This window comes from Penicillium nucicola (assembly GCF_028828085.1).
Source record: "Penicillium nucicola strain IBT 29836 chromosome Unknown utg000005l, whole genome shotgun sequence".
NCBI lineage: Eukaryota > Fungi > Ascomycota > Eurotiomycetes > Eurotiales > Aspergillaceae > Penicillium > Penicillium nucicola.
This window is the reverse complement of record NW_026643129.1, coordinates 135,252-1,205,686: the sequence shown is the minus strand read 5'-3', so window position 1 is coordinate 1,205,686 and position 1,070,435 is coordinate 135,252. Positions and strand designations below refer to the sequence as shown.

Genomic DNA, 1,070,435 nt, shown 5'->3' with positions numbered 1-1,070,435 from the left:
TGGAGCTCGTGGTGGCTCAAAAGAAGCTGAGACCGAGTTATTCGTAAGGTGAGCACGCTGGTTCAAGGAAGTAGCTTTCTTTGGATTCGAATCTTTTCTCTCGAGTTTGGTTGTGGATAAAGCTTCAGGGTCTGATATCGAAGTGTCAATTGGTCAAGTCTAGACGATTGGGCAGGACTAGATCTTACATCTGAATGCGATGTCGGTAGAGTCAAGCATCATGCGGGCAAAAGAACCCAGGCTGTTGCGACCAGAAGGCGTTCCATCTGAGGCATTTGGTCGTAGTTGTCGACTGCGGGCCGGGGCACGGGGAAGCTTGAACTTGCTTGAGGATGGTGAGTGAGATGTGATGTTTATGACATGAATGGGTTCTCACAATTCTGTTAATTCATGCCCATCAAGCAACTGTTGTAGGTATTCCCGGGAAGTCTCTAAGTGACTGGATTCATCCTGGCCGGATTGGATTTCCGCGTCCAATCCACCCAGCGTCTTGCGGCCTTCTTGTAGCACATGGTTGATCGAAGTGGTGTTCGAGGGTCGCCCAACGTCTGGTCGAATGATACAGTCTGTGCGAAAAGTCCATCAGTAAGTAGGCGGGCATTGAGGCGTAGGGTTCGGATAGACAAACCTAGGCCAAAGACAGGCGCGCTGGACATAGAAGAGTATTGCAGTGCCTCATCCACAGACAGTGGCCGTGGCTGATTCTGGCGCTGCATGTTAGACATGTAGGCCTGCGTCTGGTCATAGTTGTTGATAACCACCTGAACGACTGGGCGTCCATTCTGGTCCATGGTTGCGGTTAAATCAAAGATAGTAGGCGCTGATCATAAGAAGGTTGACATGCTCCTGAGAGAGACATGGCAGGGTGTGTTATACTCCTTATGACATCCCTGGGTCTTTCAAACATAAAACAACAAAAATTCGGAGATAGCTGTTCAAGCTACAGTCACGTAAGTTCATCAATTCCATATGGGTGACGGCACACCTATTGCCGCGCGTGACCGCCTGGCGGAGGCTCGTGCACCAAAAAAAAGTTGCAGCTTCATGTCGGTGCAGTTCAATGCCTGTTTAGTTCGTCACTTTGCTCTTTCTCTGGACTCATACATATTTTGGACTACTATTTGAATTGCTTCTTTTTGATTCAATCAAAATGTCTGTCATTGGTTCCTTGATTTTCTGCACAGATTGCGGTAATCTCCTACGAGAGTCTACCGGCAATGCGGATGCGATCCTTCACTGTGATGTCTGCGGCACTCGGAACAAAGGTGAACAGATTATAATTCTAATTTTGGTCTTCTCTTCTAACCTGAATTCACAGACACTGTTCCCCAAACTACTGTTTCCGAGTCCAAGGCTTCTGCATTCCCTTCGGCACTGAGAGCCAAACGATCGGCAGTCCAGACCCTGTCAGCGGCGGATCGCATGACCGAGGCTATCATTGAACGTGATTGTCCAGATTGTGGACGGAAAGAGATGTTCTGGACTACAGTGCAGCTGCGTAGTGCCGATGAAGGAAGTACTGTGTTCTACAGATGTGTTTGCGGTTTCAAGTATGCCAGCCCACTTCAAGTCCTAATTTTGTCGCTGATATTGACTACTTTAACAGGGAAACTTCGAATAACTAGTTTGGACATTTGAGTTGTACAAAAGATGTGGAAATTGGTCTATTTTTGAAGAAAAGCTGTATAACTAGCGGGGCAAGAGTATCAAAATCACGACGTCACGAATCAATTTTTGGATATATCCATCATGCAGCCGAAACGGGCTCGGCATTTCCTGGCAACAGCGCATATTCGATCTCACCATTCTTCTCAAACTCTGCCATATCAAGGGCCACAATGACACTATCTCTGACAACCTGGTCGGGGTCATTCAAGAACTTCTTCAATGTCTCCTCTACACCCTCTTCCTCACCTAGGCTGCCCAGAGCCTCCGCTGCTTCGTGTCGCACCATACCAGCCTCTGACAAGTCACTCAGCGATGCTGTGAGACTGGGAATGGAGGCGGGGTGGCAGAGTTGTCCGAAGACAAAAGCAACTTCGTGACGGAAGAGGGCAGAGGGGTCCTTGAGGCCCTTGGCGAGCGCATTGACTGCGTCAACTGCGGTGGGGAGGTCTGGGGGCGAGGCGAGATCACGCAGACCGAACATCGCACGGTATCTTTGGAACAGAGGAAGCTTGGTGTCAAGCAGTGTCTTTTCCAGCTCGGGAATGTTGGGTTCGCTGGCCTCCAGGGGCATGGGGGGAGCAGGGTCAATGGATGTGAAATCACTGTAGATCCAAGATAAAAATGTCAATAATCTCTTCACAGTATGTGGTATGCAGTATGACGCGCAAAACGTACCTAGGCTTCAACTTTTCGGCCTTGCGCTCCTCCGAGTTCTCCCACATAATGCGGTCGACAGCAATATCGCAAGTCTCACGGATGATGTCCAATTCTGTCTCGTCATCTCTAAGCTTCTTGAGAATGTCCAAGCTGTCCTCGTAGCCGAGAGCGCCCAGCGCCTCTGCGGCCTCGTGGCGGCACATCGCATCCTCCTCGGTATCCTTCACCACATGCTGCAGGTAGGTGACAGAGCCAGTGTTCTTGGTCTGACCCAGGCAATAAGCAAGCTCATGCTTGAGCAAAGCGGAGGGTGAGGAGAAGCCAGCGGCAATTGCTTCGATGGCGGGGAGGGTCTGCTCGGTGGGAGGCTGCAGGCACGCTAGGTGCTTGAGGGAGAAAAGGGCACGGAATCGGCGCGCAAGTGGCTCAGATTCCGCGACAAGAACCTTGCGGAGGGTAGAGACGGTGGTATCTGTTTCGGCCATTTTGGAGGTGTGGTAAACGAGGAGGGTCCGAAGTGGGAATGAAAAAGTTGTTAATCTTTTTGATCTTATCAATTTTTAGAGTGGGGGGTGGCGGGGCCGATTTGGCCTTTAGCTGCGCATACTTTTTTGCTCGTACGTTGGTATTTTCCGTGCTTCCGGTGAGACTGCTTTATGCCAATTGCTATTTTAATCCGATTGTTTGCTGCTGGCGTTGAGGTATTCTAGATTCGTACTCTGAAACACTGCTCCTTGCCGATATATATTTTGGTCCTGGTTCCGCATATCCACTGTAGACCCAATTTGTACATTCCTGGTGCATTAAATATAAGTTAAAAGCTAAGGAGAGCATGTTTAACTCAAAGTAAGCATCTGTATCATCAGTAAACTCCTATCAGATGTTATGTTTGACCAGAGTTATTAGCCCAAAGCGAGAAAGGGCACAACTTGAAAAATTTATAGATCGAATTTGCCCTAAGTAAATCAATCACCATTGCTATATCAAAGCCACCAGAACATTGTATTAAGTTGCTCCCGAATCGAAATGACTAAAGCACTGCTGTGTCAATACTAACATCATTTCAATCATTCGAACCTTGTTTAGTTCCACTGGCCCGGCGGCATGTTCAACAAAATAACGAGCGCATGGAATACATAGAAACCAACTTGCCCTCAACAGTAGCAATTGAGGATTAAGAGCTCTTGGTAGGCCATTTATAACAAGTCACAGACTTGATCAATTTGATTATGTTTGGAATGGGCAGGAAATGTCATACTATAGCGGACAAGCATACCGGCAAATGGTTACCAGCAACACATTGAGAGTGATCCAGCCCTAGTCAACATGGTATAATTGATTTCGCCATAGCAACGAGTCTACATATAGAAAGGACTCAAATGTTGGCTTCGAAGTCGTATTAAAACAGAATTGCTCACCTCTAATTCTCTACCCGAAACATCGTATGAAAAATTTATGGTCTTTGCTTTGAAATCGAGAAGCTTGGGATGAATTCAAGGGAAAAAACTGGCAAATATGTACATTATAGGGCACGAAGGTCAAATAACTTATTTGGTCTTGATGTGCTTGATCTTCTTGGGTTCGTGAAGGAAGTTGTTGGCGTAGGCCTTGGGCACGAAGCGACGCTCATTTGGTTCCTGGACAAAGTATTCATAGCCCTGCTTCTGAGCAAAGGCAATGGCATCTTCCTTGGAATTGAACTTCATGTTAGTGCCCTGCATGCAGTCGGCGGACGATTGCCAGCCCATAAGAGGGTTCTCCCAGCGGTGACCGCGCTGCAGGATATCCCAGTCCATGCGCCAGTGGTGCTGGTGCCAGGTGCCAGATTGTGTTGCGGGCTTAGTGGGGCGGTAGATGCTGTTGTCACAGTTAGTATTTCAAAGCTAGGCGATGTATCGACACTTATAGCACATACCGCACAGTGCGGGCCTGGAGATCGGTGGGGGCTCCAGAGAGGACAGCACCGGGGAGAGAATCACCAGGTTCACTGCCATCCATGACGCGCTTGGGCACTGGGGAGAATTGCCTAGATTTGACGCCAAAAGGTTAGTGGAAGGATCTGCGATGGAGCCAGAAGGGGAGGTCGTACGAGGTGCCATGGTCGATGGTGGCCTCATAGTCGGGCTGGTGACGGGCCATAGACTCGGAAGGGCTCTCCTTATTGATCAAGGAGCTGCTCGAGTGAGTCGTGGTGGGAGCCTCCGACGGGGTGGTCTTCACGGAGGGAACGCCCTTGGCGCCATTGGAGACGAAACGCGCATTGACGGGCGCAGCAATTCTGCTAGCGCGAAGGGCGGCGGAACCCCCAATTCTGAAAAGCGACATTACGGTGTTTTGGATGTGGCTAATGATCGTTGCCAAAGAGAAGGTACTGAAGGTGTGGTTTGGCTGCAATTCGCAAGTCACGACACCACCGAATACGGTTTAGCGGGGCTTGGCTTTCCGACCACCCGCAGGGCTCGGTTTGTTCCTCCTTCCTCCTCCATCAGCTTTCTTTGGTTCACTTGCGCTGCAATCAACGTAAGTACACGACTCTTCGGTCTTTCGATTACTCATTGAGAGCTCCTCTATTCTGTGCGACCAATTTCTGACACTCCCCAGCCCAGACAAGATGAGCTACATCGCCCGCCGAGGTCTCTCGACCTTGATTCCCCCCAAGGTAAAGACACCCTCAGTGATGACTACTTGGGTCATACACCCTTGCAAATGATGCTAATTCTTTCCCTAGGTTGCCTCCCCCAACGTGAGTTACCCATTCGCTGTCATCGTTGACTTTGCGCACCCCGTCTACACCCGTCCCGCCCCGATGTCGTTTTCGTGCGAGCCATCGACATCGTTCAATTCCAAATCTTTCTCGACTTGATCACTGACGTTTTTTAAGGCTATCGGTGCCGCCCAGGATGCCGCCCGCATGGAGCGCGTTGTGAACTTCTACGCCGGTCTTCCCCGTGGTCCTGCCCCTACCGTCAAGCCCACCGGTATCATCGGCCGCTACCAGGCCCGCTACTTTAGCGGCAAGAACGCCTCCGGTGTCCGTACGTATACCCCAACCGTTGATTTATACTCGCACGAATACTGATTGACGCAGCTCTTATCCACGCCATTGGTGGTATCCTGATCTTGGGTTACAGCATGGAGTACTACTTCCACCTGCGTAAGATCTCCCAGTCAACTATTTTGCTCTCAATACATGAGTCTCTAATGATAACTGACTCTTTTCGCAACAGGCCACCACAAGAACCACCCTCACTAAGCTTTTCCCTTTGATCCAAAGCATGGAGGACTGATGTACATACTTTGATCCTCAGTTTCAGTGCAAGGGAATGTCTTGGTTTTAGCGAGAATCTTAGAATCTCACTGTGTTTCAATATTTGATTTATTCCGATCTGTTCAGTTGTAGACTTTAAACGTAGAGTATGGAATCCGGTGAAACCTAGCTGGCAGGCACTTTCCTCACTTTTCCATGAGAATATGGTCTAACCTCACGCTCGAAAAGGGTTTGCCCCAGTCAACCATCTGCAGACAACCATACCCAAAGACTTAAACCTCCGATCAGTCGCAAACAGGGCGAGATCAAGCAAGGTGTGTGGGCAGATACACCTCACAACTTTCGGGCCACGCTAACCGAAAACAGCGACCCTCAGCTTCAACCCGAGTTGACACTTGAATCTTGTACCATCCTCCCTATTCTTGTACCATCAACCCTCCTCACTCAGAAAGTCGCCCTCTTCGACCTCCTCCCGTCTCTGGGATTTCTTGCGCTGCGGACTCTCCTAACGCACGCGCCCTCCGATTTCGCTGGACTCTCCACCGACTTGACACACCCCATCAGCTTTCGAAGACTGTTGGCCGACCCATATCTGGTGATAGTATCCCATTTCTTCAGGTTGAAACCAGTCGAGCTAGCAGTGCAACCGTGGCGATCCTTGATATCTGACGATAGGTATGTCTTGGGCAACCCGCATGGCCGATCCGCAGCTGCCCTTCGGGCCCCCTCCCCAGAAAACATGCTGTCATCGCACAGGGCGTTTTGCTAATTTCTTCGCAATTGCTACTTGAAACAGATTCGAGTATTGTTATGGCAGAGCAGAGCAGCCGCGATGTGGTAGATCAGACCCTGTCGGGCGGCGAGCCCTCGCCCTCCGACGTTCCTGCGAGCACCAACGACAATAGATCTGCTGGAGGGGACGCAGGGAAGACCGAACATATCGCAATGAACAACGTTACTTCAAACAATTCACGCTTGGACCAGGCAAACCACGAGACGAATGACATGCTTGATTCACGAGGGGAACGGACTGGAAACGACAAAGATCTTGGGGGCTCTGCGACGGTGAGCTATGCTTATGGAAACACCGCGAAGCGCTCACTGACTTGGGCGCAGGACAATAACAAACAGGGCGCCGGACTTGTCGCGACAAGGGTTCTTGAACTAAACGGAATTGCATCGGCATCAGATGGCGGAGATGACACAGCGTCACAAGGTGGTTCGGAATCCGATGCAAGTCGAACGGATAGCAGACACCATGCACGAAGTGGCTCTGTCAAAAAGCCAGGTTTATTTAAGCCCGTTTCCTTCGCGAAGTTCTCAGTACCCAAGGTTGCGGGAGCTTCAACACCTCCTAAGGCACCTGAGAAGGGTATGTTATTTGTCAAAGATCTTTCGATGATAATCGCTGATCTATTTAGTGCCTTCAACTTCAACTACACCACTCGGTACCCCGCAGCTAAACTCTCGACCACGACTTGTCGCAAAGACCACTGCGGGGATGCGTGATTCATTTTCAAAGACTGGGCCAGGCGGAACCAATACTGGTGGATCAGGACCTGATCCAAGCCAGGTTTGGAACAAGAACCGGCGTATGTATTTGCTTGACCGAGCGGGAGAAACCTGAACTAACTTTGATATCTGCATAGCTGTTCAGCCTCCTCCACCGAAGCATTTGACCGACGAAGAGTTGAAACAGCAATACGGCATTCATATGACTTCGCGGATTCAAGAAGATGGCGCTGTAAGCTCTGAAGCGAAATGGGCGGACATTGATGATGATGAAGATGATTGGGCCCCCGAGACAATCGAGTGGACGGATGGAACGAAGGTTACTCTTACTCACACTGACCCTCCACCAGCTCCTAATGCTCCCAATACTCCCAATACTCTCAATACTCTCAATACTCCCAATGCACCGAATGCACCGAATGCCCCCAGTGCCCCCAATGCTCCCAATGCTCCCAATCAACCAGAGCTCAAGGAAGCGCCACCTGCGGAACAACCACCTGCTATGAAAGAGCCTCTCAAGTTTGCACCGAAGCCAATGACCTCCATGGGCCCAAATCCTACCATTCTCAAACTCGGAGCAAACGCTGAACGTCAAGCAAGAACCGCAAGTGCTTCGTCCAAGGGGACAAATGACAAAGCCCCATCTAGCTCCACAAGCCCAGCACCACCCTCCAAGTCTCCATGGGCCACCCTACCACCGGTTGAAAGAGTTTCTCCAGTCAGTGCGCCGATGCAGCCTCCTCCTCACCAGCCGCGCATGCCTATGATCCATTCTCAGGGTCCGAGAGACGAGAGCTACCATGGTCAATTACCGCCAAAGGAGATTGCAGCAGACGACTTCAACCGCACGTGGAAAGATACCCAGTCAGGGGCTCCTCGAGAACTCTACAACTCTCGATCCGGCCGGTATGAGCCAGTTGCAGAGACTCGGAGACCATCTTGGCGCCCTGACCAGCATGCCCGAACCCCTGCTGTGTTGCAGAGAGCGAATGAGCACTCAGGTGGCCCAGCCGAACCATCTGCTGCATTCCAAACGCACAGATCGAGTCACCAGGATGGACCAGGCTGGGGTCGTCGTCGAACATCCTCAAATGCGAGCGGTGGAAGTGGAGGGTATGGTCGTAGGATGTCTTTTGGTCGACCCGAAGCACCCCCCAGATTCAACGATGTTCGAAGAGGCTCGCAGGTGAATGGAATGGATGATCCGGCCTTGATTGACCGAGAGCAGCCCCACGGGAAAGATGAGATACTTCCATCCGGTCCCAACGGGACAGCTCGTTCGGTTGTTGATGTAGGTGATTCCCCCGTGGAGGCGCCAGTACAAGTTCCTCAAGTACCTCAGGAGGATCCTGTTGCTATGCAAGAGCGTATCATGAAAGAGAAGCGTCTAGAGGCACGGCAACGAAGAATCGAGCAAGAGGAGAAGGAGGATGCGGCCAAGAAGGAGAGGATAAGACAGCGACTCGAAGCAATGGGCCCTGCACCCGAGAAAAAGGCTCCAGAAAGTCGCACTTCTTACCCTCACTCTCACCAACAACCTCATTCTCTTCAACATCCTCCCCCGTCATCTCCCTCCCAACTTCATCACCACCCTGCCTCCACTATCTCTTCACCTCCCAAACCCCCAGTCCCTGAGCCATCCGGCGAGCCAAAGCAGTATGGTATGATGAAAGTACATCATCCTGATTCGGTCAAGAAACTCGTCGCTTCTCACGATCGTGATCGCAATTTGGAGAAGCATCATCCTCGACGCATCCCGTCACCTAACCAACAGAAGCGTGAACCCCCTTCTGCACCTGGTGACCAAGAAAAAACCGAGCCTCAGTCACCAGTTCAAAGCAAAGCTGATGCGAAACCTGAAGAGCAGCACGGTCCCCAGTGGCGTGCTAATCTGAACGTTTCTCACTCGCCTTGGTCCACAAACTCTAACATCGGGGTGAATCCTCCCTCTGTCAACAACCCTTGGAAGCCTCTGGGAAGTGACCGCACTCTAACACTCGGAAACGGTATTTTCGATCAACCCTTGGGCTTCGCATCACGCGAAGTTCCTCTGCGCAGTCAACTCGGGTTAGACCAAGCAACGATGCCTGCCCCCAACTTCCCTGGCCCCCAAGAGCCAAACGCTCCTACTCTCCCATCGCCTGAGACTAAACATCCTTCTCTTGACAAGATGACTCCTATCGGCCGCCCTCGTCCTATTGGACCCCCGAGCTCACAGCAGAACCACGCAGCGACTTTGAAGGCCTGGAACACTTTCCATGAGGTTGCGAATAAACAAGAAGCCGAGACAGCCCGCAACTTTATGGCTCAATTCAAGGAAAAACGTGAGAAGGGGATCACGAGGCCCATCATTCTCAACGAGACTTGGAATCAGGTTCGAGTCAACGAGGACGGCTCGCGCAAGGTCATCAAGACCACCGAGAGAACCCATACTAATGTTAAGGATTCTGTTACCCCCTCAAACCCTCTGACTGAGCTTGATACTCCCGCGGATAGCCTTGTCACTGCTGAGTCCAATGCACGTGCCGCACCCGCTCGTAGCTCGCGCTTTTTCCCTCAGAGCACCGAACAGCAGAGGCGCCAGGTTACCGAGAAAGAACGCAGCCCTTCTCCTCCTCCCCCGGAGGAAGTGTCCAGCCACCACCCAGTTTACTTTGGAGACTCGGATCGTCCCCTTGTTCATCTGCCCACCCCGAAGCCTCCCAAGCCTGTTGTGAAGCTGCCCCCTAAGACACTTGCTGCCGCTGCCGCCACTGCCACTGCCACTATCGCCGCTGCCACTCCCGCTCCCGCTCCCGCTGCTGCAGCCCCGGCTCCTTCCTTCGCGTCCATGGCGGCAGCTCCGCCACGAAAAGCTGCACCCTCTGCACCCCCTGCCCCATCCGCTTTGAATACTGTCTCGTGGCAAGCCAGATTCGATGACCTCTTTGGAAAGTCCACGCCACCCGACAAGAAGAGTGTCTTGGCTGTAACATCCGCCTCCAAGGAGCCCCTCCCTGTCCACGTTTCCGGAGCCGCTGTCTCTTTGCCAAGAGTCGTCGTCGACTCGCAGCCTGGAGATGGTGATCTCGCTGTCCGCCAGGTTGAAGAGCAGGATGAAATGTTTGAAGATCGCGAGCCAGGCTCTCTGCCTGCTGTACGTGTGCCTCCTATGGCACCTCCTATGGCATGGGCCCCAGTCAAGTCCCGTTTCAAGAATAACAAGCCAATAAACGCCCAAACCATGTGGGGCTTCCTTGTTGGAGCCAGTGACATTGACCGTCATGGCAATACTCACATTACCATATGTGTCCCCGGTGGCACTCCTACTCATGTTTTGCTTCCTAGGAAGGCTGGAACCCCTGCTCCCCGTCCTCGCAACCCCGTCAACCACAACAAAACTCGCAAGACAAATATAAAGTCTCGCGATGCTGTTGGCGGGGGTGTCAAGAAGTCCGCCCCCCCTCAAGGTTCTTCTCAAGGCCCCTCTGGAACACGATACCGAGGCTGGAGCCCTGAAACCAAATAAGGAAACTCAGCATTGCAATGGCATGCTTGACCCATGGGATACTCGGTGCCTCTTTTCACCTCTGAGAGCTGTGTCATGTTTCAACAGCAAGATCTGATCAGTCCTGCCCAGTTTCATGTTTTAAATCAGCAATAGCCTCGAGTGATCATCGCCCACTTTGCTTCTTGCTCAGAGTCGGCTTCTCCTTTCATACCCTCACGTTTCTTTCGTGTTATGTACTTTCCCAATTCTCTTTGCCCACCTCCCTCCTAATCAGGGCTCCAGCCTTCAGAATCTCCGCACCTCTCTATGATGTGTGGATATCTGTGCTGCTTCTTCCGGATGCCCTGTTTATGTTACCCTCAATCGCCGCGAAGGCGTCTGCTTTATAACAAGCAGTCTTCCAGGTTCCGATTTCTGTTTCGAGCTAGTCGGTCGCAGCTAGTCTTGACGTGATTTCAGCACTGCCAATTCATCATTAAGCAATTTTCATCTCTTGTACAAACTTGTAGGATTTCAATAACTTAGATTTCATGTTTATAGATAATGTCTATTTCCAAATAGCGACCTTTGTTGATTCTCCCCTCAACATCTTCGCCATCCACTCATACTAAGCCACTCCTCGAACTGCCCGGAAGGTCAGACGACATCAAGGTTGCGCCCCTCAATTTCACATCATGATACAAGCTGCGACTAAGACCCTGCAAGGTCGATCGAGATCAAAACCCCAAACAACCTCAACAAGAAGGAAGACGTGAAGGGGAATCCAGCACCGAACGCGAGTCAGCACAGAGACAAAGCCAGTTTCAAGTCATTGATCATTCTCAAATCTATGATAATATTTCAAGTATGAGTAGAAAAAGAAAATAAGTAGAATGAATAATTGTACAAGATAAGAGAGAAAAATAGGTATCAACCGAAGAAACACGAGCCCCATAAACACCATTTGCTCAAAATACGCCCAACCAACCATAACCAGTCCAACCCCCCAGCACCCATTAGATACCCAGTAAAGAAAAAGAAAAACACCCAAGAGATCAAAAGGACGGCAAACAGGAGACAAGAAGCACAAGCTCGCCTTACCAGTTCCAGGTCCGGCTGGAAGCAGTGAAGACCGGTGGCTTCCACTGGAGACGGGTAGGGTCGACCTTGCGCGCACCCTTGACCTCTTCTTTCTTGAGACGCTTCTCGTGTTCTTCGACGACATGGTCTGTTAGGACAATGACCCAGTTACCCTTCTGCAGATCTAGTTAGCAATTTCATCCATGCATACTGCCTAGTATAGTGAAGATCAAAACTTACGTGGTACCGGAGCATGTTGAACACAACCAAAGTCTCGTGAACATCCTTTTCAGTCATGGATGTAAGAACGGCGAGCTCATTCTCGCTCATTGCTTCCCGGTTTGGCTCGATGAGTAATTCCACTAGTGTCTCGCGCCAGTACTGACGATAGCCAAGCAGACCCAGATCACTGAGTGGTTTCTCGGGGGAACCAAGTTTGCCTTCGCGCTTGCTGAGCTCGTAGCTGAAGGAGATGAGCAGACGACCGAAGCCGCGGCGTTGATATTGGGGCAGTGTCATGATACATGCCAGGTTGTATCCCTCCGCGGAGTCCTTTTCTTTGGAGAAGTAACCGACAAGGTGGCAGCCTGTCTCGTCGCGCGTGCACATGCAGTAGAAGAGGAATGGGTCGACGTCGTAGTAGAGTGTCTTGTGGTCGAGGAAGAGTTTACTTAGGAGACACAGGTTGCGGCACCAGGTCCGCTGGCGGCGGCCGTCGACTTCGAAGAAGGAGATGTAGTCGTCGCGATAGATCTCGTTGCCGGGTGGATGGACTAGGGTGCACTTGGCGCGATGTCGTTCGAAGGCACGTTTATTGTCAAAGTAGCTGAGGCAGAACTCGTCGATGTAGACTAGATCCACGTCTGAGAAGGAATCCGGGTATGGCGAGAAATACCACGGTTCGACATCATACTTGCCCATTTGGAGCCGAGTCAAGTTTCGGACACGATGGATTTCTGTTGGGTTCTGTGTCATACTACCACTTGTGCGCAGTCGCTCGATCTCTTCGCCACGAGTGATGACCTCGCCCGTCGCCGTTTTGACTTCGTCTTCTTTGGGTGATCCAGTTTCTGCAGAGGCATCTGGCATCTCCGAGTCCTCTGGATCTGTGGTCTTTGGTGTGCCGACTGTCGACACAGCCTCTGAGGGGAACAGCGAAGTATCACCCGGTGTCTCAACACCGAAATTCTCTTTCCCTCCAGCTTTGGAGGGCCGCGAAGCCTTGCCGACGTTTACATTTTTGCCACCCAATGCGTCGGGTGTCTGTGAAACATCACGACTGTCGGCCCGAGCACGTTTGTTCGTGTTCTTGCTGGGAGCCTTATTGGCAGCAGCAGTCTTTTTCTTGTCAGCCTTTTCAGGCTGCGGCCATTCAACCTCATGAGAGAGATCGATACGCGAAGACACAACCCATTCTAGACGTATGTTAGACCAAAGCAGACACATTGAGGGGAATGTCGTTGCACGACTCACCATCAAGACGCTTGTTGAAATCGACATAGTGGACGCTGGAATCGATATTAGCACTGACTCGAAGTACAAAAGGTAGAACAAGTTCAAACATACTAGAAAGAAGGGCCATCTTTTCGCTGCCTGATGGACAAAATTTCAGCTTTGCGCAGCTCGCCATCCTACGAAAGACAGTCAGTATTAGGGCTAGACAATTCACGTAGCCCAAAGACGCCAGCCGGCACGTGATGTGACCACCAGAATTTGCGGACAAAGGGTCAAAACCAACCTTCTGTACCATGGCCTTCACACCGATTCTATGGGAGAAATTAGCATTTGCGACCGAGAAAAGTGCCCTTGGAAACCCCAAGGGCAATTATTTCGTAAATAAAAAGCGACATACCGGATGGTATTAAGGGTAGCCATGCCCTTCTCAACAGGGTCGGGCGTCCCCGTCGCCTCCCCATGGGAATCTCGGACGCCCATTTTGCTAGAATGGCAGTAGGACCGAACGAAGCAATATCCGAAATGAAAATTGATGAACTTGCGTTGTTAATCGATCACTTGAGTGATGCGTTCATGGGTTGAGATGAGAAAGGGAGGAATCCGGGAGTTTGAGTTTCGCCGTTCCGCTTTTGGGAACAATGCATCATCTATACAACTATGTCAGTGTCTGAGGTAGGGTGTTTTATTTTGTTTATGGTCTATAGCATGGAAATGGCCTTGGAAATAATATAGCACCGTCTCTTGTTTTTGTATCTGCTTTTCTTTTCCGATTCCCTGGTGCCATGCGTGACATGGTCTTTTTATGTAAAGTGATGAAGAACAATCCAACCCAACGCCAAGCGCCTTGCAGATAATTAAGAGGTATGCTGAGAGTCACGAGATAGATGTGAAAGATACGTGTCAAAGCAGGACGGCAATTTTAATTCTTGTCACTCTTCGAACTTGCGCTTGACACCATTTGGATTCGGTGCCTGAGCTCTCCGTTGCCTGTCTGCATCTCCGGCAGCCATGTTGGTCGCGCGCTTTTTCCAGGCAGTCTTGATGACTGGTGCAAGGCGGATGAGATCATCTTCGGTGACGCGGTCTTCAATACTTTCGAGAACTTTTTCAACAGTGGAAATGTGGTTGGCGTCGTTCTTGTCGTCACGGAGACGATGGAAACGCCATCGCCCTTCGGAATCCTTCGCACACTCGACAATAGTGTTGTCTAGTGGGACGTTCATAGCCTTGAGATCCTCCCATTCCTTTGCGTCAACGAACATTTCCCCCCAATGACGGTACTCGCCGGCATTGAGCATGACAAACAGATGAAAGATCGGAATAGCGTCATAGTCCACATAGGGTTGAGTGATACCCTCAGACTCGTCCTCGGTATCAGGCTCAAGCATGGGGAACTCAAGACGCATACGGAAATCAATGGTATTCTCAGCTGGCGGCTTCCACTTCAGAATATGCTCGTCCGTACCAATGCGGTACGGAGTACTGCGGCAAGTGAAAATGAGACCGTCGTTGCCGTGGATTTTCTTAACCTTGGGAATAATCTCGCGGAACATCATCTCAATGCCATAACTAAACTGTGTAGACTTGTCCTCGACAGCAAAGACGCGGTGTTTCTTCTCTTCTGGGAACTTGCGGTACATGGCATTGTACGGCCGGAGGACCTTCTCCTTGAAGTATGCCAGTCGCTTATCCAAAGTCCGGTGCATGAGACTCTGTCCGTCCAGCACAAGACAATCGAAGACGAGGTATTTTAGCTGTCGGGATCCATCTTCGTATGTGTCATTGACGAGCTCGCCGTCGACTAGGGTGTCCACGTGGTATGACTGGAAGGTATCGTCGTTCGGCAAGGGGAAATGAAGACCAGGTACGAAGCGGTAGTCGTTCTTGCGATCAATCAAGTAGTGAATCTCCGGCGCGTCAGACTCTGGGTCTCCGCGCGCAAAGTACATCAAGCAGCGAATGCCGTCCGTCTTTTCGCACACGAAGTAGTCTTCACGCTGCAATTCCTCCAAGTGTTTCGATGAGAAGCTGACTGGCTGTGCGCCGGGGAAGTTGAGGTTGTTGCGCCCGAGGAGCGTCGCGACTTCGCGGCGGAATTGGTCGGCCAAGTCGTGCTCTGCTTTGATTCCTATGGAATCTAGATCGGGGACCGCGTGACTCATGCTGAAATTTTGAGGGGGTATGGAGGACCGTAAATTTTGAACGATAGCTAGGCCAAGATGCCTAGTAGGCGTATAATTCCCTCGAACGGTGAAGAGGGGGGACCGTGTTGCGATCAATAAGTCTCGGAGAGCTAGGTGAAATGATAGCTCAGAGGGCGCTCGCCCGCAATGGCAACTAATTGAAGTGGGCGCTTAAGAGCTGGAAGCTGTGAGATGATGGAGTGCAAAAGAATATCAGAGTATCAAGACCTTGCTTGCGACTGTCATGACGACTCCGGGTTTCAAAGACAATGACTGATCGGCGAACCGAATAGTTAACGTGGTCGGCAAGCGAGTGGGCCATGTAAGCGAGTGGGCCACCCAACCACTTTTTCTACACTTTTATCGATATATCTCAACCATAACGCTATTATATTGATTAATCTCTTCTTAGACAGGCATTCTTCTTGTGCCCTATCTCGCTACATTTACCACATTTAGGTGGGCGCCGCATAACCGGTGCTTGCGTAGCCTGCGCCAGCGCTACCCTCGGTCCTGTTCTTGGCTGAAAGAACTGATTGTGAGCTTCCTCTAGCTCTAATGCTTCTTGTACTGATAAACCGTCATCGTGGGCTATCCATCTATTCACACGAGCGCGCTTTTGCCTTTGTGTAGCGTTGGCGGCACGTAGTTGCTTGTTTTCTTCCTCGAGAAGTATACCGTTCTGCATTGCGACTTGGCAGCCTTTAATAAGCTGGTTTAGCGCTGCCTGTGAAGGCGAGGGTGGGCTATTTGAGCGTTGCTTAAGGAACTCTTTGATCGAGGATGCTTGCTTTAGAAGCTCGTTAACGTTCGCGGGTGTATGTGGGTAAAATGCGCTTGTGTCACTGCCACGGCTGGAAGGTGGCGTCGGCGTCCGAAGTTGAATATTGAGCTTTGATAGCACTTCTTGAGGATCGAATGGTACTAATCCTGCTGCTTGAAAGCTATTCTTGATTGTGTCTGTTTTAAATGCGTTGACACGAGCTTGTGGATATGCTAGGAGGAAGTTAAGCTTGTCGATATGGTTGATCCCGAGCCGTATTTTGTTGCCGACTAAGGTACCGTACGATTGCTTTAAAACCGCGAAACATCCGATATCAAGAGGCTGTAAAAGATGCGATGAATGCGCTGGCATATAGATTGGTATAATATCGTGATCCGCGCAAAGTTGATCGAATTCTGGCGTAAGATGGCTTCCGTGTCCGTCGAGGACTAAGAGTCGATATTTTCCATGCGTACGACTATTTGTCGACGGAATAAATTGCTTTTGAAGCCAGCGAAGGCCGATCTTATCGGACGTCCACCCGTTCGCACTAACTTCGATACGCCAGTCGCGTGGAAGGTCTTTAAACCACGCTTGATTGTATTGCTTACCCTTAAAAATAAGGGTCGGTGGAAGCGCCCACCCCGAAGCGTTAACTGACTCGATTGCAGTTACCCACTCACGGTTTCCTGGCTGTAAAACTGATCTCCGACCGTAGTATTCTGATCGGGTAATCACTTTTTGATTCGCACAAAGGCCCATTGCGAAGCCAGTCTCGTCAAAGTTATAGATATCGTCCGAAAGGATACCGTATTGCTGAATCGTGGCTTGCACAGTGTTGAACCACTCTTGAATAATCTTTGGATCCTCTTGCTGTGCCCGCTGGTAGTCGTATCGTCGTGAAAGGCGAGAACAAAGCTCTGGATGGCGTTGGGTGAAGTTATATACCCATTTTTCGCCGACGGTTTGGATGGGGGTAGAACCACGCTTCGCGAGTAGGATATTCGCCATTTCTCGTACGTGAGCTTGTGTAGGGGCTGCTCCACGTAGATCTAGCGATAGTATCCGCTGCTGAAGTAGTTCCTCTTCAATTTGTGTCATTTTATGACAATTTGGGCGAGATTCAGCGCGGTTTGTAGTTCCGCGTAGTCGACGCGTGAGCGTAGTGCGGGGGACCTGAAATTGGTCTGCGGCCTGCCTAATAGTGCTAATCTCTTTACTCTTGATAGCCTGTATAGCAAGTAGGATACGGCCTTCTTGCTGAACGGAATTTTGGCTCGATCTGACGCGAATTGGAGGCATGGTGGTTGATAGAAAACAGATAGATAGACCGGGATGCGAAAAAGTGGTTGGGTGGCCCACTCGCTTACATGGCCCACTCGCTTGCCGACCACGTTAACTAGTTGTGGCCTGATGACTCAGGCCACAAATAACGTAATCCGAATAGCTTCAACTGCATACTAGTCTCGCAGCAAGAAAAAGCTTACTTGTCATTATATCGTCAAATACTACTAGTGTCACAGCAAGAACAAAGACCATTATGGAAAGGATTAAATTGCAATCTACTTTCCAAGCTTCAAATATATCGCGCCAACCGGGGTATCATGTCGTCACCTTTCAAACCAAACAGAACCAACCTGGGCCCACGGACTGTCCAGGGAAATCGCAGAAGAAGAAGACAAGAAATGAATGAAGAGGATGCGCTAGTAAGTAGTCCCTGCGCTGATGAACGCCAGCATCCAATATTTAAAACACCAAGGGAACTCAAATCCAAGCGTAAACACAAGAAAGAGTTGTCGTAAGTCATCAAACAATGCGCCGGATAGATTATGTAGCGGTCACCGAGGTCTTGAGTGCACCAGAGACATCAGCCTCTGCATTGGGGACCACGGGCGAGGAGTCCATATCACCGGTGACGGACTGGAAAAGAAGGCCACCAAATAGAGGCTGGCTGTCGTCTGCGGAGAAAAGACCACCGCCACCGCGAACTCCCATTGCATGCGACATCTGCTCTTTGATGCGGACGTAGCGGTACTTGGATTTGGTAGTGATGAGGGGATGTTGAACCAAAGGCTGGGGGTTAGAACGAGTGATAGCCGCCATGACAGAGTCTCTTTCTTCGTCCGAGTCAATGGGGCCATTGGTTTCGATATCTTCTTGTAGAGGGGCATTGGCATCGATTGCGGCCTCTGGATTGAAAGGTTAGTCAACTCCTGGGGAACAACAAAACAAAACAAAACAAAACAAAACAGCACGTACTCTGCTGGCGGGCCTGGTTCTTCTTCTGATACTGCTGAAGCAGCATATCATATGGCAGGGTACGGCCAGGAACGGACCGCTTAGCACCCATGGAATGACTCTTGCAGGTCAAAGAGCGAGCGCACTGCGCGCCGTTGGGTAGAGTAACACCACATTGTTTCTCGACATCCACAGGACCCTTGGGCTTAGCAGCTTTCGGCTTAGGCTCGTCCTTCTTCTTCTTTTTCTTGGGCTCGCCTTTGTCGTCGTCGTCGGCCTTGCGCTTCTTGCCCTTTCTGTCATCGGTACTCTTGACAGCACTCTTCTTGGAGCTCTTCTGGCCCATCATAGCATTGCCCTCATTCTCTTTGTCGAGAGGGTCGTCATCTTTGTCATCGCCAGCTTTTGCACGATTTGCCGCGTCGCGAGCCTCCTTCTTCTTGCGCGCCTTTTCTTGCTTCGCTTTCAGGCAACCACGAACATGCTCGGCTGCTGTCTGCTTAAGTGTGGGACGCTTGCAGTGTTTGCAAATGACCGTTTCAATCAGGTCTTCCTCGCGTGGTTTCCCAGTTGGAAACACGGAGACGATCTTGCTGTCGAGGGTAGGGAGGGGGGATGATGTTGGAGAAGGGTCGACAGGGCCATCTTTGGGTTCTAATAGGGTTTCTAAGTCAGTTTTGTCTGAGATGCTGGGTCTGGAGAGCTGTACCATCTGCCTTTTTCTTCGTCGACGCCTTTGATGTCTTCTTCACCTTGATCTTGCCGGGTTTGGTGTCCTTGTCCGTGAAGGAGTAACCGGACGCATCAACCAAACTTCCTGATCCTACAGGGCAGCATATCGTTAGTTCAGGATCTTTGTAGATTCTAGTCGCATTGATTTGCGATCAAAAGCGGCTCCAGTTCGATGCGCCTTCTTCAGATTCGGCACAACTTACCTCGACCAGGGTCACCATTGGTCGCCATGGTGAGCGCAAAATAAGAATAACTTGAAACACAAAACGCTCTCTGGTTCACACAACGAGCGTTCTGTACAAAACGTGGGGGTGGCTATCTAGGATCAGGTCCAGCATCCGGAGTCAAGGTCGGGCTGGGGCTCCGCATTAGGATGGGTCACGTGCTATGTATATTGTATTGTTCCTGTTCTCAAGTAATAATAGCCCTTTATTGATTCAACTTCTATTATCGACAAAAAACATGGCATGAAAGAACTAGATCTCTATTTAAAGGGGTCTTTCAATAGTGCGTCAGTGATAAATGAGGTCTAGGGACCATTGTAGCATCAAGCTGTTTAACAAGGAACAAAACAACGCCGGGAGAATCAAAGATTGTTATACAGGGCAGGAAAGAGCTGCTAAGAGTACTTGGCAAAACAAAGACTGCTGTTTGTTCCACCGAATCCAAAGCTATTGGTCAAAGCCACATCGATCTGTCGAGACTGAGGGTCCTTTGGCGCGTAGTTGCAATCAAACCCATCAGCCAGGCGTTCCAGATTGATAGTAGGCGGCATAGTGTTCTATATCTTGTCAGTGCAATCTGGAACGAGTAAACCGGGATATAACAGCACCACTGACCTCATGGATAGCAAGAACACTGATCAAAGCCTCGATAGCACCAGCACCACCGAGGAGATGACCAAGTGCACCCTTCGTGCTACTGACATTCACATCAGCAGCCCTCTCCTTACCCCCTTCACCAAGAAAAAGTGACTTGATAGCAACATTTTCAGCAGCATCCCCAACAATAGTCGAAGTAGCATGCGCATTAACATAATCAACCGTAGAAGGACGCAACTGCGCTTGTTTGAGTGCCTTCTTCATAGCCATGAATGCGCCCTCTCCGTTTTCCTTGGGCGAAGTCATATGATGCGCATCGCTAGAGCAGCCGTATCCTTTGAGTTCGGCATATATCTGTGCTCCTCTTGCAAGCGCGTGTTCTAGATCCTGTACCAAGCATTAGTATAGAACTAGGTATAACAATCGCTGTTCGCATCACACATACTTCGAGGATCATCACTGCTGCACCTTCACCTACTACAAAGCCTCCCCGGTCAGCATCGAATGGCCGTGAGGCCTTCTCTGGTGTGTCATTGAACGCTGTTGCTAGACTTCTGGCTCGGGCAAAGCCGCCTATGGCTAGCGGATGGATACAGGACTCGGCTCCGCCGGCGACCATGACATCGGCATCACCGCAGGCAATAAACCGGGCTGCGTCTCCGATGGAGTGTGCCCCCGTTGTGCACGCTGTTGTCGCGGCATGATTCGGGCCCATGAACCCGTATTTCATGGAGATGTGTCCGGCTCCGAGGTTGATGAGGAGCTTCGGTACAAATAGCGGATTGACCTTTTTGTAGCCCTATACAACGAGTTAGGTATATGATCTCCCCCGAAGCATGAACAACTGACGCCTTTTTCATAAGCTACAACTGTGTTGTACATCTCGTCAAAGTTTCCAATGCCTGACCCCAGACAGACTCCCTATAATGATCGATCAGTATTAATCCAAGAGCTCCTCCATGTTCAAGCCACACCAACCGTAGTCTCTCTCTGCTCAAAAGACTCGGGCTTCCAGCCAGAATCTTGTAGTGCCTCCTCTGCGGCAGCCATAGCATATTGCGCGAACTGCGCCATCTTCCGCTCCTCCTATAAAAAAAAGCCATCAGCATCGTAAATAGAAAACATTCCCACCGCGAAACCACATACTCCCCTACCCAACCACTCCGAAGCCATCCACCCACCATCCTCCCGACTCCCCTTGGGCACAACAGCAGCAATCTGACAAGGCTGCTCGGCAAAACGCTCATCACGCTCTTTCACGTTGACGATGCCACAATGACCATCCAGTAAACGCTTCCAGGAGCGCCGAATACCTACACGGTGTCACGTCACCCAAATTAGCAAATCCATTCCAATCCGGAATTAGGCCTCAGAGCTCCAAGTCCATGTCAACTCGAAGTCACATCCTAGCACTACCAATGCGCACCCATGCGGTCGTATGTACAAGCGGACAATACTCCGCTGCGCTGCCATTGGCAAGACTTTCCCTTTCCGGAGTGGAGTGGGGACCCAAAGATATGAGTCCGGGGGACGCCATGCAACTCCGAGTGGCCAAAGCAAGTGCAATCAGAGCAATTGAGGCGCATGGGCACCGGATCATTTGGAGACTTGGAGAGCAGATTGCTAGATTTGTTGACTCGGAGCTAAGCCGGCATGCGCGCGAGTTTGAGCTCCAAAGCTTCGGCTATTCGCCAAAAAAAAAAGAGAAAGATCTCAACTCACCTACACCGAGCGGAGTGACCGCTCCAAGACCCGTTACGACGACACGCCGCATAGCATTGCAGATATAGCTATGTAGAATAGCCAAGTGGAATCGTGTTGTATACAATGCAGTTGAAGTGAAGGGAGAGGAAAAAGCGGGCCACAGCCAAGAAAGGAAAGTCTGCACGACCGGGTGGCGCTATCTTGCTATAGGAAGTTCGGAGAGATATAGATACTGCTTGAATAGTGCTTCCGCTTCTTCCTTTTGTCAACCCTTCAACTACACAATGGCCTGGAAGACTTTGCTCACGTTGGCTCTAGCCAGCTCTGCAGCCGCCTGCTCGCACCACAATGACGGCGAGGTTGTGCCCGAGCACGAACGGGCCGAACTGCTGAAGAAGTGGGATCAAGAATGGTCGTTCTCTGGAATTGCCAGTTTCGCTCATCTGAAGCCCGTCAAGTGTCTCATTGAGCCGAACGAACACTACGATGTTGCTATTATCGGCGCGCCGTTCGATACCGCTGTTAGCTACCGCCCTGGTATGACCTCTCCATATCCATCCCAACCTCTACTACTACACCACAAACCCCCTTTCCCACAAGAAATAGCGCAAACAAAACAATCCAACTCCACAATGAAACCAAAGCCCTAACAAAACACAGGCGCCCGCTTCGGACCCCGCGCCATTCGCGCCGCCAGCGCCCGCCAAATGGCAGCAACAAGCTATAACACGCGAGCCGGCATAAACCCATACCAATCATGGGCCAAGATCACCGACTGCGGTGACATCCCAATCACGCCGTTCGACAACGGGCTCGCCGAGCGCCAAATGTACGAAGCCTTCCTCGAACTCGGGTCGCGCAAGATCGTCAACAAAGCGCCGAAAGCCAACGCCGGCATCGGCGCCACGCACCCCAAGCTCGTCACGCTCGGCGGCGACCACAGCGTCGCCCTGCCCGCCCTGCGAGCCCTCTACCAGATCTACCAGAAGCCCATCACCGTGCTGCACTTCGACGCCCACCTGGATACCTGGAACCCGGTCCGCTACAGCGCCTACTGGCAGAGCGAGCAGACGCAGTTCAATCACGGCTCGTTCTTCCACAAGGCCAGCCGCGAGGGACTGATTTGCAATGCGACGAGCGCGCATGCTGGTCTGCGCACGCGGCTGACTGGTGTGGATGCGGGCGATTATACGAACCCCGGGCCTGAGCAGGGCTTTATTCGCATCCATGCGGATGATATTGATGAGCTTGGCCCTATGGGTGTTGTGGAGACGATTCTTGCGCGCACGGGTCTGGATCCCGAGCAGCCGGTGTATCTGTCAGTTGATATTGATGTTCTGGATCCTTCGACTGCGCCTGGAACGGGTACTCCGGAGCCTGGTGGTTGGACTACTCGGGAGTTTATTCGGATTCTGCGGGGTCTGGAGAAGTTGAATATTGTTGGAGCCGATATTGTCGAGGTTTCGCCTGCTTATGATAATAAGGGTGAGACCACTGCTCTTGCGGCGGCGCAGGTTGCTTTTGAGATTATTACTTCGATTGTCAAGGCTGGTGTTGATGAGGAGCTTGGCGGTTGGTATGGGTGGATGGAGCAGCTTGAGGCTGAAAAGGCTGCCGAGGAAGTTACCAAGGATGAGCTTTAGTTGGGTTGTTCTTCTGGTGTATATAGATGATTTGATGCTGAATGAAGTGAAGATTGACGACTACTATGTATTGGTGTCCTTGGTGTGAGGGTCTGAAGTATGAAGTAGCTGGCCCATGCTTTGATCTGCATATGACAGAGAAACCTACAATCAACTACATCGATCCAAGAGATAGATCTACTATGCTTCTAGCTGTTTTAGTCCATCTACCGTCTACAACGAGTCATTTCAAAGAACCAGTCTGATTGGGTCCACGACCTCCGACTTTCTAAATCCACAATGTCGCAAGAAATCCAGCGCACAAGAGAAAAAGCAGATGCGTATATCAAAGCGCAAGAGTCATGTCAACAGACAGGAAGCAGAAAACATAGACAGAGATAGCCAAATCTGCGAGGCAAGGCAAGGCACATCAATATCAAAATCAGAATCCAGGTGCAGGTAAATGGACGGAAATATCTCAGCGGCAAAGGCAAAACTGGGGAGATATGGGGATTGGGGAAAGACGAAAACGGTCAACCAGAAACACGACGCCCTGGCGTCCAACGCCGGAGAGACGATGAGAGGTTTGAAAGCATGTGAAAGCATGAAGTGGGTAATAAGGGGTTGGTTGGAGCGACACGACAAAGAAGGGAGGAAAGGGTCGAGATTGCTGTCGCTGAAGTCGTGAAGGAGAGAGGAGCTAAGTGACGTCAAATGAAGGATGAGGAGCACACGCAAGGCACCTCAATATCGGAATTTCAACAGCAGACGCAGCCAGGCGAAGCAAATCGCAGAAAAGAAACAAGCAAAGAGAAAGGAGACAAAAAGAGGGAGATACGGCGAATTAGAGAGGCTAGAGCTGGGAGTCTCGGGAATGCCCAACACAAGAGGGAAATAGGGGATCAAAAGAACAAGCCACTTTCAAGTGGAAACATGGATATGAAAACCGCTTTAGAAAGCATCGCTAGAACAAAAGATCCCTTCCCCCTTTTTTTTGGTGGTGTTGCATATTCATATCCCAAAGAACCCAGTCCAGCCAGAAATATTTGCCTCCCAATAAGTGAAAAGGAGCAAGAAAGAAGAAGAAAAAAGCGATAAACAAGGTTCATTTCATCGTAGCTGCTTCGAGGCGCACGTCAACCAGGCAACCCGACGCGCGACAGTTCATCCGCGCAATCGGATCTGACCTGATCCGAAACAAGAAAAAAAATTCAACCGTGAAGTGATTCACAGCAAACGGCAGCCCCTTGACTTCTTCTTTGGCGCGGGCTCAAGCGCCGCAACGATAGCCTAGAGAAAGTGGAGGTCAGTAACGGCGGTGTAGAGGGGGGACAACATCGAGCAGCAAAAAGTGGAGGAGATGGATACCTCATCAAAGACATCCTTAAGCTTGTACTGCGTCAGAGCGGAACACTCGACGTATTTCACCGCACCAAGCTCCTTGGCCATACGATCACCATCTTCCTTGCGGATGGGCTGCATCTTCTGGCGGGACAGCTTCTCCCGCACACCGGCGTCTTCGCGCAAATCAGTCTGGGTGCCGACGATGAGGCAGGGGACACCGGGGCAATGGTGGTGGACTTCAGGGAACCACTTTTCGCGAACGTTCTCGAAGGAGGCGGGAGAGGTGACGGAGAAGCAGACGAGGAACACATCGGTCTGTGGGTAGGAGAGGGGTCGCAGACGGTCGTAATCCTCTTGTCCAGCGGTATCGAACAGTCCCAGGGTGTAAGGCTCGTCGCCGATCCTGGTTTCAAGGCAACACGGTCAGATTTGTGACGTAGGGGAGTTTGTGAGCAGAACGAGATTCCAGCACTTACATGACGGTCACAGCGTAGTTGTCAAAGACGGTGGGCACATATTCCGAGGGGAACTTGTTCGTTGTGTATGAGATGAGCAGACAGGTCTTGCCTACAGCACCGTCCCCCACCACGACACACCTTGAGAGAGGGGGTCAGTTAGCAGAGGGACACCGTCAAGGAGAGCGAAGGAGACCTACTTGATGGTAGCGACGACCATTTTGAAACTGTAACTGGTGAAAGGAAGATATTGGGGATGGGGGAGGGGGAAGAAGAAAAATGGGAGACAAAAAGGGAGGAAGAAGCTGTGGTCTGGATTGAATGGGGCAACCCGCAGAGTATGGAGTCTAGACACCGGCACGGCTTGTAATGCAAGCGAGATCTCTTTCACTTGTCTAAGCTACGGTTGGCGCTATTTGGGGTTCCAACTCGACTACTTTGAAATACGGACTGAATTTAGGGGGGATTGAATTCCATTGCCCCCTTAAAATGGGCAATTTCCAAGGCGTTTCACGGGGGGAGGAGGGGGCTCTCTCCTTTCAAGCCGTTTTTAGGTCGGTTCTGGACCCCCGATGAATTGGTTTCAACCTCGATTCCTCTCAACCCGAAGTAAATGCACGACGATGTCGACTTTGAACATGTTCAGCTTCCCTTTCCCTCCCCCTAATCACCATGATTTTCCCACTGAAACGGCCCGATCCAGCTCCAACCGTTCAAAAACTCCACCCAATGCCTCATTCCGAACAACTAACACATACCGTGTAATTCCGTATATATATCCAGACATATCCCCGATCCATAACCCAAAGACCAAGACTGGAGCCAACTCAACTTACAGTGCTGACACATGTAGGTACCAACCTAACGTTAGCGCCAACAGATTGCATTTGCATTCCCGCGCTCCGGTTTCCGGTCTCTGGCGTGGGCGTGGACATGGACTGGGGGGCTTGGGATCATGCCTAATAGATTAAAGCCCAAAGTATACGGTACAATAGGACTCGGGAAACGGTGGTGCCTGGTATGCGTGCATGCATACATATGCAGGTACATGCACGGGCTATCTACATACGTGGTTGAATACGGGATAGTGGGTGGATAGGGGAGGCGTTGATGATAGGGGCTAGGAGGTCGGATATGAGTTGGACATGTTTGCTCGGTGCGTGGCTCTGTTGGCGGGAGAATGATGGACAGCACTGTCGTACTGTCCAGCATTGTAGAGTCAGGAAGGGGCGGTATGCATGTTGATTGTAGAGCTGCACCGGACTGGGCTGGGCTGGACTAGATGTGATATCGGATTGGGCAGGGAATGGGCTGTCTGCTAGCTGTGGGTTTTGGTGATAGACAGCTACAGTCTTCAGCGAGGTCTACTGTACAGGACGTTTTCCTTCGGTTGGTCAAGTAGATCGGCTTGGAGGCTACAGATATCTACAGTACGGTACAGTACTAGGAGGTGGTGGTTACTGTGCCAACACGCGAGATGAACGCTCCCTGACAGAAAACGGCTGTTACAGGGAGATGAACTGGGCCCACATACCATCATGGTGATGACTACAGGGCTGAAGGGCGCGTGCTTGTTACAAGTACAGTGTTAGCATAGAAAGAAACCCAGAGCGGCAAGCCGGCCGTATCGGAATGCGATTTTAGTCCCGGTCGGAAGTTTGCTACTTTGACACGTCGATTTGGAGAGTTGCAGGGTGGCATAGGGTCTAGACTGGGCTGGGGACTCGATGAAGAGATGAGTCTATTGTACCTTGGTCATGGTCCATAGTCTAGGGCTGGCGGGAGATGGGACATAGGGTATAAGCGACGAGTGATGCGTTGTCGATGGTCTTACAAGTTGAGCAGTACAAGGTTCGAGTCAAGATTGCCGGGTAAGAATGCAGGGTCAATTCTCCAAAGCTTCATATTGAAATCCACTGTGCAGATCTATGGAACTGGTACATTATCTGAAACGTCTAGAAACCCACAGACCACGAAGGAGTCCTGCCAAATGCAAATGAGGACCCGGGTCTTTGTCCAGTACTGTATAGACAAGCTTGTAAACAGAAATCAAAATGCATCGAGAATGTCTTGAACATGGTGAAGTAATCCATAACGCCGCTTGCTGGGTTGTATCAAAATGCAATTGCGATATAAGCCACAAAGAATAAAAAGAACATAACACACGAAAGAAGAATACTCGGTCGTCAGATCATAAGGTCATGTGATATGGATGATGCACACGGAAGAAAGGATTACCCGTCGGCATTAGGTTTGTTTGGAGTGTTCGTCCTCGGTGTCAGGTTCTGCCTCAACTGGTTGGGGGGTTTCCTGGGGTGGGGAGTTGCCGTAGCCCATCTATATCCAGGTTAGAAGAAATCAAATCGAGGTCGACCGGGGTTGGACTCACTTTGTCAAGTTTATAGTTCACCATCATCAGACTAAGTGGAATAAGGGGGAGGGTAGCAAGGATAGCCAAACACAAGAGTCGGTTCATAGTCTCTTGATAGGCGCGATTGATGGCAATACGAGTTGGAGATCCCATCGGGTATGACAGGGCTTCAGTCAACTTGCCAAAGATTTCTCCAGCCTGGCCTTTGGTTTCTTCAGGGAGGTATTGAAGAAGCTTATGTGGGATGGCAGAGGACCAGACGGCTCCTGAGATAGCGGCGCCAACAGCACCGCCCATCTCCATGGAGGTCAAGAACATGGCTGTGGCTGCAGCGACTTCTTGGTGGCTGGCGGAGGCCTGGACACCTAGTTGGACAGGCACATTGACCAGACCACCGCCGATGCCGACGATGATTTGGGTCCCCAAGACCTGGAGGTGGGAGGCTCCTTCGCCTCGACATAAAAGCATGAGGGCCAGGCCGGTCATGTAGACAACGCATCCGATAGTCACGTAGATGCGGTAGCGGCGAGTATACTTAATAAGAAGGGACACGCTGAAGGCGGCAATAGTTGAAGTGAAGGCAAAGGTCTGGGTGACGCGCCCTGCTGTGGCAACGTCGTACCCTTGTACAACTTGCAGGTAGGAGTACAAATAGGGCTGAACGGAGAAGTAGAAGGCCACTGGCGAAAGTTAGTAACAATGTTCGAGGGTGGTGACAGCACAATACTAACTGAAATACCAAAACGCCAATGCACAGCCTGCAAGAGCAGTCTTTTGCTTGAGAAGGTGCAGAGAGAGCAAAGGCTTGGGAGCCAATTTATGGGAAGACTCCCAAAACGGTAGCACGATGAAGCAAAGGACACCGAAAATCATCATTACCAAGATACTAGGGTTCATCCATCCACCCTTGGCATTGGCTGCGAGAGTCAAAGGCACCAAAAGCAATGTCACAGCGGCAGACAAAAGAGTCAAGCCGCCGACATCCAGATCATACCAGGTCCGACGCACAATGCTGAGAAGGTCCTTGTGTCGCCTGGACCGTGTCTTGATCAGATTCAGTCTTCGAGCCTTACGCTGGTTGAACAGTAGTGACAGGGCCAGCGGCAGGAAGGATGCAGGCAATATGATGGCCCACATGCCATAGCCCCACCGCCATGAGCTGCTGCGTAGTACCGCGCCCGCGATAGTTGGTCCAAGCCATACAGTAACCAAGAATGGGAATTCGGGAAGAAGTGCGAGGAAGGCACGGTTCAGCAAATCGCTACTGTCGGCAATGAACACTTGCTGGAGGATCTGCAGGCCTGTTGAGCCGGCAGAGTAAAATATTTGAGCCGATGCGTAGGTTTGGACATTCGTAGAGGCAGCCATTTGAATATATCCCAGCATGTATATAAGGATGCTAACGCAGAATGCCTCGAAGCGACCAAATACATCAGCAATCTTTGCCATCGGTGGTTTGATAACAGCTATTGCAAGTTAGTAACGTTTGTTCATCGTCAAAGCTGAAGGCGGGGAAGTAAAATCCTACCATTGACCACATTCTGAATGACAAGGACAGTCGAAATCAACGAGTGCTTACTGAAAGCACTCGTCGCATACGCCGACAGCGACATCACAGTCTGGCCTTCTAGCGACGTGCAAAATGCCATGAGGAATATACTTTGCGCCAAGTCAGCAGGGGTTAACAAAGGCACGGGACTGCAAGCCACACGCACCTGACGTAGGCAATCATCAAAGACCGAGTTGTCCAGGTCAAGTTTATGGCTTCGATTTTTGCGACTCCCTCCTGCATTTCATCCGGCGTGGAGATTCCACTGGGCTGAGCCTCCACCTCAAAGTCATCTTGTAACAGCTGTTCCCGCTCGTTGTCCATTTGATCATCTTCGGGTGCCATGGTGCCGTAGGACGGTCCTGAGCGCGGATCGAGAAGGGGCATGTCGGTGATGCGCACCGAGATATCTCAACGGAGAAGTGGTTGCTGGCCCAAATAGCAAGAGATCGGTCTTAGATTGGATAGAAGCATATACAAAGGACGATCTTAACAGTGTTGATTAAGCAACAGAACGGACCATCAAAAAGAGTTCATGCAACATCAGGCGTCGGGGGCGTATCACATAAAAGGGATGAAATCCTGCTCTACTAAGCAAGTACTGGGCTGTTTAGCCTGAGCCAGCCAGGTCCACTTGAAAAAGCAACGACGAGCGAATCGGAGAGCGAGTCAGGAGCAGAAAAGCGAAAGAGACGAGAAATATGGGGCGCAAATAAGGAAGAAAAAGATGAAGCGCGCTTGCCTGGTCGATAACTCATGGAGGGCTATGTACGTAGCAGAATTCGGCAGGCAGCTATGGGGCGGATGGGTAGATCCGCCTTTGGAGGGGGCGCCCAGGCTGTAAGGGGAAAGCAGGCCTTGAATAGGTTGGAGTGCAGTAAATGACACCGAGCCCGATCGTCGGTCGCACTTATGCACGTCGATGGGGTCAGTGGCAGCAGAGCGTGAGTTGAGAGGCTGAGGTCCGATCTCAGACATTCCAAGTCAGGCGAGTCGGAGTCATGCTTTCTTGTCAGTCTTGTCAGTCTTTGTCAGCCGGTCATTTCCGTTCGTCATCCCGTCATATAGTCATTCTCGTAAAGATCGGAAACATGACTGGGTAGTGAAGAGAAAGAGAAGAGTCAGATTGGGGAGTGGAGTGGCGGTGTCAGGCACCGGAGGGGGTTACGTTCGGAGTGGTACCCGAACGGTACCCGGACGGTACCTCAGTTCACATGGTGGCATGGGCTGATTGATTGGTACTGCCAAGTCACTTTGTGGTTCAGACCATCAGATATGATTTGATCGATAAGATGAAAACTTGATTCTCGGTTCGGCGGTTTTTACCGCCCTTTGATTTGATTTCCAGCCTGAGGATTTTTATGGAATATTGTATGTGTGTGTGTGAAGTGGGGTGTATTCTATGATTTCATCCTTTTACTAGTATATCATAAGAACAAAAAAGCAAAAAAAGCAAAAAAAGCAAAAAAAAGCAAGACAATATCTATCATATAACTTCTCACATCCACTATCTGGCATTAACCTGCATTGCTACCCTGTTGCCGATCTTTTGTCCGGAGTATACGAGAATCTAGCACGGAATATGTCCGTCCATGGATGCCATGCAGTTCCGATGAGGCCGGACCGGAAATGACTTTTCCCTTTAATTTACATTTGACGATGAGAGTCAATCTCCACATGTGCACTGGAAGCCGCTTAGGTTATAGAGTGGTGTGACCTCGGCAGCTTTACGCCGGGGTTCAAGCCGTGACACGGTCGAGAGGGAAATCTGATAAACTTTAATCGGGGCACTACTGTATGCCCAGTGAACAAATGAACAAAAGACCAGGAGACAAAGAGGAAATTACTCCCTTGTCTAGTCAATTTCGTTCATTTGGTGGAGGTCCGAGAGAGAATGTCTCCACTTGGCAGACTACTGTACAGTGTAATATAGTATGACAATTCTATACGTTTCAGGTTCAAATTAAAGCCCGTTGATCTTTTCACTAATGCACTTGACAGCGTCGGATCACGCGACGTGATCAAGTTACCCGTGGACCTACCAATCAATTGTAATGGGATTGAAGTCTATCTGTTTGTCACTGATCGACGGTATATCGTTTGTGGCATATGCGGGTGGAGCTGGGCTCATGTCAAACTGCCAGCCGATCTCTTTATCAGATCAATTAGCTCCGGTTCGATCTCATCTGCTGTCATAGACCTGTAGTCCCGGGCCATCTCGACTCGATGTGGCAAGATGACATGCAGACAACAAAATACACGGACTGTCTACTATCTGTCAGATTCATGGACTTGTCTATACATTGATCATACAATGTATAGACCGGCTACATCCATTCAATTCCAATGCAGCATGAACAAATCTTGATCTCATTGACTCTTTCGCAAAGCCTCCACCTATCACGCAAAATATCCAATCATCGATATCCCACAAAATCATGCTTGATCTATAATCAAATGTCCAAAGTTGACAGGAAGCAGTCCACCCTCGCTAGAAGGCCGAGCGGCATACACACCAACCCAGAGGTCCTGGACACCTTTTTCCTCAAAGACCCAAGTGACTTCCCGAAGCGGTGACTTCTGCAGACCCTCCACCAAATAGATCCACAGACTGTTGTCCTGTTCTCTCACCATCTCAAGGGTCGCTGCGCCACCCCCAGAAGGCACAGCCTGCAAGCTCCAGTCCGCCCAGTTGTCTTTAGCGACGGTGCTCAGGTGAGGTCTGCCATGGGTGAGCTCAATGCCACTCTTCACCCACTTCTTGCCACCATTGACAGTGTTGAGGACAAGGATCAGACCAGCCTGATCATATTGTTTCTCCCAAAGAGCGTTGAATGCCACACGAGCTCGTTTGAACGATTTCAGCGGGATGGATTGGTACAGGACCGGGGCTGAGAAGCGGCTCGTGGAAGGGGGCTTGTCCCAGATGTCTGTTGAGGCTGGGGCATTAATGATGAATTGGGCAGGAGGGGTGCCGTCGCCTGGCACTGGATCATTCGAGTTGACGAATTTGAATTGCGACATGGTGAGAATATATGCAGCTGCGGGGAAGCTGGGGGATACTTGGGAGGTAATGTATGTTCAGTTGCCACACCACAAACCAGTGTGTCCGAGGAAAGATGTGAGAATCAAGTCCAGAGAGAGCAGGGTAAGTAGGAAGCTAAAAATGAGGAGAAGAAGTACCCGGGGACACACGGCTACGTCACTACATAAGAGTGTAATCCGAAGCTCACACATTGGGAGTGTTACACGCTTTACCCTGCTGGGAGAGGCGCTGGATACCCGGAAGAAACGGAAATCCCAACAGATATGACACCATCGACTACCTATTCTAGCTATACATGCAGTTTCATGTCCAACGGCTATCTGGATCCAAGTGGTCCAAAGCCGTTGAGCATCATATCATCATATACTTTGAACGGCGCACCTCGAGGCACGTGATGCGATGACGTAACAAGCCAAACATCTCGATCTGGAGATGACAGCGAGGCCCCCTTTTCAGAGAAGCAGCGACGCACTTCAATCGTTCATTTCTTTTGCATCTAACCTCTTTGTTGGGATGGGGACCCCCAACTGGTGATCAGCCATGACTACCCGCCTGCTACATCCTGATGAATGGGAGCTCAATTCGAGGTCCTCGGTCGACTCACAAGGAACCTTCAACCTCGACGAGGCGGATTTTGAGTCCCAAGTTCCTTCTTCATCCCCATTCAAGAGACATCGACTGCCCTTTTTATCCCGGCTCTTTTCAACGACGTCAGCGGGTTATCGCCGCCTGAAGTCCAATTCCAGACCGGCTTTCGCGGGCTCGGCACGGCCGAACTGCTCCCGTCGCTTCTTGCTCCGCCGCTTTTGCTATATTCATGTTGTCTTCGGTATCGTTTTCGTGCTCGGACTCTTCACGTCTATACTATTCCCCTCCTACACACACCCGCCGGCGCACTACGCAACTCTTCGCAAGTCAGTACTGGAGAAATCATACTCTGGGAGAGGAAACCTACGGAATGAGAAGGTCTTCATCGCAGCGAGTCTTTATGACAACGGTGGAGAATTAGCAAATGGACAATGGGGAGAACAACTGCTCGAGTTGATACATCTGCTCGGAAATGAAAATGTATTCCTCAGCATCTATGAGAATGATAGTGGCGAAGATGGAGAACGTGCGCTACACGAGTTGGAACAAAAAGTGCAATGCCAAAAAGCAATTGTGTCCGAGAAACATCTAGATCCGAAGACTCTTCCGACAGTGACTATACCCGGCGGATCAAACCGAGTCAAGCGCATCGAATACCTCGCCCAAGTTCGCAACAAGGCCTTACAGCCACTGACCGAAAACCCGGATGTGAAGTACGACAAGCTTCTCTATCTCAATGACATACTCTTCGATCCCATCGATACGCTCCAACTTCTATTCTCAACCAACGCCAACGAGGACGGCGTATCGCAATACCGCGCAGCCTGCGCCGTGGACTTCGACAACCCGTTCAAGTTCTACGACACGTACGCAACGCGCGATTTGGAGGGCTACGGCATGGGCCTTCCCTTCTACCCGTGGTTTACATCATCCGGCAAAGGCGAAAGCCGACGAGATGTATTAGCCGGAAAAGATGCCGTACGAGTACGCAGCTGCTGGGGCGGAATGGTAGCCTTTGACGCCAAATATTTCCAGTCCGGCTCCCCACCTTCAACTCCAAACCCAGCGCGCTTCCGTTCTGGAAAGGATCTGTTTTGGGAGGCGTCTGAATGCTGTCTCATCCACGCCGATATTCAAGACACGCAGACCAATGTTGATGAAATTACCGACACAGGCATTTACATGAACCCTTTCGTGCGAGTCGCCTATGACCACCGCACTCTTTCATGGCTAGGAGTAACTCGTCGTTGGGAAAGGCTCTACGCGTTCCTTCATAATCTCATCAACCATATCGTCGGCCTTCCTTGGCACAATCCACGCCGAGCTGAAGTCCCTGGTCAGAGTGTGCAGGAGACTGTTTGGATTCCTGATGCTGCTCAGGATGGCGGTGGCGCTTTCCAGACTGTCGATCGCATCGCTGGCAATGATGGTTATTGTGGTCGTCGTGGTTTACAGGTCATTGTTGAAGACCGCAAGCCTGGACAGAAGGGGTTTGAAAATATCCCCGTTCCTTCATGAGTGACATAATTTTTGAGAATTTGATACCCATTTCTTCACTTGGATGACGACGTCTATCTCCGTTGTATACCCTCAACCAGCGTAGAATATTCCTTAGTCCCTGGGATATTGTTCAATTCTTTCAAGTTCAATAATTAACCGCGGGCTTTTCTACGACACCTCCTCGGTCTGGCCCATCTAGTCATTGCTCAAGAGACGATTCCTCAAAGATGTCAGAAACAATCTATCTAGCCCTTGAGTGCCATTCAAAGAGCCAACAAACACCAAAATCCCCCTTCAGCTAAAGCAATCATTCCGGTGATGGCTAGATTGTCTTACTCTATATCCCCAATCCATACCTTCCCCATACCACTATCGACGCCACACCCACAAGCGAAACTCCCGCAAAACTAGACGATAGGGGGCTTTTTGGCTCTTCGCAAGGATCCTAAAGATGAGACACGGGACACTCTTATTGAAATGGCTTCATCTGGAGGCACGCTAGTCCACTTATACCGTAGTGATACTGACACGTCTTAAGAGGACAGGGGATTCAACCCTCTCCGAGAAAGCAAACACAACCTCGGAGAGACAAGCACTGGTATTGTTGTTTTCCCAATTCCTTTCCCCACGCCGTTTCACCTTGAAAATATCCACTGCACTCCGTAACCTTAGTCCCCACTGACAGAAATTTGGGGGAGACGAGGAGCCTCCTGTCCGAAACAACGACTCCCTCAGAAGAACGGTTTGAATCTGTCGGTGCGGAGCTTTGAAGTAAGTTTTGTTCATCGTCGCGCCATGGGCAGCATCTCGTTTCAAATGGGCATGAGTATCTATTAGGGATGGTGGGTGCGTGGGTACGTGTATATATATAGATGCTATCTCCACTGTCGTCTTTGCAGAGTAGCCGACCCGAGTGTGCAGTATTGACTATGCCAGCTACTGTATTGAAGACCACGATTGATTGAGTGATGGTCACAATATGAATACAACCGCAGAGCTGTCGAGCGTATATGAGAGCTAGATCTACAGAAGAAGGTTGAATGAGACTTGTTCACTTGGTTTCTGATCGCTCATTGAACGGCCGTGTGATCCGACGGACGAGTGGAGGGGTGAAAGGATGGATTAGAAGAAGATCACTGCAGTAGCTGGAAGAAACTGGAGAATGAGGAGTTTCACGTCGATGAAGAAGTCACATTCGATCTACATTGAATAGTGCCTTTCGACCGAGTGAGTTCACCGAACGTTCATTTAGCCAGAGGGCTATCGTCCCCTTGATGGAGGTACTGCCTGATCTCTTGAATCTCCTGTGATCATCCCAGCTCAAGGTTTCGGGTCATACTGTACACTTGCCCGGAGAAGCACTCCGGCGAATACCTTGAGAGAACCGCAGTCGGAGTAAAGGTGGGGGACGTATGGACGATCTACGGCCGAGTACACAGTGCTGCACTTGAGATTCCGTCAAAGGGGCTTAGCGCCGGTGAAGGGAAATCATTAGTTGGTCTCCTATACATCCCCGGTATACAGTATACCCAAGCGTGACGTGTCAGGATGCCTTACGCTCTCGATTGGCGCGCCCCTTGACCTCAGATTGTGGTCCAGACCGAGTAGCTAGATTGCATCTTTCAATCTGGAGGTTTCTTCGATTCAGCCCCAGCCCCAGGCCCCAAGTGGAAGATACAAAAGGGGCTCGGTCTTAGGAGTTTGACCGAGCATAAGCTTGTGGCGTCCTGTAGACAGCGGATGGCTTGCATGCAAGTGCAAGCAGCTCGCGGCTATATTGTTAATGTTTGGTACGAGGTCATCGATAGTGCGCATTGGCTAGTGCTCGGCGGTATAACACCCACAGGTAAGCAGGCGATCCTTTACCCAAGGACCAATAGGGCTGGGATAGGTGACCGGGAAAGCCACGGAAAATATTGTTCGTCCAATCGGGCTCTGACTCGGTGACAGGGATAGAGGAATAGATCAGTTATTGTACACGAGGATCTCAAGATATCAAATACTTTCAATGGAATGCTTTGTATTCGGTGCTTGATCCGATAGAGTGTTGCTTATTGAAATACTGTAGCACATCTATCACATTCACGCGTTTCCTCGTGCCGGTTCCACATCCACATGTTGACCACTTATTGAGGACCGCTTATTGAGAAATCGTGAGATCTCCAATACCGAGGATCAATAATGCCCCCTCTGCTAGCAAGTATTAAGCCAAAGGTCTCACAAAGGGGCAGATTGACTCTGATATTTTACACTATCCCGCGAATGACTTACCTATCTCGATCTGACTTCAACTTACTCCAAAAATGATATCACAGGCGATCGACACGTGAATGTCCCAGAACCGGGTGTGCGGATAGACGCATTGGTCTCTGGGAAGCCAATGCGCTGCAGAGAATTCAGGAACAGGAAGGCGACCTTGGAAAGAAGATTCAATAGCTACCTGTGAGATGGAGATCCTCGATGCGTTGCCCCTGAGCCTAAAAGATATCAGATCCCGATGCACTGCATCAGCCCGTGGCTTCGAGGCCTAATTTAATCAACCCTGCAGGTACAGTACTGTACTGTAGCGTCATCCCAGCTAATTGGCTCTGGGGCGTAGAAGCGGGAAAGAAAAATCGAGATATGGGCCGCAGTGGAACACGCCAAAGACGTGACGAATTGATCGGACCACTTATAGTGGAGTGGAGCCCGAGAAACCGTCACCGAGGTCCACTGTGTCAGCTCGTGGGCGTTAGATGGGGTGTAGCATATGAAGAAGGTGGTGTGAGATGGTTACCCAGGGAAGGGTAAGTCTCTAGATGTGATATCCTGTAAATATTGACCGCAGTTGTATACTATCCAGACTATTGTTTTGGAACCAAAGAAAGAACAAAGAAAGTAGATTGCCTTGTTTTTAGGCTACTTTACTTTACTTGTAAATCTATCGTATTGTCTCCTGAACCCTTTGGCACACGAGAAACAGCAGGGATTCAATTGAAGTCATACTTTAGCCATACATGCACTAGAAAAAGCATAGTTACACAGCCTCCATATTCATAGACAACATGCTCGTATTCTCATGCTTTATACTGCCAACCTTCCTCTTGAGGTTGGGATCATCTACAGATGAAGTGAAATTGTGAAAGTTTCACAAAATCACTAGTTTAGCCGATCTCTACGTTTGTGGCTCAGGCAGTTTTGTCTGCCAAGAGATCTTAATCTTACGGACGTCCCTATTAGCCAATGACAGTCTACGGACCTTGACAAATACTTATGGTGACCAAACGATGGGGCCAATGTGAAGCCCCGATCGGGCGGTCACGGGTCCACAATTAACCCTAACTTAGAAACTATCAGTTCCAAGTCATTTCGAAGGGTGATCTACAGAGGGCTAAAACTTGAACTCGGGTCAGGGATCCACTTCCCTCGTGCTGGTGCCTGAGTCGGATCGTGACTGCAGTTCAATTTACTTAAAAGAAGGACTGACCCAAGCAACGGATATAGTAAGCGCTATCCAACTTCACTCACTTTCCTTAAGCACTCCAAGCCACTATGGGGTCCGAACTGGGGGTCACTGCTGACTCCAAGGCTGAGATCGATCTCAGCCCTGTCACCATCTGGTGGGCTGTCTGGGCATGCGTCTGGACCATCGCCGTTGTGTGCGGCATGGCCTATCTCATCGTCCATCGCAACATGCCTACCCTCCGAATTCGAGGCCTCGGTCTATCATTATCTGCAATCGTTCTTCTCCATCTATACTGGGCCCCGGTCCAGTTTGCCACCATGGTCGGCCCTCTGCTGCCAGGAGACTGCCAGTACTGGATGATGGGCACCTTGCTGCCCTGTGGTATCGCCTTGTTCCACGCTTCCAACGCTCGCTTCCTCCACGTCGCCAAGCTCCAACGGAAATACGCTCAATACGGCGAGCGCCTTTTCATGTCCCCCACCCCCGAAGAGAAGCCCAAGGGCCTGATCGCCCGCTTCCACCGTCTCAGCTACTCTACTAAGATGCTTACCATCGTTGGCATCGGAATGTTCCTTCAGATCTTCCTCACTATCCTTATGTGGCTTATTTCCCGCAAGTGGCATAGCTCCTGGGGTATTCCCGGCACCGAAGTCCACGGAACTATCATGGAGCAGAAGACGGCACAGGGCGCAGGATGGGAGTGGTGGCCTGGTGTAGCCTGGCAACTGGCTTGGTCCTGGATTGTCGCCCCTATTGTTCTTTGGAAATCTCGCAACATCCACGACACCCACGGCTGGCGACTCCAGACTATCGGCTGCGCCATCGCCAATCTCCATGCCACCCCAATGTGGCTTATCGGTCTCTACGTGCCTGGTATGGCTCCGGTCAACGCCGTCTTCGTCCCACCTCAGTGGATCTGTCTGTCTATCATTTTTATGGAAATCTTCACCGTCTTCCTCCCCTGCTGGGAGGTGATGCGTCACCAGTCCCTCCAACAAGAAACTCTCGACTCGATTGCGCGCTGGGAGTCAAAGGTCAAGTCTGCCGGCTCCGAGGCCAAGTCTCTCCACTCTGAGAGCACCATGGTTGGCTCCAGGATCTCCGGCTGGAAATCCACCAACGAGTCAGTCAAGACCGAGAACAGCTATCGCGACAGCATCTTGACCATGAGTGCACTCGAGCACGTCCTGGAGCGCAACCCTGCCCCCCTACAGGAATTCTCTGCCCTTCGCGAATTCTCCGGTGAAAACATTGTCTTCCTCACCAGCCTGGCCGAGTGGAAGAAGTCGCTGCCCGCAACCCTGCGTGACCGCAACCTTCCCCGTGACGGCAACAGCAAAGACGTAATCCGCGACCACTTCAACCGTGCCCTGCACATCTACGCCGAGTTCATCAGTGTCCGCCACGCCGAGTTCCCCGTGAACATCTCGTCCCAAGATCTGCGTCATCTCGAAAACATCTTCGAGCACCCGACCCGTCTGATCTACGGCGAGGAGCGCGAATGTGTCGATCCCACTAGCCCCTTCGACAAGTTCACTTTCGATCTTCCATCGCCTACTCTATCGTGTAGTTCCGATAAACAGAGTACATCGTCAACCAAGTCCTTGACCGATGCTATCAAGAATCGCGTGCAGTACTGGGGTGACATCCCAGCAGACTTCGATGCTTCAATCTTCGATGCTGCTGAGTCGTCTATCAAATACCTTGTGCTCACCAACACTTGGCCCAAGTTCATCAAGGACCGCAGAAATTCCATCGGGTCTTTTGATACTTTGAGCGCTGGTGGAGAGGCTTAACTTTCTCCCTGGCATGAGCATGCGAAATGAATATGGCTCGTTGGACGGTTCGAGCTAGGTCTTGTGTATAACATACTTGGCTCTTGACTTCAATGGAGAATTTCCAACTACGGATTACTGAGAGACTGTACATATATACCTTTGGTCGTCGGATGGATGTAATGGATTAACTTAATTACGCTGGATACCCACACAATCTATTTTCTTATTCCTTATTGTCATTATCCTCCAAGCTGGATATTGTAGACGCGAGATCTAGATATAGTTGCGGGTGTTAGTTCTATGATCTATCCGATGCCTGATGTCCGTCATACAATGACTTCCGCTTTTTCTTTCATGTGTTGTACCCAGCCATCGAAGAGAAACATTCTTTGTTGTGCGTGATTGCGCAGGAACATTGATATGGTTTGTCTAGGCGCAGAAATGACAAGCTATACACCATTGCGAAGTCCGTTTCAATAGCAAGCACCTAGCCATACACAAAGAAATCAGCTGGGCTAAGTCAATTTATATCCCGCTCAAGACAAAAGAAAGCTACATGGCGCACACGCATATGTAATGTCACTTGTTCATATTAAATTGCTAGTATATTTGATGTCCCATTATCTGTCCGTCATCCGTCATTAGCCCATACTTGTGAATCGAGGCTCGTTATAGAGAAAGAAAAAGAAAAACGAGTTATATAAGTCGAATTAAACTCGAATTAAAGTCAGAGGTACAATAGCAGGCAGTGCACATAATCATAGCGTCACTTATGTCTCATTGCCTCTTCACTTCCCAAATAGGCAGGCACTGTGTTCCTTCCCCATCCCAACTGTTTTGCTTTTCCACTTCTGCTCTTCTCTTGTTTCCTTCTTCACTATCAAAACATCCGTCTCATTCTGCCACCATGCCTACCATCATCGGTAATTCTGCTCCCTGGAAGCAGGTGAGTGAGGATCGCACCAGCGAGCTTCACGACGGGCAGCAGACCTGCTATCAAACTGCTGCGATCTGGGCTCGGGTAACCGGTGAGAAGACCTTGGATGACAGCATTCATGCTTCCGTGCCCACCTGGAAAGGCGAGTCGAACTGGCAAATCGCTTATGGGTCCTATGTCTCCCCTCTAGCTTCGTTTTCCACTGAGGTGATTCACCACTCGGTTGTTTCCCAGAACTTGGTACGTTGCCATAATATCTACTCACATGCTTACTTTGCTTTTTCTCGCCTCTCCTTCTTTCTTTTTACCTGTGTTCATAAGCACATGTCTCATGTTGATAATTTACAGACTGAGCCTCACCCTGCTATTGAAAATGCCTCTGCCAACTACAGAAAAGTAGCTGCAGCTACCGAAGCCGATCTCGTTGACAGCTCTGGAGGTGATGATGCGATTGGCAAAAGTGACAAACTCAATACCCGTGGCAACACCAATGATGATGGCTTCCGTCCTGTTGCTTCTGCTAAGGACTTTATGAGTTCTTTCCGGGCTTTGCGACTCGCCAATGCCACCGCCGCCGCTGCCGCTGCCGCTGCCGAGCCTGGCCCTCCCCGTCGCCTACTGTTCAAAAACCTACCCGAGTGGGCGACCATCTCCCACGTTCTGCACCTCGTCTGGGGTGGTGCTATCGAGCGTGCCTGGACTGAGATCTCTGGCGAGGTCAATGTTCAGTTCACCGATGCCGACAACTGCAACAGATATCTTGAACTGTATCCCGAGGGCATACTCATCAAGGACGGTGATGATGTGATCCAGATCTCTATTGAGCTTATGGAAAATGACAACGAGCACCGTGAGCTTGCAAGCCGCGTCAGTACTGATGCCTCGCGTCTCGTGTACCTTTCTGGCCTGCCAACTGCCCTGATGGGACACAATGCTGAATCTATTCTCGGCATTGTCTCTCAGCCCAAGTGGAAGAACAAGGAGCTTGAGCAAATCCTGATCGAGTATGGCGCAGATGTAGGTCTTCCCCCCAAACTTAACTCCGTCGATATTGAGTGACTCACTGGCTTAATGAAGGGCAATCTTGATGTCCATGTCTTGTTCTTCAACCTCCACGATGCTTGGGAATTCTATCACAACATCAAGGACGGCACGTACGAGTGCACTCCGAAGTTTGAGGCTGACCCGTGAGTTGCTTGATTTATGCGCTTGTATCTCTTCAGAGGTCCATTTTCTCACCATATGCACGAGTAGATGTGCCCTGGCGAATGAATTTCATTTCTTTGACGTGCGCAACGAGATGTTCAGAGCCATTGTCGCTGCGAATGCAGAGTAGGTGACGCATAGCCATGTACCATCGCCTCAGTAGCTACTGCTGCCGCTATCTCATTCATGTGCTTCAGAGATGAGGGATATCCGTTTTCTAATGTTGCAGGGTTGAATATCTTCTGTTTTCTGTTTTTCTTTCTTTCCTTTACAGGAATCCCATGTGGCTGTCTCTGGCCAACACCCAGATATTTAGCTTGGGTATTTTTCAATGAAACATCACTTCCAACATTGACTCAATCTGATACTACTTACGCCGAGGGCTCAATCCTCCGTAGACCCTCCCCTCTTCTCCCCCCAGGTTTCCATCTGCTCACCTGAGTTGAAACCCTCTCTGCTCAAATTACTGCCGATCTTAATACGGCACCTCTCCCTGTGGAACTCACATACGTATTCATGAACCGCAGCAGCCAGTCAAAGAAAAGACCGCAACCAACAGCGCCAATTCATGGCAATAACCATGTCACCCGTCTCAGCACTCCAAGCCTACGCCTAGGAGACCAAATTCAGAGATGGCAGTAATGTCCGGGACTTATCCCTTCAAGGAAGGTGGACAAGGATAAAGGCCATACCCGGCGACCAAGAGTCCTTGGTAAGGTTTAGATGACGCCCCCCAATTTTTCCGATCATCCCCTCAGACCAGCTGCAGAGCGCTCAACGCCTTGTATCTGGGGGGCTTTGAATAACATCGAAACAGGAAAACGAACAGATACCCCCGCCACGTGGTAATTTGTCTCTGTGCATTGAACGCGAGATGGAGGGGGTTATGCGGGGTAAATGATGCAAATGAAGTCATGCTGAATCGTTTTCGGAGATGTGCAGGGGTCGGCTAGTTGCGGTTGGCTTCATCGGATTGGAGAACTCGAAAACCAGACTATGCCTAACACGGTAACTGAGATGTTGACAGTGACGAAGTGTTGGATGGTACGGGGCACATTGGTCATGTGTGTGTGTATGTGATGATGGATAGTTTGTGATATACAAGATGTCGGTGAGTGCCGATCTGATAGCAAGACTCAATGAAAATGAAGCACTGGCATGAATGCTGCAATAACACAGATACGGGCATCCAAGGGCATCCAAGTGCATCCAAGGGCCTCCAAGGACAAAGGCACTTTTGGCAGCGTGGTGCTAATTTGGGTAACTGCCTCGTACAGCCTAGCACCATGTAGACTGTATGTATACTGCATGTAACGACTCCCACCATTGTTCGTTACTTGATAACGAATCGGTCTAGCTGCATACCCTGAAACAGGTTGCTCTGCAGGTATGCTGCAAGCTCAGGAGATCGATCCTATAGTGGTGGCTAGCTTGGCGCTAGACTGCTGCTACTGCACTGCGGTAAATTCGGCGATCTGGCGGTAGCCAATCTGGCAGCCTGGTTCGCATCCGAGTCATTCGAGGCGTGGGCTGTTGGTTCCAATGCTGTCGGGATACATTATTCAGCAGGACTGTCACCTTCAGTGGATATCCAATACCGTACATTATGATGGTGGGGGGAGGTGGGGGTTACAGCGATGAATATCTAGCGTGAGGCTATAATATACTATACCACTACAGTACCTACAGTACAGTAGCAATGGATGCTACAGTACAGGACCGACAGTGCGCAGCAAGGCGTCCACGACAAAAGGCTACCCACAGCATATCTGCACAAAGGACCGACGTTCCCCACTTGGCATAGTTTTGACTTGTACAAAGCAAGGCAATAGAACGTGGAATGCACCGTTGACAGCCCCGCGTCGTTTCTCAACGTGCGATAGATTCGATGGCCTGCTTCTGCTGTAGAATCAGTCAATACAGCACATACTTCGTACAGCAAATCATGTTTCCGTGAAGAAAATCATTCCGTCATCCTCCCGTGTCCGTGTTCTCCGTTCCCCCGTTCTTCATTCTCCAATCTCCGTGGCTCTATTGCTCTATTGCTCCACTTGTTCGGCTACCCCGAAGTGGATTGGATCCATGGTTAATCCCTTTATTTGAAATCAAATGACTCCATGCTGGTTGGACCTTGCAAGCGAGGAGATTCCGAGCTCTATAGGTGAGGCTCTGCAAGACGCACTTGTATTTTTGGGAACCGTGTTATTACATACAGGTATTGAAATATGGTAATTTGAACTTTTTTTTTTCGTTACCAATCGAGTGCTCTGACTCGGATCCTTCAGCCACTTTCACACTCGGACATGCCTTGATTCCGCGGAGTACAGTAGACGTAGAGCTTTGATATTTGATATATATTGGACTCCTGGATGCCAACAACGGGATTGGACTGTGACTGGGGACCTAAAAAAGTCAACGTCGCATGCCGAGCCAGTCTGTTCATCAAAGCTCATCACATCGCTCATAGAAGCCCGGCTTGCCCAATGAGTCGCCACACTGAGTTAAGATGTGCAAGCTGTCGTCAGAGGTGGCCGGGCTCGAAGTCCGAACTAGGAGCGGTCACGGATGTCGACCAAAAGGTAAATGCGCGGTTTTCTAGCCTATGGATTCGAATAAAAGCTAGGATAGGGCGGATCCAGAGAATCAAGAGTCGATAGTCGGATTTTCGTATACTCCACAACACCACACTGAAGAATGCCAAGTCTGCTATACGATAGTGCCGGGTTTATACTTTCTGACAGGCAAAGTAAAATGAGAAAAAGGCAAAGACCTGCCGAAGTAGGCGAAATGCGGATCAGATTGTCATTCGATCAGGTCTTTTTCCATGTAGAGTTTCAGGGCTGAGACTCCGTTTCTGGTTGAAGGCCAAACCTCGGAGATATTCTCTCCCGTGAAGAAAAGAACATACGAATCACTTACTGCTCTGGGTATAGTCTTGAGTGCCCGTCAGTGTCAGATCCGTCAAAGGTCAGACCCATCAAGCCACGGGTAAATACTGGAGGGTGAATACGACCTCTTCCGAATCCCACACACCATGTTGCTCCAGACTGGCCACTCACACGTCCGAGATTGAGGATGAGTTTAGACATCCAAGACAGGACTCCAGTCATCGGCCGAAGTGAAACACCCTAACAAAGAGATAGTCCACGTTACAAGGCCCGATCCCGGAGCTAAGGACCCAAGGCTCTGGCTTCGGTGTGATGACGGAGCATTAGTCCTTGCCTCTGTCGTCAATGCCTGGGGTTTGATTGGAGCGGCATGGAGGGAGGAAGGAAGGTGCACGTGTGGGCATTGACCTGATCGCTCTCTCACCGATAGTTATAAAATATCCCAGTGGAGGATACCACGGATACACACCAGTATACAGTACTCAGCGATCCAGGCGTGCCATGCACCTCATGGCCATAGTCATGATCATCACCACTTCAGCCCGGTCGCTAATGATCACCGACATATGTCGTCCTCGTCTGCCGTCCACGAGTATGCAAGTTACAGTAGCAATCCAGGGATGATGGCTGTTCCGACTCTTCGCTCGCCCCTTCCCACTACATCAACGAATCAAAACTCCCTTTGCTGCGCATTTACTGTTGGTTCTTGGCCCTTTCACTTCGAAGGATTCTTCATGTCACATCCCACTACTCATACATAGCCGTACATGGACACACAGGTCAATCCTGCACCCGTTCAACGCCTCCAATCTCCAACGTCCAGCCCCAACCCACATTCCCATCCCCAACCCCCAACTCCCAACCTTGCAGTGCCAATCCTTCAAGTTGCGTAAATACCGTTGCAGCTCTTTCTCTTCATGTCCGTACTTTGTCGGTATGGCGACATCCATACCAAACACCGTAGGCCCACTATCCTGCTCGCACTTTACCCCGTATCTCGCGTACGGATCACCTGCCCTGTAAGTTGACAGTAACGTGATCCCTCCATAGGGTTGAGTAACACCGTATGCGCATGTACAGTTAGTATGTAGTACTATTGTCGTCGTACAGTTCCACTTTGGGTCTTCACCTCTAGTATCCATATCTCTCCAAGTTATAAAAAAAAAAAAAAAAAAAAAAAAAAAGGGTACAGAGGACTAAACATGAATAATTTCAGATGTAGCGAATTACGTTGTCCCGCATAGAGCCCCCACTATATCTGTTCTGGGATATGATTGGCGGCATTTATACGCGCTGGCCTATCACGGCACGCGGTATGGACGGGGCAGTTAGTGGGTCTCTGCTTTTCCATTAAATTAAGGTCTGTACGGAGTTCCGGTATGTCGGTATGCTGGTAATGGGTAATGGGGTTGAGACCCGGGGGGCTATTTGCTGCACAGACCTAGTAAGCCAGGCAGATCAGGTTCAAGGAACTGAAGAGGGTTCGAGTATCTGCAGGCTATGCAATCTGGTAAATGATTATGGTCGTGGAAAATGAACATATTGATGACCAACAACAATCTACCCAGGCATGCATATAGTTCACATATTTCTACTGTATCTTGAAGAGAGACAAAGCAAGTAACTACAGTACAGACGCACTAGCCGTCGAAGCACACAGTCTGCACACTCAGTATCGTTACTTTTATTTATTGCTAAGCGTGAGGTAATCAACGCAAGCCCGCGATCGTCCAAGTGCGAAAATAAGCAAGCGTCGGCAGTCAGAAAGTAATCGTCACGCAAAACCACGTGTCCCTAGTGCGGAAGAGGCCCCTGCTAGAACGGTGCGCTTGCGTAGCTAAGGGATCCAGTGGCTCTGATGAGCCGGCGTAGCGTCAGCCACCCCTTCAAGACTAACCCGTCTGGAAGGTATTCCGCGAGAGCAGGATGAGACATCACTCCTCCAAAGTAGACCATGGCTCCGCCGATCACAAGCCGCGTCGTGAAGATGATCCGCGCAGGTAGAGATAGGCGTGACTGTAATCCACCAGGTGGAGATGGGAGAGCGTGAGACTCGGAGTGATTCCATTCTCGATGCCCAAATCCAGGTACGGAGTGCGGAGTTTGTAGGGCGATATTCCTAACGGAGTACTCCGTTCATACTTCATGGCCTGATTCGTATTGTAATTACCGAAGGGGTCGTATTTGAAATCCAGCCCTGTCAGTCAATAGGCGTGTACGGTGGTGAAGGTGTAACACTGTATCGGGATGACAATACCAATATGAATGGCTCGTTTTCATTCGCTGTTTCGCTTATCATTTCTTTGTTCTGTAAGAATTCCAGAACTACGCCAGAAGACGGAGACTTTTTTTTTTCCTTTCTCCCGAGATGTTATCCTCAAGGTCGCATCTGGAATGTCACAGCCCTAGGCTGAATCCAGGAAAAGCTGGGAGCGCGCTAGTAGATACTGTATATTGGGCACCTCCTTGGCAGAGGCATCTCTGTTCTCTTCCCAGCCGATGTGAGGTCACGGACATCATGATCATGGGTGTCTCGGGTTCGGCTATATACAGGGACTAGTATACAGTATGGATAGCATAGCTAGGCGAACGGAGTGAAACAAAGTACATGTTTTCTCTGCCGCCGTTGGGGCTACTTCATTTCCCCTTCCTGGCGATTGCAGCGCTGCAGCGCTGCAGCGCGGAAAACCCCCATGTCAAGTACGTCGAGCTAGCAAGAAAGAGGATTAGGTCGTCTATGCGCATGCGCAATGCGCATGTTGCTCCGTAGGGTGAACCGTACGGCCATTCACGAGCTGGGGGGTTACCCCGAGACTCGTTTAGGGCATCGATGGCGTGGGGTCCAAGAAGCGGAGTTGGGCTACGTGTGTCTTGTATATCATCGCGCTAGTTACAACGTATGCGCAGCAGAGTGCTTTTCTATACTAATGTAAGTGTCGTATCTACATTAGTGCGGATAATTTCTGCATGATTATCACCATGCGGCTGAAACATACATCTTGAGGCGGGAGGGGTGTTTGATTTGTGTCTTAGGGTATGTGTATAGATGGGAGTCGGATCCGACGATCGGAGATTGATTCGGTTGAAGACGAAGGGGGGAAGAGGGGGGCGCAAGTCTTTCTTTGTTTGACGTTCGCTTCATTCTCCCGAGAAAGGAATGGCTTGAAGGATTACTCTGAAAAGCGAAAATTCGAGTTCTTTTTTAATTTCTGGAACTTATGATGTGTTGTAAACGTGTTTTGGCGCCGGGCTTTGCGCCTCCCAACACTGAGTCAATGTTGCATCTTGCATGCAGATGTATACTGTCAGGTGCTCAATACAGGGATACCCGGATTCCAAATCAGTGTATTTACATCATGCCACGATCTGACAGTTCGGCGCAGTTCGGGGGATCGTCTCCGATCCAAGAGTTTGATTCATCCCGAGCCTCAATTGGAGACCCATGGTTCAATTGATGCATTTGGCCCCAACTCGGGCTTTGGCGCGTCTATGCGTATACCGGAATAGTCAAATCCTGGGCGGAAGATTCCCGTTTCCAATGCGGGTACCAATGGGTAGATGAAGTCTAGATTGTTCAGATGCCACCTTCCGACACTCCGAGATTAATAATTATCACCATCCTCATATTACGTGCTCGGTTGGCGGCTATCGCTAATGATTAGCACCAGGACATAGCGTCCGTGGCGGGCTCCATGCTCGAAATTGGATTTCTAACCCTAAACAGCTAAAAACTGGAGTTTCGACACATCCAAACATCCAATCTGCGAACAAAGAACGAAAGAAAGAACGAGATAAAGACACAAAGAAAAAGAATATGAAATCATCAGCGACATGATTGGTTCGGACAGCCTCATTCCTTCATTAATTGGAATTTCTTTTGGGCGAGACTAAGTATGCACAGCATGACTCGTAAAAAGGCCAAGGGTTTGAATACATAACCCTGCACCATGGAAATCCCAACGGGCTATCTTTCTAGGAAGGAGTCGCAATTTGGTTCGAGCGGGTCAGGAACGTTTGATTGGATTATATTAACCACATACTAGAGAATGAGAGAGAGGGAGAGAGAGAGGCAACTAGCCGAACTTGAACTTGAACTTGAACTTGAACTTGAACTTGAACTTCCAAACTCCCTTGAACCTCAAATTATCCGAGTTAGGCCCTCACGTGATTGACCTCGCCTGCGGCTACGCGACTGACGAACGCCAACGCTTTCCATGATTGGATCTAGTGGAGCGGAAACAAAGAGAGAAGCGGGGGGAGGAGCTGGCTTAGCCCCGTGTTGATCTGATCTGCACGGAATCGGGGCCTTCAGGGACTTGTACGACCAGTTCAGCGCCTGAGTGAGAGGCTTGCCAGGGGTCTCGGAAGCAGCAGACCATACAGCGTCGACAGATGACGTCCCCCCCTCCCTGTTGGGCCAGAGAGACGGCGCTTGCGCAAGTTGACTGCGCCGCGCAGATAACATGCTGTTTTTTTTCCCCTTCTGTTACATTGATTGTTTCGGGTTTCGGGTTTTTACCAGTGACCATTTCACACTTGGGGACTGTCCATTCCGCGTTTAAGGACCAATATAGACGGATAGACCGACAGGCAGAACGTGGGCGCTTAGTTGCGCCCATATGAAATCTCCTCTTTTGGGCTTCGGCTCCTGACGAAAATCCCAAAAACCGTTGGCGGCAAATGCAGATGACCGACGATCTTGGTCAAGGCGCAGATCTAGGGAGAAAATGGCGCAAAAGGACCAAAATTACCATACGAGAGAGTGGAGGCCGATCATGCAGCTCGGCTGGACCGTCAGCATGGGCGGTCTCTTGACGGGAAATCCGTTTCAGTGATGTAGGTAATATAGTATGGAGAAGGTGTGTATCCTATAGATGCCGATCTTGCTAAGACTGAAGAGGATAGAGAAGAGCTTGTGCCACATCCTCTCGGACATCTAACCTTGGAAAATGCGTTGGCAGTTCGCCGAATTGAGCCCGCATTAGCTCGACACGTTCATTCGTTCGTGGTGTCCCAAGGCCATGGCGTACGTCGCAACAGATGACTCTTGCGTCTACCAATAGACGCCGCGCGTTTGTGTTGGTTTTTAATTTCACGGTCATGTATCTGTATAGGAAATCCAGCTGTACCGAAACAGAAACAATGAAATGGGGGGAGGTGAAAGAGCCAGACAGAGCATACGTCCATACTCCGTACTATTTTAGCGGCTATAGAATTTGTCATTCTCGCGCTAATAGTGTAAAAGGTAAAAGGGTAAAGGTGTCAATCTCCTCCCATTGCCGCGAAAAGGGAGAACTTTGATCGCCACCTTTCTTCAAAGATATCAATTTAAATAGTGGCAAAAAGATTAATAAAAGAGAATAAAAGAAATGTCTCTCTCCACCGGACACGGAGCACCCTGTCCGGTTCACCGATTAATTATTTTTTATTCTCTGGGGGTGGAACCAAACCACCCCTGTAGCCTTGTGTATCCGCGGTACACAGCTATACACAGCTATACACAGCTATACAGAGCTATACAGGGGGCCAAAGGAGCAGACAGTTAGCTTCTTCTCTGTTTCTCATTTAAGGCTCTGATCTGCTTTTTTTTTCCCTTAAATCTTTTTGTGTTTTCGATCTATAAACCTTGGCTTGGTACCCCAGCTATACTTCATCCCACCTCCCTTACTTCTACCCATGTTCATTCCAAATATCTCCCAATGATTTGGATCTGATATACGGAGTTTCTCCTACTTCCTCCCCACTATAATTACTTTGGTCTGTGCAACCACCTGGAGATCCAAAAAAAACCAAAACAACGAAAGCAACGTGAAGCTCGGCACTTCATATCCTCCCCTGCCAGATTTAGATCGATTTCGATCTATGAAATCATAAACCGACTCGCTGGACTCTCTCCACAAGACACATTCACAATGGAAACACGCACAGAATACGCACAACTGCCCTCAACACGGCAAAGTCGCATGAAAATCGATGCCCTCTTAAACCCAGGTGAAGGAGACAGCTACACAGACTCACCTCGCTCGCAACACACCTCAATCCCATCTATCCACAGCTATCAACACTCGCCAAGTTTCCCCCCAAGTCCAAACTACTGGTATGGAGGATACCACGACACCAGTCCGGGGGCACACTCCAGCGCAACCCACAGCAGCAGCCATAGCCATAGCCAAGCAGGACCGGGACCAGGACCAGGACCAGTGCTAGCCCACCCCCAACCCCAAAGCCAAGCCCAAAACCAACACATGTTTCTCACCTACCGCCCCTCCAACCAAATGAGCGCAACCCCCAGCGCAAGACACAACAGCGCCAGCAACCAAGGCTCGATTTCCGGCTCGGGCCCAGGTTCCCGCTCCACCAACTCCTCCCCAGACCCCTACCACCCCCAAAGCCGCGAACGCTACGACAGCGTGTCCAGCAGCTCCAGCGCAAACGCGGACCGGCGCCGGCCTCCGCGGCCCAAGTACGAGGAGGAGGAGATGTACTTCATCTGGTACCATCGCGTTGATCTGTGTCAGGAGTGGAAGGAGGTGCGCGAGGCGTTTAATCGGCAGTTCCCTGATCGCCAACGACGCGGCTTTCAGGGCATCCAGTGCAAGTTCTATCGCTTCATTAAGGAGAAGAAATGTCCTACGTTACGGGAGCAGCGTCGCATGCGCGATGGCGAGTTCCTTCGCGAGGGCACGAGTGTTCAGGGTGGGACTGATTCTGGGGCACCGCGGTTTGGGGTTATTGAGTGGGGGAAGGTTTGGTATCCTTGGATGAGAGAGAGTCGGGAAGAGATTTTGAGGTTGTGATTCTTGGGAGGGTTTCTATTGGGGGTTTTTTTTCTCTCTTTACTGTTGCCTAGTTATCTAGACTTTTGGGTTGGGTTCTTTGTTTGCGCTCGTTCACTTGTTGGGTTGGGAGGTACTCTCATTTTTTGGTCCTTGTCTTTGTACTTTGGGTGGCTTTGTCTCTTTTTTTTTTTTTTTTTCTTCTTGCTCTGTTTTGTTCTCTCTCAAGATACCTCACTGGAGTTTCGTTTTTCAGCGTGGGAGGTCTATTGTTGTGACCCCTGTCAGTTGACAGGGTGTTTTGTTTTGCAGCAGGATGCTCACTCCCTGACTTGTTTTTGATGTCTACTACACTATATTATATGATCGTGACCCGGAGCAATCCTGTCAGAAATAGCTATCAACAGCTTGAACGAACCTCAAGCTCAAATTTCGATTCACATTCAAATTCAATCTTCTGCGGGACATGACTCGTAAGCATTTGGAATACCAAGTTTCCATATGCTATAGTCCGCCCAGCCCGTAATCTGAATTCCGCTGGAGACTAGCGAGTAGCCACAGCCTGATTGATTTGTTCTATCAAGAGCGTAAAAGATCAACGAATGAAATGAGTCCCCAGGCTTCGTCGATCGTGGGGTCCAATCCTTCGTTCCGAGACCCAGCAGCCCAGCAGAGCCAGGACCCTAGACAAGGCTCAAACTCTGCGTCATACTATAAACTTGGTTCAATTATCGAAAATATCGCCTCATGTCTACCAAATGCATGCAGCCCCCAATGTCAATCGTTGCGAAGGATCAATCCTGAAAGGACACACACTTTGGCCACCCGTGGCTGCCAACCCAACCAACACACAATCAAAAAATAAAGAAGCCCTCCCCTCCCCAGACGGCCCCCAAATCAATCTCAGACGATCGAGGATCGACAACAGTGATCAGTGACCAAGGACCAGTAATCACATACAGTACCACAGCCGCGGACATGCAATACCCGCCAAACCAGGCAAGCCATCACAATAGCAATTGTAAAGTCGGTCAAAGCACCCACAAACCCCAGTCAAGACCAACACATACACACACAAAAGAAAAGAAAAAAAATAATAATATAAATACCAAAAAAGAAGAAAATGCGCTTGAGTTTCGCAGTGCAGCAAACTAGCTGCATGGGCACCGTCGATCGGCGGTAGAATAGACGCGTTGGATATGAGATATGAGATGAGACACATATAACGTACATCCCCTCCTGGACATATGCGTAGGCGATCTGCAGAACGCCTCGGAGATCCTGGTCAAACGCAGAGGAACCGGGAGCCGGAGAAAGGAGGTCTGGCAGAAGTGAGGAGTCAAGCGCAGCTCTGACGAGGGCGTGCCAGTCACAGTGGTTGACTCTGTCCTGTACATGATATGTATAGCGGTAATGGACTGTACTGTATAGGGGGTGGGGGGTGGATTGGATGTGTCGCGCGCAAGCGCTCACCGTTAGGATGTCATTTTGTTGCGTTTAACGTTTATCTGGGATGGGGATGCTTTGGTCTTTTTTTTATTCCTATTTAATTTTGATTTTGGAACTCGCTCTCGCTCTTGATTATATGTATGCTGGTGGGATGTCTTGGGATTCGAAGTGGGTGACGGATCGGTCTGGCACTGGAACAAGGGAGAAGAGGATAATGATCTTCAATGGGTGTAATTCACTGAACTGACACGGTCTACCGTATAGTATGAACGAACAAGTACCGGAGAAACAGTACAGTAGACAGCAGAAGCGGCCAGACTGCAATGGCATTGGATCGCATCAAGATCCTCTTCTGACAATGGAGACTAGCGTCGGGATCGGGGAACCGTCCCGCGGACGCCTTTAATTTTTCTCTTTGCCGATCTCTTCGCGTGAAGCCCAATGTCTTAGCTTCAACCTCGACCAATTTGGGGATTGGAGAAGTACTTTTGGGGAAGGAAATCGGAGGTGGACCAAACCGAGATCCATACCGTAGTCTGTACCGGGCTCAGAGGGCCAACATAGGCTGGAACAGAACGACTGTGAATGTTGATCTGCACTGGTCATGTAAGTCTAGACCGATGACATGGGGAAATGGTGAAAAAAAAGGTGAAATGGTTGAGAGCAAAGATACGATATTCGTTCCGTGGGGAAGTGTTCAACCGATTTCCAAGCAGATAAGTGACTATATTTTCACCACAGTCTAGAATAGGCATATCGTGGGAGAACGGTATAGAGGACTGTACACAGTCAGACTAGAAATTCAACTTTTCTTCAAAGGCTGACGCTCGTGCAGAAAGGATTCGGGAATTGACACTGCATGACACATGCCACAGATGCCCCCCAGGTGTATTCCGCATACACCGAACACACGAACACGAAAATAACGGGAAATTTTACCAGAAATTAACAGCCGCTATACAGTGTAGAGAAGGACAAGCACCGGTATACTAGTAAACAAAGCCAAGCACCTCCCTCCCCCCCCACTCGGCACGAACTTCCCCGGCGCCATAGTTCGCCCTAACAAGGCCACAGTCCACCCGATCCCCCCTGTCGCTGTCGAATCTCATCAGCACTAAATGAGATAGGCAAGAGGGGCGCCCTGAAGCACACTCTGATTGGAGCCTGCTTAATCTATTTCCACCAATCCCGGCCTGCAGATTCCGTGTAAGCGAAGTAAGCGATCCGAATGTGGATTGTGGGTTTTGCTGTCTTGATTGTAATGGCGGTATTGTGGTATGAGTGTGTACGGTATTGTATGGGAGTATTACCATATACCATATCAGGGTGCAGTATGGTCGATGCGCGGAATGCTCATCGTGTTGACATTCATCTCGTATGGGGAAAACCAGGACGAAGGTGAGAGGCTGTGTCAGGTTGGGCGGGTAGGGATTGTGGTGGTACGGACACAGTAGGTAATGGGTCGGGGGTCGTATTATCGACGTGCATATGTGAGTGAATGGAGATGGCGAGGGTGGAATTCGGTGCACATAGGTCAATCCTTCCTGGTTGATGGAGGTGGGCGTGTTACGGGTGTTTCTGCTGTGGGTATGTTCTTGCCTATGGCCGTTGCCAGGTTACATGCGTTTTGCAGGAGGCGTTTCGGGGTATGATTAGATATCTACTAACCTAGGTAGGGAAATGTACAGGGCTGCGATATGTAGGTCTAGTGTGGGATGGGTTGGATGGAGCCATTGCTCAGTGGGTACTAGTAACGGTCGAATACGTGAATTCGTGTGCTTCTGTAGGGCCGTGATATGGAAAGAGGGCCCAGAAGCAGAGAGATCAACAGAAGAATGCATCAGCGGGATGTTTTTCGGTGTATACTAATGAAACGGATATTGAGCACCCGCTAACCCAGATAAGAGCAAGGAAAAGAGAGCACAGTTATGACTTTTCAATGGCAATAGAGCAGGCTACCCATCAATACAAGTAGAAAATCAGTAATCATCAGAGTCCGAACCCTGGCCACCATAGCGTGAGTTATATCCGTAACCAGAGTTAAAACCGTCCTCACTGGCAGAGTCGTCAAAATCAAAGCCATCATCGTCAGAGGATATCTCCTCGTCGGGGTAGTCATTAGCAGGATTGTTCTCGGCTGGATTGGGAAGTCTATTAGCACGAGTCCAAACATCGCAATTCAAGGACCAAGGGAACCTTACCATTCGAATCCGCATCCTCACTATCCCACTCCTCTTCATCATCCTCGACGAAATGCTCCCAGTACTGCTCATCCTCTTCGGTGATAACAATAACACCAACACCAGGTTGAGCCTTGGGAGCATTCTTCTGTTGCTGCTCGGATTCATACTCAGAAAGAGGATTCCGGAGCATCTCGCTCTCCGATAGCGGGCGCCGAATGTAAACATCGTAGACATAGTCGCCATCATCATCTTCCGGCTCAGGCGCATCATCCACAGCCTCCTCATTCTTCAGTGGAGACTCTGCCTGAGACTGAGGCTGAACAGGAGCGATCCTAGGTTCCTTTGGCAGCCTCGGCTGATATTTCAATGGCGACTTAGGCGCAGAGCTCACAGGCCGAACAATCGAAGGAGCCGACACATTCACATTTGCATTTTCAGCAAGTCGCGCATCAAGATTCATATCATGCTCTTGCTCATCGTCATCACCTTGAAGCTCGAGAGCAACCTGCTCAAAGTCCCTAGCAAGCCGCTCAGACTCCTCCTCCCAGTTACTCTGGGGTGTCATCTGCGCAGATTTCTCAACAGTCTCACTCAGGCGATCCTTTGCCGCAGAAATCGACCCCTTCCGCTGCTCTCTCCACCGCCGCTCAGCCTGATTAACAACAGGTCGCTTCCGCGGCTTGACAGGCGACGCCGGAGCCGAACCCTCCACGATCTCCTTCGGCGGAAGCGAGATCCCGCGATCCCCAAGCTGCGCCTGCGCAACCATATCAGAGACCATGGAGGTCTTGCGTGAATGCGTGCGCCGATGCAACTGCTCGACTAGCACAGCAACTCCTGGCGCGGGTCCATCAATACGGCGTTTCTGGACTCCGCCAGGGCTGCGCAAAGAACCAAGATTTGATCGCGAAATCTGGAAGCGGCGGAGGGACTGGGTGCGGCTAGGTGATGCGTTTCGGGATGCTTGTTTGGATTCACCTTTTGCCGATGCCGATGCCGATGCCGAGTCCGAGGTACTGGGTCTGGATCGAGACCCGGATCCAGATCTAGCGGTTACTGCATCTGCAGCTGCAGGGCTGGGCTGTCCTGGCGAAGGCGGAGCTTGGCCCGAGTAAATGAGGTGGCGGCGTTTTTCCTCAAGCTCTTTGCGCGCAGCTGCGAGGCGCTGCGCCTCGCGGATTTCGGCGCCTGGTGAGGTTGCTCGGACTGTGGGCACGCCATTGCCAATGCCGATTCCGTTTGACGATGCCGGTGGGCGGCGGTTTACATGTAGACTGCTTACTGAGCGCGGGCTGCGTAGGAGACGGTGCGCTGCTGGGTGCGCTGTTGATGGCGGACTTGAAGATGCATCTGAGCTTTCGCTGGCTTTCAGTGTTACTCTGTGGAAGACAAAGTCTGTGAATCGTCTTTTGGTTTGGTGGAGTGCCGATTGGATATCTGGTAATCTGATAAGCGGGTGGTTTCCAATTGTTTTAATTGGAATTTCAGGGCCAGGGTACGAGATAGGCTCTTATGCATGTTTTTGGAGGGGTTTACATCGCGGGGAAAAAAACAAGGGGAGCATTTTCTTACAGAGGGTTTCCACGGGCTCTTCCTCGCGTCTGCGCTTGATATTGATCTGCTCTGGTGGAAGCGCCATACTGTGATGCCTTCCGTTGATCCGGCGATGAGAAAATTGATGTTGAAATGGAGGGATAGGAGAGCGAGTTGGTGATCTGAAGCCTCCATTTTGATGCATCTGATCCGTTCCTAGTTGGGTCTAGCGTGGCACGTGATATGTATATCGTGAAAGGCGAACGACTACACTTGGCTCGCTGTGTTGAAGTCTACAAGAGAACTAAAATGCTCGATCAAGATATCACTGGCTTGGGTATCGCAATGGGTATTTTCATCGATTCATTTCTATGCTTTCCCGGGAGATTCCCACTAGTTACACATCTGCAGCCCTACTTGCATCCTCTTTGCAACCAAAATATTCAAGGCAGGCGAGCTCAGAGGGCTGATAATTCCACCGAATCAGACCACCGATATACATCCCGCCCAAAAAGATGATAATGTGAAGGCACTAACCAAAAGACCGTGAGAAAGAGCACCCAGGGTCCGAGTGGGGTGCACTCTCCCTTGTGGTAGATCATCCAGTGAAACATGCGGTGTGCTCAGTCTCTAGACCAAAATAAAATGAATAAAAAGATGAAATGGAAGATGAAAAGAAGGAAAGGCCTCAGAGCCAGCTAGCAATACATGGTGATGAAGAAGGGAAAGATGGCATGAAAAGAAATTAAAAGGGGAATAGAAATCATTGGCGGCGAACTGAGTATGTTCGGTCAAAATGGGGAACAAAATCCAAAAAGCCAAAAGAAGCCAAAGTAGAGAAGAAAGAAAAAGGGGGTGGAAGTGAATGGCAAAGAGCCAGCAAGGTAAATAAAAGGAGATTATGACCAATACAAGAAACGAATCAGAAGGGGGAAGTAAAAGGACATGACAATCAAGAAGGGACTATATGTATGAAAAATGAGAAGAAATGGCATTAGATTCACCGAGGGCAATGAGTCAAATATGCATCAACCGGGTATGCATGCTTTGATGCAAATGATTATTTGGCTCCAATCTCCTCTTCCGCCCAGCCGGGCAGGGAGTTTTCGTTCTGAATGGCCAATCCATATCCGGGGTGGTTGAGGCCGCCGAGCGCCGAACCATAGCTAGAGAAGCTGCTCTGGGGCTGGTGGGCAGCCCCTGTGCGGTGGCTCTGCTGGCCGGAGATAGGACCAAAGGGCTCTTGGGAGAAGGAAGGCAAACTGACGGCTCGGGAGTGTGAGGCACGGGGCACGCTCAGGCTGCTGGTGCTAGCGTGGTGACCATGACCGGACCCATTACCCACGCTCAGGTAGCTGTTGTTGGAGGACTTGTGTGGGTGCATTGGTGGGTCCATGCTGCCGTTGGAGAGGTCGCCGTTGGAGGCTCCGTTATACATGGACTGCTGAGGCTGGATCTGGGACTGTGCCTGTAGGCCAGCCAGGGCCATTGGGTCTCTGAGACCGTTCTCTTGATCCTGCGTCTGGTGGGCAGACATCTGGTTCAGGTACATGGTCAGAGGGTTGTTAGATCCGACGTTAAGGACGCCAGAGGGGGAGGAGACAGTCTGCAGGGGGTGACGCTGATGTCCATTCTGAGAGCCCGTAGAGCCGGGTGCTGGGGAGAGAGCGGGACGAGTCGGGCTAGACTGAGAGCCGGACTGGCTGAGGTTCTGCTGAAATCCGTTGAGAGCGGGGGTAGGCGACTGAGGACCTTCCAAGCCGGATCCATTGCGGCCCTGGCCATTTTGGTTGTTGCCAGCCTGGCGGGGAGGGTTTCCACAACGGTCCTTACCAAAGTTGATCTTGAAGCGGCGGTAATCCTCACGGTTGCGCATACCCTCAATGGCCTTGATAGCATTGGCGATGTTGGTGAAATTGACAAAGGCACAGCTCTTCTCGCGCAGAGTGTTGACCAGCTCAATCTCACCGTACTCCGAGAAGTCCTGACGGAGGCGTTCCTCCGTCCAGGCCTCGTCCAAGTTGCCGATATATACGTTACGCGATGCGCCTCCGCTAACTGCCAACGCAATGGCGGGTGGAAGAGGACCAGAGTGCTTGCCCCAGCCGATCTTGAGTCGGCGGTTGTGGATCATCAGACCCTGAAGATTGCTCAGGGCATAGAACGAGGCAGCCGAGGTAGGATCGATGAACGTGACGAAGCAAATGTGTTTGTCAGGAATATACCTGACGTGATGCAACAGGCCTCCACGAACAACGTTACAGATCTCTTCAATGGTGGTCTCAGGGTGAATGTTACCAAGGTAGATGGTTCGGTTACCCAGGTTGTTGACACCGCCCGCTGTCGTGGCCACGGCAGCCGCAGCCACGGACTGTTGCGCAAGCGCATTGGAAATCAAGTCCCGATCCGCAGTGTTGAGGACATGTGCGTATCCAGGCGCGATTCCCAAGAACTGAGCAGCGTTTTGCTGCTGAGTCTTGGATACATACGCGCAACGGTCCTTACCGTAGAACACTCGCTTTGGCGCCTGCCATTGCTGCTCCTGAGGGAGCTGGGTCACGGCCTTCATCGCATTACTGATGGAGAGGAAGTGCACAAAGCCAATGGCTTTCTCCTTGACAATCTTCACGGTGTCAATGGGTCCAAACTTGCCCAATTCCTCCCGGAGGTCATCCTCGGCTGTCTCCTCGGGAAGATTTCCAAGGTAAACATTACGCGACGCGCCCGACTGTTGAACAGCCAGGGCTACAGAGGTTGGAACCTGAGACGGCTTGCCCCAGCCAACCTTGATATCATTTCCCTTGATAGCCAGCTTCTTCAAGATGGCATCAGAGTGGAAATGAGTAGCAGAGCTGCTGTCCAAGAAGGAGATGAACGCGCAGTTCTTATCAGGGAGCAGACGGACGGACTCAATCTGGCCGCTACGCACATGATTCAGAATCTCCTCGGCAGATGTTTCAGCTGGGATGTTTCCTAGGTAAACAGTGCGGCTGGTCCCTGACAGCATGCCCGGGGCCACTGAAGCCTGGGGGCTCCCCAGAGCCGCATGACCCATACCTCCAAGACCGTTGATGGGTGACTGAGGGCCCATCATCTGAGATGCACCCATGCTGTCTGGCGACATCATTCCATATAGACCATGGTTCTGCATTCCTTGAGTTGGGCTGTGCATGTGGTTCTGGTTGTTCTGAACGTGTCCATTGCCATTGACCTGGGGAAAGCCACCGAAGTTGGCGAACTGAGGCGACTGGAAGGCCGAGGGAGTTCCCGGTTGAAAGGGGCTGCCCACCAGCAGTTGGGAGGGTAAAAGGGGGGTGAAGTTCATATCGAACCCGGAAGCCATATCGGATTGGTGGCCAGGGTTTGTGTTTATAGCGGGAATATTGGCGCGACGGGCGTTTCGATCCGAGAATCCTTGCACTGAGTGAGGGTGATTATTGTTGTATGCTCCGTGGGAAAATCCAGTGTCGCCGTTCAGCGCGTATTTGGACCCGGGAGGGATTAGACGCGAGTTGTTCGAGATGCTTGATACATCCGAGGTTTGCATGGCGAGGTCGAGTCCTAAGGAAGTCGAGACGACTACCAGATTGAGGAGGCTCTGAGAAGGAAAAAGAAAGGAATTATCAGATCACCATTCAAGATCTCAGGAGGTCATTCTCCACACTGAGGGGGGGGGGGGGGTTGTGTTCAGAAAAGGGGAGAATGTAAAGATAGGCAAAGAAAGAGTACAAGGAGGAAACCGAAAGACAATAGAGGTGTGGCTAAATGAAAGGAATGTCAAAAGGGAATGAAGACCAACCGTTTCTCCGAGAATGCGTTATGTTCAGTTGGCCATGCGATTAGACGAAAAGGAGAAGAGAAGCTACAAACAGTTAGCCGGAAAGAGATAAGTGGGAACAGAAGTGGGAAAACACGAGAGAAAAAAAAGGGGGGGGCCTATGGACTTAGACTTACCTGGACTAAAAATTAAGAAATTGGACAGGCAAAAGGAAAAAAGAAAAGAAAAGAAGGGCAGGGTTTAAAGGAATGAAAGGTAAGGAAGTGAATCCAGGTAAGGTATGAGAGAGTAAAAAAAAAACACCACATAAAAGGGGCAAATCGTCAGAGTGGATTAAGGGGTCGAACTACAATTCGTGTTGGAGACTGTGTATTTCCCCAGTTCTGCAGACCCAGCCACACAATTTACCCCTGGAGTTATATGGCAAAGCAACCTTGGAACCTGCAAAGGCACAATTTAGCCTCCTGTTGACTCCCTGCATGCCAAGAGCGGAGTCCCGTGACCTGGAGCATATCAGTCTACGGTTAGCTACTAAGTGACTTGTTACTTACTATGGACTGTCTGCTATCTACTATCTGCTGTCTGCTGACCGGGACCTTGGACTTGGGCATGTCTGCAAAACGTGGGTGTATGATGCCATGTCTCGGGATACGAGAAAGCCTATATAACCAACGCCCATTGATGTCTTTAATACAATAGACCAATTATTAGCCTAGAAAAAAAATATCACTAAAAGAAAGAAAAACAAGGAAATAAATAAAAAGATTCAAGTCCTCTTGAATGATTTCAACACAACCAATATGAAACTACATACGACAGTTCGATCCAACCTCCATTGGCGTTGACTCATATATCGTTGTCGCCTCAGGCATCCGTGGGGAATCCCGCAGATCGGAAATTTACCCCTCCACAATGTGTGTGCTTCTCCTTGCGTTGAACACTTTGCAATTGGGAGATAAGAGGTCTCTTTGTGGTGTCTTATCAGGTGAGAATTGTGATCTATCCTGGCCCTGGCATCTATGACTCACCTTTCGGGCCCTACTAATAAGTAAAACAGAACGAACCGAAATCGTTCCCAACTTAGGATTGGAAAGACCGCAATGTCGACCAACATCTATATCGACGAGGACGTCGGCAGAGACGAATCTCCTGCCAACGGTACCGAGACCACTCCCTACAAGACCCTCGTACACGCCTTCTTGGAGCACCCGCCCACCACCGCCGGCATCCAGTACCTCACCCGCAAGTCGCAGACCGATGCCGCCGGCGAGGATGTCGACCCCGCTGCCAAGCTGGAGTGGAAGCCCGCGACCAAGTCCGCCATGAAGAAGGCCACTAACTTGTGGGAGCAGCGCAAGAAGAAGGCCGCCAAGGAGCACGAATTGGCTATCCGCGAGAAGGCCGAGGCCGACAAGCGCCAGAAGGTCCTTGAGGACGCCAAGAAGGTTGTCATCAAGGAAGACACCTCTCTCGCGAAGCCTGTCCGCATTCGCCTGGATGTCACCGACCCTGCGATCGTCAAGCTGCGCTCGCCCGAGTCCGAGGAGCCTGGCACCCGTGTCCGCGTCCTGGGTCGTGTTCACCGCATGCGCGCTCAGAAGGACTACGTATTCCTCACTTTGACCGACGGATATGGATACCTCCAGTGTATCCTGACCGGCGACATGGTCAAGACCTTTGATATCATGACCCTCACTCTCGAAACTTCCATGGCCATCCACGGTGAGATGCGCGCCGTGCCCGCCAAGCAGCACGCTCCCAACGACCGTGAGCTGCACGCCGACTTCTTCACCATCATCGGCCGCGCCGCTGGTGACAAGGAAGCAATCACCACTCGCGTGGCGCCGGACGCCGACCCGCAGACTCTGTATGACAACCGCCACCTTGTCCTGCGCGGTGAGACCTCGTCTTCCGTCATGAAGGTGCGCGCCGCCACTCTGCGCGCTTTCCGCAAGGCCTTCGAGGGCCACCGCATGCTGGAGGTGTCCCCTCCCGCCATGGTGCAGACCCAGGTCGAAGGTGGTAGCACTCTCTTCGGCTTCGACTACTACGGCGAGAACGCCTACTTAACACAGTCCTCCCAGCTGTACCTGGAGACTTGTCTTCCATCCCTGGGTGATGTCTTCTGTGTGTGCCCATCGTTCCGTGCCGAGAAGTCCCTGACTCGCCGTCACTTGTCAGAGTACACTCACATTGAAGCCGAGCTGGACTTCATCACCTTCACCGATCTGCTGGACCACCTCGAGGAGATGATCTGCACTGTCATTGATCACGTTCTCGCCGAGCCTGAGATCGCCGGCTACATCAAGCAGCTCAACCCCGACTTCAAGCCCCCATCCCGCCCCTTCCGTCGCATGAAGTACGACGATGCTATCGCCTGGTTGATCGAGCACGAAATCCCCAACGAGGAGGGTCAGCCCCACCAGTTCGGTGATGATATTGCCGAGGCTGCTGAGCGCCGCATGACCGACATCATTAACCAGCCCATCTTCCTGACTCACTTCCCTGCCGAGATCAAGGCCTTTTACATGAAGAAGGACCCCGAGGACCGCCGTGTCACCGAGAGTGTCGACGTGCTCATGCCCGGTGTTGGTGAGATTGTCGGTGGAAGTATGCGTATGGACGACTGGAATGAGTTGATGAACGCCTACAAGCACGAGGGCATGGACCCCAAGCCCTACTACTGGTACACAGACCAGCGCAAGTACGGCACCTCCCCTCACGGTGGATACGGACTCGGTCTGGAGCGTTTCCTCGCCTGGTTGTGCGCTCGCTACACCGTCCGCGATTGCTCCTTGTACCCCCGTTACACTGGCCGTTGCACTCCTTAAATTTAGCACAAAAATAAGCATCATGATAGGGTTAGGCATTGGTAGAACGAAAACTGGTTGCTGATGTATGAGAATGAAATCTTTCTGAACTTTTATATACTGTTATTCGTTTCTTGTCTTGAAGAATATAGACTGGTATTTCACTCCTTGCTACTGTCAAGTATGTACCGTAACATGACTATTGTTACTTCCAATCCTTTGATAATATCCTACATATTCATGGATTAGCATGGCACTTGCAAACGCATAAATATGCTCTTCGGCTCTACATAACAGCACCAATATCAATGCTCATCTCAACATCGACGCTCAATGTTTTCTCTCTCTAAACCCCCTGTCCCATATAAGTAGCCTCAAGAGAACAATCCCCTCTCCCCCTTCTCTCAAATCCATCACATTCCTCAACCGCCATCTCCTATCTTCTCCGTCCAATCCAATCCAATCTTGATACTACTGCAGACATAGTCCCGTGCCAAGCCAGCCCGAACCCCCAACACCAGGATCCCGGAATTGAAGAATCATCTACGGGATCATGCATATCATGTGCACCTGTCGTGCATGGCAGACCGAGACCGAATCCATTCTCCCTCCTGCTGGGTGTGTATCTGTACTGGTTTGCAATGGGACTGCTCTGGTTAGGTAGGGGTTATGTGTGTTGGAGAGTGGATCGGATGAGCGTTGTTGGATGTAAAATGTGCGGATTGCGGCTTGGGGGAAATTCTGGGAGTTTGCCTGTTTGCCTGTTGCTTTTCAGGGAGGTGGTGATGTGGTCTGTACGAGGATGGCGGTGGGATGAAACAGGGAGAAGAGAATATGAGATATAAGCGAGAGTACTGTAAAGGAGGCGATGGTTTCGACTGTTGTGGTTCTATTTGTTTTCTTTTCCTCCTTTCTCGCCAGGTCTGGTTCGGTCCGGTGGTGTGATATGGTGTCCGGGTTCACGCTGGATCTGGTGGTCAATATGTGAATGCTGTTGAGAGGGTTGAGGTGGTGTTTTTTCGGCCAGTCTCATTTTGATTGATCAGTTTGTTGGTCTGTTCGTCTGTGTTGGTGCTGGTCAGTCAGACTCCAGCCCCGACGCTCAACTGTTATGCGTCAATCCAGTATAGGACTGCTTGGGGGGGGGGGGGGGGGGGGGGTAAGCAGAAGATGGCATCGAATCGGAAAGAAAAGAATGGGGATCAAAGGTAGAGCCTGCCAGGAGTGCGCGTGTAGACAGCCTTGGAGTCATGGTCCAGGTCACGGGGGAGAACTCTGTGGCCCTAGTCAGGTCAGGATTCAAGTCAGGATTCAACCCCTGCTCCACAACTCCATCACACATCAGGAACACCGTCTGTCAGTGATGAATCTTCCTTCAAAGGTGATGGTCAGACTCGGCGTCTCACAGGAAAAGGCTTCCCGGTCCACATCAAGGGCTGGCTTGCCATTGCACGAACCGACACGGAGATAGAATCCGTGAGTCCCACTGTCATTCATTCCACCTAACCCCTTTGGATATCAGCAGGGTTCATCTTTATGGGAATGAACAGAGTTGTTTCATGCTGAATATAGAAACAGAACCTGACCCAGTGACAGTATTAACCTTGATGTTCGTGATGGTGATATTGCGGTGCTATGTTCTCTCTCCACAAGATGGTGAGGGCAACTAACGTTAACTCCCTCGCAACACAGGGCGTTTACAGTATCCATTCTCCATTCACGAGAACCGAAGTAAAGTCCCGGTCTCTTTTCTATTCTTGCTTGATTGGCACTGTGTCGACATGACGTCCCTTGCCCCTCTGGCCGAATTTCAGTTTGATCCGCACTAGATAGTGGCGAAGATATGAAAGGTGCGTGTGCATTTCGGTTAGTTTGGTCCGGTCCCTGGTCCATGCAGGATTTTTGGTCTTTGGTCTTTGGTCTTTTGTCTCTTACCTATCTGGGGTATCAAGCCCCATCGATGGCGATACTGAACGTGTTAGTTTCCCATGTCCCTGGTCATCGCCACCACACACACTTTTTTTAACGGTGTTGTTTCCCTGCTCTGTTATGATTGATGCATCCTGGCACAAGCCAAGGTCGGGGTATTCTTCCACTGGACACTCATATATGGATCCCCAATATCGACGCAGCCAACCCCCATGGCCGGATATGCATATCCGACGCAGTGGATAACTATCCCCGCAGAAGTATTGTGATCAAATACGTATGCCGGGGTGTATCGATCTACCCCATGACAGAAGTCAGTTCTGATGTTGGCCTTTTTTTTTTTTTCTCATATTTGCTCCCAAAGAATTTTTTTTTTTTGGTTTTTTTTTTCTGCACTAGTCTGGGGACTAACACAAGCAACGCAAATCAAGAGGAAACAAAAAGAAACTCGCTCATGGTCGTTGGACATCATGATGGATCAACAAGTGCCCCAACTTCTCAATTCAATCCCGCTTTCTCGGGAGTCAACCCAGAAACCCAAGTCCCTAGCAAATGTGACACTGATCACGACACGGCATTCAGCTGTACCACTAGCAGGGCAAGCATGGAAATTGAATTTCGATCAGGGCGACTCCTCTAGGCGTGGGGATCCTCGTTCTTGAGCTTCTGGACCGCTTGGTGGATCTGGAGCTTGGACACACCCGAGCGGATAAGAGTCACCAGGGATTGGACCGAGTCTGCGTTGCCATCACGCATGACGGCAACCATGTCGTCCAGAAATTCGCGGTGGTAGTCCAACTCGTCTATGAGGGTGGCCATGGTTGATGTATGGGTGCGGTTGTTGCTAGAGCTGCTAGGGTTAGCTCTGTGGTCACTCTCGGGAAGGGGTAAGGCAGACGCAGGCGCAGACGAAGATGCAGACGCAGATGCAGATGCAGATTCAAATGGAAGATAAATGGAATCGGATGGGTGATGGATAACAAGTGAAAGGGCAAACCAGTGCTTGGCATGGACGGAAGCAAGCTGCTCACCTCGAGGATTTCTTCATCTGGGGCTGGTTGTGAGTTCCGGCAGACCCTTGACCGTGGGCTTTCTGAGTGTTGGTGATGCCGTCTGCCATGTTTGCTGGAGTCGTGAGAACGATGGGCGTCGTCTATAAGGGTCGTTCGAGTTCGAGAGTGGCTTTCGAGATACCTGAAGCTGTCAGATCAGAGCCCGGTGCTGATACCGGGACTGGTGCTATGTCCTAGGACTGGGTCAGTAACCCAGCAGGGAAGAACCAAGATGGGGTGGGTGGGATCTAAGGTGATTGGGAGGGGTCAAGAGAGCCCCTCCATATGCTTGACAGATGTTGAGCATGAGGGAAGGGTGTTGAGGCTGGAGAGTGTGCGAAACGGTCGGCCATACCAGGAGTGTACTAGCTAGAATGTCCAGATAGGGGAAATAGCAACTCAGTAGAGAGATATTAATTCGACGCGGAGAGAAGAAAGAAGGGAGAATCCGATCGAACCGACTAATTATTGTTTTGCCGCCAGTCTAAGTAGTTTTGCAAAGAAATAGGGAAATCTCAAGGGTGCAACCTTTTCGAGGCCTGTGATCTGGCTCGGGAAAGGCGCAACAGTTGCCATAACTCAAATAACCCAAAATCTGGTATGATAATTGGAATGGAAGGAGAGGAATCGAGAAGGCGAATCTATGTCAAGTTGGTCGCTATTCACAAATCGCAAGGCTTGAATCCGCTTCGGAGAAAAGTACCAGCCAATCGTGGTAACCTTTGCTTCTCCACGGAGATATCTTTCCAACTTCATCTCATCTTTGTTCCTGGCCGTGACATGATTCCTGGGAATCGACTGCCGAAAAACCTTACTATTGTGTCCTCTAATCCGAAATCTCAGGAGGATCCAGTTGAAAGATGCGATGTTGAGGGTTGAAGAACGAGTCGACTGGGGCGTCACCTGGGGGAGGCATTGAAGCCCGAATGTTGGACCATGGATTTCTTCTTGTGTCTTTGGTTCGGAGTGTCTTGCATCTCTGCGGTGGACAACACACGATGGAGTTGGTATGGGGCAAATGGGTCATCCCTCGCTTGTTGGTCACTTCTGCAACGCATCAGGAGAGTCAGGTGGCACAGCTCAACAGCCTCCAGTTGCGGGTTTCATGAACTTCTCACAGAGTACTCGAGATCAATCTGCAGAGACTGAGCAAGATGCTGGTTAGGTATTGTATCGATTTGTGGTGAATGTGTGAGCCTTCTCTCTCTCTCTTTCTCTCTGAGCTTGAACCAACCCGGTTCTTTCCCCGAAAAGACGCGACCTTCACGACGATGACCTATCGTTAGACTCAACTTACCGGTCCTTTTAGTGTTATTCGTCAGAGCGAGATCCAAGAATCCAGCCAATTCCGCCTAAAGAATCGAGAAAACGGTGGACGTACACGGGATGCATGGCCTTGTTGTCCCAACTGTGTCCCCACGGGACAGAGTGGACAGGCACTACGTCGCAACTTCCTGAAACTTTTGATAAATCTGCTGACAGCTTCTTTTCTTCTTTGACAGGGCCAAAATATCTGACGGATGTTCACTCGATCCCTCCTCTCCTTTCCCGACCCGTTTAGGCATGGCCTCTAGTTCAACAGTGCGACGCTCCAAGCATGCGGCTCAATTTGCGACCTTCGAAGCGGGAAAAATGAGAAAACAACGTTCATGTTGGAGAACTGCTGGTCATTTTCATGCACATCGAAGTTGGCCTCGGCGACATGCTTGTACGTGTTTGTGGGCTCTGAACTGGTGATGTGGACGCACCCTAGCAACAGAATCGATCTTGCTTCATGGCAACTTTGCCACAAATAGCAAGTATTCGCTGTTTTGGGTGTGATGCTATGCTTTGGACAACATCACTTCTGGTCATAACCGTTTTGTTCTCAAGAGACAACGTGCCCAGAGCCTTTGGGGGTCAACCACCATGACTGAATGGCAACCCAAGAGATACCTGGCTGTTCAAGAGTTCAAATGCAGTCATATTGCAATTGGAATATTTGAGGTCAACCGGTTTCACAGACATGAGGCAAAATTGCCCATCAACGACTTGGTCGGTTGTGTTCGACATAGCGGTGTCCGGGACTCGTATCAAATGCGATGCGGGTTTGAACGCAGTTTTCCGGGTACAGGATCACATAAAATATGGACTTCTTCGTTGCTCTGAGTCGGCTTAGGGCTCTGGGTCATCGGGTCACCCAGCCCTGTCGTGAACAACCCCAGCGCGCTTTATGATGTTTTTAGGGGTACTCGTTCGGTATCTGGTATTGGCAAGCTCTATATTGAGATATTTGAGCCCCCGATTCGCCCGGTGGTGTGAGGTAATTCCCCCGTGTACTTGTTCGATTGATCCGCGTGATTGTTGCGATATTGATGGCTGTACGTCGATCTGCGGCCTTGTGTTGCTGTATTCCAAGGATTACGTTGGTTTCTCGTCCCTATTACTGACTCGAGATATTCAACCATGCTTGATGAGCTGAACGTCGTCGTCGCGTGATCAGTCCATCGTCACACAGCAATGGTGGCTCGAACCGGACATGTTGAACCAGGTCTTGGTGAGTTTTCCCACGGTGAGCAACCTGAAATTCGGATATACAATCGTTTGGATTCGGATTCATGTTCGTGAGGACGAGCGATCTAGCGCCTGCAACCCGCGGTGGCAACGGTTCGGGTCGGTGATTGGTATCTGCCTCCAGGGTCATTGAGCCCCGGTTTTATGATTGTCGCTTGCTACAGCTCGAAGACTCCAATCGATCTGTGACAAGTCAGTCACCTAGGGGGCACAGCATGTCAGCAACTTGATCCGTTTGTGTTTGATCACCCTGAGTGTGGCCCTGGAACCCTTTTGTCCCTTGGGTATCACTTGAACTCCTCCCTTCAACGGTGATGTCTACGTATCACCATTTAAACAACAGACTCAGGCAGGGCCGGTGTCTACTGCGTGACCTGAACCCGACCCTGAGTCCGAGTGACCCATCGGTGTGCCGGGTATGAACCGGGTCTGGCATCTGGTCATTTCGAGGATTCGATGACAGTAGACTCTTCACAGGCTCCTCGACTATTGACTGTTCAAGCTCATACAGTTGGGGGTGTCTGTCTGAAGTCTGAGGGAAGACGGTTCGAAGGGAGAGAGCCCTACGACTCACCCCGTGTTGCCAGTTGGATCCACCCGCCACAGGAAAAGTGTTCCTTGCGAAATTATTGGAGCTCCACCAGACCGACAGCGTCAGTTTTCACCCAAAGTCCCGGACCAGGTCTTTTGGATTTCTTTTCAGATGGATAACCTCAGATGTCATTACATCTTATTTCGAAATTGTTCTCGAGTGAAATAGAAGAAGCCGAGAAGAAGAGCTCGGTATAATTTGTGATCGGTCCAAGGGGCATGACACTGGTCCACTTGTGAACACCGATATTCTCAAGTTGATCCAACATTTTAATACTCAAAGACTAACAAGTGTACCGTGGTGGAACTACTGACAGGGACCAACTCTGTTGTCTGCGAAAGAAGAAGCAGATAGGGAACCATTGCGATGGGACGTGGATTCTGCACTGTACACACCATGCAGAAACGTTACCAGAACTTCCAGTCTTGGAATCCCTGGTGCCAATCCACGCGTCAGTGGCTTCAGGCTGAGGTATCGCCATGGTGGCAAACAAACATTCCATAGGATATGAAAATGTTGAGGTAACAGGCTTGGATTTGGCCTCAAATTTGATCCTTTTTGATTCTTACAGACCACCACGACTGGGTGAAAAGTCTATACATCGTGGACCGTGCTCATTCGTGACTTGGAGGCGGAAATAGATTCCCCGACTGATAAATCCTTGCAGCCAGACTTGCAGTTTGGTCGGTCTTTCTGCATGTTCAATGCATTATTCACGGTCTGATACTGATTGTGGCAGCGGCTTGCCCTTGTATAGCGGAGCGAACCAGTGGCTGACTTTAACCACACATGAGCTTTATTAGGAAATTGCCATCAACGCTCGTGTTCTGGACTGGACAGAATGCGCAACAAACCTGCCACTAACTTCAGATTTCCAAGTTTCTTGTCTATCTCTTCTATCATTTTATTCAATTTTCTTGGTGTACTTGACTATCCTGTCATTCCTAGTTTGATGCAAGATTGACGTGAAACTGACGCATGAATTCGCAGAACGACATTGACTCTAGGTTTGTTGTACCATGGCTACTCAAAACATGAAAGCCTAAGCGAGAGCGATGTATGGTACTAACAGGTTTTTTTCTGATCGTTCTAGATGTCTTCATCTTCAAGCCATAAGTTACTTAGGTTAACTTGTAGTATGTCGGCTCTGGGGTTGACCCTTTAACTTACTAATCAACAATTTCCCCGTCCACGGGTGGACCCTGTGGACTACCCAGTTTGGCACTTGAGAACCTGCCACACCTTCCCATCTCTTCGCTAAGAGCAATCAGGAATAAGAAATCCTTCGATCCAAGTGTTGTTCCTCTCTTCGAATAAAGATCGAGCATATCAAATCCATGTATGACCAATATAGTTACGCTCACTATCCTCTGGGCAACATCGACGACACATGGTGACCACGAATCATTATCTACCATTAATTTCACGTGTGCACCAGCCTAGACACAAGTTGCTGAATATGCCTCAGTGTTGTCTGTTTGTAAACTAACAACTCCCTAAAGGCTGGTATGCAGATCTTCAGCAACGATCTTGCCCCTAACCACACGAATCGACGCCAAATGCAAAGCGCCCGCTGACTGCCAACCAAGCACACATATGTAGCAAAATCGGTCACCATCCGGTTTTATACAGCCCATCAAGAACAATATTTGTCTCTGCATAGAGAGTTCTGTCTTTTCCATTACGTCAGCTCAATATCAAAACTTCACATTCCACACGCGCACGAGAATGCTGCAAACCCCAAACATAGCCCACCTCGCGCGAGGCAACTAATGAAATGCCGAGAATTCCAATCAAACGCGTAGCATACTAATACCCAGGTTGACGCCACATCCGTCCATCGAGCGGCCTTCAACAGTTCGACAACTCGACAACTGCGACTGTTGAGCATCACGACACCCACGCCCAATCACCAATCGCCCATCTAGTATACATCGCCAACAACGCAAAAAAGACTCAGGACAAGTGTCAAAGGGCATCAGTAATCAAAATGCACCTCCCAACCCTCCTCCTGCTAGGTAGCACTCTCGCCTCGGCCCGCCAGCAGTTCGGACCTGGCCCTGAGCAAATGGGCTACCTGACGCATATCGGACAGGGTATCAACCAAAACCAAGGCCAAAATGAGGGTCAGAACCAAGGCCAGAACTCCAACCAAAACGCCCATCAGAACTATGGTAACTACGACGGCAACTACAACGACAACTACCATGAGAACTATAGTGACAACTATAGCGACAACTACCACGACGACCACAACGATGAATACAACAACCCTGGCTCAAACGGCTACGGCAACAGCCCCGGCTCAAGCAACCACTACAACCAGCCTGACGCCCAGCCTCAAGCCCAAGCTCCGGCTCCAGCTCAGAATGTCCCAAGTGCCGCACCAGCACCCATGATCCACAGCGCAGCGGCACCCGCGCCCTCGCACCCGCATGTTCCAGCAGCCCCAGTATACGAGCCAATGACCTCAACATATGCCCCTGTTGCACCTGCTCCCAAGCCACAGGTTCACTCAAGCGTTCATGCACCCGTCCCTGCACACCCTCAGGCTCACTCCCCGGCTCCCGGTTATGCTTACCCGTACCCTAGTCCGAGTGTTTCTAAGGTTCCTGTTGCTTTTGGTACTCCCAGGCCTACTTATACGCCTGTTGCTCAGTATCAGGCTCCCCAGTATCAGCCTGAGCCTCAACCTCAACCTCAGGCACCTGTTCAGCAAGCTCCTGCTCCTGCTCCTGAGCCTCCTGTTCAACAGACTCAACCTCAATCTCATCCTCAATCTCAGGCACCTGTTCAGCAAGCTCCTGCCCCAGCTCCCCCAGCTGCTGTTGCGCAAACTCCTCCTGCTCCCCATCCTAAGCCCGAGCCTGCCCCGGCTGCTGTCCCAGCTGCCGCCCCAGCTCCACCCGTGGAAGAGTCAAGTGGATGGGAGTCTGCTCCTGCTCCTCATCCCGCTTCTCAGGGCCAGCAGCAGCAAGCTCCGGCTCCATCCCCTAAGCCCCCTGTTCAGCAGGCTCCTGCCCCAGCTCCTGCTCCGGTTCAATCTCCAGTTCAATCTCCTGCCCCAGTGCAAGCTCCTACTCAGAACTCTCCTCCTGCTCAAGCTCCTGCTCAAGCTCCTGCTTCAGCACCCCCATCAAACAACCAACCCCAACCCCAACCCGAAACTCCTGAGACTCCCACCCCCAACGATGGTTATGATCAAACCCCAGAGCAGAACCCAGCCCCAGCAGGCCCCGACACAAACCCACCAGCAAATGACGTCCCAGCCAGCGACGTAGCCCCCGTGGACGCAATGCAGCCAGGCTCGAATATTGCCCCTGTTACCTTGGACGACGGCCCGAAACACGGCAAGGATATCGGTAATGCTTTCTGCTCGGGAATTTGTTATCCAAATGAAGCCGATGCGAACTGTCCGCCACCTTTCGTGAGTACTCCCTCTTCCTTATTTCCTTAAAGGGATTTGATTCCTACATATCTTGGATCTGACTCACTAACCTTCTTCTTCTCATTCCAGTCGTCGCCTATTCTCCAAAAGTCCAAGGGCTGTTACATGTGTTGCTTTACTGCTGGGGAGTTTTAGATTATCCTCTAGCTGTGGTTGATGAGGTATTCCTTTCTTTTGAGAGCTTCCTGTTTGAAATTATTTCATGTTGCTCATAATCTTCTTTTTTTCCCTTTTTCTTCTGCTGATAGTGCGGCATGTGCACTATTTATATGTACGTGTGTTGTAGTGGTGAAACCTCTGCTAGATGATAACTAGCTGCCTCAGGTGGTGATAGTTCTTACCGAGCGAACTCATTAGCAGTTGCTAGATGGAATCATCAACTTCACGACACTTCCTATTGTATCTAAGCATCCCCGGAAAAGCCTATTTCAAAAGGTGTCTAACCATACAGAGTAGATGGCTAAAAAGTGGCGATCGCGATTAACCCTAAGAACCTACAAGACACCAAAGATAAAGAGTCCGAGATCTACAATAACCAAATACAACGACGACGGTAAATCACCAGTAAACATAGTCAAGAAGCTCATTTATAAATCACTATTTATTTTCTCTCGCAAACTTCCAACAATCCATTCCTAGGCCCTCCCCCTCCCCTGCCCTAATTATATGAAATGCGAAACAGCTCTGCCCTTTGAAATTTCCACCCATTCATAGCATAAAATAAAGGTTCTATTTAATCAGACTATGCCGCCAATACCAGGATCTAAACTGGACATCTCACAAGTTGCCATTGTATTGGCTTGCAAGGTATACCTTTAAGGAAGCCCTAAGTCATACAGGAAGTCGCTGACCTTGGAAGAAATCACATTGATCATGAATCATGACACCTGGAGCAGATAGTTCATTATATAACAATAGAGTGAACAACGATGCTGCGATATATAAAGCAAGTGGTAACTTGTAACTATGTGATTTGAATAGGGACCCGTGAAAGTGGAGTGGGAAAGAACATTTGGTATGCTTATAGACGATTTTCAAATCCATTCTTTACTCCATTTATCTTGGCTAGGGATATCTCCTTGATAAAGATGCATTTTCACTCTGCTGGTAGGTAAACATGTTTCAACGACGATAACTCGCAATCATTATGAAAATAGTGCGACCTCCATGTGCCCTGCCTCTATGCAGCTGTAATCTTTATTTCATGCATGGAATCTCGTAGTTATTGACTGGATTGACTGTCAAATAAGAGAAGTAAAGTAACGTAATATAATGATGATCTTTCGATATCACATACCAGACACAAGATCGACATCTCCTGGCGAGCGACTATCAATCGAACTAAATACACGGACAAGTTTGCGTCTTATTTGATTGAGTTAATTGAAACTGAAATAGTTGCATGTATTACTGTACATGTGAGCATATCACTTCCTGGCAATTTCTAGCAAAGCAAAGATTCTATATCTGAAACAATTGAAGTATGGGGTACGACGGGAGATATATATCACCCCCACACGTCACATACGGCACTAAGTCGAATAAAGCTCATGCTATATTTAAGCTTGATTTAGAGTCAATCTAGTAGATTAGTTCCTGGACTATAACTTCTTTAGTAAAGAGCCCGTAGGTAGTGGACCAACTCCACCATGCAGAGTGCCTGGATCTACTAAGTTGACAGTTGTATCCTCCAGCTTCGAACTTACAAATCAAAACAAGTCATGGAGAAAAGTCAGAGAAAATTCGTGGAGAAATAATTCCAGTTCATTAATTTAACTTAATACCAGGATAAAAGGTATTAGAAAAGTCTAAATTTGCTTCCAGGCAAACCAAATCAATCATTCAATCAATCACGCGAGAGAGAGAGAGAAAAAAAAAAGTCCAAAATCCAGCGCATCACATCATATATATTTTCCGCTAGAGTCCGATCGCTCGACTCGACTCAAAAATAAAAAGAATCAAAAACAAAAGCAAGCACAACACAGACAAGACAGAACCAAACCCGAAACCGCAACGTCAAGCTCAAGCCGAAGCTCAAGCCAGCTCACACCAGCCTCTCAGACAACACCCCTCTTCATAGAGATAGGCGCAGACCGCTGTCCCTCGCCCCAGACAGCAGAACTAGCCGGAAAGATGGACCCCGAATCCGCATGGACGGCATCAGCATCGACATCGGCATCGAAATCCGACGCGATACGCGGCACGACCAGCTCGACGCCCTTGGCCACGCTCGTACCCGCGAAATACGGGTTATGGCGCGGTGGCAGGGGGCGCGACTCGTACAGGTGCATGTACATGCTGCCGAGGGAGTCGGAGGCGGCGCTGCTGTAGGAGGAGGAGACGGTGGAGGGGGTGTTTGTCAAGGAGGGGACATGGCTGCCGTCGACACCAGTGCCGATGGCGGGGGGCACGCCGCCGACCAGGGCGGGGAGGCTTGCCGCGCTGCGGTTGTTGACTGGGCGGGTTGGAGTAGAAGTGCCAGTAGCTCTAGGACCAGACTCGCCGTGGAATTGGGAGAGGTACGACCAGGCTTCGGAGGAAGCGAGGGCTGAGCTGGAGCGGTGTAATAGGGGCTTCCACTCGGTTGGGTCGAGATCTGATTTGGCGGTGTGGGATGTGCTTGGTATCCTGATGGAGGGGATGCGGGTGGGTGTCATTGGGGCCACGATGGTGCGTGGGGAGAGAGGCGGGGAGGTGGGTGGTGTGGTGGTCATTTTTGAGGAGTGTGGCATTGAGGGGAGGGATGCTGAGAGTGGTTTGCAGGAGTCTTTGCGGCGGCAGCTGGGAGATGGGTTAGTATATGTATATATAGAAAGAGAGGTAGATAGATAGATAGGTGTCTCTGTATGACTTGAGGTGCGGTGTAGGTTTTGTTTTCACATGCAGGTCCCAAAATAGGGTGTGCTTGATAAGGATGGAGTTGGGAATTGAGGCGCTGGCCTACATACCTTTCGCTGCAATATAATAGGGTGTTGTTTGGTACGGTAATTTGTCTTTCGCACATGGCGCTGGAGGGTGTTAGTCTTTATACTTCAACGGTCGGTGTGTATGTGTTTGGTGTACACAATACACTCGCATGTGAGACTCCTTGGAAAATGATCCTTGGATCATCCTTGATAATCCTTGATAGTCCTTGGGGAGATAAGAGAAATCGATCTTGCTCGACATACCAGAAGTTCAAGAAGCTGGCCATGTCTTCGTCGTCGGCAGGCTTAGTTCCCCTTCCGGCGCCCAATTTGGCAATGGAGACGGTGGCACCTGATGTTCCCCGTCGATGTAAGACTGGACGTCTGGGTTTTGAGGCATGAGGAGAAGAAGGAGAACGGCGGTGGACAGGAGTTTGAGTCATAGCGGTGAGACTTTTCTTTCAAATGCCTCACTATCTTATCATGTGGATCACAATCTTGAAACCCCTTTGGGGGAGCACAGACTGAGGGATTTGTGACAGCCTGAGAAAGTGTTGAATTTGACTGGAATGGGGGGGGAATACAAGGGAGTTCCGCTTGTTTTTGAAGGGATGGACAAGAATGACTAGACGATGATAAGGTCAGACATTAACTTAATATTTTCCTTGAATTTCAAGTTGTGACATAGAAACAAGAGAACCCCCGGAGGGTTATCTTGCGGGTGTGAGTGGGGGGAGATAAGCCACATTGGGAATCTGCACACTTGACATACCTGCGATGTATGGTGATAATGGTATAATGTTAGGGTTAGGGTTAGGGTAGTGGTGTAGAAGGATATCGTGTCTGAATTAGGGTCGTTCCAAAGGGGAATGAGAAGACTTTATATAGAGCAAAACAGAAAGAAAAGTGAAAAAGTGGAAGAACGTGCTGTTGCGGTAGGATGAGACGATCAGATCTAGAACTTGCCTCTCCAACCCGGGTACCCTGGAAGTCACTCGCTGTCCAATCCACCACCCAAAGAGTACCTCGTGGGTACCCGGGTCCCCCCCCCCCCCGGTCCCCTCCCCGTCCAATTGTTTCCCATTTCTATTCTTACATTCCGTTTTGGATCGATTCCTCGCAACGAAAATCGACTCTAGATTTGTCCGCTTTGAGAATAATAATGCCAATATTACGAAAATCCCGGACCTACTCTCTGACCACCTGAAACGCACAGATTCTGCAACGTGCCCTCGCTGCCAGGTTTACCTGCAGATGAGCTGCAGTAGCGCAGGGAGCATATCTCCGGAGGGGCTCGGATCTGGCCACAGGAGTTCCTCATCGTCGATGGTTGTCTTGCCTCAATCAAGGTTATTGTGCTTGACCATGGTTACGGTGTTCGTTCACCCTAGTGACGCCATTAATGCCGCGAGAGTACCCAGAGGGCACAAACTGGTGGGTAAACATACATCATCCGAGATGTTCTAGTTGAAACATACCCCACCTCCAGAGGCAAGAGGAAGATCGGAAGGGAGCGAAAAAGAAAAACAAATCAAAAGAGGAGGAAGATCGAATGAGAATCCGCAACGAGGGCAACAAATCAATAACGTGCCGGCTAAGGCGACAATCACGAAAATAGATCGGCTGTGGATAAGATATTAACTGCCACACTCGACACTGACACGTTGCTCTGTTCTGGCCAGATACTAATTGTCGATCTTCCGTGTTTTTTTGTTTCGGATCTATGGGGGGAAGCTGGGGACTTGGAGAATCGTGGCCCAAGTTAAGTACGTAGTACTGTATACGTAAATACGTGGACACGCTTGCTCCAGTCTTGGCTCCAGTCTCCTGTCGGTAGGCTGTAGGGTGGGTAAGTCTAGGGCTACGGGTTTACTTCATTGGGTGTTACATAAATGGATCTAGTAAGTGGCAGAATCTTCAAGGTCCCGGTAGGTAGACTGCATGGTGGCATGGTTGCACTGTTTAGACGTCAGACGAGGACTTTCCCTTTCCCTTCGAACCTAATCACAAATGCCGAACAAGGAGGAGCCCTATTCCAATGTGTCTTGTTCTCTGGCTCACCGAGTGGGTCGGGTCGATGACATCTGTCAACACATCATACACTGAAAACCTCGGCGAAATAAAGTCTATGATCACAAAGTGGAGCAAGAATGATGTTGACGACGTGAATGTCTTTGTCTGTCTGAATGGGATTCTGGTCTCGATCCTGAGTGGGTATCTAGTAAATCATACAATAAGGGACCTATTTATCCACGTCCATTGGCTCCGTTGTTGGAGCCTGGGCTGTGGGGAGATCGCCATTGGCGGCAACGGCCTTGTTTGGAATCGACGCGGCCTGGCCTTGGGCCTGGTCGTCTCCCTGGGCGCTTCCTTCTAGGGCTGGGGGTTGGACGGTGCCTGGGCCTGGACCGGAAACCGGGAGTGGTTCTGGAACGGGATTGGAAACTGGAACTGCGACGGAGGCCGGCCCTGATTTGCCTGAAAATCGCTCGGGCACGCCTCGCGCGGCACCATCGGCTGGGCCTACAAAACAACCTAGCATGGAGCTCCAGATGCACCCTTCGGAGAGGAGACGGCGGATTTGACCATAGGCGTAGGAATTGGCGTATGGCAGGCCGGTGTCTGAGTCGCGGTATCGTGATGGCATGGAAGTGATGACGCAGAGGGATGACGAGATTTCTGGAGAGGTTAGCCTTATGGTTCCATGTATTATGTGATGTGTAGGATGTGGTGCAACATACTTGTCAGACGCGGTGGCTTTTTGGCGTTAAAGTACATGCTGTATTTGCGACTGTGGGCGGTCGCATGGTCGAAGTTCTCGAGGACGGTCAATGTGCGCCCGGTCTGTTCGATTATTGGAGGAGGTGGTGGGATCGCTGGCGGTAATGGCGGTAATGGCTGTACTGGCTGTACTTGTCCTGACTGAATGGGCCCCATCACATTTGAAGGTTGCGATCCGGGCTGCCATGTTTGTTGGCTTTGGCTTTGGAGGTGGGCGTTCTCGGGCACCGTGGCTGAACTCACTGCAGCAGTCGCCGGTATATGAGGGGCCAGTGCAGCTCCAGTGCCGACGGAAGTGGCACATTCCAAAGGCTGTGATGCGCCCCCCGCCGACGGTTGTTCACGAGGAGTCGCTCCGGCTGGATCTGCTTTGGGTTCCTGTGCCGAAATTGGTTGGGCACTTGCATTATCGGAGGGGATTAAGTTTGCTTTGACCGCTTCTTGCGCTTGAAGGTCTTTGGGGACATCAGCAGGCGCTGAAGGTTGGTCAATATCCATAGCACCGTCATTCTTGGCAAAGGTTGGGTTCAGCACTGTTTGAGCAGAGCCATTGTTTGAAGATCCCGATAAACGGCGAACTGGGATTTCCACGGCAAAGTTTCTCTGTCCAGACTGAGTTGGCTGTTCCGTCGAGTCTGGCGCTTGTTCCTTTTTCTCCAAAGTCGGTGCCGTTAAGTTTGTCTCTTGATCTGGGGTTTGCTTTTCTGCTGCATTGCCCTTGTCGTTCTCGGATGGAATGACTACACTTGCCGGTGTTTCTGCTAGCGTGTCAACATTGTCAGTTGTCCCAGTAGACACAGCAGGTGTTTGTTCGGGTTCAGGAGTCGGGGTTGGGACGACTCCTGGTGGCTTGTCCCCGGGCGGCGTTGGAATCGCAGGAGTGGAAAGGAGAGAAGTCGAAACTTGCTGCGCTGGTACTCCCGGTGTGACAGGCGCAGCAGTACCCGCGGCAGGAATATTCGAGTTATGTAAAGGTGGTGTTGGACCCGGATAAGGCACAGGCCCGAAGACAGGAATAGACTGCAGGGCCAATTGATCCGCTGCCGCCTTTTCTTTGTCCTCCTTCTCCTTCTTTTTCTTCTTGGCCTCTTCTTTGTCCGGCTTTGGTTTGACATCCATCTTGCCGACCCGAGTAAGACGTCCATTGGTCCATGTAGCCACACCACTCCAGTAGGATATAACCGGACCATCCAGACGGCGGTTTTGAAGAGCCTCGATTCTCGCTCGTCGTTCATCCGCCTTTCTTCGTTCGGTCTGCTCCCAGCGGTTCAAGCTCTTGCTGTTGAGCCGCTCCACCCTGGCAGCCTCCGCCAGGTGATCCTCCTGTGTCATCTTCTTCGGCTTCAGATGGGCCTTGCGCTTCTCGGCCTCCTTCATAGTAGCGATAATGCGCACCCGCTTCTCCTGGCTATCCTTGAGACGTGCGTGCGTCATTTCCTTGTTCACCATCGTCTGACGACGCGAAGACTGCCGGGTGGGCCCATCCTCTACTGTGGGAATCCATGAGATACGCTCCGACTTTTTCTTCGGACGAGGAGGGGCGGCCGGTACGGCGTTGATGGCGGTCGGATCAATCTTGACTCGTTTGCGTAGGGTCTGGAACCGAAGGTCATTCTGCTGTTTTCGCTTCTTGCGCTCGTCTTTTTGTAGTTGCTCTTCGCCCTCGTAGTCATTCGTCGCGCTAGGTCCCTGATCGTCGTCATCGTCGTCAGACGATTCCAATCCTTCATCTTCCTCAACTTCCGGGTCTATTTCGTCGGCGAATTCGTTGTCGTCCTCGACCTCCTCAAACAATAGTGCTAAGTCGTCGTCTGCGGCCGCTTCAAGGAGAGCGGACATGTGTAGTCCTGCCGTGCTTCGTTTCGCGCGCCCTCTGACCAGGGACTCCACGGGTACCTCCTCCTCAGAGGACTGCATCCCAGAGGATGGGTCCTCTTCCATTATGTCGGTCATTTTGCTGATGCCGGTAGCGCACAGTTTAGGATGGTCGTTTCAACATCGGATAGAGGAAACACGATAGAGTGCACCTTGGAAATATCAAGGAGATTATAGGGAATTAACGTGGCAAGCTACACCCAAGTAAGAGATGAAAAGTGATGCGCCAAGTCAAGGAGCTTGAACGCGAAAGTGAAATTGGGGCCTCAGGCACGACATTCCTAGCCAATGACCAAACTTAACGTGTCTCTCTACTCTCTCGCATTACCCTCGACCTCAACTACACTTCATCTCCCTGGGCTGTTATAGCATTCATTGAATCTTGTTTCATGCTCACAGCTCTCCATTCCCATCATCCCCACCACTGACGACTCATATGTTCTATTAGGTTCCACAGCTCTGACCGCGCGAACCTCCCGGTTCATCCGCTTGTGCCGATTCCCAGAAACCTGACAGGGCTGATGACCGGTGCAATTCTCAACATTGGCCATGATATCAACAACCCTCGTCCCGGTATAGTTTGGCAGTGAGGAACAGGCTAGAACTGAGACCGGGAGGACACGTACCTGGCCCATCCCTTGCGCGTACCAACCAACTTCATCAACTGTACCAACTCTCATATCAAACACCTTCTCCTTGCGTGGATTGCATCATATCGTATACCCCGGGGGTTGACATCTCCTTCAAGTTGTGTGTAGAGACAAGACATGACGCATCGGAATGCGGGGCTTCGTGTTTCTCTCGCTTCCACACTTCGGAACAAAGGCTTGGATTGAGTCTGCTCGGGCGGGGTTATAGATTCTTTGGACTCTTGGGATTGACTCTCTATCCTCCCAGATGGGGTGTTTCAGAGACGGTTGCCTGGTTCCGTCTCGGAAGTTGTATGGGGCTGTGTCAATTGCCTCTGTTTCTGCCGAACCCCGATATACTGTAACTTATAGCATGGACTATAGAGGTCAATGGTCTACGAGTAGAGAGAAAGTGATCTACCATAGAGCAGACCGTAGAGCACCCTATAGAGCAAAGTCATACGATACCTCTTCAAGTGCCTGTAGATCCCACCGCCCAAACAATCCCACATCCAAATCAACAACTGGATTGTGGGTGAAGCTGAAGAGGGCCAACTCCACCAACCACATCTTCCTCGGGCATCCGGCCTCCTCTCTTCTCTTCTCCTTCTCTCCTTCATCCTCCCTTGACTTTTCTCACGTCTCTTTCTTTTTGTTTTGCATTCTGACGAATTCAACTTTTTCTCTGTTGGTGGACCTTTTTCCCTCCTCCGCCTCAACTAATTCCATCCAGCCATCCCTTGCGGATCATCCTCCATCTTTCTTTTGGCTTTGTGCCTGCATTTTCGTTTTTGAGCCTTTGAACACTTGCGCCATAGAAGAAGCTCGTTTCTTGGCTTAACTCGATCGCTTCGGGACACCTGCAGATTGTCATACACGCACAGTCAAACGGTGAGATTATCATCCAGGGCCCTGGAAGCTGCAGTTTTTGTCAAGCACTCAACATCGGTACGAGATTCCCCCACATTCCTTCATCGTTCGCCGTGTCTCTGGCGTGGTGGATGTGCTTCGTCAACCCCTCCCATCCGCTCCCCAAACATCGCAAAACACCGTTTTTGGGAACGTCAACTAACCCCAATTTTCCATCCTCAGACTCTCCTCGATCCTTCAACGCGACATTTCTCCCAGAATCATCCGATCCCTCGAGTCTTGTGACCCTTTCTATGCTCGTGCTGGACTCTGGAACGGGAAATTTTACCACGTAACCTGCTGGTCCAACTTGACACAACCGTCTTAGATTCGGAAAGAATTGGGCACTGCCCAACCGAAGCCAGAAGGATAATTCATAATGTTACCGGTGTCGCGATCTGAACAAATGAGTTTCAACTACATCCCAACTACCCAGCCTATGTCGGGTACCTCGACGGGGCGCAGCTCCCCGAGTGATCTGTCTGGCTCTGGATCTGGGGGCGGAAGAACACCATTCGGAACTGCTCCGGGATCGATTGGTAGTTCGAGGCCGGGGGCTGGATCCCCTTCACACGATTTGGGGGCGCGTTTGTATTCAAAGCGGTAGGTTGGCTTCAGTGGAAACGAACGGGACTTGACTGACTTCCCGGCAGGGCTCGCGAAATTCAAGCACAAGAGGGTGTTTCTCCCAGCATCTGGGGTCCTCCTACCAGCGGCCATTCAACCCCACTTCGAGAAAACATTCCCGAATCACCCAGCCAGGATAGCTTCCCGGACCTGATGCCTACTACCAGTAGCTCAATGAACAGCCCCGGACGCCGCGCTCGTGCTGGAACCGTGCCTTCTCGCTTCCCCCCAATGGGCACACTCAACGAATTGGATGTCCAGCAGCCTTTGCTCTCGCAGACTTCACGACCAACACCTTCGACTAGTCCTTTTAGACCGCCTGTCTCTGGAATGGATACGGGTCATAAGGTTGCGAGCACCGCAGCTGGCCGTGATCCGGCCATGTTATCACGCCTTCGAGCTGGCTCGATGCCGCAGAGAAGCAATTTCTTGGGAGGGGCCGGTCCTTTCGGCCCATCCCTATTTTCAACCACCTGGTCGACGGGTCGTGAGCGAGCTACCACTTTGACTAGTATTCGATCTTCGGAAGGACCGACTTCGCCCAGTCATTCTTCATTCTCCAGGGACGGACTTGCAGATACCGATGTTAAGACGCTGGATTACCTTGGACTTGCTGAGACCCCTCAACAGGCGAGAGCTTCTCTTGCGCGCCCCTCAATGGAATCTCTGATGCAGCAACAGCAACAGCAGGCCTCTGCGCTCCCGCCACTCCTGGCTGAGTTGGCAATGATGAAGAACAACAATCGCTTCCGCTCTTACTCTGTCAACGCCAAGGAGAAATACGCCGACGATGAGGATCTCGAATATGAAAGCCGTTACTCTCAACTTCCCTCTGGTACTCTGACTCCGTCTGCTGCTGCAACTGCCGCTCAACTTGCTGCCACCCAGGCCCAAATTCATCAGCACAACCTTGCCGTCCAGGCATTTGCCAATCACGCATCTGTGAGCAGACCTCGTGCTCGGACTGCCGGTATCTTGGAGGCTCCTTCCCAGCGAAACAACATCCGCAATTATCTCGCAACTCCCTCTCGCCTCGACAACAGCTTCAGTGCTGCTGATCTAGGAATCCCGGAGAATGGTGAGTACGATGACCTCTCCGAGGCTGTTCAATTGATGGGACTCGGTGGTCCAGCCCACGCCATGGGAGTACGACAAGGTGAGGTTCTGGACGAGAACAACCAGGACGGTCCTACTCGGGCTCTGTGGATTGGCAGCATCCCCGTTTCTACAACTGTAACATCTCTTGAAGCAATCTTTGGACTTTACGGCAAGATCGAATCTACCCGTGTCCTCACGCACAAGAATTGTGGTTTCGTCAACTTTGACCGTCTGGACAGTGCGGTTCAGGCTAAGTCGTTGCTGAACGGCAAGGAGATCTTCCCAGGCGCTGGACCCGTCCGAATTGGTTATGCCAAGGTTCCTGGTGCTTCGGCCACAGGGACCCCTGGTGCGAATGGCATTCAGTCTTCCCCTACCCCTGACCCCCACTTCCGCTCAAACCTCGCATCTGCAGATGGAACGGATCGGGTGGATAACGTCAGCAGCGTTCCCCAGATTGCCGCTTTGGCTGATCTCCTTCCCGAGATGGTGCAAATCGTGCAAGAATTTGGTGCCGGTGAAGAGGATTCCGCAAATATCACTGCCAGCATTCAGACTTCTATCGCCTTCCAAGACTTTGAAGATGAGATCCCCTCGATCCCAGAGCCTAGTCAGTCCCGGATGTTTGATGCACCTCGTCTTCGTGACATTCGGAAGCGAATTGATAATGGTGCTTGCTCCATCCAAGAGATCGAAGAGACTGCCGAGGCCATGCTTCCTGAAATTGCCGAACTTGCGTCTGATTACCTGGGCAACACTGTTGTCCAGAAGTTGTTCGAATTTTGTTCCGAGATCACCAAGGAACAGATGTTGGCTCACATTTCTCCCCATCTTGCTGAGATTGGTGTCCACAAGAATGGTACCTGGGCTGCACAGAAGATTATTGATGTTGCAAAGACTCCTGCGCAGATGCAATTGATCATTGATGCCCTCCGTCCCTACACTGTTCCACTCTTCCTGGACCAATACGGAAACTACGTTTTACAATGCTGCCTCCGATTTGGCAGCCCCTTCAACAGCTTCATCTTTGAATCTATGCTGAGCCGCATGTGGGAAGTTGCTCAAGGTCGATTTGGTGCCCGTGCTATGCGGGCTTGTCTGGAAAGCCACCACGCCACCAAGGATCAGCAGCGCATGCTTGCCGCTGCTATTGCTCTTCACAGCGTACAGCTGGCGACCAATGCCAACGGAGCTCTTCTTCTCACATGGTTCCTCGATACATGTACATTCCCCCGACGCCGAACTGTCTTGGCCCCGAGACTTGTCCCCCACCTTGTCCACCTCTGTACCCATAAGGTTGCCTACTTGACCGTTCTCAAGGTGATCAACCAGCGCAATGAGCCAGAGGCCCGCGACATTGTTCTCAAAGCCCTTTTCTTCAGCCCTGGTGACGAAGTTTTGGAGAAGATCTTGAGCGACCAGACCTCTGGTGCAACCCTGATATTCAAGGTCCTGACTACTCCCTTCTTTGATGAGTCGATGCGATCCGAAGTTGTCAAGAACGTCTCCAAGGTTCTCACAAAGCTCAAGGCTTCCCCGAGCCAGGGCTACAAGCGTCTTATGGACGAGGTGGGTCTCTCTTCTCGTGGCAGCGGCCGTGAGCACCACCATGGAAGAGAGCACGGAGCCGGCCACGCCACTCCCGAGAAGTCGCAACGTCAATCCTCCCGGCAAGGAAGCACAGCTGGTTACCCAGCCCAACCTTCCATGGACCGCCAGTACAACGGACAGTTTGCTGCGAATATCGATTCCCGTCCCATGACCGCCGACCAGGCCAACCCTCCCATGGACCCCTACGCAAGCAACGGACTGAGCAACCACCTGAGCGGTTTCCCGCACCCCAACCAGGACCCCGTGAACCACCAGTACCAGCAGTTGCAATACCAGGCCTTCATCAACGCCCAGGCCCAAGCCCGTGGCCTTGCTCCCACCTACCCTAGTGCTCCAGGTGGCGCCTACGGATACCCCGGGTCACCAGCGATGGACAACCTGCGCTCCTTGCCCCAGCAGCCCGTTCAACTGTCCGCCTCCGGCCAGATGCTCAACCAGCCGAACTACCAGCAGTTCAGCCCCGGTCCCAACCCTCCCCAAATGTATGCGCAGTTCCCCCCGCAATACTACAACCAGGCCCAGGCCCAACCCGTGCAGGGCCAGCCGGGAGGAGGCAGACGTGGACGGGTGAGTTCTTTCTCGGATCGTCCGTGATCTGGTCGCCTGTAAAGGGGAATATATCAAACTAACATCCATCTGCCTGCCGCTAGCGCTAGCGTTGATCTTGATCTTTGATTTATTATTCGGTTCCGGTACGCTGTTTAATCAGATCTTCCATCTACATGTACAAACGTTCTTGATCATTTCTTCTCTTTTTTACTTTTATCTCTTTACTTTTTTCTTTTTATCATCTTTCTCATTTACTCTACCGTCCTTGTTTGTCTGTGTCTATCTAGCTATCTCGTTGTTGGTGTATCCGCATCTCGCCTCTTGCCCTTTTCTCTATTTTCCCCCATTGGACGCTGGTTCGCCGCTTGGGATCATGAGATCCGGTGCATAGGTCTGTTGAGGATATACATTAGGAGAGGCTGGATCCTTGGGGGTCTTGGGCATTCACGGGGATGATCTTTTTTCTTTGGTGGTAAAAAAAGTCTTTATTGATTGGGAGACTCCCTGTTCTTGTGTGTGAGTGTGTGTTTGTGTTTGTGTTTGTTTCTGGTTTTGTATCTTTCAGCGATTCTTTTTTTCTTAACTTTTCAATGACCATGTATCTTTGTGATCTTACGATGGGGTCTTCTTTTCTTGAGATCTGGTGGTTCAAGATCTGGTGTTGACTGAAGATTAGCAATCCATTTCATGAATTGTTTTGTTTATTTATAGATACAGGATTGAGCAATGTGTAGATGTTTATTTTTTGCTCCTGGGTTTGGATGTCAGATTAACTGAATATCCATGGATTGTTGATATCCATTTACTCTTCATCAAACACTTCAATTACATCGTTTCTCATCAAAGCCCTATAAACCAAGGCCTCGAAAATGAAAACAAGAACCAACCTCTAATTCCCCCGCCAGATCATGATCCCATAGGGATCCCGATCAGCAACACTAACAAGAACCTCCGCCTTCCCCTGGGCAGTATACAACTCCTTGACAACATCCGAAACCAGCCCCTTCTCAGCCCCAGAAGCCTCCTCGAAGCAAGCATCCCAGCCCTGATCCAGATCCTTCAGCAACTTTGGCTGCATAACAGAACGCAGATAGCCCCGCTCGGAGTTCGTATGCGAAAGCGAGATAACGACTGATCCACGCTCCGTAGCCGCCAACGCTTCATGGTGGCTCATCTCGCCCGTCAAAAGAAGGTCAGGGATCGGCCCGGAGCCCTTGAGGAGAACGCCCGATCCAGAGCCGGGGCACATGCCAACAGTCCGGATCTGCATCTCGTCTACTGACCGGCCCTGCGGCACGGCAATGGGGATCCCACCCGGCAGACCGATGCCACGGGCAACATTGTCGATCAGGGTGGTTAGGGGCTGGGCGTCGGTGAAGGTGACCAGACGGCCGGCACCGGCTGATTCGAAGCCCTCTGGGATGGAAGCGGGTGGGGATGGGTGGATTGTGCTGCGGGTGTGTTGGGGTGCTTGGGGGGAAGAAGCGTGGACGGCTGGGATGGGGGCTTCTGGGAATGAGGGTGCGGTGTACATGCTTGATGTGCAGTTGGCGATGGTGGCGTTTGTTGTGGAACTGGGCTTGAAGCTGCCTGTCACGACGTCGCAGAGCCAGTCTGCCATTCCGCCGGGGACGGTGTCGACTGCTGTGTGCGGGGAGTAGACGCTGATCCCATGCTGGGCTAGACGGAGCAGGGATCTTTGTTGGGTGTCGGCGGATGTGAGGGACTTGAGGCCGCGGAAAATAATTGGGTCTGTTGGGCTGGGTTAGTCGATCGTGGCTGATATTCTTCAATGGGGGATATGTGGGGGTATGTACGGTATGCCACGACGACTGAGCATTGCTTTCCAATGGCCTCGTCGGCAACAGCTGTTGTGAGGTCAATTGCGAGGAGGACGGAGTTCTTCTGTTTGCGGGACGAGTCGAAGGGAGCTTCGAGTAGCACTGCGATAGAGCAAGAGTTAGCAAACCGAAAGACCAGGGCTCGAATAGAACAAGCTCACATCCGGTGTTATCAAAGCTCTTGTCAGCCAATGCTTCAGGGTACCTGCATAAAAAGTCAACCAAGCTCATTACAATGCGGGGAGCTCTCAAACGAAGCGGGGGAGAACAAACAGCTTCCTCATCGAGGCCACCACAGCCTGGGTGAAATAAGAGGTGTGACTAGACATCGAAAGGATAGACATGGTAGAAGCTCGCCTCACAGCAGTGCCAAAGAGAGTCATCAAGGGTGAATCAGATTCCAACGTACGGAGTACGTCCACCATCAAGAAAAGAGCCCCGATAAAAGATAAACGCCACACACGTGCCACACCAGCCACAGCCAGCGCGAGCCTCTGAATTTGTAATAAACGCCAAACTCATACATCAAGTGTGAACCTCGGGAACAGCCTTTCAATTACCCCCTTCTCACCAACCTTGATGTTCTCCCGCGCCTCTTCCTTAACCGCACTGAGCAGAAGCTGTCGCTATCTTCTCCGCTCTCCCTACACTTTCAGCCCCAGCCGGGCAACCTCGCTTTCGCTTCCTTACACAACCACTCAACGGGCCTCGTTCTCCCTAACCGCGCGCTCGCACGCCGCTTTCGACGCCATGGCCGATACTTCTGGAATCACAGCCGACTCGCTGAAGATCAAGCTCATTGAAACGCTGCAGGCGCTGCACGTCGAGGTTGAGGATCTGTCTGGTATGGCGTCATAATCTGGAGAGACTGTTTCCGTTCGGCTACAGTATCCATTGGGATCGGTTCTGGGCTAATCTCTACGTGCTTTTTTCGTTATATAGGTGGCTGTGGACAGGCTTTCCAGGCCGTCATCGTCTCCCCCCAGTTCGAGAGCAAGACTATGCTTGCGCGACACCGTCTTGTTAACGCTGCGCTTAAGGATGAGATTGCTGCTATCCATGCTTGGACTCCCAAGTGCTATACCCCTGAGCAGTGGCAGGCCCTTGCGCAGTAGATCTGAACTTGCATGGAGTACATATACTGCTGGAGATGCAATTTGACGAACCATGAACACTTTTTTTTTCTTTCCTTCTCCCAGGGTCCCCGCTCGGAGGATTGCTCGGAAGGAATTAAAGTTATTGAAGTGGACGGACAGTGAGGAGCAACCGTCTTAATTGTCCATTCCGTTTATCCAGCGTCGTCCTTGGTTCGTGGTTACTGGCATCGGGTTATCGGGCGTTGGCCGGGTTGGAAGGGAATGGAAGTCAACTTTTGTACATTAATCGTTCTTGTACTACGAGTATAGTAGATGGAACCAATTTTAGGCCGTGGGCAATCATGTGTCAACTTTTCTTATTTTCTTACATAGCTTACTTGTATTTTGCCAGCGTTGTACAGGGATATATCTATGTTAGACTGGTCTATTTAACCGAGAACCTTCTCGGCGGTGGAAACTTAAGGGTGTTAGTGATACTCTGTCTCGATATAGTTTTTGATCTCGTAACATGGACATACCGTTCACACCAGTGTTGTCAGGCTCGACAAAGGCCTCCTTGACCTTGCCGTTCTCAACAAGAAGAGCGTAGCGCTTGCTGCGGTCGTTACCGAAGATAGCAGCGCTGTCGAAGCTCAGGTCCAGAGCCTCGGTGAACTTGCCGGAGGGGTCACCCAGGAAGCGAACCTGTTCAAACCATGTCAGTCACATCCCTACCACCTCATTGAAGCCAATTGATGGAGAACACATACACCGCTCTTGCCTTGGGGGTCGAGGGAATCAGCCCAAGCCTTGGTCCTATATGATAGATCACCGTCAACAAATGTCCGAACCACCAGTGCCACTCGATAGGTTCCGCTTACACAAAGGGGTCGTTGACGGAGATGACAAAAGCCTGACCGGCCTCCTTGAGCTTGGGGTGGTTCATGAAACCAGGAACGTGGGTGCTCGAGCAAGCAGGGCCTGGAAAATGTCAGTTTTGGACGTCTTTGGCGGGGGTGTTTTGGATTCCGAGCATGGCGTACTAAAGGCAGCGGGGGTTCCGATAATGACACCCTTGTTCTTGATCTCCTTGGCCAGGTTGATCTTGTTTCCGGGGGAGTTCTCGACGAGACAGTCGAGGTCGGGGATGGCGTCGCCTTTTTGCACGAACGCGGGCGCGGTGCTGTGGAAGAGAGAGGCTTGCGCGCGAACGCGGGGCACGTTGGTTGCGAGACGACGAGCGAACATGATGGATATCTGGTGTGAGAGAGGTTCTGGAGGGGAGAAAAGAAGCAAAGGGAGCTTGGACGGGGTTTCGTCATTTGGATCGACATGGACTTGCCTTATTCAGCATAGTCCGTCTCAGGCATTTCTCGAGGGTTCGAAGCACTGGGATTCCCTTGACTGGGCTGCTTTGCTTGTCAGTTGTCAGTACCAATGCTAGTGCCAGTGCCAATGCCAGTGCCAGTGCCAGTGCCAATGAAATGCCACCGGGAATGGAATGTGTCTCGACCATCACATAGTGAAGGAACTCCGCATAGCATAATCCTTTATTTGCATTGCTCCCGTCAAGGTCTCAGCCTTGTTTTTGCTTTTTTTCTCTCTTGTTTTTGCTTTTCTGCTCTATTGACGGATACGTTGATGGACGATTCGAACTCGTCCATAATACCACCCGATTTGGTCTCTACAGTGCGACCTACGGAGGCTATACCGCAGGTACCGCGAGTATATCAGAACCGCTACTAAGAACAGGGAGGACAAGGCCTCTTCGAATCGGATGATACCAAGTCATCTCCTATTCCTCCATGACGCAGTGGATCCGTGGCCTGTTGCACAGTCGATGTCCGTTCTCTAATGAGGATGCAGTCATCTTGAGCTTGAAGTGGAGATAGGAGGTGAGCGAGAGATGTGTTGTCCATTGTCTATGGGATATGAGGATCCGAGGGCTCTGAAACCGAACCTGAAAAGTGGGTAAGGAGTTCCTCAGAGATTAAAAACTGCCAGAGATTCAACCTAAGAACCAAAGTCCAAGACAAAGCAAACCAGTTCTTTCTTAATAATCGTTCTTGGCACCCATTTGGTCTCATTCGGAGGGCATGGTCCTCTGCGAAAAACTAAACCCAAATCCATCGCCTGTAGCCGTGTAGAATAAAAAGGGAAAAGGGTGAACATGCCAGATATTTGCCCCTCGTTGGTCCCTGAATAGAAAAACCCGACTCCTTGCATGTCAAATACTAAGAGAAATCTCCAAGATTCAAAAAAAAAGTCCATCGCAAGTCCCCCCCCCCCCCCCCCAAAAAGGACCTCCACAGTAACTTTGGTACTTGGCTCTACCGCCAAACTCCCCCATCTCAATTTTTCTCTTCTTCCACACTCTCACCCATCTTCACTTTTTTATATTTACTTCTTCGAGGGGACCAGACCTGTCTGTCCGGTCGCGACCCGTCTAGCCATGGAGGGCCAGACCTCTTCCAATCCCGCCCCCGCTGGGAACTCTAGCGACTTTGTACGTGAATCCCCCCCCCCCCTCTGAGGTAAGTTATCGGCTAACATGACCAGGTACGCAAATTATACAAGTGAGTCGCTTGGATGGCTGGGGGTCTCCAGTTATACTAATGATGAGTCTAGAATGCTGGAGGACCCGACCTACGCGTCGATTGTACGCTGGGGCGACGAAGGAGATAGCTTCGTGGTCTTGGAGGTAATGCGCCCGTGGCATGTGATGAAAAGCGAGGTCGAGGCTAACGCAACGTCGAATAGTGCGAGAAATTCACCAAGACCATCCTACCGAAACACTTCAAGCACAGTAACTTTGCCAGTTTTGTACGCCAACTGAACAAGTACGATTTCCACAAGGTTCGCCAAAACAACGAGGAAAATGGCCAGTCGCCATACGGGCAGAATGTAGGCTCCCCTATGCCACGATGGACGCAACTCCCCCCGCTCACACAGAATAGGCGTGGGAATTCAAGCACCCTGAATTCCGGGCGAACAGCAAAGAGTCTCTCGATAACATTCGCCGAAAAGCACCGGCGCCGCGGAAACAGACCCAGACTAACGATGACTCCGTGCCTACCCAACAAATCGACCTGCTCAACCAGCAGATCGTCGCCCAACAACAGCAGATCCAGCACCTCTCCGACCGCTATGCCCAACTCACAGTCGATCATCAGCTGATGCTACAGGAGGTGATGCGGGTACAGAAAACAGTTCTGAATCACGAAAATGTCATCCACCAGGTGATGGCGCACCTGCTCACGGTGGATCGCCAGCGTCGGGGGGACAACAAGGCCGCCGCGTTCCAAGCCGGCACAAACATGAGCCCATCCCAAGTGGGAGCCGTGGATGACGATCCGTCTTCCCCACTGCAGAATGCGTCGAAGCTGTTGAGCGACATGAATGCCGAAATGCAATTCAACATGAGTGGCGTCGACTCGATGAATGAACCCCCCAAAGCCGGAGTCGTTTCAACACCTACAATGGACCCAAATTCCCGAAATGGATCCATTCGCACATCGACAACTGCGCCCGCTAACCAAGCACTCGTTTACCCGAAGATGGCTGGCGACCTAGAGCAAGTGGTCTACCCGGTCGGCGCCACCAACGGCATCGATCCCATGTACAGCGAGCACATCAATAATGTTCCCTACCCCATGCCGGCTAAGCAGGATATCGATACTTCAGATGCTCGTCGGCAGTTTGCTGATAACCGCAAGAAGAGCACGAATGTGGACCCTGGCTGGGTGCGCAGCCCGCAGATCCTCCTGGTTGAGGACGACTCGACTTGCCGGCAGATTGGTGGCAAATTCCTCTACTCTTTCAATTGCGTGATTGACAGCGCGGTAGGTGTTCTTTTTCGGAGAGGCAAGAAAGCGAGTTTGGCTAATCAGTTGGCAGTTTGATGGTCTGGAAGCTGTGAATAAAATCCAAGGCGGCTCCAAATACGACCTTATTTTGATGGATATTATCATGCCCAACCTGGATGGTGTCTCCGCATGCCATTTGATCCGCCAATTCGACCGCACTCCTATCATTGCCATGACCTCCAACATTCGAAGTGACGACATCCAGCTCTACTTCCAACATGGCATGGACGACGTTCTGCCGAAACCATTCACTCGCAAGAGTCTCCTTGAAATGTTGGAACGACACCTGGACCATCTCAAGACCTCACCACGCGGTCCCATGGACCAGGTACCACCATCAGCCGCCGCAGTCACCATGGCTGCCGCCCAAAACTCGGCCACTCAGTCAATCAAGGAAGATAGTTCCCCAGGCCAATCGCCTGCAGGCTCCATGAGCAACTGGCAATCCCCCGGCCAATTTCAAAACATGCAAGCCGTTCCACAAAATATGCCTGCAGTGCAGGGCGCATACGTCACAGCACCTCAAGCGGCATACACCGTCGACCAAAACGGCATCCAATACCCAGCAGCGCCAGTCGCCGTGCCCACAGCCGGCCCCCCTCTCTCGGCCCCCTCATCGCCGCCAAATCTCAGACATGTCCAGCGCAACAGAAAACCCCAACATGCCCAAACGCCAACGGATGTACCCACAGCCTCAACCCATGCTTGCTGTGCAAGCAGGCCGTCCAGGCTGATCTGATCTAATCCACGACCAATTGATTTATCCACCTCATTTTTTCTTTCCCTTGCTCCTTTCCTTCTCTCTCTCGCTCCATCTCTCTCTCTATCTCTCTCTCTCCTTCCCGCCTGTCTATCTCTCACGATTCCCACTTGTTTATAACGAGGCTTCCAAGTCGTACATTGGCCGCTTTTAGCGGATCTTGTCATTGTCTCTCCACCCCATTTTACAGGTTACGGCGTTGGTGGCTTTGCTTTACTGGTTCTGGGGTGGCGTTCGAATTGCGAACAGCCCGCTGCGGACTTTGGAGTCCTGCGTCTGCTATATCCACCGTGGGGGGTTCTATACATCCACCTCCTACGAGATTGTTTTCGCCCGGTACATATATTTACGAACATATTTTTGTCACTTGATTGTGTCCAGATGATGCGTACAGTACGTAAAGACCGCGTCGGCGTAGGGGGGTCGGGGGTCGGGTTTCGGACCTTGGAGATCCCTGGATAGCATGAGACATGACACGCCATACAGTACCTTGCAAATCACCACACTAGTACGGAGTACTGTACAATCGGGGTCACCTGGATCCGATAAGGGGTTTCGTCTGCATATGCATCCTCGACCCAATAATTCAGTGCCAATAATTGACAATTCCAATTCATCTTTCGGCGTTGCCGCGTGTACGGAGTCCACGTCGGCGGGTTCGCAATTTTCACACCCGAGATCCCGAGTACCAAACACCGCAGCATTTAAGCATCGGATCTCTAATTCTCCAGAATGGATCGGCGTAAACAATCAGAGTCTAGGCCCGTCGAGATTCCGACTATTTTCGGAGGGCCTGGACCACGCGGGGAGTTCTGGACCGCGACTGGATCTGTGGCTGGTGGAAGGGTGTGGCGTATTAGGGTTTGGGCGGTTTATAAATTAGGGTTGATGAGGTTATTTGTATAGAAGAGTGGTGAGTGGTGAACACTGCCTCACCTCTGAACTATGAAGTTGGCATTTAACTTGACTTTAACAGTTCTTTCAAGTCTGCGTATCAAATCCAATATGCACCGTACTCCTTTCCACGCCCTCATATCATACCATAAACTCCCCTTTGCATGTTTTCTTTTCTCGTCCCTCCAACTGACCCCTGAGTAAGTGAAGACCCTATTCTTAGATCCACCACTCACCCCTAGCATCCCTACCCTAAGCTTCCCCTCTCCTCCACCTCCTCACCCAGCGACTCTCCATAATCCGCACCCCCTTAGCCCCCCCCGTCATCCCCTGAACATCCCCCAACAAATCATCAACAAAAGTAAAAAGAAAGTAACCCCATTGTATCAGAGCAACCTAGTAATCATCCCCTAACACCCCCATCCCAACCCCGAACCAAAGACCCCTGTATCCCCAGAATCAGCGACTACAGAGCCTAGATGGGCGTTGGAATTGAACTTGGCGATTTCGTCGTTGAGTGCGGTTAGCGAGGCTGTTTCCGAGGTCCATTTCTTATATTGCTGATTTTTTTCGGGGCTGGTTTGGGAATTCTTGGTTTCTGGGGTTTGTTTCGTATATCTGGGATTTGGGGTGCTTTGGGATGGGGTTGATAACTTTATATCGTGGAGGGGTGGTTGTTGGATTTAGAGGTTGCAAGTTAGTTCTCTGGTACGTTTGAGAAGAGGTTTAGGCCTTTTTGGGTTTTTTGTTTGAATGGTTTTAGATAGGAGTGAGTTGATTTTGAGATATGATTTTGAGATATGATTTTGAGATATGATTTTAAGATATGAATGGAGACTAAGTGATGTTGGCATGATTGGATGAGATGGACTTAATAGAGGTAGTAGCTCCCTCGTCATCGTGAATAGAGTGGAAATAAGTCAGACTGAGAATCATCGGTTCTGAGTCTGCGTCGTCGAATTCAAGCTCGATGAAGCCTCCCAGCTTGTCGTGTTTCAAGCTGGACTTTCTTGATTGAAAGGTTTGCACTGACTCGGACTTTTCTATCTAGCAATTTGCGATCAACGTCTAGATGATCTGGTTTAGACTTTGTCACGAGATCGTCTCTCAAAATCATAACGGCTACTGTGGACGGTTTGTAATGAATCGGGACATTGACACCAATGTCGCGCATCTCTCGGAATTCTCGCTCGCTTTCCATAACCACTGGGACGAGGATAGCTGGATCAGGCTTGTCTGCCGTTGGAGGCTGTACGCTCATACATCCTTTTGTGAGAACATCGGTGAAATCAATAAATTTTGTGATTTCTGTCAGGACATTTTCCCAACGCCAGACGGAGGGAATATCAGTGTGAGTGGTTTGGGTCCGGGATTGACTAGTAGAGTAGCTCAAAGGAATGTAGCATAGGGCCGTTTATCCAGTCACTTGTCATAATACTAGAGACCACTTTAGAAACTGGTTCTTTTTCTCTCCGAATAGACAGCTTGGATCTTTTCGTGAGCTTCTCGATAATAATAAATGGAGAGCACATGCATGGGCCGTCCACTCTGTAATCTTCGGCGATGAAGCCATCGTTAATTCAATCAATTAGAACATCGGCAGTACTTCCTCTGTAGCTTCAAAGGGGGCCAGTCTTGGATTGAAGTGGAAGAGGTGAAGTTGAGTGCTTGATCACCAGCTCACGGGCTGAACAAGATACTGGGACCACAGCAGTGGAGCTTCAAAGACGTGACACAATGGATGAAAGAAAGCACTAGAAAGACAGGAAGAAGAGAAAGAAGAAGAGAAGGAAGAAAAGAAATGCAATATTATTAGGCCTGTTCTTGGGGTCATTGTATCAACATAATCCAAGTGAGCCTTATTCGTGTGCTCGCGTCAACAGGTCACAGATCTACAGATGAATATGGGATAGAGATACTTTCATGATCTGAAAAGGCTAAATTATACCCGGGAGATGTGATAAATTATCGATTGTTCAAAACATCACGGCAGGTCGGATTATATTGATGCCTGATATTTATGCCCGACAGCAATGTCTGCCTGAGGCATGATTTGCTATAGTTGACAAAAGTGCAAACAAAGCAAACAGGTGGGCAGGATGACTCCGATGCTTTTTTGTGCCCTCCCTTTGATAGATCGGTGCTTCTTTTTGTCTATTATTATTCTTGGTTCGCAAAGCACGCCTTTTGTCTCCGGTGATAGCGCGCAGCTTTTTATTTTGCTCCATCTTGGTTCCTAAGCGTTGATTCTGCGAGGTACGTTAGCCCTGTTCGTTTCCATTCTTGAATTTGTCGAAGGGACCAGCGATTGAGATAGCGATTGCATGTGATTGCCTGGCTGACAGACTGCTCGTTTTATAGCCATGGCTCCCAACAAGAAAGGCGCACAAAAGCCTAAGGCGAATGCGGCGGAGGAAGTGGAAGAGACCTTCCAGGCCGTGGTATGTCAAGCAAATCGACGCGGTGTTTGCGCTGAACCCGCTGTACCGGTATCGCGACAGGAATACTCATTTTTGACGCTATTAGGTCCTTGCCGATACCTTCGAGACGAGATTCGAGCCCTTCACCCGCGAAAAGCCTAGGGTATGAACCCTTAACCTACCCATGAACGCAAGACCTGAGGAATAACGAAACAAATTGCTAGTGTCTTCTGCCGCTCGCCAACACACCCCTCATCGAGTATACTCTTGAGTTTTTGGCCAATGCAGGCGTAGAGGAGGTCTTCCTCTACGGCGGAGCGCATTCGGACCAGCTAGAGAAATACATCAAGTACGGCGAGCCTTGCACACTGCATCTGGTACACACAGCTGACCCATATGACTAGTGCCTCCAAATGGAGAGCCCTCTCTTCCCCCTTCAAGCACCTGAGCTTCCTCAAATCCACATCCACCTCCGTTGGCGACGTGATGCGTGATTTGGACGGCAAGCACCTCATCACCGGAGACTTCATCGTGGTAAGCGGCGATGTGATCAGCAACCTGCCTATTGAAGGCGCTCTCGCTGCACACAGGGCCCGTCGGGAAACGGACAAGAACGCAATCATGACCATGGTTCTAAGAGAAGCCGGCCGCAACCACCGAACGAAGTCCACCTCCACTTCGCCCGTGTTTGTCATCGACCCTACCAAGAACCGATGCGTTCACTACGAGGAGATTAACCGCAGTCCCGACTGCACCGAGCAAGCCCGGATCACCATCGAAGCCGAGACCATTCTAGAATTCCCCGAGCTAGACATCCGTCAGGATCTGATCGATTGCAGCATCGATATCTGCACCCCCGACGTGCTCAGCTTGTGGTCCGATAGTTTCGATTACCAGACTCCTCGGAAACAGTTCTTGTACGGTGTTCTGAAGGATTACGAGCTGAACGGCAAGACTCTTCACACTTACATTATCAATGACAACTATGCTGCGCGTGTGCGCAACCTCAAGGCCTACGACGCTATCAGCAAGGATGTCATTTCCCGCTGGGCTTACCCCCTCTGTCCTGACACGAACTTACTTCCCGGTCACAGCTACAACCTCCGCAAGGGCAGCTTGTACCAAGAACAGGGCGTGACACTTGCGCGCTCTTGTCTCATTGGCCGTCGCACGGTCATCGGCCAGGGAACCAGCATCGGAGACCGGACTACCGTTTACAACACGACTCTCGGCCGCAATTGCAAGATTGGCCGCAACGTCAAGCTGGACGGTGCGTACATCTGGGACAACGTCGTCATCGGCGACAATACCGACGTGCGCGGAGCCATCATCGCCGACGGCGTTGTCATTGGCAAGAACTGCAACATCGCAACGGGCGCGCTGATCTCCTTCGGCGTGAAGATCGCAGACGGCATCTCCGTGGAGAGCGGCAAGCGCATCACGAAAACCAAAATGGACGGCAGCAGAGCCGAGACCGACCCCGCCGTCGTTGGCGAAGGAGGTGAAGGCTATGAATTCGTCCACGGCGAAGAGGACGACAGCGACGACGATGACGAAGACAACGAGAGCATCGCCTCGTCAGGACTCATCTACCGCATGCCTGCCCTCTCCCTCTCATCCGCCTCCATCTCAACTCTATCTTCAGAAATATCACAGGGATCCTGGCCACACTCGGGCCGTAGCAGTTTCTCCACAGACCATGAAGAGCAAGATAACTTCCACCACGACGCCTCGGCAAGTGTATTCGACAGTCTGCGCGAAGGCGTCTCCGCCGACGTCGTCCAGCTCGAGCTTGTCAGTCTGCGCATGACAGCCAACGCATCGGACAATCAGGTCCGCCGCGCTATTGTCTCTTCGTTCATGAAGCATATCCAGCAGGTGATGGAAGCGGGCAAGGGCGCTGGTCAGGCTGTGAGTGAGGTGTTTACGAAGTACAAGGAGGTTGTGGAGCGGACGCTGTTCGATCGCCAGAAGGAGCAGAAGAAGGATCAGGTTGATTTGTTGCTTTTGCTTCAGCAGGATCTTGTCCATCGCTCCAAGGGCGATACTGTCTTGCTGTTTACTGCCAAGAGTCTTTATGAGCTTGAGCTTGTTGACGAGGAGGCTTATGACCAGTGGTGGAATGATGAGCGGTCCAGTGCTACTGAGGAGATGCGGACTGTGCGTGGCCAGGCTCAGCAGTTTGTCGAGTGGTTGGCTGAGGCCGAGGAGGAGAGCAGTGAGGAAGAGGAGAGTGAAGAGGAGGAAAGTGATGATGAGTAGATACCATGTTATGTGCAACCAAAATTATGATTCTTTCTTCAATGTTTACTCATCGGATTTCAGCTGTTGGGGGCATAGTAAAGAGTGACTTGGATATTATCAGCAAGTCAAAGGTAATTTGCCGATGAACTAAAGATTTCTGACACTGCCACTTCGCACCATGCCTTTGCGTGCAGCCTCCAGCGTCTATGCTTATTTATGATGAATATTAGAAGATATGCTGGTTCGAGTACGATAGATTACAGTTCGACAAGACCAACAACTATGTAGCAAGAGTAAATGAGAACAAGAGATCTCAAAAGACTGATTTGAAATGAGAAGGATATCCTAATGGCAAAGGTAACAAACAACAAAAGAAAAAGTCTCGAAGAGGCACAAGACAATGAAGTGATAAAATGTCCCAAGTAGAACATCAGAGGGAGAGCGAGGAAAGCCTTGAATGTCTGAGAAGCCTTCACTTTACAACGCAGCTCGAACAGGTTCGTAGATGTAGGAAGATTGTGGTGAGTATCATTTTGGAGACGATAGGGAGAGAAACGAAGAAGGACAATAATGAGACCGGGGTAACGCAACCAGAAACCAAGCCCCCGAATGATAGAACGAGAAAACAGAAAGAAAGAAAAAACAAAGAGATTGGTGGTATCCGCATGTGAGGCCTTCGCGAAGTCAAGGATGAGTAGAGATAGTCCCAGGTGGCTTGATTACAGGTCAATCAAGCTACCTCCACGCTGTTGCTGCTGCTGACCGCCCCAGGGGTTGTTGGTAGGCTGCTGCTGCTGGGCAAAGCCGGTCTGCTGGGGCATGCCTGTGAATTGCTGACCAAAGAATGGGTTGTTTCCGGTAGGCGTTGCGTGTAGTCGGTCCAGACCCTGACCGGCAGAGTTGACAAATGTGCCAGGAGCCGTGTGCTGGGCGGGAATCCGAAGATCTCCCACGTTTCCAAAGGTGTCCTGGCCTTCGCCTGATCCGAGAAGTGCGTTCAGACGTGCATGGTGAGGATCCTGCGACATGGGGGGAGTGCTCTTGGGTGGCTGTGGGGCTTGGAAGCTGGCAATTGGGTTGTGTTGGGAGGGTTGGTTGAACGGCTTGTTCATACCGTACTGGTTCGAGTTTGCTTGGTTGAACTGGTTGGTTGCGTGGTCCTCTGCCAAGGAGTTGAGAGTTGGAGGTCCAGTCTGCGCAGGGTTATTGAACTGGGTCTGAGTACGCTGGGCAAAGGGGTTGTTTGATCCGGTTTGCATGGGCTTCAAGGCATCCGCTTGCTGTTGCTGTTGGTTGCCAGCCCATGGGTTGTTGCTTCCGGCCGACGGGTAGTTCTCCTGGGGCTGCTGTTGTTGCGATTGCTGCGCGAAAACATCACCACCGCCGTAAGGGTTGTTGGGGTTGAATGCGGTTTGCTGAGGCTGAATAGTGGCCTGCGGTTGCAAAAAGTTGTTCTGAGCTTGGCCGTACGGGTTCTGGTCAAAGCCCGAGGGCTGCTGCTGCTGGTAGCCATTGGCGTACGGGTTGTTCATGCCGGTAGGTTGGTTTTGGAATCCTGTTGGCTGGGCATACTGATTGTTCAAGAAGCCGGTCGTCATCGGCTGCTGCACATTGATGGGGTTGCCGAACCAATCCACAGCACCCTGTTGTTGGTAGCCCTGGTTATAACCGGTTGGCTGGACTTGGGCTGGAGTGTCGTCGAACAGAGAATGCGCGTTGCTCTCCTCCAATTCACGCTTGCGGAGGTCTTCTTCTTCCCTGCTGAGCTTGATAGCCTTGGCCAGATCCTCGTCATTCTCGACTCCCGAAGTTTCCTTGGCCCGTCGCCTGCGCTCTTCCTCGGCTTCGTTCTTGCTGGCTTCAATGGCCAAACGGTACTCGGTATCGTCCTCATCTTCTGGGTTGCGTCGGCGTCGCTCCCGGCGTGGGGGTTCGCCCCCGGAATTTCCATAGCCTTCGTCGAGCCCACTAACACGAGTCTTCCAGAGCTTTCGGTCGGATCTTTCGCTGCGCAGTCGGTCTTCGTCCAATACCAAGGCGGTCAATTCTTTTGCGGCCACTCGAACTATGATCCACACGTCAGTAATGCGACTTCTCCGGGCGCAAAGACAACTTACCATTCTGGCCAACATCCCTTCCTTCCTCATCGACGTATTGGAACTCACGCAGAGTCTTGATAATATAGACGTTTTTCCGTGCCCATGTCACCACCAACTCTGAGCCTTCGTGAAGACAATAGTCCAGGACCTTGAGTGACTTCAGCACGTGTCGCCAATTCTTGCCCTTGTCGTTCAGTCGCTTGTCGAGCATGTCCATGATTTCGTAGAACTCGTTCGGGCTATTATACAAATGACGTTAGTGGTACCCACACAATTGGGCGCAGATCGGTCTTACCTCCCGAAAGTCATGGCAGCAATCTCGGACATGTCGGTTCCCGTAGGACCCCAGGGGTCATTGCTTGTGGCTGTAAGATATGAAAATCAGCGTCCTTGGTCTATTGCATGCGGGGTGGATAGAGGGGCGCATTGCAGCAACCCCGGGCAAACAGGGGGACAGGCCACGAATACAGCCATTCTGCAGATGCGCCCAGACTTTTCTGTTCATCCAGCCACTCGAGAGGAATAAGAGAGCTCGTACCATTTCGGACCTTGACTTGCACCGAGGAATACCCCTTTGTGACGTTCTTCACACTGCGCACGACTTTGGACATGGTGTCGGTTGTACAGTTGCAGGAAATGGGGGATAGACGTAATGGATCGTAGTCGCAGCGTAGAAGTATTCGACGCGAAGGATTGTCGCCGGAGAGTTCAACTGCCAAGCACACGGACTCTCTTTCTCCGAATCGCGGCCCAAGATGGTGGTCAAGCGCGTTCTCTCAACTCCCGTTTCGTCAGGGGAGGCAAAGTGACTCTTCTAGGGTAAGCCGACTCTGAGTCGTGTTCTGAACAGCGAGGGTAATGGAGATGGAAGATGGAAGAGTGAGAAGGAGAGGGGAGTGTGGCTGCAACGGGGGGAAGAGGCTTGGCAGTGACGAAGCCAGATGTACCGGCTACCGTTCCAACTCTACGGAGCGACGATCTACACGCGCTCTCGTTTAGCTTTGAAAGGCAAAGATGAATAAGGATGGAGTGGGAATTTTGGAGTCATATTTCTCACGGAAATTAAGCCCCAAATCAGCGTACCAAGGCTATTTGCCTGGAGCCATCAGAGACCGTCCTAAGTAGCCTATACTTCCACCAGATAATGTCCATACGCGATTACCTCGTGGCCGGAGATCCGGTCTTGTCCCTTGCCTCAATTGTGAGGGCTCCAGATTCTAGAGCTGCTCTCTCCAAACTGGACCACAGAACCCCAAACTCCCGATCTGCAGGGTTCATCGAAGACCCGAGCAGTTCCAGACCCTGAAACCTGTTGATGCGCTGAGCACCGCCACTTGTGGCAATGGAGTCGGGCCGCGTAAGAGCCTTGGTCATGGACTGTCAGGCAACAGGCAATTGGGTTCTAAAGAGGCTAAGCTGCGGAACACGGATTCTAGAGCCAATAGCCAATTGAGAATCGCGAGAGGAAAGAGGAAAAAGTACGAAAGACAAAGAACATACATAGTACGGGGAGGCACGTGGCACTTTGGCTACGTCACTGTAGACCACCTTAAATACGAGCACTGGCAGTCTCCAAGTTCTACACTGACGATATTTTCACTGGAATGACACCGGGTGTTATAAAACTTGATAATTTGTTAGGAAAATAAGAGCAATATGATTATCAAACCTGGTATTGAAGGTGGTGTTCTAGCTGCCTCAAGGTGTACCACTCGTTTACGTGATCCGTTAATGAGAAGGTTGTTTGACCCATTAAAGATATTCTAGCGACATGTGAAATGCAATTGAATACGTGGATATCCATAAAGGGAGCGCCTTGCTATGAATAATGGTCAATGAGATAGTTAATGGGCTACCAATGATCAACGATCAAATATTGACAAGCATTGCCTGATATACCGTTATGTTAGACATTGACGGCCTCCTGTATCCACATCCCTATACTAAAACATTGATTTAGTTGCAAATATAGCATTTAGCATGTCTAGCAGAGCGATAAGGGCGATCGTATGCATAGCAAATACTTCATCCGTGTAGCTCTTCTTTGTGTCAAAACTAGATATATATCCCACAGAACAATCGTTTCCATTGCTGTACACACCTCAAACTTAGAATTTATCAGCTCATGTTGCCATTCTCTTCGTACTTCTGTTTGACTCGAGCCAGTTCATACCGAAAGGCTTTTATTTTTATCCTCCCAGTCTAAGCTCCGAGTTTCTAACCATGCAGTCTAGCCAGGTACGATGCCATGATGGGCGTGGTGAAGATAGCGAATCAGCTGCTGAGCTTCGGGGGGCAAACTATTCAAAGCCGGTCATTATAGGTCTATATGGTCTTCCGGGGTCTGGAAAATCATTTCTATTAGCTCAGTTGGGGCGAAACCTCAATGACAACTTTACATGTCATGATGGCAGCCAGGTCATTGCAGCTGTGACTCCAGGAGGCCTCGAAACATTCAAAAGCTTGAATGAAGATCAGCAGATCGAGTATCGCGAGCGTGCCATGGCCAAGGTGAAACAGGAATGTTGTGAGACTGGGAAATGTGCCATAGTCGCCGGGCATTCGATGTTCTGGGCCGAGGAAGAGCAAGATGGTCAAATGGTTTGCACGCCAGCTGATCTCAGGACGTATACTCACATCCTGTATCTGGATATCCCGCCTGAGGTTATCGCGGAATATCGGATGAATGATGTGAGACGGAACCGTCCAGATGCCTCAATCGCTCATTTGGCTAGATGGCAGAAAGCCGAGAAAGAGAACTTATTCTGCCTTTGCAGATCGAACGAGATCCTTTTCATGACCTTGTCCCAATACCAGACATCTTTGCACAGCCTTATCCCTCTCCTTCAAGACTTACACAAGCATACAGAAGACTTCAACACCGCGCTCGCCGAGCAGCAGATAGACCAGTTCATTACCACTAGCTCCAATCCACCAGAGACAGTGCTAGTATTCGATGCCGATAAGACACTGGCTCCACAAGACAGCGGCATCGTATTTTGGGAGCGGGACCCTAAATCTCCTACCATGGAAGCCGGCAGCTCCCCGTTGAAGGAGATCTTCAGCAGCCCTCTGCAGTATTCGTACACTGCATTCCGTCAAGCGACACTACTGTACGAGGCAGCGATGAGCAACACCGTCTTCGAAACTCGCTGTGGGGAAGTGGCAGCCAAAATCAAAATGTACGCAGAGTTCGTGGACCTGTTGCAGCTAGTAAAGGGCCAGACCCATGTTGGTGCACTTGTGGTTACCTGTGGACTCCGTCGAGTTTGGGAGAAAGTCCTCGAGGCAGAGGGAATATCGCAGACGGTAAAAGTCATTGGCGGAGGACGCATATCGGATGGAATTGTTATGACACCAGCATTGAAAAAGGCACTGGTGGAACGCTTGCGGAACCATGGTAAAATGTATATCTGGGCATTCGGAGATAGTCCACTAGATCTAGGAATGCTAATGGCGGCACACCAAGCTGTCGTCGTGACGGGTCAAGAAAACACGAGAAGCCGCAGTATGGACGAAGCTTTAGCGGCGTGCATCAGAAAGAACGGGTTTCGACCGCGACAGGTTCTTCTGCCCCCCTATACAGCGCTTCGTCTCGATGCATCTCGGTTGCCTGTGGTATACTTGACAGAGCAGTTCTTCATGGCTTCGCTGTTCTTTCGCCGCCAACCCCTTCATGTTCTTCATGCTACAGAGTCCTCTGCGGCCAAATTGCTCATGACTCCAATGCGCAATGCAATGCTATCGGGTCCAGTGCTACGGGAATTTCATCGCCGAGTCGGATGGTACCTTGCTATAGAATATTGCACGCAGATTCTTGGCATCGAAAACTACCCAATCGATCATGTTCAGGGCCACCAGACCAGTGGCTATCAAGTTATGCACGAGAAAGAGACCTTGATTGTGCCCCTGATGCGTGGTGGCGAGCCAATGGCCTTTGGAGTAAATGATGCCTTTCCCCTTGCCATGTTCCTACATGCGAAGGTGACGAGTGATATCAGAACCGATCATCTACGGAATTGCGCCACTGTCATACTTGTTGACTCAGTGATCAACACTGGCGAATCAATCTTGGAGTTTATACAGCATATCCGGAGCCTAGATTCCGCTATTCGCATTGTGGTGGTTGCTGGTGTAGTCCAGGCGCAAAGTGTATCTTCGAGCGAGATTGCGTATGAACTTAGTCGATTTCGACGGCTGTCTTTCGTTGCACTTCGGCTTTCGCAGAACAAGTTTACCGGAAAGGGAACCACCGATACCGGGAATAGATTGTTTTCAACCATCCATTTAGCTTGAGATTAGGGTTAATGGTTAGTTGGAGGGATAAAGAAGTTCGATTTTCTTCACTAATTACCCCCTTTGGCCTGTCCGTCAACGAGATTCCTCAATTTTCAGTTTAAATGCCTATCAATAAAGAATTACTAAATTTATTGATGTTTATATTAACATATCAGTAACTTACTCTGGAGTTATCTTATTGAATTTTGGTAGGAGCAACTAGCAAGGTTTATTTGCTGTTACGTCACAAGTCCGCGACACCCAGATTGTTCAACTATAATAGGACGTCTCTTCTAATTGAGACAATGAATCATATAGTAGATCTGATGAACAATCTGGTTATCTGCGGCCAATCGTGAGGATTTAATTTTCTGAACATCGGACACCAATTCTGTCTGCACTGCACTCCGACACAGGCAGTCACATGTATACTTCAAATTCCAATCTCTAGTTTCAATGCGATCGGTCAATTATATAGCTAGATCAGTAAATATAGGTCCGACAAGATGCACAGTTGCAGATCTGGGGCCCGAGCCGAGTGTAGCTTGAAAATGTGAGTTAGGCATAGATGAGTAACTCAAATGGTAGGCATCAGTTGGTGCAAGTGCCAACCTGAAGTCTGAGTATGCCTAAACTTTATTGAAGCAAAATCGAAACTGTTTTGACATTGTACTAGAGCTTGATATCCCTCGTTCTGGTTCCTGGGTACACCTTGACGGACATGGATTTTGTTTTGTGGATCTAGAATAACAACATCTCGATCGATTGGAATTCCAATTGATCATGGGATATGAGCACAGATATTTGGGATTAAAAATTTATCAAAGCTGAGGCCGATTTGAAACTGAGGCTGACAGTATGTTCGGAAGAAAAGTGGTGGCGTTTTTAGTCCAGTGGTTTTCAACATCATACTCTAAACATCCTTTTGTACGAAGTAGAATTAGAAGATGTTCTCGCGTTAATCAACACAACAAGGTTGCTTGGAAGAGTTTAGATTTCTTTTCTGAATATGTGCTCGAGATTTATGCAGCCAAGCCATACACAGTTGTATGAAGAACGATGCATCGTGACTATTGTGTAGATCTGCAGAGGCGCCATATTGTATAGTGCTGATGTGGTAGCCCAATACCCCACCTGCCGTGTACCATACAGGGTTTAACGCCATTTTGCTTTTGCTTCAGCGTAGCGATCCGTATAGCCCAGGTGCCGACCGCGACTTTCCCTCAAACCCGTCCAATCTAGGCGACACTGACAATGAATAGGAGATGCAAAGCTGGATTATTATATGCATTATCCCGAAAAGTACAGAAACCCAAGCGACCAAGGCTCACAAAAGCCATCATGCTAGAACAAAATAGAGGAAAAAGGAAAGAAAAAAAAAAGAAAACAAGCTTCAAGTCCCGCTGCCATCACTGAATATCACTGTGCCCGCCAACCACCCTCCCCAGAGAAATACCCATAATCACCAGAATGCGGCACATTGGCTGTGATTCGGACCCCATTTGACCAGGTAATCTCCATAGTAGACCCGCTGATAGTCGCGGTAAAAGGCTCTCGCGTCCGGAGGGAATGTCGGATGCTTTCGACCTCCTTCCAGGGGATATTCACAACCGCCGGAGCATGTTGAAAGGGGGCGGCAGTTTTTGAACGAGGGTTCTCAAAGACCCATTTCTCGCCTTCGATCTTGAATACGCCAGCCAGGGACTGATCGTCCTGGTAGGTCATGGACCCGAGCCATTGAGGCATGACTAGCTAGCTGGTTAGAAGGGAAAATATGGTTCTATCAGGGTGAAGGGAGTCAAGTGCGTACTGTGCTGTGAATATGAAGTTGTGGAGAGAGAGATATTAGATGTGGAGAAGATTGATTCCCCCTGAGAAGGTTATATGTGTTCTACGGAGCGTAGAAGGATAGTATGGAAAGGTGAAATGGGCCGAGCGACCGTGCCAACAATGCATGGTTTTTGTAATCTGTGCCGCTGAGGCACCCAGTGAAAAAGCAACAGACAGTTCTGATCTTCCAATAGTTTCACACCGCTCCTTTTCGGAGTGGCGTCTCCTGGGCACCTGGAGGCCCACGGGCTGCATCTTTACAGGAGAGATGGAAGCGCTAACAGTGGCTCTAACACCGCAAGCATACAATAACCACATCGGCAACTCATACGAACCCGAGTCGGCGAACAGAAAGGAGACTTAATGGATCGGAAATCGTAGGGATCGTCACATATTCTCCCGATCAAGTGGAGGACAGTGGGTAAACTACGGAGACTGCATGTATGTTCCGCTATTCCAGCCAATGAGTTGGGGCAGCTGCTTTTTTACTTTGTCCACAAAACACCGATTAACTTGCAGCAAAATTTCTAAATTGCCGTCTGTATGCGATTTGGACTAAGACATCGGCGTAAGTTTTCAAAGACAAAGGCTATGGATCCTAATATCGCATGGGTTCTCCTTTCAATTCACGTGCTGTGAGCTTAACCGCACGGGATGACGATTGTGGCTTCTCATTGCACCCACCAACAGCTTGGCCCCTTCTACTGGTAACTCCAAAACAACAAGAGAAACAAAACCGGCGATCTGCCCTCGGACCGCTCATGCCAGATCTAGACTGTCGCTCAAAAGAGTTTGTAGATCTTCCGCTCCTGAGACGATATCGCCTCGAAAGACATGATACTGTTTGGGGTTAGTGCTAGCTGGAGATGGAACCCACTACGAGGAACCACAGGAACCACTGCGAAGAGTGGACGAACCGGCTGAATGTTAGTACCGCCTAGCGCAAAATTGACACGAATTCGCTGGGCGTATCGTCAAATTCCTCTAGCAAAACCGATAAATTGCTGGCCATGAGCCCGGCTTTGTCAAGATCATCGCGCGACGACGCGTCTTCTAGCTGACCTGGTTGAATGTGCTGGGATTGGTGTAAATGCAAATATATTGACCCAGTTTAACGGCCCTTGTTTTCCAGCTGGAGAGCAGAGACCCACTCGTCGGTGGGATCGAGGAGTCGGTCTAGTGAAACAGACAAGCTTTTCGCAACTTGGAAACGACGGACGTGCGGAATTTTGGCCGATCTGTCGCGGATATATTTAAAGTGTTTAAGAGTGCAGCACGCATCTGTCACAGCCAAGGATCATCATATCGCTCAGGGTTGGAGTGTTCTGCACATATTCGAACGGAGAACGAGAAGTGCTATTTCTTAATTGAGTCGGGGTCTTTGCTAACGGAGTCGGAATGCGAAAATAAGCGATAATGTACAGGACCGGTGGATGCGGTTCAAGTCACACGATTTGAAACAGATTTGAAGGGTTCATCTGTCGAGTTGGTGAGTAAGTTGAAGACCCGCGCAACAATGGTCATTTACCATGGAAAATACAGCAATGACTTGTCCGTTCAAAGCGCTAAATACTAAAAATTGAAACATGATACAGCGATCTATCATTAAAAAGTCTATCTCTATGTTATCCATGCCCTATTAACTCATTCATACAGACAACCTCAACCCAAAGGAGGAGTAAGCAACCCACTCCCAGGCAAACCAAGCCCAACCCCCTGTCCCTTCAAATCTTCTCCAGCAAAGAACAAAAGCACAGCCTCCGCAGCAGCCTTAGAATCATCATTATCATCCATTTCAGGAACAAAAGACCGATTGATCAACTGCAAGAACCCAGCGACAACCTCCACAGGCCAATTAGCCCTCCTTCCAAATTCGCGAGAAAGCTCCGCATTTACAAAAGTATCAAACTCAAAGTGACCCTGATACGACAAAACCCGACCAGGATTATAAAGCCCCTGGATAGCACACTGGGCACTACTCCCGATATTAGACCAAGGAGCCGGCAAAGAAACATCAGTATTCCCAGCAGCCATGGCAGCGGCAATTGCCTCAGGCGTAGGAACAACCCTATCACCATGAACAAGCTGAATGCGGAACGGATTCAGCCGAGACGCACGCTCCAGAGGCGGGAAGCGCGCCGTGAATTCTGGGTCGAGGATGATGGGCTGGATGCCCATTTCAAAGCCGGCCTGGTCGTTCGCGACATGGAATGACGATTGCAGCGAGGTCTGCTCTTTGCAGAGGAGCGCCTGGGCTATGATCTGGTGGCCGAAGCACGAGCCGAAGATCTTGACGTGCGGGTAGTCGGCGTGCACTGTTTGAATGAAAGCTTGCAGCTCGTGGATCCAGGGTAGGTCCTCGTAGGCTGAAGATGCCGAGCCTGTGATTAGGATTGCATCGATGAGGGTGAGGGGACTGCCGGATTGAGGCTCTGCTGTTGTCTTTGGGCTGTTTCGGAGAGTTGAGAGTGGCGGCAATGTTCTGCCTACGGCGTCGAAGGCCGTGACGTGCACGGCTAGGGGTCCATACTGGAGGCTTGTGTCTGCGCTTTTGTTGAGGCGTGTTGCTGCTGCTTGGAGCAGGGTGCGAAATTGGGAACTGTATAGACCTCGCTCTTGGTATACTGATAGGCAGGGGATGTCTGCATCTAGCACGGCGACGTGGATGTTGTGCGCCATAAGTAATGTATCTAGATGAGGGTATTCAGATGTCTCGAATCAAGACATCAAGAAAATGAAATGCTGAGAAAGCACTCGCGTCGCATCTGCATACCGCATGGGGACGTCTCCAAGTCTGGTGGGTCTTTCCTAATCGGGAGAACGAATCCTTGTCGGAAAATCCTCTGATTGGTCACTTCTTCTCTTTGTCACAGGATTCAACCTGGGAAGGTGGTGTCGACCACTAGACTATGTGGCGGTTTCTATTGCACTGATCATAGCGAATAGTTATTGAAAATAAAATGTATGACAATTTAGACTGGAGTGTTGGGGCTGGATGGTAGGAACAGAGGGATAAACTCATCACCCGGTATCAACCACCTCGAGTGGTAGAGACAGTTTTCCGTGCGGCACGGCCCGAAGAGTCTCTTAGATCCTAGGGGCTTTCAGTCTTGGTCGTCCATGATCCTAAGGCCGCTACAGACAGCTGTGGGAGATAGGTGCTTCAAATAGGCTTGGAGCATACCGGGGGCGTTGCCTCACTAGGTCTGCAAGAACCACTGCCGTCCCTATCATTGGCATCTCTGAACTTTAAAGGTAGCGAACGGTCTTGCCGAGAGGTTAAGTGACTGTAGCCTCTGGGGTGCGCGGCTTCGTGGTATGGCTACTTCGGTAGGTGCTAGGATCTGTAGGTTTTTACAACCACCACTTCGGGCTGCTTCAGAGTAGCAGTCACTAAGGGGTGCTAGTATATATATTAGGCCGTGGACCTCAAACTTTTCAAACAAGACCCGTTCGTTCATGTAGCAGCCCTGTTGCTTCAACTGGATGAAGCGACTGCATAGCCATTACGATACTAGTTAGGCCGCAACAGGTTACTTGTACTTTGATTGATTGATTAATTGATGGGTTGATAATGTTGAAGATACAAGTGAGAACGTCGATCATCCATCCCATTACTGAGTCAACCTTCTTAGCAGTTGCGCGCAGTCCACATGGATACCGAAGAATGCATGTTTGACAAGATAGGAATGCCGCACACTCCACACACCAACGAATCCATGATAGGGAAGATAAAACATGTGCAGGAAGCCCTGAACCACCCCGCTGGCCTCTCGTATCACTCTGAACGCTTTGTTGAGGCGGCATAACGTATCACAGCTCGTGTTGCTTTGAAGTGAGCCAGCATGTCGCTCATGCGTCGGGAATTACCTGTTTCTGGCGAAAGGGGGATCTCATTCGTCTCAGATAGCAGTGAAAACACTGTCTAGTGTTCACAATGCCTCAAATGGCGTCCGGGGGGTGGAATTCACGTCTAGCGCCTATTGCTAACGCTCATGCTGGGAAAAAGGCCCAGCGTTAGTTCAACAGCAGGCTCATCTAACATGATCGGAGATAAGCGATTCTCTGGTGGAGCGTAGGGTATCACACTTACTCCTGAGCGGGTGCACCATGACGCGCTACCAGTCTGTAGCAGCACAGGGGCTGAAGGGTGATAGGAACCCGACTTCATTGGAAGGGAAAGGGCTAGTCACGGTTCATGACCAATAAATATATGCAAACACATGAAATGAAAGACCAGTTACTTTAATATTCAATAAATTAACCCAATTTTAAACAAAGTAGTAGACAAAGTAGCACAAAGAACTCGATAAAGAGTTCGAAACAGAGCTCGAGAAAGAGCTCGAAAAAGCGATCGAAACAGAACTCGACAAAGAGATCGAAACGGAACTCGAAAAAGAGCTCGACGTAGAGCTCTAAAAGCTACGGTAGTTCCTGGACATTAGCTTAAAAGGCCCGTGCCCTTATTTCTGCCATCAATTGCTTCTTAATGCTTCATTTCTAAACACTTGTTCTGGTATGGGTCGTTCCTGCTTCTGGTCCAAGAATTCCAACGGAAAGACCCTGCACATGTGCCCTGTTGTGATGACTGCACTGATCGCAATCGCAATTGCGTTCCATGCCCCTTAGCTGTCATGTCCTCCCTATATACCCGTGGACTTTGAAGATCTTGCTGATAGTTCTCCTGCAAATAACTCTGCCTCCACATCTGGTGATGAGTTTCTGCGCACCGTCAAGGACAATTCTCGTGCTGAAAACCACAAGGAGAAGAAGGATAAGAAATAGGAGGAGCTGGGTCAATTGCTCTTCTCTTCATGTTTCCTGATAGTCATGTTGCTCTCTTTTCTCTTTTCATGTTGCTACCGATTTGCTTGTCCTCTTGCTCTCTGTGAACTCTGGACTAGGTTTACTAGTTCTTTCTAGGAATCTCACTTCTTTTACTTCTTATTTATTTTCTTTGTAGATTTTGTAGCAAGGAGATCTTCGTAGTGATCGAGAGCCTCGGTATCTGCAACAGTGACTGGGTCTTCCCAGGTAGCTTTAGGATTAGGATGTCTGTCTCACTTGACGAGATACTGTTTTGGGGGGGTTCCACGATGACTGAGGATAAATCAGATCTTATATTCTAGTTCTTCATCCACAAGAACTGTATCTAAAGTGTACTGGCTCTGTAACTTAATGATTCTATTTACATATACTGTACGAATTGCTTGGTTTTCAATACGATCATTGCTTAGAAGGTAGAGTATAATTATATATAACCACTCATAGTCACCTTGAAACAAGCCAATATAAGTTAATATTAGATCAATATACCTAGGTATAGTATGTTAGGACTCTCTCTAACTAGTGGTGTCGGGGTGCTACGACTCAGTGGGAGAGCTTAGCGAGTGACACACCGAACTAAAAGGTTACTACCTAGGTATGACTGCCGTCAGGCAGTCAGATCTCCCACCATATCAAGTAACGCACTCTGTCAGGCTACACGTGACGTCGGCCACCGTGTACCATTCAGCACAGTTTCCATGTCAAACCATCTGGGCTCCTAGCGGCCATTCGTACGAATTGGTAATATAAAAACCTTGGAAGGTGGTATATGAGGCGGTCAACAAGGCGATATAGGGCTATACACTACCGCAAAAAGCGCTCGAAACACAGCTCGAAAAAGAGCTCGAATAAGAGCATGGTCATAATTCAAAAAACCACAATTCAAATGTTCAATATAAAGTATCTTCTTCTTCAGGACCACCTTTATCCCCCGTCATAAAGAGCATTTCTTTTACGCATCGTCAGAAGAAAAAAAAGGCCTTTGGCAAAACTCGAGGCTGAGCCGGAGGAAGCTGTCAACAACCGTGGGAAGCATGACAAGCAAAGGTCATACATCATCAAAATGTAGAAGATAATGATGAAACTGGATCATTCAAGGATGCCAAGTTATTGAGAGGCGGGTTCACAGACTGCTTCGACATCGTTTCATTCAATCTTTATAGTCAAATGAAAGAACTTACGATATACTTTTGAAAACCTCTGTGCCTACTACTGCAGTCTGTTGTCGCTATCAACTCGAAATTCTCGAACGATGCGAGCAGAAAATGCGCGATTCAGTACTGGACAAAGTGGAACCTCTGACAAAATTTTTCTCATTGCCCTATCTTCGTACCAACAAGGGATAATGACTTTGACTAGTATAGACTAGACATTAACTTTGCTCTATTCCCGACCACTAGCAGACTGGGACTAGCAGACTGGGACATCCCGTCAGCGTGTATATCAGACCAAGACCCAGACTTCATCGTCAGCGTCGGAAAATTGATTCGCTCTGCTGCCAAGGTCGGGAATTCATGGAATGGAGACATGAAGTTATCGGCCGAGAATTGCGCGCGAAAGGATAAACGCGTACCGAGTATATATGTTTGTTGTGTAGGGTATTTTGAGGTGGGTGTTGTCAGTCTTCATGACGGCTCACGATATAAGTTACTATCGTATAGTGTTAGATCTAACGTCTACTTATCACATTTAACCCCTTGAACAATATCCTCAGCTTTACCTTGTCAAGTCAGCGTTCACTTGAACAGTAGTTCCCAGGTACTGTCAGACTCAGTATTTGCAAAGTTCGTCATCCGCTCTGGTCATCACAACATCAACCCCCGCAAATTGCGCCATCTCCGCCCAAACCGGCCAATCACAACTCACAGCGGATAACGTTACTGTCTTTCGTGCATCACCAAACATTCACTTTCCTCACTGCAGCAATTGAAGATGATCGGTGGATCTCGCACGCCATACAATCCACTTCATTCCTCACGATTTTGTGTAGTTTTGCAAATGTATAAATAATCACCACCCCTCGTACACTGATCTGCTCATCCTCCTTTCTCTGTTCAAATCCTCAAAATGGCACCGGCACTTACAGACGCCCTCCCAACAGCCCCGCATAAGCTCGGCCCTATTTCCAAGGACATCTTCCCAGATGGCTTGAAAACAACCGGCCAACACCCTCCTCTCTATAACGAAATCGTCTCCTTTGATCAGTTCCCGAAGCAGATTACAGGTCCGACGGTCTGGAAGCCTGAGGATTATCGCGAGAGTCCAGAGAAGTGGACGCATACATTCGATGAGGAACAAGTCGCCGAGCTGAGTGCTGCGGCGGATGCGTTCCTTGCGTCCAAGACCCCGTTGACTGGTATCTCGAAGGTGAGATTCACAATCCGGAAAGACTAGGCGCAAGATATGACAAGACTAACATGGTTCGATTCATTGTATAGAGCAATTTCCAACTCCCCAATCTAGCAGGCTACCTCCACAAGCTGCGCGCCGACCTGATCGACGGCAAGGGATTTATTCTCTTCAAGGGCTTCCCTGTGCAGAAATGGGGTAACCACAAGTCCGCCGTGGCATACATGGGTCTGGGAACCTACCTCGGCTACTTCGTCAGCCAAAACAGTCGCGGTCATGTCCTCGGCCACGTCAAGGACCTCGGCGAGGATTCAACCCAGATCGACAAGGTCCGAATCTACCGCACCAATGCTCGGTATGTGACCAGTCCCCATCCACTGAAACCACCCAAGAAAGACCATGCACTAACCACATCCCCCCACAGGCAATACTTCCACGCCGACGACTCAGACATAGTCGGCCTCCTCTGCATCGCCAAAGCCCTCGAAGGCGGCGAAAGCGACCTAGTCTCCTCGCACAACGTCTACAACACGCTCGCCACCGAGCGACCAGACGTGCTCAAAACCCTCACCTCCCCAATCTGGTACTTCGACCGCAAAGGCGAAACCTCCACCGGCCAAGAAGAATTCATCCGCACAAGCGTCATCTACCTGGAACGCAGCGAAGCCGAAACAGGCGTCCAGCCGCGCGTCTACACAAAATGGGATCCGTACTATGTGCGCTCGCTTGGTCGTTTCAGTGATGCGGGCATCATCCCCCCGCTGAGCGCTGAACAACTCGAGGCATTGAAGGTTCTGGAGGAAACGTGTGTCAGGTTGAGCTTGCATATGGTGTTGGATATTGGTGATATTCAGTTCCTTTCTAATGCGCATATTCTCCATGCGCGCACTGCTTATACCGACCACGCGCCGCCTAGGCCTCGTCGGCATTTGATGCGGCTTTGGTTGGCGACGCCTGAGGAGGAGGGCGGCTGGAGGTTGCCTTTTTGGGATAGTAATGAGAAGAAGAGGGGTGGTATTCAGGTTGATGACCAGGCGCCTGTGGCGCCTTTGGATGCTGAGTAGGTTTGGATGACTCCATGTTGTTGACGTTTGTATGTTTGTGTTATGAGAATGATACCTTTTTCTTACTGTATTGGTTTGGCTTTTGCCTTTGGGTCACGGAATAAAACTGTGCACCCTTCTCTATCTTAAGCAGTAAAGTCGCTCTCGAAGGCTCTTCAAATCACTTAGCATACATTGTATAAAAATAATCACTAACATAGCAATCTACTCTGGCTAACTAGGCGCGACCTACTCATTATGTGCTTGAAATTCCCGATACTCAAGTCTCATAAGTGAAATTCACGCTCATTCTGCCATGGATAATTTCAATCCGTTTGCAGCTTTTGACGGTCTAGACAAGCCAATATCACTGGTTGACCCCTAACCCGATCAAGCTTGTGAGTGGTCGGGTAAAATGAACGAAGCTTGGCATGAACATCAACCAGCCATTCTACAACGGACCATGTTTGCTTCATAGCAACAAGAGCGGAGGGAACCTCAATATGAAACCGAACAGTTGTTTGCACATTTAATGCTTGAGTGGAAATGGGATAATGGTATCCCGCTAACTTGGCAGAGATGTACAAGTTGGCACTTTAAGATAGAGCTAACTTATAACTTACCAGCTAGGCCGGAAAAGGGCAGTTTTTTCTTTTTCAAATTCCTCGTATTCTTCAGTCGAAAGGCGAATTTTGCATCATTCAATTATATTGAAGCCTGTAAAATCAGTATAATCTGCACGTGCTCCAACGTAGATCATACCTCGCATAATTTGTCTAACTAGGTGTGGCTTGGTGGCTTTGATTTAAGCTTCACGAACTGACGTCGGCAATCACTATTAGCCTTTTTTAGCCAGTTCCGGCTCAAACAGCTCTTAACGACCGCGAACCGCGGACCTTGATTCTACGCGATCTCTGGTAAGCGGGGGAATTTAGGTTTACCAGTAGCCGTACGCGGAGCAAGTTGCAATGTTCACTTTACAGTGTATGTTGTATATTTACCAGCCCAATGCTGGCCAGCCAACCTCGTCTTGGCCACGGTCTTGGGAACGAGTCTTGACGTCAAGCTGGATTGTCACACGGTTTATAGGCATAATATAAAGAGACGTATCGAGACAATTGATTCCTTATTTCAGATGCGGTACATCTGTTAGTAGTAAGTTTCTGTCTACGATGTTTGGCCAAAGCAAATCACGTATTGTTTGTGGGCTGAATGCCCTTGGGATGATACTCGGTTATGTGAATCTTGGAATCGCGCAATCTGCAGACTGGAAGTCCTTCCAATCCGTCAGTATTCGTTCATTTAACAGCCCATGAGTTGAAATAACGAGTGTGTGGATCGCAGAGGCCCGATATCCGCGCTCCTTCAATCAACGTGAGCATCAATGACGCTGGCCTGGTCACACCAGGCTATATTTTTATCGCTCCCTATCTGAACGAAAGACCAGGACCTTATATTTATACTAGCGATGGGGTGTGTATTCAATCTGTCCACGTTGAGCTCATCTGACGATCATTAGGACCTCGTTTGGAGTGGATCAGATGGCTCAACCACCGAGCTTTTCCATGATGTCCATGTGTGCGATTTCCAAGGAACCGACCATCTGTGCTACTTCAAAGGGAAACAAATCGAGGGCTATGCAAGAGGCATAAATCTGATCCTCAACAATGACTATCAACTCGCTGCAACTGTACAAAGCGGCCATGGGCTAGAGCCAAGTGACTTGCATGAGCTAGAAGTCCTCGATGGGGAACGCATGCTATTCACGATCTACCAGCCAAAGCCATACGATCTCTCAGCATACGGAATCCAGCCCCCAAACGGGTGGGTCATGGATGGTATGTTTCAGGAGGTTGATATCAAGAGCGGAGATGTGCTATTCGAATGGGGGTCCCTTGACCACATTCCTCTCTCAGAGAGCTACGTTCCCCTAGGAATCAATCCAGTCGTGGGAAATGGATTGAGCAACCTCACCGCCTGGGACTATTTCCACATCAACTCAGTTGACAAATTCCCCAACGGCGACTACATTGTTTCCGCCCGACACACTAGCGGCATCTACCGAATTTCAGGTGAAAACGGCGCGGTGATATGGCAACTAGGCGGAACCAACTCGACCATCCAAACGACCGACTACAACTTTTCTTCGCAGCATGATGCGCGCGTCCACGAAGAAAACAGCACCCATACTGTGCTGTCGCTATTCGATAACGGAAGTAACGGATACAGAAACACCTCGCTTACATCGTCTGGTATGATCGTCGCGATCGATCGCCAAACCAATACCTCGAACCTTCTCACAAGATTCCAAGCCCCAGCACCAGGCCTCCGCTCCACCAGCCAAGGAAACACCCAACTACTGTCAAATGGACATGCATTCATCGGATGGGGAAGCAACCCGTCTTTTTCAGAGCACACCCCAGACGGAACACCAATCTACTTTGCGACCTTGACGGACCCTGATTCGATGAATTACCGCGCTTTCAAGTACAATTGGACCGCGACACCATCTGATGCCCCAGCTCTGGCTGCGCAGGCTCCTGCGAATGGCGCGACTACGTTCTGGGCTAGTTGGAATGGAGCAACGGACTATACTAGTTGGAGATTCTTTGGAGCCAAATCTGGTTCTGATCAGTTTGCGCTGCTGGTCACGGTTGGCAAGCAGGGTTTCCAGACTACGTACACAAGTCCTCAGTTTTACTCGCGCGCATATGCGGAAGCTATCGGTTCTGATGGCTCGAGTCTGAGAAAATCACCGGTGGTGAATGTTGCAGTTCCTTCTTGAGATACTCAAAGTGGGAACCTTGTATAACGCGTCTTGAGACCGGGATCGGATCTTGATCGATTGGCTTTTTGACTTTGTTTGTTAATGCCCGTTTAACCATCTTCATTTTGCAAGATACTCAAGTGGAATCTCTATTATGCAATTCCTGAAGTACCATCAACTTTATTCGGTGCGAATGAAGTAATTCATCTGCTTCACAGCAGACACAACATTACCACCCTGATACGAAATATTTCCTCGAAATTAAAAATGAAACTATTACAAGCACAATTCTTAATTTCACTTTCTAAAACCATCCATTGATCGTTCTAGCCCATGATCTGGCGTTGCTGAACTCCTGTCACAATGGTTGATTCCAATTTTAGGCACTGTAGGCCCATCAGTCTGCGCCAATGATGGTGAAAACTTCAACTACAGTCCTGTGCGGGTGACAGATATCCGCAACCACGGTTGGTGAATATAGGGATGAACTAAGGGTAGGGTTACAGACTAGGTCAATCGACATACGTCATGTGGCGTACCTGTCCACAGTTAGCGTTGATCACAAGTTTGAATGCTATTTTAAACAAAGCTTAGGATAACTATCCTTTTACATCAGAGGGTTTGTATTGAGCCCCAATTAAATTTGACTTGTCCAAGGAAATAATAGAATTGCTGTCGCAGGCTCAATTGGACTAACTAGTGATATCGAATTTCACATCAGGTGTCTTTATAGTGTTCCTATCTACTAGAGGCAATATGTGAAGCTCAAATAGGATCATAATAATTTACCATTACGGGGCTTTCATTCGCGTGGTCATTTTAGACTTCAGGCCGGGCTAGACCGCACACAAGTAATACAGTCAAATGCCGAAAAGACGTAGCCAATCAAGGAACGTATTTTGACAGAGAGGGACTTCGTATTATGCACCCATAAAATTTGAACCAAAGTTCCATGCCCAGTCCCTCTTTTCCGCGGAGGACTTGGCACTGAGAACTTGGCGTAACTTCAGGAAGACAGCCTGTGAGTCCCGTATGAGATCATCAGCAACTCGTGTTATTAAGTTTCTAGTGTCCTAACGCGTACTACAGGCTCGGAGGAGGTTCGTATTCTCTAAATATCCGGGATAATGACTGCCAATCAATATCTTGAATTGTTCAGTAATTGATCGAGAAACAATATTGATATCTTACTATTCATACTGCAGTCGTGAAAATTGAAGCTATTTCGGAACTGGATTTCATAGTTCATTTCACTGAAATAGTGTATAGTCACCGAAGGAGCAGGGTAGGCATGTGTTAAAACAAATAAAATAAAAAGGATTACATAAAGCCAACCATCCTGTCCTGAAGAAAGGGTCAAATATACGAGACTATTGAATATTGTCACTCTGATTCGACCGCTTCCTAGCCTACCAGTCAGCGCATTCAATATTTAAGTAAAGTTTCGGATCAGCTGAAACCTAAAATTCCCCACACATGACCGTTTACCACATCCGTCGAGCTATGCAATTAAGATCCTATGGCCTTGCAGTTATTTTTAAGGAAGCAGAGCGGCCATGATGGGATTTTTACTTATCCATGGATCACTCAATCCTGCAATGGAGCCGAGTCCGGAAACAACACAGTGCCCATAAAATATGACCACACACCCTCTCTCCTCAAGACTGCGTATCCTATTATACTAGAGTCTAGTATATCTGACTTCAACGAAAGACTGTTTCATAACAATCACCAAATCCATTTTCCTGAATTGTACTTCTTAACCACTGCACACTTAGATCAAAGTCGGTGGGAATTAGCACTCACATCAATTGGCAGCTACCATGCCAAGCTTTCAGACAAGAATAGACCCCGTGTATCTCCATTCCATGGCATGCAGATACGACATCCAAAAGATGATGTACGCCTAGAGCTTCATGGACGCGATGGAAAGCAGCGCCAAGACAGTGCCAAGACAGCTTGACAACTCCACGCAGGCAAGAAACACAATTGATAGTGGAAAGTCATGAACCTCACTCTCAATCTAGAATCATTTAGCCAAGTTCAGCCCGTGGCGCAGTTCATTCTTGTCTCTCGCGCTTTTGCCACGATAGTCTATTTAAACCATGAGCTATCCTCTACTCTTCCTCCCAGATCTAAGAACAAGTCAAGCGACTAGCCATCAAACACTGCTCAAGATAAAAAAGCTCTACTTTGACCTACAAGATGAAGAACCCTCTTTACATCCTTACCATTCTCCTTCCTCTGGCCACTGAGCTGGCGACAGCTTCTCCAGTTGCAGAGCCTGATTTTGGTTCTCTTGAAGAAAGGGCTGGAGGTCAAGGAGGTGGAGGCGGCGGGGGCCAAGGAGGAGGCGGCGGAGGAGGCGGAGGAGGAGGCGGAGGAGGACAATGTCGTATCAATCACAGGTACTGGTACTGGAAGTACCCGTGTGACTCGAGCGATAGAACGACCCAGCAATTCCCAGGTGACCAGTTTAACGCAATCTGCAGATATAGGTGAGTGAATCAGTCTCAAGCTGACTTATAGCATACAAGAAAGACGATGCTGACATTTTTCGAAGGAATTGGTACAAGACCAGCAAGGGTTGGGTTCATGACTTCGACAAGCCTCGCAACTGCCGTATGTTTCTGTTACCTCCCTTATGAAAGCTTTTGCTAACTTATGCCAAAGGTGGTAATTGGGAATCTCGCTGCCCTTAGGCGGCTCTGGATAAATACATGGATTTTTTAATACCAGATCTCCCGACACCATAGCGGCGAAGGATTGGTATGATCTGTGTACAATCTCGTCATTCTCGTCCCAACACACCCTCCTTTGGTAGATTCTTTTGCTTCCTCTTATTATTTTATGTGTATTAATTTTTCTGGGGGAGCGAAAAGTTAGGTGAAAATCAATGGCGAACATTCTGTTCACGGCGTTTGAGATCCGTGCTATGATTACTGCTTAATTTCACAATTCCATCGTAAGCGTAGCGAGGCCTCGGACGGTAGCCTCTCAAGTTTTGACAAACAAGTCAGATAGTGTAGTAAAGAGCTTTGGTTGAGTGAAAGTATCACCTTGTTCCATAACGGCAGGTAGCATACTATTACAAGCCATACATCAAGAAAAGCCAATCGAGAAATCCATAAAACCAATCTGAAAGGTTAAATGTCAATGAATAATGCTTGGGTATTCTAAATATCGTGCGAGTTCCTGGAAGTCTTCATCAAGAGAGTCAGATTCTCAGTCTAGAGGGCTCCAGACGACGACCACATTATCTGTTTTCTATTGGCATCATTTCAATATTGAAGAAAACATACTCCCAAAAATCGTCGGACTACGGGAAAGAAATAAAATGTTCGTGAAGTTCGGTCGATCGTGATCGTCCGAAACTTTCACCCCGGATCCGAACTTCGAACCGCTGGTAAGAAAACTCAGGTGCTGTCGGTTAAAGGTTCCACCCTATCTGAGAACACCTTAGCTTGGCAATGAATTCCAAAAGGTTGAATTGTTAGTACCCCAGTCTAGCCTGGCATCTCGTAATCATTTAACCAGTTGGACACCTCCAAAGCCGCAAAAGGATTCAATTACCATCATTGGCATAACCATCTAGTGAAATGGGAATAGCGCGATGGCATTCTGGCCAAGCAGACAAATTGACGCTAGCAGAGTAACCTAAAAAGAGGCCGGGTAGGACTATACAGTAGAAAAGGAGAGCATATAGGGGTGGTCTGCAGAGAAGATTGTGTTTGTCTTGCTCACTATGCGAAGAGAGGTCTTAGATACATCACAAACGCCTAAGTCATCCGTAGACCGCTACTTCATGCAGTAGGTAATTCCCCGTGACACTAGATGTACAGTATTTCGGCCATGGCTCCATCAAATATGACCGCATAAGAAAATGGGACAAAAACGAATGAGGATGATAATTCAGCTGAGAGTAGTCTGCTAGATCTCAACAGAAAACCTTATACGTTGTTAAACATTGTGATTTTCTAAATCAGTTTTACTCTTGTCTTCGACTCTTTCTCCGAGGAGGCAACTGTAAGAAAGTACGAAATTGAGTTTTTTTTTGAATCGAATGAAAGAAACTGAGTTTACCAGCTGAAAGAACCCGCGGCATGCAAGTCTTGAAGTAGCCTAGACTTATGATCCGCAGATAAGGATTTCTTACCGCAGAACTCTTATTGGGTTCCTTCGGGGTTCAAATGATGTTAGCAGACTCTGGTCTACTGTGACATCATGTGGAGTGAAATCCAATTCGCTTTTACGGCCATTGATAATATTAACCTATCCTGCGCCACCATACTTTTAACCCATTGGCATGATCAATTTCTGGATCAAATTAATTATAAGACAACGCAGCTCCTTGGTTCAATCTGACATTGCCACTTAATCTTCCAGTGTCTATACTACTTGATCCCGTTTATTCTTATCAGATCGTCGACAGACTTTGGAAATGGTTAGGCTAGACCCTAGTGAAGCAATGGAGGAGCAGCGCAGGAGAATATTGTTAATCACCTATCCTCGCACTGCGTCAAATCTTTTGGTCAAGATGCTTTCCTTGAACTCTCAAACAGCCGTGGTCTCGAACGAAAGAGGGGGTTATTTTTTCTGGGACGCTTTCATGACCGGGAGAGCCACTGGGTTAACATACAAACCAGTTGAGCAATGGAATGCGGAAGAGACTGATCGGATTCGGCGAGAATTTCAGAAAGGCGTGAATGCGCTAGAGAAGAAACATGAATTGGCTAAATCCGAGGGAAAGCTTATCTTTGCGAAGGAACATATTCAATGGTTTCTCAACCCTGCCTCAATTACCCAATATCTCTCTGGGCATGATGGTCCAGCAAAACTGCCGTTCGAAATCGAAGCTCCACACATTTCTAGTTCTGAAGGAATATTCTCCTCGAACAATTTGAATGTTCTACCCGATGAGTATTTGCAAACATGGACTCCGACATTTCTTATACGACATCCCGCGCTAGCCTTTCCTTCGATGTATCGATCCACGCTTGACCTGGAAAAGGAAGGTTTTGCAGATCCTCGCGAGCTTCAGCCAATGCTGAAATTGCATGCAACTTTGAAATGGACTCGATTGATATATGACTGGTATGACCAGCGTGGGTCAAATTTATCTTCTGCAAACAATGACAGCAGACAATCTCCCATTCTCCTAGATGCACAAGATGTCATCAATACACCAGAGGTGGTGGCAAAGTATTGCGAGCTGATAGGGATGGACCCAACGAAGTTGAAGTTTGAATGGAATCGGGAAGTTCCAGAAGATGGGTCCTCACTTTCAGATGAGACTGCTCAGAAAACTCCAGAGGGGGTAATGATGGCAACATTGGACAATTTATCAACTTTGTTGAAGGAAAAGACTCCGACCGTGGTTGATATTGCTTCAGAAGCACAGAAATGGAGAAAGAAGTTTGGTGAGGATATTGGGAGGCAGATGGAAGATTGGGTGCACAGTGCAATGCCAGATTACGACTATTTGAGTGCCAGGAGACTGCATTTGTGAGAAGAAAGTATTGTCATTTTCATCGTCTGTTTTAAATATCAATTGGTAATTTAGTCAAACACGATAGAATAGTATCTAAGCTTTGATTGGATCTCTCGAGGTTAATTTGATACGAATAGGCCGTCTTTGATAGAAAACCCATGGAATTCGAATTGATTTCGTTTAGCTGCCTTGGCACATGTCCTTCGATCGTATAGCTAGGGGAGCCGAGACATATCTTGTTGCCGGATCAGAATGTCGGCCATGTGAAAGAAGCTATTAGTGAGTTGCCTGGGCTCTGGAAGACTATGCTCGCGAACAATGCTGTTTTAGAACCTCCATCATCTTTTCAATAGTCAATGATATAACTTGATGCTGCAAAAGCCATATTGTTATTAGTTTTTAAGATATTAGATACGAACAATTTCAAGCCCCGATTTGAAACATAGTCATCAATTTGGATCGGAGAGTGCAGAACATCAGTGAACATAAGAGGAAAAGAAACCACGAGGATTACGTTCAACCCGTCAGAGCCACTGCTATAGGCGGTGCTCGTTCGTTCGTTCAAGTTCAAGAATATATGAACTTACCGATGGCATCGGTTATGTGGGACAGCTATAAATTCCGTTATTTAATCTGTATAATCACGTTGTCAATAGTGCATGGAAGGAGAGAGGCTCACGGCAGTTTCGAGGCTTATCTTCTGCCCTAACCCATCCTCGTGGTGTGTTGTACCAGTTGCTGCAGAGGTGAGTGTGTTTGTTCCTTGTAAAAGAGTTATGTGAACTGAGAACTTACCGATACTTGCAGAATGGTCTGAATCTAGTGCCCCTCTCGGCTCTACCAATATGATCACTGTTGCCACAAGGATACTCGTAGTACCAGTATGGCCTTCTCACTCGACAATCACCACCACCACCACCGCCTCCTCCTCCTCCTCCTCCTCCACCGCCACCGCCACTACCACCGCCGCCAGAGCCGGAGCCACCTCCTCCACCTGCAGCCGCAGCCGCTGCAGCAGCTGCAGCAGCATCGCCACCACCTGCAGCAGCTGCAGCCGCAGCAGCCGCAGCCGCAGTGCCCGGAGTGCCAGGAACGCCTGGAATGCCAGGAGTGCCAGGGGCACCTGGACCGTTAGGTTTATTGGTCGGTTCTTCATTGGACTTGGTTGCGCTACCCGTCTCGGAAGTCTTCCCACCATCCTTAGTTTGGGAAGGGGGATCATTCGTCTCTTGTGTTGGCTTCGGATCCTTTCCTGTTACAGCAGGCTTGGGGCCACCGGGAGGATTGGCAACAGGCGGGTTTCCTGGAGGTTTGCCAGGCTGGGGGTTTTGCCTTTTTTCAATGGAAGTTCCTTCATCATCCACAGTCGGCGCCGATAGGGCCAGCTGGGCAGAGAAGGGAAGCAGAACAGTCAAAATGTAGAGTGGGGACTTCATATTGAAATGAGTTGAGTGAATATCGTGTTGTTTTGAGTGAGTCTCTCGCAGTTTACAACTTGACTTTACTAGGCTAAAGGTAGCTTTCTTTTATATTGCCAATCCTGTGGCAACACAGCTTTGCTCCAAACTTGTGATACCTGGTCTCATCGTCTTCATGAATTAATTCTAGGCTCTACATGACGCACTTCACAGACACCCCATGACTCCCAAAAGCGATCACTGTGATATTTTCGTCCTAGTTTCAGCCTATAATCAAAGAATATTTGTCTCAGTTCAAACAAAACCAATTGAATGTTTTGCATAGTTCGTATTAAACCCAGTTTAGATATTTGGGACACGAACTAGGGCAAGTCCCAAGGTGTCAAACTTCTTGGGTTAACCGAAGCCAAGTCTTTCGTCAGTATCTTGGCACGGAAATACTTCCTTGACCATTGGATGGGAAATACAGGAGCCACTAACTACTGGAGGAGTTGCAAAGCTCTCTGGATGCCAAGATTCCCCGTGTTGAGGCGAATCTCAGGCCGTACGGGGTCTTGGCACAATATGGAGTATAAAGCGTACTATTGTTACTTGCGGCGCGCCTAGAACCTGCTTCCCAGGGTTGACATCCTTATTGGTATTAACCAAGGTCCAAATTGACTCAGGATCTGATTTATTGAGAGATCTTTATTAATAGTCATTCTCGAATACGATCGCATGACCCAATGAGCGGAAAGCTGAAGACCATCTTCTTTCCCTTTCTAAGATTAGTTTAATGGCTTTGATGGATGGTGAAATGAGACAATTTTCTGAATTTACCTAAGCTGAAACTATTGGAAGTAAATTTCCATGATGACCACTTCTTATCCAGCAAAGAAATGTTAGTTTGTCTTATCGACTCAGCAATGAACCAGAGAGACAGAGATTAAAGCCTACAAGCTAACGGAATGCTTCAATCAATCAATCGATTCAAGTTCAATTAGCTTATTGCAGCCTAACTAGTATCGTAATAACTATAGAGGCGCTTCACCTAGTTGAAGCAAGAACTTATCCGTGCGCCTAATAATGCCAATACAGAAAATGAGCTTGTTCTAAAAAGGAGAGAAAATATCAAGGAAAGCTACAGTCAACTGTAGATATAAGATGTAGCACAATCGAGATGAGAAATTCGTATAAACATGGTTATTTTGATCGATGTATATACTGTTAAAGGCGTCCACTTCCTTGAGATAGTTCCGTCATCTGCGGCAGTAGTATTTCCGTCGGAAGCGAACTCTGTGACAATATATCTACCTTTGTCACTATATTGTGATATGGAGGCATGAATACTCAATACCATCCTCAGTATGATGAAACCAAATCCAGGTACATTATCTCAGCCGGCTAGATGTATCCTGCACAACTATACCAAGACCCCCATTCTTTTAGGTTGATGCTAGGTTGGGATCAGGTAGTTTCTGCCCCCCAGGAACCAGACGTTGGAAGATATGAGTCGGTTCGTAGATTGCTTGGACCGCGTGGAGTTTAGCCAAGTTTTTCTCTCCATGGCTTGCTAAGACCGGCTGGTTCCAGCCAGAGTAATTCAGCATACTAGACCAGAGTCGCACGTTAGCAATTATTGAGATAACAACAGGAAGGGTTAAATGGGCACGGAAAGGCAGGCGTGATGAACAGGTAGGGATGGAGAAGACCACGACTGTCAGCCAATTTCTTCTCCTGAAAAAAGACGTCGTGATCTGGCAATACTCGATCGGCATCTGCTTTGTCGTCGAAGGTGACTCCAAAGTAGAGGACTGAATTATAATAAATGTTAGCTGATATTCATTTGGGGATCATCATCTGAACATTGTCCCACTACTTACTTCCCAGCATTTGGTTTCCAGCGTTTTCCAACCCTAGCGCATTGGTCCCTTTGAGTATTCCTTGAGTGATTTGTCTGGGGGTAATCGGCATGTTACAATGTAAGCCGTAAAAGCCCTCGACATCCTAATAATTCTTCATCCATGTGCGGAACTTCCACCAAATATCCTTGTACAATTGGGCATCTGCATAGACAGTCATAATCCGCTGGGCTTCCCATAATGCGACTACCTGATCAGTGGCAATAGATGGAAATCCTTCCGGTCTCCACAGAACGCCAACCAAATCACCGTTTGACCCTGCGTATCTTGGGAGGCGAGGTGATTCACTGTGCATAAGCCACCGGGAGATGGGGCGCCCATAGGCCCGCGCTATCTGGCTAGTTCCGACAGCCTCCCGAAATGTTTGCTAATATAAGGAGTAGTCACATCACTTTAATATATGGGAGGTCGACCCACAGGTGGAGGGGATAGGCAGCGTTCCTCGTTGGAACTTTCAGCCCTATTATATAACTCCGTCTGAATCCACACTATTTTCCCCCTCGGCTGTGATGTTGAGATGTTCTCAAATGATGATTTCAATCGTGTTACGATTAAACTAAACTATTTAGATCTAGGAAGCGCGGAAACTGAATCCAGTGTTCGTGGTGATTTGCCACTATTCCAGGTCAATAATAATAGATGCTGTGGAGGTTGCAGTCATCATTAGAGGTTATTATTTAGTGTTTGCAAGTAGAACCCTGGGTCTGTACTATATATTTCTCAGAATGGGGAGAAGGAAGCAGAGATTGGCAGAATACGAGGTACTTTGGTACGAACTAAGTTATGTACCCATAATCATTTTCAGAGACTACTGTATGTATGACGGCTACTGTGGTGCTTTTCACAATTTCCGCCCCCTAGGTCCGACCAGAGTGAAGTGCCCAGAGGGTTCAATCCACCGAAAAGCCTGCAAATATTCGATATTAATCCAGAGGGCTTAACTGGGATGGATCACTACATCACATACTGTACGATATGTACAGACGATGGTCTACGAGGGCCTTGTTTGATTGGGTTTCAACATACCTATCCCTGCCAAACAGCTGTTCTCTCAAGATCCCCGAATGAAGGGTATAAGGCGTTCCCCCCTCTCCCGACAAGAAATTCCATAACTGTGCGGGATGATCCGTTTTATCATTCATCCACGTTTCTATACATACATCAACAATGCCGCAACCACCAAACAGGTGGAACTCTGCCGAAAATAATCTACTTCGAAGAGAAGTGCTTACCCAATATATGTCTAAAAACATTTGACGGCAAAAATGCAGTCTAGTTGACAGAGAGCACGACTTGCTGATCATGGGTGATTCATTGCCCCCTAGTGGCGGAGGGAGCGGTGAAAGACTGGCAGTGCATTGCGGCCAAGCTTCCAGGCCGTACTAACAAAGATTGTAGAAGGCGATGGCCAAATGGAGTGAATAAAGGCCACTGGACGCAGGATGAGGACAAACCACTGACGGACTACTGACGGAAGCGCTCAAAACATGTGGTAAATGGTGAGCAGCTTATCAAGCGTCGACGAATTATGTTTAAGAATATCTCCAAGCTGACTTTTCAATGTTATCTAATTCAGCTGGACGGTCGTTGCAACAGCGATTAAGCCTCGAAACGCGGACCGTGTGTTGCCATTCTAGTTAAAAATATGTGTATGGAATTCAGTTCTATGGCTGACCGCTGGATGGGCCAGAATGCGCCAAGCGGTGGAAGCAATTTCTCGATCCTGAGTTGAACCGCAATCCCCCTAGGGGTGTGAGGGCGCTTATTAATGGATGTATTGGTATTAGTCTCGGGCGACTTTCCTCTTATTCTTACATCTCCTAATGAACTGTTACTGAGCCCACTTCTTTTCATTGTATTACCTGCTGGGTGACGTTATCTCGTCTAGGATTGAACATTTTCTTTGTTTCGTAGTTAGCGGAGTTTAGGACTCGCACTGTTAGCTGACAACCCCTCATTTACGCAGGTCCGGCCAAGCACTGAATGACATCAGAGTATACCTCTAACTGAGGGCTTATATAGATGTCCTCCTCGCCTCCAACCAGCAGCACACACTGGCACACACTAGCACACATCCCTCCTGATCTCAACACCATCTTCTGAGAACAATCCATCCATCCAATTCATCCATTCAGTATGGCTACTACCTCCCGGATCTGGCTTATCACTGGCACCTCGTCCGGATTTGGCCTAGAGTTGGCTAAACTGGCCGCGAAGCGCGGGGATCGCGTGTTAGCCGCCACAAGGAGTCCGCATAAATTAGCCGAGCTCGAGTCAACCAGCCCTCAGATCAAGGCTGTCTATCTAGACCACAACGAGCCCCCAGCCCAGATCCAGGCAGCGGTCAAGGCTATTCTTGCTGTCTATGGCACAGTCGACATTGTTGTCAACAATGCCGCCTACGTGCAGACAGGCATACTTGAAGAGGCCACCCCAGAAGAGACTCAGCGCCAGTTCCAGGCTAATACCTTTGGCCCTCTGAACCTTTACCGCGCCCTACTGCCACACCTACGTGCTAAGGGGTCGGGCACTTTGGTTACTATCGGCTCTATGGCCGCCTGGTACCCCATGGCTGGCTGCAATCTCTACAACGCCTCCAAGGCCGCTCTGCGCTGGCTTGGGCTTGGGCTTGCGGGTGAAGTCTCCCAGTTCGGTATCCGCCATTGTTTAGTCGAACCGGGCTTCTTTCGCACCGAGTTACTGAATCCGTCAGCCAATCTTACGCTGACTGAGAAGTCCTCGCGTCTATCAGCCTACCAGGAGGTAAACGACGCCACGGACTCCAACTTCGCCGCCTTTAACGGCGCCCAGCTGGGTAACCCTGTGAAGGGCGCGGAAGTTATCTACGACGTCACCACCTCCACGGGAGTCGCCGAGGGGAAACCCCTGCCTGCTTTCTTGCCCTTGGGGAGTGATGCCAGCGAGGAGATTGGCAAGGCCGCATCTGAGACTTTGGCGGCGATTGAGGAATGGCGGGCGATAAGTTCCTTGACGGACTATCCCAAAGGTTCGTAATTATGTACCTAGTGTCACAGGTCTCTCAGGGAAAGATGCTTCATGATATTCGTGACTACAAGATGGTATAAAGCAATATTCATGCCAAAATTAGTATCTCACACGCAATGAAAGCAAAAATAGCCTTTGAGTCAATGACCAAATCGCATACGAAAGGCAATCAAAAGTAGAATTTGAAAACAAATCTTCTCGTATAAGATCCAAAAGATATGAGACTACCAGGGCTGCGCTAGTTCACTGCATAGACCGGTTTTCAAACTTCCCGCTCGGTCCCTTATGTAGTCCGCGGAGTTACTTCCAAACGTCAGTTCGCAATAAGGCTTGTCAGAGTCCCCTGTCAGTTATACTGGAAGGGGTGTTCGGAAGAAGTGTCATCCTACTTGAGTTTTTGATTTCCCTCACATGCGAAATATCAAGAGGCCATTGGCATGGATTGAAAGCGGCATCGGATTACTTCGGCTGATATCATCTCGCAAACGTGAACCCGAGTAGACTGAGTGCCACTCGTATTATCTGCCAAGACTTCCGCAACTGGCTGGCAGAGAGGAAGAAAAATTACGAGGGACTGCCAAGATCTGCGAACCGACCGAGATCTATGGATTGAGTGATCCGTCCCATCTGCCAAGAGAATTAATCACTACACATAAAGTTATACGATTAGATACCTTCTGCCAGCATGCAACACAGTGGTTTGACCAACACCGATTTGGGTAGTTCCATGGCTCTGTAGCTGTGGCAATCCGTTCGGTGGGGACTCCAGACCAACTAGCACGAAGCTACAATACGATCAACTGGCCCCTCTGGCATATCCGGGGTATAGTTGTGAAAGCTTTGAGCTGTTTCCGGCAGTAATAGCGAGAGCCAGATTGGAATCACCTTACCTGTCCCATGATTCTCATATGAGCCAAGGTAATTCTGGCTCATGCAGAAGCCAGTTTTTTGCGAACTATCGTCGGATTCTCAAAATATCATTGATAGACCACAACTAGTGGCGCAGCATCATTTCTTTTGAAGCGAAATAGCGAACAAGTGTTGTAGATTGAGTTGAGATCCTATCTCACGGACCTTCCCACTTCATGCGACACCACACAGCAGGTCTTCGTATCAGTAGAACGAAGATTACTCCTCACGCTAAGCCTCCTAACAGTGAATCGAGATGCAATCATGGTAATTAAATTGGCTGAAAATAAGGGTTTCACTGTAAATAGTTTGATCAATATCAATCTTTCAGCCGTCTGATGAACAGTCCTACTTCCAGCTCCAAATATTCATACCAATTTTTGTTCCAGACGTAACAGGCATACCAGCATGCCACGTCTCCTCAAATCCAGACCCATTATTGCGCATATTAATCCAAAAAACTGCACTACCCGCGATAGGCTTGAAAATAACACCATCCTCGGATGACTCACAATCAATGTACTTACACCACATTGGATCAGTAGGCCGAGGAATACGTGGAAAATGGGTTCCTCCACCAGTGCAGTTGCCATGTAAGAACACATTGAAAGTTGAATACCGGTTCAGTCGTTTCGGCGGTGAACTGAAATAGTCGTGGTGATAAGTGAAGAAACCGCCTTCGAAGTATCGCTGCAGCGAAAGCTGTTCCAGTTTCAAATTGGACTGCCAGGTCTGGAATCGTAGAGCCCTTTGCTCAACACATTTTATGGTATTATCACGAAGTGGCCATGCATTTTCTGACTTTCGGAAATCGTTGTCGGGCTCACTAACACCCTCCCGGTAGACGACTGAGGGGTAGAAACTGTCTTTTCTGTATGAACACATTAATAAATGTTAATACCAGTATAAGTGAAATCATACGTTACGTCAATAAGGTGCGCTGTCTCGTCTGGTGAAACGAAATTCGGGATATAAATGATGTGAGGGCTTTTATGCAGCGTATAGGATTGCATGCCAGAGACGTCTGGACAAAGCAGAGTCTCGTTTGAAGTTAGGAGATCCAAGCCTTCCAATCCGTCAGGCCATACTTGAGTGTCGGTTTTCAGGGGAATTTGAGCTACTGGGGTCTCTTTGTCATGGTCATGAAGTGCAATAGTACCGTTCGTCAGACAGACGTAAAGATCCTGGGCCCCAGCAGCACTGAGTCCCAAGTTTAGGGAGGGGAAATCAGTTGCAATAGAGCTGTCAATTGGATGAAAAGCCATCATGCTGGAATATGACAGGAAAATGTGATTATCATCTTTGTATTGGGGATCAGTCCGGCTTTAAACCTCTGCACATGGTGCTACTACCTTTCTTGACGTAATGAATAGCTTGTGCACTCATGAGATGATACGCGTGCCCCAAATAGTCCCAGTGTCAATGCCAACGGCAGCTTTCCATGGTGAGACTTTTCAGTGAAATCAAACCACCAGATTCCCGTGGTAGACCACTTTCAGTTCCTCGTATCCTGCCTCGTATATGGGAGAAAGGCTCACATGGAACTGGCGAGACCAAATGTTGCCACGAGAAGCAGAATGAAGAGATTCGAACTATTTCCGGTCATCTGTGGAAGTAACGACTAAATTTAGTTAGAGCATAAAATCATCGATCAGCCTAAGAAATTAAGATTACCTACTTCACGATCCCGCGGATATCATTAGAGTTTGTGCCGCACCGAGAAAGGAATGGTATGAAGTGCGGGTCGGCATTAGGAGCCCCACACGTGAAGCTAAGGTCAGGTGATACATCTGTTGCCGGACTGAAATCTATAACATAGTCACGATTATAAACTGACCGCCTTTTATACCGCCTAATACATCAAACTCCGTCATAACAACGCGCCAGGATCTATACTATATTTTCAACGTGTCTCTCTCTCTCTCTATCGTGCTACAACCATGCCTCCTGTCCGTGGAAAAAGAGGCCCAGAGCTTGACTGCATTACTCGGGCAAGGATCTGCGAATTACATACTACAAATGGCTGGGGTGCTACAATTATCAAGAAAAAGCGCTTTCCCGATATTCCACGCTCAACCATTCAATATACGCTTACCCAAGAAGCAAAACGTCAAAATCAAGAAAGTCTCCCACGACCAGGCGGCCCTAGGAAGCTATCAGAAACGGAACGGGATCAAATCTATGACACTTTACAACAAAATCCGTCAAGTTTAATTAAGGATATCCTCGAAGATGTTGACTTTAAGGTCCACCGTTCGTCAATTTGGCGTCTCACTCATGAAATGGGCCTTAGAAAGATGAAGAAATCAAAGCGTGCTTCTGTAACGCCTGCACACGCTGAGAACCGACAAAGTCGCCAAAGTGATGCCAATTGGGAAGCTCTGGGTGCTGCTCAAAGCCAAAATCCTGAAGCGGTATCCAAAGATGTTACGCCTTCCAGACAATGAATCTATGTACGCTTAATGCATTATTGATACAGCTCAGGATGCATGGGAAGGTCTAGATATCGGAATATTGAAACATACATCAGAAAAGAACGTCTCACAAGGTAGCAGATGTGATTAAGACGGAAGGCATACTAGCTATCAAATTGAATGTATTCTGAAGGTTTCTAGCTGGTAGTGATTAGATACCCTGGGCCGAAGGACTCGAGGCCAAATACTCTTGTAACGCCACTGTACTCAGCCCCATAAAACGACCACAGCCTCAAAATCTACACATCAAAGGCTCACGGCAAACATTATCCAGTCTCAGTATACAAGGGTATCAAGCAGTACTGCGATGAAGCTGTATTCAAAGAAACCTTTACAGAATACTTGAAAAAAATAAAATCATCAATCATTGATCTGGGTATCCATGCACCATGCACCATCCCAAACGCCAAAACATACAGTATCAGTAACAGTCCCCGTAACCTAAAGCACAATCTTGTAGCTGCCACCACTAACCACCTCCAACTTGCCTTTCGAAACCATGCCGCCGAGGAACTCTCTTAGCTCCTCATTACTAAATGGAAATCCGCCGGGGACGACAATCTTCAACATCATAACAATATTTTGCAGAGGCATAGCACCCTGGTTCGTAAGCATACCGACAATGAACTGCCAATGCAAATTCATCTTCTCCATAGCAGCTGCTTCGGCTGATTCTTTCGCTGCTGCGGCTGCTGCTGCTTCTGCTGCTACGGCTGCATTGGCACCATCGGCGTCTTCATCCGCTGTGCCTTCGGCACCGCTAGTGGCGGAGGCTAAGACTTCGTCTTCGCTGGGAAGAATTTCCAAGACACGGAAGGTGTCGCGGTGCGGTTCCGTTAGAATGCGTTTGCTTACCCAGAATAAGCAAGCGCTGCGGACTAGGGCTGGAGTCATGGAGAGCGTGTCGGATAATTCGGTGATTGTTCTTGTGGCTGGTTCGTTGGAACCGGTGTCGGTGTCAGAGTTGAAGGCGTATATTACCGTTGCTTGCCACGTTGTGACTTCACCGGCAAAACTGTGATTTTCTAGTTCCAATTCGACTCTGACTTGGCCTAAACCGTTGCGCCACTTCAATTTGCGTGAAGCTTTCAGGGTTTCAAAGCCTGTGGCGTAGCTCTCTTGTAGCTTGACGATTTCTTCGGGGACCTTGAATTCTTGTTCTTGCATTTCCGGCCAGAAGAAGCGAGATAAGATCTTAGCGTGGAGTTCTGTGTCATCTGGCTGCACGACTCTGTTTGCCATGGCCGCTGAGCGAGGCTTTGTGTGGCTTTGCTTCTGTACGGAGATGTTGAGACGTCGCGAGTCCGATATATCTCGGAGCATGACCTCGCATGCTTGTAGGGCCGAGTCGCCGAATCGGACCTTGAGAAGTTCCAGAACTGTAATTTCCTGGTCATAGTTTTTGCGGTTCTGAATCAAGCGGTCTGCGAGTAGAGTCTGCATTTCCTTGACGAAGGTCTCCTTCGACTCAAACAGACTGACCAGACTGTCAATGACATCGGCACTCTTTGATTTTCGGTAGTCAGGAGCGGCGTCGACTGGATCAGGTACCCAGTTCAAGTCGTCAAAGTCAAGTTCGCCTTTGTTGCTCCGCATAGCGTGCTGGTGGACTTTGGTCAACTCTGTTGATAGCTCTGCCAGAGTATCGTCTGGATTATGCGCTGATGGATCTGCCAAAAGACCACCAACAATGGCCTTAACAGTATCCTCGCGGTCTCTCAAATAACGTCGGATAGGTCGAGCGATACGGTCAAGCAGGACGCCTTTAGGGTCCAGTAGATGGAAGGCTCGAATGATGGAGATGTAAACCTGCAAGATCTCGACAGTCGAAGCTCCAGGGTGCAGTAAGCGCTGTTGGAGCATGTTGATAAATGACTGAGTAACATGGGTTCTCGATGTAGTATGCGTAGTAAAATGTCGCAGATCTTCCACCGCTCCACTGCTGGCAGGCCACTCAACCACGACGTCAAAAAGCTCACTCACTCGGAGCGCACCCAAGCGAGCTATGCCCATTTCCTGCCATTTCTCCACATCACCAAAGCTCACATCCAAGGCCCTAGAGTGGGATCCTGATTGTTCGGAATGAATGATAGCCAGGACCTGTACTGCGAGACGGGCAAAGACATTCTCTATCCATTGTCGCAGGTGCTGCGGCGCCGATGTTGGCGTGTCCCACTGTCCGGTGTACGCAGCTGAAACGAAATCCGACATCATCACATTCATCACCCTCGCAAATACCTTCTGGGCTTTCTCGGCACCAAGTCCAACGAGCTGGAGACCATTGAGGAAAGCGAGAAGTCTGTCGCGGGCAACTGTCACTCGATGGTCCTCACCCTCGACCATCATGTGTGCTCGCGCCTCGGTCGTTTCTTGTCTCCAGTCGCTGTACGAGACGGAATATGTCCGGTCCACCTCCATCTCATCAACACTGATTTTTTCCATATCGAAGTCATCATCCAGGGTGTCGATCCCCAAAATAGTGACAGCATCTCGCGTCATTTCGCTTGCAAGAAGCGGTGATATCTGCGGCCATGGCAGCGAGTATGAAACTACTGTATGAAAGGCTCGGTGCAATTGAGCCAGGAAACCAGCTTGATGGGGTGAGGGGATCAATGGAAGCAGGTAGTGCACGACAGGCGCCAAGTAAATTCGACGTGCAAGCTGTAAACAATCGACTATTGTCCGGAGAAGGCCTTCCTTCTCCGAGCTTCGAAGAAGCTATAAGACGGTTAGCATATATAGCAAGAACGGCATATTCAGCAAGCGACCTACCTGGGAGAGTCCATCACGCAAATTGACCAAGAAATGCTTCCGAATATCACACCCATACCAATCAAACAGCGTCCACGGACAGTTCCGCACTAGACACTCCAGGGCCTCTGCTGTCTCCTTTGACGGTGGACTAAGCCGATTCCATTGTTTGAGCACTTCACTCCCATCCGTATTCCGGTAGTCATACAGCAGTTGGAAGCCGAGGTTGGGAACAGACAAGAAGTCGCTCGCCGCAAGCCGCGCCTGTTCCAATGTTTCTTCGTCCAGTGAATCTGTCGGACCTGCAACAGTGGCGAATGAATCTGCCTTGAATGTCGAAGTTGAGCCTGTCGAGCTATGGAAGGAGCTGGTGGGTGTCCGTTCGGTTTCGTGTTTCGGGGTTGATTTCGACTTCGTTGGGGCTTCTAGGGACGCGGGGGAAAAGACGGAGCCAAACACGCGTTTGCGCCCCACGTTGAGCGGAACGGTTGAAAGCATTGTCACCATTAAACATTAGACATGGCGAGATATGACTTTGGTCGTGTGATGCGCCGTTGGGGTGGTCTGCGGACTGGAGTTGAGGAATGTTTAGATGTTATCGCGCGGTCACGTGATGTTGGTATAGCTTCAGGTGCCACTTTAGATGATATTCAAATATTCTCCATGAATCTATTTGTGTATTGCTTAACAAAATGACAGTGTAGGTTGTACCATCTACACAGTATGGGGTATCGAGACAAAATAGAGCAGAGTGTTGCGCGAGTATAAAAGTCGCGTAACAGCCCAACCCCGGCCTTGTGTGACCAACCCACTACTGGTCAAAAGGCCAGGAACTGGACATTATTCCATGAGTGGTAGAAGCTTCAAACACTCCAACGCCACTATTACTCAGGAGCGGGAGTCATCAACCTTCTCCCACTCGCTGTCGGTGCTTCCGTACCCGGAGCCATCGCCGCCAGTGCTGGGTCTCTTCCTAGAATCCAGCTCGGCAGTTTGCAACTTGGCAGCGCTTCCAGTTGTGACAGCCTCACGCTTGTTATCCTTCTTGGAAGCTAGGACTTCGGTCTCAGTATCGCTTCCAACACTGACTCCCCGCACGCGGGGGTCGTCCTCTTGTTCCTTTTCCTTCTTCTGTTCAGCCTCCTGAGCGAGTTGGGCAAGTCGCACCTCGGCGGCGAACCAGTTGATGGACCACCATAATCCTGCGCTGATGATGGACAGTGCGACAAAGTGTAGGCTGTATGTGGCTAAGAGGAGGGCGAAGAAGACGAGTTGGAGGGCGGCGAAGGTTACGTTGGTTGCGATAAGCAGGGTTGGGGTGGGGCCCGGGGTGAAGATGCTGGACCACAGGTCCTCCATGAAGGAAACCATATTGAATGTGAGATTGTCTGGGGGAACAGTGTTGAAGGTGACGTCGAGTCGGGAACTGGAATCCGTGAGATTGTGGCTTTGGCAGACGCCGACCGCTTTTCAGGCTCCACTCGGTAGGTGAATTCCGTATGGATCTTGATGGAGAGTCTTGTTTTATAGGATTATTTGATTTTCCCGTGAGATAATAGGAGACATATCAGGTGAAGTCCATTCTCGTCACAGGACGATAGAGTTCCAAGTGACCTGGCTACCACCGGGCCGAGCTGTACATCTCACCTGAAACTGGTTGCCAAACTTGTGCCCTTGGCATATATCCATGCTAAGCAGGCTTGGAATTCTCTGTGAACAATGTCCAGAGCCGAAATCAATCAACCGGGCCTATTGTTGTAGCATTAATGAATATATAAGCACCTCCTGCAGTGACCAGATAGAACAACTACAGATGACCAACTATACGGACCACGTGATGATCCGGATATCTACAACTCCCCAGACTTCCTGACTTCCTATGGCTGCACATATCAAGTGGAGACCCAAGAGCCCAGTCAGAAACGGAGCCAGCCCAAATCTGAGGGGTTTCTGGGCGATCAAAGTCTGGAGCAAGCGGGTCTCATTGATCAGCCTGTCCGAGATCGCGTATTACAAGGGCATTCCGAGCGACGTAGAAACCTCTATCTCAACCCAAACTCTCAATTTGGCCCTCAAAGGCCGAGTGCCTAGATGGTAAAACGGTCAAACTTACGAGAATAGCCGTCCCCAGATCACCAATTGAAGCCCTGTCCCCCGCAAGCATAGCGCCGATCTCACCCCCATGTTTCCCCTCCGCATCCCCACGGGTCCAACCGTAGACTCTAATGAATGCGTACAGGATTCCATCATTCAATCCCGACTTGGCTCCCGGGATGCTACTGATTGGTTGATTGTCTACTACGGAGGCTGCCCGAAGTCCCAAGTTGCCCCGGGTCATATCTAAACCTAGTATGCCTGTAGTGGACACGCGAGTATAAATACCATGGAGACTTTCCGTGATAATCCGTGCTCAGTTCTGTCTCCCAGTCCAAAATAATCATCTCTTTTATACCTCGGCTTCGGTCTTCCAGTCAAGCATGGCCGATGAAATCCAAGTGACGAAGGAAATATCTCACGATCCCGTGGTCGATGGCTTCTCACACCATGCCGAGAACATTGGTCATGACCGCGAGCCCTATGGGCCTCCTGGTATACGCGGACTAGTGGCGAATCCGTTTGTGTTGTTGTGTGCAGCTTGCTCAACACTCGGAGGATTGCTATTTGGTTATGACCAGGGTGTTGTGTCAGTGATTCTCGTCATGGACCGTTTCCTGACTGAATTCCCCCGAGTCTCGGATACTGCATCAGGGTCAGGCTTTTGGAAAGGACTTTTGACTGCCATGATCGAATTGGGTGCACTGATAGGTGCATTGAATCAAGGTTGGATTGCGGATAAGATTTCGCGTCGCTACTCGATTTTGGTTGCTGTTGCTATCTTTACCCTTGGCTCTGTGTTACAAACTGCTGCATTTGGATATCCCATGTTAACTGTTGCTCGGTTTATTGGTGGTCTTGGGATCGGTATGTTGTCGATGGTCGCCCCGTTATATATTTCCGAAATCAGTAAGTCTTCCTGTCTTAGTGGGTTTGATATACAGGAATACGTTGCTGATTATCTTGGCTTTTCCCTAGGCCCCCCTGAATGCCGTGGTACTCTACTTGTCCTCGAGGAATGGTGTATCGTCCTCGGTATCGTGATTGCCTTCTGGATTACCTATGGAACGCGTTACATGCCTAGCGAATGGGCGTGGCGTCTCCCGTTCCTTTTGCAAATGATCCCAGGCTTCATCCTCGCCGCCGGTGTCTACATGCTACCGTTTTCTCCCCGTTGGTTGGCTTCAAAGGGTCGCAACGAAGAAGCACTCATGAGTCTCAGCAAACTTCGCTCTCTACCACCAACAGATAGACGTGTTCGTCAGGAAATGTTGGACATTCAAGCTGAAGTGCGTTTCCACCAGGAAACAAACAAGGAAAAGCACCCAGATCTGCAAGAAAAGGGCGCCAAGAACTCATTTTTGCTGGAAATGGCTTCTTGGGCTGATTGCTTCAAGAAGGGATGTTGGCGTCGGACTCATATCGGTGTTGGACTAGGTTTCTTCCAACAGGTTCGTCCCTTCATGAACTCATTTGGTTAATTCGACTAATAGCGATATAGTTCGTTGGCATCAACGCTCTCATTTATTACTCTCCAACTCTCTTCAAGACTATGGGTCTCGACTCAAGCATGCAGCTCATCATGTCTGGAGTGCTCAACGTGTTGCAGCTGGTGGGTGTCACCACTAGCATTTGGACCATGGACTCAGTTGGTCGTCGCAAGCTGCTCCTCGTTGGCGCGGCCCTCATGGCTATCTCGCACATTATCATAGCAATTTTGGTTGGCAAGTTCTCGAACAACTGGCCAGCTCATCGCGCTCAAGGATGGGCTAGTGTGGCTATGCTGCTGTTCTACATGGTTGCTTTTGGAGCTTCTTGGGGTCCTATTCCATGGGCTCTGCCATCTGGTATGTCAATGCCTATACTACTTCGAAAGAACATGCCACTAATGAAATCCTCAGAGATCTTCCCCTCTTCTCTCCGTGCCAAAGGTGTCGCTCTATCAACCTGTTCCAATTGGCTGAACAATTTTATCATCGTGGGTCTATTCCGTCAGTCCGCTCTCCCCACAAGACAGAAAGCTAATCCTTCCACTCTAGGGCCTGATCACACCCCCTCTCGTTCAGAATACTGGCTATGGAGCGTACGTCTTCTTCGCCGTATTCTGTGTCCTGGCCGGAGTCTGGACCTTCTTCTTCGTACCCGAAACCAAGGGCCGCACGCTAGAGCAAATGGACCATGTCTTCAAGGACAACTCCAGTGTGGCAGACCAGGCGAAGAGACATGCAATTGAGGTCGAGCTGATTCGCGCTCAGCAGGAGGTTGCCCACCGCGAAATTGCGTGAGCAACTTTCCGCTCTGTAAAAGAGCTTCGTAGCGAAGGCTCTCAGATACCCATTTTGTAACTTAGTATGATTCTTATAAATATCAAATGACGATTTCATGAACTATCAGTCCCCTCAGTGTAGTATACTCTAATCGTTGTTCGGTTGAAGTATGGATTCCTATTATAGGAAGGGCTCAAGCCCAAAGCTGCTTGGCCGAGATCCGTACCGAGACCCGCCAGCGCCAGGCGAGAACCGAAACTATGATGCGATGGGGTTGTATTATGGGGAATTGCGGGTTAGATTTCTGGGGAAAGTTGTATAAATAAGGATATATAAAAAGGGTATGTCAACCTGAAATGAAGTTGAGCTTTACATTAAACTCAAGTGCATGCAGCTGAGTTACCAAAGCTATACAACAAGCGAGATGCATTATCTTTCCATCAAAAAATGGCTGGCCTTAGCTTCCTTATGTTCATTGAGTGTAGCAAGGCATACAGTCGAGCTCAAAGCCCCTTTGAAATTACCTGATGGTGCTTCTAAGCCCGTTGATCATGCCTTTGCTTCCTTTTCATGGCCTGTTCATTTCTTCGCAGACTACGCTGGTGAGGAACATTCATCCCATTATCGATATATGTTGACGAACATGAGATAATCCAGGAAACAAAAGCCACCCAAACCACTTTTCGCAAGATATAGTCAATCTTTTATACAGAAAAACGGGAGCACATCCGCATATCCGAGTAGGAGGAACATCAGCGTGAGTCCACTCAACAAAAGACATGATCAGATCAGCATTCACTATATGCATAGGTCCATCTATACTAATGTCACTCTAGAGACCGCGCAATCTATAATACAACCCAAGAGAAGTCCATAATCCTCTCCGAAGAATCTGATAATGGAATTCCAAACAAAGTATCTCTTGGTCCTGTCTTCTTCGAAGGGTTCGAGAATTTCCCCCATACTCCCTGGACGTTCCAGGTGAATCTGGCAAACAACAAAAGTAACCGGATTGAACATGCGATTGCCGAGGCACGTGTGGCTTTGAGTCATATCCGGGGAAATCTTTTTGCGTTCGAGATTGGTAATGAGCCTGATTTATATCCTGGAGATGTGAGGCCTCTGGACTATACTGTTGCGGATTATGTGCGTGAGTGGAGAGAATATGCAGATGCAATTTCAACACATGTTCTCGAGGGGAATGACTATGGGCTGGAAGAGTGGAGGATGTTCCAGGCTTTGACTTTTGTTTTTGTTATGAATGGGTTTACGACGTAGGTTCTTTTTCACCCTCCGTTTTCCTTTTTCGTTATTGTGTTTTTCTGCTAATGATAAATAGCGCAAAAGCGTTTGAAGAGGGCATTGACGCAGATGGACATGTTAAATCAGTTTCATGGCACCAGTTCGCATCACCCATCCCTATTCTTCTCACTACAGTGTCTAATCAAGGTATAGATACGCTGTTGGCAATCAAGCGTGGGTTAGACTTCAAGGTAAGAACGGGCAATGACCCCTGCCTTTCTATCTATCAAGATGGGGTATATTTCTCACCTCTTTATCTAGACTCGTTCATGACCCACACTGCAATCGCCTCAAATCTAACCCAATATACCGACGACATAAGCCTCATCCATGCGCACGATCCAAACATCACATTCCTCTTGGGTGAAACAAACAGTGACTATGTCAATCTCAATATGAGTCAGATAGAGGGTGTCTTCGGAAGTTCACTCTGGCTTGTTGATTATTTGCTCTTCGGACTCAGTATTGTACGCATGAAACGCACCAAAAACACCCCTATCTGGTATACCACCAATACTAATCCATTTTCAGAACATCACCCGATTCAACTTAATTCAAGGAACAACGTTCGGCTACGCAGCCTGGGCACCAGTTGAAAACAACAACCAAGCCCCTCATGTTCGCCCGCCACTCTACGGCCAGATCGTTGCAGCAGATGCAATTGGAGACCATCCCATTGTCCAAGTGAAATCTCTTGATCTGGGCAGAGAGGATTTATCCGCTTATGCGATCTATGAGTCTGAGATACTGGCTCGGTATGTGGTGATCAATCTTGATGAGTGGAATGCTACGACCTCTTATCCTAGACCTCATCTGCGGGTCCAGCTAAATTTGCCTAAGCACGTGGGAAGTGCTGAGGCCAGACGACTTACTGGTCCGGGGGCTAGTGCTGATCAAGGCATCTCTTGGGGTGGCATTAGTTGGAATTATACAGATGGAAGGCTTGCAGAGTCCGGAAATCGGGAGGTTGAAACTTTGAAGGTGAAGAATGGGCTTGTTGGGCTTGAAGTTGGATCTAGCGAGGCCGTTGTTGTTGAGCTGAGTCGTTGATTGGTTGGGATATGTTGGAGCAGAATGGATATAGTTCTATAGTTGCATATTGAACATACTATACCGGTTTTCAATATATCCCCATTCTTTTGAACCAACGGGGATATTATATACACTGATGGGTCCGGTTACGGGTCACATGCTATGATGCTATCTAACCTAATCTAATCCTCTGTATCACCTGATACAGGCCATGCATGAACAGACCTCGGCAAGATAGCTAGGCTCAGCTAGGCGTAGGCTGTCACCTGAATTAAGCCTAGCGGGAATCCCTGGGCTTAGTGCGATCTCGGCAACTTGATTTATGACTGTTCTGGCAGTGAAGCAGGGGGCGCAGTTCTGGAAGTAGCACTTGGGTAGCGCGCTGGCATGTAGACACGCCACATTTGGGTGTTGCTGCGGTCGAGGTACTTGAGGTGTAACCTGGAATTACCCGGGCAAGCATCCAACCTCCAGCACACCAATCAAGACGGGCCATGGACTGCCGCGGATTCTTAATAAGCAGTTGACTGCCAAAACAAAAGGGAGCTTGAGCTTTGCTGATTGAGTAAAAAGGCCGGTGCAGGATCCACCCCACGGACTGCCGGCGTATCCGAAAGCTGGCTTTTGTCGCATGTCCAATCTGGAAACGGAGAACTCAAGATGGGGCTGTGGCGCCTATCATTCGGCGTCACCAAAGACCAAGATCGTTATTGATTTGTTGTGGATTCTCCACCTTTCCGGGGTAGAGGGTCTCTAAGTTCTTTGATTGGCGTTTTTTTCCTTTTTGGGCGTCGAGTGTGTTGTTCTGTTTGAACACCGGTCTGCTCTTCTGCAGTACATTTAAAGGCAGCCTTGGGATCCACAAAATCCCCTCCCCTGTGATCATACTTTCCTGTAACCTCTCCGGTACTTCTTCCAAATCAAATCATATCTCCATGGCCGCGTCACACAATAGATCTCTGGGGAAGAAGCGGATGTTTCGTGAATTTAGTCAGGACCTTGCGTATCCGGGGTATGATGGGGACGTCGGCCCCGTTGGATATCCTCCATCAATCCATGTTTCCGAGCTACCCACGCTCTATACGGAGAACCATTTGTATGACCCACCTATCCAACACCCTCAGTCTGGTGGATATGCTCATACGGGTCCAGTGGGGATTGAGTCCTATCAACCCAATTATTGCCCCCCAAATTATCCCTCATTAAGCCCCTGCCGATCGATGGAATTTGACGCAACAAATTCCTCGACCTCCGGGGGCATTTCGTCCCACTTCTTGCCATACATGGCCTCAGCGGATTTCATGGGGCAAGTGAGCAACGACACCCAAGTACTCCAGCGCCAGGCTTCCACCAGATCTTTGAGCACAATAGGCAGCTCTGAGTAGGTCTCAATGGTCAAGCATTCAACCCGCAAGCTTTTCATTGCTAACGAGGTCTTGTTTCATCTAGTGTCCGCGCCGCCTTTATCCCGTGCCAATGGGGAAATTGCCACCAAGTATTTTCCTCGAAAGGGTCTGTGATGCGACACCTCTCTACAATGCATGTCGATCCGAAGTCTTTCAAATGCCCCCATAGAGACTGCAACAGGGCATTCAACCGGAAGGACAACAGAGATGATCACTCGCGACGTGCTCATCGGGTCGTCGGGAAAGATCCTTTTTTGATTGTATGAATGGGAACGGTAACTTGAGCTTTTGGATGGAGCTCAAGCGGAGTTGGAGTTGGAGTTGATATGTACAAGGCTGATGTTGCATTTCATAGTCTGTCTTTTCTGGGGATTTCTTCAAGTGGAAGTAATGGATGAGATTCGAATTAATGGGTGACATAGAAGGGCGATGTGTTTGATAGCACCTTTAGCCAGCGAAGTTTGTCTAATCGATGTTTTTATTCTCATAATTATTGTTACTCGTATAACCACTTTATCCAGTACCCTCCAAGCATACCTTCCAATCCTATCCCGAATCAGTGATCTACGTATAACTGCAGCTATCAACCAGAGTCTCCTGTTTGTGTCCCCTGACGTTCGCCACAATGAATTTTCACATTTCATACAGATAGTACGCGTGAGATACAGCTTGTTCTGGTTCTGTAGATAGATGGCTCAGTGTGGATACCTGCCGTCCAACTTTTATGCGGGCGGGACCCTCATCTGAGTCGAGCTGAGTAGTTCGGTTTGCGGGAATTAGCCCTAGGGCCGACTGTAAATCGGCTACTTCGAGTCACAAGCAGGTGCACACCTGAATCTATAAAGGGACTTTGACGTCCCTTTGAAGCAGTTGATCAAAAAGACCACATGCGATGTGATTTACTTCAACCATTGTCAACGTGAGTGAAGCTCATCGGTCTTCACGTGCTTGGCATTTTTTGCAGATTCAATTCTTGGCTGTCGGTGCATGCAAAAGGATATTTGATTCACTGGAGAGAGCTGGTTAATTTTCCATCTTTACATTTTTACCACCTGTTGATGGACATACCCAATAGACCATATTGCATCAAGTCAAAGCCAGGCTTTGCTTTGTTATACCCAGCCCGAGTACCAAAGCGAGGTGCGTCGGGTCATTTGCAATGCTTGCAATCCTTGTAGGCTCTGATATTTGAACGCCCCAAAAGAGCATCTTAGTTCGAATAAGTGTAGCACAAAGTACCGCCCTGGGTATTAAGCAAATTTCCAACCGCAGTATGTGGTGCAAGTCTGCCAATATTGACCTCGAATTCCAGAGTAATATTCTTTCCACCATAATCAAACGGCATAATAGGACCACCAACCTGGTGCAAGCGAGCAGGGAGGTCCTTATTTTGCCATTCCCAAAAGACACGATCAAGATTACCATGATGAAGAAAGAAGAGAGGATCTGAAGGGTCAGCAAAAAGGACGATGAAATATAAGCACACTGAATGTGGAGAACTCACCTCCAGGGCTCAAAGCCGAATTACCTAAAGTCCCAAGAGCACCCCCAACCCCAAAATGGCCACTGCCATGAATATTGGGCTCAGAAAAACTAGGAATATTCTCGAGCACCCGGGCAAAAGAAGTATAATGTGGCTGCGCAAGGACGTGGTCTACAAGACTCTGCTGTGCAAAGTAGTTCATGATCCAGGGGATCCAGTCTCTCCGCAGACAATCTGGTTGGCCCTTTGGATGTCCGACAGCGAGCAGGAAGTGTGGCGGTGTGAAAGGGCCATCTTCGACGCATCCGCCGCCTGTTCGGCCAGTTAGATTGAATGGGTTCTGGGTGGCATTTACGTGGAGGTATTTTCCATTTCCGCCGAATCCGCGGTCTGCGGAAAAGACATCTGATTCAAAGATTGTCATTGAAAGGTTGTTCGTTGAGGAGGCGTCCAGGGACCAGTTCCAATATCTGAAAGGGTAATTAAATCGACAACTTCCATTGACATTTCTTTATGAAATAACTTATTTGGGGTCGAACTTACGGTTGTGCGCCTTTATACCCGCACTGTTCTCGCAGGGCCTTTTCGTAAGTCGCGACAAAGTATCGATGCCAGAGCGCGAAATGACCCTGATTTAAAAGGGTCAGAACGATTGATAATTATAAATCAATAGCAATTTGCGATACTTGCCACCCAGTGTATGCTCGGAGTCTGATCACTATGAGTAGCCTGGAAATCATCAAAATGCGTGACAGCATTCTCAAGACCACTTATCGCCGGGCGAGACGCCAGACAATGGACTGCGCCAATATAGTCACGACGCTCATCTAGATCTAGTTGTCTCCTGGGAAATGTGGCCACAATGTCAATCATGCGCAAAGACGGGAAAGCATAACGTTGTGGCTTACCATTCTTTGCGTATCGGGGGATTCTTGCAAATGCCCGCGATGCAGTCCGAGACCAAAAGGAGAACTCCAAGTGAAAGCTTGGAGAAGCGCATGATTTAATGTACAAAGCTTGAGTTTAATAGTTCTTTCGGGATAGGAAAAGGTGGCCCCGACTACTCTATGTCTCTGGGTCAGGATAAAGTTCGGCTTTTTCATCTGCTGTTCTGTTCGTATTATAAACCATCCCTGTCGGCCCTATCGGTCATGTCGGGCCTGACGGGCCTGTCGGTCGCCGGGGATAAATTTGCCCCACCAATTGTAATAGGAGAATTCGAGTACAATATGAGGGCCAAAGAATGCCGAACCATGGCGCTGTTGTCTCTTTCTTTGTGAGCGATAAGCATGCCAATGGTTCAAAGACAAGGAACCCGAGATTTGTAAGTCATGATCCCCATCGAACCCCAGATCTCAATCAAAATGGCGGACAGTCCGAGCTCTGGGGCTCTGGGGGTCCCCCGAGCTCGGCGGAACCTCATTGCCAAGACCGCGGAGCAAGGGGCCAAGCCGACCAATGAACAGCCCGTGATCGTCATCTAATAGCTGCTTTACATAGCACCCGCGTCAACCCATGGTTGCCCTCAGGACTAGATTCCAACTGCCGGGGAGACCGGACACCGCAACTTCGAGTTCACGGCCAGATACATATGATATCATGAATCTGGTGGAAGGTACTGATGGAGTTGCTTTATAACAACCAAACTCAACCAGGTTACAAAGAAGCACATGAATTCAACGGTCCGGGGAGCTTCGGCGGGGCCTTGCTTCCTTTCGCAAATATGTGGATCGCACAGTGTGCCTCTCCCTGTGTTATAAAGAATTCACAGACCCCTGCTCGCTCAAGTTAAGGAAATAGCATACACTGCAATTATCAATTATCGATAGCCAGGTCCGATGATTATCCTTGGCCTGTCATGGCCTATATTACGGCAGATAATGATTCTCTCCAGCCTGCCTTCCTTGCTGTCATGATTGGCTTGTTATTATTATCAAGTTTCAGTGTCGGCCTGAGACTTTACTGTCGAATAGCACTGGTTCACAAGGTTGGACCAGATGACTATTTCATAGTAGCTGGATTGTTGGTGACAATGGTTATGGGTGTGATGAATGCATTTCTCATTAGCTTCGGCACCGGGTTAGTTCTTTCTTTGTTTTTTTTTTTATTTTGTTTTTTTCCCAAAGCGCACTTTAATCGCTTTCAGAGCTCTCTTGCAGATCACTAACGAACCCCATCTAGTCGTCACTTGGCTGACCTCGACCTCGAAACCATCGTCATCCCAACCCTCAAGCACTGGTATGCCTACCAGCTAGTCTACCCACTGGCAATCGGCCTTGTCAAATTCAGCATCCTGGCCCAATACTACCGCATCTTCCCCGTACGAGGATTCCGAATCGCAACAGCCGCAGTCGCAGGATTCGTCTTCCTCTACACAGTCATTGTGATATTCGTCAACGTGAGTCCAGTCTATCTGCAGCAATTCCCCTTCTCTTCGCCCGCACTCGGCTCTAACACCTACAATCCAGGCCTTCGAATGTCACACCAAACCCTGGCGCGCATGGGACCCAGCCACATACCCACGCGGCTGCAATAGCATCTCCGCGACGTACTTCTCAATGGCGGGAATCAATATCCTAACCGATTTAAGCATTCTCATTATGCCTCTTCCACTACTAACCAAACTCAATCTCCATCGGCGGAAGAAGTGTCAGTTCTTTCCCTGTTCCCGAGCCCAAGAACCCACCCGAACTAACGCATTCAACAGACGCCCTGGTAGCGATTTTCCTAACAGGAACTTTTGCCTCGGCAGCTTCAATCGTGCGCCTCAGTGCACTGTACAAATACATGATAACGAAAGACGTCTCATACGACGCGATCCAGATTCTGCTCTGGACACAGATTGAAGTCAACATTGCCATTATATCTGCGTCTGCGCCGTCGCTTCGGCCACTCTTTAATTCGGTCTTTCGAGGCTCTTCTTATGATCGGTCTGGGAAGCTCCGCGATGGGGAGGGTGAGGGGGAGGGTGTGGTCACTGGGACTGTTGGGTCCAGTCGACGGAGGACGTTGCCACCGCATGATTATCCGTATCCGGGTGTTGAGTTTGTCATGAGAGATTTGGAGGACGGTGATTGTGTTGAGGGTGGGACATTGGAAGGGGATATGGCTGGCAATGTGCTAAAGATCTCGGGTGAGGTTTCGAGTGTGGTGGCTGTTCCTGATTGTGTGCATGCCAGAGGAAATAATTCCGACTGCATGCCTGAGGTGACGCGGCTTGGGGATATAACCAAGACTGTTGTTATTGAGATGAAGAGTGAAGAGAGATGATTTGCTGTACATTATTATGATTGAAATAATGCTTTCTGTACATAATATAATTTACGAGAGAAGGTCATTTTGAATGATAATGAAAGCTTTGCACCCGTCTTGAAAATGGATGGATTTGACAGACTGTGTTGTGGAAAGCTTTGCAAGACAGGAGTAGGTAGGATGCATGTTGTCGACTGTCTGCTTGGCATGAAGCACTCACTAAGGAGCTACCCAAGAACCGATGTCTTTTGAAAGACATGGAGGACTAAGTACAAAACAGGAGAAAGAACAAGGGCAAAAGAAGGCAGGGGGAGAGGCTGTCAGGGTGTCTGTGGGCCCAGTCCTAAGACCAATCCCACAGTCGCGAATATGCATTAGTGGCACAGGAATATAACAAATCTTGTTGACCGACTAAGCGGGGCTTCGCGTCATCATTCAGTACCGGAAGGGGCGTGGATGGCAAAGGAAACGAAGGATTTGGGGAGAGCAGCAAATGAACAGTCGTATGGCGTTGCGTGCGAGGTCGAATGGCGAACATCCAGGTCTGGAGTGCATGCAATCAGGAGTTGTAGAGCCTGTAAGACACAGTAAGCATCAGCTTGGTACACAAGGCTGGTGATTCCATCTTCAGTGAGACAGGAGACATACTCACCATATCGTCTTTGAGAAAATCACGTCAAGCTTTGGAGTGGACGTGGATCATGAATGCAGCAGACGTGGATACAGTGGACGTGGATACAGTGAACGTGGATGCGGTGGAGGCGGTAAGGACGAGACGAGGTAAGGAACAGGCATGCGGGCATCGTGAAGCCTGGATAAAGAATCTCCTTCTCAGCTGATTCCCAGAGCCAGTGAGTCAAGCCTTGGTGAGACATAAAGACGGGACTATGGTCAACTCAAGCATAAGTAATACTTACCTTGACCCCGAAACTCAAGTAGAGTCAGAGAATCAGATGCACACGTCAATGCAGCAGACGCAGTGCAGACTCTGGAACATGGGAGACAAAACATCTCCCGTCAGCTTGATGCCCAAAAGCTGGTGAGGCTAACCTCAAATGCAACAGGGGGGAGGGAGGAGGGGGGAGACAAAAGTGGGCATCTTGATCACATAAGAAGAACTCACCATGTAGAAGTGGAACACATAACCATCAAGGTATGTTGTCATGTGGGATGACCCATGATGGATCGTGGATCGTGGATCATGGACCGTGGATGGTGGATGGACCTGGAACCTGGAGAGACAAAACACATTCCCCCCGTCGGCTTGATGCCCAAAAGCTGGTGAGGCTAACTTCCAGTGCGGCAGCCTACGGTGGGGGGACTACGATATGGGCATCCCACATCGCAATGAAGAACTCACCATGTAGAAGTGGAACACATAACCATCAAGGTATGTTGTCATGTGGGATGACCCATGATGGATGATGGATCATGGATCATGGACAGTGGATGGTGGACGGTGGACACACCAGAACAGAAGAGGAGAGATGAAGGAAGAAGAAAGAGAAGAGGTGGAAGAGGATGAGATGGGGGGTATTTATAGGCAGACCTGAGAAGGAGCGACGCTTAAGATCAGCAACCTGCCGTGATTCGATTGGTTGATCCTGGGACACCCGCGCACGTCAGAATCAGACAAGCTTTTTGATCCTGGCGTTCTATTGGTCAATTTGGGGCAAGAAGCAAACAACAATCAGGCAACGCAGCAGGACAATGAAAGTCACCGGCCAATGAGATAACAGGATCAACGGCCTCTTCAGGTTAGACCCAGTCAAACGGACTTACAGGAACTCTATTGATCCTATTGTTCCTATTGTTCTTGCTCCTATTGTTCTCGATCCCATTGTTCTGGTTGTTCTCTGTTATTAAGCATTGTTGCCTGTTGTTCACCATTGTTGGTTGTTCGGCACGTGCGGCTCAGTGCTCGGGTGATCTGCCGGGTACTCCCGTCCCACATAGAATGCTGGGGTCCAGAGCACGGACTTCAAATTACTGTACAGCCTGCATGAGAACTCACACCACAGTTTACTGTACACATAATGTATTTGATGATAAAATTTCAATTCAAGCAAGTACTCAGCGAAGCAGTAATGGTATCTTATAGACATAGTAAAAACCCCGGTGTGTTTGTCTCCCAATGCAGCCAATGACCCCATTGGCTCATGCGCAAGTAAAATGCAAACAATTATAAAACACCATGTCGCGCCTTGAAAATGGATACTTTCTCGTCATAAAACAAAATCTCTTGGAGTCTGTAGTGGATGCGTGAAGTATTCTGATCCTCATCTGGGTCAGTATCGTAGTCGTCGGGGTTGCTCGAAAGAACATCTCCGTTAAACGACTCGTCATCGTCCTCGTCGTCATCGTTGTGGTGTTCTGTGACGTTGGTGCCGACGGTCGAGGGATTTTGATCTTCCTCGTCCTCGGTATTCGGTGGGGAGAAGTCCACGGTGGGGTTGTCGTCGAAATCGGCGGGGTTGTCATCGTGTCTGGCCTCGAGGATTTGGAAGCACTTAATGTGGAGACCGAGGTAGGCAATTTTGAGGTCGGGGCGGATGCTGACAATGTCCAAGACTTGAAGAGCCAACTCTTTCAGATCACGATGGACAGTGTTGAAGATGTTCGGTAGGTACAGAGCTCGAAGCTGAGGCATGTTTGGCAATCTCTGGAGGAAGAAATGCTGGATTTACGTTAGCCAAAGTCCTGACTAGCATCATTGAAGTAATCACTTACCCAATCTGCATAATTCATCGCCATTCCCAACTCCTTTAGCTGCGGCATTTTTCCACTCGTGACAAACGAGATCATGTCATTAGTGAGCATCCACTTATACCATCGCGTACTGGAATACCCGCTGCCAATCTGGCGATCAGTGCCATCGATAAGAACCCTTCGCAGACTCTTGCGATGCTTTCGCAGGATGTGTCTGTAGATGGCGTCGATTTGCACAGAGGATTCGTGTGCCGGCGCTTCATGCAAAAAGACACTCTCCAAGGTATTCGGTGCTAATGCATCTTTGATGAAGAGAATCAGATAAGGCGAAACATTGTCTGTGCGGATGTGTTTTAGATTCAGCGGGAAGTCAGGCTGGCTTTCAGGGAACCGGGTGTCTGAGTTAGAAGGACGCTTAGCTGGTGCTGCGGGAGGTGCGTATTTTCTGCGAAGAGCTCGCCACAGCTTCTCATGGTCAACACATTGCATTATAGTCAACGTGTTGAGTTTTGTCCAATCAACAGCTGGCAAAAGAGTGGGCACATGTAATGGAACCCGTTCTAACTCCAGAAGGTTCAGGCTCAGCATGTCAGAATCAGCTTGAAAGGAGTTTGCAGGCGAATGAGACGTCCGACTGGGCAAATTTAGATCATGTGGCTGCTTTTTTTCCTTGTTAATGCTGGTTACTGGGTGCCCTATTGGAGAAGCGAGTTCCTCAATTTCAGCAGCGGTCGACCTTTTAGGGGTAACATCGGTTGAAACTTCTGGTGGCATCGAAGCCATGATAGGAGAGGCTGAAATGTCTTCGTCATTATGACCAAGCGAACTGCGCCGTTTTAATATTCCCAAGATACCATCTGCACGAGGCCAACTTGATGGATAATCCGAGTTCGTTCCACAGAGTAGCCATGTGCTCATGTGGGCTTTTCCGGCAATGCCAATGCGGAGCTCAGTCAGGCGTTGACGCGATTTCTCAATGAGAAGTGCAAGCTCTTCCACATACGCCGGTTCATCTATGTCGAGAACAGCCACACTCTTGAGCGGAGGCAATACGGACAATGAAGGGTGTTCGACGTGTTTGTATTTCTGGAAAGTCCTCGTTGTCGGTGCAGATAGAATGCGTAGAGCATTCTCTGAATTATCGTGCCAGCGCACCCAGATACGCTCTAAGCGACATTCGTGGCCAGGCTGATCTGCCAAAGATGCAAGTGCCAGCCAGATTTCACGAACAACTCCAGTTGGCATGTCCCAGACGAAGGCCTCCAGGTTGACCATCCGCGTAACAGCCAGTGCAACAAGCGTTCCTAGCATCTTGCCAACTTCTTTGGTTACTGAGTATTCTTGGACCCAGCTTAACGGACCATTTCCAATGGAAAAGGTGCGAGTGTATTGCGCATAATGATTGCCTCTTCGCGATCGTCCGCCGACTTGGTTGTCCGAATGTAGAGAACTCCGTCGACACTGGAAATCACAACCACAATGTTTACAGCTACCGGATGTTCCATTTGGCAACGTTGGTAGCCGGCTAAACACATCTTCGCCCATCACCAATGTCGAAAGACCATAAGACAGCGCATCCACCCCCGAGTAGTCTGTCGTTGTGGAATTCAGTGACTCCGGCCAGACGATGTCAAACCGTGAATACATATGCGGAATCGCCAATCCATGAAGAGCGGAGCATGTCAGGGCAAGCGATGTCAAATCATTTGTATGCGTGACCTAACAGTATGGAAGTGTAAGCTCTCGCGCAGTGACTACGAGAAAGACATGTAATACCTCTTTTATAATCTCTTTCAACACATCCAGAGGTAAATCCAGAAGTAATCGAGGTTTTTTCGGCATCTTGAGATCGGAGTGTGTTTGACTTCGGCCTTCCGGGCGGGAGGTCGATGGGGTAGCGCCCTGGCAGGATGATCGATTCACGTCCTCTTGTTCCAGGCGTAGCTTGCCCAGGGCGAGGGTAAGGTTTCTCTTGGTATCAGATTCGAACTCCATTGAGGCGGTGCTTTCGCTAGAGACGAACCCCTCCTCGTCTGACGACATCATGTCGGGCTTATCGGCATCCATGTTGGCCATCAGATGGCGGATGCCTAGCGCGAAATCGCAATTATTGTGGAGCGCGGCTGAGAACGAAGACCATCCCTGAACAAAATACCAAACAAGCTTCTTAGTTCCGGGTAACTGATCACTTTGGCTATGTTGGCAAACAAAGGGAAGCTATTCTGGGGTATTGAGCTCGGATCATCTACATTACGTAAGGGTGTTGTCGTCACCTGCCATGGGTGCCTGGATGGCAAGGCGTCCAGTATAGAGTCAACTCGGACCTCGTATTTCTCTCATTTCTCTCAGTCGGGACTTTCTCATGATGAGATAATCACTGGATTTCTTCTTAGTGTGTTGGAATTGTGGTTTGGGGGACATCTGCACTTGAACATCACAGGAAACCGGAAACGCAACATTTATATATCTCCACATGTTTGTTGAGATTTATGGTGGCCGGCCATGGTTTATGCCATGAATAAGCCATGACGGCAACCGTAGTGATTCATCACCTGGGAAACCTAATTAGAACTAGCTAAAGGCAGAGTTTTCTGGTATATAAGGATATTCTCACACAAATGAGAATCTCCAGACTTAAACACCTCGGTAATCTATTGTTAAATTATCTATATTGTACGGTCGTACCGGTCATCATTCCTACTTGCATCGTAACCTTTTCAACAATGTTGGGGCACAATATTAAGAGTATCTTATCAAGAACAAGGACTAATTTCATTATTTTTCATCAAAACAAACAGCACAACAAAAACAAACAGTATCTCAAATCAATCTATAGCACTGCCTAAGGTTTCTGTCTTTCTTTCCCATTGGGGATTTCACTACGAGGTAAGAGCTCTACTCTCATCCTCTCCGTCCGAGTCGTTCCAAATTAATCGCCGCACTAATGCAGGCCAAGTGACTGAACGCCTGTGGGGTATTGCCCATCTGCTCACCGGAGATGGCCACTTCTTCTGAGAACATGCCCAGGTGATTCGAGTAGGAGAGGATGTTGTCAAAGTGCGAAAGTGCGAGCTTCCAAATGTTGGGAATGGGCACATCGTAGCTAGAAGCCTAAGAGTCGGGGAAAAACAAAGGGTCAGGTTCCCAGTTCAAAGAGATGGAATTGGAACTTACGCGAGCCATGGCTTCAACAAGCCAGAATGTCACCATGATGAAGGCGCCTTCACCACCTCCCACACCTGTGCAATATGAATATCAGTTACTAAACTCCAATGGCAAGGTTTCAAGGACGCAACAGCAACTTACCATCATTCGCCCTCAGGTGGTCGTACCGGAACACCATTTTCGCGCTAGACAGTCCCTCCTTTTCGGGACTTTCCAGAATTCTTTTGAGGGTGCTGATAAACCGGGGGTCATTGGGCGCCACGAAGAAGACCAAGGGTGCAATCAAAATGGATGCATCCAACACATCCGGGCTCTCATAACTCTGGCAGAAATGACCACGCTCGGTATTGTATCCCTTCGTCATGATCTCGTCGTACATCTCATCACGAACCTTGATCCACTCAAAGCGATCCGGGCAGGGCAAACTGGCACGCTTCTCTGCAAGACGAATACCACGATCCAAAGCCACCCACATCATGATCTTCGAGTAGATGAAATTCTGGATCTGTCCACGAGACTCCCAAATAGACATATCCTTTTGGTTCCGAACGGTAACAACATAGTTGACCATGCGTCGGATAGAGTTCCATTGGTCATAGGTGATGGGGTTGCCGTGCTTGTTGTACAGATAAATACTGTCCAACAGTTCGCCGTAGATGTCCAACTGCGTGTGGAAGACAGCTGCGTTGCCGATACGAACAGGCTTGCTACCTTTGTACCCGTCAAGGTGATCAAGTTCCACCTCGGGAATATCGTACTCGCCCCGGATGGTGAACATAAGTGGCAAGAATGGTCTCTTGCTATCCTTGTCCATGTCCTTGGCAGCATGAGGGAAGATTCGATCGAAGATGAAGTTGACATATGCTTCCGCTTCTTGACTGTAACCCATCTTCAGGAAGACGTATAGCGTGAAAGCTGTGTCACGCACCCAAGAATACCGATAATCCCAGTTTCGCGAACCTCCCACGTTTTCGGGGAGCGAGAAGGTTGGCGCCGCGACAATTGCACCGGTGGGTTTGTATGTCAACAGCTTGAGGATCAGAAGACTGCGCTCCACTGTCTCCCGGTAATGACCGCGGAAGGCACACTTGCGAGTCCAGTTAGTCCAGTAGTCAGATGTTTCCTCTTCCATCTTCAACAGGTAGGCGGCCATGGTGGCCGAGCTAGGGACAGCCTTTTCCGGACTGTGCAAGACCAGATGAACTGTCTGCCCCTCTGATAACTTAATCCAGGCCACCAATCCACGGCCTTTCATTCCTGGGCGATCTTCCAGCTTCAGGTTCGCCGATGGGAACCCAAGCTTGTCCGGCTCCCGCGAATCGCTGAAGATCTCGAACTGCAGCCTTTCCGTTTCGCTTTCGAAATGGATGGTCTGGAGCCGGTGTTTCGTCATGTCATTCTCCAGCTTTGCACGAGCGTTGTGTGAGTCTTGTGCGTAGTTGAAGGCCGGGAAAAGTTCCACCTGCAACTCCATCGACCCACGGCTGCATTCCAGCTTTCGGATCAGACCTGAGTGCTGCAGTCCTGACTTGAACCGATTGGTGCCGGGTTCATTACATGGGCAGTATCCGGACAACAACCTAGCAGACTGGACGACCTTCTTGGGAGTGACCGGGAAATAGTCCAGCATTGTCACAACACCATCCTCGTTGGTCCACCTGGTCTCAAGCAGGTTCGAGTAAGGTAGATACCGCTGTTTGCTATGGGCATCGACCACAGTCTTGTAGGGGGTCACCGAGAAGAATCCACCCTTCTTATCGTCCAGCAGGCGGCAGAAGACACTAGGCGAGTCAAAGACTGGCCAGCACATGTAATCCAAACTACCAGCCTTGCTAATCAGGGCACAGGTATGCATGTCTCCGATCAGGCCGTAGTCCTCAATGGCATTGTACGAAGTCTCAGTCATGATGGCAATGGAGATGAGTGATCACAGGTAGTCCGATACAAGTTCCAGACACGATTACTTTAGATACAGATCGAATGCTTTCTGGCAGCATCAACCCGAGAAGATTGATGAGAAACAGAGTCAAAAGCATAAGAAAACGCAATAATCCCCGTCGACATCCATTATCCGCATGGCCCGACGACTATGGAAAAAACACGACATGATGATGATAATGTATCAGGGGTCTGAGGTCATAGCTATGCCGGTAGATGGGGACTTCTCTCCAAGAATGACGCTAGAATCCAGAGCTTCATCAGCGACGAGCTTCGCAATGGGTGTATTTCTTAGACATTCTCAGCATCGACCGATACGCGTTTTCTAATAGCCGAGATTAGCTGGAGAGTTTTCAAGTCCCCTAAGATACCCACGCCTTGTATAGCTTCACAACACATGACTACCAAGGCCGGAGATTTCAATCCGCCAATAACAAAAAAGACCACCCCAACGATAAACAAAACAACTGCATTCTTCAAAAGGGCAGTGTTGACCCCGGATCGACCGGACAGTGGAGCGGAAAAAGATCGGTGGAACCAGTCAGAGCTGAAGTTGAAGCGACTAGTGAAGCGACCGCCCTGAAAGACCCTCGATCTGCCACTCGATCCCTCAGGATTCATTTTCCCTGCTTCAGCTGCTTCTCGTGTTCGTTCCTTTTTTTCCCTTTTCCCTTTTTCCTGTTTCCCGAACATTCACTCCCTTGGACCCAAGTTCCACCTTCAGTTCCACCCATTCCACACTCGGTTCTCCCCTCCCTGTCTTTGTCAGCATCGCCTCCCTACCTCAACTGCCCTCGTGCACTGTCGTGTGACGCCCTTTTTCCACAAGTCCATGGGAAGTCGGCTCTCATCTACATTCCTCTCCTTCTCAACTAGCTGTCCCAGTCTTCACAATGGGGCTCACCGCCGGTAGCCACCACCGTCGGCGAAGCTCCATGCTCGCCGGGACAGGGCGAGTCTCACAGCCAGTGTCCACGGAGCGCAGAGATGACAGCCTCTGGTCACATGCCGATGGAGGAAATCACAAGCGCGAAGAGCAAGAGCCATTGACAGCGGAAGAGGATACTGATGCGTCCGATATGTCGTCCGCTGCAGAGAGCTTGGAGCTAGACTTGATGAGTTCCGATGACGACCAATATGACGAGGAAACGGGACTCACATCGAGCCAAAAACGCCAGCGACGCCGACGGAGAAACCAACGACGAAAGCTCGATGCCCGAATCGCAGATACTAAATCCCGAGGCGACATTGATATGGACCGCAGCATTGTTAGGAGATTGGGCGTTAATGCTGCATTGATCTTGATGTGGTACTTCTTCTCGCTGTCCATCTCAATAGTGAGTGGTGTTGTCCAGTATTTCCTTGGAATTTTGAGCTGACTCTTCTCGTGCTTAGTATAACAAATGGATGTTCTCCGAGAGCGATGTTGTCTTCCCCTTCCCTCTTTTCACCACGAGCTTACACATGCTTGTTCAATTCACGCTTTCCGTTATAATTTTATGGATCTTCCCGTCGCTCCGACCGCAACATCCTCCGGTGTCTGCAGCATCATCCCCGGTGGATGGCCCTGAAGAAAAGCCGCCGATACTGACCAAATTTTTCTATTTTACTCGCCTTGTGCCATGTGGTACAGCAACCTCGCTAGACATTGGCCTCGGAAACATGTCCTTGAAGTTCATATCCCTCACTTTCCTTACAATGTGCAAGTCTTCTGCACTTGCTTTCGTTCTCCTATTCGCAATCCTCTTCCGCCTCGAATCGCCTTCCGTCAAGTTGATCTTGATTATTGTTACAATGACAATCGGTGTGGTGATGATGGTCGCAGGAGAGACCGCTTTCAATGCACTTGGCTTCGCGCTTGTCATTGCGTCCGCATTCTTCTCAGGCTTCCGATGGGCCTTGACCCAAATTCTTCTGCTCCGCCATCCGGCCACCTCAAATCCATTTGCGACACTCTTCCTTCTCACACCCGTCATGTTCGTCACTCTTATCGTCATCGCGCTATCCGTGGAAGGGCCTGTCGAGATATATCAAGGTTATCTTGTGCTTGCTGAGAAGCGTGGGAACCTGCTAGGCGCTTTCCTTCTCATTTTCCCTGGCGTGCTTGCCTTCTGCATGATTTCATCAGAATTCGCGCTCCTTAAGCGCTCATCGGTTGTCACATTGAGTATCTGTGGTATCTTCAAGGAGGTCGTGACAATTAGCGCAGCGGGTGTTATCTTCCACGATAAGCTCACTGCGGTCAATTTGACTGGCTTGTTCGTAACAATCAGCAGTATTGGGGCATACAACTATATGAAGATTTCAAAGATGCGCAAGGATGCGCAAGAAGAAGCCTGGAGTCGCGAGTCGAGTCCACTCTCAGACACCGAGGATGGCGACCAGAGCAGTGGCGGTGAGCAGCAACGGCAAGGAGACTACCGTCGTGTTGCGATCCAGGATGCTAGCATTATTAGCCCTGCGCCAGGTAGTCAGTTGAATGACGATCAAAATGCATCTCCTGCTGGTGATCAGCGGCGCTCATTCCGTGTGCGAGCCAGCGGCTCCAGACACAAAAGAGGCGCTCTCTCTATTTCCACATCTACAATCCCCGAAGACGACGGTCCACCATCTCCTCTACGATCCGCCCCTCCCACTATAACCACAATGGCCCAAGCGGGATTCCCTCATCTGCAGCCCTCTAACGGCGAGGGATCACCAGATGCTCTGTCAACTTCGTCTCTTTCGCCTGTGCGGCATTAAATCCTCGCTCATCACTAGCTTGCCACCTTCATTTCCTTCTGCTCCCTTCTTATCTTGATCTACCCTATATTCCCCTTCATGTGACGGTTGTATGCCACCCGTATCTCTTCTGTTGGCTGGTCTAAATTCTGAAGCGTGCTTTTGGATTGCATATCCCTTTTAAATATGCCTTGGTCTAGATCTGGATTGTTCCGGATATGAATTTCTTTTTTTTTTGCATGAGGCGGTTATTGGCTTTTTGCCTTGGACTTCACTGATACCATCAATCAAATTTCCTTTACTTATACACCGTTTTCAAAGTCTATTGTTGCTGCTGGAGCTCCTCTTTAGTCTGATGACACTATTGTAAGCGTAGGACAAAACATGAAATTTACGTAAACTGGTGTTTCCGAATGTACAAAGCGCCAACGAGACACACGTGTAGCAGAGGAGTATGCATTCGTACGCACTACCTATAATCACTATCAATACATCTACTCCTTTTTCGCACCCTCCTTCATCATATCCATAAGGTTTTTCTGCCCCTTCGGCTTAGGAGGTCCCTTGGCCTTTTTCTTCTCATCCGCCTCAAGCTTTCGCTCGTACTGATCCTGATGCTTAGCGCGTTCCGCACGACCCTCCTCTTCGAGCTTAGCCTCAAGAGCCTTGAACTCTTCACTTTCAGGATCCATCCCGATAAGAGACTCGAGCAGCTTGATCTCGCGTGCCCAGACACCTGGATCCTGAACAGTAGCTGCGCCAGCCGCCGCAGGCCGCTTTGGTCCTTTCTTTGCACCCTTTTTCGGCTTCTCATCTTCTCCTTCAGTGCCCTCAACGGCGTCTTCATCGGCTGTAGCCTTCCCTGGGACACGATCGATAGGTGTTTCGAGAACCATGGGTAGACCCTCGAACCGGGGCTCGTTCATCACATTGTGGAATGCGCGCAGGCCGAGGAAGCCGGTGCCGATATTGGCGTGTAGGTCTCGTTTGCTGCCGCGTGGAGCTTTGGAGTCGTTTAGGTGCAGGGCTTTGAGGAACTGGATGCCGATTAACTCGTCGAACTCTGCGAGGAAAGCTTTGAAGCCTTCTGGAGAGGTGAGGTCGTAGCCGGCTGCGAAGCTGTGGCAGGTATCAACGCAGATACCAATACGGGAATGATGTTCTTTCGGGATGAGAGCGAGGAGATCTCGGAATTCCGAGAGGGCTCCGCCGATGGTGTTGCCGTGGCCGCACATTGTTTCCAGAACTGGGATCACTGTTGATGTTTCCTGGATGGCTTGAGTGAGGGTGCTTGCTAGGCGGGCGAGTGCCTCTGGGAGAGGGGTTTGGTTGGTGCTTCCCGGGCTTGGAGGCGTCAGTAAGAATGTGATAGTAGGAATGGTTGACTTACTGGAAGTTGTAGAGTGTAATTCCAAGGGCTTCGCAGCGGCGGAGATCATCTAGGAATGAAGTATATGCTTGTTTGGATTTGGCACTGTCGCTTTGGGCTAGGTTCACGAGATAGGAACCATGGGGGAGAACGTGTCTGGATTGAGAATGAGTGGTCTGTTTTAATGATTGGAAGTCGTTGTGATAACGTACTTGGATGCATCGTAACCCTTTTCTGCGCATAGCTGACGGAACTGATCACGGTGGTCATCTTGTAGCGCTGGATTGTCCCATTTTCTTTGCGACTTTAAGAACAAGGCAAAAGCGTTACCGCTAATTCAACACTTAGTTGGGATTGGCCGAAGGAATAGATGAAAGAAGAAACTTACCCAATGTTGTGGCTGTTATGAATGGAATTGAAGACGCCTGCTCAATATTCTCTGAATCAAAATCAAGCTGCAATTCTACCGATTCGAGCACTGACCTTTCGCAGCACTGACGTGTGCTCCAACGAACATACGCAGACCTTGAGTCCGAGCTGCCAGCGGCATAGCTTCGGTTTCTTGATCTTTTTTGGACTTCCTCGCCTTCTTGACAGGCTTGACACTATCGGTGCCCTCGCTGGCTTCTTTCTTCACCGGGGCCTTCTTTGGTTTTCCCTTGGGAACAGCAGCTGGGGCACTTTCACCCACAGCCTCTTCTTTCACCGCAGGAGCAGTGTCCTTGGTTTCTGTATCTGATGGCTCTGGGGAAGACAGTTCCTTGAGGTTGATGTTTGATTTCTGTCGTTTGGATCTTCTCATAGGCGAGGCATCAGACGTGCCACCACTCAGATTTCTTTTGTGATTGGCCTTGGACTCCGACTGGTAGCGCTGCGGCGATTCAGGAGATTTGCAGCACATAGTATTCAAGTTGTTCTTCACAGTGTTGCAGGTTTCCGGAGTGGATACTCGATCGAAGACCCGAAGAGGTTGACTGATATTGCCAAGCCTTGTGTAGATCAGACTTGGCCCTACGGTATCAACTTCGAGGAAAAAAGATATGCTGTAGCAGAGGATGCGGTGCTGATAGACTCAGATCCTGTCCGATATATCATTTCTCGCGTATCTGTCCAATGCTGTAAATGTGATCCAGCAAGGACAGAGAACTGACGTATCGCCGGGGCAACGGTCATGTGATGTTTATCGATAAACTTCCCCTCCACACAAAGTTGTCACTTCGTCTCGGCAATTTTTGAGCTTTCTCAGATCTCTTGTTTGTCGTCATGGCGGCTTTCGACGACCCGGTCGACTTCGACATTATCGAGAACCAGAAGGAGAACATTCAAACACTTCCAGGTGGCCGATCGGCAAGAGAGCTTGCCCGCATCTTTTCAGCGGGCAGCAACAGTGACTCGATTCCAGCACCGTCTCCGAACGCGACCAGGACCCTTAACGATGCCGTGCGTGAAGAATTTGAAGGCGAACTGCACTCAATTGGAGAATCAGATGACCCGCTGGATGTTTACGACCGTTACGTTAAATGGACCCTGAACGCCTACCCATCCGCACAAGCGACTCCAGAGTCCGGTCTCCTTCCCTTGTTGGAGCGGGCCACCAAATCTTTCCTCTCATCATCACACTACAGAAACGACCCTCGGTATTTGCGGTTATGGCTCCATTATATTCGACTTTTCTCGGACGCACCGCGCGAAACATTTGCATTCCTCGCCCGTCACCGCATTGGTGAAAGCCTAGCTCTCTTTTACGAGGACTTTGCCGGCTGGCTGGAGGGTGCAGGACGGTGGGCACAAGCGGACGAGGTCTATAGGCTTGGTATGGACCGTGAAGCGCGACCTGTCGAGAGACTGGCGCGGAAGTACAGCGAGTTCCAAGATCGATATGAACAGCGACCACAAGACGCAGGTCCATCCTCGCCCGCGTTACCGGCAGTCCGTCCAGCCCTAGCTGCGAAAACAAACCCCTTCGCCTCATCAGAAAGCCCTGCTGACCCACAGGCTGCACGACCATCGCCTGCAGCTGCCCCCAAGACGAAATCCGGGAAAACGAAGATGGCCATCTTCTCAGATACTGATTCTGCTGCACCAGGCCCAGCGACTGGTGGAGCGACAAAGGGATGGGACAGCATTGGATCGATTCGAGATCGCAAGAAGGAGAACGAAGTGGAGGCTAAGCCATGGGCTGGTGAAACCTTGAAGGCTGGCAAGAAGGCTGCGCCATCACAGAAGATGGCGATTTTCAGGGACGAGGTAAGTGTTCACTACGGGCTGATTTTTCCCCTTATGAACCTCCACATATTTACGATCACAGGACTAATTGCTGGCATAACCTATGGTTTTTTATTATGTATCCAGTCCAAACCAGATTTACCTACCAAAGAACCAAATCCTCCCAAGCAATTGCCGGAACATCATGTAAGGGAAGCGGTAAACCCTCGCACCGGGCGTCGAGAGCGCGTATTTGTCGACTTGGAATCAGTATACCCAGATCGCAAAAATCCAGCACATGAAATGAGTTTCGAAGAGCTCCGATCCATTAGTCGTGGGTGGATGGACAAGAACTGGAAGAAACAGAAAGAGCCCTTGCAACAAATTTCAGGGAATGCCAATGCAACGGAGGATCTACCGGAGCACCTGGCTGAGAACCTAACAATCTCTGGAAATTCGCAATCTTACGATCGGGATGAGGGCAAATCAAGCAAACCTAGACGCACGGAGGCTAAAGGGGAAACGACGCAGACCCAGACAGGTAAGGTGATTGTCCATATGGTTTTACCGACTCGGTTAATCTGATAGTCTATAAAGTCAAGATGAATTTCGACTCACCGTCCAAGTCAAAATCGAAATCCCGGCGGAAGAGCACCAGGGAGCCGACAATGACTATGCACACGCGGGCAGCGACTGATGAGATCTATAGCATCTTTAACCAGCCATTGAAGGCGGAAACCGAGGCAGATGCGGACAGCTTCTGCGGCAGTGATTACGAGGACGAGGATTGCGATAGCACCGGCACAGGTCATATTTCAGCGGCATCGAGCGACTTTGGCGACGATGAAACTCAGACAACATTCCACAAATCCTACGATGATACCGAATACGCCGATACCACCAGGGCTGATAGTGTTGATGGGGGTGAATGGACAGAATTCGACCCCGGCCGCGACATTCCTAGTATCGACAATGCCGAGCTGACGTCTCAGTCTGTCGCAGGCGAGGAAGCAACTCTTTCTTCGCAAGGGACACCAGAGCGGAAGGGCTTCATCCCAGAGATGCCCGAGGATTATGCTCCACCATGGGGAACCTACCGTGACCCTGCTGTCATGGCCCAGAATCGACTTCCCTTTATGACACCGATTGTGGAACGAACAGAAAGTTCCATACTTTCTCTGACAGCCGCTCGCAATAACATGTACAATGCGAAAACACCTTCTAAGCCTCGATCACCCGCTGCCGATCTTCTTCTTGATAGTCCGTTAGAAGAGGATCATACTTTCGCCTCTACGGCGGATGTTCCGTTCAGCCCAACGGCTTTCAAGGCGCTTGCACCTAAGCTTCGAAGACGGGAAGTTGTCATCAGAGACTCGCAGTGTAATCCGACTGACAAAGGGATACGCAATACGATTCTTAACTCGTTGGAACCGCCGCTTGACACATACACTGGGTATCATGGTCACGTCAAAGACAGCAACTATGCCTCGATTATCCAGAAGTTTGTGAAGAGCAATACCAGAAGATCTAAGAGTGGCGATGAAGCGTTTGATACACCAATTCTCGAATTCCCAGGGGCCGAACGAAGCTACATTGTCCGACGGGAACTTGGAGCCGGCGCATATGCTCCAGTGTATCTTGCAGAGAGCGTGGACAGTCTTGAATCCTACGACTCTGATTCAGACAACGGTGCCAGTTCGAATGGCAGAGGCTCTCGCCCCAAAGTGAACGCCTATGACACACCCCGTTACCCCTTCGAGGCAGTCAAGGTGGAGAACGGACCATCCAGTGCCTGGGAATTCTACATGATCCGCGCCGCTTATGAACGTCTCCGACAATCTGTAGATCATACACGTGCTACAGACAGCATTGTCCGTGCCCACGAGTTGCATGTGCATAAGCGTGAGAGCTTCTTGATTGAAGACTATCGTGGACAAGGAACCTTGCTCGATTTGGTCAACATCGTTCGCAACGAGTCCATTGCCTCCAATAATCATGCCGAGGGTGGTCTTGAAGAAGCAATGGCAATGTTTTTCTCCGTTGAGTTACTCCGAACCGTCGAAGCACTCCACGCCACCGGAGTACTTCACGGCGATATCAAAGCTGACAATTGCCTTGTCCGTCTCGACGACTCCAACCACAACGAACCACCTACAAAGGGTCTTTCCCTCCTCGATCTCGGCGCAGGTGATACTCCGACTGACCCCCGCGAAGGCCCCCACTATTCCCCGAGTGGCTCTCACGGCTGGACACAAAAGGGTCTCACCTTGATTGACTTTGGTCGCGGTATCGACATGCAAGCATTCTCCCCAAATGTCCAATTTATCGCGGACTGGGAAACCGGTACACACGAATGCAATGAGATTCGGGAGGCCAGACCCTGGACCCATCAAATCGACCTATACGGCATTGCCGGTGTCATCCACGTTCTCCTCTTCGGTAAATACGTCGAGTCCACCCCAGTGGACAGCCACGACGAGAACTCGCCCCCGGGATCCTCTCGCACATACCGTATCCGCGAATCGCTCAAGCGCTACTGGGACCGTGACTTGTGGACCAGCGTCTTTGACCTCCTGTTGAATCCGGGTGCGGAGCGCTGGCAGCGCATCGAGCGCGACAACGGTCCACCAGAAGCGGCTTTGTCTACAGCACCTATTCTTCCCGTGTTACACTCCATGCGCCATGTCCGCCGTGGCATGGAAGAGTGGCTTCTTGCTCATGCGGAAAAGAAGGGTCTTGCACTTCAGCTTCGCAAGGTTGAGCACCTTCTCGCGGAACGAAAGAAGAAGCTGGAGAAGTGATTGTGGTTGCTGTGCTTGTCCTTTTGCTGGAATGCGTGTATTGTGACTTCTTCCTCCGTATGATACCTGATACCCCTATCTCTTTTACTCATGTTACTCAGTACTTTTGCTCAGGTCCCATGGCCTTTGTTTAATATCTTTTGTGAATATTCATGTTCGGTGTAGATGATATGTTCTATTAATCCAGTCCATTGATGTGGGAAAGATTCTCGCTAAGACGAGGCCGTACAAAATCCGAAAAGATCCGCCCTTCCCTTTCGATTCCAAATTAGGGCAAACTATGAATAGATAGAGTTAGACTGGTCCGCACGTGCAAATGACGATGTAATTAGATTGAGTCTCCATACTGGGTCTCCACTCAATTAAGCATATCCTCGGGTGGATCTTGAGAGAGCACTAACTGCTTAGGACTACGACGTGGAAAATACAATTAAGCGAGCATATGCAGAATGATAAGATGTCAACTTCACCCAGGTAGAGAGATTTAAGCCATACAGTTAAGGTAGATGGAGAATAAGAATAATTGATTTCCTTGATGGGTTCGCGCTCATAGCAAACACGAAGGCAAAGAATAAAAACAAGGCATACTATGCACAAACAGAATCCAAACAAGATCCGGTAAGAATAATAAGCTCGCAAAGAAAAGATAGGCATCCGTACGTCATGAGAAACGCAGAAGAGATCAGAAAAATAAGAAGATAAGATATCAGATGTAAAAAGCGGCGCAGCAAAAAAGCAACGCAGCAAATGAACTGAAAGTGGGAAGAAAAAATGACATGCGACTGTTCGGAATGCAAGGCCAATAAAGATCGCCACAAACTTGAGGGGAATCATGTGAAGCACAAGCAGAATCAGCAGAATCAGAGCGGGAGAATCGAAGGCATGAAGAAATCGGGGGATCCAGAGATCAGTAGATCGAGAATCGAAAAGATCGAGTTGTGGATTGCTCGATGATTGAAGTCGAAAATGATCCATGTAGATCCGGCAAATGCAAATGAATTATGAGAGAAAAATGAAGTTTCGCTGGCAAAAGATAACCAAACCAAACACCTCGCTTGCGTATCAGGGATGTCGTTGGTCAACTGCAGTATCATGCGCGTTCGTTTCGTTTCGGTTCGTCTATGGTATTTGCATATGTATCGTTGCACATTCGCTTTTTTGGGGGAGGTAAGTGTGTGTAAATGCTGTCCATGTTGGTTTGACGAGGGTCAACATGGACGCAGGTCGTTTCCATGTGTGATGGGTAATTCGATAGGCAGAAAATTATCCAAGTCGCGTGGCTTTCCATCATGCTGGAGCGTGGAAATATGCAAGGCGTTATGTAAAGATAAAGCCGACGACTGGACAAAGCCCGAGAAAGAAAAGTAAAGGAAATGTGTAGAGAACGTGGGTCGCAAAGTTGGCGAGTGATTGTAGAAAAGAAGCTTTCGGGTTTTCGGGTCGATGTTTGAAGTGTTTTTTTTGCTTTTCTTGTTTTTCGAAGAGAGAAGAAGGAAAAAATAGAGACAGTTGTCAATGAGTGTAGTGAATGGTGGAGGTGTGTCAAGTCGAGACAGGTACCACCAAGTAAGGAAAGTAAGTGCCAATAGAATTGGATGGTTCGAAGAAAGTCACACACAGCATTTGCTCTTGTGAATGCAGACGAGCAAAAAGCTCGCTACCAGGTAACCAGAAGCTAGATTTCCATGTGCTATGCGTGGTTTCGATGAACAAATGGAAAGTGAAAACCCTATCACATTGTTTGTGGGTGTTGAGTATGGGGAAGGTGATCGAGCGTGAGGAAAAACAGGACACAAGTCACAAACGTATCATTACAGTCGTTGAGAATGCCGTTGCTGTCATAAAAAAGGCTGGTAAAAGGGGCGGTAGCTAGGCCCCATCTGTATCTCGTTCAGGTCGTTATGCAAAGGGATAAAAACTCGCGGAATCAACACCGGAACAGAACGGATACTCGAAAGGTCGACAGCAGAAAAGCGCAATCTAATTGCGCGTGAAAGGCATGTTCAAGATTTGCCGGCGGATTCGCTCGGCATCAGAGAGCCCCTCTTCAAATGCATTGTAAGGTAGAGGGGCCGACGATTTCTCAGGTTGGTGTGTAGGGGAGATTTGCATCGGCGACGTATCGTCCGTGGGTCTCACATAGGATGGGCCACCACTCGAGAAAGGATCAGACAGCGAGGGTGCGTGTCTTATGAACCGGTTCGGAGCCTCACGACGCTTGTATGCACCTTCAATCTTGAAGGGTGAGCCAAGGCGTTTGATATTTTCACCAAGGTCTAAGAAGGCGTTGACAGGTGGCTTCGCCACAGGAGGGGTCTCTTCTGGCTCAATTGGCCCTGAGTTGAGAGACGAGGGCGGGGAGAAAAGCTGATCGACAACATCTCGAGGGTTAACTCCGCCAGTCGTAGCGCCCCGGTTGCGGAGACGAACTCGGCCATGACCCATGTCCTGAAGCTTGTTGTTATGAAGGTAGTCTTGGAGGCGACGGTCGACATCATCGGTGTTCTTGCTGTCACTCGTAGCACTCGTGAATACGTCATCGGCGTTGCGAATAGACTGCTCCAGATAAGTGTTGCGGCGAGTACGACGTCCCGGGGCGTGGATTGTCTCACGGCGGGGCGTACTGTTAGCTGAGATTTGGCGGTTGGATCCGCCCGGGCCCCAGGTGCTGTACACAAAGGGTGATCCCAGACGAGGGATACTGTGAGCGGATTGTACACGGAGATGCTGGCTGGGGGTTGGAACAATTTCGGGTTCGACAGTTGCTGGAACAGGATCATTGAAAGAGTACGTGTTCCATGGCTGCAACGGTGGTAGATCTTGTGTAACAAGGGCGATGGGATTTGGCTCATTCGGGGTAACAAGAGAAACACCGAGATCACGAGTAGTGTAGGCAGAACTATCTGCGAACGCTTGAGGGCGGGTACCTGCAGGCGCGGACACTTCCGTGGGTTCTGGGGTACGCGACTGCATGATGCGCTGGTAATGAGGAGAGATGGAGAACTTGCGACGGCAAAGTGCCTTGAGACGACGTCGAGTCTTGGCGTCTGTCTTGGGCCAGTTTGGCTGCGATGCTGATGCTTCACCTGTGGCCTTGGGAGTTCCAGGCTCAGCAGACTTCATCGATACAAATTGACCCAGGCGGCTGCGTTTGTTTTCCCATGTCCTCTTCGCACGGCGCGAAACACGCGAAGTGACACCCAGTGGAGGAATGCTGCCCGGGGTCATCTTGAATGGAGTCATAGTGGGGTCCTGAAGATAAATTTGATAAGTGTTCCACAAATGATTATCCATCTCGCGAGTCCAGCCCTTATCGGAAGCGGACTTGACAACGCTAGATGATTTGCGTCGCGAGGGCGACTCGACTTCATTTTCTTTCGAGAACTCCAGTGGGAAGTATGGATCAAATAGGTCACTTTCCACACTAGTGCAGCTTCCAACAGAAGGTCGCGAGGCAAAGGTCTCGATGGACTCCACAGAAGAGTCGGAGAGGTTTGAGCAGACGGACTCTGGACGCTTGATGGGCCCAGGAGTCTGATCCCATGCGGGCCAAGGGCTTCCAGTCTCGCGAGCTTCGAAAGGCGTACCGCGGATTTGCGCAGGGGGTGTCTTGAAATTCATGCGCGTGCGAGGTGGCGCAAGCAGTCCCTCATCTTGAGGAGATTGGCCGAGGAAAGGCGCTTCGAGCGCGCTGTTAGAGTGCGGGAACTCAATCGAGGGAAGCGGGACATCTGAGCCTCGGAATTGGAAGAGGTCGAGATCCATGCGAGCGCAAACATCGGTGCCGGAGCGAGGGCGAACTCGCGGTAAGCGGCAACTTGAGATAGAGTGACGAGGTGGAGGCGGGACTTGAATTTTGGTCCTGGGGCGCTCCGGGGTCTTGGGCACGTCGTCATCTAGGAAGGGAAACGTGAAGTTCTTCGGCAGAGTGCGCGAAAGCTGGCGTTGAGCCATGCTGGCGATCCGGCGGTATTGCGAACCGCAGAATGTGGAGTCAATGCGATCTGAGGAGGGTAGAAGTCGTGTCGGAGGGTGAGTGGATCGGTGAATATGCGGATGCGAGAAACGCGCAAAAGTCGCGTCAAGAGTCGTAATATCGTGAGAGGATGAGAAATGAAATAGGAACGAGGGCAAAGGAGTTAAGGCAACGAAATAAAAACCGAGGTTTCGGTGTGATCAAAGGCTCAGGAATGCGCGAAATCGGTATCACCAGATCACATCTGCGGCTCCATCCCGTCTAGTAGGAGGGAGATTTCGTCATTACCGCCAGAACAGCACAAAAGAAAATAAGGTCTCCGAAATGGAGACAGCGAGAAAGGATCTCGCGAAAGTGGTTAAAAGGGTGGTAGAGAGAGAGAGAGAGAGAAGGTGAGAAGAGCCGGAGAGAAGAGGAAGAGGAGATGGGGGAGGTTGGGCGTAGGGTGAGGCGTCGAGGGGGTACCTGGTACCTGTGGTTCCGGCGGCCAACTCTCACTGAACAGCGTACTCGGTACTTGTGGTTCAACGGCCCACTGAGAAAATCTTGGACTTACGATTCGCGAAAAACTGTGCGAAACAATCGGGTTCTTTATTTTAATTCGATACTACTGGACTTATTTTCCACTTTCATAGGGTGTTTGTTTAGATTTTCTCGAGTCTTTCCTAGGTGGTTTGCTGCATGGGACCTTACTTGACGCACACCAGAATCCGGACTTGAGGAGGTAAGGATGGGTCCCCGGTACTGAGTAGGAAGAGGCAGACAAGAGGAAGAAGTAAAAATAGGTGTACAAATAGGCAAGGATAAACAGAGCCCGTGGACCTGTTCCTGAAAGACGGGAGGCTGGACAGTATAGGTCTATAAGGTGTTTCGGTTAGGTGAAGCAGACCCAGACACAAATACAGAGTGTCTCCAGCCGTTCCTTGGCTGCAAGGGCCTCGAGGTTGCTTATACTGTAGAACGGTCATGCATCAGATGGTGCCCTGCACAGATTTTCGTCTTTACTTGGTTACTTCTCCCTCCAATTATACATTGTGGTCGTGGCTCGGGCCGTGTCCAGGGTATTTCTTATTCTTTCAGAGAGAATTGGTTTGTGTAAAAAGCGTAAAAAAAAAAAAAGCCTTGGAGGATTAGCGGGACAGATTTCATTGTGCGGTCTGGGGCCCGAAGAGCCAACGGGACCCCAAGGCCCAAGGGCCAATATAACCCCATTCGCGCATCGAGAGGAGGTGAGGTTCTCCACTGACGCGCGACGCGTGAGGCGCGTGCTGTATCTTACGGTCACATGTGTATTATGTATTACCCGTCACGTGTATGCTTCGACTTCAACTTCAACTTCATTTTCATCGTCGCTCTAAATATTTCATCTTGGTTGGATTGAGAATAATTACTCTCATCTTACAGTGGGTAGCCACAGTCGGGATGGCCGATACAAACCCACTTTCGAGGAGCCGAGTCTCACCGCTGATCTATAATGACTCAGTATTGGGCAGAGGGTGTCAGTTCAAGTCAACCAAGTCAAATTATTGTCAATCAGTTTCAGACGAGCTCGTAATGTCTGAATGTGCATGTCACCCCAAGTACCAGCTTGTTCCACAATCAATAAATCCGACTCTCATCAAGGATCACACAGAGTAAGTCTGGTCCTCCAACAACAACCCAATACCGAGTCCGTATGCGAACCCCACACTACTCGCCCAAGAAACACAGGTCGATCTCTGGTTCGCGCGAGCGGAACAGCATCTCCACTGTCGGATCGGTGATCAACTCAAACCCGTTTTCATAGTTCTTAGGTCGACCCTCCGACTGCAGCTTCCAATCATACTTCATGATTAAATGCAACAGCAGAATTTTCGATTCGTTCGCAGCAAAGAATCGACCAGGGCAGGCGTGCTTGCCAAGACCAAAGGCAAAGTGCTCAGGTGTTGTCGTAACAAGCTGGTGCCGGTGTTCACTGCCTGGTTCCTGGCGCATATTATAAAAGCGCAATCCATCGTAAGTGCTGGCATTTTCATAGATAATGCCATTCTCCATCATGGTATGAGCCGACACGGCGATCGTGGCGCCTTTGGGGATTGTAGTACCATCGGAGAGGGTAATTTGCCGGGTCGCGTAGCGGTTCAAGCCAGCTGTGTCCAGTGTAATTAGCATATCGCTCTCTTAATTCATGCCGCAGGAACCGGCACATATGACTTACTCAGACTTAATGGGTGCATCCGCTGTGACTCCTTCATCACACTATCCATCTTTTTCAACTTGAGCAAGCTCGTCTTCTTCAAAACTCCATCCTCGGCCGCAACAGCACAGATCTCATCGCGCAACGGCTGAATGTACTCCGGGTACGCTGCGAGATCGTACATAATATTGGTAAGCAAGTTCGACGTGGTATGGATAGCCGCCAGCGACAATCCGACTTGAGCCCGGGAAATGTCAAAATTGGTAAAGTTGCTCGCTTCGGCCGTCTCCTTGAACCAGTCCAAGGCATCGCGGAGGCGAGGCGGGTCATCTTCAGGAAGCTTGCCGGCGCAAATTAAATCCCGTCGTTCGAGTTCATGAGCGATAATTAATCGAGCGCTTTCCATGTGCTTCCGCAGCTTTTGTGCTGTGGGCATAAACCAGTGGACAACTGGGCGGAGGACTGAGGGCCAATCACGCAGCTCGCGCATAGCCTCAAAGGCATCAATCACATAGTTGACTGATACATCCACCCATTCGTTGTTGTGGCTGATTTCTTCGCCTAGAAAAATCAAAGATGAGATTCGGGCTACCATGTATGGAGTCTTGTGGAAAAAGTTATATGGCTTCCACTCTGTGCAGCAAAACGAGTATTAGCAGGTGCCCTTGCAGTAATGTGAGGGATAATAGCATACCATTTGATGGAGGGAATGCCTCTTTCACTGTAGCGCCTGTCTCCTTTGACAATGGGATTGAAAGAGATCCTAGTCAAGTTTCTATTAGCCTTCAGGTTCTTCTGGCAATTATCAGCATTCTGTACCGAGTGCTTGTGTCAACTGAGTGCGCGCGACACCGGCAGTGATGTTAAAGGATCCTGGATTGTGAAATGGCTCAAAGCCAGCGATACGGTTACTAAAAAATGTCTGCTGGCGTCAGTGAAAAGCACTAGGTAAAGTCATTCCAAGCGTGACACCCTACTTTCTTCACTGCTTTTTCGAAGCTCAAGTCTGGGTGACTCTTGATCTCATCCATATACTTCGGATGCACAAGAATGATGGGTTGGGTGTCTCCTATGATTTGAAATATATTGGAACCCTATTTCTGTGAGCCTGTTGAGCTATAAATATCATAGGCTGGTATGTTCGCTTCTCACCTTCGCGAAGCCCTCGGTGATTAAAGCACGCGCGGACTGAGTGAAGCGCGACCTGGCTTTCTTATTTGTTAATTCCCACCAGCTTTTCCCAACCAGTGGTACCCGACGAAAGGGGATCTCGTCTGCTAGATCACCCCATATGCTAGTGATGAACACCACCAGAAGGGCGACACAGACGCCCTGTACCACATAGGGGCTTTGGAGAATTTCGTTGAGAACGCCCATGATCAGGCCAAGTTGTATCAGTAATGTTAGAGTTGTGGACTCTTTGAACGCCACTTATCCGGAGCGTCGACCTATTTATAATAATCTTAGGTTTTGGACCAGTCACAGGTACTGTATTTCATGCTTTTCTTGGTAGGCGAGGAATCCCCACACAAGACTGATGCACGCCATGTTGCGGATTATCGGATACTAAAACAGCCGAATCAAAGCGATCCACCTGCAAAATGAGCTCACCAATTTGTTCAGACGGGATGTCAAAGTTCCGGTTAATTGTGTGCATTGACAATGCGAGAATGCGAGAACGAAAGATTGTCGCAATTGTTTCCTAAATGGGCAATTCGAGAACAATCAGCTTTTCCCTGGGGATCCACTTGCAGCTTGCAGATGCTGTCAAAGCTGTTAGTATGCTAATGACTGGCGAACAGCCCTGGACAGTGCGTGCCCCAGTCGGATAGGCCAGATCCGACATATAATCGTTGATACGAATTTGTCGTACAACAGTCTTGGCGCTACAACGGGGGACAAACCATGATTGTTGAAGAAAATGAAGTCTACAGAAGGATATAATTTATGCTTAGAACGCAAATGCTTAGAATGCAAATGCTCGATTTGCCACTTGGATATAGAGACATGATTAGGGCAAGGATCCATGGGCGGCATGCGCCAAGACCCCGCATTCAGCATGTCTCCTCACCTCCCCCGCGACACTTCATCTTCTCTTCATTTCGACTTCGTCTTCACGATGGGTGACTACGGAACTGCTGTTCCACCTTTGCGCTCCACTCGAGCCGGGAATCCACCGCAGCCCTCGGCTTCTCCTAACGAGATATCCGTCCTGATAACGGGGTTTGGGGTATGATCGGCGCCTCGAATGGTGCTCGTGTCTTCCGAACACTGAAACTAACGTGTAACAGCCATTCAAGACAAACCTTGTTAACGCCTCATACCTGATCGCCTCCTCCCTTCCATCGTCGTTCATCTTCCCGTCCAAAGACCAGGACGCGGACCCGCGTCGAGTCTCTCTCCATGTCCACCCCACACCTATCTCAGTGGCTTACGCCACGGTCCGGGAGACTCTCCCGTTGATTCTCGAGGAGTTTGCCGCTTCCCATGATGGCCGCCGACCCGATCTTATCATTCATATTGGCATAGCATCTCCACGGCCATACTATTCCATTGAAACCTTGGCCCACCGCGATGACTACAACATCACCGATGTTGAGGGCCGCTCTGGGTATCTTGATGGCGAGAAACGATGGAGAGAGCTAGATCTACCAGCCATTTTGACACCTGGTCGTGTGACTGATGATCCATCCTCTGCCTCGCCCTACCAACCCGACGAGCAGTTCTTGGATACCTGGAAGTCCTTTGCCCCGGAGTCAGATCTTCGTCTGTCGAAAGATGCTGGTCATTATCTGTGTGACTTCATTTTCTATACCAGCATGTCTTTAGCTCTTCGTGAGGGCCATGACCGAAACGTCCTCTTCCTTCATGTCCCTGGCGCATCCGAAGATGCCAATATTGAACAAGGGCGCGTGGTCACTCTGGCTCTCATTAAGACTATGGTCTCTTGCTGGCTGGACAAGAAGCATCATGCATAAATGGACTGCTAGCTCCAACTCTGCCTCCTTCTGGGTAGGTATTATTGAGAAGTATGTCTCATCCCTCTTACAATCACTACTTGACTTCACCATCTATTCTTGGATTTTTGTTATCTTTCGCTCTCATGTTATTTCCATTCTTTCGCATTTTCACGCGCGCATGGTGTTTGTGAAGCATTTACCAAATTTATGAACATAACGGATACTCAACATCAATCGATTAGTTTTAGTAATGCCTTTTCCCCTACGGACAGACTACACATATTTATATTCAGTCTGTCTGGTTGCACTTAACGGCCTAGCTGGCCCTGTAAGTCCTTGGGGTTCTTCCCCAAGAATCAAAGCCTCGGTATAAGATTGTTCTGTTGGTCTCAAATTAATCACTTGTATCTTTCACAGCGTCATGAATGTCGTGCTTGAATGAAGAAAAAAGTAATCACTCTGCATCTTCCAAGGTTACTTCTTTTCTTCGGTCTTTTCTTTGGTATTTTCTTGTTGATTTGTGGGAAGGAACTCGTGCTTGGATACTAAGGTGTAATATACAAGTTAATATTCATAAAGTCAACATTGTAGCGGCAAACCATCTAGCGCTGCTGACGAGTACGTCTGATGGGAACATATTGCCCTTAGAACCGAGATAGGAAGAAAAGCCCGTGTCAAGGCTGAGAGGGAGCGGGAAAGATTTACTTGCATTGCCGCGGATTATTAGAAGACCAAAGATCGTCTCATCTCTCACAATAAGGCGCCGAGGAAGACATAATGATGATTGAGGAATGGCGGAAGAAAGAAAAAAGATGACATGAAATAAATAAATAAGATCTTCTATAAATAGGTCTTCAGTCCCATATTGCTGCCCCAGTGAGTTCTAGATACTGTATTAACAAACTTTGTCTATCAGCTTGCAGATGTAAGTTTTGTCAATCTGCGAAGTGTAATCAGGATCTTGATAAAGCAATATCCCTGTGTGCACTTACCCTAGGACTGATTATTGCTGGTGACATCGTTGATGCCACAAATAATATATTGCAACCTAGCCATGTTTGTGGTCGATATCCTATCGAACGCCATAAAATATCAGAGATCTCAAGTCTGTTAACCTCATTTGTGGCCATATATGATGGAACTAGCGCCCATCATGATTCAAAGATGGCTGTAGTGTTGCAAATTCAGAATCGTATCCAAGATATCATATTTACGGGCTACCTAATGATGATTGGGAAATCCATGCTAGTTGTCTATATCGATATTAGAACTTGTCCAGCAATTCAGATCTATCTCTATAAAAGCCACTATACACGAGATAAACTGCCGAAATTGAATTTGTATCATCACTTTATTGTCTATGGTAGCTAGAAAATGCATAGTCCATATTTCATATGAGTGAAAGAAAACTTCTATTGTATCTAACCTACTATCTGAAGCGAACCAGAAGAAAAAAAAAATCAATACTGTCGAAAGTCAAACCGAAACAAATCGAATCATTAGGAAACAGCGAATCTAGTAAATCAAGTTAGCCAAACTAATAGAGCGCCTTCTCCAGGTAACTCTTCAGATGCTTCGAGACACGACGCGCACCACGGGACTTATCCTCTCTGAGAATCGCACCAAGCTCCTGTAAAATCTCCACGAGCGACCTAGTCTGCGTAGGCACCAGGTGACTGTAGTGGTAAATGAGTTTGCCCTGGATAACCGAGTGCCCCGAAAAGGCATCTGCGATTTGCAAAGAAAGCCCGCTGACAAGGCGGGCCTGCTCGGCAAGCTGAATGAGATGATCGCCGGTGGCGGCTTCAATCCCTTCAAAACAATCCAGCCGAGCAATCTGGATCCGCAGACCCATTTTGAACCGGAAGCATTCCTCGTTGAACTTTCCAAGCAACTCTGCTCGAGAACTCATCTGCGTGGCCATTGGGGCCGGTGGCGCTTCCTGCTTACGTCCGGTCATGTTGTCGGTTGATACAGTTGTTTGGCTGAGTCGGTGGATCTAATGAGTGAACGGTGTGCAATGGGTGTGCGAAGAATTCTATGGTCTGGTATATCGAGGTTGGTTTTATAGGGTTGCTAGATTGGAGTTCATTAGTAGGTCGTGATGCAGTGGAACGATAGAAACAATCAAAGATACAAAGCTCATTGTGTTCCGTCTTGGACAAGGTTGGGGGTCGATGTCCTTTCAGGTTTGACAAAGAGCATTGTTAGGGTTTCAGCGGGGATTTGAGCCATAAACTGGCGATGCTGGCAGAAGATATTGACCCTGTTATGGACCATCACCTGCTGCAACTATGGTAGTCGCTTGCAACATTGCTTGATCAGTCAGCTTGCATTTCTCTGCAGAAGGTGCCGCTCAGTAAAGACTTGACACCAAAATGGATCCTTTAGCTTTGACCTACTCCTGGTCTTCAATGCTTGCCCTGGGTTCAAACTTGGTGTGTGCATGATCTATCAGAATGAGATGGCAAGTAGCGTCGTTTTGAACATGTTATAGGAGGTAAAGCAGACTTGAGAAGCATCCTGCAATTAATGTGAGCCACCAACGAGAGAAAATACTTTTTTATAAATTCTCTCCAATTGCAAGCGATTTCGGTTCTCCGAGTCGTCTGATCTATTAACAAATCGAGGTGTTGGGTAATAGCATCCATCTACCTACTTATCTTACGAATGAAATCCAATGAAATAGATAGACAATATCACCAGTGTAGAGTTGTTGAATATAGAAATAGAATCTTCAACCTTTGCCTTTCTGAGCAACATTAGTGTCTTGCCTCGTCACTTGTTAAACCGAGATCCACGTATAGATACAGCTTCCTATATAAGCGTAGTGTCTGCGAGGTGGGGCTTTCTACCAATGCTGCTACGGCTTCATTGCTTAACCGGCAGCCCACTCCGACTGAAATAACGTAATGTGATACATGCCCGTCAGTTTTCGACGCAGGTTACACCTTACCACCCAGGCCAAGGAGATTATAGAGACCATCAGAAACCCCCGATGTCCATGGCAGCCACATACATGCTGACTCGGCTCTCGAACCCCTCCAGGGCTTAAGGATCACACGATGGACCTGTCAACCTCACGTGAGCTAGATCTCAGCTTTCAGGAGGTGTCAGCGTGGGTGTAATACATATACTCCCCGTGGAGCCGGTTTTATCATGCTATGAGCCCTTGCCGGATCCTTCCCAGAACCTCAGACTAGTTCAGTACCAGAGACCTGGTGACATATTCACTTAGCAGAATTCTTAATCCAAGCCATTAAAAAATCCCTCGAATCTAGTTCTTATACAGAAGCAAGTGCCCCGCTCCAGGTAACTCGATCCGAGGAAACCGGGGGATTAGTCTTTTTCCGGGGCTCAGATGCAGGAAACGAGACTGCGGAGGTGCGTGGGCTGACGCGGACTTTGACCGAAATTGGCAGGGGATGTCCATGGGCGTCATGTATGTCTCTTCGCGTGGGGGTCACTCGGAATTTCATCGGCGAAACCATAGCTCGTGGCGTTGGCCATGATGCCGTGACACTCTGCTTTGTGGTCCATTACTAACGTTTAACTTAATTTTGTTTTAATTGGGAGGATCCATGGTCAAGCAGGGTAATATGGTTAACGGAAAGTGAGTTGCGAGGAGGCGTAGAGTATAAGTTACTGACCCAAGCATCAACATCTAAGTTTCCGGAGGCAAAATCCCGTCCAGGGCTTGGGTATTGTGATCTACCTCGTAGTTCTGGTCCCGTCCTGAACGTGTACTGCAAGACCGACGCGCAGTCAACCGGAATCCTTGGCGGGATATTTGTGGAAAATGAGCCGACTCGAATCGGTCCAGAGTGTGTTTCGGTATGCCTCAGCCGTTGCCGGCATCGATTTCCCCAGGGTTTTGCGTTCCGACCGGGAAGTCTTCGGAGAAAACAGTCGGGGTAAAACAGGTCGGGGCCCCAGTTCCACCCCGGTCGACCCCGGCCTGGCTGATCCGACCCGGCAATTGGCTGGAATCTCATTTACTTCATCCCGTGCCGGTTCCGCCCGATTTGGAGGGGGCGACAAAGGTTTCTTGGTCAGAGGCGTTGTACATCCTTTACTGGATTGAGCTAGACAGACGGGGCGCTGGGGGTGTCGGCCATACCAATGACATGCGCAGCACAGGGGTATGCATTTAGCCTTTCATGTCTGTATTTTGTATTTTTTTGGTGACTGACGCTACTTGGGACTTCTATGGGCTTTGTAGGCAGTTCTCACACTGGGACTTCACCTCTGGCTGTGAGAGAACCCTACTCGATGCTCCGGGTTAGGGCTGAGACACGTTGGGCGCATTCCTATCATGTGCGAAGCCAGGGTAACTACTGCAGGCTGGGCAATGCAGCAGCATTCCCTGTATTTATACACAAACAACCCCACAGTAATACAGGGGTGATACACATGCAACAGACTTTTTCCAGAAACAAATCGTCCCATTCATTGGCGCGTCCTCATGGGGTCCTGTGGAGTCTGGGGCATGGAGGTCGGGGAATTGGGAAGAGGTACAATATCCCGCAGAACTAACTTTTGGGGGGGAAATCGCCCTTATATAGAGGGGGCATCGGGGCCGTCTCGTCTGCGTCTTTCTTTCTTCTCCTCCGAATCCCTCCCTTCCCTCCCCAACCCTTCTTATATGGTTGATTGAATTCAACCGACACACCATGAGCGAAAAGTACGAAGAAAAGCCTGACGCCATGGGCAAGGAGTTCATCAGCGATGAACTCACGCCCGAGGAGCGTGAGCACGAGATCGAGGCCCGCGATGAACAGAGCCGCCAGTATCTCGACAACGAATCCATGTATGACCGCATGGCGTTCGCGCAGATCCCAATCCACATGAGGAGCCCTCGCATGCTGGTCATCACGCTGGGTGTCTTCGCGGCGTTCAGCGGTATGCTGAGTGGATTGGATCAGTCCGTTATCTCGGGCGCGCTGCCGGGTATCCGCAAGCATTTCATCGCTTCAGGCGAGTGGGCCAGCATGGACGACCCGAAACTAGCAACCGACATCTCGCTGATCTCGTCGCTCATGCCGCTGGGCGCCATGGCCGGCGCACTTATCATGACCCCGCTGAACTTCTACTTCGGACGTCGCAACTCCATCATCATTTCCTGTCTATGGTACACCCTCGGAGGTGGCCTCTGTGCCGGCTCCCGTAGTGTGAGCATGCTCTTTGCCGGCCGGTTCATTCTCGGTATCGGTATCGGAATCGAAGGCGGCTGTGTCGGTATCTACATCTCCGAGTGTGTGCCGCCAGAGGTCCGTGGTAACCTGGTGTCCGTGTACCAGCTGATGATTGCATTCGGTGAGATCATCGGATATGCGGCCGGCGGCGTATTCTTCGAAGTCAAATCGGGCAGCTGGCGCTGGATGCTGGGCTCGTCTCTTCTGTTTTCGACCATTCTCTTGACGGGAATGTGCTTCCTGCCGGAGTCCCCGCGTTGGTTGGTGTCCAAGGGCAAGTACGGGCGCGCGTGGCAGGTGTGGAAGTCGCTGCGCGACATGTCGGTGCCGAAAAGCTTGGACGAGTATATCATGATGGAAGTTACCGTCAAACATGATGTCGAACGGTCCGCGGACGAGAAATGGTACCAGCGGTACATGGAAGTGTGCAGACAGCCGCGCAACCGACGTGCGCTTGTCTATGCCACAGCTATGATCTTCTTCGGACAGATGACCGGTATCAATGCGGTCATGTACAACATGTCCAACTTGATGGCCAAGATGAACTTCAATGACCGCGAGTCGGTGTTGATGTCGATGGTGGGCGGCGGCGCGCTGTTCTTGGGAACGATTCCTGCCGTGTTCACGATGGACCGCTTCGGACGTCGCGTCTGGGCTCAAAATATCCTGATGTTCATCGTGGGTCTGGCGCTGGTCGGCGTCGGATATCTCTACACCAACCACGGTACGGACTATTTCAATGAGCACAAGTCAATTGCCTTGGGGCTGTTTTTCTCCGGTCTGATTCTGTACATGGCGTTCTTCGGAGCGTATTCATGTCTGACCTGGGTTGTCCCCGCGGAGAGCTTTGACTTCAACACTCGCAGTCAGGGAATGGCGATCTGCTCTGCCTTCCTGTATCTGTGGTCGTTCATTGTGACCTACAACTTTGAGGGCATGCAGAAAGCCATGACCTACACTGGCCTGACGATCGGTTTCTTCGGCGGGTTGGCCGCGTTAGGCTTCTTTTACCAGCTGTTCTTCATGCCTGAGACCAAAGACAAGACTCTTGAGGAGATTGATGAGCTGTTCTTGATGCCTACCAGCAAGCTGGTTGCGCTGAACACGAGCAATCTGGTCAAGCGCTTCCGAGGGGGCGCAAGCCGCAGCAGGTCGACACCCAGCTGGCCTAAGTGTTGTTCACTTCACGGAAATTTATGGTACCAACAAAGGACCATCAAGCGACGCAAATTGAATGTAATGAAAGTATATGGAGCTATTCACCATCTGCTTGGGAATCTTGTTGATGATATAACGTCTTTTAAATTTAGCTTGTATCATGACCTATGAGAAATATACATATTTTCTTCCACACATATATATTCTAACCTTAGATGTCCTGAAAGTAATTGAATGCATGGGAGACTAATAATCGGACCTTTCCCCGCATCTCCCCACTAAAGAAAGAGAGAAAAGGTTTGCTCCTAGTGTGACAGAATATGGAAGTCATCAATTTTAGAACTGATGTGCTTTCAACGATAGCAGAATTCCAGCGATTCAAATTGGCACCCGCGATGGTAACACACAAATGTATTCACTTGGGTCTCTACAGTAGAACAGACTATTGGAAATACTACACTCACTTTTAATAAAACATTGGAATAGACAATACGAACTTCCTGAAGGCTTGCACTGGGTCGTCGAATCAAAATTGCAAAAGTTAGGATTCCTCAGCCTCAGAATCTAAAGCTTTCTTCCGGTCAGCCTCTCTCCTCCAACCACAAGCGAACTTCCATTGCACCAAAGGACCGACCAGCGCGACAGCCTGTACAGCGACACACACAGTGAAAGTGAGACCAGCCCCGATGCCATCAATCATCGGCATCACAAAGCTTGTGCCGCCAGCAGCAAACAAACATCTTGCAAGGTTGAGACTTGCGCTAGCCGCAGCACTTCGATCAGGAAAGATGTCCACGAGGTAGGTCATGATGACCGATTGCATCGAGACAGCAGCCCAGCCAGTAATGAAAGTGGAAACTATCGGGACGGCGATGTGAACGTGCTGAGGGTACTGAATGGTCCAGCCAAAGAGTATAATCGAGAGGCATTGAAGCAAGGATAACACAGGAACGAGTCGAAGTCGAGCTTTCTCGATAGGGAAGCTTTGTTCTTGGTCAACTGTAATATCGGACAGCCTGTTTCTGACTTCAACACCCGCATCGAATGACCGAGACTCAAAATTAGCTTTGAATCGGTGGTAGTCCAGATCGAGGATTTTGCCGGTGATCAAAGTTCCGATTATTGAGCCCACGCCATTAGCAATGAATGTGAGACCAATCTGGATTTCACTGAGGCCATATCGACTTTGGAATAGTGAAGACATGGCCGTGATACTCATCTGCCAGACAGCATAGTATATGGCGAGGAAGATAATGATAGGGAAGGCGAACTTGCTGGTAAGGATGCGCAATGGGCCCAAGATATCGATCTTCTTTCTCACGCCAATCTCCGGCGGTGGTGTTTCAGTATTCCACTCGACTTTGGTGGTTCTCTGATAAGTACCAAGAGGAAATTTGGTCAAGCAATTAGATGGCTTCAAGCTCCCGTTAGCCACGATCGACCGGAGAGTCTCCGGTAGCAAGAAAAGTAACAAAACAAGAAAGATGCTGCTGTAGATAGTCAAGAACCAGAAGATGGCCCTCCATCCTAGAGTGCCGGCAATCCCACCTCCAATAACCGGTCCCACAGCAACAGGCACCAGAAGACCCGCCTGAAAGACACCCATGAAGCCTCCTCGGTCCGCGCGAGTGGTAATGTCGCCAATGACGCCGGACCCAATAGCAATCGTGCTAGCACTACCAGTGCTCTGAAGACATCGCAGCACAATGAGCGTCGCATAGTTCTTGGTTTCCGCGAGTCCAATACACGCGCCGAGAAACACGAGGAAAGTGCATGTGTATGCGACTCGACGTCCTCGAACGTCGGAAACCGGGCCCCAAAAGCTTGGTGCTATTCCTTGGAAAATCAGATAGGATGTGATTGTCAAATTGACGAGCTCCACGGAGACATTCAAGTCTTTTGCAATGGTTGATAATGCTGGGAAGTAGATATTCGATGCAAAGCCAGAAACTGAGATTATTGTCAATCCTGCGATAACGTTGGATGCTATCGGAACGTGCCCTGTGGTGTGACTTACAAGTAGCAGCAAATGAGACAAGGCAAACGATTACCCATTTCTGTCTGTTGTCAAATATTGTGTAAGGTGGCTCCGGAGTAATAGATGTTTGTGGTGCTGCATCATGGCTCTGTGGCTGCTTTTTTGAGTCCGAGGCGGACATGATGATAGACTTTCGTTAATGAATAGATGTGATCAATAAAAGTTTTATCTAGGGATAATACAGGGAACAGGTATTGCTCTTATAACATTTGAAAATCCAGGCGTGTCGCTTGATGAATTCCGCTGTTCGAGGTGAATTACAATGGCGGAGTTGAGCGAGGCTGCCCGGAGCTGACATCGAGATTGGATTGGATCAAGGGAAGTTAGCAGCGGATTTAGGAGACTTCATTGGAGAAACTGAGTAACGAGAGGGGCGCTTCTCTACCGTCATTAGGCAGTCTCAAGTCCGGCGCTACGCGGAGAGGCTCAACTCCGGCTCAACTCCGAAGTAGAAAAAAGAAAGGTGGCAAGTGTCAGAGTTGAGATTTCCCCGTCAAACCCCGAACTTCAAACAGATGAAAGACTGAGCCTTCAGCTTGGTCCATAAACCCCGAACCAAAGGGTTACTATGACTGCCGTCAGGCAGTCCGCTCTCCCACCACATTAAGTAGCGCACTCCGTCAGGTAACATCCACGTACCGTTCGGTGCAGTCTCCCTGTCAAACCAGGCATATCTATTTGAACTCCAATCGAAAAACTATGCTGATTTTGACAAAGGATATATCTTAGGCTAATATACTAATAAGAAGCTAGACCTTAAAGCTACTACTATCGAACTACTAAAAAATAGGGACCCATAGTAAGAACAGCCGTAACGGCACTAGAGGCTACTCCGATCGGGCTAGCGAATAATAGGGCTATTCCTATTAGGATCCTCGTAGATAGCGGAGTAGAAGCTAGTATACTTATTTCCTTGTTTTTACTTCCCGGTTTGACTTTTCTGTTGAATTGGAAATGAACTCTCAGGCTATTTCTCTACATCAAGCAATTCAGGCGCCGGGTCACAAATAGATTTGCTCATGTATAACGGCTCCAAGAATATCGAGAGTGAGTTCATACTTGACTTTCGTCACATTATTATTTAGGTTATTCAATACACTCGATCAGCCACCATGCGTACAACTCGTTACTGCAAAGGTCATAGTCCCAAATTCATCGAGATTCTCCAACCATTGATCCACCCTGCTTCGCCTTCGGACAATGTCTGCATCGCCCAACTCGGTGGGAATAGGCCAAAGCTCATCGATAGTGAGATATTTCCCTGTCCACTCAACCAGAAAAATGTTATATTGCTTCTCCCAATCGCTCCGGCTGCACGCTTGCCATAATGACTTATTTGATGGTGCGGGCAGGCCACGTAGTTCATTGCCGAGAAAAGTAGGGAGGCTTTCTTGAGCTGAGAGTACACTGTCGAAAAGGTACATCACGTACAGCGTGCGTCTCTTCGCCTCGGCCACAATCCATTCTTCCCACCTTGGACGTGTATGGGTCGCATCGGCCGTGCAGACTAACCCTCCGCGGGATGAGGAGCAAGCAAGTTCCTGGAGAGTCATCATGGCACTGCGAAAGAATGGTCTCGGTCCCTGCCTGAGCCGAAAGAATAGAACCATGGTGTATATTAGGTAGGCCTGGAATCTAGCGAGTAGGGACATGTCATTATGATTGTCATGCTCTTGCGCTATAGTTTCCATTTCGCGTTGGAGAGCTGTGGCGGCAGCATCTTCACTTCCGGGTAAAGGGGTTTCGCTTATTCGAACCAGGCTTAGGCATGTGGCAAGATGGGAGCTCGATGCCGTCAATTGTGAAGGGTGGATGAAAGGGAGTGTAGCATGGCTACGGGCAGCCACGGCTGCGTAAGATTTCAAAATTCGGAATATAAAGCCACTGACGCTTTTTGGATACTCTTTGACTGCCTGATCGGAATCAGGGATAAAAGGGTTCAGCCAGCGGTTTCTGATATCTTCCACGTTGATGGGACAGATCAAATCCAGATGAGAGAATTCAAAAGCGCCTAGTTTCTCTGGAACTCCGCCAGTGACGATTGGATTTGAATATGTTGAAAAAAGAGATTCAGGTGCGATAGTAGATGGAATAGAAGGTATGTTTGAGCCAACATCATTGACTACAGTCTGTGTGTCCATTGTGTGATCTGGTAGAGGCGAGATTCTATTCTCGCCGTTGATTGAAAGGTCGGAATTAGGGTTAGGAACTTCTGGGCTGGGCCCCGAAGCCGACACACGCGAGCAGCTTTCACCCCAAGATTTCTCGTGTCGTATCCTCTCCGGCGAAGGATATACGCATGAGAGTTCACGTTGGGTGCATCTGGTGCATCGCCCCTGTTTGCGATCACACCTTGCTTTGGCATTTGAACAATGCTGGCAAGATTTCTGCCTTGAGCTGATATAACGTGAAGTTTTCATTTTAGAAGAGGCTTCAATTGGATTTTGTTACCCTCAGGGTAAAAAGTCGACGCGATGACTGGAACAAAGCCATGACGGCGACTGTCGGTTTGCGCAGATGTTGTTGGACATGCGACACGTGACCCGAAACACAGTAGAATGTATGTCCTACAATAGAATCCCTAGTGCTCATGATTTTTTCATTTCGAGTATGAAGATTCCTAGCTAGAGATAAGTATAGAACATTCGTATACTCACGTGCATGGAAAGCCTTCAGATCTTTCCGAGCATTCCGACGCTCTGTCTAATCGGGACCATAAAAGCTGCTCTTCGAAGAAATATTAGAGAAGGCAGATACGACCAAGTCCAGCAAGCTCTGAATTGTCTTCTTGATCGCTTAAGCCCTGCTTGGTCTCATTTTTCTGTTTATTTTCTCCTTGAATTTTCACCTTACGAGGGGCCGTCTAGTTACAAAACTGAGTCGTGATGCACAGCTCTCTTACTCAGGCTATTACAAGGGAGATGTATCAGGAAATATTAGTCGCAGGTGTTTTTAATAATAAATAAAGAAGAAAATATTGACTAGGACAATGAATTATGATGTAAAGGAGCCTAGAACAAAATGTGGCCATTTCCACAAGGGTATTCAGAAAAAGCAGATTCAATGGATGACACAGATGACAAGAAAGACAATGGTAAGGCCGACATGCTTCAATTATGCGTAAGAAATTATGTAAAAGGATCGTTCATATACGACATTAATCGCAAAGTACAAAGTCGAGAGTCTATGATAAGGAGGGATGGGAATAAGGGAAAAGCCCCAGTAGCAGTGGTAACGGGGATGAGAAAACCACCTAAGGCTTAGCAAGTTGTTCCTTGCGGAAGAAGAGGAGGAAGCCAGCACAGATCAGCAACTGACAGAACAGGGAAACCCAAAACCAAGCATTAGCAATGGCATGGACACCCTGCGTGACATCTGGCGAGATAGGGCCCGGTCCGGTATTATTGGGACCGAAGGCTCTGGCGCAGATAGTCGCGATGGAACCGAGCACCTGCGAGGCGATGAGCGCGAAACACATGTGCACACGCGTCAGAGTCTGCAGCATGATGATACCGAAGCCTAGACCTTGGATGGAATCTAGGACTCCGAGCCAGAGCCACACACTGCGTGACACCAGGGCACCGGATGTGAGACCACCTGCCCAGGGGAGATAGTAGCCAATGCCGGAGATACCCCACCAGATTTGGATGAATCTTGGGGCGCCAAGACCGCAGGCGAAGACGGGAAGGAACCAACTGTGTTGCTTGGAGAACTTGCTGACGATGAAGAGGAAAATGCACCAGACGACGCCAAAGAACAGAATGCAGAGGAGAACGATTTGCCAGGGGTGGGTGTGATTTGAGTTCCAGAGGAAGCTCCAGTTGCGACCGTAAGGTGCGCTGAGGAAGAAGTTTTGCAGGATGACGGCGATGAAGTTCCAGATGACGATCTTGCGGCGGAACAGGGATTTGTAGAAGGAGGGGACCTTGCCGGGCTTTTGGCGGTAGTAGTTAGGGAGACCGAAAGCGAGGAGCAGACCGACAATGCAGAGGAAAGCGGCAATTGGATAACAAATCGCAGTCATCTTCCAGCTGTTGGCGATGGTGTTGTCGGACAGGATACCTTCTTGGGAGGCCTTGGTAAGTGTAGAACCCCAGTACCAGAGACCAATCACATAGACTTGCTGAAGACCCTGGATAACACAAGCTCGGAAGATCCAGGTTTCAACAGGCGCACCACCTTCGTCACCGAAGTTGGAGGCGAAGAAGATGGATCCACTGGACGAGGCAGCGGCGTAGAAACCACTGCCGACATTCTGAACCCAACCACGGCTGAACTCATCGGAAACCCAGTGAGCAGAGCCAATGAACAGGAAAGCAATGGCGTAGAGGAACCAAGGACTCGAAAGACAGACAACAGACTTGAAGTAGCGGTAGACGAGCCACCAGCAGATAGACGTGATGGCATAGGTGGTAGCAATGCCGTACAGTTTCTCTGCGGTTTCACCGACTTCGCCAGTGAGCAAGTTGATCTGGTAAGAGTTGGCAGCGATGATTTGACCAAGAGCAAGTAAAATGGAGTAGACAGGCCAGTCACCCAGCTTAATTTGCATCCACTTCTTCAGACCAGTAGGAGGAACGTAGTCCTTTCCAAGAAGGAACTCGTCATCGGTGATGTTCTCCTCACTACCGTGACTACCGTGGTGGTGCGAGGCAATGTCATTATCGTAGAATGAAACAGGCGAGGCATTGCGGGATTGCATAATCGAGGGTGTGGGAGACTTGGTGTGGCGACCAAGTTTGGCATTGCGGAATCTGTCGAACCACTGTTGCTCACTCTTAATCAAGAACTCTTCAATACAAAGCTGGGACTCGGAGTTGGACCCATTGAGGTTGTCCAATCTCTTATCGAAGGTCTTGTAGTACTCGCCGGTGCTGTCAGTAAAGAAGGGATCCACCTTTTGCAGCTTGAAGTCCTTTTTCTGTCCGACAACGGAGTCAAGCGAGAGAACGGAGGCGTTACTGTAACGGTTGGAGTCACCGAAAGGAGTAGGAGGCAAAAGAAGGTTTTCAGCACTGGGCGGTGTTCCAGGGCTGGTAGGAGGTAGGGCGAATCGGGGGTGCATGGATTCCTGACTGAGACGTCTGGCAGGTGTACCGAAACCGGGGGAGGCGAGGCCGGGAGAAGCAAGACCAGGAGAGGCGAGACCACGCTCCCTCTGGGAGGCTTGGGCACGGCGCTCGGCTTCAACCTGGGCCGGGGTAAGAGTGTACTCCTCATCATCGCCATAGACAACGTGAGAAATGTCCTCATCGCTGCTGTCTTCAGCATCGGCATCGCTTTCTGGAATGCCCTCTGCGGCGGCAGCCCTACGGCGAGCAGCGTGACCAGGACCCGAGCGAACACCAAGAGAAAGAGACCTGCTCAATCCAGACTTGGGCTTCTCAGTGTCGTTGACATCAGGCTCAGCACTGTAAATGTGCTTGTTCTGAGAGCCAAGATCGTTCATTTGGTTGAATGAATAGCTGCTATCACGAGAATGGGCGAAACCGGGAGGAAGGCCAGGCGAAGGCAGACCGTTCATAGGGTTGCTGATTGCGTGAGGGGGTGTCATTGTACCAGCGTAAGTGCTTCCAGATGAAGTACCAGGACGACCGTGGCCCTTGGCAGCTTCCTTGTTGTGAACCTGAATAGCAGTAGACTGGAGAATTTCAAGATCCTCAACCCACTGAGCAACAGGGAAACGCTGCTTGGCAGATCGAGCACGCATCATCGCACGGGTGGCAGTCTTCGAAGTCAACGCTGCCTCAATAGCCAGCTTGAATTGAACGAGCAGATGGGATGTGGAGATAGACTCGACATTGTACCACCAACCAGGCATTTGACCAAGACCACCGACACGAGCACCGATACCCAGAGCACCCTTACGACCGAACTCGACGGCAACCAGACCGAAGGGCTCATCACGGGAAGGGATCAGGGCGAATTCAGCACCGGAGAAGATGAATGGCGGGAGAGCAGTAAACTCAGGCTTCGAGAACACACGACCAGGGTAAACCTTCATCATGTGGTCCAGCTTGAGGGCGGCGAACTTTCCGTAAAGATCAATAACGGGACCAATACAGATTAACTGTACATTAGGACGCTGTTCAAGAACAGAAGGCAGCGCATCGGCAATAAGATCAACACCCTTTTGCATAGACCAGCGGCCAACAAAGACAAGCAAATCGGCATCAGGGTTAAGGTCAAGACCGGCCCATTCCTGGGCTTGACGCTTGAGATCACCACGGCTAGCCTCATAGGTAGGGTCCACAGTGATATCCTCGTCCTTGGTAGGCTCCTTAGTCCACTCGCCGACATCAGAGGGATCGGGGTTAGGCAGATTGCCGACCTTGCGCAGACCCCAGAAGATAGGGTAACGGGCGTAAGAACGCTTTCCGTACTTCTTGGACACACCGACAGCACCGAAACCCTGTTGGTGAACACGGAGGTAGCTGGCTCCGGCGTGGAGCAAGTTGAAAACCTCACCGAATTGGACATAACGACGAGCGACCTCTTCATCGAGGTTGAAGACGGAGCAGACCTCTTGCTTTTCCTTGAGGGTTCGCATAGGCCATAGGCCTTGGAACTCGGCATTGTGCAGAGAGAGACAGGCGGGAATAGTGTTTGGCAGGAGGTAGAGAGGGGCCAGGGATCCGTGGTAATCGTTGATGTGGTAGGCGTCAATAGGGAAACGCTTGATAGCCTCCGCAATACACTGGTTCCAAGCTGAGTAGTAAACGGCACTGTCCAAGTCATCCATACGAGCAGGGTAAGGCTCGGTTTTTGACTGCTGACGGAACACAGGAGCATCAAGCAGGACGTAGGTGATGTTGTTCAAGACGTGGTACTGGACCTGGACCTGGTATGCGCTGCCGAGGATAGTGACTTCCATGGGCTCTGCAATTTGGTCCACGGGATAATCGATACCGCCAACGCAGGGAACAACCCAAATCAAGTCCTGGTGACCGAGCGTTTTACCCATAAGTTGAGCCATGACACCGAGACCACCGATCTTAATCTTGATGGCCCAGTCCTCAATATCATACTCCATAGTCGCGATCAAGACCATACGGCGCTTTCCAGCAGCGCCAAGTGTGCCAAGAGCTGTGGTACTCTGCATGAATCCAGACTTGTTCGCCAAGCGCATGAGAGGGTTCAGGGACGAATCTCCGTTGCGAGAAGGCTTCAGCTTCTTCCAGAAAGCCAGAGGAACCAAGCTGTGCTTCTCGCTGACACCGACCTGGTTGAACTTGACCTTGTAGAATGACTTCATAAAGATGTAGACGCATGCGCAACCGGTGAGAAGAGGGATAATCCAGAAAAGGACGAACATGGCAATCTGAACCCTCTGGTCACCAACTGGGATCAGGGTGTACTTGAGAGTAGCATCATTGATGTAGAATTTCCATGCCAGGTGACCATCAATAGGCGCCTTGGTGATGTTGATCAGAGTAGCAGAAAGGGATGATGGCGGCATGCGGTCCAGAATACTGTCACCATCGGCGTCACCAAGCACCATACTTTGGTCAGGCTTTCCGTCAGGGTTGATACCCCAGACATTAAGCTGTCCAACTGCGGGCCATTCCGAAGTGAAATGGTAGTTCCAGTATCCGGTATCATCGTTGAGATCGACTTGATTCCTCAAACCAGCATCGTATCCATACTGGTTATAAGGACCATTGAAGAAGAGATGAGGGAAACGACGAGGGGTTTGTTTTTGGTCGACATCGCCTTGCTGCACGTAATCACTGCTGCCGGTCCAACGGCTCCAGTACTCGACACGGACGTGATCACCGTCCCATCTTTGCTTCTTGGTTCCCGACCAAGGCAGCTCTGTGACGGTGTCATTGCCACCGGTGTACTTTTTCCAGTCGGAGAAAGACGTCCCCCAGTTAGTGGAGTAGCGCCACTTGTCAGCACCTGCGGCGTGGTGCTGAACAAAGAAAGTACCATTATCATCCTTGTGGAACAAACTGCTAGAATAATTGGCAGTGCCGAAAACCATCGGGTTATCTAACTGACCAATACGGAGAAGGAAATGGTCAACCGAGTTTGTTGAGGCAGTCCCGGCTTTGTTCGTCGCGTTTTTCACGCTCAGGCGGTGGACACCGTTGTATACTCCATCAAGATTGGCAGACCACATCCAAACACTGGGGATTTGACCAACATATGATACGTCAGTAGCGGGGATGACAGAGCAGTTGACACTCTTGGTGTTGATTGTGGGGATGTTGAGGGACTCGGTAGACGAGTTGAAACTGAGATTTTCGGTGATATAGTCACAGTCCATCTCCTCCGAGTAGTAGAATGCGACTTTGACACTCTCATCCGCACTGGGTTTCACCGTGGAGTGAATCGGGGTATCGTGACCGGGGTAGAATTCAGTGACCATGGGCCGAGGCATGATATGCTTATCGACCGGAACATAGGCACGGAATTCATACCTATCGAGCGACAGTTTGGAAAGACAACCGTTGTACTCGGTAGATCCATTAAGACCGAGCTTGGTTGCACCCTTTTCCAAAGTCAGCGTATCGTAAGGATAAAACAGATTCCTGACTTTGGTGTCGGCTGCGAAAGGTGCGATCAATGTCTTTGACGTGTTGGTGCTGCTGCAGTCAAAGGTCCAGTGCTTTGTGGCATTATTGTTCTGGTAGACGAACCACACTGATTGAGTATCGGTAAGATTCTGCACCAGAGTGTTGGCATCGCGAAGAGTCGACCACATGCCAGTCTCGGTGACTGTGGTGTTAGAACCCGGGTAGAGAACATCTTCCGTCTGCTTCGACAAGGATTGAATTGTATAGCCGTCATTCAACACCTCGTAGTTCTCACGCAGCTGGTACATGTGCTTGAAGATATTGTACAAGGGATGAGAAGGGTCGCGGTGGTCGTAGGCGACACCATCGTCCTCGCAGCCAAGTTTGGCCTTCTCGATAGGCCACTGGTAGTACTGCGACGAATCCAGGTGGAAACAACCGTGGGTCTTCCAGGCTGTCGCTGCTGACATAGATTGACGTCCGTAGATATAGTTGGACGCGGTCGCATCAAGGACGTAGAAGGCCTGCTCCTCACCCCAGAGGAGAAGTGGGATTCCGGGGAGAAGCAACGTGGTGATGAAGGAACCCAGAAGCTGTCTCTCGACACCAAATTGGATTGCAGGCCAGCGGAAAACATCCTGATTGGTAGCACCAAACATGTGTCGGGGGTCAAATTTACCGGTGTTCGCGTTGACCAGGTCGTTCGTAACCAACATGGTGTTCCATCCAGAAACCCAGTCCTCAGGCACATCGTAGCCAGCTGATAGCTGTCCATCCATACCAAGGAAGCGAGTCAGCGCACGATATGTCGAGTAGTGGAAAGCGGCACCGTCAATTGCTTCTTTGCCGACTTCACGTAAGAACCACTGGGGATCAGACTCGTTTGTCAACTTCATAGTTTCCAATGCAGCGTCGTCTCCGCTCTTCTTCTGGTTAGGCTGTCTACCACGGCCAAGGTAAATTGAACCAAAGGTATCTCCACCAGTAATTTCACCGGCAATAAAGAAGTTTTCTTTGCCGACGTCGCGGGCACACTGTCGATAAGCCTCAGACATATCGCCAAGTGCATCCACGGTGGACTGGGTAGCCTTATCGTAACGGAAACCATCGATGTCGAGAGTCTTGATGATCATGCAAGAGTGTTGAATGAGACGCTGGCGAACAGTTGGATGCCATTCACGAAGACGATCCTGGACGGAGGCGAACTTGGCCAGCTGACGCTTCCAATCGGGCCACACACCGAAGGCTTCAATGTCACCGTACTGATCGAAGTCACTGTCGTAGCATCCAACCAATTCGGCTGTCATAGATGCATTGACTGGCTTTCCATCCTCGTACCAGAACCGGGGGTAGTCACAAGAGGCGTTGTAGTCATTCCCGATTTCAAAGTCCACATAACGACGAGCTGACTTCCACTGAACTTGGTATTCCTTTTCAGAGAATGGAGTCGTGCTGTTGAGATGGCCGTCGAATCCGAGCAAGTCACCCATTCTGTAGAGACATTGTCAGTTTTCTCCTTGTGGATGAGCATGAGAATAACTTACGTAGCGATGGTGTTGTCAAACAACACGTACATGCCGCGATCGTGAATTTCCTTGATGGCCGCCTGCCACTGCTTGATTGTAGCGTAGTGTTGATCCAAGAGTGTCGTATCCATGGCAGAATAACCGTCAAATCCCCACGGCTGGTTCATAAGAGAAGTACCCGCGATGTAAATACCCTAAAATGGGTCAGTGATTGTTCTCTGGGTCGTCAAACGAGAGAAATGTACCTTAATTCCCAGTCCCTGGAGATAATCCAAAGTATCGACCAAGCCCGCCACATCACCACCATGGCGCATTTGGTTCGAATTCAGATCATGCTCAAACAGAGTACCGTTGATGTTATCGTTTTCAGGATCACCGTTGACGAATCGGTCCAAGAACAGAGTGTAGAACGGGAAACGCCAGTTGGTAGGAGAAGGGTGATATGTAGAAGGGTATGTTCCAGAGTATTCTGCTGGATTCGTTGCTTCCTTGTTTGTGTTCAGGTTGTAGTCAAGAAAGGTCTCGTCGTAAGGCCAGCTCGTCACCGTCGTCGCAAAGAGCGAGATCAGCGCGGTGGAGCACAACCACTTCATGGTTGCGCGGGGGAATCAATGTGCGCCTCTGACAGTCGTGATTCGACCTGAGCGAGGAAGCGAGTGTAAATCACCCTAGATGAGAGTCGTGGTTACGCTACTCTCACTGGCCATGAGCGAAGTTGCGCGGATCGAATTGGTGGAAGTCGAGAGGCGTGTGCAGACCGGGCATCAAAGAAGAGCGGGGAGATGCCAACGCAAGAACGAGAGACAAAAGGTGAGACGAGAGTAAACGAGAGAAAGATGAAAACGAGAGAAAGATGAAGGAGAAAGCAATAAGCCGAGAAGAAAAAGAGACCAAGTCACATCAACCGAAGCTAAGAGGCTGGTTACAATTAGTGGCTTTGGGGTAATGAAGCTCTTCGATAAAAATAAACCAGGAATTAGCTTGGGAGTAATTGAGACAGGCTGAGGCTCGTGCTGATCAGACCTCTTTTTTCTACTCTCAGCCTTCTACTCCAGACACGGGCTTCTCCGTATTTTTGCCTTTTTCTTTGGTATGTTTTTTCTTTTTTGGATTATTCATTTTTTGCCTTCGTTTAATGTCCCATGCTCATTCGTCACATCTGCAGAGATTCGACCTGTTTGCCAGGTATGGGAATACGAGAAAAGAAAATTACCGAGGCAGCCTTGCTCGATCGAGTAAGAAAGCCTTCGGCCAGTGATCTGGAAAGATAAATATGGGGCCCTCAATAACGGGGCTCGGTTCTTTGAACAGACCCATAGAGTTGAGTTTGGACCCTGAATGTCTTTGGAGATCATTTTCTGCATGCTTATCCAGTTCCTGTCACATCCATGAGACTCGGTGCCTTTGGATCTGGAAAAAGATGATTTTCATGATATTGAAGTAAGACGAAGCCGATAAGTCCGGCCCGAGTCACAGTTGAGACAACCTGTAACTCATGTTTTACGCGAATTACTAGCGCCCCGATAAGCGGATCACAACCCTCCTTGCGACGATACCGACTCCGCCGATTGGTCAGTGAGTGAGACCCCCCACCTTTCCATCTGGCTTAGCGCGGCGGAGCTTGGTATTTTTAAGTCTTGGCAGGGTTTCGGGCATCCCACAGCCTGATTAGACGGCTATCTCGGGAGATCCACATTTTCCGATAAATCCAATGCCAAGACGCCCGATGCCTTCAAGTTTTCAGTCGCTTGAGGTCCGATGCAATTGCCTAACCTGCATTGGTGGCATGGACCCGAGGAAAGAGATTTCACCGACCACTTCAGTAATCTCTATTATTTGCACCTATGCATGCATTCATGTGCAGTATACAGTAGGCATGTCTAAAGTCTACTAGTCAATGTGTTGATGTGAATGTCCCTATACAAGCAAGGTAAGTGGCTCGATAAGACAGATCAGTATCAGCCACAGTACCATGTTACCACAATACCACAATACCACAATACCGTGTCAGATTCTCTGGTCATTTTGCAAACCTCAATACCAAAACCACGAGATAGAAGGATAAGTGAATAAGATCATAAAAATCTCTGCTCCAGTCTCCACTCCCAGGAACAAACTCACAATGCCAGGTACGCCCCAGTGTCTCGCTTTAATATATCCAACCGTTGCAAACACGCATGAACTGCTCCTATTTCAACCTTGACCCTACCTGTCAAAATCCCCAAAGGCAGCCACTGGTACAGCCACCCGGACTTAGTGCCTCCCAGTTATCTATCTGCGGTCCAACGACATGACTTATCTCTCGAGATTGCATTTTCCTTTTTCGTGTTTGCCTTGTTTTCTTGGATTGGTCACTCGTACCTGGCTACTGCAGTATCGCTGAAGCTAAAATCTTTAAGACCGGGCCGGACTCAGCGCCCCATAATACGATTAAAATTGCACTGCGCAAAGGCCTTCTCGAGTATTCCTAGTCGGTCTCGCTCTCTGACTTTTCCGAATTTGCCTATTTTCATTGACTGCCCATCAAATCTGCCAAGTCCCGAACTACTACTCCGTACTCCGTACCGTCTTCCCAGTCGTTCCCTTATCCCGCTTATTCCCGGTTTTCTGTGTGGGGGAGGATTAATCCGCTAGTGCCAAAAGTAGTGGACGTTGTCTCGGATCATTGGCCCATCCGAAGTTGGCCACTCTTTGTGATGGAGATGTGACCACTGCTACTTCTGAAATTAGGGCCCAAGGATGTCTCAGCCACCGAACATGGAATTTTCCGCACCAACAAATCAACTATTCCGAGTGCTTGGGCATTCAGGGGTAGTCACTCGGTCTCAATGTAACTGTAGAACTTTGGTCAATTGAATATTCAAAGGTTATTGGTGTAGGCAGGGCCAACGGTAGCATGTCCGTTCAATATATCACTATCAGCCCTGGCCCTTGCCCTGTGCGCGGCACACTCTATTATAATCCCCACCTATGGCCGAGGTAATTTGGGTCTCTTCCTTCCACCCTTGCCTAGTGTGTGTCTAGTGTGGAAAGCCGGCTCAACTATGCCTTGGGAGAGCAATATTAGGCTACATGTCTGGATAGTCTGGGGGGCCGTCTGGTGGGCATGGGGAATTTCTTCAGCATGTACGCCACTCTATTCTAGGTAGCGGGGGATCAAAGGATGAAGCCAATAAACAGAGTTGAAATGGGGAGCAGGATAACCGGCGTGAATAGCCTAGTGCTAGCTCAAAAGGGATTTCTATGGATCGACGTACTTGCACAGGACTTTTAGGGCCGCTCCCCCATTTTTGCCCGTAGAACTTGCTCCTTCTCCTCTTTCCAGCTTCATCCGTCCACATGTCACTCGTTCGTTTTCCGTGACCTTGAAGATAAGGTCGTCCCTTCTTTCTCTCTCTCGCTCTTTCATTTCACCCTCACATGATGTCATTTGTATTGGCCCTGCTGGGCCTGGTCTCGTTGACCTCCGCCGCGTCAACGGCCGACTGGAAGCCAAGAGCCGTGTACCAGACCATGACAGATCGTTTTGCCCGCACTGATAATTCGACAACTTCTCCCTGCAGTACCGAGGATGGCCTCTATTGTGGAGGTACCTGGAGGGGAACAATTAATCAGCTCGACTACATTGAAGGCATGGGCTTCGATGCCGTCATGATTTCACCTATCATCGACAACATCAAAGGTCGCGTGTCATACGGTGAAGCCTACCATGGATACTGGCCAGTCAACTTCAACGCCCTCAACGCACGTTTCGGTACGCACCAGGATCTGCTCGATCTCAGTGATGCCGTCCACGCCCGTGGTATGTATCTGATGATGGATACGGTGATCAACAACATGGCCCAAATCATTCCCAACGGCACCGACCCACGAAAGGAACTTGACTACTCAGTCTTCGACCCTTTCAACAACAAGGACTACTTTCACCCTTACTGCAAAATTACGGACTGGAACAATTTCACCGACGCCCAACTCTGTCAGACTGGTGATCTCAACGTCCCACTTCCAGATCTCTATACCGAACATGAAGATGTTCAAACCCTTCTCATCAACTGGGCCAAGAATGCTATCAAGACATATTCCATTGACGGCCTTCGTATCGATGCTGCAAAGCACGTCAGTGCCCCGTTCCTGAAGGCATTTACCGACGCTATCGGTGTATTCAGTACTGGAGAGGTTCTTGAAGGTGCTACAAGCATCATCTCGAATTACCAGAAGAACTACATCGGTAGTATGCCAAATTACCCAATCTACTTCCAAATGTTGCAGGCCTTTACGATGGGAAACACTAGTGTATTAGCCCTCGAGGTGGAGGCCATGAAACAGGCTTGTCCAGATGTCAACGCTCTGGTTTCTTTCTCCGAGAATCACGATAAGCCTCGTATTGGCAGCATGTCTAATGATACGGCGGTATGTACTTCCACCTTGCATATGCAAGTCATTCTTACTGACCAGCCAACTACCAGACCGCCAAAAACGTCCTGGTCTTCACACTCCTCTTCGACGGGATTCCCATGATTTACCAAGGTCAAGAACAACACCTCAAAGGAGCCGATCCACCATACGACCGAGAAGCCATCTGGCTCACAAAATACAACACCGACTCGGAGCTCTACCAACTAATCGCCAAACTCAACAAACTCCGCAAACATGTCAACGCGCTTGGCAGTGACTACTTTGATCAACCCACACATACTGTCTATCAAGGCGCTAGTGAACTCGCCTTCTCGAAAGGTGTCGAAGGTCGACAAGTCATCATGATGCTCTCAACGCAAGGTTCGGAAAGTGGCGCCTACAACGTGGCTCTAAGCAACAGTTACAACGCCGGTACCGAAGTCATGGAAATTCTCAATTGCAAAACCTACACACCGGATGACTATGGCTCCATTACTGTGAATATGGACAAGGGCGAGCCTCGAGTGTTCTGGCCTACGAAATTCATGGATGGCAGTGGTCTTTGTGGTTACGAGAACAAGAATGTTACCTTGGCCCAGTTGAAGAATGGCGTGGCCTCTTCTGCTTCCTCGTTTATCGCATCCACATCACTCACTACGGCGTGGGCCTCTCTGTGTCTGGCATTGACGAGTATTGTGATGATCATTTGAGCATGTTCGAAAAACGGAATCATAAGGTGTTTATTTTGCGTCGGTTTCTTTTAACGACCGCTGTTTGGGCTTGCGACGATATCCCTTCTTGTAGCATATTTTTTTTACACGCTGTACATCTTTCTTTTTTGGTCACATAGCAAAGCCTGTCACCTTTTTTTCACACTGTCCTTTCTGTCATTGTTATTTCTTAAGTGTCTATCGATCGCAGTGCTGTGGTCTTGTTGTTGCTATCTCTTACGAAAAACGAAGCATCTTATTATCAAAATATATTCTGCCAACAAGTAGAAAAGTGGCTTGCACAGCAGGGAGACATATAATCATGGCCTGAGACCACGCCCGATACAACAGTAGACTGTACATAGGGTTCATAATAAGCTTGAACCCAAAATCCAACCGCACAGTATAAAGTTACATCTCAGTCAAGTGATGTACCTTAAACATGCATAACACTCAACTGCGATGCCAAGCATTAAATCACGGGAGGCTTGTATAGTCACAAGCCGGACTGATCGAGTACCGATCAACACCTCCATACCCAAACCAGGAATCGGTAGCCTCCTAGGCTTCAATGATCAACGTTACCGTTTTTAATTGTTGTGAGACCGAGTGGACCTTCTGGAATCCCCACCGAAGGATTATATGTACGAAAGTCTCGGATGCCTTTCGGAGCAAGGGACAAAGATCCACCGATACGGTAAGCAAATTACCACTAGGTACGGTATCTATCGCCGGCCAAAAATAGCCGGGCCCACTTCTTTCTCGCATCCGACGCTTACGCCCAAATGGGAAATGGCTCCCCATTCCTTACGGAGACACATCCTCAACGCGACAACTGACACCATCCAATCCGTCATGGCCTCTTTTCTGGCATGGTGTACTGGCGCCCACCGGCGCGCGCAGAAAGCGCACTGGAGACAGATAGAAGGTTAGAATAGCGGTCCATCCATCAAGGCAGAAAAACAGCTCCAAAAAAGGAGCAAGCTAACCATCCGCACAGAATCAGCCTCTAATCTGGAATCGCTGCCGTCATGGAATGCCCCAGATAACAAACTCATCATGCAGACGTTTGAATGGCATGTCCCGGCAGACCGCCAGCACTGGCGCCGTCTGGCAAACGCCTTACCTGGTTATCAGGCCATCGGCATTGACCAATTGTGGATTCCGCCTGGCTGTAAGGGTATGGATGTTAATGGCAATGGATATGACATCTATGATCTTTATGACCTCGGAGAGTTTGATCAGAAGGGTGCTGTCCCTACGAAATGGGGGTCTAGGGGTGATCTTGAGTCGTTCTTAGAGCAGGCGCGTGGGCTTGGCATGGGTGTTATTTGGGATGCTGTTCTCAATCATAAGGCTGGTGCTGATTTTCCTGAGGCATTCCCTGCTGTTAAGGTTGATCCCAAGCGTGAGCATAGCTAAGTTTCTTTTGTTTTCTGACGAGGATTACTAATTTCATCATAGGGAGAGATCTGGATTTATCCAAGCCCATTGAAGTCAATGGCTGGACAGGGTTTGATTTTCAAGGCCGCGGCGAGAAGTACAGCAGTATGAAATACCGCTGGGAACACTTCAGCGGTGTCGACTGGGATGACAAGAGCAAGGAAAACGCCATCTTCAAGATTACCGGCCCTGGCAAGGATTGGGCGCAGGATGTCTCCACTGAGAACGGGAACTACGATTATCTCATGTTCGCCGATCTGGACCTGGCGCACCCCGCGGTTCGTGATGATCTCTTACAGTGGGGAACTTGGATCACCAACGCATTGAGTCTGAGTGGCATGAGGCTGGATGCAGCCAAGCATTTTTCTGTTGGCTTTCAGCGTGCGTTCGTGGAGCATGTGCGGAAAACGGCCAATCCGGATTTCTTTGTGATTGGTGAGTATTGGACTGGAAACGTCAAGGCTCTTTTGCAGTACCTCAAGGATACGGAGTATAGCCTTGCGGCATATGATGTCCCTCTTGTTGAGAAGTTTTGCAAGTTGTCCCATCAAGAGTCTCCAGATCTTCGTGGCATTTTTAAGGATACTTTGGTACAGTGTCGGCCGGACCATGCTGTGGTAAGTTGAATTCCAATTCATGCATGTTCAATTTCAAGGGTCAATGCTAACTTTTTTTTAAGACCATCGTTTCAAATCACGATACGGTAAGTACTCGACGATTCGACTAATTCATTGTGGCTTTCATATTCATCTAACTCCCCGAAAGCAACCAGGACAAATGCTCGAGGTGAGTCAACTAGGCCCCCCGGAAAGCCAGCCAATCTAACAAAGCCACCTCAGACCCCCGTAGCCCCATCTTTCAAGGTTCTAGCGTACGCCTTGATCCTTCTCCGCAAAGAAGGCCACCCCTGCGTCTTCTACGGGGATATCTACGGAATTCGCGCCAATGTCCAAGACCTCATGACACCAGCCTGCAATGGCAATGTACCACTACTAACCCAAGCCCGCAAATTGTACGCCTACGGCGAACAACAGGACTACTTCGACCAACCAAACTGCATAGGTTCGTCTCACCCATCCACTTCATCTCATTTACACAATTCGGGAACACGAGGAGGGTCCCATCCCTTAGCCTTGGCAGAGCTGACCGCAATACAGGATTCGTTCGCTACGGTAACGCCCGTCATACATCTGGTCTTGCCTGCGTTCTCAGCAATGCTGGCTCTGCAGTACAGCGCATGTATGTTGGAAGGGAACGTGCGTACGAGGAATGGGTTGACATTTTACGGCCGGATGTGAAGCCCGTCGTTATTAACAAGAAGGGGTATGGGTACTTCACCGTTGCGGCAATGAGCGCTAGCATCTGGGTTGAGGCGGTGGCTTTGAGCAGGGATGGTTTGAGGCGCGATTTGTAAGTTCCCCTTTTCTTTTACTTTCCTTCCTGTTTTCCTTCTCCCTGGTTTTTCTGGATTCGGCAATGCATTTAAGTTTTCTTTTGGTGGTGGCTGACTCTGACTCTGATGTGGCAGTGATGTGAACATCTACAACTAATTCTGTTTCCATAATACCCAATGCTCGACTGGAATACTGTAACGCTATGAAAATCAAATCTCACTGTACAATAACCGCATTACACGCTCCGTACATATTATATCGTGCGGCAGGACCCGGTCTCGTATTTCCTCAAAATAGAAAAAAGAAAATATCAATTCCTAATCCCAAAAGAGGAATACCGGTATATGGCACGCCAAGGCCACCCAACAACCATAGTACAGCACAGCATAAGCAGATGTGGCGCCTTAGAGAGGCAATCCGCATCATCAAATTACTAATGATGGCCCACGGTACCAGCGCGGATTCATCCGGCACATCCTCGGTGAGCGTGAGACATCTGCTGCCTAATTCTTACCATGTTACATGTGTATAAGACTTACATGTAAGATGTGGGTTTTTTTGATGGGTGGGATGAGAGCGGGTCTGAAAATTCTCCCTTACCTTCCGGCACAGTTCTTCCGTACCCAAGTTGGACAGTGGGTTGACATGTCAAGCGAGAATTGAATGTCTCATGAACCCTGAGAAAACCGACAATGGATCTGTGGGGTCTTATTCAATGAGACACCGAACTCGAAATCGATTTCACCGTACCGGTAAGTTAAATCAATAATCGATTATCAATAACTGGCTCTGAGACATTCCTCAAAAACGTGTCTTGGCCATGTGCTGACTTTTTTTTCTTCTCGCTTCTATCTTTCCATGCTATCGTTATCTGCAATGCAGTACACGTGGGAATGCTTTTTTACCCCTTACTGGGATTATGTTGCATGGGCCTTATCTTTCGGAATTTAGCCTTGATTGCTTGTTCCTATGGCGTAATACGGGGGCTGTGTTCTGCAAATACGCAGTACCAGGGTCCATGGGTAAACGGCTTTGTGTATTTGCACTGTACGAACTAAAACGGTAAAAAATAAATAGAATTCCATGCCAAGAGTAACTAGTGGCTTGTCTTAGCTTGTGCTTTATCGGGCCAATACTATTGTTGGTGCAAGTGTATGCTCTGTACGGAGTCTGCTCGGTATGCTTTGTGTTCTGTATATTCTGTATGTTCTGTATGCTTTGTTCTCTGTATGAGCGCAACTCCGGTGCCCTGAGACTAGCTTGCAGTAAGACCCTGTTTTGCGACTCCAGGGCTCAGTTGCATCCCACTTTCTCAAGTAATTGATTTAGATATTATTAGATACTGGGGACGGCGATTTCCTTGGTTCTATTTTCGTGTATTTTTGTGCCGTTTTGTGGGAGGTATACGGACCATCAGAGTCTTAGATATAGAAAAGATTTATAGGTGCTTTCCTATTTAAGATCAGGGTCCTCGTCGATCAGCTCTGCCCAATATAAACATCCTCTCGCATCCTCATCTTCTTTCTTCTTTCTTCATCCTCATCATCTTTTGATTCCCAAGTCTCTCGCTTTCACATTCACTCGTTAACAATCAGCCATCATGCGTCTGTCACTCGCTCTGTCTGTTCTGCCTATGGCACTCTCCGTCTCTGGTAAGCTTCTTTCCGTATATTATCCGAGATCGCATGATCTGACTAACACCACGTTCAGCTCTCAAGGTCACTGAGCCTGAGCAGGGTGCCATGGTTGACACCTCCGACTCTCTGACTGTCAAGTGGACTTCCGTCAAGTATGTTTTCTACTTCCCATTAGCATTGATCCGGCATATAGCTTCGGAATGCGCCCAATTTAAAAACCCCGATTTCTAACCCGAACTAGCACCGACGCCTCCAGCGTCAACATCTACATCTCCAACAACGCCGTCTACCCTCCCGTCCACAAGAAGGTTGCCTCCGACGTCCAGACCTCCGAGGGCTCCTACACCATCAAGAGCCTCTCCGACGTCACCAACGGCAAGGGCTACCAGGTTAACCTGGAGTCGACCTCCGAGGAAAACACCGGCATCCTCGCCCAATCCAACCAGTTCAACGTGACTGAGTCTGCCTCAAGCTCTTCCTCTTCTACTGGTGCATCCTCCTCCACCTCCAGTGCTGCCACCTCTGGAACTTCTTCCAGCGCAAGCAGCACTGACTCTTCCTCTGCTGTGTCCACAACTCACACTTCCGCTACAGGAACCTCCACCTCCACCTCTACCAAGTCCGGCTCCACCACCACCGCCACCGACGCTTCCACCACTGCCTCCGGCACCTCCACCGCCTCTGGCATGACCACCGCTGCGTCAGGCACTGCTAGCGGCACTGCTGCCGCCTCTGCTACCCCCTCCACCGGTGCTGGTGTCGCTCTCGGCGCTGCCCCCGTTGCTGCCGGTATCTTGGCTGGTGTGCTTGCTCTCGGTCTGTAAATTGATTGAGAGTTAGGCGAAGGGTTGACCTGGAACGTTGGTGTGAGGTTTGCTGAGGATTGGGTTTCATGATTTGTTAATGGCATGAGTTCAATGGTGGAATGGTGATGAATAAACTCCGGGGGATTGATAATTTGCTTGCTTTTTCCCGTCTTCTATCCTTGTATTCTTGGCTAGATACGTAATACCATATGTCGAGACTATCTTAATACCTTTCATACTGTTTTGTACTTGACTTTCCTGGTTTCTTTGTATGAATGACTTGTATTGAACTTTTCACTGTCTTGTACACAACGAATAGCTAGGATCCTCAGTAATCTTAACCTAGTAAAGGTTGCTAATAGAGTGCTAGGCTCTGCCAAACTTAGTGGACAGCACATCAGGGATAGAAGAAGAAGATTGTTTCGAAGGATTTCGGTAAGAATCATGCCAGGTAGCACTCAATAGCTTGTACCCAATAGGGCTCGGAATAGTCAATTGGTTCTATATAGAGTCATTTACTTTCAAGAATGCGACCATGGTAAGAATCACAAACAAAGAGTCATTTGGCGTGATTCAAGAGAATATATATTTCCACCAAGATGGATCTGAAGCCCTCAGGTGAAAGTCTTATGTAAATGTCACATACCCTGTGAGTTGTCGACGAAGGACAAACAATCTAAATGATTGTATATTTAATGCATCATTCATAACGGACTACTTGAGTCAATTACCAAAGAAGACACTTCAAGGTTAGTTCGGTGCATGGTTTCTGCACCAGGTCCTTGACCACAAACGTATTTCTACAATAGCCCCAAACAAGAAAAGAAAAGCCAATACAATTGGTAGATATATGTGTATGGGCTCAAAGAGTATCTACGAAGATTGCAGCATTGGGAAGACAAACAGGATGCCAAAGAAAAACCATCCAAATCCAACCCCTAAGCACCATATTCGGGCTCATATCTGCCCGTATCAATATTCGCCTCAATAGGTTTCACAAACTTTGTCCGGAAGGCAATCTTATGGCCGAAATATAGAACAGCGAACAGAATCAGACTCAAATAGTTGATAAAAAAGTCCGTCACACTGAACGACGGTAAGAAAGCCGTAAAGCCCTGAGTGAGGATAATCAGGACATTGAAGAACAGACCGTACCATGACAGGTACGGCTGCCACGTCGCTTTGTAGGGAAGAGTATCGCGCGAGATACCACGGGCCTTTAGCGCTCTCATGAATGCCAGATGGCAGATGTTCAGTGAAGACCAAGTAATAAAGCCTGCCAGGCCCGCAATCTGCACCAGCCAGTTGAAGACGGTGCTTCCCGAATTGCTCAAGTTCAGAAATCCCAGTAGACCAAAGACTGCTGTAAAAAGGACACTTCCGTATGGGACGCCGTGCTTGGTTGTTTTGAGGAAGAAGCGTGGTGCGAAACCTTCGTTTGCTAGGCCGACTAGGATGCGGCTTCCGCTGTAAACGTTTGAATTGGCTGCTGAGAGGACCACTGTCAGTAAGACCGCGTTGATGATGCTCGGTAGGGCATTGACGCCGGCGCGATTTGCGGCGATGACGAAAGGCGACGAGTTTGCGTCGGCGCTGTTGCCGTCGCTGGATGTAAGGTGTTTATCTGTGGCTGGAACGACGATACCGGCGAAGAAAATGGTGAAAATGAAGAAGAATACGATTCGGAAGAATGTTTTGCGAATTGCCGATGGAACGTTTTTGCTTGGGTTCTCTGTTTCTCCTGCGGCGATGCCAACAAGCTCTGTTCCTTGATATGAGAACCCTGCTTTGATGAGAATAGCCCAGAAGCCGACGAACTTTGCCAGAGCATCTTGCTCTGGGTTTGTGATCAGGTAAGGCTGGAAGGGTCCTGGGTGTACCCAGTACCTAAAGCCGATGTATCCCTCTTTGCCGACGCCAGCGTTCATGCAAATAGCAAAGATCATGAACCCGACGACAGTGATGATCTTAATGCTTGACAGCCAGAATTCGACTTCACCGTAACAGCTCACTGGGAACATATTCAAGATAATAATAACGACCCAGAAGATAGCAATGAAGATTGCCATTGGTATCGTCTCGTCCCAGTATTGAATAATCAGACCGGTCGCGGTCAGCTCAAGAGCGAATGTCGAAGCCCAGGAAAACCAGTAGATCCAACCCATGGCAAATCCTAGACTAGGATCAACCAGTCGTGTTGCATAAGCAGCGAATGCTCCCGGGATGGGTAGATATGTGGCTACTTCGCCCAGGGCTGTCATAACGGAATAAACAATGGACCCGACGAAGCTAAAGGCAATCAAGGCTCCCACGGGCCCAGCTGTTGCAATTGCAGTACCACTGCCGATGAAGAGACCAGTTCCAATTGCACCACCTGCCTGAGAGTCAGAAGATTACCCAATGTTGGCGTGTTGAAATTCATACCCATCGCAATCATCTGCAAATGCCGGCTTTTCAACCTGCGTTGCAGCTCGGGCAATTCGTGTGTCTCCCCATTGCTATGTTTCTCCTCAGAATCGATATCCTGGTCACCAGTTGGAGCTATTAGATCTGGCTCCTTGACATCCTTCTTGTTCGTTCTCGACTCATTTTGTATGCTGGTGACCTCGTCCGAGGTCATTTCCGAGTATCTGGGGGAGGTGGTGCGGTTCAATTGAGGAAGAGTCACTGAAATCTGGGGTTGTAAGACAAGAATGGGGCTATTTGGCCCATTTGACGAGATGTTGCATCGCGTTGGACTTCCCCATATGGTTGGCCCCATTCCCCAGGAGGATGATCGGCCTGGGGACCCCGCGTTGCCGGGCCGGGGCTCTCTCGGGATCCATCACGATGTCCCAAGAAGCAAATGAGAGTCACTCAATTTGCGGGTCTCTTCGAGCAATTGCTCAAGTTTCCAAGTCTCATTACGTCAATTCGTTAATTGAAGAGCTCTTCCGCGCATCGGAACGCCCCGAAGCCTCGAGATCAGCCAATTGCGTGGCTTCTCACGTAACTTGCCGATATAGAGCGACTTCACCCGGCCCGGGATGTTATGGAACTCATCCATCGTCCTGATGCGGGGTTAAACGATGAACATGCTCCTTCAATTGACTTTGATCATGGGGTAGTTGCTTGTCGTGCAGAGGGCGCATCTAATGTGGTGGCTCTCGATCGGTCTCTAGATACCCATGTAGTGTTGTTTCCATTCGGACTCGAATATAGCATGTGCTAATCAGATGAGTTTTGACAATGTGAACTATATCCGCCGAGGGTGTATGGGTAGTCATAATCACAGAGGGGAATGACCCGCGAACTTGTGCCCCGATATTCGGCTGCGAGTGGATACGATCGTCTGCCACGGTGTGAACTGAGCAACCGAGTGCTCTTTGACTCGTTCAACATCTGCAAAATGAAGATTCTCCTTGACTGATGAGATTAAGATTGAGAAATTGAGAGCATCACCATGGGCATGGTGTCTGGCCACGTATCATATTGTGCACAATCTTGGGCAAATGTCGGGCCTGTCGGCGTATCAGCCCCATGGACGACCATTCTGGCCCTGCGACCTGCGACGATGAAGTGATATTTTACGTGAAGTACTTGTCCATCAGGAAAGGGAAATCAGGACAAGGAAGAATTCCACTGAACGTCACTTGGCGATCTGGAGGCCTGAAGTTTCAGGCCAGAGATCTTCCTCCGCAGAACATTAGTTAGCAGAACGAGGAATCGGAACTACCAAATTAAAAGGACGCTGCTGAAAAATCCTATTCAAGCCAATACTAGGATATCATTTGAATCTATTAGCAGATCATCTTCCAATTTGGACGCTCAGCTGCTGGGTCAAAGGCTACCCACCACCTACAGGCACTGACCAACAGGCCCTTTGTAACTATGCCAGACGTGCGTGGCTTGCACATAACGTTATGCGAAGCATGTATATCACTCGCGGAATGGGCTCTCTGGCTGTACAATGCAAGGCTGTGCAATGTATCACAATAAAAGAAGGAAACATGTCCCCCCATTTTGTTTACTGCTGTTTATTTGATAGCCGACCGATGACCACTTTTGGCCTAGTACGCGATGATTATGGAATTTCTGAGTTTGGAAGACCAGGATGAGAGTGAGGCTTCACCGAAGTTTCAGCTGAACTTGGTACCTACTGTATGGCTCACCAACACCCCTGGAAGCGCTAAAATGAGGGAGTTCTTTGTTCGAACCTGATCAGTACATTGCTCCTCCGCTATAAACTTTTGACAAATACTGCCTCGGGCACTTGGCTGTTTCAGAGCTCAAAGGCAAAGCCAGGGCACACCGCAACAAAGCTCGAATTATAGGAAGGCTGATCGAAGCCAGATCGAAGCCAGGTGGGGCAACTCATATTCATACTTTGAAAGGAAGGCCTCGAAAATCTGGTAAAGACACCCGTAGAAATGAAATGCTCCATCAGAGGACCATTGGTCAGGAAACTGATCAGTTCATGTAGTGCTATGTCTACCTCAACCCCAAGCACGATGTCAAGCGGCGCAACCGCACGACGCAAGCCAACGTCGACAACATCGAAACTTCGAGATAGCTGTCAAGCATGTGCTTTGTCGAAAGTAAAATGTCCCAAAGAGAAGCCATCTTGCTCACGGTGTGCAAAGAGAGGCATTGCATGTGAATACTTCATGCCCAAACGACCTGGACGAAAGCGAGAGAGTAGCTGCAATCAAAGTGACATTGGAATTCGACATCCACGAACTCCGACTATCCAAAGTGGGCTTGCTACGGCCTGGTACTCACCAGATATATCGGCTACACTACCGGATCTGAACGCGTCGTTGATAGCTTCCACCAGACTATCTAGCGTGACTCAGGCATCCTCTTGTCCAGGGATGATTCCGGACATTATAACTTCTCCGGAAGTTGGAGTTTCTCTAGAGGGCTCTGAAGTAAGCCAAAATCCCAGCGGTCTTTTAACATCTCCAGTCGAGTTTTCGGAATCTGGGTCGTTTGATTGTAGCTTTTCCAGCTGTAATCAAGCCGTTGACAATGTTGCTGAGCTGTATATCTCAAATGAAGGTGGCCCGGAGACATCCACTAGACCTATCTCTCAAGCTCAAAATATCACCCTGGACTTGTCATCCTTTGCAACAGAACGACAAGACCCACCAGCCTATTTGAACCAAGCCTCAAGTGGCATCCCAGCATTAGAGCCGAGATGTCATTGCATGGGAGATGTTCTCTGCCTCCTGAGCAAACTTCTTCCACCTCTCATATCAAGATCTGGATCTTTGTCAACTGGATCAAATCTCATCATCACGCGTGATGACACTACAGATACGGAGGAAATGTTGCCTCTTCAGCGCACTCAAATAGCCATCATGGAGAACAAGCAGTTCATCGAGGCTGTGAGCAATATCCTCCAATGTTCATGCGCGGAAAGGGGCTACCTGCTGGCGATGCTGTGCACGGTCATTTTGAAGATTTTGGAGCGATACCGTGCAGCAGCGCAAATGAACACTGTGACGGGGCAATCTATACCGTACAGGATCGCAGCAAGCCACAGAAGCAGGCAGCCAAGCAGCCCTGCCAGTTCAAGAGATACCAGTCGCACCCAACAGATAGCATCCCAACTAGTTCTTGGTGAACTGCATCGATTGCAGGTCTTATTAGCCAGGCTTTCGTTGCGAATCGACTGGGATGAACGTGAGCCTGGAATGGGAACAGGATCTGAATATTGCTCTGAGCCTGCAAATGATTGGCAGGGAAGAACGAATCATGAAGACTTCTCCGCTGCTGCCTTGAGACAGATGCAGACAGACCTACAGAATTGCCTGTCACGTTTGTCGTCGGATCTCATCGGTATTCTGAGGCACGCATAGAAATCTTGGATTTGCTTCGGCAAAATGTAATAGATGAGTCAATTCATGATAAGAATGCGCACAGGGCCCTAATTTCTACAAAACTTCGGCCAGAATGTATAGTAATCTCGCTGCTGAATGGCCATGTTGCATCGACAGATGAGCAAGCCACAAACCAAAAGAGGAAACCGAAAGTAGAATCTAGTTTTGCTTTTTCTCTATTTGCTTTTGATAACTTTCTTTATTAGGAAAGACCCATGAGTCGATATGTAGGCACTCGCATTAGCGCTCATCAATTCAAGCTCGGGCCCTTTGCCGATCCAATATCAAACGGGTAGATCCGGTGGTACCAGATCTCGTGTGACCAGGCCCTGAGAGCTTCATAAACAATAACCTAAGGTCTAACTTAATACTTGTTCATGAAATTGAGTTCCATTGTACGCCCAAGGGAAAGCTCGTTATGAATCAGTCCCAAGGGTCAGTGCTACTGTACGGTTTACTGGAGTGTGGGCATAATGCAAAAGCGACGCCGACAAGGAACTAACCACCCCCTTACTGACGCAGGACTATACGAATCCGGAAGGCTACATTTACTATTTCGAAGCCCCCATTTCAGATTTTGTTGGGAAATTGAGGTCTAACCGCACTGCCTTGTGGTGGAATATTGGTCTTCTTTAGGTGATGCAAATACGCAAGCTCAAGCTCGTTTTGCTTTGTGCACGTTTCCAACGCTGTCGTCAATTGATTATTGAAACTTCCCCTTTCACCACGTCCTTTTTTTTTTTTTTTTTTTTTTTTTCTTGCAAGGGGAAAATCGCACATGGTAGTGCGTGAAGTAGCTAGAGTTTACTTTTCGCCTAGTAGTCAAAAGGTTATTATGGAGGATTAGGACATACCCGGAGTTTTCACGTTTTTCATTTATGAAGACTTGGTGGTCGCGGAAGAGAACCATGTCCTAAAGCTCGACATCAACTTCCATGCCAAGCCTCGACCCATGTCGTGCTAGAATATCTATACACAGAAGCCGAGCTCGCATGGCAGAAGAATCGTTAATAGCCATTGTGCTCAGCCACAAAAGGACCTTTCTGATCATAGCATCAATATTGGCACTTTCAGCTGTGCCTTCCTCTGGCCGGACCACCAGGTTCATCATTAGCACTGTAGCTGATTGCATGATATAATGAAGCATACACCACCACGGAGAGCTTTCATGAAGCCAGGTGGTATCCGGGTCACTTGGTAGAAGATCGAGCATTTGGCATGCTGCCTGAACACAAGTGGTGGCCATTGTACTGCAGAGATTGCTTGGCGGCCCATCATCTGGCATTGCGTACATCACACGATGCAGACATGGTTGAGTGATCATGAGCTTGGTGGAATAGAACTGGAAGGCTAGACTTGTGTGCTGCAAGACATCGTGTCTATATATTTCAGCGCCTGTGAAGTGATACGACACGGGAAGCCGAGAGAGCCAGCGTTCCGTCAACTCATATAGCGCAGAGGTCGCGAGTTCGATTTGAAGCCACGACCTCGGACCGGCTATTGGGGAATACAGCGTACTGATTGCTTCCTCCATGATTGACGCCAAGTCAATGGCGTATGTGAAGTATAGGGACGCCTTCATCGACAGGCACTGTGCCGCAGCAGCCCGAACCTGTTCATTGCGTATCTCCTCTCTAGATGCGAAATGGATGGGGCTTGCCTTCATGGGACTGTCCAGTCTGTCACTCTTGGGCAGTTGAAATTGTAAAGACGACATCAGAATGCGCCGAGCTTCACTGCTTGTGAGGAGTTGAATGACATGCTCCGCTCCAAATTCTTCCTCTCTGTATGGAACTGGAAGGGGCGTCGCACAGTATGTCCTATACACACCAGGTGGACGACCAATAATCCCAGAAACTAGGTGATTCATTAAGAAAAGACTCCACCATAGTCGATAACGAGCTTCCTTTGACAGATCCGAGGTATTGGAACTTCCATCACGGAGATGAATCCCCATGGCCTGCGCCGAGCGTACCGCGATACCACTCATTCTCCATGCCCTGAAGAAATACAAGATATCAGTATTTGCTGGAGTGAATGAATTGTCCTAATATAAGCAAGGAGATAGATCCACCTGTTGACTTGTCCAAGCGAAAGAAGGTAAAACGAAGCCAGAGCCTCCACCTGTACTTGTTGAAGATTGGGATGGCTGAATGATGCTACATCATGTGTGTTAAGCTGCCAAGCTCGTGAGAAGTATACTGCATGTTCGTCAAGGCCATCATGCTCATGCTGAGCATGGCATGACACAAGGCAATGGTGCATTGCACCAATAGCGAACACCATATTCAACACAGCCATCCACCTTCTTCCTGGTTGTAGATTCGGATTTGAATAGAAAGCTCGACACTGCCTTATGAAAAGGGCTTTCCCCAGAAAGGGAAAAGACTCGTGTGTGACACTGAAGTAGGTTTTGACAAGTTGATCCGCGATCGCTTGCGAAGGTCGTTCCATCATGGCCACATTTTCCGAGATCAAAGACCCTGAATGTTCAGAAACGTAGTTTGCAAATGAAAGTGATTCGATGCCCGCATCCTTCGAGGGACTGCCCGGTTCAGAGTTTCTTTGCTCTAAGAAACGTTTGAGCTGGTGCAGCCATTTGATGGCTGAGTTCCCACCGATAAAACCAGTAGCTTGCGCTTCTGAATCACGGTTGAAGTCTTCATCGACGAAGTCCACGTGTCCTATGGCAGAAGACGTTAGGTTGTTATTGTCCGATCCTCGCAGCGGAAGTGTCAACTCCAAAGAAGCAGTTGAAATCTAAATACCGTCAGTCAACTAGTGTCATTCAAAGGAATAATGTATTGACTTGGCTGGGTGGTTGAGGATTTCCTTCTGCTGCGCCGGATTGATTGACAAACGTGTCGGGGTGATGATCGGGATACTGATAAATGTTTCGAAGGAGGGTTTCGTACGTCTCGACCTGAGCTGTCAAATCATCAAGTTGCCTAAACATCCCCTGTCAGATGTGTGTTTATCTCCATCTTATTTGAACCACGCACTTGACCATTTTCTCCCGCTTTCGGTCACCATAGATGCATGTCACATCAGTCGTTTGGCATCGCTGGCATGTAGGACGGTGGCCACTGCATTTCACCTTCTGCTCTCGGCAGGTCACGCATGCTCGGGAAACTCTGCCTGGATTGGATGATTGTTTCGTGTTTGCGACCCGAGGAATGGCAATCTTCGGATTGGGTGCTTGCCACGCAGTACCGGTGGATGACTCGTGGAGGAGATTTGAGCTTTCGGAGGCAGGATTAGAAGATGGTTCGGATGAACTTTCCCTCAAGATGCCCGCGGTCAAGATGCCCGCGGAATTCCCGTCGTAGTTGAAAAATGCCCCGTCGTCTACAAGATCAGACGTCGGTTGTGGAGACAATAGGGGAGGGTTGCGTGGATTTCCACTCATGGTCACTATCAGTTTGGCAACCAGCCAGACTGCAGTGCCACGGAAGAGCGCAAAACAAGAAGTAGAAAAAAAACACGACTCTAGCGGTGGGAAGCCTCAAGTCAAGTAGAATCGCTCTGGGTTCATATCAAAACGACGCTTGTACATGTGCAGTTAGTCTTTTGGGAATATGTAGGGTTGGACCTCCAAACAAACGTTCTGGTTGGCTGGCAGTCACATCCGTGCCCCCTTCGGGCCGTCAAGGACTTCCATGGATCGTCCGCGCTGGTTTAATCTTGAATTTGGATAGATTTGATAAATCTTGGGTTTGGAGAGATTCGTCATAACAGACCTTAAGACGAGGGTTCATATGATGTGCTATTTTTGTTGTGTGGCCGCAAGAAACTACGACCAATATTCTTTGAAATACACTAACTTGTAGACGAACAGCAAGGTCAAATACAGTACGAGTGCCATGCCCCGTTTAAAGCAACGCGACCAAAACGCCGGAAACGACCAAGTCAACCGGCAAAAAGAAAAAATAAAACTCTTCATATCATTCAGCCGGTAGCCTCGGAAGAACATTGCTACATCATCGGCCTACCTATGCCTGAGGCATAAGGTGTTCGTTGTTTGCTTCCAGGCAACCAGTGATGCCTCGGCAGAAAATCAAATAAAACCCATTGAATAGTGCCCGTTTATTGAGCTGATGAATTGACAAGAATGCCTTGTTTGGTCTCTGGAAGTACTTCCTCCTACAAGTTTTTCCTGTTCCTCGGATCTAAATGACATTACTACAGTGCTCGTATGAAGGCAGAAGTATTGATGAAAGTGGTATCGAGGAGCTACTCATCGATCGGGCTTATTGGAAACTCCAGCGGTATTAGAATAAACTTATTAGATGAGCAACAGGACATACCAAGTTTGAAGAAAAGGCAGAATGAAAGAGCTGTAGGGCAAGGAACTGTCACAGTGCGGCGACATATTTGACCTATCAACACTTCAATCAGTAATATTATGTAAAAAAGTTAATCTTGCGACATTCGACGCTGTTCAAATCTATTCTCAGTCTAGGATCCCCCTAAGCCAGCGAAACGTCATAACCAAAAAAGCAAATTCGCGTTTCGGCGTTATTGCATACATCTATATACTGTAGACATCATATAGTCTGCAGGTGCAGCTTTTCCTCATTTGAATGTCGCCTCGTTGATGAGCTCACCCAGGATCACCGAGTGGACGTTAACCTGGGCTTAGACTCAGTGATCATGCCAAAACGGCGACTTCTGTCAGACTTGCTCGGCTATAAGACGCGGTTTAAAATGAATCTAACAAAAAGGGTCATAGAAAACAAATGTCTAAATGAGACAGCACCAATATATACGCCAAGCCCTAGATTTCATTAGCCATGACAACCACTTGGGCATGCTCAATGTCGTCACATAGTTGATGACTAATGATGATTGTCTCCAGAGGCTCTGGGGCTCCCAGAGGCTGCCCAGGTACCCAGGTGCTAAGTGAGTGCCTAGGCATGCTACTTATTGCACACTAGATAATTCCTTCTGAGCATCAAGTGAGCACCGTCTGATTTGGCCAGCGCAAAGATAGACCATAATGAAAATTGACGGACGCTATAGCCTGTTTGTTCCGTGATAGCTACTCTGTCGATCATGTCTAGATAACCCTACTTTCTGACTATCCTACCCCATTAGTAATATGAGTAATACCTATTATGCATGGAACAACATTGAAATAGTCAGGCATTATGGGGCGATAACATCAAAGTCTTCGGTTTCGTAAGAGGGCTCGAGCTTAAAAGATTTGTGATAGAAGAGGATCATGTCCCTAGCTAGATATCTCTATTTCCTTTAATTTGAATCAACTTCCTTAAGTAGCCTGTAAAACCAAGTTATTATACGGGTTGAGATGGGCCGGGGAGGTAGTAACCTCTCGTGTTCTTTCTGCGCTATAAAGCAAAATAAAGCTAAAAGTGACACGGGATATGTAATAAGCATTGGTAGTAACCCACGTCCTTCCTTATTCATCATGAGTAATAGTTATTTATTGACCCAGGCTTTTTATATAAGACCGACGACGCACTAGAGCGCGAGTTGCTCAAGCCGCCATGAATTTGACCGACTCCCGCGGTCAGTGGTGATGCAATGGCGGCTTTGACTCTTATAGCTTTTGTGGCTTGACTCTCGCTACATCAACGACCGTAGTTTGGGTACAGCAGTTAGGCTACAAAGGAGCCCTTGTCCGCTTTTCCCTATCCCGATGCGATGACAATGCTGCATGTCGCTGGGAGCGGGGTCTTGAGCACGATAGCGCGTCAACCATTTCACGCCTAAGCTAAATGCTTGTACCTAAGATAACTTGCTATTATGTCATTTCTCCTAATTGAAACACCGAACGAATGATAGATGGGCATGGTGTCGATCCTTCCGAAACGGGGCATATCGTACATCAGACAGAAACAAAATCAATATCTAGCAAGGGCAAGCATGGGATTACTTCACAATTCTAAAGGCAGTCCCAGCCCATCAAGTTCGTGGATTGTAGCCGTGATTGACTGAAAATTTGGACAATAACACGTACTTGCACTTATGATCGAATTCTGTGTATTGTAGGATTGCTCCCAAAATCGACATCCAGCAATTTAGTGAGCATTGCACGCTGCTCTTTACTTGTGAGGAGAAAAAGCGACAAGAGGTGAATACTAGAACAAAAGTGGAAAGCCAAAATTTGCCAGGTATTTTTCTGCTTATAGGTTCGAACAAGAGCATTAACAGTCAAAAGCAATATAAAGAAAACAAAATCGCTGAAAAAAATGCATCGGGGGAGTAACATTCCCTCTGATTTGACGCCTGAATTCCCACAGAACCTTCTTTCGATATCGTATTAGTCTATTAACTTATAGTATGGATGCCTTTGGTCATAAAGGCCATTGTGGGCCCATATTCAGGGGTAGATAAGAATGCAAAAAAGGAAAATAATGCCTCAAAAGTCCAACAGCCAGACACATAGGAGTACCGACTGGGAACTTTGCTTTCCCATTGGTGTTGACGACGCTGACATTTTTCATATCATAACGCCCTTGGTCTTCGTCAGCCGCCTCGATCATGGCGGCAGCCAAGTCCAGATAAGACACAGGACTTTCCTCATCAACGAGACTAAGAGCATGACCACGCTGCACGTCAATAGACAAAGCTCCAGGTTTGATGAAGACAGAAGTCAGCCAGTCTTTCTGAGCACGAAGCAGCCTTTCAGCTTCTATCAAATCCTCATAGACATGAGAGGCCGAGCGCAGTAGCAGATACTGTAACACGCTATTCAAGTTCCGAGAAAGATTCTCGTCAATCGTGGCCGACGACAGAAGAATGATCTTGGGCATGCTCTTGGTGCTGGCACCACCACGACTGGCGGAGTCCCGTATATCCGACAGGACCTGGATCACAGCGTCGGCAGTATCGCGGGCAAGACGGCAATTTGGAATGTTATCATTAGTCGAGATGACTAGAAAGATAGCTCGGACATCGCGGATGCATGTTGTTAAAAGCTTGTGGTCCTGGATGCTGCCTTCGAAAATCTCGATCTGCCCGTTCCCCTTTGTTTCGGGCAAAAGACGGAGGAGCTTATTGCGGTTCCGACAGAATGCATGAATTCGCGATTTCGGTCTGTTTAAAAGATTTCTGATGAGGGCTGTCCCGCAATTTCCTGTCGCGCCCAGGATTGCGTAGGTATCGTTCGCCGACATACTTGAACACCCCTTGCGTGAGAGGGTCTTTTCTTTTTTCTTCGACAAGTGGGGCAAATCAGGAAGAATTTGCAAATAGGAAGAGGCCTGTAGTGTTCAGAAGGCTATTTGGACAATGCATATATCGATTGAAGTGCTGAAACAGTCAAAGCGCTCCAAGCCCAGTCCTGATTTTGAATGTTATCGGCAGCTTTGGAGGTGTGTGTAATGTCGCGAGGGCTCACGCAGAGCAGAAGAGGTTGTGGGATATGTACTGTAAGAGGTTTTTTTGTCTTCATTTGGCATTCGGGCTTGAAGAATCCCTTTTGTTCATATTGCATCCAGTACAGTAGTTCATGGAGCAGATCAATGGCAACAGGCGACCCGAGCGCAAAAAAAAGGGGCCGAAAGCCTGAAACTCAAGGTGTCGAACTCCACTTAAATTAGTTTCCTCTTTCGGACGTTCACATAACGTTAACTTTTGCTTTCAACAAACGAAAACTCTGAATTTCGCCTAAAAATAGGACAAAGTTCACCTCCTCTTTCTTTGTTTACAAGCATGAAGATATGAATGATCAAGATTCGGTGCAACCTTTGTGCTGGAAGTTGTTTTTGGCCGGAGGGATGCAGATTGTAAAATGCCGCAGACACAACCCATATTTCACGTTGTAGACTGTAGCCCATAATATATTAAGTACCTCGATCAATATATGCTTGCTTAACATATCAACAATACAACATTCATACACATCCTACAAGAAAAGGCTCGCAATTCATTATAAAAGGCAGGCCCGATTATAAATGTATGCTGTCACTCATGTTATATTCTGCCTGTAGACGTTCAGGTTGAGAAATGTTCAAGATATGACGATTGAATATAGAGAAACAGATCCTCTATCATGCAGAACAATGAAAAATATGATGACGTCATGGGTCCTGTGTATATATCACGTGCTATTGATAACCCGATGATCGGCTTCAGCCCGACCCCGCGCTCTTCTTGTCGATTTCCATATGCTCACTATTGAACATTTATCCCTCCCGAGGCTTTGATTACATCTTCTAAAATGGGTATCTTCGGCCATCACAATCTCGACCCTGTCGCTGAGCCTATCGCGATATTCGATCAGTTTGTCGCGAAGGAGCCGCAGACAATAGTTCTAAAAGAAAAGGTGCTCTCCGTCTCTGGGGATAGCTTCGAAATCAAATTGGCCAGTGGCCAGCCACTCTTGAAAGTGCACGGAGCTTGGATTTCCATTTCCGGTCGCAAGAAGGTCGAAGACGCGCTTGGAAAGCATCTATTTGATATTGTTAAGGAGCTTCTACATATTCATACGACGTACGCGATCGAAGACACACATGGCAAGAAGGCCTGCGAGGTGAAGAGCAATCTCACATGTAAGCACCGTTTCTTGTGATTCAAGACCATCCAGCGAAGCGGATTTCTTATTTTTTGCTTTACAATTTACTGACTACAGTAGTGATGGGCTCGAAAGCCACCGCCAGTTTCACAGATAGCAATGGCAAGGCTAGAGTTCTCAAAATGAAAGGTGGCTGGTTTGATCATACTGCCGATATTGTCGACGATAAAAGCGGGCAAACAGTAGCTCGCATTGACCGGAAACTGCTTAGCGGTCGCGACCTTGTGTTTGGCCAGCAGACCTATGCCGTTGTCGTGGCACCTGGTGTGGATGCAGCACTGATTGCCGCGTTATGTATTTGCTTTGACGAGAAGAACAATGACGAACGTGGGGAATAGTGACCGTGGATTCTCTTCCAACAGAGGTTGTCCACCGAGGTCATTATCCTGATAAATTCGGCTGTTTTTGAAAAGTCTTCTTGGGTTGTATATTCCGGAAACAATGGCACAAATTGATCCACACTTTTGATATCAATACGCTTCCTCCAGAGGAGTTGATCAATTATCTTCCATAGCAGCTCACAAAAAGAGACAGAGCATCTCTGTCTATTCGATGTTCAGCGCCACAAGGGCTCAACAAGCCAACTCAAATTGAAATCCTTGTCCGTTTCATGGCCTGCGCGGAGAAGAACGACTAGGTGGCCCTTCCGTGTCTGGCGTAAATACACTAAGGCCTACGCAATTTCAGTAGCTGAAAGCAATACAACTGAATTCGGTATAGCTTGTCATCCAGATGACACATGTACATTCGTATATGTATTAGCCATCAGTGTATTTAACCACTATAGATTATCACAACGAGTCAGAGATGCCAAATATGATATAAGTAGCTCTTTATTTCCTGTACCACATCCGAGTTATCTTAGTCCTTCTCATCTTCTTCTGCAATTGAAAGATGCCAAAAAGCAGGGCCTCAGAACTTGGCGGACACCCCGGAACGTAGATATCGACAGGTACAATCCTATCAACACCTCTCACAACACTATAGCTGTAATGATAATAACCTCCCCCATTTGCACAACTACCCATACTAATAACCCAACGTGGTTCAGGCATCTGGTCATAGACCTGACGTAGTGCCGGTCCCATCTTATTTGTGACCGTGCCTGCCACGATCATGACATCCGATTGCCTGGGCGAAGCACGGAAGATAATACCCAGACGATCTTGATCGTAGCGCGGCATAGAGGTATGCATCATCTCAAGGGCGCAGCAGGCAAGGCCGAAGCTCATTGGCCAGAGGGATCCTTGTCTAGCCCAGTTCGCAACGCTATCCACTGTAGTTCTGGACAAAGAGAGATGTGTAAGAAATGAAGTCTCGATGGATAGTGTCCCCTTCACTCACAAAGCATATTCAACTGCAGTACTGCTCTTCTCTTGATTGAGAATTGAAACCTCGGTGCGTGGCCGACCGGTTCGAGGAGATAGTGTACCTGAAACAGGCTTTATGTTTTGAGATATGTTCCGCGAGAGGATTTGTGTCAAGAGGTTTGAACTCAGAGATATTCTCTTTTGCACAAGTAGCATATTTGATGGTCTGAGACGATTAGTCGAGAAGCCGGCTTAAAGACAAGACGAAAGGTCAGCAGGTACTACTGTCTTGTTTGAAAGATCGACGTACATGGTCTGGGTTTGGAAACAGAATGGATATGTTTCTGGGAGAGTTAGAAAGACATGAGGAATCATGTAGAGTCTACGAAGTAGCAAAACCTAGGGATTAGATTCATTTTGCCAGTAAAAAGGATGTGGGAAATATGCGGTATACAATGTGAGAAACTTCCGATGTGAGAAACCCCCGATGTGAACAACCTCCGATGTGGGGCCGTACCTAGGGGCCGAGACTTACACTCGCCACCACTCACCTGCTAATGCTATGCGTGTTACCCAAAGCATCAAGGGGCCTTTGAATTTCACTGTCTCAATATTCAGACAGGATCAATTATTAACATCCTGCAACCCGATGGAGAACAATCATACCTCGCTCCGCTGCGCGGCTTGCGAGAAAGACTTTTCCTCTCAGGGTCATTTACGCCGTCATGAACGGCTTCTGCGTAAGGATTCTGACCAAGGCACTGTTAAATAAGCCTCAAATTAACCGGGCCCCCCAAATAGATCACAACTATGACGGTGCCTCAATTACCTGTCCATTCTGTGACAGCCTCTTTGCAAGAATGTAAAGATATTCGACCATATCCAAATGATAGACGCTAATACCCTTTATAAAGAGATGCAATGCGCCGCCATACACACCGATGTCCTAACAGAGCACAGAGGGAAACCCCAAAGGTTTCGCGAAGAGGCCCTAAGAAAGGGTGTTGTGTGCGATGCTCTCGAATGAAAGTGGCCTGTGATAAGGCAAATCCATGTTCCAGATGCGAATATTCCCACTCTCCGTGCCGGTATACAAGTCCAGCAAACACAATAATTGCTGAAAATACCTCTCTACCAAGTCTTGGCTTAAAGTCTAGCCATAAGAATCATGCAGATGCATCTTATGGAAAATATGCAAAGACCAGTATACCATTCCTGCTATCTTACGTCAACCCAGAAGCATCCTTTGAAGACCTGATGATCGCCACAAATGCCCGTTCTGTCGAATGCTCCCAAGAAAAGAATCTTACGTCTGCTGTCACAGAAAACCAGCCAACTCTGGACTTGGGCATCGATCTGTCTACATGGAGCTTTTTGCAAGGACTTTGCGGGTTGTTCGATTTTCCAGATAATCCCGACTCATCGTTTAAATCTGAGCCACTGTGGAACAGTCAAGACCAGCAACAATTAGATGCTGTACAAGTTCGGATTGATGAAGTTCTACGGGAACTTGAGCTCTACATTTCTCGCACAAAGCCACAGGCCCTCAACCAATCCTGTCCAATCACTCCCGAGATGCGCAAAAGTCTCACGGTTTCTACCCTTGATTCTCTAATCCGAGCTTACTTTGACTATGCTACACTTCACACCCCGATCATAGGCCGCTCATGTTTCAACATTCACACCACCTCTAGCCATCTACTTCTCGCCATCATAGCGACCGGTGGTCAGCTCCTACCGTCAGTGGATAGTACATTCTCGTCCTCGGAATTTTTCGAGCTGGTTCAAGATTTCATCTTTGATCAAGCCCCTCTACGGAACCCCCATTCTTGTGGCTTGAGCAAATCCCCTCTCAGCCATGAAACGTTAGAAATTCTGCAAGCTGCCCTTATCATGCTTTGTACTGAAGTTGCTACGAGAAGTAATCCCATTTCTCATAGTACTTGCATATCGAGGTTTTTGAAACTTGTTTCTGCTATAAGAGGCTTTTCGTTGACGAAAGTACGGAGATATGACTCCTTTACTGGCGATGAGTATGATTTTGATTCGAGCATCAACATTTCATCCACCTGGAAACGATTTCTTAAAGACGAAGCAATGATCAGGTAAGATTTCTAGTCAGCACTTACAAGGAGTATCTACTTGGATGCAATCATTTACCTACTCGATCACTAACTCTAAATATGCCTGGTTTTTCAGAGTTGCTTGGATGGCGTTCCTCCTAGACATCCAATTCGTCCTCTTCTTCCGCACACCACCAAGATTCACGATCACCGAAATGACCGGTGATTTACCATGTCCCGATGAACTTTTCACCAATACACCCGATCGATCACAGATGGAAATTCCATCTCGCTCTACGCATGAATGCCCCGCGTTATCTCTATCCTCATTAATCAATTTGCTCATGCAGCCCTCTTCGTCAGATAGCAGCCATTTCTCTAGTTTAAACGCACGAGGCCTTTTCGGCGGTATCTGTGGTACGTCAATGGCTCATCATTATTAAACCACTCCATGATCCTGCAGGATTGAAAATTTGGTTTTACGTCCAAGTCCACAATCGAGGCCCGACTAACGCACTCCAAAACAGGGCTTCATTCGATTATCTTTTCGGCGCAGACAACACATTCTATCCCGTATATGCGTCAGGTACTTGAAAGGGCACTGGATCGATGGCGAATATTATGGGATGAACTACAGAGCAGATCTGATGAGGCGCAGCTCGAGATGCTGGGATTCATGAAACATGCGCTGGAGTTCTGGGTTCTTGCGAAAACACTCCTACGCGCGGATCCGTCTGTGCTTAAAATTGAGAATGTCGATATGCCCTCCAAGGGTCATTTGTATAATATTTATAAGGAGATTGGGAATATTCCGCTGGCATAGAATGAATTGTTTCAAGCCATATCATGTCTGATAATTGAATGCCAGAATAATACTATAAACTATCAAATTATGAATGAGTTATTTCATCTAGTGGCCGCTCACCGATCAAGGGCACTTATGATGTGGTGGGACGAAGTGCTCAGCACAAAGATGCTTCAAACAAATTATGCAGCTGCTAGAAGCGGATCGACTATTTTCCTATGGACCTGAATGAAGAATGTTGTGTTCCCGAGAGAGGATGATGTGGTTCTGTGAAACCAGACAGTTTTTCTGATTCTCACCGCAACTTTCATACAGCAACCGTGCAGGAGCCTGCATACCAATCTAAGCTACCCCACTTCATCACTTTCTTACGTGTATTCTTGCGCTTAGCCTGAATAGCTTGATGTATGCACTTTTTCTGACCATGCCATTAACTCGATCTACGAGCGATGAGAACCTTCGGGTTGCCTACGAGGATCTACTCGTAACCGATGATCATAGGGAAACTAGATTGATCATAACGCTCTGGTGGTTCGTAATATCTAAGAATCGTCAAGTCCATCAACAATCTCTCCATCTCTGATATACTCCTCGACCCAGCCTATGGTGATCCTGGTATAAGTTAGTTAGGACTATTGAATATAATATTATACAAACCTACATGCTTCTCTTAGTATCGGCAAAATTCTCGTGATCATAAGCTAGGTGCTCCTTATACCAAGGATCCTGCTTCATATTCTTGTAATCTTCAATTCTCCGAAAGACGACCTGGCTGAAACAATCAAAGTCTGCAATGTTCGCCATCTGAGGGTCCAAGATCTGGCTCATCAAGGCACGGGTTGATTTTTGATTATGGATCTAGAGCGAGATTGTTCAAGTCTTAAAGTCTGAGGACAGCAAAATGTAAAGACAAAACTGCTCACCTGGGTCCACCTCTTGATACCGTACTTGACCATCAGTCCCTTTGTCATAGGTGCAGAGACATTGACCATGTGGTGGCGATAGTCTTCTTCGCTCATTCCGGGTTTGCGGTAACCACATATCGTTAGACAGAGGAACTTAGTAGCAGTTGGGCCTGAGATCTCCGGGATTTCTGAATCTTGCACTATCGTCATTTTCACGATCGAGGGGTTGGAAGAAAAAAGAGAGAAACGAGAGTTGCGTCAAGACGTCTGCGCAAAAGCGTGGAGTTTGCTTAACAGGTCATATGAACGGACTTTTGTAGCTGCACTTCTTTCCTGCGAGGTGATGTCGAAGGGGGTATCCACCCTCCCTAGCGTGGTATCGGGCTATAGTTCTGCATCGCTGTATCTCGGCATTTTAATCGCGGTAGATAACGGCCTAGTCTACTGAGCCGCTAAATTGTTCAGATATAACTCATGTTTAAACACCTACGAGATGATTCAAGTCAGGACATGCGCTTACTCAGTGTTGGGAGCTGGGTGCAGTTCCGTACCGACCACCGGCACTACTGGTATTTCTGCATATGTGGTTTGCTTACCGTGCATTTCACCCCGTAGACCAGCCATGTAGAGTGATTTAAGGCGCTTAGCTTGGATATACATGCGAGTACCAAGTCTATTGTCGGGGTAAATAATGCAGGTTACAAATCCTTGGCGACCCGATTTTGCCCCGTGTTATAGACTTCTCGGATATATTCCGATAGAGTCTTGTAGATGTTTGTGGTAAACTTACCATGGATGATAATTTACACCCAGTTTAAAATGCTAGGGCTCATAGAGAGTGTGCTATACTCTTTGCTACATGACAATTAAGATACATCAATATGAGAGCCAAATAAAACAGATGTATTATCTCGGTAGGAGAGCTCAGAGTTTTAAGGGTTCAAGTGACGGCAAACCATCTTTTCGCACCTTCTCTCAATTCATATCCAACCATGCCGTCTTCAGCGAGCTTTCTGAGGATTTCATCCACGAAAGGCTCCAACGCCTTGTCCATAAGATGATCACTGATTTCCCCATGAACTGCTATAATCACTTCTTTGGTTGATAACCGTCTACCTCGAGAACCAGTTTGAATATTATTCAAAGCTCGTAGCACCTGGCGCTCACGTCTCAACTTTCCTCCTAACTCTGCTGCAATTTTAGAATCGAGGTTGACTATCACACTGCCATGGGCCGGGTAGCCCTTCATGCATCTATAGGACTGCATGGTCCGTAATGTCTCCATCCAGGTACCGAGGTGCTCAACCGCCGTGGTGCCCTGGCCAAGCACATTGTCCCCAGTAAACATAGCATTATCCTCTTCCAGAATGAAACACATGTGGTCGTCAGAGTGTCCTGGTGTGTGGATGGCTCGCAATGTGGCGCCTTCAACAGTAAATATCTGGTTGTTCATAATACGTTGCTGGGACTTGCTCGGCGTGTGTTTGAAAATAAACCCAGCGAGATGCGGGTAGATTTGAATAAGATCAGGAATACCGCCAGTATGATCTCCATGCCAATGCGTTAAAAGGACTTTTGATAGTGAGAAGTTTTGAATGACTGATGCTTCTGCGATCAATTCTGCCCAGGCTGGGATTCCCTGTCCTGTGTCGATGATAAGACGCTTTGCTCCAGTGCCGACGATATACGTGTTCGTTCCTTGAAGAGTGAACTAGATGCAGTGTTGTATGTTTAGCGTCTTGAAAGTTGTGAAAAAGCATGGTGAAGCTGACGACAAGTTAGGCTCACCTTTCCGGGATTCTTCCCCAGAATACGGATTACTCGTGGACTGATTTGCTCCACATCTAACAACTTTGGCATTCTCTTTTGTTGGACTTCAAGATAATCGGCAAAGATGCAGATATCCAAAGTTTTGTTAATTTGGCGATAGCCTCCCTTGTCTGACACCATATTGAACGAGTATTGAGCGAGTGTTGAATGCCCCATCTTGATGCAAGAAGATGGCATTTTATTTCAAATCGACTCACAGTGCTTGGTACAACTGAAGCTGAGCATCACAGCATGTGCAAGGGGCAATTAAGCGTGGCCTGTAAGGGGGTGGCAAGGCGAACACGCCGTTTACTAGTATATCCCGAAAGGCATTCAGACTCGAGAACTGATATGTTTTCCCAATGCAATCCCCCGAAGTCGGGATAATTAATACAAATTCCAAATCATCTACCAGGTTAGCCGTTGAAAAAGCCTCAATAGGGATTCAAGTATCTATGTTTCTGTCCACACTTGGCTATATCCGACTGTGATTAGGCGCAGATTGATCACTGATCACACGCGTTCATGACCCCTTGCTTGATACAGTCCACGGGTAGAGCCCGTTATCTTTCCATTTCTGGAAACCTGCATCCATGTGTGTTGGGATATTTTACTTGAGAAATACCATGCAACCTGAATGTGCTGATTGATGTCCATAGATGTCTTCTACCGCGACATAGCGTCGTATAATGGGGTGTATAGGAACCAACCCTATGGATTATCTTTCAACCATGACCCCATCTTCCATCGCCGAGACCTCAGACAGCCTTCTCAGTATGAAGATCTCCTATTTTGGTAATGAGTTTCCCCCGGTGACATCAATGACATCTTTCGTCGGCTTCACGTCCACAGCAAACACAAAAAATGTATGTTTCTGGCCAACTTTATCGAAACCGCAACATTGGCCATTCGAGAGGAGGTTCAATCATTGCCGGCCAAGTTGAGAATCTTATTCCCCCCATTCGAGACGGTATTTTGCCTTGCGGAAAATGCCGACCTACGCAGTGGTCCTCTTGGCGACTGTGTGAATGGAATGCTCATTTGTGTTGTTCAACTTGCAACCTTTATCGGGTATGATAAAACCCACTAGAATATTGGGGCAAGACTCCTACTGACCACATGCATTTATAGATACTACGAATGCAGTAGTGAGAGCTTCTTCTGGTCTCAGGATGCAAACATATGTACAGCTGGTCTGGGGACAGGTCTTTTGTCCGCTGCCGCCGTCTCGATCTCCCACACACTGGCAGACTTGCCACTTGCTGGATCCGAGGCTGTACGTCTAGCATTGAGACTTGGCGTATTTGTCCACCAGATATCTCAGTGCCTACATTCGTGCACCGGCGCTCATGCTAGTGACAGTTGGGCGTACTTTATTCCTGGAGTTTCCCACGAAGAAGTGCAGAACGAGCTTGATTCGATACAAGCAGTGGAGGTTCGTTGCAAAATACTGCTCTATGGATAATGATCGATTTACTGACTTTTCATATGAGATAAAGGCCTTTCCAATCTGGAACAAGGTATTTATCAGTGGCTGGGGTCGAGAATCAGTGACTGTCAGTGGACCACCCGCACGACTGAAGCACATTTTCCTGAGATCCGACTTCCTACGCGACCGCAGGTTCATTACTCTCCCAGTCTATGGAGGCCTATGCCACGCAATTCATATTTACAGGAAGGAACATGTGGATCAGATTCTTCAATCCAAGACAATCAAACGACTGGATTCGAGGCTCATGTTGCGTGCTTGCTTGTATTCACCCAGCACTGGAAACCCATTTCCAGCGACAAGTCCTAGTGAGATTTTTCACAACGCGGTCGAGGAATTGTTGACCCAGCCCATCCAATGGGACGAAGCTATTCAGAAAATTACAGAACGAGCAAAAGATTCCAGAGTGCCTGAGTGTGAGGTGCTGATCGCGGGTCTATCTTTACCAGCTCGTGACCTGGTGGAAGTGCTGAACCTGGAGTCAAATAGACTCCGGACTAGCACAAAAGACTTCCTGAAATGGGTTTACAAGATAGAAAACTCATCAGAGCGCCCAAGAGGTGCTCAACAAGCAAAGCTCGCCATCGTGGGCATGTCCTGTCGTATGCCCGGAGGTGGGAGTTCCACCGACAAGTTCTGGGATATTCTAAATGAGGGGCTTGATGTACATGAAAAGATACCCGCTGATCGGTTTGATGTTGAAACACATTGCGATCCCTCTGGGAAGCGTGCAAATTCCAGCCATACACCGTACGGCTGCTTTGTCCATGAACCCGGCCAATTTGATGCTCATTTTTTCAACATGTCGCCTCGCGAGGCTGTACAAACAGACCCGATGCAAAGATTGGCACTTGTTACAGCCTATGAAGCTTTGGAGAGAGCGGGATATGTTGCAAACCGCACGGCATCAACAGACCTACATCGCATTGGTACCTTCTACGGTCAGGCTAGTGACGATTACCGTGAAGTCAATACAAGTCAGGAAATAGACACCTATTTCATTACTGGGGGCTGCCGCGCCTTCGGTCCAGGTCGTATCAACTACTTTTTCAAATTCTCGGGGCCCAGCTACAGCGTCGATACAGCATGCTCGTCGGGACTGGCTGCAATAAATGTTAGTGGCACAATTCTGGTGCGAAAAAGTGGAACTTGCAAAATGGCTTACAAACGTGTTAATTTAGGTTGCTTGTAATTCCCTTTGGAACCGAGACACGGATATGGCAGTGGCAGGGGGGATGAATGTGTTAACAAACCCCGACGCGTTCGCTGGATTGAGCAGCGGTCACTTCCTGTCGAAGACACCAAATGCATGTAAAACATGGGACTGTGAAGCAGACGGCTACTGTCGAGCTGATGGCGTTGCGTCACTTGTCATAAAACGCCTGGAAGATGCCCAAGCCGACAACGATAACATTCTAGGGGTAATTCTGGCGGCTGGAACAAATCACTCGGCGGAGGCAATCTCCATCACGCATCCTCACTCAGGTCATCAATCTTACCTCACGCGGCAGATTTTCTCCCAAGCTGGGGTTGATCCCTTGGATGTCAGCTATGTGGAAATGCACGGAACTGGGACTCAAGCTGGTGATGCTCAAGAAATCAAGTCTGTCACCGATGTCTTTGCTCCGCTAACAAATACAAAACGCCGCAGCTCTAAAAATCCACTATATATAGGTGCAGTCAAAGCAAATGTTGGTCACGGTGAAGCCGTTGCTGGTACGACAGCGCTGCTTAAGGTGTTGCTCATGTTTGACAAAGAGATTATTCCACCACATGTTGGCATCAAGACTGCTATCAATCCAGCCTTTCCGAAAGACATGAATGAGAGGAATATATACATACCGTATCGGAGGATCCCTTGGGCGAGGAGCTCGAATAGGAAGCGTGTCGCTGTGGTGAACAACTTCAGTGCTGCGGGAGGAAACACGAGCATTGTCATTGAAGAGCCACCAGTGCCGAACACACCTTGCAATGCAGATCCTCGTTCCAGCCATGTCATTACTGTATCTGCTAAGAGCAAGTCTTCATTGAAGAACAATATTCAGCGCCTCATTGCCTATATGGAAACAAACCCGGACATTTCGCTATCACGCTTGGCTTATACAACCACCGCTCGACGCCACCATCACAATCACCGTATAGCTGTGCCAACATCAGATACAAGAGATCTGATAAGGCAGTTGAAGAATTGTCTCCAGTCAGCGGGATCTCATCAAGCAATCTCCTCATCTGGACCGACGTCAGTGATCTTTGCCTTCACAGGGCAAGGAGCATCGCACCTATCTAGCAATCTCGAACTTTTCCGAGACTCTCCTTATTTTCAATTCCAGATCTTGGTTTTGGATGAAGTATGCCAGGCTCAAGGATTTCCATCCATTGTTTCTGTCATTGATGGGAGTTGCTCTGAGAGCCACTCGCACTCGCCTACAGCCACACAACTTGCACTCGTTTGTGTTGAAATTGCCTTGATCAAATATTGGGAGTCACTAGGTATTAAACCAAATGTTGTCGTTGGTCACAGCCTGGGAGAGTATGCGGCTTTGCATGCAGCTGGTGTGCTTTCTGTCAATGACGCTATCTTCCTTGTGGGCCAGCGTGCTAGGCTTCTTGAAAAGACATGTCAATCTGGAAGTCACAAAATGTTAGCAGTCAGAGCATCACTCGAGGAAGTCATTTTCAGAGCAAATGGAATACCATTCGAGATAGCCTGCCTCAATGGACCAAAAGACACAGTTCTGAGTGGGACAGTTGGCGAAATTGAGGCTCTGGTGACAGAGCTCGAGAGTTCTGGAGTCAAGTGTTTCCGACTGGGTGTGGAATTTTCCTTCCACTCAAAACAAATGGATCCTGTTCTTGATGAACTAGAAGCCATCGCTAGGGCAGGCGTCATCTTTCATCCCCCAAATCTACCTATCATCTCTCCTCTGCTCGGAAAAGTCATATTTGACGAAAGAACAATCAATGCCAACTATATCCGCCGATCGACGAGAGAGACAGTTAACTTCATGGGCGCCGTAGAGACGGCAATCCGCATCTCAACAGTGGATGAAACAATGGCATGGATTGAACTAGGCCCACACCCTGTCTGTATTCGATTTGCACAATCAATCATGTCCCCGATGGGTGTTGCAGCGTCATCGTTCCATCGAGATGAGAATAACTGGCACACCCTGTCGCGGAGCTTGGCCCTTCTTCACTGCGTTGGTGTCGAAGTTAATTGGAACGAGTTCCACCGGCCCTTCGAAAAGGACTTGCGGCTGTTGGACCTGCCGACTTATGCTTGGAATGAGAAGAACCATTGGATACAATACACTGGCAACTGGGGTCTCACTAAAGGCAACATTCCATGCGACTTCAAAAAGATGACATTGTCAAGGACGAGTTCTGAAACTCCTGCACGTCTTGCGCCTATCTCTAGGCTGCGAACATCTTTGGTTCATAAAGTCGTTGAAGAGAAATTTTCAGGGTCCGCTGGCCGAGTCGTTGTCCAGTCTGATCTGATGGAACAAGAATTCCAAGCTGCAGCATGGGGACACAAGATGAATGGAGTCGGTGTGGTGACATCGGTAAGTCAAAATGTGTTCTCCAATTTCGCAAAATACCTGCTAACAACTCTACGAACATCTAGTCCATACATGCGGATATTGCATGGACTCTTGGGAAGCATCTGCTAGAGAAACTTGGTCAAAAGACTGACAAGAGTGTCTCCGACATAGAGATATCTGATCTCGTCGTACACAAAGGCTTAGTGGCACAAACAGAAACCGACACCTCGCAACTGATTCAGATCTCTATCAGTACATCTGACATTCACTCTGAACCAGCATTCCTTGAGATACACAATGTGGTTGATAACGGGGATTCTCTGGCAAGCGGAGATCCGATCATGACAGCCCAGATTGTCTATGGAAACGCAAAGACCTGGCTCACCAATTGGGTTCCATTTTTCCATTTTGTTCACAATCGGATTGAGACGTTATCACAAATGGCAGATGAAGGTCTCGCAAACAGACTTTCGCATAACATGGTATACACGCTTTTCGCCGATAAACTGGTGGATTATGCAGAAAAGTATCGCGGCATGCGCTCGGTCGTGCTCCACGAATTGGAGGCTTTCGCCGATGTTACTATCAAGTCAACTGATATGAGTGGCACATGGACTGTTCCTCCTTCTTTCATTGATAGCGTGTGTCATCTTGCTGGCTTCGTGATGAATGTTTCAGATGTCATGGACACGAAGAACAACTTCTGTGTCACTCCCGGCTGGAGATCCCTTCGCATGGCCCGTCGCCTGGTTGCCGGAACCAATTATCGATCCTATGTGAAGATGATTCCTACTGCAGAGGACCCATCAATATATCTAGGTGATGTCTATGTGTTGCAAGGTGACGAGATTGCGGGTGTTATGCAAGGCATGAAGTTCCGTCGGTACCCTCGCATACTACTCAATCGCTTCTTTTCCTCTTCCGATATAGAATCTTACTCTTCGGATAACTCAAATGCTAAAAACACCAACAATCCTGCTCACCCAGGGCTTGAGCCTTCCCCTGAGTCTTGCGCAGAAATACCAAGACCAACCCGCTTGCAATCAGCCGCAGAATACCATGTGAAAAGCGGCTCAATGGCTGATTCGGCGATTTCATGGTCTTCTGAGCCCGAGTCTGGTTTCTCAGTGGCTAAATCTTCTTCAAGTTCTGTTGTCAGCAAGACCATGGCGCTCATTGCTCATGAAGCCGCCATGGAGCTGTCTGACTTGACAGATGATTCCACTTTTGCTAGTCTCGGTGTCGATAGCTTGATGAGCTTGGTTATTGCGGAAAGACTTCAAGAGGAACTGGGAATCTCTGTAAGAAGCAGTTTGTTTTTAGAATATCCAACTGTTGGGGATTTACGAACTTGGTTGGTCGATTATTATGGTTGACTTAACAGGATATGACATCCTAAAGATATCATTTTATGAAGCGTGTCATCTCAAACAGAATTCTTCTTTTCCAGAGCCCGCACAAATGTTTTGGGGCCTTGGAAGCCATCAGATGGACTGACTACTACTTCTCTGCCGAATCTTAGAATCTCGCTTGCTGCTCATTCTCGTAGCTGCCAGTCAATAGAATTTGCATTATGCTTACCATTTACGAGCTAAATAACTTCAAAAGTTCTTGCCGCAGTTGGCCCTTTCGTCCAAATGGGATACTTCCGTAAAAAGGGACCAACGTCTCCAATTTGTGGCCCACGCAGAAACATGTCTTTTCTTATCAGTTCGGCTATTATAAACGGTCATTCAACTAGAAAATGGGAATATCACAGCCTCGCTGTTGCAAGTGCAGTAATTCTCGGAGCCCTCACACTGGCCGAACTGGACTTTTTGCTATAGGAATCTGCTGAAATGATGCCTTTTTCTCCCAAATATGTGAACTTTGAGCCTTGCGCAGAATTATTGCTACAGCTTCCTTTTATATCTTCGTTGTGGGTACAGGTCTAACCCTAATGCAAGAGTAGTGCTATCAGGGTGACAGGAGGATCAATACCATTAAGTGATAACAAACTGCCTGCAACATTTTCATTGACTCTGCCCGTAGATTTGATCTTTCGTCTAACCCTTTCTTTCCACATCGCTCACCAAGCAAAAACTCCAGGACTTATGTGTTTCCGAGCGCTTGTCTCCCAGTGTTATGCACCCCTCGTGATCTACTTTTATCCCTCCAAGATGCCGGTGACTGGATTTGACCCTCAGCCATCAGCCCAGCTTCACATGAAAAGAATTGCTTAATATTCATATACTTCTCCAAAAAAGGTCTCGCAAAATGATTCAATTTAAGGCAAAAGATTGATCCTTTTCAATGCATATATCAATGCATACAGATAAAATAGTACAAGTAAAAGAAGCTGATCATCTTTGCTAGATGCCAAAATTAGGTTTTCATGTCCTACTTGACAGGATTCTTTGTAGATCGCGCTCATTTTATACAATGGACTCTCAATTAATCAAGTCTATAAGGACATTCGACAGTGTCATCAAGTGTAACGTATTCTGTAAACAAAGTCTCAATGCGTCACCGTTTCAGTCCTACGCTCGGTTTTCATCCCTCGCCCCATATTCTGAGTGCCTTGCAATGGACATTTCATAACCATCGTTGCATTTTGAATGCTGCTACTTCGATAATATGATCTATCGAATTTAGCTCTTCCAGACAGCTTATTGAGCAATTTTATCGATAAGTTTCTTGTCAAAGAGTCCTTGAAAGAAATAAACGCCATCAACCACCTTCAATAAAATCATTGTTTCCATACACAGCCCGGCTTTCATCTATCTACTCTATTTTTCCTCAACGCGACACTATCTTTGTCTTTGTTCTTCATCGTATATAAGCCAGTTCCTCGCTCGAAAATGATTACCTTCATAACTCAAACACCATTTCCTATCCTACCTGATCCCCATTACAAGGTTCATAGTATCAGCCCCTTCTTGAACTCGAACTTAACTCAGATACAGTCAATATGGAGCCTAGAAACTATCGAGGTATGTTCACAGAGAATGGTAAGCCCCTCGGAGAAGACGAGGACCTCGGAGAGCAAGGCACTCCTGTCTGCTGGATTACTGTTCAGTTCACTGACCTCGAAGCTGGATTTGATGATTCGGACTTGATTTTTCTTCTGGCTGAAAAGATCGCTAGGCGAAAGGTGTTGATTTCCGACACAAACCAATATTACCGAGCTCGACTTTGCATTTCATTGCCAATTGTTGGATATCATCCTGATGAGAGGTCAATGTTGTTTTCGGCTCTCAGGCAGGCACATTTCATTTTACAAGGTGTCTCTGACGGCCTCGTCGTTATGAATCGGTATTATTTTAACGGTGGACAATAGATTTCTTCGGCAAGGACAGATTGTCAGGAAGCTACATCCTACAAAGTCGAAGGTATGAGATCGATGTGATCTAGGCGAATGGACTACAGGCAGACAAATAGATTAAGAATTGACCGGATGAATTACCAGAGTTCGTCTCGAACGTACACCCGCAGTTGAGTAAATCAACATAAAAAAGAAGACACACACCGCATGATAGAATCCCAAATAGAAAGCCGGATGGTGTATAGACCTCAGGACAAGAGATGCCCCCAGCTTGTCAATCAGGTCATTTACACGACACACCGCAGAGCACAAGCCTTTTTTGCGGGATATGTATACCATCTCATCAGGACTCGTTAAATTATTAGCCAAATAAAAAAAATCAAAGATCTGAAATGAGAATTGTCTTAGATTGAGTAGCTTCTTAGCTATGCTCAGAACGAAATGATACATTGGGACATCGCCACGCGCCACGCGCCACGCTATTCCAGTATCCAGAGACTTCAGACAAAGGACCGACAAAAAAAGAGAGAGAGCAAGGGAAAAGCAGATATTCAAACAAATGCTCGCCATGAGATGTACATATCAAAAGGAAAGCTAGCAAGAAATGAGGGAAATCCCTTCATTGAGATCTATGATATATCAATCATGCTCAAGGGTTCATCTCACGCACACTGCGTAGGCAGCGTTCGAGTCTTTTTCCGCGCTCTTTTTCACGAACAAGAGTATCCTTGACAAAAGCGCGAATGGCGTCACGACCGACCTTTTCACGCCATGAGGTCCATCCAGCTAGCTCGCTGACTACTACATCTTTGTTCCATGAAACCTCTTTGGCAAGGCGAGTGGCTTCAGATTCAGCGTCCTGGATCTTCTTTTCCAAATCGCGGACGGATTTTTGACGGGACTCTTCAAAGCCAGGTAGGTTGAGATTGAATTTTCGGGGAAGAGATGAGGAGAGGAGGGAGGAGCGGGAGCGGGAGATGTTGCGGGTTGTTGAGGAGAGTGAGGACATGAGAGATAGAGGGCGGGACAGGGATTCAAGGATTGCGGCAGTTGTATTGTCGACTGAGGAAAGAGCGGCAATATACTGCAGCAGAGGGGACGAGTCCGACCTTGAGGTCGATAGGTATGTGGCATAGCGGGCAAAGGCCTCTATGTGTGATACGGGAAGCGCGTTAGTGGGCTCTCGGAGAGTCGCGAGGACAGATGAGCATAGCATCACGGCATCAGCAAGATCTGATGCTCCATTGTGCAGCGCATGTCCACGACGGATCAGGCTACGCGTATTGACGTGTACTCCGCGCACCATCTCCTGGGCGTGGTTAATAAACTGCTCGGTATCACGCATTCCATCCAGTGAAACAGGCGGGTACTCATCGGCAATTGTTTCTGTGAGAACTGCGGCCTTGCGGCGGGAACGATCGGCCATCATTTCCGGTTGAAGCTCTGGAACGAGGAAGAACTCCCATAGCATTTCATGGGTCGAAAAGGTTGGATGAGTCAAGAGTGTCTTGAGGAAGCGGTCGAGTTTTTCCTGGAGATCATGGAGCACAGACCGCGAGGGCTTTGAGTGGATTTGGAATGGATTCCGGAAGTCCGAAAGAGATGGCATATAAGATGCCGGGTGTTCCACTGCAAGCCACTTCGCCAGGTTCTCAAAGTCCGAAAAGTTGCGGCGACATGTTGTCACCGTGTATGTGGTTGATCCAGGTCGTGAAGATGCCATTGATTCTGGGGGATATGGAGCCCCAGATTTGAGGATAAAGCGAACTGTTGCGTCTTCTACGAAGAATGATCGCACGACGGTTGTAACACGGCCTGAGGGGTCTCCACCGCCAGATGGAGGGTTGGACAACAAAATCAAATCGTCGATGCGATTTCGTACCTCGTCATCCTTGGCTAGTTCAACGGCCGTCAAACCACGTGCCTCTTTGATATGAACATCGACCCTTGGGTCTAAGAATAGAATGCGGACTTGATCGACTCGCCCGTATTTGCTAGCCATCATCAGCGGTGTGAACCTCTTGTCGTTTGTCGCATTAGGGTCGCAATCGCTATCTTGTAGAATTCTTCTCGTGATTTCCGGATCGCCAACAATATGTAGCAAGGTATTCCCCTTGGCGTCGACATGGTCATCCAATTGCAGTGGTTTGTTGTCGCCTTGTGACTGTTGCGCCGCACTCAAAGCAGTTTGGATCATGGATTTATACTCAGGATGATCATAGGATCGACAAAGTGCGAAGAGCGGAGTTTGTCCGTGCTTGTCTCGCAGGCGCCATGGAACAATGCTACCCAGTCGATCCAGCAAAGAAGGCGTGCTGAACAGATAATGTGCGACGGTTCGACCATGAATGTCGGATTTGGTTAAATAGAACGCAACGACATTTGCATCTGTCTTTGAGAACAAAAAGTCCAGAAGAATCTCAACAATCTCGTTGTGGGCTAGCTGCACCGCAGCATTCAGGAGTGTCGTTCCATTGGCGTTAGTATCTTGGAGAATTTCTTCCAATGGGAAGTATTCCTCCAAAGTCAACAGGTACCTCAAAGCTTCGGGCTGCCGACCCTCTACTGCCATCATTGGTATGGAATCACCGGCAGGGTCTTGAGTTTTGGTCAAAAGTCTCGATGGAGCTATCACCCTCAATTCCACTCGCCATAGAGCCAAGAGTATTGGTTCTGGAGATGAATGAGATGGCTGATGATTCTGACATGCTGCGAACGTCCATGGACACTTTCTTGACTGGTCGATGGGGTTCTTGTAGGATTGAGGGATCATCCCATGTTTGGAATGGGAATACATGAGACAATGGCGGTGCGTCAACGATGGCTTCCTCTTGTTGTGGTCCACTATTGATGTGGTTGGTGAAAGAGTTTTCAAGTGGCAGTTCGTCCGCCTCCTCAATGTCATCTGTCTGGAAGAACACAGACTTCCGCTCTGGCTCTGGGGGAGTGATATCATCTTCTGATTCGGGGTCTTCGTTTGGTTCCAGAATGGCTTTCATATCAGATAATCTGCCTGATTTGGTGGCTTGCCATAGACGTCGGTTTCGAGCACTGGCGCGACGGAGCCCGGCGGAATCGGTCACAAGATACATCAAAACAGCCTCGAAGGTGCTCAGAGCATATCCCATCTCACCACTATCGACATCATCGATATAGATGAAGTGCTGCATGTACAGCAACCTAGCCTGGAGATGTCTAGTCTGGGATCGAATCACAACAACTAGCAACAGCGAGACTAGAACATCGGCATTGATCGTAACAGAGGATGTTCCCTTCTCGGACGCTGGGCCATCCAGCTGATCATAGCTTCCTGGATAGGAGATAACTTTGACAGTCCCAAGAAGAGTACTCAGCATGTCGTGAGGACATCGGGCCTCGTTGATCTTGCGAAACTCATCCACACCTCGCCCCAATCGCCGAATCAATTCTCGCTTCCCTGCACGTCCACCTTCCACTGAGATTCCAACCTGGGATACGTCAATGCTCTCCATTTGTCGTATTCGAGAATCCAACTCTGTGTCTTCTGGTTGGCGAAATGAACAAAGGCGGGGGAAAAGCAAAGGTTCGTGAACCTGCTCGGCGACATAGCGTTCTATGAGACGTTCGACTAAAGGGCCAGTGAGTTCGGTGGTCGCGCCGAGGAGTGACAGTTGCTGCTTGTCAACGAGACGGAATAGATCTATGGCCGCAGTGACGGCAGTCTCTAAGCTTCGACGCATAAGGTCTTCGTCGTCTTCGAAGTATTCTTCCGAATTGAAAGGTAGTCGCCCTCTGCTTCGTGACGACCAACTACGGATAGAAGAGCTTTCATCCGTTAATGACTCGGTGCGTGTGAGCTTGTGCATACGCTCACTGCCAGAGGCAGATGGCGACCTTGAAGGTGGAGGCGGTAGTGGCTTTCCAAGTTCCTTTCCAAATTCGCGGAATAATCGTTCGAGGCCAGGCTGCATCTGCCGGGCGATCATCGGAAAGTTCGCAAGCAGTTCACCAAACGTTCTGATCTCTTGTTTCTGTGGGGTACCCATTGAATCGCCATTTCCATACTTTTTGTCTGCCGTGCTAGGTACAATGACCCTGCTTGCGGTTCCGGGTACTGCGGCAGATATGATCCGTGCTGGATCGTAAGTTCCGATCAGCGGTCGAGAGATGTAATAAATGAGCCATGGGCGCGAATCGTTGGACGGGGTGTAATACAGCGCATCAGATAGAAGTTGAGCTTGTGTGAGGGACTTGAATCCTAGTGCCGTATCATTGTCAGCACAAAATCATCGCGTTCGCCGATAAGGAATTGCTACCTTTGTTGCTGTATACCGAGTTATCTTTGATGATCACCGTCCTGCCATTAAAAGTCGTAACCTGTCTCGCCTTTCCTCGACTATCTCGCACATTGTTTTCTTCTTTCGAATTGGTAGAGCCGTTATGGATGGGTATGCGTAACACATGGCTCCCTAGAAATTCCTCCGACGCGACTAAATCAGAATACAGCAGATTTGATTCCCGGTCGCGTGAGCCGATGAGACAATCCGTCGTAGGTACGAGCAAGACCTAATGAATTCACATCATACCAATTAGCCACTCCGGACGATCCGCTGACTGAATGAGAGTCTCCACCTACATGGTTCCCAACCGGTATACACTGGCCCGGAACAGTGCTTCGAAAGAAGGCACGGAGAAAAGGGTTTAGAGGGTGCATCCAAACGGTTTTGGACGGCCCAGTCGAGATTCTCCTGCAATCATCAAGCCGTCCGCCTCAGCTTGCCGAATATGTGCGCGGTGTAATTTCGCGGGGAAGAGCTTCGGCGCATGCAACTGCAGGCAGCAATTTGGGTATGAGGTCAGAGCGCGTCGACAGAACTTTTGTAACAACTTCAGCAAAAACGGCAATGGCGAATCTCAAAAATCAAGACAATCAAAGCGCCGAGACAAACAGAAAAGAGTGATGAAGCGACAGCGCGAGGGTGATTCGAGAACGTGATCGACGAGCTGATAGGCGCTATACCATATTAGGTAAGTGTCCCTCCTGCAACCTCAGGCACCGAAATATCTTCGGGCCCACATTCTTGTTCAGCTTCCCATAAGTGAACGTTAACTAGCATGTGTGGTTGTAGAGATTAATGTAGCTTAGTACAAGGATCTGGCTTGTATGAACAACAGGATCTAGGATTGGGCTAGAGCTGGTGAAAAGGGTTCAAAAATATGACCACGATGGCCTCTATATTGTTGGAACGATAGTGTTAGAATAGAATGGCAAGTATATATTTGCGTCCCTGTCTCTGAACGTCATTTGCTTTGCATATGTCTATAATTTGTTCTGTCGAGCTTTGTACAGCTGTCCAAGGAAAGTGTCATTTGAGTACAACTTCCGAAACTCCAGATGGCCAAGGAGCCTGTAGAGAGTCCCTGTCATATACAGCTTGCAGATGAATGGCGTTCATTCCTAAGGTGGAATATCTAATATACAGAGCAGGTGCCGACAAACACCATTTGAAAACAAAATAAAGTAAAGAGCCAAGAATAGGCTCCATCGCCCACACCATGCGATCCAGTACAGTTGGGCTGTATACAAAAGCCAAATGAAACCAACAATAACATCTTCATCAGCCAATGATAACAAGTACGCTTTGGGGCCGATCAACCCAGTCTACGCTCGTGTCGACTGCGAGTACCACCGAACTTGAGCCGAGTAGAATCGGTCACTCCCACGACAAGTCCTTTGATGAATCGTCCCTCGTTGCCCAGAAGCACCTTTGTGAATGCCTCCCGGCCCTTTCCAAATCCACGGAATACAACTTCTAACCGCTTGATCTCCAACAGGAGGCCCTTCTCCTTGATTTGAGCAAGCACATGAGCGGAAAGTTGGTATGCTGCGTCAAACCCAGAGCGACCAGCTTTGCGGAAGCCAATCTGACCACAGCCAAGTGACATGATAGGGTCGCCGTTTGGCCGTGTCAAGGTGAGAATTGTGTTATGCTTGTGGCAGTAGACGTGCAGGTGGTGAGCCGGGGCTTGGTTGGCATAAGGGTTCTTGATCATATCGGCCTCGAAGCTTTCGGCCATTCGGAAGTTGTTACGGCGCGCGGGGGCTCTCTCGCCATTCATCATTTGCGTGATTGCGGACAATGGCGATGAGGGCGATGAGGGCGATGAAGTGTCAGAGGGCGATGAGGTGTCGGAGGGTGCCTGCGAGTCGCGACCCAGAATCTGTCTTTGCATTTCGTCCCGATCGACTCGTGCAGCTTGTTGAGAGCTAGTAATCGAAAAGGGACGTGTGACACGCAAAGACTGAATTCGAGGCTGAGATTGGCGACATACCGACGGCAATGCCTTGGTCAACGCGTTCATTGAAAAGGAGCTCATGGCGACGGTGTACAGTGGCCAGAATTCTTGAAAGGCGAAGAATAGTAAAAAGAACAAGTGAGTAGAAGTCGAGCAATGCCGGAGTGCCTAACCGTGAAGCCCCGGGTGTTGTCGCAGGTCCCGTTGTCGGACCGAACAGAGGAGATGCTGGAAGTTTTTCGAAGTCTTGGCATCTCGACTTTTTCCCTTCCCCGATCTCTTCGCCTCTTTCACCACTCAACATATCGCGTCCAGGCTGGGCTGGAATCCCCGTCTTTTATATTAGCTTCTACCTTCATCTTTCATCTCCGCTATCATTTACTACCTCATACTTCTTGATCATCACAGATGATTCCAACCAAGATGTCTGCCGCCACGCGTGCCGCTACCCTGCGGTCTCAGGCACCGATTCTCCGGTCCTCTCAGCGCTTCTCGACTCGCGCCGGGTCATATTCGGCGGTCTCAGCTCAAACCTCAGTATTGTCTCCTAGGTCATCCCGAGCCATTGTTCAACCCGCCCCTCGCACTGTCACCCAAATTGCCTCTCCGTTCGCCGCCCTCCCGTTGACACGTTCATTCCACGTCGCAACCTCCCTCTGGCAACAACAGCAATCCCAAAAGCAAGGCGAGGAGAAGCAGAGTGAGGATTCTAAGTCTGAATCACAGGGCGAGGGATTTAAAGAGGAAGGAAAGGAGGAGGAGAAGAAGAAGAAGAAGGAAGACGCACCTCCACCGCCACCTCACGGAGACAAATCCCCATGGCAGGTATTCCGTGAGACTTTGCAGACTGAGTTCAAAGCCTCCAAGGAATGGGAAGAGTCTACCAAGGCGCTGGCATCCTCAGCCCACCAATTTACCGAGAACGAGAACGTCAGACGTGCGCGTGCTGCTTACGAGTCGGCCTCAGGAGCTGCTACAACCAAGACTGGCGCGGCATTCAAGACCACCGGTCAGGCTCTTGGAAAGGGAGCTGCTTGGACCTGGAACACTTCCGTCGTGAAGGGTGTCCGCAAGGGTGTCAATGCTACCGGAGAGGGACTCGAGAAGGCCACACGACCCGTTCGTGAGACCGAGGCATACAAGAGTGTCAAGGATGCGATTGATGATGGTAGCAGTTCCCGCTACGGCGGTTGGGTTGAAAAGGAGGAGCGCCGCAAGGAGCGACAGCGTCGCGAGGCGCTGGACCTCAAGTCTGGCAAGATTCGCCACGTTGACCAGATGGTTGAGAACCCTGAGTAAGTTTTGATATTTGATATTCGCTCTTCATTGCATGTTTGTCTGACTGATTTACCTATAGCGCCGGTACCCACGTCACCATTCACAAGGACGCCGCCTGGAAGGACTCGTGGCGTGAATTCAAAGACTCCAACCCCATGATGCAAAAGCTGTTCACCATGAAGGAAAACTATAATGAGTCCGAGAATCCTCTTATCAGCACAGCTCGCAGTATTTCAGACAAGATTGGAGGCTTTTTCGCCGAGAACGAGACCGCCCAGGTCATCAAGAAGTTCCGCGAGATTGATCCCAACTTCCAGATGGAGCCTTTCCTGCGGGAGATGCGCGATTACATGCTCCCTGAAGTGCTCGATGCTTACGTCAAGGGAGACGTTGAGACTTTGAAGCTTTGGCTCTCCGATGCTCAGTATAGCGTTTACGCTGCTCTTGCCCAGCAATACACCACCGCCGGCCTCAAGTCCGATGGTCGTATTCTCGACATCCGTGGCGTTGACATTTCAAGCGCCCGTATCCTCGACCCCGGTGACATTCCCGTGTTCGTTGTCACTTGCCGGACCCAGGAGATCCACGTTTACCGCAAGGCTAAGACTGGCGAGCTTGCCGCCGGTATGGAGGACAAGGTTCAGTTGGTTACTTACGCCATTGGCTTGACCCGTATTCCCGATGAGGTCAACAACCCCGAAACTCGCGGTTGGAGATTGATCGAGCTCCAGAAGGCCGCGCGCGACTACATCTAATCGTGCAATGGACTCTGTTCGATATTCTTCGCCTTCTTTCCCCCCCCCCCCCCCCCTTTTCCACCGACATATTCTTTTGTGGATTTTATCTCCTCTCGCATCTTGAACCCACACCTTCCAATTGTACAATATGACTGTTCGATATCAAGCCAGGTAGACCTGGCACTTGTTTACGGTTATGCCTATTCCAGGGGCTACGTTTTTTTTATGGCCTTCGCTGGTTAATCGGATTTTTCTTCATTCCTTCATGTATTAATGCTTCATTCAGCTTGTTGTTCACTCGCCCCGGTTGAGTTTGGGCTTGTTCGCCTAGGGTCTTGAGCTCAAGACACCTGCACCAGCCTTGCTTGGGAGTGAATGTTCCATCCTTTCTATAGACTAGGACGCGTGTTGGCTCTTATCTGATGGCATTTCTCTGGGCTTTGAGGTGTTCTGCTGGCGTCTTTTTGCATTTTGTTTCCACTCTCCCCTCGCCTCCCAGTATGACTGCATTGGGCTATTGGTTTTGGTTTCTGTTGTCAGGTTTCCGCCATGTGTCACCACAAGCCATGCGCCGGCTGCAACGTTATGAAGCATCTCGAAATCGTGTAAATATACAAAAAGAGATTTTTGATTTAAAATTTTTGGCTCGTGTCTTTCTATATGCCGTAGAAGGAGTGATGGTTCCTGAATATATATACATTTGGCCACCAAGAAATACAAAGCCATATGGTTGTCTGTGTCAGACTTGTGACTAGAAATTTGGCTGACCACACTTGTACGCTGTCTGAGAGAAATATACCAGGATATATGTATTTCCGAAAAGAACGCTTGAAATTTGACTTTGCTACATGGTATATCAGATTTGGTCTTTCAATTTCATGCCATCAATCATTCAGTGTGCCAGTAGCTTAGTTCTGGTCACCACGTCCGGCGCCGCCAGCACCGCCAGCACCGCCACCCATCATGTTCCGGGCCCTGTGAATAATCTGTCAGTATGCTGGCACTTGGGGTTTGATATTAGGCTGACTTACATATCGGCAAGGTTGGGGTCGCTCATCAGGCTAGACATGTCAGGCATGCCACCACCCTGGCCAAAGTTTTCGGCCATTTGACGGAGACGGGGGTTGCTCATCAAGTTGCCGAGCATATCGGGGTTGCTCATCAGGTTCTGTGCCATGCTAGCGAACATGGGGTTGTTCATCATGGAACCCAAGTCAGGCATACCACCGCCACCACCGGCACCGCCGCCACCAAGCATACTAGCCAGGGAAGACAAATCAGGCATGCCACCGCCACCTCCACGGGAGGCACCAGGGGCAGTGTCAAGGTCCTCGGAAGGAGGCTCGGTGGTGCGACTGGCCTCCTCAAGTTTCCGAGTCGATGTCTCCAGACCACGCTTCATGGCTTCACTGCCACCATTGCCCTCGGCCTCAATGCCCTTCTCATAAGCCTCCTTGGCGGCGTGGTAGTCTCCCAGGTCGAAGCGCGCGAGACCAAGTCGGCTCCATGCCTTCGAGTACTTGGGATCGGAAGCTGCGGCAAGTTCCGCATCAGCTGCAGCCTTCTCGTGCTGAATAGAGGCCGAAAAGGCGGCAGCACGGTTGGAGAGGTAGATGGGGTTGGTGGGGGCAATCTCGAGAGCCTGGGTGTATTTCTCAATGGCACTGGTGTAATCCTTCTTCGCCATGAGAGCGTTTCCCTCGGACTTCAGCTTATCGGAATCAGGCGTGGGGACACCGCCTGTGGCCTTCTTTTGGGATTCTTGAGCTCCGGTTTCGGTCGATTGCGGGGTTGACTTGTTGCGCAGCTTCTCGTAGACACTGTAGATCCCAACCAGAGACTGACCACCCAGGGCATCCTTCACGGCGGCCTCATCGGTGGGATCGACCTTGAAGGTGTCGGCGATACAGGATTGGGCGATTTCGATCGACTCAGCATCGTCGGCTGTAAGGGTTCCATCCTTTAGGCTGGAGCCCAGGAAATCAATAACGGCCAAAGCCAAGCGCTTCTTGCTCTCTGTTGGGGCCTAGATGTTCTTGTCAGCTCAATTTCATATCCAATACCGGGAGATTCTGACCATGATAGCAATTTATCCAAAGATATTTTGAATGGGGGATAATTCAATCAGGAGAAGATGAGGGAAAAAAACAGGTGAGGCAATGCGGGGGACAAGCTCCAGCACGTGATCGCAGCTTATCGGCCGCGGTCTGTTTTCCCCAGCTGTCTAGACTTCCTTGATTCTTTCAATTTGATGTTTAGCTTGGGGGTGGCTGTCTGTAATTCTGACGATTGTTATATGGCTGGATATGACTCCATGTGAGCTTCATTGTCAGTCTTAACCCCTGATCTCGAACCGAGCCATGTACTGGCCTCATGGAGTTCCCCGGGTCTATGCGGTCAATGGACCCGACATACCCTACGTTTTCTCAGACGAAAATCGCGAACTCGATACGTCCTCTACACCCGATAGTACAAGCTCATTAAACGACACCGAGAAGGATGAGGCTCAGCAAGGGATACCGGACACACAGCGCAATGAGCCAAACATTGAACCATCCCCGGACGCGGGCACATCTAAGTGGGAAGATGAGACCATTAAGGGTGTTTGCGTTTCCAGGGCTGGCCAAATATTTGCGACCATGACAGAGTCATCCGTTGCTCTTTGGCAGACTCGAGTATGTTCACAATCATGGTGGTCATGGTATGAGGGTTGAGCCTTTATGTTGACCGTCGTTATAGCCTACAGCAGTTGTCGCAGCAGTCACTAGGTCCAAATTCTCTTTATCTACATACGGTCCGAACGTCGAAATTCTCATGCACCCAGACTCGTCAATTCTCGTTGTACAAACTCTTAATGGATACCTCCTGACATACTCGGTCGCGTTAGACACCATGAATCAAGTCTACCAGCAGCGATTCGATCAATCTACGCACCATCGCCGCCAGCAGCTTGCTCGCTTCTCAGCAGTGGAGGAGGCTAATGTGGTTAGGAATCTCAGTATCCGGTTCCGAATGGCTATTAAGATCGAGTCAGGGATCGTCAAGGCGCTGGCGCTGGACCAAGAACTCGTTGTAGCTACCGTGAAACCTGCAGCCATACAGTGTATTCGATGGACTCCAAACACAGGCGGAACGCAGACTACGTCGGAGCTTTTGAGCCGCATATTGGGGATATCAAAGAAGATTTCCATTGTTGACATGGTATATGACCGTGCAATGAACCTTTTAATATGGATTACGAGCAGTGGCCAGGCATTCGCTGTGCAACGAGAATTCGGGGCACAGGAGGATTCTGAGCCAGCCAAGAAGCTTTTCAATGGCCATTGTTTCCACAATCCGAAGCATGACGGCGAAAAGGCAGTGAAGGTGGCAGTCAATGCTCGCTTTTCATTGCTAACCCTGAGTTGCATCAATGGTGATGTCTTGGTTTATACAGCGAAAGATTATATGGGTAACATTCCCTTCTCCCAGAAGCTCCAGCTGCCAGTGTCGCCAACAACGACTGGTTCTTTGACCTTCATGAGCTATTCACCGGATGGATATTGTCTGTTTGCAGGCTATGAACATGGCTGGACAACATGGAGTGTCTTTGGGAAGCCTGGAGGGAATAGCTTTTCGGCAGATCCTGCGCTGGCAAAAGCAAACACGGAAGATTGGCTGACTGGTGTTTCTAATGGTTGTTGGATCGGTGGAGGCTCAGACATAATTCTCTCTGGGCAGAATGATCGCCGCTTGTGGATTTTAGAGACAGCTCGCAGTGCTTTAACTGGTTGCTTTTCTTCTGCAAACTTGGCCCGAGGTCTACTGCAGACCGGAACCGAATTCATCCTCTATCGTGGTCATGACATGCCAGATCTTATGACAATTTCTGGGAAGGATTCACTGTGGCACCATGCCCAGTATCCTCCGGCATATCTTCATTCACAATGGCCAATCAAATCCTGCGTCGTATCCCAAGATGGACGATATGTTGCAATCGCAGGTCGGCGCGGCCTCGCACATTACAGCGTGAACAGTGGTAGATGGAAGGTCTTTGAAGACTCCAATGCCGAGAACTCATTTGCCGTCCGAGGAGGGATGTGCTGGTATGGCCACATACTGATTGCAGCGGTTGAGAGCGACGGCTCATATGAGGTATGCCAACCCCGTTAATCGACGCTTGTTTCTCTCAAGATTGACATCGACTTGTAGGTGCGCCTTTATTCGCGAGAAGCTTCTCTCGGCAACGGCAGCAACTCTATAATGTTCACTGAATACCTCCCCTCGCCAGTGGTGTTCATTGGCCCATCGGGAGAAGACTCCCTTTTGGTCTACACATTCGACAACATTCTTTATCACTATGTCATCAATACAACACAATCTCAGATCACTCTTGTTCCCGTTGGACAAATCGCCTTCAACGGGATTGTTCGAGCGCCATCCCGTGTTCGAGCGATTAGCTGGGTTTTGCCCGAAGAACAAATGCGTGAGTCACTGTTTCAATAAAGTATATCGATCAAAAGACTGAATGAACTACAGGAAACGGCGATCCTTCTCAAGATGTGAAAGTTGCATCGGTGCTTCTCCTTGTGGATGGCAATTTGGTTCTGCTGCAGCCTGTGGTGTCTGAGACGGGTGGATTGAAATATGACATGCGTGTAGTCTCTCATGATGTGGAATATTATATTCTGATGCGCGACCAGCTTTCATTCAACTTTGCTCCACAGGTCGACGAGTCTTTGCCCCCCAGTCCTTCGGTGGGAATGACGCTTGAGCCCTCTTTCGACAGTCTGTCTCTAAGGGACTCCCTTTGGATGTTCCGAGGCAAGGACCTGCTAGCTTGGAATGATGTACAGGATGTTTTACAGCAAGAAACGGTACCGGATCCACTTCACATTCCCTTGGATTTCTATCCGCTCTCTGTGTTGTTAAACAAAGGTATTGTACTCGGAGTTGAGTCCGAGATGATGCAACGACGTGATGTGACATTCACTGTTTTGAAGTTCGCTATACGAGTAAGTTATACCCGCTGCAAAATTTATATACTCCTTCTCACGAACGTGTGCCTTAGACCCACCTTTTCCTGCCGTACTTTTTACAGTATGGTCTTACAACTTTTGGAGCACCGGCTGCTTTGTCGCTATGCCGCCACTTCTCTCATCTGTCGTACTTCGCTCATGGACTGGAAATTCTGCTTCATCACGTCCTGGATGACGAAGTAGACAATGAGAGCAAGGCCAGCAAATCCGAGAACCCAGCCGAACGCGACGAGCCACTGCTCCCAACGGTTATTTCTTTCCTCCAAGCATCCCTCCCCATCAGGGAATATTTGGATATTGTCGTGCAATGCACACGCAAAACAGAACTGCGATCATGGCGTACACTGTTCGCCTATCTACCTCCACCAAAAGATCTCTTCGAACAAGCCTTGAGACTTGACTCGCTCAAAACCGCAGTTGGATATCTTCTTGTATTACAAGCCTTTGAAGATGAAGAGCAAGGTCATGATGGCCGTATCGAAGAATATGTCGTTCGTTTGATCGGCTTGGCTTCGCAAAAAGGGGACTGGGAGTTATGTGCTGAGCTGGCCCGCTTCCTCATAGCTCTAGATTCCTCGGGTGAGATGCTTCGACGCGCAATCACCCGAGTTGGCCTCCGTCCGATCTCCACGTCCCCTGTAAATGGTCAGCGTCCTGGACCGGCCCCACGATCTGGATCTGCAGGAGTGAAAGGGCTGGGCTTGAACCTCCCGATTCGATCTCCATCGTGGTCCTCTCTATCTCCCACGTCGCCGATCTCACCCCTTCAAACTGGGCGGGATGGCGAGGTGTCCGATGAGAACCCCTATTCAGCGGATGATAGGGATAATTGATAGGGCTTTCCTGCGGTGATATTGATATTTGAAACTTCGCTACGCGTGTACATAATTGTCATTGGCAAATGAATGTTAGAAGAACAATCTCGTGCCTCGGTTCACTTGCTTAATCTATTTTGCCTCTTTCCGTATATATCTCTGCAACAGACCTTGCATGTAATGAAACTCAAATGCTGTTGGGTTCAGGGTCCGCGGCTCCCGGGCGGGAGGCACAAACAAAACAAATATGATGGATCCTTTATAAGGGTGAGCCAATCAAAATTCAGATATAAAGACAACCCATGGATCCATCCCTGACGCCACAACCTTTATTTTGTTCCCGCATCTACAGTAACTTACGCCAGGATGTTTCTAGATAGGGATATTTATAAATTGATACATTGGTGGGGGACAGAATTCATATCAGTATGTGTAGCTCGTAGCTGACCATGATCGAGCCCAGAGCTTTGTGAAATGTTCAGGGGTTCTGCGTTTATAAGGTGGAATATTGATTCAGTGAACTATCTTGCGTGCTTAATAGGGTACGTCAGCCAAATCCCGAGATGCGTTCCAATCTTAAAGATCACATTCAGGGACCCGTGAGAGCTCGACTCAAGGCCCCTTGTGCCCTCCCCGCTGCAGGTGTCTCGCATTAGAGAGAGGCTTGTGATGTAGATCATTGATCACCACCCGCAGTGGGCGGACCGTTGGCTCCGGGTAAGTGGTAGATCATGCAATAGTTCGTGCCGGTAGAAAATGCCAAGCCAAGTGCCAAGGGGCTCGTTCATCATCGCGGTACGTGACGGCTGTGGCGTTTGATGATCAGGGTCTCTTAGGGCTGCGATCTGCCCTCATTGACGCGATCGTGTGGATTAGCTCACAATTATTGTCCATATCATGTGGAGAATATCAATCGTCGAGGAAGATCAAGATATCTGTCGAGTAGCCATACACAAATAGCATCCCACAGTTCGAGACCTGGTGCATACGAATTTCAACCCACCTTCACGAAACATGAGAGTGTCCCGTCCAATTGATTATTAAAAAGGGTGAATCGTTAGTTTGATCGACACCGTAGGGCCCATTCTGTGCCAAGGCGACAAATGTAGTTACGTGCGGACTTGACGTACTCTTTAGCAAGGGATTGGGCATTGGAATGCCTTGCGATGTCATCGATATCGGATGTATGTCTGAAGTTAGCATCCATATATAGGCTTCTTTTCCTGTCTGGCTATGATTTTAACTTCACCCAGGTCCTTCTTTACATTCTCCCTCACTCGTTCTGTACGCTACACTCTTTACAGTATTTTCTACCTCTCCAAACCAAGACTGCCCTGCAGGACCCATTTGTCACATCCACCATGGCTGAAGAGAAACAGTCGCCACAGCAGGCGACAATTCACGAGTTGCCACCTAATTCTGCTTGTCCTTCTGAGTGTGCATCCTCAAATACCAGTTTAGTAAAGGTAGTGGACTGGAACGGCCCAGATGATCCAGAGAAGCCAATAAACTGGTCACGATCCAAAAAGAATCAGATCCTCGGTGCAGTTTGTTTAATGCGCTTCACAACGTACGCTGGGTTCCTGCATAACAATCTCCCATCTTCCGAAAGCTAAGAGATAATCACAGCCCGCTTGCCTCGTCGATGATGGCCCCAGCTCTGTTACAAATTGAAAATGAATTCAACTCTTCTTCAATGATGATGAACTTTGCGGTCTCTATCTATGTAAGTTTCTTTTTTGAAATATTCAAGCTTCTGCTCAGGCAAGTTATGAATACTAACGTCAATGGTTCTTAGATTATCGGATTTGGACTCGGGCCCTTGGTGCTTGCACCAATCTCTGAAATCTATGGGCGAAACAAAATTTACCACGGAGGCAATATCATGTTCACTATTTGCACTGCATGCTGTGGTCTCTCACCAAATACCACATCTCTTCTCATTTTCCGACTGCTTGCCGGTGTCATGGGCGGTGCCCCATTGACAAATGGTGGAGGAACCATCGCAGATCTGATCCCTTCACATGAGCGAGGATTGTAAGTTGATGAGCTGCTCTAGACTAATTTTTGGTCAAGTATACTAATTGAGCATTTAGTATAATGAGTGTTTTCAGTCTAGCCATGCTCCTCGCACCCGTTCTAGGGCCAGTAGCCGGTGGTTTCTTATCACAGGCCGCGAACTGGCGATGGATCTTCTGGCTTTTGACCATTATGGTATGTCAAGCTATACCTTGGACATTGACAATCGCTAATCACGAATTGAACCTTGCAGAGTGCGATCACAACAATTGTAGGATTAATTTTCCTGCGCGAAACCTATGCCCCAACACTCCTCGAACAAAAAGCTGCCCGACTGCGCAAAGAGACAGGAGACCCCGATATTCAAGCTGCGACCAAGTCACCCCTTCCTCTTCAACGACTCATTATTCTGGCATTCATGCGCCCCATGAGACTGCTCTTCGCCAGCCCCGTCAGTATTGTGATGGCCTTGTATATGGGACTCGTCTATGGCATTCTCTACCTTCTTTTCACATCATACACCGTGGTATTCCAAGAAAAATATGGCTTCAGTCAGGGTCTAGCAGGTCTTTCGTATCTGGGCATGGGATTGGGTTGTACAACGCAACTATTCCTTGGCTACTACAGTGACCGACTTCACATGAAGCTCACAAAACGCAACGGCGTAGAGAGGGCAGAGTGAGTTCTTCTCTTGAATTATGTTATCCTATGAGCCCATGCTAATGTCTTATTTGCAGGTACCATCTCTTGATGTTGATTCCTGCCGCTATCTCGCTTCCCATTGGATTGATAATCTATGGTTGGACAGCGCAATATCACGTTCACTGGTTTGTTCCAATCTTCGGAACCTTCTTTATTGGTGTTGGTTTCTCAAGCTCACTGGTAAGTTTTCTGCTTTGGTCTACTATATGGTGCTAGCATTTTCTAACAAATTTTCTCTATTCAGACCAGCGTTCAAACTTATCTGATCGGAGCGTTCACTGCATACTCTGCTAGTGCACTAGCTGCGAACAACCTTGTACGCAGTATCATTGGTGGTGTAGTACCACTTTCTGGGCCTGAAATGTACGCCAAACTCGGAGTTGGCTGGGGCAACACACTGCTAGCCGTCCTAGCTATGGTGTTTGGACTTGCTCCTCTATGGTTCTACCGAAACAAGGAGCCCCAGAACCAGACTAAGCGGAGCCCGGTTTAATTTTTAGAGGCCGGCTTTTCGAACTTTCTTTTTTTCTTGTTTATTGTCAGTACTTCTTGTCTATTTTCACATGTTTCCTCGTTCATTCCACCGAGTGGTTGTTCTCCTGGACTGTTCGGTTTTATATAGATTAGCATCTGCTGTTGGCCACTTCACAACTTAGATAAAATTACATAGTCTTCACTTCATTCGTGACTAGCAAACAAGAGCAAGCAAACTTGCACATCTTTGTTTCATATTTTAGCCAAATCTTCCGAAAAGACGATGTCATGGTAGCTCGATGAATTGGAGAAAAGCAATCCAAATTTCCCAACAAATTTGTATTCCACTAAAAGTCCTGCGGCTTTTGTATTCTCGCTAACTCGGGATGGAGAACAAAAATTGGATCAAGTTCTTCAACCCATCCACAGGCAGGATCACTCATACTGTAGCCGATGAGCTTCTGGACTTCAACACCGTACTGCTCGACCACATTTCTTGGAACGGCTAGATATTGGTTCTCCTCCTGTCTCAGATAGCCTCTTACCATAAAGCAAGAAAGTGTAAGACGGTGCCCATTCGTGATATTAGTTCCTCCTCCATGATAAAGGGATGCAAATAATATCAAAGCATCGCCCTTGTCGAGGGTCGGTACAATACAGTCTTCCGGTCGTGGGGGTGTCTTTCGATGTGTGCTCCTTGAAATTCAGTTAGCTCATATTTCAGCCTCCACGTTAAGCGCAATGTTCAGTGCCCTTACCAAAGGTGACTGCCTGGAATCAACTGTGTTCCTCCATTTTCTGGTGTGATCCGAGTTCCTGCAACTAACATGCCCATGGCAGATTCGCGTGTTCGGTCTCTTTCATCATCCCATTCATCGATTTCATCCAGAACATTACGGTTGATGTAAGAGTCGCGATGAAGTGGCTGTGCCGTACCTCCAGGGCCGATCTCGATCGCAACACACGAATGAACGTATGGGAGAGAAACGGACTCTTTTTGCTTGTCTCCCCACCAGAATGTATTCTTAGTTGTGAGAAAATGCGTACATAGAGCCTGGAATATTGGATTCATGAGGTTGGTTTTGGTGTAAGTCGGGCTTCTAGCAATCAAACCGGGTGCTCTTCTCGTCTCCTCTATCATGAACTTTGAGTCAATCATATGTTCTGTGAAAAATGTCATCGAGAATAAGACTAGCAGGCAAGTCACATACTGGGGAAGAAGTCCCCCTCCCATTCGAGGTCTTCGTCCAGTCTGAGTCGGATTTCCTTGGTTGCCTGGTCGATATCTTTCTCCGAAACTAGGCCTTTGACAACTATTGCACCATCGCGTTTCATGAGATAAATCATGTCTTCAAGAGGGGTGTCCGTTGACAAATATTGGACTCCATCCTCATATTCTCGCGATACACGCATGATTGATTTTCTGCTTTGAACCCGAAGGATATTTGAATGTAACGGACTTTTTCACGTTAGTTTACTGTTCTGAATGTACTGATATACTAATCATATATAATCAAGGGTACTAGAAAGTGTTTTATTTCTGCGTAGCCTCATTAAAAACATGTTGTGCTTTTCATGTTGCACAATATGGTCTTCGCTACAAGCAACATCCCAATAGCAAGGCTAGAATTCCACCATGACGAGAAAGCTCCCCCTAGTTATTTGCCCGCCATGACCGTAAAATCAAAAGATCTAACGTTATCAGATTCATATTTCCAGGGACACGGCTGGTAATTATCTCCCATGACAAACCTGGACTTTCTAAATGAGGGTCATATCCAAATCTCGAGGAGAGCCATATGTATGGTCAGTGTTGTACCAAGCGTAGTCAGGGCTCAAATAAATGCAACTTTTATGTAAAACTTGAAAAGCTAGTTGTGACCAAATACCCTTGTACACTGTAGACCAGGTGTTATTGAGTAGTGATCTCCATAAATCTGCCTCAAACACATCCTTTCACCTTATCATAGTCGTTGTTTCTCTATTACCATCTTTTCGCTGTTGTTTCCTTTTTCAGAATTTCTGCGGAAATCGATTTTAATCCAACAAATATGATCGAATACGCAATCTCACCAGGCTGCCTCATCTTGGTTTCGGGTGCCAACGGTTATATCGGATCGCATATCGTCGACATCTTGTTATCGAAAGGATTCCGGGTTCGCGGAACAACAAGGACGAAAAAAGAAGGGCTAGAACGATATTTCGAGAACAAGTACGGGAAAGGCGTCTTTGAAACAATTATTTTCGCGACTTTAGATGACCTAGATGCTTGTACCCAAGCAGTGAACGGCGTCTCGGGTGTTGTACACCTCGTATGTTATGTGAAGAATGATAATTTCACCGAAATATCTAACAATTAATTTTCATGAAACTAGGTAGCGGACATTACGTTTAGATCGGACCCTAACGAAGTAATCCCCTGGGTAAAGCGTGCAACTCTGAATCTTCTTGACGCTGCGAGCCATGAGCCATCAGTGAAGCGATTTGTCTTGACGTCCTCATCCAGCGCTGCATTGATACCTACTCCCAACATCCCAGAAACGGTCACTGAAGGTAATGTGATTGTCATCAGGGTTCATAAGAATTCATTCTGTCTCCCATATCTGACATTATAAAAAGCTTCTTGGAATGAAGTATCCGTCAAGGCCGCTTGGGATAGCTCAACACCTGCCGAGACAAAAGGATACCATGTATATGCCGCTGCAAAGGTTGAGCAGGAACGTTCGGCTTGGGAGTGGGTAAAAGAACAGCAGCCCAACTTCGAGTTCAATGTGGTTTTACCAAATAACAATGTAAGTTCTTTCAAATATCGGAGACTTGTGACCTCTCTGGATTGGCTTCTTACCCTTCAGTATGGTCGGATACTTCATCCTGAAGTCAATACGTCCACCATGGGCTGGGTTAGAGATATTCTCAAAGGCGATGATAGGGTTGTGCGTACATTTCCTCCACGTAAGTCCTCTCCGGGTGATATTACGACTGATCTTCATTTGCATTCTGAACAAGATAAATCTGACAATATCTGACAATACTAGAGTGGTTTGTTGACGTCGAGGATACGGCTCGACTGCATGTGGTTGCCCTACTTAATTCTGTCGTTAAAAACGAACGCATTTTTGCCTTTGCATCGCCATTCAACTGGGGGGACATATTCGCGATTCTCAAGAAACTAAGGCCAAATAATAAATTGATCCCAGAACCCCCGGTGAACGAAGGTCGTGACATGACTGATGTAGTATTGTCAAAGAGGGCTGAGGCTTTGTTGCTCGAGTTCTTTGGGAAAAGGTGGACTCATATTGAGGAGAGCGTGGCCCATGGAATTGAAGACCTGGAGTGATCTTATAAGGTGGTTCTGAATAGATGGAGTCAACTTTCATGAAGTATAAAATGAGGTAAGTTAAGCTATTTTATTCCGGCGATATATCGTCAATTTATTTAAGTTTTTCTATCCCAGACGGACTATAACTAAGTTATATCAAGGGTTATGACAAAAGTATTTAGCGCTAACTAGTAGTCGTGCAATAGTATCACTCTTACCAACTTGCTACTTATTCTTCCTCACTACTATGTTAAGTACATACGACCACAGGGTGTGGAGAACAGGGCTTCCCGTCCGCTCAGCCGTACTTAAGCCACACGCCGGTAAGTTAGTAGTTAGGTGGGTGACCACTAGCGAATCCTTACTGTTGTATGTTTTTTTGTTCTATGAATTTTTTTGTTCTTAGGATATTAGATCAGGATCTTCATCATTCAAGTAATGCTTTGTGGGTGTTGAGATATAAGCCTGATACCCCCAACACCGTTGCTTTCCTTTATTTTGGCCTTGTGTCCTCAGGCGACGAGGTGTCCAACCCCTTCAACCCCCACGGTGTCAGTAGACCAGGGGCATTCTGGCATTCTGAAATTCTTGCATTCCTCCAGAATGGTCAAAATACGTGAATGACTCTGACTCGATATCTGACAGTTCATCCATCTCAGGCACCGACGTCACTGACCCACCAGCATCCGAGCCTAACCTTAACCAGTGGAGTGTATTCAACATCTAGCCCTCAACATCGATGCCTCGGAATTCTCGATGACGGCTCTGCGATTATGCCTGCGTGTGCGGACACTGTTGACGGCATTTACTCTAGCTCTCATCCTCACCTGGACCCTCTCGCGATGGCGTACTGCGTACGTCTCATCGAATAACAACACTTCCCCCAATCCCTTCCAACTTATCTCCGACTTGACAGTATCACATCAACGGTTTTGGCGAGACTTTCACACACTCTTGGTACAATATGCGCCTAACACAACAGTCCCAGTAACCGAAACTGAAGAGGCCCCTACAGAAGGATTCAACCCCAAGGATGCACGGCCGCGTCCGAATTACCTACGCATCCCGGAAGATGATGTAGCCACGATGAAAGACGCACATACCAAATTTGTGGACACATTGTCCCATTCACCTCCTCAACTCCGCTACATACCCGACACAAAAGGCGTAGTCTCAACCGCAGGCGGTTTCTACCTCCCCGTGCTTGTAATTTCGCTGCGAATGCTCCGCCGGACAGGATCCACGCTACCCATGGAAGTTTTCCTGGCCGATGAAGACGAATATGAGGAATATATCTGCGACGTAGTATTGCCGTCGCTCAACGCACGGTGTCTGGTTCTGTCCCGTATTTTGAGCGTTGCACCGGCCAAGATCGAGAAGTATCAATACAAGCCATTCGCCATGATTTTCTCTTCATTTGAAGAGATTCTTTTCCTGGATGCTGATGCATTTCCCCTTGAGAAGCCAGAAGATCTGTTCTGGGCAGAGCCTTTTCGGTCAAAGAAGATGGTCACATGGCCTGATTTCTGGGCTTCCTCCACATCGCCTCTCTTCTACGAAATAACGGGTCAGATTGCTCCACCGATGGGACTGCGGCAGTCAACTGAGTCCGGGGAGCTACTCATTTCGAAGAAGACTCATATGCGTACCCTCCTGCTCTGCACTTACTACAACTACTGGGGTCCTTCACATTTCTATCCACTTCTGTCGCAGGGTGCCGCAGGTGAGGGGGATAAGGAAACCTTCGTGGCCGCTGCATCAGTAACGCAAGAGCCCTTTTATCAAGTCAGCGAATCAATTTGTGCGCTGGGTCATGGCACTGAAGGCGGAATGGCTGGCTCTGCAATGGCTCAGTTTAACCCCGTTCAGGACTTTGCATTGACCAGCCAGGGGAAGTGGAGAGTTCGCGGCGACGAAGCACAAGCACCAAGTGTTTTCTTCATTCATGCCAACTTTCCCAAGTTTAATCCGGCCACTGTCTTCGACGATGGTGCAGTCAATCCTGTTTTTGCCGATGATGGCAGCTACACTCGTGCTTGGACAATTCCTGAGGATGTAGTCAAGGACTTCAGTTCTAAAGCCGATGTTGAGAGAGTCTTCTGGCAAGAGATTCTTTGGACGGCATGTGAGCTGGAAGATAAATTCTCCACGTGGAGAGATTATGTCGATATCTGCGCTGCTGTGAAGGACTACTGGGGCGCTGTCTTCGGAGACCCAAGACTTCACGAATGAACGCACATGGGGTTGAAACACGTTCATTCAGTTTATCAATACTGGTTTTGCCACAAATATCAGAAACTCTTTCAAGTATGTCTCTCTAATTTCACTTGGGCAGCATGCTCATTGACAGAAATCGATATATCATACCTGCTGAAAGAGCCCCATACTCCTTCCCTTACGAACAACTTTGCCTTCTAATACGGAATGACATTATCAGCCGGTTGGCTTCACGCTATGTACTTTAAATCTCACTTTGCCCCCTCTATCCCAGCCGATACTCATTATATCCTTGCCATCGAGTCAGAAAGAAAACAACGAGTCATTTCATAATTTTCACCATATCATCAAGCTCTTCTCAATACAAAGCAGCATCAATCCAAATCCTCCCCCTCAAAAACAAGATCTCTAAATTCAACCACGCCCTCCTCATCCGTAGTCCCAGGCTTCGCCGCATAGACACCAAACAAACACTCCACCGCCAAATCTCCAGCAAACACCCACCCAATCTCACGAAGAATCGAGACATGTCCCGTCTCGCTCCCACTCTCCATGCTCACATCGCTAATGACAAGGTCATGATCTTTCCTCGCCATTTCAATCGTGAACCATTCACCTGCACTGAGCCGACGACCAAGACTCATATCAGGCCCTTGATCTTTCCCCACAACACATACCATCTGCTCTCCGTTCATCACTTCAATCCCCGTTTTGATCCATTTTTCGTTTCCCGCTGCTTCCCCCATCATCATCACTAGCCCCCCTTGGGTATATTGTGCCATGGTTTTGGTGGATAGCGTGACACGCATTCTTTTAAATTTACCTAGCGGTATTTGTTTGTACACCATCGGGATGTTGTTCTTTGCTGTTGAATCTGGGAAGGACCAGAGATCACTTGATGGCGGCGCATCGATGGAGAACTCGGTAAGTAATTCTGCTTCTATCGGGGCTGCTGCTGTGAAGTTTTTTGTCTTCCAGGTGGGCAATTTGACGGTGGACATTGTATCGATATCGCTTGATGATAGAGAGGGTTTATGATATGATCTAGATAGTAATTGATGCTTGGTGGAGGTCAGACTTGTATAAAGAGTAGACAATGTAGAATTATGTGATCATTCAGGGATAACGGCTCATTATACTAACAAGTTGTGAAATTTATGTCCTAGCGTTTTATTATACTCGCCATTCCGGGTGTAGAGAGGAACACGCCCGTAGCTAGGCAGGGACGCGTAAGAGTTACACAGCGTTCAACATTCTATCCTAGCTACGGCCTATAACAAGGTCTATCGGGAACCCTACTTCGATATAATTATGCAAACTGTGTGGCCAAGGGTTCTTACTGTACATTGCAGACTTATGTATATGACGTCGTGCACAGTTTCACGTACTGATAGACGTATATAGGCGCTACATCTTGTTCGGAAGATCAACTGCAAGGTCAGCTAGGTACAACATAAGTGCAGTGTGCAAAGATATGTCGAATTATTCTCAATTGATCTGAGTGTACCATCTCACAAGCTGCGGATGAATATTACAATTTCTACATCAGAGCTGATCTAATAAGAGGGAGATGACTCCGCGAATTATTTATCGTTCAACAAACATCCCAGATAAAGCTTCATTTACTTCAGACTTAATAACAAGCTCTACAATGGTTGTGACGCACATTGTCATGTTTCAATTCCGAGCAGTCCTCCACAACGAGGAGATGGCCGAGGTGAATTTCTCCTTCTTGGCTCAACTTTCCACTCCATGCGAAGATCATGGGTTCTATGTTCCTATGCTAAGGCGTTATAGGCCTGCAGAATAGTAACGACGTTAAAAGACCAATGTTTACATCCGCTAACCCAGGCCCCTTATATCAAATCACTTCGCGGGGGCCAGGATATCTCCCCTGAGGGACTTCAAGTAAGCAAGCACTCTGTCTTGGTGTACACAGATGTCTATTAGAAATTAATTCAAGGATTGCTAATAACTTTCATCTTTCGTTCATAGTTTGGCATCACACATGCATTCATACTCGAGTTTGATAATGTAGAAGACAGGGATTATTACCTCTCAAAAGATCCAGTACACCATGCCCTTGATCGGAAGATCGACCATCTGATACAGAAGGTGCAGGTTATTGATTTTGTGGATGGAGTGATGATCCAGAATGCATTGTAGGCTGTTGAGTACTGAAATCTTATGCCTTGGTCATGTTGATGAGGTCACTGTTCTTTGTTATTTCTAATAGCTTCAGGTATGCCAAGTTCCAGAAGCTTGGATATTGATGGCCACGAAGACAATTGTGGAACCATTCGTGTTTGTAAAAGCAACATTGATAGTCCAATATTCGCTCGTACAGTATGTGGAGATAAGAATGCTCAATTGAATGAGGCATGCTCAGCTACTCCGTCGGCCGTACGGCTCGAATGGGAGAGCTCCAGCGACGATTGCCATCACAATGTAAAGCGCGGCACAAATGTAAATTGGTACAGCTGTGCTGGTCTATTTCATAGTCAGCTCCACTCTCTCCAAGGTTATTTTTCAAATTGAAAGGGCACGTTAAGCTTGTTCAGACATACATTTGCGGCCTGGCCCACGACGGCGCTGACAATTCCCATGATACGATTGAGGCCAATAGCGACACCGTTTCCTGTTCCACGATGGGCAGATGGAAAGACCTGCCACGCAGTTAATACCAAAAGAATAGCCAAAGAGACCCATTGTGGTGATTGGCTGGAAGGAAGACAAACCTCGGGCGTGTAAGCATAGAGTGTGCCATAGTAAACATTCAAACAGAATGAAATAGCACACGTAAAGCCAAGATTCTGGTTCGCCGTGCGAACCTGAGTATAACAAAAGAAGAAGACCATCGTAACTATGGCGCCAATAATCATCGTTCCCCGCCGGCCCCAGAACCAAGGCGAGCGACACATAAATCCAGCCAGCACCGGACCGAAGATGGAACAAGTGTTGTTGATAGCATAGTTCCGCCACGTGATGTATGGACTACTTTCGCCGAAACTCGCGCCGCGGGATGCAAGATAGCTAGGCAGGAACACATTGTACAGTGGGTAGGCGAGACCAATAAGCAGCCATGAGAACCACACCAGGGTGGTGGACAAGCCCATTTTGCGGGTTGCGAAAAGTCCACGGAGATGGAAGAACACTTCGCTTGGGGAGATTACTCGTGCCAGCCAGCTGGATCCTGCTCTTTGTCTCTGATGGATCTGTCCGCATGCTTGTAGCCGCTCAAGGGTGAGACTGCATGGACGGTTATGTTTTTTAGCGATGTTTTGTAAGACTCGCAGACCTCTTTCGTCTTCGCCTTCCGAAATTAGGAATTTGGGCGTCTCTTCCAGTCGAATGATAGTAATTCGAAGTATAGAGAGAACAAACACCAGGGCACCGGATGTGTACCAGACGTAGCGCCATCCTTGGTTATTGGCCCGGGTGCAGGTGGCTGCATCACTGCAGGAGTAATTGGGAAGAAAAGCCCAAGCGAACAATCCTGCAATAAGCTGACCGAGACCTTTTTTAGTCCAAATTAGCTGAATGTTAATGCACAGGGCCTGGTGAGAAATGGAAACTCACCCCACCATGCAGCCATTAGTGTCAATAGCCATTGTTCTTTGCTAGGCAGATACTCGAGGAACACGGTTGTATCCAAGACCAAATTTCCTCCAGCACCAAATGCGCTAAGGCAAACAAACAAACCAAGAGTAATCCAAGATGGCGAAGCTCCTGCAACAATAGTGAAGACCGACGAAACAAACAACGAGAAGTTGAACGCAAAGCGCCGGCCGATAATGTCGGCTGAGAACCCCCAAAATATGGCTCCCACTAGCATTCCAACATACACCGCAATTGTCAGGCCCGTGGAATAGCCAGGTTGGAATTCTAGCCTAGCTTGTGTAGAAATGATCGACTGGATCAAAAGAATGAGCGAGTCGACCGCATATCCGAATCCGTTCAAACAAAACAGCTTCCAGTGGTGAGCAGTAAAGCCAATTTCATCGATCGTCTAGGAGTCCGCGGGTTAGCTTTTGGTGTACATGAAGTATATGCACAGCTGCGTCTCACGTCGTTGATCAACATCATCTTCGCTGCGAGAGCTTCGTCGACTTTCTCCCCTTGCAAGATATCCGACTCGCCATGGTGAATCGATCTTTCTGCTGGAGATGGGTCTCTCTGGCCTTTATTATAGTCCTTGACACTCCTGTCCGCATCATGCTTGTTCGAGCTGGAACTTGTCGCGACGTCCATGGGGGGCGTAGAGAGGTCTTTCCAGGTAAGAGTGACAGTAGAATCAAGGGAGAGAATTTGAAGAAAAAGAAAAAAGACCCGCGGCGCCATGGAGGGGTGAAGCACAGTCCATTCTCTTCATTTCTTGTTAGCGGCCTGGTTAGGTCCCGCCTATTCGTCTGCTGCATTTACTTGGACGCTTCTCCATTGGTGAACTTTATCGCACCCATTTGTGCAGCTGAACCAAGCCCAGGATTCAGATAAGAACTGCGACTACTACTGCAGAATCACTGCATATTCAGTGTTAATTTGGGACTTTTGAACACCCATTGCACGGCAGTTTGGGGGGGGGATCAGTCAGGGTTTCAGGGTTATCCTCATTAAGCCGAGGGCTGCTTGACGGGTGCACGAGCCCTGTCCCGCGATGATTACTGGCGCAGGCAAAGACGCTATTCCGCATTGGCGGGCGATTTGCCTGGCAGCTCAGGAAGAGGAGGTCGAAGCATATTTACTAGGCTTATGTCGCATACGTATGTGGAAGATAGGGGCGCTTGGCAATCATTTAGCACCTGAGCTGGGTGTACTTTCTCGAAAAATATCCCAAGTGACTCTTTATACTATAGAACAATGCAAGTCCTCTTCATTCGCCCATTTCTACTTGGCTAGTAAGTTGTCTCAGGGATTAATATTTTAAATTTCACAGCATCCAAGCCTATGGGATCGACATTTCATTTCATTTCATCACCACACTTCCAGAGGTATATGCCAACAACATCAAAAGACCTAAACCAGGCCCAAAATTCCCTAAAACCCCCTTTAAAATCAACATATGACTTTATCACTTTATGACTTGATCACGAATCACTCAATCATATCACTTAATCCAGGTGCATCCTCCACAATCCATCACCAAGATAGTGGCCCTCATCCATAACAACACCCTTTCCTTTACTCTTAATATCTTCTGTGCCAACCTTCAGCATACCCACAAGACAGACCTCCTCCTTGCCTTCAGCCTTAACAGCAACAATCTGCCCAGCCTCAATAGCATTCTCGGCATCAGGCAGTTTACCACCGGGGGAGGTAAGACCAGGCGCCATGAGCGTCGCACCAGAAAGCACAAATCGAATAGCACCGCGATCGATCTGGATTGTCGGGATGGCAGAGGGGTATTGGTGGATGACACGGAGGTGAGGGATGGGAGGCCCGTCGATGGGCTGGAAGAAGAGAGGTGTGGAATCTATTGTGTAGAGAGTGACGCGCTCGGGACTGTGTATGAAATGGAAAGTTCTCAGTTAGCGTTTGAGATCCTTTCCGAGGTTTACTGCTAGATGCAGTGTTGATTTGCGGCCGAGTGGAAAGGTCGATGTAGTAATGTTCTGGTATCGGTTATGGAGAGGGTGGGACTGTACAGTTTTACGGCTTCCAGTGAAGCCTTCTTTGGCATGACATCTTCAATGAAGGGTTCCAGGCCGGGGTAGGTCTCCAGTAGCTTTTGGCGCAGGCCGCGCTGCACGGAGGACTTGACCTTTGATCGGTTGCTTGGGGGGATACTAGACACCGAATATGTTAGCTTGCCGTTCTCTGAGGCCATCCTTCCCCTTCTCTTTTTTTTTCAGTCACTAGGGGCCCTGTTATAGCCCCATCGAAGGTGTTGGACAGCTCTCGCGGCGTTGGCGGTGTCCGAGTTTGAGAATTGTGTGCTCCCAATGGGTCAAGGTGGCTCGGTCATGCAAGAGCAACCTCGGGGTAGAATTTTGGAGATTTTCCTAGTCTTGACTCACTCTTTTTTGAACATGGTGCTGGTTGAGACTGCAATACTGTCAGAGCGAAGCTCGTGTGGTGGGATGCCGCGGGGAGGTCGGTCACGTGGTGTGTATAAAATCAAGAGTGGAGCGTCGAAAGATCGACCTTGGATATTTCATTGTTCCATTGTTTCAAGAGAAGACTAACATTGGTTCATAATCTATCACTTTCAAGGTCATTGCTACTAACATTGAGTATCATGCGGGGTCTGGCAACCAGTTCAACAAGAACCCCTCAGACACCGTCTCTTCAGTCCACCAATCTCTAAATCTCAAAGAAAGGATCATAGTCAATCTCATCTTTGACGTCCAGCTTGTCCTCCTCCTCCTCTCCCATGTCTTCATACTTATTGATTGTATCCAAGTCGTGAGTGAGTTCCTCTTTCTTCTCGGCCTTGGGTGAAGCGAACTCTTTCTTCACCAGATCAATAACAACACGAGGCTGGTCAGAGGGAGTATTCTCGCTGTTGTTGTCCTCGTCAGGGACAATCTTTTGCTTCTTCTTTGATGGGGTGCGTGAAGCAGTCTTCCCTTTCTGCGGTGTATTGGTAGGAGTAGCAAATTCGCTGTTCTCCGGAGAGCCTCCCTCCGCAATTCTCTTGAGGGCGCAAATTCGGCTTCTCAGGGCATTTACAGTGAACTCTGTTCTGTATGTCAGCGAGGTCTAATTTCCAAGATTAAGTGTCCATGGCTTGTACCGGATCCGACGAAATTGGCAACCTTGTTCATATCAAGCGAGACTTTGGCATCCCTGAGCTGATTCATGATTGCGGTGAGAAGCCAAAGAGGTTAAAATCGTTTATAGCCTTTGGAGGACAACTGTGGAATTTACCTTAGCATCCTGTTCACGGTCCCACTTTGGCTTGGGTGGCATGATGACCTGAGTGATGAGGGTGGACTGTCGAGGGAGGGAGGAAAGGTAGGGAAGTTGACAGGCGTGTTGTTGCGTTTTTGGCTTCAACGTGCAGAAAGGGAGTGGTGAAGAGATAAAAAAGGAGAGAAATAATGAGGGTGAAGAAGTCGAGATTCACCAGGCAATGTTGATTGTGGTGCAACTTGGCTTCCTGATTGCCCTGAGACCATATCAAAATCTGGTACAGCACAGTCACTAAATCTTACTCTGTTCTTGCCTTCACAGCCGGATTCCCTTCAGACATATCATATAGGAAACATATCAGCTCTAGGTCCACGTCTATACAAGGCTATACTGAGTAGACTCTTTAAAGTGCAATAGTGAGCAACTATCTCAGACGTGAATCATCATGAAATCGGTCTAACAGGTTGACACGGACTCGTTTGAGAGTTTGTACGAGATTTCAAGATCCGTCATCGTGTAGCATTGATCTTCTATGTGAGCCTGTGTCCATATATTGTTTGATTACAATCAATACCATCTGTCTACACGGGAGACGTCAAGGTACAGTAGAGTGATCAGTGTCTTGAAGATAATTACTACTATTTGTGCTGGGGAAAAAAACATGAGAAACAGTTCTTTGACCGGGACAACCAGTGCTTGTGATGATTGAAAGGCATAACGTTATGTTGGAAGTGGCAGTTAAGTAACGAAATAAGTGACAGGCGTAGGTCAAAACAAGTGAGCACCACAAGTTTTCGAAAGGCAGACGTAAATGCATTTGGCAGCTTCGAAATATGCGAAAGATAATTTAGTACAGAGTATACGAATACTTCTACAATCAAAACAGTTTTGTTCACAAGATTCATTCAGGTATATCATTCATGGACTATTTTCTAATTGAATCTAGCTCTTGGCAGCACCGGCCTTGATAAGGAGAATATCGCCATCCTCGACGAGGTACTCCTTACCCTTGGTCATGATCTTACCAGCGGCCTTGACGGCACCTTCATCACCGAGCTCGCGCAGAACAGCGTAGTTGTACGCAATAGCCTGGATGAAGGTCTTCTCGAAGTCGGTGTGAATGACACCGGCCGCGGCGGGGGCCTTGATGCCCTTACGGATGGTCCATTGGCGAACCTCATCCTCACCAGTGGTGAAGAAGGAAGCCAGGTTGAGAACCTTGCGCATGGTGGTGATGACCTTGGGCAGACCAGACTGGGTGCCGAGGGTCTTGCACTCCTCGGCAGCGGCAACATCGTCATGCATCAGAGTTAGACGCTCCTCGAATTGGGCCGAAATAGGAAGAATCGGGTCACCAGGGGAGTTGGTCTTGATCCATTCAAAGACCTTGGGGAGGTACTTGTTCTTCTGGCGGATGTAATCTCTCTCGCTCAGGTTGACAAGGTACACAACGGGCTTGGCAGTGAGCAGGAGGAGAGGGTTGATGACTTCGACCTAGAAACCCGGTGGGTTAGCTTGAGGTTTCACAAAATGTATTGAGTGATGCAATAGAAGATGTGACTCCAATTTCAGGGTATAACTTTTGTTCTCAAGGTGCCCTCTTCGTGAGTTTATATATTGAGGACACTCGAAGAGCTGGGTTTGATTCGAGCAAAGCTCTTATTCATCATTGTAGGAGTTTGGGGTTGAGTGGAAATGGGAAAAGAATCGGGGGGGGAAAAGTTTCACATACCTCCTTAGGGGTCCAGTCAGTCTTGTTGCGGATGTCGTTACCATCCTCAAGGAACTTAAGAATGAACTCGGTGGTGGCCTCCTCTTCCTTCAGCTTCTTCATCTCCAGGGACTGACCGCCGCGACGGGTCTGCTTCTTCAAAGCCTCGAGAGCCTTAGTGACGAACTCGATATCCTTGATGCGAAGCTCCTCGTTGATGATGGTCAAATCACGGCAAGGGTCGACATCACCCTCAACGTGAATGATCTCAGCATCATCGAAGCAGCGGACGACCTGGAAGATGGCATCGACGGCACGGATGTGCGACAGGAAGGAGTTACCCAAACCAGCACCGGTGGAAGCACCGCGGGTCAGACCGGCAATATCATAGACGGTCAAGTTAGCAGGAACCTGGGACTTGGGCTTGTAGTGATCACAGAGCCAGTCGAACCGCTCATCGGGGACGATAACGCGGGCCTCCTCGGGGTCAATAGTGGCGAAGGGGAAGTTGGCCGGGTTACCCAGGGAGGACTTAGTGATAGACTGGAAGAGTGTCGACTTGCCGACGTTGGCAAGACCAACCTAAAGCCATTGTTAGATGGATGGTGGTGGAAAAGAAAGAGAAAAAAGATGAAAGGAAGGGGACAGGGGGAGGCTTAAATAGTTTGTGTGTGGAATTAAAAAGTGGACTGTGCTGGAAAAAAAAAGGAAAAAAAAGGGTGGGGGCTTCTGCTCACATACGATACCACTCTTCAGGTTGTTTCCAGGACGACCCAGGTAGACCTTCTCCGGGATGACTTGCTTCTTGGGAGGCATTTTGTTGGATTTTTTCTTCTTGCTTGAGTAGAAGCGACAGAAGAGAGGTGGGAGGAGGTGGGGGGAGGTGGAAAGGCGGAAGCGGGAGCAGGGATGGAACGCGCCAAATGCAGGACCAGCTGCGGATCGATCGACGATACGAAGGAGAAGTAGTGAGGAGGTGGAAGACGTGATGACGGCACCCACAATTGCAGTGGGCAATATCAATGAGAGAAAGGAGAGTAAATGAGTGCGTGTATGGCAGAAAAAGACCAAAAGTGATGAGGTCGCGCCAGATGTCATCGAATTTTCTGCCTGCAAAGAATCGACCGCCCACGTGATGGCATAGCCCTGACGACGTCACCCTACGTAATGCGCGTTGAAGTATACAAATATCATAATTGATCTGGTTAGGAAGCAATTGGCAGGAAGGAAGCTATAATGGCATGGTCGCAGCGTCAGCGATCAGCTCATAGATTGACACTACAATTTACACATGTATATCATAACTTATAACATAGCTATCAATGCAATTCTGCTCGCGCAGGCTATTACAAATGAAATTATCATGGGCGCTCGTAAACGAGACCAAGAAAGCATTGCAGCAAGGTGGCAGTCAGCTTATCAAGGATAAACAGGAGCAAACCAGAGAGAAACCTATGATACAAGTCTGGCACGAATTGGGATATGTCATCTCCAATCTCGCCCCAGCAAAATAAATAATGCAAACTCCTTTTGCCAAGGTAACCCCGTCCGGACTTCATGAACGCCCCCAATAACGATAAAAAGAAACAGAAAACGAAAGTAGATAGACGAGGAACGAAAGAGAGAAATATTAGATCACTATAGATCCATGGCGTCACCATTTTCGGACGCGCCGTCAACCATATCCAGCAGCTTGGCGTAAGGCACAGTCACACGTTGAAGGTCACGGTGTTTACCTGACATTCGTTAACAAACAAAGCATTAGGGTGGGGGGGAGATCAAGGTTGAACATACCGAGTGCTAAAATGACCTCCTTCAATAATGTCTCTCGAGGCCAGCCGCAGAGGTCGTCAGATCCTTCGCGCCAATTACGGCCCTCGCGTTCATTCGCCTGCAATGTCAAAATTCCCTCGGTGGTATCATCGTCCTCGAAGAGACCACCGATCAAGCCCTTCAGCAATTCTTCAACCTTCAGCTTCAACCCTTCCGCGCCGATGCGCTTGGCGTACATGGAGAGGTATAACCGGAACTCTTCTTTGGCACCCAGGGACAGAGCAGCGGCAAGACGATTCTCAAGATGCGCGATGGAAACGCTGGATTCAAATGTCTCGTAACCCTCGCGGGATAGCAGGACCTTGATTAGACGCTGGAGGAAATATGCCCGTCCACGAAGCAGTGTCTCGTTGGTGGTGTTGCGTTCCAACCAAGGAATGATTCCAGCTGCAACAGCTGCCTTGGCATCTTTGTTGTCTTGCTGTGCATCCTTGGCCTGTAGATTGTTTACAGGTGCGTCTGTCGTGTTCCAGTACTGACTACCAACAGCCCACCACGCTTCAGAGATGCGCTGCCACGTGAACATGGATGGAGAATATGAGTACCCTTCACCGTTAGAGAGAGAAATCACAACCCGGCCCTCCGAGTTGATGCGTGCATCTGTCACTGCTGGTGCGGCGGTTGGATTGGCACCCAACGTGTGAATTGCTGCATCTAATACAGGCTGGAGAGATACGGGTGGGTGAGGAGAGGATAAGTGCTTCACGTTCCAGACGTAGCACATGCCGACAGAGGAAATGCACAGAATCCATGGTCCGTTGCACTCGAGAATGACAGGCTGTGCTTCGAGAACCAGTGCACTGACCAGACGACGACCGGCCGGCGTCCAAAGGTAAATTGACCCATCCTCACAGCCAGCTGCCCACATGCTTTGATTTCCAGTGACTAGAAGAACTGTCCGTGGTAAGAAGTCCTGCCATAACGGCTGCTCCCCCGGAACAAAGTCAAGCGTACTGGTTCCCGGTCCACGGCACGGCCAGTCAGACTCGCCGGTGAAGGATTTCGAGCTTCGAAAACCACGTCCACGCGGCTTTTGGTATCTTTTGAATCCGCACCAGAGCCAGGTGCTTCTGTGGGTTTCCCGCTGGTATCCAATGCGCGAAGAATCTGGCTGCGAATTTTTGGAACAGCCAAACGAAGCTGGCTAACAGTCATGCAAGGATTTGTGACAGCAGGGCGAATGTAATCTGGAGTGGGCTGTTGGCCGGTTGCAGCAGGCTGTACCTGGGCCGGGAGAAGACCATCAGGAGTATTGGCCATAATGGGAGTTGCGCCATTTTGACTGGCAAGAGCGATCCTTTTTTCCACACTGCCATCTTCGTCGCCTTCAACCTGGGCCAGCTTGCGCTTGTTTCCGAGAAGAAGAGTGGTCAGACCACCTTTAGGAAGACCATCGAATGGTTTTGACAAGTCGACTATGGTAGTCGGGGCGTCTGCTTTGACTTGATTGCTGACCGAGGCCATCAAACGAGCTTGTGGGAGAGATGATTCGCCAGCTCCTGCTCCTGAGACCAGCAACGGTGCAATGCGCTTTTTACCCTCCTTGGTGTATGTTGGGCGCTGCTTGAGTCTTTCTAGCTTGGCCTGATAAGGATCTGGCTTTTCGGATTCTGGAACAGCGGGCGTTGAAACACCTCCATTGGGCTGTGCTTTGTTGGTCTCGGGTGCGGGTGAAGGGGCACGAGCAGGGGTCGCTCCGTTGGAAGGTTGTGGCGCCTTGTCTCCATTTGCAGTTGGCTGCGCATCGCCCATCAACGCACCCATTCGCCCTTCAACACCCTTGATCTCACCTGCCTTACTCTTCTCTTCTAGGAGCAGACTGTCTGTAGTTTCTGTGATACCCGCGCCTTTTCGATTTGTTCCGAACTTGGTGAGCGACTTCTCATTTTCTTCCATTTCCGTGGCCCATCCCAGCTCTCCATCTTCGAATCTGACTGCTAGAATTGTTCCATCTAGGGCAGTAGCAAAGAGGCACTTCCCATCTGGTGTCCATGCCAGGTCCGAGATCGCCTTGGCAGCCATCTCTTGGGCAACAACTATCGGTCGAGCGTTGCTAGTGATCCAAATACTGAGAGACTTGTCTCCTCCAGCACAGGCAATGACGGTGATATGGTGTTGACCCGTAGATCCTTGGCCATCTGCTTTCTTCTTGCTGGGGGGCTCGGTTGCATAGAGTCGCGGAGAAAACGAGCAGACCTCAACTGGTGCTTCGTGGCCAATCAGATTGATATCGCCATCCCAGGACCCACGATTGATAATAGCCACGGAGCTGACTGGACCGTTTACGGCATTAGCAGCAGCGATATGCATTCCATCCGGTGACCATGAACATCGACGGAAGTATGCTGTCAAAGGAGAGTTGGCGAACGGTGTGGTAATAGTCTGCTCTAGAACAAAGTTGTTCATCTGGTCGTGGGCGGAGGAATTCGGAGCAGGAGAGGTGAATCGAAAGATGCGGACGGTTCGGTCATCGCTGGCCGTTGCGAAGTATTTATTGGCAGGGTCGAAGGTGATGCCCTTGACGTGACTTTGGTGAATTGCTATGGTCTTCAACTTTTCGAATGTATGACCGGACCACACAACAACTTTAGAATCCAGTCCGACGGATACGAGAATAGAGGAGTCATTTGACCATCCAAGGTCTTGGACATCGTTGTCATGACCGATCAATCGTCTGATTGTGCGCCAGTTCTCGACTGGGGGTGCTTCGTCTGTGCCTTTACATTGCAATAACTGTCAGTATCTATTTCGGCTTGTCTATGGTTGCCGAGATATTTAAAACATACCGAATGTTGACGAATGGGTTGGAGGGTTGGCATCGAGCGTGTACACGCACACGATCTTGTCATCTGCACCCGACGCAAGATATTTTCCATTGGGCGAAAAGCGAACGGTATGAATGGTACCCGAGTGGTTGCTCATCGACGCCAATTGTTTCGGTTTGCCCGCAAGTTCAGCATTCCCAGTACCATAAATGGCCTCGGTAGACCAAATGCGAACATAACCATCTATTAGACGGTAAAGGTTCCGAGATTAGTCGTAATTCTTCATGCGTGCGCGTTCTGTGCGATCCGAATGATGCCAGGAAGGGTTATGCTCACCTCCGGCGGCCGTCACTAGACGTTTCCCATCAGGCGAAACATCACAGCTATAAACCTCGAAATCCTTGCGTTCACCTGTGTAGAAAGAGCAACATTAGCGATATCCGTAGATTCGTCCAGCATTGGGCGTTTCAAATATGAAGGGTATGTCCGCGTCCCGATGACGGACAACGAAAATCATGGCGATTGAGCCCGTACCTCCGTGTGTGAGCCAGACCGGCTTGATGATGTGCATCGCGCCAGCCCGAGAGCATTCACAGCTGCTTGCTTATTCCTCGGGGTGTCCGGATGTTGAGGATCGGATGAGCGACACGTATCAGCGCTATGCGCGAGGGAGGGTAAGGAGGGGCGCGGTCGTGATCAAGTATAGAGCTGGGCTTCTAGGTGCTGTTCGCGTTGGACATGACAGGGTCTGAATTTGGAGAATCCGAAGAATAAAGAAATCCGAGAAAGCGTCAAGCGACAGATGAGTAGGGGAGGGGGTAAGAGCCGGAAATTAAGGGCGCGATCCAAAAGTCGCGATCTCCAGATTTGCATGGTCCGAGCTCCCGCGTTATAGCTGCGCCATGAGGTATTCAATGTATTCGAGGCCTTGCAGTAACATTTCGAACATGTTTAATAGCCCATTTTGGTCTGGAACACTAGTTATTTCTTTCACTGTCACAGCATCCTACCCTTCCTTCTATTGACTTGCTGTCTCAAAGCTCTCTAGTATACTGCCCCTCTATAAGTTATAGACCCTTCAGTCTCTTCTTCCTTCTCGTCTGTAAGTGACACCTAGTGGACGGAAAAAAACTACCCTGAAGCTCACTTGAACTGAATGGCCGGAGCTAGCCCTGGAATTACGTCTGAATTACAGAGACTTAATCCAAGGTTTGACGTGCGTGTCTCGATGTTTCACTCGCCTATCGAGCCTTTATTCAATGGGCGCTTCTCGGAGTCCAATGTCCAAAAAAAAGTTCTTAGAGAGCTTGGCCACGGGATATCAGAGATTTGCTGGTCTCTATGCCTATACAAAGATTTGTCATTCGTTCCTGTCTCGAGGGCACAGTATATTTTGCTTCTAAGCAAGGAGGCTGGCCGAAGCTCCTGAGTTGAAGGAAATAGTTGCCAGAGCTATTATCTGCCCTCCCAGAGCTTGTTCTCGCGATACATCTAAGGTATCACTTTCTGAGTGGCTTGTTGACTGATCACTCGGGAAATTAAATTGATCCCCGCTGGTCACATATGTTAAGTCAGCAACCTGGGGGACCTGAAGTATATCCTTCGGGGGGTGAGTCTATATCGCTTATTCAATAGCTATGAAAAATGCAGGAAAGCTATGCATCAACGGAGGTACCATCATTGGTACATCAATTCTATTATATTATGCAAGCAGCCTTTGTTGTATTCCTAGCTTACATTGAAATCTTATCAAACATACACATTGCAAAAAGCTGCTGTGTACTTTTGCTTGGATTCATTGTGTGATTTTCTCTGGCTATATCTTGGGGTGCTTCTGACACTTTTGTACGCGACTCAAAATAGGGTCTTCTCATAGCTTTACTATTGGCCATCTACTGGGCCTTAGGTCTTGTTTCTACGCTCTGCTTCTCTTTTAGGTTCCGGTAGCAGGTCAAGTGGACAAAAAAGTAGGTAGTTGATTATGTCCTAGGTCTAGGATCTACTTGGAAACACCAAACACGAAGCATCTATGAGGGAGATGGTATATCCATTCAGATCTCTTGATTTCCCTGGGCATAAACGTATCACACACATATATTTCTTTCTGGAACCGCCGGAGCCGGAGCCGGAAGGAGGAGTGCAGGTCGAGCTCCCGGTTCCATTGAGGTCAGAGTAGCAGTAGGATCCATCCCTATCAAGCAAGTCAGTGGGTGCCATGTATTTCACCTTCGGTGGCATAATAGGGGAATTCACGAGTTCGAGTAGTGGTAGCTGTTCGAGTTGGAGGCGCTGGAGCCATAGTCACGAGGTCACGAGAACAGTAGTGGTTGCCCTATCGTGTGCTGGACGAGCATATCTTGCAATTCGACTGATGTTTCAACGCTCAAATAATAGAGAGCTCCGATTATGCGGAGCATATGAACATAATATGAAGTGTTAGATAAAATGCCATGCTATTGCTTGTCCTGTTCTGAGTCCGTGGTCGTTTATCATGATAATCCTCGTTGCATTAGAGATGAATCGGAGCTCTAAAAACGGCCAGGGCCGTCTCTAATCATTATAGATGCGTTTGAGCTTTGAGAATGCTTCCTTTCTTCCATTGTGTATGAGTTTCAACGACCAGACAGCTTCTAATGCATCTGAAGCTGTGATAGTTTCACAAAATCGAGGATCCCAGCAAGACATATATCTCGACAGTGAATGCCTCTGAATATCAACCAAATTTGTCGCACAATGAGATTGTTTCAAACAACACTCTTGTCGCCGATACATTGTTGATCTCCTGTCACACCACTGAAATTTAAGCAATTGTTTCTTTGTCGCTTTAAGCCTTAACTTTTGATCCCGTATGCTGCGTTTTGAAGTCCTACATTTATTTACAGCACCTCAATCAACCGCGGCTTCTTTATCCTCTGTCTCTTTACCTTCTTTGTGCAAAGGCAATAGTAATAATAGAGTACTATATCGGACTGTGGCACCAGCGCTACAAAAGCATATAAATCACCAGAATAGTCACTACAGTGACATCCATCTCAAGCATATACCTTCGACAATCATTATCCCAGTCAAGCAATATCAACCTAACCTAATCTCAATCCACCCCCAACCAACCATCTTTTACACCAAAGCTAACATTAGCAGCATGTCACCAAGAAAGCAGCGAAGATCCCACTCTAAAACCCTCCCCAAAACCATCTCCCACACTCCCCCTCCTAAAAAGGACCCCCAAACAGCCATCCGCGAAACAACCCCCCAACGCTACGGCAGAATCGAAGAAGCAGGCGCCATTCGCCAAAAATGGATAGAAAACCCAAAAGACAAAACATGCACCATAAGCCCCTCAACCCTCTCAGTCGCAGAGCTCAAAACCCAAGGCTGGAAACTGGACACTAGCATCAAACACACCCCAATGGCAACAGCCCACAACCTTGTTAACCCAAGAAACCCTAAATTCAAAGAATACCAAGGCATCCTACTCACCAATCCATGCCCGCACAAAGGCAAAACAGATTGCTACTGGATCCTCCTAGCAGAAGGAGTCATCTACGCAAAAGACATCGACCGACACGACGGACCCCCGTTCTCGGAAATCGCAACAGCGCTCTACAAAGCCGCGTGGCCGATAGAATCTCTCGGACATGTCTACTTCGAAAATGTTATTAACTTTAGCACCAGGCGGTTTGTCCAGAATAGACTGTATATGGCAGAAAACGGGCTAGACTGGCCGTCGCCACGTCGCCCGAATATGGTTTGGAGATATGATACTCCCGAGTATCAGGGTCTGCTGGGGACGCGGCTTGGTAGGGCTGTCGCTTATATCGTTTTGGGGGCTTTTCCGCGCGGAACGCGGTATATTTCCAAGATTCTTACTTACACTGGGCGGGATTATGGGTATGCGCTTCATTTGAGGTTTGATATTGAGCTGATTCCTGTCGGGTTGGGTTTGAGGTAGCTTGGTTTGGTCAGTTCGGTCTTTGGCATGTATAGATCTCTTGCTTTTCATTTCTCTTTTGTATGTCTTTCGTGTTTGTTCTCTGCTCATCAAATTCAATTTCATTACTTACGGTGGATTTTCTCAGTACCTTGCATTTTTATACGTAAGGACCGCAGTATACCTAGAACCAGCCAAGCCAGTATCATACATAGACTACGAATAACATAAAGCAACCCCAATGAGAAAAGAATATACTTGTACATTGAGGTTTTCCCCATCCACGGGGGTTTTCATATCGTCAACAATTCCTTTATGTACACATACAGGAAGCCTCGTCAGCGACTTCAATGACGAGTGTAGCAACGCGCGTGGGTTTTGAATGACTCCTTCAGAAATGCTAGGAGAAACAAGTGCCAATCAAAGAGGAAACCAAGAAAAAGAAAGCACAAGCCAAGAGTGGGCCAGGATCAGAAATACAAAGGAGGAGAGTGGTGAAGAATGAAAAGTCCCATGTGCCGAATGGGGGGCGCTGGGGGTGAGTGGGATGGTAAAAAGATGCAAAGCAAAAATAAAAAGGAAGAGGGATTAAAAGCAGATCGAGGGCAAGAGATAGAGGTCATCGTTCTCGTTTAGGTTGACTCGGACAGAGATGCCTATTTATTTTGCTTGTTGGCTAGATCGAATCCTTCATGATATCTGGCTGGGCCTGAGTCTGAGCCGTCTCCTGCGCCTCCACGAAGCTCTTCGAGTCGACGCTAGGCTCTGAGCTTTGCGGAGACTGGGGAACATCATTCACTCCAAGAGACTTCGCGGCCATACTCTGAGCCTGCGTCTGGCTGACCTTTCCGTAGACAGCCATGGCGTTGGCAATCATGCCGCCCATATCGCCGACATTACCAGGGACCACGACGGCAGTACCCTCGCGGGCCAGGTTGGACCAAGCATCGACATACTGCTCGGCAACGCGGAGACCAACAGCGTTCTGGGCATTCTGGCCACCCTCCTCGATGGCACGGGCAACAGCCTCAATACCTAGTGCGGTAGCCTTGGCCTTGAGCTGAATAGCCTCGGATTCACCAGTAGCGCGATTAATCTGCTCGGCACGCAGCGCCTCAGAAGCTAGAATGACGGACTGCTTGCGACCCTCAGCGATGTTAATCGCACTCTGGCGCTGACCTTCAGAATCCAGGATCTCAGCGCGCTTCGACCGCTCGGCTGTCACCTGGCGGTGCATAGCAGCGACGACCTTCTCGGGTGCGTGGATATCCCTAATCTCATATCGCAGGCAGACGACACCCCATTCCTGGGCAGCCTCGTTGATGGCCCTTGTGATGTTTGTGTTGAGGTTGGCGCGTTCCTTGAGAACGTGATCGAGGGTCAACTGACCAATCTCAGATCGCATGGTTGTCTGCGCCAGCTGCGAAATGGCGTATTCTGCGTCTTCAACTCCATAGCTATATTGAAGAATCCACGGATTAATCACTCTTCACCCGTGAAACGTGGGTTATGTATGCACTTACCTGGCCTTGTACGCATCAAACACACGCGTGTATAGCACACCATCTAATTCCAATGTGACATTATCCGCCGTGATGGCATTCTGACTAGGGATCTCAATGGCAGACTCCTTCAAGCTCTTCACGTACGCAATGCGATCCAAGAAGGGAACTAGGACAGCCAGACCTGGTTCAAGGATGCGGTGGAATTTTCCCATGCGCTCAACAATCCATGCTGTCTGCTGTGGCACAAATCGCACGACAGTGTTTGCGGGGAGGGGCTGTCTGTTGGAGAAATAGGTGGTGGGTCCGTCGCCGTAGGGACCGCCGGATTTAAGGCTATTGAAGAGGGACTCTGGGGCAAGGCTTTTGGTTGAATTTGAAAGGGCTCGGCATTGAGTCTGGTTCAAGGCTGTGCTGGGTGACCCGGTGCTGGAGCGTGGCAGGCGGCGTTGTTGGGGAAGGAGGTTCTGGCCACGAGACCGGATTAACCTAGAGGTCTGGCGGGTTGCGCCCTCCATTCTGGTGAATTTGGAGATGGTAATATAGTGTGTAAGGAGAGTAGAAGAGGCACACTGAGGTTGGAGGCGCAGAACAAAGCTGGGGAGGGAAGTGGGAGCTGTCGGAGTAAGGTTCGGGACTGATTGTGCTCCGTTTGGTTGAGGCCTGTGGGCCTGAGGCAGAAACCTCGGCATATTCCAAATGTTGCATGACAACCTGGAAGAACACTATTGGGTGTAGGCAAAGCAATGTGTCGGAATTAATAAAACATCGTGCGTAGAGAACAGCTTCAAAATCATAGAGTCCATTGCTCATATTATGCATAACAATCATATTACTCCACAAATAACTAAACAGCCGGTTTATGCAAAGAACAAAATACACGAAACACAAGAGTCTGCTGTGCAAAGAACCCAGCAAGACAAAAGACAGAGCAGAGAATGAACAAAGTCATATCAATGCTGAAAGGGGAAAAATCCGCTCCGGGGATGACAGCGCCAGACCAGGTGGGCAGTTCTCACGAACGAGGAAGTGACAATGTAAAGATGGAGGCAATTTTCTCCGTTTGACGACAGACCGAAGAAACTCGAAGAAACACAGATAAGCTCAGACGAGACTTTTTGTTTTGATTGGACCGTTGCTTTTGTCGGGGTCGTTACCATGCTGATACTTGTTAAAACCCAGAGCCGAGGATCTGGATCACACACTGAGTCGATAAAGACCACAGTCTTAGAAAAGAAGCAAGAATAGAAGTGCAAGTCTCTATGTCAAGGAAAACACAATTTTGGTTAGCCCGGCACACCGTAGTGGCAGGCATCGAAAGGGAGAGATACTGCCAGTAAAAATCATGCCAGGACGCCAGAACATTTTGATAACCTCCCATGACTGAAAAGCAAGGAACAGAAAGGACATGAACAGAGATGAGATAGAAAATGGGGGTTGAAACTCCGAGGCTTCACAAGAAACAAGCCCAACCGCATTGCAAAGAAAGTTGGCACTCTAGAAGAAAAGTTGGAGAATATGCATGCAGAAACCTTTTGGACAGAAGTAAAAAAAATGCCGGTCATGCCGAATCAACGAGCAGTGGAACTGGATCGCAAGGGAGAAGAAAAAAAGAACTCGAAAGGAAAAGAAAAACAAGCAAAAGTAAAAGCAAATTTGAACGGCTCAACGTTGTAACTTTTCTCGGGGCAGGTTGCCGTGCAGGGTATTGAATTGTTTGTTGACAGTTTTCTGGTTATGCGGATACATTTTTCCACTGGCAATGGCGTCATGAATCATATCAAAAGCGATGGTGGAATGACCGTGATGTGGATACTTCGAAAGATTGATCATGTCGAACATCACAATGGAATAAATACGGCCGGCATAGAGAGCCTCCCGATAAAAACCCATAAGAGCCTTGAATCCAGTGTCAATGTGTCGTGTAAAAAGATCATCAAGGGCTGAACGCCTAAATTCATTGTACAGGTTCGAATCGAAATTTCTTCTCAGGGTCTCAGACCAGTCAGAGTAAGGCAGGGTGGCAACAGGGGTATTTCTTTTGGCCACTGATCGGCCTTGCTCGTCGCAAGGTTCATCGCTAGAAAAGATAAAAAGTTGAGGGACATAGTTAGACGTTTCTGTGGACGGACGACCCATCCTCTTTAAATGATTGTATTTCCATCTCTTCCAATGTCTGTATTTTGAATGGGAAGTACCATCGACTTTGGGTTGAGAGTGATCCAGATCAGACCTTTCAATACATATCAGTAAATACTCTACCGTGGATGAGGCGAAAGGGATTCGGCATACCTCACTGAATTTTCCAACGTCGAATTAAAAGAGGGTGGGGATTCGGAATGCGAATCTAATCCGCGCGCTGAATAAGGGTCAGAAAATGAACGATCCAAGGGAATTTGCGAAGACGAGGAAACAGTCGACCAAGTCGATGCCGCATCTTGCGAAAGGGGGGGTCCGGGTAATCTCCTACATTGGCAATTTCGTTCACTGCACTTTGAGGCAATGAAGGCATGAATTCGGGGGCGGCGGACGAAAGCGATGTCTTGGCGGCATTGGCAACTCCGTTGGGAACAAACTGGGGAGCAGAGCCATTGATGGCGTTCACAGGGGTGTTCTCATCGTTCTTGGCGGCGGGTGTGCCGTTGTGCTGAGCAACAGGTTCACGCATTTCAACGGGGAGAACCCACTGCTGCCACATGTCTCTGACACGCAAACGATCGACGTTGTCCTCGCCGGTCTGGCACTCAACATTGCGGAGTTGACGAGCGACGTGGCGGATAAGCTCGAAGTCTTCGGTCAGGGACTTAACACGCTTGAAGCTGGCAAGGACGTGCAAGGGAACAAAGCCCTGAGAGTCCATATGCTTGCGGAGGAACATGTCCTTGCACATGTTGTCAACTGAGAAGTAGTACTCGAGCTGAAGGGACAGCAAAGGCATGAGGGAGTATGGCTCCATGTAAGGCTGGTAGGGCACAGCACTCATGGGACCAGAGTTCATAGCCTGGTAGCCGTACATTGTGTTAACATCAGTGGGGAAGGGGTAGACACCATAGACATTTCCGTTGGGCAGCGAGGGCGATCTCAAAGGCATACGGGAGTTCTGCTGAGCACCATTGGGAGGGCCGTGCTGTTGTGACCGCTGGCGATCGTTGAAACCGCCAAAGGACTTGGAAGGAGCAAAGTGGTTGGGCAGAGCGCCATTGTTGAACTGAGCACCCTGGCCGTTGAAGTTGTTGTAACCACCGCGGCCACGGTTACCTCCGCGGCCTCCACGCTCTCCACGGAATTCACCACGATTGAACTCGTTGAAGCCAGCGGGGTCAGCAGACTTCGAGCCGGCATCAAAGCGACGGTCATTAGTGCGGGCGGCAGCCTGCGAGTCGACGGTCAGGTTTCCGCCCTTGCCATTGCGAGCTTCCTGGTTCTTTCCGAAGGACTTGCCCTCGCGCTGGGCGCGGGGAACATTGTCTCCGTTGGCCTGCTTGTTGGCGGTCTCCTCGCCATTGCGAGCTCCACGGCTACGTTCGGGGGCTTGGGGAGCCTTGCGAGCATCAGCAGAAACACCAGCCTCGGTGCTGGTGGAGCGTCTGGACTGAGCAGGAAGGGACGCAGCACGTCCAGTAGCGTCGTTTCTTCCGCGGTCTCCAGTGGCCTGCTTGCCCTGCGCAGCCTGTCCAGAGGCTGCCTTATCAGTAGCAGGAGCACCATTGCCGTGGGCTCCACGGCCAGAATCACGGCCACCGCGAGTGGCACGTCGGCCTCCGCGGCCGCCGCCGCTGCCGCCGGCAGAGGGCAGGGGGGTGTTGAATACAGCAGTAGGGACGTAAGGAACGGGAGTCCACTTCTCCTTTCCATGGGGGCGGATCACGGGGCTCTTATCGGTCTTCTCTTGAGCCTTCTTCTTCTCCTCGCCAATAGCGACCTGGGGAGTGGGCCATGCGGTAGAATCTTCAACTGGGGGAACTGTTCCGTATATGTCAGCATCTGAGTGTTATTTTGAAAGATTGTGCTACCATCACACATGCCAAAGCCAAATGAGCATGGCATGCGCGGTTTATAATGGCACAATCTGTGAGTAAATCTCTTACCAGCATCGCGTCCCTTTCCACCCTCGGTCTTCTTGGAGGCCTTGGTACCTTCTGATGCACTATCGGTGCCCTTCTTCTTGGAGGCCTTGGAATCCTGCTGGGACTCATCGACTGCGGAAGCACCCTTGGTGGAGCTAGCCTTCCCAGTAGCAGCAGGCTTAGGAGAGGTCTTGACCTTGGCGTCTTGTGCCTCTCTGCGCTGTTGCCAGATGTTGATAGACGGGAGAGGAGCAGCCTTCAGCTCCTTGGGAGGAGCAGCGTCCTTCGCGGCCTCCTCGGACTTCTCGCTTGACTTCTCAGCAGCGGCATCGGTCTTTCCCTCAGTAGAAGCCTGCTTCTCAGAAGTGGCCTCTGCAGTTCCGTTCGGGGTATTTGAAGAGTCGTCCTCCTTGGGCTTGTTGGACTTGGAGTTGGTGCGGACGCTCGGACTTGATGTGCGGGAGGCAACGGCCTTCTTAGCAGCGTGCTTGTTGGTGACGGTGGTGAAGTCATCATCCTTGTTCTCCTCCACAGCAACCTGCTCGGATGTTTGAGGGGCCTCAATTTCAGCGGGAGCCGGTGTGGTCTCCGTTGTAGTCTCGGTTGGCTGTTCCTCGGTATTGGAGTCGATCTTCTCCGGCTCTGATGGCGTCTTGGACGGGGTCGGTGTCCCGGATGCGCCCTTGGCGGCTTGTGCATACGAAAAGGTAGACATATCGAGATGAAAGCTGGCGGTAGCTCTGATCGTAGCGATTGGTGTAGAAAGACGAGTTTGTGGTGTTGCGGGTTATTTTTCCCGGACCTCCTTTGGCGACTCTGAAGAACTGTCTGCGCCTATGTGAGCAAGATGGCTCCTGCAGAGGTGAGAATCAGAAAATAAGATCTCACGTTCTCGTAAATCCACTATACTGTAGCTTCCCGTCTTTCAGAGAGGCTCACAGTGTATGCGAAACGGACAATTTCCTGCAGCGATACAAGAAACCAGGGTGTGTGTCGGCGCACAAAGAAAAATATGCAATCGAGTGGGTATCGGTCGTATGAATCGTCTAGATCACAAATCGCATCGATTAATGAACTGTCGAATTTTGAGGAAGGATCTCAACGGTTGTGGCTTGCAAACCCACGGTTGTCAAGGACCGAAGATGTGAAGATGACGGTGCGAAGGAAAAATTCGACCGAAGACGCAAAGGCACTGCCCTGTGAACGTCGTGTACCAAGCTGTGAAATGTTGAGCGGCAGGCTCGTGCAGTCACTGCTGTTGGTGCAAGTCGGATGCACAGGAACTCTTCCCTTGTAAGAATTCCACCCTTCACTCTCGATGGGGGTAGATCAAGCAAGGAAAAGAATGTTCAATTCAGTGTTCCTGGCGACAGTGTCGACAGTGTCGATCCCTTGAAAAAATATGGGGGACCGAACGACGCGATTTCGCACGTGGTGGGGAGAGTCTCGGAAGGTCGGATTTCGGTTCTCTCGAAGCGTGAGACGATGAGAGGTACCGTAAAATGAAGACGAAGTGACGCGAGGGTCAAATGGGTTGGAAAGGGAGGAATGGAAGGGGAGAAAACAGCCCGCGGAGGATGGGGAGAAGAGGAAGAGAGGAAGTCCAACAAAATTATTTGGTTCAGGGCAGAATCTGGTGGTAGCGGGGTTTTCCTTACACTGCGTAATTAATTACTCTGCACTTTGGAATTTTATAGAGAATTTGCATTTCTTGAATCGACTTTCTTTCTTCAAGGATTCTACTAGGCTCCTTGTTCCCTCCAGGTGGCCTGATCACTGGTCACACTGAACTCCCTGGGATTGCCTGGGCTCCCAAGGTGCGTACTAGGGAGTATATGGTGTATAGGGTGTCTACTGTATGCAATTGAGGCTGATATTGCCCCCGGCAACACCTCATTGATCTATTGAGGGCCGCTCAAATATCTTTGTGTGTCTGGTTTGCCGAGGTTGATGATCTCGGTAGTATAGAGCAACTGCTTGATACTTGGAGAACTCAACTTGGGAAGTTCACTCGACTAATACCACGCACCCCCGGAGAATTGAGCCTTAGAAATTTGAAAGATGCCTGATTACCGAGGTCGCGCGACCGATTTAAGTAACGTTAGCTGTCAAAGTGGCGATAGTTCAGGGTTCAGTCCCAAGCTTAAAAAGTCGTCAGCCACTGAGAACATAGCCTTTGTTGTTAATCTTCACCCCCATGTTAACTTATATTGTAAAGATTGAGGCATATAACGACCGAATACCCTGTACGGAGTAATCTTCGCCTTTACAGTATAAAAATACGTACTACGCTCCGTACATCTGACTGAACAGAGCATCGCGGGGTCCACCGGAGCCCCTCTGGCGATTGGCGCACAATGAAATATCTAGAGAATCGGCGTGTTGGTCGTGCTTATTATGACAGTCGACATATTACAAAGCCTCCTCTATATCCTATTCAGTCTAATATCTTCTTACCCTTACATCGGAACTCACTTTAGTGTAATGTAATATTCGCCCGTTGGCCCGTTCATCTATGCTCGGATATGCGAGCCGGTGCTGAAATGCTCGGGTACCTAGTCCCCGAGGTAAGGGTAATACAAGCCTTACGCTGTGTTTCTGCGCACTTTTCCTACTTGGATGAACGTTACTTGGACCCCCAAAATTACAATTACACTTCCTATATTTGTGCGATGTATGGTGGCACGTGACCACGAAACATCGAAGTACACGGTGAATTTGTCTGTTGCTTCTTGCCAAATAGTCCCCGAGGAACTACCCAAATTCTTCATCGGTGATTAATTTCCTTCCTATCCGATTCTGACTTCAAGCCTACCTACTTGTTATATTTACATGTTGTGCCTTCGGCAGAGGTTAGGGCTGAGGGCACGCGGAAACCACCGGAATGGAGTGGGTAGGGTATGTAATCGGATTACAGGAGTGGATTACCCTGGTGACACGGGAGACGGGATCACTTATGCCTCGAGTGGTGATCTAATAGATCGAGTATGACATAGGGTTGGGAACAATATTCGGACAATGAGGATATCAGTGTCCAGCCAGGTAAAACTCCAGAACTGTACAGAAGCATAACAATTACGTTACATATATCCGTAGACACCAAACTCCATACCGTAAAAACCATATACTGTCGACGCATCTACCAATGCCGAACAGTGACCAACACCTGTTCACGTGCATCCAAGTCAATCGATCCGAGTGGACCGGTCAACAGCCCCAGTCGCATTAGAACCTGCCAGACAAGTTTGCGCTTGAGATTTTCCCGTACGGAAATTTTTTCCACAGCGTCATAACCATTGAAGTACTTCAGGAAGACTGGCCAGTATTTCTTGTGTATAGTCCGAAGATCGTTGGGAGTGATATCCGGACTGGTGCTAACCTCATCTTGCTCTGTACCAGGATGGTCGGGAAATCGAGCGACGATCTCGTCGAGCCAGCGGGACTCAAGAGGGGATGCGCGGTGCGGAGAGAGGATGAATGATGAGAGACGGAGAGCAGTTGACCGATCTAAGTATTTGTGAGACACGCGCAGCTGTGTGTGTGGATCGAGTCGGCCGGGCATGGGTGTCTCTTCTCCGCTGCCGTGGCTTGCTAGTGATGATGAGGACGAAGAGTTCATATCGTCGACATCGTCCTCATCGTCGGAGTCATCTTCGTCGACCGGGATGGAATTGGAAGATCCCTTTGCTAGGTATCGGTCCACTTCCTCCTTCCGTAGAGCCAATTCCACCGCCATCTTGATCTCCGGTGTGACCTTGATACGCGCGAATGTGCGCAGCTGGGTGACCCAGCCGCCGCGCAGTAACCAAGCCAAGATGGTGAAGTAGACTTCCTTGTGGTCCTTGCTAGGGATGAAGTTGCTGTATGGGCGAGGGGTGCCACTGAGGGTGGAAAGCATCTTTGGCAAGCTGGGGAGTGTTGGGAATGCTGCTTGGTAGGCAATCGTAGCCACTTCCAGCTTGCTCAAGTCGCAGTTCGGAGAGACAATGTATGTATCTCGTTGATGGATGGGAGGGATGGCGCGAGCACGACGCCAATACACAAGGTGGCTTGACAGCATCTGGATATGAGATAATGGAATCCCTGACGACACTGAAATCTGAGCAAAAGATTTGGTTGGCTTGGAACAGCGAATGTAATGAGCGAGTGCTGGTGCAAGAGTTCCACCAGAGGCTTCGACGTCTTTTATAATGGCAGCTTCACTGTCCAATAGTAAAAGGGCGAAATGCTTTGCCAACACTTGATGTGGTGTATTGTTTCCATCCGCTCCTGGGTCGTCCACTGGAGTTGCACTGTCTGCCGTTGTTAACCAAAGACCAGGGTATGATTTGTCTGCTGGGCCAGAAACGTATGATGTAGAGGTCAATGGCGGGATCTGAAGCGAAATAGACACATCTGGGCTGAGAGAGATAGATGCGATCTTGGATGCTGATATGCTACTGTACACTGTGTACATAGCCCGAGCCAGCGAGGACTGAGATATTAGTTCGGAGTAAAGGTTATGAGTCGATGTTTCTGAAAAGGTATGTCAGCTCGAGTATGATATCGACCATCATCAGAAGACTTACTATTCTCTCGTGCCCTCCGTCGAACTTGCAGTATATGTTGAGATTCTTTCCATACATAATCTGTGCGAGCCTGCTCCCATTTGAGCGCTTTGGCAAATTTCTTGATGATATTCTCATAGATTTCCTTCACGCGCATCGAGTACTCCAGAAGAGGCGGGTCCACGACAAACACCACATTGAACATAGTCATATGGTCTTTATCCTCAGGATCAAGAGGATCATCCCCCATTTTGCCCGATTTCCCACTAGTCGAACCACGCTTACTATCCGTCGGCGAAGTCAACGACTCCGCAATGGACGCAACACTAGCGCCCAAATCAGGAGAGGTAACGAAGCGCTCATCAGTCTGCCCATCCTCAGCCTGTTCATTGTGACCCAATTCGCCGCCATCCCAATCAGCACGCGGCTTCTTCTTTTTCTTGCGTCGTTGTTTGCGCCATGTCCCATCCTCGCGCACGAAGACCGGCCACCCAATAAGTGCCAAATCATTAATGCCAACCTCAAAGCGCCGCTTATGCCACGAACGAGACGGACTCAACAGCTTCTCCCATACACTCCCAGGCACGCCCAGAAGCGATTCCCAGGGCGGCCTAGAACTCCCAGGACCATCGTCCGGTCGATCAGACGCCGTCCCCGCATCATCTTCAAGATCAGAACCCGCGCCGCCGCGCTTTCGCAGCGAGGAAGCTCGACCAGAGCCTAGAGAGCTGGGGCGGTGCGGTTCATTAGCCACTGTCGAGGCCGAAACAGAGAGGTGCTCGTCAAGGCCGAAGTTGCTGGTGCGCCGACCTGCGAGCACTGAGCTGCTGCCGGTATGGCCTTCCTTTTCTCGTTCTCGATCCTCTTCCTCATCATCAGAGCTTAGGCCACTTTCATTGCTTGAACTGGAGTCGGTGTTCTTCGAGCCTCGTCGCGTGCGAGTGTGGGACGTGCGCCGGCCGCCCTTGGTGGGTTTGATGCGGTTCTCGCTGAGCGGATTCGGGGGGTAGTGGAAGACTAGACGGGGCCCGGTTCGTGAGCGGACAATCAGGATTATGGCCACTAGACACGGGTCTGGTGGCCGCGCGATTGAAGACATTTGGTGTCTTGGGGCTCCGGGGGGAGGAGTTGGAGATCGCAGGCTTGAGTGGTTGGGCGGGTTCCCCGCATGCGCTCCAGTCAACGGTCTGCTCGTTAATTCGCTACTTTTCTACTTTTGCTCCAAGCTGGGCATGGATTTTGTTGCTCGATAGGTTTTGTTAAGAGGTGGCTTGATTGGCATATGTCATCTATTTCGTCGAGTTTTCAAGTTCTCTCTAGCAGTCAAAAATCAACAACTGATCGACTTTCCATGCAAGACGCCATACTTGCATTACACATTAATTGACTATGCGGTCCATAGGGAGCTCTTTCATACTATCATGTCGACACTAGCGGATTGTAGCTCTTTAGGATCAAATAAATCGGTATCAAATGCATTTTCATATGTACAACGCCACGAATAACGCCAGCACTACCCTTCATCAGACCAGCGCCAATCTCTAATATCGTACAAATTCGTCCAACTCCGAAGGTCCCAGCTCAGCTTTTCGGTTGTGCGGGATTCGATGCATCGGCGCCTACATTGGCTGGGGCTTTATCGTTTCCTTCGTCGTCTTTGAACACCAGTCCGAGGTTCTGGAAGTTATCTGGCGCCATGAGGTTCCTAGCAGACAGTACCAATTAGCATGTTATTTCTTCCAAGCTTAGGTTCCCCGTAGATTTGAACACGAGTATATCCGGCGCCTGCACGGAACGGTTCTAACTCACTTGTCCATTCGACAGGAAAGGTATTCCTTGGCCAATTTGCGACAAGCCTCGTCGTTTGTGCCTTTGTTGAGCTTGATGCACTTCAAGTACCCCGCAATAATGTGCTTGCACTCTCCTGTAGCATTCAATGCTGTGATTAGTTTCTGTGTTTGATTGTCTTGCTAGGTTCACTGGGATTGGAATCCGCGGTTGTGGGTTGATGTACCTTCGTGGTCGAGAGGGAAGCTACCGCGCTCGGGTCTATAGCAGCATCCATGGTCAGTATGTTTCTAAGGTCATTGTGGCGAGTTCATTGCCCTGGTAGTTGCCCTGGTAGAGGAACAGCTTGTCTGCGCAAAGCAGTGGGTTTCAGTCAACACTTACGGCGAGGGCTTGTAGTTCACCGATCCACCTCCGGGGGCTCCGAAACTCATATTCAGGTATTTTGAGCGTAACTTCGCTTGAAATGACAGCAAGAAGGCAGTCTGTTTTGCTACAGACGAGACCGTAAAGTCGTAAGATGCGAGAAGACAAACAGAGCAAACAGGACAAACACAGCGTCCGCCAATCACAGACGCAGAATCCGTTCGATGATGTATATCTTGCTCGGAAGGAGGGGAAGTAGAACTCGGGGCTGCAGATGCAGGATTGTATTGGACCGAGATAGGCTGGATTAAGCGGGTTATGCAGTCATACATGGTTTGACAGGTTTGCTTCTGTTTGGAGTTTGGGGTTTTGAGAGCTAAGGTTGGAATATATATAGAGGTTCTGTCCTGTGCATCTCAAACAAGTTCCAGTTGTTCAAGCAATCTTTTTTGTCTTATTGAGAAAAGCCGTCTTCATCTCCGCCTCTTAATCAATCCCAACCATGCCTATGTATGAGGAGTTGAATCACAAACCCTCTGTATCTCATATCATCACCGGACCACTGACAGGCAAACAGGAAACTCGAAGGAAGCTGCCAATGTGGCGGTATTGAATTCAACCTCCAATCACAAACTCCAGTACCATACCAGCTCTGTGCCTGCAGCATCTGCCGTAAAGTAGGCGGACACCTCGGCGCTGTGAACTTGGGCGGAATCGCAGACAGCCTGAATATCACCAAGGGCAAAGACCTCATCAAGTACGAACGCACCCATCCATAACACAACAAGCTTCCATATTCGTTTCTTGTCTTTTTCATTTATGAAATTTACAAAAAGTACAATGTATCAAAGGATCGAGAAAGCTAACACACCTAGAAAATACACGGCGATCAAAGACCGCGGCACACCAGATGAGCAACTCTGTGAGTCCGAGCGCAGCTTCTGCTCGAATTGCAGTACTATGCTTTGGGTATGGGATCACCACTGGCCAGAACTAATTCATCCATTTGCATCGGCAATTGATACAGAGTTGCCGGTGCCGGATGAGATGGTTTGTATTATGGATGATTTTAAGCCGGCTTGGGCACGGTGGCCGGAAGGGAAGAAGAGTGTGCATGAGGTTTATGGAAAGGACAGTCTTGAGGGGTGGCATAAGAAGCATGGTCTTTTTGTTGAGTAGAGAGTAGGGGACTGTAGCAGGACATATCTATGTCGGCGTAACATGTTTATGCTTGTGCTGACGAATGGCTACCGGGGAGAGAAATTTACGCGAGATCGAGTTAAATTTACGAAGAGCATCAAGTTTGAAAGAAAAATTTCATTAACATTAATATTATTATATGGTAGTCATTGGTTTCTGTGACGCGAATTAGCAACAGGACATCTCAAGATATGAGTGAAATGGAGGGCAGGTGAAGACAAGATCAGTTCTCCAAGGTGAAATAATGTTGTATCGACAAGGTGATTAAGAAATAACAGCAAATATTAAGGGTTCATCAGGTAAAGAGGGGTGTTTGGAGGAAGAGTCACTCACGTTCAACAAGCCAGATCCGTTACACGGGATGTGTTCCTATCAATTTACTTATATGTCGAGTCAGCAATGGCATTCAAGCAAGATGCAGGTGTCAATAGCAAGTTCAAGACATGGCAACTAAGTCAGGCTGCAAAATCTGTTAGCATGGAACGTAAAAAATTTTTCGTTCAGAAAAACTCACCTCATTAAATCAGATTTTTGTATAAATGTTCATTCCCGGACACAAAGTGCCCAGGTCAAACAGTGTGAATAACACATTCATCATAATAGATATGACCATGATGGGATAGGGCAGCGAAATAAGAGTAGTGAATTTACCTAGAGGTTCTGTTAGAAACACTGCAAAAGAATTGTCATGGCGACATGAACAAAGTGATATGTGGGCAAAGGGTCAGGTGACGAATTCTCAACAAGTAATCCACCATCATACACCCACAGAGTTTGTACGCTCTGCTAGTTTCGGGTGCATGTATGGTGAATTCGTTATGTCCGCCCGTTCGTTCAAATTTCTTCATGCTAGGCTACAGCCGCAATGGAATGATGGGTATGAGAGTAAGTGTTATGTACCTAAGCGAAAGCTTGTTAGCCAAAGCTCACTCAATGATGACAATGAAGCAATGAGGTATTGTGGTTGGGGGTCAGACAAGGCTGAAACTAAGTTTTGACAGATTCCACATGGTGATTAAGTTTGAGGAATGCCTATGCATGTCGAATGATCATCATCCCGGGGGGTGGTGGTGGTGAGGTGAAGAGGGAAAAGTTTTTCCTTACCTTTTGAGATTTTTTTGCTTGCAGCACCGAGAGTGAACTCGAGTTTATAGACAGCAGGAGTATGTGCCAACATTAGACACAGTCCAAGCTGTTAAAAAATGAAAAAGAAGAAAAGGGCAGAGAGCTCAGAGCTCTCTGGGAATCCCCAGTAATGATGAGAGGAAGAAAAAAAATTGTGGGTGGAGCTCGCTATATAAAGAGCGAGAGGAGTACGGTGGCCGAGATGTGCCATTGGTGCTGTTTGACTTGGCATCAAACAACAACCGAGAAACGACGACTCTCCACTTAAGAGCTAGTCTGAGGCTAGGATAGGAGAGCTCGAAAACAATTAAGTCGTGTTTCTTGACCAAGAGACGAACCAAATATAATGTAGTTTGTGATACCGTAGTCGTATCTGTATGAGTCATCATTGCCAAGGAGGGGGCTCCCGTATCTCTCTAGGTCGAATCAACCTTAAGCTGCACCGTACGAGCTACTCTCTTTCCATTGCCCGAATTTTGACTTGATTTAAGGTGAAAATGGCTTCTACTAACTCCACAATCACATCCCCGCTAGACTCCTGGGAGACCTACGCCCCCTCCTGGGACAAAGGCATGGGTGATGAAGGAAACGATTATTTCCGCTTCCTCGAGCTTCCCATCTTGGAGAAACTGGTCGGTAGATTAGAGGGGTGCCATGCCATAGATCTTGCAACGGGCAATGGCATTGTGGCTCGGTGGTTAGCCCAGAAAGGCGCTTCGGTCATTGCAGCGGACGGTGCAGTCAAGATGGTAGACCGCGCAAAGGCACGAACGTACATCCTAGACGACCACAAGATATCCTTCCATCGCCTCGACGTCACAGACCAGTCATCCTGGGATGAGTTCTTGGCAATTGATGATATTCACATGGTAAGTTGACAATTGCACTTGCAGTGTGTTTTCTTGCCTCTAACATGTTCTCCTATTTCTTGATTAGGATGGCGGCTTCGATGTGATCACCATGAATATGGCCTTGATGGACATTCATGATCTGGAGCCATTGGCAAGATCTTTGAAAAAATTACTCAAACCAAACGGATGGTAAGTTTCAAGATACTAGCGCTGAACATATGCATCGGCACCACCAATCAAAATTAAAACTGAACGATATCCCCTAGCTTCGTCGCTACTCTACTTCACCCATTATTCTTCACAACTGGGGCAGCCCGTCAGACAACGGTTCGCGAAGACCCGGAAACCGGTCAGCGAAGCGTCGACCGCTCTATCGTTGTCAGCAAGTATTTGAACGTTCCTCCCGCGAGACAGTTGGTGCTGAAAGGGGACACTGAGTCGCCGGTATGTCATCAACACCCTCGACCTTCCAAGAAAAAGGTAGTCCAGCTAACTTTGCGTGGCAGTACTTGTTCCACCGGCCTTTGAATCAGCTGTTTGCGCCTTTCTTCAAAGCAGGTCTTGCTGTAGATGCGCTCGAAGAGACCAATTTCGACGAAAGTTTCCGTGACACTGTGCGGGAGCACTCATCGAAGAACTTTACAGAGTTTCCAAAGGTACTTGGCTTCAGGATGAGACCTATGTCTGCGATATAAATTGCCAGAAATATCTGCAGGTTATTCAAATCATGGTCATGGTGGACGCGGCTGGAGTATATATACTGTAGAAAATCCTAATAAACGAATGGATCTCATGATTCCTTTGCCAATAGTTCAAATTCACATTGAAAGCTTACCTACCGTTTCATCGTTATGAACTTTTATAAAGACTTCCAATTCTTTGAGCCCCAAAAATCTCATTATGTTCACACAACACTATATTTTGAGATTCCACAGGCTTGCTTTGAAAGGTGTCTTGAACATGCACAGTGCAAAAGAACAGCTACTCTCCTAGCTTATCTTCACACCTCGACTCGCCTTCCCCCAGTTGATCCAGGTAAGTCTCAGCTTTCCGTCGAAAAGCGTCCATCGCATGCCTCCACAAAGCAGGCCCAATACTAATCCTAGCCACACCAATCTCCGCAAGCTCACGAACAGACAGCCCACCTTCAAGACGCGCAATGACATTCAATCGGCCCTCGAAAGCATGACATAGCCGAACAACTTCTCCAGTAGCCAACCCCCGCTCCGGACCACCCCAGACAAAAACAGTCGTAGCGCCAGCCTCCAAATATGCTTGTCCACGCAAGATCGCCTCCTCAACATCATTATTCTTGATAACAGCATCTGTGCGCGCATTCACCACAAAGCTCGGGACACAGGCCTTCGTAGCAGCAGACACAGCCCGGCGAATACGATCTACTGCTTCATCCAGTGGAAACAGACACCCGGTATTATTATCGCGATCTTCAATATTACACCCAGACGCTCCGAGGGTGATGATGCTTTCGATGGCGTGTTCTAGCTGGTCGCCGTAGCCGTCTTGCAGATCGACTGTAATGGGTTTTTCGTTTTTCAGAGCGATTGGGATGATGCGCTGCAAGGCAGCTAGATTTGTGTTCAGGTCGAGGTCGTCATCGGCGCGTCCGTTGACGGCCGCAATGGCGAAACTGGCTGTTGCGAGGGCCTTCGTTGCGGGGTGGGTGGCTACCACTTCTGCTGTTGGTGCGTCGTAGACATTTGCGAATACCACTGGCTTGCTGGGCTGGTGGAGGCTGCGAAATTGTTGGGCTCTTGCTTCTGCCATTGTATGGGTATAAAGTTTTGTTGTTGGAATGGCCGATGGTTGTTCATATGTCTCCTAGAAGATCACGGTGATATACGGGGTATTATAAGAAATGTGAATTTTGGATTCGCAATAAATAACAACTCGAGCAGCTCAGGGCGTATAGCTTCGGAGCTTTTAAAGGGTTCTTTGGTGGAAAATAAGCCACGAGAGATGGCTGACTCTTGATTGGTCAATTTGACAGCAACGATTCACAACTGTGTACATTATGCAGAGCAAGTCTGGAACCGCGCACAATCTGGTTGGCTGCGTCATATCCTTTCCATCTACCATTACTATAATTACATGCTACAAAAAAAGGAGACGAGTTGTGATACATCAAGCTCCAGAGGCCGGCAGACTTTCGTTTGCTCGTTGAGCATGGTGCGAATATACGCATACTCCGGAAATCTCAAGAATTAGAAACCGATCTTCAGACACGCTCTTTAGTCTTCTGAAGAAAATCGAAAGGTCGTTATTGAGGAGGAATCATTCCCTAATCATTAGACTCATATCCAGCATTCCCGAGACGTCTATAGCGCATGGATATCGGTAGAAGAACCCGAACGAAGCTTAAGTCGCAACATTTACACTCAGAACAGAGGGAAATTGTTTATTGATGACCACAATTCCAGTGACAAGCGGCTTAGATCCTAGGAAACTCGTACTCAGGCTACTAGATTCAGATACGTAAACAAAAGACCTCATCCAGACGTCACCAAAGCCATAGGTATCTGGACAATGGGCCGCATCACCGTGACGTTTAGGATCAAGCACAAAAGCCAAGTTCTCCCCAATCGTATGTTATGCAATCTGCAACAAACAGGGACAATAGTTCGCTGCCAAACCACCACTGACAAACCGAGAAAGAAATGTCCACACGATACAAATTGAACACAGGTGCCGAGATTCCGGCGCTCGGATTCGGCACCTGGCAAGACGAGGGGGAACAGGAGGATGCCGTCGCCGAGGCAATAAAGAGCGGATATCGTCACATTGACACGGCGCGCGTGTGAGCATCATGTCTACATATGTCATCGACAACATGTTTGGATCGCACGGCTAACGGGTTAATAGCTACGGCACCGAGCAAGCCGTTGGAAGAGGAGTCAAGAAGAGCGGTATCCCTCGCAAGGATCTATTCATCACGACCAAGCTTTGGTGCAACAAGCAGCATCCAGATGATGTAGAGCCAGCCCTGCAGAAGTCGCTGGAGGACCTCGGTATGGATTATGTCGATCTATATCTGATACACTGGCCCGTGGCCTGGAAGCGAGGAGAGGAACTGTTTCCAAAAGACAATGGGGTGCCGGTGATGCAGCATGATGTCAGACTTATGGATGTAAGAGTTTCCTGCCATGCTGAGTATCGCGTTGAAAGAGTTGACGGGATAATAGACCTGGAAAGCCATGGAGCGGGTTTTGAAAACGGGCAAGACCAAAGCTATTGGGGTGTCGAATTGTGATAAGTTTGAAATGGAGCATCTGGTCAATAATACCTCGGTGGTTCCTGCTGTGCATCAGCTGGAATGCCATCCTTGGTTGCAGCAGAACGATTTCACGGCCTGGCATCGGGATAATGGAATTCATGTCACGCACTACTCGCCGTTTGGAAATCAGAATGCTTTCTATGGCGCGAAACGCGGGATCGAGAGGTTGATCGATGAACCTGTGCTGGCGGAGATCGGTAAGAAATACAACAAAAGTGCTGCGCAAGTTGTTCTGGGTATGTGTTCACTGTTGTCTATTGGACTCAGCGAGGAGAAATGCTAATCGCACTGTGTCTTGATAGCCTGGGGTGTCACGCTGGGTCACTCGGTGCTGCCGAAGTCCAAAACGCCGTCTAGAATCAAGTCTAACCTCGAGGGAGACTTCAAGCTGAGTCCAGATGACATGAAGCAGATTGAGAAGCTTGACCAAAAGCGTCGTTTTAATGATAGCAGTGGGGACTTTGGCAGGGACTTCTTCGCGGGTCTCGACGGGATGAAGTGACAATGCTATGTGCAAACAGGAATTGAAATGGCCTCAAGTTTATAAGCATAACTAGTATTCAACGTCAATGCAAACCAAACAAGTATGCGAATATGTAGTTTCGCAGTGGAGTATGGGTATGTCTCATGACGTCATCGGCCATCAAGGAGCAACAGACCGACTTGCTTCCTGCCATGCCCATCATTTCAACCAACACAATTAAGCAATGTGTTCAGCAAAGCACGGCTTTGCTCTTGTAACTCCTGCTTCACGTGGATTAGGCTTCGCCTTCGCCCATCAACTCCTAGCGCGGACCCAGCTCCCGGTGATTGCAACAGCGCGCAAGAACTGCAATGAGATCCGAGAGCGATTGCTATCTAGCAATGGCATACCTAAAGATTCCGAAAAAAGGCTTAGAATGCTAGAGGTCGACGTGACAGGTACGGTACAAAAGAACCCAGCCTTATCCAAGAGGCTCTTGACCTTGCAAACAAAGCTGACCAACTCAATAGATGAATCCACGATAATTGCAATGGCAGACACAATCCGCCATGAATACCCGGACACATCACTCAGACTGGGACTGACAGTGCCGGGGACTCTACACGTCGAAAAGTCACCAAGCCAGATCGACTATGCCGGGGCTCTGGATAGCTTCAAAGTGAACTCCTTGGGTCCATTACTTCTCATGAAACATCTTTCCCAGTTTATGCCTCCGAAATCGGCACCGGAGTTTCCGGCTACCAATTCTGCAACTGCAGCTGATTCCCAGACACAGCTGGAGTTGCCCTCACATGCCATCTATGCGATGATGGCTGCTCGCGTTGGCTCCATTTCGGACAATTCTTCGGGTGGGTGGTACTCGTATCGTGCGAGTAAGGCTGCTGTGTTCCAGTTGGCGAAGACGTTTGATCTGTATTTGCGAACGAAGAGTGCACAGAGGGGCATTGCTGTTGCGTTGCATCCCGGAACTGTGCGGACGGATTTTACGAAGGAGTTCTGGAGTGGAAGGGAGATGCTGGAACCGGCTGATTCGGCTGAGAAACTGTTGCAAGTTCTTGTTGGATTATCGGCTGAGAAGAATGGTGGGAGAGGGAGGTGTTGGGATTGGAAAGGGAAAGAGGTGTTACCATGAGCACGCTGGTCTGGATTCATGTGGGAGGCTGCGTTTCATTAGAAACATTGGATTTGGGCTTGAAATTCGGACATAAGGTCTTCGCCAAATACTACAAAAGGTTGGCTGCTGCGCGCGCAGCTCTCAATATATCATGTTCTCTGTGATACACACAAAGGGTATAGTGCAAGAAAGGCGAGTACGTCAGTGTTCAGCCTCAAAACTCTTTAAGTCATTGCGTTGTACAGCAGTGACCCTTTGATGACACATCGAAGCAGCAGCCATATGACTGTTTCAGCGTACGCCGACAACCACAATGAGGTTCTCAACGGACGCTGAAGGGACCATAGAACTGAGAATCCAAAATACCACCAGGGTCACATTCAATAGCGCAATTCCCACCCAATCATATTCCAGAGCAGAAGCTGTATGACCGCTTCAGCGTACGCCGACAACCACAAAGTGGTTCTCAGCGGACGCTGAAGGGGCCATAAACTATTGTTCCAGGATGTCAAATGAGTGATCACTGAGGCGAGGCATATCGAATTTTCAGGAGAGAAGAGAGTAACGAAGAAGACGACTGAACAAGCTCCATAAAGCCAGAGACAAGGGAGCTATCGCTGCACAGCTCTTGAAGAGTGGTGGGGGAAGAAGAGGAGGACGGGGAAAGTCACGCTTTATAGGTGGGCGGTCGGGACTGGAACAACTATTTGTCCTCCATTCCATCCGCGCCCAAACGGGTAAGTTGAAGTCAACTTCACGCCACTATTAACCAATTGATCATAACGAGATTTATGTCATTGATATTGGACCTAGCTTGATGGAAAATGACATTGATATTCGAATCACCGTCGCAGGTGAAGTGACTTATTGCTCTTTTGTCCAGGAATCAACCTGACCAGAACTCTATCAACGTTGTTCTTCCACTAACGTATTGGCTACTGTGCGCTTCTCATGAAAAAAATAAAAAAAAAAAAATAAAAATAAAAGTATATTCAGACATTTAGTCTGAGCTTCTAAGCCAAATGAGTCTATAAATGCTCTATATATGCAGGAAGACCGAGCAGGTCATCGGGTGTATCAAATCTAATCAAAAATGCAAGCCTTCATGGAGTTAGGCTGAATGTACTCGGACGCATTGCGGAAGCTAGTGAAACCCCAGCGGATCTGACCAGCCATGGCAATCTCAACGTCGAGATCCTTGGCGAACTGCCAAGCGAGACCAGTATCACGCTGGAAAGCACGGCCAACAAGGATGACATCGAGATCTTCCTCGTTCAAGATCTTCTCAGCGAGGTTGCCGTTGTTGATCATACCAACAGCAGCAACGAGCAGCTTGTCGCCAACGGCCTTCTTAACGGCAGTTGCGAAAGGAACCTGGAAGGCGGGACCGGAGGTGATCTTCTGGGCAACGTGGACACCGCCAGTGCTGATATCAATAAGATCGATAGCACCCTGAGCAGCAAGAGCACGAGCATACTCGACCGTGTCCTCGAGCTTCCAGCCCTGCTCTTCGGGCTTGCTGGTCTCGAGCCAGTCGGTGGCGGAGACACGCAGGAAGACGGGCATGTTAGGGCCGACGGTATCACGAGTCAATTGGGCAATCTCGAGGGGGAGACGAATGCGGTTCTCGAAGCTACCACCGTAGTTATCGGTACGCTGGTTGCTGGAGGCGCTCAGGAATGAAGAAAGGAGATATCCGTGGGCGCTGTGAATCTCGATAAAGTCGACACCAGCGGCAACAGCACGCTTAGTGGCAGCAACCCAGGCGGCCTTGACCTCCTCGATATCATCCTGGGTCATAGCAATGGGCATAGGGTCACCCTCGGCGAAGGGGATGGCGCTAGGAGCCTTGACGTTGTCGGTCCAGCCGCCAACGGAGTTGTTAGCGACAACACCGCCCAACCAAGGAGCGACGGTCGAGGCCTTGCGGCCGGCGTGAGCAAGCTGGATACCGATCTTCTGGCCCTGGCTGTGCACAAACTCAACAACTTGGGCGAGGGGGGCGATCTGAGAATCCTTCCAGAGACCCACGCAGCCGGGGGTGATGCGGCCTTCGGGCACAACGCCAGTGGCTTCGATGATCATGTTTCCGGGTCCACGCTGGGCAATGGCACCGTAGTGAGCCATGTGCCAGGGGGTCATGTGGCCATCGTCGGCGCTGTACTGGCACATAGGCGCAAGCTGTTGAGATGTTGTTAGCTTTGCACATTATCAATTGAGTGGAGAGTACACTTACGCCCAATCGGTTCTGGAAGGTAACTCCCCTGACGGTGAGAGGCTGGAACAGCTTGGGAATAGGCTTTCCGCTGGTCTGGGGGTTGCGGGCTGTGCCTGCCGGGGGGCTCTGGGCAGGGGAGAAGTATGAGATGCCCTCAGCGGGCTTGGCGGAAACGTCAGGCCAAGTCATTTTGATATTCGAATACAATATAATTATTCACTGGGATGTCACATAGCAGGGGTGGAAAGACTATTTATACGATGTTCTAGTTACTGTGGAGAATTGGACGTGATTTATCATCCGGAAATTTAACAACTTAACGTTAAACTACAAAGTATCCGCTACTCCATTCTCAAACGCAGAGAACCCGCGGGATTCTATATTCCGTGTAGCATCTTTGTCACGGCGGCGAAGCAGAAGAGAAAAAGTCGCCGAATCAGATCCACTTCGGTTGAATTACTCCGAGTCCCGGACACAATGTCGCCGATGTGTCTTGTGGGGCACATAACGTTGGAACCAAGGAATAGTGGCATCTACAACTACTTCTACAAGAAGCAAAGAATGGGGCTAACCAAACATGCCATTCATAAAAATACAGAATAGAAAGGAAAAGAAACGACTGAGTAATACAACAAGAATATTTCAACCATCACATATTTCTTTGTCAATGACAAAGAGGAAGGGCTCCAAACAAGAGATGCGTGGACACTGATCAGATAATCGAGGGGAAGGATTTGATATGAAGCCCAGTCTGGGAACTAGGGACATGGTTCGTCGAGATCAATGACCTCGTGTGAAGTGTTCAGAAAGTCGGCAGGAGTCAGCAGCTCACCCTCGAGAATCTTGCCCATATGGGTTTTACTGATCGATTGAGAGTCTTTGCGGATTTGAGACAACAGAACCTTCAAGAATTTGAGTGGACTCTGGTGGAATGTGGAAATTTGGCCTTCCTTCCCACCCATAATAAAGCCATCAGCGGCAACAACCAGCTCACTGGATGTTCCAACGGAGCTCAGACCGAGAAATTGGCAGACAGACTGGTACTCAATGTACGAGTTGAGGTACAGCTGCCCTGCAAACAGATTGAGCTGTATCTGCAGTGTTTCGGGGATGATGATAGCCCCGAAGTCCTCAGGGACGGTGTACAGATCCAATTGATCCAAAGAGGGGAAGCTCAAGTTCTGTCGTGCTGCCTAAAGATGAAGTGCCACAACTTTGGATTGGCGTACCATCTCAAGAAGGCAATTGGCCTCGAAAGGACTGATAATCACCATCTTTCTGACTTCCCTTTGACTGCCAGGAGACTTGGACAGTGAGGTCGTCAAGATCCATCGGACTGAGCGCTGGAAGGAATCAGAAACATAATTTGCAGTCTTTGGAGTTTTAATGGTCTTCGCAAATTCACGGGTGACCAACAGGCTCGAGGGAAACTGAGAGACATCCAGAAACGAAGATGCAGAGGTGCTTTTGAGTGACTTGAAGGCTGGTTTCCAGCAATTAGAGTCCTCTTTTAAATAGCCCGTGTTAACGAATGTCACTAAGTCCTGATGAAGGAAGTGATCCCTTGGAAGAGCTTTTCGGGGTCTCTCAACCTGGCACTGACACTCGATCTCCGGTGCTAGCTCGCGCTCTTGTTCTTCATTAAGGGCAGTGGATGAGAGGTTGAGGTTGCCAAATTCGGCACAGCGTTCAGATATCAGGCGTAAGTTTTCATTATCCGTGATCGATGAGAGGAAATCTGGTAGTTTGATATGACCAGGGCGATATCTTCGCTCAATTGTCTGGCCTTCCTCTTCAAGAAACTTTCGGGCAATCTTGTAAGGAATCTCAAGGGGCCCACTCACGCGGGCTCGATTCCACTGCTCGAGTTGATACTCGAATCGCTTCCCTTGGATGGCCCATAGGGGTATGGCGCGGCTAAGGTCAATCCAAGTCTCAGAAACAGCCCAGCAGAGAACATCTGAGACCGTTATCTCATCTTGGATCTCGTTCCCACAGAGCGCTCGGATTTTGAATTGGATTTCCGAGGGAATGCAGAAGACTACTGACTGCCCATTGCCAAAATTTCTCATTCTCATACATGCTATCAATGGTATTATTAGTTTGTAATCAGTAAGAGAAGGGAGGAGAAAATACCTTGGACAAGCTTGTCCTTCGTGATACCGGGGCCCAAAGTAACTGCAGCGCGATATGTGGCTGGAAGCTTCAGATCGATGCCCCGGGTGTGACTCTCATCCAGGAAAACATAACATGCCTCCATCTTCCGTGCAAATGGTGACGTTTGTAAGGGTTCCACGCGACCGTTTCGACCAACGACGCATACTTCGTCGGTATCATTGACGAAAACAACAGCCTCAATTGCTCCCTGGCAGGGGAGCATATTCAACCAGTGTTTTGCCACTTCCAGATTGCCAAGCTCTAGAATCTGAGCACCAACGTCGAGGATAACCTGAGCAGGGGGATCAAGACTGGAAACGAAATCCAGTAGACGTTGCCCATCTGACTTGGAAGGTCGGATTTGATCCGGCAGAAGTGCCACAGTTGTCTCCGGTCGGAGCAAATATTCCAGAACCAAGGCATTTGTATGATTCTGGGCGGGCTGGTTGAGTTGTTTCACCATTAACGGAAGGGTCTTTTGTGAGTCGTTTGTCCCACTAAAGCCAACAGTCGAGTGTGTTTTGATCTCACCCACGTCCCAACCAGATGCAGAGAGCTTGAGTGGAAACTCCTTGATCTGCTTTGGGAAGACAATTGCCGAAAGAAAATAGTCAATGGCAGCTTTGGAAAAACGAAGTACAGGGTAAATATGATCTGTGAACTAATGCCGATCCTCAAGGTTGACATCCACTAGTTGGCGGTATGCCGAAGAAAGTAAAGGTGCATCAGTCACCCACTCCTCATATTCCATATCAGCCTGATCCGATCTGACAAGATGACTGAGTGCCAAGAAGAGATCTGGTTCATTAAACCCAGCGTAGTAGTAACGCAGAGACGTCAAGATGATAATTACATCGGGATGACTGAATTCAGAACGGAGGGAAGGATTGTCTTTGCCTCGGTAGGGGACACAGAGGCTCGTCGGTGGATTTCTGTTAGGATCAGGCCCGTAGTTGACGCGCCAGCGCTTTTGACCAAGACAGAACCCCAGAACACCTCCAGCAAGTAGACCACGTAAAAGCAGAAGAGGGCCTGCAGAATTCTTGGTCCAGAATCCGGCCGGACCATTGTCCTCAACAACAGCAATATCTTCTTGCGTCAAGTCTGGCTGTAAGATGTATCGTTTGATAACCTGTCGCATTTGTTTAGGCTGTCTGAAAATCTGCAGTGTATCAATGCCAATTTCACAAATGTGTTCTGCGATGCGTTCAAAAAGTGCCTTTTCAGCATCCACACGAAGCAACCGAATCCTAGGAATACGGCCAACTTGGTGCTCCTCAACTTCAATTGAATGTGGGAACTCTTGTCGGAGCTTAGGACCCTCTCTTCGCAAGATGTCCAAGACCCGTTGGACCAGGATCCAACGGTGAGGGCTAAGCTCGATTGACCGTTGCACACCCACAGTATACACCAGCTCAAAATTGACGCTGAAGTTTTCATCACCTTCATCCACAATGTCACGGGAGTACTTTTCGAAAAACCTCAAAACGCGAAGGAGAGAGCATCCAACGTCCTTCTTCTTCATAATGAACGACTCAATGCACTTTAGCTTCAACGAAAGTATGTGTTCTGGCTGAACAAGAAGAACCCCCCCTTGTTCCATACACTCAACGCACATACGTTCAAGAGCCTCTGCTTCAGCATTTTCGAGTTTAAGACCGCGAGACACTGGCATGTGGTAGATGCGTCGATCCATAACTCCCCCAAGTTTGGAGACCAGCATGTGAAACATCTGCCGGGACTGCGGCTTTGCGACAAGTACTCGGACAAGGCAAGACTCATTGGCAATGGATGCTGCAACAATTGGCACAATTACCGATGACTTCCCTTCTCCCATGTTCAACTGCATGACAGCGTTCTATCCGGGTACGGACTTTCTCATCTTGGAAGCGATGTCTTCTTGAACACCCCTGATCAATAGGTTATTCTCAATCTCTAGTATAAGAGACTCAGGAAAATCGAAAGGTTCCCAGTTTGTGTGGCCTGGAGTTTGAAGCTCCCTCAGGAGCTCGTCATGATTGTCAACATGACTCATTAGACGCTCTGCTCTTTGCATATCTGTCAGAGAACGACCGAACGCCACGAACAAGTCTTTCCATTCAACAGACAGCTTGGTCCAGCGATGACGTGAAAGTTGCTGCAATAGCAAGATTGGTGATAGTCTCGGCAATTGGTTCACCTGGAACAATATGTGAAGAACCCTGACATTGACGCTTTCTGTTGACCTCCAATATTCAAGTAAACAAAGTTGAGAGATAATGGTATGATAGAAGGCTCGGGAATAATCTCTGCACTCTTGAAGGTAGCCGGCGATGACTTCCCGTAGCTCATCAGCATCCAAATAAACCCGCGCGCTCTGTTCTCCTCGCTGAAGTGACACGACACTTCCTTGCAGCTGTTGCGCGTACCAAGTTTCATAGTTGGAATTGGCGTGTAGCTTGAGAGTTTCGACCAGTGCGACAAGCTGGGGGGCAGGCGCTTTTCGTGCCAGTGGGATTTGGAGAACCTCACGCAGCTGCGGTCTCTTTTGGTTGAAACTCAAAGGAAACGAAAGCAAATCGTCCATGCAAACATATTCCCGTCTACATGAATCGGGAACTGGAGACAGCGGAACTGGATATCTCGGAACGTCAATTTTACGAAAGCCTTGGGAGCAGATGACACTGATGAGCTTCTCAAGATAGGCATGCAACTCTCTGTTGTCTAACCAAAGGTTGAAGAAATATGAAGCTTTTTTCTTGATGTGCCACATTTCAAAGTAATCAACACAGTTTAGGCTCCCGCTTTTTGATGGCATGGCAGGTTGCCGGCATGGCCATTGGGATTGAAGATGATTTTGTATGTTTTGAGATACTTGTTCTTGATTACGCTGTATGGCTCTGCTCTTGCGTGCCTGAAAAGATTCCATTGTCTCGCCTCTTGATCTTTTCATAGCCAAGTTTGGAGCATCAACATCGCAGCTCTCAATCCAACTGGACACGGTTTCAGAGTCCAACTCAGTGCCTGCCGAAGGCTGGAAATTCGATCGTCACGGAGGAACCATGGCAGATGCATCAGGTGACAAGTAAATTGACGCAATGATTTCAGTAGTATAATGTCTGTTTTATTTGCAAATGCTAGGGTCGAGAGCCAGATCATTAACTGAAACCTGTTGGGGCGTTTTGGGGATTCAATGAGCTGATGAATGTAACACCAAAACTCGACGATGAAACCAATTGGATTATCGCAAAGGCTTGCATCGTATCTGATGTTTGGAAGGCCTGCGTCCACAGAAGGTCCTCGCATGAAATATACCGTGGAGAACAAGTTCCACAAATGATCGAATGTCTTTTCGGATGTGAGTTCTCGCACACGGGGAATTTCATCGTAGACCATCTTGGACATAAAGAAGGCTTTATTAGCTTGAAGAGAACTTTCGCAAGATGTGAGGCCAGGGTATGTAGCATCGTAAGTCTGCGTGTGATCTTCTGCCCCGAAGCCAGCGATACGGAAACTGGACATTCGGATTTTGTCACGATTAAGTAAATGTTTACTTATCGGCGGCAACAAAATTTTATTTGAGTCTTCTTCCGCATAAAGGAAGCTTGTTTGTTTGTGTTGATTAATTATGGTAGCAACCTCTTCGTAGAAAGCATTGTGATGAGTGAGATAGCTGAGATGGGACTGCCAGTTGACACTCTGCATGACTTTCAGGCCTGATGGATAGAAAGCTCTGACAGGAGTAAGCTTGGATATCTTCAGCAATATGCCCGCGTGCTCTGGGCCGAGTCGATCAAAGCTTCTGAGCGAGGCCGATCGAAGAATTGAGAGAGCTTTCTCAATCCCTGTCATTCTGGTCAGAGTGTCTGGGATACAATAAGATGTCAGAGCATACAGATAGCAAAGGAGCAGCTTGCTATCCAGACTTCCGTTGTCAACTAGTCGTCCTAGCTGAGAGTCTACCGAATATGCATAAATTCGAGTCTCGGGTCGCCATTCAACGGTGACACCCACGTGAGAGTAACGGGACTTGAAACAAACATGACCATTGGGAATCAGAAGTATCTTGCTGTGGGTTTTGCGATGAATGAGCAGCAATTTACTGTCAAGACCAGTAAGACAACCCAACGATTGATCGCTGGCGACCTCCATGCCCGGATATTGTGAACATCGCAAAGAGCGGGAATTCGAATGGAGATAGAAACACAATTGCAGACGGGGAAGCTCAATGTGAAGAACAGAATCTGCACGGCTCAGAATACAATGGATTCTTGAGGATACCTCAAGTGGCTGAAGGATGCAAGATATGAGCTTTGCAGTCTCGCTTGTGATGCTGACCAAGTGGGAATCTTTCTTCTTAAGGTACCAGCTATCGCTGAATGAATTCCTCTTCAGCCTCCAGTTATCATTAGAGGAGATCCAGGCAGCTTTAACAGGGCGAAATTCTATCCAACGGTTATCGAAATCCCGCCAATGAACATATTCTTCCACAAAGGTAGTAGGGAAGAGCGTAATCAAGAGCCTGCGTGGAATGAGCTCCCAGGTTCCATTTTCATTGTTAGCTCTAACCAACATATCAGCGGGCTGAGAGTCTGAGTAAGACTGCATTGCCAAGTGCACAGTGTGCGCTCTGCATTGTGTCTGGCACGAATATTCCATTCCTGGAATATTGCTTGGCATCACGCTTAATTGAGACCTTCCAAAGAGACACTGGTAAATTGAGTCGGATTCATAGGCTGATGGCAGGCGAGCGAGCGGCCGACCGTTGACAAGGAATTCGCCAGTGAGTATGTTAAAATGCATTTGCAAATTGACATTGCGACCAAGTGTGTCGCTTGTGACGGCCATAAGCAAGTATTCAGAGGTACCCGCTGTCTTCCACTGGCGCGAAATAGAATCATATGCTGCCCAAATTCTTTGGAGTGCCAGGTCTAACCCTTCATTCGATTCGCAAACAATCTTTGTTGTAAGAATATCGCAGCTGCGACGGCTGAGATCTTGCCATCGACGATAAAGAATAGGCAGCAATGGATCTGAGCCCATGTTGAGCGTGTGCTTCCAGTCATGAATTAGCATGCAGCATCGGAAAAGGTCAGAGATATCCGAAGGGGTCGCAAAGATACGAGACAAGTCTTCCACATTAAATGTATCTGAGCAAGCTAAGGCAATGTGAGTAGCCTTTGCAGCCAGGTATGTCTTGCGCTTGTCGTTGACCTCCAGGTCGGCCTTTTCTCTGACAAGATCTATCCAGTGATAGGCAGTCTGACGGATAAATTTCAGAATCTCAAGAGCTAGACTTTGTACATTTAGCGCAGGAACAAGATTTAAGACTCGCAACACGAGAGAGACCAGGCTGCTAAGCCCATGAACCATTTCCCAATTCTCTTTGAATCTTCGGGTAGTATGTTCAATTTGAACAAGCAGCCTCATTGCAAAAGAATCGTTGCATAAGATCGAATAGCCTCGTCTTAGATCCGTCTTAGCTTTTGGTGGACCAGTTTGAAAAGCAATTTGAAGAAAGAAAATCGCAGTCTCAATCTTTTTGAAATTTACTAGTGGCATAGAAAGTTCCAAAAGGATATTTTGCCACTGTATTTCAAATCCAAGAGGCAGTGTCGTAAGAGAGTTATACTCAGCTAATGACATGTCCCTAGGAGCATCAAACTGTGTTGAAATCACGGTGTTAGGTGATAGACCATCTGGGGCTTGGTGAGGACGGAAGAGAAATCTCTGCAAACACAAGGCGGAATTCGGTAGTTGGTAAGTACAAGATTCTGCAATTTTTGTGGTAGCTGTGAATTCGTTTATAAAGCAACCCGAGACTTCGTCAAAATAATGCCAATCAACACCACTCTGGAGGCAAACATCGGCCTCAGTGACCGAGATGATGGGCTTGCTGCGTCGGTGCGTTGCTTGGTGAGGTTTATTTTGAGAAAGGAGGCCAATGCGCTCAGCTCCTTGTACTCTGACGAAATAGGGTTGATGGATCGAAGATGTACTTGGTCGATATGAGGCTCTTGGTTTCTCAATGTGAAGATAATAATGACTCAACACGTCGCACAAAAAGAAGATGGTAGACTGCCTCCAGCATCCGAAAGATTTCGGGACATTCAATTCAAAGAAAGTGGATTTGGCCTTGAGTGAATGGACTGGTAGAGGCCATTCATGAATATCAATTTGAATTTTGGCGGCTTGGTCTCGATTTAGACATGATCCGCAGTCGCTTTGATGATGCCCATTTTCATCTTTCTTGCATTCGGCGAGAGAAGCGTTACGTAGTAAGTCATGGTAATGTGCCTGTAACTGGCGAAGCTCAGCAATCTTCGAATTTCTTTGCTGATCTGCCCGCCTTGGTATCGCCCGGTAAGATTCCTGGTGTTCAACCGATTTGTCGAAGTATCGAACTGAGAAGCAGGAATCAGTCCCGAAGTCTCGAAAGATGCCGTCACCAAAATACACAATTTTCGCTTGACGCTCCTGAAGATATTTCTCAGCACAAGAAAGCCTCAGCATTTGTGACGGAAGAGGTAGCAAAAGAGACTGGAACAAACCGGCTGGAATGCACGGGTCGTAGTCTTTCAAATCTTCGTGGATTAGGTTGGCAGATTTATCAGAAGCAACCCAAAGTTCCAGCAGAGTCAGAACCATGATGGAAATAGCCTCAGGATTGCCAGAGTACGCAGTGGCAGCAGCTCGATGGTAGCAAATCATCAGGGTACCAAGCTTAGCACATGTCTTCAACTTAGCAGATGTCTTCAACTTAGCAGTGTTTTTCATAAGCCAGGCACTGAGGCTTGAAGAAACCCAGTACTCAAATGATGCGAGATTGTAGATCGTGTAGTCCGCATCATGAAGATCAACAAAGTCAAGATGGCATGGAAGCACCCCAGGCTGTAGCTGAAGTAACCTTGAAGACGGCTGGAAGGCGGAAGTGATGGGCCCACGAGAAGTTTGCTGGAAGATACTTGAGATATGAGCATCCAGGCCCGGGAGTTGAACACTGATATCATTGAGAAAATTCAGTAGAGCTAGTGATTGCACATCGGGGTAATGCTTGCTTTTGAACTGAATCTGTCCCCAGTGCTCGTCAATTTGCAGGACCTTTTGATTCACGATTTTCTCAACAGAAGACAACCAAGCAGGTTTAACTGACAAGTTGATTCTAAGCAAACGACGTGCCAGTTTCGCGTTCATAACATAGAGGTCGTCACTTGAGGCTCCAATATCAAAACAGCCAGCAACGGAAGCCATGAAGAAGACCATAAAATGTTTGTACAGTTCATACCCCCTCTCTTGTCCAAGACTTCTACGGCAAATAAGTTGCATAGTGACTCGGACTAAAAGCCACAGTGACGATCTCCGCCAGGGGGATCGGCTTCTTTGCCACAAAATATCATCACGGGTGTGCTTGAGGATTTGAGGCCAGCGTACAGTGGTACCAAGTGGAAGCAGGACTGACATCATAAACTCAGTAATCATTTTGGGATGGGTTGTATCGCGATCCTCATCGTGTTGTTCCCCGGCTTTTTTCACTTTCAAACTGGTATTGGGAGCTGACTGATGGCTCATTTGGCATAGGGTTTGAGATATCATGTCGCGGAGTTCAACGTTGTCAAATGTATTCATCGTGAAAGCAAGAGCGTAGCCAGGAAATGAGCGCCGAAGACGACCCAAGGTGGCCATGACAGCCTTGTTGCGAGAAGAAAGCTCAAATGATTCGAAGTGGATGTCCTGATGTCGAGACAAGAGCACCGCGGCATTTTGCGCAGGGACATAAATTGGTAAAAAACCTCCTGTTCCATGGTTAGAGCTTCATCTAGACAGCGGAAGGGCCTTATAACTTACCATCGTTCATGAGATTTGTTAGAGCAAGCTTTGTATCATCCTCAGCCAAGTGGCCGTGGTAGTTACGAATATCTTTCAGGCGAGAAATCGCTGTGGAAATCGAGGCGACAACACTACAGTCTGCCTCCGAGACCTGGGAACTGAAACTATTGAGTGCATCAATAACCAATTCGAGAAGAGCAAACTCGTGTTGCGGGTTGTGATCATCCTCCTGAGGGAGTCAGAGGAAGAGTCGGAGAATGATGTCGTGTTATGTACAGAGACAGTCTCATTGACCTCATTGATAGAAGTACTATCAGATACCCCAGACGATGAGGTGGAGTCATTCGTGGAGGGAGATGGTGCGGACGACCGCACCATGTTGACGTCGGGAGGGCTGCAAGAGATGGAAAGCGAGTAGAGATTCACAGTCAAGCGAGAGTGGGATAGGGACCAGGCAGCAGACGGCCTTGATGAGATGATGCGTAGAGAGCGAGAACAAGAGCGGGAGATAGAGGGAAATAGTGACGAAGAAGAAGACGGAGAAGATGGGAAAAGAAGCAAAGAGAGAACGGGGAAGGAAGAAAGGAAAAGTAAACGTCGAGAGAAGAAGCAGAAGGTGGAACGCATACAACAAACTCGCACCACTACGCTCTTTTCCTCGCACCCAGGAACTACAAGATCATTCAAGAGAACTCAAGGGCATTTGATTGGCTCAATTTGGTAAACGACCAAAACTCCAACATGAAAAGCTTCTCATTGTCCAGGAATCAAAGTCTTAAGCCTGCCTAACAACACTCCCACCCTCCTCCAAAACCCCAGTCCGATCAATGAGCGCCCGTGCTCTAAGATACGGATCCAAAGTCCAATAATTGATGCGGAACTCCTCAATAACCGAATTCCGCCTCGAACTTAGCTCGTCCACCGACGCCGGATCCCCTTCTCCTTCGGCGAACGTGGTAGCCGAGATCCAAGCCGCGGTGGCAGCAAGCATGCGGATGCCAATCATCATACGATCATACATGAGTTTGTCACGCGTGGCGGTATCCTCCATTATGGCGTTTTCGTTTTGCTTCGGCTCGACATATTTATACTGCCAGTCCTCGTCCCCTTTTAGTTCTCGTGGGATCTGAGTGCGTGAGATGAACTTGTCGAGGTCGGCGACTGATTTCGTAAAGTGAACTTTGGATGCTACGACAGGATCCATCCAACCGTGGATTAGTCTCCAGATGCCTGAGAACGAGGTGTGTTAGCCTGTGTGTCACAGTTGGATACAATGCAGCTTACCGGAGAAGATCCATGGTGCGTTATGGATGAGCAAGAGGCCCAGAGATTCGGGGTAGTTGGCTTCAAAGCATTTGATGATGAATTTAACAGGCGAGTATTCCTGTTATGGTCAGTGTTGGTACAGCATAGGGGATATCAAAAAAAACTTACCATGTTGGACAAAGAGAATCCAGACATATCAAACACAATTGTCTGCCAACCAGTCAGCATAGATCACATATTCGGAATGTGGATCACATACACCAGTCTCAACCGGCGGAACCACAATCAGTCGAGTCGACTCAATGACATGAACAATATACCGTTCGAGGGTTTCCTCCGTCTGAGCACCGGGCTTATGAATCTTCACCCGGACATAATTCACAGGACGACCTTGTCTATCAAAGCCGTGCAGGAAACTCTTGCCCATCTTGAGCTGCTCGATGAAATCAGTGCCATCTTTCTTTTCTTTCGCGGACTTGCTGGTTCTCGATTGTTCCAGAGCATATCCTTCGCCCTTGGGCAGGATATCATCATCGACATCCATTTCCTTTCTCCACAGGATTGTCGATGTCATCATACTGAACGCCTTGCCAACGTCCCATTTCCTAGCCCTCAAGAATCGAAGCAGGAGACTATCAGGATGTTCTTGCTTGACCATTTTGAGGATTGCGAAACACATTTCTTGGGGAGTCATTTGGGCTACAATGTTCTCCATTGACTTAATCTCGGATTCTTGAGCACCCAATTTCCGGAGCTGCGCGAATAATGTGGTGAAGTGCTCGGGAGATACTTTCCGCGTTGCTAGTTCCGAGATGATAGTCTTCTGCGCGTCTTTGTTCAGGAGTGAGTCCACTTTGTCGAGTGACCTTTTCTCTTTGGTGTCTCCGTTTGTTTCGCCATTGCTATCGCCGTTGACATGTCCATTGGTCTCCCCATTGGTTTCGCCGTTAGTGTGGCCGTTCTCAGTGCCATTTGATTCCGGGTCAGCTGTTCCGTTGGTCGATTTTCCATTGACATTCTCCCCCTTCAACGCAGCGATAATAGCTTCGACAGTCGGCTCATTGATCTTGTCCAACGCCTCGAAGAGCTTATTTGAGGGACCCTCAGGAACAGGAACATCATAAACAGCGGACAACACAGAAGCGACAGAAGCGAAGATGATAACCCAAAACTCGCGCAGCTTGGCTTCCTGTTCAGGCGTGAGGTTGTGGAGGTATCCCGTCGAAGTATCGGGTGCGATAGCCATGGCGTCAATGTTATATTATATTGAGAGGAAGGCAGTTGCAATTGAATAGTCTGTTTCACAAAGCAGACGGCCTCTTCTTATCCATGACTGTTACCAAGGGTTGGAATGGTCTCCACATGAACGGCCAAGGGGGTTGGCTGCCTCGGTCCTCGTGTCACGCGTGCGCTTTAAAATTGATCCATGAACCTCGGTGTTTGAGATCGGAAGATCGTCTCGTTTGATTGCTTTGACTGCCTTGTTTTTGGGCTGAAACGCGAACAGACTCCGGGGGTGACGATCCCCCATGCGGAGACGATCGACACGCTTGCTCGGCTTCTTTTTGAGGGTTGGAAATACGTGAAAGTGGGTGGCTCCAAATATTGGCGGCAAATTTAAGGGGTTCTCATTTTCAGATACTGTATACAAAATAGATGAATGATGCTAATCCTAGTAAGTTATCTCTGACCCCTGACAGTACTTACACCCACCTATTTCCAGCCCCCAATCTTCATCAACTTCAAATGCATTCCCTCCAAAGGTTGACTAGTCAATGTCCCTCCAAAAGTGATCTTCTGCTTTGGATCCTTTAATTCACACTGGAAAGTACCAAACAGCCCCGCGACCGCACAGCGAAACTCAGCTTTCGCGAAATCCTTCCCAATGCACGCCCTAGGCCCATGAAGGAAAGTGATCTGGGCGAAATTCGTCGTCGCACCTCCATGTTTATTAGGAGTTTGTTTCCCGGTCTCAGTATCGGTGTCAATCCATCGCTCAGGCAGAAATTGATCGGAAGTCTCGCCCCAGAACTCCGGGCTCCGATTAATAGACTGCGGACAAAGTGCGATCGTTGTGCCTTTGGGTATCTTCTTCCCTGCAATCATAGTATCACGAATGGCTTCACGGCCTGTCATTGGGACGGTGGGGTATAGACGAAGTACTTCCTGGCATACGCCGTTGAGATAAGGCATACCTTCAAGGTCTTGCCAGGATACCAAGTCGGCTGGGGAAGGAATCGAGTGGCGGATTTCTTGACGCAGTTTATCCTGGATATGGGGCTCTACACAAAGATGATAACAGCACCAAGTAAAAGCCCCAGCTGTTGTTTCATGCTGCAGTGGATTTTAGCTTTCCATCGTCTTCTGTGGTAGGGCAAAGTAAGTATGAGGCAGCTTACCCCCGCAGCAAGGAATGTAAGCATCTGGTCCACCAGCTCGCTGTCGCTGAACTCCCCACCTCGCATCATTGTACCTAGAATATCACCGTCGGCAGCTTCATGGTCCATTTTCTCAGATACAAGCAGCGTGCGTTTCTCGCGCACAATGTCGTGGAATACCTGTCGCAGGTACCTGACATTGCGCGGGAGCACAATATTAGCCTTACAAGGAATCAATCTTACCAGCCACTGGGGCAGAAGCAGCGAGGCACCAAAAAGGACGATCAGATCAGTCGACGGCTTTAAGATTGCAGAGTAGCTCTGCGACACTGGGTCGTTTTCATTCTCCAATGACTGAAAGTCGCGGCCGATAGCAGCAGGACCTATGATATCCAAAGTCAATCGACTTCAATAGCCCTAATATTAGCTGTCTGTTTCCAGTATCTTTTAATGAAATAGCCACGGCACTCACCTAGCCCACCCCCCAATCTCAACAAACCCAGCCGGATTCGCATTGTGCAAGCCCGGCAGGGCATGAAGTCTAATCTCGCTCTCCAACCGACTCAAAAAGAGCTGCGTCTTCGTCCACATCAGGGGATACATAGCCCGGATATTCTTGATCGTGAACGCAGGAGTGACAGCTTTCCGCTGTGCACGATGAGCATCCCCTTCAGAGAGAATAAGTCCGTACCCCAGCCCACGAGCTAGAAACTCCCGTCCGCCTGGTGGCTTGACAAAATCATAGCTGTTAGTGTGCAAGACATCCATCAATGCTCTGTGATTTGTAGCTAACAGAAAGCTGTCGTTCAGAGCTTCGCGGAAGTGGATGAGGCCTTCGTTTGGGATTGTTCGGAGCCAATTTAGGGTTATGCTGCCGCGAGGGTGGAGCATGAAAACTTTTGCTCCGATTAGGGGGCCCTAGTAGTTTTCGTTAGCTTTTCTAGTACAAAGGGAGATTTTTTGGTAGTGAATCAATACCCGGACTGTAGGCAGGTGTCGAAGGGGGTTGAAGAAAAAGGGCCATATGAAGACCCTCCATATTGCCAAAAGAAGGAAATTGGCTGTCAGGGCATAGAGGAAGATTGTGGCAGGACGCTCTGCATATACATGGGTTGCGATGATTACGAGTGTTTCGAGCACAGTGGAAGGAATGAGAAGCATCAGACGTTCTTTGGCAGTAGACATATTTCTTCCTTGGCTTATAGTTTTCCACCACCAGATCCCCTCGTTATAAATGCTTCGAATTTATACATTTCCTTTCACTCACATGCTGATATCCTTCCTCATTAAGATTCTGCCTACAACTTGCAAGAATCACGGAGAACACATCCTCCGTCCCTTAAAGTTTCAATGACTCAAATCCCACTTTGCCATGGAGTGAATATCTCATGTCTAGTCTCACATGCACGTCAAATCGGTCGATCACATCAAAGGCGGGGAATACGTCTAGCGTACCCCAGCCGATTTGCGGCTAACGTGAACCATCAATATCATGGCCCATATACTGTAAGTGAGATCCAGTGCACCGGAATTTTCACATGCATCTGGGGAAGCCCGGGAACCATGCGACGCCTTACCGTTTTCGGCATGCAGGGCGAGCGAACCAGATCTTGTTTGGATGTCTGAGCGCACTACTGTGGGGAGATTCATTTGGCCAATGGCGTTCATTTGGGGTTGACGACATTATGGAACATTGTGCGATGAATAACATAACATTCTAATAAGAAAGAGCTGCCATAAGTGCGTGAGATTCATAGTCTATAACCCGAAAGGCTTTGTCTAGCATGAAAAATGGCCGAATAGCGAAGCGGGGAAAATGACCGAGAAGTCCGTAAAGACTGACTGATCGGTGTAAAAGGAAAACCGACGAATGAAGAAGGGTGCTGCTCAGACTATAAGTAGAAAGAACCCAAAAGAAGACCCAAAAGAATCGTTGGGACCAGAACAGAACAACAAAGACCAACAACAGACCGATCGGATCCAGCATCCTTCTCAACCCCCGGTTTCGGGTACGAAATACCCTTTTCCGAGCTTACCAACCTGTCCTCTCTGGAATAATAAACTGGGTGATTTAACAAATGTGCCACAGGAACCCAGTTATTAAAGATCACCAAAAAGAACAGATGAAGAAGGGGTGGCCAGGCAACTGTTGTGAGCAATCCCCTGACAAGACCTCCATCTCCATACACAGCCATCTGAATGGCGATCACAAATGCACCAACGCTGGCAATAAACAAGCCGACATTGAGCAGAATGCCACTGCCACTTTGAAGGATATCCCTGTACGCCTTCTTCAGGGGAGAGATGGACGTAGCATTCTCACTAGAGTTGGCCGTGCTTCCGGTAACGAAAGACCCCTTTGGTTTGCTCCCGAAAAGCTGGAATCGGATGACAGCATACAGATGCGCTATAGGAGACAGTGTTAATATTTGCGCATTATCGATAAACGAGACGCGAAAAGAACCTACCACCAGCAAGCCAGCTATTCTCAGCATGGGCAAAAGGTGCAAATGGAACACCAGCATGCGCACTTCGAAGCCAGTCATAAGCCCAAGTAGACGCAACATGAACGGTAGCGAGAATGATCTGGGCTTTGACCTGCCAGGTAGATCCAGTAGGGATCAAAGAGTCCCCAAAGACCAAAAGAAAAGGCAGGGCCACATAGCCAATTACATGGCAAGCCAGTCCTGCAATGATAGACAATCCGCCAATGGCAATATCCCACCGCAGGTTCTCAGGAATGCCCTGGTTAGCCGATGGAGACAGAACAGAGATCTGCTGAGAGTGGCCAATATACCACCGATTGCGCTGCTTGACATGTCCAGCGAGGGAAGTGGGGACGAGTCCGAATTGCAATACTTCCTGCACTTGCATCGTGCGCTTTCCCAGTCCGCGTAGGATCAAAGAAAGTTGCCAGTCCTCCGAGAACGAGTACGTTGGATACCCGCCAGCATTTAGAATGGCGTCGCGACGGAAGACCGCGCCGGAGCCGGCATCCAAGGCGTGGCCGAGGAGGTCCAATTCTGTATTCTCGCATGTGTAAAAGTATGCCCGTGACTGTGAGAGGGGATCACCGTTGGGCAGGTTGTAGAAGTACTGGCGCGTGGTCAGTAATGCTGCTTCTGGGTCTAGCAGTAGGTGTGGCAGAGTAGCGCGCAGGAATTCCGGCAGCAGGATCGAGTCTGCGTCCACGACGGTGCAGAATTCAGGTGGATCTTCGGTTTGCAGAGAGAACAAGGCGTAGTTGAGATTTCCTGCTTTGGCGAAAGATTTACCAGACTGCTTACCACGCGTGTGGTAGTAAAGATGGCTCCATTTCAGGGAAAGCTTGGTAATTGCTTCCTGGAGCTCGGCTGATGCTCCATCATCTAGAATTCGGACCCGAAGAAGATCAACTGGATAGTCTAGCACACAGGCTGCTCGCACAGTGTCTAGAATGACATCGGATGGTTCACCACAGCAAGTGATCAAGACATCGACCCGAGGCAGATTGTCGCTGCTGCGTAATCTTAATCTTTTGCGCGAGTTTTGCTCTAATGATTTGGTTGCTGTCGCCGACAATTTTTGATGGTTATGCGATATGTCTGTTTTAATTAGTGTTTGCCAGAACAGGTTTCTGGAGTAGATACTGACAAGCAAACAAAAGCTCCACTGTAAACATGGCCCACATTTTCCATGTTCGCTCCTCAGTCAGAATGAAGAATAAACGAGCCACAAAGTAGATGTATGTCGCCCATAGTGCCGTTTGTGAGGCAAGTTGAAGATATTTCCGATAGCGCTTGCCAGCTAACGTATGCTCATCAGGGGCAAGCTCCTGGATATCGTGAACGTGTTCAGGAGACATTGAAGCGAACTTGATTGACAAAACCGAATCGCCGTTCAATTGTGCGGTGATGCTTCCTATTCATATTCCACCACCTCTTTGTTGAAGAATAAGACCTCAAGACAATGATCCTAGGCAGCTCTTCTGTCTAGAAATGAGAACCCAAAAGATCCCGAAATTTTTCCAGCCCAAGAATTCAGGGGCGTGAATGCATTTAGGTCTATCTAACTACAAGCAGATCAGCTAAGCTCCACTTCAATTCTAGAACTTACTTCGTCTATTTATACTATTCACACTATTTGAAGCGACGAACCAATTGCCTCTGAGATTTCTTCACCGTTTTATGCCACTAGCGCCGTCTAGTTCGGATTTACACAGTGGACCAATCCCCCGAGCATCCGATTGGCCAATTGCACATGGAAATACCGATGCATTTGTATGGGGATTTGGGCATTTTCTGCATTTCTGCCTTTCTTTCGCCTTCTCCATTCTGTTTCTGGCCGCTGCTCCCCACAAAAGTCGCCTACCCGAACCCTAACGTTACCCTTCGGTTTAATCCCTCAGCAGACCAACATCAGGCATAACCCCTGCATTTTCGAACGAGCGATATGTCTCAACCCACGTCTCAAAAGTAGAATCATTCCGATGCCATCCAAACTCCCTCGCCTTGTTCATAGATGAAATGGTCAACCAAGACTTGCCCGTCGCCCAATTAAAGAATCCCCATGTTCCCCAATCAAACGCCTCCGCCTTACCGCCATACTTGGCAACAACACGTTCCCACACTTCGCGCTTGTCTTTCGCCCACTCTACCATGTCGATTTCATTGGACAGCGTTTGAGCTTGACCGCTTGCTGTCTGGAAGACGGGCTCTGGAACCTGTGGTTACATATCTCATATCAGAACAGATATTCAGAACAAAGAAACTAGACTCTAGCGTGTTATGCAGGCTGGAAATTATCATACCTCAAGACCGAAATAAGCCGCAAAGTCTCGCCAGATGTGTTTCCACACGAAGACATCCCCGTTCACGTGGTTGAATGCCTCGTCTTTGCAGTGATCCTGCGATGCAGTCCACACAGAGAGATCCGCCAGACTAGGCGCGTAGGAGTTATCATCGATGGAATTCCAAAAGTATTCGTTTCCGGGGAAAGCGGCAGGTTGGCCCAATTCACGACAGATCAGCATGTAGATTGCGATAGTCAGGACTTCAGACATGCCATTCGCTATTCGGCCAGCGGTAATTAGCCCATATCCGCATGACACTCTGCAAGACATCAAGTGCCCCTTTAAGGCTGCTGAAATCAAATCGGAGGACATACCATGCGGTGCAAACCCGTTGATAGCATTAGGCCGAATAACATTCCACCCCCACGTTCCTCTCCTCTTCTGAACTTCGCGCAGGTAGTCCTCCTGGTTATAGTAGAAGTTGAACCCCTTGTCATCATAACGAGGGAATGACTCCTCCAGCGGAACCCTCACGGGACCAAGGTGGACACCGTAGTACTGTACAGTATCACTTTTTAGCATCATTCAAAGCAATCTCTTTTGCTCTTTTTAAGATTCAGTGTCGAAACAAACTCACCTTCCCACCAGTCTGAAGCGAAACCCGCACCAACTTCGGACAGACAGCATCGACTGAATCAATGAAGTTCCGGAAAAGAGGCACATTGCGTTCGCGCAGGACCTTGAAATCGTCGCTGTGCACGTAAGAAGTGAAGAAGGCGTGTGTCACATCAGCGCAGGTTTCTCTCAGTTTCTCTGTGATTTCATCGACTGGGTTGAGGAAATCTACTGCAATGAATTTGACGCGTGGGTCGATCCAAGCGTTTGGGAGAGGTCGTCTGGATGTGACGATTATTTTGGACCTGGTTGTTTGTTAGTTAATAATATGAAGGTGTTGGAGTTGGCTGGACATACTTACCACTCTGACTTTGGCTGACGGACGAGGTGTTCTATGATGTTGAAGCCGCTGATGCCGTTGGCGCCTGTGACGAAGGCGACTTTCTTGGTTGGTGGGACCATTTTGAGTGTGTTGATCTGGCCCTTTTTCGCAACTAGATATTTGTGATATAGCTGCTCGGAATCGAGGATGTCTGCGGTGTTTTATATTTGCTCTTGGAGTCCGGCTATAACGGCTCCGAACCCTAGGTGGGTTGCATAGCTGTGGAGTCTGTAAGCTGCGGGGCAGCTGCTCTACATCTACATATTGTCAAACTGTTGGCAAAGTCATGAACAAAGCGTGGAGTATTTCGTGTCCTGTTCGGCTTGCCGGTCAGGTTGCCGGTCGGGTTGCCGGCTTGTTACATGTATTCCGGTTGACTTAGCACAATAGTTGAATAAAGTCTGTGGTTAGAAATATCGGACAGGTATCACGTAGGGCACCTTTTTTAACTCCGATGACCCGCATTCCTGCAAAACAAACTTGGCGGGAAGGATAATTGGGGCAAAAGTGACGATGATCGCGGTGGGTCCTGAAGATCTACACGGAATCTTGGACAGGATTATCCATCTCAATAAGCAAGATTCCGTCAAGATTCCGATTTCACCTCTAGATCGGAACTCAAATTTGTGACAATTACTAGTAAACAGGGGGTTTGAATGAGAAAGATGATATCAGAAATGCCAGAATATGTACAATAAATATAGGGCAGATGCTTATATACCGCTAAAGTAAACCAAAATGCAGAGGGAGAATATATGCAAAACAATCACCACTCCAAGCGATCATCACAAACAAGCGTAACGTCAAATCTTTCCAAACCCCTCCATACCCTCGAGCCAGAGTTGCAAGAGGCAACAATATCCCTCAGATCACTGATCATGCCACCAGGCCCACTAGCAAAAACACTAGTAGGGCCACGCACCGTATCCTCAAGGAAAGAATTAACAAGCACAGGCAGATCAGGATGTCTATTCACATCCTCAGCACCACTACCAAGCCGCTCGATGGCAGTTGGCTTGTCACATCCGCAACAGCCAGACTCAGACGACGAAGAAGGCGAGACCTGCACGGCCTTCTCATCAATCTCGATCTTGGGCGAGTCGACAGGAACGGATAAATTGCAATTCTCCGAGTCGTCCAGCGAAGGAGACTTGCTGCTGGTGTCCCGCGTAGCGAAAATCTTAATGTCGAGATTCAATTCCTTCCGTGCTTTTTGCAGGATGTCCAGTTCGGCTTTGACCCACTCTGTATTTGATGAGTGGCGAATTGCCCAGATGAGTTCGACCTTGCGGTCTGGGGAGCGGGGTTGCTGTGCTAAGTCCAGGAGGACGGGGAGAACGTAGGTAATTCCCGTTCCGCCGGCGACGCAAAGGATGTTGGTGTTTGGTGTCAGGGAGGTGGTGATCTCTTCGCCGTAGGCGCCGGTCAAGATGATAGGCATGGTTGGGTTGCCCTTTGCAGCGAGCGCGGCGACCTTTTTCGTTTCGCCGCCTTTCGCACGAAGGAGGTAGGAGTGTTTCACTGTGCCCTTTGAGACAGACGGGAGGTTGAGCGGGGTGAAGGGGTGGGATTGCCAGATGCTGCATTGGGTGAAGCATAGATAGTAGTGTTGGCCGATAGCCCAGGGATCTTGGTTGTTGTCCAGGTCAAGGCGGATGACGTCGCCATGTTCCTCGTCTGGGAAGCGGGTGATTGTTGCGTCTGCGGATTTAAAGCCGAGGCCTAGCGTGCTGGATTGTTCAGGGTGGTAATGAAGTATGGCGGTTCGAACTAACCGGGCGCCTCGGTCGAGGAACCAGAAGATCAGCGATGGCCAGAGGAAACATTTTAGTTGTTTCCAGTGGCCCCAGCACGCGCCGATGTAGACCACGGCAAGGACGTAGTGTAGCTTGCGGAAGGTCTCGTAGCCGGTGAGCCGGATTCCCCATGGAGTGCTCAGTGCAAAGAGCAGTAGCAAAAGGATCATTGCAACAATACCCCAAACAATGTAAGTCTCTTTGACCCATGCGAGGGCAACGGAAGGTTGCGGCTGGTAAAGTCTGATCTCGACAACACACCAGCCAATTGTATGAAGGGAACTTTGCAGGAAGATGATGTAACCGAGCCAGCGGTGCATGAAGTTGAAGCTCTGGTATGGCAGGCCAGTGATCAACGAAAGAAAGGACTCTCGACTGCTCAGCAAGACAGAGAGTGGAGTCAGGGCATATGCTAGGGTGCCAACCCGGTCTGACCAAGGTCCAATACTATTCCGGGTGTTATAAACACCGGGCATATCCGACACAGGGGTCACCCAGGTGTTATAACCGATGCCCACGAAGCTGAAGATGAGAAGATACCCCGAGAGCAGGGCGAGAATGAGCACCTGCAGACGGGTAGTCCGTCCAAAAATCATCCGAGCCGCATCCGGGAGAAGGTATTTTCGAACAACAGATGAACAGGCGCGCTGGATTTTGGACAGACCCACAGGCGCTGGTGTGGCCATCATCGGTGACATTGGTGTGCCAAATTGCTTCAAAACAACCCAGCTCAGCAGCAACGCGCCAATCACGCACCACAAGATGCCGGAATAAAGCATGCCCAGGTCATGGGAATGATAGACATCGTCCAGATAGGCACAAGAGCCTGCATCGTTTGTGCAGGGCAGCGCCCGATCGTAATATCCCCAATGAGGCTCCAACGACGTGGCGGCGCTCATATTTTGGATGTGGCGAGCAGCCACTTTGGGGAACGTCATGTTGTATATAATCCAAGCAGTACGCCTGGGGTATCAATGGCAGCAAATCTCTGAGCCAGGTTGAAATATCTGACACGGATTAACAGGTCATGGCGAGTGGATTGAAGGTAAAAGTATGAAGATGGCAATTCTCCGGGGAAGCCAACGGTATTTTAGAGATTACCACAGGCCTCAACCCCGACCAAAGTGGCCAGTTTCGCATCTGAGGCGATTTGAGCACATTTCTCTCTCACGCCATGGTTGACTCCACTTGGTGGGGGCGCGATCAGGTCAGATATAAGTTGAGGCCGCAACCTGATACCGTAGAGACTGGTTGGACTCCAGATACACCTCTATCCTCTACCCTTCTCTCCGTATACCCTCATCAGCAGTCATGGAGGGCATGGATATGGGAACCAGCAGCGCCGACTGCAAAATCTCCGTGAGTGCGCCAAGACTCCATATCCAGAACTATTCGCTTATCTCATCCAGATGCTGTTCAATTTCAACACCATTGATGCCTGTTTCCTATCCACCGGATGGCAGATCAAGAACAATGGCATGTTTGCTGCAACATGTATAGGCACCATCCTGCTGGTCGTGCTGGTTGAGTTCTGTCGCCGCATTGGGCGCGAGTACGACAACTTCCTGACGCGCCAATTCCAGCGCCAAGCTGCGCACGGCACACTTGCCAAGACTTGTCCACGGCGGGCAATGACTTTTCGCGCCACGCCTCTGCAGCAATTGATTCGCTCGATTATTCATGCGGTGACTTTTGCCGGGGCTTATATTACCATGTTGCTGGCCATGTACTTCAATGTGTATGTGATTATCTGCATTTTCATTGGAGCGGGGCTGGGCAAATTCTTATGTGATTGGATGGTGGTCACTGTGGGTTTGGATGACGCGCAGGAAGATACGCGGAAATTGGAGGAGACCACAATATGTTGTGATTAGCCTGGAACTGGTTTGAGAATTGCGATGATACCAATTGTTTTATTTTGCATTTCTAGCGTTCACGCTTTAGCGTTCAATGATACCTTGATTATCAATTATCAAAGAGGCAATCTCTGTCTTGCTTTTCGAAGATTAGTACGACGCGGGCAGTTATTAGCTCCAATCGAAATCAAAGTATTAGATCAAACTGAACCTTATCAATCGATGTAACCACAAGCCTAACCAAGACCTAACAAAATGAGTGTGTCCTCGTCACCATCTCAGGTTTTGCAATCTTAACAGCAGCGAAGCTTCACCTCAGCGTCTTGAGCCGGATCATTGAACCATAATTCTCTTTTATATTTCAAGTTCCCCAAAGGACAAAGGGCTAGCACCCCAATCTCTCAGTATCAACTTCGAGCGTAGCGACCAAACGCCTCGATCGCCTGTTTCATAGAATATCCGGAAGCTTTTGTCGATCAATATCTTTGGCATTCAATGATTTAGCTAAATAACGAGCAAGGGTATTCTGAGCTCATCTTGAATGATTGAGCAGTAGTAATATCGCTAACTTATTGATCCAAAAAGTCTGATAATATACAAAAGAGAATTGGGATGTGGACTTCCAGTTTCAGCCTTGTTAGAAATGGGATCCTAGGCACACCTAAGGGATTTTCTTCCACCACATCACCCTGACTTATTCGTTGAGCCCCTAACCTACAGAAATCTCTATAACCTCACCGGATTGAGGTTGCCATATCATATTGTGTGATTTGGTTTGTGTTTGCGGCTTTCCACATCGCTCTCCCCCATTCGCAGCACAATCCAAGCAAGATATTGACCAAAGATATGTCATCTTACAATGTAATCAGTTCCATGACACACAATGAAGTAGAACTAGAGTTTGCGACCTCTGTATTATGCATGTCGCCCTTGCACATCTGGCGGATCTAGCGAGACTAATCAGTTCTGAGCAGACCAAATTCGGAGATGATGAGCTTATAAATGGGCCTTGACATCAAGTTATATTTATATCTTTCTGGGCCTAAGTAGCGCGACTCAGACCGGTCAAATATGAAGAAAATCAAGCACTTACCCTTCGTGGCAGATACGCATCTAGCAAACGACTGGCCCCTTTTACTTTCTGAGATGACAAAGTCGCGACGAAAGCAAGTGTGATCAGGAGGGACACGCGTTACAGGTAGATCAGACTCTAAGCCATATTGGTAGGCAGCGAAAAAAGCGGGATGATCTTTAGACCGCTCCAGAAACCTAACATGAGGATCTTCGTAGCCGTTCTTTATCTCGCGCTTTTTCCAATGATTTTTCAATGCTTTCATGTCGTTGAAGCCTTCATAGCAGTCGCGGGATGGGCAAATATAGTTTATTTTTGACGTTTCCATGATCTCCTTAGAGAGAGCAATTTGCTGTTGCAGTCGCGCATTTTCGGCCTCAAGTCTTGCCATCCGTTCAAAGGTTACTCCATGGTCTAGAGATAGAGAGCTGGTGGGCTTTATAATGAGGAACACGAAACCAGCACTGATGATCGTCGGCGTCTCAACCCACACAGTCTGAGCAATCTCCAGTTTAAGCGGGCCGATCATTGGTTTACTGTTTGTATCTTCGGCGAGCAGGGGCGTGTAGATAGCACCGGCAAAGTTATGTGGGGTTTCCGTTTCCTTGGTAGTTCGCATGATAGCGTAGTCGGCGCACTTTAGCTTTCTCTTAGTTCGGGAGACTCGGAAATGAATTGCGCGTGGTATACTTACTCCTGGATGAACAAGCTTCCGGAGCTCGGCGGTAGATTGATCCATATGATTCACTTTGAGCTCGATGACCCCGTGAATTGGGTCCCCTAAAGTATTGCCCAGTAGCCAAGAGCGCATGCCGGGAATCAAATCGCGGATCAGGTCCACGTTGGCGTTTGGGACATGTCGAACCGGCCCGACGGGATCCATGATGATCTGCCGAAAACGTAGATTCTGTTTACGATCGATGCTGATGCGCTGGCAAATACCCCGCCAGATTGTGCGATGAGTAAGCAAATATTGACAGGGATGAAGAGCCCTGGAGGCTTTGGTGCCCTGGTTGTATCCACCGGTTTTATAGGCAGAGGACCAGCTAGTGGCCATCGAATTGTATAGTGTGCAGATATACTAGATGGATTCAAGTTGTGTGCAGCTTGAAACAGTTGGAAGATCAAGGACTTTGTTGGGCTGTGTAGGTCTCTGGTATTTAAATCAAGCTTATTAATTGACGTGTATGCCTCGGTGGTCGAAAAGGGGATTAACGTAAGCTAGAGGTAAACCTCTCCTCTGTAACTCCTAGACGAGAAGAAAGCAGTATCCTTGGGACTACAGAATTACGCAGTAAGCAATAGATGTTAAACGTTTTTTCTAACAAACCAACCATTAGCAGTCTAGAAATAGCCGATCTGACCCCCACCCGGCTGGACCGTAATAAGTATTGGGGCCAGCGCCTACCTGATTGAATTGTCCAAGACGCGCTCATTGGTAGGGTTAGGCGTCCACAGCGTCGTTGGATCTCCTCAATAACCTGTGAATTGGTTAACATACTTACATTGGTTCATATGTCGCCCAAAATAAATCAAGTATAGATCGCTACTTTTCGGTTTATTGTTGCCATCCGTCACGTACCGGAGCTGCGGATGATCCCAAATACTCGTCTGAACTGCACCTACAAAGCATTGGTAGATGGATCCATAGATGCGTTCAGCCTAAATTGGAGTTGCTATCCCTGTATAGTTCTGGGGCCTGGTTTATAAATTACTGAACTGGTAATTAGACACCTATTCTAGTTGTCTCTATGACCTTTTTGGCCTAACGTTAACATAGTTGGTAACTGACCTAAGTTAACTAAACCCTGGGACTGCCCAGGAAGAATCGTGTCTTATTACTAAGCAAGTGCCAGCACCCGTGGACCTGGGCAGCCTCCTGGGCAGTCAGTCACTTGCCTAAGGGGACATCAGCCTCCGTCAATAATGGAATTTGGCATCTGTATCTAACATCTGCATTATCTCCAACAACATCCAAAGTTGAAGAACTTGAATATCTCTTTCTGTCTTCAAAAAAATCAGGTATACCACCTATCATCCATGCTCTCAGACCATGCTTCCATCCCTGCTACGGCCTTTCTCTCGGCTAAGACGGTCGTGGAGACCCCTTGATTTCTCTAATCCAAAAATTACACGGATGAACAAGAGTCAGCAGATCGAAGAAGAGACCATCCCAGATTATATTGCTTCACGGTATCATCCTACTCGAATAGGACAAGTCTTTCAAGACCGGTATCAGGTCGTAGGAAAGCTAGGATTTGGAGCTAGTTCGACTGCGTGGCTTGCGCGGGACATGAAGTGAGACTCATCTAGTGCTAGTATCTAAGGATATGGCCAATTTTAAACAGATCAAACTCGTACACAGTTGTCGTAGTTACGTCACGCTTAAAATATTCATTAACTCCACGTCTTTGGGACAGCAGTCAGATGACGAGCTTAAGATGTAGCAACGCATGGAGAGAGCGTCGAAGTTCCATTCAGGTCGCAACGCTGTCCGATCACTCCTTGACTCATTTGATATCGATGGTCCCCAAGACAAACATCGGTGTCTCGTGCATCCCCCATTGTGGGAGAGTGTGTTGACATTTTTGCACCGCTCTCCGCTACGGTAACTACAGAATGCGAATCATACACGCAGACTTGTGCTTTCCTACCGTCATCTAACTTACTTATAATATCAATTGGCACGATCATTCTGTTAGATATCAAAGCTGACAATATCATGTTCGGAATTGCTGATGATTCAGTCTTCACTGACTTTGAAGAAATGGAGCTTGAAGCTCCCTTACCGAGGAGGGAAATAGATGGAAAGATAATATGTGTCCCGAGAACTCAGGATGCCTATAGAATGGGGAGCCCCGGTCTTATGCGACTTCGGATCTGCTATGCTTGGTGACATAGAGCATTTCGAAGACATCCAGCCTCATATCTATCGAGCTCCAGAGGTGATTCTGGAAGCTCCCTGAACTTATAGTGTCGATATATGGAATGTGGGATGTATGGTAAGAAAATTCGTTTGCCTCAGGTGGTGATACTGAAAAGTATATCTAAGACTGCAATCACAGATTTGGGACCTATTTGAAACCGAATCGTTGTTCACTGGATACGACCCAGAATTTCAGACTTGCCGAAGTCGCGCTCATCTCAGCGAAATTATAAGTCTCCTCGGTCCCCCTCCACTCAGTCTGCTTGCCCAAGGGAAGTCAAGCCACAAGTTCTTCCACAAGGAAGGTAGGAACATTACTTCTTTTGTCTGGTCAAATTCGAAACCCGCTCACTTTACCTGGTTTTTTAGGTCACTTTTGTGTTAAAACCCCATTACAACCTCGGATCCCACTGGAAGAGAGAGAAAGTAAACTTGAGGGAGAGGACTAATCGAAGTTTTTGCGCCTAATAAGGAAGATGTTGCAGTGGAAGCCAGGCATGCGAAGTTCCACTAAGGCACTAGCACAATACGAGTGGATTTGTCAGAACTTATGAGGTTTATACTAACAGTTTCAATATACAAGAAAGAAAGACCGGCTAAGTGTCTATATAGTTAGGAGACTTCCTAAACAATACTTTGCTATAAATATGAAATATAAAGAGCTATCGTAGGCCGGCAATGGTAGAAATAAACAAAGAGTGTTCAATATAAGTAGCTTTTGTCCTCCAAGTCTTTCACTTTGAAGGATATCATACGCTTTAGAGGACGTGAGAGCTTCAGTTAAAGTTCATTTCCCGAATAATCTTCAATCAAGTATTTGATCTCGACTACTTCGGAATCTGACCCGATATATCCGGCCTCGGAATTCGGTTCTTTAAGTGCTGTATGTCTCAGAGGCTTTGACAGCGCTGATCTATCGCATTTCCATTACGATCGACGTATCGAAACAATGTTCCTATCTCACCGATCACTCCGATTACTCCGAGATGCTGTGCCGAATTCCGTAGCAGTGTAAAAGGCGTGCCAAGCCAGCCAAGCCACCAGTGCCGACCCGCCTGTCTCCGCCTCCACCGCATGGACCTGCATCGCACTGATAAGCAGCGCAAGCAGGACTCGCTGGTTGTTATCTGTGCCTGTATCCCCGCATACGCTGTCTACAATGGGTAAGCGAGCTCTGCCAAATCCTCCAAAATTCAACGTCGGCGTTCTAGTATTGACCGTTGACCCCGGATATACCCCGGCTTTAGATAGCAAACGTCGCTTTGTCCCGCTGATAGCTGGAAACTTCCAAGGTTCCTACTTTGATAAGAAACTTGCATGACATCTCAAAGCTTGATAGCTTGATCGAACGAATCCTGTTGCTTCTTTCGACACGCTGAACGGATCCTCGGCCGACGTGGTTTGACTGACGTATGCTCTTCTGTTGAACAATTTACGTAAAATCGTAAGATCGTTACTTACTGGAATCTTTATCATTCAAATTGATGCTGAGATGGAGATCGTAGGATTGCAGATTGCTCAATGGAGCTTATCATGTTATTTGGATCGTGCATCTGTTTGCAGATAACGACACGAGCCAAAAGCTTAGAGGACAATATGAAAACACTGTGACGCTGACCAGAGCGTCAAGGATATAAAAGGCACGACACATTGATTCGAACCAAGGCACGAGTGTTCAAAGTATTCATCCTATACCTGCTCTCGGCCTCATCATCACCTCGAGCCATGAAGAATTACCTACAGCACACCCTGCTGGGACTAGGGCTCACGGGTCTAAGCCTCGCAGGTGTGGTACAACGAGACATTGAGGTGATACGGTTCCATAGTCTCGGGGATGTAACTGCTGATTCCTTGCACAACATCCATGTTGAGTTCTTGGACAGTCAATTTGAGGGCCACCTGCAGCTCGTCTACGGAGAATGCACAATCGAAGACCCAATGCACAGTCATCATGAGATTGGAAGCACGTTCGTGAAACGTGAAGCACACCCGGAGCGATTTGTCTGGGCTACGCCATCTGATGCACCACATTCACTCTGTCTACATGCCTTCTCCGGAACCACGCTCATGGGCCGCTCCTCGCCCATTATGGTATCGTCGCCAATCAAGAAGCGAGAGAACATTGCGGACGTGGCAGATGCCATGGGCCCTTGGTTTGATGGAGTTGCATACATGAAGTCAAAGAAGAACAACAAAGCATTTGTATCCAAAGCAAAGAGCCACTCTGTCGCCATCCTGGGCGGTGGAATGTCAGGCTTGATGACTAGTCACTTGCTAGAGTCGGTTGGTATTCATAACTGGCATATCTATGAATCGTCTCAACGTGTCGGCGGCCGCATCCGCACCAAGTACCTTAACAACACAACGCCTGATCAATATCAATACCAGGAAATGGGTCCCATGCGTTTCCCGGTCAGCATCACATATGCTGACACCAATGAGACCCTTGAAATCATGGACCACCGCATGGTCTTTCAACTAGCTGATGTTCTCAACAAGATGAACAAGAAACAGCCAGAACTTGCAGTCAACTTCATTCCCTGGGTACAGAGCAGCCCCAACGTCCCTGCTGCCTCTGGTGGTAACCGTCTACCCAATGGACAAATTCCCAGTGCTGCCCAGGTTGCTGCCAACTCATCGCTTGTTTACACTGCGGCATCGGAAAACGCCACGGCTGCCACAGAGGCAGAATCCGACTATGAAAAATACACCACGCTCGACGACAGAGAGACTATCCGCAAGATTGCGACAAACATGTACCAAGCTCACAAGCAAGCCGTTGAAGATGGCATGTTCCACTGGTCCGAGGCCGGATACCTGCGGTACGCAATGGGCTACGATGCAAATCTCACCGACTATGTTGCCGGCACCACCGACTCCCCAATCTGGGGCGACTTCTACGACGACGTCTACTTCGCAGCCACCAAGTGGCGCACTATCGATAAGGGCTTGGAGTCGCTACCACGCGCCTTCTACCCTCACGTCAAGGACAAGCTGACCCTGAACCGCACCATCCAAGGCCTAGTTCACAACGAGACCTCTGGAAAGATTGCCGTTACCTGGCGCGACGACCCCCTTCAAATGGTCCCAGAAAGCAAGGAATACGACTACGCCGTCGTGGCTGCGCCTTTCAGCAAGGTCAGACTTTGGGAACTCCCGCGATACTCCTCCCTCCTCAGCCGGGCTATTTCAAGCCTCAACTACGACCCGGCCTGTAAGATGGCCCTTCTCTACAAGACCCGCTTCTGGGAGCACTTGGACGAACCCATCTTCGGTGGATGTGGCTCGGTGGATGTATCCGGCGTCGGAAATATTTGCTACCCATCCTACAACATGAATGGCACCGGACCAGGTGTAGTCCTGGCCTCGTATATCTCTGGCACACTGGCACGGTCCACTGCCGCGCTCAGCCCGGAGGAACATGTTGCTCTCATCCAGCGCACTATGGTCAAAGTCCACGGTGAAATTGCCGCAGAGCAGTTTACTGGAGTCTACGATCGCCAGTGCTGGGAGTTCGATCAACACCAGGCTGGTGCTTGGGCTGATCCTCTTGTTGGTCAGCAGGAGCTGTATTTGCCGGCTTACTATCAGACTGAGTTTAACACCATTTTTATTGGTGAACATACTAGTTATACCCATGCTTGGATTTTCTCTGCGTTGGATTCTGCTGTCCGTGGTACTACTCAACTGCTGCTTGATTTGGGCTTAGTTGATGAGGCAAAGTTTGTGGTTGAGACTTGGATGGGTCGGTGGATCAAGCTTTGAAGTTGATAGTATACAGATTATTTACAATGATGAGGGATCTCATCACGAATAAACAAATTCGATTAGCACTATCGTTCTAGTTGGTATTTCATTTTTGTAAGTTTGGAGCGTGACAGTTTGTACAAAGACGTACAAAGACGCATTTAATTGAATTTGGCTCTTTCGAATGGGCATTTGCAGTTGAAAAGCAAGACTGACTGTCAAGTTATGTTTGGCAGCGAGAATGGTGAGTGAAACAAAGAGGGCAGTAATAGCTTTGTCCTTCGCCCATCCAACAAGTGATCTATCAACCATTCAAAAGGCCATTGTTCAAAGACAAAGAACTGCAAAGAATCATTAGTAACGCCTCACTGTCCAATACTCTATATAATGTCCAAGATACCTCGGAGCCCTAATCTCCGTCTTCGATTCACCTCACCATCCACTTCACCCAAAGATATCAAATATCTTTACGATCTCCTCTATCCAGGCCCGACCCTTTCCCAGAGAACACAATGTTAGTCCCAAGTATGTTCATCTTTTGCCCCACGGGCGAGCCTCTCCTGGAACAGTCCAGTCGGCGAGGAGCCGTCCGCTGGGTTAGCGTAACTTTCACCACGGAGGAAAAGAAACTGGCAGATACTCGTCTGATGCAAATCATGGAACAGGCCTGCCGCGACGGGAGGGCGATCATTACGTTGTCCCCTTTGCATCATGATGGTCTTGATTGTCTGTCTCTCCCTGTTTACGGTGCTAACCTTTCAGATAAGATGGTTCGTTGGTTTGCTTCGCACAATGCTTGGCTGCGGTACAAGGATATCTTAGATGGCTTGGTTCGTCTTGACCGGGATCGTATCTTTAGTACTGAGGCCGCGACGGCACTGTCGGTGACTATCGAAGATTAATTCTATTTGAGTTAATTGGGAGGGCCTTGCTGTTGGTTATACAGAATAATTTTATCATATTTTTCTTTCTCTTCCTGATTCAAGTACGTATGTTCATTGGACGTAAAGCATAGATACCATTAACCATGCGGAATGGCCATATTTGCGACTTGTAACTTTTTGGCAATTGGCTATAGAGTCAAGGTATATCTTTACTTGTTTTAAAACATTCAAAATTTTAAAAGATGTAGTTAATAATAACTCAAAGTTTTCTCCTCAATGCCTGATTATTTCTCAATTCTTCATTTAGACATTTCTGTACCGGGGCCGGACATGTCTATATCACGGGTTATTCCGGTGCCCTACTTTCACCACCAAGGTACTCCAAGCCAGCATCCCGCTCCATCCATTCTGCTGCATTCTCCGCCGTGACCCAATGACAATGAATAATAAATCCGCTATGATTGGAACCCACTGCCAAGCCTTGGCATGTACGTCTCCTAGTTTTCTCTCGGAATCCGCCGCGTAGAAGCTCGACATTTTCAAACTGTGACTGCAGTTGGAAAGAACGGGATGTTCTCGGAGAAGCAGAATACCGTTGTTCAAACCATATCGGAAGATGCCGTCGAGGAAGCCGAACTGTCTTTCCAATTCACCAAAGAAGAACATGCTCTCAGGTGGTGGGATGCTATGCGCAAGTACTACCCCGCCATTGGCTGGGGACTGTTCATGAACCTGGTCTGTCAATCCAACACAAAATCCATCTCTTTCCTAACATTCTCAGGCAACTATCCTTAAAGGCATTGACGGAGGCATCGTGCGCAGTATAGTAGGTCTCCCCGTCTTCAAGGAGACATACGGGTACAACCACAACGGGAAATACATCATTGCCGCAGAATGGCTATCAGCCTTTAACTACGCGAACAACATCGGCGCCATAATCGGCGCTCTCTGTTCCGGCATTGCCTATGATCAATTTGGGCCGCGGCGCATGACAGCCGGCTGCTGCGTGCTATCCATCGCATTCATCTTCATCCAGTTCTTCAGCAACACCCCGGCGCAATTATTCGCCGGCCAACTGATCAACGGATGCGTCATTGCATTTTACCCCATCTGTGCCTCGGCCTACGTCGGTGAAGTCACGCCGCTGGTACTGCGCGGGTTCGCAGCCACCATGACCAACCTGGCTTTCTCGATTGGGTCTCTGATCGCCTCGGGCATTCTCAAGGGAACGGAGAGTATGGACACGAAATGGTCGTATAAGATCCCTATAGCGGCTCAGTGGGCTCTTCCGTGCATTATGCTGCTTCTAGTAGCCTTCTGTCCTGATCCGCCTTATTGGCTATGCCGGAAGGGCCGCCACGAAGATGCCATCAGGTCTCTGCGCCGTCTGGGCACGTCTGCTGTCGATACCACGAAACAGCTGGCGCATATCCGCGAGACTCTCCGTCTGGAGAAAAATCTCGATGGAGAGAGACCTAGTTATCTCGACTGCTTCCGGGGAACGAATTTCCGCCGCTTGATGATCTGCGTGATGGCGTATGACATGCAGTCTTTTACTGGCAATGTGTTCTTTCTTAGCTATGCTGTTCACTTCATGGAGCTGGCCGGGTTGGATGCGTCGAGTGCTTTCTCGATGAATATTGGTCTGACGGCGCTCGGTCTGTTGGGAACATGCATATCCTGGTTTTTGCTTTCTTATGTTGGCCGCAGAACCATGTATCTCTTCGGCTGCTCGGCTCTAGCAATCGTGTTACTTATCATTGGCATTGTCGATGTCGTCCCGCGGCAGACATCTACCACTTGGGCACAATGTGGTCTTATGCTGGTCTGCACCTTTGTGTATGACCTCAGTTTAGGGCCTTTTTGTTATGTGCTACTTGCTGAAGTGTCATCTGCCAAGCTTCGTGGTCTTACTATTGCGCTTTCCACTGTTACTACCTTTGCCTGGTCGGTTGTATTTGCGGTTGTTATTCCGTATGCCATGAATGAGGACCAAGGCAATTGGCGTGGCAAGATTGGATTCTTGTTTTCGGGTCTTAGCGTGCTTTGTGTCATCTACTGTTTCTTTTGTATGCCGGAGACTAAAGGACGGACATTTGAGGAGCTGGATATCCTGTTTGAGCGCAAGATTCCCAGCCGAAGGTTTAAGGATTTCAAGGTCGATATTGATGTTGCTGGAAGACGTTTGGAGTGAACGGCTCTCGATATAAGTTTATGTTCCCATAGACGACACGGACGTTAGACTTCCACAAACGACCATTTAGAAACCGAATCTGCTATACATGTGCTAGATCTTGAAATCGCAAATGGGTTTCTTCACAGCAATTCACGGAAAAGTCATCCTCAGGGTCAGATCACGAATGCTGATTTCTAAGCAGAGATATGTAAGCTTTGGCGCTAATTATACTTTCGCCGACCGTGAGCTTATATAGATGACACTGAGTCCGGTTCTGCAGTGAAGCTAACCGTCTCCAAAGTATAGCAAACAGCCCAACATGACCCAACCAAAGATCAAAGCCGTGTTCTTCGACTTCATGGGGACCTGCCTTGACTGGCACACCAGCGTAGTCCAAGCTTTACCCTCAACCATCCCACAGGAAGAAGCCTCCAAGCTCGCCCTCGAATGGCGCAGACAATACTTCCTCGAAAACAACAACCGTTTCGTACAGGGCCTTCACCCCGAAGATATCGACGACACCCTAGCCCGCACCCTCGAAGTAACCCTCAGCCAGTCTCCCACCTCCCGACCCCACATCGACACCGAAACAAAAGCGTCATTGGTCCAGGCATGGCATTCCCAGCCCGCATGGCCAGAAGTCGCAACGGCAATTAACAGTCTCCGCCACGATCTCAATCTAGAGGTCTTTGTTCATGCTAACGGGACGACCCGTCTTCAGCTTGACCTTACGCGTTCGTCCGGGCTGGGTTTCAATATGCTGTTTTCTAGTCAGTTGCTCGGGGTTTATAAGCCTAGTCCAGAGGCGTATGAGAAGGCTTTGCAGTTTGTGAAGTTGGAGCCGGAGGAGGTGGTGTTGGTTGCGGCTCATGCTTATGACTTGCGGGGTGCGCAGAAGGTTGGGTTGCGGACTGTTTATGTTCATCGGTGGACTGATGATGTTGATGAGGACATGGAGAAGGTCAGGTCTGAGTTTGATTTCTTTTTGGAGAATATGAAGGATCTGCCTGCTGTCATTGGGCGGATGTGAGTACAATAGATCGAGTTTCTGTATTTTGCGGTTGTTCATGGATTTGTCCAGTTGATGGTATATTCCTTCAAATTAACAGTGAGATCATAGAAAAGCTCAAGTTGTCATCCGTAGTGAGAAGAGATTCAAGAACGTCTAGATCCAAGCCTGTCAGGGTTCCGCACTACATCCCACTACATGTACATCCCCAAAGCTACACAACATTATTGTGTAATTTGCACAACTATTCACTGCCAAGGCAGGGCTGCAATCTTCCGATGCCCAAACTACTGTATCAGATCGGCTAAAGACGACGCTTTGACAGCAGGGCCAGACAACGGAGCAACTCCGTGGCTCTAGATTGCCCCTGATGCCAAATCAAGGCGATACAGTGCGAAGGAAGACCTGAAACAGTCCTTCGATGATCATTCACTGCCCATCATTGGCGTCATACACGACCCGCAGTTCCACCTCCCCAACTCTCCTCGCAACCCGCCACCCTCTGGACGGACGCCAACCAATCCCAGCGGATATGATTCCGCACCAACATTCATTTCAACCGGGTAGTAATCGACATGCCATCCAATCAGCAGAGGCCAAGATGTCTTGGAGCAAGAAAGCTTCGCAAAATACACTTTTGGCGTGCGCCATGGTAGTAATGGAAAGTCTGGGCGAGTCTTGAGAGGGAAACGGACCAGTTATCAAGCAAAGGGGGCAGTCGTTCAGACAGACAGCCGACACTCCAGCACCGAAATCCCTCGGCTCTCATTTTGCGGGGAAGAACTTGGGCGCGGCTCGGGGTCCACTCCCCACCAGTCGCTCAACGTGGAACATTTCTGCGAATGAGATGTCTCAATTGACGATCCCTGCCCGGTTATTCTAGCAGTGCGAATTTACCTTCTTGGCTTGGTGGGGGAATTCCGGGGATGTGGATTCTGGGGTTGGAAACAGGGAGAAAAGATGGTGGGAGAGTATAAAGAGGACGGTGGATCTATGGGGGTTATGTCTAGAGTGGATTCTCTTTCTCGTCTTTTCTTCACTGCAGGATCTCAATTGACCTTTTCAATTCAACTCTTGCATATTCTCTCAAAATGTCAGACGACAACATCAGCGATAAACACGACACAACAACGGCAGAAGTCCTTCGACGCTACCAGACCGCCGACAGCGTTTTACTACCAATTCCACGCGATGCATTCGAAAAGCTGTACCTGAGCCCGAAGACGCCAAATGCCGGCAAGTTGCGTTCAACATTTGGTAACCCCACGCCGATCTCATTGATGGGTTTCTTGCTGGCTGCGACACCCACTGCAATGCTCACTATGGGCTGGCGAGGCGCAGGTGGAAACGGCGGTGCAATTTTGTAAGCGCAATAATGATTGACCAGATAATTGACAAGTGCTTACCCAGTATACTCTACTCTCAGACCAGTTTACATCTTCTTCGGTGCAATGGTCCAGATATTTGGAGCAGTTGGTGAATGGATTCTCGGCAATACATTCTCGTGTGCGCTCTTCTTCACATACGGTATGCGCAACAACCAATCCTTCCATATATCCATAACCAATCCGCTAACCCACCATCACTACAGGCACGTTCTGGCTAGTACAGGGTACATCCATGATGCCATTCTTCGCTGTCGGAACCAACTACTCCCCCACCGGCAATTCGCTCGAAGGAATGCAAACACCAGAGTATAATGCAACTGTCGGTACGTCATGTCCAATCTACAAGTCATTCCACAGCCGACAGGATCCAGCTAACCGAAATCAATAACACAGGCTTCTACTACGTAACCCTCGCAATCCTCACATCCGTCTACGTCATCTGCTCCCTCCGAACAAATATCTGCTTATTCCTGGCGCTGTTCCTGCTCGTCATTACATTTGGTCTGTTTGCGGGTACATACTTCCAGCTGGCTCTGGGTAATCTGGTACTCGCGGCAAAATTACAAAAGGTACGGTTGATTCTTTCATCGCATGCGCATCAGTTGTATTTATATGCTTACATTGGTATCTATAGGCGGCGGGAGCATTCAACTTCGCGCTGTGCATACCGATTTGGCATATCTTCATTGCGCAAATTCTTGATGCGGTCGACTTCCCTATTGCTTTGCCTGTCGGGGATCTTAGCACGGTTATTCTGGGGAGGAGTCAGAAGGCAAGGAGGCAGGAGGTTGAGGGTTAGTTTTCTGTTATTGTAGAGTCCTGTCTTTCGATCCAACTATTCTTGGAAAATGCCAGTATGCTCAGGCACAAGATGAAGCTATAGCTCTACTGTATATTAGATTCTCGCTGCTGTTTGTGAGTAAGTGCACGAACTCGTAGAATGATCTTACCGACCCCACGAAACCAAATGTCAGTAGTTACCCGTGGACTTCATGCAAGCTGACGTGAGATCATCCATACGTAAGCACACTCAATGCGAATACGCATTTTTATAGTAGAGTGATACGCACAGACAAGGAAGAATCCCCTACTTCTCACGCGTGTATGCAGTACAAGATAGATAGCAACACGCGGACCCCGGAAACTCAAATCCCGGCTTGTTCAACAAGCACGCGAAACTTCAGTCTTATCCAGCTCAGATATCACATTCATATATCACATTCAGATTGTCCTCCTATTTATTGAATAGGCCAGCTCGGGGGGTACAATGTGAAGTGGTGGCGGGGCAGATTGCACTCTTGAAAGCTCACTATAACTTAACGTTGAATTTAACAAACACATGATCGGACTTCATGCGTAAGATTCGACGCGCTGTTACTTCATCTAAGCGCTATATCTTGGGAAAAGCAGCACGTGCTCACTTGGAAACTATCACGGCTGCTGAACTCGACCTGGATCTACTTGTGAACATTGGCGCATTCACGAATAGGAATTGTTGCGGGGCGTGTCCGACCATAGATCTGACATGAGCTGACCTTGGCGAAATGGAAAGGTTGTTCTTTACCTGTGGTAGTTGTGGACTTATTAAATGGAGAGTCATGGAGTACCTAATTCTCACTGTTCTCTTCCAAGGTTTTGAATGAGAACAGGCACTGTTGCATTATCCGCGCCTACCTTGGCGACGTTCTTAGAAAACAAGCCTCAACAAGCCTTGTTCAAGCAACAAATTCAAAAGACTGCCAATCAAATGGCCTCGAATCAACCGTACATGTCCCAGGGATGAGCACATACTTCATGTCCAAATTTGGAAATCCGCCTAGTTCCTGCAAATAAATATCCAGCTGACTTGTAACCTCTGTTATTCTTGACGCTAATTTCATATTGACATAGATAACGTTGCAGGGCTGCTGCAACCATTCATGTATGATATGCTTGACTTATGTGGTTGCCTGTCAATTCTGGACTACTAGTGACAAGTCGTTGCTATGTTTCTAGTAGATATGTATGCTCTTGCTGATTGGGCTGAGGTAAGCTGCAACAAATTGAAAGCGACATTGTGAACGATGGGCACCTTGCCACATGTTCTCTAAAGAAATTGGGACATGATGTTTTTCATAGCTCAGGCGAATAGTAGATCTGGAACTGGCGCCACAGTGACCATTAGAGAAAACAGTCATGTTGGATCAGCTTGGTCTATAATTATAGATACGCAAGACATGAACGCCCAATTCCGAGCTAAATTTATGGATATGGATGGCCTTATCTCCGTAATAAAGCTGCCTAAAGTCAATCCAATCCGGGGTAAAGATCAGTAGATCGCAGACGCAGGGATTGGCTTTGAGTTATGCGCTCCGCCACAGCTCAAGTCTAGGCAATCGTCATTCCTCCCTTTCTTTATCCAGTACACTCTTCCTCTTCCTCCCCTCCTCCTCATGGCTCATCTTCCCCAACAATGGCCCTACTAAAAGACTCCCTAACAACAATCTCATCCCTCTCCAAACTCCTCTTCCTCTCCTACATACTCGACTGGATATTCATAATGTAAACACCACTCCAACAACCCATCCCCCCATTCAACTCTTACCAAACTAACAATCCCGCAGCGGCATCGCCCTAATAGGCTACGGCTTCTACAAACAACACCCAAACCAGCACCCCTTCAGCCTCACCGACCCAACAATCTCCTATCCGGAAAGCCCAGAAACAGTAACAACAGCAACCCTCATCCTAGTCGGCCTCCTCGCGCCAGCAGCCCTAATCTTCTTAATCAGCGCGCTCATCGTACCCGGCAGCGTAACTGCTCCATCAACCACCCACCCCAAGCCTAGACTGCCAGCCGCGCACGTCATCCGGCGCAAGATCTGGGAATGGAATGTCGGGTGGATGGGGCTGGCGCTGGCGCTGGCGAGTGCGTGGTGCGCGACGCAGGGGCTGAAGGTCCTCATTGGGAAGCCGAGGCCTGATCTGATTGCGCGCTGTGATCCGGATTTGTCGGCTGTGGATCGGTTTACGGTTGGCGGGCTCGGGGGTAGGGTTGATGGGGCGCCGGTGCTTGTTTCTTGGGAGATTTGTCGCGATCAGTCGGATAGTTTGAGGATTGATGGGTTTGCTAGTTTTCCTAGTGGGCATTCTTCATGTGGGTACTTGTTTCTTTCTGCTATCTTGTTTTTGTTCTCTAAGATGGGTGGCTTTGGATTGGTGCTGATCTTTGTTTCTAGTTGCCTTCTCGGGACTGCTTTATCTGACCCTTTGGCTGTGTTCCAAGTTCTCGGTGGGATTCCCTTATTTGCCGCATTATCCAGTTGAGGATCAGACCTTTGCGGATGAGGCAGCTTCTGTTCGGAGACGGGGCGCCGCACCGCCTGTTTATCTGATGTTGATTGCGTTCTTCCCGACGGCGACGGCGGCCTTCATTGCTGGATCGCGCTGGTTCAATTATCGGCATCATGGCTTTGATATCCTGTTCGGTTCCGCTCTTGGCATATTCTTTGCCTATGTTGGGTTCAACATGTATCATTTGCCAATTCGCCGCGGCGCGGGCTGGGCCTGGGGTGCGCGCAGTCGCAGGAGGGCTTTCCTGCGTGGGATTGGGTTCCCTAGTTCTCTTGGAACTGATAGCTGGTCGTATACACACGACATGGGCGTGGGCACGCACGCCAACGGTCATAGTAATGGTCTCGGCACTGATATCGAGATGGCGCCTCGAGGTCGAGATGCGCCATTGGAAGGCCATGCCAAAGCGGGTAGCAGCTCTGGCAACGGTGCCAGGCTGGATGAGTGAGACGAGGAATGATTGTGAAACAGAGGGAGGTCATGACATGTGCCTCGCTGCGCCCTATATCCATACAACAAACATATCTATAGATCATAATAAAAGACAACCTCATTATACCATCAACGCCGTAACCTCATAATATTCAGCCAGTCAGTACTAATCGTAAGAGTACTGACCACAAAATGCATTCATCGCCAACCACCAACCCTCCCCTCATCCCACCTAGCCTTGGCCTCCTTCCGCGCAGCTAACTTCGCCGCCTCACCCCGAACCCTCCTAACCCAATCAGCAATCTCCTTCTCAGTCGCACGACCATGGTCATGATGATCCTCGTCAAGGAAGCTCTCCTCAACAGCATGACAAACAGCCTCCTGCTCGACAATCGACGCACTGTACCGCTGATACAAAGCCTTGGGCGACCAAGGTGCCAGGGCAGCATCCATCTCGGCTTGTTTTTTGCGCCAGGATACTTCAAGTGATTGGTGCGTTAGGAGCATTGTCTCTGTTGAGGTGCGCAAGTCTGTGAGGTGTTTTTGCACTTCTAGAACGCGGGTTGCTAGGTCTTTGTTTGTTTTGATGAGCGCTTCTAGGGCCTGTTGGCGCGCTGTGTAGGATGGATGCGAGGCTGAGAGGGCTGAGAGGAGAGATGGGTCGTTCAAGAGGGTTTGGAGGTCGATTGTTCTGTTAGGGTTAGTGGGTGAGTAAATGGGTCAGGCTTGTGATGGGTGTTGGTGGGTGGGACGTACGATTTGTCTTTTACCAGGTCTGGAAGCCAGCCTTCTTCCATCGTTGGTGGGTTTGGGAGTGTTGGTGGCGCGTTGGTGTATGCTGTTGGGTCTGGCTGGTAGCCAGCGGGGAGCGGTGCCATTGACATGTTTTGCGGGGTGCCACCTCGGCTGGCTTCGTGGCTGCCGGGTTTTGGAGGCGGCGGCGGAGGTGTGTCTGGGTTGACTGGATTCATTTGGGCCGAGTAAAAGGGCGATTGTGGAGGAAAGGGGGATGGTGGTTGAGACATGACGGAGTTGGGAGTTGGATAGTTGGGGAGGTGAAGCTCGGGGAGAGGCAGCTCAAGCTTGGCGGGGCCGACTCGGAGATCTACACATCTACATCCACACCAGTCGAGGCTCAATTGTTGGATTTTGCATTGTATGCGGGTATTTATTCGTGATATCATTTAAGATACAAAAGGGTTGGTAATTGCATCCTCATGCACCAGCTTAAATGCTTCATGTGCCAGTTCCTGACCGGGGGTCATGCCAGGGTACCCATTGTTCGAGTACGTATTGTTCGAATACGTATCGTAGGATCGTCAAAGATCAACTGGGCTTCTTGGCACTGGTGTTGCCTTCGGTGTGAGTGCACATCGATGGCGGCTCTCTGAAAGAGCGACGTGATGCAACACAGGGAGTGATCGGAGAAAGATATCAAGCCTTCTCCCCTTACTCAGTCCGTCTGCGCAGCTCCCGCTCCATGGCCTCAATATTCGAGCCCGCCATGGCGTCCTTAACCAGCTCGCGAACCTCATTCTGCACCTCCTCACTATAGTAGTCCTCCCGGGTTGCAAGTTCCTCAATGCGTCTCTTGAACTCAGGATCGGGTTCACTTGCTCCGGCGGTTGCCTCATCTTCAGTCATGGTTCCAATGTTGACTTTCATGTCGCTATTGGGAATGCGCGGCGGGGGGTTCAACATGCCCGAGTCTGGCTGGGCCGGAGCGCCACCAACAACCTCACGGAGGTAAGCAATGACTTGTGGGGACTCGTCGTCCGCTTCCATCTTCTCAACTGCCGTGAAGTTGTCGGATTTGTTCTTGTGATTATAGTCCACCTTCAATTCTTCGACCAAGCAACGTGCGATCTCGGGAGATTCGGTCACGAATAGACATGTCTCCTCATCTTCGTCGAGAAGATTGACGTTGACGTGGAATTCGTTTACCAGGGCGCGCAGGAGGTCGACGTGTCCATATGAGGCAGATGCGTGCAATAGAGAATAGCCAGATTCATCCTGGTATGATGCGATCGAAGGATTGGCACGGAGCTGCTCCAGAACTGCAGTGGGGTTGTCGGCGGCCAAGACGAGGATGTTTGACTGGACCATGGTGAGTCAAAGGATAATTGATCGGGCTTAGTTGGGCGAGTTAGTCGACTCAAGCGAATCGGTAGAATGTGTGGAGTGAGTCAAGAGGAAGAAGTTGGCGAGCAAAAGAAAAAAAAAGCCGATAAGAGGCTCTGCCCGCCTTTCTGCTTTCGCTCCCCGCAGTGACACATTCTGATTCTTTGTTTGATGACTCTTGCATGACTCAACTTGGATCGTGAGCTTTTTGTGTTTCTTGTCCTGTCTCTTGTTCTACCTCCTGCTCATTTTCCCTCTTTTTATCTGTTCCTCTGTTCCTGGTCTCCCCCGCCTTGGATCTGCCCCTCCATCAGCTCTATATTCCCTACATCGCGACAACGCTCGCGGATGATGGCGACTCAGGATCCCTCCCGGATTGCACAGCTGGTGCACAGCTTGGAAGATGCGCGCAAACAGTCTAAGGGCGACAAGAAGCAAAGGTACACTTGTAAGAAGTCAACATTCACCGTCGCTGGCACCAACAATGTGACTGTGGATTCATGGAAATTCCAAGATTGGGACTACAAACGCCCTGATCTTCCAACTTACGCCCGTGGTCTCTTTACCACCCGTCGGAGGGACGGCATTCCCGAGATTGCGACCCGCGGATACGACAAGTTCTTCAATATTGGCGAAACAACGAATACCCAATGGCACAATATCGAGAAACATACCAAGGGCCCTTATGAGCTCAGTGTAAAGGAAAATGGATGCATTATCTTCATCTCTGCACTCGAAGACGACAAACTCCTGGTCTGCAGCAAACACTCCACTGGAGTTCGAGAAGATACCGCTGAGAGCCACGCACAGGTCGGAGAGCGCTGGACGGAGCACCATGTCTCGTCAGTTGGTCGAAACATCAAGGATCTCGCACGTACTTTGCGCAAGAATAACATGACAGCTGTTGGAGAGCTCTGTGACGACAGCTTTGAGGAGCACGTTCTGGCCTATGATGAGGCTGCCTCCGGCATTTACCTCCACGGTCTCAACTACAACCAGCCCGGATTCCAGACAGTGTCTTGCGACAAGGTGCATGAGTTTGCTGATGCATGGGGGTTCAAAAAAGCCAAATTTGAGGTCTTTGATGATATCTTCCGAGTACGGTCCTTCCTTGAAGGATGCGCCGAGACTGGTACGTGGGATGGACGTGAAACTGAAGGCTTTGTGATTCGATGCCAGCTCAGCGACAATGGAACCGAGCCGTATCGCGATTGGTTTTTCAAGTACAAGTTCGAGGAGCCATACTTGATGTACCGCCAGTGGCGTGAATGCACCAAATCCGTCATTGGAGGGAAGCTCCCCAAAATCAGAAAGCACGAGCAGATCACACAGGAGTACCTACAGTTCGCCCGCAAGAAGCTAATCAGGGACCCTAATATGGCCAAGGACTATCTCCACAATCACGGCATCATCTCTTTGCGCGAAGAGTTCTTGAAGGAGCGAGGACTGAAAGGATCAGAGATCATTGCCATGGAAGCAATGGCCGAGGCCAATACGAAGGATACTACCCGCAACATTGTCCTTGCTCCTATTGCTACCCTCGGATGTGGAAAGACAACAGTGGCTCTGGCTTTGGTCAAGCTCTTCGGATGGGGACATGTTCAGAACGACAACATCCCCAAACAAAAGAACAAGCCTAAGAAGTTCGCGTTTGAAGTCAGCCACCTCATGTCTGACCACCCCGTTGTCATTGCAGACCGCAACAGCCACCAAAGACGCGAACGTAAACAACTCATGGACGATATATACCCTGTGATCAGCGATGCTCAGTTTGTCGCTCTTCACTACGTTCATGAGCCAAAGGGCCAACTTTTGTCCAAAATCAAAGAAGTAACCCGGGAGCGAGTACTGGAACGTGGCGACAATCATCAGTCGATTCGAGCTGGAACTATTTCCAATCATGAGACCATCGGAATTATGGATGGCTTCCTTAAACGCTTTGAGGGAATCGACACTACCCGCCAGCCCGACGAGAACTTTAGCCATGTCATTGATCTCGACGTCTGTGCCTCATCTCGCGAGAACCTCGAGACGGTTGTCAAAGCCCTCCACGCCGCCTACCCCAAGGTAGTCCCAAGGATGCCAACATCCGAGGAAATCGACTCCGCAATGAGCGCCGCACTCAAAGATTACCACGTTGAGACAGATCTTAGCTACAGCTACGGCGGAACCCAGAAGCTGAAGAACAAAAATAACGCCCAAACAACAAACACCACCTCCGCCCAAATAGGCGCAAGTGAATCCCCCTTGGACCCAGCAACCCTCTCCAAAAAGATCGAATACTTCAACATCTCCCTCCCACCCAAGGAGATCACAGCCGTCCTCAGCTCCATCTTCCGCAACTCCGATCCCAAAACCGCCCACCTCTACAACCAGCTCTCCCAAACCCGCCGCCTCCAACCAACCTTCCACGTAACCCTCATCCACCGCGCCTCAAAGAAAGACAACCCCCAAATCTGGGACTGTCTAACAGACACCTACATCAAAACCCAGACCTCCACCCCATCCACAAGCGCACCCCAACCCCCTCCAACACTGGGCACAGCCCGCGTCCGTCTAGAGCGCCTAGTCTGGGATAATCGCCTGATGGCCTTCGTAGCACGGATCCTGCCTGCCAGCGGGGACGCAGAATCCGACACTCCTGCCATGGCGCCTGTTTCTGATGCCGATTGGCCTTGCGCGAATCCCATTCCGCATATTACTGTCGGCACGGTCTCACAGGATGTCAAGCCGAAGGAGAGCAACGACTTGTTGAAACGGTGGGTTGAGGTTGGCTCTGGCGAAGACAGTGGCATCTTTGAGGCGGAGATTCCGGGTGTCAAGATTGTTGATGGTGTTGTTGGGCTGGTTATGAGCCGGGGGAAGTAATGAGTGTTGAACTTGATGGTTCTTGCTTTCAGTATGGTCATGATCTATATCATTGTGGCTATCGTTTTGATTAAGTTACCATCTGTGCATTTTGTTACTTATTTGTGGTTTCTTTATTTGTTCGGTGTGTTGTCCAGCAAGATATTTGATATCCTCGTGTTCTTCGCGCCGGTATAGGCTTTTTATATCTGAAATGGACTCTCATATACGTATGACTTACGTACACTTTGAGCAAGGATACGAAATCTCTTCCTTTATTTCCTCCAAGTAGTTCTTCGCCGAAATCTTTCATTCAAACAATCGTTGACATAGAAAGTTTGCAAAATCCAGTCAAATGGCTGGCTACAATGATATTCCTCGTCACGTTCAAAGCAAAGTGCTTTGGTACAAGAAACACGGAGCAGCCACGCATAGGTTATCGAACGACTCTTGAAACCCCCGAAGACCTAAAATATACAGACAGAGACAGCGGGAAGAATGCACTCCCTATGACTGTGAATACAAGCAAGGCTACCCAGAGACGATCCGGTTACTATTCCGCAAAGAAGCCAATTTCAACTCCTACTGGGGTAGATTGTATTGCAGCTTACTTCGAATAACGCCTTCAAGAGGCGATGAAGAGAAAGAGCGAGCGCCTTTGGTCGACGAAGGTGTCGAGGAGTCGACATTGAACGATATCCTAGGTTCTGGGATTACACTGCCGAGGTCTTGCTGATTTCATTTACTCCTTTCTTGGATGATATGGGTCATAGAGGAATCACGATACACTGCGAGACACTTGTATGGCAAAACCGTATGTAGTTTCACAAAGCTGGAATATCCTAAAGTGATTCGACTGCGAAGTTGAATACGTTTACGTTGATGGATAGACTTGTGAAGGCGCTGGATACTTTAACTTATAGTCATCTTTTACGTTGTGTTTCTAACTGAGAATTTATCCTACGCGGATTAGATACTGCTAGTGTGACGGAGATGTGAGTATTTGATGTTATGAGAAAGCTAGACAAGGATCTCGCTTTGAATATGTATACACAAGGGAAAGGCTCACAATTATACTAGGGAGTATGAGCAAAACAAAGAGTCGTTACACTACAAGGCTATGATGCCATGCGAAGTCTTCAGAGAGCGTAGGGTGGATAGAAGTCAAGGCCATATTGCAGGAACCAAGGCCCACGGCAACCTGACCCGCTTGCTCGCCATCTAACCACTAACCCAGGCAGAAACGCGTGAGGCACCAAAGCGACCCATGTATTGCAAGCCAGTGCTTCCCATGGGGAAATAGCTGACGAGGTACCAGACCAGAGCTGCGAGTTGGAAGATGGAGGAGATCAGCGTGAGGAGGAGGTTTTGGAGCTAGAGAATGGTCAGTAAATGGATCTTTGGAGTGGTAGGTCCTGCTCATTCTGATATAGCCGGTTGAGACGGTGAAGAGATGTAGCTGGAATACGCGCGAGCACGAGTGCACAGAAGAAGAGCATATGTCAGGGACGGTGAGACAGATAGATCTCGACGGTTCTGGACTTTGGACGCTGTCGCACCGGGGTGTGGCGGACAAGGTGAACTAAGGAAATTCTCATCCAAGACCCGCGCGGTGTGGGACGTGGTACAAGAGTCGAGAAGCCGACGGGAAAAAGGGTGGGAATAGCTAGGTTCGGATCTAGCCAGCGGGGGCATGACAGACGGTAGGCAGGTTGCACTGGGCGATGGACCAAGGCTGCAAGATTCCCCTTTTCCCGGTGCTGCAGTGCGACCATACCTCATGCTTGGATAAAGGGATGTGCAACAAACAGGGAAATGCAAGGATGGAGTTCGAATGGAAAGATCGGCAAGGCCAAAGATAGAGCAAGACCGAAATGGGTAAGGGGCTTAGAGCTCCAGGATGGAATAGGAATCATCGATTTACTTACCCCGATAGCAAAGTACAGAGTCAGCGCGATGGATCCGAAATAAGCCGCTGTGAACGGAAGCCGGGGTCCCGAGACCAGGTGTTTTGCGTACGACCAGGGTCCCATGAGGACCGCCCATGATAGCAAAAACAGGACTGAGCCGACAGACCATCTAAAGAAGACTTGTTAGCAAGACATGTCCAAGACAAAGCAGAGTGCAGCTCTTGGCATGAGGCGCAGATATAGGCTTGGATCTGGACGAATCACGTCGCAGGACGAGCGATGTATGCGCACATGGCCCTGGCCACAATCGAGGTATGACCTGGGTGGTCGCAGCTCGGGATTTGGGTGGTGGTCCAGGAGCATGAGAACGCCGGAAAGAAAAAGAAAAGGGCAGGGTGGGAGGCCATAGCTAGAGGGGTAGCTCATGGAAGACAAGGCCATATAAGAAGACTTACAAAATGGCAAATTTGCGGGGCTTGAGTGACAAGACAGGGAATAAGAAAAAGCAGATCATGAAACAGACTGCAGCACCCAGATTACATGCGCCAAAAATGAGTAGACGGTCCCACCGACTCACTATACGCAGTCAGTCTTAGTGCATTTCTGTCTCCTCTCCTGTCGGATTACAACCAGTCAAACAAGCATGATGTAAATGAATCCTGCCGGCGCAGGAACTGCAATCTCATCACCTGGGCTCACATAACGGTGTACGGGACGATCGGAGGATCAGAGGGTCACAAGCCAAGGGTAGAACTTACAAGCAAAGAAGCCCTCTTCTTCTTCCCGACGATTGGCTGCGGGTAGAGGAGCCCCGGGGCCGTCATTGTGAGTGGGCAGTTGCACGTAACCCCCCCTCCCCGAACGGGTTTAAGGACTGTAGGCGCGACATGAATGGGGTGGATGATGACGCGCCAGTGCGGACGGGAAGATCCGGATCTCTACGCGACCACCCTAGTGAGTTGACCGAGTCGCGAAACGAGTTATTGGCCATGATTGATAATCAAGTAGTAAGTTGGTATTCCCAATTGAAAGAAGCAACAGAGGGGGCGTGCACGGCTGCGTCTGCAGAGGAGGCCCGTGGTCCAGGAAGTCAAGACCGAGAAACAACGTCTGCAGGGACTATGCGAGATGGAGTGCAGATGATCTGCGACGGGTGATGGCTGATCGTCGAGGATTGGCTGGGGGGCGGAGAGCAGATCAAGCTAGCAAGAGAGCAGATGACGAGTGCGCCGAACGCGGCTTCAGGTTCTGCTTGTAGTCAACGGAATAGACTCAAATTTGGCTATCTTTGAGGAAAGTTCGCCGACGCGAAAGGATAACAAGCTCGCGAGGGAGTATGTTCCAGAAATGGCAAAATGACGGCAGCCTTATGTTCTCCGCAAAAAAAGGTTGCCTGTTCTGATAGGCAGCCCAAATAATCAGCTTGCCCAGGTGCGTCTTAGGTGGCTTGGTTCGGCGCGGCCCCAGTGGATCGTAATCGAGCGACGTTCCAGCACAGTCCAACGAAGCGGAAGATAGGTGGGAAGCGTTGGAACCTTCCGAGCAGGATCCGAGAAAAGGTGGGAAGCGGACACGGCGCAGGGAATCGACAGCTGCTGATTGGACCAGGAAGCGCTACGCTATCGATGAAGGAGGGGGAGAAGACGAGAGGGAGGGGGGAATCAAGGTAATGACGAGATGGCGCGAAGCTACCGATGCGACCAGCCCGATCGGCGATGACTAGAGCTGTCAGATGATGGTCCAATAATCAAGCGAGCTGTATAGAGCGTAAAGATACCCTATAGACTGTATGGAATGTATCGAAGGTAGCAGTACACACCTGTTGATCAGATTATGTTGATATGTTCGGAGTTGGGAACATGGACGGGGGGAAGTTGGGGGGAAAGGGGGCTAATGCCCAAACAGGACTAGCGTGGCTCTCCCCAAGTATACTTCACTTGTCTGGCAAGTATTCCTTTCTTCTTCATTTTCCTTTTTGTTTTAGCTTGTTTCGAACATCTCAGATATTGTACATACATTCCCCTCTTTCTGCGCTTCGCGCCGTATCCGCTGGAATTTGTCAAACTTTCCAGCTCAGCCTAGACACTGCGGTCTAAGTTTCGGGCTAACTTATTGGCCACTCTACCGGTTTCATCTGGTGCCCAATATTTCTCCAAATTCTTGATCGTTGTGGCTGTTGATTTGACAGTCTTCCCTTGCATCCTCCCGTGGAGCTTGATATACCGGAGGAGATGTGTTTTGAAACTAGCTGGATCCGAGATTGCAACCCCCCCTCATAGGCGTGCGGTCATTAGTGGCCGTCCGTTGTCGATCCTCCATGGCTGGTGCGCACCCTGTTGGCGATCGGTAATATATCAGTGCAAATCGTATTGACTGAAGAATCATCCCCAACTGATAACGGACACCATTTCCGGGGGTCGTATCGGAAGAACTCCCTTGCATAAAATACACCGTCCTATGTCGCTACCCGCGTACGACATGGAAATATCCGATAGTCCAATCCTCCTAGGTCACATCGGCTCTATTTTAGCTCTCTCCTTCACCCTGCTTTTTCAACCTCTCTCCTCCGAGGGGTATTACCCCGTAGAATGTCCGACGCACATGAGTCGGACGCTTGACCTCCCCGGAATGGAGGACACCCTGCAGCACGATGTCGTCATGGTCAAGGTCCTGTGGTCCTGTGCGTGGATCGGAAAGACCTTCACCATGCACTCAATATATTTGACTACCACTGCATGGCCGTGGAGATTCGGCGTGTATCGCCAAACCTTGACGGGACGGGACGTCTGATCCATTTTCCCCTCCCAAATCCCGGAGATCACTCTCCATCCGTCGATCTCGGACATCAGCTCCAGTGGCTCGTTGGAAAGTTTGGCGATGTGGCTCATTCGCTGGTGAGGTGTATGGATCTTGATCACCATTGGCGGGTGTTCTAAGACACATTCCAACCCCTCCAATCGTGTCTCTCCGCCACATTCTTGAAATCACCTTTTTCGAGCCTGAATCCCCCCCTCCAAAGTTGGTGGTAAATGCCGAGTATCTTGCTTTGCAGGTATGCTGCTAGAGTCTCTGATTATTCTCTTAACCGCCATAGCCCTCACCTACTCAGCCTCCTACGTAAACCCAACCTACAACTGCACCGTCGAAGCGGAGTGATAAGGTCCAAGCTCCCTTAACGGTCGATCATGGTGACGATCGTCACTCCAATATAACCTCTGCACGACATCGCACATGAAGAACAGACCGCACTGGTCCACTTGCAGAGTGATAGGGCTTCTGGTGGGCGGTCTGTGGGTTCATTCACAGCCACATACATGCATGCATATGTGCATGCATACATACGTCGACGTATGTATAAGTTAGTCTTTCCATGGTTGGGGTTTGTTTTGTTTTGGTTTGGTTTTGGGGGTTTTCTTACTCGCCAAGGTTCCAGATAGGGCTTATACATGTTGATATTCTCCGGATGATATCTACTGTCGATCTCATCCAACTCCGGCGTCTCCCGGTCTGGTACAATACGTTGTGCATACCTGCAGAGATCTGCCATGGCCATCCACATGGTGTCATTCGCGGATCTTGAACATGCAAAGTCTCTCTTCCCTATATTAGGGTTTCACTCTGTACGGTATGCTTGTAACCCGGCCATCTGATACATTCTCTGTCCAAGACACCCGTGAGTCATGTCACAGGTGACAAACCTCCCAACGAGCATCATGGGATAGCCGTTTTACTCGATCCGGCTGTATCACCCTTCCCTCCTTTGTCTAAGTGTGCCTTTTTTTTTCATTTCTTTTTATCGATTTTCTTTTATCGATCTGCTGTGCCGTACCCAGGCTCGGGGGTTTACCGTTGCCACCCCTCCACACCCTCTCTGTACATTGATGTAGTAGTCGACTTATTTTAATAAATATATTTGGAGCCCGGTAAGCCTCATCGATTCCCACCGATCGACAGGCTGCATGACCGATGTTGTAATATATCAAATGAGAGATGCAGGAGAGCGCCGCTTGAGTTCATAAAGTCTCCATCCCCCTCGTCTGCGAAACCTGCAAGTGCTTTCACCTCTTCTCGCGTGTTTGATGAGTTGTCACTGCATATTCTCCATCCCTCGCCTTATGATTCGCAAGTCTTGGACTTTACCTTACTCAAGCTTAGCTTTGATGTTACTGCATTCATCTACGGTGTGTGTCTTTTGTTCCTGCATCTTACTCCACGTGTGATGGGGCTCTGCTGTGACGTGTTCATCGATCTATCTTTGTGTGGTGAAGATATTTATATCCAAGGATGTTTGCTAACGTTGACTTAGTCTCGATCTATACCTATCTATATCCATAGGTAAGACCAACACCTGGCCTCATATTGTAAGTGACAGCCTCATATTGCTTTTGTTTGATTCTGTTCTTTTTGTATTTTTTTCTGTCTCCTTTTTTTCTTTTCTTTTTTTCTCCTCTTTTCTCCCACTTTCTTCCGGAGATCCAAGCGGCCTCGTATCAAGAAACGAGTCAAGCCAAGGAGGTCAAGGCAACAGCTGAAGCGACGTGGAGTTCTTCTCGAACAAATCTCCAGATCGCCACTCCTCACCGCCTGGCGCCCACCGCTTCTTCCCCCATCCCCCACTCATCTCCAATGTTTCTTGACATTTCATCTCTCCTTTTGCTTTTGGGCTTTGCATTCAGCCTCAGCTTGTCTCTCTGCTTTGTTTTGCTTACTGTTCTGTCGGGCACTGCCCTCTTACTGGGGTCGGTTGATCACTGACACAATTATCAATCTTCAGTCTTGAGTCTCCTTTGCGATTGTGCCCCCCCGATCTGCACTCACGATTGTTCTCCGCAGTCGACTCATCTCGGCACTTGAAGGAATTTTTTATTCTGGCTCCATTCCGCTGATTCTCCCGGGTAATTACTCGACATTCCTTCTCGTGCGTTGCCTGCTTGGTTGCCTGCCTGCCCTGGCGCACGGCTCCTTACGGGCGGGGTTGGATTTACTGACGTTTCAGACGCAGATCTCCATTACTTTCAGGCGTCTAACCCGCCTGATTTCCACTTTGACCACGGAGAGTCAGTAGTACCGGCACTACGACTCGTCCCTTGACCCCTCGCCGATTCACATCGTCATCCTTAACACAACATCCTCACACCAGACTATGGCAGAAGCGAGTCTTTTCATTAAACACGAATCCGACGACCACAACCCTTTCATGATGTCGCACTCCGGTTACTCGATGGGTAACCAGTTCGGCAACCCCAACGATGGGGTCGATCCTTCCGACTTAACCATGCAGCAGCAAAATGGCTTCATGCCCTACTCTTATGGCTCGCAACAGAACATGTCATCCAGTTTTAACTTTGGAAACTCCGGTATTGATACGGATGAGTTGCTGGACTTGGAGATCAGCGGACAGAATGGTCACCAACGCGACAGCAGCATGAATTATCTCCAGGACCAGTCCGGCGGCATCGCCATGAGTCATCAAAGCCAAATGTCGCACATGTACTCGAACACCCCTGACAACGCGCCGATGGCCAGTCCTTTTGTCCATAACAGCTTCAACTATGATCAGTACCGGATGAACCAGCAGAATCCTCACATGCAGAATGCCAGTTCCTTCGATCACAACTACCTCAGCACCAAGTCTCGCCCGAGCATTCAAGGAATGGATCGCACCTCCTCGGACGGTCGCAGCCCCAGGACTCCCAAGACTCCAGCACTTGGTTCTCTGACCCTTGGCACTCCTGAATCTGGTAGCTTCCCGTCTCAGCCAATTCGAACCGGATTGCAGGCTCGTCACCACAAGACGCTCTCCAACCAGTGGGATGGAACCTCTGGTAGCGCCCAGTCCTACGTTGAGTCCTCCCCAATCTCATCTCCTCCTCAACAGCACCACACCGGCATCTCGGAAATCCTCAAGTCTGGCAAGCATGCCTCCCTGCCGGCCAAGGTTGACAGCCACCTCCCCGGCGGTGGAGATCTCGAGTCTCAGGAAGCCAAGCGCCGACGCCGCCGCGCCTCACACAATTTGGTTGAACGCCGCCGCCGCGATAATATCAACGAACGAATTCAGGACCTATCACACCTTGTCCCTCAGCATCGCCTGGAAGATGACAAGGTTCGTAAGCAGCTCGTCAACAGCAGTGCCCTCTCCATGGCCGGCGCAGGCGGAAGCGCCGCTACTTCTTTACTCGCAGGCGGCAATGGCCGTCGCGCCACCCCAGGCAATATCACCATGGGTCTCCCCATTGAAGAAAAGGAGAAGGGACCCAACAAGGGTGACATCCTCAACGGTGCTGTCAGCTGGACCCGAGATCTGATGTGGGCCTTGCACGTCAAGTACCAACAAGAAGCAGAGGTCGCTGAACTGATCACCAGCTTGGGTGGAACCTGGCCATTCGAGCAAACTGAGGAAGAGAAGCGCATGCGCAGCGAGATCCTCGACGCTTTGGAGAAGAACGACCCTACCTCTTTCAGCTACACGCGTGGACCTGGTAGCGGTCTTCGCGTTCCAAAGCACACCAACATTTCCGGCGACGCCGTGCAGGGTGGTGACTCTTCTGGCCTTACTCCCCCCAGTCTCAGCCCTTCATTCCACAGCGGCGCCAGCAGTGCCAACGGCGGTGGTCAGGCACAATACTGGAACAGCGCTGGCCACGCCGCTATGAGTTTCAAGGAAGAGGACGAGTACGGCATGGAGATGAACTAGTTGTCTTTTTTTTTACCTTTCATATCTGGTCATTGTGACTTGTTGCATACATGGCGTCTAATGGGGGACCGATCAGTCGGAGTACCAGGAGTGAAAGACGGCTTATGGATTTTCTTTTTTTCATTACTGTTGGATTTATGTTCGGCTCAATTTGCATCATGTCATCACTTTTTTCTGTCCTGTTTGTGTCTGTGTCGGTTTGTTTTCTTTTTTTTGGGTTCTGTGTTTTTACTTTCGGTTACTGACTTATTCTTATTCATTATCGATACCCTGTCTCTTTTTCATTTTTGTCACATCTTCCCTTCTTTATTCTGACCTTCATCATCCATGTACATGTACACGGCATGTCTTCAGACACTGATGGATGTGAAACTGAATTGTGGATTTGCAAACCCACCCGCATACTAGTACTAATGATCTTGATGTTTGGTCTGTGCATGTCTGTTAATTGTTTTGTGAACACGAACTGGACCTGAACTTTGATCGCTGATTCGGACTGTGATCGTTTTCAATTCTCTCTTCTTGGTGACTTGATTACTTCATTGCTTGGTCGATTCTTGCCTTTGTCTTGCCCATTTCTTTGCACAAATAAACGATGCATGCATTTTTCCCTAATACCCCTTTTTACGTTTTGTTATCCTTGAATCAAGCTTATTATCATATTCTCTATCTCTGTCATGGTCTGTGTAGGACGTGAAGTCTGTAGCGTAGTGTGACAAGTTAATATCGAACCAGGAACCAGCTACACATCCCAAGAAACAAGATCAACACCTTGGAAAGTCCCGAGCACGCCGATCAAAGAATTCACTTTTCCTCTTATATGCAATCTAATCTCTCAACCCTTTCAAACTAATAGATCTCCAGTCCAAGAGCACAATTCCGTACGATCAACCCCCCAATCCACAGATATAAGCCCGTCATAACTTTTCGGTCTCTCTAGATTTTCTCTCAACTTGCTAAATTACCAGCAGCATGTGGACATCGACTTATCCTAGAGTTGTCAGGAGGGCGTATATTGTTTTCACAAGTCAGTCCTCATGGAGAATATCCTTCGTGAAGTTAGTATGAACAGACGTTCGCAACACCGGCAAGCCAATCAACATATAAGTTAACATTAGACTTCGTCCTACAAGTTAAGTTAACGTTAACTCGCCTTCCGTGTTCCCTGTTGGCTTTTGTCTTATCCGCCGATTCGGGTTCGGGCATAATAGAAATAAAGTTGTCCGTAAAGGATGCGCCTAATTCTAAACTTATCTCGTTGTGTTATTGTGGCAATCATAGTGTCTCTGGGAACATGATTTCGGGGATTGATGAAGCCAATTCCTAGTCGATAATACATGTAATATTGTGGTTTTTGTCGATATAGACATTATTAACACTTAGACTGGGGTGGCATAACGGGACAGTCTCCAGATTAATCTAATAGCTATGAGTTCAAGTTTGCGTATACTATCGTGGAGAGCATTCGGTGGCTCTCTGTATTTGTTAAAACTATTTTGCCTGTCTGGTTTCTTGCCATGATAGATTTCAAGAAAGTTACAGGTCCACTAGACGACAGCAACATATTACAGCACAAGAAAGATACTTGAATAATGATATTGAATTTGATTCATTAATCGTCCATCAAAGAGACCGATACACATCCGAAGAAAAAAACATCTTCAAACCACCGCAGCGCCGAAATAACAAAGACGGTCTATGCCAAGCAAACCCAACCCAATCTAGTCATTATCACGGGCATCAATAATAGTCTTCTTGAAATCGCGCGCAGGAACCTTGCGGTTAAACAAGATATCACTCTCACGGTACGAACGATTCTTCAGCTCAGGCAAGAAGAAGTAAGCCATCATCCAGCAGACACAGGCAGTACCGCCCCAAACATAACCACACTTTCCAGCCAAGTTCCAGCCGGTCGTGTTGAGCATCTGGGAAGCGAGGTAGATCATGGGGATCTCGGCAACGTAGTAGGCGGCGCGACCGACGCCGGTGCTGAGCGCGCGCAGACGCACGGAAGATGTCTCCGAGATGATGGTGTAAGAGATTGGTCCGAGGGTGCCGGCGAATACGAAGGAGATTATGATTCCCAGGACGGCCTGGGCGTAGCTGGTGGCGGGGGTTTGGTGGATTGAGGCGCAGATGCCCAGGATGAAGAGGAGGGTGATGTTTGTTGCTGTGCCCCAGAGGTAGATGGTTCGACGGCCGAAGTAGGCAGTGAAGACCCAGGAGATGCCGTTTGCGACGAACTGGAGGCAGGAGTTGATGAGGTTGAGTTGGAAAGCGCGGTCGTGAGAGATTCCGGCTTCTAGATTAGGTGTCAGTTGGGTTTTGACTCATTGGGTGGAATGGGATTCTTACGCTCGAAGAAGAAGGTGGCTTGGTTGGCAATCAGGTTACCGGCGAAGTTCTGCGAGGCATACATCAAGCAGGTGATGATGGTGCGGCGCAGATCGGTTCCCTTGAGAAGGTCGAGGAGGCTTGGGCTGCCACCCATCTGGGCTTCGATCTCCACTGTTCGCTCCATCATGGCCAGGGATTGTTGGGCGTGCTCGGGGGAATTAGCGCCGAGACGCTCAATGGAGCGAAGGGCTTCCTTCTTGCGTCCGCGGCGGATGAGCCACCAGGGGGATTCGGGGGCGAGGAAGATGAGGATCAGAAGGGGAGTCTGGATATGTTAGAAAATGTTGTAGAACATGGATCCCAAAGAGCTGCTTACAGGGAAGATCCACTGCAGGGCAAGAGGCACACGCCACGCCCATTGATCATCGCGCTTGTTGTAGCTGTAGGTGGCAGCGGCGACAATGATGGAACCAATGGACCAACTCATTTGCAGAGTAGCTGTGCAGGCACCACGGAGGGACATTGGGACAATCTCACTAGCATAAGCTGGCGAGTTTGCAATGAAGAAACCCCATGGCACACCTTCCAATGCTTGTCCAACAACCAGGAGAGTAAGGGAGTTGGCCTAAGTTGGGTGGTCAGATAAGCTTGGAAAGGCTGTAGACTGGAAAACTCACAAAGAAGGAAATGAAAATGGTGGCGTTCATCAGGATCAGCGCAAAGATTGTTGTCCAGCGGTAACCGAATTTGTTGGTGATGGGACCGGCCATAAAAACACCGACGAAAGCACCACATTGACCGGATTGGAAGAGAGCACTCTGCCATTTTGTGGGGATAGAGTATGTGTCTTCCGCAATCTTGACACCATATTCCCGCTGGAAAGCTGCAAGAGCGACGAAGTTACCGTTGAGGAACATATCGAAAGATTCCATGACCTGTGGCTGTCAGCTGTGTTCAATTGAACGTGCGGATGAAGAACTCACGATGGTGAAACACATGGTGAAAGCCCAGAAGCAAGCCCAGGGGTGCTTCTGGACGGCAGCCCACACGCCCATCTCATGCTCGCGGTTCTCGCCATCGAGGGCATCGTTCATGAGGTCCTGGCTGGTCAAGACCTCAGAGTGTTGGACGTCAATTTGAGCGCCATGCTCAGCCTTCTCATCGATAGACGACATGTTGAACAGGTGTGTCGATCAATGGAGAAAGAAAAGAGAAGTCAGGTGAAAAATGGGAGTTGAGCTCTTATATTCTCCACAGATCATGTACGATAACAGATCGAACACAACCTGCCAGGGTGCGCGTGATACGTGGATTAATTCAAAACTAATAAAAGTGCATGAATTTTACAACATAGGCACCGATCGATGAGCCGGGCTATTGCCTTGTGCCGCCGGGCTTTTTCCTTTTCTTCCCTGAGACTGGTGAGCCCGACTGTTACCGGGCATTCCTTTCCAGCTACCCTGTTGGACTCGGCATTCAGCTGTAACCGGACAAGGCTAGCCAACGGCGGTGGCGTGCAGGCAAGCCGTTCTTGGAAAGCCTGAGATTGCTTATGTTACAGGGGCTCGGGCTGCCGAGGGCCCTAAGATTCCCAGATTCCCAGATTCCCAGATTCCAAGGTTTCGCGTGGCCTCCGGACTTTCTCCAGCATTAGGGGGAAATTCGGGGAAGCGGGGCCCCGGCCCAGGACTCGTCAGGTTTCGTTGCTGACCCGGCTCGGCTTTGCTTCTTTTGAGCTTAGCATGGACTCGAAGCACTCACCGTAGATAACAGATTTAGAGTGGCGATTTGCCAGTCAACCAAGACCTAGACTCCTGTACACATATGCAAGAATCTGCAAGCGAGGCAGATTTGCAGGATTCCCATATTCCCTTTTCGGATTTTAGCTCAACCAAGGTTAGACTAGCCGTCTTGGACCCACGGTTGATTGGCCCACGTGAGATCACATGACTCAACGGTCTGGGGATCAGGTTCATCTTGGCCTTCGTTCAAATGGGTGTGTGATATGCACCTGATCTGATCTTCTTCTACCACTGCAGCCACCCAGGGCTTATTCTTCCACATGTTGAGAAAAAGGAAGGAAAACCGCGCTCGTCTCCCGCTGTGATGCAGTTGGTGGAAATGAGGAGAGAGCCTTTCCTTTCTGGGACTAGTGTCGACGCCTCTAGTCAAACCCGGGGCAACATCTCAAAGCGGCCTACTGGCATACCTTCCTCCGTCCATGGTTGCATGTTCCTTGTAACATTACACGCTAGACCCCAGAACATCTGATCTTGATGTCCATCCTCCCAGAGATCCAAGGGATGGGGATCTGGGGAAAATGCTTCCGGAATGTAGCTCGTAGATGAACCACGTGGGGCGGTTCTGATTTGGCCATGATCGGAGCGTAGATTGATTGACATTTCTTTGAACCTCGGCTAGGAGCGAGCCAATGAGCTTTACGTAAATATATTTTCGGACAGAAAAAGATTTAGCCGCTTATGGCCGACTGTACAGTAAGTTGTAGTGGAGATGGAAACATGAGAGAGATCATATTCTGTCACACCCTCGGCTTCCAATTCATTTGATCCTCCAATCCGGGGCACCCAGAATAACAAAGAGAGACCAATTGAGCTCGAAAAAGATCGGAAACCGTGACTGATATACAATAAACATGATGAGTTATGGATATGTTATGTCTTGTTACTGACCCAACTTAATCGGCAAGCGATTGTTACATTCCGCGTCCGTGTCTACTGTATAATGGCTGTATAATTTATTACAGGTAAAAGGCTTGTAGGTAAGATCAGAATAATCCTAGCATCGGAGGGAGAAAGAGATAATTCTATGGTATTTTGCCAAGACTCAACTCAGCCTTGAGAGAATCAGGGAGGACACGGAAAGTTCCTGGACTATTATGATTACTGAGTGATCTGACGACACACCTATTGTAGGAGCATCGAGCTACAAGCTAGCATCATAAGGACTCCCACGATGATTGTCAGTACCACTCCTGACCGGGTTATCCGATGACTTGGGCATTAGAAGGATGAACTTCCTTGATTCGTCTAGCTTAGTTCAATTATTAGGGAGAAATATATCGCTACCAAGAAGATGCGCTATTATAATATAAAGGATCGTATTTTTTTTATTTAATATAATAAGACGATACTTAGATCCTTTACTACGGTAAATGCCATACCTGTGTCCTTCGGATACAGTAACTCTAGGGTAATGAACCAACTTCGTGTAGAGACCCAAACTTGGAATTCGCCATTGTTTAGATTACTTCTGTGGGCTTTCGGCCGGTCAACGCCGACCCCCGTGTGAGGAGGCTAAGCCTACTTTCATGCATGATGGGCACTCCCCCTGATTTGATCAGATTTTCCTTCCCAGAATGTCGCAATGAGCTTTGCCATTGGCTTTGGCGACATCCTTGCAGTAATCAGACTCGCAGTAAGATCCGAATGGACTTTGTCGAGGCCCCTCGTCAGTTAAATCCTTGGAAGCTATGTGCAGTGAGTGAGTTGTAGGGTTCTTTTCACTTCTAGTTGTTCTGGTTTTGATAGAGCGCCCAGAAGCGTCTCAAATAGTAGCCGACTGGTATCCAGGAGCTCCGACTATAATTCAAAAGCAACATTTCTCTCCTTGGTGCTTTCATCAGACGAACTACGCAAATTACAATCAGAAACATAGACCAATGACAAGATGACAAAAAACGCAAATTTCTTTAGACTGGCTCTCCACTTTGAATTACGGCACTCAACAAAGTGATTACATTGCTGGACGCCAAGAGGGAACATGCCACTAGCTTTTGAATTCTTCAAAATTTCACTGTGAGATTTTGAGCCTAAAGCAGACTTTGTTCTGTCCAGGTATTCCCAGGACCGGGAACCATTGTGACTTCTATGGATATTGAAGAGCTCGATAATCGAAATTGACGCGATGGCAGCATCGGCATGGCATAGATAAACTACAACTTCCAGCGTCGGTATGGATTGGACTCCATGCTTGTAACTCTTTTGAAGCAATTGGTTCAAGTCCAGCCAGCTATGCCACGCATCTTGTCTGGGATGTAAAATAAGCATCAGGCCAAAGGTACCAGACCTTCAATTGACAAGCTTTTTGGGGTCATCGGTACTCTCGTTTCCACACAGGAGACTTTTCACGAGTATATTTTGCGGTCGATGCCTTGGACGGGGTCCCGAATTTGTCGTCAGAATATTGCTAAAATGGAATGTTGACCTCAACGCCAAGGACAAATGAGGTCCTTCCAGGACTTCAGCCCCGCTCCGTGAGTTTTCACTTTCTATAAGCACAGGCATGTCGTGGTAAACTAATACTCTCTTAGTATTGGTCTGTTCATTACTGTCTGTTAAGAAAACATGCAGATAATCATATCTCGGATACGCTTTTAATAAGTGATACTTGTACCTTCAAATTTAATGGTAAAGTCGTGCAAATATTGTGTAATCTTATTCGTTATCTTAGTGAATGCCTCTGATGCTATTCATTCTTAGAGGAAATAACCATTGATTGTTGGTGTTGACAGCCTCACAAACAAGTTCTTTGCTGTATTATTATCAAATTTGAATGTTCATTCCATAAATATTCCTACCACTGATATATAAGGGCAAGCATAACGATGGATCACTGAATTATAGTCACTGGACATTGTAAAGTTGATTCTGGTACGGATGAATCGCAGCAGCCTCTTCAATATCCATAAATTGTGTCTGCTCTCTCACTACTCGGGTACCCTGGAAAAAAGCCCCATACTCCGGTCTTTTGTCGAAATATTCTGCTAAAATAATACTGTATGATCTACTGTAGAGGTGATTTAATCGGTCTAGAAACAGACTGTTGATACTATTTCCTGTCATAAAACTTTATCACTTTTTTGATATCTATTATTACCCTTTATATTACCCCTTAAGATATTTCTACTGAGACCTAGCGTTTCTTTATTACATTAAAATAACAAGTTTATTACTTTGTCAGAGCCCACACCTACAGACCTCGCGGAGTCATCGCGCGCGGTGACTAGGACTTGTCTCATCCCTTCACAAAGCCCCGAGCATATCCTGCGGCTTTCGCTAGAGAACAGTGCCAACTCGAACTATGGTGGCTACAATGGCCAGCCAGCATTTCTTTATGCCATTCCTCGCCGAAGAGACAATTTTGGCGCGTCTTGCATCTTGCAACATGTAAGGACCGCATCATACGGAGAAGTATGGCTACACACAGTTAAGATTCACTGCATTCCAGGGTCCTTTGCAAGCAGTCCGTGCTCTGCTGGCAGTGGAAGGCATTGATATTAAAAGTTTAAGATGATAGGAGCCGAACCGCATTCTCGATCGCGACGTTATAGAACTGTAAGGATATCGGTCGAGTTTTGCTAGAGAGCAATGCCAATTCTGAGTCTTGCGATTCTGATGGCCGGACGGCGCTGTTCGAGGCTATATCTCGAGAACGGCGTGATTTTGTGATAGGGCTTGACAATTTGGCAGTGGGCTCTCATCGTCGAAGACTTGCTATTGAACCTCCTAGGGGCGAGGGAAAAGATAGGACGGGGAAGGACTGCGATGTGTGTTGAGTGTGAAATATACTAGCATTCTTTGATCTGCTGAGGTGGGGATTTTGATTTTTGCGATTTATGTGGTCACGTCGGGGCACGTTGTCGGGGCTACTAAGTTATACAGCGATGAGCTTCCCAGTGTTGAACTGTATCTTACTTGACTGACAAGACGGTTTCAAGTGCCGGCGTCTGCGATGGTATAGGGTAGAATGGGATTACTTTAAGGATTAGTGTCGGTTTATTCCGATATATAAGTTATTTATTTTGTCCCCGATGGGCCCGATGGGGATGAGTCTGATTAATCAGGCTGGAGGTTGGGTGTTGTGCAGAAAAGGACACTATTGGGCTCTCGATAGTGGGATGGGTCCAGCGGAGAATGGTTGTTTCGGTCGCATCATATTAAGATTTCGTTTTTTTTTTGTAAACGACCGGGACAAGGGATTTGTTGCTAAATTGTGGCTGGGAGTCTGGAAGCCGGAAGCTGGGATATGACGAGACAATTGATCGTTACGCGTAAAGTGAACAGGTTCGAAAGTTGGAAGTGGCAATTCAATGAGAGACAGGGTTGGCAGTGGAGATGCAATTTCCACCCGTCACTTCGGACGGTGAGATACGACTTATAGGAGGCTCTGCGCACTCCAGATCTTCTCGGCAAAACTTCTCAGCTCTTGCTCGGATATCTTTAAGTCTTTTTCCAAGGGCCGATGAGGAGGACGGCCAACAACCTTGTCGAAGGATAGATCCAGCTGTGTAGTCGCCGTATTTGTGCCATTCATGTAGGACTCTCCGGTAACAATTGTTGCATCATTCGTTCGAGATAATTTAAGGGATGCAGTACGACGCGCTGAAAGAGGGGATGATCTTGTTAGGACGCCATGACCTAGCGAAACAAGTTCCCATCGGTGCAAGACGATCTCAGGGTTATTGGGTTTGATGCTGATCGTAACTACAAGCTTCACAGATGAAGAATGGGTCTCGAGCCAGCCACGCGCATCAAGAGCAAGTCGTCGCGCAGACTCTAACAGTCCTACTTCCACCACAAAACTCAGCCTTACATTTGTCGAAGCCGGAGCCCAGCAGCAGTCAGCCTCCTTTTTCCAATTTCCAACGGTAACTGTAGTCGAACCGAAAGGCCACACGTCATTATGAACATTCATCGCACGCAGCTCGAGAAATATCAGCGAATCAAATGATCTAATTGCAAGTTCGTGTGCAGGATTTGGCATGACTTTGGCAATCAAGATTCGCATTTCTGCATTATACAGTAACCGACTGTACTTGCTTATTCGCGACCGATCATCACTCAGTCTAGAATATTGCGCCGCGGGGACAGACGTGAAGACGAGGTACTGATCCCAAGTTTGGTCTTGCTGAAGCGCTCGTTGACGGTGTTCTAAGGACTTTTGTAAGCTCTCCTTAGTGATGAACGGCTGCTGCTTCGCTTCCCTCGCCAGTTGCGTAATAGGATCCTCATATTCGGATTCAACGGACGGGAACTCAGAAGGTGAGAGCTCAGAAGAAGACTGGGACACGTTCGGAATGGATCGAAGGAAGTCCATGGTGGATAAGAAGATAAGATGGGAAGTGGGAAAGAAATGAGAAGGCAGGCAGGTAAAATAGGCAATCACCACCGATGAAAGATCGAAGGCGGCAAAGTCGTTTGCTGATGTTATCTAGATCGCTGTAAGGCTAAGTAGGAAGGTGGAGGTGTCATGACTGGTAATGGGGAGCTAACCTTGGAACCGGATATACAGTAATCCAGAGGTCGAGGAATTACACTTCAAATAATTGTTTCCCCTCAGATATATAGCAGCTGGACAGGGAAATTCCTATGGAAAAAAATTCTGTGTCATCTCAGAGGCCTCTTATGCATGCATTTTACTTGCGAGCTAGGAAATTAGTTCTACAGGCTCAGAACAACGCAACTGAAGCTATTGAATGATCTCAAAATGAGTGCAGCACTGTAGACTAATCATGAAAGACCAAGAAAACCAACACTGTTATCATCGCCCCACTCAAAGGTATCCCAACCCATGCCTTGCCACTTCATATAGCTGGAATAGAAGTAGCACGACGATCCAGCGGGGTTGGAGGTTGGGGATCAGCGGAAATATCGGCATTGGCTTGACTGGTCAATTAAAATTGGGTCCAAGAGCCGAATACGAGCTAAGAATAACGGGTTGACGCGTACTCAGTGGGGAAGGTGGATTTCATTAACATTGTATGAGGTTAATTCGAGGTAATTGGAGACTGTAGAGACACGAGATATATTCAATAGAAGCTCTAACAAAATCCAATCTATAAGCAGGCAGTTCTTGCATGCCCAAAGTAAACCAAAATCGTAAGCCATGCCGTATGTCCAAGTTATAAATAATGGTTCTGTATAGCAGGCAGGTGATATATGAGTAAATGTCCAAAAGAAGCTGGTGGTTTTATATGACGGATGTCGAGGACATCGAAGTCTTGTCCAGTGAGGGGGGAAAAAGAAAAAAAAAAAGTGGACAGGTGTCCGGATTACTTCGACATAGCGTGAGGCTCAGTCGAGTAGGCGTGGTGTTCAGAGAAAGTGTTTCCATCGGTGTGTTGGTTCGAAAATGTGTGGTCGTGACTCGGCTCGATTGGGCTAACGTCATGCTCGTTGTATGCCGGTGCCGGTGCCTGGGCTTGGGGCTGATTTCCGTTCGAGCGGACGTCAGTGCCGGAAGAGACGGCGCGGTGCTCCGCGGGTGTGGCGTCGGATCCGCTGGTGTGCATGGATCCCTTCTCGTGCCAGTTCACACCTTGCGACTTGAGCTGCTTGCGGGCCTTGCGGCCGCGGCAACAGGCAGCACAGCAAGATCCGATTTGGAGGATGAATGCCAGCAAGCTGAAGGCGGATGCGATCCACATGAAGACGAGCATCTGGGTTCCCACGTGCGCCTCGATGTTGATGCTTTGGTCGGCGTTGGAGAAGACATTCGCGAAAATAACGAACATAACTGTCGCAACGGCCGAGCCAACGATTGTGACCAGCGCAGTGAAGAAGGTCAGGATCAGCAGGGGCAAGGCGCGCAGCCAGATGAAGGTGCGACGCTTGTGCGGGGGTTTTCCGGCAGGTACGTGTTCCCCGTTGCCGTTGGCTGAATTGTGCGCTGCGGCCCAGTACTTGATAGTCTGAGGGTGGCGCGAGGAAACTGCCAATGGACCTACAAAGATCATGACGAAGTTGAGGACCGCGGCAGCTAAGAGGAGGCCGAACATCCAGTGGGAAGCGACACGCGCCAGATTCAGCGGCTGTTGGATATCAGATGGCAGAGCGACTAGGTGGGATTGTTAGTATCCAAGGAAATCAAAGGGGGAAAAGGGATCAAGTCGATTGGGGCTGCACGTACTACTTGCGCCAGATAGCAACTCATTGAGAATGATGTCGACCGGGTTGAAGGCATAGAGAGTCTCGGGCTTAGAGCAGTGGGTGATTCCCTGCCCCAGGTATCCCTCACAGAAGTTCCATAGTCCCACAGTATAGAAATCGTGCAATCCAATGGACTGGGCGATGGAATTGATCAGAACGGCATTGGGCACGGATACTGGAATAATGTTGGAGAGGTCGAGATAGAGGAAGTAGGTACTGCGGATAACGGGCTTGTTTGAAATATTGCCTATTACCACCAGGACCAAAAAGATCCAAGCGATCAGGTATAAGAAGGCCCGAATCAAACGGTGGGTGTGGACGGTGGACTTGCGCCGGTTGGCAATTGGGCGGGAGGAGGAGCGGAAAAAGGGGAGCTTTCGCTTGCCGGTTCCCTCAGTCATGGTTGGAAAGGAGTGACAGTCCCAATAGCCTCGAGGGATGGGAGAATGAAGAGGGAAGAGGGAGAAGAGAGGCTCGGTGACGTGCCAACACCTGATTTCGGGAAACTTTGTACACAAATCTCCTCCGATCGCCAACTCTCCCGTGGGATCGTCAGTGGCTGAACACTAGCGCTGGGCCCCCTGGTCTCCAGTGGGCGATCAGGCTTATTCGAGATATCAGGAATGCAGAACAAGGAATCGCGAGGTAAGTAGGGGGACAGCACAGTGGTCAAGTTGAGACATTCGAGACAATCTGGACCGTCTGGAGCATCTGGACAACAGAGGCTTAGCAGTGATCTAAATTTGCGGTTTCCAGGCAGCCATCAAGCCCCTTCATCATCTTTCAGCGATTTTCCCCCCCACTGATGAAACGGTTATTGGCTCATCGACCCCCTGGCCAAGTGGGCTGCGTCATCTCCACAACCCTGCTTAGATAATCCCTGGTTTTTATCTCGCAGGGCTTAGACATTGGATCTTCTGCTCCCTCCTCAAGGCTTTGTACATTTCATAATGCGGTGGTCCCTCCTCATCGCGTGCCTGGCAGGCTTGGTGACTGCTCAGGACAGCACCTCAACCACAGAAAGCAACACCAATACCATTACCGATGCATCCACGGTTGAGACGGTGACCACCCCTGTCTCTATACCCTCGGGTACCTATGAGGATTTGAGCACAACAATTACGCTGGGTGACTCGTCTCTGGTCACCACCACCGTCCATTCCAATGCCACCATGACAAGTGGAAACCACACCGTGGTGTCGACGACTACTGACTCGGTTGTTGTATTGACCGGCGGTGGACATACTACCACTCTCGGCAATAACAGCATGAATGCCACAGCCACGACGGCCACAAACACAGCTACCAACACCCCGGTGGTCAACACCCGGCCTTGCAACGGATACGCAGAGTTCTGCGCCAAGAAGTACTCGAACATCACCATGGTGACTGCTCACAACAGTCCGTTCGTGCGCAAGAACAACGTCGCTGCTAACCAGGCGTTGGATGTGACGTCGCAATTGAATGATGGTATTCGCATGTGTCAGTGATCCGCAATCTCCCGAGTACAATATCTGAGTATACTAACATTCTCATAGTGCAATTCCAAACTCACTACGAGAACGGTACAATGTACCTCTGCCACACAACTTGCGAATTGCTCAATGTCGGCACCCTCGAGGCCTACCTTACCCAGGTCAGCGCCTGGATGCGGAAGAACCCGTATGATGTGGTGACCTTTATGATTGGAAACTACGACTACGTGAACCCAGAGAACTTCACCACTCCGATCTACAACTCGGGCCTGAAGGACCTCATCTACACCCCACCCAAGGTGCCCATGGCTCTGAACGACTGGCCTACTCTCTCTGATATGATCCTCAGAGGCAAGCGTGCTGTCTTTTTCTTGGACTACCAGGCTAATCAGACCGCACTTCCCTGGTTGATGGATGAGTTCTCCCAAATGTGGGAGACGCCTTTCTCCCCCACAGACAAAAACTTCCCCTGCACAGCGCAGCGCCCTCCCGGCCTGTCCAAGGCAAACGCCAAGAACCGGATGTACATGGCCAATCACAACCTCAACCTGCAGTTGAACTTTGGCTCACTGAGTTTGTTGATTCCCAACACTGCCGAGCTGGACGTTACCAACGGTGTCTCTGGCGAGGGCAGTCTTGGCTCGATGGCAGAGAACTGTACCGGTAAGTGACTTGCTTTTGCATGTCCTGAGCCTGAACTATACTAACCCAAAACAGAGACATGGGACCGCCCTCCTAACTTCCTCTTGGTCGACTACTACAACTACGGTACCCCTAATGGCACTGTCTTTGAAGTCGCTGCCAATATGAACAACGTCACCTGGAACGGGAAGTGCTGTGGTACAAAATCTGCTGCGCCGCGCGGAGTCTCCGTTGCCAGTGTGTCGTCGTTGCTGCTGGTGGCAGTTGGAGTGCAGATGATCATGTCCGCATTCTAATTCCCACGATGTCTATGACTATTTGCTTGATATTTTGGCATGACCGCATTGGTCTTCGGCGCTAGGCTTTCTTTCTGGACCATACATATTATACTATACTGTACTGGATATGACTTTAGAGAACAATTATACATATTTAAATTTCAGAACAAACTCCCAACAAATAGCAATTACCCAGCCTGACAAAAGAAACCCCCATCTAGCTCCAACTGAAATCAAAGCAACACATACAAACCCTCCAAACCTCGGAGCCAACAACATCACATGACCTCCCCACCGCAAACCAACCCGACATCAAACCAACACCCCCAGCGAACCCAATCACCTCCCCCCGAAACCAGGGTGCTCCTACCATACAACAACAGCGAAGAAACGCGCCCCAAACCTCCCATCCCAATCCAACTCCACCCCCAACCCGCCAAAATGGTCGACATCGTCCCCCTCTCAAGCTACCCCTCCTACATCGACCTCCTCCCCTCAATCCAAACCTGCAACATCACAAACCTCCCCGAAAACTACTTCTTAAAGTACTACCTCTACCACGCTCTGACATGGCCCCAACTAAGCTTCGTCGCGGTCGTCCGCCCGCGCGCCGGCTACAAGGCATCCACGGGGCCCGGGGGTGCTGGTCTCGCCGGTGATGTCTCCGGCGAGTATCCCAAGGTGGTGGGGTACGTGCTTGCAAAGATGGAAGAGGAGCCCACGGACGGGAAGCAGCATGGGCACATTACTTCGTTGAGTGTGATGCGGACGCATCGTCGGCTGGGTATTGCCGAGAGGTTGATGAGGATGAGCCGTGAGTTTCTTTTTTTTTTCTATTTTCCCTTTGTTTTTTCTGTTCCCTATCTAACCAACTCGTTCACCGCAAATAGAGAGAGCAATGGCCGAATCCCACCGCGCCAATTTTGTCTCGCTGCACGTGCGTGTGTCCAACGTCGCGGCTTTGCGTCTGTACCGTGATACGCTTGGCTTTGAGGTCGAGAAGGTCGAGAGTGGGTACTATGCGGACGGCGAGGATGCGTATGCCATGCACTTGAACTTGCAGAGTATGTGGCTTGATTGGAAGGCGATTGAGAAGCGGGATCGCGAGAATGATAAGGAGAATGGGAATGGGGAGGGTGGGGATGATGAGAATGTTGATGAGGGTGATGAGGTTGGTGAGCTTGGTAAGAAGGATGCTGAGAAGATGATTCGGGTTAAGGTTGGGAGGGGGCTTGGTGTTGGTGATTTGGTGGAGAAGAATGAGAGTCAATGAGGTGGCTTGGATGGGGTGTTTGAGAGGTGATGCTTGGTGTGGGGATTGGATCTTGGATCTTGAATCTTCGGGATAGATTGGGGTTGTTGTGTCGGGGTTGTATGTATAGAGTTTGCATAAAAGTTTCATGATTGTCTTGTGGTTTTGGTTTGGATTGTAGATGTTTGTAGTTTGGTTGTGGTAGGATCGATCTAGGACATTTGTTGTCTTTCGAGCACAAGTCTGAGCTGATCTACTACAAACAGTAAAGAATTGGAAGAAAGTATGAACATGGTATCATAACGTCGTTGGCCATACCAGACCATTATCTCAAATGATAGCTATATACTCGAATGTTAAATCACAAGCCCGTCCTGCTGTCCAAGTATCCAACTCCCAGCTAACAGCATCACCAAAAGTCAAACAAGAGAAACACCGACCTGAAAGTAATCACTTGGATTCTCCATCAGCTTCCTCATTCTTCTGCTTCTTTTTCGCCTTGCGTGACTTGAGCAGATCCTTTATCCGACTGGAAGTATCAGTAGGCTTCGTCTTCTTATTCGTACCAGTTGCAAAATCCTGCGTACTAGCCCTTAACATAGACGGCGGATTGGACTCAGATTCAAAACTGGCAATGGATGCATTTGAAGCTGCAACCTGGGTTGGCTGGGCTGGGGTAGTTGCTGGGCGGGGGACCACAGGTGTGCCATCCAACCGCAAAATACCGAGCTGCTGTTCCAAAGGCTGGTCGTTTTTTGGCTGGTCGCCCTCGCTAGCCCTTGCTTGTCGAACTTGTCGGCGGTGGAGTCGACGTCGTTCGCGCTGTTCTTCTCTGGCCCGGCGAAGCACGTCTTTGAATACCTTTTTGGTAGCACGCATTTCATCCTTCATGGCGCGTCTATCGACAGAGGTTCGCTCTTGCTGTTCAGGTGATTCCCAACGGCCCCAGTCGCTGTTGGATTCTTGGCCCTGCTTTCTCCAATCCTTCCGGCCTGATATTTTGTCTTCTCGGCGGGATGTTTGGAGAGCTGTGAGCTGTTGACGAAGCGCCACGGCTGCATCGTATAACGTTCGGTCGTGCCGGTCATCCAGAAGCTCTAGTTGAGTGCGAACTGTGGCCAGGTCGGAAACACTCAAATTTGAGGACGTGGAAATGGAATCAATTGAACTGAAGGATGATTCGGACGAGACAGAATCAACAGACCCTCGCCTGGAGCGCTCAGTAGACGGTTTAGATTTGTCAATAGCTTCTTTCGTTGGACCTGGGCGACTTGCGCTGGTATTGACACTCGTCGCGGGGCTTGGGCTGGGATGCTGCACAGGACTCATTGGAACGTTGACCGCATGCTGAGGGGGATTATCCCAGGCGGGTCGGCCGTAATATCCACTTGGAGCCGTCATTGGCGCTTTTCGTCCGTGAAGTCTTGCTTGTTCTTCCAGCCACCGGCCATGGGCTAGGGCCTGTTCCTCAACTTGACGCCCATAATGTTGTGCCTGCGCGCTGATCTGATCTCCGTATTGTTGAGCTTGTTCACTGAAACGCTCTCCGTATTTCTGAGCTTGTGATGCGAGTTGTGATATCCAGCCAAGGGATCCGCCCTTGGACATGCCATTGTTAGAATTCTGCTGCTGTTGCTGTGCGTAGTTCCAATTGTTCCATTGCCATGGAGCGACGCTCTGTGGTGGTGGATGATATGGGACGGGATAATATTGAGGTGGTTGATGATTAGGTGACATGGGGGAAGGGTATGTGGGAGCACCATACGGTACTCCATATGGAGAGTGGGGGGCATGCACGGGAGGAGAGTGATAAGGAGCAGGCTGCCAATGTGTCGGGGAGGGATTTTGTTGGCCAGAGACAGGCGACGGAGCGTTTTGATTCCGCGGGGGTTGACTGTCTATAGACCCTGTTGCAGCAGGGTAACATCTATGGCATAGACCGGACGAAGGTGCATTATCCGGTTCGCCTACATAGACAGGAACAATCTGGGTAGAGCGATATCCAAAGAAGCACTCATTCCATTCAGCAACAACAGCAGCAATCCGAGCTTTCCGCTGTTCGTCAGTCTCCTGTGGGCGGTCCTTGCGGTCCCGCCGAATCTCCGCACGCAACTGGCGTGGAAGATGCTGCGATGAAGCGGCAAGACCTAATTCAGGCGGGAACAGATATCGAAGAAAAGTATCCCAGTCCTGCTGAGTGACTTCATCAAGTCGTGACGCCCAGCAGCGCGGCCTTCGCGGAAAATCCTTCGCTTGGCTTCGTGGGTAGATGGTGATATGATGTTGTAAAATATCCCGAGGGTCATCGAGGCTCGACGGTGGTCGTTCCTCAAAGTATGTAGAGGCGGATCTGAAATGTGTCGGGACTACTGCCGGCTGTGGAGGTATTCGCGAGCTGCTGGCATCCTGCGATTCCGATACCCCTCCCCGAGGGGGAGCCGGTGCTGGGTTGCCATTCCGGGCTGGTGTAATGAGTGGATCGACAGCGGAGTATGGGGGTGGGGGAGCCTCCTCCTGGTCCATTGTGGAGGAGCCAGAGGCAATTGAGACACAAATGCAGCGGCCTAAAAGGTATGCAAGTACCGGTAAATCCAAATGCCCATGCTGTGATAAGATAACGATGGCTCGTGGGTTGAAGGCAGCAGGATTACTGCGGGGTGAGATGTCAGCGTAGGCTTGGCGTATCACCGGTGATGTTTGTATCTTACCTGTACAAGATGATGCTGCTAGCAAGCACACAACACGCCCTGGGGAATTGACAGCTGGCGATGAGGGAGGAGGTGGAGGAGGAGGAAAGAAATGGGAAGTCGAGCGGAGACGATAAGCGATAAGCCCTATAGACCCTGAGCGACATCTACCGTGACGCTTCTTATTCGCTATCCTCGCTCTTTTCCTGACCTTACTTGGCTTCACATTCAGGCTTTGGGCTAGCGGTTATCGAATACTTCATTAGAACACTGTGCAACCCTATGTTTGTGTTGTACTTCTTTGAATTTGTTTGTTCCCCAATTATATGCAACTTGGATCATTTCAGACTTTTTTCTGAAAACTCCAGAATAGAAAGATACTTGTCTTTATCCTCGACGAGTATATTTCGAATACTGGACGTTCAGCCTCAACCCATGTAGCTCCTGCCATGTCGATACCTTGCATGGTAGCAAGCAGTTGGCCATGATACGATACTTGCCGTTGTGGTTTTTAAATAAGAGGACTCAATGGCCCGGGTGGTATGAGACAGAGCTTCCAAGTTTATATAAGTTAATATGTATGACATTGGTAGCGGACCTGATCGCATGAGAACCGCAGTCTATTCATGCGCCATACGGCTCTAGCCTCCCAAGGTCAAGCCTTTTGTATATATTTGGGTCTTCTCAACTCTGATGTCATCCAATGGGCTTGTGGTTTAGTGGTATAATACTCCCTTAGCATGGGAGTGGTCCGGGGTTCGATTCCCCGCGAGTCCATTCTTTTTTGCTTCCTGATTCCCCACTCCGGATATAGAATAGCACTGCGATTATATGATTATAATTTTTTTTAATAAACCTTACGTACATCTCGCTTCAATTGATTGATCTTCACGCTAGAGGTGAGGCTAAGTGACAGAGAATCGAAGCAAAGTAGAAAAGGCGAGAAAAAGTGAAAGTAGAGGGGATGGCGCGGCGGTTGTAATTGTATGAACGAGGTGCTTATTTAAAGAACTGTGTCAAAGATGGGGTTCATTGAGCTCTAGGGTGTATCAATTTCTCCGCTGGAACGAAAATATGTCAATATACAAGCAACAGAAGAAATTTCCAGTAAATATGTATTAAATTCTATAGTTCTATATATTTCTTGTAGGCTGACTGTTTTTTTCCCATCTCTATGACACGATCAAATAATTGTCCCCTGTATTTTTCTCTAGTGCCCCATTGTTGAAAGTCAAGACTTCTTTCCATCAAGATTAACAGGCCATCTCTCTCGAATATTCTTTCCATACTTGGTAAAGATAATCGGCACAGGTATAAAAGCCAAGGCAACAAACCCAAGCAGCGAGTTTCCCCATCCCAGCCCAAGAGCATCAAACATCGCAGGACCAGCAAGCGGCAGCATCGCACCAACAAGCGATCTGGTCGCCGTGAGGGTAGCATTAGCTGATGCCGCATATGCAGGATAACAATCAATCACATAAGTCTGGATCGGCATATAAACACCCATCATACCGACTCCAAACGGCATCATGCCAATAATAGGCACGATCCAAAAGACGTGCTTGTCAGCGGTCCATCCATACCAGAAGAAGCTGACCGGCAATATGCAGGCAAAGAATGTCATCATTGGCAGACGCATCTCTGGTTCGAATTTCCCGCCATTCTGAGCGGTCAGTCTCATCACGACTTTGTCGTTCGTAAGGGCAATTATCAGCAAGCCGCTGAAAAAGCCGAGTCCGATACCAAGGTATGCAAGCCCAGATAGTCCGACTGACCAACCGTAAGTGCTGGTAAAAACATCGGAAATGGTTGTGAAAAAGAGGTACAAAAGACCATACACGAAAGACTGGATGAAATGTCAGTGATATATAACTCATGCATCTTATGATCATCAAACTCACCATGTATGTCGACAGCAGGAAGACAATTGGCGATTTGCAAAACAGCAAAATGGGTCTCTTGAAGCTCCGCAGCAGAACCTCCGTCACAGGGGCAGGTTCTTCATCGAGATCATAGGCGCTGCGTAAATCAGTGCGACCGAGCTCCTTGGCAAGTTTGTCCTTTTTCCATCGAATAAGAACAGAAGCATATGTCTCCTTATTTAAGAGCTCCACGCCGAAGGACAGGACACCTCCAGCAATGAGCAACAGCCAGAACACCCATCGCCAGCCAACTTCCTCTCCAAGGAATCCACCTGCAATCGGACCAACGACAGGGCCAATCAGAGGTCCCATGGCCCAGATTGAAGTTGCCATTCCACGCTTTTCGCGGGGAAATAGATCTGCAATTACTCCAGCCCCGAGGGTGAGACAGCCCGAACCACCAATTCCAGCGAAGAGACGGCACACAATCAGGGTTTCGATGTTTTGAGCGAGAGCGCAGCCAATCTGCCAGACGACGAAGAACCAGTTTGCGCCACTGAGAACGACACGGCGGCCATAGACTTCACTAAGCGGGGCCAAAAGAAGAGGGCCAAACTGTTGACGGGCAGATATGTTAGATGGTTTTTCTTTTTGGCCACTGATACCCTCAATTGATGGGAATAGACTCACTGTATAACCGAGGAGGTAGATGCTAACACTAAATGAGAGTATCGTCTCATTGGTCTCTTTGAACTCTGCTGCCATGAATGTAATGGCTGGGGAAAACATACTCGAGGCTAGGGGCGAGACCAGCGTCATGGCACTGATAAGTGTGAGCAGGGCCCATTTCTTGCCATCTGAAAAGTTCTGCGGGTTGTTGGGATCATCTTGTCCGTCCCATCCGACTATTCCACGGCTCAGATCTGTCTCGGGGTATTGGTCTGTGGTAGGTGGTGTTGTCTCAGGATTGGTTGGTAGCTTTTCAATGTCGGGGGTTTGTTGTAAGACACTGTCTGCATCTTTCACACTCGAGTAGTTGGAGTTGGACTCTTTTTGAGGCGCCTCCATTATTAGATAGAAATGTTGTGTAAATTGAAGATGGGCATAGAAAGAACTCTTGGCGTATTGGAAAGGATTCTAGAAAGGCAATGGATGAACACGCCAAGGATGAGGAGGGCGAATAGTTCTAGAAAAAGGGAAATAAAAGAAACGGACAAGCGATCAGCTATAAAAGTTACAGGAGTGGGTTCAACCTGATCAGCACGGAGGCGACATCCGATTCTTCGAATTATGCGCTACTGTACAGGGCTCGCTTTGGAGATTGTCTACCCCAAAGCGGCCGCGTGGTCTATCGGATCCTGGATTCATAAATTTGCTTCATAATATGCAGAATTTAGATGTGGGTCTCTAATTACGAAACTCCAGTCTGCAATCAGTCACAGATGAAAGGGGTACTCGCCTTCATGGAGTTGCAATCGAGTATGGCCGAGCTATTTTTTTGGCCAGACTGGCAACGTGGTTGTTCTACCGATTTATAAATTATAACTTCTCATAGAAGAGTCGAGAAACTTGTACAAGCAGCAAGGCTTACTCCCTTGGGACAAATAATCTCGATATGCATAGTGCATCCATAGATGAACATAAACCCCAAGCAATGAATCAGCGGTTTACTTACATCTACCGTGAGCCAATCAAAATCACCAAACAGCTTCGATTTCTCGGCGCTGAATCATCGGTGGCCCCGGTTCCATAGGGGGCCCGTTCGTATCACAACCTTATGTTAATTTTAATGCCCTGCATAAGTATGGCTTCTTAAAGGAGATATTGACTGTTGGCCTTTCTTTTGCGGTAGGACACATACCAAGCAGTATATACTAGGGCTTCCGCCGGATTGTGTGAAACTTGTCTACAGGGTGTTTACGGCACTGTAAGATACACATTCCTATATTGACCAATCACCGTCCTCCATTCGTCTCTCCACATCAATAAACGTCCGAGATGTACTCTACTGTATGGCATATTCGCTGTTGCTGTCTTAGGCTTTTAAAACCCCGCTAACACTATCGCTTCCTAGTTGAGCTCCCTTAAACTTAATTTTAGAGCCCTTTAGGCGGCCCGAATCCCTTTTATGTTGGGCGAATCCGATGATATTCTTGTGTGATCGATGTAGTCCCATAGAGGACGCTGGTTGTACGTCTCGAAGACATAATGAAATCTTTTATGGTTGATTCGCTTATAGACTTTCTTTGATCATCGCACTCCTCTTTTTTGAAAAGAGCTGCAACCTCTGCGACGGCGAAAGAATCACTCTAATTGTAGGGAGACAACCTTCAGTACTATCTATCGTTTTATAGTAGTGGTCAGCTGTATATCGTTTTCAACGTGGGGTCAGTGTAAATGAATCCCACCCACGCACATGTATCGTATACCTCCTCGCTCTTCTTACTTAATTAGAACACATGAACCAGGAATGTACTGGTTCCAATTTATGGGCATCAGCCAGACACTTGCATTGTCTCTTGGCATGTGGACGTCGGAAAATCATATTGTGATAATGGGTATTATCGGTCATTGAATATCCGCCGAGTTGGAAAAGCGAGAGGCTCAGCATCGGGGAAAGGCGGTGTCTGGAAATACCATATTTGGCGGGCGGTGGGATCTCTGACGCCGTTCTGCCAACATCTGTATTGTCAAGTTGCTCAACTTGGACAGTTTCTCCGTGTAAGTGTTTCCGTTTGAATCAAAAGTGCTTAATCTTCTAGCTTGGAGATTGCTTTACAAGTTAAATGGTTTTATTTGTACCGAGTATCCCCATGGAAAGAAGTATTTCGTTTCCCGACATTAACCATATACTGTAGAGTAATCCTAGCCAAAAGGTCCCGAACGGATCGAGTACGAGAGGCCTCTCTGATTGGTCGGGTTCATTGAACCTGGCCATTGTGTTGTAGAAAACCTGCTTTTATACCACACCAGACTTTTTCTCAGACCCGTGTAAAACCGATTCTCTAGACTTTAACATAACCACGTCTAGATCAAGTCTTTAATCTGTCTAGTATGACAGCGATTGTGGAGGGTGATTCAGGTCAGCGCTACCGTCTGGCACAGGAACGCGAGTTTCGCAAGTAAGGAAACCAATACGTCATAGGATGTGTCCAGATCGCTGATCGGTTGGTCCCCCCGCGACAGGTATATACCGCGAGAATATTCGGCCTCACAGTTCGCTTCTTTCGATCATGCTAGTCGACAGAAATATACACCTCAGCCCTCGCCGGACCCAGCCTTTACTTCGTTTGCCCAGCTCGCAGCAATCCGTCTCGGAACCCAACGAGCGCTCATCACTCTCTTTGATCGCTACTACCAGCATATCATCGCGGAGGGTACTCCGTCATTGAGCCTTGTCGGTGGCACTCCCGAAAATGAATGCGATAAGATGCTATTGGGGAGCTGCTTGCTTCCGAAAGAACGAGGTCTATGTCACCATGTTGAGGGTCTGCCTATCTCCGCCTGCATGGAAGGGGGTGAGTCAGTGGAGGGTGGCGCCCTGGTTGTTGGGGACGTGAAGAATGACTCACGGATCAAGGACAGCGAGCTTTTACAAGTACTGTCGACTGTCCGTTTCTTTGCCGCGGTACCTCTGATCAGCCCGAAAGGGCTCACGGTTGGTTGCCTCAGTGTGATGGATGACGAGGCTAGAACCTCGACTCTTCCAGAGCACTTGATTCGCTTTATGAAGGATCTGGCCAGGGCCACGATGAAACATCTGGTGATGGGCCATTCCACCCACAAAAGTCGCCAGGCCGAACGAATGCTTGTCGGCTTGGGCAGTTTCAACGAGGGGAAATCTACCCTTCGTCATGCCTGGCAGCAGGAGAATGCTCTAAATAACCCTAGTGATACGAAAGAGGGCCAGGCCAACATTCAGCAACAGCGTCTACAGGACAAGCAAGAGACGAATCAACTCCGCTTGTCTCTCGAGGTCCTAGACCGACCGAAACCCCCACGAAAGCGGGACCAAGGCAGAGTGGTTGGGGTCCGCATCCTAGTCAAAAGTCAAAGTCTGGCGTAGAGGTTGTACCCAAGGATGAGACAGTCAGAAGCGTGATAAACTGTGAAAGTCCACAAGAAGAAATGCATACAAATGCATCATGCAAGTCTTCTCAAGAGCAGCAAACTTGATCAGAGAGTCGATAGGGACCGAGGGTGTAATCTTCCTTGATGCACAAAGCGAGCGTTTTGGAAGAACCGGTGATCAAAACGGTCACAGAATGTCGGATCCTGGGATTTCAAGTGATCCATCAAGCAGTGATGAAAGTACCAAATCGAATTCGCCGACAAACCTTGATTCTACATCCACTATATCGGATGCAGAGGAAGACACTTCGCCTTTGTCTTTATGCTTAGGTTTTTCAAACTCGTCGAGGTCGTCCATCAACAGTGATACAATGACTGGCCCGCCATCTATGGTGCATGAAAATCTGTTCACTAAACTCCTTCGCCGATACCCCCGTGGAAAGATATTTACCTACGATGCGAACAAAGCCGTCTCTGATGAGAGCGACGGCAGCACACGGGAAACACCAGATCCACATTCCAACTCGATCCGCCAAGGCCGTCAAGTATGAAGAAGAGCAGATCAAGCTTCCAAAAAGACGCTGAACACCTGATCAAAAATTTCCCTCAAGCCAGGAGTATTCTACTGCTGCCGATCTGGGATTCGGACAAACGAAGGTGTTTTGCTGGTACCTTGGTCTGGACCAATGACCCAGAACTTGTATTTACATTCGAGAACGAGCTGATGTATGTTTCAGCCTTCGCAAATAGCATCATGGCCGAAATCAATCGTCTCGATGTGGAGATGGCAGACAAGGCCAAAACCAGGCTACTCAGCAGTATAACTCACGAGCTACGAACACCACTGCATGGTATTTTGGGCACTGCGGACATTCTCAGTGATACCGCCATGAATGCCTTACAACAAGGAATGGTCCACACAATTGAATCTTGTGGCCGCACACTTCTGGACACCATCAATAATTTGCTCGATCTCGCTTTCCTTGGCCAAAATAGGAATCTCGAGCGCAAGAAGTCAGAAAATAAGTTATTACCCGCCAACAAGAAAGCAAGAAATGAAAAAAGCAAAGACCGCAGTGAAAAGCCTGCAACTTCGCATGTCAAGCTTGATTCGGTGCTCGAGGAAGTTGCTGAATCTGTTTTTGCCGGATACAGTTTCTACAATCACCCTAAGATGCCACCCCCTGCCTTGACTGATTCTTCATCACGCTCGGCAGGTCAAACCAGCGGGTTCGACCAGGTTGGCCCACGGGCCAGGGAGCTCACAATCATTTTCGATATTCAACCTCATACGGAGTGGGATTTCAATACGCACGCTGGTGCCTGGCGTCGTCTTTTGATGAACATCTTTGGTAATGCGCTCAAATATACACAGTCGGGCTATATCTATATTGGACTGAAGTCTCGTGAAATCACCGAGCCATGCGGTGGAAAATCACAGCCTCCCGACTCATTAGAAGACCAAGAGGCCAAATTTGAGGTCACTCTCACTGTTAAAGACACCGGCAAGGGTATTGGATCTGAATATTTGCAGAAGAATCTCTTCCAGCCCTTCATGCAGGAAGATTCATTCATGTCTGGGAGTGGGCTGGGGCTCAGTATTGTCCACCAAGCTGTTGGCTCACTTGGTGGCTCGATTGAAATCAGTTCTTCTCAGGGAGTCGGCACTGAAATTTTGATCCGCACGCCTCTCGAACGCTCCCTCGACAACTCAGACGATGCTTCTTCAAGGACGGAATTCCAGTCCATCTTGAACTATACGCAGGGACGGACAATCGGGCTCCTAGGTTTTGGATCATCTCTTAATTCTCAACGGGACAAGTTCTTGTATGGATCCCTCGAGCAATTGTGTCACGACTGGTTTGGCTTGACTGTGACAAACGTGTCATGCGTCCACGGCGAGCCTCTTCCCTTGGACTTCTATTTGGCCGTGCAGACCGAGCTGGACTCTGAAGACATAGGAGGTAGAGATATTTTCGCCCTCGGGAAACATCTACACAGCACAGACGGCAACGGCTCGCCGGTCGTCGTCATTTGCCAGTCACCTGAGGAAGCGCACCACATGTTTATAATGACGAAGAACTTTGAAGAAGCACCTGTGTTTGAATTCATCAGCCAGCCTTGTGGGCCGCGCAAACTGGCCCGGGCACTAAACCTGTGTGTCAAGCGCCAGCGCGACTCCTCATCTGGTCAATCTAGCCCAGCTGAGCCGACTCGTTGGGTCGAACTTCCGGAATTGTCTCATTTGCCAGTCGATCTCGAGTCCTCTGATCCACCCTCCGAGCGGATGAAACTCAGCAAGCGACCAACGATGGAGACGATGGATACTCGAGAGAAAAGTCCACATCAATACTCGATTGGAAAGAGTCGCGATCAATCAACCCAAAGATCACCGCAGTCGACCTCCCCCGCGAACGGTGTGAAGGATGTGAATGGGGAGCATGAGGAGCCTAATGCCTCTGCGCCATCTGTTCTTCTGGTGGATGACAACGACCTAAATCTTCAACTACTGTGCGCCTTCACGAAAAAAACTACTTACGAATACATGACCGCTCGCAATGGGGCCGAGGCTGTCGATGTTTACAAGGCGCACCCCGACCATTTCCGAGTCATCATTCTCGGTATGTTTCTTTTCTTCCGACCATCTTGCTACGAGTACTAACAAAACCAGATATGTCAATGCCCGTCATGGATGGCTTCGAAGCTGCCCGTCAGATTCGTGCCTTTGAGAGGGATTACCGAGCTTCAAACCAGCTTTTGCCTCCCCTAACTATCGTCGCCTTGACAGGGCTTGGGGGCGAAGCTGCCCAGAAAGAAGCGAGCGCTTCTGGTATTGATGATTTCATCATCAAGCCCGTCAAAAGAGGGGACATTTCTAAACTTCTAGAAAAGTCACACAGTCGCTAGAATGGTGGCGGCTGATATGATACGAGCAACGTTAAATAAAATTAATATTCCCGACTGCTGTGACTAGAGTGCACTAGAAACCGCAAACCCGTAAAGCCAACCCGACCCATACCCATACCCATACTGCAAAAGGGTTAGGTTTTAGGGCCAGTTCCAGAAACCATTGCGGTGGGTTCTTAGGGTCGTAATTGGTTGATAAACAATGTTAACTAGGTAGGTCCGTGTGACTAAACTGTATGTTTTATTTCTAACTCTATTCCTTAGGGTATTAGACTGTAGGTAAAGACCGCTTTTTCTATTGTAACTTATCTTATGACTGACAAAAAGAGACCGCATTCGCCATTCCAGTCTCATGGCCCATATCAGAAAGAAGAAGAATGAAATTTACTGCCGAGGAACTATCTGATCTACGGATTGGATTGTCCCAGGAGGCAATGGCAGGGTTCACAGCAAGCACATCTGCCAGTGAGACTCTTTTCATGCTACCACCAGAGACTCTGCGGACAAATGTATCACCGGAGATGTTTTGGGGGTGCGAAATACCAAGAGAATTCAAAATGTGATGTGTTAGTTCGTAGACCCACCGTCCAGGCAGCCAAGGGGAAAAGTCTCAACTAAGAAGACAGATCTTCCCTTCACTATCCGCTACTAGATTAACTAGGGCGTTTTTTTGGTCTATTGATGGACTGACTTTCTACAAACCCCAGCCATTCGCACATCTACCCCCAACGCAGTATCAAAACCCCACTGCTGAAGACGATACCTAGGTAAGCTTGAACGCCAAGATGCGATCCACGGTTTGACCTGAAACAGAAAATGAGAAGCACTGGAAAGGGCTTAGTTTAATATCTGGACTAGTTAAAAGACCTGGGCAGATCGCTCTCTCATCTTTTTCAGTATAACGATTTAACAAAGCCGTCAAACATCAGTGTACACTTCCCCACAACATGGATCGACTTCCAAATGAAATTCTTCTAGCTATCGGGAAGCACACCCAAGCAGGCATCGGTGGTCAGTCTTCATTGCACTCGCTAAGCCTTAGCTGCCGACGATTTCACAATCTATTTCAGCCTTTAATGTACTCCTACATTTCTTCCGACAATTTCTCAGAGGCATTCATCGGCTTCATCATGCGTATATGGAGACAACCAGAGCTCGCCAAACAAGTCCACCGGCTCGACTTATGCTGGTCCCAATGTGACCAGCATGATCCACTAGAACTGAACGATGAAATGCAAGCTTTCGTCGAGCAAGCGCTGGAAGAGATTTTCACCGCGGAAGAGCAAGAGTCCAAGGAATTATGGGAAGAGCATCTTCACGGAGAGGAGGGACTATGTGGCGAAGCATGGCTGGGTCTATTACTTGTCCGACTAACAAACCTCCGAATCCTCGAGTTCCAGCATGAACATACAGAACTCATATCCGATATCCTGCTCAAAGCAGCGAAACACCAGCAGCCATTTCACAAGGAGCCACTGTTCCCTCACTTACAAGAGGTCCGAGCATGTGTCGCCTGGGGGGCTTCATGGATTGACTCGGAATTTCTAAAGCCTTTCTTTTCTTTCTCTGGCGTCCGCAGGATCTACGGAACCGCAATCGGCGAGCAGAAAAATAAAAATGAAGGAGGTATGGACCTCCCAAGGCACCGGGATCTGTGCCCTGTGCGGGATATTACCGTGGAAGAGGGCTACTGGTGTCGCGGTATGCTGGACTGGCTCGCAGTCTGTACACATCTTGAGCATATTTCCATCACGGTCGAGATCCAAGCAGATGAATACGACCTCGCTGAGGAGGAGCAGTTCGATGCTTCGAAATTTCGATTGGCTCTTCTTCCTTTTACGACCACTCTACAGACTCTACGCATTCGTTATGGAGATGCGTACACGAGTCAAGTGATAGACGAAAAAGATGTGGCTGAGACTCCGTTCGAGTCGTTGAAAGACTTTACTGTTCTTGAAACACTTACAGTCCGACATGATCATCTGGTTGAATCGCCCGATGACTCCGTTCGGGATTGGGAATCGAAGCCACTTACGGAAATCCTGCCTCATTCTCTCGTGGAGCTGGAAATCACAGACGTGATCGTCGATCACTGTCCCGAGCTCTCGTCAGGACTTTTGAAGCTTTTGCGTGTCGGGGATCATTCAATGAATCTTCAAATATTGACGCTAGGTATTTGTCGCGAGGATGAGGAGGAGGAGCTAGGTGATGTTTTTGACGCTCTCAAGCTTGAATGCGAAGTTGCCAATGTCCGTCTGAATATTGAAACAGTGTGATTGGAGATACGAAATGTACTGTAGTCCAAAAGAAAATAGCGCTCTCTGTCGGCTCTAATATCCCTGTAGCATTCACTCATCAAGCAGAGAATCTATGAGGATACTCTCTTCTGCGCCTCTTTCATCTCATGGCTCTGAATTCGAGTTACTCACAGTACGAAAACTATATTTCGATCTTCCCGGGTCAATTCTCGAAATTCCGAACTTCTTATATTAAAGTCTAGTCGAATACCATCAGGTGAGGGCGTAGGTTAGATTTCAAGTGTATTCATATCGCAAGGTACTCTTACACGAGCTCAACAACGATAGAGTTGATATCAATCCCAGCAAAAAGATCCGGGTACCTCGCAATAAACTCCGGAGTGATGCCCCACCCACGCTCACTCATGAAAGTCTCATAAAACTGAGGCTTCATGACCAATTCATTGTCTTCGTTCCGCTCGAGGATATCCTCTCCCCACGGCCAACGGATCTTCACACAACATGCGAACATTCCAAACAGTTCGTCGCGGTCTTTGTAATAGAAATTCCATCTATTCATAAGGTTCAATCGAAGCTTCGGCCACGGCATCAAGTCCAACACGACAGGATGTGGAACTTGTAACTGCTCCTTCATTGGTCTCAGGAATACAGGCAGTCGTTCATAAGTTGCTGGACTGGGTGATACGATCCACCTTGTGGCATGGTAGGCAAGCCAGCCAATCGATAAACGCTCCGGGTCTCGGATTGGACGTCTTTGGAGAGCTGTGTGGATCATATCGGCTAGTGGGTTGGTTTTTGTGCCGTAGAGAATGTCCAGGGCGGATGACGGGATATCAGGACATGGAATTATTTTCTCTGGGTAGGCAAACCAAGGGCACGAGACGATTGTTTGTACTCTGCTGAAGTCATCGCTGTGTAGTGGGATCTGATTCCATGGTGAGGGTTTGTTTGCTGGTGGTGATTCTGTTGGTGACTCTGTGTGGGGGGATATTGTCGGTGTGGCTAAGAAAGGATCCGTCTGCTCACTTGCTCTTGTCGAGTGAGGATGGCAATCTTGATCACGTTTGGGTTGTAGAAATTGAGGCTCTTGGTTGCCTATTTCCTTGTAGAGACAGGCCCCGGTTTGGTTAGATCGATTGTCACTTGGCAGAGACTCGCCATCTCTATCCCAGGAAGTGACTAGTGTTTTTAATCTGGTTTGGCGGTCTATCAAAGCTTCATTTTGTTCGCGAAGTCCGCTGATCACTCGAAGAAGTCGTTGCACGCCTTGGTCATCGTGGTACTGCACACAATGGTCCACTTGTTCTTTGAGAACCGCTGCGTGCCGTAACTTTTTGTCGCGAAGAGTCTGTTGCGACCGGCGATCTCGAAGCCGTTTCTTTTCTACTGATGACACTGATGACATTGGTGGTGTAGGGTTGAGAGTGAAGAAGGATTTCATGAGGTCCGGACCTGATGCCGCGTTGTGATTGGCACAAATATTCGGCATAACCTTATGCATGGATTATCCACCTGTTGACAACCTCACCAAAATGCATACTTTTGTCGCCAGTTTCTAGCTGAAATAGACTCTTTCTCCGCTGATAAGCACTAAAAATTAGTCGTCAAGCCCACCTTGGACCCCTTCTAAAGCTTCCAAGGTTATATAACCATATTATCTAATCATTGTCATAAAATGCCTGGCAAAAAAGTACAAACCCTAGCAATCCTATCTGTACTAACTTGAACCCCATTAGGTCTAGGTAAGAGGAAAATTAGATATAACGAAGATGACGCTTTCGCCGAGAAAGTTTTGTCCGCTCAGGAGACTTGCTGGACAAAGCTAGTCTCCATGACGGATCATAAAGTGAAGAACAGCTTATTGAACGTAGTTCTTTGAGCGCTAGTGGACTCACAACCTCCAATTTCAAGCCGCCCAGAATTTTGAGTCATCCAGCAAATTTCACAAAAAGCATCGCAACATCTTGATGTAGAGCTGGATGAAATAGAACGAAAGTATAAGTTATGACGATGAAGCTCAGGCCTACTTCCATGGCTAGTACATGAGCCAACGTTCTGAAATAAGCAGAACGAGCCGGATCAGTGAAGCTTCGCCATGCTGCAGACAAATTCGAATATTCAGCTGGATTTGTGACCCATCGCTTTTGCAAAGGCATTGATAGCCCCGTAACCCTGATAAAGATAGCGTATGATGGAACCACACAGCCAAAATAAAGAATTGTGACCAGGGACAGCAGAACAGTGGCCTTCAAAACAAAGTGCGTTTCGGGAATTTTATTGCTAAAGAAAATGACGCGGCCGACTTGAATTGGAAGGTAGAAGCACAAGGCTGAGCATGTGCTGTACAGAAGAGCTGCTGGAAAGGTGCTCGAACATGTAGAAACACGGAAAACGTGCCCGAAGGCTGAGTCGCTTTGATATCCCGGTTTGAAGGCATGACGGCTCATCACATGGACGTTGGCTATCTTCAGCATTGATAGTAGTAGCTCAGCCAGCAGACTCTGAACAAAAATGGCCATAAGACTTGAGCCTCTGGAAGAAAAAGTCGACAAAAGCAAAACTTTGACTATGCGATGAAAGACCCAGAGGAGAAAGCTGTAGCATAACTGTCGCCAGCTGAGTGAGCGACTCGTGCCCTGGCCAAACAGGGCGATAAGTGTTGCATTGACGTTGCCATCGATATGGATAACCTGCGATTGATGTTTGTAAGTCCTGATCAATTCTGAATTTCTTCACTGGATTGAAAGTCGCTTACTATGAGACCACCGAGTAGCATAATACCCAAGGCCAACAGAAATGGGACATCTGGGAGTGGATAATCCAAATTCTGCTTTGCATCCGTGAAATCCCCCCCATAGAGTCCCAAGTCCATCGCTGAGATGGGGGCGAAAAAGACAAACGGTGTCTTCTTATCGCTCTTGCGCTGGGGGTAAATACAATACAAATGAGAAATCGAGCTTAGCCCTTTCTTGCCAAATAAAGGCTGCAGAGGGAATATCCCGTTTGTATGAAGTAATGATTTAGGGGCTAGTGACAGCGGCCTCGAAGTATTAGAAAATGGAAAAGCCTCGTTTCTTCTAGAGTCCGGGCAGCATTTTTTCGAGGTGTTTGTGTTCTTCTGTCTTTATTGTTTAAAGAAAATCAAGCGTTCTGCCCTGGATTGGAGAAGTGGGGGCTTCGAGAGAGACGCGTCAGCCCGCTAAGGATTTTTGTTTCCATACATATTTAGCGTATATCTAGATTTCAATTGAGAGCTTGCTCCGTCCGAACTTCAAATAGGGCGTTTGGTGGCGTTAATTAGCTCGCTCCTATAGTACCCCGAAAAAAGAGACGGGTGTTCACACTGAATTTACGAGCAAACCATTCTGCAACGTCGAACGCGAAATAAAATGAGGTTTCCAAAAACTATGATTAAATCAAGATTATAATAAGAGAGAACTTGGTCAGTTTCAGTTGATTGAGCAAAAAAAGGCGGCAGCACTGTGAGCACAGTAATGCATTGGTAAAGTCGGCATGACACCCGATATGTCGCCTCCCAAAGACGATGGGCACTGACCATTGCTTGCCCCGATAATTGAGGGTGGAGAGACTATCTCCCTCAATTCGCTATTCGATTACACAATCCCTGATTGGTTCAGAGCCATCGGGGCGGGGGGATAAGTTAGCAATTGAAGCTGGAGTGGGAACAGAGAACGGGGCCTGTTGATGAGAATTCAGGATTTGAGGATGAGAATAGGGTGGCATGGTGGAATGACAGATGGTGTATTTGCGAACGCTCTTTGTACCTGGCTGCCTCCGGCACCAGGTTTTGTATGTTTTGGACCATGGGATTTGTATTTATGTCGAGCTGATACTCTCTCTCTGCTTGTGAGGACTAGTTCTTTTTCTGTATTGTCATTATCGGGCGTACGATCAAGTCTTTTCTTCAACTAGATGAAGCGCCTGCATAGCCATTACGATACTAGTTTCACTGCAACAGGCCAATTGAAACTTGATTGATTGATTGACCCGACATATCGCCATGGTCTCTGTTTACGCTAAAATAGTGTCAATTGCTACACCGATAAAACTAAAAGGATCAAGCACTGTGGGAACAGTGGAGCATGCATGAACTACTACTGAGTTGAGGCAACTGGAACTCCTGGTCAAAAGTCGAAAAGTCCGAGGTATAAATAGCCAACATGAAATAACTCAAGCCCGGGCTTTCATCATTCCAGTTTGTTCGTCCAATTCGAAATCCTCTCCATTGCTTTTTTTACTATATGATGGGACTCCTGAGGCTCATGCGCGCCGGGGCACTGGCCCTGCTGTTTTCGGTGCCTGCTCTCGCAGTCGATACGAGCAATTCCACTCAGCAAATCTTTGTGACCTCACACAAACCAGTTTTGGACGTAACCAAAGACGTGCAGGCCTTGTATGATTTGAGAAATCACACATTTGATTTGCCTGAGCACTTCGGCCCTAATGCTCGTATCTCCCATATCTACCTGACCAACACGACTGATGATTTCCCTCTGGCCGACTTTTTCGATACTGGTTCCTCTACATCCCTTACAACTATCAAAAAGCGCTATAGTGAGACTGTTACCACTCGCACCTGCCTGAGCCCTCCTCAGTACGATAACCGCCTCATTACATATCAACAGCAGGTGTTTATCGCCGGCGAGCTCTGTGATTTCGTGGCGAATGTCTCCCCGTATTTCTACACTTTTGTTGGCATGAAGATTCAAAACCTCGCTTGCGGCGAGGACTTTGGCTATACTTGCACCGGCTTTTGGGGCATTGCGAATACCGCAGCTGGGGCCTATATCGGGCCGGGCATCAAGGCCATGTGCAAAAAGTCTTATGATTCACTCATCGCAGCTTGCGATGAGAAAGGAGGATATGAAACAGTTAAGATCAAGCAGACGGGGAAGAGTTTCGAGGTCTTTGGATACGCCAACTCTGAAGAAAGCGAGTCATGTACCAGTGTGGGAAGGACTACTTGTGAAGTGTACAGATGTGACGGAGACTGCAATCCCGGGGGAGGTACCCCTTGATTGTATTGCATGTGTGTGAAATAAATGTACGATAACGCGCTAGCTCTTTCGTTTTGAATGGCAGCCTTCTCGGTCTCCTGGGGTTGAGATTGCTTCACATTCTTCCATCATTAAGGAATAACAAGCTGTCAAGTATCAATCAACAGAGGACCCAGAATCATCGGTGTACATCAAAAATGTGACAAAGAAAGAGAGCATTAATACCAGAACTGAACACCTTCTAGAGATGCTCAATTATTAACTCATTCTTTCATTCATTCATTCATCCACTCTTGGCTAGTCACGAGTTTGAGTTGCACATAATTACTTCGCCAGTGTAGGCTGTTCCGAACTAATATGCACATACTTGATAAGATTACCATGTGGCAATCTCCGATAGAACTCTATTGTTGTATACTGTATGGACGAGAGGACAGGAGAAGAGCTTTTTCTATGTAGACTGTGGCGCTTCTTTTTCCTGTTGCAATTTCTCGAAGAAATAGGATTGAGTGATCGGAGACAGGAGGCGAATCTATAAGGGCACTTCTGACCTTGACCATCCCGACACGCGATGACTTTCCCTTGCATGTTTTCTTGGTTTGCAGTTCTTATATAGTTCATTCGTATAGTTGTTTGTTTCTATTGTTCCTCTAGTTAGACTTGGTTTGAAGTTCTGGTGTCAAAAGATATATCATCTAAAACATTTTTCAGTTGTTGATATTATTTTTTAAGATCTTCATATTCATGTTTTTTTGTTGTCTTTGATATTCATGCTGAATTAAGTTGATGTTCATTGGTTCGTGTTTTTTAGATTAATTGGAGCCTTTAGGCTCAATATTGATACGTTAGTACAGTTAGGTGATAAAATTTGTACTTAACTTAGCCATTAAATCCACAAAAAGCATAAAAGCTTATCGACGGTTGCCAGAAATCACAAATCTTACCGAGGTAACCGGAGAAAAGTTATGTGAGTACCAATTTCCGGAAGCACTGTACTGAGCTCCCCAATCTCAAAGACCGAATTTCTTGAAAGCCTATCAAGCCCTATTGGCTGTACCCTTGGTGGATCCTTTGTTTCCTGCCAACGCCTTGACGGGCAAGCTTTCAGCCACACGGCTTCAAACCACGATTGCTTATACCCAAATAGCGGAAAGCATACGGCAGACATGAAAAGCCTCAACGGAATCTCTTCCGCGTGGGTCTACGCTGCGAAACGGACTCATCCATGCAGCCGTCGGATATCTCCGCCGTTGCCCTGACCAACATCGGCAGTTATGGGAAATCCGGGGACAGAACACCCCACACTTCTTCTTCCCCACAATGACTCCGATGAAATTGCCAAGACTGCTCAATATTGTGTCCACTATCGGATATTTTAAGTTTGTATTATCGTCAAGGCGGCGGAAGTGGGCGACATACGAAAATACGAATGGGATAATTCCGTTCTATGAAGTCACTCCATTAACTTATGTTTGAAGAAGTCCACTTAATGGGGTCAATATTTGTTCAAATATCTGACGAGACATGAAGTCCTTTGGCCGCGTGATCAGCGATTCACTGCCATCAGAACGACATCGAGAGCTCTTTCACATCCGATTGATGTCCACTCGGTTATGTTATTGAACTGTACGGTAGATATCAGCTTCCGCCCAAGTCAATGTTGGTGTCATCTGCCGATGATCAACCTTGGAAGATGCGGGGATATAGGGCTCCACACCAGATGCTAGAGCGCAAAGCTCGTGAGGATGTCCCTATAAATGGGCAATTCGCTAGAATCAAAATGATCCAAGCTACATAGCAACACAGTCTCGGATTACAGAGGGAATAGTATTTAATTTTTACCATGGGATCCTCTTTCATGCGCCGCCTTCCCCAGGCACTTGCTCTCGTTGCAAGTTTGGTCAAAGTGACCACTGCACAATCCTCTGAAGCCTTATGGCCCCTGCGAACATACAAAAGCTCCTCAATCCAGACCCCGTCTATGAACGTCACCAAGATGGGCCAAACGGAGCCAGGGTATCTCTTCCTCACACCACACGATATAATTCGAGAAACGGGTCACCCTACCATCTACTCAGACGACGGCCAACTAGTATGGCAAGGCGACAGGGGAAACTATTCCGCACTTCAGCCCCAAATGCTGAATGGCGAGCCAGTAATGGCCTATTGGACCGGCTTTGCTGGTGAGGGATTCGGGTTCGGCCACATTAGCATCTTGAACAGTTCGTACGACGAGATCCACCGCGTCACACTATCCTGCGAGGAGCAGAATTTCGCCACGGTCTACGAACCAATGAAATTCAGCTCTTGCATTGATATTCACGAGAGTCAGATCACGGAGAATGGCACAATCCTCGTCACTGCAGTCAATGTCACTCAGGCTGATCTGAGCTCCATTGGCGGAGAAAAAGATGGCTGGATTCAAGACGGACTTGTTTATGAGATTGATATTGCCACCAGTGAGATTCTTTTCCGGTGGAGCGCTCATGATCATATCAATCAGGTCCCGTTATCTGGTGTTCGTGCTCCGCTTGAGGGTTCGGGTGGCTCGGGTGTAAACTCGACTTATCCTTACGGATACCCCCATCTGAATGCTATTTACAAATATGGCGATGATTACTTGGTATCGTCGCGATATATGTGTAGTGTATTCTTGATTTCACAGAACGGAACGGTTATCTGGCATCTGCATGTGAGTCACCAAGATCCAATTAACTTAGGCTAAGTTTTTGCTTTCACAATACCAACTCTTCAAATTCAGGGTCGAACCGGCGGCGACTTCACTCTAGGTCTGGGAACAAGTTTCTGCTACCAACACGACGTGCGCTTCGTATCTCAAAGCCCAGAGCGTGTGGTGTTGACCATGCACAACAATGATAATACCGAGTTCACGGGTCACTCATCACTAACCACGGGTCTTGTGCTGAATGTCGACCTTCAAGGCTCAAAGGAAGTAACACTCATTGGTCGGATGTGGGATGCTGCTGAACCGGTATATGCCGAGTCTCAGGGTAGCTACCAAAGTCTTGGAAATGGACATGTCTTACAAGATCATGGTGCGACTCCCAAGATTGAGGAGTACGATGAGAATGGAACTATCGTCATGCGGGCTCGGTTTGGGTACGACAATACCATGCAGACTTATCGTACCTATCGCTATCCCTGGGTTGGGCGTCCGTCTACCAAGCCTAATGCTGTTGCTTGTCCAGCTAAAGAGGGAAAGACTGCTGTGTATGTGAGCTGGAATGGAGCCACAGATGTAGCGTCTTGGAAGGTCGTTTCTGGGTCCAAGGTCATTCACACGGCTTTGCGCAATGGATTTGAGACTACTATCCCTGTAGCTGGGCTTTCAGATGGTGATTCGGTTACTGTGGAGGCTGTCGGGGGTGTAGGTGATGGAACACGATCTGAGTCGATCACTGTTGGTCAGAATTGCTAAGTACGTTGGGCGAATGAATCAACTGGTGCTATCTCAATCGGGAAGCCAGCACCTAGGTGATAATATTGAAGATCACATGAGATGTTCAAATTGATCATGACCTTGCTTCACTATACTCCCCTGGCTTCAATTGCCGTTTATAAAAGCAGCTTGCTCCATGTTCAGACATTGATAGATATCGCACACAAAATAGTAAGCTGCCAAATATTTCAATAAAACCACGGGAGAAGAATAGATAGTCAGAACAATGGGTTTCAAATTTAAATAATCTAACGTCAATATTTCTAGAGGTGTACTGGCCATCAGTAGTACATGATCTGTGCCAAAGCACAGTTGTTTCTAAATAATACACGTATCGGATGAATTATGCAATGATGGATTGAATCAAGGATCCAATCAGAATGTAAAATGAGCCTTGCGCCCTCACGGCGGTCTCTAAGCCCTAAGTTCTGTTTGGTTTCTCTTCTATATCCAGATAATTCCCTTATTTTATCTTTAAATAGAAACTTCGAGCATCTTTCATGGTCTTCTTAGATCAGGGCACTCTGGTCCTTACTTTGGGCTTTCAGATCGATCTATGTTTCTCTTAATTCCCACCAATTGATGAGAGTATTATGACGTATCGAGCAATGCCAAACTAGATACGGAAATACTCATTATAAACCAAGTTAATTTTGGCAAACTTGATTCCTGAAAAGACGTAGACATCTACGGGGTGGGTTGCACAGCATACAGGGCCCATGAGTGGATGGAACGACTGGCAGTAATAGGCCGCTTTATTGCGCATATATTATGCATCTTTCCTAATTTGGATCGCACTTACCGCAACGGATTATTAGAGATCAGAAACAAGTTATGTGGCTGCTCCAAGGTTTATGCGAGATGTGGACAAGTTCAGTACTCTTGAAACGAAGATCTGAACCCAATTTCTCGGTCTGATGTCAAATCTGGCCCCTCCAACCTTAATACAGTAGAGTCGATCTAGATAGAGCAATAAGAGCGCTGGTATGACATCGCCTCTATCCTAGTGTTACACAGGGTCCACTTCTCCTTGGTGGTGGTGGTTGCTGAATGGTGAGTCCAAGTCTTTGATTGGCCATTTTGTCCTCAGCTTTAGATTTTGGCATGTAGTACATGATGATATACGATCAGTGCGCATTCCACGTGATATAATGGCGATTGATGCCTTACGTGATGACGCACCTCTCTGAAATCAAGTAAACACCTAGCAAGCAAAACTATTAAATCATCTTGGTTGGGGCTAGCATAAATACCACATGGCTTTTGGAATGACTTAGTCCCCACCAACCATTTATCATTTAAAAGAATTACCATAGTCTTATCCCCATCAAATCGCTCGCAACTATGATTGATCCTCATAACAGTACTGTTGAGTATCTCTTCAAAGAGACAGCGACCCGAGTGGAGAAATACGCATCCTCGAGGAACGAACAAGCTCGAGTTGAGGCCCTCAGCCAATGTCTCAAATTGAGTCGCGCACTCGAGAAGCCAGAAGACACAGTCTTGAAGCTATCCCTCTCAGTACGCTTCAAACATTTCAATTTCATTCCATGTCCGGCGCTGACAGACTAGCCTGTTCTATTCATGGCCGTCAAAGTAGGCCATGATTTAGGAATCTTCAATCTGCTAGTCAAGTCCGGAGGTGCTAGTGCAACGGAAATTGCAACTGCACAAAATGCAGACCCTGATCTACTTCGTACATCAACTCCCCTGGCATAATCTTAATTCTGTCACTAAAACGTTGCAGGTCGTATTTTGCCCTCTTTGGCGTCCATCGGATACGTGCAGGAGCGTGGTGCCGAATTTTATACACCGAGTCCGCTGTCATATGAGATGACACGAGAGCCCACTATTCAGATGATGGAGACACTGTGTGTGCTGCTGTGGTTCATGTACTTTGCAATGCTAACCCTCTCGTCTAAAGGTTCCACGAATCGCAATCGGCTATTACTCGGGCTCCGGATCTTCTCCAAATCAATGAGAACCAAACTACGGAGGATTCATGGGTCGGACCTTTCCAGTACGCATATGAGGCTAACGATGCGATCTGGGAATGGCTTGAGAAACGTCCAGAATTGACCCGCTTCAAACGAGTTGGAATCCAATAGATCCAAATGCAGGGTAACTGATGTGTTTAATGGGTCTCTCTGTATGTAAAGTACCAATTTTATCTTTGTCGTCTGCTGTTCCACTGTGGGCATCATTATATATATCTGAGCCTTCCTTGTAATTTTTACTCTTTTTAAACCACATGGATGCACTGAAACATTTTAACCACATCATGATTTGCTTTATAGCAATATGTAAGTAAAAGCTGAACCATAAAAAGTAAACAACCAATCCGTCCTACACAAAAGAATAAACTCAAGTCATAGGAATAAAAAAGAAAAAAAAAAAAAGAAACGCTCACTCGAGGACGGTGTTTTAGGAATAGCCGAACGCGGGGGTCGAACCCGCAGCCTTAAGATTAAGAGTCTTACGCTCTACCGATTGAGCTAGCCCGGCCGGGCTGTTGAAAGGGCTTCAACTTGTGGCTACATAAGCCAGAACTCTTTCTGCTGTTTTACTTCCACACATGTCTCCCAAACGGGTTTGGCCTGTTTTGGATATACAGTATGGCGCTTCTTACACCACTTCGCCATGTCAATGCTCTCGTTACCTAGACCCCGTCGCTTACCATTCCACTCATCGCTGATCATGAGACGATTTATTTTCAGCTTGTCTCGGTGACGCCGGGGGAAAAATCAAAATATCCCCATTGGGTTAGAAATGTAGTTCGTTAGGGATTTGTGGACATGCAGAGCGATTGGCTCGCTGCTGGTTGCCTTTTTATGATTTATTGCCAACCAACCCCATATCTCCTCATCATCTCATGGAAAAATTGAACACTCGAAAAAAGAACTAAAGAGACAAAAGTGACACTGAGGAAAAAATGCCGCCCCCTGGTCGTCAATCCGAGCCCGTCTCATCTGGGCGCTATCTTGTCTTGCGCCACCGTCGACAACGTCTAGATGCCATTAGAGAAAATCGACTTGGGAAATCATCTCCTGTCAAACCAGACGAGAAGTGTCTTGACAGCTCTTATACGCCGGAACTACGAGAAATCACAAATGATGCGGTCGTCAAAGAAACCGTTACCCTGAACCCCCCCGGGCAGAAGATCCCGGAGAAGAGCACGGAAAGCTTCAAAGTTCTAGCTCCACGGTTCGCTCTGGACCCAGACTGTATCTACTCAACATTCCCTGCTGCTGGTCACAGTGCTCCCGTCACCTGCCTGCCACACGTCGTGTTGCATGATGCCCTCCTGCCATGGGATCGTGTGGCCGACGGTAGTGATGCAGCGGCTCTCCACGATAAAGATCTCCCTGATCGGGTACCATGGCTCATCTGCGTGACATTCGAACCGAAAGAGCTGCAACTCACTAATGAGGAGATGCAAAGTATGTTTCCACATTCACTGAACTCCGACAGTAATAAAAGCACCCAGTCGCCAACCATGGCAGTCGATTTGGACGTCTCGGACTTGGTCAATTTGGATCCGAACCAGATAGTGACTCCAGTCAAGCAAGTAGAGGACGTGGTGGAGACCAAGACCAGCGTAATTGCGATACCAGCAGGTATTTTCAACAACCTCTTCACCAAGTACGACGCAGAGGGCAATCCACAGAGTCAGAGCAGCTGCGACGTCTCACATTATCGGCTCCTTGCCCATATGCGGAATGTGCCAACGAACGGGATAGCATATGCTGGTATACAGGATGAGGTTTCTGACCAGAACTTTGGTGTCGTTTTGTCGCATCGCACAGGGCCTCCCAGTTGCAAGACGCCGACAACGCTAGTGTCGCATCTGCTCTCGATTGAGGGCGTCTCAACCATGTCATTCCCCGTCGATGAAAGCAAGCGTGTCGTGCTCCCATCGCTATTCAGTTGGACACATACTTGTCAACCGTCAGAAATGATGAATCTCCCGAACTTGATGAGCCACCTGGCAGAAGGAGGCGCCATGCTAAGACCTCCGCTGTCGGAGGTCAACCCGACTCCGGACAGTATTGAAGCACTGAAAATTCACAAGTATTTGAAAGATGGATATTCCCTGGTTCGTTACCGCACAATAACTGGCGAAGCCACATCTGCACTTAACCGCGGTCCATTGGTGCCGTCTGCGGTCGAGTTTCGTCTACGCAACGCACAATCTAATTTGGGCCAGTCGCTGCAAATCCTAGATCAGCAGCTGGGTCTCATGGATGTCTCATACTCCACTGCGTGGAATCTAGGCCGTGACCTGGCCGTGGCCGATGCCACCTTCACGAAAGCACTTCTTCAAGTCCGTAATGCCATCCTCCAGAATGGAACTAGTGAGAGAAAGAGACAGGCTATGCGGGTTACAGGGGTTCCAAAAAAGACTAGGGAAGACCTGTTGGCAAGCTTGCATGACCTCACGCAGGAAACGCACATGCCAACTATTATCGATCCCTCTCGCGAGCAGCGCTGGAAACGCCCAAATACCACTATCCCCGTTGAAGTGCTAGATAGCAAGGTAGTTGACTCTGCTTACCAGGACGAGCTAGACCGAGCTGCATATCAAATCGCTAGTGGCTATGAAGAAGGATCCTTGCAGGCAGAGGAGACGAATGGCACTATGCCTGCCCCGTACGATGAGCTCAATGTCCCAACATCTCCGGACTGGAGAGTTGTACTTCGATTCGTGCTGGATTTGCTCTTCCTTATACGAGTTCCTTCTCAATATCTGTTTTCGGAGCCAAAATGTCTGCCGGAGGAGAGTCTGCGCTTCTTCTACATCGACGAGAACTGGACCCATGCTCTTGTCGATGGTGCTCTTAGTCTGGGGAATCATGTCGACCAGAAGGAAGACCATGTCCGGAAAGCCATACACAAGGCAATTCAACGCTACCGTCAGAAACCACATCCGGAGCTTGAAGATGTGCCGCCGACCCCGAAATTTGGACTTTTGCTGCGATCTGATCTAGTAGCACGATTCCCCGATCTGGAGGTCAAAGTTGAATCCAAAACAACAGAACGCTCGCCGACATGTCTTCTTGCGCGCCACGAGGTGCTCAGTCCTGGCGTCATGCTTGTTTTTCTAACTGAGATTCCAGACTTCAAATATGAAGTTTCCTTCACGCCACCCGCGCACCAGCAATGCTTCAGTATCGCCGACGAGCTGAATGGTGACAATATCACCATATCGTATAAGAAGATCTATTCCATGACGGAGAATGACTCCGACCTGGATTCTCTGCAGAAATACAGTTGGACACGCGAGAACCAGGATTATCCATTGCCATTTCCTGCTGGTCCCGGCGCTGTGTACATTTGGGGCAGCAAGCCTGGACTTGAGGATATTCGCACACTCCTTGTCAACAATCTCGCTTGGAACTTATATAATTCTCTTGGGACCAAGCTATCTTTTGAGGGTCCCACAGCTGCCATGATGGGCATCCAGCTCAACAATTCAAGTTGGCAGTTCAAGATCGAACTTCCCGTGTCTCCCTCTCCATTCATCGACCCAATTGACACCACACTTCCGGACCTATGGCAGCCCCGAGTCTAGCGCCTCGCTTTCCGAGTCGTTCAGCTTCGCAAAGTGAAGGCCTCGTTCATCTCTTCATTTTTCGAAGAAAATACCCAGTAATGGGATATCTACAAATCTCTCACCAAGCCTGCTGGCATTGCAGAAAATTACAGTCTATTCATTCATCTAATATAGACTAACCTATGTGTATACCGGTGGGAAAATCACAAAAACACGCCAGGACCCTCCGACCGGTCCAATATCGACAAGCCAGATATGAATGTAGCACATGGAGCTTAATCCCAAGCATCACCCCAGTCATCGTCAACCTCCTCTTCTTTAGGCTTGGTATCAATCTTCTTAGGCGCAACCACAGCACGTGGCTTAGCCGTACTCGCAAGAGAAGATCGCGTAGTGACAGTATTGGTAGATGAAGCCTTAGCCAGGCCCTTCGGTAGAGGGTTTTTAGTCTTTGTTTGGTTCTTTGCTGCTAACCAGCCAGCAAAGTCCGGCTCGCCTCCATCGTCGTATGGGACCTTGGAGGCTGCTGCTGAGGACGACGGAGCGGGCGATGAAGGATTGGGAGAGGCGACAGCTGCAGTGAAAGGGTCTTCTTCGGCTTCGTCATCGTCGTCCATTGCACCCCATGCGTCGAAGACGTCGTCTCCGTCGTCTTCGGGTTCCAATGAGTGGACTGCTGGGGCGGGTCGGTCGGACATTGATCTGTTCAAAGGCTGGGCTGTCGGACGGAGAACTTGTCTTGGCAGATCGAGCTGTGTGGAGGGTGAGGATTTAGCGGGGCGGGGGACGGACGCCGAGCGAGCTGTTTCTGGTTCGGCGGGTTTGCTGCTGTTGGTTGTTGCTTCCATTTCGCCGTTGGCGGCTGCGACTTTGTTGGTGAAGGATGAGATGGCCCAGCCGGCCCAGGAGCTTTCGTTGGGGGTTGCAACGCGGACATCTGGTTTTGCTTCTGTTGGCGCGGTGGGAGGTGTGACGGGGTCGACCATTGTGCTGGCGTGCTTTCGGACTCGCTGGATGTATAGGTCTAGGGTTTTGTTTGCTTGGTCTCGGATCAATCTGTTCACATGTTAAAATAATAGTTATTCGGGGGCTTTGGGTGTGTTTCTCACTTTTCCTTATCCAGAAGTGAAGGGCAAACAGCGGGAAGGATCTTTGCAGCACAGTCGTCCTCGGTGAATACATCGATTGTTGCAGATAAAGCCAGCAGTCCTGCAACTCGGGCGTGAGCAAAGGGATCCCTTAGGGATCTTGTGAATGCTGCGATAAGGACTTTGGAGCGAGTCTAGAAAGAAGTTAGCCATGCACCTTAATGCAAAGAGCAGTGTAAACGTACACTTTGTCCCAAGTTCTTAGCAATTCGTCCAAGACAGATGGTTGTATTCGTACGGATACCAGGTTGCTCATCATTAGCTGTGCGTGCGAGGAATTTTAACAATTCTCCATTCACAATGCGGTCATTCAGCTTGTTGATAATGGTAAGAACAGCCTTGACGGTCTGTTCTCGAACCACCGGAGCGACATCAGTGAAACCAGAAGTCTGGAGAATGTCAGTTATGTCCAAATTGAACGAATAAATGCACGTACCATCTGAGGGAAAATCTTGTCATTGACGACCTTTTGAGGGAGGTTGTCAATCATTGAAGGCAAGTTGTCCAATAGACAGACTCGCAAAGCTCGGTCAGGGTTTCCAAAAAGGCGCACAACAACAGGAGTCAATTTAGCATTAAACTCGTCTGCCGACAGCTTGGATCCAATTTTTAAAGTAGCATTGAGAACTTTGGGTCCACCACCTCCAAACTCCACGGATTTGAGAAGCTCTGGAAGCACCTTCATCTTGAAGAAGTCTTCAGGGAAGTCTTCCGACAGGTCATCAAGCTCACTAGATCATGTCAGCCGCCGGAGATGAGTGGGCAAGATATTTAGAAAGTACATACTTGATGAATTCTTCACGTTCAGCATCAGTCTTCAGCCCTAAACTGTCGATATCCTCCGTCATGCGGATTAGTGGCGTCTGAAAGAAGCCACCCTGCTTCTTCCCTTGTTCAACAAAATGGCCAGGACTCAGCCGTAGCTTTGGGTTAGCAGTACAGAGTCGCTTGTAGCTTTGCTGCATGCTTGGAGGAATATTTGTCGTTTTGCCAACTTGGTCGCCGCCAGAAAAGTTACCATTAAAGACCTCAAATATTAAGATTCCCAGGCCGTAGGCGTCAACTGCTGCAAGAGGGTAGCTCTTGATAGAATCCCAGCCGCCTTTGACAACTTCCGGAGGAGTGAAACGTGCAGCGTCGGGCATAATGCTTCCGTATGTCTATAACACAGTCAGTATAGAGGTTCAATCGGGCCGGTGGACAGCACGCTATACTGACGTATATAATAGCATCATCTTCCTTCATGGAGCTCAAGATCTCGAAACCTCCGAGCTTCCATTCGCCGCTCTCGCTTGTGAAAACCGATGATGCGCGCACGGCGCCGTGGACGGAGGAAGCGTCCTCGTTAATAAACTTAAGTGTAGACTGTTCGACCCATTTTTTGTCAGTAATATCACAGCAATCGACTCAAGATGGCCGTACCGCGACAGTATACAATCCCCACTTGGCAGTCTCCTCACTCAAACTCCTTCGTTTCACCGGCCAAGAGAGCGGCACCACTCGTTCGGTGACAATATACAGGTTCGTTTCCGTCTAACAGATTGTAAGCGCATGTCAGCACCACGGGCTGTATTCCCATGCCCCGAATATGATCCCTTTGTCATTCATACCTCAATGGTATCCAACACCTTAATCACTCCTGGGTGCCGTAGCGTCCTGAACTTGCGGACAGCATTTTTCGCTAGCGGGAGACGCGACTTGTTTGCGTTGATATCGAAAGAGAACACACTGCAGGCAGAACCGTCATCCTGTAAATAAGGAGTCCGAACTGGTCAGCCATTGAACCATCCCGCATGAATTAAGCAAGTCGCCGTACCCGTTTTGTGCCGTTGTGCAGTGCCCAAACTGAGTCGCCGATGTCAACTCTGTCGCCGAGGGAGAAAGGTTGCCCGGTTCCTTTTGCGATGGCGGACGCGACAGCGGATTTGAGGAAATCCATCGCTATGGGGTATGTGTTGGCAATACGGGTTCGGTGATTGTTTTGGGTCGCCCGGGGTGCGCGAGAGAGGCGGCCAATTGCCAGGTGTCTTTGTGGCTGGTATGGAGGCTGATAATCGAAGCAGAGTAAATGTTGAGGGACAGATCCGTGGTATTATGCGCTGTGCTCTGCACTTCACACTCAGCTGTGAAGACAAACTGTCTCCTTCAGCCCCGCCTTATCGCGATAGTCGTTGATGCCTCAGGCCTCACTTGGAAATAAATACACTTTTGTCCGACAGCTTCACTTCTCTCCCCGATTCACTTTTGGTCTAATGATGACCGCGCATCTCTCAAGATCAATGTTAATTCTCTCTTGCTTACCATTCCCAGCACTCACATTGCCATCAGCCCAAACTACCCCAACTTACAAGCTACAGCAGGCAAGTCTCCTTTTCCTGTTCAACGCGTTTCTACCTCACCAAGTCTACCCCGTGGCGTATATCGCTCTCCTATGATGAAAACTTTCTGGTAAAAGGTCGGACCGCGCCACAGCAGCCGCAAGGACTCGTCCCAGCTCCCGATGGTACTCTCCGCAAGCTCCAACCCAAAACGCCGCGAGCAAGAACTAAGCTTGAATCCCAAGAGCCACAACCAGGCACGCTTGATCCACCATCTCTTACCAGTGGGCTACCCATGCCTGCTGGTGCAGCTATTACCTCGGTAATGCTGTGCTCATTCTGCAATCCGCGCTTTCTCGGTGACAGCATTCACTTCACACCAAACCTGATGTTTTTCTTCACTCTTCAACGCAGAACACATATATCTCCGTGAGGGCAGTCCGGACCTTGGATCAATGGTCTAGTCCCATGCTGAGACAAAGCGGCATACGGGCGTGGACTCTTGTGAGAACTTGTGTATATATGCACTGAAGTCTGTCTTGGTGTCTTGCATGACTTGGTTGGCTTGGTTGGGAGCTGGCCGGTTCAACTCTGTTGGCCTCTCTCTCTCAACTGACTCCTTTTCTTGTCATCAGGACCTGAGAAACGGTTCATTGTTCGCCGCAATATGGGGTTCCTGTGTCCACTTCGCTTCCATGAGGACGATAGGAGCCAATGGCTGTGGCGGATAGGATCGAGGGAATACTGTCGTTCAAGGCAGAATTGAGGGTGAACCTCATTTTTGCTCTTTGTTCGGCTAAAATCTGCTGCGAAGAGTGTCGGGGAATTGAAGGGGCGGTTGGGGGTGGGTGTTGGAAAACGGGGGGCGCGCTTGTGGGGTGGGCTGGGGGTGTGTGGGCTCTTGATCCCTGGTTTCTTGCGATCTGATCTGGGGTTTGTTAGCGGTTGGAGGGTTGATCACAGTTTGTGAGAGGTAAAGCACCGCGGTGACTGAGATGTGGTCTGGTTGTTGTGATGGATGATGATCATTTGCAAAGTTATACTGAGGAGAACTCTGTCTCTACAACTTTCCTTCTGGAAGCTCCGAGGAATTGGCAGCTAACTTGTTATACAGTTCTAGGTCCGATCGGATGGACATTGATGATGTTGGGAGCTGGGATTTTGTGTCGGGAAATTATTCTAGTGCCTTCGGGAGCAACCTTTATATTGCATATTCAACTACCAACAATGACACCACCTTGTGGGCCTTGACATTGCCACTTCACTGCCGTTTATGAAAAAGATTCGCCCCCAATTGCACCTTGCTCGTCATCTTAGAACGAGTTCTCACCTTTTCCGGCGGCCCTGTCGGCACCTGAGAAAGCCCCGGAGGATAAAAGTTCACTGCTCCCCAGCCCTGTGCTTGGGGTGGACCCCGTGGGTAGTATCCGTCCCCTGGCGTAGCAATGTCGGAAGGCTTATTAGGATCCTTTGGGTTATTAAGCTGGTCATATTGGTCTTTTTTAGAAGGCCTGGCATATAAATCCCAGACACCGTTTTCTGCAATAGTGGGTTTGCTTTCCGGGTTCTGATTTGAAGTCACGTCTGGTTCTTGAGCGGTAGTTTCCGACACAGAATCAATCTCTTCGACATTGTCAAAATTCGCCGGTGCACTCAAATGAATCGAAGGGACATGCGGGCTATCCACCCTACCGCTTGATCTCCCAATGTTTTCAAATCGATCCGCGAGTCTTCTCGCATGACGAGAGACTGAGTTTCGATATCGCAGTTGATTCGAGACAAGTACCGGCTTTTGATCATGAGTGCTATTTTTCGCAATGACTGTCACAGGAACTGTCGAATTCCAATGAGAGACATTCTCAGACCTCATGCTCGAATTGCGTTCGCTTTTCCAGTGCAAGTTTAGAATAGCTGTCTGGCCTTCTGAGCGGTCGAACGAGAGCTTGCCGGAAATATACGCGGCTGCTGTGATCAACACAAAAGCAACCAAAGCCCACAGGGGATACCATACAGCTGAAATCGACCAGGTGGTCATTCCAAAGAGACCCTGCACTCATCAAGTTAGCACTGACATCCCTCAATCCAGCCTAAAACGAAATCCCCTGAAGACACTCACGCTGACAAAAGACAAGGGCAAAAAAGCAAAAGCAAGCACATTCAGCCTCGCGACAGCCTGTCCCTGAGTCACAGTCTCAGTATTAAAAACCTGCAACCCAAGCAAAAATTAGCCCAGCAACGCTTCCCTACAAGTACACAAAAACCCACCAAACTAAGCAAACTGTTGAACTGCTCCAAAACCACAACAGAGGTATCACGATGATACTCCAAATCCATCAAAATTTCCCGCGTACGCTCCGCCAGAGTATCAGTATACCCCTCGTCGCCTTCCACGGAAGCAGCACACCACTCAACCCGTCCACCGGTGACAAAGCCAAGAAACCTCTCCATGGACGAGATATGCAACCTCAGATTCTCCCTCAGCGTGATGACATTAGAAATCGCCCTATGCAGCCTCCTGGTCAGATGCAACGTCGACGGACACAAACTGGCCTGATATGCCTGTGCATCGCGCCTCGCCAGATCTCGCAATGCGACGCTCCATACTTCCGACCAGTCACCGCAGGATTGGAAGAGGTCGATGTAGATCCAGAGGGGGGAGTGGAGGAGGCGGGAGAGGCGCCAGGTGTTCTCCGGGCCGGCGAGGTGACTTTCCAGACGCGGGAGCATTAACAAATTAGGCATGTAGAGGGTTATCATTGGTTCTGTTGGGGGTCGGGTCTTGTCTAGTCTGGACGAGGGGCATATCAGGCTTGCTGTGCCTTGGAAGCATACTTTTCGGTCTTCGAAGTCGAGCGCTGGGGTTGGAGAGTCTAAGTGGTCGGCGGTTGTTGTTGGGTAATTTAGGAGGAAGGTGAAGTCTGTATGTATGGTGGTTAGAGGGATAATTTGTGTCTTTAGGACTGATCTTTTCATAGGCTTGGGTTAACGTTAGTTTTGGTGGATGAGGGTATGTTACCTTGTTGATCCTGGTCGTGAGATGGCAACGCCGCCACACTCTGTCCCTGCTCTCTATGTGGATTCACATACTTGAATAGATCATGTGGTAGCCCGCCTATTTGATCACTGAGGATATCAAGAAGTAATCTATCAGAAGGCTCGGCGAGACTAGCACAGACAACACTGGGAACTTGTTAGCCGTGGCCATCTGACGCGATCAAGTTATAAGTTAATGGATACTATCACACACATGATCAGAACCCGATCCCTGGAAATACACAGCTTAAGCTTCTCCCTTAAATAAGAACCAACCTCATCAGGAGATGGATCTTTGAAGCGGCCAGCCTCAAAAAGAGGAGTATTCGATTTTGCTGTTGGGTCTGGATCCTGGCCGGAGTTTGTATACAGGGTGAGTAACTTGGAAGAAAGGGCTTGGGGGATGATCTTCTCCATTTTTATGCGAGTAAGTGAAGAGCCACTTGTTTATCGTGAGGTTCTCTATGGTCTTTATATATGGCCGGTGGATTCCCGGCTTATCTTAGCGTCTGACATACAGACATAGTGTGCAGTGGCTGTTGGCTGTATTCAGTCACTGAGGTTAGGGTATTTTTATAAAAGGTATGGAGCCATTGCCGATCACTTGAATACTGAGTGTTCTAATTTCCAAGAAAGTGTTGTATTGGTTCACTAATTCTGATAAGAGACAAGATCATCGCCCCATACCCAGCCCTATTTAGACATCATCCCTAATATGCTTAGTTCTACATCGCGGTACTTGAAATGCCCTGCTTATATCTAGTTTACATCGGAAACCGTATAATATAGCCATTTCATTTCATCTCATGAAGCTAGAGGCGTCGTGAAAACCACTCACCCCGTCTCCGGCTATCCCCTTCAGCTACTGTGCTCCGTCCCATCATCTTCTCACCAGCTAACCGCCGACCATCTCCATAAACTCTCCACTGTCATCATGAAAAACACCCCCGCCAGGGCTCACTCCCGTTCTCTGGATTGAGGAATTGCAGGTCTATAGTACGGACCTATACTGAATCCCACCCTCGATTGAAAGGAAAGCAAGACAAGGCTAAAAGAAAGAAAACAAAAAAAAGAAGAAAATGTGCTAAAAAAAACCGGAAAGGCGGGATATCCCACTACTGAATGAAAATTCTCAAGACTTCAGACTACCCACAATGGGGGAGAGAAGTTGCGGACCATGGAGAAAGGGGTAGGAGGCGATGTACTACACTGGGTGCAATATATCACCAGCGGAATCGGTCTTCATGTACATCGCCAACTTGCTATCTAAAGAGTAGATAGGCGCAACGCGTAGATTGATATTCTCGAGTCTATAAAACATGAGCAGGGGGATCATAAGTCGCAGAAATATTGAACATACCTGGAAAGTCTTGAAATAACGTGAGATTCGGCGCAGGCTTCATCCGGTCTGAGGGGCACGCCATGACGGCAGATGACAGGTGAAGATGCGCTCTGGGATTAGAACCGGGTATTCGAGATGAGGGTCACCAGCAATCCAGAGCGCTGGCAGATCACAGCAAAGAGGGATGATAAGATAGAGCATCATCCAATAGGGGAACGGCTCACAGGATTCATACTGCGTGTAATCATTTGCCTTCATCCGTGGCTTCGGCTGAATGAGAAGCTCCGGAGTTTGGTGTGTTGCTAGACATCTGAGGAGGCATTTGGGGCATTTGGTTAAATCCGTTACTGGGTGTACGGTGTTGGTTGGGGTGGAAGTGATGTGACTGATGCGGGCTGGAGGAGAAATGAGGCTGCTGCGGGTAATTGCCACGGTTGGGGGGCACTGATATGGTGTTAGAGGCGGGCGCTGCTGGACTGGAAACTGCGGGTAGACTCACTGTGTCCGGGCATATACATCATCGGCTGCGGGGGTTGTCCTGACTGCGAGTTCTGGTGCATCATCATGGGTGCACCCCGGCTCGGGCTCGGGTATCCGCTATGAGGCTGAGGCGCAGGGTATGCATGGGCGGGAGAGGGAGAGTACATAGGCATCTGTTGGTTGTAAGGTCCCATGCCCTGTGGGACTCCCATGAAGGGTCCATTGGACGGCTGCTGCACCATCATCGGAGCTTGTGGGTTCACAAACTGAGGGCCACCCTGGTAGGGTCTCATTTGACCACCTTGGGGATTTCCATAGAATGGGGGCATTGGCTGTCCGAAGGCCACTTGGGCCGGGGGCGCCATGGGTGAAGGATATCCAGGCTGCATACGGGGAGACGGGAAGACTCCAGAGTTCGAGCCAGACATGTGCATGCGATGGTCGTCGACGTGAGGAGGGCCGTGGTGACCTTGAGGGTGGAGGTGTCCGCCGTTTGGACCACCAGACGCAGGGAGACCGGGGTTTCCTTGCTGGAAATGGAAAGGCATCCCGTGCTGCTGAGGAAGATTCGGGTTGTTGGAAACGGAGCGTCCCTGAGCCGAGGACGGCACAATAGGTTGCTTGAACATCTGATCATATGTCTTTTCCTCGTTACCTTCGATGGTGTCCCAGGTGGGCAATGTCTTGTATGGGGGTGGGATTCCATCGTTGAATATGTAAGTCTTCTCGGCTTGTCCTGCACCCTCCTTCTTCATGCGCTTGATTGGATTGAATTGATCATGAAGAGATGATCGCTCCGAGATAGGCTGGGGCTTCCTTGGGCCAAAGAAGGCAGTGGGAGTGGTTGTGCGAGATACGGAACGGCTACGGGAGAAAGGCCGTGGGCTTGCAGTAGCGGTCGAGGGAGCGCCGCCAGGGGTGAAAGTGCTAGCTGCGGGGTTCGGCTTGAACTCCATAGCCCGAACGTTGAATTTGCTAGATGCAGAAGATCCAGGTCCCTGCGACTTGACAGGACTAGTGACCTTGTGCTGATCACTAGCAGGACCAGTGGGGGGCCCACGAGCGTCCTGGATGGGAAGCGGAACAGGAGCAGGAGCCATGCCGGCGCCCTTACGCTGCTGTAGGTTGTCTGCTAGGCGGTGACCAAGCATGCCGACACCTGGACGTCCCGGTTGGATGGCTTGCTGGGGGAAACGACCATTAGGCCCAGCAAGCGGGCCTGTAGGAGGATAGCCCTGTCGGGAGCGTTGGTAGTTCTGGCGATCAGCCGGAGCAACAGGAGGAACAGCACCAGTGGGTCCAGTACCACGAACAGGAGGCTTCGGTTCGGTAGGAGGCGAAGGAATTTTAGGTATACCCTTTTCATCAACCCCCTGTTGCTGGGCTTGTTGGGCTCGTTGGATAATTTCCTCTTGCTTCATGCGATCCTTGGCCAAAATTGGTACAAGGTCCTTGGGCACGGGAGTGGAGAGCTTGAAGCTCTTGGAGAATTTCATGAGCTCGTTGAGTTTGACAGTGCGATCGTAAGAAGCCTGGTTGCGGCGGCGTTCTTGCATCTTGAGCTTCTCGCTGTTGGCAAACTGGCGGAAGTGATCCAGCACCTCTGTCTCGACATTAGCAGTGGCATTGTCGGCAGAAGGTCGCTTGGTCGCGGGAGGAGCAGGCGAAGGAGCCTTGGCTGAGGCGCTGCTGCTCTGGATTTCGGCAGGGGTTTGTAATGTGGTTGGCTCAGGCTCCTGGGTTGTGGGTGTTTCCTTCTTTGCAATGGGAGGCACAGTTGTAGTAACAGCGGCCTGCTTGGGAAGTGCGTTGGGGAGTGTAGGAGGCTGGGGTGCAGCTTGGCGGCGCCCAGGGGGGGTATATTTATTGGGCTGGCCAGAGAGTAAAGGAGGGAAGGCCTTCTCTTCACGGCGAACACCACTGTACTTATCCTCTTCATCTTGATCGCCAGTGGCAGGTTCCACTAGGCCGCGTTCTTCACGCATATGAGAATTGTCCGAAGTGGTGCCCTCAATCTCAGCCGCAATACGAGATGCCTTTTCAAGCGCCGCCGAGTAACTAGGATCAGTTCGGTCGAGATGGGTAGTATAGATGCTTTCGTTGTAGTCGCTCTTAAAGCCGGTGAGCCGCTCGTTTGTCTCGAATTGATCCCATCCAGCGGCACTGTTACTGGTCTCAATTGACATATCGACATCGTTCTCGGCGGGTTCCCAGCGCTGCAAGGTACGCTCGCGCATGGCGAGGTTGCCGGAGATATCGCTGTCGGTCCTGAATCCCTGAGAGGCGCCTGTAGGTGAAGTTAGTGCATAGAGTACGCAAAAAAGCCAGATACGTTAATGCTTACCATTGGAAGTCTTAGCTGAGACTTCCGCAGTAGTGACATTGGGAACAGAGATGTCTGCGATCTCTCGGGCATCGAATTGCAAGTTATAATCAGGTCCGCTGCCCAGATACGGGACCGCGGCGTGGCTCACGCCATTTGTTGAAAGTTGGTCCTCCTGGTCAACGCGCTGGACCATCTTGAGCGTGAAGGACGAGTCATTTGACTCCAGGGTGGAGTTAGAAAAGATACCGCTGAACTTCTCTCCCGCCCTAGTAGTAACGGTTGTTTGGAGTCCCTGAATTGGTTAGAATAGGCATTGTGCATCGCATTGCGACAGATGCTTACGATGAAGCTGGCAAACAAGAACACCAGACGATCATGGGCATGACTGTCAGGAGTGTTCGACTCCTTCTGGTTCGGTCGTGGAGAGCCAGACTGTCCCCGGTGGGCCATGTTTCCGTTGGATGTGGAGTGTGAGGCTCTTTGGGTGATGGGGTTGGTGCCTTGGGTCCAGGCCTTGTGGGAGTTGGAGCGTCTATGTCGCAAAGCATATATATGTTAGCAAATGATCATCCAGTCCGGACAATGGTGATGGTAGTGCTATGAATAAATCTGGCACTTTCAATTGGCACCCTTGGGCACATGCTGTGAAGCAACCTCAGGCGGAGGCCCCCAGCAACATCAGCAAGAGGAATGCCACATTGTATTATGATGCATCACCAGTAGTCTTCTGACTCCAGACAAGAGAAAGTGGTAGATATATCCTCAAAGCGACTGGTGGGGGGAAGGGTTGAACGTACCGTGCACCACCATCGACAGGGCTACCAGACTGACGGCGGTTGTCAGACCCCTTGGTACTGTTGGAAGGTCTTAGAGTAGAACGGCCAGTGTGAGAGCTAGAGTTGGCATTGCCAGAAGCATTCGCCGTTGGCGCAGAGTTCAAAGCAGACGCCATGTTCACTTAGGTGAAGCTGGGGAACGGGAAGCCACGAAGATGAGGCACGAAGCCACACCGCCTGCACAAACAGGGAAAGAGGGGGGAAATCGGTAGCACCAGCGCGTGGGTGTATCAAGAATGAGAAAGTGAGTGGGAGAATGGAATGGGAAGAAAAGAAGGAGTCGCAAGTTGATGGATTGTTTGGGGGGAAAGTCACGCGTATGGTACGGTACGGTGTTACCGCTTCAATTGCGACTCGGCTGGAGCGTCATGCATTGATAACTTCAATTTTGTATGTGCCACCCGTGCTTAAGTGAAGGCCATAGATTCTTTCGATGTATAAGTCCAGATCTTGTGGATATTATCTGCTATAAGATAGAGACTATGCATTAGATTCGTAGCGCATTATATTTGGTATATGCTACCAACTATAGAGACAATTTGATATGCTGTGCCCAGACAACTTCACTTTTAATATCTAGCTAGTAAGAGCCTGGCTACTATGGTCCATTTCCAGGTTCATAATTATCGCTTCTTACTCAAGCGAAGACTATGGGTTTAATTGGTAGACAGTTTCACACCTTGGATCAAGCGAGTTGCCCACTCAGCTAAGTTAGGAAATGATGGGTATACAGGTTGGCAAGCTCTCATTTGGTATAAAACTCTGAGCTTGAGTGGTGAATGAAGATGTTACTCATTAATAGCTTCACGGGTGTTATGTGTCACCAACCCTTAAGTACAGACTATTCGTGTCCGTGAATAGTCTTGGATTCTATATATAACCACCCGCAAATAACTGGAGACCATCGATGTCAACAAGTCCCTATATTTGAAATATGCCAACCCGCTATTGGAAAACGCGTATTTTTTCGACCTATATTTGCAAGGAAATGAATATCTTATTCTACCAAATTGTGAGAATGTGCGTTTCTCCAACCCTGTACATTTTCAAATACCAATAGAAACAGACCAACCCGCATGTCCGCAAATACATGACGTGACCATTTGTCCTGCAGTTGAGTTCATGCACTTGATCTCCTCTATATTAAGCCAGTGACATCTGTCTTTCGTAACTTACTAGGTAATCCTCATGTTCCTCATAACACGCTACCTTACCTCAGGAGTCCAAGTCGGTCTAGACAAGTTATAACTTATGCCCAACCAATATAATAGGGTAAATGCACTGTACCCTGACTATGTGGATAAACGCGGGTCTTGCCGAATGCCAGACTAGTCCGACTTGAGACTTTCTATGCCTTTGTATGGTTGTAATTCGCTACAGTCGATGCATGTCGGGAATATAGGGGAACTAGACGCACATGTGATGCATTGCAATTCACTTGACTGAACCTAAGTATATTCTACTTGGTGCCCAATATGAACACTACGCGCTGGCCTGGTCCATGATACATTACGTTGTATGGTAATAGAGAATACGGTGATAACGCCGATCAGCTGTGCAGACGCGGTAAGGTGGAGGCTGGGCATCATCTTCCCTCCCTCTTTCCACCTCTCCGATGCAGTCCTCAAGTCTCCCCTATCCTGGAGAGCCAGATCAACAGACTTCTCCTCAACGGCCCCCGTTGTCTGGATCTGCATCGATGTCTTCACAACAATCCGGTCGCAGTTCCTCCGCTTCGTCTCGGTCTCAGTCAAGCAAGAACCCGGTATGTACTTTTGACCTTGAATCTCCTACACTTTCTAACGAGTCCATCATGTATAGCCCGATAAACAAATCTCGCAAATCGAAAAAAGCGTGACACATTTATTAGTCGCGACAAAACAACTCCTTGAAACCCTTACACAATGGTCCCGCAAGCAGGCCTCGGAGAATGATGTGTCAGACGTGTATGTGCGATTGGGTTATGAGTTCAACCTGGCATGTAGAGCCTTCAGTGCAATCGGCGTCGATACCTCCGACCTGGGCCCTGTGCCTGACCTCCTCCGAACCATCCTTGAAGATACCCTCAGCCAAGACGCCTCCTCACAAAGCCTCGATCGATACCTGCCCCGAATCCGCGATATCATAATCAACCTGCTTCACGGGCTTAAGAAGAAGCAGGCTCGCTTACGCTCACGGCAGCAACGCGATGACGGCAGGCCTTCAACCGGGCGACAGGCCAGTGCGGGAAGCATCACCAGCGGACAGGTCATCGGCCAGCTGTATGATGAAGCCGCAGCCTCTACGATGCCATCAACGGCCCAGTCTCCTAAACGATCCAACCGAAGATTTGGCAGCGGTGGCTCTCTGGAGGACCAACCGGCCATCAATCGAACCTCTTCGGCACCATCGGCGAGTGACACACGGGGCAATAGCTTCACCGAAAGAGAGACCTCTCGGCGAGAGGCGCAGCAAATGCTCTCTCAACCTTCCTCTACGGAGGGTGACACAACCCCTCGGCCCGCCAACAACCAACCCCCTACCTATACAACCCCGACTGGATTCCCTGCACCTCCGCCCCCACCACCACCACCACCCAAAGAGGATGATGCACTGGGAGCATTGCAGCGTAGCGGCGAACTCGAACGACGTGCATCTCGTCGATTCTCCGCATACCAGATCCAGAAACACTTGGGTACCTCCACCAACGGTGTCCCCGTCCTCCCTACCCAAAATTCTCCTATCCCTAACCGGGGTCGTGATGTCCGTGAATCGCTCAATGCAGTTCGCCTTCGAGGCTCCTATACTCACACAAGACAACGATCCAACAACCGTCTCCAGGAAGCCGCCAAGGGCACACAGCCTCAGACACCTGCCAAGATCCCGGATGTAGTCCAGGAAGAATCGACGCCACCATCTACAGAGAAGGCCCCAGAGCCAACTGTTGAGATTGCCCCAGAAGCGCCTGAGAAGGATGATTCTGGGAGCAAACACGACTCCGGAGAATCAGTTATTGTTCCGCCTCCGATTATCCCCCAGGCTCAGGAGAAGTCACTCGAGGAAGCCTTTGAGCCTGCAAAGCCAGCACCGCAGACTCCCAAGGCTGATATATTTGGACCATCCCAGATTGCCACACCTCCTTCGGCTGCTCCATACCCCACTGAACAGCCTTCACCGGGCAAAGAGCTGACATTGTTCCTGCAATACAAGAGCAAAATCAAGAAGTATGTCCTTCCGGATGGTATCGCAGAACTTACAATTGGACGTCTCCAACTTGCATTCATTGAAAAATTTGCATGGAACACACACGACAACGGTGTCGATCTGCCTGAAATATACATTCAAGACCCAATCTCAGGTATTCGCCACGAATTGGAGGATCTAAATGATGTGAAGGACCGATCCGTTTTGGTTCTGAATGTGGATAACCTGGATGAGGTGAAGAAACACTTCGACGACAGCCTTGGAAGCGTGCGTCTTCTCGTCGAAGGCGTCAAGGAAGCACTCTCCGGTCAAGGAAATGCCATTCAGCGAGTATCAGAACGCCAGATTGAGACTGCCAAAGAAATGGCTCGTTTGGCTGCTGCTCCTCCCAAAGCTGCTCCTGGCTCAAATGCAGTGGTTGCTGGAGGTGGTAGCCAACTCGCAGAACTACAAAGCCTACGCCGTGACCTGGCTGTTTTGCGACAGACCTACTCAAACTTCACCGCAGATATCAACAGCTCGATGAGCGCCGTTCGTACAAAGGCAGGCAAGGTTAAGAGTGCTGCTGAAGACGTCACCATTCCCTCATACGAAGGCGACGCTGGTCGCGCTCGCGTCAACACTGGCAAGAAGGAGCTTGCGGGTGAATCAGAGCGGTTGGTTGCCCGTGTCGATGATCTTCAAGACTTGGTTGAGGATCTCCGGAAGGATGTGGTCACCCGTGGTGTCCGCCCTCTTCCCAGACAACTGGAGGGTGTCAGCCGCGATATCAGCCTAGTCATGAAGGAGATCAAGAAAATGCAAGACTTCTTAGGTCGCGAGAAGCCCATTTGGACCAAGATTTGGGAGAAGGAGTTGCAGTTGGTCTGCGAGGAGCGAGATCAGCTTACCATGCAGGAAGACCTGGCTGCCGATCTACAGGATGATCTCGAAAAGGCCACTCAGACCTTTGCATTGGTCGAGCAAGCTACCAAGGAGCAAGTCATGTCCAACGGAACAGGCGGTGGTGCTACCCGTGCTCCATCTCGGAGTCTCGGAATTGATCCCACTGTCGACCCAATGAAGGCCAAGGATGGCGTTCTTGGTGAAGTCCGTGCCTTGCAGCCCAACCATGAAAGCCGAATTGAGGCGATCGAGCGCGCCGAGAAAGCTAGGGCGAAGGAGCTTGAGACGCGACGAATTGGCCTGTTCCAGAAGGAACTCGGGGCCTTTGTTGAAGAAGGGAAGTTGAAGAAGAGTGGCGGCTTCGAAGAGACTGAGCGTCTTCGCACTGCCAAGGATGATCGCATCAGAAAGGAAGTTTGGGAGAGACAGCAAGCACGTAATATTGAGATGGCGAGATTGGAGGCAGAGGCCATCGCTGCCCAGGCTGGACAGAATACTGAGGCCAAGGAAGAGGGTGAGGGTGATGATGATGGTGATACTCAGGAGTCGGGTGAGCCCGAAAAGGCAGTCGACGACGAAGACGCCACAGAGCCAACGAAGGAGGAATCAACGAGCGATGAAAAGCCACTACCCGCCGAGCCTGAAGAAAAGAAAGATGACTCTGACGATCCTCCGTCTTCCCCCGCCTTGGTATAGGCACATTCATCAATTGTCTCATTCATCCCCAAGTCCGAACAGCTCTGCCTGTTACCAGCCATTCCTTTCCAGCGATTTCCTATTATGTTCGAGTGAATCCACCCCACACCGCAACGGTTTTCTATGTGTTTCTGTTTCTTTCTGCATCGGACATGGCATCGGGGCTCTCATTTCGCATGTTCTTTTAGCGATTTCTTTGGCTTGTTTCCTGTGCCGGTCCTGTGCAGTATGGATTTCTCATGTCATTTACTGACGATACCCTGCCACATTCTGTGGCTTCCTGCATTTAGTCCTTGATTTTGGAATGATGAGACATGCTTGTTCTTCTTAGTTTAACATTAGTCTAATGTGTAACTTGACATGGTAATTTGTTTGACCTACTCGATCTACCTGTATCGTAAGCGACCTGTAGCTAACCCATAACCAGTGACAGAACGAATGATTCTCCTATTGGCCAAGTAAACACAAGCTGCACAAGGCTCAAGCCCAAGCTAGCGCCTGCGCCTGCACCTGCACAGATCCGAAACCCCAGCCATCGCAATTGATGCAGGTTTCTTTATAGATCAGTCCCTCCCACAGATTTTTAGATCGGCAGATCCCCCAACGTCTTTTTAAATTCGAAGCCAACCCCATACAGACTCCACTTTAAGGCTTTGTTTTGTCAACAATCAACATCGGGTACCAATAACACCAAAACATATCTAAACAAAACCAACCCAAACGAGATTTCTTTTCCGACTGGATCATCCACTGTTTTCCGGCCTTGATTCGGATTACACACGGATAGCCCATTTGATCCGATCACCAGTCCTAGCTCCAGTCCCTGTTCTAGCTTGAGTTGAGACACGAACGATTAGATCACGGTCTACAAGAACAAGCGGTGTACACCACTGTAGCTAGTCATGCATCTTCTCCCACTCCTGACCTTCTGGCTCTCAATATCAGACACAGCGCAATGCGCCGAGTCATCAACAGGTCCGGAAGTGGTATCTAGCGAAAATGGCAAAACATCAACGGAAGCAACAAGACTATCCTCCCCAGCAGGGGTTCTCCTACACCACGATATCGCCTCGAGACTAGCTTCCAGCCCCGCAAGTGGCGTTCGAAAGATGAGCGCCGACGAAGGCGAGAAATTCTTCTTTGAAGATTGGTATTTTGAGAATGCGAGTTCGGACTCATTACGTGAAGTAGGGTTGTCTGGACGGGATTTGTATCATGGAGAGCAGAATGAGACAAAGGGTAGCATGGACACTGTCGCTACAGAAACCAATGCCGAAGCTGGCGACCAAGATGAATATGACTCGTCACCGGCCCTATTCATTGCCCAAGCATTCGCGTTCGAGCCTTCATTCCCTCCACTTTCGGGCTTGAACTCCGACTCGAACACAGACTCGGCTTCTGATGCGCTGTTCCGTCTCGAGGCGCGCAATTTCGAATGCCCCACTGGTACATCGGCATGCACGTCCATCGGTCGATCCGATCGCTGTTGTGGATCCGATGAGACGTGCGAGATTGTCGCGGATACTGGACATGGGACTGTCGGGTGTTGTCCAAGTTGGAAGAGTTGTTCGGGGACGATTGGGTCTTGTGCGGGTGGGTATTCGGCTTGTGCGTCGGCTCTTGGGGGTGGGTGTTGTATTCCTGGGTATGATTGTGTCGCAGGGGGATGTGAGTCTTTTCTTTTTCCTTTTTCCGTTACTCTACGTCAAAACGGAGTTGAATGTGTTATATGTGTGGACGAGAGAAGCTAACTTGGGTCTGGTACAGGTGCATACATTACGGTGATTACCGTGACTGTTCATTCGACGGTTATGGTATCAACTGTAACATATTCGACTAGTCCGGTGTCGAGTTCTGTCTCATCTTCCACTGGTTCGTCAACATCAACCTCAACCTCAAAGTCAACGTCAAAGTCAAGCCAAACAACAGCAACCGAAACAACAGACAGTCTGGCTCCACCGGCTCGACCAACAAATCTCTCTACAGTAACAAGTGCAGCTACCGGCGAGGATGTCTGCCCGACAGGATTCTACGCCTGTTCCGCCGTCTATCACGGTGGTTGTTGCCGCACAGGTCGGAATTGCGATACGACTTCATGTCCAACTACATCGTCTACAACTCTGACATCAAATGGCGTGACGATCGTTGCACCAGTCGCTTCTACAACAGTAGGCTCCAATAGCAACGGTAGCGGAGGTGGAAATCGTTGCGCCAACGGCTGGTTCAGCTGTGCTGATACTGTAGGTGGGGGATGCTGTCCCACAGGCTTTGCCTGTGGCGCTAGCTGTACTGCAACTGATACTGCGTCTGCGACGACCGTGGCGAAGGGACAAGCTACCAATGGGGCGAAGACTGGACGGGATATGTCGAGGGTTATACTTGGAGTTGGGATTCTCAGCAGTTTGTTCCTATAAGAAGTCATAGAATGAAGTTATGATGCAAACCGTAAACAGACAAACAAAAGTCCCGTGGCATGTTCCCCCATGGGGTCATTAGTCAGCGGGCTAAACGCAGCACCGGTTGCTGTTCTCGGATCACCGAATCTCGCCGACGTCGGTAACCTTCTCTTCTCCTCACTTCATTTCTTCACATCATTTCTTTAGGTCTTTGTGGTAAGTTAGTTGTTTCATTCCACTGCAATTTCTTCGACCGCGCTTCAATGCGTTCTCAATCGTTCCATCGTCCCATATACTAACTGCCATCCCGGCTGACAGGTCTCCGAGCCTCTGCCCATCATGTCCGACGCTCCCCAGAAGCCCCTCCCCTTTGTGTACCAGTTCGCCGCCGGTGCGGTGGCTGGTGTCTCCGAGGTATGTAATCCCATTCTACGAGGTAGTTCCGATGCTTGGTTGTTGTATCGGAATCTCGTGATATGAATTCCGGTGGCTAATGCGTCCCCGCACGAACAGATCTTGATCATGTATGCAGCTTCCTCGCTCCCTTATTGGGCCTTTTAGGCCATTTTCTTCCAGATATAGTTGGTTTTATGTTAGGAAAGGACCCAATTGACAATGCGCGACTTGCAGGTACCCGTTGGACGTGATTAAGACTCGAATGTAAGCAAGCTACCGGTCGCATCAGCAGGTCTCATGACGTTGGCTAACTTTGTTGTTTTACAGTCAACTCCAGACCAAGGCTGCCGTTGCCGGTGCTGAGCACTACAATGGCATGTTCGATTGCTTCCGCAAGATTGTCAAGCACGAGGGGTATGTCCTGGTCCAATGATCCGCGTTGGATCTCTCTAATTGCCATAATAGTGCTTCTCGTCTATACCGTGGTATCTCCGCCCCCATTCTGATGGAAGCCCCCAAGCGTGCGACCAAGTTCGCCGCCAACGACAGCTGGGGTGCCTTCTACCGTGACCTGTTCGGCGTTCAGAAGCAGACTCAAGGTCTGGCTACCCTGACCGGAGCCACAGCCGGTGCCACCGAGGCCTTTGTTGTTGTTCCCTTTGAGCTGGTGAAGATTCGTCTGCAGGATAAGGCCCAGGCCCACAAGTATAACGGCATGTTGGACGTCGTCAAGAAGATTGTCACCCAGGAAGGTCCCCTCGCTCTGTACAACGGTCTCGAGTCGACAATGTGGCGCCACATCCTGTGGAACGCCGGTTACTTCGGCTGTATCTTCCAGGTCCGCGCTCAACTCCCCGCCGCCGAGCCTGGCAATAAGAGCCAGCAGACCCGCAACGACCTGATCGCCGGTAGCATCGGTGGTATCACCGGTACCATCCTCAACACCCCTATGGACGTCGTGAAGTCCCGTATCCAGAACACCTCCAAGGTTGCTGGCCAAACCCCCAAGTACAACTGGGCCTGGCCCGCCATTGGCACCGTCATGAAGGAGGAGGGCTTCTCCGCCCTGTACAAGGGTTTCACTCCCAAGGTTCTCCGTCTCGGACCTGGTGGTGGTATCCTGCTCGTCGTCTTCACTAGCATGATGGACTTCTTCCGTACCATGCGCGGCGAGTAAATGCATCCATTCTAGATGAATGAGAATGTGTTTGCGGTTTTCTGTTGAAGGTGTTTCCCCAAAAGCAATATTGATGTTGCCTGTCATGGGCCTTCCCTTGTCCCCTCACCCTGACCCTGACCTTTTTGCCCCGATACCCTCCTCGAATAGCCTTTTCACCTTGGGGTCAGAATTGATAGAACATGTGCATGCGAAGGACGTTTTGATTAGTTTTCTTTTCTCTCTATCTTTGTCTTGATATATTACATGGTTGCGAGATAGGCATAGAAAACAAGATTTCGGACTCAATTTTCTCCCAATTTGGAAAAGTAAAGAACTAGGTAACAGTCGACCCTGCTGTCAATGAATCGAAAATCCCAAATTACATTCACTCCTTGCAGAAGACTCAAATCCTAGACACGTAACGATGGCAAGTTTTACCGCGAGAATACAAAGTAAGCAAATGCAGATCTAATTTTTATTATACTGCCGAAACAAATTAAGATACAGTAAACATAAAGCATACACCATCAACTCAACCCAGCTCAACCCCCCATCTAAACCAAAACACCCTCTCTATTCTCAGCAGAAGGACCATCCCCCTTGCCCGACTCATCAACCTCAACTCTCTCCTGCGGCTCCCACGTAGCCTCGCGCATAAAGGTACTCTTCGCGCGAATCTGCGGGCCCTTCCAAACAAGCACCACAGGAACAACCGACAACGCAATACCAATAAAGCCAAGCAAAGTACCAGCCCACCCAAAGCCAAGATTACTAAACAGCTGCGGCGAAGCCAGCGGCAAGAAAGCACCAAACGAATTCCTGCCCAGCGAAGCCGCCGACAACGCACTCGCCGCGTACCGCTCATACGCATCAGTCAGGTAGTTCACCACAGCCATGTAGATAGAGTAAATGCCAATGCCAGCAGCAGTGATACCAATCGTCGGCACGATCCAGTGGATATCGGGCTGGCTAGCCCATCCGTACCAGAACAGGCCAGCGGCGAAGAGCAGACTGCCCGGGATGGCAGTGTACAGTCTGGCCTCGGGGATGGGTCGACCGGGTTTCTCGGTGTTGCGCCGCGAAGAGCGGAAGTAGAACCAGTCCTGCAGGGGGTTGATGATTGTGCCGATGATGGCGCCGACGGAGATGGCTAGTTGCACGAGGCCTGTCGCCATCGTGCTCCAGTTGTAGTTTGTGCTGTAGGTTTGCACGACGCTGCTGAAGAATAGGTACAGGATGCCCCAGGCGAAACTGATCCACAGTGTGAAGAAGATTACGACCGGCTCGCTGATTAGCATGCGTGTTGGGCGTTGGAAGGAGATCTGGAGGAGCTTGAATTTGCTGGGTGCGTCGATTTCGGCCGCCGCGTACACTGGTTTGCCGGTTTCTTTGCGGATCTTGCGGGCGCGCTTTTTGAGGATTACGTCTGGGCGGGTTTCGCGGAGGATTATCCAGAAGACGGGGATTAGGGCTGCGTTGTAGATGATTTGGATGTAGAAGATCCTGTGGATGGAAGTGTTAGTTGGTTGGTTTTTCTTGTTGATCTCCTTCTCTTGTTTGTTTGATAGAGATGGAGAGATAGTATGGGAGAGGAGGCTTACCAACGCCATGGCTCCGGCTTGGGAATCTGCACAATAGCAGAGCCGATGAAAGGTCCCAATGCGATACCGACAACACTAGTAAAACCGAAGATAGACATCGGTAGACTGCGTGCATGTTCACCCAGCCAGACATCACTGATACTTCCACCGACAATGTTAATCGAGACGGAGGAAGCACCGCCACCGAAGAACCGGGTCACGACCAGTGTCGCAAAGTTCTTCGCGAAGGCAGATGGGAACAGCGAGATGACGAGGATGATATACGCCACAAAGTATCCGGGCATACGACCCGAAGACTCCGTGAGAGGCACGAAGATCAAGGGCCAGAAGGCCGCGCCCATGTTCCAGGACGTGGTGGCCCAGTAGAGGTTGGGAAAGGGAGAGTTCTGAACGTCGAACTCCTTTTCCATCCAGTCGTTTCCGGAGCCGTAGGTTCCGGCTGGGAGACCGGTCAAGATAGAGCTATAACATTGTATTAGGTCTCGGATGGATTGTTGGATGGAAGGATAGGAGGGTTGCCATACACAAAGCAGACAGTGAGGGTCAGCAGCCATTTGTACTTGAGACCCCAGTTGAAAGGGTTCTCGGGATCATCAGGACCATTCCAGGTGTGAATGATGATATCCTTGTAGGCTGGCATCTCCGCGCGAACATCTGGGTTGATCAATTTCTTGAGTCTGGGGTTATCGTTAGTTTCGTTGTTGCCCATGGGGAAATGAACGGCTCAAAATTGGGGTTACTGACTTGCCCATCATGCCCGTAGGCTGGGAAACCTGCTCAGAGATAGGGATTTCCTCAGTAGGCTTGGATTCAACAGGCTGCTCAGTCTGATAGACTGAGTTGCCACGGATCTCATCTTGACCAGCCATGACGGAAGACGTTGACTGTTGCAAGTGTCAGATCTGTCACGGGGAAACAAAGGGAAGAAAAAGAAAAACTGAAAATAAATACGACGGATTCGGAACCGGTCGGGGGTGTTTTTTTTCGAATTTTAGGAATATCATTTGAATACTGGAACCTCCTTCAATCCCGATGTCTCCGCTCGGCATGCCGAGAGCCAAGCGGGTTCGAGTCGCTCCTTCGGGAACCCGGTCGGAAGTGGACGGTAATCCACTGCTCCACCCTGAGGCACTCTTGGTGGAGCTTAATTCAAGGGAATTTCATCATTGCTGGCCCTGTATTGGGTGTTGGGCCTGGCCCAGGTCCTTCTTTTCTTTTTTTTTTCCAGACCGCGAACTACACATTGTGCTCCCTGCCTTGATTTCACTGCCGAAGTTCCACCGCACCAGTGATCTGTTCCACTTTCAGAGTTTTGCTCTACGTACGTGGACATTGTACAGTACAGTATGTATGGCCAGATGGCGTCATGTATGCTTTGATTCTTCGGCTGTTTTCTGATTTTGGCAGATTCGCTTCTCGGTATTGGTAATCCAGTACTTCGTACCGAGACCGAGGACAATTTGATAGCGGACTTAACGGCCCCGGGTGCTGACAGATCAGCAAAATTTCAAGCGAGATTGAATTTTCTAAAAGTTTATATTGCATCAGCACACTGGACTCTACTACAGTATACTGCATACGAAAACAATAGCCAGTCCGAAACAAGGGATCGCCACTCTACATCGTACGGTACGTACAGTGCCTATGCAAGATAGCCGGCAAGGAAATGTAAGACACCATTCTACTGTACGTGGTTCCCTGATATGACAATCCTCAGCCACAGTGAGCTTAACTAAGGACTATCCTATTGAGCTGCCTAACTGAGATTGGGTGGAGAGATATGACGTAGTACCGGTGAACGAACATAGCGCACAGTAGCGCGCCTAATCTGGTTAGTTTGACTCTTACTTCGACCCTCGTACAGTACAGGGCCGCTCGAAATCAGCTTCACCTTTGATTTAATTTCCTTTCTTCTCTGAACTTCATTCTGAAACACACTAGACCGGGGGAAACGGGGTTATATGCGATAAGCACGCGTCGCGCGTCAAGTGTTCACACCTTGTCAATAAGGCATGAATGAATGCCTGGATCATCAGGCGTAAAGACGGACAGGAAAATCGCCCAAAACGGGTTAGTGCCATGACTGAACAGCTTCCGGCCTTTTACGGCTTCAACATCAACGCCGAAACACCCCTATAATCTACAGTAGTCTGTTTCGAGATCTTGAAATGTTTTGTCACCATAGATTACGTGGATGGCGGGGTTAAAGATTTCCTGAAACATAGATACAATCGTTACGCTGAGATTTAGTATTCCGTGGCAGCTTTACATATAATAGCGCTCAAGTCCACGTGTTTAACTCATTGGTAGTGTAATTGAAAACATACATCGTCTCTCAAGGCAAATATGGGGTATAAGATCAAGGCAGGTAATTTCTTCTGTCTCTAATCAGATCACCTGCCGCAGTCTACTTCTCAGTCATGTGACTTATTGAGGCTTTACCGAAATAGGAAGTTTGGACGCCACGATGGGAGCCTAAGGCTAAACGAAACATGTCCCCTTTCGACTCATCAATTTGCGAGTTCTACCTGTGACTACGCCTAGATGTCACGCCTTCTCAACCTGTCCAACGAACTGCTCGCTCGCACATTTGTTCATGTGGATCGGTCGTCATTAAAGTCGCTGCGCCAATCCTGTCGTTTTATATCACAGCTGGCCACTGATCAGCTCTTCAGGACCGTGCACCTGCAGCCCAGCGAGACAAGCCAAAATGGGTTACAAGAAATTTTGAACAATCCCAGTCTACGTCGGATTCCGCGAAAGATCTACATAGACACCGTGGACGAGAGTCTTGTACGATTACTCTTAATTCAGCTCCAAGCAACAACTAATGCGCACAGAATTATGATGATGAAGAAGAGCAAAAATGGCCCCAAGGCTGGGACAATCTTGTACCGCAAGTGAAAGAATTGCCTCGGCTGAACGCTGCCGTTCTGTGCTTCGATAAGGGGTTTACTTCAGACAGCGGGGATCAGGATGACCTCCATTTTATGGACTTCCCCCAGACGCCTCAATTTCGCTTCCACGCAATGCATCGGTTCTTCTCTCTTCTCGAATCCTTACAGCACCCAATCCAAGATCTTGGTATCCGCAACCTGCAAGCGGATAACCCCAAAGATCCGAAAACACTTGCGAAAATGGGAAAGGTCCTGTCGGGCCTACTGTCTCTTCGCCTAAGCATTACCAGCGAGACTAATGAAGCCGCTCCTGAGCATGATCTCGAGGTATAACCCACCCCATCCTCCATCGAGGTGCTTTTTCTAAACATATCAGTATCCGGAAATCCGCAAATTTTTCAAGGAGTTGCCCAGCACATGGCTGAGTCCCGCTGCGCCTTCACTCCAACATCTCTCGCTCTGCTCGCATGAATACTCGGGCTTTTACCCTCACCTGGATCTCTCCAATCTGTTCTTTCCACGCCTGAAGACGCTATCATTAGGAAACTTCTGTTTCTTCAACGATGGTCAAATCGACTGGATTCTAAAGCATGGCGACACCCTCGAGGAAATCTACTTCGATGACTGCGCCATCCTCTACGACTTTGGTATGATGGCAGAGAATGTGGATGCCTGTGCTCTACCTAGGGACACCTTGGTGCGCCGCGAGGGCGACGACTCTTTGTATGGTTCGTTCGAGAAGCGATGGCACCATATCTTTGATCTATTTGCAGAGAAACTGCCAAAACTGCGACACTTTCGAATCGGCCGTAGTAGTTGGCACCCGGATATTCCATTTGAGCAGGAGAGGGATATAAAGGTCGGGCTGTATTATGATCGGTATATGTGCTGCTATGATGGATATGGCCCTTCGCCTTATATGGAAGGTGAGGGTCCCAAAGAACTCGCAAACCTTGACACTGCGTGGAGACCGTCACCCGAATGTGACGATGAGGATCGCGCGGCACTGCGGAAACTATTGGCAAAGCTTGGGCAATCGGTCCAGGAAAGTTATTCGAATAGACACTTTGGTGATCGTATAGTGGATCTTGTTCAGAGGAGATGGGGATCCGCAGACTGATTCGGTATCCATGTATGTACTTTACCGAAATTACGATTATGGAGAATAATATCAATACGGCTCCTTGTCACGAATGGCAGATAAATACTGCATGGCGGGGTGGCACGATTGTACCAAAAGTTTCGCAACAAACGGAAGACGCTACATTTGAAGATACGGAGAGTAGATATATGAAACTGGCTGTTGAATTACTCATGAATGATTCTCAGGGTCGCTTTCGGCTTTCTGTCATTACCATTTTATAGTAAAAAGGAATAATATTGTAGTTGCAAGCATGGACTATTTAAGACCTCATAGCTTGTTCGGTGACAACCTGTTCCTCTGCTTCTGACTCCAAGTCATGTTCCCCAGAAGTACTCCGATCCACAGGCAAGATGATAATCCAATAAAGCTTATCAATCTTCTTTGCTTCCTTCTCATCTCTCGTCATCTCCTTTTTATCACTCCTGCTACTCTTGCGAGAAATTTCATATTCCCTTTCATCCTTCAACTCAGCGAGCTTCCTCTCCAGCTTCTTCAAATCCTTTCGTAACTCGCGCTCGGTCTTCTCATCTTTCCGCCGACTCAAATCCAGGCCCTGAATCTGACACTGAACATCATCGATATCGTCCATAATATCAGCAATCTCATTATCTGCCTTCCGCTCCTTCCGTTCCGTCTTCCTAGACTCCTTCTCCGATTTTCGACTCTTCTTTTCATCCTTCTCTTTAAGCTTCTTGAGTTGCTTTTGCTCTGCCTGCTGCGCAGAATATGCACCCCATCTCTTCATCCAATTGTCCGCCTCAGCCGGCGAAGCCACCCCATCAAAAGAAAGTCTCATAACGCACTCACCAAGTAACTCCATTCGCCGCTCGATAGGACTTCCCACCCGAGCAACACTTTGACCAGAAACATCCCTCCCCGAGCTAGGCTGTCCATCCAAATAATCCCGTTCCAGAGATCCCCTCCCTACAAGCGCACTATACTGATCCGAGTTAAAGGACCCTCCAACCCGAACAAGCGAAAGCATCTTCTCAGTTTTAACAACACGAGCGCACAGCCCTCTTGGCCCAAAGGTGATCTGATTGACCCTTTTCAGATACTGCTTCGTGCGAACAACAGAGACACCCGCGCTCCCCAGCCCCGCCGCAGCTTCCACGCAGTTACCTATAATCTGCGTCGTGGCCAGCGGCACAAACCCAACGACCATGCCCGCTCGACTCGTTACTTGGAGTGCGGGGTTTGCCATGAATGCTTCGTTCAACCCGTCGATAAAGTTGAGGAGTTCTCTTTCGCTGAGACCGGTTTGGGATTCGAGTGCTGGGACTCGGGGTCGGGCGAAGGGGCTCATGTGTGGACCACCGAAGACTGTGGTTATTTCTGTGGTTGGATTTAGTACTTGCTATTTGTTTGATGGGGGATTTGTTCTTACGGGGAATGACGCATGGTCTTGGGGGGTGGACGTCGTTTGGACGGTATGCATTGGGCTGGTATTGCTGATTGATAGGTGGGTATGATCTTTGACTTGGTGGTTCGGTTTCGAATGAAGAATCCCGGTTCATGAAACTGAAGCCGTCCTGGTATGAGTGAATTTGATGATGAGGATATGTCTGTGAAGGAGTATAGGGTGGAGGATTCTGATCTGTGATAAAAGTATGCTTTTCCATGTTCGGAGACGATATTACAGTTGACAACGTAGATACAGGGATTCAGCATAAGAATGTCAAGTTCCAGCAGGCAGCCACATCCTTTTATCTCCCCAGCTACCGGTCATCTCCCTAGAATTCGAGTTCAACCCATTTCCAATTAGGGCTCGCAATGCGACAGGACCCGCAGTTCCGTAGTTTACCTCGCGGATTCAACCCGATCGGGATTAGCGCCGTAATCTACAACCCGCAGCATAGCCACTGATTGTTGGCGTTTCTTAGATTTGGTGATTCGGGCTGACATGTCAAGGGAGAAAATTCAAAAAAAAAGAAGTGTGGTTATATATTAATATTTTCAAGCTCAGATTGAGGGCAGCGTAGGGATATCAGCATCCTCAAACTCCCTCGTACGGTACGATCACACTTCATACTTCAGTCCCTGCATAATACGAATCCCACGAAAACCAATCAAACATGTTACCTGACATCTGTCCTCGGTCAGCAGGACGAGACGAGACAGGCTCATATTTCTCGGCTTCAGACAACGGCCAGGTGGTGTCCATGTCTGTCGGAAGCCATTCGATATAGTTAGCCACATCCCCCACATTAAGGGTCATCAGATCTGTAATATTTTGACTTTGACTATTGCCATGACTAGAGTTGTAGCTGTGGGGTTGATTGCCCGACACTTGCTTGGAATGTGACGCAGCAGTTTTAGTCGATGCTCGGTAGGAAACGTGGTTTTGTGCCAGTTTATGAAAGATAGCCGCAGTTTGCTCGAGTCTTGAGCAGACTGTTGCCAAAAGGCGCATCTGAGATTGCATTGCCTTGAAGTAGTTCACGGTTGCGGATAGGAGCCCTAGATCTTGGTCTATCGTCGAGATGTGATAATCTTGGGGGTGTATAATGTTGTCGAATACCACAAAGAATGGAGTAAATGGACAGTATAGAAGCTGCCTGTAGAAACCTGAGTCAGAGTGATGAAAGTCGTGGATGGTGGCTTGGTACTTACCAGACAACACCATTGTATACCGAACTCCAGTTTGATACCATAGAGCTCAATATTGAGATGGCTTCACGGGCAGAGAATAAACGAAGGGTGGATAGAGACTCATCGCCTTTTACCAGAAGTATGAGAGAGCACAGATACTGGAACTTGATGCTACTGATACCAAGAGACATTTCCCGGATCTGGGCGACATCCGCAGATACACTTTCGACCCTGAGAATATCTGTAAGTGCCTGGTTGCATTGTTAGCAAAGAAATAGATCACAACCCAATGTTATGTAACATGGGCCAGGAAGAAAACAACTGACTCGTTCTGTTTCCAGGTACCACCTATCCAATTCTGATCGTATCTCAACCCTCCCATCCGAGGAGTCACCAGTTGACAGAAGACTCGAAAGTACACCTGCTAACTTGGCCCACTGAATAGACCGCATCAAGACCTCAGCGCCAAACTTAGATCCGTTCGAAACTCCCTGTTGACCTCCAAAAGCCGCTCGCTCGTGCGGATTGAATTTCAATATGAAAGTCGAGTCTGGCAAAGGAACATTCTGGTATAACGCCGTGGGAAGAAAAGCCGGTCGACCAAATGCAAGAGAACACGACTTGTCAATAAGAAAGAGCATCCAAAACAGACACAGCCGCTGTTGTCTATGCTCGGGAGTTTGATGGCTTGGCGAATGCATCCCAAGAGCCTCAGCCTGTCGACATGCATGTCCGAGTAACATCCAGGAAAGGTTGGGTGCCGCGTAGTCTTCGCCATGCATGGCAAGGAAGACCAAAGCTTGAACGTTTGCATGACGTGGCTCGAGAAATATGCTGCTGTCATTAAGTGCTAGTTGCATATTGCGTCGAAATCGGGTTGTCTCGTCGCTTTCACCGGCCTCGTTTGACTTGACTGATAATATCATGTAGTTGAAGTAGACTATCCATGCTTTTTCGCGGACGTTTTGTGGTTCGAAGACAACCTGTCGCAATATTTCTTCCGATGGAAGCGTGAAGAAAGGTTCACCTAGTTCAGCATAGCCAAATATTTCTATTTCGTGTTAGTGGACACCACAGACTTGGGCTGGGACAAGATCTCACGACTGATCAAACGATACCCGGCGGCTCTGGATGGTATATAATAATCATTCGAATCTTCTTTCTTTTGCTGCTTGACGCGCGCCGTGGTGAGGCTATTGGAAAGATATTGAAGCTCCGAGTGGGCACTCGGACGTGTATCGTCGCCTGACGGCTGGGCGATTGCATCGATGTTAGCTGACGCCTCCTTTAAGAAGGAGAAAGAAGTTGAGGGGCCGATATATAGTCTCGAGTCGGATATATTATTCTGAGTTATGGGATCTTGAGTAGATGAGGGTCTTTTCCGGCTACCTTTTCCAGAAGAGACGGGTCGAATAGCCTGCAAGACTTGGTCGACTGAATTCGCTAGCTGCTGTACAGTATTTTCGAGGCTCTGAAGTCGTGCGTCGAAGCCATTGTCCGCTTCCAACGATTGTGGTCTTTAATTATTAGTACGGAATTTCCTTGGTTCAATCTGCGTGCATTCATTCTTACGTGGGAATAGAAGTCGGCCGGGTGGAAGAGGTCTTATCACGAACGTAGTTGCAGCTACTAGGCCAAGGTTTGCAGTTGCTGCATTTAGGAAGCTCTCGAGAACATCTTTAAAGTTGTCAGGCACTTGTCCATTCTTTCTTTTGGGGCGATAAGTTACTTAAGTTTCTTGTGTCGGCAAAAGTCACACTATACATGTTAGCCGTGATGAAGTGATCCATGAGTCTGCATTACTTACTGCGAATTGAGCAAGTCGAGACTCCATTTTATGACTTTCCGTATGATTTCCGGGGGGTTTCCAGTAACGAAAAGGTTGAAGACTAGAAGAGGCGAGAGGACGATCCAGGTGATGTCCGAGTTACAGACTGCTGATTGGCTGGCACCGGAGCCTCCGTCTTCAACCAATCAGAAGTATCACTTCCGGATACCTTTCAAACTCCAACTTTCTTGGTCTTTTTTCTAATGTGAGTCCTCTCGATACTTCCGATGTAGTCCAATGATATTAGGGTGGACCGGACTATTCACTCCACAGCATGTTTTCTAGACTACAGACATACTGGAAACCCGGACCCATGATTAGGAATATAAAAGGATGCCGATTTCCTGTCAGGCTTCTTACCCATAGACAGCATCCCTTCAATTCGAAGCCACTTTTCAGTTATAAATATTGATTACACGTCCTCTATCATACATTGGATTATCAACAATGGATCCCTCTCCCTCCATCGCAATCATCGGCGGCGGACCAAGCGGACTAGTCTTCGCCCGACTCCTCGAAATAAACGGCATAACGGACTATGTCGTATTTGAGCGCGATGAGTCTCCAAAGCCAGTTCCGGGTCAACAAGGTGGCACGCTCGACCTTCATTCCACCTCCGGCCAACTAGCCCTCAAACGCGCAGGATTGTTCGACAAGTTTAGTAAAGACCTTGCACGTTGGGACGCAGCCTGTTTCCGCATTCTCAATTCAGCAGGAGAAACGGTTGTCAACTTCAGCGAAATTCGCGATCGACCTGAGATCGATCGCTTGCAGTTGCGTCAGCTGTTGCTTGACTCCATTCCCTCGGAGAAAGTTCGATGGGGTCATGGAGTAACTTCAATCGAAAAAAATACCGTTACGAATGATGCCGTACATGCTGAAGATCGTATCATTCACTTTGTGAATGGGACTTCAGCCACTGGGATTCGACTTATCGTTGGTGCTGATGGGACTTGGAGCAAAGTCCGTCCTCTGGTGAGTATGTCCGTGGCTGATATATTTACAAAACCTTGCTAATGGTACACTTATAGCTTACATCCGCAAAGCCCGTGTATTCTGGAAAAATGTACATTGATTCTGCACTCTCCCACGACAACCCTAGCTACCCACTCGCTACGGAACTCGTTGGCAAAGGAAACACGCTGGCTCTAGGCGAGGAAAAGATGATTGCGGTACAGCAGCTCGCTGATGCTAGCTATCGAGTGTACTTCGGACTTATTGTACCAGAAGATTTCTATCCACGGTCTTACTGCGCTGACTCCGATGCCCATGCTAGAACCGAATCTATGCGGTCTCGCCTGCTTTCTTCCAATGAGCTGTTCGCAAACTATGCACCTCATCTCAAAGGCTTCATTGAAAACGCAGAAGGCCCCTTCCGTCCCTGGCCACTCTATTCCATGGTGCCAGAGCAAGTTGGCTGGGAGCGAAGTGCTGCTGCTGGCGTGACATTGCTTGGGGATGCTGCGCATGTTTCTACTCCATTTGCTGGTGAAGGGGTCAATTGCAGTATGCATGATGCTGTCATGTTATTGGACAGTATTATTGAGCACTGTGGAAAGAGTGCAAGTCTTGTTAATGTTGAGAGATCATCGTTGGAAACGGCCTTGGCTGCTTATGAGAAGGACCTGTTTGTTCGCGGCCAGAAGCTCATTCGGGAAAGTTCTGAGAATGGTGTGAAACTCTTCGACAAAGATGCTACTACACGGTTATTTGAAGTTTTTGGAGACCACAGCAAGGAAATTGCCGAGTCTGGAGATGATCAGGGTAAATGAGAAATTCTTGACTCATCTTTGTTGAATGACCTTCTCCGATCAGCAGTATGCAACAACGATCATATGTCACTCAACACCCTCCGTGCATCCCGAAACTGTTTAGATAAAGCACTCCAAAATTGGCAAATACAGGTGGAAACCATGGTGGATAAAAGACATTCAATAGAACATTCATGACGTGGATTCGAATAGAATTTGTTTGATACTTCAAAACATTGTTAACAGATTAATGAACTTTTTGTACAGCTCATGACATTGATTCAAGTTAAACAGCTCACAGATATTATATAACCAATCAAATGTTCCTGAATACGCGATGTATTCAGTTCTCTCACATTCAGTCCGACTACCAAGCTTGCCAGAGCCCGCCGTCCCATGCTTTGATCTCGGCTTTTCGACATACTAGCAGGTAAATGATACTGTTATATCTTGATGTAGCTCATGTATACCAGATTAGTCTCCTACCAGTAGGGTGCCTTCATATTTGGAAAAAGGACTTAAATCCAGTTGTTTATACATCCACACCGCCCGGCATATCAAACCCACGCTAGGCCGCTTTGAGGCAGGCGCTGATATGATGATGCCACCAAAACATCCAAACATTGCAGATTGAAGCAATTCTACATCTCTCAATCATACTCCTCTTAGCCATTTGAATTTACTCAAGGTATGATACTATTACTCTTTCTTCCATCGGCAGACCCGTTCACCCCGCCATAACCCAGCAATGGCATCTTGTCTCCCCGCATTGCTCGCGCATCACCCGTGGCATCCCAGACATGATGTCAGCTCCAATGGAGACCGGACGCGTTAGAAGTCCAATCTTGGAAGGTCCACTGCTGATTTGATCCGATATGCAGTACCTTTCCGTCACTCCGCTTAGCGTATCCGTTATTCACAATGACCGTCGAGGCCGCTGCATCTGTACGTCAACCGCGCGATAAGTAATGGCGCATACACCAGACCCTGTTGCGGAGATGACCCATACATGCAAGCATGGAAATCATCTTCAGCTCGCTGTCTCCAATTTGGCTAATGCGCCTACAGCCCATTCCCATCCCTGATCTCACCAAGATCACCACCGAGGTACGATTCTCCCCAAAACACAACAATCTACCAGACCTAACCTAACACTGCAACCAGGCTTGTGCCGAGGCTCTCAAGAACAGCAAGGGCTACGAACACGATGCCGTCGGCACATGGAACACCGAGATCATTGTCAGTATTCTGTCGCAACACATGCGTAAATTGCGAGCGCAATCTCTAACAATGTCCACGCAGAACACTGTCCTCAAAGCTTTGATCTCCGCCACCACCCCCGAGGCCTCCAAGCCCCCTCCCTACCGCTTCACTGTCAACAGCACTATTGTCCAGCAGGGTGTGATCGACGAGTCTGCTGCCGCTGAGGGCGCGCTCAGCAACGCTGGCAAGCGCGGTATGCACTCGGCCTCTGGTGCTTTCTGGGATGTCAACAAGGATGGCATGTGGACTTTCAAGTACGAAGGTGCTGAGGACCGTGGCCTAGATGTTGTTGTTTGCGTTACCTGGTTCTCCGTGGTATAAGAGTATTGGCGTTGTTGTCTGGATGGCACCGTGCTGCTCTTGAATACTTGCCTTCTTGTTCTATCTTTGACTACCATAATCATTTACCAGCAACTCTGGCATCCATTTCTTGCCCTTTAATCTCTTCTGCTCTCATCGGGAGTGTTCATATTTAATCGTCCAAAGATGCCTTTGATATCTCTTTTTAGAAAGTATATGGTAGCGTGAATACCAACTGGCATGGGACTCACGCTGCTTGCTAGCTTTTCTAGTAATAATCGTTCATCATATCTCTGCGAGACAAATTCTCTTTCTCGTGTCGCGGGCAGCGTACAGGGCATCTATCCCGACTTTTCTTTCGTCTTTTTTGGGTCTCCACGCACATTTGTTCTATGATCCCTCTCTTGCATCTCATTTTTCATCCTATACTCTCCTTTTTATCGATCTTGATAGCATATGCATACCCTCTGTCCCTTCTAAAGTTATGGCATTTTTTCAACGGAGATTGGGGGAGACTTAACTAAACTTGTGCTGATGCATTACGCCACTAGTCCCAGCACCTATCACGACTGGCGATAGAGTCTTACTACGATTGTTTGAGGACAAGATTAGCATGATCACTGTAGTATTGGCAACCTGTATGAGCATGTCTTTCACATCGTGAAACAATCATTGGTATCAGAAAACATCAGAGAAGTTCAGAGCAAAAGACAAAGAGATATCCATGGACGTAGAAAACAGCATGTGGATATCCAAAAAAGTAAAAACGAAAAACACCTATCCTTGCTTACGCCATGCCATGATTAGATGAAACCGAAATAGAGAACGCCACCTGAAATCTTCAGGTCGAAAGCAACCGACGCCGTTAAACAGAGGAATTTCATGATTTGAATCATGGCCTACGCCTAGCGAGGCTCAGAGTAGTCATTCAAAGCAACACACACGGCGCCACGATGGTGGCCACTGTACTGGCGGATGATGTTTCCGGTGCTCAGCTCCCACAGACGAGCGTAGTGGTCACTGGAGACGGTCACCAGGTAGGCAGAGTCGGCAGAGAAAGCACAGTCCCAGACCCAACGCTGGTGGTTGGCGAGGGTGGTCTCCAGGAATAGGGTGTGGTTCACTGGGTCCATAGGAGGGCCGTCGGGAGAAGAGGTGAACGTCTGCTGGGGGGTCTCCTGGCGGGGAGGGTTGTCGGTGATACGCAGAAGATCACGGTCTTGAGCGGGAGTGTCGAAGATGCGCAACAAATCGCGAGACTGGGAAGGAGCCTCGATGACGGGAGTTGGGACTTCTGCTTGGGCTTCTGCGGGGGGTTTTGGGCCTCCTTCTCCTTCCACTGCTTTAGAACAGCTTTGGCAGGAAGATAATCAGCATCGAGGTTCCAGACCTTGGCAGTATGATCGGCGGAGCAAGTGGCCAGGTGCTTCACGTCAGGGGAGAGCAGAACACGGGTAAGGTAGTCCTTGTGGGCCTGGAAAGTGCAGACCGGGATGATGCGAGTGGTCTCGTCAGTCTGAACCATGCGCCAGAGATACACATTACCCTTTCAGCCGTTAGTGTATATTTTTAACTGTAGCAGAACAATAACATACCTTCTTGTTTCCAGCGCACAGTAGAGATCCATCGCTAGCAACGCTAACACTCAGGACAGCAGTGTCGTCCTCTGGAATCAGCTGGTGGGTGCAAACACTCTCGCCCAAGTCCCATACACGGACCATTCCGGCATGGTCACCGCTGATAAGCTCGCCCTGGTTAGGGTGGATGACGACGTCGTTTACAGCAGCGCGGTGGACGTAGTTGCGCTGGAGACTACCGGTACGGGTATCCCAAACTTTGACAGTTCCGTCCTCGGAGCTAGTGACCATCCATTTTCCCTCGCAGTGAAAAGCGACACCGGTGATGTTGTTCGTGTGACCCTCAAAGGTAATTACAGGGTTGGGGTTGGTCGACTTGATGTCAAACAGTTTGACATTGTTGTGGCCTGCGGCGGCGAGGAATCGCTTGTCCGGGGTGATGCAGAGGCGGTTGACTTGGGAGTCTGGGTGCTGAATCGTGCGAGAGCAAATTCCGGACAGCGCCTCCCAAAAGCTATGAAAGCAATGTTAGCGCAAGTTCTGGCTGCAGACTGCGGGCTCGAGGGCTTTTATTAAACGTTGAAGCTGCCTCTTAGCTGGCACTTACCGGATGGTATGGTCATACCCCGCTATAACATGCCAATTCCAATTAGCATAACGAATGGAGAATGCGGGGAGATTTGCAGTTTCGCGTTTACTTGCCGGTGCAAAGGATGACACTCATGCTGAAGATTGGAGGCTGTTTCTCAGATCCAACAACAGACTTTTCGATGCGATTGATGAAATCGCACTCCGCAATATTGATTTCGTCCGAGGATGCGGGGGGAGCAGCGGTTAACTTGAAGGACGTCTCATCAAGAGACTCCATCCCGCTGGGAGCCATCTCCGCACGTGACATCAATCTCACGTGATGAGATTGACAGAAAGGCGGTGAGGATAGTATTTGACGAATTAACGGCGGTGATTGGAGAGCGGTGTAAAGGGAAGAGCGACGCATCATGGCGGTGGATGAATTATGGACTCACTAGTCCGCACTAGGTCAGATTCATCGTTGCTGTCCCCATATATTGGCCAATCAGTAGCACCATTCCCCAGGCGGTCAGTATCTATACGCATAGTATAGATTCAAAGATCACCTGAGAAACTGTCTTCTTTCAATAGTCATGCTTCTCTTTGTTGTATGCATGGATCACTGTAGAGTCAAAGTTTTTTCTTCAACTATGATTGACCCTTATATATAGAGTTGATATCACGTTAGCAGGTCACAAACATGATGGGGAGATCAGGGCGGTCAAATGGACAGCACCTGCATGACGTACAGTTCTGCCTGCAGAATAGTTCAGCGGGCGGCAGAATAAATCGATATACAACATTTGGAAGGAAGTCGCCAGTGGCAGACAGGGAGGGCCGGCGCCTGGTTGGTGGGCTTAATCTATTCATTCTTAATTCAGTAGTTCATAATGGCAATGTGTGACTGATGTTTCCCATTGTTTTCCCTCAGCAGAAAAGCTGCTTTCCTTCATGTCATCTCTTCTTTGCTCGACAACCCTCTTCTGGTCCCATCCTTGACTGTCTCATCCACTGTGAATCATCATGGCTGAGATCCCTCCCTTGCCAGCTTTGCAGTCTGCTGAGTTTCCCTATTCTGGGTACTACGCTGCTTCGAATGGCCCTCCCAAGGATCCTACTTCCAGCCTCGACGATGCCACTGAGCTCGGTGATACGAACGACTCCGACTACCTTGACATCGACGAACTCGATGAGAACTTTACCTCGAGCCAGCAGCATAACTCTCATATGGAGAAGAGTACTGTGGAGTTTGATACCCATAGCGACTCCGTCACTGCCAACACTAACCACGGACACTGGTTGACTCCTGACTCTTCTCGCAACGAATCTATGGAGGCACAGACCCTTGAGGAAGGAGGCATGGTTGATTCTATTACTGCAGGTCAGCCTTGGGCTGGCCCATGGAATGCCATGACCATGGACGAAATGAATGAGAGTGTGCCTGGTGTTGTGACTGCTCCTTTGGGTTCAACGTCTGACCATGTCCCAACTCAAAATCCGAGTACCTCCATTGTACTTACTTTGCCTGTGCGCAATTCTATTGAGAAGCCCACTGCCTCAGAGCAGGGTACCTCCCCCTCAAAGAAGTCCAACGCCAAGGTACAGTATCAAGTACCGTGATCATACCGATGGACGAGACTAACTATATTTAGGGCTCTGCTGCTCGGTCCCGGAAGTCTCCTCTGCTGATGCCTCATCAGGTCAATCCTCAGACTGGGGTGGTCTATGACTGTATCGCTCCGACCAACTCGCAGGTTGCCCCTCAGACCATTCACCATGCTCCTTTCCAGGGTGTTCGCCAGTCAGTCACCCAAGGAACCCAGCAGTTCTCTCGGGGTTTCGGCCAGATAGTCCCAGTAACTACGACTATGGCCTACCACCAGGCCATCCGACAACTTCACACCCAAGGTGTACCCAGCACTATGCCTCAGACTTCCATGCAGATGCCGTCTCAATTCGTCCGCAAGTCTCCCTCCATGACCATGCCTACCCCTTTCGGCGGTAGCTACATGTCACAGTCCGTCCCCCCTGTCAAGTCACAGAAGAATATCCACAAAATCGGTCCTATGGACAACTCTCGCCCCGCGAAGCGCCGTGCCCGTGACCCCCACGCCAACTTCAGCCCTCCCAGTACTCAGCTGGAGAAAGCTCGACGTCGAATTGCTCAGTTGATAGCCGAAAGAGACAATATCACTGGCGTTAACCCCCATACTGGCACAAACTACGTCGAGGGCCTCGGGTTTCAGGGTAGAATCCTTCAATCCCAGGGATCACTCCAAGCCCAGAGCAACGATAACGGCCAGAGTCATGCGATCGCCGTTCACGAGTCGTATCAGGACAAGTACCGAAGACTTCTTAATGAGAACGAGGCTCTTTCTCGTGCATTTTATGCTGCGGAGGTGGAGGGGTGCCTCTGGCGAGAGCGTTGCCTCGAAATTTCGGCTCAGCTGCACCCGCGTAATGAGCTCAACCCCCGTGATGAAGCGTAACTAGTTTTCGTCATTCTCTACTCTGTGTATCTGTTATTTTTTGCGTGTGAATGCTGACAGTGAATGGTGACAATGATTGATGACAATGAATGGACGATACTGATGCCCATGGATGAAACGAAGGGTTCATACCGTGATTACTTTTCCTGTATTATGATTTACCAATGATGAATCGCGGTGATATCAAAGTCGAAGCTTACGTAGCCCAATAAATATCTCTTAACGTTATTGATTTCCTCCGTCTAGTAGACCGTAACCTGTATGCATTCCCACACCACCCTCTAACCCGTATCCACCCTCCTCGGCATATTCTCCGACCTCCCGAGCTCGAATCCATGCAAATCAGCAATAACAGCCATAACCCCTTCTAGCCACTTCCTCGCCTCAACAGAGCCGACATCTAGATGGTTGTGTGCTACATTGAGCGGGAAGATAAGCATAAAGGCACCAGAGCTCCGTCGCAAAGAGTGAAGATGATAATCTGCCATCCGACATATCTCGACCGCAACATCGTTCCTAGATCCCTGCTCTGGAAGGAGCGGGTCGCTGATTGTGTCGGAGATTGGTGTGGGTGTTTCAGGTGTGAAGCTTGGGTCTAATGTCTCCAGGGTTCGAGTTAGGATTAAGCGGAGTGCGTTGTAGAGGATTAGTTCTGTTGCGCGGTATGGATTGTCGAACCAGATAACAGAAGGGAAGGGGCTCGGTGGCAGGGCAATCGAGGTTGGAAATGTATTCTGGTTTGTCGGCTCTGCGAGGTATGTTGCCGTTGGGAATAGCGTTTCCCATCTCCAGCGCCAGATGTAGAGAGCTTCGAGTGTTGACTGGACTCGTGGTAGTAGCTCGGCTTTGAACGAGTCGTGACCGGGGAAGATTGGATCCCAGGTTTTGCTGTGGTTCGCGTCTTCAAGGAGTCCGGGTATATCTACTAGGATGTCGTGGAGGAAGTCGGTTGGGGATTTGGCGTCTTCGCCTTTTAGAGCCCAGGGAATTGTTTTCCAGCTTGGATCTTCTAGGAAACATCTCTTTCTCTCGACGATGTATCCGATGGCCTGGTATGATAGTCAGTTCAAGGACATGCATGTTGACGGGGAGAATGGGTTCTCTCACAATACAAGACCGGATGGTAGGAAGCAAAGCAAATCCAACACCCTCCTGGTGTCTATATGGGCCTCTTACGGCTGTCTGTTTGAGCATTAGCCAGGATGATTTTCAGGTCCTAATCAAATGAAAGAGCAAGAGATCAAAACTCACAAGCTTAGCCAGCCCTTTATAATGCGCCAGCCAAGCCCCGGGCTGTGTAAATGTAACAGACTCATAAAACCCCAAACATATAACAGCGACAATGACATCGTCACTGATAGCCAGATCACTGTTTTCAAGCTGCACACGCAACCTACTCAAAGCCTGAGAATAGAACGACGCACCCCGGCGCATCAGCTGGGGTTGTTTATTTACTTTGGCAAAGTAGACAGTCGCCAACGCGCGCAACGAGGAACCGGATAGGCTCTTCTCCCCGTCTTGTTTGAACAACGCTGAAATCCAAGATGCGGCATACGGCGAAGCGGGATCTTCATGCCAGGTGAAGAGTCGGTTTACCAGGTGTGTATTTAGAAGGTCTTCTTCATTCCATGAGGGATTTGTTGTCAGAGTCAACGACGGTATGGTTTCAAAATGTGTTTCTGGGGTTGGAGAATTCTGGTTTGATATTGTTGTCGTGGTCGATTTTGGAGGAGACGGTAATTTGATAGTGCCTCTTTTCATCAGGCGGTTTCGTTCATCTATGAACTCGGAAAATTGGATGTATCCATCGCACTGAAAGCCTCCCTTCAGGCATCGCTGACAGGATGGTTGGCCCTCGTCTAGTTTGATGCTCAGATATTAGGATGGTGGTTGATGGGATGATACGTACCACATTTTACTTTGCGCCGTCGACAGGTTCGGCAGCCTTTGCTTCGGCCTCCAATGCCGACCATGGCTGAGCTTGTGGAATATCGGAAGTCGAAAATGACGTGTGGAGATAGATGCCGCTGGGTGGGGGCCAAAATTAAGGATGAGCTTGGCGGTGGGGGTTGGGGATTTAAGCGCGTAGATCTATACAATCCATGTGGCATTACAAGTGTATGTTGCATATTATTCCATAAGGTCTTATTGACTGGCTGGATATAGATTAGGCTATCATCTCGTGTACATATAAAACCAAATTCCTAACACCACGCAGTGCAAAAAGACAAGCCGAACGAATGAGGTGGTATCATGCAAGATTCATAAGAAGTTTGAGTTCGCGAAGAGATGTGGGTTTGATGAGGTATCGGTCGATGCCGACTGTGCTTGCTTGTTGCTGGAAGCCGGATGAGGCAACACCGGTGATGGCCATGATGCAGGATGGTGTGAGGTTATTTTCTTTTTCGTATTCGCGGATTTTGCCGGTTGAGACGAGTCCGTCCATGACAGGCATGGAGATGTCTATTTGGGTGTTAATAAACTGTCTTGGATGGTAGGGCTAGGGGACATACCCATTAATATAAAGTCGTAGTGGTACAGTGAGCTTTTGTATTTCTCCAGTGCGATCAGTCCGTTTGAGGCTGTGTCAAAGCTGCAGCTTATCTTTCGCATGAATGTGGCCAGGATCTGTGTGGTGTCAGTAGGTCAAACGAGGAGGGTCATGCATATACATTTTGCATGTAGTTGGTAATGATACCTTTACATTAATCTCATTATCATCCACAATGAGCACATGAGCAAAGCTCTTTCTGCTAGATGGCCTCGGTGTTGAGGTGGTTGATCCGGATGGGCTTGTCGCTGGGGCCATTTTCTGGGACATATTTGCGTCCATACCTGACCCGATTTCCATGTAGCTCTCGCGTTCTAATTCAGGGGAAAGAACCACGGGGGTAGCGCCAGGTGCAAGAATAGGGGAATTAGGCGGCTCATGAGCCTCTCGCCACTTCATAATCTTTTCAACGGCACCGTGAATCTTTTGCGGACCGAAACTGCAGCGGAAGTTTAGTATGAATGTCTTGTTCTAGCTTGGACAAGAACGAACTTACGGCTGGGAAATTCGAACGACATTCACCATTCTTTCATCCTGAATGAGAGGCACATTGCCACTGAGTACGACGAAAAAGTGTAACCTGCTTTTCGTAGACAGTTCCAATGCCAAATTCTCGTTCTCTTGCATCGCGCGCTGAAGTAACTCTTCCTCAATCACAATCACTTCTCCGCCTGCTTTTTCGATGGTTTCAACCAGAGAAATCTTCCAATTGAGATTGTTCATGAGAATGCTGGCGATGGTGCTTTGTATAGAGAGCTTTCGTTTGCATTCAACGGTGAGTATTCCAGTTGGTGTTTCTCTCAGGTCCGGATACCCGTTGAATCCAACCAAACAAGCATGGATAGGATCGATCGAATCCTGCGCTATCGTTGATGGTGCTGGAGTGATATTGGAGTCCGGGCAAGATTCCAGATACTGCACTGGGATATAAACCTCTGTTTGTGTACCAATTCCAACATCACTGCGCACATTGAGGTGGCCCCCGAGAGATGTCACCAATTGGTGCACGGTACTGAGTCCCAGCCCAACACCTTCTGAGAGTGGGTCCTCCTGGGAAAAGGGAACGAACAGCTTGTGTTTGAGGAAGTCCGCCGCTATACCCCGACCAGTATCGGTAACAGACAGATAAATCAGTGGTTGCTTGTCAGATCGATCCTTCACCTTTGACAGTGCCACCTCGATGAACCCAGCCGATGTCCATTTCATGGCATTTCCGAGTAGATTCATCACAATCCTCTTCCAAGCACCCGCTAGAGACCGAATCCGCCAGGTATCCGAGTGATCGATTCGAATGATAACTGACATCTGTTCCTGGTCGTTGAAATGAAGATTGATCAAATTCCCCGAATCCACACTTGAAGACCTCCGCTCTCTAACGGCAGTAACATGTTCAGAGGCCTTTTGACCGGTGTACTGAATGTTTACAACTTCTTCGACCAAGTGACCGATGTCGAAGTCAGAAAGAAGATTCATTGTTTCACCCTCGGCGGCAGTCACGTTGAGTCGATTTGTCTCTCTAAGATTATTGATCTTGCAGAAGTCCAACCTATGCAATTATTAGCGAAGGTGTTAAGTCATTCGATTCTGTACTCACATATGATTCGTCGTGTCGAGTAAAGTCAAGCCCGACCTTTCGATCATGTCCACCATCTCCTCTTGGGCTGGTTCGAGGGAAGTTCCATGAAGTAGTTCAGCACTCGCTAAGATGCCATGTAGTGGCGAACGAAGCTCGTGGCTGACCGAGGAAATGAAATCGAACTTTGATTTCTCAGTGCTGGCCCAATGAATTCGGCAAATTTCCGAGATGATGGAGTCTCCAAAAGCTTTGAAATAATGCAGTTCTTCTGGTCCAAGTGCTCGGTAGCTACTTGTGGTCCATACTAGAATTCCAGAGAGCCAACGGAACTTGTTCCAGTCCCACAACGGAAGGAACAGAGCACATTTGGCACCAGGAAGACGTTTCGCAAGTTCGTTTGTGATGTACTGTGTTTTTAAGGACTCAGGTCCCAAATCCATATTTTCCGTGGAAGAACACGACAGGTAGTCCTCTTCGGATTCCAGGATCGCGTCTTCCAAACTCAGAATTTGGCCTTGGGGGTAGGTTCTGAGAAGTCGATGCAACAAACCTTTGGGTATGACAGGTTGGCCAATTGAGCCCGCATCTTCTACAGATGATTTCTTGAGGGCGCAGCTTAACATATCACTTGGCTGGTCGAATTCTTGGGAAACAACACGCGGCAGTCCAAGTGGACTAGGAAGCGGCGCCATTGGGAAGCCAGCGTCTGGGATTGGTCGCAAGGGATCCCACTTTTCAGCTTCTTCTGGTTTGCTAGAAGAAGAAGTTAGACCATTGTGTAGACAAGAAGGTTATTTGAACTAACAATGCGAAATTAGTCGGACAAGCATCCAAACACGCGACGCCATCTAGATCCATCGACTCCCGAAGCAAAAGACTTGCACGAGAATAAGTTGCTGCAATCCTTTCCGACACAGGAGTGGTTTCGTCTAACGAAAATCGCGCAAAGGATTTCTGGACTTCCTGGACAGGAGTTGCATCTTCGGCCGTCGAACCCTCCATTTTCATGGCGTCTTCTAGTGTCTTTTCTTCTCCGGGGCTGAGAATTGTGGGCCGATCGGAAAAGCCTGAAGGTAGAGAGGAAGGATCGGTCTCCGACAATTGATCCGGCAAGAAGAACATAGATTCCTCCGCTGTAACAGTCGACGACAAGGAATTTCCAGAGGGCTGTGTGACGGTCGATGCGGATGACTGTTCCGGGCTGTGAACATTGACCTCGGGGGCGTCTATGTTACCGGACGTGGAAGTCACCAGTTTGGCGTCGCTATCTACCTCCGCTTTTGGTGAGACATTGGCTGCAGTGACACTTGATTGAAGGAGGCCATTATTTGAGACTTCTGTTGGATCGAAATCTCCATGTTCTTTAGTGAAAGTAGTGAGACCTTTGACCAATTTCTCGGCGCGAGTATGCGCCTGTGCAATTCGAACATTCTCCAAGTGCTGACCAATAGCATCAGCGACTTCCTGGAGGTCTCGGACCTCGTCATCTCCAAATGTGGTGCGTGGTTGATCGTCAACCACACAGAACGAGCCCAGCACATACCCCGTGGCGCTGTACAGTGGGACCTCGGCATAGAACCGCATGAACGGCCACTCGCGAACATATGGTCGGTCTTTGAAGCAATCCTCCGCCCTGAAATCCCGAATAATATAACGAGTCTTGTTTGCAGTCACATTTCCGGATTCGATATCGTTTGGCTCACGCCCCGTGAACAATCGGATCGTATGGGGACACACGCCCCACACCAGATCGAGAGACCGTGCTCCGAGGTAGATGCCATCGTCGGGAAGATGTCGGTTCTTGTCGCGTAGAGAAACGGATTTTGTCGCTTCGGCGATGATATGCTGGAGTTCTCCGTCGATGATCGAGACAAAAGATCGGTTGCAGTTGAAGCGATGGACGCCAAGTTGCGCCAGGGCGGTCAGGGTGATATCCTTGGCCAGCTCGCAACTAGCCGGTTGCTCATCTCCCTGCGGTGCAGCCAGACCATCCTCTGTATTGGGCGTTGGTAGTGATCGGGTTACTGTGCAGTAATACCTGGGGGGCCGTGATCAGTTCAGGAGTGTAGGATACGGGCGGAACGCCACACACACACCTTGATAAATCGCGGATTCGCTCACGCTCCTCCTCTTCGGGATCATGAAAGGCCTGAGGGGCCATGATTTAGACAATCATCGAAAGCTCAGGAGTCTCAAGGTATAAACACGAAAAAAGAGACAATTGTCCATGGGCGGGGCACGTGAAGACGCTAGACCGAGTTGTGCATGAAGAGCTCTCCACGGCCAGCTTTTTCATTGGCCAAACAGAAACTTATCCGATGTGGGATAGGCAGAACAACCGATATCGATTCTAGATTCTTTTCCAGTGAGAGGAGCTGACCTATCAGCTGCTGCGATTGGGGTTTTTCTGACTAGTCAGCTGTCAGATTATACTTGGTCCAGAATCCGACCTGGAGCATCCATTACACTTACGATTGGGCTATCTCAAATTCTGGCGCAGGCACATGAGACTAAAGCTGCAGCTTGATTGGTGCCCAAGTCGATTTGGCATAGTTCGGCTGCAAGTATGGGGTCCAAGTCCTGTTTCGATGGCTTCCATTTCTTTCTATACTGGATCTAGTCTTGACCTACCGGATAACAATTCCAAATGTGAACCCGACAAGCTGCATACATAGTTGGCGGTTACCATATCAACTAGTGCCTTTGAAGAATGTTGCTTTTCTCTAGACCAAATTGATCTCGTCGCTGGTGGGTTTCCTCCCTTTTTCAATATTCCACTTGGGTTTATCACTTAGATGGACTTGCGGTCCCACCAAACGGTGGCGAAAAAGGAAAAAAGGAGAGAAGAGAATTCCCCGGACGCAAAAGTCTTCGGGTCATCTAGACTCAAATTTGTGCTTGCTCTCAACAGACTTAAGTGTCTATTTTGCCGATATCTTTCCGAACCAAGCAACTACCGTTACATTGACACTCCACAGTTCCAGCAATTTCTTCACATCAGAATATTGGACAATAACGGAGTCAAATATTTTCTCCACTAAATCGACATTTGAAGGTGTGAGACTGACCCAATAATCCTGTGTTATGGCTCAGTATCAGAGACTCGGCGAATCCGAGCCAGAGATCCGAGAAAGCGAGGAATGACTCAAATATCTGTGCCTCTTTCATGCATGCGGACCGCCTATTATGCTCTGTCTTGCAGGGGAGACATTTATATTAAGGCTACAGTGGCCATAGCACTCCATGTCGATATGATCTGTATGAAACACGTCCGAGGCACTTGAAAATTCTCAAAAGAGAGGCTACGCTAGGGAACACACTGCAGGAAACAGGTGATTTTATAATGAACTTTCTCAACAATCCCTAGAATTGTGATCAGACGTTTGATTCCTGTCGTAGACAGCAAGCTGCCCTGGCAGGTATTTTGCTCCCTGCAGTCTCCAACTAGCTTTCTTCGTATGTACCAAACTGGACCTTGTCCCGGGGGTTCTATGTCCATTTAGTAGAGCACTCGGAGAAATCGGAGAGCCGAGGCTAGAGCCGCTGTTTTGGGGCCATTTTGCTTTTCATCAATGCCTCCAGGTCCGCTGCCATTGGAATGTCTTCAGTCTGACCTTTCAGAACGGCCACTTTGTCCTCGACTTTGACTCTCTCTCTCTCTCTCTCTCACAAATGAGTATATCGTTTTCTTGCTAGTGATCCGTGGGGTTTGCGAAGTCATAGTCATATTGATTACAATCTGGTAGCGGAGATGTCATCTTTGCTGATAATGGGGCTCTTTACCATTCACCAAGTACCTTTTCAGCACGCGATCACTGTTCACATTGGCTTCTTGCTTTTATAACCTCATACTATCGATTCAACGTTTCTTGTGAAAAGTCAGATATTTGGATATAGGTGAATTTCCACGATAAAGAAAATTTCGAGAGCCGTGAGAAGGTGCGCTTACTTGAAATTGAAGCTACAAGACTGGACATTTATTGATTCAAGGACTGACAGTATATACTGGTATACCGTACTTACAATACCATACCATAATCCAGGCATTTGAAAACGCCTAACTGCTTCTGTGTATGCGTAATTATAAAACCAGGCGAGCTCGCCAAGACTGTTTTCTTGCCCTCATCATGATCACCACCTTCACGCCAGAACAGATCCTTGACATCGAAGATGCTCTAGTTACCGACCAAAACCCAGCACGCGATGAAGATACACTCGACTTCCAACGCTGCGCCAGACTGCACAAATACCTGGTCGCATATGCCTACATGGCCCGCAATGGAACAACAACGCCCGATCTCGACGCCCTAGCCAGCGAGTCATGGTTCTTCAACGAACCGAGCGAGAATATTGACGCCATTCGCGCTCGACTTGATCCATCCTTAAACTCATTTCTTGACGCAATCTATGACCCGACGCCGGAATTCTTCTACTGGGTGAACGGGCTGCGAATGGAACTTGTCGACGAGTCTTTCCCCCACGAAGACAACGATCTGGAGGATAAAGAGCGATTTGTGGTTATTTACGACACAAGTTCCGGTCTCGGTCCGCACTGTCTGGGTGTTCTCTACGACCAGTTGAACCATCGCGCCTCGTTCCCATTAACCATCTGGAATACAGAAAGTATCGAGCCTGTCACTGAGCATTGGGATATGTGGTTTCCTCTAGAGACGATTCTCACCCACTGGATCTACATGCTGCGAATGGGAAAGATCACGGCCGATCCACGGAACGAGAGAGACTTGTCCGCTGAAGAGGCGGATTCGCGACATCAAATTGGGTTATGGTGTTGGCATCCGTACTGCGCTGCTCAAATAGACAGTACGGTTGCTGCGATGGACCGCTACACGGACGCGATCGAATCACGCATGCACTCTCTCTTGCCAATATCCTCGGATGCACCATTTTTTACCGATGCAGAGCTCGATGCGGCTTTGGTGCCGAAGGAGTGCTTTATTCGCTCCTTTCTGACTCGAGTGAGAATCCCGCGTTTCAAGCTAGTCGCGCCCGGCCTGGAGGTTCCGCACGACAAACAGGCCTTCGCAGCGCGTCAGATGTTCAATGCGGAAGGCCAGGGCAGGAGTGTACCGTCATTCCTACTCTTTGCATCTGCAGATAATACTCGCACGACCGGTTTCAACGAAGAAATTCACCGTTTGTTCTTTGGATCGAGGAATGATGTTCCATTCAACGAAGGGGATCCTGTCCCCGCGGGTTTATATAGTGCAACAATTGATCGATTCGAATACGATACTGAGGAAACCGGATTCTGCCTTCTACTCCCATTCGCGCTACAACCGAATCTTAGCAACGAGGATGGAGCTAGGTACAGTGATGGAACTCTAGTGCCATCTGGCTCGTTCACGCAGCTTCTCCAGCATGGCCTTTTTCATCCGTTTGGCGGGGAGCACCGGGTGCAGAGACTGGAGATGCTGTTTGACCGATGGACTGAGTTGATCGAAAGTGGTGTGTGGACAGTAGGCGCGAATGGCGTTGAGGGAGGGATCGATATGTTCCAGGAGGCAGACCAAGGCCGCTGGAAGGATTACTGGATCTCCCCATCCTGGTGAAATTTGATTGGACTTCTGAGGAAAGTGCGTTTCAAGAGGTGGCAGGGGAATCAAGTATATAGGTCGAACGCTCGTTCTTGTCGGCACCGATAGAAGGCAGCAAGTTAACCGGCAGATCTCAGGTATGCCAGGGAAATCTCCTGAGGGACGTGTGAGAAGACCCAGTACGTCTCACGAGGGATTAAGTAGTCAGTCTGATGTCTTGAAAGGGTAGAAACCCCTATGAAGTCAGCAATACTGGCGAAAACGTAGAAACCGAGTAACTTCCGAATCCACAACCCTTTCTTCATCGGTGCATCACGCCCTTTTACAGACCAACTGAAAAGAAAAGAAACATCAAATTTACAAACACTCACTTACAATCCAAATCATCAGCCGCCTCCTTCATAACCTGATAGACTTCAGCATAATACCCGCATTCAAACAGTTCACGCACGCCGCTCCACTCGCCCATCGCCAGTCGCCTTGCATGCTCCAAGGGCGACTGCAGCCCTGCAGACACAGGCCTGACTTCTGGGCCAGGCAGGCGGGGATCAGCACCATGTTGGAGTAGTAGCTTGACCGCCGGGACGTTTTCTTTGATATAGTCCGGATTGCCCCAGTCGCTCATAGCGCAATGAAGAGGCCGACCGAGACTACGGCGCTGATCACGCTCGTGGTCCATTTCATTTGGATCGGCGCCGGCATTGAGTGCGGCTTTCATGTTTTGCAGTTTCTGGGATATTGGGTGCTCGGCGAGGAATTCCCAGAAGAGGGGTGGTTGGGTGGTGTGGACCCATGCGTCTTGGGTTTCTTGAGACTCGGGCGTCTTTTTGATGTTTATGATGTCTGACTTTGGGAAAAATAAGTCGATGTTGAATGGTGGGATGGTGGACATGTTGAGGATGTGGTAGAGAAGAAAAGGGGCCTTGTTGTTGGGCGATACTTGTACTTGGTTTACTTTGCATCCGCTAGTAAGCCCCGCTGGACTTTAGCACCTGTCAGTAGTGTATGGCGGTTTCAGATTAACATTTTAGCAATTGATAGTAAAAGGGCCTGATATAATTCTTATAAGCCCCTATTTAGCATATTAGAGAAACATGATCTAGTGTAGCTTGGTAAAGAATGAAACTTGTAAGGTGTTATAAAGGGTGTGAGAAATGAGTATGAGACTATTCCTAATTTTGAACAACAAATATATGTAAAAGATTAATTCTCACGTTCTACATATTGAAATGAAGTCTAGGTTTCCCAGCTCGCCGACATCATCCACGAATTTTTTTGTTTGCGCATCTAGCGGGAGAAGGCATGAGGAGTCGGGAGCACCTTGGGAGTGTTTTTGCGAGGAGAGCTCTGAATCAAGTGCTCAAAGGAGGCCGCATCCTCCACACGGGGGTTAAACGGCTCGAAGTCCCAGAGGTAACCGAGGGTACGGAGCAGGGAAGTAGCCGAGTAGGACTGGGACTGACCACGGTGGTTGGTGCCCTTCTGCTCAACGTAGCCCTTGCTGACCCAAGGAGAGATAAGCAGAGTGGGAATACGACCACCGAGACGGTTGAACTCGAGAGTATACTCCTCGCCGTTGGTGGCCTTCTCGGTGTAAGTCAGGTTGTCGGGACGAGTGGCCAGGGGTGGGGGGACGTGGTCGTGGAAACCACCACTCTCGTCGAAGGTCAGGACGAAGAGAGTCTCTTCCCACTGGGGGCCGGCACGGAGGGAGTCATAGACTTTCTTGATGAAGGCTTCACCGTCGGAGATGAGGCCGCTGTCGTGCATGGATGTGGTGCCGACACCGCAGCATGAGGGGTTCAGGTAGGAGAACTCGGGCAGAGCTCCCTTGGCGGCATCAGTGTAGAACTGCTCGATGTCGACGACCTTGTTCTCGTTGCTGGTGGCCTTGGTCCAGGCAAACCACTGGGCTTCGGGTCCGGTACCGCCAGCAGTGTCCCAGTAGTTGAGCCAGGTGTGGTTCGTCTCACCAAGCTGCTCGAAGATGGAGCGTTGGGTAAAGGCGTAGGTCCCGAAAGTGTCATCATTGGAACCGTGGCCTGCGGAGGTACCGGCGACGACAGCGAACCGGTTGGGGTCAGTGGGCTATGCCAGGTTAGCATACTGTAGTAGTCTTGAAATGACAGTTATTCAATATCTACTTACACCAGCAATATCAGAGTGCCAGTGGTTGAAGGTCAAGAAGTTCTGAACCAGGGAGGTCAGAACAGGGGTCTGGTCCTCTGTGTAGTAGTTCATGACCTGCTTGGCCAGCATAGCCTTGACAGTTTCGTTGGCGGAAGCACCATAGTTGTGGATCTGCTCGTGAATGAAACCGTTGTTGTTGGCGACCAACTTGCCATCGGCAATGGCGGCGTTGTCAGGAGTCCACTGGCTGTAGAACTCCATGGTGTTACCAGTGACAGCATGACTAGGGTCGTCGGTAACAGAGTCATAGTCTTTAGCAACAGAGCAGTGGTGACCTTGGGAGGGGTCGGTCACATTGTAAGGATTGCAGAAAGGACCGTTGTTGATGGGGTTATCCAGACCAGCAATTCTCTGGCCACCAAGGAGGTTGTCCACAGAGCGGTTCTCCATCACGAGAACAACGACATTCTTGACGTGAGATTTCAAGTTCTCAATCGACGAGGCTGAGTGAGCGGAGCGAGGCTTGTGAGGAACAGCAGTTGCGGCGGCGGCCAAAGCCAAGAGACCAACAAGAGCACTGGAATGCATTTTGGCTGATTGTCTAGCTCAATCCTTTTGAAGAAATCAACGGCTGTCACTTCACAGGGAGGTCTTCAGTGGTGTCCCACACTCCCTTTATAATCGATCTCTTGATGAAATCCATGCTGAGCAAGGCTTGTTTTCAGCCCACGTGGGTAGCATACACGTTCAGCGAACCAAGCGCATCTAGAATGTCTGTATACGAGAGTCCAGCAATCAAACTGGTGCTCGGACAATTGCTCTGGGGTGTCCAGTGCGGAGTTCCAGGCTGTTTTCTCTAACGAGATCAAATCGAACAACCACGGGGTCTCGTATCGCATGAGATCAAATATCGGTTAACAGAAGAGTGAAGCGCTAGCAACATTGGGTTACAGCCATGCTATATACGTACGCATCCTCTGTGACGATCAGTTGCCTCTTTCACCCCCGTGGATCTATAGACGAACGATTTATACCCAAATAGGCCTAGTTGGATAGAGATTACTCATGGCCCAACAAGGCAATGACGGACTCGCCCGCAAAACTAAGCAAGATAGGAAGGCTGATCAAGGTCGTGGCTCCGGCAGTAAATTGGCCGAAAATGCTTAGTCGCCCCGTGGAATTCTGGGAGAAAGTGATTGGACCATTACTAGAAGCCAATTATAGTGGGTTACCCAGTATGTCGGCAATTGGTTCATTCTGACCTAGACACGGGAAACCCACTTTGCAAATGCCCGCTGCCGAGCCGACGTATATCAGAAAAACTATGGAATACAGTCCTGCCGGTCCATCTTTCATTCCAGCCCGAGATGAAAGTAATGGGCCGTCTTTGTCAGTCTGATCATATGCATTCTTACTCCATCGCCCTAGGCTACAGAGATTGACTATCGCCGGAGCTTGGGTTTGAGTTTATTCTATACGAAGTCTCTCATTCAGAAAGACTACCAGGGTACGATTCATGTCCGTGCCCTTGTTGAACATACAAGTATCGCCTCTCTCCTGGCTTAAATTGGTAATTCTTTTTGAAAATGTTTATACTTAGGTGGCGGAGAGTGTATTTACCAATGATAGGAAACTGAAATTTCAGAAAGGGCTAACTAAGTCAGATGCTGATTTGGCCTTCGGCCGCTAGACAGAGAGTTTCTCAGTGCATCTCACATCTCTACTCAATATATGTACCTGAACCCCTCCTTCTCTCGATCTGTGAGGTCGCTCAACTGATGGGCACTTGACATCTGGAAGTTTTTGCCTTCGCGCTTGTCACGACGTTTGTTCTCAATCATACACCCAAATGCATATACAGCCAAACAAATGACCGCACAAATTTCAAATGCCAGGATACAATTGTAACCTGTTTGATATCGGGGTGCCTCTGCCTCGATGAAAAGCTGTGGTCCAATTATCATGGCGATGCAGTATGCCACGAAGACACAGCCATTCACCGTGAGCCTTTTTGTGTACCCTGACACATTGGCCATGGGAAGTGATAAGACTAAGAGCTTGGTCAGCTTTTCGGCCTCCTTTTTATTCATCGTAAAATGTACCTGTTGCATAAGGACCCCAGAAGAAAAAGAAGAAGTAATACGACACAAGTTTACCAGTCATATTATCATTCGGCAACCCTATCAAGTATTAGTAATCAGTGAATCAATTACAGAGTCTATCAAATACACTCACGTCGTATGATTATAGAGCAAGCCAGTGGAATGAGACAACATAGTGCTGACGTCAAACAGCGCATGTTTTTCAGCCAAATCTGCGGAATGGCAACCAGAAGACCAGCAAAGGTCTGGAACATCCCCGTAGGCATTCCCAGTAGCGTTGTCTCAAGAGAGGAATAGCCAAGTCCCGAGACAATCTGTGCAGCAAAAGTGGACAGACCACCTAGGGGAACATTACTGCACAAGTAGAAAAGAAAGAGTGCGTATGTTTTGTAGTCTAAAAAGGCTTCTCGAACTTGATACCATTTGAATATCTTTGAGGAAGCGTTAGTCTTAGACCTCCATGAGAGCTTAGGGTGGCGGCTTCCAACCTTATTTTCAATGCCGGTCATATTCCCCTTAACTCTGGAAATTGCAATAAACCTTTGTTTTCCTTTCATGAAACCATCCTTGAGCGGTGAATCTGGGAGGAAAACAAGCAATATGATACCCCATAATATTGTGGCCGGTCCGAAAACGAAGAATAGGAGACGCCAGGGAGCGACACTTGTGTTCGAATGTCCAATGCCATATGACACTGTACCGGTAATCAACTGCATCAAATTAGTGGTTAAGACGTACATATTTCATTCAAATTATAAACATACCGTCGAGAATACAGCAAAACAAATGGCTGTACGCGTTGGCTGCTCCTTCTTCGTGTACCACATGCCAACGAGAGCTGTAATGCAAGGAAATATGGGTGCTTCAAAGCAGCCCATAATTAAACGAAGCACCAAAAGTCCACCAAAATTATTGGAAGCCCCCATTAACGTGGCAAGGGCACCCCAGCCTATCGTTGCACAGCCTAGCGCTTTTCCCACGGGAATCTTCTGAAGCATTGCATTGGCAGGGAATGTGGCGGCCATATACCCAAAGTAGAAAATTGATGCAACTATGCATTCACATTAGCTAGTTTTCTTATAGCCAAGTTGTCTCATCCGAGGACTTGCCCCAATTATATTGGTCCCCGTGAAGGCCAACATCTTCGGTCATTCCGTAAAGGGTTGCGTTTGAGATGAGGATTTTCTACTGCCGTCAGCAGTGTCATGGCTGTCCAGGGAAAGGCCTGCTAACGTCCACCCCGGCTAAGGTCATTGTGATAGTGATAAGTGGGAGAATACGCCAATCGATGCGTCGAAGAACTCTCTTGGATTCATGTTCTGTATACTGACCCCATTCGGCATGGTGCTCTGCCAAGTAAACTTCGGCCTCATTGTTTGCATCTGTGGCGACAGATTCTTGCTTTACGTTATCACTGTCTGCCGAAATCGGTTGGACGGATCCAAACTCAATGTCTTGGGATCTTCGTGGAAGAGTGTCAAGCTTCAGATCCGTGGAGTTGTTCTTAGTCTCCATATCTCCGAGACTGAAACAAACGAGTGATTGGAGAAGAATCAGCAATATTCTGAAGATTTTTGATATTTAACAATACTTGAAAGCAAGTTGAATAGATGGTAGCGCACGTCTTGTTGGCAGAGATTGTTGAGGCAACGTTGAACTTGGAAATGGGTCATAGGGTAATCTTCAAGTTTTAACGATGATATTTGGAGACAAAATAGGGAGATGACCGAGTATCTTGACTCAATATCTTGGAGAAGTTAATTCTCTTCTTATCGCTTGTGTTAACCACAATCTACAGATGATTTAGAACGGCTCAAGCCAATTAAACTCCTTTTGGTATCTCTTTTGCAGAAGCTCCGGGTTTATTTAAGCGAGTATTGAAGACCGACAGACACTTGGCACTTATGCACAGGGATCAGGTTGGGGCAATTCCCTCATAAAGTTCTACCCCAGATAGATTTTCCTTCCCCTATTTCCCATCTCAATACAGCATAGTGACGGTTGATCGATCACGTCCATCGGTGTGGGCTCATCAATTGAACTCGTAAAAACGAAATTGCAAAAACACTTTGTCTTAGCATGCATGTCTTTGCAACATTGTCAAAATCATCTATTGCTCACTACTTAGAAAGATAAGAATTATCTAACGGCTACTCAATTGAGTGAAAGATAATGCCGCACACCGAGATATTTCCACGTAACCTTGTCAGACGATGCTATATTTTATTCGGTCCTCATAGTTAATTGGTTTATACGAGATGATCCGGGCTCCATTCTTGGCATGCTACTTGATTTGATAGCATTGCCCAGGTGCTAAATTTTCGTATCTGATTATGCCGCTCTATCAAGATTCGTACTTTTCACGAAGAACTTTCGGAGCATGCGGGGTGGTTCCCTATCCAGGGATACCTTGATAGGAAGAGAGTAGTGAATTTTGAGGGATAATGTTTTTGCTCCGCCTCAAGGAATCTAATAAAGAAGATATGTTAGTATATGTTGTGGGTTTCGACTCCAAGCTCTTCTCTTTCCAAATCCCCTCCTTTGTATTTCAATCTACTCCGATTTGTTCTCGAAACCTCAACATGAATCCGTGATCTTGGTCCTAGGTTCAAAAATAAATTCCCGGCTAGGTACCAATGGGCTGTGGGTCGAATAGTAGAAGTAGAGCCTAGATTGGATCTTGACATTGTTCTACACGTAATAAATTCGAGTCAAGGTAGACCATTCAGTACCAATCTAGCCATTTCAGTCCTGAAACCTAGAAACAATACAGGATTGTCATTAGAATCAGTGTGGAGGTAAAAAGAAAAGTTGGAGAATTTAACCTCCACAGTGGGGGTACATTTGGTGTGGCAAGTCTACAGTCATTGTGTAGTTTTACAGTGAGATCAGAATTGCACAACCTTTTCTTTTTTTTTTGATCCTCTCCATTTTCGGAGCTTGTCACTTCCCATACTTCATTCGAACATCCAGATTTCTCAACTCACCTTCGAAATATGACCCAGAATGTTGTCCCCGCGACGATGAGGGCGTTGAGACTGACCAACGTACGACTTCACTCATCCCCTTTCCAGGGACTCAACAACCTTGAAACAGAAACCAAGTTGACAATTGAACAGTACAACGAGAATTACCAGCTTCGCACCGATGTGCCAGTTCCGACTCCCGGACCCGGAGAGCTTCTCATCCGCGTGGGTGCGGCGGGATTCTGCCACACCGATTATCAGGTCTACCAAGGTGTATATGGAACGCAGTTGCCCTTCACGGGCTCACATGAGCCCGCAGGGACAATTGTGAAACTCGGTCCGGAGGTACCGGGCGATTGGAAGGTAGATGACCGTGTTGGTGTGCTCAATTTTAGAAACCCATGCAATTCTTGCAATGGATGTAAATGGCGGACTAAGTTATACGGTTCTCTCGATGCTCGCTATTGCGAGAACAAAACCATGAGCGGCATTTTGAAGGCTGACGGCGGGTTTGCTGAGTATATGCTCGCCTCGCACTATGCACTTGTCCGCTTGCCGCAAAACCTTACCTTTGAACAGGCGGCCCCACTCATGTGTGCTGGTGTACGTCTGCCATATCTATAAGTTAATATTTCTACGTGAACATGTTGACTGAAATGAATCACTTAGGCTACTGTATGGAATGCAGTCAAGGAGACTGGGCTAGAGAAGGGAGATTCGGTCGCGGTTGTTGGAATAGGTGGCCTTGGGGTTCTCGCTGTTCAGTTTGCCAAAGCTCGAGGGTTACGCGTTGTCGCTATTGACAACCGTGACATTGGTTTGAAGCTTGCATCCGATGTCCCGGCTCACCTGAGACCAGACCTTATCATCAACCTCGAGAGCCATGATGCTATTCAAAAGATTTCCGAGTTCACCGATGGCATTGGACTGAGCGGCGCTGTTGTCTGCAATGACGACGTTGTGGCTAGTGACTGGGCTCTGCATCGCCTTCATCCTAGGGGCGTCTGCGTTGTTCTTGGCCTGCCAGAATCCGGTTTCAAGTTCGACGCTTTTAACTTGGTATTCCGAGAAATTGTTGTCAAAGGATCATTGCATTGCCCCGTCGACGAAGTGCAAAAGATGATCGAAGCTGTTGTTGAGAATGGGGTGGTCAGTCACCTTACCATCCTTCCTCTTGAAGAGGGCCAGGACATTCCCGAAAGGGCAGCCGCGCATTCATTCACTGGGCGACTGGTAGTCACATTATAGCCTTCATCTCTAAGAGTCTGGCAATTTAATTCGTGTTCTAAAACCATTCTTGGAGTAACGTATTCGGTAAGCGGGGGGGCCCATATATTACTTTAATATGCATTTATCGCAACCAAAATGCCATACGTTCAATTCAACTAAGTTATAAGTTAGGTCAAATTGGACATGTATCACGTCTACTACATATTTCGATAAGCCTTGCGGCATAGTGGATCGTTGAATCGATGGACACGTCCTGCATTTACTTTAATTACTAAAAAGAACAGTTGATAACTCAGTGAAAGATATCAGATCAGATAAGTCAAGCGTAATTAGGGTTGGAGGTTTTAGTTGTGGAGAGGATAAAGTGGAACGTCTCCCTCAATCGGGTGATTTTTATCTACCCCAAAGCCCATCTACTGATACTCCAATCGGCTGTTGGAGAAATAATTTCCATACATTAACTTCCGAAGTATACCTCGTTCAACAATTCAATATCACAATACTCAAATCTTCTTCATCTAAATTCGTATCAAATTCCTTGCCTCATTTGTTCGTCGATGCTACTCAGTGACTCCAGAGTGTCTCTAACGTTTAAATCTAGAAAATGGCTGCCAACATCAAGACCGTTCCTACCGCCGAGTACGATGCCGTGATTCAAACTGCCAACAAGTACACCGAGGGCTTGCGCTCTGGTAGTTCCGATGCCGTTGCTTCAGCATTCCACAAAGACGCCATCATGTACGGCTTCATCAATCCTCCTAAGCCTGATATGCTAGCCGGACCCATTGGCAACCTCTACACCTTTGTTCGCGATAATGGCAGTGCCCCCCAAATCAAGACCCGCAACGACGTTCTCGCTATCACTCAAACCACTGCTGTCGTTCGCATCGACATGGAGGGTGACGCCTCAGGCGCCGACTACACCGACTTCCTCACTCTCATTAAGATCGATGGAGAATGGCAGGTTATTGCCAAGGTATTCCACAAGTACGCTTCAAGATAGCTTGAGTGATTGATTCAATGTGTCACCCGGAGTATGTTGTCGTGGGGGATAAGCGTTCCTGAAGTGGAACATAAGGGTTTATCGCTTTTTTGCTACCGGGGTCATACTTGAACCTGGATTGGTTGAAATGAAGCTATTGTAAACGTTTCATCGTATATTCTCAACTCAGCATACATGAACTCGCTGGTCTTGTAGCTCTAGCCTCTTTTCAAGGATATCTGCCATGATAGATAGTGCCTCCCCGATGACTCTAGCGATTTCAAATATATGCACACCTCGAAATGTTTCCGCCCATAACCTCAAAACGACTGCTGCCATTCGACGGATACAGTAACTATCCGGATCTGTACTTTCCAATGTATCTGCCCAATCTGTTTCTCTGATGAGGCTAGTGATCATTCCAAGCAGTTTTTGCTCATCTTCTCGCAGGGACTCTAACCCTGCCGTCTCGGTCGCATCAGAAATGATATCTAACCACCGACTGAGGACAACGGCACATTCCAGCGTACAAAGAGCATGCTGAATACTCCCATTCAATGACTGTGTACACGCAGCAAAGGCGATCCCAACTCTGATTGGAATACTAAGCGCGTGAATGCATTGAAGAACAGCCCTATCAACATGCACAGAGCGTGTAAATAGTGTAACAGATGTGTTGGTGAAGAAGTGGGCGATAGACGATGGGTCCTGTGATAATATGTTGCGACACGGCCCAAGGTTGGCATTGAGGCGGAGATACGCGAGTCTTAACAAGGCAGCCGAGCTGAATCCGAGAGGCCCTCGAGGAGAAGCAGGGTCAAGTGAGGTTTCTAATGTTGCTTCCCAAGACCTTTGCCATGTCTGGAGAGCAGATTCGAATTGTTTCACGTTATCTAGACAGATCGCATGGCTGCCTCTCCTTTGTCGCTCGAAGTATATGTTTTGGATCAACCCATTAATTAGGGCATAATTTCCAAGCGCCGAAAGTGGCTCTTCGTGATGAACATCTCTTCCACACATAATTTCTTCGAGAGTTGACTGGAATTGGCTCTCCGTATGACCGTACGTTGTCCTCATGTGCTGCCATTCCGTCGCGGATGTGGCCACCCACTCCGTATTACAGTGTGGGAGCGAAAGTTGAATTTCCTGGTTCGAAATCAAGGGTGTCACATCGAATGAGATGCAGCAGAGGTTTGAAAGGATATAAGATAGGAAAAGAGTGCGTCGACGCTCTTCTCGATTTAGCCAATCTGGCCAAGAACATGTCTCAACTATCTCATCCGGTTTTCCTAAACCAGCTTCTCGAGTGAGAATTGCAAGCTGGCTTCCCATTGCCAAAGCATCCTGCACCGCAGGAGCATCTGCCCATGTCGCCATTGCCATTAAAATAATGAGTGATTGTAGTGTTTGCAGCCCAACGTGAGAAGTAGACGTTTGAGCAGGCGAATACTGGTGGTCATGTCCATCGGAGCTATTGACACTTGTTGTGTATGGCCCAGAGATCCTAGTGCTCCATTTATTGGATAAGCCTCTTGTAAGATCTGCAAGAGATATCTGGGTACGCTGTTCAAGGCGATGCATTATGACCGCTTTAGAGGCCAAGTAAAGAGCATAACCCTTTTTTTCTCTCTACCCGGCAAAATGCACCCATCGCGATCATCGCAAGTAAAAGCTCGGGTGATAAAAGCTCGACCTTTAATGTTGGGGGGGTGGAGAAAAGGAAAATGCTCATGAAATCCTCGGAAATATCCCTCGACATATCGTGAGACGGTATGTCGAGATGGAATAGGAAACCCACTGGGCAAAATGTTTCCGTATGTTTGAATGGCAGCATATATTTGGTCATATGCATGTACAGAAATGTTCCACGGCAAGGCGGTTTCCGCTTCGGCAAAAACGTCAATAGCTCCCGATGAGTCTAATTTGTTGTGAGGTAGCCTCTCATTGCGCGATGATAGAGAGTCCGGCTCTAAATTTGGAAGTCGTGATGGCAGCGAACTAAAAGATTGCGATACATCTGCATTCTGAAGAAGCAAGTCCTGTCTATTTGGCTCGAGGCTAAGAGGTGGCCCCATAGATTTATTGGCTTTCTGATTATTTGTCTGCCAGATGTCAGACAGTGAAAAGTCGGTATCAAAGAATGCAGCAGGCAGGAAATCAGCAATGTCATTGCTATTGTTCCAGAGCATCTCGAACTCGTAAGTAGAGGTGAAATCAAAGCTGTCTGCTGGATCATGAGGCATGAACCCAGTATAATTTGAGTGTTCTGAGTGTAATTCAGAAACAGCAGCACTGGGGGTCCAGGAACCTTGCTGCACAGGTCCAGTGCCCCGTCCAACAGGTATTGGAGAAGATTGGAACGTGTCGAGGTTTCTGGTCAGGCTAATGGTTTATCTCACGGGTTAGCGCGAATCTTGGGTGGCCAATATATGGTATACCTTTCTGCTGATATAGTTGCATCATCTTGTATTGAATCAACCGCACTTGTTTCAGTGGGTGATACATTCGGGTCGAGGTTTTCGGCCAGTGCACTAATGACAGATTTGATGAATTAGCGTGGATTTTGCGTCACTGTTAGATGGTCTACCTTTCTTCTGTTATGGTCGTATCGTTTTGATTAAAATTCACTGCACATGCTGCCAGGGGGGATCCGTGATGGTCAAGTCGACGGTGGCGCATGAGAAGATCCCTAGGCGTTTCGAATGAGATGAGAAACACTAAAGTCTTGGGAAATTAAAGCGAATGAATTACCGTCTATAAAAGTCCTTTCCACAATCGCAAGAAAATGGTTTTTCTTGAGTATCTGGAACCTATGAGCAACAAATAAGAGGAAATGGGGGCGCAGGAACTCACGAATGCGTTCATGTCGCTGCAGATGTTCCACTCGCTTGAACTGCATTTTGCAGAACCTGCAGGGTGACACCAGGACCTTGGGTCTTCCACGAGGCATCGCGAATTATGGGCGGAACAGTAGGTCTCGATCTGGAGTATCAATATCACCGGGTGACTTTTTTTCAACTCTGTGTATAACTTACCTATGTATACGTACGTATGGGAGGGGAACCGTTAGACGCTAAATTGGTCACGTGCCTCTTATCTTGGTATGATGACTCATCTTGATCCGCTTCAAATGTTACAACACTGAACTAAGTTAATTAAGGTTAACGTATTTAACGTATTTCACCAGCGAGTTGCGCAGTCCGGAACACATATCGTAGATACTAGTGGATTATGTTACGCGATTGCTAATTAAATGGCTAGTGCTCGGTGGATTCACAAACACGAGTTCTATCAGGCCACTGATCCAGTCTCTTGCAGTAGTCGTAGGGATATGTCTGACCTCGATCTTGTTCTTCCTTGTCGGTTATCAATTAACTGACATGGATTTGTTTTACTCAAACCGTTGAGATTTTCAAGGGCAGTCATTCGAATAAAGATTTTTCTTTCTTTCTTTTTTTTTATCACATTGGGTCCAGCCTTGTCCTGATTCCACACAATCGCATGTCCATCCATAATATCTATAGCGTTGTTAGGATACCACTTTATACAAGAAAGGTGATGCTAGTTGGTTATCCTAATTTCCAGACTTAGATATCAGTGTATTCATAGTGAACAAGTCTGCATAGAAACCAGCAAACAAAGGCCCCTACTGTGATCTTCAAGGTTCATCTCAGAGAAGAACGACCGTGGATATTTGGGGCAGGATTTTCCGGATATCAGACTTGCCGCGGTATAATATCTCTACAGATGGGGTGATAGCAATCAGAAACTCCTATCGCCCGTCATTACGTCTCCAATTAATTTCAGAACAAATTTTGGTATTGTTTCTCCAACTATCTTACGACCCCACAATCTCACCATTTGAACTCACTTATCCATCACCATGTGAAGTAGCTCTTCTTTTTCGTTTTAAATATCTCAAGACGGCACTCAGAATACTTATCCTTATTCTCTTTTGTCAAACTACCATCAGAGAAATGTCTCAATTCAAAGTTGCTCTATGCAGAAACTATGTTTCCGGCGAACAATGGGTCCAATCCATTATTGACGGATGGTATACCACCATCAAGACCATGTTCCCGGGTGCAGTAATCGATCTCTTCTATCCTATCGACGGAAGTCCATTCCCGAATGCCCCGGACTATAACTTGGTCATTCTGACAGGAGGGACTTTCAATCTCACCAATGAGAAAGTGGATCAGTGGGTTGAAGACACGTTTAATTTCATCCAAGCCACCACCAGGGATTACCCCAAAACAAAGATTTTGGGAATTTGCTGGGGCCATCAGGCAGTCGCACGTGCACTAGGTGGAACGATCGGAACCCTTGAGATAGGGCAATTGGTGAGTATACATACTTATTACTTTTACAATTGAGTGATGGTGATGGTAACGTTCATAGATTGGCGTTCAAGACATTGCCATGACGGAGGAAGGGAAATCATTCTTTGGGATTGACAGAGAAACCCTCGTGAGTCAAAGTATAGAGGTTTTTTGACAGTGGGCTTTGCGTTGACAATGGTGACATAGGCAATCCACAAATTCCATAAGAGACTAGTGACTCTTCCACCCCCTGGATTCTCTTCACTGGCAACGGACAACGAGATTCTTTTGTCTGACGCCCGTAACGTCCTTGGCTTCCAAGGACATCCCGAGATGGCTGGCTCTGTAGCCAGAGAAATTATAGACGCAGACACCGCACGTGCTTTCACCTCAGATAACAAGGATGAGCTTGCTAAAATCCATCAAAGTGTCGCAAAATCCCACGATGGAGATGCCATTCTTGAGCGGGTTGCCCTCTGGGCTAAGGATGAGCTGTAAAATTCCATAATGGGGTCAGTTTTCCGTCTTTTAGAACTCTTAGAGGGCTTGTATGACTTTTTTGTATCAACCCTCTCTAGTCACTCCAAATCTAGTCTCTGTCAGAAATCAACCCTCACATCCCAGCTTTCGAAGTCTCGCTGTTTCTCTTTTATGTGATCTGCCTGTCATTTGAATGACTTGTATCCCCAGCGAATATTCGAGCCCTCTATTTGCCAGGAGTTCTAAAGCCATTATAATCTATAGAACAGAAGCATCAATGGTGTTATGTTAATATCATGCAAGGTTTATATCTCGGCTTTCAGAGTGGGGTTTATTAGGGTGCAGTTAAATCAACCCAGTTTATTTAATTAAGTGCTCAACTAAGAGCTGCTGCACCAAGAGGTATTGCAGCGGAAGCTCCTGCCGCTAATTGATAAAGTCGTACAAGCATATGCATTAACTTGAGTGTTGATACCAATTTATAGCAGATTATTATCTACATACCCTCTCGTAATGAATAGTGGTGTGCAATCAGACACCGTATCAAGGCTAATAGTGCTTCTATGGAAAAGATCATGATCTCAAGACTCGAAATCCAAGCTTTTCTTTGTCGGGGAACCTTCCAATGGCGTATACTCCAAAATTCTTCATTTTATAAGATCAGTTGTCTTCAATACAACGGTTTGCTTCTAAACACTCGGAGAATTTCCAGAGCGTACATGCCCTAGTATATTTCTCCAGAGAATTTTGCACAATGACAGTGAGATTGATGTCAATGCTTATTTTTTTGTGATAGATAAGTCACCTTTAACTCGATAAGAAGCCAATCTTATCTTGTTCTCCACATAATTTCAAAGCCCACTTGGGGCAAGCGCTTTATTTTCTTCTCCAAGGTAATCAATCATTGTTTTTGTTCTCCACAGCATCAATAAAGACTTTCCTCTCCAATTTCAAGATATTGAAGTTATTATTAAAGCTAGATATACTAACGTTACTATTCACAAAAAATCACTTGGTTTCATCTTCTTTTTTCCCGCGCAAAGGTCCCACACACCTTAACTTCAACAATGGCTGTCCCTGACCTTGTGTATGATGAGGAGCTCTTCCCCAGTGGTCTTCGCAGTGTTTTAGAGCGTCTCACAATCACTTCTGATAAGCGGGACTGTACGCAAGAATGGGTTGGTTGCTTTACAGCCAATGCGGTTATCTTGAGGAATGGCAAAACGTCTACTGGCCGGGATGGTATGTTTCCTACTTCTTTCAATTCGCCTGAAAGAATTTGCTGACACAAATCAGAAATTACAGAAATGATCGAAAGATCATGGGACAATGTCGAATGGCGAAACCACAAGCCCCGGAAGATCTATGCTCTTGGCAAAGGAACCCACGATGTCTTTGTTAGAGGGTCAACTGAATATCAATTCCAAGACGGCCGTTTTCATGAGGGACAGTGGGGCGCTGAAATCTCCTTTGTGGAGGTAAATGGAGAATGGAAGATCCAGGCGTACACGGTGGTGTTTGTGTAAATAACTGAAATCTGGACCCCTACATCCATGTATAGAAAGGAGTATCTTTTTAACATGTCCCTATTTCAACTAGAAATTACTTCTAATTTAAATTATTCCTTCTCTGATTGAATTTCTTAATTATAAGACGTTATATTTGCAGTAATTTGTAGAGCCACTTTGTTGTTACATCTTAGTCATAGACGTTAATAGGAATCTTTTATGATTTCATGTACTTTCGACTTTTCTTTAGAAATGTTGGTTCCCTCGTGTTCTCTACCAATATATTCCTTGCCGCAAGGTTACTTTGTTTATAGTTCTTATGGAGCTCTTTAGTATAGGTATCTATATATATTGTATCTTCTTGTCAAACTTGGTTTAACTTTATAGTGTGTCGAAAAGTTGATTGGATCTGAAGCATTGTTCAGATGTCAACATCCTTTTGTCAAGTTCTTTTTATATGTTCTTTCATATTCATGTTCATTTTTATCTTCTGAATTATGATCATTTTTAATATCTTTTGATACCGGTTAGGTTCCTAAGAACTGCCTTGTTTAGGAGGTGGCCCTGACAGCACTAGCTACTAAGGAAGGTTTGTTAAGCCTTGTTTATCAAATCAGCTACTTTTTTAAATGATATTCTCCTATTAACGAGGGTTAATCGTAGTTGGTTTTCTTTCTCGTAAAGGAGATTCGTTCTATATAAAAGTCTAGGATGGCTTAATATTTTTGAGAATGCGTCGTTCGCCGTTTTATTTGATGAGCCAATTGCCTGGCAAACGACAGACGACTATATAGATTCGAAGCATCTTGAATCAAGTTGTACACTTAAGTTCAAACAAACATAGCTTATATATGTTCTACTGTATAACTTGAAGATTGTGTAGTGTCTTGTCCCAAAGAGAAAGACATGCCGTCATTTCAACGAGTCAAACCATTCGCAAATATTGTTGACTCAACAAGGAAATGCTCAATGATATCCTAATATCAATCCTTGTGATTAAAGTATTCCAAATCAATAGATAGGATGGAGTGCAGAATATCAAGCTCGTTCCTCGTATGTCAGGCTCGGAGCCGTTTTCGGTCTCGGTCTCGCTTCCGCTCTCTCGCTCTCTCCTCACTCATTTCCTCTCAGTCTCGCTCTCGCTCTCGCTCATCCACATCTTCACCCCGGATTCCCACACATCCGAGAGGAGTTCCTGCAGCTAAAAAGCCCGAGACATGGCTTTTCTTCTCCACTCGAAGCTAAGACCTGCCAATATTCCCCATCAGGCGAGATCGACCCTTGGACAGGCCCTAAGCTACCCCAGCTTGCTCCACCAGAATGGTCCCTGCAGATTATAGCTCTTGAGAGTTTGTTCCTACTGTATTTGTTTGGCCGGGCTTTTGTCCAAATTCTATCCGAGCTTTCCGTGCTGGTTCTTTTGCCCGATCTAGGTTATCAGTCGTCGATCTTGTGTTGTTCGCTTGGTTTGTCGTCCAGGATCAAGGATCCGAACGCCAAAACAAGGAACAGAACAACTAGTTCGACTTGACTAGGCTTTGTCGTATTCTGAACTCAGAATGCCAGCTCCTGCTATACGGGGCTTGCGCCTCCTTTGCAGGTATAAATTAGCTGTTCCTCCGAGGGAAAAATAATCTTTACTCAGAGTCAGCCTTCCAGTTCATCTCACAATATAAGAACATTCTCTCATCATGAAGGTCACCAACATTGCCCTCGCCGGCGCTACTCTCGGTCTTGCCAGTGCCACCCCTGTTGTGAAGCGCGGCATCAGTGACGGTATGTCGCTTTGAAGACTCAATTGAACACTCAATTGGACAAGTGCTGACTTTCTCCTTACCAGCCGACATCCTCAACTATGCTCTGACCCTTGAGCACCTCGAGGCCACCTTCTATGCGGAGGGTCTCAAGAACTACACCCAGGCAGACTTCGTCAAGGCCGGCATGGCCGACCCCTTCTATGCCAACATTCAGGAGGTTGCTTCTGATGAGAAGTCCCACGTGGATTTCCTGACTTCTGCTCTGAAGGGTATGTTAACAACATTCAAGCGTCTGTGAATGACCATTCCATACTAACAAGTAGATTCAGCTGCCGGTGCCTCTCCTGTCGCCGCTTGCACTTACAACTTCCCATCCACCGATGTGAACAGCTTCCTGGCTCTCGCCAGCGTTCTCGAGGGTAAGCAATCCAATTGAGCCTAAATTGAACTCCCAACTGACAGTCCCAGGTGTCGGTGTCAGCGCCTACCTCGGAGCCGCCGCCTCCATCATGAACGATACCTACCTCACAGCCGCCGGCAGCATCCTCACCGTGGAAGCCCGCCACAGCGCCTACCTGCGCGCCTCCCTCGGCGAGAAGCCCTATGCCCAGGCCTTCGACAACCCCCTGGACTTCAACGAGGTCTACACCGTCGCCTCGCCCTTCATTGTCTCCTGCCCCAGCAGCAATGGAGCCCTCCCCGTCAAGGCCTTCCCCGCTCTGACCATGAGCGACATGAGCGCCGTGATGACCGGCTCCAAGGTCAACCTCATGGCCGGCACCGGCTTCGACATGAGCGCGACTGACATCAACGCCGCCTTCATCACCGTCACCGGTCCCATCTGGGCACCCCTTGAGTCGATGGGTGACGGCAAGTTCACCGTCACCGTCCCTCAGGGCGTTGCCGGACAGAGCTACGTCGTTCTCACCAAGGGCAACAAGATGGCCACTGATGACAACATTGTTGCTGGTCCCGCTATTGTTGAGGTAAATTAGAGTCGGAGTCGGTAGGCTTCTCTGCCTTATCCTCTATGCATGTGCAGAGCTGATTATGTTGATTAGGTTGGAAAGAAGGGTGCCAAGGGTAATATGATGGGTATGGGTATGGGTAATGGTATGGGCAAGAAGAACATGACTATGTCCATGTCCACCCCTTCTTCCACTTCTTCCATGCCCTGGAGCAGCACTTCTGCCACCGCTGCGGCTTCTTCTTCTCCTGTCTTCAACGGTGCGAAGCAGATGTCGGGTAGCATTATTGGTGTTGTTGGAGCTGGTGTTTTTGCTGCTGCTCTTATGTGAGTGGCCGGGAAGTAATTTCCAGACTGTACATCATTGGGTGGATCAGTTTTGTGGTTTTTTCTCTTAGTGTATGGGATCATCCCAGCTTCTAAATTTTAATTTCATATCCAAACATTCTTTTTTATATATAATTCTTGGTATATATTTTGATCTTTCAGGCCATACCCTGATATCTGTCACAATCCACATTTCAACTGCATTCTTCTGCATCACATTCCTGCATGACAAAAAAAACCTTGGAAAAGATATGACGCCTAAGTATAGCACGTCACATGACCTGCGTCGTAAAATCACCACTCAACCACTTTCCTGCTTCACACCTATCAATTTGCATGGGCGGCCCCGGCATGTTTAACGTCGACCATGCCCCCTCTCCGCGCGCACACCAAATCTCGCAACGGGTGCGACCAGTGCAGGAGTCGGCGGGTCAAATGTGACGAGCGGGGTCCACCATGTTCAAACTGCACGACACGCGAATTAGAGTGCACATACCTGAAAGTTGCCGCCGCACGCGGCCGCGCAACAAACCCCACGCGACGCCCAAGTTCTGACCCGGCGCGGTCACTGTCCAGCGGATCGCCAGCGGCGATTTCGGTCTCCCCCAGAGCGTTGCCGGCCCTTGCCGCGGGCGTCCCGGCAAATTCGGGACCAGCTCCAGGATCGACTTCGATCCAGCCGAACACGTTTGGCATTGATAATCTGGAATTAATGCATAAATACTCCACCGAGACTTATGAAAGTCTTTGTGTGAGTGATTCTGAAATTACCGTGTGGCGGAATACCGTGCCGCGGCTTGCTCTGAAGCATGATTACTTGATGAATGGCATTCTGGCGTTGGCTTCTATGCACATTGCCACGTCGACTGACTCGCCTCTTTCGTTGCTCTATTACGATACCGGGCTGCAGTACTACAACCGGAGTCTGACGCCGTTTCGAAATGCGATCGATAGTATCTCGCCGCGCAATTGCGATGCTGTGTTTGCGCACTCGATTGTCATGATTGCTATCAGTATCACCTCGCCCAGACTTACAGCTACAAAGGATGATTGCTCGAGTATCACGGAGAACATCGTGATCTTGTTCGAGCTACTGCAGGGCGTAAAGAAGATCCTGCAGGTTAGCCAGTCGTGGATTAAGCTCGAGCTGTTCTCGCAGGGAGCTTTCTGGAAAAGTGAGCCTGCAGAACTTGATCCCGACACCGAGGCTGCTCTCACACTTCTCTCGGCATTGAACGATGAAATCATGATTGGAATCTACTCGGATCAGCACCGCATCAACAAACAAGTCATCGCCCATCTCCGACATTGCTACGGGAAATTCGCCCGCTCTCCAGATCCAGCGCCGGTTCTTGCCTGGCTTGCAGCCGTCGAGAAAGACTTCGTCGACAGTCTCAGATGTCGACAACCATTCTCCCTTCTCATCCTCATGTACTGGGGCGTTCTCCTGAAAGAACTAGACGCAAAGCGATGGTGGGCAAAGAACTCAGGCCACGCCCTAGTCTCGGAATTATATCTTGCCCTGAGATCCGGAGACCCAAGATGGGACAATGCCCTAGCATGGGTACAGCGCAAAATGGCACTTTGAGAAACCACTAAGAAACGACCTAGGGTCCTTAATTGTCCCACGTATATGGATTAGGGAGGCAGGACCAGTCGTCCAAGCACACATGTACAATAGCATACCAGCAAAAAGCGAAATAGAATGATCTTTCCCACGCGCCAGTTATCGGGGGCCCCGGACCAACGAATATCTACGTCATACATCCGCAGTCGGATAGAGCACAGCATAAGTAGTCCCTATAGCCACATATAACCCCCCCATAATTTCCATTCAATTGAACCAAAAACAAAATACCACACCATATACCACCGCATCATCCAAACCCACAGCCTCTCACATCCACAATGCCCCCCAACCCGCCCAAAACCACAATATCAAACGCAAACTACGGCCTAGTGGGCACTCTCAAACCATGCACAGTCCCCTCGACCAACAGCACCAACCCGCACCAAAAAGCGTGGAACGCCGAATCCTACGCCTTCCTCCAATCCCACTGCCCCCCAACCGCCAACCCAGCCCTCTGGCACCAAAGCCAACTAACATCCATCCACGGCCTCTTCGAAGTAACCGCAGGCGTCTACCAGATCCGCAACTTCGACCTCTCAAACATGACCATCGTTGAAGGCGACACCGGCATCCTAGTCGTCGACCCGCTGACCTCCATTGAGACCGCCGCCGAGGCTCTCGCCCTGTACCGCAGCGTGCGCGGCGAAAGACCCGTTTCGGCGCTTCTTTACACCCATTCGCATATCGACCATTTCGGGGGCGCGCTGGGCATTCTGCCGCCCTTGCCGGGTGGAGCTAAGTATGATATTCCGATTATTGCGCCTGTTGGGTTTGTGGCCGCGGCTATGGATGAGAACTTGTTGGTGGGGAGGGCGATGGCGAGGCGCACTATGTTTGTTTATGGGAGTTCGTTGGCGAGGGATGCGGGGGGCACTGTTGGGTGTGGGATTGGGAGTGGGGTTTCGACGGGGGAGGCGTCGTTTATTCCGCCGAATCTGGAGGTCAAGTATAGTGGGGAGGAGAGGGTTGTTGATGGGGTGAGGATTGTGTTTCAGGTTGTAGAGGGGGGGGAGGGGGTGTGTCGGAGATGAATTGTTATTTTTCTGTGCAACGGGCTTTGTATTTCTCAGAGTGCATGGTGCAGGGGATGCATGCTGTTTCGTCGTTGCGGGGGGGCAGAGCCGTTGATGTGAAGCGGTTGTCGAGGGTTTTGGATGAGGCGTTGGTTCTTTTTGGGGATGAGGCCGAGGTTCTTTGTTTGGGGCATACTTGGCCTGTTTGGGGGACGGAGGAAATTGGGAAGGTTGTTGCTGGGCAGAGGGATTTGTATGCTTATTTGCATGATCAGACGGTGAGGCTGATGAATCGGGGTCTGAATGGGGCTGAGATTGCTGAGGCTTTGGATCTCCCGGTTGGTTTGCGGGATGTCTGGCATGCGCAGGGCTTTTATGGCTCTGTGAGCCAGAATGTCAAGGGCATCTACCACCGGTATATGGGGTGGTTTGATGGTGATGCTGCACGTCTCTGGGAGCATCCGCCTGCTGAGAATGCGAAGCGATATGTGTTTGCTCTGGGGGGCATTGACAAGGTCATTGACAAGGCGGAACACTTTGCTCATGAAGGTGATCTTCGCTTTGCGGCGACTTTGCTCGGTCATGCAGTCGCTGCCGAACCCCTGCATGCTGCAGCCACAGAGGCATTGGCGGGGGTGTATACAAGTCTTGGCTTTGGGGCGGAAAATGCCACTTGGCGGAACTTTTATCTCTCGGCAGCTCAGAGTCTGGGCACAATCCCCGGTTTGCAGTTCAAGACATTGGGGTCTGGTATGAAGATCGGACAGTCTGTGGATCAGTGGCTGGATCTATTGGCGATTCGATTGAATGGGCCCCGGGCCGGAACCGAGTGCTTTGCTCTTGATCTCCATGTTATCGATGAACAGAGGTGGTGGCGGGTAAATCTGAGCAACGGCGCTCTGACACACAGGAGTGCGCTTGCGCAAGATGGGTTTAGTGGTGTTTCAGGGCAGACCCTAGTCCTCCAGAAGAAAGAGTTATTTGACATCCTGGGTGGCGTTGGGCGTGCACAGTCGGGCCAGTCAGAGTCGACATTATTAGAGAAGTTGTTGTCGTTGATTGAGGAGTAGAATGCTCAAAATTGAGGCTATATGCAGCTTTCCCCGCATAAGTTCAGTCCGAGGTCCAAGTAGATTGGGCCAGTTTGGCCCTCACAAGCCAAGGGCAAAGAGTTTAAAACTTCCCCCGCTCCAACATAGCGTGTCAGCGCTACAGTCGCTAAGCCATGCAATTGTAGCTCAAATAGCCTCGTGTCCCCTACCCCTCTTTCTCATCTCCCAAACTCCCTCAAGATGGCTTCTCCCACTTGCTCTGTAGAGGAATTCACCAGCACGGCCTTCGACTATGTCATCTGCGGCGGAGGAACAGCCGGACTGGCAATCGCAGCACGTCTGAGTGAGAACCACAATGTGACAGTCGGCGTCATTGAAGCGGGGAAGTATCGCATCGGAGATCCTCTGGTTGATACTCCTGCCGCCTTCACGCAGATGTTCGAGAACCCCGAGTATGACTGGTGCATGTATACATCGCCGCAGGTAACACAGCCTCCTTTCTCCCTCTCCGATCTAGGAACTGACGTATGTCCCACTAGGAAGCAAACAATGGTAAAGTGCACCATATCCCACGAGGCAAAGCCCTCGGTGGTTCCAGCGCTATCAACTACATGATGTATGTCCGAGGCTCGCTGCAGGATTATGATGATTGGGCGGAACTCGCCGAGGATGAAGGATGGTCTGCAGAGATCATGCAGCGATATATGCGAAAGCATCAGGTAAGTCAAATGCTATTTGCTGTTCAGCGTATCCCCACCAGAAAACAAGAAACTCACAGGAGAAGACCCTGGAGCCAATCGATCCTTCAATCACAGATGCATCGACAATGCCCCTTGTAGGCCAGTTCCATGGCACAAGCGGCCCTGTCCGAACAAGCTTCAACGATACCATAATGCCAGTGGAGAACGACATCATCAAGGCCTGCGAAGAAATAACAGGTATTCCAAATAAACCTCTCGACCCCTGGAGCGGCGACCATATTGGGTTCTACCATACTCTTGGTTCAGTCGTACGTACTGGCCCGAATAAAGGTAAGCGCAGTTATGCTGCGCGCGGATACTACGAGGCAAATCGTGAGACAAGACCAAATCTGAAGGTGCTTTGTGAAGCACTTGTTAACAAGGTCATTTTGGATGGTAACAAGGTCTCTGGTGTGAGTCTGAGCCATGGGGGCAATGAGTATCAAGTTTCTGCAAAGCGCGAGGTCGTTGTTTGCGGTGGAACGATCAAATCGCCTCAGATCCTGGAACTGTCTGGCATTGGTGATCCGGATGTTCTTGCTGCTGCCGGTGTTGAATGCAAGGTTGCCAACCCTGCCGTCGGAGCAAATGTACAGGATCATTCGATCTCCTTGACCACGTTCAATGTCCAACCTGGCATTGTCACGCTGGATACACTCGCTCAAGTCCCGGAGGCTATGCAAGCTGCAGCTAAGCAGTATGCTGAAACTGCAGGTGGGCCTTTGAGCTGCGTTGCCAGTATGCAGGGATTCTTCCCTGCGAAGAGTATACTGTCTGAGGAGGAATTTGAGGGTGTTTTGAAGAGTGTCCGGGATGTTCAGCCGACGAGTGCTTTCCACGAGAAACAGCTGAAGCAGGTGCTTGCTCATTTGGAGAGTGATCATTCGGCTAATTTGCAAGTTGTGCTTGTTCCTGCCACTATGGAGCCTGAGGGTATTGAGCATCAAGGTAAACTCATTGCGCCTAGGTCTGCGGATCAGCCTGCTGCGTTTACCTTTGCTATGTGTTTGCAATATCCTGTTGCGAGGGGGTCTATTCATATCGAGAGCGCCGGTATGTTTCCCTCTGCCTTTTAGTCTTGTTGTGTGGGATCGCATGCTGATTTTCACCCATAGATCCAACTAAACCTCCCGTCATCAATCCCAACTACGGCGGCCACGAGGCAGATATATCCCTCCTCGCTGCTGCAATTCGTTGGAGTGATCAAGTTAGTGAATCTTCGCATCTCAAGCCTTCTATCCTGAGCCGTGCATACCCTGAGCCGGAGGTGGATTTGCAGGACTTTGAGATCGCCAAAAAGGCAGTTCATGACCTTATCGCGGGCGAGTACCATATCTGTGGCTCGGTTGCATTGGGCGATGCGCTTGATTCCCGATTGAGGGTCAAGGGTGTTGAGGGGCTTCGGGTTGCTGATGCCTCTATCTTCCCTAACAATGTTAGTGGAAATATTGTTTCTAGTGTTTATGCTGTTGCTGAGAAGGCGGCGGATCTAATTCGTGAGGATTGGGATTTCAAGCCTGTTCCCAGAGCTGTGGCTTGATAGCAGGTTATGTGTGCTCTGATGAGTGTTATAATAGCAAATTCAATATTTTCTTCAAGCATAAAGTGTGAGTTATGACTGTCTCATGGGTAAGTGTATATGGATATTTGCGACTATCTTGGGGCTGGGTCTTATCTATGGGTCCAGAGTCCAGAGTCCAGAGTCCAGACCTCCAGACCCCAAAAACGAGACGAACATATATGTTGTGCATACACGATATCACATAGCTTCCAAGGTTCAACTCCCCTGCAGTAACCAAAACCTGCACCGGACCACCGAAGCCAAAGAAGAAAACCTCGTGGAAACGAAGGAATCACCTGACGCTCTCAGCAAATCGCAGGCGCACGTGCGACAGAGCTGCACACGCTAAACCCAACGCGGACTAACGACGTCTACGCGGGGAGCTCAGTGTTTCGCCTCTTTTATTTTCGATCTTGACTTCAGCTTTTCCTCTCACCTTGCCATTGAACCCAAGTTAACCTGCTCAATTCTATCTCACATTCCAACATGTCCAGCCAACCCCTTCTCCAAACTGCCCCGGGTATGTCCAATTGCAAGCCCCCCATTCCAGACAAATCTCCGCACCCTGGAACCCTCCGATGCTCTTCAATCCAGTGCAATCAGCGCAATCAATGCAATCAGTGAGACTAATACACCACAGGCAAGCGCATCGCGCTCCCAACCCGTGTTGAGCCCAAAGTCTTCTTCGCCAACGAGCGTACCTTCCTCTCCTGGCTCAACTTCACCGTCATCCTGGGCGGTCTCGCAGTCGGCCTGCTGAACTTCGGTGATCGCATCGGTCGGATCTCCGCTGCGCTGTTTACTGTCATTGCTATGGGTGCCATGATCTATGCCCTCGTAACATTCCACTGGCGGGCGCAGAGCATCCGTCGTCGGGGGTCGACTGGTATCGACGACCGCTTCGGCCCGACTATTCTGGCTATTGCTTTACTCGCGGCGGTGGTTGTCAACTTCATTCTGCGCATTCGTGACGGACAATTGAACTAGGGATCAACTCAACTCACCCTTTCCTTGGATTGGACTACTGAATGGAGCTGTTTCGTTACTGTTGTTTGTCGCAGAGCCCTGCTCTGCCGGATGCCTGGCATCTGATATATGTCTTTTCTAGCCGTCTCATGATTTCTCGGCGTACATGGTTTCCTTTATTCTTTTTACTCTCATTCTCATTGAATGCAGCGTCTCATTGCAATTGGCGTTTGGCTCTTGGTGCAAGGTCTCAAAAGAATGAATCATAAATTACATATCAAGTCATATTTACATACATGCTCTTCTTCCTCCCCGTTTCATCTCAACAATAATCCTTTTGGATGACCTTCCCATCCAAATACCCAGCCTCGATCATCTCCTCGAAGCTCCAATAATCCTGCTTCACACCCTTCCCGGCACTTCCAGCCACGGCCACATCACTATGGAACTTGGTCGTCCAGAACGTACTCCCCTGAGTGAACTGCGCCCAAGCCGACAACCCAGCCCTAAGAGCCTCACCCCTCAAAGCCAACTGGTTCCCACCGCCAGCCTCAATCGCCCACTCCCCAACAAAGACCGGGAACTTCCCATCAGACACCGAATCCCTGGCATCATCACAAATAAACGACCCGATATTCGCCGACGTAGCATTCGTATACTGGAAATAATAATGATGCGCATCAAAAACAACATTACTCCCCTTCTCAAAGAAAGGACTCCAATACCTCTCAGGCTTAAAACTGCCCTGAAGCATAACCGGAATCCTCGCATCGACCCTCGCAACCCGATCAATAACAGCGCGGAAATACTTCACCAGCCACGCCGCGCCAGTCTCACTCAGCGCCGCCGGCGTTCCAAACGTCGCAAAATCATGATTATCAACCGGCTCATTAATCGGCTCCAGCGTGTACCCCCACGGCACATCCGACTGCACGATAAAGTCCACGACGGCGTCCACCGCGCGCAGCGACCACTCCAACGCCGTGGAGTTCTCCCACCACCCCCAATGCCCCACCGCCTCGCCGATATCCAGCCCGTTCGTGCCGCCCGGCAGCGAATGCAGATCGACCACCACGTGCATGCCGTGCGTCTTGATCGCATACTCGGAGATGCGTCGCAGATGCGCCTGCTGGTGGCCGTGGTAGTGCGCTGAGCCGGGCAGCTGGATCCACGCTGCGTATGTGGTTGGGATGCGCAGGATGGTGACGCCTGCGCTGGCGAGCTTGTCAATGTCGGACGTCTGGATCCAGGTGCTGTAGCGCTGTTCGAGGACTGGCCCGCAGGCGCGGCCGAGATCGAGGCACATGGTCCATTCGTCGCTGGCGTTGCCGGCGTGCGTGGCCCACCACTTTGTGTCGATGGTGGATTCTTGGATGAGCCAGCCGCCGAGGTTGGCGCCGTAGCCGGTGTGTGTGCGCCAGTCTATGTATTTGTGGTTGTCCGGGTGGGTGGTGGGTTTGGTTGGGGCTTTGGTGGTTTGGGTGTTGGTTGGGATGGCTGTTGCTACGCTGCTCAGGATGAGAGCTGCTAATGGGAGGTGGGCACGCATTGTGAGTGGTGTTCTCTGTGCGGCAAAGGGAGGGGAGAAACAGAGAGAGAGAGAGAGAGAGAAAAAGCTGCAGATGATGTCGAATGGATTCTGATTGGAATGTGGTTTCCTCGTGGATACATTCATCTCTTATATAGACTGCCGAACACCCACTTCGCTACTGTGTTCGGCTCCGTCGCTAGGACATGCTCCTGCCGAATCTCCCACCCGGACCATCACCACCCTCAGTGAGAAAACAGGCTTACCCCTCGGTGCTACGGCATTCTCGAGAGACTGGGATTCTCCGTAATGTGGGGAGAGTAGGAAAAGCCGACGCTGCTCACGGCAAAACTAACCCTAGATCAGTGTTCAAGGCCGGTAGATTACGTCGAACGGGAACGTGCCAAGGATGTCCTACCCCACGATAGTCAGGGATGAATGGACCTGCTGATGCGGAGAAGAGCTATCCTGGATATGGGGGGATATGAGTGGGTGAGTGTGCGGGTGAAGTACCCCAGATGTGGATGTTGACTGTGGCTGCATTGGGATTAGGATTGGGATCAGCTGGGGGGGGCCGATTTGTTCGGAGATTCCAGTTTCCTGAGTGGATTTTGGGATCCGAGGTTCTGGTCGGAATGTCCGACCAATTTCAGTCGTCCATGGATATAAAGTTATAAGTTATAAGTACAGTATACTCCGTACGTTGGCGAGTGTCGTTGGCTGTGCAGTCTAAGGTCAACTTCCCACTTCTGGTTAGGGTTTAGTTGCCCCAGTGGACTCCCAAAGCACGTGAACTGCCGGGGAAGGGGCTCGGGCAATGCCGCGACTTTGGTGTTTCGATTGAGTTCTATGATCTTCCATGCTTCAACCTTGATGATTCATACTTGCAACTTAATCAAGATGAATTGGTTAATATCTAGTGCCCCCAGTGTGCAGGTTGATTTAGGTGATTACCTTATTCCTAAAAGTAATACTCCAGCGCCACAGCCCCCAGATCTTGTTTCGCATAATCCCGATTGGGCCAGACTCTTGGCATGATAGAGGCCGCACACATCCGGTGTTCGATGTGAAGCTGATGTTGATGTTGATATGGAGATGAGATGAGATATGGTAGAATTGCGATGTTCTATATGATACTATCTTCCTAGAGAAATGTCGAATAGACCGTCTCTTTCCCCGTGAATACATCCAAAATCGAGGCCGAAGTGAATGACGTGTCGCGGATGTGTTTGAGACTCATCCAATGGTACTTCCGTCGACCATATTAATAGTACGAGCTGATCAAGTACCCCCGTCTCCACTCCCCTACTCTTCCCATTCCCTTCTGTTTGGACACCCCCTTTCTCCCTTCTCTCTCTCCCCCTTGACCTTTCTTGTTTACTCTTCTCTCTTCCTCCTCTTCCACCTCTTCTCTTTCTACCTTCCCTTGGGCTTTTTTAATAGACTTTTTCCCCCCCCGTAATTCCCTTTGATTCTCTCGACCCTTGATCCTATCTCTCTGCCTTACACTACCGCTCCTTAGCGCATGGACCATCTGGATCGCCCTAATTCCCGACTTGAACTATCGCATGGCATGTTTCGCTTGCTACCCTGGCCCTCGACAATAGGAGGGAATAAGATGATGGAGGAAGTCAAGATGCTGGCTCCAACCAACTGCACACTCAACTCGCTGTCTCTACCTCAACTCAAGCGCAAACGGTCCGACGACGCGACCGACGCTCCCACACCGACCAAGCTCTGCACAGAGTCGCTGGCCACGCGCCCGGTCGCTGCGACCGTCGTGATCCCAGAGTCGCTCACCCCCAGCACCCCGACCACGCCGAGTGTCGCAGCGTCAAATCCCCCGGTCGCGGCGCCGCTTCCGCCGGCGCAGGTCGTCAAACCGGCACCCACCACCAACCACTTGAGAGATACCATCACCGCACAACTCGGCCTCGAGGTGCTCCTCAAGCACAACGAACTCCGGTTGATCGACCAGGAAATCGCCAAGTGCCAGGTCGCCCTGGAGCAGCTGCGTCGCTGCGCTGAAATCCCTTATCCGGGCTCACGTGTCGCCGGTGGATCCGCCGATGTGAGCTCCGGCACGGGCGCATCGTTGGCACCTGGAAATGGTCCGCTGCCGATGTCGCCCGCGCCATGGGGAGTCACCGAGGGTCCCTACTCGCGCCACTACGCCCGCTGGCTGCTGCCTGATCCGCGATTTGACGGTGGCGAAGATGGGTTGGCGATCTCTCCGCTGGTCGAGGGTCGCTCTACGCGCGGAAACCCGGGTGACTTGGGCTCGCTGGCGGGCAAGACTCGTCCCCAGCGCGGTTCAACGGGTACCAAGCACACCTCCCTGTCCAGTGGATATCCCCTGGTCAAGGAGAAGCCTGGTCCCATGCTCATCCGGCGCAAGTCGGATGGTGTTCTGGTCAAGCTGGTCTGTCTGGATTGTCGCCGCGACAATTTCTCTTCTACGCAAGGATTTATCAACCACTGCCGTATCGCGCACAGTCGCAACTTTGCAAGTCACGATGCTGCCGCCGTTGCCTCGGGTGAAGCGGTCGACGCGGACGACGCCGGGGTGGTTGTTGCTCGCAGTGAGCCGATCAGTAGTGTTAAAGCTCCTGGCTACGTGCACCCTCTCATCCGCACTGCGCCAATTCCCACTCCTCCCAAGTCTATGCCCACCGAGAAAGAGTTGGCGACCCCTGTGAAACCTGCTGCGGCTAACCTTTCCGCGGTCGCCACTCCTCCCGCCACTGTCCCATCCAACCGTCGCCAGTCTGAGCTTGTGCGTTTGCCTCTGAACCCGCAGTTCCTGGCCTCGCCCGCCACGCCCCATCTCTCCGCATTGATGAAGGCCCGCGGTGCCGGCTTGGACATGGACAAGCTTGTCAGCGAAGCTCGCACGCCTGTGGACCTGGGCAGCCTCTCCGACGACGAATCCGACGAAGAGTCCCGCCCGTCCAACTCCGATCTCGATGCATCTCAGCTCAATGGCCGCGTCGGCCGTCAGCCAATGCGTATTCCGATTGCTCAAGCAGCCCAGCCCGAGAGTCGAAAGGCCTTGGATCGCATTCATGGGCCGCTAATAGAAGAATCGACCCCAACGCGCCCCCAGCCCTTCTTGAACATCTCTGGGCCGACTGAGTCTTCTCTGGCGTCCCACGACAGTCTTGACCGTGCCAATCTCAGCCCGCACGCCATGGAATCGAACCAGGCCCCAAGTCTGGTCAGCGATGATGAAGATGACTACGAGGCTGCCTCGGATGACGACGGTCTCTCATCTTCTGAGGCAGACGATCAGGAAGAAGAGTTCCGACACATTCACGTCGAAGACGATGATCGTGCTGCTGCTCCTGCCGCTGCAGAGGCGAAGCCTGGTCCATCGCTCGCTAGCCCTGCGCCCCAGTCTGCCACACCATTGTCGCAGCCACTGAAGCGCAGCCGCTCGAAGAAGATGGGTCGGGTTCCTTTTGGGGAGAGTGATGATGCTCGTCAAAACCATGCCCGTGTTAGCTTTGTCCATTCTACTGAGAATCCCACCAAGCCCAAGTGTGAGAGGAAGAACTGATTGCCCTGATCACTTCGACTCCTTCAACCACAACCACAACCCCAACCACACCTATGATCAACCAAGTCCAGCGCAGTCTAATCAGCCAGGCCTCGACCTGCCTGATCCCTGTCTGAAATCTTGGCCTGATCTCGTTAACTTCAACCAAGTTAACAAAAAGAAAACCAATAACGCATTCCTTTTGTCATCACGCCCTCCCCCAAATTTCCCCACCTCCAAGCAACCAAAAAAACAAAACAAAATCATCTGAAAATGCGGTCCATCTTGATGATGATCAACCCCGATGCATGGCGTTTGATGTTGATCTGGGATGATGTTGATGACTTTCCTATCTCTCAACCCCTACTTTTACCTGACCCTTACACCCTACCCTAACAAACACAACACTCAACAACTAACAACTTACACCTTACAATTTTACACTACCTCCCTACTCTTCTCACCTTTACTCTTCTTGTGATGCATGCGTCCTCCCCTGTTTTACTCTTACTCCTTATTCGATATTTGCCTTTTAATGAAGACTTTACGGCCGTTTGTACATAGCGTGAGATTGAAATGTTACTGGTTTGGCATAGAATGTGTTTCTGTAATAGTGGTTATCCTAAGTAACAACCTATAAGCACGGTAACTATAAGTATAAGTATAAGTATAGCGTTAATTTAACTCAAGTTAACGTTAGCATACAAAGACATCCCATGTGCAACTAGCTTACAATGCAATACTGCCAAGACCAAATAGAGCATGCAGCCGCAGCCTACAACTAACGCCCAACGCCCAACACCACCAAACACAAAATAAATTGCCCAACGCCTCCCCAGCCTCAATCTCAATAAATCGCTTCCAATCGGGGAACACGGCCATCTATCCGGTTCAGGCTAAGTGCCCGACTCGATCCATTTTGACTTTGTCAGGCGTGCTAGATAAAAGTACCCAATCGGGTAGCTTGGCAGTTGGCAGTTGGAACTTGGCAGTTGGGAGTTGGAAGTTGGCAATTAGCTGCCTGGTACGTTTTGCTATAACGTTATTATACGAATACGTATACGAATATGCCGAGGTTGACGTTTTTGGTTAATTGCGGGGACAGAGAATTGGATGGACTAGTGAGAAGGAGTAGATATTCAAGTATCTTGATTGGTAATTATAACTTACAGTAGAGGGATGGAAGGTGTAATGGTACCATTGTGATGTTGGAATTAGCCTTTGTGGGAAAATTAGTAGGTTAACTTATAATTTAACGTCACATTAATAACGTATCTATAGAATTGGGATATTCAAAGCAACTTGTAACTTGAATCATAATCACCTCTAGATTTATCGTCGCGACACTATCATCTGATTCCATTGGCTTTTGTAACTCCGAGCACAACACACGTCTACTAACTTATAAGTTATAACTTAGAACCTAACAGTATCACGATGGGAATTGAATGGGCGTTATCGATAAGCCAACTTCATTTGTCAACTCCACATCTGATCAATTGGTCTCCAACTCCAACATATCCCATCTGAGCATCAAGACCAGTCACTCAAACGGCAATTCCACAACAATAAAGATGCCTGACCCAAAGCCCGACTCCAACACCTCTACTCCAGAGAGCAAAGGCAGCTCTACAGCCCTCACCTTCCACCCTGGCCACATCACCCTCTCAACCTTCAACCATCTACTAGCCTGCTACCCAAGAACCGTGGAACAAGTCCATCGAAACAAATTGACCCAGAAACAAACATCAAAATCAAAACCAAAACCAAAACCCAATCCAAAGCGCAAATCAGCAGATGCAAACACCACCCAAACACAAGACCAAGACCCAGATCCAACCTCCACCGACAAACAAATCCAAGCAGACCTGGAATCATTCCTCAAACTCGACCACTGGCGATACGACACCCTCCCCAAAGCCCTCGCCAAGCGCCAAGGCGCCGAAGCCCATCTCACCAAAGATGAATTAATCGATATCATGGCATGGAAGACGTAAGTTCTCCCTCCCTTTCCCTTCCATTTCTACCCAAAGACAAAGTCACTAGTATCCCCATTTCCCCGTCTCACACCCCCAGCTCTAATCCAACCTAATATTTCATATATAGCTCTCACGGCCGCGCCCGTCCAATGCTAATGGGCATGATCAAGGCTAATCAGCAAAGCACTATAACGAAGGCTACATCTGAGGCGTTTGCTGCCTTGCCGGGTTTGGATTTAATTGGGGATGGGGATGTGGAAAGGTCGTTTCCGAAGGCTAGTTTGGATGCGTTGACGGCTCCGTTGCGTGGTGTTGGGCCGGCGACTGCGTCGCTTGTTTTGTCGATTGCGACTGTTGGTGGTGGTGGTGGTGGTGGTGGTGATGTGTGCCAGGTGCCGTTTTATAGTGATGATGTTTATTTGTGGCTTGTCTTTGGGGTGTATCCTTCTGGAGAGGGGGAGCGGGAGGGGGAGGGGGAAGGGGCGAGGTTGAAGGGTGTTAAGGCGAATGGGGAGTTGGATGTCAAGTATAATTTGAAGGAGTATCGAGGGTTGTGGGATGAGGTGCAGGGGTTGAGGGCGAGGTTGGGGTCTGTTTCGACGGTTGAGGTTGAGAAGGTTGCTTATGTGCTTCGGCATTTTGCGTTGTCTGGGTATGACTTTGTTCGGGATGCTGGGGGTGACGAGGCTGTTGTTGTAGATCCGATGGTGTCTGGGAGGCAGAGTAAACGGCGTAAGGTGAATTGAAGGGCATGTATAGGGGATTGGAATGGATTCTCTACCCTTGTATATCATATATCATACTTCACTATATATGAATTATATCTACAATTTTAAGGTACAATTCATGTTCACAATTCAGCACTTGTTATATTGAACTAGATTAAATCACAAGAACACACCCAATCCAACAGCCATACACCACCACCCCAAAGCCCCTTCCCCAATCCTATAACGAGCCACACTCCCTCCGCCTCCAGTCATTTGCATATTAGCTTTCAATCCACTATACGACGTCGTCGGATGCCCTTCTTTGATCCCTGAATCTGAATCTGACTCTAGATCACCATCTCCGTCTATTTCACCAGTATCACTGTCTGTCTCTTGATTTCCAGAGCCAGATAGACTAGCTGTTGATTTCGGTGTCCCAGCTGAAGTTGTTGACATTGCATTTGCAGTTGTTGTTGTAGTTATAGTTGAAGCCAGCCCAGATTGAACGCATTCGGCGCTATGTTCAGAATCTTGTTAGTTATATCCTCCGCCATCTATCTCTATAGTATCATATCAATCATGACTTACGTCCCCGTAGCACATGCAGTGTGCGCAGCATTATCAGTCGAAGTCACAGTCCCATCTACCGTTTCAGCAATGGCGAACGTGCTCATTGCAAAGAGGAGTGGGAGGGTCGGGAGTATTGTTATAAAGCGCATTGTGACTCTGCTGTCGAATAATATAACTAGGTCTGGGGGATACACAACTGCGCAAATGGGTTGGATTGGATTGGACTCGATGGAATAGAGACTTTAGTTAACAATTGGATTTTGAGAGATGGATGGACATCCACGCATGGGAATTTGGATATAATGTACTGTACGTGTACTGCAGGAATCAATCAACATGTCAAGCAGAGACAAAACATTCTTTTAAGGGGATTCCGTTCTTGGGCTATGTGCATTTCCTATATGCATGTACTGTGTTCTTTGTACAGTATCAGGGTCTAGGTGTGATTTACTGTAATAATTGGTATTTTGTGTCAAGTGGAACTGGAATTGTTGTAACGTTATCTGAGGTCATTGGATTATCTCCCATGTTCTAGATGAAGATCTGGGGAAGAGAGGTAGATTGCTAAACTCAATTGCAGAGTGTCACATTCTTGGGGTGTTGCTCGGGCTGTGGCATTCCGTTGTGCATTCCGGCTGCTTTGGATTTTAGACTTGGTCTGCCAATAGGGAGGATTCCAGTTGATGGGATTTTGTTGTAAATGTATAGACTGGTGTCTATGGTTGATTTTACTTCAATTATAGTGGAAACTTCCGGTGTATCTTCTTGTTCGGAGGTCCGGTCCGAGGGCGAGAAGTAGATGATAAACTAGCTGAATATCCGTTGAATGACATTTTGGCAGAGGCGAGGAGTTACCCCTTACTTTGATTTTGGTATTCCGATCATGGTCTATGGTCAATAATTCATTGTGGTATCTATCAAGTGCATCAATGTACACCAGACCATACTCTGGTAATCAACTAAGCATATATACAAGAAAACCAATCACCTACAGACCCTTGGCCTGCTTAGCCTCAGTAAGCGCCTCCTTCAGCGCCGCCAGGGCATTATCCACATCCTTGCGGTTGGGGTCAGTAACACTGACACCCATGTGACCGAAACGGATGTACTTGGTAGCAATCTCCTTGTGCAGACCAGCTGCAAAGATGACACCACGCTTCAGCAGACCAGGCAGGACATCGGGGGGAGCCAGACCCTCGGGCAGATACATGGCAGTCATGCCGTGAGCCTGGCATTCAGGACGGGGAGCAAGCTGCTTGAGACCCAGCGCGGCGGCAGCGGCCTTCACCTTGTCCGAGACCTGGGTGTGGATGGCAAAGCGGCCGGGGACATCGGCTGTGATCTGGGTAAGGGTGGTGTGCAAGGCGTGGACGAGCTGGGTGGGGGGAGTGGCAAAGTACGAGGGCTTGTTGTTCTCGTAGTTCTGCATGACGGGGAGCCAGTTGGCGATGGCAGCGTAGTAGGAGCCGGGCGGGGTCTTGCGGGACTGGGCGCGCTGGATGGCGCGGCCGGATGTCATGACGATGCTGAGACCGGGTGGGCAGCCGATGGCCTTTTGGCTGGCGGTCACGACGGCATCCAGGTCCCACTCGTCGAAGGCGATCTCCTCCGATCCGACACTGCAGACACCGTCGACGATGACGAGGGTCTCTGGGCTGACGCGGCGCACGAGCTGGGCGACGCCCTTGACATCGCTGAGGACGCCGGTCGAGGTATCGACGTGTGTGAGGGTGATCAGCTTGTAGGGCTTCTGCTTGAGGGCCTGCTCGATCTCCTCCAGGGAGGGGCGGTCACCGATGGGAGCCTTGAGGTGGGTGACCTGTGCGCCATAGCACTCGAGGCACTGGCCGAAGGAATCTCCGAAGTAACCGGTGTTGAGGACCAGGGCGTTCTCGCCGCGCTCAATCAGGTTGGCAGCAACCAGGTCCCAGCCCAAGGTACCACTACCGGCGATGATGAAAGGCTGTGCGGAGGGGTTGGTGGATTGGAAGAGCTTGCGGGTGAGGGTTAGGGTCTCGCCAAAGACTTTGACGAAGCCGGGGGCGACATGGCTCTCACTGCGGGGAAAAGGTCAGTGACTGTTCATATGGTAGTTGCATATAGCTGTGTGTGGGTGTGTACTCACGCATAGTGGGACATGGACGAGAGCACGGCATCGTCGAACTCGATGGGTCCTGGGATCAGGAGGGTGTTGTGAGGGGCTTGAGCAGACATCTTCTTGGGTGTAGGTTCGGGGAGAGGTGCAGGAGGAATGGAGCGGTCGATGGGTTTATATTCGACGTCGTCGGGGACAAGGGAGTCTCTCTCGGTCGAGAAGGGCGTGTTGAGGTCGGGAAGAGGTAAGCGATCCAGATGTCTGGAGATCAAGCTTAAACGTTGCGACGATTTGGTCATGCCGATAACCGCGGGGTAATTGCAACGAGATTGGATGAATTCCCGAGGGAAACTTAGGATCGGGGATCGCCGCCGAGTTCAGGGATTGACCGGGTGAAGGGCCGAGTTGAGGTCACTGATTAGTTTGTTCGGATGAGGACACCGAGATGGAGGGAAAGATCTGGCTATTTATGAAATGAGGCTTCGTCAGCGATTTCCGTCTCTTTTGTGTTTTTCCCCCTGGTTTGGACGGAGAAATGAAGGCCGGGCGGACCCTACCGATTGACCAGTCCACGACTTACGCCGTACGCATTGGTCTATTTGGGTTGGGGAAAGGTGTAGAATGATGGAAGATACTATGCTCGAGTCAATTGAGGGATCTGAACATCCATTGTGTGTTTCTGGTTCTTGCTGTCCTTCTTGATGCTGCCAATGTATACATACCTATCTATGTAGGAGATCTCAGTCATTGGTAGATATCCAGTAATTTGAGACTATCCGTAGAGTCTATACACCTATGCAGCTTCATTCTACCTCTTCAGATTTACTGTATTCACGACTATTCCCCATGTCTACCCTCAGATCTCAGTCTGTATCTTCCGCAGTATGTCCCGTCCTACTCCAACACGGCGACCTCCGCAAACAATTAGGAAACCTTCGAAAGAGAATGGATTGGGCTACCCAACCCGATAGATATTAGGACGAGCTGCTCGGTCTAACCAGCCAATGTCATGCGTAACATCGAACGGCCATCAAAGGAAGCATATACCACTAACCCCCATTCGGTGACCACCTAGGGCTTAGGGCATTGCGTAGTTGTTTCCCCGCGAAGCTCGCAGGCTCCAGTCGACAGCTGTCCAGCTGTTGCTCCTCTCTCTTCTGGACTAATTCCGGTCCATTGCCCTTTACCCCACATCATGACCGCCCGCTTGGTCCTGGTTATCGGTGACCTCTTCATCCCTGACCGAGCTCCTGTACGTTGTCTCCGCCACAGCTCCTGTCCGTCTGCTAACATCATCTAGGATCTTCCAGCCAAGGTACTATCCCTAGAGCCTCACATTGATCACCCTCTGACCCCGCATAGTTCCGCAAACTCCTCACCCCCGGCAAGATCGGTCAAACGCTTTGTCTCGGTAACCTAACCGACCGCGAGACTTATGACTTCCTCCGCGATGTAGCCCCGGACCTGCAGATGGTCAAAGGCGATTTCGACGTTGATTCTCCCAACCTTCCCCTATCCAAGATCGTCAATCATGGCAGTCTACGTATTGGATTCACCCACGGCCACACTATCGTCCCACCCGCCGATGCCGACGCGCTCTTAATTGCAGCTCGCCAGATGGATGTTGACGTTCTACTCTGGGGTGGTACCCACCGATTCGAGGCATTCGAGATGGAGGGCCGCTTCTTTATCAACCCGGGTAGTGCTACAGGCGCTATGAGCTCGGGTTTCTGGCCAGAGGACGAGGAGCCTACACCTAGCTTCTGTCTAATGGATGTAAGTTATGGCCGTTCGAGGTGTATGGGCTGATACTGACCCCTTCACAGATCCAGGGTGATGTCCTTGTGCTGTATGTTTATCAGCTAAAGACCGATGCCAATGGTGTAGAAAATGTGGCCGTTGAGAAGGTCTCCTTCCGCAAAAACCACCCTCCTGCCGAATAATCGCCATTCCTGATTCCCCCGTGTAAATAGTCTCCTGGTTTCCAAGCGATCTTGTTTTTGCTGTGATTCATTCCATTTCAATTTGATACATGATACCTGAATCGATTTATTCCACCGTTGCCTGTGTTATTCAAATAATCGATCTGCAGGTTGGAGCCTCAGCTGGGAAGGAGATAAGACATATTCAAGGCGCTAGAAGGATGATACCCTGGTGGTTGCGTATTTAGCTGTGTTATCAAGTTGCTTGTTTTCTCCTGCCAACCAATAAGTCTACCTAACCAAAGATCTCTCTATTCTTCGCAATGCCCACATCCACTCTGTCTCTACCACCAGTTCGTCTCAACTCTTGTCAGCCTCGTTGGACTGGCAGTATACGCCCACCGCCCACCAATCGCCGGAAATGGCGCTAAACCTAACCTGGAACCAGGAAGCCTCGCATTGTCCAATCCGAAGGTCAACCTCTGTTCGGTTCCCTCTATATATCATTTTGCAACAGGATCATCTTGTCAGTTTCCAATCCCACACCCGATACAAGTGTTTCCCGCCCGTTGTGGTTGATATCTTTATTTGTCAAGGACCCACGCGAATTAGACCGGCAGTCGGAGAGCTCTGATTGCTCCCCTCATCGGATTCTCGGCGCTTTCGATCCTTCAACTATCCCCCCAACATCACAACAATTGCCAGATAAAATGGCTGCAGAAGGCCAGGAGATCCCGGAGGAAATTAAGGAGGACCAGATTCCCGTCCAGGAGGAAGGTGGAGATGATGAGGTAGGTGTGACTGGCAATTCCGCCCTTTGTTAGCTCTCGTGTCGCATCTTTCATACTCGCTTCTCTTTGTTTCTGCTATATTGATAAGAACCCCGTTAACATGATCGAATTCTACAGGAAGAAATCGCAGCCATGAAGCGTCGAGTCGCCGAGATGGAGTCCGAGGCCGCTAAGTTGCGCGAGATGCAAGCTACTCTCGACCAGCAGTCAGAGAACCTCCAAGAGAACAAGGAAGATATTGATGCACGAAGCATCTTCGTCGGAAACGTGGACTACGGTGCTTCGCCCGAGGAGATTCAGGCACATTTCCAGACCTGTGGCTCGATCAACCGGGTGACCATCTTGCTGGACAAGTTCTCCGGCCAGCCCAAAGGGTGAGCACTGAATTAGGGCACTAGATCGGCCACTGCTAACATCTATCTAGATATGCCTATGTTGAGTTTTCAGAGCCTAGTCTTGTTGCTCAGGCTTTGGTCCTGAATGAGAGCGTATTCCGCGGTCGCAACCTGAAGGTCCGTTCAGATCCCTCCCGCTGTCTCTATTGAAATACTAACTTCCGCAGGTCGTTCCCAAGCGCACTAACCTACCTGGCATGCACCGTGGTCGTGGCCGGGGTGGATTCCGTGGCGGTCGTGGTCGTGGATTCCCTCGTGGTGGTGGTTACCGCGGTGGTGGTGGTGGTTACCGGGGTCGGGGACGTGGATTCTCCCCCTACTAAACGCGTGACTGGTGAAGTAGAGAGTTACAATACACGGGAAACGATCAGGATGTGTGTCAAAGTCCTGGCTCCGAATTCAATCTGAACCTTTCAATTTCTCCGTGGCTTTGGAGTTGGGATATGGAATGTGTACAATAATTACCGGGCAATCAACAGTGATCTAGCAAGAAAAAAAGAGAGACAAATCAGATTGGCTATGTTGGGAGTACTGTATTGCGCAAAAAACGTTAACTGTTGTAGTCGGTCAACCTCCGGAGGGTCATTGAATCATCGGATAATGAGAGAACGTAAAACTCTACAAAGTACGCACAGTACGTACAAGGTAGCGTCATAGTTGAGATCAGCTATTGACTAATGTCCGTTTATCCGTATCAGATTGATCTTGAGCTGATATACAGTATAAGTGTATAACTTGTACAATCTGGCTGCCTAGTCAATCGACTCGACAGTATACAGTACTTGCCACTCTTTCACACCCGCCCACACCCGGAAGCTTGGAAAGAACGGACAAGTCGATCCAAAGTGGCTTAGAATTGAAATCGCATGAATTCTTACCTATTTATAAGATCTCTGGTGCTCAGCCCCCCCAGGAAGTACCGACCGGGTACCCCGTCCATAGTGAATACGTAGTCAGTGTACCTGTGCCATACAACCCGGAATTACCTGGGCCTAACCCTTCCCTTTCCTCTTTCTCCTCTCTCTCAACCTTACCCCCATCACCACCATCCATTTCTTTCCACTCTCTCTAGGCTGAGACCACTGAATCTGGTTTGGCTTTTCTGTTCGTGGATGTGCGCGCCGCTCTTTGGGATTGATCGGCCTTAGCCACCTCCCAGGCTGTGAAGAGCACCATGGCGTCAAATTTGCCAGCGTGAGTCTCCCCTCTCCCCGGGTTGTCTGTTGTCTATCTTGGGGACTGTTTTCTGATCTCATTGCAGCCAGCCAAACCTTAGGGTCACGAGTAAGATCTCCTTTGTCACTTCGTCCTCGACTGGGAAACACTGCGGGGTTTGGATTCCGGCACGAGACTAATCTTCTCGACGACAGTTATTGCGGCAGACGGCCTCTACAAGCGCGATGTCTTTAGTATGTTGTCTATCTCGGGGAATCGAAGATTTCGAGACTGGCGGGGTGATGCTGACCGGTTCCTGCAGGGTTTCCTGATCCGTTCGCCGTGGCCACCGTCGGAGGAGAGCAAACACATACCACCTCCGTGATCAAGAAAACTCTGAATCCTTACTGGAATGAACCATTCGACTTGTACGTGACTTCGATATGATCTCTGAAAAAAAGAGCGAACGTATTAACCGTGGGGTGTTGGTGCTTGCAGGAGAGTCAATGAGGACAGCATTCTTGCGATCCAGATCTTTGACCAGAAGAAATTTAAGAAGAAGGACCAGGGCTTCCTCGGAGTCATCAATGTCCGAATTGGCGATGTTATCGACCTCTCGATGGGTGGTGATGGTACGTCCGACGAACGCCGATCGCGAGTCATACGTGGACTGACCTGACGGCCTTGTGCCAACCCCGCAACAGAAATGCTCACTCGTGATTTGAAAAAGTCCAACGACAACCTTGTGGTCCATGGAAAACTGATCATCAATTTATCATCGAACCTCAGCGCCCCGCATCCTAACCAGAATGGCCTCCAACGTCAACAAGCCCAGACTTCAACTTCCAGCGGCCTTGTGCCCCAAGTCGCTGCACCCTCCCCCTCAAACGCAGTCAGGCCCTAGTAACATCGATACGCCCCCTGCTGCCGCCTCAAGTTCATCTCTCAACCAGCGCACCCCGTCGACCGCTTTGCCAACTGGGCCCCCTCCCCCCTGAACGGCGCCCCCACCAACCCCCCAGGACCAGGTGCCCCCTCCCGTGCTAACCTCAGCTCCTTCGAGGATAGCCAGGGCCGATTACCCGCTGGCTGGGAACGGCGTGAGGATAACTTGGGACGGACGTACTACGTGGATCACAACACACGCACCACCACCTGGTCACGACCAGCGGCCAACTACAACGAGCATGCCCAACGTTCGCAACGGGAAGCCAACATGCAGCTCGAGCGCCGCGCTCACCAGAGCCGAATGCTGCCCGAAGATCGAACCGGCGCGAGCTCGCCGAACTTGCCGGATGCGCAACAGATACCTACACCACCACCCGGTCCTAACGCTGGCACGTCTCTCGCAAGTGGAGCGCCAGCCGGGTCGAACGCGAATGCGGTATCCATGATGGCAACGGGAGCCACCACTGCTGGCACAGGGGAGCTTCCACCAGGCTGGGAACGACGAGTGACGCCCGAGGGCCGGCCGTACTTTGTGGACCACAACACGCGGACGACGACATGGGTCGATCCTCGCCGACAGCAGTACATTCGCATGTACGGACAAGGGCAAAATACCGGCGGTGCCAACAACACTACCATTCAACAGCAGCCCGTTTCGCAATTGGGTCCTCTGCCCAGCGGTTGGGAAATGCGTTTGACCAACACTGCGCGAGTATACTTTGTGGACCATAACACAAAGACGACCACCTGGGACGACCCTCGATTGCCCTCGTCTTTGGACCAGGGTGTGCCACAGTACAAGCGTGATTTCCGCCGCAAGCTGATCTACTTCCGATCTCAACCCGCTCTGCGGATCATGTCCGGTCAATGCCATGTCAAGGTTCGTCGTAATAACATCTTCGAGGATTCGTACGCCGAAATTATGCGCCAAAGCGCGTCCGATCTCAAGAAGCGCCTAATGATCAAGTTTGATGGCGAAGATGGTCTTGACTACGGTGGTCTCTCACGGTATGCTTCTACCAACGCTTTGCAATTTCTTCTGCAAGTGTTTCAGCAAATGCTTACTCTCACAGTGAATTCTTCTTCCTCCTCTCTCACGAAATGTTCAATCCTTTCTACTGCCTCTTCGAATACTCCGCCCACGATAATTACACCTTGCAGATTAATCCCCACTCGGGCGTGAACCCCGAGCATCTCAACTACTTCAAGTTCATTGGCCGAGTGGTCGGTCTTGCTATCTTCCATCGTCGTTTCCTGGATTCCTTCTTCATTGGAGCCTTCTACAAGATGATGCTGCGGAAGAAGGTCACCCTTCAAGATATGGAAGGTGTCGATGAAGATCTACACCGTAACCTGGCGTGGACCTTGTAAGTAATTCGTTTCCTGTGGGATCTCAACAAATACTAACCCCATGATAGGGACAACGATATTGAGGGAATTGTGGAACTCACATTCTCGGTTGATGATGAGAAGTTTGGCGAGCGTCGCACTATTGATTTGATACCCGGTGGCCGGGACATTGCTGTCACCAACGAGAACAAGCCACAGTATATTGAGTAAGTGCTTTTAACCCAATTGCAAAATCAACCAGAAACTAACTACGTCAGGTTGGTGACCGAGTGGAAGATCGTCAAGCGAGTCGAGGAGCAGTTCAACGCCTTTATGTCCGGTTTCAACGAGCTTATTCCCCCCGATCTTGTCAATGTCTTCGACGAGCGCGAGTTGGAATTGCTCATTGGTGGTATTGCTGATATTGACGTCGATGACTGGAAGAAGCACACCGATTATCGTGGCTACCAGGAGCAAGATGAGGTCATTCAGAACTTCTGGAAGATTGTCCGCACCTGGGATGCTGAGCAGAAGTCCCGTCTGCTTCAATTCACCACCGGAACTTCTCGTATTCCCGTCAACGGTTTCAAGGATTTGCAGGGTTCCGACGGTCCCAGACGCTTTACTATTGAGAAGTCGGGTGACCCTATTGCGCTGCCCAAGTCGCATACTTGGTATGTTCACCTGACCTCGTATTCACTTTGCATATAGAATGCTAACATACGACCAGCTTCAATCGTCTTGATCTCCCTCCTTACAAGACTCATGACGCCTTAGAACACAAAATGTCTATTGCCGTGGAGGAAACGCTTGGATTTGGACAGGAATAGAGAGAGAATCTTGCATCTCTTGCCCTCTTATTGCCGACTTGCAGGCTTGCTTCGACAATTGCTTTCGCACTTGTCTTTTGCATCGTGCCTGGATATTCCCTTTTTTTCTGTCGGATTGTTGTTCTTTGTTAAATGTAACCCACTACTCACGAAGCTCTCGTTTTCCAAGCCTACTTTCTACTGAAATCTTTCAACTTTCAATTTTCCACTGTTTCTCTATTTTCGCTTTTAGCCCTAGGATAGGTTCAACTGAGACTCACCAGGCCGGGCTAGGTAGCCCTTGTCTTTGGATTTCAAGGCTGAGTTGGTGATGAGGTGGGTGTACTTGACTCCCGTCATGTCATGCCATACCTTGGGTACCCTAGCTCTGTCGTCCTCGCATTTCGTTTCCAGTCTGCTTTTCTATTCCCATTTACCGTTATCTCCCCTCCTCCTGCTCCTCCAGTCCGCCCATTGCCGATCTACATACATACACATTCCTTCAACTTACCCTTCCTCACATTCATTGATCTTCACACGTCGTCGTAGCAGAATTCCATCCCTCCCTTCACTCTGCCCTATTTTACCTTGTATCTGGTCACTCGCTCACCTATATGTTATATCACCTTCCTGTCCTTCTTTCATACGCTCTACCCACCGACACGCTACCCGTTGCTACCGTATATCAATTGTCGTTCTACATTCCGTCTCGCGTATGTATATAGCCTGTTTTCATCTATCTATGTTACTGTCTCATCGTGTGGTCAATCTGATTTTTTGAACGGGTTTCATAATATGATATATTCTAGTATTTAGTGTTTCTGCACTGCTTGCCATTGTGATAGTATATCTTCACTCTAGCATTAACTATACATACGCCTCTACATATATATCCAGGTCCTGGAGTCGCATGCTAATTTTGGAATTCAATCGATTTTTCTTTTTGACTATTTAGCCATACATGCGAGGCTGGGCTTTGTGTAGGCTGGATCTTAGTTGCATTATGAGATGGTAAGATATAACAGTGTTGTTCAAGTGTTTGATTTGAGCTACTTTGTGCGTTTCTTTTTCTTATTTTGATTCATTATGCCAAAAAGAGATGTCCTTTCATCAATCAGCTCGCGTAGCTCAGTTGGTAGAGCGCGGCACTAGTAATGCCGAGGTCCATCGTTCAAGTCGGTGCGTGAGCAGTTGTATCTATTTTTTTATTTTTTACTTTTTAGTTTCAATTTCTTCTTGGGGGTTCATCTCCTTTTTATTGCCGCAGAGCATTTAATGACACGGGTGAGACTTGGGATGCATTGTTCCATACATTGCATTGGTTAGGTCGACTAGGTCCTGGATACTGGTTCACACTGGGAACATACAGACTCCCTTGAGCTCAACAGACATAACCTACAGTACTTATGTACTCAACTTATAAGATGTGACTGGCTCATGAATCCCCCCTATTCCATGTCTTCATAGTACTTACGGAGTACTGACGTGTCAATCGAAATCGCGACACCCAATCTACTGTACTGCAGATTGAAACCCACAATTCACAAGAAACATGCCCTGTCATTTTGCCGCATACCAATAACAGGTAATGATGTGCAAGATTCCTTACTTCATGCAGCGTTATCTCCCCTCCGATCGAGTCCCAATCGAAAATATGAGACTTGCCAGGCAAGATCCATCGTGGAGCCAGTGTGGCACGCTAATGGACATTCATCGTAAACCCTAATCCACCAGATCGTCCGCAGATCTTCTTGCTGCTGCTCGATCGACAAAATGGCCAGGGGATCCAGATCTAATTTTACAAGGAGAAAATATTTCCACTTATTGGGTGCTTGACATTTATTCTTTTGCGCTTCGATTGAAATTGTGTTATCATGGGTTTACCGTATGCTTACCGTGTCATCCCTTGCAACGAGAGAAACAATTTCTAACTTCTGATAGCGTAGAGGGTTCGGCCATTGACTGGGATACGACTGAGAAGGCTGGACCAAGCGTTCAAAAATGGGCGACCGAGGTACATTTGGCCCTCTGGCTTTGACTCTGGACTTGGCTGATATTTGCAGCAATTGCTTTGTATTTGGCACAAACAGCGCCATCGTAGCGACAGTTCCGCAACGTGGGGTGATGAGGTATGCGACTATCGATACGGACTTTGCCAAAGACAGATGCCAATTAAACTCAGATTGAATACAACCTGGTTGATCTGGACCATGATGCATCGCGCGCGACAATGTTGCTAGAACAGGAGAGAGTCATCCGAGAGTGGGAGCGAGATCCTTCCAGCACGGAATCGCCGTACGTATAGCTGCGATAAGAGTCTCAATGCATCAATCACTAACATGAAAAATTGAACAGAGTGACTCTGCAGTGGGAAGGAGCTAAATACGTCGTCGAAACAACGCCAGCCAAGCCATACTCGGAAAGTATCGAGGATCTTTTAAGTGTTCAAGCAAACATGAGAAAGAGGTATGAGAATTCTATTCCACTTCCTGGAGGATTTGGTACTAATAGTCTCAGGCGAGAAACAATCAATCGCTCCCTCGCCTCCAATCAACACACCATCTCAATAGGCTCATTCCCTCGCGCTGGAGTTGATGGCCAATGGACAACGCCACAGGGACCGACCCAAACGAGTCACTCTCTTTGCATGCTTCCACGATATAGGAGTCTCTTTAGGAGCATACATGGTCGGAGGCAGGGTAACCCTAAAAAGACACGCCTTTACATCCATCAAGACTCGCAAACGACCAAGTCGCCTCCGCAAGAGAGAGTTCAAGATTCTATCTGCTTAGACCATATCGAAGTCGGAGTAGGCAGCAGCAGTCTCCAGACAACATTCCAGACATCGAATGAAGCTGAATGCCGCTGGCTATATGACCAGCTTATACCCCTCGCGCCAGTCTTTCTCGCCATGACAGCAGCAGTCCCAATATGGAAAGGATACCTGGTTGACACGGATGTTCGATGGCAGCGATTCGGAGATATAGTAGACGACCGCCGACCAGACGAGATGGAGCATACGGTATGCCTCCCAGCCCAGCCAATATGACACAGCCTCAAAGGACAAAGCACTGACAAAAATTCCACCCCCAAGCCTCCTCGCTGGACCTATAATCGAATATATCTGTCCCAAGAGAGACCCCCAGAAATGGAAAGCCACGCCCCCCTGCAACCAATGAGCGAAACAATCAAACAGCGCCTTCTAGACGGAGACATGGACGACCAACTAGCAACTCACTTCGCCTCGATCCTCTCCCGCGACCCCCTCGTCCTAACCCAAGATGACATGTCCCACTTCAACACATCAAATACCAAACTCTTCGAGCTCCTGCACGGCTGCACATGGCACTCAGTGCGCTTCAAACCCCCCGTCTCGGACAGCGGACCAGGCTGGTGCGTCGAGTTCCGAACAATGGAGGCTCAACTCACAGATAGGGACAATGCTGCCTTTGCCATATTCACTTACCTCCTCTCGAGGGCAATTGTGGCTCTCCATTTGAACTTCTATATCCCAATTGATAAAGTGGGAGAGTCAATGGAGTTTGCGAGTAAGCGCAACGCAGTCCTTGACGAACGCTTATGGTTCCGTCACTCGGGGTGGTTGGCTGAGTCGACTCATCTGCCTAGGCCGGCGAGATCGGCGTGCAAGGAAAAGGCCCAGACTCGTGTTGAGGGTGTGGATTCTGCTTTGTTGACTGCTGATGAGATTTTTAACGGGGAGGCGGATCATAGGGGGTTCCCTGGGTTGATACCGCTGGTGCGGTATTATCTTGAGTATAGCGAGATGCCGCTGGCGGAGCAGGAGAGGATTGCGCCGTACTTGGATGTTGTGGGGAAACGGGCCAGTGGGGAGATGCCAACGCCGGCGTCTTGGATGAGGGAGTTTGTGAGTCGACATGAGGATTACCGGCAGGATGGTTATGTCGATGAGAAAGTGTGTTATGATATGATGAAGGAGATTGTGCGCATGAATGAAGAGTGAAAATTAGAAGCATAATTAGCTGACGAGGTTGGAATTTACTCTAACTTGATTATTTTACTTAGTTTGATCTGCATAGTTGCTTGCTGCCCTTAGCTTCTCTCCATATCGCCATAGGATAAATGGAATGGGACAACCGATCACCAATGCCACGAGTGCTAGGATGGTGTTCCCCCAGCCATATCCCACTTTTGCATACATCTCGGGGCTGAACAAGGGGAAGCCGAACCCAGTCAATCCTCGCACAATGTAGACAGCGCCGTTGGCACTTGCTGCGTACACGGGGAATGTATCCAAAAGGTATGCACTGACGCATTGGAAGATGATTGTGGCTCCCATCAGAGGAAGTGCAATGCCAATATCAGGCACAATCCAATGTGTCTTGTACTCCGCGCTCCAGCCATACCAGAGCAACCCAATAGGGACAAGTAGAGAGGCCGGGACCATAATTGGTAGACGGAACTCCGGCTTCCCAACACCGTTGTTCTTGGCTACCTGATACTTGTAGACACGATCGGTTCCAAAAGCACAGATTTGGGCACCGATAAAGTACCCACAGCAGGGTGCGATGTAGTTGAGGGATCCGGTGCTGATTGCCATATGGTACTGTTTGGTCCATAGGTCTGAGAAACTAGAGAGAAGAAGGTAGACGATCCCATAGAGATAGCCGTAGTAACATGCCAGAGCTTGGATAATTGGCTGTGTGCCGAGGAAGAATAGCGATCTGGAGATGGTGCGTCGGTAGAGCTGGCCAACGGTTTCATCTTTCTCATATGGCGTCTTCCAGATGAAGTCGTGGTCCTTGCCCTGTTGCTTGGCTTCTTGCATGATGGCTTTCTTCTTCTGTCGAAGGAGAATAGGAGCGTATGTCTCTCGCGCAGTGATGAGACAAAGAACAAGAAATATCCCTGCGGAAATGGATGTTGACCAAAATGCCCACCGCCAGGTGGTGTAGTCTGCGATGAATCCGCCAACAAGGGGTCCAAGGCATGATCCTAAGACTGGACCTAGGCTAACCAGAGCAACAGGGAGGCCTCGTTCCTCTTTGCGGAACACATCACCAACCATACTCGCGCCAACCTGGAGCAGTATTAGATCTTGGTCAAACAATAGAGGTAGTGGAGTGTAGATGCACTTACAGCCAGGGATGCACTAGCACCAACTCCACTCAAGAGACGGAATACCAATAGCTGGGTGATACTTGTGCAAAACCCACACCCAATATTGAAGGCTAGGTAGATTAAACTGCCAGTCTGCAATACAGGCCATCGTCCATACAACTCACTGCATGGACCGAGCAGGATTGGACCCATGGAGTACATGAGCAAGAACAATGACAACGCCAAGGGACCAGTGATCGAAGAAGAGACGTGGAATTCCTCCTCAATAGAGCCGACAGTGGGAGTGGTGATCGTCGACGACAATGGCATCAAGAATAGCGGGATCGAAATGGTAGCCATGATGATCCATTTTCGTTTTGCTGGCCAGTCTTGAGGATGGTCGCCCTCGAAATCGACTAATATCACTTTTTGATCCGACACATCGGGGGTTTCGGACATTTCAGGCGTTGTGTGTTTGGCGAAACATAGATTATTGTCTGATTCAATTGGTGTGGATGTTTTGTGTAGATTCTGGAATTCTGTCTGAGGGTAAAAGGGCAATGATAGTCCCGATTGAATTGGCAGAAATATTTGCCCCCTGCATTGACTGCGTTGAACAAATTGGTCAGGTACCCATCGGCGGTGATACAACGACGATCGGAGGGTCCATCTTGGTGGACTTTGAACAGGTTCATCATTGCCATTACAATAGTTTCTGGAGCCATAAAGTTGGGTGCTCCACTCGTGGATTCGAGTTGGGCTTGGTGGCCCTAAGATCTCGGAGCTACGTCAATGTTGTAGATCTTCCTCCTTGTTTCCGTGGGAGGGGTTAATTGGGTCCAGCTGCTAGTATCTTCTAGTCTCGAGTTAGTATAACAGGTTATAAAAAAGGATTCAAAAGCAAAGGCTCAAAAACAAAAAAAGATGTGCATCATCCGTGAATCGAACACGGGCCTCGTCGATGGCAACGACGAATTCTACCACTAGACCAATGATGCTAAGACATCAAACAGCTGGAATTGCTGATTGGCTGCTGATATTTGCGGCTTCCTTAATGTGTTGTTGTACCTGCAGCAAGTCATGCCAAGACATCTCGTCAAACGTTATAATTGATCTATAGATTTGCGTATCGATTTACAATGTTGGAGATAGGAGGTATTATAGTGGTCTTTTTCTTTGATTATAGCTTTGACATATTAATTCAAGGCCTAAGTATATATTAGGAACCGTATTTGGGCCGCGGCGGAAGACTCCTTCAGATGTGTCAACCTACAAGGTTTATATATATACGTCTGGTGAGTGAAGTGTGTCATGTTTCTGGGTCAGATCCAAATTTATTGAGAGAAAATGTCCACATCCATCATTAGTCTGCTAATATTGCATAGCATTAACAACAAGGACGTGGGACACCGGCCCTGTGCATTGCTTGGGTTGCTTCGCTAGAAGTATCACACTCGAATCACAGGTCCCAAGTCGAACGACAATTGAACTTGTACAAGAATGAGACACCAAACAAACAGATCTAGAGCAACTGCGACAGAGCAAATCGCCTTTTCCCTCCAAAATGCACAGCCAAAATATGACCAATAAGCCGAAGAATGTAAAACGTTGATTGGACTTCTGGTCAATGGAATGTCCGTTTAACTTTAAACACAGAAACAACGGGCTGAGAAGCTTTTTGACAAATTCCTCACCCCCGGACCCTTAAAATGACAGCCCTAGTTTGCAACGGCCAGAACTTCATGGGCGACTCTCAAATATGTGTAAGCCAAAACCTTCGCAATATCAGCAAAGGCTTGAATTAGCCATTTCTATTGGTGGTTCGCGAATTGAAAATGAGCCACCAGCAGGGGGTCAATATTTGACCGTTGTCTGTTGACAACGATCCAATTGGATTATTTAAAGAAGATGTCATTTCCAGTCTGGCTTGCTCACAATCTATTCAACTTTCCCTCCCGACCTACCGACTCGACGCATCTCGTTTATTCCCCCCCCTCTAACCGTTCATAACAGATTTAGGTACACCCGACACAGCAGACATGCAGCCCATCTTTTTCTTGATCATGTTACTTTTTGGTTTCACCCTTGCAGCCCCGATTATGAAAAGTGATAGGCTTGAAAAAGAAGTCTTTGAACGCCCGGTAAGATACTTGATTTTACCATGACGATTAATCAGTACTAATGGGATTAAAGCTTGTAAGTGGATTCTCTCACCAAAATACCAACATCTTCGACGTGACCCTAACATAGATGGACTCGATAGGTTGTGAGTACACACTTGATTCCAGCCTCTAGGAGATTCTTTCAATTATTAAAGCCGGGGCTGACATAACTGGCCATAGCCTGTAAGTATCCCACAAAGAGATTGGATATAACAAGGTGGATTCTTACATCGCTTGATATGTATAGTCTGTGAGTTATGATTCCAGCAAAGCAAATCAAACTCAACGGTCAACTAACACGTTTGACACCTACAGATAGTAAGTCTTCTCGGCTCTTAGTTGGTCAACGCAGGGCCATTTGATCGAGAAAACATTGCTGATAACACATTCAATTTAGAATGTGAGTGAAATAGAAAGTCTGCAGAAAAAACGATGATGTTCGATCAAAAGCTTACGGGGTCGTTTATCAAAAGAGTGTAAGTTTACCGAATTGGTCCACGATCCTTGGAAAAATACTGACAGTCTTGATGATTTAGCTTGTGAGTACTCCTGCGCTTCATTTATAGGTGACCTGATCAAATCAGAACCTAACACGGATGGTAAATACAGTTGGTAAGTAATGATCTCGATGTCGCTCACCTAATTTCTTGGGAGAGGGCGCTAACAAATGTCTGTTTTAGGATGTGAGTCACATTATCAAGAAAATACATCTTCCATTGCAATTGAGCCTCACTAACCATCAAAAAAGAGAGTGAGTTTATATTCGGTATCAAAGATCTTTCGCGTGCTTATATGACTGACTGCGATTCGCCAGTTGGTGAGTGCCACAACTCCATTGAATTCGGCAACAACCTGGAATCTAATGGACATGACAATGCTAGACCGTGAGTTCCGTATGAATCCCGAGAATTTGAAATTGATATTGACCGAATCTCCTCTTCTAGGAAGTGAGTTATTACCCCGAATCTCAGGATTGTACTGCTGGTAGACAGAGCTGATGAGTGATCTGCAATTACAGGGCGTATGTATATCCTATGAATTCATATACTCAATGCTAACCATCCTAGACCGTGAGTTATCTGAGACCCAAAGTTGAACTGCTACTCGATCGTGAGACTTACAAGAATCCGCTGTATAGGAGGTAAGACAATCAAAGTCTAACAATTCACCTCAATGCGCAGAACTGATGATTTTATTTATTTTTAGAATGTGAGAAATTCCCTACATATCAGTTTCAACGCTCGAGCAACCCAACTGATACAATTATTACCTTTAGTTGGTAGGTAACGTCGACCGCGAAGAAGAATCAGTTGCGAAACCCAGGAACGACCGAACTGGGATTAGAAAAGTGGTGAGCATTTCTCCTTAACCCCAAAAACATCCGAACTATGATATTAATCAAGCTTACCAGCTATCGAATCTTTTCGGTCTTTGAAGAATGGAACACGGTATGAGGACAAAACCTCGACTGCGGTCTCACTGCTAATCTTGATTATCGCATTCAAGAAACGCCTCAAAATTTTGGAGAAAAAAGGTTGTGCTCTTTGTCATAGCTCTATGAGCAAGATAGGATTTCGGTTTTATTTTACACATGGGTGCCTTGGTTTGGGTTTTCGCCCTAGAGTCTAGGGTTTTCCCCATATCGTGATGTGAATGCAAAGGCCAACCACTTTTTTACGTTAAATTCTCCCCAGCCTAGGCTGTTATGAAAGTAGACTCGAGAGAAAATAAGGTGAGATCTGTAATCAGAGTTGGATTTGCTCATAGAGTAGACTTAGGACTTTATTTGAGTCAACATGATAGTATCAGTTAAGTTAAAGCACTTCGTAGCAAGGTAAAAAAACCACTTGCTTTCATATTTCATGGAATTGACGTGACAAAGACTACTCTACTCAACTATTCAAGTATCAGCATCAAACCAAAATTGAAACAAGGATTCACATCACTGACCTTGAGCCGGTCTCAAGAAAAAGCGCTCAGAGTCACTTCCGTCATATCCATCTAATAGCAACTGTCCATCATCACTGGAACGCAAGAAATACCCGGAGTTTTCCGCAACGAGCTCATATTTGCCATCGCCCACGAACTCTGGGGTGAAAGCCTGAGAGCGTTGGCCGGTGACACAGGAAGAGCCTTGCTCGGTACCACAGTCGATGTAGGCACCACGTAGGTTTCGGACCGTGAAGTATTTGTTGTCTGCATCATCGGTGATTGCATGGAAGTCCCAAATCTGACTCTTGTCGCCATGCTTTTCAGTAAAGTCGAGAGGGATGCCGGGCGAGCTACTATGGGCAGTCAGGGCCAAGTTTCCCTGAGAGATGACGGATTCGATTGTGTAGGTTCCACTAGTCAGGCCATAAACAGAGTTACAGAGGGCTGCGAGAGCGCCAAGTCCGAAAAAGGCCTTCATGTTGTTGATATGAGGATTGGGAGTGGGATTGAGGTAGATAGTGGGTTGTGGGGAGATTGGAGGTGCGAGGATAAACACGCTGATACTAATATATTTATATTGATTATTTTACTGTATGTGGGAAACTCGACAGCCATGAACATTTCATGATGGCGAGCTGAGACATGCATGAACTATTGATACCTGCATTGTGATATATGTACCCCAACTCGTATGACTTGGTCACGAACTGGGCCACATCATGCAGGGGTTAATCCCGTGCCGCTTGAAGATCTACTGAGTAGAATACTTGTAGGACGTTCTTTAGGCATTGCAATTCATAAGGACAACGTCTTAGCTAACCAGTGGGTATACTGTAACGTTACAACTCAAGCCCAAGGAATTTGACCAGCGCAATCAGGCTTATGTTTGGCGAAAGCGCTAAGACCATGCAATCAAGAATCAACAACGGAGGAAAAGTTCTGTCAGAGATCGACTTTGAGATGAGCCACATACGCCATTCAATACGCTTTCTTTGTACTTCCCGCATGTACTCCGTACATAGTGTTACATCGGAGACTAAAGCGATGAAGAGTAACACTAGCTAGAGTCAGCTTCAAGCAAGGGTCCATTTGATTCAGGAACATTCTGTACAATGAGTCTGTTTTTCGTAGTAATATTTGCTGTTCTCAGCTGGTGGCTGGCATCTCGGAGATCGCCATGTCCGTGAAGATCATGTCGAGTCGTATCAATTTATTTATGCCACGATGATACTCGTAGCGCCTCGAGAATTCACTCGATAGGTTAAAATATCTTTTCATGAATTACATAACGTAACAGTTACCAACTAAAAGGACTAGAGTGGATCCACGTGATACGAGTGGAAGATTGGCTATTCCTCGTACAGTCGAGTGTCGAACGGCTCCTCTGAGATAATCAATTCAAAGAAATCATTTGAAAAGCGACTTCTCTTTGATCTTTGTCAATTTATAGCTATTAGCGCAGGTTTTAGCGCGGATTCAAACCCCATCGAGGCGCGCACGGAGTGTGGATTTGGGTACATCCAAACAGCGCGCTACTCCGCGTATACAGTAGAGGTAGATTGCTGTTTCTGAATAAACCATATAGCTAAGAACATTCTACCCTTCTACCCCGAAATTCTTAAGAATAATCAGTACAAATTAGTGGCATGGTAGGTGCTTAAAGGAGGAAGGTCCAATAAAATGACGCGTTTTGGTTGGGGTGCGTAGCTCATTACCTGCCACTGTCTGGGGCTGTCCTTTTACTTGTTGAAAGTCGTGAATGGTGCATGCTAGCTGCTATATATTAGCGGTGAAAAATATGATAATTAACGCAAAAAGTGCAAATAATAATGAGCTGTAGGTCAAAATATTCCACCTGTTTTCGGATATGTTGATGCCTGCAAAACAAGGCATGATTAATTCATGCCAAGACTTCATATTTCGTGATAATTATGGTAGAAATAGGCCTCAAGATACATGGCATGAATACTAGCTCACAGATTGATTGGCCTAGGCTGAGTTCAACTATTTACGGTGTTGGATCGTTTGATAGCGACTTGAGCCGAAAGCCTCAAACGGCTGCAATGCCCAATCCGGCGTATGCTACAGTATCATTGAATGTTTCAGTGGAGCATCGACGACGCTTTTGCTCATACTATATCAACAGCCTGAAGCAAATATTATGACAGATATCTTTTCCTTGACCCCTTGCTCCTCACGGGTGTAGGGTATCTCAATCTTTCGAGATGCCTCGATTGAGTCTTCTCTCCAAGCTCTTAATTCTGGTGATTGCCTTGGTGACCGTGCTATACATCGCATACCCCTCTTCGCCGTCAGACTGGAAATTCAGTCGTGTTTCTGCTGGATATCATGATCTGGCAACATACTATTCCCACTTGAGAGCTGGGCAACACAAGGACTCAAGCGAAACCTATGCTACCCACGAGACTGTTGCACAACTGATCCAGGGCTCGCATTCTTCTTCAGAGTTGGAAAAGCCAAAGGACGAACATGCCGATTACCCCGAGGAGACTCCGGAAGAGCGACACTGTTTCTCAAGCGGGATCAAGTCCTCCAGCCCGATTCCCAAGATAGTGAACTTTATATGGCTCAACCGGACAGAACTCTCCTTTGTGAGCTATCTAGCCATACGGTCAGCACTGGTATCTCTCCAGCCAGAGCAACTGAATCTGCACTACACAGATCTCAACGAAAACAACGAGTGGCTGATCAAGCTGCGCGACAATATTACCCTGGTTCACCATGACATGAAACAAGAATATCCGAGACAAGTGGAGGAAAACTGGCATCTAGCGCATGTCTCGGATGTGATGCGGCTAGACATACTCCAGCGCGACGGTGGCATCTACTTTGATACCGATATCATCTCGCTGCACCCCTTTGACAACCTGCTGCATAGCCCCAAAGACATGGTCCTCGGCCAAGAGGGTCTCACCCGCTTCGGACTTTGCAACGGCATCATTTTGGGCCGAAAGGGCTCCGCTTTCATGAAACGCTGGAAGGAAAGTTACAGCACGTTTGAGGTGGGCGAGTGGAACACTCACTCGGTTATGCTGCCAAAGGAGTGGTCTTTGGAATTCCCTGAAGAAGTTTGCAAGCTGGCACCATCGGTGTTCTTCTGGCCAAGTTGGGACGCTATTGAGTATATGCACGAGCTGCTTACTGATACCCAGGCTTGGGATTTTGAACAAACCCTTGCCAGCAATAATGGCAGCATGTACCCGAATCAGCTTGCTTATCACGCTTGGCACCAGGTTGCGCCGCAGCTGAACAGCTTGACACCTGAGATTGTCATGACGCGGAATACTCGATTTAACATATTAGTTAGACGATTTTTAGAGTGATAGAACTATGATACATGGAAGCATTACGCATTTGTTTGCGGCTTTATAAAACAAGACCAATGAATTATTTTACATCTCGAACTTTTATCATCTACTGTAAGTGAATAATTAGCCTACCGTGGTAGAGAGATGATAGGAGAAATGTTTAAAAGATGAGCCAAAATAGGGTAAATAATGTATCAGAAGGTAGGTAGTGGCCTTTTCACGCTTCCTGTATCTGATATAGATAGCGAAAGCGAGGCAATTGAAACAGGAAATGAATGAGGCGAAGAAAGATAACTTTAAGTATAAATAAAACAATACATGAAACGGGATAAATTTGTCACAAGATTCAATCCCGCAGCCTCGAAGTCATAAATCATAAAATTGCGGACGTTCAACGGCGACTCTTGAGAACAGCGGCCATGTATCTGTTCAAACGGTTAGAATTGGATATATTCAAGCAGAAGGCCAGACTTACAAGCCCATTCCTAGCAGAGTCAGAGCAAGCCCGGCAATACTTTGTCTTGCGATAGGCTGACCACTTAGGTACCAACCCAGGCCGACAATCGTGCAGGTCTTCAAATGTCCAATGACTGTGCTGCTAACAGGACCCACGGCGTCAATGACGGCGAATTGGGACACGTTCACGAGGCAAGCGAAGAAACCACTCTGAAGAGAATGAAAAACATCAGTAATTGCTTCTGACATCCGAAATTGGGGGGTTTTGTTCGAAATAAAATAAACAACTCACCGCAAAGATTGCGAGGTATAATGATGGCGAAAGCTCAGTAGTTGCAGCTGGGGCATCTAGAAAAGGGACCATACACAGAAGCAAGCCCGCGCTGACCGGTGCTTGGTTAAGTAGAAGCTGCATGCTGCTTACTTGTAGCTTTTTCTGATAGCTTCCAATAAGTGCGGTGTAGATAGCACTGGCAAGCACACCGGCAAATGCACAAATAACACCCTTGGACGACGTTGCGACGGCCGTATTAGTCGCAGATCGTGTATCAAACCAGAAGATGGTCCCCACGCCCATTATCAAAATTATCATTGGAAGTATGGAGGCTCTTGGAATGACGGTCCGATAGAGTAGAAATCCCACGAGGGCGGTTGCCGGTGTGAGTAGTAGTCGCACGAGCTGGTGAAATATGACCGACGAGTTGGCCAGAGAGAGGTTTTGGAGAATGACTTGAGCGGCCATAAGAACTATTAAGTGCATGTTGCGGTATAGAGGAATTGACTTGGCGACAAAACCCCCGCAGCAGGGTTGGGATATCACCCACAGAGTGAGACCGGTGATGAAAAAGTGGTAGGATGCGAATGCCATTTGGCAATTGCGAAGTGTTTCGTTTGAGAAAATGTACTTGTTTGTGAAGACCTTGAATTTGTTAGCTGATGAGAAGCTTTGCGGCTCTCGTAAGGCTTACTATAGAGACTGTCGAAACAACATTGGTTGTGATGGATAGCACGAGGCGAAGCTTTCCAGGGGCTCTGCGCTCGCCATCTGCTGGCTGCTTGAGCGGCTGAAGCTCTGAATTATCACTTTCTTCAAACGATTTCGTCTCTTCTGTTTCTGGTGACGAGTAGCCGGTCAAGGATGGCAGGCGAGACCACCCCTCTGCCCCTTTGAGCTTTGACCTGAGCTCACGGAACGAGGTCAACATCTTTGATTCTGCTCAGCAGAGGACAACTGAGAAAATTCACATATAGGATAGACTTGTACCTATATCACACAAAATTCATCGGTCAACTAACGTTTGCGGATAGGGCAAATACCACCCCTTTCCGCAAACGTCGTAAGTAACGTTGGAAGTAGTACTTTTCTTTTCATATTATTTGTTTAGATTTTTCCATTGGCCACTTCTCTATTTACAACCATTTCTCTTAGCTAACCTGCAAAATCGCTGTCTTCACGATATCTGCGTTTTAACAAAGTGGCTGCCGCTCTTGATACATGTATTGAACAACAAAGGACCTCATTTAGAATAAAAACAAAGTATAAGTCAATAGAGCACAGAATACAGAGTGTAGCAACCAAACTAGTTAACAAGGTAGCCTTGTGGGTAGACAAACTCCTTGGGACGGATTTCTGCTGGTGACCAAGACTCCTTGCCCCATTGCGAGATAATGATTTCCTCGTCAGATATCAGTCTGTGTATATTGCGCCTCGTGCTGTATACCATGTTATGGGCAACTTCTTCGTGAATTGTCTGGTCGCCGCTCTGGATATCTGAATCTTTGTATGCCGGACCCGCTGGTCTATATGTGCCGATTAGGTTAGGGAATGGCGCGAAGCATTCAATCCGCTGACGATCACCAGTACCACCACACAATTCAGACATGGCATTGTCGACCGGCGCCTCTATGTGGTCAATGGCGAGAGCAGTGAGGATTTTCTTCGCCCCTCGGTTTGAGACGGCATAACCATAGGTGCAACAGCCTTCCCTGGCGCGGTAGACAAACCGCGTTGAGTCTTCAGGAAAGACTTCCTTCCAGCTGTCAAGGGGTCCGGACCATGTACCGCGATTTTTGACACTCGGGACTGTTGGGTCCTCGGGTATGGCGTAGTATCGGGTTTCATTCGTATCTGGCCCTGACGCGCATCCTCCAATCCAAAGTAGATCCCAGTCGGTTCCATAAGGAGTCTGCTCAGTTGGTTTGCTTCCTTTCAGAGAGTGTAGGCCGTGAGCAAATTCTTGGAGTTGGGATTTGATGTTCACGTCCCAGTCGGCATCGTCTTCAAGTATCAAGGCGGTTGAATATGAGTTTGTTAGAACACTAAGTTTTCACCAGTAAGAATTAGGAAAAATGACCCAAATAGAGAATAAGAGATATCAACATACTTGCTCAATGCATTCATGTGAGCTCGCCAACATCCGATCGCATTGGGGTCCGTCACTGAAAGGTTGTAACCCTACGTTCAGAATCAGCAGAGACTCTGCAAGTCCCTCATGTAATTGCATACCTCAGGTAGTGCCTTCTGTTGTAGTTCTTGTGGTCGAACACCATCGAGCCATTCCACTTGAAAGCCAGAAACCGCGGCTGATACCGTGAGGAAATCGCGCTTGTCTGTACGCTCTTTCAAGCCAATAGCATATACGTGCTCGAACTAAGGTAATAACGGAAAGGTTAAAATTGATTTTGTCAATCACGCATTTCGTAAGAACTGAGTACTCACCCCGAGGGTGCCATTGGAGATGCGGTCGAGCGCTCCATCGCGAATGCCACTTTGCGAAAACCGGGATAGGTTCTGCGGCCATAGAGTTTCTGGGGTGTTTCCAATCAGGAGTGAAAATAGTATGTAAGAAATGAAAAGCGCAATAATGATCGAAAATATCCTGTAGGTCCTTTGGGGCATTGGAGAACCCATGGTGAGATGCGCCAATGTGATTATGCCCGGGTGAATGATGGGCTATCTGCCTCGGAATTGTGAAATGCGATTCATTTGGATATTAATAAATCATTGAATGCAATATGAAGTGGTCTTGCCTGGCATTCTTGCGGTATACTATATGCGGCCCTTGACATTTACAGTGCCGCGTGCGGTGGCCAGGAATGCAACACAACATCCAAACAGCCACTACATCCGGAAAATCGGTCTACTGCCACTTTTAAAAATATGAATACTTTGTTGGAGAGTTTTTGGTGATCTGAAATAAATAAATGTATTTCATGCCCTTTTCAATCCCTATGACAGCCTTGGAGAGCTAAATCTATGGTATAGTATGACAGTTACTGCGCGTTCATTTTTAGAAAAAAAAGGGACCTTGGGAAGATAAGGCAATTGATGGTCATGTTTGAAACTGGGTACTCACGAATATAAGTTCAGAGGAAATGGGATACGGGTTTTATGAAAATTTATTTGGTAAGGTGGGCTTGACTAACTTAGTGAAATGAGAAAAGGGATACAACACAAGAAATGACAGGGGATAAGTCTTAGATCGTAACATAGGATTCATTCGAAAATGTACACAGAGTTCAAGACAAGACCACAGAAATATTAAATCGATGCTTCATGGGAGACAAGCGACACTGTTCATCAAGAAGGGGCTCCAGGCGCCGCAGGTGGCATTGGCATCCAATTCCACTTCTTGTAAAAGTACCCTCGAGGTCTTAATATTGGATAAGGCCCTGCTACCTGCTTGGAAACATTAGGGTCCTTGTATCGGCCTTGTGCCAATGTTAGTGGTGGGTTCTTGACCAGATCAAGGTCTGGTAGTTTGAGGTCGACCAAGCGATTCGCGAGGCACATAAGGCCTTGGCCGTCCGGGGCACCCCCAACATATAACAAATCTCTTACCCAGGGTCCATCGAGTCGGGGAACACCGGTGGGGCTGAATCTGCCCGGATTCACACCACATGGGACCCTAGTCCAGGCTGTCATCCTGTGGCGATTCGCATCAAGAATTGTCGCCTCAAGTTCGACAATTAAAGTAGTTTGAAAGTTTCCATGACTGTCGCCTACTCGCTGCTCACAGACAACAGGAAGATATGGTGCTTCGTTTGGATGAACGATATGGACAAAGTCTTCTTCATAGATTGACATACAGGAGGAACCAGTGTCATGGAGATAGTCAAGCTCGGCAAACCATGCCTGTCCTGGAGCACGGAGAGCAATTTTCATCTACGCATCAAGTTAGGGCATGTTCAAGTGGACAAAGTGGGAGGAAGATCCATACTGGAGTGTGGTGGCTTGGGGTTCTTGGGCCCATAATCGTCGAAGCATAGTTGCCCTGGGCCGAATGTAACTGAAATTTAAAGTTGAGCGAAATGCGTTAAAAACACCAGTGACATACACGTACTCCTTCTGTCCAAAATCCCTCTTTGCCATTGTGGGCCTTGTTGATCGTTTCAAATTCATCCCAATCGAATGGTCTTGGTTGGCAAAGCTGGTCTCCATTTGACCAGTAGGTTACTAACATACCATCCCAATCGAGTTGGCGCTGTCTATATGCTTCCATAATAGCTTTGATATTAGGAATCTGCTTATGTTTGACAGATTTCTCCTCTAGGTCCTTCAAAACAAGTTCTAGGTAATGTAATCGGTCTTTGACTTCATCGTCAAGGCCTTCATCCTCAGAGGATCTTTTCTGCCTGGAAAAGAAAATGGTCAGCAATCTTCAAGAATCTGCCAGTGAAAGCGATCCCTTACTCCCTATCGGTCTTTGCGGCCTCATACTCCTTCAGTCGCTGCTGAAAAATATGAGGCATTATATTTTCCGCGATTCTCTCATGGCATCTTTTGATTTGGCTTTCTATATCACTATTAAACACATTTAGCACACAAATTCCCACATACAACAGACAAGTCAATACTCACTCAGTGGCAAGGTCAGGCTCATTCATATGCCAACCTTTCGGAAGTTTGGCTGGATCCGTAAGAGGCTCCTTTTCGTCCCATTTTTGCCATTGTCTCTGCTTTTCAGGCCGATGGCTTGAATCTGACCTGTTGAGCTTAGAATAGGATTTATCCAGGTCTAGATCTTCCATGTCGAGCTGAAGTCGTGGAGTCGGATCTTGGGGAGCGCCTGTTGGTCGATGGTGTCTCAACCGTCGAGAGCGAGTACTCCGGCGAAGGTTGTACCGTCGTGCCATCTTTAGAATAAGACGTGGTAATAATAACTTGAATGGTGTTTTGTGAATGGAGCAGGCTAAACATGGAAAACTCAACTAATTATGAGACCAGCAAAACTAGATGAGCAAGAACAGAAATGGGAAACTCGGTGAAATTAATGTTTTGGAAAAGCTAGCATAACAAAGAGCATCGCTTCGAGGGCTTGAATCGCAAATGGTTGGCTAAGCTGCGACTTCGCTTTGTCTAACAATTCGGCAGTGTCTGAGCACGCCGAAGTCTTTTCTTTGAACTGCCACAAAGAAACACATGGATAAAAATAGATCAAATTCCAGCGAGAAGGTTTCACTCACGACTGAATTAATAGGAGAAGGGGAGGTGAAAGCTCTCTATTACGGGCATTTAGTTGACTCTTGTTTTGCAAATATCAGCCCTCTAACCTCGTGCAGATCAACCAGTCTCTCCATACGTCAGCGAAATCATGCCAAGCGGAATCTCTATTACGCTGACTGCTAAGCTGCTCTTAGATTTAACTTGATCAAAGAAAGGTGCTGGATCAAAGAAAGCTGTAAGTATAGACCGTAAGTGAATGGAGCCATTAAAAGTGAAGAAAGACCTGGGCATTGCGTCTTTTCTATGACAGCCACATTAATTAACTCTTTTATATCATCACCGTAAGTTCTTAGGCAGGAGTGGTCTTGAAAACCATGTGGCACTTCAATCAATTACAGATGACTTAGCTGGGACAGTGAGTAACATCTTTGCGGCCAATGAAGTATTAGGTGGAATCTACGCCCTAGGCTCTAAAAATGTAGCTCTGCTCAGAGCTCAGAGCAGCTAGTGTTTGTATTTCACCGGCATTGCGTCCAGCGCAGGTCAACACAGGATACTTAAGAATATAATAATGTTACGAATGAATCAATTTTCGTAACTCAAGTGAAGTAAACGCACTCCCAAGAAGATCTATTTACAAAATTATTCTAGGATAGAATGTAAATGTTTGAATGATAAAAAGAAACCTCTATATATACATTACCGAAACCAGTTTCCTCCTATAATCACAACCAATGCATAACAAAACAGAGTATATACCCGATAAATCAACCACCAATAAGCATGAAACCCATGGCACCAACCCACCCAAAGACAAAGATAAGAGTCAAAATACTAGCACCGGCCTTGTCGCCGGTACTAATAGGAGCGAGCATATTGCTCGACGAGTCGTCGCCATTGCCCTCACCCGCATTCGGGTCACTGGTACTATTACCACCACTATCAGCCGTCACAGGCCCCTTTTTGCCATTGTCGAAGCTGATCATGTTGGCGAGGAAGACATTCGAGGCACTGATTTCCTCTTCCATTCCTTGCCAGCCGTCATATTCGGATTTATACCACGTCACACCACATGTGTTGTTGCCTTTTCCGGAACAGGATTTTGCGGCGGCCTGAGCGGAGCTTTGTAGCTTTGGAACGATTGTGTCGTAGGTTGATGGAACGAGGAGTGCTGTGAATGCAAGCCATGATGATACGAGTCCCTTGAAGAGGATTTCGTTGTTGTTACATTGTTCTGTTGGTTCGCAGGTTACGTCCTCCAGGACGTTGTTGTTGATGAAGAATGTCTTGGACATTTTGGTGAGGAGGCCGTTTACGCGTGTCAACCAAATATCATCACCATTAGTCTGTTGTGTGTTGTTAGTGATTGTTGCTAACTTGCGGTATGTTGTACATAGCACGAGTTGTATTATGAAGATGCAACTTACCAGATTGTACATGTAGGCAGCGCCCATCATGTAAGTACCGTAGTTATATGTCCACTGGTAGTTGCCACTGGTCTTGCAATCATTGGACATATCAGTCGAGTCGGCAACATACCATGTCTGGTTGTTGAGTAGAACTGAATCCTCGGTCCAATCCCAGATCTTTCCCGCCCAATCGGAATATTTCTTATCATTCGTGTAGCGAGCAAGACGAGCAGACAATTGGAATAGACCACCGTTGGATACGGTATTTTTCATCGCGTATCCGGACTGATAAGGGAAGATCTGCCACCGAAGTCCACCACCGCATGCTGTGGTGTCCCATCGCTTAACTTGCGAATTGAAGGTTCCCTGAGCCAAAGAAAGCCAGGAGAACCCTCCATCGGAGACATCAGGGAACTGCAATTCAGCTGCCATCATTGCCGCAAGACCCCAGAATGACTGGTCGTCATTACCCTATTTGATGATTAGAATGTGTACAGAGGCTGGGGAAAGAGCGCGAAAGGGGTGGTTCTCACCAGGTAGCTACTGTAGTTGCTGGGCATGTAGTTTCCGTCATCACCACTTTGGTGCTCCAGTCCAACGCTCAGCTCATCATTGTAGGTTGTGTCGCCGGTCCAATGCCAGTACTGAAGTAGCACCATGAACAGTGCTGAGCCTTCCCACCATTTGTCGGGGAAAGCACCGGGAATTTGTCCAGTCTCATTTCCGTAATAGTATTTCATGGCCGCGTAGACCGTCGTACTGGCGGCATTTTGAACCGAGTCTATTCGACCGCGAAGTTAGTCTCATTTCTTCTTCAGGCAAGACGGGTTCACTGCGCCATACCTTGATCACTGGTATCTAATTCAAGGGCCCGCACTGAACATGAGAAGATCAAGAATGTGATCAGGCCACCAAGGATGGGCCATGTGCCAGATAATTGCATTCTGTATCAGATCGATCATGAATAGAATCGGAATGGGCGCGGAGGGGGAAGGTCGGGGGAAGAATGGGATCTAGCATGACAGAGAAAGTCGGGGATGCGACAATGATGTATGAGCAAATGAAATTAAAAATAGTTTCAGGGCCTCCACTTTTCCCAAGGGAATTGCAAGCTTTTGGCCTCTGACTACCAAGTGTGTGCCGATCAGCCCAGTGTAGATCTATCTTGCCACCAGTAAGGCCGAGGATGAACCGTACAGTATATAAGGGTTGCCTGGTGTCCAGCCCCTAGACTTGCATTCAGTGGAAATTACAATGCCCACCAACCCAGGGTCAATTGTGTGCAGACGAATAGTATGAGGTTTTTTTGTTTGCGGATCTTTGGGTTGGGTTGGAGAATACCCACCATCGGTCAGATTCAACGTATGCCAAGCCCACAACGCGTGTAAGTGCGAGACAAGCAATATGTGGTTCTGGGGGACTCATGGTTTCATGTTTTGACACTCTCCAATTTTCCCCAGTCGTGTGCCAATCTCTGGTGGACTGGATGTACTGTATGATTTCTCCGAATGCTTCTCTGATTATTGACTTTCAAGCTCTCAATCCCTTGCAACTCCGTGTGCAAATTGACCGATCCCGGACCCCAGTGGGGCGAATCCAGGGGTCTCTGACGTCAGAAGCGGGAGAGCCAGTTCTGACGATCAGGCAGTGCTGACCCACAGGGGTTTGGCCTCAGGGTCCATGTGTTGTTCATTAGATTGATGTGCCTCTTTAGTTCAGTCGGAGGTCGAAGTTGGTCGAGGACAAGAGACACTGGGCGGCTGAAACAGCGGCTGAGGCTAAAATGCTTGATGGAAGCACGGACGTCCTCACGTGATCTTATTATTGGAGCCTCCTTGCAAGGCATAAACTCTATATCAATTGATGATATAGAGGCTGAGATATCACATCTCTTTATGATACATTACAACAGTGCAAGAACATCAGATGATTCTATATACGAAACAAAATCATCATATATACCCCCAAAAGCAAGAGCAAGTAAAGGAGTGAACCTTACACAAGTCTCAATATCTATGAGCCATAAATAAGGAAAAGAAAAATACCCAGATATAGACAACAGAGGAAATCTGCGAAGAAAGAATGTCACCCTGGCCAGTCATTCTCTTCTCCACCAACCGATATTGATCTTGCCCATAGGTGTTGTTCAAATGGACATTTCCAGAAACAGACCCATCTTCCAACCGAACCCAAGTGCGTACATCATCTCCAAGCAGCTGCTGATCTAACAAGATCTGTCTGCCCCCACGAGCCCAGTCCCCGTATCCACCATACCCCGTATGTCGACCGTAGCACATGTTGATGCCGTTCCCTTCAACGTCGAGACCGGATAGTGTACCGTTCCATTTAAAGCACCTAAGCCAATGAGGGATCAGCTCATATCCAGATATAAATGTTGCAAATAGGGGAAGCTTCTTGCAAACGGTAATTGGGAGGCTGATAACTCACCAATCATTATCATGATCATGACCACTGAACGTCGCTACAAGCCCTGTGGTGTTCAACAACGCCTGAATAAAGGAACTATCCTGAGAGTCGTATTCGATGCCATCATTGCCGTACCCTTGTTGCTGGACTCGTTCGCCATTGATTCCCGGTTCCTTACTCGAACTCACACCAGCCTTTTGGAACGCACGCATTGGGTAAACTGGAATATGAACGAAGGCCAGAGATGGGATTGGGTCGCCGTATGTGTCTGTGAGATTTTCTTTGGCTTTTTTGAACCATTGCAGAACCTGCAGGTTGTTAGTTTAGATCTTCCAAATGGGAGGACATTGGACTGGCCAGTAAGGCATGTTGCTCTATCCTGGACATTGCGTGAACTCACCGAATCATCGACCCAGTTCTGCCTCGGAACCGAGGTCCCGTTATAGTTTTTATCAATGTGATAGTGGCCACCCTGACTATCAAAGAACCACAATATGAACTCCGGCGTCGCATCGTCCGAAGCATCGTGTGCAAAGACTGGCAGGTAATAGTTCGTTATTCCAGCGGTAGAGCCCGACACTTGCTGCTGCGTTAAGGAATTCGGATATGTCTTTTCTCGGCGAAATATGTCCTCGGGATCAAGATTGAGCTCACTGTCATGGTTCCCGTATGTCGATGCCCATGGTAAATCGTCGTCGATTACTGGTTCCACGATCCGATCGAGGTATTTGCCGGAAGAATTGGCGCTTTTGACCGCTTCGCCGGATATTAGGTCTCCATTTAATACGACGAGCTGGGCATCCTCTGATGAGAGCACTGTTCCAATCACTTCTCGTGTTTTGTTGTCCTTTCCATCGTCTGTCATGCTATTAGTACGAAATCATGCCACGGTGTTGAAACTGGGAGCATACCTTCTGCAAAATGCAAATCACTAAATACTGATATTTGAAATGTACCATCCTTGGTGAATCGTAAGGTCCGGTCGACCTCTCGTCGTTGTGGCGCCACTGCTTTGCGAGTTTGCATTGTGCTCTATAGGCCGGTGGTGCGATTTATCAGGATAAAACCATAGAAGCTCCTGCTCCTATAATAAAACAGTGCCAAGGATCTCCTCACAGCCAAGGAGTTCGAGTTATCATACTATAACTTATATGCCCTGAGAATGGCCACTTAATGTAACCTGACAAGAACGGCGGTGCCAAGACGGCGATAAGAGGAGACGCTCGGCATCCCGCATGATCCATGGTAAGGGATTTGGTGCGTCAATACTTCACTCTATGATTTATGTAGTGTTGCATTTGTTGCTATAGAAATCTTCAAGTTTGGGTCATCCGGTTGCGGATTATTAGTGCTGATATTCAGGTACAAATCCTATATGCTTCCTTCTCCTGCCAGAGGCTCCAAGGCAATTGAGAACACCTTGCCAAGAGCCTTGGACCTCACTAGATCTGTGTATAGAGTCATGCAGTCTGCTTACGGTACGTCATGGCCAAGAGGCACTTCGAACAATGTGGGTCGCGTTTAGAAGTTAGAAATTCCACATTCACCAATCACAGACTAGAAAATTCCCCACTTGTCAGCAGGAACATATCTTCGGCTTTGAACAGGCTAAGTCCGATCTTGGTTCTCCTTTTTACAGCTGTGCTCTAGCGTTGAATCTGAATTAATTCGAAAGTCGCATCATCGACTAATCGGCTTTTTGAGGCTGAACAAGCCTCTTTTCGATTGACTTTAGCAGACAATGGTACTCGCTCGTATAAAGCAAAGCTAATGTACAAAACGACAATAATGTGTGGTTGTTTACAAATGAGGGCTTTGAATTACTTGGTTCTCGCATAACTCACTGTATTGGCAGCATCATCACTGCCTAGGATACCCTCTGGGTATGGTCTTGGCTAAATCTCGTCAAATTCCTCCAATGCATACGCAGCATGAAATTCACACCTAAGAGTCAATGGCAAGAGCCATGACTTTTCCACCTCTACTAGCAGTGCTGTTAACAGGAAGCTCCGTCTCTCCACCAGTGGTAACATAAAGGATACCACGATCATGTCTTGCCCTTCCAAAAGCTGCAGATGTAGCAGTCATCAACGCAGTCGAGTCCTTAGACCCAGCAATAACTTCATAAGTCCCATCAGGCAAAACTCTCGTAACGACATTATCCATAGCCCCAGCCAAGTACCCGATATCGCCAGGCCCAACCGCAAAATCATCAGATAAAACACCATCACTAATAATTTCATACGGACCCTTCGCCTGGCCAGTATGAAGATCAATCCGAACACGACAGAAATACCGCTTGGGCGTATTACTGTAGTACAGATAGTCGCGCACAACCCTCACACCGTTGATCCCAAGCTGCAAACCCAGATAATCTGCCGGGGCCATCGTCTCATCCTGATGTATAACAGAATATTCACCAGTCCGAACATCAAGTCGGTAAATAAGACCGCGGTCCGAATCCGAGATCACAACCGCCTTCCCTCCATCCAAAGCAGCCATCCCATTCAAGAGTCCCGGCGGGAATGTCGCAATATGCTCTGGATTAGAGGCATTGCCATGCTCACCGAGACGAATGGTCCAGACAGAGTCGGAAGCAATCACGGCGTAGGTATCCGGCGCCAGCTCGGCGATGCCGTTCATTTGTGTCGCCTCCTCGAAGTGGTGGATGAGTTGTGCAGAGCCAGGGCCGGATCGGATGGAAGGGTTGATCTGCCAGAGCTCTGGTTTGTTGATTAGCGTGACGAGGAGATTGCCGTTTGGTCGAGCTGCGATGTTCTCGACCCAAGTTCCGTTGGGAAATCTGTAGATCTCCCGGAGATCGGCACATAGCGCGTGGGCGCAGGTAAGGAGGATTATGAGAAACGTTGGGAGCTTGGACATGGTGGGAGTACTGTATCTGTGCAATAGTAGAGATTCAGCATGTCTAGGCATGATTGTAATATACATGATCCAGCCCCTGGAGAATCTGTGATCAAGGGGGCGTGGAATGGAGAGCTCAGCTGTACAACTGTCTTGCGTCGGGCACCAGCGTCTGCAAGCCACTGCGGATCTTCTGCCTGGAGATTTATTATCGACGAATCAGACGGTAATTCAAAGTCACTTGGGGTTCATTGCTTGGAAAAGCTGCCTGTGTTAGCCCTGTATATCGCATTGGGCGTAAGCGACATACTGTACGGCTGAGATGACTTTTTTTTTGGTTTCCTACTGCTGCTGAGATCGATGCACTGTAATTCACATAAGTTAATAGTACAAACATACTATGACCTATCTATTTCGTCTGATCCCCTACATATTCATCTTCAATTCTACTAACTTAACACCAATAGGACTCCACTAAGCAGATAATCAAAAGAAATTCACAATTTCGGTCCATAATACCACACCAGGTTGCTTATGTACGACAAAAAAATAACCAGGAAATGAAATAGAAACAGATAGAGGTTATATTTGAATATCAGAACCCAAAAGGAAGAGATAAAGACCATGATTTATTCTCTCTGGAGGGACTTGGGGATAGAGGAAAGTAGGGCAAGCCAGCAATGTCTATGTGACTCGGCTCATTTAGACGCAGGCTCGTCAAGCGTCTGGTATAAAAAGACCTGATGGCACTGTTAGGCGTATAAGAATACCCGGTAAAATAGAATCATATGTACGGATTTCCATTCCATTCCTAGTAACATAGTAAAAGACACAATGCCCATTATGAATAACTGCGCTAGCATGATCGCGTCGGTCGGTCCTCAATTCGCTCCATCGTCTGTTTCTCTTTTTTTTTTGTTCTTTTATCATTGGCATGAAGTGGACCTCGCTCTAAAAAAAACACAAATCCCTTATACACCTACATGCGCATCCGTGGATGCAAATGCCAAACCCGTGATTATGTCTCGGTCTCTCCACGGCGGAGCGCCAGGAGAGCCCGGACGTCTGTAACGTATTGCAAAGCTTCGAACATGGGGACCAGGTGGAGTAAGCCGTTGTCCGTGGGGTCGTTGATCCAGCCTTCGATAGGAACTGCATTATCTGGAGGCAGGTGTTAGTTGGTTACGTTGAGAGTGAAAACGTGAGCATTACCTTCATGGAAGATGTAGCTCATTGGGCTATTGTCCAGGATCATAACCTTGCTCAAATCTGGCTCTACAGAACTGAGATCTTTGATGTACGCGCCGTTGCGGAACGTGCAATGCTGGCGGTAATAGCGACCTTGGAAGTATTTGCGCTCTTGTTCGAGCCAGTCAATCACAGGATCGGCATACTCTTGGACACTGGCCGTGAAGATGACCAACTTATACCACTTGCTGACCTTGCGCAGGAATTCGTCGCAGTGTGGTCGTTTGTGGACATAGTACAAGATTGGATGCTGAGGCCCTAACGTCGTTTGCGGCCCACCGGGCGACAATGCAGTGGTTGTAGGCATGGAGAGCTTGACTTCTACCATGTGGCCACTGGACATGCGGCCACCCTTGGCGAGGGAGTGAATCAGGGTCTCATCAAGGTCCAATACCAAGGTCTTCTGCGGAAGTCTGGCATTGCGCGGAGCTGCAGTATACGAAGGCACCCGTTGTGGAAGAAGTGGGCGGGGTGGAGTTGGAGAGTGCGGGTACTTGGTGATACGGTGGATGGAGCCAGAGGTCGGGGATTTTAAGCTGTCCAGCTGGACGGCGCCCTGGACTCGAGAAACACCTTCGGGCATCGGTGGCCCCAGTTCTGCACTCTGTGATCGTCGATGTCGCTGTTGTTTGTGAGATTCTTCATTATGGAGCTTGATTCGTATGGAACGTCGAGGTGTATTCTCTTCCGGGATTGGATCTGGGTCGTGGCCTTTCGTCTTCGTCGGCCGATTCTTTCCGCTGTGATTTCTGGAAAGCCTTCGATCTGTATCGGACTCCGAGGTAGTTGATATCATAGACTCATGTGATGCCTGGGGTCGAAGCTTGCGGGTGGAGCCACTCCGCCGTCGATTCTCCCCTTTATCCGGCCGGGTCGTTGTTTCGGCAGAGGAGCGCCGCAACTTCCGGACCGGCGCAAGCAGGGAATAATGACCATCATCGGCTTGGAAACATTGTGCCACATAGACACCGGGAGAAGCAAGCGTAGATAGAATGAATCTGATGGCTTCTGTAATCGCATCGAAAATCCGGTGAGTGATTAGTCGCCAGGTAGTTCGGGTCGTGATAGTGCTATCCTTATGAGGTTCATGCAGTAGTGAGGTCTTTTCGTCTAAGCCATATGTCGTATCCTCCTCTGCGTCTTCGTCCACCGGCGGCGGGCCATCGTTATAGCTCTTCTCGGTGTCGAGGTCTCGAAAGTTATTCTCGCTGTAAGAACGGAGTTTCGACAAGTCACTTGGGAGAGTTGCGCGTTTCTTATCGCCTTGGGATTGCGATCGTGGACGTGGAGAGACGGAGGATTGGCCAATGACTCGCGAGGACAGGATATTCAGCGAGTTCATCTTCCCTCAAAGGCCCACGGGAAACAGGGGCACAGCGATCTATTGGACGGATCGTGAGCGTATTATCAAAACCACTTGAAGCGGCCCATGAGGTGGGAATATGGAGAGAAAGGGAGGGCAAGGAGGCGTAAGCTGAGCGTGATGTTGAGGTTCTATCTGGGTACCGACCTCGATGCGCCAGTCACCCGTGCCTCGGAACTGTTTCCGTAACTCCAGTCCGGTTTCAACCGCGAGTTCGAAGCGGCAAATGTAAGGAAGCTCTAAAAAAAGCACAAAGAGCCAAAGAAGAACACTGAAAGCGAAAGTCTTAAAACGAAAGGCGTTGGGAAACAAGAAAGTGAGGATCGGAGAGTGTGGGGAAGCGGACAAGATCAAACGGCAGAAAATCGTTCATTGTCTCCCACTTTGTTCGGGCTTTCACTTAAAACATCCCCTCGACGGACATTTACAGCTACTGACCTGGCTGTAACTGTTTGAAATTGAAATCAGAGTGTGTTGAATATTTGGATTGTACAGTTGATTGCTCCAACACCGCTAATAAGCGCAGACATCTCACGACGTGAAATCCCACTTCGTCATGCCGGCCACGTCTTTGGCCCTCACGCCGGGCCTGGCGTCTTTTCTGAAGTCTCTTAAGACAAACCCAATCGATACGTCTATCGAGAATCTCATTTCGTATGTATCAAGAGACCGAGCTCGTCCAAAGTACCCCGCCGAGATCGGGTTGCTAACAAAGTATTGGTATTTAGATTGCTCAAGCGCCGCCAAATCCGCCATTCACGCTCATGTGCCACAGCAACTGCTTACTTGCTGCGCAGTGTGATCTCAGCATGCCGCACAGCAGACTCCGCAAAACTCATCGAGCGGGTGCAAGGTGTGGGAAAGCGACTTATGGCCGCGCAACCGCGCGAGATGGTCGTAGGCAATATTGTGCGCCGAGTCCTCGGTCTCATTCGCGACGAAGCGGAAGATGATCGCGAGGCTGAGTTCGCCCTCAGTGATGTTGGCTCCGAGAGTCAACCCCAAACACCCCGCGCATATGATGGTCAGTTCAAGATTCTTGTCCAATATCTATACCGGTGACTCACACATACTCTTAGATCCATCATTGCCTCTGAGTAGCGACCCGACCTCTATCAGATCCGAGGATAGATCCGCTCGCCCCCCTTTGACTTCTATGTTCAGCCTTCTCTCCCACCCAGAACCCGAGCACTCTCTCCCGAGCACCCCGGGATCCCTATCCCCAGGCGGACGCCTTCCTGGCCACGCTCCCACCAAGGACGTCCGGGCTGAGGTCTTGGAAGGTATTGGTGAGATTATTGATGAGCTGGGTCAGGTCGATGACCAGATTGCTGCCTATGCTTTGGATCACATTCACTCGAACGAGATCATTCTCACACACACATCGTCGACGACGGTCCAAAAATTCCTGCTCAAGGCTGCTGCCAAGCGCAAGTTCACTGTCATTCACGCCGAATCATACCCAAATAACCACGAAGCTACACACGCTACCGTCAGCGGTGGCAGCATGGAGGATGACGACAACATCGGCTTCGAATCTTTCCAGAAGCCATTGATCGAGCACGGCATCACCGTGATCCTCATCCCAGATTCCGCCGTCTTCGCCCTCATGTCCCGGGTCAATAAGGTCATTTTGGGAACACACTCAGTTCTCGCTAACGGTGGCCTGGTCGCCGCAGCCGGTACCCGTGTCATCGCCCGTGCCGCTAAGGTTCACCAAACCCCCGTTGTGGTAGTGAGCGGAGTGTACAAGCTCAGCCCGGTTTATCCCTTCGACTTCGACTCCCTGATCGAGTACGGCGATGCAAGCAAGGTCCTTTCCTATGAGGATGGTGATCTTGTCGACCAAATCGATGTCCAAAATCCCATCTACGATTACGTTCCCGCGGAACTGGTGGATCTCTACATCACTAACCTGTAAGTTTGAATTATCCATGTTTTAACCAGCCTTTTCACTGACACATTTTTTCCAGCGGTGGTCATGCTCCATCATACCTCTACCGTATTGTGTCAGACCACTACCGCAAAGAAGACATCAGCTTCTAAGCGGAGGTGACAGACAGCTGTAGTAGATCATGGACGAAAATAACCAAAATTGAGGGACATGCACGAACGATACCCGAGGAATGATGCTTGACGATTGATGTGTGGGGGGAGGATTAGAACCACTGGAATGTCTAGGGAATATATAGACATGACATTCAGTACTAAATGCTATCACAGTCAAAATATATCTGCAGGGCAACTCCACATTAAGGCACTAATAACCTAAAATGATAGCGTGAACATGTTCGACATGTCCAACCATAAAAGTTAGATGGCAGGGCTGAGGTGCATATGCCAAGTGACAATGTATATAAAAGTCGTCAAATGCAAGCACCCTACGGCTTTACGCTACGTCCAAGTACTAAGTATATCAAAACTCAATCTAGAGTCAGGATAGTCAAGGATAACAAAGTCATGGCGCCATAATCTTTTGGAATTTGTATCAATCGTGTTTAATTCGCATAGCGTATCCATCACGTTCCAGACGAAAAAACCCGCCGGGGGACTCCCCAAAAAGAAAAGATCTCATGAAATCAAGGCGCTGTTGAGGCGGGCTTTCCGTCCGGCACCTTTCCCATACACCGAGGCTCCCGGTCGCTGCATTTTTGATATCGGACAACAAAGAAGAAAAACTTGTTGACTTGCTTAAGAGCGGGGCTTCTCCTTCTTCTCGCGCCAGAGAGCGGCGAGACCGACACCGGAGACCTTGACGACCTTGAAACGGACACCGGGAATATCACCCTTGGCCTTACCCTTACGACCGAAACCGGCAAGGAGGACCTCGTCGTTCTCGTCGATGAAGTTCAGACAACCGTCATTGGGGACTAATAGAAGATGCTAGTTAGCATTTGGTTCGACGGATGGTTCCTGTTTGTTCGATGGTTCTGGTTTGTCGTTTGCTTTTCGACTCCGTAGAAATTTCATCGTTGAACAAGTTAAAAAGATGTAGAGGGATACCCACCGAAAGCAGCGACCTTCTTTCCGTTCTTGATGAGCTGGACCTTGACACACTTGCGAATAGCGGAGTTGGGCTGCTTGGCCTCAACACCGACCTTCTCAAGGACGATACCCTTGGCGTGGGAAGCACCACCGAAGGGAGAAGACTTGAAGGCGGTTCCGAGGAGACGCTTCTTGAAGTGGTCGTCAGCCCAGCGCTGATCCTTGCGGTGAGCCTGGAGCTTGCGGGCGGCGTTCAAACCACGTGGCTTTCCTTTACCCATGTTGGCGGTTTATGTGTTCGACGGTACAACTGAGCGAAGAGAAGAATGTTAGCCTCGAGTCGGTTGCAACGGTGGTTGTGTGGTAGAATTGTCGATGGTTGTCGATGGTTGTGGGAAGCCGAATTTTTGTGCGTGATGCGATGGAATCAGGGAGCTCGCGAAGAATCCTCCAATAATTTCGAGAAACACAAACAATAGGACGGCAGGAATAACAGGGTATCGATGATACGTACCGACTGGGAAGGGGTGTTGTCGCCAAAGGCTGGAGGTCGATTGTCGAAAAGTCGAAGTGTTCCGGAATTCCCTTGGACCACACTCGCTTTGGATGCGCCTCAGGTGACTTTGTGCGGTAAGCCCTAAGCGAGTCACGGGACTGGCGTAACCCCCACCTGTATTATGTCAGCTGATAACGATAGCTTATCGGCTATCGATAGCATCTAGTCCAAGGTTATCATACACGTACAACTGAACTTAACCCTGGAAGACTTCTAAGGTTGCTCTTTACTCTTGACTTCTTCACAAAATACACGTTGGATATGGACCTTGCAAGGAAAACAACCAATTCTCAGCGACTACCTCCACCGGCGTTGTTTCAGGGTCCGCCATCACACAATGCTTCCAACATCTCCTTATCCGTACCACCCGCAACCTCAGCCTTGCCAACACCCTCTGGAAGCCAACCTCCACCACCGCAGCGGAACAGATCTCGTCTAGGTAATGAAGGCGAACATGCAGAGAAGCCAAATCTATTATCTCCATTTGTATCGCGCCGCCTGTCTAAGAGTGATGTGGACGGATCCGACGCCATCTGGCAGGAGATGCAGAGCGCCCTATCGGAGGTCGAACTCAGCGCCGTGACAAGTGAGAACGTTTTTGGAGAAAAACATTCAGAAGCCTTAGAAGATCTACGCCAGAAGCAGTTGAGACTTGCGCAAGCCTGGGCGCGCAGCGAGGCAGATGATGAAGTGGCTGATCCCAGTCATGATGGGGCAAGTGCTAAGGGTAGCACGGCCCGACAACGAGCAACCACCGAAGCAAATGCCAAGGATGATACCGCAACTGAGCAGAGTGCGGGACGTGGTTCACTTTCACATCACACGCTCGACGAAGAGACCGAGAGAGATATTATACATGCGCGTAAGCGTCGTGAGGCTAATGATCGTTACTTTGACCGGGTAAATCAAGGCGTGTTGGATGTTGTTGCCAAACTAGAGGAGGTTGCTCAGGCTATGCGCACCGTGGAGCGAGAGAGCAAGGATATTTGGAGTGATTCCGAGAGTGTTGCGACCACTGCGCCTTCGTCGCATATCGGGTGAGCTGCTAGCTCGCTCAGCTATATGGCATTTGCCAGCATGGACCTTGACTATTCAGGCTTTGTCTCCTACTTGCCTGCTTAAAAAGTCAAGGGTTCTTAGGGCACTGCCAAGTCCTACACCAGCGTATCATACTGCCACGGAACGCGCTGGACGCGTTACAAATGCACCTGTGGACAATATCATACTAATGCATGTAAAATATAACAATAATCAAATGAGGGTATCCAAACTCCAAGGCTCAAATCCAGACAAAAGTAACAAACATGATCATGCATCGCGATATCTCACTCGCAGCCCAACAAGACCAAAATGGTATGTCTCGATCCAGACTCAATCTTTAATCCCGCTTAACCACACGGGCAGCAGCTTTCCAGCCTTCGGTGGCAGCATCTCGCACATCCTCCCACTTCGTCTCATAAGCCTTGCGCGTCAAGACCTCAAGTTCCGTGTTCCACTTCTGTTTCAAAATATCTTTCATGGTTGGCACTGAGGGGCTTTGAGCCGCAAGCTCTTCCCGGCGCCGCCGTGGAACATCTGCCGGTAGATTGCGGCGGTCATAGGCGCCAATGGAAGAGGTCAGCCAGTTGATTTGCTCAACCTGGGCGCTGATGGCTTTGCGCTGTTCGATGCGATTTGAGCGGTGAACTTGAACGGTGATGAAGAGGATTGAAGTTGTGAGGGCGAAGCCACTGGCCTGTTTAAGGGAATATGAAATTAGTCAATGCTCTTCTTTCATAACGAGGAAACGTACGAAGCCGGTGAAGAAGCCCATGTTTGGTGCGAGTCGTCGATTCGCCGAGTTTTGGTCAGGTTCGTTGAAAAGATACCAGCAGCCACAGACCCAAATCCACTATTGTAATAAGTAAAACAATTCGCCTGCGAATCAAAACAAGAAAACGACACGCAACAATGTCAAGTCGCGGAAAACTGAAGTCGGGCAGTGGGCGGAAGAGCTCCGATTGGCCGTGGGCCCGGGACAATTCTTCGAACATCGTCTCCTTCAACACCTGGAGCCCTTTGACCGCGCATTTCCAACGATACTCTCAAGTTACCCTCCCTTTTTCTCCCTCACTCAACCTTTAATTCGTCAACATGGCCGGCGGAGGAGGCAAATACCGACACTTGAGCCGGAACTCCGCGCATCGTCAAGCCCTGCTTCGCAACCTGGTCACCTCCCTCTTCGAGCATGAGACTATCACAACGACATGGGCCAAGGCCAAGGAGGCCCAGCGTCTGGCCGACAAGCTGATTACACTGGGAAAGAAGAACACCGAGGCAAGCCGGAGACGGGCATTGGAGATTTTCTACGTACGTGACACCCGGAAGAAGTTCACATCGAGATCGACTTGAGAATCCAACTTTGGCTGCGAGAGTAGACAATCCAATTGTTCATTCTCTGTTGCGAAGTTTGCAATTCTCAATTGCCACTCCTTCCGATGCATCTATCAAAATCCCTTCTCAAACAAACCCACTAACACATATCAGACACCACACGCCCTGCTCCCCAAACTCTTCGGTCCCCTCCGCGAACGCTACGCAGAGCGCCCAGGTGGCTACACACGAGTCCTGCGCGTTGAACCCACCCAAAAAGTCGAATACTTCTCTGTCAAGAAGGGCAGCAAGCTCGCTCCCCCCGAGCGCAAACCCCAACCTCAGCACCCCATGGCAATCCTCGAGCTGGTCGATGGTCCTAAAGATATGCGCTTTGCCATGACGGCGCTTACATTGGCGCGTGAGCGCTCCAAGGGCCGTGATGTGCCGCACGGTCTGACAAGATTGAATGTTCAGAAGGTTACGCAGTTCCAGAAGGATGGTGTTGAGGTTCTTGAGCGGGCTATTTCGAAGTTGAGCCTTGGTCGGAAGGAGAAGAAGGCCGAGAAGGAGTAACGGGTTGAGTAGATGGCTCTCCCTTGGCTTTCTCTTTGATTTCGAGATTATGTTCTCGTCTGCTCTTGAGAGGGTTCCTCTAAGATGGAACCATTTCATGTTCCATTTCTGTTTGTATTGCCTGTTGTATTATCAGGAGTTCTGTCTTCGTCCTGTTTATTCTGGCATCTCGTCTTCGTTTGCACTTGCGCATGTGACATAGCCTCTGTATAAAAGATTCCGATACCTCTTTACTGCTATCCCTTTGTACTTTGCAAGGCTCTGTGTAAACCGGTGAACTTAGCGGGTAGAACGGCTGTAAACCCAACTGCACTCTTTTGTTCGAGAGATATTCCTTGGCCAAGTCCGTGTGCTGCAAGGTGCTCGCGCTGCCTAGGAAATCAGGCCTGATACAAAGTTTGACGGGCTTCTTTAGGAAACCCATGCACTGCAAGGTAGATCATAGAACAACACTAGCTGTCAATATTGGTTTCTTGCGGGATATGGCCAGCAAGTTTAGGTGACGTGATAATATTACATTGGTGGCTGCTGCCGACAGAAGATCGACAAAGCATTTAGGTTTCTTCCAGACCAACTTCCTTAATGTTTCAATTCAGTTTGAAGCACTAATCAGGTGATGTAATTGATGGAACAGCCCATTTCTCTACTATAGAAACATAATTGTCTTTTGGGTACTTACTTGACTACGAAGACTCCGTGTCTCGCTTCGTGAAATCTGATAGATCAACTGCAATGCCAACGTCTATTCGCTCAATATTGTTAATCAAGGGGCACCAGGAGTGTATGCAAAACTATCGATAGTAGATTCCTCTAGCGTATGATCTTAGCACACTTGAACTTACGGTCAAGCCTGTTTGAATAAAAGAAACAAGATCCCCAGGACAACTGAACCCGCTGGGGAGAAGCTTCAGCACTCATATTCCCAATTCATCTGTCTCAGATTCCCTCAATGAATTGATAGTTCTTCATCTCAATTGTCTCAGATTCTATTCCACATTCTCGCCGTTCTATACCCCCATCCTACGTCAAGTATGCAACTGGTTCCTCCAACTCCACAACCAGAGTACAAGATAACGTATACTAACCACCACTGTGCATAAGAACGGACTCAATAGCCCCCCCAAAAAGCAAACATATGTCTCTCGATAACCCCAAGCGCTACCGCAACACCGGTCCACCCCATCCTATTGACGTAGACACATACAAAGAAGTCTCCGTCATCTCACCACTAAGATCGCATCCACCGCCAACAGTCGAGTCCAGCGCCAGTGACTGCACTTTGCAAGTAAACCATGAAGACGTCACGCTAGAATTGAGCGATCGCTCTCTAAACCTCGAGCTGAACGGCATGCCAGATGAAAAATACGACAAGGCAGACATTGAGAAAGAAGCCGTGGACCTGACGGAGCAGAACCAGTCTGGTCGACAGCGCGCAGGAACCGGCAATGGCAATGGAACTGGAAATCCGAGGCCGTACTCGGAGTCCATGACAGATACCGGTACTGTTATGCGTCATCGAAAATCTCATCGGCGGCAATGGATTATCGCTGGTGCTATTTTGGGCGTTATTGTTCTTCTTACTGTGATTATTGTTCCTTCTGCGATTTATGGGACCCGCGAGGCTCAGGCTAGGAACAAGGCCAAGGCTCAGATTGATGCAGCTGGCGTTGGCATTTGAGTATTGGGATTTGAATATATTTGAGATGATTGGATTTGGATATATGGGCTGAAGAATATTGAGCTGGGTGTTGGGGATATGAAAGTGGATGAAATTGTGCGTTGAGTGTCAGATTTACTGATTTGGCAATTTATATGTTTGGGCTTGAGAAGTTGAAGATATACCGCTAACAGGAGAGTTTCTTACGATTGTGGATTGAGTGTGAATGTTTTCCGGTTATCTCATGCGTGCACTGTAGGCACACCTTTCATGTTTATATAGATCCATAATGTGAGATGAAGTTTTCCGATGAGCTTTGCACCAAGCTCAACATTTGTAGTCTATGGATCTTTAAGTACTCAATCAAATCAACCTACCATCCTAAGCCCAGCCCAATACATAGACAGGAAAATAACTTTTGTAGACTATCAGAGAAACAGCCCCTGCTTTTGTCAATATTCAAGTCGTGTTAATATTGTGAAAGTAGGAGAGATTGATTCTTCACCTTTTGTGAATTTTCGAACCCTGTTCGCAGCCAGCGCGTCTGAGTGTAGAAGAGTCTGCGTGACAGCCTCAAATCTCAGAGTGTCGGTGCTAATAGAACGGCGGCACAGGCTGCCTGGCGTTTCCCAAAATGCCAAATTGCATAAATTACGGAGGCAGGTGCACTAGCACCCATAGTAGCTCCCCAGGTGAAGCCTGCTGCCGAGTAACAAGCCATGACGACCGTGGCACATCCTGCTTGGCATACCCCGTAGGCAGCTGGTCCGGCAGGCACAACCAAGATGAAGAGCAGGAGATAATTTACGAGCACCCGTGGAACTCTCATTTTGCCGGGACTTGAAAAGAGCGGTGGACTGGGTGTTAAAAGTTACGATGTAGGTAGGGAATGTTAGCGACTGAAAGAAGGTATAAGAGTGTGAGACTACAGTACGCCAGTTTCGGGGCTGTAAATGGGTAAGTGAGATAGATGCCTGATATAGCGTATACAATAAGAAGAATACTGTATATATTGTAAGAAGTAGTCTGAACCCTGATTCCTAGAATCAGCGTGGGCTTGCTATTCATCCCCTAGATTCACATGATCCTGTTATGTGAGCGAGTAAGTATATCATCATCCATCTTGACATCATCTTAAGGAACTGAGTCAGTCCCTTAAGTCTTCGGGTACTCGGTTCGATAGATCTCCGTTACTAGGTGTTCAATAGCCCTAGTTAGTCGTGTTCCTGATGAAGAGAGATAATCTTTGAATTGATTACCGAGTCATTTAAGTCTAGAGATTCTCATTTATATGAGAAACTCCTTATATACTACAAAGATCTGCCTTAAGCTAGTCTTAATTAGATTCCTTAGTTGATGAATAATCTCTATTGCCGTCATGGCTCATTCATGGCATGAACCATGGCCGGCCACCATAAATCTCAACACTGGGAACCTCAAAGTATTTGTACTGTAAAGGTATACTGGAACGAGGGAGATCATGCTGTCTAAAGGGCTATTCAATGGCACGTCGACAACCGGTGGCTTCTCTCTAGATCTATCATAGAATTTAGCGTACCGCCCGTTCCGAGAGAAAAAAACAGACGTGATTCTCACAATAGTATTCCTATGATTTCACCACGCTGAATAGTAAAAATTTATCCAGCTTGATGGAGTGAGGGCTATTCTGGAGATTCAACAAAGTAAGAATGTTGTGCAAGGTATTTGTTGACGTACTGCGTAGTACAGTACTAATCCTCCGCTACTACATATGTTGCTGTGCCCCTTCACTAGCAGAAATGGGACAGAACGAAATATATTTATGAAACGTTTCAGAGCAGCACGCATTGATTGGATTCTCTTTCAAAAATTTCCTTAAATACCAATACAAACTTGCAGTTGATAGCAAGTGTACGACTCCAGGGGGCCAATGCCACTATGGGGAATAATCGGAAACATTTTTGTCTTTTTATCAGTGCGACATATTACTGGCGGCATGGAATAACTTCTGAGCGTGCGAGAGATAAAATATTTACTTTAATGGCGAATGATAAAAATTTCAGATTCATTGAGAAGCAATCACGCAACACGGATCCTTGCTACTCAGATAATCCCCTTGCTAAGCACCTAAGTCTGCACCTGATGTCTAACTATATCTAATCATATACCATCAATTCTGGATAAAAGGACCACTGCTGCAACCACCTTTGGACCAAGTTTCCATTTACAGGACCGAGAGCCTTCATGGTCTGGCTATATCTCTTGGCTCTGGCTGTCTCAAACTGAGAAAACCCTGCTCCATTGGCCTCAACCCAAGACAGAAATGGCAACAGAGGAGCAATTCGCGAAAGCTCGTGTTTGGCACCGCCTTTACTTCCTGATATCAAATGTTTCACCTTCAAAATCCATGTTTCTAGTGGCATCACCCCGACGGGATACAGATCTTGGGTTGTTGAAACTAACAAAGACCAAGAGATAGGCTGAGAATTCAGAACGTGGAAGACTCCAATCTTGTCAGTTGGCATGCCGTTTTCTCCCATCAATATCTCGACAATGACTTTTCCACAAATGTCCTAGTGCTTGTTAGCTTGTGAGCACAAAAATAATTGGGCCATGCCTACGAACCATGGGGACCCAGTCAATTAATAGACGGTCTGTCGCGTGGTATGGAAACACTCCCAGGTTGATTGAGGTAGAGACTAAAATCGGAACCACATCATTTGGATTCCAAATCCCCCGGATTGTTGTCGGGCCTGCTATCTGTGAGGGTCGAATGATGGAACATTGCAAGCCTGACTGTTCGACAGCTTTCTCAAGAAATAACTCGGCAACATACTTTGACTCGGCGTACCCTATCGGAATAGGCAGTCTCGCGTCATGAACGATACGCTCCGTCAAAGGGGCATCGTAGTACTGTGGCCAATGAGCCACTGTAGTAATCGATGAGATAAAATGCAAACGTGGTCGATGTTTACTTTGCAGACAAAGATCAACGATGTTCCGTAGTCCGAGCAGATCACTTTCCTCGAAGGATTTGAGCGAAAATGCGTAATTGACTGACCACGCATTGTGAATGACCATATCAACAGTATCCGTTAGCTTGTCGTATGCTGTATCATTGAGACCAAGCTTTTTCTCATAGAGGTTCACCGAACAGAATTCGACTTTCAAGTCGAACGATGAGGTAATAGGAATCCCCTTTTCTGTGAAACTGGTCTTTTGTCGCGCCGCTCCATTCAAGCCTCGATGAAGACAGTATATGTGATTCACGGTCTCATCCTGTAATAGCGAAGCTAAAATGTAGGACCCGATATATCCTGTTGAGCCAGTCAAGAGAACAGAGTGAAAATCTGGCTTTGGGACTGAAATTGGCGACCTCGCCAGCGGCAAAGTTGAGGAGAGCCTTTCGAAAGCCTCGTTGAGTCTTGCGGATCTCACAGACTGATCCCGTACCTCTGAATTTCCCATGATGAATATTCACCAAAGATTGAACGAGAAATAAGCAGATTAGGGCAATAGAAGCTTGATTCCAGACCAGCGTCGGTGTGGTCCTGTATTGTTTTGGAAAGCCCTGAAGAAGTTCACTTTCCAGTGATTTCAGGACATTGGAGATATTCCGGATTCCCTGGCGAGTACTCAAAACCTATAGAGATAAGGCAGACATACAGCATCTAGTTGCACAAAGATTTACACCGCTAGTTTTACTTACTTAGATCCCTCGGCAGTCATGCATGATTTATCCACTCGTCTCCGTGAACGTGCCGATCCCGCACTGCTGTGGCACCTCCATGTATGTATGCAGCTCAACTGACTGCTTCATGTTCATGACCAGTCTCAGAAATGTCACAGATCTTCAATGAAATCACCTCGTTTCGGATTAAAATTGCTAAATGCCATCTTTTTCTAATAGATACTCATGGTTGTTATTTGATCTATGACTGACCTCATTGTACTTTGCTGTAAAAAACGCATCATTCCCTATTGCTTTGCACATGCACGCTAGCCACTTGATAACATATCCCCCAATGGCTGTTAGAAATATTTTTCAAAAAAAAGTCTTAAAGTGATGCTGCGTTTTGGGTGGCGATCCGTACCATAGGGCTAGTTTCTGCGCTGGAATTCTCGCAGTGCGAACAAAATCACTGGCCAAGCGCACTACCTACCATTAAATTGAGTTTCGAGAGAATGTAATTCGACCGGTGAGTTGAGAACAAAGGACTCGAAAATCTAGGTTTCATTAAGGACAATGAGTTCCCTAAAATGCCTGGATTAAAGTTCACGATATTGCGTCTCAGATTACACCACACCATCGAGTTCTTTACCTGCTTCCCACTAAGACCATGCAAGCAACAAGAAAAGTGGGTCATCAAGTCATTGAACGTATTAAAATGGACCTCACAATTCTGCCCAAAAAAAGCACGTAAAAGACTGCGTAGACCGAGAGAGACCGAACTTAATCAACTGTAAAAAGAAGACGTGGCGGGAAACAGCCAGTTTAAGAGGCATTGAGTGTAGGGAAATTGAAGATCCGGGAGATATTAGTTCACTCTTTGTGAAGATCTAGAAGATGATCGATGAAGTGGTATTGAAAGGTTTGCCTTTCAACCCGGGTACCCAAGAAACAGGATAAACGCAACCCGCTACGATGCCAAGTTCATGCACTAGATTGGGCTCTTTTCTCAGCTCTAACACACTGAGTCTGGGTCCAATGATCAACCTGAAGGGTCCGATCCTGCGATCATGGATCAGAGTCCTGAGGACGTTGGGTACTGATCACTTCTTGCTTCAACTGGATACATATAGAAGCGCCTGCATAGTTACTGTAATAGAAACAGACGGTGTGACGCAAACTGTAATGCTCAAGCAAGCAAAGTCTCACTACTCACCTAGGATACGATATGATCTGTAAGATGGGTCTATCAATATAGTAAACTTCGCTATAGAAATCAAGATCATATTGCTTATCAGTTCCTGTGGCTTATAAAACCCTGTATAATCTGCTGTTCAGAACCAACAATCAATCTGAAATCTTGATTTTGTCACTAGAACTCCACGTCACAGAATCAAGAAAATGGTCTCGTTGACTGCAGATGTCAATGGCTCAAATGCCCATGCTAGCACAGATGGGACATCTTTGGAAGATTCATGTGCGAATTTGAACGGCAATACATCCTCTCCCAATGAAACCCATGTGTCGAAAGTCGCTCTCCTGGAGCCGATCGCTATCTGCGGCATGTCCGTACGTCTCCCCGGAGGCTTACACTCACCACAGCAATTGTGGGACTTCTTGGTGGCCAAGGGCGATGCCCATGGTCCAGTCCCCAAATCAAGATACAATGCTTCAGCCTACTTCTCCGAGGAGGTGATCCCCAGCCGCACCAAGACCGAGTACGGATACTTCCTTGATGAGAGCATTGACCTAGCTAGCGTCGACACGTCATTTCTCACAATGGGAAAGTCAGAGGTTGAAAGAATGGATCCTAGCCAACGACAAATGCTAGAAGTTGCCAGAGAGTGCATGGAAGATGCTGGCGAAATGAATTGGGAAGGACGACCGATAGGCTGCTTCATGGGCACCTTCGGCAAAGACTGGGCTGAGATGTTTTCCATAGACAGCCAGCAGTATGGTCCAAACCGTGCAAGCGGAACCGGAGACTTCATGCTGCCTAATCGCATCTCATATGAGATGGACCTGACGGGGCCGAGGTTTGTGAATCAACATTTCACCTGATCAATGCCATTCGCTAACTTGGATCAAATAGCATGACCGTCCGTACTGCTTGCTCATCGAGTCTTGTTGCACTACATGAAGCATGCATGTCACTTTCTAGGGGCGACTGTGAGGGAGCCATTGTCGGCGGCGCCAACTTGATGTTATGCCCAGGCTTGACCACTGCCCTTGCGGACGAAATGGTTCTTGCACCTGACGGCTCATGCAAAACATTCTCTAGCGATGCCAATGGCTACGCGCGAGGAGAGGCTGTCTCTGCTGTTTTTATCAAACCTCTGGCCGAAGCCATCCGCCATGGCAGTCCGGTCCGAGCCGTCATTAGGGCAACAGCATCAAACTGCGACGGAAGGGGCAGCGGTAGTGGGATCAAAGCTCCCAATGACATCGCCCAAGAGGCTCTGATCAGACACACTTATGAGCTGGCTGGAATTACGGATTACTCGAAGACGGCGTTCGTCGAGTGTCATGGTACAGGCACACCGATTGGAGATCCTCTCGAAACTGCAGCGGTCGGTCGTGTTTTTGGTCCCTTTGGTGGCGTCCAAATTGGCTCAGTCAAGCCGAATGTTGGTCATTCCGAAGGAGCCTCAGGTCTCACATCACTGATCAAGTCCGTAATGGCTCTGGAAAACCGCATCATTCCTCCAAATATCAAATTGAACAAGCCCAATCCCAATATCTTGTGGGATGAGTATGGACTATCTGTTCCAACAGAGCCGACGCCTTGGCCTGAGGACCGGAGCGCGCGCATTAGCATAAACTCCTTTGGTATTGGAGGTGCAAACGCCCATGTCATTCTCGATTCCGCCGAAAGCTTTGGGATATCTTCTGTTCCTAACCAACTTACCGTGTCACCACAACTGCTTGTCTATTCGGCCAACAACGTTGAGTCATTGAAAAAAACGATCGCCACATACCAAACCTATGTCCAAACCAACCCAGGCAGAGTCAGTGACCTGGCCTTTACACTGGGCAACAGAAGACATCATTTGCCCTGTCGGGCATTTGCTGTGGCAAATACAGTGGGTAATATTACGGCGGCAACTCCCTCTAAATCTGGAGAAGAACCCAGCATCGTGATGGTATTTACGGGTCAAGGTGCCCAATGGCCGCAAATGGGTGCGTTGATGATCGACAGCCCCAGCTATCCTGTATTCAAGGAAAGTATTCGATCTCTCGACACACATCTACAGACACTCACAGATGCTCCGGAATGGAATATTGAGGAAGAGCTTATGAAGGGGCCCGAGACTAGCAGGCTAGGCTCAGCCGAGCTGTCTCAACCTCTCTGCACGGCCATTCAAATTGCTCTGGTTGACACTTTTGCTTCCATTGGAGTTGAGCCCACTGCTGTCGTTGGTCACTCCAGTGGCGAAGTGGCCGCTGCATATGCTGCCGGCGCTATCACGGCGGAAGAGGCAATCGCAGTTGCATTCTATCGTGGCCGAATCACCAAGCTACAAACCAAGCCTGGAGCGATGGCGGCTATCGGCATGGGCTCTCACGAGGTTCAGGAATATCTGCAGCCTGGGGTTATTGTTGCTTGCGAAAATTCCCATCAGAGTATTACCCTCGCTGGTGACTCCGAAGCAGTCAGACTCGCCGTTGACAAGATCAAAGAGGCCCGCCCTGATGTACCGGCAAGACATCTGAAAGTCGACAAGGCGTACCACTCTCACCACATGGTTGAGATAGGTGACGACTACCATGCCCTAATTGAACATCAAGTTTCTGTAAAGAATCCAACAAAGCTGTTCTTCAGTAGTGTTAAGGGCAAGCTGCTTACTGAAGACTCGAGTCTCGGCCCTGAATATTGGCGGAAGAATCTAGAGTCTCCGGTGCTCTTCCACTCAGCCATATCCTCTATCATTCAGCACGACATTGCGAAGAATATGGTCTTTCTAGAAGTCGGCCCTCACTCAACTCTTGCGGGACCCTTGCGGCAAATCCAGGCGCAGCACTCTACCTCTTCTCCATATGTTTCTACCCTTATCAGAAACCAGAACGACGAGGAATCATTCCTCACAGCCATCGGGAAGATGCATGTTCTCAATGCCGCCCTCGACTTGAGTAAGGTAATTTCCAAGGGTTCGATTCTACCAGACCTCCCAAGATATCCATGGGACCACTCAAGGAAATTCTGGTACGAGTCCAGACTGAGCAAGGAGTGGCGACACCCGGAGCACAAGCATCACAATCTGCTGGGCATGCGGGTCGCGGACAGTCTTGAATTTGACGTTCGTTTCCGAAATGTCTTTCACATGGACAACGCATCATGGATTCGTGACCACAAGGTTGGTGATGATATTGTATTCCCTTTTGCTGGGTACGCTGCAATGATTGGAGAGGCAGTACGACAAACTACCGGAGTGAATGAGGGATTCAAGCTACGCAACATCATCATCAGCACTGCCCTTGTCTTGAACGGCAGCGATACAGTTGAGATCATGACTACGTTGCGCCGCCATCGCTTGACAGATTCACTCGACAGTGAGTGGTGGGAATTTGCTATCGCATCTCACAGCGGTACTGTCTGGACCAAGCACTGCTTTGGTGAAGCCAGATCATATAGCGAAGACTTGGGATATGCCGAAAACAACATGCCTCTTGTGCGAAAGGTCCGCACCCGCCGTTGCTACCAGTCGCTGGCTACTTCTGGTCTCAATTTTGGGCCAGCATTTCAGCGCTTGGAGGATGTCCGGTCCGGCACTATTTCGCAGAATGCAACATCGGAAGTTGTTGCAAAAAGCACTGATGGCAAGGACTACCATTTGCATCCGACGGTAATTGATGCCTTACTACAGCTAATCAATATTGCTGCATCTAAGGGCTTTGCTGAGGCAGCAACCAAAATGATGGTGCCTACCAGCGTTGAAGAGTTATCCATCTACCGCTGCTATGAGGATGTCCAAGTCCGGGCTGCCGCATCTTATTCTCCCAATGGCTCGGTCGTTGGCGGCGGGCAGTGTGTTACCCCCGATGGCAAGATTGTCTTACGCAGCTCTGGAATCCGACTTTCCGTCATTGATGATCATGATACCAGAAATTCTGGCGATGCCGCTGCTCGCGCAGAATGGGGTCCTCATATTGACTTCTTGGATATTAATACTCTTATCAAGCCATCTATTGGTCACAACAACGAAAAGCCTTTGATGACGGAGTTGGCTCACTTGTGCATGATACACACAAAGCGTGTTATTGCAGGGTTGGAAACTTCAATTAGCCATATGTATAAGTATCGATCATGGATCGACCGCCGCCTCCAGTCTGTGGATCTCCAAAGTCTCCACGACCTCGATAATGCTGCTATTGAGCAGCGAGTTGCACAGATCGTCTCCGGACTGTCACAAAGTCCGGCCTTTCCTATTGCCGTGGCCATTCAAAAAATTTCTAGGCATGCCCAAGAGATTTTCACCGGTGATATAGAGGCACTGGACCTCCTCATCTCAGACGATCTATTGGCAAAGGTCTATATAGCCATGGATCATTCCGATGTATCTCTGTTCTTCAAACATCTCACTCACAGCAAGCCTAATCTGCGAATCCTCGAGATTGGGGCCGGAACAGGTGGATCTACTGCCAGGATTCTGAAATTGTTGACGCCTGATAACAAGACCTTATACTCGAATTACACCTTCACTGACATTTCATCTGGCTTCTTCGCTGGAGCCGAGGAGCGCTTGAGTAAGTATCCTAGCATGGAATATGCCACTCTCGATATCAGCAAAGATGTCTCCGAGCAGGGGTTCGAGGGTCGTACGTACGATCTCATTTTGGCAACCAACGTCATCCACGCCACTAAGTCCCTCAATGAGAGCTTGACACATGTCCGACAGCTGCTCGCACCTAATGGCTGGCTCTTGCTCTGTGAACTGACCCCAGTTTTCAAAAGCATCAACTACATTTTTGGAATTCTAGCCGGTTGGTGGGAAGGCGAGCATGATGACCGGCGAGACGAGCCATACGTTGATGCCGAACGCTGGAAAAGGGAGCTGAAGGCTGCTGGATTCCGCTCTCCTGATGCTGTGGTTCTTGATTCAACGGAGCCAAATCACCTGAACGTCCTTATTGCAGCTAGACCAGCAATCGAGAACATCCCCGAGAGACGTGTCACGCTCTTGAATATCCCCGAGTCAAAGAACGTGAGCGCCATGCATCAAGGCCTAGAGAACAGGGGATATGCTGTGCATAAGTGCGGACTGAATGACCTACCGTTACCTGCTGGCCAAGATGTGATTGCCTTGCTTGACGATGAAGGTCCCTTTTTTGATAACATAGATGAACAGCGCTTTAGTTCTTTCAAAACTTTGGTGGAAAACTTACAGAATTGCGGTATTCTCTGGGTGACTAGTCTTTCGCAGATTCAATGCCAGGACCCACGATTCGGCCAAGTCCACGGTATCGCCAGAACCATTCGCTCCGAAATGCTCGTCGATTTTGCTACCTGCGAGGTTGACAATGTCGGAACTTCCCTAGACCAAATCATGGACGTGTTTGAGAGATTCCAGGTCCGTCAAGAGGACGAAAGTTTCAAGCCCGAGTTCGAATACGCTGTCGTCGAGAATACTGTTCACGTTGGACGTATTCACTCCTTCTCGATGCAAGATGAGCTCTTGACATCTGATTCGACTGACAGTATCGCGCTTTGCACCAGAAAGCCTGGCCGCCTGACTGCTTTACACTGGGCTCACCGGGAGATTGAAGCGCCGAAAGATGACGAAGTGGAAGTGGAGATATATGCCACTGGCTTGAACTTCAAGGTAAGTCAGAAAACCCACAAGATGAGAAAAACCTGAATAATGACACCAGTCCTTAGGATGTTTTGTGTGCCATGGGCATTGTTGAAGCCTCCAATAATGGATTTGGCCTTGAAGCTGCCGGCGTCGTGAGCCGTGCCGGTCTCGGCGTGAAGGGTCTCAAGGCCGGTGACCGTGTCATGCTCATGCCTCGCTATGCATTTGGGACACGAGTAATTATCTCTGAGAATCTTTGTGAGAGAATCCCGAGCGGTTTGAGCTTTGAGGACGCGGCTACCATGCCTTGCGTGTTCGCTACGGCGATGTACTCTATATTCGACATTGGGAATTTGAAGAAGGGACAGGTCGGTTTTCTCTACACTCTCTAAACTTCTGGTTCAGTATCTGATAGCTGCTCTAGTCCATTCTTATCCACAGTGCCTGTGGTGGAGTTGGTCTTGCAACCATACAGCTCGCCCAAATGGTTGGTGCCGAAATTTATGCAACTGTCGGTAACGAGGAGAAGGTCCAGTATCTCATGGACACATATGGTCTGCCACGAAACAGAATATTTAATTCTCGTAACACCTCCTTCGTCAGCGACGTTATGCGGGAGACTAATGGAGAAGGCGTTGATTTGGCACTGAACTCGCTGTCTGGCGAGCTACTGCATGCTACGTGGAAGTGCATTACCATCTTTGGTACGATGGTAGAGATTGGCAAGCGAGACCTGATCGGCTTTGCAAAGCTTGACATGAATCCTTTCCTATCCAACCGCAACTACTGCTCTGTCGACTTGGATCAAGTTTGTCTTAAAAGGCCGACTATTGCGAAAAAGTAAGTGTCACGGAGGTTAATACAATATCCCGTTCAATTACTAAAATATCATCAAGGCTTCTCATCGACATTGTCGAACTACTCAGGGAGCGACACATCCATCCTATTCGACCAATTAAGGTCTTTAAAGCTCCTGATATCCTCGAGGCCTTCCGGTACATGCAGCAAGGTGTCCATCTAGGCAAGATCGTCGTGTCGATTCGGGATGCTGCTGGTCAAGAAAACCTTGGAGATCTAGTTCAGCAGCGGAAGAAGCCTACCCACCTCGATAGCGCCGCTTCATATCTGCTTGTCGGTGGCCTCGGAGGCTTGGGCCGCTCTGTCTCTACGTGGATGGCGGAACGCGGAGCCCGCCACCTCATCTTTCTTTCCCGAAGTGCGGGGTCAAGTCTGCTGCATCAGGAGTTCTCCCAAGAGCTCGCCAGCATGGGATGCCGCGCCGACTATGTTCAAGGCAGCGTTTCCAGTCTTGACGATGTGACCAAGGCCGTCGCATGCGCTCAAGGTCGACTGAAAGGTATCTTGCAAATGTCCATGGTGCTTGCTGATCAGAGCTTCATCCGTATGACATTGAACGAGTGGAACACGGCTGTTGATCCTAAGGTCAAAGGAACGTGGAATCTACACAATGCCTCTGTATCCGCCAACGCAGACCTTGACTTCTTCGTTCTTTTTAGTTCCATTTCTGGTCTGATTGGAAATTCCGGTCAAACCAACTATGCTGGTGCCAACACTTTCCTGGACGCTTTCTCTCAATACCGCTTGAGTCTGGGGCTACCAGCCTGTGCCATCCAGATTGGTTCCGTCGATGAAGTAGGTTATACAGCTGAGAACGAGTCGCTTATGCAGATGGCGAAGTCTCGTGGTGTCTTGAATGAAACAGTCTCAGAGTCCACGCTTCTTGAGGCAATAGAGAGGGCCATGAAATCGGCGTCGAGCGAGCTGTCGCCCATTGCCTCTGATACTATAAACAACTTTTGTCTTGGCATCCGATCCAGCACGTCCCTGAACGATCCCGGAAATCGGTCCCTCTGGAAGAAGGATATTCGAATGGCAGCCTTACACAATGGTGGTGAAGCCGGCTCCACGTCAACCTCTGCTTCCAATGACGACTTAAATGTTTTCCTCAGGACGGCCAGGAGTGATCATGCTTTCTTGTGTAGATCCAGCTCAGCCCCTTTTCTCGCTGTCGAAATTGGAAAAAAGGTGTTCAGCTTGATGTTGAAGCCAGAAGAGGAGCTATTGACGTCATGCTCTCTGTCTGATATAGGAATGGATTCCCTTGTGGCAATTGAAGTAAGGCAGTGGTGGAAGACGATTTTCGGGTTCGATATCAGTGCAATGGAAATGATGGGCATGGGCACCCTTGATGCCCTTGGAGATCACGCAGTCAAGGGCATGCTCAAATTGTTTCACGGCGATGAAGAGAAAGCCAGCTAGGCGTATTGAGGACGTGAGCTACTTACACACTGGGTGGTAAATTATTTGCTTAAACACGCTCAAATGTCCATCAATGCAATTTCTGAGGGTTGCTTTGTTCCACCATCTCTAAGGTCTTTCGTCCGCTTTTTCTTGCTGTCATTCAAGCAGAAATAGCAAGGTTTTGGTAGAGTAGACGTATACGGTTATCTTGTGGAAGTTTTAGAGGTCTCCAACTTTGAACGAGCAATCTGTGTGCTAAAAATTCCAATTCCTCTCCAGATCATGATACTATCCCTATGTTTGGTGGTCAAGTACGGAGCCGATGAAGATATGAAGTCGAAATAAGTTTTACTATTTTACGTTCTTGGGTTCTTTCCGAAACTCAATTCCGAAATACGCTAGTCTGTGCTTGGCTTAGTCTCAACACAACGGTATTGTAAGGTAAACCCCTATGATTCTGTGCTTATACGACTGATATTCTCGATACCACTTTAAACATCAGAAGTCCGAGTAGATATTGAATAGTACATGGGAGTCCTGACGCGATTAACAGAGAGACCGGATATGAATCATGAAAGAAATAGGAAACAGTCGTGGGGATACAGTCATCTGGATAATAAAACTACTCCTACGAAGGTAGTGGCCGTGGGCCTCAAAAGATATGTCCTTCGTGTTTTACCTTTGGCTACACTGCTGCCGCTACCCTAGACCATTTCAGATCGAAAGACTAAAGTAGGGCGTCAAAGGGCGCGAACAGTAGATACATATGTATGTAGAATCCGTAGGAAAACGCTTACTTTCTGTCTCGCAAATAATATATGCCCGTCTATTCATAGCCAGTGGCTGCTACAAAGGTTCTACAAATAGCAACGGAATGGTTGGTAATACGAGTTCTAATTACCTAGGAGATGACGGACGGAAGTCAACCACTCGATTACTATGCACTGCCCTGGCTGGCTGGCTGGACAAATAACACACCGGGCAAAAGCAATCTCATGGATATATCTCAAAGCGCCTCGTTTCTTGACAGTATCACATCACACAGTTGCGATGCAACAGGAAATTGTGCAATGAATAGCTCAGTTTGGTTTTGTGATAGTGGTGCCCCCCGAAACCACCAACGGTCCGTTATTGACACTAGGAATCCCATTCGCGTATGATGGTGCAGTAACCGAGGAGGGGCCGGTTCGTGTGTTCATGTCGAACTCAGAGGGGACTTCGGATGGTGGAGGTTTAGGGGGAGGTGAGATGGTGTGCCCCATTTAGCAATTGAGTCGCGGGGACCCGAGGAAGGGATACGGGTCGAACCCATGTTTACGGAAGGGTCCATGTTCCGATTTTGAGCGACTTCATGGTATCCGGTCCACTGGCTTTGGGGGCCGGGTTGCATGTTGCTGTAGGGCTGCAGGGTATGCTGGGGGACTTTGTTCGGATGGCGACTAAAGGGTGCGCCACCTGGGATAAATGACCTGGTCTGTGGGTTGAAGTGTGATCTGGCATTGGAGTATCCTCCATTCTGCATTGTAGGGTTCAGGTGCTGGCCAGGGTACTGAGAATAAGGATATCCGCCCATATTTGGCGGCATGGACTGCTGATGTTGGGGATAGCCGGGCCAGTGGACAGGCGGGCCGTTTCTTTGAGGTTGGCCCTGTTGATAACTTGTAGGGTAAGACGGAGGGTTCCAGTTAGAATTTTGCTGGTATGGTGCGGTATTTGGGACGGCGTAGTTGTTCATCGCCGGCGAGGACTTGTTTGAGGATTGCTGGCTCATCATTCCCGGCTGGTTCATCGAAGCGTAACCAGAATACGGCGATTGCTGCGACATATTGCCCCCCTGCCATGAGCCATTGGGAGTCATTTGAGGCGACATGGCCATAGGATACTGCATGCCATTCATGTTCATCTGGCCCTGCATTTGGTTTTGCATTTGGCCTGGCACCTGTCCCTGCATTTGGTTTGGCACCTGTCCCTGCAGTTGATTTGGCACCTGTCCCTGCAGTTGATTTGGCATCTGTCCCTGCATCTGGTTTGGCATCTGGTTTGGCATCTGGCCTTGCATTTGTCCCTGCATCTGCCCAGGATACATGGCGCCGATTTGACCGGATGGCATATAGCCACCCGAAGGCAGGGGCACACCGGGACCAACCAAGTAGGGTACTTGGTTCGAGTATGAGTTGTCGTTCGCGGCAACATTGTATGGAGCGGAACCGTTTCCATGTTGCATACCTGGATAATAGGCGTTGAACTGGGAGCGAACCTCGAAACTGTCGTCATGCGGAGTTCTCTGTTTCTGGTTCTTTTTGCGACCATTCACTGAGCTGGAGCGCGACATGTTGGGGTTCGACTCGCCACTGGCTGTGTCTGATTTGGCACTGTCTGGGAAGTCACGGAAAATTCGCTCGCGGGCTTCGTGGTATTTTGCTTCCCGCTCCTCTCGTGTCATGTTCATTCGATCTTTGGCGGGAGTAGCACCAGATGAAGATCCGTTTCGATCTCCATCTTGACCACTATCACCTGCCTCTGAAGTCGCCTTCGACGGCGCTGAGGAGCCTCCGATGCTTCCATCGGGTCGTTCGACATCATTTCGGCGCATAATCTTCATTGCGGGAACAGTTGGAGGGGGCGTAGTGTGGGTGGAAGCATGCACAGTTGCCAAAGGCGCGGGTCTAATCAGGTCAGCGAAGAGTCCATGAGACTAAAAGTCAATAGAAGAACATACAGTCGGCAAAAGGGCGTTCGGTGCAGTCTGACCGATGTTACATTGTTGTCGACAAAATGTGTCAAATGATAGTAATCCCCTAGTTTGTGTGCAAGAAGTCGTCCAAATGCGTTTGAGGGAGGCAGCTCTAACGATTGTTCACTGGGACAATGATGTTAGTTTACCTCATAGGAAATGCATAAAGAACATGAATATTGCTTACCTAGAGTCCTTGATGAAGTGGCGAATCTTCTCCTCCAGCTGCAGAATCAACAGACGATCTTTTGGTGATTTCATTGCCTCCAAAAGCTTCTCGTCTGGATCAAGTGGGAATCCATGTAAATTTTGACCGTCCTGGATGCTGTCCGGGTCGGTGGGAATCACGAAGTTGTTTGCGACTGAATCTGGGAGAATCATGCCATTGCCAGGCTCAGTGCCATTAAATAGAGGACCAGGAACAGAAAGAATACCGCGTGGCTGTAGAGAGATGCCATCGCGATAATGGTCACGATATGCACGACCGTCAGATTCCGAGCCTGCTATTGAGTTTGTAGCGCCCGAGGCAGGACCAGAAAGTGCATCCTCTTCGTCAATGGCTTGAACGCTCGCACTGTCATCAGGACGCACAGAGTCTTTTTCATCCATTGCGAAAGTGGTCACAGAAGCAAGACTCTTCGAGTCGAAATTGGTCATTTTCGTAGAGGACGTAGAAAGATGAGTACGGTCATCATCAAAGGAGTTCTCTCGCTTGAGCAAGCCATTTTCCTGACCACCAAGGAAAGTGTCTGAGCCTGCACGGTGCTTGCTAAGAGTAATCCCAATATCCTGCACCCCTCTTCCTAGGTCCTCAACAGCCAGGTCAATGTAGTTGGCCTCTGGCGTTTTTTCCAGGGTGTGCTGACTGGGGCAATTGGTACTCGGGTCATGCGCTTCCGCGCGAGAAGATGAGGTCACCGATTGGCCGATATCGTTCTCATCGGATGCTGAAGAAGTTGGGGGGTTGGAGGTCGTGGCCATTGCGGCAATCTGGTGATTTGCGTTAGTGATGATCCACTCATTAGTGTACTCTAATCAGCGCTATCCATGAGACATACCTTTGCAAAAGAGGGTGGACCATCTCCTCCGAGGGGACTTTGGGATGCCATCTCAATGCTCTGCGGGATGCTTGTCGAAATTGTTTAGATATCACAAAAAATGCCGAGATCAAGCCAAGCTGCAGCTGCACTTAACACGTCTCAGGTCCTCAAATCTGGAAGAAGCGGAAACAGGTCTGGTTTGAAAGTAGGTTGCTGGGGAAATCCGGTTCACTGAAGCCCAAAACGAAAGACATATCTCTGAAAGAGGGCGATCGCCATGGAGAAAGCTGGGGACATTAAGCATTAGCAGAGTAGAGGGGCAGGCAGTTGAGCCAAAAAATCAAGTGGGGGTAGATTTGCCTCAGTAGGGCAAGTCGACCACACTCAATTCCAAGCCAGGGTCCTTACATGATATCAAAGCTGGCTCATGTTCAGGGAGATAAAGACCTCGTCCTGAGATGGAATACCTGTGGATCGAGCACCCCTTGAAAAAGGCGAACAACCCCACGTACTTATCCGAGCCGGCGGAAATGAATGACCCAAGAATTGATAGACCTCAGCAGAGAATCGATAGCGATCAGGAGCGTTGGGAAACCGGAAGTGTGATTATTCTTGAACACCTGAAGATTCGTGGGCGCATTTTGCCGCGCCCCACCGCCCCATCCGCGCGCTTCAATTTCCTTGGGCTTCAAAGAACAGCCGCCGATCAAACGACTTGCGCCGAAGCACTTTACGCCAGATTTTGCATATACACCCGAGCTCAATCTTGCTCATACCATTTATTGAGGCCTTAACGATCTATTTCTACAAATTTTGACTCCGTTCGCCACTCTACACTTTCCAATGAACCGATATAGAAACGCTCCGACGCTCCGAGGCCCCAGCAAGGCCTCCGCAAACACACAGTGCCAAAAATGCCTGAAGCGAGATATGTGCCCCCTAAATACTATGAAGGGCTTGGACTAATTTCAATGCACGGCACTACAGTTATGAATGCAAAGCCACAGCGCAAGAGCGACCATATATGGCTCGTCCATCGCGGACTCAACAACTTTTGAACCCCAAGCTGATGCCCAAGCTTTCAAATGAAAATCCCAATCAGCTTTTGGAGTCGTGAGTGCTTCTCATGTTGAGACATTTGTCCATGCCCATAAAGTGACTAACAAAGACGCAGAGCTGGCGTGGCTGATGATTTACTTGCCAAACGAGAGCAGGAACGTGGCCGAAAGAGAGACCTGGAAGATACTACAGACCGCCACTCTCAGTCTCCGAAGCGGGCCAGATCAATCTCGTCGCACTCAATGAGTTCAATTTCCACTATATCAACCAACCGATCGTATTCCGCATCTCCTCGCCGGAGCAGACGTGACACACACGATGGTCACCGGGACTCCGCATCACCACCCCCAACCAAGTCCAGGAAAAGACGCTACAGTGATTCTTCCGAGGGCCGTGCTGGCTCGGTACACTCTTCAGAACAAAGACCTCGCTCTATCTCTAGGGAACGCACCGACGACCGCAATACCCGACGGAGACGTCGTGAATCCAGCCCCGAGGAAAGAGGGCGACACCGTGCTGCTGGAAGGCATAGCTCGCGCCGGGACCACCGTAGCAGGAGTGCAGACAAGACTCGTGTTCCAAAGGAAAAGCGATCTCCAACTCCAGATGGTACCCGTGACCGTCACTACAGAGATCGGGCAAGCCCCCCACGCCAGTCTCAGCCTGCACAGTTTAGACAAGATACCAGAATGCGGAACAACCAGCCTCCTCGTGAACGGAGCTTGAGTCCTTTCAGCAAACGTTTGGCTTTGACTCAGGCCATGAACCATGGAAGGTAAATTGATTTCAAATGGTGTTCTGAGACATTAGGTTTCTTACGGCGCAATGTGTTGATGGGACATGAATTCAAATTCCACTGGCATATGCGAACAAGTGTATTATTAGCATTTTCAGGCGGGGGACCCAACCTATCTGCCTTCATAGCGAAACAAAAAGATGTCAATAATGACATGAAAAAGACAAAACTGAATTGCCAAGTATTTGGCAAGTATTCCTAACGCCTCGATTTTATCTGCAGTATGGCAGCATGCCTTTGCCCTAATCGGACGCCTCGAGATAGAGAAATGAAAACTGTAAAATGATCAAATGGACAGAATATAGAAAACACAGGTAAAGGCAGAAAAGCTAGACAAAACCAGTCCTGCCAAGGGTATCACATTCAAATCGTTTCATCGTCGTCCTTCTCCTCTCGCTCGCGCATATGGATGCCCTCAACTAGCGTCTCGCCCTCCATACCCACTTCCTCGCCCTCTCCATTCGATGCTCCACCACGCTCCTTTGCAGCGCGCTGCGCAGCTTCTATCCGTTGTCGTACCAGTCGAGCAATGGCATTTTCCGTCCGTACGTTGAGAATCTTAAGCTTTTCATCCAGGTCCCGCTTCAGGTCCCAGTTCGGCTTCTTTGGTTGCAGTTTGAATAGATCAATCGGTTGTTCGGCCTCTGCGTCTTTCTTGGCCTGTTCTGCTGTGGCTTTTGCGATTTCCGCTGCCTGTGTCTCCAGCGTCACCTTGCCCTCTTGGGGGCCCTCCTCGAATCCCAACTTGGGGCCGCGGGCTTCGGCGTCGTAGTTGCGGCCAGACAAGTATGTTTTTGTCACATCTGGCTCGGCATCAGCATCCGGAAGCTCCTCTGATGCACCGGCATCTTCTGTCTCGGGTTCCGGTTGCTTGCGCTTAAGGGCTGCGAGTTTGGCGAGGCGGGCTTTGCGGTCGATGGACGCCGCATCGAGATTGGCGTGGTTCGACGACATTTGCTGGATGTTGTTTGGAATTTGCCGCAAAAGGTTTGAAAGTTGGACACCAGGGAAAAAAGTGACTGGGCTGAAATAGAGTAATTTCAAGCTCCGCGAAAGTTGAAGAGCGGAATGATAAAAGATGTGGTGCGCCACACCTCAGCCACGGCAAAATCGGGCGGAAATCAACTTTCAACACTTAACCATTCCCCGACTTCCTCACTCCGCGCGACTTTCCGGGCTTGTTTTCTTCTGGGCTCTCCAATGTATGCGGCTATACACAACTGAATGTCATTGTGTCCGCACCTCGTCCGAACCCGCCTGACCGGGTTGCTTTCGCCGCAATGCCGCAGCGCAGGCCGATTGTATCGGTACCCCGGGGCGCCAAATCTTGGACATAGAGTGCAGCATATCTCGACCTCCCGATCCTTTGCGATTTTAGAGCCTGGCGCAAAACACGATGACCTCCGCAGCTCCGACATCTCGCAGTTTCCGAACCACGATCCCAAAATCCCATACCCCGAGGAGTCGAATCAGTTCACAACGGATGAAAATGCCAATGCCGTGGAGAACTCAACATCGAAAAGCCGTCAAGCTCGGAGAAATGTGGCACAACTCCCACTTATGTCGAAGACGGAAATACGGAAGATTATCCATGCGCAAGGTCTTGCTCCCAGTCTCGTGAATCCTATATCTAGGAGAATCAACATTGCAATTCAAAAACAGGGCAGACCGTTGAAGAAGCGGTCACTATATCTCACAACGGTCATGCGCCTAAACTCCATATATACGCGCGAGCTGGGACTTCGTCAATGGAAGCCCGCATACGAAGCCATCTACAAGGCCAAGGTATACCAACGCGAGGTCATCAACAAAGCTGTCCTGCCCACGCTACGAGGCGATGGTGAAGCTCTGCTAGAAATGGTCCGCAGTGACTGTCATGGCAAATTTCGAGAAAAGTGGGAAGCTATGACGAGACCGCAGAAGGCATTTGCCTGGCAGCGCCTTGCCATTTGGCTGCTGCAGAATGACCCTGCATTGGCCTTGGAATTTCTGCTTGTTACGACCGCGACTCAAGAAAAGCCGGACTTTACTCTGGTCGCTGATTGTCTGATGTACCTGGAGAGATTTCATTATGAGGACTCGCTCGAGAATTGGCGAAGCGGACATCACACGTTCCAATCGGTTATTGAGACTTGCCTGAATCCAAAGGAATGGCCCATAGTGCAACCCCCTCACAAAGGATTCAGGCTCTTTATTCGTCGCGCCAGCGCAAATAGTGTCAATGAGGCTTTTCGAATAGTGAAGGAGAGAGGTATCTTCATGACTGCTGAAACAGCGCTTTGCTTCATGAACCGATTTACAGAATTCAAGGACACACAACGGGCCTTGGAATCCCTGGAATTTCTCCCTAAGATCAAAGACCCCGAATTCGGCATGAACTCTGAAGGTGTCACACGACACTGCTGCAAACTCTTGACTCTTGATACTGTCGAGGATAAAGACGGCGGACGCAATTTTCGAATTCTTCCTCAGTTGCTCAAGATGGGTGTCAACCCTGAGCGGGACATGATGAACGTCGTGCTTGCCAATGCTTATAAAACTGGTGACCCTCAGCTAGGATCTGATATGCTCCAGTTCATGAAGAACCACAACCTCGATTTCGATTCCTATACCTACTTAACTCTTCTCACAGACGCAGTCTCTCGAGGTGACCGAGGCCGTGTTGACGAGTTAGTTCAGGAAGTGGAGATGCAAGAGGAATTGCAAAAGAACCCATACATCTTCAGCAAAATCTTCCACGCCCACTACACTTTTACCGCCAAGCACATCGACCCTAATACAGACCCTTCAGAGGTCTTCTACTCTATGCTTGAAATGTACAACAGACTCCATGATATCACCCCCCTCAAAGAACTTCACATGATCCCTCCGCAATACACCCAACCACCAACCCAAGCAATCAGAGGCCCACCCTCCCCAGTAGCCCTGTTTCTGATGATTTCGACATTCTTCCGCTGCAAGAACCGACAGAACCATGCGCATCGCATGTATGAACAGTTCCGCACTCTCGCACAGCAGGGCCACCCGTCCATCGCCCCTCTCATCGAGACCGACCATGTCTACAACGAGTTCCTCATTGCCTTCCGCAGAGCCGATCGTGGACTACGAGGCTGTGTCCGTCTCGTGGAGGACATGCTCGATCCATCATCTATGCCAAAGGAGACCGCAGATGGTATCCCTCTCCACCCGGTCCAGCCAACCCCCGAACCTGGACGATCCTCCTCAGCGCCTTCAACTACCACCACCGACCCGACGCAGCCGAAAAGGTCAGACAAATGATGACCAAGCATAACGTCCAGTACAATGATGTTACCTGGAACACCATTATCAACGGGTATGCCAATGCGCAGAATATCCCCGAGACCGCTGCTGCTATCAAGATGATGGAGCAGCAGGGTTTCGCCATTGATCCTTACACCATGAAGAGTCTACGCTATCTGCGGGACCCTGAGCGTCTTTGGGTTTCCATGGAGGAGTTGGATGATCAACACGCTCAGAGGGGATCGACGCCTACTCCTGTGCATCCTATGCCGGAACCTACTTCTGAGGTTTACGTGGACACGAAGGAGCGTGATCTGCTGATTGATCGTGGCCTGGAGAAAATGAAGCCTAAGCTGTGATATCGGATACCCTTTCGTTCTTTTTATTTGCTGGCCTCGGTGGTTTAGCCATGGGAGCATTTCGGTTGGTGTTTGAAGTGTTCTTTAACTTTTTGTAAATTTGGATATCTTGTACTATACATTGCATCATGAATTGTGTTTACCCGAGTATCTCAGAGCACCTAGGCCCGTTGTAGCAAGTGTGGAAAGTGTAGGCTCCGTTCGTCTCACTTTGATGTTGACTCGTGAAGGCAATGCTCGAGTGTTCAGGTATTCTTCTTATGGAAAGCGAACTAATCAAGTTTAACCACCGAAGAAGATTGAAACCTATTCAGTAGAATGTCAGTTAGTAGCAATTCGGAGACTCCAAAGAGCTCATATATTTCACTTACAGCCATCAAAACGCAACATATGCTCACGTATGGGCTCAGTCGTTCTCCGACACGAGCACACTTCCAGAATATCCCAAATATTCTGTCAAGTCGTCAGCACCCTCGTCGCTACCCCGTCGCTGCCTGCCGCGCCTCGAAGTGACCACCTACCCATTCCGGTTCCGGTCCATAATTCCAGGCATAATTGAGTGTGCATAGCTGCTCGTGCAAATTATGAGCAGAATCACCAGTAGCAGTGATTGAAAGTTGAAAAGGGCCGTCTAGGTACGTTCATTGTCACGTTAGCGTTGTGATCGTTAAGGCCAGTATGCAACAGTGGTGAAATACGTCCCAAGACATCATTCACCAGCTTTGCTAACAGCAATCAAACAAGCGAAACTCACCATTTTGAATAGCCTTCGAAACCTCGCCCGCAACGTGGGCCGTGGAGAGAGCAAGTGGAAGGTAGATCAGGGCCAAGTCGCGGCCGATTCTGCCAGCCATGTCCGCCAAACGGCGCACGGGCCCCGGAAAGCGGGTAACCTTTGCGCTGCCAAATGATGAAGCTACTGACCCAGCTCCAACATCTGCCCCGACTGCCTCTCCCTCGACTCGCAATTCGCTGGGCAAACCTGCATCGGGTCATGTGCCAGCCAAAAAAACTTTCTGGCACCCATTCAGCGAGCAAGACAGAATTGTAATCCGCAACGGCTATCAACCCCAGTGGGCTACCAAGAGTCCGACTTCCGAAGAACCTCCCGCAAAAGATCGCGCCAAAGCCGCCGCCAACGCTTCCAAAGAAGCTGTTGACAAAGCTGCTCCATCCCTCTCTTCTGCATCATATCCATCCAAGGGCGCAAATAATCCCACCAAGTCCAGAATGGCTGAACCCCGTGCTCGAGTCGCCCGCCACAAGGGTCAGATGAACTTTCCCGCAGAGCGTATGTTCCCCCGCAAGCTAAAATTGAACGCAATTCTAATCTAAATCTAGTTCGTCTCCTTCTCCTCGCATATGGAGATCCAAGCCCCCACCCATCCTTCTCCAGCGAGCCTCTCCCAGAAACAGTTCGCGTCCTCGATGAAATCGTCACCGACTTCGTCTTGGAGGTGTGCCACGGTGCCGCTCAAGTCGCGCATCATGCCCGTCGCCAAAAAATCAAGGTCGAGGACTTCCGCTTCGCTCTCCGTCGCGACCCCAACAAGCTTGGTCGTGTTCAGGAATTGCTGCGCATGGAGCGTGAGCTGAAGGAAGCTCGTAAGGCTTTCGATCAAAATGATGATCAGGTCGCCAAGGACGCCGGCAAAAAGGGTGCCGCTGCGGCTGCTGCGGCTGCTGCCGCCGGAGAGGACCCCGAGGCTGCTGAGGCTGCTGCTACCGCTGGGGCTTTGAAGAAGGCTAAGGGAAAGGGCAAACGTGGTGCCGGTCCTCGTCGTGGCTCGGATGCTACTGAGGAATCTGTTTCGAAGAAACGCAAGACTCTGAACTAGTCTTCTTTCGCTGGTTTTTAGCTTGCTTTTTTTACTGTTCGGCATGGTTTATGGATGGCGTTTGTCGTTCTTTCTGTGGTTCGGGCTCGGACACAAATATCATTGTTTTCGGCGCTGGCGGCTTTTTTAGGCTTTGCTGCTTTGCATGGGATTATGGCCTGGACATATGGATGAAAAAAGGACATGGGATTTACTTAATGCGGAGAATTCAAGATACCAATTCGCAATGAAATGTTGGCCAAGTGCCGTTTACTTTATCTTTACATCTCTAATTGTGCCTATAAGCCTGCCCGCGTATACCAATCAGCCCGACACTGAAAGAATGTTCAATTACATTGGGTCTAAAAAAAAAGGCAGCAACATGGAGTGAAGCCCGCACTATCCCCACTAATATTCTGCCCGGTATACAAAAAAATAGTTTCCCTGGGAATCGAACCCAGAACCTTTCCGGAACAGATGCTTGAAGCAATTGTTAACGGAAAATCATAACCGCTAGACCAGGAAACTGTTTGATGTATGGTGACTCGATCTTTGGTTATATAAGCCAAAAAATGTTAGTAGATGTACTAGCTCGAAATCTTCAGCTTGACCTTGCAATCTCATCAATCGCCCTCCTACTTTACTTATCATTTCCAAGTTTGCATTTTTAGTATATATGTCTATGGCTCTATCTATATCTATAAGAATATATTTACACGAGTCATTGAAATTCAAAATCCACTGCCCGTACAAATGAAGTTAGAAATATATCCTGGTATGCCTGAACCACACCAGCCCTAAGTTCTCTCCCTCCGCATACCCCACACGCCGTAGACCCTGTCATAGTGGTAAAATGATTATCCCGCAACAATGATCCCACAAGCCAAAACATACACATCTGGCAACCCGGCTAAACATATCCCGTTCTAGCGAACCAAGATCTTGACAGATAGTCCTGAAAAGCGAGGGGTTCTCGCCCGATCATTCCATCAAACAACTCTATAATTACCGTAGTAGTGAACGTTGCCCTTCTCCACATCATATCCCATCTACATCTATACCAAACCCTACCAGCCCAACTACCACTGCATCATCATGCCCGACCATAAACCCCAATCCCCAATCCCATCCCGCCTCAAAGACCTTGTCGCCCTGATCACCGGCGCCGCCGGCAATATCGGCTTGGAAACCGCATGTCGGCTTTTACATGAAGGGGCCAAGGTCGTGCTCGTTGATATCGATGAGAATAAGCTGGCAACATCCAAGCGGGAGCTTGTTGATTCTTTGACCAAATCCCCCTTGTGTACTGACGAGTTGGTGGCAGATGAGGCCATTCTTACTGTTCGAGCGGATGTCACGGTCGAAGAGGATGTCTTGAACTCTGTTAACGAGACTGTGTCGAAGTTCGGAAGATTGGATATTGCTGTGCTCTGTGCTGGGGTCTCGTATTCTTCGACGAGTGTATTGGAAACGAATGTTGAGGTTTATGATAGGGTTATGCGAGTGAACTCTCGGTCTGGTATGTATTACCATCCTATCTTGTCTTTATTGGAGGCTGAGTAACTGATGCCCCATGATCTGAAGCTTTCTTGGGCGTGAAGCACTGCGGAAATGCAATGAAGGAAGCCGGGTCCGGGGGTAGTATCATTCTCGTTTCCTCGATTGCTGGTCTCCGTGCCACCCCTGGGTTATCGGTGTACTCAATGTCAAAGTTCGCGCTACGCGGTCTGTGTCTCTCTGCGGCGGCTGAGCTGGGGCAATTTAATATTCGTGTGAATACGGTGCACCCGTCTGGAGTTAATACGCCTATGTTTCTTGCTTCTTGGTCGCCTGAGAAGATGGAGAGTATGCTTGCTACTGTTCCTCTTGGGAGGTGGGCTGAGGTTGCTGATGTTGCGGCATTGGTTGCGTTTTTGGGAAGTTCTGATGCGCAGTTTATGACTGGTGGGGCGCTGAAGGTTGATGGGGGTGTTGTTATGCATTGATGATGTATGCTTTGTTGGAATCCTGATAGTGGATTGATATATATTTTGGATACCTATATCCGCAACTTATACATTAGAAGGTATCTTGTATGGTTCTGTACTGGTCAAAGTACTATCTCCAACACGGATCATAGATATATAAAAGTACTTTACTTTAATTAAACCCCTGCTTCTGGAATAAATTGTAACGCCAAGTGGTGGTATATTGAACACCAAAGTCGGCTACATTCGACGCCATGTCAACCGTTCGTTTTACGTGATTGACATCAGACACTTTTATTATTTTAACGCCAAGTGCCGTTCGAACTTACAGCTAGAGAAAAAAATTCAGTACGCTCACAAGAATTCTTACAAGTCTTTTGCGTGTAATGAGACGCAAAACAATTTGCTAAAGACATTCAGAAGCCGCAGGTCTGGAAATTGAGAATTCAAATTACATCAAGAGCGGAGTATAGTATATGCTGAATACCTCAACGCTCTTAGAAAGTAAAGCCCTGGTCTGACGCCGAGAAAAACCTTCGGTCTGTTGACCACTCGATAAAGTACACCCCCAGACAATAATCCTTGCTAGGAAGCGAGCACATTAGCAAGGCAACTATTGGACGCTTTTGAAGCTGAGTCTGAGAAGTATTCCAAGCAACCGGTCCTCAACTACTTCTTTGCAGCCCTGTCGCGGTAATCCTTCAGTACCGGCATGGCCTTCCCGGTGTAATGTGTCTTTTCCATCCACTCTTTCACAGATTTCACTCTTGTCGGCAGAATAGTATCCAACAGTTGATAGTCTCTCTTCGTCAGATTATCTTTCCACGTGTTCCAGAACCCCGAAAAATTCTCTCGGTAAGTGAGCAAGGTCGAATCATTGGGATCAGTCGAATGGCCAACAATCTTATTCGGATCAAGGATCCCAAGCTTGAAATATTCGTCCAAAGTCACGTCCCTATAAACGGCCCTTTGGCCAGTAACTGTTGAAAAAGTCGATGCGAGATCCTTCCAGCTGATATCCTCAGTTGCAACATGTAACTCAATCCCATTACTCGATGCGGGATTGTCGAGCATCCATCTCGCATAAGCCCCATAGTCCTCCAGGTAGATAAGAGGACATTTTCCCTCTCCAAGAGGCGCTGTAAAAACCATCGTCCCTGGATCTTGCGGATCAGGGAACGGGCGCAGAAATTCTACTAATGTCTCCATATACATGCAAGACGTTAAGACAGACCACGCCATCGGCGATGTTGGCTGCGCGGAGATGAAATCGACTACCTTGCCCTTTCCATCCAGATGACCGCATCTGTACTTGGAATTAAAGTTACCTAGCTTAGAGCTGTACTCCAGGCCTGCATAGAGGAAATGCTCGACTTGGAACTCTCGCGATAGCTCGTAGAGTCGGATGCCCCAGTATATCTCTGCCTTTTCGCCGATGGCGAAGCCGTTGGTGTTCGCAAATACGTGGGTTATGTCTTTGAATGCTTTGCGGAGGGTGTTTTCGTCGTACGCGTTTCCTTCGAAAATTGTTACGCCTGGTAGGCTTGCTAGAGCTGCGGCGTCTTGGGAAGATGCGCTTCGTGTTAGGACCCGGATGTTGTATTTGGATCCAGTGGCCAAAGCTTATCAATAATGTCAGTAGATGATTGCTCAGAGATTATAAATCCAGCATACCCTTGACGACAGGGACCCCTTGGGCACCTGTTCCTCCAATAACTAGTACGGTTTTGGTCATATTCCAACGCGATGTTATCGAGGGCTATCCACCAGCCATATAGAGATAGATTTACAAGAGAGTGGCTGGGGGTCCTAGTTATATCCTTTTTATCTATCTGACATCAGAATAAACCCATTACCAGCTCGTAACTGCAGCAAATGTCCAAAGTGCCGTAGCTGCTTACATGTGCCCCTCGGCAGAACATTTAGCTCTAATCAAGAAGCGCCCTCAGGATGCTTCTTCAAATCAAAGTATTGAATGACCAATCTTTGGCTTCACAGGACGACATAGATGATGTAGTTGTTGATCTAGACTGTCCCCGCGATCTTCCTTATAGAGCCGCAGCTTCACTTACCCTGGGCCGAGTGCGCCAATTGACGTCACCACACCCAAACCACGAATTATTAGAGATTACCAGAGATGGATAAGTAATCAAAAATCGTATTCGGAGTTATGAGAAAGCGAGGGTCCGATAGTGTGAGAATACGAGAGAATCTCGCCGTTGGACTTCATGCGAGTTACACCACCCTTAACCATAACTTTCCTCGTCAATCATATATTTTCTTCTCAGTCTACGCTCTATAACTCTATCAAAAATGGCAGCTGTAGCAACAATGATCGCGGCAAGGCCTCCCGAGCGAAGGATGTCCCTTGAGCGAAAGATGTCCATTCGCTCAGATCGTCTGCCGAGAGAAGATATCAAGCGATCCTCGGATAAACACGACCATGTGCGAATTCTCCAAGATGGACTAAATACTGGCGCTCGTATTCTAGGTGAATGATACTCCGATCATATTCACTAACCTTGCCCTAACGTGGACCACGTCTTTGTCGTAGGTGACGGCCGGTTAGACATCCATGTCGATCAGCATAAACCACACCTCGCAGGGCTGTTAAATCACATCCAGCACCCGGATATGCATTCAGACAGGGAGGCCGATCGGTCTTCCAGTGCAGAGCGGCCATTAAAGGATGAGCATTTTCCGCTGCACTTGAACCTCGTCATTCAGGTCATCGGTTCTCGAGGCGATATTCAACCATTTGTTGCGCTGGGGAGAGAATTGAAAGCACAGGGTCACCGAGTCAGATTGGCGACGCATTTGGCTTTTCGACAGTTCGTTCTTGATAGTGATCTGGAGTTTTTCAATATTGGCGGAGACCCCGCGGAGCTGATGGCTTTCATGGTTAAAAATCCAGGCCTTTTACCGGGCTTCAAGGCAATACGCAGCGGAGATATTCAGAGGCGTCGACGTGAAATGAGAGAAATTTTCAATGGATGTTGGAGGTCTTGCTTTGAAAAGGGAGATGGCACTGGTCTTCATCAGATCAAGAACGATCCATGGAGTAAAACTGCGGATTATCGAGAACGGCCCTTTGTGGCGGATGCTATTATTGCCAACCCTCCGAGTCTAGCGCATATTCATTGCGCTCAACGACTAGGCATTCCTCTCCATATTATCTTTACGTGAGTTGACCCCGTCTTGTATACTTCTGTCTGGTCTAGTTCACGTACTAAACAACCAATGAATTATAGGATGCCTTGGTCACCAACCCAGTCCTTTCCCCATCCATTGGCAAATGTCCACAACCGGGGCTGCAAACCAACTGTCGCAAACTTTGTGTCCTATAACATTGTGAATATAATGGTATGGGAAGGATTAGGCGATCTTCTAAACACGCTTCGCAAAAACACCTTATCACTCCAACCCTTGGATACAATGACTGCCCCGAGCATTCTACATCGACTACATGTGCCACATTCGTATCTATGGTAAGAAAAATATACCAGTCAATCACACCATTCTAATCTTTCAAAATAGGTCTCCTTCGTTACTACCTAAGCCCCCAGATTGGGCTGATAACATTGATATATGCGGCTTTGGCTTCCTCCTGTCAGACAGCAACTACACTCCACCAGAAGAGATAGCCGAATTCCTCAAAGCAGGACCCAAACCAATCTATATCGGATTTGGCTCGATCGTAGTCGACAACCCAGCCAAGCTGACAAAGATTATATTCGAAGCCGTCGAAAAGTCCGGACAGCGGGCTCTTGTCTCCAAAGGCTGGGGGAATTTAGGCGCAGACGAAGTGCCGGACAACATCCTGATGATTGGAAATTGTCCTCACGATTGGCTATTCCGGCAGGTTTCCTGTGTGATCCACCATGGCGGTGCTGGCACCACAGCAGCAGGCCTCGCGCTAGGTCGACCGACCATTATCGTCCCTTTCTTTGGAGACCAGCAATTTTGGGGAAGTATCGTTGCGCGCGCAGGAGCTGGGCCAACACCAATCCCACATAAACAATTAACCGTGCAGAAACTCTCAGACGCAATAAATAAAGCGCTAGAGAGCAGTACTCAAGAAAGAGCACAGGCGATTGCGCTGAAAATGCAGGAAGAGTCTGGCGTGCGCCATGGAGTGGATAGCTTTTATCGACATCTTGATCCTGAGTCGTTCAGATGCTCGATTCTCCCGACTCAACCGGCTGCTTGGCATCTCAAACATTCGGACATTAACTTGAGTGCCTTTGCAGCAACGGTTCTGGTGAAATCAGGGAAGCTCAGCCCAGACATGCTCGTGCTGTAGGTCTTGCCTTGATATGAAATCACACAGTTTGGGCGGGTTTCTTACTAATTCACTTCTAGTCACCGTCCAATGGAATACGATACATTATTGGACCCTACCGACCCGATTACTGCCAGTGCTCAGGTACTCTTTGGAGCCATAACCAGCTTCGTGGCTGGGCTTGCAGATGCGCCAAGAGCGATTGTACAGGATGTCATATCTGCTGCTCGCTCGATCCGCCAACCGCATCAACATTTCGATCGTCGCGCTGCATGCCAGTCAGCAATTGCTTCACTGCAACCAGAACTGGAACCGGAACCGGAACCGGATTCTCAAGAGAACAGTATCGAAAGCGAGGAGACGCAAATTGAAAGTGAGAGCCAGCAATTGCAGATTGGGACAGAGAATCAGAACCAGATCGAGAATAATGCACTGGAGGATCGAGAAACAAGAGAAGGAGATAGTACACAGGATGATATCTCTAACCAGGGCAACGAGGATGCCATGAACGAGATATCTCGAACTCGGAGCCTGGAGCGCAAAAGGAACCTCCAGCTTGAAAAAGCCAAGACGATGAGCAGCTCGATGACACCCTCGAAACCACCTAAATACACCATCTTGCATGAAGTTGCTGTGCACGGAAGTGTCACGTCGAAGAAGCTCGTGAAGGTCATTTTATGGCTGCCGACTGATTTGTCAGTGAGCATGGCGAGAGGCTTCCATAACGCACCTAAACTGTATCATGACTCGACCGTCACCGACGTCCCTCAAGTGGTCAGTCTTCGAAGCGGGTTCAAGGCGGCAGGAAAGGTAGGAACAATCATGCAATGCCAGCGCTGCGCTAGTCTGCAGCTAGATATTCTGATATTGACATATACACAGGAGCTCCGAGACGGATTCTACTTCGGTATCACAGGCATAGGAACACATCCGCATCGTGGTCTTAAGCGTGAAGGTACCAAGGGGTTCTTTAAGGGTATCGGGAAAGCAGTGGGAGGAGTTTTTCTCAAGCCGACAGCAGGTACGTGGAATGGATATTCTCCGTTAGGGGTTTTAGGGCTCGCAAGCTAATCTCAATCTTGCTCAGGGCTCTGGGGTCTAGCCGGGTATCCTTTGAGTGGGGTGCTCAGGGAGATCAACGACTCACTGGGTAGACATCAGAAATGCATGATTGTCATGGGGCGAATTGCACAGGGACTTGAAGAGGTACGGGAGTCCACGCCTCAGGAAAGGGCAGAGATATCCAGGGAGTGGACTGCTATTGAACACGGCTTGCATAAGTCGAATAAGCGACATGTTCGCTCGCATGTAACCGTGTGAATCTTCTCGGCTGTCATATGTGTGCGTGGCTTTGGTGAATGTGATATTTTGGTCAAATGGGAAGAGACATCCGGAAGGAAAGATTGGCTCCTCGACGCTGGAAACTTAAAGCTTGATATATGTTCCTTGATATACGTACATGAAACCAAGGATATCAGATTGGAAGCCTTAAGTAGGGCTGCATAGCTAATAAATATGATATTTACATGAATTTAAGACCAAGGATGGCATGAACGTTACTTCAATACATTTAGTAACCTCCGCATCCTGATATCACCCCGAAGTCCTTTATATCTACGCGAGTAAAATACATCGGGCTCTAATAATTAATCTGTCCTCATTTCTGACTCATAGAAAACCTCATTTGAAAAAAAGTCACGAGCTTGTAGAATATCAGCTTCACTATTTGGGATATTAAAATAGGTATATGATGATACATGACTGTTGGATATTAACGTTACTAGGACTGGCGTATGTTTCCTGGCGTCGAGATTAGGCACAACTGAGATTCGGTACCGTGGAATCAAGATCTATATCACTTCACATATTTTCCAAGCTCTACACTCTCCTGGCTACAAGAAGATGCGCATATTGCGGGGGCTGGAAACAGTTTCAGCAAACAGTCGGTACTATCAGTATCTTTGCTACTCCGGTTTCCATAAACACGCTGTTTCATTTCTTCCTAATAGGAACTGACCTAGGAGCTGGCTTAGGAGCTGGCCTGGTCAGTCATATACTGCATTCATTCAAATCGGCTTTAAGCATTCCCGCCAACTAATCGCATCTGGTTCTATGGATATGACTATACGGCTCTGGAATACAACTACAGGTGTTTTGCGGCAGACTCTCGAGGGTCATTTTGACTACGTGAACTCGGTGGCGTTCTCGCCTGATAGCCGAGCACTGGCGTCCTGTTCTTTTGACCGGGAAGTGCGTCTCTGGGTGCGCAAACGGGCACATTTCAGCAGTTTCTCAAGGACCAGGCCTGGGCCTCGGGTCATTCAGACGAGATTGACTCAGTAACCTTCTCGCCTGATGGTCGACTACTAGCGTCCAGCTCCATAGATCAGATAGTGCGTGTTTGGGATACTATCACGGGTGCCATCCATCTGACCCTGGAGCACCCTGATCTGATTGGGTCAGTTTCCTTTTCGCCTGATGGCCGACATCTAATCACTAATATCGGACTCTTTCAAATCGTTTCCAATCCCCAGTCCAGTCGTGACAGTCTCCTTCATTCACCAGCGGACAGTATCGAAATTTCGATGTCAGATGATCAGTGGATCAAACTCAATGGGAAAGAAGCATTGTGGCTTCCTCCTGCATGCCGGCCTACCTGTATGGCGACGTATGAAAACATTATCGCTCTTGGTCATGCATCTGGGAATGTTTCCATTATATCATTCTGTGTGCCAAAGTGATGTCCATGTCAAATTCAGAATACCAGAAGCTTGTAGCAAACACGGCGAGCATGACTTTGTATGTCTTCCAGACAGCATATCGAACAAAATATAGGGCAAACAGATCTGGATTCTTGACAAGGATGATGGAGATACCGCCAACTTAGAGACATAGGCACAATTCTATCTATCCATGGGCGGATTATAGGGCTGTAAGAGGAAAGCCGAGGGTCACGATTGGCCTATAAGAGCATAAGGGAAATGCAACCTATGCGCAGTGAAACGTTCCATTCCGTTGAATGGTTTTATCAGTGCTAACTGCCTGGACAAACATGCATGAAGTTGAACACGCACCCGTGGACGTATATTAGGAACCAGCTATCGCCTGCCGAGGACTTCTACAATATACTACATAGCATTTAATAAAAGCACAACAGACCGAGAGGCAATCTCTAGAACTTTTATGTCCATTTCATCATATCTGAAAACGCCGCGCCCAGGTAGATGCGACTTCATAAAAACCGGGTTAAACCCGAGGAGATCAGCACTCTCCAAACGCGCACACCAGTCACCAACACATATACCAATACATTGGTGATTCGAGTAGATAGACCTCAGTTCAAAGCGAGGATCCATCCCACCACTGGTGTTTAAGACCGAGGATGCCTGATCATCTAGACCGGCAACTCCAATCTGAAAGCCAGACAGGGGAAACAGGACTGGGTCGTAGTCCTGTGCCCTGACGCTCGCGAGGAGGGGAAAAAAGGAAAAGCGGAGCGGAAAAAAGAGAACAAGAGGAAGAGAAGTGGGATAGTAACAGAGAAACAAGACCCAAAAAAGAGGTAGAAAAGGGAGGAGGATGGGAGAGAGAGAGAGAGAGAGAGAGAACGTAGAATTAAGAACGTTCACTTGGATTGGATGGTACGGTTTCCTCCCGCAGGTCACATTATGCATCAATTTCGCTTAATTCCTTATGCGCGGGTTTCCTCGCGGTCCTGGCGGCGGTTTTGGTTGCCCTTGCGCTGGTTGCCCTTGCCTTCACCAGTAGCAGCTCCCTCGCCACTACCGAGGGTCAGCTGGGCGGTTGCTAGACGGGTGGAAAGCTCCATCTGTGTGCGAACGGTGTTGGCGAGGTAGGAGACCACCAAGACGTCCTGGATGTGGTTGTTGCTGCGGGGGTAATTAGCTATCAGTCATTTGAAGAGAGGGGGAACACATACAAGTCACGCTCAATGTCGGCGGGCTCGACCTTGGGAGCGAGAGCGAGAGCGTTGAGCAGGAACTGACCCATCGCTGTCGAAGCGGGGGTCTCCTCGTCAATCACGGACTCGACGTACCGCGAGACACGGTCAATCATAGAGAGAACCTCCTCAACGGCGCGCTCAAGAGACTCAATATCGGAGGTGATGGTGGCAGAACGCTCCTCGGCGTCCTGGGCGTTGGCAATCGACTCGAGACCACTCTTGTCAGCCTCGCCGTAGCGGAGCTCGTAGGGAACGGGAATGAAGGCAGCACTGTCGGCAGCGCGCTCAGCGGTGACACCGACGGGGGCGGAAATGTAAGCACGAGTTTCGAGGTCCTTGCCGGGCTGAGTCGAGACAGTCAGGTGGACGGCGGGGTGAGGCCAGGTACCGTCACCCTGGCCGCTGTAGAAGTTCTGGATCAAGGCGGAGAAAGTGTTGAGCTCGGAAGCAGTGGCGTACCAGCCAACAAGGACTTCGCGCGGGTTGGCCTTCAGGTGCAGGGCGAGCATCTGCTTGTGGTATTCCATATCGACCTCAACCTGGTCCTCGGCCTCGGAGTGGCCCACAGCGAAGGCAGATCGAACCTCGACTTCACTTCCATCCTCCGAGCGTGTTCCCAGCAGTGTACCGATGACGCGTTCCTGGTCCGCATTCCGGCGCAACGAGTGGTCGAGGATGGAGAAGATGGCCTGGAGAGAATGAGCTTTGTACCCCTCAGCGTACGATTAGATCCTTACCTGGGGCTGGATGACCACGTTGAGAGGGGCAGTAGTGGGAGCAGTCCCCACGCTGACGGGACCCAGAGGGCGAGCAAGGTGCAAGAAAGAATCCATGATTGATATGATGATGAGCCCTGAGGAATTCCGAACGCCAAACTCAGCAAGCCTTCCGGAGGTTCAATTTTTCCTTGAGTGGAGTCGAGATGTTCCGATTCTTTGTGTGTGGGAATTTTCGCGCTAAGATAAGAGATAAGAAATTCTCTACGAGAACATCGTCCGCTGCGAATCCTAGAGCTTACAACAATGCCTGCACGCGGTTCTTTTCGAGGTCGAGGTACAGGACGAGGCCGAGGTGGTCGTGGCCGTGGTGGCCGTGGAGGCCGTGGTCGTGGTCGCGGAGGTCGTTCGTTCGCTACGTCTCGATTGAATGAGTCTGAGTGAGTCGCCTTGACATTGGGCAGAGTGAATAGCTACTGACAGACTACAGGTCCGATGATTCTTCTGGAGAAGATGATAATGTCAGTGAACAATCGCAAGAGGAGGTCGATGATATGGATCAGGACGAGGGTTCATCCGGTAGTGAGGACGAAGAGGAAAGCACCGATCGCCCGTACAACGAGCTACTTCAGCTGCTCCACACCGAGAACGACTCGCAAGGGCCAGCGCGGAAGAAGCGCAAGACTGGCACCGACTCTAATGAGGAGATTAAAATGGCAGAGCCGGAATTAGAGCAGGGGGATGACGACCTCCAAGCTCAGGCCCCATCGGACGACGAAGAAGAGGAGGCCGATGAGGACGATGACCCTACTGGTGCCTTTGAGAAGCATTTCAGTATTGTCGATAGCGCCGATCTGAACAAGAGAGTCGAGAAAATCACCTCCAACAAATGGGTCTCGGCGAAAAAAGAGGTAGATGGCTTGCGACTGGTCCAGACTACCCCGGACGCAGGAGCCGGTGCGGCATTGCTGCCGGCGATGAAGAGCACGATCAACATCAAGGTGCGTAGCTCACTTCTATCTATTGGCAGCTACTGACTTCTCCAGCTCAAAAATAAACTGAAGTCTCGTGCGGCCGAACTCCTGCCCAAAATCAATGGCCAGGCCCAGACCCTTGCACCCTATATCTTCGACTACCAGGATGTTCTCTACGGAGGCCGAAATGCCTCGAACTCGGGTGAGATGCGTGATATCCTCGCTCTGCATGCTGTCAACCACCTTCTCAAGACTCGCGACACCGTCTTGAAGAACAACGCCCGTCTTTCCAAGGATCCGGATACCGACATCGAATGCCGTGACCAGGGTTTCACCCGTCCCAAGGTGCTGTACATTCTACCAACCCGACAGGCCTGTGTGAAGGTCCTCGACGCCATCACCCGATTCTACCAGCCCGAACAACAAGAAAACAAGAAGCGCTTCACGGACAGCTTCTCCGGGCCCGAGGATGCCGCGTGGGAGCACAAGACCGAAGATTTCCGTGAATTATTCGGCGGCAACGACGACGACATGTTCCGTCTGGGTCTCAAGTTCACCCGCAAGACTGTCAAGTACTTTGCGCAATTCTACAGCTCCGACATCATCCTCGCCAGTCCCCTCGGACTCCGCACAATCATGGACCAAGCCGACGCCAAAAAGCGCGACCACGACTTCCTCTCCTCCATCGAAGTCGTAATCGTCGACCACGCCGATGCCCTTCTCATGCAGAACTGGGACCACATTGACTACATCTTCCAGCACCTTAACCTGCAACCAAAAGAAGCGCACGGCTGCGACTTCGGCCGCGTCCGTAACTGGTACCTAGACAACCACGCCAAACACATCCGCCAAACCATCGTCCTGTCCGGCTTCATCACCCCCGAAATCAACTCCCTCTTCTCCCACCACATGCACAACGCCACAGGCCGCATCAAAGCAACCACGACCTACGCCGGCGCCATCACCGAGCTCCCCCTCCCCGTCTCCGTCAAACAAACCTTCACCCGCATCGACAGCATCTCCCCGCAAAAAGACCCCGACGCCCGCTTCAAGCACTTTACCACCACCATCCTGTCCAGCATCGTCAAGAACATTACTCACGGACGCGGCAACGGCGGCACCGGAACCCTCATCTTCATCCCGTCGTATCTGGATTTCGTGCGTGTGCGCAACCACTTCGCCACCTCCGCCCAGACCACGCATATCGCCTTTGGCGCTATCTCCGAGTACACCGAGTCCAAAGAGGCCAACCGAGCTCGCAGTCATTTCTTGTCCGGCAGACACTCTGTGCTGCTGTACACCGAGCGCGCGCATCATTTCCGGCGCTATCAGGTTCGCGGCGTGAAGAGGGTTGTTATGTACGGATTACCGGACAACGCCCTGTTCTATAGTGAGATCGTTGGGTTCTTGGGTCTTGATCCAGCTGAGTTGGTTGGGGCAGCTGAGGGGGTGTGTGCGTGCCCTGTTTTCCAAGTGGGATGCGCTGAAGGTTGAGCGGGTTGTTGGTACTTCGCGTGCTGGAAATATGTTGCGCGAGAAGGGTGGTGATACGTTTACTTTTGTTTAATCTGTACAGTTCAGTAGTCCAGCAGCTTAGCAGCTTCACAGTGCAATTATATCCCTCTATTTCAAGGTTGCCTCCACATACATGTAAGCCGAGTATGTAGATCATTCTGTCTGCGAACTACATAAGTTCAATACATACTATTCTAGAGATATCCAAGTTCAATAGAAGAAATCAAAGGAACAATAGAACAGTACAGACTCTACTCCCATAACCCTCAACTATCACTTTCTCACGAAGCCTTCAAGTCAAGCGGACTAACACGGCTCCACTTCCTGTCATGCGCGAAAATCTCTTTCGCATTACCCCAACCTCCAGACTCTCTGGACTGAATATATTCTCTCTCCAGAAGCAGAGATCTCCCTCTCTTTCACCTCTCTCAAATATATTAAGCATAATACAGTCCCAGCTCCGAGTTCCAGGCCCCGAGTCCAGTTCCAGCTCCGGACTAAAATGTCTCCAACCTCGACCCCACAGCCTGCCCAGGAACCAACGGGCTCCAATACCGAAGCCAGGATGAGAAAGGGAGATCCTGTCCACATCCACGAACCATACAAGGATGAAGAAGAGCATCCCGATGCACCACTACCCCAGAGTTCCAAATCGAATGCGAAATACTCCGATCTTCCAGAAAATGACCACGAATCTAATGACCAAGAACATGATGCATACACCTGCCACAGCAGTACAAGCCAAAGCGACCTTGAAACCCAAAACCAAGCCCTCGCCCAGTCCGAACCTCGTCCCATCGACGAAGATGAAGATGAAGATGACGAACATGTCTATTCACCCGCGGACCGACCCCGCCATGCGTGGCAGGTCCTCTGGCTAAAGAACAAAGGCATGGCTCTCGTCTTACTAGCCCAGATGTTCGGCGCTTCCATGAATGTCATGACGCAGATCCTCGAGATCCATAGTGCCATGCATCCATTCCAGGTAATTTCTTCCCTGCCATGCTCTACACCCTATACACTATACCCTATACCCAGATACTGTAACGTGAATTAAATTAAATAAAACCCTAACACACCCACCAGGTCCTCTTCGCCAGAATGTCCATCACTGCCCTGGCAAGCTACATCTACATGTACTACGCCTCAGTCCCGCACCCGCTAGGCACCAAGCCCGTGCGACCACTGCTCCTCCTCCGAGCGAGCAGCGGCTTCATGGGTGTCTACGGACTATACTATTCCGTGCAGTACCTGCCGCTGTCCGAAGCGACGGTGATCACCTTCCTCGCGCCCATCATGACCTGCTATGCCTGTTCGCTGCTCATCCCCGGTGAGACGTTCTCGCGGCGCCAGCAGGCTGCGGCGCTGGTGTCGCTTGCTGGCGTGGTGCTGATCGCCAGGCCGTTTGGGAAGCGCGTCAAGGTTGATTCGGTGCCGACTGCTGTGTCGGTTTGGGCTATGGGGCTGAATGGTGGGTCGGAGGAGACGCCTGGCGACGCGGATGCTTATCACCATGTTCTGGCGACGGTTGTTGCCTTTGTGGGCGTTGTGGGTGCCGCTGGTGCGTATACTTCGATTCGGATGATTGGGAAACGGGCGCATCCGCTTGTTTCGGTGACTTATTTCTCGTCTGTTACGACGGTCATTTCGTTTTTGGCCATGGCTTTTGTGCCTGGTGTGCCGTTCCGATTGCCCGGCTCGGTGGTCGAGTGGTCGTTGTTGACGGGGTTGGGGGTTTGTGGGTTTTTGTTGCAGTTTTTGTTGACGGCGGGTTTGTCGTATGTGCCTCCTGCCTCGGTTTCCGGCGGGAAGGTTGTTGGGCAGGGGTCCAAGGCTACTTCGATGGTTTATATGCAGATGCTGTTTGCGCTGTTTTACGATAAAGTTGTGTGGGGCGTGACGATGTCTGGGGTTAGTTGGATTGGATCGGGATTGATTCTAATTTGTGCCGTTTACGTGGCTGTCGAGGGTGGAAAGAGTCCGTCGATTCCAGCGCAAAGTGACGGAAGTGGACGTGGATCTCGGGATGTTGAGGGGTTCAAGGACGCCACCGAGGAGACGCATTGAGTTTGAGGCTTGCAGATGGCATCTCCGTCATAGGGTTACACTCCGACAGTTCACTTCCGAACTTCATTTGCACTTATACTCTTTATAAGTCTTGGAAGTTGTGGTTATGACTGAACTCATCTACAGTTCCTTTCTATACTCGCCTTCCAACCCTCCCTCCAGTCCTTCAACCATCCAGCCATACATTCACAGTTCTTTAAATGCGCCACTTCGACACCTGGGTCCTCCGCGACCCCTACTCAATCTGGCACTATTACCCAACAGGCCACAGATGGCGCGACACAGTCCGCGACCTCATCCACACCCGAGCAATCTGCAGTCCAAGCTCTGAAGATATAGACCTCAAAAGAACTACTCCCATCGACCCCTGCACCAAACAAACCAACCAAGAATCCTCGCCACTGCTCCGTCTCCCAGCCGAAATCAGACTTCTCATCTGGTCTTACGTCCTCACAGACACAGACACCCCAGAGAGAAACCCACAGACTGTACATCTAGTCCAAATCAAAGGGAAGATCCGGCATGTGAGATGTTGGCAGTCGAGTGAGAGTATATCTGCATCTGCATCTGCATCTACATCTACATCTACAGCATCATCTCCAAAAACCAAACCCCTCCAAACACGCACCTGTTGCCCAACAACACCAGCCCACTGGCGCCACACACCCTCCCTACCTATTCCCATTGCCAATCCCAATCCCTCATCCCAGCCCCAACCCCAACCCTCAAATCCAAACCAAACCCCCACCCCCCAAACAACCCGCCTCCTCTACCCACACACCCACCCCTCCCTCCCAAACACCCTAACAACCCTAACCCCCGCCCTCCTCCGCACCTGCCGCAAAATCTACCAAGAAGCCGAACCAATCCTCTACAAACACACCCTCTTCGACGTCGACGACCTCTTCACCTTCATCGCCTTTGCCACCTCCCTCTCCCCCCCCAGCCCGAGCCTCCATCTCAAGACTGAACGTCCAATGGATGCCCATCTGGACCCCGATGGCCGGCCTAGACCATCGCGGCAGCATCTATGCTCATACGCACAGTGATGAGCTCTGGGAGCGGTTCTGGGCCGTTGTGAGGGATTTGGGTGGGTTGCGGGCGTTGGGGCTGGGGTTGGATTTGGGGGTTGTTTCGGTTTGGGAGTTGGGGGGTGCAGGTGCGGGTGAGGGTGGTATTGGGCATGGTATTGGGAACGGGAATAAGAAGATTCCGTTTGGGATTCGGGAGGCGTGGGTTGGGCCTTTGTTGGAGGTGCGTGGGTTGCAGAGGTTTGATCTGGCCGTTTCGGCGAGGTGTGATGCTTCGGCGCGGGCTGTGGTTGAGGAGAGGTTGGTTCGGGATGTTGGGGTTTTGAGGGGTGATTTGAGGCGGGTTTTGTGTTTGCCGAGGGAGAGGAAGGGGGAGAGGAATAGAGACGGGGAAGGGAAGGGGCGTTGTGTCGGATTGATGGGGAGGAGGGTTCGGTTGGCTATTACTGCTGCTTAGTTGGTTTTGATATACCCTTGTTTTTTTGTTTTTTTGTACAGTCATGGCGGTTAGAGCAGTGAGAGTATTGAGCAGATGTTGATTCAATTGAACTCAACGAGATAACTTAGAGATAATGGACTAATCTTAATCTATGTCCAATCACCCATAGACGTGTGCCTCCAGCTTTTTTTATCCGTATGAACATGAACGTAGAGCATAGAACATAGAACAAACCGCAAGACCGAAAAACAAAAAAAAGAAGCGGAACATTTCATTGGAAGAGTATTAGGGAGAAAGTGGCCGAAAATACCAGAAGAATCCTCCGGCAGATCAGATCAAGTAGACACAAGTAAATCAAATCAAAACAGAACGGAATTGAGAAGTGAAATTGAATGTTGCACAGAGCAGTGGCGATGACAGCCAACAGCAAGAGACGCCATGCGCCACACATAGGAAAAACCGCCAGTTACGGCACAATTTGTAAAGTATAAGACACGAACCGAATGCAAAAGGGGCAAGATATCAAGTGGATATCGGATGCAAAAGGCGAGAGGAAGTCAAATGGAGTCTACTGAGCAGAGACGTGACCAGTGCGACCACGCACCTCCTCCTCGTAGCCATTGGCATGCTCGGACTCGGGCTCCTCGTCTGTGGGGGAGTTCAACCCACTGGGAGGCTCGTGCAGGGATTGCCGGCTGCGGGCCATCCAAGCGCGAACGCCGCCAATCAAGCCCAGGCTGTAACCGGTAGCAAAGTCCTCGTTGCGACGAGAGCCCATGGGGCTATCCGGCCGGATGGGCACTTCACCGACCCGCGATAGGTGTGACTTGCTGCCGCCGGTAGGGCTGGCGAGGGGCCCACGGCCACCGGTCCAGTCCATGCTGTTGCGGGCGCTGGGCGCTGGGCTGCCAGGTCGGCTGTTCTGCCAGATCTGGCGCAGTTCGCGGCCGAGTTCTTGACCGGTCATAGTCCAGTTGTTGCGGATGTTGTCGCGGAGCTCGACGACGTGGCGCTTGATTTCGAGCTCGTTCTTCTTGAGCCAGGAGACGTTCAACTCTTGGCGCGAGGCTCCGCGCTTGAATTGCCGGGAAATGTACTGGTCGTAGTCACGGACAACCCTGTTATTATGTTAGCATTGGCAATGGATCGAGAGATCAATCAAAAAAATTACCTTGTGATGATACCGGTGGTACTGACACCCTCTGTCCGCTGCGTCACCAGGAACTTGCCCTGCTCCTTGATAGGAGCATAAATGTCATCACCCTCAGCAGCGCCATATGGCAGATCATCGTGGGCAACGTAGTCAATTTGGTGCTCCGACAAGAATTCCGGAGTCACGACCCAAGGACAGCAGGGGATAACCTCATCCACCCACTTACAGTGACGAATAGTCTCCGAGCGCTCGGCGCCACTGAGAACCGTCAATCCCTTCCGCAGATGTGTCTCCTCATCACCAGTAACACCGACAATCAGATACGTATCAGGGAAAGCCTTCTTCGCCTGCTCCAGCTGTCTCATATGACTATCAATTCGTCAGCACACATCCACGTCATATCCAAGATAACCGGCCCTCCCATCCTCAATGGTCCAGGCCGTTAGAGTGACAACTTACCCGAGATGGAACAAATCAAAAACACCATCCGCATAAACCCGCACCGCCCGGCCCGTCGGCGGCGGGTTAGTGTGATAACCCACAGGATCCTGCAGTCCGAACACAGGCGGTGCCATTTGAGCCTCGATCTTCTCCTCCTCAGGTAGATCAATATGTAAGCCGGGCCGCGTCGAGCGGGCACCACCTTCGATATCGCTACTGGCAACCGTTGTCTCTGATGGCTCGCCGGGGTCTTCCTTTCCGAGAGCGCCGTTAGCGTCGGAGTGGGACACATCGCCCGAAGCCTTGCGGGCGCGTTTGGACGGCGGGACCGTCTCGTTCACGCTCTTCTTGGATTTGGGTGTGTTGATGACATTGGGGGCATTGGAGGCGGTTGAGTCTTCGCCTTCTTCGCCGGACGCGTCGCGTGAAGAGGGTTGGAGGTCTGTTGGTTTGGGACCTGGGGTTGGAAGATGCGAGGCGCTGCGCTTGCGCTTACCGACTGGAGATGTTGAGGACATTTTTGGGGGGGGGGGGAGGTGTGGAATGGGAGGGGAAGAGAGAGAGCAGGAGATGAGACCCTGAATGACGAGCAGGGAATTAGGGGGTTAATTTTCTGTTTGGGGAAGCTGAGTGGGGGCTGCAATTCCGCTGTCACCCTGATTTATTACGTGACGCTGTTGGAGGTCTTGGCGGTGTGCCAAGATGACCACGTGTGGTCATGCCTTTTGTAGACGAAACTAGTCTGATCTGGGGCGAGATCCGGGCTGATACGGTATACGGGAGCCCCTATACGGACAATTTACGGGCAACATACGGCCCATATACGGCCAATCTTGGTCCCTAGCCTAGATATGGGGTAGGGCGGTGGCGGACCTAGCTCAACTGCTACGCTTCAGGGGTAGATCAAATACGTCATACATCGGAAATCTGGTCTTGATCTCGTGGGTTGTCTGCGACACTAAAATGGAACCGGACTTCTTGGACTGGAATTGAAAACGCTCAATCTACCAAGCCTCTGACTCCGAGATATAGTTGGGATGAAATGAAAATGGGTGAAAGTAAAGGCTCGTCAATAGCGGGCATTTTCTGCGGTATCTCGTGTGGTGATGGCATAAAGAAAACAAACGTGTTCATAGGATCAATCCCCCTCTCACCCCTTCTCACATCGCATTCATTCCACATGGCACATGGTGACCTCCATATTCCTCACTTTGACAATTCGGGAGTTGAGGAAGGGAGAATCAGGCTCGGAACCAGAGCCCGGGCATAACTAAGCGCAAACAGAAAGAGAACATAGGGCATAGATCGTGAAATGATCGTAGAATCAGGGGGTCGTTGGCAAACAGAAACCAAAAGGCAAAAGAAAAACAATGAGAGGAACAAAAGAAGAACTCGGACAGGACGAAAAAGAAAACAGCAACATCAGAACCAATACCACTCAGGAAGATGTAGGCTTGTCCTTCTCGGCGTCAGTGGAGGCCGGGGATTCGGATATTTGAGTCGTAGTCCCCTCCTGTTTCCCCTGAGGGCCCGGGGTTGCCTCGCGGTCGTTCCGAGTGCTTGGGTCGTGCGGCACCTGGTTGCTAAGGTCCTCGTCTTCTTCCGTCTGGTCAAAAAGCTCTTCATTCTGGTCTGGAATCACCTCGGTGCCATCACCCAGGAGGATGATGCGGCCGGAGCGCACACTGAAGCCACGGGACCGCTCCATCTCCAAGTCATATTCATCCGGGGTATCCTCGAACTGGTTCCGGATCCCAGGGCCGCGGAACTCAGCTGCAGAACTGGCCGTCAGCACGAAGTGATATTGGCTTCGGGTTCCTCGGGAGACTTGCCGTACTCGGGCGGAGCACAAGGACCGTCCCCGTTCGCGACCCGCTCTGCAATCTGGTTATACCACTCCTCCTTGGTCTTGCCGTGGAGCAGACCAATGATGGTCATGGTCATATTATCACATCCAACACCACCGGTTTCACTGTTGGAGGCCAGGCAGTTGTCCATCATGTTCTCACAGATCCGGGGAAGAGGCTGCTTGGCAGCAATGCCTCGGCGAACAAACTCTACAACGGCCTGAGAGGACTGGCAATCCCAGATACCTATGATTGTTAGTAAAATCGTCCGCGAATGAGTGGTAGAAACATACCGTCACAAGCAATCACAAGGAACTCGTCATCATTTGTCAGCTCGTGAACAGTGACATCGGGGTATGCGGTGACGATCTGCTGTTCGGGGGAAAGCTCGGGGCTCTTCTTGAATTCAAAGTCACCGATAGCACGGGACAAGGCAAGGTTGCCGTTGACACGACCGAAGTCGACAAAGCCACCAGCAGCGCTGATACGGGCCTTCTCGCCCTCATTCTGGGGCTTGTGGTCAAACGAGAGCGGCTTTGCGCGGCCCTTGACTCCTAGCACTGAACGCGAGTCACCAGCGTTTGCCTATTACCGGTTAGTTTTAATCCATCAAATTCAATCACCACCCGTTACATACCACCCAGATCTTGTCCTTTGAGATAATGCTTGTGGAAGCAGTACAGCCGGACACTTCCTCTTCGTATCGGGGATCTGCACGAGTCAGCCATCGGATACCCCACAAAAGCCGATAATCCACAAACCTTCCAAAATAGCTCTATCGGTAGCAAGGAATCCATCCTTCATGGCCTGCTCAATATCACCCTTGGCGAACGCCTCTTGGCGAGAAACGATCTTGTGCAGGTTCTCGCCCGTGAATAATGCGACCTTGTCACCTCCGTGGCCATCGTAAACACCGAAGAACGCAAGGCGGTGTTCCGGATCCGTCGGTTTGTCGTCGCTAGTGCCCGTATACTTGGCCTGGAGGTCCAGCACTGCAGCGTGGGCGTCCTCCATGCTGATTCGCCAGCCCTGCATGGCAGACACACCGTAGATGCAGCAGTCATCCCCGCCCTCGGAGGAGGTCTAGAGTGAAATCATCATGTCAGTCTTTGTTTGGAACACATGGGGGCACATTGTAGAGCATCGGAAGAGTAACTTGGTATATTGCTATACCAGTTCTCGTGTGCTGCCAAACCCCACTACCGCCCCTCCAGCCCAACAGTTTGAGACCCCGCATGTAGCGAACCCGAGGAAATTGACAACTCCCCGAGTACGATCGGATAGCTAGTGTATTCGAAAGGTAGAATCGAAATATCTCAGTTTTGAGCTTCCTGGTCCAAAACAGGGTTTGGTCGGGGTTGTGTGGTGGAGTGACCGAGGGAGGGGGGATAAAAAGCACCACAACTTCGATAAACATCTCAAATAGGGCTCACCTTTTCGACCACCGGCTCCGACAGGGTTTGACCCATATTGACAAGTATTAATTCGGGGGTTGTGGGATTGAAAGGAAAGGCGAGGTGGTTGAAGGGAAGGGGAAGAGTCAGATGAGGGCGCAGGGCTTTCGCGGATCCGATAAGTGGGGAACAATGGATGACGGCAGATAGGGGAAATCTATCTGAACAGAGACTGGAACAATATCAAGCTCTCTTTTCTCAAGGTATTAGGATTCTGCTTTCGAGGGGTTTTCAGGCAGAGATTTCGTGTTTACCGCTTTGGTGATGCTGTCACGTGAGGAGGGGAATTCGCAATTGGTCATTTGATGCTGCACCGAGGTTTGCTGCCTATGCAGTGCTTCCTTGCCTGGCAGCCACTGGACCACTTTACCACGTTACCAATTCACTTATATAACATTCAATGTGGAGTGCAGTTGCTATTAGAGCTAGTGTACAAGTATACCGATCATATAGAAAAAGCCAATGGATATCATGTGCGCAATGCCCGAGAACGCCGACAGAATGACAGGAAGCAAAAGAAAGAATCAAACAAAAGCGAGCTCACCACTACTGGCGACAGGAAGACCACGCTTGCTGCCGCTCTTCACTGGGGGTGGAGGCTCTAATGGAGACATACGCCACTGAGGGTCAGTCTTGTGAGGGCTGACCTTGCGCAGATGCTCATCCAGATCAGAGACCATAGAGGAACTCTGAGGCATGGCATTCTCATCATTCACTTTGTGCGACCGGTGCTGGCTGTCCAACTGTCGGGCACTGCTCAGGCTGTTCTCACTCCAGAAGCGAGGCAATGGGGAGATGACGCCACGGTAATCCTGCGCGAGACTCAGCTGGCTCTGACCCGCGCTGTTCTCGGCAAGAGGGAACAGGCCGGGTGCCTGCAAGCCTTGGTAGTGGGACATGCGGTTGTCATCGCCATATTCAGAAACTGACATCGCTCCAGACATCGGACGCTCTTGAATGGATTGGCGGTATTCATCACTGAATGTTGATACTGAGACTGTGTCGGCGCGGCTGCGGATACTGCGAGCTCGTTCAAGGGCTCGGAGACCGGACGAAGTGCGGCGGTTGATTTGAGCGGAGAAGAGAGGGTTGGACGAGTTGCGGTGCTTAGCACGGCTATGGACAAAGGCTTCAAGAGAGTCCGCTTCTGAGATGGTCGACTCGTCGGGCTCCACAGCTCGTAGCGTGAGTCGCTTGTAGTTCTCGGGGATACTGGATGCCATGCTGTGTCTCATGCGGGCGACTGCAGGGGGGCGGGGGAATAGCGGTGCGAGGTTATTGAGATTGGCCTCGTCACTGAGCACAGATGCCCTATGGTTCTGCCATGACATGTGAACGACCCCGTGTCCAGGTGGTCCAAAGCCGCCAGCGCCATGGCCGGCACCACTGTATCGTACTGGTAGTCCGGAAGCAATAGATGAGATGCCACTTGAACGCTTGGAGTACCGCTTCGACTTGGATGACTGAATAGACTCTCGCTTCATCGCCCGCGGCTGAATGGGTTTCAAGGGTTGACGTCTGGATCGGTTGGTGGATCTGCGACGGACGGGACTATTCGTATTGGTATAGGAAAGACGGTTGTTCTGTTTCTTGGTAGGTGAGATTTGAACTGGCTTGTCCTCTGCAATGACTTCGTCTCGCAGTGGGACGAAAGCACCGCGAACAGGTGACAGTCGCTTAGGAGAACGAGGAGGAACAGCAGGCTCGGGAATTGAGAAGCTAATAGGGTGCTCCTGTTTGTCGAAGGAGGACACATTCCATGCTGGTCCTAGTTCAAGCTTGGGGAGATCAGATGTAGGCGAGATAGGACTCATCCAGTCTTCCGAGTTGTCGTCACGGGAAGACCTTTCAGTCATGGCCGGTTGGCAATTGGGAACATCCGGTCTGACTGGCCGTGGAGGCGCCGGCTTGGTGTTGGTCGGTCCCTCTTCAACGGTAGGTGAGCTCTTTCTACGACGCCAGCAGCAGAAGAGAATCAAAAGACTCAAGATCACCACCACTGGGACGACAACGGATATGGCGATGATACCAGCCTTCTTGCGGTCGGGGCTGCTGGGTTCAGTGAACGGACTCGTAGGGTCCGTATGAGTGTCCGTTGCTTTGAGAACATCGAGTACAAAGTCTCTTGTGTCTTCAGTTGACCCTTGGTGCGCGGTGAGAGGGATAGTGAACTTCTTAGGGTCCATGTCCTTTGGAACATGACCAAAGAGTGTCTTGTTTTCAGGGAAGTAGGTGAGCCACGAGGAGAGATCGCTATCCAAATCAACATCTAGTTGTACAGAGTCATCGGTAACCATAGACTGGTTAAACTCGAACTTGAAGTCCTTCCCAATTGCTGCTTCACATCCATCGACAGTATTAAGGAATAACTTGAGGAACTCTAGGCGGACCATCAATTTTGCCTGATCTTGGAAAGAATCGATCACAGAAATGGTAATGTTCTGGTTCACGGCATCGTCCGGTGGTGTTCCACTCAGCGATATATTGTCCTCATCCAGGTCCAGCCAGTCCGGCAGTTCGGCATCGATTTTGGCCAGGTCCTTGTTCGAAGTTGGCGAGCCATCCATCGACAAAATACTAGTGAACTTGGGGCTGGTAAACTTGTCACCTCGAGTGAGGTTGAAAGTTTGGACAGTCTCATTGAAGGCAAGGATATGAGGACCAATTGACAGCTCAAACGTCATGTTGGCCGCGCTATATCCAGCTACATCGGATGCAATCAGCTGGAATGTAAATGTCTGAGGTCCCGCGCCTGGAAATGCTGGGCTATTCCCGGCAAATTTCAGGGCCGCTGGGTCAAAGTTGATCCATGAAGGTAGCGGGGCATTGTTCGGTGAGGTTCCGTAGTAGATCGTAGAAGGATGGGTGTTGTCGAAAGTATCCGGGTCGAACTCGATGGAAAATGGGCGACCGGGATGGACAAACAGAGTTGCAGGATACGAAACTGGTCCTATTGATTGCAGTTGAGGCACGAGTGGCTTGTTCACAGTCGGACCTTGATCGGCGGTCACAATTAGAGTAACTTCCATGCTATCACTCTCCGACCCGTCGGATGCCTTGAGCTTAAATTTCATAGAGCCACTGTCGTCTGTGTCTGGAGTTCCCGAGAGGGTGCGAGTGCTGCTGTCGACTTTGAGCCATGATGGTGCATCCAATAGCGAGTACTTTGTGTCATTATCGCTATGAGAGAAAGTGCTTTGGGCGAATACAAAGCGGAAAGGCTGTGAGACGCGCGCGACAGGTGGCAGTTGTGCGTTGATGGGATAATTAGCTGTCAAAGCCGCTGCATTGACTACTGACAGAATAGTCAGGATGATGAGAAAGAGCGCCATGGTTGATGAGGAAGCGGGAGCACCGAACTGTGTAAAAGTGAAGACACAGGCTCACCGGATCACCAATAGCGCATCTAATCTCACGGAGGGTATTGAAAGTAGTCAAAAGAGGAGAAAAGAGAATCAGGATGCAGATGAAAGAGTATCACTGATCTGAAAAGGACAGTCCCTGGCCGAGCCAAAGGGACAATAAGGGAGACATTCAAGGCGTGCCCTTTCCAAAAAGCCATACCTAGATATGCTGGATGTCACGGAAGTATGTAGCAGAATGACAGCGGAGAATGAACGCGGGCGCGATCGCTATCACCGGGCTCACGTTTCGAAGATGCCCGGCTCATGCAAGGGGTACAGGAGCCACCGACGCACCACCCAACCACTGGCATGACTTCTCGCCCCTCGGACTCATTCGAAAGGGACAAGGCAAGGCACATTTCTAGTCAAAGAAAATAGGTCTGTCCTGCAGGCATCGGCGGGGCTCACGTTCCCAAATCCAGGATCATCTTAATGCCTGTCCGCCCAGGGGCATAGTAATCAGGGATGACTTCACGTTCCTCGAATCCCCCACGAGCATACAAGGCGCGCGCAGGCTCCCTGGCCTGGTCCACCCACAGTTGGATGTATTGGCAGCCCTCCTTTCGCAGGCGCTGCTGAATGTAGGACATGACCTCCTGGCCCACACCTTGACGGCGGTTAGCCTCCGTCACACAGACTTTGTGTAAGAGCGCCATGCCCTTCTGTCGGACATAGACCGCGTAGGCGATCAGATCAGATTGCGATCCCTTGGCTCGAGTCGCGTACAGAACTCGCGTGTTGGGCTTTTTTCTCTACAGTTCTTCGCCAAAGGGGAATGCCTCATTGGTGGGGAAGGTTTTTTTCTCGACGCGTGAGATCTGGGCAAGAATTTCCAGTGCCTCGTTTCTATTTAAGGAATGGATGTCCGATATGGTGAGGTTGGACATTCCGAGATCAAGTGCCATTCCGAAGGCTGACAGAGTTGAGTTTGGCCTAAGTTGTATGACATGGACTGGGTTGAATTGGGAATCAACCAGATGAAAGCGATATGAATGCCAGATGAATGCCAGATGTATGTTAGATGTATGTTAGATGTATGTTAGATGTATGCTTATGCCCAGGTAAGGTAGCAAGTTGACGTTCACAATGAGAGTAATGGAAGTTTTGTGGCCCCACCTGACTTGGCCAATGGGAATTGCGTTCAGATCTATAAAACTTGAGATTCCCAGGGGAGATTTCGTTGATTTCGTTTCATCTTTGTCTTCAATTGACATCTCAGCATCTCTCAGGTGTTAGATCCAAGCTAACAGTGATCTTTTGGAGCATCGTCAACCTAACTCGTTCCTGACCCCCCAAGTCGACTTATTCTCGCATAAACACAGTTTATCAGATGAATTGATCATCGATGCTTCTCTATTGCGGACAGAACATCGTCTATGAAAGACTGCAGCAAAAGAGTCATGTTGTTCTTACTCTAGGGGAGCAGACGAAGGCAAGTGCGAGGACAGACCTTTCCAGAATGAAGCAGTAGCCAAATCCAAGACCACGTCAGGTTCCATGTTTGGGCTGTTCTTCCATCTTTCATCCGCCAACCTTTCGGATCCATCGTGTCTTTGGTCGTTTCTTCGTCATGGATCCATCCCCAGCTGTGCCCACGAATCTAACCCTCCAACTACCCTGGGTGGGCAACGGCACCTCCGCCATCGTGAGACTAATGTCCTCGTCGATAGTAGTCAAGATACCCCATATTCAACCAAACATGTCAACCCAGCATCACCTTGTCACGGAAGCTGCAATCTATCAGCGACTGGGACCACACCCCAACATCACCACGTTCGTCGCCTTCAAAGACGGCAACGTCTACCTCGAAAGACTCCGATGCACTCTCCGACAACGACTCATTGATATCCAGACCGTGGGATTGCTTCCCGCAGCTAACCTGCTCCTCCTCTGGGCCTCTCAAGTCGCACAAGCTTTCAAACATATTCATTCTCGCGGAGTCTTCCAAGTCGATATCGCCACTTACAACATGTTGGTGGACTGGTCCGACAACATCAAGCTGTCGGACTTTGCTGGGTCCAGTATCGACGGGTCAGAGCCTGCCATGTGTGCTAGTTTTCGTGCCGAGCATCCCCGGTGTCTGTCCACTTCTCCCTCGATCCGTTCTGAGCTTTTTGCCCTGGGGTCTGCATTTTACGAGATGGAAACTCTGAATGAGCCGTATCAGGATAAAAGCTACGACGAGATTGACGAGTTGTATGTGGCTGATCAATATCCCGACACTGCTGAGATGGTTCTAGGTGAGATCATTCGCAAGTGCTGGCTAAGACAGTATCAGAGTGCTGAGGAGATGATTCGTGATATTGACCTGATACGAATGCGTCTGGAACAGTCTAATCCATCTTCCATGGAAGGGACTGCTACAAAGGAGAAGAATACAGAAAAGACCAATACGGATTCAGAGGCTCAACCGGAGATCTAAGGTAATTTCGAGAATCCCCCCCCCTCCCCCCTCCTCTCTCCCCCATATCAGTTATCACGATTGAAGCACAAGCTAACAATTCCAAGTCGAACCAAATCCATAAGTTGCACCCTTTACCACACCCCCACACGCATGAGCTTCACGAGCTTCATATCCATATCAGGCAATAGTCTTTGCACGGCTCTGTTCGTACTGGACGACAGCATAGCGCTAATCAATTCCCATTGTTAACCTCACTCACAGCCCGTACCTTTATCAATATAAATTAGAGCCCAGCTTACCTCAATCGTAGTCACATTCGGGTCTTGGCAGGTCGGGCAAGGAGCAATAACAGGCGTGATCCCGCCGTCATATCCATTGTCAGTGGAGTTCGGACAGTGTCGCTGGATCCCGTAGGCACTCTGGCGCCAGCAGAGCTCGTACACTCGGATGGTGACCATGTGTCTGGGGCGTCTGGTGCAGGGCCGGTACACGCGCGAGCTTCGGGTGTATTCGCACATTTCGAGGTACGGGTACGGTGCTGGGTTGGTGGTTTCTTGGTGGTGGTGGAGTTGAAGTTGAAGTTGACGTTGAGGTGGGATATCTGGTGGGTTGAAGGTTAGCTACTGTCTTGGTTTGGTGCTTGGTAGCTAGCACAGGCTCAGGCTCAGGCTCTGATCAGGCCATCGTGGACCCAGTATATGTGAGACGACGTACCTTTCAACGATGCATGTCTGTGTCAGGAAGGAAAGAGAGAGTGTTGGAAGTTCGGGTCAAGAAGGATGGTGGGATGCTTAACCGGTCATTGGCATAGACAATGTGATCTGAGGCTAGGGCCTAAACATTGTGAGTGTTGGAATAACTTTCACGTAGAATATCACCTTTGCTCCGATGGTTTGATAATCTGCTCGACGGCCCTTGACTCTGCTATTACGTCTACGATTGCAGGCCTTTATATATACTATGGTGACTCCCATGTCCTGTATACAAGAATATTATACAGTCCTGAAGACGATGGTACTCGCCACTACTGGTAGATATGGTTCAGGGAAGAGAGAACCTCGATTTATGACTCTGATACAGGGTGTTTTTCTGGACGAATATCCTGGGACCAAGAACAACGTTCAAGGGCAATTGAGACTGGAACAAGAATGTCAGAAATGGGGTCTGGTCTCGCTACTGCAGAATTTGGCTGGGGCATTGAAGCGGAGGATGTGTATATATGACCTGGGAAGGATACAAGGGTAATAGAAAGATGGTTGGTATATCCACGCATTCATTTTGAGCGTCGAGCATCATGGCAATAAGCTTTGCATGTGTGCTGTTATTGGCCTACGGGGCTCTGTAGACCCAGTCCTCTCCTCTCGTTTTGAGAACCAGCTCATGTTCATACTTGACAGAATTCCAGTTGCCTCGAGAGGCTCATGTCGGAGTTGATGAGCCACAGTCGAATCAGTAACTTATCGAGTCATAGACAGCAAAGAATACAATTCAAACCCAGACGTCAAAACAACCACATCAGAGATCCTGCATACAACATCCAAGAGAAACAAAACTATTACACATTAAAATTCCAAAACAACAATTCATCCCATCACCCCCATCCATCCTAATTAACACTCCAATGAACAACCTGCTGCACGCGAATAGCCATAGGATCCAACCCCTTCTCCAAGCGATCCCTCTCCTTCGGATTGACCATTTCAACCCGCGTCGTGAAAGTAGTCAGTTGAGCACGCTCATCGTCATAATGTGTAAAAGGAAGGGGACTGCGAGTAGATGATAGACTGTGCGTGCTGGACACATTGCTGTGACTATGCTTTGCGGGACTTTTCCGGACCTTGTTCACTCCCCGGCTTCGGCGGACTCCCAGGCTGGATAGTTTCTGCGCTATTAGGCGGATGAATGGTTGCAGGGCTGGTAGGCAGGCGCAGACTATTCCGATGCAGGGTTCCACGATCGACCAGACGTATACGTCGCTCATTACCCATGACAGGTCGATGCTTGTTTTCAGGTACGTGAGAGTGTGGATTCGGACGATGCTGGTGATGCAGGCGCTGTGGGTGTTATGGGTTAGTTATGCTCTGGTTGGGTTCTAGGTTGGGGGAGGGTGCTGGGTGCTGGGTGTTGGGGTGGACTTACACAACTCCTAGTAGGAGGACACTGCATATTCCGACCTTTTGCATGGTTGGCATTTTGAGACTCCATACAATTGGTAGAGGGACGAGGAGGATCAAGAAGTCTATCACGACGTTGGTGGCTGCGTTTCCAATCAGATAGTTGTAGAAATTGAATCTGTACTCTCCTGTGCTTGTGCTTGTTCCTTGTGTCCAGAAATATGAGACTGGATTGGAGACAGATATTGTGGCAATCATGCTGCCGAAGGTCCAGCCATAGCTGATGAAAAGACAGGCCCAGATTGACCAGTTCATGCCGAATATTCGGCGGTAGAACATCAATATCGAGACTTTGATGAGCAGGAGTTCGGCAAGGTAGATCAATAGGTATGCGAAGAGTGCCTGGTGTATGAATTAGTAGCTGGCAACATCACTCGCATGTCCGCTTCTGGTCCTGCTGCTTACCTTCCGCAAGAGAATCAGATCTCCCAATGATGCGCTCCAGATATGCTTGCCCAGGCCATGTTCTCCGCCTGGTTGACGAGATTAATGAATGCTTTCCAAGACAGAGAAAATGGGCTCCACGTACAAACCACAGCAGCAGCAAGTAATGCAATCAACGGAATAAGCGACGCCCCGATCAACCAGTCATCGACCTCGGGCCTGGATCGCTGGTAGTATATCCTCATCAGAAACCGAAGAGCCACACTCCCTGCAGCCACAGCACATATCGCAATGACCACGGCATTCTGTCTGGGCGTCCGATTCTCACTTAGATCAATCCCGGCTGGCCGTGGCGACGTGAAAACACGCGAGAGGTCCATGATCAGGGACCGTGGTGACCAGCCTAGAGATGACCAGCCTGGAGATTTGACAATTTACCACGTTTTCTCGGACATCGAAATCCTTCCCCAGGGGACAGCGCTTGTTTTTGCTCAAGACAAAGCAATCTATATAAGTGGAGCCATGGTCCATATGGCCTCCAGTCAGAAGAACTATTCAGTGAATTGCGTTGCTCGAATTCCTCTCTTGGCGTCAATTAAGCATAAATCAAGCCTAATTCCGTGGTCTATCCTGTCTGTTTCATGTATGTTTGAAACGATCGACATGTCTCAAGCCTGCATCCAAGTATCCAAGTGAAGCCTGATATCCCAGGCTCAGTGATCCTGGATCCACCCCTGTAATCATCGTGTCAGCATTGGTAACCAGCTGGGCAGTCCTGGAGTCAATAGAGAGGACAGGGAGTTTACAAGATAGGGGCTAGGGTTGACAAACTCATTGTTCTTGGCCGGTGAGGCAGTCTAATTGTTCCGATTCCAACAATTATCTCTGAAGCAAAAAGGCATATTGTTCCATGTATATTGTGGCAGACAGGTGCAATGTACTATCACTCCACCCATCCCCCTCCCCAATATAGCTAGACTGGGACTAAGACTTGTCATTTCATTCAGGTGGAATCGGAGAATCTTCCTAAACCAGACCTGCTGTGTCTCTCTGCCCCGCTATCTCTGCAATTTTCTACAGTACTATACTCTGTCAGCGTGTGCATGTCGGAGCTTGAGATAAGTTACGTATCCTTTGTGTAAGCCCAGGCCGTCTTGGTGACTGCGCTTTCTCCGGGGGTTGACCTTATGCAGAACTGGGCACGATACTCTCACTGGATCATCCGTGTCATCATATCGGAATATCTCCGTTGAATAGAACACTTCAGTATCCAATATACCGTAGTTATAGTTCGGATAGGCCGGTGAAACACGATCGGCGTGTGAGAATGGCGCGCGATGAAAGGCAGAAAACAGAAATACCTGAGTTCTGAGACGTAAATTAGAATTTACCTCAAAAGAATTGTTCTCTATTATGGAGAGCTGCTATTTCAACTCGAACATCCAGTACCAACAACAGTAACCCGAACTAATCTGATCAAAGCCCAAACCGTGAAAAGTTCCCCACCAAACCCAACTCCAACTTCACTCCAACACTGCCCAGATCATTGAAGGAAAATGCCACCTAAAGCAGACCAGGCAGATGATAAGCGCCAAGCTGCGCGTGAAGTCATTGATATTCTCCAAGAGATCTCTGACCTGTTGGTGCGTCCACTCCTGTCTGCCTCTACCTCTGCCTGCCTCTGCCCAGCCTGGATCACTGCAGTCGCAGTCACATTCACATCACGTTATACATAGTGAATCCGAGAGACAAGGCGGATCCAGATATGGAATTGCATAGACTGATACATTGATATTGTAGAACACGGATCTCGACCGAACAGAGTTATCACTCTGCGTATCGTTGATTGAAAATGGGGTGAATCCCGATGCTCTAGCGGTACGCGTTTCCCCCTTCTCTATCTCACACCTCGATCGATCGAGAATGCAGCACGCGTGTTCGGACGTGACGGTTGAGGCGACTAAGACTAATTGGTCTATAGACTGTTATTAAGGATCTGCGGAAGGAGACGGGGGCTTCCAAGCGCGTTTCTAATGCTCCGGCTGTGGAGTAAGTTAAGTGGAATCGGGGAGGGAGGCTAGAGACTGTTTTTTTTCCCGCTTACTTCCTATTGGTCTTGTTTGTGAATTCTTATGTTTTTTTGTTGGCGTTGAGGCTAAGTTGCATGGGGCAATATGTTTACCAGTCGGTCGGAGATACCCTTTTGTTGGTTCAGTGGTAGAAATACAGATTTATTTTGATTTGGGTTTCTGGGTAGCTTGGGAACTTCTGATTGCCTTCCTAGGTATCGTAAAATCGGGGGGATATGGGGTAAATGATGCGGACGGCAATGGGAACGGGGAGCAATGGGAATGGGAATGGGAATGGGTAGGCTGAGATGCAGGAGAAACAAAGGCGATTCGCATAGGTTTCAAATCGCGGATATCCAAACAAAAGATAATCATTCGCGCTATTTCGACTCATCGGGCTTGCTGGCGGACTTGAGGTCGTCCTTGTCCTTGGGGGTTTCATCAGACATGGCCTCTGCCGTGGCCTTCTTGATTTGGTCACTTTCCGGAACAGTAACTTGCTCCTTGGTCTTAGTATCCTTCTCATCATCGCTATCACCGAGACTGAATGGGTCGTTCTCGGCAACAGGAGAAGGCTCGACGGCGGACATAGGCTGCCATTTGCTAGGCTTGTTGCCCGTGGAGCTGTTGCGCTTGGAGGAGGGAGCATCGTAGAGGTTATCGATTTCAGTAGGAGGTCCATCCTGGAAGGACACTCGGCGTCGGTCTGGCGAAGGAGAGGTCTTGACGCTGGGACGAGGACGGGGAGGCTGACGAGGAGGAGCTATGCAAGGTTAACGGAGTTCAGCGAAACCAGAGTTGTTAGTACACACCTTCGCCATCTCTCAGCTCAAGGGCAGAGAAGTCATCACCAAGAACCTGGGGGTCTGCGTCGTAACGCTCACGATCACCGCTGCGACGGCCCATATCGCCGCTACGCCGGGGACGGCCGTATGCAGCACTCTCTCCTTGGGTAGGTCCGGCCTGTTCATCCCCTTCTTCTCCATCAATCCTCTTCTTAAGATTTGTTACCCAAGAGTTCACCTTGGACTGTGTCTCCAAGAAACCCTTGCGGATATTCTCGCGGATCACGGGTAGATCATCTGCAGAGACCCGCAATTAGCATGTGCACATGTCACAAGACCACAATCCTTACCATCGAAAAAGTTATATTCCCGGTCATCCGATTCTTCACTTCCTCTGGGTCGCTGGTATCTGGGATCACTTTCCCAGCCGGGAGGGGGCGCGCGACGCCCTGTCGCATTATAGTGCTCGGAGAGCTGACGTGCGTACTGTTCATCTGCATCCACCTGTCTCTGCGTGGTAGAGGGAGACTGCTGGGAGGGACGGGGTGGCTTCGGTGGCGGTGCCATTTCTTCTTGGGCCTTGGGGTCGGTCATGCCTACACTCCAGATCAATATTTCTGTCCATCTGTAAACAATGAAACTACAAACCCAGAAGCGCATTAAATGCTCGCTCGACATTCCAATTGCTTGCGGTCAAGATCGCCTTCACAACGCCGGGCTCAACGCTTGGGAAAGCCTCCTTCAATGTGATCTCCGACTGTTCTCTCGGGCTCAGGGGCCTGGGCGGCTTTGGCGGGGCATCCTCGGCGGGAGCTGGCTGTGCAGCAGCAGGAGAGGAAGTCGTGACTCCGCTCTCTTGGGGTTCATCGTCAAAGTCAAGCGGGCGGGCGGTAGTGGGTGACTCGGCTCTGAGACTGGTGGGGGAGTTGAGCGCAGCCAAGGGCTTGCTAGTAGTGGACTGCATCTGGAGTGAGCCTCATGCGCCAAATCTATCGATATCAGGTGGGAAGTACGTACATTCTTGTCTTCTTCGGACATCTTGAAGTGAAATTCAGCAGTTCAAGGGAATAGATGAAGAAAAGAAAAGAAAAGAGTTGCCTGGAGAATGTCGAGGAACTGATCGGGGAAGCTCCAAGTGACGTGGGGTGCACGTGAAGGCGGTCAAGCTCCATACAGATCGTCCTGCAGGAGATTATCTTTAATGGACTGGACAACTTCACAATGGCTGGATCATGTTTTGACTTCTCTTAATACAAGGCCAAGAATATCAGCATAGACTGAATACTGTTCACAATGGCTTCTGAAGAGCTTTCAACATCTTTCATCCCAGCCCTGTATAAGCCGGCTGCTCTACTGCCTATTGCACGGCACAAGAAGAGCCTGCTTTACTTGGTTGAGAAATATCCTGTCGTGATAGTTGTGGGTCAAACTGGCAGCGGCAAAACAACTCAGCTTCCACAATATCTCGACCAAGCAGGCTGGTGCGAAGATGGAAAAGCTATCGCTGTCACCCAGGTAAGTCCTTCAAGCTCTAGGAGAAGATGCAACTGACTCGTATCTTAGCCTCGGCGAGTGGCTGCCACGACAGTTGCAACTCGGGTAGCAGAAGAGATGCGTTGCAAAGTCGGTGAAGAGGTTGGCTACTCGATCAGATTTGAAGATCTGACATCTGCTGCAACAAGAATTAAATTCTTGACAGATGGTATGCTGCTCAGAGAGGCTTTGGTCGACCCTCTACTCTCCCGGTATTCTGTCATCATGGTTGATGAAGCACATGAAAGATCTCTAAGCACCGATGTTCTCCTCGGAACCCTGAAGAAGATCTGCAAAAAGCGCCCTGAACTCCGCATTGTCGTGAGTAGTGCAACGCTTCAGGCAGAAGACTTTTTGAGCTTCTTCGCAGGCGAGGAGTACAAACCTGATGCAGAGCCGGCTGACTTGGGAGGAAGTATTGGAAGGATCATCAGTCTGGAAGGACGAATGTACCCAGTTGATATGCTCTACCTAGAGACTTCTGCGGAAGACTATATCGAACGAGCAGTCAAGACTGTGTTTGACATTCATTCTCAAGAAGCAGAAGGCGATGTACTTATTTTCTTGACGGGCCGGGAAGAGATCGACACTGCCATTCAGTTGATATCCGAGAGAGCGGCTGATCTCCATCCGAAAGCTCATTCATTGCTTCCACTACCTCTTTACGCTGGACTCACAACAGAACAACAAATGTATGTCTTCGAGCCGACACCAGAAAACACTCGAAAGGTCATTGTCTCGACCAATATCGCAGAAGCATCGGTTACCATTGACGGGATCGTATTTGTGATCGACTGTGGCTTTGCCAAACTCAGAGCATACAACCCAAACACCGGAATTGAAACGTTGACGGCAGTGCCAATATCAAAAGCATCGGCCACACAGCGAGCTGGACGAGCTGGAAGAACCAAGCCGGGAAAATGCTTTCGCTTATATACCCAAGAAGCTTACGAGCAATTACCCGAAGCAACGGTGCCTGAGATCCAGAGGTCAAATTTGGCCCCGGTCATCATGCAGCTCAAAGCACTGGGTATTGATAACATCGTTCGGTTTGACTTCTTGACTCCTCCCCCGGCAGAACTTGTCATAAGAGCACTCGAGCTTCTCTCGTCCCTCGGTGCGGTGGACGACTATGCCAAACTCACGAAACCTCTCGGAACACGAATGGCGGAACTTGCAGTCGATCCAATGATGGCCAAGGTTCTCCTTGCCGCTCCATCTTTCAACTGTCTAAGCGAGATCCTCACAATCGCGGCGATGGTCAGTCTCCAGGGAACTGTGTGGGTTCAGCATGAGGGAGATAAGAGATCTGCGGAGAGCAATCGTCGCAAGTTTGCCGTTGAAGAAGGTGATCATTTGACATACCTGAATGTATATCAGGCATTCGTCACCAAGGGAAAGAAGGATTCGAAATGGTGTCGTGACAATCTCTTGAACTACCGGGCTCTCCTGCGAGCAGTGAGCATTCGGGGTCAACTGAAACGATATCTTGAACGCTTTGGTATCCAAACTGATGAGACGTTGTCAGCTCGCAATGGCGCCCTTGATCTGAGTTCCCAACCCGAGCGAATTCGAAGATGTCTCACCACGGGCTATTTCGCCCATGCAGCGAAGATGCAGCCTGATGGCACTTTTAAGACTGTTAGCGGGGGTCTCACTCTTCATGCGCACCCTAGCTCATTGATGTTTGTAAGTGGCCAAATCCCGTAAACAATCCTGTTCGATTTACTGACTCTTTACAGAACCGCAAGGCAGACTGGGTTATCTTCCATGAAATCATGCAAACCGGCGAGAAAACTTATATTCGCGATATGACGAAGATTGAGAAAAGTTACCTGCTGGAATATGCTCCCGACTATTACAGGGTCAGGTAATGTCACTATGTGTCAGGAAATAGACTAGCCATTCGTACAAAATACCCAGGCGTTCCAGGAATGCAATTGATATGAATATCTGCAATACCATGAGAAGAAAACGGTGCTTTCATAGATCATATTGGGAGCATTTCTTAGTATATTAGTATCAATAATGACCAAAACAAGTAGCTCCCAGGGTTTGACTGACGCCAAATCTATAAAATCCGCAACGTCACGGGAGCGGAGAGCTCCAAAACACCTCCGACTTCAGATCGCGCGCATTTCCTTGTCAACACGCGCGACATCATTACTCGCATCCCCCACTTCACAATGTCGGGACATCACCACGACCATGGCGATGGCCACGGCCACTGCCACAGCGAAGATCACGATCACTCCAACGATATCACGCCAGCCATCCAATCCCTGCTCTATTCTCAAATTGATTTCGACAAGATCACTACACTTAACGGTATACCGAGGCTCCAGAGAAAAACAGGTTGAAGATCTCCACTGACATTCCACAACAGAGTCCGTCCCCAAGGCCGGCGCAGCTATCACGCAAAAGACTTGGGCCGAGCGACTCAATGACAAGCCCGAGCTTGAGAGCGACGCAGACGAGCAACTGCTCATGAACATTCCGTAAGCCCCGTCCGACCAGATCCAATCCATCACCAGCTGCACGTCCCTTGTTCTCGTCCGGTTCTCTCGCATCGCAAACTCCCAAACCCAACCCCGCCATGCCCCTCACCTTATCGCAATGCCAAACCCAACCCCAAAACAAAGAAACTAAGACCTCATTCTACTTCAGATTCAATGGCCAAGTCAAAGTCCATTCCCTACTTATATACACAGCCCCAACAATCTCCGCCCCGAAAACCATCAAGCTCTTCAAGAACCGCGACGACCTAGACTTCTCCATGGCCTCGGAGCTATCCCCAACGCAAACAATCGAAGTCCCACAACCCATTCCTGGTGCCGATGTCTTCGAACTGCCGCTCAATCGCGCTCATTGGAACGCGACTACCTCTATCACCCTCTTCTTCGAGGATAACTGGAGTGATGGCGAGGAGGATGTTACTCAGGTTGGTTATATTGGGTTCAAGGGCCAATTTTTGAAGTTAGCGCGTGAACCCATTAGTTTTCTTTATGAGGCTGCTGCGAATCCTCAGGATCATGTTTCTATTCCTGGGGTTAGTGGAGTTGGGGGGAGGGTTATGCCTGGTCAGTAGTTTGGTATGGGATTGATGTTTTGTATCTGAGATTGGGATGCTGGATGTTATGATTAACGAGATAACCATTGTATTGTGTACATTTCTTGATTTCTGCGATGGGTTGTTACTTGCTATCGCTTGTATTGCTGAGATTGAATACATTGACTACCGCTTGTACGTATGTTGTGCATGATACATTCAATGAGTTACAGCAATGTATTCGGCAAAGAACCAAACCAAGTCCACCAACTCCATGAACAAAAGTCTATTAAGAGAGAGACACCACTAAAAGCAGGCTAAAAGCCACCAACGCCATAAATGCTCTGGATCAACATATGCAATACGCAGCATGCATGTAACAGACCTTCAAGATATACTCCTTAAGCAGGCAACGCCGTCCTCGTCTCAGCCTGAGGCTCCCTCCTCTCGCGGCCAGACTGGACCTCAGGCTCAGCCTCCGCCTCGACAGGAACAGGAACAGCAGTAGGCGGACTAGGCAACACAACAGGCCCAGCAAGCTCCCGCTGCAAGGCCTCCAATTCATCTTCAACCTCATCCTCATCTTGATTCGTCAAATGACCCGCCAACATCTGACTCACCTCCTACACAATCGTCAGCGTCAATACCATGCCTATACACACGCTCCAACCCAAACCCAGATCCAAGTCCAAGTCCAAGTCCAAGCAAAGTAGAACAACATACCTCCTGATAGGCCCTGGCATCCTCTGTCTGCCCCATCAGCCTCTCAACCCCTTCAATCCCGCCCATCTCCTTGTGGATAGTGCTCAAAACAGCAGTTCCCTGCTGCAATCCGTACATGACGTCCTTCTGCACGAGCGCGAACTCCACATCGCCTGTTAGTTGCTCCAGCTGCGCGAGTTGGCTGTCTGTTTTTGCTAGGAGGGATTCTTGGTATTTCTTGCGTCGGAGGGCGAGGAGAGCTAGGCGTTTATCGTTGCGTGCTAGACATTCCTTTGCGATTGCTGTTTCGCGATCTGTTAGGACTGTTATTTTTCGTTGGTATTGGTGAAGTTTGTCGCGTTGGTTTTTTAGATCGAGGATTGCCCTGTTCGGACTTGTTAGTTGGGAGGATTTGGTGTGGTGTTATAGTGTTGTAGGGTTGTATGTTGTAGTGTTGCGAGTGGGGATGAGGGGGGTCTCGTGAGGAGATGGAGATAGCTGTAGGTATATTGGATCGGAAAGGCTTGGGGGGAATATGTGTATAAGGTGAAAGAGGCAGACTCACCGATCCTGGGCAGAGATCTTTTGTGAACTACTCGAGTTCCCCATGGTTAGAGAGAGAGAGAGAGAGAGAGGAAGAGAAGGAGGGCCGGGAGACGACAATCGGATGACGTGAGGATACCGGAGATGTAAAAATACCGTAACTTCGTCGCCCGATTTTTTTTCCTTATCGCAACCACATCAACATGCCTCCAAGGAAGGGCAGGACCCTTAGTGCAGGATTGGACCGCGAGGTAAGTCTGAACTTCAATGGCTACAGTTCCCTTTCTGACAGAACAGGTCTACCAAATCGTGCGCAAAATCATCGACGATCAACCCGAAACTGGGCGCATCCGCCTATCGGTGCCTGCAATCTTTGAAGTAATTAAGAAGTCTAACTCAAGCCTGAACCGCAAACCAAAGAGACAAATTGAGGATAGTCTGGAGCGAGTGCTGGAAATCGTCAAGGCCGATCTGGGTGACGATGATGAGGACTCAATGGAGGGGGACTTTGAGGGTCTCGAAGAGCCTCCTGCGGCGGTATGTCATGGCGCGCACTGGAATTTGACGGTGGGAATTGATGTACTAACTGCGATTAAATAGGAACCCAATGGATTGAACCAGAGCATCGTCGGCTCGTGGGCTACAGCTAAGCCAAAAAAGCCCGAATCTTCTGCCAATACACCGGCTCCTACGGCCACCAAACGACGAACAGGCGGAAGCGAGTCGGCCTCTAAGCGTCGGAAGGGCGAGCCTGCTGATCGATCCCCGCCTACACATGTCAGTTTGGCGGATCTGGGTGGCTTGGACGAAGTGGTTGGGGAATTGGGGGATTTGGTCATCTTGCCCATGACCCGTCCACAGGTGTATCTCTCCTCCAATGTGCAGCCCCCGCGCGGAGTCTTGCTACATGGTCCACCGGGCTGTGGTAAGACGTTGATTGCGAATGCCTTTGCGGCTGAGCTGGGTGTGCCGTTCATCTCAATTTCTGCGCCCTCCGTTGTGTCAGGTATGTCGGGTGAATCCGAGAAAGCTCTGCGCGAGTACTTCGAGGAGGCAAAGCGACTTGCCCCATGTCTCATCTTCATCGATGAGATCGATGCCATCACACCCAAGCGTGAGAGCGCACAGAGAGAGATGGAGAAGAGAATTGTTGCTCAGCTCTTGACCTGTATGGACGAGATTGCTCTCGAAAAGACAGACGGAAAGCCCGTCATCGTTCTCGCAGCCACCAACCGCCCAGACAGTCTCGATGCTGCTCTCCGTCGTGGTGGCCGCTTCGACAAGGAAATTAACATGACCGTCCCCTCAGAACCAGTCAGAGAACAGATCCTCCGTGCTTTGACACGGAAGATGCGTTTGGCAGATGACATCGACCTGAAAACCCTCGCGAAGCGAACCCCCGGCTTCGTCGGCGCCGATCTCAACGACTTAGTCTCGACAGCCGGCTCCGCGGCGATTAAACGCTACCTGGAAATCCTCAAGTCAAACAGCGGCGAGGAAATGGAAATGGAAATCGAAGGCGAAGACGAACTAAGCCCCAAAGTCCGCGAACTGCGCCGACTGATCTCCCACGCCAAAGAATCCCCTATGGGCGAAGAAACAGACGTCGTCCTCGTCTCAAACGCAGACTTCTTCACTGCCCTCCCTAAAATCCAGCCCTCCTCCAAGCGCGAAGGCTTCGCCACAATCCCAGACACAACCTGGTCAGACATCGGCGCACTGGGCGGTATCCGCGACGAGCTTGTCACGGCCATCGTCGAACCTATCAAAAACCCAGACATCTATGCCAACGTCGGCATTACCGCGCCGACAGGCGTCCTCCTCTGGGGTCCGCCCGGTTGTGGTAAAACCCTCCTGGCCAAGGCCGTCGCCAATGAGTCCCGCGCCAACTTCATCAGCGTCAAGGGTCCAGAGCTGCTTAACAAGTTCGTCGGTGAATCCGAGCGTGCTGTTCGCCAGGTCTTTGTTCGTGCGCGCTCCTCCGTGCCTTGTGTTATCTTCTTCGATGAACTGGATGCTCTCGTGCCCCGCCGCGACGATACACTCTCTGAAGCTTCCGCTCGTGTCGTCAACACCTTGCTCACCGAGCTGGATGGTCTGGGCTCTAGTCGCCAGGGCATCTATGTCATTGCTGCTACGAACAGACCTGATATTATTGACCCGGCTATGCTACGTCCTGGTCGGTTGGAGACGCTTCTATTCGTCAACCTCCCCTCGCCCCTGGAGCGTGTGGAAATCTTGCAGACGCTGGTGCGGAACCTGTCTATTGAGTTTAGTGAGGATCTTCGCAGGCTTGCGGAGGAGTGTGAGGGTTTCAGTGGTGCCGATCTTGGCAGTTTGCTACGCAGGGCTGGTTATTCGGCTATCAAGCGCAGGGATGCTATCAAGTTTGAGGACTTTGTTGCGGCTAAGTCCTTCGTTCGGCCTAGTGTTACTGATTTGAAGAAGTATGAGAAGTTGAGGAGGGATTGGAGCGGTGGTGTGGTTTGATTCTACTCGTGTCTGCTTAGACGTGTATACTTTTGCTTAGCATATACAGTTCATGTAAAGATCTAGAGGTTTCTTTTGGCTTTGGGTCGGACATAGATACCTGGATATTTGGTTAATCGAATTGATCATTCGTTTCATGCTTTGGTGTGCTACTCGGGTACAGTGTAGCTGATCCAGCTACAAGCGTACGCGGTAAGATGCGTATACATGGGGGCTTAAAGAATCAAACGACTTTTATAAGACTATACAAAAGGAAATTATGCACAAAAGTAAAGAAAACGCCCAGAAAAAATGTCAGATATCATGCATCCCCATCCCAACATTACATCCACAAGCGGCACGTTCCATCGGCACCAGCACTGACAACCCACGCCTCGCGAGGATGCCAGTCGATATCCAGAACACCCAGCTCTCCAGTGATCTTGTGACCTCTGAGAACCTTGAGGGGAACAATGGTAGCGTTGCTGAGCATATCGCCGGTAACGCTGCCGTGGAAGATCTGCAGGGATCCATCGTCGGAGGCATCGGCGAAGAGCGGGTACCGACCACTGGGGTGGAACTTGACAGCGCGAATAGCCTTGCGGTGGTAGCGGAGAGTCTTGTAGGGCCGCTGGGACAGATCCAGATCGTGCCAGAGGAGACGGCGGTCGTAGGAACCGACGATGATGTTATCACCACCTGAGGCGCTGGATGAAGTTGGGTGGATGTCGAAGGACGAGATCCAGCGCGCACCGGGCTGGAGAATCTTGACTAGCAGCTGGCGGGACAGATCGTAAGCGCGAATGGAGCGCTGGTTGGCCACAAAGAGAATAGGTTTCGAGGGGTGGAAGTGGGCGGTCTGGGGGGACCACCTCCCTTCAGGCGGCGGCGGAAGGGGAATTGCGTCAGATGCTTGGAGACGGTGTGGATGGAGATTGCTACTGAGGCCGGGGTCGAGGCGCCGGAGCAAACTGTGACGAAGTAGTCGCCGCGACGGTGCCACGAGATTGACTTGGGAACGTATTTGAGGGGAATGACCGCACAAACACCGGCGTCCAGGAGAGTGGACGAAGGACGGATCCATTGAGGAGCGTTGTTCTTCTTTCCTTCCTCTGAGGCGCTGGGGGTGGGTTTGGAGGCGGCGAAACCCCATCCTGCGTCAAGGATCTCCAGACTGGCCTTCTCGATCTCTGGGTCGACAATGGGGGGCACAGCGAGGAAGATGTCGTCTCCTGATGCGGCAGCGAGAATGACAGCATCCTTGCCCGGCCGCCAGCGGACCACGTTGATGGCATCCTCGTCGCTCAGCTTGGCACTCCAGAGCTGGCGACCTGTAAGAAGTTCCCAGACACGGACGGTACCGTCATCACCTCCAGTTGCCAGCCAGATTCCTGTGGGGTCCACGGCAACAGAGCGCACACGGCCCTTGTGACCGCGGAAAACTGTTGCGCAGGCAGTGGGGAATGGCTTGAGCTCCTCGGGGCTGGGCAGCTTGGGCAGAAGGCTCTCGGGGTCGATGTTCAGCTTGCTGCGGCGCACACGCGGAGCAAGGTACAGATCCAAGCAACGCTCGAACTTCTCCTGAACAAAGCTCTCATATCCGGGAACTCTGCGCAGCGAGCCAAAGTCATTGGGAAGGTAGTCCTTCTCACGGTCCTCAGGATCCATCTGGTCCCATTCCTTACGCTCTTTGGCATCGGGCAAGTACTCGGCAGGTGGGTGATAACTCTCTTCGTAGCCAGGAGGTGGCAGCTTGGGTGCTGGGATATGCATAACGTGATCCGCTCTCTCAACCTCGTCAGCCCACAAGTCGTAGTTGATGAGCTCTTCCTCCTTCTCGTCCTTCTCCTCGGGGGCCTTGTAAGGAAGAATACGACCCTCACGGATGGCCTTGACGAGCTTCATCACACGCTTCTGCTCGTGCTTAGAGGGCACGAAGCGGCGCTTAGGTTCGGGAGCTGCGCTCAAGGGCATGATCTCCTTCTGGCTACTGAACCACTCCACAAGGGGTTCGTATGGGTCATAGCCATCAGAGGGGACCTCGTTCATCTGCACCTTGCGGATCAGCTCCAATTCCTCTTGGCTGAGCTCCAGAGGCTTTCCGGTCGCGGGGTCGGTGAGACCAGTCCAGCCCTTGGGGATCTCAATGCTGTCCAGAAGCGCATCCAAGGCCTCACCCTTGGCGGGACGCATGATCTTCTTTCCATTGATGTCGTAACCAATGTGGGGATACTCGTCGTAGAACTTGAGCGGGATGTCACCAATGGTGTTGGCGTTCTCATCAGCTTCGGAGTATTCAGAGTTGTCGTCCGGGTGGATTTCGTCGTAGAGATAGCGCTCATTTCCATTGGCGTCCTTCACGATGCGGACGTTGGGTTCGCCAGGAGCGGGCTTTCTATCCTCCTCGGTATCGGAGGGGATCTCATCGCTGTCCAATTCCTCTTCTCCATCCTCCGACTCGCTGAAATCGTCGACAACTTCGAAGTCCGAGTCGTCACTTTCGTCTTCGCTCTCGGAAAGTTCGTTGGCGTTGTCCGACAAAGCTCCGTCCAGGTTTTCCTTGGTCAGCTCGTCGCCAGAGAAGACACCAGCCTCCTCTTCCACATCACGAGTGACGGCCTTGCGCTTCTTCGAAGCAGCCTTGGGGTTCATTTTGCCGTTCAGTTGATGTTGGTCTGTTGCCGCCAATCCATGGATTTTTTTTTTGGATAAATTTCGGGGCTCTCACCGCCCACATGACCGCCCGTCTTATCGGCATCTATGACTTAAGCGTCAATCTTCCGCTTAGTTTCTCGCGACTCACTATAAAGCGTCCAATGATGTCGCTTATGGCTGAATCTGGTGGAGGGGCGCCTGTTTTTGATATCCAGGCGTCTAGTGAGCAAAAACGGCATGCGGCGTGTGATGAATGTCGTAGGTTGTCCTACAAAATACCCTTGCCTGGCCTTCACTGATTCGTCTACTTGGACAGGGAAACGCAAGCTTAAATGCTCTGGTGAATTAACAGGCTGTGCTCGATGTCTTAAACAATCATTACGCTGCAACTATTCTTCGCAGAAACAAATGGGCCGCCCGCCCAAGAAGAGAGCGCGAACAGACGATGAGGGGCTTGAACCCATGCCGCAGGGCGAGATATGGCCAAGTCCAGAGAACTCACAGCAATCCTCAGTTGGGCCGAGTCTCAATAACGGCACTTTCCCAGACTCCGATCACCTTTGTCCGCAATTCTTCTGGACTCCTGGCGGGAATTCGCCACACTCCCACTCCACCCCAGATCTACTACCAGGCGAAGAAGACCACAACCACACCGGGCGACCAGACCTTCTAAAACCCGCGAATTTACCTGTCTTTCCATCCTCAAGCCCTTGGCCTGACTTCTCAACTGTCTCCGAAGCGACAGCCATGCCATTCCCCGTACCAAACCTCCAGGGCATGGACACCCTACCGCTCTCTCCTCCGACATCTGTTTCGTCTGATGGTACTATAACTGGCTGTACATGTCTATCCTACCTTTACCTGTGTCTCAGTCACATATCATCCCTCGCCTCTTTTCCTGTCAACTCCCACACCCTATGCTCATTATACATCGCCGCACGAACAGCTCAAGACGTGATCAGCTGCCAAGAATGTCCAAAGGTATTCGCTACAGGCATGCAAAATACTATGTTTGTAGGGACTTTATTAACTGTCGTTGCGGACTCATGGCTACGGGTTTCGCAGGCCGATCCCGTCGAATTAGGGAAGCAGTCCGCAACACCAGAATACGTGACTCGGATACAACAAAGCCCCGAACCAGTACAAGCTTGGAAGAGCTGGCTCCATCAGATTGTTCGCCGTGCCATTATTGGCGGCCACTTGGAGCCAGGTGCTGTGGTTGGTTGTTCTGGTCAGCTTGATTTGCTGTCTCTTATCAAAGAGGTCGAGCACCGGCAATGGCTTCGACATCAACCACAAAATTCACAGTCGCCTTGTTCTTCCAGTGCAATTCATAATCCACCGCCAGAGCATGAGCAACAAGAAAAAGAGCATCTATGTCTTCGTGTGGTTGGAAGCGCCAGGCATGTAATTGCCAAATTCAACTTTGAGCCTAGCGATTACCCCGAGGGTGTTGAACCAGTCACCTTCAGGGATCGAATGGATGGTTAATAAGCTGAATAACGTTATTTTATGATTTATGTTAGGGCCTGGCTGTTTGATTATTTACGCGCATACCACATTTATTACTGCCGAGACAGTCAAAAGATATCTACGTTATATACCATCTTCTATTTACAGGGTGAAAAGTACAATCTATAGCTGGGATGGAGTTTGGGTTCCATGAGTTCATTGACCATTTCATTAATTTTTGTTACAAGCATAAAATATGAACGAAAACTCCATTGTTATTCAATGCCAGTCCATGTACGCCGGGTGTGAATATGAAGCAAGAAAGGCAAGACACAATTGATAACAGATGAGATTACTCGTCGTCCTCGTCATCCACCACATAACGGTTCTTCTTCCGGGCTGCAGGAGGTGTCTCAGAACGCCCCTGGGGTTTGGGGGCGGGCTTGCTTCGGGCAGCCTTTGCAGGAGCAACTTCATCATCAGCTTCACCTTCAGCGTCCATGTCCTCATCCTCGAGCTCCTCTTCTTCATCATCAACCTCTTCCTCTTCAATGTCTTCGTCGCTGCCAACCAAGAATCCATCGTCTTCGTCGTATTCGTCTTCGCGGTTACGAGCGCCACGAGAGTAGTCCTCTTCGTCATCACTGTAGATCTCTCCACGGCGGTTTTGCCGACGAGGCTTGGCGCGAGGGCGAGTCGTTAGTAGACCACCATCTTCAAGAGCACCGACACTGAGACCAGTGCCGTGGGAACGAGGAGCACCGGCACGACGACCGCGGTCAGCCTCACGGTCAGCAAGTTGCTGGCGACGACGCTCGGCCTTGATAGCTTCTTTCTCCATCAGTTCGGCGCGTCTCGTGGCCAATTCAGGATCCTCTTTAGTATCAACAATGGGTGCAGAGCCATCGGCAGTCTGCTTGCTACCTCGGGCGGCCGCAGCCAATGATTCTTGCAAACGCTGAACAGCGTCATCTGTTTCCAGGGTCGTAGGGAGGATTGTAAGGCCATGTGTGACGTGCGAGGTCAGGCGGAATACTTGCGCTGCCTCTAAACCAGCAGCCAGATAAACATGGGAGTCAAGCTTTGTGTCATATTGGCCAGCCTTGTTGAGAGGTGCAAGGGATTTGGAAGCAATGCGATATTGCTCAAGAGGGGCGGAGGCAAGTTGGAGGGTCACGGAGCCGTCTTCCCATCGGATCATGCGGGCATTTGACTGCAAAAGAGCGTCGTTTTCTGGGTCCTTGCGCCAGCACAGGGATGTAGCGGCTTGCGAATAAGGTGGTGGTACATAAGTGGCAGGGTTGAATTCTTCGGCTTCCACTGAGAGGAAATCAGGGACACGCATTGAGTAGACCTGCGGTAGATTGTGAGATCAATATGGGAGCGATCTGATATAGAAGAAGCTTTCCCTACCTCTCCATCATTGGTTGCTGGCACTGGAGCGCGCGCAAGGTCTAGGTCCTGAACGTTGAAGATCTGTTCTTCGTCGGGGGCCTCGTCCATTCGGTCTTCGCGTCGGTCATAGCGGCCCTCATCATCACCCGAGTCAAGTTGCTCGTCATTTATGCTGCGATGATCATTGCTAAAGAAGCTGTCAGTATCCAGCGCATTCTGTGTTTGTCTGATATACATACTTGAGATCGTCTAAACCACCTTCTCCGTCCGAGCCGAAGAGATCAGCATCATCATCTTCATCCATTGGGTTGCCGCCAGTATGGTTCTCAGCACCAGAGTCATTGGCATTGCTGTGCGCGGGACTGCCAGTGCGGCCGGGGCGACGCACGCCTTCGTCGTCGGAAGACATAATTTTGGAAATTGGGAATTTGCAGGATTTTTCGAGGGTATGAACGTATAACAATCAGCAATAAGATACAGAAAACGGAATGCGAGTGTTCATGAGCAATGGACGGGGGAAGTTGTCCTAGTGCTATAACCATCGTAGCTCTCATTATTCACCAGTAGACTCCAACAGCGGATTAACACAATACCCGTCCCGGACCTAATTTGAGCTAGTGCATTGTTGTAGCTGCAATAACATTAATCCGGTTCCGCTCCCCAGCGGGGTTAGCCTCCCATTGGTCCAGACCAAAAGGGGATCACAACGTGTGGCATCTCACCGTCTCAGTCTCTCGTCTCCGTTGTTTTTCCTGTACTCAATCATTGCAGACCAATTTCACAATGGCGACTTTCTTCCAGAGTGTGTAAGTACTGCGCGCCTTCGTTGGCCGTTCTTATCGGTCGTTGACCGTCTCTTTCGCCTTGAGCCCCTCATACTGCACGAAGCAGACCCGGCGCCACAAACACAAAGCAGTATCCCGGTCCCCGAAGTTTAATGGCTACGACGGCCTGCTTTGTGTTATCTGCGTCTGCACGCTTTTCTTTGATCTCCCAACCTCATCTTGTCTTGATTATCAGCTACCCCTCGCCACAACCGCTAACTTTATCTTGAATCTAGTCGCCAAGGCTTTGGCCGGGGAGGAAACAATAAGAACAATAACCCACCGAAGAGCCCAGCACAGCCTCCTCCTTCTCAGGGCCATCAAAGCAACATGTCGAATTCCCCTTCGCTGTCAAACAGTTTGTCGATCGATAACCTCGCCAACGATCCCGAGGGGCCCAAATACTTCTTCCAGGAGAAGTATGCCCCACTGAACGTGAGGGGCAACTTTTTGACCTTGTGTGCTTGTCCGAAGAATGTGGAGCTCGGCGAGTGGCTAGCTCACCAGAGTAAGCTATATGGAAGCTTGAAATGAGGGTGGGGGTGCTAATGCATATACAGTTGTTGAACAATATCGTCTGCTCCACGGCATGCTCCAGGTTATTCAGGAGGTAAACAGCGTCAACGGTCATCCGATTTGCAATGAAGCCACTTGTCCGACAATGTCTGCTGGACGGTATGTGTAGAATGGTGGGGTCGATTACGAACTGGGCTAACCATCCGAAGGCTCACCTACACTTGGCTGGTTGACGGCCGCGCTGCCAAAATTTCAGCCCCCAAGTTCATCAACCGCGTCGAGAAGTGGATCGTGAGCAAGATCCATGATCCCGTTATGTTCCCTACCGAGAAGGTGTCTGGTACCCCCGAGACATCTGCTATCAGAGAGGCCAATGGCACATCGACAGCTCCCTCAGACCCCGCCAACCCAGCCTCCGATGACTGGATTGGCAAGTCCAGCGGCTTCCCGCAAACTTTCTACAAGGACTGCCAGGGAATCATGAAGCAGATGTTCCGCTGCTACGCCCATCTGTACCACGCTCACTGGCTGAACCCTTTCTGGCACATTAACAAGCACGATGTCCTGAACATGTGTTTCGTTCATTTTGTGACTGTTAGCAAGTACTACCAGCTCGTCTCCGATAAGGAGATGGAGCCCATGCAGCCTCTGATCGATCTATTCATTAAGCAGCAGCGAGTTCCTCCCGAGGCGCTCAATGGTGGTCACTGGGCTCAGGCTCAGCAGGCCTCTACTTAAGCTCCGCGGGTCTGGAGTTCATTTTTTATTGACGACTATGACATGTCCTCTAACCTGGCGTTGGGCCGCACTGTCTTACTACGTGTTCTGCTTTTTTACGCCATTTGGGAAATGTGTGGATTTGCGATGATACAACAGAAAGTCAGGGCTTTGATTGAGCATTTAGCATGCGCTTTGAATATTTACCTTGATTCTGCATATCTTATTTTCAGCATCAGCTGGTCATGGTTGCACGGTTTTCTAACTACTCATTGCAATACAATTTCATCGGGTTGATTGACATTCCATGACATAATTCGGCATGCTCTCATTCGTGTAGATATTTCGGTCCTTAACACAAGCGTGTTGACCAAACCAGATTGGCTGAGCAGGTCTGAGACCAGCTGTCCAGATATTTGATTGTGTCTGGGCTTCAATGATTCAGCTCAAGTGGTGAAAGTATGGTTGATGTAAACATAGCCACTTGACACTGGCCGATCTTCGATCCACGAGTGAATGCCGTTAAATGCCATAAAGTGCCTGTAGATAGCAGTGCCAAGAGCCAGTGGTACCGTAAATGACGCTCTGAGGAAGTGAACAATGCGAGCAATCTCATAGAAACGAGCACCGCAATAATCCACTCGACTGTTCACAGGTAGACTCCATCTTCTCCACCCTCATCTTCAGGTGTATCTTGAGTAGCGCCGGAAGCGCCATCGCCACTGCCGTTGCCATTCGTCACCGGCGCCGTGGGATCAGTCTTCAGCTGATCAAGTTCAATCCACGGCTGTCCACGGTTCTCAACTTCAGTCTTGAGCAACGAGATCCGCTCATTCATGGAAACTGCCACATTCTCATTCTCCTTGACATACGTCTCCAGCTCTTTCTTGTCTTCTTCTGAGTCGCAGCTTTCTAGCAGGAATGCGCGGAGCTCGGCGTTGGAGCGGTGCAGATGTGTGATTGAATTGGTAAGCTCCGACACTTTGGCGTAAAGCACAGCGAGTGGGAGCTCTTTGACTGCTTCTGTAAAGGCTCCCGGCGTGATTGGGAGGGATTCGGTGGACATTTTGGGTTTATTTGAGATGCGGAGAGGAGAAGGTGAGGTTGAGGTGGTTATCATCACGTGTGGGATTTATAGTCGCGAAGTATACAAAGAAGACGTTGACTTGTGCGTACAGCAGTTGAATTGTCTTAATCCGATTTGACTGGAAATTGAAACTAAACAGACTCTTCAATGCTATAAAAATCTTCACTGCAATATCGCCTTGGTCGTTCAAGAGCTTGAACATACACTTGCACATGGCTCAGATCTCGGAACAACTCCTCAGCCGTGGGCCCATCGAAAAACATCCCGCAACCACCAACTCGTACTTGGCTTATTCCGAGATCTCTCTCGCAAGTCTCAGGAAATGAGCAATGCGGTCTGGGTTGCATGGCGGGTTCCATGCCCGGGGCTTCGTGCCTCTGTGCTGCCCCCAGTGACATTCCGCCCTGCCTGTCGCGATCTCCGCATTACCCCATGGCGCATGTACAGCACCTCACAGCGACTATTCGGCTTACCGAGCTCTCCATGTCGACTAAGCACACCTTTCTCTCGACCGAGGTCACCTCCGTTCTCCCCGCAACTCGCCCCGTCCGTTCCCCGCCGATTCAAGAGGACTGCCGCCCCGATTCCTAAATCGGATCCGTCGGAGGTCCATCCCCGCCAGAAACCCTTCACCGATGCCGAAGTCAAGGCCATATTTGGGCGCAACAGCCTCCCCACGAAGTTGGCTAACCGTGTTCTTGCGGTTTTGCACTATCACCGCCTGGACGGTACACTCGACGCGAATTTGCCAGCTGATATCAACCGCGCCTGCGCCCAGCACCAGATCGATACCGCGCTTGACTGGCTTCGACGTGAATATCCGGTTGATGAGGATGCCGCTATTATGGTCCGCATTGAGCGTGAAGAGCGTGAGGACGAAGAGAAGCTCATCCGCCGCGCCGAAAAGCTAGGCCTGTACAAACCCCAGAGTGGATCTTATGATGCTGAGCTCGGCGAGGAAGGTTCTCCCTACGGCAGGAGTGTTCTTAAGGAAGGCCGTGAACAGAACGAGAAGCGTTTGTTGGCTGAGCAGGAACGTAAGCGTCAGGAATGGCTTGATGGTGAAAAGGAAGAACAGGAAAGGTTGAAGCGTCAATTTGGCGAGAATACTTCCCTGCAGCAATATCAGGAGGCCGCTCTTACTGAGGGTATGTATGGCCAGTTCTGGATACTTGGGATTGGTATTGACGTTTTTTAGCTCGCCCTCGTGCTGATCCTGCCTTGAGGCCATATCTTGCTTGGGTTCAAAAGCATCATATTGCTGGTACTCATGAGACACCCGAAGATGTGAACATTACTACCGTAAGGACTACCCATGTTCCTTGAAAATCCTTTTGTTAATCTTATTGGCAGGCTCAACGTCTACTCGCTCCACTGCTTTTCACTATCGTGACCCTTGGACTTTGCTATGCCTTTACTCAATACTATGAGTTCCCCGCACGAAAGGACCGTTTGATGCCAGATGTTCCTCCAGCTGTGGCGACTGTTGGAGCCATTATTGGAGCTAACCTGGCAGTCACTCTTCTCTGGAAATACGTCCCTCCCTCGTGGAGATTGCTTAACCGTTACTTTGTGATTGTCCCGTTCTATCCTAGTTCACTTGGCATGATTGGAAGCGTTTTCAGTCACCAAACCTGGAGGCATCTCGGAACGAACATGATGGTTCTGGCACTAATGGGTACTCGAGGTAAGCAGAGTAGTTTCCCTCAATATACATAGCAGAATGCTAATGTGCACTAATTCATAGTCCACGACGAAATCGGCCGCGGAAACTTCTTGGCTATCTACTTCGCTTCTGGTGCCATGGGATCTATCTTCTCATTGACACGCAGCGTTCTACTCGGTCGTCTGGGTATGACCTCTCTCGGTGCCAGTGCTGCAACCAGTGGTATCGTTGCTGCATGGTGCATGTCCCACTTCGAGTATGTTCTTTTGTTCCTTTTCTATTCCTCTGCCAAGCATGACTAACCCTCTGTAGTGACAAAATCACAATGTGGATTCTTCCATATGAGCTACGAGAGAAGATCTGGACTCACGGTTGGGTTTTCCTCGCTTGTTTGGTTGGAACTGAGGTCTTCAGCTTGCTGGCTCCTGCGCGCTTCTTCCGTGTGTTCCCCCTCTCTCGATTGACTAAGATGGACCACGCTGCTCATCTGGGTGGATATGTTGCTGGTGCGGGATGCGGGTACTCTCTGATGAAAAAGAGGGAGCGCGAGAAAAAGGCCCGAGAATCCAAGTGGTTCTAATCGTTGCTTTGGTTTTCTAGATTTTCGGTCATTTCTTATGAAGATGGCTGCTCTATGCTCTTTGTATTATACCGGTGTTTTCGTGGTTGAATTTCGCTTTTATCCTACTCATCTACTGGTGCTTTACGCTTTTAGAACAATGTGTCATTCACTAAATCAATTCGTCGAAACATGTATAAATTATCAGTCTGGAATGCCAATCTGATCTTCGGGCCTTTATCTCCCATGCAATATTTATCTAGAACTCCATCTCCTCATCCTCCATTTTAGCAGCCCTATCCTGGCAATCACTCTCAATTAGAGGACCAAATCAGCATACTTAATCTCACGCTCCTCCAAGAGCATATCGACTTCGTCATCATCTAAGTTGCGATCGCACACAGCTTGAGCCATTGCTTCCCACCGCTCAATAGATTGCGGTATGCGCTCAGTGATAAAAGTGATGTGGGATATGAGCACGAGTCACAACAGGCCCGTCTACCTGCATGTTGTTAAAGCTGTCAGTAATGTTCTCGAGTGTATGAGCAGTAATTGGAATGGCATCTTGCATTTCCTGGGAAGTCACGCAGCCATCTTCGAGAAGATTGGATAGCGTTGAATAGCTCGATCTAATCTCCGCAAGGTATGCCTCTGTGTCTTTGTCCTGGAAGTGACTATCCTCGAAACTGTTAATCATCTCCTCAAATCGAATTGAAGCTTCTACGATCGCTTCACTGTTCGCATCGCAGGATCGGGCGCGAGAAGCAATGGTCCTGGCAGAGTAAACAAGGTTAGCTATTTCGGCATTTGGGTCACTTACCTCCATGGTCTGTAGCTGGCTGGTAAGGCTGGTGATATCAGCTGAACGAGGCGGACAAACATCTCCAAAGCAGATTGGGTACTTTGGCACTTTGGATGCGTCCTCGCCTGGGAGGATGATCTGTGTATGGGCAAGCAAGGAGTCTTCCATGTCGAATGCGGGATGACTATGCCAAAGGGCTTCTCGGTCAACACGCATCTTGCGGGATGAAATCTGCTGAGTGAAGAATTCTGCGAGATCCTCGGCGTCTTGGTAGATATGCTTCCGCTCCTGTCCTTCTCTGATCGGAACTGGCATGCAGATCCATCCGCCGGTAGTGTGGTGCAGTGGCTCATCGGCGATGAAGCAATCGCCATTTACGATGCACTCTATCACGTACTCAAGGAGCTCCCTGTCACGATTCATTCGAACGCTTGGGTCTTCCATGCGGCCTGGTGTGCAAACTGCTACCCACCACATATCATCGATGGGCTCGGGGTAGTGTTCACCATCCTGGCCGTTGTGCACATTGATGAAAATGCTCTTTCTTTCCATTTTGGTTAAATTTGATGGCTCGAGAGGTTAAAAATGATACAATATATCAGTGTTGGGGTAAATTATGAGGGTATTCTGAGTGTGAGATTGTGAGGTGGTGGTCAAAGGGACTGACGAAGACTGTACCTTTGTATATATATTCTCATCCGAGACCTATGTTGTATCCTTGTCTTTGTGTTGGGGTGATTCCAAAGGGCTTTCTTCTGTGACAATGGAATTCTCCGTGTCTTTGACTACCCCGTGACTTGAAGGCCCTTGAAAGCCCTTGACTCGAGATTTCCATTATGCATGAAACGGCCTTGACCGCAATAGGCATATTCTTTGTTCATATCCCTGTCTCTGCAAATCTATTCGAGAATTTAGCTTTCTTCTATCCGTTTTGAGGCACTGTGAAAGAGTCTCCGTATCAATCGCCTTGTCTTTTTGAGTATGTACAAAAAAGACAATGGCACGACTACTATCTTCCTTTGAGTGCTCATTCTTCCAAGTCACAAACGTATTGTGACTTGAGTACTTCATTACCAAGAAACCTTCCAATAAGAGTTTGTGGTATATACTCTTTGTCTTCCTTAACTCGAGCTTCAAAGGTAGTTACCTTCGAACTCTCGGATCAGAATCCTTTGATCCAGAATGTCTTCATACCCATTGTTTCATTGCCATGAAGAAACCATGGCTCATGGATAATGACTTGCCCTCTGAGTTATAAATTGTCTGGTAGTTCCATACCGAGGGGTATACAATCACATTCTCATCCACACGCTTCACTAACACAGTGAGTTCCAATCTACTCCTCTGTCCCACCATTTTATGAGCTTTGTTCGGTACTTATCAGTGACATTCCTACTCCTCATAGTACGAACCGGACAGTTGTGTGTACTCTACTACCTTCTATATAGCCTGTTTCTCTTCTCTTACCGAGGAGATCGAGACACCGTCTTCTCTGATCCCATCTTCAGACCATATAGCATTTCTATCCTCAACGGATTACTCTACGACTTTTACCAACTCTTCAAAAATACCCTCGCCCTTTTACACCAAAAGCAAGTATCCACCGTGTCAAATTCCGCAACAATGGTGAGCCGCAAGTCTTCCCAGACCGTCACTGTGACCACACCCCGCCGCGGTACTTTCTTGGAGTCTGCTAACCCTGGATCTTCTAGCACTGAGTCTAAGAAAGCAACAATGACCTATGTAGAGCGTCTCAATCTCTATATGAGCCACCCATGGGGTCTAGTCGACTATCATATCTATCTCACTCACATTGAGAGTGGCCGAGATGCGATCAACCGCTTGGAGGAGTGCCATCTCCTTGAGACCGATGCATTCACACGAGTACGTCTCACTGAACAGCTAACTTCCGAGAAAATACCCACAGGCACAACCCCAACAGTAGTAATTGTGAGTCTTCCCGTTCCCAAGGTTGAAAACAAGTTCGACAACACCAAGCTGGTGCTGGGCTTTGATTTGGCAACTTTTAATCTTCAGGGCTATCTCATTGAGTCTGAGACTCCCATCGATGGATACCAGGATCTTCATAAGGCATGGAATAAGGGCCGGTTGATTATCGATGTGCATGCCCACAAGTTCTTGGATATGGTAGACCACACCATGAAAAATGATATTGAGATCCTTGATTTAGGTATGTTCCGCCACTATGGTGAGACTAAGCTTGAGTTCCATGCTGGTTTTGACATGGTGATTGCTATTCAATTCTTGCAGTTTCTGGGTGACCATGCTGACCTTCTTTTTGGGGATGGTATATGGTTTGCTGAGACATATACTCCTTTCCAGGACGATATGCGTGAGATGATTGCTGCTAGCTCGCGTGACTCCTGGTTTGCTGCTCACGGCGGAAAGACTGTTGAGCAGTACCACCAGAAGGAGATGAAGAAAGTTGTTGTTTCTAATTTGTTCTATAGTCAGACTGTCGACATTTTGGATCGATCTGTTGCCGATAAACAGAGGGTTGTTCCGGCTGAGACTTCTAGGTTGGATGCTCGTGCTAGGCTTATCGAAATGGGAGCCTGGCTTTCTTGAACCAATCACTTATCTTGATGAATTTCTTTTGTTTCTGTTATTTCGATTTATTTTATTAACTAAATGTTGCTCCAAATTCCAATCGTTTCAAGATGTAATACTAAAACCTTATTCGATATCTGCTTACATGAAGAGTAAGGCTTGTGCAGCAGAGGTCACCGACTATTTGTATAATATTCACTGGTGGATTCTGGCATGTATTCGACTTTCGGACCTCAGATATAACCTTTCGCTAATGGTGGGTGCCCAGATTTAACCTTTTCAGTGCGGTCATGGTTTGCGGTGAATGATATCCATAACTAGGCTGTACTCCGTCATGCAAGGGAAGAGGGTGCTATGCACGGAACGATTCGAGTGGTCATAAATATGACACGTTACAAACGCATGAAAACTTCAAGGTTAGTCCTTCTGCTTCTCTCGATTCGGAATAGATTTCCATTATGAATCGCGGATTGTGGTTCTTCTTAGCATGTCTATATGATCAACTCGGTTGATATCGATAAGTCTTGGGATCTAGAAGGGTATGAAGAGTACATACACAGTGGTGCTCATCAAACCAAGGCAGCTTCGTAATTGATTTATTTCATGCTGGCCGGTGATATCTTGTCTTTTTGTATAAGGTTAAAGATATATATAATAGAGACCAAGGTTGGAACATATTTTTTTTATAGCAACCCAGAGAGTCTGACACATTCCGCATTAGTGTTTATACTACCTTAATACACCATAAATCCTAGAGGAATCGAATCCGTACACTTAAATTTTGAAAGGAATCTGGCATGAAGCAAAGACTTAGGGCTTCAAGCGACTATCTTGAGCTTCTGGGGTATAATGCCATGGAATGAGAGTTCTTTCACCAGTTGGGGGTGTGGCGCAATTGGCAGCGCGTGTGACTCCAGTTCACAAGGTTATCTGATCGAGACGGGTCACCCTCAATTCTTTTTTGCTTTTGTTTCAACAACCACCTACATGAATAAATTTGACTCTCAGGTAAATAAGCGGCAAATTCTTTTTGTGTTTATAAGATTTTTTTCATAAAAATTAAAATTCAAGAAAATAAATTGGTGGCTTTGAATAGGAAGTTCACATTCTGCTCAATACTGTCTCATGTCCTGCTCGTGATAGTGCCAGAAATGGCCTCGCTTATCAACCAATTGGGGGTGTGGCGCAATTGGCAGCGCGTGTGACTCCAGTTCACAAGGTTATCTGATCGAGACGGGTCACCCTCAATTTCTTTTTTTGTTTTTATTTCTTATATCTCACTTATAAACTCGACACGCAGAAGCCGAGAGGGTTGTACTGAACGTTTCGGCACTCCGGGAATTTTTTTGGCTGCTCTGTATTGGTATTTACTAGGTAGGAAACTCAACCATATACGCCGGATATTCATGACTGACTTATTCTAATTATTAGAATATCTAGCCTAGTAGTTACTTGACTTTTCATAGGTAACTGGTAACGCATCCCATGGGATTCCAAGGTTTGGCCTGTTACTGATCACGGGATTAGCAATAGATGCGTACATACACATAGCAGTAGATACAGTGTTAGTTCATTGCACACAAAAAGAGGCAGAAAAAACCCTAAAAAAAACCATAGCTCTGACATTGTGGAACTGCCATTTTGAAAATACCTAAAGCAGTCACCCGTATCGTTGTTTTACGATGTAGGAGACGGATGGCATCACCGCTCCGTTTGCTGTCAATTAGCCCTAATTGACATCGACCACTAGCCAAACCTCAGCTATCCGCATTGACTGTGAATCCGAACGGAAGTGTTCCCGCTTGCTTGAACTATCTTGTATTCAGTTGGTCTGAATATTTGGATGATTCCCTGTTAAGGAAAATGGCTTGTATTAGAGAATAGTTAGATAGCACGATAGAAGTTCTGGTCACATCTTGGTCCAGCCATATAGCCCCAACTTCATAGAAAAGTCAGAACATCACACAACCAGCGCTGTACACCAGAAACAAAGTATAGAATAACTCAAACGAAACAAACACCCAAAACCCACGTCCAAAGTCCCCCTAATCCAAAGCATCCGACTCCGGCGGACCCTTGTAAGCTAAGAAGAAGTCAGCATAACCCCAACCAAACCTCAAATTGAAACGAAACCAAAAGAAAAGAATGAGGGGGGAGGAGGGGGAAGACACTCACACTTCCTAGCATAAAGCCCATACCAAACCCCCGAAATAGCCATAAACCCCACAAAAACAACAGAAGCATAATTCATCGAGACAGCCGTAACCGGCAAAGCAGTCGGCATGCTAAAAAGCACCAACTCAAACGCAATCCAAGCAAGCGCAAGTACATTGACAAACACACCCACCACTTCACCCCCGGAACCTTCCACGGCGCCTTCCGCACCTCGTCCCGCCCATGCCAGAGACTCAAAAAGATAGGAATGGCATACGCGGCGGCCAGCGCGATGACACCGACAGACACAAAGGCTGTGAAGGCGCTCGTGCTGCCGAGATTGATGAGACCGAGTAACATCTGGATGGCGGTTAAGAGGACGAGCGACCAGACGGGGACGTTGAGTGTTGGGTGGACGGTTGCCCACGTCTTTGAGAGGGGGATTGCCTCGTCGCGTGCCACAGCCCAGGTTGATCGGCTGGCTGCTACTGTTATGCTTATTGAGCAGAAGAGCGTTATTACCAGGACGAGGAAGACGAGCGCCAGGCCGCCGCCTGGACTGCCCATTACTGTGTGCAGGATGTAGGGGAGAGCTTGACCACCTGGCGCGGCGATTATGTCTTCTAGTGGTGGGAGGGTTGCGCAGAGGGGGAGGATGAAGAAGAGGCCTGCTGTGCCGCCGACGGGGACGGAGAGCGCGATTGCTCGAGGCACTTTGATTGCTGGTTTGTTGCATTCTTCGGCCATTGAGGAGATCATTCCTATGGCTGAAAAGGTGTAGGCTGCTGGGAGGAGGCCGATGAAGAAGGTGAAGCCGCCCCAGCCGGCGAAGGATTTGTCGTAATGTGATAGGGTGTAGGATGCCGTGTGTCGGCCTGAGGAGGCTTTGACGGAGACGGCGATTAGGATTATTATGATTGTGACGGCTGTCCAGGTTGCGCAGGCTATGTCGACTTGGGGGAGGTATTTGTTTGCGAAGACGCAGATTACTAGGGAGCCCAAGCAGACTGCGTAGAAAATGAGGAGGAGTTGCCAGCTATTCGCTGACCATGTGGGGTGGTACATTGATATTGTGGCCGAGAGTAGAGACGCGAAGCCGAAATTGACCGAGAGCGTTATGGTCCAATTGCCAATAAGCCAGATCCAGGCATTTACAAAGGAGATGGTGGTCTTGTTGCCGCGGGATATTTGAAAGGTCCAATAGTAGGGCCCTGCTGAGGTTGGGTAGCGTGATGCTAGCTCTGCCAGAGAGAAGGCAATGCATTGGTCTAAGAGGCAGACGACTATCCATCCGACGAAGATTGATAGTGGTCCCCCTCCATAGATGGCGGAGAGTAGGGGTGAGCCTTCGCCATAGGGGATTGCAGCTATGGCAAGGGTTTGAAAGAGCAGGGTTAGTACCGAGCGGTTGCGCTGTAGCTCAGGCTTGTAACCCAGGCGATCAAGTTCGAGATTCTCTGGTAGAGAGGTAATAGTGCCATTCTCTTGATCTGGATGAGCATCGACTGATGCTTCTTTTTTCAGCATGGTGGAGAGAAGTAGAGTAGTACGACACAAGCTGGACTTGTCAGCTCACATTATATCCAGAAGAGACAGGCCAAAGTATAGCGGACAGATGGGTGATCAAATACCTGAAATACAACCTGTCCCAATCTGCAGAGAATACGCGATTAGGATGTATCAAGGACGTGCATGCGACGCCACCAAACCAGATACGAGCTCAAATTTGAGGGGTTATCGCATATTGCAACCAGGATAGACGAGGATCAAGGCTTGTAAAGAGGCAAGGATCATGTTCACCGATTGGGAAGTGGCTGAAGCTGCATATTGATGAACTGCGTCTTATCAAGGGATTGAGATTTGCAGCCAACTTGCAGTTAACTAGTGTATTGGCTGCATGTGGACCAGATAGCAAGAGTTCAACGTGAATAGTCGACCATTTCTCAAGGGAAACTAAGCTCGCAGATAAGAGACGCCACGCCTAACCCCAAACAGTAACTAAATCCCTGCGAGGGGGTTCTCCGCATTCGATCTATAAAACTTGGAAGGGAATTTCAGGGCATTAACTTTATGTGAATTGCTGTGTGATCCTAAACATAAAGAGGTATCAAACGATGGGATGCTAATTATCCTCAAACTCGAACAAACATTATAAAATGATAATAGACGACGTAAATATTAGTGAGCCGTGGAGGGGCGGCCCTGGTGCGACCTGCGCGAGTGCAAGCTGAGACGAGAGTGAGCCTGAGGAGGTCCCTCGGTTGACATAAGGGGAGGAACTGGAAGAGTTTAGCCATGATCATGTCAGGGAATATGGGGGAGGAAACGCACTGCTGAATCCATAGCCTTCAGTGGCGGCGGTACGGTCGTGAGGGTCGATTTCCACCTGAATGGAAACATCGAGGCCTCCGTACATGCCGCTATCGCTGCTGAATCCATTGGCGGCGCGATGAGTGGTACCGGCATCAACCTCACCCTTGTGCAGGGGCGCATGGCCATCCTTAGGGAGGCGATCTAGCTTGGCTGTTTCCAAGGGAGTCTCTCCGTTGGAGGTCGGGGCAATGACCTCGGTAATTGTGGCGTAGTTACGCGACGGCATGGTGACCTTGTTCCAAGTGGCGCTCTTCTCCAGGCCACCGGGTTGCTTATCGAAGAAAGGCATGAGGGTTTCGTCGCAGTCGTGGTCTAGGCGATGAATCTTGTTGCGACGCGCGAGAAGGTTGGCGACGGCCTTGGGAGGGGGCTTGTTGGTGATGGCACTGCTGACAATGTTGACAATGAAGCGGTGGTCGTTTTCACCGGCCAGGTTAAGCTTCGGGTTGGAGTAGAAGCGACCGATGGCAGCAAGGTGAACATCACCACCGAGGATAGTGACACGCATGGAGTTGGCGCGGGCCAGCTCCTGAAGACGGTGGACGAGCATCTTGCGCTCGCGCTTGTGCTGGCGGGCTGTGTAATGGTCGTCCAAATCGTCGAGCAAATCGACTTGACCATCGAACTCGTTGAAGAGACCACCTGCCACACCGAAGCGCTTGTTCAGTAGACGGATTGGAGCAATGAGCGGGGATGTAAGGATGTTCTCCAACCACGCAAGACGTGGGTAAGCGATTGGAACGCCTAGCAACACGACCAAATGCTTGATGTCGCCATCAGCCGCCCCGATCTCTCGCTGTAGGCGATCGAAGATCAGGTCATATGTGTCTTCGTAGTTGACCTGGTGGCGGGTACGTTCTGTGCGGGCGTCCAGCCCCATAAAGGCAATTCGCTTACCGAAACGCATATACAAACTTCTGCTGCGCTCCTCCACATACGGACCTGGGCGCTTGCCAATAATCCAGCTGTCATCCTCGGTCTGGTTCTCTAGCACGTAGACATTCTCCACCTGACGCGGGTCCACACCGGAGGTGCCATTGACAGCATGCATAGTCTGCGGGGCGTCGGTGGTGAAGGTCGACTTTGGAGGAGCGATGTGGTGCTGGAACAAGCAGTAGTACTTGAATGCGACACCACCAATACCGCGGAAAACGGCACACTTCATAAAGTGATCGGTGTAAGAACCGAAGCCATCGATAATGTCATGGTCATCCCAAATGTTGACCTGCGGAATTTGGCCATTGGCAGTGCGGAAAGGCTCAGTGTTGTACCAGCGGACATAATTGGCATAGTAGTATTCATCGCAGTCAGCGCGCATCTTGTTGTCAAAGTTGTGGTTACGTCTCTTATGCGGGTTACCAATGGCAGTCCAAGGCTTGAGAGGACCGTCGACACGGATACCGTCGTTGTAGATCTGGTCACCACCGCCAACCATGACGTGGAAGGGTTTCTCGCCATGCACGCGCATCACATCGTTCCACAGGTTAGGTCCCACCCAGGCGTTCATGTCGGTGCCGACAGAGAATCCATTGCAAGAGTGGAACATGATTCGCATCGACTGCTCTTCAGCTGGAACCACAAACGTCCATGAATTCGTGCCTTGGTCGCCGGACTCGTTGTACAGACCGGGGATGTCATAGGCCCAGCGCGCCTCGAAGACCTCGACTGGCACAGCCAAGGAGAAACGCCAGAAGGCCTTCTCGGGATCTTCGTAAAGCTTCAGACCTTCCACTGTCTGGCTCTTTTGTCCAATGTCGCCTTCGTTCTGGACTCCGTCGCTCACGGGACCCACTTGGCGCAGGCGCAACTGTGGTTGCTCCTGGCCTGGCTTTGTGACAACCAAAACACTGCCATGCCAGACCGTCGCGGAGTCGTAGTGCATGTTCTTCAGGTTGAGGAGGGGACCCGAGATGAGGCTGAAGCGATCATTGGGGCCTCGCGTCACCTGCGCGGCCTCACCATTTTGTACGGTTCCTGTAAGGTGATCGTGGTCAGCATGTGCAACTCTCGGTTCTAGATTTGAAATCATCGCATACCATTAGCGTGTTGCGCAACAGGTTCAGCCATGATCGGATCAATTGAAGCGACTCAGAAAGAAACCGTGTTAAGGAGAAGAGTCGTGGACTAAGTCGCACGGGGGTGATTACACAATTGCGCGGGGACTCCGAGAGGCTAGGGAAGGGGGAAGCAGGGAGTAAAATTAGGCAGACTCGAAAGCTCCCAACAATATCTAGGTAGGGCTGCAGGGCTGACAGAGAAAAGAGAAAGCAAGCGAGATTGGAAGCTGCAGATCAGGCCCGGTACCTTCGGGGGGCCTTGGCGGTCTTGGGTGCTTTGCGACAGCTCATGACGCTGCCAAGAGTTTCCGCGCCAACAGTCAGCCAACCAGGGCGCAGTCGATGCAACAAGCCCCAATTGAGCCACGTAGCGCCACATAACACGGTTTTGTCACGGGTTTGATTGGGTCATCAAAGTGGCGGTGCAACTAGCTTGATGGATCAAGTCTCTCCTTCACCGATCTGATCCCATTTGCAGCACGTCTGGAAGGCATGTTTTCCTTCGTGCTCCGTTCGCTTGGACCTCTACCATACCTCGGTCCCCCTCTTTTGAGATCTACCGATCTGTATTGCTTACACTCAACTTTGATGATCAAACCCCAATAACCTTGGAACCAAAGAGAGTCGTCAACTTATCCGGCCATCGTCATTACTAAACACTAGTCACGCATGAAACCAAGGCTCATCTAAAACCTCTCGCGCAGATGCTCGTGCAAAATGTAAAAGCTTCCCAATGATCTGCCCCAGTTTAGTTAGATCCTTGCGGGTCAAATCCTGTTTTGGCGTACCAAAGTATACTTCCTGCAGCCATTCCTGTAGGCCAGGTCCGGGGGATTCTCGGGGCTTGTGATGTTCTTTCATTTCAGCCCAAATATTACGCCATCTAGTAGGTAGGGCGTCACTTGCTGTGACTTGCATTTGTTGAATCAGAAATGTGGGCGTTGTCATGCAGGCATCAAAATGTGGCTGGGGAAAAGCTCTTCGAACTTTTTATCTTTGTGGATCTCGATTGTTTCGGTTGATTGCAGCCCGAACTATATATTCGGGTAGGCTAGGTCCTAGGGCTTTCCCATCACTTCTTCGGACATTGCCGATTTCAATGCTTCCAAGCATTTCAATGATTTATTTCTCCGATTCATGATTTATTCGAGGCACCGTGAAGACCAAATTGCGTGTAGGAAGATCTGAACCATTCACGTATTAAAATTCTCTCACGTGTATTTAAGATATCAGGAAAACCTACTTCCATGTCCTATACCTCTGGTGTAGATAATCCAGTCCTAACTGGACTTGTCTCGCTACAATTTTGGTAAGCCTACCATGAATTCCCCCTTTAGGAATCCGCAGCAGCAATGGGTGCACAGAAGGTTCGAGTAACGCCATCAAAGAAAGCATTTAATGTCCCAACCAGCGAGTTCGATTGGTAAATTCATTTTAAGATCCAAAATTATGATCTTGGCCTCGACAAATTGCTCTAATATATGAACCTGTATAAAACCAAGTCAGAACTATGTGACGGTAGAAAAACAAGGAATGAGACATCATAAGATGAACATTCCATCCAACCCCGAATTCTAGCCCGAGTAAGTCCCAAAGGAATAGATCAAAAAAAAAAGACCAGAGCCATCACTCTCGATCAGCTAGGATTCCCTCTTCGTTCTCACTTCCACCCCTCCTCTGCCTGGGAACCCCCTCGTTCATAGCATTAGTCGGCCTCGGCACAGAAGCCGACAAAGAAGCATCACTGGGTCTTCGTCGCCTAACAAGCTGATATCCCCTATCTAATTCGATCTCAACAGCCTCCCTAACCTTCAATGCACTAATAGCAGGCCAAACACCCCTCTCGCCTTTGAGCGTCCACTCGGCGACTCTCTCACGGGTGGGACTTTGGAACAGCTTTCTCAGATCCCAAAAACATAGATCTGGGACTAGAGTCAGGTTTGGTCCTGGGATGGTTTCGTCGATTAGGAGTCTGCTCAGTGATGCGGGGAGGATGCCTAGGTAGTCGAGTTGGCGGAGCCGGTGGCGGAGTTCGACGATCACTAGTCGCATGGCTGAGCGGGAGAGGTTGTTCCAGCCTGTTTGGCGGCGGTCTAGGAGATTGAGCTCTGAGCGGAGGAAAGGTACTAGGTAGGGCCTTGCTTGGGAGACGACGAAGTGGTTTACGTTGAAAAGTTCCGAGATTCGGGATAGTGGTGACTCGCCTTCGTTGTAATGAACGTGTCGCCAGGGTCGGAATATTGCGTCTTGAGTGTGTGGCCATGGTGTTATTTTGCCTGTTTCGTCTTTGCAGTAAATTGTTACTGGCGAGTAGAGTGCTGTTGACGAGGAGGCGTTTGAGGCCACTGCAGCGGACCAGATGAGCTGATGGATGTTAGCAGATATAACATGAGCTTAAGCAGGATAGTCTGAAACATACCACATTCGGCGCAGTCAAGTAATTCAGCAGATTTGGAGTGCCATTCTTTCCTGACGTCGCAACCGTGATATTGAGAATCCGCTTGGATCTCGCGTACGCCTCTTCAAACGTGAGATCACCAACGTTGGCACGAACACATTCCTCCAAAACCCCAACATCAAACAAATATCCCTTCTGCACAAGCCGCTTCATGCGCCGATAAAAAGTCCCGAACCAAGTCTGCCCATCAACAGAGCCATCACCCCCAAGCGCCTTCTTCCGCCGCTCAAACGCAGACAGATCAATACCTGCACCATCAAGCAATGGAAGTAACTCATCTTCCGAGTGGATGCCCACAAGCGCGGCGATCATTGCACCAGCTGCTGTACCGGTGATGATACGCGGCAAAAGACCCTGCAAATGCAACGCCTTCACAACGCCGAGATGGCACAGCCCAAACGCCGAACCACCTTGTAACAAAAGCGTCGTCCTCCCAAAAGCCTGCCGCGTATCATGCAGAAGTTCCAGTTTAGCCTGTGAGGTAAATCCCCCGGGATTAACAAGTGCCGGCTGCACAGATGCCATATACTGGATTGACAGCGCAACTTGGGTGATATAATCGTCTATTAGGAGCTTCGTGCCTGCATAGGCGTGCGTAAACAGTTTGGTTGAGTTGATGTTTCCAAGATTGCGCACTAGACCTGAGCGCAGAAGGTTTACTAGAGTTAGGATGTCTTCGGACTCGCGTGCACTCATGAGTGATTCAAGGCGGCCGAGGATAAGTCTGTAGTCGTAGTGTCGACTGACTGGGTTTTGACGCCTTAATTGAGTTAGCTGGGGGCCAAAACCACTGAAATGAATATATTAATACCAAAGGTCTTTACTCAGAAGCTCATCGAGCTCAAACGCGGCTTCTTCCCATTCTTCATAGCTCTGCGCGTTGGCCAGCGTATGGAAGAGTCGATCTCGGGGTGATTTTGAATGTAGCCATGATAGTAATTTCTAGTATCACTTGATTAGCAGACAGCTTAAATCAAATCAAGCATATGAAGCAGATCTCAGGGTATGCCGGGTCTTCTCAGTTCAACGTCGGCTTGAAGTTGACCGTTGACCCCCACATGCAAGCTCCAGAACCAACGGGCTAGACCTCAGGAGGAACACTCACATCTTTCCAGAACCGCGTCACTTCTAGTAACATGCTGAAGACTGCGCTGAGGATACTCCACAGCCCTAGCCACCAGGAAGCCATTTCTGAGAAGAATGGGGTGTTTGCGGGATGGAGACGGCCGCTTTCACATGCTATTGTCACGCGCTCAGTGGGACTTCGGGGTATCCATCGATGTTATGAGACCATTGAATGACTTCAACAATAAAAGAATGAGTAAAGAAATATACTCCGTAGGCAGTGGTGGCTACTTGTGTCGGAATGTACGGTCGAGTGTAGGAGGGAGGTTGAACGTTGAGGTCATCGAGCTCAGACCCGTCCATATATTCCCCGAATCATCAATCTCATCTTCAACTTCAGCTACGTCTAGTACTGGAAGAACATTGAAGTATAATCGAATTGCCACGGGCGCACATTTCTACATGCCACATACAAGCCATGAACGCGTTAGGGAATAGTGAATTTCAAAAGGGTCGTTTTGTTTTTGACATTTCGCTTTGCTTCCCTATATGCAAGTAGGCGAAATTAAAGAAACCTCTCCCAGACACCCGATACATCCCAAGAGTCACATTTACTCTTCGATGATGTTACCCCGCTCCGACACGTAGAGACCGTCCAAGAACTAGATGGTGTTAGGAAGGTCTGGTAAATTGGTAGACTGGATAGAAGTGTATGACTTACCTTACGGATATCCTTGTTGCGAACACGGCAGATCTGCTGGATGTCGGCGGCGCTCTGGGAGACACCCTCAATGGAGTTACCCTCGAGGATGAGCTCATCCTTCACGTTGGCGGAAGGAGTGATCTCAACATCGGGCTGGGCAGTCACACGGCGGACGTACTTCTCACCCAAGAAGTTACTATATAAATGTCAGTCGCAGTCCATCATACTTGTATTCCTGGAGTCCAGTAATATTCTCTCGGGGGATTCCATACCGGATCTCAATCTCAGCGCGGCCAGTCTCGTGGTTGGGCTCGATGTTGACGTTGATGGGGAAATGGGCGTAGACGTAACGCATCTTGTAGCGGAAACCACGGGTGACACCGATCATAAGGTTGTTGATGATGGTGCGGACGGTACGGAGGGTAGCAACACCCTTGCGGGCACCGTGGTGCAGCTCGATGGAGATGACATCCTTCTCGGGGCGGCCGAAGGTGACGGCAATGTGGGAGAGGTCCTTGACGAGCTTGCCACGGGGACCCTCGACGGTCACGACACGGGAACGAATGTGAACCTTCACTGTAAAGGGAGAAAAAACATCAAATTAGTTGGTCTGCTTGTGAAGAGAATGCCCAAATTTCTGGCGGAGCGAGTCGTCGGTCCACACAATTCTCCTTCTCATGTCGGTGCTGATTCTGGTCGTGGTTTCGTATGGTTGCATATTTTTTTTTTCGTTGTTGAATATCGTGTGTTCGCGGGATCAAGTGATTGTGTGCGACCGACTTCTCCCTCCAATCCTCCAAATTCGCAAAAAAAGAGTCGCTCACCATTGTCCAGAATGGGCAGCCGTTCCTCGGAGTGAATGTACCGCATCTTGGTGACTTTTGGTGTTGGCCGAGGGGTGGTAGATTGTCGATGTCGGGGAGGTTCAAAATTCGGATTGGACTTGGTGGTGGAGCGAAATTGAACAGTCACGGGATTGTGCGTCGCTTAGGGCCACATCGGGACTAGCGCCATTAGGGTTCCTTATCAGCTTATCGAAGAGGTGATGTACCAGTACTAGTTGAGTATGGGCGGTGTGGCGGTAGGCCAGGTCCCCGGTACAATAGACTTCTTCACCTGATTAATCTTCTCTTCAAGGCTGTTCGATATGACTATGTACAGTACAGTGCAGTTCAAATTATTGCAACACCACTTATCAAGTCCTGCTAAAAATCTCACAGTGAAGCCTCAACCTGGTGTGTGACGTCCACGATCCATTTCCCACCCAATTGTCGCAGCTTCGATACCAGCTCGTCGCGTTGATCTAATTCAGCGATAGAATCTCCACCTCCGATACTCTGCCCACTCACGAGAACGTTGGGAACAGTGCGACGCCCGGTGTTCTGGGCGAGCAGAGCCTGCAGATACGGCCCAAGAGGGTGCTGGTCCAATTCGACCACGAATGGTTGTGGTTGAATGGTGTAGTGGTCAAGCAGGATAGTCTTGGCTCTCTTGCTATGGGGGCAGTAGGATTTGGAGAAGATGATGACTGCAGATGCGTTAGTCTGGGTTCCACTGAAAGTGTATGAGTGGAGGGTAGGAGAGAAGACATACCTGGAGCGCGCTTAAGAATCGCATTCAACTCCGTTTTAGCTTCCTCCTCCTTCTTTGCTTTCTCCGCTCGCTCTCTCTCTTCTTTCTCCTCTTCCTCGCTCTTAACCTTGGAGCTGAAGCCAATCTCTGCTTGTGTATCCGTATCCGTATCCGTATTCGCCTTCTTTGGCACGGTCATCTTTGTTCGTCCGGCGATGGGGATTTCCTCCACTTCCTCATGTCCCGTAGCTGGTGGAATAGCGTGCTTCTCGGCATCTGCGCTAGACGCCTTAACTGCAGCACCATCCTGTCCTGGCGGATGCATAGCATTCTGGATCTTCTCTTGTGTCTTGGCGTGCTTGGCCGCTTCTTTAGCTTGTATGGCGTCAAGAGTCGAGCGGTAAAATTTTTGGTTTTGGATCTTGCTTGCTTCGCCCTACATAGTACTCTGCATTAGCTACTTGAAGGGGGAAGTCTCAAGCAGCGGGGACAAAGGCGGAGGTGAACACGTACAGAGTAGTAAAAAGTCAAGAAAAGCAATGCGACAACTCCAATGACAATGAGTCGCATACGCCGGTGAGAAGGCATTCTGATATATTGCTTCGCTATGTTCGAAGCTATGTCAATGTTTTTTGACAGTGCCGAGTGTTGACCATCGAATCTGGTCAATCCACGCGACCAGAACGTGACAAGGAAAGCCAAGAGATGCGCCTCCGGGCTTGAGTTAGTTTTAATTTATGGCGCGGGACATCCGAGTTGCTAGGATAATTGTGCAGGGGGGCCGATGCTCCTTTGTGACTGAAATCAAAGCTCAAACAAGTCAGGAGTTGTGGGGTTCTGAAGGGCCAAAGTTCATCCCTGATTGCGGGAGGCGGCGCGATGCTTGGCGGAGTAGCTATAGACGTCACGGGATGCACCGATGACAACTGTATACATTGCTTAACCGTATGAGGTTTGGAACGAAAGTCGCAGAGCACGTGTGTTGGACGATGTATTATTCTTAGTCTGCCTTGAAAAACTACCATTTTACCAGAAGAGGCTCGCGAGATAAATACAAATGATTATAAATATTGATTAGTGGATACATGACTGGGTATTATGCTAAATCAGTGGTGTTCTTTTGTCCGAAACCCATGTCGCAGAATATCATGACAGGGCATTATTCAACCTCGCACCATTAGGTTTATATGATAGAAATATGATGCAATATTGCAGATGTGAGTCAAACAGACAGCCGCAAACCTGTTGCGGCCCAAAGTGTGTCGAAGAATGGTGATTAAGGAATGTTGGGCCACCGGGGCTTGTGTGGTGTATTGTCAAAATGCGATGAAACATCAAGACATTAGGTTTGGATCGAGAGTCCAGGTCGAGCAGCGTGATTAGCAGTTGCTCGGCGCTTGCCTTGCACAAGAATTGTCCAATCTTCCCATTCTTTGGCAATTTCAGTCAAGACACTGCCCATGACACTGGCTGATGCCATGAGGCCATGGCCTTCCCCCTCAAGAATTCGAACCTCGCAGCGACGCATTGTCTTGCCTAGCCATTGAACATTGTCGACCGGTACACGAGGGTCTTTTCTGCCATGGTGGATCACCACGGATCGTGTGATGTCCACGTATCGGAACCCAATGTCCTGGCGACGCTCCAAGCAGATCAGCAAATCAACGGCCGGGTTGGCATTGGTGGTAGCCAACTCCCAGATTTTGTATGTGAGACGTGTGTCATAATCTTGCTGTCGCTCGCGCTCATCTCCTGGAGACTTGGCGCGAGACGCTAGAGTAGTGTCACTCTTACGATAAGAAGCAGCAGCTGCGGATGGTTTGATGGTCTGAGGTATTTCCAACCGTTGCTGAGACTGTAAATTGGTCCCAGCCGAAGGGATTGTCGGGACTGCAGGTGCAGTGTTTACATTGGATGTCTCTTTGCCAGCCTTGCGCTTGGATCGCTTTGGTGATTTGGGCACACTTCTGGTTATGCTGGCACTTGTGGCACTCATGAAGCTTGAGTTTGCCACTTTGAGTAGGGAAGTTGGAAGAGCACGAAGAATTTTTTGGGCGTAAGGAACAGCATTGGTGGGCGCAGGATCTTTCTGAGAGCCGATGGTAGATAGCTGAGAAGGAGGGATCCATGGGGCTAAAAGATGGATGCGGCCACGAATGTGCTGCGGAATTCGAAGGGCCGTTGCAAGAGCATAGATTGCACCAGCTGAGTGTGCAAGAATAGAGAACTTGGTAACCCGGAGGTGATTGCAAACAATAGCAACGTCGTCCGGCCAGCTGAGAGGGGTACTGGGTTCGTCTACTTGGTGTGGTCCGCTCTCACCGACGCCAGGGCGATCCAGAGTTACCAGTCGAAGATTGAGCGTTCGGGCCAACTCGTCATAGAATGCCATGAGGTATCGAGTAAGTCCCATTCCGACGCAGCAAAGCACAACATGGCCCTTAGGATCACCGACTTCAGAAAATGCAATGCTGCGGCCAGTTGCTGGGTGCAAAACCCTCTGGGTCAGCTTGGGGGAGAAGATGTAGTCATCCACAGCAAGATCAATTGAGTCTATGCTGGATGGACGCTCCGTGCTGTATGAGGGACGCCCGTTCGACAGATGACCAGACGGGGTGCGACGATGCGATGGTGCTATTGGCTCAAGTGATTGTCTATACGCAGCTTTCTGAGAGTCGGTCCTTTCCATGGATGATTGAGAGACAGAGTGTGGTAAACTAGTCGCCTTTGACCCAAGAGGTGCGCCTGGTCTGCTCGAGCTGCGGCTCTTCCCTGTCATGACGGACGGTGACGGGGCACTTTCGTTGAAGAGCAAGTGATCACCGTCTTTAAAAGGGATTTGATTGACATCGTGACCAAGCACTCGTGATGCCTTTGAGCCCTTTGGTTTTGGTTTCTTTGGAGATGGCTTAGGTGACTGGTCAGGGCCATCATCCACTTCCAGTTCCGTTTTGATCTTTTGTTGTTGATCTTTCAATTGTTGGATCCGTCGGGTGACCTGTTCAGCGTCATTGTTCGTTCCTGGCAAGCCATTGTCGGCCCCAGATTCTTTACTAGCAGTCGAGGAATATCGACTGTGGCGAGTTGACCGGCGCGCCTTTGAGCCTGAAGACTGACTATGACGATGGCGTATAGAAGAATCGCGAGTAGGTATGATTCTACCACTCCCAATACCGCCTGGGTTTCCAGCATCTGGAGTGCCCTGGAAGGACTGGTAATCTTTGGTTGGCGGAGTACTGGCAAATTTTTCTTCAAATGGGTCTTCTTGGACATCCGCCGGACGGGCCTCTTCTGTGACTTCCGCCATGGAATGTAATGAGCGTAGGCTTGCTCGGCTACGTGGAATGTTATATCGCAGAATCTCGTTGTGACTGGTGGTCCTCCGCAAACGCTCGACTTGCGGGTCTTTGTCGCTTGAGAATTCTCGTGAAGATGATTTTTTCAAGAAACCAAATCCTCCCTTCAAGCTTCGTGTCCGACCCGCAGAGCTATTTGAGGCAATGCTAGGAGTAGTTGACAAACGGGGACCCGGCTCTGTACTGATTGTTCCAAATGATGAGGTCTCCGGAGCAACTACAGATGTATACGACTCTCTCGATGTCGGACGAATGGAACTTGAGTCGGCAGATTTGAATGATTTGAATCTTGGAGATCGCGGGGACTTGGGAATCTTGGGTGATGGAGGCGCTCTGGCCATACGAATGACAGGCGACGATGCAGCATCATCGGGATGCAAGAATGGGCTTTTAGGGCGCTCAGGTGGCTCAGTCGTGGGCTTATAGGCACCGTAGCTCATTCCAAACCCATGTTGTTCCGACGGAGGGATCGAGTAAACAGGCGCCGTATGAGGTACTTCCGGCAAGCCAGGATCGGAGTCGGTGTCAATCTTCGGCACGGTATCGAAATGAGAGTTCAGAGGCACTGATATAGTAGAAAGAGACGAAATGAGAGAGGAAATGACTTCGGGTGAAGTTGGATCGGCGTTTCCATTGCGCGAAGGTAGTGATTTGCGACGGCGGCGACGGCTTAGCAGGGCCGACTCTGCTTGCACGGGGACAGGGGCGTTTTCGTTTAAATGCATGGCGTTCAATAGTCAAGGGGGGGTGTAACCGTCCTGGCCAAACGTCAAGGATCAAGCGTAAAGGGCGCGCGCATGATCTAGTATGTAGATGTGTTTGATAAGGGTGTCTGACCCTTGCGACCCCCTTACCGAGAGATTTGAGTTGAAAACCTAGATTTGATATAAAGGAGAGTTATAGGTAATCTGCCGAGAGAAGGAAGAGAAAAGGGAAAAAGAGCGACTCCCGTGATCGAGGGGCTGAAGGGGAGAAAAGAGGTCATGATTTTTCCTATAGGGAGATCTTTAGCGTATGCGCCATCCCCACCGTGGGATCTTAATTTCCCGGAGAGTTCGCGTTTCCATGTCAATCGACCCATGGATTGGGTCAAGTCCACTTTGTGCCGCCCATTGTTCGGAGTAGATAGGTGAGAGGGTTGGAATTGGCCGCGTGTGCGCGGTACTGGGAGACTTCCCTTATACACCGATTATCTATGCAGACATGATAATCTATTCCTGAGACATGTCAGGGTCTCACTACGTATTGGAGCATTCCCACGTGGAGCCCTAAATTCTTGAGCTTTTTGGGTTGATTCTGGAAGACCCCTTTTATACCCGATCTCTCTATATGGGTCGCCTGCCGAGAGATCGACATTTCCTCACATTGGGGCACACCAATTTTTATGTTCGAATACGATGTAGATCAGGTTTCTCGAGGGGTGGCACACGCCAGGTCCGAGGTTTGGCAGACTATGCCCACAATGTCGATTGTTGAGTGGACAATATAAACACTTCGTTCCGGACAGATAGACATGTATTGATAGCAAAGACTGGACGGGTTAAAAGTCTGTAAGTCATACATAGTATTAATAGAGTCCAATTGCAGTAAAAGCAATGACAGCACGGAAACTGTCAAGTGCTAGGATCACATAGAGTGGTCAGGTTGGGTCTATACAACTTGGATGCATGGACAGTGCAGGTGATCTCCGATCGGAGTAAACACTGACCGCCCACTACGGCAGTATCTCCCCCAGTGTTATCTTGCTACCCAAAACATCGCGATTGACTTCACACACATACCGGAGCTTTTATCTCGTGGCAGGCTCTGTGAATCTACTCTTTTGAGTCCAAAGCCCATGCTAGACATGCGTTGACCGCCCCGCAAACCAGCCATTCCCCGCAATGGACGCCTACCCTGAAGACTACGTCAACCACAACCTGCCTTTTGTCCTTCTTTCAGGACTAGAGGCTGGCTCTGAAGATGAATCAGAAGCATCGTCGAGCTATCCTCTGTTGTTGGAGAAGGGAACACATATCTTCTCCGACTTCCCACCGTTGAGCGGGGCTGTTGCGGAGGAGCTGCGGAGCTTACTCCTGGAAGAGGATTGCTCTCAGATGCCATGGAAATCTAGAATCAACTTGACCGCGAATACCACTACTTCAAACATTGGTTATCGAGTTAAAAGCTCTGGACGGGTAGGTGTCGAGCTCGACCTCTCTGATCTTATAGTTCTACTAGCCGACTTTTACTGACATCCATGTAGTCGTGCAGACTGCCTCCACGAAAAGCAGACCCTCCTATTCCCTCACCACCAGCTAGTCCACACACAGACAAGAACGACGATTCAGATACTAGCCCACACTATGTCCTTCACTCCCCGATATCACCTCTGTCACCGGGTTCTCCCACGTTCCCAGATGGGTTGCTTACGCCATTATGGGTAACAAAACACCAGAATCTGGTCCCTGCTGCAGTGATAAACTTCTTTCCTTTCTCATTGGATCCGAATATGAATTCTTTGCGCGATAATCAGCTCAAGATCGAGATCAACAGCTTGAAGAAAGAATGGCAATCCTCCGGATACAAGACGCGATTTCTGGTGATCCTGATATCGGAAGATGGAGAAGAGGGTGGCTACGAGGGTGAGATCGATGATCGTATTGCAGGAATCCGACGGGCAACAAATCTGGACCCCAAGTCGGTTCTTGTGATTCCACCAGATGCAACTACGTCGGAATTGCGAGATTTTGTGAAGTCCCTCTTTTCTCTTCTGCAGCCATCGGTCGTTGAATATTACCGTGATTTGTCCAAACATGCTAGGCGCAAGCGAAATCGAGGCACTATTCCCCCTCCAACAGCACCGCCGACGAGTGGCACTTCCCAAACTTTATCATCTCAGGGCTGGAACGTGCGTTACGAGTTCAAACTTGGGATTCTTGCCGAATTTCGCCAGGAAATGGATGCAGCTTGTCGCAATTACGAGAGTGCTTATGAAACTCTATTCGGGGAGGAGGTGTTCGAAATTATTGCAGGATGGAATCCCCGATTCAATGATGCACGCCTCTTAGCGGACGCTCTTGCAATTCGAATCATTCGTTGCCTGCTTTGGACGAGTCAGACAACTACTGCCGTCCGATTCTGGGTCGACCACAGGATCCGTGTGAAGGATATCGTCAACCGCAGAGGCAAGGGGAGTAAGAACTACGGATGGGAGGCCTGGGAGGCTCGCTGGTCGATGGTAATGGCCCAACTTATCCGCCGTGCGGAGACTTCGCCAATCTCTGACGACATTTCTCCTGAATATTCCGGCGAACTGTATACATTACCGGAGAAATCGATTCCCACCGGGGAACGAGTTACCCCTTGGGAAAACATGCACCATGAGGGATATTGGCTCCACCGCTCAGCAAAACATAGTATGGCTCGACGGTCACTCGCCCAAGAAATCCCTGCCGAAGATCGGATATCTCCTGGGCAGTCACCCGCCTCCCAGCTCGCTAATAAATCCTATCTATACGATACATATCTTGTCTCAGAGACTCACGTTGAAGCACCACAGGAAGGACGAACTGGCTTCGATCATTCTGCACTGATACTGAGCACTCTGAAGGCTGCACTAACGGAGTTTTCAAAACGCCATCAAACGCGGAAGGTTGAGAGTTTAAGTCTCGAGGCTGCCGAAGAATACATGCGGATTGGCTCATGGCCTGAAGCACATGCGATTCTTCAGCCCCTGTGGTCGACTCTCACCTGGCGCCGCTCTGGATGGTGGCATTTGATGGTCAACTTTGGATGGGCACTCAGAGAATGTGCGCTGAGAGTGCGGGACTGTGAAACAGTACTGCGAGTGGACTGGGAGCTGCTCAATAAGGGTAAGTTTTTCTGCCATTACTCTAGAATGTTAAGTGCTAACATCAAGCTAGCTTTCAAACCGAGACCTGCTTGGCATTATAACATTCACCGAAGTCTCGAAGGTCTCTCCTCAGAGAAACCAAAGCCGTCACTTGTACTTCGTGCAGAGGATGTCATAACAAGTTGTATGTTGTTTCGTTCGAAATGCAAGCGCTATATGCTGACCACTCTGTTTAGTAACTGCATCGCTGGTATTCGAGAAATCCGATGGCAACGTTGGCGAGCCTTTGAAAGCCCAGCTTGCAATAACATCTTGTGCCCACGAATCATCTGCCCCCATACGCCTGTCAGAAATCAAACTGGTTTTTGAAGGATGTCTTCGCCCAATTAAAATCCAGTCAGACCAGAACGAAAATGCTGACACAACAACCCCAGCATGCATTGCATCTCTCCCACTGCGCGAGCCGAGTAGCCTGCCAGACACGACCGTTCAATCTCCGACTGGCGCATTGCCCACATTGGGTGGTATCGCAGATCTTACTATTGGGCCCTCTCAGACCAAGATTTATAACCTCACCTGCATTCCTCGCGAAGCTGGTGAAGCTAGAATAGCTTCCATGACTATGTTGATCGAAGAGGAGCAATTCGATCTTGCGTATGCAATCACCGATCACCAAGACCAGCACGAGTCTTGGTGGTGGCAGCAAACCCAGAAAGGCGTGACTCGCCGAAGAGTGGGTAAGGATCGGGATACAGCGAGGTGCAAGGTCATGCCCAAGCCTCCAAAAATCCGCCTTACAACCCCTAATCTAAGACAAACCTACTACACCAACGAACAGGTGGCTCTTCAGATTGGAATCCATAATGAAGAGGACGAAGCGGCCGATGTATCGGCTGATATCAGGCTCTTGGGTAGCTCTGAATCTACTACACAGATCCATTGGCTCGATGGCGTCAGCAAACCTGAATCTCCCGAGTCAGGCGGAAGCACCCCCATTGAAGGGCCTTCCCATTTCCTGAAGCGGTCTGTGGGAGTTGTGGAGCGTTCCTCTGACAAGACCCTTACAATTCTTTTGTCCGACACTCATGACGCTACGAATTTCACATTAGAAGTTTCAGCTGTTTATCATTTGGTGTCCGATATTCAGACGCCGATTATGAAGACCATTACCGTGGATTTATCATTTATTCGACCGTTCGAGGCAAATTATGAATACCTGCCCCGGGTTCACTCTCAACCGTGGCCAAACTTCTTCGCCGTCGGGGATGACCTTCTTGGGAGTAACACTGCATCAACTCCTGGGGGCCTACAGCAGAAGTGGTGCCTCAATTCCAAGGTTGTATCGTTTGCATTGGAGCCGCTAGTCATCGAGAAGATGTCTCTTCTTCTTCTAGAGGTCAACGGAGGCGCTGTCTGCAAGGTTGACGCGGAAGAGCTTGTCAGCCCGGAAGCACCTCACATAGGACCCGAGGAATTACGAGAATCCAACTTTTGTCTCGATGTTCAGAAGTTCATTCTCGGGGATCGTAGACCCACCGCAGTCAATTGCGCATTGGAAATCAGTTGGCGACGACAGGCACCCGAGCCTGCAGCTTCATCTGATATGGAGAACGCTGTCACAACCTCTGTTCTTGATATCCCTCGATTCATCGTCCCGATGGGAGAGCCTCGAGTGCTTGCGTCGGCCGTTTCATCAAGCAGCATGTCTGGGCTGGTTCATATGTCATACACGCTTGAGAACCCATCCACCCATTTCCTCACCTTCAATTTGGTTATGGAAGCCAGCGAGCACTTTGCCTTCAGTGGGCCGAAGTCAGTGGTTGTGCAGCTTATGCCGTTTAGTCGTCATACAGTGCGATTCAATTTGTTTGCTGCCAAACGTGGCCTATGGATTCAACCACAATTGGTGGTGATTGATACCTACTTCAACAAGACGCTTCGGGTCCTTTCAACAGGGGACATGCGATCTGACAAGAAAGGAGTTTTGGTATGGGTTGACGCAGATGACTGAACGATGTTGCCATATTCCTTATATGTTGTAGATGAATCGAACTCATGACAAGAAATTGTATACAAATCATTCCAAATCACTTTGTACGCGGTCACGTGTAGCCCTTATCACATAACCCGGATTTCCGAATACGGACTAGCGGCGATCGGTCTTCCGCAGCTCTCGCCGTCAATGAGCTTCATCACAGTCAACCAAAGCCTTACAGCCCGCTTTGATCATTCCCCGCAGTGTGCCACTCTTTATCTGAGGCCTGGATACTGGAACATCCAACCTCATAAATTGCCCCTCTCTAGAGCCACTACTCAGGCCCTCATTTCGCCCGAGAACCCCCTCCAACGCGCCAGCGGACGTGTTTGACTCGACAGTCTCGTTGCAGACCTTTCACCATGGCGGCGCAAGCAGCGTTGATCGCTGATACAATCACTGGAATGAAAAGGGCCTTGCGCAGAGAGCGTGAGGGTGAGTACTCCCGCCTCCAAATCAGACATAATGTTTTCTCTGACGTCTTCTCTTTCTTTCCTTCGATAGACTCCGGTCCGGACGATCCTATCATGCAACCGACAAACCGTGGGAACAAAATGCATGCTAATGCAAAGTATGTCCGTGAGGGCGCTATGGGATACATCAATGCCGAGGATTTCTACAAGCAGGTGCGTGGTTTTGCGAAGAACCAAGATTGGGTTTGACGATAAGATGGATCTTTGAGTAACTGACCTATGTTTCCGGGGAATAGAAGGTTGATCATGCTGGCTACACGCGCTACATTCTTCAGTCGAATCCAATCCGTTACGATTCGGAGGGAGACGAGCTTGACGAGGATGACGAAGATTCCGAGGCCGACGCTGCGGCCGCAGAAGACAACCCATTCTCTGGGATCGCACTTGAGAGTATGTTTCCTCTTCGATTTTCATATGAGTCTTTGTTACTGACTTATTTTCTCTCTTTGTAGCCCTCTTGTGTCCCCTGAAGCATCCTTCGGAATTAGCCATCCACCCTTCCTTGTCCCAACCCTACACGTCACAAGCCTTGGAGCAAATGACAACGGCTGTTGATCTTAAACTTCGTCAGGAACGCGCCTTGCTATGGCGTGCACGCAATCTCCACAGGCAATTCTTGGGTGACGGTGGCTGGATGCCGTGTGGCACCCTCGAGACACCAGATGACCGCTGGATCTTCGAGCCTAAGATTGTCAGCAATGAGACAAGCATATCGGCCAGTCAACAAGGCCCAAGTTTGATCAATTCTCCTTCTGTTAATGGAGAAATTGCTGCTCCGCATGAAGCGCCGCGATCGGTCCCTGCAACAATACAATCGACCGAGAATACCCAGGAACAGAACGATGTGGAGATGTCAGAAATCCCGGCAAGCTTTGAGGGTGAAGCTATCAACAATCATGCGCTTGTTCAGCCCACAGAATTCAAGTCAGAAGAGACCGATGCTACAGTGAAGGATCTCCCACCTCACCCCACCGAGACTGCTATCAGTGGCGGAATCCATGAAGCAAACACAAAGGCCAACGGCAAGCACGAATCGGAAAATCCCAAAGACAGCGAACCGACTTTAGAGACCGATCAAAATGAACAAGATGCCGATATGGAAGACGACGCCGAAATGCATGACGGTTCATCCCCAGAACCGCCGCGGCGCATGACAACTCGCGCACAAGCCAACGCTACAAATCCAAGCGATGGCAATCAATCTCCCCTTTCATCAGTCGATACAGCAGACACTCTGCCAACCCCACATCCCCTCTTCATGATCCCAGACAACGTTCGCCCAGACGCCAACTTCGGTCTCCCCGCCGCAGAGGCTGAAGAGACCCGCAGATTGCTCTGGTCTTACATTCAGAAACAGGAGGAAACTGTCCGTGGGTTCGAACATATGTTCGACTCCCTCATCAAGGCCTGCCGCATGAAAGCTGATGTCTTGGAATGGAGCAAGGCTGAGGGCCATGTCGGCGAGATGAGTGACGGGGAGGATTGGTATGATCGAGAGAAATGGGGCCTTACCGAAGGAGAGGATTTAAAGAAGGGTACTGATGAGGACGAGGTCGAGACTGTTGATGAGAGTCGTACCCAGGCGAAGAGAGGGCGAGGGAGACGACAGTAAACGCTGTCAAACTCCCTTCTGAATATTGCTCTTGTGTTTCCCTCTGATTTGGTGTCATGTATCCTAGCGTGGCGTTGAAGGTCTCAGTCATGTACCTACATATACTTTCTGCTCTGGCAGTTGGTTCTTTGATTCATGTGGCGTCGGTATATACCCTCATTTTCATAATAAATCTGCTTTTGATTGTTGTAATTGTATGATGTTTGTCTGCCCGACTATTCCATACTCCTCTTCTCTTTCTTTCCTTTTCTCCCTCTTCTAGCTCTTCTCTCGCTTTTCGCCCTCTTACCTCGCTCATCTTTTGCTCTCATGCCTCCAGCATCAGCTCAGTCAAAACTCACTGGACAAGCCAATTACCCTATATTCTAACTAACGTGTCCCCTCAAAGCAGTCATATGTGACCTTTCCGCTCAATTATCATCTCATCTCCCCCTGCCAATACGCAAGTTACTCTGCTCTCACTTTCGCGTTTGTTCTACCTCAACCTGGTGACTTGCCACAGAGCTCAACTATATCGACTTTAGCACTGAAATCTTCAGGATGCCGCATATCACTTTTATCATATTCTCCTATCTTAAGACACCCTCTCACCTTCTTACCTTCTCTTATAACCTCTTCTTCATCCTAAATGCTTTTCATATTCCCGAGCAGATTGCGACAACCCCAGCCAGCAGTCCCACGGTACTTGGCAAAAATATCAATATCGAATCTGCATTGTCAATCCTCAAGATTTCTTTGGCCGCGTCTCACAAACAGTCTCACGCGCCTCATGGTACCTCGATGCTCTGGATGACAGCGAAAACAGAAAAATACCCTGACCCTGCTCACCTTCGGCTCTGAAATCTCATTGAATAGTTTGTTGACATCCCGCAGTCTAGCCGGGAGTTTCAATAATCTGCAGTTTCAATCGTTCAATTGCGCCAAGTTAATATGGATGAGCTTTGATCTGTCGAACAATACGACCGAAAAAACGAATCAAAATCCCATGCTATGGCAGAATGCAACCCATCTTCGAACCCGAGACAGAAGTCCGGTTCTCACATAGAACGCTACTCGAATAACCATGTGGCAGCCTTGTCAAAAGATAAGAAGTGGCTTCCCTACATGCTACCATTCTTCAACCCGCATTATAGATTGCACAATACAGACGAGACTTTTCTCATATCTCGCTTCATCATTCGAAGCTTTCTCATCCAAATGTCCTATGACGACGATTTTGAACAGCTAGGGGCCTCCAAGACCTGTCACAAACGAACTTTTCTCCTGCTCATTCGACTACTGGGGCGACGAGCTGTCGATAACAACCTGGCGCAAATAATGTGCCTGGCGTCCGAATGAGATGACTGCGATGCAGCAAAAGTCGGTTTGTATGGGAAATTGTTATGCGGAAATTGAAACTTGAACACGATGAAGCATCAAGCCTCCATGATCACGCATCTCTGCACCAGCATCTACCACTTCAAACCGGAAAATCCAATATCTCGTCAACTGTGCATTTTCTTGCAATTGTACTGCCTAGCCAATCGGCTTTCTGTGACCTGCTTGCAGCTTCATATCTTGCATTACCGCTTTGACTATCTCGCAAGTCACTATTGACCGGCGTGGCTCAACTTACTTCCATGTTGAACCCCGGTGGTTGCTCCGTTTTGGTGCCCTGGATTTGGAGATCTAGGTTCCGGGCACTGCTGGTGTCTATGGATGAATGGCCCTTGAACATACCTGTTTCTATGTTTTAATCATACACATCTTTGACGTGAAGCCAAGTCTGGAGCTGAGAAATGATCCATTTCAGTGCGGTGTCGGAGTGGCGTTGCATACAGTTGCCCATATATCCCTCCAGTGGGTGACTGTGTGCGGGTTACTGAGAGCTCACCATGCTCTCAGTCTGTTAGATCAGTATGTATGCTTGTATTCTTCGTTTATACTTGCCAATGTTGAATCTTGTGTATTTACATACGAAATTGCCCATAAGTACATAAATGTTTGGTTGAATCCGAGAACTAGACGTGGAATGTATTCAACATCTAGGTTCACATCATAGATACAGAAGGCATACGACATAGCAGTAGACTCCGGAAAACCAGAACCTCAAAGCATACCTGTAGGATAGAGCGTAAGGATAGATATTGCAACAGAGTTACGGGAAACATGATGTTAGAAGCTGCGGCAAAAATGACAACCAAGATTCTAGTCTTTAGTGGCATCTCCGTTTCTTCCACAACGAAAAGTAGAACTCCTACAAGCCATAGGAACACATGGCAGCTGACTCTACTGAGCCAAATCGTTTACTCGTTCAGTCGTAATGGAATTTGTCGCGATGGGAGGATTGAATTATGTCTTTTGTGTAGTGTCGCGTAGGGAAGTCACAGTAGGCCTTGTCCTGGATTGATGGGTATCAAGGACAAGGAAAATGGGTCTATCGTCTACAGGCCCAGCATTGTTGAAGGATGGGACAAGTCCGTGTGCTGGACAATTTTCATGGGAAATCCCAGATTTTTGGTGCAAACTGCATGGGGCAGCCCGGCTTCTTGGTCTCTGCATTGAGAGTCAAGTGCGGATTGTGGATGTTGAATGTCCCAACCCTGGTACATGCGCGTGCCTTATTGGCGCTTGCCGCCCTGCTTCTTGGCACGCTCACGCTCACGCTTGGCGTAGATCTCGGCAGTGAAAGGGCTAGTAATAGTCAGCTTAGCTCGAGTCATGCTTGGAGAATGGAGAACTTACTCCTCCCAACCAAGAGCAAACCAATAGACAACAAAGACCTGAGCAGTCAAGAGAATACCAGCAACCTTTCCGTGGTAGAGAGCAACGCCGAGGAAGTTGAGGGTACTACCCCAGTACATAGGGGATCCGGTCACATTGAAAGGGAAACCCGTGACAGGCGCGTCCATCAGGATACCGAAATAGTCACCGAGATAGGTTCCAGTCACACCAAGAGCCCACATACTGGAGAGAACCAGGACGGAGCCAATGGAGAACAGAATGCCTCCAATGACTGGCTGGTACACGGGAGCGTAGAAGGGCTGGTCTTGCAGGGCAAGCTGGTAGAGGTGATCACGGTAAATTCCGATAGAGAAGATCGTGACAGCAAGGACGTAGCAGCCATTATAAGCGCCTCCGAAGATACGAGTTAAAAAGTGATTGCGGTGCTCTGCTGTGGTTAGCTTAGGTCGAGACAGCTCTCGGGTGGAGTTAGCCAACCTGTGCGGGCAACAATGCTGAAATGGACTTTGTTAGCCGATGCTCCTGCATAGGATTGAAGATTTCTTTCTAAATATTCACATGGATTTGAGACTCACTTCCAGAAAATTGGGTTGAAGAAGATGGATGCGGCGGACCCTGCTGGGGTCAATCACATGCAAATTGTTGAGGATTGGAAGAGACTTACATAGCAAAGGCTTGGAGGACAAATTAATAAAATCAGTGAGAGAAGCCATGATACCAGAGTCGTTGGTCCAGAGAAGCACAGAAGCACAGAGGAGTGAAGAGAAGAAGAGAGAAGAGGGGAAGAAGTAGCTTGCCCCGGGGGACAGTTGACAGTTGGGGAAACCCGCTTAAGTAAACAAATGACGTTCCTCGGGGTCACGGGATCCTATCTTTCTCGACCTTCGCTTTCTTTTTGATAGCGCGCTGCTCTTTGTCTGATCATTTTCTCAAGAATCTTTCGCGTCCCTTGATACAATATTGCTTGGGACCTTGATACCTAAGCTCCCCGTCGATCGCAAACCCGTGACGTTGAGACTATGCCGAGTAGTTCGCTCCCGAGCTGGGAGTGACCGTTATGAGCCGTGAAGCTCTAAAGAGAACGCGGGGAGATGGTCCTTAGTCATCGCGACCTTGCTTTGGCAGGCGCCGGTGGTTTTATTGCCTGGGGCTTCGCGGTTCACTGGCTGCCAATCCTCCGGTATCTAGGATATGCCGTGACCTTGGGCGCCGTGTTGACGGCTGTGGGTCTCTTAGGCCTTGTGCTTTTGACCATCCGACAACACAATGAAAAGGCAAATCTCACCAAAAACGTCTCGGTCGCTTTCATACAGCCCCAAAATTGGCGCAAGGAAGTGCTTCATATCCGCAGAGGCACTCGATACCGACCCCGACCACTATACCCTCAATCGTTCGTCGTGTCGGAAGGCTTAGATGAACTCTTGTCCTTCATTACTCGAGACTTTGTCTCATCGTGGTACCACAATATCAGTCCGAACCCCACATTCGCCAATGAGATTGATCGAACCATCCGTGTTGCTCTCGAAAGCTTCCGGGACAGGTTGGTTGCAGAGGACCTGGTTTCATTGGTAGTATCGCGAGTCTTTCCTATCTTGACAACGCACCTCAAGGAATTCGACATTGCAGAGCGTTCAGTTCGGGGACGTAATTTGAGCCGAAATGTGACAGAATCCGAGGAACTAGATCTTGCCGTTGCAAACAAGTACCGCGAAGGTCGTTTACACCCAGCAGTTGCACTTTCATTATCAGACCAGAAGTCTGTTCAACAAGAATATCTACGAAAGATAGCAGTGGGTCTCTTACCCCAGTTGTTTCCAGAAAATGTGCTGAAAAGCCGAATTGTATCTGTTTTAATTCGCGAAATCATATCCTGCGCTGTGCTTCTCCCTATAGTCACAGCCCTGTCAGACCCAGACACATGGAACCAATTGGTGGAAGCCTATGGCCGCACAGCTCTGCAAGATCGGAAGACCGTTCGCAAGTTGCGAGCCGCCTTGGATCAACATGCATCGCCTGCACCAAAATCTAAAAGGGGGCAGCCATTCCCCCGATTGTCTGCAAATGATTCCGAGAGAGCATTTGAAAGATTCGTCCGAGCAATCAGGAAATGTAACAATCTCTCTGATGCACGCCGATTCCGTGCCCTCGTTACTAGTCAGCTGAAACGGGAGAGCACAGTGGAGGGACAAGACCAAGTCTACTTGAGACGCCTGGAGACCGGAAAAAGAGTGCTTGATCAGAAAGTGGCCAACCTTGCTCAACCTGGTGGGAGATCCCACATCCCTCCGGCTCTCGATCTTCGACCCGAGAGGCCACTTTCCACCCATGAACAACCCCTGGTAGACGTGATGCATAATGCATCCGGGCTTTCCTATTTCATGGAGTTCATGGACAGACAAAAATTGATGTCCCTTGTTCAATTCTGGATCGTTGTTGATGGGTTCCGTAACCCTCTGGAAGATGACTTTGGAGATGTAACCTCGCCTACAACAGTGACATGGACATCAGCAGACAGGAACGACTTGGCGCTCATCAGTGAAACCTATCTCTCGAAAACAGAGCTCAAGGTTTCAGACGAATCTCGCCGAGCCGTCAAAGCTTTTTTGGGCGCAGGGAAGCGTGCGACCTCTGAACAGTACCGCAAAGCACGGATGGTGGTGTTGACCACCCAGTCTGCTGTTTTAGAGCACCTCCAAGAGGTTCATTATCCTAAGTTCAAAGAGTCTGATCTATACTGGAAGTATCTTGCGTCCGACGAAGCCGCCAATTCTCAGACACCAGCTCAATCTTCACCGATATCAGTTACCTTTGAAGCACCCGAGAGACGACCCCTTCCTCCTTTGCTGTCGCGAACATCCTCTCAGCCGGGAATGAGATCTTCGAAGGATCTTCGCCGAGCTGCTGTCTCTTCCAGTGATGTGCGAGGAATGGGAAAATTGTTCGATGACGATGATTCACCCCGAAGATCGATAGACTCGGAAAGATCTGCCCTTTTTGACGACGACTACGACACTGACAATCTTGCTACATCCACTCACAGCTTGGGTAAAGATTCTCAGAATGGCGAGAATGATGTCAGCCAAAGCCAGGTCCTTGAAACAATGGAGGCGGCGCTGAATGACATAATTACCAATGAACCGAAAAACGGAAAGATAGAAGACCTCAAAGGAGATCCATCTGGGTTATTCGGACCAGAGCGTTCGATCATTTCGCCAAACAATTCTTCCGAAATCTCCCAAATGGAAAGCCGCAGCAACGAAAAGATGAGAAAAAGCATCGCATCGCTCGGCCTGGTTGACCATGCATCCCGTATGGGTGTCTTTGATGATGACTTGTTTCCGGATCAGCAGAAATTCATCGAAGATGAATACGAGGAGCCAGACGGTGCCGACGAGAAGGATCCGGCCGATGAAGTTCACGAAGCTGCACCGGGTGATCTTGGTCTGACGGAAGCTATTGAGGCCCTCTCTGTAGACATTGACAAGCTCGCGTCTCAAGATTCTGTAGTTGAGGCTTTGACTCGCAAGGCTGAATTGACAAACAACACTGCCGAGTTGAGGATCCTACGGAAGTCCAAGGCTAGCATCCAGCGTGAAATGCATCGCAAGGAAATGCAAAGACAACAGTATATTCTTCAGGAAAGCGACAATAGCTTGTTCGGGCGATCAAGTGTCAGCCTCAAGTCAACTGTTGTGGGGAAGGAAGAAGATGATGGTCGTGAATTTGCAATGTGTAAGATGACTCTGCAACGCACTTCTTGTTCCATGCTAACCATATTTTAGACGTCGTGGAAGTCAAAAGAAATGCTGGCGAACAAATGCCTGCAGCGTCTTGGGTTGTAGCACGGCGATACAGTGAATTCCATGATCTTCACCAAAAGCTTCGCCAGCGCTATCCCTCGGTGCGACATTTGGAGTTCCCTCGTCGGCGCGTCGTCATGAAATTACAAAAAGAGTTCCTCCACAAACGACGACTCGCCCTCGAATCATATCTACGTAACCTTCTCCTCCTACCTGAAGTCTGCCGCAGCCGTGATCTACGAGCATTCCTATCCCAACGCGCAATTCTCCCGCACAAAGAAAACACCACCCGCGACAATGAAGGCGAAACCAAAGACCTAGTTACGCGCATCTATAACTCCGTTGCAGACGGAATGGACGACTTCCTGGGCAACTTCGGTGTCTTAGATCAACTCTCAACCGCAGGACAAAATCTCATATCAGCCGCAACCCAACAAACAAGCATCACCATAACCCCTGACTCGAGCCTCGCAACTGAAGATGCAGTCACAGCCGCAGAGGCAGAGGCAGAACTCAACGCCTTCGAAGATCGAGAGCTCGAACCCTTCATAAAACCAATCTGTGACCTCTTCCTTGAAGCCTTCGAGTTGAACCGTGGCAACAATTGGCTGCGTGGTCGTGCAGTCGTCGTTGTACTACATCAACTCCTTGGTGGGACTATCGAGCGCAAAGTTCGCGAAGGAGCTCGCGGGTTCACGCAGGACGACTCGCTTCTGCGGTATCTCTCGCTCGCCCGTGATACGATGTGGCCTGGTGGTGTTCTCCGCAAAGTCCCACCACGTTCAGCGGTCGACCGGCTTAAGAGCCGTGCTGAGGCGACGGTCGTTTTGGCTACTCTGATTCCAGACTTGGCTGGTAATGTGGTTGGTAGAGCGAATGCTCAGGCTGCTGCGCGGCGAATCTTCGCTACACTCAATAATCAACCTCTGAACACTCATCTAGTATTCACGATGCTCGATGAGATTGTTCAAGTCCTTTTCAGCGCTAATCCTAACCGTCCTCGTTGAGTGATATTCCAATCACTCTGATAAAGTGGACGGACTATTGATTTCTGTTAAGTTTTCTACTTTCGTCTCATCCATGGCACAACGGCGTTTTGTGTTTCTCATCTTCCTTCTCATTCTGCTTGTGCTTCGAGCTACACTGCGAAATTCTCTTTCTTGCTCGTCGCTGAATATGTACATACTCCATGTCAAACACAGACCCAAACTCACTCGTCCCCCTTAAATAGCATACACACTCTATATTATAACGAAAGAAGCCACCATCCTATTCTACCATCATGTTCTACCATCCCATATTATCATGATGATAATAACTAGACAAAAATACCTACTTTATAGTGATACCACTACCTTTAATGTAAGTTTAAAGAAAGTAGAAGGTCAATAACTGAAGAAGACGCTTCTCAGAACAAATTTGTAATATCAATAGTGATGCCACAAAGGCGTCAAGCTAAACAAGTGACGGCTAATATATGTTTAATAGCGGTTCCCACCACGGCTGCCGAAAGAGTCGTGGAGGCCGCCCTCCGAAAAGGAGACTGTCCAGGGTCATCGCCGTCGTCATATTCCGCGTTGGTGTGAAATCCAGAGCCTTTGTATCAAGATGAGGACGCTTGAGATGCTTCGCCTCAATAGAAGGTGTCGACCGCTTCGTGTTTACTCTGCCGGGTTGGGCTGAGGGGAAGGGCTCGGTGCAAGGGATACGTACGTAGAACGTAGCGGCGAGGAAGAAGATGCTTCTTATTCTGAGCTCCTGAAAGTCGCGGTAAGCGTGACGGCAGCTGACCAAGCTGACCAAGTCCCTCTGGGAGCTTACATTCGGGGCCCTCGACAGGATCTAGTCACGCTTCTGCAAATTCACAGCCTTGTGGAGGGGACAGGGGATTGTCAGATGAGAAAGTACCGGGTGCATAGGGTATCTTGTATTATGATTCAGTTCAACAATGAACGTTTTCTTATACCAGACTTTTAATTTTTACTATTTTTTAACCCGTTTTTTTGACGTCTTTTTTGACTTCTCTATTGAAGTCTTTTTTGATATGATTCGAGTATAGATTGAAATTGAACCAACTTCTGTCTAGGAAATGTTTTAATCTTTCTTATGGCGGAGGGGGGGACCATGATAGCCCGGGTCAAGTAACTGTACGCCTGATCATTCATGTCAATACACAATAAACATAAGCCAGTGATAGCTGAAATACAGTCTTTTCTTTCCCACGTTTCTACACCTAGTTTATAATTTATAAGTTTCCAAGCAATATCTTTCCCCCATATCAAAGAAAAATCTCCCGAGCATTAATAAGGCACAGTCCCGCCTTGACATCAAATGTAAACCCCTCAACAATCCCCACAGCCCGATCCAATACATCCTGATCAGTGAATTGAGGCTTCCGATCTACAGCTACAGAGTAACACCATGATAGATAGCTATCTTTGGGATGGGATGAGATGCTTCCTCGTCCGGCGCGAATGTATTCCGCTACGCGGTCTAGGAGGGTTACTTCCGATAGGGCGGAGTCCCATCGGCTGAAGTGGACTGTTACCCAGTTTTTGGGGGATGTTTGGCAGGTGTCTGGGATGGACTCTTCTGATATTATTTCTTGGGACAGGGGTGGGCTTTCATTGTTTGTGTTGTGTGTCCTGTGGTTGTGGGCTGTGTCCATTTTCTGGGTGGATGGGATTTTGATGCGGAATATTGTTGCTTGTTATGCTGGAGTGCTTTGGTTATTGAGGGGTGGTCGAGGGTTTTTATTCGAGATATTGTCCGGTTTGAGGGTTGGAACAATAGACTTTGCTTGTTGTCAATTGGCTTTGTTTGGTTAAATGGCATTGTTATTTTGCTTTGAGGGCGTCAACGGGGATTGTGCTCTTTGTTTGCTTTGTTATTCCTTCTCGTGTTCAAGTTCAAGTGATTAGTTGGTATAAACACGGTTCTTTTACCTGATGGAAACACCTTGGACTTAGGGCTAAGCTGGGCTCAGCTGAGAAAACAATGTCAGCCCGTACATGTACGGTCACGGGACTCGACTGTTCTGGGACTTCCACTCTACATATTGTCTACCCTACGTGGTAACTTTAACTACCAAGAAATGAGCCCTCGGGAATTAATAGATTGACCTCCACTGGAATAAATGAGGGAACGATACAAGACCGGTCAACCCAGGGTAGATACATAAAGAGCCAGCCGTGATGGCCGACCAATAATGAATAGGATAAAAGCAAAGTAAAAGACTGATTTCCTTCGCGCCGTCTTAATTCTTGTTTCTACAAGGAAACGCAGTGAACACAGAGCAGCCGAACGAGAACTGTGGGACCAATCAACAGAACGAGAATCAAGTCGAGGGGAGTCAATAGTCCCCTGGGTCCATTACCATGAAGGAATGATGGGAAAAGAGAGTTCAGAAGCAGTTGGTGGTCGTGTCCATACTTGTATGAAGGACTTTGCCGATGGAGGGCAATCTATGCCTCGTCCTTGCTCTTCTTCTTGGACTTCTTGCTTGGCTGTTGTGCCGGTCCTGTGCTCTTCTGGTGCACAATCAGACGTGTCCAGCACTCATCCTTGTCCCACTCGAAACCAGCGAGGTAGGGCTTGTCCAGTTCGTCATCCGCCTAGCGGGGTTGCGTCAGCCATCTTGAACACGTTCTTGGTTTGGTCGAGGAGGATTACTTGCCTTCTTCTTGAATTGTTTATGGATGGCATCCATTGCATCCTTGATTGTTACGCCCTTTGAATTCCGAGCCGTGACCTCCAGCCCTAAGGGAAAGTGTAGGTCAATCTTCTTGACCGGGGGGTTGATGAGTTGTAGTTTGAGGATATCCTTGTCCTCGATGGAGTTGGGGGAGGTGTTGAGTTTCCTTCAATGGATCCGTCAATGCTGGACATTGCCAGGGGATAAGGTGGGATTCTTTCTTACCATCCCGTCTTTTGTGTTTCGATGGGAAGAGTGATCTCGATGCCTTTTTCTTCTATCAAGTTATCAGTAACTGTGTAGTTTGGTGGATGACAGAGTCTCTCACCAAGGTCCTTGATGTTGTAGACGCCTTCTGCCGTCGAGGAAGCCCGCCTATGATCTTTCTTGGGGCCTTTCTTGACCTCTTGCTCAGTGGAAGCAGGCTTCTCATCCGCTATGGACAAGCCAGCGATGGCAGAATCGACTTTGGTTAAAGGAACCGACATGATGATTGGAAGTATCTTGTAGTGAAGACCGGAAGATGGGGGAGAAGAAGAGGAAGAGGAAGTAGAAGAAGCAGAGGAAAAGGAGGGGAAAGGAGAGCAGAGAGCAGGTGACCTGATGACCTGATTGTGAGAGGGGGAAGAGACAAGGTGTCATGCTACAGACTGCATCATCCACGCAGTCGTGTCGTTCTTTGAACTCTTACTCTGACTCTTTATTCTCTTTTTCTTCTACCAACCCAGTCTATTCCATGATCCCCGTATAATTCCAACATGATTCTACCATGATTCTATGATATAACCCACAGTCGGCCCCCCTCGGATAGACCCCGGTGGACTGACATCAACATCAGAGCGGAGCCAATGTTTAGTGCTGCACCCCGCATTTTCTCCACTTAATTGCGTCGATCGACTGCTTATATTTACTGGCTTTCTCGCTGGGAACTGGTGAGTGAACGGGGGGGGAATCAGAGGTTATCGTACGATCAATTGCTGCTGGCATCACCTGATTGATCAGACCACTCTTCCACTTCCTCTTTCCCCCGTCCACTGTTCCCACGTTCACTTCGTGCACTTTGTTCACTTCGTATTGGAAAATGGTGGCGTTCCTGTATGCTACAAACCCAACCCTGTTGGGAAACAGAGCATGTCATGACATGATTAGCTCTGAAGTATCAGACCTCGCTAGTGGGCCTAGAAATATTTCGCGTCTCCCTGATATTGGCTGGGGAAGCGTCGGAGAAAGCAGCAGTGCGTGGTATTGGTTGTCTGTCCCCCCGAGTTACCCGCTGCTTTGATAGGTCGCGTGCTCATGCATCGATCGTTAATTTATGGTCTTTGGGGAATTGACTCGGCGGGATTTGTTCTCTAATTTGGGACCTTTCCAATGACGGTATACAAGGGGGTGGACTTGGCAGAGATGGAGGTGGTCTGCTCTGGCCGTCCTTGGTGGACTCGATATAAGCTGGAGTAGACTCAGAAATACAGGGCTCCAGTTGAACAAAGGATGGCAATAGGGCTATATATATACGCAAATACACCGCATGTCGCCATTTCTCATTCAAAATCAAATGTCATCCAAGTCCTTCAGTGTGCGATATGATCCATCAAAGGAAGTCATGAAACGGCCAAACTCGAAGTCACTTTCTACTCACTCTCTACCCCAGTATCTGCCTGAGAATTAGGCAAGTACCGCATAATACAATCTTAGCCAAAAGGGCTTTTCAAGGAAATGATCGCAACGGAGAACGACAGTCCGACAGTGATGCCTAATGCCCCATACTAGACTGTTATGACTCAAACAAGCAATGGCTTGAGTAAATTCTCGTATATAGACGGCCAACAATACACTGAAGCCAATGAAAAGTCAGCATCCATTTGAAAACATAAAATTATCATCACAGTTCGGAATCCACGAGTCCGCAGGCTGAAGTATAGGACAAAGGCGGTGAACATGTTTTCTGCCCTCATCGCGCATTGCTTTCTGCGAACGAGCTCCAATTATCACGACCCTCTAACTTCTTTCTTTCCCATTGAGCTCCAGTTTCCCTTTCTCTCTCTTCTGCATGACCACCAAATTCTGAACTCAGCTTCACCTTGATTCCAAGGAAACCTGTTTTTCTTTGATTCCTCGACGGAGACACATCTCTCGCGCCCTTTGCGATGTCACTTTTCAGTGTCGGCGGCAGCACCACGGCCGCGGCGGGCGCAACAAACACCACGGGCGATATCTCCAAGGATGTCGCTCTGAACCAGCCTCCCGAGGATGGTATCTCGGATCTCCGTTTCTCCCCTGCTAGCGACCACCTCGCCGTGGCGTCGTGGGATAAGAAAGTCCGCATTTACGAAATCAACGACCAAGGTCAGAGTGAAGGGAAGGCACTTTTCGAGCACGAAGCTCCAGTTCTGAACTGCTGTTGGTCTCCGGTACGCTTGCAATGCATATGCATTTTCTCCCCCCCCAATTTAATTTGTGCACACCACTGACCGTTGTTTTTCTTTGCTTTTCAGGATGGAACCAAGGTTGTCGGTGCCGGTGCCGACAAGGCTGCCCGTATGCTCGACCTCGGAGCAGGCCAGACGACCGCCGTTCAAGTTGCCGCGCACGACGCGCCCATCCGAAGCTGCCACATGATCCCCAATCCCTCCGTGGGCGGCCAACCACTCTTGATCACCGGTTCGTGGGACAAGACGGTCAAATACTGGGATCTGCGTCAATCTACACCAATCGCCTCGCTCGAGTGCCAGGAGCGCATCTACACCATGGACGTCAAGAACAAGCTGCTGGTCGTCGGTACCGCAGACCGCTACATTAACATCATCAACCTCGACCAGCCTACCAAATTCTACAAGACCATGCAATCCCCCCTGAAGTGGCAGACGCGGGTAGTCAGCTGCTTTGCTGATGCATCTGGTTTCGCTGTCGGCTCTGTCGAGGGTCGTTGCGCTATCCAGTACGTCGAGGAGAAGGACTCCGCGTCCAACTTCTCTTTCAAGTGCCACCGTGAGACTCCTCCCGCCCAGCGTGACGTCTGCAATATCTTCTCCGTCAACTCTATCACTTTCCACCCCGTCCATGGTACATTCAGCACTGCCGGCTCCGACGGTACATTCCACTTCTGGGACAAGGACGCCAAGCACCGTCTTAAGGGATACCCGGCTGTCGGTGGCCCTATCACTACTACCGGCTTCAACCGCACCGGTAACATTTTCGCTTACTCTGTCAGCTACGACTGGAGCAAGGGCTACTCCGCCAACACCCAGCAGACTACCAACAAGGTCATGCTGCACCCTATCGGACCCGATGAAACTAAGCCGCGACCAAACACGCGGAAGCGTTGAGCTGAGGTCGTTTCTTTCTTTCCTGATGGGAGGAGGACTTGTCTCTGGACGGGTTTTGTTATTCCATCACTACAACGAGCATGTAATGAAATTCTTACCATATCGGCGTGTATTGATTAAAGAGTGCAATGGGATTTTTCTAGCCTAGCTACATTATTAGCAATAGCAAGTGTTCAAGGCAGTACTTGAAAAGTAGAGTGTAGTACCACTATAGCTTCAAGGTCTTATAAAGTAAGCTGTTGAGTTCTAACTTAGCCAAGGCTCAATTGACATGTACTTGAATGGTATCCAAAACACAACACCTTCATTGCATTCATATATGATATATGTAGTGTAGCTACCTTAGAAAAAGGAAGAATTGCCCAAGATCCGAGTAGATATCCCCAAACCCAAGAACAATGCATACTCTCATAAGCCGCTTCAGCATGAGAGAAACCAAAATGAAAATGAAAATGAACATGTGAAACCGTCAAGACATCAGACATAAGATCACTCCCCTGCACTCCACTCCACTCAACACTTTTCTGTAGTCTAGTAAACTGTTTTGCTTCTACTCTACGAGGTAGGGAGAGTGACCTGAGCAACACCGTCAGTGACCTTTTCGACGGCCTCGTCGGTCTTGCCATCGGTAGTGGCGGAGATCTTCTCCGCTCCACCCTTGGCGGAGGCCTCGACACCACCGGCCTTGCCCTTCTCCTTCTTCTCCTTCTTCTTGGCCTTGGCGGCGGCCTTCTTGGCGGCTATCTTGGCGGCTTCCTCTTCCTTCTTCTTGCGGTCTGCCTGAGATCCACCAAACATCTCACGCCACTCCTCGGCCTTCTTGGGGTCGATGCGGGAGAAGAGGTACTGGGCCTTACCAATCTTGTGGCCGGCCTTGAGAGCGGTGGGCTTCCAGCCGTCCTTGAGATCGTCGAGGCTAGGAATATATTGAACGGGTGCGTCGAGCTGCTCCAGGATCGACTTGGCGGTTGCGGGCATGTAGGGCGAGAACACGCTGGAGAGCAGGTAGATCAGGTTCAGGACGGTACCGACAACTGCGGCGGCGCGCTCAGGCTCGTTGGCGATAAGGGCGTTGTCCAGACGGTTGGCTTGGATGAGACCGTTTCCTGCTTCGGCGATCTTCATGGCGGTCTGAACACCGGCACGCAGGTGAGCGCCTTCCATCTCTTCGATATATTGGCGGAGGAGGGTGGTGACTTCGTCTTGGAAGGGTGCGAAGCTCTCCGGGACGGTGTATTCGGGGATGACAGAGTCGTAGGAGGCAGCAACAAGCTTGATGACTCGGTTGACGAGGTTACCCAGCTTAGCGAGGAGCTCGCTGTTGTTGCTCTCTACGAAAGGACGCCACTCGAACTGAGTGTCACCAGTCTCAGGACGGTTCTTCAGCAGGAAGTATCGCCACACATCGGCAGAGACACCGGTCTCCTTGGCGTTTGTGCCAAACACACCAACACCACGGGACTTGCTGAACTTGCCACCCTCGTAGTTGAGATATTCTGTTGTGCTCAAGTGGTGCAGCATAGTCCACTTGTCCTTGGTACCGATCTGGGTACCGGGGAAGATAACACTGTGGAAGGGCACATTGTCCTTACCCAGGAACTGCCACAACTGGACATCCTCCGGGTTGCGCCACCAGAGCTCCCAGTCAGGGGTGTAGTTGGCGGTGATAGAGGGGTATCCAATACAAGCCTCGAACCACACGTAGAGCACCTTGTTCTCGTAGCCCTCCAGAGGAACGGGGACACCCCACTTCAAATCACGGGTAATTCCACGGTCCTTGAGACCCTCCTTCAACCAAGACTCGGTAATGATGCGCGAGTTCTTGGGCCAGTTACCCTTCTCAATGGCGGGGTGAACCCACTTCTCGATCTCCGGTTGGAGCTTGTCGAGAAGGATATGAATGTGTTTCGTCTCGCGGCGGACGGGGGCAGCTCCGTCGAGCTTGCAGCGCGGGTTGATCAAGTCAAAGGGATCGAGGAGGTGGCCACACTTGTCACACTGATCTCCACGGGCATCATTGTAGTGGCAACGTGGGCACTCACCCTCGACGTAACGATCAGCTAGGAAAGATCCGTGCTTCTCGCAGTAGGGCTGCTCGGCGGTGCGCTCGCCCAGGAAGCCATTCTCATGCAGGCGCTTGAAGATTGACTGAGAAATCTCGGTGTGCTTTTCTGTGGGTGTGCGACCAAAGTGGTCGAAGCCGATGTTGAACCATTCGTACACTTCCTGGTGAATCTTGTTGTACTTGGCGCACAGTTCCTGCGGCGACAGCTTCTCCTCAAGTGCCTTGGTCTCTGTTGCTGTTCCGTATTCGTCGGTACCGCAGATGTACAGTGTAGGCCGTCCACAGGCCTTGTGGTATCTAAATTGCGCGTAACTATTAGCTTCGTGACTCAATGCCAGTTGGAGGTGGGGTTGAGTCATACCTAGCGAAGACATCGGCGCTTAGCACGGAGCCCACGACGTTGCCCAGATGAGGCACATTGTTCACGTAGGGCAGAGCACTAGTGATAAGGATGTTGCGCTCGCCCTTTTTGGGCAAGATCGGATTCGACATAGTTGTGGTTGAAGTTGAGAATCAGTGGAGGGGCAAAGGCGGGAAAATCGAAAAGTGGGCTATCTCGTGACATATCGGGAAAAAAAGTGGTGGACTTTGGGATATCTCTTTGACGTCTTTGACTTCCTCGCACCTTTCGCATATTGCTCACATTACTCACAATGGACCCAAATATCTTGGATAGTCTTCTTGATCTGGAGGAGGAGTTCTACAATGAGGGCTACGAATTGGGCACTGTGGATGGAGCGGAATCGGGGTATACCGAAGGCAGTGTTTTCGCCGTGGAAAAAGGATTTGAGAAGTTCGTGGAGATGGGACGTTTGTACGGCAAAGCCCTAGTCTGGGCGCAGCGGCTTGACTTGAAGCAATCCGGCGCAAAGCCTTCATCTGAAACGGAGAGCGCGTCGGACACTCTTTCTCTCGATCCATCGATTTGTAAAGACATGCCCAGTCTTCCACCACACAGTACTCGATTGGCTAGGAATCTGCAAACACTACTTGAGCTCGTTGACCCGGCTACGCTCGATATGAACAACACGGAAGAAGCTGTCAACGATGTGGATGAGCGCCTGAAGGGTGCCGCTACTAAAGCGAAACTCATCCAGCGCGCCATGGGTGAACGCGAGGAGTCTAGTGCACAGGCTGAGCCCAAGGACATGCAAGCATCCGGAGATGGTTCCGGCAGCATTGAAGATATAAGCGCATTGAACATCCGTCACTGAAGTTGATCATGCTGTTTTGAACATCAATATTAGCACTAGCGCACTCGTGCTCACATTATATCGAGACCTTCGCCATCGGTATCGTATAGCCCTGCCTTTCGTCGCAGTTGCGCACTTGCAATCCGCTTCGCCTTGGGAGAATCAGGTCACAGCAACTCATGAAGCTTGTGAAGAGTCATTGGATGAGAAAACCATTCCCTTCTCCCATACTGGCTCAGTCTCACCCGCCAATCATCGACACCTCTTTGAATTTACCAGCTCCTGAAAATCTGGTTGGTTTCAACTTCCATCGTCGACCGCGCTTGACGAGACAGACACCGACGATCATCTGCTCTACCTTGGGTACCGAAGCACACGCGGGCCTTTGAAAGCTCCAGACTATCAGTTGAAGAGAATTGATTTTAGTCCCATCAATGATATAATGTTCATAGTCATACCAATGGATGAGATTAAAGGTATTGACCTTACCCAAAAATGTCTAGCGAGTTGAAAATATCCTGAGATTATATCAAAGTCCAATGAGAGAACAATGGGGATCATGATCGTAATTAATCCGAATCTTCTGTCGCCTGATACCAGAATCCGTCTACGGTGGAATGTCACCCTCACGTTTCCCCAGACTCGATGAAGTAAGAGAAAAGTGAGATGAAGCGAGATGGAAAAGGTAGGATATCAGAAGCCCGTTTAGGTAGAAATGACGTATGATTGAATTCAACTTTTGAGCTCATTGCATTTTCGTAAAAGCGTGTTGATTTATAGTCCAAGTCCACGCTCGGCCATACCCATAGCACCCTCCTTGGTCTTGTGACCACCAATGAATCCAGACGCGTGGACAAAGACAGCACCCTCGGGAAGCTTGCTCTGGCCGTTCTTCTCAGCCTCAGCAGCCATGACACCATCCAGGTCCTGGTCGCGGACACCGCGCCATGACTCGGGCAAGGGCTGGCGCGACTCGAAGCTACCCTCGGAGACAGACACGCACTGCACGCGCCACTTGGAGTCGGCCTCGGCGCTCTCTGGGTAAAGAACATAGCTGACCTGGTTAGCAGGGTCAATCTCCTTGCTGCCGGAAGCCTCGGCCTCGAAGTTGTATAGGTGCTCCTTCCAGGGAACGCCGCCCTGGGGCAGGACGAGGATGCGGCCGGAGGGGTGAGCCTCCTTACGCGAGGCATATGCGGCACCGACGGTTGTGCGGGCTGGCATCCAAGAGGTGCATGCGTGATGCAGCTTGCGGGCAAAAGCGTTGCCGATGAGGATGCTGGCGCGGCCGAATAGGCTGTCCTCGTCCTGGGGTTCGCCGGGAGGGCTAGTGGGATCTGGGTTGTTCATATCACCGACCATAGACATGAGAGTGACACCACCCTCCTTAAAGCGCTTCTCCAGGTTAGCGGTGGAAACGGCGGCGCTGTCGTAGGCGGAAATGCCGTTGTCGTTGGCGTCAATAGCCTCGATGAAGTCAGTGTAGAGCTTCTCGTATAGAAGATCCACATCGGCATGGTCTACTGGCAGAGACAGCTTTTGAGCGATGATGGCCTTGCCAAAGTGCATGTAAACCAGACCGGCGGAGGAAAGCTTGGTCTTGCGCTGAGGGAAGGTCGTAGAGAAGGTCCGCTGGTGGTGATCATAACGGTTGATAGCGGGGTCATAGACACCACCCACATCTACAACAGTGTGGCATTTCTCCAGCTCAGCCGGGTCACGGGTGCGAACAAGGGGTGAGGAGTCGTAGGTAGGTAGAAGGCGGAGAAGATAGACAGCCAGGGCTTCATCGGCGTGGAAGTGGCCGCTATTACAGTCAATATATCGTTCGCAGATCTCCTGGAACTAGGCTCACCTGTGAGTTCCGATCAAGGGGGACGAGGTCTTAAGCTTCTTAGCAGCAGTTTCGGCCATTTTTAACCAGGTGTTTGTTCTGAACATAAACCAGAGTCTGAGCTGGATTACATATAGAAATTGGCGGGTTCTGGCTGGCTGCGGCTTATCAGCGCTGGCCATATCGGGTAGTTAGGGCACAGTCCCAGGGCAACCAGCTAGCATGTGACTCTAGCTCTGAACCGTGGAATTGCTGCATTTCACCGTCTTCGAGGTGTCCTGAGGCACCAGGCGTTATCACTGCCGTAGTTTTAGATCTTATATGGTAATTGGCAGTTGGAGGTCTAGGCTCTTTGACCTCTTTAGTGTCTTTCTAGTGTCTTCGGATATTCTTCTGTTCTCGTAAGGAATCCTGAAAATCTCCAACCTCTGTCCCTTCCCACGTGAAGACGATAAGCTCGAAAAAGGAAATCACCGTCCCCTCCTTAACTTATCCACATCTCCAACTTCAACTTGACACACACACTCTCTCAACTCTTTCTCCGTTTTTCTTCGCGTACTTTCGCGTAAGTCCCTTCGGCGGTCCGATGTGGCTGTTTCGAGTCTTCTCGTCGGCCTTGTTCCTCGCCGTCACGGTCTCGTCCATCCCACTAGCTTTCGACGTGGGCGGCAAGACATGCGGTCTAGCCTTTTCGCTGTCGCTAGCGACGTTTTACTTCTTTCTCTCCTTGCTAAAACTCAGTACCCCTGACCGCTCGTGGTTCCGTTCGTCGGTGATCGCAGTCCTCCGGGGCACGCAATGGGTCGTGATATGTGTGCTTCTCATTTGGTCGCTGAATCGATTCTCTGTTGAAACCGATAATACAAGTGGATGGGTGGAGCGCACATTCAGTGGGAAGAGGGCACAGGATAGCTCCATTCAAGACTGGCTCTTTGGCCGCCATGGCTTGGTGGAAACCGTGGCCTTGGGCAATTGGGACAGACTATTGAGATGGTCAACGCCTGTTTTCCAACTGGCAGAAGGATTTTGCAGCTTACTTGTTATCCAAGCTGCTGGTCAAATCACGCGCTGGCTCGTGAATCGGGGTGGGCGCAGTGATAGCTGGATGGTATGTTTTGATCCCGATCTGTCACGACACGCACTCACCTGTTTTAGATTGGCCTTCTGGTACTGTCTGCGACCATTATCTCCAGCTCCGTCTACTTCCTCTGGCGAGTTCTGCAATTTCCCGAAATTTCCAATGTTGATGCGGCCTTGATCGGTGTGTCGATCACCTGCGCCGTTATTCTGTGTGCCTGGGGTATTGGCAGTGGACGTGGCAACCCCGTCGAGAGTTCTCTGCTTTTCGCCTACATCGTCTTGTGTATCTACCAGATCTTCACCGACTACAAGCCATCGCACCCTGTGGAACAGATTGCCTCGCCCTCGCAGGCCGGAGATTTCCCGCCGCTCCCTCCCATTATCATGGCCTCGTACACCACCCTTATGCATGCGCTGTCTCTCATGCCGTCGATAATCCACGCGGCTTTCAATGTTATCACCGCAGTATTCAGTGCTGTCACGCCATCTGTCCTCATCTCGCTCGCCTACCGCCTTTCGGTACTCTACGCTTCAACCCGCATCATCCCAGCTGTCCGCGAGGCTGGCTCTCGCGCTCTTTACCAGGAAGCCTCCATCGACGATTCCGACGCAGCAGGCCAGGTGCTTGGCTTCCTTAGTTATTTCGCCCCGACCATCCTTATCTCCGTTTACACCAGTTTGCTCATGCAGCATTTCGCATCAACATCGCAAGCAATGGGCGGCAGCGGTGAATGGTGGAGCAGCCAGGGTGGAGGTGGGGGAAACCCATGGCGATGGATCAACCTGGCCTGCACAATAAGTTTGTACGCAGTGGAACTATGGCTCGGCGAGCACAACGATATCGACAATGGACTTGCAGGCCACTGGAAAACCGACTGAGTCAACGAGTCCACATGCCTGCACTTTGCTCCTTATCGCTACAGATCTCGTGGTCAGGATATGAAGACGGGTCCCGGTTCACGGTCCACGCATCACAACCAAATTCGCTGTATCTTTCTGTATGAGCCTGGACGGGAACCGGCCAAAAAAGCAACCCCTCCCGCAGCTACCCATACAAAAGCGCCACATTAGCTGTGATTTTTTCGAGTCGCTCACCGACACCGCGTTGCTACAGTCACAGAGCGAGTCTTCTTCGGGGCAGCCTCCTCTCTGCTGATGCCGTATTTCCGTCCCACTTGACGGGCATCTTCCAGTCCCACGCCGTCTCTCCTTTTGCCTTCTCTCCCGACATACTCTGCATTTGGCCTATGAAAAACCCTCGCATATGCAAGAGATAGGCTCAAGCTGTCTCGTAGCCCCGCAATAGGGTGTGCCACAAGCCTTGATTCCGCTGTCATATTACTTACGCCTATGTTTCGGAGAAGATATTACCCTGTTCTCCAATCCCCCTTTTCATGAGCCGACGATACCAGATAAACCTATGTTGCGTCTTTTGCTCTCGTTCTTCTTTCTATCTGTGTCTTTTTCATCTACCCTGATCACTGTTCGACCTGTTCCGTTTGGCACTTATACCCTCTTCTGTCCTCCGACTCTTTTCTTTGCTTTGCTTCCACCCCTCTAATCGAGTCTTGCTTCATTTGTAGCCGAGGTATATCTGACGGCTTGCTCTTCCACCCTTTTCTTTTTGTAAATAGGATAGGATACTTGGATTTTTCTTTCTCCTTGTCTCTTGTACTTTTTTTTGCCTGGCGCTAGGGCGGTTGATAGAAAGCCTCGGTCCAAATTCTAGTTATAGAACTTGAGTGGAGCATCGATCTAACTTAATACTGGAGCGATAAATAGCCAATCTACTTCCACTATGCCAGATCGAACTCCATTTGCCAAGGGAACTTCATGCCATGATCTTTTGTAGATTTGAACAACTTGGATGGCTGATATGTCACACCGTGAATCAAGTGAAGTACAGAAGGGTCATAGAATCAGGATAAGAAGACAGGACACAGTGAAACAGCTAAAGCCCAGATCCATTCCATACCTACTCGTATTTTCGCAAACCAATAGAGAAATTCAGTCGGATGCATAGCAACAGTCTCATCGCATCTGAACTGCCAGAACAGAAAGCGAGTCTCAGGATCTCAGAATACCAGAATAGCGAACAGAAACAAGTAAAATCGAAGAGGAAGACAAAAATTCATGCCAGAATTGCTGATGATAAATGATAAATGGTGATAACGTAGTTCACAACCGAGCGGCCACCACAACCGAGTGGCCACCTCCGAAACACATAGTAAATCCGATATATTACAACTTGGTATCTCAACAACAACAAATCTATATAGAGTTTTTTTTCTGATAGCCTACTACTTTTTAGGTGTAACTAGCTTTATTAGGGAGATTGAGTATTGTTACAGGTTTGTAAATGCGATAATATATAAATTTCTGGCTCTATGCAGTCTAATTTTCAAAACCACGATAACGTAACCTTTCGAGAATCTTAAAATTGATATATAGGACCAAGGATCCTTATCGATATCTATCCAGAGTTAGTAAAGTCATACAATAATGTGGTTGTTGAAATATGAGGTTCTAAAATATTGCATTCACTATGTGTTTTGGAGGTGGCCACTCGGTTGTGGTGGCCGCTCGGTTGTGAATTACGTTAGGCATAAATAGAATGAAAAAAAAAGACGAGTCACTGACAGCAAGTAGAGAGCGAGTCGAGCCGAGGTCGATGACCCAGTGCCATGCCAAGTGCAAGTCACGATCTAAACACTGAGTGATAAACATCTCTCTCTCTACTCGACTCTGCTCAGCTCAAGCTCAGCTCAAGCTTTCACCCACTCCGTCCCGCAGTGCGTCCCATTCCTTTCCCATCCTCCATCCCTCGCAAAGAAACCAAAAGAAAAAAAAAATAAGACGACAAATCGAAAGATCCCATAGCGCCGAACTCTTGAAAAGAAATCACAGACCCCTTCTTCAAAAGATATGCATGCAGATATCCCCCCGTCCCCAATATCTCAGTATCTCGTATCTCGATCTCAATGGCATACGCCCCTACCGGCGAATGGGAACGCCCTCCCTGGCCGGCGGGGGACTCACACTCAGATCATCCTCCTTGCTCTCCGTAGCAAGACGGGAGCCGGACTCGCCCTCGCTGAGACTGGAGTTGCGATGCAAGAAGCTACCGCCCTCCTTGATGGGACTGCGGCTTTGGAACCCGACCGAGCCTGGGTGGCCGCTGAAGCTGCCGGGGGCTTGTTGGCCCTGACCGCTCACACTACCACCGATGCTGCCGTTGTGGGGAGCGGGGTTGTTGGTGCCCGGCGAGGTTGATGTCAAGTGGGGGATGTTCTCGGGCACTGGGTGGCGCGACCCGATGTTGGTTACGCCAACATCGGAGGCCTTACCCGCCTTGCTGAGGGCGTAATCGCCTGAGTCGAAGTACTTGCGTTCCTGTGGTGAGTGGTATTAGTCCCAAGTATTGTGATTGGGTGGTTGGGTGGTTGGTATGTATTTTTGTAGTTTGTATTGATTGGGAATAGCAAGGAGGGGTAAATTGGGCAGACGGGAAAGAAAGTAATCGAGTGAGGTTGAATTAGGCGCCGACTTACCTTGAGCTTGTTCTGGAGAACGTCCTTCTTGGTGGGCATCTTGCCGTAGAGGCGCAGCAGGCGCTGCTCCTCTGGGCTCAGCGACTGGAAGGTTGTTAGAGCGAGAGAAGGAGAAGATTCAATGGGGAGAGAAGGTCACTGACGTTCAAGTCCACTTTGTTCTGTTGATGGGGATTCATGATGATAGTTGAAGAAGTTGAGAGCGGGAGGGGAGAAGAGAGAGTTATAAAGTGTGAGTAGAAAGTTAAGTGGAGAGAGAGAGAGAGAGAGGCATTATTCCGATGACGCCAATGGCAATTCTGTAAAGTAGGTTATATTCCTCGGATTTCTGTTCATTCGCTTAGTTCCTCTGTTCTAGACGGTTTTACTGCAGTTTCGCTATTATTTTTCTCTTCAATTCTTGAGACCAAAAGTAGTTCGTAACCACATCTTCACGTCTTCCCATCTCCCAAGTGGAACCAACATCTTCACACTCTCATCCCCCCCCCATCATGGAGAAGACATTCGTGGTTGAACACTTGGATCCTGAGCTGGGCCCCTGGTCTACGCTGGAATATGCCTGTATCGCTCGTGAGTCTCACGCTCGCGGGGCTCGATTCCTGCTCAGTTCTGTGCCCGCCGAGCTGCAGATGCCCGCCGATCTGGCCGCCACCAAGGGTCTCGAGGTCGAGCAGCGCAGCGTAGAGGAAATCTTTGCAGACCGTAAGGAGAAGGTCTGTCTGTTGGATCCTTCTGCGCAGACTGAGTTGAGCCCGCAGGATGGGGACCACTTTGAAGTCTTTCTGTTCGGTGGAATTCTTGGTAGGTGACTTTTTTTTCTCCCCTCCAACGTCCTCAATGGCCATACTAAGATCATGTCCTATGTTCCATATTTCTTTTTTTTCTGAGGCCATTGAAAACTAACATCGACTAGGAGATGACCCACCGAGAGGTATGTCTCGATATTAACATCGCTGCTCACTGCCACTGACCATTTTCTAGATCGCACCTCGGAATTGCGGAAAAAGGGCTATGTCGGTCGCCGATTGGGGCCTAAGCAGATGACGACCGACACTGCAGTGCGAGTCACTCGGATGGTGGTCCACGAGAAGGGTGAGTCAAGCCCTGGCTTCACATTGGCCCCCACGACTAACGGTGACAGTGCCCCTCGAGGAAATCCCTTACGTGGACTATCCCGAGCTGCAGATCAACGAGCATGAGCGCACTGAGATGCCGTTCCGCTATGTCAAAGATGCGGAGAACAAGCCTATCATGCCTGATGTAAGTCCAGTGTCTCCAGCCGCGGAAAGAAAACTAACCAGGGCAGGGAATGGTGGCTCTGATTAACAAGGACGCGGACAAGTCTCTGGATGACTTGTTCTGATGTTTCGGTGTTTCAGCTATTTCAGTTGCAGTTGTTTCATCTAAAATACATAAAAAGTACCCATGCAATACAAGATTTCACCCTATTCACCAAGCTCTCCAGTAGAGAGATCAATTGAAGCCATACTCGGAGCTCAATAGGCTTATAGAGTGCCGAATTCGGTCATAGGGTGCATCTTGGTATTGTCAATACGTGTAATTAACCTTATCGCTCCGCCAAGTGGGGGGCTGACTGATAATAATTACGGTATCAGTACTGCCACGCATCCCGTCTCCCCTTCTCGCTCCTTTCTTTGCATTCCTCATGTGCTGTCAAATTCGCCTTGGATTCTAGTTTTCCTTCTTTTGAGCTATTTCCACCCCCAGTTCGATGACCTGGTGATCCGCGATTATTCCTTTGGGACCGCTTGTGATCGCTCGTGACCAGTGTCCCCAATCCTCGATCCCGACTCGTATCTCTTCATGGTTTCCTACGATCGGTAGATGTACTCGATTCCATTCCTCCCTTCGGTGAAGAGGGGCGGTGCTGTCGTGATGCTATTGTCCGCATTAACACTACTGCTGAGCCCGGCGCTGGTGTCAGCCGCTTCATCCGCCGATTACTATGTACGCTCATTACCAGGAGCCCCGAAGGGCCCTTTCTTGAAGATGCATGCTGGGTGAGTGAGCGGGACGACTGCGGATTGGAAATCAATCAATGAGGACATATTAAAGAATCTGTCTAACGCCTTATCCAGCCACATCGAAGTCAACCCGGAAACCAACGGTAACCTGTTCTTCTGGCACTTCCAGAACCGCCACATCGCGAACCGCCAGCGCACCGTTATTTGGCTGAATGGAGGCCCCGGATGTAGCTCTATGGATGGCGCGTTAATGGAGGTTGGCCCATACCGACTGAAGGATGATCAAACGCTTGAGTACAACCCTGGCCGCTGGGATGAGTTTGCCAACTTGCTCTTCGTGGACCAGCCGGTTGGTACCGGGTTCAGCTATGTCAACACCGATAGCTATATACATGAGCTGGATGAGATGTCCTCTCAGTTTATGGTGTTTTTGACCAAATTCTTTGAAATGTTCCCTGAATATGAGAACGATGACGTACGTTTGGCATAAGAACCCCTCCGTCTCATCTGGGAGTTAATGCTAACTTGTCTTGAAGCTGTATCTTGCCGGTGAATCATACGCTGGACAACATATTCCATACATTGCGAAGGCTATCCAAGAGCGCAACAAGGTCGCGCCGGCAAACGGTGCGAGGAAGTGGCCCTTAAAGGGTATGCTGATTGGCAATGGTTGGATCTCTCCTGCAGACCAGTACCCTTCATATCTTCCTTTCGCCGAGAGGGAAGGTCTTGTCAAACAAGGATCTCAGACCCACAAGAAGCTAGATGCTTTGAATTCCGTCTGCCTTTCCAAACTTGAAACCCCCGGTGCAAAGAACAAGTTGGATGTCGAATCATGTGAAACGGTTATGAGAGAACTCCTTTCGCTCACAACCCAGGATGGACAATGCTACAACATGTATGACGTCCGCCTTAGAGACGAATACCCCTCATGCGGCATGAACTGGCCCCCAGACTTGGAATACATGACGCCTTATCTTCAGCGTCCAGATGTGGTGAAGGCCTTGAACATCAACTCAGCCAAGAAAACCGGCTGGCAAGAATGCTCCGGCATGGTCGGTGGTGCTTTCAGCGCGAGAAAATCTCTTCCCGCTATCACCATGCTCCCCGAATTGATCGAATCTGGTCTTAATATCTTGCTATTCAGTGGCGACAAAGACCTCATCTGCAACCACCTGGGAACAGAGGCTCTGATTCACAACATGAAGTGGAAGAATGGCACCGGTTTTGAGACCTCACCGGGTGTTTGGGCTCCCCGTCATGATTGGTCCTTTGAGGGCGAGCCTGCTGGTATCTACCAGTACGCTCGTAACCTCACTTACGTGCTCTTCTACAATGCCAGCCATATGGTGCCGTTTGATATGCCACGCCAGAGTCGTGATATGCTGGACCGCTTCATGAATGTTGATATTGGAAGCATCGGCGGTAAGCCAACTGACTCTCGTATCGATGGCGAGAAGCTACCTCAGACTTCTGTTGGTGGTCATCCCAACAGCACTGCTGCCGAGCAGCACGAGAAGGAGAAGCTGAAGCAGACTGAGATGCATGCTTACACCAAGTCTGGCGAGGCCATCCTCGTCATTGTCATCATTGGTGTTACCGTCTGGGGCTTCTTCATCTGGCGCAGTCGCCGCTCGCACAAGGGCTACAAGGGCGTTTCGGACAATGAGATGATGGGTAGTTCCTCTATTCTCAACAGATTCCAAAACAAGCGTTCTGGTGGAGATGTTGAGGCTGGTGACTTTGACGAGTCCGAGCTTGATCAGCTTCATTCCCCTGGTATTGACCGTGAACATTATGCTGTTGGTGAGGCGAGTGATGATGACGATGACCACCGTGAGGCATCTCACCCAGTACCCAAAACTGGTGAATCTCGCCCATCTTCATGACGAATCCGATCTTATTAAGCTGGTTTTTGGGTGCATTTGTATAAAGTCGGCGGTGTCAACGGTATTTGTGCATCTCATTTAATATTTACATATGAATGAAATTAGAAATCCTGATATCGATATGCGTTCTGCATCTTTCTAGTTATCATCGGTTTTGATATCTATAATGTAGTCAGGTCAAGGATCACCGCTGCACTGTCCAAACCTTGACACTGCCATCATCAGCCGTTGTAACAAGCACTTCCTCGCCAGATTCAGATCCACGATCTGCTCTCTTCGCCCAGGCGCAATGATTGATTTCATAAATGCCATGCGCTCCATCGTAAACAGCAATGAGCACCCACTCCGTCTTCAAAACATCATCTCCAGTCCCAGTATCCATGGCATCGGGATCCTTGTTCTCAGGTGTAACAAATCGCTCTTCGTATAATGCAATCCGCCCATCGGCTCCAGTAGACGCAACAAGTCCACTCTTCTTACTCCAAGCGACAGCATAAACAGCCAGCTCGTGTGCATGGGGCAGAACAGCATCCTCTTCCCACATCTCATCCGTCCCAGTAGGCCGAATGATACTCGGAATTCCCGTCGCCGCAGATGACTGAGCCGCCATCAAGCTTTCCTTCGGCTGGCGGCGCCAGACTCGCACACTGTGATCATCGGAGCAAGAAAGAAGACGCGGGCCTGAAAGCGCCGTCTGCGCACGCCATTGCGATGCGACGTCACCCGAAGTCGACGCTGAGGACGGCACATTTTCAGCGCCCTCCCAGTCCAAGAACCATACTGTTCCCGAATGACCCTTGATACAGGCAACCTGGCCCCAATCGTCCAGGTCCTCCCGCCACAATCGGATCGTGTCGTCGTAGCTCCCGCTCGCGAGACACTCCTCCATAGGATGCCATGCTACACACTTCACATCGCCGCCATGCTCCTGCATCACGGCTACAGTCTCGAAGTTGTTATCGCCGTCATCGAGATCCTCCCAGATCCAGATGGATTTGTCGCGCGAGCACGTCGCTAGTAACATGCCGGAAGGCGACCACGAGACGGATTTGACTTCGCTGTCGTGGCCATCGAGGAGGACTGCAAAGCGCCATTCTTCCTCGTCTTCTTCCGCGTTGTCCTCGGACTTTTCGCCGTCCGAGGTGCCTGTGTCGGCTTTCAGGCTACTGCCGTCTTCCCGTCCGTAGCTATCCCATCGTCGCCAGATTCCTACTGTCGCGTCGAAACTGCCGGTTGCTAGCACAGATTCCCCAGTGATGTGGGGTTTCCAGGCTGCTGTGCGAACACTGCGCTTGTGTCCGCCTGTTATTGTTGAGAGGAGAGTGAAGTTTGTTAGCGAGTATACTCGCACTGTCTTGTCGGAGCTGCAGGTTGCGACTATCGGAAGGGTTGGGTGGGGAGCTGTGAGCCAGGTTCGTTCTAGAGAGGGGGGTGTAAGGTCTGAGAGATGATTGATTTGCGCCATTTTGAATTGGCGATGTAAAGGTGAAGTTGAAGTTCAAGTCGAGGGAATTTTGGTGTGGGGGAGATTAGATAGCAGTGGGGGGTAATTCTGAGTAATTCGAGTTGCACGTGAATTTCTGCTCGACTTTATATACGATGAGCTTCCTCTTTGTCTATGAACAGGATAACAGTCCAGATGATCTAGCTAGGATCTGGTGTTAAACTCGAATTAAATTGAGTGAAACAGACGACATTATCTAAATCCAAGTATAATCATGCCCTGCCAAATTGCCAATCCCAAGTCCAAACCTCCCAAACAAAACACAATCATTATATGTATAAGCCATCTATAGCCTCCGATCACTGGGGAACATCTTCTTCATATAATCTTTGGTATACCGTCCCGTGACAAAGCCAATCTATTTCGCGGACCTTCTCCAATTCCTCCACCAACTGTCCAACTTCATTGACAAACTCTGGCATACCAGCAGCAGCCAGGTTCTGGCTGGCAGTTGTAGTAGCTCGCACTCGCTCAGAGGCACTTGATGCGCTGAGTCGAGACAGAACATGACTCCGGAGACGTGAGAGCATGAGTCGGGCTACTGGGTCCGAGAAGCTGGGCATGTTTGCCTGTGAGTCTGTTGAGCGCATTTCGGACGCAGAGACATCGGATGAAACCACAGCTAGCTGAGGTGCAGCTGCGAGACATGCTGTGGCGACGGGTCCAAGAACTCGCTTGATGGTTGCTGCCAGTTGGGCACTCGCAGCGGGTGGCATTGGATGTGTTGATTCCAGGATTGACTGTACGCGCTCTGCGCTGATCTCGTTGAAGTCCAGGGAAAGGATGCGGTCTGCCTCCGGCTTCCATTGAGATCGAGCATCCCGCTTGAGGAGGTTCTTCGCCGTCAACAATATCGAGGCTGTTGCAACGATCTGGAATGCTCTGGCATGTAGCCGCTCAAGTCGTTGACGGTCAAGACTCAATGTTTCTGGAATCAAATCCTCAGACACAACTGCATTGCTCAACACGGTATCTGCAAGTCCCTGGGCATAAATTCGTGCCGAATGGGGACGCGGTTCACCATGGATGTTCTCAGGGTCTCGCTTCTTCATCTCGTCAACAATGATCTTATGATGAGTGCGCCAGAATCGCCGGGTCTTTCTGACACTGATTGTTCCATCTGTGATGCCCCGATCAAATGTCCGCTGTTCGTATCCTGGGGCCTCTTCAATGAGCTGAGGTGCAGCCAGTTGAATCATGAAATTTGTCTGATCCAGCGATAGCAGGTCGATGATGCTCATCAACCGGGCCAACCGGTCAATTTCATCACCTGACGTATCTTCGATGAACGCCTTGACAATGGGATCTCGGTAAGGAGCACAGAGCCGAGGTAATATGTTGTTCATAAACTCAAAGAAGTTATCATAAGAGAACGTGCCAGCGTCACATTGTCCTTGAACCAGCTTTGGATCCAAGACTTCACTAATTATTGTATATAGCGAATTGCCGCGCTGAAGTGAGCGTAACAAACGATCTTGGATCACTGTGGCCATGGCTACAATCCAGTTAGTAGCCTGCCCAGCCTCGACCCCTTGCCTCATTGTTTCACACATTTGCTGCATGATCACCCGGCGAGGCTCGGTGTATGGCGCCTCTTCAATCTTGAACTCTTTGTTGATAAGAAGTTCATGTACTAATTCCCGGTTTTCAGGGAGGGGAGTAAGAATCTTGGTGAACCGCTCGTGAGGCGAGGTCCGGTGCTTGTCCAGCTCATGGAGCACCGCAAAATCGAGGTTGTTGAAGGATTCACTGATGGGCGAGGTGACGCTCTCTGTCAAAACATCCGCCGATGGAGTAGCAGCCTCAGCAGATCGAGGAATAGCTTGCTTGGAGGCTGCACGCTTCTTTTCCCGTTTGGCCTTCTTTAGCGAGTCCCGAACCAGTTCCATGTGTCGGTCTGGTCCAGCAAGTCGCTTCAGACGGGCGAGAAGCAAAATTTGGTTCTGTCTAATGCCCTGTCTGTAGTCTTCTGCAGCACCACCAGCTTGGTCATTCTTGACTGTTTGCCAGATTAGCTCCAGCTCGACAAACTGTGCAACCATGATCTCAATCAAGACACTGGAATCGTGAGACTTCCAGGCATGGAAAGCGGAAAAAAAGACATTATGCCTCTCACACAGGGTCTGAAGATCCGCGGTGATAACAGAAGGAGAGCAACAGCCCGACGAGAGCAAAGCTGTGACCTGATCAAAGGCTCCCAGCAGCTCTCCAGCCTTGTCAATCAAGTCTTGTTCTTGTTCTCCGTTGCTACTCAAAACTTCGGTTGGATGGGTAACAATCAGATAACTGCTGAGAAAGGTACGCACGGCACCCCTCTCGCCCATCGTTCCACCTTCCATATCTTGTAACCCACAAAGTCGGAGAACTTTGGTCATGGTATCTAACAGCTCTTTGTTGGATAGTAGCCTACCAACTTGCTCAAACGTTTCGTTACGGACTCGCTCCACGGAGAGATTCAACGATTGGAATTGGCCCATGACTACTTTGGCGTTATGGGTTCTCCACACGCGTTGAATCTTGCGCGCAGCCGCATCCTGTGTGAGCGATTTAGTTATTTCCCGAGACATTTTCTTCTCTGCGGCAACTGGCAAGCTGCTTGTGCGTTGGCGTCGGTGCGTTTGCTGGTACAACATGCGTCGCTTCTCGGCCTCCGCAAACTTCTCCGCCATTTCCAAACGTAATCGGGCTTCTTCGGCAGCGTTCTTTTCCCGCTGGTCCTCGGCCTTCTTCTTGGCTCGTTTGACCTGATCTTCACACTTGGCTGTGATATCCGCAAGCAGGCGCTCACGAGCTTGCTGAGCAGCCAGCGCTCTCTCTTCGATTTGAAGATTCCTTGTGGCTGCTTTAGCCAAGGCGGCTCGCAACCTCACTTTCTCCCCATGCAAGGCTCGATCAGCGAGCCTGGCCTTTCGGTTCTCCAAGATAGACGCGCGTCGAAGGTGATGGGCAATGTGATCTGGGGTGGACGAGCCATTCGAGGATGCAGAATGGTGCGAGTGAAGAGACGAGACTGAGCTTCGGCGAGACGATGCAGCCGAGGAGCGACGCAAGATGCTGCTCTTGCGGTAGAATCGGGCAGCAATGTGAGGTGGGAGGCTTAAGGGAAGTGCCTGTTCCTCCGATAGCATCTCCACATCGGATTCGGTCTCGGGCGAAAGAGGAGTCGGTCCAGCATCCGGGAGCTGGATCTCGATGTCGGAGTTGCGACGGATCATGGTATTGGGAGTGTAAGAGGGCGCAGAGCCAGGGAGAGGAATGCACGCGCGGTGGGGCAAGAGGACGACTGATAAGAGATCGTAGGAGGTAGTTGGGACTATTCGCGTGTTTTCTCTTGACTAAATATGTCACAAAATACAGGTCCAGTGAATCTGCACCTTAGGGGAGCTCAGGGGAAGAAATAAAGAGTAATCCGGGGGTCCTGAAATGAAGAGTAGGCGCACTGGTGCGGAAGGATCCGTGCTTCGTTTCAGGATACAACGAAAAAGAAGATCATGATGCAAAGGGAGAGATCATCGTCAACATCATGAAAACGGAACAGTTATAGGGAGTTACAGGTAGCGAAGCTGGCTTACAGATGGTGAGTCTCCAACTATGGAATCCGATGGCCGCATGCAGAATAACGTCAGCGCTTAGATAAGCCCAGTTACGTTAGTAATCAGATCTATACCAGGACCCCGACTCCAGGGCTATACTTCTGTTACTTCATAACCTTGTCATTATAGCTTTATATTGCTCATTGTTGAACAGAAGAAGAAAGGTGAGGGGGGGGAAAGCCTGTACTTGATACTAGAGCCCAAGGCCAAGGGGATCAACATAGTCTAATCCCAGGGATCGGTGCCTGTATGACCATAGTTCCAAGTTATTCAATTTCGAGGATGCAAATAAATGTCTAGTAAGGTTGAATAGCTTAACACAATCATTCAATACGTAGTCCCACCCTCATCTGTCCTCTTCCACCCCTATTGGCCCGCAAGTAATACGGCATATAGCACAGATCCCTCTTTTCTCCGGTGACAATAATCCCTGCCTCGGCCACAATCTGTTTGTTCCAAGCTGATGCGTCAAGCTGGCCTTTGGCTCCATTCTCGGCAATAATAGCCACGTACTGATCGGGCTCAGATCGTGTCTCTTCTCGCAAGTGAGCATTGGGGTCAAGTATAGTTTTCTGATTGCGTTGTTAGGCTTCTGTTTTGAAAGGGTGTTTTTCAGGCGTTCATTACCTTGAAATGATTCTCTTCCCATGGGTGATCGTAGTCTTCCACGCAGTACACAATCGGCCCTCGTGTGATGTATGCCACGGGCTGGTTGGTGAGTGGATGGGGCCGGGCGACTCGTGGTTGCATTGGACAAGAAAGTCGGAATTGGGAGTTTTGTTGAAGCCACTCGGCATTTAGATGTAAGTATCCTTTCTGGATATCTAGTGATCTGGAACTCGGGGTAATCTGATCATCGTTAGCATGCAGATTATCTCAATTATGATATAGCAACTTACCTCCCACGAATCTGCCCAGCCAGGAATTCTCAGCCTCATCTCAAGGTCGACAGGGGGTCCATTTGTCTCAATGGTGAAATAAACATCGCCGTTCCAAGGCCAATCAGTCTTCTGGGTGATTTCAACTACTGACCCCGAAATAGGAACACGTAGAGTGGCCGAGGTATATAGATGCACATTGACAACGGCGCTGCTTTCCGTCGCACTGTGACTCCAGACATACCCACCCAAGTAGCCCAGAGTACGTGTAACATTTGGTGGACAGCAAGCGCATTCGAACCATTCATAGCGCTCAGAAAGATCCTTGTCCGAGGAAGCAAGCTGGTTCACGTAGGTAAATGCCTTACCATCCAGACTCATACCAGTCAATACTGCGTTATAAAGACACAACTCCATTATATCAGCGTAATGGCTGTCGAGATCGATCTATAGGTTTTTTCTGTGAGTATTGGCCATACTATGTATATGAAATTCAGTGCAGACTTACCTGCAACAGCCTTTCAGCAAGCATCATGACTCCAATTGCAGCACATGTCTCTGCGTAGCAACCACCCTCATCAGTCCCATGAGGCAAAAAGTAGTCAAGGCCAAAGCCTTCCCATTGCTTGATGGCTCCAATTCCACCAGTGACATAGGACTTTTGCTCCACCATGTTGGACCAAAGCCGATTGACAACGGGTAAGAAAGTGGCTCCCACTTTACTGTCAGGTCGGAATATGCGAATCATATCTGTCACTGCTGTGAGCAGGTACATGGCTCGGACTGAGTGTCCTTCAATGGTTTCTTGCTCCACAATTGGGACTTGTGCCTGTTGATAACTAATTTAATTCATTAATTAGCAATACTTCTCCATGAAAAGGAAATATGCAAAGTGACATACGAGTAGCTTCTGGCAGCGGGGAAGTAGGCAGGTCGCTCATGCTCTTTCTCGCCTCTTGCTTCGGCTTCAATGTCATAGTAGTGCCTATTTGTGCTTCCACTGGACGGATTCCCTCGTTCTTCAATGAAAAATTGAGCAAGCTTGAGATGCTTTTCATCTCCTGTGACTTTGTACAGCCTCAGGAGAGCGAGTTCAATCTCTGGGTGTCCAGGATATCCCGGGATTTGAGCATCATGGTTTCCGAACGTTGCTGCAAGAAGGTCCACATACTTCAATATGGGAGACAGCATGTCATCATTCTTGTAGAAGAGATGATGGGCAAGTGCACCTTCAATGAGATGACCCGCGTTGTATCTACAGCCCATGTTAGCCATCCCGCGCTAAATCATGCATTTTCCCCTGTGTGAAGGTAGAAACGTACAGCTCGTGCATATCTCGCAGATTGGTGAAGCGCTTGCCTGGCTCGACAACCGAATAATGAATGTTAAGATATCCATCAGGATGCTGGGCACTCTGGATCATCTGCACTAGCTCCTTCACAGCTGCATCTATCTCTGCATCATAATAATCTATCAACAAATAGCAAGCTCCTTCAATCCACTTGGCCACATCAGAGTCCCAGAATTGGTGGTTTGGAACAGGATACACCGTGGGAGGATCTCCATAGCTTGGGTGCCATTTTAACTTGAAAGCGTCATATCTCCCTGTGGTTTTGAGCATGTTCAGTTGATGCCGCAGTGTCTGAGTCCGTACGACTTCGCGACGACGTGCCCAAAAGGATCCTGGGGCAAAGGTCGTCGCGACAAAGCTTTCTTGTGGATAGTATGGGAAAGCCATGATGTGATAGAACAAGGGTTCTGATAGGAGCACTCCAGGAAGGCAAGACGAGAGCAGTCTTTAAGTATTCCTTATATTTATCGGATATCGGCTAGCCCCTCCGGGATTGAAGGAGAGAAAGCAAGACGTTGATATCGTCATGTTCCCCGGGTTCAGGAGGTCAGTGGTCAGATCTCCGCCGGCACTTAGGGCTTGAGTGGGAGGCTCCGACTCCGGCGGGGACTCCGGCGGGGGGCAAAGAAGTCCAACGGCTATCAATTGCTTCTCGTCTGATCGTTTCCCCAGCTTAGTCTTAGCTTAACTGGGGAATCCGAGTTACGCTTTTCCGGATGTGGGGTCCCGGGCTAGGAGGTTTTATATATATGTCGTTCTTCACAAGACCCCTGGGCAAACTTGGGCTTGTTTCTATCTCAAAATGGGTTTAGTCGAAAAGTTTCTCCCTAAGGATGACCGGTAGGCACTCTTTCTCATCTATTTGATTGGATGGGCTTGAAATGGCGCCCTGCTAATGCTTCTTTAGCTTTGCGGCGTTTCTGTTGTATGGTATGGTCTTCTCGACATGCTTCAACGGATATGATGCCGGGATCATGACAGTTATTTTGGCCGACAAGCAGTTTATCGAATACTACAATATCGATGACAACAGATCTGGTCTAGTTGCAACAATCCCATGGGCGATGACAGGTAATATTCACTGCTTTGAGGTTACAGCAAGGTTGCTGACAAGGAGTTTCTTTAGCCCTGGCCCAACTGTGGCTTGGAGGCACTCTTGCTTCATGGCTAGGGCGACTTTGGGCCTTGCGGGTTTCTATTTGCATCATGATTGTCGGAGTGTAAGTTGAAACTCAAAGAAGTTGACTATGAGGGATTGCTATCTGACACACAACTCTAGGGTTGTCGAGGTTGTTCCAAATAACTTTGGAGTCCTAATCCTAGGAAGACTCCTAACGTAAGTTGATTGATCCCGAGGAAATCCGTATCTTACACAAATACTGAACAACTTCCAGAGGTCTAGGTTTTGGATGCGTCTATATTGCTACAAATCTCTACGTCGCCGAATGTGCACCCACCAAACTTCGAGGCAGCTTCGTCGGGACAGTCGCACAGTTTGGCTATCAACTGGGAAGTTTGATTGCCTTTTGGACTGGATACGGAATGTCCTTCCATACCTCACCATATAACATTGCCTGGCGTGTGTCCAACATCGTCCAGATCCCTATTGGTCTGGCGTTTGTCGTGGTCTCGTTCTGGTACCCCGAAAGCCCACGATTTGTGCTGGAGAAGCACCCCGATACCCCTGAACGGGCTCTTGAAGTTCTCAGCCGACTTAGATCTGGAGCACCAACGGATGAACGGATTCGTACCGAGTTCCATGAATTGGTGGCCTCGTATGAATTTCGCCGTCGCTATGAGACGGGCTATGTTGGTCTTCTCAAAGATAAGACTATGCGCAAGCGGCTTTGGTATGGTATTTATGCCGCAGGCCTCCAACAGGTATGTTACTCTATACAATATATAGCCCGATGTCAATCAAACGACTAACAGCTTCTTAGTGTGGAGGCATTGCTTCACTGACCATGTATGCCACATTGATCTATCAGAGTCTCGGATGGGACTCCGGCTCGCAAGCATTGTCAATCAATGGAATCCAGTCTGTACTCCAACTGCTTATCGTATTTGTGAATACATTCACCGTTGAAAGATTTGGCCGTCGGGGTCTTCTGCTTGCTGGATTTGCTATCCAGTCACTGGCTCTTTTGATCATGTCTTGTTTGACCACTGCTTTCCCATCAAATAACAACAAGGCGGCTGCTATTGTCGAGGTTGCTATGCTTTTCATTGTTGGCTTGACCTATTGTTGGTCCAATGGCCCTATTGCACCAACGGTGGTCACAGAGATCTTTCCTCAGCATGTGAGAGACAAAGTAAGTTGAACGAAGTTAAAGTCTACAAATAACAAATAACCAACACTATCTCCAGGGATTCGGTCTTTCGATGCTGGGTCAGACCTGCTGGCTGATTCTACTCACGCAATCCTGGCCCTCTTTCAATAAGAAGGTCGGTGGCCACAGTTATTGGCTACTGTTTGGCTTGAATTTAGCCGCTGGCGTGAGTTCATTGATAATCTTGGATTGTTTCCATATCCCCAAGTAGCTAACTGATAATTGCACCTACAGATATCTGTTTATTTTATTCTCCCTGAAACCAAGGGCGTGTCCCTTGAAAGAATGGACAAGATCTTCGGAGGGCCTGATAATGTCGAAGCCGGAGAATGTGAAGGGACTTCTGAGAAGCGTGAGGCTATGGCTGTCATGAATGAAGGAGGCAAAGCTCCTGCTGATCATGTAGAGGACGCTTCTCGAGCCCGTTCATCCCTGGTGCCGGAGAGGTCCTCTGTTTGATCCGACCCGATGAAACATTTCGAGTGAATACATAGAACTACAGATCTCTATAGACATTGTTAGATGGAAGTAATACCGAGAAATGTATTCAAGCAGATTGCTATCGTGGCGTCATGATGTCCATGTACTTGAAAACCGAAGAAAGTGAGCGCTATGCAGCAGCAAATCCAGCTGCTTATGTATGCAAATCCAAAATGCTCCAAATGCACCAATCTTATTGATCCGTGAGCTATTTTGGGTCGAAACCATCAACAAGACTTCACAGAGATGTGAAAGGAACATCCTTGTGATTAGTAATTGTGACCTTTTGCCAGTATATCAGGCCAGGTGATTGCCTCAGGGCCAATGTAATGTGTATCTCGAGAGGCAACGTTGATCCAAGTACTTATTCGGACTTGATATGTCGTTCCAAAGCAGTGCCATTCATCCCTGGCGACTGAAGGTTTTCTGGGCGATCGAGGACGTGGAGAGACTGTTAATTTAGGGTAATTGCAAAGTGCTCAACCAACCGATTACTGAACAGCAGATCACGGAAGAGCTTCGTTGGGCAGCAATCAGGTGAACGAGCGCTGCCAATTTGAGCCATTTGCAGTAAATCGTATGGGCCGATCATCGATGGCCAAATATATCGAGGTGGTCTTCATCCTCGTCATCCTCGTTGCCCTGAGAGCCAGCTGATTCAGCAGAGTCATCGGACTGTGCGTCATTTTCGTCTTCCTCGCCGCTTTCTGATATGTTATCAGCAGCCTTTGTCTCGCCTCCAAACAGCCCGTATGGGTAAGTGAGCTTCTTGCTCAGGAAATTGAATGCGCCAAAGTCGGTCTCGTTAACACTGCGCGATGATGGACTTCCAAAGAAGGGCAATGACGAAGGCTTCTCAGATTCACGCTCAGTCGGAAGTCCAAAGTAATTACTCACGACTGGCGAGACAGCACGACCGCGAGTAATGTTGTACGATGCAAACTGTCTCTCGGGCTCCACTGATGGTACACTGAGCCGTGAACGGGGAGCCGAGCCGGGATCGACAGTTAATCCGGCTAGCGAAGATGACATGGAGTCCTCATTTTCCATGACTGAAGATGATCGAGGTCGAGATGGAAGATGTTCAGCATTATCTTCCTCAGGTTGAGCTGACATATCTCCATGCAAAATGCGAAGTTGAGCGGTATTGTATGATTCACATCTGGTCAACATTAGCAAACTTCTCTGGTCCTCGGGAATTGATACTTACAGCTCGCATCTTAGACCCAACCAGTGGTACTTGACAACTGATTTTGAGCCACAATCATTGCAATAAACAAGACCCTTGGTATCCTTGAACTCTGTAGGCATAGGTTGACTCTCAATGGTGCGATCTAGGTTTCGAAAAGTGGCTTCCATATTGGTAATCGTCTTACTGCAGATTGGACAACGGAAAGAACTTTTGGAGTACTCCGATAAGCACTTGTGATGAATGCTGTGACCACATCGCATGACGACAACGGTTTCGGGAGACGTGAACATATAGTCTCCACAGATAGGGCAGTCACACTGGGTGGATCGTTCAATGCAACGATGAGTGGTTTCAATCGACATCGGCAGACAAACACAGCAAGTCTAACGCATCATCAGCAAGGTTGAAAGTTGACTCAAGCCACATGGGGTAATCCTACCAGGCAATGGAAGAAATCCTTTCCTAAACCCTGTCCAATTCGACAGATCCCGCAGTCGTTACAGTGGTATATGCTCTTTTTGCTGTCATTGTCCCAGAGCTTGCATATCTCACAATAATACTGCGCTGTCTGCTCACCGCATTTTCTACAGTCCTGTGCCGCAGGCTGGGCATGACCACATAGCATACACAGCATGTGCTCTGTGTCTCGGCGAATGAGGGGGTGATCTTCCAATTCATCGTGACAAAACCGACAGTTGTACCATTTCTTGCAAGTATGGCACTCCAACTTCACATTGCGGTGGTAGTGCACACAGCCAAGTGTGGCCTCTTCTAACTCTTCCGTATCCAGATCTTCATCGCCCAACTCGCACTCGTGTGGTTCAGGCTCCGTCTTGGGCACGTAGGTGGGCTGCAAATCTTCGGGTGTGAGATTGAAGGAGCTCTCAAACTGACAAATACCGTCTATATCTGTTTGGTGCAATTCAGATATACCGCTCAGTGGGCTCGAGGGCGGGGATAACAACCTCGTGGAAGAGACATTGAAAGGTTCTCGCAACGAGTTGTAGCTTTCTGTCATCAAGTCATGGACCTTTCGTGCTTTTTCTCCATTGGTAACTTCTAGGTTCCTGATGGCAATGATCCTGCTTCTCAGAACACCCATCCCATCATCCGCCGGAAGCGAAGACTGACCCGCTCCATCGAAATCAGACGCATTGCTTACTGGTCGTCTGGAACCCTCTGTTGCTGTCAAAGCAGTCATATCTTGTGGCGGAATTTGCATATTCACTGTCTCAAGACGCGAGTCCTGGGTGTTCCCAGAACTGACCTGCTGCATATTGACACTTGCTTCATGTGTGTGATCGGACGGACCATCTGTGACAGCAGTTACATTGTGAATGGATCCAGGTGTGTTGTAGGAGGCTCCTTGATTGCTCTCCGGCTGCAAATTTCGTCCATCCATGTCTTTGGGTAATGTTGTGAAGAAGGGAGGTCTATGCAGAGACCCCGCATCTCCGCAGTTTGCTTTATGCGTGCAGTCTTGATCTGGCCTGGAAGCTAGACTGTCCTCTTCGCGTTCGCTTATTGTGGCCTCTGGCGGTTCGTTAAGGCGAGACTCAGCTTGGTGGTCATGTGGCTGGCTAACCGGCGGGGGTGGCAGAGGGTGAGATCGTAAACCAAGTTCAATCAATAGTGATTCGAGGAGGCCACTCATGAAGGGCTGCAAGCAATCTCATTAAGTCATGCTATAGTCCAAAAGTCCAAAAGTCCAAAAACAACCAAGTTGGAGCTGAAACAAACCATCATGAGTGGCATGTGACGTCTCCGGGCACCGCCTCCCAAGGCTCCGATCTCCGGGTGCTGAATCATCACAGGTGGTTCGGGTTCCCAAGGTTTCAGGGCTCTCTACTGTACTGTATGCATATTCATTGGTCTTATTTACTTATTTTTTTATGGTTTAATGGTAGCAGATATGAGGAGGTGTCTTGATATGTTTCTCTTTATTGTGCTACTGCCCTCTGTCCAATCTCATTGCTCACTCACATATATTGGACCAAACTAATCCAGTCATGAATAGTGGGCGGAGATCAGGCTTGACTGCACTGAACACCATGACATACAATAACAGCCTTGGAATCGGTGCGTTCTTCACCATGATATGCCCAGTCTGTCTGGTCTTCCTGCAGTCTAGCACGAGGAATGAGAATGACCCTAGAGTCACCAGCCCTCCGTGGCCTCACGAGATGTTGTAGTTGGAAGGTATGCCGGCATTTTCGGCCGAGCTGATATCCAGGGGAGGCTATCCATATTGGGCGGGTTGCCTTGCCTCACCTTGAGTTCATGCCCAAGGGAAAGCACTGAGGCCTAACTATGCATGGTCTGGTACTCGGTATAGCGGGTCGGATCGGCGCGAAATAAAAGTCGAGAACTGCAGAGACCACAATCACCTGAGACACGTCCCTAGACTTTCATTCAAACGGTCAAGCGTCAGATTTAAATGGTCAGAGGCACTTGTCCGCAACTGGTTCTCTACATGGCCGAGTCCCAAGCCCCGTAGACTAAAGCACAAGGTCAGCAGCATTCTTCCCCGCTGGAATTGACGATACTCACCGGGAATCCTTTGTAAGATGATCCTGCTCCCAATACCTAGCCATCAAAATATTCCTCAGTATCTTATGTTCCATGCCTGCTACCTCGGTGGCTTGTTCGAGAAATCGAAGCGTCTTGGCTATCTTCGTAGGATCAAACTGCTCAGACGGGGAACGATAGGCCTTGCGTATTGTCTTGAGTACCATATAGCGCCCTGGTGTTGAGTATTGAATCGCTTTCAACCCCTGTCGGTAGAGGTGACGGTATGCGTGGACCACCGCTCGTCGATCCACCATGGCCTGGATGGGAGTATTCATGTCTGGTTGGGAATCACACCCCAATAATGCAACGGAATAAACGGGAAGGCTGGAGTACAAATGTCGAATTGGTATTGGAGGGAAGTTCGTAAAAGACCAAAAGACGGTGGAATAGTTGTAGCCTCAGGCACTAACCGGATCGGGAGAGGTCAACTTTGGGCCGCAACAATCTTATCACTCCAACTCTCTCCATCTGTCCTCCTCATCTTTACTTTCTCCTTCAGCCTTCAAGGTGCTTTGTTTGTTTGCTTGTGCCGTGGTTCGGACTGGCGCCGGTCTGACTGGGTGTTTGTCCCTGAACTTGGGGTAACCGCGATCCAGAACACGTGCATCTACAGTTTACCCTTTACTTCTGAACCTATACACACCACTTCACCCAAAGCTCCCTTTCTTCTCCATGGTGAGCCATGCTCTGAGATCATCCTTCCAGTAAGGTTCATCCAAGAACTGTCACAGAAGGATGGCCCGTGTTATGGGAAGAGCGGGCTCGGCCTTGGCCGCAGCTAGGCGTGCTCCCAGTCGAGCAGTTCAGCGGAGAGCTCGCAAGCACAAAGTAATTATGGAGTCTGTGACTCAAGAAAAGAAAAAGCTCCGTAGTGTGGTTCGTATCTTTTCTGTCACGAAACCCTCTGAAGTCTAACAAAGTACCCAGATTTGTTTCGAGGCCAAAGCACCAAGTGGCTATACCTTCATCCCAGCAGGAAACCCTCAGCTCACCACCTCATGCAAAGAGCGATGTCGAAAGGAGAATCTTCAAATCTATGCAGTCTCGGTGAGGATGTCTTTTGGCTAGTCCAGGTTCTAAACACCGCTTATGGTTTCTAGACTACCCCTCATGCTCGCACTCATAACCTTTCTCAACATGTGCATCGGATAGGCTACCATTTTCCAAGCACTGTAGTGGCTGCTGTTTGCTCTGAGCTGGGCCTCTACCTCACAAGCACTGGCAAGACTCTCCCCATCTACGCCATGGGCATGAGAGAGAACCGCTCTCGGGCTGGATCTGAAGTCTCCCAAATAACTTTGAACACAGATGCTAGAGATGCAATCAAAGATCTGTTCCCCAACATTCCAGATAAAGATCTCAACCAAATTATCAAGACCGCATTTCAAAAGGTACGTATACCCACTTGAGCTGAGAAGAAAAAAAGGACGTGGGAAACCTGATATTTGCAAAACCCAGGGTCAAAAAAAAGTCGGGACTGCCACCGAATTGCCCATGGCTCGAAGGGCACAGTTGGCAGTGGTAGCACACATTCGTCATACTAAAACTGACTACGATAGCCTTTTAAAAAAGTTGTCCTTCCATGAGGCACGACACAGTGTTGAGCATGAAACTCTCAAATTTGTCATTGAATGGCGAGGAGATGATGAGAATGGCCAGACAGTCCTTGAGGATGTCTTTCGTGAGGTGATCGTCATCTCTGATGACGAAGACAGCGGGTCGGAAGAGGATGCAACCACTGGTGCAGAGCATCAGAGCACCAGGGTGGATATTCTCCCCAGCGAGACTCGCGCTCATAAGCTTTGGACTCCGCTACCCGGCAACTCGAACCGTTCAGGCCAAGGAACTCCCCGGGAGCTATCCGAAGAAGCACCGCCTGGATTTAGGTTTGTCCCGAGAATGGCGGTAACAAATAATGTTGTCAACCGCCGAGGATTCAGCAGGTACCAGGCATGGAACCGTGCCATCCAGGAATACAGGCAGGGCATGCAAGATACCCAGCAAACAAGATTTGCCGGTACCACTGCTGAGAACAAAAGCCCACGGTATGCCACGCAACGGACTCTCACTCAAGAAGCACCTGTTTCCGGGCGCCACATCGTCCCCCATGCAGAGGCTCAAAAAGAATCATCCCATGCTCTGCCAGTATGGAAAAGTTGGTTCAACGATCTACTTTACCACTAATGGACCGGCAGGTGGCTATGGGAAATGTAGGCGTCCAAGGAAATTACATTCCTTCGGACCTCCAACAAAAAGCCTCAAACTTTGAGCCCAACACTAGGCCAATTGGACTAACTAACCAGGAATCGCCTAAACTGCAGGTATTGGATAAACTCCCCGGGCCAAGAGGTGCTCAAATGGCACCTGATATCCCTACTACTAGAATGGACTCCAGGTTTCGGTACAAAAGACTGCCTCCTCAGTCGGAGGACAGAGCAAATGCACCCGTGTTTGTGAGCGGACCCAATGACACTGCCCAGAGTAGCGAAGCTCTCTTTGGGCGTCGTCCTGACACCACCAGTACCCTTTACCCATTACCAGGTTCAAAACAACCAGAGCGTATCTTACCGTCCATTGAAACCCCTTGGTCGCTAGAGAGCCGGCGAGTTGACAATTCAGCTCCCTTGGTCAACATGGCTAAAAGGATGACGCTTCGGTCGGTTACGCCAGGCCGTCCCCAAGGGGACATGATGCATCATAACCAGGAAACCGAACAGGATGGCAACAATGACAAATCCAGCAAAAGAAGACGTTTGTATCACGAAGGCTCTCGGCCCGAACCTCTTTCCGGGCCAAGGCCCATTGGAATTCCCGTTTCCGAAGAGCTTGGACCGAGAGAATCCTATCGTCGCATTGATCTAGCTCCGGAATATCGACCCCAGGATCAAGTTCATCTTCGTCGAAACTATCTGCCAATGGAGCAACCCGTCGTAGGACGCCAGAGGAGCCCCGTTTCTTATGTTTATCCCCAACACGGCAGCCACGATACAAGACCATTGGATCGACAGCATATCGAGGGTCCTCGTCATCATCGCTCTCCACCCGAACATTTTTCCAGCGTTCTTGTTTCAGAGGGGGATCGCGCCTTCAGAGCTGCACCGGCCATCTCCAATCCTGGAGCTTGGCATTCTCACGGTGATCGTAGTATTCGCATGCCGAATGAACCACGCGCACGCACTCGCATTGATGGTGGTCGCCTTTTGCCAGAAGAGCTTCATCAGGACAGGACTTTGTATGCCGACGGCTTCGTTCGCCACGTTGACATCCGGGAACCCCCTCCGCTTGAATACGTCGCCCGGCACTCTGGACCTGAGGCCAAGCCGATTGGAGATTTTTCTCTACCTGCTAGAAAGAGGGCCACTGATTATCCTGGCTCCAACCCTTTTTCTTTTGCCCAGATTTCCCCAGACCAACGTGGTCCATTGCCCATGCGCCCACGAATGACCCCTGTTTCCAACAACCACGTCCGCACACTATCCGAATCTTCACCCGGGAAAACCAAACCTCATGTGTCCCCCTCTCAGATTCACAGACCACTCAGTGGCGGGTTTATCTCCTCGAGGTAAGCCTTCGTCGGGGAAGCCAATTATTTCACCAATAGAGATTTTTCCCCTTGCGTTACTATAGACTCTTGCTAACACAGACTCAGACGACCACCACCTGGTCTTCCTCCATCTTCACTGGCCATGGAACAGAATCGACCCGTCTACGTCCAGCGAGTCGATCCGAGACCCTCCTACTATCCCGTCCCTGACGGAAGACCTATCGTGATCGTTGATTGAGCGAATCTCGTTTTACTTCCCAACTATGTCTATTTTCCTACTTTTTTTTTTCTTTCCGGCGTGAGGATGTGATGTTTAAGGACTCTGCCCATTCGCATGCATCGCATTGCCTTTTTTTCATGATACCCTGCATATTTTTACAACTCTGTCACGAGGTTTCAATATAATTAGGAAAACTCAGTCCCCCATTGTCTATTTTCATTCAAGTCTCGTCACGGTCATATAGAATAGTCCAGAATACGACATACTGGGTGTATAATTCGCTATCAAGGACCTCGAGTTCAATCTTCAGGCGTCGGCCCTTGATGGATTACAACCTTTCGAATCGTAGCGAGCGCCCGAACAGATGGTAAATCAGAGCCGAAGTGTACGTAAATAGATGTTTTTCGCAGACATTTAAACGCTCATGGTCTGTCCATCCGCCTCTCCCCCAGTCACGGCCTTCCCGGTCTTCTTGATCGTTGCGAGAACGGTATCGTAGGAAAGCGCCGGCTCGGCGGTGACGTTGGCAGTCTGGGACTCAAGATTGACATCGAAGTTCTTGACACCTGAGAGAGAAAAGCAACGTTAGTCCAGAGTATGTGCTTGGGGTTTTTGGTTGTTATCATGGGTGACAACCGAATCAACAAATGCACGTCTTGAAAGGACCCCGCATGTTCGCGGAAGAGTCGCTTACCCTCGAGCTTCTTAAGAACACGCTCTACGGCGCCTGAGCAGCCACCGCAGGTCATAGTCACGTTGAACTTGTACAGGTGGTCAGACATGGTGGAATGTTGGAGGAAGAAAGTTGGTGGGGCTGCGGGGAGGTGAGTGGGATGGGACGCGACGGCTGCAGCTTCGGAGATGAAAGGAGGTTTTGGAGGTTTGAAAGAAATTGAGAAGGAAAAAAAAAGAGTAACTAATTGATGAAGAGTAAAGGTTTCAATGCAGCCCTTCCAAATTATTCTAGGGGCTTGCATTTGTCATACGTGTTCCATCCCTTTGAGAGATATTCGCGATTGGTTGCGTTTGCGGGAATCCGGCAATAGTTCAATAGTTCAATGCTATATAGGGTATAGCATTATGAGATTCATGAGATTCGTGGTTTCGTTATACTAATTTGTTTTAAAATCCTGCCGCTCGCTTCTTTTTCTTGGGTTTGGGCTTCTTGAAGGGATCGCGAGCTCCGAAGACTCCTCGCTCCATTTGGGTCATGGAGACACCCTCCATGGGCTGGCTACTAGTGAAGTTGCTACGCGGAGGGCCATCAGGTTGACTACCCCATGCTCGGACTGTAGGCACAGCCGGGGTTGGCGGAAGGGATAAGTCGCGAGTCTGAGAGCGTTTCTTTCGTCTGTTTCTGGGTGTGTTGGCCCTCGTGGCACGCCGTGTCTCTTCGTCTTCAATTCTCTCCCAAACATATTGAGAGGGATGACGTCCCACTGACCAGTGAGAAAGTAGATTTTCCACGTTTCGGGGGGTCGCACGGGGAGTCTTGAAGGTAGTAAATGCTGAAAGGCCGCTCAGGGCTGGTGTTGCAGCATATTTCGTTTGATTGATCGAGCCTGGGTTCCGTCGAGAACCAAGAGCACTACCAGAGATTGGCGCCTGACTTGTAGGGATCTGTGACGATGGCAAGTAGCTTGAATGTAAGAACTTGTTCTGTGCCACGGCCTTTTCATTTTGATCGACAGGGTTTTGGATCACGGCATCCAAGGTGTTGGAGACGCGGATAAGACGTGATAAAAGAAGATCGACAGCAACTCCTCGAATTACCCTTTCTTTCATAATTCGGGTGTGCGTAGGGATATGGTGAGAAAGATTGGACACCCAATCATCGACTAATCGATCGTATGTTTGAAGAAGCCCTATGTCAGCGTCTTCGGATAAAGTGACTGGAAAGTCCTGCAATTCTTTCGAAAATCCAAGCGACAAAGTCATGATTTGAGATTTGGCGTCAGGGTCCTGGGCTTTGGGTATCAGTTCTGACACGAGACGCTTCAAATCATCCGCGCTCTGGTCGAGGTCGTCCCCCAAAATTCTGTTGCCGCCCATCTCGACCCTGTGGGGGATTAGCATAGCCCCGAAGACGTCTATATAGGCCACTTACAGTGTTTTGCTTGGAGTCTGCTTCGTTTTCTTCATGTCGCTTTGTAGAGTCACAATCAACTCTTCCACGGTCCGTGATTTTGGCTTCGACCGCCTTTTCTGGGCTGACTTCGTCTGAATGATTTCCGCTGTCCCAATCGCTTGTTCATAGATATATGAAAAGTCCAGGGTCCACTGGAGATCAGATCCTGCCCTTGTTGGAGTTTTCTTGCTTTGGGGGCGATGAACAATTTTCTGCGTTGTTACTGATTCGTCCCAATCATCCACAATGAAGCCATCGTCGACTCGGACAAGTTTTGTTGGAGCATATCGCTTTCTAGGTCGCAGAATATTGTCTTCGCGGTATAAGTCCGGTTCATCGGGGTCTCCTTCAGGGCCCTTGAAGATCGATTCATGAATAGCAAGATTGGAATCCATCCAAAAAAGCTTGATGATGGTCAAATTTGGATTGTAAAAGTTCTTGCTCAGCGTTGCGGTGTGGGCAACTTCTTTGAAAATGAATGATGAGAATCCCACATGCGAATCGCGTTGCACTGTTGATATGTCCGTCAAAATCGGTGCATCAAGAATCATTGGGTCAGAAACTGATAAAGCCTCAGTCTGTTCGTCGGCTATGAATGGACATGGGAATATTTGCACAAGTTGAGTGAGCTGTGAGAATAAAACCAAGTACAAGTCTGGACATGTTAGTATTTCAAACTTTGTCGTAGTGGCATCAGTGCATACCTTGATATACAACTAAATCACTCAACCTCAAGGTTGTATCTTCCGGGTCTCTGAAGTGTTTCCAAGAGACAAGGGGGGTATAGCGACGGACTCGTTTGTTCCTTGTCAGTCAAGACCGCAGCATCAAACCACAGTATTCGAGCCGTTGTCAGCACAAAGAACTGTGATGGGTTGCGTTGGTTTCTTTGCACCGCTAAAATCCATTCGGATTGCTTTGACATCCCAAGTTCAACCGTCCTTGGTTGAATTTGAGTATCAACAATTGGATAGATCAAGATATGGTGGCGGTTGGCGACAAGAATTGTTCCAACATCACTTATCCACTCGATACATGCCCAGCCATCAAGTTGAGGGCGGCGCGACTTGGGTTTGTGATCCACTGAAGGCAGTTTATTGTTCCGCACAGGTACGGCTGACCAAGTGGCCTTTTTTGATCGCTGCCTGCCTGTGATTTCCCAAACATACCAATTACCTTTGACATCTACAATGCCAAATTGTTTTTGATACCAAGGGTTGAATGCAACATCGGCATGCGAGAAACCGCCGGTTTCCGCGATCGATATTTCCAATATTGGATTTGCATCAAGTCGAGAGTTCTGTAGAGATTTTGGAGATTTCATCATGACATCCACTGGGAAGTGCATATGCACAGGTTCCCAGTGGTAGAGAGGTCGGAATATTGTGGTTGTTATGGGAAGACGAGCGGCCATGAAAATCGGCTTCTCCTCCAAGGACCGGGCAAAGTGAACCTGACGGATCGGCGCACCACACTTGGACCATTCAGACTTTTCTGAGTCATGAATTGATGGGACACGTATCGTAGAGTCCTCCATTGCTAAATGTAGAGTTTCCTCTTCCATTGGTAAGAATGTAATTATGTTGCGACATTCTCCGGTCACGGCCACTGCGATTGGGACCGAGCGAAGCCTCCTATCGCGGCGCCTTAGATCGAGGGCATAACCAATATCAAAAAGTGAAGATACTTCGGGATCATAGTGCTTGGTTGTATTGATCACGGCTTTTGACAAAGGTTCTTGACGAAAAGAGGACCACGAGGCTGCTAGTTCGGGGTGGGAGCTTGCGATGAGTTTCCCGGCATCCTTTTCAGGCACCCTCGGTGAAGGTCGCGCTTCTGTAAAGTAAGGTGACGGTAATTTTGTTTCCGTCACTCCAGTATATTCGATAGAGGGAACTTAAAGAACATTAGCAAGCTTGAAAGAATATGAACAGACAGATGATCACCTCTAGCCAAGGAACGAGTGAATGTCCAGGCCTTCGTATCAGGAAGATAGACAGGTCGTCCCAAATGCCCATAATGCAGAGCACTGTCAGGATTCTCATCCATCAGAACTTGTGCACTTTGTCAGTGCGAGACCCCAGACCATTGTCGATGTATGGAAGTTGAAGAGCCAGGAAGTTTTCTGTTATCGATAAGAACGCTTGGGCCCCGTTGCGCCGCAACCCAAAACAACCTCACGCGGCAACTTCAACCTCACACCCCTCTGAACAAAGTAGTGTGTCGCAAACCATGGCTTTTGAACCATCTCTTTCAACAAGTGGCATGCGCCCTCCACTTGCCTCGGCCGATGCGCCATCAATGGCAGATTCGCTGCCCAGCATCAACTTTGGATTCGAGGACCTGCGCAATCGAATGGCCCAGTTTACAATCAAATTCGATGCATTTATTGAAAGGGGCCGAAAGCAAGTGTTGGAAGAGCGAAATCAGTTCCATATCAATATGGCTGAGCTCGAAGGTATGATGGGTGACCTGGTCCTCTTGTCATGAAACTAACAAACCCTGTAGAGGACGAACGGATGCGACAGCGCGATATCGAAATTCTCACGTTGAAAACCCAAACACACGAGCAGACTCTCCAAAAAGAAGCCGCCGAGGCTGCTGAAATGCATGCCGCCATCTCCTCTATCACTCTGGAACGTGATTCCCGCCTCACCAAGCGTGATCGTCTGAAGCAGCAGATCGCAGAGACTCAGAAAGCTATCAATGTAAAGCTTGAGGCACAAAAGACACACGCCCAACAATTGGACGCTCAATCTCGTCTAAATTTCCCGGAGCTAGAGTTCTGGCAGGAATATTTGTGTATACGGATTGAAGGTGCGGGACGGGAAGACCGACTCAAGTTTGTTTACAGCCACTTGCTGGAGAAAGATTGGGAAGCAGAGGCTTGGTTTGAGTTGGGCACTGCTAGCCGGGACTACGAGGTGTTCCATACACGTCCCAAGGTGGACCGAGATGCTTTGGAGGGCGTGGTTGACCTTGTCAATGACGATCGAGACTTTGGAGCATTCTTGAAGCGAATGCGCAAGTTGTTCGTGGAAGCTATGAACTAAGGTTTAGGCTTGGGGCGTTTTAGTACATGTTTTCAGTACGAATGTTATGAGGTTTATGCATATTTTAGTAGTCATGCCTATGGTCCATTGATATCGTCACAGTATTAACGTTTCTTTCAAACATGTCAAAGTGCTCCTTTAGCCCGTGGCTTCGCGATAGAATGCAATGCTTCGGTTCGCACCAGCGGTTGCAAATCCCTCAGTCTTCCCAATCTTTGGGAGCCACTTGGCGCTCCACAGGGCCTTCTCTGTCTCGGAGTGTGTTGCAACACAGTTCTTGGTCTCCATGGACCAGACTTTTACCTTGCCGTCGAATGAGCTTTGCAGGATTAGCTTGTGGATCATGTTGGTACAAAAGGGGCACACTCACCTGCTTAGAAGATATTCACCAGTGTTGCTCCAAGAAAGGGACATGATCCAGCCAGAATGACCGGATAGGTTGGCAATTTGCTCTCCAGAAGAAGTGTCGTAGAGCACAATCACCTTTGAGTCACCAGCTGCTGCCAGGATCTTTCCTCCAGGAGAGAAGGCCACGCTTCTCACGGGCTTGACCAATCCTATGATCAATTAGAAACGGAGGCTCTGCACAATTGACTCAGTTCCACATACCTGAGAGGGAGAACGGCATACGTCCTGTTTCAGTAGTAAAGATGTAGACGGCACCGTTCTCGTGGCCAGTAGCAAGGAATCGACCATCAGCAGACTGCCAAATCTATTAGCCTGAAGCGATAATATCGTACAGCACTGTGGGACCTACCAAGTCAATACAGTAGCCGAAGCTACCCTTAGTCTCATGGTTTCGGATTTGAGTACCGCCAGCAGCCAAGTCGAATACATTGACGCGCCCGTCCTTGGTAACACCAGCAAGGTACTGTCCATCTTCAGTCAGAGCAATGGCCCAAAGATCAACTGCCTTGAGGTCGGCTGGGAACTCATTAGCACATTGTGGGGGGAGTCACATCAAATGCAGAAACTCGACTTACCAATCAGCTGTTGGTCGGCAGCCCAGTAGCCATCCTGGCAAGACCAAGCCTTGATTTTACCATCAAATCCAGCACTGATTGCACGTGAGCCACGGGCATCGGTCACGATGTGGTGGCACCCAATCTCGTGGGCATCATCGATGGATTGGACCAGTGGAAACTCCGAGTCTGCAGTCGAGTGCACTTTAATAGAAGGAGAGCCTGACACGGACAGAACTTGCTTGTCTGTTACAGCCAGAGCGAATATGTCAACAGAGTGCGCTGGAATCAAGTTAGCTAAAATCCGATGAACGGTGTCAATATTGCCCACCATTATCCGCAGCACCCCACGAGAGATATTGTTTCGACTATATCACGGTAAGTAACAGGATCAAGCGTTCATACAGAAGCAAACCTACCATTCTGGGAACGTCTGGCTCTCTGAGAGCTTGGTTGAGATTTAACGAGTGTTTTTGTAGGAACGATGACGTTTGGGGCCTCGCGACGCCCGCTTCCGCCTTTATCGGCTACAGGACAATCAGCACTACGACGACCAATGTTGTCTCAATTGGGTTGGAAATACAATTACGAATGCCTCAGTCTATGTTAAAAGTCTCACTGTGTTGCTATTCAATCTATTGGATCGAATTGTAAAGTCATATATCGAAAATAAGTTTTCCCCGCAAAAACCAGACGCCAGTTGCCATGCAGCATATATCCACAACCAATTCTAGTAGTACAATCACTTCTTGGGCGTGTGATCAAGACGGTGAGGTTTCTCAAGCCCAGCCCAATCCTTCATATCCGGTTCGAAGCACCTCATGCTGTCTCCAAGGTCTTCCACGACTCCTTGATGTCTGTTCACTAAGTCAGCCTTTCTGCGATCCCAGAACGAACGAGGTTCCTTGATAGCCATGGTGAGGATTCCTACCTTTGACACAGTGTGGGCACAAGAGATGGGCACGCTTGATTTGACCACAGCCAGGGCATTTGACGAGATTGGCGGTATCCTTCAGCGCTTTGCCGGCCATTTGGCGATGACGCTTCTTCATGTGGGAGGTCTTCTTCTTGGGAACGGCGCGCAGAACAGATTCCCACAGATCAGACAGAATTCCCGGGATGTTGAGGGAAATGGAGACGGGTTGTAGGAGAGCACTGGTCGCGATAGGTTGAAGGAACCGAGTGAATCCGGACACAGGCGCCGACTCGGAGAGAAGGGAGCGCGAGACGTTGGCCACAGGGGCGAAGGGGAGAAGGCGCAAAGCCATTGCGACAAGTCCGAGGGCGAAAAAGCTGTGGAGGAGAAAGGCGGGATCGAACTAGTTGAGCTATCATGAAGCAAAAGAAGATCGTAGTTTTCTCCAGAGCCACGCTAGTCCCAATTGGGTATAGCCCACCCCTGAGTGGAAGGTACAGAATAAGGGGTGATATTGGAACTCTTGCGCATCTCTGGGGGAAACTTCTTTTGTTTCTGTCTTTCTGTCTGTCGGTCTTTCGTTCGTCTCTTCTTTTCCATAATGGCCGCTACTACCACAGCTTCGGCTCAACAGCCTACTGTTTTCCCCCACAGCCATGTTGGTTTCGACAGCATCACTTCTCAGATCGAACGGAAGCTGTTGAAGCGCGGCTTCCAGTTCAATGTCATGTGTGTTGGTATGTGATACTCGTTTGCGACTCCCCAAGCCTTGAACTAATCGAGAATCGCGCGGTAGGCCAAACTGGTCTCGGAAAATCGACTCTTGTCAACACTATCTTCGCGTCCCACCTGATCGACTCCAAGGGCCGTCTGACCCCCTCCGAGCCCGTTCGCTCTACTACCGAAATTCAGACCGTGTCGCACAGTATGTCTTGGAGATTGGAGAACCTGTCGTGGAGGAAAATAGCTGACGAGGTGTCTAGTCATCGAGGAGAATGGCGTCCGTCTCCGCTTGAACATTGTTGACACACCTGGATACGGCGACCAGGTCAACAACGACCGATGGTATCTTGATCTCCTTCTCCTTCTCTCTTTCTCTCTCTCCCACACAGACACAAATACACACGGAATTCTTTGAGGACTAGGCTAATTGTGTCCACAGCTGGGACCCTATTGTGAAGTACATCAAGGATCAGCACTCGGCATACCTCCGCAAGGAACTCACTGCTCAGCGTGAGCGTTACATCCAAGATACCCGTATTCACTGCTGCTTGTTCTTCATCCAGCCATCCGGCCATGCGTGAGCTTACCCCGCAAATTCTCCCGGCATTCCCCAGTCCATTGAACTAATTCGTGACTCTTGTACAGTCTCAAGCCCATTGATATTGTTGTTCTCAAGAAGCTTTCCGATGTCGTCAACGTCGTCCCGGTTATTGCCAAGTCCGATTCCCTCACTCTGGAAGAGCGCCAGGCGTTCAAGGAGCGCATCAAGGAGGAATTCTCCTTCCACAACCTGAAGATGTACCCTTATGATAATGACGAGCTTGATGATGAGGAGCGGGCTATCAACGCCCAGATCAAGGTATGCTTGTCGTTGGTGGATTGATTTGGATCGGATACTGACCCCAGATTCTAGGACATCATTCCTTTCTCCGTTGTTGGTAGCGAGAAGACCATTGTTGTCAACGGCAAGCAAGTTCGCGGCCGCCAGAATCGCTGGGGTGTCATCAACGTCGAGGACGAGAACCACTGTGAATTTGTCTACCTGCGCAACTTCCTGACCCGCACCCACCTTCAGGATCTGGTCGAAACCACCAGCCAGATCCACTACGAGACCTTCCGTGCCAAGCAGTTGCTTGCCCTGAAGGAGAGCAGTGCTGGCGGCGGTCCCCACACCGGTGGCAGCCGGCCCATCAGTCCCTCAGCTGACCGTGAGCTTAGCCGCAATTCGCAGCGTGCTGCTATGAACGGATACTAAACTTGAGTGTTAATATCTGATGCCAGCATTCTGACTGTTGCGCCACGGAAAGCAGATGTCCTTCCGAAAACTTACTGTCCTCTTTGACGCCAGCAGGCCCTTGCAGATATCCCTTTTTTTTTCTTTTGCGTCTCCTATCGTTCCCGTCCCATGTTGTATCCAGCATCCCATCTTGTCTCTTCTTGGGAGCCTTTTTTCCATTCCTTGTTTAGGATTTTGTATTTTCGGGGGAAAACACTTGGCACTCTAGCGCTTGTGCCAACTCTAGTACTTTCCATGTACTTAGTTTTCTTAATTAAATTCATGAGAAACTTTTAATTCTTGGAGATATTTGTGTCTCGCTCGCTTTGAGAAGAAAATGCGAATATAGATAAAGTATCAAACAGCAACGAGCAAGTTGTTAATTGCCGATTTAGCCATTCATATGTCCCATATGAATCACTCATAACAATTGACCACAGATGAACACACTTGTATAGCATGCACAGTGAATGCTCTAAGCTCCAAAACGACCACCGTCAACGACCCAATCGCGTAGTTCGGTATACGCCTTCTCAAGGTCATCATTGACAACAATCTTGTCATGGGCACCGTCCTGCTTGGAGTATTCAAGCTCGTTGTGTGCTTGCGCTAAACGCTTCTGTAGGCTATCCTCGGTTTCGGTACCCCGACCCCGCAAGCGCTTCTCTAGCTCTTCCAAAGAAGGTGGCGCAAGGAACAAGAAGCGAGCATTGAGGTCGGTCTTCTTCACCTGCTTAACACCCTGTAGCAACGTATATGTTATTAGCATATCTAGATCCAGTGTCGCAATCCCCCCTATTCAAATACATACCTCCATCTCAATGTCGAGAATACAGATTCTCTCCTTCTCGGCAATGTTCTTCACGGCTTGCACACTAGTTCCATAGTGATTGCCACCGAATTGAGCATGCTCAATAAATCCATTTTGTGCGACAAGATCGAGGAAGGCTTCTTTGGTGGCGAAGTTGTATTCGCGGCCGTCCTGTTCGCCAGCGCGGGGGGCACGAGTGGTGTCTTTGGATAAGTTTCTGATCAGTATTTGCTCCTTATATATTGTCGACAGTTCACTTCTTTTGGCACTGGGTTGGCCATGTGCCTCGAGTTGACATACGAGAGATGGAGAAGCCAAAAGTGTCGGGGAACTCAGCGAAGAGTCTCTTTAGGAGGGTCGACTTTCCGGTTCCAGAGGGACCAGAGATCACAACTGGGCGGAACTTTTGAACTGATCATTCATGTTAGATTTGGTCCTGTCGCATTGCTCAAGTGGCGGGGTTCATGGCCTATGATTATAGACCATGACCATGATGACCATGAAACATAGGTCGCTTACCAGCACTGGGAGCCATTGTGGATTCAAAGCGAGTGGCAAGGTTGAAGGGTCTGAACGACGCTGAAATAGTACGGAAAGATGAAAGGAAATGCATACGAAGACAGAATGCGACAGCGGTAGATTTCTAGATGCGGCTACGAAAACATCCGGCAGAAAGAAGGCGGTGACCATCGGGGCAAGTATCAAATATCAATATTCAAGTTCTACCATTTATACATACAAGCGGTCTAGGACTTGGGAGGCCCTTGATGGCTTCCTCGTCTCATTGTGTTCGTGTTGCCCACCTCGGCTTCTTGTTCCAGGAAGTTGGACCACAGTTCGGCCAGCGTCTCTTTGCTGGAGGCGCCGTTATCCATGAAGTCTGTGGCCAAGTTTGGCGTGCTTGGGGTGCGCATAGGTGTGCCTGGGATTCGGAGTTTCCCGGGCATACTTGAAGCGCCTGGCCGCGCAAGGCCTGCTTGTTCACGTTGCTCTATAACCGATTGTTAGATACACTCGAGTAACTCTCACATTCAGTATGTGCTTACCGTCATTCCAGCCCAATAACGCGGCAAAGAGCTGTAAGATTTGGAACTTCTTTGGATCAGACCGATCCAAGGCGAGGAAGTGCAGTAAATGGTTGGTGACAATATGCCTGTTTGTGGTCAGTTCAGTTGGTCAAGCCCTAGTTTCTGTTTGGCTAACCTGTCGACGTTATCTTCTGGTTTCCCCTTTTTGAGAAATCGTAAAGCTTTCGTCAGATGGTCATTCAGCGTGACTGCTTCATGCCTTAGTTTTCCAATGAGCAGGTTCTTTTCTTTGACTTCCTTCTCGAACGGCCGGACTCTCTCAATCTCTTCCTGGGCATTCTGAAGACCCTTGTCGGCATCTGTGGCTTGCTTCTGTGCTTCGCGCAGGGAGCGTCTCAAATCTTCAAGTTGAGAATCGGAGCTCTCGACAAGTTCCCGAAGTTCTTGCTTTCGTGCCGATTGAATTTCCTGAAGAGCACGTTGTAATCCGTCAACTGTCGACTGTTGGGTGTCGCGTTCATCGGTAGCTTTTTCATATGCATCTCTCAGGCTACTGAGCTGTTCCTCCAGGTCCCCAACCTTTTCGTTCAGGTTCTCCCGAATAGATCGCTCCTCCATAGCCAGCACTTCCCAGTTGTGCATTGCCTCCTTTGCTTGTTCAAATTCCGATTGAAGGTACGACTCCTGCTCAAGTAATTCTTCTTTCTCCTTCAACCAGTTTTGTTGTGATAGGCTTGTACGATCCCGGAGAGTAGACAGCTCCATATCCTTCTTGGCTGAATCGGCCGAGAGTTCCGTCAGTTGGGTAGACTTGGATTCGAGCTGTTCCTTTAGGCTGCTGTTGTTATCTTCGAGATCCTCAATTTGCGACCGCGCTTGAGACAGTTCCTCCTGTATAGCATCATAAGACAAATGACCCTAAGACTGGAGGTGATTGAACGTACCGCATCCTCCCTAAGTCGCTCTCCCAGTTGCGACTTGATGGTGTTCACTCGCTCCATGAGTTTCTGGAACTGCGTTTCAGCCTGTTCCTTCTTGGTCTCTGCCTCGTCCAACTTCTCCTGCAACGCCTCCATGTCCGCACTGTGCTTGGATTGTATTTCCTCCAATGACTTCCGCATATCGGCTACTTCTGCGCGTAAGGAGTCGCGGTCTCGAACGAGTGCGTCGAACCGGTCCTTGGGTTCGGTGCCTTCGGAGGCGGGGTCGGACTGTTTTTTGGGAGTGGCAGCAGCGTCGCCGGCAGCTTTCAATTGATTATTATTGACAGATCGATCAGGTAGGCTATTGCCTATCGTGTCCGACTTGGCGCCATTGGATGCCGGTTCTTCATCTTCTATGGGAGCCTCGCTGGCATCATGGGGCTCGTTCTGGGAAGGGTCTCAGCAACAGGTACGTTGTCAATCAGACTGTCTACATCACATACATTCGTATCATCATGACCTGGCGCATCTGGATGCTCGCTATCCTGGGGGTCGGAGTTGGCTTTGGCACTCTTCTTCTTGTTCTTCTTCGACTTGGCGCCTTTGAGCGGGGTCAGTGGATTCCAAGTCAATGATAAGAATGGACCTACTTGGAGCGATAGCCGATGGAATGCCCTCAGTCATGCTGTGTGGTGTTGGGGAGATGGTGAATTGCTGGGGTTCGAAAGCTGTCAACACGCTAGCGCGGCTGGCCCTTTCCGGCGATGATTAATCCCCTGGTTTTACCCGTGGACTTCATCCAGATCTACTTGACTCGAATGTTTCACTTCCAAATTTCTTCTCAATTTCAATTGAAATCAATTGACTTCAAAGTCACCTCTAACCAATGAACCGATCAATGCTCCTTTGCCCCGTGTCCACTATACTCACTTGCTACGGGTGGTACACAACATTCATTGATAGTATGACAAGCAGATTCACCAATCATGCGTATATATGCATTGGCATTGAAGAGACATATCCACAATAAATCCCATTTCCCATATCCTTGGACTCTATCATGGAGACCATTTGAGATTCGCACTTCACAGGGTATCATTTTCATTTGGGATGGTGGCACAACAGTCATTTCTCGAGGGCATCACATGAAGTCGTCGAAGAAATCCGAGTCGCGATCCTGGTTGCTGCTAGCCTCCATGTTCTCCTCGGTGAACATGTCGTCGTAGGCATGATCCTTCTGCCACTTTAATTGTTCATGCTCTCGCTGTTTCTGCTTCTCCTTCATGCGGATCTCCTCCCGTGTTTTGCGGTCACTGCGCAGCTTCTTCTTCGAATCCTCCTCCTTCTCAGCTCGAAGATCCGGGAATTTCTCAACCTTGGTCTTGTTGAGTCGGTTGACAATCACGTTCTCACGCTGTTTCACGTAGACCTTGCGGACCAGCTTGTGATTGTGGAATGTGACCTGGCCAGCCGCCATCGATCCGTCCTTCTTAAGGTTTGACCAGGGAGTGTAGATGATAGTAATGTTGTCCTTCTTGTTGCCTACCCGCAGATTTAGATTCCGTTACCGCGATGCTTGGATTTCTGTCGGTGGCTGACCTTCAATAGAGTTCGCTTTTGTGAGCTGAGCACAGTCCTCTAGGAGCGGCTCGGCGATATTTTCCCACGTTTCACCCTCGCGAAGGCGTACGTAGACGTGTGCACTTGACAAATTATCGACGTGGAACTATCCAGGTACGACGTATTAGACAGGGCGGCGCATGTGGGAGGAATGGACTAACCCTGTTGCGCAAGTGAATCAGTGAGATGGTTCTGCCAGTAGGTAGCGGCTATCATACCAGACATCATTGTCCAACCCGTATTTAATGAGGTCCTCATCTGGCAACGTTAGCTAGCTTCCCTGGGGAGACTCTTCAACGGCATACTTTCGAATTTGTCCTTGCCTACATAGATGAAGGCAGAGGGAGAGACCACATTGGATGTGAAGTAGTAAACCATGGCAAATCCTCGACTGTCAAATGCCGCCGTGACAATTGTCAAAAGTTTGAATGTTGGTGGGGGAACGTTTATCAGTCTATCTATAGCTTAGTCATCTCTATCCGCACAGGTGACTTAGCCCTGGAGGTTATTTACTGTAGCAGACATCAACATTTCGTCTGGACTTGTTATTATTTTTTTCTAGCATGAGCATGATCTGACTATACTGAGGCATTGGCACAAGCCTAATTCTGACAGAAGTAAGATACCCGGACCATAGTCGCCATCTTGGAGCTCATGAAGCTCATGATCTTGGATATTCCCCACGCCAATTCCACGAGTCATGCGATAAAGACACATGAGAGACAGAATACAGTAGCGCAAGTGAAGTGCATGGAGCTAGGGATGCGCTGGTGGTTTATTTCGGCGTGTTCTGAACAAAATAATCTCAATTCCGTTCCACTGCGCGTGTCCCCGTATTTCAACGGGTCTTGGTTTGCAGTGTAGGAGTCCTTCATATCGGCTATATTCCATGAGTCCCCCACTCACCTTGCCGGCCTTGGTGGGAACGGTCAATAGCTGCAAATAGAATATGGGGCCTCGTATTCGGAAGAGCCAACCGAGCCCGGACAGTTCTTCAAGAGATCAAGGATTGCGAAGCTCAAGCATGCTGGGCAGATCTGGTAGATTGGCCGATTCGGATAGACTGTGGTGTCAGTGGCTCGTAGAATATGTCTCGGACAACTCTGTTTCCAAGAAGAAACCAAGGCCAGGAGAAAGAGGAAGTGAAGCCGGGTGATCTCCGGAAGTTGGCCGATTTAGAGTTGCGCCTTTTGTGGACCTCACATCTCTTCGCCTCCTCACCACTGGGAAGTTTTGGGCTTTGTTGATCGTGATTCTCCCGACGATGGTCTAGCCTTGTTCGATAGCTCTTTGATCGGAACCTCGCAACGAGGTCGGAACCCTCGGGATATGCTCGGCAAACATGAAGTTAGAATTCCTCCAATTTAACCCGTGGAAATTGACGAGCCCAATTTCCAGCTCATCAAGCACAATTGGGCATCATCCACATTCTGTATCGCTGGAAACGCGTCACTCTGAGAGGGATGGGCTGATGATGCTGAGAGAAAGGGCAAAACAGCCGGCCGGAGTTCCATGAGGTTATTACGGAGCAACATGGGTCCCTGCAAATTTCGATCTTCCGGAGATGCACCGCGCCTTTTGTTTCGGACGAACAACCCCTTGTGGGATCAAGCACAAAGGGGAGAGGGAAGGGGAAAAAAAAAAAGGTTCACGGCTTCCGAGAAGAAAATTGCGTGTCTCGGAAGCGAGTCTATATCCAGGTCGGCTCCAAGCAGCCGTTTCAAAATGGCCCAGTGAGGTCACCGGCCGAGGTCCCCTCCCCCCCCTACACCAATGGGGATTTTCCGAAAGCATCATTCAGTCGGATTCCAACTAGGCTCAGAGAGTGTATATCGGCACTGATTGGAATGTCTAGCTCCGGGAATGAAGTCCCACGAGCCTCAAAACTCCACCTAGCTGACGCACCGGACATTGGCTGGGGGGCCACACTGGCCCCCCAGAGAGCCCAATTGGTGCTCTCGGTTGGTCTACAGGCGTTAAGCGACCCTGGCCCTTGAATCTCTATCGAATCATGCCGGTTCATCCCTTAAATTGTCCGAGAAAACCGTTACGCCAAGATACAAGGTACATTCCCTGCCACGGGCGAGCCCGCAAACTACACCCCACCTTCGGCCTAAGGTGTTTTCCTTCTCTCGTGATGGAGAGAGAGCTCGATCCCTTCTGGTTCCTTATGCTTCTCACTGCCAATCTCCGAGCCGGGATTCCCGACCCTGTTCCTGACCTCAGAGGCATCTCTGCCTTTGGATGTCACACTCTATGAACATATGAACATATGAACATAGGTTTCGGTCCACTGGCCCGGTTTTCCCCCTCCCGTTGCTCCACCCCGGTTCCCCATTTATTTATTGAAAAGATTCAGTTTTTTCCCGAGCTTGCAGAGTTTCACTTTTGCCGCTCGGAAATCCTCTTTCCTTTTAGTCGAGCCCTCGCGGCGCGTCTTCCTCTTTTTCTTCTCTATCCCCCAAATCTCCTGTCCCAAGAGGAAGACCGCCCTGTTTCCTTGCGCCGACGCCGTTGAATCCGTTCCGATATGTCCAATCCACCGTTGTCTAGAAGTTGGGTGGAAATTCGTCGGGCCCTCGAGCAGGCTCGGGACCTCAACGCAGACCCTGCCGCCAAAGTTCTACTAGACGCTGTCGTGGAGGAGCTGTGGGCGCGGATACAGGCTCAGCCAGACACCTATCTTCTTAGTCCGGACGAGTTCGCCCTCTTCAATTATTACCGGCTATCATACTCGGGACCCGTCGCTCAGCGTGCTGTGGCTCGTTTCTGGAATACCTATCAGGGGAGCGATCCCAATGGAAGCAAGAAATAGCTGAGGGAATTGCAATATCTACACCGGTACATGATGTCTGAAACTGGGTGAAGAGATGTTGTTCTAGGTCTTCTTTACCTCCCCGTGGAGAGGAAGGGGGGTGAAGAGCCACTCAATCCTGCTCACCGTCACGAGAGATGCAGCAAGAGCGTGGTTCTGATGCGCCCGATGTCCGGCATCTGCAGCCTCCACCGCTCTTCCTTCTCTCTGAATTCACTGCATGGGCACCCTATCCAGCCCAGGAACTCAACCTGAGCAGTACACACCACCCGGGTATCATTTTGTTTCCCCCTCCCCCCTGTGGAACCTGCACGAGACCACTTCGGTCTTTCTACAAGTTGATTCTGGATGGGCGGGAAAGGATGGGCTCATATCTGCTATTGGATTATCGAGAATCAACCCAGTGATGTTCCTCAGCAAATCGAAGGAACTGTTTTCCTGATCACGTTGCCCATCTCACTGGTTGTACAGGCCGGCGAGGTGGCGGGGGTCATGCATGTATGCCTTGCGCACTTTGTCTTCCTGTGAGCGAGCGTTTTGTTTTTCATGTACAAGGTATAAGTCAAGGGGTGTTCAGATCCCTGTTTGATTAGGACACCCTACATGCGTCGGGCTTCTACGTCCTACAAAAGGAGGAGGGGGAAAGGGCGGCGCCCAAGATTCGAGTTCTTGTTTTTTTTTTATTTTTTTTTTCAAGACGTAAGAATACGATACAATTAATCATACTTAATATTCAAGACCGGGGGGAGAGAAGAATATATGAGCAGTCGCATGATGTATAGCCGTTCACTTAGATCACTATGTACAAGGGAATCGCGGAAGGCCGCTCTTTTTGTCCCCCCCTCCATATTGGCCATTTAATTAACCCATTAATAATCGAACAAAAGTACTGTACAGATTTACCAGGTAGGCGTACATGACGACGTTAGCAAATCTCCGAAATCCTTTTTTAGTCTCGCTGCGAGTCATTGCTTAGTGCCGCGTCGGTACCACCCGTATATCTAGCCTTTTTCAGGGGAAAAAAAGGTGGGTTTTGACCGTAATAGGACAGTTGCACGGAGCGTTCTCCCCCAATGAGATTCGTGTTCAAGGGTAGCATGGCCTTTGCTCCGATAATGACAAGGATTGGGGTAATATCAAATTGCCGTACAGCCTTGGCCGTTCCAGTCTCAAGTCTCGGCTCCGGAGGCAGTTATGCAGTCCATTGGTGTACCAAGAGAACTCAATTTATTCCTATCTTCATACACTAAAGAGTTCGCTTGGGGATGTTCTCGGTACCCGCAACGTCAATGCTGTGTTCTCCCCCAACCCTCCCGAGATTCGCTTCGATACCATAGCATTTCCCTAAAACACCGAATTGTCGGCACAAGAAAAGCTGCCTCCCGCAACACTTTCTCGTGTGTGGTGGAAAATAGACCGAACGGATGAATACAACCCGACAATGCACTAGTGGCGTGAGTTTATTTGTCTTTTCTATCGGGGTCAATTTCAATCACTCACAATCAGAAATCCGAGGAATACGAGGAAAATGTTGAAGCCAAACAGGACAGTCTGTCTCCAACTTAAAAAATAACAGCTGTGATTCAAGTAGAGCCAAAAGAGCCCCGGTAAGCCGAATGAAAACCAACTAGCAAACAAGGAACTCTGGCGGGAATCATCAGTTCTCACTGCTTTTGGGGGTCAAGGGTGAATAGATAGTACATACCGCGAGCCCTAGTACATCGTTGAAGACGGGAATCCCCTCGACAGTGATCCAGGACAAGATCCAAAGTACCGCGGCGATCATGGCCCATACAGCTCGCGCCATTAATGACCGACTGTGCATCGAGTCAGTCCCTCGAAAAGCACGAACGTATATGAACTTGACCGCGACATGGGCGTTCACAACGCCCCCAATCACAATCTTGAATTGTATGTCAGCTCGATCAAAACCGAGTGTATCGATGTACCTACCGTGGGAAGTGCGATGGTGTAGGAAATCTTGCGGAATGACTCTCCTGCAGAATTGAGAGCCGGGGAGGCAACAGCTGGTCCAACGTACACATATATGACGATGGCCGAGACCGTATACAGGACCATTTCACTCAACTGGAGCAGCGCGAGAGCTTTGGGAAAGTCTTTGATCTCTTTGAGCTCCGAGAAGAGGGTGAAGAATGCAACATGGCCGGCGTATGCAAAGATGACATTTGCAACAGCAAGACATGCATCATGCACTTTAGGCTTGGGCACAAAGCTTGGGGTATGGGTAACTCCTGTCTTGACGAGAGCGACTCCAATCATACCTGTCACCACTGCTCCGATGATACTGACAAAGCTCACATAGGAGATATGAGAGAGCTTCTCAAGTCGCCGTGGGAGGGTCAGCAAGAATGATACGAGTAAACCAACAATGGAAAAGATGACAGTACAGGTTGAGTGTTCAGTGAGGACATTCATCATGATCGAAAAGGAGAGGACATGACTCCCCATGACCAGAACAAAGAAGACAAGCTGGGCAATATCGAGGGTAGTGCGTCCGACTCGGCCGATCAAAATATGACCAGCATCAGCCATGCTGTGAACCTGCATATAACGGCATTTGAATTGCCCAATGGTGTATGCAGTATACGTGGAGATGAGCCCGATCGCGAGGATAGTCAGGATGCCACTGGTAAACATGTTAGCTCATTTCACTGCGAACGTAGAGGAGACACTATACGGGACAAGACCCAGTGTGGCAAGTGCCTTTGGCAGCGAGAGAATCCCAAGCGATATAGTCTCCGCGATCATGACTGGCGCTATCAGTGTAAGTCTAACAAGGCACAAGTGCTGAAGAACTTACTCATTCCAGCCTGCCTGTATATCGAATGAGTCTCTGAGTCTGTCTCATGGCCCGCCATCAGAAGGGGCACTCACCACCAAGCCATGGTCTTGTATTTCACGCCAGTCTCGCTCTCATTTCCGAAGGGATCCTTTGCCTCTGGTCCTGTTTCTGAGATAGAACTCTGGGGAGTATCCAGCTTGTGCATGGATGCGGGTGGATTAAAGCTGGACTGATTGTGCAGCTCCATGATCAAATGGGGGACAAAACTCCATAGGGAAGAGAAATGGGAGGTTGGAAGTTGCAAGTTGGAAGTTGGAGCTACGGCAATCGTAGCTTCCGTGTGAAATATATTTGATTCGGGCAACTGCAGGCCAAAATGGAGGGAAAAGGAAAATCTCCAAGAGATGATAAGAAAAAAAGAAACCAAAAGAACCAAAACGCTTCTATTTATACAAAGCCCGATCTATATATACCACACATTATCTATTTGACTGCGACAGCAGGGGGTGCAGGGGTTGTCACACGAGCGTCACTCTCGAGGATATCCGCAGGGGGTTCTGGAGATGGTTAATATAGTGGTCTTTAGGAGAAATGCATAGAATACTTACCAATTCGGGAGAATGTAGCACGCTCCTGGTCATCAACCTGCTTGACACGTCCATCTTGCACATCGTGGCGCGAGAGACCCATAAAGCTCTTGGGCAAACCCATGGAGGAAAGGTAGGTCAACGAATCCTTCCACTCAAGATCCTTGCGCTCGGTGGTCCACTTTAACTCCTCGCCCATCAAGTCAATCACACTGGGAAGAGACTCGAGGGCAGCCTCGGCGTTCAAGAAAGCGAGACGTGTACGGCGGGCAATCACATCGACAGCAGTCTGGGCGTACTCGTGACGGACAGCGTAGCGAACCTCTCCGTCAATGAAGGGGTACAAGGGAGAAATACGGCAGCCGCGGACAGGGAAACGTTCAGTGGTGGGAGAGGACAGAGCAGCGACCTGCCATGAGCGGTCACCGTAGGACTCGGTCAGGTGCTTAGCCACGTCAGTCTCAAGACCAAAGTGCTGGATAAGGTTGATGAAGAGGGTCTTGGAGAAACCGTGAGCACCGATCAGGCGCACCTGGTGGGTCTGGCAGCTACCGTCGAGAACGGCACCGTCAGCCACGAGACCACTACCACCAACACCGGAGATATCGGGGAGAGTGGCCACTTCACGGGGCTTCAGCTTGAAGACATTGATAGCCTCGTCAACGGCCTCCTCGGCCATTTGGCGATAAGTGGTCCACTTGCCACCGGCGCAGGTCAGAAGTCCAGACTGGGAGACGGTCACCAAGTGGTTACGGACCAGGGACTCGGAGTTCTTGGCCTTAGGGTCCCGCACCAAGGGACGAATACCAGACCAAGCGGCAAGAACATCGCTACGGTCCACGGTGATATCGGGTGCCAGGTAACCGCGGATCTCAGAAAGAATCCAGTTGATGTCCTTCTCAGTGGGCTGAGGCTGGGTCTCGATTTCACAGGGTTGGTCTGTGGTACCGGCGATGGTGTTGCCCTGCCATGGCAGGAAGAAGATGACACGTCCATCCGAGGTAGAGGGGTCGATCAAACCCATGTTGGAGGGGGAGTAGTAACCGGGGAGGATAATGTGGACACCAGCACTGGGGGCCACAATCTCCTTGACGTCGGGCTCATCCATCTTGCGAATAGAGTCGGAGAAGGGACCAGTGGCGTTGATGATACCCTTGGCGCGGATACCAAACTCCGCAGCCGTCTGACCATCCTTCTCGGTGATCATGTCCTTCACGCGCGCACCGCAAAGCTTGCCAGAAGCATCCTTGGTGAGACTGGTAACCTCCAGGTGGTTCACGACGGTGGTACCGTACAGCGCAGCAGTCATGGCGAGGGAGACGTTCATACGGGAGTCGTTGTGAGCACCATCGTAGTAGACCATGGCACCAATAATGTTGTCACGCTTGAGCATGGGAAAGGCGTCAATGGCCTTACTCTTGGTCAAAAAGTAGGAGGACTCGATACCCTCGGAACCAGCCAAGAAATCGTAGGCCTTGGTACCAGCCCAGAAATAGGGAGCCTGCCACCATTTCTGAACGGGGACCATGATCGGAAGCCATGATGACAGATGAGGCGCAGTGTTCAGGAAGTACTTGCGTTCTCTGAGCGCCTCCTTGACCAGCGCATATCTGTAGCACAAAGCGATCAGCACAAATACGACAATTGTCGATCCCCCAACCGACCGAGCGCGTGAAAGAAAAGAAGCGGAAAAACTTACTGGTTGTAATCCAACTCCCAAACAGCCTTTTCTAGGTAACGGACACCACCGTGTACCAACTTGGTACTCTTACTGCTGGTTCCGGCACTGAAGTCATCTCTCTCCACCACTGCGACCTTGAGGCCACGGGTGGCGGCGTCTAGTGCGATACCGGATCCAGTCGCACCGCCACCAATCACCAACAGGTCATATTCCTCTTCTTGGTTACTGCGCTTGAGATCCTCAATCTGTTCGAGGCGAGACTTAATTTGAGGGAAGCTAGGAGGTACCAGCTTGCCTTCACGGTAGCCAGGAGGAGGAACGGCGGGAGCTTCGAGGCCGGGAATGTTTCGCGGGCGATAAGAAATGTAGAGAACACCTGCACCAGCGGCGGCAGCCGCGGATGTGTACAGGAGAGGTCTCAAAAGCTTGCGCGAATGCCGAGCGGCCATTATCTGTTATAAATTCTTTTTTGTTTTCTTCCTTGCGGAGGATTTAAAGGGAGGGAAGGGATCAATTGGGGCAATTGATAGGAATCCCAAAGGGAAGAGTAGAGATAGAAGTCAGAGACAGAGAGAGAGAGGGAGAGGAGAGAGAGAAGGGGAAGTCATCAGAAAAGAGAGACCCAAATACCTGATCGCTATACCTTCCAGTCCTAACCAGGTCACGAGCACAGCAAAGCTCTGCGTCATGGGCCCAACACAGCTCGTGATTGGAGCAAAACTTGTGGGTCTCAGTGACGTCCGTTCTCCCTTTTTCTCCCACCAATTGACGGTTCCTCCGTTCTATTCCCGTAAACAGAGATTTTTCGCGCAAGGGATAGGTACTACACACGCCATATTTCATTTACATCCACGCTGTGAAAACGTGTCCTTATTTCGGGAAGCCGAGAGAGAGCGGCTTGATATCTCGGAACTCAATCTCTTCAAGGCCACCTGACGAGTGCTATGAATATCAGCCACTCATAGGGGGCCACTCGGAGACCCATCCCGCTCAGGGGCCCTCCCCGTGTGAACATGTCTGGATCTGATCCACAGGGATTTGTGTCCCCAGCTCTCTTCTTATACTCCACAGGGATTCCGGTTTCCCCTCTGGTATTTCATCATGAGTTGGGCCCTGCAGGTTTGGCACGCCACAAACCGGTCTGTGGCTACAGTGCACACACACACATGAGGCTCTCTCTTCCGTTCCACCTATAAACATTCAAAATCATATCAAATCCCTTTAGATAAGATAAAAAGTGTCCTTGCGTGCCCAGGTGGATATGATCGTCACTAGTCCCGGTAGTGTTTAATAGGACAGGGTCTGGACCTACATGTTTAAATACTGTTCCCGGGCTAATGTCTACTATATACACTCTAGTCGTGAACACTTGGCAACCTGACAAGTATTCCAGGTCAGGGGAAATATATGATGCCTGTCTCATCCCTTTCTTGCATGGGTCTCTCTGCTCTATGTGTAGATAACTACACACACTGTCATGAGAACAGGACAAAGGGATGCAATGGATGATAATAAATTGTGGTTAAGGAGGACTGGGGAGAGCAGAGACAAGACAGAAAGAAAGCTCTCGTCATCTGGTCTCATCTACAATAGTTACGAGGGAGCACTATCTACCATCACATGACATCATGTGATATCGCAACACATCAGTGACTGCAACAGCCCTGGAGAGGACGAGAAGTTCAAGTGCATAGTAATCAGCGAATATTTCACCTGGGTAACTGTATCAATCCATGGGTTTTCACATTTGAAGATCCAAGATATATATTTTTTTAAAAAAAGAAGGCGGGAATCTGGCAAATATATCGCATGTCCACTTACTATGTACGTTATAACGTCAACATTAACGTAGAACTCCCAAGGTTATATCCGAGATATCTCATCTCACACTTACACCCCATACACCCAAACCGCCACCTAAACATACAAGACACCTCGGGTCTAAGACGGAAGATTTCCGGAGTGCGGAACAAGCTCTGTCAAAGCTGGGGAAATGTGGGGTAAAAGGCCAGAGGGCGGAATTCCTTCTACACGGAAATCTTCCATTTGGTTGCAGTCATGGTGATTCAGAACTTATATTTAGGCTCATCATGACTGGCCTGACATGTAAGCTGCACATTTCCAACTCATCATGGCCATCGCTTCTGCACTGTCAACGCTGCAACGCAGTCTGATCCAGTACCCATGGCACTCAGTGGCTGTGGCGGCTGTGGTCGTTCCTCTTCTCTATATTGTCCTCAATGAAGTCATCCGTGCATCAGCCCGTGTCAAGGGGATGAATGGTCCTCGGGGCTTCCCGTTGATTGGAAATCTATCGCAAATTCGGACGAATGCTGCAGAGCAGTATCGCATCTGGTCAAAGACTCATGGGGCGGTGTATCAGATCATGTTGGGAAATATCCCCGTTGTAGTGGTCAACTCGGCGGCTTCAGCTAAGGTGCTATTTGGTCAGAATGCGCAGGCTTTAAGTTCGCGACCAGAGTTTTATACTTTTCACAAGGTCGGTGTCATTCATCTGGTATGTTTTCATATGCACCGCTGACTGTTGCTGTCTTAGATCCTCTCCAACACTGCCGGAACGACCATCGGTACCTCTCCCTATAGCGACTCGCTCAAGAGACGTAGAAAGGGTGCCGCGTCGGCCTTGAACCGTCCCTCGGTCGAAACATATGTTTCTCACTTGGATGTCGAGTCCAAGTCCTTTGTGGAAGAGCTGCACAGATACGGAAATAAGGGAAAGACCCCCGTGGATCCTATGCCTATGATTCAGCGTCTGAGTTTGAGTCTGGCATTGACTCTTAACTGGGGTGTACGTATTGCCTCCCAGGAAGAGGACATGTTTGACGAAATCACCCATGTGGAGGAGGAGATCAGTCGATTCCGAAGCACCACGGGAAACTTGCAAGACTATATTCCTCTCCTTCGCCTCAACCCGTTCAGCTCCAATTCCAAAAAGGCTGCCGAGATGAGAATGCGCCGTGATCGATACTTAGGGTCGCTCAATCGGGACTTGGATGATCGAATGGAAAAAGGCACCCATAAGCCTTGTATCCAAGCGAATGTTATCTTGGACAAGGAAGCCAAGCTCAACAGCGAGGAACTTACCTCCATCAGTTTGACGATGCTTTCTGGTGGACTTGACACAGTCACCACCCTCGTCGCATGGAGTCTTGGGTTGCTGGCTCAGCGGCCTGACATTCAGGACAAGGCAGCCAAGGCAATCCAAGAAATGTATGGCCAAGATGAGCCTATGTGCTCTGTTGAGGATGACCAGAGGTGTGCATATGTGACAGCTTTGGTCAAGGAGTGTCTTCGGTATGTATAATGGTCTGAATCATGGAACATTAAACTGATAGCTTAGATTTTTCACCGTTCTGCGATTAGCCCTACCCCGTACCTCCATCCGGGACATCAACTACAATGGAATTGTCATTCCCAAGGGCACAGTCTTCTTTTTGAATGCCTGGGCATGCAACATGGGTAAGCCTATCGACCAGATCATCAGATTTAAACTGACCACTTCATAGATCCTGATGTGTGGAATGACCCGGATGAATTCCGACCCGAGCGATGGCTTGAGCAACCTGATGCTCCACTTTTTACTTATGGTATGGGGTATCGGATGTGTGCAGGGTCATTGCTGGCCAATCGTGAACTATACCTGGTCTTTATTCGAACCCTCAACAGCTTCCGCCTCGAACCTCATGACAAGACCGATTGTCATCCCGTCCGCGGCAATTCGGACCCTGCAAGTTTGGTAGCCATTCCATCCCGATACAAGGTCCGTTTTGTGCCGAAGGATGAAAAAGCTCTGTCAAAGGTCCTAGCTCAACCTTGATGGCATGACCTGGCGAATCATGAAACTTCCTGCAGGATGCCGAATCGGGGTTGAACAAGTTGAGAGGGACACCTGGTACCAGTCGCATCTGCCGCAGCTCCAGCATTCCGCGATGGTTAGCATCGGGCACATTCCTTAAAATCCCCCCCCCCACCGCATAGCATTTTGATCATGAATAGCATGCCCGATGAATTGGGCTGCAAGAATGATCTACGGAGAGCAAATAAATTGAAAATCGTTCATCCAGTTTTGATTATAGGCAATCTGGTAGATACAAAGTAATCCCCCAAAATAACCGAGGTCAGAAGACCTGTAACTCCTTCCAATGATCATATGTAACAGACAAAACAGATAGCACAGGTATAACAGGTATAACAGGTTGAGGGGTATAGGTTTCAAGTAGAGCGGGGTCCAAAAACAACCGGAAATGTATCTTTTCCATCACAGACGCCTTCCAAGTATATGCAAATTATTGTTTGAGTGGCAGCATGAGAGCTGTATGCAGTTGAGCCATATCTTCGTTGAGCTCGAGAATCACGCTTCATGCAGCGGGTGGGAGGGGAGATTCCAGGTGGACTCGATGTCATTAAGTGGTAGTCAGGCGGCGCTTGAGGTCGCGGACCTGGTCGAAACAACTGGCATAATCACGGAGCTCATCTTGGAGCCGATCGGCCACATTGGCAGTAGATGCATTGCTCTTGAGAGAATAGAGTGAGGTTTGGGATGAGGAAGCCGATAGGATGTGAGAGGACTGGGCAGTTTCGCGAGCATTGGATTCCGATGGTTGCGACGGGCCAGTCTCCCAATGTGTTGATGCCTGGCTCGATCGTCGTGATGTTGTATCTGACGATTCCGAGTCCAGTTCTGCAAGGCGACACTTTTGGGAGCAATAGGGAGCTCCTGGTGTTTGTCTATCACAAACTAGACAGAAATCCAAGGACCACTCTGTTGACATGATGGATAGAAGCAGACAGATCAGAATAGAATATGGGAGAGAGAGAGGGGGGAGAGGGGGAGAGTATAGTATAATATAGGAAGAATAGAAATGGAGAGGGCAAGAGAGGAGAAGATAAAGCACGAGATCATGCCACTGGACAGCGAAATATGTATAGCGTTATAAGTTGGAAGTGTCAAAGAGTATGTAGGTACCGAAGTGCATTGCGGGGGGGGGGGAAAGGCAAAAGCAAAAAGAACCTTGGAATTTACGACGATTTGCTGGGCTTCGGGCGCTTAACAAGAAATCAAAGGGAAAAATAGATCGGGGTACTTGGGGAAAGGTACCTTACATATGACACCATCACACAATATCTACCTGCTGACTCGGTATTTCTCACCCCCCCCCTCCCCTTCGATTTTAGTTTCTAACCTGCTGCAGGTCCCTCAAACTGGCAACTATCGTCATTCCGTCGGATCGACGGCATCAGAGCGTCTGGTGTCATCTGCTGAGAAAAAGACTCAGGCCCCTTTCTGCATGCATTCTACCCAATCATAACACCTGGATCGAACTATCTCGCAGGCTCCCAAGTGTCGCCATGAGGAGAAGATAGTCCCGGTCTCTCCACTGGGAACGGCTGATTTGCTGACCATTTCGAGATAACCCAACTTTATTGCATGTCCCATGGTGTGCGAACTCTTCTCCTGGATCCTCATGATTTGCAAGCTATTTCGCATCCACATCTCCACTGAGATCTGCACCAATACCCGACTGGGATTGGAGATTAGACGTCTTCTTCTTCTGCCTTTTTTTGGGGGGGGGGAGGCCTTTATGGTTGGAGCTGTTCGGGTGTTCAGCATTCCCAAAACAGTACACAGATTGGACTTCCAATGATGCGAACTACCGGCTCGGCAGAAGGATGGCGCGCTTGTTATTTCCCAGCCACAGTGGATTCAGCCCCGAGGCTTCAGCCCAGAAATAGTGAGACAGATGCCCACGAGCTGATTCACTCGCCAGTCTTCTCACGTGGCTCAGCTGGAATGCGAACCAGCGTTGCCGGCAAGCGAGCATCGGGCTGCATGTCTACATTCTTGTTCTCCGGCTCGGCTTCGTGGAGTCCACTCGCTTTTTCTATGGAGAACGGAAATCAGTACCGATGAGAACGGTTGGTGGAGTGCTAGGCTTACTAGAGGCAAGGGTGATAGCTCGTAAAACATTGTCCCAGTTAGATAAGACATAGGCAACAGCTAGAAATAATCAGCGGGCGTCCCGGCCGAATCGGAGGGAGTCATTACCTTCGGTGCCATCCTTCAGCGTGGAAACCTTGGTCTCCAAAGCTTGCATCTGTGTTGCCAGTGTTCCACTCAGATCGCGCAACTGGCGTAAATTCTCTAGCTCCGCCTTCTTGGCCGCAATGCGGGCGGACAGGGCCGAGGATTGTTGGGAGGTTGATTGGGAGCCGGGCTGGCGAAGAGAAGGTCCACCAGACCCGCCGGGAAGCATAGAAGTCGGTCTTGGATAGGCCATTGTGAATCACCGAGTGCAGAGGGCGTGAATTGCAAGAATTGTCCAAGTGTTGATTGCCCCCCGCTGCCCATCAATTCGTGGCAGGATGATGAGTCAGCACACTAAGCCCGATGCGGGCAAACATCAACACGGGTGTGGCATTTTGACCTTTGTTTACCTTCTCCTCTGTAAACCTCTGGTCTTTTGCGTTCGCCCACCCTTCGGATTGGGATAAGACTCGGCTTTTATTGAATTCTCAATCACCCTGTACCTACTGGCTTACCCCAAACGTCGGCTTCAGGCAGTGGTCGCTGTCCCAAGTCTCCACAATGGCTCGGTTGAATGACTACGCGGCTCCGGCCGAGTCGATTGATGCCTGTAAGTGAAATCTATTTCGTGTTTTCTGGAGCTATCGATTGACGCGTGTTGTCTTTCCCCTAACTATAGTAAAGCGTCGATTTGTGCGACAAAATCGTGAGATCGCGCGAGTGAACTCTCTGCAATCTCTTCGCATCCGCAGCCTAGAGTCCGAGGTTTCGCATTTACTGTCGGAAAATGTACTGCTTCGAAAACAAGTCATCAACCTTACGCAAGAAACGGAGAGACTGGAAGCAGCAAAGTCGCTCCACCATGGAATCTACGACATAAAATCCAAATTGGATGCGAAGTTGGCGGAACTCAGCAGTTTGGCAACGGACTTGGGCTCTTTGCCCCGAAAAATGGATAAAATGTGCGATGAACAGTCTGATCGGCCGAAAGTCGCAGAGCCAAGACCCAGAAATGAAGACACTATGGGATATGATGATGGAAGACTCCCCGCCATCGTTGAGGATAAATACTATCCACGACGGACCTTAGAGTACGGATCTCCACCACTCTTCTTATTTGTTGATTGCTAAATCTATTTCAGGCCCCAAGAGCTTGAAAACATGGTCCACGGGGACCACAGCATTTTCGATTCCCCACGAGAGCCCAGTTTACTGGAAGATCACGAAGATCAAGATATCCAAAGCTCAAGTCCCTCGCCACCAGAACCAACCTACAATTCCATAGTCGATAGCAATTCTCTAAGAGAGCCCGATCCCGAGCCAGTACTCCCCCCAACCCTCGAGACCCGCAAGAAGAAAAAGAAGTCGACTTCGATCGCCCCCTTCGAACCTGTCACTACAGCGACAGAGCAGGATACGAGCCCGCACAACAACCCAGTAAATCCTAAAACATCGGGATCCAAGCGAAAGTTCTGCCCCGAAGACGATGATCAAATATCCTCGACCATTAACATGGAAGACGATGAGTTCCAATTCAGCCGACCTACTCATAGCCCCAAAAAGCAGATGAATCCATTAGACTTTACCCGAAGAGAGCAGTCACCCGTCAAAAGTCACTCTGAGTCGCCTGTCAAGACAAATATTGAAATGACAAGAGGATCGACAAGCCTTGGACCTCCTAAGCGGAAAGTCCTTGAACCAAGTATGTTCCTCTGTTCTTTAATTTCGCCTATTACCATGATGATTTTGACTAACAAATGAACCAGAAAGTTCTAATTCCAACTTGTCGTCCCCAAAAAAGGCTCGCGCGGTTATGAGCTATGACTCCAAGGTTCTACAAAACCCCATTAGGGGTGACGAGAACACAACCTCGCCAAAGAAGACCAAGGAGGTCGAGAAACTCGGCGGGAAAACTTTGAATCAGAGACCGCGTGTTTCCAAGATTGTTTCATCGAAGAAGGAAAAACGCACCAGTCGCCCTTCCGAGCAGGAAGAACCTGCATCAAGGCCCCCAGCATTGTCACCTCACCCAAATGCCTTGAAGGTGGAGACAGAGTCCGACCTGTCCTCCGGAATTCGGCCTTCACGACGTCGTGGCGCTGTTGTCAGTTATGCAGAGCCTAACCTACGAGACAAGATGCGTCGTCCAACCAAAGAAATGATCGATGCCGTTGCTTTTGGATCGCGAAGGTCGTCAAGTTTCCAACCTGGTCGAGACAGTTTAACCGATGAAGACATTCAGCTCACTGGGAGTCTCTCCGGAACTTCTGTTTCGGCCGAGCAGAATCCAGATCTTTTCTCCCAGGATGGGTCCTCTGAACAACTCATGGCAATGGTGTCTCGGCGAAAGCGCAAGGTATCATCGGCTCCAAAAGACGATGCTGGGTCTTGGAGTCCAAATCATGGTCTACAGAAGGATATTGAGAACAGCATTGCCGACATCTCTGCCCAGGTATCTCAGGACACATCGAGTTCGAGGCGACAGCCACGGCGACACTCATCAAACCCCAAGAGTACGAGTGCAAGCAAACCAAAGTACGATCTCGACCCAGCAGAACCACTTTCTCCCAGTGGAACGTCCTTTGGGCAATCCGGAGACTCTCCGGAAGACGAGGACTTATTCGGAGTAGGACCAACAAGCTCAACGGGGCGTAGCCAGCGAGTCGCGGCACGAAGAAGAAGTATGATGGTATAGGGGTCACCGTTCGTCTTTCATTTCCTTTTCCTTTTCTTATTCTTGAGATCAAAATCTCTATTGCATCATGTATGTACAATCGTTATAGACCGGTCCTGGGTTGGAGTTATGTTTCAGATACCCCTGCAATGCCGATCTTTAGAAATTCATTACATTGTCCATTCTCTCATTATACTACCAAGGTCATCCGCAGCCAGCGCTGAAAACATTCTATGGACCGGATGTGACCCCGGGAGCACCAGAACAGCTCTTCGTCCCTGATGTCTGGATCATGCCACTTATGCTGCTGCATGGCGCCGTGCGGGGATATCTGTCTTAAGACCTGTGCGAATACCGTAGACCAGTAACACCTTGGGACGTGATTCGGTAACATGCATATGGGCAAGTCATGCGTAATTCTCGGGGTTTCATTGCCACCAGCCTCAGCTCTCAATTTAAGGTATTCAAGTGCCCCTCGAATGGGCCTTGGATGGCTTAGGCATTTTCTCATAGGCATTTGGACTTGGCTTTCTGCGCTTCGACTCTGGTGCTCTATGATCTGAACAACACTCATCCACGTTTGGGTTAGCTGCGTGGTGTTCATCATGAGGGTTCCGTCCGCGCGCATGAGAGTGGCGAGCGTGATTTGCTCGTTTAGCCCTGTCATCATTACTGTCACTATCTGAGTCGGAGGAGCTAGAATCTGATTCAGATTCTGAGCTGCTCTCTCCTACCGGCCGGGCTTTGTGGTAGATGCAGCATACTAAGGGCTGTTAGGGATTCTGTTCCCTATGAGGGAGAGGCATAATGTTTCAAAGTACCTTTAGAGCTCTTCTTCCCCATGCCTTCATTGTCCACGACATCTTCGCTCCATCTTATGCGGCGACTCGAGGAGGTTTCTTCGCGAGTGTTGGCTGGTGCATCCTCCGCTCGTAATCTGAGGGTTGCGGGAACACGGGCCACTGAAGAGTCCCGAGAGGATTCAGTCGTTGTTTGAAGCCCATTTGACATCGGCTGACGTGTTCGAGACATTGTGTACGGGATGTAAGTTATGGTATGTGAAGCAGGAACTTTTTCAGATGATGCAACTGATAAGGACCTCACCGCTTTCCATGTCACGGGATTCGATAGCTACATGTTAAGGAAATGACCTGCAATTGGAACTTGTCTTTGTTTTTTTTTAGGTCTTATAAACCATTTGATGAAAAACTATCCCGCCTTTCATAGGTCGAGTGTACAAGAAGATGAAACTGGTAGATCCGTTCCGTTAGGTAGAGCCTTCATACACCAGTCCCAGAGAATCCGCCGCTTAGCCAGAGATTGGGTCTATGTCGCAAGCCTGATAACCAAGGAAAAGAAATGAAAAAGAATGATAGATCCACACTCATCTCCCCATGGACCTTGAGTCACGCCTCGCAGCTTCCCGTGATCTAGAGCTCGTAGAGGGACCAGCCATCAAGGCCGTCATTTCTGGACATCAACCTCGAAGCCTGTTCATGTCCGGGAGAACCGGTGGAAGCAATGAACTCGGTGCGTAATTCTTGGTCTAGTCATAGCTCATCCTCCTGATCCATCTCCGATGGCTTCAAGAGGCCTCCTACCTTCATGGCACGGTCGCGCTCGGCGGTTTGGGCATCACGCACTGCTTGCTCTCTCTCCTCGGCATAGAGTTCGGCATTGTCGTCGGAGAACTCCTTCAGAGAAATCAAGAAATCACGGAGGTGAGTCTTGAATTTGTTGAGATCATCGGTGAACTCAAACAACCCGATGACAAACTGCTTGATTTGTCCCCTGAAAAAAGAGAATTAGTAATGATTTCGCAACCGGCACTGATCCCAGTGGGCAACAAAACTTACTCCTGAAGATTCTTGAAAGCATTCTGGAGCAGTGTTGCAATGTACTGCTGCAAGAACTCTTTGTTTGAAGTTCCGGCTGGGGCCTGATCGGGGTTATAGATCGGCTCTTGGATCTTGCCAGATTCGACAAAGAAGAACATGCGTTGCAAAAGTAAAGCCTGGGATTTGAATCCTATAAAGCTGTTAGTCTATTGCTGTGTGCCAAAATGATAGGGGCATACGAACCAGCCTTGTGGTCACTGTCCGTCAAGACGAAGAAAACGTCCTGAAGGATGGAGATATAGAACTGGCGGAAGAAGATACTTGAAGTTTGCAGGTCGGTTTCGGCCATGTTGTTCATTAGCTCCAGACACATGGTCAAACCAGTGTTCTCAACCTCTCGGTTGTCATGCTTTGATGCCCACATGCACGAGTCAATGACAAACTTGAACTGAGCAGCGTCGAGCTTGAGGAGCGCCTGGAAGCAGTAAAGGTTGACTGCCTGAAGTAACTTGAAGAACTCGACTCGATGTTCGGGGTATTCGTGGAAATCTTTGTTGATCATCTCCAAAGTGCAGTTGAAAACACTATCCATGATGGCGGGAATCTTGTCCTCCATCAGGTTATGAAGCTTGTGGATGATGGTCGTCATAGCATTCAGGACCTCAGCCTCTCGGGCATCAGGAACGTTGCGGGCATAGTCAATCAAAACGGCCTCCATAAGTGGTGGCACCATGCTGTCATTAACCATGGTGACGTCGTCTGACTTATCCACGTAGGTATCGATAAGCTTCAAAATTTCTTTTTTGATGGTCCGAAGTCCGCGGACTCTAGGGGTTTTGGGAGCGATAGCCCCATCATTCGCGACTGCATCATTAATGAGCTGACTAGCTGCCCGGTACATATTCAACATGTCATGGTAGATCCGGCCGATCTGAGAATAAAAGTAAGTGCCAATTGAGGAACAGGCTGCGACATTTGTCTTCATGATATTTCCAACAATCTTGATGGTGTTGCCATCCTGGAGAATTGCCGGGTTTTGGTTGGCCTCTGCAATGATCTGGTCCCAGGCGGAATTGGGAAGGGCCATTAGATTCTCAGTCAACCGGTCCTGGAGAGTCTTTTGGCCTTGAGCGGAGATCATGTAGCCACAAGCTTCGTAGAAGGTGTGAATCTGCTGGGGCGAAAGATCCATGGTAATCTTTCGCATGTTTCGAACAATCTCTTCGATGAAGGGCTCGCTCTCACCCGGCTGAAGTGCCACGAAATGACGTCGGCATTTGTTGGCGATCTTGATAAAGGTATCGCAGGCCATATCTTGGACGCCTATATGTGGATCAGTGAGTAGAACCTTAAAATATGGAAGATGAAAACAAACCTTCGTGCGTCTCGTGCATAAATTCGAAAAGCTTGTTAACAACGGTCTTCAGGAACTTCCAGTGGGCCTTCAGGAAACGTGGGTATTGTCCAACAATGTACATAATGTTACTGGCCACCACGGCTTTGTTGTCCTTTCCACGCTTCTGTTCTGTGAGTCCCAGAAGATCCTTGATGACGGTAACCAGGAAACGTTTCTCGGTTTCTTCGTTCATGGCACCGGAAATCGAACCAATTGCCCAGCAAAGGGTGTTGCAGTTTACCCACGACCATTCGGATCCATCAACCTGCTTCGCCAATTTTTCGATCATGATGGTCTCAGTGTCGACCACGTCCAGGTGAGTCAGGTAAACCAAACACTCGCGTATCGTCTTGTAAAGCTGAATGGTATCGCTTTCCTTGACGAATTCACGGACAATTTCGCCCTCATCGTTCTCAACAACCAAGACCTCCTCCGGACGGACCATCTTCTCGATCATCACGGTACGGAGGTTGGATAGCACAGTTTCGTACTTGTGCTTGCGCAAAGGATAATTTGCCAGGGTATTGGGGTTGGGCGCACCGCCATTGGCTAGGCCACTGACACTCATTGATACAAGCGGGTTGATGTCCGTGATGGGAAGCTGCTGCATCTCTTCGTAGAGCTCTTGCACCAATCGAGTCCAGTAATCCAAACAAATCTTGAAAACTTCCCGATCGTCGATCTGGCTGACGCGAATAAGGTAGAAGTGGGCATGTGTTAGGTAATCCTGGTTCGGCAACTTCTCGATGAGCTAGAAATAAGAAACGGTAGATTAGCAGTGATTTACGAGAAGCAGGGGTCCCACATACATCCAAGTGTGCGCTGAAAAAGCTCGAGAGGAAAAGAGCGAGGTTTGACACAAACTCCTGGTCTCTTCCATTGCTCATAGCATATGTCTCCTTCAAATCCATGGACAACGGAATGACGTTGGAAACGGTGGTGAGTGTCTCGGTGAACATATGCACCAATCGCTCGTCATAGTTGTAGGGTGTTCCAATTTGGAGTCCACCAATCTCAGTCAGACATTTGAGGGTCACATTTCGGAATTCGGGTTCACCGAGGAATCGAGTGAGGAGAGTGTTGATGATGGGTGTTTCGAAAATGTAGCCCAGCGGGATCCAATTAAGGAAGCGGAGGAGAGTTTCGAGAGTTGCCTTGACCAAACTAGGCTGGGTGGCAGTGTTCAAAACTTCCGAGCAAAGTTGGAAGATGGACGCAAACTCCGAGGTCATAGATGTCTTCAGGTTCCGTGCCTTGACAGAAGTCATTTGATCTTGCGAAAAGTCAAAGACCTCCTCTGACAGCAGGCGCAGGATAGTCATGTTGTTTTCGCAGATCGAAAGGCTTGCATGGCAGGAGGAAATGATCTCGTTGATAAAGTTCGGCCAGTTGTGTGGCCATTCCTGTTTCAAAATCGAGACGAGTACCAGATTGAGCTTGTTCAACAAGGGCCGTTCCGCGTGTAGCTTCTCTTCCGAGTCGGAGTTTTCGATGATGAACCGGACAATAAAGTTACGAATGCCTGAAGAGAAAGAGAAACTTGATTAGAACTCGACAGAAAAACAAAGTTGTCGTGGCTTTTACCTTGGCATTGGTCTCTTGGGAGAACCTTCCATCGGGTCATAATCACATCGTCCAGGACTTGAAGTGCAATGTCTATCAGAGTCAGCAAAGCTCTCGCCTTGAACGCGTCCTGCTAGACGCTTTCGAGCTCAAAACACACATTTTGTTTGAAGATATGAGGCCTCCTGGAGGATGTTGCCCACGGTAACCCAGGCATCGGGATTTTGCTTGAACTGAAAAGAGGGGTTCCCAATCAGTCTTTGACACCAGTGGAGGGGTTGGAGGGGTAATTCTTACTTCAGTCAAGGTCTGCTGGGCTTGTTTTTGCTAGGCAGCATCATGGATGTCAGTATTGGAGCAGATTCATAGAATCGAGCTGTCGGTGATGTGGGATATGAGGGGTCTGACGTAGATCAACGTACCAGGTCACCTTTGCCCTCAAACAAGGCACGGACGGTGTTGTCCAGCTCTTGCACGGAAATCGACATCCCGCAGACTGGCGATCTCGCCACGATATGTTCACAGAGTCAAAAGAGATAAGGAACCGCCTGGACAGTGGAGGTGCCAGGGCGGCTGCAGAGGCTAAGGGGGGGGGCGTGTTGATTGAGAGTGGGGTAAAGTCCTGAGGGGTTGAAGGGAGAAAGTCAGGGAGATGATTGGGCAGAGTCTAGACTCGCTTACTGGAGAGCAACAAAAGCCCAAGAAATTGAGGGGAGAAAAACAAAGCTATCAGAGACTCTGGCGGTGAGTTGAAGTTGGGAGCAGCTTAGTCAGCTGAGCTCTGGCGCGGTTCAGCGGTTCAGCGGTTCCGCCAGGCGGTTCCACGGTACGCCGGGGCGCATATCCGCCAGACATCCGCCGTCTTTTCCTGCCTGTTTTCGCAGACTCCCTTCGATCTGCTCCTGTTACTGGCCTTCAGATATCTATTTCCATCTTCTCTGTATTCCCCCTGCTCCTCTCGGCTCTTCTCTCTCTGTTTCTCTGGCCCAGGTTGAGACTATCCGTGCCCTAGTGATTTTAGTTTCCCGGTCCTAGCGCAGCGGCACGCTGCAGTCATCATTTTTTCCGAGATGGGCGCCAGATCCGACCGTAGAAACGCGGGCATCAGTAACAGGCAGTAACAACAGGTCGCAAGAAGCAGACAATGCATTTTGATAGGTGTTGATCGAACTCATTCATTCTCCTCCCCAACCCTGGCAGCGTTCATGCCCCCATCCCATTAAGCGAACATAACCGCCCTGCCGACACAGGCGCGACCGAATTTGTCATGCACCCGGGACGGTGGGAACGCGCGCGCATCGCCAATGGAAAAGCGCCTGGAGTCGCTGGGACGAGGGAATTGGATGTCTCAGACCCGCGCCTCACCTGGACACGGTTGATCGGTCTTCCGATTGGTCTCGTTCGTGACGCCGTCATTGCCGATCGCGCGTCAACTTCCCCTTTCTCTTTGGGGATTACTCTATAGTACTTTTCTTTCTATAGGTCCCCTTATTAGTAGAGCCCCCCCCTCCTTTTCGACGTGTTTTTTTCCCCTTTTCTTTCTCTTCTCTTGGTTGATTCTGCCCGATCTCGCCCCACTCTGCCCTTGCCGCGCTCTAGTATCTCTATCAGACCTCTTAACTCTTTTCTTTCTTTCTTTCGTTTCTGGTCGTGTCGTGTCTGTTGGAGACCCTTTTCTTATGGAGATTGGTCTAGCCGGTCGTTTTATAGTTTAAGCCGTGGTCTCTGTCACTCTGATGACGGCCCTTGCCGCGGCACCCGTGATGAATGGCCATGATTCGGGGACTGAGACAGGCACAGAACATAGCCCATCGCGCTTTACTGCAGTCAATGGCAGGGAGCCGCTGAGTGGGAATTCTGGAGAACGGGGTCTTCAAGAAAAGACCAATCCAGATCGGCGAGAGGACCGAGCCAAGGATCTGGATGACAGGTTATCGCAGAGGTCCTCGCCTCCAGTATCCAGCAAAAATAAGAGAAAAAGATCAGAATCACGAGATCATGAATCGTCAGCTCACGAGGGGGATGCGTCCAGAAGTCCTAGGAATCACCCGGAGCTGCAATCCAACCCCACGATGCCAGGGTCGGTATCAGAGGATCGGGGCAATCAATCAGCAACACCTTCACATCGATCCGAAGGCAATGATGCGGGCCAGACATCAGCCAACAGTCCGTGGTCAGAGTATGATTCTCAACTGGTCACTCAAGCACAACGAGCCCAGCAGATTGATGCCTCAGATGCCCATTTGGCAGATGCGCTGCAACGGGAGACGAGCCATGAGAGGCCCGGGGTGAATCGCTCCACACCGGGAGCTCAAGCGTCGTCTCCCGGATATGCCCCAGATCGGCATGGAACGATGCAGGTGGCTCCCAAAAGGAAGCGGGTATTTAGTAACCGAACAAAGACAGGCTGCATGACTTGCCGCCGCAGAAAGAAGAAATGTGACGAGCAGCATCCGGCATGTAAGTCGATCCCCAGTGGCTCCGATGCCCTCCTAGCGAATCCACATTAGGCAAGGAGGGACATTAATGATGTATTGTAGGCAACAATTGTCTTCGAGGGGGTTTCTTGTGCGAAGGATACTCTTCACGAAGCACCTGGCAAAAGCCATCCAGTGCAAAAACACCGGTTCCGTTGCAATCCAAAGAAGGGTATCCAGACATTACCGGCCCGTATGTGCAGGAAACCACCACTCGACATCATGATCGACAGCCCGCTCTGGAGCATATGGAGGCGACCAAGATAAGGCCCTTGGTGATCGAAGATAACGATCATCCTGCGCCACCATACAACTCGACCACCACAGGATCTACTCATGGATGGTCAAAACAAGGTTGGCCAGGTGCGGGCCATGCGCCTTATGTCTCTGAATCGATGGCAAAACCCGACTATCGGGAAGTGCCATCCATCCATGAACTAACGCGAGAGGGTCGATCCAAACCCGACTACCCTATAGTCCCATCCATTCGGGACATAAGTCACGGATCTCATACCAAATCTGGCTTGCCAATATTTCAGAGTGTGGAGCAGCGAACATTGCCCGCTGCATCGATGGAAACGAATAGTCCCCAGGTACAAGCCCGCATGGCACTCAGCATAGAACAACAGTTATCTGCTGATACGGAGAAGGACAAGATGATCCGAGGAGAGCTCTATCGTCCATTTGACGTTCATCTTGTAGAGGAACGGGACCGTTGTCGAGGCGCACTGTGGAGATTCAATAATGCCTGCAATCCACTCACCGGAGTCAGCACAAAAGAGCAAAACCGATTGCTACGGGAGCTGATTGTACCCCCAGCAAATACCTTTGTCAATTCACCCGGGTCCAGTGAACCCCGATCTGTCGGGTCCCTTAGCCAAGGAGTGGTGGTTGAGGCACCTTTCACCTGTCATTATGGATACAATCTGCAGATTGCAGAGAATGTCATGATCTCGGAGAATTGTCTGTTTGTGGATGATTGTGGCATCCAAATTGGCTGTCATACCTGGATAGGCCCTGGTGTCAAAATTCTCACTTCGACAGCTTCTCCTAACATGCAGGAGCGCAAGGGTTCACAGATCCGGTATCAAGGCCGTCAAGTCGTTATTGAACAGGATTGCTATCTCGGCGCAGGGTGCATTATCTATCCAGGCGTCCGTCTTGGGCGTGGTGCCTATGTGGCCCCGGGAGAGATTGTCAGGTCAAATGTTGCTCCTTTCACGCAGCAGGGGATGAAACCCAACTTGATGTGAATGAAGTTATGTGTAATTGTATGTGTGGAGGCCAGGACAGGCTATACCAGGTCATGATCCGACGAACAGAGTTATGATTTTTTGAGACCCTTTTCCCCCTTTGATTTCCTTCTTGTTGCTTATTTTTCTACGATATCCACTGTCGCTAACGAATGACTTCCCTGTATTGATTAGCGCTATTTCTTTGATAAGCCTGGTGTCATCTTTGCAGTACATACACAAAGCTTCTGCATAATCTTGCATATCTTGATTCTGATATATTTAGTCTTCCAAGGCAACTTTTATGATCCTGTCCTACGGGTTTTGAACAAGAAAGGAAATTCCATGTCATTAAATAGGAATAAATGACATTTTTGAGGGTAATCATTAATATCAAGAATGGAGAGATCATATCACATAAGGGGAATCTATCTGGATCGAGTGTGAGGAGCTTGTTAATAAGACAAGGCCATCATCAATCATCGACCATTGGTAGAAATGCAGTCATCAGAAACACAAGTAGACGCCGAGGCACAACTATAGTACTTTTGAGACAAGTCAAGGGAGAAAATCAACATCTAAAGCCAATCCAGGAACTCTGGGACAAAGTAACTGATCACGATACCAGCTCCTGCTCTCAATATGCCTTCGGTGCTTTCAAAGGCCATATCTTTTAGGTTAAACACACCAGCCTTGGCAGCGGCGTGGATCATTGCAAACTCGCCGCTGACTTGATAGGCGGCTACTGGAAGATCGTTTGCCAAGTCTTTGGCATCCCGGATAATATCCAGGTAGCTGCTGGCTGGCTTAACCATGATAATGTCGGCACCCTCGGCCATGTCTCTTTGGATAGCACGGCGTGCGAGACCACGACCACCTGGGGGTAGTTGATAGCAGCGACGATCTCCAAATGAGGGACATGATCCCGCAGCATCACGAAAAGGACCATATAGACATCCACTAAATTTGGCACTGTAGGACATTAAAAGCACGCGGTGCGCCACACCAGCTTCGATCAACTTCAGTTTGATGGCACGGATCCTTCCATCATTCATGTCAGATGGCGCCACACAGTGAGCCCCTGCGGCAGCATATGCGATGGCCACATCAGAGATCCGATCGACAGACTGCGCATTGTCCAAGGTGCCATCTTCCCGAAGAATCCCGCAGTGGCCGTGTGATGTATACTCACAGAGGCATACATCGGTAGTAATGTAGAGCTGGGGGAAACGGGATCGAAGCAGACGAATGGATTGAATCACAGGGCCGTCGGGATCGTCTGCGGCGGTTCCCAGAGCATCTTTAGCCGAAGGTTGGAGGGGGACACCAAATAGCATCACAGATCGCAGTCCCTTACGCACGAGAGGAGCAAGGAAAGGAACTAGGCGGTTAATTCCACGGCGGTGTTGATTCGGCAAGGATGGAATTGGGGTCTCCTCGTCGGGATTGTCTGTGATAAACAACGGATAAATGAGCATGTCCTGGAGTATGGTTAGCAAAATTGCCAGACTGGTCTGAATTTCTTTTGTCAGAAACAAACCTTGGTCAACTGCCTCTCGGCCTGCCATGCCCTGGTCAATGGATGACTATATCCCGCGTGTAGCTGGCTAGACACTTCGCCAGAGATGCTCACGCTTGTAGCCGTAGTACTTGTGTACGACCGTGCGGTGGCATGAGATCTAGCATGCGAGATCTGTGAGCTGCCATCGTCGACACGAGCATCACGAAAAGCAATGTCAGATACCAAATTTGAGAACGACATGGTAAGATGAGGAGAGAAGTGAAAGTGGAAACGAGGAGGATAAGGTGAATATGAATCAATCTGATTGGCGGGGGGAGGTCTTGACTCAGCGACGCCACAGGAGCCGAACACCCGTTGCACGTGACAGATCGAGATTTCGACCTATAACATTGTAGCAAGGCTATTAGATGAATTCATTTGCAAGAAGTGATGGTTGAATTGGTGCTTTATGGACTGCAAATGCAATCATATTCAAGAAGAGTATACAACAATAGTGAGCACAAGTGTGTAGCCTGGAACACGATCTCCTTGAATAGAGGGTGCGGGTCGAGTTTAGCGCCCGCGCCTACTATCGACGTCACGTGCGGCTATTTTGTGACTCTTGACGCGATGTCCTTTCATACCTTCTATCAGATAAGTTAACCCCGAGTCACGAAGACACTGGACACTGCCAAACACTTGCCACTACGGTCGAGGGAGCAGAGCACCTTGGCTTGTTATTCGAATATACGGTGTCTGACTAGAGATTTGCCCGAGGCTGGGAACAGCAATGAATAGCAACTTTGATCTTGCTGCACTAACGTAATTCACAACCGAGCGGCCACCACAACCGAGTGGCCACCTCCAAAACACATAGTGAATGCAATATTTTAGAACCTCATATTTCAACAACCACATTATTGTATGACTTTACTAACTCTGGATAGATATCGATAAGGATCCTTGGTCCTATATATCAATTTTAAGATTCTCGAAAGGTTACGTTATCGTGGTTTTGAAAATTAGACTGCATAGAGCCAGAAATTTATATATTATCGCATTTACAAACCTGTAACAATACTCAATCTCCCTAATAAAGCTAGTTACACCTAAAAAGTAGTAGGCTATCAGAAAAAAAACTCTATATAGATTTGTTGTTGTTGAGATACCAAGTTGTAATATATCGGATTTACTATGTGTTTCGGAGGTGGCCACTCGGTTGTGGTGGCCGCTCGGTTGTGAACTACGTTATGATTCTACGAGCTGATTCATACTTAGGAGTGTACAGGGGTGTGTATACCTACAGTACTTATGGTCTCCGTGCACTGCCACTTTCGCCAGCTCAAAGGCCAATTTTCGACCCATCTTATCTCAACAGATTTCACTTATAAATGTATTTTTTTAATCATACTACGCGGCGAGAGTTATTTGTCCAGATTTTGCGGTTTTAATGGGTTAACCGTTATTCGGTATAGGGATTGCCAAATCAAAGAATATCTTGAAATTCTCTACACTGTACCTTTACCATTCGATCTACATTTCGTTATACGCTGTGATAAATTGATGGAATACTTGCACGACTGAGTCATATCTGACTGCAAAATTGATTTGACACAATGCACTGGTGAGCTACACAGCCCAGAATATACAGTAAACGCGATATATATCACACCTATATCTTAACAACCACATATTTTGACAATTGGGAGATTGAAAGTACTGGAACTTAGCTAAGATGAGGAAGGCTGACCTGTTAGTACTCTGGTTTAAGAGAGGTGCTATGTATGGATTCAAGTTGTGGGACTAAGAGGCGTAGGGAGACTTTTGCTGTGGTCATATATCCGTATCCCGTGAGATTTGGAGGGCATTGGAAAGGTGCATAGTAGATCCACGCATTTAATTTGATTTCAAGGCTACTAACTATCAATCCGGTGTCTGACCGTATCGTATGAGTTCTTATCATTCGGGCCAGGGATCTAACTTATGTATAGGGCTACTAGTCCTCCTTGCTTCACGTACCAACTCCGTTTCTGTCTTGGGGGTACGACCAGGCGTACAGGACACGCGTTCTTGTTTCAACCAGAAAGCAGCACTTAAATAGCCGTCACAATACCAGATAGGCTCCAGTGTATATCTTTTTGCTTAGTTGAATTGAGCGCGCTCTCTCTCTCTCTCTCTCTATGTGGATTGCTACAGAGTGGATCCCACTCAAATACTCAAACGGAACTAAACCCGACACTGAAAGGATGGTGTTAAGTGAGCTATATAGCTGCGTAGTAGCATATGTCAAATATGTTATCTTAACGCTCCCTACGCCTGCCTGCCTGTGATATTATTAACGATTAAGGTTCGGATAAGGTGAAATTTAATAAAAGCCGTTTGTACACAGGTTTTTTTTTTCCTTTCGGATTAAAATATGTAATGAGCAAAAACGCTCCTCAACTTTGCTTTACATTGATGGGATTTACATAGTTAGTATATACTCGGCACTAGATTTAATGGGGGTTATTATAGCAAGTGGGGGTTCTTTTGTCTACTTCTAACTACTTTTATCAAACTACTCGATATACGCCTATTAGCTATTCGAGGGGTAATACCAGCCTTTAGTAGGCTATCTTTAACTTATTTTATACAGTAGAGTCTAATAACATTATATCAATATTTATATTTGCTATAGATATCTCTATATATATATATCCTGTATGAAATTTGTATCTAAACTGTACGAGTAGAGAAGATATAGGACATATAAACGGTCTATATAAGCGGATTAAAATATACTATATACTATTATATATATACTACTTAAATATGATTAGAATCTTGAACTATATAGCCAAGGATGATATATTTATGAATATAGACTATAAGATAATAAGTAATATCTGATATAAGGGACTAACTGATATCTCCACCCTCTTAGTATTAGGCGTCTATAATCTTTCTTATTATTTGAGGTCATTCAATAAAAAAATATTGATTATAGCCCTAGCTAATATATTATCTACGGTTCAAAAAAATGATATCACAAATTATCCTCAATACTCATTTATACCTTTGACTCATTATAAGATATCTATACTAATACTTAAGGAGTAGAAAATAGGTAAAATTTAGTTGACATTCTATTGAAGCCTTCTCTTTCAATAGAGATCAATAAAGCAGTAAGCTTGATAACTAGCTCTTCTACTTAGTTCCCCTCTTTCCATGAACGATCAAGGTAATAGTCTCTGCGTCAAGGAGCAAAGCCGACATCCCTGGTATCCTAACACTGGATATAAACACCATATATTGAGAGTAATGATACCTAGAGGGAAATAATAACAACGAAGGATATATGATAAAGATATTCTCAAAACAATAATCATGTTTATTTAAGTCTCACATTTATTATTATGTAATAAGCAGCCCGAATTTAGTAGTTTATTCTATTTTTATAATCTATCTAACATTATTACACTACGAAGATTTTAGTTATTATCATGTGAATAATATACATAAAAGGTTAAAGTAAAGGTATAATTGACTACTACTAGTTAGCTGAAATATTAAATATCTATTGTTTATAAGCATAGAACAAGGCAATATAGTTAGTTTTTCCTATAATGAATATTATATAAAAAGAAAAACAAAGTAAGTAGTAAAGCTCTAAATATATCAACTGTAATATCGTCTCATATTAGGTACATATCCTTATAAAATTAAAGTATAAAATATAGGAGATTTAAAGGAGTACAAATAGAGAAGGGGGGTATAAACATACTTTCCCTAATGATTTATTTATATGATTTTTAGTGAAGTCTTAACGTGACTCATAACGAAGCTGCGCACCCCAAAACACATAGTAAATGCGATAAATTACCATGTCATATCCCAAAAAGCCTGTCTATTTATGATAATACATTAAAACCATATAATCTAGATAGTATCTCTAGCCTACTAAAATCTGAGTAGTATCGTAATAGCTATACAACACGTTTATTTGGTTAGAGTAAGAACCCGGTCTGAATACGTGATTAAGCTTAATATAAAAAATAAGTTTACTTAATAAGGTATAGTATTAGCTGACAATTTATCTATCTTATATTCTTGAGCAAAATCTGATATATAATATTATAAAGTGCTCTCTAGTTACTTATATTCTATATGCGTTATATTATACTAAAGTTATGAAAGTCTACGATTTCCTTAATTTAACGTGGTCGGCAAGCGAGTGGGCCATGTAAGCGAGTGGGCCACCCAACCACTTTTTCTACACTTTTATCGATATATCTCAACCATAACGCTATTATATTGATTAATCTCTTCTTAGACAGGCATTCTTCTTGTGCCCTATCTCGCTACATTTACCACATTTAGGTGGGCGCCGCATAACCGGTGCTTGCGTAGCCTGCGCCAGCGCTACCCTCGGTCCTGTTCTTGGCTGAAAGAACTGATTGTGAGCTTCCTCTAGCTCTAATGCTTCTTGTACTGATAAACCGTCATCGTGGGCTATCCATCTATTCACACGAGCGCGCTTTTGCCTTTGTGTAGCGTTGGCGGCACGTAGTTGCTTGTTTTCTTCCTCGAGAAGTATACCGTTCTGCATTGCGACTTGGCAGCCTTTAATAAGCTGGTTTAGCGCTGCCTGTGAAGGCGAGGGTGGGCTATTTGAGCGTTGCTTAAGGAACTCTTTGATCGAGGATGCTTGCTTTAGAAGCTCGTTAACGTTCGCGGGTGTATGTGGGTAAAATGCGCTTGTGTCACTGCCACGGCTGGAAGGTGGCGTCGGCGTCCGAAGTTGAATATTGAGCTTTGATAGCACTTCTTGAGGATCGAATGGTACTAATCCTGCTGCTTGAAAGCTATTCTTGATTGTGTCTGTTTTAAATGCGTTGACACGAGCTTGTGGATATGCTAGGAGGAAGTTAAGCTTGTCGATATGGTTGATCCCGAGCCGTATTTTGTTACCGACTAAGGTACCGTACGATTGCTTTAAAACCGCGAAACATCCGATATCAAGAGGCTGTAAAAGATGCGATGAATGCGCTGGCATACAGATTGGTATAATATCGTGATCCGCGCAAAGTTGATCGAATTCTGGCGTAAGATGGCTTCCGTGTCCGTCGAGGACTAAGAGTCGATATTTTCCATGCGTACGACTATTTGTCGACGGAATAAATTGCTTTTGAAGCCAGCGAAGGCCGATCTTATCGGACGTCCACCCGTTCGCACTAACTTCGATACGCCAGTCGCGTGGAAGGTCTTTAAACCACGCTTGATTGTATTGCTTACCCTTAAAAATAAGGGTCGGTGGAAGCGCCCACCCCGAAGCGTTAACTGACTCGATTGCAGTTACCCACTCACGGTTTCCTGGCTGTAAAACTGATCTCCGACCGTAGTATTCTGATCGGGTAATCACTTTTTGATTCGCACAAAGGCCCATTGCGAAGCCAGTCTCGTCAAAGTTATAGATATCGTCCGAAAGGATACCGTATTGCTGAATCGTGGCTTGCACAGTGTTGAACCACTCTTGAATAATCTTTGGATCCTCTTGCTGTGCCCGCTGGTAGTCGTATCGTCGTGAAAGGCGAGAACAAAGCTCTGGATGGCGTTGGGTGAAGTTATATACCCATTTTTCGCCGACGGTTTGGATGGGGGTAGAACCACGCTTCGCGAGTAGGATATTCGCCATTTCTCGTACGTGAGCTTGTGTAGGGGCTGCTCCACGTAGATCTAGCGATAGTATCCGCTGCTGAAGTAGTTCCTCTTCAATTTGTGTCATTTTATGACAATTTGCGCGAGATTCAGCGCGGTTTGTAGTTCCGCGTAGTCGACGCGTGAGCGTAGTGCGGGGGACCTGAAATTGGTCTGCGGCCTGCCTAATAGTGCTAATCTCTTTACTCTTGATAGCCTGTATAGCAAGTAGGATACGGCCTTCTTGCTGAACGGAATTTTGGCTCGATCTGACGCGAATTGGAGGCATGGTGGTTGATAGAAAACAGATAGATAGACCGGGATGCGAAAAAGTGGTTGGGTGGCCCACTCGCTTACATGGCCCACTCGCTTGCCGACCACGTTATAACCGTTTAACCTCAATTATAAGGCTAGTTTCTCAAACACATAAATTTTGATATATTTATATATTGAAATGGGATATGCTCGATGGCAGTCTGGTCAAAACAGACGGGTCGACAAATGCTGGCAAGAAAACCCAACAACAAGTCAGGTTAGGGAGCTCTAGACAAATGACGACTATCAAGGATAATCAGATGCTATATCAAGGAGCATAATAGTCATAAATCATGAATCAGGAAATGAGTGGCATTGTTGTATCTGTCTATCATTCTCTACAGTCGTAGATTGCCCGTATCCCTTCCTCGAGGACATTATTGCCTGAGGCAGTAATCATACAAATCTGGTGATTTCCCACTACAATATATAAAAATTTAGTAGTATAAAAGGTAAAAAGTATATAAACTTACCATAGTAATAAGTGTAGTGTAACCTAGATTCTCTGCTAGTTATAAGTATTCTAGGAATTAGGTATAAAATTATAGGATTATATGTATTATAAATACTATTCTTCAAGGGAATTTATATCTTACGTGTTATATTAAGAGAGAGAAAAGATTAAATAAGTATATTCTATCCACGTTTATTAAATCATTAATAATGTCGACGTCTAGGTAATACTAGTATAATTAGATAAATAAGAGAATATAAAAGCGTTTCTAAATCTTTTAGTATTATGATATCTTCAATTAACAGAAAAGCTTCAGAATATAATATTTTTGGTCAGCGTTATCTAGAGAAAGTTTGTAAGGGAGAAAGGAGTTATGTAGGTGATAATTATAAATAAGTGACGTTCTAATAGTATCACGTATTGAGTAGGCGCTATAGCTAGGTTTCTAGCTTCAGTAAGATAAATTATAAGATTAAACATCCACTTGATAGCATAATAATAAGTCTAGGATACGTAGAAACACTCTATAAGTAGAGATACTATAGCTTTCCTACAGACTACGATAGACTAAAGGTACCTATTTCTTATAGGGTCTATAAGAAATTTTTAATAAAGGCTTCGCAATCTAGGGTATCCTCTAATACGAAACGAGGAAGCAATAAGGTTAGAATATAATCTTAATCTAAAGAAAATAAGTGATGAGATAATTAATATAAGGAAGCTGATATATTTTTTAATACTAATTTATATTAAACACCTACCTATATCCTCTATTGATTGATACTAGTAAAGAATGTTTCTCCTTTTAGAACTTTTATTATGCACTTAATTAAACGTTCTATGATAAAGAATAGTCGATTAACGTATAAGGGTGGGTAGTACGTATTTCATAATCTAGATCTCAATATTCTTTTACGTGTTTTTCTAATTTCTTATCTACCCCTCGTTCCACCAATCATTACTAAAACAAACCATGACGCACTTATATTAGATTGAAAATTTAAAGTAGAGGTATAAATATAAGAAACAATATTTATGAAACGTCATTATTTAGTCAATTATATTTAGTAATTGAATTTCATTCAAGATATCCTTGAGTTATATCGCTTTAACTATAGTACTCTCACTCTAAAACGTGTAGAAAGAATATCTATATAGCTACTTTAATACTACTAGGCTAGCGATATTCAAGAAATGATAGGGACCTATCCTTTAGAGCTAAGCCTATAGCTCTATAATATTAGGATAAGAGCCTAACAGCTTATACAGCGTTGCCATTTTGTTGAATGGTTTAAGTCCTCTTTTTAATATATAATATAGTAGGATTAAATGCGCAATGAAAGTAGATAACAATTTAAATATAAGATAAGATATAGAATTAATCGGCTCCTTCTTACAAGATTAGCAGGTTCTATCATATTTTTGATTAATATCTTAGAATGAAGGAGCTAATCCCATGTTATACCTTTGAAGTTTATAGGGAGCTATTTAATAGGATATTAGCTTTATATAGGGCTCATATCTAACTATAAAAGTATTATGATAAATAGGATAACGATAGATACAAATACTAATATTTTGAGACTACGCTACTCTCTGTGTTTAGACGGGCAAGCGAGATAGAATCTAATAAAACCGTATATAACAATAATGAATATATATTTTAATAAGTAGACTAAACGCTCATTCCCAGAATCAGCGTAGGACTGCTACCTAACTGCTGTATTGACCTAACTAACATATCTCAACTAGTTCATTCCCTATTGACTAGTGGTAGCACTAGCTATCTAGCCTCCTATATACGATTCTGAGGCACCTAATACCTAGTCAGTAGGTACCCTTAATAGATAAAAAGGTATTGTGAAACAAGTTACTTTCATAACTCCAAAAATATCTATTGATACCGCTTCTTTTTGATAAAATTTTATATTCATATGGTTGGATCTTTACTGAAATATATTTTTATATTTAAATTATGATATCCGCCAAAAAAAAGAATATGCTAGAAAAGTTATAAATATAGATTATAATAGATTAGATATATTTAGGAGCATATTCCTATACTAGCGTAAATACAATCGGTATCGTTAAAGGGTTAGATATTTTTGAAAATCTATAGCGAAAAAAAACGGAAGGTAATAAGAATCTAATCGTAAAACCGAATAAGTAAATAGTATCTAAAGTATGTTTTTATAGTGACCTGGTTAAGTACCGCATATAAAAAAGGTGCTTTGAAAGAAATAAGTTTAGTAATCACCTTGGCTATAGATACTCTGTATAAGCCTAAAGGTCTTTCTTTATGTTAAAGAATGTGATTTCAAGGGTATATTCTTTTGGAATAAATACGTCCTATTTTATATAATCAATAAATTTGAACTATTTAACTATGTGAAAGAAAGGCCTTAAGAGATATAGTTATTTTCTTTCGCTAGATATAAAATATAAAGAGTCCAAGGTAGTTTAGCTAATTATCGCTTATTAAATTTATTAATCGAACATAAAGAAAAGTGGGTAATAAAGAGATAGATAGATATCAAAATAGGGATAGCGCGATGGAAGTATAATCTAGTACTAGTAGACAGACCTACCAATAAGTCAGGTACTAGGGGATTCAGGTACATAAGCTTCTACTATACATAATCCGATGCTTTATTGAGGAGGAGTATTATAAGGAATCAAGAACCAAGAAACCCAATGGTATTGCTATCTATTCTTATCCTAATATTCTCACGATCTACCTTTATCCTGAAATAAAGATATCGATGGCTAAGGCAATAATCATATAAGTCATCAGATTTACTACTACTGTATAATACGAAATAGCGTCCGTAAAGACTATATGCTAAACATATAACAGATGATTCTATTTATACCAAGTCATTTATTTAATTAGAAAGTCGTGTCACGGCTACGGATAGGGTAGGGGATGTCCCTCAGCCAAAACGCAAATTCTTCCTTTTCTTAACCAAAGCCTTAGTTACTGATAAACGAATAAGACCCGGGATCTATTTAATAAAGACTGTTTATTAGCTTCTAGTATCTTCAATCTTACTAATCATATATTTATTAGGATTGTAAGAGTTCCTTTACCGCTAACTAGACTAGTTTTCGTAAAGTATATTTCTCCTATACGCGAAGCTTTAACTTATCTTCTTTCAAACCATATAAATTTCGTAAAAACTAAGTACCCATAGATCTAAACTAGGATAGAAATATTAGAGACAATATTATACGACACTTAGTAGTGCTAATATGATAGAAGAAATTATAATCTTTATTCTCCCTCCCCCTCTACGGTATAAACTATATAACTATAGTCTTCAAGTAATAGTAAAGCCCTTTAAACCAAGAGGTTAAGAAAGTAGTAAAATAAATAGAATGAAGTAGGAAATGATAGAGAACAATTAGGTTCTCAGTTTAAAATTCGAGAAATTATAGCAACTATACGTTGTACCTTATTGTATAGGCTTTACGCCCTCCTCCTGGTTACCACAGAAATCCCTCCATTTTATGAGTGTTAAGGGTAATATCAAGTTTTCCTCATATTTAAACTTATCTTAACCTAATCCTGGCATATTTTGGTCATAAAAACGAGGGTAGGGTATGACCGTGACACCACTAACCTTAGGAAGGGAGGGTACTTATGAGTATATACCTAATAGATTATATGTATTATTAGTAAATAAATTTGTGAATTAATATTTATTATAAAGCTACCTACCTAGTGCGAGGTTTTATAGGATATCTATCTAAATTCTAAATTTCTAATGTTAATACATTCAATTCAAACTATATATACATTCCTCGAAAGTTATAATATAAGGATAGAGCTAATAGCCTACCTTACATAGATTTTGGAATAGAAAGATTCATAATAGAGATACAAGGAAATAAGATATAAGACTTCGGGGAAATACCTAAGTTATGTAATATATATCAACTTGATCTATGTATCTTACATAAAAGCGGATATCAAGATTATATAGAATATTCATATATTGTATACCGATAGTTAGAGCGAGGCATATCTACTTGTCCTATTTATATCTAAGATTTAGGATACAAGTCGCTTTAGGGTTTAAGATTATTGATTTAGGATATACTACCTACTCTCTTATATGTCCCTACGGTGTCTAGTATAAAAAGTAGTACTTTTATTACTAGAGATATGAAGTAGAGCTTAATAGAACGAGAAGCTTTAAACTTAAATCTCCTCTTTTATTAAAACTTTTACTGAATATGTTGAATCAGAAAACTTCAGCAATATAATATAGGAAATAATTTTTATTAATATATATATTCCGTTATAAAAGTCTCCTTACATCCTTTATTAATACCTTAAATAAGTATATATTCCCCATTCAAGCTAAGTTCTTTCAATGGTTAGCTTATCAATACTTGATATTTTATTTAGTAAGTCAGAAATAAAAATCTAAGGTATAATATATATTAAGATTTATAGCCGCTAAAAAGACTTAATATTCAAAAATTGAGTTATAACTAGCTTAAGGTATAGTTTTCTAATACATAAGATGTTTACTGAATAATAATGAAATAGCAGACTCAAATAATTTAATTTATATTCTTGAAAGTATTTCTATTATATAGCAATCGTTATTACCGTTGCACCATAGATAATGTAACATTTAATGTTATATATATTTAATATAGGGTAGATCGAAAAACACTTACTGATAAAATCATAAATGTTTAGAAAAGTAGAGATCCAAGAGGTTTTCCCTTTATTGTAGGCAATACTTAGAATATCAACCTCGAAGGCCGCGTGGCTTAATATAGGGAATTTATAACTGATTTATACTTTAACTAATTATTATATAGATATAAAAAAGATAATTGATTATTTATAGCATGGAAAGGAAACCTACGGATATATAATATATTAGTTAGTATAGATACAAATTTATTGATAAAACTACAGCTAGCTGTTTTTCTCTATAATAAGAGGCTACTACTACTTATTTGAATAATAAATCTTGTCTACTTGGTATGAAGAAAATATTTAGGGGATATAGCTAGCTATGTTATTTCCGGGTAAGAGCTTATAATACTAGTTCGTTATACTAAGGTATGTATATAGCTAATTTCTTTTTTCATGAAGAGGGTAAAAATATAAGGAATATAGTTAGTAATCTAAATAGTGATATAAGGAACATATTTAGAAGTCGTACGTTACTCAGGCATACTACTTAGTGGAAATTTACATATAACCTTAAAGTAATAGTAGTAAACAATATTCGCCACTATGTATAATTAATGCTACAAGTTTGGAACATATAAGTCGACGTATTTAATTACAGAGCTGTCTATATAAGGTAGTAGTGGTCCCTATATTAGTTTCGTGCTAGTATTTATCTTACCTTCTTAATCTATCTAATATACCTCTTGTTTTTACTTAGAAATCCCAATATAGATAGAGTAAAAGTCTTTGGTCCTTAGTAGTTAAAGCTTTTTAAAATCTAGTTATGGTATTCATTATTTATTTAGCGCGTTATCAGCATAAACTAGAGAAAATACTTAAAGGCTAAAATATCGCGATAAGGCCTACGTGAACCTATGATAGTTAAATAAGAGAGCCTAAAAAGCCCACCACATAAGCCAAAAAGTCTACTATAAACACTATTAGTTAGTAATAATCTCCTACCACATGAAGCCCGCGCTCTACTAAGACCCCTATAAAACTATCTAGCGTATTCGTACTAGGAACTAATAGAGGTAGTTCTAATGAAACTCCTATAAATTCATAACTTAGAGAAGAGATAGGTAGCTCTTAAGAAATCGACTATATTATAATACTATTATTGAATGAGTAATCCCCTCTACTAAATACGAGATAGCACATTTAGCAATCGTCAGCTATACTAAATGACTTAAAGAAACGGAACATTTTAGGGACGTCCACTTTATCGCCGTGTCATTTGATACATAAAATTCGTGAAACATTTTAAAAATGAAGACATCTGGGATAATTGGCCAACCACTAGGTAAATACTGTAGAAAATGCATCTTTCTTTATGAAATTGTTGAGATAATTAGGGCTGAAAACCGACCTTCAAGCTGGCGAAAGTGGTGGTGTAGGGAGACTCTTTCAACGGTATGTATATATATATATCGTAAGGGTACAAGAGGCTAGTATATATTTTTATATGCTAGTAGATAATCACGAAAGAAGTTATTTCCTACTTATAACGTACTAACTAGACTAAAACGTATGTGCTATTGTATCACAGCAAAATATATGATATATAACTCAGTATATTATTAGTATTAAAACTTACTACTAAATACTTAGAAATAAGTATGAATTATAGTGAAATACATTGAATATATACCATAATATTCTCTAGCGAAGCTGTGATTATTGAACTTAAGGGAAAATTTCAATAGAAAGGGGGTATTGATGGGATTATATTGATAATATCGTATAATGATACGCAAAAGGTGATAAAACAAAAAGGTAAAGGTAAAGTTAGAGTTAGAAGTATTAAAAAGTTATTGAATATATCCTACCTATTCTACTATTCTAATATGGAATTAGAGATATTTTTTAAGATAGTATGAGTGGTTTAATAATGAATGTTTTGCAGTAATTTAATAGAAATTTTTCTTAAATTATGCTATATAGCTAGCTCCTGTCACAGGGAGCAATATTAATAACGTATAGAAAAGAAAGAAATAAAAAATATAAATAAATAGTAAATGGTCTAGCTTTATACTAAGAGTTTCTCTATAGAATATAGCAAACCATAAGGTATAAGGGCTCTGTATTAGTTAATTCTTATATATAAGGAGAGCTTATTTTATACTAGGCTAGTGCCCGAACTATACTAGATATCAGTGAATAAAATAAGATCGATATTAAATTTATTGATATCCCGCTTATCCTTAGTTTTATATACATTCTTCATCCTCTAGTATAGCTTAGTATTATTAGAAAATTTTTAACTATCAATATATATAGCTAAAGACTATTAGTTTACAAAATTTCTTTATCGTATAGACTAAAGTCACTTATTCTTATAGTAGATAGCAGTTATTATAGTTATTAACTATTAGTAATCCTGGCTAGTTTCATTAATAATTAAATTTCTTACCTCTAAAATACTGTTTTAATTGTATTGTTCTCTAATACATAATTTTATAGGATGTTAGAGATAATATACTAAAGACTATATAATAGATTTAATATATTACAAAGATTAGATTCAAATATTAAACTATCTAGAGGTGAAATAGCTTCGATAGAATACAAGCTTTATGTCTAGTAGGTAAGTTTTATTGAAAACTTCGAAATCTGAAGGAAAGAATAATAACTATACGTCGTGTACGAGTAAATGATATAAAAGACGAGATTCGGTCATTCGAAACTAAAGATATATAAATATATAGTACCACTTAACCTAATCCGATCTTTATTTCATAGATAATCCTAGTAGTTAATTAATACGTATTTATAGTATAAGATATAGCTAGTGGCTGTTGTTAATAGGATTTAAATAAAATCTACACCTCTAATTCTTCTTTGGAAATTTCGTTTATAGCAAAATGGTAGGCTTATATTAGTAATTAAATCCTATTAACACTTAGAATAACCCTAATTATATGTTTAATGTGATTTCAACGTACTGGTAGTGACCCTTCGACGACACATACCTATTACTAACAGCCACGCCATAATAGATCAGTAAGCGGTTACAAATTTGTAATTACTAAAGAGATCTCTAGGATTTGATTTTCTGACTTAACAACCGTAGGGGGTGGGGGGCTCTCGGCCTTTCTATATCAGAGGCAACTAACGTATTCCTCGCCGACCGTAAATCCGCTTTAACTATATCTCGCGGTATCTTAGTCTCTTAACGAGATTCTTAAGAGCGTACGACTACCGGAGAGCTCTTTATAAGCACCTATTTACGATTAGAGAATAGTTCTAACTTATCAATAATACAGTGTCGTTGATAATAATAACTTTTATAATAGTAGATTTACCCCTAGCACTATATTTACGGTATAAATCGCTATTAGAGCTACGTGTAGCCGGACATATCTTTTCTCGGTAGGAAATGGAGATTGAGTACCTTTAATGAGTTATTTTTAAGGGTCTACTTTAGTATAGTTAGACTACGCTAGTTTCGAGGTTGAACTAGGTAAGCGAGATAGAATCCGAACAATACGTTTACAATGATGATACGAGATATATATTATAGGTAGACTAAACGCTAGTTCCTAGGATCAGCGTAGGACTACTGTTTAACTACTCGGTTTATATAGCCTAGTTATATAAGTTTAACCTTCTTAGGGACTAGGTTAGTCTTGTGCCTATACTCGATATCCTGTTTTTTATATTAGCTGATAAGGCTCTAATACCCCCCGTTAGAGGTAGTCCCGATAATAATAACTGAACGTATCTTAATAATTAGCCATTTACTATTAGTAATAATAGATAAATAAATAATATAATTAGACTCGAATAGCTTTAATAGGTCTTTGTTCTATAGACTACTAGGCATAAAGAGGGGTATTAAGTACATGTTCACCGGTTACGCAATCTAGTAATATGTCCTTATATTACTAGAAGTAATTTTGAAATAGTGATGATTAAAGCGTAAGTGAAATGATAAGATTTCTAAGAGACTAATGTAAAATGTATTTTATAAATATATCTATCGCTTTGACTAAAGTAATAATATAAAAGTACTAAAATAGCGACCCTCTATTATTATTAATCTTATCCGCTTATTCTATATTAAGACTTGCAAAATATAGGATATGTCTTAAACTCTTACGTTAAAATGAAGTTAGACATTGTTAGTAAATAGGAGTATATTAGGCGACGAGGCTAATTGTTAAGACCCGTTAGGAGAGTTTAGCAGGTTGCACACCGAACCAAGAGGTTAGTATGACTGCCGTGAGGTAGTCAGCTCTCCCACCACATCAAGTAGCGCACTCTGTCAGGTACAACCCCGTACCGTTTAGTGCAGTCTCCCTATCAAACCAGGCATATCCATTTGACTACAATCAAACTATGCTGGCTCTGACACTAATGATCTTATCATATAGTATAAAGTATAACCCATAGCGCTAGAAAAACTAGGATATATAATATACTAGAGGACCGGAAGATATTAAGCTAGAGCCTGAGTTATAGTAACTATTAAGCTAAGAGTACGATGGCATATTTACAATTAAGCATTTTCAAAAGATACAATAGGAAAACGAGAATAGATCAGCTGAACCTACCTAGTAAACGCTGAGTGCATTATCTAAATAAGAAGATATTCTTACGTCTCTATACATATATTACTGTAAAGGACTTTAAAATCAAGCATTATAGAGCTATTTTAACTTCTACAAAGCCACAATGAAAATACTAGAGAAGTGACCAAAGTCTCCCCGTTAGGAAAGAAAGTAAATCACTAAATTAAGTTTATAGTTCTAACTTATGTACTTAGTTTCAAAAAAGATAAAGTTAAAAGGTTTATATAATGTATTTCAAGTGACTCCATGGAGTTTATTAACAAAGAGAATATAACGTAACAGACCCCCAAGCTGCGCAGACCCCCAAGCTGCGCACCCCACCCAAAAACGCGTCGATTAATCAAACCTCTTCTCTTTAACCACCCACCATGCCACCAATTCGTACTCAATCCTCTCAAAATCGTACTGAGCAAGAGGGTAGGCTTTCATTAACAATTGAAGCTATTCGAAAGCAAGATTTTTCCTCTGTACGTGGAGCAGCGCGCTGTTTTAACGTACCTAAATCGACCCTCCGTAACCGCCTTCATAGGGTTCAAAACCACGCGATATCTCGCGCAGAAAAGCTGAAATTGACTGAAATTGAGGAGGAATCGCTTTAAAAATGGATTATCTCTATAGATTCTCGTGGAGTAGCTCCCCGCCCGTCAACTATACGAGAAATAGCAGATATACTACTAGCGGCGCGTGGATCTATACCCCTACCTACGGTCGGCGAAAATTGGGTTAAAAAATTCGTTAAACGGCATCCCCTACTATCTACTCGATTCTCGAGACGCTACGATTATCGGCGAGCTAAATACGAGGACCTGAAGCTATTATTTAAGTGGTTTTCTCTCGTTTAAAAAACAATCCTAACACACGGGATTGATTTTGACGATATCTATAACTTTGACGAGACGGGATTTACAATAGGTATAATCTCGACTATGAAGGTTATAGCGAGAAAGGAATTATACGGTCGGCGATCACTTTTATAACCTAGAAATCGCGCGTAGGTAACTATAATCGAGTGTATAAGTTCAACGGGGTAGGCGCTTCCTCTATACGTGATTTTTAAAGGCAAAGTTTTTATCGAATCTTGGTTCGATAACCTTCCAAATAACTAGAGGATCGAGATAAGTCCTAATAGATAGACCTCTGATCAAATTGGACTTCGATAGCTTAAAAAGCTCTTTATTCCGTCTACTACTTCTCGTACGAAGGGGAAGTATAGACTCTTGATACTTAATAGCCACGGCAGTTATTTAACACCATAATTCAACAAAATTTGCGAGGAGAACAATATTATCGTAGTTTATATGCCTCCGCATTTATCTCATCTTTTACAGCCTCTCGATATTGGCTGTGTTACGGTGTTAAAAGCCGCGTACGGTCGGATTATCGCATCGAAAATACGGGCTAAAATCAGTCATATTGATAAACTTGATTTCCTCGATACCTACTAAGCCGCGCGAATTAAGGCATTTAAATCGGAGAATATCAAAAATAGCTTCTCCGCCGCCGGTTTACTCCCTTTTAACCTATCTCGGGTACTCTCGAAAGTCAATATTCTCACGCGTACGCCGACCCCCCCTCCAGCCGGGGTAGCGAGTGGGAGCCAAAAACGCCCTCCAATTATATTCAATTACAAAAACAAGCTTCCTCGATAAAAGCCTTATTAAAACAGCGCTCAAAAAGTCCACCGAGTCCATTAAATTCAGCGATAAATCAGGTTTTAAAAGCCTATCAAATCACAATGCAATCAGCTGCTATACTCGAGAAAGAAGTAAGCGATTTACGCGCTAAAAACGAGAAAAAAAGGCGCAAAAATGCTAGATCTACAAGGCAAATATATCGCGAGGAAGGCCTTACAGTTAGAGAGGCATCAACCTTGATATCGCAGCTAGTACAACCTGATTTACCGCAAGGATCTAATAAGGTAAATCAGGGTTTAGCCCTTTCTCAGTCACGTACGAGGGCAGTACCAAGATGTTCCGAATATGGAATTCAGGGTCATAATAGGAGGTCATGTCCCACTAGATCTCGCGTTTAGTTTATTCAATTTAATGGCGTTTTGGTTAAGAAAAATCCATTTAAAATAATCAAGTTGGGTGGGGTGCGCAGCTTGGGGGTCTGTTACGTTAAGGGGAAAGAAGTACTATTAGTTAACTAAGAAGAAATCTATATCTATTAGTATAAAATTGGTACTACCCTATACCTAAGAACCTATAGTCTTACTAGTAACATACTACTATAACTTAATATAGAGAGTAATAAAGATATTTTTCCATTAAAGAAGACCAATAAATCTTCTAAAAACAGTGATTTATTTATATTATAAAACTCGTCAAACAATTTAAAATCCTCTTATACGATACGAAGAAGACAAATGGTATCGAAAATATTAGCGATCACGTACCTAGATCATCCTAGACGTAATAACAAGAGTACTATTCTAGTTAACACCCTAATAATAAGTTAGAGGTATATTCTATTAGAATCAAGGAATCGATATTAAGAATAGTTATGAAAAGGTACTGAGCTGGATATAAAAGATATTTATCGGTTACTAGATAGGTTTTCTACCAAGTAGTTGATATAAAGATAGGGGATTATAGAAGTTATAATTTATTCTTGGTTATAGATTTATTACAAAGAAGTACTGTTAATAAGAAGCTACCTATTTTTATATATTTTTTAAATATAGACGAACCTTAGCTAATTCAATATAATAGGAATATATAACGTAATATATACTATCATGATTAATAGGACGAAGGATCTGAAAGCTTATGCAAAATTCATTGAGTAACCGGAGAGTTTACATCATAAATAAAGGCAGGCTTCTTCAACTACTAATAAGTATTGAGCTATTTATTAGTTATTCACTAGTGAGTTGCATAGTCCGGAATATAAATCAAATATAATAAATAAATTACAACTCAACTTAATAAATTTGGCCTATAGCAATCTTTGTTTATACTATATTTATTTTCAATGGGGCTATTAGCACTTAAGCTAACGTTAAAGATATTCTGTATTGCGATTATAAAGATATACCAATCTCACGCTTTTATATTTGTAATCTTTAGTATCTTTTATAATAACAATCACTTAGCTAATCGACAGCGTCTAACTTACGGGATAGTATTAATAAATAATCTTTTTAGTGTCTATCGGTAAGTAACAAATAAGGTAGAATAGATATCTGATTATTAGGGTATAATAAACAAGTGTGATATATATCTTATTTATTGTATAACTTAGGCTGTTTAGCTCACTAGTGAGCTAGGTTATATAAGCGATAGGTAGATATCACTCTACACTCTTTTAGTAATTAATTCATAAGAAACTAACGCATATCTTCAATTTCGATATATTCTAGTTTTAACTCTTAATAAGTTTACTATAATATCGAAATATATATCTAGTACGTAGGAAACTAACGGTAGTTATAGTAATAGTTCAATAATAGAAAGATGATGTTTTAATAGGAGAACATTTGAATTGAAGGGAATTTATAAATTTTAGGCTATAAATAGCTCACGTAGTCTTGAAGCTTCTAAACAAAGTCTAGCCCCTAATAAAAGTAGGAAAGTTGATTTTAATACTTCAGTTATTTAGTTATGAGCCGTATCACGTTATTAAAGCACGTAAAGAGGAACTAATCGAACCTGTAATAGGCTCATTTATAAGATATTTTAGGAATCACTGTGTTTATTATTTAATTATATCCTAATAGTCTTCGAGTAGAGAGATTAAAACCTTAATTAAAGGGTTTAAAAACTATTCTCCGAGACAGCCTATCCAACGTTTCTTAAAATAGTAATTCAAATAAGATATCGGAGATATTACCTAGATATAAGATATATACAAAATAGGTAAGTAGATTCGAGAGGTCTTTAAAGGGCTTTATTTAGTAGACTTCAGTATTTATAGATATATTAGATTAAACTTTCCACTACCACAAAGTTATGTATCTTTTTTTCGTTTATTAATACTTACGCGCTATATATAGGCTTTATTACTGTTTACATGAAAGATACTCCATAGGAATGAGTATTATAAGTTAAGCTAGCAATAAGTTAGCCGGCTTTATAATTAGCCAATAAGTATTACTTACTAACTTAGGTACTATTAACTTAATCCTTATCTAAGTAAGTGTTGAAAGCTACGATGTCTTGAGGGAAATAATTACCTCGTAGGATGTATAATAAGGATCTTTATCGAGTTACTCAAGTTCAATGGTTCATTATTATGTGATAAGCCTTTTATATACTAGGAATCTCTGCCTTAAGCTTATTTTAATTAGATACTTAGAGGATGATTAATCACGGCAGCTATTAACTTATGGCGCATTTATGGTATGAACTAACTATAGCTAGCAGCTTTGATTTTTACTAGTAAGTAATAGAACCCGCGAAGCATGATTTGAAATATTCGTATATATCAGGGCCTGTCTCAAGAACCTTAGAATTAAAACTACTTGATATCTCGTTAACGTATTTTCTATTATACACCAGGTAGTATTAATTATAATTCTTTAACCGGATATATTATCCGTTAGTATATAATAAAAGGGAGATATGTACGTACCTACTAATACTCATAGATTTTAAGTATTTTTGAGTGCTTATTTAAATTATGAATATCCTGTTTAAGAGAATAATTATATTATAGGGCCCTTAATAGACTTATTAAGAGCAAGTAAAGATAGAAAGAATGTGAAAAAGTGCACAACTTAGAGGCATCTGATTAGGTTTAAATAAGATAAGTTTTCTAGGAACTTATCGAGATATAAGCAAGCCTAACAACTTCCTTCGGTAGCGTTACCTTTTGGTAGAAGAGCTAAGCTTCCTCTTTAAAGGAGTTATCTATAACTTATATACTAATTTATTTACTTGAGATAGTAGCACTTAGACCAACGTTTGGATCTATATTAGGTTTTTATTCCAATAGATTTATGGTCTTATATAATTCAATTCAGTTCATTCGAAAGTTTGTACTTCAGTATATGCTGCTCACTTAAATTCACTTGATTATGAGAGATTAAACGAGTGAGATAACTAACCCGGGTGGTTATTAAGATAGCGAGATATATATATTATAACCTGTTAAAATTATAAAATCATTATTCATAATTTAAACACGACTTGTATGTATATAGCATTAGTATTGGTCTAATATATTAAGATATATTTATTACGCGTAGTTTTTTGATTTTCACTTACTACAAAATAGCGAAGCTTTTATGATGAAACCAAATAGGGAGTAAGCTCTTAATATAGTAGGCAATCAGTAGAACTATATCTTATCATGTTTTAATATAAAATAATAAAAGTTTATTAAAGCTTTAAGTGAGTACGTTCAGCTATTATATATAGAATCTTTATCTTGGTTACTATAAGGTATTTGTATTAGAACTGGTATATCTTAATAGAGACTACGCTAAATATAGTAGATAATAGCCACTAGTCACGTATAGCTTAGCAGAGTGCGCTTATTAACATAGTAGCAGAGTATAACTACCGTTAGGTAGTTATAGTAACCCTTTAGTTCACTATATACCTGACTAAGCTCTCTTTGTAGGTCATAACAATTAATAAGATAAAGTGTAATCATTACTAGGATTACTATCTATAATTTAGTAGTATTTTATTACGCTAGCTAATTGCTACGTACTACATATAGTACGTAATTAATAAAATAAGGGAGTGTAATTGTATAGTAGTAGTTATACTGGTATTTTTGGGCTATGTCCTCACTTTATAAGCCCTCGTAGAGGTTTAGTATTTAGAAATTAATTTATCTTAGCCCTATATAAATTAAAAAAAATGTTAATACGTATTATTATAAGCGTAGATTATAAGCTAATATAGAAACCAACGTAGTATAATTCACTACCGGGCTAGACCTATCCAAATTGATTAAATATTAACGTATTCATTTATCTTTGCTATAACGATATTAAATTCAACTAGCCACTATCGGGGTCTATAAGGATAGATATTTCTCTTATAACCTAGGATCCTGTATTCTAAATATCTTAGTAGGGCGTTCGTACGCGGCTTAAGAGGGTGCCGTAGTAGGCCCTACCGCGTAGGGTATTGGTGCTGGAATCGCTTTGTGAGACTACGCTAGTCTCGGGTTGTAAATAGGTAAGCGAGATATAAGCCTAATATAGCGTATACAATAAGAAGAATATATATTGTAAGAAAAGTAATCTAAACGCTGATTCTAGGCGTAGGCTTGCTATTTATCCTTGGATTCATATGACCCTATTAGGTGGTAATATTGTGAGTAAGCATGACGTTATCTTAACACCACCTTCGGGAATTGGGTCAGTTCCTTAAGTCTTCGGATATTCAGTAAAATATATCTCCATCACTTGGTGTCTCGACAAAATCAGTTGGTAGTGGTTCTGACACACTTACTCCAGCTATTCTATGAATATAGAGACTTCTAGAACTAACTATCCTCTCTTCTGATAAAAGTATTTGCCTTATCATATCGCGGTTTCTTTTTCATCACGTCTTCTTATTTTTACAGCGTAAATCGCTTACTACTAATATTTTTGGAGTTACTATTACTTAGGTTGTTATTTGATATGATTTCGAAACCTAATTTAACGTATAACTCAGCGGACTTAGAGGCTTTTTAAGCGCTATTTTAAGAAGAATTTTATTGAGGAGGCGTATTCTTATAATAATTAAATATAGTTCGAGGGTACTTTTACGCCTTCTCCCTACCCCGGCTTAAGAGGGGTACTATAAGACGCTACTAGTCTCTAGGCTTAGATAGGTAAGCGAAATAGACTCTGATAAAACATATACATAATAGTAATAGGTATATATTGTATGTAGTAGACTGAACCCTCATTCTTAGAACGAGCGTAGGACTACTATTCTACTACTATCCGTATATGATGATATAACTAATATATCGGGACTAGGTTAAATCCTATGACTAGTGACCAGAATCCTATTTATTCGAGTTATATGGTATATTTCGAGGCTCCTAACGAAGTCTGTTAGTGGTTAGTCCTAATAGGTTCGAGCATCGACTTCGAGCTAGCCTAATAAGGGCTATTAGGCACTAGACAGGCGGTGGAGAAGCTATTTATCATAGTCTCCGATTTAAAACTTTCTTACTCGTAAGTTTTATCGAATTACGGTGTTAAATAACTACCGTAGCTATCGAGTATTTGTACTCTTTACTTCTACTTCGTACGTAAAGAAGTAGACGGAAAAAACAGAGTTTTAAGCTATCGAAGTCTAATTTTATTAAAAGTCTAAGTATTAGACCAACCTTGATTCTCCAAGGATTTAGCTTGTTCAATTTTTATATAGGGAGAAGGCGCCTACTACGTCGAACTTATACACTTAATTCTAGTGACCTACGCGTGGATTTAGGCTCTAGAATTTTTTACTCATCGTGGAATAAATCACCTTTCTAGTCTTTATTATACCTAGTACGAATCCGGTCCCATTAAAAAAGTTACAGATATCGTCGGGGTCGATACTATACGAGAGGACTATTTCGTATATGAGAAACTATCTAGAAACTCACTTTAGGTCTTTATGTTTACCTCGCTAATAGGCGCAGTATTTTCTACGTAGGAAGACGGGCGACATTAAGCCTGAATAAAATATTTCACTGAGTAGAAATATTTAGACAAAAGAAGTATGATTAAAAGTTTATAACTTAGCTTATAAAGGGTAATTGAATAATCATTAAATTATTATCAATTTTAAGAGAACATTGTTACTCTTAGATATTCAACACTATATATAATCCTACTATTCTCTGACATATTAGAATCTCTTAATTAATATAAGTACTTCATAACTAGTTAAGTAATACTATAGGGGCCTAATACTATATTATTTATATTAATATATAAATGAGTGTTCAATAGGTTCTAATCTACGGGGGATCTCCTAATATTCTTAATACTAATATAGGAGATAGCTATTAATAGCTTCAAGGGCCTTATATACCTAAATAGTGATATCTAGTAATCTGATAAAGATAAAGCTTTATGATAACTATACGCGATTTTAATATAAACTATTACCCCTAGTAGATATGTACCCTATATATGTGACTATACTAATACTATACTCCAAATCTATAGTTATATATAGGTAAGTGAAGTAAGGGAAATGATGTACCGAAACTCGGCATACTTGATTAATTAATTTAGTGGAGGCGTGAAATAAAACGTATATCTTATATCCTATATATTATTTAGCAATCATTTGCTCACGGGGTATTCTAAATTATAGAATAGCACTTCTTTATTATAATGGAATCTCGGGTACTAATTGTAATCAATCTCCTTCGAGTTATATAAGTCTGACGTGCTATGGGGGACAAGGTTAGTCCCTGTAATCCACTAGGAACTCAATACCGGTTTTAAATATTAGGCGCTAAGGCTCCGATACCCCTAATTAGAGGTAGTCTTAATATATATCGCCTTCTAAAAAGATATATAAGAGGTATCTTGGGTCTAATCTAGCTAAAATATTATTCATTCTACAGTACCCTTTACTACCTATATTGTATAAAATGAATCTATTAACATAGAAAAAGAAATATTGTTTTTTTTTCGTTTTATCTAGACTTACTTCTTTCTTCTGTTAAGGATGTATTTTACATTTAAGCTTACCAATTAAAGAAATACTGAGTTATTCAACCATGTCAATTTCAAAACTTGAAGTCTGCCCTTAAATTAGCCCTTTAAATCTATTAATATTAACTATTCTTCAATGATAGATCTACCCTCTCTTCTTCTGATTGTCTAATACCGCCTAAACCTAGTCTAACATAAATCAAAATATCTCTGATATGAAATTTAACGCTATAGCTCAGAACTATATAGCGTTTTTATTATTAACTACTTTGTTAGACTCAAGGTCTAGAGGCTATCAGTATAATAAAAAAATCCTACTATAGGCGAAATGCAAGTATAGCTCGTATTATAAAGAAATTAATTTTATATCAATACCTTTAGAATACTAAGCTCTAAGCCTAATGACCTACATTATAAGAAGCCAGCTTTCTATTTTCAGCGATAATAGGTCTATAATTATTACATTATTTCCTGTATTTTATAAGAGTATAAGTAATTCCCTGTGTATATCTAAGCGTACAATTTATAATATCTAGTAATATTATTTTTTTAAACGAAGGTAAAGCGATGTATAAGAGTAAATCAGGAAAATTATACTTCTAAAAGGGGAAAGGCCGTAAGGCTTTATATAGCTAAATACTAATCAAGAACTAACAAAGAGGCTTTTGCGAGTAATATAGAGTAAGGAGGGCTTCAAAGCGTCAGAACCAGCATAGGTGTGTGTGGTATGCATGGTTTGACAGGGAGACTGCGCCGAACCGTACACAGTGGCTGCTGGTCACGTGTAGCCTGACGGAGTGCGCTGCTTGATGTGGTGGGAGAGCTGGCTGTATGACGGTAGTCACAGTAACCTTTTGGTTCGATGAGCACCCCACTAAGCTCTCCTGGTGGGTCGTAATATAATTCTACTCATCGCTAGCAAACCGTCATAGTAACACTTTTACCATATCAGATTAGGCTAGAAGTTATTTCAAAATTCCTTCCTATTTTATGTTTGCTTCACATATTTAGAAGAGGATGTATTTTAAATATAGAATTCACTATGTGTTAAGCTAGAACTACTCTTTCTTTCGCTACGGCAGCTAGCTCATTTCCCTCGTTCTATCAGTATTGAGCGCACATACGAGCAAAGCGTTTATACGGCTATAAATATACTAGCTAGGCAGCTGTAATTGGTTAACCAAGTAATTGATTCATTCAAATAGGAACATTATACGAAACGTAGTATTTTTTTTATGGTCTATCGCTTAAAAGACGTGAATATATGGTGGTATCTTAAAGAACACGGTATCTAGTCTATACAATAAATAAAAAACAAAATGTATCAGATTTCATTCTACGCTATTCTATAGTTTATTTATTAGTCTCGCCTAGTTACATTATATGTATTACTCCTAATATATCGATATATTATAAAAGTATAAAAATAGAAGAGCGGCTAGCATATAATTATTTGTTTCTACTATTTATCTAAAATTAGTATTTACATGCCATATTTACTGAAAGTAATATAAATAACTATATATTCATGCATAAAGAATTTTGTAGGGCTTCGCTAGATAAGTAAATAGTTTCTCTCTATATCTCCTCCCGTTACCTATTATACAAGTACAACCTACCTAGCTTTATCTTATTTTCACTTTCTTACCTCCTCTTAGATAGACAATTAAATATGCACCTTAGATAAATTTATTTCAAATATTATATATATTGTAGCGGGGGAATTGCTTACTGCATGAAGTAGCGGTCTATGGATGATTCAGCACTCATGATGTATTTAAGACCTCTCTACTCTACGTAGAACAAGACAGACACATTCTTCTCTTCAGACCATCCCTATGTGCTCTCCTTTCCTATAGCTCTACCTCTTGTTAGGTTTGCCTATGCTCCTACTGCTATTGTCGACCCGTCTGTTTTGACCAGACTGCCATCGCGCTATCCCATTTCAATATTTAGTTTAAAGCCCTATGACCTATTAATGTCAAAATTTATTAAATACTATAAATTAAAAAGTATCTTCTACTAATTCCCTATGAAACGAGAAATAGCCGTATGAACTAATTTAGTAAAATAAAGAGAAGCTTCATATTAGTAATATTGCAGTTTAAATCTTACTTAAATATAGTAAATTAGAAATATTTTTCATTTAGTAAATAAATTCCTAGAAGGGTATTCAAAATATTTTACCAAGTACCTGGTAGTCGTATAAAACTTCTTTTACATATAGAAGTAACTTTTAATTCAGGGAATCTGTATAGTACGTTATAAAGTTCATATATCCTTAAAAATGATCATAACAATAAGTAAAGAGTAAGCTTAGAAAAGAAAGAATTAATAGAAAGAGGATAAGATCCCTCCCTAACTGACTTATCTCGTTGAATTATAACGTAATGCACTATCCAGCGGCTATCTCCAAAATACATAATAAATGCGATATTTTAGCACCTTGTATTTCAACAACCTCATTGGTGTTTTATTTGACTCTTCCCAGATAGCTATTGATAAATATTTTTACCCTATATATCAATTTAAATAATCTCAAAATTACATTGCTGAGAGCCAGAAATATGTATAATAATATCGCAGTGACAAAAGTGTAAATAAACACAATAATTCTAAATCTGTAGACCTTACATAGGACCAAAATTTGCTCAATATTTCTATATTACTTTTTACTATATAATTACTTCTTTGTAATACTAGTAGTTTATTTACAATTTAATTCACATGTTATTCTAAATGTCTCTTAATCTATGATTCAGAATGTCTATTAGTATCCTCATCTATTTCATACATAAGTAAATCACTACTTATGAACCAATATCCCTAGGTTATAACTTTTAAGATAGATAAGGTTAATCATATGTACGTACACACTACACTATTTTTCTATCACTCCAATATCTAAAAATCAGTGTAAGGTTATATATATGAGCTTCATATAGCTGAAAAAATCTTCGCAGTCTAGACAGGCCACTATTTAGACCGCCTATTAGAAATAGTATAAATAACCGTATCCAAAATTTTTGAATGTTCTTACTAGAGTGGCTATTTCTTTGAAACATAAAAAGGGCTTTATACAATACATAAAAGATAAAGGTCTTTTCATAAGAAATAAATTGAAACGCCTAGAAAAGTCCTGTTTGTTTTAAGCAGTAAAATCTAAAAAATAAGAGGTGCTTTGAATAAATTACTATTGAATAATAGGCTATATATAGGCGAGGCTATATAATATTTTATGAGATATTACTCCCTTCTAAATTCTTTTGAAATTATCAAGACAATAGATAATGCATCAGGAGTACCTATCTGGTATTGAACAATTTAATTCTACCTTTGATCACTCCTTTAACTAGAAACTCCCTTTATATTGTAGATCCAAATCTTTTAGCTAGCAAAAAGTACTCTTCTCCGTTGCTTATCGTATATAATACACTATATTTAAATTATGGCTTAGTGCTCAAATGAATAAAAAGTATATTAGATTAGACCGTAAAACTAATACTAATCCTTCCTATTTCTACGTCATATAGTAAATTTGAAAAGGTCATATAAATATAGTCCAGGTGTATATTTTGGATAAATACCAATAAAGCTTCGTAATACCTAATAGGCCTCTATTTCTCTTAATAATCAGGGGACAATTTTTCCATAGAAACAGATAAATGTACATACGTTGACTATGATCGAGAAATGATATAATTAATATCTTATATATTACCATACAATTAACAGCCCCACTATTTTTAACCTCAAGGTCAGATAAACATGAGATTACGCTAGTCTCTAGGTCTAGTAATTAAATGAGATAGAATCTAATATAAATGTATAAAATAATAATAGAGATATAGTATTATCAATAGACTAAACGCTGATTCTCAGAATCAGCGTGGGACTACTACTTAACTGCTGTCCTCACATGACATAACTAATGCATAGGAACTATGCCAGTGCCCAAAACCAGTAACAGGACCCAGTTATCCGAGTCGTATATCCGATTGAGAGGGACCGAACACCCCCAGTCAAGAGGTGATCCTAACACTAAATTAATATACTTAAGTAATTATTACAGTTCATTCTCAATGACTATATCTTATAGACTGTATATATAACATAATATTATCTAAATAACTCTAGATAATATTGACCTTTCTACCTTAATATAAGTAAGATAAGTATATATCTACTTAAGGTAGAATTAATCACAGCCCCTATCAAGCTCCCCACAGTGAAAATTTGGGTTTTGGGCTTTTAAGTATATAATGCCATAGTTATTATAGCCCAAGGTTTAGTTAGACATTGTGAAAATATCATACATTAGATGAACTCCTTATTAGTAGGTTCAATAACTCTAGGTAGATCAATATTTAATTACTACCTTATCAATATTAATTATCTCCCGTTCATTCTCTATAAAAAGCGAGATACTTTTTCGTTTTATATCAATACATAATTTGGCTTATGTATCTACGTATGCTTTTTATTCTTATAGTATACCCATCATAGTCAGCTTACGCCACCTTATCTGTACATAATAATCATACTTATAGTAATTATAGTAGCCCTTCATTCCAAAAAGCGTAGTAGCTCTCTTAATTTAGTACATTATATGATAAACCCAGCGCTATACTAAAATATATATATATTTATTCTACATCATATAATGTTCAAGGCGGTATACCAAATCTATTTTCTATATAAATCAACTGATATACTCTTAGTATTTATTTCACTATTAAAAAGTTACTTCATTTGATTATTTATCACCACCTCCGATTATATCATTTATTAACCGGCCTAATATCCTCACCCTTGCCGCATACAACTAAATTTATTATATAAAACACGCATTATCTATTGTTGATTGAATACACATCAGTATAACTAGATATATTGATATATTGATATAATCTTATATATAGAATAATCAATTAGTCATCTAGTATTTTAGCTCAATACCTACTTCTGTGTTTTAACTAACCATTTATCGACCAAGTTAAATGACCTATCATCTTAAAAGAGCACATTTTAACCATTCCACCAAAAATTAACGCTACTTGATGTATCAGGCTCATAACCCAGCATATTATAAAAGACCTTCCAAGGATACCTCTAGATATTAAGATGATTAGAATAATGAACAAAATAAAAATTTTCTTCAACTTCTTTATAATACTTGTCATAAAAGTAAGAGCTCGCCAATTAATCAAGCCTAAAGATTGAAGTGTATAATGTCTAGTAGGGATATGATTATTTATTTTCTATATAGTAACATAATTCAGTACTGAGCTATGCAGTCCGGAACACACAGTTACCGCGAGAAATTATAACTGAATAACTTACACTGTAGCTATGTTTAAGTGTTTTCAAATTTTTTAATTATCTAAATTTGTTAATATTGCGCCTTGCAGTACGTAGTTTTCGGTATCCTTTAAATTAATAATGATAGCTAGTGCCTGGCTTAATATAAGATGAGCTGTTAGCCTGCAGTCATAATTCTCAACACTACAAGCTAGTTCTTATAATAAGACTACGAGCTCTAAATATAAAGTAACTACTGTATATAGCCTGCAATAAATGAGAAGCTTAGTGCCGTACATAACAAAGTACACTAAGAGGGCGTAGAAGCACTATCTACCTCTCCCCTATCCTCATGTCCTTTTTTCTAATTCTTATGGACCCTTCCTCTACCTTGATATCCCTTTCAAATCCGGCAGCAGTAACATTATATCCCGTTCTCTCATATCCCTACTTGACACTTTAAGGTTCAAATACTATTGAATGGAAATTATCTCTCTTCTTTATTTTAAAGTAAGGACTATTTACTGAATGGTCTATAAAAGATGAAACGCTCCCAATAAGGTGCAGACCAGAAGAAACGTCTAAGTCTGACGGGTTGTTATTGTTAGATCAAGCTACTGGTAATGTATATGTATATTTTTACACATTTTAATATTTGATGGCGGTTCTGTATAATATAAGCTGATAATCATAGACATATTTAAGTGATAGAACAATTGGATGCAATTGCCTGATTCAGTATTGAAACGCCGCGTATGGCAAGTAGAATTATTCGCAAGTAGATCATAATAGCAAAGCTGTGACGGAGTTAATCCGTTACAAGAACATCTTGTTTCTTATTCACTTTACTTGGAGCTACCGCAAAGAAATTATATACAATCTCCAGCAAGAGATCTTTTTTTCGTAAATTAAGTCTCGACAAGGGTCATCTATTGTCCACGAATACTACCTGACACTGGAAGAGAACATGGAGACTAATATTTCTCGAGCCCCAGGGTCAAGAAGTAGTCTTAGCAGAAAGGAGATAAGCACCAACCAGCAGACGTGGGCGTTGGGTACTACTTATATTTACCAGCCCAAGTTGGACAAACCCAGCGCATATCTATGATCTTGTGCAGCCTGTAGCGAGCCTATCCCACGTAGACATCTAGGTATGATCATTGATTCGCTTCATTTCATAGGAAATTACCCTTGGAAAAACGCGAAGTATAATCTCCAGCTTTTTGCACCATTTCCCGGCGCTGCGCACTCGATATCTTTGAAGATATCGCCATATCCTTCTCGCGGTCAAAGGCGCGAGCACTCGGATCGTCGTCTTCTTCCTTTTGACCTTCAGAGCCTTCTAGACGACTGTTATTGCCAGTCATATCCTAGGTGCAGAGCATTAGACAGAAGGTACATAGTTCCAAGAGGCCAAGCTTACCCTATACTTCTTGATTTTGTCTTCCATCATTTTTGTCTTCGTGACAGGAGCCTGTTTTGCAGCCTGTTCCGAGGTCCCAATACCCATGACTGCATCTTGTAACCGCTTCATTCGCTCCTCCGGGGTTTCCACCCATGAAGCATCCATCTTTTTGGGCGCCGAGGCTGACTTCCCGGAATTGAACTTGCGATTCCGTAGTTGTGTAGGATCGATCTTGGAAGCCCAGTCAGATTGGGCAGGAGGGTTTAGCATCCATTGATCGCGCTGAGTTTCCTTTATCTCCACTACCTTTGGAGCCTCAGGAACTGGCATAGGTGCTGCGCCGGCAGGAGGGGGTAAACTGGGACCGAAACCATCGTCGCTATCGCTGTCACTTTCACTGGAGCTGGCAGTTGGAAGAGAAGGTCCAATGACTCTCCGCTTGGAGGCCGAGTGATCCTCGTCGAATTTGCGTTTGTCGGCCATTGATGGTGAAGGGAAGTTGGATATCTTATCTTTGATGTCATCAACCCCACCGCCCTTGGACCCCCCCCCCAACAACACTTCACCTTCACATTCACTGTCACACTTGCACATTCCCTTCTTTACATTTACCTCCCATGTGGTTTTAGCTTTCGCGTTAGCTTTCATTAGAATCTGTGTTGGCCTTCTCGTCACCGCTTTTTCAGAATTGTCCGACACCGCTTTTTCGACTCGTTGTCTCCTCGTTAACTTGAATCCCCAAATGATGTGCGCTTTCTATTAAATGCGCTGATATCAAAGTATGGTGGAGAGCTATACTGGGTCATACAAATCAGACAATGGGCCACCCAGAAGCCTGCAAAGCAGATGTGGAAACACTCACGGACGGATCAGAGTCCAGATCTATAGACCCTATATCACCTCAATACCCATCCCATGCGGATCATTCAACTTCTTTGAGTGATTCAAAACAGTCACCTGGATATTCAACTCAAACAGAGATACCCAAGCCTCGGAGATTCTTGGCCCAACCAATCGAAACTGTATCTCGAAGCTCCAAGAATCAACAGCCTGTGTCTACGGGAATAGAACCTCATACAGCCACTTCGCCAGTTGAACCCCCATTGCAAGGCCATAATGAACATCGACCAAGAAGATTTGCCCCTGAACCCATTGAAACCACCAAATCAAGCAATAGAAGATCTCATACAGCCTCCGAAGTCACCGGGGAATTCCTATCGCAACCTAAAACCACGACCCCAAGAAGGTTTAAACCTGAACTTATAGAGACCGACACACGCTCAGTCCGAACAACAGATACCAGTCAGATTCTCCGCCGACATAACACATCAGGTCCACTGGCTCACGCGAGCACCAGCCCGGGCACGACAGCTTGGTCAAACGCGGATCACCATGCCGTGTCGTTGTCACCACCTGAGTCTCGATTCTCGTATTCCAGTCTGTTGCACCGACAAGAAGGCCGCCGGCACTCATTTCGAGTTCCAGCTCTTCCATCAATACCATCCAATAGCAGCGAAGAGTCTGATAACTCCAGATCTCACTCGGCGTGCACCTCACCACTTGGGCCATCGAATAAAACAACCAAAGGTATAAAATCCAGCAAGGTATCCCGTGAAAGCTGCAGCGAAGAATTCTCCGAATTTTTGCTTTCGCTGGCCGCCCGCTCCGCACAGAAGCAGCTGAGAGAACAAGCACTGGCTGCTTTTCCCAACGAGCAGGTGTATGAGCCCGTTGATCATTTTGCCATAGATGAGGACGACAGGGACTTAGAAGAAGATGGTCCGTCCACTCACATAAAATATCGTCATATCAAATCTCGTCGACAATCCTCGGCGGATTTGTCTTGGGAACTTGAATACATGCGACACCATAAAGAGGAGGCTGAAATGAGGCTTCGGGCTATGATGGCATCTGGACAGCAGGAGTCATCTCGAAAGCAGAAGAATAACGGCCCTAGTCCACCTATGCTTGGAAGTGACATTGTTCTACCACAGAGCTTATCACCGGAGGGGACCATCTGTGAGCATCCTCACATCAATACTGCAGTGACTGGCGGACAGGACCTTTGCAACGACTGTGAAGGGCTGTGGTGCGCAGGCCCTCATAGACAGAGTGCAAAGGGCGCCGGTTTGTGGATGGGAACTTGTTGCAAAGATGAGAAGCAGGAGCAGGAGGGCCCAGGACTATTTCCGGGGATTGTGACTCCTATGGCTTGGATTGATGAAACAGGTGTCGGTGTAGGCCTCAGTCCATCTCCTTCACATATCCACCTGGATCGCCTGGCGACATCGCCAGGGAACTCTGGTCGAAAAGCTACCAGTCCAAATCTCCGGAAAGCCCTTGATGCAGAATTCCACGACGGATTTGTCACGCAGATATTCAACTACCTCTCGTTGGGATATCCTTGTCTTGCCCGTTATTATGACTACGAGCTCAGCCGAATCTCAGGGATCACAGTTGAAGAGCTCCGTCAGGATGACCTACACACTGATGCCCGGGGATATTTTGCCCTTGACAACAAAGATCTGACCAGGAAATGTACTCGATGGAACGCATTGCGCTTGTATATCCAGGAGTGGGTTAGACAGGAGCCTGGCATGGTCGAAGATGAAACCAACCTAGAAGGCTGGGGACTGCCAGAAAGAAAGGGCAGCTGGGCCATTTGATCTCACTTAATTTGTATCTTATTCAGAGCGTGCATTGGAGATAGCTGCATCTTGAACTTTTTTCAACTGGGTTACTGGCGTGTTTTGAAACTTCCTCTGTTCTCAAAGACTATCCAATTTAAAGTGATGGTTATGCTATTCGAGAATATACGGTCGACTAAATAAATGTATCTATTGATGCATGTTTCCTTTGCGAGCTCTTTCGTGGACAATGCCTGGGAAGATCTTTTGCTCTGGTAGCCCATCTGCGCCACTAACATTTCCCAAGGCTGCGCTACTAGGAGACCGAGCCAAATGAGTCGACGAAGGGGAGGTTGCCAATTGAATTGGAAGCTCACTCTGTGAAATATCTGTGCCAGCCACACTAGAACGGGACTCGGAACGTGGTTTAGTTGCAGGAGCTAGTTATGCACTGTCAGCTTGATCGTTTCTTGACATCATGGGCAATGCCTCTCAGATCATACCATTGTTCGCAGGTATAGCATCTCCTGCTTTGCTGGGCTGATTTGGAACAGAGTCTGGTGCCAGGCTCTTTTGGTCCTGGATCACATTGCTTTCAGAATGACTTTCAATCCTGAAGAGACGACAGTTAGCACCAACCGTAAATAGCTTGAATCGTTGGGCAAACACTCACAAAGACAATTCTCCAAGCAAAGTCTCATGTCGGAAAGCCTCCCGAATGTCTGGGACATTGCTCTTTGCGACATTGTTACCAGCAACTCCTGGCAACGAGCAGTTTGAACCAAGCCATCTAGCCCTCAGTGAAAGCTCAAATCCACTTTGGAGAACCGAATGCTTAGCAAGCTCGCACATGTCGACTGCGCTAAATTTGTAAATCTGCGCTGCAACCGAGTATTCCTCGATCAGGGGTTCTTTGGTAAAGGCAAACTGCAAAGGATCATCGGTGGACAATGACACATTGAGTCCTCGTTTGAAGAAACTAGCGCATGGGTTCTTGTCGTATGTGAGGAACAGCGCATTGTTACTGAGTGGTGACATGGCAATACCAATCTGATCCAGATAGTAGAGATATTGCAGAAGAGGCACCTTGCGCAGCAGAATACCATGACTGATACTATGGCAGCAGAGGAAGCCAACGGCCAAATGGTCTGGGTCGCCTGCCTCACCGCAGTGTGGTCGAAGGACAAAGGTGTTAAATCCACGACGTTTGCGCCAGTTGTTGAGCGAGGCAATGTTGGCAAACATGAAATAAAGCCAATAAGTGTAAGGCGGGTTCTGCTTGGTATTCCACTCTCGAGGAATAGGATACTTCCTGTAAAGCCGACGTTCGGCCTTGCTCTCGTCATCTACACTGTCAAATCCGACCACGCGCTGGAGGAAGATGTGAAGCTTGGGATGACTTGAGGGATCCTTGGTCACTTCAAACAAGGGCTGGAAAACATTGGTGATCACCTGCTCATAGTTCTCCATCATGCCACTGGCCTTGTACACATCATAGAGACGAGGCACCTGGATCAGCCAACGAACATTGGGCGAGAACAACTTATTGTCCACGACCCAGGCAGCAAGCTTATCCCATTCTTGAAGGGATCGACCATAGATCGAGATTCGCCATTCCACCATCTGATATTTGCTAGATTCCAAGTCTGAGATCACCTCCTTGGTGATTTCGGCCAGATAGCGACCCTTGATGTAATTGTCCGTCTTGAGGAAGATTTCACGCAGACGTGATTCACCCACTGGATTATATTTCAAATTGAATTTATCGAAGCGATGGAAAGAGTCAGTGTGTGCCTGCATGACCAGTCAGTAAGGATCGCTAGGTAGCAGGGGAGGTGGACCAAAAATGCATAATGCATGTGGAACACACAAGCAGTGGAACAAGAAGAGAGACTAACATGCATGTCCAGTGTATCAATACTGAGGTCGTAGGCAGTCAAATTGATACTTTCAAAGACCTCCCTCAAGGTCAAATGTTTCCCGTCTCGGAAGAGGACAACCTCATCTGGAGACTTTCTCATCTTACTCTTGATAAAACGAAGAAGATGCTTCTGATTCATGCAAGCAGAATGATGAACGTGAGTGTCCACCTTACGGACGTTGTAAAAGTCTCTGTGAGGGACCTTCTTGCTGTCTGCGATCTCCTGGTATTCATTGAGCAGCGTGTAAAGTTGAAACTTCCCCTCCAAATAGGAAAGCCGCTTGAAGGCAAAGCTCTTTGCAGGTCCATCTGTTGATACGTCTACAATGGCATCCAAATCCATGTAAAAATCGCGCAACGAGGGGATCTGGACGATGGGCTTCTGCCCGTCAGCGGCCGTTTCAGACTCAAAGACCTGGTACACGCTGTTTCCATCGAGTTTATACGTCCACGATGATTTCTCGGGAAGAGGCATTACTTCCTCCATGTCAAAATCTTCTCCAATGTCTTGACCCATCTTCCTCTTCTTGCCGCTAGGTTCGGAGGGTCCACCAATGTGGCCGGGTTGATATTCTTTGCCGTCGTCCCACGCTGGCTCTGGAGGAGGCGGGTAGATCTCCCAGTCTGGTTGATCCATTGGGTTCATTCCTGGACCTTGCAACGAAAGCTCCATGTATTGGGCTCGACGATCCAGGAGCTTCTTGATCTTGCGGTAAATGGAGTTCAGCTCCGACGTCACGGCATCATTGCCCGGCGCAAACCCGCTGGGCACCTGAGGTGCTCCAATGCCCGTGTTGGCGCTGTGCAGACTCTCCGCTGCTGCAAGGTATGCACCAGGTCCATGAGCCGCGCCCAAATGCGCAGCCTGGGTTTGAGCGGAGAGATTGGCGACATCCTGGTCCTCCAGGTAGTGTGCCGAGGCTTCGTGGTCCCTGGGGGACTTCAGGTGTAGTGTTGTGGGATCCGAATCCAGCACCATAGAACCCTCCTGGGAGCTCTGGGTCCACATCGAGTCCTGTTGGGGAGGCGGCAGTTCTTCGGGGTGCGAATCCGTCGCCGACCGGGCTGTAATTCCTGGGCTCGGGGGCAAGGGGTTTTCACCGCGCGAGGCTAGCTGGTGGTGCTGGTAGAATAATCTTGCCTCGGCGTGACTCAAGGACTTCTCATACGCATAGTCGTACGTCGCAGTCTTTTGCTGGCGATCTCGAGGCAGGATCTCTTCTGTTGGCTGATCTAGCGGAGAATCCACAGGCTCCTTGAGACCTGGGGACGATGCAGCAGATACATCATTTGACGAAGTGGCGGACAGGTTGACATTCCGACCGAAGCTGAAATCAGGAGGTCCCATGACTAGGTGAATATGAGGACTCACGAGCAAAGGGCGGCCAAAGTCCCCTTTCGTCTACAAAATCCCAGCAAAGTCACGGGAGTTCACACCTTTTGGGCAGGAGCAGAAGTTGGGAAAGATTTGGGAGCTCCCCACCTTTTCCGGTGAGTAAATCGGAGAAATTGCCAGTGATAGCTCCGGTCTGAACAATATATGGAGAGACATACAAGGGGTGTGTGGTAGGGGAAATATACTATAGAATATCCTAAGAATGTCCTATGAATATCCCATGAATATCCTAACTATAGAGTCTCTTAGTCTCTTTAGTCTATTTTAGGCCGTATTAGTGTTAGTTCGTATCATCCAGTTGTTCTCTTAGGCGACCACATTAATTGGGACTATTAACCTCTATTCCATTTTCTGTTTCTATACTCTACTCTACTCTACTTTACTCTCCTCTTGACTGTATATCACTATTCCTCTCGCTCTCTATTTACTCCCCCCCCCGCAAATATCCGGTCAGTGTTATGCAGCCCCACCTACGTCAACTCCCTCCCTCTTCCTCTTCCTCTCCCTATCCTTCCCTCTTCACCTCACTGACAACAAGTGAAGGATCTCACATCCACCCCCTTACCTTAAATCTGGTCACTCAATCTGCTGTCTCATAGTCATGGCTTCTCTCAATCTCTCATCCAATGGTCCCTCGATATCCAAGAGCTATCAGACCGTGGTGAATGCACCTCCCCCATCTACAGCGGGTTCGCCAACCTACGGTCAATGGGCTCTCTTTTCGGTTTCCACTCCCCTGGTCAGTGCTTTCCAGCAGGATGCAGGCAAGGAGAGTGTACTCAAGGTTCAGACCTCTGGAGGTGAGTGATCGCGCATCCCCATGGTATCGGACTCCCCATTGACATTGAATCCTGGCAGAGGGGGAATTGATCGATCTCATCGAAGAATTCTCCGAAGGAAGGGTACAGTTCGCCTATGTCAAGGTGACAGACCCCAATACAGGTCTCCCCAAGAATGTGTTGATTGCGTGGTGCGGAGAAGGTGTGCCTGAGCGGACCAAGGGCTATTTCACGAGTCACCTGGCTGCGGTCTCGAAGTTCCTTCATGTGAGGAGTCCATTATCTATGACGTACATCATGCAAGACTAATTTGATCGGTAGGGATATCATGTTCAGGTGACTGCCCGAGCAGATGGGGATCTAACCCCCGAGGGAATTGTCCAACGAGTGGCAGACTCCTCCGGCTCCAAGTATTCCGCTGGAGAGACTTCAATCCCCACCCCCGCCTCCCGTCCTCCCGTGGCCAACAAGCCTGCTTTCACACCGACAAGATCTGGAGGAATCGCTCCCAACCCCGCCCGACCACCACCCGCATCATCCAGAGCCCCCGTGGACGATGATGGATGGGGTACAGATGCCCCCCCCTGTGACCCGAACTCAGCTGGAAAAGGTCCAATCTGCCTACCAACCCACCAGAGTGAACTTGCAAGAGCTCAAGGCAAACCCAACAGCGACTCGCCAAGCCCCCGCCTCGACCTCAGACGACGCTGGCGTTGTCAAGGGTGGATACCAGCCAATTGGAAAAGTCGATATTGCTGCCATTCGGAGACAGGCCGCCGAATCTGGCCAGCTCAAAGATGAACGCCCGGCACCCGTTAAGGGGTCCTATGAGCCGATTGGTAAAGTTGATATTGCTGCTCTCAGATCCAAGGCACAGAAGCCAACTGGCGACAGTGTCTCATCGAGCCCTGCTGCCAATGAGACCCCTACAACGCTTCCTGAGCGTCCTGCTCCATCCAATGACTCGGAGCGGTTGACAAACCTGCCCAAGCCCAAGGTTGCCAATAAGTTTGGGGGCGGTCCTTCTTTCCCTGGTACTAAGCCGCCGCTCCCGACTGGCCTTGAGCCTAAGCCGAGCACGAGCGCCCCAATTGGTGTTGCAAGCCGAACATTCGCAGACGAAGGAGGAAAAACGCCTGCTCAGATCTGGGCCGAACGCAAGGCCAGGGAGCGTGGTGAGACGCCACCAGCTCAAAGCGCTGAGCCCACTCCGATTCAGAGCCAGGCCAGTGGTCAAAATGAGTGGAAGAGCTCCTACGCTGGCAAATCATGGGCCACAGTCCAAACCACCAGGGAGAAATCCCAACTTCCCGAGCCACCCGTTGACGCCAGGGCCATCGATCAAACAGAAGAATCCAATGCTAGTGTCAGTGACATCCGCGGTCAGTTTGCCAACGATACACCTGCACCACCCGCTCCTCCAGTCCCACAGGCCAGCCGCCCCGTTCCTGTGCCTGGATTATCCTCTGAACCCGAGGCTGAGCCCGAGCATGACGCTCAGCAAGTTCTCCCGACGCCCCCGCAACAGCCTCGCTCCCCAACCCCTCCAACTCCTCCTCCAGTACGTGAGAGCTCCCCCATCCGGATTGCTATGCCGGTGGGACAAAGTGTTACCGATGCCCACGAGGAGCAGCACTCCCCACCACCAGTCATTCCCGTTCAGAGTCTTCAAGAGGCTGTGCCAGATGAACGGGACCTTGAAGAAGATTCGCACGATCTTGGCCGTGCTGCGGCCGAAGCTACCGTATCAGACCAACCTCAGAGTAATCTGCGCGCTCAGGTCCAATTTGATTATGAAAAGGCCGAAGACAATGAAATTGAGTTGCGTGAGGGCGAGTTTGTGACCGACATTGAAATGGTGGATGAAGACTGGTGGGTGGGTGTCAATGCTCAGGGCGAGCGTGGTCTCTTCCCGGGCAATTATGTGGAGATTGTGGAGGACGACAAGCATGATACTTCTGCGACGCCTGCGAACCAGTACGAACCAGAGCCAGAGCCTGCTGCCGCCGTCCCTGCTCCTCCCACACCCGCCGCTGCCCCAGCACCTGCGGCTGCTGCAAGCTCCAAGGGACCTACTGCTACGGCTCTCTTTGACTACGAAGCTGCCGAGGACAACGAGATTGGCTTCCCCGAAGGCGCCAAAATCATCAATGTGGTAAGTTTACCAAGCTTTTCCCGATTTTCATCTATGCAATGCTAACCAGGTCTCAGGAGTTCCCCGATGATGATTGGTGGCTCGGTGAACACAATGGCGTACGAGGACTCTTCCCCGCGAACTATGTTGAATTGGACCAGTGATTGTATTCGGGTTTTGTTTTTCACATCCTGAACGACCGCAAGTCATGCAACCTGCATTCGCCGACCTGTCTAGTATAGGAAGCTTCATAGCAGATTCCAAATCGAGTTTCGCATTGAATATGCAAACACGCACACCACACACACTGACACACATTGCCTGAATATCAGCTTTCCACCTTGTATCTATTCCAATAGCAACCAGATCGTATATAAGAATCGAATAAGGAAAATTCCTAGTGTTTACTCTCCAAGTTAATCATCGACGTCATGGGCTGACCTAAGGGCTTAGGTCAGCATCACGTGCCCCGAAAAAGTGGCCATAAACAGCGTAACCAAGTAGTGCATGGGGAATCCGGTGACACTGCACGCGACTTGGCTTTGCGCGTCTGTTCCCTTCCTTTTGTCTTACCTTTCATATTCCTCCCTGCCGACGTCCAGCGCGTGTGTGTGCCAACTTTATATCCAAGGATCCCGCTTCAGTTCACCCTCCAATACACATCATGGCATCGCTGGGCGAGGATCTGCTTGTGACTGTGAACAAGCTCCAGGATTTGGTTTTCAACACCATTGGAAATGATTCCCTTGATTTGCCCCAAATTGTGAGTTACGTTGAATAGAGCCCTTGCAACCCTACGGGCAAACATCGTTGTGGATGCCGATTAAGCTAATCCGGATCCCCCCTTCTAGGTTGTTGTTGGCTCCCAATCCTCTGGAAAATCCTCGGTTCTCGAGAACATCGTTGGGCGGGACTTCCTACCGAGAGGCAGTGGCATTGTCACACGCCGGCCTCTGATCCTCCAGCTTATTAACGTCCCCAGTGACCGAGACGATAAACCCGAATATGATGAGGTTCACATCCCACACACGGCTGCGAGTGTTGCCGGTCAACACGAATGGGCCGAGTTTCACCATCTGCCAGGACGCAAATTTGATGACTTTGCGCAAGTGAAGCAAGAGATCGAGGCCGAAACGGCGAGAATCGCAGGAAGCAACAAAGGCATTAACAGGCAACCCATCAACCTCAAGATCTTTTCTCCTCATGTGCTCAACTTGACTCTGGTTGATCTGCCTGGACTGACCAAAGTGCCCATTGGTGACCAACCCTCCGATATTGAAAAGCAAACGCGAACCTTGATTCTGGAGTACATCGCCAAACCCAACAGTATAATTCTTGCGGTCTCACCAGCCAATGTCGACTTGGTCAACTCCGAGGCGCTGAAGCTCGCTCGCCAGGTGGATGCAATGGGCCGAAGGACGATCGGTGTTTTGTCAAAGCTGGACCTCATGGATCATGGAACTAACGCGATGGATATCCTGTCTGGGCGTGTCTATCCCTTGAAGCTCGGCTTTATCGGTGTGGTGAACCGGTCCCAGCAGGATATCCAGTCTGGTAAATCACTTTCCGATGCCTTGCGGGCAGAGTCAGAGTTCTTCCGCCACCATCCAGCCTACCGCAACATGGCTAACCGGTGCGGAACACACTTTTTGGCCAAGACCTTAAACACAACTTTGATGTCACATATTCGAGACCGGCTGCCAGACATCAAGGCTCGCCTCAACACCTTGATGGGCCAGACACAGCAGGAGTTGGCCAGTTATGGAAACAAGCAGTTTAGTGGCGAGGAACACCGCGGGTCATTGATTCTTCAGCAGATGACTAGATTCGCTGCCTCATTCATTTCCTCGATCGACGGAACTTCCTCGGAGATTTCCACCAAGGAGCTTTGTGGTGGAGCCAGGATCTACTACATCTTCAACTCGGTCTTTGGAAACTCCTTAGAAACCATTGATCCCACTCATAACCTGACCGTTTCTGATATCAGAACCGCCATTCGCAACTCGACTGGTCCTCGTCCCAGCTTGTTTGTCCCAGAATTGGCCTTTGATTTACTGGTCAAGCCTCAAATCAAGCTTCTTGAGTCACCCAGTCAGCGCTGTGTGGAGCTGGTGTATGAGGAGCTCATCAAGATCTGCCACACCTGTGGTAACCAGGAACTTCTGCGATTCCCTCGCCTTCAGGGCAAACTGATCGAGGTTGTGTCTGATCTGCTTCGTGAGCGTCTGGGACCTTGCGCGAACTATGTGGAATCTTTGATCTCAATTCAAAGGGCCTACATCAACACCAACCACCCTAACTTCCTTGGGGCTGCGGCTGCTATGTCTTCAATTATGCAAAACAAGCAGGACGAGGAGCGCAAAGCCTTGATGGCGGAGGAAAAGCGGAAGCGCGACAAAAGACGCCAAAAGGAATTGGGAACCACCAACGGTACAGCCAATCCCGATGACGAGGAACACGCCGATTCCAAACAGAATCTCCCCATCCGAAGCCAGTCTACAAAGGGTTCACGGAGCCTGTCCCCTCACGTTGGCCGCAACGGTGAGAATGGCATCGCTGCAACCTTGAACGGAGTCCATCCCAACCATGCCGCTTTCGGTGGCTCGAATACCGCCCGCGATTCGTTCCTGAACTATTTCTTTGGCAAGGAGGGTACTCACAACACGGCAATGGCCCCGCCGTCTGGAATGAACTCCAGTAGACAAGCAATTCATGCAAGTGAGCCCAGTATCAGTCAGAGTATTCGCCGCGCTGAAATGCGATCTCCCGTCATGCCGGCCGAGGAATACACAGCACCATCCGAGTATGGTGGTGAAGTTTCTGCTTTCGTTAGTGTCAAGTCCTACTATTTCCATGTGCTTTTGACTAACTTCTTCTCTCTCTTTTGCAGCCCAATGAGAATACTGAGCCTGCACTTACCGACCGTGAAATGCTTGAGACCGAGCTTATCCGCCGACTGATTTCGTCCTATTTCAACATTGTGCGCGAGAGCATTGCCGACCAGGTTCCTAAGGCTGTCATGCATCTCCTGGTCAACCACTGCAAGGACGTGGTGCAGAATAGACTTGTGAGCGAACTTTATAAGGAGGATCTTTTCAGCGAGCTGCTTTATGAAGACGATGGCATTAAAGCTGAGCGAGAGAAGTGTGAGAGGCTCTTGGAGACCTACAAAGAAGCCGCAAAGATTGTGGGCGAAGTTTTATAGATGGATCTTTTTTTTATTGCTCTAAGCTCGAGGAACCTTAGGGACATCCTGATTTATGCGCCATGCTTGATGCGTTACCTGCCGTATGGCGTGGAGGATTTGTGTTGCTCTTCACTCAATTTATGTACAATTATCGCGGCCTGCACATGATATCGATATATTTTCGACCTCTTTTGGGGGGGGTTTTTCCATCATTGAGTCTTCTTAGTCGCACTTCGTAGACGAGCACCCTCAAAGCCATACAGACCACCGCCAACAAAGACCAGTGCTGCTCCAGCCAAGACACCACCAGCCAGGTGGTTTCCAAATAGATAAATGGACAAGAGAAGGGACACCAGCTTGCGGATGTTCAAAAAGATGGTGACAGTCAACGACGACGACTTGGCGGATAAAAGGTGAACACCCCGAATGCACAAATACTGCGTCAGAGCATTCATGATCAAATAAGCCACTTGAACTGGGAGCTGTTCCAGTATAGACTGAATAGACGGGTGATGTTGGATTTGACCCAGGACCGAGAATGCAGTATTCTTCATGGAACTCGACACAGACGAGTCTAACAAGACATCACGGTTGAGATGAGACAGCACAGATGGCGAAGAAGCTACCACCTTCCACTGCAACGCCAGCTGCGAGTAGCTCGTAAGGAATATAGGCAGCGAAAGCGTGTGCGAGTAGAAGAGGGCCTCCTTCCAATGATCCCTGCCGTAAGTGGCATACAGGCGATCCGCATAGATTCCCTGGAACGCGGACAAAATCATTGCCAGAACCAGGATGGTGAAACCTTTCACAGTGGTCATCATATCGACGTCGCTATCAGACGACTCGATTGACAATCCTTTGGACTGGGCATCGGCTAATGCGGCGGCTGCCACACCCACAGTCAACATGCCCACCGAAGCGATCTGACCTCGGGAGTAGCGTTTGCCATTATAAATATAACCAATCACCATGGAAGCTACAGGCCCAGCAGACCGCAGGATGATATGCAGCGGCACGGAGATCTTGTATGCGAATGCCCAATTGTTCAAGAGGTTCACCGTCACAAAGTAGGCTGTATATACCACCCAAGACTTCAAAGGGATCGCGCGAGCACTGATGAATAGTGCCTGTGGTCCAGCCGAGAAGGAAAGAAAACTTGGGAGGGTGAATAGTGCGCAAACCACGAATTGCGCAAAAGTAATCAAAGGACCTGAGCGGAGGCAATCGAGTCAGATGGCACAAAAAGCGTTTTAAATATTCAGACGAAACTCATCTCTTACCGGCAGTAGGTTGCTCTCTGCAAGACAGGGCATTAGTATCGGTGCTGGCAAAGAAAGCCCGTGGCTTCCATCATTGGCTCGTTCACTCATCAACTGGTTTACTTACTTGATAATCGCCTCCAGCGCAAAGACCTATACACCACCCATCAGTCTGATATAACCCGTAAGTCCATGGGGACTCACATTTGCACAACAGCCACCAAATATGAGGGAGACCATTAGGATCATGGTTGTCCAACTAGGGACCGCGGCATGGGCAGCGGCAGCCGCCAGGCCAGGGATATCCTTCTTCAATTGACCATAATCGGCCTTGACCTCGAATTTCGTCTCGGGTTTCGCCGAGGGCTTCACCTCGGGCCTTTGAGGTTGAAACGCGCTGGTCGTGACCGCATTGGTATGATTCGGTGTGTTGACAGAGCCAGCGCGGGAGCGAGTGATCAGGTAGGAGTCATTGTGTCCTCTTCTCATGGGAGAGTCATTGTCATTGAGCATTCTCCCTGGTTGACAGGGCTGTATGTTGGAGAGGAATTAGCGACAGGGTTGGGAGCGGGACTCTGCTATATAACGTTATGTGTGGACAGAGGAAGGTTGACAGATCTCGGGAAACAGATCGGCGCGGACCGGCACTTTATATACTCCGCCCTGCTTCAGGAGTATAAAAGAGAAGCGAACTTATATCTATGAGTTGTAGTGCGTATTTGCGCACTTGGTATTTAATCCACTATGTCATCGTCACTTAAATACAGCTTCTCTTCTTCCTGGGGAAGCCGAGGTCCAAAGCCATTACTACTGGGCTGCTTCGACCGCCATTGTCGAGGAGATTCCTCTGCATCTTCCATGCCATCCTCACGGAGACTAACATTGGACTTGATGCTGGTTATCTTATCCAATTGCCAACTCTCTGGATCATTATGTCGGATAGTAGCCATGTAGGGCAACTGATGCAGGAGAAGATCATGGCGAGGTATCATGGTGATCACGCTCGCGAGCTTGTCTTTAGCACTTGCATTGATTGTCGCCGACTTCCCTGCCTGGAGGGTTTTCCAGGATTTGACACCAGTCAAATCATAGTTTGAGTCTGTCAAAGACTGACCGAAAGGGTCGAGTAACCGATTGGTCCATGAATCAATGAGCCCGTCGATTTCTTCAGATTCCCTCCAGAGTCGCAGAGATGCTGGATAGAACATCTTGTGGGCATCACCGACGCGGCTTCGAGCAGCCCCTGACCCAACTTTTCGCTTCACTGGGTATGGAAGCGCGAAAAGAAGGCCCCGCGCCGCAACCTGGAAGCTCATTTCCTCCTGTCGGAGTACATCAATACCGCTACTGAATGAAGTAGCTCCGGTACCGATTCCTGCGCGCGCGCCTCCTATTCGGCGGTCGGCGCTGAGAATATCGCTGTCGGAGAGTGCCTCGATGCAGCTGTTGAAAGAATCCGTAAAGTCGTTCCCGTCACAAGACGGTGGGTAGTTCTCATGAAGAGCACTGACAAAGGTTGAGATGTCTGTTCCGGTCTCATCAACCAGATCATTCACCAAGACCTGCGAGGTTTTCGGTCGGTGGAAGTGACGCAAGTAGTCTGGTGGTGGTGGAAGAATCTCGACATTGTCCTCGACGAGACTGGGGTCCATCCGCTTGTTGTATACTATCTTCCCAACGGCGTGGAACATGCCCAAACTGGCCTCTCTCTGCGTGATTATCTTGAGAGACTCTTGCTCCATCGCCGTCAGGGCGACCTCGGCTCTGGCCTTTTTTGTTTTGGCCACATTACCACCCCATCTACCGGCACCTTCTCTCTTAAGGCATAGGAATTCAAGCGATGATATTGCACTTCGAATATCTCCAATTTCAGAGATTTTATCGATCACTCCCGGGCCGGGAAGTTGTACACGATTTGATTCGCGCGCTTCTCTGTCCAGAATAGATCGTAGGGCCTTTTGCATGAATGTAGGTGCTATGGCATTGAAATCGAGAATCGTCGTCCCGGGGTGATTGTAGATGGCTGGCCCCAGTAATCGATGGACTGTCAGGTTGTCTGAGATTGAGGATGCAGACCCCAGCAGTGTTTCAGATACAATGATTACAACAGGTGGATGGGCCAAACCAGCCATGCCAAGTGTATGATCAGTGGTCGCGGCCGCCAAATAGCGCTGCAGAGACGCTCGGAAAGAAGTGATGTGCGAGGAGCCCCGAGTCAGTACTGTTGGAAACTCCTCGATGAGCAGGATTCGATGATCCCGAGACTTCTCTTGCTGGGCATCGAAACTGTCGGTACCCTCAAGGTCAAGTCCTCCAAACTTATCACCACGTCCAAGAAATTCCTCAAAGTGAGCGCTCACAGATTGATAGTCCCTGGAGCCAAAATCCAAAACGGGTGGATTCTTCCATTCGATAATATCATAACCAACTGATTCGGAAAGAAGATTGATAGTAGTGGTTTTCCCACTGCCTGCCGGACCGCGCAGGACGAGTAACCTCTGCTCATGTTAGAACCATTTAGAACCTAAGAAAACACATGGCACATGGGCTGCTGAACTGCTTGACACTCACCTCCGGCTGTCTCCCTGAAAAGGCATCTTCCAGCCAATGTTGCACGTCGGAGACCTTTTTCTTGTGGACAGCCAACTCGCCTAGATTAGCTGGGGCGAATCGTTGAGCCCATGGGCGCAGGTCAGACTCCCCAGCCAGCTGGGGGGTTACCTGCTTGTTCCGAGCTCGACTCGGTTCATCTGGTGGTAAGATGAATCGTTTTGATTGTGTCTTTTTTCGCGGTTGGGGAGGTGGTTTAGGCGCAGGAGGACGCGTCTTGGAGCCTACACTAGCCGCCAGACCCGTCCGCTCTCTGGCCAGATGTTGAGTGAATATCTCGTCGTAGGAATCATAGTCGTCTTCGATCAGATCGACATCCACGGTCTCTATGACTGGTGGGAGGGCTTGTTTCTTCTCGGGCTTCGGGGGAGCCCATCGTTGTGTTTCCGTCGCCGGGTTGAAAAAAGTATGCAAGGACTTGGACTTGGAATCTGGCTTTGGTGACGACTTGGTCTTTTTAATTGGAGAGGGCGAGGACGAGGGCAGGCGGTTTGATGCGCGCGATTCTGGTTTAGGACGAGAGGAGAGGGTGACGGGTTCAGAGGGATTTATTTCTGCAGATTTAGAAGATTTAATAGATCGAGACCGTGATACAGAAGGATCATCCTTGTCGGATTTGCGTCTCTTTGAGGGACGACTGTCCATGACCTCGGAGTTGGGAGAAGTTGAGATAAGTTATGCGATAACAGTTAAGCTATGACGCCAAGCGTGGAGACCCTTTATAGTTGCCATGTCGGTGTTTATGTCTGTTTACATTCATAGGTAAAATTACAGCAGAATGACATATTACTTGTCTGGCAGATCCAGTTATTTCACTGGTATTCATATATTATCTGATTCACTTGTTTTACAGTTATGTGCGCACATCCAGCCATGATGGGTATATTGACCAGAACCCCCCGAAACAAATCCCTCAAATCCCAAAAAAAGTTCGTATAATTTATGCGCCACCAAAGACATCATAATAATAGTCTTCATCTAGTCCATCACGGGATGGAACCTCAGGAGCCTCGCCTGCGAAGGTAGCATCGTCGAAGCGGACATTAAGCAGACGGATTTTCAACCCGTAGTTGCTGACCAGATCAATCAGCTTGGTGGTCTCGGCGGTGATGGGTTGCTGGTTTAGAAGCATCAATAGACCGTCCAGCCATTCAGATGCAATGCTGTGTGAGGAAGGCCGCAGCGTAAGTAGGACCACCTCTTTCTGGGTTGTCCTGCTGGCCGAGCGGGTATGGCCCTTGCCTTGACCATGAGAAGAAGATGGAGCATAACCGTGGATGGTGATCTTGGTTGCTGGCTGACGGGGCGTAGACTTGACTGTAGCTGTAGAAGCATGGTCTGGTGTTGTGGAAATATTGGAGACTACAGATGACACCATGGAGAGGTCAACTGTGTAAAATTGTTAGTATGAAACACACAACACGGCGAAGCAGCTCTTACTTTTCTCTGGCAGAGTATCTAGCTCTGGAGCCCCGTCACCCATGGAGTTAAATGTCCCGAAATGTAGATATCGTCGATTGTGAGAGAGTTGAGCAAACCGATGTGACCCGGTGGACTTCTGCACTGCTCCATCGGCTTTCGAGCCAGAGTCCATGGCAAACCAAGCCCCTCGAAGGAGACATCGGATTCGTTGCTCCTTGACAAACTGAAGGGCTTCGTGTTGGAGCTCCTCGCGCACCTGGCGCAGGTGCGGACCCCATGCATCCTCGTACGTAAGTTCGAGAAGTTCCATCTGTAGCCCACGCAGACGGTTATATTCAAAATCGGCCAGCTCCTCTTCCACATCCTGTACATCCTTGGTCCGAGAAGCTCCGCCGACCACGGATTCGATGAGGATCCGTATGAGCTCGATAAGCTTGTCCAAATCCTCCACTTCAGCGGCAGTCGCCTTCCACAGGCGGAAGAAGGCTTGCAACCCGGCAACATGAAGCCGGGTCCAATGTAATAGTAACGGCTGGAATAGTTTATCAAAGCCCGAGCGAGACTCCGAAATGAGATATGCCTTGGTATCATCCATCTCAGACTTGTCCACTTCGAAATGCTCGTATAGAATCGAAGTCACGGCCAGAGAAGCGCGTGCAATCGGGCACCGTTGTCGTGCCGGCTTTGTAGAATGCTCCAAAAGCATTTTTTGGAATTCATCCTGATGGCTGCGCACATAGTCCGCCAGATCCATCATCCCGAGGAAACCAACTTCGTAGAATTCCATGGCTGGGCTCTCCGTCTCGAATCCCAGCCGCCTCCACTTCTCCGGATGATGTCGTTTTGAGCGCCGTGCATCGTCGCCATTTTCAGTCGTCTCGTCGGGGCGCTTCGGCGGGTTACTGGCTAGGTGGACCCCCTTCAACGCGCGGCGATGTTCAGGCTTCTCTTGGTTGACTGGAAGGTCTCTCCATTTCCGTAACAGCACCTTTGTCAACGACTGGAATTCGAGTAATGGATGCGCTAGGTCTTGCAGGGCAGAGTCCTGCATCAGCATATAGACAGCCCTGATCACCCCCAGATCCTGGAGCTTTTGAATGAACTTGGGCCACTCGGCTTCAGAGTCGTGTGTGATCGAGTCGCGCATGAGGGAGTTGATCAATTGTAGGGCATTGGCGCACAGGGCGTGGTCGGCGGAGGAGAGTCGGCTCACTAGCATTTCCAGGAATTGAGGGTATATAGCGATGGCGGGCTTCAAGGCACGGAACCCAAAGTGGTCGACCTGGGATGCACGGTTCCCGATGTACGGATGCGAGACGACGGAGACGAGAATCGACATGGCGCCTCGAAGAATATTGACCAGGGGATGGGTGACAATCAATTCGACAATCTGTAATGATCTGCATTAGCTTCTGAGACGAAAGGCTTCACTCCAGGCCAGGCCAGGCATTGCAGCTCAGGGCAACAAGAGAGCTCACTCGTTCCACCAACTCCTGATCAACACATTCCCACCCTTTATCTACGTCGAGCAACCTGGCGAAGCTGGTCAAGCTATAGGCCAAGGTATTGCCCGTCGCATGAAGAGTTAAATAGCGTAATCGGACCAGACCCCCCTCTGCGATGAAGAGGTCCGCAAAGGACGGGTCGCCGATGTTGCTCTGAAGCTTGAAGACCGCCATCTTGCGCACGGCATCTTCATCGCTACCCAGGCGCTCGACCAATTCAGAGACATTGACATTCTCCATGACTGTAGGGGTAAGGGATTGGAGAACGCGGAGATGGAAATTCGGGAGAAAGATCAGGGGGCTGTGGGGCAATTGATCTACAAACGCCTTCAAGCGCCCTATTATGAGTGAACTTGTCTTTAGTTATAGGTTATAACTTCAACTATCCAATTCTAGGTTGTGATTTCTTGTAGGTTGTAGCCGTGTCCCGTTCACTCCCCCATCCTCTGGGTCGGAGGCCTCTATGGACGAAGCTTCGACTTCTTTTCTTTCTCATTTCTAAGTATAATAAGCCTATCACCCGCAATGATCGAAAGGGGGGCTTCTTGTGAGACTACGCTTAGTCTTCGGGAGATGGGTAAGCAAAATAGAAGCCTGATAAACAGTGTCGGAGTATAGTAAAATAGTAAATAGTCAAAGTGCCCTGAACCAGCGTGGGTCCGCAATTTAACTATCTCGCCCACGTGACTCCGGTGTATAGGATCCACTCCTGGCCTCAAACGCGTTGATTTCCGGCGTCAATCCCAAGTCCTCATGTTCTAATGGTAGTTGTAGACTGGAACTTCTAGATATCTCATGGATAGAATGAAATATAGACTGTAGAACAGAAAGATGATATTAAATTCATTTGATTATGGACATTACTTCGTTATATTCATTCCTATACTCCATACATGGGAATCTATACAGGACACAACGCCTTTTCCCCTTTCATTATGTACTTTATCGTCGCCAGCCCACGTTCCAGATCACATGAGCTATGTCTCGTGCCGTGTTCACGGTGTCCACGACGCGATCCAAGATGCTGGAGCTGGGGCTTTCATTTTCTCCTTCGGGCATGAACATGCCCGAGGCAGTCAGCCGCAACGGACGGGCTGAGGTAGGATCATCCTCGACAAACCAAGGCCGATCACGATCCGGGTAATTGCCTGTGTAGTCGAGATCGGGATCTTCATCGTCATCCAAAAGGAAGTTGGCCGAAGGTTCGGGCCGCAGAGTTTCTACAGAGGGAGAGGGGGATAATTTGGAAGCGTTCGCAGTCGGATTCGGGGTGGACCAACGACCCAGTATTGTTGGAGGACGAGGCTCGGGGGGATCGCCTCGGTATTTGAGTGTGGTAGAAGGGAGGGGAGCGATGGTTTTACCCTCGCTGAAGCTGTTGCGAGGGGTGCTGCGAGTGCTGGGGGATCGATCGGAGATCTGCCTCATCATGACCACGCCATCATCAGATGAATCATCTGCAAAGGTCGCGGGCCATTCATCGAAGCCCTTGGCTTCAACCGCAATGCATTGCACGACTTCATTGTTGAAGTGGATATGACGGCGTTCAATCGGAGATGCCATGCCAGATGAGGACGAGGTGGTGAGAGTGCCGCCCAAGGAGTAAGTTGAGCTGCCGGTCCGGTGATGTAGTTGGTCCAAATCCGTATTGGATCTTGGGAAGGGAGGACGAGCCCAGCCATTCTCGGCTTCTTGGGCCTTGAGAATGGCCCCGGCGTGCTGAAGTAACGTATGTTGGGAGAGGGACCGCTGGAGGATAGCCTCCGAGGCAGTCTTTTTCTTGAGAATCGGTTTCCGATCTAGGTAAGAGTTCGGGGTGTCCAGGCGACTAGGAGGAGGAGAAGGGGTTGCACGTTCGCCCGAACTTTTCAATGGGCCGTAAAGCCAGGTGACATCGCAATCTTTTAGCCTGTTTGGAGAGTCAGCGGGAGAGATCAAACGACCGGAATTCCAACCACGAAGATAACCCACCAATTCAGGCTTTCTGGCGAGACGGTCCTCAGATTGTGCTTGGCTTTGGCCCATGTCCGCCACGAGGCATTCTCCAACCGTACTCCATTACTGTAGTCGTTCCTCCGACTCGTCACATAGCGCCACGAGGACCAAATGTCTTCCTCTTTCCAGTCATGCGACAGGTAGTCCACATGCCTTGACGGTTCATCCTCGATTGAAGTGTCATCGACGGCAGGGGCGACCGCCCGGGTGGGATGTGAATCCGTCGAGGCGTCACTCTCATCTCCTTCTAGAGCATGGTGCATAGGTTCAGATTCGTAAGCAGGGAGGACCAGTTCATCAGGCACACTATTTAAGGGGTAGGCGAGTGGCTGCGAGACAGGCATGAAAGTCGGAGAAGGAGGAGCGGATAGAGTGGAAGGGGGAGAATCCCTCCGATACGCATCGTGCATGGGTGATTTGCTATCCAGTTCCAGGAAATATCGCTGCACGGTGGGACACCGGCGAGGATCCGGGGAAAATGAGGCTTCGCGGGGGACCAACAGCGCCGTCATGGCCGGATGATGTAATGACAAGGGGGTCACGCGGGTACAGGCAGAGGGTCATTGGCTGAGGATCCGGTGATGGAAGAGAGGCGAGAAAGAAGAAGGAGAAGAAGAAGAAGAAGGAGAAGAGGAAGAAGACCAAGAGACCAAGAAGAGGAAAGAAAAGTTATAGAAGAGAGAGAGAGAGAGAGAAGTAGACGATGCACCAAGGAAAACGGGGGTGGAGACGCGGAGAGAAAGTTGAGAAAAAGCAACGAACAGCCAACTTGATATAGAAAACGAACCAACTTCCTAACTCTTCCTAACTTCACTATTCTCGCCACTGTGTTTTGGATTTTCCCTTTTATTATTTCCTAGTTTTTCTAAGAGGCTAGACCGGACGAAAATCTAGTGCAACACGATTCTCCACATCTGCAAGTCGTCAACTATAACGGCTGGCTGTGGATCTATAGGGACCGAGAGTCTACGGGCCTGAGCACTCCCTGTTTCGCGTGTTTTCTCTCTCTATCTCGTCTCTACGTCTTTGTCGAGGTCCTGTTCTTGTTCGTGGTCGGGGTTATACCCTCGATCCGGTCTCAATCTGGCGCCCCGGTCTGATTGCGTCTAACTTTCTGGAATGCCTTTCATGACGCAAAACCAAGAATCCTGTTGGTCAACCACACGATCGACGGGCCGATGGGATCAAAGCCGAGCCCATCCAGGCGAAACACGGACGTGTGTGGACCGGAAGATAAGCGGGATCGAGATCATTCAGGATTGGGCTGATTGGAAGGTTGCATCATGTCTATTTCCAGGGTTTACCAAGTATAGGCAACGTTAGTGTGGTGGCGTATGCAAACGTCGGAACCACACACTCTCTCCCACACGCCGAAACGGGAGCTAGAGACAAGACGAGAGGAAGACCGGCAACACCAAGAGGGCGAAAAACGAGAGAAAAAAACAAGAGACGCTCGTCGAGTTGGACAGGAATTACCTTTGTCTGTGCGCTTGCATTGGTCCTGTGCATGATTGGCCTCCGACTAAACCCTCAACAGACGCCCATTGTTAATGCCAATCAACCAGTGGGATCGGGTCCTCGCTGCATGTTACCGTCCAGCGGGTTCAGGCCCTCTGGGTTGAAACTGGACTTCGTGTTCTCGGAGACATATTATCTCCCACTACTGCCGACCCCCCGGTTTTCTCCCCACGGGCCCCCCCTTACGCCTGTCACCACGACGAGCCATTATTGGTTGAGGGCGAGGGTATCAGAGTGGACTTGCTCTGCACAAGGGGTATATCGCCAACACAGCTAAGTTGACGTACACCAAGAAGTTGCTCCTCTTCCCCTGGCGCCTGGAAGCTATCTAATCAGTTTGGCGGATCCGCACACCGGGCACCAATAGACGCTATCATCGCATGATATGCAGTTTAACGGTTCAGCGCCTGCATTCTTAGCCTGGGGCCTGGGGCCCCAGGCTCCATATCCCCCATGTCTTCCCGGGGCGGGACCCAGTTGCTGGATGAGCTGTTGAGAGATAGGATCCATGGATGTCGTGATAAACAAATGTATGGATTCGTATGTCAATGCCAGTGTGTTGAGTTTGCCACTTGCATTGAACCATGTGAAGTACACCATATCTTGCGTCAATCCTCGTCCGAGGAACCAGAAGTAGATGCAGGTCGTAAATAGTCCCGACATGGCTCCTGGAGATGATCCTTACACTCGACAGCTCCGATCCATTATCGGACCTCCCTCCCACGTGATCTCCCAAAGTGGCCTAGCCGGCAGAACTGCCCCTCCGCCCCCCCGCGAATGTGTTGACTTTTGAGAGCGAAGCAGTCTAGACTACTCCGGTACCTATCTCTAGCTCTCAAACCATGGAGGAATCAGGATCAGAACCCGCAAGACAAGTGGTCTATTGTGGAGGTAAGGATCAACCCCCACCCCAGTGGCGCAGAAACCTTGGAGGAAAAATAGTGCTGACGGAATCTATTCCGATAGTTTGCACATTACCCCCAGAGGTACGATCGTTATTTCTCCCTTCCTGGATGTGAAGGTCCAGCCCCTTCCCCCGCCCTTATCATTTCCCAATGTTGCGTGGCATAGCTTGTGGCCAGAGGATAGCGCCCGCAAAGCGCAAAGCTTACCCTTCTCGACCTACCTCTACATCTGCTCTGCTTCAATGCTAACTGGCTGCGGGATAGTATTGTGAATTTGGTGGTACTGCCAAAAAATGTGAAGAATGGCTCAAGGACAATGATTCGGACCTATGGGATAAGCTATACTCCGAAGGTATGGAGCTCCTGTTGAGGGCCGTGTGTACACTTTGACATGCAGCTAGTCAAACCACAGCCCCTCCCTCCTCTCTCTCCCCCCCTCCCCACATACGTGATAACTGACTCTCCACCAGATGCTTTGAACGCCAACCTCTCTACCCTGTCAGTCTCGGCACAAGAGCGTGCCGCCAAGGATGCAGCCAAGAAGGAAGCCAAAGCTGCTGCAAGTGAGGCGCGAGATAGCGAGCGCAAGGCTGCCTCCAAGGTTATTATTAAGCGGGTGGAACGGAACAAGCGCAAATATGTGACTGTGGTCATCGGTCTAGAGGTCTTTGGTCTGGAGAACAAGAAGATTGCAAAGGATTTGGGCAAGAAGTTCGCCACTGGGTCCTCGGTGACTCGGTCCCCAGCAGGCATAGAGGAGATTACTGTCCAGGGTGATGTCAGTGATGACCTTTCCGACTGGTTACTCGAGGTGCACGGGAACAAGATTCCCGAAGCAAACATTGAGTTTGTCGAAGACAAGAAGAAGAAGAAGACCGAAGCGGCCTTGCCGTAATAACGACCAACGACTCCATTGCAGACTGGTGGGGGGGTATCATGACAGTTCAATTAAAAAACAAACAAAAGTACAAATGCAAGATTGCATCCTATGTAAAGCCTTGCAAAGCCCCCATTTCCTGTTTCCCAGAAAGTCTATCTGGAGGACAGCACAAGCAATGTCATATTTCATCCAACACTTTCAGCGGATCATGTTCTGTAGGCAAAGTATCGGGTCCGGTCCGGACCTCTGTCGAGGTAGTAGGGCCAGCCTTTGCCAGGCTCTTGCGGCGATCTGCAAGGCTGGATGGGTACGGCGAGGCCCCTGCAGCAGACCCTTTTCCTGTGCCATCTAGACCGAGGAATGAATCCCATGTATCGGACTGGAGTGGCACAGAAGATTGGTTCAACGCCGTCAGATGTGACAACAATGCGTCGGGGGACTGGAATGGTGGCCAGTTCTGGAAGACGAGAGCGAGCACAAGCACAAGAAGTGCACTAGTGGCAATGCCCCAGAAGATGCGCAGACGACGACTGGTGCGTGTTTGCCACTCAGTTTCGCGCTGTTCCCAGCTATCAATTTCATGTCGTACGGTCTCAAGTCTCTTGTCTAATTCTTCCACTCGCTGTCGGCCTGTTTTCATGCGCGCATGTAACGCGTCTGCTTTTTCAATCTGCGGTTCAAATCCTTTAAGGTCGCTGATCTGTTTTCGAATATCTTGGTCTAACCCGGCAGTTTCACGTTCAAAGTTGCCCAGGAGCGTCGAAGCCGAATCAGATAGCTCCTGAAAAGACGAGATGGTCGAGTTGAGCGCGGTGATCTTCTCAAGTAGATTGTAATAGGTGTAGTCCAGTCGACGCGTAACATCCGTCGCCAACGTTCCAATTGAAGCCAATGCAGACCGTAGATACCTGCATAGTAATTAATATATCATGCATTGCAGCCGCACCCGCAGCATAGAAAAGGATTGCGTACTCTTCCCCCTGTTTCCTACGCTTTCTTACCCTCTCCAAGTCTTCCGGCGATTGAATCTCCTGCCGTCGTATCGGGCCCAAACGCTCCTGCTCAGGCAGGTCGAACAAACTCCCTCTGCGGCTCCCATCCGGCCCGGTCGAATCCGACCCCCATCTCGATCTCGTGGTTTCCCTTGTAATCGGTCTCAACAATCCATCATCCCCATCACGGTCTTTATCCCTCCCACCAGACCACGTAGGCAAGAGTCCCCTCGCAGTGGCCGAGGACGCCAAATGGCTCATATGACGAGGAAGCCGTAGCTCTCGCGACTTGCTGTGTTTATGGGGTTGGGACCGTGAGCCATCATATCCGACGAACTCGACCGGTTGCCGAGACGGAGAGGACAGGCGGGTTCGTCGTGACGAAGACGAAGCGTGTGAAGTCGCCCCCTTGGGAGAGATTCCGCGGTCGTCTAAGCCATAGCGGCTGGGTCGGCGGGAGTGTCTGCCGGTCCTGCTTTCGCGTGTGTTGACTGCGGAGAGTTCCTCTGGGGTGGATTGTTGGTCACTCAGTTGCGTTCTTCGAGTGGAGCTTTTGGAGAGAGGAAATGTGGCTGATGTGGCTCGAGAGCTTGCAAAGGATGGGCTCTTGTGAAGAGGATCCATGGCGACTCATCGCGAAAGAGGCTTGGGGAAGCTTGTCTGAGTGGAGTTGGCGATGACGCCAAGGATCGGCGGTTAGCTTAATAAGATTGTTCGAGTCCACTGGTGATACTGCAGTGAGTTGACTACTAACTTATCACTATTAACTACTATTGATCAGTTGCATAAAGCAGGCAAATCCTCATTTTGTGGGACTGTGATTGGCCATGTGTACATTGATTGACTTGGTAGTCGAGACCTCGTCTTTTCTAGCCTCACTACTGTATACCGACAGTGCACTGCGACTAAATGTCTATCCATATGCATATTGACTATTTCCAATTAAAGCTTGCGCAGCAATCACACAGAATGTGCTCTACTCAGCTTGACTATCCAGTGATGAGTATGAATATGTAACCAAAAAGAAGCAGTTCGTTGACTCGCTATTGTAGTGACCCAGAACCCTCAGAACGCCTGAAACAGCCCATGCCATGAGTCTGTCGCCAATATCCCAAGCCGATGTAAATACACATGCAAAGTAGGGTATGGCGATATGGAAAAAAGGATCTCGATAATCGGGCTGCTCACGAGTTGAGCAACTTGTTGCGCTTCTCTCTGCGCTTGAGACGCTCCACCCGCTTGTGGTGCATCTTCTCAGCCATCTTCTCAAAGCGAAGCTTCTCCTCCTTGGCCTCACGGCGGTCCTTGATGCGTTGGATACGGGCCTGGGTCGCGACATTCTCGGTCAGTGATACCATTCTTGGAAGTTGAAGTCGGAGATAGTGCATTATTATGGAGACCACAGGAATGGGAGACAGTCACAAAAACTGCAGGGTGAGACAGCTTGGGAGCGGTAAAGCTTTACTCACCTGACGTTCGGCCTCTTTCTCCTCCTTCATCTCACGCTCCAACTCCTTGACAGCATCCTGGTGCTTGCGCAACTCTTGACGCTTAGCGTACGAGGTCAAACCGGCAGTAGGGCGGAATGCCTTCTTAGTGCCATGCCAGTTTTTGCCTGTAAGTCCGATCGGGTCAGCCGAGATGAGGAACAGCAGGGAAGTGGAGACTGGGCATGAATTCCATAATTTTTTTTCCCCTTCATTTTTTTTCACTTACCATTTTTCCGCATGCCAGTTGAGGGCACGGTCTGGGTCTCTGTAGCGGTAGACATGTCCAAGAACCTCTTGAAACAATGGTGCTCAGAGGTCAAAGTGGGAGAGAGAGAGAGGAAGGAAAGAAACGTGAAGCGGGCAGACGTCTCAGGATCCGAGTTTTTCCTTTGATTATCTCGATCTGATAAAATGTCTTGGCACGGAGGCGCTAGACAGAAAATGCCCTTCGACTCCACCTTTCACTCGTCTTCACTTTCTCCAACGGGCTTTTCCCTCTTGTTTTCCCTCGTTTGACTCGTTTTCCTCCCGACTTTGTCCTCTTTGCTTGTTCGCTTCTGTCCTGGTGGCTTGGCAAGCCTCGTAGGCCCATCAATTCCCTCACACCGCCCCCTCCCCCCACTACTCTTGACTTCGCTTTTAATCCCTCTTACAACCCCCCCGCCTCTTCCCCTCTTACCATGTCCTGTCGATAACACTCTTCACTTCTCTTGAACATACTTGATGGCGACGGAGCATGCGATCATTACTGAGCGGCCGATGGAGCTGCCGTCCCTCCCGCCCAACCAGGGCTTGGAGGCCGTGAAGGACATCATCTTTGGATCGGTAAGGAGACCTATGCTGCATGGCATGAGAGAAACAGACCACTGACAGGCTTCCAGACAGCCGGTATGGCAGGCAAACTCATTGAATACCCCTTCGATACCGTCAAGGTTCGATTACAGTCACAATCCGCACACCTCCCCCTTCGATACTCCGGCCCGCTGGACTGTTTTCGCCAATCGTTCGCTACCGATGGCTTCCGGGGACTTTACCGAGGGATCAGCGCCCCGATGACGGGGGCTGCCGTGGAGACTAGCTGTCTCTTCTTCAGTTATCGCCTGATTCAGGATACCTTGCGCGCCACCGTGTATCCTAATATGGAACATCTCCCGTTCCCGGCTCTCGTGGCGAGTGGTGCCCTTTCGGGCTCAATCACCTCATTGGCGCTTACTCCGATCGAGCTGGTGAAATGCAAGATGCAGGTACCCGCTGAGTCGGCCGCTAAACCGTCTGGTCCCATGGCCCTGGTCGCGACAATCTTCCGCCAGGAAGGACTGAAAGGATTCTGGCGCGGCCAGATGGGAACGCTTATTCGCGAGACCGGTGGCAGTGCCGCTTGGTTCGGTGGATACGAAGGTGTCTCCTCTCTCTTCCGCAAGTACAACAAGTCACAGGCACAACCGGCCTCTGACTCACTCCCCATCTACCAACAAATGATCGCTGGCGCAACCGCTGGTATCAGTTACAACTTCCTCTTCTACCCTGCCGACACCATCAAATCTCGCATGCAAACCGAGGATATTTCCCGACTCCCCGCCAGTGCCCAACGACAGACCTTCTGGAGCGTCTCCAAGGGGTTATGGCGACAGCAGGGACTCAAGGGCATGTACCGCGGGTGCGGGATCACCTGCGCGCGCTCGGCGCCCAGTTCCGCCTTTATCTTCTCTGTATATGAAGGATTACGGCAGTACTTTGGATGAAAAGAAAGACAAAAACACTGTTAGACTTTGCATATAGACTTGTGCCTTCTCCGGGGTTCTTTCGGGGGTTCCATTACTTTTTACTTCGGATTTTGCACCGCGTTATACCCCGAATACATTCGAAGACAATTCTTCAGGAGATTGGATGAAAAGAAAAGTTCATGTCATGCTATGATTTGTACATAAAAAAAAAGATCCTGCCCACAGACGTTCTTCGCTTCTTCGCTTCATCCTCCCAGCTCATCCTGATACAGCAACCAGACTGATCCCCTTATGATCCACCGTCTCAGCAGCCTGTAGAAAGCCCTCCACCGTCATGGCCAGCCCCTTCTCCGAGAGCAGATCCAGCTCCCCTTCCAACTCCCCCATCAACCACGGCCCATTCATCCCCCCATTCAGCTCCCACACCTTCCCGTCCCTCTGCACAAAGGCCACAAAATGAAACCCACAATCCTCCCGCGGCGATGGCACAATCGAGCACCCCTGCGAAGCCGCATCCATATGCGCCTCCTCCAAGAACTTGGACTGGTAGAGCAATTCGGCCCTCTCAGCGGGTTGCAGCTCAACGGCCCTTTTCACCAACGCCTGCAGCTCCGCACCCATCACATGTTTCCCCGCATCCAGATTCAACAGGACATGAAGAACAGCCATCAAGCCACACGCATGTCCAATCGTCTGCTTCATCCAGACGACGGGCTCCTCCGGCCCGCTTCCTGTATACACCGGGATAGTGGGTTCCACGGCGGCGCGAGTGGCTCGGTAAATGGGTTCATCGGCGAGGAGAATGAGCGCGTTCACGGGTCGAGGGATGTGGGATAGCATGTCGGGCGTTGTCGAGAGCACATCGTGGAACGTCAGGGTTGGAGAGATCCCCAGGTTTCTACATAGATGGGTGATGGTATCGGGGTTGTTTTCTGAACGGTGAGCTATAGTTCTCGAGTCAGGGTGCAGTGATTACCTAGTGGAATGAATGTTTTACGACCGTTGACGATCTGTACTCCTGGATGAGCCATGTCTGCTATTGGTATTTGAGATATCTGAGGCATCTGAAGCATTTGAAGCATCCAAATCAGGTGTAGAGAGAGGAGTTGAGTGAGGGGAAACAGAGATTAGTCATGTCAGCGTCAGGCTCTGAATGTTCTTCTTTCTTCTTGGACTCCCTCGATCTGTTCTTGTCCTGGTTTGTCTTCACTCTGGGCTATTCGATTTGGTCCAGGAAACATCGGCAATTCCCATCGAGAAATAACCGCGTGTGTGAAAACTGGACAGGCTAACCCCCCGGGTCCTCAGGTCTCTGGTGTGTTTTTTTACACTTCGATTTGCACTGGCGAATAGTTCCCATTCCGGAGACTGGGCTGAGACTGGACTGAGAACCAAGACGCTCATATCGAACGACTGCTCACATCCAACAAACTAGCACAAACGCCTGCAAATACCATCATGTCGATAGAACAGAATAACAGGAGTGAATATCAAACCGGGTTGAAAACCAGCTCCACTAGACTTCGCCAATCATGAAGCAGAGACAGACAGGATGCACCTCCACAAGATTCAGCCCTATGGCTAGTCTCAGCCCTATAGACCGGCACACGTACACTCATGTCAGAATGGAGCCGATGTCTTGTAGATGAGCCAGGCAGCAAGTTTGAAGTCGAGAACAGAATCCCCCCAAGGTACTCATGTCAATGGTATAAAATCACTTGGTCGTGGTTGATGGGTCTTCCACACTTCTTCAATTCAAGCCAAAAACCAGGCAAAATGGCTTTCGATCCTGACCATGTCAATCTGAACAAGGCCAGCAAGGAGGATGTCCTTTGTTACCTGGCCATCTCGGAGAACCAATACAATGGCCACCTCGGCGCTCGCATTTCGTCCATCTTTGTGATTCTCTTCGTCTCCTCCGCCTTCACGGTCTTCCCTGTACTGGCCAAGCGGATTCCCTCCTGGAGAATCCCGCAGAATGTCTATCTCTTTGCTCGCTACTTCGGCACCGGCGTGATCGTCGCTACAGCCTTTGTCCACCTACTCGACCCGGCCTACAAAAGAATCGGACCGAAGACCTGTGTCGGACAGTCAGGATACTGGGCGGAATACTCGTGGTGTGCCGGCATTGTGCTGTTCACAGTCTTTGTAATCTTCCTCCTGGATCTGGCAGCAGAGATCTACGTCGAACACAAGTATGGCATGCACAAGAACGAAGAAGCCACCAACGTCTTCATCGCCCATGAGCATCATCTCGATGTGCAGCCTGCCCCAACGCAGCCCACCATCATTTCCGACGACAAGGCAAGACGCGTCGAAACATGGTCCTCCGAGAGCGACTCCACAGCAGCAGAGCAATCCTTCCGCCAACAGATCGCAGCCTTCCTGCTTCTAGAATTTGGCATCATCTTCCACTCAGTAATCATCGGCCTAAACCTCGGCGTGACAGGCTCCGAGTTTGCAACTCTCTACCCAGTACTAGTCTTCCACCAGTCCTTCGAAGGACTCGGAATTGGAGCCCGCATGTCAGCCATCCCATTCGGAAACCACACCTGGCTGCCGTGGATTCTGTGTGCGGCGTACGGCCTAACCACTCCGATCTCCATTGCAATCGGCCTGGGACTGCGAACTACCTATGTGCCGGGCTCGAAGACGTCTCTCATTATTCAGGGTGTGTTGAATGCCATCTCGGCTGGGATCCTGATCTACACTGGACTGGTTGAGCTCCTGGCTCGTGACTTTCTGTTTGATCCCTGCCGTACTAGACGTCGGTCGAAGTTGTTGTTCATGGTGTGCTGTACCGTGTTGGGTGCTGGGATTATGGCACTGATTGGGAAATGGGCCTAAATTTGAGCAAGCTGGATTGTATCATTGGTTATGCTATGAATTACTGAAGCGATGTTGCTCCTGAGGTCTTTGAATTAACGTAGCATTTTACTTCTCTTGATCAATTTTTTACTTTGATAATTTAGTCGTGGAACTAGGTCAATCGAGGATATCGTACCAGTTCTGACATCGGTGCCTTAGACTGATTCTCTTCAAGTCCAATGGAATTGAATTGAGATTTAATGCTAAATGCACTGAGATGCCACTCGGCCGAGGAATGAAAGATCGGAGTGATAGTAATGCAGTCTGGAAGCATCTAGAGGCACGCCATTCGAAGATGAGAAATAGAGAAAAGAGAAAAGAGCCAAGAGCAAAGCATATGCTTATTCATAGGACTATATTCTGTCATCTTGTCACTTGCGAATATTTCCTGATTACTGAAAGAACAAAAGGACCGAACGGTTGGGGATTTTCTGATCAAATCATCAACTCCACCAACCTGAACTCCCCTGAATTGACTACGCTGATTGGCTCAATGGCGATTACTGATCTATATCGTATATGGAAGACAAGACTCGATATTCTGATTGATGATACTTTCATTTGAGAGTCAAGTGGCGTCACGACGGTATAAATAAGTCCCAAATCCCACGAGAGAATCATCATTCACTACTCTACTTCATCTCACAATATCAACTCAACATCGCAATGGCTTCTCCCTCTACCATTCTCATCATTGGCGCAAGCCGTGGCATTGGTCTTCAACTGGTTGAAAAAAGTGTACGCACGGCTTTCTTAATAGCAGACTGTTGCTGACAGCGATACAGCTTGCCAGACATCCCAATGCAGTGATCTATGCAACAGTCAGAGCATCTGCAACAGCTGTTGACCTTCAAAAGCTGCACCAGAATAACCCCAACCGCATCCATATCTTAGAAGCGGATGTCACCGATGCCTCGTCTATTCATCAACTGCAGGAGACCATCTCGCAGAAAACCTCAACTCTAGACCAAGTCATCTACAACGCCGGTGTCCTCAAGGGCTTCGGACCTTTGACAGCTTCCGGACTGGATGGCTTGAAAGAGAACATATCGGTCAACTTGTTCGGAGCCTACGCGAGCGCCTTGGAATTCTTCCCCTTCGTTCAGCGGTCGACTTATTCCAACAAGGTACTGACATTCATTGGAAGTAGCTTTGGATCTATCACCACGTACAAGGAGAACTTTGACCTGCACAACATGGCCTTTGGCACCAGCGGGGTGAATGTGACCGCTTCATACGACATTTCCAAGGTGTGTGAGTCTTCCGTCATTGGCAACTCCAGATGATTGACACTGTTGAAATCAAGACTGCCATGGAGCGCCTTGCCCTGGAGCTTGATCTGGAACTTCGCCCGAAGGGGGTCCCTGTCCTCCTGATTCATCCCGGTCTTCCCAAGACCGACATGAACCCCGTGGGTAACATCACTGTCGATGACAGTTCAACCGGAGTGTAAGTCCATATCTGAGCTCTTGATGGTCTGGTTTCTAATGGAAATAGCATCAATGTGATTGGAGACTATACTGCGGATCGAGAGGAAAGATTCCTCGATTATGCGGGAATGACCGTTCCTCTGTGAGAACAGAGCGCGATGAGTCGTTTAGAAATAGTCTATTGTTGATACAGTTCTGTTATCTCTAGCTAGAATATGATATAATTTGACGCACTTTCAACCCATTGCTCATCTACTTTGAGTAGTTTTAAAGGACTGGTGCTGAATTCTCGCCTTTATGCGTGGCCAACATAGCCCTCAACGTAACTATGCGTTAGAACCTTGGAAGTTAGTGAAGTTGCAGAAACAATCGTGTCGAGAGGAAAGTCTATTAGACTCATATGAGCAAGGAAAGTTAGCTTAGACATCAAAATGCCATGTTTATGGAATTCATCCGAAGTTATAATAATCCAAGTGGACGATTATTCAACATTCCACGAACCAGCCGTTTCTCTATATTTACACATATATATACTGCTTCCATCATAGTTTCTTCCACATATTTCATATTCTTCAAATACTCAATCATGAACGCCCTTGTCTTTATCACCGGAGCCACCGGCTTCATTGGCTCACAGGTTGCCCTTGCTACGCTCGAAGCAGGCTATCGTGTGCGTCTCTGTGTTCGCAAACCCGACCAAAAACAGCTTCTTGAAGAGCGGTACTCGAGATTTGCATCCAAGGTCGAAGTTGCCCTTTTGCCAGATATCACCAACACTTCTGCTTTCATCGGCTTGCTGAATGGAGTCGACTATGTCTTCCATCTGGCGTCTCCAATGCCTGGAAAAGGCTCTGATTTCCAGGCCGACTATGTCCGTCCAGCGGTAGAAGCAACCCAAGCGATTCTGCACGCTGCTTTGCGTTATCCCCAGATTCAAAAGGTCATTATCATGTCCTCGGTTCTGGCCTTGCTGCCCCCGACGGCAGCCGGCTCTCCCAGTGTTTCGGTAAAAGGTGAGCGTTCTATCTTCTCAGGAAAGGAAAGAGACCATAGGCTAACACAACACTTCCCAGACAACACCGGAGAAGTCATTCCAATCGAACTCGATATGTCATTTCCAGAAGGATTCATGGGAGAAGGAGTAAAGTATTCCGCGTCCAAAGTCCTCGCCCACCAAGCAACGCGAGACTTCCTAAAGCAATTCAAACCCCAATACACGCTCCTCACCTTCCATCCAACCTTTGTGCTAGGTGACAGTCTCATACAGGAGAGCGCCAAAGACATCGACGGCATGAATGCCTTTTTCTGGTCGTCGCTCTTTTCAGAGAAGCCAGGTCTCAAGAATGCCTGGGTTCATGTTCGGGATGTTGCTGAGGCTCATGTCAAAGCACTGCGTGTCTCTATTGAAACAGGCACTGAGTTTATTCTGTCCGCTCCTCCGGTGAGCTGGGATCAAGCTGTCGAGCTGATCAAGAGAGATTATCCTCAGGTGGGGTGTAAGATTCAGTCGCCTGTGGAGGGCGGATGGAATGTTGATACTTCGAGTGCGGACCGTCTTTTGATGATCAATTGGAGATCGATGGAAACGATTATCAAAGATGTTCTTGATCAACAATTGGGGTTTGAAGAGAGGGAGTGAGGGTTGGCTCTTTGGTATAGTTTCTTGTACAATGTGGCTTGAAAGCTGGAAAGAACATATTCTTTTGAATCATCTCTGTACAATCATTCCATTTTGTTGTCTGGGGAAGTTCTTCTTCTCTAGCTGGAAGTCAGATAATTCATGTTTATTTCAAGGTCTACGCTGCTCTACTTGTTGCTTCATTGATGAGCTCGGCAATGTCATAGTAGATTATACGATCACTCGGAGTTGGAATGATTATTCTATCAAAACTTCGGTTAGAGCCAAGGATGAAAATGATGAATAATCTGTCTGGTATTCATTCAATCCTTGGAAATAGATCACTACCTCGTATCATTTCTCATCGTCTTACAGTAGCAGACTGCAGAGCATACTCAACCATCTCCCGTCTAAATGCAGGCCCCGGACCAACACAAATAGCTTGACCGACGAGAACTAAGTTATTAGCACTTTCACATCTATAGACTATAGCTTTCTGCGACTTACTATTAATAAAAGTCGATACATCAATTTGTATCGAAGACGACACCGAATCTGAGCGAGAAGCCTCCGACGCAGCCGTATCCTCCTTCAGTCGTATACCTTTGTCACTTAGAACTTTCTGCACTCCGTAAGCATCCAGCCAATCCAGGGTGAAGTTCTCGATTGCCTGTTTGGTTGAATGTGGAACTAGTGATATAGTCGGGGGTATGAGATCCCCCGAGGCCAAGAAAGATAGAGCCTTAGCCTTATGCTGAAGACTCTCCGGATCATCTTCCAGAACTGTATTGTATAAAGATCTGGCCATCTGGCTTCGACTTGACGCAGGCGGTATGTACCCGAATATCTCTCTAGTCCGCGGGATATCTGGCAAATGGACCAAAAGTTGATATGCGGCGAGACAGCACTGGCGGACTAAACGGTGCATGAACTCCGCCTTTTCATCTAACGATGCTGTCGGAAGGAGTGGTATAGGGTGAGTTGTGGAAGGTGAGATTGGCGGGAGAGAGCAGTTGTCAATTACAGATGAGATCTGTCCACCATAACGAATCTCCGAGGGGGGTGAGAGGATAGATAGATGGTTTGTTGGCACTGAATCCTCTCTGCTGGATGTCGAGGTATCATCTTTCGATGGCTCTGTATCAGGCTGGTTGACTGGATCCTTTGCATGTGCACAGCTGGAACTATTCGAGTCTGCTTCCAAAGCCTCTTGAGAGGGATTTGATGGACTTTGCACAATCTCCGCTAGTGATAGACACTTTCGAGTCACTTCTCGCAAAGCCGAGGCCAAGTGAGGACGGCTTTGGGTCATATTTGTGTCGAGGACGAGTTTGCTGATGTCGAGGAACGCTTCATTTATTTTCTGAGCTTCATTTTCCAGCTCAGCTACCCGCTTTTTGAGTCCATTTTCTTCGTCTCGTTTTCGGTTGCGATGGGCTCTCTGGGATATGCGAAGCTGCTCACGGCGTTTCTGTGTAGTATGAGCTCGGCACACTTCTCAGCCCCAGTAGGGCTATGTGGACTTACTGTCAGCTGGGTATCTCTGTCCTGCTCTGACTGGCCCATCTTGTGCTTTCTGGTACTGGAAGATATAGAAAAGAGTCAAAGAGGTATTCTATCTCGTACACTTGGGCATGGACGTGGCCGATTATTTATCCTGGTTGATGAATAATCGGGAATTTACAAGTCCAGCGAGGACATTTTCAATCCTCTCGGCATTTTCACAATCAACTATGCAAACTATTGAATACACTTGGTTTGGAAATGAATCCTATGTTTCCATTCTCTAGTTCTTGGAAGAGCCAGATCGGGCATCATCCAGTCCTTTCAGGACAGACCGCGGTTTGCCATCATATTGGGTCTTCCTCATCCAATCCTCCAGACTCTGGATTCTAGTCGGCAGAATCTGGTCAAGACGCTGCAAGTCTCTCGTTGCACCCAGGCCTCCTCCCCAATACCTCCACCAGGCAGTGAAATTCACCTTCCAGGTCATGGTAGCTTCGTCGCGCGTCGCCTTGTCGCCTGCCGTCCAGTTCACTGGAGCATCCGCATAGGGCTCAGCGACCGCCATGTACTGATCCATTGGAATTGCTCTATGCACAGCAGGCCGTCCAGTAACACGAGTGAAGGTCTCGGCAATTTCTTGAAAGCTCACTTGGTCGGTGGCGACTTCCAGATCCAGGCCAGCAGATTGATCGATGTGGTCGAAGATCCAGAGGGTGTACTTTCCGACATCCTCAAGCGCAATCAGAGGAATTTTACCCTCTTCAGCGGGGTTTTCCCAAATGACAGTCCCATCCGAGTCGGTCCTGGGCACGAACATGCCATCCCACAGCATGTTCATGTACGGCCCAGTGGTGAAGAGGGTACTTTTCATGCCCTGCTGGCCATGCGCGAGAATCAGATCTAAGTCCGAGTTAGCCACTGCCTCCCTCTATCCACGTTGGATCTCTCATACCTCCCACTCGGCCCTTGGCATCATTGTGAGTCCGGAACCTCTCATCCCATCCAGCCTTTCGAAGTGCATAGTCACTATTGGCCCAGACAAAGTGCGTGACCTTCTCATGGCGAGCGATCTCATAGGCACGAAGTCCATAGAAGATTTCGTTTTTTTCTCCCAGAGTGAAGCCGTCGGTATTGACCCACGCTCCATAGACTCCCCGGAAGGCCGCGTGCAGATCTACCTGACTGGTCACGGCCCCTTGGAATAGAGTCACATTCTGTAAAGCCGCCAACGACTTGGCTTGAGTGGAGTGAGTGTTTCTTGTCAATACTTTGACTCGATATCTCCCACTGGTAGCCAGAGCTGCAGTTATCTTAACATTGATCTATATTCATGATTTACTACTCACCTTGAACAACTGGGGCACCTTGAGCGCCGGTGCCGCCAATAACGAGTACTTCTGGAAGGGTAGTCATGTTCAGTATTTCAGAATTAAGATATGAATTGCTTACAGATATGCTGAAATCGCGAGTCTTAAATAGCCACTCCTCTACTCTACACTTCTTCCACTTCGAAGATCAAATCATCAAATCGACTCGGCAAGTGGATCGGATGGATCGAATAATCTTTAAGTTGACCAATCAGAACTACTCTTGATTATGTATCGATTCAATTTCTCGGGGGTTGCTGGGAATATCTCGAATGCGAGTGATTATTCAAGGCTGATGGAATGCCTCCATGACGATATAACCCTAACTGTAGTGGATTTCATGTACGAGATGGTTGAGACTCTCTTAATCGGCCTCAAAATCAGGAAACTAAGAAGATCAAGGGAGAATATCGGCAAGTCTGGGCTCATGAACCATACCACGGCAGAGAACACTCAATATAAACAATTCGCTGCCAATCGAGCATTCAGACATTCCTCGACCATCGACTCAGACGATCAAAACCAACAAGAAAAGCAGATCAAGTCCGGCGGTTATCGCCGCCTATCAATGGCCGATAAAAGACTTCAACTTCAACTGCACAACTTCCCCTCCACTCCTCCCCCTCCACACATACAAACATGAGCCTCACAACTCAGGAACTGGAGATTCTGTCCACAAAGGCCATTGACGCCAAGGCAACTGCCTACTGTATGTTCTCCGTCTCTTGTATATTGACACCCGACTAACAAACAACAGGCCCATACTCGAAATTTCGCGTGGGAGCATGCATTCTCACAACATCTGGGGAATTCATCTCAGGCGCTAATGTCGAAAATGCCGCTTATCCGGTCGGGACCTGCGCCGAGCGAGTAGCCTTTGGAACCGCGATTGTATGTTGTATCCAGTAGTCCCAAGTCTTCACTTACTAACTCTCTTAGGTGGCCGGCCACAAGGACTTCAAAGCCCTGGCTGTCGCGACGGATATCACTCCTCCCGCGTCGCCCTGTGGGATGTGCAGACAGTTGTGAGTATCTCTTCTTCTTCCTATGATTCCCTGGGACTACGCTGATTCCAGTAGCATTCGCGAGTTTACTACGCCTTCGTTCCCTGTCTACATGTATGACGGCGAAGGTAAATACAAGATTATGACCATGGCCGAGGTGAGTGTCTTTTCAACCATCTCAGCAGTCTACGTACCACTGACACTGACACCTACACCAGCTACTGCCCGACTCGTTCGGCCCAGACCATCTACACAAGAATGAGTGATAACTTAACGTTATAAGTTACGTAGAACCGTAAAGTCCAAGCAATGGGCAAGTCTATTCATGATCAAATCCAACACTAGACACATCTCCCAACTCTGTCCAAGCCAAAGCAAAGCAGCGTATAGGTTATGCATACCAACAAATAAACCAAGAAAAGAAAAGCAAAGAAAAACAAGTGAAAGTCCTGGACTCGCTCATAATAAAAGTCACATCAAATCTTCCCAGACATCAAATCAAATATTCAAATCTACTCACGTCCAAGACGACAACTCCTGATGGAAGCCATTCAAGCCTCCTCCTCTTCATCAAACTCATCAGCACCAAGTAATTCATCCTCATCATCAACAACATGAGCATAATCACCACGACGCGCCGCAAACGAGCCACGCGTCGCATACGGTCGCTGATACCCGCGACCACTAGACCGGAACCAGCCCGAGACAGTGCGCGCCAGACTCGTCGCCAACAACGGCAGAGACTGAGCGACGGCCACGACGCCCGCGATGATCGCCACGGGCACAGCGACCAGGATGGAATCCCTGGACAGGAAGCTCGAGCCGACGCTGCCGCCCTCTCCCAGACGGATCTGGCCGAATTTGCCGTCCCAGTGCGTGTACACGTAGTAGCCGATAGCGGCAGCCACGGCGATGGGGGAGACGATGGCGAAGAAGAGGCCGACGCCGCTGATGCCGTGTTTCTTGTGGTATTCCTCTTCCTTGTTCGGGCAGGGGTGGGAGACGTCTTGGTCGAGGAGGAGGCCGCCTTGACAGGTGGTTTGGGGGATGCGGCGGTAGCCGGTTGGCTCCCAGTACTCGACCATTTCGGAATCGGACTTGCACTGGGCGCTGTGGTCTGGCTTGGGGAGGCCCGGGACTAGACCGCAGCTGCCGTCGCTTTGGATCTCGTAGTTGTAGTCGCATTCGAAGTCGGCGCGGGTGCAGGTGCAGTTCCGGCCGATGCTGTAGATATGGGGCGTGCGCCAGGGGTTCCAGCACTCGGCGGTGGGTTTCTTGCGGTGGTACTGCTCGACGTGGCCGAACAGACAGTTCTCTTCCTGGAGGGGGTGACTCGGGGTCCAGATTTCAAAGTCGTTCTCGTCGTCCTTGCAGTCGCGGCTCCAGATGGGGCTGAAGTCGAGAGGAATCGACACGCGTTTGCCCGAGGTTTTCGGGTCGGTACCCCAGAGCAAGAAGTTCTTCGATGTGTCAGAGGGCACGGTGGAGATGTCGTCGATGACCATTTCGGTGTCCGAGAACTGGAACTCGGTCCAGGTGGCGCCCTCGTCCAGGGAGTAATGCACGACCTTGGTGGCCTGGAGGTCTTTGACGAGCACGATCACAGACCCGGCGGCACCGTATTCCCACTGGTACCGTCCATTGCTGACTTGGGACCAGGTGATACCGCCATCTCTGGTGAGGAAAGTGTCACTTTCATCTTTCTTGCCGAGATATTCGCCCACGTTGCCTTGGGCGAGCATCAGGCCGATCGCAGAGCCGGAATCCAAAGTATCACGGTCATCGCGACGCTCTGTGTAAAGGTGGAGGTGGAGCGCACACTTGTCGGTGCCCTTGCCCTCCGTGACGGAACAGCCAAACTTCTTGCCATCAACACCCTTGGAAGGAGGAGCCAGCAGCATCCACTGACCACCGTCGTTGTGGGTGATCAGAGTTCGCACCTTCTTGCCTGCTCCCTTGCCCTTCACCTCATCCTTGTTGGCCACAGCGTTGGCAAGGAGCACGCCCTCCAGTCCCTCCATCTTTTCAAAGTCGGCATTGCCTCTGTCATTAACGTTGACAGCCTCAAGACTCGAAACAAAGTAGGTACCGTTGCTGTTACTCTTGACCAAGGACCCGAAGCTGCGTCCTTCAGCCTTGAAGACCTCCACGATCAGGAACAGTGCGTGCGGGGAGCTGGGGAGGATGGTGTATGAGGGAACATCAACGTTGAAGGGGAAATGGGCTTCGGCGAATGTGCGGCCATCCACGCTGACACTGGCATTCAGATACATGTTCTGGTTTCCGCTGTACCAAGCCGTGACAATAAACTTGTCCTTGGTTCCGTAATGAGCGATGTTGTTGAAGAGGGTTTCTTTTGTAGAGAAATTGTCGTCACTGATCACCAGTTGGCGGTTGTTGGCCGTTTCTTCTTTCTCGTATTGTTCACAGAGAATGAGCTTGGTGCTGTTCTCCCGGCCTTCTTGGTATGCAAAGTCGCATTTACCGACGCCAATAAGCATTGGGTCCCAACTGGCACCCCGTTTATCGGTGATGAATGCCTCTGAGCGACAGTTCTTGCCATCGCAGCTCTCATTTCCAATCCAGATAAGGGTGTCTTGGTACTTCTCATTGAATCTGAGAGGGATGAGGGGCTCCTTGGTTGGTGTCGAAGGTGCGTCGAAAGAGTGGAAAGATGTTCCATGGTTGATGGTATAGTAAATCTTCTTTTTATCGGTGAGGAAAAATGCGGCATCACTGAAGTAAGGATGCTGAACCATCTCCATAATTTTAACGTCGTGGTCCTTGATAGCTTTCTCCCAGGTCCGGCCATGGTCGTGTGATTTGAAAAGCTCAAACTTATCCGTTAGCATCATAAGAGTCTCATCGTCTCCGCTGTTGCTGGCTTGGCGCTCAAGGTAGAAGTAAACGGTCTCCTTGGCGGAGATTGAATGCGGCTTTCCAGCACGAGGCTTGCCATCGGCGACAATCGGAGCGGTAACATTCGAGCATGAGCGCTCAATTTCGCGATCGAAATCTTCACCACCCTCGCGGATACATGCGTTGCCGGGAATGAGGCGCCATCCTGAAGGACCCATATACTTCTCATCGGATTCCTTGCACTTGCCAGCTGGGGGCGTCAGGGAGACAGCCGGGACACATTCTTTGCGGTCTTCGCTACGGACAAAGTTGTAATCACATTCAAAGTCCTCCGCAGTACACTTGCAAGGCTTGAATTCGGGGGCAGAAATGGTGAACTCCTTCTTGATGAAGCAATCCGCGTTGGCCTTGCGGCGGTAGTAGAACTGCTTGTGGCCCATCAAGCAATCTGCTTCTCCCTTTTCATCCAGACGGGCAGTCCACTCTTCAAGGTCTCCTGATCCACACTGGCGCTCGTGGAGGTCATCGAAATCAATAGAATACATGAGGATATTGTCATCGGCCGAGATACCAACCAAAACGAACTTCAAGCTGGTCGAATCAGGTGTCGTGATCAGATACAGAGGCCTGATCTCATGCTCCAGTTTGAAGGACTCCCATTCTTTACCATGATCAATCGAGAATTTGACCTCCTTGGTCTTGGTCCCGTCAGCAACTGCCACAATCACGCCTCCCTGGTCACCGAATTCAAACCGATGCGGACCCTTGAGTGCGTGGCGCCAAGTGAGACCCGCGGTGTCCGATACATAGAGATCGCCCTCGGAGTATTCCTTGAGGTGGCCTCCAGTGTTACCGACACCCATGACCAAGCCAGGGGCCGGACTAGAGAACATCCGATGATCGGGCATGGGCATCTCGCGCAGCGCGACATAGGTAGTCATTGAGTGGATATGCAGGTCGTCGCCGTCGGCCTTGAGAGACTGGAAAGTTCTCGCATCGTCAAAGCTGATACTACTGACAAGCTTCTTCTCCTTGGAATCGGATTTCGAGGCTTCCTCCCAGTTCTTGACAGTGTTGACAATCGTGATACCCTGAATGTCTGTGACTCGCTCAAAGTCCACCAAGCCGTTCAGATCCTGGTTTGTGTGTTCGATGTTCTGCGTGAAGTAGGTACCGTTGGAGTTGGAAGACCACAGGCTACCCATGCGGTTGTCGTGCCACGTGGTTTGCACGTCAATCTGAATGCTGTAGTTGGTGCTTTCCAACAAGGTGTAGGCATCCTCCTCGATGCGGTGTTTTCCAAACTCAGCCCGGTGCCACACATTTGTATCATCACTAATATACAGAGCCTGCTCTGCAGTGCCGGCAGACTGAAGACGCGCAACCAAGTACTTTGTGACGGAGCGGATCTGCACACTGGCGCCGCTCAATGGCTGACCATCGCTCAATTTCGAGGTGGTGCCCTCCGGGCTGTCATGGAAGAAGTTGTCGGAATGAATCAGGACTTCCCTGATCTTATGATCAAAGTGTCCTGTCAATGCCGGCACCACGCACAGGACGCGATCGCCCATCGAATCCGGCATCTCCAAATCCAACGCGAACTGCGGGCGGCTTGCAGCCCACATGCATTGGAACGCAGGTTCCCGCAATGGCTTGACAGTTTTAAAGTCATCGACGGTGTAGTAGGCCACAGGCATACAACCAAGCAGAGAGCAATCGCCCAGGCCCATGAAGATGACCTTCTTGGGGTCCCAGCCATTGAACTCGAGCGGAAAAGACCGCATCGACGCGATGGGCGCGACATCTACCTTAAAGGAGCTCCAAGTCTTAGCCTGGTCGGTCGTGATCCAGTGCTTTCCACCTTGGCCGAGGATGTAAGCGCGGTTCTTATCGTACGGGTGCTTCCAGATCAGCTCGGCTTTGCCTGCCATGGCATCACCTTCACCCTTGATTGTGTCCCATTTCTCGCCGCCATCGAAGGAGACATGTGGGGTTCTCGTCTTAATATCGCGGTATAGGATCGTGTTCGTGCCGTGGAAGTAGAACAGGTCGGCGGGCGCACTGTCCAGTTTATGAGAGATGACCTTGGGTTTGTTCGCTTCCGCCGCTACTGGCTGACAGGTCAATGCCAGCAGCAGGCTCACTACGAGCAGCAGCCACCGAGGGATCATGATCGGTGCTGTGTAGGCATCTGATGGGTATGCGGGATGGATGTTCGGGCGGACCGATCCGGGGAAACGGGTTCAGTCGATAGGGATGGTATACAAAGTCGTAAAAGAAGGGATTGAAGCTGAGCTTCTAGAGAGAAGAACAATTAAGAGTGTGAATGGAGTTGAAGATGATGACGGAGCTGCGTGGCCTCTGCCTGGAGAGCTCCTTGTCACGTGCCTTATCACTATATCAATTGACCCGCAAGGCGGAATATCTACAAACTATGCCGGTAAGACCGGTATGAAGCATCAAGTAGAGAGAAGAAGGTACAGTGAAGAACTGCAGATAATATGTACAACTGCGAATCGAATAGATACATATGGGGGGGGAACAATTCAACTCCCCCAGGGATCGAAAATCCCCCCAAGACGCCATTAACTGATCAAAATGTCCCAGGCAACAATCGCACGCCAAACAAACGACAACACCGTGGTGCTTCAAAGAAGGGGAATAGGAATTAAACGAATGAAGTATGTCAATCAAGGCAATTAAACGTGACGTCGAAGTTTGCGCCACATCTTTCTCATCATGCCTTGATCCTCCAGGTCGGAGTCCCAGATCGACTGAGGGCGATCCGCAGGGGGAAGCTCAGCCAGTCGCAAGGGATCTTCCTTGGAGGATTGAGATGGAGTAGGAGAGTCGGTCCGGAGATCAGGCCGAGTGAGAGTCATTTTCAATGTCATCTCGCGGTTCCCTGGGAGTCGCTGTGGAACTCCCTTGGCGCCAGGTAGCCATGATTGGCGTCGTTGCATGAGAGATGATTCTACCGACGGTCGAGGTGCCTCTCGCGGTGATGGGATCGAAGTAGGAGAAGGTAATGCATCATGGACTGAACCTCCTGGGCTCCCCACCATCGTGCCATCGTCGTCTTCGAAGAATGTGCCAAAGTCCTGATCGACCAGAGTCGGTCTGGGGGAGTTCTCCGGGGCCACATTTTCCTCCTTCTTTTGTTCCAATGACGGGAATCCAAACTCAATGGCTTCATCGAACTTTTGTGGGGATGCGAGATATACTCGCAATTTCAAGCGCGCATCAGGGTCTTGGTAATATTGCGCCGATGGATCGATGCTCGATGTGGAGGATTTGGGCTCATGTTGGAAAGGCCGGTGTCGGGACGCTGGACGGGATTCTGAACGGTTGGAGAGAGGAGTCAAGGGTTGAGATTGGCTGACTAGAGGCAGTCCACGCGCAGAGATGGGGATGATGGGTTCTAGTTGTTTGCGGCGCAACTGATTGCTGAAGGATAAGGAGCGGCGGAACGAGGGACGACGGGATTTCTTGCGTGTGGCGGCGTCTGCAACATGCGCATGATACTCATCCAGCGACAAGTCGAGGTCACCGTCTTCATCGAGCCACCGGAAGTTGTCGTAAAAGGTGGGATCCATGTTGGGATCTGTCTCTTCGTCTGACTCGGAGTCGGAATCCCAAAAGGCCGTGGATGTCTGCGCAATGGAGACACTCTCTGAGGGGGGACTGGCAGTGGAGGAACAGCCGATGGAGGTCCAGGGACGCGCCAGGTCTCGACGATAGGCAACGTCGGCTGCGTCGTAAATGAGACTGTGCCGATAGGCCTTTCGGAGACGCCGTTGCTCGTCGGGTGAGAAAAGCCTTTGTTGGATCTTAGCGGGGAGAGCGTGGAAGCATTGCGAGTCAGCTTGGGCGGCCAAGTAGGCTAATTGAAGAGATCCTGGCTTGCGTAGTTTCTTAGGAGACGGAGAACGTTTCTCAAGACCGCGTCTCCTCGAACCTTGCCTGCGAGAGTAGCCAAGGCGAGCATTGGGTCGAGCTCGGCCATAGTTCGTGGAGAATGCAGGAGAACCGTGATCGCTCTGCCCTAACCGAATGCGCAAACGCTCGACATTCGAGAAGAACTGTTTGGATTAGCGATGAACAGCAATTGGTGGGGGGGTTAGTGGAGTCATCAACATGGCCTACACCAATCTGCAGGCGTCGTGAGAGGCGCCACAGACGATAGTGCGGATGGAGAGTCTCCACCGAGGGTTCAGGGGCAAATGCAAGGATGAGAAAGGGGAAATCCAACGCTCGGGCTAACTCGTATCGCACTCGGCCTTTAGGACGATGATCCCACTAGTGACGCTATGGAGGTATAGTAGTGTGATAGTGTGATAGGATGTTATGGATAACGGGAAGATCTTGGGGATATGGAGGACAGTGGTGATAGTGGTAATAGTGGTGATAGAACAGGAATTGAACATCATGATCAAGATCTGATCAAGATTAAGATCAGGAATGCAATAAAGATGCCCTTACCTTTCGTCTCACAGCAGGTGGTAGTGACTCAAAATCCTCCTCACAGTATGCAGACATGATTCAAGCTCCAACACTCGACAAATCAATGTAGGGATATCTCTCCGAAGTGACTGGCGTATTCACATAGAGTAGAAGGTAAAAGTGAGAGAATTGACCAGACGTGCAGGAAGACCACTAAATATCAGTCCGATCTTCCCCCAGTCTACTGTATACACATACATACATTAGCGCTCAGCACGGACGGTGTGATTACTTCTATTTCGAGACCTGTCACTTTTCGTGGCCCTTCTATGATCTATCATGAACCCCTCGATGACGCTACTGCAAACACCTTCAGCGAACGCTTGATCGGTTTCAAACCTATAGATGCGATCATGCACCGATTGGAATCCCCTTCAAAATCTGCGAGACACCAGAAACGACGTCAAATTTACTGTACAGTCGCAGCCCCCCGCGTATCGCTGTGATTAGCCTTAGCTCCACCGATCATCCCCCTTGAAAGGGGCCAAGTCTTGAAACATACATGCTAGTCTCGGGGCCGTAAATGAAAAGGCGCCTTGCATGCGGAGAATTCAGAAGAAACGAAAAAGAAAAATAGAAAAACATGGTGAAGGCGTCCTCAAATCAAGATACTATTGGATTGTCTCTCAACGGTCAAAATAGCAATAGAAAATAGCAATGGAAAATACGAGAAACACCACACCAAGATGATCTATCAGCTGTGGGAACCCGTCACAAAGGCCAACAGTACAGTACAGTACCGACAATGTGTGTTCATCGATGATTTGGTCAACGGTCGATCTTCGGCCGGAGATCCCCACTTGGCTACGTCGACGAGTCTTGCAAACAAAGAAAACGTTGGCGCTTGGAGGTTAGTGCCATGCTAGTGTCTCCGATTCCCTTTAGGCTCCCTGCGATAGCTCATATTATCGGACTACTTTACTGTACTAGATTAGACCTTGGGAATGAACCCAAGTGATCTATACTAAACTCAACTAGATTGAATGACTACGGCCTGAGGCCAAGGCCCAGACCTGAACCAAGTTCCTGGGAATGCAGCTCTGGCGTTCTCTGGGATTTACTGTGTTGCACTTGTGCAGGGGAGGTTCCTGTCTTAAAATGGACGTCAAGATACGGTGTACTAGTAATGCACGATCCAAGAGAGACACCGTTGTCTGAAAGGACCACAGGGAAGCCCATGGTCCAAATGACAATCCGTTGTGCAGGATTCAGTTTCAAGCCCTGTGCGTTCTGTCAACGTTTGACTGTACAGTACTCTCTCCACTGGAATCCACTTGGGTGGCTTGATTCACATAAATGGCAACACGATGCGAGGCGATGAGCCCAAAACATCGCCGTACAGGAAACAATCTGACCTTGGTGTGTCCCACTTCAGCCCTCGTACCAGGTCGGGTATCGACCGACCAGGGTATGCGTGGTTCCTTTTATTGATTTGAATCTTGGTCAAGGGTAATTTCGTACATGAGGCTCGGAGATTGCATGCAACCAAATCAAGATAAATAAATGGGCTGAGCATTCTGGGTAGAATTGAGTGTAGATGTATATCGACAGATGGGCCAATTTCTCTCATCACATGGTCTTGTGGCGTAGTGGTTACCGCGTCCGGTTTTGATTCCATTCCACTTATTGGATGAACATGTCCGGAAGGTCGCCGGTTCGATCCCGGCCAGGACCTTGTCTTTTTGTTCCTATGAGTTTCATCAATGGTTGGTTGCTTTTTGTGCCATTCATTGATACGATTGATTACTTCTTTTTACAATTTAGTATTCACAATTAAGATGTATACAGCAGGTGTCCAGATAAATGGTTTCATTGATAGAAACATTCAATCTGATAGTTCCAATATATATATCAACACGCAGAATTGGAAGGAACATTATACTATGCTGTTGGCTGTTTTCAGAAGGAACCAACAAATAGAAAACACGCACTATGCTTATAGTAATTCCACTAACCACCAAAGAGATAGATCTATCTAATTAGTGGTGATTCTGATGGGTTAGATTTACTACCAAGTTGATTCTCTAGACCCCCAACCCTTAACTTAACTAGTTATCAAGGTATTAACCACACAACTCAGACAAGGCCAATCATGTATTTCCAAAGCTAATCAATCAATTGCCAAAAAATGAAAAAATCAGACAGACCGCTGCATAGCAAATACAAAGAAGAAAAAAAAGATAAATATAAGAGGTCCTACCCGGGTTCGAACCGGGGTTGCCGGTAAGCGGCCTGTTAAACAGGGTAAACTCAAAAACCGGAGGGATAACCACTACCCCATAAGACCTGGGATGAAGTAAAGGGATTATATTATGTATAAGTCCGTACCATTTAGTATTAACGGCCATGCTACCACCTAGGTAAACAAACCTCTTTACCATTGAAATGGGAGATGCTCGATGGCAGTCTGGTCAAAACAGACGGGTCGACAAATGGTGGCAAGAAAACCCAACAACAAGTCAGGTTAGGAACTCTAGGCAAATGAGTCTTAACAGTGATAACCGGATGCTATATCAAGGAGCATCATGTTCATAAATCTTGAATCAGGAAATGAGTGGCATTGTTGTAACTGTCTATCCTTCTCTACAGTCGTAGATTGCCCATATCCTTTCCTTGAGGACATCACTGCCTGAGGCAGTAATCATACAAATCTCGTGATTTCCCCACTACACCACATAATTTATAAACCTCGAGTAAATACAAGAAAAACATATCCCAGTCCGTTCTTTTATTAGCGCACAAAAATCTAAAATATCGAGTCATAGTCAAACAACTGTCGTTTGTAAACCACTTCAATTTCATAGGCTAAATCCAGTTTATAAAATATGAATATCCCGATATGACAATATAACCAAATCACGCAAAATGCAAATGTAAACTACAGTAAAATCACCAAGCCAAGACTTCCTTCTGAGCCCCACAAGCAAGAGAAGCACAGATGGCCTCGTCCTTGTCACTCACGTCCGTGTCACAAGGCACTTTAGCCTTCGCCGGCCAGATCTCTCTCCCCACCTTCTTCTCACGCTCAAAGTGCTCCGTGACTACATCTCGGACTGTGCTTTGGAAGAAAAGCGGTGCCTTTTCGTATTTCGGATGGAGCTGGCCGTTGGTGAAGACACCTCGGTCGAGGTTCCTTTGGGCATTGTTGCAGAGGACTTTGTCTTCGCCCATTACGCGGGCGTACATGTCACTGATCAGTCGGAAATCTTCCTCGGATGAGTTTCTGTTGCGGTAGATCTCATAGGCCATCTTGGAGTTGTCGTGGCTCTTTGGTAGGAATTTCTGGACCATGATGAAATGTGGTCTGTATATATATTATATATTAGAATTTTGGTTGCATGTCATATCTCTGTTCTGGGCAACTTACGAAACGACCATGGCAGACATGGGGAAGTAATAGGTGCTGGCAGTATAAAGACCCTTGGCCTTTTGCTCGTCCGTAGACTCGCAATGGTGCTGAATGTGTCCATCCTTGAGGTCACTGTCGAAAGACTCGAGGTTGAGGAAAGCAGGAATGTCGGCATGTGTCGTTGGGCAGTGGTAGCATTCATTGAAGTTATCAGCCAGAATCTTCCAATTGTAGTGGCCTTCTAGCTCATAGTCGTGGTCCAGATCGTAGTTGTTAAAGTCGTAGGCCTTGTAACGGTCCTGCTTGTCGACGTCGCGGAAGTGATCTTCCCATGAAACCTCCGGGGTTTCATTTGCATCCAGATTGACCCAGATAAAGCCATTGACATCAACCTTGACATGGATTCCAAACAGATTGTTCTTGTCCTTGTCAAACCCATCTAGTTCCTGATATCCGGGGGCTTTGGCTAGTTTGCCATTCAGTCCATAGGACCAGCCATGGTATCTGCAGGAGATGATCTTGGAATTGCCCGAGCCCTCTTTTTCAATGACAGGATAGGCACGGTGTCTGCAAACATTATGGAATGCATTGACGTTGCCCTGTCGGTCCCGAGTGATGATAAAGTCATAACCCGCGATCTCATATCGAAGCCAGTCACCCGTGTTCTTGACTCGCATGCTGTGGGTGAGGAAGAGCCATCTCTTGGAGAAGATCGCACGGCGTTCCAATTCATACATCTCGGGAGAAGTATACCACGAAGCAGGTAACGCCCGAATGGGAGTCTCTTTCGCAGGCTCCTTAGCGACAGGAGCATCCTTGCCGAAGCCGAGATAGTGCATCATTGAGGTAGCCATGATGAGTTCCAAAGAAGAGTGAGCCATAGAACAATGCAATTCCGATCAACTTATACGTTTGTCCATTTGATATCCAACTGCTTGCAATCCGATCACCTGACCTCTATAGTTCCGATCTGGCAACCAAACCCCCACGCCAAGCGGGTCAATCCCCCAAGAACAGACATCGAACCCGCCGCACCTTTAGAACCCGCCACTTTGAACAACTGAGCTTCATATTGATAACACACTATTGGAAAACCCGCGACATACTCAGGCATATCTGCCACCAACGCTGCCCAACCTGACAGAACCCGATTGCTGTGACCAATCGAGTTTCCTACATTTGAAGGAAGATCCACATCCCCAGGGGTAGCAGAGCCCCAGGTTTCGACCATGATGCCGATGAGGAGATGATGTAAAGGTAGATCCTACTGTTACATGGCGCTCGGTTCCGAGCCGGATTGAACCCAGCCTGTCTTTGAACATATCTGCGACACAACGAACTGAATATCAAGTGAAACAACCCTGTACTGTACAGCTCGATCATGTTTGCGGAACTCGGCTTATCATGAGCGTGTGACTTATCGTGCATATTGTACAGCAAACAAGTACAGTGCATATCTACAGTCAAGTGCTGTAAGCGAGGGCAAACGAGGCGCAACAATGCCGCGAATGGATAACGTTTATACCGAGAACGATGACCACGCGACTTTGCTGAAAGATAAAGTTCCCAACCATGCATCAGATGCCGAACCAATAGATGCCGAACCAATAGTAAGAACGGAATATCTTGTGACCTTCTATCGCCTCGAAAGTATAGAAAATATGGAAAGTAAAGATAAAACATGCAGAGTCATTAGGTAAATGCTATGGTCTATATATAAACGCCAATCATGCAAGATCTATATCTATATCCAGCCATCTTGGGCAGCGGCGGCTTTCTCCCCATCCCGAGATTGAGGTTGAGACTGAGATTGAGATTGAGGACGGGCAGGCTTCTTCCCAGCCTGCACCTTCGTCAAGGTCAACTTCCGCCCCAATCCCCGTCCAACCTCTCCAGCCTGCGTATCAAGCGGAATGACATCATCATCCATCGAGGAGCGTCGACTATCCTGCTCAAGACTGAGAAGAACCTCTACAGCCTGTCGATCTTCGATAACCTTTGGGTGGCGCTGGGCAAAGTATCGAGCATACTTGTAGAGAGACCAGTAGCAGCTGAAGACATTGATGAACGTCAAGGCGATCTTATAGAAAGTGTAGTAGAAGAACAAGACCTTCCAGTCGATGCGCTCTTTCTTGAGACGGAGGTGAATTTCGTTGAAGAGGATTGTGTTGATCAGGTACATGGCGATCGTGACGCCCAACAGCATACCGCAGAAACCAGGGCGCACAATGAAAGAAATGGGGAGGACAAAGGGGGCGAGGAGGTAGATGAGTGTTTCGTACACCTGAGCAATATTAGTAGCTGATCAGGATATAGTCTCGAGGGAAAAAAAAAGAAATCCCATAACTCACCTCTTGGAACACGCAAAGCTTCGCACCGAGTTCCCACCAGCCAAGCTTCCAGCTGGTGAAGATATACTTGAGATCATAATATATACCAATGACAAAGAAGAAATTCCACCGCTTGAATCTCTGCGAGAAGATAGTCATCTCGCCGAATCCGCCCCGACTACCACTGCCGCTGATGAAAACCGACGAGGGCGTTTCAGTCTCCACAAACACCTGCGAACACATCGTAATGCGTCCACCAAGACGGCGACATGCATCGCCGAAGAACCAATCCTCCGAGACCGAGAAACCAGGATGTTCATGGAAAGTAGCTTTCAAGAATTCCACATTCCAAAGCGAGATAGCGCCATGAGGGAAAGTAGCACTGCCGCATTTTCCAAAAAAGTCTCGTTGGAGACCGGACATTTTATATTCGAGATCTTGCGCCTGCTGGCAGTATGTTCCCTTGGAAGAGTTTGGGCCAACACTCTTGATGGTATAGCCGATACAGCGAACGCGTCCGGTTAGACGATCGCTGACGATTGGGAAATTGGGCGGCAAAAGACAATCGTCGTCGATGAGGACGGCGTTCTCAAAATCCTTGGCGGCGTAGCAGCCCACGAACTGGGCGACGATTTTCGATCCAATAGGGACCCAGAGGTGGTTCACGCCGTATGGTTTGCAGATTTCTTCGGTATTGTCCAGAGGGGTTTGGGAGTTTCCGTTTGCAATGACGAAGATGTTTTCTTTGGGGAAGATTTTCAAGGCGGCGTCCAAGGTCGGGCCGATGATGGTGGCTGATTTATAGCAGGGAATAAGGAGGGCTGTGGATTTGACATTATCGGAGTTTCGCTCGAGATCTTGTTCTTCGACGGCGGGCGGTTGGGGGTCTTTCTCGAATAGAATGAGAAGAGGACAGAAGGCATATCTGGGACTGGTTAGGGCAGGGACTCGACGATAACTTATAAATAGGCGACTCACAGTGCGGCCAAGCCAATTACAATTGCATATCCTCCTTGGATAACGAATTTGTTTTGGACAACCCAATATAACCACCACACTGCACCCCGCCATAGAGGCATACCAACTAGAACGAAATAGACGAACAGCACGAGGAGCACATAGATGCTCCATTCGAATAAGAGCCGGACCCAGTGTTTGCGTTGGATAGCGATGCCTCTTAATTTGGCCTTTTCATAAACCTCCTGTAGACTGCTGTCGCCACTGGATTTCGATTGAGAGCTGGCCCTGCTGAGTGGCTGAGGGCTCAGCTTTGCACTTGGAGGTGGTGAGACTGCCTCGGTTTCGAGGATTGGGGTTGCGGGCTCGAAGGCCGGTTTATCAAAGTAATCAAATAGACCCTCTAAGAACAGTTAGATGGTGGTAATTTATAGATTGGATAATTGTTTATAAATACCCTGAAAGGCCGGGGGATCACTGCGTCCACGGGGACGAATTGCAGATCGTGGTCTTGCTACAGATCGTAGAGCGGATAGACTGAGAGGACGACTGGCGCTGGTCCGACTTGGTGTGGGATATGAAATACGGTTGTTGTCGGGGAGAGACTGTTCCCATCGAGCCAATTCCCAAGGCGAATTGAATCTGGCGGTGGTGAGCAGTTCTTTCGGGATGAAGACATCTTCCACGATAGAGCTTCTCTGGCTCTTTTGCTCAGCCATTGGAAAGATATATTAAAGTGCCCGCTATAAGTTAATGCCGGGTAACATGAATAAAGGAATAATAACCTCAAGGAACGGACGGTACTGCGAGGGCACCTCGTCAAATGGTAATGATCTCGGCCAGGCCCAGGGCCCAGGGCATCTACATCCTTTATTCCAACCCGTCAAGCCCTCTCCGGAGTAAATCTCTTGCCTCAGCCTGTGGGCCATGGACCGGCTTCCTAGTCCATCGCCCCATTTATTCTCAAGGTTAGGTTTAGAGATGGGGCCGAGGAAGAGGAACAGATGAGCCTCTAGAGCTCCAGTCCAGAACGGACCAAAATTAGGGTCAGGAACCAGGCACAGACCCTGAGTCGTCCCAGAAACTGGATAGTCCCATGGTCTTGATCGAATACCCTTACCGAGTTACAAAACCACGGTTCCTGCAGACTTCACCTCGCACGATATAGTTAGTTACTACAGAGCGTACCTGGGGCTAGCGTTTCCTTGGACAGTGGGGGCAGTCTGCCTCACTCATTGGGGTCCACAGCCTGGCTCTGATCGGGGGGCCAGCATACTGCCTTCTAGATACGACTAGCGCAAGAAACATAAAGGTACAGTATGCTGTGTATGGAGACCCTAAGAATAGTCCCCATGAAAACCACCGGACAGACATTGATTATGTTCGGCTACCACGGACTGGCTGAGTCACTCGGATCCACTTGCTTCTGAGGTGCTCTAGATACGACGAGACGCATTGAACCGTTCTAAATGATAAAAACATCGATGCCCGACAGGATAACTCATATTCTCCAGTCGGTGTGAGTTCATGAGATTTTACGCAATTGCATGGACTCACACTACTGCACGCACTTGGATTCGCAGTGGGTACTTGTGAGAAAAATCGAACGCAGCCTTATGGACCAGTGGTTGGGCGCGCGGAAAAGCAACCCGAAAGATCTGGTCCGCTGATCGACATTGCCATTACCTGATCCAACTGAGCTAAAAGTAGGTGCATGGCAGTCGACGCTGGCCATAGCTTGATGTCGTAGGGGGCCGACGTAATGGCGGGACCCGAGCCGCGAAGCGACTACCGGCCTTTGTATGAATCTACGATCTAGGATAGGTGCTCGGAGGTGTACATTATACTACTGTATATATTTATTGTATACAATATGATGTTTTAAATCTAAACTCATGCTGACTTCCCCCTGAAATGTCTGGTTGGAAGAAAAACTCCAAGTTTAAGCTTTCGGGCCGGACGCCTCAACGCCTGCCGCAACTGCCGGTTTCTGAAAATGTGGCTGCAGAATGAAATGAGCTGTTGATTCTTTGCCCAAGTTCAGATTCAATGTTGTTTTCATTTTAAATATCCACTTCTCGGTCTCGGTTGGAAATGATCGGTCTTCCGGCTCTATGGAACTCCGGGGTGAAAGCCTAGACAATGGAGGGCAGGCAGCAGGTACAGTACTATATGGACCGGCAGTGATGCAAGGCCATGCATGTACAGTGTAAAAGCTGACAGCCTTGTTTATTGACGAGCAAAACCTGATTTTAGATTGCAATGCAATATAAACGAGCCCACGGGCTTTCGGTTCCGTGGTACTGAGCTCAAATTCAGGTGGAAGGGCAGACTGGTGGGTCGGTAGTCTTGCATTCCGGCATTCTTTGACCATTTTTCCTCGGAGCCAAGGCAAGACATTTGGTGCTCGGATGTGACCCTTGACCGGATTTCGTGGGCTTTGTTCCATGGTCAGTCTACTCTACAGTGGGGAGTGAGGATTTTTCTCAAGGGGAAAGATCAAAACAAGATTGACAGAGCCTCGGTATAGTACCGAGAGGCGAATTACTTATGTGGATTGATTGATTCTGGTGCAGAAGGTCCAATTGATTCCCCTGGCGTTGGGAAGTTATATGGGTAAGGCTCTGTGCTTGGTTATAGTCAGGAGCGAAATGTGCTCAAAATTGTCTATAGTCTCTCGATATCAATAGGCTACGCTAATGGACGAGAAGAACATTTGTATAACTCTTTGCAAAAGACAAGCTTTTTCAAGAAACCAATTAAAAGCTAGTTTGATTGACTTAATAACTAAAAATGGCTACTGCATTAACTTATATTCTGCGTCTTGACTACATCATATCAAGGAGATTCAATTCTTCAAGAACAAGAGCCGGAATCTGCACGTCTTATGCCTCGGAGTAATAATCATTGAGCATCAATATACTAAAAAAGGATCGCCTACATTGATGAACAAAGTTTCTGATACATCCCTTTCATTCTAATGATTCTAGTTTCGACTCCACGTCCCAAGCTCACACGAAAGCAAATCGTCTCATCCAATTGAGTCCGACTCAAATGATACAGCACCGAAGCAGATCCACACCGTCATAATACGCATCATACTATTGCGCAATGACAGCCAACCTGGCATCGCGCACCACCACCATTATCGAGCCCTGCGCCCACACTACCGCCTGACCTAGATCAAACCAAGTGAATGACAAGTTCATAGAGGACTCAAGCTCCAATTGATCACTACGACTCCTAGAAGTGCTGATTCTCACCACCAACGGTTTTCATTTTGCTATTCAACTTTTTTTTTAGGTTATCGAATAGAGCTAAACCGAGTTCCCAAACACTGCAGGACATTGCAAAGATCTCCATGAAAGATATCATCCACCAAGACATCCGCGGGTCAACCGACACAAAGCTGTTCCACGTTCAACAAAGTCCTCTCTCACCCCCAACATCTCAAGTCAGTGGCAGCGGGGCAATATCATAAAAGTTATCACAGTTATCCTTTTGATTCAGGTCCACCCACGCCGAAGTCGCGCCTGGCAATATCGTTTGTTGCACATAGCCGTTTCCAATGCCGGCATTGTTGGTGTTCAAGGTTCCGCCGCCACTGGCACAGGTTCCGCAATTGAGGGCTCCTCCAGCGTTCAGCTGAATGAGGCGGACATTGAAGGATTTGTTCGGGGTTCCTCCTAACAGGACCGGCACGGCGACCAGTTGATTCCCAACTCGGCTCAGTTCGACGGTGCCAAAGGTCTGTGTCTGTGGTGATCCAATCACCGAGCCGTCACAGTTGCGGTTTGTCTTTGTCAGAGCCCCGTTTTTGAAGGATATCAGGGCCGCAGTCGCGGGGGAGGTTGCAGCCAGTAGGCCGAGCAGGACCAGGCATCCCTTCATTCTGTTCTTTGGTCTTGTTCTTGGTCTTGTATATTGACGGTGTCGCAATAGCCGAAACTGACCCGTGATGCGGTGGGCAATGGACGCCTTTTTGTGCTTGAGACGCCAGGGCAGCTCGAGACGTCATCTATGATAACAGCCAAGCTCATACGAGCTTCATCCATTTCCTGCTCAAGGACGACAACAGTCCAGACCTTCCCCAGATTGGCTCATGACCATATGATCTCACGCGTGTGATTGAGTTCGCGGCTGTTCCCAAGTGAAGTTGCGAAGAACACGAACTCCTCGTGTTTATGCTTTTAGTCCATCTCTGGGGTCCACGGGGAGCTTAACTGCTTGACTGCTTAACTGCGTTAAGGTGTCCACGGCCCCGCTCACGGTTGGTTATTCGGGCATGGATTGGACTGATATTGGACCCGTTGAAGTTCAAGAACCGTGAACCCTTCGCTTGCCCGGAAAGCGTATTTAAACCTCTCCCATGTTCTTCTTCTGGGCTATTTTCAAGGAAACGATGGGAAACTTCCAAATGCGGCAGAAACCCAAACTCCCGTTAAGCTCCCGTCGCGATCTACTGGCAGCCAATGAGATCAGGAACCGCTGCTCGCTGGTGGCGTATCTTACCTGTTCCCTGTTACCGCGAGTTGGTTCATCCGATTTGGAATCTCTTCAAGAATCCAATTGGCTCGGGTACCTACAGGGTTTTGATTTCCCTAATGCGTTCAAGTCGCCCGAAGAATCCTCTCGATTCGGCCATTCTGGCCTGTGATCTCTTAAATAGTTATGGCCCAAGAATAACGCAAGGCCACTTCTTGCCACCTTGCAGCCTGTGCATCGAAACAGCATATCAAGCTATCATCGGCTTCGTGCTCTATAATACAGGTCCTCAATACTAGATGTAGAAATCGAGACTAGCACAGGTCTTGAAATCAGAATCACTATCATACCATATAACCAACCTGAACCCCTCCATGTAATTGTCTATCTTGTGTCTCGTGTATATGTCCATGTCTCCACCCACGTATAGCGAGGGCATCCACTTTTACGCAGACTCTCAAATCGACGGACTGTAATTGGTCTCTGCGTTCCAAAATGAATGAATATTCAACCTGGCTAGTTATAACGCCTAAAGATAGCAAATGTCAAGTCGATCGTTTGTAACACGCTTTGGCCGCCCAACCTCCTGGTTGAATATCAAAGAACCAAAACGCCCTTGATAATACTGACTTCGATCTAAAGGCTGAGACTGGGATGCATTTCCACAATAATTAAGCCAAAAAGAGATAACCAGTCTTAAATAATACTCAGCCTATGCAATCCTAGCACTTCTCACTTCTCGCTCTTCGACTATTAACCAACCAATATAAACTCGGCCTTCGAGATATCCCTAACCCAACCCTAACCAAGTATTCGCGTCTTTGGAAACTCCATAGCGTCTGGAAAGAAGACCATCACCATGGAGAATTCCACCTCCACCGTGAACATGAATCATTAGTTCGCATTAGCCCAAATCACATTTCAGTCGGCGACCCCAGTGCCATTCCCATCATCTATGGTCTAACCAAAGGATTCACCAAAGTATGCACACCATCTATATATCCAACCCCAAAGAACAAAAGATAACAACAGCAAATAGACAGCATTCTTCCCTCTACAGTCAATATCCTGGAACAAAAAGCCCCAAACGAACCTCTTCTCACCTCCCTCCTAGACCTAGAACCCGCAGTCGACTCCACCACATCCATCTTCATCTCCCAACTCACCCAGTTCGCCAGCCGCCAAACCCCACTCAACCTCGCCATCTGGCTTCAATACTACGCATTCGACGTCATCGGCTTTCTCACATTCGCCAAAAAGCCAGGCTTCCTCCATGCAGGCCATGGCATCGACGGCAATCCTATTTCCTATCGGGAATCCCTGGCTCAGCTTTCATACTTGGGTGCTGTTCTTAAAGAGGCGTTGAGGCTTCATCCGCGGGGAGGTGTCGATGCCGGACGTGACGATCTGTGGGAAGTTCATTCTTCATTCCGGCGGGAACGACTGTTGGGATCAATGCTTGGGTGGTGAATAGGGATAGTCGGGTGTTTTATGATGCAGGGTCGTTTATCCCGGAGCGGTGGGTGGATAGTCTGTCGGAGAAGCTGAGGGAGATGGAGTAGAGGGTTCTTACTTTTGGGGCTGGGGCGCGGACTTGCGTTGGGAGGAATATCTCGTTGATTGAGATGTATAAGATTGTGCTGCAGGTATTACGGGAATTCGATATTCGGTTGTGTGGCTTGGAGGGATGCAGGACGAGGGATGTATGGTTTGTGCAGCAAGATGGGATGGTGTGTAATCTTGTACGGAGGACTAGGATATAGATTCAGAGAAGGGAGAGAAGACTTCCAGTTTAGTTCGTGTGTCAAGAGTCAATTAACTTATCCCATGTATTCAGTCTCATGACGCCAGTCTATATTCCTATCCCCTGATCAAATAGCCCGCTCCAAACTAGAAAGAACAAAAAAAAAGAAACACAGGGTATAAGACAGCCTCACAGGGCATTAAGAACCGACTGCATAGCAAAAGTATTCGAGTCTTCGCGACGCGAAACATAAGCCCGCACGTCCTGCACACTCAACTTGCCCTCCTGGTTAGGACCAGAGCCCCGGCCAGCAGCACCTGGCCCACCAGTCGTGCCGCTAGCAGCACCACCGCGGATGCGCTCACGCAATGCCTCGACGCCGATTACGAACAGACTGCCCACTTCCAGTAGCACGTCCAGCGCGCCACCCGGGCCCTTGGTCTCTTCTTCGATATCCCAGGACTTGAGAAGGTCGGTGTACTGTGTCATGTCCTTGGTGACCATGAGACCACCGGGGCCACTGATGGAGAACCGTTTGAAGTGCTCTAGAAGGAGACCACGGATGCCGAGAGCGATCTCGGTGAGGACTTGGCGGATATTGGCTCCACTAGAGGGGAGAGATGTCCGGGCGATGTTGTGGAGGCGGGTGAGGAATGCACAGATTGATGCGCAGGTCTATGGGGTGTTAGTCGGAGTAAGAGGGGTTATGATGGAGCAGGAACTCACCGGAGTTTGTAACATCTCGAGCCATGCAGCATTATCGCTTTCCCTGGGACGGAAGTCATTCTTCTTTTGTCCGGATAGGAGCCTGCTGACCCAGGCGAATGTGGCATCGATGGTCTTCTGTTCGATGGTGTTGACCTTGTCTTCAATGCGTGACGTGGTCTGGTTGGTCCGTTTCTCCATATCCCGGCGCGTGGTGATGCTGCCGGTGGACAAGGGAAGGAGAACGGCATGCACGCACATTACCATGAGAGTAGTGATACTGATAGTTGTGCGGACGGAGAGAAGGTATGTAAAGTCCGGCTCTGCCTTGCCCGACTCCTGTGCTGTGGCTGCCTCCAGCGCGGCATCTAGGCAGACGTCGACGTATCCGTCACCCATGGTGACAAGCAGGAGGTTCAACAACGCAGACACATCTTTGGGCGTGTCACTGTTGACACTGAGCTCCAGGCCTCGACCCACAGCTTCAGCCAGCCACTTCAACATTCGCTTTGCATCGCTGAGATTCGGCTGCCCGTCTTCCTCTGTTAGCTTGATTTCCGTCAACCGTACGGCCTCCGGTAGATCATTTAACTTGGCAATGTGGAGCAGCACTCTTCGCTGGGTGGGTGAGACCTCAGGCGAATCCAAGCGATTGATGAATGCGTCTCTGGTGGCCGAAAGAAGCTCCGTTCCCGCTCGGGAGAGCGAGGCCATAAAAGTAGTTGCCGCCTTCTTGCGCCGGGCATGATAAGACGTAAATCTGAACAGCAGAGAGTTGAGGAGTTCTTCCAAAGTCCGCTTCTCGCGTTCAATGTATGAAGATCCAACGAAATAGGGAACAAATAATTCTTCCAACTGCTGGTCCAGCAGAACTGCAATCTGCGACGAGACAGGATCCGGGTGCTCAGTCAGCCCATGCGCTTTCAAGTCTTCGATCAATGCACTGATATAGCCACGTGAACTCTGTAGACAACGCAGGAAGGCGAGGGATGATGCGCCGCTGGCCTTCTCCAAGACCATTTCAAGGCGTTGCTGGATCGATTGTTGGAACACGCGCTGTAAGAACTTGCCCAGGACCTGATCGTGGTAAGGGAATGCTCTCTTGATAATGGCAGACTCTTCCTGCACCACGACCTTGACCTCATCGATCAATGACTGCAGACTGGACTCGACACCAGGGAGCTCGGCATCGGGGTCTGCCAATTTCTCCCAGGACTCCGGATCACCCCCAACTTCTTCAGTGACCAGCTGACTGCGGTCAATGAAGAACTGATGCTGATTCACAAACAGCGCAATGACACTCGCACCACCATTGAAATCCTGCAGCACAGTCGCACAATCCTTCATTCCATCGAAGTTGGCCTTGCGGTAGAAATCATCAAACTGCTTCAGCAGATCCTTCTCCAGCGTCTCCGAGAACTTCTCAATAATCTCCCTTGTGTTCCGCCGCGGGGTACTGCTCTCGCTCAGGTCCTCCGACGAGGAACTTCCCCCGTAGCTTCCCTTTGCCCGGGCCGGATGTTCCTGCCAGCTCTGCGGGTCCAATCGTTGACTGATGCGCAATAGCTGTCGCGCGATATGTGCCGAACGCACCGCGGCCTCGCCGGTACCAGACCGTCGCAGGTTCTCCAGCAGTGAGATCTCGCCGCGGTTGGACACGCCGTCCCAGCATTCGATGAGGAAATGAGCATCTAAAGCCCGTCGACGCTGTCGGTCCAGCTCTTCCAGTCGTTTTCCGGTCTCCACGGCCATGTTCCCTGTTCCTCCCGCATTCTCAAGTCCACCACCATTGAGCGACGTGTCGAGTTGTTGGAATGATTCAATTGTATGGCGGAGCTTCTTGCCCAAGGTCGTCAGGTTCTGGGAATGCTGCGCTTCGGCGCGTCGGACTGCGGCGGACAGTTCATTCTCCCGGATCTCGAGGTCCCCGGAGAGCTCACCCAGGCGTCGCTGGGCGCCCTCGAATGCGCGGATGAGGGGCTTCGGATCGAAGGGTTGATTGGCGCCGGCTGTTCCAGCTACCGAGCGACGAGTCGAGATTGCTGTGTCGGAGAGAGCTTCAATGAACTCCTTGACAATGAAGTCACGACTGGAGAAGTCCTCGAGAGTGAAGCTCGGCCCTTGGGGGAACACGGTGCGCGGGTTCGTAGTATAGACGGATGCATTGTCCATCATGATGATAGACAGACATGGGTTGTCTGCGATCAAGAAATTGTAAAGGAATCCGGGGAAGAGAGGGGAGGAAGATGCCAAGTTATAGGAGCCGCAACGATGAATAACTACACGATGGCTTTAGCTGGACTGATTTTGGATTGTATGAACATTGTAGTTTCTCTTGATTTAATTGTGAATTCTGAGGATATTCTTCGAATACTTAATAAATTATAGGTATAAAATGTATATCCAAGTTAGATATACTATTCACTGCCCAGTCTTTAGGCAGCCGTTCTGAACAACTGGCAAGATCGAAGACAATAACCTCATATTTATACCTTGACAGCCTCTGCAGTCTTTTAGCCCATCTTTCCTTTCAATCCCAATTGGACCAGTTGTGAATAGCGGGCAGACCGCATACTGTATAGTTGTGCACACTCAACATTCTACTCTCTCCCCACTCCCAAACCTCACCTCCCAACCCTTCTAAACCGCCCAAACCTCCCAAAAGATGGTCTCCCAACGAGACCGCAATCTCCTGAGAGATGAGCTCCGGCAACGAGGACCCAAATTGAGCAAAGCAGACCGCGAACAACTCCTAAATTCTTACCTCCCCAATCCCGCCGAGCTGCCCACCCGATCCAGAGCCTCGACCGCAACCTCGGAGCGTCGCAAGACGCGCAAGAAGCCCCTCCGCTCCTTTCTCAAGTCTCAGCTACATCGTATCGTCTATGCCGTGACGCATATCATCTTTGGCATCATCGTGCGCTTGCTGCAGGCCTACCATGCTGTCGTGGATCGCATTTTCGCCATCGTCTACCACCACCACCGCACCCCGGAACTGATCCGCAAGGACGTCCGAGGATTGAAGCGCTTGCCGCAGCACCTGAGCACGATCCTGACCCTGCGCAAGGAAGATGATGCGTTGGCTGTTCTGATGGATGAGGTGGCCGAGCTGGCTGCTTGGAGTTCTTGCGCTGGCATTCCCCAGTTGAGCATTTACGAAAAGACCGGTAAGAAGCAGGAAGAGTCAACACGACATCCCTGATGTCCTGCCGATGGTCGTTGAAACATGTATACTGACTCCTCCAGGCGTCCTCAAATCCTGCCTCCCAGCCCTCCACCAAATAATAGTCACCAAACTGGCCTCCTACTACGGCACACCCTCTCAACAACCAAGCCTCCAGCTCTACGCCCCCCACCACCCAGTCCACGGCAAACCCGCCTCTCCAGATAGCGAAACCGGCTCCCTCACCATCCTCCTCCTATCCTCTACAGACGGCCGCGAAACCCTAGTCGACCTTACCAAGACCCTAGCCGAGATGTCCCAGAACGGAAAGCTCTCGCCAGACGATATCACGCCCGAATTGGTCGACGCTGAGATCAGCGAGATCACCACTCAGCCATTGGCGGCTGATCCGGCGTTCAGTGAGACTGTTTTGAAGCCCGAGCCGGACCTGTTACTTGTTTTTGGCCCGTTCCTTAAGCTGGATGGGTACCCGCCTTGGCAGATTCGTCTGACGGAGATGTACTGTACTGGGAATCGGAGTCATGGACTGAATGGCGATGGTGAGGCTGTTGAGTACCAGGGGTATATGCGTGGACTGTGGCACTTTGCCGGCGCGCAGATGAGATTTGGTCGGTAGGTTAGATGTTTTTGACCTGATCTTGGAGTTGAGTAATTGAGTGAGGAGATTTGCATGTTCTTTTCTTTTTCTTTTTCTTTTGGTTATACCCTCTTCTCTAATATGCATTGCATCAAGAATAGAACAATTTACCTGCATAGCCCAAATTCTGTTCTATCTACACTCTCTGCCTCCCCATTACTTAGATATCTGATAATCATTATATAGTCAATTCTGGTTCTGGTATCACTATGCCATGTCTGAAAACCAGTCAAATCAAATCAGTTCGCCATGCCCAAGTTCACATAAATAAGAGACCCAATAATCCACCGCCGGGTCCAGTCCAATCGTCCAACTCCAAATAGTCGCAATCAAAAGTAGCAGAAAAAAAGCCCCAAGAAGTGATGAAGGGGAAAGTAAGTGATTATCATATAGTCGTTTTTGTCGTTTTTGTCGTTTTCGGTCCGTCGACGGAGATCAAGTATCATCCCGTCATATCCTCATGTCTCAAATCGTCCAAAGTCCACGCAGAAGGAATACTCCGAGCAGACCAGGCAGCATGTGAACGGGACTGTTCCCGCATGCAATCGAGACAGCGAACAATCTCGGCGCCAGTTTCCGTGACGTCCTCGACCGCACAGCTGGAGCAGATTTTACGACGGGATGGAGCCTCCCCGCCGGCGTCGTAGCCGTTTAAACTGTTGATATCTGCATCGTGCATGCCATCCGCCAGACCAAAGGTTCCTCCGCAATTGACGGTATCGCATTGTCGGAGACAGATGAAACATGCCCGCTCGTGGCACAGGTCGCAGTCTGCGTAGGCGTCGAGAACCTGTCTAGTTGTTGGGCGTCGGTGGCAGATGTGACAGGGGCGTAGGGCGGACGGGGATGCAGAGGCTTGAGTCTGGCCTGGGTATTTGAGGGGGACGAGGGTCCGCGGTGAGACTGGGGGCGAGTAGGGGTCGATGTTGGGGGCGTAGACGTTTGGGGAGAGATGTGTTGATTGTTGTTGATGTTGGAGACTCAGGTAGGGACTCTGGACGTTTCTCCGCTTGCGTGGGAGGCAGCGTGGTCGGAAGGAAATGTCAGCCCCCTCGGGGTGTCGTGATAGAGGATGTGAGCAGCCGTCGAATTCGGGGCGGTCTACTCGAAAGGCGGCTGGGGTGAAGGTTGTTCTGTATACTTGTTAGGTCAACTGATCCAGAAGTGAGAGAGCTATGGTCTGACTTACGGACGAGCTAGAGTCACTGTCTCTTCATGGTCCCGCTTGCGCTTCTTCCATGTTGCCGTTATCGAGTCGGTGTCGGGCGAAAGGCCTGGCATTGGGGTATCACGGTAGTCAAACCAGGTCATGTAGAGGTTGGATGCCTGGTATTTTGACAGTGGTCAAATATCAAAGGTCAAAGATCAGCTATCAAAGAGGAGTGATGAAGACTTGAAACTCGGGGTTGACCAAACAAAAGAACTGAGGGCGGTGAGAGCGATAACCGTATCAGCCCACGGTTTACGGTCGAGTTCTAACTTATACAGAATGGAGTAGAATAGAGCAGAATTCTTGTTATTTTACTATTGGATTTAAATGGCAGGCCCTAAGCCATCCAGACGAGCTTGGATGGTCTTCTCATCAAAGGACCCATTCTCACCGACGTAGTTCCGTAGAACTTCATAGGTCATCAATCGCCGAGGTGCTTTGCGGCCAGTCATCAGCTCGAACTGGGCAATGCCTTGTTCAGTCACATTCTCCAGTCCATCTGATAGGACCCAGGGTCGTCCAGTCTCACTACGGACTCGACGCATTTGTCGAAGAAGTGGTGTATCAAGGGGTTTGTAGGCCAACTAGATCGCAGTTAGTATAGATACGCTATAACAGAGATGGATATCATCTTACCTCGAGAATGACACCCCCCGTGGGACTCCCAAGCCATTGAACTGGCATTTCAAAGTTCGCCGGGGGTTCATCTCGGTCCGGGTCTGCCGGTACACAGGATGCAACGAGACTAGGCTGCGTGGCATCTGCAGGCCAATCTTGTTGCAGGGAGTGCAGGACACGAACCACCTCAGCAGAGCCGACCTGCGAGGAAGCCCAGGAGTTGAAATGGCGAGCGACCTCCTCAGCCCGGGACTGGGTGCGGTTGTAGATGAAGATCTTTCGACAGCCCAGACGGAGCATGGCGTAGATGGCGGCCCGCGCCATACCACCAGCACCAATGACCAGACCTGTTGTCTTCGCGCTAATTGCATTGCGCGGGGAGAGATGGCGCGTGATGCAGGTCATGATGCCGACCCAGTCTGTGTTCTCGCCGTACCAGCCCAACACGCGGCCAGCCTGGTTGCGACGCCGGGCTTGTTCTTGCAGTGGGTACATGGTACCGTCGGCGTGGCCGCGGAGTGGCATGATAGTGTTGATGGCACCGATTGCTTCGGCGTGTCGACTCTTGGAGGCGAGTTTCTGATATACTTGAACTCGCCACGGCTGGACCACACTCGACCCTCCAAAGTGCGGGTCCCGGCCCAGCCGGTCTAACACTGCCAGTGAAGGCGAGTCAGGGATGGTGTAGGTATGGCCCATGCCACAGTGCTGGTGTGCAGCATTGTGCATGGCGGGGGATAGACTGTATGCTACATTCTCTCCGGAAATGTAGAATTTCAAGGGATCGAGCATATAGGTCTGGAAGAGGGCGCGTACAGCATCACGCGAGGTCATTTGAGGATCATGTTCATTCTCTGCTGACCGGGTGATGGCCGGGTGTGTGACCCCGGTGAGAATTGAGTTGAAGACTTGCGATGTGCGGCCCAAAGCTCCAATATTGTAGGCGATGAGCGGAGGGTGGTCGCCTGGAAGCGCGTTGATCTTGTTCGAAAACTCGATCACAGCTGCGTTGTCCTCGCGCTTCGTTGCAACGCGCAGAAGGCGGACCAACTGACAACCGAGCTTTTCAGCGTCGTGATAGAGGGCGACACAGCCCTCACTGTCCCATGTGATTGGAGAAGATGGGCTAAAGACCTGCTGGCCGATGATCTTGGTATTTCCACGACCACGAATGATCCCAGCCAGCCGGGATTGGTTCTCGGACAGGTCTACGACGAGGTATTCCACTCCCAAGCGTAGACCATGTTCGAGGATCTCAAAGTAGGTTCGAGCAGTGGTGGTTTCGTTCGAGCCGATCCCAGTGGCGGAGGTGTCCACAGACAGAACCACCGGAACTCGCGCACTTCGACGCAAGTCCGACACCTGTTTACTGGTGACAGCTGCCATTTCTGGGCCCCAGCGGTCCACACAGAGTTCGATAGCATCTCCACCGGATTCGAGCTCCGTCAGTTTCACTGCGTCGGCTATCAGGTCTGAGGACCGTACAAGGATAGCATGTGTGAAAGAGCGGAGTTCTGGTGGCGTCTCCAGCAGCACAAAAGGCGAGTCATAGCTGGAGTAATTGACGTCCAGTCCAGTGATAAATTGCACGAACCGAGTGAAATCTTCCTTTGCTCCCTGCAATTTGAACGAGTAATCGACCGATCGACGATCTGGGCTGCCATCGTCCGCCGCGCCTGTCCGGTCTTCCAGGTTGTAAAATTCAAAGTTGGAACACATCCGATGCATGGGGTCTCCCTCACGGAACAGACGCACCGCCTGGTCCTCCAGCCCGAGCAATTGCTGAATGCGATCAATATCGCGCAGTAGATGAACCACGGGATTAGTCCGGGCATAGCGACGCAGATGTTCCTGAACCGGTCGCGTCAGACTACCCAATCCACACTCCATGACACAACCCGTGCGATGATTATCCAGCATCATCTTCAGCACTTCCATGTCCCGGCGCTGAAACTCCTGGCTGCCATAGGTCTTGAGGTAGTCCTGTCGCGTGACCCCTGTGACTTCTCGGAAGTAGTGGTCTTCGGTGATAAATCGTCGCTTGAGCGCGGTAGCTGCGACAAAGCCCAGGGAGCGTTTCCCGCAGCCGCGAATGCCGACTAGAACGAGGGATGCATCGGGAGCAAAAGTTCGTGGGGCCGGGTCGCGGGGCACGGTCTGAGGGATGGATCCGACGACGGGGACATCGGAGGGCCTCACGGTAGGTGGAATTGAGGGCTTATAGTCGAGCATGGCGGCAACAGATCGAGGGGAGGTCTATGTTGCGGCGAGAACTAAGTCGAGGCGAGTGCCATATTCACTGGCGCACAGTAGAGTGGTCAAAGGTAGATGTGCCGAGTGTCAAGAGATGCGAGAGCGAGGGATAATAACCACGCACATACCCGAGTTATGAGACTGTCGGTGCAATGGCGTGTAAGTTAAGTGTCCAGGTGTGTCCATGTGAAGATCCCAAGTCTTCATATTTCCCCGGATGAGAAACTGCCGCCTGGGGTCAAGCGGCAGAATCCTTTTCCCCAGCTGAGTCATACACCGAGATTCTGTCTTGGAGGTCCTCGGCTGAAGTTCGTTCTGCACGTTCAGTTAGTGTCAGGATGTCCGGATGTGTTTGGTCTCATTCAGCACTGAATATCCACTTGGCGGAATCTATTCCGGCTCTCCAGTTCCCTCTCATAGTTCAATAGTAGCAGACTCCTGTATCGTATACTCAATAGCACCCTTGGATATCTGGAAGCCTGATTCATCCTGAGTCAGCTCTTACGTAGTCCTTGAAACTGCCGATGCTCGGCAGTTTCCACGGAGCCATCGGAGAGTTCGGCTTTCGAGTCGTAGCGTACATCCGGTCTCTTAGTGATGTTTTCGAAATTCTGAATTGGAAAGTCTAAGTCTAGGAAAATAAGTATAGGATAGAGGATAGAAAATAGAAAATATGGTATATATATAGCACATAATCCAGAGGGGACATATGGTCATCGCCCTTCATACATCACGGAAGCCTACTTAAATCGTGGAGACGTGGGGAAACCCCGAAGCCGACCTCTGGCCCGAAGATCCCAACTCCCGATATCTTCCTCCAGCGTCTTTGCCGTGGCCGAGATCGAGAGTCCACTCTTTTGACTTCTGGAAATATTGAATTCCTGGGACTTTCTCTTCCGGATTGCCGCATTCCTCCTCTACAGGAACATGACCACCGCGGAAACCACCTAACGTCACGTTCTACAGACCACTTTCAACTTGACACCTCTATATGGGAACCTGAGGAATTCCACCCTCCATGGACGAGGGCTCAGACAAGGCCCCGCGGCGCAAGAGGGTCTCGCGAGCCTGCGATCGCTGTCGCAGCAAAAAAGTAAGTCACATGCGCCTGCTTTCCCCCCCCTACTTTCGCCTGGTTCTGACACGCTCTGCTACCAGGACAAATGTGACGGGATTCGTCCTGCATGTTCCGCCTGTCGAGCATCCGGCCAAGCCTGCTCGTACGATCCTCATGCGAAGAAACGCGGATTACCCGAGGGCTACGTCCGGGGTCTGGAGAAGCTGTGGGCACTGTCGATCTGCAACATTGACGGGTTCGAGGACACCATGCTGGCCATGTTGGGAACGGCCGAGTCGGCGGGCCACCGCGACAGACTGATGTCGGTGTGGTCGGATGACGGTTCGTCGGAAAGCTTACACGAATCCTGGAAGACGAGCCGATTATATGGGGCGCTGGAGAAGATGCTCTCCAATTCCGATGCGCCACAAGGAGTGGTGACGGGGAAGAGGCTGCGAAACCTGCAAGACGATGCGAACGGTCAGTGGCTTCGAGTCGCTCGCAGCTCAACACCTCTCGGTCCGGATGCGCCGCGCGTGGTGGGGCCTTCTCCGTCGTCTCCGGGGGTCAAACGAGCACGATTGTCGCAAATCCCGGAGACTCGGGCGGATGCGACGAGCCTCCACACGTTACAGCTGCCTCCGCACACCTCGCAGCTACTCGATATCTATTTCGCCGTTACCCATTCGTGGTTCCCTATAATCGCGAAACATAACATCCTGCGCGCTTCGTACCTCTATGCCAACTCGCCTGTCTCGGTTACGACGACATCTCCGGGATCTGGAGATCATGCTGCGCTATGGGCTATCCTAAGTTATACCATCACTCAATCTCGAACCAATTCACGGGCCGGCCCCGCAGGAAATGTGACTCTCGCGAAAGAATACTATGCGGTGTCACGAAGCCTCATTCCTACGGAGAAAGACCGCTATGAACTTAACCATATTCAGGCATTGCTGCTCCTCTCCCTGGTCAATATGGGCCTGGAAGACTGGACGGCAGCTTGGCTGCTGAGCGGCCAAGCAGTGCGCATGGCTCTTGCAATGGGTCTGGGCACTTCCACCGACAGTCGGCGGTCTGATGAACGCAGACAAGGCAAGGCAGTCTTTTTGGGATGCTTTGTCATTGATTCAATGCTCTCTTTCCGACTATCGCGATGTCCGGCCATGCCTCCGGGCGACCTATCCTCTGTTGGTCTCTTGGAGGAAGATGGGCTGGAGGAATGGAACTCCTGGGTTGATGTTTTACCACCCACAGGTGCTTCAAAAACCAGCAAGCATCCTCCGCGCCGAGGGCCACTGATGGCTTTGAGTTGCTTCAATCGCTTGGTCGAATTGGCGACTGTTCTCAATAACATATCCAGGAACATGCACTCAGGCTTGAACATGGCCCATTTTGCCCAGCAACTAGTGATGGAGCTAAAACGATGGGATGATCTTCTACCACTCGGTTGTCGCCTGATTGGGCCAGAAAGCATCTATCCAGAACGTCATTCGGCTTTGCTTCCCCATCAAAGCTACCTCGGGCTGACTTATGTGGCCACGCTACTTTGGCTTTATCTGCAGCTGATTGCAGGAGAACAGGGTTTACACCGTTCTCAGCGCCCAGCCACGGAAGGAGCCAAGAAGCTTCTGTACCGAGGCTTGTCCATGCTCACCCAACACCTCGAGAACTTCCCCGTTTGTGGACTCCCACCGTTGTTTGAATTGAGTCTTCGCACAATCACCGAGCAGGCATTCGCGTTGCGGCAGACTACCGACTCAGCCGACACTTTCCCCTTCGCCAGATGGGCAGAGGAGTTCAAGCTCAAAACAGCTGGATTCAGCTCGACCTGGCCAGCCTACAGCTCTTTAGTCTCTGTCATGGAAAGGTGGCAGCAGTCTAAAGACGCCACTGGCCAATCTACTTTCTCAGAGCAAGCCGGTAATGCACCAGTATTCCCCTTCCAAGGAAGTTCATCCGCTCCTGGCTCAATGCAACCGCCAAATGGAGTTCGTGGCTTAATACCCAATGGTGAAAGCGATTACAGCTCATCTATTCTCGGTATCAGCATGCCAGTCGATGCTCAGTCCATAACACCCAAAGACTCAGTCATGGAGAACGCAGATATGACCATGATGGACGTTCCCATGCCTCGGCCGATAGAAGCCCAACAAGTCATACCTGACCCATCAGTCCCGCGCAGTGACCCAGAATCCATGTATAATCCAAATACCACACCAGGCAAACAAACACAACAGCCTCAAACGCCCGACTCAACAACCTCGAGCTTGATGATGCCCGGGAATGCTGCATCTATGGGCGACATCGATGCCATCTTCAAGGATCTTGCATACCTTGATACCACGGAATGGGCCACCAACCGCGAAGCTGGCTTGAAGGATTTCGGCTTCTTGGATGATACCACCTTCCAAGCATTCTGTCATGACCCCGATCGACTGGTTGGATCACAACCTCTGGTCCATCCACCTTCCATTGCAGATATCTGGCCACCTCCAGGATTCTTCCCAGAGACTTTCCAAGAAGTCCCCGAGGAATCCATGGCTGGCTGAAGAACTTCAATTTTCAGTTTGCCTTTAGGATTGACTCATTATGTGTAGTCTACTCTACCCTTCTTCAAGACGCCTATCTGCCCGCACCTCGTCGGCATTCGTGATTCATCACGAGAAATTCAATCCAGGAGATCGACATTCTGGCCAACATGAGCACAGTGATCTCCTAATCCAACCACACCCATCCTCACAATCAAGTTGATATGGCTCCACCTCGACTTCGCCATACTCCATAACTCTATGAGAGACAGCATCTAAACCAACCATACCATCCACCTCAACATGCGAAGAACAAGAGATTCTTCCTCGGAACAAACAGTTCCACGAATCCATGTATATATACCCGCGTACTGGAACAAGTCCAGCGCATTTGCAAAAGCCTTTCTTTCCGTTCGGAATAGATGACCCTGAGCATCCTGTAGTTTTACATTTATATCATTCTATTCGTCATTCAAGAACGACTACAATCTATTCTTGATATATGCGTAGCTCAGTAGAGTAGAGGTGATCTCGAACCGTGAAGATCCTCCATCGAGTTTACGACAGATGTCTGTTTTCTTCGATCTCGAGTGTCATCTGAAGGACAAAGTTGAACAGAAAGACGACTAAAATTACTGACTGGTATGATTGATTACTGAAATAAAGCCGATTCAAGGTCTACTTCTAGTGACATTTCACAATTCGCATCAAAAACCGTGTGGTCATGAAATTTGAAGTATTGAACGATTCGAAAATCTGGTATCGCTGAAAAATCAATATAGAATGACAATAAGGTGGAACAGAAATAAAATGACCCAAGGATCAGTGTCGTATTTTGTCTGCCCGGCAGACGATATCAGAACTGCGCCGTTGTATAACGCCTTGCCAATGAATTCCCATCGCACGAAAGTGTCCACGTGAGTACATGCAAAGGAGAGCATAAAAAAGAAAAAGAAAAAGAAAGGAAAAGAGAGATGAAGAACGACAGGAATGTGTATATATATACAAGAAGAAACCACAGAAAGGAAAAGAAAAAAAGGCCAATGTAAATGCCATCAGACGTAGATGTATTGAACCTCAGCACACGAATGCTGGAAGGATCTCAGAAGCTTCTGCACGCGAGAACCCATCCAGCCGGAATGGGTGCCGTTCTTAGCGACACCTGCAAAGGTGGTCGGGGCATGTTTGCAGACGCGATCTTCTTCACTGAAGGTGTACTGCAAGCACTCCTGATTGCGAGCACAGACTTCCGCACAAATATCAGCAGTAGGGATGACACCGGCAGCAAAGTCGATCTTGGCGCCGGAGAGGTTATCCCAATCATCACGGACGGTGAAGGAGTCATCGTAGATCAGTTTCTGGTAGACGTCGGCGTGTAGCATGAGGGCGTTTTTGCCGCTGGCGAAGAATCCACGGTCGAATTTCCACATTTCCTCGATATCCTGGGGCTGCATGTGGTGGTAGGAGATGACTGGGTAGCACCAGGGCTGGCGACCGTAGCCTTCGGAGAAGTGGTCGATCTCCCACGGGCGTGAGGTCATCATCATCGGCCAAGCCCAGGTCAAGTCCACGTTCACATCGCGCAGAGCCCGTGCCAGGGCACAGTCTCCGGCCCATTCGTTGGCGGTCATTACTTCCAGGTCTGCTTGGGCGCGGGCGCGGTAGCTGCTTAGGCGTTGCATGGTTTGGCTGGATAGAACGATGCCTGCTCCGCCGTATCCGAACAGGGTTTCGCCAATTTGCATTGGGCTGCCGAGGTAGTACTGGCGGGTGTGGTCGAGGTGGGATAGCCAGTTGACTAGGTTCGGCCATACCATGTACGTGTCGGCTTCTAGGAAGACGTACCACTTTGCATCTGGCATGACCTCCAGGGCCTGGTCGATCATGGGGAGGAATTTCCACTTGTCCAGCTTCCATCCAGGGTTGTTGACTTTGCCTAACGGTCCGTTTGTGTCGTCGCCCCACTCGTCGTCGGTCAGGCCTTCACGGCCGACTTCTTGGAGGCGGCGGTAGATGTTGAATTCGGGTTCTTTTTGCATGGTTGCGTCGCTGACGTTGCGGAGGACGTCATAGGTACGGATTCCGTTGTTTGTTTCTTCGTAGTCGGAGAAAATGGCAAAGTGTGGGACACATTGGAAAGTAGTGGCGAGGTGAATGGGCACTTTTTCGAGGGATTCGGTAGCTCCGGTCTTCAGGACGACCATGACATTGTCGAGGCCGTGTAGCAAATGACCACATTTGTCCTGGAGATTCTCTGATGTTTTCTCGGCGGCAATATTTGTCTCGGGCTTTTCCTCTCCTACCACGATGGTTTCTGCACCAGATGAAGATAATGGCTCGGAATCCGTGACTGGTATGGGGTTGGATTCAGGCAGTCGAAAGAGGTAATAAATCAAACAAAATGTAAGGAGTGGAAAGACGACGAACATCCATCGTCGTGGAGAATTGAACATGATCGCCGATTGTCGCCAATTGAAAGACAATGAATGATAATTTAGGTAAGAATTGAAAAGGATGAGGCCATCCAGCTAACGAGAGGAAGTCGAGGACTGAAGAAGGGATCATGCAAGCGCCGGGGCAGAAAAAAAGGGACAGTGATCGCCTGGAGAGCAAACCAGTTCACCTCGGCGCGTAGGACGATCCATGGGCCGGGAGAACAGGCACCCCCCATTGCATTCGGTAGCAGCGCTCCCTCGATGAGCTTGATAGGCCAAGTGCCAAGTTCATTGGGGAACGATCAGCAACCACGCGGCCCATGGGCCAACGAGGCTGTGGCGTCTCGCAGGGCCTGTCCGCTGCCCCACGGGAAGCGTCATCGCTTGCGGCACTTAGGCTCATGTCAAGGCAATGATCGACTTGGACTGCAGTGGGGGACATTCAGGAGGTTGAAGATCGTAAGATTAGGGGTTCAACGTTTCGAATTACATATTGACGCCATACTGTGAAGAAATGACCAAAGTGACCAAAGTGATCCAAGTCAAGCTTCTCGTTTGGAGTTGAAGCTTGAAGTGAGTGACAGGCGCCCTGAAACCGGATCACCGGCTGAGATCGACGCCCGATCGATCAGGCATGAAGTCACGGGTGTTTCAGGTCTGTTTTGTCTGTTTGTCTGGTTTACGCTGTTTGCCGGCAGGTTAAGGGGTTCGCCGTTCTCTTGTGGAGCCCTAATTCAAACTCCAATCAAACTTTCAATATTCCACTTCTTTGCCATGTCACTGGATATGGGTTTGAGGTTTTGGCTAATTTATTTGAAACGTCTGAACTGTGTAAAGTATGACCCATGCTAGGTAGAATAGAATAAATATACGGCATCAGTAGCAAGGTATATTCCCGTAAATTTGTACGTTATGTAGCTATGAGAGAATATTCAATAGACTCATACTGTACAAATAGCCAATATTTGAGTTCTGGGGCGGGCTAGATGTGGGGTTTGACCCGAAAAGGAGGTGAACTATAGATTCAATTGCGAAAGACCCCTATAAAGCTATTGCCTCGGATATACGTATATGACTGGAAGAAAGAGGATCCGACCTCGTGTCGTTGGTGTGTTTCAGTTTGAGTATGTCGAGAAAAATACAGTAAGAGCTTAACAATCTAAACATGCCATAATACATGCAATATACGTATTCAAGCTATTCTGGCTACTTCTGACCCCACATCCAACTCCCATTTCATGTTTGTGAAGCCTCCACTTTGGGGGACAGGTACTGGCATGTTCATAACTTCGTCATCTTTGAGTAGACTGAACTCCGATCCCATGAATTGCATTGGAGCGGTAAGTAGCAACTTGAATGTACAACCTTGCCCTGATTTTTCTTGTAGTTTTCTTTGTCTGTGTGCTAGTCTGATTAAGCATCGAACCAAGATCTGCGTGTGCTCGGATGTCTGCTCACTGAAAAGATAGAATGGCAGATTATCCACAATACAAAAGACAACGGCTGTCGAGTGGAGAAGTTTCAAGGCAGTTTTGAATCGCCGCAAGACATCATCTAGACTGTTATTTTCGAAATCACCGAGAGCGACCAGACGCTCCAGATTGGTGTCCTTGAATGAAGAAAGCAGCTGCGCAAGCAGATTATTGATAATCGCGGTTGCGGAATTCATAGTATCCTCGCGATCCGTGTGCTCACCACAGAAGAAATGCACAGCTGCAACTTGATGTTTGCCCTTGGAATTTCTCTCTCGTAGCAAATCCAGTGTATAAACAAGTCTGGCAGACAAGAAGCTCAGTGGGGAGTGAAGCTGTGCGCTGTCCATGTTCCCGTTGATGACCAGGATGCGGGAAGCTGGAGATGTGATCCATGAGGCCAGGTCGCTTGAGGACAGTGCGTACACACAGCAATCTTGCTCGCTCAAAAGTAATGTGTAACCGTGCTCGTAGTTCTCTTCGACGTCAAGTTGAATCCGTTTCGCGTTGAAATCAAGCCTTGACAGGATTATATGGTGCAAGTCACTTTGGGTATATTCTAAAACCAATGATGAGATTTGCAAAAGTGGCAAAGACAGAATTCGTGCTATATCTTACTTTGACCTGTCGCCTCTGGTGCATTGGCAGATAAACACATCAGAGGGACATATGCCGCATCATATGGTTGGTCTTGATGTAGACGTGTTAGATTCAGTTGGACGTCATAAAAGTTGGATACTTACTCCTTGCCCAGGCTTCTCTTATTACCAATGGCATACTCTTCAGTGCTCCATACAGTTCATTCAGTATGAAAAGCATTGATTCATCTCTTTCTTCCTTGCGCTTATTGCTTTCACGCGCCCATAGAGCTTCTTCTCGAAGGAACTGCTGCGACCTAATCTGCTCTTTGTGCGTCAATAGCATGAAGACTTTCATACTGTCAATTTCTTCCTTGATGTCTCTGGTACCACTGCTGGTTTCTTGCAGCATGCTCTCACAACTTTCTTGCATCTCCAAAGCGCAAATCCTGGCCTCTTCATTGAAGGCGTCTCGACATTTTCGCATGTCACCCAATTTTCCCATGAGATCTTCTTCGAAGCTGGACTGTTTGAATAATGCCTCTATAGCTCGCTTTGTGGACTTCCGGCTGATGTAATGCAGTAAATGGCCTAAGGTTGTTAGAGTCGCCGCGTAAAGCGCATCACTCAGATCTATAAGTCGCTGAGAGGATCTGTATATTCCAAGAACTCGTTGCGCTCCATTTAATAAGACTGGAATATCGTGGAGCCCGCTGAGAGTGGCTTCCTGGATGCTTTTCATTCTCTCAGCAGCCTAGTTGCGTCAGGATTAGGGCTTGGGTGACTAAGGGACGTGACCCGGGATCATGGGCGTACCTTGAGAATCAATTTGATCCCTCCACAGACAACAGACATATACTGGGACTCAGTTGGTAGCAGTCCTAGCCACTGCTCGACGGCTGCTCCGTTCTCGCCTAATCCCCCGAACGCTTTTCGGACTCGACCCCAGACCCCAGCTTTCTTTCCTTTCTCGTAGTCGTCGACTGCTGTATCAAGCATTTCCCACACATCGGCCAATGTGTGTATTTCATCAATTTTGACGCCGGTTCTGTACTTTGGTTTTGCATCTTTCTCATAGTCCCGTAGCGCCTGAATAAACTTTTGTTCTTCTTCAGTAACCACAGCCTGCCGTTGAGAGATTTTCTCACTAAATATTTTATGAGCACTTTAGCTTGAAATATTTGGGAAATATTCCACTCGTCTCACATGTCCTTTATTTTAGATTCAAACTTAGCGGCGACGAATTGTTGCGACTTGGGGTCAAACTGCGCCAGGGACGCCGGTAGACCAAGCCCATGTTCTTCTTCCGAAGTGTATCTTCTAGTGATACCCTCTATGGTGGATTGAATGCGCTGATTTTCTTTCAGCATGAGCTGGATACTTTGCCCCGGAGAGTGTATTGGAGAAAAGTCTGGCGGTAATTCTGGCATCGCTCCCTTTGTATGACGAGCGCGAGCTATAAATGTGGTTGTCTTTTATGAGATATTTAGCGTAGTCTGTTCTCGCTGTCAAACTAATCTTTAGAGAATGGCGGGGCTAGCCCGCGAGGCGGTCTTTAGCCCGATAGATGGATTGGTTCGCTTCGGATAATCCAATAATCTTGTGGCTACGGCGGTTGGAATGCGGCTGGGTGAGATTTCAGCTGCTAACGCTGCAGCCATAAGCCATGCGAGAGCAACGTGTACACGCTATAGCTTGTTTCTCTCATATGATGGGCTCGAATGCGTTATTTCTGTCGGAACCGCCGGGAATTGCATTTTTGTGGATTATCAAACCCCTCTATTGGTCTTTATTGCTGCTTGGGCATGCCTTCATTCTGCAAAGAGATTGAAATAGTAAATACCCCTCCCTCATTCGAGTGAGTTTCCTGTGTTGAGAATTAAGATGAAAGCGGAAATATTGACGACTGAAAGAGGGTAAAATAAAGATAATCTTTTGAATAGATCACTGAGTTGTTTAAGTCTGAGGATTCTCACCAGTGAGGACCCTGTATATAGCCAAATTATTTCCCTCATTTTAGTCCTAATTAGATTCCTCAAGTGATGAATCACAACAGCGGTTTTGACATGTCATATTCTGACATGGATCATTCCTGCCGCCAAAATTCTCAACATCATGTTGGGCAAACATAACGAGCCGTTCCGCTCCTGCAAGAGGGCAACATAAAATGTGCCGGATGAGATAAAATAGCACGAGACCTATCAGATTCTTGCCATTGTGTCAGATTTCATTCTTCTCAAGGTCAAAGTTTGATCTCCTGGCACCCATTCCAATAGACGTCCAGCTTTCAGTTACAATGTCGCTCCTAGCGACCGAAACCAGCACAGGGGAACCCCCCACGCTTGCCAGTGAAAACACAGACGTCCATATTGTTGAGAAGGAGGCAGTCCAAAATGAGCGCCTGACCTTTACATTGAACGAGGAACAAACAGAGATAGGTAAATATAAGGCTCCTGCAGCAGCAGAAAATCCATATTCAGAAGCCTCGTCCGAGGAAAAGGGTCAGTAAAGTATCATTGACGAAGAGGTGGAAGTTTGAAAGCCTTGCGTATCGCTAACACCAACCAGATACGGAGAATAGCGATGATGATGAAGTTGTCGTATGTAGAAAGAGAGCAAAAAGAGAAAAGGGGATCCTGAAAAAGTACAAGGAAGCATCCAAGCACTTCCGGTCCCGCGCAGGTATCACCTATGTGTCCGACAAGCTATGGAAAAAATACGAGAACCTTGCTGTCAATAGCCATATCTATGTGGGAACGACAGACAATTCTGGGGCAACAGATCAGATGGCAGGCTCGCCATCAAACTATGCCGGAGATTCAGCGATCGAGAAGAAGGTCACACTACCTGCTCGGATTTGTCTGATGAATTACAAGCTTCGCAACGAAATGTCAAGAGTCTGTGGAATAGAAGATCTTAATCTTTATCATGTCGCGCCGTTTCGAGCCATCGTTCCGTTTGAACAACAATTTCGAGCACGACTGAAAGAACTTGAAAAGGAATTCTTGGAAAAGGCAGATCTTCATCCAGACAAACCTGCCATCACACGTTCCAGAGTGTGGCTACCATATGTTTTTTCAGTCGGAACTGATTTGAGCTCTGATGCCGATGGCTCAATTATTCCTGGCAAGATACGAGACATTTTTGATGATCTGGATGAGTTCCGAGCCATTTTAGATGGATTCAGAGCCTTGATCTATTTATTTGACAATGACCTGGCGCATGTAGTGCGAACATATCATCAGGCACGCCAGGGAACCTTAACAACTATTCCCTTCTCGCACCTCTGGTATATATTCTGGCCAGGACAGGAAATCGTCAGCCACCAGAACTATCGTCAGGTTTATCGCGTCCTGCAAGTCTGCGGTGGACGCCGATCCCTTGATCCCAAGAGCCGAACAAGCCACACCGCCGGTTCTAACCTTGTCATCAGCTGTTTCCATCTTGACTATGATGGTATAGAAGTGGGCCCTCTTCGTGTCATTTTCCACATCAGACCCTATGTTGGGGAGCTCTCCGTCAGTGCGTTAGATGTCTTCCCCTTGGAGTACCTTGGCCAGTCCGCCACACTGAACATCACCTTACGTGGTCGAAATTTTGTTGAAATTGCCCAAGTATCTCACAGACACTACAAGGGGCTTAACCTAAGGACTGATAAGTTCCATAAGCTGGAAGAGGTTCGTAATTAGCTCTCTTCAAACGCTACCTGCAAAGGGTTCTCAAACTAACCAAAGCCTTCAAAGATCGATAGTGATGTTGTCATTGATTATAAAATGGCCTTACGCAGTGAACAGCCAGGCATTGAGAAGCCTGATCTTTTCAGAAAGTTGTCCTCCAGTCAATTGAGGATGATCCAGATGAGACAAGGGAGAACGAATACCAATACGATAATGTAGATTATGAGCAAGCTGAGTATCTAAAGTTTATTCAGGAGACCTCGTTGCTTGAGTTTCGCTTCCCCGAGGAGCTTAAGGAAGATCATCTGATTCTTCTCCCGGCCAGAGTATATGGATATGTCTTTTTCAGTCGCAAATGGTGTATGTGTTCTTTCAAGTCTAATAACTTGGTCAAATCGGCTGATGAAATTTAGACCCATTGAACGTCGAATTATTGACCGAGGTCCAAAGCATCAAAGAGGGAGAATATGATGCCTTTGATGACCTGGTTCTGCCCAAAAGGCATCGAAACATTATCAGAGCATTGGTTAAAACACATGCCCGCGCAAAACCAGCCTCAAAAGCAGGGCTAGCAAAGGCTTCCACTCAACGGGAATTTGATATTGTTAGAGGCAAGGGCAAAGGCCTTATTATTCTCTTACACGGAGCACCTGGCGTTGGGAAGACGTCAACGGCTGAATGTGTCGCCGCCCACACTGGTCGACCGTTGTTCCCGATCACTTGTGGTGATATTGGGGGAAATACTGCACAAGAGGTTGAGAAAAACCTGGAGCGGTTCTTTGAGCTTGCCATGGCATGGGGTTGTGTGCTTTTGCTTGACGAGGCTGATGTTTTCCTGGGCGAGCGTATCAGAGGGAATATTCATCAGAACAGTCTGGTTTCAGGTGAGTTGCATATCCAGTGATACCCCTTGAGATACATCCCTAACTAGATTAGTCTTCCTTCGAGTACTCGAGTATTATTCTGGGATCCTGATCCTGACAACAAACCGCGTTGGGCAATTCGACGAAGCAGCTACTTCCCGAATTCACTGTGCCCTATACTATCCGCCATTCAACCAAGAAAAAGCCCTTCAAGTCTGGCAGAAGAACGTGGAGCGACTGGAACGTGCAAACGAGACCTCCGGAGTCTCTATCATACTGGATAAGAAGAAAATCATGAAATTCGCCAAGCTGCAATGGAAAGCCGGCACTCGCTGGAACGGCCGCCAGATCAAAAACGCATTTCAAACAGCTGTCGTACTTGCAGACTGGGACAGCTTGAAAAAACCCGAAGAAGAGCCATCGGCTACTAGGCTGCGGATCAAACACTTCAAGGCTGTAGTCAAGACCAGTAATCATTTCGAGTCGTATCTGACGTCTGTACGAAAGTCTGACCAGGAGCGCGCGAGGACCTACATGCTACGGAGAGACGATGTAAATCAGAGCTTCGTGGACCCTGATAGCCTGGAACAGATCTCGAAAAAGGCTGCTCGTCCGAAATGGCCGGGTGCGGAAGACTCTGATGATTCCGCGGATAGCGACGATGATCTGGTATCTGAAGAAGATGAGAGTGAGAGTAGTGACAGTGAAAGCGATTCTGAGCCCTCCAAGAAAAAGGCAACCAAGAAATCTAAAAAGAACCAAAAGAAGAAGGATAAGGAGAAAGAGAAGAAGACGAAGAAGAAGTCTAAGAAAGCACCAGAGTCATCTGAGTCCTCCAGTTCATCTGATAGTGAGAGTGACAAGTCATGAGGATAAATAGTTGGCCCAGCAGTTTGATCTGGTATTCTATAAATGTCAACTTTACTTTGATTGCGAGTTTCCTGACACCTGGTTTCATATTTTGTCGGACAATACAACATTAAAAATTTGCAGAGCTACTATCTTATTCAATACATGAACTGGAAGTCTCTCCAAATATATATTCCAGGGACTCTCTATACTGAAAATCAAACTAACAATTGACTTCTGCGGGCCTTGTTTATTATTCAATCATGAAGTGTGATGATATAAAAATTAAAAAAATATAGAACATATACAGAGAAAATACATACAAAGCACCTCGTATCACTCATATACAATCATTTGCCCAATAATTATGCTTCTTGAGCTTGCATGCGCCTCTTGCGCTCCCACAGGAAAACAGGAGTAATTGTCAAGACAATAGCGACACATAAAACAGCAGCCTGAATTCCAAAGACCAAGCCGAGTCCATTGCGTATGATCCAGGCTGGCTGGAAGTATCCCACTGCGAATCCGCCGCAGGTACGCCACATGTTCAGAATCGCTGAGACACAGGTCGATTGCTCGGGGTATTTCTCTAATGCATAGGCAGAAATGGCACTTTTAAATCGGGCAATGATTAGTCCACTACTTCAAGTCAAGAGAATGTGATTGTCAACTCACACAATAGTCGCTACCATGCCGATATTCACCATGATCCAGCCGAATGCCAAACCTATCCAGTGCTTGCCGAAGTGCATGGTGAGTCCGTATGTCAAGAGACCACAAGCCATGCTGGCAATTGGGAACCAAACACCGTGGAGACGAAGCTCTGTTCGCCAGGTATTGCTGTGTCGTTTGAAGATCCAGCCATTGAAGAAGTGACCAAAGGCCCACCCTGAGATCCGTGAGAAATTATTTTTCCAAGGAGAGGAGTGTCACATACCACAGAGAGCCCCGATGACACCAGCAAATCGCATAGATGACGCTTCAATGGTGTCAAAGAGATAAGGCGGGCTGTGCAAGAAACTATCGATAGTGGTTGTAATTCCTGGAGAATTAGCATAGAGAACACCTTAAGATAAAATGTAACTCACCAATGGGCCATGTAAATGTCACCAATATGGCGAAGCCTACCACTCGTGATTAGCAAGTACTATCGAATCAGATTTTTAAGCCTTACCAGTCATCAGCAATGGAAACTTGAAGATATAGACCACAACCATTCGACACCAGTATGTCAACGTCGATACCTTGGGGAGTGTAGTATTTCCGATGCCAAAGTAAGAAGCAAGGCGCGACGGACTGCCTCTTTGATCATGCCTATAATATGTTTCATAACCAAATAAGATGACCATAGCCGTGGACACGCCATAGATCGCTGTAAGTACACCAAAGGAGGTGCGCCAATCTGTTCCAGCACCGATGTATCCTGCTATGGCAGGACCGAGGAAGGGGCCGACTAGAAAGGTAGTTCCCCTATACCGGTCAGTGTCAAAGTATCAGCGTGGCATAAGACATCCTACCAGATATTGATCATACGCGGCCATTCTGCAATGAGATTAGTATGAATAAGTAAGTGGATGAATTGACATACCAGCCGAGGTGTACATATCATGAATGATAGGCAACCCAATAACCTGAGGTACAGTTCCAAACAGACCTTGCAGGGATCGGAAGGTCGTGAAAGTAGACCAATCATTGGAAAGAGTCGCGCCCAAAACCATGAACATGGTGATCACCTGAGGCCATAGCCAGATCGGCAGACTACGTGCAGCTGTCAGTGGGACTAGTCCCGCGATAAAACAAGGCTGATCGCGCTTGAGCCTAAGCAGAAGAGTAAGCCACTCACCGACCATAGGCTTCAATAAGAGGCACCGCAAAGATACCCCCAAAGCCCTGGAGCAGGATGCCGTAGTTCATACTTGTCGCTGAATGGGTGATACTAATGTCCCAATCCATGGCTTGCTCCGTGATCAGAGTCGAGCCCCAGACCATTGCGCTGCAATTCCTCTCCGTCAGAATCCAAATTCTCATGCCTAAGCGGGAAGTTGTGAGACAAAGATTGCATACCCATCTGCCAGCAATGAACTGGTCATTAATGATATGAAGAGCAACGTTTTCCTCGATGAGCTCCAGTTCCTGGGATTCAGGGGATCTTTGGACTCAGACTCATCCTTGAGATCTCGAGCCTCCAGGGACTGCAACGAAGTGGCATTCTCCATTTCGCGCATACTTGCGATCGTGAACGGTTTCTCCATAGTGTCGTCGTACTATGCACACTACCTATACCAAGAATAGATCCGAATCCAGGAAGATAATTCCGAACAATCGATAGTCCAGCAAGGAGGTGGAAGAAGGAATGAAGATCTTTCTTTTTGCTCTGTGTGACGGGCAGTGAAGGTTTTATGCATGGGCGGGTTTTGGATTCCACACATGGAAATCTCGCGTGGCTTTTGTCGCGCAGTTGAAATCAAGATGAAAACCGCAGGAGACTGGCAGACCGGAGGAATGGCGTCGGAGAGATCAAAGGGGATGATCCATCGTGTCTGAGATCTGTTGGATCAGAAAGTATACGAAAGTATCCAGGAATGAATCTATCACATCCCGGGCCCTAATAAAAACCGCACTAGTCGATCCTTGCAGTAACGCCATACAATAATCTTATTTTGAACAATTTAACTCTTGGGTTGGACTTTCAGATTCTCGGCTCTACTTGGCCGATCAGGCTTTTGTGACGCCCCTTGCTTGCGCATAACGCCCCGACTGCTTTCCTCCAGTAACACACAACCAGGAATTCTTCTGTGCATAGTGGGATAAGGGAGGCCCATAATGAGCTAGTAGCAAGCGCAAGATACAGAAATCAAGCCCCTCTTGGGTTTCTGTACATTCGGAATTCTAGCCGGTGCGCAGATCTGTATACTTCGTAGCTCATAGATAGAAAGCCATCCAAACTCCATATAATAAGATTTACTTCCATAAACTCCTCACCAATCTCAGCCATCACCATGTCTCTCCTAACTCGTATTGCCAGTCTGTTGGGCCTATCCCCCCCCTGCCCCAGTTGCGCCGCCCGGTGCTGCGCTCGCAGCAACGGTCACCGTGGTAAGTGTAACCATATCTCGGGCGTGTTTAGCATCTAACTCGATCGCAGCCTGCTTCATTGGGATTTGTACCGGTTGCGATTCATTTTGATCTGTTTGATATTCTCGTGACTCTTGGTACTTCGGCGACTGCCGAGGAGGTGACGACGACCTGCAATGCACGCATCAAAGCCCGAAACAACAATGAGCCAGAGCTGAGTACGTGTTTGATGCCTGTTGGCTGGTCTGCTAATTCTGCATTTCTCATCCTGTTATTGCCGAGATTGGGACTTTGATACTGACAAGGGCTCTCTCTAGGTATCAGATTAGCCTGTAGGCCCAGCCCGTATGTATAGTATAGACACGACTATCTACTGACATACTTTTCTGCAGCGGATACACTCTACATCATGGCCGGACTGGGTTTTGTCGAACGCGTGGATGAGGACAGGTTCAATGCAAATGCCATCACAAAGCACATGGTCGCCATGCCCTCTGCCCAGCATGGCGCCCTGCACTTGTTTGTCTCCCCTCCCCCTGCATAGACGCCATTGGCAGAAGGCTAACGACCATAGCACCACCGAGGGCTTGATGGCTGGAGCATTCCTGATGAAGAAGCTCCAGGACACGAACTTTGCTTACCCCTTCGCGGATGCAGACGGGCCCTTGCAATACGCGTATCAGCTTATGGGCCAGCCAGAACTGGCCGCCCAGCACACGTACTCCATCATGGAGACCCAAGGGCGCATGGACAGCTTCAACCATTTTATGGTGGGTAAGTTCCTCAAATTCGGCACATTTCCCGAGCGGGTCAAGGCCATGGGATACGATCTGGACAGTGCATTGGCTGTGGAGGGTGACTCGGGCTCGGCTGCAATGGTCGACATTGGTGGCGGTCGAGGCGAGCTCCTGCTTGAAGTCCAGGCTGTGTATCCGCAGCTGAAGGCAAGTGAGCTTATCGTGCAGGAGTTCAATACCGAGATTGACTGTGTGCCTGGTGTGCGCCTCATGGAGTGGAATTACAAGGAGTCAAGCGAGCAGCCTATCCGCGGGGCGCGCGTTTACTCCCTGCAGCATATCCTGCATAACTTGCCTGATTTGGATGCTGTGGCGTTGTTGCAGAAGATTTCTAAGGCGATGGCGCCTGGGTCGCGGATCCTCATCATTGAGTACGCGAAGAATTTGACTTATACCTCGCTTCATGCGAGTATGATTGCCCTGTATGGTGGACGGGAACGCAGTGCAGCTGAGTGGCGACAGATGGCGAGTTTGACGGGACTCAAGGTGACCTTTGAAGCGTATATCCAGGCTGGGGAGTCGTTGGTGGAGATGAGGCGAGATATTTCTTAGTTCATAATTTAGTTCATAGTTTAGTTTATGGTTCGGAGCTCATACTGTAGTTAGTGGGTGAGAATTAAGCCTCGGTCGTGGCAATACCATCTCCTCCGTGTTTCTATCACTCGATGCATCATCTCGACTCGTCACATTGATCACCCGGGGCTTACTCTTCAAGCGACCGACAAGTGATCAGCGCTTCATAGTTCGCGCCAACGCTGATCTGAAGGTCTGAGAGTGAGATTCCCAGATCTACGATGCAACTGTTTTCATCTACATCGACTTTCTATAGATCTACAGAGGGGCAACAACCCATTGTGTTACAGTTGTTTTCAAATATGACTACAGCATCGCGTTTGTTGTCCCATTTCCACGTCGTTGGGTTGCGCTATTGAAATGAAGTCTGACATCCCTTGCTGATACAGCATGGCTATTGCATACGCTCTGGAATGTCATCCGTATCACGCCTCCACATGGTCCCTGGGGATGGACTGGGCGCGTTTCCAGTCAAAGTGCAAATAATGTGATCAAAAGCTAAAGAAGAAAAAAGGTTTCCCAAGCTCGGATTGGGCTGGACGTGCATGAACTCTTCCGGATCACGGAGCAATCTCCCTTTCCATAGGAGATCAGTTCCTGAATCAATAGTGTCAATCTGTGTGTGGCGGACCCTGATTTCCATCCCTTGTTTAGACCCTGTCCTTTCTTCGGCTCTCTCCGACCGCAGTCCTAGTGTCTTGAATCTGGTCCAGCTTCTGACCTATAGATCCATTAGCGAGAGAGCGTCGGCATGAACTTCATTCCCAGAACCTTCAATGCAAACCTTGTGCCAGTCTGGTTCTGATATATCTGATCTCTATGCGCATCCATGCGCGCCCACCTTATTCCCTCACTACTGCGTTGTACTGTATTTGTGCAATGAGGAGTATTTGAATTGGCTGCTCGCGCTGCAAGATCTCGACGACCTCTTTGACACTGACATTTGACACTTGATACGTCTCGCCCTTGCGTTTCACCTTCATCATGGAAATTCCAAGGCCTGTTGAAGGGGATATTGATATTGGTATGTTTCATGGCGTCATGGCTGTGGATATCGACTGATGTTCTATAGGAACGGGAACGTTCGAGGCCTGCTGGGTATGTTATGAATGCTTGGCTCTATAGCGTAACTGCTAAAGTGACTGCTAACTTGCCTAGGTCCTGACGACCGTAGTCGGGGTGGCATTGTTGTTCCGCTATGCTATCAAAATCTGGGTTCGCTGGGCTTTGCCTCAGGTTACTGCGCCCGGGCGAGTCTGGGGCATTGAAGATCTATTCTTCCTTGTCGCGTATGGATTCGACGTAACTCATATGGCCTTCATTCAGAAGAGGTGGGCTTTCAATCTCACTACCTCGCTGCTAGTACTGACTCATCTTAGCGCTAATTGGGGCCTTGGTCGCCATTTCTTCTACTTGACAAACGAAGAAAGATCCCATGCTATGAGATGGGACTTTCTGTCTCAACCGTTGGCTGTCAGCTCAGCCATGATCTCCCGAACAGGCATGATGTGGTTTCTGTTGACTTGCTTTGCTGCAAGTGACAAAAAGATCCGCATTTCGATCATTGTCTGTGCCATTGTACAGGTTGTAGCCAATATGATCACTATTGTTCAGATTGTAGTGCAGTGCGGTCCAAACCCATACTATGTGGTTCGTATTCTTCATTCCGCTGTCTGCGTCAAACTAACGTTGTCTAGACGAATCGAGTACAATACTTCCATTACATGTGGACTCCCCTTCCAGAAGATGGCTCAGTCCAGTGCCAGTCACCCTCTGTCCAAACTACTATTGGCTTTGTGCAAGGAGGTAAGTTCTCAAATCTATCCGATCAAACTTCTTTCACTGACCAATCCAAGGATTCAACACCGTCATTGATTACTTCCTTGCAATTCTTGCAGCTGTAGAACTATGGCAGTTCTTCCTACGAACTCTTCACCGCAACCCTAACCTATCCTTCTGGTCCCAGTTTGGCAGGATCAGTGGCACTGTTCGATCCCGTCGTATCTGGCAAACCCTCACTCTCAGCGGACCACTACTTCTCTCTGGCTGTGCTTCTATTGTGAAGACATATGTAAGAGCCATACATCCAACGAATGATACAGCAGCTGATCCACCCCACTAGAAACTCAAGTCCCTCGGCGACAGAGCAGACTTCACCTACAACATTGTATCATTTATTCTGTGGGTAAAGTGAGTGTCCTCTGACCACCCAAACCATCAACGTCGACCCTATACTAAACCCCTCCCAGAATCGAAAACTACAGCATCCTACTCGCCTCTTGCGCTCCAGTAGCACGTCTCTTCCTCCGTTCGTTCGTGGACCACCGACGTGAAGGCCGCTCACACGGCTATTGGTCACGTTCTCGCTCCTCGGAAAACAAAGACCAAGACACAGAGTTAAAACGCCGTCGAGCTCGCGCCAAGGATCAGTGGCTCGACTCGTCGATGACGGGGACGAACATCGCGAATGACGAGGAAAACCCTGCTACTCAATGGGAGGGACATGATTATGAACGCTCTGAGAGTCGTGTTTCCAGGGCCAAAATGCCCGAGCATCTTGATGATGGGTGTGTTACGGTGAAAACTGATATTGTTGTTCAAGTTGATGATGGGAGGTCTACTTCTTCTGGTGGAGCGAGGTTATTACCTGATGGTGGCGAGGGGCAATCAGATCGATATCATTGATGTTTATGGATATGGATATGGATGTGGTTCTGTGGTATATATGTAGACCTTTTATAATTTAATACTGGATGAACAATGTTGGACAACATGCGATATATCCAGACTGGCAATGCAAGTAAGCCATGTGAAAATCCACAGCCTCAAGGTCTCGTATTAAAAAGTAGTTTGCAGTTCTTCATCCAGGTTCGCGATCGGGAATTCGGAGTTCTGGGTGAGTGTTGATGGAAAGCAACTTGATGGCACAGAAGCATTCCACTATCTCTAGATATAGTTGTTTGCCCGGAGTCGTTATCCATGAGGAAACACACTCTCTTCATCCATTTCACTCCTCGAAGCAAGTCATACGTGGAAACTTTTTTGACATAGCGTTTCAAATGAGACAGGACCTCCTGGATACATACGAGTAAGTGAATGTATCGCGGCAGCATAACTGACTCTGGGGGGATTCTTACTTTCACGTGAGAGATCTGAAAGATCTGACGTCGACACAGACCTTGGTCGGTCTAGATCAGCCATCTCGGGTCAGATTCCAGGGGGCTGAACTAAGGATACGAACTGTCATCGGAGCTATGAGAAAAGAAGAAGAATGGAAGATGGAAGAAAGAGAAAAGGATAGCAGAGAGGAGTGAGGAAAGGGAAGGGAAATGAAGAATGAGATCACAGCGATTGAAGTATATACATAGGTTAACTTTATCTCTCTCCTTAGATTCTTAGGTTTAAGTCACCGAGTCACTTTAATCAGTCTCGTTTAACGTTAATACTCAAGCCTCCATTTCAACGTATCAGAACAGTTTGCATATAATAATGTGATTACAGACACATTTTGACACTCGTTACTTAGTGAAAATAAAGGAGTACTTGACTATATCGCAACCAAGAGAACCAACATAAACATAAACAAAATGGCGCAGCCGACAAGCACAGCTGATGCAGATCAGCCTGGACATCTCCATCGGCTTGCCGATCTTTGACGAAACGCTGCAGCCTCACCAATAATCATCATCCGTCACACACATCCGGCTGTGTCAACGCTGTCAGATTCTTGGCAAATGACCTGGACAATTATAGCACACTTGTACCTCGTAGTCACTCAAAAAGAATTCGATCCAGGATTAGAGGCTGAGATATAAAGACCACAATTTGCTCTCACGAAGATCTCACAATAAAGTCACAGCATACTGAACTCCTGCAACCATGAACCGACCTAAACCACGCAAGCGCTTCTATACAGACCTAGCAACAGTCCTCATCCTCCTCTCGACCTTTGCTGGCGCTGTGACCCTCCAAACACAATTCGCTCTACCAGACACATGCAACGGCTCTCGCGCCCGGGCCCTGGTCGCCTACTCGTCGCAGTTCTTTCTCACGAGCCCGATAGCCGTCTTTGCGATTTTCATGTGTTTGCATGGCTATGACGATGATCAGATCATCGAGGCCGGGCGACACGAGTTTATTCAGTGCCAATTTGGATTGACCGGGATCATGATTATTGCAGGATTTCTGCTGTTGGATATTGCGACGCTTTTTACTGGTGCCAATTATTTGGGACCGGCTGGGACGGCGCTCATGGGTGTTTTTGTCCTGGGAACGGTGGCTTGGGGTATTGAGGATCATTTGCCCAAGGTCAGGGTTGGGAGAGATGATACGGAGGCTGTGCCTTTGCGGTCTGTCGATGAAACGGACTCTTTGAGGATATTCTTAGGATTAGACAAGTCTCAACCTATTCCTAAGGTTCGACTTGTGTCTCGATGGTCGATCTGTGGACTGGTGGTTCTGGAGGCAGTTGGCATTCTGACATTGTTTGGGCTGGGCATCGCCCAAACAGTGACAGCGTCGCCAGATGGCTGCGAGTTAATGTGAAATGAAGATAGACATGAATTTATGATACTAATGAGAAGTGAACTTGACTTGTAACTCATAGTTAAGTTAAAAAGTATCCTGGAAAGCGATGACATAACCATCACGTGCATTCATAAAGAGACGCGCAATCGACAGCTTCACACTTCAACAATGCCATCCAAGAGCTATCCTTATCGCCGGAGTTCAAATGCCTCGGAAGATGATTTCTTCGATATCCCCGACGAACCAGTTCTGTCAATAGCCAAGCGACAGCTCCGTCGCATTCGAACATGGGTCACACTCGCCATCCTGGTCCTGTTTATCATGTGGCTGCGCCGTGAACCACCTCCGCCACCACCTTTACCCCATATTCATTACGATGAGGTGGACTGGACACGTTATGCATATACCCAGTATGCCACCTCCGAGGTCTACATGTGCAATTGCTTGATGGTGTTTGAGGCATTGCATCGACTCGGGAGTAAAGCCGATCGCGTCCTGTTTTATCCTGAAGAGTGGGATCTCATTGTTGAAAGCGATACGGATCGCGTGAGCCAGCTATTGTTGGAGGCCAAACTTGAGTACAATGTGATACTCATCCCTACCAAGATCGAGGGGATCAAGGACCCATCTGGTGCGTTGGAATTGAAATTGGAATTGGAGATGCGCTTGCTCACTCCATGAAACACTCGTACTAACCATTCATTGAACAGGCGCTGGATCCGAGTCCTCATGGGATACCAGTAACACCAAGCTCCTGGCTTTTGGCGAATCCCAATACGAGCGAGTCATCCACCTCGACTCCGACGTGCTCCTGCTGCAAACCATGGACGAGCTCTTCTTCCTCCCTCCCACCACCGTCGCAATGCCTCGCGCCCACTGGCTCCTCCCAGAAGCCAAGATCCTCTCATCTCTCCTAGTCGTCATCCAGCCTTCCTATCACGAATACCTTATTGTAGCTGGTGCCGCGGAACCCGCACTGAACGGTCAAGTCAAGATGAATCTGACCGATCATCGGTATGACATGGAGCTATTGAATGAACTATACGGAGACTCGGCGATGGTTCTCCCGCACCGGCAATATGGGTTGCTCTCGGGCGAGTTCCGCGCCAAAGATCATACTCGATTCCTGGGAAATGACCACGAGCAGTGGGATCCCGATCGCGCGTTGGCAGAGGCCAAGTTTGTTCACTTCTCAGATTGGCCTATTCCCAAACCTTGGATCATGTGGCCGCAGGACATGCTGGCGCGGGAACAGCCCAAGTGCGACGAGAACCCTGGGACCGCGTCGGAGAGTGGATGTCGAGATCGTGAGGTCTGGAAGATGCTCTATGATAAGTATCGGAGGAATCGAAAGGTATGTCAATATGTCAACCCAAGGAGTTCGTCCGTCCTATGCTAATGCCTCACAGGAGATCTGTAAATTGCTCAGCTATCCCGCGCCGGTCTGAGCAAACCCTATTGTAAGAATATGAACTGGCATTTCTATATGATGTACAGTGCAAAATATAAATGACTTGATGATTCCAATGAAATAAACCAAAATGAAGGGATATCACAGAACATAACAGTAACGTACACCGAACCCATGCAATAAAAAAACATGCAAAGCATCACGCATACCCCATACCCCTCCTCCACCAATGCCACACTCCCCTCTTAGCCATAATACTACCAAACTCCTTAACACTGTCCACCTCATCAAGACCAAGCGCAATGCCAGTGCCAATCCCTGAGTCGTCATCTTTGTCTTTCTTATTGCCAATCTTAAGATCCCCCTCCCTTCCACTGGATGTATTTTCCCCGGAATCCGTTTCCACTCCCAAGACATCAGGCCTAGTAGCCAATTGAAAGTCCTTGTATCGCAACTTTCTCACCACATCCACCCACATCTCCACGCGATCCTTCCCCACACCCTCGACATACATGATGCCCGGACACCCGCCGGACCGGAGGAGCACGGCGCATTGGTGGGTGTCCGCGGCGCGTTTGAGGGCGGCGACCTTTTTGCGGGAGGTGATGTGGTGGGTGCGAATGAGGGCGTTGTAGAGCATTGAGAGGTATGCGCAGGTGCAGGAGTAGGAGTAGGAGTAGGTGTGAAGAAGTTGGGAGTGCGGAGCTGGAGCTCAAGCTCGAGCTCGGGAGAGGCTAATCCAGATTGGGAAGTGGGTATACCTACAGTATGCAAATGTCTTCTCCTTCTTCTTCTTGTCTTTTCAGTTCTTTTGATGCTATCAGTCTAAAGAGTCTAGATAGTCTATGAATCTAAATTCATGTAATCATATGATGCTCATATAATTTCTATTTCCATGTTCTCTTTGTCTTGAACAAGAGATACAATGCACTAGGCGAGGTCCACGTATCTGGTCATGGACCACTAGCATCAGCTTCACAGCCTATGATGTCTCGAACTGCCTGATATAATATCTTTTCTTAGCATCTATAAAACCCTACAAATGGCCAGATGAAGCCCTTCAAGCCAGCGAAGTATGGAACTAGACGCTAAACTACTTTGGGGGAAGTGCACAAAAGTACGCGGCCGTGCGTGGAATGAAGTCCGCGAAATGCGCGGGAGGCGCAACTTATGATCTTTTCGCTCAGTGTCTTCCGTACTGTACATGTACAGTAGACCAACCCCAACCCTAACCTTGGCCAGGAACGAGTCTAGTTACCCTGGCCAAGCCCTATGCAAGGCCTCGTCGGTGGAGCTGCAGAGTGCCTTTGCAGTGCGGGGGGACTGGCGAACAGGCTCGAGACTCGGACTATTGTTGAGTCGAGACTATATGTATGAGACGCTAACGTCATGTCCATAAGCCTTAGGGTTTTAGGGCTTACAATTGCTTCCTCTCCTAGGGCTGTACAGTACACTATAGTATGAGTCAGCCCCAATAATATCAAAGACAATAAACACCCAGCCCTAACTAGATCAAGAATCTAGACTCCATACAACTCAGTCCCGTAGAAACAAAAGTACACGAGTTAGCCGCACAAAATCAAAGTAAAGCTTGGTTCCGATCCGAGGTTTCGCCAATGAACAACCAGATTTAGAGTGGACTGTGGCCGACGGACTGGTGGATCATCCTCTCCTCTTGGCTTCCCTTTTTTGCTAAACTATCGCGCGGTGGCCGCGGAATCCGCCAAAACCAAAGTCCAGTGCCATGTTTTCGCCATATATCTGCCAAACTCGGGGAAAAGATTGAAGACCCTCGTGGACACGCCCCCAGACCAACATATGATTGGTGCTATTACGTCCGAGGTGCATCAGATCTGCCTGCTGGGTCCATAGACGTTCTTTTTGCTTTTTTCAGCTCCGTTCGGATTGGCCCATGTTGCTGGTCTTAGTTCCGTGAAGGCGTCGCAGCTTGGCTGCCATTTTGGTCGGATGAGACACTCGGGGATTTGTTCTTATAAATATCATTCTTCGCTATTTCGCTGCTCTTGCAATAACTTCAATAAACATATCATGTTGTGGTTGGAGACTCTAACTTGCTTGTTATAACATTCATCCAAGGGTCGATATGCCCGCGCCTCTTCACCCTCACCCGCAACCGAAGCATACGGCTTCCTTTGCTTCTAGTTCTGCTAACAATGGCCCATCGAGAGTGCAGGTCTCACATGAAGATGAGGACGCCATTGCGGATATTCATCAGACCTTGACAGAGAAGAGTCTTTCACATCCACAGTACCCAGAACCGCATTCCTCCTTCGACAAGTTCCTCGAGGAACAAGTTCAGGGCAGGAAACGTTCCAACCTTGGTGTTTGCTTCCAGTCTCTCTCAACGTGGGGCGAGGGAGATAGCCATGTCGATATCAAGACGCTCGGTACCGCACTCTGGCGGACTTTGACGATGCAAGATATCTACGAGTGGACTCTGCAGCCGTGGATCACGAAGAAGAATCCCGTCGATGGAAGACAACTAATCCGTGATTTTTCCGGTGTGGTCGAAAGTGGCGAAATCATGCTGCAAGTCTCCAACCATCTGATAAGTTAATCAACAAAGCTAACCAGCGTACAGTGTCCTCGGACGACCCGGTGCAGGCTGTTCGACATTTCTTCGCACCATCGCCGGCCACCACTCCTCCTTCCTGGGTGTGACCGGTTCAATCGACTACTCCGGTCTCAGTCCGGAAGAGGTCCGAAAGCACTACCGCGGTGCGGTAGCATACGTCCCCGAAGACGATGTGCATTTCCCAACGCTGACAGTGCGTCAGACTCTCGAGTTCGCCTTGCAGAGTAAAACACCGAAGCGGTACCGAGACCGCATCCCCCGGTATCTCGAGATCTACGGCCGCGTCTTTGGAATGACGCATACCATGAACACGTTGGTGGGCAATGAGTATATCCGCGGTGTGTCTGGTGGAGAGCGCAAGCGGATCTCCATTATTGAATCGCTGGCAAGCGATTCCTCGGTGGCATGCTGGGATAACTCGACTCGAGGATTGGATGCGTCTTCTGCGCTGGATTATGCCCGCAGTTTGCGCATCATGACCGATACCTGTGGAAAGGCGACCTTGCTCACTCTCTACCAAGCGTCTGATGCTATCTACGAGCTGGTCGACAAGGTGCTTCTCATTGATGAAGGGCGCATGCTTTACCAGGGTCCGGCCAATGAGGCAAAGCGCTATTTCGAAGATCTTGGCTATGAATGCGCGGATATGCAGACGACCTCGGACTTTTTGACTAGCATTACTCTCCCGGAGCGTCGACGCTTCCGTTCTGGGTGGGAAGATCGTGCCCCGAAAGGTCCGATCGAGCTCGAGGCTACGTTCCGTCAGAGTACTGCATTCGCCAAGATCGAGACTGCAGTGACAAGCTATGAAGATCAGAAGTGTGGTAGAGCCTCTGGTGCATCGGACTCGGAGTGTGGTAGTATCGAAGAATTCAAGAAGAATGTACAGAGTGACAAGTCACGCTTTGTTTCTTCCAATTCGCCGTATACCATTTCCTTGTTCCGGCAAGTTGTGCTTTGTGCGAAACGGCAGATGTGGCAGTTGAAAGGACATCTCAGTCCGCTATACATCAAGTTGATCTCGTGTGTCGTCTACGGGTTGTTAATTGGGTCCATGTTCTACAACTTGCCTCAAACAACCGAGGGTATGTATGCCCGAGGAGGTGTGCTATTCTATTCATCTATCTTGCTCGCCTGGTTGCAGATGTCGGAACTGGAGGAAGCTATGCAAGGTCGAGATATTCTCAGCCGACAGAAGAAACTCGCTTTTGTTCGACCCAGTGCTGTCTGTTTAGCTCGAGTTCTTTCCGATATGGTTATTTCTGCTCTTCTCACCTTCTTGTACCTGATTGTGATGTACTTTTTGGCCGGTCTTCAATCAAACGTGAGTGTCAAACGGTTTGCTAAAGAATATCCCACTAACAGCGGTACAGGCCGGTGCATTTTTCATCGATTTCCTCCTCATCTACATGTGCACGATCTGTCTTACTGCGCAATTCCGCGTTTTCGCCGCATTGTCCCAGAACTTCGAAGTCGCTCTTCGCTACTGCGGCGTCTCTGTGTTGTTCTGCATCGTTTTCGGTGGCTATGTTCTGTCAGTCGATAAAATGATTCAAGACGTACCCTGGGTCGGATGGATCGCGTATACGACTCCCGCTCTATACACCTACGAGGCTGTTATGGCTGCTGAATTCCACAATATCAATTTCACCTGTGCCACTGGGTCTATTGTTCCAGCAGGTTCTGAATATACTAATCTTGCGTATCAGACTTGTGCATATGCTGGCAGTCAGATTGGCAGTACTGTCGTCAATGGTGATGACTACCTAGCTGTCAAGTATGGATTTTACTACAGCAATGTTTGGCGCAACTTTGGAATTCTCTGTCTTTTCACCATTGTTTTCATTGGTCTCACTTGCTGGTTGAGTGAAGTTCTTGAATGGGAATTGGACAGTGCCGGACCGATTCAATACAAGGGGTCGCCGAAGCTGCTTAAGCGGAAGAACAGCACCCAGTCTGACGAAGAGAAGACTCCTGTCTCGGTCGATCCCAGGGCGCCCCCTGCGGGTTATGACAGCAAGCCTGAGCAGACCATCACAGCCACAGAATCTACCTTTACCTGGTCTGATCTTGAGCTCAATGTTCAAATCGGGAAAGAAAGCCGGAAGTTACTGGATGGTGTGAATGGTTACTGCAAGCCAGGGACTTTGACTGCTCTCGTTGGTGCCTCGGGAGCAGGCAAGTCGACATGTAAGACCTTCTCCGAATGACTTGAAACACAGTAACTAACCACTTCCAGTGTTGACTGCACTCACCCAAAGAGAAAGCCCCGGGACCTTGTCTGGATCATTGTTCGTGGATAACCACCCAATCAACCAATCGTTCAATCGACAAATCGGATATTGCCAACAAATGGATATCCACGACGAAAGCAGTACTATCCGCGAAGCATTTGAATTCTCTGCCCATCTCCGTCAAAGTAGTGAAGTTGCAGAAGCAGAGAAGCTATCTTATGTGCAAACAGTGCTTCACACGTTGGACCTGGTCGAGTTGCAAGACGCTATCATTGGATCACTGGACATCGAAAAGAAGAAGCGCGTGACAATTGGAGTAGAACTATGCGCCAGACCCAAGCTGCTTCTATTTCTAGATGAGCCTACAAGTGGACTTGACAGTCAAGGCGCGACTAGTATCGTTGCTCTTCTTCGACGTCTGGCAAACCAGGGATTGGCGGTTCTTTGTACCATCCACCAGGCTAACCAACAGCAATTCGAAGAGGTATGCATGCATGCCCCCAGTGACCCCCAACATTGATCAGGCTAACAACTACAGTTCGATCGTGTCCTTGCTTTGAGTCCCGGTGGCACCACATACTACTTCGGACCAGTAGGCAAATCTGGCCATGCAATCTTCGACTACTTCAAAAAGCACGGAAATATCCCAGAGAAAGTCACAAACGCAGCTGATTTCCTCATTGAGGTAGTCGTCGATGGTATGAAATCTTCCGGAAACCAAGTAAGCTGGGCATCTGTCTGGCGCGAGTCGGAAGAATGCAAGGAAGTCAAGAATATGATTGCCTCCATTCGATCCGACAAAACTCGTGCACCATCTTCAGCACCATGCCCCCCATCTCTCGGCCGCCAAATCAAACTCCTTACCCAACGAACGTGCCGCCAATTCTGGAGAACGGCTGAATATCCCTACTCTCGTCTCTACGCCTCTTTCCTGCATGCCCTTATCAACGGTCTTACATATCTTCAGATTGGGAATAGTGCGACAGATCTGCAGTCAAAGGCTTTCTCCTGCTTCTTGGTTCTGATGCTGGTTCCTGAGTTTATTAATGCCATTTCCATGCGGTTTATTCTCAACCGGGATATTTGGCTAGCAAGGGAAGGCCCCAGTGGTGTATACAGCTGGGTTGCTTTCTCTACCGCGCAGATCGTTGCTGAAATCCCCTACGCCATCATCGGCGGAGTGGTTTTCTTCGTTTTGTATTATTTCATGGTTGGATTGCCGCTTGGATTCGCTGCGGGATATAGCTTCCTCATGTTCTTCCTCTTTTTCTTATTCGCTACCTCTTGGGGACAGTGGATTGCTGCTATGAGGTGAGTTTGCCAGTCTTCTTTTCCAAGCTTGTTCACTGACACAATATTTAGTTCTGACTCCTTGGTTGCTGCGACACTCATGCCATTCTTCATTATCATGGGCGAGCTCTTCAATGGTATTCTCAGACCACATGAGCAGATGCCTGCCTTTTGGAAATATACCATGTACTACGTCACGCCGTTCACCTACTGGGTTGGAGGTGTTCTCACATCTGTCCTGCGCGGCACCGAAGTTGTCTGTACTCAAAGCGAGTTGACCTTCTTTGAGAGTCCACCGAATAGGACATGCGGTGACTATGCAGGCTCTTGGCTTGATACTAAGGGCGTTGGGTACTTGTCCAACCCCGATGATTTTGGACGATGCGGGTATTGTGAATATAGTTATGGTGACGATGTGAGTTTCTCTCCAGGACCTGGTATTTTCTATGCCTGGATTTCATACTAATATTGCTACAGTATCTCTCTGGCATTGGTCTTGACTCTTCCAAGATCTGGCCGTACTTTGGCATTTTCCTTGGTTTCACGGTGGCAAATTACTTGATGGTGTATGCGCTGGTCTACATACGCTCGGTAATGAAGCCTTTCTGGCGATCAAAGTAAAAAAAAAAACCTGGGCGGGTACGCATCTATTTTGACCTAAGCATAGCGTTGCGAACACGAATGTATATCATAAGTCGAATTTTGAGACATATAATGAAAGAGTGGTGACCAACAAAGTTTATTTTCACATTGAGGGATCAGACCCCTGTTTCTTTTAAGCATCTTAATAGGCTCTTAGCCTGCTTCTCCCCCATTCTGCTCCATTCTGACTCATTTGAAGCCTTTGAAATCCACAAAACTTGGCTTTTCTTATCAATCAGTTCGGAGTTAAGCACACTTGCCTAATGCGGTATCCCCGAGACCGGAGACTACTCCTTCCAGCATCGCATCGACTTCGACCTTATACAACCAGCGTCCTCGAAGCTTGTTCTTCAATTTCAACTTCTGTCAACTCGCTTCGGCTCTCACATTGTCGCCTTTGATCCTGGGAATGGCCACGTTGCTCGAAAGTCTTGAACTTGCCCCCCCGTCTCACGCGCATCACTAGCGTCATCGCAAGGCTACCAACAAAAAAAAAAAGCAATTCCCATTTCACTACTGTTACAATGGAAAGCGATGCAAATTATTATCAAGATCCTCCTTCACCGGAGAATACAGAGGCACCAGCACCTCAGCGACGACGTCGCCCGCCCCTGTCTTGTACGGTGTGTCGCAGGCGTAAACTAAAATGCGATCGCTCACTTCCATGCGGGCAATGCCTTCGCTCCAAAACACCACACGAATGTGTCTTTGTGGGACCTAAACCAGGTCCTGCAGAGACACAGCATATGTCGCCACCTACATCAAAGCGAGCTACTAACGAGACAGAACGCAAAAGTGGCATGTTCGTTTTTGACTCGAAGTTGGGGGCCACTTCGTCGAGGGGTACGAAACGTGCGCGGCCTGATGAGCTGCATGAGCTCCGAAATCGGCTGCGCACATTGGAGAACTCTGTCGGCAGGCCTGCTGTCCTTCAAACGCCTGAGACGTCTATTGGTGACGTGTTCTCTCCCTCTGAGGAGGGGACCGCTAATAGTTCGGAAAATGTGGGTGTCGAGGACCGCGTGCGATACTTACCTGATTCGAGTTTTCGAGGGAAAAAAGCCAAGACGAGATATTTTGGTCGCAGTCATTATACAACGACTGTTTCATTTGTGAGCAACATACCGGGACATGTGAGAGTCGTGCTAACGGAATGTAGTTCCAGGATATTGGTTGCTTTTTGCGCCGTGGTCGCGGATGTCGACAAGGTAAAGACCAGGAGTATAATGAGATGAAAAAATTCAAGACCGAGCTTTGGTCGCGCGAGACGCAGGATCACCAGCGCGCGTTCCGTGAACAGCCGTTCAACTTGCATGAAATGGTGCCATCGCGACAGGTCGCAGATCACCTACTACAGCTCTATCTAGATACATTCGAGACGACATATCGCATTCTACATACTCCGACCTTTTTAAAGCAGTATGCCGACTACTGGGCAGGCACCGAGCCACCCGAAGCGGCATTCCTGGCCCAGTTACTAGCTGTGATGGCTGCCGGGAGCTGCTTCTACGTGCCGATACCAGGCCAAGACGAGCGAGATGTATTCCAGAGACCAGCTATGACATGGATCATGGCTGTGCAGTCTTATATCTCATGCACATTTGTCAGTCCGGAGATAGATCTGCGAATGTTGCAAACACAATGTCTTCTTCTGGTGGCTCGTCTTGGAGTCGCAAGTGATGGCGACGTAGCCTGGGCATCTATGGGGTCGCTCATTCGATCTTCAATGACTATGGGACTCCATCGCGATCCGGCACGTTTCCGCAAATGCACTCCCTTTTATGCCGAGCTACGGCGTCGGCTATGGGTTACGATTGTCGAGCTAGATCTCAAAATCTCTCTTGACCGTGGAGTCCCACCATCCGTTGATCTGGATGAGTGCGATTGTGATCTACCGTCTAATTGGAACGACGCAGATCTAGTACTGGACATGGAGCAAAATCCAGCGCCTCTCAGCACTGCGCTTTACACGCAAAACTTTTACCAGACTCTGTTAATGAGGACTCTGCCATTGCGTTATCGTATCGCCAGGAAAATCAACACCCTGCGATTTAATTTGTCTTACGATGATGCCTTGAGAATGGGTGACGTGCTATCTCGCAGCATGCAGAGCGCATCATCCTTATTCGAAGACAACGCACCTAGTACATTACCCGAAGAAGAAACTCGCCACCAATTTGCCCAATCTCTACACCTTTTTATAATGCGCAAATTTCTTCTCGCTCTGCATCGTCCCTTTTCTCTCAGTGTCGTCCGACTGCCCAAATGCTCTTTCTCGCGCAAAGTCTGCTTGGAGGAATCGCTCGGTATAATCTCGCAGATGGAGCTCCCACTTTCACTTGAGGATATCCAATATCCGCATATTACACAACTTGGCAGCGGGATGTTCCGCGATGAGACATTCCACGCTGCAGTCACAGTCTGCGTGGAGTTATCACTCCAAGCAAACGAAATGAGGAATTCTACTTCGTCAGGAATGGACGGTGTGAACTCTAGCGTTTTGATGAGTATGGTTCAATCACAGCAAGGCGTTATGATGCAGGCCGTCGAACGGACAGCTGATAACTTCGGGAGACGAATCGGTATCGGCGGCAAGGGATCTAAGCCATTCTTTTTCTTGAACATCATCATAGCATCTGTCAAGTCCCGCGTCAAGGGCGAGGACCCCTTGTGCAATGTTGAATCTGCCGCAAAGAGAACGGTTCGGATTTCTCGGGCGTTGCTGGATGGGGCTTCATATCGTGATGCTCAGATTATGGTGGACACTCGACCGGTTCAGGTTAGTATCTCCAGCTATGACTATTTACCAGTCATGTCTAATCTGTTCATCCAGACGCCCATTCCTTCGGGTACCACTCCTATATCTGGGACACCGAGTGATATTGACCCTTCCTCCTTGTTATCCACTGACTTCAGTGACTTCACAGTAAGTATTCTCACTCTTCAAATAGGACCTTCAAAGTGATACTGACCGTCGCAGCCAATGGACCTAGGAGGTTGGTTCGACACATTGGATTATACCGGCCCAGAAATGTGGGATGTCGAGCTCTTCAAAAGTGTCCCAACATTCCCCTAAGTCGCCTGCAACCTCGCAAAAGGGTAAAAAGAAAAAAAGAAAAAGACTAAAATGCTGAACATTATATCGGTATATCGTTCTATGGGTATGGAGTATGGCAGGTTTGATTTGAGATATCCCATTGTATATATAAAACTCCCCTATCAATAAACAACCACGCATGGTTCCAAACTATCAGGCTTTAGCCATTTCCATTTCTTTGCCCAACTCCCTCGCAACAACCTGCGTACAAGGCTTATCTTCACACATCGTCCTCGGGATCATGACATGACTCTGCAGTAACCTGTCGCAAGAAATTAGCCAACCCATTCATTCATTCCAATCCGAATCAACAGAAAGAGAATACTCACGCTTGATATCGCTGGATATTCTTCATCTCCAACTCCGCTAACGCCCTCAACGCCGCCTGGATATCCTCAACCAAAGTCTCACACCGACCCAAGCTAAAGTCTTCCCTGACAACAACACGCATCATGCCCATCGTCTCACAGTCAGCTGCCATAGTATACGCCGGAACAATCCAGCCCTTCTCACGCAATTTACGAGACAGCGCCCACTCATCGAAGAAGACGTTTTGTGTGGGGTTTAACCGGAACGCTACCACCGGAAGGCCGTGGCCACCTCCTTCACTCATGATGATGAAGCCGAGGTCTTTCAGATGCGTTGTCAGATGATCTGCTGTTCTGGTAAGGTTTGCCATGATCGCGGTGTATCCGCTTCGACCCAATCGGATGAGTTGGTAGTATTGAGCTATGATGTGGGAGGCTGGTTTGGAGAAATTCAGGGTGAAGTTCAGCTGGTCGGCTCCGAGATAGTTGATATTGAATATCAGGTCTTTTGGGAGTTCGGACGGAGAGCGCCAAAGAGCCCAGCCGATGCCGGGGTATACCTGATGAATTGTTAGTCGACAGGACAGAAGAACAAGTTCGTGGTTTGCAGTTGCAAACTAACTTACCAGTCCGTATTTATGTCCGGAGACATTAATCGAGACGACGTTTGAGAGTTGGAAATCCCACTGTAACTCAGGATCGATAAAGGGAGCCACAAACCCTCCACTGGCGGCGTCTACATGGATAGGCGTTTCGAGGCCTCGCTCGAGGAGAAGGTCGTTGATGGCTCGCACATCTTCATACTGTCCAGTGTATGTAGTGCCCAAGATGGCGCAGATACCAATTGTGTTCTCGTCGACCAGATCGACGGCTTGAATGGGATCAATGACATAGCGTGTTTCGGTGCATGGGACGAGTTTCTCGTGGATGTCGAAATACTTGCTGGCTTTTTCCAGCACAGCTGCACGCCTGTACTCATGATGATGTTTGGGCTGGAGGAATCCTTTCCTTGGGCTTTGCGGTGATTCTCCCATTTATTTTTCATGGCTAGCACTGCGAGCATGATGGCTTCTGATGATCCAATGCATGATGTACCGACGGCTGTTGGGGACCCGTTTGATAGAGGAGAATGGAATAGGTCGGCTAGGATGTTCAGACATCTGTTTTCGATTTCCACGGATTTGGGATATTCTTCGTGGTCAATGATGTTCTTGTTGGCTGATTCGGCGAGGAGTCGCAGGGCTTCGTCTTCCATGTAGGTGGTCACGAAACTGGCCAGACTGTTGGATGCGAGGTTAGTTCACAGATCATACCTCGTGCTTTCAACGCGATTACGTACTTCAGCATTGGCTGGCCGTCAAGGACAAGATCGTCTTTGATCAGCTGGTAAGCTATATCCTTTGGCATTTCTTCGTCTGGAAGTCGCTGGGATGGCATAGATCTGGCGGCATAGCGAGAACCGTAGACATGAGAGCAATCGCTCTTGGTGGTAAGGGTAGAGAGTTGTGCTATTGAGCCCATTTTATGGATGAAAACGAATTGAGTAATTGAATACAGACTAAATCGACTGCAAGTGTCCTATTATATAGCCCTACCTTCTCGCCTGGATCGTCGAGCCCTGGAAAATCTCTCATAGTAAGTAGCCTGAAGCCGTGGTGGAGCATGAGGGATTTTGCTGCAAGACATCTCGATCAGGACTATTGTAATAAAGGGGTCATTACGCCATCCTAGACCTGGAAGTGATCCATTCCACTCAGGTTACTGATCCCGGGGGAGCCATCCTATTATATCTGAACATATGGATTCGCAAAAGGGATCACGATGACTTCAAGAACCTAAGTCTATCAAAATCTCTTGGCAAGGTAGGCCAAGACCTTCCAGAAAGCATTGGCATCGTGAGAAATGGGCTGGTCAATGTTTCAACTCCTAGCTACACAGGCTCCAGCATTAGCAGTGCATCCTTGCCATCCCTTGTTCCAAATTTAGAGCATTCTACTCCTGGATTGTTAACATGACGATGCGGGAAAGATTTCATACGTGTACACCGTACAGCAGCCTGTAAATACCAGGCTTGCCAATAAGTAAGTTTGCGCCTCTTGCGAGGCATGCATATCCACTTCATATTTGTGTTTGTTGCCCCTGTAGATCCCGCTGGCGCGTAGTCCGCAAGGAACCGTCCAGCCGTACGACCAAGCTTCTCGGGAGCGTCGATCCCGATGCGCCAAGGGCTAAATAGATGATAGGCAGAGGGTTATTACTGGCTGAACTGTATGTACTATTTAAAGACAGATGTCGTGGCGCCTATGATGACGAGCCTAGAACCATGACACCTTAGCGCTGTCAATCCCTTAGATTGATGCATAAGAATGTCACTTGGGATTTATTCAACAATTACTCTGTACTTTATAACCAACCATTCATGTCTGCGGCTTCGATGGTCAGATCTATCACAATTACATGTGTTAACCGATACATGCAGTGCGTGGAAGTACCACCTCTTCCACCAACAGTGTTATCTATGACACGTAACCAGTGACTCTGCAAGGGATACATGCAGTTGGCGGTTGTGGCACTCGATCACGATAAGAATCCCTGAGTGGCCAAAGCCCAGGGAGCATTCCCCAGCACGAAATTGACATAATGGCGGCATTCGCGCAATTCGCAGTGGCATGGCCCATATCAAGTTCCGACCCTGTCCTTTGGGATAGTCAACGTCAGCTGGCCCAAATCACCACCCTTTTCTGGCACAAGAACAATCTCCAAAGACAGTGCCATATTCCAGCTGCATGGAGAGCAGATATCCCTCGTTTCTAGCCAGAATTCATCGACTTGGCTCTTAGTTCTTCGCGGCTGCGGGAATAGGATGCTTCATCCGATTTTGGATCTTAGTAGTGTGAATGTTGTCCTTGCGTTGTCAGGTGAGACCGTTGCATATTACGCAGCGCATGAGGTGATCGACTGACCGATCCAGGAATCTACATTTTGGTCTTTGGATTCATTGCTGTGAAGATCAAACAAAGATGGTACCTCGGTGAAGCACGTATGTATTGCACATCCTTGCCAAAGAACAGATACTGACCTTGTACAGTACCATCATTTATAGTTGGCGCTATCATTGGACCGTTTTGTGCTAAATTCATCAACGTGGGCCAATGGACTGGCAACTCTGGAAATGATGTCGGTGACATAGCCTATGTAAGTATCCACAACTACGAGCGTAGATACCAGAGCTAATACTGTAATGACAGGGCTTGAGCCGACTAGTGATTGGTATCGGAATGGTCAAAGTTGGCTATGAGCTACCAAAGCGATATCTTCGGCTTCGCCTGGTCGAGCTCACCATCTGTTTACTGCCTTTGATGACCATTCAATGGTTGATCACATCAGCATGTATCAAGCTCATGATTCCTCAGTTGAGTTTTGTACGCGATGTGGGTTCCTTTCAATAGCAGCGTGCTGACTTCGCCCAGTTGACTTCACTCATAATCGGATCTTGTGTGATATGTATCGATCCCGTACTGTCGCAGGCTATCGCCAAAGGCCCTTTTGCAGATCAATACGTCCGAAGACATCTTCGAGAATTCATCTCAGCGGAAGCAGGAGGGAATGATGGCTTCGGATTTCCATTTCTTCTCCTCTCGATTGCGCTCCTTCGTTATACCGATACACCGCCAGGTGCAATGAGCTCCGTCCAGACAGACCCCACGACACAGAAGCGAGATTGGATTGGAGAGCCTGATACTGGTCGGTTTGGTGGTGATGTCAATCGGGCATTGGCTCACTGGGCCGTTGAAGGCGTTTTATACATGCTGGTCATGGGCGCTGGGTACGGTGTACTTGTTGGATTCTTGAGTCGGAAAGCGTTGAACATTGCTTCAAAGAGGTACATTACAATGATGACGGTGAAGTTTGACATATTGACTGATTAATGGTAGGCGATGGGTCGACAAGGAGAGTTTCGTTTTATATCCCGTTGCTATCGGAGTGAGTGATGCCTTCTCATGCTAGACTTTTCGCCCACTAACAAGATACAACCGTAAGTTATTTATTGTTGGCACATGCGGCTGCTTTGGTTCCGACGAGACTCTCGCCTGCTTCGTTGCCGGCTGCGCTTTGAATTGGGACGGTTTGTACCATTTCGAAATTGAAGAACGACATGATTCTTTCAATTCTGCGATTGAAAACGTCTTGAACATTGGGACATTCATGTTCCTCGGTGTTATCATGCCCTGGGATCAATTCCATATGCCGAGTCAGAGTGGGATCACCATTGCCCGACTAGTCGGACTGGGATTCTTGATCTTGATATTCCGTCGCATCCCAGCGATCATGATGGGATATCGATTCATGCCCAAGGTGTGCAATGATTGGAAAGAGGCCTTGTTTATGGGTTATTTTGGGCCTATTGGTAAGTTCACGGACTGATTGTTGTATGGATGACACTGACAACTTAAGGAATTGGCGCGATATCATATGTAGAGTATGCCCGCCGACTATTACCCGATCCCGGACAAAGTGATGCTGAGATCAACATCTTGACTTCGACCATGATTCCCGGTAAGACGAGTTCCCCGCTTCTCTTAGCTCCTCTCATTCGTGCAATCTAGTGGTTTACTGGCTGGTCTTTTTCTCCATCGTCATCCACGGGCTATCCATTCCAGTCCTGAATGGTCTCTATAAGTGGTTCAGGGTTCCCATCATCAAAGACCACCCAGTGGAAATAATCCTGCTCTCTGAAAACGAACCAGTTCCGAATAATAGCGTGGTCGATCGCCAAGGCCACTCGATTGTGCTGAATAACCGATTCTCTTGTGCATCCGGTCATCGTCAGTCAGATGATGACAATAATCAAGAGCCAGATATCATCATGTTACGACGCAGTGGAGACACAGATTATACGGGCTCGCTGGAACGAGACTCCACCAAGGCGTCTTCGCGGGAGCTGGAGCGGACGATATCCGTGAAAAACGTGGTATAGATCTTCGTTTTGTACATACCACATAGTTATGAAGAATTTATGATCAGGTTTAAAGCGACAATTTCTATGTACGCAGCTCTCGGAGTATCGAGCTTCCGCTTCCGCTTCCGCTTAGTCGTTCGGATGTGGAGTTGATATCTTCGGATATACGCTGGAAATGCGGAGGAATACGTGTGGACGGGAAGTAAAGGCGCGTATATTGATCGCTCTATATAAACCCCTCTCTTTTCTCTCCCGTGATAATCAGTATCTAACAAAATGGCTTCTCCAGACTTTGAAACAGCGTGGAAACAACTCCCTCATCCTGCCAATCACCCGGCTTTTCGCTACAATGGATTCCATCCAGGCCGCATTACAAACCTCCCCAAAGGCCATGTCAAGAAAGCAGGATTTCAAGCGTTTCCCGTAGATGTGACCTGGGAGCAAGACTGTGCGATTATTATGCGCGATGGGATCAAGCTCTACGGGGATGTCTTCCGACCGAGCCATGCAGACAAAGTGCCCGCTATTATACCTTACAGTCCGTATGGAAAGGTTGACTCGGGAATTTTATCCTATGATATCATGGGCCCCTACCGTATAGGAATCCCATACCAGCGTCTGAGTGGGTATGAGACATTCGAAGGTCCTAACCCTGCTGAGTGGGCCGAGCGTGGATATGCAGTTGTGGACATTGATGCTCGGGGCTGCGCGCATTCCGAGGGAAATGTCGTTTTCTGGGGTCAGCAGGAGGCAGAGGATATCTTTGATTGTATTACTTGGGTCTCTCAACAGTCGTGGTGCAATGGATCAGTTGTTCTAGCGTGAGTCTTTGTCAGAATGTACGTATATCCAGTATCGAGACTGATTGAAGCACAGTGGAAACTCGTGGCTCTCTATTAGCCAGACCAACTTCGCCTCTCGGCTTTCTCACCCAGCCCTGAAAGCAATCGCTCCATGGGAAGGTCTTTCAGATCCATATACTCAGCAAAACTGCCGTGGTGGGATCCCCAATCCATTCTTTTTGGATATGATCACAAGCGCATTTGCCGGTCCAGCCAAAGTAGAGGATCTGGGGAAAATGCTGCAAGAGCATCCATTGTATGATGCATACTGGCAGAGCAAGAATATCGATACCAAGAATATTCGTGATCTCCCGGTATACTTCACAGCCTCTTACTCAACGGGCCTCCACTCAGAAGGATCTTTCGGTGGATTCCAAATAGCATCTACTCCTAAGAAATGGATTCGGATTCACAATTCTCAGGAATGGCACGACATCTACACTGTCGCAGCGAACGACGACCTGCAGCGCTTCTTCGATTTCTACGCGAAGGGTATCCAAAACGGCTGGGAAGAGGACACTCCCCCAGTCCGACTCACCTTGCTGGGCTTCGAAAATAGCCCAGCAAAAACAATTGTCGAGCGACCTGAGGCACAGTGGCCTCCCGCAAGCCTGAAAATGGAGAAGTACTATCTTGACGCTACCACCAAGTCCCTCCGTCATTCCAAACCAGACGCCGTCGCCACAGCAGCACATGAAAGCCACTCTTTGACCGACTCCTCGGACTTCAGCATGATGTTCCCCGAGTACACAGAGCTCTCCGGACGACCATTCGTGAAACTCTTCATGTCCGCCCCCTCGCATGATGATCTTGATGTCGTCGTGCAGATTCGCAAGCTCTCTGCCACTGGAGAAGTCCTCGAGTCTCTCAATTGGTCTCCCATGCCACAACCCCAGCCAGAAGTGCCCAATATAAATGTCGCCAAGCATCTCGGTCCCCAGGGCATGCTGCGTGCATCTCATCGCGTGAGTATGGTCCCGCGATGCAATGAGGACGAGTATCCGTCCTATGACCACCGTTCTCGGCAAGCAATTACGCCGGGTGAAATTGTGGAGCTACTTATTCCCATTTGGCCCATGGGAGTGGTGTATGAAGCAGGCGAGGGATTAGTGCTGAAGATCGCAGGCCATGATATGGCGCTGCCAGAGACTGAGTCGTTGAGACCGACTGAGCCTCGCGATGAGAATAAGGGACAGCATATTGTCCACACCGGCGGAGAATATGATAGTTATCTCGTTCTTCCGCGCATTGCATAGTGGCCGGGGAAATCTTTTGAATATTTGACAATCCCAATCTTGACAGGAAACCCCAGAACGCCATGAGAAAGTTATGCCATGGAGCTTATAGATCATTTCAAACATCCTAATTAAAGCCCTCCTCTAGCCATTGTGACATCTCCATAGCAAAACAAGCACGTATTGTCCACGTCAAGTCTCGCGTCGACCTGGAAATCTAGTAAAATGTCACTACGGTCGCTCAGTTACTTGGCGTGTAGTCCAATAGAGCAAAAAGAAGAAAAAAAAACATACAACAGTAAGGATTCGCTAGTGGTCACCCACCTAACTACTAACTTACCGGCGTGTGGCTTATGTGTAGTTAGTAGTTGGGTGGGTGTCGCCCGGGTGAGTTTAGAGTGAGGGCCGCTTTAATGTCGCGCGACCAGGGGTGAGAGGCTGGGTGAGAATCACGTAAGTCGCGCGACTAGTGCACTGACCTGTTACGCACTGCTAGCGGGTCGTCGCTATGTTAGAATATTTCCTGGGTTATACTTGCCTGTCGTGCTGACTTCCAACCTCAACGATCTGTCTCTCAACCGTACCGTTGCCTAACAGGCCTTATACGGGCTAAGTCCTTTTGAGGGTATCGAGGAGCGATGCCAAGTAGAGCGCCGAGTCAGTCTATACAGAGGTATAGGCCTTCCCGTGGTGTTGTCAAGTTATAATCAAGTTATACGAGTCACAAAGGTTTCTGAACAGTAGACACAAGTAACAATGGATGATTGAACACGAAGAACTAAACTAGATAGATGAGGTCCTACATATATATCCCGAGTTCTTCCTGTAGATGAGTAGAAAATAGAACAGTAGAACTGTTCTACTCGACGACTGTCTACCGTTCTACTACTTGCATGATCACGTGGTTGCCGTGAGATGATTAATTGCAGTAATCATTGAGACGGCGAATCGGAGGCCGGAAGTGGCCTTACCGTCACCTAGCGTTGTGGCGTATTCTGGGTGATGGTAAATCAAGGGCCGAAAAAGGCGCCCGCCTCTGACTGTTTGTCACGTGATCCCAATGGGTCGGTCGATTGACTGGTCCATGACCGCCCATCAACAAGTTGCGGCCCCATACTGATTGGTGCCTGGTAGGTCCGTAACATGACCCTCTAAGCTGAGCTAAATTATAACACTATTGGACCATGGGCCCCTTTTTGAAACAGCTAGTCTCTTGGCATATGTAAGCAGCCTCGAATAACTATCGACGATAAAGTAATTTCAAATACTAACTCTAATAGATGCGAAGCCGCTTCACTACAACAGACTAGATCCTATGAATTGTGAATTAAAGCAATACAACCAAAAAATATAAGTGATTTAGAGCTAGATAATATATGAGTGCCGAGTTCCTCTTAGCCTATTTTTTTTATGCTACCGGCTAGCGAGCTAACCGCACGAACCGAAGTATTCGTATCTCGTAATCTACGTATAGCTATATCGGAACTTTGCTTATCGGTCACTTTAGGGATACTCCCTAACCACTGCTAACCATTGGCTAGGGATTATGAAATCTTGGAATTGGATAATTCATGGTCACTTACATATCTTCTGGTGGCCAGAATAACAAGAGTGGATTCAAATTAGGCTTTTCATGAAGCGTTCGCATGGTCATTGAATCATCCATGACATAATCATATGATACATAGTTCGCTTCTAAACTCATTTTCAAAGTCACGGTTTCTGCCTCTCTCAAAACTGCCGATTCTCTTCAAATGATGGTTGTCACTGCCCTGCTTCTCATCGACAAGAAGCAGTCCTCTCACCCCATAACCGTCATAGGCGTCCTTCCTCATAGTGATAGCCGCGCATAATACTAAGCAAGGCTCAGGAAGTACTGTCTCATCGTACATACCGCACATGTTGCGGATCCATGTGCCGTGCAAGTATGTCCCCTCCGGGTCTTCTTTAATGACATCCCGATCAATCTCTCCATTCGCATCGAAGTACTCTTTCGAATGTCTTTCAAATGCCTGCTCAAAGGTCATCACACTTTCGTCTGGGATCAAAGTTGTTTTTATTGATGTGATAAGACCAGGGAGCAGAAGAACATTAGATGTGGCCGGATTGAACCAGGCCCTTTTAATGGGACTTTTCAGTATGAGCTTTGCCGACAGTATCTCTCCAAATGGGTTTAATTTGGGAAATGCCGCCGCTGTCGAGCAATCTATGATCTCACAGATAATATCTGGAGGCGTCTCATCTTCGTCGTCAAAATTGAAATCGAAATGAATTATCCCTCCATCAAGACTTGCCCAAGACCAAGACGGTGCCCGGTATGTGATGGGCCGGCGAAAGGTAAATGTCTCATCTTCTTCAAGCGTTCTATGCCGGTCCGAGGTATACCATGTAAGTTGCCTCGCAAGATTATGCTGCCAAAGTCCAGCGAAGTATCCAGGTCCAAGGACTTCGGAGAATGATGGATGAGAGGCAACACCGGCGACTGCATTTAATTTATCCCGCTCAAGACTGGTGGCTCGCAGTGAGTATACCGTGACGAGCCGGAGCCAGCAACTCAAACACTTGTCTTTAGCAGAGTCGGCTTCTTCCCCCTCAGGTAGAAGTGAGTGCAGGTTAAGGCTATACTTTTCATCATTTTCGTTATATCCACTGTCGAGATCATGTGGAAAGTATAATGAATTGCCAAAATTCTGTACCCTTTCACGGCACCTCCACGTCATAGTTTGTGTAGTAAAGGCCAGGGTACGGTTGCTCAATAATTGCTCCTGCAAAGTCCAAGCCCTTTTTGCTATGGACTCAAGTCGCTCATCATAGCATGCACCATCCAGCTCGTTGATAGACATGGTACCAAATCTGCCAGGCCCTAACCGAACGGGTATCGTGTGAAGGGTCTCCTGTTGAACACGAGGATACAATAATCCTTGATAGACATTTTCCGCAGCAGAAGCAATTATGGTTAACGCGGAAGAGGAGTACAACTCCTTCATATTGGCAATCTCTTTAACCTTCTGTTCTTCATTATCCTGGATGATACAGAGAGCATCAACCCACAAATATGGTATGGACAATGCGCGAGTAATTGTTATAGCGTCCTGAATGGTGGGTGGTAGGCTCTCCATGTCCAATCCTTCCGTTAATTGACCATGATTAGCCTTGGAAAGGGCAAGAAACGGTCGTTTACCCCAGCAATAAGAAACTGAGGCATAAACTCCATGCATGCCACTAGACTCAACAATGCGTGGGCGCTGGTGTTCTGATGGACTAACTTCAATAACTCTGGGCGGGAGAACAACCTCCTGTTGTGAAATGCTGCAGAGCTCATGCTCCTTGCATTCCGTCAACCATGTTCGCATTTGCTTCCAAGCATCGTAACTATCGACATCGGTCCTCAAAGGTCTAGCAGTCACATAAGCCGCTGCGGGGTCATCGGCTCCCGTGCAAGCATGAATAAAGAGACTATAGCCGCCCTTATCTTTACCGGTTGTTGAAGACGTACATGCACTGCTGAGGTAGAATATATTGCCGCCTGGGGGTAGAGTCGATGCGATACGAGTGGGTGAAAGCAAAATGGTAACTTTATCTTCTGTTGTCCAATCGTCGCTTATAAATTCACACATATAAGAGCACCAATTGCATACGGAATTCTTGATCTCACCAACTGTGGCAGTTGCTTGGATCAGTGTAGACCCATAGTCAATTTGAGAGCGATCGAGTGTGCAAAGGTTCTCGAAATCTTCGGTGTTGAACACGGTACTCCAACACCTGTCGCACACAAGCTCTTTAGGCAGCATTTTAAGCTCCGTCTTCGATGGCAGCGTATGCAAAAACAGCGGTTCTGAGGAAGGTCCACAGCTACTGACATGTCAAAATGGAAATCACGTGTATTTTCTTTACTCCAGTCACTTGCTACCCAACCGTGCTCAACATGTGCCTAATGGAATCTTAGGTGGGCTTAGTTACGACACAGCCCGGGGCTGTAGTGGGGCCGTGCGGGGCTTGGATGATACGCCGGTAGCGCGGTGCTGAGGCAGCAGCCTAGGATCTTGAGCTTAGCTAGCTGTAAGGTGTTTAAATAGCTCCATACTATGTACCACACCCCCTTATAACTTACAGTACCGGAAAGGATGACGTAAGCGGGACATAAGCGCATAAATGAGGATCATTCTCTAAGGGCATTAGGCGAAGGGCCCGAACTTTGTTTGCTCCTCCCTACAAGCGCAAGAACTTTCCTTGGACAATTATCACGAATATTCGCGATAAGATATGACTCAGTGGTATATACTACTTAGGAATGATATTTCACGACCGGAGTTCCGAGCTGAGCGATCGTCTTAGTCTACTTGTAAAGGGTATACGTTATTACAGGTGTATGGCCTGTCAATCAGGCAAGGGAGGAATGGTCCCAAGGGGAGGAAACGCTGTAGTCTCGTATTGTGTTCAAGACTGATTCTTGGCGGAATCAGTGGGGTCCCGAGGGGGGCCCTGACTATACCCATTGATAGCGTCGAAGCCATGGAGCAATACCGCGACCTTATCATTCTCTAACCGGGGAGTGCACGTCTAGTAAGAGAGGCCGCCACCACGCTAATTATTTTAAGATTCTACTTCGAGTTAACCGACCTACCGGAAGACACCGCGGCTCTATTTTAGTATCGCGGGGTAATACGTTATAAGGGGTTAGCTCGGGATCTGATTTTGGGACTTACCCGCCTATATCTAGATGGGTTAGAGTTTACTTCTAGCAGTGTGCTGATTAATATATTCACGGGTCTAGATGAACTTTATACCTCTTATAGAAGTTATATCCACCTGCTGTCCTTTTTGACCTATCATCTTTATGACAAAGTGGACGTCTTCCTACAAACCCATCCGAATAAGCGCTAGAGGATAAGTGGGTTCCTAGAAAGTCTGGCTACTTTTGCTAGTAAGCAAGGATTAATGTCTTTATTTGGCTATAGCAACCACAGGCATCTATCCCGAGCATCTTGTAGTTCATGTGACGCTGTTAGTGGCCTATCAAAGAGGAGGCGACATACGCAGCAATCTACGGAGTTTGAACTAGAGCCTAAACGAATATACACTAGAGAATCTAAATAGAATGATAACACTAGTATTTTGATTTGTCACCTATGTCATGAAGTGCAATATATATTCTTTCCGTTATTGCGTTTTGCGATATACTAGATCTCCTTTGTTGAGATTTATGGTGGCCGGCCATGGTTTATGCCATGAATGAGCCATGACGGCAACCGCAGTAATTCATCAGCTGGGAAATCTAATCAGGACTAGCTTAAGGCAGAGTTTTCTGGTATATAAGGAGATTCTCACACAAATGAGAATCTCCAGACTTAAACACCTCGGTAATCTATTGTTAGATTATCTATATTGTACGGTCGTACCGGTCATCATTCCTACTTGCATCGTAGCCTTTTAACATCCTTATCCTAACTTATCGTTAAGCGAAACCATAAGTGTGTTAAAAGGCTACGATGCAAGTAAGATGACGACGGTACGACCGTACAATATAGATAATTTAACAATAGATTATCTATATTGTACGGTCGTACCCGTCGTCATTCCTACTTGCATCGTTGCCTTTTAACATTATATACCAGAAAACTCTGCCTTAAGCTAGTCCCAATTAGATTTCCCAGGTGATGAATCACTACGGTTGCCGTCATGGCTCATTCATGGCATAAACCATAGCCGGCCACCATAAATCTCAACAATATTATCCTCGTTTTCCCGCTCGGTCTAATACTTGTGAGTAAAGCCACGTGATGCGGCACGTGGAATACGCTCACTAAGAGCTCTTGGGAGATCTTGAGGGGGCATTTTCGTGAAGGTGAAAGTAACGCGAAAGAAAAGATAACGACAAACTAGAATCAAAGCCCTAGTCAGATACTTATCCCTTGAGTACGGGGCAATCTATCATCTTATCACCTCCTCTCACCCTTTCTCACCCCAAGTCTCACCCCGTTCACCTCTGTCACCTCAGTCTCGAGAATTCTCACCCCTATCACCCGCACTCACCCTAAGACACTTTTTTTTGCCATTTGAATTTTCAGGGCGCTTCAAGGATTGGCCGCGCAGAGTATATAGCTTAAGTACGGCTGAGCGGACGGGAAGCCCTGTTCTCCACACCCTGTGGTCGTATGTACTTGCTTCAGTCTGAAAGGGAGATATAAAGAAAGAAAAGTGAGACTATCGCGCGACCGAGGGGGTCAGTATATAGGACAGCACGCTCAAGGGTCGGATTCAAACCCCAATTTCTGGGGAGCATCGATCATCAGTAGGTCAATTACTCTGCGACGATACCCTCAGACCTTCACAGAGATTGTCCGAACAAATACGTCATCGGCGACGCCCAGGACCTTGTCGCCCTACTTAACCGCTGCTTCGGGAAGGTGATCTCCCAAACCGGATCATCGTCACGTGTTATTGGATCGCCCCGCAGAAGACGAACATCGATCTTCGATCTTGTTTCTCCTTTTCCTGCAGCAACCCCATATGGCCTTGACAGTTGCAGTAGCGGGCGCGACTGGTGCTGTAGGAAGAACACTCGTTGAACAGATCCTGAAGGAGACCAAATTTTCGGTGGTGGCTCTGACACGAAGGGTATGTTCCAGTAAAGCAAAACCCCCTGATTCCTCAAAGCATACCCAGTGACAATTGAAACTAGGAACATGTCGAATCACCAGTCAGCAACGTACAATATGTACAAATAGACTATGATGATCACGCAACACTTGTGCAGCAGCTAGAGCGTCATGCAGTGCAGACGGTGATCTGTGCAATTGGCATGTTAGGAGATGACTGTTCACAAGCCCAAATCAGTTTAATCAAAGCCGCCGACGAAGCAAGCACGGTAAAAAGGTTCATAACGAGTGAATTTGGCTATTTCACACATGAAGAGTACCGCCTCCCCAGCCCTCGCCCCGGTTATATCCCAGATACTCTTTTTGTACCTGAAGCTTACACACACCGGCAGGAGACGGCATATTGATCCAGGGATTGACTGGTTCTTGGAGGCTGCAAATATTCTCAAGAACAGCAGTTTGACCTATACTCGCCCTGTTTGTGGCGCATTCATGGATTTCCTGGGAATGCCACACGCTCGTTCAAATATTGCCCCAATGAACATTGTCGTTGATGTTCTCAATCGTCAAGCTTGCATTCCTGGGGATGGAAATACGCCTATCACCATGATTTACAGTTATGATGCTGCAACCTTGGTTGCCAAGCTGTTAGAGGTCGATGAATGGTCTGAATTCAGCTTTTGCAATGGGGATGACACTACTTTAAGTGAGGTGTTGAAGATAGCGGAGGAAATCTGCGGTAAGTACTCTTTCCTGGAACGATATACAGTTTGTTCTAACTGTCATATGCTATATGAAGGCGAAAAGTTTCAAGTCAAATATCTGAAGGCCGAGGACGTCAATAATGGCAATATCCCTATACTAAAAGTTCCCGACGGAAGTGGCATAGAGCCAAATGAACTTTTAGACTACAGTATATTCGGGTATCAACTTTACCTTGCAAGAAGCTTTCAGTTACCCGACGAAGGGCGAATTGGAAGCAGATTCCCCGGCTTTAAACCGAGGACTGTCCGGGACTTTATAGAGTCGACTTGGAGAGCTCATGTATAGTCAAGTCATTTGGGCGGAGGCGTTCTCGAACCCTCAATCAATTTCGAGTCCGCCTTGAATTCTCAGGTTTCAGCCTTGTATTCTTAATTCCTAGCAGAGCAAAGTTGATTATTTCAGAGATCTTAGTATTGCCCTTTCTCGACTGTGAAGCGGTTTTCGCCTATTTCTCACCGAGGCGGGGCCTAGCGCCGATCATAAACAAGCCACACACGTAGCCTCATACAATTTGTGGGGCACTTTGAAGCCTTCGCGCCAAACAACACTCGAGAAGCATGCTAGACGATTCAGCCTCCGCCCAGTTAGTAGTAAGCAATTTCTCTAGAACTACAAGAAAATCCCCATCGAAGATCACGTCCGTGATATTATTGCAGAGCTTTGTATATTCAACGCTGCCCGAGACGAGTTCGGACTTGGAGATCGAATTTGCTTCGACAACCACACCAAATCTCTCAATACGTGCGGCGGTATCGAGGAAAATGCAAACAAACCATCAGGCATACATCTGAAAGAAAAAGAAATCCCATGAATACTAAATATTGCCTTTATTCGATGGTCTTGGTATTATAGCACTACTTTTCCGGAATGCATCTATTGGATGAGAAGGTTAGCTAAAGTTAACGAAAGAATGGATACCGGACTACCTTCATCGACGACTGAAGCATGGTTTCTTGCTAGCTCCTGCCCGTACAGAATTTTAGGAGCTGCCTGTGGGATAATCAATAGGCCTATTATTAGTGATCCATATTATAGTATTCCACACGACGGCAAGCAGGGGGCACGAAAATCACGCGTTGTTGGTAGGATACCACTTGGTGAAGAAATTCTTTATTCAAGGTATTTTATTACTATGTTCCCAAGTGATTGATCAGGAGCTCGCCTCACGAGGCCCACGAAACGGTCATTCAAAGGGCTGGCGACCATCTTCAGCTTGTCGGTAGGCTTAATAACACCCCGGCATAGTAGAATCATATAGTTAGCATGAGCAAAAGCAGACAAATAAATTTATTATCATCAGCTGAGCTCACCAGGGGGGTTCGCTGTGAGAAAATTTCATTGTCTTGGGTCTAAGCCTGTCGTAGGGTTGCAAAACAAGCTGCCTCCAACAATTCGCCAATTAGTATTGCCTGTCCGTAACGAAAAGAATGAGATAATAGTTAGATATTTTCTCTTGAAGTTTGAACCTTCCGAGCTTCTTGCTTAACTTATTAGTCGTTGTGGCCGGCAAATGGATTTTTGGAGTGCCGTGGGACATTCGGATTATTCAACAATCCGATGCCTCGGGGGTGATGATTAATCTTTTGCCCTAAAGTCCGCTATGCTGCGTTTTTCTGAGCTACTTCAGTACGTTGCTTATAGTCTGCACAGTACGAAAATCAGTCAAGATCAGACACGTGAAAGCAACGACCAATGGCTGAAGCAAACACAGCTGTGGCCGGGACCCGAAAACGGGGGCGCCCTCGCACCATGGAGGACGACCATCAGCCGCATCCTGCTGAGGAGGTAAGCAGATAGATAGAAACAGATCAACTGTGCATCAGCTGATTATATGCAGCGACGCCGCAAGCAGATTCGCGTGGCCCAGCAGACGTATCGCCGGCGCAAGGAGGTCATGATCACTAGCTTACAAACGCGCGTGCAAAAGCTAGAATCGAGTATTGAAGAGCTTAGCGAGTCCTTCCTGTCATTCAGTGATCTTCTCCTCGGGGCTGATATACTTGAAAAACAACCACGGGTGGCCTCCGCTCTCCAGAAAATTACGGAGCAATACGTGTCGCTCGCTAAAAGCGGATGTGAAGATCATGCTCAAGCAGGAGCTGCGAGCAACGCCCCAGATCTAAAGCTAAGCGTTGCGTCAAATTTCAATTTAGATTACAATCCAGACATCGCCCAGCACGGTACCCTACCGATTCTGGAAAACATGAAGTCGTCACTTCCCACAATGGTTCAGTCACAGTTACCTCCAACGCCACCCTTTCAAGAACAACCCATTCTCCCAGTTGACATCGATCTACTTTCACCTACGATTCCAATATCAACTTCAGGCCCTCCTTTACATAATGCACTGACCATCAAATCTCATGCAACTCATACAAAGCAAGGGTGGGCGTTATCACACAGTCTTGTTCGACAATGCTACGAAAATGGATATCGGTTGCTAGTGGATTCACCTGATGATTTCACAACGATTCAGAGCATCTTCGGCCGACAATTGACCACTCCTGAGCGCAACAGCCTGATTTCCGCATTTTATACTGCTATACATGACGAGATTGGCGACAAGGTTAAGCACGATGCTAATTTTCTCAGTTCAAAAATAAACGCCTTCGCTTCAGAACGACTTGAAATATTATCTAGTACATGGCAGAATGAGACGAGGTTTGTCTCAGAAGAATGGCTGGATGCAAACGAGGTGCAGAGGTTTTTGAAAAAGAAAGGCATCATCGTTCAGGACAATGGCTTTGTGCGTTCTAGTTCGCCATTCGATTTCCTGGCGAAATTTGATGTGCTAGCTTTCATCGGGTGTAAGTCTTTCCATTTAATAGTTACAGCTCAGCCGATCAGTCGTTAACACCTGGCAGTGCTGTCTCTCGGTCCCATCTGCGTTGGTTGTGGGCCAGCATTCCGAATGCGTGATGTTGAATATGCGCTACACCTCGCTACTTCAGAGAATGCCTGGCCTTTTGACGTTGGGTGTCATTTTGCTTCTTAAATTCATCTATACTGTAAAAACCTTGTTCGATTTATAATTTTTCTTAATAATCGACTGCATTTTGTAACGTATATCACAGTAGCGGTATAAAACAAAAGGAGTCACAAAAGGTACCAACTACCTTACTTATCATCATGGGACGCTCGAATTTGTTAAGAATGGACGCTTATACTACGATCAGTCTAATTCATTCAGGTATCACCTTTATCTCAGTCAATGCTTGAATATGGCTTTTGTTGGGAACACGTCGTGCGGTTGACTCTTCGATTCTGTGTCGGACAAACTGGTAGGTCCCAACATGCCTACTTTTTTGGCCAACTATTCTAGAGATAGGAATAGATAAAAGAACAGCGAGTTTTCAGCTTGCTTCAAGCCGAGCAACCCTTCCGTTTCGCCCAGCGGCCTGTGCAGAAATTAACAAAAAGCAACGATGACAAAGACTCCGGCTAACCGTGGCAGATATTAGCTTTGCTAATGGCGCACTGCGCTAGCCGCCTTAGCTCCACAACGAAGTCAGCCACGAGCTTTATGTTGGAAACTTTTCCTTTGGACGTATCGGGATTGATTAGTAGAGTCCAGCGTAAAATCCTCCGAGATCCAGGGGCTGAAGGTTACGAGGTCCCACCCAATTCCATGGGTCCATCAACCGAGCCGCACTAAGAGTAGCCATATTTCAACTTTATTTAGTTGGCCAAATCTGAGCTCGGGAGCCGGGAATGTTTAATAATCACTCCGATCGGACATACCTCTTAATTCAGGGGAGACAGATGTATATATCATCATGCCGAAAGGAGGTGATTTGTTCAGTAATTGAGCCCAATTTATACTTATATCTTGTACGTGATATTCCTACTCTCTCATCGGAAAGCCCTCCGGACGACCAACCTCCCCAATGGCGGACTCTATCGTCAATTCCAGCGCGGAGCAGTCAGACGACGAATCCGGCCAAAAGACCGACTCCCGGGACATCTCACAATGGCTCATAACTCCAGATATAGTACAAATACGACAACGTAACGAGACCAACGGTGGGAAATTGAAGAAGCTGGGTGTGACATGGCAGAACCTCACAGTAAAGGGTATCAGCAGTGATGCGCTTTACAACGAAAATGTTCTCTCCCAATTCAACCCATTCGGGAAGGGCAGCAAGAGCCCACCATTGAAGACTATTATCGACAACTCTTCTGGATGTGTCAAACCCGGTGAGATGTTGCTTGTTGTTGGAAATCCAGGAGCCGGCTGCACAACGCTGCTTAGCATTCTATCAAACCACAGAAATGGCTTCGCAGACATTACTGGCGACGTCTTGTTCGGTTCCATGACCAGTCAAGAAGCCAAACGGTATCGTGGTCAGATCATCATGAACACAGAAGAGGAGATCTTCTTTCCAGCTCTTTCAGTTGGTGACACCATCGACTTCGCCACACGTTTGAAAGTGCCCTTCCACCTACCACCCGACATCGAAAACGAGCAGGAGTACGCCCAAATATACAAAGAGTTCCTCTTGAAGTCTCTCGGTATCACACACACAAAGGATACCAAGGTCGGAGATGAGTTCATTCGTGGTGTTTCGGGTGGCGAGCGCAAGCGAGTTTCCATTCTCGAATGCCTTGCGACTAGAGGCAGTGTCTTCTCCTGGGATAACTCCACTCGTGGTCTCGACGCAAGCTCCGCGCTAGATTGGACGAAAGCCATGCGTGCCATGACAGATATTCTTGGCCTCACTACAATTGCCAGTCTATACCAAGCTGGTAATGGCATCTACGAGCAGTTCGACAAGATTCTGGTTCTCGACAACGGCAAGCAGATCTTTTACGGACCTCGAGATGAAGCTGTGCCATACATGGAGGATCTTGGCTTCCTATGCGACCCTGCAGCCAACAAATCAGATTTTCTCACGAGCGTATCGGCACCTGCTGCACGCACAATTGCCTCAGACTTTGAGGACCGATTTCCTCGATCAACAGAGGAGCTGCTCGCTGCTTATAACAACTCGCCCATCAAGCCAAGGATGATGGCCGAGCTCGACTACCCCAATAGCTCGGAAGCCCAGCAGAATACAGCGGACTTCAAGGAACAGGAGGCTCGAGAAAAGCACAAGAACCTCCCAAAGAACGCTGCAGAGTCCGCAGGTTATTTCCGTCAGGTGCAGACGGCTACTATACGCCAATTTCAGATCCTCTGGGGTGATAAGCAAACTCTGTTTATCAAACAAGCCACAACTATCGTTCAGGCGTTGATCGGTGGCTCACTGTTCTACAATGCTCCGGACAACACGGCGGGCTTGTTTATCAAGGGAGGCTCACTTTTCTTCTCTCTACTATATCCTACCTTCATCGCTCTCGCCGAGGTTACGGATTCGTTCGTCGGCCGACCCGTCTTAGCCAAACACCGAGATTTCGCTGTCCACCATCCATCTGCCTTTGTCTTCGCCCAGGTCATGACCGACATCCCGATCATGCTCTTCCAAATCTCGCACTTTGGAATTGTGTTGTACTTCATGACTGGATTCCAGTACACCGCCCAGGCTTTCTTCATTTTCTGGCTCATCAACTTGATCTCGGCCCTGGCCATGACACAGCTGTTCAGGTTCATCGGTGCCGCTTTCCCGAGTTTTGACGCAGCAACTAAAGCTTCTGGATTTACCATCGTCGCTGCCTTCACATATGCAGGTTACATGATTCCCAAGAACGAAATGCACCCATGGTTCGTTTGGTTTTTCTGGATCGACCCCATGGCCTACGCGTTCGAAGCATTGCTCGCGAACGAGTTCCACGACCAGGTGATTCCTTGTGTAGGCCCATTCCTGGTTCCAAATGGTGAGGGATACAGCCCCGAAACAGGAGGCGGACAAGCATGTACCGGTGTCCGCGGTGCGCTTCCAGGAACAACCAGCGTTACTGGTGACCAATATTTGGCTTCCATGTCCTTCAGCCACAGCAACCTTTGGCGCAACTTTGGCATTCTCTGCTCCTGGTACGTTTTCTTTGTGGTAATGACCGTCTTCTTCACTTCCAGGTGGAAGCAGATGGGCGAAGGTGGTCGCGGCCTCCTCATCCCCCGTGAGAAGCAGAAGAATGTACCTAAGGCTGTGGTTGCGGATGAGGAATCCCAGGCTGTCGAGAAGCTATCCGAGAACTCCGGCTCCGATTCCGAGAACTCTGACGCAACCATCGACAACCAGCTCGTCAACAATACATCGGTCTTTACCTGGAAGAATCTGACATACACCGTCAAGACGCCGCATGGCGATCGTCTTCTTCTCGACAAGGTTCAAGGTTTTGTCAAGCCAGGTACGCTCGGTGCTCTTATGGGATCTTCAGGTGTAAGTGCACTAGCAATGCGATTGACATATGGATATATGCTAACATTCTCACTCAGGCCGGAAAGACGACACTGCTCGATGTTCTAGCTCAACGTAAGACTGACGGTACAATTCATGGCTCCGTTCTAGTCGATGGTCGTCCGCTCCCCGTTTCCTTCCAACGATCTGCTGGTTACGTTGAACAGATGGATGTCCACGAGTCATTGTCCACGGTGCGTGAGGCTTTGGAATTCTCTGCTCTTCTTCGTCAGAATCGTGAAATTCCCCGGGAGGAAAAGCTCCGCTATGTGGACGCGATCGTCAAGCTTCTACAGTTGGAAGATCTCGAGCACACCCTCATCGGTCGCCCTGGTGCCGGTCTTTCTGTTGAACAGCGCAAGCGTAAGTCTGAATCTATTGAACAGAGTCAAGACAGACATTAACAACTTATCAGGTCTCACAATTGGTGTTGAGCTCGTAGCTAAGCCCAGTATTTTGATCTTCCTCGACGAACCTACTTCTGGTCTCGATGGCCAAGCCGCAAAAAACACAGTACGCTTCTTGCGCAAACTCGCGGAAGTCGGACAAGCTGTCCTCGTCACGATTCATCAGCCGTCGGCCGACCTCTTTGCCCAATTCGACACTCTCCTCCTACTGGCGAAGGGTGGCAAGACCGTATACTTTGGCGATATCGGCCATCATGCAAAGACCGTCAAGAAATACTTCGCTGATCATGGCGCACCGTGCCCCCGAGAGGCCAACCCTGCTGAGCACATCATTGAAGTCGTATCAGGAAGTCTTTCTAAGGGCAAGGACTGGAACGAAGTCTGGCTCAACTCGCCAGAGCACGAGAAAATCACTCAAGAGCTTGACACTCTTGTCGCCGATGCTGCTTCCAAACCGCCTGGAACTGTAGATGATGGCCATAATTTCGCATCGCCCATGTGGGAACAGATAAAGCTTGTCACGCACCGTATGAACATCTCTTTGTTCCGCAACAAGGAGTACATCAACAACAAGCTCATCTTGCATATACTCCTGTCTCTTTACAACGGCTTTTCGTTCTGGTCGATTGGTAACAGCGTCAGCGATCTCCAGCAACGCCTCTTCACGGTCTTCAGTTTCCTGTTTGTCGCCCCTGGTCTCATCTCCCAGCTTCAGCCTATCTTCATCGATCGTCGCAACGTGTATGAGACGCGCGAGAAGAAGAGTAAGACCTACCACTGGGTGCCATTCGTAACTGGCTTGATCGTTTCTGAGCTGCCCTACCTGGTCGTCTGCGGTGTGTTGTACTTTGTGTGTTGGTACTGGACTGCTGGATTGCCAAATGATACCAAGTGGGCAGGCAGTACATTTTTCGTCGCAGTAAGTTCTCTCCTCTTTAACTGACTCTTCGCTCCGAACTAAAAAACTGTCTAGATCTTTTACGAGCTGTTGTACACCGGTATTGGACAGTCGATCGCCGCGTATGCTCCCAACGCAACCTTTGCATCTCTCGTCAACCCGCTGGTCATCACCACGCTCGTATCATTCTGCGGTGTCTTCGTTCCTTACTCCCAGATCACGGCGTTCTGGAGATACTGGTAAGCCTCATACGGCTATCAACACCGCCGAGATCAGTGCTAAAATTACACTTTAGGATCTACTATCTCGATCCCTTCAATTACCTCTTCGGCGCCTTCCTCACCTTTACCACCTTTTCCGTCGATATCAATTGCGAACGGGGCGAGCTTGCGGTCTTCAACCCTCCTGCGAACGAGACATGTGGCGACTATCTCTCCACCTATCAACAAGGCATGGGACGTGGCACGAACCTTTTGAACCCAGGCGCTATGGAGAACTGCGAGGTGTGCCGATACACTACTGGACAAGATTACTTGAAGACACTCAACTTGAACGAAGAGTACTACGGCTGGAGGGATGCGGGGTTGGTTGTATTGTGGGCTGGAGTGTTCTATGCCCTGGTTTTCTTGATGATGAAGTTGCGAACCAAAGCGACGAAGAGGGCGTCTGCGTAGACGAATGGTGTTTGCTGAAAAGTGAAAGATTGCCAAGGTACCTTACTCGATGAAGAGTTAAGACGGAGTGCGAAGTTGAGCGCGTACGTGTTAGTTTGAGGTGGGGTATTGAAGCTGCACAAAGGAAGATTCAATTAATAGATCATAGAATTGCGCACTTGCGCCAAGCTTAGACTGTTGTAATAGTTTCATTGGGTAATTTGAGCCGTAATGCACTCTCAAAGCTTTTAGCTCCAAAAAGAGCATCTGAAGAGGTATCACTATGAAATTCGAATTGCTCTTCTCCGTTTTGTCTTCTTTCTGATTCTGCCCCTGATTTTTGAACCGCAGCAGATTTTATTTCTAGGGTCAAGTAGCAAAAGTTGTCTACTCTGAATCTGCGTGTGGATTGATATGTATCACCAAATTGGTCTTTCGCTCATCATGTCTCACAGCCATAAGTTCTTTTGCTTTGCCAAATATCACACTTTATCCTGTATGTCCACTTGTTATCTAAAAGTATAAGTCTGATAACAAATTGTGTGAAGGTAATAGGGGACCTGGTCTAGAAGCTCATGATCTGTAAGTTGATGCTTAAATGTACTCTGTGACACTACTATTTCTCAAAAGTATAGCACAATTATATGAGGTTGACGAATATTACGATCAAGTTAGTAATAGTTAAACAAGGTAACCTTTTTGGAGGTATATGCGCAACCTGATACTGTTTGGATTTGATCAACTGTAGAGCAAGAACTACACGTAGACGTTGAATATTGGAAACCGTGAAGTTTGCATCACTTCATTTTCTAATTTGGAAGCAAAATATGCTTGCCCGCCAATAGCCTACTGAAAGTTGTCATAAATGAAGTTCAGGTCATGAAGGAGGGGCGGCTAGAAATTTGAGCCTTGATGTCTATTTACGAGAAGGAATCGTACTTTACGCCTGAGCTGTCAATCTCATGAAAGCATGTCTCCTCTTAGCCCGCTATTCTGAGGCACTTAACGAGCTAGAACACGATTTGGTGCCTAGAGGGTCTTTCGTAGTCCATTTGAAAGCCTTAAGCTTAAACGGTGGCTTAAGCACTTTCTGTTGATATGGTCGCTAGGTCTATGCAAAACAGAAAACCCACAATATCAATATGAGTAAAACTAGTATTATTTCCTAACGGCTGTTAAAAAGCTAGTATAATTGCTAGATAACTAACATATTAAATATTAAAGCTTAACTCAAGAAGTCTAATTACTAACGGCTACCAAAAAATATATAAAAGAACTCAAACGAACAAAAACGACATCTGGCTAAAGTTTCAAACAAAAGTATAATCCGACACTAGAACTGTAAATCAAGTTCGAAGAAAAAAATAATACATGAAAACACCATACCAAAGAATTCTACTGAGACTCCAAACCAAGTAACCATACAAAAAGAAACAACTTCGCGGAAAACATAATATGCTTAAGAATTCAAAAGACACGTAAGAAACTGCGAAAGGGCATAAAGAGTTTCCGAACACAAAATCCCATGAATGTGGATTCCTACAAATGTGACATTTCTACTAGTATAGGTAGGAAAGGGAATATTTCCTAGGAGAGTTGGAGAGGCGGATGGTATAGAAGGGGAGAATTAGTAAGGAATAAAGAGGTAGGCCAAGGAGGCCTTAGGGGTCATGGAGCCGTATATACGAATATGGTAGGGCGTGTGGCCTGGCACAAAGGAGAGAGGGAAGACAATGCGGCGAATATTGGTGGAGAATGCGCAGCTCTTTGTACACTGGAGGGTGTCTGATCTCTCGAGGCAGTTCAGTTTTGGACTGGGACCGAGGGAGTAAGGGGTTCAGATTATTATCACCGCGACCACCGCGACCAAGTCCATATCTCATGAATTTTATAATATAGGAAACAGAGATATCACATAACAGCCTCAGCTCTAGAGGCTAGCCATAATCTTCCATACCGATGTAAGACGACGAGGGCCATGAATAGGAAACGAGTTTATTCATTCTGCTCCTCTGTCTTCCATGTCGTCGCAACTTCGTCACAATCCTTCATAATCTCATTCCATTGCATTCGACTCCACCGTTCCGGCCTTTCGATTGCGTCCACGAAATGTTTCATTGCAAGCACCATCTGTGCCGACCAACGCTCCTTACTAACTTTCCCAATACCAGCAGCTTGGGGCGTCAGTAAGAGACGATTGATTTTCTCTTCAGAAGCCCGATTACGCCCCTCAACCTCACATAATAAACTCCAGATGCTCTCATAGACAACCTCCCGGTCCCAGACGACATTCGTCGGCTCTCGCATAGTTGGACAGATAGCCACCCAGGCACAGCGCCGGGAATTTTGCAAAAGCGGCTCAGGGAACGACACAAGCTTGCATGTGCCTGGCGGCGCGAATCCTCGCCATTTCGCATAAAGCTCCAGCTGCACTGCGCGCGTTAGAGCTCCGTAGTCATCACGCGGGCTGAAGGCTAGTGAGATGGCGTCGTCAAAACCTCCATCTAGACGGCCATACGAGTTCGCGGGTGAGACAATCAGGTCAAATGTTACTGAGGGGTCGAGGCGGTTTAGGCGCGAGTTGATAGGGGTGATCGTTAGCTTCGATGGCAATTCGGGCCAATGCTCTTGCTGGGCCGCTCTGAAAGCGGTGATGAAATCTGCATCCTGGCAGAGCAGGATGATCTCCGGGATGTTGGCAGTCATATTTTGTAGCTTTGATAAATCATGTCGCGGTCTTTAGAAGAATTGGTAGTCGGGCCTTCACCGCTCTCATTGGTGACCGCCTCGCTCAGTTGGACTAAACCCCTTTTTGGCCATGGAAAATAAGAACAGCAATTGAGGCTGAGGTGAGTGTGGAGAACGGAACTGTTGATGCGATGTAGGATTTCAGGGAGAGATGGGAGGACACGAAAGTGGGAAGTTGGAAGGGCAGACGGTGTATCTGCGCGCGCTCGTTGGATGCCTACGGCACCAGGCTTTTCTTATGTTTTTGGGATATGGGATCTACATTTATGTCGAGCTGGTACCCAGTCTCTCTTTTTGAGGACCAGCTCTCTTTCTATGTTTTTATTATCAGGCGTACGGGAAGTTCTTGCTTCAACTGGAGAGAAGCGCCTGCATAGCCATTATCATACTAGTTAGGTTGATTAATTGATTGATTGATACTGGACCAGACTGCTATCGTGCCGTTGTCATTTCAATATTTAAAATTAAGGGAGAATGTTCTAGGTTTCTAGACTATTTCCGTTGTCGAGGCCTCTCATTATACTGTCAAAGAAAGCCATATCGACACCCTGGAATGCCCAGTCATCGACCCCGGCAGTTAGCCCCGGATCCTGATAGTTCTGTAGGAGGGTATCAGAAACGGTATCCTGATATCGCGATGTGAGCTGCGCAGGCGGACCATTGACACAGTTGACAGAGTTGTAATCCGCTTCGGCCATTGAACTGGGAAACGAATTTCCATCGGAGCGTCCAGAGCCAAGATCACGCACTGTAGCTTCCGAGCTCTCGGTGTACTGTACACCAATAACCGGAGCGTGGGGATGGCCGTTACTAAAAGGCGGTTGTGCGTTGTCCATTTCCCGGGAAACAACGCCCTGACGGGCAATCCTGACGATGCCAAAGTAAGGTATTTGCACCAGAACAACGCCGTTGTCGTTTTCGCTTGACTGTAATACTGCACTTTCCGGTGTCTGAACGCTGACGCTCTCTGTATTGACGCCATCTGCTGTTTCGGAATCGATGGCTAGCAACTTATGTAATAAGTCCGCACTTTGGGCACTTAAGGTATCTCCGTTAAGGCGACTGATTTGCTCCATATTCACCTGCGCCTGCTCTATCATGGCACGATCACTTAGGTATTGGTGCGCTAAGAGGTTACTGGTCTGTGGAAAACGGTGGCTGTCGAGATGCGCCAGAAGTAGTGTGATGGCGGCCATGAGTGCAAAAAAGTCAACTGTCCGACAGCAGAAATTATTCCTGTTATAGCCACGAAACATGATAAATCGTAAGAGAACCTCCCTTGATGCATTCACGTAAGTCATTTTGGAATATTCGTATTTCCGTTCAGGTGATGAACGAAGCATGTAAGGCAGATGGAGCTGAATGAGCAGGTTGTAATGGTATAACTGGTTGAACAGCCGTCCCATATCTGAAAAGAGAGCCTGTGGATCATGCGTGACACTGTCTAGGTTTGGCATAAGCCACCATTTGCTAGGCATGCTTCTACCCGCTTTCTGTAGCTCCAAGTCGAGGGTTTGTGTCAGCGCAAAGTCATTAGCGCACGGGTCAGACTCGTTGCGCTCCAATATGCGAGACGCCAGAATACAGTGCATCCGCTCGAGGCGGCCCATAGGGGTGTCATCATTGAATGCTGTGCCAGTGGCCATGCTCCGATCAAAGGAGCCTTGCGTAAGACCCAGCATGAGACACAAATTACGGTCGAGGGCGACAATTCGAAACCACATGAACTGTGGATAAGCTTTCGTTCTGTGGTCAAGGACCTTGTACTTTGCTCGGCTTTGACTTTGATGGAGGTTCATCATTTGCGCAATATTCATAGCCCTCCGGTTCGCTAGCCAGCTTCGTCGTAGATTTCCACCGTTATGGTAGTACATGCTCTCCATCATAACACATTCCAGTCCTTCGATGCTGCCAAAAAACTCGTCGTTGGTTGTGACCAAGTTGATAACAGTTCCTGCTAATCTTTCCATCAGGGCAGGGAGTGGTTCCAGCAAACCATCTATCGCCCCAATGAGATTAGGGTGAAGATGCTGCAAGAAAGTAGCGATATAAAGCATATGTCTTGCGATCAGCACTGGATGCGAACTCGGACTAGGTATTTCGAGTAAACTGTCTGGCGACTTGAGGCCGTTCTGCTGCAAGACAGCGTATGGCGTGTTTGTAATTTCATAAAAAAGTATGGCTTTTTTACCGTGGGAATTGTATATCCTCTCGATAACCTGTCGTGAGGGCAAGGTCTCGTGCAATCTTTGAGATAGCTTTTCATATCTCCCCTCAGCTTCAGCCGGGCCATGATCCTGATAGAAATAAGCGACATGATCCACTGGACTTTCAAAGAATAAACGTACACCCGAAGGCTTGCGTAAAGACAAGAAATGTGAAGATTCTTGGTCTGTTGATGCAGTGTCTGGAGTAGGGATTCCATAACTAGGTGTCGGAAGTCCGCTAGCTGCAGGTACTCCTACTCCCCCGTGCCGGTCCACTTTCCTAATCAGTCGCTCAACCAAGGCCTCAACCCTCGCAACACGATCGTTATCTTGATCGCTCGTGTGGGATCGTCCCTTCCTCTCGAGATACCCTGCGTTCTCTCTTCCGTCAACAAACTCAAACTCCTGGCTCACACATTTGGACCCTCGCCGCTGACAGCCAATGCAGATGGCATCAGTATCTGCCGGAGAGCTGGGATCTGCATAGACACATTTCATCTTGCGCTTTTTGCATTCCCAGCAACTCTTAGTCCCTTTGCGGATTTTCCTCCGCTTCGCCTCTGATTCGGCAATAATTTCGTAGTCCATATCCATATCCATGCATGGAGTTAGCCAGTCACTCTGTCGCGGTGTTTTGGACTGCGGAGGCCGTGAAAGATGATGGAAGGTGGATCGGGCGATCGGATCTTCGGCGGGGGAATTTCTGGGGGCGGCTGACTCAGCAGATGTCATTCGACCGCCGCGAAATGCAATATGCGGCGGACGAAAGCGCCTCTCAGTATTTACATTAATAATACATCCTTACATTCAACGTTAGCGGGAAATATGAAACTGTTAAGGATTCCCATTTGGACATAGTGCAAATAATGACTAGCAAGTTAGACATAGAATGGGCGGTTCGGGCAATTCGGGGCCAAGGAGGATAGTCTCGGGGTATATCTTCAACAAGTTAAACTACAAATAACCGCTTAGAATGTAGCTAATGTAGTGATCTAGCTATACTACCCTTTCCCAACAGATTTTGTTCGCTAGCTTCAAAATGGGCCTTGTTCATATTGTGATGATCTCGTTTAAAGAGGAGGTGACGGCGGAACAGGTGGAAAGCGTAAGTCTTGTTACTGCCGAATTGAGTCTTTTTGGAAAAAGCAGATGGTAAATCTTTGAAATTTAGGTAAACCACCGCTTCCGAGCCCTCAAAGATCAATGTGTACGAGCAGAGTCGAAAACACCATACATCACCAACCAAATGGCAGGCAAAGACATCAGCGTTGAAAACCTATCAGTAAGTCCCGTATTCATAAGACTTGGTAATATTTGGTTCATTTGGGATGTTTTAGGGGGGATTCACTCATGTTTATGTTACGCAATTTGACAACGAGGAGGATAGAGATTATTATCTGAGAAAAGATGCGGCACATGCGGAGTTTGGGGAGATAGTGGGACCTTTGTTCAAGTCGGCGCAGGTGAATGATTTTGTTGCGGGGGGTTTCTGATATTCCATTATCCAGGAAGGATTAATATGGGAGGAGTCGTCAATGTTCACGTTGGGTACTACCAATAGTAGTTGGTGATCAATAACATCTTCATACCGTGTCAGAAAAGACACTTTAGACACTACGGGCCTATATCCTATGACCCATCATATTTTTATTTTCGAGTACGGAGGAATAAATACCGCTAGCGGCCTCTTTTCCCCAAGTCCGACTGTTCGGCGGTCGAAACGTGCAGCGGCGGGCCAGCGATTGTTTACTTACTCATTCCTCCGTCCGGACAAAGATACAGAAGTCGCTCCGCCGGGCGCCAGGCTCAAAGACGGCCAACATTTGTAATACACGCATTTTAAATTATTAAACAAGCTCTAGAAAGAAAGCCTCGTCTTCATTGAAGCTATTCTTATTTATTACAATTTGTCCTGTCGTGTTGAGGACATTATTCCTCTGCAACCATTGACCGGCAACATCCCATCACCATTCGCGGAAATGGTTTCAACATTCGACATGGAAAAGGAGCACCACAACACAGAATCGAGCGTGCAGTCATCAATAACCAACGCTCCTTCTGTGGCTGATTTCGACAGCGAGAATCACAATGCTCCCAATGACCAAGAGACTTCTAACCTACCGGAAAAGGTAGATGCCGAAGGACCGGACTTGGACGATGAATCACAGTATCCTCATGGTCTGAAGCTATTCATCATTATCTTGGCGCTTGGTATGAGCATTTTTCTGGTTGCCCTCGACATGGTATGTCTCACAATTCCTCAGTGAAGAGAGGAGCCTCTCTTCAAAGCTTATCATCATCTAATGTTCAAGTTCAATAAATAGACGATTGTAGCGACCGCTATTCCCAAAATCACCGATCAGTTCCACAGCCTCGATGACGCCAGTTGGTACGGTTCGGCCTTCTTGATGACTACTGGAGGCTTCCAGTCAACATGGGGAAAGGTGTACAAATTTTTCCCCCTGAAAATCTCGTTCTTGCTTGCAGTTTTCATCTTCGAGGTTGGAAGTCTGATTTGCGGCGTGGCTCCAAATTCCGTGGCATTGATTGTCGGTCGTGCAATTGCTGGAATCGGTGCAGCTGGTATTGGGAGTGGAGTCTTCATTATCATCGCTTTCATTGCCAGTCCAAAAAAGCGGCCACTCTTCACCGGAATCATTGGCATGTCTTACGGTATAGCCTCGGTCGTTGGGCCCCTTATTGGTGGTGCATTCGCTGATAAAGTAACTTGGAGGTGGTGTGAGTCCTTCTGCTACTCACTTGATCAACTCAAGTAGTTGCTCTTTACTGGAAGCTGGATTTCGCTGACTTTTCCTTTCTTTCTTCATCTAGGCTTTTACATCAATTTGCCCGTTGGAGGTGTCGCAGCTGCTTCCATTGTTTTCTTCTTCCATACACCTAGCGGGGTTTCGACAGCCAAGGCTACATTCAAGGAGAAACTCCTACAGATAGATCCTATCGGGACAATCCTTCTAATCTGTACCATCATTTCATATATCTTGCCACTGCAGTTTGCTGGACAGACGAAGGCATGGAACTCCAGTACTGTGATTGGTCTTCTGGTCGGCTTCCCTCTTATGATTATTGCCTTTGTGGCGTGGGAATGGTTCCAAGGAGAACGGGCTGCCTTTCCACCGCGCTTGATGTCGAACCGCCTCATCCTTGTGAATTCAATCTACGCGTTTCTTTTCGCGGGTTCGTACTTCATCATTGTCTATTACCTTCCTTACTACTTCCAGAGTGTTCAAAACGTCAGCCCTACCATGTCTGGGGTACGAAACCTTCCTTTGATTGTCTCAATGTCGCTGGCTATCATTGTCTCTGGTGGCAGCATCACCAAGACTGGCCATACTGCTCCTCTTATGGTTATCGGTGGCATCCTTGCAACCATCGGTTCGGGACTGTTGTACTCGCTGGACGTCGGTTCAAGCACAGGCAAGTGGATCGGATACCAAATCCTCGGCGGCGTTGGATGGGGATTGGCCTACCAGGTTCCTATCAATGCGGTGCATGGCGCAGTGGATCCTAGTGATATTGCATCCGTGACGGGTATTATTGTCTGTAAGTAGTTTTCCTTGGTGATCTGGAAAAAAAACCCTACTAACACACCTTATCTCTTAGTCTTCCAAACCGTTGGTGGTGCGGTTTTCGTGGCTGCTGCACAAGCTGCCTTCGTCAACCAGCTTATCATCAAACTTACAGCAACTGCACCGAACATCAACTCAGCCTTAGTGGTCGCGACTGGTGCGAGCGAGCTCCGAGACGTTTTTACAGCTGAGCAGATGACTGCTATTTTGCCTGCTTACATGACCGGTCTCAAAGTCGCTTACGCCATTTCGCTCGCTGCGGCGGGAATCGCTTTCTGTTTCAGCCCCTTCAACAACTTTAAGAAGATTGACGCCCATGCAACAGAAGGCTCCGAGAATGCCCCCATAGCTGCGGCTGTGTGATCGTGTTGCTTTTGTGTGGCATATTCTAGATCTGTGTTTGCGGTGCCTCGGGGTTGTGCATGGGAATGGATGAGCTTCGTTGCTCTAGATTTCGCATATTCTTTTTTGTGGACTTAAGTCTTTGTAATAATATGTCGCGGAAGGTTTTATTATGATTCGTTCGGACATTTCTTTTTCAAAATGGAAAACTTATTAGCTTAACAACATCCATTGATCGGTATAATTTCCCCAGCTCTTTTGGTGGAATGAAATCATTACTGGCATAGTTTACTGCCCCTCTGTCTAACGACAGCTGAATTCTGGTGGAATGCCAGGCCAAGACCTCAAGTATTGAGGATCGTGACGACTGAGATCACACCGTTTGAACGTATTTTACAGGTAACAAAACAGTCGTGGATCATAACAAGTGACCAATGTATAACTTTCCTGTTTCAATACAAATTGACTCACTCCTGAACAGCAGATGAATACTGCGATATATGTTTGTAAGTAGAGCTCTGCATACCAAGCTCTATCTTTAATCGGGTAAGATATTGCTGGCCTATTTAGCATTCCAGTGATATCTTATATACATCTCTATGCAGCGTGGCACTTTATTCCGGATATCGAGTGCAATATTTGATTCAAGTGATTTGTGGCTACTGTAGCGGAGAATTATTGCATGCTATAATTTAATGTTGTATAAGAAAAGGGATAAGCCAGACTTACTGTTATGGTACATGTGATACTAAATATTAAAACCATGGAGTGCATGTTCAAGGAAATTCATTGATCAAAGAAGGAGCAGGGGGTTAAAAGTAGTGCTACCCCCTATGTAAGTTAAATAGAGGTGTACATGTACACGAGGATATGTATCTCCACATAGAACCTCCCCGCTAACCTTCTACATGACATTGATTCCTCCGCTCACTGAGATGAATTGACCGGTGATCCAGCGGCTCTTCTCATTGACGAGCAGAAGGACGGCATCGGCAACGTCATCCGTCGTGCCTACACGCTCCTCAGCCCTGGTGAGGTTGACAAATGGAGTGATGAATAGATCTTTATGAATTGACGGGTCTGTCACATGTGCAACACCATCGCCAATGATATCAGTATCAACAGGGCCAGGTCCAATGCTGTTGATAGTGATCCCGCGGCTGCGTCCGAGCTGTACATAATGATCCGGTCAGTATGGCCTATATAAACAACAAAAGGGAGATTTCGTCTGCTGAAATGAACTTACCTCCCAGGCCCACGATGCAGAAAGGTAATCAGTTGCTGCTTTTGTCGCGCCGTACACGCCCATACCATCTCCTACGCCCATCTTTGATGCACAGGATCCAACATTGATGATGCGACCACCACGAGGCATATTTCCCAAAGTAACAACTGCCTGCGTCATATAGAGAGTTCCAAACACATTAATGCCGAAATGGTTCTGCAGATGCTCTGAAGTCATTTCAGTCAGAAAATGCACGCTTCCAACACCGGCATTGTTTACTATGTATAGACACATGTTAGCAGAAGAAATCTTAACGTCGCGTCTTGTTTTGTTGAGTGCTCATGCAAATAGTAACGTACCTAGGATATCGATATGATCGACACCAAAAGCCTCCATTGTATCAGTCACAAGCTTGGAGGCTCCTTCCTGAGTTTCAATGCTACCTCTTATGATAGCGACGCGAGCACCCAGATCACGGATCGATTGAGCAACTTCTTCGGCACGAGAAATCGACTTCTCAGAAACATAGTTTATGGTAACAGCAGCGCCGTTGAGGGCAAGTGTTCTAGCAATCCTGCCTCCTATACCGTTTTCACGACCGGAACCCGTGATAATGGCAACCTTGCCAGCAAGGGAGAGAGTGTCTGGTGGCATCAGATTGGTGGTGGTGTTGCCGAGTTGTTGGGATGGACTAGGCGTTGATCAATGGAATCGGTAAGGCTCCAAGTGATCAGTTTAAACAATATGAAGAAAATAAGAGAAGTGGGATCTACGTTTATATATAAAGTGTCGGTACTGCTTGTAGTTGTTAGTGGACTAAGCATCACATAATCTCTTGAAATGCCTGAAAGCCACAACTCAGATTATCGCTCCGAAATGCCATTATGATGATGATGGAAGCTGAGTTCCTTGAATTGAATAGTCCGATATGAGTACTTGGCAAATTGTAGAATAGGAACGGCATATCGGAGTATATCATCGGGCAAATACGTACGTGAATGCTAAATAGATTTTAAATCACCGAGTTTTACGTTGTTTTAATGTTATAAAAATATCTGCCGTACTCAAATAAGGTATGGGAATAACCCGAGGCATCATAAAAATGACCGATTTTACTGTCTTCCGAAGCCCGATACCCGATATTGGCAAGTCGAACAGGTGATTTTGCTCAACAGAGTTTTCTACTATTTAAATATAACAATGAATGGGTGCTAGATCTGCAGATACTTGATTTGAATTATATTTATACTTCTAGGCTTAAGCTTGACTTTCTGGGTAGGCTACAGAATGGGAGAAGCAACTTCACCAGCAACGCAAAAGTTCTACACGGTGGGCGACAAGGATGAATTTGATCCAGAGAAGTGGACGTCCAGTACTCCCAATGAGCTTCCAAAACGTGACCCAGAGACGCATGTCAAAGTGCTGGTTGTTGGAGCCGGCTTTGCTGGTCTAATGACAGCTTTGGAGTGCTGGAGAAAAGGTCATAATGTCGTGGGAATTCTGGAGCGGAACAATGGCCCTAACTACAGCGGTTCGTCATGTCCTGATTTCCATGCTCCTCACACGAGGAAAACGAAAGACAGAGACAAAAAACAGCTTCTAATGATACCTAACTCATAGGAGATCTTATTATTATCCAGCCCTCAGCGATCACCGTCTTCCGTCACTGGCCCGACATGCTTCGTGAGCTCGAAGAAGACAAAGTTACAGCCCCAACCTATTACTATAGGCACACCAGTGAGCTCATTTACGGACCTTCAGAGCCCAGCTACAATGATCCCGAGCACTTAGCGGAGCGAGAGAACTTCCCGTATGTGGGACCTGTACAGATTCGAAAGAAGTTCTACAGAATGCTGCTGCGCCAGGTGGCTAAGATAGGCATCAAAGTTGACTACGGACAACGTGTTGATCATTACTTCGAGGATGAGAAGGCTGGGGTGGGCGGAGTTGTGATACAAGATGGCTCAGTTCGAGTAGCCGACATAGTTGTTGCAGCTGATGCTTTCAAGTCTCAATCCGAACTTCTAATCGCTGGACAACACATGCCAACCCGGTCAAGCGGTATGTCTGTCTACCGTGTATCCTTCCCAGCCCACCTTGCCATGCAAGATGAAGAAGTCCGGAAAAGGTGGGAAGGCGTCTCGACAAATGAGTTCTGGCTGGGAGCTGGCATGCATATCGGACTGTACGTATCACCAGATCTAGTGGCCTTTGGAATCACCCCACGAGACGAGTTCTTGGTGGAGGGAAGTGCCAAGGCCAAGGAGTCGTGGGATCCGGACGTCGATCCTGAAGAGGTGATTCAGTTACTCCGTCGCTTGCCTGGCTGGCATCCGGCAGTTGAGGCACTGATACGTGCTACCCCGAGGGGAAGCTTGATCCACTGGCCACTGCTATGGCGCAACCTGCGCCCGGAGTGGACGTCTAGAGGAGGGCGAGTCGTGCAAGTGGGAGACTGCGCACATTCTACGATTCCAGCATCAGTCAGCGGTGGGACTCTAGCTCTCGAGGACGCAATAACTCTGGCATCAAGCTTGCAGTTAGCATCTCATGGGGGGCCCAGTGGTGCACCTCTTGGAGCCAAAGTTTACAATCTTTTACGATACCAACGTGTCAGCTGCACGCAAAAGATGGCCTTTGTAAACTCACAGCTCCTGAACGCCACTACTGATTGGGATACCATCATGAAAGATCCGAAGATGGTGCGCCTGCGTTTTCCTAAGTGGGTATTCAACCATGACCCCGAAGCCTATGTGTACGAGAAATATGGGCAGGCGTTCGCGCATCTTGTCGCTGGTGCTAAGTTTGAGAATACCAACTTCCCCCAGGACATAAGTTTGTACCCTGGACAATCGAAGACGTCTATAAGGATATTGGAGCAGGAAAGAAAATTGAGCAGTTGTTGGATGGCGACTGGTCTTAAGGTTAGTGCAACAGATCAAAGCATAAGCAGAACATTGGCTAATTGTCCAGGTGCTAGAAGAATGGTTCAAATGGGAGATTAATATTTCCCAACTGGAGATACGGGCTGGGGTACTGGCTATGAGCTTGATGTCTTGTCTGGGTTGATTTGACAGGCATACTTTCTAAAGAAGGCTTCTCAATCTTAGAGGCCTCTTTAATAGCGTAGCCAGAGTGAGCTACTTTAGCATAGGCCCCCCATGAGGCAAAACCCGAGCAGCTGCCTACGAGGGAGGGCCTTACCGAGGTGTTCAGAATATGAAAGCCAGGGTCATAAGAAAACTGCCTGTCCAATTAGACCTCGATCCAGCTTATTGAATTTCATGGCGTTTTGGCTAGGATAAATGCATTTTAAATTAATAAGTTTGGTTAGCTCGCATGTGAAATACGTCAAATTATGGTACTAAGTTACTAATTACCAAGAATGGGGGGTTGGCCCCTGGCGTCTATGAGACTGGATAAATCTAAGCTATCCTCAACCTGACTAGTAGTAAACTGCCATTATTCCGAAAAGATTGCAAACGGCCCCCTATGCACCGAGATAATATAATGCTGACATTCGACCAATCCTTAACAACACCAATCCACACCTAAGCTGACAACTGTCCAGTCTCGCCCCATTTAGAAATCCTTGGCATGTCTATATGTTGGCGATTCTCTAGCACCGGGACTTTGTAAATTGGGGGCGGAAATATGGTAGATCCCAGCTCTCGAGGGGCACTCTACCAAGTCGGGAGACATCATCTTTTCATTACCCTAAACTTTCCGTACTGACCACCACAATGGATGAATTGACGGAACTAGAAGCGCGGAGCGACGAACTCGCCGTTGCAATCAAGAGCCATACCGAGCGTCGTCGTCGCGACGCCCAGTCTTCCGCGGTCAACTCGGACGCGGAACAGGAGCCCAGCAAAACCAAATCGAGCATTTATGCCAGTATGGCGAAGATGAAAGCGGCACTTGATGGGCCGGTCGACTTGCTGCAGGATCTTGCTCGCCAGGTTTGCAATTTGTCCTGTCCTCTTCTACATTCATTTCACCTCTAATGATGGTAAAATCTAGGTAGAGATTGTGGCCTGTCTTAAGTGGCTTGCGGAATTCCAGATCCTGGCTTGTATTCCACTTGATGAGAGCATGGCCATCAAGGACCTCGCGGACCTTGCAGGGGTTTCAGAAATCCAGCTAGGCCGCGTCATTCGCCTTGTGGCGACATCCGGGATTCTCCAGGAGCCCATCACAAACTATGTATCTCACACCCATTTATCGGCCCAGTTCGTCACCAACCAGTCCTTGCTCGACGCCGCAGTCTTCATGGCAGAGGTGGCCGTCCCGACGGCATTACAGATGCCGATGGCGACGCAGCGCTTCGGAAGCTCACGCAACCCAACAGAGACAGCGTATAGCCTGGCGCTACGTACGATCCAGCCGTTCGGGGTCGCGATCCAGGAACAGCCAAAGCTGAGCCGCCAATGGTCGGCGTATCTGCGCCACACGGTGGGATTGCATCAGGAGAAGGAAATCGTGGAGATGCTATCGCAATTGAAATGGTCTAACCTTGGGAATGCATTTATCGTCGAAGTAAGAGCGGCTCAGAGCAACTTACCCGTATGGATTGAATTGAATCGAACCACCCTAACGTCGGATAATAGGTTGGTGCGCAGTCGACTTTCATGGCGCAGCATCTCGCCCAAGAATTCCCAAGCCTGCGTCTGATTGTGCAGATCAACCACACGCGATCATCCTCGTCGCTACATAGTCTCGAGTATTTGCGACTGATTGAGATGATGGGGGGCGTGGAATCAGATTCCAGCTCCAGCTCTAGTTCTCGGCCTAGCTCGGCCGTCGGTCGCATTACCGTCACATATCGCGCGGCGGGCACGCCTCAGCCGGTGATGGATGCGGCTGTTTACATTCTTCACCTAGGCTCTCCTGCAGGGGCAGAAGGGATCGACCAGCTAGCTATGGTCAGGGCTGAACTGCAAGATTATCTGGGCATCCTCCGCGCCAGCGGTGGTATCTTGCTCATCCCTACGACAAATCTGCTTCCGGAACCTGGGAGCCTCGCTGATCCTATGATGGAGGCTGTAGCACGTGCACACGACCTTAGTATGCTCCAGCTGGTGAATGAGGGTAATATGGAAATGACAGAATTGATCAGTGTAATAAAGACAATCAGGGATGGCCTTGGGAGGCTTGTTATCACGAAGCAGCTGCGTTCGCCTAATAGCTTACTTGTAGGTCTGACTGTTAAGCATGAAGCCTCTTGTATTTAATTGAAACCGGCGCATTCATCTGCATATACTCCATGGATCGTGGCGGTAGTTACATATCGAGAGTTATACCTAGTAGCGTAAAGGATGCCATAGGTGGAATAAAATAACTACCACGATCAACCGCTAGCAGTCCTTGAAGCCATCGACGACCTCCCCATCTCTCACGAACTCCTCAACCCAGCCTATGGTCATCCTAGGTCGAATCAAAAAGATGCTCCTGTCGAGCGGGAGGCACATCAAATACTTACATACTCCTTTTGGTATCAGCGAACTTCTCATGATCACCAACAAGATGCTCCTTGTACCATGGGTCCTGCTTCATCCGTTTGTAGTCTTCAATGTCTTTGAACACCACCTGACTGAAGCAGTCAAAGTCGGCAACATTGGCCATCTGTGGGTCGAATAGCTGTGACATCAAGGCCCGAGTTGAACTTGTGTTGTGAGTCTAAATATGTATGAATCGAGTGGACCACATGAGCCAATGTCAATCACAGCTTCTTAGGAATTTACCTGAGTCCATCTTTTCACCCCATACTTGACCATAAGATCTTTAGTCATTGGCGCCGAGATATTCACCATGTGGTTGCGGTAGTCTTCCTCACTCATGCCGGGCTTGCGATAGCCACAGATGGTCAGACAGAGATACTTGCCGTCTGTTGCGCCAGACGGCAGCTCCGGGATTTCAGGTTCAACGAATGTCATGGTAAATTCCCCAGGTTCGAGGAAAACAACAAAATAAGACAAGGCATGGATCCTGGAAAAAGGCGTGGAAGAAAAGGGGAAGAACCCCGGCCTGATTCTTTGATATCTCCCGAGATATGCAAGCAACCATGCCACTATTCGGACCGAAATTGCGACGGAGCCTGAAACCTATAACTCATTGCCCTTCGCTGCTGATGCTGAACAAGTGTATGGAATCTAAACCAATTCATTCATTCATTCATGGATAGATTGGAAACCATGGCGCCACACCAGATTGGCGTGCAAGCAACTGCTATCATTACCGGTGCCGCACTGTCAGGCAAGCAGCTACAATTCTAACCATGAAACCAAATCCCTCCTAACATATTTCATTGATTCAAACAGGCGCAATGCTGTGCCTCTCAGCTATCGCAGTCCCCGTCTTTCTCGACACCGATGACACCCCCAGCCACCTCGTCCGCCAATGGGCCCGGACCTATTACTACGGCCACATCATCCTTCCGGCAGCATGCATCGCCACCTGTGGTCTTTATGTGTATATCACCTTGAACAAACGCGCCACAAGCAGGAAGCATTGGCTCACCTACGCGGTGGCGGGCGTCACCACATTCGCTATGGTGCCCTTCACCTGGGTGCTCATGACGCCCACGAACAACAGCTTGTTTGGGCTGGAGCAGGCGTCGTCCGAGACGACAGAGAACTTGGGGGCCGTGCAGCAGCTCGTGGTGACTTGGTCCTGGCTGCATGTTACTCGGTCACTGTTTCCGATGGTCGGGGCAATCGCGGGGTTCCGAGGGTTACTGCAGGACCTGGGGGTGTAAATTGGAGATGAATAATGATCCGATGTTCCTTACCTTCGGGGAAATGGCATCGGGTTAATGTAAGGCGTCAGCTGTCTTGGCTGCATCCCTAGTGAAGAGGGGTACGTACACTACACTATTCGGCTGAAAGTACGGTCCAGGTTCGACGCTAAGTGTACATTTTCTATATGATACGGGTAGAAGCGGTATTTCAAAGTTCATGTACAGACATAGCGTTGCAAAAGTCTCCCTACACTTCCCTCCCACATCGTCTATGTTGATCATATTCTTACCCGTAAATGAAACTTTTGATTCAAATTTATTTTCATTTACTAGCACAGAAAGGCTACCATACTGTATACATTGACCTCAAGATCTGTAAAACAAAATGGCGGATTATGATTTGAGGATGAAATGATGGTCCGATAGATTTTCCGCACATGTTAGGGCAACCCCATAACGTTACACTAAAGAACTCCCAAGTTGGCAAAAGTCCTGACATCAATTTTGGCGCTGCATAGTTTGATATACTGCCTTATACTAGTATAGTTATTTCAATTTTAACATCTTTGAAGATATTGTTCTATATAAACATGTTGAGATAGAGCTGGTCGAAAATCAACCTTTCAGATGGTAAAAGTGGTAGTGTAAGGAGGGTTTTGCAACGGTATGCATCTCGACTATTTTGTTATTCTTTCAATCAGTGAGACGTATATTTCAGTTGACACCGCCTATATAGCATAGTGATATAGAAATGAATTTGAATTGAAGATATGGGCCAGAGTTCAAATTGAGAAGAATTGCATCGTCTTAATTGGACCTATACTCCTCAAGCGCAAACCACTTCTTCACTCCTCCCCTCACCTCAAATGCCACAATGCCATCCTCAGCCAATTTTCGCAGAACCTCGGCCATGAATGGTTCCAGCGCCAACTCCCTAAGCCCCACCTCCACTCTCTCCCCATAGATAGCCGCCACAAGCTGCTTGACCGTGACGCTACTCTTGCCTCGTCCCTGCCCCTGGCCGACACCTCTATCATCGCGCTTGGCCTGCACCAGAGCCTTCAAAACTTGTCGCTCGCGTCGCAGCTTCTGCGCCAGCTCTCCGGCAATCTTGGCCCGCAGGTCGGCAATCACAATACCGTGCGCCGGGTAACCCCGTTCACAGCCCTCGGCCTGCATCTTGCGCAGCGTTTCCATCCACGTTCGCAGGTGCTCCACGGCAGAGGTGCCGTGGCCAAGGATGTTGTCGCCCGTGAACATGGCGCACTCCTCTTCGAGGATGAAGCACATATGGTCGTCGGTGTGACCCGGTGTGTGCACCGCGCGCATGGTGGCGCCCTCGACGCGGAAGACCTGACCGTCTACGATAGGCTGTTGCGTCGTGCTCGGCGTGTGCTTGTAGATTGACGAGGCCAGCTCCGGATATAGGCGGATGAGGTCGGGGACCCCGCCAGTATGGTCGCCATGCCAGTGAGTGAGAAGGACGTGTGAGAGGGAAATCCCACTGGCCGAAAGAGTATCAGAGATCAGATCGGCCCAATCTGGGATGCCCTGGCCGGTGTCAATGAGGAGGCGTTTGGAACCCGTCCCGACGATGAATGTGTTTGTTCCTTGTAGAGTGAACTGTTTCAGTAGATTAGCTCCGGTTCGTCCTAGCAAGAGTTTGAAAGTGAACTAGAGAGAGATAGATAGAGCTTGCCTTTCCTGGGTTCTGACCGAGGATTCTAATCACTCGCGGGCTAAGCTGCTCTACATCGGGCAGTGTGGGCAGACATCTCTGCTGGGTCTCTAGGTAATCTTCAAAAACGCATATGTTGAGAGCCTTGTTAATCTGGCGGTAGCCTCCTTCCCCGGGTGCCATGATGAGAGTTGATACAATTTTGGATGAGCCTATGGTTCGCGAGGCAGGGACGTTCGATATGCAACATTTGAAGTATATCATATTTGCGCCGAGTCGACCTTCGGGTCGATTTCGCCATCGGACATCGGGCAAATAAGCCTTAGTCTTATCACGCTCGTGCTATAGATCGCTTACGCGGTGCAATTGCTATTCGTGCACAGGAAAGAGACTAAGTTCTTATGCCCGTCAGACGTACTCTTACTAAAGGACGTTATGCGGGAGAAAAATATGATCGGATCAACATATCAGAGAAATTCAGCAATGCTTGATTTTGGAGCCACATCTCATATCTTGAACAAGCTTTCAATTCAGGGATATGACAAGTTCAAGATCACACTTCAGTTTATCTCCAAAAGGAGGGAAAGCGGTTTTGTAATTACGTGACTTTTTCTACTGCCCGATTCCACAGTAATTCAAATAAGTGGCAAGGCTCGCTTTCGTGCTAGTATCACTTTCACTATAAACTAGACCAGAACGCTAGACCAGAACAGCGAGCACGACACTCTTTTTCTGTATAACTATAGCGCAAAAGACAAAACCATCGTCTCTACATTAATAAGAAGAACCTTCTGTAACAAACTGTATTACCAACCGACTACAGATGCAACGTTCAACTAATATACTCCTCCGAGTCCGGCACCTTCATCCAGGCCAGATCAAACCCAGATCCCCAAACCCATTTATCACTATTATCAACCCCATTCTTTGTAGTATCATACCCCATCTGCGCAATCCTCAACCACAGATCCCCAGTCACCGGAAAGGAATCCCCCCCTTCGGCCTCAAACGGCCTCGACGCCTCCTCCCCATTTTTCAACGCCCGCACAAACTTAGCAATGTGACCATCGTCATGCACCTCATTAACGGCACTGTAAAGCTCGCGCCAGCCCATCCCTTTACTCTCTGTCGGCTCATACCCCGAGATATCATCCAGACGCAGCTTGGCCGCCCCATTCGCCGCGTACCACGCAAGATCCAGCCGCGCCTTCCACTCCACCAGTCGTGCGCGGTCCTCAAGGGAAATCCACGCCTGGCGGATCAACACGCTGAGGAAAATTGAACAGGTGACGTCGTGCATGATGAAGAAGTCCACCTTGCGTACCTTGCCGGGTCGTTGCGCCGCGCCCGCGCTGTATGCAGCGCAGTTGATCATCTCCGCCGTGCGGCGCTCAAGATCTGCCTGGTCCCCGGACGTGATCTGGAACTGTGCGGCGATGGCCACGATCTCGTCCATTGAGCGAGCCAACGGGCCATCGCGCAGTCGGAACGGCCCATCCTGCATGCGGCCCGCGGTGCGGGTCTTGTCGTTAGCCCTGACCTGCTCGTAGAGCTCGACGAGCGGTTTGGCAGGCACCGAGCCGGACTGCGCGAGCTGCTCAGCGCGGTGGAAGAAGGTGTCAATGTTTCCGGGGTCGTGGGAGGCTGCGTGCGCGAGACCCTCTGCGATAATGCTGGGCTGCTCGAACTCGATGCCGAAGCCGAGATGGATGATCGGGTGCAAGAGTCCCTCGTACAGCTGGGAGAACATGGCTTCGGCGAGGGGCGTGCGGCTGAAGCAGTATTCTTGCAGCACGGCCCGCCAGCCCTTGGAATCGATTTCGATTTGGAAGAAGTGCAGGAAGTTGGTGTACTGGTCCAGATCGAGCATTCGGGCGCGGAACTGCTCCTGATCGTGGAGAGACTGGACAACGGCTGGGTCCAAGGGGGGCAGGGGGCGTTGGTAGTCGTCCCCATCATTGTAGGCCCGCTGCAGCTGCTTGGGGCCGCCACCCATGGCGAGGACCGTCAGAACCGAGTGTGCGATGTGGTTGTGGCCCCCGACGTCGCGGAAATACATGTGGTACTTGTCATGATTCTGTTGCAGGAGCTCGTTGGCAGTCTCAATTACACCGGAAGGACTGGCGACGTCGATGCGAGCAAGCCCTAGGTGCTCGGAGGACAATTTCACCTGGGAGGCTTGCACGACTGTCATGATCACTATTGATTTGGAGTGATATACCGGCTAACAAGACCAAAAGAGTTAAATAGCTGCCACTTCTGCTCAAAGTCGATGATGGTCCACTCATTTCCTTTATAGAAAAAGATGTCCTATACTCCTAGTACGCCCTCGGGCTATAGATTGTATCGACATCAGACAAGGATGTCAGGCTGCCACTACCACTGGCCCGATTGGAGGACGAGACACACAGCGACTAATAAAGAAACCCGATATGCAGCCTAGCCAAACTCCCCGATGCACGTCATGTTGTATGAGCCTGGGATTCTCAGTCCGTTAGCTAAATTCCCCGTCCATTCGCAGACGAGACATACAGAGACGCTCGAGTTGCAAAATATATAGGGGGCGGGGGAAAGATGGGAGACCACGCAAGCAGAAGTAAAGCAATTTGTAATTACAGCGGTGGCTCTGTTCATCAGAGCGCCATTTATTTGCATGATAGGCTCATTTTAACTGTCGGCGGAGTGATGAGGGATGGCTGGCTATATACACCGTCTCTTAAGCTCTACCTTTGACCATGCTTAACCAAGCACATATAGTCCTCTAAACACCTCGAGAAATGTATGGTCCCAAATCATTATGCCCCCTCCATAGGAAAAAAAAATGGAAAGAAAAGAAAAACAAAACAGAAAGGCGACCGCATCAATTTTGTCTCAACCGGTTGATGATATCCGCGGACAACGAACTAAGGCTTTTGCGCAAGTCGCTCCCCATCAGAGCCAACGTACTAGAGGAAAAGAACGTTGCTACCATCATATCATTATCTTCTGCTCCCCTACGGTGGCCCGTACATTCCTGAACCAGGCTACGATCATTCCCTCCCTTGGGGTCCTCAAGCTTTGGTGATAGCTGATTCACCAATCGTTGCACGCGGTGCAGTTCGCTAAGGACAAGACGCGCGGGCACGCGACCATTGGCGGCGTCGTCTTTATTACACGTACGTCCCAGCGCCTTCATATAATGGTCCATGCTTCCTGCTCTTGAGCCGAAACTCTGTGTTCGTGCCGCGCTGGCGTATCGCTCCAGAACTTTGAGCCCAATCATGGAGATGATAGCAAGTAGGAAGGCATTCTCGGTGCATGAGGAGCATGAAAGCATGCTGTTTACTGTCTCGATGTGGCTTTTGTTCTCAGACAGTACACTCTCGGTAACGCCCGAATTGTTGCGTTTCGACCACGAGAGCGGTAGATCTGTGTCGGTGAGCTTGGAGACAAAAGAACACTGCGCCGAAGAAAGCATCTTTAATAGATCAAGTGCCTGTGCCACGCACCCACATGGTGAATAGTTGGTGGTGGTGGCACGTACCGCACTCAACCCTGTAATGGTCGGCGTTTGAACGCTGCTAGAGGTGAGAGAGGGCACCCCTGATGATCCCGTAAACGATGCACTGTTGAGCTCATTGAGCTCCGACGTGCCATGGCTACAATTGATGATCTCGTCCGGGATGAGAAGTGAACCAATGTCACTTGGGTGTCGGGTGGCGCTGTTACAGTCCACGAGAGGACGTTCAAAACCCAAGGGGTCGGCAATAATGAAATCCATGTGGTCGAAGTCGTGATCAAAGTCTGGTAAATCTGCGAATAGATCCGAGTCTCCGATCCCGGAAAAGAGGGTTGACGAGCACGTTTCAAGAGGGTTATCTGGCATCGGGGAAATCGACATCATGAAGTCTGGAGGTGTATCGAGCAAGCTGATGGTCTCCGGTGACCCGTTGGGTTGAGCTGTGGTAGCCCCGGAAGAACTTCCCACGATCTCAATTGTATCTTCATCTCGCGACCGGTCGGTCTGCAATTCCTGGTCGGTGTTGGGCTTGCAGTTGGATGAGGAGGTGTGGAAGCTGGTGTTATTGCTTTCGGTACAGCTGTTCGGATGACCGCCGCTGCTGTTCTCGCGCCTCCGCCCGGGGCGCTTTGCAAAAAAGTATTGGCACTTAATGCCCCGGGCATTACACTTGGAGCATGAGGGCTTCTCTTTGGGGCATTTGATCTTGGATGTAGCACAGGCATGGCAGCTATCTCGTAGCTTGGTGCCCCCGGCGCTGGGCCGGGAGGGCGTCATGACGGGGGAGGGTAGCGTGGTCTGGTCCAGCACCGGGTTGCCGAGGTCTAGGTCTAGCATGGTTGCTCTTAGTGTTGGTTCTGGGTTGATTGATATTTCCCCGGTGCAGCATCAGGAGAGTAAACAATGGTCAACACAAGTCGGGATCAAGCTTGGAAACATCAAATATGCCGCCGCCCATGTAAATTTAGGTGACATTTGAACTTGTGGGCAAATTCCCTGTCATAATCTCGACATCTGAGTAGTGAGTTGCCAACCCAAATACTAAGACTGTTGGAGTAGTGCCTGGCACCCTCGTTAGTCGTATTGTGTAGGTAATACCCAGTAAGGCCTTCCAATTCATGTCTTCTAGCGATTAGAATCAAGGATATATGCAGTCTCATCCTTCGCTCCTCCTTCATGCCGTTCAGATTGGGGGCTTAGATTGTAAGCACTAACTTCAGGGTTTCAGTATCTCTCACCCTCGGCCAATCGTAATTCGAATCGACGTAGAACTTGATATTGCGATTTGTTACTCATATTGCGGTATCGTAGCGGTTCAAGGTTCTTCAACTATGTTAATCGTAAGTAGTCAAAGTACGTGCAAGCTATATTGATATTTGCGAGAAGAGAACAGATCAAGCATTGAGCTGTGATCTTCCTTATTGTGTGTTTATAGTCGGGAAAGGCTGCCACCTCGAAATAGTCTATTTCTCCACTGCCCCGCGCTCTCAAACGGATGGTGACATGCAGCTGCAGCTGCAGCTGTGAAAGTCGTCAGATACACCAAGAAAGGACCACTAATGGCCAATCGGTTGACCCCAGTGTTAATGCCTAGATTGCTTGTGACTGTCGAATTAAGTCCCTATGTCGATTTTCACAGGTGTATTGCTGATAGCAAGTATACGTCAGCCACCCCTCTTCACAGCGGCTACATTGCTGCAATGTTGCATTGCTGGGCGCATCCTCTCACGTTGCCGAGGCTGGACTTTGACTAGACATCCCCAAACCCCGTAAATAGGTCGAGACCCCAAAGCCAAAAGCCGAACGCGCAGTAAGTGCAGGTTTGAACTCAGGATCACACCAACCTAAACCCTAATCTGGGTTGACTACAGCGCCCCATCCAACCCCACTCCCTAAATTATTACTCCGTAAAACGACACACCGTCGCTAGCGCAACGTGTCGACCAGTGAATCTCTTGCCAGTGTGAACATTCCGTATTGGCTTTCGGAGCGGGCCGCCGGGGCCGCTCAGTGGCATTTGGCGTTTTTCTGGCTGGATCAGTTTGAAAGACAATAAAGTCGTTATCGTCCAACAATGAAAGCAAGCTTAACCTAAGCCGGGCTCTGATATCATTCCGCGATGGCTCTGGTTGGTGGACCAGGCTTGGGTCCATTTTTTGTTAAATTAAATCAATCCTTTGCCACTAAAAAAGATTCCCCCGGGGTAGTATCGAAATATTTAAAAAAAAAAATTGAATTTACCAGGGAGCTCGCGCCCCCTGAATCTCCGGACAAATGAAGATGGAGAAGAATGATTCCTGCTAGAATTGCACCGAATCGCCCGACGATCGCGTCAACCATCTCCAGAACTACCCTAGGCCCCTTTATCCCTGTATCGGAGATATTAGGAATACTGTGTACTGGAAGACATTGCCGTCTGTGTACGTATCTCAACGCTCGAGCCAGCCGGCTGCAAATGTCCGGATTAAGTACCCTCACGTACTATACGTACTTCTTGGATGCCGCCACGCCAATCACCGGCTCTCTCCTGATGGAGTCCGGGCTGTTGGGTACCTTCGCTGATCTTCTGCGCCATAAAGGCACCCACTAACTCTGATATGATCTCTTACGTTACCCCCGCCTTCTTTACCCCCGCTCCGGCTAGCTGACCGGATGTAGTGGCGAAATTGTTTGGCCGTGCGGCTTCAACCGCCGAGAAGGCGGTCCTTGTTCCTCCTGCGACGGGTCGCAATCTTGGCGTGGTGATTGTCGTCCGGGCTTTGACATTGCTTGGCGAGAGGGAGGTGTTGTGCGTATTTCACCTTTGGTAAGCATGGGCGGGCCTCACGAATACCAAGATTCTTCATGAACACTACCTGCTACCCAGTCTTATAGTCCTCAGGGCTTAAACTCTCCCTTGATACCTGAAGTTTTTAATTATCACTGTGCTTTACACTGCTCTATATACTGGATTGTAAATTGCTAATACTTTAGTTGTGAAGACATGTGTATATAGTAGTGTCTTATGCCTCACTATCCTCGATGCAGGGTAAAGGTGAATGGTGGAATCGGGAAAAAAAAGACAGACAACAATGCCATTAATTTCTTGATTCTTGATTCATGAATGTGCTCCTTAATATAGCATCCGAATATCTACAATAGCTGAAGACTGCTTATCACGGCCTGCGTTACCTGTTATTGGGTTTTGTTGCCAGCTGTCGACCTGTCTGCTCGACCAGACTGCCATCGCGCCGTCCCCTGTCAAAACATAATATAAGACTTCATATCCAATCCTGCGTTTATCCTGTTAGGATGATTCAAACACTCTCTCTGGCCGGGTATAAATTGAAGCCTTCAATCTCATACCAATGCATACATCGCCATTTCAGGGCAAAACGCCCAGAAAAATCAAGATGTAGAGGTTCGCTTGGGATTAAAAAGTCTTATACTTTTATCTGGTTATAGCCTGCAGAACCACTTGGGCAGGGTACTTATTAAGACAATTGTAATAGTCATTCTGGTATTTATTTTTTGTCTCGTTTTGAAGCAACCTGAAGCAGGGGTGGAACCCTGAGCCCTATAAGACTGGGTAACTACTACTACTAGCACTATCGATATTACTACCATAACTACCATTACCACCACCACTGAGACTACTACTACCATCGCCAATTACTTTTGATAATACCACGGAGTTTTAATTTAACCCCTTTACATAGACGAACAGATCGTCATAATATACCGTTAAGGCTAGAGCAATGACAAAGATAATGTGAAAAGCGAAATGCGGAGGCGCTGTAAGTTATAATGATTTAGTAGGTAAAAATTACCAGATCAAGCAGTTTCAAGTAGTGATAGTGGAGTTGAAGAAGGGATATCAACAAGCAGCGTGGGAGTCCTCGTGTTCTCCTTGGATGTCATCAAGTCAACTAGGGCCGAGTCTCGGATAGTAATCAATTCTCGGGATAAACCACGGGCATTTAGGGGCGGGTGAATTGGAGAGCGATGAAAATTGGGGGCTGAGTGGCGTAATTCGTTCCGAAGCGATCATTCGTACTGAGGTATGACTTATTAGAAGCACTTTAAGAGTACCTTAATCGATTTGCAACCCTTTCTCCCAAGAGCGTCCAGTTGTTGGAGGTCTCTTTCTTTTGCATCCAGCTAGCCTAGGAGGTAATTCACCCGTGTTGGACACTTTAGCCTTGTTTTCCTGTTTTAATGAATTGATAGTCATAAAAGCCTCGTCATACCTTGATAGGATGGCCATCTATACCCCCACGATCAGTTCGGATTCCGACAGGGACTCTCATAAGATGAGGGTCGTCTATTTCAGCAACGAGTTCCCAAGAGATGACCTGTCGGACGTATTTCGTCGTCTACACAACCACAGCAAATCTCATGGACAGCAGACTTTGGCCGAATTTCTATCAAGGGCCACTTGGGCCATCAAAGATGAAGTTCGGCAGCTATCCACAGAGCTGAAGGAGCTGATCCCACCATTTGATAACCTCTTAAGCTGGTCAGAAGACACAGAGCTCCGGGAAGGCTTGATCTGCGGCGCTGTGGATGGTGTGTTGCTAGTTCTCGTTCAACTGGCAACTTATATTGGGTGAGTAGTGTGGATCAATTATAAAGATTGACGTTTCTGCTTCGTTGCTAACTGACCTCCGCTGTCAGATATGCAGAGAAGCATCCGAGAGAGTTGCTGACTGACTTTTCAAACGCGAGTCTCGCTGGCCTGGGTATTGGCCTTCTGGCATCGACTGCTGTTTCATTGTCCTCGACGTTGGCTGACTTGCCTCGCGCGGGAGCAGACGCCGTCCGTCTAGCTTTTCGCCTGGGCATCCACGTTCAGGGTGTCTCTGCGAACCTGGAAGCCCGTGAGCTATCAGAGCGTCCAGACACGTGGGCGTATGTCGTTCATGGTGTCGACCCAGATGCCGCGCAAAAAGAACTCGATACAATTCACAGTCGACAAGAGATTCCTGACACCGGTAAGATCTTTATTAGCGCCGTCAGCCGGACTTCCGTCACCGTGAGCGGTCCACCAGCGAGGTTAAATTCGCTGTTCAACACTTCGGATTTCTTCCGCGACTCCAAATTTATTCCCCTGCCAGTCTACGGCGGCCTCTGCCATGCACCGCATGTGTACGGTCTGCGAGATACGCAGACAATCGTCCATCGCAGCTCCTTGAGCACAGTCAGCACAAAGGCTTGGCCGATGACACCAGTCTGCTCAACCAGCACTGGTCTATACTACCAAGCCAAGAATGCCACAGAGCTATTCGAAGCTGTAGTCTCTGAGCTTCTCACCCAGGCTATCTACTGGGACCGTGTGGTAGTCGATGCGGTCCAGAGAGTCGAAATAACGTGTGCCTCGGAAGTGATGCTGTACAGCTTTGGCAACTCGATTCCTCTCAATGACCTCACCACGGCGTTGCAAAGTAGTATCACACACCCTGAGATCTCCATCCACAATCTTATGACATGGGTCACCCAGGTCGCGCCAGCAGACACAACTCCACGCAGCCATGCACAATCTAAGCTCGCCATCGTCGGCATGTCGTGCAGACTTCCTGGGGGTGCGACAAATACCGAGAAATTCTGGGAGATCCTAGAGAAGGGCTTGGATGTCTCGCGGCAAATCCCAGCAGACCGGTTTGATGTGGAGACACACTACGATCCAACCGGCAAAGATCTCAACAAGACGACGACCCAGTATGGTTGTTTTATTGATGAGCCTGGTTTGTTCGACGCACCGTTCTTCAACATGTCCCCCCGTGAATCTCAGGTTGTTGATCCACAAATGCGTTTGGCTCTTGTCACGGCGTACGAGGCACTGGAGCGTGCTGGGTATGTTGGGAATCGGACTCCAGCCACACAGTCGCAGCGCATCGGTACATTCTACGGCCAAGCCGCGGACGACTACCGTGAGGTGAACCAAGGCCAAGAGGTTAGCACCTACTATATCCCGGGTGGTTGTCGAGCATTTGGCCCTGGCCGTATCAACTACTTTTTCAAGTTTGCTGGTCCCAGCTACAGCATTGATACCGCATGTTCTTCGGGTCTTGCAGCGATCGAGGTAATATATACACTCATCCTATCATTATATATGCAAGGGAGTGAAACTAACCCATCAACCATCTATAGGTCGCCTGCCAAGCTCTTTGGAACGGCACTGTTGATACTGCCGTCACAGGAGGCGTCAACGTGTTGACCAACCCTGACGGCTTCACTGGACTGTGCAACGGCCACTTCCTCACCAAAGGACACAATGCCTGTAAGACATGGGACGCCACTGCCGATGGATACTGCCGTGCGGACGGCATTGGAAGTCTAGTTATCAAGCGACTCGAAGACGCCGAAGCAGACAATGATAATATCTTGGGTGTCATTCTCGGTGCCGGCACCAACCATTCTGCGGAGGCAGTCTCTATCACTCACCCGCATAGCGGCCACCAAGCTTATCTATCCCGGCAGGTTCTTCGACAGGCCGGCGTCGATCCCTTAGATGTGTCCTACGTCGAGCTTCATGGCACCGGCACCCAAGCAGGCGACCATGAGGAGATGCAGGGCATACTAGACGTGTATGCACCACTCAGCCGGCGTCGCAGCAAGGACCAGCCCTTGTATATTGGTGCGGTCAAGGCAAATGTCGGCCATGGCGAGTCTGTTGCAGGGACCACCGCATTAATTAAGGTGCTTCTGATGCTCCAGAAGAGCGCCATCGCGCCACATATCGGCATCAAAACAGAGATCAATCCCCGGTTCCCTCAAGACTTTGACAAGCGTAATCTCCATATTCCACTTGAGATGACATCCTGGCCCCAGGTGTCTGGAAAGAAGCGCTTAGTAGCAGTCAACAACTTCGGCGCCGCGGGTGGCAACACCACAATGGTCCTGGAGGAGGCGCCAGTTCGCGATATCACCGAAGCAGACCCACGGCAGACTCACATCATCACTGTCTCGGCTAAGGTCAAGGCGTCTTTAGCGAGGAATATTGAACGCTTGATTGCCCATCTTGATGTCCATCCTGATATCAATCTGGCTGATCTTTCGTACACGACGACTGCCCGCCGTCATCATCACACATATCGCGTCGCGATTTCCACCTCCAACGTCCCACATCTGAAGAAGCAGCTGGGTGTCATCTTGAATAAAGTGGATTCAATTAAACCTATTAGAAAGTCTGGTCACCCTCCAATCGCATTCAGCTTCACCGGTCAAGGCGCCTCATACAAGTCGATGAATCTGGAGTTATACCGTGATGTGCCCACCTTCCGAGATTGTATTCAGCAGCTTGACTCGGTAGCTCAGGGCCAGGGCTTTCCATCCTTCATTCCAGTCCTTGACGGGTCGTACCCTAAGGACCATGCTCACTCTGCGGTTATTACCCAACTTGCTCTGGTCTGTACCGAGATTGCTTTGGCCAAATACTGGGCTTCTCTGGGAGTGAAGCCAGATGTTATCATCGGCCATAGCCTCGGCGAGTACGCGGCAATGCACATCGCAGGTGTTGTCACCGCTAGTGATACGATATTCATGGTTGGACGCCGGGCCCAGTTGCTCGAGGAGCGGTGTAAGAGTGGCAGCCATAATATGATGGCCGTTCGGGCTTCTCTTGCACAGATCGCCGAGAACGCAGAGGGCAAGCCGTACACGGTCGCTTGTATCAACAGCCCGTCGGATACGGTGCTCAGCGGGACCAAGGAGCAGATAGATGACATCGCAGTCTCCCTTCAAAAGGCCGGCTACCAATGTATCAGACTGGACGTTGCATTTGCCTTCCATTCCAGCCAGGTGGACCCTATTTTGGATGATTATGAGGCCATTGCAACATCAGGCGTCATCTTCAAGGAGCCTCGAGTTCCCGTGATCTCTCCCCTTTTTGGCAAAGTCATTTTCGACGGCAAGACACTGAATGCAAACTACGTGCGCCGGGCCACCAGAGAGACAGTTGACTTCCTCTCTGCGCTAGAAAGCGCCCAGAAGATTTCCACTATCAGCGAAGAGACTGTCTGGATTGAAATTGGGCCGCATCCGGTCTGTACCGGCTTTATCAAATCAACTATCCCATCTACTGAGCTGGCCATTCCGTCGATCCGCCGCGGGGATGATAATTGGAAGACCATTGCGGAGAGCATAGCTGCTCTACACTTGGCTGGTGTGGAGGTCGGGTGGAACGAGTTCCATCGCCCGTTCGAAAGCAGGCTGCGTCTCTTGGACCTGCCAACGTACGCTTGGAACGACAAGAACTACTGGCTACAGTATAAAGGAGATTGGTGTTTGACCAAGGGCAATACTTTCTATGATGCCGAGAAGGACGCTGCCCGAGCAAAGACGGCGCCAAAAGCGCTACCAGCTAGTGAGATTCAGACTACTACCGTGCAGCAGATAATCGAGGAGACGTTTGATGGCTCTGCTGGTACGGTTGTCATGCAGTCGGATCTTATGCAAGCAGACCTCCTGTCTGCTGCCCATGGGCACAGCATGAACAACTGTGGTGTTATCACATCGGTAAGTCGGCATCTGTTATGGGACCAGTTCTTGGACGTATTTGCTAAGTTTCTGGTCCATAGTCCATCCACGCTGATATTGCATACACCCTCGGTGGGTATCTGCACCAAAAGCTAAATCCCAAGGCTAAGAAGAATATCAACATGAACATTGCCAATCTCATGGTCAGCAAGGGTCTTGTCGCGCAACAAAATAAGAAGATCCCCCAGTTATTCCGAGTAACTGCTACCACGGCCAATGTTGCCTCTGGAGTCGTCGACTTGACCTGGCAGAACGTAGACAATGATGGCCACGCTCATGAGCCCTTCGCCACCGCCAACATTTATTATCAGCAAGATGCCTCCGAGTGGCTCTCGTCGTGGGCCCCCTCCTCGCGCACCTCATCCAGAGTCGGATCGAAGCGCTCGAGCACCTGGCGACACAAGCCAAAGCCAGCCGTTTCTCTCGCAACATGGCATACACCCTCTTCGCTAGCAACCTGGTGACCTATGCGGACAAGTACCGCGGCATGCAATTGGTTGTCCTACATGACCTTGAAGGGTTCGCCGATGTGCAGCTTACCACCCAAGAGAGCGGCATCTGGACCGTCCCGCCGTACTTTATCGACAGCGTCGCGCACCTCGCGGGGTTCATCATGAACTGCTCCGACGCCATAGACACAGCCAACAATTACTGCGTCACCCCCGGCTGGGAGGCGATGCGCTTCGCGAAGCCCCTGATCCCAGGTGCCCGGTATCGTTCGTATGTCAAGATGATCCCGACAACCGAGGACCCGACGATCTACTTCGGCGATGTATACGTCCTGCAGGAAGACGGTGCCATTGTTGGCATCGTCAATGGGATCCAATTCCGCCGCTACCCTCGCATACTTCTCAGCCGCTTCTTCTCGCCGCCGGACAAGATGGCTGCGATAGAGGGCAAGCCGCCCAACACTCAACCCCTACCAAAGAAGCTTCCCGCCACAACAGCACCTGCACCTACGCCAGCACCAGCACCAAAGCCGGCCCTCGTTATACACGCCTCCGGCCTTGAAAGTGACATTGAGCCTCCTGTCGCTACGCTAACCAATGTCTCACCTGCTGCCACAGACGTCGCGGCCGCTCCATCCATCGAGACTGCCGCTGCATCGGGCAGCATCACCGCTAGGGCCATCATGCTCATTGCGAACGAGGCCGCTCTAGATCTTGCTGATATGGAGGATGGAGCTGGGTTTGCTGAGCTAGGCATTGACAGTCTCATGTCACTGGTTATAGCAGAGAAGTTCCGGACTGAGCTGGATGTCAAGGTCAGCGGGAGCCTATTCTTGGATTATGAAACGATCGGCGACTTGAAGGAGTGGTTGGATGAGTATTACAGCTAGAGCTAGGGGGCGAAGACAGATATGATTGATTGATGGAACTATAGTTTGAAGCTGCGCTTTCGAGCTGATTGACAAATTACGTCCGTATACTCGTGAAACTTGATAGTGATGATACTACCAAATATCTAAATTGTTGTGCTACTGCTTTTTAAGATCTATTCAATGGTATTATACTTCGTTATAGAGTGGTTATTTAAGGTTACTTCATGGACCATGTAAGTTATATTGCATGTACATTCACTGCGACTTAACATCCCGTATACGACGACATCCTTATCCTAGGGGCCATATCGGATTTCGCCTATTAGCACATTATACACTGGACTACGAGGTCATAGTCCAGACCAGTCTACTTTTCATTTTCAGTGAGATGGTGGACGTAGGCTCTTCCGGAGTGGATTCAGTTGCGCCGATGCGCTTTATCCCGGCTGGACGTCTTTGACACTGAGACTAATAATCCCCCGAACAATGTCCCGACAAACGAAACTTTTTCTCGCTATTCAAAACAATAAATCGTAATGCATTATAGGACTTGGGTCATTGGGCAGATTCTCACTGAGCTTCATGGTAATTTCCGAGTATTATTGAAACCAGTCATACTGCACAGCTTCTACCACTCTGCTCTGTCTCGTTTATTCCACATTCTATCTCTGCGATGGCCACTATCGTGACAACCTCACAACCGCCCAGCATGGACACGTCCAACCGAATCTTCGCCCAGGATGACAAGTTCTGGGAGAATTATTCGCGCGGCCGTCCCCAAGTCCCTGATACCTTCTGGGACCGCATTTGGGGCTTCCACGAGTCCAAAGGCGGAGTTTTTGACACCGTCCACGACATTGGTGCAGGAAACGGGCCCTACTCCCAGCGACTGGGGTCTCGGTTTCCCAATGTCATCGTGTCAGATATCGTGGCCGACAACATTGCCCTCGCCAAAGAACGCCTCCGGGGCCAGGCCGGATTCGTCTTCCGCACCGCCGCGCTGGAGGACGCCGACGACATCCCCGCCGGCAGCGTGGACATGGTTTTTGCAGCGAACGTGATGCATTTCGCTGAGCCGCAGCTCGACGCAATGGCGACGATCGCGCGCCAGCTGCGGTCCGGGGGCACGTTTGCGGCGTCCCTTTTTGGACCCGCTCGCTTTCGTAATGCGAAAGTGCAAGATCTGTGGGAGCGGCTGAGCCATCAGGGGGGCAGGGAGTTGCTCCGCGTGTCTGAGGATCCGGACCAGGTGGTCAAGGTCATGGCGCGGACACAGGACCGGTACAATGTCGCGCCGCTTGATCGGACGCTATTTGGCGACGAGGTCCGCATCCATGTGAATATGGAGCATGGGGGAATTCAAGGCATGTTGCCCCTGGAATTCGCGCACCGGAATCAGGAGCCGAATTACGGCGCGGGCGACCATGAGTCGCATGAGAAGATGGAGGGATGGACCTTTGAGACGGACCTGCAGGGGATCACGGAGCATTTTCGGTCCTTTCCGTTCATCTCGCGGTTTCCGGACGCTTTGGCGGACTTGTTCCAGGAGTTGGACGAGTTGCTGGCTGACGGGAAGACCGTTGAGGGCTATTTCCCTGTCATGATCATTTTAGCCACTAGGAAATAGACTGTTATTTATTTCGTTAAAGTAATGATACTTGGCCGTTTTGTCAGCCGGTAGTAGTCAGTGGTAAAATATCACAAAATGATCCCTAACACTCAGTCAATTTGCTGGTACTTTGGTAATAGCCCGAGTTGTACAGACATACTATATAAAGAGAATGGGTATGTCCCAAAGACTTATGAACCACTTGTTCTTGTCACCTCATTCAGATTGATTATATATATCAAAATGCCTGCTCCCGCCCATACCCAAAGAGACACCATTGACAAGTTCCTTGCAGCATGGAAGGATGGCAACGCCCAAGGGACTATCGGCCTGTGGTCCGATGATTTTGAGCAGCAACTGCTGCCTTACTCGCTACAACAGCCAATTCGATCCCGAAGTCACGCTGAATTCTTCTATCCTAAGCTAGTGAGTGGGTTGACAAACTGGAAGGTAGGCACACATTTAACACACATTTGTATAATTCTACGTTCCAAAGTCAAAGTAATTAATTAATGGCTAGCTGGACATCAAGCATATCGTTCACGACGCGGCCAACAGTACGGCCGCAGTGTATGCAACCTCGTCCGCAGACACACCAATTCCCGAGGAGAGATGGACCAACGAATATGCTATCTTTTTGTGGTTGACCAACGATGGACTGAAGGTGCAAAAGTTGGAAGAAATGGTGGACTCTGCGTTTTATATACACTTCTTCCCCTTGTTCCATAAATACCTGGCGGAACAGGGGGCTCTACAGTAGACACACATTTCATTACAGACAGATGTTATAGTCTACTAGTACATGATAGAAATTCAATCTTCCGAACTTTCACGGGACAAATATGCCGTCGAGTAGCATTGTAATCTAATACACCGAGGGGGCTGAATATAGAAACAAACATCAGTTCGCAGTAGTTGAATAATCAACGTCGATTCTCCTATAGCAGTGATTTAGCCAACATAACAAGACGAAAACATGTCCTCTCCCAACATTTACGCCGTTTTGGGCTCCACGGGCAATTGTGGCACGGCACTCATCCAGAATCTCCTCCGGAATCCCGACGCCCACGTCCACGCATACTGTCGCAACCAGCCCAAGCTTCTCCGTCTCTTGCCCAACCTCGACAAGGAAGAAAGAGTCAAAATCTTCCAAGGCAATATTCAGGACAGTTCCCTTCTGACCTCATGCCTCAGTGACTGTCGGGTGGTGTTCCTGGTTGTCTCAACCAACGACAATATCCCCAACTGTCATATCGCCCAAGACACGGTCAAAGCGGTAATCCAATCCCTCTACAATACCAGGCAGCAAGCTATATCCGGGGACAACAAGTCACATAAACCACCCAAGCTCGTCCTGCTGTCATCCGCGACCATCGACGACCACTTCTCCCGCCACGTGCCATACCTCCTCCGACTGGTCCTCCTCCGCTCAGCGTCACACGTCTACAACGACCTGATCGAGACTGAAAGAATCCTTCGCGCCGAAGGGGACTGGCTGACAACTATCTTTGTCAAGCCGGGCGCGCTCTCCGTTGACATCCAGCGAGGACATGCCCTGAGCTTGACCGACGAGGAGAGCCCTTTGTCCTACTTGGACCTGGCTGCTGCAATGATTGAGGCCGCGGAAGATGCAGATGGGAGCTATGATATGCGAGATGTGAGTGTGGTTAATGCAAATGAGAAGGCCAAGTTCCCGACGGGCACTCCGATGTGTATCTTCATGGGGCTGCTGCGACACTTTTTTCCATTTCTGCACCCTTACCTACCGTTAAACACGGGGCCGTAATTATACAATTCATGGTGAGTTGATGAACATATTGTATCTATTGAGAGGTCGTGGTAGAGAGGGCTACAGAAGATGTCGGCCACAAGGGGTGGTAGGACTGTATGAGAGGATATTATATAGGGGTGTTTTAGAAGAGAATGAATGTCTGTGTTGCTCTACTATGCGCAGAGAGTCATAAGTAATTAATTATCATGTTTAATAGACCGCGCCTTGTTCGGTCAGCAGTTCCTCCACTGTACTACATATATCGGATCCCAACAGTCCAAATTTTTTTCTTTTATATCTACCATTTTCTCACTTTTTATCCTAGGATACCATCTTCATGATTAATTTCATGGACGCGGATCATCCAATAATCAATGATTCGTTCTCAGTCAGGATTCGTAAGTTGTGTCTGATAACATATTATTTATTAGGGTTGGTATTATGGATATGTCAATTGGGTACTGCAATGAATGTGGGAACGAACAACACGCAATGAGTACAGTAGTATTTATTGCATGATTTATTCCACGTTCTCAATAGCAAAGTTCATGTTGTGATTCTAAAACAATCATCACGCCGCGCCGCCATCCAGAGTAATGACCTTGCCATTCACCCACTCGCCCTCCTTACTCACCAGGAACCCAACCACATTAGCAATATCCTCCGGAAACCCATTCCGATGCAACGGCGACGCATGCGCCGCCATCGCTTGGCGTTCTTCGGCCGTGAACTTCTCTCCGCCGGGGATATAGTGTTGCGATACGGCGTGGAACATATCCGTCACAGTGCCCCCCGGCGCAACCCCATTGACCGTGATCTTCTTATCGCCGCAGTCCTTGGATAGAACTCGCACAAACGAGTCGATCGCCCCCTTGGACCCTGAGTAGAGCGAGTGTTTGGGGACGCTAAAGTCTTTTGACGTGTTGGACGAGGTGAGCACGATGCGCCCGCCTTCCTGCAGCACTCGGTACGCCTCGCGGGCCACAAAGAATTGGCCGCGGGTGTTGAGGCTGAAGACACGGTCGAACTCCTCCTCTGTCACGTCCTTGAGGTGGCCGAAGCTGACCACGCCCGAGTTGCTGACGGCGATGTCGAGCTGGCCAAAGTGCGCCACGGCCGCGTCGAAGAGCTTGGCCGTCTGCGACACGTCGCGGACGTCCGCCTGGATGGCGATCGCGTCTGAGTTGAGGCTTTTGATCTCCGCCACGACCTTTTCGGCGTGTTCGGCTGAGAGGGCGTAGTTGACGACGACTTTGGCGCCCTGGCGACCGAGCTGGATGGCGATTGCTGCCCCGATGCCACGGCCTGAGCCGGTGACTAGGGCTACTTTACCGTCTAGGCGGCCGGGAATGTAGGGGGTAGTTGTCATGTTGAGGTAGATGTAGATGAGGATAACTGGGATGGATTATGTCTTCTTGGAGAAGAAAACACTAGCCATAGCAGTTTTTTATAGATTATATATTGTTTCTCGAGCATCAGGAATCACGGAATCACGGAATCACGGCGTCTACCATGTCCGACTCATCCCGACATGACAGCCGTGTCTCGGGAGGTCAGGCTCGGGACATTAGATATAGGCCGAAGTATGGCCCAAGAGGGAGATAAAAGCCAATCAGGTACATTTCCTTTTCCATTGACCAAGTGTTGCACCCTCCTCCATCACTACCAGTCAGTAATTATGACCAAAGCCGCCTACCAGCCGCCTGCGTATGAAGGTACGTACGGATGACATTTCTCTCCCTCACTACCGGTCCCTGAACACTGACTAATCAAATCAATTCGAATTCAGCCATTGCAGGCTGTCAAATAGCACTCTTCGAATGGGCCGAAAGCTACGATAGCAAGGACTGGGACCGTCTTGCCAAGTGCATCGCCCCAACACTGCACGTACGTACTAGCCCTTGTCCAATCCCCCGAGATCATCAGCCACCTCACCAGTAACCTGACTGAATGTGAATAGATCAACTACAGCTCCGTGATGGGCCAAGAATGGAAGTCCATGGCTGCTGACGATTTCGTCGCACTGGCGTCGAGCGCCAAATTTCTCGGAAATGCGCGCATCAAGACGCAGCACTTGGTCGGGGCCTCTAAATGGGTGCAGACGGGAGAGGATACGGTCACAGGATATCACCAAATGCGTGTGGCGCATCAGAAATACGGCGATGATGCGCTGACAGAGGTTTTGGTCAAGGGCCATGCGCATGGGAATGCGACGATTCAGTACCGGAAGGTGGAGGGCGAGTGGAAGTTTGCGGGACTGGAGCCGGATATTCGATGGAAGGAACATGATGTTGATGGGATATTTCATGAGTAACTATCATGAGAGATGTTGTCTCCGATCTGTTAATAAGGAGATCAACAAACCTGGGTCGTAAAGTCCTAAACGATGTAGGTTGGGAGACTATATACTAAGGGCAACTACCGAGAATACAAGCTTAATCCTCTCTGGACATCTGAGGTTAGAAATGGCGAGAAATATGATCTTGATATCGTCAAAAAATGTACGCAGTATGTCTAGCATGCTCATCCACCGTCTATGTCCTATTCTACAAATTTGAACCCAGCAAGCACATCCACACGCAGCGGGGGTCATACGAGGGCAGTCCTCTACGTAGACGTATATATATTCGATGTGTACGCTAGATATATTGAGAGACGCCAATCGGAAAGCATAGAAAGAACTGTCCGAGGGAAGAAGTAGACTGCTATGGATACCTTTGTTGCGTTATTGTTTGAGGGAGCACATATGAAGATACATACGGTGACAGCACCGAGAAGAGATGCCCGCTTATTCACTGCACCAGCACGCCTCCACTTGAATTGATACTCGTGCCCGTAATGTTCGAGTCCCTGAGTAGGTAAACAAACGCCTCTGCCACCTCCTCCGGCGTACCAACCTTGCCCAATAGAGCCGTCGAAGCATGGAAATCCTTCACGCTCTTACGTTTCTCCGGCGTCTCCCCCCAGATCTCCGTCTCTGTCGGGCCAGGATGCACGACATTGATCCTCAGCGGAGCCAAATCCAGAGCCAGTGCGCGCGTCAGCCCAGTCAACCCGGCCGCGTATGCTGCTCCAGTCGGCCACCCTTTGATGGGCCTGTCGCCGAGCCTGCCGCCACAGAGGACCACACTTGAGGTGTAGCTCGGCTTGAGGAACCGCGGGGCGAGCTTGGCGACTAGGATCGGCACAATGAGTATGAGCTGGGCCTGACCGAAGAGATAGTTACGGTCGGTGCTGGCAAGTGGCCGCGTTGCCGGTTTGCCGGCCGTGACGACGATGTGGTCGAGAAGCTCGGAGGCATCGGCTGTGGCGTCGGCCAAGAGCTGTTCGAGGCGCTGCTCGACATCCGGCTGGGCAAGGTCAATAGTGAAGCCCCTGATTTGAGTGTTGGGGATCGTTTCTGGGGACTGGGATCTAATCTTGGCGACGGCATTGGCTACGCGAGCGGGGTTGGACGACGCGATGGAGACGCGCACGCCTTGTTCCACGGCGAGTTGGGCGACGCTGGCGCCAATGCCGGACGAACCGCCAATGACAAGAAGAGATTGACCGGAAATTGAGGGCATGGTGATGATGTGGGATACTATGATGGAGGGGTGTGTGAGGTGTTGGTTGCGAATCTTGATGGCATATATACGTCTCTCTGCCTCTCTATCTTGACATGATTTGTAATTCTTCCCTGTTTCTTCGGCCCTGTTTGTAACTGTGGGACAGATGTATCATTGCTCCGAGTGACGCAGTCCTGGAAAAGCTATTGGTCGGCGACATTGTAGGAGGGAAGGCCAGCGTCACGCCCTGCATGCATAGAATAACGACATGCGTACCTATCACACCTTCTTTAGTAATTAAGTAGTCACCCGTGAATGTTTGCTGATGCTTTAGTCATCTATTATTAGTCACTATATAGTTACTTAAACAAACTATTTTATTATAGAATACTTTTGTTTTATATTAGTCCGAAAGTCAGTTTCCAATTCATACAGCATATAATATTGTACTGGGATCCCAAGTCTAACTAAGTCCTGCTTCATCTCTTCGAAAAGTAGGATGGCTTTGTCCTGGACACTTAGAAGCTGGAAAGCCCTTTCATTGTGTTATCATCCAATACGCTATGTTCGTATGAGCTGAATCTTTTCATGACCCTTTTTACGTATATCCCGAGAGTCCTTCCACCCTTCTTTTCAACTAAGAAGGCTTACAAAGGGTTGTTAGTACAAGCTATTCATTGATGAACACTTTGCAGTGTGATACTTTGAATAGTCGAAATAGCGCAAATTGACACTGAAGACACAATTTGAAATTAGTGTCTAGGTCTGGTCACGTAGGGCAGCGGATCTATCCCGCTAGGCAGCAAGGCGGATAATTGCCTCTCTTACTTTCGAGAACCGCGTAGGACTTAGTTCCCACGTGGATCTACTTTTTTAACTTGCGCCAGGCAGCTTAAGGGTTGAGGTGAAGTAAAGCCTGCGGGGTCGGTGATGTTGGTGGCAATTGAATCCTATAGGGTGAAGAAAACACCCTCCTCTAAGATACTTGATAACCCCTGAAGCTAGGGATCGCTAGGATCCCTTAGCAGCGATAACGTGGTACAGACCAAATATCAGTTCTCAGACCGCCAAGCACATGGTTATAGCGGTAATGCTCTTGGCCCATCACGCGGTCATTCGTCGGAAATGGCACTATACTGTCATTTCTCATTGATATTCATAAGAATACAGACCTTTACTGATATTGAGCCAGGTGTAGAATCTCATGTTATCATGAGGGGGTTTCCGAGAAAGCTCAAGTCTAGGCACTGACATCACAACAATAATGCCAAGCTGCCAAGATGATTCCGCTACAGACCCTTGGCCCGTTCACGTCTAGAATGAGTGACTAGATCTCATGCTATTGCCACCTAGTTTCTGTCGGGAGAGGGTCTTCTCAAGACTCGGTTCATAGTTTCGCTTCGTTAAGCCAATCATTCCCGCAGTAATTGTGATATTTTGCTGTAATCGCGTGCCGCAAACGGAATAACCCATGACTAAGCTTGAGCACCTCCGCAAATTTACGAATCTCGTATCTAACTTCAAATCAGACAGGGATGTTTGAATCTCTGTGGAGAGAGTGATATTGCGGGGTTATCTAGCGCCGGCCAGCCTTTTCATGAAATCACTAGCTCACTTTCCCGTCTTGGCGATACAAATTTGTGTGGCCAGGGAGACAGGATCACATTTTTCGTGCACAAACCAGTGGAGATTCTACGCGGCATTGAAGTCAACCTTAAATCTGAAACCGTACCACACACTATTTGTGCGACTCAGATCCCAAATTTCAATAATATGTCGTTGGACGTTGGATACTCCGAATCCAGAGACATTTTCAGAAAGCCAGGCAGCTATTGCTGAACCTGTCTACAAATATGTGAAGTATCGCTAAGCACATACTCACCATTTCCTATACTATGTGTGCCGTCGACTTCGCTGTGACCGGAGAGAAAGTAATCTATACAGCGGTTCCGAGGTCTGAATTTTTCCGGATGACATACGACGTGGCTCGTCTTGTTCAGTCAGCCCTAACCATAGGTCAACATTTGACCCCGAATTAAAATAACATCTAGCATTCGAAGTGGATGAGCGCCGCCAAACCTACGACATGTTGATCATCCGAGCCCGCAACCTTGTGTTAAACTTGTCCGTGCTTTCGTTATCCGCGGTTCCTCGTCTTTATCAAAGACAAAACCTACCATCAAATGTGTGCGGACCAAAGTACTGTATTATTTGATGTTTACCTGCGTATTATCATATTTAGGAGAATAGTCCTATCACTACAAAAATACAGTTAATCATTATTGGCGTTCATTACGTCTCATCAACTCTTGCTACGTGGTAACTGACTTGATTTTCAGCAATAACCTTAACTTTAACAAATTTCAATAGCCAATATACAAGGACATTGATATTCATGAAAATTTCAGATTCGAAATATCGTAATACGGGACGTGCTCCAATCATGATCTTACCAACATGCATTGATGATAGTCAATTTCTATTTCTGTCAAGTCCTAACACAGAAAGCGGGGTATTTACTTGCAATCGAGTTGTAGCGAAAGATCTGTTGCTTGGTATTTTTCAAGAGTCGAAGATTGATACTCATTTCGTCGACCGGTTCTAGTGCACGATGCTAAGCATTTGCAGAGATAGTCTCGTCGCTGTGAAATTGAAATTTGCTAGCAGCCACTCAGAGCTATGCTGCTTTCTTTTTCTACAGATCCATAAATCCCTCATGGAATATCTTGTCATATAGTACGATACAAGATACGAGCCAGTCCATTATTGAAAGAATGTCAAGACCTCTATAGGGAACCTAGGTATAAGGGTGAGATTGAGTTTGTATGTTGCAAGAAGATCAGAATATCTCCGCGGTGATTTGGGAGTTCGTTGATTGGCGCGTTGCTGTCAGAATGACCTGGCCAAACTAAATCGACCAAAGTGATTAATTAGGAACACTCAACCCTGGCGAACCCCACACATAGCTTGAGGTATTACCACGGGCATAGCTCATTTAAACACAACAAGTAACATCGGTGTCTTTTCCTTCATGATTTTCATATCATCAGATATACGCTTTGAGAAGTACGACACGGGTGATAGTAAGGACTGCAGACGATCCATGAATCTGTCACGATTTTGACGTCTGCACCCTAGCTTGCCTAACCATATTTTCGAGTTTACGATAAACCAATTGAAATCATGTCTCCGCAGTTTGAATCACAGGACTATGTTTTAGCGCGTAACCCTCAAGAAACATCTTTGTCTAGACCTTCAAGTCGATATCGTCAGATCATTATGACACAGCAGACTTTAGTCTCGGTATGGTGACAGTGAAGTATATATTTAGGCATCTAATCCGTCTTTTTTCATGAGCTTCGATCTAACTAAACTCTTCTTTACCTCTTTAATCTTGAGTCTACGGCTCACCAGTATATTTGCTCTCAGTATGAAAGCCAATTATGCCATCTTGACTGTGTTTTTGCTCTGTCTAGTCTCTGCTTCACCTGCGGAGAGATACAGGGGAACTTACAATGATCAAGGTACTATCATCAGACATCATTAAGATACCTTACTATAACATGTTCCTAGTCTCCAAAAACGGGAAGTGTGACCGGGTAGACCCCGGTTGCAAAGCTTGGGACTCTATCAGTTGCACATGCATCGACAGCAACTATGGTTCCAAGATCAACCGCCAAGCCAGTGATCAAGGTTCACAGAGTGAAACCGCGACTAGCCAGAGTCCAGAAAGTAGTCAGGTCGGGGAGGAGTGTCCAGAGGGGAAAAATTGTGACAAAACACCAGGAGGAACAACAACACCAGGAGGAACATCAACACCGACAGAAACATCAACACCGGCAGGCTCATCAACGCCGGTAGGAACACCAACACCGAAAGTCAACAAATGTCGCAAAAAGCATTGCTGCAAAAATGGCTGGGACCCTCATACTTGCCAATGTCGGGGTCCGTGGTGCGAGAACTACGATCCTACGTGTGAGGTCTGGAACTGGAGGTACTGCACGTGTACTCGACCAGGAAAGGGAACTCAATGTCAGCCTCAATGCAGACCTGAATGTCAGAAGAACTATTGCTGCGAATATGGCTGGGACCCAGTTCATTGCAGGTGTCGGGGTCCGTGGTGCGAAAACCGCAAGCCTCAATGCGACGACTGGGACTGGGAACACTGCAGATGCAGATCGAAGTGTCCTGTCTGTCAGTGTGATAAACCAAGACCACCCAGCTGCAAGATTTGGGACGAGGTTGAATGCGAATGCAAGGACTCAGTTTGTTCAAAGACGAAGAATCACCACAATTGCAAGATATGGGACTATCAGCACTGCTATTGTGTGAAGTGCATAGAGAAACCCGCTGGTTGCCATATCTGGGACGATAAAAATTGCAAGTGCAAGGACAAAATTACCGGAAGTGGAACTGCCACAAATAGCACTACCCCGAGTAGTACTCCGGTGAATAGTACTACCCCGAGTAGTACTTCCGTGAGTAGTACTTCCGTGAGTCCTAATGACGCGAGTGGAACTGGAAGTAGTACTGCCGTGAGTAGTACTCCCGTGAGTCCTAATGACGCGAGTGGAACTGCAAGTAGTACTGCCGAGAATAGTACTCCCGTGAGTCCTAATGACGCGAGTGAAACTCCCGCGGGTAGTGCTCCCGCGAGTAGTGCTCCCGCGAGTGGAAATGACAAGAGTGGAAGTGACCAGGGGGGAAGTGGCCAGGGGGGAAGTGGCCAGGGTGAAAATCCAAATAGGACACTGCGACAGAAATTCCTGCGAATGTGGAGACCCTGATTATCAGCAGAACAGTTCTGAATATTGCGAAGTCATTTTGGTAGGTTCCCCGGCTCCGGAATGCACTTCGATTTTCTAATGTGGTTGTTCAGGTGCAAGATTGGTACAAGCACTTGATCCTTATTGAATAATTGTTCCTTTCTTTGAGCTAGTTGGAGAAGATAATGAGGTGAAAAGTTATTGAACTTCTTGCTTGGTTTGTTTGGACATCATTCAAATTTGGCTTGGGCTAGTTCATGTGGAGAAATTGAAAGTAACATGGACTACCATTTAACTGATATAGTGTAAGAAGCCAAAAAAAACTTGACTTATCACTCTATCAAATGCTAGCTTCAATAAAGCAGAAGAAATAGGAGAGGAATATTGTTGAAAATAGATTTCTGCTCAGTTTCGACTTGTAAAAACTTGCCTTCCCCAGGTACAAGTTCATAAATTGTAGTTATCACTCACGCGGGGGTGCTACTTCATATACCCTTTCGGCTGTGGCAGACCAAATACTGTAAGTTTTTTAAAGTCCTGCAAGGTTATCTTGGGGTGAAGGTATATCTTAGATGATACTGTACTTAATGGCCCATACACAGGATTGACACGTGAGTCCATTATATCAGTTACCGGCACCGAGCAGTGCCTTGCCTTGCTTTAGTCTGTGACAATTATCTACCAGATGAATGGATTATGCGTAATAGTATGGTAAATGCCAATCAGGCTGTAATTCAACAATTTTAGCCGAGTGTTACGGACAACATCCAGAACGCCTGAATCGAACCCTGAAAGAGCCGCATCGAACTCTATGCGAGTTACGATTCAAAATAACTGAAATGGAGGGCTCCACTTAGACAATATTGAAAAAAACTGCATCAACTTGTACCATCCAATGACTTGGCAACAGACATGATAACAAATATTTTCCGCGCGACCTATCTCATAATTAGAGCGGAAATTTAGGAAACTCATATAAACCTGAACTTATAATAAGCAGTCAAGTGGGTTCTTGTTTGAAAACATGCTTGCTCCTTCGTGTCAACAATGACTCGATTATTGAGGGGCGACATGTTCTCGCCAAGTTGTTCGATGCGTTCAACGCCATGATAGTCAGCTGCTAGTCGGAAGACGAGCTTGTCAAAATAGCGACCGAGACTCCGCAGATTCCGCATCTTCTTGGGCAGGCACAATGGAGGGAGGTTGGGTTATATACCTAGCTCTAGAGGATAACGCACGGCATTTTGGTGATTCGGATTGGCGGTTGACGCATCACCCCTGGATGAGCATTGTCTTACCGGTTTTACAAATATGCGTTTTTAGATCGGAATCTCGAAGCCCTTGAAGAGATCTGCCTCGCATTGATATGCCAGATCTCACGTACTAGGTGGGAGAGACATGGAAGAAGCAAGACAAATTTAGTTTCTGATGATAATTAAGATAGATTGAGAGATATAGATCTTGATTTTATTTTGTCATATACAGGGAGCAGAGTTTCCATGGATATATGCCAACTAGATGGTGATTCACATGGCATGGCGCGCGCCCGACGAATTGTTTCATGCAAGGTGAAGTTTTGCTGGCGGGAGCGATCAATGAAAATTCAACCGACACCTCGGATGAACCCCTGAACCCCTGTAAACCCCAAAATGGGGAGTAACATCCCTACCAATTGTTGAATTGACAGTTCAATTGGCAGTTCGCGTTGGAAACTTGGCATAAGAAATTGATCTGCATGATCTCATCGCCTCGGTTTGAGCCCACATGGGCCGATCGTCGCATATAAGGGGGGGCAATTCCCATCCCGAGGCTGATCCACAACAAACATGTCGTATGTTGCCCACTCACTGAACAAACAGAAAGGACCGATCTAACAGTCACCAGTGCTCTTTTGACAACCCTAGGCCTCCGCGCCGCGGCTGGCCAACAGCCCGCAAACCACGCCGCCGGTCTTCTCGCAGCCAATTGGTTCTTCGCATTTTGCTTCATGAGCATCCGCGGTGAGAAGGCGTACTATCGTCTCGACCACAATGTCTCCCCGCGTGAAGACCTGTACAAGTATGGCGATCGCGCTGTCCAGGCTGGCAAGCTGAGTCGGAGCGCCCTTGAGAGACTCAAGCGCAAGGAGGCTGCACATGCGAACGCGCAGGAGGGATATTCGCTCTTTGTCGCGGCAAGTAAGTATTTGCTGCTGATAATGGATTTACAGCTCGGCTGACTTGGTTTAGTGTTGCTTTCGTTGTACGCTGGTCTCCCTAACGAGACCATCAATGGTCTTGGTATCTGGTACACTGTTTCACGTGTCGCCTACAGCTTCGCGTACTCATACATTGAGTCGCCATCTTGGAGTTACCTTCGATCTGTGACTTGGTGGTCCGGTAACATCAGCTGTCTCACTGCTTTGGTGCTGGCAAGCAAGAAGCTTTGAGCGAAACTCAACGAACACAGTGGGCATGACCTCACTGCCTCTTCAAAATATCTTTTATCGCAGCGAGGATAAACATGGCGCGAGAGCAATAAGATAGAGGGGTTGGACAATCAGAGAAGCGTTGAGGCGAGCGACGTCTCGTACAGACGCGTCGTTTTTTTGACAATTGTTGAGACCTTAATATCAAGCAAATTATCAAGCGCATGCGTCTTGAAATCAACTTCGATCCTCGTATTGCACCTTGTTTATCTGAAACGGCGGACAGTTAAGTATCCCCGTCAGGAAGTGCTCTCGAATGCTCTCCAAACACTGGGCGCCCAGCCCTCATAATAAACCCCAACAATACCAAGACGCAAAATCTGCCCCCGGAAATAAACAAAGATCAATAATGCCGCTTATTGTAAAAACCCGCGGGTTAACCCCAGATCTATGATGGTCAAGACCAGCCCTGATTGGTGGAAGATCCCATTCCCCAAAATGCAAATCAGTCCAAGACGGTGGAATGAATCCCGACCACAACAGCCGCGAATTGGCCTGCAAAATAAAGATGCTTTTAGTCCTGCTCAAGCTTGTCCTGACTAAAGTCTCTCCGCATCCCCGCCCAAAGATGATCTTGGCAAAATGCGGAGAAATGATTTCATCTATACGAAGTACCGTAGTCTACGCTGTATACCGCTAACATTCCGCGCTCCATGCCGATCATCCTTGTCTGGGAATCATGCAATTGACAGTCTCTTATAGGCGGAGAAACCTCTTTCTCTTCCGCCCATCGCCGTTCCCCAGACTAGTTGAGAGCTCGAGAGGATTTCGGCTATTGAGATTGAACTCTGGGGTATTCTATAAAGTGATCATGTCTGCTCGATCAATTTGCCATTCATTCCTCACAAGTTCATAATTACCTCTCCCAGCTGAACTAGCCATGAAGTTTCTCGCTATCGGTGCGCTGCTTCTCAGCACAGTCAGTGCTCTTGCAACAGAACATGTTATCAAGGGTGCATCAATCATTCCTGCGGACCATAAGGGAGAATTGAAGAAGATTGGTGCCCATGGCCAAAAGTACAAAGACCGTCGGACAGTCACTATTCGTTCATCAAAGAGTGACACAGATGATATCTCCGATGATTTCCTCTGGGGTATCAAGGCTGCCAACCACGGTGGACGACTTATTCTTCAGAAGAATAAGAAGTACGTGATTGGAAAGAAGCTTGATCTCAGTTTCTTGGATAATATTGAAGTGCAGCTCGATGGTGAATTGAAGGTATGCTATCTTATCCTAGACACATGAGAATGAGCCACGCTGACAGATATAGTTCACGGATGACATCGACTACTGGCAAGCAAACAACTTCTACTATGCCTTCCAAAAGTCCATTACCTTCTGGGTGTGGGGTGGTCAAGATATCAAGATCTTTGGCAAGGGTACTTTGAATGGAAATGGTCAGGCTTGGTATAATGCCTTTGCCGGCATGGAGATTTTGGTAAGAATAATTCATACAACCCCACAGATCATTGAGCTAATAGTCTGTAAGGACTCATCAAACACCTTCTACCGCCCTATTCTATTCCTGACCGATAATGCTACTCGGATCAGTGTTGAGGGAATCACTCAACTGAACTCGCCTTGCTGGACCAACTTCTTTATTCGCACCAATGATGTAGTTTTCGACGATGTCTATATCAATGCATTCTCGACCAATGCATCCGCTCTCCCCAAGAACACCGATGGATTTGATTCCCTCAACGTGAACGGTTTGACTGTGACCAACACCCGCGTGGATATCGGCGATGACTGCTTCTCACCCAAGCCCAACACCACCAACATCTTCGTGCAGAACTTATGGTGCAACAACACCCATGGTGTTAGCATGGGTAGTATCGGACAATACTCCGGGGTTCAGGACATTATCGAGAATGCCTGGATTGAGAATGTCACCTTGCTGAACGGACAGGTATGAGATCCTCCTCCAGTCAAAGAACAATTTCTAACAAACATAGACTGGTGCCCGTCTCAAGGCATGGGCTGGACCCGATGTTGGCTACGGCCGCATCAACAACATCACCTACAAGGACATCCACATCGAGAACACCGACAAGCCCATTGTCCTGGATCAATGCTACTTCAACATCAACACTACCACATGTGCGCAGTACCCCTCTGCTGTAAACATCACCAACATCACTTTCCAGAATATCTATGGTACCTCGTCGGGAGCAGAGGATCAGGTGGTTGCTGACTTGACCTGCTCGCCCAATGCCGTGTGCTCGAATATCCATCTCGAGGATATCAACCTTGTTGCTCCCGATGGTGGCACTGAGATCATCTGCGATGGAATCCAGGGTGACATTGGTGTGGAGTGTGTGTCGACTACTAGCTAGATCCGATGCTGAGATCGATATAATGAATGTCATGGATAAGTTTGGTATTGATAGATTGAAAAAATAATCAAAAATATATTTTGAGAATCAATAAGAAAACTACGCTAAATAGAATAGAATTGAGCCTATAGGCTTTATCTGTCCGCAATATCTTATAATACCGTGACTTAGGGCATGTTAGCCAATTCCCAATGTTAGATTACCAGCTTTTGATTACTCTCAATATATTCAAGCATTTGCCATTTTGCCTACTCACCACCTTTGTCCCACTTGGCGCGTTTCTCCACTAGTAGTTGTGCCGGTGTCCTGCCCGTCACATTTGGCTGATCCATCGACGCACCGGCATCTTGTAAAATCGAAATGATCTCGTCGTGTGCCTGGATTTTCTCCGAAAGGGTCGGCCATTCAAGTGACCCGTCTTCTCTTTCCTTCCTAACAAGCCTTCCTGTCATTACTTCATGAAGAGGCGTGTTTCCCTTGTTGTTGACTGCACTGGCATCTGCGCCTCGATTGACTAGCAAGCGAGATGCATTGACTTGCCGCAAGTTTCGCGCCATGAAATGTAGTGCTGTCCAACCGTTGATATCTGCCTGGTTGATGTCGACAAATGGAATCAGCATTTCCAATAAATGAGAGGGAATATCCTCGTTATATGCAGCACTAGACCCTAGCTTATGTAGTACGGTCTGATTTTTATCATCATAGAGACTCCTCTCGGCTCCACGCGAAAGGAGAAGATTAACCAGTGGCACGAAATACGTATGTTGACTTGAGCCAGAGCCCTCATAGAATGCCATCAAGCGAAGTAAAGCCGTCGCACCCGACTGATCTCGCGCATTTAAAGTGGTTGGACGTGGATTAGTGTCGAGAAGAAGCTGCACAAGAGCTAGCTTTTCAGCACCAGCAATCCTGCCACTCATAGCAAAATTGAAGGCCGCTCCACTCTTGCCCTCGGTATTTATAGTATCTGGGTTGGCTTCCAGTAAGAGCCTCACGATCTCGAGCCCCTCGGAGATCGTTTGCTGCCCCGGTCGTCGGCCAGAGGAATCAAGGCCAAGCAGCGCCCAGTGGAGTGGCAGCTGTCCTTTACTATCAGCTATAGTAACTGCCTCAGCGAGTTGACCGTCGCTGTAGTATTTAATAAGTGCTTTGAGAAACTCCAGATTCCAGAACCCGCTAGCTATGTGCAACGCGGTAACTGAATGAACGTCGCCTCCCCATAGCTCATGCCATATCTGCTGGGCATGAATATCGGCTCCATCGGTAATGAGGCGAGAGGCTAGTTCGTAGCTTCCAAAGGGAGCGGCAGATCCAAGCACAGTCGCCTGTAAGTCTGGATGATCAGGTCGATCGTTGTTGGAACAATAACTATTAGCCTGAGGAACTGAAGCACCTCTGTCCAAAAGCCGATAGACGAAGACTTCAATCTCGGTATTATCAACTTCACTCCCCCTGCGGTTGCCTCCGGTTCCGAGCGCTTCTATCGCGGACAAAAGAGGCGAGCCGGTGGAATCGTGATCGTTCAGCTGTGCACCCAAGGGTGGACCGCAGCTCAGAAGAAAGTCCGCCATGTCGAACCGGGCATAGAAGCACGCGATGTTCAGCAGTTCAATCTTCTTACGTCTCAGTCGAGCTTCAATTGACTCAGTTTGGCTGGTGTCGGATTGATAAATTTCCTGAAGCGCGCGAAGCGCATCGATGCTGCCTTTTTTTGCAGCTATCTCGAAAGGGTCCCATCGGTCAGGATCAAACTCGTGCACCACCACTGTAGGACCGAAGAAACGGGTGCCATGGGCTTTAACGTAGCGATGCAAGTTTGCGACATCGTTGACTGCAATGAGATATCTCACAAGGCTAGACCAGCCATCCTCGTACAAAGCACTTCCGTCCAGAGCCGAGATCATAGGTGGAATATCTGGAAATTCTTCGAAAGGCTTCGAAAAGTGACTGTATAACGGAACATGTTGCAGGTTCCGGCCCATTTTAACGGGAAGGTACAAGTAAAAATATTGATTCAGAGGCGAAGGTGGTTCCGACACGAAGGAAAGCGAAGAAATAAAGTGGAGCAAGCTAAGCTCAATGCTTGTGTTGGTACCTCATGGAACTAACGAAATTTCAAATATTCCTAAGTCTCATGTTATTAGCAGCAAAAAGAGAAAAAAATGCACAAGTTGGAAGGTAGGCTCTCTCAAGTGTCTCTTTTTCAAAAGCCCCAGATGACTAGAAAGAAAGAGAAAAAAAGAAGGGATGAATGGTAATGATATTGCAGCTAAGAAAAGACTGGGGAGAGAACGCAGGGAGAGAGAGAAGCTCTCCTTCATCTACAAGGCTTTGGTCTATCACCTGATATCACCTGATGTCTTAACACAATGCCATCTTGAACTAACTTATTCCTGCAGCCAATGATTGTGAAGAGTCTCCTCCTGGGCAAAAACGCACGACCCCTCTTTGAGGGGCATAAGCTCCCACTTTTTTTATCCTCGATATTTTGACTTTCGAAATAGGGTTGGTTAACCATGGATCCTCTTTCGGGTGCAGCAAGTGTTATTGCTGTGATCCAGTTGACCGGAAGCATCGCGCAGATATGTGGAAAATATCTCAATAATGTCAAGAACGCAACGCAGGATATTCAGCGCTTCCAAGAGAAGATAACCGCCCTTGCCCAAGTTCTTGGATCTCTCGATGATCTGATCCGTGGATCCGATGGCAACAAGCTTATTGCTACGCAAGACCTGGTGGGCAATATCGGCAAGTGCTTCTCAGCACTTGCAAATTTGAAAGAGAAAATCAACCCGGAAACGACGCAGAACCCGATGAGGAAATGGGGCCTCCGAGCTTTGAAATGGCCGCTAGCTCGGTCGGAGGTAGATCTTGCGGTCAACGAGCTCGAATGGTACCAAACAACGTTTACCTTATCCTTGCAGATCGATCAAACGTAGGTTACGGACCTGATTTGATCTCTCACTCATTGCTATTACGGGCTAACTCTGACTCTGATTTAGAAAACTTACCAAGTCGATCCACAAAAAGATAGACCTCAGCAGACTACGAACTGCAAAACAAGCAGCATTCGACTCCTACGATAATCAACACAGTGAATGTCTCCCGGGGACTCGGATTGACCTGCTTCGAGAAATCGAAGACTGGGCAACATCGCCACACGGAAAATGCATATTCTGGTTAAACGGGATGGCTGGGACAGGAAAATCAACAATCTCCCAAACAATTGCAGGCCGTCTTCATGAGAAGCAGCTTCTCGGGGCGAGTTTCTTCTTCCGAAGAGGCGAAGAGGATAGAGGAACGGCAAAAAAGCTTTTCCCAACCTTGACTGAGCAACTAGTCATCAAGATACCTCGAATGTTGCCGCAAGTTCAACAGGCAATTGAAAATGACCCTGACATTTCGGAAAAGGTCTTGAGAGAACAATTTCAAAAGCTCCTACTAGATCCACTTTCTACAATTCAGCTGCACGAAGGGAACACACGAAGAGTCATCGTGATTGATGCTTTGGACGAATGCGATTCGGAGGATGACATAGGAATTATTCTACGGCTCTTACCACAAGTTCAAAAGTCTACCTCCTTCCAACTACGGTTTTTGTTAACAAGCAGACCTGAGCTACGGATCAGGCTAGGCTTTGAACAGATCACCGATGCCTATCAGGATTTAATCCTTCATGAGATCAAAAAGCCAGTGATAGAGCACGATATTTCCTTATACTTGAAAAATCAGTTCCTACACCTACAACAAAACCGCTCATTACCACAAGACTGGCCCGGAGACGTGGCTATAAGGAAATTAGCGGAAAGGGCCGTCCCTCTTTTCATTGCAGCTGCTACGCTATGTCGTTTTATCGGTGATCCAAATTGGAACCCTCGAAAGCGACTTAAAGCGATACTAACAGACAAATCAACCTACGTGACCAAGATGGGTAGCACATATACTCCTGTGCTAACGCAACTTCTCACTGGCCAGGATGAAACAGAGTCACGGGAATTGCTCCAAGAGTTCAAAGAGATAGTCGGGGTGATCATTATTCTTACCAATCCGCTCTCGATCAACTCCCTTAGCCACCTTATCAACAGAGAGTCAGACGATATCAAATGTCGATTAGACCAACTCCACTCAGTGCTCAGTGTGCCAAACAATTTCGACACACCAGTCAGGCTCCTTCATCTATCATTCCGAGATTTTCTTTTAGGCCACAAAGACGAAAGCAAATTCTGGATTGATGAAAAACATGCCAACCAGCGTCTTGCAGAACGATGCCTTCAGATCATGCAAGACAACCTAAAGAAAAACATCTGCAAACTGCCAAGTGAAGGCACGGAAAGGAATGAAATCAGCAATGATTTGATTGAGCATTATATACCACCTGAACTAAAATACGCCTGTCGATACTGGGCGCATCATCTGACACAATCCGTGGACTTATCTGCCATGATGCACGAAGCTTATTCATTTCTCCGGGTGCACTTTTTGTACTGGGTGGAAGCAATGGGACTACATGGCCTTACGTCTGAGGTATTAGGTATTCTTGATCACCTCAAAAATGCGATATCGGTATGTTTCGAAGATAAAAATACATGGTGTGCACTGACAGTTTTAGGATAATGTGTCCTCCACGATTTCCGATTTCATTTACGATGCAAAGCGCTTTATTCTGAGATTTCGCCAAATTCTTGATCAAGCCCCCCTTCAAGTTTATTCTGCGGGACTGATATTTGCACCCCGAACGGGGATAATTCGTCAAGAGTTTAAGCGGTTGCTTCCTAGTTGGCTATGTCAGTTACCAGAAGCTGAAGAGGGATGGAGTGCACTCACCCAGACTCTCGAAGGCCATTCAGCCCCGGTTGACTCGGTGGCCTTCTCGCCCGATGGCCGCCTACTAGCCTCCGGCTCCGGTGATAAAATAGTACGACTCTGGGACCCGGCAACCGGCGCGCGCAACCAGACTCTCGAAGGCCATTCAGCCCCGGTTAACTCGGTGGCCTTCTCGCCCGATGGCCGCCTACTAGCCTCCGGCTCCGGTGATAAAACAGTACGGCTCTGGGACCCGGCAACCGGCGCGCTTACCAAGACCCTCGAAGGCCGTTCAGGCTGGGTTTTCTCGGTGGCCTTCTCGCCCGACGGCCGGCTACTAGCCTCCGGCTCCGATGATAAAATAGTACGACTCTGGGACCCGGCAACCGGCGCGCTTACCCAGACCCTCGAAGGCCATTCAGACTGGGTTCGATCCGTTGCCTTCTCGCCCGACGGCCGCCTACTAGCCTCCGGCTCCGATGATAAAACAGTACGGCTTTGGGACCCGGCAACCGGCGCGCTTATCCAGACCCTCGAAAGCCATTCAGACTGGGTTCGATCCGTTGCCTTCTCGCCCGACGGCCGCCTACTAGCCTCCGGCTCCGATGATAAAACAGTACAGCTCTGGGACCCAATGACCTGCGCGCTCACCCAGACCCTCGAAGTTGAGGAAGCAATTACCACGCTTGAATTTTCGCATAGTGCTTCATATCTTCACACTAATATAGGTGCCATTTTCATTCAATCGACGTGTGACAGTCCTATATCTCATCCACCTCATGCGACCCCACGCATCTCTATCGAGCACTACCAATGGATAGCATTAAATGGCAGTAAGATCATATGGCTTCCTTTCGAGTTCCGGCCCGCCTGTTTCAAGATATATGGTAACTTTCTTGCCCTAGGACACTCATCAGGGCGGGTCTCCATTTTTAGATTTTGTATATAGTAATCGATCATTTTTATTTCCCCTCGTTGCTACAATTTTTCAATTCCGTTACAAACATAGGGCTTGGGACAAAAGGACAATTTATAAGGCTCCATTCCACTTGCGAAGTATTCCATCAAAGCCACAGTAGTAGCTAATCGAGTTGCTAGCCCATGTGATTAACTAGCTTTTGCTATAGTGGCTGCTCGATTTAGAAATAGCTACGGATTGTAACCACAGAGAACTTATATGTGCAACATTTTGATATAATCTTGATTAATTTAAAGCCTTAATTTTGGCCCAAAACTTCAAATTTTCAACACTATAGCTTGTGATAATCTCCCACATTGCAGCCATAGAATTCTGCCAACTTGACGCAGCAGCGCCCTAGATCTAACGCGCTGGATGGACTCATATGGAAATGAATTCCTATTATTACCCTCAGTCCGCATGATACAGTTGCTGCGAAAGCCAGCCCTGTTTGCTCATACATTCAAACTTGAAGTCCACGTAGCATCTGCACCTGGCAGATCGTCCAGGAACCAGGTCAGAAGCCGTTCTCTTCGGATGATATCTTGAAGCTCACTATCAGCTTCAATTCCACTCAATTGTCGTCCAGTGATGTAACAGAAGTATTTGGCCACCAGTACTCGGCTTCACTTTCCGTTTTACCACGTTTTAGACCGCCAACCTTGGACATCTCGTGATTCAACACGTTATTTAACATATACGCTACAAAGATATTGAGATATTGAAAAGTATGTCAAGTACAATGCCTCACTGCGTTTCAAATGTTATCAAGTACGATGGATGGCATACTGGCTATTGAATTGAATGAATTTTGGAGGTCTTGCCGGCAGTAATAAAAATGGGCCAGGGCCCTAAGCACTGGCGGCCAAATACTTTTGTTACACCCCTGGAAACCCGTTGTAATATTGCGAGTATGGCTCAATACCATACACATGACATCTTACGGTATTCAATCTGATACGGCCCGCTCACTGATTACCTACGTCAATGCCTCGGTGGTGCCAGAAAAGGGTAACGAATGGCGTAATCATTTTTTTCACTTGTATAATATATACAAAATCGGTATATTTTGGTGATTAGTGTTTGAAATTCAGTATCAAAACGTATTTTTTCTAGCTAAAATCGAAATTATAGATATTGAAATGGGAGATGCTCGATGGCAGTCTGGTCAAAACAGACGGGTCGACAAATGGTGGCAAGAAAACCGAACAACAAGTCAGGTCTGTGAGCTCTAGACAGATGATGCCTATCAGGGATAATCAGATGCTATATCAAGGAGCATAATGATCATAAATCTTGAATCAGGAAATGAGTGGCATTGTTGTAACTGTCTATCCTTCTCTACAGTCGTAGGTTGCCCATAACCCGTCCTCGAGGATATCACTGCCTGAGGCAGTAATCATACAAGTGTCGTGATTTCCCCACTACATACCACCCCCCTTCATGAATTGACCGTCCCCTGGTCAATAAGCCATCATGATAACTCAAGCAATGTCCTCGCGGTCAAGCGGTAGGGGAGGATCAACTGACAGACCCAGTTCTTTTCTCCTGAAGAAGGAGTCTTTGCCGAAGGCGCGTTTCTCACTGTCTACCATTGTCTGGTATAGACGGACATACTCGTGCTGTGCCTTGGATCTCCATGACTTTACGTATTCAATGGCAGCATCCTCATTCTCTCCGAACAAGGTATCGAGCTCGTCGGCAACACCAGCTTCGGTCCAGCGAGAACCTCCTACCAAACAGCGAGAGATCAGGTTGCCTGGGCAGAAACGTACTGCAGCAGGGAATGGGTACGGGATACGCCCATACTTCTGACTAGTAAACCCCGAGGGAGTTCTTGATGCAGGAATGAGGTCTCTATGGGCGGCGGCAAGCTCTTCCCATGTGTTTGACTCAGGAACGTCGAGAGTTGAGTGATCCTCTCTGATGCGGACAAACCATGGCAGTATCGTGCGGCGTATCTTAGTGGCAGGTCCTGTAGAACCGTGGGGTAACGTAGGCAGGCTGACCCTAACATCTCCGGCGCGACAGATCTCTTTCGTCCAATCCGTATGGTACTTGGCAACATCGTCACGCGTCCACATCCATGGTTCGATACGGCTGACAGGACCATCAGCAGTTTGCTGCCTCTGCCTAACATCAGACCACCATTCTTGTACGTGAGGGTGCATGCCGCAGAGTAACTCGGTGCAGTTATTCTCATCTTCATCGGTAAGCGAAAGGCTGCCTTGCAAAATGGCGCGCCCACGTCCAGAGTGAGACAAGTCATTCAGGTTCACATCGATGTGCCGAAAGAAGGTCTGTTCTCCTGGCAGAGTGCTTTTGGCGTAGTAAGGGTAAGAAATCAGACGCCATGCGTGATCAGGTCGTAGGAAAACGTAGCATGCGTAGTAGGCAGGGTCTTGTTTCACGACCTGTTGAATGATACTGTACCACATATCGCGTAACCACCCCAGGCGTGGTCGGTGAGGGCGTGGCTGATAGTGGTAGTCATACATGTCTATCTCCTCATTTGCCATAGCAAGAATGCCACCTGGGTGCTGGCCGTCGAAGTCCTCTTTGAGCCATCCGAAGAGCTGCGGGATAACGACGGTGCCTTGTTGGTTCATGCGGTCAAACAAGTCGGTAGGGAGTTGTCCATTGTCGGTAAGGGACGGCTGCATACGTCGGTAAAGACTCTCAAATGATAGCCAAGGAACATCCTTATCAAAGTTCGCGATCAGTGGCTGTCTAGTCTTATGATGAAAGCGGTAAAAGCTCAAAGTGTCAGTGCTAGGGACCTGGTTTTTCGGCTGAATAAACCAGGCGCCGTGTTCTGCTATCACAGTATCCCAGTCGTTAAGGTTCTTGATCATGAAGTCAACACGCCATGCTAATGCCGCATGATTCTTGCTAGCGCTTCTCATTCCAAAGAGGTCAAACACTCTCTTTGCATGGTCCTCACATATCTCAATCTCCGTGACAATAGTGACAGTTTCGGACAAGATGCCTCGGCCTAGCTTCCTTAGCGCTATCAGCTTTTGCCGCTCAGTAGCGTCCTTAGGCAGCGCTAGTATTCTGTTCATAGCAGCTCTCTCAATAGCGCAGCCGCAGTCCACAACGCGGGTACGGCGTGTAGCCAGCGAATCATTATCACCAGTGTCAGCGTCGGCGTCAAAATCGGGATCTTCAAGATAAGAGGGTGCGTCTGAGAGCGCTGAAGAGACGTCACTCCCATGCTCTATCTCAACATCTTCCTGAGGGTAGTCGGATTCTTCGTCCATGTCCATCTCCTCACTGACTTCTTGTAGTACGGCTGCCCCCGTGTCTGTAACTGGCAACGGGTTTCCCATGCCATGGGCACAGCAGTATCCATCTTGGTCAAGCTGCAGTCCCAGTCTTCTTAAATCCTCGATGATCAGTGGCCGGGTGTTCTTGCGGGTAAGTGCCTTTGATAAGTCTCCTTGGATCACTTCTTTGGTGGTGCGAATGCCACGTCCTGAAGATGACAGACGTAGCACGACCTCGTTATTGACAGACAATCTGAGGTCTTCGTAGCTGAGAGAGGATCGCACGAACTTGCTGGCAAGTTCGACCATGGTTCTGGACCCAAGGTGTTCGAAGAAGGCATTCGCGTTCTGTTCTCCCCATGCAGTGATGGCCTTCATCTTGATGCTTGCAGTGTAGGACTCTGTGGATGCCTGTCGTTCCTGGACCCTCTTTGCTTCTTTCCATCTGCGCCTGAACTCTGCGTGGTCCTCTTGTCCTTTCCGTAGCTCTTGCTCGTCAACATATCCGTAAAGGCGGCTAATCGCGTCCTCGACGCGTTCGTGGTAGTTCTCTAGCTTCTCGAGTAGCTGGCTAGCAAGCTGGTAGGCTGCAGGTTTGTCACAGCCGCGTAGGATCTCGAGAGCGTCCTCGATAGACTCGATCTGCTGTCCTTGCAGCTGCAGTTCTTGGGGAAACCGTTCTTCGCTCATCGTTGCGGCTCGTGGGTTTTGGGAAGAGGGTAAGAACAGTGGGAGGTAGGGAGATAGGTGGTAAGGAGAGATGACTTTTCGGCTGAAAAACAGATGACTCGTAGAAATGAAATGAATGAAGGACTTCGAATGAAAGACTCGCAAACGCATGAGAGAAACTGAGTACGGCGGTTACAACTTGGAGACAAAGAAAACCCGAAATAGCATCAAAAGACATCAAAACGTAAAGAAAATTTACCATATCACTACCTCTTCTTCCTTGGTCTTCCAACAGGCCTACGCGTACGTAGCTGATGGGGTTGCTGTATAGCTTCTCCGTGAGCTGTGCCATCACCATCATCATTATCACGATCCCCGATTCCCCGAGGGTAGAACCTCTTCAGCCTATCACCATTGATAGCATCTGCTCCTTTGTCACCGATATGGCTTAGCACTGTGCCATCGAGTTCCCTAATCGAGTAAGACCCATTCCCTTTCACTGAGTCAATGAGATAAGGTCCGAGCCACCTGAAGCGGAGTTTCTGTACAGATGTCATGTCCGTAGACCTCTGGCTATCATGTAAGAGCACGTAGTCATCCTTCTTCAGAGGGGTTTGTCTTGTTCGGCGGTGATCGTCGAAGTAACTTGCATTGTTCTCCTTAAGGCGATTCATGCGTAGCACGGCTTCTTCGATATCCTTCTCGCGGCGCTCGATCTGTCTTGTCCGCATGGCAATAAGGTCAGAGCGGTCACGGACAGTTTCCCATGGCAGTGTGCTCCACGTGGGCATCTCCAGCTCTATTGGTAGGACTGCATGAATGCCGTATAGGAAATAATATGGAGAGAGCCCTGTTGTGGCATTGACTGTAACCCTATCCGCCATCAACGCGGCATGAAAGTGAGGTCTCCAACTGTTGATAGGTGCATGTCTTTGAAAAGGGTAACCTCCCGTCATTTTTGAGAGAGCATCTTTCAGTGTCCTCATCGCTCGCTCCACGGGTCCGTTTGAGCCAGGGTGGTAGGCCGATATTGTCACCTTTTTGACTCCTTTGTCTTTGAGAAATGCTAGCGTCTTGGCACGGTTCTCCGGACCATCATCCATAACAATCTCTCGCGGGTAACCATGCCGGCAAATGATATCTTCGAAGATAAATGACTGAACGCTCTCTGAATCTGCACTAGCCAGGGTCCTGGCTTCCACCCATCCACTGACTGCCTCTCTTCCCTGAATGACGATTTTGACGCCATCTTCTGCCGGCATATGAGTTGTATCCACGTACCATCTATCAAACATGCGAAGAAGAGTAGTGACATTCGCGGGCTCACTAAGTCTGACAGGGTCCCGTGCCTGGCACTCAACACACGTACGAACATACGAAGCCGCTTCTTCATACATACGTGGCCAGTAGTACCGATGCTTGAGCAGTGCGTAAGTGGCTTCGCGTCCTTTGTGGGCAAGTTCAGTATGCGTCCCTTCTAGGGCTCGTTGCTGGTCTTCTTTGTTGTCAAGGACTCTTCGGAGAATCTCTGTTCTTCCTTTGTAGCGATAGAACAAATGACTGTCTTGGACCACGAACTTTGTGCATTTCCTTCGGAAGTAGTAAAACTGAGACCTTGACATCTTAGGAGGCCGTTGTAGCGTTATAAGGAAACGCGCAATTTGCTGTGATTCGGCTGAATAACCATCTCCTAAAGGTCTTAGCAACGTTGCTTCTTGCTCAGGTAAATCGTCTTCTTCTCCGTCGTCAGCGTTGTCATCGGATATCATAGCTGCTCGGGCTGGTAGACAGCTCGCCCTAAGGTAAGAGATCTCCGCGTCAATAAAGTCATCAACGTCAACCTCGCGCCGCTGGGCGCTTAGCTCGCTAGCCGTGGGACTCCTTCTCGATAAACCGTCTGCTGCGCTATTTCTCCGTCCAGGTACGTGCTTCACATCAAAGTCAAACAGGCGTATCCAAGCCATCCACCTCGTAACCAATGCACCAGGCAAATCAGTAGCCGGTCTATTCAATTGGGCCACAAGTGTATTCGCGTCGGTTTCTAGTATGAAGTGGATGCCGTATAGCCAGTGGCGAAACTTCTTCAGTGCCATGAGGACTGCGCGGCATTCCAGTTTTCCCGAATCGTAGGAAAGCTGTGATTCAGACCACGTTCCTGACTCATATCTCGCCGGCTTTCGGACACCGTTTCTTTCCTGCATCAGCACAGCACCCCACCCCTTTCCAGAAGCATCAACGGCGACAATGACTGTAAGAGGATCGCTGGTATAATCGATTGGCAGGATAGTTGGAGTCGTGGATAGCTCAGTTTTCACTCTATCGAACGCTTGTTGCTGGTCATCCTTCCATGCGAATGTGACGTTCTTCCTGAGGCATCTGTAGAGCGGTTCCATGATGATCTGAAATTCTTCGATAAGAATACGGAAGTAGACCGCTAGTCCGACGAATGATCGTAGTGCATCCTTGTCAATAGGGGTTGGCCAGTCTAGTAGCTTGGCAACTTTGCTTTCTTCAGCGTGTCTGCCAGAGAAGTCGCAGACCCACCCAACGACCTCAATGCCTGACATAGCAAATTGTGACTTTTCGGCTGAAATAGCAGCTCCGGCAAGCTCTAGGAGATATAGCGTTTTGTCCAAATTTTGAAGGTGCTCCAGGACGTACTTGCGGATTCCTGGCCTGGCAAATTCACCGTCGTACTTTGTTCGTGGGCCATTGATAGCAACATCATCAAGAAATGGTTTAGCAACTATGCCAAAGATAGATTGAAGGATCCATGATATCACACGTTGAAACTGCGCAACAGAATTTGCGCCTCCTTGTAGAATTGTAGTTTGCCGCAAGAGGCCAATCGGGGTTTGAATGGCAGTGAGATCTCTATCTTCCTCAGCTAGCGTGATTTGGTCATACCCTGAGTATAGGTCAACAAGTGAAGAGAGCGCCATGCCGGCAAATTCCTCGGCAAATTCATCAACGTCCGGAGGCATGTTTGCATCTCTTCTGGTGACCTTGTTGATGAGCATTGCTGCATTGATCAGTCGGTATTTGCCGATACCTTTCTTCTTGACCAAGAACCAGGGGTTTCTGTATGGTCCGTCGCAGTGTTCGAGGACTCCCTTCTTTAGCCTCTCGCGTAACATCTCAATGATAACAGGGCCTAGGGCGCGGGGAATCTTGAACCCAGGATGTTGCCATGCTTCATGGGGAACGGTCTTGATACGCTGAGCAGGCATGACCTCTGGTCGAATCCGGCTCATATGGTCCCAGCTCCAAGCCAGCACTCCCTCCCTCTTAAACAGTAGTTCGCGTAGCAGCAGCTTCTCTCGCGGCAATAATCCGTTTCCCACAAGCATGGTTGCTTCTCTCTCAGGGGTCAGTCGGGCACCTCTCGCAATCGTAGCAATTCGCGGATGCAGTAGGTCATCGAACTCGGATTGGATGTCAGTTGCGCGGTACCGGGTGTGGTATTTCTCCAGGCAAATCCTCTGCCAGTCAGGGTTCCCGGCAGGAATAGAGCCATCGGACTCTGACGAGCTCACAGGTTGAACCTTATCTGCCTTTCGTTTGTATAGCGTGTTCACAGGTGCAGCGTGTAGCGCGCGTAGATCTGGTCTGAAGGTTGCCCAGCGCGATCCTTGTCGCGGCAGTAATCTTCTTCGCCACTTATTTGGCAGTCCATGGCGCGTCTCAGTCCTTGCAAATGACGTCCTATATTCAATGTCGGGGTAGGTAGGTGAGGCATGGCCGGCGTAATGTTTATGGTTCGGGGTAGGAACCCAGTTAGGTGCCTCAGGTTTTTGGGGAGACGGTTTTTCGGCCGAAATACCACCCCTCTCTAAACTAACGTCGCTCTCAGCTCGTCCGCTCTGGACAACTTCTTCTTGACAACCACCAGCGACGTCTCTCTTCTTCTTATCCACCGTCCTGAGCAGCTTCTCGCCTGCTGCTACTGACAGTGCAGAAAATGAGCTCTGTCTGGCATCCGGGTCTTTGGCAGATGCTGCGATGCCACTTAGACATCTGCCTGAGCATTTAAAGCATCACTCTTCGCTTCACCCGGCCATAGCTGATCCTCATAAAAGGAGCCTCCCCCTCGTGGATGGTACGCCAGGAAAGAATAGCTTGTCCGTCGGTCTGGACTAGAGATAGTACAGATGACGCTGCCGTCTCCTTTCTCGGACGTCTGCAGTAGAGAGTCCTTCGCCCAAATCCTCCCTAGCAGCAAATCATTCGTGCATCCATCACCAACCATGGTATGCGTCCTTGTCGTGATTCCTCCGATGCTGATTGGCAGGTTCTCCACACATGCGCCTACCGCATACTCTCCTCCATCAACAGGCACTAGCTTCAATCTTGGCCTCAGGCGCATCTTTGCCTGCACGGACTGCGCGATCTCTCGTCGAACAATGTTAACAGATGACCCGGTATCGATACATGCTCGCACCTCTCTTTTGCCGATCACTACCGTGGCGAATAACAAGTCTCTGGAGTATTCTCGGGACACGGGCCCGGCTGCCGAGTCCGATAGCTGCACTTCCTGGAAGTTAACGTGAGAAGCCAGGGTGCTGGATTGCAGTGGGCTCCCAGTGACTGCGTGATAGTCTGCTACATCGCTAGCAAGCTGATTGATCTGTTTCTCGACTTTTGCCGGCATAGATGCCCCTGTAAAGTTGGACTGCGTGTGCGCTTGCGAGAGAACGTCTGTGATCCGCTGATTGATAACATCCATGCTAACTCCTTTCCCCATGCCAATCCTGATCTTAGGGGCAGAGCCAGCAAGTTCTCCAATGGTGAGGGTGACTTCCGTGTTCCATATCTTTTGCATGACGATGTCGGATAATTGTGACTTTCTTCTTGCAACTTCAGGGTCCACGGGCCCCCTTCTTCTAACAACTTGTTCCTGAGATATATCTTCCTGTCTCTGGGTTTGGGAATCCTCAGGCTGAGCATCTTGCATAACATCATCTTCAACTTGTGGCTGATACCTTCCAGCGTGAATACTGCGAGTCCTTGCGATATCAGGTTCACGTCTCCGCTTCGCGGCGCGTCCTTCAATCGCGTTCACACTTCCTATTGGTCCAGCTAGATCCTCATCGTCCTCGTCGAGAATTTCCCACACAGGCGCCGAACCTAAGAGGGTAGCCGCAACAGATTGAACCGGCGCTGAATATGACATAGGGATAGCACTATTCGAAGCTATAGCAGTGACCCTGCTAGAAGGTGCCGTTGCCGTGGTATACCCCTTCCACTGGTCATACTGTTCTTGGAAATACTCACGATTCAACCTTCCAGGCGTAACACGTAGGCGCGGCCCTGGTTGGTCCGCAGTCCCTAGTATCATTTGATTCATCTGGTCATAATGCATGATGCCACGTCCTTGCATATCACGGAGTGCCTCGCATTTATCTGGTCTCGAAAGATGAGCTCCTCCGCACGTCCAACAGCTTATTGGCGGGTTCACTCCAAGGTTGTTTGTCGGCGTACGTCTATCAGGCTCATACCGGTAATCATTTCGTAGGTCTTGGCTAGCCTGCAGTTTCAGAGTGAGAGCTTCCATTTGCGACCGTATATCGCGGATTTCTTTGCTCTGATCATGGTGAATTCGACCCTGTGTACTCTCAGCTGTGACACGATGCTGGTGTCCATCTAACCGTTCTTTGCCTTCTCGACCACCTCCTTGGCCTAGGTATCTCTGGAGATCTTCTTCCTCACGGACACAGAGCCTGATCGAACCCCAGGCTTCGGAATACTTGATCAGCGTTCCTCTCGGTAGTAGTCGCCGTGAGTGGCGTCGTACTACCTTCTCTTTCAGTACCTGGGGCAGTCCCTGGATCAACAAGTTCGCTCGTTCGCTGTCGCTAATCTCTCCATTCTGGAGAACGCGGTCCGAGACTTCGTCAAACTCTCTCAAGTACGACTGAATGTCGTCCTTCATTGTCCGAGTTTGTTGGGCCAGAGATTGGAGATACGTCTTCGTGTATCGAAGGCGTTCATCATCGGTCTCATAGAATCGCTCTAAGAACTCTTCTCTAAATCCTTCCCAATCCTTTGCGACCCACAGACTTTGTCTCTTAACCCATAGCTTTGTGATGCGGTCACAGTACTGTGGCAAGATCTCTAGCATCTCAGTCTCTGAGCGCAGCCCACAGCGACGACATGTCTCCTGTAACTTCTCCAGGAACAGGGTAGCGTCAGACCCGTCAAAGTACGGCGCTCCCAGAGTTCCTGGAGTAGGCAGAGGGGAGAAATATGGCATCTGCTGTTGCTGGATAGACGCGAGTTGCGCAACTGGCGCAACGGCTATACCTGACTGAACTGGCGCTGTCGGCTCAGGGTGCAGAGCGCTACGCCTGCCTGTCGTTCTAACTGACTCCGATCTCTCCCTAGCAGGCTCCCTATACTCAGAGAACGATGCTAGTCCTTCATTTTGGCTCCTTCCGCGGTCACGCTCCTCGGCGAAGTCCATTGTTGGTGAAAGCGGAGACTGTTTTTCGGCTGAAATCAATGCTAGCGGGGGTTGTCGATAGAGCTGGTCAAGGGCTTCCTTTTCACTTCCTCTTCTTGAGCATTCTTCCTTCCTTTCTTTTAACTTATAACTCAGGATAGCGTGAGTCAGCATTTGCTGCATGGTCATACGCCATAGCCAGCTAATGCCTGGAAATCTCTTCTCTGCCATCGTACGCAGCGCTGCCGGTCTCGCCTGTAGCAACATCAGCAGCGAATCCGCACTGCCAATGCACGAGCTGGATAACAGATCGCGATATAACTGGGTGAGTTCCCGTGTTTCCTGCATGTTAGCAAGCCCAACTCAGGCTACCTTTGCCAACAACTCAGCTGATAACACAAGGAACAGATGTGACCTGTCTCTCTTCCACGCTTGCTTCTCAGGGTCAAATGCTATCGCCACTTTCCTGCTGCTGTAGGCTCTGCCAGTTGTCAGACACCTTACGATCGTGAGCCTTCCCGGGGACGCCAATTTGAAATGGGAGATGCTCGATGGCAGTCTGGTCAAAACAGACGGGTCGACAAATGGTGGCAAGAAAACCGAACAACAAGTCAGGTCTGTGAGCTCTAGACAGATGATGCCTATCAGGGATAATCAGATGCTATATCAAGGAGCATAATGATCATAAATCTTGAATCAGGAAATGAGTGGCATTGTTGTAACTGTCTATCCTTCTCTACAGTCGTAGGTTGCCCATAACCCGTCCTCGAGGATATCACTGCCTGAGGCAGTAATCATACAAGTGTCGTGATTTCCCCACTACAATATTTAATGCCGTGTATATATAATGGTCTACTACACTGAGGTGGGCTTGAAATAGATCCCTCAGAAAAGTAAAAGATAAATAAACCGAACAACCACGATGTCAGTGATAAAATCTGAATGAGACTGTGGATTACCCGGAGACCCATTCAACCAGACCCCAGCATCATGAAAGACCTGGCGAGCAACCTGCGACAAGGTATTCGGACCGACACTACTCATTTCCTGGCCCCTGCAAACCAAAGTATATCAACTATCTCAGAATGACCCCTTGACACTGCCGCATAGAGTGCAGTCTGCTTATCCAACCCAAAAGGTGGGGCGTGAACATCTGCTCCTGCAGCAATCAACGTTTCCACGACCTCAACATGTCCTCCCCGGACAGCTGCCTGGAGTGCAGTATCACCAGGACCGAAGAGAGGTCCATTAACATTGACTCCTGCATCTATAAGCACTTCAACCATCTCCAAGTGACCCCTTCCAGCAGCTTCGTGTAGAGCGCCGGAGGTCTCCAGGCCAGGTGTACTATTCAAATCCACACCTGCTGCAATCAGCTCTCTCACCCGCTCCAGGCTGCCCTCTGCTACTGCCGCGCGGAGTGCAGCTGAGCCATCTTGGGGACATATTCTAGCTGCTCCAGTGGCCATTATCATACTCCTTACTGCGTGCTGTGAGCAGTCCACTGCTATTCTGAGGGCTGTTCTTCCGTGTGTCTTTTATAGTCAGGTCCGCATCTGCGGAAAGCAATATCTCCACGAGTATGATGTGGTTCTTAGAAACTGCAGCATGGAGAGCAGATTGACCAGAATCATGCTTTGATGTATAATTGACGTTAACGCCTGCTTCTATCAATGCCTTCACAATTATGCTATGACCACGTGCCGCAGCGGCATAGAGTGCGTTGTCTGCGTCGTAGGGAAGTAAATCTGATAAAGGTTGACGAGCCCTCCGAGCAGCAGCAGTCTGGTGCTGCATGATTCGATTGAAGACCTTGTGGTGGCTATTTCTGGCCGCTAGGTACAATGCGCTTCCGTTGACTGGCGAAACTTTTGCATCTGCACTTGACTTCAGAAGTATGTGGACGATTTTGAGGTTGCCCGCTGAAGCGGCTTTTTGAAGTGGAGTCTCATACAATACACCGGTATCACTCCTGGTCGATACTTTCGATGTTAACTCAAGGCGATTCCTCGTGTTGGGATTGGCACCGAAGGCGAGGAGTATCTCTACAGCCTCCAAGCGATTGTGGAGTGTTGCAGCGTAGAGAGCACTAACCCCTTTGAACGAGGCATTTCCATTGAAGCCATTGCTCAAGAGCAGATAAAGCGAGCGACGACATCCACACTACGCAGCAAAGAATAAGGCATAGCTTAGGACACTGTAGCTGTTGTTCTCAAGTCGAGTCATTGTGGCTGTGACACGGTACCTGCTGTGTGAGGACACACTGGCTAATATGCGGTACTTTGTTTGATCGCCCATGAGATCTCCCTGGTATTCAATGACATACTGTATCAAAGAACAATGGTCGGTGGAAAGTGCCCATCTTAGGATATAATCCATGAGACGGGTCCAATGTCCTCCGAAATCCTCTTCGGTCACATATAAAACACCATATCTGTCGGCAAGTTGGTGAGCCATATCGTGGGAGCATGTTTGATAGTGACTGTGAGATTGACGGATATTTGTGTCGATGACGTCGCGAATGTTGACATCAGTGGTAGGTTGTGTCGTAACATTGTAAGCAATATGTTCGATAACTTTGCAGAGTGCACATGGTGGAGCTGTCGCGTCCTTGATACCAGTAGCAGTGTCCATTGTCATCTGGGATTCGCGTGTATCAATCGTGTGGTCGTCGGATTGAAAACATTTCCTTCGGCCTGCGTATGGGGAACTTTGAAAGAATATTGAGCTTGAGATGTAATAGAATCGGTCTCTATCGTTTTGATCGGGCTCGTGGCTGGGAGGCTCTGGATAGGAGAGATTGTAGAGAAAGACATTTTGGCTGCCGCTGGATAGGCTTCTTGATACTAGTTTCAATCGGAAGGGCGAGAAATCACACTATTCTAGCAAGTTCATCAGTGATACAGAATTCAGCGTCCCTAGCAGCCTCCTGCGGCCCATTGTAACGATACCATCTCGTACGCATTGCCTCAACACGGACACCACCAATGGGCGCCGAGGAATGCCAATGCCAAACCACTTCCTTGCATGATGTTGGATCATGCCTTTCTGTGAAAACTAATGTGTGGTTCAGATAACCACTTTGGTATTAAATTGATCAGATTCAACAGCTCATAGCTCCATGCTCGCTCCATCTCAGAAATTCCGTTTGAATATCCCCGTTCCAGGGCATGTGAGAATGATCACATTGTAAGATTTAGGTTAACATATTTCTAGTTCTCGTAAGTAGTGGTCAAGATTCGTACATAATCATCCTCCTTCCTGTTCGATAGGGGTTCAGAGAAGTTTAAAGATGGCAGAGGTTGAAGAAAAAGTAGAATGATTATCTACAGTCTGTGCTAGGCAGCTCGAAATCACACCATGTGGGTTGATACAGACCAATGCGACAGTGAATGAATACCTCATTAGATGACCGAGCGGAAACACACCATGGGTGTGATACAATCCAGAACAAAAAGGTAAATTAAAGACCTATACAAACAGACCAAGCTCTGAAGGGGCAGATTTTACCTGGTCAGCTTGAATTTCCTGGAGGAGGGAGTTGCCAGTGTAATCCTCCAAGTCGAGGTCCATGTAGCCTCGAGGGGCCCATCGCCTTGGACAGATGAAGAATGAACGGCCGTTTACTGTGCGGTCGCTCAAAATTCGCAATAAACAATCTCCTGCGTCGGTTGCTTCCGCAAATTCTACCCCGACACCAGCAACATGCGCAAATGCCTCTTCGGATAGAATTTTCGTCTTCACATACCTGTCTGGTATTAGTTGCGTTTGTTTTGTCTGTTTCGAATGATGGGAAACTGACCATGGTGAGATAACATTCACTCGGCTGCCGTAATAGACAGCAGTTCGTCGCAAAGAATGCATAATCCCTCGCATGGCCCACTTGGAGGCACAGTACTGAGGAGCACGCGGACAATCTAAAAAGGCCGCTCCAGATCCGATGAGGATCAAGCATGTGTCTTCTTGAGATGAAGATGACACCTGTCCATTCTGCTTGATGAAATGATGAGATGCCAATTTGACCGTGTAGAGCGTCCCGACAAGGTTAACGTCAATGGTTTTCAAGTCGGGCCTCTCCGGTTCGTTACCGTCACCAGCATACGAGAAGACTTGATCGTTTTGGTGAATGCCACAATTGGCGACGACGTAGGAAATCTTCCCATTCGGGGAAAACGAAACGGCTTCTTGAAATAGTCGGACTTGGTCTTCCCATTTCGAAGCGTCACATTCAACGAATTTCACACTTTCTGCATGTCAGTGTAAACCCATATGCTGTTCTTTTGAGGCATACCCTGCAAACTCTGCTTCGAGTTTTTTTCCCCTTTGATGTCAAGATCACCGATGCACACAAGAGCCCTGTTGAGCATGTAAGCTATAAATCCTCGCTTTGGAATTCGCTTGGGGATGCGGACCCTGCACTAATGAGGGCGCGAACGTAGGCTTCACCCAGTCCATTTGCACCTGTTTCGTAGTTAGGTAGGTCTGGATTGTGGTTGAAGGATATGAAAAGGCTTACCGCCGGTGATAATAGCTGTATTTTCTTTCAACTTTGAATAGTCAAAGTCAACGTCGCAATTCACCTGACCAGTGGGCGTGTAGCTGGCCATTTCCAAATTTGGTATATATCTATCTTGGCAATAAGAAATGAGAGTTTCCTTATGTTTGTAGGTAGAATAGAAAGTATTGCGACTTATATAAGTTATTTTTGTCGAACCGCAGAGTCCGTCAATATGACGCTAATGCAGGTTGCTTACCCGTCACCCATGGATCATCACTTGAACCAGATTATCAGTCAGCAAATATTAACATGAGACTGTTTTTGGGGCGCTAGACGTGTTATGGGTCTCATGTCATACAGTACTGCCAATGAAGAAGAAAAAGCTGACAGCCCTGGAGATAGGGTCGCCAGTAGTAAGCCGTCAACTGAGTCCCACAATGTATAAGGAAAGCTTTGTTTTACAATAGTAGTATGATAAGTAGCCAAGGAAACATGAGAGTATTTCAGACAGAAACAAAGCTCCAGTTATCGCAAAATCTCCCTCCAGTTCAGAGGGGGCTCAGCTCTCGACTTCCTCCAAACATTAGTTGAAGCCAATAGCCCCGGGGAGTCAAGAAGCAACCATTTCCATTTCCGTGCAAAATTCTCCGTAACCTCCCAATTCTTCGGCTCCCATGAATTTCCCCATACAAGCAATGTTGCGGCCGTATTTCGCGTATCCCAGAACGCCATCAGATCATGACACAAGTCGTCATCATCAAACGAATCACCCGCCAGAATAAGACGGTCGCGTATACCTTGGAATGGAAAGAAGTCCAGCCAGGGATGGTGCGGTATATTGGTTTGGACAGCAGTCGGCTGTAGAGCAGGTGGTATTCCCTCTACTGTGAAACCCGGCTGGGCGAGATTGAATATAGAAATGGAATCATCGCTTTTCATCCAATCTGTGGTCATACCTATTGCAGCAATATTCTCGTTGATGGCGCGGTGAACGTTGACTCGACTGAGACTAATGAGTTGGTCTGTTTTGGGACTGCCATGTAAATAATTGTGGTAAGCCGTCGTCTCAACCCATTGCCGGAAGTGAAGTGCATGAGGTGGCGCATTGGCGCATTGGAATGTGTTCTCGAGCCCTGTATCACTTGCATTTATGAAGAAAGGCGAAGACACGGTGGATGCGGATCTGACTAGGGCTGTCGTGGCGGATATAGGCGCCGCGGCATATGAACTTGTTGTATCACGCTGCTTCAACCCTGGGGAGGTCAGCATTCAGACCACATCAATGTATCAGCAGTTGCTATACACACTATAACGTCGCTGGCTCAGCCGGTTCTGCAATTTCCTGCGTTCCTTCCGGTCAATGACCCCCGTCCAATCATCCTCGGCACATCGAGCGCCTGCGCGTTGGGGCATCGTTGCTAGCGCAATGACCCTTGATTCTGGAGTCTCTTTCTCCATCACGGCGATCATTCATGTATGAGTCGGCTGAGTTCTAGAGATAGAGATACCGTACGTAGTGGCAAAGGTATGCTGACAATGATCTTCACCTCCAATTCTAGAATTTTCAGTTCATTGGGTGTTGTTTGGTTTTGGGGCCGGGTAACTAGTCTGATTGGTGGAGATTTAAAGGTGGAGGTAAAGTGGAGATCGAAGTCTGCGCTAATGCAAGTTGCTTATCCTCGACCATGGTTCGAGTCTTGGCCTTGTGCTGTACGCATTCATCAGGTCTCGATGTTGATTATTCCCTTCTTTCGAATCCTCTCCTTGCTTGGAAATTTTAGAAAGGTGCGGCCTCTCTCGTATATTGCAGCATGGTTATTTGTCCATTAGCAAGGCCATCTTCACCTATTAGACTCTATGCCTGTACACTTTAGACAGTGCCTTTATGATTAGATGGAACTTCTTGTTACATGCTTTAGTAGTTCGCGTATACCTCCGCCGTAGACGGACTAACCTATTAGCTACTAGCACTTATTGTCGAAGTCGGCGTTCGACCACTCGACCGGCTTTGTCCACGGGTTTAATCCTCAATATACTCATCCTCATTGGGCAATGTCTGTCAGACAATGAATATCTTCAATGATTACAGTGGAGACATAAGCTGCAGAAACAAGGTTAAAGCGTCAGCACCTGACATTAGCGCAAAACCTTGCATGAAGATTGGGAGCGTAAAGCCGTTGACGACATGTAAAATGCGCCAAGCAAGACTTCAAATTTAGCGATATCAGTGACGCGTAGTCGCTGACAGAAGTGACACAGAAGGCAGTGCAAAATCACTCCAGCGCCAAGTATAAAGCAGTAGTCGATCGCTCGCAAAGTTGCGTCCCCTCATTCTCAAAGTTCTCACTACAATCTCCCTCTAGAGTTAACTATCAATCGACGAAAAAATGAAGATAAGCAACGGAAACGCCCTCGGCACCATGATCATTGGCAACGCAATCTCCGCAATGGCACAGAATATGTCTTTTGGGGCCGACAATTTCTACCGCAGTGACAACCTGACCGTTCATGCGATAACCTTTCCAAGTCAATACCAGACAAACGTCGCCGGTAACCTATTTATGCCCAACAACATCAACCGCAGTGCCGATATGCCGGCTATCGTCGTTGGTCACCCCATGGGTGCAGTGAAAGAGCAAAGTGCGAACCTGTACGCGCAAAAGCTAGCCGAGCAAGGCTTTGTCACAATTTCTCTTGACCTTCCATTCTGGGGAGGCAGCGAGGGAGAGCCACGCAACGCAGTTTCCGCCGAACTTTATGCAGATGCGTTTAGCAGTGCGGTTGACTACCTCGGCGTACAGAACCTCACAACAGTGGACCGCTCGCGGATTGGCGGTCTCGGAATCTGTGGCAGTGGCTCATTCATGATCAGCGCCGCAAAACTCGACCCACGCATCAAAGCCATCGCCACCGCCAGCATGTACAACATGGGTGCTCTTGCCCGGCATGGGCTCGAAAACTCGCAGAATGTCGAGCAGCGCAAACAAGTGATCTCCGAGGCTGCAAACCAGCGTTGGATCGAGGACGAGGGTGGCGAGGTCCAGTACACCAGTGGAACCCCGAATCAGCTTACTGCAAACACAACAGCTGTTGGACGTGAATTCTTCGACTACTATCGCACTTACCGTGGCGAGTTCACGCCCCGGGATACAACCGCAGAGCTGACAACACACCCTACTCTCGCGAGTTTCACGCAGTTTATGAACTTCTACCCATTCAATGATATCGACACGATCTCGCCCCGTCCGATGCTGTTCATCTCTGGTGACCAGGCTCACTCACGTGAGTTTAGCAAGGACGCCTATGCGAAGGCTGGTGAGCCGAAGGAGCTTTTCTGGGTTTCCGGAGCTGGCCATGTTGATCTCTACGATCGCACTGAGCTTATTCCATTCGACAAGCTTACCCACTTTTTCCAGACGAACCTCGTCTAAATTATTCATATAACATGGTGCGTCGAGAGGTCAGTCATTGTGTTCGGGTCTTCATATCCAGTGTTGGAATTGAATGTATACGGGATTAGAATATAAAGGTGGTCGGTCTGGCTAGTTGATTCAAAGGGCTATGCTGGCTGATATCTTGGATCTTTCATTGATGTACGATTAGTTTTCAGTATTCGGATTTCGCTGAAATACATAAGTTGGTTGAAATTCCTACCTATGAAATGCCTATCGACATACAGACTTTTATTTTCTAGAAGCTCATGTAATACATACTGAGTGGCTTATTTCAGTCACTCCCGAGGGAATGTCAACAAAGGGACACCGAACCGAAATCAGTTTCACCTTTTTGTTCTCTTCACTTGAATCTCAAACTGTATTCCTAAATGCCTCTTGGCTAGTATATTTTCATGGTCATAAAAGGCTATGTAACCTTAGATTACTTAAGTTACATGTCTACAAGTTTTATGATTTAAAACTGGGAGATTGATAGTCACTATAGTTCCATTATATGGAAGAAGCCTTTGCATTCGCATAACGATGAAGGGAAACCTAACTAGTTAGGGAAAACCTTAACCAAGACTTATAGAAACTCCTATAGAGCTCCAAAACCCCACGACTTGTTCCATTTGGAGAGCCCTGGGTCATTTGGGTATGGTTATAAATAAATATATCAGCTTGGCGGCAACCGGAGCATGATTCAGAGGTTCTTCATCGGTAAAGTTTTCTCCAATACTCCAGTAACACATATATGCCACATAAGGAATCGTTTACTAGGTTTCCTTGATGTCAATAGATATCCAAGTTATGTCACCAATAGAAGGAGTCAAACACTTACAAGCTTTCCACGTTCCATCTCTGTCAGCTGTATACTCAAAAGTAATTTCTCTAACAGAGCTATGAAGCACTTACAATCTTTCCATGTCCAATCTCCGTTAGCTATATACTTCAAGGTCATCTCTTCAACAGAGGGGTCAAGTACTTACTTCCTACCCACGTTGCATCTTCGTCAGCTGTATACTCAAAAGTCATCTCTCCAACAAAGGAGTCAAGCACTTACAATCTTTCCACGTCCCATACCCGTAAGCTATATACTCCAGAATCATCTTTCCGGCACAGGGGTGAAGCACTTACATCCTACCCGCGTTGCATCTCCGTCAGCTGTATACTCAAAAGTCATCTCTCCAAAACAGAGAGGTCAAGTACTTACACTCTTTCCACATCCCATGGCCGTTAGCTATAAAATCCAAAGTCATTTCTCCAACAGAGAGGTCAAGTACTTACTTCCTACCCACGTTCCATCTTCGTCAGCTGTATACTCAAAAGTCATCTCTCCAACAAAGGAGTCAAGCACTTACAAGCTTTCCACGTCGCATCTCCGTTAGCTATATACTCCAAGGTCATCTCCCCAACAGATAGGTCAAGCACTTACACTCTTTCCATATCCCATATCCGTTAGCTTTATTCTCAAAAATCATCTCGCCAACAGAGGTATCATGCACTTACTAGCTTTCCACGTCCCATATCAATTAGCCATGTAATCGAAAGTCATCTCTCCAGCACAGGAGTCAAGCACTTACATCCTACCCACGTTCCATCTCCGTTAATCATATATCCAAGTCATATCATGAATAGAAGGAGTCAAACACTTACAAGCTTTTCATGTTCCATCTCTATCAGCTATATACTCAAAAGGCATCTCTGCAACAGAGGGGTCAAACACTTACTTGTCTTTTTTCGACTTGTTCTACACCTCGAGTATTGGCTTGTAAGGGTGCTGCTACCGCAAAAGCGGCAAACACGGCCATAGAGAGAATATTCAAGAACTTCATGTTGGCAATCGTTGTCTTCGTAAATTGGCTTTTAAAATAGTGTTAGAAAACAATATTGAAGATTACAGTAAAGGAAATCAAAGAATAACCGAAGACTTCCTTATATACCAAGATGATCACCCTAGTCACATGTATAGTACGGCTGAACAAAGTATGGGGCAAAAAATATTAGCGGCGTAGATCGATGCCTTCTTTGTTTTGGTTTGATCAATATCTACATATTTGTGCGACGCTGCAGCTACGCCAAAGCACCAAATCTGCAATACTCAAATAGACCAACTCTACTGTACATAGCTCGGGCATAAATATCCTTGGATATACTAGCCAGACTTACACCTACCCCAATCACTTATAATTTATTCTGTTGAGATTTATGGTGGCCGGCCATGGTTTATGCCATGAATGAGCCATGACGGCAACCGCAGTGATTCATCACCTGGGAAATCTAATCAGGACTAGCTTAAGGCAGAGTTTTCTGGTATATAAGGAGATTCTCACACAAATGAGAATCTCCAGACTTAAACACCTCGGTAATCTATTGTTAGATTATCTATATTGTACGGTCGTACCAGTCGTCATTCCTACTTGCATCGTAGCCCTTTTAACATATTCTAGGGGTATGGGTTGTCCTACGGAGTTCACAGATATATATACGCCTCGTGGCACGACAACACAGCAACAATATTGATTAGACCTCAACTCTGTCCGCCGATTGCTGTTGGTGGTGAATAGGGGCATTGGGCATAGGCACTTTGATGACGTATTAGTTCCCACTGCTTGCAGGCGTTCATACAGGTCTAATGTGCTTGAGCTTTGTGATACATACATACACACACATTTTATTAACGCCCGGCGGCTGAACCGAAAGGGCCTCGCATCCCGTATCTGCTGTACGCATCTTGGATGGACGGTCGCACTTTGAGACTCTGTAAAACTTATATACACAATGCTCCACAATTACGTGAGAGTTGTTTGACTCTTACATCGTGATTAGTGCGAGGCTTAGGCTCCGTGGGACATGGGACAAATGAGTTGGGATCGGCCCGAGCCGAGCCCAAATAAAAAGAATACATAGCCTTTCCCCGATCTCACAATCAATCGTAAATGTTGGCAACAGGCCCATCCTATTCAGTTAGGCTTACATCGGCGGCTTTACAGTACAGCATGGTGTATTATGCATGAGCCCTGGTGTGTTGGTCACTGTGATCGGCACTACATGAAGGCCCGCAACTTTCAGATAGGCCAGAAAGTACTGTAGTCAAGCTCCCAGGAGGCACGACAACCCTATGTCACGTGCATTTCCTAATACCCCAGCGTCCCCCAGCTCGAGTAAACCCATTTCAATCTGATCACTGAGTAGAATCATGAAAAACCCAGCACAGAAAGAATCTGCTGCTAATGATGCATCGAAGTCCTCCCACTATCGCTCTTTCAGGCACTCTCTACCACCTTGAATCTTCCACCACCCTTAAAAAATGGCGCCGAGACTGCCTCCCTCAAAACTAGCAATGATCCGTGATATAATCCTTGCCAAATCACTGACTACCTCGCAGATGACGGAAGCCGCCAAATGTAGTGAGCGTTCCATCATCAATATCAGCAACAACCTTCGCCGGTTCGGAAATATCAGAGCACCCCCAACTCGCGTGGGCCGACGACCAAGCGTGACCCCTCCGATGCTCGAAACGAGCTGTTTTTATGCGATTGTTTATTACTGTACTAAAATAATGCCGAAATTGGGGGTCAGGGGTAGTGTACAGTAACCGTGATAGGTCTGGCGATATAAGTTACAAGATAGAGTTCGACGAATAACTACAGAGAGTGAAGTGGTGGATCTGATTTCGAGCGCGTCTGTAGATTCATACTCCATTATCCATAAAGAACATCCTATATATATACCAACCCTGTCTTGGGGGTTTCACACTCGTACAGAGAATGATCAGCATACCATTGATCAATTCGAGTTCATCAGCTGGTCCTCGTTTTGATAAGCATGACAGAAAGCCAACTAAGACCAAAACACAGAAAACATACGCAAAGACCTACAGTATTTTCGAAATACTGCGAAGACATAGTTCACATGAGATTTAGAAAAAGTATATAGCAATGTCGGTTAATCGCGCTCTTGAAACCCATTCCTGGGAGCAAATGTTGATTCAAACATTGCAGGATAAACCGATCCAATCGCCTATATGTTCTCGAGTATACCGAATCCAGTCCCAGCTTATCCACATCTTTACTTCACTGGCTAGCAATCAAATGATGATACTACTGCTCAAAGCTAGTGCGAGGAAATGGGCTGTTTAATGAGTTGAAGATGATACCATCGGAGCAATAACAAGTTCTTTGTAACTGCCCACGTATTCTTTGACGGGAACATATGGTTGCGCCCGGAGCCAGTGGCCGACTCTTTTAGGGGTTCGCGAAAAGCCCACCGATAACCACACATTAGAACACGTTCTTGCCATATATTATAATCCTAAGAAGCTCTTCAAATATACGATGAATAGCATTCAGCCCCCCCGGTGATAACACATTCGCCCGAGCTCGGCCATACGGAGCTTTGACAAACGCCATCGTCCGAGCCCTAAGCAACAAGCCAAGAAACGTGGGGATCTCGTTTATTATTCAAAAAAGCCACTGCGGAAATAGCCTTGCCCAGCCAGCCAAGACGGAATAAGCATTACGTGTCGAGTATAAGTTATCCGTCAGAGAGAAGACCTCGGGGAAGTTACGAGGGTATTCTTCCATCACCGCATCACAGTACCACTAAATCAAGAAGACTGAAGACAAACTTGCAAGTCAAGCTGTCACCACTGACAGATCTTGACCCATTTCTCCATCCAGTTAATCCAATTCTCGACTCTCTCCACACCCCACACTCTCAAACACACACCTTGACTGGTGCGGATGAGACTATACCCGCCAGCTCATATCAACGTCGGACTTAAGAAAACCAACCACTGAGAACGCATCCTGATGCAATCTTGGCTTTCAATCGCTGGTCCATCCCTGGCTCTAGTCTGGGGGTGGAGATGAGTCCACGTCTCGTCCCCACCCCCAGATCCCCGGAAAGATGGAGTACGGGGAAGGCGATGCATAGAGCTGGTCTGTCCGCGGTGAGTCCGCGAGACTAGGGGGTAGCGTATATAAAGAGCCAGGGCTTGAGTGAGATCGCTTTCTTCCCTCACGGCCCTTTCTGAGATTCTCTTTCTTGGGTTCTGGTTGGCTATACGTTATTCGCACTCGCAATGGAGAAGACTGATAACCATCATATGCATGTCGAAGGGGCTGATCCCAGTCCCCAGGGAACAGAAGCGGGCAAGCAGTCCGACTTCTATATTGAAGACAGGGTTGCTCATCTGTCTGAGGAGCATCGACAGTATCTCCTCGCCCGACATGGCACTTTGGATCTTGATCCCATCCCTGACATGAGTGATGCGGACCCGTACAACTGGCCTCGATGGAGGGTAAGAATATTCCATTCATTCCAACATAAACAATGACAAACACCATTCTGACACATGGCTGCTACCTTGTAGAAAAACATCAACCTCACGCTCGTCGCCTTCCACGCCATGATGGCCACCTTCACCGCAGCGTCCATCCAATCTGCCTTCGAAAACATCTCCGAGGACCTAGAGGTCAGCATGCAACGCACCAGCTACTTGGTCTCTCTGTTCATTGCCGTGCTGGGCGGCGCACCGCTCTTCTGGCGTCCACTGTCGAATCGGTTCGGTCGCCGGCCGATTTTCCTAATCTCGCTGGTCTGCAGTTTGGTTGGGAATATTGGTTGTGCGAAGAGTCCGTCCTATGCGACTATGGGTCTCTGTCGTGCTATCACTGCTTTCTTTATCAGTCCGGCTGCGGCTATTGGTAGTGCGGTTGTCGCCGAGACTTTCTTCAAGAAGGATCGTGCGAGATGCATGGGGGCGTGGACATTGATGGTCACGATTGGTGTCCCTGCTGCGCCGTTTATTACGGGCTTTGTTGCTTTGCGGGTTGGATATCGGTGGATTTATTATATTCTTGCTATTGTGAGTTTATCGTGATAGGATGGGAAAAGGGTGAGCATCGCTGACACATTATATAACTTACAGGTCAACGCAGTCCAGTTCATGCTCTACCTCTTCCTTGGCTCGGAGTCACTATACGTCCGCGGTGAACAGGCCTCGCGGAATGTGGCTCGGGTCAAGGAGAGTCTCTTCAAATTTGGCCGTATTGATAACACTCCTCTGCGGATTTGGGACTTCTTCCAGCCCTTGAGCTACTTCGCCAAGCCATGTGTGGTTCTTCCAGCTGCTGCATACGCCATGATCTTCCTCTGGGGTAGTGTCATGCTCACAATTGAGATTCCGCAGCTGTACCCGGCGATGTTCGGCTTCAACACGCAGCAGGTTGGACTCCAGTTCTTGGGTTTGGTGATTGGGTCTGTGATTGGAGAACAGATTGGCGGGTTCATCTCCGACAGGTGGATGTTGATGCGACAGAAGCGGATTGGAGAGCCTCCTGCGCCTGAGTACCGTCTCTGGCTCAGTCATATTGGTCATGTGTTGACCATTTGTGGTATTGTGGTGTTTACCATCCAGCTGCGCGATGCGGGCAGTACTTGGAGTATCACTCCTATTATTGGTGCTGCTATCGCGGCCGGTGGAAATCAGATTGTGACTACGATTGACATTACTTATGCTGTCGATTGTTATCGCGAGGATGCTGCGAGTGTGGGCGTTTTCATTACTTTTGTTCGTCAGATGTGGGGATTCATTGGACCTTTCTGGTATGTTCTTCACCATACATCAAGGATGGACGTTTGCTAACTGGTGTAGGTTCCCTCAGATGTTCACGACCGTTGGGTGGGCTGGTGGTGCTGGTATTATCATTGCTTTGATAGTAGCTGTCAGTATCATTCCCACCATCTTGGTTCAATGGCGAGGTGCTACATGGCGATAGTCACAGAACGTATACTGGATCAAATATTGGACCAGATAATTGATAAATAATACACTATTCACATTTACTTCATACTAAAAATCCAGATCAGTCCTCCAAGAAAAGAAAAGAAACATCATAACATCATATCACATAAACAAAAAGACCACCACCAACCCAAATCACCACTCATCAACCCTCTGCATCCTCAAATGCATACCCTCAACCGGCTTCGTAGTAACAGCACCAGCAATATGAATCTCCTGCTTCGGATCCTGCATCTCAAACCAAAACCTACCCACAACGCCAGCAACCGCACACCTCAACTCCGCCCGCGCAAAGTCCTTCCCAATACAAGCCCGCTGGCCATGCAAAAAGGTAATCTGCGCGAAATTCGTCGACGCCCCTCCATTATTATTCGGCACCTGGTTACCATTCTTATCTGTATCAATCCATCGCTCCGGAATAAACTCATCCCCGTTATCACCCCAGAATAGCGGTGATCGGTTGATAGCATACGGACAGAGAATCACCCTCGTCCCCTTTGGTACGTGCTTACCGGCGACGACGGTATCCCGGATCGATTCGCGGATTGTGGCTGGCACGGTTGGATACAGACGGAGTACTTCTTGGCAGACGCCGTTGAGGAGGGGGAGGGATTCCAGGTCTTGGTAGGTTATTGGGCTTGCGCCGGAGGGAATCCGGGTGCGGATTTCAGCGCGGAGTCGGGTTTGATATTCTGGATGGAGGGTTAGGAGGTAGCAGGCCCAGGTGAGAGCGCTGGCTGTTGTTTCATGCTGGGAGTTGTTAGTAGAGTGTTTTGCTTGTGGACTGGAGAAAGTGGTATGGGACATACGCCTGCGGCTAGGAATGTCAACATCTGATCGACTAGCTCGGTGTCTGAGAAATCTCCTCCAAGCATCATTGTGCCCAGGATGTCGGCCTCGAGGTCCTTGGCCGAAGCCTTGGACGCGGCTAGGGTCTGGCGTTTCTCGCGCACTATGTCGTTGCAGAGATTTCGGAGGAAGTTCGTCTCGTTGGTGATGACATCGTTCATGCGCCAGGGCACACGTTGGGCTATCCATTGCGGCAAGGTGAAGTTCATGGCTAGGAAGGCCATCTTCTCTGTGGTGGGTTCGAGAATATTGAGGAAACTCTCCGCGACGCGGTTATCCTTGTCCTGCAGTGAGCAGAAGTCTCTGCCCATAGCGGCAGGTCCAATGATGTCGAGTGTCAGACGACTAGATAGTGTTAGCATATATATATACAAAAGTGAACTATACGGTAAATCATAAAGCTAGAGCCCGCTCGAACAAACATACCTCGCCCATTCCCCAACTTCCAACTTGCCAATCTTCTCCTCGGCATTCGTACCCTCCATCGGATGATGAATCAACTCCTTCTCCATCTCATCCAAGAACTGCCCCGTCTTCTCCCACATCAGTGAATACATAGAGCGGATGTTCTTGATGTTAAAGGCAGGCGTGAGCGCTTTCCGCTGCTTCTTATGCGCCGCGCCCTCGGACAGAATCATTCCAAAGCCGATGATGCGAGCGAGAAAGTTCCGGAATCGCCACGGCTTCTCGAAGTCGTAGGTGTTTGTGCTCATGATGTCTAACAGGGCCTGATGGTTGGTTGCGATCACGTAGCTCTTGCAGATCATGTCGCGCATGTGGATGAGGCCTTCATTCGGGATGGTCTTCATCCAGTGCAGAGGCATGCGGCCTCTTGGCGAGTCGAAGATGATCGAGGCATGGTTCATTAAGCCCTGACGGGGCGTTAGTAGTGCAGTGTAGTGATGGAAGTTATATAGTACTCACCGGCACTCTGGGTAAATGGCGCAGCGGGTTCAGGAAGAACGGCCATATGATGATCCCGTAGAGGGCTCTCATTAGAAAATTTACCCCTAATGCACCCAGACATACTGTCTGGAATGTCTCCTCTACAAAGACAGTGCGCTGTAGGAAGTAGGCTTCCACGAGAGTCAAGGCCGCCAAGGCTGGTATAGTATCGCTCATATTTGCAATTCACAGGTTCAGAGAAGAGACTATGAACGGAGTGTCAAGACGCAAACTCCAGTGGAGGAGATGATATTTAGACCCATTCGGCATGTCATGACTCCACAAGATCGACATCTCGTTGGGGGAACCACTGCGACCTCGGCTAGAGTGTTGATGGTTCATATGAGATGAGAGTTGTAATGGCTGTAGCCTGTTACTGTACTTACTGTACTGTCAGTAGTAGGCGATCGAATAGAATTGGCTCCAGTAGGGCTATATTGAACCATGATTGCATGGTTAAGGGGTTATGACTTCATCCCGAGAGCACACACATGCACAGCACATCCCTGTCGATCACATCGCTTAACGAACAAAGTCGCCAGAGTCTGTGAATGCGGGGAAAACATGTGAAGAGCGAACCCTAAACTTCGAGGAAAAAGGAAAACCGCGTGAAGATCGGCCGATCAACGTGGAGAGCAGAAAGCCCTCGCATTGGTTTCCCAATGGGCAAAGATCAACGCGTGAAACCGAGGTATTCCCGTCCAAAGTGATTAAAAGCGTCACGCTAAGATGGAGCTATTCCCAGGCCAAAACAGCTAAAACCATAAAATTAGTGAACGACATCACTTCACTCCTTTCTCTGCACATCATGTCTCTCGATCTCATTCAGCAATATACCCAAACAGCCATTGCGGCGCTCCCCGAGCCAGCGCAAAATATCCTGGGAAATAGTGTCGCGCAGAAAGCAGCCGCGCTCATCGTCGCGCTGAGCCTGACTCGCTCCGTCAACCGCTTCTTCTCCAAGTGGACATTACAGAACTGGACAACCAACGCGAAATGGGAGTCGTCGCGCGAACTCATCCTCCTCACGGGCGGATGTAGTGGAATTGGCAAGCAGGTCATGGAGGATCTGTCGGCCACCGGGGTGCGCGTGATCATTCTCGATATCAATGCGCCAGAATTCCCATTACCGGCGAATGTCGCCTTCTACAAGGCGAATATCACTTCCTCGGCGGATATCGCAGCTGTCGCGGCGATGATCCGGAAGGAGCACGGCGAGCCCACAGTCCTCATCAACAACGCGGGCGTCGGACACGATGGCACGATTCTGGAAGAGCCCGAGGCCAAGATCCGCCAGACCTTCGAGGTCAACACTCTTTCCCATTTCCTGATGGTGAAGGAGTTCCTGCCGGCCATGATCAAGACGAACCACGGCCACGTCGTGACCATTGCCAGCATGGCTAGCTTTGTCGCTCTCGGTGAGATGGTGGATTATTGTTGCTCTAAGGCGAGCGCCCTTGCTTTCCACGAGGGCTTGCGCCAGGAGTTGCGGTACTGGTATAATGCGCCCAATGTGCGCACGAGGTGAGTTTCAGATCTCCCCTTCCTCCCTTCCTCCAGAGAACAGAATGAAGTGAAATTGAATTGAATATCCGCTGATCTCGCAGTGTCATTCATCCGATGTGGGTTCGCACCCCTATGATTAAGATCCTGACCGACAACGAGCGCCATTTCAAGCAGCCGATTATGACCCCCCAGGTGGTCTCTGCTGCGATCTGTAAGCAGATCCTGGAGCAGCGCAGTGGACAGGTGATCTTGCCCAGTAGTCAGTCTGTGGCTTCGCTGGTACGCGCCATGCCTACTTGGATGCAGGAGGGAGTGCGCGCATTCGCATCAGGTGCTTTGAAGAAGATGCGTGCTGCGCAGCAGGCTGAGAAGGATGCCAAGTAAGATTTTAGTATAATTCCCTTGTCTAAATGTAAATAGAACGATACCTATATGCACATAGTGATTTTGCCCACTCCTGATTCTTCATGTCAGTATAATTCTTGAACTGCCTACAGTATGTCTGGGTCTTGAATCAATCATTTCAACTTATATACGTCTGACACAGCACAACATATCTTCATAACAAAAGTAATATAAACAGACGATAAAAACTATTTCTAATACCATCCCACCTAAATACAATCAAACCATCATCTCCGTCAAAAACGCCTCCACCTTCTTCCCCTGCTGCGTTTTCTCCGTCGAACCCAACTCCAAATTATAAACCGGCGCCACATGACACTCTCGATGCCCAACAAACAACTCAACCTTCCCAAAGCCCTCCTTGAAATTCGCCGCGAACTCCTCAATAATCGGTAACATAATCTCATTCCCGCCCGCGGTGATCAGCACCGCTTCCACAGGGAAACTCGCATACCAATCCACCGGCGCCGTCGACAAATCAGTATAATAATCACGCTTTGCACGGCCAAGGTACGCAGTCGACCACGGCCGCGCAACAGCCTGGGTAATGAGATCCCCGCCGTGGTAGATAACCCGATCCGGGAACTCTGCATCCATGAGCGTCCACGGCGCGACCAGGACTGCGCCGCCCAGCCGGGTGGATAGCTCGAGCGGAGCGATTTCCGGGTGTGGGTGTGCCAGATGGGAGAGCACGCCGCCGACGAGATTCCCGCCGGCGGAGTCCCCGCCGATGAAGACCGTTGACGGGGAGCGGGTTGGCTGGGCCAGGACGTGGCGCAGACATTCAACGGCCTGTCGGAGCTGGGTTGGATACGTCGCCACTGGGGAGAGCGTGTATGTCAAGCTGAAGACGGCGACGGTCTTGCCGCGGGCGTGCAGGTCGGCTATCAATTGTGCGTAGAATTTGAAGTGGCCCATACTGGCCGGTAGGCCGAACCCACCCCCTGAAAGCGTTAGCAGGTGCTTCGGACTAGTCTTGTGTCTTGTGTCTTGTCACATACCATGATACCACACGAGGACGTTGTCGGCATTGCGATCCCCGATCCAGTGGCCTAGTGCGCCGTGGGCGAGTTCGACGGATTGATCCGGTGTGTTGGTCTTCTTGGTGTGCAGTTCATAGATCTTGTGTGAAGGCGGCGACACGTATTGTAGCTGGGTTGGGGTTAGGCGCGCTGTTGCTTTGCGGAATACTGCGTATCCCAGATGCAGGAACAGTGTCTTTGCTTGGCGCTCGGTGCGCCATAGACCGGTTAGGAGGGCGTAGAATCCGGCTAGCAGGATGGATGCTAGGGCTGGGAGGAAGTCGAGCTTCTCTTGCAAGGTGAGGGTGACTTGGCTGACTTTGGAGAGAGACATGATTACTTTCCAGGTTGGAACTGGAATCCATTGGGACTATGATCATTGACTGATACTTGACTGATAATTGAAGACCGAGGATGTCCGCACTGCTATCCTGTTTGAGAAAGGATTGGCGTGGATCGGCCTCGGCAGCACATGGGGGATTTTGTGAATGGTTGGAGGATGAACAATAGTGGCATGGAGTGAGTTAGGCTAACGAGGTATGGAGGGCATGGTTTTAGTATCGTGCATAGTATCAGTTCAGTTACATACGGACTATAACTATTCAGTGCCATCGTGTGAAAACAAGGCATAGATTGTACAACCCATAAACTCCCCTAAATCCCTAAAGTCTACTATATTCTCCTAATCCCCGAAATTCCCTTCAGATCGACAATCGCGGAGACACAGGATCTCCCCGACGTCAGATATGCACAGTTCTCCAAAGTCTAGTTCGCATGCCTTACTCCATGCAGTCCGCCGATCATCGTGAAACCGAGGCATGTGAACTCCGATCTCTTATAAGGGAAAATCGACTCCCCATGTTTTCTCGTCACCATCATCATGAACAACACACATTCCTACGATGTGATCATCGTCGGCGCCGGCATTTCAGGCATCAATGCCGCCTATCGCATTCAAGACCAACTCCCCGGCTTCAGCTATGCCATCCTAGAAGCCCGCGACGACCTAGGCGGCACCTGGGATCTCTTCAAATACCCCGGCATCCGCTCCGACTCGGATCTCTTCACCTTTGGCTTCCAATTCAACCCCTGGAAGAGGGATAACCCCATTGCCGAGGGCTCTGCCATCAAAGAGTACGTGCGCGACACCGCACACAAATACGGCATCGACCAAAACATCCGCTTCGGCCACCGTCTCACCGCAGCAGACTGGTCCACCGCACAGAATACGTGGTCGCTCACAGTCGACCGCGGACAGGAGCACACCTCCACCTTCACCGCCCGCTATGTCATCTTCGGCACGGGGTATTACAACTACAAGGAGCCTCTGCGCGCCGACATCCCCAACCTCGACGACTTCCAGGGCCAGATCGTGCACCCGCAGTTCTGGCCCGAGGACCTGCACTACCAGGACAAGAAAGTCGTGATCATCGGCAGCGGCGCAACAGCCGTAACGCTCCTCCCCAACCTCGCCGATAAAGCCGCGCGCGTGACCATGCTGCAGCGCAGCCCAACCTACATCCTCTCCCTCCCGAACCGAACCAACAGCCGCTGGCTGTCGTACCTCCTGCCGGCATCGCTGTACAGCCGTGTCCAGCGCCTCATCTGGATCTACACCTCGCGCTTCTTCTTCCTCTTCTGCCAGCGGTTCCCGGGCTTCTCGCGCTGGCTGTTGAAGCTGAACGTGCGCAAGCAGTTGCCCGCGCACATCCCCTTCGCCCCGCACTTCCAGCCCCGGTATAACCCCTGGGACCAGCGGCTGTGCGTCTGTCCCGACGGCGACCTGTTCCGCTGTTTGAGGACCGGCAAGGCCGATGTCAAGACTGATACCATTCGCGCGGTGACGGCGCGGGGGATCACGCTGGCTTCGGGGGACACGCTGGACGCGGATATTATTGTGACGGCGACGGGGCTGAGGCTGCAGATTGCCGGTGGGGCGGTGCTGTCCGTCGATGGGAGTAAGATTGATATTGGGGACAAGTATCTGTGGAATGGGGTCATGTTGCAGGATTTGCCGAATGCGTCGTTTGTCATTGGGTATACGAATGCATCGTGGACGTTGGGGGCTGATGCGACGGCGCTGTTTGTTTGTCGCTTGTTGAAGACGTTGGAGTCGCGGAAGTTGCTTGCTGCGACGCCGCGCTTGAAGGCTGGGGAGGCGGCGACGTTGCAGGATCGGCGTTTGCTTAATCTCAACTCGACGTATGTGTCTGTTGCGGAGCGGGCTCTTCCTAAGGCTGCTGATCGTGGGCCCTGGCAGCCGCGTGATCACTACTTGAAGGATCTGAAGTTTGCTCAGAGCGGTGATATCGACACTGGATTGGAGTTTGTACAGGGGCCTGGTCTGCGACTGCGTCCTAAGATGTCTTGATTCACAGTATAGTACCTTATATGGTTATGATGATGATGCGAGTTCTTGTATAGTTTCAGGTTTCGACGAATATGCACCCTTAACACGACGTCTTGTCTCTTGTTTCGACAATTCATCCTCCAGAGAATGGTTGATTTTATATATTCATGGTGATGTAATTCTTGTTGCATTTCCCAGAGCTTGATTTGATTCTCAACATTCTCCATGATGTCACACATCATCACAATCGACATGTCATCGAGATCCAACTCCCAAGTAAGCTACGCCAAGTGTAGGTGTAACTACAAGTACAAGTATAAGTATAGTAACTAAAAATCATTTCCCACTCGGAGTATTCAAACATCCAATATCCAATTCCACCACTACATTCCACCAAACCTACCACCGACCCAATGGCGCCAAAAGACAAGTACACAGACCCCGAATTACGGGACCAAGTCAAGGAAGAAATCCACAACAGCGACAAGGGCGGAAAACCAGGCCAATGGTCTGCACGCAAGGTACTTACTTATATTCGGCTTGCATCAATTCAAGCCATCCATGAGCCTTGACAACAAACCAATACTGACCAATACTGGCCACAAAGGCGCAAATGATGGCATCGGAGTATAAGAAGCGCGGCGGGGGTTACAATACCAATGAAGATGGCAAGGATGAATCTCAGAAACATCTTGATAAGTGGACAGAAGAGGAATGGCAGACGAAGGAGGGGGGAGGGGACTGCGAAGCAGGATGATGGGTCGCGAAAGAGGTATTTGCCGAAGAAGGCTTGGGAGGAAATGAATGAGGGTGAGAAGGAGGAGACGGACGAGAAGAAGGTGGAGGGGTCGAAGGGGGGAGAGCAGTTTGTTGGGAATACTGAGACTGCGAAGGAGGCGAGAAGGAGGGTTAGTTTTGAGGGTGAGAATGGTGAGAATGGTGAGGAGGGAGATGAGAAGGGAGAGAAGGGAGAGAAGGGGGAGAACGGAGAGAAGAAGGAAGAGAAGAAGGAAGAGAAGAAGGAAGAGAAGAAGGCAGAGAAGATGGGAGAGGCAAATGGTGACAAGGACGAGTCGGACCAGACTCAGGGCAAAAAGAGCCAAAATGGCCAAAATGGCCAAAATACTGGCAAAGGAACTAAACGCAAGGCCAAGGCTCAGCCAGCTGAGAAAGACAACGACAGAATCAAAAGTTTGAGAAAGAGAAATTGAATTGACAATTATTTATTTTCATGGCTACTGTTCAGCGGTTCAACATCATACCGTAACACGTCTCAGACATCAAAGACTCATTTAACCTCCTCATCTCTCTCGTGACGTCCCTCATAATTACTGTTAGGCAACATATTTAGGGAATCCTCCTCCCGATCGGTCTTGTAGTTGCTCAGCCAGAAGCCGGCAGCTCCAACGAATGCCAGAATCGCCACGATGGCATAGTTCCACACCAGAAGGGGATCTGCCGAGAGTCCGACGAGGGCTTGACCGATAGCAGAGGAGAAGGCGTTCATCACCAGGGCCACAGCCTGCACCAGAGATCGCATGTTGCGGGGAGCCTTGGTGAAGGCGTACTCGAGCGAGGTCACCGAGGCGAAGATCTCAGAGATACCACCGAGAATATAGGTCAAGGCTTGGATCCAGACGGAAATGTCGGTGTATTTGCCCTCTTCCTCCAGACAGTAGTTGGCTTGCTTGCCGCAGGGACCCATCTTGTAGACGTAGTACTGGGTGACGGTGGCGACAATCATGGAGAGACCGGCGGCAATGAAACCGGCAGTGATACGCTTCACAGGAGTAAAGTTGAAGCCCATTCGACGCAGACCAGGGTACACGAACCGGTCGAAGATCGGGATGAAGATGATCAGTGCAAAGGGATTAAGATTGTTGATAATGTCGTTGGGTACACCTCCCAGGCGCATGGTGGCGGCCTGCGAAGTCAAGTTGTTAAGCATCTGGTTATATGCCAGCCCTGCAAGGTCATTAGTATATGTTCCTTGCTCATGGCAGAATCTCACATACAGTAAAGAGGGTACCAGAGGAACACCTTGCAAGCCAAAAGTCCACGGCGAACTTCGTCAACCCATTCGTCGTCAAAGTCCATCCAGGCTGGCTTGTTGGCGCCAAGGTGGCTGGGCTTCACACGGGACCAGAAGTCACTAGGACCACTCTTCTTGAACCTGGTTTGATCAGCGATATTCTCTTCCAAGTCTGCAATTTATGGAGATAGAACGTACAGTCGCACGGGGTTGAGAGACCAGCGGCCCTGCATGGCCAACTTCCACAGCTTGAATGCCTTGGTGTAAACGCTGCCGGTTGGCTCCACAAGGTAGTACTTCTTGCGGCAGAAGAACAGAATGGTGGGGCAGATACAGAACATGGCAGTGGGCAAGAGGTAAGACAGCCAGAAGCCGACATAACGTTCCGCGTAGACCATTGAAATTTGACCAACGAGCGAACCGATGTTGATCATCATGTAGAAGTAAAGATAGATACGGGCCACTGTGGCAGCTGGGTCGACAATGATACGCTCTCCACTGGGCAATGTCTGGATATAGGGCTTCTCTTCACGGTACTGCTCCGCAATCAGAGGGGAAATGTTGGACTTGAAACCACCGGTACCAACACCCATGATGATCAAACCGATAGAGAAGCATGCAATGGAGCCGTTAGGGCTAGCAATGACTGGAGGAATGGCGGAGATGATGAGAATAGTGTGGCCGACCAAAGCACAACCAATGGAGGCAAAGATGGTGCGGAAACGACCCCAGTACTGATCAGCAACCATAGCACCGAATAGAGGCATGATATAAGACCAGAAAGAGTTGACTGTCCAGGTTAGTCCCGTGTCATGTGTCCTGTGCGGACCTCTGGAACTTCACTTACACAATGTCAATCCAGTAGAGGCCTGTTGGCCCATTCCCAAGGCACCTGGCACACCATTGCTGAAGTCGGACCCGGGGACCAAAGCACCAGTGGTAGATCCGGCCGGAAGAGGACGCTGAATGAAGTTGACGACTGTTCAGGGTTAGTCTCGTGATCAGTTTCTGGAATTGGGCAACATACAAACCGCAGTTGTTCCATAGTAGGAGAATCGCTCGCAAAGTTCCACAAAGGCGACGGTGTATGCAGGCCAGGGAACCTTGCCCGCTACTCGACGAAGGTTGCGTAGATCATCTTGACTCGGGTATTCTCTGTCGACTTTATCCTCCGAATAGAATGTTCCCTGTTGAACAGGAGCTTGTTCAATTTTTAGCTCATCCTTCTCGTTGATGCCCACTTGAGAGATGGCCTTGGACTTGGCAATCTCGGCCACATCGACTGGATCGGAGGCGTTCATGGTGAAAGAGGGGATGAACTGGGAGCAGGGAGAGAAGAGAGCAAGGGAAAGAGAAACGTGAGGTTTTAAAGAAAGCAAGCAGGCAAAGACCCTGACTATCCCAAACGGGAAGGAGCGAGGCTCTCTATCAGCCACTCCGCCACCTCTTCCTCTTCTTCTTCTTTTCTTGTCTTCTGCTGGCCTCTCTCTGCCTCTCTTCGCCTTCTAGAACTCCGGAGCAATGCCTGAATCAGGATATTCCACAAAAACCGTCGATAGCCGGCCAAGACTTCAATCTGAGCGCATCCCAACCTGTCAGTATAATCGGCTGAAACCGACTGCCCTGTGGTCACCCAGCCCATCCCAAGCAGTCCTCATATCACCACCTCACCAAATCACAACTCGACAAAATGCTAATCTTTGCCAAGTCTTGCGATATCCAATCACTCGGCGGCACCGAAGCGGCTTGAGAGTTCAACTTTCGCCCCTTGGCGCATCTTGGCACACTATTCCCCCCGCGCCATCAACTTGGCTGGTAGGTTACGCTGTAACATCAACCTCTTGGCTACTCGGATTCGCCTATGGGAGCGAGGAAGAAGCTGATAACCGAGGCGGAGAGATAAGTGGTCCACCCACATGGTTCCGAAGTTAATGGCGAATATGCAGGGCCCTCCACAATGATTAGGCTCGGGACTAGTCTTGCCACTGGCTTAAGGTCTGGCTCTTGGACGCTCATGTGATATGAAGCGAACTCTGGGGTTGTCTTGGACCGTCGGGCTCCGGAGAGAGACCTCGTATAACTTGATTGATCGGACTATGGAACGACTTGGTGATTATACTTCATCTAGGCGTCGCGCGATTGGGCCTCTTTGTTGCGCTTGGCACTGCCTTCCAGTCCATATAGGACATCATCCGACATGCCGGGAATAACCATCTCGAACGTTTCCTTCACGACGGTGTACTGATAATACCCGCAGCGGGCAATGGGCTGGGTCTTCTTGATATCCAGAATCCCATCAGTGAGCACCTCGTCTTTGATGTGAACGGCGATCACCCGGCCGATCACGACGTCGACCGTGCCCATCGGTGGGTTACCAGGCAGCCGGACGGTGGAGTGATATTCACACTCAAACTTGACGGGTGACTCTTGCACCATCGGCACGTTCATCAAAGTGGCCGGCTCCTTGGTGACCTTGGCACGCTCAAACTCGTCCACACCGTACGGTACTTGCTCAGCAGAGATATTGACCGCTTCGCGCAGGTCCCAAGTGGCCAAGTTCCAGACGAATTTGCCGGTTTGCTCGGCATTGATCACGGTATCTTTACGAGTGCCTTGGACAGTCTGATTGGACGAGAACATCACATAAGGTGGATCAAAAGTGAGGTTGTTGAACTGCGAGTAAGGGGCCAAATTGGCTTGGCCTTGGGAATTCTGGGTGGAGATCCATCCGATAGGACGGGGGACCACGCACGCCTGCATGGTCAGCTACTGTATTATATGCATGAGAATGGAGAAAAGCCCACCTTGAAAGGATCGTGGGGAAGGTTATGTTCTGTGATTCCTGGCTGATAAAACATTTTGCCAGAATGCGTCGAGTTTGTTGGCGCTAAACCCCTCCTTTTATATGCGTGGGTCTCAGCCGACACATTTGCCGAGTGGTTGACCCATAGCGATCTCCAGATGAGATGCAATCAAAACATACCCTGCCAAAGATATCGATTTGGCTACCGTGATAGGACTAGCTATCGACCAAACAACAATGACCAGATCTGAATTTCTACCGTACCGGACTCATTCGCGCAAGACTCAGTGAGCTTGTCCTTTATACTGCAGGCTGCAGGGTTCTCGGGGACAGGCTGTGGTTTGCCATAAGTTGGCTGACACCTGTGAATTAATCATCATTGATGCAAAGCTAACTACCGACAATGCAAACTATGTAGCTCGTAAACAGTATAAACAAACGTAACTCGTGAAACATCCAAACCCAAGGACCTAGATATGGAATGCTGGCAGGTTGGCAACAATAAAGTCATAACTGTCCTTTCGGAAATCGTCCGGCAGCAAAGTAGCATGATTTTGAAAGAAATTCATCAACGACTGGTTACTAGCCCACTGGGGCCAGTCCATATAATTCCCAGCTTTGGCATTAGGGTCCTGCTCATAGACGAATGAGAGGTAATAAGTGTGCAGAGATTTGGATGCATAATTAGGTTGAACTCCCTGGAAGACCTGGCTCACATCTGATCCATGGAAAGTTCCCAAGAAAGGCGTATGATGGTTGTAGGAGGAAAGGTATGACCAGAATGGAATGTCTGGTTTGACTTTGATGGCAAAGTTCAAGAAGACTCGACGGGTCAGAGTGAATGAGAGATCACCGAGGATGGCGGCAAGACGCTTGAACTGCGGATACCAGTTGTATGAGCTGCCTGTGCGGAAGGGTGAGCCGTCTTCGTCGGTGGTTTGATATGTGGCGACGAAGTCGGTTAGTTGTTGGTGGCTTGCGTCGACGAAGAATAGACTGTCCAGGTAGTCCACGATATCGTCTGTCGTGGTAAAGTTGGATTGGTACAGGGCGAATATGGTTCCTTCGTCCTCTTGATCGCCGACAATGAACGGCACAGAGGCGTATTTGCCTTCGGCGGCTAATTTGTCGGCGGATTCGGTCAGAGCGGTGCCATCTGGTCGGATGAGATACGATTCGGCAACAGAATTATAGCCCAGAATCCCTGGGACTGAAGTTGCGGCATTGAGGAAGTCCTCGTATTCCAGACCACGCAGACATTCAAGAGAGTCTTTCGCGCCTGCACAGTCAGCTGCCTTTACGACAGTGTCGTATACATGTTGACCCTTGGCGCAATCAACTGGGTTGGCGGGTCCAATGCTCCCCGAGTCCATGATAGCCCCATGAAACAGGGGAGAGCCATTGTACGTATTGTTGCCGTCGTACATGGACATCTGAGCAAAGACCGAGATTGATCCCGCCGATTCTCCCCAGATAGTCACCTTGGAGGGATCTCCTCCAAACGCTTCAATGTTATCCGCCACCCACTCTAGAGCGAGGCGCTGATCCAGAAGCCCAAGATTGGCAGAACCGTCTTTCAAGACTTCCTTGCCCGGCAGGAATCCAAATCCCCCGAGACGATAGTTCATGGCGACAAAAATGACCGGCATTTTCAGGTCCACTGAGCTAGCCACAAAGTTTCCGCCGTCGTAGCTTGCGGTCGAACCTTGTTCGAACCCTCCACCATAGATCCATACCAGGACTGGTAGTTTGGCGTCGGGTTTTGTCCCGGCTGGACGGCGGACATCCAAAGTCAGACAGTCTTCACCTGCATTACTGATCTCTTGGAAGATGGGGATATTGCTCAGTTTGGCGATAATCGATTCCGGGAGGTTGCTTGCATCGGTACTGAAAAAGAACTGCGGACATGATCTCGCGACCGATGCTGCATGAATAGTGTGCAATGGCGTTGTAATCGGCAGAGGAGGTCTCAAGCGAAGTGCCCCGGTCGGGGCCATTGCATATGGTATGCCATTGAAGTTCTCGACTTTGCTCACACCGGCAGCACCGATGATAGTAGCCTCGGGCTTGGAAATCGTCACAGTCGGACCAGCCGCTCTCTTGGTCGCAGGGGCAGCCAAAGCAAGAGGCAACACGAACAACAAGATCAACTTGTATAGTGAAGGCATCATGGCCGGCATGAGGGCCCGATGACAGCTGTTTTAATTGAGCTAAATTACCTCCTTGCGTGGGAATGTCGCGCGACGAAGGGATAGATATAGAATGTCAAATTTCCCCACAGATGAGTTCATGGACGATCTGGATGGTTGGGTTTCGCTCTCATGCTCTCCCTTTCGTCGGGTCAAGCTATTTATGAATGTTTTTGGTCGAGTCCATGGCGACTGAAACGGGACATTCGACCGGTGAAGTGATCATGCGGTGGTAATGCATCAAAACTGCCGAACCCAGGCCATCCGGCACAAGCGTGCAGGATTTCAGACACGCGAGCGGGTCTGGTTGGATGCACGCGCAGCTTCTGGATGGCAATCCACCGAGAAGGTTTGCAAGTGGTAGTGCGAGTGCAGATCTTGGGTTTTCAGAATGTAGAATGCGATGTTGACGATCAACTGACGATGTAAGGGCGCTGAGCGCCTTGTCTGTTTGCACGCTTTTCATGCATGAATATGCAAGATGACATTTAATTCGCTCTAGTTTGGATTAGCTTGCATTAGTTCGGCTGGTTGAGGCGGGTGGAGGAAGATCTCTCTTTTCTGGGGAAGAGATGAAGCTGATCCCGGCTTGTCGGTGTGATTCGATCCAGCGGATCTCGAAGCACTTTGCTTAGCACTGTCCGCAGTTCTACTGCTTATATTTTCCTTGTTTGTTTGTTCTTGTTGGGTTATCTTGTCCTGCTCGGACAATAAGGTCCAGGGTGGCGTTGTGACAGTTTGTCACCCCCGGATATTCTCGGAAAGACAACAAAAGCGAAAAAGAAGGTTCATATTCGAGTAATTTCCCCGTGGTCCTCATTGCAGACATTAAATCAACAACTTGGGTGGTGGAGCTGAAACTGCAAGGGCTTCGTACATACTCGAAACCTTCACGAACGTGGCCTGTTACTCGAAACAACAAAACCTAGAACACGACGTTAATGCTTGAATTCGATGTCTAAAACAGCTCTAATCCTGGTCTCTTTCTATATGCGGAAATGTCACCAACGCCATGCAATGCAAAAATAAATCCATCCATGTCCTTTCACAGAGAGCTTATTTCTCCCAACCTTCCCAGCGGGCGAAATCCCCCGTCTCCAGATCAAACAGGTCCAGCATTCGGCCGACACTCTGATCCACCAGCTCATCCACCGAGGCAGCTCGGATGTAGTAAGCCGGCACAGGGGGGAAGATGACAGCTCCACTGCGAGTGAGCTCCAACATATTGCGCAGATGGATATCGCTGAGCGGAGTCTCCCGAGCGACGAGGACCAGCTTGCGCCGTTCCTTCAGCATCACATCGGCCGTTCGTGAGATCAGATCGTCACAGAAGCCGCTGTGGATTGCGGCCAGGGTCTTCATACTGCATGGAACGACGATCATGCCGTCGGTCTTGAAGGATCCGCTTGACACGGGCGCTGCCATGTCGTTGATGTTGTAGACGTGGTCGGCGAGTGCTCGGACATTGGATGGGTGGTAGTCGGTTTCGTATTTGATGGTTGCTTCCGCCCATTTGCTCATGACCAGGTATGTTTCGACGTTGAGACGGCGCAGGGCGATGAGCACTTTGATGCCCAGAACGGCGCCTGTGGCTCCCGTCATGGCGACGACGATGCGCTTGCGGCGTTGTGTTGGCGGGTGCAGGGCTGGTTGAACGTGTTCGACATGGGTCTCGGCTGGGGTGGAGGCTCCAGTCTGGCTACCAGCTGGAGAGGCTCCAATGGAATGGGGCGTGTGAGTGCCGGAGAGCATCGACAGCATCTTGAATTGTGGTTGGTGGATTGTAAATTAAGGATTAAGGATTCGGGTGTTGATCGAGGTTGGTATGCTGAGTGTAGTGGTAATGTAAGGTTTGATGATTAGATCTGATCAAGGCTATGTTTCTGGGTGAGCGAGACGCTTTATAAAACCCCGTGGCAAGAAAATTGATCTTCTTCAAGGCATGCCGATTCCCGAGTCCTCCCATCGGACCGTTTTCTGTATACTCTGACCCATTCCGAGCCTCCGATCCCGAGCCCCCGAGCCCCCGAGGGGTGGTGCCGAGAGCCGCGATTTGACAGCAGCAAAATTTACACAGCAACTGGGTGTTGGTGGATCATTAAATTGGCTATTTTAATACGGAGGACTCGGCAAACCGATAGTTTACTTGTCGATCATGGAGATAATATCCGTTTCGAGAATCTATAGAGCTATATGTTCGGATATGCACATCCCATCAGCTCTTGTCACACCTGGCACTTTTACTATAAGCCCTGGCTATGAAGAACCATCTGAAAGCAACCAGTAATGGATCTATCAAGAACTTCTGTTACATGGTTACTTTAATGGTCCACCGAACATCGAAATCTTGATTATGGTATATTGGCTGACGAAATTTGCTTCGATTGCTAGAGCCGGAACCTTTTTCTGGGACTCTTTCACATTTTGGAAATAATTATCTCACGATCCATCTTTTGACATAATGGTCGGTCATTGGGCGTCTGAAAATAGGACTCTAGGGACCTTCTAGAGCTTTTCTGCCAACTTGGAGTGAAGACTGAAGATCTCAATATAGATTCGATGGGCAGCATGATCTACCACACCATATATCTCGTACAGCGATTTAAACGTGGACAGGGAATCGAATTCACGGCAACAGTGCATCAGACAAACAGGCACCGGTTCATAATGCCTCCTGATCAAGTGGACGGTATCATCATTACGCGATGCCATTCACAAAAACGCATTTTCCTGTGTAAAGTCGAACATTGGCACTGTTGTGCATAATGTTAGCATATTTTCGTGATCTATCTACTTACACCACCTACCATTCATTATTGAGTCCAAGTAAGATAAAGGCGACGTATCGAACATATTTCCTACGTCAAACATTCCATCCGACATACTGCAAATGTTAAAACTGATGATTCTTCGCGAGAGAGATACATACCTAGTAGAAAATTGACCAGGATTGACACCATCGCTTGTCCAGGCCTCATTCTCTTGAACGCTCACATCCTGTTGTCGATCCAAAGCACTTCGCAGAGTGACGAGCGCCCGGATATGCCGCGCAGATAACCACTGGCCTTCATTCTCAGACCCGGGATTTCCCTCATCGGACGCTTTCCAGTCCGCGGAAGAGAACACATCAATAACCTTTTGTTGAAGATCTCGACACTCGGGATCATTCCGAGTCTCCTCCCATATACAAAGAAGCAAGGTGGAGCTCAAGACAGTATGTACCATGGACCAGCTCCGGAGAGGAACCACGCTGAGAGCTTGGAAGTCCAGAAACGCGCGCGATGCATCAATCAAGCTTCCCTTTGCACGGGCGCGAAGAAGGTCCTGTTGCATGAGGAGAGGCTGGCCCTGTGACTGTTTCATGGCAGGACGGCAGACCACTGATACGCAGAAGGAAGAATGGATTTTTAATGCGAGGTGTTCGAGATGTTCCTGGAAGGCTATGCAATTGTCTCGTGCTTGCAGATGGGGTTTCCCGCGCCGGTAGAGGTTATCTATCTGCTGTAAGGCATCGATTGATCGATCGTTTTCGCTCGCGCCGGGGTTTTCAGGTCGCATGATGTCCAGACCCAGTCGAGTGATGAAATGCATCACTTCCTGATATGATAGGTCCTGCTTTTGTAACAGGCTGTTATCGGGAGACCAACCGGTGAGGGTCACGATTGGAGGGCGATCATAGCAAAGACATAGCAAGCTATCCTGCCATACGATAGTCGACCACAGCTTTCGGACTTTGGTTTGCACGTACTCGGGCCAGTGGATTGTACCTCGCTCAGTGTGCAGACCCATTGTCTGAGCAAGTCGAACTGTCGTTCCTAGGAATGCCCAGGCAGCATCTGATTGACCCATGTTCTGTATTGTGTTGCCGAGGATAACGAGTGCTTGGATGATATCGAGTGAGGGTCGGAACAGGAAGTTTGCTAGGCGGAGAGCATGGAACGAGCGACGAGCTGGATGTTTATTAGTACGTACGCAAATACTGGGCGTGAGTCAAGGTTACCGAAATCAGTTGCGAGTTCCAGTCGCTTTGGGTATTCAATATCCGAGTAATGTGCCCCTGCAGCTAACGTAGCCAATAGAAGACTGATATGACCGACAGACTTATCCGTAGCCCATCGCTCAGTAATATGATCCTGATCCAGTAGCTCCCCAGAAGCATGTGCATTGAGATATGTGCATAGATCCGACTCAAACCGATCCATGTCAGCCAGAATGGGATTGAAGGGGTATGCCGTGACACGATAGTAATGGAAGAACTTCAAGACTTCATTCCTCTGAGGCAAAACACTGAGCAACGACTTCCATCGTTCATGGGGTGTCTTCGGATCCATAAATGGATAAATACTGAACGAATTCTGCAATCCTAGAACCGACCCGACCTCTCGAGCCATCGATTCATTAGAACCTGATGCCCGCGAACGCAGGATCGAGACAAGAGAGTTATCTCCCGAATAGCTATAATCCTTAGCTGTATCATCTGGCCGTAAGCCTATCGAGGGCGAAGCTGATGCATGAGCGGCCCTCGCCTCTGGCTCAATCCTTTTAGGAGAGCTCACACCGGCCGATTGGACATTGGCAGCCTGCGATCCCTCTCGGCGCCTTGGCGCTCGTGATGGATCAAACGTGCATATCTGAGGATGATTGCGTTTCAGACAAGTCCGACAAGGCTGAGTGCCATCACACTTGACTTTTCTCTTTCGACAGGGGTAACACGCTTTGGGTTCCCGTTCTTGGCGCTTCAGACGGAGTACTCGGTCGACTTCGTCTTGATTGACGCTCATATTGCCGAATGCCGAGATCCGAGACCGAGATTAATTTATCAGGCTAACGGGGTAATGAGGGGTTGAGATTCCAATCGAAATTAAACAAGATTAATGTAATTGCTTAATGTCTCAAGAGAAAGCCTACGCACATCCGAGACAGCCGTTTGGAAGGCCGTTGTGCACGGACCAGAAAGCTATGGTCATGGTCATGTGATGTTCGTTGAGTGTTGAACGAGTTAACGGACAAGTTCACTATTTACTTGTAGTCGGGTTTCTCACAAACATACTAAAGGCTGTGTATCTCTGGTTTAGGGACTAGTGGCGTGGGGAAGATTTTGATAGTCCCTAGCATGCTTAGTGTTGTAGTGGGGGAACTGCTCACTGCATCAAGTAGCAGTCTACGGATGACACAGGCATGTGTGATGCTAACATTGAAGATATGAGATTGAAGTTATTTAAGATCTCTCTACACATAGTGAGCAAAAGATACAGACTCTTCCCTTTAGACCACCCCTATGTGATCTCCTTTCCTATAGTCCTACCCGAACTCTTAGTAGGTTTTGCCTATGCTCCCATGGCTAGTATCGACCTATCTGCTCGACCAGACTACAGTTGCGCCATCCCCACTTTACTGTATAAATTAATAGAAGGGTAGTGCTAACAAGCCACCCCCGATTGCTACTAAAAAAAAAGCGCTACAAATCTACTAATTCTCTAGCGCTATTGATAAGTGGGGGGTGGCTTTGTAGCAATACCCTAATAGTAATAGAACAACGTTGAAGGAGAAATCCAGTTGTTTAGGCTAGAGGTTCAACAATGTATCGTGAACCTCATATGTACCCAAATCACCCTCCTTAATATAACCAAATTTAAATTCATTCTCACATGGTGAATAATTATGGCATAGGCCACAGGTATACAGACAAAATTCTCAACAAAATATTTTTCGCGTTTGAGCCTGGTTGAGGTTTACGTCAACCCAGACACATTTTGGAAATCTATCTCAGACTCTGAATGTATGAGTACTCGGATATGGCACTCCATTCTTCACAATTTCAAATCTGACGCGTGAACAAAGCAAAGCAACAGAATCAATGAATCGCCCCAAACCATGACTTGGCCAATCTCAGAACAGAGAGCCAACCCGCTCGATGAGCTTAGTGACGAGTTCTCGAGAAGGAGTGGTCATTGCCTTGATCTCGGCTTGTACCCAGCCATCAGCCTTGACTTTGACCAACTCCCACACATCCTGAGACTCAGCTTCATTTGTCTCCAAAAACCGGCAAACCAGAGATGTAGCAATCAAACGCGACCATTCATCAACCGCAGATGCTTTGCTCGCTTCACTTCCTGCCAGGAGGTCATAGTTGGTTTGTATGTTGCCGTAGACAGTTCTTGGGTCAAGGCTCATGATCTGCAACAGTGCATCGCTCATCTCCCAGTATCCTTCGAAAGTCTGGAGCAGGATGAGCTTATTTAGCGGAAGGGTTGACGAAGCGTCTGCGTCTTCGAACCTGTCGTCGATGTCGTCTTCCTCGTCTTCATCCTGAACAATCGGTGACACAGGTGAGTACCCTGCAGATATACCAATAGGAGATGTAGGGGTGTATCCCGGTGATGCAGCGCTGTAGCATTGAGCCATTGGGGAAAATGATGCCTGCGCGTCAGGTACATACGGCGTCTGGTTCATTCGGACCTTTTTGCACTTCGGCTGGAATTCAGAGGCGTCGTTATCGGTGTTCATGAACGTGTCGAAGTCAAAGTCTTCTAGGACGTCTGTGCTGTTTGCTGCGCTGAAGTCCAGGTTGAATGCCGTGGCCTTCAACAAATGATTAGTGTGTGCTTATGCAAACTAGTGTTTGGAAAGGAAGGATAACCTACCCCTGGGGCGCTGAGGTCTAAGGATGCGGCCGGGCGCTATCAGAGAAGTCAGTATATGAAGTTGCGACAGGTTACAGTGATCCTCCGTAGAGTAGCTAGGGGGTTGAGGTTTGTTTACTTTGGCATCCATTGAGATACTGTCATACTCAACCAGGCCCTCTTCGTCCACCATACTGTCATACTCAACCAGGGCCTCATCGTTCACCGCGACAAATGAGCAGTGATTTCCTGCGACTTGGAATCTCACCCCCAGACGCTCGCATTCTGTCTGAGCCAGTTCATCAATTCGACTCTCCCATTTTGTTTTGATCAACTCGCCTTCGGCATCCTTTGCCGAGTATATCCAGCCGCGGGACTCCTCAAGCTCGGTGATCGTCTTTTTGGCCGCGAGCTGATGGACAGTTTGGCCCTTGCCGATGTCTTGAACGGGGATTTCCAGCTCCAGGAGACCATGTTTGCTGTTGGCACGAAGAGTGATCGTCTCCGGGAACGAGTCTATGGATTGTGAGAGAAGCAAGTAGATATTAGAGCGTATGAATGGGAACAGAGCTGGAAGGTCATGTGGTGCTTGCAACATGCTAGGAATAGTAATTTTTGGCAGTGGCTCACGCACATCACCAATTCCTTCTCCTTCTTGATAATCTTGATCGAATAGGGAGATTTTCTTCGGTGGGGGCTCTGTATCTGTCGTATCATCACCAGGAAGATCAACTTTCACAAAGCTTTCTTCATCCTCAGTCTTGGGAATGTCCACATCCAATCTGCTGTTGTGCAGTCGAGGCATCAAAGCACCCTTCAGCATTCGAACTACTGTTTTATTGAGATCCTCATTGTTCAGGACTGTCTGAGTAAAGCCCTTGCCTGCTCTCGAGATACCATTGATAAGAGAGTGGGAAACGAAACTCCCGATGCCGAGAGTGAAGAACCGAGCAGAATGCTGCTGGTTAGCCCGATTGACCAGGTCGAAGACCTCGGACTGGTTCCAGACCTCACCGTCAGTGAGAACCAATACCTCAAGCACCTTGTCTTGGTAGCGATTTTCCACAGCTGCGTTGAGGCCAGACAGGATTTCAGTTCCACCGAGATTGGCCTGCATCTTCTTTGTATACTGAAGAGCCTCTTCTAGGCTCTCTCTGGTACTCACTTTGCTTCGAGCCCAGAGAGCTTCAGTCGAGGAGCCAAACGAGATCAAGTTGAAAGGCACACCCAGCGGCAGCGACTTGAGAAACAGCGCAAGGGCGGAGCGTAGCGTACGCATCTTGTCCCCCATGCTGCCACTGCGGTCAATGACGAACACGATTTCGGATGAGTCCGGCGGCACACTGAACTTTGGTACCAGGGAGACCATTAGTGCTTTCTGATTTGGCAATGTAGGGTGTGTCTCCAGGAGAGCAAATGGGAGATCGTGTTTGTCTGCATTGACGGTGATCACGAAATCCTCCTGGATCCTTATAAATTCACCAATTTTGATCGAGGCATAGTTGGGCTCAAAAAATGACTGCGGCATATCGGCTGTCCGGCCCAAGTCCACCTCGATTGGATGGCTTGGTGACCGAACATTGCGGATATGAGATCCCTTTTCCATGACAACGTCCACCTTGATTGATATTTTTACAAGAAATCCTTCGGGCGGATGGGGAAGATCGACTCCATTTCCATATCGAGGTCCAACAGTGACGGGGATCATGTATCTAACGCCGTCTGTTTTGGCATCCTGGGCCAGTTCTTGGATGAGAGTGATCTCGACGAGAACGGTACCCCCCGCTGGGACATTTCCTAGGCGCGTGCTGAAGACATCGGCGGCACTAAGTGACTGATCGAGAATAGCAGCAGTTTGCCCCTTAGACTTGGCTTCTTGATAAATCTGATTTGCTTTCGCTTTTGGCTTGACTATTCCTTCAATCACAGTATCGGCCACGCGACAAGTGAAGCCGACGATACTGGAGCTTTCATACAAGGGGAACGAGTAGAAGACTTCGGAGATCGCTTCTGTAGAAGAAGGGTTCACAAAGGTCTGCGTGATTACAGTTCGTGAATTTCTAGCGAGAACAGTTGCATGCGCATCAAGGCCAATCTGAGGCAGGTACTTGAGCGCTGACAGGTTTGCGGCCGGTCGGTAAAAGCAGCCGTGTGCCATGATGCAGAGAGTAGAGAGTTGGAACAAAAGAAAAGGAAGACGGGGAGGAGCGAGTTTATATAGACTGGTGCACATGACAAACGCTAGGCTGCTTGGCGATGCGGACATGAGGTTACCCGAGGCTGTGCTCTGATTGGCTGGTTCGATGCGGCTCAAGTGGTTCCGAGTCAACACACGTTCGGTTTCTTTCAACCTGCAGATTGTTCATGGATGTGACTCCAGTATGATCGGCTTGACCAATCGCATTTAGAAAAATGATCCAAGCTAAAAGCCATACAGAAACAGCACAAGATGACTCAATTCATTTTGATCAAGATTCGGGAATCCACCTGTATGTCCAAAGCCACAAAAGGACGGGGAGGGCAGTGCTCCACGGGTCCACCCTGGGAGCCGCTAACATGATTACTAAGGCGAGTAAAAGAACACTAGATAGGCGGCTAGCATGTTTTTGCGAGGTCGTATATAGCACACTTAGACAGTAATGAACCCCGCAGCAAAGCTAGCCTTCCCCGGCAGATGAATATGGGATAATGTGTGTAGAAATTTGGTCCATACCTTGAACTTATGTAGTGTGAAACACTTGTCCGAATACTCGAACTCGAGATAAGCAATTCCCGTTTCATTCATTCATCCTGTAATTTTCAGACCGGAGGGGATCAAATAGCTCTTCTTTGACTTGAGGAGTTCGCTGAGACTGAGCGACCGCCGAGGGGCTTCGCCATAGTAGCGCGTGTCTGCAGATCGCACCGTGGGGTCCGCACCCGCGTCCAGTAGCATTTTGACGATACTGGACTTACTGTCCGGACAACATAATGCAGAGGAGTGCCCGTGCCCTATTCGGCGTTGAATTGATTAGGATCGAGGCCCTGAGCCAGAAGAAGCGAAGTCATAAGCTGCGGTTGGCGTGCACAAGGATGTAGTGCATCAACGAGAAGATCTTGCTCAAGTTTAGAACCATACTCGACAAAGAGTTCAACCAGAAAAATTTCTTCGCTGCCTATGACAGTGCCAGGGAGAAAAGATACACCCCGCACAAGTAGGATCTCACATCGAGCCACAATCATTTAATTCAATAACCAGTCGCCGAACTTTTCATTTGCCCTCTAGCGAGTGCGTGCAAAATATTGGTCGACATTATCGTGTTAATGTTGAACCTGACTTGCGTAGATGTGTGTTGATCACAATCTGACAGATTTGATCTGTGTCCTCACATACTTGTGGACGGCGAGGAAGTCCCTTTTCTCAATCCTTTCACTTGCAACCCTGTCTTGGGAGATGCTCTTCATCTATATAACGATTAAATAGTAACAGCCTAAATCGGAAATGGTATCGGTGTGACCAAAGCCACGAATGAAAACAGGAGAAGAAAAATCTACACGTCGGCGATGGGGTTTCCAGGCGGAGAACGGATTGCCAAAGAGAATGTACTGCCTGCGTTAAACCTCTCATCAAATCCCACATGCCCAAGCGAAACGTCGTTAATCTCCCCCGTACTTGTTTTGACGGGCCGCCTTGCGAGTGATCTGGATTTGGCCATGTGAGCCCATTTGGCTTTAAAAACAGGCAAAGTAGTCGAGGTGTAGATAATGGCGTTCCAAAACCCTTGGAGAGAGAGGACAAATGCACCCGCCAAGTTCAAGCCAAAGATTGTTTTGGCGGGATCGATAATTCCATAGATTCGATTGATGAATGACGGCAACTAGTTATGATGTTAGTAAAGTTTTGGTAGGTCCGTGTATTTCAAAGCGAAGTCATACCCAAGTAGCGACCATGGCTATGAAGAAGATAAAGGAGTATCTGAAATAACTCCGCATAGAGTGATTCTTCTTGGCCTGAATGTCCAACCCACTTCCAGAGCGAGACCTTTGAGACTCGATACAGGCCGAATATGGTATTGCTGGCTCTGTCGTTCCCCCTTTGTCTGCGCTGGCGGTTACATCAAACGAAACTGATCGAGTCACGTTGATCGCTCTGTTTGCAGGTGGCGCATATTGGGTCCTCTGTAAAGCCTTGTGCTTTCGATAAATGCGAACACCCGCCGTAGCGTATATCACAAAAGTCATGCTACTTATCACCCTGTAAAAGGAAGTCAGGTCAAAAGTTGCGAGAAGTTAGAGTACGACGTACCAAACTGGACCGTAAAAACACACCAAACGTAAGAATTGCCATGGTTCCGTGATCGAACACCATATCTAAGCAGAAGTCAGTCATCCTATGCATAACTTGACCCGTTCGCCTTTGCGGTACATACCAAAGCCGGCCCATAGACCCTCCCTCTTTCGGCAGTCTTTATGACGCTCAGTACAATTGCCAGGATCAACGGTAACCCATAGCAAAAAGCAAAGTACCACTTCTCAAGCTTCTTGAGATCTTCTGCTGAGTATCTCCGGTAAAAGGTCAAATATATATTGACCGCCATACAAAATGACCACAACGAGTCCGTTGGCATCCAACTTAAATCAAAATATTAGATTTCATAATCCTGAAGATCATGTAGAAAAGAGTGGCAACATACTATTGGATAAAGAATGCCTGTGCTATGCATAGGCTGGAGTTTGGACCCGCTAAGACACCATCTCTGCTGATGATAGTCGCAACGCCCGCGAAAGCATTCCCAAAGGAAGCATAGAAGATCAGTCGGTTGACTGGCTTGCGAAAAGCGGGCGAAGAGCAATAGGTCGTCACAATAAATGCACAGCCCAGCAGAGAAGAGCTTCCCCCACTCTTTCTGCTATTGAGATAGCCCGAAGTTGCTCTTCTGTCAAGGACATGGATTATATGACTCTTGAAATGTGCAGCTTGGGTTCAATGAGGTCTGTAGACTGACTTCCTTCGAGAAACATTCTCCCACATCTCACGTGGACGGATGGCACGTGGTGGCGAGAGTAGATGGACCTGAAAAGCAGACCATTCGCTCAACCCTTCTTTCGATGTTCTATTCCAGGAACTCGAAAGCTTAGAAAAATTCTATTTAGAAAGGTTGCTGAGATATGGGGATCTTATTGAAGGATTCGTCTGCGTTTCCCCACAATAATTGTTCCGGCTGAGATATGTAAACGTCATAACCCTACGTAGAGTTCTGCATCCCCATGGGCCATTGAAAGCTAAATATATAAATCTCCGTGACGTTTTCCAATTTATGCGTATCCCTACCATTGGATGGAATTTGTGGGTATGCGTCAAATATTATTACCTAGAAAATCCCATGTATAGTTATATCTTGATTGTGAATAGTGTCTTGTCAAGTTCTTCATGTGTTCAGTAAAATTGACGTGGGATGTTCGGTAATCGAACAACATGTCAAGCTATTCTTTGTCTACGGGTTAATATCAGTAACGATTTACTTGAATATCTGGAAAGGAAGCCGATTGACTCAGGAAGAGAGAAATCCCGGAGTGTACGCTCCAACTGACCGTTTTGACTAGTTTGATGAATATGCTTCCAACTCCTCTACCGGCCATCTCTGGCGCCGGACCCTTGATTAAGTCAGGTATCTCGTCCGCTGAATACTAATATCGGTGCCTCTTCTATAGCCTGGTTTCTTGCCCTATGCCTATCTTGGGGGTATAAGCAGGTAGCCTTAGTATACTGATATACTAATATGGCCCTAGGCCTAAATTCTAGAAATAGGGCTCCCCACTATCGTTCTAGCATGTTTGAAACATATTATGCATAATCTAGCTTGGTAACCGACCCCGAACGCTCAGAAGTCCGAGAAGAAGATCAGTGGGTTCGGCAAGCCGGCTAACCAAAAAGGGCATACTGGTCCGATTCATCTCAACCCGAAACTCCAAGAATATTGCGAGCACGGAAAAAGCGCTTTGAATTGGTACAAACATTGCGTACTTACATGAAACGGTCGGTGGTTTTTCGGAGACATCTTAACATATAAATAATGTGTTGGGCTGCGAGCCTTTTATTTATCCATATTGATTTATACGATTTAGTTTGTCTTCATCATGCGCCTTGCGACCATCACAGCTTGCCTACTGTTTGGCTACTCGGCTACTTCTACAGTAATTGAGTCTTCAGCCCTTTCGCTATCAAATAGCACCATTTGTGCCGATGTACACATTTTGATTGCACGCGGGACAACGGAGTCTTACCCCGGTTCTCTCAGCACTTTGGCAGAACTGATCACTTCGAAGAACGAAAACACGACTTATGAGAATCTCATATACCCAGCTACAGACGAGACAACAACCAACAGCTATCATGTCGGAATCAAAGCTGCACGAAAACAGCTAACTAGTTTCGTTGAGCGGTGCGGTCACACTGGCTCTAAGCTCGTCATACTTGCCTACTCCCAGGTACATGCTTCCTATGATTTCATCAAATTTGAACCAACTTCTGACTGAGATACTCGATCATCTAGGGAGCAATGGTAATTGCAGACACTCTCGCCGGTGGCGGCGGCGACTCGACTTTGGGCAATTTGACTGCCCCAATTGGATTGGATCTCGGCAAGCACAGTAAGAGATTTGGAAACAGACACAGATACTCAAAGTTGACCACGTCGTGACAGTCGATGCTGTTGTTTTTTACGGTGATCCTCGCCACGCCCCTAACCAGCCATATAACCAGGGCCTCGGAACCTTCAATGTCACTGGAGTATGCCAAGCCGATTACAACCTTATGGGAATCGTTTGACTGATTGTGAATTTTAGAAATACCCTCGTCGAGAGGATCAAGTGCAGTATTTGACTAGACACTATGGGCATGTCATCCATGACTTTTGTAATGTGGGCGATCCTGTGTGTGCCAGCGGGTCTAACCTCACAGCCCATATGGTCTATCCTGATATTTGGGACAAGACCGCTGTGAGCTGGGTTCAAAGTGTTCTAGAGCGATCTTAATAATGAAGTTTAGAAGGAAAATCTGGTATTACCTTGCTGACTTTGTGCCATTCCCAACGTTCTTCATACTGCCAAGAACTTGCATTGAGATCTTTGTTTTACATGATCTTAAGCCAAATAACTATATCATTTTCCAAAGTTGATGAGAAAATACCATCGAGACTATGTAAGGAATGCATGTAAATCTGCCTCAAAAAGTCTCTCCTAGGATGGTTGTTTACTTGTGAGCCCTGTCACAAGACAGAAACAGTCAGTCCTATGACTGTGATATAATAGAAAGGCTTACAGAGAATGACGTCCAAATTAAGTAGAAAAGACAATGATGTGTTATATGACCTTTCCGGTCACCTAAACTAATCTTCTCGTGCCATTAAACTAATGTACGCTACGAAAATGTAGATCTGAGCGAAAGTCTTGGCAGTGAAAACGTACAAAATTGAACGCATTTGTTGAGTTAAATACAGAGAAAAATAACAATGATGTAACTTGACGTATGCAGAATACAACCATTGTTGTATTCAACAGCCGCTCTACAGTCTGTATATAAAGTATTACAGAAGGTTACCCTCCTTGACCCGGATCAACGATCAGGTGACCGGTACGGCCGTGCGTGGAAAGATGTGCGTGTGGCAGGACTGTACCTGGGTGAGATTACTAGCCCCACTTTTGATGTCTGCCGATGGTCGTCGGTGCTCATTTGCAGTCATCCCCTACGAAACCCACAAACCAATGCGAAGAGGAGAATTTGTAGCGTCGAAAGAGTGTCAACGGCAGCGCTGACGCCGAGAGTCTGCAGCCTTCTTGTTGCCAGGTTAGTGAGTCTGGCTCCTTCTGTGTTCAATGTCCATTTAAAGGAGGCTGTGACGCCAGTTGACACATCTTTGAATTACGCGTCAATTGTGTAAGATGTTCACAAAAAGAGGTACATTTGTCTATTCCTCCTCATTGGAGTCGTTCATGCTCTCACTTAGTTCCCTCCCAGGTCTCTCAGATCTCTCAGATCTCTCAGATCTATCAGATCTCAATTTGAATGGTCTAAAAACATGTGCTCCACTGCGATAGATTAATCATTATACCACGTACATGCCAGCTGCTTCTCGAAAGACCGACCAAGCAAAGGGCCTGAAACCATATGCTCTGAAGTTTGAACCGGCGGGGCAGGTAAGACGAAGATCCGTCTGAGATGTGGGACAGAGACAATCTGGATCTTTGCAGCACTTGCCCCAGTGTTCTCCATCCTCTCAGGCGCCATAGTGAACAAACGATGCCCAGACGTTGGGACTCTCAGTCTCGCGGATCTTTAACACAGCATCGTGCAGAGCCTCGGCAATCGATCGATTGCTGAGTGGCCTGGTGGTCTGCTGGGCGAGATGATGATAGAAATGATATGCTACAGGTGCGCAGACAGCGTCCTTCACAGACCACAATGACGCAATCACGTGTCCGAAGCCGGCCACCTGGAATGCGCTGGCCAAATGGATCGCCTCGTCGGTGAAGTTGCCCGCCGTGATTTCAGCAGTCGAACACGCTGATAAGAAGGCAATGCGCGCACGTTCCACCATTCGATCAGAGATTTGTTGCACCGTCAGTCGGTCAACTAACGGGCCAGTTGGTCCGTCTTTCTGGAGGAGTAAATGGCTCTCGGATGGGTTGAAGGCGTTGGAAGAGCCGTGGCATGCGAAGTGGATGATGTCAATCTCTTGCATAGCTCGCAGCACAGTCTGTGACTGGGGATATCGATGCACTTGGAGAGTGAATTCAGAACCAGCAGCAGCTTCGATGGCCTCGATCTCGGACACAATGCCTGGTAATGATGTTGCCTGTGGTGTAGTAGGCATGGCCATGATAGCTAACGATGTTCGTGGATCGCTGGTTGGTAATTTAGACAGCTGAGACCGTGAATAGGCAAGTGCCTTGATGGTTGGTATATATGAAGAGATGGCACGGGCCATGGTGCCTTGGAGTGGATCGTCGTGATATCTAGCGGCATGGAACGGAAGAGAGCTCGCTGCCCCGGTTCCCATCCACCAGATGCGATACTTGTCCTTTGACATACATGCTTGACAGTCGATGAATTCCAGAATGGGCTTGACATAGTAATCCCATAGCCTGAAAAGAGCATCATCATCATAGTATAACTCAGTAAGTGGGACGACTGGGTGAGAGGCCTCCAGCTCACTTTGGATATCGCGCGGGCCTCGCTGGCCTACGGCCCGAAACCGAGCTAGCGCCTCGTTGATACCAAAGTTATAGTTGCTTGGTATTAGGGGTAGCTCCAGCGAGTGTATTTGGCCTCCCACAACGATCGAAGCATGACTACCAAGATCCGTGATATTGACCGCGACCAGTGGGCCCTCCGCGGCCTGAGCAGTAAGTGTGTGAACTTCAGGCTCCAGGAGAAAGCGCGTGAACCCTGGCTCTTGGCGAATAGCATGCAGGCAGTCTTCTAGCTTGCGGGAGGCCTGGTATTTACGCTCGACTAGATGTGCAGTGTCTTCAGATTCCGCTGACGGTAAAGGCTGGGACAAAGTGCGCCGAAGGTAGTCGTACTCGGTCGCCAGGTGGGGATGGTCCTTGTGGAGCTGATCAACATTGCTACGACTGTCGATCAGATAGCCAAGGATCAGGCCACGACCGAACTCAAGATGCTGAAGAGCTTGGTTGGGCTTCTTTTCATGGTGGAATATAGTGCAGATATCAGCAGCTAAGCCTGCGGTCTGGGTGATGGCATACTGCTGATCCTGGCGGTTGAGGTGACGGCCGCAAAGAAGAGGAAGGAGCTGGGTTGTGTGTTCGGCGATAGAGGAAGCTTTGTGCCAGCGACCGTGATCCGTCAAGGTGCGAAGAAGTCGACGGGCTACTATAACGCGATGAGACGGAGGGGCAGTTGTGGAAAAGAAAGCATCCTCAAGCGTTGTCAGTACGAGTTCAAGATCGTCAAGATTACGTGTCCGTCCATATCGACCGGACAGACATATAGACAGGTTGCTCAAACGGTGTGCGCGGTCGGGATGGTTGACTGGAGTAGCCTGCACGGCGTACTGAGCCCGGCTGATAGCAGCCTCGAGATCATCAAGATTGCTCGTTCGCTCATATCGACTGAAGAGGCGAATAGACAAGTTCTGTATAATGGCTGCGCGGTTGGGATGATCGGCTGGAGTAGTATCCACGGCGTCTTGAGCCCGGCTGATGGCAGCCTCGAGATCGTCAAGATTGCCTGTCCGCTTAAAACGACTGGATAGACGAGTAGATAGGTTGCTTAGAATGGCTGCGCGGTTGGGATGGTCGGCTGGAGTAGCCTGTACGGCATCTTGAGCTAGGCTGATAGCAGCCTCGAGATCCTTAAGATTGCCTATCCGTTCATATCGACTGCCTAGATGGAGAGATAGATCGTTTAAACGGCGTACGCGGTTTGGATAGTCGACTGGAGTAGCCTGCACGGCATCTTGAGCCCGGCTGATAGCAGCCTCGAGATCATCAAGATTGCCCGCTCGCTTATATCGACTAGATAGACGATCAGATAGGTTGCTTAGAATGGCTGCGTAGTTAGGATGGTCGACTGGAGTAGTATCCACGGCATCTTGAGCCCGGCTGATCGCAGCCTCGAGATCGTCAAGATTGCCTGTCCGATTAAATCGACTGGATAGGTGATTAGAGAGGTTATTCAAACGGCCTGCGCGGTCGGGATGGTCGACTGGAGTAGTATCCACGGCGTCTTGACCTCGGCTGATCGCAGCCTCGAGATCGTCAAGATTGCCTGTCCGATTATATCGACTGGATAGGTGAGTAGATAGGTTGGTCAAAGTGCTGACGCGGTCGGGATGGTCGACTGGAGTAGTATCCACGGCATCTTGAGCCCGGCTAATGGCAGCCTCGAGATCCTTAATATTGCCTGTCCGTTCATATCGACTGCCTAGATGGAGAGATAGGTCGTTCAAACGGCCCGCGTGGTCGGGATGGTCGACTGGAGTAGCCTGCACCGCGTACTGAGCCCAGCTGATAGCAGCCTCGAGATCATTTAGATTGCCCGTCCGCTCATATCGACTGTATAGGTGATTTGAGAGGTCGTTCAAACGGCCCGCGTGGTCGGGATGGTCGACTGGAGTAGCCTGCACGGCGTCTTGAGCCCGGCTGATTGCACCCTCGAGATCATTAAGATTGCCCGTCCGCTCATATCGACTGGACAGACGGAGAGACAGGTTGCTCAGAATGACTGCGCGGTTAGGATGGTCGGCTGGAATAGCCTGCACGGCGTCTTGAGCCTGGCTAATAGCAGTCTCGAGATCATTAAGATTGCCCGTCCGCTTATATCGACTGCCTAGATTGAGAGATAGGTTGTTCAAATAGCCTGCGCGGTCGGGATGGTCGACTGGAGTAGTCTTTAGGGCGTCTTGAGCCCGGCTGATGGCAGCCTCGAGATCGTCGAGATTGCCCGTCCGCTCATATCGACTGCATAGGTGATTAGAGAGGTTATTTAAACGGCCTGTGCGGTCGGGATGGTCGACTGGGGTAGTATCTACGACGTCTTGAGCCCGGCTGATTGCACCCTCGAGATCATCAAGATTGCCCGTCCGCTTATATCGACTAGAAAGGTGACTCGAGAGGTTGTTTAGATATATCGCCTGGTCGGGATGGTCGACTGCAGTAGCATCCACGGCGTCTTGACCCCGGCTGATAGCACCCCTAAGATCATTAAGATTACCCGTTCGCTTATATCGACGAGATAGGTTATTAGATAGGTTGTTCAAACGGCCTGCGCGGTCGGGATGGTCGACTGGAGTAGCCTGCACGGCATCTCGAGCCCGCCTGATAGCAGCCTCGAGATCATCAGGATTGCCCGCTCGCTCATATCGACTGCATAGGTGACTAGAGAGGTTGTTCAGAATGGCTGCGCGCTCAGGACGATCGGCTGGAGTAGTATCCACGGCGTCTTGAGCCCGCCTAATGGCACCCTCAAGATCGTCAAGATTCCCTATTCGCCTATATCGACTAGACAGGTAATTAGACAAGTTGCTTAAACAGCGTGCGCGGTCGGGATGGTCGACTGGAGTAGCATCCACGGCGTCTTGAGCCAGGCTGATCGCAGCCTCGAGATCATCAAAATTGCCCGTTCGCTCATATCGATTGGACAGGTGAATGGAGAGGTCGTTCAAATAGCATGCGCGGTCGGGATCGTCGGCTGGAGTAGCCTGCAGGGCGTCTTGAGCCCGGCTGATGGCAGCCTCGAGATCGTCATTGTGGCCGGTTCGTTCATACCGACGGCACAGACGATTGAACAGACGTCTAGAAACAGTACTGAGCATGACTTTCTGGTCGAGAATACTTCATTCACAAAGTGAAACGGAGTACGTGGCTCAAAATCTTTCCAGCAGTGTGTGTTCGTAGAGTCTTTTGGCTTAATGATATCGATAGTAATTCCCGGGTCGCCCTGAAGGGTTAAAGCACAATGAACAAAAATATGGAAGTTATCGTGATTAGCCCCCTTGTGGATAGCCGCCGTACCTTGATATTCCCGCAGGAGCTGGACTGTGCAGCGAACACGCATGAATCCCTCCCATCACCCGAATTTCCGGTCCATCTACCTGTCTGTCATTGGGTCATTTCTGACTAGCTGTGAGAATTGAGGCATGTCTCAGCGCCTGCGGTGCCATTTCAGCCAGCCATCCTCCTATGACCCCGCTTCTTGTTCTGATGGAGGTGTTCGCAATAATCAATCAGAAGTAGATTACGTGGGACCTTGGCTTAATCTGGGTGGAAAAGAAACCTGTAGTGACAGCTGATAACTGTAGGTCTTACTGGTCGTGAATGCGGATTTCTATCGATTTCCTTCAAGCCCGCGCTATCACGTACAGTACCTGAATACGGTAATAGAGGGGTAAAGGAATCCGGCGACATTAGTTATGGTGAACTCAGCATATCTCGGAGTACCCCAGTGACTGCTATCATCAAAACCACCTCAATCAGCTCAAGACGCCCACCGTGTGACACTTCCATCTTACCTTACTTAGTCGAACCAAACGTGATTTTCCCAATCAAAATTTACTCCAAGCTTTCGTCAATGGCGGAAGAAAACATGCCCAACGAGCCTCCGCGAATCTCTAGGCGAGCGCTCCTCATTGCAAGTCCATATGGTACATTACAAGGGCCAGAGGTGGACGTTGAGTCAGTCAACAATCTGTTGAAGGCGCACAAGTTCGAGACATTATTGTGTGCTGGCTTGCATGCGCGACGGGAGAATATATTGAGCCAATGGAACTCATTCATTTCGCAAGTTCAGAAAGACGACACCGTTCTCATTTACTATTCTGGGCACGGTGGCTTGATTGAACCCTCTAAGGATCAAACTAACGAGCGACTTTACCAGTTCATTGTGCCTATGGACTATGAATCTGGTCAGGAGACTTTCAACGGCATTCTCGACATCGAAATCTCAATTCTTCTCCATCGTATCACCGCAAAGACTGCGAATGTCACCACCATTTTTGATTGCTGCCACTCAGGTAGAATTGCTCGCAGCACCCACTTTGGTGGAAAGGCAATTGCCAAAAATATACCCAAAGTTGCGCACACAAAGATACATGCTCACTTGAAAAGATTGTCGGAAATTGGAGATCTAGATCAGTCTGCCATCACCAGCGTCGAAGCCAACCCAAATGTCGTGAGAATTGTGGCTTGTACGGACCGTGAAACGGCATGGGAATACCAAAATGAAGATTTCGAGAGCCGAGGCGTGGTGACTGAGCAGCTGGTATCCGTGCTGCAAAAGACCCTCGAAGCAAACCACAAAATATCCTGGCGAAGTGTGATGATGAGTGTTTCGGAACAGGTGGCCATCCGATTCCCAGACCAGCATCCTCATGTCGAGGGTCCTGATCACCGGACGCTCTTCTGCCTGGAGACAATTGATTTTGACGGGATATCAGTCATGGCCCAGGAAGATGGAACTGTCATTCTTGTTGCTGGATCTGTAGCTGGAGTGCGGCAGAACAATGAGTATATGATCCTGCCTCCGTCCTCACATGAAGCAATGGAAAGTCAGAAGCTTGGCCATGCCAATGTATCTGCAGTCTCAAGTTTTAGCGCGACTCTCGACATGGAGCCGTCACGCTTACCTGGTGGGATGGGAGTTGCATTCCTGGTCACTGAAACGCCCCGCCGCGATTTGGTCATATTGTCACCAAACCTCCAGGAGTACGTGAGCTTGGCAAATAAACGGCAGCTGATCGAATTGATCCCTCATGAGAAAGAAGAACCGGCATTTGCTTATATTGAGAAGCAAGGGGACGTTACCTGCTTACTGAACAATTCCAGAAAAGTTTGCGCATGTTTCAAAATCGAAGACAATGCTGGTGGTATGCAAGCTACCGTCAAAGATGCAATCCAGCAAGCTGAGTGGCTGTCACGAGCAAAGCGTGTTCTGAGCCTGCAACCCCTCGCGGCAGAGAAATTACGTCATGGGTTCCGCTACAAGTTCAAGACTGTGCCAAGCCGTACAGAGATCCAATCCGATGGTACAGGCAACCTCCGCAACGGCGATCGCTTGGTGATTGAATTGCATAATGAAGGTGATAAGCCGATCTTTGTCTCGGTATTCAATATCAATGCTGCTGGCAACATATCATTGGTGTCTAGTGCCAGTCCGAGAGGAACCCATCTCCAAGCAGGAGACACTTATGTGCTTGGAAGGAATTCATACACGTTGAAAGAGAACGGTCTCGCGATGTCTTGGCCTAGGTTCCTGCTTACTTTGACACGGGAGGCCATTCCTGAACACTTTGTCTTCTTTGTTTCCAATCAGGAAGTCGACCTCCGAGCACTAGAGACAAATAGACGTCGTACTATTCGTCGAGGTGTTGAAAACCGCCTGGAGAGGAAGATATATGACTTGTCTTACGGCGAGAGCCGCAACTGCAAGAGTGAAGAGGGGCCAAGCATTCAGTGGGAGAGTATTCACGTACCGTTTATGTTACATTACAATACCTTGACAGATGACGCCGCAGTGCTGCCGCATGATCCATATGGATAGATTAAACAAGTACAGAAAATCTTTCATCCGATGGAAAAACTAATAATGCTTCCTTTTCGTCATTCTAATTTTCCTCTTATTTCTGCATATTTAAAACTGAACTTGCTTAGAGGATACCATCTCACTGTGCCTGAGATATTGTTTATGTCAACAAGTAGCCTATTCAATCAAAACGTGAGACGGAAGGCAATCAACATGATAAAGTGCTGATGGGGCATCTTAACTTGATAAATTACGTAGATAGAAGCAAGCGACTCCCAGGACCCTTCATCTTCCAGCAAATTACTCTTGGCTGCCCTCATCCCCGCACATTGATGGCTGGTAGTGACGAATAATGCGCAAATCTGGCTTCCCCGTGAAATAGGCCATGGCACCGAGCGGAATCCGGTCGTTCTCGATGAAGAGGGTTCTTTCAGGGCCACTGAATATTGTGATTACCCCAAAGCCCTCTTTCCGAGTCCACAGAGGAAACACTGCGGTACTACAATCCAAACCCTTCGCCCGAGGGGCGAGTGTTTTCTGCGAGGCTGGACTCTTGAAGGTCTAGGCAGCAATGATTGTCAGTAAGCAGATGATACAAAATTGGCGATGGGTATGAGAGAAAAATTTACAGCGGCTGAGAATTCCAATCCTGCTCCCGTGGGCGAGGCCGACAACCCCCCGCCCGTGAGAATTCGATTTGGCCTATACTTCGAGACCACAACGGTGATTTCCTCTGAGTGTTGATTCATGACCCATACGCAGGACGGAACATTCTTCACAGTCCTGATAAGTGCACCAATGTATCCCTAGAAACAGAAACGATGAGCAACATCTAGGGTCGAGAAGCACGGCCAAAATTGGGTTCTTACTCTCGAAGTCGGCTCGGTTCGGGGAGGGTAGCGGGGTAAATCCGTCACATCTGCCACTTTCTCTGGTTCTGGGAGATCGGAGGCAAATACACCATCTGTGGCATCCTCAAGTTCATCTGGTCGATATGCCTCACTATGACCTTCCATTTTGCGGGATTCCAGGATGTTGCGTTCTCAAAGAAAAAAGAGTTCAAAATCTTGATGAGGTAGCCGTAACTAACTAGCGCTTAAATAAATTATCTAATCAAATGTCGTACGTTGCTGGAGGCATGTACGACCATGTACGATGCGCGCACAAGATTTTGACGGGCTGAGACATTGTTGTCATGTTTTAATCCAATTCCTCATGCATTCCTGCTTGAAATGCATTCAAGCCATGAGAGGGTGGAGGAGTACGAAATCTGCGGGATAGATCAGTAGCCTATGGTGAATTCCAGAACACATTGTATATGCTCAATTTGTTGTATTTGAATCTTCCCGACTGGTTTAAACCAGGTTCTTTGGAAACTAATCTCAGCAGCCAGACCCACCGATCCCTTCACAGTTTCAAGGATACCAATTAGCATTGAATCTCCAGACGAAGCTTCACGGCCACGTCAAAGTTGAGAAAAAATCCGCTAACCGGTGTAATCGTGATGGGCGCTGGTGTAGGTTATTTGCCTTGAAACCGTCTTTTTGGACCGTTGAACCGCAAGACCGGACATGAACCCTGCGATTTGAGCATGTTTTTTTACGAAAGCTCACCTGCATCTGGAGCTGCTCGGCCTCGTCCCACGGGCCCTGGTTCCGTTTCGGTTCACATTGCATCTTGAGCTTCATGTGTACTTCCCATGTGTACTTCTCAAAAAGATGTTCCGTCACAGAATGACTCGGTGCGCATATATCGAGATTGATTAATCCCATAGCTCTATCAAACATCAGGGATCAAAATATTGAGATAAGTGGAAGGAATCTCAACGAGCTCTGCCAAATGTTAGTATTCTTGGTACGAGCCTTACAATTACGTTAGTTTATAATACAGCACGTGATATTGACTTTCAATACGATTTAATACTTGAAACTGAACTAGGGCAGAAACGGATTAGCGTGTTTCTGACTAGGTTCGAGGTAGAATCTCCGTTTGCAAGTGGTGAAATTAATTTCGATAAATCTAAACCTTCTAGGGATGCTCCAGTTAGATCATCTAAATGGGGATACCTTTTTTGATTCTAACATATACAGCCTATGGAAGCGCGATAGTTTGATTTGCTATGATTTCACATAGTTAAAACGCATACCAAATGCCCACCAAGTCCAAAATGTGTAGGCTAGCATTGATAGTTTATCTGATAGATTACAAGACCATGAATTTGATGCAACTTTTAGATGAACTATGGGGTAAAATACGACTTAGAATATCAGGTGAAATTCGGGATGAAAGATAACACTGAAAATGCGTCAATCCTAACGCTAATCTTACGCATCCAATTTGGGAGTACAACTGCATCAATTGACTCCTCCATTCGAACCCCCCTCGATACCCTAAATTCACCCGCAACCAAGCCAGAAATGGCCTCAAAAGATGAACTGGAACTCGCTTTTGTGGACCTTGGGCGAGATCCTGAAGAGCTTGTTGGGGCCTGTCTTCGTCCCGTTTGGAGCTGTGTTGACGGATATCCTGGCCCCCCAACTACCGCCTCGACATCGCAGAATACATCGATCTCGAGCCTGGAACAACCGCAAGATCCATTGGGCCAAGGTGGAGCCTTTTCCGACTGGCAGAAGTAGACGACCTAGGGCCGCAATTGATAACCCAGTTATACCATGAACGACGAGATCTTCGATATTCCGTCGAGTTCAGCAATCCCGTTGATGTTATATATGGTTTGAGAATGGGACAGATTGCTTGCGTGGTAAAATAAATTTAATTTGATATTCTTTAAGGCCCAATTGTGGCCAATCCGTTGAGACATGAGATTCCGTCGATTGTAACGGGTTCTGTTTCTTATCATAGGGTCATGTTCAAAGCCTCACCCAAATGCACATCGGTATGACTTTGAGTAGTTAACTGAGCGAACCAAGGACGATCAGGGCAAAGTGGCTTACTTTGTGGATGGTTCCAGTTAGGTTCATTGCACGTTTGGAGCGTCTTCCACCTCTAACTTTCTTCTCTCGATAGATAGGAATGCCGTTTCGCCGCCGGTTCGTGATGGCTATTAGCTGAGTTAGTTTGGATTAGAATGACTTTGGGGGGTTTTCAGTTTTTACTTGCAAGATGTTGACTACGAACTATGTCCCCATTGTCGAGATCGATAATATGGAAACACGATAATGAGAATGGTCGTCAGGTACCATCCGCTAGGCCTTAATGAACCACCCAGTGGCTGCAGATGCATTGTGACTTTTCAGCACTGCTATGGGTTCTCCATAACTTCATGAGCATCCATAGTTTCCTCTTTGAAACCTGTACCTTGATTCTGTCCTTGATATTTTTCACGGCTACCAAACAGGCAGAGAAAGGTCAGTCAGAATTTTGGTGATTTGCTCGCTTTTAGCCTTCTAGCTTTGACGAATGTTAATGTCTACTATCACAATGACTGCTAGGCATTCTCACAAGTGTCTGACCTTCTTCCCCGGTACCATCTGATAATGAAAATACCCCTAAGTTCAATATTATTCCGTATTCTTACCAGGATCATCGCTTGCAGCCTTAGTCCCCAATTCCTTGTTCCTTCGTCGTGTGTGAATCCTGGGCGGTGTATCTTGCTGTTGTATTGTTTAGCTGCCCGATCTCATAAGGTAGAACTTCTCAGCAAAAGTCGAGGGGGTTAAGCTGCAACTTCAGAATAACGGGAGGGGTTAGTCAGTTGCATCACAGAAGAGGACGATCACTTACCTCCTGATCCACTGAGATAAGCTGCGAACGGTATTTCCATACCGATCATCCTCGGGGCGATCATTCTCACGCTGGTACATGCAGAACATATGTCCCAACCAGGAAGAAAAGAAACATGCCTGTTGCATATCTCTTCCCAAGAGCTCTGTTGTGGTATTTGACCGGATATTTTCGAAAGTTTCGAATGTTTCACGAGTATAGTCTTCCGTTAGGACCAGCTGAGGTACCCAAGCCGCCTTTGGCCTCGAGAATCATTGGCGATGCGTACACAAGGTCAAAGTGCGATCTCTGGGGGTTCGAACCGGTACTGCAGGGCTCATTATGAGTCCGGCACCAAAGATTGTGCCGATGGAATGGTGCGAATGATTGAAGACGGATGAGGAAAGGAAACTGGTGGATGGATGGATGTATGGGGGAATGCCGTGAAGCCAACTTGGAACATTTATATACACTTTTCTCACATTTCACCTGCAAAAGTAAATGAGATTATTACACTTGGATACTTGGGGTACATGATTTACCTAGAACTTAGGTACCCTAAGTGAGCGCTAAATTCAGCGAAAATTAATGATTTATCGGATTCATTTAAATGCTATTAATTTGACTTCATGTTGGAGGTAAAACAAAGTACTGTGACAAACGCTGAAAGAAGTCCAATTTCTCAGTGTCTTTTTAGTACGATTGGTCGCGGTAGCAACCCAGATAATATTTTTATCTGCTCTCCAGTTCTTCTTTCCGTCAAGTGTCACTCATCTGCTTTTCTATACGCAGAACCGTGACATCTAACCCTAATGAAGTCTGTCATCTAGCAGAGGTCTATCAGAGTAAGTCACCTGATGAGATATCCTAACATTATCCACTGACCGAAAGAAAAAATATCAGTTTGAAGAATGCCTCACCCAGATCTCCTGGAACTCTCCAACTGACATTACAACAATGACAGAATCTGGAACCTCTCACTGATTTGCGACGATATACCCGCGCCTCATCGCGATGCTTCCATTGCATGGGGAGATCGAAGTTGACACAACGGAGCAATATCGGTCTTGAGGGCGCTAGACCGAGAATTAGCAATCATACCTCATCACCGCGAAGAGCTTGAATACCTTGTGCGGAGGTCACATCAAGCGTTCGTTGAAAGCCCCCCTGATGATTACTGGAAACCTATTGCAAGAGACATCATCGGTGTCACATGGAGAGTAGCCTACCAATGTCTGCACCGTCCGCGGTTTTACATATTGTACCACCGTGCAGGATTTTCTCAACCAACTGCGAGTACGAGTGACTCTGAAAACCGAAAGTATGGTGCGAGCCGATATCCAGAGCTGCCTTTGTGAAGGTGCGCAGGAATGGCACAATCCGGAGTTGTCCGATCTGGAACGAATAGCACTTCGCACGTATCAGCTTGAAGATGAAGATCGCTGGATTATGGCGTCGGAGAACTGCTTCAAACAACTCGCATCGACTGCACTGAACCAGTTGCTCGGCATGGAGTACGGATGGAACGACGTGAGTAACACAAAGTCTCATACGGCGTGGACCTAACAAGTTCTATTGCTTGCGCAGGATCAAAAATTCTTAGCTTAGGCAGACCTCGTCAGCCCGAAATCTTCAAAGTGGACGGCCCTACAAGATGTATAAATCAGACTTTATCAATTTAGCATCCAACAATCAGTGTAGAAAACGATAACAAGACTTACGAATACTTTAAGAACCTCTAAACTAGTCTAGGAATGCGAGGTACCTTGAGATTAGAACGATTACCGATGGGATTGAACTCAGGTCGAATACGCGTCCGACGATCGTGTTTGCAAAATAACGAGACTTGCCAGTGTTGTGGGACCATCGTGCTCGCTGCTTATTCATATGATCATTTTATATTTTGTTCATGCCCATTCAACTCGACTGATTTGCATTGTGCTCTTCACATTTGCCTGCTCAATGTCACTTACTCTATTTACGCAGGCCAAGAGCTCTGATATGTGTGCTGTAACTGCTGCGTAGGTTCTCACCTAGGCACCCCAACTTTGTGTCGCGCTTGTTTCTGATTATGGCTCTAGATTTACCGCAGTCATGATGGTTTTTGTTGGGAGTGGAATTGGAAGCGGCTGAAAAGACGGCCTCTTTTTCGGACAGTATTGAACCTTGAAAATTGTGACCACGGTCATTCAAGTGGGCAGCCATACTGATATTACATTATTGATGCCTCGTCTTTTCTAGTTCCGAGCCCGGTACAAAGTGCTCTAATCCTCTCAGTAGCGACACTGAAATGTTGGAAGACCTCCAACCGCAGCGCTTAGCCTTAAGATTGGTGCAGCGACGGCTAATCGACCATTCCTAGCCGTGAGACTAGGCTAGTCTCCCGACTAAGAAAGGTAAGCGAGATAGGAACTGATGATAGCATAAGTTATACAATATTGATGATTAATTGTAGGGAGTACGTAGACCGAACACTGATTCCTAGAATCCGCATGGGATCTAGTATTTAACTACCCTTACGTAACTCAAATAACATGATTAATGCAGAGGAACTAGGTCAGTTTCTGTGATCGATCACAGGGAGTTCATGTATCAGCTTACATATAGGGGACTCAAGGCTCCCAACACCCGCAGTTGGGAGGTTCTCCTCACAAATATCACCTGTTCGAGTAGCAGAAAAAGCAGTGACCACGGTAGAGCACACTCGACCGCATTTTCGCGCCATCAAAAATCTTCAGGCTTGCATTCTATGAGACCTCCAGGTTGGCAGTCTCTCTAGCCTCGTACATCTTTATTCGTATATCAGTGGGGAACAGTTTGAATACTTTTGTCAAATATTCAAATCCAAAGTTTATCAAGTTGTTGAGAACAACGCTTGATATGGGGTTGAGGCCTACCTAGGTATAACCTCGGAATGGACATTCTGATGCGCCAATTTCAACCTTGTTGAGTGGGCTAGTACCGAATCTGTAGGTAAGCAACAGCAGATGCGGTTAATGGCGTAATTGTTTCATGGTAACTTCCTGAGTCGGAGCCAGCTGGTATACTTGCTGTTTCCTGCTTGGGAAGTTTCCTCCGTAGTGCACCTGTGAGTTTTGTCATCCGCTGCGCCTCGTCTGTTTGCTTTCCTTTTCCAATTCTCGAAACATAATCTGTTAGGACGAATGTGATCATTTCATATATTTGAGGGGAAGTTCCACATGAGTCTTTTGGTTCAAATTTGATAATCATTCGCCAGCTTCTTTTTGGGATCGAACAGGTTCACATTGCTCCTCAGGGTATACTGCACAGTTCATCATCGAGGCAAGTAATTTCCCTTGTTACGATCTGAGGCCACCACCAGTGAGGAACGAATCCGGGTTTGATGCTCAGCTCAGGCTGATTTCTTGCTTTTTGGGATCGGACAGGGTCACATTGCTTCTCAGGATGTACTGTTCATGCCATCATCATCAAGGCAAGTGATTCAACCTTTCACCAAATGATGCAAGACCTCGGCGTGTGAGCAACGCTGACAATACACAAGTGCAGGCTTGAATCGGTCGGTCGAGCGTCCAATCAAAGACCACCAGAGACAGGTAGACAAGGAAACACAAGGGGTATTCCATTTGAATCAAGGGAAGACTCCATCGTTAGGGTGTTTGTTCGTTGACCATGGGACTTGGACGGATGGGTGTCATTTGGGTTGTCGACATGTTGAACAGGGGAATAATATACAGAGAGGGGCATCGAGTCAACAAGAGGCGAGGATCAGGGCCCCATTTTTCATCTGGCCTGTTTCTCTTGCCAACTTAGTTATCAGTTTGAGCCTCGGAAAATCTGACTCATCTTGTCTCTGTTGCAGCGCAAGCCAATATTAGGGTGCTTAGTCTTGCCTGATCAGTCCCCGAGGGTCGAGTTGAACGTTTCGGTATTCAAGGTGCCTTTCATGGACAAAAATCGAATACCGGCAAATCAGAGGGCCAGGGTATCCATGCAGAGATCGTGTTCTGAGCTGAGTCTTGAGTGTGATACTTTCTAGATGAGTGAGGAATACGAAGTGGATGCCCAGGTACTGATAGTGGAGTTATGACTCTTCAGCCAGTGAGCGAAAAGAGAATCGGAAGAAGTGGGGTAAAGTCAGGTGACCCAGCCCTATGAGAGAACGGTGGGTTCACATGCATATGATTGGTTCAATGTTGGCAAGAGCCCCTCTGGATCGAGTTTCGTTGAAATTTACAGTGTCTTGGCATTGTCACACGTATGACATTCCCCAGACAGATGTAAATTACATGGTTTGCCGGAACAATCCATACATTTTGGGAAACAGCTAAATCACTTGACCAGTAGTGCTGCGATGCCTCCGTATTATAATGTTAATTAGTGCCACAGGGTCATGACGAGAGGATAAACGGACGTGGACCTATTGCTCGTCTGTCTGGATGCCGTTTTGCACGCTACCCGACATCTCGCCGCCTCAATTTTTCGCGTCCCATCGCATTGTCCCTTGCCCAATGCAGTCACAGCATGAATGAGATTGACCCCGAGTAGGCCAACGCGTCCTCCCAGGGTGATTGCTGCGTCTGTTGCTTCGTGTCATCACGTGCCTTCTGAATAGTGATGAGGTGTGATAAGTAGGTCGGGCCGATGGCTCAGCTGAGTGAGGCCTGAAGAGTCTTCTCAAAAGACGCTTGACATCTGCTGTGATGTGGGAAGCATTTTGAAAGGTGCCGTATCTTTGAATGTGCTCGTCACTCATTCTAGCCGAGTGGCATCACCGTGTGGTACTTTGCACTGGCTACTCCGGGTGACGAGTCCGACCCGCTATTGAGCCGAGATCAGTGCTCAAGACGTAGGCTATGAATGGATTTGTGTTGTGTTTCGCCTTGGTCGCACTCCCGGTCGTCGTTCTATACCCGGTGTTTGGCAAGATTCGCCGCCGGGGAAGGACGGACCGCCCCGATGGTCTTTACACGGTCTACCAGCCCAAGAAGGGCGAGGATGTTACTTTCGAGTAAGAGCCGCCACCCCCACCATGACACTTATGCTAACCACTGCAGGATTGTTGCCGTCCATGGCCTTGGGGCACATCCGGAATACACCTGGACAGGTACCCCATCGGCATCGGCTGGTATGGACCACGGGAAACGTATTCACCTGCTGAAAGACCTATTGAAAGACGACTTTCCGACCGCAAGAATCCTGTCGTTTGCGCACAACTCGGACTGGTTGATCGATGCCCCGATCACGTCAGCGCAGCAAATTGGCAATCGGTTGCTAGACGACTTAGTGGAACATCGGTCAAAACATCGGGCAAGGACTGCAGAACCCAACAAAGACAAAGCTAACACAGGCCACAGAGCGTTCCGATCGTCTTTATTGGGCATAGCTTCGGGGGCATCATCGTTAAAGAGGTATACTGCAACACGGTTTCCCCTTTTATATAGGCCTAACCCCTTCTTCAGGCCTTGTGCAAGCCTGAGGACTCCGCGAGAGACATCGTGGACAGCACGTGTGGCATCATTTTCCTCGGGACCCCTCACCAGGGATCACCTATCTCGATTCCAGGGTCAATTGCAGCCCGCGTGACCGGCTTTTTAGGGTCTAACACAGGGCTGCTCCTTTCCCTGGCGAAAAATCGAACACAGCTCTCCGACTTGGATGTATGTTTTGTTCAGTGTATGAAGGAGAAAGAGGGTCGACGACAGAAGACCGAGATTGTAGCTTTTTGCGAAATGAAGGCTACACGCATTCTGGGATGGCTATCGGTCGGGTTAGTAGGTGCTGATGTGCCTCCGTGGAAGCTCCCTAACATCCCTAGATTGTTCCTCTAGACTCAGCCCGAGGCGGCCATGGTGCTCAAACTGTTCCTATCGATACCGACCACTCTGGACTGAACAAGTGTAAGAGGCGGGACTACATTATTTAAATTATTACCTTTTGTATTTACAGTTTCTTTAAGTATTATTTCAGTATTATTCTCTGAATCCTTACCTAAATTACTTATTAACTTTAAATTCTCAGATACGTTACACCAAAGTCTTCGGGAACACTTGCAAAGACTCAAACCGTATGTCGCTTTGCTTTATGAGTGGATGGTCCAGCTAACAGAGAAAGAACGACCACACCCACGCTAAACGGCAACCAGAAGTTTGTTCATGACACACTCCGCACCGTAGAATGCGCCGCATTCAACTCCCATGCAAATCAACACGTCGCGACTTGCCTTAGAAATACGCGCCAACAGCTGCTTGGCAATATCAATCAATGGACGGATGGCCCCATAGCTTGCGAGCATGTATATTGGCTTCAAGGAAAGGCTGGCACCGGCAAGTCCACGATCGCTCGTACCGTGGCGGGTGAACTTGCCGAGCAGGGTCGTCTCGCGGCCAGCTTCTTTTTTAAGAGAAATGAATCCGATCGCGGGAGTGCCCGCTACGTGTTCAGCACTATTGCTGCCCAGCTCGCCCAGAAGTTGCCCGCGGCTGCTGAGCGCATGCGAAATGCTATTGAAGCCAACCTAGGTATCGCCGCAACGGCGCTTGGAGAGCAGTTTAGGAAAATGATCCTACTGCCAATGGAGGCCGTCCCTTACGATGCTCCCTAGACTATGACGGTCGTGATTGATGCCCTCGATGAATGCGAGGGTGATGAAGATGTCACAACGATAATCAAGTTGCTGCTGTAGAACGATCGTTCAGCAGTAGTCCCTTTGAAATTCTTTGTCACCAGCCGGTTTGAGCCTCCAATACGTCTCGGGTTCCGGGGGGCTCAAGGCAAATTCATAGAGTTTCCCGTTCACGAGATCCCACAGGCCGTGATAGAGCGGGACATCACAACCTTCCTGAGGTTTCGATTAGATGAAATCCGGTCCAGTTTCGAGCTCGGTTCTGATTGGCCAGACCCAAACCAGTTCCGCAGACTTGTAAAAAGTTCTGTACCGCTTTTCATCTTTGTGTCTACTACCTGCCGTTTCATCGAGGATAATCGGCTAGTCGGTGGGCCAGACGATCGGATTAAAAGGATACTTGAACACAAGGCCGGTGGGACCTTTGATGCGACATACCTGCCTGTCTTAAGCCAAATGGTCGATGGACTCAAGGGCTCGGTACGTAGCGATATAATCACAGAGTTCAAGAAGATTGTGGGATCAATAGTCACCCTTGCAAATCCTCTTGGCGCTGCACCACTGGCATGTCTCCTTGGCATTCCTACTGAACACGTGAAAAACAGATTAAAGCTACTTCACTCTGTTCTAGATATTCCAAGCGACCCGGGGAATCCGCTGAGAGTCTTCCATGAATCGTTTCGAGACTTCCTCATTCATGCAGACCCGGATGAGACGCACGAATTTTGTGTTGATGAGAAGGCCACCCACCAGATGGTTGCAGGCAGATGTCTTGCGTTGCTTTCCCACGGTGGCTATCTAAAATAGGATATTTGCGGACTAGAAGCGCCGGGGCGTCTTCGCACTATTCTCGACAGGCAAAGGATTGACCGGTGTCTGCCATCACATATTCAATATGCGTGCTTGTACTGGGTACATCATTTGAAGAAGAGCGGAGTCAAGTTGGATGACGAACACCTAGCTCTGCCGTTCTTTCTTGATCATTTCCTTCACTGGCTTGAAGCCTTAAGCCTGATAGGAATGATATCCGAGGGCATCGTGCTAATCAATGAGTTACAGGGGCTGGTTGATGTAAGTTCCTCGTTGGAGGTTGTAATGAGGTCCTGTACTGATAGACATAGCATGAACATAATTCTCAAATACGTGCATTTCTGCAGGATGCAAGAAGATATACTCTTCAAAACGCACATATAGCAAGCATTGCTCCACTGCAACTTTATCATTCTGGACTGGTTTTTGCACCAGTACAAAGTGTTATACGAAAGTCTTTTCTCCACGAAAAGCCAAGACGGATAGAGATACTACCAGCGGCGATGGAATCTTAGAACTCGAATCTACAGACCCTCGAGGGGCTTTCTGATTTGGTCCAGTCGGTGGTCTTCTCCCAGGACGGCCAAACGGTGGCCTCTAGCTCGTATGATAAGACGATCAAGCTCTGGGATGCTCAGACAGGCAAGGAGCTACAGAGCCTCGAGGGATGTTCCGACTCGGTCTCTTCCATCGTCGGCCGAATTTCGAGCCAATCTAACCCTCACATTTCCGTCGCAAATGACTGGGTCGCCTTTGGAAACGAAAATCTGATATGGCTTCCTGTTGAGCATCGCTATTTCATCTGCTCAGATGTACGACACGACAGGCTGGCTCTCGGTTACTCTAGGGGCAATGTCTTGATTATGGGTTTCCGTAATAATTAAATTACTTGCCTTTGCGCTAGGCCTCCTTTTCGTTACCTTCTAATACAGATCCATGGATGCATTAGCTGATTTAGCACTTTGTATAATACAGAGGCATCGTAGTACCACTGGGAAAGTAATTTAGCTATTCCCCAAACCGTATGGATTGTTCCGGTGAATCATGTAATTTATATCTGTCTAGGGAATGTCACATCTGTAACAGTGCCAAGACACGGCGAATTTCAACGAAACTCGATCCAGACTAGTTCCCCACTATGGCGCTGAGAAAGAGAGAAAGAGTGTAAATCCCGCGGAAACCGAACTTGTCGTCTACTGTACTTCTTAGTGGATATATTACCTTCATATCGAAAACATTAAACTCTTATAGTACAGTACCACTGTTCCGTACAACTTCGTCTTCAATTATAAATATAGCCTGACCGACAAACACTATTTAAGAAAGCACTACGATACTATATGTACGCTATAAAAGGCAGGTAGCAGAGAGAAAGAGAAGCTGTGGAGAAATGGGTCTACATAGAGCTTTCTAGTAACAAAATTGAAAAAGAGAAGATCTAGATATAGATGGTCTTATTTAATAGGTAAGCGGTGGAACCTAGAAAAATCATCTTCACTAGGAGGGCAAGGTAAATAAGACCTTGCCGTTCCTCTCTACTTGATTCGGCCCTTATTTCCTCCCCATGCTCTTACTTCAATTCCTATATACTGTAGTGGTGAAATCATGCGACATACATTATTAGTGCCTCTGGCATTGATTTCCTCGAGGAAGTGATATAGGCACGACTATAGAGAAAAACAGACAGATATAACAATGCCAATCATTTTTTGATTCATGATTTACGACACTTATGCTCCTTGATATAGCATCTGATTATACCTGATAGGCGTCAGTTGCCTAGAGCTCCCTGACCTGACTTATTGTTGGGTTTTTGCCTTCATTTATCGACCCGTCTGTTTTAACCAGACTATCATCGCGCCGTTCCTATTTCAATACCTAAATATAGATTTATGTGTCCTAGAAGTCTTATATATTGAAATGGGAGATGCTCGATGGCAGTCTGGTCAAAACAGACGGGTCGACAAATGGTGGCAAGAAAACCCAACAACAAGTCAGGTTAGGTACTCTAGGCAAATGAGTCTTAACAGTGATAATCAGATGCTATATCAAGGAGCATAAGTGTCATAAATCATGAATCAGGAAATGAGTGGCATTGTTATAACTGTCTATCTTTCTCTTCAGTCGTAGATTGCCCATATCCTTTCCTTAAGGATATCACTGCCTGAAGCAGTAATCATACAAATCTCGTGATTTCCCCACTACAATGTATATTTTATACTAGATAGTAGTAATAGGCTTATTAGGCTATACGTTAGAAATACTTAGTATTCTTAACCTCCTCTAAACTATAATATGTTAAAAGGCTACGATGCAAGTAGGAATGATAGCGGGTACGACCTTACCATATAGATAATCTAACAATAGATTACCGAGGTGTTTAAGTCTGGAGATTCTCATTTGTAAATGAGAATCTCCTTATATACCAGAAAACTCTGCCTTAAGCTAGTCCTAATTAGATTTCCCAGGCGATGAATCACTACGGTTGCCGTCATGGCTCATTCATAGCATAAACCATGGCCGGCTACCATAAATCTCAACATTGTATAGATCTATCGTCTTTCTTGAAGTAAGCTTTGTAGTGAAATATATATCATGTTAGCTTACAAAAGCAATGAATCCATTGAAGATCTTTATCTAGCAAGTAAAAAGCAACCAGACAGCATTGCTTCACCGGTATGGGTCGATTGGTTGTCAAAAGAAATGATATAGCCCATGTTGTGTCTATGGGTAGACTTAACAATGCCGTGCAAATATCAGAGCTTCAATCATTGTCGTTCTAAAATTGTTGAACATATGAAAAAGTGACACATTTATTGCGGGTTCCATTGATGAAAACCTCGAAGACCACGAAGAGGAAGAAGAAGGAGAGAAAAGAGGCGAACAATCCAAACCTGAAGTGGGCCGGTGCACTTCCAACAACGAGTGCCCAAAGCTGGTGAACTCAATTTAGCTAAGTCATGCCAACACAAGGAGTAAAGAAAAACATAGCCCAATCCGTCTCTGTGAGCTCCCACTCGGCCTGCCGACCCATTGTTTCTTTGGAATTCTTAAAGTGTATGTACCAAAGAGCCGGGACGCAAAGTTGCAGACGAGTCCAAGATCTGGTTTTTGACAGTCGGTCCATCGGCTCAAGGATGGACTTCATCTTGGCCTCCCCGAAATCCTCGACAAATGGGTCATATGCTGGCATTCGGAGCTCGAGTCGTAGAGAACGTAAACCACGGAATGTCCGATCAAATAAATCGAACATCGCACAATATGTTCCTGCTAGATCATTTTCCGGCATCTCGGTATTCCAAAGACCAACCGGAATCGATATATCTATCGAGGTCAGGAGCGAGACACATCGAGATGAAAATTTCCTCGAAATCGTGAAAGGCGTATCCAATGCATCGTTCATCGCAAACACGTTTGTCCCATAAAGCACTTCCAATGCTTCCTCGTAGCTGAAGAACGATGTTAGATAGAATCTGATTTACAAAAAAGGGCCACTCACCCGATTTGACAGCTCCTCAACCATTCCACGCCGTTGATTTTCGGCGCTTTCTTCTTCTCGGCCGCCTCATCAACCCAAGTTCTACAGTAGTCAAATCTTCGGTCCTCTGGAAAAGTATCGGAATCGGCACAGACGCAATGCCACCAATCCCACTGAAGTCCTTTGTGCTTTGGTCGCGGCCTGAATGGCGAAGGGTCTTTCCAGACATGTCGAATATGTACTCGTCGATTACCCATGAGCTCAACATATACCATCCGTCTTATTTCGACTGGTAGGCGAAAAAAAATACTCTGATTCTGAGGGTTTCGAGGGCGAGCGCCAATCTCGCCCGTGCGATATTTTGGTGCCGGTATAGGAAGCTTCCATCGATTGGATACATCGCCGTTGATCTCGCAAGTGGAATCCGAGATTCCGATTGCATTTGGCGCCCATTCTTTGGGTGGGATGCCGGGGGGCTGCTCCTTTTTGCGTTTGAAAATTTTTGAAAAGATCTTCGGGGCCATGGCAATGTTCTTTTCGAGGAGGTAGTGGCTGGGGTCTTTATATTGAGTAGGGTGTGGGCGAATATCAGAGTGCGTGGCAAATACCCACCACATCAAGTAGCGCACTCCGTCAGGCTACACGTGACCGCAGCCATCAATATACCGTTTGGTGCAGTCTCCTTATGAAACCAGTAATTCCATACAAAGTTCTGATACTTAACTAATAGGAGCGAGGTAAAGAACCGGTCTATATATAGGACTTAACCGAATTGAATGAGACCATTCTTCGAATCTAGGAAAGGCGGTTACATTTTAGATACGAGCGTAGTTAAATATATCTCTTTAGCATACTTCACATTTACACCGTGAATGGACTAATTTGTTAAAACTTTACGATGCAAGTAGGAATGATGACCGGTACGACCGTACAATATAGATAATCTAACAATAGATTACCGAGGTGTTTAAGTCTGGAGATTCTCATTTGTATGAGAACCTCCTTATATACCAGAAAACTCTGCCTTAAGCTAGTCCTAATTGGATTTCCCAGGTGATGAATCACTGCGGTTGCCATCATGGCTCATTCATGGCATAAACCATGGCCGACCACCATAAATCTCAACATAAGTACCCTACTTTCTTTATAATTGAAGTATCTGTAGTTCTCTATATAGAAAGATCCTTAGGGTGGCCCTTCTATACTTCTAGTGGAGATTAGGTTTGAGTATACGAAGTAGTTCCTCGGGTCTAAAGCAATGTACGTGTACTTTATTCCCCAATCTAGAAGGCTCGGCGATTAAATTTCCTAGTAACACTTTTCTATTGCCTAAAATCATTAATGACCCGTCTCTTATCTTGAGCCTATGTATTTTTATATTGAAATGGGAGATGCTCGATGGCAGTCTGGTCAAAACAGACGGGTCGACAAATGGTGGCAAGAAAACCCAACAAGAAGTCAGGTCTGTGAGCTCTAGACAGATGACGCCTATCAGGGATAACCAGATGCTATATCAAGGAGCATAATGATCATAAATCTTGAATCATGAAATGAGTGGCATTCTTGTAACTCCCCCATTCTCTACAGTCGTAGATTGCCTATGTCCCTTGAGGAGATCACTGCCTGAGGCAATAATCATACAAATCTCGTGATTTCCCCACTACACGATATAGTTTTAAGAGTTACGTTAGCTATCTATTATTAGAACCGCTTATCTAGGGATTTACTTTTATCTCTTAAATAGAATATGTAGAACTTAGGGGCGATAAGTGTATAGCGGAATGTTAAAATACTATATCGGGAATAAAGATTATCGAGATGGCCTCTATAATTGTTACGACCCACTAGGAGAGCTTAGCAGTTCGCACACTGAACGAAAAGGTTACTATGACTGCCGTCAGGCAGTCAGCTCTCCCACCACATCAAGTAGCGCACCCCGTCCGGCCACTGTGTCCCGTTCGGTCGCAGTCTCCCTGTCAAACCAGTAATTCCATACATGGTTCTGACAATAACAGCTTAACTATGAGTTTCCGTTGTAGAAAAACTCTATATAGAGATAGTAAAACTGAATCAAGTTACGCTGAACGCGTCGACAGGCACGCTTTTTATTGCTATAGCGTTACTAGTATTATAGTCTACCTAAAGATCTTCTTCAGCACTATAAGATATACTTAGCTCTTCCCTATATCGTAATACTAATATAGTTAATACTAACAACTAAAATTTTATAGGTATGACGGGTAGATATACTTACTTGGATATATACGTAGAAAAGATTAAATATCGACCGTCTATAGGTAATATCTTTAGGTAGTAAGTGACGCGCTCTATAGATATATAGACCTTAACTATATTACGTAGGCACTATTAGCTAAACATAATAATAAATAAAAGCTCTATAAGCTAGGCACGTTCCGGTTGATACTTCTTATACATATCGAATATCAGTGTTCTATCGCATTCTAAGAAATTATTCCTAGAAATATATTCGTTACATACGGAGACCTACTGGGTATTCTCCCAATTCAAACATCGGTGGGAGTAACAAGGGCAACTACGAGTCTCCACTCACGGCTACCGTTCACGTGAATTCACTAGAAAATGCTGGGACGCTTCTGGCAAGTGGTATCGATCCTATAGGTATCCATACGTGGGATTTATCTGAATACTCTACGCGGTTTATGCGTGGTCGAGACGCCAAGGTCCATATCTCGAGTTTTGGCTCGTACTCTTCACGGTTGCAGATTCTACTTCCAGTTGGCCAAGATCCTGAAAAGGTCGGGAATGGCAGCAGACTTTGACCTCGACGTTGATAAGTGGGAAGAGGTCAAGAATAGAGCTCGTACTCAGTTACCTGAGGGTGGTGTTTTTGACATTGGTCACGCTTTACGTGTTGGCCTTGAACTGTCTGGCTATGCTGTTGGGTGGAGGGATTTCATTAACTCTCACTCGGTGATATTTTCGCAACTTCTGTCTACTGTATATATTAAAGGTCGACATACCTTGATTGCGAAGATGGGAGGTTTTCTGGCGCTGTTTCCCTTGGATGAGGACTATCATCTTCAACCACGAGAATATCAGTAGTCTGAACACCCGCGTGGCTTCGCGCCTTGACTGGTTCGTATGAGACATAATTCTATTTTCTCAACAGTAACTCTTTATAAATCTGTGATATTTCCCCTCGAGCCAGGATCTTTGACCTAGCTTGTAGATTTGGTATAGAGGATCTCTTGATTATTCTGAATCCATAGACCCATGGTTACGCAATGGCAAAAAGCTATCATTTGGCTATATGCCGTGGCATAAACATCCTGGTCTTTATTAACCTAAATGAAAAACACAAATACTGCAGAAAAACGTAGTGACAGAATTGACACTGTATTATGCATTGACTAGAGTCTCTCCAGCCACTGATACACCCGATCTGCGATATCAAGGTTATTCTTTTCCATGAAAAACATATGTCCATTGCCATGAATACCCTCCTTGCCTAGATCCGCGAACTCAACATCTACACCAACCTGCTCCAGATACTTGACAGTACAGTAATCAATAGGCGCATGAAACGACGCTTCGCCCGTAACAACCAGTTCCGGGATTCTGCCCAGATTCGTCAACTGCTTCGCAGGGGACTTCTGCATAATGCACTCGTCGTGGTCGGCGTCGATGGCTGGCTCGATAGTTGTCTCAATGTTCTCGGCATTACTGCCCGCAGACGGCTCGTATCCGATTTCCAGGTCGGTGAGACCGAATGCGAACGCTGGGTCATTTCCAATTGGTGGGCGCAGCGTGAATGGTGGGCCTGATGGCTCGAGTTGGATTAAACCTTTTACGAGGTCGGGGCGCATGTCTCCGACCCTCCAGCCTAGGAAATGGTTAACTGTCTCGGCGAGTCATAAGTTAGTGTTTGGCTTGTGTTACCGTATGCACCCGCTTGTGAGTGACTGATGATATAACAGTCGCCTATGAGGTCGACTAGGGCTGCATATGCTTGCGCATTTTGTTCTTCGCTGATGAAGCGGTCGATCTGGAACTGCATTTGGCTCCTGTAGAAAGCGTCGAAAGTTGAGTCGCCAATGCGGCCGGTGCCGGGCCATTGCGTATGAAGCTTCGCTTGTGGCCATTGGTCGTTGTTGTTTGCTACGTCCGTGAACAGATCAGAAACAGCATCGGGGGAGCCAAGGTACCCGATTCTGCCCTGTGTGGGATACCAGAAGGACCGGCCGCGTGCAGGTTGGTCGGAGAGATAGACTGTGTGGCCCTTGGAGATGAAATACGATGCCCAGCCTGGCCGGCCGTCTGGAGTGTCCAGGAAATTAGTGCCAGTTTGAGCTGCGCCTGCAATGAAGATAATGGGATGTGGTGGATTGGCTGGAGCTGGCTTGGGGGAAAGCTTCTCCACGTAAATCTGCCCTATCATAGCCATGGATGTAGAGTTGGTTGCATCGTCCTATTTGCAATTAGTCTTGTGTGCCTATACTTAGTAGTAGTCAAGACTTGCTGTCAAGTTCGTGTATCGTCCGCCAACGTAGAAAACCTCACGTTCAGAAACAATGTCCCTAAGCTGGGAACTAAGAGTTTGCACATTTCCTCCCCAAAAAGCGACTATCGTCCACCAGGTAATAGATTTCAAGATACCAAATGTGGCCATTATAACCCAGCTCAGTGAGAAAGGCCACAAGACAAACATGCGTACGAGAAAAGAGCTCCGTGAGTTTGTTGACAAAGTATGTCCGTGCTCTACCATCGACCCACACCGCTTTCATGGGGAAATTGCGGGGTTAATGCTGAATAAGCGTGTGTAAGCACAAGTCACCTGACTGGGTCAGCTGATGCACCTGAACGGGTCCCAAGATTTCCCGGGATCCGGCCAACTGGTTCCCGTGACTAGACCAAAGCTCCGTCAGTCGGGAAGAGGGAGAAGGTTGGGAAGCTACATCTGGCATTGATCTCCGGTTATGAGGACCCTGGCTGCCCACAGTGCAACAAATATGACATTTATGATCTTCTTTTTATTTCTCTGTTCTATTGTCAAGTGTACGCCAAATCGTTATATCAACATCGCTTCCGTTCAGACATTCATAAATCGTCCCAATGAATCGATCTACTGATCATTGACCAACACATAGCGGTAACGAGCATCACCGTTATCCATATCAACAACAGCCTGGTTGGCATCCTTCATGGAGCGCTCCTGGATCCAAGGCTTAACACCCTTGGCAGCAGCAAGTTCGAGCATCTCGCGGATCTCGTCAGGGCTACCGATGAGCGAACCACCAAGCTTGATACCCTTGATGATCAGAACAAAGGCGGGGATCTCGAGGCCGCCGTCCTCCGGAGCTCCGAGCTGGATGAAGGTGCCGCGGTAGCGGAGCAGGCTGCAGTATCCAGCAATGGGCATCTTGGACGATGAAGCAGTCGAGATGATCAAGTCTAGGGATTGGCCGTGGCGGGTAACCCAGTCCTCCTCCTCGCTTGTGGCGATGAAGTCATCCGCGCCAAGCTTCAGCGCATCCTCCTTCTTATCGGACTTGCGCGAGATGGCGACGACGCGGTCTGCGCCGAGGGCCTTGGCGAATAGGATGGCGAAGTGTCCCAGGCCTCCGATACCGACCACTCCGACGGTCTTGCCGGGCCCGCAGCCGTTCTGCTTCAATGGGGAGTAGGTGGTGATTCCACCACAGAGCATGGGAGCAGCGTCAGCGGAGGAAATGGCGTCGGGGATCTTGATCACGAAGTGTGCAGGCGAGCGGTTGTATGTGCTGTATCCGCCGTAAGACTTGCCGCCATTGGCGTACACGCCGTTGTAAGTGCCGACCATTTTGTTGCAGAATTGCTCGAGAGAATTGGCGCAGGCTTCACAGTCCTTGTTCTTGTTTTGACAGGCTCCGCTCTGAGCACCTACACCGACACGATCTCCGACCTTGATACCCTTGACGGCTTGACCGACTCGAACGGCCTCTCCGACCACCTCGTGTCCGACACAGCAGGGGTAGTTGGTTGGTCCCTGTGAAAGAGAGCATTAGCCACGACATCACAAAGACAGAGAACAACATAGCGCAAACATACCCATCCGGAGCGAAGAGTGTGCAAATCAGAGCCACAGATACCACAGTGGGTGACCTTGATATCGACATCGGTCTCCTCCCAGGGCTTGGGCTCAAACTCCTGCCAGACCATCTTTCCCTCGGCGGCCTCAGGGCCGAGACCGCACCAGCCTTCGAACTTGTAATCAGTCATTGTGTTGATATTGAAGTAAATGGATTTCAATTGATGATCTACCATGGTCCCCGGCCCTCCCAAGCTCCCCTTTATACTGGGACCCTCATAATCGACCTGTTTCTAGAAAACTCTTGTGAAACTGGATTTGTGATCCTTTGTGGATATCGGGTTGGTTCTTCATAAAATGGTTCCACTTGACCCATTGAAGTGGGTGGTCATCACGGCCTTAGGATTATGTCCGGGAAGAGACTTTGCCTCCCATCCATGACGAAGAGACAGCATGTCAAGTCAAACTTTACTGGAAGACATTGATTTCCATGGTACTATACAGCACAGGGACCACTTTGACGCTGACAGGGTTCAATTAAGCTCCTGCAGGTCCATCTATGCATGCTGACTGGATGACGTCACACGGATTTAAGAGTGCCAAGCATTCTTCACACCGGAGCCTCGGGATTGTTTGCTCAGTTCTGTTCTGTTTCACATTAGTTGCACTTATTGGAGATCATACGTTGGATGGTGCCGAGAAAACCGGATGACTAAAGCTACTTCAGTTAACTTTGAAGTTATTAACGTGATTCATATATTTACGACTGGGATATTATATACAGCTCTGCACTTCCGACGCTTTATATCGTACTGCTATCCTGAGCCACCGCCTTCCTCCGACGGTAATAATACTGCGCGCAGAGGACAGCCGCCACGACCCACGATGCACCAGCCAACGAGCAAATTGCGGTGAGGCCGTGCAAATATTTAGGCGCATCGGATGTGCGGAAGATCTGAGAGCCGGAGATACCGGCGCAGTTGGCAGCCATAACGACCAATCTGGACAGCTGTCAGCACGGCACGCTAAAGATAAAGATAAGGGATGAAAGACTTACGCCATGGCGACACTCCGTTCCTGGGGGTGCGGCAGTAATACGATAGCCAGCCGACATTGAGGATACTGATTGGGTTAACAGGGGTTCTGACATACAATCAATGGTGAACTGAAATGGTCGGACTTACTGCATGCTGCAATAGGAGATATTGGCTACGGCGATGAGTGCATATCCATGCCATTGACTGGAATGGACGTTGCTTGTCCGAAGACACACATACGAAATCACATTCCATGTGATGGCGAGAAGCACAAATGGTCCTCGGTGGCCTGTCCGATCACTATAGTATTTCAGTCAGTGTCTTGTCGGTAATCACCTACCCCACTCACAGCAGGGTATAACAGAACATACCTAGCAAAAGACAGAATAGCCAACCAAACCATACTGCAATACACCGGCACCGAAGCCAACGCATTAGCCCGAACAGAACTGAACCCCAAAGACTTAATCAAACTCGGCGTATACTGAGTCAACCCCTGGAACCCAGACATCGAAACCAGAGTCAGCAGCGCATGCTGCATAATTCTAGGCTCCTTGATCGTCTTCCAAATATCACCCTTGGTAATCTGAATATGACCCCTCGCCTTACGTGGATCATCCAACAGAACCCGATTCCGAATGATATGGGATTCACGCTCGGTGAAATAACTCCATTTACCCATGGAGATCAGAGGCCGACCATCTCCAACGGCAGGCGGCACAAACAAAGTAAAGACAATCGCAATGAAGATCGTGATCAGTCCCTCGACTAGGAAGATCCAGCGCCAGCCTTCCATGCCGTGGCTTCCATTCAACTTCAACAGACCGGCGGAGATGAGGCTGGACGTGGCGGATGCGAACATCTGGCCGTAGAAGAAGAGACTGGTGCGCAGACTCGTCTCGTCTTTCTTGTACCATGTTGACAGGTAGTATAGTGCGCCTGGGATGAATCCGCCTTCGCAGAATCCGAGTAGGATTCGTGTTACTAGGTAGGCTGGGTAGGATTGCACGAAGGCTTGGAATGTGGCCACAAGGCCCCAGGCGAAGAGTTGGCCGGATAGCCAGACGCGGGGTCCGATGCGTTGGAGGATGATGTTGGAGGGGATTTCGGAGAGGACGATGCCGGCGGAGAGGAGTTGGGTGCCGATGTTGATTTGATTGGTTGTTATATGCAAGTCTTTTGTGATGGATGAGGTTAGGACGGCGCTGATATTTCCACGATCCATTTGCAAGGCGAAGAAGGCGAAGGCGAGGATGGGGATTAGGATGAAGTCGACTCTGTTGATTGTTGATTGTTGGTTAGGGTATGTTTTAATCAAGCTATGGGTTGCAGGTGAATACATACTTTCGCGTCACGGCACTCTCCTCCTCATCCCAGTCTTTGATGATAACCTGATCAGTCTCGCTAGGAGCCTCAACAACCCGCTCATCGACTAAATGTTTCTCATCAAAGATCTCTTTCGAGACCTTATCGGCCGAAGAGACAGACGACATCTTGCAAGCCAAAGAAGACAAATTCTACCACAAAGAAAGAAGAAAAAGTCTGTCAATATCTACCCCATCTCCGCGACCAATCCACCATTCTTATAGAAAAAAACAAGAATAGAGAAAGAAAAGACCAAACACACTAGACTCCACCTCTATCACAGATTGCGTCGGTCTACACGAGGCCATATCGACGCTCAGCCGATTCCTGTCCCTTTCAGCCAATGCGAAGAGCGGAAGTATGGCGCAATCATGGCGCATTTGACAACATTTCAGGTTGGGAATTGCCGATTTGTTAATACTTCGCTTGCATTTGTTTACTTCCATTTGCATTTATGCTATTTATTGGTACTCGGTTTTTCCGATGTCCACGTTTTACTGTACTACTATGTACACTGTACAGTGTCGCGATCCGATGTCTGAGAATTCTTGGCATGACAGCCGATCTATGAAATAACCTATCTCCGTTCCAAATTCAAGTTTTGCGCATTACTATATGTACGAAATGCTTTTATTCATTCGATATCAATTATAGATATCATAGGGTATCTCATCTCATAGTTACATGTATTTCTACACCCACACATCCCAAGAAACGCCATACCGACTAATCAACGGCACCTGCTCTCCCTCCGCTTCAATAATATACCCATCCGCGCACCAGTCGAATGAGACTTGCGGCTGGGCGCCGTAGAATCCGTCGTACTTTCTATTTAAAGCGTCGGAGAGTGTGCTCACCGAGTCCTGCGGCTGGAGAACGTTCCAGGGTTGGATGCAGGTGGTTCCTTGGCAGGACTTGAGGACCATGAGAAGAGCGTCTAGCCGGGTGATTGCTTGGCTGATGCTGCGACCGAGGATTTGGGTATCTTCGGTGGATAGAGAGGTTCCTGGATATAGATTGTGTAGTTGGTGTGGGTCGGTCTGTAGGAATGTTAGTAGATGATTCTAATGAGTTGTGTGGTGGTTGCTGTGTACGCACCGACAGATCATATAGTTCGTGTTCGTTGTTGCACCACACTGAGTAATATAGGTTATATCCTTCGCCTAGAAGGCGAACTGATTTGTAGGTGTTATTTGAGATCATGGTTGAACCACCCGGCCCTGAATTGATGTCAGTATGGTCTTTTCTTGGGCATGTGGCTTATCTTGTAACTTGTAAGGTACTCACCAATTCCACTGAAAACCCCCTCCATAACCGACCGACCCCAATACTCCACCGTAACATGTTCATGTCTCTCAGCGTCGAAATCCGGCGTGATCGGAATGGCAGTACCATCAAAGTCCGCTCGCGCCGGAATCCCCGCAATATGGAAGAAAGTAGGCGCCAAGTCGACATGGGTCGTGACTGCATCCTGCTCCAGGCCCTCAGCAACGCCAGGACCACGGATAAACAGCGGCACCCGGATATCCTCTTCAAAGCCGCAGGTCTTCCCGGGCGGCAATCGGTGCTGACCGATATGGAAGCCATTGTCGGACGTATAGATGATATACGTGTTGTCCAGCTGACCACTCTCTTCCAGTCTGGTGACTAGGGAATCGACCAGCTCGTCTACACCCTGCAATGCGCGTAGGCGAGAGCGATAGAAGTGGTCGTTGTATGCGACGACCGATTCGTTCTGCTGGGGTAAATCCCGGACCCAACTTACTCCGCTAGCCTGGGAAAGGGTTAAAATTGCCGAGATGTACTACATTGACTGGATTGGCTTACCTTGTCGGGATTGAAATTCGCTCGGCGGGGAACAGTCACATTCTCAAAGAGATGCTGGTGGCGCTCCAATGGAATCGGCTCCGACATGATGATCTTTCCTGAGGAAATTGCATGCGGGTCGACATTGGAGTGCGGCGCCACCGGCGACACCGCGAGGAAGAATGGGCGATCCCCTTCTAATGCATCGTCTAGGAATCCGAGTGCTTTCCCGGTGATCACGTCGATGGTGTGTTCGCCCTCGTGGCTGACAGGCGGCTCGTGGTTCCGCTGATATGTGGAATTGAGATAGGAGTAGGTGTATGGGTCCAAGAGGAAGTCGGACCCGTTGAATCCGTTAATGTGCGGACTGTGGTAATTGTCGACTGTGTGCGAGTTGAACATTTTGCCCGTGTAGTAGGTGTCATAGCCGGCCTGTTGTAGCCACACGGGGAGGAAGGCGTCGTTAAAGCCGCGTTCCACGAATTTGGGATATCCGCCTGCGCTGTGAGCTCCTCTTCATGCACTGTTTTCGGGTTGCGACTCACCGTATGGCGGACTGACATCGGTCACATTGGTATTATGCGCCTGGCGACCGGTCCATAGGCTCACCCGTGACGGGCAGCATAGTGCTGTTGTGACAAAATGATTGCGGAAGAAGGTTCCGCGGTCGCGGATGTGCTTGGTGATCTGAGGTGTGTAATTGATCGAGTTCAGCTCCAAGTCTTGATCATCGGTGATTACGAAGAGGATATTCGGTCGCGTTGCATGCGCTTCGTTTGATAAGATTGATTGAACGGCATCTTGTAGCTGCAAGAGGGAAGCACCCTCTACTGCGGCAAATAGACTGAACGCTGTAAATAACTTCATACCTGCATAAGTTCATAACATGAGATGAAGTCGGGGAAACGGTTGGTTAAGAGGACATCGGGAGTGCAAGTGGAGACATGATGCAATCCGTGGCTGTGATGGCGGTGGTCGAATTGCCGAGCAGATGAGAATCACTGGAGTATCCAATTTATGTCAGTTAACTTATAAGTCAAGTTATAGTCAAGTTGTAGTTATTTAAGTTATAGTTAGTTCAATTCTAAGTTATAGTTACAAGTATCAACTGCCATTGACACACATCGATACATTCATCGAACTGCCTCAGGAACCAAAGTCAAGATAATCGCAGTGGGTCCATTGCGTGCTAAACATGTGGAATGAGATCAACGCCGACTCCGAACTAATTCAACTTCTTCCAGTGATTTTATAGCCGAAATGCAATCACGTCTTTGGAGGATGGTGGCTGACCCCGTCTGGACCCTTATATTCGACCCGGACCAACCCTGAACCACTTCCAGCATCCAGTCCACAGCTAGGAGTTCAAAATGGCCGATCCCATCTCGGAAGCAGACATATCACCAGCTGCGAACGAAATCGAGAACAGAAATGCGCCCGATGAGGAAAGCCCGCTGCTCTCTCCATCTCAATCGGAGAGTGCAGAACCAAAGGCTAAGGCGATAGCGGGTGTAGCGACTATCATTGCGGTTTTGTTACTTGGTAAGAACCTCGTACAAAGGACAAACTTATCACCATGTCAAACATCTAACGCGCGATAGGCGAGTTCATTTCTAATGCCGATGCGACGCTAGTCATGGCGGCGGCGGGACGCATCTCGTCCGAGTTCAATCGACTGCGCGATGCGAGTTGGTTGTCGACGGGGTATACCCTCGGTCTCTGTGCGGCTCAGCCAATGGTATGTGGTATCCAAGTTCCAAAATCCTATCAGTTGGGTTGGATAGCATCTAATCCAGCATAGTACGGCAAAGTGAGTGACATCTACGGTCGGAGGCCACTGTTGCTTATTTCGTACTTCCTGTTTGCAGTGGGATGTATTCTCAGGTGAGTCGGTGCGAGCACCTGCATCGCAATATCCATCTAACGGGAAGAAATCAGTGGCATTGGATCAAACATGTGGGTGGTCGTTCTGGGTCGGGCCATTAGTGGCAGTGGCGGAGCGGGCATCATGACTATCAGCTCGATTATCATCACAGATATTGTTCCCAAGCGGGAGGTTGCGAGCTGGCGCGCGTATGTCAATGTGGCCATGACGCTGGGTCGATCGCTTGGGGGTCCGATTGGGGGGTGGTTGAGTGATACGATTGGATGGCGGTGGTGAGTTTTGTGTTCTGTCCTTTGAAATATAGAACATGCTGACAAGGTCAGGCTGTTCATTCTGCAGGCTCCGTTCCTGGTCCTGGCGGCGATCTTGGTGGTGCTGAAGCTGGATCTGAAGGAGAAAATCGACCTCAACGCTAAAGGGAGCAAATGGGCTAAGATCGATTTCCTGGGTACGTTCCTCTTAGGAACATCCATCACTGCCATGACTCTTCTGCTCGATCAAGGTGGAAAGTCGTTCCCGTGGTATTCCTGGTGGACCGTCATACTAGGAACCGGGGGCGTCTCACTCCTGGTAGCATTTGTGCTTGTGGAAGCCTACGTTGCCCGCGAACCAATCTTCAACCTGCGCATTCTCCGAAGACCAAATGTCTCTGCGGCATACACCATCGGAGCTCTGCAGGTGACCGCCCAGCTGGGCATGCTGTTCTCCGTCCCGCTGTACTTCCAGGTCACGCAGCGAGCATCGACGACCGCAGCGGGCGTTCATCTCGTTCCAGCCGTGGTGGGAAATACCCTCGGCTCACTGCTTGCGGGTCTGTTCATTCGGCGCACAGGCCGTTACAAGATGTTGCTCGTAGCAGCTGGTCTTGTCGCGGCCATTTCATATGTCCTTCTCTTTCTCCGGTGGGAGGGAAATACCGGGTTCTGGGAATCCCTCTACATTCTTCCTGGCGGAATAGGAACGGGAATTGCTTCTGCCTCGGCCTTTGTGGCAATGACGGCCCTTCTTCCCCAGGAGGAAGTTGCGATGGCTACGGCAGGCTATATGCTTCTTGTTGGGTTCTCAATGACAGCGGGAGTGACGACTTCTAATTCCGTTCTGGGGATGGAGTTCCAGCGTGAGCTAAGGAAGAATCTTCAAGGACCGGGGTCGGACAAGGTATGTCTTGCCTGTCTGTCTTTTTGGCTGGATATTGCTAACCGTGCCGTATCAGGTCATTCGACGCGCTATGGCGGATACGAATTATATTGCGCATCTTACTGGCAAGATACGAGATATTGTCATATCTTGTTATGTTGGGGGACTCAAGCATACCTACCGTGAGTGACAACATTGCTTTTCCAAATTGCTGTCTCACGCTAATATTTTCTAGTCGTTTCTCTTGCTTGTTCTTTACTAGCTTCTTTCACTGGGTTGTTCATTCATCATCATCAGCTGTAGATTTGGTCAAAATATATATCCTAGCAATACAATGTTCTTTACTGCTTCTATGGGCATAATCAAGGTAGATGCTAGTAAATTGAGTCATGCCTGAAGAATTCCCAATGCACCGTAAAAGGTCTGAAAATACCGAAATATATAATCGTATTCACATTGAACTAACCCAGGCCCAACCCTCTTACCAAGCCATTTAATCCCTTGATAACAGTCATGAGTATTTCACAAAATCAAAACCTCACTCCTCATCTTCAACCCAAGAAAACAACCATGATCATCTCCAGGTATCACTGATAGTAGCAGAAGTAGTCCCACAGGCCGCAGGCACAGTGTAGGACAGATTAGGGTCACTCTCCCATGTGATAGTGCCATCACTAGCCAGACGGATATACTTATAGGAGAAAGTCGTGCCAGCAGGCAATGTGACAGCAACATACCACAGATGATTACTGCTAGTGTAGCTTGAAGCGCTCAAGGCAATAGCGCTGCTAGTACTCCAGCTTCCAAGTTGGGAAATGGAGCCTACGAGCTCGATGGTCTCTCCGTAAACGGTGGTGGCAATTACATCGAATGTCACGGCGACGGCGGTGGGGGTGGTGCATGCTGTGGTGGTCGATGTGGTCTTTGTGGTTGTAGTGGCTGTAGTGGTTGCTTTGGTGGTCGTTCCGGTGGCTGTCGTCGTTGCAGAGCCTGACGCGCTGGTGAGGGTGGCTGGCCAGGCGGTGTTGGTTGCGGAGCTAAATGTGCCAATGGCCGAGGTGGAACTGCACTGGGCTGGGACGCTGCTGGCGGTGGTTTCTCCCCAGCCGGTGGGGACGACGGCATTGCGACGCTCGTTGGCGGTGAGTAGTGCTGCGTAGGACCAGGTGAGATCGCGGGCACTCAGCTGTGATCCGTCGGACTTGGAGAATTGCTCGGATAGGGAGCCGTTGGACATGGCGTATGTTTCCTGTGTGGCTGTTAGCAAGGGTTCAAATATCGAGTCGAATAATTATTATGGGAACTTACCACAATGCCGACGTATCCATCTGCGTATGTCTTGACAGCGCTGACGATAGCAGAATAGGTTGCGCTGGAAGAGGCATAGGTACCGGCAGCAGCTGAGCTATATAGATCCTTGAAGAAGGGAAGAGAAACACTGGTGATGGTCAATGATCCAATCCTGTTCCAGGTGTAGAGAGCATCATAAAGCTGTTCTGCAGCAGCCAAGGTGCACAGATACCAAGGATTTCCGTTGTAATACGAATCCTCGGCATACCGACCAACCGACACAGCGACACCCGCAGCAATGCCGGAGTTGAGGGTGTAAACCGAGCGGAAGGAATCCGTCACGGCTTTGTGGTTGGCGAGGGCTCGTGCAGAGCAAGGCTGGAAAGTCGTATCGTCGCATCCGGCCTGGGGATCGAAGGTTTGAATGCTGCCAAGCAGAGTATTGGCATCTTTACCGGTTCGACCACCGCCAAAGTTGGCCAGAATGTACGATCCTGTCCAGAATGACTGCAGGAAGCATAGAACCTGGGGTGCCTGTGAATCGCAGTAGGAGCAGGAAGAGCCGACTTTGCTGGCGAAGCTGCTTCCTTCCACTAGGGCTCGGTGCTGAGCTGCGATGGTAAAGAACGAAGAGCCAGAGACTTCTTCCCATAAATCTAGGTTGTATTAGCACGGAACTGTCTCGGGGAGAGAGAAACTGACCGTATCCAGTTTGGTTCCAGTACTGGGACACGTATGAAAGGTCATTTCGCACGATCGGCCACACAATACTGGTAGCGTAGGTAGTGTATCCGTTGTCCTGAAACAATCAGTAAATATTTGGTTATGGAAGGTATAGGTTCTTACAATGAGCCATTCACCAAAGGAAATGAGGGCAGTGGCTCGCAGAGCAGGCCCGTCGCGCTGAGGACGACCCCAGGAACCAGTGAAAGCGGTCTCATCGACGTTGAACTTGGGCTCGCCTAATCCAGCACCACCAGACAAGCCTCCAGATGGATTGGAGACAGTTTGCACATAAGCCTGCGCACTAATGTACTCTTCGATAACTGCAAGCAAGGCAGTATCACCGTTCTTGAACATATCAATGAGGGTCTTGAACACGAGGGCTGAGTCACGAGTCCACGTATAGTAGTCTATCACATCTGTTAGCCTTTGTCATATCCAAGGAGCAAGGGGTTAGGGCTGCTTCGTACAATCAGGACTCGAGGTACTGGGGCTAGCGATGACAATTCCTGGCTTGGCAGATGCCGCATACGCCCCAGCCGATCCGATATTATTCAGAATACCCTGTCGGGCTACAACAGTCTCGGATGCTAACCAGCTATCGACACTGCTGGCGCGAGGAGCCAAGGCCTGTGGCGCGGCGAACACCGCTTGGCCAAGAGTAAGCGCCCAAAGGGCAGTCCAGATGGGAGCCATGATGAAGAAGATGTGAGGGATGAGACCGAGAGGATCGTCCGGGCTGATCTACCTTTTTATAAGTGCAGTTGAGTTGGAAATCACGGTCGCATGGTGCATTGTGCATGGTGCATGGAATATTGCATTGTATGCACTGGGGCGGAGAACATGCGGAGATCTTTTTCCTCAACTGCTCTTCAGCAACTTCCAAATTAATCCCTCGATGCTAATGTCAGTGGCCTACTTGCAATATCTGCCGATACACTCCCAGTGTTTAGCATCACCATAGCATAGCGCCTTAGTCTCCCCTCGTCATCTGCTCTCATTTCCGTCACCCCGCAGATTCCCCGTCCCTTGTCTAGCGCATCGGCTAAGCCGTGGCCAATCAACGCGTGGGACCAACTCCGTCTGGCACGCAGCCTGCGCAAAGGCGCAGGTTGGCAGGAAATGACCTGCATGTGAACCTGGCTGCACTGGCTGGAACCTGCATGCTCATGGCCACCAGTCGCAGTCAGCGCCATCCAGAGTCCGGGGGTGAAAAGCCGATGATTTGCCTTGGACCTGCGGGGCCGTGAGGAATTCCGGTGCTAAGACTCGGAGGATCGACCGTTTGAAGACTGGCGCCGACTAGCGTCCTGCATCGCAGGTGCCTGCATGATGTTTGCTGAATTGCCGGACATTGTTCAATGCGCGAATTAGACATCTCGGCCCGGCATGTAGTCTAAATTCCCTGCAATGTGAAATTGCATGCGCCAGCATTAGCGAGATTAAACCCCCGCAAGGCGACAAGCATGCGTGGGTTCAATTGACCGATTGGAGTGGAACGACGGAAATACTGTGTGAGGAGAATCTCCCTCCGCTTGCATGAGAACGGGGACTTCTTCACGTCCTGTGATGACCGGGTGGCTTGCACAAGCAGGGCAGGGTGAAGATATAAACCCAGCAATCTGGCTATTTTCCCGCTCTTCACGGGAACTAGACATCGCTTAACGTCGATGCCTGCTCCATCGATGGCGCTGAATTGGAAAAAGCTTGCATGGACGGCAGCCTTGCTGCTGGGTGAGACAGTCCTGGGTCTCACCCCTGCAGAATGGCGCAGTCAGTCCATCTATTTCCTGTTGACCGACCGATTTGGTCGTAGTGACAACTCCACTACCGCCGCGTGCAACGTTAGCGACAGGGTATGCTGCCCTGGCCAATTTACATGAAGATGGGATACTGACCAGGATAGACATACTGTGGAGGCTCCTGGCAAGGAATCATCAATCATGTGTGTATCCCTGTCTGCTTGGGATGTTAATTGCTGACATGCCGGTTAGCTGGATTATATCCAGGGAATGGGATTCACTGCTATTTGGATCACCCCGGTCACAGAACAACTTCCTCAAGATACTGGCGATGGTGAAGCCTACCATGGATACTGGCAGCAGAACATGTATGTCAAGAAACTACGGTCTCGGAAAGTACTAATCAAATTGTCTAGATACGAGGTTGACGCGCACTTGGGCACAGCTGCCGATCTGTTGGCCTTGTCAAAGGCATTGCATGCCCGCGGCATGTATCTCATGGTAGACGTTGTGGCCAACCATATGGTAAGTGATCCTGGCTCTCAATTTCGAAATCATCTAATACCATGCAGGGCTATGCTGGAGCTGGCACTAGCGTTGACTACAGCGTCTTGAATCCATTCTCCTCGTCGTCATATTTCCACTCTTACTGTCTCATCAGTAATTATGATAACCAGACGAATGTCGAGGATTGTTGGTTAGGAGACACCACTGTATCACTTCCAGACTTGGACACAACAGAAACAGCAGTGCAGACTCTATGGTATGATTGGATCGGAGGCCTTGTATCAAACTACTCCAGTAAGTTGGCTCTCAAATCTGGAGACCACGCTAATAAGATCAGTTGATGGGTTACGCATTGACACGGTGAAGCACGTCCAGAAGTCCTTCTGGCCTGGCTATAATGACGCTGCAGGTGTCTATTGTGTCGGTGAAGTCTTTGACGGAGACCCAGTTTACACTTGCGACTACCAAAACTATGTGGATGGTCTTTTGAACTACCCTATGTATGATTCCCCTTCAACTTGGCTGAATTATACTAATTGGCCAGTTATTATCAACTACTGTACGCATTCGAGTCCTCTAGTGGCAGTATCAGCGACTTGTACAACATGATCAACTCTGTTAAATCTGACTGCGCTGATTCGACGTTGCTGGGGAATTTCATTGAGAACCACGACAACCCACGATTTGCCAGGTGAGTTACAGCTACGAGCTTACTTTCCCAAAAGGAAATTTACTAACTCCTTTCTAGCTATACAAGTGACTACTCGCAAGCAAAGAATGTCATCTCGTTCTTGTTCTTATCAGACGGCATTCCCATTATCTACGCTGGTCAAGAACAGCACTACAGCGGTGCAGCCGATCCTGCGAACCGCGAGGCGACTTGGCTGTCAGGATACTCCACGACCACTCAGCTGTACCAGTACATTGCGACCACCAACAAGATCAGAAAGGCCGCTGTATCGGCAGACTCCACCTATATCACTACAAAGGTACGTAGTCACATCTCTCATATCATTTCTTGTTCAAGGCTAATAAGTTATAGAACGTACCGTTCTACCAAGACAGTCATACCCTAGCCATGAAGAAAGGTTCCAGCACTGCACCCGTGATCACAGTGTTATCCAACTATGGATCATCAGGAAGTGCATACACATTGTCCTTGACTGGAAGCGGATACACATCCGGCACCAAGCTAATGGAGATGTACACATGTACCTCCGTGACAGTTGACTCCAGCGGAAACATCGCAGTCCCAATGACATCCGGTCTACCGCGCGTGCTCATGCTGGCTTCTTCAGTCGGTAGTCTCTGCTCGTCCGGCACTACGACAACGACTGCAACCGCGGCAGCCCAAACCACGACGTCGACTACAACTGGTACGAGCTGTACACAGGCCACAGCCCTGCCTGTCCTGTTCAAGGAGCTTGTTACTACCACTTACGGCCAGAATGTGTATATCTCTGGCTCTATCAGTCAACTTGGAAGCTGGGACACTAGCAGTGCTGTTGCGTTGTCGGCAAGTAGTTACACTTCTTCTAACCCTCTCTGGCAGGTTGCGATTACGCTTCCTGTTGGCACGTCTTTCACGTATAAGTTTATTGAGAAGACGACTGGGTCGACTACAATCACGTGGGAAAGTGATCCGAATCGGTCGTATACTGTGCCAACTGGATGTGTTGGTACGACTGCTACGGCTTCTGCTACATGGCGATAGTTGAAGTATTATTCTACGTAATATATTCTCAGGTTAGGTGGAACCTGTTGTGGCTAGGGGGATCACCCCCTACCACTTTTTACTGGGACAAATCGTATTTGACAATCAAAACCTTTCACCATCATTAAGATAGGATTGAGATTTTAGCTATTGAAAACTAAGGGTCTAAATAAATCAGTACGTCAATGGCAAGGAAAGTGAACATCATCGGCGTGATTCATGGGGTATTCAACACATCTCTTACACTATTTCTTGAAATGAATTGGAGGTATTTCGACCTTTACGACAAAATTTCTGCTGCAAAACGCCATTTGTGCAAGCTGAAGACGAGGCCAGTCGCAAGAGTCAAAGGTGAAGATGTCTTTGCAGAATGTAAAAGATGCAGACGAAAATGATTTGTTGGGCTACCACATTTGAAATTGATTACATGGCTCTTCCATCTGTTAAGAAGAATAGTTGCAGGGTGCAGCTAGTCTCAAAATCCAGGCTATCAATAGCCGGCTTCATGAGATTGGCAACTAGCAGTTGCCATCAATGAGCTACTATCGAGGCATCGTACTAGGAGATCTGCCATTCTACATTGTATTAAAACAAGCCTCGTTGAAATAGAACAGCAGTTTAGAATTCATTTTCGGTCAAATCCGGTACTGACTTGCAAAATATAGGCAGTGAGCTATCATTATTTATAGGACTTTCAAAAGCGATCAAGCCTAACACTACATATATCTCGACTCCTCATTATAACGCAGAGTACATCATATCAAGAAGAATAGGTCCACAGTTAAAAACTAACCTCAATCTGAGTTAATAAAATACCAATAAAAAGAATCTCAAAAATCAGTCTTCATCGCAATAAAATCTTGCTTCAAAACAAAAATCACAAGGACGATAGGCAGAAAATATTATGTCCAATGTTCCAAGTTACGTGCGGATATCCCTCCCTCGTGCAATCCTCAGCATGCGGTTCAACCGATGCATCAGGCTCCATTTGTCTTTTTTTTGAAAAGACCGTTCTCTTTCAGATTATCAGTATGCACTGCAATAGATTTTCGTCTTGTCCCGTTCGAAAACATGCGACCAATGGTGGGACTATCTGGTTTAGCATTGAATTCCCGCTCGGCCTGGATGTACAGTGGGTGAGATCTCGTAATTTGAGTAACAAAAGTCAAAGGATGCCGTCTCTGGTCTTTTACCTGAGATATACGCGGGAAAACGGTCAGAAGAGTATCACTCGCGACGCCATGAGCAGTGGTATCCTTCTCTGTGTCCTCTCCGGGGAGATTAAACATGACCCACTCATTGTCGCCCCAGGAAAGAGGATCGAAATCCGGCTCAAACTTTTGCTGAGCACGCTGTATAGGTAGCCAAACCTCAATCGCTCTCTGCGCGACGTTTGCCACACTTTGCCGAAACTCAGTATACTGGGCGTCCAAGAGCAATTTATGCGCGTAGCTTGATACTTCATCAATCACAGCAAGAATTCTGGATTGAAGTGACTCCTGCTGACTTTGTTGATCAATTGAAAGAAGCATTGATCGACAAAAGAATTCTTTGTCACCATCAGTCCCGGAGAGACGATTCATGATGTTCCGCAGTGGAGCATTTTCAGGAAGAAGATAGTTTGGTTGAAAGATGTATTTGTCGATTCCTTTGGCCAAGATAGTCAAAATTAAAGCAAGTCGCATTCCTTTGGCAGCGAGGGAGTTTGAACGGGGCAAAGGGACATGCCGAACCGAATCATCGCCTGACTTTCGGAAGCAATCCAATGATGCTTTATTCTAAATAGAATCAGCAGAGACCTAGGAAGTTTCCTATACCATGCTTACACTGAGGATTGTGATATCAATATCTTGCATCATTATATAGGACATTTGCTCTGTAGCATAATCCCAAAGACCTGAAAACCCATTGATCCTAGAGCCAAATGTCAGCATGTCTTGGTTTCATGTCTGTGGGATATAGACTAACAAGGAATCTTCATCCATTTGGTGGCCTGGGAAGCCGTATCCCTCCAGCTTGTGAAGTCGTGTTTGAGACAACTGTATGATAGACATTTGGGAATGCAACTCTTTCTCTAGCTCCTCATTCCTTTGCTTTTCTGAAGACAAGGTGTCCTTCATGCTCACTTCAGTAACGCGAAGCTGGTCGATGGTTCCATCCCTTTCTTTGAGTACCTTTTGCAAGGACGTGATGTTTAGAGAAAGCTGATTGACTTTGGCTTTCTCACTGACATTCTCCGATTGAGCCGTGTTCCTTTCCTTTTCTAGATTCTTGATCCTCTGAGCTGATTCTGCGAGTTTGCTGTCCTTTCTCGCTACAGATTCTTTGAGTAATACTACCTCGCCCTCAACTCTTGCGTAATTGGCTTTTTCCTTTTGCATTTCGATGAACCATTGATTCATCGCAATACTCTGGTTTTTTTCTTGCTCATCAAGCTTCTTGCGGGCTTCCGACAGCTCATTTTGTTTTGTCTTGATCTGCTCTCGCTGGCTCTCAATCTCATGTGCTATAAACGATGCGGCCTCCATATCAGGGCTGGAAGCAAAGATGCATAGTTGTTTCACAGTGCTTTCGAGAGTCTCGCTGGTGATTTGTGGTACTGTGACATCTTGACTCGTTTTATGTGGTACACTGGGCTCGATAGACATAGACATCTTGAATGAAAAATGAGAGCAAGATAGTACTGCTTGGGTCCTTTGGAGGCAAATACGACGAATTTATAATTTGTTCTCTGTGATTGACTTGTTAACGATCTTTGTTCCTCTTTAGCCCCGCTTTCCGAGTCGTATGCCACAAATGGGTGGCATCTCCAATCATGAAGATGAGAGCTACCAAAAGACAAGGATGAGGTGCACAGCCCGTGTTCTACTCAATCTTCGCCTTAGGTTTGAAATCGCGGATTCAGGCTTGGATTGCTGTTGAGCCTCTTGGTTGCTGAAATGGGAGTGGGTGAGTTGGCTCATGCATGCAAGACACAGGGGTATTTGTAACGTGTCCTGGACTGTACGGCTGCCCGCACTTTCGTACATGCCGGCTATCAGCGATGCGAACTGTCCCACTCATACTATGCGGACGCAGCCGGCCAATGGTCGTTAACCGAGATAAGCGCCTTGTCAAGGCGATTTCCGCCCTGTTTTTAAGTGCCTTAACTATCTATGCCAACACAACAAAATCCTTGTTCAAGAGAAGCATCCTTGAAGACTACATAGTGACGTGGCAGGTTTCCACGAGCATATGTCACGGCCGTCAGATATTGTATCGAAGGTACTGTACCTGGCGGTAAATGGAGAAGCCTTCAAGAACCCGGCTGACTGAAGGATGAGTTCTCCATAGTCACACTCAACAAGGCTACTCTAGTAAGAATCTCAATCTCGTTACTCTTTGATTACCGTCAGGTACTTCCTATATTGCCAACCCTTGTGAAATACTCAAAGTTTGGGTTTGGGCAAACTTTTAGATATACCCGTGGAGCTAGGGTCACGCAATTTGCCGCTCAACTTGCTGTTTAATACTCGGCTGTGCGTATTATCCGGGGCTTACTGTGCATTAGAATATTCATTGGTGGACAATCCGTATCTCAATTGGACTAGCTAAGTTTCGGGATGTAGATTTAGTTTTAGTCTTCAAGCCAAAGTTGATAGCATCCGATCGATTTTCCGATTTATTGCGTCCGTGAACAACTTTTGCTAGCCAGTTGGGTAATAAATAGTGGCTGAAAGACTTGTGATAGAGTTATGTGGTCTTCTTCCGATAATGTCAAGTGATAATGTCAAAGCGTGCTTTTCACCCGGCGGGACCTTGCTCAATGCTGCTGTTCTAGCTCCGGTCGATCCGGTTCCCATGAAAGTGCTAATTCCGCCCCAGACAGGACCAACATATTACCTGATGTGGGTGGCCTGCTGCTACTCTGCTTTTCTGCCTTAGCGCGAGCCGAGTCACCTGATGACGTGCCCCTCCTTCACTTGAGAGACAGAGCTTGTGATTAACTACAAGATACTTTAGACGATCAAGTCGTCGACAAGTCACTCTGGTTTCAACTATGGAGTTCAGGTGGGAATTAATCATGGCACATTCATGACAGACTTCCATCTGCCTCCAGGTACACCGAACTTCTATAGAAGACCTCGAAAACGTAAATATAAAAAAAAGTCAATCGAGTAAAATATAAATCATAAAAAATAACGACCTACATACTCTTATAGTTAATTTCTGGACAATAGTTCCACTTGACGCTCACCTGTTTGACTAAGTTCAGTCTAGTCTCGGTAATACTTGTGTTGTCACGATTGTATCGCCATCAGCGAGTCATCGTCAAAGTACCGCGATAATACATAAGCCCATCCAGAAACCCCCGACACTGTATTTTCCTTCATATTTTTGAAGAACTGACGCAAATTACGGAATTCCTGTCACTCAACAATGTTTGTTTCTGTCATTAATGAACGCAAATGACCCCATATCCTATTGCTAGTACTGAGTGGAATTGAAACATTTGTACAGCCTAACAATTTATATGCTGCTCCCTAGAGAGTCCTAACGCAAGACAAAGATTGCCAGTAGGCTATCAATAAAGAAGAGTACAGTAGATTCAAGAAAATTGACAGAGTCGGAATAAGTCACACTTGCGCAGATCCAGTAGAGATTCCCCGCTTTCGTACAAAAAGTTCTGGGGGTTTGTCTGCTTGAGAGGAACGAGGTTCGATATCGAAATCAGGCAAATCTGATAATAGCCTGCTGAGCTTCGAGTAACCATGTGTGGAAATGTTGAAGTCCGGGTGTTGTGTTGTGAGATGCTCCCTCACATCAGACAGCTTCGCCCATCCACGGTTATCGAGAGAACTATCTGCTGTCTTCCGCTGGTGAATATCTGGGCGATCATCTTTTTGGACTTTTTGGACTGATTTAGGGCTCTCGGGAGTTTCAGCCCTACGTGAATGGTGCGCAAGCCTCGAAGGGTACACAAAGTCTTCCGTAAAGACGAATTTATCGCACGCATTGACAAAAGCTTCGGGCGTCTTGTGCTCCCCAAATCCATACACCTTCAGTCCAGAATTACGTAATCGAGTGACTAATGGAGTAAAGTCACTGTCGCTAGAGACAAGACAGAATCCATCGAGGTGGCTCGAGTACAAAAGGTCCATCGCGTTGATAATCAATGCAGAATCGCTTGAATTTTTGCCATATGTGTACGCAAACTGCTGGATGGGCTCGATAGACTGATTATGTAGCTCCTTCTTCCAGGTTTCCATCCTCTGATCGGTCCAGTCTCCATAGGCCCGCTTTACATGAGCTGTGCCATATTTTGCGATCTCTGTGAGAATCATTCCAATGACAGAGTATTGCGCATTTTTGGCGTCAATCAAAACCGCGAGTTTGGGATTGGTATCACAAGCCATATCAGTAAGCGTGCGCAGAAGAGGGGATTTTTCGTGATCGTTGTCATAGATAATGTTGAGTGTCACTCTCGCATCATATTTATACTCTTACACAGTCACATGCTCGACCATTTAGTGACGTACTTGTTATTGACCACCTGGCTTTTCATAGGCTCTGACGAACGTGAAGTTCAACATGGCGAGGTAATGAATAATCCAACACGAGGCTCTTCACGCCTGCGACCAATTATCCGACTTAAATGACTGCTTCTTTGCACATGATGATACGTTCATTTACGGGCGATGATGCGGAGTGATCATGTTTTGCTAATATCATTGGACATATCTTAAGATATATTGGTATGTTAAACAGTACGACCTTAACCCCTCATGTATGACGAGGTTGCGAAAAGAATTGTTGCAATCTAGGCCAAAACCCGAGAATATAGGAGAATGCAAGATTAGCGAGAAGATATTCTTATACACACGAGTTCACTTGCGATGGTTGTAGGAGAGACAAACAACGAGAGATTCAAGATTGGGCCCGCTTTTAATTCCACGAAATATGACCTTTTGGGCTTCAAACACCTCGAGCTGCTAATTGTAAGCTGCGTGGCAAGAATGACACTTGCCACCCTTTTTTTGAACTGATCACATTGGCGCACCATTTGAAATCTTGACCCGAGTCTCTTTCATGTTGAATCTAATTACGCTTCATGAAACATTTAGGTTTGACAAGAGACTAAAAAACGCCATTGAGCCTGTATCGATCAGACTCGGAGAACGTAATAGTAATGGACAAGCAAAACTCGCAGGGGAGGTAGTATGCGGGGAGTAATTTCGTGCAGGTTAAACTGTCTGGATTTTTGGACACATATGCACAACGGTGAAACTAGTTTCGATCTATCCTGTACACACGCAAAGAGAGATAAAAACCAAATTCTTGCTTGCTTCGTTCATCCGTTTCTAGTACCACTCAGTTGGTGGAAGTCCCATTCGTGAGAAGAATTCTGGCATCGGACGCCCGTCTCAAAACACTCTAGACAAATGTCAAAATCATGGCAGCCCTTACAACGGTAATAGGAGCTGCCAATCATAACATATCGAGTGCAGACATCACACCACCGAGAACCATGATCGGCATTTATTAAAGAACGTTTCATATCGAGACCACTTTCAAGGATCTCGACACCTTGTTTCTGAGCACATTGACGAATGAGCTCAATGATCTTAGTGCGCCCCCCTCTTGTCGCCCACCAAAACAAAGTCCGGCCCAAAGCATCTTGAAAGTCGATCTGGAGTTCAGTTAACGCAATCAAACGCTCAACCACCACCTCATGTCCATTTCTCACTGCCGCGAATAGCGGTGTCGAGTGGTAGCAGTCATGAGCATTAATATCGGCATTCTGCAAAAGCAGTAATTGTACCGCTCCAAGTTGCCCTCTAGCAGCAGCATGGAAAAGTGGCGTGCGGTCGCATTTATCACGAACATCAAGGTCAACTAAATATCGAAGAAGCAGTCGGACTATGTCGTCATGTCCGTTCATCGAAGATGAATGTAGAGGCGTCCAGCCGTCGTTAGTCACAACTCCGATGTCTGCACCGTTCTCGAGAAGGAGTTTCACGACCTCGAGATGACCCTTGAATGAGGCCATATTCACTGGCGTCCAGCCGTCGTTAGTTGCAACTTTGATGTCTGCACCGTTCTCCAGAAGGAGCTTGACTACCTCGAGATAGCCGTGTGATGAGGCCGTATTCACGGGCGTTAAGCCGTTGTTATTTGCAACTTTGATGTCTGCGCCGTTTTGGAGAAGTAGCTTCATAACCTCGAGATGGCCCTTTAATGAGGCCGTATTTACGGGCGTCCAGCCTTCATTAGTCGCAACTTTGATATCCGCACCGTTATCGAGAAGGAGCTTGACCACCTCGAGATGGCCGTTGGACGAGGCCGTATTCACTGGCGTCCAACCGTTGTTAGTTGCAACATTGATGTCTGCACAGTTCTCGAGAAGAAGTTTAACAACCTCGAGATAGCCTTTTGATGAAGCCGTATTCACTAGCGTCCAGCCATCACTGGTCATAGCTCCGATGTCTGCACCGTTGTCGAGAAGGAGCTTAAACACCTCGAGGTGGCCGTTTAATAAGGCCGTATTTACGGGCGTCCAGCCGTCGTTAGTCGTAACTTTGATATCTGCACCGTTCTGGAGAAGTAGCTTGACTACCTCGAGATGGCCGTTTGATGAGGCCGCATTCACGGGCGTCCAGCCGTCGTTAGTCGCAACTTCGATGTCTGCACTGTTTTCGAGAAGGAATTTCACGACATCGAGATGACCCTCGTCTGACGCCGTATTTACGGCCGTCCAGCCGTTTTTATCTGTAACTGTGACATCTGCCCCGTTTTCGAGGAGTAGCTTAACCACGCCGAGGTGGCCGTTAAGTGAGGCGTTATAAAGAGGCGTTGTTCTGTCACTATTCATAACTGTGATATCGGCCCTCTTTTCAAGGAGTAGCTTAACGATCTCGAGATGGCCCTTTGATGAGGCTATATTCACTGGCGTCCAGCCATTATTAGTCGCAACTTCGATGTCTGCACCGTTCTCGAGGAGGAGCTTGACGACCTCGAGATGGCCCTTTGATGAGGCTATATTCACTGGCGTCCAGCCGTCATTAGTTGCAACTTTGATGTCTGCACCGTTCTCGAGGAGGAGCTTGGCGATCTCGAGATGGCCCTTTGATGAGGCTATATTCACTGGCGTCCAGCCGTCATTAGTTGCAACTTTGATGTCTGCACCGTTCTCGAGGAGGAGCTTGACGACCTCGAGATGGCCCTCAACTGAGGCCGTATTCACGGGCGTCCAACCGTCAATAGTCGCAACTTTGATATCTGCACCATTCTTGAGGAGGAGATTGACAACCTCGAGATGGCCGTTTGATGAGGCCGCATTCACTGGCGACCAGCCGTTTTTGTTCGTAACTGCAATATCCGCCCCTCGTTGCAAAAGCAGCTTAACGATATCAAAATGGCCCTCTCGGGACGCCAGATATATTGGTGAGCGCCCCTCATTGTCCAAAGTTGTGACATGTGCCCCATGATCAAGAAGTATTTCTGCAACCCTTAAGTTCCCCCTCCCGCAGGCTGCAACCAACGGTGTCCGTCCGAAATTGCCTTTCTCGTTGGTGCTATGCTTACGGTCATGGATCAAGAATTTTACAGCGTCAGTTAAACCAAGCCATGCTGCATAATACAATGAGCTGACTGAGCTTTCTTCAAGTTTTGACTGGTTCCCTCCTTCCTCATCATTCAAATCGAACCATTCTTTCCACGAAATCCAATGTGACCTCCTTATATCGAAGAGCTGATTCACGAGTTCCACCGCCTCGGCATCCCTTGAGTTGCCAACAGAGATATGTTTTTGCCAAGATCTCACAGCGTAATCCAAGAAATAGCCAAGGACCCGGTCATTTTCCACAGGATTTTTATCTCGCCAGACCCTTGGACAGGTCACGTAGCGGAGACACATTTTAGCGAGTAAGGTGCTTTCAATTGCTTCTGTACAATGGGCTAAGGCTCTGTTGAGCTGCAAAGTTCTCCCTTGGGTTTGGATGTTGTAGAGCAGATACTGTTTGACGGAGAAATGTGCCAAATGTACCGTCCACAATCCAGCAGAACATTCTGCTTGAGGGCGCCGAACTTCGAGGAGTGATCCGCAGTAATATAATATTTCGGTCTCAACGTACTCCACATCAATAGTGTCTGGTAGCTCGTCCAATCGGAGGTCATCACAGTGTTCACTGATTAACAGGGCTTCCGTTATCTCACTGACTGTTAGCGGTCGTAGGGCAAAGGCTGTCCAGCGTAGCAAGGAAAAGGCTCGGTCTCGACCTTCTTCGGGGAGCTGTGACATTTTTATCCAGTTTCGTTCGTAGATTTGATCAATCCCACTTGGTGTGGTATTGATTGCTTGCTCCAGCTGCTTCTGGTTTTTCCCACTGCGTAAGGAGTCCTCCTGCATCTTAATCCACAGGAACTGTCCGTTACAGCGCTCAGCGAGTTTCCGACTGATATCCTCTTTTGCTGTGTCTGTCTTTTTCGGCAGCTTTTTTTGGACAATGCTTCGAGAATATGACACAACATCAGAGCGAACATCCTCGGGCGTTATCTTGTGTTCAAAAAAAGGGGCGCCGTAGACATCGTTGGAAAGACAAGTTCGGATCTCCGGTTCATCGCGGCTAACGATCATGATTCGCGCGGCTGTATCTGTAGTAGCCTGTCTCAATGCATTCATAAAGCCGGCGATTGAGTCGTTATCACCAGCCTTCTGAGTGTCTTTAAGCCAACTGCACTCATCCAACCCATCCAGGATAAAGGTGCAACCGGGTATGGCTATGCAGATTTCTCGCAGAAGCTTAATGACATCCCCGCGTCTCGCTCTCTGTCCCTGTTGGACTACCCACGCCTCGCGGACCAACGCAAATGCGGTTGGGTGAGACATCATTTGAGATAGCCATGACCTTACCACTATGAAGAGATCTTCTGTGCTTTTAAAATCGGACGAACAAAAGAAATGGACAATAGGCGTCTCCAGCACAGAAGATAGATGCTCAACGACTCTCGCACACAGGATAGACTTCCCAAATCCCGCGGGGGCATTGATCCAAAGGCTTTTGACACCTGCTGGAAAATCGGATGAGGACCAGTCCAGAAACCAGGGCCGGTTTAACACCCATTCACAGGTCTGTTCTATCCTCCTTTCGACATATATTTCGTAGAGCTCGTCGGGAGGGTGGCTACCCATAATCCATGTCTGTAGATCTCGCCTTGTTTCGGCTTTGCGAATGAGCCATAGAACCCATCGAACCCAGAGTCAGCAAGACACGACTTACCCTCAATTTCGCTCTCAATCCTACTCAGAATGTGACCGAATTGCGTGGCCCAAGCTCCCTGGCCTATGAAGTTATCTAACACAATGGTCAGTTCAGGCATCGAAAGAATCATGGGGCATCACGTGCCATCGGGCCACGTAGAAGAGTCATCGCGGCTAGTGGATGCTGCGTATCTTGAGACCGCACCTCGTTCTCGGCGGATAGGAATCAAGTTATGAAGGTTCTCCACAAGTACTGAAAATTGCTCAACTTGCGCGAGTCGTTTCGCTTTATCCCTCAACGCCCAACTGAGTTTTTGTCTTTTGGATTCGAGGGAGGTGTGTGGATGGGAATGGCTATTGAGCAGTTGGCCTTTGATGGGTCTCTTGTCTCCTCCTGACACGGTCATTGGAAAATTATCATCGTCATAGCCGCAAATGTCTCTTATGGCTGAAAGGAGTTCTTCGACTATCGATAAGGTTCGCGGATCATCAAGAAGCTTGTCGTGCCCATCCGATAAATCCCTTTGTTCGAAACCGACTGCCTGGCCCCATTTTTCGAGGCGAAGTTTGTGAACTTTAAATTGAGCCGCTAGAGAACGAGACTCACTTCCGAAGTCCCTCCACGAGTCAAACTTTTCGAGGACGTCCAAGCAGGTATTGAAGAGACCAGCCAGTCCTAAGATTCCGACTGCAAGGCCTACTGGTTCCATAGCTGCCTGACAAGTATATGATAGATGGCCTGCTGGACAGAAGTATAGGTAAAGTTTTCAGCATGCCAACCGTGGTTGCGCTTAACGGGCTCAGCTGAATGCGGGGTAATCGGGCTTGGCACATGTACCAGTATGGTGATAAGCAGGGTCATGAGTATTATCTGCAAGTAAGCAAGGTATTGTAAGTCACTGTTCGTGCTATCTGGTACAGAGTGAGCCCCGAGATTGTCGGTTGGGACAGAAGAATGAGAGAGGGAAATGATACACTACTCCAGCTCCTCATGTTGACTTGGTTTGCATCCATATGGAAATTTCTAGCCATAATGGCTACTCTATACAGTGACGATACATGGAGTCATATCCTCGAGAGTAAGAAACTGCCATCACTATTTCTTGTACATGTATCCGGTTAATTGGAGATAATAGGAGAGCTTAGTAGGTTGCACACTGAACCAAAAAGGTTAGTATGACTGCCGTGAAGCAGTCATGCACTCCCACCACATCAAGTAGCGCACTCTGTCAGGCTACACGTGACCTCGGCGATCGTGTACAGCTATCCAGTGCAATCTCTCTGTCAAACCATGCTAGTTCTAACGCTTCTATTAGATACATGTAACGGTAAAAGAAGGTAAGATCCTCCTAGAATATATCCTAGGAATCATCAATATCGCAGATACGCTCACAAAGGAATTTCCTAAGCCTAAATTCGAAGCTTTTCGACAAGGATTAGCTTTAAAGAATTCTTGATTCGTCTATTTATATCCCCGTATCTATATAGCAGATTTAAATTATTCAATAATAAGGGGGTGTATTGAGAATTATAGCCGCTAGCTATGCTTTTGTCCATCAGTATGCCATAATAGCTACTATAATTATTTTTTATCTGAGAATCGAATTAGGACTAGCTTGAGGCAGAGATTCCTAGTATATAAGAAGTTCATCACCCAATAATAAATACCTAGACTTCAACAATTCGATTATTAGTTTAAGAAAATCTTTGTTGTTTACCCTTCGTCGTCATTGTTTCCCTTCAGGCATCGTATCTGTTGTCAGGATATATAATGACAATCACTAACCGATTTGATTTAAATTTTCGTGTTTAATCCTATATCATTACGTATATCTCCTACTGAAAACCGTAAGTGACTTGGACAACTTGCTTATAATTTAATAAAGCTTCGATTAGACCAATAACTCGGTATAGATCTATCCGATGAACCCGACGTCAACGCCAAGACATCGGGGACGGACTCCGATTACTCCGACCGGACATGCAGCTCCCCCCTCCGGTATTCCATCTTGGAACACGCATCATGCATGAACACAACATTCGCAGGCTGATATCTCGTATATCAAAAGAAAGTGTGACAAGATGTGCACGCGTCGCACCTGTTGCTGCACGACCATGTCTTCCTCTACGCTCTCATGTCATCCATTCTCCAATCCGAATCAGTCCTTATACGCGACGAGGATTGATCACATCACCAAATAAATCGCTGCATGTCATGTCCGAAACTGATATCAATCGGGAAACGTCATTCAACCAGGAAGTCTTCAATCTGTCCCTTTCTCTGTCGCGGAATCGTATGAACGAATCTACAGAGCTGCGCTGCATGGCCTTGAATGCAGATGGATCGGTTATACATTCCGAGCTTCGGGGCACGAAAGCTGATGTTGCGAAGAAGTACGATCTGGATGGCCGAGACTTGCGGAATGTGGATCTTGTTTCGGAAGGTATTCCGCATATCTTGGTCCGTCCTTCTACGATATTCATTAGCATGTTTACGCTGAGGCTTCTTGTCAGGGCTGATGAGGTTCTGTTGTTTCTTTTACCGACTGAGGACTCCGATGTCAAGGTGCAAGATGTTTTCTTGAATGATCTCCACAGCAAGTTGAATTTGGGTCACAAGTCAGGCTTTGTAACGAAGCTTCCTTATGAACTACGCGTTGTCGATGCTGCATTGGCTTCTGTTATTGCTACTCTCGAGGCAGAACATATTTTGATCAGGAGGGAGGTCAAAGCAAGCCTGCGCGACTCAACGAGCGAGGATCTCGTGCACAGTGTTCTACGAGGACTACAGGATCATGGAAAGAGGCTGGTCGCCATTGGACAACGTGCTCGACAAGTCCGCTCCGCTCTACAAGAGCTCCTTGGCAACGATGAAGACATGGCTACCATGTATCTGTCTGATAATCTGGCTGGAAAGCAGCATGCAATTCAAGACCACCAAGAGGTTGAATATCTTCTGGAGGCATATTATAAGAATGCAGATGCGATTGCTGAGTCGACGAGTGCGCTGCTGGGGGATGTGACTCGAACGACAGATACGACGCAGTCGATTCTGGATGTGCGCCGAAATCAGATCATGATCTTCGAAGCTCAATTGGAGATTTGCATGCTCGGATTTGCTGTGTCGACTTTTGTAGCGGGCTTGTTTGGTATGAATGTGATCAACTACTTCGAGGAGAGTGCTTATGCATTTGCGGCTCTTGTTGGAGCAAGTGTGATTGGCACTGCCCTTATTTCAAGATATGGGATGTGGAAACTGAACAAATACCGCAAACTACGATTTTGAAGCTTTAGCAGTCCAACCAAATATAGGTATTCGACTAGATTAGTCCCAATTCTTTGGCTGTTGACTGAACTAGAGTCCAAGCTATTTCAATAAATGATACCAGATTTATTGATATCACTATCCAAGAGTTGTACCTTCCTTCTATACTCTTGTGGTCAGCTGATCGTGCTTATCTCAAACAATCCAAAGGCTTTTCATCCTCTCATTCCTCTTCCTCTTCCTTTCATCAACTTCACTTGTTTCCATCACCCAATTTGAACCTACTTGCTCCAATCCATCACCTTTCATCTACCGCAGTCATGCCTGAAGACAACTACGGCAATTCCTACACTTACACCAACTCTGGCGAGAACAGCCAGGTGAGTCCAAAGGAAAATGCACAGACAAACAGAGATCTGATTATCTTATAGGGCAACCACTACTGCACTCGCGACTTTGGCCCCGAGGCGCCCAACTCGAACTCCTACCACTACTCCAACCAGTGAGTCAATATAGACGCCTCTACAAGAGCATGGCTGACAGGTGTAGGGATGGCTCTTACTACTATTCGAACCCTGATGGAAGCACCTACTACAACGATGGCGAAGGTGGTTATACCTACACTGCTCCTACTGAGCCTTCTCAGTCTTCCCAGTCTTCCAACACTTCCGGCAAGTAACGATGTTGTTCAGCTGTGAAGAGTTATTTCGGAGTTTTGGGTTCTTAATTATTTGCTATGAAATGACTTTGAAATGACTTTGAAATTCGGGATACGATGCTTGAATCTGAGTGAATCGGGGATGACGGACCACAAATATTGATACTGGAAACTAGAAATAACAACCAAACACTTTCCCCCGGTCAAACTCATCCAATCAAATCTCTTCAATTCAATATCTCCAAGTAAAAAAAAAAGAGGCGACGCTAAATCCCGATTCCCCGCACTTCGGTAAATTCACCAAATCATCGGCAACACAACTTATCAATGTGGCTTGGGGGAAAGATAACCGTCGCATGTTGAATCTCCTCACCTATTCTCTACACACAATGACTACACGAGGCTGTTGCGCCCGCTGTGCGCATATCGTGAGTGACTTACTCCCGAGACATAAAACACGCTAACTTCAATAGAAACAAAGATGCGATGGTGATTCACCATGTTCACGCTGCAAACGTATGCACTCCATGCACAATGCATTGTCCTCTTGTGCTTTCCTAAAGCTACCTCGGATCATGCACTGATGTCTTGGCTATAGGTCTAGGACATATCTGCAAACCCCGATCTCTAGATGAGGATCCAGTCTTGAGTCGCGGATCATCTGCGCGCCGGCCCCGTGCATCGCGGTCCCGGGGCGGCTGTTTACCCTGCAAGACAAGGTAATATAGTGGAGCAAACAGCATTTTCGGAAGCTAACCGCCTGCAGGAAGAAGAAATGTGATGAGAATCGTCCCAAGTGCAGCGACTGCCGCCGCCTGAATTTCCCCTGTGAGTGGCCAGCTCCGGCTATCGATGTTGAAATGCACAGTCCCCGCGTGGATGATACTTCTTCGCCTGCATCCTTTCCCTCTGTCTCTGCCGATGCCATTCCGATTGATGATTCCGACGGCGGTCCGCCTCCGCTCAGCCCCGTTACCCCTTCCGATGATGAGGAGTTTATTGCCACGCTCTTTCCCCATCCCGTACCCAGGAAGAATACTGTGGCATTGCCACTGTGTCGATCTCCTATCTCTGCGAACCCTCATTTGCGGACAGAAGAAGATCGTTCGCTGTTCAACCATTATATCCACGTCGTGTCAAGAGCTCTATCGCGCTCTCAGGATGTAGATCGGAACCCATTCTTGGTTACTCTTTTGCCGCTAGCTGCAGTTTCGGATACGGTGACCAGTGTGATTTTGAGTTTGAGTGGCTGCCATTGGAAGAGAGTCTATCCGACTATCTGGGGGTGCGCCTTGACCAGACAAGGCAAAGGTGGGACCGATATTACCCTCATGGATTGACTTATGCTGATACATTGTAGCTTTGGCACAAGTCAAAAAACTACTCAGCTGCTCAGATCGCCAATCAGCCTTTGAAGCTTGTGCGACGGTACTTTTGCTATGTCTTACAGAATTGTTTGATGGTACATCTCGAGTTTGGAAGTGGCATCTGAAGGCCGCCAGCGCGATCCTGAAGTCTCCTGCCTTCCAAACTCTCATTTCATCCGACGAGTGGACATTCTGCATAAGTCTGTTCCATTATCTAGACTCTATGTCGACTATCTCTCGTTGCAAGGCACCCCTGTTACAGAACAACGATAATATAACAGATCTTACAAGCTCATTACGACGGAGCAGTGTGGCGGATCCTGATCGAACGCAATCATCTGATGCAATTTACGGTATCTCTCCGGCGTTGTTCGATTATCTCGGGATGGTCAATCTGCTAGCCAATCATCGAAGTAGACGCGTCGACGAACTTTCTGAAGTCGGGTTCAGAGCTGCGGCCAACCATCTTGAAGATCGGATTGATGACTGGCGCGCTGATTATGACCGCAAGTCCCACGCTAATTTGGACCGCGATACGGACCGCGCTACTACTGCTTTTGAGTGGGCGATTAGACTTCGGCTGCATCAAATTGTGGAGGGGTACGATGCCTTGCATGAGTTTGTGGAGCGCTGCGTTATTACTATTTTGGAATCTGTACAGGAGATTCCTTATGCAAGCAGAGTCGAGGGATGTCTTTTATTCCCGCTTGTCATCGCTGGGTCCAGCAGTATTAGTGTCGAACGGCGAATGATTGTGAAGGAGAGACTCATGGTCATGGAAAATACCCTTGGATTCAGTCATATTCATCATGCTCGCCAACTCCTGGAGACAGTTTGGAAAGGGGGAACAGTCCTTCAGACTTGAATTGGGCTTCTGTGAGATATAGTCAGTTCCCTGGTGTAGTGTTTATATAATCTCTTATTTATGCCGTCAAGGCATTGATGATTTGTTTAATTTTGAAAACCCATTGATCAAGACGTAAGTTCCGTTTTATTGCTATTGATGTAGTATACTGGCACAGTGGTCAAAACGCATAATGAATAAATAAAAAGCAGAATAGAACAAGAGAAGTCAACTGGATCAACCCCAGATTTTCAGTCGAAGTGCGTAATGAGTTAGCCCTTCTCAGACCCGAGCCCCTTTTTCCTCAGCAACCAACTCAGCCAAATGATCCCTCATATTATAACCACAAACCTCCTCAATAGTGAGTTTTCCCGGTCGATCCGTAGAAGAACTCCACCCAATTCTCTCACTGAGATTCTCGCGCGCTCTGAAACTTGCTTCTTGCACGCGTGTAGCGCGACCCTTGCGTAATCTCTCATAGAGCTTCAGTCCTTCGAGAACTCCGTAGTCGTCACGGAAATTCTTGTTAAACACCAGTCCCAACGCTCCCGCATCTTCAAATGCCATACATGACCCTTGCGATTGATCGGGCATCATAGGGTGGGCTAGAAATATATTAGCAACCCGAATATATGAACGATCTTCAGACTTACCAGCATCGCCCAAGAGACACACCTTACCCTTCACCCAGTACGGATAAGGCTGGTGCTTGTACACTATTGTCAAAGGTTAGCGATGTGTCAGAATGGAATGGATTATACTCACATCGCCACATCTTGATGTCCTCAGCATTCAACATCAGTGTCTTCATTCTGGGGTCCAAATCTGGGAATGTGTCCACCAATTGCTGTGGCGTGGCACTGATATTCCATCCATCGTCGCGCACATTGTTGTGTGACGCAGGATAGAAACAGTAACAGCTTACTACTTCTCCGTTGCTGCATGGAGACATCACAATCTTGTTGATGCCGTATCCTCCCCAGTACTCGATTGCCTCGTTAGAGATATAATCTTCCAGACCAAGTGAGCGAAGCTTGTCGGCGCCAATAATACAGCGGTAGCAGCATGAAGTTGACATTTCAAAGTCTGGGGTGATTCCTATCATGTTTCTTGTCAGGGACTGTGTTATATCTGTTAGCCTACTGATTCAATTGTAACAGCGTGAGCAATGTCTTACCCGAATGCCATCTGCAGCTACAATAATATCGGCCGACGCTTCAGTGCCATTTTCGAAGCGTAGTACACCTTCCTCTGCATTGACTTCTATCGCTTTGAAGTTCACCTTGAGCTCACACTTAGGACCTTCTCCAGGTGCCTCAAAGGCAGATTTCAAGAGTTCCTTGTGGATATCAATGCGATGGAAGTTGTTATAGTCCTATTATCAATCAGTCTTGTTCTTTTTTGTCTATGTGTTCCTCACTGGATACGCACTGTGCCGAATTTAGACTTATAATCGCCAAGTGGATATGTGCTCTGTACATCCCCATCACTCCAATTATGCATAATGAGTTGTTTGAGAATGACCTGTCACGAATTAACGTTAAACTGGCGGACTATGATTCGCGCAGTGGGAACAAACCGGCTTGGCTCCCTTGACATCCACACCCCATTCTTCCAAAAAGCGAGATCCGTTCGATGCCGCACTCAGCGATGCGCCAACTTCACCGGCAAAATCGTATCGCTCATAAACAGTGACCGCATGGCCTTGACGGCGGAGAGCGACTGCGGCGCCAAGGCCTCCGAGGCCTGCGCCGATAACGGCGACTTGAAGAGGAGAGTCGGTGCGAGAAGGCATTGCTAGATTGATTTACTTTACAACTGGTACCATTCATTCTCTATTGATTTATATTCTTTTTAAGCTGAGCTTCAAGACTTCGGTGGTCTGACGGATTGCAGTTCGGCTGCTCTTCCTATCTCGCGCTAAGCGACGGAGAGGGGCTCTCTCTATCCGACGGTTGCATTAGACCGCGCCGATCTTCTCCTCGTTTCTATTTGCCCGAGAGGAACGGCCACTGGATCTGCGCCTATCATTATCTGGGGAAACTGTCGGGAGTTTGAATCGCTATCTCTATGTCTTTGGTCTGACCTGGCTCTTAAAGGCAATCTGCCAACCGATAATATACTGGGACTGGTATCCTTTTTCAACTCTACGTTTTTGTTTCTTCCAATTGACGGCTACTATGGACAAGAAATCTGAGCTCATGGAGAAGTATGATGCTGCCGAGGACTGTGCTTCGGGCACTGTGGTCATGGATGACAAGAAACTTGTGCGCAAGATTGACTACCACCTCTTGCCCATCATGTTCTTGACCTACTTCTTGCAAATGATTGATAAGATCTCCATTAACGTGAGTATCCAGAAGGCTATCCAGCGTTCTATCTATCTGTTGACACTGTTAGTACGCAAATGTGATGGGCATGCAGGATGACCTGGGAATGAAAGGAAACGACTTCTCATGGCTTGCAACGTCATTCTTCATCGCGTATGCCGTGGCGGAAATTCCCCAGGGTGCGCTTCTACAAAGATTTCCAATTACCAAGGTTCTTGGAGCCAATGTCTTTTGCTGGGGCATCATCCTCTGTTGTTCGTCAGCTGCCTCTAAATTCTCCCATATGCTCGCATTGCGGATTCTCCTGGGATTGATGGAAGCTGTTATTGGTGAGTGCTGATTATTTTACATTCCAGAGTTTGTCTCATTGTTTTGCAGCGCCTTCCCTCACCATGTATACCAGTATGTGGTACACACGAGCAGAGTCCACACCACGATACGGGTTCTGGTACTGTGGTTTAGGTGTTGGGCAAATCGTCGGCGGGCTGATTTCCTTTGCTGCCCAACATGCCCCTGCACACTTGAACTTTGGGGGCTGGCGCATTATGTTTGTAGCAGTTGGTGCTGTGAATGTTCTGGTCTCCCTCCTAGTGTAAGGTCCGATCCAAATTCCCTTTAAACGGACTCTGACATTCTTTGCAATAGAATCTTTATTCTTCCCAACAGCCCAGAGACTGCCAAGTTTCTCACCGAGACAGAGAAAGCACGCATTGCACAGCGTCTAACCGATGATTCAGCTGGTGTTGGATTGAAAGTCTTCCGCTGGCGGTCTGTTCTTGAAGCATTTGGAGATCTGCAGACTTGGATGCTCGTGTTACTCACAATTCTTATCACAATTCCAAGTGGTGTTATAACAACATTCTCTGCTATCCTCATCAAAGGATTTGGATATAGCTCCAGAGAAAGTGCTTTGCTGAATATGCCCTCGGGTATTGTGAGCATCGTGGCAACTATGGTGTCTACGTATGCAATCTCAAAAGGCTTCTCGAGGTGGCTGGCTATTGACTTGCTCCTGCTGCCGACTCTACTGGGATCTTGTTTAATGTCTTTCCTCCCATCTGAGAATCAAGCTGGTTGTTTGGCAGGTATTTACCTCGTTAATACGGTATGTAAACCCAACCCTCTGAAAACGAATGTATCTGACTTCAACAGACGGTTGCACCCCTGGCTCTTATTTATGCATGGACTGGAGCCAATTATCGGGGGTTCACAATGAAGGTAAATGCCATTGCCCATTGATTGCATGTCACTTTGCTTACACGTCTAGGTGTCCGGTGCTGGAATTATCTCTGCAGGCTTCAGCATTGCGAATATCATAGGCCCGCAAACCTTTCAAGCCAAAGATGCGCCGCAGTAAGTCATTTCCTCAATTTCACCTAACTTTGAACGAGCTTGAAAGAGCTAAAATCCAGAACAGGTATATACCGGCAAAGATTACCATTGTCGCCGTTAATGCTGCTGCTATTGTAGTCTCCACAGCCCTAAGGATGCTTTATGCAAGGCGTAATGCGGCCGCTGATCGACTTGGTACCCCAGCACGTAGTTGTATAGAGACACGGTTGGCTAATAAGTTGGCTGTTCGCGATACGCAAGATGATGACAGTTTCCGCTATGTGTATTAAGAAAGATATTGTGTATTTAATGTCCTTACTTCCAACTATTCAATTATTTACAATACTTGCCACAGTACTCAGACTTCAAATAGTCTCTATTGTTTTGTTCGAGCTAACCAGGAACTTTCTATTCCGACTGATGCCGCACTTAGTCGAAAAGTCCAAAGGCCCGTCCAGAAAGAGGACATGTGTCCGATATTCCAAACCATGGTGACACTTCCTTCTGTCTTGTGACTTGAATGTTGTAAAGCCACAAAAAGTTACTTGTACCAATACGCTAGTCCAATTAGCACGTTTTAATTTTCCAAACTGGGCGATGCATATTGGAAAGCAACTCCAAATCTGAGACATGCTAGTCTAATTCCACGGACCCGAAGGTCTAACCTATCTACCCGACGGCCGCGCGGGACTACTGTAGCAGGCGGCTATATTGACTTTGCAAAGTATTTGAATTGTTTTTCTATCTTTTCTAAACTTTCACAGTTGAGCCACTTCCATCACCACCCAAAAAAGCTCACAATTCACGTTGAACTTCCTATCCATTCCCAATTTTTGCATGCAAGACATTCAAAATGGCACCTATTGACCCTGGATCTTTAGTACTGGTCACTGGCGGCAATGGCTTTATTGCAGCTCACTGCATTTCAACACTTCTACGTTCCAATTATCGGGTTCGCGCGACAGTGCGCTCCTTCGAGAAAGGAGAAGCTACGCATGAATCTCTGAGTGCAGCTGGAGTCGTCAATCTTTCTCTCCTTGAATTCGCAATTGTATCCGACCCAACCGATCTAAAGGTATTTGCTGCACAACTCGACGGTTGTCAGGCAATTCTGCATTTGGCATCGGCATTCAATTACGATGTGGTGCCTGGTGAATTCGAAGAAAAGCTTATGATCCCAGCAGTAAAGGGTACACAGGTTGTCTGCTCGGCTGCTCGGCTATATCCGAACATTCGCCGTGTTGTGATCATGTCGAGCTTTGCCAGTGTCTATGATGCAAGCCTGGGTCTGCAGCCAGGGCGCGTTTATACCGAGGATGACTGGTGCCCTTTGGCCTATGAAGATGGCGTCAACGCCTCCATGGTGGTAAGCTATTAGCCAAAGATTTATTATTGTACTGGTTCTCATCAAGTCTAGCCTATTGCCTATCGCGCTTCCAAGGTTGTTGCGGAGCGTGCCGCTTGGGATTACATCCGTGACAACCCAGTTCAATATCAACTGATGACTCTGTGTCCTGGAATGGTATTTGGTCGGATAATCCACCCAATTTCCTCTCTTTCCCAACTCAATGCTAGCAACCAGATTATCTGGCAGGTGTTGAACGCAGGAAAGGATGCCGAGGTTCCACCTACCAAAGCGCCCGGTATGTTCCCTTTCCGAAGTGATACGCATAAACTTACTTTTGTTCTTTTAGTCTGGATTGATGTCGAGGACCTAGCAGAAACAAGTTTGAAGTCATTGATCTTTTCAGGAACTGGAAATGAGCGATTTTTGGTAACACAGGGGTCTTATGATACGCAAGAAGTCGCCGATATCATTCGTTCCGGAGTCCAGGACAGGAATCGTGCTCCGGTGGGTGAACCTGGAAAGCGCATTGCCGATACACACTACTCGTGTGATTCATCAAAAGCGCAAGAACTGTTGGGAGTGAAGTTCCGAACACTGAAGGAGTCGATCATCCCATTGGCACATCAGCTTTATGAAATGGAGGGAACTTATACTAGTGCTATTTAATGATCACAGCATAGCCTTCAATGCAGCATCATGTACGAATGAGTAATTCATAATAAGAGATCCATTCAGGTAGCCCAATTATAAGCATTGCATAGAAATGCAGGCATGGGGCATACGTATTGCTAAACTTTCGTCAATTTCAACTCAAAGAAAGCAAAGGAAACTCAATGCGTAGTTGGAAGAAAGACACATAGCTATATTTCCTTCCATTGCGGAGACAGGTGCACAAGGCTCTCATTTTCAGACAGGATAATTTAAATCCACAGAACAACACACTGGGGTTTGAGAGCTAGCAAATATCAATCGATATATTGTTTTATACATATTCAGCGTTTGCTTGTTCACGAAAATACAGGGAGCTCTCGTTCAACCGGAATATTTTATCTAAGACATGAAAAGAGGAAAAAAGCCATTGTATTTACGAAATTTATTGAGCTGACAAGTTTTATTATCGTATCATTCGTGCAGCGTATTCTTAATATGTTCAGCCGTCATATCAATAAATTCCTTAGCCTGCCATAGATCTGAGAGTGTGTTAGCATAGAAGAAGGACGTGGAAATAACATCAATAACATACCCTTATCCATGTGCATGAACGGGTGGGGAACACCCAAAAACCGCTTCTGGATCACCTCATTCCCAGCCTCGATCAACTTCCTAGCATATGCCTCGCCTTCATCGCGGAGAGGATCGCATCCGGCAGTATAAATCACAGTCTTGGGCAGGCGTGTGAAATCAGGCGCATCGAGCAGATTGGCATACCACTTGACGGCACCGAGTTGTGATTCTCGGTTAGGACCATCGGCATCGATGCTTTGCCATTTCAGGGTATCGAACCACTTCAGTCGCGCCCAGTTGAGTGTTGGCGCGTGTTCCATCTGTTGCATCGAGGGCCAGGGGGCCTCGGAGGCGGATTTGTATGAAGCGATGTTGTCCACAGTTGGTGTGCCGACAGCAATTAGTTTCAGAGGAATCTGACTGTCGCGGGCGAGATGGGCGCATACTAAGGCGATGTTGCCGCCTGCTGATACGCCACCGAGGGAGATCCTCGTAGGGTCGATTCCGAATTTTTCGGCTCCTTCTTTGTGGATGTACTGCAGCGCTGCGAATGAGTCTTGAATGCCAATCGGGAAAGCATTTTCAGGGACAAGACGGTAGTCGACATCAATGACACACACGTTGGCCTTGTTGCAAATATGTTTCAAGATGTGGGACTCTGTATCGAGATCACCGAGGCCCCAGCCTAGTATTTGTGTCAGTATATTCCAAGTCTTATCTTCAGTTGACTGACCTCCACCATGAAAGTCTACATGAACGGGCCATGGTCCAGGTGTTGCAGGCTCATAGACTCGAACTGGAATCAGATCTCCGTTGTGGCCCGGAACTTGAGCATCATAAATGCGTGCACAGTCAGGAGCAGGGCCGGTACCATATGAGTACAGAACCGAGTACTTTGTACGAAGTATGCTCAGGTCAATTGGCCCAGAGGGTGTGTTTGCAACATTATCGTTATATAGCTGGACGAACACAGGGTCCAAATGGGGCAGAACCGAGGGATGAATAGGGTTCAGGGCTTCGTGCGACATGTTTGGAATTGTGAGATGATCGGATCGTAGAAAAAAAATTGTACTCTGTCGAAAGCTCCAATTGGCTTTATATTGTCTGATGTTCCAATATCCGATCTGCTCGAAGCTGTTCTCCGTCGGCAAGCTGCGACGGAACCCCGCTTCTTATCTAGGCGACGGGCTCGGAAGGGAACAAATACGAGAATAAAGGCAAAAGGCCAGAAGTTGGTTATATGTTCGTCGCCAGGCAATTATACCATTGTTATATTCATTACACATTGCCAATTGACTCCATCGGTCAAAATAAATTTCCAGCACTCCTGGGTGTACAGCTTCGTCCAAGTCCGAGCATTTAGTCCTCTACAAACAACGCCATGGATCCTATACTGATTGTCGGCGCCGGAATTGTTGGCCTAACACTTGCGCAAGCATTGAAAAAGAAGGGAATTGCCTTTGAGGTGAGTGGAATTCGTAGATGCCTATAATCACCCGCAGCTAATTCAACCCGGTCTAGATTTACGAACGTGATGTGAACCCCGAAGCCCGTGGTCAAGGATGGGCAATCACGATCCACTGGGCATTAGAATCTATGTTCAAAATGCTGGACGAGTCAACTCTATCGCGCATTCAAGATGTTCAGGTGGATCCGGATGTGGCCCGGAATGACAGCGGCAATTTCCTCTTCATCAATCTCGAGACTGGAGAGCCGAGATACAAAATCCCACCTAATGTCCGATGGAGAGTAAATCGCGAGAAGATGCGGCGTGCGCTGATGAATGGGATTGAGGACCATATTCACTGGGGTCAAAAGGTCACCGGCCTCAATGTACCGAAGGACGAAAATCAAGTCCAACTTCTACTTGAGGACCAAACGAATGTCACAGGAAGCCTTGTCGTTGGTGTTGAGGGTAGTCGTTCTATAGTGAGGCAGTTCCTCCGGCCTGACGCCTTTGACAATCAAAGCCTTGGAATCAACTTCACAGGAGTCGCCGTGGATCTGACACCAGAACAGATCAAACCGCTGCGCGAAATGGATCCACTATTATTCCAAGGCTGTTATCCACCAACCGGAGCCTTCTTTTGGTTCTCAATGCTCGAAACACCACAAGTTAATGGAACAAAGGGAACGCATGCAGAGCGATACCGTGCACAGATTTGTATGTCCTGGCCGGAGAAAGAAGCAGATGACAAAGTAGCGAGCACTGATGAGGCTCGTCTAACCAATATGAAAAACCGGGCACAAGGATTCGTGCCATTCCTACAAGAGGCAGTTGATCGGATTCCTGCTGGAACCCCGGTTACTGAAATCAAGCTAGCAGATTGGGAGTGTCTCCCTTGGGATAACCACAGTGGTCGAGTTACACTAGCGGGTGATGCAGCGCATGCGATGACAATGTGTAAGTATATCTTTCCGGCGAATTGGAGAGATACTGACTTCTTATAGATCGCGGGGAAGCCGCAAATCATGGAATTCTCGATGCATACCGTTTATCGGAGGCTATTGAGGAGATCCATCGCGGGACTTCAAAACCGTCAATCGCAATCGATGGATATGAGAAGGAAATGAGAGATCGTACGAGTCGTGCAGTTCTCCTTAGTCGCCAAGCCTGTAAAGATGCCCATGACTGGAGCAGACTGGATGAGACATCAGCAATACTGACGAAGCGGGCTGTCGTCGCGATTTGAAGATTTTATGTGATATATTCCGCGTCTTCCGAATACAGAGAAATAAAGTTCAAGAAAAGAATGATATACAAATGGAATTGAGTGCTTATAAGATGCCAATTTTATCATGCATTCCCTGCTTCAAGAGATGATCTCAATTGACAAGCCCTCCCAAAATAATTCCAGTATAGAAATCAAGATGAATCGATAAGAAAGTCACACAACCCCGGATAGAAAAAAAATTTAAAGCGCAATCATGCCGACACCCGCTAGGATAGCAGTGGCCAGATAGGCACCAATCTGGAAGGAACCAAAGGTGACACTGGAGTGAATGCTCATAGCACCGCCACTGGACGAGGTAGAGGTGCTGGAAGAGGAGCTGGAGTCAGCAGTAGCGGTGGCTTCGGTGGTGACAGTGCCGGTGCCCGCAGAACCAGCCTCCTTCATCTGTGCGGAACAAGTACCGGTAGCGCTGGTGGTGGCCTTGGCGGTAGCAGATCCATCGAAGCTACAGGCAGAGGCGACGCGATCCTGCGCAACATAGTACTTGTTCAAAGCGAAAGCGAGCTGCTGTTCAGCAGTGCACATGCTGTAGGCACCATACTCGCCAGTGGTCGCGTTGCGGTCGACTCCACCGCAGTCGGTTAGGCCGCAGACAGTGCTGAACAGCTTGGCGTACTTGCTAGTCGAGAGATCACTGGCAACAATGCAGCCGGCGGAATCGTACATGCACTCACACAGATTGACGTCAGCACTAGGGGGCAGGGGAGATGCCTTGGCCGACCAGTCGGATCCAACTGTGGGGCAGCTTTGGAGAGCGGTGTTGGTGGGAGTGTATGATGCCTTGTTAGTACCAGTGGGGTCGGCGGTAGCGATGTGCTTGGAGTAAGACTTGAAGTCGGCCATGGTGCTAACACTAGTGCTGTCGACGACGGAAACCAGACCTGTATGATATCATGAGTTCAGGTTGCAATTTTCTTTTCGGGAAATGACTTACCATAGTTGTTGGTCTCCTGGAAGTACATGTAGACGATACCACCAGACCAGACTTCAGCCATGGTGTCGCCGTACAGAGCAGTCACCTCAGTGAACTGACGAGGAGTGACATCGTTGCAACCATATTCAGCGAAGAAGACGGGAACGGAATAGTCGCGGAACTCCTCAGTGCGAGTGTTGTAGCCGGATTCTGTGTACGAGGAGTTACCGCACCACGAGTAGATGTTGTAGCCCCAGAAGTCAATGGTCTCGTCGGAGCTCTCGCAGTCGAAGTAGTCGGCCATGTTCTCACGGATAGTGGACACATCGGCGGTGGCGTATCCAACACCCATTGACCGGTAGCCCTTCTGCTTGATGTACTTTTTCATATCGCGAACGGCAGCCTTGACGAAGGCACTGGCATCCGAGGTAGCGACGGTGTTGGAAACCTCATTGCCAGCAAAGAAACCAATAGTGTTGTTGTACTGAGACAGCTCATCGATAACGCTGGTGTACCGGGTGTAGAGCGAAGTTTCCCAGGTAGGGTCATTACGGTCGATCGATTGCGATGGGTCAGAGAGGTCGGAGATCAGGTAGATACCGGCCTCTGATAGCAACTTCATACAGGCGGAGTGGTCGGCTGAGGCATTGATGGCGTAGGTACGAATCACATTGGTGCGAAGTTCCTTCATGATGGGAACGTCACGCGCACAAGCAGTGGCATCAGCGAGAGGGTCAGTATAGCTGTCTCCATCGGCAGTTTCTACGAGATGTTAGTTGATAGTTTTGTAGACTGATGCAAGTGACCAACGTTGATAGGCAACACCACGAAGATAGCTGTGACTCTTGTTAAAATATCTTCTGAGATTTGATATGAATAGTGACTTACAACTGGGTGTCGTTGCTGGAATAGAAGAACTTGGAACCCTGTGCGCGAGTCTTAGTATTGGATATATGGATGTCTCCTAGACAAAGGCAGTACCTTGATAACAATAGGATCCAGATCAGCCATAGCAGAGCCGACAAGAGTCGCCAGTGCCACCAAGGAGAACTTCATAGTGAAAAGTTGTGCGGATCTGTCTGCCGCAGGTGTGTATAGCGAGTGAATGAAGTTGGATAGAATTTAACAAAAGGCAAAGATCAAAGAGAGTCAAGATCTGACAAGGAGTGAATGACGAGCGTTTGGTACGTCGCTGAAAGAGGAGACAAGACACAAACAAGAGGGATCCATGGTGGCTTGACGTCCCACGGCCATTAATAGTCCCAACACAGTCACTAGATCAACCCAATTCGCTCCTCTCCCCTGAAATCAAACGGGACGCGTATAACTGACCCAACTCGAATCCACATTGGGTTTGGCTAAGTGGCTAGTGGCCAGCAGTGAGTAGCTTTGGGCTACTGGCGCCCGGATATCAATTTTACCTGGCCGGGGTGGTTGACCGCGTCAACCAACATTAGGGCTTGGGATAGAGCGCATCGGTCAATCAAAGCCGAACGAATAGCAGGTCGTCTCAGCAGAGTTCCACTCACTAGGCGTTTCTTGGTTTCTGCACACTAAACTAGATCTGGCTCTCTTGCTAATGGGTGTGTACCACGTAGCGTGTGCGAGAGACCTCCTGCCAACTCGGGACTCACATGGAGGCAAACCCCAAGACAATGTCTTTCACTGGCCTAATAATAGTTGAGATGGTCGGCTGGGTAAATATTATCGAGAACTAGCGAAAAGTGAAAATATTCACAGGCTGACGCGGTGTGGTGGGGCGTTTTGCTTGGAATGGCGCCGGCAGTGCGTGTCCTCCGCCTGGATATCGCGAACTTCTGTTTTCTGACTAGGATGGCTAAAATTATTCCACGCTAGGAGCAATGAAGACTAAATCGACTTGAGGCGTTGCTTGGTTCTGTTATGGAGAATATCGCAGCCAAACACATCTCGAAGCTGAACCTCCGACCCTCGGACTTAATTTCTCCGCAAGGTAAGGTCCAATCCACTGCAATGAATAGGCAAGAAAATAGTTTTTTTTTTCAAATTTACAGATGGGTGGGCCATGGCAAATGCTTAACTTGTTTCTAGGCAATCAAGCAATGGAGAAAGGTTCCATGGCTATACCTAGTTAGATATTTGAGCAACTAATTTATTTTTTTCGCACTTGTATACTTCGAAGTCGCCTATCAACAGTAAGCTTAACCCAGATCTACGTGTAGATCAGATCGGTAGTGTGAGATTCTGTCTCCTCAGTAACCTATCAAAACCAACCCAGCCAGAGTACCAACCGACTCGGCACTGTAAGTGGGTACATCAAACGCAAATGTTATCTTAGATCTCTCCAAAGTTATCCAGTGTATTGATTGGGGGAGGGTTCACTTTTTTGACTTTGAGTTCGATAATTCAGATCCAAAGCTAGTCAGTTCTATGCCTGATCTCAACTCTCAACTCAACCCGCAAAACCCACCAATGGAACCCGGTACCGGTGAATCCATGCCTATTGGTGACAGCGCTGCTTCTGTCACAGTTTAACTCCGGCTTTGGCCGGCTGTACCAAGCAGATCGCACTGGCCTTCAGCATTTACGATATTTTCTCCAAATATTTGGTTGAAATGAAATAGCATTGAACATTGATATCTCCGTGACTCCATAAGATAAAGCTGAATAATAATACATGAAAACCCCGTTTGCGAATTGATTTTGGCATGAAAGCGTTCCTTCGTTTCGATCTGGCGTGATTTCTTTGGCCCCGGTCCCATCGCTCACATCCTGTTCTGTTTCCGGTGTGCGTCAATCGCTGCGTCGAACGACCGAATTGTGTCTAGGGGACGCTCGAGACGACTTCTGGTGGGATTGGAAAGATCGGGGTCCGCTATTGTCAGGTTAGAATGGTTGTCTGCAGGAACAATGGCTGACTTTCACTTACAGATGAGCTTCCCTTCGCGGTCTTTGTGCTGAATGCTTCGGAGAGAGAATTGAGTGGTTCCTGGTTGGGTATTGACAGCAACTAGGTGGGGTTAGTAAGAGTTGCAAGTGGTTCGAAGGACTAGGCATACTGGGTTGCTCTTCATATAGGGCCATGTTGGGGTCGGCCTTGCTCTGTAGTGAAGACTTGGGGCTGTGGTGCGACTTGACGGAGCCAGAGCGCTCGCTAGAGGAGAATGAGGCAGGCATTGTAGATATGATTTGATTTGTACGAAGTAAAAAGATGTGTATTCAACTGTACTGTATGGCAGCTAAGACTTCAATCGCAGAATCCCGGGAGGCGAATGGGTCCTATATATAACCGACGGATCCCTGTCAGCTGTCAGGCACCTCTAAGAATAGATCTGAAAAGCCAAGATCACGCAACAAGTGGCGAGATTGATCATGGGGCCGATCCCGATCGTCAACCATGGGTGACTTGCATTTGATCCAATTCCGTTATGACGTTGGAGTCCCAATTCAGGGCTAACTTTTAGCAGAATGCTTAGTATGCACCCTGACCAATCTGAACGCTTCGTGCCTGGGAGCCACGCAAGCTCGGTGGCTGAAAGGTCTCGCCCACTCCAGGCACCCACAAACGATGCTCTGATCATCCGCTTGAACCCGCGTTACATTGTGATTGTGCACCTCATGCAGGTACTCGTAATTTACTTGCGGTTTAGATTCAATTGTGCATAATAGTGACGACACATGTCTCGAGTGGGCATAGATCGCCGGTTTCAAAAATGTGACAGAAACAGACCCCCTTCTTCTGCCTATCGGCCAATCATAACCCTAAGGGCTGAGATTTCACATGGTTCTGCCCTGCAGGGTCCTGGATGCCATACACTCAATCCGAGGCCAAGAATGTTGATGCCATGTACCTCGCATGGTTAGAGCAACTCCGATCAGTTTAGAGTTATCAACGCATCAACATGCTCACTTTATAGAATGTTCCTCAACTTTATTCTAATTCCATAGCAAACACAAACGATACATCTCACAACAAAGGGCAATCAGCGAACCAGGCAGCGCAATTCACCTGATTGGCGCACCAAATTGGGGCCGAGGATCATCGCAGCCAACACAATCGAATTACTTCAGTGCGATGTCACAGCCCCCTATTCCGGCGATAGAAATGGCCGAACCTGTCGATCGCCGCATTTGAAACAGTGTCCCCAGCATTCCAGACATCGAACCTTCTGTTTCTTTCGCTGACAAGTCCGGAATGTTCAGCCCCTTGGGGAACCCCAGCCATCGGGAGGTCGGGGATTGGGTCATAATTACGGTACATGCACATGCATGAACTCCGCAAACAGAGCATTGGCGAAGGGCCAGAGTACTGTAGTGTCTCGTTTGATTGCCATTGAAATGCCTGGTGTTATCGGTGGCGTTTTCCAGATGGTACTCCAGAGAGGCTGGGTGGTGGCAGGTGAAGCACGAGGGTGTGCGCATTGAGACATGGTTGCTCAGACTTACAATGCTATTATTCTACAGTACTGTAGTTGCCATTGACCCAAACCACGAGGATCCGACCAATTTGTGTCGGTGATTGAAGCATCACTATAGAGTACGATGACCAGAAGTCTTTACATGCTATTGCGAGTGTCTTTTGTCACTGCAGCAATCGTGGGGTAGACGGGGGATTACTCATATCTTGAACCTCCAAACTCGGTCTTGAGGGGTCCACTGATTTCAAAAGGTCTTGGATCAAGCTTCGACACTTTTGCGTCCCCCTCCTGCGTACCACGACTCTCAACCACATTTGATCATGTAAAAGAATGTGAATGCTAAATGAACGCGAGGCCTTTACCTCCATTGTTGCATTTCTTGTTTGTGATATGGATGAACTCAACACGCCCTTGTGCGAGCATCCTGTCAGATTCTCCCGCTTTGCACTACCACATCGCGGTCGCTGGTGTCCCTTTCTGGTCCTGGTTATGTGTTTCACGTGGCCTCTTGAGGAATTGTATATGCCCCATAGGTATCAACCTTTGTTTAAGCGACGAGGCGATGAACGTTGGTCTCCGTGTTCGCCGCGTTTTCTCTGTTCTGCTTTCGTTCCGGATTCTCTTGTTCCGGATTCTCTTGGTATAGGGCGGGTTTCGCGATGAGGACAGTGACGGGCTAGTAAGGTTAGTGAGCAGAATGCATCGTCCTCGAAACGTTACTTTCGACCAATAGCTGTGGTTCCTTGCTTTGATACCAGGCAATTAGTGATGTTTTGAAGAGCATTACGTAGTGAGATGAGATCCAAGGTCGGAATGAAGGGGTCGAGCTGGCGCTCAATGTGGGAGGCGGTGAGCGGATGTGGATGTACCTACTAGTATGGTCAAGTATGGCCTCATAGCGATACTGTGATATCGCATTACTCTACGAATACACTTTTAAAACGACCATGCCCAGTGTGCAAGTTAAGAAGCAAGTTGGTTGAGTTAATTTGCTTAGATTCAAATTTGATAAAATTGAAACTGAGTATGTACAACTAAGTTTGCGTTTATATATAACGGTTGGTTCAAGTAGTCTAGACTTGTATGTCTATTTAGGAAATCGAAAATTATCCTTTTGTCGAAATTAGTCAGTCTCCCACTTTAACGAAGCAATAATTACCATTTTCAGCCTTCAAATTGCCATGAGCGGTCCTCAAGACAGATTCTGGTCCGATGGCCAGAACCACTGCGGCCCCAGCGAAAACCCCACCACCAAAACGTATTGCAACGTCTAGGATTGGGATCAACTTCAGATGGTCAAGGTCAAAGGCACCGCCAAGTTGTTTCCGCCCGAAGAGGACAGGGAGCTCATAATCTTGGTGCAATTCGCTGATTATCTATCGCCTGAAGTTCGCGCATCACCGTCGACGACGACGGGCTCCTTACAGGAGTTTCGACAGATGTGGAAGAGGACGAAACTCCATTTCTTGCACATATTGCCTTCTCACTCTGTGGATCGCTCGCAGACTGCCATAAAATTCAGTACTCTAAACTCCAAGAGCTCGATCGCCTTGGACCGTTTGTTGATCTTGTATCGTACGAAAACGAATGTGGGGTTCCTCAAAAAGTTGCCTACAAGTCCTATGTTTCGAATAAGCCTCTGAGACTAGAAATGGCCTGGGATGAACCCGATATTCTCAAAAGTCTACCGCCACATCCTAATATAATACCATTTGATCGCGTTGTGCTTGAAGACCAGGAGTCTTGGGTGATTGGGTTCATAACGAAATACATCCCAGGTGGGACTCTCGCCAATCCAACGATCCTTTTTCGATTTGAATGGCTTCGAAAACTTACTCAGGTCGTGGATTTACTCAACCTAGAGCTAGGGATCATGCATCAAGATATTGCACCTCGGAATCTGCTTATCGATCCTTGCACACACAACATCGCTCTCTTCGACTTGATAGGGCTGCATCCTGAAAGAAACGCCTATACGACGGTCGAGATGACGTTACTAGTGTCGTCTTCACGCTCTACGAGATTATTACGAACGATACATCATTCTCGGGTATACCCCACTCGGAACGAAATATAGACATGGTGTAAAGTATGTCAGAGTGGACCAGTAATCGTGAACTGGACTCCGAGGTGTGGGAATTTCGCAACCTTTTGAGCGAATGGGTAGCAACACAAAGTTTCGGAAGAGATATAGAACGATATCTCAATGCACCACACAGACTTACATGGCCGGACCTACCAACAGCGCCCGATTATAGTGTGCCGTTCGAGATGGGAATTATGTGGGATGAAAAGCCAAACTGGATGAAGGGTCACCGATCTAGATACACCGCAATGAAGATGGGGTAGTATTGCTTTCGCTGGGAGCGGCCACCACAGAGCTGCTCTTTGATCAAAGCTGAACAAAGTGTAAAATAGTCGACTTTGGAAAGCTACTATGTGCGAATCGACTCTCTATTCGATTATACGGTGCCGAACTGGTCCAAAACCCTTCGGCCATGAACAATCCGAGCAGCAATTGAGGCTGAAATGAACACGAAACAGGGCCCATTTAAGACGATGCAGGATTTGAGGAAGAGGCAGGGATGACATAGCGGAATGGCAGATAGTGCATCTGCGCGCGCTCTTTGTACCTGGATGCCTACGGCACCAGGCTTTTCTTATGCTTTAAGTTATAGGATTTGTATTCATGTCGAGCTAGTACCCAATCTCTCTTTTGAGGACCAGCTCTCTTTCTGCGTTGTTATCATGCGTACGGTTAAGTTTTTGCTTCAATTAAAACAGAAGCGCCTGCATCGCCATTACGATACTAGTTGGGCTGCAACAGGTTAGTTGAATTTTGATTGATTGATTGATTGATTGGTTGATTAATTGATTGAGGTATAGTGCGATTACTTGAAACCAAAAAAGTCTGAAGGGGAAGAGTCAGAGTCATTCACCTTAAACCCATTAAAGCCATTAAACCCGTCAATACCATAATTCCGACAGCATGACATTATGACCAGTCAGATACCCCTGTATCTGATTTAGTCTCCAGGCTTCATACTTTGGAGGCGAAAGATGGGAACGGCACCTCCCGTTCTATGTCCAGGTGGTCCATATTAAGCTACATTATCACTGACCAATCACAGCGTAGAACGGCACCGTCGATTCCCATATTCATCTATGTAGTCATATACCCATGGACAACGTTGCAGGTATACTGTAGAAAATTAAAGGCGAAAAGTATTTATACCCTACACTGAGACGACTTTGTATTGAATTCTCATCATATTCATTCCCTTCAGCCTCTCAGCAAAATGCCTTTCTATAACTCTTACCCAGGCTTCCTCTATCGCCAGTTCTTGGTCTGCCCTTCCAAGGCCCCATCCACCACCTCCCTCCGCGGTAAGGCAGGTATCGTGACAGGATCTAACACTGGCCTGGGGTATCAAGCTTCCGTCCAGCTTCTTGGCCTTGGACTCTCCCATCTGATTTTGGCCGTCCGGAGCATCTCCAAAGGAGAAGCTGCCCGAAAATCCCTTCTCGCCTCGCTTCCCGCCTCTGCTAAACCCCCGGTGGTCGAGGTCTGGGAGCTGGACCTAGGCAGCTATGCCAGTACAGTCGCTTTTGCCGAGCGCCTCAAGAAGTCCGACATTCAAGTCGACTTTGCTCTTCTCAACGCCGGTGTTGCCAACTTCAACTTCACCATCAACCAACCTACCTCTCACGAGTCAAGTATCCAGATCAACTGGTTGAGCACAGCTCTCCTGACTCTTCTGTTATTACCCATGCTTGATCAACAGGCTACCAACAACCCCAACCGCGCTCGCCCGGTGATTTCCATCGTCGGCAGTGAGACAGCCGCCTGGGCCAAGTTCGCCGAGGCTCATGTATCTACCAAGCAGGGACTTCCCCTCATCGAAGTCTTGGATGAAAAAGCCAATTTTGATATGGGAGATCGTTACTATACCTCCAAGCTGCTCTACCAGCTCTTCTTCCTTGAGCTGTTCCGCAATCGATCCAGCGCTAAGCGCTCCTCGGGCGCCATTCTTAACCTGGTCAACCCTGGTTTCTGTTATGGTTCTGAGTTGCACCGTACAGCTGAAGGTGCATTCGGTCAGGTTCTTGGTGGTATGAAGAGAGTTATTGGTCGCTCTGTATCCATGGGCGCTCGTACCCTGGTTCACTCATCGGTGTTGGCTGGCGAACCCTCTAATGGCAAGTACCTCAGTGACAACAAGCAGGCTCCATTTGCAAAATATGGAGACAGTGATTCTGGTAGAATCACACAGGCACAGGTGTGGGAGGAGACAGTATCCGAGTTGGGCCCTGTGGTTGACATGGACAAGCTGTTGTCGCAGATTTGATTGATTCTTGTGAAGACCTTTGCTTTCTTGATTTTTGAAGTCTTTTGTTCTGTCTAGCTTTGTGCTCTATCTACCCTTGGTCAGATTCTTCTTGTCTTTTATGCTTACCTAGGTAGTCTCCTATAACTTAAACTTAGTTCTAATTGGGATGCTGACTAACATTCCCAATCCCGCCTAGAGCACATGAGTTATCGTGATTCATCAACATTTTGAACCGCGTGAAGCTGACTAGTCATGATTACTGTGCCCCTCAAATGACCTGAATAATATCTTTGATGATTGCTTTTTTTGTAGGTAATCATCATCATGCCTCCGACCTCAGTAGATGGGCTCACTCCACCCGAGCTATTACATTATCTGCCTGCATATCGGGTATTGATCTGTCGACGTTGCAGCTACGCTATCCAGCCTGGTGCAGTCGCTCGCCATCTCAAGGAAATCCACCATCTTCATCATTTGTCGCGTCGAGCATTCATCGACTATGCCTCTAGATTTGAACTAACCCAAGCCGTTGATGTTGTCTTGCCCGATGAAACCCAGTTCCCAGTGCCTTTACTGCCCATACAAAACGGGCTAGCTTGTTCCTTTGCCCGCTGCGCCCATCTTTGTATTACAACTAAGCGCATGAAGCAACACTGGATGACTGTTCACCACATCGCAGCCTCTGATAACGGACGTTTCTGGGACCCAGTGCCATTGCAGAGCTTTTTCCGGGGAAATGCCTTCCGCTACTTTACCAACCCAGCGTTGTTGATGTCGTCGTCATCATCTGCCAATTCCGATGGGCTAACGAGTACTGTAAGTGAAGATGATGACCACCAGCCACTATCCATGAAACTCATGTACCCCCCTAGACTATCACAACTCCGGCTTCAAGTTTGAATCACGGAGAATCAATTTTCTCACAAATGTTGATCACAACCGACGCAGGATTACTCGATCATTACGGGAACCATACCTACAAAACCCTCTCATGCGGCCCGGAGACAGATGATGCATTTCGAATCATTATTCCCCAGCTAGGAACGCAATTTCCCTTCTTACTTCATGGCATCTTGTCCTGTGCCGCCCTCCACCTTGCTTTTATCGACCCACCCAATCGTGTATATTACACAATCCAGTCAATTCGGCACCAAAACCAGGCAGTTCCGGCATTCCGATGGGCAACTATGCACGTGGACAGTAATAATAGCCAGGCGGTGCTGGCTTTTGCATTCTTCCTCGTCGTCTACGCCCTAGGCTCTCAATCCAACGACCAACCCTTGTTTCTTAGCAATGATGACAACCCAGAAGACGCGCCTTTATCAAACTGGATCGAGATACTGCGCAACGGTTGCTCCATGCTCTGTCCCGTCTGGACAGAACTCACTACTGGTCCCTTGGCACCCTTTACGACCCTTTGGCAAGATGATCTCGGCGTCACTACCAACCCCAACGACCCGCTACTAATTACTCTACTCTCTATCACACCAGATCATGAATCGGAATCTGCTGAATGCTTTATATACCGCGATTCGGCTGTTAAATTGGCAAACGCTTTTTCATTTATCAAGAATTGTGGACCGTCGCCGAGTATTTGGGATGCTCTTAATTCATGGCCAATGCGTGTTTTGCCTGATTACCTGGCTTTATTGAAACAGAACAACCCTGGTGCTTTACTGCTATTGTCATACTATGCTGTCCTTCTACAGCCACTTAGGGGAGAATGGTTTCTGGAAGGTCGTGTCATAAGATTGGTAGATGAAATCGCACAACGATTAAGGGGGAATTGCTCGGCACAAATCTGGGAGGTGTTTTCTATGATGCAGGAGGAATATTTTTTATACTGATTTTATATGATTTGAACAATTTGTTTTGAGTGATGATACAACGTTTTACAACTAGAATATGAAGACATATATACATCTCTCGGACAGGACAACTTGAGATTGATATTGCGTGGGTCATGGGAATAGCTTTTCCGCATCATCATAAAATGATTTTGAGCGGTCAGACCAAGGCGTGCCAGAATTAATTCGAGAGGTGCGGATTATTGACTAGGCAACCCCATAGACATTGCGATACGATCAGGCCAAGCCTTGGAGATTCCTGGCGATTGTGGACCTGTAGGGTGCAACCTCGTCTGTTCTTGAGCCAGAATCATCATCTCATTGGGGTCGGTGACAGTTTGCAGGTCATGGTTAGCCGTTCCGAGAGTCAACCATGGCGATTCTTCCTTACGCCGACCTCGAATAGATACCAATACAACCAAAAGCTGCTGGAGTAGTGCAAGGGCTGAATTTATTCCGTCGTGAGAGAATTTTGCCAGCGTATCTGCTCTTGTATCAGGAATGATCCCGAAGAAAGAGGAAGATTGAGAACAGTCTTCTCTCAATGCTTGTTTAGTCTTGATGCCGGCCAGCATTTGAGATTCTAGGCCGTGCAGGGTATCTTGGCTTATCTCGATTTCTCGAATGAGACGTTCTCTGTCCGTGGGTCTAGTCTGTGTGGACGCGACAATCGCTTTGCTCCTGACGAGAAAGCCGGGGCATCGTGCTATCTCATGAAATGCATGCTCGATCAGCACGCCTAAGGGGTAAGATTTTCCTCGTCTCTTTTCGTCATCCAGAGTCTCTGGGAGGGTAGATCTCCATTCTTCATCTTCGAGAAAACATGCCTCACCTTGAGATAGTGCTTCAAATACCAAGAAGCCTCGAAAGGATAATATCAATGTGCGACCGATCCCGAATATATGGGCTTTCGGTCCCCGAAGACGGAAGAGATGGCTAATGCCCCGTGAATGTGTTAACCAGGCTTTTTGTTCTGTTGCATTGATCATTTCATATATGCCGACAAGAATGGCCGCTGCCAGAGTTGTATCCGTGCAGACCAAGTTAGGGTTTTTGATTGCTTGAATCAGATGCTGTAATGCACGTCCATACATTTCCCGACTGGCAATAATTTGTCGTGGATCGTTGTTTGCTTTGCCCAGCTGCCATGTTCCAATACTGCGCAAGGCCCAGTCGAGCGATCTGCCAGTTTCTCGTTCGTTTCGGGCTATGTCAAACCAGTTCACATCCACAAGGCCTTGGTATCCATAAAATATGCCTGGGAAGACGTCATCCACAAACGCACAAAAGCTCTCTCGTTGACGCTGGCTAAGAACTCCAGCAACTAGGTAAGGGGATATAACCTCGTCGATTGATCCCTGTCTCATCATAGCGCGGCGCTGCAGTTCATGTGGATATTTGGCGGGGGGACGATTGGCCGAGGCGATCTCCAGGGAATCTGTTTGTGATGTGGATTCCGATGGCTTGGACTGGCTGGCTGTGCCGTATTGGTGGTAGAACTTCCGCTCTCTTATATACCCAGGACATATCTGTCCTCTTCTTTTGCAAGACTGGCATTCTGGCTGGGTTTCATCACACTGCGGTTTCCGTGCATTAGTTTGCGCCAAGAGAACAAGAAAGAGGGTATCATACTTTGACCCGCCGCCGGAGACAAGCCAAACAGCCTTTGCTGCGTGGTACACCGACCATCGTGGCTCCTGAACGCAGAGTTCAAGCTGCACTATGTGATTATGAGGCACAAAGGGGGAAATATGTTGAGAATACGAGACCCCGCGGCTCAACCGTTGCCGTATCATTTTCTTCCCGCGTCGAAGGCTTTGCGGGGTCCCTTGGCGGCAACAATTGGTGCTCGTTGCGACCCGGTCAATTTAGCATTTTTCCACGAAATGGATGGCTGTGTTCTGACGGGCTGTCAAGCTTCAAGAGGGCAAGCGACCTCTTCATTGGTCCTATTCAAATTATTGAAGCATCCATAGAGTATTGGATGTTTCGATATTGCAAGAAAATGCCACATGTTTGTTAAGATGTAGACTGGTGTAGCATGCCCACACGTCCAGGCGAAAGGGGGCGATTGTATGTTGCGAACCAGACATATTCATCTTGAATATGGCACGGATCTTATAGTTGAATCTCAATCCACTAACCAAGGATTCAAGTCAACATGAAGCAGAACCGCATGCCATTCATTTTCGAATGACTTTGACCTGGTTCAAGACATCGGGAGCGGCCAAGAGAAAAGAGGTAGCGGAGCTCATGCTCATGAACTCTGGTAATCAACCAGCATCATCGAGATACAATGACTGGGACTTCAGTAGAGCAATTTCTCGTGAAAAAGGAAATAAAGGGAGAATGGTGTTTATGCTGCACGGCGTGCATCAAGGGCAAATTACCGAATCACGTGTGATGACGTCTCTTGATCAGACTGGCCTTCTCATGTTTTTTTTTCGCTCTTCTGATCTCTTCTTGTAGCTCGTATGAAGATTCAATAATGGACAGTCCTCAGAGAGTCTTGCGTTGTGTATGACTCGTGGCTATGGATGCTCCTCGGCCGTGAGCATATAGCCGACTCGGCATTCGATGAACCCGAAGCTTTGCCCCACGCGTCTGAGCATCAGGAGATAGGCCCTGCAACGGCATATTTGAAGTCCCTAGTTCTTTGAACAATTGAAAACATCATATATTCAACTCTAAATCGATCATGATAACACCTCTCTCCCTCTCTTGTCGGCCTTTGCGCCTGGTCCAGCCTGCGAGATCTTCATACATTACTTCGCGGCTATATTCAAGTCGCCCAGGAGGCCGTCCTCTTCCTCTTGCTGGCGTGACGGTAGTCAGTCTTGAACAGGCCATCGCAGCGCCCTTTTGCACAAGACAACTTGCCGATCTAGGAGCACGTGTCATCAAAGTTGAACGACCTGGTGTCGGCGATTTTGCCAGGCAATATGATACACGAGTCTCTGGACTAGCATCACATTTTGTGTGGACCAACCGCAGCAAGGAGAGCTTAGCATTGGATCTCAAAGATAATAATGATCATGCCGTTCTCATGAAACTCCTTGGCAAGGCCGACGTTCTTGTCCAGAATCTGGCCCCAGGCGCCAGTGCCCGACTAGGTCTATCTCATGAGAGTTTGAAAGAAAAGCACCCCGGTCTGATTGTTTGTGATATCAGTGGGTACGGCCAAAATGGCCCGTACATGAAGAAAAAAGCGTACGATCTCCTCATCCAGAGCGAAGCAGGTATGCTGTCCGTGACTGGCACCGGAAAGGAGCCCGCGAAAGTGGGAATTAGTATTGCGGATATTTCAGCGGGAATGTATGCCTACAGCAATATTCTTTCAGCCCTTCTACAGCGTGGGAAGGATGGTCTGGGTTGCCATATTGATATTTCTATGCTCGAGAGCATGGTGGAATGGATGGGTTTCCCGATGTACTACGCTTTTGAGGGTGCACCCGGTCCGGTACCGGCAGGAGCTTCACATGCCGCAATTTATCCTTATGGTCCATTCGAAACCGGAGATGGATCCGTCATGCTTGGCATTCAAAATGAACGCGAATGGCAAAGCTTTTGCACAGCAGTCCTCTTACAACCCGATCTGGCCACCGATTCGCGCTTCTCGAGCAACTCTATGCGTGTTCAAAATCGGGATGACCTCAAGAATGCCATTGAAGATGTCTTCTCAAAATTAACATCGGAAAACACTATTGCTCGGTTGGAAGAAGCGTCAATTGCCAATGCCAATGTCAATGATATGCAGAATGTATGGGAGCATGCTCAGCTCAAAGCCCGGGATCGTTGGACTCAAGTGCAGACTTCTGCCGGTTTTGTTCCAGCTCTTCTGCCTCCTGGGTCAACTCAATCGGCCATGGGCCCGGTTCCAAAGGTCGGAGAACACAATGAGGTCATACTTGCGGAGTTGGGCCTGGCTTGATGATCTATGTACAAATAGAATCTAGGAGACACAGAATATTACATCTTAGGTCTTTTTAGAGTTGGAAAACATGCACCGGGTAGGGTATCAAATTGCGAAGAAATATGTAAATTCTGACTATAGAAATCGGTAGAGGAACTCGAGGTTCTGCGGGTTCAAGTGATCCGGGTTTGACAAAGAGCCCGCCATCCCCATCACATCATCCCCCTCCATGTTCAGCAGCTCATACCAATCCATATTTATTGCAGCATCTTCTGCTGGGTCTTGGAATGGCACTCGATTTGTATCTGCCAACAAGGCTTTCTGTGAATTGGGCGACAGCAGTCCGTATAGGCCACTGGTTGGCGTAGCAAGGGAGGTTTCTGCTGGGTTTGGGGTAGCGTCAACGCGTGACGTAGATGGTGGAACTGTGACGTCCGCCAGTCGAAGATCGCGGGCTGTACGGTCATCTAAACAGCAAAAGAATAGATCAAGGACCCAGTTCTCTAAATCCCAAGACTTCTGTAGTTCTTTTAATCCAAGAAGGCAAAGCTTAGCTCGATGCTCTGCCAGCTTGCGGGCCGTGCCAGTAACCCGCCCGAAGTGAATGGTATGAATGCACAAAGCCGAAAAAGTGTGCGTTATTCTGCCCGAGTCAGTTCAGGCCTTTTGGAATATTGGGACCAACGCCGGAAACAACTCACAGATGAAGCGACCCATGTTGGACTAGGTTCTCCGATAGCATATCTTCGAGAACACGCGTGCTTCTTGTTGCAGCATCCAATGCCATATTACCCTCTGCGCTTGACGATCGTCCTGGGGGCTGCAGGAAAAGTGGTCTATACAGAAGTATATACAGATTGCTTTATCTGTGTTAGCCAATCAAGTCGCTGAGAAAAAGTCAGAACAGTCATACTTATAGGCCATATGGAGCATGCCAACAAGAAACATGACTTCCCTATCCATGGGAGTTTGAAACTGCAATTCCATTGGAAGGTTAGACTCCCATTCAACCAACCGTTGATGAAGCATCGGCCTAGCTGGATTATCCAACTTTGAATGGCCAGGTAAATATTGGCTGGAGACAATTTCTCGTACTGATGATCGAGCATTAGTGTTTAGTGCTTGGAGACCGTAGACAGCTTTAGGAAATCATACATAATCTTGCCAGCTGAGCCAATCCTATCACATACGGAATATGAACTTTCGGGGGTGCTCGAAATATTTCGGATTGCTCAATAGGCTCACTATCCTCAAAGTCCGAGGCTTCAAGTTCGGCTGTTTGACAATCTTCATCACGTATCCGGGGCGGTAGTCCTAGCGCTGCAGATGTTTGTTGATCCCGAACCTGTAATTGAATTAGTTCAACCGCTCGCATTCAACAGGAAAAGTACGAGAATCGTACATATAGAGCCCACCAAACTCTTTTCCAAACTTTCTGGTCTTTTGCATTTAAGAATGACAATTTGGACCTATTATGTCAGCTTATACATACTCATTCAGTGGTTCCAATTCGTTGCATACATGACGTGCATCCCTTTCTTCTGCGCTAGCCCAATCGCAGCACCAAGCCAGAACCGGACATCTCGTTCTTCGGTCGGAGTTCCACGCCAAAAACTCAACAGAAAAAGCGATTGCAATCGGATAATCGTATCGGTTTCCCATCCTGAATCGTATATATCTTTTGTCCTTTCGTAAAACTCGCCTTTTGCTCTATACCTATCACGAAAACCAGCAGATTCCAAGGCTGTATCCGAACATAGGCTCACTCCAATGAACAGCATGGACTGCAGCAACAAGGGTGACAGTGTCCCATCTTGGTACCCCTGTTGCACAGATGCTCTGTCTAAGATCGGGAAACACGGATGCAGCCAATCAAAGTAAGCTTGAAGAAGTGTGTTACAGATAGCAGGTGCTGGGAATATCAAAGCCCCTTCGCGGGTAAGGCGATCATGAAGTAGCTTACGACGAGGGGCAAGCGAATCGGCGCTACTCCCAGGTGTGCTGTTAATCTCGGAAATTGAGTAATGAAGTCTTGCTTTTTGAATGGTGCGAGCATAGCCTTTGTCTGGGGATCGACGACCTTCATCCACAACGCAAGTGAGAGGGCTGGATTCGCCAAGAAAGACGGTTTTCTGAATGGGATCATCTGTTGTAACCTGGTGAGAAAGCGGATAATTTGAGCGTTGGATCAATGGAAACTGTTTGTGGGTCATTTGGACATCAGGGCTTTTTGCTGCGCTGTGAGTTGGCGTAGCTGATCGAGCCGATCCCTTTTTCTTGCGGCGGGGATATCTGCCGATCAAAGTAAGCACATACAATCTAATTAATAATTCTATACATACTTCCCGCGCCTGGATTCTCCAATTTCACATGAGAGATTCCATGAGACGCAATTTTGGCAAGGCTGCATGTCAAGCACATTGCAGCGCACGCGACGGGAGTTACATGCTAGACACGCCTTCTTTGCACGCGTCCGCCGCCGGTCGAGACTTTCGGCTTCCATCTTGTGTATGCAATTTATCGAGTAGTCGGCTGTTTCAATGGGATGTTCATGCTAGATGAGCGAGGGTTGTGCTTTTCTGTTCTACTCTGCAGCAAGATTGTGGGGCTTCGGCTTCTTCGGTTATATGCCTCGGTCTTTTGCCACCGCTGATCTCATGTTTAACGTTTTAAGCTTGCAATGTGTTGGTTCTTAAATTCCATCTGTTTATATCCAAGATTTGAAGTTATATATTCAGTCGTGCAGGGCGCAATTCTTTTCATGGATGATGCGTGCTTTCGCAAAAGTATTTCCCCAGGTTTGCTGCATGGGTCTATAATGTTTCTACGTTTGGTACCCAAGCAGTCCGGTTTGTTACGAGTCACATGAAAAATGGCTACTGTAATTCAGAAAATCAAATCAATTCCTGTCTTTCAGGGAAATTATATCTATGGTACAACTGGTCAGTTCTTGGTTGGAAGTTTGAACAACTTCTTAACGAAGCTCTTCTTCTCAGATCCCTCCTCATCTCGAGGAGCATAAAATCTCCTTGTAGAATCAAGGTTGATATCTTTCAGGGCCTTCCATCTTCTCCCGCGGTAGTAGATCTTTGCACCAATATAGAGAATCACAATGGCTACCACAGAGAGGTAATTGGCGAAGAAGTTCTTGGCACTAGGTGAGTCGCCTAAAGGAGACACAGCCAGGTAGAACTCGATGATGATCAGAGCCACACACCAGAATAGTCCCCAATATGCAGCCCAAGGGAAAGCCCATGACTTCCATGGCAGGTCCTCTACGGAGCGGCCTTGGGCCTTCCATGCAGCTCGCATACGGATATGAGACAGGCAGATCATGCCCCATCCGAAAAGAGTGAAGAGGGAGGTTAGGTTGGAGAACCAACCGAACACGTTAGCACCGCTGTTGCTGACATTCAAGTAGGCAAGACCTCCTCCAATGATCAAGGTAGGTGCAAGACCCCACCAGGGACGACCCCAACTATCTGTCTTTTGCAAAATCTAAAGATACGGGTTGAATATTGTTAGTAATGCTTGGACAGAGAAAGGAACCGACTAACCTTGGGGCCCATTCGCAGCTGTGCAAGACCAACTAGTACCCTAGATCCGGCGTATCCAGAAATTCCACCGGTGGACAGAACGGATACCAGAATGACAGCGTTCATAATGTGAGCCAGCGGAGCCACGCCAGCGTTCCTGTACATGATAACGAAGGGACTGGCATTTGTACCAGAGCCACCGAAGAGATTTTCATCCTTCGGACTGACGTTAATAGTAACGATCAAACTTCCTAGGATGTAGAACAAGCTCAATCGAATCCACATTGACTTGACGGCCTTGGGAACAGACCGCCGGGGATTGCTGGTTTCTGCCGCGACAAGTCCGGCATTTTCGGATCCAGACAGAGCGAAGATACATGTAGGCATGACCGAGATGAATCCCTTGAATCCATTGATGAAAGCCATCTCGTTCCAAAATTGGAAGCCAATGGTGCCGTGTGGTCTCGCTGGATAACCCCCCAAGGGGCCACCACCAGCGGACAGAACGATTCCGGAGATGATCACAACAAAGATAAAACCAAACTTGATGGCGGCAGCCACGACTTCAATCTCTGCAAACCATTTGACCGCTCCAACGTTCATCAAGACGATGACGAGCCAGAAGATAGTGATCAAAGCAGCGGTGGGAACGGCACTTGTCCAGAACCCGAGAACAGTGATGGCTCCTTGTACCTCGTTCGCGATGGTGATCCAGTAAGAAAACCAGTATGCCCATCCCAGTGCGAAGCCGGCGGATTCGTCGACGAATGTATTGGTCCATTGTACGAACTAGCGGGAGGGTGTCAGTAGAGAGCAGGCCATGTGAGACAGATTATTCAACTTACAGCACTAGGAAGAGGATACATGATGGCCATTTCTCCGATACTGTGACTGACACTCCAAATGATGGTTCCGGACAGCAAATACCCCAAGAAAATGCCAGCCGGACCAGCATTCTTCAACGAAGTTCCAGATCCCAGCCAAAGGCCCATGCCAATGGACGAGGCAAGACCGATCATGCTGATATGTCGGGATCCTAGCTGGCGTTTGAGCCCAGAATCCGCGCCATGGTCGACCACATCGTAAACCTCTCCTATGATTGTCTCATCGGTGCTTTTGTCCTGACCATTCTTGGTCTCGCCAACAGACTTTTGAAATGATGGGTCTGACATTGTCCCGGTGGATATGAGATCCCAGGCAATGAGCAAAAGGCGAGAAACCGATAGTAGATAACACTCCCTGCAATTGCTGTAAGGAAGACTCAGGGGAATTCAAACTTATATACTATGCTGTCGGTGCCCAGCCGCATAGCTGGGCAATACATGATCATTTGATCCAATTAGCTTGCTTATCTTGGTTATCAGTTTCATGGGTTTGCCCAAATAGGAAATTAAGGCTATCTTATATCGTCTCTGCTCATTGGACAATGAACGCGATAACCATAATCGCCAAGGTGGCCACCCTTGGAATTGAGCTTGTTATCGTGCTCAGGCAATCCCTTATGGAGACGAGCCTACGCCCGGTTAGAACAGGCTATCAGCCTATTAATATGTTGTTGATTGGGTTTCACCCTGGCACGACAGCCCCGTACTTTGCCAAGACGCCGCAGAATACTACCTGAGTGGATAGATGTCAAGGATAGGAGTGGATGAAAATGGCGTGTGAGATCCCGACTACTGTACGTGTTGGGGGCAAATTGATAGAGGCGTGCGAGATTAGTACGCGTAATTCAGCCCCAAACAAGTGTTCAGCGCCGAAGCAGATTCGGCCAGAGGATCCATCGTCGATGATGAAACCGCAGATGCAAAGGGATATCAAATGACGATGATCAGCTATTCTATAGTCCAGATCAAAAGCTCCAGAAGAAGGGAGAGAACCGACGCAGGCAAGTGACATGGTGGCTGATAAGGAAACAAACACAGCCCTATCTGGTAGGCGGTGGGTATATGCAGAACCACCGGAACCTGCTGAAGCCAACGTGTATCTAGTCAGTAGATCATTTATTTGGCCAATCGGCACGTGCGAGAGTCAAACCGGGCGAGAAGTGCGGCCAAGATCAAGGGTCTTGGCACCCCGTGAGTTCATTGGCAAGATTGGTTCTCTTCGGAGACCCCGAGGACAGATATGATTCTATTTGTTGCCGCCTGAACAGGCCAAGACGGTCAATGCTACGAATGATATATGTGCTCGCCCTCAGATACAAGTCGAAATATGAGCCAGTAACACCATAACAACACGCTTCCATCCCAAGCCTCTTGGCTGTGGTTCTGCCTTTACCCAGGCCTTTATTCCAATCTCCGATGTTGGCATGCCGCGCCAGACCCCTTGGCATATGACCAAAATGGCGAAGAAGGTCAAGTTGGACGGTTGGCGAGCTCCTTGGCATGGATTGGCAGTTGTGAAAACTTCGCTCTCATCCGCTGCGAAGGCCGATGAGCTGACTTGATCACTTTCCACATTACACTGAATGCGTATCCCCTTCAAAACTGCATGAGTATCGCGGAAGCTTCAAGATATCCAAGTCGATTCAAAGGTCCATACAATAGGGATAATCGTGATGCTGCGCCAATATCTCACAAGAATCGTTGGCGGGAGTCAGCCTCTCACCTATTACCCCAGAAAGGTTGCTCACTGGATTGCACCTCCTCCTAAGAAATCAGATGATGACCGTGATCAGTGGCCTTCTCGAGCAGCTTTCTTGCTGGCCGCCATGGGAGGCTGTGCTGGCCAAGGAAACTTGCTGCGATACCCGTCAGTAGTCTACAACAACTATGGACTACAGTGGTTTATTCCATATTTGTTGGCTGTCTTTGCAATTGCCATCCCAGCCCTTATTCTGGAAATCGCTATTGGACAAGCCTATCGTGGCGGGGCGGTGATCGCGTTCAATAACATCAATAATCGATTGAAAGGTGTCGGCCTTGGTCCAGCCATTGTCAGCTTTGTCGTCGTGCAGTATTTCACGGTCAACTTAGCGTGGATTATGAACTATTTTCGCAACTCCTTTCACAGTCCCCTACCATGGGAAGGCCGAATAGAGGAATTCTATATGGGCAATGTTGTTGCCAATGTTGACCCCGTAGTGGGAAGTCTCACTGCAGACAATAGTGCTATTACAGACTACACTTCTTTCCCCGGCGTTTCCTTGATCGGTGAGACGGTCGGCTGGAGCGCCTTCATCTGGTTTCTCATTTGGATATCCATTTTTCGTGGTGTAGGTCTGACCGGCCGTGTGGTATACTGGACAATGGGTTTGCCGATTGTCACAACCATTATTATCGTTGGTCGTTCTTGTTCACTTGAAAATGCAGGTGAAGGTATTCGACTTCTATGGGCAACATGGAGGGGTGACCAACTTGCCTCGGGGACCGTTTGGCAAACTGCAGTTGGACAGGTCTTCTTTTCCACTGGAATCGGCTTTGGATATTTCACTTCATATGCTTCGTATAACTCCAAGCACTCCAATGCTGTCATGGATGCGATCCTGATATGTGGTAGCAATGTTTTGTTTGAAAATTTTGCTGCCTTTGCCGTATTTGGCGTCATAGGCTACCTTCGACGATGGCCACAGGATGGTGAGCGATTAGGAGCATTTGTGGTTGGCTTCTTGACACTTCCGGAGGCTGTGCTTCACATGCCGGGCGCGAATTGGTGGGCTATTCTTCTCTTCTTCACACTGGTGGTTCTTGGGTTCAGTTCTGCCTTTGTGATGCTTGATGTGGTGGCTACCCTAGCTGTGGACGCTGGCGTCAAACTGTCACGACCAGTAATTGTGACTGGACTCACAATACTGTCATTCCTCATGTGTCTGCCATACTGTACCCAGTTTGGATTCTATCTACTGGACGGCATCGACCGATGGATCAACAACGTGGCTTTAATATTTGTTGTGTGGTCAGAACTAGTCGGAGCTACAACGGTATATCGGTGGCACGATGTGGTGAGCCAGACTGGCTTTCCAGCTTTTGTTCTCTATAATTTCGGATATTTTGGTGCTCAAATTCTCGGAGTTGCAGTCGCACACGGAGTTTCTAGTCCAGAAGCTGGTGCCGGTGCAGGGTTTGGGCTGTATATCTTCTGCTCAATAGTGTCAACAGTGGTGGCTACGACTCCCAACATCAAAGCTCCCAGCTTCTGGGGACGAAGTCTACTTCTCAGTCGATTTTGGTATTTAGCTTTCTACTCTGTATGTCGCGCTGAGAATCCGTCCGTGAGTTTTGGACATTAACATCCACAGGGAAACCAGTTGAGACGCGACTTGAACGACGTTGTAGGCGGCAACGGAAACTGGAACATTCCTCGTTTCTGGCCCGGTCTCCTCCGGTACATCAGCGCGCCTATTCTGGCCATTGTGTTTAGCTTTGCATATCCTGAATTCTACTCCCTGCGGTATGATCCAATGATGATTGCAGGGTTTGTTCTGGCACATATGTGCTTGTTCTTGATTTTGCTTGGTGTGGTGTTACCGCGATACTACAATGTTTTCATTCCGGTCCATCGGCGGGGCGAAGGAAGCGAAATTACGGTTGTCAGTCAGCCTAAAGAGCAGTTTGTAGACACTTCTGCGTTTGACATTGAGGGGGGCATTGCGGGTCTAGAGCCTGTGAACATAAGTTCCGACCGGACAAGTTCCGAGAATACGACAAGAAAACACGGGGTTTAGTCTGTGATCCTGGCTTCTATACCGGTCGAGACAATCACTTGTTTCAGCTGTCACTTTGCTATCATACATCTCACAGAGCGTAAATTTCTCATATCTACCTATTCGGTGTTACATTTGTCAAAACATCACGTGCGCATTGATATAGAAAACTGAGCATTTAATAATATACTAGTCTTATGGTACGCTCTTCCGATGCACGTGAATGCATTCCCATCTGGAATGAAGAAAAACCTTCCATGATTAACTTACCTCTAGGGACCAAGTGTATCTAACAATGGGTGTTCTGACACTCGAAACCCCGGACGGCAAAGCGCAGACGGACTAGAAGACAGCGGAGCTTCCCGCTCACATGATCGGGGTAACCCCGATTCATAAACTTTATTGGTGACGACGCCAGTCAATCAACTTGTGCTAGGATATCCTCCGATGCCAGATCGTCAGGGACTTGTGGTAAGACCTCAAGACCGGTGTCTTTCCCGGCGGGTTCATCCGCCTGAGCTGCATCATGAATTTCTGGGGTGACCGTCCGAGAGGAGATCGCGTGACCGGACAATAAAGCATCAAAAAAGATCCAATATAAAGATAAGAAAGCTTGCGAGATGGTTTCTCAACGCGGAATTCTGTTTGGCATCTTTGGTCAGGTTATTCATCTACATTGTCTACCATGACATCAGCAATCTCATCTTTGTTTGGGTATGCACCCAAAGTACTTGGGATGCCAAAGCCTGCCCAGGTGCCCCCAAAGGCTCTCCCGGCTTCTTGGTATTCCTCACCTGAAATGTATGAATTAGAACGACGGGCGATCTTTTCCAAGAAATGGATCCTTATTACACACAAGCTACGTTTCGAGAAACCGGGAGACTTTTATCGATTCGAGGAGGCGGGCTTCTCTTTCTTCCTTTGTCTCGACAGGGAGGGAAAGCTCAATGGATTTCATAACATCTGCCGACACCGCGCCTTTCCCCTGGTTTCTCAAGATGAAGGTAATGCCAAGATACTCTCCTGCAAATATCATGGATGGTCATATGGCATGAATGGAAAATTGACCAAGGCCCCACGGTTCGACGGCGTTCCAGGGTTCAAGAAAGAGGAACAGGGACTTTTCCCCGTGCACGTCCATGTTGATGACCTAGGGTTTATCTGGGTGAATCTCGACTCCTCCAAGACACCCATCCCTTGGCATGAAGACTTTAAAGGAGTCGATACGCAAGAAAGATTCCAGAAATATGACTTTAGCCAGTATAAGTTCGACCACACATGGCATATGAATGGTAATTATAACTGGAAAACACTTGCGGACAATTACAATGAGTGCTATCATTGTACCGTTGCGCACCCTGATGTGGCGAACCTTGCAGATCTCTCCTATTATTACACAGTCTCAACGCCTGGACACATTCAACATTTCTCTCGACCGAAGGAAGACAAGGTTGATGCCGATATTCAGAATGCGAGTACCTATTACTTTCCCAATGCTTGTATGACAGTTTCGTAAGTCAACACCCTTGTTTATCTTGGAGAATTACAAGGGAAACTGATTATCGAACAGACCTCATTTCTTTTACATGATGCGATGCGTGCCAACTTCGGCGGGCACCTGCTCCATGGAATACGAAGTCTACCGTCACAAGGACGCTTCTGACAAGGACTTCGAGCACATTGATGGTTTCTTCAAACGAGTATTAGACGAGGACAAGCATCTTTGCAATGCTGCTCAGAAAAATTTGAATGCGGGTGTTTTCGTGAATGGACAGCTTCACCCGGAGCTCGAGAGTGCACCACTCTTCTTTCAGAGCACTGTCAGGCGTCTCCTAGGAATTCATCGCGATGAGGAAAAGCGGCATAGAAAGGAAATATGGCCAGCTCGACAGCATTCGGCCGGCTCGGCTACCGCGGAGGATCTAGAATTTTGCTCTGGGCTAGCATGCGGTGAGGGTTCTGATAATTTAGAGTGGTAGTTCATAATCAACAAAGTATTTTACAGAGTGGAGCTGCCGGTTTTCAAAGTTGCAACAAAAGTATGCCGGGCCACAAAGGTTTGGAGATAAAGGGTGGGATCAACTCCGTATGGCTACGTGGATGTGGAACCAAATAACCCCGCACCCAGCCTATTTAAACGCATCTAGATACCGCGATATCATTTGCATTCCCCTGTTGTCGAATATGTCTCTCACAGATGGTCGCGTGAGCAAGAGATCTCATCAAGCCTGTGAGAATTGTCGGTGAGTCAGCGACTGGCGCAATTCCAAGGTCTCCGAAGAATATACATCTGACGGAGAATGAACAGACGGAAGAAAACACGTTGTCCGGGAGAAAAGCCGGCTTGTTCAACTTGCACTCGTCTCCATCAAATTTGTCAATACAGCAGAAATGTCGACTCGATGGAAAGACCCCCGGGCGGAGACCGAATTTTGGTTTGTTTCGTATCTGGCACGAGTCTGGTGATTCATATAACTGACGATACATTCAGGAAGACCGATTACAGAATCTCGAGGACAAAATAGAACTGATGCTGGAGAGATCAATGTGAAATCCTTGTCCTTATCTTGAAAAATAGACTAACAAAAACAGAACTGGCAACCAGACTGGTACGCCAAAGTCTTTCTCCTGTGAAAATATACATGCTTCAAAAGCATCGGAATCCCCGCCAAGAAAGACAGACCCCTCAGGCTTTGCGAATCATCGAGAGAAATCTAGCGTCTTCGAAAATGTTCCATCCTTAACTATGCCCCCTGCTGAGGTCATAGTTGAAGCATTCGGTCTTTATCGCCAGTATTGCCACAAGCAGCCCCTATGGCTTTTTGATGAAAGTGATCTCCTTACCCCAGAGTTATGCTCACAGGAAATCATATTCGGTATACTCGGACTTGCTTTACGTTATTCGAGCAGTCCCTTTGTGGAAGGACGAGTGGATGAAATATGTCGACAACACAGTGAGGCAGCCCGTGGCAACATCATGCTTCAAATAGCGCGCGGAGCCGTCCAGCTCTCCACAATTCAAAGTCTTTGTCTGATAGCGCTAGCAAATTTTATTGGTGAGTGAACTACTTACTACATATCACCTAGTCGAAGGAGTTAATACCCAATAGGCGACGATGTGCGGATGGCTTGGCTACATATTGGGCTTGCAACAAACCTTCTCAAATGTGGAGGACTCGATATTGAACAGCATAAGGATACGCGCACAAGTGTTATAGAGGTTCACCGAAAGTTGTACTGGAGCATTCATTTCTTGAACCAACAGTATGGACCAAGGAACATGCAACTGGATATTTTGCGCGACATTGGGCGACCGACATACATGGGGGTCAACCGATGTTCTATGCGAGAGATGGGAGTTTCTCCACCACAAGCTCCAGAGGAACCAGGAGGCCCAACGCACATCGAAGGGATATGGATATACATGGTGCAACTGTCCACGCTGTGGAGTGAGGTGCAGAATTATGTTTCTCATTGTGCCAGTGGCGATCCGACACCTCCTTGGTCACTAGAATCAGGTTATTCTGTCATTGGGGCACATCTCATGAACATTGAGACCAGATTTCCCACTCGTCACAGGTGGGACTCTGTTAGGTTCATGGATCACTCGAAAGAGGCCATACATCAGAACCGTGGCTATTGGAGTCCCTGGGTATATCTTCAATTTACATACCATGCTATACATAGCGTGTTGAACCATCCATTCCTTTATTCGTGGAGACCACAACAGTCTGCGCAACTCGCGATCCCAAACACATTTTGGAAGACCTCGTCGGAACTCGCTCTCATTCATACAACTTGGACAGTTCGTCTCATTGACATGGTATCAGAAAAGGATTATCAAGTCTCTGACCCTTTTCTCGGTCACCTGGTAGCCATATCTGCGACAATTCATCTCTATTATTGTCGAGCAGGAGATCCGTCAGTCCGGGAGTCTGCACATAGTAAGTTGGATGCTTGTATGACATTTCTAAGCACACTGGCGGCCAGGTGGCCAAGCTGCAAGATGATAGTAAGTCTGGCTCTATAATTGCTCGTACTCATCGCTGATAATATACCAGCACCAAAAGTTAGAAAAGCTTCTTCGTTTCGCTTTCTCCCCCAGTCCAACTTCAAGCCTGCAAAATATACCCAGAAGAACTATTTCTATCAATACTGCACTCATGTGGGACATACTTCTACAAGGCTCTCCAAAACCCTCATCGACTTCACCAGGTCGAGGTCTTTTCAATGATGCCTTTTTTCAAGATACTGAAGAGACAACCAACGAAAAAGAAACAGTTGAGACGGAAATATTTCATCATTCAACGAGGACTGTCGACACATCAGACGGGGGACAAGCCTTACCGCCATATTCGAGTGTGGCAAATTGCCGGCCTTCTCCAAGAGATTCAGACAATGATACTGAGCGGATAGCAGACCAAGAATCGTCTGCCTTGATAAATAGCGATGATTACCACATCTCGTCCTTTCCAGAGTCAATGATGTGGCCGGGACCTGGTTTTCGTGGCGATGTGTCTTTGATGGACGTAAGTCATGATCCATTTTTCCAGTTTCAGGACCACCAAAGTCCTTATCCAGGAGTTTGGGAGATTGGAAACCTCTGATAGCAAAACAATAATGCTTAGTTAACGACTACCTTTCGGCGGGGGTAGTGACATACATCTGTAATGCTTCATTTCTTCATTTCTTTCGAGCGAGCTTTCCGTTACTTAGAATGAGATTACGACCGATGTCTTTGGCACATGCATTTCTTGCGGGTAATCATGACACCATTGCAATTCAAGCGGCCTTTCCATTACAAAGTTATATAAACCGCAGAGTGCACAAACTTGATCAGGTAGATTATAATGTACGATGATAGAAAATTCAAACAAGATTTCACGCACAATTCTGGTATGGACCTTATACCGTTGCACCTTCGTGTACTTAAGTTGGCTTCGCTATTCACCGTTTAACACTTCTTTGTGTACGCTCTGCTGTATGGCGGTTATGGTTTGAAGTATAGTTGTTCGAAAACGAATGAACAACATGTTATTTGTTTATATACTTCTCCTTCCACGTGATTCAAGTGGGAACATTATCGACAGTATACCACACAGGCCAAGCAGAGCAGCACATACATAAATGGGAATTGAACTTGAGGTTGATGTAAATGCTCCGATGAGGGCAGATACCATTCCCATCAACCGATTCAATGCAACAGCTATACCGTTACCAGTTCCTCGATGCGCTGAGGGTAGAATCTCGACTGTGTAAGCGTACAAAGTCGCGTAGTATATGTTAATGGTAACCGAAATCGCACATGAGAATCCAAGATTTTCTGCGCTTGTGCGCACAGATGTGTAACCGAAGAAAAATGCCACTATAAATACTGTCAGATAACTTCATATCTCCGAAGAAGATTCAATCTTACTTGTAGCGAACGCTCCGAATGCCATTGTCCGCTTTCTTCCCAGGAAAGGCACTTCGCACATCCCCGCTGCGATTATGGGGCCTGGGATTGCACATAGATTCGTAATCGCATAGTTCCTCCAGGTCAAGTATTGAGATGACTCGCCCGTAGATGCATCCCGAGATGCTAGGTATTCCGGTAGGTAAACATAGTACAATGCATATCCGAGGCCGATGAATGCCCAAGAAATCCATACTAAGGATGTTGAGAATGCCATCTTCTGAGTCGCGAATAATTGTCGGATATGTAGAATCACCTCGGAGAAGGAGGCTTTGCTTTGTGCATGAGCGGTATTAATTCGACCACAGCTTTCAAGCCGGTCAATCGTTAGGTTGCATACTCGACCATGTTTCTGTGCCAGATCTTGAAGTGTTCTGACGACACCCTCGTCATCCCCTTGACAAAGAAGGAACTTTGGTGTCTCGTGAAAGCGTATGACGAGAACTCGAGCGATGCTCAAGATGAAGACGAGAACTCCGCAGGTGTAGAATAGGTATCGCCAGCCCATATTGTTTGAATTATTGCACGGGGCAGAGCCATCTGTAGGGCAACTGTAATTTGCTGTCTTCAAGTTAGCCAAAATTGAGTTTCAGAGCAAGAAGAGAGAAAATACCCATAAATCCCCACGCCACAAGACCGGCTACCGTTTGCCCTACACCCCACCATCCAGCTAAAAGAGTCAGGAGCCATTGCTTGTTAGATGGCAGGTATTCCAAGAAGACAGTTGTATCAAGCACCAAATTTCCACCAGATCCAAAGGCCGAGATTGCAACAAAGGTTGCCCATACGGCATAATTGGGGGCAGCCCCGGCAGTTATGGCGAAGATTGCACTGATCAACAGAGAGAAATTGAAGGCCCATTTGCGCCCGATTACATCTGCTGTAGTACCCCAGAACAAAGCTCCAACTAACAGTGCCAAATAGAAGCCGAGTTGTGCACCTCTTGTAAATTTCGGGGGATATTGCGCGACAACTTGTTCGGCCGAAATACTCATGAGGAACAGCAGTAAAGAATCGACTCCGTAGCTGATCATAGGGGGTCAGCAAGTGCTTTACAATGAAACTGGGTTGGGATTTTAGCTATACGAACCCAAACCCATTGAGAAAAAAAAGCTTCGCATGGTAGCGTGTGAATCCAATTGTATCGATTGTCTGCCTCAGTCAGTAGAGTTTATGTGGTATTTTCGGAAAGGACAGACATCATTGACAAGGTTCATTTTAGCAGCGAGCGCCAAATCTACTTGATCGAGAGAAATGACATCTCCTTGTCCAATTGAGCTCGAGTCTTTCGTTGGCTCATCCTCGCGTCTTGCCTCGGGCTGTATAGCCCCAACACTATCGGATTGAATGGCCATTGTTACGGAACTTAAATGCAGTCATTCAAAGTGCTTTAGTATCTTCAATTGACAGAAGTATTGAGAAAGATAATTGCAGAACGACAATAGGGATTCCATAAGAGAACATAAAGCATCTTTGGCGGCTTTTATAGCCATTGAGCGGCTTATCAGGTCGATCTTGTCTTCCAATTGTTGAATACTTGCTTCATGACGCATTGTTCTCCAACTCGAAATACAGTACCCAAATTCTTCTCATGTCGCTGATACTACCCCTTTCCGGGGCTCCTGATTGGAAAGGTGTATCTGTGGATCTGGATTAGGAATGCGGGCACGAATGAGAAGTGATTTGGATTAGACTAAGTTGTCGGCGATTTGAGTCCACGGTGGGGGTTTGATGGAGGGGTTGAAATGGCTGTTTGGTGATTGTTGTTGATAAGCAACTCCCCGCTCAGGTGACCGGCGCGACGGCAATTGTCGAATATAACGCCAGGAGTGCTCGAGCGGGGTAAACCAGGGATGGCGTTATTTAAGTTTGCATCTGTCAGTGTGTATAATACGTCCTGTAATTGGAGTCACCACTTACTCATTTCTATTGTTTTCCGATATCCCATCTATAACCACCAGTGGTCACAGTAAGATATCGTCTAACAAAGCGCTTTGACGAGCTTATTCACCTACACCACCTTGCCCAGGACTAACACCACTCCTGATGTGCTTTCGATACTGCTAAAGAGGTTCAGTGCCGCGTGAACAGGACTAATAGTCAAACGATCGTGTAGAAGGAGAGCAACAGGAAGTTCAAACTCAACGGAGTATTTATCTAAGTATGGGATTGTGATGCGATCTGGATTAGATAGAAATCACTGCTAAGACGGGTTAAATATTGTGTGTTTTCATGGTTTTAACTAGCCGCCTTGAATCCGCAAAATCAGAAGATTGATGAGACAGGCCTCAAAGTAGGCCAATGGTAAACATCATTAGGTAAGTTACTGGACGAAGTGAAGAACTTGGCCAGAGTGTTCAAGTTCCATTAGAGAAGGTTCCTTCACTGGGTTGGTTGGTGTCTCAGAGCTCGACCGCTTTGAAGAATGTGTAATAGTGCCCTTTCTCTGGAGTATGTCAATAATCTCTTGATAGCCTGTGAATGAGGCGGCCTGGAGAGCATCGCCGAAGCGGCCGCCTTGCGCGTTGATCTCCGCTCCGTTGTCTAAGAGAAGTTTGACAATCTCTTGATAGCCTTTAGATGAGGCGGCCTGGAGAGCGTTGCCGTAGTAGCCCCCCTGTGCGTTGATCTCCGCTCCGTTCTTTAAGAGTATTTTGATAATCTCTTGATGGCCGTAAGCTGAGGCGACCTGGAGAGCGTTGCCGTAGTGGCCGCCTTGCGCGTTGATCTCCGCTCCGTTGTCTAAGAGTCTTTTGATAATCTCTTGATGGCCGTAAGCTGAGGCGGCCTGGAGAGCGTTGCCGTATTGGCTATCTTGCGCGTTGATCTCCGCTCCATTGTCTAAGAGAAGTTCGACAATCTCTTGATAGCCTTTAGATGAGGCGGCCTGGAGAGCGTTGCCGTAGTAGCCCCCCTGTGCGTTGATCTCCGCTCCGTTGTCTAAGAGAAGTTTGACAATTTCTTGATAGCCTTTAGATGAGGCGGCCTGAAGAACGTTGCCGTAGTAGCCGCCCTGCGCGTTGATCTCCGCTCCGTTGTCTAAGAGTATTTTGATAATCTCTTGATGGCCGTAAACTGAGGCGGCCTGGAGAGCGTTGCCGTGCTCGCCGCCCTGCGCGTTGATCTCCCCTCCGTTGTCTAAGAGAAGTTCGACAATCTCTTGATAGCCTTTATATGAGGCGGCCTGAAGAGCGTTGCCGTAGTAGCCCCCCTCTGCGTTGATCTCCGCTCCGTTATCTAAGAGAAGTTTGATAATCTCTTGATGGCGGTAAGCTGAGGCGACCTGGAGAGCGTTGCCGTAGTAGCCGCCCTGCGCGTTGATCTCCGCTCCGTTGTCTAAGAGTATTTTGATAATCTCTTGATAGCCTTCGGATGAGGCGGCCTGGAGAGCGTTGCCGTAGTAGCCCCCCTCTGCGTTGATCTCCGCTCCGTTATCTAAGAGAAGTTTGATAATCTCTTGATGGCCGTAAGCTGAGGCGGCCTGGAGAGAGTTGCCGTGCTCGCCGCCCTGCGCGTTGATCTCCGCTCCGTTGTCTAAGAGAAGTTTGACAATCTCTTGATAGCCGTTAGCCGAGGCGGCCTGGAGAGAGTTGCCGTGCTCGCCGCCCTGCGCGTTGATCTCAGCTCCGTTGTCTAAGAGAATTTTGACAATTTCTTGATAGCCTTTAGATGAGGCGGCCTGAAGAACGTTGCCGTAGTAGCCCCCCTGTGCGTTGATCTCCGCTCCGTTGTCTATAAGAAGTTTAATGTTCTCTTGATGGCCTCTATCTAACGCGGCCTGGAGAGCATTACTGTAGTAGCCGCCCTGCGCGTTGATCTCCGCTCCGTTATCTAAGAGAAGTTTGATAATTCCCTGATTGTCGTTGACTGAGGCCGCCTGGAGAGCGTTGCCGTAGAGGCCGCCTTGCGCGTTGATCTCCGCTCCATTCTTTAAGAGAAGTTCGATAATCTTTGGATAGCCTTTAGATGAGGCGGCCTGGAGAGCGTAGCCGTATTGGCCGTCTTGCGCCTTGATCTTCGCTCTGTTGTCTAGGAGAAGTTTGACAATTTCTTGATGGCCGTTAGCTGAGGCGGCCTGGAGAGCGTTGCCGTGCTCGCCGCCCTGTGCGTTGATCTCTGCTCCGTTGTCTAAGAGAAGTTTGACAATCTTTTGATGGCCGTAAGCTGAGGCTGCCTGGAGAGCGTTGCCGTAGTAGCCGCCTTGCGCGTTGATCTCCGCTCCGTTGTTTAAAAGAAGTTTGACAATCTCTTGATAGCCTTTATATGAGGCGGCCTGGAGAGCATTACTGTAGTAGCCCCCCTGCGCGTTGATCTCTGCTTCGTTGTCTAAGAGAAGTTTGATAATCTCTTGATTGCCGTTGACTAAGGCGGCCTGGAGAGCGTTGGCGTACTCGCCGCCCTGCGCGTTGATCTCTGCTCCGTTGTCTAAGAGAAGTTTGACAATCTCTTGATAGCCTTTATATGAGGCGGCCTGAAGAGCGTTGCCGTAGTAGCCGCCTTGCGCGTTGATCTCCGCTCCGTTGTCTAAGAGAAGTTTGACAATCTCTTGATGGCCTCTATCTAACGCGGCCTGGAGAGCGTTGCCGTAGTAGCCGCCTTGAGCGTTGATCCTTGCTCCGTTATCTAAGAGAAGTTTGATAATCTCTTGATAGCTATAAGCTGAGGCTGCCTGGAGAGCGTTCCCGTAGCAGCCGCCCTGCGCGTTGATCTCCGCTCCGCTGTCTAAGAGAAGTTTGACAATCTCTTGATAGCCTTTAGATGAGGCTGCCTGGAGAGCGTTGCCGTAGTAGCCGCCTTGCGCGTTGATCTTCGCTCTGTTGTCTAGGAGAAGTTTGACAATTTCTTGATGGCCGTTAGCTGAGGCGGCCTGGAGAGCGTTGCCGTGCTCGCCGCCCTGTGCGTTGATCTCTGCTCCGTTGTCTAAGAGAAGTTTGACAATCTTTTGATGGCCGTAAGCTGAGGCTGCCTGGAGAGCGTTGCCGTAGTAGCCGCCTTGCGCGTTGATCTCCGCTCCGTTGTTTAAAAGAAGTTTGACAATCTCTTGATAGCCTTTATATGAGGCGGCCTGGAGAGCATTACTGTAGTAGCCCCCCTGCGCGTTGATCTCTGCTTCGTTGTCTAAGAGAAGTTTGATAATCTCTTGATTGCCGTTGACTAAGGCGGCCTGGAGAGCGTTGGCGTACTCGCCGCCCTGCGCGTTGATCTCTGCTCCGTTGTCTAAGAGAAGTTTGACAATCTCTTGATAGCCTTTATATGAGGCGGCCTGAAGAGCGTTGCCGTAGTAGCCGCCTTGCGCGTTGATCTCCGCTCCGTTGTCTAAGAGAAGTTTGACAATCTCTTGATGGCCTCTATCTAACGCGGCCTGGAGAGCGTTGCCGTAGTAGCCGCCTTGAGCGTTGATCCTTGCTCCGTTATCTAAGAGAAGTTTGATAATCTCTTGATAGCTATAAGCTGAGGCTGCCTGGAGAGCGTTCCCGTAGCAGCCGCCCTGCGCGTTGATCTCCGCTCCGCTGTCTAAGAGAAGTTTGACAATCTCTTGATAGCCTTTAGATGAGGCTGCCTGGAGAGC

At 48.6% G+C, this 1,070,435-nt stretch overlaps 409 protein-coding genes across 409 annotated transcripts in view; 188 read left to right on the top strand and 221 right to left on the bottom strand.

The window, feature by feature from the left end:
- N7511_005536 (putative sister chromatid cohesion protein Mis4) overlaps positions 1-791 on the bottom strand; it is a gene marked incomplete at both ends in the record, with an annotated part of 5,501 nt that extends 4,710 nt beyond the window's left edge. The window contains 4 exons of the mRNA XM_057127913.1: positions 1-131; positions 189-325; positions 377-566; positions 629-791. The exon at positions 1-131 is cut by the window's left edge and continues 4,710 nt beyond it. Coding sequence (XP_056984430.1) covers positions 1-131; positions 189-325; positions 377-566; positions 629-791 — 621 coding nt within the window. The remainder of the gene's footprint in view (positions 132-188; positions 326-376; positions 567-628) is intronic.
- Positions 792-1,150: 359 nt separating this feature from the next.
- N7511_005535 (DNA-directed RNA polymerase I core subunit RPA12) lies at positions 1,151-1,625 on the top strand (the record flags this gene model as incomplete). The annotated part of the gene is made up of 3 exons (XM_057127912.1): positions 1,151-1,265; positions 1,319-1,550; positions 1,607-1,625. 3 exons carry the CDS (start codon positions 1,151-1,153, stop codon positions 1,623-1,625), a joined length of 366 nt encoding a protein of 121 aa, XP_056984429.1.
- A 122-nt stretch (positions 1,626-1,747) lies between these two features.
- On the bottom strand, positions 1,748-2,810 carry N7511_005534 (deoxyhypusine monooxygenase; the record flags this gene model as incomplete). The annotated part of the gene is made up of 2 exons (XM_057127911.1): positions 1,748-2,270; positions 2,344-2,810. The coding sequence occupies 2 exons, from the start codon at positions 2,808-2,810 to the stop codon at positions 1,748-1,750; spliced, it is 990 nt and encodes a 329-aa protein (XP_056984428.1).
- Positions 2,811-3,872: 1,062 nt separating this feature from the next.
- Positions 3,873-4,650, bottom strand: N7511_005533 (ETC complex I subunit; the record flags this gene model as incomplete). Its single annotated transcript, XM_057127910.1, has 3 exons — positions 3,873-4,182; positions 4,241-4,351; positions 4,415-4,650. The coding sequence occupies 3 exons, from the start codon at positions 4,648-4,650 to the stop codon at positions 3,873-3,875; spliced, it is 657 nt and encodes a 218-aa protein (XP_056984427.1).
- Positions 4,651-4,936: 286 nt separating this feature from the next.
- On the top strand, positions 4,937-10,613 carry N7511_005532 (uncharacterized protein; the record flags this gene model as incomplete). Its single annotated transcript, XM_057127909.1, has 8 exons — positions 4,937-4,984; positions 5,054-5,068; positions 5,207-5,360; positions 5,414-5,479; positions 5,848-6,268; positions 6,328-6,965; positions 7,015-7,185; positions 7,243-10,613. The coding sequence occupies 8 exons, from the start codon at positions 4,937-4,939 to the stop codon at positions 10,611-10,613; spliced, it is 4,884 nt and encodes a 1,627-aa protein (XP_056984426.1).
- Positions 10,614-11,671: 1,058 nt separating this feature from the next.
- On the bottom strand, positions 11,672-13,589 carry N7511_005531 (NuA4 histone acetyltransferase complex catalytic subunit ESA1; the record flags this gene model as incomplete). Its single annotated transcript, XM_057127908.1, has 6 exons — positions 11,672-11,830; positions 11,895-13,069; positions 13,128-13,162; positions 13,221-13,285; positions 13,393-13,420; positions 13,507-13,589. The coding sequence occupies 6 exons, from the start codon at positions 13,587-13,589 to the stop codon at positions 11,672-11,674; spliced, it is 1,545 nt and encodes a 514-aa protein (XP_056984425.1).
- Positions 13,590-14,038: 449 nt separating this feature from the next.
- Positions 14,039-15,271, bottom strand: N7511_005530 (mRNA guanylyltransferase; the record flags this gene model as incomplete). The annotated part of the gene is made up of 1 exon (XM_057127907.1): positions 14,039-15,271. One exon carries the CDS (start codon positions 15,269-15,271, stop codon positions 14,039-14,041), a length of 1,233 nt encoding a protein of 410 aa, XP_056984424.1.
- Positions 15,272-17,882: 2,611 nt separating this feature from the next.
- Positions 17,883-19,256, bottom strand: N7511_005529 (deubiquitination module subunit SGF73; the record flags this gene model as incomplete). Its single annotated transcript, XM_057127906.1, has 4 exons — positions 17,883-18,244; positions 18,315-18,947; positions 19,003-19,116; positions 19,229-19,256. 4 exons carry the CDS (start codon positions 19,254-19,256, stop codon positions 17,883-17,885), a joined length of 1,137 nt encoding a protein of 378 aa, XP_056984423.1.
- A 388-nt stretch (positions 19,257-19,644) lies between these two features.
- On the bottom strand, positions 19,645-21,620 carry N7511_005528 (putative beta-ketoacyl synthase (Cem1); the record flags this gene model as incomplete). The annotated part of the gene is made up of 7 exons (XM_057127905.1): positions 19,645-19,806; positions 19,865-20,233; positions 20,292-20,645; positions 20,696-20,767; positions 20,825-20,932; positions 20,993-21,159; positions 21,569-21,620. 7 exons carry the CDS (start codon positions 21,618-21,620, stop codon positions 19,645-19,647), a joined length of 1,284 nt encoding a protein of 427 aa, XP_056984422.1.
- A 214-nt stretch (positions 21,621-21,834) lies between these two features.
- Positions 21,835-23,193, top strand: N7511_005527 (agmatinase; the record flags this gene model as incomplete). Its single annotated transcript, XM_057127904.1, has 2 exons — positions 21,835-22,087; positions 22,211-23,193. 2 exons carry the CDS (start codon positions 21,835-21,837, stop codon positions 23,191-23,193), a joined length of 1,236 nt encoding a protein of 411 aa, XP_056984421.1.
- Positions 23,194-24,399: 1,206 nt separating this feature from the next.
- On the bottom strand, positions 24,400-25,191 carry cdc42 (Rho family GTPase CDC42; the record flags this gene model as incomplete). Its single annotated transcript, XM_057127903.1, has 4 exons — positions 24,400-24,462; positions 24,541-24,919; positions 24,993-25,112; positions 25,172-25,191. 4 exons carry the CDS (start codon positions 25,189-25,191, stop codon positions 24,400-24,402), a joined length of 582 nt encoding a protein of 193 aa, XP_056984420.1.
- A 2,027-nt stretch (positions 25,192-27,218) lies between these two features.
- mirC (siderochrome-iron transporter MirC) lies at positions 27,219-29,278 on the bottom strand (the record flags this gene model as incomplete). The annotated part of the gene is made up of 5 exons (XM_057127902.1): positions 27,219-27,308; positions 27,361-28,022; positions 28,074-28,808; positions 28,871-29,001; positions 29,058-29,278. The coding sequence occupies 5 exons, from the start codon at positions 29,276-29,278 to the stop codon at positions 27,219-27,221; spliced, it is 1,839 nt and encodes a 612-aa protein (XP_056984419.1).
- Positions 29,279-31,327: 2,049 nt separating this feature from the next.
- N7511_005524 (uncharacterized protein) lies at positions 31,328-31,915 on the bottom strand (the record flags this gene model as incomplete). The annotated part of the gene is made up of 1 exon (XM_057127901.1): positions 31,328-31,915. The coding sequence occupies one exon, from the start codon at positions 31,913-31,915 to the stop codon at positions 31,328-31,330; it is 588 nt and encodes a 195-aa protein (XP_056984418.1).
- Positions 31,916-32,477: 562 nt separating this feature from the next.
- N7511_005523 (glycosyltransferase family 69 protein) lies at positions 32,478-34,043 on the top strand (the record flags this gene model as incomplete). Its single annotated transcript, XM_057127900.1, has 1 exon — positions 32,478-34,043. The coding sequence occupies one exon, from the start codon at positions 32,478-32,480 to the stop codon at positions 34,041-34,043; it is 1,566 nt and encodes a 521-aa protein (XP_056984417.1).
- A 3,513-nt stretch (positions 34,044-37,556) lies between these two features.
- N7511_005522 (uncharacterized protein) lies at positions 37,557-39,266 on the top strand (the record flags this gene model as incomplete). The annotated part of the gene is made up of 1 exon (XM_057127899.1): positions 37,557-39,266. The coding sequence occupies one exon, from the start codon at positions 37,557-37,559 to the stop codon at positions 39,264-39,266; it is 1,710 nt and encodes a 569-aa protein (XP_056984416.1).
- Positions 39,267-40,155: 889 nt separating this feature from the next.
- N7511_005521 (uncharacterized protein) lies at positions 40,156-41,515 on the top strand (the record flags this gene model as incomplete). Its single annotated transcript, XM_057127898.1, has 4 exons — positions 40,156-40,425; positions 40,534-41,202; positions 41,263-41,372; positions 41,440-41,515. Coding segments are annotated over 4 exons (1,125 nt in total), but the record flags the coding sequence as incomplete, so codon positions are not given.
- An 8,676-nt stretch (positions 41,516-50,191) lies between these two features.
- Positions 50,192-51,076, top strand: N7511_005520 (uncharacterized protein; the record flags this gene model as incomplete). Its single annotated transcript, XM_057127897.1, has 1 exon — positions 50,192-51,076. The coding sequence occupies one exon, from the start codon at positions 50,192-50,194 to the stop codon at positions 51,074-51,076; it is 885 nt and encodes a 294-aa protein (XP_056984414.1).
- Positions 51,077-54,483: 3,407 nt separating this feature from the next.
- Positions 54,484-56,326, bottom strand: N7511_005519 (Iwr1 domain-containing protein; the record flags this gene model as incomplete). Its single annotated transcript, XM_057127896.1, has 3 exons — positions 54,484-54,641; positions 54,706-56,124; positions 56,260-56,326. 3 exons carry the CDS (start codon positions 56,324-56,326, stop codon positions 54,484-54,486), a joined length of 1,644 nt encoding a protein of 547 aa, XP_056984413.1.
- A 954-nt stretch (positions 56,327-57,280) lies between these two features.
- Positions 57,281-59,767, bottom strand: N7511_005518 (putative differentiation regulator (Nrd1); the record flags this gene model as incomplete). The annotated part of the gene is made up of 1 exon (XM_057127895.1): positions 57,281-59,767. One exon carries the CDS (start codon positions 59,765-59,767, stop codon positions 57,281-57,283), a length of 2,487 nt encoding a protein of 828 aa, XP_056984412.1.
- A 1,331-nt stretch (positions 59,768-61,098) lies between these two features.
- On the top strand, positions 61,099-62,829 carry N7511_005517 (asparagine--tRNA ligase DED81; the record flags this gene model as incomplete). The annotated part of the gene is made up of 1 exon (XM_057127894.1): positions 61,099-62,829. One exon carries the CDS (start codon positions 61,099-61,101, stop codon positions 62,827-62,829), a length of 1,731 nt encoding a protein of 576 aa, XP_056984411.1.
- Positions 62,830-65,373: 2,544 nt separating this feature from the next.
- N7511_005516 (uncharacterized protein) lies at positions 65,374-65,857 on the bottom strand (the record flags this gene model as incomplete). The annotated part of the gene is made up of 2 exons (XM_057127893.1): positions 65,374-65,587; positions 65,769-65,857. The coding sequence occupies 2 exons, from the start codon at positions 65,855-65,857 to the stop codon at positions 65,374-65,376; spliced, it is 303 nt and encodes a 100-aa protein (XP_056984410.1).
- A 5,067-nt stretch (positions 65,858-70,924) lies between these two features.
- On the top strand, positions 70,925-72,517 carry N7511_005515 (uncharacterized protein; the record flags this gene model as incomplete). Its single annotated transcript, XM_057127892.1, has 2 exons — positions 70,925-72,361; positions 72,452-72,517. 2 exons carry the CDS (start codon positions 70,925-70,927, stop codon positions 72,515-72,517), a joined length of 1,503 nt encoding a protein of 500 aa, XP_056984409.1.
- Positions 72,518-74,439: 1,922 nt separating this feature from the next.
- N7511_005514 (uncharacterized protein) lies at positions 74,440-75,731 on the bottom strand (the record flags this gene model as incomplete). Its single annotated transcript, XM_057127891.1, has 3 exons — positions 74,440-75,163; positions 75,331-75,390; positions 75,553-75,731. The coding sequence occupies 3 exons, from the start codon at positions 75,729-75,731 to the stop codon at positions 74,440-74,442; spliced, it is 963 nt and encodes a 320-aa protein (XP_056984408.1).
- Positions 75,732-77,530: 1,799 nt separating this feature from the next.
- N7511_005513 (putative signal transducer) lies at positions 77,531-80,022 on the bottom strand (the record flags this gene model as incomplete). The annotated part of the gene is made up of 2 exons (XM_057127890.1): positions 77,531-77,967; positions 78,030-80,022. 2 exons carry the CDS (start codon positions 80,020-80,022, stop codon positions 77,531-77,533), a joined length of 2,430 nt encoding a protein of 809 aa, XP_056984407.1.
- A 1,839-nt stretch (positions 80,023-81,861) lies between these two features.
- Positions 81,862-85,412, top strand: N7511_005512 (putative RNA binding protein Jsn1; the record flags this gene model as incomplete). Its single annotated transcript, XM_057127889.1, has 2 exons — positions 81,862-82,085; positions 82,136-85,412. The coding sequence occupies 2 exons, from the start codon at positions 81,862-81,864 to the stop codon at positions 85,410-85,412; spliced, it is 3,501 nt and encodes a 1,166-aa protein (XP_056984406.1).
- Positions 85,413-86,256: 844 nt separating this feature from the next.
- Positions 86,257-87,552, bottom strand: N7511_005511 (Nif3-like dinuclear metal center hexameric protein; the record flags this gene model as incomplete). Its single annotated transcript, XM_057127888.1, has 4 exons — positions 86,257-87,119; positions 87,185-87,310; positions 87,370-87,413; positions 87,482-87,552. The coding sequence occupies 4 exons, from the start codon at positions 87,550-87,552 to the stop codon at positions 86,257-86,259; spliced, it is 1,104 nt and encodes a 367-aa protein (XP_056984405.1).
- Positions 87,553-87,757: 205 nt separating this feature from the next.
- Positions 87,758-88,323, top strand: N7511_005510 (BolA family protein; the record flags this gene model as incomplete). The annotated part of the gene is made up of 2 exons (XM_057127887.1): positions 87,758-88,052; positions 88,151-88,323. Coding segments are annotated over 2 exons (468 nt in total), but the record flags the coding sequence as incomplete, so codon positions are not given.
- A 410-nt stretch (positions 88,324-88,733) lies between these two features.
- On the bottom strand, positions 88,734-89,532 carry N7511_005509 (peroxiredoxin family protein; the record flags this gene model as incomplete). The annotated part of the gene is made up of 5 exons (XM_057127886.1): positions 88,734-88,762; positions 88,824-88,989; positions 89,055-89,100; positions 89,166-89,265; positions 89,328-89,532. The coding sequence occupies 5 exons, from the start codon at positions 89,530-89,532 to the stop codon at positions 88,734-88,736; spliced, it is 546 nt and encodes a 181-aa protein (XP_056984403.1).
- A 1,204-nt stretch (positions 89,533-90,736) lies between these two features.
- skn7 (uncharacterized protein) lies at positions 90,737-92,889 on the top strand (the record flags this gene model as incomplete). The annotated part of the gene is made up of 6 exons (XM_057127885.1): positions 90,737-90,790; positions 90,844-90,860; positions 90,913-90,985; positions 91,045-91,188; positions 91,242-92,126; positions 92,182-92,889. The coding sequence occupies 6 exons, from the start codon at positions 90,737-90,739 to the stop codon at positions 92,887-92,889; spliced, it is 1,881 nt and encodes a 626-aa protein (XP_056984402.1).
- A 3,278-nt stretch (positions 92,890-96,167) lies between these two features.
- On the top strand, positions 96,168-98,486 carry N7511_005507 (translation initiation factor eIF2B catalytic subunit epsilon; the record flags this gene model as incomplete). The annotated part of the gene is given in 4 exon segments (XM_057127884.1): positions 96,168-96,245; positions 96,331-96,387; positions 96,449-96,601; positions 96,612-98,486. The coding sequence occupies 4 exon segments, from the start codon at positions 96,168-96,170 to the stop codon at positions 98,484-98,486; spliced, it is 2,163 nt and encodes a 720-aa protein (XP_056984401.1).
- A 701-nt stretch (positions 98,487-99,187) lies between these two features.
- Positions 99,188-101,178, bottom strand: N7511_005506 (epsin; the record flags this gene model as incomplete). The annotated part of the gene is made up of 4 exons (XM_057127883.1): positions 99,188-100,533; positions 100,586-100,806; positions 100,863-100,932; positions 101,106-101,178. The coding sequence occupies 4 exons, from the start codon at positions 101,176-101,178 to the stop codon at positions 99,188-99,190; spliced, it is 1,710 nt and encodes a 569-aa protein (XP_056984400.1).
- A 547-nt stretch (positions 101,179-101,725) lies between these two features.
- N7511_005505 (uncharacterized protein) lies at positions 101,726-101,941 on the bottom strand (the record flags this gene model as incomplete). The annotated part of the gene is made up of 1 exon (XM_057127882.1): positions 101,726-101,941. One exon carries the CDS (start codon positions 101,939-101,941, stop codon positions 101,726-101,728), a length of 216 nt encoding a protein of 71 aa, XP_056984399.1.
- Positions 101,942-102,790: 849 nt separating this feature from the next.
- Positions 102,791-104,863, top strand: N7511_005504 (uncharacterized protein; the record flags this gene model as incomplete). Its single annotated transcript, XM_057127881.1, has 1 exon — positions 102,791-104,863. The coding sequence occupies one exon, from the start codon at positions 102,791-102,793 to the stop codon at positions 104,861-104,863; it is 2,073 nt and encodes a 690-aa protein (XP_056984398.1).
- A 1,401-nt stretch (positions 104,864-106,264) lies between these two features.
- On the bottom strand, positions 106,265-106,591 carry N7511_005503 (uncharacterized protein; the record flags this gene model as incomplete). Its single annotated transcript, XM_057127880.1, has 1 exon — positions 106,265-106,591. The coding sequence occupies one exon, from the start codon at positions 106,589-106,591 to the stop codon at positions 106,265-106,267; it is 327 nt and encodes a 108-aa protein (XP_056984397.1).
- A 1,746-nt stretch (positions 106,592-108,337) lies between these two features.
- N7511_005502 (type 1 glutamine amidotransferase) lies at positions 108,338-109,354 on the bottom strand (the record flags this gene model as incomplete). Its single annotated transcript, XM_057127879.1, has 1 exon — positions 108,338-109,354. The coding sequence occupies one exon, from the start codon at positions 109,352-109,354 to the stop codon at positions 108,338-108,340; it is 1,017 nt and encodes a 338-aa protein (XP_056984396.1).
- A 4,215-nt stretch (positions 109,355-113,569) lies between these two features.
- Positions 113,570-114,915, top strand: N7511_005501 (TauD/TfdA family dioxygenase; the record flags this gene model as incomplete). Its single annotated transcript, XM_057127878.1, has 3 exons — positions 113,570-113,869; positions 113,941-114,206; positions 114,276-114,915. 3 exons carry the CDS (start codon positions 113,570-113,572, stop codon positions 114,913-114,915), a joined length of 1,206 nt encoding a protein of 401 aa, XP_056984395.1.
- A 1,151-nt stretch (positions 114,916-116,066) lies between these two features.
- N7511_005500 (arylsulfotransferase family protein) lies at positions 116,067-117,679 on the top strand (the record flags this gene model as incomplete). Its single annotated transcript, XM_057127877.1, has 3 exons — positions 116,067-116,180; positions 116,239-116,367; positions 116,414-117,679. The coding sequence occupies 3 exons, from the start codon at positions 116,067-116,069 to the stop codon at positions 117,677-117,679; spliced, it is 1,509 nt and encodes a 502-aa protein (XP_056984394.1).
- Positions 117,680-119,866: 2,187 nt separating this feature from the next.
- On the top strand, positions 119,867-120,309 carry N7511_005499 (uncharacterized protein; the record flags this gene model as incomplete). Its single annotated transcript, XM_057127876.1, has 2 exons — positions 119,867-120,159; positions 120,225-120,309. The coding sequence occupies 2 exons, from the start codon at positions 119,867-119,869 to the stop codon at positions 120,307-120,309; spliced, it is 378 nt and encodes a 125-aa protein (XP_056984393.1).
- A 1,793-nt stretch (positions 120,310-122,102) lies between these two features.
- N7511_005498 (uncharacterized protein) lies at positions 122,103-123,170 on the top strand (the record flags this gene model as incomplete). Its single annotated transcript, XM_057127875.1, has 1 exon — positions 122,103-123,170. One exon carries the CDS (start codon positions 122,103-122,105, stop codon positions 123,168-123,170), a length of 1,068 nt encoding a protein of 355 aa, XP_056984392.1.
- Positions 123,171-123,793: 623 nt separating this feature from the next.
- On the bottom strand, positions 123,794-124,588 carry N7511_005497 (uncharacterized protein; the record flags this gene model as incomplete). The annotated part of the gene is made up of 2 exons (XM_057127874.1): positions 123,794-123,890; positions 123,948-124,588. The coding sequence occupies 2 exons, from the start codon at positions 124,586-124,588 to the stop codon at positions 123,794-123,796; spliced, it is 738 nt and encodes a 245-aa protein (XP_056984391.1).
- A 1,590-nt stretch (positions 124,589-126,178) lies between these two features.
- N7511_005496 (uncharacterized protein) lies at positions 126,179-126,523 on the bottom strand (the record flags this gene model as incomplete). Its single annotated transcript, XM_057127873.1, has 2 exons — positions 126,179-126,363; positions 126,433-126,523. The coding sequence occupies 2 exons, from the start codon at positions 126,521-126,523 to the stop codon at positions 126,179-126,181; spliced, it is 276 nt and encodes a 91-aa protein (XP_056984390.1).
- A 2,084-nt stretch (positions 126,524-128,607) lies between these two features.
- On the top strand, positions 128,608-129,486 carry N7511_005495 (SDR family oxidoreductase; the record flags this gene model as incomplete). Its single annotated transcript, XM_057127872.1, has 1 exon — positions 128,608-129,486. The coding sequence occupies one exon, from the start codon at positions 128,608-128,610 to the stop codon at positions 129,484-129,486; it is 879 nt and encodes a 292-aa protein (XP_056984389.1).
- A 1,248-nt stretch (positions 129,487-130,734) lies between these two features.
- Positions 130,735-131,654, bottom strand: N7511_005494 (Prolyl 4-hydroxylase alpha subunit; the record flags this gene model as incomplete). The annotated part of the gene is made up of 2 exons (XM_057127871.1): positions 130,735-131,257; positions 131,308-131,654. 2 exons carry the CDS (start codon positions 131,652-131,654, stop codon positions 130,735-130,737), a joined length of 870 nt encoding a protein of 289 aa, XP_056984388.1.
- A 672-nt stretch (positions 131,655-132,326) lies between these two features.
- N7511_005493 (uncharacterized protein) lies at positions 132,327-132,833 on the top strand (the record flags this gene model as incomplete). Its single annotated transcript, XM_057127870.1, has 1 exon — positions 132,327-132,833. One exon carries the CDS (start codon positions 132,327-132,329, stop codon positions 132,831-132,833), a length of 507 nt encoding a protein of 168 aa, XP_056984387.1.
- Positions 132,834-133,301: 468 nt separating this feature from the next.
- On the bottom strand, positions 133,302-136,118 carry N7511_005492 (anaphase promoting complex subunit 2; the record flags this gene model as incomplete). The annotated part of the gene is made up of 2 exons (XM_057127869.1): positions 133,302-135,578; positions 135,633-136,118. 2 exons carry the CDS (start codon positions 136,116-136,118, stop codon positions 133,302-133,304), a joined length of 2,763 nt encoding a protein of 920 aa, XP_056984386.1.
- Positions 136,119-136,499: 381 nt separating this feature from the next.
- Positions 136,500-136,982, bottom strand: N7511_005491 (V-type ATPase assembly factor PKR1; the record flags this gene model as incomplete). The annotated part of the gene is made up of 1 exon (XM_057127868.1): positions 136,500-136,982. The coding sequence occupies one exon, from the start codon at positions 136,980-136,982 to the stop codon at positions 136,500-136,502; it is 483 nt and encodes a 160-aa protein (XP_056984385.1).
- Positions 136,983-138,082: 1,100 nt separating this feature from the next.
- On the top strand, positions 138,083-139,990 carry N7511_005490 (sugar porter family MFS transporter; the record flags this gene model as incomplete). Its single annotated transcript, XM_057127867.1, has 5 exons — positions 138,083-138,614; positions 138,684-139,156; positions 139,207-139,552; positions 139,607-139,683; positions 139,745-139,990. Coding segments are annotated over 5 exons (1,674 nt in total), but the record flags the coding sequence as incomplete, so codon positions are not given.
- Positions 139,991-140,774: 784 nt separating this feature from the next.
- Positions 140,775-142,324, top strand: N7511_005489 (glycosyl hydrolase family 79 C-terminal domain-containing protein; the record flags this gene model as incomplete). Its single annotated transcript, XM_057127866.1, has 5 exons — positions 140,775-140,782; positions 140,809-141,246; positions 141,428-141,465; positions 141,536-141,741; positions 141,806-142,324. The coding sequence occupies 5 exons, from the start codon at positions 140,775-140,777 to the stop codon at positions 142,322-142,324; spliced, it is 1,209 nt and encodes a 402-aa protein (XP_056984383.1).
- A 1,174-nt stretch (positions 142,325-143,498) lies between these two features.
- N7511_005488 (uncharacterized protein) lies at positions 143,499-143,729 on the bottom strand (the record flags this gene model as incomplete). Its single annotated transcript, XM_057127865.1, has 1 exon — positions 143,499-143,729. One exon carries the CDS (start codon positions 143,727-143,729, stop codon positions 143,499-143,501), a length of 231 nt encoding a protein of 76 aa, XP_056984382.1.
- Positions 143,730-144,922: 1,193 nt separating this feature from the next.
- N7511_005487 (tyrosinase family protein) lies at positions 144,923-146,195 on the bottom strand (the record flags this gene model as incomplete). The annotated part of the gene is made up of 5 exons (XM_057127864.1): positions 144,923-145,158; positions 145,217-145,665; positions 145,739-145,824; positions 145,889-146,039; positions 146,104-146,195. 5 exons carry the CDS (start codon positions 146,193-146,195, stop codon positions 144,923-144,925), a joined length of 1,014 nt encoding a protein of 337 aa, XP_056984381.1.
- An 858-nt stretch (positions 146,196-147,053) lies between these two features.
- On the top strand, positions 147,054-148,465 carry N7511_005486 (uncharacterized protein; the record flags this gene model as incomplete). Its single annotated transcript, XM_057127863.1, has 4 exons — positions 147,054-147,274; positions 147,377-147,593; positions 147,664-147,844; positions 147,903-148,465. The coding sequence occupies 4 exons, from the start codon at positions 147,054-147,056 to the stop codon at positions 148,463-148,465; spliced, it is 1,182 nt and encodes a 393-aa protein (XP_056984380.1).
- A 2,164-nt stretch (positions 148,466-150,629) lies between these two features.
- N7511_005485 (uncharacterized protein) lies at positions 150,630-153,232 on the bottom strand (the record flags this gene model as incomplete). Its single annotated transcript, XM_057127862.1, has 3 exons — positions 150,630-151,124; positions 151,178-152,875; positions 152,933-153,232. 3 exons carry the CDS (start codon positions 153,230-153,232, stop codon positions 150,630-150,632), a joined length of 2,493 nt encoding a protein of 830 aa, XP_056984379.1.
- Positions 153,233-154,057: 825 nt separating this feature from the next.
- N7511_005484 (glycoside hydrolase family 15 protein) lies at positions 154,058-156,227 on the bottom strand (the record flags this gene model as incomplete). The annotated part of the gene is made up of 3 exons (XM_057127861.1): positions 154,058-154,267; positions 154,331-154,395; positions 154,463-156,227. 3 exons carry the CDS (start codon positions 156,225-156,227, stop codon positions 154,058-154,060), a joined length of 2,040 nt encoding a protein of 679 aa, XP_056984378.1.
- Positions 156,228-157,152: 925 nt separating this feature from the next.
- Positions 157,153-159,001, top strand: N7511_005483 (putative nucleotide-sugar transporter; the record flags this gene model as incomplete). The annotated part of the gene is made up of 2 exons (XM_057127860.1): positions 157,153-157,596; positions 157,655-159,001. The coding sequence occupies 2 exons, from the start codon at positions 157,153-157,155 to the stop codon at positions 158,999-159,001; spliced, it is 1,791 nt and encodes a 596-aa protein (XP_056984377.1).
- A 473-nt stretch (positions 159,002-159,474) lies between these two features.
- Positions 159,475-161,250, bottom strand: N7511_005482 (DNA-(apurinic or apyrimidinic site) lyase APN1; the record flags this gene model as incomplete). Its single annotated transcript, XM_057127859.1, has 5 exons — positions 159,475-160,324; positions 160,371-160,505; positions 160,562-160,681; positions 160,738-160,774; positions 160,833-161,250. The coding sequence occupies 5 exons, from the start codon at positions 161,248-161,250 to the stop codon at positions 159,475-159,477; spliced, it is 1,560 nt and encodes a 519-aa protein (XP_056984376.1).
- A 362-nt stretch (positions 161,251-161,612) lies between these two features.
- N7511_005481 (putative checkpoint protein kinase (SldA)) lies at positions 161,613-165,355 on the top strand (the record flags this gene model as incomplete). The annotated part of the gene is made up of 3 exons (XM_057127858.1): positions 161,613-162,596; positions 162,702-163,095; positions 163,143-165,355. The coding sequence occupies 3 exons, from the start codon at positions 161,613-161,615 to the stop codon at positions 165,353-165,355; spliced, it is 3,591 nt and encodes a 1,196-aa protein (XP_056984375.1).
- A 1,980-nt stretch (positions 165,356-167,335) lies between these two features.
- Positions 167,336-169,309, bottom strand: N7511_005480 (uncharacterized protein; the record flags this gene model as incomplete). Its single annotated transcript, XM_057127857.1, has 1 exon — positions 167,336-169,309. The coding sequence occupies one exon, from the start codon at positions 169,307-169,309 to the stop codon at positions 167,336-167,338; it is 1,974 nt and encodes a 657-aa protein (XP_056984374.1).
- A 1,711-nt stretch (positions 169,310-171,020) lies between these two features.
- On the bottom strand, positions 171,021-172,884 carry N7511_005479 (cytochrome P450; the record flags this gene model as incomplete). The annotated part of the gene is made up of 6 exons (XM_057127856.1): positions 171,021-171,460; positions 171,529-172,140; positions 172,202-172,270; positions 172,327-172,429; positions 172,485-172,601; positions 172,660-172,884. The coding sequence occupies 6 exons, from the start codon at positions 172,882-172,884 to the stop codon at positions 171,021-171,023; spliced, it is 1,566 nt and encodes a 521-aa protein (XP_056984373.1).
- A 682-nt stretch (positions 172,885-173,566) lies between these two features.
- On the top strand, positions 173,567-174,485 carry N7511_005478 (putative pyroglutamyl peptidase type I; the record flags this gene model as incomplete). Its single annotated transcript, XM_057127855.1, has 2 exons — positions 173,567-173,737; positions 173,799-174,485. 2 exons carry the CDS (start codon positions 173,567-173,569, stop codon positions 174,483-174,485), a joined length of 858 nt encoding a protein of 285 aa, XP_056984372.1.
- Positions 174,486-176,004: 1,519 nt separating this feature from the next.
- Positions 176,005-176,427, bottom strand: N7511_005477 (uncharacterized protein; the record flags this gene model as incomplete). Its single annotated transcript, XM_057127854.1, has 1 exon — positions 176,005-176,427. The coding sequence occupies one exon, from the start codon at positions 176,425-176,427 to the stop codon at positions 176,005-176,007; it is 423 nt and encodes a 140-aa protein (XP_056984371.1).
- A 2,713-nt stretch (positions 176,428-179,140) lies between these two features.
- On the top strand, positions 179,141-180,991 carry N7511_005476 (putative MFS sugar transporter; the record flags this gene model as incomplete). Its single annotated transcript, XM_057127853.1, has 1 exon — positions 179,141-180,991. The coding sequence occupies one exon, from the start codon at positions 179,141-179,143 to the stop codon at positions 180,989-180,991; it is 1,851 nt and encodes a 616-aa protein (XP_056984370.1).
- Positions 180,992-181,361: 370 nt separating this feature from the next.
- N7511_005475 (putative MFS multidrug transporter) lies at positions 181,362-182,979 on the bottom strand (the record flags this gene model as incomplete). The annotated part of the gene is made up of 2 exons (XM_057127852.1): positions 181,362-182,770; positions 182,838-182,979. The coding sequence occupies 2 exons, from the start codon at positions 182,977-182,979 to the stop codon at positions 181,362-181,364; spliced, it is 1,551 nt and encodes a 516-aa protein (XP_056984369.1).
- A 982-nt stretch (positions 182,980-183,961) lies between these two features.
- N7511_005474 (uncharacterized protein) lies at positions 183,962-184,999 on the bottom strand (the record flags this gene model as incomplete). Its single annotated transcript, XM_057127851.1, has 1 exon — positions 183,962-184,999. The coding sequence occupies one exon, from the start codon at positions 184,997-184,999 to the stop codon at positions 183,962-183,964; it is 1,038 nt and encodes a 345-aa protein (XP_056984368.1).
- A 1,112-nt stretch (positions 185,000-186,111) lies between these two features.
- N7511_005473 (uncharacterized protein) lies at positions 186,112-193,499 on the bottom strand (the record flags this gene model as incomplete). Its single annotated transcript, XM_057127850.1, has 3 exons — positions 186,112-192,871; positions 192,925-193,100; positions 193,152-193,499. The coding sequence occupies 3 exons, from the start codon at positions 193,497-193,499 to the stop codon at positions 186,112-186,114; spliced, it is 7,284 nt and encodes a 2,427-aa protein (XP_056984367.1).
- A 2,830-nt stretch (positions 193,500-196,329) lies between these two features.
- N7511_005472 (alpha-amylase) lies at positions 196,330-198,011 on the top strand (the record flags this gene model as incomplete). The annotated part of the gene is made up of 2 exons (XM_057127849.1): positions 196,330-197,316; positions 197,373-198,011. The coding sequence occupies 2 exons, from the start codon at positions 196,330-196,332 to the stop codon at positions 198,009-198,011; spliced, it is 1,626 nt and encodes a 541-aa protein (XP_056984366.1).
- Positions 198,012-198,866: 855 nt separating this feature from the next.
- On the top strand, positions 198,867-201,004 carry N7511_005471 (alpha-amylase; the record flags this gene model as incomplete). Its single annotated transcript, XM_057127848.1, has 8 exons — positions 198,867-198,939; positions 199,012-199,419; positions 199,476-200,071; positions 200,134-200,157; positions 200,220-200,240; positions 200,294-200,516; positions 200,612-200,864; positions 200,983-201,004. 8 exons carry the CDS (start codon positions 198,867-198,869, stop codon positions 201,002-201,004), a joined length of 1,620 nt encoding a protein of 539 aa, XP_056984365.1.
- A 1,444-nt stretch (positions 201,005-202,448) lies between these two features.
- N7511_005470 (GPI anchored serine-threonine rich family protein) lies at positions 202,449-203,309 on the top strand (the record flags this gene model as incomplete). Its single annotated transcript, XM_057127847.1, has 3 exons — positions 202,449-202,500; positions 202,559-202,637; positions 202,727-203,309. 3 exons carry the CDS (start codon positions 202,449-202,451, stop codon positions 203,307-203,309), a joined length of 714 nt encoding a protein of 237 aa, XP_056984364.1.
- A 920-nt stretch (positions 203,310-204,229) lies between these two features.
- Positions 204,230-205,911, bottom strand: N7511_005469 (uncharacterized protein; the record flags this gene model as incomplete). Its single annotated transcript, XM_057127846.1, has 2 exons — positions 204,230-205,665; positions 205,716-205,911. The coding sequence occupies 2 exons, from the start codon at positions 205,909-205,911 to the stop codon at positions 204,230-204,232; spliced, it is 1,632 nt and encodes a 543-aa protein (XP_056984363.1).
- Positions 205,912-208,633: 2,722 nt separating this feature from the next.
- Positions 208,634-209,134, top strand: N7511_005468 (aflatoxin regulatory protein-domain-containing protein; the record flags this gene model as incomplete). Its single annotated transcript, XM_057127845.1, has 1 exon — positions 208,634-209,134. The coding sequence occupies one exon, from the start codon at positions 208,634-208,636 to the stop codon at positions 209,132-209,134; it is 501 nt and encodes a 166-aa protein (XP_056984362.1).
- A 934-nt stretch (positions 209,135-210,068) lies between these two features.
- Positions 210,069-211,145, bottom strand: N7511_005467 (fungal specific transcription factor domain-containing protein; the record flags this gene model as incomplete). The annotated part of the gene is made up of 1 exon (XM_057127844.1): positions 210,069-211,145. One exon carries the CDS (start codon positions 211,143-211,145, stop codon positions 210,069-210,071), a length of 1,077 nt encoding a protein of 358 aa, XP_056984361.1.
- A 4,330-nt stretch (positions 211,146-215,475) lies between these two features.
- Positions 215,476-216,297, bottom strand: N7511_005466 (SDR family oxidoreductase; the record flags this gene model as incomplete). Its single annotated transcript, XM_057127843.1, has 1 exon — positions 215,476-216,297. One exon carries the CDS (start codon positions 216,295-216,297, stop codon positions 215,476-215,478), a length of 822 nt encoding a protein of 273 aa, XP_056984360.1.
- A 1,046-nt stretch (positions 216,298-217,343) lies between these two features.
- On the top strand, positions 217,344-218,035 carry N7511_005465 (LURP-one-related/scramblase family protein; the record flags this gene model as incomplete). Its single annotated transcript, XM_057127842.1, has 2 exons — positions 217,344-217,674; positions 217,758-218,035. The coding sequence occupies 2 exons, from the start codon at positions 217,344-217,346 to the stop codon at positions 218,033-218,035; spliced, it is 609 nt and encodes a 202-aa protein (XP_056984359.1).
- Positions 218,036-220,264: 2,229 nt separating this feature from the next.
- On the top strand, positions 220,265-221,893 carry N7511_005464 (uncharacterized protein; the record flags this gene model as incomplete). The annotated part of the gene is made up of 3 exons (XM_057127841.1): positions 220,265-221,112; positions 221,207-221,487; positions 221,598-221,893. 3 exons carry the CDS (start codon positions 220,265-220,267, stop codon positions 221,891-221,893), a joined length of 1,425 nt encoding a protein of 474 aa, XP_056984358.1.
- A 524-nt stretch (positions 221,894-222,417) lies between these two features.
- Positions 222,418-222,990, bottom strand: N7511_005463 (EthD domain-containing protein; the record flags this gene model as incomplete). The annotated part of the gene is made up of 3 exons (XM_057127840.1): positions 222,418-222,487; positions 222,537-222,733; positions 222,799-222,990. 3 exons carry the CDS (start codon positions 222,988-222,990, stop codon positions 222,418-222,420), a joined length of 459 nt encoding a protein of 152 aa, XP_056984357.1.
- A 730-nt stretch (positions 222,991-223,720) lies between these two features.
- Positions 223,721-224,730, bottom strand: N7511_005462 (uncharacterized protein; the record flags this gene model as incomplete). Its single annotated transcript, XM_057127839.1, has 2 exons — positions 223,721-224,491; positions 224,569-224,730. The coding sequence occupies 2 exons, from the start codon at positions 224,728-224,730 to the stop codon at positions 223,721-223,723; spliced, it is 933 nt and encodes a 310-aa protein (XP_056984356.1).
- Positions 224,731-225,320: 590 nt separating this feature from the next.
- N7511_005461 (type I polyketide synthase) lies at positions 225,321-230,999 on the top strand (the record flags this gene model as incomplete). The annotated part of the gene is made up of 6 exons (XM_057127838.1): positions 225,321-225,363; positions 225,393-225,660; positions 225,721-226,024; positions 226,089-227,210; positions 227,260-229,644; positions 229,707-230,999. 6 exons carry the CDS (start codon positions 225,321-225,323, stop codon positions 230,997-230,999), a joined length of 5,415 nt encoding a protein of 1,804 aa, XP_056984355.1.
- A 1,574-nt stretch (positions 231,000-232,573) lies between these two features.
- Positions 232,574-232,942, top strand: N7511_005460 (uncharacterized protein; the record flags this gene model as incomplete). The annotated part of the gene is given in 2 exon segments (XM_057127837.1): positions 232,574-232,595; positions 232,608-232,942. 2 exon segments carry the CDS (start codon positions 232,574-232,576, stop codon positions 232,940-232,942), a joined length of 357 nt encoding a protein of 118 aa, XP_056984354.1.
- A 634-nt stretch (positions 232,943-233,576) lies between these two features.
- Positions 233,577-237,620, bottom strand: N7511_005459 (putative VPS9 domain protein; the record flags this gene model as incomplete). Its single annotated transcript, XM_057127836.1, has 4 exons — positions 233,577-235,525; positions 235,563-237,164; positions 237,223-237,472; positions 237,543-237,620. 4 exons carry the CDS (start codon positions 237,618-237,620, stop codon positions 233,577-233,579), a joined length of 3,879 nt encoding a protein of 1,292 aa, XP_056984353.1.
- Positions 237,621-238,558: 938 nt separating this feature from the next.
- N7511_005458 (mitochondrial 37S ribosomal protein uS11m) lies at positions 238,559-239,284 on the bottom strand (the record flags this gene model as incomplete). The annotated part of the gene is made up of 1 exon (XM_057127835.1): positions 238,559-239,284. One exon carries the CDS (start codon positions 239,282-239,284, stop codon positions 238,559-238,561), a length of 726 nt encoding a protein of 241 aa, XP_056984352.1.
- A 327-nt stretch (positions 239,285-239,611) lies between these two features.
- On the top strand, positions 239,612-241,236 carry tim44 (protein translocase subunit TIM44; the record flags this gene model as incomplete). Its single annotated transcript, XM_057127834.1, has 2 exons — positions 239,612-240,498; positions 240,561-241,236. The coding sequence occupies 2 exons, from the start codon at positions 239,612-239,614 to the stop codon at positions 241,234-241,236; spliced, it is 1,563 nt and encodes a 520-aa protein (XP_056984351.1).
- Positions 241,237-242,126: 890 nt separating this feature from the next.
- Positions 242,127-243,298, bottom strand: N7511_005456 (uncharacterized protein; the record flags this gene model as incomplete). The annotated part of the gene is made up of 3 exons (XM_057127833.1): positions 242,127-242,193; positions 242,250-243,244; positions 243,296-243,298. 3 exons carry the CDS (start codon positions 243,296-243,298, stop codon positions 242,127-242,129), a joined length of 1,065 nt encoding a protein of 354 aa, XP_056984350.1.
- A 280-nt stretch (positions 243,299-243,578) lies between these two features.
- On the top strand, positions 243,579-247,069 carry N7511_005455 (RIC1 family protein; the record flags this gene model as incomplete). The annotated part of the gene is made up of 5 exons (XM_057127832.1): positions 243,579-243,893; positions 243,958-245,352; positions 245,410-245,683; positions 245,737-246,212; positions 246,269-247,069. The coding sequence occupies 5 exons, from the start codon at positions 243,579-243,581 to the stop codon at positions 247,067-247,069; spliced, it is 3,261 nt and encodes a 1,086-aa protein (XP_056984349.1).
- A 1,343-nt stretch (positions 247,070-248,412) lies between these two features.
- Positions 248,413-250,265, top strand: N7511_005454 (MFS transporter; the record flags this gene model as incomplete). Its single annotated transcript, XM_057127831.1, has 7 exons — positions 248,413-248,621; positions 248,681-248,777; positions 248,850-249,088; positions 249,148-249,265; positions 249,324-249,748; positions 249,808-249,952; positions 250,017-250,265. The coding sequence occupies 7 exons, from the start codon at positions 248,413-248,415 to the stop codon at positions 250,263-250,265; spliced, it is 1,482 nt and encodes a 493-aa protein (XP_056984348.1).
- A 328-nt stretch (positions 250,266-250,593) lies between these two features.
- Positions 250,594-251,659, bottom strand: N7511_005453 (phytanoyl-CoA dioxygenase family protein; the record flags this gene model as incomplete). The annotated part of the gene is made up of 3 exons (XM_057127830.1): positions 250,594-250,942; positions 251,005-251,410; positions 251,458-251,659. The coding sequence occupies 3 exons, from the start codon at positions 251,657-251,659 to the stop codon at positions 250,594-250,596; spliced, it is 957 nt and encodes a 318-aa protein (XP_056984347.1).
- Positions 251,660-252,297: 638 nt separating this feature from the next.
- Positions 252,298-253,583, top strand: N7511_005452 (NAD(P)-binding protein; the record flags this gene model as incomplete). Its single annotated transcript, XM_057127829.1, has 5 exons — positions 252,298-252,558; positions 252,622-252,799; positions 252,866-253,038; positions 253,099-253,198; positions 253,282-253,583. The coding sequence occupies 5 exons, from the start codon at positions 252,298-252,300 to the stop codon at positions 253,581-253,583; spliced, it is 1,014 nt and encodes a 337-aa protein (XP_056984346.1).
- Positions 253,584-254,321: 738 nt separating this feature from the next.
- Positions 254,322-255,797, top strand: N7511_005451 (alpha-mannosyltransferase; the record flags this gene model as incomplete). The annotated part of the gene is made up of 1 exon (XM_057127828.1): positions 254,322-255,797. One exon carries the CDS (start codon positions 254,322-254,324, stop codon positions 255,795-255,797), a length of 1,476 nt encoding a protein of 491 aa, XP_056984345.1.
- A 359-nt stretch (positions 255,798-256,156) lies between these two features.
- N7511_005450 (uncharacterized protein) lies at positions 256,157-256,783 on the bottom strand (the record flags this gene model as incomplete). Its single annotated transcript, XM_057127827.1, has 1 exon — positions 256,157-256,783. One exon carries the CDS (start codon positions 256,781-256,783, stop codon positions 256,157-256,159), a length of 627 nt encoding a protein of 208 aa, XP_056984344.1.
- Positions 256,784-258,167: 1,384 nt separating this feature from the next.
- On the bottom strand, positions 258,168-260,242 carry N7511_005449 (MFS transporter; the record flags this gene model as incomplete). The annotated part of the gene is made up of 6 exons (XM_057127826.1): positions 258,168-258,272; positions 258,350-258,448; positions 258,521-259,299; positions 259,362-259,791; positions 259,851-260,148; positions 260,205-260,242. 6 exons carry the CDS (start codon positions 260,240-260,242, stop codon positions 258,168-258,170), a joined length of 1,749 nt encoding a protein of 582 aa, XP_056984343.1.
- Positions 260,243-260,890: 648 nt separating this feature from the next.
- On the bottom strand, positions 260,891-261,810 carry N7511_005448 (translation machinery-associated protein 20; the record flags this gene model as incomplete). The annotated part of the gene is made up of 3 exons (XM_057127825.1): positions 260,891-261,281; positions 261,425-261,565; positions 261,797-261,810. The coding sequence occupies 3 exons, from the start codon at positions 261,808-261,810 to the stop codon at positions 260,891-260,893; spliced, it is 546 nt and encodes a 181-aa protein (XP_056984342.1).
- Positions 261,811-262,082: 272 nt separating this feature from the next.
- On the bottom strand, positions 262,083-262,582 carry N7511_005447 (uncharacterized protein; the record flags this gene model as incomplete). The annotated part of the gene is made up of 2 exons (XM_057127824.1): positions 262,083-262,459; positions 262,516-262,582. The coding sequence occupies 2 exons, from the start codon at positions 262,580-262,582 to the stop codon at positions 262,083-262,085; spliced, it is 444 nt and encodes a 147-aa protein (XP_056984341.1).
- A 994-nt stretch (positions 262,583-263,576) lies between these two features.
- N7511_005446 (YchF/Obg family ATPase) lies at positions 263,577-265,161 on the bottom strand (the record flags this gene model as incomplete). The annotated part of the gene is made up of 3 exons (XM_057127823.1): positions 263,577-264,128; positions 264,367-264,927; positions 265,087-265,161. 3 exons carry the CDS (start codon positions 265,159-265,161, stop codon positions 263,577-263,579), a joined length of 1,188 nt encoding a protein of 395 aa, XP_056984340.1.
- Positions 265,162-265,983: 822 nt separating this feature from the next.
- Positions 265,984-269,514, bottom strand: hir1 (putative histone transcription regulator Hir1; the record flags this gene model as incomplete). The annotated part of the gene is made up of 6 exons (XM_057127822.1): positions 265,984-266,081; positions 266,140-267,072; positions 267,102-268,895; positions 268,965-269,186; positions 269,280-269,354; positions 269,478-269,514. The coding sequence occupies 6 exons, from the start codon at positions 269,512-269,514 to the stop codon at positions 265,984-265,986; spliced, it is 3,159 nt and encodes a 1,052-aa protein (XP_056984339.1).
- Positions 269,515-272,085: 2,571 nt separating this feature from the next.
- N7511_005444 (uncharacterized protein) lies at positions 272,086-272,895 on the top strand (the record flags this gene model as incomplete). The annotated part of the gene is made up of 1 exon (XM_057127821.1): positions 272,086-272,895. One exon carries the CDS (start codon positions 272,086-272,088, stop codon positions 272,893-272,895), a length of 810 nt encoding a protein of 269 aa, XP_056984338.1.
- Positions 272,896-273,550: 655 nt separating this feature from the next.
- On the bottom strand, positions 273,551-274,894 carry N7511_005443 (SPFH domain-containing protein; the record flags this gene model as incomplete). The annotated part of the gene is made up of 2 exons (XM_057127820.1): positions 273,551-274,331; positions 274,398-274,894. 2 exons carry the CDS (start codon positions 274,892-274,894, stop codon positions 273,551-273,553), a joined length of 1,278 nt encoding a protein of 425 aa, XP_056984337.1.
- A 1,147-nt stretch (positions 274,895-276,041) lies between these two features.
- Positions 276,042-279,158, bottom strand: N7511_005442 (La domain family; the record flags this gene model as incomplete). The annotated part of the gene is made up of 4 exons (XM_057127819.1): positions 276,042-276,609; positions 276,669-276,735; positions 276,798-278,339; positions 278,390-279,158. The coding sequence occupies 4 exons, from the start codon at positions 279,156-279,158 to the stop codon at positions 276,042-276,044; spliced, it is 2,946 nt and encodes a 981-aa protein (XP_056984336.1).
- A 2,424-nt stretch (positions 279,159-281,582) lies between these two features.
- Positions 281,583-284,089, bottom strand: N7511_005441 (nitrogen permease regulator 3 family protein; the record flags this gene model as incomplete). Its single annotated transcript, XM_057127818.1, has 2 exons — positions 281,583-282,958; positions 283,012-284,089. The coding sequence occupies 2 exons, from the start codon at positions 284,087-284,089 to the stop codon at positions 281,583-281,585; spliced, it is 2,454 nt and encodes an 817-aa protein (XP_056984335.1).
- A 482-nt stretch (positions 284,090-284,571) lies between these two features.
- N7511_005440 (coiled-coil-helix-coiled-coil-helix domain-containing protein) lies at positions 284,572-285,212 on the bottom strand (the record flags this gene model as incomplete). The annotated part of the gene is made up of 4 exons (XM_057127817.1): positions 284,572-284,695; positions 284,800-284,914; positions 285,005-285,039; positions 285,163-285,212. The coding sequence occupies 4 exons, from the start codon at positions 285,210-285,212 to the stop codon at positions 284,572-284,574; spliced, it is 324 nt and encodes a 107-aa protein (XP_056984334.1).
- Positions 285,213-285,646: 434 nt separating this feature from the next.
- Positions 285,647-286,323, top strand: N7511_005439 (GFA family protein; the record flags this gene model as incomplete). The annotated part of the gene is made up of 3 exons (XM_057127816.1): positions 285,647-285,654; positions 285,722-285,901; positions 286,020-286,323. The coding sequence occupies 3 exons, from the start codon at positions 285,647-285,649 to the stop codon at positions 286,321-286,323; spliced, it is 492 nt and encodes a 163-aa protein (XP_056984333.1).
- Positions 286,324-287,966: 1,643 nt separating this feature from the next.
- N7511_005438 (class I SAM-dependent methyltransferase) lies at positions 287,967-289,015 on the top strand (the record flags this gene model as incomplete). Its single annotated transcript, XM_057127815.1, has 4 exons — positions 287,967-288,338; positions 288,406-288,509; positions 288,587-288,764; positions 288,827-289,015. 4 exons carry the CDS (start codon positions 287,967-287,969, stop codon positions 289,013-289,015), a joined length of 843 nt encoding a protein of 280 aa, XP_056984332.1.
- Positions 289,016-289,301: 286 nt separating this feature from the next.
- On the bottom strand, positions 289,302-290,105 carry N7511_005437 (isocitrate lyase/PEP mutase family protein; the record flags this gene model as incomplete). Its single annotated transcript, XM_057127814.1, has 1 exon — positions 289,302-290,105. One exon carries the CDS (start codon positions 290,103-290,105, stop codon positions 289,302-289,304), a length of 804 nt encoding a protein of 267 aa, XP_056984331.1.
- Positions 290,106-290,995: 890 nt separating this feature from the next.
- N7511_005436 (aldo/keto reductase) lies at positions 290,996-292,114 on the top strand (the record flags this gene model as incomplete). The annotated part of the gene is made up of 4 exons (XM_057127813.1): positions 290,996-291,135; positions 291,201-291,465; positions 291,521-291,848; positions 291,915-292,114. 4 exons carry the CDS (start codon positions 290,996-290,998, stop codon positions 292,112-292,114), a joined length of 933 nt encoding a protein of 310 aa, XP_056984330.1.
- A 205-nt stretch (positions 292,115-292,319) lies between these two features.
- On the top strand, positions 292,320-293,228 carry N7511_005435 (uncharacterized protein; the record flags this gene model as incomplete). Its single annotated transcript, XM_057127812.1, has 2 exons — positions 292,320-292,533; positions 292,606-293,228. The coding sequence occupies 2 exons, from the start codon at positions 292,320-292,322 to the stop codon at positions 293,226-293,228; spliced, it is 837 nt and encodes a 278-aa protein (XP_056984329.1).
- Positions 293,229-294,293: 1,065 nt separating this feature from the next.
- On the bottom strand, positions 294,294-295,617 carry N7511_005434 (NADH:flavin oxidoreductase/NADH oxidase; the record flags this gene model as incomplete). Its single annotated transcript, XM_057127811.1, has 2 exons — positions 294,294-295,391; positions 295,447-295,617. 2 exons carry the CDS (start codon positions 295,615-295,617, stop codon positions 294,294-294,296), a joined length of 1,269 nt encoding a protein of 422 aa, XP_056984328.1.
- Positions 295,618-296,186: 569 nt separating this feature from the next.
- N7511_005433 (uncharacterized protein) lies at positions 296,187-298,048 on the bottom strand (the record flags this gene model as incomplete). Its single annotated transcript, XM_057127810.1, has 3 exons — positions 296,187-296,609; positions 296,658-297,511; positions 297,565-298,048. The coding sequence occupies 3 exons, from the start codon at positions 298,046-298,048 to the stop codon at positions 296,187-296,189; spliced, it is 1,761 nt and encodes a 586-aa protein (XP_056984327.1).
- A 198-nt stretch (positions 298,049-298,246) lies between these two features.
- N7511_005432 (DUF3638 and DUF3645 domain-containing protein) lies at positions 298,247-299,434 on the bottom strand (the record flags this gene model as incomplete). The annotated part of the gene is made up of 1 exon (XM_057127809.1): positions 298,247-299,434. One exon carries the CDS (start codon positions 299,432-299,434, stop codon positions 298,247-298,249), a length of 1,188 nt encoding a protein of 395 aa, XP_056984326.1.
- A 1,079-nt stretch (positions 299,435-300,513) lies between these two features.
- N7511_005431 (uncharacterized protein) lies at positions 300,514-302,937 on the bottom strand (the record flags this gene model as incomplete). The annotated part of the gene is made up of 1 exon (XM_057127808.1): positions 300,514-302,937. One exon carries the CDS (start codon positions 302,935-302,937, stop codon positions 300,514-300,516), a length of 2,424 nt encoding a protein of 807 aa, XP_056984325.1.
- Positions 302,938-304,054: 1,117 nt separating this feature from the next.
- On the bottom strand, positions 304,055-305,769 carry N7511_005430 (uncharacterized protein; the record flags this gene model as incomplete). Its single annotated transcript, XM_057127807.1, is given in 4 exon segments — positions 304,055-304,104; positions 304,116-305,357; positions 305,410-305,620; positions 305,668-305,769. The coding sequence occupies 4 exon segments, from the start codon at positions 305,767-305,769 to the stop codon at positions 304,055-304,057; spliced, it is 1,605 nt and encodes a 534-aa protein (XP_056984324.1).
- Positions 305,770-306,166: 397 nt separating this feature from the next.
- Positions 306,167-307,903, bottom strand: N7511_005429 (CRAL-TRIO domain-containing protein; the record flags this gene model as incomplete). Its single annotated transcript, XM_057127806.1, has 4 exons — positions 306,167-306,621; positions 306,676-306,775; positions 306,826-306,867; positions 306,917-307,903. The coding sequence occupies 4 exons, from the start codon at positions 307,901-307,903 to the stop codon at positions 306,167-306,169; spliced, it is 1,584 nt and encodes a 527-aa protein (XP_056984323.1).
- A 467-nt stretch (positions 307,904-308,370) lies between these two features.
- Positions 308,371-310,220, bottom strand: N7511_005428 (cytochrome P450; the record flags this gene model as incomplete). The annotated part of the gene is made up of 4 exons (XM_057127805.1): positions 308,371-308,991; positions 309,057-309,441; positions 309,508-309,953; positions 310,014-310,220. The coding sequence occupies 4 exons, from the start codon at positions 310,218-310,220 to the stop codon at positions 308,371-308,373; spliced, it is 1,659 nt and encodes a 552-aa protein (XP_056984322.1).
- A 707-nt stretch (positions 310,221-310,927) lies between these two features.
- On the bottom strand, positions 310,928-312,933 carry N7511_005427 (glycosyltransferase family 2 protein; the record flags this gene model as incomplete). Its single annotated transcript, XM_057127804.1, has 3 exons — positions 310,928-311,442; positions 311,504-312,619; positions 312,669-312,933. Coding segments are annotated over 3 exons (1,896 nt in total), but the record flags the coding sequence as incomplete, so codon positions are not given.
- A 477-nt stretch (positions 312,934-313,410) lies between these two features.
- N7511_005426 (SDR family oxidoreductase) lies at positions 313,411-314,883 on the bottom strand (the record flags this gene model as incomplete). The annotated part of the gene is made up of 5 exons (XM_057127803.1): positions 313,411-313,737; positions 313,825-314,084; positions 314,181-314,364; positions 314,444-314,726; positions 314,783-314,883. 5 exons carry the CDS (start codon positions 314,881-314,883, stop codon positions 313,411-313,413), a joined length of 1,155 nt encoding a protein of 384 aa, XP_056984320.1.
- Positions 314,884-315,569: 686 nt separating this feature from the next.
- Positions 315,570-317,537, bottom strand: N7511_005425 (ferric reductase family protein; the record flags this gene model as incomplete). Its single annotated transcript, XM_057127802.1, has 1 exon — positions 315,570-317,537. The coding sequence occupies one exon, from the start codon at positions 317,535-317,537 to the stop codon at positions 315,570-315,572; it is 1,968 nt and encodes a 655-aa protein (XP_056984319.1).
- Positions 317,538-317,910: 373 nt separating this feature from the next.
- Positions 317,911-318,473, top strand: N7511_005424 (copper transporter family protein; the record flags this gene model as incomplete). The annotated part of the gene is made up of 2 exons (XM_057127801.1): positions 317,911-317,958; positions 318,009-318,473. 2 exons carry the CDS (start codon positions 317,911-317,913, stop codon positions 318,471-318,473), a joined length of 513 nt encoding a protein of 170 aa, XP_056984318.1.
- A 938-nt stretch (positions 318,474-319,411) lies between these two features.
- N7511_005423 (uncharacterized protein) lies at positions 319,412-320,410 on the bottom strand (the record flags this gene model as incomplete). The annotated part of the gene is made up of 1 exon (XM_057127800.1): positions 319,412-320,410. One exon carries the CDS (start codon positions 320,408-320,410, stop codon positions 319,412-319,414), a length of 999 nt encoding a protein of 332 aa, XP_056984317.1.
- A 1,170-nt stretch (positions 320,411-321,580) lies between these two features.
- N7511_005422 (uncharacterized protein) lies at positions 321,581-321,974 on the top strand (the record flags this gene model as incomplete). Its single annotated transcript, XM_057127799.1, has 2 exons — positions 321,581-321,825; positions 321,893-321,974. The coding sequence occupies 2 exons, from the start codon at positions 321,581-321,583 to the stop codon at positions 321,972-321,974; spliced, it is 327 nt and encodes a 108-aa protein (XP_056984316.1).
- A 6-nt stretch (positions 321,975-321,980) lies between these two features.
- Positions 321,981-322,902, top strand: N7511_005421 (uncharacterized protein; the record flags this gene model as incomplete). The annotated part of the gene is made up of 5 exons (XM_057127798.1): positions 321,981-322,101; positions 322,146-322,419; positions 322,502-322,529; positions 322,593-322,758; positions 322,823-322,902. 5 exons carry the CDS (start codon positions 321,981-321,983, stop codon positions 322,900-322,902), a joined length of 669 nt encoding a protein of 222 aa, XP_056984315.1.
- A 1,276-nt stretch (positions 322,903-324,178) lies between these two features.
- N7511_005420 (flavin monoamine oxidase family protein) lies at positions 324,179-326,218 on the top strand (the record flags this gene model as incomplete). The annotated part of the gene is made up of 1 exon (XM_057127797.1): positions 324,179-326,218. The coding sequence occupies one exon, from the start codon at positions 324,179-324,181 to the stop codon at positions 326,216-326,218; it is 2,040 nt and encodes a 679-aa protein (XP_056984314.1).
- Positions 326,219-326,712: 494 nt separating this feature from the next.
- On the top strand, positions 326,713-327,102 carry N7511_005419 (uncharacterized protein; the record flags this gene model as incomplete). Its single annotated transcript, XM_057127796.1, has 1 exon — positions 326,713-327,102. The coding sequence occupies one exon, from the start codon at positions 326,713-326,715 to the stop codon at positions 327,100-327,102; it is 390 nt and encodes a 129-aa protein (XP_056984313.1).
- A 552-nt stretch (positions 327,103-327,654) lies between these two features.
- On the top strand, positions 327,655-329,278 carry N7511_005418 (putative MFS alpha-glucoside transporter; the record flags this gene model as incomplete). Its single annotated transcript, XM_057127795.1, has 2 exons — positions 327,655-327,819; positions 327,866-329,278. The coding sequence occupies 2 exons, from the start codon at positions 327,655-327,657 to the stop codon at positions 329,276-329,278; spliced, it is 1,578 nt and encodes a 525-aa protein (XP_056984312.1).
- A 301-nt stretch (positions 329,279-329,579) lies between these two features.
- N7511_005417 (uncharacterized protein) lies at positions 329,580-330,290 on the top strand (the record flags this gene model as incomplete). The annotated part of the gene is made up of 1 exon (XM_057127794.1): positions 329,580-330,290. One exon carries the CDS (start codon positions 329,580-329,582, stop codon positions 330,288-330,290), a length of 711 nt encoding a protein of 236 aa, XP_056984311.1.
- A 1,070-nt stretch (positions 330,291-331,360) lies between these two features.
- Positions 331,361-332,456, top strand: N7511_005416 (putative plasma membrane ammonium transporter (Ato3); the record flags this gene model as incomplete). Its single annotated transcript, XM_057127793.1, has 5 exons — positions 331,361-331,632; positions 331,696-331,796; positions 331,861-331,980; positions 332,051-332,226; positions 332,292-332,456. The coding sequence occupies 5 exons, from the start codon at positions 331,361-331,363 to the stop codon at positions 332,454-332,456; spliced, it is 834 nt and encodes a 277-aa protein (XP_056984310.1).
- Positions 332,457-334,109: 1,653 nt separating this feature from the next.
- On the top strand, positions 334,110-335,438 carry N7511_005415 (phosphatase PAP2 family protein; the record flags this gene model as incomplete). The annotated part of the gene is made up of 3 exons (XM_057127792.1): positions 334,110-334,198; positions 334,261-334,793; positions 334,876-335,438. The coding sequence occupies 3 exons, from the start codon at positions 334,110-334,112 to the stop codon at positions 335,436-335,438; spliced, it is 1,185 nt and encodes a 394-aa protein (XP_056984309.1).
- A 182-nt stretch (positions 335,439-335,620) lies between these two features.
- N7511_005414 (vacuolar protein sorting family 37 protein) lies at positions 335,621-336,447 on the bottom strand (the record flags this gene model as incomplete). Its single annotated transcript, XM_057127791.1, has 2 exons — positions 335,621-336,113; positions 336,179-336,447. 2 exons carry the CDS (start codon positions 336,445-336,447, stop codon positions 335,621-335,623), a joined length of 762 nt encoding a protein of 253 aa, XP_056984308.1.
- A 424-nt stretch (positions 336,448-336,871) lies between these two features.
- N7511_005413 (ankyrin repeat protein) lies at positions 336,872-337,528 on the bottom strand (the record flags this gene model as incomplete). The annotated part of the gene is made up of 1 exon (XM_057127790.1): positions 336,872-337,528. One exon carries the CDS (start codon positions 337,526-337,528, stop codon positions 336,872-336,874), a length of 657 nt encoding a protein of 218 aa, XP_056984307.1.
- A 363-nt stretch (positions 337,529-337,891) lies between these two features.
- N7511_005412 (tRNA ligase) lies at positions 337,892-340,411 on the top strand (the record flags this gene model as incomplete). The annotated part of the gene is made up of 1 exon (XM_057127789.1): positions 337,892-340,411. One exon carries the CDS (start codon positions 337,892-337,894, stop codon positions 340,409-340,411), a length of 2,520 nt encoding a protein of 839 aa, XP_056984306.1.
- A 1,200-nt stretch (positions 340,412-341,611) lies between these two features.
- N7511_005411 (putative Golgi traffic protein SFT2) lies at positions 341,612-343,291 on the bottom strand (the record flags this gene model as incomplete). Its single annotated transcript, XM_057127788.1, is given in 5 exon segments — positions 341,612-341,764; positions 342,319-342,469; positions 342,756-342,876; positions 343,059-343,153; positions 343,164-343,291. 5 exon segments carry the CDS (start codon positions 343,289-343,291, stop codon positions 341,612-341,614), a joined length of 648 nt encoding a protein of 215 aa, XP_056984305.1.
- Positions 343,292-344,826: 1,535 nt separating this feature from the next.
- N7511_005410 (uncharacterized protein) lies at positions 344,827-345,188 on the bottom strand (the record flags this gene model as incomplete). The annotated part of the gene is made up of 2 exons (XM_057127787.1): positions 344,827-344,970; positions 345,030-345,188. The coding sequence occupies 2 exons, from the start codon at positions 345,186-345,188 to the stop codon at positions 344,827-344,829; spliced, it is 303 nt and encodes a 100-aa protein (XP_056984304.1).
- Positions 345,189-347,443: 2,255 nt separating this feature from the next.
- Positions 347,444-348,997, top strand: N7511_005409 (basic helix-loop-helix domain-containing protein; the record flags this gene model as incomplete). The annotated part of the gene is made up of 1 exon (XM_057127786.1): positions 347,444-348,997. The coding sequence occupies one exon, from the start codon at positions 347,444-347,446 to the stop codon at positions 348,995-348,997; it is 1,554 nt and encodes a 517-aa protein (XP_056984303.1).
- A 1,721-nt stretch (positions 348,998-350,718) lies between these two features.
- N7511_005408 (uncharacterized protein) lies at positions 350,719-352,509 on the bottom strand (the record flags this gene model as incomplete). Its single annotated transcript, XM_057127785.1, has 5 exons — positions 350,719-351,299; positions 351,353-351,659; positions 351,711-351,959; positions 352,012-352,269; positions 352,318-352,509. 5 exons carry the CDS (start codon positions 352,507-352,509, stop codon positions 350,719-350,721), a joined length of 1,587 nt encoding a protein of 528 aa, XP_056984302.1.
- A 4,999-nt stretch (positions 352,510-357,508) lies between these two features.
- Positions 357,509-358,450, bottom strand: N7511_005407 (uncharacterized protein; the record flags this gene model as incomplete). The annotated part of the gene is made up of 1 exon (XM_057127784.1): positions 357,509-358,450. One exon carries the CDS (start codon positions 358,448-358,450, stop codon positions 357,509-357,511), a length of 942 nt encoding a protein of 313 aa, XP_056984301.1.
- A 955-nt stretch (positions 358,451-359,405) lies between these two features.
- Positions 359,406-360,683, bottom strand: N7511_005406 (SUR7/PalI family protein; the record flags this gene model as incomplete). Its single annotated transcript, XM_057127783.1, has 2 exons — positions 359,406-360,190; positions 360,263-360,683. 2 exons carry the CDS (start codon positions 360,681-360,683, stop codon positions 359,406-359,408), a joined length of 1,206 nt encoding a protein of 401 aa, XP_056984300.1.
- Positions 360,684-361,232: 549 nt separating this feature from the next.
- Positions 361,233-362,695, top strand: N7511_005405 (PI-PLC domain-containing protein; the record flags this gene model as incomplete). Its single annotated transcript, XM_057127782.1, has 3 exons — positions 361,233-361,764; positions 361,821-362,420; positions 362,475-362,695. 3 exons carry the CDS (start codon positions 361,233-361,235, stop codon positions 362,693-362,695), a joined length of 1,353 nt encoding a protein of 450 aa, XP_056984299.1.
- Positions 362,696-363,118: 423 nt separating this feature from the next.
- On the top strand, positions 363,119-363,950 carry N7511_005404 (peptide alpha-N-acetyltransferase complex A subunit ARD1; the record flags this gene model as incomplete). Its single annotated transcript, XM_057127781.1, has 2 exons — positions 363,119-363,491; positions 363,568-363,950. 2 exons carry the CDS (start codon positions 363,119-363,121, stop codon positions 363,948-363,950), a joined length of 756 nt encoding a protein of 251 aa, XP_056984298.1.
- Positions 363,951-364,379: 429 nt separating this feature from the next.
- N7511_005403 (uncharacterized protein) lies at positions 364,380-366,452 on the bottom strand (the record flags this gene model as incomplete). Its single annotated transcript, XM_057127780.1, has 1 exon — positions 364,380-366,452. One exon carries the CDS (start codon positions 366,450-366,452, stop codon positions 364,380-364,382), a length of 2,073 nt encoding a protein of 690 aa, XP_056984297.1.
- Positions 366,453-367,847: 1,395 nt separating this feature from the next.
- Positions 367,848-369,546, bottom strand: N7511_005402 (MFS transporter; the record flags this gene model as incomplete). The annotated part of the gene is made up of 3 exons (XM_057127779.1): positions 367,848-368,462; positions 368,518-369,093; positions 369,169-369,546. The coding sequence occupies 3 exons, from the start codon at positions 369,544-369,546 to the stop codon at positions 367,848-367,850; spliced, it is 1,569 nt and encodes a 522-aa protein (XP_056984296.1).
- Positions 369,547-371,532: 1,986 nt separating this feature from the next.
- N7511_005401 (uncharacterized protein) lies at positions 371,533-372,544 on the top strand (the record flags this gene model as incomplete). Its single annotated transcript, XM_057127778.1, has 2 exons — positions 371,533-371,600; positions 371,665-372,544. 2 exons carry the CDS (start codon positions 371,533-371,535, stop codon positions 372,542-372,544), a joined length of 948 nt encoding a protein of 315 aa, XP_056984295.1.
- Positions 372,545-373,096: 552 nt separating this feature from the next.
- N7511_005400 (ATP-binding response regulator) lies at positions 373,097-375,456 on the top strand (the record flags this gene model as incomplete). The annotated part of the gene is made up of 2 exons (XM_057127777.1): positions 373,097-375,170; positions 375,221-375,456. 2 exons carry the CDS (start codon positions 373,097-373,099, stop codon positions 375,454-375,456), a joined length of 2,310 nt encoding a protein of 769 aa, XP_056984294.1.
- Positions 375,457-376,403: 947 nt separating this feature from the next.
- Positions 376,404-377,732, top strand: N7511_005399 (uncharacterized protein; the record flags this gene model as incomplete). Its single annotated transcript, XM_057127776.1, has 1 exon — positions 376,404-377,732. The coding sequence occupies one exon, from the start codon at positions 376,404-376,406 to the stop codon at positions 377,730-377,732; it is 1,329 nt and encodes a 442-aa protein (XP_056984293.1).
- Positions 377,733-378,018: 286 nt separating this feature from the next.
- On the bottom strand, positions 378,019-379,119 carry N7511_005398 (uncharacterized protein; the record flags this gene model as incomplete). The annotated part of the gene is made up of 1 exon (XM_057127775.1): positions 378,019-379,119. One exon carries the CDS (start codon positions 379,117-379,119, stop codon positions 378,019-378,021), a length of 1,101 nt encoding a protein of 366 aa, XP_056984292.1.
- Positions 379,120-381,976: 2,857 nt separating this feature from the next.
- Positions 381,977-382,753, top strand: N7511_005397 (uncharacterized protein; the record flags this gene model as incomplete). The annotated part of the gene is made up of 1 exon (XM_057127774.1): positions 381,977-382,753. One exon carries the CDS (start codon positions 381,977-381,979, stop codon positions 382,751-382,753), a length of 777 nt encoding a protein of 258 aa, XP_056984291.1.
- Positions 382,754-384,575: 1,822 nt separating this feature from the next.
- On the top strand, positions 384,576-386,171 carry N7511_005396 (arylsulfotransferase family protein; the record flags this gene model as incomplete). The annotated part of the gene is made up of 2 exons (XM_057127773.1): positions 384,576-385,424; positions 385,494-386,171. The coding sequence occupies 2 exons, from the start codon at positions 384,576-384,578 to the stop codon at positions 386,169-386,171; spliced, it is 1,527 nt and encodes a 508-aa protein (XP_056984290.1).
- Positions 386,172-387,536: 1,365 nt separating this feature from the next.
- On the top strand, positions 387,537-388,300 carry N7511_005395 (S-adenosyl-L-methionine-dependent methyltransferase; the record flags this gene model as incomplete). The annotated part of the gene is made up of 4 exons (XM_057127772.1): positions 387,537-387,713; positions 387,765-387,888; positions 387,940-388,063; positions 388,117-388,300. 4 exons carry the CDS (start codon positions 387,537-387,539, stop codon positions 388,298-388,300), a joined length of 609 nt encoding a protein of 202 aa, XP_056984289.1.
- Positions 388,301-389,124: 824 nt separating this feature from the next.
- N7511_005394 (uncharacterized protein) lies at positions 389,125-391,764 on the top strand (the record flags this gene model as incomplete). Its single annotated transcript, XM_057127771.1, has 1 exon — positions 389,125-391,764. One exon carries the CDS (start codon positions 389,125-389,127, stop codon positions 391,762-391,764), a length of 2,640 nt encoding a protein of 879 aa, XP_056984288.1.
- A 257-nt stretch (positions 391,765-392,021) lies between these two features.
- Positions 392,022-394,833, bottom strand: N7511_005393 (COPI-interacting protein CEX1; the record flags this gene model as incomplete). Its single annotated transcript, XM_057127770.1, has 9 exons — positions 392,022-392,802; positions 392,856-393,028; positions 393,080-393,283; positions 393,331-393,625; positions 393,681-394,054; positions 394,113-394,259; positions 394,317-394,427; positions 394,505-394,642; positions 394,711-394,833. 9 exons carry the CDS (start codon positions 394,831-394,833, stop codon positions 392,022-392,024), a joined length of 2,346 nt encoding a protein of 781 aa, XP_056984287.1.
- Positions 394,834-396,473: 1,640 nt separating this feature from the next.
- On the bottom strand, positions 396,474-398,662 carry N7511_005392 (uncharacterized protein; the record flags this gene model as incomplete). Its single annotated transcript, XM_057127769.1, has 5 exons — positions 396,474-397,259; positions 397,329-397,418; positions 397,478-398,130; positions 398,229-398,392; positions 398,460-398,662. 5 exons carry the CDS (start codon positions 398,660-398,662, stop codon positions 396,474-396,476), a joined length of 1,896 nt encoding a protein of 631 aa, XP_056984286.1.
- Positions 398,663-399,831: 1,169 nt separating this feature from the next.
- On the bottom strand, positions 399,832-403,345 carry N7511_005391 (putative PAB1 binding protein (Pbp1); the record flags this gene model as incomplete). Its single annotated transcript, XM_057127768.1, has 5 exons — positions 399,832-400,031; positions 400,087-402,354; positions 402,412-402,685; positions 402,736-402,925; positions 403,191-403,345. The coding sequence occupies 5 exons, from the start codon at positions 403,343-403,345 to the stop codon at positions 399,832-399,834; spliced, it is 3,087 nt and encodes a 1,028-aa protein (XP_056984285.1).
- Positions 403,346-404,747: 1,402 nt separating this feature from the next.
- Positions 404,748-407,993, top strand: N7511_005390 (formin-mediated actin nucleation enhancer; the record flags this gene model as incomplete). The annotated part of the gene is made up of 2 exons (XM_057127767.1): positions 404,748-404,994; positions 405,100-407,993. The coding sequence occupies 2 exons, from the start codon at positions 404,748-404,750 to the stop codon at positions 407,991-407,993; spliced, it is 3,141 nt and encodes a 1,046-aa protein (XP_056984284.1).
- Positions 407,994-408,895: 902 nt separating this feature from the next.
- On the top strand, positions 408,896-411,962 carry N7511_005389 (uncharacterized protein; the record flags this gene model as incomplete). The annotated part of the gene is made up of 5 exons (XM_057127766.1): positions 408,896-409,661; positions 409,761-410,365; positions 410,708-410,803; positions 411,123-411,199; positions 411,251-411,962. 5 exons carry the CDS (start codon positions 408,896-408,898, stop codon positions 411,960-411,962), a joined length of 2,256 nt encoding a protein of 751 aa, XP_056984283.1.
- Positions 411,963-412,498: 536 nt separating this feature from the next.
- On the bottom strand, positions 412,499-414,414 carry N7511_005388 (uncharacterized protein; the record flags this gene model as incomplete). The annotated part of the gene is made up of 4 exons (XM_057127765.1): positions 412,499-413,447; positions 413,546-414,007; positions 414,070-414,222; positions 414,290-414,414. The coding sequence occupies 4 exons, from the start codon at positions 414,412-414,414 to the stop codon at positions 412,499-412,501; spliced, it is 1,689 nt and encodes a 562-aa protein (XP_056984282.1).
- A 1,675-nt stretch (positions 414,415-416,089) lies between these two features.
- N7511_005387 (uncharacterized protein) lies at positions 416,090-417,562 on the top strand (the record flags this gene model as incomplete). The annotated part of the gene is made up of 3 exons (XM_057127764.1): positions 416,090-416,338; positions 416,386-416,769; positions 416,819-417,562. 3 exons carry the CDS (start codon positions 416,090-416,092, stop codon positions 417,560-417,562), a joined length of 1,377 nt encoding a protein of 458 aa, XP_056984281.1.
- Positions 417,563-417,845: 283 nt separating this feature from the next.
- Positions 417,846-418,892, bottom strand: N7511_005386 (uncharacterized protein; the record flags this gene model as incomplete). Its single annotated transcript, XM_057127763.1, has 1 exon — positions 417,846-418,892. The coding sequence occupies one exon, from the start codon at positions 418,890-418,892 to the stop codon at positions 417,846-417,848; it is 1,047 nt and encodes a 348-aa protein (XP_056984280.1).
- Positions 418,893-419,612: 720 nt separating this feature from the next.
- Positions 419,613-422,012, bottom strand: N7511_005385 (fungal specific transcription factor domain-containing protein; the record flags this gene model as incomplete). Its single annotated transcript, XM_057127762.1, has 7 exons — positions 419,613-420,144; positions 420,200-420,429; positions 420,505-421,229; positions 421,280-421,695; positions 421,751-421,807; positions 421,908-421,936; positions 421,986-422,012. The coding sequence occupies 7 exons, from the start codon at positions 422,010-422,012 to the stop codon at positions 419,613-419,615; spliced, it is 2,016 nt and encodes a 671-aa protein (XP_056984279.1).
- A 441-nt stretch (positions 422,013-422,453) lies between these two features.
- N7511_005384 (FAD-dependent oxidoreductase) lies at positions 422,454-423,769 on the top strand (the record flags this gene model as incomplete). Its single annotated transcript, XM_057127761.1, has 2 exons — positions 422,454-422,981; positions 423,038-423,769. Coding segments are annotated over 2 exons (1,260 nt in total), but the record flags the coding sequence as incomplete, so codon positions are not given.
- A 909-nt stretch (positions 423,770-424,678) lies between these two features.
- On the top strand, positions 424,679-425,341 carry N7511_005383 (dynein light chain Tctex-type family protein; the record flags this gene model as incomplete). The annotated part of the gene is made up of 3 exons (XM_057127760.1): positions 424,679-424,702; positions 424,826-424,864; positions 424,922-425,341. The coding sequence occupies 3 exons, from the start codon at positions 424,679-424,681 to the stop codon at positions 425,339-425,341; spliced, it is 483 nt and encodes a 160-aa protein (XP_056984277.1).
- An 884-nt stretch (positions 425,342-426,225) lies between these two features.
- On the bottom strand, positions 426,226-427,795 carry N7511_005382 (WD40 repeat domain-containing protein; the record flags this gene model as incomplete). Its single annotated transcript, XM_057127759.1, has 4 exons — positions 426,226-426,539; positions 426,581-426,866; positions 426,916-427,411; positions 427,596-427,795. The coding sequence occupies 4 exons, from the start codon at positions 427,793-427,795 to the stop codon at positions 426,226-426,228; spliced, it is 1,296 nt and encodes a 431-aa protein (XP_056984276.1).
- Positions 427,796-428,490: 695 nt separating this feature from the next.
- Positions 428,491-429,956, top strand: N7511_005381 (uncharacterized protein; the record flags this gene model as incomplete). The annotated part of the gene is made up of 2 exons (XM_057127758.1): positions 428,491-429,066; positions 429,120-429,956. 2 exons carry the CDS (start codon positions 428,491-428,493, stop codon positions 429,954-429,956), a joined length of 1,413 nt encoding a protein of 470 aa, XP_056984275.1.
- Positions 429,957-430,237: 281 nt separating this feature from the next.
- N7511_005380 (Zn(II)2Cys6 transcription factor domain-containing protein) lies at positions 430,238-431,929 on the bottom strand (the record flags this gene model as incomplete). Its single annotated transcript, XM_057127757.1, has 4 exons — positions 430,238-431,005; positions 431,064-431,138; positions 431,208-431,815; positions 431,866-431,929. 4 exons carry the CDS (start codon positions 431,927-431,929, stop codon positions 430,238-430,240), a joined length of 1,515 nt encoding a protein of 504 aa, XP_056984274.1.
- Positions 431,930-432,207: 278 nt separating this feature from the next.
- Positions 432,208-436,244, bottom strand: N7511_005379 (hybrid sensor histidine kinase/response regulator; the record flags this gene model as incomplete). The annotated part of the gene is made up of 7 exons (XM_057127756.1): positions 432,208-432,419; positions 432,470-432,584; positions 432,655-432,946; positions 433,004-434,053; positions 434,102-434,836; positions 434,889-436,121; positions 436,180-436,244. The coding sequence occupies 7 exons, from the start codon at positions 436,242-436,244 to the stop codon at positions 432,208-432,210; spliced, it is 3,702 nt and encodes a 1,233-aa protein (XP_056984273.1).
- Positions 436,245-438,210: 1,966 nt separating this feature from the next.
- On the top strand, positions 438,211-439,653 carry N7511_005378 (uncharacterized protein; the record flags this gene model as incomplete). The annotated part of the gene is made up of 1 exon (XM_057127755.1): positions 438,211-439,653. One exon carries the CDS (start codon positions 438,211-438,213, stop codon positions 439,651-439,653), a length of 1,443 nt encoding a protein of 480 aa, XP_056984272.1.
- Positions 439,654-440,005: 352 nt separating this feature from the next.
- On the bottom strand, positions 440,006-440,530 carry N7511_005377 (uncharacterized protein; the record flags this gene model as incomplete). Its single annotated transcript, XM_057127754.1, has 1 exon — positions 440,006-440,530. The coding sequence occupies one exon, from the start codon at positions 440,528-440,530 to the stop codon at positions 440,006-440,008; it is 525 nt and encodes a 174-aa protein (XP_056984271.1).
- A 395-nt stretch (positions 440,531-440,925) lies between these two features.
- Positions 440,926-442,356, bottom strand: N7511_005376 (uncharacterized protein; the record flags this gene model as incomplete). The annotated part of the gene is made up of 2 exons (XM_057127753.1): positions 440,926-441,726; positions 441,787-442,356. 2 exons carry the CDS (start codon positions 442,354-442,356, stop codon positions 440,926-440,928), a joined length of 1,371 nt encoding a protein of 456 aa, XP_056984270.1.
- Positions 442,357-443,492: 1,136 nt separating this feature from the next.
- On the bottom strand, positions 443,493-445,385 carry N7511_005375 (Major facilitator superfamily domain general substrate transporter; the record flags this gene model as incomplete). The annotated part of the gene is made up of 7 exons (XM_057127752.1): positions 443,493-443,818; positions 443,871-443,948; positions 444,004-444,301; positions 444,359-444,580; positions 444,635-444,921; positions 444,980-445,055; positions 445,104-445,385. 7 exons carry the CDS (start codon positions 445,383-445,385, stop codon positions 443,493-443,495), a joined length of 1,569 nt encoding a protein of 522 aa, XP_056984269.1.
- Positions 445,386-446,866: 1,481 nt separating this feature from the next.
- N7511_005374 (zinc-dependent alcohol dehydrogenase) lies at positions 446,867-448,084 on the top strand (the record flags this gene model as incomplete). Its single annotated transcript, XM_057127751.1, has 2 exons — positions 446,867-447,439; positions 447,506-448,084. 2 exons carry the CDS (start codon positions 446,867-446,869, stop codon positions 448,082-448,084), a joined length of 1,152 nt encoding a protein of 383 aa, XP_056984268.1.
- Positions 448,085-448,670: 586 nt separating this feature from the next.
- On the top strand, positions 448,671-449,069 carry N7511_005373 (uncharacterized protein; the record flags this gene model as incomplete). The annotated part of the gene is made up of 1 exon (XM_057127750.1): positions 448,671-449,069. The coding sequence occupies one exon, from the start codon at positions 448,671-448,673 to the stop codon at positions 449,067-449,069; it is 399 nt and encodes a 132-aa protein (XP_056984267.1).
- Positions 449,070-450,628: 1,559 nt separating this feature from the next.
- On the bottom strand, positions 450,629-451,998 carry N7511_005372 (uncharacterized protein; the record flags this gene model as incomplete). Its single annotated transcript, XM_057127749.1, has 3 exons — positions 450,629-451,421; positions 451,677-451,737; positions 451,800-451,998. The coding sequence occupies 3 exons, from the start codon at positions 451,996-451,998 to the stop codon at positions 450,629-450,631; spliced, it is 1,053 nt and encodes a 350-aa protein (XP_056984266.1).
- Positions 451,999-453,025: 1,027 nt separating this feature from the next.
- On the top strand, positions 453,026-453,868 carry N7511_005371 (Glutamine amidotransferase type 1; the record flags this gene model as incomplete). Its single annotated transcript, XM_057127748.1, has 3 exons — positions 453,026-453,391; positions 453,450-453,518; positions 453,578-453,868. The coding sequence occupies 3 exons, from the start codon at positions 453,026-453,028 to the stop codon at positions 453,866-453,868; spliced, it is 726 nt and encodes a 241-aa protein (XP_056984265.1).
- Positions 453,869-454,917: 1,049 nt separating this feature from the next.
- On the top strand, positions 454,918-455,376 carry N7511_005370 (uncharacterized protein; the record flags this gene model as incomplete). The annotated part of the gene is made up of 2 exons (XM_057127747.1): positions 454,918-455,092; positions 455,147-455,376. 2 exons carry the CDS (start codon positions 454,918-454,920, stop codon positions 455,374-455,376), a joined length of 405 nt encoding a protein of 134 aa, XP_056984264.1.
- Positions 455,377-457,049: 1,673 nt separating this feature from the next.
- Positions 457,050-458,413, top strand: N7511_005369 (ferritin-like domain-containing protein; the record flags this gene model as incomplete). Its single annotated transcript, XM_057127746.1, has 5 exons — positions 457,050-457,134; positions 457,199-457,384; positions 457,445-457,534; positions 457,584-458,101; positions 458,177-458,413. 5 exons carry the CDS (start codon positions 457,050-457,052, stop codon positions 458,411-458,413), a joined length of 1,116 nt encoding a protein of 371 aa, XP_056984263.1.
- A 363-nt stretch (positions 458,414-458,776) lies between these two features.
- Positions 458,777-459,997, top strand: N7511_005368 (Zn(II)2Cys6 transcription factor domain-containing protein; the record flags this gene model as incomplete). The annotated part of the gene is made up of 1 exon (XM_057127745.1): positions 458,777-459,997. The coding sequence occupies one exon, from the start codon at positions 458,777-458,779 to the stop codon at positions 459,995-459,997; it is 1,221 nt and encodes a 406-aa protein (XP_056984262.1).
- A 320-nt stretch (positions 459,998-460,317) lies between these two features.
- Positions 460,318-462,122, top strand: N7511_005367 (alkyl/aryl-sulfatase; the record flags this gene model as incomplete). Its single annotated transcript, XM_057127744.1, has 2 exons — positions 460,318-461,055; positions 461,124-462,122. 2 exons carry the CDS (start codon positions 460,318-460,320, stop codon positions 462,120-462,122), a joined length of 1,737 nt encoding a protein of 578 aa, XP_056984261.1.
- A 222-nt stretch (positions 462,123-462,344) lies between these two features.
- Positions 462,345-464,384, top strand: N7511_005366 (GMC family oxidoreductase; the record flags this gene model as incomplete). The annotated part of the gene is made up of 4 exons (XM_057127743.1): positions 462,345-462,587; positions 462,644-462,823; positions 462,883-463,897; positions 463,960-464,384. 4 exons carry the CDS (start codon positions 462,345-462,347, stop codon positions 464,382-464,384), a joined length of 1,863 nt encoding a protein of 620 aa, XP_056984260.1.
- Positions 464,385-464,891: 507 nt separating this feature from the next.
- N7511_005365 (putative vacuolar transporter chaperon Vtc1) lies at positions 464,892-465,392 on the top strand (the record flags this gene model as incomplete). The annotated part of the gene is made up of 2 exons (XM_057127742.1): positions 464,892-464,925; positions 465,046-465,392. The coding sequence occupies 2 exons, from the start codon at positions 464,892-464,894 to the stop codon at positions 465,390-465,392; spliced, it is 381 nt and encodes a 126-aa protein (XP_056984259.1).
- Positions 465,393-465,693: 301 nt separating this feature from the next.
- N7511_005364 (uncharacterized protein) lies at positions 465,694-466,920 on the bottom strand (the record flags this gene model as incomplete). Its single annotated transcript, XM_057127741.1, has 1 exon — positions 465,694-466,920. The coding sequence occupies one exon, from the start codon at positions 466,918-466,920 to the stop codon at positions 465,694-465,696; it is 1,227 nt and encodes a 408-aa protein (XP_056984258.1).
- Positions 466,921-468,424: 1,504 nt separating this feature from the next.
- On the top strand, positions 468,425-470,458 carry N7511_005363 (uncharacterized protein; the record flags this gene model as incomplete). The annotated part of the gene is made up of 1 exon (XM_057127740.1): positions 468,425-470,458. One exon carries the CDS (start codon positions 468,425-468,427, stop codon positions 470,456-470,458), a length of 2,034 nt encoding a protein of 677 aa, XP_056984257.1.
- Positions 470,459-472,011: 1,553 nt separating this feature from the next.
- N7511_005362 (uncharacterized protein) lies at positions 472,012-473,147 on the top strand (the record flags this gene model as incomplete). The annotated part of the gene is made up of 2 exons (XM_057127739.1): positions 472,012-472,430; positions 472,544-473,147. Coding segments are annotated over 2 exons (1,023 nt in total), but the record flags the coding sequence as incomplete, so codon positions are not given.
- Positions 473,148-474,684: 1,537 nt separating this feature from the next.
- On the bottom strand, positions 474,685-476,090 carry N7511_005361 (alanine--glyoxylate transaminase; the record flags this gene model as incomplete). Its single annotated transcript, XM_057127738.1, has 2 exons — positions 474,685-475,753; positions 475,822-476,090. 2 exons carry the CDS (start codon positions 476,088-476,090, stop codon positions 474,685-474,687), a joined length of 1,338 nt encoding a protein of 445 aa, XP_056984255.1.
- An 896-nt stretch (positions 476,091-476,986) lies between these two features.
- N7511_005360 (vacuolar protein sorting-associated protein 29) lies at positions 476,987-477,734 on the top strand (the record flags this gene model as incomplete). The annotated part of the gene is made up of 4 exons (XM_057127737.1): positions 476,987-477,043; positions 477,092-477,106; positions 477,154-477,567; positions 477,618-477,734. 4 exons carry the CDS (start codon positions 476,987-476,989, stop codon positions 477,732-477,734), a joined length of 603 nt encoding a protein of 200 aa, XP_056984254.1.
- Positions 477,735-478,423: 689 nt separating this feature from the next.
- N7511_005359 (polyadenylate-binding protein) lies at positions 478,424-479,222 on the top strand (the record flags this gene model as incomplete). The annotated part of the gene is made up of 4 exons (XM_057127736.1): positions 478,424-478,504; positions 478,622-478,878; positions 478,929-479,016; positions 479,067-479,222. The coding sequence occupies 4 exons, from the start codon at positions 478,424-478,426 to the stop codon at positions 479,220-479,222; spliced, it is 582 nt and encodes a 193-aa protein (XP_056984253.1).
- An 851-nt stretch (positions 479,223-480,073) lies between these two features.
- Positions 480,074-483,161, top strand: N7511_005358 (NEDD4 family E3 ubiquitin-protein ligase; the record flags this gene model as incomplete). The annotated part of the gene is made up of 11 exons (XM_057127735.1): positions 480,074-480,093; positions 480,161-480,183; positions 480,270-480,308; positions 480,377-480,482; positions 480,553-480,686; positions 480,759-480,875; positions 481,008-482,010; positions 482,076-482,369; positions 482,421-482,558; positions 482,610-483,005; positions 483,062-483,161. The coding sequence occupies 11 exons, from the start codon at positions 480,074-480,076 to the stop codon at positions 483,159-483,161; spliced, it is 2,370 nt and encodes a 789-aa protein (XP_056984252.1).
- A 1,853-nt stretch (positions 483,162-485,014) lies between these two features.
- Positions 485,015-487,122, top strand: N7511_005357 (Glutamate-cysteine ligase catalytic subunit; the record flags this gene model as incomplete). The annotated part of the gene is made up of 7 exons (XM_057127734.1): positions 485,015-485,025; positions 485,082-485,154; positions 485,204-485,269; positions 485,323-485,435; positions 485,496-485,606; positions 485,658-486,162; positions 486,337-487,122. The coding sequence occupies 7 exons, from the start codon at positions 485,015-485,017 to the stop codon at positions 487,120-487,122; spliced, it is 1,665 nt and encodes a 554-aa protein (XP_056984251.1).
- A 54-nt stretch (positions 487,123-487,176) lies between these two features.
- N7511_005356 (MFS transporter) lies at positions 487,177-488,678 on the bottom strand (the record flags this gene model as incomplete). The annotated part of the gene is made up of 2 exons (XM_057127733.1): positions 487,177-488,199; positions 488,259-488,678. 2 exons carry the CDS (start codon positions 488,676-488,678, stop codon positions 487,177-487,179), a joined length of 1,443 nt encoding a protein of 480 aa, XP_056984250.1.
- A 3,645-nt stretch (positions 488,679-492,323) lies between these two features.
- On the bottom strand, positions 492,324-492,791 carry N7511_005355 (RICIN domain-containing protein; the record flags this gene model as incomplete). Its single annotated transcript, XM_057127732.1, has 1 exon — positions 492,324-492,791. One exon carries the CDS (start codon positions 492,789-492,791, stop codon positions 492,324-492,326), a length of 468 nt encoding a protein of 155 aa, XP_056984249.1.
- Positions 492,792-494,538: 1,747 nt separating this feature from the next.
- N7511_005354 (glycosyltransferase family 32 protein) lies at positions 494,539-495,657 on the top strand (the record flags this gene model as incomplete). The annotated part of the gene is made up of 1 exon (XM_057127731.1): positions 494,539-495,657. One exon carries the CDS (start codon positions 494,539-494,541, stop codon positions 495,655-495,657), a length of 1,119 nt encoding a protein of 372 aa, XP_056984248.1.
- Positions 495,658-496,033: 376 nt separating this feature from the next.
- Positions 496,034-497,303, bottom strand: N7511_005353 (uncharacterized protein; the record flags this gene model as incomplete). Its single annotated transcript, XM_057127730.1, has 4 exons — positions 496,034-496,067; positions 496,118-496,308; positions 496,391-497,017; positions 497,067-497,303. 4 exons carry the CDS (start codon positions 497,301-497,303, stop codon positions 496,034-496,036), a joined length of 1,089 nt encoding a protein of 362 aa, XP_056984247.1.
- Positions 497,304-497,678: 375 nt separating this feature from the next.
- N7511_005352 (uncharacterized protein) lies at positions 497,679-499,009 on the bottom strand (the record flags this gene model as incomplete). Its single annotated transcript, XM_057127729.1, has 4 exons — positions 497,679-498,417; positions 498,483-498,553; positions 498,605-498,748; positions 498,818-499,009. 4 exons carry the CDS (start codon positions 499,007-499,009, stop codon positions 497,679-497,681), a joined length of 1,146 nt encoding a protein of 381 aa, XP_056984246.1.
- Positions 499,010-499,678: 669 nt separating this feature from the next.
- N7511_005351 (uncharacterized protein) lies at positions 499,679-501,234 on the bottom strand (the record flags this gene model as incomplete). Its single annotated transcript, XM_057127728.1, has 5 exons — positions 499,679-500,263; positions 500,319-500,387; positions 500,436-500,733; positions 500,792-500,902; positions 500,960-501,234. The coding sequence occupies 5 exons, from the start codon at positions 501,232-501,234 to the stop codon at positions 499,679-499,681; spliced, it is 1,338 nt and encodes a 445-aa protein (XP_056984245.1).
- Positions 501,235-502,311: 1,077 nt separating this feature from the next.
- Positions 502,312-503,896, bottom strand: N7511_005350 (glycoside hydrolase family 76 protein; the record flags this gene model as incomplete). The annotated part of the gene is made up of 4 exons (XM_057127727.1): positions 502,312-502,890; positions 502,972-503,424; positions 503,487-503,734; positions 503,797-503,896. 4 exons carry the CDS (start codon positions 503,894-503,896, stop codon positions 502,312-502,314), a joined length of 1,380 nt encoding a protein of 459 aa, XP_056984244.1.
- A 1,063-nt stretch (positions 503,897-504,959) lies between these two features.
- Positions 504,960-506,406, bottom strand: N7511_005349 (metallophosphoesterase family protein; the record flags this gene model as incomplete). Its single annotated transcript, XM_057127726.1, has 4 exons — positions 504,960-505,308; positions 505,402-505,688; positions 505,781-506,238; positions 506,292-506,406. The coding sequence occupies 4 exons, from the start codon at positions 506,404-506,406 to the stop codon at positions 504,960-504,962; spliced, it is 1,209 nt and encodes a 402-aa protein (XP_056984243.1).
- A 918-nt stretch (positions 506,407-507,324) lies between these two features.
- N7511_005348 (uncharacterized protein) lies at positions 507,325-508,263 on the bottom strand (the record flags this gene model as incomplete). Its single annotated transcript, XM_057127725.1, has 1 exon — positions 507,325-508,263. The coding sequence occupies one exon, from the start codon at positions 508,261-508,263 to the stop codon at positions 507,325-507,327; it is 939 nt and encodes a 312-aa protein (XP_056984242.1).
- A 997-nt stretch (positions 508,264-509,260) lies between these two features.
- On the bottom strand, positions 509,261-510,832 carry nemA (Nem1-Spo7 phosphatase catalytic subunit NEM1; the record flags this gene model as incomplete). Its single annotated transcript, XM_057127724.1, has 2 exons — positions 509,261-509,403; positions 509,455-510,832. The coding sequence occupies 2 exons, from the start codon at positions 510,830-510,832 to the stop codon at positions 509,261-509,263; spliced, it is 1,521 nt and encodes a 506-aa protein (XP_056984241.1).
- A 551-nt stretch (positions 510,833-511,383) lies between these two features.
- N7511_005346 (translation initiation factor eIF2B subunit beta) lies at positions 511,384-512,899 on the top strand (the record flags this gene model as incomplete). Its single annotated transcript, XM_057127723.1, has 4 exons — positions 511,384-511,507; positions 511,582-511,877; positions 511,933-512,770; positions 512,827-512,899. Exons 1-4 carry the CDS (start codon positions 511,410-511,412, stop codon positions 512,897-512,899), a joined length of 1,305 nt encoding a protein of 434 aa, XP_056984240.1. The 5' UTR covers positions 511,384-511,409.
- A 645-nt stretch (positions 512,900-513,544) lies between these two features.
- Positions 513,545-514,119, bottom strand: rps23 (40S ribosomal protein uS12; the record flags this gene model as incomplete). Its single annotated transcript, XM_057127722.1, has 2 exons — positions 513,545-513,723; positions 513,861-514,119. The coding sequence occupies 2 exons, from the start codon at positions 514,117-514,119 to the stop codon at positions 513,545-513,547; spliced, it is 438 nt and encodes a 145-aa protein (XP_056984239.1).
- A 536-nt stretch (positions 514,120-514,655) lies between these two features.
- Positions 514,656-515,435, top strand: N7511_005344 (DUF5315 domain-containing protein; the record flags this gene model as incomplete). Its single annotated transcript, XM_057127721.1, has 1 exon — positions 514,656-515,435. The coding sequence occupies one exon, from the start codon at positions 514,656-514,658 to the stop codon at positions 515,433-515,435; it is 780 nt and encodes a 259-aa protein (XP_056984238.1).
- A 337-nt stretch (positions 515,436-515,772) lies between these two features.
- Positions 515,773-516,207, bottom strand: N7511_005343 (MICOS complex subunit Mic12 family protein; the record flags this gene model as incomplete). Its single annotated transcript, XM_057127720.1, has 2 exons — positions 515,773-516,129; positions 516,187-516,207. The coding sequence occupies 2 exons, from the start codon at positions 516,205-516,207 to the stop codon at positions 515,773-515,775; spliced, it is 378 nt and encodes a 125-aa protein (XP_056984237.1).
- A 320-nt stretch (positions 516,208-516,527) lies between these two features.
- On the top strand, positions 516,528-517,322 carry N7511_005342 (mitochondrial 54S ribosomal protein bL17m; the record flags this gene model as incomplete). Its single annotated transcript, XM_057127719.1, has 2 exons — positions 516,528-516,743; positions 516,921-517,322. The coding sequence occupies 2 exons, from the start codon at positions 516,528-516,530 to the stop codon at positions 517,320-517,322; spliced, it is 618 nt and encodes a 205-aa protein (XP_056984236.1).
- Positions 517,323-518,457: 1,135 nt separating this feature from the next.
- Positions 518,458-519,000, top strand: N7511_005341 (uncharacterized protein; the record flags this gene model as incomplete). Its single annotated transcript, XM_057127718.1, has 1 exon — positions 518,458-519,000. The coding sequence occupies one exon, from the start codon at positions 518,458-518,460 to the stop codon at positions 518,998-519,000; it is 543 nt and encodes a 180-aa protein (XP_056984235.1).
- Positions 519,001-521,541: 2,541 nt separating this feature from the next.
- On the bottom strand, positions 521,542-522,426 carry N7511_005340 (uncharacterized protein; the record flags this gene model as incomplete). Its single annotated transcript, XM_057127717.1, has 1 exon — positions 521,542-522,426. One exon carries the CDS (start codon positions 522,424-522,426, stop codon positions 521,542-521,544), a length of 885 nt encoding a protein of 294 aa, XP_056984234.1.
- Positions 522,427-524,029: 1,603 nt separating this feature from the next.
- Positions 524,030-531,702, top strand: N7511_005339 (reducing polyketide synthase sphB; the record flags this gene model as incomplete). Its single annotated transcript, XM_057127716.1, has 5 exons — positions 524,030-524,664; positions 524,721-529,449; positions 529,506-529,790; positions 529,847-530,262; positions 530,319-531,702. 5 exons carry the CDS (start codon positions 524,030-524,032, stop codon positions 531,700-531,702), a joined length of 7,449 nt encoding a protein of 2,482 aa, XP_056984233.1.
- Positions 531,703-532,879: 1,177 nt separating this feature from the next.
- On the bottom strand, positions 532,880-535,527 carry N7511_005338 (putative R3H domain protein; the record flags this gene model as incomplete). The annotated part of the gene is made up of 4 exons (XM_057127715.1): positions 532,880-534,350; positions 534,404-534,544; positions 534,606-535,408; positions 535,477-535,527. The coding sequence occupies 4 exons, from the start codon at positions 535,525-535,527 to the stop codon at positions 532,880-532,882; spliced, it is 2,466 nt and encodes an 821-aa protein (XP_056984232.1).
- A 774-nt stretch (positions 535,528-536,301) lies between these two features.
- N7511_005337 (zinc finger CCHC-type containing 10) lies at positions 536,302-537,296 on the top strand (the record flags this gene model as incomplete). Its single annotated transcript, XM_057127714.1, has 3 exons — positions 536,302-536,390; positions 536,413-536,571; positions 536,633-537,296. The coding sequence occupies 3 exons, from the start codon at positions 536,302-536,304 to the stop codon at positions 537,294-537,296; spliced, it is 912 nt and encodes a 303-aa protein (XP_056984231.1).
- Positions 537,297-537,676: 380 nt separating this feature from the next.
- On the bottom strand, positions 537,677-538,267 carry N7511_005336 (CCDC12/cwf18 family protein; the record flags this gene model as incomplete). Its single annotated transcript, XM_057127713.1, has 1 exon — positions 537,677-538,267. The coding sequence occupies one exon, from the start codon at positions 538,265-538,267 to the stop codon at positions 537,677-537,679; it is 591 nt and encodes a 196-aa protein (XP_056984230.1).
- Positions 538,268-538,537: 270 nt separating this feature from the next.
- N7511_005335 (pentatricopeptide repeat protein) lies at positions 538,538-540,933 on the top strand (the record flags this gene model as incomplete). Its single annotated transcript, XM_057127712.1, has 2 exons — positions 538,538-540,485; positions 540,509-540,933. The coding sequence occupies 2 exons, from the start codon at positions 538,538-538,540 to the stop codon at positions 540,931-540,933; spliced, it is 2,373 nt and encodes a 790-aa protein (XP_056984229.1).
- A 282-nt stretch (positions 540,934-541,215) lies between these two features.
- Positions 541,216-541,564, bottom strand: N7511_005334 (protein kish; the record flags this gene model as incomplete). The annotated part of the gene is made up of 3 exons (XM_057127711.1): positions 541,216-541,239; positions 541,305-541,386; positions 541,455-541,564. Coding segments are annotated over 3 exons (216 nt in total), but the record flags the coding sequence as incomplete, so codon positions are not given.
- Positions 541,565-541,785: 221 nt separating this feature from the next.
- Positions 541,786-542,771, top strand: N7511_005333 (putative transcription initiation factor TFIID subunit 13; the record flags this gene model as incomplete). Its single annotated transcript, XM_057127710.1, has 2 exons — positions 541,786-542,224; positions 542,275-542,771. 2 exons carry the CDS (start codon positions 541,786-541,788, stop codon positions 542,769-542,771), a joined length of 936 nt encoding a protein of 311 aa, XP_056984227.1.
- A 1,074-nt stretch (positions 542,772-543,845) lies between these two features.
- Positions 543,846-544,735, top strand: N7511_005332 (SDR family NAD(P)-dependent oxidoreductase; the record flags this gene model as incomplete). The annotated part of the gene is made up of 2 exons (XM_057127709.1): positions 543,846-544,269; positions 544,335-544,735. The coding sequence occupies 2 exons, from the start codon at positions 543,846-543,848 to the stop codon at positions 544,733-544,735; spliced, it is 825 nt and encodes a 274-aa protein (XP_056984226.1).
- Positions 544,736-545,386: 651 nt separating this feature from the next.
- On the bottom strand, positions 545,387-546,452 carry N7511_005331 (NmrA/HSCARG family protein; the record flags this gene model as incomplete). The annotated part of the gene is made up of 2 exons (XM_057127708.1): positions 545,387-546,339; positions 546,392-546,452. The coding sequence occupies 2 exons, from the start codon at positions 546,450-546,452 to the stop codon at positions 545,387-545,389; spliced, it is 1,014 nt and encodes a 337-aa protein (XP_056984225.1).
- A 578-nt stretch (positions 546,453-547,030) lies between these two features.
- N7511_005330 (glycosyltransferase) lies at positions 547,031-550,319 on the top strand (the record flags this gene model as incomplete). The annotated part of the gene is made up of 6 exons (XM_057127707.1): positions 547,031-547,208; positions 547,323-547,899; positions 547,969-548,205; positions 548,255-549,016; positions 549,080-550,020; positions 550,087-550,319. 6 exons carry the CDS (start codon positions 547,031-547,033, stop codon positions 550,317-550,319), a joined length of 2,928 nt encoding a protein of 975 aa, XP_056984224.1.
- A 2,371-nt stretch (positions 550,320-552,690) lies between these two features.
- On the bottom strand, positions 552,691-553,796 carry N7511_005329 (eukaryotic translation initiation factor 3 subunit F; the record flags this gene model as incomplete). The annotated part of the gene is made up of 3 exons (XM_057127706.1): positions 552,691-552,889; positions 552,940-553,652; positions 553,701-553,796. 3 exons carry the CDS (start codon positions 553,794-553,796, stop codon positions 552,691-552,693), a joined length of 1,008 nt encoding a protein of 335 aa, XP_056984223.1.
- A 189-nt stretch (positions 553,797-553,985) lies between these two features.
- On the top strand, positions 553,986-556,220 carry N7511_005328 (UTP25 family protein; the record flags this gene model as incomplete). Its single annotated transcript, XM_057127705.1, has 4 exons — positions 553,986-554,119; positions 554,170-554,680; positions 554,726-556,102; positions 556,128-556,220. The coding sequence occupies 4 exons, from the start codon at positions 553,986-553,988 to the stop codon at positions 556,218-556,220; spliced, it is 2,115 nt and encodes a 704-aa protein (XP_056984222.1).
- Positions 556,221-556,670: 450 nt separating this feature from the next.
- N7511_005327 (DMT family transporter) lies at positions 556,671-558,235 on the top strand (the record flags this gene model as incomplete). The annotated part of the gene is made up of 2 exons (XM_057127704.1): positions 556,671-557,153; positions 557,255-558,235. 2 exons carry the CDS (start codon positions 556,671-556,673, stop codon positions 558,233-558,235), a joined length of 1,464 nt encoding a protein of 487 aa, XP_056984221.1.
- Positions 558,236-558,435: 200 nt separating this feature from the next.
- N7511_005326 (uncharacterized protein) lies at positions 558,436-559,284 on the top strand (the record flags this gene model as incomplete). The annotated part of the gene is made up of 1 exon (XM_057127703.1): positions 558,436-559,284. The coding sequence occupies one exon, from the start codon at positions 558,436-558,438 to the stop codon at positions 559,282-559,284; it is 849 nt and encodes a 282-aa protein (XP_056984220.1).
- A 989-nt stretch (positions 559,285-560,273) lies between these two features.
- On the bottom strand, positions 560,274-561,817 carry N7511_005325 (choline-phosphate cytidylyltransferase; the record flags this gene model as incomplete). The annotated part of the gene is made up of 3 exons (XM_057127702.1): positions 560,274-560,823; positions 560,877-561,227; positions 561,318-561,817. 3 exons carry the CDS (start codon positions 561,815-561,817, stop codon positions 560,274-560,276), a joined length of 1,401 nt encoding a protein of 466 aa, XP_056984219.1.
- Positions 561,818-562,737: 920 nt separating this feature from the next.
- N7511_005324 (PP2C family serine/threonine-protein phosphatase) lies at positions 562,738-564,768 on the bottom strand (the record flags this gene model as incomplete). The annotated part of the gene is given in 6 exon segments (XM_057127701.1): positions 562,738-563,080; positions 563,095-563,392; positions 563,440-563,731; positions 563,784-563,857; positions 563,908-564,229; positions 564,580-564,768. 6 exon segments carry the CDS (start codon positions 564,613-564,615, stop codon positions 562,738-562,740), a joined length of 1,365 nt encoding a protein of 454 aa, XP_056984218.1. The 5' UTR covers positions 564,616-564,768.
- Positions 564,769-565,124: 356 nt separating this feature from the next.
- On the bottom strand, positions 565,125-567,932 carry N7511_005323 (putative transmembrane glycoprotein; the record flags this gene model as incomplete). The annotated part of the gene is made up of 1 exon (XM_057127700.1): positions 565,125-567,932. The coding sequence occupies one exon, from the start codon at positions 567,930-567,932 to the stop codon at positions 565,125-565,127; it is 2,808 nt and encodes a 935-aa protein (XP_056984217.1).
- Positions 567,933-568,408: 476 nt separating this feature from the next.
- Positions 568,409-568,660, bottom strand: N7511_005322 (GNAT family N-acetyltransferase; the record flags this gene model as incomplete). The annotated part of the gene is made up of 1 exon (XM_057127699.1): positions 568,409-568,660. The coding sequence occupies one exon, from the start codon at positions 568,658-568,660 to the stop codon at positions 568,409-568,411; it is 252 nt and encodes an 83-aa protein (XP_056984216.1).
- Positions 568,661-569,703: 1,043 nt separating this feature from the next.
- N7511_005321 (kinase-like protein) lies at positions 569,704-570,426 on the top strand (the record flags this gene model as incomplete). Its single annotated transcript, XM_057127698.1, has 1 exon — positions 569,704-570,426. The coding sequence occupies one exon, from the start codon at positions 569,704-569,706 to the stop codon at positions 570,424-570,426; it is 723 nt and encodes a 240-aa protein (XP_056984215.1).
- Positions 570,427-570,585: 159 nt separating this feature from the next.
- On the bottom strand, positions 570,586-570,926 carry N7511_005320 (uncharacterized protein; the record flags this gene model as incomplete). Its single annotated transcript, XM_057127697.1, has 2 exons — positions 570,586-570,636; positions 570,708-570,926. 2 exons carry the CDS (start codon positions 570,924-570,926, stop codon positions 570,586-570,588), a joined length of 270 nt encoding a protein of 89 aa, XP_056984214.1.
- Positions 570,927-572,014: 1,088 nt separating this feature from the next.
- Positions 572,015-573,346, bottom strand: N7511_005319 (uncharacterized protein; the record flags this gene model as incomplete). The annotated part of the gene is made up of 4 exons (XM_057127696.1): positions 572,015-572,462; positions 572,548-572,924; positions 572,988-573,055; positions 573,112-573,346. The coding sequence occupies 4 exons, from the start codon at positions 573,344-573,346 to the stop codon at positions 572,015-572,017; spliced, it is 1,128 nt and encodes a 375-aa protein (XP_056984213.1).
- A 1,176-nt stretch (positions 573,347-574,522) lies between these two features.
- N7511_005318 (mitotic-spindle organizing protein 1) lies at positions 574,523-575,019 on the top strand (the record flags this gene model as incomplete). Its single annotated transcript, XM_057127695.1, has 3 exons — positions 574,523-574,609; positions 574,767-574,844; positions 574,948-575,019. 3 exons carry the CDS (start codon positions 574,523-574,525, stop codon positions 575,017-575,019), a joined length of 237 nt encoding a protein of 78 aa, XP_056984212.1.
- Positions 575,020-575,415: 396 nt separating this feature from the next.
- On the bottom strand, positions 575,416-576,858 carry N7511_005317 (uncharacterized protein; the record flags this gene model as incomplete). The annotated part of the gene is made up of 5 exons (XM_057127694.1): positions 575,416-575,798; positions 575,848-576,117; positions 576,171-576,416; positions 576,469-576,778; positions 576,838-576,858. 5 exons carry the CDS (start codon positions 576,856-576,858, stop codon positions 575,416-575,418), a joined length of 1,230 nt encoding a protein of 409 aa, XP_056984211.1.
- Positions 576,859-577,113: 255 nt separating this feature from the next.
- N7511_005316 (putative ATP dependent RNA helicase) lies at positions 577,114-579,063 on the top strand (the record flags this gene model as incomplete). The annotated part of the gene is made up of 2 exons (XM_057127693.1): positions 577,114-577,335; positions 577,384-579,063. 2 exons carry the CDS (start codon positions 577,114-577,116, stop codon positions 579,061-579,063), a joined length of 1,902 nt encoding a protein of 633 aa, XP_056984210.1.
- Positions 579,064-579,539: 476 nt separating this feature from the next.
- Positions 579,540-580,441, top strand: N7511_005315 (PITH domain-containing protein; the record flags this gene model as incomplete). The annotated part of the gene is made up of 3 exons (XM_057127692.1): positions 579,540-579,681; positions 579,740-579,851; positions 580,021-580,441. The coding sequence occupies 3 exons, from the start codon at positions 579,540-579,542 to the stop codon at positions 580,439-580,441; spliced, it is 675 nt and encodes a 224-aa protein (XP_056984209.1).
- Positions 580,442-580,803: 362 nt separating this feature from the next.
- Positions 580,804-581,713, bottom strand: N7511_005314 (ESCRT-III subunit protein VPS20; the record flags this gene model as incomplete). The annotated part of the gene is made up of 3 exons (XM_057127691.1): positions 580,804-581,025; positions 581,126-581,489; positions 581,670-581,713. 3 exons carry the CDS (start codon positions 581,711-581,713, stop codon positions 580,804-580,806), a joined length of 630 nt encoding a protein of 209 aa, XP_056984208.1.
- A 137-nt stretch (positions 581,714-581,850) lies between these two features.
- On the top strand, positions 581,851-584,137 carry N7511_005313 (putative AAA family ATPase/60S ribosome export protein Rix7; the record flags this gene model as incomplete). Its single annotated transcript, XM_057127690.1, has 3 exons — positions 581,851-581,898; positions 581,945-582,184; positions 582,248-584,137. 3 exons carry the CDS (start codon positions 581,851-581,853, stop codon positions 584,135-584,137), a joined length of 2,178 nt encoding a protein of 725 aa, XP_056984207.1.
- Positions 584,138-584,459: 322 nt separating this feature from the next.
- On the bottom strand, positions 584,460-586,768 carry erb1 (ribosome biogenesis protein ERB1; the record flags this gene model as incomplete). Its single annotated transcript, XM_057127689.1, has 2 exons — positions 584,460-584,887; positions 584,989-586,768. 2 exons carry the CDS (start codon positions 586,766-586,768, stop codon positions 584,460-584,462), a joined length of 2,208 nt encoding a protein of 735 aa, XP_056984206.1.
- Positions 586,769-586,851: 83 nt separating this feature from the next.
- On the top strand, positions 586,852-588,262 carry N7511_005311 (Zn(II)2Cys6 transcription factor rglT; the record flags this gene model as incomplete). Its single annotated transcript, XM_057127688.1, has 2 exons — positions 586,852-587,029; positions 587,088-588,262. The coding sequence occupies 2 exons, from the start codon at positions 586,852-586,854 to the stop codon at positions 588,260-588,262; spliced, it is 1,353 nt and encodes a 450-aa protein (XP_056984205.1).
- A 313-nt stretch (positions 588,263-588,575) lies between these two features.
- N7511_005310 (Paf1-complex subunit LEO1) lies at positions 588,576-590,027 on the bottom strand (the record flags this gene model as incomplete). Its single annotated transcript, XM_057127687.1, has 3 exons — positions 588,576-589,577; positions 589,637-589,805; positions 589,858-590,027. 3 exons carry the CDS (start codon positions 590,025-590,027, stop codon positions 588,576-588,578), a joined length of 1,341 nt encoding a protein of 446 aa, XP_056984204.1.
- A 374-nt stretch (positions 590,028-590,401) lies between these two features.
- On the top strand, positions 590,402-591,696 carry N7511_005309 (Mob1/phocein family protein; the record flags this gene model as incomplete). Its single annotated transcript, XM_057127686.1, has 4 exons — positions 590,402-590,424; positions 590,679-590,950; positions 591,003-591,117; positions 591,168-591,696. The coding sequence occupies 4 exons, from the start codon at positions 590,402-590,404 to the stop codon at positions 591,694-591,696; spliced, it is 939 nt and encodes a 312-aa protein (XP_056984203.1).
- A 628-nt stretch (positions 591,697-592,324) lies between these two features.
- On the bottom strand, positions 592,325-592,741 carry N7511_005308 (uncharacterized protein; the record flags this gene model as incomplete). Its single annotated transcript, XM_057127685.1, has 1 exon — positions 592,325-592,741. One exon carries the CDS (start codon positions 592,739-592,741, stop codon positions 592,325-592,327), a length of 417 nt encoding a protein of 138 aa, XP_056984202.1.
- A 343-nt stretch (positions 592,742-593,084) lies between these two features.
- Positions 593,085-595,008, top strand: N7511_005307 (rhomboid protease PCP1; the record flags this gene model as incomplete). The annotated part of the gene is made up of 5 exons (XM_057127684.1): positions 593,085-593,910; positions 593,961-594,064; positions 594,116-594,449; positions 594,510-594,684; positions 594,741-595,008. 5 exons carry the CDS (start codon positions 593,085-593,087, stop codon positions 595,006-595,008), a joined length of 1,707 nt encoding a protein of 568 aa, XP_056984201.1.
- A 427-nt stretch (positions 595,009-595,435) lies between these two features.
- Positions 595,436-596,341, bottom strand: N7511_005306 (uncharacterized protein; the record flags this gene model as incomplete). Its single annotated transcript, XM_057127683.1, has 1 exon — positions 595,436-596,341. One exon carries the CDS (start codon positions 596,339-596,341, stop codon positions 595,436-595,438), a length of 906 nt encoding a protein of 301 aa, XP_056984200.1.
- A 1,071-nt stretch (positions 596,342-597,412) lies between these two features.
- On the top strand, positions 597,413-598,378 carry N7511_005305 (uncharacterized protein; the record flags this gene model as incomplete). Its single annotated transcript, XM_057127682.1, has 1 exon — positions 597,413-598,378. The coding sequence occupies one exon, from the start codon at positions 597,413-597,415 to the stop codon at positions 598,376-598,378; it is 966 nt and encodes a 321-aa protein (XP_056984199.1).
- A 2,027-nt stretch (positions 598,379-600,405) lies between these two features.
- Positions 600,406-602,041, bottom strand: N7511_005304 (putative amino acid permease; the record flags this gene model as incomplete). The annotated part of the gene is made up of 3 exons (XM_057127681.1): positions 600,406-600,443; positions 600,536-600,645; positions 600,708-602,041. The coding sequence occupies 3 exons, from the start codon at positions 602,039-602,041 to the stop codon at positions 600,406-600,408; spliced, it is 1,482 nt and encodes a 493-aa protein (XP_056984198.1).
- Positions 602,042-602,692: 651 nt separating this feature from the next.
- On the bottom strand, positions 602,693-604,954 carry N7511_005303 (uncharacterized protein; the record flags this gene model as incomplete). The annotated part of the gene is made up of 3 exons (XM_057127680.1): positions 602,693-602,793; positions 602,846-604,861; positions 604,924-604,954. 3 exons carry the CDS (start codon positions 604,952-604,954, stop codon positions 602,693-602,695), a joined length of 2,148 nt encoding a protein of 715 aa, XP_056984197.1.
- A 1,616-nt stretch (positions 604,955-606,570) lies between these two features.
- N7511_005302 (triacylglycerol lipase family protein) lies at positions 606,571-608,591 on the bottom strand (the record flags this gene model as incomplete). The annotated part of the gene is made up of 4 exons (XM_057127679.1): positions 606,571-607,308; positions 607,364-608,162; positions 608,214-608,344; positions 608,508-608,591. The coding sequence occupies 4 exons, from the start codon at positions 608,589-608,591 to the stop codon at positions 606,571-606,573; spliced, it is 1,752 nt and encodes a 583-aa protein (XP_056984196.1).
- A 487-nt stretch (positions 608,592-609,078) lies between these two features.
- Positions 609,079-610,040, bottom strand: N7511_005301 (60S ribosomal protein uL6; the record flags this gene model as incomplete). The annotated part of the gene is made up of 4 exons (XM_057127678.1): positions 609,079-609,129; positions 609,189-609,366; positions 609,443-609,746; positions 609,995-610,040. 4 exons carry the CDS (start codon positions 610,038-610,040, stop codon positions 609,079-609,081), a joined length of 579 nt encoding a protein of 192 aa, XP_056984195.1.
- Positions 610,041-610,384: 344 nt separating this feature from the next.
- On the bottom strand, positions 610,385-611,330 carry N7511_005300 (glutaredoxin; the record flags this gene model as incomplete). Its single annotated transcript, XM_057127677.1, has 3 exons — positions 610,385-610,698; positions 610,764-611,178; positions 611,256-611,330. 3 exons carry the CDS (start codon positions 611,328-611,330, stop codon positions 610,385-610,387), a joined length of 804 nt encoding a protein of 267 aa, XP_056984194.1.
- A 754-nt stretch (positions 611,331-612,084) lies between these two features.
- On the bottom strand, positions 612,085-614,823 carry N7511_005299 (alpha/beta fold hydrolase; the record flags this gene model as incomplete). The annotated part of the gene is made up of 1 exon (XM_057127676.1): positions 612,085-614,823. One exon carries the CDS (start codon positions 614,821-614,823, stop codon positions 612,085-612,087), a length of 2,739 nt encoding a protein of 912 aa, XP_056984193.1.
- Positions 614,824-615,981: 1,158 nt separating this feature from the next.
- N7511_005298 (uncharacterized protein) lies at positions 615,982-619,944 on the top strand (the record flags this gene model as incomplete). Its single annotated transcript, XM_057127675.1, has 4 exons — positions 615,982-616,275; positions 616,344-617,952; positions 618,004-618,117; positions 618,170-619,944. The coding sequence occupies 4 exons, from the start codon at positions 615,982-615,984 to the stop codon at positions 619,942-619,944; spliced, it is 3,792 nt and encodes a 1,263-aa protein (XP_056984192.1).
- A 386-nt stretch (positions 619,945-620,330) lies between these two features.
- On the top strand, positions 620,331-622,053 carry N7511_005297 (RXT2 domain-containing protein; the record flags this gene model as incomplete). The annotated part of the gene is made up of 3 exons (XM_057127674.1): positions 620,331-620,594; positions 620,678-620,831; positions 620,894-622,053. The coding sequence occupies 3 exons, from the start codon at positions 620,331-620,333 to the stop codon at positions 622,051-622,053; spliced, it is 1,578 nt and encodes a 525-aa protein (XP_056984191.1).
- A 2,600-nt stretch (positions 622,054-624,653) lies between these two features.
- On the bottom strand, positions 624,654-625,490 carry N7511_005296 (bifunctional phosphatidyl-N-methylethanolamine N-methyltransferase/phosphatidyl-N-dimethylethanolamine N-methyltransferase; the record flags this gene model as incomplete). The annotated part of the gene is made up of 5 exons (XM_057127673.1): positions 624,654-624,726; positions 624,778-625,204; positions 625,255-625,271; positions 625,353-625,392; positions 625,442-625,490. The coding sequence occupies 5 exons, from the start codon at positions 625,488-625,490 to the stop codon at positions 624,654-624,656; spliced, it is 606 nt and encodes a 201-aa protein (XP_056984190.1).
- Positions 625,491-625,868: 378 nt separating this feature from the next.
- Positions 625,869-629,584, top strand: rgsC (putative intermediate filament protein (Mdm1); the record flags this gene model as incomplete). The annotated part of the gene is made up of 2 exons (XM_057127672.1): positions 625,869-628,509; positions 628,560-629,584. 2 exons carry the CDS (start codon positions 625,869-625,871, stop codon positions 629,582-629,584), a joined length of 3,666 nt encoding a protein of 1,221 aa, XP_056984189.1.
- Positions 629,585-632,041: 2,457 nt separating this feature from the next.
- N7511_005294 (uncharacterized protein) lies at positions 632,042-632,759 on the bottom strand (the record flags this gene model as incomplete). Its single annotated transcript, XM_057127671.1, has 3 exons — positions 632,042-632,191; positions 632,221-632,437; positions 632,497-632,759. 3 exons carry the CDS (start codon positions 632,757-632,759, stop codon positions 632,042-632,044), a joined length of 630 nt encoding a protein of 209 aa, XP_056984188.1.
- A 1,659-nt stretch (positions 632,760-634,418) lies between these two features.
- On the top strand, positions 634,419-635,597 carry sonA (putative nuclear pore complex protein (SonA); the record flags this gene model as incomplete). Its single annotated transcript, XM_057127670.1, has 2 exons — positions 634,419-634,682; positions 634,767-635,597. 2 exons carry the CDS (start codon positions 634,419-634,421, stop codon positions 635,595-635,597), a joined length of 1,095 nt encoding a protein of 364 aa, XP_056984187.1.
- A 555-nt stretch (positions 635,598-636,152) lies between these two features.
- Positions 636,153-638,154, bottom strand: N7511_005292 (methionine--tRNA ligase MES1; the record flags this gene model as incomplete). Its single annotated transcript, XM_057127669.1, has 2 exons — positions 636,153-637,959; positions 638,024-638,154. The coding sequence occupies 2 exons, from the start codon at positions 638,152-638,154 to the stop codon at positions 636,153-636,155; spliced, it is 1,938 nt and encodes a 645-aa protein (XP_056984186.1).
- Positions 638,155-638,315: 161 nt separating this feature from the next.
- Positions 638,316-638,876, top strand: N7511_005291 (Yae1 family protein; the record flags this gene model as incomplete). Its single annotated transcript, XM_057127668.1, has 1 exon — positions 638,316-638,876. One exon carries the CDS (start codon positions 638,316-638,318, stop codon positions 638,874-638,876), a length of 561 nt encoding a protein of 186 aa, XP_056984185.1.
- A 753-nt stretch (positions 638,877-639,629) lies between these two features.
- N7511_005290 (MYG1 family protein) lies at positions 639,630-640,769 on the bottom strand (the record flags this gene model as incomplete). The annotated part of the gene is made up of 2 exons (XM_057127667.1): positions 639,630-640,662; positions 640,711-640,769. The coding sequence occupies 2 exons, from the start codon at positions 640,767-640,769 to the stop codon at positions 639,630-639,632; spliced, it is 1,092 nt and encodes a 363-aa protein (XP_056984184.1).
- Positions 640,770-641,275: 506 nt separating this feature from the next.
- On the top strand, positions 641,276-642,648 carry N7511_005289 (ICE2 family protein; the record flags this gene model as incomplete). The annotated part of the gene is made up of 2 exons (XM_057127666.1): positions 641,276-641,797; positions 641,845-642,648. The coding sequence occupies 2 exons, from the start codon at positions 641,276-641,278 to the stop codon at positions 642,646-642,648; spliced, it is 1,326 nt and encodes a 441-aa protein (XP_056984183.1).
- Positions 642,649-644,763: 2,115 nt separating this feature from the next.
- On the bottom strand, positions 644,764-645,499 carry N7511_005288 (endosulfine family protein; the record flags this gene model as incomplete). The annotated part of the gene is made up of 3 exons (XM_057127665.1): positions 644,764-645,162; positions 645,321-645,404; positions 645,464-645,499. 3 exons carry the CDS (start codon positions 645,497-645,499, stop codon positions 644,764-644,766), a joined length of 519 nt encoding a protein of 172 aa, XP_056984182.1.
- Positions 645,500-645,811: 312 nt separating this feature from the next.
- On the top strand, positions 645,812-646,683 carry N7511_005287 (SAM-dependent methyltransferase; the record flags this gene model as incomplete). Its single annotated transcript, XM_057127664.1, has 5 exons — positions 645,812-646,121; positions 646,234-646,251; positions 646,302-646,412; positions 646,462-646,580; positions 646,627-646,683. The coding sequence occupies 5 exons, from the start codon at positions 645,812-645,814 to the stop codon at positions 646,681-646,683; spliced, it is 615 nt and encodes a 204-aa protein (XP_056984181.1).
- Positions 646,684-647,216: 533 nt separating this feature from the next.
- kexA (serine-type carboxypeptidase kexA) lies at positions 647,217-649,194 on the top strand (the record flags this gene model as incomplete). The annotated part of the gene is made up of 3 exons (XM_057127663.1): positions 647,217-647,341; positions 647,420-647,780; positions 647,842-649,194. The coding sequence occupies 3 exons, from the start codon at positions 647,217-647,219 to the stop codon at positions 649,192-649,194; spliced, it is 1,839 nt and encodes a 612-aa protein (XP_056984180.1).
- Positions 649,195-649,378: 184 nt separating this feature from the next.
- Positions 649,379-650,659, bottom strand: cia1 (iron-sulfur cluster assembly protein CIA1; the record flags this gene model as incomplete). Its single annotated transcript, XM_057127662.1, has 1 exon — positions 649,379-650,659. The coding sequence occupies one exon, from the start codon at positions 650,657-650,659 to the stop codon at positions 649,379-649,381; it is 1,281 nt and encodes a 426-aa protein (XP_056984179.1).
- Positions 650,660-650,997: 338 nt separating this feature from the next.
- On the bottom strand, positions 650,998-653,913 carry N7511_005284 (IQ calmodulin-binding motif domain protein; the record flags this gene model as incomplete). Its single annotated transcript, XM_057127661.1, has 1 exon — positions 650,998-653,913. One exon carries the CDS (start codon positions 653,911-653,913, stop codon positions 650,998-651,000), a length of 2,916 nt encoding a protein of 971 aa, XP_056984178.1.
- A 701-nt stretch (positions 653,914-654,614) lies between these two features.
- N7511_005283 (glycoside hydrolase family 127 protein) lies at positions 654,615-656,907 on the bottom strand (the record flags this gene model as incomplete). Its single annotated transcript, XM_057127660.1, has 6 exons — positions 654,615-654,863; positions 654,919-655,140; positions 655,191-655,616; positions 655,678-656,008; positions 656,071-656,424; positions 656,492-656,907. 6 exons carry the CDS (start codon positions 656,905-656,907, stop codon positions 654,615-654,617), a joined length of 1,998 nt encoding a protein of 665 aa, XP_056984177.1.
- A 415-nt stretch (positions 656,908-657,322) lies between these two features.
- N7511_005282 (uncharacterized protein) lies at positions 657,323-659,309 on the top strand (the record flags this gene model as incomplete). The annotated part of the gene is made up of 8 exons (XM_057127659.1): positions 657,323-657,360; positions 657,428-657,591; positions 657,647-657,740; positions 657,800-657,856; positions 657,915-658,401; positions 658,461-658,832; positions 658,888-659,016; positions 659,085-659,309. The coding sequence occupies 8 exons, from the start codon at positions 657,323-657,325 to the stop codon at positions 659,307-659,309; spliced, it is 1,566 nt and encodes a 521-aa protein (XP_056984176.1).
- Positions 659,310-659,918: 609 nt separating this feature from the next.
- On the bottom strand, positions 659,919-662,176 carry N7511_005281 (RING finger and CHY zinc finger domain-containing protein; the record flags this gene model as incomplete). The annotated part of the gene is made up of 3 exons (XM_057127658.1): positions 659,919-660,492; positions 660,541-660,905; positions 660,962-662,176. The coding sequence occupies 3 exons, from the start codon at positions 662,174-662,176 to the stop codon at positions 659,919-659,921; spliced, it is 2,154 nt and encodes a 717-aa protein (XP_056984175.1).
- A 683-nt stretch (positions 662,177-662,859) lies between these two features.
- On the bottom strand, positions 662,860-663,368 carry N7511_005280 (uncharacterized protein; the record flags this gene model as incomplete). Its single annotated transcript, XM_057127657.1, has 2 exons — positions 662,860-663,020; positions 663,073-663,368. 2 exons carry the CDS (start codon positions 663,366-663,368, stop codon positions 662,906-662,908), a joined length of 411 nt encoding a protein of 136 aa, XP_056984174.1. The 3' UTR covers positions 662,860-662,905.
- Positions 663,369-663,828: 460 nt separating this feature from the next.
- N7511_005279 (DUF2293 domain-containing protein) lies at positions 663,829-666,875 on the top strand (the record flags this gene model as incomplete). The annotated part of the gene is made up of 6 exons (XM_057127656.1): positions 663,829-663,969; positions 664,021-664,140; positions 664,194-664,484; positions 664,552-665,238; positions 665,289-666,655; positions 666,743-666,875. The coding sequence occupies 6 exons, from the start codon at positions 663,829-663,831 to the stop codon at positions 666,873-666,875; spliced, it is 2,739 nt and encodes a 912-aa protein (XP_056984173.1).
- A 396-nt stretch (positions 666,876-667,271) lies between these two features.
- On the bottom strand, positions 667,272-667,639 carry N7511_005278 (copper metallochaperone ATX1; the record flags this gene model as incomplete). Its single annotated transcript, XM_057127655.1, has 2 exons — positions 667,272-667,423; positions 667,552-667,639. 2 exons carry the CDS (start codon positions 667,637-667,639, stop codon positions 667,272-667,274), a joined length of 240 nt encoding a protein of 79 aa, XP_056984172.1.
- Positions 667,640-667,979: 340 nt separating this feature from the next.
- On the bottom strand, positions 667,980-671,034 carry N7511_005277 (uncharacterized protein; the record flags this gene model as incomplete). Its single annotated transcript, XM_057127654.1, has 4 exons — positions 667,980-668,916; positions 668,965-669,640; positions 669,781-670,881; positions 670,932-671,034. The coding sequence occupies 4 exons, from the start codon at positions 671,032-671,034 to the stop codon at positions 667,980-667,982; spliced, it is 2,817 nt and encodes a 938-aa protein (XP_056984171.1).
- Positions 671,035-671,205: 171 nt separating this feature from the next.
- N7511_005276 (kinetochore Spc25 family protein) lies at positions 671,206-672,038 on the top strand (the record flags this gene model as incomplete). The annotated part of the gene is made up of 2 exons (XM_057127653.1): positions 671,206-671,443; positions 671,494-672,038. Coding segments are annotated over 2 exons (783 nt in total), but the record flags the coding sequence as incomplete, so codon positions are not given.
- Positions 672,039-672,176: 138 nt separating this feature from the next.
- On the bottom strand, positions 672,177-673,422 carry N7511_005275 (SKI complex subunit WD repeat protein SKI8; the record flags this gene model as incomplete). The annotated part of the gene is made up of 7 exons (XM_057127652.1): positions 672,177-672,357; positions 672,409-672,595; positions 672,648-672,741; positions 672,796-672,962; positions 673,022-673,282; positions 673,332-673,368; positions 673,420-673,422. 7 exons carry the CDS (start codon positions 673,420-673,422, stop codon positions 672,177-672,179), a joined length of 930 nt encoding a protein of 309 aa, XP_056984169.1.
- Positions 673,423-673,819: 397 nt separating this feature from the next.
- N7511_005274 (mitochondrial 54S ribosomal protein bL32m) lies at positions 673,820-674,268 on the bottom strand (the record flags this gene model as incomplete). The annotated part of the gene is made up of 2 exons (XM_057127651.1): positions 673,820-673,857; positions 673,932-674,268. 2 exons carry the CDS (start codon positions 674,266-674,268, stop codon positions 673,820-673,822), a joined length of 375 nt encoding a protein of 124 aa, XP_056984168.1.
- A 249-nt stretch (positions 674,269-674,517) lies between these two features.
- On the top strand, positions 674,518-675,894 carry aspD (septin aspD; the record flags this gene model as incomplete). Its single annotated transcript, XM_057127650.1, has 6 exons — positions 674,518-674,653; positions 674,713-674,841; positions 674,900-674,981; positions 675,079-675,216; positions 675,285-675,498; positions 675,553-675,894. The coding sequence occupies 6 exons, from the start codon at positions 674,518-674,520 to the stop codon at positions 675,892-675,894; spliced, it is 1,041 nt and encodes a 346-aa protein (XP_056984167.1).
- Positions 675,895-676,390: 496 nt separating this feature from the next.
- N7511_005272 (guanylate kinase) lies at positions 676,391-677,261 on the bottom strand (the record flags this gene model as incomplete). Its single annotated transcript, XM_057127649.1, has 4 exons — positions 676,391-676,657; positions 676,727-676,929; positions 677,027-677,137; positions 677,246-677,261. 4 exons carry the CDS (start codon positions 677,259-677,261, stop codon positions 676,391-676,393), a joined length of 597 nt encoding a protein of 198 aa, XP_056984166.1.
- A 211-nt stretch (positions 677,262-677,472) lies between these two features.
- N7511_005271 (putative Golgi matrix protein) lies at positions 677,473-679,361 on the bottom strand (the record flags this gene model as incomplete). Its single annotated transcript, XM_057127648.1, has 6 exons — positions 677,473-677,717; positions 677,773-677,879; positions 677,930-678,645; positions 678,699-679,124; positions 679,181-679,278; positions 679,328-679,361. 6 exons carry the CDS (start codon positions 679,359-679,361, stop codon positions 677,473-677,475), a joined length of 1,626 nt encoding a protein of 541 aa, XP_056984165.1.
- A 457-nt stretch (positions 679,362-679,818) lies between these two features.
- Positions 679,819-680,675, bottom strand: N7511_005270 (uncharacterized protein; the record flags this gene model as incomplete). Its single annotated transcript, XM_057127647.1, has 4 exons — positions 679,819-680,219; positions 680,277-680,403; positions 680,521-680,555; positions 680,603-680,675. 4 exons carry the CDS (start codon positions 680,673-680,675, stop codon positions 679,819-679,821), a joined length of 636 nt encoding a protein of 211 aa, XP_056984164.1.
- Positions 680,676-682,827: 2,152 nt separating this feature from the next.
- N7511_005269 (uncharacterized protein) lies at positions 682,828-683,112 on the top strand (the record flags this gene model as incomplete). The annotated part of the gene is made up of 1 exon (XM_057127646.1): positions 682,828-683,112. The coding sequence occupies one exon, from the start codon at positions 682,828-682,830 to the stop codon at positions 683,110-683,112; it is 285 nt and encodes a 94-aa protein (XP_056984163.1).
- Positions 683,113-685,008: 1,896 nt separating this feature from the next.
- N7511_005268 (uncharacterized protein) lies at positions 685,009-686,162 on the bottom strand (the record flags this gene model as incomplete). Its single annotated transcript, XM_057127645.1, has 2 exons — positions 685,009-685,759; positions 686,008-686,162. The coding sequence occupies 2 exons, from the start codon at positions 686,160-686,162 to the stop codon at positions 685,009-685,011; spliced, it is 906 nt and encodes a 301-aa protein (XP_056984162.1).
- A 236-nt stretch (positions 686,163-686,398) lies between these two features.
- Positions 686,399-688,632, bottom strand: N7511_005267 (glycerol-3-phosphate dehydrogenase GUT2; the record flags this gene model as incomplete). Its single annotated transcript, XM_057127644.1, has 3 exons — positions 686,399-686,472; positions 686,524-688,112; positions 688,202-688,632. 3 exons carry the CDS (start codon positions 688,630-688,632, stop codon positions 686,399-686,401), a joined length of 2,094 nt encoding a protein of 697 aa, XP_056984161.1.
- A 1,682-nt stretch (positions 688,633-690,314) lies between these two features.
- Positions 690,315-692,021, top strand: N7511_005266 (cytochrome P450; the record flags this gene model as incomplete). Its single annotated transcript, XM_057127643.1, has 4 exons — positions 690,315-690,683; positions 690,741-691,498; positions 691,545-691,663; positions 691,711-692,021. 4 exons carry the CDS (start codon positions 690,315-690,317, stop codon positions 692,019-692,021), a joined length of 1,557 nt encoding a protein of 518 aa, XP_056984160.1.
- A 586-nt stretch (positions 692,022-692,607) lies between these two features.
- N7511_005265 (uncharacterized protein) lies at positions 692,608-692,976 on the bottom strand (the record flags this gene model as incomplete). Its single annotated transcript, XM_057127642.1, has 1 exon — positions 692,608-692,976. The coding sequence occupies one exon, from the start codon at positions 692,974-692,976 to the stop codon at positions 692,608-692,610; it is 369 nt and encodes a 122-aa protein (XP_056984159.1).
- Positions 692,977-693,961: 985 nt separating this feature from the next.
- Positions 693,962-694,482, bottom strand: N7511_005264 (DASH complex subunit DAD2; the record flags this gene model as incomplete). Its single annotated transcript, XM_057127641.1, has 3 exons — positions 693,962-694,086; positions 694,143-694,202; positions 694,251-694,482. 3 exons carry the CDS (start codon positions 694,480-694,482, stop codon positions 693,962-693,964), a joined length of 417 nt encoding a protein of 138 aa, XP_056984158.1.
- Positions 694,483-694,790: 308 nt separating this feature from the next.
- On the top strand, positions 694,791-696,924 carry N7511_005263 (shugoshin family protein; the record flags this gene model as incomplete). Its single annotated transcript, XM_057127640.1, has 4 exons — positions 694,791-694,839; positions 694,909-695,320; positions 695,372-695,931; positions 695,996-696,924. The coding sequence occupies 4 exons, from the start codon at positions 694,791-694,793 to the stop codon at positions 696,922-696,924; spliced, it is 1,950 nt and encodes a 649-aa protein (XP_056984157.1).
- Positions 696,925-697,367: 443 nt separating this feature from the next.
- Positions 697,368-697,935, bottom strand: N7511_005262 (PPP1R11/YPI1 family protein; the record flags this gene model as incomplete). The annotated part of the gene is made up of 2 exons (XM_057127639.1): positions 697,368-697,666; positions 697,725-697,935. The coding sequence occupies 2 exons, from the start codon at positions 697,933-697,935 to the stop codon at positions 697,368-697,370; spliced, it is 510 nt and encodes a 169-aa protein (XP_056984156.1).
- Positions 697,936-698,453: 518 nt separating this feature from the next.
- N7511_005261 (exportin CRM1) lies at positions 698,454-702,188 on the bottom strand (the record flags this gene model as incomplete). The annotated part of the gene is made up of 9 exons (XM_057127638.1): positions 698,454-698,694; positions 698,760-698,931; positions 698,985-700,064; positions 700,117-700,888; positions 700,947-701,659; positions 701,722-701,793; positions 701,861-701,933; positions 701,998-702,027; positions 702,123-702,188. The coding sequence occupies 9 exons, from the start codon at positions 702,186-702,188 to the stop codon at positions 698,454-698,456; spliced, it is 3,219 nt and encodes a 1,072-aa protein (XP_056984155.1).
- Positions 702,189-703,436: 1,248 nt separating this feature from the next.
- Positions 703,437-705,430, top strand: N7511_005260 (uncharacterized protein; the record flags this gene model as incomplete). The annotated part of the gene is made up of 2 exons (XM_057127637.1): positions 703,437-704,160; positions 704,241-705,430. 2 exons carry the CDS (start codon positions 703,437-703,439, stop codon positions 705,428-705,430), a joined length of 1,914 nt encoding a protein of 637 aa, XP_056984154.1.
- Positions 705,431-705,987: 557 nt separating this feature from the next.
- Positions 705,988-707,171, bottom strand: N7511_005259 (porphobilinogen synthase HEM2; the record flags this gene model as incomplete). The annotated part of the gene is made up of 2 exons (XM_057127636.1): positions 705,988-706,890; positions 706,950-707,171. 2 exons carry the CDS (start codon positions 707,169-707,171, stop codon positions 705,988-705,990), a joined length of 1,125 nt encoding a protein of 374 aa, XP_056984153.1.
- Positions 707,172-737,718: 30,547 nt separating this feature from the next.
- Positions 737,719-738,431, bottom strand: N7511_005258 (GPALPP motifs-containing protein 1; the record flags this gene model as incomplete). The annotated part of the gene is made up of 2 exons (XM_057127635.1): positions 737,719-737,913; positions 737,967-738,431. The coding sequence occupies 2 exons, from the start codon at positions 738,429-738,431 to the stop codon at positions 737,719-737,721; spliced, it is 660 nt and encodes a 219-aa protein (XP_056984152.1).
- A 335-nt stretch (positions 738,432-738,766) lies between these two features.
- On the top strand, positions 738,767-740,614 carry N7511_005257 (uncharacterized protein; the record flags this gene model as incomplete). The annotated part of the gene is made up of 1 exon (XM_057127634.1): positions 738,767-740,614. One exon carries the CDS (start codon positions 738,767-738,769, stop codon positions 740,612-740,614), a length of 1,848 nt encoding a protein of 615 aa, XP_056984151.1.
- A 171-nt stretch (positions 740,615-740,785) lies between these two features.
- N7511_005256 (uncharacterized protein) lies at positions 740,786-743,844 on the bottom strand (the record flags this gene model as incomplete). Its single annotated transcript, XM_057127633.1, has 4 exons — positions 740,786-741,015; positions 741,079-741,188; positions 741,249-742,369; positions 742,474-743,844. The coding sequence occupies 4 exons, from the start codon at positions 743,842-743,844 to the stop codon at positions 740,786-740,788; spliced, it is 2,832 nt and encodes a 943-aa protein (XP_056984150.1).
- A 649-nt stretch (positions 743,845-744,493) lies between these two features.
- Positions 744,494-746,969, top strand: N7511_005255 (putative actin binding protein; the record flags this gene model as incomplete). Its single annotated transcript, XM_057127632.1, has 5 exons — positions 744,494-744,692; positions 744,751-744,938; positions 744,993-745,220; positions 745,273-746,826; positions 746,883-746,969. 5 exons carry the CDS (start codon positions 744,494-744,496, stop codon positions 746,967-746,969), a joined length of 2,256 nt encoding a protein of 751 aa, XP_056984149.1.
- A 500-nt stretch (positions 746,970-747,469) lies between these two features.
- On the top strand, positions 747,470-750,010 carry N7511_005254 (dynamin-related GTPase DNM1; the record flags this gene model as incomplete). Its single annotated transcript, XM_057127631.1, has 3 exons — positions 747,470-747,568; positions 747,657-749,633; positions 749,696-750,010. 3 exons carry the CDS (start codon positions 747,470-747,472, stop codon positions 750,008-750,010), a joined length of 2,391 nt encoding a protein of 796 aa, XP_056984148.1.
- Positions 750,011-750,201: 191 nt separating this feature from the next.
- Positions 750,202-751,764, bottom strand: N7511_005253 (uncharacterized protein; the record flags this gene model as incomplete). Its single annotated transcript, XM_057127630.1, has 4 exons — positions 750,202-751,202; positions 751,273-751,289; positions 751,379-751,404; positions 751,456-751,764. 4 exons carry the CDS (start codon positions 751,762-751,764, stop codon positions 750,202-750,204), a joined length of 1,353 nt encoding a protein of 450 aa, XP_056984147.1.
- Positions 751,765-751,985: 221 nt separating this feature from the next.
- On the bottom strand, positions 751,986-754,506 carry N7511_005252 (uncharacterized protein; the record flags this gene model as incomplete). The annotated part of the gene is made up of 2 exons (XM_057127629.1): positions 751,986-753,749; positions 753,823-754,506. The coding sequence occupies 2 exons, from the start codon at positions 754,504-754,506 to the stop codon at positions 751,986-751,988; spliced, it is 2,448 nt and encodes an 815-aa protein (XP_056984146.1).
- Positions 754,507-754,801: 295 nt separating this feature from the next.
- Positions 754,802-757,028, bottom strand: N7511_005251 (ELMO/CED-12 family protein; the record flags this gene model as incomplete). The annotated part of the gene is made up of 3 exons (XM_057127628.1): positions 754,802-755,250; positions 755,302-756,673; positions 756,762-757,028. 3 exons carry the CDS (start codon positions 757,026-757,028, stop codon positions 754,802-754,804), a joined length of 2,088 nt encoding a protein of 695 aa, XP_056984145.1.
- Positions 757,029-757,730: 702 nt separating this feature from the next.
- Positions 757,731-759,295, bottom strand: N7511_005250 (protein phosphatase regulator REG1; the record flags this gene model as incomplete). The annotated part of the gene is made up of 2 exons (XM_057127627.1): positions 757,731-758,697; positions 758,760-759,295. The coding sequence occupies 2 exons, from the start codon at positions 759,293-759,295 to the stop codon at positions 757,731-757,733; spliced, it is 1,503 nt and encodes a 500-aa protein (XP_056984144.1).
- Positions 759,296-761,143: 1,848 nt separating this feature from the next.
- Positions 761,144-762,101, top strand: tma22 (putative RNA binding protein Tma22; the record flags this gene model as incomplete). Its single annotated transcript, XM_057127626.1, has 4 exons — positions 761,144-761,192; positions 761,268-761,287; positions 761,471-761,558; positions 761,608-762,101. The coding sequence occupies 4 exons, from the start codon at positions 761,144-761,146 to the stop codon at positions 762,099-762,101; spliced, it is 651 nt and encodes a 216-aa protein (XP_056984143.1).
- Positions 762,102-762,264: 163 nt separating this feature from the next.
- N7511_005248 (uncharacterized protein) lies at positions 762,265-763,702 on the bottom strand (the record flags this gene model as incomplete). The annotated part of the gene is made up of 2 exons (XM_057127625.1): positions 762,265-762,994; positions 763,059-763,702. The coding sequence occupies 2 exons, from the start codon at positions 763,700-763,702 to the stop codon at positions 762,265-762,267; spliced, it is 1,374 nt and encodes a 457-aa protein (XP_056984142.1).
- A 560-nt stretch (positions 763,703-764,262) lies between these two features.
- Positions 764,263-764,849, bottom strand: N7511_005247 (CGR1 family protein; the record flags this gene model as incomplete). The annotated part of the gene is made up of 3 exons (XM_057127624.1): positions 764,263-764,403; positions 764,548-764,693; positions 764,795-764,849. 3 exons carry the CDS (start codon positions 764,847-764,849, stop codon positions 764,263-764,265), a joined length of 342 nt encoding a protein of 113 aa, XP_056984141.1.
- Positions 764,850-765,291: 442 nt separating this feature from the next.
- Positions 765,292-766,310, top strand: amcA (putative mitochondrial ornithine carrier protein AmcA/Ort1; the record flags this gene model as incomplete). The annotated part of the gene is made up of 2 exons (XM_057127623.1): positions 765,292-765,393; positions 765,450-766,310. 2 exons carry the CDS (start codon positions 765,292-765,294, stop codon positions 766,308-766,310), a joined length of 963 nt encoding a protein of 320 aa, XP_056984140.1.
- Positions 766,311-766,550: 240 nt separating this feature from the next.
- On the bottom strand, positions 766,551-767,323 carry N7511_005245 (ubiquitin carboxyl-terminal hydrolase; the record flags this gene model as incomplete). Its single annotated transcript, XM_057127622.1, has 2 exons — positions 766,551-767,224; positions 767,269-767,323. 2 exons carry the CDS (start codon positions 767,321-767,323, stop codon positions 766,551-766,553), a joined length of 729 nt encoding a protein of 242 aa, XP_056984139.1.
- Positions 767,324-768,068: 745 nt separating this feature from the next.
- Positions 768,069-769,139, top strand: zrfA (high-affinity Zn(2+) transporter ZRT1; the record flags this gene model as incomplete). Its single annotated transcript, XM_057127621.1, has 1 exon — positions 768,069-769,139. The coding sequence occupies one exon, from the start codon at positions 768,069-768,071 to the stop codon at positions 769,137-769,139; it is 1,071 nt and encodes a 356-aa protein (XP_056984138.1).
- Positions 769,140-769,826: 687 nt separating this feature from the next.
- Positions 769,827-770,736, top strand: N7511_005243 (uncharacterized protein; the record flags this gene model as incomplete). Its single annotated transcript, XM_057127620.1, has 4 exons — positions 769,827-769,898; positions 769,946-770,410; positions 770,467-770,609; positions 770,658-770,736. The coding sequence occupies 4 exons, from the start codon at positions 769,827-769,829 to the stop codon at positions 770,734-770,736; spliced, it is 759 nt and encodes a 252-aa protein (XP_056984137.1).
- Positions 770,737-771,176: 440 nt separating this feature from the next.
- N7511_005242 (uncharacterized protein) lies at positions 771,177-772,229 on the top strand (the record flags this gene model as incomplete). The annotated part of the gene is made up of 1 exon (XM_057127619.1): positions 771,177-772,229. One exon carries the CDS (start codon positions 771,177-771,179, stop codon positions 772,227-772,229), a length of 1,053 nt encoding a protein of 350 aa, XP_056984136.1.
- A 340-nt stretch (positions 772,230-772,569) lies between these two features.
- On the bottom strand, positions 772,570-773,774 carry N7511_005241 (bZIP transcription factor; the record flags this gene model as incomplete). The annotated part of the gene is made up of 3 exons (XM_057127618.1): positions 772,570-772,664; positions 772,716-773,679; positions 773,736-773,774. The coding sequence occupies 3 exons, from the start codon at positions 773,772-773,774 to the stop codon at positions 772,570-772,572; spliced, it is 1,098 nt and encodes a 365-aa protein (XP_056984135.1).
- Positions 773,775-773,994: 220 nt separating this feature from the next.
- Positions 773,995-775,127, bottom strand: N7511_005240 (uncharacterized protein; the record flags this gene model as incomplete). The annotated part of the gene is made up of 3 exons (XM_057127617.1): positions 773,995-774,614; positions 774,667-775,014; positions 775,061-775,127. The coding sequence occupies 3 exons, from the start codon at positions 775,125-775,127 to the stop codon at positions 773,995-773,997; spliced, it is 1,035 nt and encodes a 344-aa protein (XP_056984134.1).
- A 593-nt stretch (positions 775,128-775,720) lies between these two features.
- N7511_005239 (cytidine deaminase) lies at positions 775,721-776,351 on the top strand (the record flags this gene model as incomplete). The annotated part of the gene is made up of 5 exons (XM_057127616.1): positions 775,721-775,790; positions 775,839-775,972; positions 776,021-776,106; positions 776,161-776,242; positions 776,304-776,351. The coding sequence occupies 5 exons, from the start codon at positions 775,721-775,723 to the stop codon at positions 776,349-776,351; spliced, it is 420 nt and encodes a 139-aa protein (XP_056984133.1).
- Positions 776,352-776,636: 285 nt separating this feature from the next.
- Positions 776,637-781,115, bottom strand: N7511_005238 (vacuolar protein sorting/targeting protein 10; the record flags this gene model as incomplete). Its single annotated transcript, XM_057127615.1, has 1 exon — positions 776,637-781,115. One exon carries the CDS (start codon positions 781,113-781,115, stop codon positions 776,637-776,639), a length of 4,479 nt encoding a protein of 1,492 aa, XP_056984132.1.
- A 528-nt stretch (positions 781,116-781,643) lies between these two features.
- On the bottom strand, positions 781,644-783,483 carry N7511_005237 (uncharacterized protein; the record flags this gene model as incomplete). The annotated part of the gene is made up of 2 exons (XM_057127614.1): positions 781,644-783,026; positions 783,427-783,483. 2 exons carry the CDS (start codon positions 783,481-783,483, stop codon positions 781,644-781,646), a joined length of 1,440 nt encoding a protein of 479 aa, XP_056984131.1.
- Positions 783,484-786,336: 2,853 nt separating this feature from the next.
- Positions 786,337-787,650, bottom strand: N7511_005236 (aromatic ring-hydroxylating oxygenase subunit alpha; the record flags this gene model as incomplete). The annotated part of the gene is made up of 2 exons (XM_057127613.1): positions 786,337-786,751; positions 786,815-787,650. The coding sequence occupies 2 exons, from the start codon at positions 787,648-787,650 to the stop codon at positions 786,337-786,339; spliced, it is 1,251 nt and encodes a 416-aa protein (XP_056984130.1).
- Positions 787,651-788,540: 890 nt separating this feature from the next.
- On the bottom strand, positions 788,541-790,802 carry N7511_005235 (uncharacterized protein; the record flags this gene model as incomplete). Its single annotated transcript, XM_057127612.1, has 4 exons — positions 788,541-789,080; positions 789,148-790,051; positions 790,105-790,486; positions 790,541-790,802. 4 exons carry the CDS (start codon positions 790,800-790,802, stop codon positions 788,541-788,543), a joined length of 2,088 nt encoding a protein of 695 aa, XP_056984129.1.
- Positions 790,803-793,533: 2,731 nt separating this feature from the next.
- Positions 793,534-793,974, bottom strand: N7511_005234 (uncharacterized protein; the record flags this gene model as incomplete). Its single annotated transcript, XM_057127611.1, has 1 exon — positions 793,534-793,974. One exon carries the CDS (start codon positions 793,972-793,974, stop codon positions 793,534-793,536), a length of 441 nt encoding a protein of 146 aa, XP_056984128.1.
- A 581-nt stretch (positions 793,975-794,555) lies between these two features.
- On the top strand, positions 794,556-796,038 carry N7511_005233 (uncharacterized protein; the record flags this gene model as incomplete). Its single annotated transcript, XM_057127610.1, has 2 exons — positions 794,556-794,661; positions 795,608-796,038. The coding sequence occupies 2 exons, from the start codon at positions 794,556-794,558 to the stop codon at positions 796,036-796,038; spliced, it is 537 nt and encodes a 178-aa protein (XP_056984127.1).
- A 463-nt stretch (positions 796,039-796,501) lies between these two features.
- N7511_005232 (exocyst subunit SEC10) lies at positions 796,502-799,192 on the bottom strand (the record flags this gene model as incomplete). Its single annotated transcript, XM_057127609.1, has 2 exons — positions 796,502-796,987; positions 797,039-799,192. The coding sequence occupies 2 exons, from the start codon at positions 799,190-799,192 to the stop codon at positions 796,502-796,504; spliced, it is 2,640 nt and encodes an 879-aa protein (XP_056984126.1).
- A 490-nt stretch (positions 799,193-799,682) lies between these two features.
- N7511_005231 (ditrans,polycis-polyprenyl diphosphate synthase) lies at positions 799,683-800,817 on the top strand (the record flags this gene model as incomplete). Its single annotated transcript, XM_057127608.1, has 2 exons — positions 799,683-800,184; positions 800,264-800,817. 2 exons carry the CDS (start codon positions 799,683-799,685, stop codon positions 800,815-800,817), a joined length of 1,056 nt encoding a protein of 351 aa, XP_056984125.1.
- A 463-nt stretch (positions 800,818-801,280) lies between these two features.
- N7511_005230 (uncharacterized protein) lies at positions 801,281-802,149 on the bottom strand (the record flags this gene model as incomplete). Its single annotated transcript, XM_057127607.1, has 2 exons — positions 801,281-801,971; positions 802,028-802,149. 2 exons carry the CDS (start codon positions 802,147-802,149, stop codon positions 801,281-801,283), a joined length of 813 nt encoding a protein of 270 aa, XP_056984124.1.
- Positions 802,150-802,371: 222 nt separating this feature from the next.
- N7511_005229 (repressor protein) lies at positions 802,372-804,898 on the bottom strand (the record flags this gene model as incomplete). Its single annotated transcript, XM_057127606.1, has 2 exons — positions 802,372-802,632; positions 802,685-804,898. The coding sequence occupies 2 exons, from the start codon at positions 804,896-804,898 to the stop codon at positions 802,372-802,374; spliced, it is 2,475 nt and encodes an 824-aa protein (XP_056984123.1).
- Positions 804,899-805,937: 1,039 nt separating this feature from the next.
- On the top strand, positions 805,938-808,528 carry N7511_005228 (putative C6 transcription factor; the record flags this gene model as incomplete). Its single annotated transcript, XM_057127605.1, has 2 exons — positions 805,938-806,012; positions 806,078-808,528. The coding sequence occupies 2 exons, from the start codon at positions 805,938-805,940 to the stop codon at positions 808,526-808,528; spliced, it is 2,526 nt and encodes an 841-aa protein (XP_056984122.1).
- Positions 808,529-809,562: 1,034 nt separating this feature from the next.
- Positions 809,563-810,960, bottom strand: N7511_005227 (uncharacterized protein; the record flags this gene model as incomplete). The annotated part of the gene is made up of 1 exon (XM_057127604.1): positions 809,563-810,960. One exon carries the CDS (start codon positions 810,958-810,960, stop codon positions 809,563-809,565), a length of 1,398 nt encoding a protein of 465 aa, XP_056984121.1.
- A 1,174-nt stretch (positions 810,961-812,134) lies between these two features.
- Positions 812,135-814,362, bottom strand: N7511_005226 (uncharacterized protein; the record flags this gene model as incomplete). The annotated part of the gene is made up of 5 exons (XM_057127603.1): positions 812,135-812,973; positions 813,033-813,104; positions 813,158-813,746; positions 813,809-814,139; positions 814,199-814,362. The coding sequence occupies 5 exons, from the start codon at positions 814,360-814,362 to the stop codon at positions 812,135-812,137; spliced, it is 1,995 nt and encodes a 664-aa protein (XP_056984120.1).
- A 926-nt stretch (positions 814,363-815,288) lies between these two features.
- Positions 815,289-818,402, top strand: N7511_005225 (ATP-binding protein; the record flags this gene model as incomplete). The annotated part of the gene is made up of 6 exons (XM_057127602.1): positions 815,289-815,493; positions 815,561-815,592; positions 815,644-816,669; positions 816,816-817,029; positions 817,083-817,553; positions 817,606-818,402. 6 exons carry the CDS (start codon positions 815,289-815,291, stop codon positions 818,400-818,402), a joined length of 2,745 nt encoding a protein of 914 aa, XP_056984119.1.
- Positions 818,403-818,746: 344 nt separating this feature from the next.
- N7511_005224 (putative MFS transporter) lies at positions 818,747-820,633 on the bottom strand (the record flags this gene model as incomplete). The annotated part of the gene is made up of 9 exons (XM_057127601.1): positions 818,747-818,993; positions 819,057-819,270; positions 819,319-819,423; positions 819,470-819,505; positions 819,556-819,851; positions 819,899-819,923; positions 819,970-820,139; positions 820,225-820,374; positions 820,446-820,633. The coding sequence occupies 9 exons, from the start codon at positions 820,631-820,633 to the stop codon at positions 818,747-818,749; spliced, it is 1,431 nt and encodes a 476-aa protein (XP_056984118.1).
- A 747-nt stretch (positions 820,634-821,380) lies between these two features.
- On the top strand, positions 821,381-822,805 carry N7511_005223 (putative O-methyltransferase; the record flags this gene model as incomplete). Its single annotated transcript, XM_057127600.1, is given in 5 exon segments — positions 821,381-821,396; positions 821,407-821,477; positions 821,527-821,726; positions 821,817-821,975; positions 822,031-822,805. 5 exon segments carry the CDS (start codon positions 821,381-821,383, stop codon positions 822,803-822,805), a joined length of 1,221 nt encoding a protein of 406 aa, XP_056984117.1.
- A 1,005-nt stretch (positions 822,806-823,810) lies between these two features.
- Positions 823,811-825,511, top strand: N7511_005222 (uncharacterized protein; the record flags this gene model as incomplete). Its single annotated transcript, XM_057127599.1, has 8 exons — positions 823,811-823,850; positions 823,899-823,924; positions 823,985-824,157; positions 824,206-824,476; positions 824,524-824,632; positions 824,683-824,897; positions 824,949-825,016; positions 825,076-825,511. The coding sequence occupies 8 exons, from the start codon at positions 823,811-823,813 to the stop codon at positions 825,509-825,511; spliced, it is 1,338 nt and encodes a 445-aa protein (XP_056984116.1).
- Positions 825,512-826,705: 1,194 nt separating this feature from the next.
- On the top strand, positions 826,706-827,371 carry N7511_005221 (uncharacterized protein; the record flags this gene model as incomplete). The annotated part of the gene is made up of 1 exon (XM_057127598.1): positions 826,706-827,371. One exon carries the CDS (start codon positions 826,706-826,708, stop codon positions 827,369-827,371), a length of 666 nt encoding a protein of 221 aa, XP_056984115.1.
- Positions 827,372-827,521: 150 nt separating this feature from the next.
- On the top strand, positions 827,522-828,801 carry N7511_005220 (uncharacterized protein; the record flags this gene model as incomplete). Its single annotated transcript, XM_057127597.1, has 3 exons — positions 827,522-827,984; positions 828,064-828,707; positions 828,763-828,801. 3 exons carry the CDS (start codon positions 827,522-827,524, stop codon positions 828,799-828,801), a joined length of 1,146 nt encoding a protein of 381 aa, XP_056984114.1.
- A 162-nt stretch (positions 828,802-828,963) lies between these two features.
- Positions 828,964-829,404, bottom strand: N7511_005219 (uncharacterized protein; the record flags this gene model as incomplete). The annotated part of the gene is made up of 1 exon (XM_057127596.1): positions 828,964-829,404. One exon carries the CDS (start codon positions 829,402-829,404, stop codon positions 828,964-828,966), a length of 441 nt encoding a protein of 146 aa, XP_056984113.1.
- A 1,464-nt stretch (positions 829,405-830,868) lies between these two features.
- On the top strand, positions 830,869-835,505 carry N7511_005218 (putative ABC multidrug transporter; the record flags this gene model as incomplete). Its single annotated transcript, XM_057127595.1, has 7 exons — positions 830,869-831,337; positions 831,360-832,684; positions 832,734-833,550; positions 833,600-834,078; positions 834,133-834,905; positions 834,957-835,299; positions 835,362-835,505. The coding sequence occupies 7 exons, from the start codon at positions 830,869-830,871 to the stop codon at positions 835,503-835,505; spliced, it is 4,350 nt and encodes a 1,449-aa protein (XP_056984112.1).
- Positions 835,506-836,050: 545 nt separating this feature from the next.
- N7511_005217 (uncharacterized protein) lies at positions 836,051-838,602 on the top strand (the record flags this gene model as incomplete). Its single annotated transcript, XM_057127594.1, has 3 exons — positions 836,051-836,638; positions 836,686-838,452; positions 838,507-838,602. 3 exons carry the CDS (start codon positions 836,051-836,053, stop codon positions 838,600-838,602), a joined length of 2,451 nt encoding a protein of 816 aa, XP_056984111.1.
- A 174-nt stretch (positions 838,603-838,776) lies between these two features.
- N7511_005216 (uncharacterized protein) lies at positions 838,777-840,452 on the bottom strand (the record flags this gene model as incomplete). Its single annotated transcript, XM_057127593.1, has 5 exons — positions 838,777-838,885; positions 838,953-839,491; positions 839,558-839,802; positions 839,871-840,211; positions 840,271-840,452. The coding sequence occupies 5 exons, from the start codon at positions 840,450-840,452 to the stop codon at positions 838,777-838,779; spliced, it is 1,416 nt and encodes a 471-aa protein (XP_056984110.1).
- Positions 840,453-841,794: 1,342 nt separating this feature from the next.
- N7511_005215 (putative plasma membrane antiporter) lies at positions 841,795-843,909 on the top strand (the record flags this gene model as incomplete). Its single annotated transcript, XM_057127592.1, has 9 exons — positions 841,795-841,849; positions 841,903-841,971; positions 842,020-842,126; positions 842,180-842,353; positions 842,402-842,814; positions 842,867-842,915; positions 842,973-843,339; positions 843,387-843,488; positions 843,539-843,909. The coding sequence occupies 9 exons, from the start codon at positions 841,795-841,797 to the stop codon at positions 843,907-843,909; spliced, it is 1,707 nt and encodes a 568-aa protein (XP_056984109.1).
- A 258-nt stretch (positions 843,910-844,167) lies between these two features.
- On the top strand, positions 844,168-845,989 carry N7511_005214 (uncharacterized protein; the record flags this gene model as incomplete). Its single annotated transcript, XM_057127591.1, has 2 exons — positions 844,168-844,712; positions 844,768-845,989. 2 exons carry the CDS (start codon positions 844,168-844,170, stop codon positions 845,987-845,989), a joined length of 1,767 nt encoding a protein of 588 aa, XP_056984108.1.
- A 1,652-nt stretch (positions 845,990-847,641) lies between these two features.
- Positions 847,642-849,759, bottom strand: N7511_005213 (HET domain-containing protein; the record flags this gene model as incomplete). The annotated part of the gene is made up of 1 exon (XM_057127590.1): positions 847,642-849,759. One exon carries the CDS (start codon positions 849,757-849,759, stop codon positions 847,642-847,644), a length of 2,118 nt encoding a protein of 705 aa, XP_056984107.1.
- A 2,719-nt stretch (positions 849,760-852,478) lies between these two features.
- On the top strand, positions 852,479-853,617 carry N7511_005212 (uncharacterized protein; the record flags this gene model as incomplete). The annotated part of the gene is made up of 4 exons (XM_057127589.1): positions 852,479-852,586; positions 852,651-852,836; positions 852,883-853,306; positions 853,367-853,617. 4 exons carry the CDS (start codon positions 852,479-852,481, stop codon positions 853,615-853,617), a joined length of 969 nt encoding a protein of 322 aa, XP_056984106.1.
- Positions 853,618-855,024: 1,407 nt separating this feature from the next.
- On the top strand, positions 855,025-856,327 carry N7511_005211 (bZIP transcription factor; the record flags this gene model as incomplete). Its single annotated transcript, XM_057127588.1, has 3 exons — positions 855,025-855,117; positions 855,170-856,139; positions 856,197-856,327. 3 exons carry the CDS (start codon positions 855,025-855,027, stop codon positions 856,325-856,327), a joined length of 1,194 nt encoding a protein of 397 aa, XP_056984105.1.
- An 892-nt stretch (positions 856,328-857,219) lies between these two features.
- On the top strand, positions 857,220-861,649 carry N7511_005210 (uncharacterized protein; the record flags this gene model as incomplete). Its single annotated transcript, XM_057127587.1, has 5 exons — positions 857,220-859,652; positions 859,709-860,033; positions 860,086-860,996; positions 861,051-861,214; positions 861,271-861,649. 5 exons carry the CDS (start codon positions 857,220-857,222, stop codon positions 861,647-861,649), a joined length of 4,212 nt encoding a protein of 1,403 aa, XP_056984104.1.
- Positions 861,650-863,623: 1,974 nt separating this feature from the next.
- On the bottom strand, positions 863,624-864,334 carry N7511_005209 (uncharacterized protein; the record flags this gene model as incomplete). The annotated part of the gene is made up of 1 exon (XM_057127586.1): positions 863,624-864,334. One exon carries the CDS (start codon positions 864,332-864,334, stop codon positions 863,624-863,626), a length of 711 nt encoding a protein of 236 aa, XP_056984103.1.
- Positions 864,335-864,855: 521 nt separating this feature from the next.
- Positions 864,856-867,183, bottom strand: N7511_005208 (uncharacterized protein; the record flags this gene model as incomplete). Its single annotated transcript, XM_057127585.1, has 2 exons — positions 864,856-866,673; positions 866,725-867,183. 2 exons carry the CDS (start codon positions 867,181-867,183, stop codon positions 864,856-864,858), a joined length of 2,277 nt encoding a protein of 758 aa, XP_056984102.1.
- Positions 867,184-868,580: 1,397 nt separating this feature from the next.
- N7511_005207 (MDR family MFS transporter) lies at positions 868,581-870,533 on the top strand (the record flags this gene model as incomplete). Its single annotated transcript, XM_057127584.1, has 4 exons — positions 868,581-868,826; positions 868,908-869,322; positions 869,416-870,144; positions 870,205-870,533. The coding sequence occupies 4 exons, from the start codon at positions 868,581-868,583 to the stop codon at positions 870,531-870,533; spliced, it is 1,719 nt and encodes a 572-aa protein (XP_056984101.1).
- An 883-nt stretch (positions 870,534-871,416) lies between these two features.
- Positions 871,417-872,391, bottom strand: N7511_005206 (SDR family NAD(P)-dependent oxidoreductase; the record flags this gene model as incomplete). Its single annotated transcript, XM_057127583.1, has 3 exons — positions 871,417-871,683; positions 871,759-872,015; positions 872,097-872,391. The coding sequence occupies 3 exons, from the start codon at positions 872,389-872,391 to the stop codon at positions 871,417-871,419; spliced, it is 819 nt and encodes a 272-aa protein (XP_056984100.1).
- Positions 872,392-873,024: 633 nt separating this feature from the next.
- Positions 873,025-874,660, top strand: N7511_005205 (uncharacterized protein; the record flags this gene model as incomplete). The annotated part of the gene is made up of 3 exons (XM_057127582.1): positions 873,025-873,268; positions 873,358-874,572; positions 874,596-874,660. 3 exons carry the CDS (start codon positions 873,025-873,027, stop codon positions 874,658-874,660), a joined length of 1,524 nt encoding a protein of 507 aa, XP_056984099.1.
- Positions 874,661-875,480: 820 nt separating this feature from the next.
- Positions 875,481-876,971, top strand: tpcD (trypacidin cluster transcriptional coactivator tpcD; the record flags this gene model as incomplete). The annotated part of the gene is made up of 3 exons (XM_057127581.1): positions 875,481-875,699; positions 875,761-876,276; positions 876,348-876,971. The coding sequence occupies 3 exons, from the start codon at positions 875,481-875,483 to the stop codon at positions 876,969-876,971; spliced, it is 1,359 nt and encodes a 452-aa protein (XP_056984098.1).
- A 123-nt stretch (positions 876,972-877,094) lies between these two features.
- Positions 877,095-877,673, bottom strand: tpcK (decarboxylase tpcK; the record flags this gene model as incomplete). The annotated part of the gene is made up of 3 exons (XM_057127580.1): positions 877,095-877,164; positions 877,220-877,416; positions 877,482-877,673. The coding sequence occupies 3 exons, from the start codon at positions 877,671-877,673 to the stop codon at positions 877,095-877,097; spliced, it is 459 nt and encodes a 152-aa protein (XP_056984097.1).
- Positions 877,674-878,062: 389 nt separating this feature from the next.
- Positions 878,063-878,494, top strand: tpcL (anthrone oxygenase tpcL; the record flags this gene model as incomplete). Its single annotated transcript, XM_057127579.1, has 1 exon — positions 878,063-878,494. One exon carries the CDS (start codon positions 878,063-878,065, stop codon positions 878,492-878,494), a length of 432 nt encoding a protein of 143 aa, XP_056984096.1.
- A 789-nt stretch (positions 878,495-879,283) lies between these two features.
- On the bottom strand, positions 879,284-880,337 carry tpcB (metallo-beta-lactamase type thioesterase tpcB; the record flags this gene model as incomplete). Its single annotated transcript, XM_057127578.1, has 2 exons — positions 879,284-880,099; positions 880,152-880,337. The coding sequence occupies 2 exons, from the start codon at positions 880,335-880,337 to the stop codon at positions 879,284-879,286; spliced, it is 1,002 nt and encodes a 333-aa protein (XP_056984095.1).
- Positions 880,338-880,986: 649 nt separating this feature from the next.
- On the bottom strand, positions 880,987-882,348 carry tpcI (questin oxygenase tpcI; the record flags this gene model as incomplete). The annotated part of the gene is made up of 1 exon (XM_057127577.1): positions 880,987-882,348. The coding sequence occupies one exon, from the start codon at positions 882,346-882,348 to the stop codon at positions 880,987-880,989; it is 1,362 nt and encodes a 453-aa protein (XP_056984094.1).
- A 666-nt stretch (positions 882,349-883,014) lies between these two features.
- On the bottom strand, positions 883,015-884,490 carry tpcE (Zn(II)2Cys6 domain-containing transcription factor tpcE; the record flags this gene model as incomplete). The annotated part of the gene is made up of 1 exon (XM_057127576.1): positions 883,015-884,490. One exon carries the CDS (start codon positions 884,488-884,490, stop codon positions 883,015-883,017), a length of 1,476 nt encoding a protein of 491 aa, XP_056984093.1.
- Positions 884,491-886,108: 1,618 nt separating this feature from the next.
- On the top strand, positions 886,109-886,541 carry N7511_005198 (uncharacterized protein; the record flags this gene model as incomplete). Its single annotated transcript, XM_057127575.1, has 3 exons — positions 886,109-886,202; positions 886,312-886,459; positions 886,520-886,541. The coding sequence occupies 3 exons, from the start codon at positions 886,109-886,111 to the stop codon at positions 886,539-886,541; spliced, it is 264 nt and encodes an 87-aa protein (XP_056984092.1).
- A 1,350-nt stretch (positions 886,542-887,891) lies between these two features.
- Positions 887,892-893,509, top strand: tpcC (non-reducing polyketide synthase tpcC; the record flags this gene model as incomplete). Its single annotated transcript, XM_057127574.1, has 5 exons — positions 887,892-888,241; positions 888,310-889,714; positions 889,783-892,149; positions 892,212-892,507; positions 892,540-893,509. The coding sequence occupies 5 exons, from the start codon at positions 887,892-887,894 to the stop codon at positions 893,507-893,509; spliced, it is 5,388 nt and encodes a 1,795-aa protein (XP_056984091.1).
- A 655-nt stretch (positions 893,510-894,164) lies between these two features.
- tpcM (methyltransferase tpcM) lies at positions 894,165-895,118 on the top strand (the record flags this gene model as incomplete). Its single annotated transcript, XM_057127573.1, has 1 exon — positions 894,165-895,118. The coding sequence occupies one exon, from the start codon at positions 894,165-894,167 to the stop codon at positions 895,116-895,118; it is 954 nt and encodes a 317-aa protein (XP_056984090.1).
- Positions 895,119-895,343: 225 nt separating this feature from the next.
- Positions 895,344-895,860, top strand: N7511_005195 (uncharacterized protein; the record flags this gene model as incomplete). The annotated part of the gene is made up of 2 exons (XM_057127572.1): positions 895,344-895,550; positions 895,621-895,860. The coding sequence occupies 2 exons, from the start codon at positions 895,344-895,346 to the stop codon at positions 895,858-895,860; spliced, it is 447 nt and encodes a 148-aa protein (XP_056984089.1).
- A 216-nt stretch (positions 895,861-896,076) lies between these two features.
- On the top strand, positions 896,077-896,886 carry tpcG (oxidoreductase tpcG; the record flags this gene model as incomplete). Its single annotated transcript, XM_057127571.1, has 1 exon — positions 896,077-896,886. The coding sequence occupies one exon, from the start codon at positions 896,077-896,079 to the stop codon at positions 896,884-896,886; it is 810 nt and encodes a 269-aa protein (XP_056984088.1).
- A 556-nt stretch (positions 896,887-897,442) lies between these two features.
- On the bottom strand, positions 897,443-898,240 carry N7511_005193 (Glucose/ribitol dehydrogenase; the record flags this gene model as incomplete). Its single annotated transcript, XM_057127570.1, has 1 exon — positions 897,443-898,240. The coding sequence occupies one exon, from the start codon at positions 898,238-898,240 to the stop codon at positions 897,443-897,445; it is 798 nt and encodes a 265-aa protein (XP_056984087.1).
- Positions 898,241-898,549: 309 nt separating this feature from the next.
- Positions 898,550-899,185, top strand: N7511_005192 (Scytalone dehydratase; the record flags this gene model as incomplete). The annotated part of the gene is made up of 3 exons (XM_057127569.1): positions 898,550-898,586; positions 898,661-898,758; positions 898,832-899,185. The coding sequence occupies 3 exons, from the start codon at positions 898,550-898,552 to the stop codon at positions 899,183-899,185; spliced, it is 489 nt and encodes a 162-aa protein (XP_056984086.1).
- A 478-nt stretch (positions 899,186-899,663) lies between these two features.
- Positions 899,664-900,437, bottom strand: N7511_005191 (oxidoreductase, short chain dehydrogenase/reductase family; the record flags this gene model as incomplete). The annotated part of the gene is made up of 1 exon (XM_057127568.1): positions 899,664-900,437. One exon carries the CDS (start codon positions 900,435-900,437, stop codon positions 899,664-899,666), a length of 774 nt encoding a protein of 257 aa, XP_056984085.1.
- Positions 900,438-904,331: 3,894 nt separating this feature from the next.
- N7511_005190 (uncharacterized protein) lies at positions 904,332-904,751 on the top strand (the record flags this gene model as incomplete). Its single annotated transcript, XM_057127567.1, has 1 exon — positions 904,332-904,751. The coding sequence occupies one exon, from the start codon at positions 904,332-904,334 to the stop codon at positions 904,749-904,751; it is 420 nt and encodes a 139-aa protein (XP_056984084.1).
- Positions 904,752-907,011: 2,260 nt separating this feature from the next.
- On the top strand, positions 907,012-907,613 carry N7511_005189 (MAPEG family protein; the record flags this gene model as incomplete). The annotated part of the gene is made up of 3 exons (XM_057127566.1): positions 907,012-907,016; positions 907,070-907,362; positions 907,414-907,613. The coding sequence occupies 3 exons, from the start codon at positions 907,012-907,014 to the stop codon at positions 907,611-907,613; spliced, it is 498 nt and encodes a 165-aa protein (XP_056984083.1).
- Positions 907,614-908,532: 919 nt separating this feature from the next.
- Positions 908,533-909,989, top strand: pgxB (uncharacterized protein; the record flags this gene model as incomplete). Its single annotated transcript, XM_057127565.1, has 4 exons — positions 908,533-908,871; positions 908,924-909,091; positions 909,143-909,562; positions 909,609-909,989. The coding sequence occupies 4 exons, from the start codon at positions 908,533-908,535 to the stop codon at positions 909,987-909,989; spliced, it is 1,308 nt and encodes a 435-aa protein (XP_056984082.1).
- A 248-nt stretch (positions 909,990-910,237) lies between these two features.
- Positions 910,238-911,971, bottom strand: N7511_005187 (ankyrin repeat domain-containing protein; the record flags this gene model as incomplete). The annotated part of the gene is made up of 1 exon (XM_057127564.1): positions 910,238-911,971. The coding sequence occupies one exon, from the start codon at positions 911,969-911,971 to the stop codon at positions 910,238-910,240; it is 1,734 nt and encodes a 577-aa protein (XP_056984081.1).
- Positions 911,972-912,505: 534 nt separating this feature from the next.
- N7511_005186 (uncharacterized protein) lies at positions 912,506-915,613 on the top strand (the record flags this gene model as incomplete). Its single annotated transcript, XM_057127563.1, has 4 exons — positions 912,506-912,924; positions 912,992-914,552; positions 914,599-915,493; positions 915,552-915,613. 4 exons carry the CDS (start codon positions 912,506-912,508, stop codon positions 915,611-915,613), a joined length of 2,937 nt encoding a protein of 978 aa, XP_056984080.1.
- Positions 915,614-917,234: 1,621 nt separating this feature from the next.
- On the bottom strand, positions 917,235-919,709 carry N7511_005185 (uncharacterized protein; the record flags this gene model as incomplete). Its single annotated transcript, XM_057127562.1, has 1 exon — positions 917,235-919,709. The coding sequence occupies one exon, from the start codon at positions 919,707-919,709 to the stop codon at positions 917,235-917,237; it is 2,475 nt and encodes an 824-aa protein (XP_056984079.1).
- Positions 919,710-919,954: 245 nt separating this feature from the next.
- On the bottom strand, positions 919,955-926,151 carry N7511_005184 (uncharacterized protein; the record flags this gene model as incomplete). Its single annotated transcript, XM_057127561.1, has 2 exons — positions 919,955-923,705; positions 924,008-926,151. The coding sequence occupies 2 exons, from the start codon at positions 926,149-926,151 to the stop codon at positions 919,955-919,957; spliced, it is 5,895 nt and encodes a 1,964-aa protein (XP_056984078.1).
- Positions 926,152-927,170: 1,019 nt separating this feature from the next.
- N7511_005183 (putative short chain dehydrogenase/reductase) lies at positions 927,171-930,737 on the bottom strand (the record flags this gene model as incomplete). The annotated part of the gene is made up of 9 exons (XM_057127560.1): positions 927,171-927,565; positions 927,615-928,258; positions 928,376-928,916; positions 929,092-929,187; positions 929,616-929,878; positions 929,933-930,377; positions 930,422-930,486; positions 930,543-930,591; positions 930,647-930,737. The coding sequence occupies 9 exons, from the start codon at positions 930,735-930,737 to the stop codon at positions 927,171-927,173; spliced, it is 2,589 nt and encodes an 862-aa protein (XP_056984077.1).
- A 416-nt stretch (positions 930,738-931,153) lies between these two features.
- Positions 931,154-932,098, bottom strand: N7511_005182 (bZIP transcription factor; the record flags this gene model as incomplete). The annotated part of the gene is made up of 2 exons (XM_057127559.1): positions 931,154-931,881; positions 931,936-932,098. 2 exons carry the CDS (start codon positions 932,096-932,098, stop codon positions 931,154-931,156), a joined length of 891 nt encoding a protein of 296 aa, XP_056984076.1.
- A 917-nt stretch (positions 932,099-933,015) lies between these two features.
- Positions 933,016-934,059, top strand: N7511_005181 (alpha/beta hydrolase; the record flags this gene model as incomplete). The annotated part of the gene is made up of 1 exon (XM_057127558.1): positions 933,016-934,059. One exon carries the CDS (start codon positions 933,016-933,018, stop codon positions 934,057-934,059), a length of 1,044 nt encoding a protein of 347 aa, XP_056984075.1.
- Positions 934,060-934,899: 840 nt separating this feature from the next.
- N7511_005180 (uncharacterized protein) lies at positions 934,900-935,897 on the bottom strand (the record flags this gene model as incomplete). Its single annotated transcript, XM_057127557.1, has 4 exons — positions 934,900-934,923; positions 935,126-935,152; positions 935,276-935,302; positions 935,793-935,897. The coding sequence occupies 4 exons, from the start codon at positions 935,895-935,897 to the stop codon at positions 934,900-934,902; spliced, it is 183 nt and encodes a 60-aa protein (XP_056984074.1).
- Positions 935,898-939,148: 3,251 nt separating this feature from the next.
- N7511_005179 (uncharacterized protein) lies at positions 939,149-940,847 on the top strand (the record flags this gene model as incomplete). The annotated part of the gene is made up of 4 exons (XM_057127556.1): positions 939,149-939,367; positions 939,440-939,934; positions 939,998-940,674; positions 940,724-940,847. 4 exons carry the CDS (start codon positions 939,149-939,151, stop codon positions 940,845-940,847), a joined length of 1,515 nt encoding a protein of 504 aa, XP_056984073.1.
- A 161-nt stretch (positions 940,848-941,008) lies between these two features.
- On the bottom strand, positions 941,009-942,844 carry N7511_005178 (cytochrome P450; the record flags this gene model as incomplete). Its single annotated transcript, XM_057127555.1, has 4 exons — positions 941,009-941,623; positions 941,683-942,067; positions 942,149-942,594; positions 942,647-942,844. The coding sequence occupies 4 exons, from the start codon at positions 942,842-942,844 to the stop codon at positions 941,009-941,011; spliced, it is 1,644 nt and encodes a 547-aa protein (XP_056984072.1).
- Positions 942,845-943,475: 631 nt separating this feature from the next.
- Positions 943,476-944,557, top strand: N7511_005177 (uncharacterized protein; the record flags this gene model as incomplete). Its single annotated transcript, XM_057127554.1, has 2 exons — positions 943,476-944,191; positions 944,275-944,557. 2 exons carry the CDS (start codon positions 943,476-943,478, stop codon positions 944,555-944,557), a joined length of 999 nt encoding a protein of 332 aa, XP_056984071.1.
- A 240-nt stretch (positions 944,558-944,797) lies between these two features.
- On the bottom strand, positions 944,798-945,934 carry N7511_005176 (lipase/thioesterase family protein; the record flags this gene model as incomplete). Its single annotated transcript, XM_057127553.1, has 2 exons — positions 944,798-945,522; positions 945,580-945,934. 2 exons carry the CDS (start codon positions 945,932-945,934, stop codon positions 944,798-944,800), a joined length of 1,080 nt encoding a protein of 359 aa, XP_056984070.1.
- A 546-nt stretch (positions 945,935-946,480) lies between these two features.
- N7511_005175 (flavin-containing monooxygenase) lies at positions 946,481-947,971 on the top strand (the record flags this gene model as incomplete). Its single annotated transcript, XM_057127552.1, has 1 exon — positions 946,481-947,971. The coding sequence occupies one exon, from the start codon at positions 946,481-946,483 to the stop codon at positions 947,969-947,971; it is 1,491 nt and encodes a 496-aa protein (XP_056984069.1).
- Positions 947,972-948,363: 392 nt separating this feature from the next.
- N7511_005174 (uncharacterized protein) lies at positions 948,364-949,161 on the top strand (the record flags this gene model as incomplete). The annotated part of the gene is made up of 3 exons (XM_057127551.1): positions 948,364-948,471; positions 948,558-948,577; positions 948,651-949,161. 3 exons carry the CDS (start codon positions 948,364-948,366, stop codon positions 949,159-949,161), a joined length of 639 nt encoding a protein of 212 aa, XP_056984068.1.
- Positions 949,162-949,238: 77 nt separating this feature from the next.
- N7511_005173 (uncharacterized protein) lies at positions 949,239-951,283 on the bottom strand (the record flags this gene model as incomplete). The annotated part of the gene is made up of 5 exons (XM_057127550.1): positions 949,239-949,915; positions 949,966-950,123; positions 950,181-950,772; positions 950,830-950,961; positions 951,010-951,283. The coding sequence occupies 5 exons, from the start codon at positions 951,281-951,283 to the stop codon at positions 949,239-949,241; spliced, it is 1,833 nt and encodes a 610-aa protein (XP_056984067.1).
- Positions 951,284-952,106: 823 nt separating this feature from the next.
- On the bottom strand, positions 952,107-952,840 carry N7511_005172 (flavin reductase family protein; the record flags this gene model as incomplete). Its single annotated transcript, XM_057127549.1, has 2 exons — positions 952,107-952,736; positions 952,787-952,840. 2 exons carry the CDS (start codon positions 952,838-952,840, stop codon positions 952,107-952,109), a joined length of 684 nt encoding a protein of 227 aa, XP_056984066.1.
- A 415-nt stretch (positions 952,841-953,255) lies between these two features.
- On the bottom strand, positions 953,256-954,953 carry N7511_005171 (putative extracellular lipase; the record flags this gene model as incomplete). Its single annotated transcript, XM_057127548.1, has 1 exon — positions 953,256-954,953. One exon carries the CDS (start codon positions 954,951-954,953, stop codon positions 953,256-953,258), a length of 1,698 nt encoding a protein of 565 aa, XP_056984065.1.
- A 1,077-nt stretch (positions 954,954-956,030) lies between these two features.
- Positions 956,031-956,735, bottom strand: N7511_005170 (UbiX family flavin prenyltransferase; the record flags this gene model as incomplete). Its single annotated transcript, XM_057127547.1, has 1 exon — positions 956,031-956,735. The coding sequence occupies one exon, from the start codon at positions 956,733-956,735 to the stop codon at positions 956,031-956,033; it is 705 nt and encodes a 234-aa protein (XP_056984064.1).
- A 951-nt stretch (positions 956,736-957,686) lies between these two features.
- Positions 957,687-959,755, bottom strand: N7511_005169 (uncharacterized protein; the record flags this gene model as incomplete). The annotated part of the gene is made up of 4 exons (XM_057127546.1): positions 957,687-957,727; positions 957,782-957,858; positions 957,904-958,924; positions 958,975-959,755. The coding sequence occupies 4 exons, from the start codon at positions 959,753-959,755 to the stop codon at positions 957,687-957,689; spliced, it is 1,920 nt and encodes a 639-aa protein (XP_056984063.1).
- A 1,108-nt stretch (positions 959,756-960,863) lies between these two features.
- On the bottom strand, positions 960,864-963,755 carry N7511_005168 (VIT and vWA domain-containing protein; the record flags this gene model as incomplete). The annotated part of the gene is made up of 3 exons (XM_057127545.1): positions 960,864-961,556; positions 961,619-961,654; positions 961,737-963,755. The coding sequence occupies 3 exons, from the start codon at positions 963,753-963,755 to the stop codon at positions 960,864-960,866; spliced, it is 2,748 nt and encodes a 915-aa protein (XP_056984062.1).
- Positions 963,756-965,127: 1,372 nt separating this feature from the next.
- On the bottom strand, positions 965,128-966,485 carry N7511_005167 (uncharacterized protein; the record flags this gene model as incomplete). The annotated part of the gene is made up of 5 exons (XM_057127544.1): positions 965,128-965,454; positions 965,513-965,831; positions 965,883-965,947; positions 966,007-966,208; positions 966,271-966,485. Coding segments are annotated over 5 exons (1,128 nt in total), but the record flags the coding sequence as incomplete, so codon positions are not given.
- A 1,229-nt stretch (positions 966,486-967,714) lies between these two features.
- N7511_005166 (uncharacterized protein) lies at positions 967,715-968,611 on the top strand (the record flags this gene model as incomplete). Its single annotated transcript, XM_057127543.1, has 4 exons — positions 967,715-968,065; positions 968,131-968,227; positions 968,281-968,366; positions 968,423-968,611. 4 exons carry the CDS (start codon positions 967,715-967,717, stop codon positions 968,609-968,611), a joined length of 723 nt encoding a protein of 240 aa, XP_056984060.1.
- Positions 968,612-969,852: 1,241 nt separating this feature from the next.
- On the bottom strand, positions 969,853-973,914 carry N7511_005165 (CHAT domain-containing tetratricopeptide repeat protein; the record flags this gene model as incomplete). The annotated part of the gene is made up of 1 exon (XM_057127542.1): positions 969,853-973,914. The coding sequence occupies one exon, from the start codon at positions 973,912-973,914 to the stop codon at positions 969,853-969,855; it is 4,062 nt and encodes a 1,353-aa protein (XP_056984059.1).
- A 755-nt stretch (positions 973,915-974,669) lies between these two features.
- On the top strand, positions 974,670-976,637 carry N7511_005164 (uncharacterized protein; the record flags this gene model as incomplete). The annotated part of the gene is made up of 1 exon (XM_057127541.1): positions 974,670-976,637. One exon carries the CDS (start codon positions 974,670-974,672, stop codon positions 976,635-976,637), a length of 1,968 nt encoding a protein of 655 aa, XP_056984058.1.
- Positions 976,638-976,919: 282 nt separating this feature from the next.
- On the bottom strand, positions 976,920-977,635 carry N7511_005163 (uncharacterized protein; the record flags this gene model as incomplete). Its single annotated transcript, XM_057127540.1, has 3 exons — positions 976,920-977,180; positions 977,249-977,425; positions 977,489-977,635. 3 exons carry the CDS (start codon positions 977,633-977,635, stop codon positions 976,920-976,922), a joined length of 585 nt encoding a protein of 194 aa, XP_056984057.1.
- A 1,401-nt stretch (positions 977,636-979,036) lies between these two features.
- Positions 979,037-979,255, top strand: N7511_005162 (uncharacterized protein; the record flags this gene model as incomplete). The annotated part of the gene is made up of 1 exon (XM_057127539.1): positions 979,037-979,255. The coding sequence occupies one exon, from the start codon at positions 979,037-979,039 to the stop codon at positions 979,253-979,255; it is 219 nt and encodes a 72-aa protein (XP_056984056.1).
- Positions 979,256-981,665: 2,410 nt separating this feature from the next.
- N7511_005161 (uncharacterized protein) lies at positions 981,666-981,908 on the top strand (the record flags this gene model as incomplete). The annotated part of the gene is made up of 1 exon (XM_057127538.1): positions 981,666-981,908. One exon carries the CDS (start codon positions 981,666-981,668, stop codon positions 981,906-981,908), a length of 243 nt encoding a protein of 80 aa, XP_056984055.1.
- Positions 981,909-985,177: 3,269 nt separating this feature from the next.
- N7511_005160 (vegetative incompatibility protein HET-E-1) lies at positions 985,178-986,925 on the top strand (the record flags this gene model as incomplete). The annotated part of the gene is made up of 3 exons (XM_057127537.1): positions 985,178-985,332; positions 985,379-985,618; positions 986,550-986,925. 3 exons carry the CDS (start codon positions 985,178-985,180, stop codon positions 986,923-986,925), a joined length of 771 nt encoding a protein of 256 aa, XP_056984054.1.
- Positions 986,926-986,928: 3 nt separating this feature from the next.
- On the top strand, positions 986,929-988,640 carry N7511_005159 (WD40 repeat domain-containing protein; the record flags this gene model as incomplete). Its single annotated transcript, XM_057127536.1, has 5 exons — positions 986,929-986,976; positions 987,007-987,736; positions 987,770-988,017; positions 988,141-988,197; positions 988,287-988,640. 5 exons carry the CDS (start codon positions 986,929-986,931, stop codon positions 988,638-988,640), a joined length of 1,437 nt encoding a protein of 478 aa, XP_056984053.1.
- Positions 988,641-990,709: 2,069 nt separating this feature from the next.
- N7511_005158 (uncharacterized protein) lies at positions 990,710-991,758 on the bottom strand (the record flags this gene model as incomplete). Its single annotated transcript, XM_057127535.1, has 2 exons — positions 990,710-991,205; positions 991,256-991,758. The coding sequence occupies 2 exons, from the start codon at positions 991,756-991,758 to the stop codon at positions 990,710-990,712; spliced, it is 999 nt and encodes a 332-aa protein (XP_056984052.1).
- Positions 991,759-994,626: 2,868 nt separating this feature from the next.
- On the bottom strand, positions 994,627-995,660 carry N7511_005157 (alpha/beta hydrolase; the record flags this gene model as incomplete). Its single annotated transcript, XM_057127534.1, has 2 exons — positions 994,627-995,099; positions 995,156-995,660. 2 exons carry the CDS (start codon positions 995,658-995,660, stop codon positions 994,627-994,629), a joined length of 978 nt encoding a protein of 325 aa, XP_056984051.1.
- A 678-nt stretch (positions 995,661-996,338) lies between these two features.
- Positions 996,339-997,474, bottom strand: N7511_005156 (NAD(P)-dependent alcohol dehydrogenase; the record flags this gene model as incomplete). The annotated part of the gene is made up of 2 exons (XM_057127533.1): positions 996,339-997,241; positions 997,304-997,474. The coding sequence occupies 2 exons, from the start codon at positions 997,472-997,474 to the stop codon at positions 996,339-996,341; spliced, it is 1,074 nt and encodes a 357-aa protein (XP_056984050.1).
- A 611-nt stretch (positions 997,475-998,085) lies between these two features.
- N7511_005155 (uncharacterized protein) lies at positions 998,086-999,813 on the bottom strand (the record flags this gene model as incomplete). The annotated part of the gene is made up of 5 exons (XM_057127532.1): positions 998,086-998,284; positions 998,337-998,405; positions 998,468-998,620; positions 998,692-999,597; positions 999,665-999,813. The coding sequence occupies 5 exons, from the start codon at positions 999,811-999,813 to the stop codon at positions 998,086-998,088; spliced, it is 1,476 nt and encodes a 491-aa protein (XP_056984049.1).
- Positions 999,814-1,000,377: 564 nt separating this feature from the next.
- N7511_005154 (sulfatase family protein) lies at positions 1,000,378-1,002,358 on the bottom strand (the record flags this gene model as incomplete). The annotated part of the gene is made up of 5 exons (XM_057127531.1): positions 1,000,378-1,000,725; positions 1,000,784-1,000,905; positions 1,000,973-1,001,459; positions 1,001,513-1,001,988; positions 1,002,037-1,002,358. The coding sequence occupies 5 exons, from the start codon at positions 1,002,356-1,002,358 to the stop codon at positions 1,000,378-1,000,380; spliced, it is 1,755 nt and encodes a 584-aa protein (XP_056984048.1).
- A 503-nt stretch (positions 1,002,359-1,002,861) lies between these two features.
- N7511_005153 (uncharacterized protein) lies at positions 1,002,862-1,004,816 on the top strand (the record flags this gene model as incomplete). The annotated part of the gene is made up of 7 exons (XM_057127530.1): positions 1,002,862-1,003,033; positions 1,003,093-1,003,229; positions 1,003,293-1,003,375; positions 1,003,430-1,003,648; positions 1,003,700-1,004,534; positions 1,004,590-1,004,695; positions 1,004,749-1,004,816. 7 exons carry the CDS (start codon positions 1,002,862-1,002,864, stop codon positions 1,004,814-1,004,816), a joined length of 1,620 nt encoding a protein of 539 aa, XP_056984047.1.
- Positions 1,004,817-1,005,087: 271 nt separating this feature from the next.
- On the bottom strand, positions 1,005,088-1,007,222 carry N7511_005152 (putative glucan 1,4-alpha-glucosidase; the record flags this gene model as incomplete). Its single annotated transcript, XM_057127529.1, has 5 exons — positions 1,005,088-1,005,762; positions 1,005,822-1,006,459; positions 1,006,506-1,006,602; positions 1,006,650-1,006,936; positions 1,006,997-1,007,222. 5 exons carry the CDS (start codon positions 1,007,220-1,007,222, stop codon positions 1,005,088-1,005,090), a joined length of 1,923 nt encoding a protein of 640 aa, XP_056984046.1.
- Positions 1,007,223-1,008,196: 974 nt separating this feature from the next.
- On the top strand, positions 1,008,197-1,010,489 carry N7511_005151 (putative alpha-amylase; the record flags this gene model as incomplete). The annotated part of the gene is made up of 9 exons (XM_057127528.1): positions 1,008,197-1,008,382; positions 1,008,433-1,008,471; positions 1,008,521-1,008,636; positions 1,008,685-1,008,793; positions 1,008,841-1,009,069; positions 1,009,113-1,009,275; positions 1,009,320-1,009,466; positions 1,009,524-1,009,764; positions 1,009,818-1,010,489. 9 exons carry the CDS (start codon positions 1,008,197-1,008,199, stop codon positions 1,010,487-1,010,489), a joined length of 1,902 nt encoding a protein of 633 aa, XP_056984045.1.
- Positions 1,010,490-1,011,466: 977 nt separating this feature from the next.
- Positions 1,011,467-1,013,143, bottom strand: N7511_005150 (uncharacterized protein; the record flags this gene model as incomplete). The annotated part of the gene is made up of 3 exons (XM_057127527.1): positions 1,011,467-1,012,267; positions 1,012,316-1,012,403; positions 1,012,458-1,013,143. 3 exons carry the CDS (start codon positions 1,013,141-1,013,143, stop codon positions 1,011,467-1,011,469), a joined length of 1,575 nt encoding a protein of 524 aa, XP_056984044.1.
- Positions 1,013,144-1,015,105: 1,962 nt separating this feature from the next.
- Positions 1,015,106-1,015,885, bottom strand: N7511_005149 (NYN domain-containing protein; the record flags this gene model as incomplete). The annotated part of the gene is made up of 1 exon (XM_057127526.1): positions 1,015,106-1,015,885. The coding sequence occupies one exon, from the start codon at positions 1,015,883-1,015,885 to the stop codon at positions 1,015,106-1,015,108; it is 780 nt and encodes a 259-aa protein (XP_056984043.1).
- A 935-nt stretch (positions 1,015,886-1,016,820) lies between these two features.
- N7511_005148 (uncharacterized protein) lies at positions 1,016,821-1,021,439 on the bottom strand (the record flags this gene model as incomplete). The annotated part of the gene is made up of 3 exons (XM_057127525.1): positions 1,016,821-1,020,692; positions 1,020,749-1,020,823; positions 1,020,875-1,021,439. The coding sequence occupies 3 exons, from the start codon at positions 1,021,437-1,021,439 to the stop codon at positions 1,016,821-1,016,823; spliced, it is 4,512 nt and encodes a 1,503-aa protein (XP_056984042.1).
- A 1,505-nt stretch (positions 1,021,440-1,022,944) lies between these two features.
- On the top strand, positions 1,022,945-1,024,015 carry N7511_005147 (CorA family magnesium transporter; the record flags this gene model as incomplete). Its single annotated transcript, XM_057127524.1, has 1 exon — positions 1,022,945-1,024,015. The coding sequence occupies one exon, from the start codon at positions 1,022,945-1,022,947 to the stop codon at positions 1,024,013-1,024,015; it is 1,071 nt and encodes a 356-aa protein (XP_056984041.1).
- A 299-nt stretch (positions 1,024,016-1,024,314) lies between these two features.
- N7511_005146 (uncharacterized protein) lies at positions 1,024,315-1,024,673 on the top strand (the record flags this gene model as incomplete). Its single annotated transcript, XM_057127523.1, has 3 exons — positions 1,024,315-1,024,374; positions 1,024,426-1,024,496; positions 1,024,544-1,024,673. 3 exons carry the CDS (start codon positions 1,024,315-1,024,317, stop codon positions 1,024,671-1,024,673), a joined length of 261 nt encoding a protein of 86 aa, XP_056984040.1.
- Positions 1,024,674-1,025,041: 368 nt separating this feature from the next.
- N7511_005145 (uncharacterized protein) lies at positions 1,025,042-1,026,884 on the top strand (the record flags this gene model as incomplete). Its single annotated transcript, XM_057127522.1, has 6 exons — positions 1,025,042-1,025,080; positions 1,025,126-1,025,168; positions 1,025,251-1,025,371; positions 1,025,419-1,025,937; positions 1,026,013-1,026,023; positions 1,026,103-1,026,884. 6 exons carry the CDS (start codon positions 1,025,042-1,025,044, stop codon positions 1,026,882-1,026,884), a joined length of 1,515 nt encoding a protein of 504 aa, XP_056984039.1.
- Positions 1,026,885-1,027,145: 261 nt separating this feature from the next.
- N7511_005144 (uncharacterized protein) lies at positions 1,027,146-1,028,658 on the bottom strand (the record flags this gene model as incomplete). The annotated part of the gene is made up of 6 exons (XM_057127521.1): positions 1,027,146-1,027,468; positions 1,027,517-1,027,579; positions 1,027,629-1,027,983; positions 1,028,041-1,028,238; positions 1,028,295-1,028,387; positions 1,028,443-1,028,658. The coding sequence occupies 6 exons, from the start codon at positions 1,028,656-1,028,658 to the stop codon at positions 1,027,146-1,027,148; spliced, it is 1,248 nt and encodes a 415-aa protein (XP_056984038.1).
- Positions 1,028,659-1,029,043: 385 nt separating this feature from the next.
- N7511_005143 (uncharacterized protein) lies at positions 1,029,044-1,030,815 on the top strand (the record flags this gene model as incomplete). Its single annotated transcript, XM_057127520.1, has 7 exons — positions 1,029,044-1,029,211; positions 1,029,264-1,029,522; positions 1,029,572-1,029,785; positions 1,029,839-1,030,298; positions 1,030,346-1,030,411; positions 1,030,461-1,030,546; positions 1,030,611-1,030,815. 7 exons carry the CDS (start codon positions 1,029,044-1,029,046, stop codon positions 1,030,813-1,030,815), a joined length of 1,458 nt encoding a protein of 485 aa, XP_056984037.1.
- Positions 1,030,816-1,031,378: 563 nt separating this feature from the next.
- Positions 1,031,379-1,032,539, top strand: N7511_005142 (uncharacterized protein; the record flags this gene model as incomplete). The annotated part of the gene is made up of 3 exons (XM_057127519.1): positions 1,031,379-1,031,891; positions 1,031,943-1,032,168; positions 1,032,220-1,032,539. The coding sequence occupies 3 exons, from the start codon at positions 1,031,379-1,031,381 to the stop codon at positions 1,032,537-1,032,539; spliced, it is 1,059 nt and encodes a 352-aa protein (XP_056984036.1).
- A 456-nt stretch (positions 1,032,540-1,032,995) lies between these two features.
- Positions 1,032,996-1,034,125, bottom strand: N7511_005141 (alpha/beta hydrolase; the record flags this gene model as incomplete). Its single annotated transcript, XM_057127518.1, has 3 exons — positions 1,032,996-1,033,063; positions 1,033,117-1,033,782; positions 1,033,831-1,034,125. The coding sequence occupies 3 exons, from the start codon at positions 1,034,123-1,034,125 to the stop codon at positions 1,032,996-1,032,998; spliced, it is 1,029 nt and encodes a 342-aa protein (XP_056984035.1).
- A 353-nt stretch (positions 1,034,126-1,034,478) lies between these two features.
- On the top strand, positions 1,034,479-1,035,790 carry N7511_005140 (FAD-dependent oxidoreductase; the record flags this gene model as incomplete). The annotated part of the gene is made up of 3 exons (XM_057127517.1): positions 1,034,479-1,034,562; positions 1,034,619-1,035,501; positions 1,035,549-1,035,790. The coding sequence occupies 3 exons, from the start codon at positions 1,034,479-1,034,481 to the stop codon at positions 1,035,788-1,035,790; spliced, it is 1,209 nt and encodes a 402-aa protein (XP_056984034.1).
- A 222-nt stretch (positions 1,035,791-1,036,012) lies between these two features.
- Positions 1,036,013-1,037,801, bottom strand: N7511_005139 (glycoside hydrolase family 72 protein; the record flags this gene model as incomplete). The annotated part of the gene is made up of 5 exons (XM_057127516.1): positions 1,036,013-1,036,713; positions 1,036,767-1,037,507; positions 1,037,556-1,037,581; positions 1,037,634-1,037,671; positions 1,037,727-1,037,801. 5 exons carry the CDS (start codon positions 1,037,799-1,037,801, stop codon positions 1,036,013-1,036,015), a joined length of 1,581 nt encoding a protein of 526 aa, XP_056984033.1.
- Positions 1,037,802-1,039,489: 1,688 nt separating this feature from the next.
- On the bottom strand, positions 1,039,490-1,039,901 carry N7511_005138 (DUF2406 domain-containing protein; the record flags this gene model as incomplete). Its single annotated transcript, XM_057127515.1, has 3 exons — positions 1,039,490-1,039,599; positions 1,039,654-1,039,734; positions 1,039,784-1,039,901. The coding sequence occupies 3 exons, from the start codon at positions 1,039,899-1,039,901 to the stop codon at positions 1,039,490-1,039,492; spliced, it is 309 nt and encodes a 102-aa protein (XP_056984032.1).
- A 4,540-nt stretch (positions 1,039,902-1,044,441) lies between these two features.
- Positions 1,044,442-1,045,491, top strand: N7511_005137 (uncharacterized protein; the record flags this gene model as incomplete). Its single annotated transcript, XM_057127514.1, has 1 exon — positions 1,044,442-1,045,491. One exon carries the CDS (start codon positions 1,044,442-1,044,444, stop codon positions 1,045,489-1,045,491), a length of 1,050 nt encoding a protein of 349 aa, XP_056984031.1.
- A 306-nt stretch (positions 1,045,492-1,045,797) lies between these two features.
- N7511_005136 (transcriptional regulator family TF) lies at positions 1,045,798-1,047,320 on the top strand (the record flags this gene model as incomplete). Its single annotated transcript, XM_057127513.1, has 2 exons — positions 1,045,798-1,046,289; positions 1,046,346-1,047,320. 2 exons carry the CDS (start codon positions 1,045,798-1,045,800, stop codon positions 1,047,318-1,047,320), a joined length of 1,467 nt encoding a protein of 488 aa, XP_056984030.1.
- A 200-nt stretch (positions 1,047,321-1,047,520) lies between these two features.
- On the bottom strand, positions 1,047,521-1,049,009 carry N7511_005135 (Zn(II)2Cys6 transcription factor domain-containing protein; the record flags this gene model as incomplete). Its single annotated transcript, XM_057127512.1, has 2 exons — positions 1,047,521-1,048,897; positions 1,048,953-1,049,009. 2 exons carry the CDS (start codon positions 1,049,007-1,049,009, stop codon positions 1,047,521-1,047,523), a joined length of 1,434 nt encoding a protein of 477 aa, XP_056984029.1.
- Positions 1,049,010-1,050,018: 1,009 nt separating this feature from the next.
- On the top strand, positions 1,050,019-1,051,251 carry N7511_005134 (CaiB/BaiF CoA transferase family protein; the record flags this gene model as incomplete). Its single annotated transcript, XM_057127511.1, has 1 exon — positions 1,050,019-1,051,251. One exon carries the CDS (start codon positions 1,050,019-1,050,021, stop codon positions 1,051,249-1,051,251), a length of 1,233 nt encoding a protein of 410 aa, XP_056984028.1.
- A 117-nt stretch (positions 1,051,252-1,051,368) lies between these two features.
- Positions 1,051,369-1,053,736, bottom strand: N7511_005133 (Zn(II)2Cys6 transcription factor; the record flags this gene model as incomplete). The annotated part of the gene is made up of 7 exons (XM_057127510.1): positions 1,051,369-1,051,876; positions 1,051,935-1,052,093; positions 1,052,147-1,052,327; positions 1,052,389-1,052,578; positions 1,052,636-1,052,702; positions 1,052,755-1,053,525; positions 1,053,576-1,053,736. The coding sequence occupies 7 exons, from the start codon at positions 1,053,734-1,053,736 to the stop codon at positions 1,051,369-1,051,371; spliced, it is 2,037 nt and encodes a 678-aa protein (XP_056984027.1).
- Positions 1,053,737-1,054,176: 440 nt separating this feature from the next.
- N7511_005132 (putative amino acid transporter) lies at positions 1,054,177-1,055,941 on the bottom strand (the record flags this gene model as incomplete). The annotated part of the gene is made up of 3 exons (XM_057127509.1): positions 1,054,177-1,054,731; positions 1,054,791-1,055,558; positions 1,055,615-1,055,941. 3 exons carry the CDS (start codon positions 1,055,939-1,055,941, stop codon positions 1,054,177-1,054,179), a joined length of 1,650 nt encoding a protein of 549 aa, XP_056984026.1.
- Positions 1,055,942-1,057,326: 1,385 nt separating this feature from the next.
- Positions 1,057,327-1,059,432, top strand: N7511_005131 (sodium:neurotransmitter symporter family protein; the record flags this gene model as incomplete). Its single annotated transcript, XM_057127508.1, has 2 exons — positions 1,057,327-1,058,955; positions 1,059,007-1,059,432. 2 exons carry the CDS (start codon positions 1,057,327-1,057,329, stop codon positions 1,059,430-1,059,432), a joined length of 2,055 nt encoding a protein of 684 aa, XP_056984025.1.
- Positions 1,059,433-1,060,096: 664 nt separating this feature from the next.
- N7511_005130 (iron-sulfur cluster-binding protein, rieske family domain protein) lies at positions 1,060,097-1,061,390 on the top strand (the record flags this gene model as incomplete). Its single annotated transcript, XM_057127507.1, has 2 exons — positions 1,060,097-1,060,923; positions 1,060,982-1,061,390. 2 exons carry the CDS (start codon positions 1,060,097-1,060,099, stop codon positions 1,061,388-1,061,390), a joined length of 1,236 nt encoding a protein of 411 aa, XP_056984024.1.
- Positions 1,061,391-1,064,354: 2,964 nt separating this feature from the next.
- N7511_005129 (MFS transporter) lies at positions 1,064,355-1,066,221 on the bottom strand (the record flags this gene model as incomplete). Its single annotated transcript, XM_057127506.1, has 6 exons — positions 1,064,355-1,064,390; positions 1,064,535-1,064,776; positions 1,064,828-1,065,427; positions 1,065,480-1,065,892; positions 1,065,957-1,066,018; positions 1,066,066-1,066,221. 6 exons carry the CDS (start codon positions 1,066,219-1,066,221, stop codon positions 1,064,355-1,064,357), a joined length of 1,509 nt encoding a protein of 502 aa, XP_056984023.1.
- Positions 1,066,222-1,067,189: 968 nt separating this feature from the next.
- Positions 1,067,190-1,070,435, bottom strand: part of N7511_005128 (NACHT nucleoside triphosphatase) — a gene marked incomplete at both ends in the record, with an annotated part of 6,306 nt that continues 3,060 nt past the window's right edge. Inside the window, one exon of the mRNA XM_057127505.1 lies at positions 1,067,190-1,070,435. This exon is cut by the window's right edge and continues 1,060 nt beyond it. Within this exon, the coding sequence (XP_056984022.1) occupies positions 1,067,190-1,070,435 (3,246 nt within the window).